The 1,055,649-nt window shown below is 45.2% G+C and overlaps 2 protein-coding genes, 3 long non-coding RNA genes and 1 pseudogene across 6 annotated transcripts; 3 read left to right on the top strand and 3 right to left on the bottom strand.

Moving 5' to 3' along the window:
• Nucleotides 1–32,367: 32,367 nt before the first annotated feature.
• LOC123610558 (Down syndrome cell adhesion molecule-like) lies at nucleotides 32,368–56,459 on the bottom strand. Its single transcript, XM_045501329.1, has 4 exons — nucleotides 56,115–56,459; nucleotides 49,713–49,910; nucleotides 48,082–48,384; nucleotides 32,368–35,490 (listed from the first exon to the last, which is right to left on the bottom strand). Exons 2-4 carry the CDS (start codon nucleotides 49,759–49,761, stop codon nucleotides 35,138–35,140), a joined length of 705 nt encoding a protein of 234 aa, XP_045357285.1. The 5' UTR covers nucleotides 49,762–49,910; nucleotides 56,115–56,459; the 3' UTR covers nucleotides 32,368–35,137.
• Nucleotides 56,460–90,507: 34,048 nt separating this feature from the next.
• DSCAM (DS cell adhesion molecule) lies at nucleotides 90,508–794,720 on the bottom strand. Of its 2 annotated transcripts, XM_045501327.1 has the most exons (23): nucleotides 794,577–794,720; nucleotides 664,021–664,338; nucleotides 646,793–646,939; nucleotides 346,455–346,601; nucleotides 336,757–337,035; nucleotides 333,052–333,327; nucleotides 324,471–324,767; nucleotides 323,363–323,638; nucleotides 298,274–298,552; nucleotides 283,641–283,760; nucleotides 265,172–265,345; nucleotides 172,138–172,334; nucleotides 171,006–171,102; nucleotides 169,516–169,644; nucleotides 160,258–160,425; nucleotides 149,001–149,071; nucleotides 131,360–131,600; nucleotides 129,694–129,840; nucleotides 123,630–123,785; nucleotides 112,925–113,058; nucleotides 96,826–96,979; nucleotides 92,218–92,335; nucleotides 90,508–90,604 (listed from the first exon to the last, which is right to left on the bottom strand). In XM_045501327.1, the coding sequence occupies exons 1-23, from the start codon at nucleotides 794,617–794,619 to the stop codon at nucleotides 90,598–90,600; spliced, it is 3,975 nt and encodes a 1,324-aa protein (XP_045357283.1). In that variant the 5' UTR covers nucleotides 794,620–794,720; the 3' UTR covers nucleotides 90,508–90,597. The 2 variants fall into 2 exon arrangements, with proteins under 2 accessions (XP_045357283.1, XP_045357284.1); XM_045501328.1 differs by lacking the exons at nucleotides 90,508–90,604; nucleotides 92,218–92,335; nucleotides 96,826–96,979; ... (1 more) ...; nucleotides 123,630–123,785; nucleotides 129,694–129,840 and having other exon boundaries at nucleotides 131,428–131,600; nucleotides 160,258–160,334.
• On the top strand, nucleotides 479,788–489,402 carry LOC123610560. Its single transcript, XR_006718198.1, has 4 exons — nucleotides 479,788–479,986; nucleotides 486,490–486,528; nucleotides 486,876–486,965; nucleotides 487,490–489,402. It is a non-coding gene; the product is annotated as an uncharacterized LOC123610560 (long non-coding RNA).
• Nucleotides 794,721–794,776: 56 nt separating the features above from the next.
• LOC123610559 lies at nucleotides 794,777–800,668 on the bottom strand. The gene is made up of 5 exons (XR_006718197.1): nucleotides 800,408–800,668; nucleotides 799,367–799,557; nucleotides 797,570–797,665; nucleotides 796,471–796,569; nucleotides 794,777–795,646 (listed from the first exon to the last, which is right to left on the bottom strand). It is a non-coding gene; the product is annotated as an uncharacterized LOC123610559 (long non-coding RNA).
• Nucleotides 800,669–868,436: 67,768 nt separating this feature from the next.
• Nucleotides 868,437–872,451, top strand: LOC123575996. The gene is made up of 2 exons (XR_006701125.1): nucleotides 868,437–868,952; nucleotides 872,081–872,451. It is a non-coding gene; the product is annotated as an uncharacterized LOC123575996 (long non-coding RNA).
• A 169,832-nt stretch (nucleotides 872,452–1,042,283) lies between these two features.
• Nucleotides 1,042,284–1,042,389, top strand: LOC123576288 (annotated as a pseudogene).
• Nucleotides 1,042,390–1,055,649: the final 13,260 nt, after the last annotated feature.

Below are 1,055,649 nucleotides of genomic sequence, written 5' to 3'. Positions count from 1 at the left end.
CACAGGCCACCCATGTGGAACATGGCGGCCCCATATTTCCTATCTCCAAGGTCAGGCAAGTGACTAGCTTTCCATTCCTTGAATGTCAGCCCAGGGAGCATGAGGTGGTGACTTGGCCACCTGTGTTGGCTCTCATCACACCTGAGATTCTCACAGACAAGCAGGACAACGTCACCTTGCACCACCTGGTCTTGCTTTTTGGTGACAGTGGGCAAGACTTTGCCTCTCTTGCTCCTGCACACCACCTGGCTGTTTCCCTTTGCTACTCCATGGCTCCTGCCATCTTGCACCCCACTTTATGTCAATTCCCTCTTCTGTTGCTTGCTCAATGCTGCTTTTCATTTCTGAGAGGTATTTCCCCTGGGTGGGCTCCAGGGAAAGAGAGGTATGGGGCAGAGGGAAGGGATGGACCTCTGTGGTCTTCAGGGAGCCTCAGGCCTGGGGTAGTACTTTAGTTGACCCCCTGAGGCAAGGGGCCCATGACTTCAAGACACCCTACACTGATCTATCATTGGGTGCGAACTGTCCCCGGGGAAGGACAGGACTTCCTGTGAGAGGGCACTCATCACATGGATGCTTCTGAGACCTTCAGCCACCAACAATCCCAGCAGCTGAGGAATGAATACCTCTGTCCTGATGGGGGTTCTGGGTGATCCATAAGTCATTCGCCACACCTTTATAATTAAGACCCTTTAAAACCCCCAATACAAGAATCTCGCAGAACCAGTAAGGAAAGGAGAGATTCTCTAGTCCAAACACTTCATGTTGTATGTCAGAAACAAGAAGTTCAAAGGCAAAACGTCTACCCAAGCCTGTTGGTGACATAGCTCCTCCGTGGCTGAGCTAAGACGAACCCACTGCATCCACTTGTGGGCTTGTGGGTCTGGCACCCTTTCTATGTGTAACAGTGAACATCCCACCCCCAGAATGGACACCTAAGTTGCTTCTGGTTGATGGGTGGCATGTTTGCATCGACCAACCATAAGCAGTAAACTTGCAAGTTCCTTGCTAAATCTCTGCACAGGGAGCTGCAGGAAAGACCACAGAGTGTCCCTTCATGAAGTGTCACCACGGGCCAGAAGTGTCTGCAGGATAAGCAAAAAAAGAACACACTAGGATTTTGGACTCCCCCACCCACCTTCTCTGACAGTGATGCCCAATGGTGTGTGAAGTCTTGGAGGACAAGATCCCATGGCCTCATCATGGGCACCCTGCACCCAGTACCCAGCACATAGCTGGCACATGACCGACTCTCTGAACCAATAAGCTACTTCACAATGGATAACTTGCTCATCCAAACGCTAACACAGGCTTTCCTTCTCTAAAATTCCCTAAGAAATTAGCATTATCCTCTCAATTCCTATCTATACCTAAACTTTTGAAAACACTCAGGCTCTCAAATGAATGTCAGGATCCCTTTCTACTCCAATTTGCCAATATGTTGTCCTCATGTTGGGGATATTATGATTTAGCAGCTGAGGAGTTCTGAGTTTAGCAGGTGGGTCTGAAGGAAAATTTTTGGGGGTGTGTTCTGGGGAGCAGCACCCGGAAGGGAGGAGGGAAGAAGACTTGGGCAGAGGGAGATGATGTAATTGCAAAAGACCCGGCCAGACTCACAAGGGACTCCAGAACTGGGCTCCATCAGAGTCCTCCCAAGTCAACACTAAGTCTGTACCCAGCACTGACCAGTCCTTGGAGGCTGGCTGATGAGGGTGGTGCCACGGACAGGACAGTTCCCTCCCCAACGAAGGCCAGTCTTGGAAAAGATCTCAGCTATGAGCTATGGCTCTGGTCCTCAAGGGAGAATGGGGGGCACACACAGTGTCATCTGCATTCTGTAGTTGGTAAATCTATCTAGATATGGCAGATAGACACAGCATGGTACCCACAGCCATCAGACAGAAGACTGATATTCCCAGCCCATGTCAAGAGTTGTGGGGCAGCCTGTTCTGTAGATGTCTGGGGCTGCCTCTGCTCTCAGCCCACCTTCAATCTTTCCCTCATTCACTTACATATTTTCTAAGGGTCCATGTGTAAGGTGAAGACTCCAGCACCTTTAAAAAATCCCTTCGTTGACATCCATCGCTCTGTAATTTCTATCCCTCCCATCACATCCAAACTTCCTGCAATAGTAACTTGTGTTTCTTGACTTCGCTTCAATATGGACTTTTTCCTCAACCACAGTAAGAGCCATAGGACAAAAAGAACAGGGGGGTGGGAAGTGTTTTTGCCCCAAACACAGAAGGTCACAGTAGAAACTTGGTGAAACCATAACAAGCTGTTCAAATAATCTATGGAGATTTTGAACCATTGATTAGGATCCAATTTCATGTTATCTTTCAAAAAAGGATACACTTTTCATTTAGATAGGGAGAGTGAGCCCAGCACAGCCCCAGGATTTGGGTCTCACAAATATTGTAGTCACACCATACCTGCATTTCAACTCACTGTCATCTGGCTTCTCAATTTCCACTGGACTGAAAGTCAAGTTCGCCGGTGGTGTGGGGGTTGCTGTCTCCAATGGATATTCCGTTTCCTCTCAGCTTATATACTGGTTTTCACTCTCTTCTTGCTCCTTCATTTGGAAGCTCTCCCTTGCCTATTGGAATAGGGCTCTGGTTCTCCTCATACTCCATTTACCATTCTCTCTTTCGCTCTCTGATCCTTCTTTTCCGGTCACCTACTAAGGCATTACCTCTTCCCTTATCACTTCATTTTCTTCTCCAGGAGGCTCCCGTCCACTCCTATGGCTTGCAATGTTGTCTCTACGGTGTAGAGTCTCAAACCCCCATCTCCAGCCTGGACTTCTTAGCTCCAAACCCTGTGGGACACCACTGCCTCCTGGATCTAGACGTATACGGGGCCTCCAATATGTCCAAATACAAACATTCCACTGCTAAAACTCCTTGCCATCCCTTTGCTCAGGGTTCTTACCTAAGGCATCGACTTGTGTTTGCTTGTGTATCCGGACAAGGACCAGGCCCACAGGGAGCTGTACAGACGCACATGAGGGAAGAGCAGAGCCCTTGTGTAGCTATGCCCAGGAATGGCTGAAGGACTGGCCTCACACTGTGACATTCACACACCCACACACGGACCCTCACCAGCTCATGCACTCTCTCATTTGCACTCAGTTCTGATGCTGCAGACGTTGAAGATCAGTGGTTTTGCTGAAGCTTCTTGGAGGGACAGGAAGGATGCACGTCGCATCATCCATCTCCTCCTCCTTTCAGACCTTTCTGTTGTATGTTTTCCATCTTTGCCAAGCAGAGACATCTGGTCTTTTCTTGTCTCCTGTGTTTCTCCTCTGCCTGTCACTTCCTTCAGTGACAGTATGAGCTGAGCAAAGCCAAGGGCTGCTCCTCTTGAGTAGATGCATCAGTTTTCAGGGGCGGCTGTAACAGAGGCTCACAGAAGTGCCATCTCTCAGTCCTGGAGGCTGAAGTCTGAAATCAGAGTGACTGCAAGGGTTGACTTCTGCTGAGGGCTATGGAGGGGCATCTTCTTCAAGCCTCTCCCTGAGCTTCTGGGGGGCTGCTGGCAGTCTTTGGCGTTCCTTGGCTTGTAGAAGCATCACCTGGACCTCTACCTTCATCTTCAAATGGCGTTCTGTCTGTGTACATACGTGTCTGTGTCCAGATATCCCGTCATATTGCACTGGGGCCATTCTACTCTGGTATGACATCATTTTAACTAATTATATCTGCAATGACCTTATTTCCAAATAAGGTCAGGTTGCAAGGTCCTGGGTGTTAGGACTTCAATATAGGAACACGATTCAACCCATAACAAGTATGGAGGGGAAAAATTGATGGCAGATATTGTCCCTACAATTTTATGTATTTTCTTTTAGCTCCTGTTCCAGTAAGTCTTAGACTCCCACCTGGCCCTTGATACAAGCAATGTCAGGAGGTTAGGATTTCTGGTGGTGGCCTAATGGTCCCTGGGCCAAAATGGGGTTTCCAGCTTCTATAATGAAGCGAGTCCTGAAAACCTTTTCAAAGGGCAGAGCTCTCTGAGGCAGACAGAGATTGGTCCCTTGGTCCCTTGAAGTATGTCTGCTTTTTTGATGGAGCATGTGAAGGGCACCTGTGGCTGCTGCAGCAGGTACATTTTGTCAATTCTTCATTAATAGTAATAAGAGATAGGAGTGCCTGGGGGGCTCAGTTAAGTGTCCGACTTCACCTCAGGTCATAATCTTACTGGTCAGAGTTCCAGCCCCAGGTCAGGCTCTGTGCTGAACTCAGAGCCTGGAGCCTGCTTCGGATTCTGTGCTTCTCTCTCTCTCTTGCTCTCTCTGCCCCTCCCCCCACTGGCATGCAAACTCTCTCTCAAAAATAAACATCAAAAAAATTTTTTAAATAGTAATAAGTGATATAATATTGATGCTAACATTTATTACAGTTCCCTATGTGCCAGGCTGAGTATTTTACATGTGTTTTTCATTTGTGTTAGATGAGGAAAGCAAGGCTCAGAGAGGTCAGGACGCGTGCCCGAGGTGCGCAGCTGGTAAATGCACTGGGCATCAGCTGAGCGGCACCAGGAGGCGGTTTATGGAAAGACCAGGCTCAGCATGTGTGGGGAGGGGCTGCTCACAGACAAGTGACAAATGGACTCTGCCTTCATGCCCCGCACGCTTGCACACCTGCCCTCAAGGGCCCTCTCAGGTGTCCTGGACCTGCTCCTGAGGTAACACTGTTCCCACTTCCTCTCTCTGCCTCTACTACCCAAAGCAGTGGTTCTCAAAGAGGGTTGGGCTGGCTCACAATGTCAGTATCACCCAGGCCCTTGTCAGCAATGCAGAGGCCCGGGCCCCGCCCCAGACATTCTGAAGCAGACGCTCTGGGCCGGAAACCTGTGTTTTTGTCCAAGCCTTTCAGGTGAAGTCTGAGAAGCACTGAACTAAACCACTAGGCTTACAAACCCTCTACTGAGTGTTGATTGAGAGGAATCAGGTCTTTGATTGGGACGGACTTCACCTTGAGGAGAGAGGGCATGTTCTGCCCAGCGGCCACAGACACTCCTGGGGAGGGGCAGCCCCGAGCTTCGGGCCCCACACCCCAGCCAACCTCTTTCTGCTCTGTTTCACTTCCCATGTAGCTCCTGCTTCCCTAGTCATTCTTACAGCCTGCCTATTCTACAAACATTTTCACTTTCCATCTGCAACCGCATTTTAATTTTAGCAGTGAAATTAATTTTAATGAATGGAAACCCCCGAACGCCTTGTTATATGTGCGTTCATGTTCCCAGAGGAGTGTCAGGTAGGAATGCTTATGGTGAGTTGGTTAACATTTTGCAGTTAATCCAGAAACCCCAGGTTCTAAACACCTGACTCCCATGGATGCTGAACACATCCCTTTCAGCAATTATCTGGAGGGAGGGGAAAACAACTTAGACATGCATATTCTGTTTTGTCACATGAGGAATAGCTTCTCCAGCCTGTGAGCTGCGTCACCAGCTACGGTCGAGTGGGCATCCCCAGATCACCTGACCAGGTGTGGGTTGGCGGGCAGGACAAGAGGGTTGAATGTGGGGTGGGGGCCATGGCTCTGTTCTACCTCCCAGCAGAAGCTTCTCCTACATCTTAGCCCACTCTGTAATTCACTGAGTGGGAAGGGAGCAGAGCTGGGGTCTCAGGCTGTGACGTTGCCTGTTCACTGCTGGGGAAGAGGGTCAAAGACCAGGCCTGCCCAACATTGGTGTTGACGGTGTTATTTTCAGTTTGAAACCCAGGTGCTGTCAACTTAATTGCACAATTTGATTGGATTACACGCTCTTCCCCTGGGGGGACTTTGGTTTGAGTGAGACAGGGTCTTATATCTCCCCAAACCCCCAAACTGAATGTTGGGATCTGTGTGGGGCAGGACTGGAGCTGCCAGACCATGGTGAACTGATAGGCCAGAAGTTGGAGGAGGGGGGGAGTAGTTTTAAGACAATCAGGGTCACCCAGTGGTCAAGGACATTGACACACTCCTTCCCCCCCTTGGCCTTGGTTTCCTCACCCACACACTACGGGTGTTGACAATAATCCTGCCTCAGAGAGGTATCCTGGGGAATGTATGGCTTCATTTTCATTGTTTAGAACAGTGCCTGGTAGAATAATCCCTATGGGTAAAAAGAAAAGAGTACATCAAGGATGCTGATGTGATTTCGTATACATTTTTACCCTAAAAACGTAGGACGGAAAACTCATTCTGATTAATGGAAATAATTGAGGAGGGCTTTGGAGATGACATTTGCATCAGTTTCCCGGGGCCACTGTGGCAAACACACTACAAGACTTTTCTGTCTCACAGTTCTGGAGGCCAGAAGGCTGAGAGGGGGGAATCTGCTCCCGGCGGCTGTCTTCGCCATGTTTTTCTTCACATCCTCTTTCCTCTGAGTCCCTGTGTTCATGTGTTCCCTCCTACAAGGACAAGGTCATGTTGGGTTAGGGTCACCTGATGGCCTCATTTACCTCAATTACCTCTGTAAAGACCCAATCTCCTAGTAAGGTTCATTCTGAGGTACTGGGGACTAGGACCCGTGCATGTCTCTGGGGGAGACTCCACAATTCAACCCATGACAACATGTAACCGTTATCCTGGCCTTCCTTTGACCAGTCTTCCTTCTCCAACATGGGCCATTTCCATCTGCGTCTGTGCTCTGACCCCCTTTGGCCCCCTGTCATTGGAATCCTGGATGCAATCAGCCGTTCCTCACTGGTTTTTACCAAAGCTGCACTTTCAGTTTGAGATCATCTCAGAGTGGTTTTGGCTTTCATTGTTTTAGGTTTTCTTGTCCGGCCGGATTGCTACAAGTGTTTGGCTTTCTGGATGAGGGGTTGGGCTGCTCAGATACACACGGGCCAGGATTTGGCCCTTGTGAAGGATGTTACTGGGTTGGAGATCAAACTTGACTAATAACAATTATCACAGGTGACTGATCAGAGTCAATGTCATCTCCAGAATCGTTACTCCTCAGCATCTGCTTGCTTGAAATACAGATGTGGGGCTTTTAAAGAACCAAATATTAAGAATGTGTCTCCCCCCCCGACTCCCTCCCCAGTTCTGAGGAACTCAAATCATTCTGTTGTTAGATCTAATGTGACTCCTTACTTTTCCTGCGATTTCTTGATAATGTGGTGATTCGAAGTACTGGGGAGTCAGGGGTAGTTATATTGGGGTTCCTGGGGTCCAGATAGGGTGGGGTGGTTCACGGATGGATGCTCTGTAGAGCAGCAAGGAGGCAGAAATGGGGATGCCAACATTTCTGACTCATGGCCCCATGTTTCAGCTTTTAACCATACCCTATCTAGGTTGACCAAATTTGGAGACACCTGTCACTGCAATTTCAGTGCGTGTGCTCTGATACAGGTCCTGTACCAGGGTTTCAAGGAATTTTACTTGATACGCTTTTTATTATCCATTCACCCACATGGGGTTTTCAAACCCTTGATATTTTGCCGTTGAAGGAGTAGATGCCAGGGATGCCCTGCAGCCAGGATCCAGATGTGCAGTGGGCAGGGTGGGTCCCTATGCCCTTTCTCTTTCCAGATGAGACTCACTGCAGCCTGAAGCTGAAGAAGACAAAATACGGGGCCACTGGGAAGGGTTCCTGGGATCATATTTTTCCTATTTATGAGCTGTTTTTTAAAAATTTTTTAAAGTTTATTTATTTATTTTGAGAGAGAGAGACAGGGAGAGAGTATAAGCAGGGGAGGAGTAGAGAGAGAGAAGAGAGAGAGAGAGAGAGAGAGAGAATCCCAAGCAGGCTCTGCACTGTCAGCACAGAGGCCGACACAGGGCTTGAATTCACAAACTGTGAGATCATGACCCGAGCTGAAACCAAGAATCAAATACTTAACCAACTGAGCCACCCAGACACCCTGCTACCTATGAGCTTCTGCAAGGGAGACATGGGTATGTCAGTGGGGTCTGCGGCCCTCTTAAATATATGCTTTTTAATGAGCAAAAAAAAATTTAAAAAATACCCTAGAATCTATGCAACCTTGTAATAGCTTCCTAGGGCTGCGGTCACAGAGCACCACAAGCTGGGTGGTTTAAACAACAGACCATGATCCTGCCACAGTTATGGAGCCTGAGATCAACATCCTGGGGGGCCTTCTCCCTCTGAGACTCGGGGGTGGGTAACTTCTTTGCGTCTTACCAGCTCCTGGTGGTGGTCGTGGCTCTTTGGCGTGGCTTGGTTTCTGGCCGTGTCACTCCAGTCTCTGCCTCTGTCATTACATGGAGTTCTCCCTGTGCCTCTGTGTCCAAATTTTGTTTTCTTTATAAGGACACCTGTCATTGGATTTAGGCCCCCACCCCCCTTAATTCAGTCTGACTTCATCTCACCTTGATGACATCTGCAGAGACCCTATTTCCAAATAAGGTCACATTCACAGTTATGGGGGGTTTTGTGACTTCAACATCTCTTTTTGGAAGTCACAATTCAAGCCAAGACACCCTCCATTATCCTCACACACACTCATCTGTCTGCTCAGCTTTCAGAAGCTTTTTCACAAGAATGTTAAGTTCTAGAATATACTGAAAATTATCTAACCTTGGGATTTTGAGGTAGGGTCTGCAGTGACCACATGTCTCTATTGATAAGGATAAGGAAATAAAATTTGCAAGCCTCAGTTTGTTCCCTGTATTTAAGAGTCTCTTATGGGGGGGATGGGTTAAATGGGTGATGGGCATTAAGGCGGGCACTTTTGGGGATGAGCATTTGGTGTCATATGTAAGACATGAAGCATTGGGTTCTACTTCTGAGCCAAAACTACACTGTATGTTAACTAACTTGAATTTAAATTAAAAAAATTTTTTTAAAAAGAAAAGAAAATTTGTAATAAAGTTTGGTTTTCAAGGATCAAGCTAGTCACCCAAAATACAGCTTCAAACTGATTTATCTTACTGTTGCCATCAGAAGTGGTAAACACCAACTTCCTCTGGTCCAGACCCACTCAGACCAATGGCCATGTTTCATAGCAGTGGTATGAAAGGGTTCCCCGTGCCTATGCGTGTGGTCAGGGAGGCTGGGCAGCACCAACACTGAAGTTCAACAGTCAAGCAAAAGGCACTGATATTTTGTTAAGGGCATTCTTCTTCTTTGGGAGTTGGGAAGTTTCATGCAGAAACAGAGGAATAACTTGGGTGGTGATTCACATCTACCACTTTTAGGAAACGACTGTTGTCCAGAGTCACAGCCAAAGGCTGTCTGCATATCTTCTCTATGGTCTTGACATGGGAGTAATGAGGGTGATGGCCCCTCATGGTCCTCGCCATGTTAAGAAGGCCTCGGTGTGGATGTTAGCTTGGTAAGACGGCCAAGAAAATGTCCATCTCATCTTTAGAAGCACTAGCTTTGTGACCTTGGGCAAAGCAAGTGGATCCCCTCCAATTTTCTTCTCTTGTTGTGAAGGGGGGCTCACACATGAGAAGGAAGCTCACATAAGAAAAGGCTCCCTTTTGCTGTATGCCAAAAATAAATAGCAGGACCCTTAGAGCAGGTTATTGGGGTCTAATGTGAATGACATTATAGGCCCTCCTCACAATGACCCTTTGAGCATACTCATTAATGTTTTCAGGATGCCAGAGCACTATGGAGTAAACTGAAACTTAGGCATAAAAAATAAACTACAACTGAAAAAATTATAGTCATCATAGCAATTCTATGTGCACTTTTCTATGCCTAATTGGGACTTTCTGAATACGTGGGCCATAATGATTCCCCCATCCAAGTAATTCTCCCACAAAGTGCCTAAAATGGTAAGTCCTGAAAACTGCTTTGTAGCCAGTGGTTAAGTTGAGAGGATGCCTATTTATATGAATATGGCTTTTCACACATATAGTTACTGTCTTTGTAAGATAAAAGTCGTGTTCACCAAAACAACCATTGTTTGAGAATTTTCTCTCAACTGAAATTGAGGTTGGTCTGAATGAGGGGAAATGGCCTTTTCTGGGTCACTTTAAAACTTCTTAGAGACACAGCAGGGGAAAAAGAAAATAGCGCCATGAATCATGTACCTTAGGATCCTATGATCAAGCTAGTCATTTGTTACTTATTTTTTCTTTTTTCCTTGACAAAAAGCACCTGTGATAGTATTGACTAAGCTTGAGCTATAGGTTTATGTACAAGTTCAAAGCTTAACCTTCGGAAATTTGAACATATTCATTGGCTCACATTTACCATGGAATTGGCCTCTTGTGAAGTGTCAGTGGGTTGGGATGATGGCCAGGAGCTGTGTAGTTTTCCTTTTGCAATATGCATGCTTCTGAACTGTCTCTGGGGTCCTCCAGGCAGCAGACTCCTGAATACAGCCTGCACTTCTCACTTCTGCATCACTCCCCTCCATTCTTAGAACAGTCTCACTCTGGTACTCAAGACTTGGGGCTGTTCTTCAGCCGACACCACTCTCCAGCTTCATTTATGTTTCTCTTCTCCTCCCCACAAAGCAGGGCACACCTCCTCCTCACCTTCCTCCTCCTCCCTCTTTCACTTCTGGGCACTGGATCCTCTGAGGATGGAGTGAGAAGGTTAACAGAAAAAGGCAAATGTTTCCTGGATTGACTGGGAAAAGCTGCAGTCCACTTTCGTGCTCTTCTTAAGCTGGGAATCCAAACGCTAGGGCCTTCATGGAGTGGGCATTCAGGTGGTTCTTTGGAGAACCTAAGGATATCTCTATCTCTTCAGCCCCTGCAAAGGAAGTCTCACCCTCAGACTCTCACTGCTCAAGTGAAAGACTCCTTTTGACTGGGTCTCCACAAGTCAGCAGAACGTCGAGCTAGTAACTCAACCTTCAAGGAACTCCTGGATTCTTGCAACATCAAATGACAGAGGTCCAGCCTGCTCCAGATGTCCATCTTGAGTAATCCTCCATGGTCGTCATGGAGGAAGGGTGCTGCCCTGCTTGGGTTGGGGAGAGGAAGGGGAGGTGACACAGTAGCTGTGTTCATGGAGGAGCCCATGGTCTCCTCTCCCCACCCTGAGGAAAGCCTGTGGGGGAGCAGTGGGTAGAGTGGGTATGTTGAAGTCAGTAAGCTCCTTAGGAAAGGGAGGGAAGCTTCCAGGTGAATCTCCTGACTGGTTGCAGAGGGTCGTCCTCAAGTGAACTACACGGTGTCTATGTCCATCGTCAGCCTTGAATGGAAACACACTATCTACTTAAATTGTCTTCTCACAGAAATCCCATAAGGCTATTAGGGCTGATGCCCTCAAGGTAAATATGAGGAAACATATCACACATTGTGCTTTCTTGTACACTCTCCATCTGTCCTCATACTGAGACAGAGATAACTGCCTCTTGATCAGGCTGGCCTTCGTGGTCTTTCCTCCTGGACACTTAATTCAGCACTAAGTTTAATCAGTTTTTATCCTCTTTTAGCTGTCAAGTGTATTTGTCTTGTTTCCTTCACAAGATGATGAAATATTGGAAGTTGAGGATCATATCTTCTAAGACTTATATTCTCCTTTTAATTGACTAGAAAATGCTGAAAATTTAGTGGGTACTATAAAAATATTTCTTAATTGACTGGAGAAAGCAGCCCATACTAGTTTTAGAAGCTTGGATTAATTAGGTAATTCCTTTAGCCCCTTTTTATCGGCAACTCTAAAGTGCTTGAAAAGATCTGGTTGATGGAACCCTCCAACTCCTTCATTTCATTCTATGGGCAAATGAATGACCTTTGGCCGGTCGAACCAAGGGCAGACCCCATTGGTAGGGGAGATTCTCACAGGGGAGATTCCCTGGCCCATATATTCTGAGATCCGGAACCTGCAAGTGGTAGCTGGGGTCTTTTGTTCTGCAACCCCCTTAATCTCTCTGGAAAAGGATCTCTCATCAGTGCCTTATAGAGATATCCAAGGGAATGGCTGAGAAGAACAAAACCATACTATGGAAAATGTATACGTAATTTAACAAGCAGGAAATGTAAGCTATGGCATGTGGATAAAACCCTATGCAGTCACAAGAACAGTTTGGTTCTGGTACTGAGCACAAACATGTTCTCCCCAAAGCACTAGCAGAACCTGAGTAACTCTGTCACTGCTCCCCTCTCCACTCATCTGGTTCTGTGGTGACCCACCCTGCTTCTCTTTCTGACCTTTCACTGAACTACATTGGATGAGTAGCTACTTGTGTTCTGGCTGATATAAAAATGGCAGCAAAGTCTTCATCTAGCTAAGAATTATGACTTAAGATATTAACTTAAAAATACAGAATTTTCATGAATTACACCCCCACCACCATTTGTGCTAAGGCAGAGGTGCCTTGAAGAAACTGGAAGAGGCACAATCCACCCCCCTCCCCTGCCCCGTGCAGGTTCCTTATAACTGGCTGCCGTTCTAGACAACTCCTTCCCAGGAATGGCTCTTGTTTTCTCCTCATCATTTCAGTGGCTGGGTTCTATAATCCACTCTGGTTTGGGGGCAGACAAAGGCGAAAGCTGGAATCAGCCAGACGTGGATTCCCATCTCTATGATTGCTTATTAGCAGTGTGTCAACTCATCTTTGGCCAACTCATCTGACCTCACAATGCTTTCTCATGATTTCTGCCACTGATCCTTTTGCATATGGGTTCTGAATTAGAGGGCATACGGGTCCTGAATTAGCAAATGTCTCAACCTGCACAGCCCAAGAGTAGGGGAGGGGACCAAGATCGCTCTTGTTTAAGTTTTGTGCCCTCTGATGGTGACTCACATTTGCACAACAAACCAAGAAGGTTGTGCTGCTCTATCTGATGCACACGTAAGGGTAATACTGATGCCCATGATAAGAAACCCTGACATTTGTACACCCAATATTTTCACATGTACCATTAATTGGATTCTTTTTTATTACTAATGAGTTTTTCTAATTGTATTTCATAACAATTCCACAAAAACATTCTTATGGACATTTATGAACTTATACTTACTCCTCACTAGAGTTTGAAGGAAGGGGGGATGAGGTATCCCAGTGACATCTCATCGTACTCACGATGCCACGAGCCCTGACTTTGTGGTGAGTCTGGTGTGAAGAATGACTGGGGCACCTTGAATGACAAGGGCAAAGAGTGCCGAGAAATTAGAAGGGGAAACTGAAGGCATGACAGCCTTTGGGAGAGCTTCATCCATCTAAGACCCAAAGTAAAAAGGGAAAAAGAAAGTAAGAACATTTAAAAACTCCTCATTAAACTGGAAGCATTTAAACAAAGCAAGTTTCAGTCTTTCACAAATTGCCCATTTGGGTCTCAACCTAAGACCATCCTTTGGAAATATCAACTTGAACAGTTACTTGAAAATCATGAAACATCAGCAGGGAAACTTTAATTAAAAATAGCTGTTGCTTACTACTCTGAGAGAATTTTCCTCTTATGGGACGGTCTTTAAACTGCTTACTGCATCAACTTTGCTTTCATTCTAACGATAAGACTTTAAAACCCCCAGAAAAACAATAGCAACGCGACAGTCTTGACTGATGTGGGGGGCTGTGTCTGTGAATAGTCTCTTCTGCAAAGGAGAGCTGGTCACCCCACGAGGCTGTGCATCTCTGCCAAGTGAGGGGTGGGTGGCATCTCCATAGTCCATCAGCCCTGATCTCCTGGAACCTTTGATCATACATTCCTCCCTCGATAAAATTGTTGTGAATATCTTTATCAGCCGTGGGCTTTTTGCTAAATAGGCACTGTTTTTCCTCGTTTTCCTCATTGATGAAGTTGTCAATTCTCTTCAAGTTTGAAGAGAACCCTATGAGTTCATAAATAGACCTAAGCTTAGTTGGCTCATTTCTATCATCCAAATCCTGAAAATGCTCCTTTAGCAAATAACACCCTACTGTCTTCAAAGAGCCTATAGGGCAGCTTGTTTTACTTGAGTTAACCCTTGCTTTGCCGTGGATCTTATTGCACAGCTCCCCTTCTGCGAAGGGTCCCGGCCGGCAGCTCCAATGCCATCCCTGCCCCTCAGCCCAGGCACCTGTGTGGTGGCCGGGAGGTGAGCTGTGGAGTCTCAACTCTTGGCTCTGCCACGGGTCAGCCGAAGTTGCTGCAGCTCTCCGTACCTGTGTCAGGTACGTACCTCCGTACCTCCACAAAATGAAGATTCCTGCCTCATAGGGTTACCAGGAGGATCACATGGAGTAACACCTAGGAGGCACTTTCTTGGTGCCCGGCACACGCAAAGGACTCAACCTGAAACAGCTGTTTTATGGTTATTTTTAGTCCACAAGCCTTTACTGAGACCCTACGATGCACCAGGCACTGGTCTAGACCTCTTGGGATGCCAAGAGAAAATGATGAGTCCCTTGATGTTAGAAGCATACAGTATGAAAGCAGCAAGACAAATACATTGACCATGAGAGTTTGGGGGTGATCCTGACTTCGATGGAGGTTCCCCAGGGTATTTGGAAGCATCTGCCTGGGTGTGGGCTCAGGGGGTGACACCTGCAGGGGATTCTGACGGCTGGGTCAGCGTTGGACATAGCAAAGCATTCCCATGGACAGGAGGAGCTTGAGCAAAGGCCCTGAGGCATGGAGAAGTCTGGAGTCACTGGCTCAGGGTGGGGAGTGGGCAGGTCAGATCAGAGGGACCTCAGGGAGCATGCCCAGGGGGCAATGAAAAGCCACCGAGAAGCTATTTGATGATATTTCTATCTCAGGATGATGGGTTTTCCAGGAATGTGGGGGAGGGACTGGATCCCAGTGGCTGGTTGGGAGCAACACCCCGCGGAGAGAATGAGCACCTCTTGGGTGTGTAGAGAAGGGGCTCCCACAGGGGCAGCTGGGCACACAGGAGGAGACACAGTGACAGCAGGTTGAGCCCGGAGGGGACAGCACTGGCAGCTACTGAAGGCGGGAGCCGAGGTGACTGGAGGAGAGAGGGGGAGCGCAGGGACACTGGGACTGGCAGCGGCACGGAGTGAGGGCCACTCCACCTGTGGTGGGGGCTGGGAGCAAGAACAACTCTGACGGGCATGAGGTGTGTGGCTGCCTGACATCCCACCTTCTGTTCTTTATGGTCTCTGGCCGTGGGCAAGCCACTGTTTGCAAGCCTCAGTTTTCTCACCCTGAAAATGGGGCTAGTAACACCTTCCTCTGGAGCCGTGTGCACATCAAACAAAGGGACAAGTGTGCCGAGCCGGGAGCCCGAGCCTTGGTCCGGAGGTCCAGACCGAACATATGGCAGGTGTCGTCAGAAGAGTCTGAGGCCACGCAAATAAGGAGGGGTCTGATTCGAAGTCTTACCAGGTGGAGTTCTGGTTCCTATGAAGATGGGTGCTGGGCCTCGCACCCAGGAAAAGGATTTGAATGGATCCCAAGGGCGTTCTTATCCTGTCCAAGTCTCAGAACCAGTTGCTATGAAAGTCACCCAGATAAAGCTCAGTGTCTGGGCTCAGGGAGCTGGGAGCCGGGAGCAGGGGGCGGAGCCCAGGGCGGGATCAGAGAAGTCTGGTGGTGACACTCAGCCTCACTGCAGCTTTCTTACTTCACCACCTCAGGCAGGTTTCTCACCTTCCCCCAGTCGTGTTTGCTCACCTGGAAAATGGGGATGATAACGCTTGCTTTGTGGGAGGATTAGGGGAGACATATGGCTAGAGATTGCAGGCAGGGGCTTATGATCATCAGGGGAAATGCAAGGTAACCACAAGTAGATCCGCAGCACAGAATCAGGAGCACTGTCGGGGAAGGATGAGGTGTTTTGGAGGTTTCCAGGAGAAGGGTCCCATTTTCAGTTGAGATAATCAGGGGAACCTTCTCCAGAGGAAGGATATGGCACTTCCTCCAGTCTTGGGGGGAAGGGCAGGGATTGTGTGGTGGCTTCACCACCTGGTCGTGACCAAGCGGCAACTACCTTTCCCAAGATCCAGCTCTGTGCATGGGGCAGAGTTAGGGTGGGCCACAGGGCCTTTGCACAGGTTTTGAAAGTGCAGGTAAAGCTGCAGCCATTATCCTTCAGCCCTTGGGAGGTCAGTGCACAGAGTTCAGGCACGATCATTGCTTGTACACATTGCCCTCATCTGCTGACTCAGCTGTGGTGGCTTCCATGGAACGGATGGGGGAGGGCGTGACTCCATGACCAAGAAGGCCAGCTTCCCCTGAAGGGCACCTTGCCACCTGCTCCTGAAGTTCAAGGTGTGGATTGGGACACGGCCTATGCTATGTGTGCCCTGCCACCTGGCAAAACACTGGCAGCAGGTTTCAGTTCTCTGCCAGCCCGCAGGATATTCAAACAAGCCAGCCACATCCTCCTGATCCTGCAAAGCCTGCTCCCACAGCCCTGGCTGTGCACCCTGAGTGTGGCCCTTGTGTGGCCCTGCACAGAGCGTGGTGTGAGGGTATGTGACCAGCAAGCTGCTGTGGGTCACACCTGTCCAGTGTCAGGTGCTGTGTGTCTGACCATCCCATAACCACATGGCCTTAGTCCCTCCCTCACCAGTGGGGCCATGCTCAAAACAGATCCACATGGGTGCCCGTCTGTGCTCATGGATTATGGTTCCCGCTTGTGGCTTCCCTTGCCCTTGTTGTCTCCCATCAGATACCCATCCTTCCTGCCTCCACTGCCTTCTTTGTGGACCTTAAGCACCAGCATCAGACACAAACCCCAGAGCTTTGCAGGGACCAGTTTCCAGAACCACACGAGTCAGTGCATGGGTCCTGTAACTGACTTTCTCCCTGGAGGCCCCTTTCTGCACGTAGCGGAAACAAAATCTCCCTAATTCACAGGAAATACAGTGAATGTTCAGGTTCCTCTCCTGCTCCGCTGCTTTTCCGGGGGTGGGGGAAGATTCATTCTAGGGACTAAGATGATGGCATCACTGGGCATCTGCAGACACTGGCCTCTGCAACATGTATGTTCCATGGGTGCTGCTTGGTTCTGGCCGCCCCCTGCCCCTCCCCTCAAGACTGTGACCCCTCCTCTGACACTGCCTGCTACTGAATTTGATTCTGCTCCAGTCTATCAGGGGTGGGCGCTCTGTGAGCCTACTTGTGCCCTTGGCCTCAGCTTTCCATGCAGATGTGCACAGGGGCCCCCACGTCTCCTCAACTCCCTGGTCCCCATCATATCAGAGGCTTCCTTGCCTCATCCCCTTGGGGCCAGTCCTGAGGTGGGTTCATGGCTCCTTCCCAGAGACCTTGTACGCATCTAATTATTTGCATTTCACTGGCTCTCTTCTTGTTTAAAGAGAGTGTTTTTCCCTCTTAGGAGAAGAAAGTATTTTTAAAATTGTTTCGTTTTTTTCCTTGGGCATAGCTTGGAAAAACCCTCAGATATTAAGAACTTGACATCTTTCTTTTTTCTTTCCAGCTGATCTGATGACTTTGCTTTGGAGCAATGGCAGCCTCTGGTCCCGACTGGAGAAGGCCATGGGGCCAGTGGGGGATGGGGGCCTGTGGGGGATGGGGCCAGTGGGAGATGGGGCACCCAGCCCTTCAAAATCCCAGATGGAGGACAAGAGAGGTCCAGAGCCTAAGTGTTCCCCCAAATTCATATGTTGATTCCTAACTCCCACCATAATGATATTTGGAGAGGGGGTTTTGGGAGGTAATTAGGTTTAGAGGAAGTCATGAATGTGGAGCTCCATGGTGGGATTAGCACCGTTATAAGAAGAGAAACCAGGGGCGCCTGGGTGGCGCAGTCGGTTGAGCGTCCGACTTCAGCCAGGTCACGATCTCACGGTCCGTGAGTTCGAGCCCCGCATCAGGCTCTGGGCTGATGGCTCAGAGCCTGGAGCCTGTTTCCGATTCTGTGTCTCCCTCTCTCTCTGCCCCTCCCCCGTTCATGCTCTGTCTCTCTCTGTCCCAAAAATAAACATTGGAAAAAAAAAAAAAAAGAAGAGAAACCAGAGGTCCCCTAGCCCCTTGCCCACGTGCACTCACTGAGGAAGGGCCATGCGAGGACACAGCCAGAAGGCAGCCAAACTCAAGCCAGGAAGAGAGGCCTCACCAGGAATCCAGTCTGTGGGCACCTTGGTCTGGGACTTCCAGCCTCCAGGACTGTGAGAAACAATGTCTAAGCTATCTGTGGCATTTTATGGCAACCCAAACAGACCAAGACACCGGTGGGGGCCGTGGGTGGGAGAGGATTTATAGCGAGAGTCCATGGACAGCTGCCCCTCTCCAGGAAGTCAAGAAGGCTGGCCCTTGGGAAGGCCATTGGATGCCATGCTCAAAGGCTATTTAGTGACCTTCATGAGAGCATGTTTGGGAGAATGCCAGAAAGAAAACAAGATTGTAAAGGGTAAGGAAGTGAGCAAGGATTGGGAATGTGGGAATGTTGAGTGTCAGCCACTTCTATGAGATCCTAGTAAATAAAAGTGGAGACAGATGACAGAAGCTTTAGGGCCTGCAGGGGACATTCAGGTCCCAGCAGGAGGACAGAAGCCTGTGTTTAGGACAAGGGACACTTGGGTATTTTGGTATACAGAGGAGAAAGAGACAAATAGAGGGAGAGATCTGTACATTTGGAAAGGAGAAAACTATTTTGGAATATTGGCTACAGTTTTTGCTAACTTGGTGAACTTGGACAAGATACTAAATATCTCTGAGCTTCACTTTCCTCATTGTGTAACTTCTAGGAATGGCAAGTTATGTCACAGGCTTGCTTTGAAAAGTTTTACCATTAGTTTAAAATGACTTTGCATAATACACAGGTACTTTTTATATGTAGGAATACATAAATGCTTACCGGTTGTCAGACCCTACTCTCCACATTTAATGTATACGAACTCACTGGGTTGTATGTACTAAATGTCTTTCAGCTTCATTGTCAAAGCAACACTGTGAAGCAATTACTTTTATTATCTCCATATGATGAATGAGGCACAGAGAGGTTAATGGCTCACCCAAGAACACAGAGCTAATGGTTGGCAGAGACACTGGCTCCCTAATCTTTGCTCCTAATCGTCATGCAACATTATCGCATGCCAAATGAGTTTTCTGGGTAAAAATTGATTCCATGGTTGATTGGTAGGCTGAACAGAGAAAGAGAAAGAATGATTACTGGAAAACAATAGCAAAGGAAGAACAAAAGGATGGGATCAATAGCTCAAGTGGAAAGGCTGACCTTTGAAGAATGAAGGGCAAGAAGAAAAAAAGACAAAGCTGCAAGGAGATAGTAACATTGTTTGAGCACCTGTATCCAGCCGCTCCTGAAGCTGGTCAGATCTATCTCCCAACAAAATCTTGTTCTTGCTTAAATCAGGATAGGTTGCATGTTCACTTATTTGCACCTGAGGGATGATAACGGATATGTTTGTGGAATTTGGAGTCTGGTGGTGGAGAAGAGAGGTGGGGTGGGCTGTCTTTGCATGGTAGCAACCCATCCCTATCTAGCTGTCTCCACTGGTCTCCTAGGCTGTCATAACAAGTTATGCCAACTGGGTGGCTTACATCAACAGACACTGATTCTCTCAAAGCTCTGGAGGCCAGAAGTCTGAAATCAAGGTGTTGGTAAGGCCATGTTCCCTGTGAAGGCTCTGGTGGAGAATCTACTGTTTGTTTTTGATGATGTTGGTGATATCTTTGGTGTTCTTTGGTTTATGGATGCATCATCCCAATCTCTGTCTCCAGCAACTCGTGGTTGTTTCCCTGTGTGACAATGTCTAAGAACACCAGTCACGTTGGAGTAGGGCCCATCCTAATGGATTATGACTTCTTAATTGGAGCCTATTTTGAAGTAAAGTCACATTTAGGTATCAGGGTTAGGACTTCAACATATTTTGGGGGAGGACATGCTCTGCCCACTCTCCCCTTACACATGGCCATGCATGGCATATGATTATCTTGATATTGTCTCCTCTTTTCCTTCTATCTTTCCACAAGCATTCAGGCAAACTCTGTCTCTCGGATCTCAAGGGAAAAGATGATAATGTCTAGAACAAAGGCCAAATTCTTGACTTGGAGTTCCAAAACTGGCTCTTGAAAGTCACTGTAAAAGATAACACTCTAAAAACCAAGGGATTTTTGATTTGTGAGAGCTGGGTTGTGTTGAAAGACAAAAGGATTTGTGAGTTTTGTTAAGGAAGCTTGGAGGGTGGACTACAGAGAGTATAAAATAAGCTGGATTTCTGGAGAAGACACAGAATACAATGCAAAGGCAGCTTTTCAACTACTTGCAAAGGGAAATAAGGATTGAACAAGCAAGGGGCTCAGGCGGCAATAAGGTTACAACAGATCTGTTCGTCGGTGTCTGAGAACATCTCTGTCCACATTCTGACTCTTCCCAGAGGCAATTTTAAATTCTAACGAGGCAAGAATTGTGCACACAGGTTTGAGGAGCCCAACAAGCATAGTCTGGAAACACTGCAAGCCTCCTAGGATGACCTAAGAAGACCCTTATGCACATGACCTAAGGTTGAGGGAGACATTTAACCAGACAGATCCCAAGGCAATCTCAAGGTCCCACACATTCCAGGGAGGAGCAGGCCCCCAGCTGGACCAGAGTGTCTGTTAAGTCAGAACAGGGCAAACACAGTGGCCGTGGCAGGGACCACGGGGCTCAGCACTGTCTGCATAGAATACTGAAGGCCATGAGTGGCAGCTTCACCGAGACTCAGGTTGCAGCAGAGCTGGAGGCCAACCCTCACCCCAGCCAGCCTGTCTTGAACTGGGTGTGTGTGTTCCTCAGGACACAACTGCTCCCAGAACTTAGGTCGCCATGAAGACTCAAAGAAGGGGCAGGAAGGAATCCTTCATTGGGATAAGTACTTACCCTCAACAGGCCGAGTCATAAATTGGAAGTGGTCAGTTTCCTTGGATTGAGTTTTAATTTTTAATCACCCATTCAAGTGGAGGCTTCATGCAGTTCTGGAGAATCAGGATGGTTACATCTGTACACGTCTGGCTTCTTAGTGTGTGTAAAGTTACTTATGCTGCGTAATTTAGTGGCTGAGGACGACGCACGGTCACGGCCTCACAGTTTCTTGAATGAGGCTTTGGGGCATGAAGTATCTAGGTCTTCTCCTTTGGGGTCTCACCAAGCTTCAGTGAAGGGGTTGAGAGGGCCACGGGGACTGAAGTCTCTTGAGAACGCTCTTCGGGAGAAGACAGTATCTCCAAGCTTGCTCGGGTTATTGGTGGAACACATTTCCTCGTAGGTGCAAGACTGAGGGCTGGCTGTTGGCCAGAGGCTGCCCCCCTTGGGGGGGGGGTCCCCACAGTCTCCTGCTATGCTATCTTGCCCAGGGACAGTTCACAGCATGACTCCTCTTGAAGGCCAGGAGGAATGTGAAAGCAAGGTGGCTAGCCAGGTGAAGTCTTATGTGATGTAGTCACAGGAGGGACAGTCACCTTTGCCACATTCTGTGGAAAGAGCGTCACAGGGGATGCCCACACTCAGAGGGAGGGGATTGCACAAAGGCATAAATATCAGAAGGCAGGGGTCATGGGGGATCACCTAAGGGTCTCTCTGCTATCGTATGTAAATCTTCCAACTTGCTGTATCCGCTTCGTTGGCTGCATATAGCTTTCATTCCAGCATATGAGTTCAATGGTTCTCAGTGAAGTCTTGCCAATTTCATGAAGTTCTATTCAACTTCATAACTTAAGGTTATAGTAGTTAGAGAACCTCTCTGTGGAGCTTTACATAGAAGCTGTGTAAATGCTGTCCCACTGTTGAAGGATGGGGAAACTCGGGTGAACAGGACCCTAGAGGCTGTGCAGGAAGGAACGGCTTCCAGGTGGGTGCGAGCTGTTGCCGTTTCAGACATCACCAGGGTCCAAATGGATGCTTTTCTGAGGTTATTCAAGTGTTACTCAATGTACTTCGGCTATTAAAAAAAGACAAAACATTTGAGAAACAAGAACTTGCTTTTATGACTTTTATTATGTCTAATAAATAAGAAATACATGAGAACATGTAGCCACATGACATTAATGACTATTTAAAAAATTTAAACATGCTTCTTGGAGAGTGATGGAACTTTCTTTTGAAGTTGAATCCATACATGCTGTCCTTTATAGATATTTGGTAGACACCCTTTAAGAAGTGGCTTTAATTAGCCCCTCTTTGTCTCCCTCCCCTCCCTTTTGGCAATCTCTCCTTTCTTCTTTAATATATGTTAATATAATAGCTTTACGAAACAAACTGGCTCAAACAACAGAAGACATGATATAAAATTGAAAAGTCACTGCATAATTAAACATGTAAACATGATTAGACACAATTACATGTGCGCTCTTGGGCTAGGAATTGATTTCAGCACCGTGGACATTCACCTAATCAAAAGCTCCTGGCAAAAGTGTTTGCCTTATGCTGATCTAAACAACTATAACAAAGTGACCCTTCTCAGCCTAAATGTTGAAACAGTGTTTGGAAGTGAGAGGGATGCTTGTTGGGACATTCTCCGTTGACAGGTATGACTCAGCACGCATGGTCTTAAATGGGTCAAAGGAATAGCTAACCACAATTGTTAACACTTATTAATAACTTATACAAAGCAGACACTGTTCCAAGCTTTTTAGATGCATGAACTTGTTTCAAACTCATAACATCCCTGAAAGAAGTTAGGGTTATTTCCCATGCTTTACATATAATGAAATTGAGACACGGAAAGTAACTGCCCAGAGATTACAAGCTTATCCATGGTAGAGCCCAGAATCGAATCCAGTAGTCTGACTATAGATCTTATATTCGATTTTTAAAATATAATTTATCGTCAAATTGTTTTCCATACAACACCCAGTGCTCATCCCAACAGGTGCCCTCCCCCTCAATGCCCATCACCCTCTTTCCCCTCTCCCCCGCCCCCCATCAACCCTCAGTTCTCAGTTTTTAAGAGTCTTTTATGGTTCGGCTCCCTCCCTGTCTAACCTTTTTTTTTCCTTCCCCTCCCCCATGGACTTCTGTTAAGTTTCTCAAGATCCACATAGGAGTGAAAACATATGGTATCTGTCTTTCTCTGTATGACTCATTTCACTTAGCATAACACTCTCCAGTTCCATCCACATTGCTACAAAAGGCCAGATTTCATTCTTTCTCATTGTCATGTAGTATTCCATTGTGTATATAAACTACAATTTCTTTATCCATTCATCAGTTGGTGGACATTTAGGCTCTTTCCATACTTTGGCTATTGTTGAGAGTGCTGCTATAAACACTGGGGTACAAGTGCCCCTATGCATCAGCACTCCTGTATCCCTTGGGTACATTCCTAGCAGTGCTATTGCTGGGTCATCGGGTAGATCTATTTTTAATTTTTTGAGGAACCTCCACGCTGTTTTCCAGAGCGGCTGCACCAGTTTACATTCCCACCAACAGTGCAAGAGGGTTCCCGTGTCTCCACATCCTCGCCAGCATCTATAGACTCCTGATTTGTTCATTTTGGCCACTCTGGCATGAGGTGGTATCTCAGTGTGGTTTTGATTTGTCTTAATCACTATGTTTTAACTTTCCAGCAGTGTTAGTGCATATACACAGGTCAGCGTAAAAGTCTTTGAAATGACCTAAAGAAAAGTAAGACCTCTTTGAGCTGTTTCATTAAGTCTCAATATTAATTTCTTGATGAAAAATCCTGGTGTGGTATGTGTTCAGGGTTCAGTGGTTTCCATCTGTATAATGGGGCAGGTTCTAATGAAGCCCGTTCTCCTGTATTTATTATTTTTGGTCCAAAGATTAGGTCATATTAACTTTGTGTGAAATGGTGGGTTTTTTTGGCCCTCTTTTAAAATATTGTGCTCAACTCAACAACCTCTTGCCCCATGTGTTAGCAACACTGGGTCCATCTTAGCAGGGAGGTGGGAGGATGCATCAGCCACAATGTGGGGCATCACAGAATAAGCCTTAAAAGAAAACCAGACTCAGATTTCTGGAAACAGTGTTAAAGGTTCCACATGTATTGCAAGACCTATAAATATCTCATCTTCTATCTTTGAAAACCTTTACTGCTAGTCCAAATGTTAATCCTCATTCGGTTATAAGCCTGGAAAGGATTTTGTCATCAAAGTTAAAAGATAAAAGTTAAAATTGGGTGCCTCCTAGCTGAGTCCAACCCTGCTGAAGAAACCAATGACTTCTCCTCCTTGACTTCAAAGCCCAACCGATTTACCTATTCCCCCAGCCTGTCAATACAGCTGAAAATATCCTTTGCAGAGTCCCTGCTTTAACAGCATCCTGCTAGTTGTTCATCTGTGAGAAGGCCTGGGTGGGAAAACTTTCTTTCTTTTTAAAAAATTTTATTTGTTGGGGGGCAAGGGCAGAGGGGAGAGAGAGAGAGGGGAAGGGAGAGAGAGAGGGAGAGGGAGAGGGAGGGAGAGAGAGAGAGAGAGAGAGAGAGAGAGAGAGAATCTTAAGTAGGCTCCACACTCAGCGTGGAGCCCAAGCCCATGACTGTGAGATCATGACCTGAGCTGAAGTTGGACACTTAACCTACTTGAGCCACCCAGCTGCCCCCAAGAGGTATTAACATTTGTAATGCTATCTATTCATTTATTCATTTATTGCTCAATATTTATTGAGCATGTATTATATACTAGACACTAGGACAGGTACAAGGGTAGGATGAAGTGGGACTTTACATTAGGTAAGCCTCCCTAGAAATAGAACTTGAGATGTGAGTTTATGTTCAAATGATCTGTTAAAATGCTACCAAAATAAAGCAGAAAAGGAGTGGGGAGGAAAGTTGGAAAAGAGAAGAAGCAAGGGTGTGATATTGGGCAAAGTCCCAGCTTTAGGTTGGTCTGCATGGAGTTCTGGAGGATGAATTGCAGTTTGGATTTTGCTTCATGTTGAGGCAAGGGAGCTGGGTTTCCTTATTCCTGTCTCGTCAGTTACTGGTTAAGCTCTCTCCAGGGATGTCAATTCCTAGACAAATTGGCTCTCTGTTCTTGTAGGAAAGACAACCCCAGGAGCTCAAGAGCTGTGCAATGAAGGAGGTGGTGCCTCTAGGAAAGAGGTCCACAGAAGCTGGAGCGTGGGCACCTAGAAAGATTAAGAAGATATTTGAGGGGTCTGGGTGGGGAACCAACAGGTCCGTTCAGTCCACCCCATGTTCTGCCTAGATCTACTTCTCATATTCCGTCCAACATGTCATGGCTACTTCCAGATTGTGGTTGGGTTCAATTTCTGTGGAAAACCCTACAACAGGAGAGTGAGTGGGACAAAATATAGCCACTGTTGCTGTACTTGGTCCCAAAGCAGAATCTGCTGTTCATTATCTCTTTCATCTGTCATCCATTCTAGATAAACTTCACCATCAGGGATCACTTCTACTGTCCCGGGTGGTTTGCTTAGAGAAGTTGCCAAGACCCTCATCCCAGAGAGGAAGGACCCCCTAGGTGGCTGTATCTATTTAAGACTATGGTTGCTGTAACTGCTCATGCACGGTTAAAAATGGGCGTGGGAGCACCAGGAGATACCCCAGTGAGTCAACTGCTTGGTGAACATTGGTGAGTGTCTGCACTCATGACATGGAAATCCTACTTCCTCATGATGATCCAGATCAAACCCTCCTTCCAGGATGGTAACACCTTTATTTGCCTGCTGATCTGCTGTTAAAGAGAACCCGAAATGAGTAGGCAGTAGCTGTAGCTTTAAGTTTAATGTGAGTTTTGCTGTGTCTTCTGCTGGAAACAGCTCTGCTCTGGTAAGTGGGCCCCTGCACCCATAGAACCTAAAGTTTTGGGGAGCAAGTCATACATTTCCTTGTGAGTTATTGAGAGTCATGATCAGTAAGGTCACTCCTGCTTCCCCACTTTGGTCTCTGGGTCCATGTATTGTACCACTGGGGACTTAGCACCATATGATGGATGTTGGTTTACGATATGTGCTGCGTCCCATACCATAGCACCCCAACCTCATGGAGCGTTGTGTCCATTGTAGCATCTTGGCTACATCTTCAAGATACTATTATCATACTCTATTGTTACTTATAGATATAGTAGGACAGTAGACCCATCATCATGTGCCCAATGTCACACTTTCTTTTCCATAAGTGGTCTCTTTGTTCCACACATTTTGTTATGCAGGACTCCATATTGGTCCATTTAACACCCCATGAGATCTCTGATGTTGCGTCCAACCTTGGCACTGGGGCAGGAAAGGAAAAATGATGTACGCGAATCTTGATCATGGCTGCTGCCCTTTGAAAACCAGAGAAGAGTAAGGAAGATGTGAAGTTGAGTATAACTTCAGGCAAAATCCTGGGCTCAGACTTGTGTCTCAGGAAGACTGAAGAATAAGGTACAGATCATCAGGTTGGTTTCCCTGCTCGTAAGCAAAGGAGCTTCGATTCCACACTCCTGTGCCAGTCATTGGATAAAGCCCTTCATCCAGGGAACATCTTAGGCACTTGTCACTCTCTTCACCTGTGTGTAAAATGACTCCAGCAGCCGAAGGGAGTTCTTCCCAAAAGAGTTACATGTATAGGCACTTGAAGCCAGAGGATTGGCACAGAGGATTTGGTAAAAGGGAAGTGAAGAGTTCTAGATGAAGTGAAGCTAGGGAGACAGACAAATCCTAAGCAAACCATTATAATTCAGAGTGGTAAGTGTCATAGCAGAGGCAAAGATAGGTGATTCCAGGGTCACTGAACCTAAGTTTTTTTCTTGAGTTTAACAGTGTGATGAGGGATAAAGGACAATTATGCCCCAGGAAGTGACCTCTAAGCTGAGCTCAGAAAGATGGGCAAAGATTATTCAGACAAGTAGGATAGGGGATACGACGTTCCAGATAGACAAATAGGCATGTGCAAAGTCACAGGGTGATAGAGTTAGTACAAGTGTTGAAAAAACACTGATAGAAACATTGAATGTGTGTAGATGGTGGTGGTGGGGGGGGGGACAAAGGGGTATTGATAGAGATGAATTAGTCTAGTCTAGAAAGACTAAACTTGACAAGAACCAGATCATGAATGACCTTATATGGTCTACTGAAGAGCTTAGGTATTTTACTTAAGGCAATGGAAAAATCATGGAAAAGTATTAAGCCATAAATTGCTCAATGAGAATTCATGTTAGGAAGACTAGTTTGGCACTGGTATAGAGAATGAGACTGGAAAGGGTATAATATTGGAGATACCAAGACCTATTCCAGGAAGTCATTTCTATAGTCTATGTGAAGAAAGACTTGAGCCAGAGCAGTTGTGGAGAGATTAAGAAGCACAGGGAAGAGTGTAAAAGAATAAGAGACACGATTAGTGACTGCAGAGGTGAAAAAGAGTCCTGGATGGGATGGTAAAGCCATCATTGGGGTGGGTACTCAGGAGGAGGGGAGCCAGGAGCAATGAGATAATATACAGTCATAAGTGTTAATGTAGGGTGAGGTTGAGCTTTGCATGGGACATCCAAGTGGAGGTGTCCAGGAGAGTGTTGGATGTGGATTGATAGCTTAGGGCAGAAGTTCAGGTTGGAGATATAAAGATTCACCAGAATGTCAGTAATAATTGAAGCTATCATTGCAGATGGGCTATACTAAAATTGTCCGGGGTGAGAAATAAATGTATAGGAGTGAGGGTGGACATCTGGGAAAATGCACATTTGAAAGGACTTATGGAGAATGAGAAGCTTATCAATGAAATTGAGAAGAATTATCCCAAAGAGTAGAAGAACCAGGAACCAGGAAGAAGACAATTTCTCCAGTGCTGCAGAAGAGGTTGACTGAAAGAAGGGTCATGGGATCAAGCCACAGGGAATTCTTATATGTCCTCAAGGAGGTCACCTTCAGGGGAGAGAGTAGATGGGAGGAAAACAGGTGGTATGGGCATGTGACCATGGTGTACAATTTTTCAAGATGCTTCATTGTGAAAGAGAGTGGGGACAGGACAGTGCCTGCAGTGGTTGGTGGGTGGAAGGAGAGATTTATTTTTTCTTGATGTGAAAGACTTGAATATCATACAAATGTGAGAGGAGACATGAGTGAGTGGGGGAGGGAGGTCTTGTAAAGGTGGGAGGGGTGGAGATCCAGCCTACAGATGGACAGATGAGATGTAGGTAGGAGGGGGACACTTTTACTACTGTCCTGGGAGGATAAGAGTAAGGAAGGGTGTAGGCTCTAAAAAGTTTGGGGGTGTGTGCAGAAAAAGGAAGACTTTTTCTTGGTTGTCTGTTTGCTGGGAGTGAGGGCAGGGGAGAGCATTGGGCTTTAGAGAGGGTCCTGAAGGGTTAGACCAACCCAGTGGACCTAGGATGGCATCAGAAGTGCTGGCTTCCCAGGAGCCTCAGCTACAGAAGGCTGGTTTACATTTCCAAGACTGAGAAGTGTGATATCTTGGCAAATGTGAGTCACTGGGGCTGCACCCACGAAGGACAGACACCAGCCTTGTTACCAACAGTGGCAACAACAATAAAAGTCAATTTTCTGCTGACTCTCACACATGGGTTATCAGCACAAACTTAGAAATCTGTTAAATATGATGTTAGGATACAGACTACCTAAAAAAAGTTTTTATTTTGAAGGACTTGGGAGAAGGTCAGTCTCTTCAACACCAGTATGTGAGATTTTATGCAACATGCAGAGAAATCTCTACTACATAAAACCTTTACAAGTGAAAGTTTCAGTGAAACAGGCATGTTCTCTTGACTCGTGGCCTAGCAGTCCAAATCACATTTCTTTATTTCCCCTTTCCCCCAGAATAAAGAATACACACACAGTAATTAGCTGAATTTAGGAGTTTATTAAAAAGGTTAAAATTCAGGAGTTTATTAAAAAGGGCCAATGTATATTTAGAGCATCCTTTCACATTCTACAAAACAGCTGCACACCTACTTCATAGGCATCATTTGAAAACATTTACCAGGTTTGGCTGATGCCTGAGCTGGATGTAGGAGTAAAAAAAAAAAAAAGAAAAAAGAAAAAACAATGCAATACAACTCTCACCTCTCACACACACTTCTAAGGAGCTCGGATATTTACCCAATGAGATTGACACCAAGGAGGATCATCCCCTTGTTGAACTGGAAGGGCCTTGAAGAGCTGATCCAATCAGGTCTGTTTGCAGATGTCCAAACCAGATGGCCAAATACGAGATCTCATGGTAAGTTCCTGGACTTGGTGCTAGAGCTGAGCCTCTCTGCACAGTGTTCTTGCTATTTATACCATGTGCCTTGTCAGCCCCAAACCCTCCTGTTACCCGACATCATTAAACACACAACATGTTTCATATTCGGCAGAATGGGCACATAGGGAGGCAAACAGACAAAGACATCTTGATAACAGTCTTTGACAAGAATGGACATTGGAGAGTTTCCAGTTAGCTCCCTAGCCATTAGAACGTCCCCTTGCTGCCTGCTCTGACAGCCTTTGTTGGATGTTTGGTTTGATACAAAAGACTCTTAATTTTTTTTTTTCAACGTTTATTTATTTTTGGGACAGAGAGAGACAGAGCATGAACGGGGGAGGGGCAGAGAGAGAGGGAGACACAGAATCGGAAACAGGCTCCAGGCTCTGAGCCATCAGCCCAGAGCCTGACGCGGGGCTCGAACTCACGGACCGCGAGATCGTGACCTGGCTGAAGTCGGACGCTTAACCGACTGCGCCACCCAGGCGCCCCTAGACTCTTAACTACTAATGAAAACATCAGCTCCTTGATGTTGAAGGTTAACTCTTGCCACATGATTGGGCTGTCTTCCACCAAGATCCACTAAGCTAAGGATAATGAAAGAGATGGCGGTTTCAATGGAACAGGGATGTTCTCTTGCCATGGGGCCAAGTGGTCAGAAAAACAGGTAGTGTTGGGCTAACAGTACATCTTTACCTGGCTGGTGCTTTGCTCTGCATGTGCAGAGTGCACGTCTTCGGACTGTCATCAGGTTCCCTTCCTGGTCAATGGCAGAGCAATCTCCTACCTTGGATGGGAAAATAGACATTGGAGGGTTGCTGATGTGGTGTCTAGGATGTGTCCTACTTGTGTGTCATTGAGTATGGGCACAGTGGTTGATGGAACATTGTGCTCTTACTCAGGTCAAGGTCTTTTTTTCACATTACCTGGGGTTGAGTGCTGGGTCAGCATGCTGGCACCATTACTACTCCATCTTAGAAGTTGAATCTTTGTAAGACACTTAACATTTTAGATCTAGAAACAGAAAGAATCTTTTTAATAGTTTGTTAAATGCTTTTCCATGCAGTGTCAAGAAGAGGTCCCCTCTCTTTTTTTGAGGCATTCAGCCCTTAGGGGAACCTCAGAGAATGAGAGACTGAAGCAAACGCGAATTAACTCTTTGCAAACAGAACTTTGTGCCCACACACAGCATTGTTGGAAATGGCTGCCCAGGTGGTCATGGTAATGCCCTTGGTGGTGGTTTGGACTTGGGCCCTGCTGTCTCAAGGACACTTCTGAGCACCTTCCCTTCAATACACATATGAATGTAAATCCCAGTTGTTTTTCTCTCCACGGAAGGGTTATTTCTTTGAGGCAGAACACAACCCTCTGTGGGGAGGCACGATGCCAGTGATAATAAACACTGCCTTTTCTTCTTACAGTTGGCTTGAAGTTTCTGGAACACAAAGAGCTTTCCAGCTTTGCCAAGCTTGTCTTGGGAGATGAAACAGGCACTCCTTGCCATGTGCTCAAAGTTACTTTTCCCCAGCCTTTTCCCTTTCCTTCTGAAGGTGAGAGATTGCGAAAAGCAAAACAATGATAACAACAACATTCTCATCAAATTGTAAAAAGTTTGTGAGTCAGTGGATCACACCCAGAAGCCTAACCTGCAAGGGTCCTGCTAGGGAGTTGAGGAGGGGGCTGGTGCTGCCCACATCTGGTTTGCTGTTATTGTCAGGACGTGTAGAGAGTCTCAGATTTGTATCACACTTAAAAGCTAATAGCTTGGTCTGCCACAGTTCCATGGCAGAGGACTCCAGTCTCCTAGGTCAGAGACTCAGTGTGGTACTACAGCACAGAGAAGGTCATGAGTGCCACGACCCCATCAGTTCTCTTGTGCCCTCAAGGCCCAAGGGGTGATACAGAGGAGCCAGGTAGACTGTGCACACAGTAGGTTTGGGTCACAGTCGAGGAACCATGAAGTTAAGAAGTACCAAACATTTCTTTTCCATTTCAACAAATAATCATAGGATGCCTACAATGGACCAGGTGCCGATCTAGGAATGAAGAACACACTGAGAAAACGGAGCTCTGTCCTTGTGCTGCCCACCTTGTAGGAATAGACAACCATCATAAATAACTAAATTATACGGTAAGTCAGATGAGAAGGGTATGAACCGAGAGCCATAGACAACGTGGCAGCAGGAATGTTGGGAGGGGGCTGAGACGATGAGAAATTGGGGTGAAGACAGTAGAACACCAGGGGACCTGCCTGAGGCCACGCAGACAGGCAGGGAAGCTTGAGGGTGTGAATGCCTGTGTCTAATGCCTAGGAAACTCCAAACTTAAAAAAAAAGGGTTGCTGGCAAGCCTGTTAAATTTTGCCTCAGAGAAAGACATTGTTTTTATTATCTTGGTCAGCAAACATAACTGCCTCTTGCCCAGAAGGGAGACATATCTCTATCTTCCAAAGCTATTTGTTATGCAGACATCCTTGAAAATATAGTACAGAACAGAATCCATTAATGTCTCCTCTCAGCAGATATGCACAAATGCAAGGGACTCATGGCGGATTGTCTCTCAACCGTTAATTCCCACTCTCATGCTTGCTGATACTTGAGTGGCCCAGCCAACACTGAGGTCCATCCCATCTTTGGTCCCAGCTTGTGGAGGGAAGAGGGGCTCAGCCAGGGTCCCATCCTTAGTTACCACCTAACTCTGTCCTAGCCGCGGCTCGGTAGGCTCAGAAATTCCTTAGGCTACTCAAGAGCTCTACCATCACGAATCTTCTCAAATAAACAACATACAAGAGCAAACAGACACAGTTCTACATAAGCCCGAAGACTCCTTGACTTATGCCCTTGTTAGGATTGCAACAGTTTGGTTTCTAAGAACTGAGGAAAACTTTTCTTTCGCTCCAGCTTTATTCCTCTGACTCTGTTGTTTGACAGGTCACTTTGAGCCAATGAGTGAAAAAGTAACATGGGGGTCAGGACCCTTGGATATTAAATTGTTGATACTTAATCTTCCCAAGTGATCTTCAGAGAGCTGATGATGCCCTCTGGGCCACATTCTTTAGGTAATAGAGGAACACTTTTGAACACGGACATACCATCAGCTCCCACTGAACCTTCAAGAGTAGGTGATTATAATCAACTAGTTCTTGGATTAGCAATCCTCGTCCACGGAGGCTGTCCACCTTTGCTAGAAATAGATTTACAGAGTTCACAGCTTTTCTGGAAGGCCTCAGTCATTTCCTTAAAAGTCACATGAAGCTTCTGGCCTATGGAGATCAAAGTCCCAGATCAGAAGGGCCTTAACTGAGTGTGATTTCCTGCTTATTTTATGAGCAATTTAAGCAACAGCGTGTTTTCGGTGTCTTAAAGTATCATCATGATTCTCTGTAGCATGGGCACAAACATGGTGGGATGGGAGCTTATCCATCCTGACCTATGATAAGCTTTGTATCATTTTACCCCTTCATCTTTCTTCACCTCCACTTCTACACCTTCTCCTCCTCGTGGAAGGTCATGGCAGATGTGGATGTAAGAAAGTGGGCAGGCAGACGTGCGAACCGAATGCAAACACTAGGGTTCGTGTAGATATATGTGTACTAATGCTGTGTGGTTTATTGGCTATGTATGAGGCAAAGGCCTTGTTCACTTTAGGAAGGTGGGCCTTTTTTAGACTGTCAGCTGAATGGATGCCTCAGAAGAAACCCAGCCCAGTGACCCTCTAGATATTGTCCAGTGACCCTCTAGATATTGGCAAAGGATAAAGAACTTACCTGCGTCCCATTGATCTAAGATAAAGCACTCTGGTTTCAGACTTAGCCTAACAAGATGACCTCTCAAAGACATTATAAATCAGGTTAGAGACAGGCAGAGGTCCAGAGGAAAATTAATTTATTGTCACTCTGGATAATGGCTGTTTTACTACACAGCGCCCCTTTTACATCTATGGATCTGGATCTCTTTGTGGCCATTAATTCCAGGCTCCTTCCTGAGAGAGAGAGAGAAGTGGACTTTTTGATACAATGCTTGTGTGTTGAATTCATTTTAACGAACATCGTCAAGGCAGGATTATGAAAGTAATCCATTAGAGAGGCAGTCATGATGCAGAATTTTTATTTTTGCACAGCTTGAGAGAAAATGAAAAAAATGGTAAACTTCTAAGTTTGGGGACTATAGAAGTTTTAAATTGATGAAAGATAGTTTTAATTTTTTCCCAGAAAGTAGCATTTAATTTCCTTTGCATACAAAAGCAGTCTGTGAGGGTCTATAAGGGTGCAGACAATAAACTGTCAACAGGGATCAAATTTTGAAACTGTGGCAAGAATAAAGAAAGCACACTTCACAAGCACGGAGTCATCTAATGTTTGCTCTGGCAGATGAGCTGTGGACCTGGTCTGCAGGCTAGGTAGGCCAACGTGCCTACCTGGAAAATAAATGGAAGGAAGCAGTGATGGAAAAGAGGGAGGAAAGGAAGGAAGGAGGAGGGGAGAACAGGAAAGACATTTCTAAACATGTCCTCAGATGGTAATAACTGGCACCAGTCTGTGCTGGTGGCTTAAATAGGAGCCTGTAGAGACTATTAAGAGAGAGAAAGGTACTTGTGTAGTGTGTTACCTGGGCAACTGAGCTGCCATGGACATTTGATCAAGTTTTCTGATCAATGCCAGACACCTGTTGTGAAGACCTAAGAGAGTCTGGGATGGGGTGTGGGTGTGGGTGCCGTGGGCGGATGATGTGCACTTTCTAAAGCACACCGTGTGTCATGGGATGAAGAATGAAGTTCAGACTACTTAAGAGTACGTTTTCTGGTAGGATGAGCCACGTGGTAAATAATTTAAACTTGGAGGAAAAAAAAATTAAAAGTTAAATTTCAGAGGAACTTCACTTACTATTGGCTGGTTTTCCTCCGGGTACAGAGGAGTGAATCAGAGGCAACATATTCTAAGATGGTCTATTGCAAATTTAGATACCAGTCATGGTGGTGACAGAACAGGTCCCGGAGGGCAGGGTGCATAGAATTCCCTGGTCCACTCTTCATTTCTCCAGCAAGCTGGTGCTAACTGTGGGACTCTAGAGGAGGAGTCTGCAAACGTTTCTGTACTGGGCCAGATGGTAATATTTTCCACCTTACAGACCATACCATCTCTGTTGTAACTACTCAACTCTGCCATCGTGGCACAAAACAGCCATAGACAAAATGGAAATGGTGTACATGGCGGTGTTCCAATTACATGTTATTTACAAAAGCAGCAGAGGGCTGGATTTGGCACGTGGACCATGGTTTGCTGACCCCTGGCGTAGCTAGAGGGAGAAGTGCTGTGGAAAGGCAAGGAAGGAATGGAACATCTGGGAAGCTTAGAACACCTGGCCAGCCCCCGGTTATGGTCAGGACCAGCTGTGTCTTCTGTGCTCTTCTCAGCCATTCCTGAGGAGCTTGGAGTGCTGTTATCTTCTCTGGTTTATTAAATTGGGCTCTGTCTGGGTCAGTCCTGGTGTTTGCAAACACGAGAGTCAAGAGGAAGGAGGACCCAGCGATCAGTAGGAGACAAGAGAGGTAGACACCGAAATAAAGGCAGACAACCTTTCCTTTTTTATTTCGCTTAGACAAAATGCAAAGAGTGTCTCATTAAATTAAAAAATAAACAAAAAGAAAAAAAGAAAATCAAATTGATTCCCCCCCAACCCCTTCACTGACGGCACTCATCCTAATTAACAACAGAAGGAGGTCAAATTGAGGACCCAGTTTCTAAAGGGAAAGAAAGGTGTGCAAACGTGACTGAAGTCTCCCCCCCTGCCCCCAAATCAAGGTTCCTTTTAAATTCACAAAGAGGGTAAATTTTTTTTCCCTGTTTTCGTTCTTAAATCTTGTGTGATAGAACTTCCAGTCAGAAGGTTTAATTAGTCCCCCATGCACTTTGTAGAAAATCAGTAAAAATGCAATAGCCTGTGAAGATCATAAAACTGGACTTCTTTCCCAAAAAATCAGATGCCCAGGCAGATGGAGCTCACACTCAGACAGAAAAAAAGCAGGAGAGTCTTTGCACTGTCTGTGGTTTCAGTATTTTCTCTTTTTTTTAATATATTTTGGCAATTTTCTTTAATTATAAATATTGGAATTCCGTAAAAAAAAGGTAGCTTTGATTGAATTTTTTAAATTGTATTTACAACTGCTGTCCAGTCATGCTATTTGTTATACCAGGGTGTAGGATTTTGCGTAGGGATTGTTTCCTTTCAAATGGCCCCGAGAGTCAAGCAGGGATTCTTGGGAGCTGCTCATCTTAGCTGCCTGTCCCAGCTCTGCTCCCTCTCGCTGAGGTAATGTGGCCACAGCCCCTTGTTGCCACTGCTGTCCCTCTCTCGTGGAGGACGTGGAGGAGGACGCCTCCATGGGGATCGGTTCAAGGACCGTGGGTCGCTTCAGGGTCCGACTTTTCTGAGGTTCCAAGCACGCTTGCCCTAAACTCAGGTCCCTGCTGGTGCTGGCACCGCTTCGGTTTAACAAAAAGTCCATTCTAAGGTATGGAGGCAAATGTATGAGGTCACCTGGAAGGAAACACAGAGTGGTTAGTTGGCTTCCTCATCTGCTAAGCAGGTGCCTAGTGTCGTTCAGCATTTAGAGCCGGAGATGTCACTGGACCTCGCCACTGCTTTGCAGGACCCCTTGTCAGAGCTCACTACAAAAGCAGGTGGAATTGTCCTGACACCCATCCCACCAGGCATCCCACTGGCTTTTCTAGGGCACCTTGGCTTAGGCTCTTAAGTGTCATGCTTCAGCAGGAGAAAGAGAGGTAACGAGATCCTTCAAAATCCCACCATGGAAAGAAAAACATACCTCAAAGGCGACAGTGCGCCCCAGGTACAAAGTGTGGTACACTGGACCCCGTGGGTGGTGACTGGAAGCATGGGGGGAGCACAGGGCTTGAGGAGGGAGGCAGCGATGCCAAGGAAAAGGTAATGCTCATCGGTTAGCCCAGGGCTTCGGGTCTTTCTTTCTCCAGGACGCACACAGACAAGAAGTGTTTGTGCAGCAACCAGCTGGGATGAATGCGGGGGGCTCTTCCTGGCCATCTGGGGGCCGAGGGGCTCACTGTTTTGGCTCACTTGTAACTTTTCCATGGCACACTGGGTGGGTGGGCAGTTCTGGTTAGAAAGTGGGCTGGGGTGCACTGTCCTCGAGCCAGGATGCCAGACGGGAGGATGTTCAGGTGCGGGAGGCATGGTGATGGTCTGAGCTCAGAGAATGTCCATGGAATGTAAGAGGGAATAGAACAGTGAGCTAGAAAAGGGCCCAAGGATCCTGGCTTCTGAATGGAGGGTGGCCTCATGGTGAAAGGGAAGGACGGTGGGGTGTTTACACATCCCATTTCCTAAAAGCAGTGACCCATCTTTATTCTTGAGAGTTGAATAAGCCCATTATATTCATTTGCTCATTTATTTATTTACATGACTATTATTCTTTTGTCATTTTGTTCTCAGACTTAAGAAAACGTGGCATTCCTTTACCCCCAGGGTGATTTGAAAATGTAGGTCAAGAATGCCTCGTGCTGTTTCTGAGATCCAGCTGAATCTTGAACCCGTGGCATATTTGCAAAGTGTTGCGACAGATTCGGGAATGGCTCTCTATCCCGCTAAGTCCCCACTGAATGAACAGGACTTATTAAGCCCCTTGCAAAGCAGTAGTTTCTTGGTCCCAGCTGGATTGCAGGGTGCTCAGGTCCTAGATGAGGTAGAACAAATGTGTTTGAAATCAAAAGACAAAGCCCATGATAGCTGCTCTCTGCCTGCAAGGGCTCTCACGTTCGATTTCGTGATCAGAGGGTTGGGGTAGCTGAGAAAGGTGGGGGAGAATTGCAAATCCTTAGTAACGGAAAGAGCCCAGCCCCCACATCTTTGTGTACGAAGGCTGCCCGCGCTCTCCTACTGAAGGTCTGACAACTCTCTGTGACTATCCAGTATCTCTGAGTGATCCACTTTTCAGGCAAAGCTTTATTAAGTTGTACGATGCTCTAATTAGCCCTTTTGACAGTGTGAATACTGCAAATGAGCTTTCTTAATAATTCATGCCCTTATGAGGAAGAAAGCACCCGAGTAATCGGTGGTGAGCTGTGTTTATTAAAGGCACTTTATGTCCATTAAAATCCCACCCCACGTGCCAATCCAAGTACCACTAGGGAGACTGAGTTCTCGCACCCTTCCGTCTTCTATGTTCTTCAGATGCCTGCAGATCCGAGAGAACTCATGCACTCATCACTCCAGCGAGAGACAAGGGGACTGGAAAACCTGAATATGGGCTGACGATGCTGACAATCTGGAGAGGGGCACACCCGCTTTTCTTAGCGTCCTGCCCTCCGCCTGCTCGTTTCCCTGAGCGATTTAGGAGCAGAGGTCTGGAAGACGTTGCCTGCATTTAATCTGGGCTCAGTCTCCTCACTCATAAAATGGGGGTACTCGCAGAATCCACCACACGGAGTTGTGGTGGGGATTTCATTAGATAATGCACGTGAAACGGCTTTACTGTCAGACATCTCCCTTCTCAGAAGGTCTGAAGTTAATGGCCTGGAGACCTGCCAGGGGAATGAGCTGGGAACTCTTCTTTCTACCTTGGCTTCTGTCTTCAGTGGGTTGGTTAGTGCCCACCCCCTCCTCCCCAAGATATGTCCATGTCCCAGCCCTCAGAATCTGTGAGCGTGACTTTGCTTGGAGAAAGTCTTCGTTTATGTAATTAAGTTAAGGATCTGGAGATGAAGTCATCAGGACTTGGGGTGGGTGCCAAGTTTGGGGACAGGTGTCCTTCTAGGGAAAGGCAGAGGGAGACTGGAGGCAAGAGAAGAGGGCGGAGCCATGTGAAGAGGGGAGGAGGGGTGGAGAGGTGCTGCCCCAAGCCAGGGAGCACCTGCAGCCACCAGCAGCTGGAGGCAGCAAGGAAGCGGTTCTCCCCCGGAGTTCCTGGAGGGAGCACATGTCTGTTGACACAGATTTTGGAATTCTGCCTTCCCAGAACTGTGACAGCATAAACCTGAGTTGTTCTGAGCCTCCCAGTCCGTGGTACTTTGCTATGGCGGCCGCAGGACACTCACACAGATGTCCTTAAATCTTGTCTGGGATGGGCTGGATCTCCTTCAGCAGGGAGCAGAGCCTCTTTGAAGGCATCTGTCTCCACAGCGAGCAGGTCTTTGAGCCCCTCACACTCCATCCTCCCCAGCTGACCCACCCCCAGCCGCTGAATCTTCTCTAATGTTCTGTGGAGCAATACGCCCTGACGAGAGCCCACCAGAACCCTCTGGAGTCGTCCCACACGTGTGAGAGGACCAGTGATCCCGGAGAAGCTCAAGTCTACAGTCACCTCCGTGAGGCACGCGTGGCCCTTGGCCATCCTTGTGCGTGTCAACCCACTGTGGCCACAAACGCGGGCGGAGCCGAAGCGTGGCTTTAGCACTGTTTCCAGTAAAACCAGTTTCAGTGGGGTTTGCCTCTATTTTCAGGAGGATTCAGTCATTTGTTACTTAAACTCCTCTTCTTTGCTTTACTCCGCCTTACCCCTCCTCTTTCCCTCTTTCTCCTTCTCGTTTTGTTTCCCTCATGTGGACCCTCTTCTCCAAGAAGTAAAGAGCAGAGGGAAGGGGTGAAATAGTGCGGGTAGGAGGGGGCAGGGGTGGCAGCGACACGCAGTGCAGTGACCGGCACACAGACGGCAAGGAAAGTGAGGTGCGTGCGCACGCGTGTGTGTTATATGTGTGGATGTGTGTGTGCTTGTAACTGTGTGTGCATGTTTGTGTGTATGCGTGTGTGCGCGTGTATCTACGTGGGTGCATGGGTCTGTGTGTGCGGGTGGGTGCGTATGTGTTTGTGTGTATATGTATGTGTGTAACTGTGTGTGCATGTTTGTGTGTGTGTGTGTGTGTGTGCGTGTGCGTGTGTCTATGTGGGTGCATGGGTCTGTGTGTGCGGGGGGGTACGTATGTGTTTGTGTATATATGTATGTGTGTATGTGTGTGCATGTGAGTGTAAGTGTGCATGTGTTTATGTGTATGTGCGTGCATGTGTGTGCATGTGTGTATGCATATGTTCATGTGATTATGTGTGTGTCTGTGCTCGTGTATGTCTGTATGCATGTGTGAGTGTATGTGCATGTGTGTGTGTGTGTGTGTGTGACACACAGAGGGGAGGAAGCCCTGGGGAGAAGCTGCCACCGAAGGGAAGTGGAAATGCACAGGAGAAGGGACAGGTAGAAGGACCCGGGCTCACATGCTGGTGGTTGGAAGGGAAAGGATATGGGGGCCCCAAAGCCGCCTTCCACGTCTTCCTTCTGCCCTACTTCCATAACGGCCTACACTTCTAGCACTTTCCTAATTAGCTAGATCCTGTTAGCTACTTTCCCAAACCCAGCATGAATGCAAACACGGTGACGGGGGAAGAGTCCCAAATGGAACTTTGGGGGGCACACTGCCCACTGATTTTTGTGGGTTTTAATTCATGCATTTGTGTGTTGTGATCAGTCTCCCCACTGTGCCCTGCTCCTCAGGCCCGGCCCTTGTGTCGGAGACGTGGGGTGAGGGTGGGGGTGGAGGGGTCCGGACATCTGGGAAAAGGTGCTCTGAGGGGCTGAGCTTAGGGGCTCAGGTGCCGGACCGGACCACAGTCAGAGGGGTTGACACGGGTGGTCAGGGTGGGGTGAGTGGGGGGAACGGGGCTGAGAGAGCGGAGAGAGAGAGATGGAGAGATCAGAGAGTGATCAGAGAGAGAGACAGAGATGGAGAGACAGAGGCGGAATGAGCGATGGAAACACACACACACACACACACACACACAGGGAAGAAGAGGGAAGAAACACGAGACAGAGAACTTGGGCAGGGGATGAAAATGGGAGACAAAGAGCCATAGCAGATGGGATGCAGCAGAGGAGTGGAGGAGGACATGGCCACATGGGCCCCCAGTGTGCAGATCACAGGTGAGGGTGTGGCCCTGTCCCCTCTCCTGGCCATATCCACCTACCTCGGGGCCTCTGCATACTTCCTCAGCCTGCAAACTCCAGATCACAGGCTGTCCCTCCTGTGCCCCTGAGACATCCACCTCCAGGGACTGGGGGGAGGGGGTGGCGCAGCCATTGTTCAATGTTATGCCTTATGGTTGACATAACGGTCCATTCCTCATTTTCCTGTCACTGCCCCTGGGACCTTCGGCGCCACTAGTCTCTCTGAAAGTTCACACCGAACGAGTGGCATTGATTTCTCCCGCTGTCCCTAACCACTTTGCTTACTGATGCCAGTCGTGAACCAGCACAGACCCTCTGACGGCCCCATACCCCCTAGCAGGTGCCTGGCATACTCAGAGCCTGCCATCACCCCCAAGGGGGCTTCCAGCCATGGTTGGCCCAGCCTTGCGAAAACGGCTCTAGTGAACCTGTGTCACTTATCTGAAGCCAGGAGACGCTCCCTCCTGTCGGGAAAGCAAAACTTCCCAAACTTTCTCAGGATACTCAGACGCACACACAGTTTGAATGCACTTCAGCTTTGGAAGAAGGATGGCAAAATCGATATGGAAAAAGAGCAAGAATGCATTGATTCAGAAAATCTATAATGATGTGCCTTCCATGAATCTATTCTCGGGCGATGCTTCCAGCCATTTGGCATACCCCACACTAGGGAAGGAAACGTCTAGAGTGTAGACCAGTGGTTCTCAGCAAAGAGTGATTCTACCCCTCAGGAAGCAGGAGGCCATGTCTGAAGACTATTTGGATGTCACAGCTGGGAGGTGGCTGCTACTGGCCTTTACTGCACACAGGCTCAGGATGCTGCTTAAAACCCTACAAAGCACAGGCAACCCCTCCCCTTCACCCCCCGCCAGAAAAAGTGACCCTGCTTCCAGTGCTCATTGTGTTGTTGAGAAACCATAGTTTAAAGGGGCCAAAGTTCACAATTCCAAGTGGACCCTCATTTTGCTTTAATCTTATCTGAAAACCATTTAACTCAATCAGAATAAGGGATTTCACTGCTCAGCTTCTACTGGTCCACAAGGAGTTATGGCCTCGGTTCTTGGGAGAGAGCGAGGGACGGTTCCCATGCAACAGTGGCCACGGGGTCTGCCTCTGACGTGGCCCGATGCAGTGGGAGATTAGGATGGGGTAAGAGCATGAGCTAGCAACTTCTGGGTTTCACGCAAAATTCTTGCCTTTGCCTCGAAACGGTGCTGTGACCCTTTGGTGTTTGCATCTTATCTGTAGTCAAGAGAAGGGGGCACGGTGAGTTCTAAGGGCATCTTTAAGCCTTCCTTATGCTCTTCACTATCTCACCTGTGGACACTAGGTAAGCACATCTGTATCAGGAATCCGGGGGTAAGTATGAAACAAACAAATGCATTTTGGGGAGGCTACGATTCCAATTCACACTGCAATAGCCCTCTTCCCCTTCCATGCACGGATGCTTTCACAACAAATTCTTTGGGAATGAAAGTGAACCAGAGTCCCGGGGGGCTTGGCTGTCCTCTGGGGCCAAATACAAAGGAACTTTCATCAATTTCTAACAAGGCTTCATCTCTATGCTTGGATGGGGCTGGGTATTGATGCAAAGGTAAGAAGCAAAGAATGCTTCCAGCACTTTCACTAAGAACCACACAGATCAGGCTTGTAATGATGCTACAACATCAAAGAGCTACTTACAAAGGGTGAGCTTGGAGTCTGCCCACTCCGGAGCCAAACAAGATCTAACACTTTTTGAGTTTAATATTAATGCTGAAGCAAGGTAATGAAAACTTGTAAATGAACCTCTCTTGGTAAATGAATCTTCGCTCCCAAAAGGCAAGCCGGAAAACCCCTAAATAAATAATGCGAGACCGATAGCGGAGGCCCATGTGTGCTGATTCTGTTACCATTCTTGGCTTGTACTTAGGAGGCTTCATGCATTTTTAAGAGCTCATCAATACTGCGATCTTCCTACTCACTGGTGAACTTTAAAAACTACACTGAGGTATGAAGCGGGGCTTTGAGTTTGTTGCTGCTTACGACTCCTCTGAAATCAAGTAGTTCTGAATAAAAAACAGGATCAGAAGACCTGCCCCAGCATTTGGGCAAGGTCAGGACCACTGAGCAGGGTGTTTGGAGCACCCGGTGAGGAGGGGGCCATGAGATTCAAGGAAGCTCCAGCTCCCACAAAAGATCCACAAGGACCCACACGCTGGGGACTACTGGGAGGGTGGCCCGGTTGGAGTCTTAGACCTGCTCCACCAGGGGGCTGGCAGACCTGTGTGCCCTGAATCATCCCACGGGAGGACTGAGTTAATCTGGACGTGAGAGGATTCTAGGCAGAGGAAATAGACATTTGTGGAGTTGAGGAGCCCAGAAAGCAGGGGTCTTGATGGGTGAGGAAGACGGGATTGGCTTCTCAAAGCCCCATGAGTCTTTATCCTGAGAGCAATGGGTAACCGCACAAGGGATTTCAACATGAGAGGACTGACTGTATCACTTGAATTCAAAGCTTGTTGCTTCCAAGTTTGGGATATAAGATACGTTAGAAGTTGGGGCCAGCTGTGTCCACAAAGGACTTTTCTGTCTTCTTACATTTTTGTGTATTCCCAGCACCTTTGAGTTGCTCCTGGCTAATCATGGCATCTCACTTGTGTGTGTGTGTGTGTGTGTGTGTGTATGTGTGTGTGTGTGGGGGGTGTCCCTGTCTTCCATAGGCTGGCTTTGGACCTTGTTTCTTAGATCTCCTCGTTTATCTGCCTTGTGTCTTCAGGTTTCTTTGTCTGCTGTTTATTATACTACATGCTATTCTGATAAAATAAGGAGACTGTGGGAAGTGTTGGTTTAATATGTTAACACTTTTATGTCTTAGGATAATACCCGGTGCGGTATCTTTTTATAGAGAAGATATCCAATAAATATGGGTTGCATAAATGAGTGTAAAACATTTGTGTCTTTCTGGAGATGCCAGACTTGCACTATGGCAAAACTTTTTGCCTGTCATCCATGGCACTGGAATCTAGAACCTTTGTTCTGGCCGCTCAGCAGGACACAGGTGGGCCTCCTGCCTCTCCCTCACACGTTGTCAGGCACCGGTCTCCTCCTTACCTTGCACTACCCGTGGGCTGGCTCCTAAGCAACCCAAGCTGAATCCCAATAAGCCAGCCAAGAAAAACTGAGCTAAAGGGCTCGGAGTCCGAGAACAGGCAGTCAGAACAAAACAACGCACACTTAGGAACTGGAGGACAGATACGACGGCAGCACCTACGATAAACACGCGAGAGCCCTCGGAAAGATGGGAAAGCCTGGGCACCTGGAACTAGTGAAAGGAAGGAGGCCGGTGCAAAAGGCGAGCCCCTCAGAACAAGTCCACCATCACTTCCTGTGTTCTGGAGACGTCACACTAAAATAACAAGTCAGTCCTTAAGAAGACAAAATCACAAATGCACATCAAAGACATCGGTTTCCCAGCAGGGAGCCAGGAAGAGCTCGTTGGAATATTTAGGTCTATCCAGGGCAAGGGCGTACAGCAATATTCAGAGGTGTTGCTAATGGCCCCAGGGTCCTTCTAACTATAAATACTATGGGAGCATTCGAGAGTTTGTCAGCTCAGAGCAAAGTCTTGTGCCACGAGGTGAATGTGAAGCTCATTCCAATCTCCTGCCTTTGCACTTCCCTCTGCCTGGACCACTGTCCCTTTATGGTGTCTGTCAGGCTTTCTTTGCCCCAGCCACCATTTAGATCTCAGCTCACGTCTCACTGCTCCCAGAAGCCTTCCTTGACCATTCTCCCCAACTCCTGACCCCTGCCAGGCTTTGTCCCTTTCCCCAGTTACTTCCCTTCCCAGAACTCCCCACCATCTGAAGCTGTATTATTTGCTTACTTGAACAGTGTCTGTCTCCACCTCCAGGAATGCAAGCTGCCTTAAGACGGGGTGTTTGTGGGTTTCGTCTATCATCGTATCTCCAGCTCTGGAAGTGGGGCCAGTTACTGAGTGAGCACTCAAAAAATACATGCTGACGGGAAAAAGGAGGCTGAGAGGCCGGGAGAGAAGGGTCAGGGACATCTCTAGAAGGATGGAGGCCAGAACCACGCACGTGTGCAGGGCGTGTGAGCGTGTGGGAATATCAGAGATACTTGCACTTGAAAGGAGACCCTTTCCATAGCTCTTAGAATAACACTCGTGATCGAAACTTGAAAATCTAATTTTAACGAGTGCAAAAAAGAGAACGATGCAAGTCTGAGGCACGGGGCCCCAGCCGCTCAACCCAGAGGGATTAGGGGAGGTGGGAGGCAGAACTGCTTGAGAGGAACTGTACGGCACCCTGGGTCAGGAGGAGGGAGTCTGCACCCAGGTGACCTTCCCCGAGCAGAGCCACATCCTCAGAGGGCGAGGGAGATGGAGGTAGAAAGAGGCTGAAGAGGGGGATTTGGGGCAGTGAAGCTCTCTCTGGAGTGTAATTCTGATTCAAGAGCCAGCACGAGAACCACATGGGCTTCGGAGGGGAGACAGCACGATCGCAGTAGCTGAGAGCAGGAAGAGACACCTTCTTTGGAGGTCGCCAAGGGAGCAGAGGATGGCTTGCCCTTCAGGTAAGCACCTCTCACCCATGCTCTTCTCTTTGGATAAATGCACACATCCAGGAGGGCATAGATGGATCCGAACACTGAAGCCCCCCAAACTGCTTCATGTAACTGGTTGTTCAGAGAACCAACAAGTCAACAGCAGGCAGTGGCCACTTCCGGCTGGAAAACCTCAAGTACATTCATCACGGGAGGGGCTGATGGGTATATATTTAAGGCTGGGGTCCTAGAGTGTGACAGCAGAGATCTAAGTGGACCAACCCTTCTCCAGATGCTCCCGAGGCCAGGATGCATTAGGTTGCCTATGCGAACCTTTAAATGGATTTTAGTAGCTTCGTGCAATGGCGTTTCTTGATGGCATGAGGATAAATCTCATGAATAAAGGAGGAGCAGTAATTCAAGAACATTAGAAACTGACTCAGGATGCTACCCGAACCCAAGAACAGCTACGGTAATCAAAGTATTGGAAGTTGCCTTGACCAAGAGGGAAAGAAACTGTTAAACTTTCCAGCTGTTTCTCAGAGGAAGATGGAGTTTGGCTTGTCTTTTGTTTTTAAAGATGGAAATAACCATCCCTTATTGCAGAAAATAAAACAATAGCACAACTGGCATTTTACATAAAATATAAACATCCTAAAAATTCAGTAAATGCAGAGTTCAAGTACTATTGAACATCGAAAGCTAGATTCTGATGTTTGCCAAGTGTGAGAGCCTTCACATTGCATGGGGGGCTCCCCTTCTGTGGAAGAGACTTCCTTTCCACTTGTCAAGAGCAAGAACAGAAAATAAGTCACTTTATTTAAAGTTAGGCTGGAAGAGGGGGTGGACTGAAATGTTCTTTTTACTAACAAGTTCTAGTAACTGTAATATCTTAGCCAATTGGTGAGTTTTGTCATCATAACAGCTATGTGATTATCACAGAGATCTGCATTCATTCCACATCTTTAAGCACCTACCATAGGTGTCACATACAGGGGTGGGAGCATATATTCAGTGCCATTAAGTCACTCAAGATATTTCTGACTATGAGGCCAGCTTATCTGCTACACACCGGGAGAGAAGTTTGGAGGCAATTAAGACACGTCTTCTGTCTTCCTGGAGCCAGGATCTGGCCAAGTTGATTTAACTTGACCCTGACTTGATTTGCATTTAAAAGCTTTGGGTCCCAAGAAGACGCGAAGGTGAGGGGAAAGATGGGCAGAGACTGGGGAGGCTTTGCTGACACTGACTGATACCACCTAGAACCACGGGAACACAGGTAGGAATGAGGTGTGAAAGCACTCAAGGAACTGATGATTTTGAGGCAGCCTCCAGTCAGCAGAGTGATAAATTGTAACCTTGGGGTTGGTGCCTGGTGTTGAATGTAGTCTCCTTATAAAGACACAACTGAAAGGCTTTCCTAAAAGCCTGAGAAATATTCAACAATAATAATACAGTCATCTAGGGTGGACAAAGCAAAGTTTGTGGACATGAGGACTTGTGCTGACTTGAAACATTACTCCTACCTAAAGTTATAAACTCATTTTAGTCTAAAGAGCATTTTAAGGCTCTACTACCTGACCTCATTGTGATCTTTCGATTGTTCTGATGGATCCAAGCAACGATGTCATAACAGAAGTGCAAACTTTTTTGAACTTCTGTTCAAACAAGACATCAAAAAGAAACCCAAGCCTTTAATTAATTCAAAGCTTGCACATATAGGAGCATCATGTCACCCAGGAGCTCTTGTACGCAAGGGAATATGGTTGCCGATGGAAGTGTCGCGTAGTAACTGGGTGATATGCAAATAAGGCGGATGCTTTTGAGGACCTCAGTGGCCACGGAAGGGAGACCAACAAGAGGGAGGGAGGGAGGAGAGGAGCCAGCCGCACATCTGGAGACCACACTGGAGTCACCACGAGAATCCCTCAACAAAGCAACAAGAGAAACAACTGCTAACTAACCACTTTACCCAAATAATGCCACACTCGTCTTACACAAACCCCATACGGTAGGCACCCACGTCAACGCCCATTTTATAGAGACAGCAACTGAAGGCTACCAAGGTTAAACATGTCCAGAGGCACATTTTCTCCTCTCCTATCTTCCTCACTCTCAGGCTTTACAGCCATAAAGAGCTTATGTTTTTATCGCATTTGCCTTGCAAATAAATGCCAACAACGAAAAATGCTGGAAATAAAAACACCCACAAATCACAGCTCATCTTCTCCCTGAGGAGGTAGACAGAATGAAAATAAATGAAGCCATCATTCTTTATTGTAAGCTGGCATGAATCTTGACTCAGTTTGGAAGATTAGTTGCTGGCTAGACAATTCTTATTTTTATATATTTTTATGCATTTATAAGGCTCATTTCAGCTGGGCTATATGCCATAAAACCCAAGGGAATTGCAGTAATTTAAAAGTGAAGATAAATTTTTTGAAATAGGACTAGTAGAGAGGTTCAGAAAATGGGAAAAGGAGAAATAAAACTGGATTCAACAAGAATGGAGAGGCCGTCCACAAAGGAAAGTCTACAGGCAGCTATTTCAAGGTGAAGAAGAAAAAGGGATTCTTCAGATGACGAGTACAACTGGCTGCCATGGCCGGATTCCATCTAAAGATGTGTCTTTTTGCCCCGTATAATGGTTTGTAAGAGTCTGGCCCAACACTTGAAAACTGTGGGTCTCCGTATAAAACCAAGCTTTCTGGCTTCTCTTGAGAAAGTGACTCATACTAACCCCCCATTTCCACTGGGGATTAGTTGGCGGCAACACGCTGGAGTCTCTTCCCTCTAGATAGCCTGTGAACTCTTAAATTTTCTGCCCGCACCATTCCCCTTTCCCCTTGCTCTTCATTCTCTTCACTTATGTACATGATCTGCCGGGCCCTGTAGGCCTTAGGGCTCAGAGCTGCCATCCACACACCCAGACCCCTCTCTTGTGCTCAAGACAAAGACTGAACCAGTGGCTGACCAAACCCTAGCCAGTTACTGTCACTCTGGGTAACTCAATGAAACCAAGGCCCAAGCACCGGCCCCCTGGTAAGACGTCTCTCCTTCTGAAAGCCTTAAGTACATCAGCTTTACAACACAAGCCCCCTGCGTTTGAGCCTCCTCTCCTCACATAGTGGGATCTCCTTCTCTCCCTTTGGGGCTCCTTGGGCTTTCTGACTGCTTGAACAACAGAACATGGTGGAAATGATGTGTCATTTTCCAGGCCCCGCCTTAAGAGACCAGCTACGTCCACTGTTTGCCTGTTGGGACACTTGCTTTAGAGCCGAGCTGCCATGATACGAAGAAGCCCAAGTCACCTGGTGGAGAATCCTACACATGGCCATTTGGGAAGGGCTCCTCCAGACCTAAGTGAGCCTACCCAGCTGACACCACTGGAACAGAGATGGGCTGCCCCACCAAGCCCTGACTACATTTCAGATTTGTACACAAAATGAGCGATGGTCGCTGTTGCAAACCAATAAGCTCTGGGGTGGTTCATTACACAGCAACCTACAAACGGGAGCATTGAGTCCAAACACCAGGATGGGCTTTCATAGCAGACGAGAGTGAATCAGGAAGACAAGTCTCCTAAACAGTGGTCCGTGCATTTCTTTTCTCACCTGGCCGATGTGCCTTTGGAACCGCCATGTTCATCACTCGACCTCCATCCTGAGGTTTGGGGGGGGATGCAGTGAACCTGCAGATCCCCGATTCTGAAGGGGTGCTGGAGGTCAGACTGTCCGTGTACTCGTTTGTCCCTGCCGTCAACTGTTCAGATGATGTGTCTGATATGAAGCACTCTGTGATGGTGAACTTGGCGTGCCTCAGTTGCTCTTCCATCTTGGCGTGCTCGTAGGCCCTGGCCAGTTCTTCATAAGTGGAGGAGGCACTTTCTGTGGAGACCATGCTGCTTCGCGCTCGATCTATATCATAAAAAGAGAGAACGAGACGGATAAATTATTGCTTTATGGTCGCACCAACTGGATGGCCTTCTCTGGCTTGTGGCTGTTTCTCCCAGATCATGGTACACGCCGGCAGGGTCCTGGGTCATTGACCGAGAACTGCCTCGGTCACTGTGGGGCCTGTGTTTTACATCTCAGTAAAGTGGGCTCAGGAAGCTTTGTTTCAGCTCAATCGCGTTAGTCAGATGCTCCCAGCCTGGGACACGCTCGTCAATCAGCAACGCTTAAAAAATTCTGCGTTTAGTTAGGATGATTGGGAGTGTCGTGTAAATGAATGGCCGTGTCCACCCCCTGCTCTGACTTGCGGATCACTCTGTTCCGCAGGGACTTTAATTGACACGAATGATCTGAGCTCTGCAGTTCAGCTTGCAAGGAAGACACGGCAGTGGTTAGAAATGAAGCCGTGATTCTGCACGAAACTGGCCAGTGGGAAGAATGGCCCCTGATCCCTTGGACTCATCCTTTGTGACTGCCACCCTTTTGTGGGGCTAGGGAAACCCCCAGGACAAAAGGAGGCGCATCTTGGCCAGAGGAATCTGTATTTTTCACAAAGAAAAAGTTTTGAATCACCTCTGTACAACTCTGAGACTCTTCTAAGAGAAATAACAGCCATAAAAATAAATGCACAGGGTAACACTCCACCTTTGGAACATTATTTTTGAAGTATATCAGCCAGAACAAAAGAAAATGAGTATTCAAATTTCCTACAGCTATTAGGTTTAGATATAATTTCTTTTCTAGAGTTAAGGTTGGGGGCTGGGGCAACCGAGCGCTATTCTTAGGTCCTGTCTTCTCTCAGAAGTGAAATCTTGGTGGTTGATGGCACAGACTGGATGACTTACCTTATAATCAACCCCTGTTGAATTGTCAAAAGGATCAGCCCATGTTCCCTATAGAGGGTGCCATGACCTTGCCATGACACCTCCGGTGCAACGTCTTAAACCGAGAGATGGTAGCAGGTCACGTGCCCTCAGAGTATATTCAGAAACTACTGCAACAGTTTGGGTGAGCATTTTAAAGTATCTGTGTTTCTCTCAGTGGGGTAGGAACTAAAAGGAGAGGACAGCATGAGTCTGAGATTCAGGACATCTGAGATGCCCGTTGGTTTTGCCCTGCAGAAATCACCAGGGCCTGGATATCATCAGTGCTGCATGGTTGTATTAATACTGGTTAAAAAACAGCCTAACAATTTGAAAGTGGCCTTGAAAGAGCATAAGGAGGAGCCTGTGAAGGCTATCTGAGGGCTGTGCCCATCCCCAGGGTTGAGGAGGAGGCGTGCAGACCCCTACCTGTGTCTTGTGAGGGGCTGACACTGTAACTGTCACTCTCCTTGTCCATTGATCCCGCAGCCCTGGGCGTCGGCAGCCTCCAGTCTGTGGTGAGGGTGTGTGCTGAAATGGTGGGGTGGGGTCTGTTGAGGGTCCACTGGCTGGCATACCGGTTTCTTGCTGTGGGTCCTGCCTTGGCATTCCTCCTGGTGGTAGGATCTGTGAAGAGGCCAAGAATAATGTATGTCTTAGTCTCTGGGAGTATGATCAGTTGTGATCAAAGTGTTGAGGGTGGTTCTTCCCCTGCCCCCCCCCCACCCCCCGCCAGCCTTAAGACGCCCCTGTAAGACTCATGCATCCTGGAAGCCTTTCCTTCTGTTTTTGTCTAGAGGATTCATTTCTTTTCTCTTGTGGTCTGAGACATTTATGTGATACTTAAGCACTCTAAAAAGTCCTGTGGGGTAAAGAATGTTAGATTTGGACTCAGGAATTATGGATTCAAACCTTTCTCTTGGCCCTTAATGTTTTCGTGGCTCGACGCACATCACTTAAACTTCCAGAGAATAGCCACCATCTTCCACGCGTGGCCAAATATGCTCTAACGTGGTCTGTTTTTTAATGGTTCTCCTACCTTAAGGTGTTGTTATGGGTTGACTCATGTCCCCTCAAAAGGTATGTCCGCATCCTAACCCCTAGTACCTCAGAATGTGACCTTACTTGGAACTAGGGTCACTGTAGATGTCATTAGTCAAGAGAAAGTCAGACTGTACCCGGGTAGTCCTTTAATCTAACAGGACTAGTGTCCTTATAAGAACAGGAGAGGAGAATGCCACGGAACAATGGAAGTAGAGATTGAGATGCTGGGGCTACAAGCCAAGGAATGCCAAAGACTGTCAGCAGCAACTACCAGAAACTAGGAAGAGGCAAGGAAGGATCTTTCTTGACAGGTTTCAGAAGGAGCATGTTGACATCTTGAATTTGGACTTCTGGCTCCCAGAAGACAATAGATTTCTGTTCTTTTAAGCCACCCAGTTTGTGGTATGTTGTTACAGCAGCTCCAGGCATCTCCTGTGTTACTGTGGTTTTCTATTTACTCATTGCCTTGATCAGGGCTGTTTTACTCATCAACTAAATTTCAAGTTCCTAGACCGAGATGGTGATACCCTCTTGTCCTAATACTCACTTAGTCTTTTGCATATGGTAACATATGTCTTCAATGGAATTGAACTTTGTCAAAGATGTGGGTCATTCAATGTGGAGAACACATGGTTAATGGGTATCTGGATTTCATATGTCTGCCTTCCTCAAAACCAGAGATTTACATATACAGAGGCTGGCACCAGATTGGTTTCATTTTCTCTAAATCTGGAACCAAAGACAGCAGGTCAATGAGTGGACAGAGTTCTTAGTTCAGCTCTTTGGTGGGACACTGGAGTGGACAAGCAACACTGTCTTTTCTAGAACCCTGTGGAATAGGGAAGAGAGAGGCTCAGTTACCTTTTCTTGGGCTCTGGCCTATAGGCAACATAAGGTCCTAGATGGGCCTTTTACACCACTGAATTCTCTGCTTCTAAAAAAGGAATCTTATGCAGTTATATTTCAAAATGTCCTGGAGACTTCTAAACACAACAGTCTATATTTACTGCTCAACCCTAATGAGGCAGTGTCAGAAGATCAACGCCGAGGGGGCCATTCCTTGGCACTGTTACAGTGACTTACTTATGTGTTTTCATGGGCCTGGAAGTTGCTCCAGGGTAGGGGTAAGGATGTTCATCCTTGGGTCCATTCACAGAGCCCATGATGATCTCCAGTACACATAGGCCCCTGGATGGATACACTCAGCCCAGGGTCACTTTATGGATGAGACAATGGAAGCTCAGAGAGGAAAAGTGACACAGCTATTAAGTGGTGAAAATGGAGCCCAAGACTCCATGTTTTGGTTCAGAGATTGCCCATCACTTGACCACACATGTCCTCATGCTGGACATCTAAGTGTCTAATACATGACACTGGCTTGTGTGTAATGCCATGTTGGATCATGGGAGGCAGACAATTGAATGCAGTGAAATGACTTTCTTTTTAAATGGAAGATTTTCTTCTTGTTGGAAAATTATAGTTATTGGGCTTTGAACCTAATCCATCATTCTACAATGCTGGAGAGAAGCATTAAGATGGCAGCCAAATCGATATATTTTAAGATTTCCTGGGTCATCAAAATGCTTCGTCTTGGTGCATATTCTTTGGGGCATTGATTTTAAGACACATTTCATCACTTACTTGCAAAATTCCACAGAAGACTTTATTGGAAGATATTTTTTTTTTGCCTTGATTAGAATGTAAATGTGTTATGCTCGAGCACTAAGCTCTCTGGACAGCAAGGTATGAATGATAATTGCATTTTCTCCACTGAAATGCTAGGAGAGAGGTCCTCAAAGAGACAGAAAAACATTCTCACGGGTAGGAGGCTAAATATCTTCCAGGTACTATGGACTTCATAAGTAGAGCTTCGATAAATGGGGCTTGTTATTTAAATGCTAATGAATCTTTTCCAGAAAATTACCCAGTCCCTTACATAAGATTTGAGGATTCACATTTTTATTCCTCTTTCAGTTTCTTGCAAAGACAGCCGTGGATCAGATTTACTCCTGGCATGGATGCTTGGGCGGGGGCGGGGATGTCAGTTTGATCTTCTCACTTCAAGGACGAAATCTCCTCACTCCCATCCCTCTCCCCCTGCCGTGTTTCCTCCCACCAAGCCTGCCCACCCATAGTGGGGCAGGACCTTACCCCTTTCTCACTGAGATCTCCCTATGTGGAAAATTCCATGGTCAAGTTATGCATGTCAGTCTCTATTCAAAGCTAGAACTCTTTTTAAGTTAATTTTGTTCATTATCCCTTTTTTTTTTTTTTCTTCTAGATGAGGACAGTTTTACCAACGGCCTGATAATGTTGGGAATATAGGTCATGGTATTACTTTCCTTGAACCACAGCTTGCAGTTCTGTCCTGCTCTAAGCAAGCCTCCTAGAGGCAAAATGATCTCAGTTCGTAGAATATTGAGGTAGTTGACACATTTTTTAAAAAATAATCAGGTTTTGGGAGCTGTTTTGTACCTCAATTGAACTCTTCTGTATGATAACTCCTATGATAGCAGCTAAAATAAAAATCTGACTTGGATTCCACTTGGTAACCTTCTTTGTAGGTCTTACCAGCTAAGCTACTAAGGAAATACACATTGAGATTTACTGTCCTTGCATGGAAAGCATTTTATTTGGCTCCCCAACATTCTAATATAAATAAAACTTAGTGATGAGCCATCATGCTTGCTAAACAGCTAACAAATTAGAAGGTAAGTGATACAAATAACTCTTGGCTTTTGAACACTGGGTCTAAACCTAAATTAAGCTTTTCTGCCCATTGAATCAAATTATTTTAATCATCCTGAATTCAGGATAAGAGAGGATTTGGGGGATAATAGGGTTATAAAACATGTCATGTGTACTGTGATCTAGGTATTAATCTGTTTTTATTCCCTGCTATTCCCAGTCCTATCTTGTAGGTGCTGTGGGCTCAGCTTCACATGGTGATGACGCTGTGGAGGCCTGAACATTCCCATTGTGTAACGGACAAGTATTTATCAAGGGCTCATTACACATGGCACACTCCTCACCCCATCAGGTATTTTCCTGCAGGACGATGTCTAGTACCATTCTGGGTGATGGCTGGAGTGTGCATGTGCTTTCAAAGTCTAAACAAAAAAAGATTCCATCCATGTTGTAAACTCTTCTTATGTAGATATGGAAGTCTACTCAGTCCGTGGATATCCCCTGGGAATCATGGTCTCCACTCAACAGCAACACGGAGCAGTTGAGGAGGAGCTTTGGAGTTAGGTTGTCTGCCTTTGACTCAGTTTTACTACTTGCCGGCTGTGAGCTCATCAGATGTGCCCACTTCCCTCATCTCTGAGAGTGGGGTTATCATCTCACCCACCCGCAGGGCTGTTGCGAGACATGGTGGTGATGGGGCCTTGTAGATCTTGGGGCCTGGCCCACGATTCCTGAGTGGCAAACACTTGGTAAGGATTGGAACACATTCTGTTTGTTGGGAAGAGGGTGGAGGGACATTTGGTAGGTTGATCAGGAAGGCTCAAAACTCAATTTAGAGAAGGTTTGGCAGAAAAAAAAAATACCCATTAAACATCATAAAGCCAGATGCTGGAGAGTTCCCCATGCTTCAGAAAAGAGCTGAAAAGTAGAGCTGATGAGGACAGGAGCTCCCACTCATTCCTGGTCTAGCCCTTTCACGCACCAAGGGCGGTTGTACATGCTCTCGGCCCAGATGGGTGGATGGTGAACCAAGGGATGACTTTCAGGTTAATATGACCCAAAAACCTGGACCAAGTCGAACACATATCATTTCACGTGTCTTTGTATCCTTGCACATCTTTTGAGTAAGAAAGTTAATTTAAGTTCTCCTGTGATGATCTCATTGGTAAGTCTCCACAAAGTGAGCTGGAGAGAGACTGTGTACATACTTACAAACATCTGATCATCTAGCAAACAGACACTTAGCCGGTTAGATGTCTCAGGACATCTTAGGAAATGGATCTCCTCAGGATCTCCAGGAAATGGAGAACAAAGAAAGGGGCCAAATGGACTTCCCGAGTCCTGTTTATTTAAAATGCTGAACATCCTTTCTTTTCCACCCCTTCTACTCGGATTTCAGAACTTGGCAGTTGGTTGATATTTAAATCTATTTATTGAGTGCCTACCATGTGTCAGACCCTGTGGCTGGAGTTGGGGGGGGGGTTGCGGACACAGACACGGACACCATCAGACCCCCACTTTCAAGTGTACCCTCATCCACAGGAGCGACAGGGAAGCGAACAGAGCTGCAGATACAGCCAGGGCATCTGTTTTCACCGGCTGGAGAGCTCAACAGTCAATTGTTGTGATTTCTCCTATCCTCATAATGAATCTTTGTTGCAACTCTGGAAAACTAAACAAAATGCCTAGAAACACAACTTCTATCATGCAGCCATTATAATGTGCAGACAACATATTGTAGATGCTCTACTTATAATTAAAGAATTCCCACAATGGTGACACAGTCCTAGTATAATTAGAACAGAGTAATAGTGTCTTTTGCAGTCGAGGAAATAGATCATAAATCGGCCTCTGCAAATGTGCCAAAATGCAGTGTGCAGAGACTGCCGCACGGGATCTGAGATGACACAGGTGAACCACCGGGCACAGGTGACAAGCTCTGGGGTGCAGGACACAAGCAGTAAACCGGGCTTCACAGAGCTCCCAGCTTCAGACTTCTGCTGGGGCTCATCTGCTGGGGGGCCAGTCACCCACTGTTTCCACTTCAAAATGGGAAATGGGAGGCTCTTAGGGCCTCGTAATGTGGTTCCAGAGGGAACATTTAATGAAAAAATGATCCCTAGTAGAGAATGTGGTGCAGATGCTAAATGAATAGTTCTGTGTTTTTCTTTTGAACTAGAGACTGATGCATGACGTTGAGTAGATTTGCTTAATGTTTGTAAACATTACTGGATGAAGCTCGTCACAAACGAAAGAAGCATCGTTCTGTAAGCTGTGGATGCTTCAGTGTGATGTGATCATCAGACTGAACTCTGCCAACTCATCCCAACACTCGCAGAGTGGAGTGCAAACTCATGAGGCTGGACCAGGAGGCCTGGCGACCAGGCTGGCTCTTTCCTCGGGCTCCTCCCCGTTGCCCATGGCATTCCAGTGATGCTGCTGCCCCAACATGCCTTAGGAGCCATTGCCTCTTGTTTCCCCTGCCTGGCAGGCCAGCTCCGGGCCGAGACTCAGATTTTCAACTCCATGACGGATCTTCCCAGAGTTGGATCTGAAGTAGCCCCTCCCATCATCCCCACACGCCCCACCCCCCCTCTCACCATCACGTCCTAGTCCTAGTCCTTATAGGTAAACGAAAAATGCTTGAGTTCCCTGGTTAATGTCCAATTTCTCTACTGAGATGAAATGAATGCCTTTTTGCCTCTTATGATGTACCCCCATCACTGGGCCATATGGAAAGTAAAACCTTAATAAATATTTTTGAGTCTGAATGCAGGAATCCTTAAAGTTCCCCAACTATGCTCACAGCATTATAGGTATGAGACACTCGGACACTCCCCTTCCATGTGCCTCTGGCCCTGCCACTTGCCTCTTGCTGGTTATCGCTTCTGCTTATGACCAACATTCACACCTCTGTTGATATGTTGAATGTCACTGAATCAATATTTCCATTAGTTGGGGAGGTGGTGGTGGTGATCATGCAGTTGGGATGTTCCCAGTGCTTTAGTGTGACTGTTTCCTTCCTATTATGACTGGCCTCTGTGCATTCCTCTGCTAGTTGAACATTGAAAGGAAGGTGGGGAAGCTCGCTCATTTTACCTGGCAGAAAGAAGTCACGGGCTATGAGAGTGGCAAGCTTGAGAGGTCCTGTCCCCCTGTGCTAGGTGGCAGGGACCCATGTCTAACACTTGGGGAAGTATTTTTCTGTGAGGGCTCCAGATAATCAGCGTCAGAATGACCCAGAATGTCTGTTACAATGCAGATTCCTGGGCCCCACCCTAGACCAAGTGGATCAGAATCTTTGGAGATGGAGTTCTGGAATGGGTATTTTGAACAGGCACCCTGGGTGATTCTGATGCACACGAAAGGTTGGGAACCACTATCTGGGCATCTGTCATGTTTTCTCTGCCTCTTGCCTATTTTCCTGCCAATGTCTCCATTAGCTTCCACGCTGACTGGGCTGAGGGAATTCTGAGGTCAAGGATCCTTCCATCTCAGTCCCCCTGGGTCTGTAATTCTTCCCTCACTGAAGAGCAATAAGTGTCTCAGAAATCCATCAGTGCCGTGTCCTGAAGCATCCAGAAGCTGGACCAGGCAGATCATGACGGGAAAGCCAATAGCCGGAGAGAGGGTCAAGGACTATGAAGCACTTTCTAAAGCCAAGCTCTCACTCACCCACCCCCAAGCAAAGTTAATTCCCACTCATGGCCCATTCATGTCTTCAGTGTGTGCTGATGTCATCAAGGAAGGAAGGGGTGAGGCTAGACGAAAGGGGGAAACAGAAGATTTCTTCAGCCTGTAGTTGAGGACAGTTTTTGAAATGAATTTCAGTAACAGCTGAAACTGTTTTCTTGCATATTACAAAGTTATTTAGGAATCACCTGGTTTGCTTCATGACATCGGTACATTTCACAAATGCTTTACAAGTCAGAATGTATGAATAACAGCTTTTAACATTATATTATTTATTTTCCTAATTATAACACTCCGAGAATGTAAATTTTTGCAGAGCGATTAGAGATTGAAAGTTAGACATCAAAGCTTCCGAAAGATAATAATCGGGACATCAATTTCTCAGTCTCTTAAAGAGATTTAGAAACAATTTCAATTATGAAGGAATAAGAATGTCTAATTAATAAGCTCTAGATACATATTAGGGTATTTAATTTCATTGCAGTAATTAATTCCTGTATATTATGAATGCAGATATTAATAACTAAGTCAAATATAATCCCCGGATTTGCCAGAACTACAGTTTTTCTCAAATAGTATGTTCAGGAGAAAACATAAACTCCAGGGATGGACGGATCCGCAGTGAAACCCTGGCTTCCCTACACATTGTGTGTACAATGTCAGGCTGTTTACCTAACTGCTCTGAGAGTCCATGTTCTTATCTGTAACATAGTGGCTATCGTATCTATTCATATCTGTTCTAAGTAGGCACCTTGCAGGGCTGCCTTACAGATAACACACTTGCCGTAACCTGCTTATCCTAATCCTGGCGCAGAGTGGATACTCACTGATGTTAATTACTTTTCCCCGTTCCCGCGTCGTCCAAATAAAAAAAAAAAATTACCTTGACCTGAAATTTCTGGCACTTTGATAGTGAATCGACACCAAGGGTTATTGGCCTCCAGTGTCATAGTTTGAATGCCAGCTTAGATCAAACAGTAAAAACTCCCACGTCCCAATTAGAGATATTATCGTACGTATTTGTTTCGTAGGCACAGGGCCAACGAGCCCTGCTTTCGTTGGACAGGGACAGAGCGTCAGCATCTTCTCAGCATCGGTACCACCCACACAGTTTGTATTGTCGGACCACTTACTCGTTCCCGGCCGCGCGTCCGACACATCCACGAGGGGCCCGGTGGCCTGCGACACTGACTGATAGTGCACTGTGTGTGTCACCGTCAGAGACTTCTGTTTGGCCGCCTCCCCAAAGTCAGCATCCGTTAACAGGACCGTGGAGCGATCGTCTGCAGATCAGCAGGAACACAGGAAACCAGACATGTTTACCCCTTTAAACGGCTCCCTTGTCTTCTCTCCCCTAGCTCCTTGTGTGATTGTTCATGGCAACAATTATCACCTCATCTAAAGGAGCAGAAACAACCCCCAAATTCAAGCACTGTATTGGAATCACTGTCGAATGCTAAATATAGATTATCTTTAGGAGCTGGCTTTCGAAGCGTGAATGAAAGGGGGTGACCACAGAGAAGGGTCTTCTTACCAAACAAAGACTCATTCGGGGAGGCTTGTCGGAGCCACCTGTTTGACAGAGTTTGGGATTTATGTGTTTGCCAGAAGCTCACCTGAGATGTCACCAGAGATGGTGGCACCACCAGTGATGAGGTTGCCATCAAAAACAAGCCCTGTTTTCAGTACTGGAAAAACACTGCTGAGGCTGTCTACACTCGGGTGGCTCTCACGCCGAACCTGGCCAATGTTTGGGGTTGGGGTGAGGGGAGGGGAAGACAAGGGCTGGTCTTCCGAGTTTATGGATTCCTCTGTTTTAAAGGTTCTGAGCTACGTTCCTTTTCTTCCCACCTCTTCTGAGCTTTAATTACCCTAGAATATCCTTTAATTGACTTTTCAGAATGACTCACTTGTCAGATTTCCAAGCCCAATTGGCATTTGAAGGTTAGACAAGGAGGAGCCCGGGTTCAGATGAGTCTGGAGCATTCTAGGGCTTGGAAAGGAAGCAGTTGGTTGAGCTGCGTGTCGTTATTCGGTTGCCTCAACATTTTTCATTACTTTGTTGTGATACTTTTCACGCTTTGTTAAGAGCTTTTTTACTCCAAGGGAAACTTCCCTTAGGATATATGGATATATTCATACATTTTCAAGCACCGCAGCCCGGGATGCTGTTCATATGAGTTTATCAGTCAGCTGGGACCACGCTAGAGCGTGCCTTGACACGGAGCAGTGACGTGGAAGTCATAAACAACACAGCTAGACTTCTGTGCCCAAAAAAGGCTCTGAACAGAATGAACCTTGCAAAATCCAATTACTCAGGCTCTGGCAGGAGAGGAAAGCCTCTTGAAGTTAGAATAAAATTTCTTGGCAGGGAAATAGAGGAAACCTTGCCAGGATGTCTGCTGGCATCACAGCGTGTGATACAGCATGGGTTGGTCCTGCGGCAGGAGCCTGGGCTCGGCGTGGGGGTCGTGCCACAGACTTCATCCGGCCCTCAACTGAGGTGGCCTTTCTACAGAAATAGGTTCCTACAATTGGACCCGGCATCAGAAGCCTGACAGCTACACTCATTGTTCATTAATAACACTGACATGTTATGGTCTCTAACATGGAGGCCTGCTAAGAGCCCTGCAGATTATCTGCGGGGATAAGTTACAAACTTCTAATGGGAAATTTCAGGTGCCTGTCAGTTTGTCAGGTTAACCATTCATTCTGGCTAGAAACTAATGGCACTTTTGTACTGGATGCTGGTAGTCAGACCCCGGCGTTTTAAAGCATCACATTTCTACTTCCCAATAATTAGCAAGTGCCATCCACCAACTGTCAGGCATCACCAGGAGATAAATGACTCTTGGTGATAGATGATCCCATGAAGACTATGACACATCGCTGGCTAAAGGTTGGTAGTACAGCTTTCCAGTAGCCATGGAAACAGACCCAGAGGCAGGCTGCCCAGTCTGCCCCTTTGCAAACTTTGCTCTGTTTGCAAATGGTGGGCAGACCCTTCTCTGGTGTTAGGTCAAGTAACGACTACCTATCTATTTTAACCACCATGGGTACAATGATTGACAAGTCTGATGAGGAACATTTACCAAATGTTGTAACTATATTATAAGGTCAAAGGAAGTACATTTTGGTTTTTGAACTCATGTTTCAAAGGAAATTTTGGTTTTAATGCCCAACCTATTGAGTTCAATAAAAGAGATTTCAGCTCTACTACTGAAAAGTAAAGATTATCAAAAACAAGGCAGGGTGCTTTGTCCTGATGTGAGCTAGCTAATAAAATCTCGGGTATTTTAGGATGAGTAGTGATTCCTCATACAACATGGGTGGTGTTTAACTGAATTTGGTTGATCGAGGGCCACACTGGACTTGACCAACCTTCCCCAAGTGCTATGATACCTGGACCAAACTTAAATCCAACAAGAGCATCCCAGGCCTTAGAATTTAGGAGCCTGTAAGTCTATTAGAACATAATCAAGCAAGGAGGGGGGTAAGGAATAGCATAGATGTGCTGCCCATCTGGCCATTTACCACTGTTTTTCTGGCAGGAGCTTCCTAGAATAGGTTCCAGGAGTTGGGTAGTCTTAGCCAAACCACAGGATAGAGTTGCCTGGGACCAAGTGCCAGTGAACACGGTCCAGAACAAACAGAGCGAAGTTTGCAAAGGGGCAGACTGGGTGACCTGCCTCTGGGTCTGTTTCCATGGCTACTGGAAAGCTGAGTGATACTTTAAAGGTGAGGGGTTCTGGGAAGTAGCCTGTTGATATGGAAGTAGGTGGTGACAGTTACAGGAGGCTAAGCTGGTGGCTGGGCGTGGGTTCTACTCCTGTCTATGTGACCTGGAAGCTATAGAAACTCTCGATGCCCCAGTTATAAAGGAGTGCCTTTCTCCTATGTTGATTGAGGGTTAAATGAGATTATATCCATAAAGTGCTTTCACAAGTATGTGACATTAGAGAGGCCTCAGTAGATGTTAGCTATTCTTCTGATCATCCTTGCAGTGGAAACACAAAGTCTCTGATTCTGGAGTAAATAGCACTGTGTTGGAAGGCAGTGTGGGATGGCAGACTTCGAATGGAAAGGGCTGGAAGAAGTCAAGACAGCAGGGTTCTGAGAAAACCAGCCACAAAACTCTCCAGGTGTCTGTTTTGTGATTGTGAAACGGGGACCTGGGAATTTCCCAAAGCACTGTGAAGGAACCCATTCCAGGGTGTCTACGGGGTGCTGAGGGATAGAGAAAAGACAGTCTGTACAAAGACCATTGTGTGTTAAGTGCTAAGTAGAGGTTGGACATTTTCTTTAATGGAGGCCTTATTGGAGCAGAAGGTGGCAGTGAGTGGATTTCCAAGATGGGGCTTTCGTGCATGGCCCTTCTAGGTTTATTTGTTTGCAGGTGTTTGTTCTTTGGAGAGGCACCAATAGTCTCCCCAAGAAAGATCCAACACGGATCAAAGTTGGGGAACTCCTGTTTTAGGTGACCTCTGAGGTATGTGTAAGTTCCTTTCTCCCAACCCCCATTTGCTGGTATTTATTACTCTCCTCAGTAACAATGAACTGTCTTCTAACTTTGCTCACGTGGCCCTCAAGACATTCCCGTAACTTACGGGATTTTGGCTGAGAGGGCGTGGCCATAGAAGCCACACTGTGTGAAACCACAGACAGGGCACCTTACCGATGGTCTCCATTGTGTCTCTCTCTTCGATCAAAAGCTGAGCCCTGGGTATGTCAATGTGCATCCTCAAGGTTTGTTGTTGCTTGCTCAAGGTATCCGAAGTCCGGGTATTCTTACTGGGAATACAAGACAGAGGGTGCCTTAACAAACAGAGTTACATGATGCCAACACGTGCTTGTACATCAACTGAAAAAAGCCAGGAAGGACAAGGGGAAAAGGAGAAGGAAAAAAAAAGTTTTCTTCCTTCATTCAAATAATATTTATTAAGTTTCAGCAATTGGTTGTGAGGTTCAGAAAGTGAAAATTGCCAATAGGCATTGGTTCCATATTGATGGAACCTTCAGAATTTCCCCTCTCGCGTGTAAAGCTAAGTAAAACAAAACAAAAAAAAATGATTTTTAAACCAGCAGCATTTTTATTTGTCACACATGAGATATTCCAGTGATGGCAACAGAGGAAGCATTTGTGCTCGCTGCTCATTGGGTAGGGGATCTACTAATGGATTTGTATTTATATATGGTGTCGCTTTATTTTTGTTCTAGTAACAAATCATAAACCTTGTTAGCTTCCCTGGCACTAGTTTATCCTAACTGATATCACGTTTTAAAATAAAAAAAAAAAAACCCAAACTACTGTAAGAATTTGTGTACCAGAAAATTACTCTTAGAGCGAGCTGTCTTCTAGAAGTAAATGTAAAAAGGTACTAAAATGGCATGGTATAATCAAATTCAGTTACAGCCTACAATAAAAAAACAAAAAACAAAAAACACCGCATGTTTCACCAAAACGCAAAAAAGTCAATAAAGGCTTTAATTAGAAATCTAGGGGCGCCTGGGTGGCTTAGTCGGTCGAGCATCTGACTTTGGCTCAGGTCATGATCTCATGATCCGTGAGTTCGAGCCCTGCGTTGGACTCTGTGCTGACAGCTCAGAGCCTGGAGTCGGCCTCGGATTCTGTGTCCCCCTCTCTCTCTGCCCCTTCCCTGCTCACGCTGTCTCTCTCTGTCTTTCAAAAATAAATAAACGTTAAAAAAAGGAGAAATCTACATGATAGGAGTGATTGTTCAGTTTCTACAGAATTGTAAGAATTGAGCAGATTTTAAAACAATGCACAGTTGACCCTTGAACATCATGGGTTTGAACTACATGAGTCCCCTTACGTGTGGATTTTTCTCAAGAAATACAGTCCAGGACTGTAATATTTTCTCTTCCTTTCTATTTTCTTAATAACATTTTCTTTTCTCTGGTTTACTTTATCATAAGAATGCAGTATATCATATGTATAACATACAAAATATGTGTTAATTGATTGTTTATGTTATCGCTCAGGCTTTTGGTCAACAGTAGGCTATTAGTACTTAAGTTTTGGGGAAATCAAAAGTTCTATGTGGATTTTTGACTGTGTGTAGGGGGGCCAGTGCCCTTAACCCCTGCATTGTCCAGGGTCAACTGCATATTAGAACACCCTCTAAGGAGCAGCAGTCACTCAGAATAATTCATCATGATAAATTACGGCATCCATAAATCTAGTTCAATAATTGCCAAAATCTACTTTGAGAGAGATTTCTGGAGCCTACTTCACTTAATGCTTTACTTTTGTGTTAGTTGCTTTTAGTAGATTATAATAAAGGGGGCATCCATACTACATCTTAAATGCTTTTCTTCCCAACTAAGCATTCACCAGGAACCCCAGATCCTTTTTTGTTGATGAGGACTCATCCACCCTTGAACCCTGTGGCTGAAGGAATATTAATACTCTGAAGGTCAAGTTCACCCAACACCCCCTGAAGACATCTGCATGTTGAAGTCTGTGTTAATATTCTGAATATTTTATAATGGCTCTTCCTTCATTTGAGTATAAACAAAACAACCTACAAAAACAACAGCTTCTGAAAGGTGCACCTTCCTTATTGAGGACTTGATCTTGAACCAGATTTCTTGCTCTGCAGATGAGTAAGTGGGTTATGTAGCTAGATCATGCTAATTACGCAGAGCCCAAATTCAAACGTGTGGCCTGAATTTTTCACATGGTCTATATACTTTTTAAAATTATTTACTTAACTACGTTTTCACTGTGTGTGTGTGTGTGTGTGCGCACGTGTGTGTGTGTTTTAAAGCAAAGATTCACATACTTAGTATAAGATGAAGAACATATTGGTGACTTGGGGGCTGTAGTTATGTCATGTTTAGACAAGCTCTATTTCCACAAAAACAGATGGGAAACTACTCCTCTGTGAGTATCCGGAAGGTCTGTTTAGAAACTCCACCAGGGACTTGAGCTTGTCCTTGCACCAGAAATAGAAACGTGAGCTAGTTCCTTCTGCTCATCATGAATAGTTATGAGGCAGCCAGCGGCTGTTCCATTAAACACTACGAACCGAAGCACAGACCCTACTTAACAATAAGGGGTCCACTGTCAGACTGTCACAGGAAGCTGGCTACGTGACTGCTGTGCACTACGGCAGTTGGCCCAAGGACTTAGAATATGGTTCAAATTTATGAGCAAAGAAGTCTAAGCTGGAGATAAACTTCCCCTCCGTCTTGAAGGAGCGCATGCTGTCAAGCCCTGCAGTGGGAAGGCAAGAGGATGGCCCAACAAGCCTTGAGATTCAGGAGCTAATTGTTCTTCTCTCCTTTTGCTGTTCCCTTCTCTTGGAGGAAACGTCCCCTACCCGGATCCCAATAGCCACGTGGCTGGCTCCCTCCCTTGCTTCAGGGCTTGATGATACAGGTGGCAGCCAGGTTTGCCCAGCTGTGGGCTCTGCTGACACTTTCCGCCTCCCCATCCTTCGTTTAATTTTGTTTCCTCAACACTTACTACTGTCGAGCATACATTTAATTGACTTATTTGTGATCTGTCTCTCCCACTGGAATATGAGCTCCACAAGGGATATTTCCTTCTATTCTGTACCCTTTTAATCCCTGGGATTTAGGGCAGTATGTGGCAGAAGGAGGTGCTCAATAAATATTTGTTGATGCTTGTTGAATAAACCAGGCTGTTTTGGGGGTACAGTGGGACCGGAGTGATATGTCTCAGAGGCAGTAATATTCTTCTCATTCTACAGGTTTATTAGGTCTCACCTTAATACAACTGCCATATTTTATAGTCTATTGCTATAGGAAAGCTGATTCTCCAAAATTACAATAATTGGTCATTAAAACAGCAACAAACTTTCAAAAGAAAAAAAAAAGGCTACTAGAAGAAACCTCCTTTGTGACCTAGAGAAAAGATTATGAATGTTTTCATTGCGGAAACAAAACTGCACATTTTGTATGATGTGGGGTCATGATAAATTTTTGTTAGTTATTATTGAAATATAATCTTCCACCATCCACTTGCTATCTAGTTGTCGGATTAAAATGACAGAGAGCTGACCCTGGTTCACAGAGGATGCTATTTCTGGCTTAGCCAATGAACTACTCATAGTTGTTACAACTCTTTAAAGTTAATATTTCCTTAAGATTTATGGGGAATAAAAAACAAATGAAGGAGGCTGCACATCACCCGCCTTCCCAAATATCATATGAAGCTTTCTTCAAGTTTAGAATAACTGTAGGGATCTCAGGGCCATACCTCATTATAATAGTTGAGTGGGTGATGATTGTTACTCTGTGCATAAAAATATGAACATTAAAAAAGCAACATTTATTTAAATTCTCACTTTGAACCTTTTTCCACCCTTTTCCACTTACAGCTAGCTCTTAAAAATACTGGTCTTTAGGGGTGCCTGGGTGGCTCAGTCGGTTAAGCGTCCGACTTCGGCTCAGGTCATGATCTCGTGGTACGTGAGTTTGAGCCCCGCGTCGGGCTCTGTGCTGACAGCTCAGAGCCTGGAGCCTGTTTCAGATTCTGTGTCTCCCTCTCTCTCTGACCCTCCCCCATTCATGGTCTTTGGATATTAGCCATGTATTTTGCTAATGCCTTAGACCGGGCTAGTCTTATCTCTTAGAAGTCTGGTATTTTTCTTTAATTTTTTTTTTTTTTTGCCTAATCACCAAAAAAAGGAAACTTCTTTCTATCTGGCCAGGGTAGGTGAAGTCTCTCTTCTCTCTCTCTCTGTGGGGCGATTTGCTTGGGTGAAATAGATGAGTGTCCAGAAGCACGAAGCCCAGTGATGGGAGAGGACACCCTGTGGGAGACACCCCAGCACCAGCTTATAGGTGTCTGTCCTACAGTCACATATGCCTTTCTGGCCCTAGGACAGCTAATCCCACTAAAGTACAGAGATACTTTTTTTGTGGAACATGGTCAGATAATACGTTACCTTCACAAGACCACATAATGATGGAGCTCGGAGCGATTTCAAATTGTTATTTCCAGATGAGGAGAGTAGGGTAGATAACTTGCCCAAGATCACAAACCAGCCGGTGGTAACACGGGGCTACAGCGTAGGCTTGTGGTTCGTGTTCTTCTGCACCAGCCTGCTCAGTCCTCAACTTCCCATGCAAGCAGCAGTGAAGATCCAAGACAGGACCTCGGTAGCTTCCTCTTGGCTAGGACTTGCCTGGATTTTCCAGACTACATTCTCAACATGGTTGGCCCTCAGATCTCCAGGTAGATGACAACACATTTGTTGCGTGGCCCCACTAACCTGCCAAACTCAGACTGAACTGATTAAAAGCGTTGCTTTTACTTCTCAATAAATCCCATAAAACCCTGCCTATTTGAGGAGCTTGGAAATTCTCTTCCTTTTCAATCACTCTACCCTTGTGAGGAAAACACCCTCAACTACCTTCAGTGGGAGTAACTGGGAGCTATGATGTTCCTAATTTCATGTTGGCAACTGTCAGCCTCAAATACCACTATTCATGCCTGCTTTCCTCAACAGGTGGTTTTTCAACCACCGTGATTGGCCTATGAATGAAGAAGATGCTTTTTGATGTCTTGCTTGGAGCTAATAAGAAGGGGGAAGGATGCATTCTAGGACCTCAGAAAAGCTGATACCATCTCATTCCAACCAAACAATTGTTGAGCATGTCAGAAATCACAGGTTCCAGTGTCATGGGATTCAGACAGAGGCATGATCTCCGGTTGGAGAGTGGCTGAAGGAAGTGGCCCAAAGCTCTCTGAGGGGGCTGTGGGACCCAGGCTGGGGTATAAACCAGTGAAGTAGACTGGGATGGGGAGGGGGATGGTGACCTGTTACACTGAGCAAAAGTCATGTCCAGTCTAAAGGGAGCACTTCATGTGGCTCCAGACAGCCATTGTCTCTGAGCTATACCCAGTACGGCCAGAGCATTTTCAAGAGAAGTCAGAAAGCTACAATTCCATATGAAAGCTTTTGATTTCCAAATGCCATCAATTAATCCATGTTTTTAAGTCTACATTGGAAAATTTACTTTATTTGGTGGATAAGTCATTATAAACCTTATGACTCTGTCTGGTTTTTTGTTTTCCAGATGTTTTGTCAGATTTGCTCTGCACAAGTGCATATGTGTCTGGATGCCTTCCATGTGACCACAAAAATGTCCCAGACTTGCTTAGCAAACAAGTACACACTTTCATTAGAGCATGAAATCATGGCATTTCATATAGGTTTGCATCACCTTTGTTGGCAAATGGCATCCATGTTTATTTACTTGCTCACACCAAATATTTCCGAGTAAGCCTGAGTCCTCCATATCTTTACCTACAATTCACATGGTTTTAAAACACAGTATGGACAGGGCGCCTGGGTGGCTCAGTCGGTTGAATGTCTGACTGTTGGTTTCAGCTCAGGTCATGATCCCAGGGTCGTGGGATCGAGCCCCGTGTCTGGCTCCTTGCTGAGGGGGAAGCCTGCTTGAGATTCTCTCTCTTTCCCTCCGCTCCTCTCCCCCATGCATGTGCTCTCTCTCTCTCTCTCTCTAAAATAAAAATTAAAAACCAAAACTAAAACACAGCATGGCCAAACAGACATATCTGTGGAACATGTAATCCATGGGCCAATGGTAGTCAATCTCTGTCTTAGGTCTTCAAAGATACTAGTGATATGGGCTATTGGTTCTTTGTGAATAACAAAAAAGTACCAATTTTATATGCAAAGATGGTGAAGGAAGTAAAATCCACCTATGGTGAGGTGGGGAGTAGGAGAGACCCCATATCCCATCCTGTTTTTCTCCTACAGTAAATATCCTAAAATGGCAACACCATTGGGATCCCTGACATTGTTATTATCTGATTTCCAGACTCTGGTCATCCTTTTTCACTTTTGGTTTAATCATTATAATATAAAAGCCTTAAATGCAAATACTGGGGTGTCTTCTACAGGGGTGAACATTCACTTACTCATTCAACTACCACTAGTCATTCATCAACTAGTCATTCATCGTACTTCTAATATGAGCTTGATATATGAGGCTATGACCTCGAGACCAGATGTTGACTAGATATTTGCAGAAGTTGGTGATTGGTGCTCTAGTGGAGTGGTGCTCAAGGAGTCATGGGAGCTGACGGCAAGAAGGATCTTTCTTGACCATCCCAATTCCTTGGAAGCACACATCACGTTTCCTTTTTCGGTTTTCTTTCCCCTTGGCTAACTCTGGTAGGAAGAAGCCTCAGCCTCAAAGGTGGTATATTTGGGTGAAAGCAAAACCAAAGCCATTTACTTCTAATGTGCCTTTTTATTCCCAGTATAACGGGAAACATTCCACTGGTTCAGTCTGGTCAACAGGAAAACTACCTATGCCGTGTATAAAAGTACTATCATATTTGATATCTACATGTCTCCTGTTAGGCATAACATGGATATTTTGGTACACAGAATGGACTTATATGTCACAAACAAAATGTGCCACCAATTTCAGACAGTTATTTTAAAAACCGTTAAAGCAACTTGGAAATTATTATTTTGAACTTGATATCTGAGAATGCTAGGTTTTGTTCTTACCTCATGAGCATTTCAGCCAAACTCTTTGCATCTGGGGAAAGAAAGTTAATATTAGTACATGACAAATAACTCATTGACATTCACTTAGGCATTTATGACAAATTTTCTACAGAATCAGATGACAATAGCCAGTTTAAAATGTAGTTGTATATATATCACTACTAATAACCAAAAGTTTAATGGCTTCCTTATTTCTTCTACATGACAGATTATATATATAGTATGTTATATATATAATATATATTACAAAAATATATATATTACAGAAAGTATAACACTCTGGGGCCATAAAAATTCTCAGACACCTGTTAAAGGTCTTCTTACAGTGAATTTATTTGCCACATTTTGAAAACCCAATTTTATTTTCAGTAGTCAGAAAACTAAGTTTGAAAATAATTTATGTAGCAAAAATTCTATTCTTTTTGTATCGAAATACCAAAATTTGAAAACTTAGGACACCATAGATCACTTTAAAGAGGCATTATTATAGAGCTGCGAGTCCCTTAGATTGATCACATAATTGTATAAATGGCATATCACTACATCTAGAAACTCAGATGTTTATTTCAAACTCCAAAGTAAAAATTTTCTTTATTTTTTTGTCTCTGAGGACATTGCTTGCCAAGATCTGGTTACCACTCCTGACAAAAGCAATTCTGCCTAAAAATGATGTAGAAAAAAATATTCTATATTTTTGGTGGCATTGCTTTGAAATTCTCATTTCTCTTAAAATATAATTTGTTTTTCTTTTTACACATTTTGTCCTGGCAAAAATGAGTGTTTCCCTTCTTAGAATACAAAAACCTTCTTCGTGCTTTATTATTTTTTTTTTCCTTGCCTTCTATAACGTCTTGATGTTAAATGTAGCGTTCAATGAACAGAACTTTCCGGAAATGGATGCAGCTATGTGACTGGCTGTATAGTGGAGAAAATACATATGTTGGAACACTTTTATCTCATCTTTTATCTTTTGGGGGCTGACATTTAAGTGCAATCACCGTCACGTTGGGAAGCAGCGTGGTATTACCAAGGGGCGTGGACAGTCACAGGGGTAACCACACGTGGGCTGGCACCCCCGGAAATCAAAGCTCAGTTCTTAAAGTCAGCTATGCCAGTTCCCACTGGAAACCTCACAAGGGGACCCTGGTTTTATGCACAGATGGGTTCATTCTGGAAAAGGAAGCAGCTCCAGCTCCCTTCTACTCTTGCCCATATGGTGAAGCCAAGAAAGCAAACCAGCATTTAACTTCCTAGTTCGTGTCTTTCTCTGCGGAGACCAAGCAAATATGAGTTTCTTCTCTTCCTGAATGACTTAACACTTGCAAAGTCAATATATATATAATGTCAGAAGTGTGGGATTAATGAGCTCTATGTAACAGCCAAGCAGTGGCTAGCTCAACAGTGTAAAAGAGAACGGGAAATTTCAAGGAGTATGCTTTGTACTTCGGCTCATGACTGGAAGGTAACTCAAGTCTCAAACGTCTTCGGACTGGACCGGGTGTCCTTGTTTTGCTCATCATCATCATTTTCTTTCTGTTCCTGAAGTCAGTGCAGTTTTCTGTCCCGTGACTTTTTCATACCCATGTGCAAGGAATTGCAGCATCCGGCCAAGTGGAAACAGAGCTCCCCTCAAATACCGGCAAGCTCTGACTGCAAGTTCCCCTCATCTAAAATTAGCAGGCATCTTCGCTGGGGTTCAGCTGGTCCACAGCTGCAGGTGCCGTGAGGCATTTTGGCCCATGCTTCCCTGTGCTTATCATCTTAGAGCAGATCCATTTCTCTTTCTGCCTAGCTGCTATGTCCTCCTCCTGATTTCATCTGAAATTGTGAGAAAAACGACATTAATTGAAATTCACTTCTTGTGTGAGTTCACCTTTGAGAACCGCTGGTGGAGTTTTATGCCCAGTGATGGGGTCTGGACAGCACAGGTGGCACCAGCGACTGTCCATGAATGTCTTCTGGGAGTGGGCATGGGGTGGGCTGCAGTCATAACGGAGCACTAGGCATCTGCATTGTGCCAGTCTTTGCCTGGGGACTATGATGCCCTCCTTCAGAAACCAGGAAACAGACCCAGAACATGTTCAGTAATTTGGAGCAGGAATCCATAACCAATGTCATAACCACACTTATTTTCCATCACTACCCTTCAGGTTCTTTATGCATAGAGCGGGATCTGTGTCATATCCTAAGGGACGCACAGAGGAAGAGACACCTAGTGTCAGCTGACTGAGGGGGATGGTAAGCTGGGGGACATGAGGTGAGGCCGTTCAAGGCAGATTTGGGATCAAGTTTGAGAGAGATGTCGGGGCTGAGTTGGGGTTCAGGGTCTTCTTCATGTAGGTGTAGGGACAGTGCAAAGAGATGACGAAACCTTTTGTTTAGTGGTGAGGAGAGAATCTGGGACAAATGAAGAACGTTTTTCAAATCATGAAATCATAGAATCTTAAGAGCATTAAAGACTCCCCAAGTCAGTCCCCCAGTAGATGTTTGCCTCCCTCCCACAGTATCTTGGGCAGATGTTAAAATGTGCCCGGCCACTGGGTGCTCCAGAGAGGGGGCGATGCTGTCACTGCTGGTACAGTGCCCTACCTCCTGCTCTCAGTTCTGACCCACTGTCTAGTTTGTTGATCTGTCACCCTCAACATGGCCCCAGGGGACCTTTATTTTTCCCTATCTTCTCAGTTCGAATCTCATTACTCATCTGCAGCCCAGTCCCTGGCCTTGCCACCTTCAGTGTCGCCGGTCTTCTAAGCGACATCCACCCAAAGGGTGATGGATTGGGAACACACCCCCTTACGGTGTCACACCTGTGCTTTGAAACTCTCCAAGGGACCTCCCTGCCAGGAGGACTCAGCGCAGAGCAAGAACCTTCGCATGCTGATGCTAAGCTGTTTGCCCTGCCCTGCTGCCCCTTGCATCTGGCCTCCGGCACTCTCTCTGAGGCTCTCCCTCTTGCATTCACCGTAGACGCCACGACTTGGTCTGCAGACCCCCTGACTTGGCTCCTGTAAGGCGTCCTCTGTCGTAGCACCACATGCAGATGTGACTGGCCCTGTGCACCCTCCCAAGCCCCCCAGGTGAAGTTGGTGCTTTGCTTTTCTGGACTTCACGCACCTCTGCACCACGGCCAATGCAGCCTTTGCCGCCTTCACACGGTGGCTTCCTGTTCTCCATGTGCTGGGTCATTTTCCTCTCCGGGCTCAGCCCACTCCCTGCTAGACGGTGCGTCCACACGAGCTTTCCCTGAGGATACGCTTCATTGTGGGAAACATCTTCCTGCTCTTGTGTTGAACCCCCTTGATGTAATTTCTGCCTGGATACAAGGACGACACCTGGGGCCATTCCATTCAAAAGCCATGTGAATATCTCCGTGCAGCTGCGTGCCATCTGTCTCTTTTCCAAGTTGAAGTTTCTCATTTCCTCAATCCCTCCTCAGATGGCATAATTTCTATGTAATCCTCTACCTGGGACTCTCCTCTGTGAAAGACCTGTGCTTTCTTATTGTCCTTTATTAAGTGAGGCAGAGCACAGAAACTGCTTATGTTCTGACCTTCTCTTTATCACACACCCGTGAGAACACAATGCTCATTATGTGTGTTGCAAGTGAATGTTTGCAACTTACAGAGAAGACTTTACAATTCTCCCCACTACATTTTATCTCTGGTTCCAGCCTTTCAAAATCTCTTAACATTTGGATTCTTCCCGTTAATACACTAGCTTTCTCTCTGGGAGGGTTGCCACATCAAAAATGGGCTCAGCCTGCCCTTATATCAGCCAGAGCCTGGTGCTCCCTTATGCCCTGTCCAAATGCAAATGGGGTTTGTCTGGGCCTCGGCTGATCCCCATAATTTCTGATTGCTCACACACCCTCCTTTCTACAACCTGCTTTATTTCAGTCTATAATTTCTAGAATTTGTTGTTTTTGCGAAGAGGTATGGAGTATGACTATTTTCCAACACCTCTAATTTCGATGGTTCAAAGATTATTCACAAAGATTTGGGGATTATGTCTGGAAATTTTTGTCCAGAACCCCAAGACATCATCCTTTGGGGTCTAAGGACCAGTGCCACGTGATACCTTTCCTAATATTTCCAGTGGGAAAAAAATCTTTCCTTTCAGTGTATTTTCATAGCATTTACTGGTGTCCACGGTATGTGGCTGATGATTCAGAATTTGTGTAATAGTTTGTTGTAAACATGGCTTCCTCCTTGTCAGCAAGAGATCAGAACTATTATTTTAGGCAGTAACCCCTCTTTTGCCCCCATAATACTAGAATATAGATTTTGAAAGAAAAAATCAATTTAAATAATCAGGGGCTCTAATTACTTTCTCAAGCACCTTCTATCCTCCCTTCCTCCCTTCCTTCCTTCCTTTCCTCCTTCCTTCCTTCCTTCCTTCCTTCCTTCCTTCCTTCCTTCCTTCCCTCCCCTTCCTTCCCTCCCCTTTTTTCTCTCTCCCAGTCTTTCTTTCCCTCCCTGCCTCTCCCCTCCTATCCCCTTTCCTGTTCCCTCTCCCTCTTTCCGTCCTTTCCTTCCTTTTTTATAATTCTTGTTCCACGTTTTATGGTTTGAATAGCACTCCTCCTGGTGCACATCAAAGCGAAGCAGACGCCGAGTCGTTCTTTCTACCTGCCATCTGTTAACATGAGAACATCATCTCAAGCCTTGTTCTCTTGCTCAACAGCCTCTTGTGTTGCCTGTCACATTTTTCCCCCCACAAATTTCAGCTCAATCTGAGATTTAGACTTTGTGACACCTTGCCTAAAGCCCTTTGCTACTCCTACATATCTATCCTTGGCTCTGTGTTTCCCTCTTACTCTTTTGGGTTGGGGCATGGAGAAATATGAAATATCATCAGGATGGTCTAATGATACTGAAACACAGAAGAAAGGGGCTCTAAAAAATAAGATTTGGTAACACTCTGAACGTGCAAAGAAGGCTAGCAAATGGTAGCTGGAAGGAGAATTTGGTGATCAGAAGGTAACTGGTCATCTGCCGTCAGGAGAGCATTTGGAAGGTGGGGGTGGAAGTGAGACCGTGAGGATTCAGGAGCTAGTGAGAGGTGATGCGTCTGAGTATGGAATCCCCTTTCAATAATCCAGTGAGGAAAAGCAGTAGAGAGAAGGGCATCAGGTAGAAGACGTGCAAACAAGAAAGAACATATATTTTTAAATATAGGGGAAGCCGGAAAGACAGTGAACACAGAGATAGAAAATGGATAAGTGAAATATTTTCAAGAGGAAAAAATAAAATTATACAGTAGCTGTTGATTCTGTGTTAATGTATCTTTCTGACTTCAGGCTTCACTGATAACTCTTTCAAAGCCAACAATATTGATGCCAAGAAATTTCATGGCAAGAGAGCCGGGGTTAAGCAGCGGTGATCTGGGCGCTCTCGCTAGCTCGGTCCTGATACGTGATTTTGGACAAGTTCCTTTGTCACGTCGGCAAAACAGGGCATAACAACGTCAAGCTTATACGTAAGCTGTTTGCACCGCTGTGGAGAGACTAATACAAGGCAGTTACAGAGGAGGAGGAAGGCAAAAAAGTGGAAAATATGAGTCCTCTGTTGATGCATGCACGATTCGGTTGGCTCTTGGGACGAAGCACCCCCACCAGGTTACAAATATCACGGTGTGGTCTCGCCCAGTTCCCCTGTTCTTTTTGCAGACCACCGTTCCCACCGTGGGTCTGTGTGCCGCACGGAGGTTCTCATCCACTGGACGACACCACGAACGGTGAGTCAGGAGGGTTCACGGCGAGCATCAAGTGTGGCAGCTGTGCCCAGGGAGGGTCTGAGTTGCCTCCTGGTTTGTGTGCCCAGATGTTTTCTTTTTTTTTTTTTTTCTTTTTTTAAAAAAAAATTTTTTTCGACATTTATTTATTTTTGGGACAGAGAGAGACAGAGCATGAACGGGGGAGGGGCAGAGAGAGAGGGAGACACAGAATCGGAAACAGGCTCCAGGCTCTGAGCCATCAGCCCAGAGCCCGACGCGGGGCTCGAACTCACGGACTGCGAGATCGTGACCTGGCTGAAGTCGGACGCTTAACCGACTGCGCCACCCAGGCACCCCCCCAGATGTTTTCTTATAGAGGAGAAATCCCACTCATAGCTACATGACCACACTTCTCATCTGTGAAGTTCTAGTTCGGCAAAATGGGACAAGCTCAGGTTCACGCTTCCGTGGGACAGTCCCTTGCACGCACCCACAAAAGCAAAAAACCAGCTTGGGAGCATCAGATTTTACCCAGCTTTACTATCTATCAAAAGTTCTTACTTGCAGACTCCCTCACAACAATCTCCGCCCTTCTGTGGCATTGAAATGGGTCTCATAAAGTAGCTATTTTTGTAAGGGCTATGAGCCTGCATTTATGTTTTTACCAGATGACGAACAGGACTTCCAACCCTTGGCATGCTATGAAAGCTGACACAAAAGTCATGGCTAACTAAATATCCAAAAAAACAAAGCCATATATACTTGCAATCTGAGAAAACTGTAAGTACAAACATGGGCCAAGTAGACCACCCAGGCGGGGCACAGCTCCAGGGCTGAGGCTACTGTCTCTCTCCTGCCTGCTCCCTCTCTGTCCCTCACTCCACGGGCTGCCCTTGGCTTGGCCCTGCCACCATCCCAACGTTCCTTTGCTCCCCACTCTCTGATACAGAGGCCTCTTTTTACTCAATTCTCCCGTGGCAAATTTGGTGTTTTGAAAGAATAGTGTTATTAAGAAATTAAGGTAAAAAATTGAAAAAAAAGAAAGGAAGGAAGGAAGCTAGGAAGGAAGGAAGGAAGGAAGGGGAGGGAGGGAGGAAGGAAGGAAAGAAGGAAGGAAGGAAGGAAGGAAGGAAGGAAGGAAGGAAGGGGAGGGAGGGAGGAAGGAAGGAAAGAAGGAAGAAAGGAAGGAAGGAAGGAAGGAAGGAAGGGGAGGGAGGGAGGGAGGAAGGAAGGAAGGAAGGAAAGTAGGTAGGAAGCAAGCAAAGCATAGGAATAAAGTTTCAGAGCACATGCTTCTGATCCCAAAAAAACTGCAATTTGGGCATTTATTACCTTGGTGATGACGTCTCTTTACTGCTCTTCCTTTAGATTATTAAAATTCAAGCTGACTTTTGTTCTTACAAAGGAGGAGAGTTCGAGCTCATTTGCAGAACAGAAGAATGGAATGTCAGACCTCAGAAAATGATGACAATTCCTCATGCCCACCCCACCCCCCACCTTAAACTGTGCCCGTGTAGAACCATGAGGCCAGATTCTCTCTGGGAATGGCCTTCTGGAACTGATCTGTTTTTATAATATTAACCCATTTTAAAGCATGCTTAAAATAACTATGCTTCTGTTCAAAGGAAGAAAGGCATTTTGCCACAGAAGCATGGTCAAATTTGATATCCACTGTTTTTTTTTTTTTTAATCTACAGCTTATTTGAAGTCCCGGAAGTAGCTCTTAGACTTGGCCTGTGAGTTGACCCGCACTGGCTGGTGTCAACATAACTTTGCACCTTTTTGGGTAGACTCACACTAAAGGAGGTTTTTAGTGATATGGAGTCGATTACTTGATGTGGGAATCGCATTTTTACAAGGTTAGGGCTTCTGGGATCATGGGCCCAGCCAGGAATTTGTTCTGTAATCTTGCACTTGGAAAGACTTAGAAGTGGAGAAAAAATTAGGGTATGATTACATGCAAAAATATGGCTTCTGGACTCCTGGATAAGGTTACAGGTTTTTAAAAAATGTAGCACTTGTAGACAATTTGGACTTAGGAGGTCGCTATGCTCTAAAATTGGGAAAGTTCTCAGGTAAGAAAAAATATAGGTTGGCTCAATTGCTTGTATCCCATCTCCCTCCTTCCCTTCCTTCTTTCCTCCCTCCCTCCCTCCCTTCCTTCCCTCCCTCCCTTCCTTCCCTTCCCTTCCCTTCCCTGCCCTTTCCTTTCCCTCCTTCACTTTTACATAAAGAACATTATGTTATATTCACCTAACTAGGTTGCTTGTCTACATGGTAAAGCATACTTTGCTTATAAACTTTTAGTAGTTTCTAAAAATCAAACAAGGCCAACAATATGGAGGTGACCCTAAATAGTAACCCCCTAGAGTGTTCATTAAATCACAATATTTTTCTGTAATCTAAATTTTATTTCCAGTTTTGATCTGGATTGGTGGTTGGTTGCTCAAGCAACATTGACATATTATTAGAAGTGCCCTTATTTGGGGGCAGTAAAAATATTTTATGAAGCAACTCTTCTGTTGAATCTGTGAATATATTTGAACTCACTCTAATCCAGGCACAGGACCTGTGCCTTATGTGGGTCAGGTTGTAAGTGGGTGATTCTACTAACGAGCTCTGTTTAATAGGTAGGCACCTACTACTTTAAGCTCTGGCTATAGTTTTCCTCTATGACTGAACTGGAAACATTTCACGTCATTAATTAACATTTCAGGAGCCCTGCCAGGCTGAAAGACAGATATTTTGGGGACAAGACCTGGCCTTTCACTCACAACTGCCCACCCCCTCCCCTATAACCCTTGACACTCTGCCCTTTTATGCTACACTTTTCACAGTTATAGGCAGATGTTTGTCTCTTGTAAGCCTTTACTCGCTGCCACTAGGGTGTCAGCTTCTACAGTTCTGGGATGGGGTTTTAGTCATCTTTTTTCCCTCTGGGACCTGGTCAAACCCTTGTGATCAAACGGAAGTAATTCAAAAGAACATTTTAGGTTGGTTTGAAAAGCAGTTACACCCAGCATGTGGTAGATAATGGTTCAAGAATGGTTTGTTGAATTCGATTTCCTTCTGTGCCTCCACATTAAAACTTGCCGTGACGGAGCAGGCAGAATTGGGTGCCCAAGCCCTCTGCGTTCTTGCTGCCCTCTTGTCTGACTCTGGATCAGGAAGGCTTTACGAAGCGTGTACAAAATGCAAGACTGCAGTGACTTTTGTATTACGGCAGACTACTTCTCTGAAACTCCTGTCTTCTCGGCATCTTGCATAAACACAGCCTCTTTGCCACGGCACTTATCTTCTTCCTGCTGAAACCTTTGTGTTGGCTCTGTTTTTTTTCTCAGGCATAAAGAAAACCAAACCGTTCCCGGGTAGTGAAAGGCTGTGCTCTCTCATGTGATGCATTGCTTTCTCTACCAAGATCTGCCACAAAATACTGGTGTGTAGAGGCAGAGATGCCAACAATAAAAATGCCAGTCCCTGGATATTTTCTGGCAGGAGCCCTTGCAAAGCAATTACTAAATTACAAGGCATTGTTAAGAAGGAAAATAAAGGAAGCATGGGCCTGCCATCAGTCCAGCCCCATGCTTTGGGAAGAGTCAGCAGCGTCCTTAGCATCTTTGGAGACTGGGGTGCTTAAATTACAAGCAGCATAGGGTAAACTGAACTGGGCAAGAAGGAGAACACAATGGGGCCGGGGGAGAGCGGAACGATAAATTTGGCGGAGGGTCGTAGAATGCTGGGAAGGAATGCCTTCACGTTTAATGCATTTGCTGCGGAACCCTCATGGTCAAATAGAAATGACTAATCCAAAAATTTTACTGTGGGTCTTATAAGATGTGCCATGAACAATTCATAGCCTTCGAAATGCAGCTAGTTGGATTTGGCTGTCGAAATGCGACAAGGACAGACCTTTGCCGGTCTGTCAGTTATTGACTCCTCGATAACATTGTCCCCAAAGTCCAGAATGTGGGATTCTGTTTTCTGTGACAGGGTTATAGAAACATCCTTTCGGGATCTTAGTGATGAGCACTTGTGAAAGGAATCCAACACAGCTCCCCTTATCCTGGATTTCTCCAAATGTTAAGCAATACGTTGCTCTTAGAGAGCTCTTAGATGGCCTCCTGGTCTCTCCCCAGTTGGGATTAATTGCTCCCTCTTTTGTGCTTACGTAGGATTTGTTTGAAGCCCGATTTTAGCATTCGTGACATTTTTGTTCTTTTCCTGGTAGATGCTCATATGTCTGCCTCCTACGCTAAACCCAAAGTTCAGAAGGCTCTTTCTCTTCATCTTGATACATCAAGGCATCAAGCACAGTGCTTGGGATGTGGGGTTTACTAAAGTAAGCCTGCAAAATTAAGTAGGTGGTTAACGCCATTTAGAAAAGATATTTCCATGAGATCGACGGTTCATCTGAATTATGGGGCTACAGGAGATTTAAGTGGAAGGGTTATTAACGTGTACACATGGAGTGCAACGTATTTCAGATATTTTAATTTGTCGGCAAGGTGGAAGCAACTTGAGGGGAAAATGTGTTAGGGTCACATAAAGAGGGATGCTTTGCATAAGCGCAGACTGGAGAAAATATTACCACATTCTGCTGCTCTAATTGGATCATGGTCAACTGGAGCGCTTACGGAAGAGGTCAACGTTTTCCGTGCGCATCAGCGCTGTCTGGGGACGTCACGGATACGTACTGGGGACGGTACTCCTTGTTCTGCAGACGTGTCTTTGAGGAGCATTCAGGAGGCTGCGTGACATCGCTCCACCCTGGACTGACATTAAAATGAGAACATCGTGTCCCCGCATTTTATATAAAAAAAAGTGGCCTGGTTACATACCCTGACAGGTGAAAAGCCAAGGACTCAGATGCTCTTCCTGTCGGGGGTTGCATGTTTGAAAGGGCTCGCTGTCCTCACACTGCAGGGCAAGGGCAAGGACGGGCCCTCGGCCAGAAGCTGGAAATAGCTTCATCACCAGGACCTCCCGGAGCGGGACAGAGTAATAATGGGACCAGCCTGCTAACAATGGCTCTCGTCTGGCCTAGGCTCTTGTTTGCCATGGCTTTTTTGTTTTGTTTTGTTTTGTTTTTTTGTTTTTTTAGTTAGAGTGAAACTCTTACACTGGGCTTCAGCTCAAATTTCTAATTTGGGAGTGTGTGTCTTCTGCCTCACAATGCTTTACCACAAGCCCTCAATTTCCGCTTCCCAGCAATAAAACAGTTCTCACTGCCACAGCACATGCGATAGGGCTTTTTGAAAAGGAAGCCATAATTGACGGCATCGTTGGAATGGGCTGAGAATGAAAGCACGCAGAGTTGCAAAACCATGAGAAAAAAAAAATATATATATTTTGGCCTCCTAATGTCTAGGATTTAGGAGACCGGGGTGTGGCTGACCCTTGCTCAGTTTCTGATCGTGCGAGTGGTGACACGTGTGCAGCTTTCCTCCAAGGCTCTGCGGTCCTGCTGAAGGCACGTCACAGAGTCAGGCAGCTGGGGGACCTTCGCCGGGTTGCTGCCAGGCTGGCTGTCCAGCGACGGTGCGTGCGGGTGACCGTGGGGCCTCCACTCACCTCTCAGCCTCTTCAGCCTCTGCTCCCGCCGCCTCCTCCGCACCACCAGCAGGAGCACAAACAGAAGCAAGATCCCCACCAGGATACAGGAGATGGTCACCAGCATCTTGAGCCCCTCATTGGTCGTCAGCCCTTCTTCGCTTTGGACAACCGACTTAGTGAGTGGAGGGATTGTACCTGAAAGCAGGGCCATGGTGTTAGATGGCTATTAATGAAGACAGCATGGAGGAGGTTTTAGGGATGACGGTTACAAGAGGCGCGCTGTGTGATCCAGGGGTGTCCAGGGTGATGAGAGATGAGAGGAACTCTTTATCTAGGTCCTTGCTGATTTGTTGACTTTCTCATGCCCCTCCTCTGCCCAACTTTCAACTTATGCGGCAGCACATCAACTCGGGATCTGCACAAAGGGTGAAGCGCGTTTCTTTGAAAGGGACTTCATTTTGCAACATACTGCTGGGCGCAGGCCCTTGAAGACCACACTGTCCAGGCGAGGGGCTTTAAAAAGCCACATGCATCTACCTGGAATTGTCACCCTCAGGGCAACTGACGGAGGCTGTTTGAAAAGCTGCACATCAAAGAAGGAACGATAGGTCTGGCAAGTGGACAGGAGTCTGAAGGGAGACTATACCAGCCACACTGGCTTAAAGAAGCTTAACATCCCTTTCTGTGGGGCTCTTCCCTTGCTTTTTATCACAGGCTTAAGACCAACTCTACTTTAGAAGCTCTCCTTTTAGGGTACAAGAGCTGTGGAAAAAGAGGAAGCATCCAGGTCCCCAAAGCAAGCTCCTTAATGATCAGGCATTATGATACAGTGTCATGAAATTTAAGTTACTTAGAATTATAAGGAAACGCCTAAGTAGACTGAACTCTGAGTCACTTCAAGCTGCTTTCTACGTAGAGCCTGAATACAATGGGTGCAGAGATTCAAGCATATATCCTCACTTCATGGGGCATGCATTCTGGCACCTTCCATCATGTAAGACTCTCCAGCCCACTGTATTTTCCAGGTAAACCAAGGGCCAGGAAGTCAGGGGCTTAGGAAAAAATAATGCCAAGATAATGCAATTCGTCCCTGCACACCAGTGGTCTTCAGCCTGCATTTCGTAAGTAGAGCAGGGATAACAGAATCCCAGTCCCCTATGCTATCTGCCGAGGCCAAGAAAAGGGTTCTTCCAACTGTGCAGTGTTTTTAGCTGGAATCCCGAGTCTGGGATGCTCAGAACCCATGTATCCAAGAGGATGCAGTGAAGATGGTCTGCAAAAGCAAAACGGCAGAAAGACACGTGCTACCGTTTGACTAAGGAAATGGCAGAAGAAAGAGTCAAAGAAAGAAAGGGAAGCATCTGAGGTCTGACTGGCACGGGTGTGAGGCTAATTGCCCCGTCCATTTCTCCAAAAATCAAAGGAAAACCTTCAGCCAGATATGACAAAAGAGATGTTGAAGCTATAGATCCATGGGGTCAGTTCAAAGAAATCCATAATCCCTTTCAAGGAAAATATAAGTATGTATTTTTGTTTCCTACTGCGATAAAATTATTTCAGATTTCAGAAAATCAAATGTAGCTCGCAGGACTTTTGCGTGATTGTAATCTAAGACCTTGGATAAAATGAGAGCATTGCTTTTTTAAAAATTTTTTTTAGAAGACAAGCATTTAAAATCTGCACATTGCTTTGTAAGTTTGAATCATAGTTTCCAATTCTGCGTGTGAGTGGTTTCTAATTCAAAGATTAGCGTGACCATATCGCCAATGTGCACGCCGAGGCCCAGTGCTCTGGCACGTCCACAGATTACAGAGAAGCGATGTGCCGGCATGTGATTATCTTAAGTCAATTACTGTAAGCCGATAATAAGAAGTACGCTTACTTAAGCATAAATACTTACATATTTTACTTACACGCTAAAATAAGAAGTACGCTTACCGCCCCAAAATGTACCTGCTAGCAGAGGGCTTTGGGGGAACTCTTAAATACAAAGCAAGGTGTTTGGTACGCAAAAGTCCTTTATTTTGTAAGATCAAAGACTTAAACCATGTTGGAAGAGAAAGCCGATAGGAAGGGCTGCTCTCTGCCTGCGGGTGATGCTTGGAGACGGGACACCCTTGAACGACATCCCTTGCCTATAACTGAGGGCCGGTGTAACCAATGTCAGGAAGGCTTCCACCACAGGGCCTTCTTACGTGCATGGTCTGGACTCTGGCTGAGGGGGACTTTGTGGAGAGACAGCCCCGGAAAGGAGACTTGGGGATAGGTTTACAGTGTTCCAGAGCAGAAAGAACTCGTTCTGGGCCATCTAGCACAGTCCACAGAAAATGGGCAAATGAGGATCCTAGCCCACGTCACCTTGTCGGCTTCCTTTGGTTGTTTCTGAGGGTCTGTGGGTTCACGGACACTCTGCTTAGGGCAGGATAGCCTCCACCCCAAAGAGGTTCTTGCTAGAGCTTTAATTAAGCAAGATCCCAAGTACACACGAGCAGAGGAGGGGACACCCTTTAGCCTGCTTAGTGATGAATAAAGCATTGGGGTATTTGCTCCAGTATAGACTTTCTGGGCTAAGCCATCCAGCTCTGCGGTCTGACCTAATCAGTGGTGTTGGCCAGAAGGCTCAGAGGGGCGAGGGGGATGCTAAGCCAGGAGCTCCAAGCATCCTGATGAACTGTGGTGGGTCTTGTGATTGAGCTCCTAACTTACTCACTGCTTTTCCCTGAGTGAAAGTCACCACGAAGCTGCAGAAATCAGCACCCATGTGCTGCTTTTTAAGACTTTCTAAAGTTCCCTAACCACAGAGCAATCAATGACACACTACCTTTCAGCTTCACGGGGCTGGGCATTTGTTCAGATATCAGTAAATGGCCTTTGATACTAGTTGTAGGAAAAAGAAAAGGATCAAAACTTGTATCAGTTATTTTTGATTGACTAAACATCACAAGACACCTCGCCTGGTTTTCAGAAAGGCCATGCGAATTGCATGTGTGTGTGTGTGCAGGGGGGCGGGACACACACTAATATCTTACGACACTATTCTATTTTCATCAGTGCCTCCATTTCCATTCAGGGCCTGACATAAGCTCCTTTACCATGAAAACTGTTTCTGCGCATGCAATTTAAGGGCTAAATGAGAGCAAAGACGAAGTTATGTGGGTTGGGATGGGGTGGGGGAGGGGTGAGGAGACAACAAAGGCAGCGTTAGCTCACGGTCATTGACAAAGGCAGAGAACCACGTGTTCGGCAAGTGAACGTTAAGAATCCTTCAGCCCGAAGACAAATCACTCCTGCACCAAGATGCCCTAAGGAGATTCCCGTTGGCCCTCAGCCCCTTGTTTCTGGAACAGAGCCATGGTCACGTCAGCGCAGTCAACTAGGGAGCCTCACAGGGAGCCAACGGAACGGCCCTGACGCCTAAAGGGTTCTGTGGGCGCTGGTCGCCCTGTGCCAAGGATGAATGCCGAATGGGAGAGGGACAGTAAGCACATGCACACGTCCTGCGGCACAAACAGGAGGGCCGTGAAGCCAGCCGGCTTACCGCCATCGTAGTTCAGCGTGGCGAAGTTGGCCTGCTTCTCCGCACAGCCGGCACTGTTGCAAACCCTCATCTGCAGCTCGTACCAGGTGGCTTCTTGAAGGTCGTACAAAATGTACGACTTGGAGAGAGAGGTCCGCTGAGCCGTGGTCCAGACCGTGGTCCCAAAGGGTCTGTACTCAAGTGTGAAGGAGGTGATGGGACAGCCGCCATCATTCCAGCCAATGAGGTTCAGCCTCACGCGTGTGGTGTTGATGCTGGCGAAGAGCTCTTGCTCCTTGGAGAACTGGGGCTCTGAGGGGGGAAGGCACAGTGGGGGGGGGGGTCAGCTCATGGGATACACCCATGAAGGCTGTCAGAGCAGTCACACAGCTTCTTTTGGTTGCCTTCCCCACCTGGGGGAGGAGTTGGGCCCAAGTCTGGATCATAGGCCACTTGCAATGTGTCCGCTATTTATAGGGACCTATGGACCAATGGGCAGTCTCCAACCATAATAACCTGGGTGTGAGAGGGAAAATTGGGTGGGTAGGGGTTATTTTTGTGTATCTTAGAGCTCTTGAAGAACAGTGCTGTTTTCATGAATGCATTTCCTTGAGTGGTTCTCTTTCTTTTCTTAATGTTTATTTACCTGAGAGAGACAGCGTGTGCAAGAGAGTGCAGGGGCGGGACAGAGAGAGAGAGAGAGAGAGAGAGGGAAAGAGAGAGAGTCCTAAGCAGGTTCCACACTCAGCACGGAGCCTGATGTGGGGCTCGATCTCACAACTGTGAGATCATGACCTGAGCCACAATCAAGAGTCAGGTGCTTAACCGACTGAGCCACCCAGGAGCCCCTGCTCGAGTGGTTCTGAAGGAAAGTGTTGTGTATCGAGCTGACCTGTTTCTACTCTCATGCGGACAGATCTGACTCAAGAGAAGTCTAGTTGAATTTGGGAAGTGCAAGCAGGTATCCCTTGCTATCCAAGCACTTCCTGCTGGAGCCCAGAGCCTAATGGATATATTTCTGCATAAATCAATACCTCACCCTTTGAACCCTGGCCGCATCTTATCCGCAACTCTGGTGCCAGATCCAAACAGCGCCTTTGTCTTCCCATCTCTAGCTCTTTTGCCATCCCGTGCACCAGATGGGAGTCAGATGTGAGGGGGAGCCACAAAGACTCTCTCTTCACTGCCTCACCTACATCCACGTGCCACTGTACCCCTCCTCTTCCTGGTGTCCCCAGATTGCAATTACACCACTGAGTGTCGTTTTCCTCTTGGGGTTCATCTCCTCCAACGTCCATGTTTCAGATTAAAAACCAATTCACATTAAAGGTCAACAGTCTATCCCACTCACTTCCCACCTGAAAAGGGGGAGGCCTCTGAGGCAATGTGAAAAGTTCTGGATACAGGGGTCATGGGTGACTGAGGAAGAAGATCACACCAGAAGAAGGTGACAGGGCAAATGTCTTATTTCATGGCCACCCAGCCGGGGCACTTTATGTTGGCACCAAAGCCCTTGATCTTCAACTGCTACTCCTTTTCTCCACTGCAAATGAGATAATGAAAAAAGAGAACCAGGATATTCTCTAAAGACTGGCCACCTCTCTCATTTCACTGTAACACTTCCAGACCCGTTTCGGGAACCACAAGGTTCAAACTCACAACCGAGCGTGCAAATATATGATGCATCTTTTGGGATTCCGATCCCTCATTCGATCTCAAAAACAGGAAATGTAGAAACCAGAAGGCATACGTACCTTTCCCCAGCGTTTTCGCTTCTATGATTTCACTTATGCGTCCTGGTCCCACTCCATTCTGCGCAGTAAGAGTGAACTTGTACCAAGTACCACACTTCAGGTTTTCCAGGCGGTAAGAGCGCTCACTTGGGCTGATTGGAAAACTTCCCCACTGCTCACTGTTGTCCTCAGAGTACTGCAATATGTATCCTACAGAAAGCACGAGATATTTAAAAGAGCATTATTTCCGTTCTCCTAGAAGCTGGTGGACGTTTGCATTTTGTATGGGGTGAAAGTTCTCAGAATTCACACATCTTTGGAAGAGAACATCTGAAGTCTCCCTGATGCAGGAAATTGAACCTAGGCTAGGAGGAGTGCCATGATGATGTTTTCATTAGTAGTTAGGCCATACCCGACATTACTATAGTGTATCGCTAAGTGGGATGGTGAAAATAAAACCACTTTCTCCCCATTTCCTTTTCAATGGTGTAGTGGGGGCTCCTGGGTGGCTCAGTCAGTTAAGCATCCAACTTCGGCTCAGGTCATGATCTTACAGTTCGTGGGTTTGAGCCCCAGCTTGGAGCCGGGAGCCTGCTTGGGATTCTGTGTCTCCCTCTCTCCGGCCCTTCCCCCCTTGCAATCTGTCTTTCTCTTTCTCTCTTTCTCAGAAATAAAATACATCATTAAAAAAAATTTAAGAAAAAAAAAGGTGGCGCGGGCAGCAGGGAGTAGGCACGAAATCTCTAGACATCTGGCTTCAGAGCACACGTGCCTGAATCCTGGGCTATCATCATGATCCGAAGCTGAATTATTTTCAAGAGAACCAAAGCTCTGGAAAAGCCGGACCGATGTGATCAAGGGGGTAGGAATCTCATCCATGAACCCCTACCCAGTCCACAACCACAAAGGGAACCAGCTTTAAATCCTGTAGCCATCCCAACACTTCAACGGCAACCTGCCTCTCCTTGTCTGAAAAATCCTTCCAACAGTTCATCTCCACACATGACCACTATTACCTGCACTCCTACTACCACGAACATCAACCGTCCATTTCTCGAGTGCTCACCACGTGCCATTCGTTGTCCTCACCCCGTTCCTTTCATTACCTCACCTGGACCTCTGAGACAGTGATTGTCTCCACAGTGAGATGAAGACCCTGAAGTCCAGAGAGGTTAGGGGACTATCCTAGAGCCCCATCAGTAAGACTCAAAACCCACCTCAGACTCCGAAGCCAGCACTCCTGGCCCTTGTGATCACTGAGGCATTCCTCCTTGGTATGGCCTTCACCCCTGTTGCCCCAGCCAATTCCTGGGATCAAACATGTCTGGTTTTCTCTGTCCCTGTCTCCTCCATGTTCATACCCCGACAACCCAGGTACCAGTCTGCCTGGTGCATGGTGCCTCCACACCAGTGGGCTTGTATCTTCCTCCAGCCCGTGGGGCTCCATTTTTAACACAGGCAAGACACTTCTCAGCTCCGCGCTACAGAGGTTCCTAACCCCACATTGGCAGCATTAACTGTTTTGCAGACCTCCCACATGGAGGTCCCCTGTCCTCGATTCTTCCTTCTGGGGTCAGGGTCTGCAACCTCCCTGTTCTTTGCTCCTTCCTTCCCCTCTGGTCCTCTGCATCCTTGGGGTCCCTCTTCCTTTCCCAGCCTTCTCTTCTCTTTGAGGGTTCCTACCTGCACCCTTCAAATCTCCTTCAGTACCTGACAGGTGGCTGAGGGTTTGTGTTCCCCATGCTCCCAACATCATTTCTTGGCTTCCCCTCCAGCCCTGCCCAAACCACCTCCTTGCTGCCCTGGACATAACCAGGAGTGTACTTTCCTTCTCATTTCCTCCATCCAAATCACATCTGGGAAGCTTTTATAACCCTTGGCAATGGGATCCCCCGTGCCAATGGCTTTGGCCACCACTGTGTTTCAGGGATCCCCATTTGTCTTTGTTTGGAAATTCTTCATTATGAAAATTGGCTTCATCTCCAAGACCTTCCACTCTGACACTTTCTGTACTACCCCTCCCCTGCTCTCACGCTTACAGAACCAAAACTTCATTTCATTTGGGATTGGGGTCCTAGAATCCCTTGAACTCTTACCTCAATGCCCCATTTTTTTCCCCCATAACAATGTTCTCTAACCAGCCTAGAATCTTCAGGAGGCCATTTTCACCAGGAACTTGGTTTCACTCACTCTTATGACTTCTGGCCACACTTACTGGGCCAGTCATCAGCTCTGGTAACCTGAGATCCACTTTTCCTCCCAGCTGTCCGGCACCACTTGAGGAAGTCATTAAACTGAAAATTGTGACCATCACAATTTGGGCTATTTATCTGCAGCTGGGGCCTCGTTCCCTCTTGGCAATGACTTTGTTGGTCTATTAATGACTCCCTGTGCATTTCACATGGCAGCTGTTACAAATCTTCCTCACTTCCCCACACTCCGTCAAAACCTCATCCTCACTACCCCCCCAAACACATCCTCACTACCCAATAAGCCAAGTGGTATTTTTTTTAAAGGGAAGATCCTCCCTTTCACTCAGTGGAGTGCTGATAAATGTTTAACAACTGGCTGTTCAAAAAGAAAGAAAGAAAGAGAGACAGAGAGAGAGAGAGAGAGAAATAAAGGAAGGAAGGAAGGAAGTGAAAGAAAGAAAGAAAGAAAGAAAGAAAGAGAAATGAAGGAAGAAAGGAAGGAAGGAAGAGAAAGAAAGAAAGGAAGAAAGAAAGAAAAAGAAATGAAGGAAGAAAGAAAGGAAGGAAGGAAGAAAGGAAGGAAGAAAGAGAAAGAAAGAAAGAAAAGAAGAAAGGAAGGAAGAGAAAGAAAAAGAGAAAGAAAAAGAATGGAAGGAAGGAAGGAAGGAAGGAAGAAAGGAAGGAAGAGAAAGAAAGAAAGAAAGAAAGAAATGAAAGAAGAAAGGAAGGAAGGAAGAGAAAGAAAGAAAAAGAGAAAGAAAAAGAATGGAAGGAAGGAAGGAAGAGAAAGAAAAAGAGAAAGAAAGAAAGAATGGAAGGAAAGAAGGAAGGAAGGAAGGAAGGAAGAAAGAGAAAGAAAGAAAGAAAGAAAGAAAGAAAGAAAGAAAGAAAGAAAGAAAGAAAGAAAGAAAGAAAGAAAGAAAGAAATGGAGCCCTGACCAGTAGCATTTCTGATTTCTGTGGTGTATAAAGATCCCCAGTCTGGGTATAGTCAGTAAGTGCAAGGTGGGGAAGAGATAAGACGGCTTGCTCTCGTGAGTTGGAAGGAGCTGACTCCAGCATCCCACTGGTTTTGCCCTGAAATGGCCCCTATTTCCAATTGTCTGCTCCTTACTCAGAAGAAGGGATGGTCTCTGCTTTTGGAAATCCAAGCCGGCTACCCCCTCCCATGTGCTCTAGGACTAGTCCCCCACCCCTGTGCATCTTCAGTCTGTTCCTCCGGATTCTCTTCCTTTCCTGGGGCCACAGCTTGCTTAGAGTGATGCTCTCCCAACTTCACGCCGGCTAGAAATATCACGCTACTTTCTTCCTCAGGACAAACATCCTTTACTCTTTTCTGCTATGGACTAATTGCAAAAGCTTTGTGCAAATAGATCATTTCCCATATAAATTCTAGGTTCTCCATCTTTCCGTGTTTTAGAAGTTAGAACAAAAACTGTGGTTATTTGAATGAATGATTGAGTACAAGAGTGAATGAATGACGGAGTGTTGACAACATGGGGAAGAAACAGTATGCAGAATCTTGGGGGAGAGATTACCAAATTCTTTCTCTCTCTTCTGCCTTTGTCAATCTTTCACTCAAATTGGATGCATAATGATAATTTTGTGAATGAGATGCCTTGGATGGATGATGAGTTTCAGTACATACCATAAAAATAGATGTGTGGCTTGCTGTTGAGGTAGTGGGAGAATTAATTATAACTAACACATAACAATTACTTGATGAAGATGTGTCACTTATTGGCCTGGGGATAATGACAATTAATGACTGTGGACAACCTACTGCTTATTACCTCTGATGGAACTGCCCCCATTGTCTCCAGGGAGCCACGAGAGGGTAATAGAAGAAGACGTTGTTTTGGACACTGTAAGCCGAGGCTGATCAGGTGGAACTAGACAGGGAACAGTTTTTAGGAGACAAGAATCAGTTTTTCACATCTTTCATCTGCTTTAACAGCCATTTACCAAATCATTTTTAACAACCATTTATTAAATAAGTGTTTTAGGGTGCCAAAATACGCAATTCACTTCCGTCAGAGTGTCTATTTAGTCGATGTCCTGGGTTAAAGAGATAGAGCAGACTGAATCTATTACTTAACGAAAAACCGCATTTCTACTTGGGTTTATATCTAACACATTTCCGCTCGGATTCCTTGAATTTCTGAGTTGTTCGTCGCTGATTGAAATCTTCTTTCAACTTACTAAGGATGCATGCATTACTCTGAATTTCAGCCATGATTCAAGTGAGAAAGATAAGTGGCACCCACTTAGCTGTTCTGTTCTCAGGGAGGGGGAGGGGGAGGCGAGAATGGCTAGTGAGAAAAAGAACTGCAAAAATTTCCACTTTTTAAGCTACTCTTCCAAGATGTCACACACACACACACACACACACACACACACACACACACACTCAACTCTGAAAATCAAAGGCGTGCCATTGAGTGGCTACACAAGAACTTGCATACTCATACAAGGTTTGAAGAATACATAACTTCCAACCAATGGACCTCAATATTCTTTTGGATCAGCACCGAAGACAGAACCATGGAAGAAATTCAGAATCATGTTATCCAAATGATATAGAAAGCTTCCCATAAAATGCCCATCTCTTTTCTTCTGAGAGAGGCCCATATATATTGAAGGTGGGGAAAACTGACCTCTTTAAGAGTCACAATATCACGTCAGTCTTCTAAAACACCATGGAATTCTCTTGGCTCCAATTTACTTGAAGCTGCAGATCGACTTTGCATCATTTTTTAAAAATGTACTTGCTCTCTTCCCCTCGTCTCTCACTGAGGACAATACTGATTTTATTGTTACCCGCTGTGATTTATTAATGTGACACCACTTAAATCCAAAGAAGCATACCCTTTGATTTTCCTACTGATAAAGTATCACTGAGCAACCAAACCTGAACCCAGACGGTGACCACTTGGGATTTTACACCTGGCTTTAATTTGACCATCTTGGATCTGTCATGTACTTTTGGTGTCTGGTATCAAGAAAAACCATATACGCTGTATTAAAAACCCCACTAAATATTATAGCAGTTTGCTTAGTTGGAGTCCTTTTAATGTACATTGCATAGAAAAGTTTAGCCAATTAGCAGATAAAAGACCTCAAGTTAGGCCTATCTTTTGTTTGTGTCTTCTGGGTTACACTTACACATATGTAAAGGAAGCCATGCAACTGGTGGGACATTATCAAGATGAACTTTCTCCGCGATGCAAAAATGTTAGTAAAAGATAATAACGATATATCTTTTATCCTTCTTATAGTGTTATCTTTGGGACGATGAACGTTTCTAGTTTCTTTGGCAGCATTCCATTTTCCAAAATGAGCATACACGTATCTATTTTGTACTAGAAAATAGCAATGAGCTCCTTAGGCTGATTTTTAGATCAGGTCGATGTGACTCTTCGCATATAGGCACGCATCTAAAGAAGCCATTAAAAAGAGTCCCCCGGTTTTGTACCTTGTACTTGTAAATTTAAAATAATCTCATCTGATCCCCAGTTGTTATTGGCGATGCAGCTGTAATAGCCGGAGTCCTCTGCCTTCACGGTTCGGATAACGAAGCTCCCGTTGCTGAAGACGCTTCTCCGCCCATCAACCGTTACCAGGCTGGGTGTCCCGTTACTGCCTCACAGGAAGAAAAGGGCACAGATTAAAGAAATTACAATCCAAATTAGCTGAGACTGGGGAAAAGCATAAAGAGTCTTTTCTGAAGTAGATAACACATTTGGAACTAAACTGTGACTCTATGACAAAAACAATCAAACGGCTGAATTTCATTCTTTGTAAAAAAAACAGGCTATGGTGGAAGCTAGCTCTGTGCTGGGGGCTTGGATTCTGGCTCTCACATCTGTCAGGGCCCATCACATCCCTAATGGGTGTCTCTCTCTCTCCTCCACCATGTACGCACGGCGACTTCCTCTTGTAAAAATTCCTTCTGGGACAGAAGTGCCATTTGGACCCAATCGCATAGGGACAACTAAATTTGAGGGTCTCTTGTAGATCTGCTTAAATTCACAGGTGTTGATGATTTTGACAAAGAAAGTGGACTGTGGTCTCTCAAGAGGGTGATGAGTTGGTCTCAGTGTAAAGGGAGCTCCCTGTGATCATAACCGTATCCATGGTGGCGGCTGCCCAGTCACCTAGGGTCATCCTCTCGTCAGGCAGAATGCCTCTTGACCCTTGGGAGCTTATTCATTTCCTTGGATTAAGTGATTTTATTTACTTATTTTTTTATTTACTTATTTTTATTTGGATTAACTGATTTTATTTTATTTTTTTTTTAAATTTTTTTTTTTCAACGTTTATTTATTTTTGGGACAGAGAGAGACAGAGCATGAACGGGGGAGGGGCAGAGAGAGAGGGAGACACAGAATCGGAAACAGGCTCCAGGCTCTGAGCCATCAGCCCAGAGCCCGACGCGGGGCTCGAACTCACGGACCGCGAGATCGTGACCTGGCTGAAGTCGGACGCTTAACCGACTGCGCCACCCAGGCGCCCCTGGATTAACTGATTTTAAAAGAGAGGAGAAAAGTGGTCCCTGGGCCAAGACCATTATTTCAATAGTTTATATCTTTTAAGTGCTTTTCTTTGAAAATCAGCACTCTTCTGAACCCATTTTATATCAAATCTCCATGCTCATTAGTGAAGTCTCAGCCCTTTATTTATATTCCAATTTCTTCTTCTGAACATAGAGAAAGCACTTAGAAAAGTTACAGGACAGAACACCTCTCACCCACTTTCCCCCTCCTATCTTGGCTGCTATTATTTTAATACTTACTATTAATGTGGAAAACCAGATTTTCTATTAGCGAAGTCCTAATGCATTCCATTTCTTGAAGTTATTTCTCAGAGCACTGGAGGTAGGGTTAGTTGGACCATTATCTCAGAAGGAGAAAAATGGCCACCCGGTCTCATATGAGGGTGGGAGTGTTCATCTTGGTTATAGAGGAAATTTACATGAAGTGCAGAGATCATTGGGTTGGTTAGACTATTTTCCTCTCAAGCATTCTCTTATGAATTGAAAGGCTCTGAATTTACAGAAGATTGATACAATACACCAGACCCTTTTGGTGCTGAAGCCGAGATTCTGCCCCCTACCCCAACTTCCTCTCCATCAGAAGACTTGATGTCTCCTGGAATTTTCCTGGAGAATTAGAATTAGACCACTAGCCCCATCCTGGTATGTCTGATGTACTGTCTTAGAGTTTCACTCAAGGCATACATTAGGTTACTGGTTACCTGTCTTTCATCCATTTTACTGCAGGAGAAGGGTCCCCAACAGCTTTACAAGGTAAGGCGATGTCTTTCATCCATGGGGTAGTCACTGTGCCACTGAAGGTCAGGATTCGTGCCGGAGCTGGAGCACCAAACACAGCAGAAGTCCAATTGCACCATGGCTTTAGTGACATAAAGGCCAAAATGACCTTTCCCAATATAGTAACACCCCCTACAAGGGTGAATGCAGCATAGCCAACTGATGTCACACCTGTCAACACTATTCCCTGGTATCAGGATGTGTATAAAGGATTGTCTTTGGAAGAACATACAAATACCTGAAAATCCCTACTGGAGCATTTTCCCCTCCTATTGACTAAATGTGAGGAGCTGAAATTAAATATTTGGGTCTTCATAAGCCCAGCAGCCCCAAGCTGTGTTTTCTATGAGCCCAATTATTTGTCAAGGCACATTATTAAGCAATTTATCTCAACACCAAAAATGCACATTCAATATACTTTTAATATCGGAGAGAATAGACAATACAGGGCATAAAGCCCCAAAAGATGGAGAGGTAAACCGGAACAACTTCTATTTATCAATTCTGTGGTACTTTCCTGGCTTTATTGTATCAGTTTGGTCTTCGGCACAAACGTTAAGGACAGCGAATGTTTTCAGAGTGGCTTCTCTCGAGGAACACTGTTTGATTGGGACAGTGTTTCAGATGCTCCAACAGAAGCATCTGCCAGAGGCATCTGGTATCGGCACGGTCCCAAAGCAGCAGGAGTAGACAGGAGAGAGCCCGGGTGCACCTGTGTTGGCAGGGGCCTCCGTGAAGACCGAGGAGCTGGCCCTGACAGGTTCCTAGCGCTATCTTCTTGAGTGAGACACGGAAGCTGACCCCAAGACATAAGTCTTCCAGAAGCGAAACAATGTGCCCCACCTTTGCCACACGTCGGGATGCTGCTTTCTGGGACACACCCTCTGGAAGCTCAGCCAGCCCAGACACATAGACACAGAGACCACATATGGAAGGTAGCCCCAGTCTGGTTCTAGACCCGTAAAGATTGGACCAGTGTTGGGACCCTGAATCATCTGAGACTTGAGGGTCTGGACTGGCCAATGGGCATGGGGAGCAGGCTCTCCAGGAAAGCCCTAGGATTTCAGGAAATATGGAGTCAAGTCATTACAGAGGCATCCCGGTCTAGAACACCAGCCTTGGTCATTAAGGTCTACCAAACAACTCTTATTTTCATTGTTTGGAGTGCTGGGGGCCAGAACTGAAACGGCATGCTGGTGGGTTCAGAAGCTGAGCCTGTTTTGTGCAGCAAATATTACAGCAAGGTCTTCCTCCTTAGAGCTGAGCCTTCAGAGACAGCTCATGGACGGCACACTTTCTCCATGGTATTCTAAGGTGGAGGCCACTTTTTCAGTCATTGACGTTTTTTAATTTTTTATCGTAACAAAAATATTTTGGTCAGGTCGCGTTGGACTTCTGGCATTGGTGGTATGGCGTGCTCCATTTCAAGCCCTTCAGACCATCCTTTTATAGGATGAGGATTATTTTTGCAGCAAAATTGGGATGATCAGGAAATCCAGCTAGAGGTAGGGACTTCCAAGCTTTTGAACATCCCCCTTCCTACTGTAAGGAACCAACCGCACGTTGAATCCAGAAAGTATACACGTATTGGGACGTGAGTGAAAACAAAATGCCCCAAATTAATACTTGCCACGTTTCATGCATTCCGATCTTTTGTACTTTTCTCCTTTCAAGTCAGTCTAGACTATCTGACTCTATTCCATTTTAGTGCTGTCATGTGTTAGCTATAACCCTTAAAATCAATTCCAGGCCTTATGAATAATTTCCCATCAGCATTTTGAGAAACAGAGGCCAGAACCACTTTGCCTTGAAGCCCGACACACCCAGTGTGTAGAGTTAATGCCCACTGGGGGCAGCTGGAAGGTCAAGGGTCCTCATCTGAAATTCCAAGACTAATAAGCTACAGAGCTCACCAGAACTGGTTTTCAAATGGGCACAGGCAAGAGAATCATCTAGAATCTCTGTTAGAAATGCAGATTCCTATGCTGACCTGTGACTCAATGGCTCTTGGATGGGTTTAAGGAGTCTTAACTTGCACCTCAGGTGATTCTGAGAATCAATCCACCTGCGCCTGGACGTCCTTCCTGGGTCCTGTACTGCTCGACCCTGGCCCTGGGCTCCTTCGGGATGGTGTTCCCCCGGGACTGGGTCCATGTCTCCGTTCTGCCACTTGATCTGCTAAACAGCAGTCCTCTCTGCGGGGACTCTGGAGTCCCGAACTCTAGAGTTTGGACTTTGCTTCCCACCGACAGATTTGCACTGATGCTGCCTGCATCCATCTCCCAGCAATGACAGGATAACCCGGACCAGTCTCCTTGGGCTGCCGGAAGCTTCATCTCTCCAGCTTGATCCTGTCAGCCTTTGTGGTTTGCCGGTGTCTGGGGCTTCTGGGTGGAGCTTTTTATCTAGAACATCTGCTCCGTGCCTGAGAGGTTCCTTAGCTCAGTCCCTTTTTGGAAAACCCATCTGGATCAAGCCTAACTCTGAGAGAACCCCACTTGAACATGAGAAGCTGAACACTTCTGGAGAAATCCATACAACAGAGAATTTAGGACCCACCAAACATTTACAATCCCCGACCTCGGCTGACCTGTCCGCTCTTCCTTCCAATCTTACTGTTTTGTTAGTAAGTTCCTTCCCGCTTCTCTGCAGTGATGATTTCCTATTGTCCTTCCTTTTCTCAAACTCCTTTCCCCACCACACCCCAAATTGCCTAACGCTTGGCAGAGGAAATAGAAAACCCAGGTTGGGAACTCTGCATTTCCTGTCACCAAACCTATAAGCCCCCTTGGCCTTCTTCCTCCAAACCTCAGCCCTGTGGCCGTGCTCTTCCTCCTGGATTATCACCTCCCCCTCTCCACTTGGGTTTTCCCATCACCATACAAACATATTCTGCTGGCTGACACATTAGCCCACAGTGAAACCAGAGCCTTTCCTTGGGTGAGACCCATCTTCACTCTGGCCTGTGGCTTCTTCCAGGTGGTGTGTGTTTTTGGAGAACTTTCTGCCAAGCAGACCTGTTTCCTCACCTCCCATCTACTCTGTCCCCTCAACCAGCTCCCATCCCCAGGAAACTGCTTTCAAGGTCAGCGAGGTTGTGTGGCCAACCCAAGGGCACTTCTAGTCTTGTTTGCCTTGACCTCCTAGCAGCTGCTGCCATGGCAGACCACTCCCTCCTTTCCGAAACATCTCTGTTATTTCTGGCCTTATGCTCCTGGTTCTTCTTGCTGTCTGCCCTCGCCCCTTCCTCTCTGGCATCCCCTGTGCCTCACCCTCCCCAGAGAAAGCTGGTGTTCTGCAGAGCTACTCCTGGACCTGACTCTGTCTCCCCGGTAGGCTCTTCCCATCCCAGGTATGGGGGTGTCTGAGTGCTGACCCCTCTCCATTTCTGCCTCCTGCCAGATGTCTCTTGAGAAAAAGGACTTTTCCAACCACCTGCCTGACACTGAACACACAGCAGGAGAGAAGACGTAAAGCTACTGCAGCATTTCATGGGCTGGTTTGCTTTGATCCCACGGTGCAGTCCTTACGTCCACTGATCATCACTGTTGCTAAGTGTGAGAGGGTACGTTAGGGGTGGCTGGATATCATAATCAAAGATTCTAATAGACAAAAAAATCCACGAATTTATTTTCTTCAGCAACAATATATTTACTCTCTAACTGTAATTGTGTTCAAAATGTGACAGTACTCTCCTTTTCCCTCGCTACTCTATTCTGCTTCTTTCTTAGTATCACACTAATAAGCACGTTATCATGAGCTCTGAGAGGTGAAATCGGAATCTTGGAGTGTTCTGTTCTCTTTTGGGCACCTAGCCGCCTTGTTAGTAAAACATTGCCAATGTGGTGCATTCCAAAATCAGGGGCCACCTCCTGCTGGCCCTGGAATTGTGATGTTAGTACATTTACTTGTGAAAAGTGCTAATATAGCGGTACCCTCAACACTGGGTGGGAGCAATTACCAGAAGCAGAGTAAGAATATTCTGTGCCTGTATGTGCTTTCTAAGGACCAGTATAACATCTCAGTGTGAAGATACCGTATTCATTTTAAGGAACCTTGTGTTCTTTGGGGACTCGGACTTCCCACTATTAATTAAGGTCTTGCTTATAGCAATTCTCTCAATACAAGAAGAACTGACGATTTTCTTATATTCTTAAGTTTCCAGAATAAAATAAACATTTCTCTTTAAGAAATACGATGCTTGATTTTGATGAAAGTAGAACTTCCTTGAGGAGTTACTATGGGGTGATTTTCACTTACCCCAAGGGGTGAGTGGGGGCTCTTTGTCTTTACTTTCCTTAAGGCACTTTGAGTTGTAAAGCCACTAACCCTCGGTGGAGTCTTTTCTGATTTGCACAAAAGCCCAGTGCCAGCTAGCAGCAACCTTATTTCTTACACTGAAATGTGGTAACACGCGATGTTCTGGTTTTCTGGGGATTTTTAGGGCACCGTAAGCTTTATTTCTGATAGAACAGGGATTTAGAAACAGTCCAATTACGATGGGAAATGAGGTCTTTTCTACAGTGGCACACCTTTAGCTAATGGCTCTACCGTGATGATTTCACTGCTGTTTCCTCTCCCAGCTGAAGTCACCGCGACCACCCAGACGCTGTACTGACGGTTCCGACTCAGGTTGGGAATTCTGTAGGAAAATGAGTCAGGAGAGGCTTCAAACTCGCTGATCACCTGTGGAAGGAGACATAAATGTTCCCACATTCAAGGAGGCAAATGGCACAAAGGGATTTCCTAAAGGTGTAGTTACCAACATATTATCTATCCTCAGAAACAAAAGTCACCACTAGTCCTTTTCTAAAAGGCTGGGATATATTGATATTGATACTGATATTGATATTGACATCTCACATATACACACAGAGAGTTTACATTTCTCTATGCAGCAGCTTTGGCAGCCACCAATGAGTAATTTAGCCATTTATATGATGGGTCATGGCCCGAATGTTTTTGGCTGAGATAGAGTAACAAAAACATATTTTCCCTCCGACCCCAAACAACCAGAGAACACACAGAGTATAACCGCAGTCTCAAAGGTATTGCCTAAGGTAATGAAGGACAGAACTCTCTGAGATGTGGAAAACAAACGAAGTAAGCCTATGATTGCAGAATTTTTACATTTTTGTGAGAGTCTCCAGGCTGTGGCACAGAGAAGGAGTCCAGGAGGAGCCCAGCAGCTTCCCTGAGTTAAGGATTCTCACCTGAGAGACTGAGAAGAGGCTGGTGTTCACAGGATAGAGCTATACAGAGAGAGCACTCTGGGACTCTGAAGACAGTCCCACCTGGGTATGCCGCCAAGCAGATCTGTGAAGGTATTTGAGTAAACTACCAGAAACTAGGGAGACAACTACCTGAATGGATTGGAGGTCACGGTGCCCAGCATTCACACAGGGTTGGGAATAGTGCCTGTTCGACCAGCCGGATTAGAAGCCCTCAAGATTCACAGGGCATTGGATGCAACGCATAAGGGTCTTACCTCGGTGGTGGGGAATAATTAGGTCTAGACTGAACACCACACTGGTACTGCCTAACAAATATTAAAAGCAAAATTCATATAGATGATATTGTCACTAACTAACCTAACTGCATCCCAGAACGAAAGTCAGAATATTTATAGCAGTGAAAATATCCAGTACAAGACAAGGTGAATTTTGTAATGTTTGACATCCCGTGAAATTTTTCCAGATATGAACAGCCCAAATATCCATCGACTGGTGAATGGACGCATAAACAAAATGTGTTGTATCCACACAACGAAGTATTATTCAACAATAGAAAGAAATGAAGTACGAATACGTGTTTAACTTGGATAAATCTTGAAAATACTATACTAAGTGAGAAAAGTCAACCACAAAAGATTACATACTTATGATTCCCTTTTTACAAAATTTCCAGAAGAGTCAAATCCAGAGAGACAGAAAGTACACTAGCAGCTGTCAGGGGCAAAGTAGAGTTGGGACAGAATGGGGAATGACTGCTGTAGGATATAGGGTTCCTTTCTGGGATGATGATAAATGTTCTAACATTAGATAATAGTCGGGGTTGTGTAACTCTGTGAATATGCAAAGAGCCACTGATTTGAACACTTTAAAAGCATGAATTTTTTTATATGTGACTTATATCTCAAAAAAGCTGTTAGAAAAAAAAATTCAGGAATGGAAAAAACCAGAGAAACATTTCTTTCGTAAAGAAAATGTAATTCAATCAATCCTAATTGACCCATAATTGACCTAGATATTAAATTTAGCAGAAATGGGCATTGTAACAGTTATAGTTGTGTTATGACCATAGATATTCAAGAATTTAAATAGATTCATGAATGATATAAAAAGACCCAAGTCAAAGCTTGAGATGCAATTACAATATGTGAAATGAAAAATACACTGGATTAGATTAATAGCAGATTAGATCTGCAGAGAGAAAAAAAAGGTCAATGAACATGAAGACATATTAATATATGAAACACGGAGAGAAAACAGAGTACAAAACTTAACAAAGCTTTAGTGGGCTATGGAACAGCATTTTTAAAGTACTAAAAGAAAAAAAGTCAACCTAGAACTCTATACTCAAAAAAACATATATTTCAAAACTAAAAAGAAATAAGGACTTTTCAAAATGTAAAAAGCTGAAAGAATTAACCATCGGCAGATCCACACTACAAGAAATGTTAAAGTCTTTCAGTCGGAAGGAAAATGATATCAGATAGAAATTAAATGTACACAAAGGAATGTAAAGTACCAGAAGCAGTAACTACAAAGGTAAATATATGATTTTTTCTTATTCTTTAAATCTCACTAAAAATAATTGATAACCAAAAGGTAATAATGACACAGTGTGGGGTTTATAACACATGTAAAAGTAAAATGTATGACAACAGTTGCACAAATATTAAGTAGGAAAAAGTGGAGGCATACTATTATAAGGTCCTTGTACTCTATGTGCAGTGTATAACATCAGTTGAAAGTATAAAGTGGTAAGTTAAATATATATGCTTTTAATCCTAAAAAATCACTGAAATTACAAAATAAATAGTAAAATAATGCTAATGAGCCAACCAAATAAATAAAATGAAGTGATAGAAAATACTCAGTTAATTAAAAAAAAAACCCAAAAAAGCAGAAAAGAAACAAATATGACAATAAAAAACCCAAGTAGTAAGATTATAGATTTAAATCTATATCAATAGATCAATAATCTATTAAGTATAAATGATCTAAAATCCTAATTAATGCAGAGATTGTAAGAACGGATATAAAAGCAATACACAACTCTATGCTGCCTACAATAAATCTTTTTCAAATATAAAAACACAAGTATGTTAGAAGTAAAAGGACAGAAAAACGATACTGTGCTAATACTAATCAAAAGGAAGCTCGAGTGGCTATATTCATATCAGACAAAATAGATTTATGAGTAAAGAATCTTACCAGTGATAAAGAAGGTAATGTCATAATAATAAAGGGATCAATTCATCAAGAGGACATAACAATCCTAAACATTTATGAGCTTAATGACAAAGCTTCAAAATACATGAAGCAAGAACCAGGGAATGTCAAGGAGGCATAGGCTCAGACAGGTCACACCTCTTCCTTAAAGAATCCATGTAAGACAGGTAGGCTGATATCAGATCCATTTTACAGATGAGGAGTGCTGTGGACTGAATGTGTGTGTTCCCTTACAATTCATATGTCGACATCCTAATCCCTAAAATAATGGGATTTGGAAGTGGGGCCTTTGGGGCTAATCAGCTTCAGATTAGGTCATGAGGGTGGGGCTCTCATTATATAATTAATACCCTTTCTTATACAAAAAAGGAAGAGACCCAAGAGCTTTCTCTCTCTACCATGTGAGGACACAGCAAGAAGGTAGCCATCTGTAAACCAGGAACACAACGGACGCTGTATCTACTGGACCTCGATCTCGGATCTTGGATGTGGAGGCTGGTCTCCAGAGCTCTGAGAAGTAAGTGTCTGTTGTTTAAACCAGCCAGCGTGGCATTTTGCTCCAGCAGCCCAAGCAGACAAATACAAAAATTAGTACTGAGAGGTAGGGTGTTGCTGTAGCAAGCACAGAAACACATGGACGTGGCTTTGAACTGGGCAGAGGTGGGAAAAGTCTTGAGGCTGATGCTAGAAAAAGCTAAGATCCTGTGAAGGGACTGTTAATGATGACACTGGTGAGAGCTCACAAAGAAGGGGAGAACTGGAGAGAGAGTCTGCCTCTTCTTAGAGAACACATAAATGATGGCACACAGGGTGTGGGTAGAAATGTGGGTGGTAAAAGCCATTTTAGTGAAGCCTCAGATGGAAATTGGGAAAGTGTTATTGGATAATGGGAAAAGATGGTCTGTGCTATACGGCGACAAAAAGTTTGCCTGAATTACGTTCATGTTCTCGTGTTTTTTGTAGAAGGTCAAACGTGCAAGCGATGATTTTGGACACTTAGCTGTTGTAAGTGTGGCTCCTCCTGACTGCTTATGGAAAAATGCAAAAAGAGAGAGATGAATTGAAGAAGGAATTGTTAAGCCAAGAAGAACCAGAGCTTAAAGATTTGGGAAATTCTCAGCCTATCCGTATGGCAAAAACAGGAGAAAGTGTGTTTGGATGAGAACAGTAAGGGTGTGGCCTAGCAGCCCTGTGGTGAGGAGATGGGTGTGGGTGAGAACTATGCACTGAAAACAGCCACACCAGCAGGAACACTGCCAGTTGAGCCTAAGGAGACTGAGATGGGGTAGAAGTAAAAAGAGCTGAGTTCTAGATTCTACAGGACAGGATGATAGAGCTACGTGGCCCTCAACTCGTGCTGTTCTTCAAGAAGAGGGAAGAATAGCTCTGAAGGATATTCAGAGATCATCAGGGTCACGGCCTTGGTTTCAACAGGCCAGACAGCCTCCACCTGAAGCCATGAGGACTGGACCTCCCAGAGCTGAGTGGGGGAGAGCCTTGCCTGGCAGAGCCTTGCAGAACTGCAACATGGACAGAGCCTCTGCACAGAGCCACAGCATGGGCAGAACCCTCCTGAGAAGTCGGGGAGAGATTGCAATCCCAGAGGTGTCACTGGTAGAGCATTGAACCAAAGAGGATTATTCTTGTTTCTGTATTCTGCAGCGGGATCTGCTAAGTTTTAGACTTACTTGGGGGCCATCAGTCCTTCCTTCTTTCCTATTTCTTTCTTTTGGAACAGAAATGTCTACCCAATGCATGTCCCATTGTATTTTAGAAGCACATAACTTGCCTGGTCTCACAGGTTCATAGCTGGAGTGGATTTTGTCTCCAGATGAATGTACCTGGAGTCTTACCCATACCTGATTCAGCCAGTATGTAGATGAGACTTTGGACTTTAGAGTAGATGATGCAATGAGTTAAGACTTGGGGAGCTACTGGGATGGAACGAATGTATTTTGCACTTGACATGGACACGGGCTTTTTGGGGCCAGGGGCAGAATTGACTGAATGTTTGTGCCCCCTCCAATGCATATGTTGAAATCCTAACCCCCCAATGTGATATTAGGAGGTGGGGCCATTGGTAGGTAATTAGGTCATGAGAGTGGAACCCTCATGGGCGGGATTTGTGCTCTTATAAGGGGATGAAAAAACAAGAGATCTCTTTCTTTATCTGTCTCTTTCGTGTGTGTGTGTGTGTGTGTGTGTGTGTGTGTGTGTGTGCCATGTGAGAATACAATGAAAACTCAGGAAAAAGTCCTGCACCAGACACTGAATCTGAGGGTGCCTCGATCTTGGGACTGCCCAGCCTCCTGAACTATGAGAAATAAAGATCTATTATTGAAGCCACCCAGTGTGGTATTTTGATATAAAAGTGAGACCTAGGCAAGGAAACTAAGGTACAGACAAAGTAAGTGCCTCACTAAGGTCAGAGTGGCAGAAAGGGTGGGCAGAGGTTCAAGCTCAGTGCCTCTGGCCCAAGTCCAGTACTGTTATTTACAAGCAACCAGACACGGGAAGGGCTTACTTTTATCCCTGTAAGCTGTAGGTCATTAGGCTGTGTGAACTGCAATCCCAGCTCTATAATTAACCAAGGGGTGCAAATGTTAACTATACCTGTTCATTGTCAGAGATCTCATGCTCACTCAATAAGAAATAAAGTCAGAGAATTTCCCATTGTCCAGTATTTGACTTCTGTATATACACAGTGTCAGATGATTAAAGGGAGACGATAGGGCTCTTGGAGAAGTTCTTCAGGTGTGCCCATACGTTCATGTGCATGCACTATCGTTACCCTACCTGCCCCCGTTGCCACCCCACCCCTCTCACACACACCAGTCCTGTCTTGTGTTCAGAAGATCACGGGGAAATCAAATCCTTCTAGAATTTCAGGGGGAATTTGGCTTGTTTCCTAGCAATTCGACGAGACAATCCTAAGACTGCGTGTATTTGTATTCTGTAATGTTCCAAGGCTATGTTGTTGCCAAATTAATTTTACAAAGCTTAATGATGTGCAAATTATAACAATCGCTCCTACTGAACATTAAGCATCAACAGAGCATTAAAATATATTTACAAAATAAGGGTTTTCTGTGAAGGGCGCATAGCTTTTAGTTAAAACTCAATACGCATCCTGTCTAGAAGGTACAATTTGCTCTTGACTACCTCCAAACTAGGCATTTTATTGAATTTTTATCTGCAACACAAGGCATGGATAAAATCAATGATAAAAATACAATTTCTTATGCAATAATATTTGTTTCACTATTTATATGATGGATCATCCAAAGCCAAAGTAAAAAGGTTTGTTTATAGAAAATTCTTCCCGCTGGAACGAAATTTCTCCATAGATGAGGGTGAGGAATAAGAGTCGGGCTGTTCAGGGGTTCCTATTGGTTACTCGGGAAATTTAGTTGCACTGGTGTGATCTCCCTCTGATACCAGCCTATCTCCCTATGGCTGCCATAATTAGGCACAATTTTTTTTTGTCTCTCAGAACAGAAGGTTGCCAAATGAGCAATTTAAACAATAGAAGGGTTGATTTGTTTTCTTCATAATATGTGTAACTGGATATTAAATGCGAATTTTCCTGTTGTCTTAAAGTTTTAGCAATGAGCTTCACAAGTGAGGATCGTCCCAAAGATGCTGGTACCTTCCTTCCTAACAAGAGACGTGAGATCAATCAGGCAGGGCTTTCTGATTCTGACGACCTGTCCATCATCCATCTCTGGGCCCCATGAGAGGCTAAGTCAAGAATAGGATATTCTTTTTTTTTAATATGAAATTTATTGCCAAATTGGTTTCCATACAACACCCGGTGCTCATCCCAACAGGTGCCCTTCTCATTGACAGAAGTCCGTGTCCATGCCCACCTAGCGGTGCCAGGAGGTTAGGAGCTCCAAGCAAACCACTCAGAGAGCTTGGAGTTTGGAAGAACACAGAGATAGGTGAATCACCAATCAGGCCAAAGGCTATGTAGGGTGGCAAAGGCTAGTCCTGCTCCCAGCAGGAGAGCAGGTTCCTGGGGCTGGCTGTCACTTCCATCATGGTGGGTTAGGGATGCTTCCATGTAGGCCCTTCAAGGAGACAGCAAGACTGGCTGCCTCCAGGAGTGTAAGATGCCTTCTACAGAGGGGTGTACTGCAAATTCCATAATCGTTTATCCGTAGATGGTGCGTAATTCAACCAACGTTAACAAGTCCAAGAGGTGGCAACAGGTAAGAGAAAAAGAGCCAACTGGGAAAAAAGATAATCAGATGTTCACTCAGGGTAGTGAAGCAAATCTGTTTGTTCAAAGCCTTCCCTTTGATACTCAGTTAAAAATACAGGTTCTGAGAAAGAGGGGGGATGAATATTGCTTCCTTATGAAACATTTTCCTCAATATTGTATATGAGATAAAGTAACTGATTATGTCTACCTTCCATCAACTGTCTTTTTATTGGACACTAGCTTTCTCAACACAACGATCTAACCATGTTTGAGCTGACTTGCTAATTTCCATGTGCATTCCATCATGTGTCACTCCCTCCCACTCTCTGGGAATGGTCAGTGAGAAGGGTTCCATTTTCTTTCCAGACTTCTCCTAACACTCCAGCTGCAATGATGCATCAGAGACTTTGACGCATTGAGAGTGTGGAGGGAATAGAAAGGCTTCTCTCTGAAGGGCAGTGAGACAGAAAAATTATAGTCAAGGAAAAGCACCCCCCAAATGTAGGTTCTTAGGATTAGTGAATCAAAAGTGGCAGAAGGAGAAACTGGTGGGGAGGAGGAAGAGAGACACTTTTCTCAGTATTTAAATATTTAAATCTCTAAATATTTAATTTCCTGCTGGCAGATCTATCACTCTGTCGTCTCATCTTCAAAGTTAAGACAGAGATATTAGCCACTCTAGAAGATTTGATTATGCCTACGATGCAAATTAATCTTGAATGGATCACTATAACTGGGCTGATAAGGGATGGCCAGAGGAATAGGACACCTGGGGACAGCCATATAAACTCACTGGACTACAGATCTCTCCTCTGGGTCTTGCAAAGAAAAGGTATGTAAGAGCTCTTAGCCCCATGCCTGTAATGGGGAAACCTCATAAATAGTTGCTGTGCTTGAATTCACAGGCGTTTACTGAGTTCAAGTCCAGTGTGTAGACTGTGAGGTAAGTTCCTGCCCCAAGGCAACAAGAGATGATCATGGCTTGGCAAACGGAAGATTAATTACATGAGGCATAGTAAAATTCTGGTAAGTTCTTGCTAAAATCTAGAAATAAAAATCATTTGAATTCCCTTGCCAAAACTACTCCAGTTGTAGCGAAGGACATGATTCATATTTGCAAAATACCTAGGAAAATAAATAAAAAACTGCATGTGTTTGATTTTAAAAAAATATTCATGGCAAAGTTTTTTTTTGTTTCTTTGTTTGTTTTTATAAAGCCTCAGACATGCTGGCTTCCCTAAAATTGTACCAAGAGTGGAAAACATAGCTCATGATATAAACGTTGCAATCCTCAAGCCAGGCAGCTCATGTTCATGTGTTCTTCCTTTCTTACTATTGCTTCGGGTCTGGTGGATGGAGTCGTAGATTTCTGAGGGACCCAACAGTATACTCCTCCAAAGAATGTAGAGGTTGCTGGAAGCTCGGTTTTCTCCCTGTGCTCCAGTGTCACCCGTGAAGAGCCTGCTACTTTCGCTACAGAATTCTTTTTGCCTTGTGGTTTTGGTGCAATAATTTCCCTCATATTTAAGACACTTTTTAACCAGTAAGTAAGATGAAATTAGCCACAATGAATTACTTCAAACGCTCCTTAGCAAATTCTATCAAACTGGATACTTAACCAATAATTGCTGGATTCATTTCCAAATCCCTCACACTATTTAGCTCGAGGGGTGGCTTGCAAAGTCTTGTGAGCCTTCTCACATCCCCTCAACAAGGCACATCTGCCCTTTGTTTATAGGTCATGCATGGTCCTTATCTTTATCCCACTTTGGATTGTGGTCTTGCACAGTCTTGGTGCAACCTTGTGGTCTTGGATGGAGTTCAGGTTCTTTGAGGGTGGCCCTGCAGTGGCCCTCCCTTTACGGATGCCCCGGACACCCTAGATCCCAGTGTTGCAAAATCAGGGCTCACAGACCACAAAGTGGAGTGGGCTGAGGAAATGCCTGTTGCATTAAGTTGACTAATGACCTAGAAATGATTTGAATGCAATCAAGAAAAACTGTGTAGAGAATGACTATGGATTCACAGGCCGCTCAGATCAAATTATTCAGCGTATCTCATGGATATAAAAAGAATTCCACTTAAAAAATTTCAATTAACTTTTTAATGAAAAACTAATTCTATCAAAGAAGTATGGTGCTTTAAAAAGCCCTAATATCTAACTATTAAAAAAAAAAAGACTCGAATGTTCTGATTTTGTAGATAGTATGTTCACAGCAGTGATTTAAAGAAACCTCTCCCAAAGCAAGATAAACAAAATAGGCAGCTCTTTGCATTATTGGACACTCCGAGGCCATATCAAATCTTTCTGTTTAGGGACGGAGAAAATGACCTGGATTATGTTCAGAATCAGTAGTTGGCTGGATCGACTTCAGGTTTGTCTTTGTTCTTATGTATAAGACATTTTGCCCTGATTTTCATTTTATTTCAGTATTTTCACCTCTCACAGAAGATAATGGATCAATGAAGCCCATCCTAAAGGGACAGACTGGGGTGGGGAGCCTGCATGGTGGGAACAGCATATTAATGCTACTTGCTTTATGCAAGTCAGTTCTGGTGGTTTCCTCTGCACTTGACTGAGATGCCTGTAACCACCATTATATCTTCCACTGTTGGCTACTTTTTAAAAAAGTCTTCCAAACAGAAGATATTTTACTTTTGGGCCTTTCAAATATAAAAATCATTATTTTGCCAGTGCATTAAAGTTGACACCCAGAAAATGCTTATAAGGAGCTGGTGTCTCCATGTTCCTATGTAGAATCGGGGCTTTGTCCGGTTAGCCAAACTGGCGTTACAGGGTCCTTATAGTTCCCAGGCTCTTTTGAACAAAGTCACCTCCACTCACTACAATTTTGCCTCATCTCTTCTCTGCTATCACCCCATCTGCTGTACCAATGATCTATCTGCAAAAGTGCTTTCTTAAGCTGACTTGATCACTATCACTTATTCGGTAATGAACAAGTAATTCATCGCACATGTGTAAATGGACGAAACCCATGCACTCTTAGTCAACTTTTGGCTGCTCCAAAATTTCTGGCTTTGCCATCACAGAAAAGAGATTCACCATCAGGTCTTTTAGACAGAACTATGGAAGGATGATCTCCATGTCAGTGATTTAAAAGCATGGGCACTGTATATAACTCCTGCCGAGACTGAAAAGCCTCCCCAAGCAGAGGATATGCTTTCCTGCGTTATGAACCAGAAACTTCATTATACAGTTTAACTTCTATTGCATGACTTACTGCCGGAATCCATACAATTTAATTCAACACAACATTTTATGAACATCCGCTATTTCAGCATAATACCAGGCTTTCTAAAGGAATAAGGGTGACTAACGGTGGGGTGTGCGCTTGAACTGGGGCCCAACGATGACCCCACCTAACGATAACACAAGGGATTGTGGTGGTTACACCAAAGTGAGGTTGGAAATCAATGCTGGGGACCTCCGAGGCGAGACGGAGCCCGCTTCCCAGGGAAGGCCGCAGGCTGTCACCGTGAAGGGCCTGGACTGTGAGCTCAGACACCTGTGGGTTGCAGACCCTGTCTTCACCTTGCTAACCGCATGGTCCTGGCAGACAGTACATTCTCCATTTCAGTACCATTACAACGAGGTAATCATAACCCACCTGCATATGATAACCATTGGAATTAACTGACGAAAACCAGGATTTTTTAAAGATGTGAGTCATAGAAGCAATTTTGTGAGTTATGACGATCATTTACAGAGCGAAACAGAAGAGAAAAAAAATCCAACGGTTTGGAAAATATCATAGCGCATCCTGTGTGGCAAGTGTAAGTTTTGTTTATGAAGCTTTTGTTGTGTGTGTACTGGGTTGTGATTATAAGATGCATTTCCTATTGTGAGTCATGAAAGAACGAGCTTGGAAACCATAGGCATAACGTGTTTAGCATACAGTGGCTAGAATATAGAAAATGCTCAAAAATGGTGGAATAAATAATAAAGCATTTAAGTTGAGCCTTAAGAATAAAGACTTTAAATGGGAGGAGGACACACACACACACACACACACACACACACACGATGGAATGGCTTAGGAATAGACGGATCGGTTAACGGAATAGGAGATAGGACACTGGACAGGAGTTAGAGCTGGATTATGGAAATCTGTTCAGGTCATCTTGAGGATTTTGAGTTTTGTTTTAGGTAAAAAGGGAGAAGTCATCCAAGAATTTGCCCAAGGGAGTGACACGGTCAGATACAGAATGGGAAAGAAAGATTATGGCAGCAATGTGGACAATGGATAGGCCCTTGAGCCTGGCAGTGGAAGGACTTCTGACCTGGTTTGTTTCCCCAAGTGGGCATGAAAAGAAGGGAGAAGATTAAAAGATACTGCAGGGAGAGACTTCTCATGACACAATGTCACCTCGCAGATGCTATTTCCTCTGGTCATAATACCTTTTCATAAGGTAGAGCTCTTCCCTGCCTACAAGCCAGGGCTACAGGTGCATCCCAAGAAGCTGTCTCTGACCCTACTGTTTGAGAAACACCCCCTTGCCTGTGGCTTCTGCCACAGTGTCCTGTGCTCTGCAGGTCACAGTCGTGTCCTTTGCCACATCACAAGGACAGTGACAATCCCTGGCATTTTCTGACTTCCCTAGAACCAGGAACTCCTCAAAGAAAGGCAGACACTATCCTTTATCACCGCGGTCCCACGGTCGCCATTGGAGCTGTTCTCCCAGCTGCCCTGGTTTTCCTGTCTTCTGGGTACTTGTTAGGATTGTGCTTCCTGGCCCCCTTGTGGTTGGGGGAGGCCACGTTATGCCTATGTCAGACCTTCCAGAGATGTATTCCCTCTGCCATAAAACCTGCATGGGTGCTTCCCAGAGTACGGATAATATGGACCAGAGCTACTACAACTCAGAACAGACGTGAATGTGGAAGAAAGATAAAACTGTTGGTGTAAATCCCTGAGGTTTTAGGCCTCTGGTCAGAGGACAAAGGGTACTGTTAGATCAGTGGCTCAGCTGGGAAACAGGAAGAGAAGGGGAACAAGAATGAATTTGATTCAGAACACGTTGGATGTGGTGGGGTCTCCGTGAAGACACGGATGGAAGGAATTTGGAAATATGGGGTTGCCTGGTCCTCTAAGCTGGTCAGCCGGGGTTGGAGAGAAACACTTTTGATCTCTGTAACTTCAGATGATAGTTAAATTATAAAAACAGATTCAAAGGCACCTGGGTGGATCAGTCGGTTAAGCATCCAACTCTTGATTTTGGCTCAGGTCATGATCTCACGGTTCATAGGTTTGAGCCCTACATCGTGCTCTGCACTGACAACCCAGAGCCTGCTTGGGATTCTCTCTCTCCCTCTCTCTCTGCCCCTTCCCGGTGCTCTCTCTCTTTCTCAAAATAAATAAATATACTTTAAGAAGTATATAAGATTCAGTGATTCATGGGGACAATAAAGAATAGGAAAAGAGGATAAAGGAAGAGTATTGAGAAATGCCTACATTGAAGGGTGGCTGTCAAGGGAGAGGGAGCCTAAGAGAAGAGAAAGTCTAAAAATAGAAGGGAAGTTAAGTCAGAATTTAAACACAGATAGCTGTATAATAATGGCATGCTACGTGGCAGCCTGAAATGGGAAGAGTGCCACCTCCCCAAAAGGGAATAGCCTTGTACCCCCCGGGGGGTGCACGGTGACTTCTGAGACAGGAGCAGTGGCCGGTGAGATGGACAGCATTATAATACAGATGGTCAAGCTGACCCCGCTTGACAATTCCATCACGGCACCGTGGTTTGACCTGAGATTCCTCAACAATTCTGGCTTCCTAAAGCCACTCTCTCTTGTCCTCAGCCCCATGATTTATTAAATGCAGTCCTGGGGGGCGGGTCCAAGGAAAACCCACACCTGCTGTTTTGGTTTGGAAGCTGCCCAGACCTGGCGAAGGTTACTTCCCTGGTGTCTCTGAAGACTTGCTTACTTCTAAGTCGTGGGCTACACTGTGGGGAGTTTTGTTGCTGAAAGCTGTCTTCTGGAGAAGAAGGGTACTGGAACATTCTCAGTTGCTCATTTATCGTCTGAAACTGGAATAATTGAGGTGAGTCACAGCTCACTGATATGATCGTTTCGAGCCTTCTGATTTTGTTCTTCATTGCTGAGAAGTTCATGCTGTCTGATTTCACGTTTCTAAGTCCCATCTCAATCGGCTTAGCGCTGTAGAAGAGACACTTTCTCTATTCTTGTCCTTGGTTAATCTAGGGCACTCCCCACAGGCTGCTTTCATGAGGGGAGGAGGGCTAGAGGGGAGATCCAGCCTCGCGACTCTCTCCCTGGGACCTTACAAGGTAGTGTGTGAATTGATCCTTCAAACTGTCATCTATGAAAATTCAGAGTCACGCCCCCCAAATTATATGCCTGAGTTCCTTGAAGCAAATGAACTTTGAGATTTTGCTGCTCGAATCTCTGCCTGGGGCGGTTAATGTCTCTGTGCATCTGCTGGTCCAGCACAGGGAGACTCTGTTTACCTAGCGCCACCAGACTTTAGATGCATTTACACTTTCTTATCTGGCCACACAAAGTTTCAAATCCCAACACCTTTTACTAGGCTAACCCAAGAGAACGCAGTGAAACCAGCGTCTATTCTTAGACAATGGGCTTTACCCATTAGAGAGAAGAGCGTGGGTCTTGTAACAAGGTCCGTTCACTGGGGGTCTTAAGAGGAAATTTACATCAGCGAGCAAGTCAGCCGAGGGACTCCTCTAAAGAAGATTAAATTACAGGCTGTGCTGTGTCCTCATTTATCCTGCCATGTTCTACATTCCACTGTGAAATCATTTCAAAGAAAAGAAATACTCAGCCCAGCAAGAATATCATATGCAGCTAGCACTGCCCTCTGGTGTTCATTCTGACACATGGGCGGAAATGTGAAAGCCTCACAAAACGTCATCCCATCCCTTCTTCTAACTTAGAGTCAAATTCCAGAAACCCAAGATGGAACAAATACCCTTCTTTCCAGCAATTTGTACTCTCTTTCTAATTCCATGTGAAAGAAAGCTCCACAAAGCAATGGGTGAGATTTTCCACTGTTTCCTTCCTAAGAGAAATGGATTAGTTCTCTCTGGTCTTCACTTATAATGGTATTATTTTATTTTAAAAATAGGTCTCCTAGGGGAAAATGTCTGTACCTCCCACTTGGTTTTTCTGTCACCCTAAAATAAAGTCTATTAAAGAAAAAACTAGGCCCTGGGGTCTTAAACGATGTTTGACGTGGATAAGCAGCCATGGACTCGGCCTGATTCTGGTTCCCTCCACTTTACTGCACACAGCCTGGGATTCTGGACCTTCTTTGCAAAACTTACATGACGCTACCCAGAAGACCACAGTGCGTTGTAACGATCATACTTCTAGATCTACAGTGCTTTATAATAGAGTCAAAGGCAGCACAGCGACACCCGGTGAATGGCAGTCAGACATGAAGTAGGTGAGAAATTTGGCTGTTAATTCCCATCTTTTCTGGTTAGTTTGATCTTATGATTGTTTTTGGAAGGGTCTTGTTGGGAAGGTACTGGGTGGTTGAATCCTATTGTGGCGTGCGTGGAGAGATGGTGGGAATCCTTGGGCAAATCTTTTCTACTCTATCTTATAGACAGTTGGCTCATGTTTTTAGGATTTGTAACTCTTCCTATTTTATTGTGTGAAATCCACAGGCTGGGGGACAAAGACTAACATGGCCCAAAGCGGCCACCTGTGGGGATATCTCATCCAAGCATTGGTCCATCAGGACTAATTTCAAGTAAGCCAGGCTGGGGTTTTAGTTTAGAGATAAAGAGCAGATTGAGGGTGTTCTGGGTACCCTGAACTCTTTTTTCCTAGCTTGGTGGAATCAGAACAGCAAATGTGAGTCCTACAGCAAACAGATGAAGGAGGTGACAGGGCTGGAAGGAGTTGGGAACGGGGATTCAGTGTTTCACAGGGACAGAGATTCAGTTTGGGGCGACAGAGACATTCTAGAGGTGGGTCATGGTTCACAACCATGTGAATATACCTAATGCCACTGACCTGGACACTTAGAAGTGATTCGGATGGCAAATTCTGCGTTACGGTATTTTATCACAATAAAAACCAAAGTTAATCTGTGTATTCACTCCACAAACACTGACTGACGATACAGGTCTCCTTCTATACCCCAGCCGGAGGACAGAAAGACAGGTCACGTGGTGCCAACCCCAGAAAATGCTGTAAATATTCCTGTGAAGACAGCATGAATTTTGTGGTCCTACTCTGGCTTTCTTTCCTCTAAAATTTCCCTTTTCGACATGCTTTTGTAGCTGGTCTAAGAAACAGTTTAGCTCTATAATTATGACTCGGTAGTAATAATATTAATGATAATAAATATAACACGCTGAAGTATTATTAATTACACTAACTCTTTTAACTCTGTCTCAGTGAATGAGGTGGGCTATGCGATCGTCGGGGTCACAGATCCCCAGCACGGGCCCTCATTTCTGGCCCGACAGTGGCTTGCCTGCTTCTCTTAGTGGGGGACGGGACCTGGCAGGAAGATGGGGCGGGAGGTGGGGGCACAGGAGGGAGGTCAGAGGGAAGGGGGGGAGGCAGGGAGGGCCTGGTGGGCACGGAATGACGCGTCCAACAGCAAAATCAATAAGCGCTGTCCACTGACTACCAATTAAGGCACAATTCAGACCTCTGGGTTTTGATTTTGAGAAGCCGGCTGGCGGTGCTGTGGGAAGTCACCAACTGAACAATACTTCTAGACGACTGTGTCCCTTATAATGATTCAGATGTGTATTTTCAAGTGAGGTGTAAATGAGGATGTTGCTTTGTGGTAGAGACAACGGCGGGAGGTGGGGGGGGGCGGGGAATAAAACCACTGGAAAGACCCAAGTAGGTGGGAAACAAAGGAATGAAGGTGTCCCAAAGGAGCACTCGCAGCTCGTTTTCTGGAAGGTGCTTGAAAGGCACTTGGTTATTTACCAACTTACTGTGGGATAGGGGTGGGAGCAGAATACAGTGTACTTTCGGATGATGCCGTTCAGCTTGAGAGGGGGAAGCCAGGACACAAAGACCATGGAGGCTGAGGCCGCCGCTGCCTTCACTCCCGCAGGAGGACCTGGAACTGGAAGAGCCGGGCATTTAGTCACAGCGATGGGGCTTCCGACCAGGCGCTCTGGCCCACGCTGCCCAACACAACCCCCGCTCCGGCTAGGCCTGGCCCCTCTCTCTGGCCAGCTCCTCAGGGGTCAGTGCTGTGGGCTCAACCGCGTCCCCTCGGAATCCACGTGGTGAAGGCCCAGCCCCCAGAAGCTCAGAATGTGACCTGACTTGGAGAAGGGGTCTCCACAGAGATGACCAAGTGAAACTGTGGTCACTAGGGTGGCGCTAATCTCATGGGACTGGCGTCCTTATGAAAAAAGGGAAATGTGGGCACAAAGACATATACAGAGAGAAGACCATGTGAGGACACAAGGGGCGAATGGCCCCCTAAAAGCCAAGGGCAGAAGCCTGGAACAGACTCTCCCTCACAGCCCTCAGAGGGAGCCCACCTGGCCCACACCTTGATTTTGGATTTCTTGGCCTCCAAAAATCATGGGACAACCCATTTCTGGTGTTGAAGGTCTCCCTCTGCAGGGCCCTACGCCAGCAGCCCTAGGAGCTGACAGAGCCTCTCTTTGACGAGTGACCCGTGCTCCACACGAACCCTGTCCAAGGGCATGTCCTCTAACGGCCTAATTTTAGCAAGAACGCTGCTCGGTCAGTTCAGCCAGAATCCCCTCAATATCGGGTCACTTGATACATGATCAAAGACTTCATTCTCTTCCACACCCAGGTACTATCTGATCATCCTTGCGTGCCTTCAACCAGAGTCCTGTTTGATCACTCTAGTCAGAATACCCTTACCCCCAAGGTCTCCTATCAGTAATTCTCCACCCACAGCCCCATCCTTCCCCTCCACTCCTTGGCTGTAAATTCCCACTTGTACGTGAAGTCGAGCCCGGCCTCTCTCCCCTGCCACAAACTCCCACCGAGGTCGACCCCACATATTCACGTCACAGCAGTCCCCCTGAGAAGTGTGCCTGCTGCTGCTCTTTAACAAGTGCCATGAGTAGCTGTTGCTTCAACAGAACTAATACATTCAGTTCAAGTCCCTGACTTCCTGGGAGCCTTCTTTACCCATTTCAGTCCCTTGTGAGTTCCTGCCTCTGAACAGCTGGAGAATTTAGTTTCTTGTGCTGCTATAGTGTTTGGCTTTGAACAGGCTGGGGACGTACATCTTGCCTCCTGAGTTAGAGACGAACGAGGGCAAAGTATCTTGGTCTTTAGGGACCACTCTTCCTTGCCCAAAACACTTTGTAATGACATCTCTTTTGGCTCAGGGGAGGTACAGAAACACTTTTTTTACGAGGATGGATTTTTGTGTCAAAGATTCACACTTGTATAGACAAGAAACACCCCTCTGTAAGCCATCTAAGAAAGAAGGAAATGGTGCTAACAATATTAAGCATAATTTGTCAATGAGATCAAATGCACGTATTCCTTCCCCCCATCTTTCTGTTTTCCAGGTAGAAGAGGGAGGATGGAGTGAGGTGGACAAGACATGGGGAGAAGAGAAAAGAGCATTAAAATTGCTATGGGATAAGCCTTAAGGATCTTGCTTTGTTCCTTGTTGGTCTAACTGTCCACCTGGAGGGTGGTTCCCACCTTGATGGAGGTCTTGAAATTCTAACCGATATACATCCCTTGTGAGCCCCTGGAGGAACCTTTGAGTCTCTTCCTGCTCCAGTAACAACATAACTGCTCACTAAATATTTGTGGAGTTGACTATGTGTCTCATGATTGTCATCTTGACTCTTCAAGGTCAAAAGAACAAAACCAGCAATCACCATGAGAGCTAATGTGGGTGTGACATCACCACCACTTGAAAATATAAAATCTTGGGATCAGGTTTTGACACATCCTGTTGGTGGCAGAAGGTCTAGAAAAGAGGACACAAGTAAGTGATGACACCAGGATTACTAAGTCTTTGGGAACAAGGCACTGTTGTGCTGAGTATGGAGGGCACTTGTGCTTAGGTTTCCTATTGGTGAGGGGCACAGCCAAGACACCCCCAAATCCACAACCTGGTTGAGACCCACAAGGGCTCCTCCTGAACACCAAGTGTAGAGTGGACATTTGTTTGACATTTTCATCCTAACAGATGCCCCAGATTCTCCAACACACTCCATTCCTTCTCTAAAGCAACCACCTGGCTGGCATTCACCATACCCAACATTCCCTCTGGCCAGCTTCTTTCTAGAAGCCCAAGGGCTTGGGCAACAACCACTTGAGTGGCTGCTCGACAGAAGTCAGTCATATTTGTTTCTACCTTGTTTGTGACAATTACACCTGTCGTGGTAATGTAATTTAATTCATTATCCAAACCAATGAAATAGGAGTGCCAAATAAAGCTGTTTCCATGACAATTAATGGGACTTCTTTGGAAAAGCTTTCTTAAAGGTAAGTTAAAAAAAGAAGGTTCGGCTAGGTTTGGGCCAAGACCCTTGAGAAAGATGACACACGTAGCAAATATCAAGACAAACAGATTTAAAAAAATCAAGCATAAGTTGTTGGCAAATGGCATCATGCCTTACTCTACTCTCAGAGAACTTAAACTGGAAATGGCAGATGATCCATGATGAAAACAGTTTATGGAAACAATGACATAGACTTCTAATCTCTTCATCCAAAACTTAATAGAAATTAGACCATATTATTTAATGAAAGAATGATTAGAGAATCAATCTGTATTGTCTGCTTTGAGTTAAAATAGAATGTTTAAGGTATGTCTGTTGGCCACTTTACACTCCTTCCTCTATTTGATTATTTCCATTGACTTGTCTTGATTATATCAAAGGGCATTTACCATGTAAATCCCTATCTGACTCCTCATACACTTGATGCATGATCTATCTCGTGCAATCTTTTTTTCTAGGGTTATTAGAATTTTATACCACAGAGGAATAGCTACATAGAAACTTTGAGGAACAAGACATTCTGGAAAAGTTTTCTGCATCGCTGAGCCACTATCTTAAGAGTTAGAATGTAAATTGTAGTTCTGGTTTGGATTATCCCACAATGGTTCAAGGTGTGAGCCCTGTAGCCCCACCGAGGGCTTTTGTTCAGCTCCAACACTTAGGTCCACGTCCTGGGCAAATTCATTAACTTCTCCAACAAGCCTTAGTCTCCTCCTCTATGAAGCTAGACCAATAATTGTACCTATTTACAGTTTTATTGCTAGGATTACAAAAGATAATTCATCTAAAGAATTTAGATGGAGTTTTGCATTCAGCAGGCACCAACTAAATTCTAGCTATCATTCGTAATGGCAATCATCATTTCCTTACGTTGTGCATCACTAAAGGATCCTGGGTTTTACTTTGTGACCCAGTGTTGAACTATAAACACCAGATGTTGAGAGTTGCAGAAAACGGAGATGGTGTAGGATGGTCTGTCTGGGACATATTTTCCTAAAACATTCTTAGTCATCAGAACACATTTTGGTAATCTGCTTTCTGTGTGTGTGTGTGTGTGTGTGTGTGTGTGTGTAATACAGGCAAGCTTAGGCAGTTTTCACGAATTCCTAGACACTGTTGAGTGAATTTCTGACTTCATATTTAATTGGTTGAAGTAAAGAACACAGGTCCGGAGAACCGTTTTTTCTATATTCTTCCAATCTGCCTACACCTCCTTTCTGTATTGCGGAAGCTCTTAGAGCTCACATACCCACTTGCCACTGACATCTCCAATCTGATTCATAGGTATCTTAGATACACCATGTCCCAAACCAGGATCACCATCTTCCCTTCCAAACCTCCCTTCCTCCTGTACCCCATTGCAAGAAATGGCACAGCTATCTTCTTGGTTGCAAAAGCCAGAACCTAGAATTCTCTCTTATCCCTCCCAGAGGATGTGTAAGGTTGGAGAGCTTCTTAGACCTCCATGTGGACGTGGTCAGTAGTTGAGCTGTCCCTATGGCTTAGTGTTGTTCTGCAACACTGGAAGTGGCATTCTTAGCCCATCCCAGGACGTTGGCACATGATGATCTAGGATCTTGGGTTCCTTCTGTCTGAAATCTTTTCCCACTCTCTCTTTTCTTTCTTTCTTTCTTTTTTTTTTTTTTTTTTTTTTTTTTTATCTTGGCAACTCTTACTCCTCTATCAGCTTCTACTAAACATTACTTCCTTGAGAAAACCTTTTCTGACCACCAGCCTAGATAAAGCCAGGGCTCTCATGTTTTCTCTTAAGACCCTTCTCCTTCATGGAACATGTCAGAATCCACTTAAGTCTCTTCCACCAGCCTGCAAGCCCTGCCACGCCCACCCTGTTCTCTGCTGTATCTCTAGTGCCTGGGCCAGTATCTGGAACATACTAATCCTCAATGCAGATATTCTAAGTGAATAGAAAAGTGATTCCACTAGCGATTGGGTGGTAGGAAGAATTCTAACATGGTGTCCAAGATTTTTATCCTTTGATATAAATATCTGTATAGTTTCTTTCCCTTGAATGTGGGTAGTACCTGTCACTACGATGGTTGGATTACTCTCATGACCAGGTTATGTCACGTAACAAAGGTGAAGGGATTTTGCATATATAATTAGTGTCCTAACCAGCTGACTTTAAGTTAACCAAGAGGAGAGCATTCTAGGTGGGCCTGACCTAATCAGAGAAGCCCCTTACAAGAGGGTCTAGATGTCAGAGATGGAAGAAGTCAGAGAGATTTAAAGCAGTAGAGATGCTCTCTCATTGGTCTTGAGGAAGCAAACTGTCTTGCTGTGGAGGGGCCATAAGACAGGGAACAGTAGGTAGCCTCTGGGAGCTGTGGAGATGGTCCCAGCCCCACGCCCACAAGGAACCAGACGCTGACAACAACCAGTGAGTTTGGGCAGGGGGGACCTGACCTCAGATGAGTTCACAGCCCCAGCCAACAGCTCGATTTCAGCCTATGAGGCCCTGAGCCAGGGACCCAGCTGACCGGGACCTGGACCCCTAACCCAAGGAAATGGTGAGACAACAAATTTGTGCCATTTTAAGTATTAGGTTTCAGGTGATGCATTATACACCACAGAAAATGAATCCACTCAGTTAGGGCCTTTTAATGATGTATCTTAATGTAAAGCCTCAAAGTCAGTGCTTTGAAAGATGATTGCCTTGGTTTGAAGTATAGGTACACACACAGATACTTCAGTTCACGTCACGATCACTTCTCTGGTTTTGCTGATCAGGTTTCGGCAGGTGTGTGTGTGTGTGTGTGTGTGTGTGTGTGAGAGATAGCCTGCTGCGTATGTGATCCACCATGGTAGCCAGACCCACCTGAGCCCAACACCCCACAGAGGCCCCCCTGAGCCATGTGCAGACGGCCTGGTGCTGGATGGAACCACCCACAACTGTGGCTGTCATCACGGGCGTGCGAGGCACACGTCGCTCTTCCATTCCCATTTCCACAAGACGCCAATATTTCTGGCCTTTGCTCCTACGAGAGCGATATTTCCTAAACATTCTTCAAAGTAGACAAAATCTTTTAACTACGGTGGCGTCGTGTGGGGGAACCAATACGCAGCACAGGAGTGGCTCTTCCTGAAGCAGAGCGTGCAGTGTGGAGCCCCCCACTGGGCACCTCAGGGGCCCACCCAGGAGCCCAGGGAGGTCACAGGAACCTGCATGAGAACCATGCCATTGGAGGGAGCTCTGACATCCTCACGGTGGGAGGCCTTCTGGGACGCCCTGGCCTGTTGTGCTGTTGCTGTCCCTGCTACTGCACAGAGCCCAGCACTGCCGTGCGCTCAATACCTGTCTACTGGGGCGCGGCGCCTCTGGTGCATCAGCAAACAGACCAGACACACGCCCTCAAAGTCCATCCCTTTTAAGATGCGCTGAGGGGTGGTCACATGATCACCTGAGCATGTATGATCTACGCCTCCAAGAGAACGTAGGGCTCAAGATGGGGGGGCCCTGAGGATTCAGAGATAGCCTGATGTCTGTTTATTCTTCACTCACTCTCGGCTCTGTTTTCAGATGGCCCCCCTCAAAGAGATTGCTAGTCAAGAGGCGGGAGAGCAAAGATCACATATTGCACCTCCCGCCAGCCTCCTTCGCATAGAAAATGATTTACAGAGTAATGTGCATTAGTAATGTACTCAGTAAATATTTGAACTTAAACACACACACAGTGTTTACTTTTGCAGAAAAGGATCAGGGTGGGAACTACCTGATGCCTGCAGAATAAAAATAACAATTGGAAAATTAATAGATTGTGTTTTGTTTGTGTTCTCTTTCCCCACGGCTTTGCTCAGATTATAGTCTCAGCAAATAAAATGGCATTAGGATTTCACAAACCCTTTAGAATTCAGAATTGGTTGTCCTGTGTTCAAAAACACAAAGCCAGATCAGCAAATCATCTTTTGTGTTCCTGCGGAATAACGAAGGTCCAAGTTCTGATCGATTGAGCAGTTCCGGAAAGAGAATCTGAAGCCTGAGCAATTTTCACGGACCCCGGGAGGTGGTGTCTGTGGGCCCAAGAATATGTTTGTGGACCCAAGAATATGTCCACAGATTTAAGAATATGTCTACTGGCCCAAGAGTCCTTATACAGGCCGAGCAACTACTGAAGAAACTGGAAACTTGTTCTCTGAGCAAACATTTCAATTGCAAATTATCCCTGGCAGCAGTAGACTTTTAAAAAATGTTCTAATTTTTTAGGGGCGCCTGGGTGGCTCAGTGGGTTAGGCGTCCAACTTCAGCTCAGGTCATGATCTCGCAGTTTGTGGGTTCGAGCCCCGTGTCGGGCTCTGTGCTAACAGCTCAGAGCCCGGAGCCTCTTTCGGATTCTGCGTCTCCTCCTCTCTCTGCCTGCACCCCCATCATGCTCATGCTCTGTCTCTCTCTGTCTCTCAATAATAAATACATGTTAAAAAAAATAAATAAAAAATGTTCTAATTTTTGATTCGATTTATTTATTTAATCTATTTTTAGTTATTATTTTATCCTATTTTTGAATGTTTTATTAGCAAGTGATACATTTTTCCTCCTTAAGATGATCAGTGACCAAGGGGCACCTGGGTGGCTTAGTCGGTTAGGCGTCCGACTTTAGCTCAGGTCATGATCTCGCAGTTCGTGAGTTCGAGCCCCACATCGGGCTCTATGCTGACAGCTCGGAGCCTGGAGTCTGCTTTGGATTCTGTGTCTCCCTCTCTCTCTGCTCTCCCCTGTTCACACTCAGTGTCTCTCTCTCTCTCAAAAATAAATAAACATTAAAAAAAAAAAAAAAGATGATCAGTGACCAAATGACACAACTTAAACTCTAGGCCTCCTGACACGGGGGGTTTAGGGACCTCATTTAAGAAATGTATGGGTGGGGGGTGCACCTGGGTGGCTCAGTCAGTTAAGCGTTTGGCTTTGGCCAGGTCATGGTCTCACGGTTTGTGAGTTCGAGCCCTGCATCGGGCTCTGCTATCAGCACAGAGCCCACTTCGGATCCTCTGTACCCCACCCCCCACCCCGCCCCTTCCCTGCTCACGTGCTTTCTCTCTCTCTCTCAAAAATAATAAATAAAAAAATTAAAAGAAAAAAAAAAGAAATGTATTGGGCCAGGGTGCCTGGGTAGCTCAGTTGGTTGAGTGTCTGACTCGACTTTGGTGCAGGTCATGCTCTTGTGGTCATGGGATTGAGCCCTGTGTAGGGCTCTGTGCTAAGCGTGGAATCTGCTTGGGATTCTCTCTCCTTCCTCCTCTGTCCCTCCTCTGCTTGTGCACACACACACACTCTCTCTCTCTCTCTCAAAAAATACTACAGCTCTTAAAAAAAAAAGAAATTGGGCAGAGAGAACCAAATTTAATGCTTGCTTTCAATGCATAAATATTTCTTTCCTTGTGAGACTATCAACAAACACTGAACCTTTACTCTGTGCCTAGATTAGTGCCTGAGGAAGAACTTGATGAATGTTGGCAATTATTATTTTACTGGAATCTTATCCACAATCTTACATAATTTAATTGAACCTGGCAGGTTAATCCAAACTTCAAAACTGTAAGATTTTGTAGCACAAGTTTAAACAGGTTGTGTATTCTCAATCTGATTAAGCAGTCCTTCTATGGTAATGAGCCTTGTTGCTTCTTTCAATTAGACACCAACTTGCATTCAGTTCTATCAATTGCTCGAGTGCCTATTTATGTTAGGTCTTGAGTTAACCGTGTGACTAGCTCAGTTCTTCACCATTTTAAATTAGTGAATGTTTCATGTGAATCCGGGAGAGAAGCTTATTATACCAGTTTTTCTCGATTTCTACCGAATCTCCGCTCGGCTTTGTTTGCAAAATGCTGGCGATTCATCCCGAGTAAATACTGACATTCGGGGCTTGCATCTCTGTCTGGAGGTACACCTGGACCAGTGGGTCCTTCACCTCCTTCCTGGGGGAGGGCAGGGCCCTCTACAATCAATGGCACCTCCATATACCATCAGCATCGGGTACAAAAGCACAGAATGGCTGAATGGCAAATTAGACCTCATGTGTCGGGGTCAAGTGTTGGAAGAGAACCTATGATTTCTAAAAGTGGAGAATTAATTACAAATTGATCCAAATTACCGGTCAAAAAGCTGTGGCGAGCCTTCCCTTCTTAACGGATTTCTGTACCTTCGTCTAAAAAATGCAGGTGTCAAAATTTGTGTTGCCGATCAATTTGCTCTTTAAATAATAATTCCAGTGACATTTGTGTTATTGCTTAGCAGGGCAAAAGAGTGTTCCGCCCCCACTCCGAAGGAGTGAAGATCAAATAATCAAACATCTAGTGTCAGAACCATCCCACTATGTGTCAGGCTGGGTGTTTGCAGACATCACTTGACTTTTTATATCTTAACTCTGTGCAGTCTGATTATGATGTCAATTTTGTACATCAGTTCAGAGAAGGTTAGGTAAGGTGCCCGAAGTCCCTTGGGCAGCAAGTGACACAGCCAGCTTCTAGACACAGCTCTTTGTCTACCGCATTTCTAAAAATTAAATTATGACCCCCTTCACTTAGGACATAGCTTTGTAGATCTCTCCATTAATGTGTGACTTTCTAATGGCATTTCATTCTGACCTCGGATTGCCCTAAATAATCCATTTCCTTGGGCAGAATTGGCTGACACCTGCACATTCCTGGAAAGAACTGCCTGTGTACTCTAGAAAAGCTACAGCTAATGAGGATGAATTTGTGTGTGCCCCCAATAAAGCAAGAAGGGCGACAGAGACAGTGAAAATAATGTGTGAGCATAGATGGATGGGACCAGTTGCGGGGAAGAAGGGCTGGGTTTGCGGAGGGGAGGGCAGAGAGTTAGGTGAGAGGTAGTATGCTGCAGGTGTCAGAGAAGCTTTGTTAGGGGACAGAAAAGGCTGAAGGAAGAGTCCATCCAGGCCTCTGAGCCTGGGGCTTCCACAGGACGGATGTGGATGGAACCGCAGTGTGTTTGATGTTGCAGGTTCTATGTGGGTAACACCTCCCCCCTGCACCCTGCCCGGCTTCCTGGGAGCAGAGTCCTGGCAAGAAGACAAAACAGTTCGGCGAGCCCAAACCTGCACGGAATGTAGGTGCACCGGTGCCTCATCCTGCCCCTACCTCTGGTACAATTCTGCGCTCTCATCTGGAGAGTCCCACATGGGTATCATTGGACATCCGTTTTGCTCTTTCCTTTCTCCAGGTGGAGACCTGCTTTTCTCACTGTTGCTGTAACATTTATCACAACTTCGGCTGTTCTTCAGACAGGCTCAGATATGGCCCCTCAGGTTTCCCTTAAAATAATACAAAGGGGCGCCTGGGTGGCTCAATCGGTTAAGCTTCTGGCTTTTTGATCTTGGCTCAGGTCATGATCTCATGGTTTGCCAAGTTCGAGCCCCTGCCTCGGGCTCTACGCTGGCAGTGCGGACCCCGCTTGGGATTCTCTCTCCCTCTCTCTCTGACCCTCCCACACGCGCGCTCTCTCTCTCAAAATAAATAAATAAGCTTTTAAAAAACTTAGGAAAAAAACCACTTGCCAGAGAGTTTTGGTAGGTTGGGGAAAGAGTCACACAACCAAGTCCAGATGGTGTGGAACAGCAAGAATTAATGGTCTGAACTGAAGTGAGCCATGATTTAAAATTTTACTAAATCATGATCAGCTCTTCTAAGAAGTCAAAGACGATTAATATGAAGATCTCAAATTAAGGATTTATTCTGAAGTGATTCTAAAGCTGGCACAGAATAATAGGACTTAGGCCATTACATAATTTTCAAGTGGAAGGATGGAAAGAATCAGAGCCTACACTCATAGCTGAAGCATCACTAAAATTATTCTGATGGGACACAAAACAGGTACGACCTGTTTTACAGCTCTGGGATAAAGGCATTTTTGTTTAAATAATACTTGGCCAAAAATTTTTAAAAAGAAGAAAAACTATAGGGGAGAGGAACAAAGGATACAACGAACAAAGGCGACACGGGGAGTCAATGGTCTGAATTGAGCTGGAATATTCTGGCAGGGCAGCAAAAGGTTTGTCCAGAGCAAAGTCAAGGCCAGGCCGATGGAGGAACACTGGTCTGCAGGACCCGGCCCTCCCAACACTGGCTTCTGCCCGGGATGCTGTCACTCTGTGGGGCCCTATGTGTCCCCTGGAGTCCCATCCACACCTGCCCCGTCTCTTACCATCCTCTTTGGTCCGAGTGAAGATCTGCTCACTTCTGACGCCGTCCCCCGCACGGGTGAAGGCCAGCACCTGAATGCTGTAGTTGGTATATTTCTCCAGCCCGTCCAGCTCTAGGGAAGGCTGCGTTGTGGTGACGTTTTTAATCTCGCCCAGCTCTGGAGGACAAGAGAACAGGATCCGGTGACTGGCTGTGGGCGTGCCGTGCTCCCTGGCCAGCCCTGGGGCTCGCCCTCTAGCTGCCACACCCTGAGATGGCTCAGAGGGACCGTGCACAGCCCGCACACGGCACCGACACTCATTCACGTGCAACTGCCACGGAACACGGCAGAACATCAGTCTGGAAAACAGAGCAGGTCCCTCCAAGTGTTACCACCCAACCCGACGGCCGGGGCCAGCAGCCAATCAAGCGTGCCCCCCACACTCAACCCGGGGAGCTTGGGGCTGTACAGGGCTCACTCTAAGTTTATTTACTCATTTTGAGAGAGACAGACACAGCACGAGTTGGGGAGGGGCAGAGAAAGAGGGACAGAGAGAGAGATTCCCAAGCAGGCTTTGTGCTGCCAGTGCAGACAGAGCCTGATGTGGGTCTCGAACCCATGAAACCGCAAGATCATGACCTGAGCCGAAACCAAGAGTTGGACGCTAAACGGACCCAGCCACCCAGGCGCCCCCTGCAGGTGCATTTCTAACTGCTCATCAAAAAACTTCTGCAAGTCAGGGGCGCCTGGGTGCTCAATCTGTGAAGCATCTGACTCTTGGTTTCGGCTCAGGTCCCGATCTCACGGTTTCTGAGGTCGAATCCCCACATCAGGCTCCGTGCTGACAGTGCAGGCCCTGCTTGAGAATTCTCTCTCTCCCTCTCTCTCTCAAAATAAATAAATAAAGTTTAAAAAATATATTAAAAAAAAACTTCTGCAAGTCGAGTTTTGTCTTTTGTTTAACAAACAAATTGTACTTTAATGTACATGTATTTTTAAGTACCTAACTTCTCAGGTGTCTGAGCTGAGACGAGGTGGCTCAGGAAACCGCTCCTCTTCCCTGGAGTGAACCCCCGCCGCTGCCCCCCACCCCCCGAGCTTCTTTGCCAAAGTGACACGCTGATGTGTCAGAAACTTGGCGCCAGCTAAAAATGCTTCATTTTCTGGAGTGGGATCAGCTAATAATACTCAGAGAGGGAACGCTTTGCTCTCCCTTCTCAGGCGTGTCAGACAGGGCAATTTGAGAAAACTTACAATGATGTGTTAAGTACCTCCACGGGTGTTCTAGGTTCTGAAAGGAACCACCTACGGAGCAGCTGGTGCAGGAGAGAGAGGCTTGAGGACCACTCACCCCCGGGCACAGCCAGCCGTGGAGGATGGGCACTGCCTGCGAGCCTGGGCCCCCCAGTTACTAAGAGGACTGGCGGAGCACAGGTCCGGGAGGCACTGTTCGTTGGGTGGCTGGCCGTAGCCAAGGCCACCTGTGCACCTGTGCTTACAGTCGACAAGCAGTAGGACCCACTTACGGGCCAGCGCTGTTCTGGCTTCAGATGCTAACTCATTTAGCCAGCACACCAATCCTGTTATTGGCCTGCATGTTACAGGCGAGGAAACCACAGCAGGGAGGTACCTTGCCTAAGGTCCCGGAGCCTAGCAGAGCGGCCGAGAGCATGGGCCGTGGAGCCACAGTGCACGGCCTCAGGTCCACAGACCACGGTCTCCGTGCTCTGCGGTGGTCACTCAGTGAAAAGCATCATGTCGGTCAGATTATTGAGCTCTCCACCAGCGTGGCTTTCTCTTCCTGCCCTCCTGTCCTTCTCACACGTTGCACAGAAGGCCACCTAGTAATTAACAGCCACGTATTCTGTGATTATGAAGACCACAGAGTGTCTTCTTGTCTCTTTGGTGTTTGTCACTCAAAGGATCAAGGTTGAGCTGGACATAGGAGAAAAGCTGAATCTAAAATAGTCATGGGGTGGCCAAGGCTTGTCACGCACGTGCTGGGGCCTTTGCATGGGGGGAGGGCTGTGGGGGATGTGAGGGATGTTGGGTCACAGACCCAGCTGCAGACCTGGACACGAGCCAGAGGCCCGTCACCGCCTTGAGCAGACTGTGGGCCAGCTCTCCGGCAGGACGCTTTCCTGGGGGAGAAAGTGGGCAAAGAGGGGGGTCCCCAGGAGGGGTCTTTGGCCGGGTGTCTTCTGGGGAGGTCAGCAGTGTATGCAGACTTCTTGGGGCCACGATTTGGAAGCCTCAAGAGATGGCTTACAAAGGTAAAAAGATACTTGCTCGTGCTTGGGGTCGCCGCACATTCAGAGAGTGGACAACTGTCAGGCCAGAAGGGTGAGGAAGTCTCCCCCCGAAGGAAGGTTCTGCCTGGCGACCACCATGGCTCTTCATACTGTCCTATGCACTTGCAACGTTCGTTTTCCTAAACATATCTAATAGGGGTCAGTAGGATGAGGGTAAACACTTCAATGCTAATGGGAAAAACATTAAGTATAGATGTCATCAAGATCTTTTCAGATTTAGGAATTTCTATGCTGTGCCAAAGATCACACACACACACACACACACACACACACACACACCAGGAAAATGGGGTTTCACAGGGCTGCGTGCCAGCAGCCAGTTATGAGACCTTGTCTAAATTATTTAACCTCTGGGGTCCCTGGGTTTTTGCTTCTGTTTTTTTGCAATTGTTATCTTTAAGAAGGACCCGGGAGTCTCTCCCTGGTGGAGAAAGCAGGCTGCAGTCATTTGCTGCGAGAGACAGAGGTGCTGATTCATCAGTGTGGCTCCTGGATGAGAGACAGTGATGGGGAAGAGGGCGGCTAAAAGGGACAAGGTGGAGGGGGTCGCCCCCATCTTTTTCAAGCAATAGTTAAAACAGAAGAATTCCATCTGCTCAAGAAGCATGAGACAAATCAGAATGAACACTTGGATGTTTACTCGTATTGGGGTTCATACTGCTTTGAGGAACTGATTTATTCATGAACCAGGAATGAGACTGCGGTCAGAACCCCAGTTCAAGATCACCCCCCAGACCTTCCTAATATGTGCCATACGTGCACCTCACTCTCGCTGCCCCAAGGGGAAGGGCATGGTCCTGCCTGGCAGACACTTGATCTTTAGTGGATCTGCAGAAACTAAAGAGGACAATTATGACAAAAAGCCCAATCAAAACGGCATGCTTCATTTGCCATTCTTTTGAGCCCTTGTACTTTTTTTTTTATGGCTTAAGGAGGATTTCTATCATCTACCTTTTACAGCCTCAGTAAGGTTATTAAAAAACAAACAGGAACTGAAGAATAACGCTCAGGTGAAATCATGACTAAAATAACATGAAATAAATACATGAAATGAATTTAGAGGTATCATTTCTACTCTCACATTTTTTTCACTTTCTGTTTGAAAACAAACTGTTTTATGTATCGATGCCCTCCCTCGTTCTCAAAGGGTTTTAAGACAAAAAACGGGGGTGGGAATAACGTTTCTGAAGTGCCGTGAACTGGCCCACCATCAACGCTAACAGCGGGATGGCACCTAAATGCCACCTTGCTTCAGAATCCACTGTGCTGTCTTGGGGAAAGACGGAAGAGACGACAAGCGGTTCGGATTCAGACGGAAACGGGACTTCGGCGTGCACAAGTTTTCTAGCAATCTCAGTGAACGGCTTTGCGAGGTCTTGCAAAGTACTGAGCTTTCAGATGATAAGACACTCGGAAATTTCACCAACGTGGTGCGTGGCTCGCCTGTCCTATCAGATATATTAACCAGCTTTATCTGATCACGTTAACAATAACAAATGCTTTTCTGATGTACATATTTGAAAGTATTCGGGGCAATTGCTAATCACAGCGGTAGTGACAACCTGGGTCTCCCAGTCTGCGAGTGTGTGTGCCTATGAGTGTGCAGATATATGTGTGAGGCTGCGTGTGAGTCTGTGTGCGTGAGTGTGTGGGGGTGCGTGCGAGTGTGGCTGTGGGGGTGTGGGTGAGTGGGTCCAGTCCTTTACATAGGCACGATGTCTCACGTCCGTGGGAGCCTCGGGCCGCAGCCTGAGAAGTTTTTGCAGAAGTATCAGTGATCCCGTGGAATCACCTGCTAATTCATAAATGTCACTTCTTATAAGCAGCAGGTAAGGAGTGAGTGTTCGTAGCAGGTTTATGTCTCTAAGGGTTTCTTTCTCATCTTTCGGAGATTAAGTGTAGAACTCCTACATTAGGCATTAAGCACATCGCTTTGATCTGAATACCGTGAGCCAACGTATCTTTAGGAACCGTATGCATTTCTAAGCAGTCTTTACTTAAAGCCTTTCATGTTTTTGCATATTCAAGTATTTAACGCTTAGAAGCGTCAAGTCAAAAGAACTGTCTTCATCACATTACCCTTCGTAGAGCTAAGGTGTTAATAGGCAATATTAGCGAATAGGAGCGATGTGTGAAAATACGGATGCGTCGTCACCACCGGGTTCTGGAAAACATTTCCAACAGGAAGAACAACAAAATCATTTCGGTGTCACGCTGCCTTTAGGGGAGTGCGCTCAGGGGTTCTAGCTTCACGTCGTTCAAGAGGAGGACGAGAAACCAGAACAAGAAGATACGATGATATAGTATGACACTGTCAACAAAATAGATGCTTTTTACAAATAGTTTTGCTCTACACTTTACCTCTATGGGATTTTAAAAGAGCTCTTTTGGGGGACAAGAGGGTGAAGTTGTCAAAGAATCATTTACGTAGTTCTGTCCCTCTGTGGAGGTTGGCTGTGCATTACCGGGCTTGTGGTTCTATGTTCACTAGATTCTTCTGGGCTCACTGGTCTAGCACGAGGCCAGCACAGAGTAGATACTCAGTGTGCCTGCCTCCGATGGAGCAAGCCTCACTGAGCCCTGAGAAGCAGGTCTGATGAAGACATAAATAACTAAGGCTCCCCAAACTGCTCTTTACTTAGCTTATTTATTAACGTGTCTTCCTTCCTGTACTGTGGCATCAATATTAGAGCCCCCTGCGGCCTCCGAGGCCCTGTGTGCTCTGTTTACCTGGGTGGGGACAGCCACCTGCTTGGCAGAGCAGACTCGAGATATATCTGGGGGCTCTGGCTGTGTTTGCCCAAACTCAGAGGCAAGCACGCACCAGGAGGCCACATGCAGTCAGAGGGGTTCAAAGAAGCCCCACACAAGGGGAGAGGCACCCCCCTGCCCTGGGACGGGAGGTGCAGGAGGGGGCTGGGACTGGACTGAAGGGGAGGATGGGAGCGTGGGCCACAGGGTCTTGGGATGCAGGCCTTAGTAGCTTCCCCGTGAGGGCTGTGGTACGGGTGTGTGTCTATCCCGCTCACGGAGAGGCGCTCAGTCTGGTTCAGCGACACCCACCCTCTGAAAGCAGGCACACTGGGAGGTACTCTCCCCAAGAAAGTTCTGGGCCCAACCTCGTCTCTATCTGAGCAGGCTCTCATTCAGAGTCTTGCCCAAACCAACAGAAGGATTTTGTCCTGTAACTTGGAAGAAAAATAAAAACAAACACAGAGAAACAAGAAGAACGACAGAAGAGAAACGGGAGGTGGGGAAGGGGAAGGGGAAAAAGACAGAAGGAGGTTTGGGATTAAATGGCTCCTCGTGAGGAATATTCCGGCATTCCTCCTGAGCCCTCTCCTGGGTCAGCTACAGGCACTTAAGAAGTTTCCCTGCTGAGCTCTATTGGGAATTTGGAAGAGGTCAGCCTTTTAGGATACACGCCACGTAGAACTTTCTAGATACAAATCAACATCTTGGTGCTGCATGTGGAGGCGGGGGCTTGGCATAGATACTCATCTAGGAAAATGCATCCGTGCCTAGAGTTCCCAAATGCCACCCACTCCGTTACCTCACATCACTTTTTGAGGATACATGATGTTTTAAACAGCTGTGCACCCCTGTGAGAGCATAAGAGGAGAGGCAAGAACAGGACGACAGGGGGAAAGCAGACTATGTCCACTGATAAAGATGTGCCCTCCGTAGCCTGTATCCCACATTAGGAGGAGGGCCTGCTAATCCCAGCACACATCCTTTGGGGGCAAACTCAACAGCTCTTTTAGCCCTCTTACCTCCGTCCATCAGGTTGGCCCAGTAAATGACTCTGAACCCCTGGAGAATTCCATTCAAGGCTTCCTTGGAAAGTGTGGACCAGGATATTGATATGCTTTCTGGTGATGTTGCTATGGCTTGGACATTTTCAGGGGGGTAACTGGGCACTGAAATTAAACAATTAGAATCTGTAACAACCGTGGGAGGTTTAACTGGCGAAGCAATACCGAATAAGCAACATTAGTTTAACACTGCAACGTGCAAGGAAAGAAAAAAATCGCACTCAATCCACAAAATTAAGGAAAAAAAAAAACCCCAAGTACCACTACCCTATGCAAATATTATAACTCCGTAAAATGTAAAATAATATGAGTTTATGTAAAATAATATGAGTCTATGTCCTAACATATTTCCATAGTCTCCCTTTCTGAGTTAATTGCGTCACTTTCAAGGAGGCTGGACTGGGACTGGGGAATGGGGAACGCTTCTGATATCACTGCATGAGTAAAACACCATAGCTTGTCCGATTTATTTCCCCATCACTCTTGTAAGTGACCCTCTGTATTTAGCTGCATCTGGCATGTAAATTGGAAGCCTAGCTATTGGAAAGTGCTACAGTGCAGACATGTAGTCATATAGCTTATTCACTGTCCCCCTCCTCCCAGGCCAGCCTCCCCTTTCAAAAGTATAATATTTTGTCAGAGGATAGAGGGAGAATGGATTAAGACAGAGGCTGGAAGGATGTCTGAGGTCTTGTTTTCTTCACATTGAGTTTATGCAAAGCTTAAATGGCCTGGCTGGGAGAAGGGACAAAGTATCAACAGAAACACACACATCGGTGCACCATGAGCATTGAAGTGAAAACCAAAAGGCATACGTAACCATGATTGCAAAAGACCATGGAGTCGGAAAGAAAAATCCCAGTTTTAGGGTTCCTGGTTTTGTAAGACTTCTCTCCCTGTAAAAATGGTCGGCAGTTATGGATGCAAGTCCCCAGCGTGCGAAGTTGCTGCCTTAAAAATCTACACATAGTGCGACAATGAACCCCATGCCTTATCTCTGCCCCTAACCTTGGGCCTCTGGACACCGTTCTCTATTGCTTTTCAAGCACGACTGGAAGGCATGGGAGAAGGGTGAAGTAACTCCTCATGGTCACTAGGGGGTGCTCGGTCACCGTGAGATTTGCTCCAGGACCCTGCTCATTCCTTTCTCTGGTGCAGAGTGGTTGAAAACAGAAAGAAATCCAAAATAATAATAATAATAATAATAATAAGAAGAAGAAGAAGAAGAAGAAGAAGAAGAAAAATAAGAAAAGAAAGAAATAAAGAAAAATCCCCTTTAACATTGACTTGGAAGAAATTCTTAGAAAATCAGATTTCTATATCCTAGTCGGTCCTAGGGAGAGCCTTGCATGCACTCGGGAAAAGCCCAATTCTCCTGCTTGGAATGATTGAGATGCTGGAGAGGAACAGATTTGGGCTCTGCAGTCAAGGGTGAGACCCAGTCCCTGCAGCCGGTGAGTGAATTAAGGCAAGTTTCCCTGGAACCCCCAGTCCCCGGCCCGGGCCTGGCACCTTTGTCACGGCAGAGCCAGCAGGAGCCAGGCTGTCGGGGGCCAGAGTGGCCACCAGACCAGAGCAGACACTTGAGGAAGGAAAGGCCCGAGCGGCCGCCTCCAGAACCTACCATCCTCGAGGGTGGTGGTGATGATTTCCTGAGAAGAAGGTCCCGTCCCGGCCCGGTTGCAGGCCTGCACTACCAGGCCGTACTGGGTGAACTTATTGAGGTTGTCCAGGGTGTAAATCTCACTGTCCCCAGTGGTGTCGATACTGATAATGTTGAATTGGAAGTTGCCCCCGGTGCTGTACTCGCGGTAACCTATCTGGTAGCCGCGGATAATCCCGTTTTGCAAATGTTTCTTGGGAGCCTGAAGAGGAGAAGAAAAGAACGCACTAAGGAAAACTTGAGAAGGGCAGGAGGGAAGCCCGCACCCACCCGCCTCTTGGGGAAGCGGAATACAGTCGGACGGCCGTGCTGATGAAGGTAGGAGGTGTCCTAACAGGAGTCGAGACAGGGATGTTGGCAGTGAGCTCATGCGCAGCCGCCCTTGGCCGCGTACTCCTCCTCGGGGGTCGGAAACACCACGTACGCATGTGGTGCCTCAGGTCCACCAGCCGTCACACGGGGACACCAATCTTCACACCTTCACCCAGCAAAATCTACTGAGTAAGAGCTGCTCTGACAGGGAGCAGATGATTTTTTGTTTTATTAAAAATTTTTTTAAATTTTTATCTATTTTTGAGAGAGAGAGAGAGAGACAGAGTGTGAGCAGGGGAAGGGCGGAGAGAGAGGGAGACACAGAATCCGAAGCAGGCTCCAGGCTCTGAGCTGTCATCACAGAGCCCGACGCGGGGCTCCAACTCACAAACCGTGAGATCGTGACCTGAGCCAGAGTCGAACCCCTAACCGACTGAGCCCCCTAGGTGCCCCCAGAAATGAGTTTTTAAAACAAGGTCCCTGCCCTCGTGGAGCTTCCACTTTAATGGAATGTTCCAGAATAAAGGTGTTTCCAATTGAGAGCTGCATGTGAAGGGGGTCCACCAATGACAAGAAGGCAGACTTCTTTCCTTAAGGCACAAATCGTTTTGGAATCATTTCACGGGGATGTAACCTGGGCAGGGGTGAGGCTATAGTTGGCTAGTCTCTGCTAATGACAGAGGGTCTGCTGAGTCGAAGACAGAACATGTTAGCCAACATCTTGGATTTTTAATAGAAGCCAAACTCTTTACAATTATAAGAGCAACACAACGGTGATTTTGCAGGGAGGTTTTGCAGACTTTCAGGCAGTCAAGAGATACTTACTTGTGTGCAAGTGTACATACATGAGTATTTGTATTATGTCTGCGTGTGCATTATGTGTGAGTACATGTGTGTATGTGAGTGTATGTGCAAGCGTGTATGTGTATTTGTGCTATGTCTGTGTGTGAGTACATGTGTGTTTGCATACGAGTGTGTGCAAGTGTGTATGTGTGCATATTTGTGTTTTGTCCGGTGTGCGTGTATCTGTGTGTCTGTATTTCACTACAAACCGTGGGCTTAGAGCCCTCAGGAGCATGAGGACTTTCTCTGTCCCCCAAGTGCTGACAATCCAATTGGAGAGAGGGAGTAAACACTTAGGAAACCAGAGAGACTCTCAAGTGTCGAGTGTCCGGCCCTGGATGCGAAGGCCAGCAGGCGTCCAGAAAGCGGCGAACTCGGAGCGGTTGGAAGGGGCCGTTCCCCGTGGACTTGGAAGGGTGGCCAGGGCTCGGGCCTGGGAGGTGAGGACATAGTGCGTGGTGCCTGCAGAAAGCGGCTGGGAGAGGCAGGGTGGCCGCACAGGGCAGCCAGGAATGGTGGCTAGGGAGCAGATGGGGCGGGGCTGGCTGGTGAGCTAGTCCTTCATCAAGGGCAAAGCGAGAGGCAGCGGCATCCACACAGGGAGAAGGCAGAAGGAGGTTCTGGGCAGCATTAATGAATTTCAGCAAATATTGATGAATTGCCTGATAGGCACCCTCCCAGTGGGATTAGATACCGCCGGTTACGTTGGAGTGTTAGTCTGAGCTATAGAGGAGCAGTAAAATCACATCTTTTAAAGCAAGTTTCCTCATATTTGGTTTTCTTGGATTGCAGCTGTCTTCCTCAACAAGCAGTCTGATTTCAGGCAAATATGTAGATCCGATAGAGATCGACGAAACAGGCATGTAAACCAGTGCGTTCATAGTCAAGTCGGCACCGTTGGATCCTGACGCGAGATCTTTTTTATAAGCACAGCTCTACGCAATCTTGTTTTTCCAGTGATGAGCTATGACTTTTCACTTTGTATGAAATCGGATCGAAAGATTTTAGATTTTGAGAATTTGATGACATGGAAATTGTTTTACCACAACCCCTGAGTGGCATTTATATCATTTAATTAATTAATGAAATTAATTTCCCTGCAAGAGTCATCTCTAAGTCAAATTTAAAACAGGTATTTCTTTTATTTCATGTAGTTTTTAAGTGTTAAATACAGCATGGGGCGTCTGGGTGGTTCAGTTGGTTACATGTCTGACTTCGGCTCAGGTCATGATCTCACAGCTCGTGAGTTAGAGCCCCGCGTTGGGCTCTGTGCAGACAGCTCGGACCCTGGAGCCTGCTTCTGGTTCTGTGTCTCCCTTTCTCTCTCTGCTCCTTCCCTGCTCATGCTCTGTCCCTCTCTCTCAAAAATAGATAAACATTAAAAAATGTTTAATGTTAAATACAGTGACCCAAATATAAATGATATATATTTTTTAAGATTAGGTTTAGACTCATTAAATATTCTAATTTTTCAAGTGACTCACTGTGTAGGTTTAAGACCCCCTCAGACACTAGGTCAGGACCTCAATACGGTGGTTACACATCGGATCAAGAAGCGAGAGAGGGAATAAAGGCAATTTCCAACAGAATACGTTTACATAGCGCGGCAACCAATTTAGCTAAACCTTCCAGAAGTAGAGGAACCTGCTTGCTGACTTTTAGCTCCTTGGGTTTGGGAGATTAATCATGCCTGTGATCTGGCTGCATGAGTAGGGTGGAGAAATCTTCCTTTTTTCCCTCCCATGGGTAAGAATACATTCTAACTAGCGTAATTATGCTAGACATTTTTAAATCAAAGAAACATTTAACAAATCACATGAAGAGAAAGCATTGCTTGCATGCGCAAAAACAAGACAAAATTCTAACTATCAGGCAGAGTTTATGTTTTATCATTATTTTGTATGCTGAGCAGTCAGATTTCAACTTAGGGATGTGTTTACATGAAAGAAATCCTTGGAAACACTGAAAAACTCTTACCTTTTTACAAATCCATAGAAACAGGATTTTTGTACATTCAGTATAGGAAATGTTAGGGACTGTGGTGCGCATTCCAAAGTGTTTTGAAAGTGACCCTGGAGATTCTCTCTGATTTGAATGGGCAACAGGCCAGTGGGGACAGGGGGTGTGGAACAGTGGTGGCCCCTGAATCCATTTGTCTGGCAATGAGCTTCACATCATCCCAAGGCAAGTTAGTACATAATACCCTTTACTTTCAAGTTTGTTTGCAATGATGCTTTAAACATCTGAGCCTTGGAGCATGTGTTGACCTGGGATAAAGGCAGATGTATGTAAAGAAGAAATCCTAATGTGGAAGATGGTTTCAGAACCATCAACCAATTTGATGTTAAATAGCATCAAATTGTGATAAAAAAAAAATGTTTTCATTTGTTTAATGAAACTGAATGGAGTTAATGGTGGAAGAAAGGAAAAAGAGGAAATCAGGTAGAGATCTTGAATCTGGGTTGCAGGTTACTGAAGAAGGCAAATTTCCTATGAAACCACTTCGATCATGCCCCTTCTCTCCAAATCTCAGCTGTACCTGTAGTTGAGATTTAACAAGGATGTTCCTGGACGTTCCCTGATGACCTAGGGTTCTCTCGGGCTGCTGAACAAGCACGGAAGTTCTAACTCTCTTGCATTTTCCCATCTCACGAGCCTCTCCCCGCTGCTCCCCCGCATCAGAGACTACTCCTCTCCCTTCTCTGTCAAAACCCAACTCATTCTCCACCGCCAGCTCATCGGTTTCCTTCGACTGCCTCCATCCACGTTCTCTCTCCTTCAGCCTCTGGTTCTCTCTCCTTCAGCCATCGGCTCAGCAAGAACTGATCACTTCCATCCCCTCCTGCGGCCACCGGTCTGTATCGAATGTTGGTTTCCAAGGACTTGAATGCAAGCTCCAAGCGCACAAGCATTCCCACAAGCATGCCTGAAATCTCACCCACTCACTCGTCTAAAACGGAACTTCAGCACGGGGGACATTCTCAGAAAATGTTACGGTAGCTGCAGAAGAGAAGGGTTTTGAGCACAGATGAGGCTCAACAAAAGTGACGGGTAGGAATGACCTCAGCTGCAGGTTTATAGTCTGACTGGGTCCAGGGCTAATAGGAAAGGCTTAAAGATGGACAAGATGCCCGGAATCAGGAATCACGATACAGGCCTGATCAGAGGCCTGGATGAGCCAGTACGGAAGGAGGTCTCAGGAGCACCGTGCAACTTAGATTCAAGCTGAGAGCTGGCTTTCACGTGGTCACTTAGTGTGGCAGCTCACGCATCAGGATGAGAGATCCAGGCAGGATTTGGAAGGGTCCGGCTTCATTTTCCAGGCCCCGTTAAAGCAGCAAATAGCATTCAAAGAACCAACTTATTTGGACAAAGTGATCTTTTTATCTTCCTTCTTAAAACAGGTATTCCAGAAAGTTTGCTCACTTCCTTAGCCAGCTGATGGGCTACATGTTTTCATAATAAGGATCACTTGAGGCGCTTGGGTGGCTCAGTTGGTTAAGCGGCTGATTTCAGCTCAGGTCATGATCTCACGGTCCATGGGTTTGAGCCCCGCGTTGGGCTCTCTGCACCCAGAGCCTGGAGCTCCCTTTGTCTCTCTGCTCTTCCCCCACTTGTGTTTTGTGTTTTTTTTCTCTTTCTCTTTCTCTCAAAAACAAACAAATAAATAAATAAGAACATTAAAAAATATACAATAAGGATCACTTAAGGCAGACCCACAGATTTAGAGCAAACCTCACCTGCCAACCAGTCCTCTTAATACATATTAAAGGAAGATTCTGGAGAGTAAGTGAGTGGAAAAATGAAGAAAAAAAGAACAAAGGAAGGAAGTCTAAAGTGGAGGAGGGCCCCCTTCACTCTATATTGTGGAATTCAACATTCTGAGTCCCTTTCCGCACTGGAAGATGTTGTTATTTACAGATGGCTCTGATTTACGGGGGGTTCTGTTCCTACCTTCTCTCAAACTCCTCAGAGTGTGCTACAGTTCCACGAGAAGCCCTTCTCTATTCACTATTGCGTTTCTCATGTAGGGGTTAATTATTTTTCCACGTTGAATACTACTCTTCCTTTCATTTGCCTTTGGATCCAGTAATGAGCCCGGTTTCTTTCCATGTGCCTCATTTATCTGCCATCTGGGGTACTCTGTCCCCTTTCTGGCCCTGGCATTTTCTTCCTCCTTTAGTCTCCCTAAACAGCCTTCTTTCATCCTTCTAGGCGCCCTTTCTCCAGCCTCCGATCCCCCTCTGCCAGCCCCCACTTCCTTTAAGAAACTGTCTCTTTTGATCTCCATGACAACAGTAGCACCTTGTCAATGGATCTGTGTGGTTTTGCAAGTGCCAGTATTTTATGCATTCATCCAAATCAGCCTGGGAGCCGCAGTGGCAGATGTAGAGGTCTTTAAAAAGTTGGTAAAAACAGGGATGTGCAAATGCTCACAGCACCATCAAGGACGTGAGTGATGAGAACAGGCATCTCTTCTTTAGAAAACCACTAGCCGGGGCCTGTTTCTGGCACGCTCCCCTCCCCCTTCCCACCACAGGTGAATGGACTCTGCTCACTGCCAGGATTCACCTGCCGGCCAACCATGAGAGCTAAAACCTCTACCGCAGACTTCTGCATTCCAGGAACACCACATTGCTCAGGCATGTTGAGTAACTCAGGTGAAAAACGAATCGCAAATTTTCCTTTTAGATTGCTCCAAATTCACTTAAAATGCAACCTGTCCTCATTTCCCTTTACTACAGGGGTGGCGGTCTGTCTTTTCTCATGTTCGTTCATGTTATCCCTCCAGCCCCCTTGCCTGCTCCCCACCATAAATAGCAGCTACTCGGTAAGCTTGCGCAGTGATCGGATGCATTAAATAGAGCAGGACGGGCTGGTGCCTCTCCCATACAAGTGGACACCTGCAAGTGAATCCGTGATTAAAGCAGAGCACTGTGCTTGTGGTGCCCAAGGTTGGCACTGGGTAGCATGGAAGGGAAAAGAGAGAGGTGCCTTTTCCCATTGTGGGCAAAAAGGTTCCCGAGAAGGAATACTTCACCTGAGCCTAGAGGAAGACCAGCCATTGCTGGAATGCAGTCGCCCTTCCCTGCTGCACCCAGGCGAGATCACAAGAGATGACCCTGGAAGGAATACCTCCGAGGGACCCTTCAGGAGGGATCTCTGATGACTGTGGGCGTGGGGATGTCTGGAGTGGGGAGAAAGCTAGGGAATCCCCTCTGAATCAGAAACCCACTGAGGGGTAGAGGTGGTGATCTGTGTTTTCACAAGCCCTTCAGGGCATCCTGATGTATGCTCGAGCCTGAGAACCACTGTTGTTGTCTTGGGGAGTCTTTACAGAGTTGAATATTGGCCTTGCTTGGGACGGACAATGTAGTTAAACAACCACTGATTCCTCAAATTTCAGGTCACTAATAACCCATTTTCCTGGTCTCTCTGTGGAACCGAAGGGAACACAAGCAAATAATGACTGTCACACCTTCACGGTCCCGTGAGTGGCACAGCGGGGAAAGAGTTCTGCTTCACATGCGGCCTCAGTTGGAGGGGGACCACGCCTTGCTGCACAGACCCCTGGCTGAGCAGCCGCTCTGAGTAAATGGACGGTGGGTTTTGAGGAAGCGATGTCCAAGAGAAGAGGTCTGCACCTTGTCTCTGTCTGCACAAAATACAGTGTCCACGCCGTGTGTCTCCTATGAGGGGTACACATGACCACGTGGCACCCTCCCCAAAAGTTACTGTCATCCAGTGGTCAGGACAGAATGAAGGGTCCCATGTTGTGAAATACAAAGTGGACATGTGATCCGCCCATGAGACGTGCTTTGGAACACAGAAGCTATTCAGTTCAGGGCTGAGAAATTGACGGCGAATGACAGAACTCTGAAATACACACAGTATTGAGAGGCCAGGAACTCTGACTTGTAGCTGGTAGTTACTATTCCCGTCAGATTTGGCAGCTGGGGAAGAGGCAGGGGCCAAGTGTATGAGCAGGCTTGGAAAACACATGTAGAATTTTCGAAACAGGCTCTTACAATTTTATGGGATCAAATTGAGGTTAACTATTGCATAACAGGACTTCATTTATTTACTTTCTAAAGTGTGGGGTGGCTCTCATTTCATTCATTCATTCACTCAGTCATTCATTCATCCAGCCAATAAACATTTGTTGAATCGCTCCTCTTGCTGGGTCCCCTCCCTTTTCGGAATGTCACTGTCCCTTCCATCCTACACTGTCTGATAACCACACACAGCATTTCTCACCAGCCAGAGAGGCTTATCCAGTGGTTTCTACCAACGACCTGACAAAGGAATTCACAGCACATACGCAGACCCTACTTGATTTTATATGTACTGGCTCTGAGAGCTGGTCTCCAGAATATCCCACATTTAATGTCAGGGCCTCTAGATGTCTAGATGTTTCTGAGAAACAGAGTTGGCCAGAGGGGTGATGACTCATAGTGTCCCAGAGTCTGCGAGTGGAGTCTGTTGGAGAGAAATGGCATGGAGAATGAAGGTGCCCAGGTTCATACGAGGGAAAGAGCAGGGATAGAGTGGGGAGGGGTGCAGGAGACATCTCCGTTGGCCAACAAGGGATGTAACCAGGGCCCAGCCAAGAAAGAATGAACCTGCAGACTGTGATGTTTGGGGAGACAGGTCCCACCTGAGTGTCTAGACATTGTGCAGGCAATGGGGATGTAGAGGGAAAGGAGTTTTGGTTAGGGTGTCGAAAGAGAGCGTGTACCAGTTTGTGAACATAGGGCTGGGACCCCAACTATTTAGCAACACCTGAGTCATCTCAAAGGGCTTGGCTCCTCCTATGCGGACTAGAGGGTGACAACCTGGGCTACCTCCCCTGGAGGTAATGGGAGCCCCTGGGGATGGTAGGGTGGCCAAGGAGATCTGGGGGCACAGTTGGTCCAGATCTGCTAAGCAAGTGCAAAAGGCAGTGTTTTCAAAGGTATTAGTGTCTTCGTAGAGAAATGGCCTGCCTCAACCATACAAAGAGTTGCTTCTGTCACAGTTTTTGTAACTTTTGCTATGTATTTTCTATCCAGAAGAACCAAAGAAGATCCAAACTTCAGAAGGAAGTCCTTCAGTGCTTTAAATCTTGGTTCAAAGAGCCAAGTGACAGGAAGCTTATTTGTGATGTGTTCCAATTGCATACGGCTGCTTCCCAGGCATTGCCTTCTTCAGTAAAGCACGGTTGACAAACTATGGTCCAGGGGCCAAGTCTCTTTGGGCATTTCTTCTATATGGCCCTTAGCTAAGAACGTATACACTTTTTACATTTTTACATGGCTGCAAAATTCAAAGGAGGGAGGATATTTTGTGGCATGTGAAAATTATGTGAGCTTCAAAGGTCAGTATGTCTAAGTAAAGTTTTACTGGAGCTTGGCTGCACTCATTTGGCTGTCTGCTTCCGCCCTCCAGTGGCAGAGCTGAATGGTTAAGACAGAGGCTACAGGACTCACAAGGCTGCAAGTATTTACTCTTTGGCCCTTGACAGAAGCGGCATACAGACCCCTGTGGGACACGATGTTGTGGACTGAATCAACGTGCAGGGTAGAATTCACGGGTTGCGCTGGGGTTGGAGGCGGGGCGGGGATGGGAGGTGAGCAATGGTGTGAGGAGACACACCTCTGTGACAGGAGGGTCTGAGAGGGGCCAGGGTTTGGGCTGAGTGTTTGATGGAGTCAGTCCTCCTTCTTGCGGGGATGGCAAAGTTCTAACTGGGGTCCCATGAGAAGAGCAGCAGTGCCTGCATCAACAGTGGACTTTCGATGATGGATTCAGTATCTACCATCTACTCTTTATGTCATGATTGAAGCATACGGCCCATTGCTTCCACAGAGCTATTAAACTTGGCTTCTTATTTGTGCTTTGGTAATGAGAGGCATTGGCCCCAACTGAAGGACCTATGGGCATGAACACTCACGAATGGGTAATGGAGGAGAAGTGTTGAGAGAGTGTTCAATAGGATAGTCTCCCCTGCCAGGAACATGCTATCCTGGACATGGGACCCCCAAGGGACCAGTCTGGTTCTCAGATGGGGGATGAGGCCGACACATGCCCAAATGCAAAGAGAGCCACAGGTCCTGTGTTGACCCTGGAGTGACCCTGCACATTCTATACCTCATACTTTCCTTCCTTGGGGATTCTGACTTCCAGAAGTCAATAATATGCCTCCTGAATTCTTCTGTTATGTATATAAAAACAGGGCTTATTTTCAACTTTAGATGGTTAACTTCCAGAAAAAACACAAAAAAATGATAATATATCTTTAAAAGGTAGAATTGTCTCATTGCCCATCTTTCTGTGATTACTCAAAGCACATAGCATTTTTTTTTTTAATTTTTTTTTCAACGTTTATTTATTTTTGGGACAGAGAGAGACAGAGCATGAACGGGGGAGGGGCAGAGAAAGAGGGAGACACAGAATCGGAAACAGGCTCCAGGCTCTGAGCCATCAGCCCAGAGCCCGACGCGGGGCTCGAACTCACGGACCGCGAGATCGTGACCTGGCTGAAGTCGGACGCCTAACCGACTGCGCCACCCAGGCGCCCCAAAGCACATAGCATTTTTATTTTACATCTCAACTTAAACTTTTCAAAAGCATGCGCTAACGGGAGGAATCCATCACAAGAATTGAAAGAACGTAAAACTAGTTTTCAAAGAGATTTCTACAAAGAGGAGCTGGCTTAAAAAAAAAAATTATATGAGATAGAGTTGATTGGTTACATCTTACTGCATTTAGTTAAATGCATTTGTAGTGGTGAAATGAATCTGAAAGCATACATTGTGTTTTTCTGTTTGCTTTCATGTTATCCTGAACATAGAATGTGGAAACTGGATACAGGACAGTCTCCTACAGCAATTAATTGGCTCATGCTGTCCTGGCCAGAGTTCTTCCTGAAACAGACCACAAAGAACTTGGTCCAGCCTGGTTTTAAATGATAAAAGCAGCATCATATTTCTTCCTTTGCCTTAAGAGACATGTCCAGGACATTACAGGTGTCGTCTGATGTCTGTGCAATTCTTGGTCGGACATGTGTTCCTTTATTTGTTTGATTTTTTCATTCTAACATAGGTGCCCCATTTATTAACTTAACTACCTTATTTGATTTCTCTGATAAGATGAGAAATGTCATCAGCAAGATGGCTTAATGACTGCTCTCTAGGAAAATCAGGCAAATAAAATGGTGTATCTTCATTCACTCACTTGATGGGTGCCAATTGGTTTTATGATGGTTAGAACCATACTCACTGCAGCTTGATCTGACTTGTTCCCTGTTAAAAGCAGAGTTAGTATTTTATGAGAATCAGTAAAACTAAATACGAGGCAATCTTATGAATATTTTTCTTAAAGTTACTACCTAGTCATTCATTATTAGACTATTTAAAATAAAATTTTTATTTATTTGTTGTTGCTGTTGTTTTTTGTTTTTTTTTTTTTGTTTTGGTTTTGCTTTTTGTTTTTTTGTGTTTTTGTTTGTTTTTTTTTTTTTTTTGGTAAGGCAAATTTCACAATATTTATATTTACTGGGATGTATTGTTAGCAGAATGGGCTGTGCTACCCAGAGCCACCTGGGGGCCAGCATCCTGCATAGGGATCAAAATTGAGGCTGTCATTCAAGGGTTCAACCTGCATATTCTAAAGTGTCATCATGTCTTTTATCCTCTCTGTTATCAAGTCAGTACTGATAGATGAGTAGGGAAGATAATATTCATAATCATGTCCGTTCGTTTACGATAAAATAAGCAAAACTCTCTGAACGGAACGAGTGTAAAGGGTTTGAGTTTCAGCAAAGACAAAGTAAGTTGCTTGAGGTCATTTTTATTAGGTGTGGTCATGGGAGTAATACGTGATTTTCCTGAAGTCTAATCTATTACTTTTTAAATGAGATCCAAGTATTCTTATTATATGCGATTTACTTGTAGAGACATTTAACTTATGTTAATCCTCCTTGATGCATGATGAAATGTCGTCAAGTGATATTTTTGCATATACTCTTAATTTTTCACTAGAAGTAGTATATATTCATACACATATGTCCCTGTAAAATTTCATAGCTAAAATTATGCATAGTGTACTTAATAGGCAATTAAGTAATTTTTAATACTATTCACTCATAAGCAATTTTTATCCTAATGTCCCATCTTAGTTATTTTACTTTATTTGTTTTTAGAGAGAGAAATAGAGAGCATGGGTGGGGGAGAGGGGCAGAGGGAGAGAGACGGAATCTTAAACAGGCCCCATGCTCAGCAAGGAGTCTGACACGAGGCTCGATCTCCTGACTCTGGGATCATGACCTAAGCCAAAATCAAGAGTCAGACGCTCAACCGACTGAGCCACCCAGGTGCGCCCCACCTTTTCTCCCCTAATGTCCCACCTTTACAACCTAATTCACTTGTAAAATATGATGTTGCTGTGTTAGACAAAGAAAGACCTGTAGCTGGTCATCAATACATGTCCAGAATGCTCTTTTAGCTCTAACTTTGTGATTGTCATCATTATTCTTATTTGCATTTTTGATAATGTTCTCTATGAAGCCAAAAATACCATCTTTGCCTCCTAACACTCTTCGCTAGCAGTTTATCACCTAACATCTTTGAAACAGAACAACGAAAGTGCCTCTGACGTCTTGTATTGTGTCATGTTCATCCAGCCTCAGTGTGAAACTTATAGAACAAGCCATCTGAAAGGATTGCCAGCTGGTGAATGGAGATGGCCTTGATCCTAGTCCTTAGTCCAAGCTCAATTTGTGTCCTGTCAGGGTCAATTAACTGGAGCCGTACAATGGGATGCCCCTCCTATGCTGAGTTCCAGCCAATCTCTCCAGCATGCCTAGTGTCAGACCTGGACCCACACTCCTGGCCACTAAGCAGCCTTTGGAAAGCTGGCCAGCATCTTTTTGCTGCACTTGGGGGCTGGGAACCAAGAGAATTGCCTGCTTAGGTTGGGAGGTCAGCCAGGACCCTTGGGCAGTCTGGATCAAGGCTCTCTCTGGGACAGAGAACTAGGGTCAGTGGTGAAGGCCAATCACACAGCTAAACCAGGGAGGCTAACCCAAGGGGTAGATGGAGAGAGATGCCAAATACATGCCAAATGAAGCAAATAAGCAATGGATGGGGTTGTTAAAGGGATTTGTGTACGTTATACATGTACAAAAAAGTAAGATGTGAACACAGTAAAAAAAAAAAAAAAAAAGGTTTCCAAAAACAAGGTACTTCCTCTTGATATGAATATTTTAACATGAATGCAAGCAATAGAAATTGTTCATGTGTTCATTTAACACATATTTAAATATAATTCTACGGGGGATACAGTGAACAAACAAAAACAAGACAAGATATGCCCTCTATCCTCCCAGAGCGACTCAACTGTAAGAAGCTGAGAGAGAATACTCCTAGGCTATGTGGATGCCCAAAAGGTTTTTAAATCAGCTTGGATTTTTCTTCTCTTACTATAGGGGAAAGAGTCTGGCTTGTTAATATGAGAAGGGCTGATAGTTACTTAAATATTTGTAACATGTTGGTCATCGGGATTTTTAATAAAGCTGCTGTAAATCCAACTCTAGAACAAATTGATTAAGAAATGTAAATTCTGTAATTTTTCATAGCCTGAGGATTAAAGTGAGAAGCAAGAAATGAAGTAAAGTTAATTTCAAGGCAACCCTTTTCAATTTCAACTGATGTTGGAAAAAGGGGTGTTGACTTACTGGTCCAGTTACGCTAAGGTTCAAGTTTACAGTTGGAAAGAAAGAGGGAGAAGGTAAAAGTTACATTTTTCTTCTCTCCTCTAACACTAACGTCGGGTAAAATTTATAACATGAGGTTGGAAGGAACAGGACAAGAAACTAATATTTGTTGAACTTCACTTGGGCCCAAGCTACAATCTTGGCATTTCAAGTACCTTAGCTTTTCGGTTGCTTAGAAACCAGTTGGAAAAGCTGCGTGAGGGTCCTCAAGCGGATAGTCCCCAGCCCTCAGATTTTGGGCAAATCCCTTTAACGTCAGGAGTCTGTACAAAACCTGATGTACTTGATACACAGATCTAATGGCATAATGTATGCAAAATTGAACACAATGCCTGGTAGAGAGCAAATGCTTCAGGGATCCCAGCCAGGGAATACTGTTCTAGAAGGCTGTCTTTTCCAACACAGCAAGCCATTTCCTGGGTAGGGGGATTTAGATGCAGGAGTCAAGGGGAACCTGCCATTTATTAAATCATTATGATGAAAGTCACTGGCAAGAAGGCAGTTCTGTTTTTAAATGACGAGCTAAGCCATTTTCTCATTGGAAGAGCTCATCTCAGAAACATACGATAGATAGATTGCAGTGGTGCTTCAATCAGTGGGAATTACTGGGGATTGTGGAGATGTGGTGTTTGGTTAAAAGCATTCTTCAGCTTACTGAAATTTAACCCCCTAAATACGCGATGTTCATATTTTATGGAAATCAGGTGTCTCTTTTCCAACACTGTTCATTCTAAATGAAATCCAGCCAGAGGGGTGGACACAGAAGGGGCAAGAAAAGTGGCAAAGTCATTCTCAGGGACCTCTCTGGAGTCATCAGTTTGACAGCTGTTTTTAGCACGGCAATATTGAAAGAGCTGAAAATTCCGTAGTTTTCGGATGGCCTGCGGCTCTAAACGGACTTCTCGTTTTAAACAAAAGGAAATATTTACGTCAATAGGAAAAACAAAAAAACAAAAAACCTCTGCCTTAAATTGCATCCTCTGGAGAAGTGTTTTAAAATACCTGTGATAGTTAAATATTCCAGATGCTTAAGGTTTTCTGTTACAAGCACATGCAAATAGCGGGCGATCAAACTGTCCTGCATTTGCAATAAAATGGAATCCGTGGATTCTGAGACTGGCCAGAAGAGAAGGTGATGGGCACTTTCAAAAGAGACTTGTTCCGTCAGTATTTTGACACTTAGGGACACAGACTGAAACCGCAGTTTTCTGACAAACCAAAGAATTCTCCTTTAAGTTTTATGATTTTGCAGGTACTTTATCAAATCTGTTATCAATAATTGGTAGCTTTACATATTTGTTCTGATTTTAAGGAACGCCAGCAAAAACATGCAGTAAGTTGTATTTGCTTCTGCAGACCCTTCTGTTCTTTAAAGGGTTGAGGGGGGAGCCAGAGCTAGAAAATGAACCTTTAGTATCATTTATTTTTATTTATTTAGAACCACTGACGTTACCTCTAGAGTTGCTGCCAAGGTGCTGCTCAGCATTTTTATTTAATTCCAAATACGTAAAAGTATTAAAAGCCCCATTTAATATGGCCCTGGTTCTCGGACATCTGCCTGAAGGCTGACATTTGATGTGACGTGCAAAGGGCCATTTCCTCTGACACCTATCACAAAATTTGTGAACCATTATGGCCACTCAGTTTTCAATAAATTACAGGAGAAGCCCATTGGCCGTCCGTCTGCCCCACAGAGCAGGGCTCACATCTTTGGGTGTCCACCCACGGTAGGCTCTGGAGAACCTCACTGTAGCATGGGTTAGACCCTCGTGATAGTACAGCCTGAGGCTCGGATTTCCTCATAGCTGGGGTGCCTTCTCCACGGCAGGTGCTGAACGATGGAAGGCTTCAGAGGCCATTGTGATATGGAACATCTATGCTATGGACCTCATCATTCTCAGCTCACAGATGTCCCTCCGCCAATCATTTGTTCACTCACTCATTCATGCATGCCAAGGTGCCAGTCACTGGGGACCGAAGATGGATGAGACACTCCCTGACCTTCAGGAGCTCACAGAACAACAGAACGTAGAACAGAACGTAGAACCCGTGTGATGGGGGTCTCACTGAGCTGTCACCAAGAGTGAGGGTGGCACAGACGCTCCGATAATTAATTCCACTTTTGGAGACGCACACATCTTCACAGAGAGTCGAGTCAGAGGGACCGGGCAGGCAGAAGGGGGAACGTTACAAACGGTGTTGGCCATGACCGGCAAGGAGGAGGCAGAGGCCAGCTGTGGGCACGTTAAGGGACCACTGTCACTGGAGGAAAGCAGGGCGACAGCCTGCAGCCAGTGCTGAGTGGCCTGGCGAGCCCTATGGGTAGACCATTCAGTCGGCCCTGGGGAAACTTCACCAGACTTGAAAATTTTAAAATTTGACTTTTCTTTGGTGAAAGACATGGCTAGATACAAAAGAAAGCCGTGTTGTTTATTTTGTTCAACAGAAGGGGCATGTCACAGAAGCACTGCTTACACAGTAATTAAATGAACTTAGTCTCCAGCTCCAGTGTTAAAGAAAGGCTGCCAAAGTGCCCCTGACCTTTAAGAGGTCGAGAGCCTAAAATGGCTGTTTTCCCACCAAAGCCCCAGGGCTATTCTTTCCTCTGTCTTCTCTCCACTGAGCTCACTTTCTACTCCCGTCAGCTGTCCTGTGACCCTGAATGAGTGTCCAGCCCAGTCCTCTCACAACTTGGGGGATTTCTATCCTGCTGAGTGGCGCGGGGCTCCCTCTCTGGGGAAATGTGATTTCTCTTTCTTTCTTTCCTTCCTTCCCTCTTCCCTTTTCTGATCAGTCTCCGTACACAAGATATAAATCTGGGTCTTTTACACCATAATAACATCAAGGCATATTTTCTCCAATGTATCATCCTTTACAAATACTTTGGGTTGAAGATAAAAGCACAATTTAGTTGAATCGGGGACGCACTTCCGTTACATAATCAGGCCAACAGGAAATGCCAAGCCAGCGAACGGTGGCCCTTACCTCGTTCGGTCTGTTAAGTCACCTGTGCACCTGTCCGCGTGCTGACAGGCCACACAACGTCGGCCCGCTGCTCCGAGGCAAAACACTGAACCATGCATTACGACTGGCTCATGACCTAACGGAAGCAAGGCTTTCTTCTAAGAGCCCACAACATGGTCATTCTTTTGACACTAAGAAGAAACGTAACTGCAATTTACCGACTTTGGCTTTTTTTTTCTTCCAGAGACAGAAAGGACGCAACGCCTCTTAAAGTCTCAAAAGTTTCCATTTTTCGGTGTAGGGGCTCTGTGGACAGACACCTTTCTCATGAGGGACCAGAACGCTTTAGGGACCACAGGAATAGCTGGTGTTTTCCGGTGGCAAAGTGTGAGATGCTGCAGGGCCAGTGGAGGAAGCCGCACAGAGCCTTTGAGCCCGAGTGAGTCAGCATTCCGTCTGCAGCGTGGCCGGGATGCGTACGGGGTTAAGGCTTGCTGAGTGCCTTTCATTACACAGTGTGTGATGCTCGCAGCTGGCGGACGTGCTCACAGAGACAAACACCACCCCCGTCCCACGCTGCTTGGCCTGCACTGTCCGTCCGGCTAAACGGTCCCGGCTTGCTGTCCCCCGGAGCCACAGCACTAGCTAGGGGATGTAAAAGCTCGCCGCAGGAGGGCTTGTGGCCTTAAAGTGCGTCAACACCACCATGACAACGAGGATCCTTTTGTGTTATGGACGCAGCTCACTTTTCTAAGGAGCTGGGACCGGAAGGAAAACATCAACAGCAGGTGTGATGAGTTAGGTCTTCCTGGGTTTCAGGGGCGAGCCCCTTAAGGACCCCGCCGTGGTTGTCGACTTCTCCTCTGAGATGGAACGCAGGGAGGGAAACCAGAGCCGGAAGAGCCAGTGCAACTTACACAAGTTTGGCTCCGGCAAGAATATTCTGGATAAAAGGGATTGGACCTACAGTCATCAATGGTAAGAGCACATCGAGGGATGACTAATCCCCTAGACAGTTTCCCCCACCACATTAGTGACGTCGGGCAGTGCACCCAATGGGCTGCTTGTGACCAGCTTGTTCCAGGACATTCACCAACTCTGCTTCCTCCGCCAACAGCTTTGCTAGGAAAAAACATGCCAGCCGGACGAAATTGTGCCGAGTGGGCAGCTGTTCAGTTTGTCGCTCAAGCTGTGTCTCCCCGCGACCGGCTGACCAGCGGCCGGTCCGCACCTGTGGCCACGTGCGGTCACTGCTGCCTAGGATGGCACCTTGCTCCCTGAGGGGACGTGACGGGCACTGTCCGGGACACCGCGAGCTGGTGGAACAGTGCCGGCAGGGGTCCATTCCACCAGCTCAGTGGGCTTTGTGCCATTCTCTGACGTGCCGCTGGGAGAAAAGCCACCAGAAAAAGCCCCCCGCCCCACCGGACAGAAATGAGACGCGCCAGCCACATCTGTTTCACTCTTTGTGTGGAGACCAGCTCTTAGGACTCCGTCAAATTCCACGCATGGAAACAAGGCAAAACGACCTCGCTCTTTGTGGGTACAGAAGCGGCCGCACGAGTGTTCAAAATGGGGATACGCATATTCGATTTCAAGAAAAGGGCTGTTAATCTCATTTCGCAAAACAAAAGTTGTACGAAATGTGAGTGCCTCAGCATCCTACCACTTAACACGAGTGAAGGACACACCCCGCGCAAAAAGCATCAGGAATGCAAGTGTTTTTACCTTCCAGGTGACTCTGATGCTCTGAGATGAGATGGGCTCCAAGTGGACTTCCTGAGGTGGGCCGTCAGGAGCTGTGAAGACCAAAGCCCACAGGCCCGTTAGAGCCGAGTTCCAGAGCCGACTGAAATCTACACAACATGCAGGCCCAGAAGACGCCCCCCCCCCGCCCCCCGCCACACCCCCCAGAAGCACAGAGAAACGTGTTTGAAGCTTCAGGGAGCAAATCAATTTGGCAGAGTCACTGGGTACTAAATTTACCCCGTGTTTACCCAGTCCCAGGAACAATGCACCTTGGGGAACCGTCCTTCCATCGCCTCCTCACCACGCCTTTGACGACGTGATTAATAAACCCTAAGTCTGAGCAAGTTCACAGGTAAAACAGGAAGTTGAAAAACAGTTTTTCTTTTATAAACCTCTGCGGTGGCTGTTGGAGCGCCCTCTCTTTCCCTTGGAAGCTCGTGTTTAGTGACATGGTATTGGGGCCACGCAGGTTGTTCAGAGCTATTGGGGCAAAACAAAAAAATCAGGATTCGTCTGCCTTTGAGTCTCTTAGACGACTTTCGTTTTTCGCACTCTCTGATTAAAAAACTCTCGTTACCCAAAGTCTGTCGCCTTGGAAGGCAGAAGAAGCAAAGTTGAAGAGTCAAAGCGTGCAAGTCGCATCACCTTATTTTCAACGGTTGTAGAGATTCCGATTACGTTCCAGTTCCAGTGGGTCACTAGCATGAGCGACGTGCCGGCACTAAGCACACAGCGTAGAACTCAGAGGCGGAAAATATTTTTGTCCGCCGAGAGTTCACGTGTTATCAGAATGGCGAATGCACGCTCTGGGAGAAACACCACCGTACGGCAGACCAGACACTCAAGTGTCTTCCGAGAAGCGGAAGCCACTGGTAACCCAGGACTCAGAGGAAGAGACCCCCCTCGGGTGCAAACGTGCTGTCAGAATGACAATTCTGTGATCCCTGCTGAGCCGCACGAGGGCCACATCTACGGACTTGGAGATGCCCCTTTGCGGCAGGGGAAGGAGTACGTGGCAGAGAAGAAAGCAGAAACAGTGAATGTGAACTCGTCTGAAGGGTTCACAAGTCAACGGCAGGGCTAAGATAAAGGTCACATTAGGGGAGAGGGGAGGTCAAGGGAAGCCTGTTTCCCTGATTCAGGAGAAGCGTGAGCCATACTCGGATGGAGTTGCCAAGCTGGTGGGTGTTTCGGTCTTTCTGCCTGAGTTCAAATTCTGGCTGTTATCACTTAGTAGCTGTGTGGTGCTTTGCAGGTGACTTAATTCTCTGTCTGTTTCCCTCGTTATTTAACAGGACAATAAAATGCATGTCCTAGGATTGCTATGAAAATCATGGACTCTGTAAATACAAGCAATAATAGTTATTACCATTGAGTGTTTTGCATAAGGGGAAGTAAAGGGGGAAATTCACACAATGAAAAGAAAAGCTACACTTGAAGGAACGACGTGTGAGCACAGACGCAAGGGCTCTATCAGGAGCAGAGGTGGTAGGGGTCCCAGGGGGCATCGGAGCAACCACCTCCGGGTGGGAGGAGGGAAGAAAGAATGGGGATGCTTTGGGGGACTTGCTGGGTGAGGGAAGCAGGCTCAAACCTGATTGCATTTTCCCAGCTAAATCATAAGAGGCAAGGTCAGGAAATCAGAATTGGAGCAGGAAGGAGGGCCGTGGGCTTTAGGAACACACAGGCTTGAGGAATGGCCTGCGGAAAAGCGTGCCCCATACAGCACAGAGGAGCAGGGACCCCCAGTTTGGCACATGAACATGACATGGGGAGAAGCTCACGTGTGGGCCTTCATGAGGCCACCGACAGGTGCAGACGGAGTGTGCAGGTGGGCTGGGGTGAGCAGTGCACTGGGCAGGAAGAAGCTGGCACCCAACTTCTACTGGAGGACGGACAACAGGACCCTATGACTCCATACAGGGGGGAGAAGCGGGGGTAGGGAGCTGACTCCAGAGGCCAGGGCTGGTGGGACCAGGAGAGAGTAAGAATGCCAAGAGGGGAAGACGATTTTCCAGAAAAAAATGGTTCATCGCGCTTTAGAAATATGAACCGGGAGGGAATTGGAGATACTGGGTGTGTCATGAGCAGCTGGAAATGTTTACAAGGGCCGGGAGAGAGAGAGAGTAGGAGTGGAGTCTGCACTTGGCTTCCTTCCCCCATGCCTCCTTCCGTCCTGCTCACGCCAGCCCTGAGATCTGCCCTGCGGGTCTCCTTTCTGTGCTTGGTGGGCCGCTGTCCCCACGGAGGCTCTCAGCCTCACCCGACAGCCTGCTCCAGCCCCTCATCTATGGCTGGTGCCAGTTTCAAAGGGGACATGGGCCGAGAGCGGCCTTCAAACCCCTCAGTCATCATACTGACCTCCCTGTGTTCTGTGTCCTGTGTCTTGCCTCCTTCTGCACGCTTCCGTTCTGCACCCCCATCCCCCACGCACCCTCATGTCTCAGCTGCCACCAACATCTCAGCGGAACCCAACCACATCTGCCCTAGGCAGATCTGACCTTCTCCCCCGGAGCTTTCTTTTCCCTCTGTCAGTGTTGCCTGCCTGCACCTGTGTGATGCCCACAGTGCACCCCATCTCAGCATCGGGACCGTCACAGTCACTGTGGTGCTGGGCACACACGTAGACTGTCTTCCCCTAGCAGACTCTAAGCCGAACAGCCTCCCGATCCGGGTCCAGAGCAACCCGCTTTGAAGGGGCAAGAAACGTGCAGACACTGAAACAAAGAGCACAGTTCTCTCTCCCCAGCAGGTCATGGGGACGGTTGGTTCGCCATGGGTGCTGTGGCCTCTTGGATCCATCGATGATCCTCCAATGAGAGGAATGTGCTAGCACTGAAGGGGACTCCAGAGCAGGGACCAAGGGAGGGACTGGCCTCCAGCCACCTGCCATAATGGTTGTCATAGCTCTGCACCTAGATTCTGCTCACAGGGTCAGGCCTTGAATGCAGGAGCCTTCGACAGCAGCTCCAATGAAAACCCGTGGGACAGGTTTCTCCCACATTGATGATTCTGTGGTCATCAGGAAGCACGGGGTTCGAGCCTAAAAATCCTTCTTGGAAAAATTACTTTGAGGTCTGACAGCTATATACTGGTGCTGAATGATTTTAATTTAATTGTGCTACATCGAATTTCATGAGGATCCCATTTGAGAGGCACAGGAGGCAGTGTGGGGATAGCCCCGCATTCTGCGTCCTCTGGGTGTGTCTGGGCCGTGGCCTGTGGTGTCGTGGTACACAGTCTCAGGCTTCACATCCTTGACGACATGTAGTCAGGCTTAAAAACAAAGATGTGAGGACAGTGTTTATAAAATGGCCTGGATTTTATCAGAAAACATGAAGTCAATGATGCAGTCATGAACTGGGGAGGATTTGTTTTTCCAGGCTGGTCCCTTAGTCTCTGAAGGCCCCCCCCCCCCCCCCAGCCCCAGTCCCTGTCTCTAGGACAGACCTGACCATGTTTAAAAACATGGCACCTTTTTATGGAGCCTAGTGGTTTGTTAGTAACTCATTTATTGGTTGGCCTATTCTCTGAAGGGAATGGTTTCTGACCCCTCTCTTAAAAATAAAGTGATAGAAGGGTGCCTGGGTGGCTCAGTCGGTTAAGCGTGTGACTCAGCTCAGGTCATGATCTCATGCTCCGTGAGTTCAAGCCCCACGTCTGGCTCTGTGCTGACAGCTCGGAGCCTGGAGCCTGTTTCGGATTCTGTGTCTCCCTCTCTCTCTGCCCCTCCCCCTGCTCATGCTCTCTCTCTCTCTCTCTCTCTCTCTCTCAAAAAATAAATAAACATTAAAAACAAACAAACAAACAAACAAACAAAGTAATAGAAAAAAAAAAAAAGACAAGGGAGGAAAGAACAACCTACACACACACACACATTAGCGCCATGCCCAATTAAACTAGGACGCATTTTTGGTTTTTTGAGCATTGAATTTTCCACTCTAAGTTTCTAAAGCATTATAGGAAAAACCTTTATTGGAAAATATTAGTCTGCTTTTGGAATTTGCATGCTTTCCTGAGCTGTAATTAGCCCCTGGGTCTTCATCTCATGGCAAACAGATGATTTCTGTAAAGTTATAATCCAAGGCAGATTGAAATCCCAAATGCTGAAAGTATTGAAGATCAACCATTAGGTCCTCATTTATTTAACTAACATCTGACATTTAAGAATTTATGTACATGCTCTTGAACTGAAGCTATCACTATATATAGAAAGCATACTTTCTTCTTTTTCTAGCTTTTTCTTGCAAGCTGGGAGGTAAGAATTAAGAATGAATGTGATTTTTCAAAACAGACACTCTTTGTATTTCTATAGAAGCCCACACTGTTCAATCTGCAAAACGATAGTAAGTGAAAATGATATTTCAGTTCCTCATGTTTTTCCTAGGCAAGGCAGCCTTTACTAATTCTGTCTGGCTCAAGACACAATGATGACGGACCCTTCCTAACTTCCAGACACGCAGACCTCTGCTCTTGATTTCCTCTTACGGGCACTAGGGCTGGCCTCTCATCCCTGCCTCCTGACGCAGCCCCTCTCCCTCATCCTGCTAACCTGACCCCTTGTGGCTCTCAATGGACAATCTCCACGGACAGTCCTCTCTCTCACTTCCCATCAGCAGATACCAAGACTCCAGCTGTGGCACACCCCTCTACCCTCGGAATATTCTCTCCTCCACAAAGCCATCTCCTGGCTTTATTCAGACTCTTGGAACCAAATCAATCATTTAACGTGGCTGAACCATCCCAGTGGGAATCTGTTCCAAGTTTCCACCTCTGGTTCCCTTATTGGGGAATTTACTGAGGGCTTACTCTGCACAGGTCCAAAAGTAGGCAAGGACTAGGTATAAAAATGGGTTTAAAAAATGTCCAAGTGGGGGGCATCTGGGTGGCTCAGTGTATTGAGTGTCTGATTCTTGATCTCAGCTTAGGTCATGATCTCAAGGGCCTGAGTTCAAGCCCTGCACTGGGCTCCATGCCGGGCATGGAACCTACTTAAGAAAAATAAAAAAATAAGGAAAAAAAAAATGTCCGAGGGGCAACTGCGCAATTCTACCACACATTCACTTCTGATGGAGGTATTGGGTATGAGAGCAATGTTCTTTGCTGGGAGAAGGAGACAAAGACAGTGTTTAATAAAAATCAAATTAAACAAAGAACAGTTGACCCCTATATGGGAAAAAAAGGAATTCGTTTAATAACTATTTATCAAGTGAATAGTTTATTAATTTAACTTTTTAATTTAAGACTCATTATGTGCCAAACAGTATTCTAGGTGGCTGGGATGCAGCAATGAACCAAACAGGCAACTATTCCTGACCTTGTGGGAGGGACTAAAAATAGCTCATAAACAAAATAAATTGGTAGATTATATGCTATGTGGATGGCGAGTGATGCTATTTTTTAAAAATGAGAATGTTGAGGGAGGGAGGGGACCTAGTATGCTTGAGCAGGCAGTTGGACCAAAACTGGACCAAACACCTGAGGAGGTGTGGGAGGAGGGGGAAGAACATTCCAAACCATTCTAGAACATTCTAGGTTAGCCAGTGACTATAGGGCATGGATGAGGGACAGCGAGGCAGCCAGTGATTTGTTTGGTTTAATTCTCAAAGTCTTTCAGTGGAAGCCGAAGAAAAACGACAGCCATGGGGGCAGATTGCTAAAGGCTCAGCGGCAGGGTGTGCCTGGTTCTTCCCTGTGGGCAGACGCTGTGCACTTGACCGTCTTCTGGAAGAACACGGTTGATGCCACACTGGGTCCTACTGTGCACTGACCTTCATGTATACCGTTACACGTGGATGCCTTTTATTCCTTAAGCCCTCATCATATCCTCTCCCTCTCAGCCCCCAGCTCAGCACAAAGAGGACACTCTTCCTCTGGATCACATCTTGCTTCTCTGGACTGTGATCGAGGCTGACGCCCAGGGCTGTTAACTTAGCACCAGATCCAATGGAAACCCAACGACTCCACGTGGTGACCCTTCCGTCATCCTGACCTTCTCTCCTCTGGTGCGTCTGGAAAAAAATTCAGTGGTTTCTCCGCGAGCTCCTGCATATCTGAACTTCTGCGTTCTATGGGCAGTTTCATAACAAAGACGGTGAAGGGATCAGCCACCCAACCTCGGGCACCGGCGCTGGTGACACATGGCGTTCGGAGCACAGCTGCTAACGGGGAAGCTGGTCTTGGGTGAGGGTCAGCTGTGGACGTGACGTGACGATCGGTGTTGAAGGAACTTGGGAAGACAGTGAGCCTCCGGTCCGTTAGGATCTAATCCCATTAACTCTTGCCTGTGTCCCTACTTCCTCTCTCTCCTTCTGCTCTCTGAGGGGCTAGAGGCTGCTGAGGGAAGTCAGGAAGACAGCTCTAGACAGTGAGACCCCTGATGCATGTCAAGCATATACCAGGGTGTCTGACAAACGCATCTGTGAGCCCTCACATGAAAACACACTTGGGATTGTGGCATTGGAACCGTGCTATTTTCTAATGTTGGGTAAGGACACCGTGTAGGTGGCAGTGACACCTTCTGCACTAAGCTTTGTGACGGAAGATACAGCAGGAGTCCAGAACCCACGTTCCCACCACGGCCTAAATTAGGGATCTGTAAACTTTTAAAACAATTTTATTTATTAATACTTTTGAGAGAGAGAGTGCACAAGTGGGGGAAGGACAGAGAGAGAGGGAGACACAGAATTGGAAGCAGACTCCAGGCTCCAAGATGTCACCACGGAGCCCGATGCAGAGCTTGAACTCACGAACCGTGAGATCATGACCTGAGCTGAAGTTAGGCACTTAGCCAACTGAGCCCCCAGGTGCCCCTGGGATCTCTAAACTTTTTACGTAAGGGGACAAGTAGTAAATATTTAGGCTTTGCAGGCCACAGGAGGTCTCTGTGACATATTCTTCTTTTTAAGATGAAAAACCTATTCTTAGCTTGAGGATTGTAAGTGGGATTTGGCTCATGGGCTGTAACTTGCTGAACCGTTACATGAAAGAAGGGTGGGGCGATGATGAACTCAGGGGAGTATATGGTCAGCCTCAAGGTAACCTCTGTACCCTTGGCCCCGGCTGATTCTTGACAAGCAGGCACTCAAGAGGAACTGTTACTAGATTTTGATCTGAGTTTTCCAGATTTTAAAAACGGACACCTAAATTGAAAGATTGGCACACTAATAGGCAGACCCAAGCCAAACACACACTCGGGCCTGCTGTGCTGTGGGTTGCAGTCTGTGACCGGGAACAAGGCCCAGCCCATCAGGACAGGGTCAGGAATCTCAGGCTGCTGGCTCTGGTGATTCCCGTGTCTTAGCTGGTGCTCGGACACGTGTGGCTTCCTCTTTCTCCACCTTCCACCCCTTCCCTTTTGCCTTTCCCTACTTTTCTTCTTTTATTTTTTTTAATCTTTACTTATTTTTGAGAGAGAGGGAGAGAGAGAGAGAGAGGAACAGAGACAGAAGCAGACATAGAATCTGAAGCAGGTTCCAGGCTCTGAGCGTCAGCACAGAGCCCGACGCGGGGCTCAAACTCACAAACCGTGAGATCATGACCTGAGTGAAGACGCTTGACCGACTGAGCCACCCAGGTGCCCCTCCCCTTTTCTCTCCTCATGAGGCCCTTCAAAGCTTCAGTGCAAATATATCCTCATCACACACACAGGGGTTCACCGTTATACCCACTCTACCACAATCCTGTGAGGCAACTTCATGAATGTTCCTCCCACATCAGAATTCCATGAAAGGTATGGAATTCCATGAAAGGCTGGCCTTGTGGCAGCCACACATGAAGAATGAGACCTGAGCAGCGTGCAGCCCCTGATGATGAGGGGGGGGGGTCACGGCATCATCCGGGACACTGAGCTCCATGGAGAAATGATGATATGCCTCAAAGGCAATTGCCAGAAGGATTCCTACTTGTGCTGGGGAGGAGCACTAATGTCATCCAGGGAGACGGGAACTTGGTTGCCCTTCCAGACAGAGGACTCAGCACACATGCAGAGGATGGCGGGTGGGGGGCAGGAAAGGGCCAGAGGAAGCCGAGTGTAGCTTCCAAGTACAGGGGGTGCGGGGAGACCCGGACCTAACTAACCACCTCCCGGACTCATGTCCCCACCCAGCTGGGTACTGACCGATGTCCCCCGGTACCTCAGACTTGGGCAATGCCTCACCATAAAAATGAGTGGGTCTACAGATTCCGGAAGTTTCCATCTGAGGATTCTTACTGCCTGAGAGGTGGCCTCTTTTTTTTTTGCAGGGAAAGTGGGCACTAAAGATGGTCATCTGGAGATGACAGTAACTCCTAGAAGATGAGCCTTTGGGTATCCCTGCTGGGAAGCGGCAGCAACCTGAGGCCACCGCAGGCAATTCTGACGAGGGCATCTTTGGTCAGGACGGTTGCCTTTCTTCCTACGTGAGTTCACGTGTGAGAAAACCCGCTTTGTTTCTTCCTTTATTTTTAAAATTTTTTAAAATCTATTTTTGAGAGAGAGAGCATGCAGACAGGGGTGGGGCAGAGAGAGAGGGGGACAGAGGATCTGAAGCAGCTCTGTGCGGACGGCAGCGAGCCCGATGTGGAGCTCCAGCTCCCGAACCGCGAGATCGCGACCTGAGCGGAAGTTGGACGCTCAACCGACGGAACCACCCAGGCCCCCTTGAGAAAATCTGCTTTTTAAAATTCCAGCCACAAAACCTATGCACCCAGACAAAGCCAAATTCTGTTTTGAAGCTTCCCTCTGTTCTACCTGCTCCTCTCCTTGCATCTTCCCTTCGCTCATCTGAACAGTAAATGAGCGAGGCTGGCGGGAAGGAGCAGCCGACAGCAGCCAGCGCGCAGGTAAAATCCAAGAGGCCGCCCTGGAAGCCAAGGAGGTGGCTTCTGCATCTGAGCGTCTGCAGAGATGCTGGGAATCTGTACTGCAGGCCGGTGACCGGAGCGGCTGTTCGCCTGACCGCCCAGCCCGGAGGGACGCGCTGCCATGGCAACGGCCAGCTGCAGCAGAGGCCACGCAGAGCCAGAGAAAAGCGGCAGGACTCATAACGGCGATCAGGAAGGCAGCCCCAAAATGCACCAGGGGAAAATACAGTTTTCTTGAGAAGGCTGTCAAGACGGGGCAGCGTTAGGAAGGAAGGAGAAGTTTGCACAGTGCGTCAAAGATTACATTTTGGGGACAGTGTGTCTTCCCTAAATATACAACGTGATGACATTCCAGGAAGTTAGTGGGTTGTTGAAATATTTAAATAAAATTCTATTTCTGCAGGAGCGTGTTGATGCGCATTTCTCACTTGTTTGAGACCTACAGAGTGCTTTCACGGCCTGCCTTTTTCCCCCCAGTGACCCGCATGGTTGGGGTCAGGAGGAGAAAGCCATCATTACATCTGTTTTGCAGATGAGCAATCACACCGAGTTTCTAAGTAATAGAAATGGCTCAGTCCCGGACACTCAAGCACAAAGCTATCCTATTGCCTGCCCTTAAAAACGGTTTTCAAGAACTGATGTGTTCCTGGGTTGAGAAAAAGTGCTCATCTCTAGTTCGGGAAGAGCTGTCCATTCCAACCCAGTATTGACAGAAGACGACATTGATGTAATCAGAAGAATACACGTTTGCATTTTTTTTTGATCCAGCAACCTTACTTCCTGGAATTTCACCTAAAAAAATAGCCTTAAATGTCAAAAGATATACCAGAAAGGATGTTCATCACAGTGGTGTTTGTAGTAGTAAGAAATGGAAAATTTCTTATTACTACTAATAATATCTATCTTATTATCTAATAAGATCTATACAAGATCTAATAAGATACGATTTGTTAAGTAGATGGTGGAAGGTATCATTAGGAATCGCAGACGAGTACTTACGGGTATACAAGAGTGATGTCCTTCCGGAAGGCCGCTAATGAGGGCCAAAGAGAAGTGCGTGGAAGGAAGAAAGTCAAGAACAGCCCTAATTTCCCCGGTGAAAGCTGAAACAGATCTCCTGTGGACTCTCACTCATCTGGGGATGATCCTCTTAGCCCTGGCGATGAAGAAGGGATCTGAGACTACGTTTCCAACTTTATGGCAGCGGTGGGTAGTAGCTGATTATCTCCGATTTCAGGCAGAGAAAGAAAAGCTAGGTTTGGGGCTGGACACTCTTCCTCCCAAGAGATGAGCCCGGCCTTGATTCCTTAGTTTTCCTTCCCCCTCTCCTGCCAGGAGGTGGGTTGACAGTCAGCTTTCTCAGTCCTCTACAAACTGGTTAAATCACCCCCTGGTAGCCATGCATGTGGGGGAGTGTGCACACGTGTGTGTGTGTGTGTGTGTGTGTGTGTGTGTGAGATGACTGATTTACGAGGCGGTATCGCCATGTTCACTGGTAGCTCTAGGTGGTGGGATTAGGGAAGCGTTTTACCTTCTACAAAATGCTGATCTCTAGCCTCTTAATTTTCTTTTTAAAAGTTTTTTTTTGACATTTATTTATTATTAAGAGACAGAGAGAGACAGAGCATGAGTATGGGAGGGGCAGAGAGAGGGGGAGACACAGAATCGGAGGCAGGCTCCAGGCTCTGAGCTGGCAGCACAGAGCCCGACGTGGGGCTCGAACCCGCGAATCTCGAGATGATGACCTGAGCCGAAGTCGGCCGCTTAACCGCCTGAGCCACCCAAGAGCCCCTAGCCTCTTAATTTTCAACACTGACTATGAAATTCTTTGTAATAGGAAAAAGAACAGTAAAGTGTGCTATAGAAATATTGACATTTCTAGCCAACAAAATAGCTCCTACCACCGTCCCCCCAACTCCTCACGCACAGAGTTTTCTTGCCATTTTCTACTGAAGCGATCGTCTCACACCTGGGCTGCGTAGGGCCTTGGGCAAGATGTACCCTCAAGGCTCTCCTGTCAGCCTGGACTCCATGCATCCAAACCAAGGAAGTGTAAAAATGGCAGCTTTTACAATTGTAAAAGTCAACTGTAAACTGTAAAAGGCAATCGTAAAAGTGGTCGTGCAGCTCTTTAAATATCACCAGATCGTTAGTCTTCTAGGTTTGCCTTTTAATTCTTGGATACGAGAACCCTGAACGAAGTCTTATTTGAAGAGCAGCGCCTTCAAAGCAGGAGGCAAGGTACTGTCCGCGTCTCTAACAGGGCCTGGCGCCATGGAGGGAACTCTTCAAAGGCCAGACACAGGCAAAGGCCTGATTCCTTGTTAGCTGCCTGAGCCCTGAGGGCCGGCTGGGGGGCTCTGGGGTGTGGGCCTCGCCCGGTCACACGCACCTGCCTCGTCCGCGGTGATGGAGAGCTCGTTGCTGGGCTCGCTCTTGCCAATCCGGTTCTTGGCATACATGCGGATGCTGTAGGTGGAGGAAGGGTGGATATCAATGATGGTGGCCGAGTTCAGCTGAGGGGAAACATCTTTGGTTCTCTGAGCAGAATCCCAGGAGTCTTTTGGGTTTTGTTTTCCAAAAAAGAAGAGATAGAGACGTGAGTTTTTTTTCTCTGCCTCTGACAGTCCACAAGTAGGAATTAAACACACACACACACACACACACAGAAAGGAAGGAGGAAGGGAAGAAAGAAAAGTTAACAACTCTAAGTGAATTCTCAAAGCAATGCTCCCAGTGTGTTCCAGCGGGCTGGCCACCAGAGGGGGACATCGTACTCTCGTTACCCACGCTGACGGGGACAAGGGCCGTGGGTGGCTGAGTCCGGGAGGACCTCTGAGGCAACCCCACCCGTGTACCGGTGGATATGAAGGGCAGTACACGCAGTAAAAGCACATGTCAGTGAGGCGGTAAACAGCCATCGCAAGGCACTCATTGTACAGAACAGCAAAGGGGATTACGGTTCAGGCACTGCCCCCCACCCCCCCCCCCCAAATCCCTGGTTCTAAAAGGCATCTGAAGAGCAGAAAGACCTCTAGCCATATCAGATCCTTCCTTCTCCAGAAGCAGAGGGGTGAAGGTGAAATACCTCCATAAACACGAATCTCCGTCTCCAGCGTCAACGTTTGCTTCCAAAGAATTTATTGTAGGGATTCTTTTTCGACCACAGTAATATTAATAAGAACCCATGCCCCATGTGAAGAGGGAGCATTGGAGAGGTGACAGTTTGTACCTGCTGATATTTAGGCTTCAACCAATAAGGAGCAAACAATTCTTATTTCAGAAAACATTTGGGCGGTTGTTAAGGGCGGGGGGTGAGGGATCGAGAGATGGCATCAGTTGTGGGAGAAAAAAGACAGAAGGTGGTAGACAGAGATGATGCTTATGTACTCCCACAGCCCCCGGGGTCCCCTAGGGTGACGTTCGCTCGCAGGAACCTCACTGAGATTCTGCATTCCCTGCTGGATTCTGAGCTCCATGACAGCAGAGACCATGCTCGCCGTGTTCAATGCCGTGTCCCCAGTGTTTGCACAGTGCCTGATGCACAGCAGACAAGCCACGATTAAATGCATATTTAGATAGATACATAAATGGCACACACACAGACCTCCGAGCCCTGGGTTCGTTTCCCCCTTCCACGTTAATGATGAGCATGGACGTTTAGAGGGCTGGTCTGCCTAAAGGTAGCCGTGAATGTTAAGAGGTCTTCTGGACCTTGTACCAACATAGGTTTCTTCAAGGTGGCCTTGGAATGCTGTATCTTATCAGAGAACACAGCACAATGAATATCCATTGCACCTAAAAGGAAAACTGTCACTTGAGTCAAGAAGACTGAAGATAGAAGAACTCGGACGTAGAAGAAGCTGGTGCAAAAATTCCAATGGTGGAAGGGAAGAGTGGGTTTCAACAGAGGAGCCGGAAGTGAGGGGATTAAGTGCCAGTGGCCTGACACGTAGACACGAGCCTCGTCCTGCAAGGAGAAAGCCAAGCCTTCTGGAGAAGACGTCTGGAACAAGAGAGGAACGCCCAGGCACTAGAAGGTGCAGAGAGTAGCTAACCAGCCCTGGGAGGAAGCAGATACTTGTGGTGGTTGATGGCTCTGCCCGGGGCCATGTGGAGGTTTCTGGAATTGCCAGGATGTGTCTGGGAGGTGGCCGAGAGCCCGAAGAGGCATAGTGACACCCACTGACCACCTCCTCCTCCTGCCAATCAATTCATGAGTAGTCCGTGGGGTCGTGGCCAAGGCCGGGGGTCATGGGCTGGAAGCAGAAGGTGTTTTTAGCTTCTTTCTTGCAGTTCTTACTTTTTCGCAGAAAAAAGGATGATGTCAACGATCATGATTATTAGAATAAGGCTCAAAACAACACAGGGTGGATTTTGAGCTGAAGGTCAAGAAGATGAGAAAGAATGTTTTATCCCGGAAGATTTGAAAGTAACCGAGTGGAGAAGGAGAAGAAAGTGTAGTTCAACCCGCCAGACACCCTCTGGCAAACGATACAGCATCAAAGGAGGAATAAAAACAAGGGGGTGACTACCCAGGAGGAAAGAGTCGGGACGGGGCTTGGAAATGCGGCTTCTGATCTCAGACGCCGACGTGCGGACAGGCAGGACGTGGATTATTAGCAGAGGGTGCTGGAGAATGTAACCCTGGGCGTTACAAACAACCACAGAGCGATCCTGGCACTTGGGAGGATGGAAACGCACACTGAAATGCAAATACAACTAGGAAGGGTGTACCACGGACAAAATACAGAAACTTAGGGGTACGTCACAAACAGAAATGCAGGCTGGGGAATCTGAGAGGCCTGGGATGCAGGCATGAATGGAGAGTACTGACTGGTTAAGGGCACGGACGGGAAGAGGCAAGGAATGAAATTGTCAGGGGAATTTATCACGGGTCTCCCTGCCCGGTGGAGGAAGGGGACGGTGCTGTCCGGATGCAGAGAACGAACGCAGTGTAAGGAGGGTTTATAAGTCACGCTGGAAGACCGTTCACGAGGGACCATTTACCAAGGTGTGGGCTGGGCTACAGGAGCTTGCAGAGGTTGCTCACACTCCCAGCATCTAGCAAGAGTGTGGAGCTGATCCCTCTGCGTCGGGAGGGCCAAGGGATGGGACAGCGTGGTCGGACTCCAGACAGGGCTGGAACCTCAGAAGAGGAGCCCAATAGAAGCTGCATACACAGAACGCAGCGGCTGCCAGGATCCTTGTCTGATCATTCTCTGTGCCTGGCACTGGGTGAAGCCAAGGGGAGGTCAGAGGGAAGAAAATCTGTGTTGTAGTCCTGGAGGTCAGCCTCCCTGAGAAGGGCAGACGATGGGTTTGTGCGGCGGGTCAAGGCGGCAGCCAGAGAACAACCAGTGGCACAGGGAACTCGCGTTTGTGGAGTAGGACCTGGTCACCCAGCACTGTGCGGGGCAATTTACAAATGTGACTCCTGTAGTCCCCGAATGTGTGGGCACAGTGGAAACACCCTGGATCAGAATCACCGGGTAATGGTGCCCAGGAACCTGTACTTTTAAAAAGCCTCTCTCTGGGGCGCCTGGGTGGTTAATTCCGTTAAGCATCCGACTCCCGCTCAGGTCACAATCTCGTGGACTGTGAGTTCGAGCCCCGCGTCGGGCTCTGTGCTGACAGCTCAGAGCCTGGAGCCTGCTTCGGATTCTGTGTCTCCTTCTCTCTCTGTCCCTCCCCTGCTTGCGCTCTGACCCTCTCTCTCTCTCAAAAATAAACATTAAGGGGCGCCTGGGTGGCGCAGTCGGTGAAGCGTCCGACTTCAGCCAGGTCACGATCTCGCGGTCCGGGAGTTCGAGCCCCGCGTCGGGCTCTGGGCTGATGGCTCAGAGCCTGGAGCCTGTTTCCGGTTCTGTGTCTCCCTCTCTCTCTGCCCCTCCCCCGTTCATGCTCTGTCTCTCTCTGTCCCAAAAATAAATAAATGTTGAAAAAAAAAAATAAACATTAAGAAAAATTAAAATAAATGAAAATAAAAAGCCTCTCTCTGGGTCATTCTGATGCATGGCTAGAGTCTGGAGTCATTTATTTGGCTGAATTGTTACAACATCCTGGTGAGGTAAGGATTTTTATTCTCATCGTGAAGGTCCAGAAACTCAGGCCATTGACACGGCCGCTCTGAGCTGGGGCTGGGCTTTGACCTCACCTGTGTTACCTTGAAGCTCCAGGTCATTTTCCTGTAGCATGTCACCTCCACATATTCTCTGCAGGACACCTAATGAGATTGGGTTTCAATTTTCCAGACACGTGCTGAACATCTCTTATGTTCGGATGCAGGCTTTCTGACAAGCGTGTGACTTGGCTGACTGACGAGGAGTTCGGCCAAGTGCAAGAGAGGGGACTCTGGCCAAGAATGAATGTAGTGCCTATGGACATGTAGAACAAGGGTCCGGAGGGCTGTGCACGACGGTTTAGACAGGGCATGTCAGAAGCGTTCTTGGAAACAGTGGGCAGGGTTCCCTGACCTGCCCCAGAGAGATGGAGAAGTTCACAGTCATATTCCTGCCACTGAAACTCCAAGCAATCCCTGTGGGAAAGGACTGAGGGAGCCCACAGGGACCAGGGTGCTTGTATGGGATTAGGGGTGCTCACTGGGGAGCCCCACTTGGGGGCCCAATACCCTAAGTCAGGGCTCAGCAGATCACCAAGGACAAACCTAAGAAGGGTGAACTTGATCTACAGAAGTGTTTGTTGTTAGAGGCCAAAGACCAGGAGGCATGACGGTGACCAGAAGGGCTTTCCCGCAGACAAAATGACACCAAATGCTTAAAAATTTAGAGGCAGCTCAGAGAAGGACCAGTTCCACTCCATGAGTTAATAGAAGGGAGACGTAGCCCATAGGGAAAGCCTCTTTTGCTCTGTCTGCTCCATGGAGGAGAATGTTCTTGGGGTGAGAGGGAGAAGCGAGGCTGGAGAAAGAAGAAAGTTCTGGAAGACGGCACCTACCTGCATAAGAGAGTTTGTGCTTCCTGGGGGCTGGGTGGTTACATTCTGGGACAAGAGAGCATGCCAAGGCACTGGGGCCCGCTGGGCAATCTGTGGGGCACGGTGGAGGAGGAGATGGGTGCCAGAAGAGGGGCTGTGGGCACGAGGCAGGCTACCTTCCAAAGAGGGGAAGGAAGTGAGCTGCTGAGCTGGTGGCACACACAGAGTGAGATGCTGGAGTTGTTTGGCGAAGGGGTTCTTTGTGTCCATCCGGAGGAGAAGCGACGGTCTTTAGGAACCAAGTAACGTGGAAGACAAAGCAGCCAGTGGAACTGGCTGAGCTACATGAAGAGAACTCGATGACACTGGCATGGCCAGACTGAGATGGTCGGGAGGGTGTCGCAGGAGATACCAGTAAGGGGACTTGGGATATTTTCTTTTTCCTGCTAAACAGAAAACCAAGAGAGTCATCTGCCTTCCAATCCTGGAAGGGAAAGCATTTGACCAAAGGTTTTAGGGGGTGGGAAGAGGGCCACCGGACTCAGGAAGGTCTGTGTTGGTGCAAGAAATGTAAGAATTCTGACAGTCGTGGCTGGGCCAAGGCAGAATGGTGCTTCCTTGGGGCTAGTGAGTTCCCACTGCTGGGACTGTCCAAGCACAGATGGAATGACGGCTTGCAGGGACCCGCTCTGTTAAGAACACAGAGTACAGCCATACGTAAATTAACAAAGAGTAGAGGAGAGTGCCTTTTGGGTGTGATTTCAGTGCTTAAAACAGAGAATGAGAATCAACACGCTAACAAATGTTTACTACAAGTCTCATGTGTATGATGCTCGCTGTGGGGGATGCAGGCTCGTAGCACAGGGCTGCAGGGGAATTGCAGGGGCCCCCCAGGGGGTCAAGAGAGCCCTCAGAGGGACAACTTCCCAGCAGGGGAGACGGATCTTAAATATCTTCCCAGTAGAGCATCCAGGTACTAAAGAAGCAGTCAGAAGCCGACCAAATGTTCCAAGGCGTTTAGGATGCTCTATGAGTAGACAAAGGAGCACACTATAAAATGGGTGGTCAGGAAAGGCTTCCTGGAGGAAGTGACATTTAAGCTGTGATTTGAAGGACCAGTTTTCTATGTACGCAGGCTTAAGTTAACTATCTTAAATTACGGTTGTCCCTTTCATACACCCAAAATCTAATGTGGAAGCAACAAATACGAGAAAAGCCCAGACCAACGTGCTTTTTTACAGCAGTGGATTCAGTTACTGCCAGCTGCCAACGCAGATCTTCTGTCCAGGCCTTTTGCCCTGAAAGAGGTGGACGGTCTGGAGGGCCCTCCTGGAAATCTGAGGTCATGGAGTCCGGGTTCCTCCCCAGTGACTCTCCTGGGACGCATTCTACCTCAAACTGGGTTCACCGCGCTCCAGGGCTGCGTGACCATCTCAGCCACCCACCAGGCTGGTCCTGTGTGTGGCTGAAAGAGAGTGTGACGGATGGATGGAAACTGACGGCAGCCACATCACAGAGAAGGAGCTCTCCTACCTGCGTGACGTAGAGCCCGATCAGTTTGTAATTTGGAAATGCCGTGGAGAGGATTCTTAGATTTGGGTCGCAGGTAAATTAAGTGCCACCAGTATTCACTGAGTGCTCCCAACATGACGGGCACCATGCTAGATGTTGGGACCTAGGGGCACACGACCCCAGAGTTCCTGCCTTCAGGGAATTTATGGGGAGCGCTGGGGGGCGCACTGAGGACTCTTAAATGGGGGACACCGACGGTTTTGGAGGCATTCGATTCATAAGCACCGGGTGCACGCTAGAGTAAGAGTGAAAGCTGCTATTTAATAGAGGTTTGCCATCTGCCAGACACAGGGGCAAGTGTTTTAAAGCAGCTCCCGTCTTTAAAGAGTATTCACCAACTACGCATTGGGTGCCCACAGCATGCTGGGTGCTGTGCTAGGTGTTGGGGAAACGGGTTGGGGGAAACTCAATCTGGTGGCACGGGGACCACCAGCCCAGTGTAGATGGCACACCCACCAGCAAGTCGCACTTGCAATGGCCCTCATCCCACGGAAGGTGGCATTTGTGGTAGTAAGGCTTAGAACTTCTCGGTGGGCAAAACGCAACCCACGACCGCGTCATAAAAGTGTCGGTCCTCACTAAGGTCATTAACAAATCTGATGCGATCCCAGCAGCAATGCCAAAAATATTTTTATGGAGCTAGACAGGTTGATGCGATGGCTCCGTGTGTAGAAAGCTAATAAGACACTGAAAGGAAAAGTCGTAAGGGTGAACCAGGGCCACCAGAAGTCGAACCACAAAGCCTGCGTGACTACCGCAGTCTAGTGCCGAGGCAGAGATGGACAAAACGGTGGCATTGACTAGAAAGTCCAGAAAGAGACACAGGTGCATGTGGAAAGCCAGGGGGCGATAAAAGTGACATCTGGAACCACTGGGGAAAGGTGGGCTTTTTAGTAAATCATGTTGGGGCAGGAGGATTCCCATCTGGGAAAAGGTCAAAGCAGAGCCAAATCTCCCAGCATACCCAGGAATCAACTCCAAATGGATTAGAGATCTCAATTTTAAAGAGCAAGAAAAAGAAACCATACACGTAGGAAGCAGGGGGGATCGTTTTATAGCCCGGCTGTAGAGAACGGCTTTTCTAACTTGACTTGACATCTAGATGCGATAAAAGGAAATGTTGATAAACGTGGGAACAGAAAACACAAACAAACTGCCCACCACAGCCCAGCCAGGAAAGAAAGGAGATGATGCTCTAGGAGCACGCGAGCGGGAGGCCAGAAACGCGTCCTTGCAGAGGTGACGTGAGGAGTGGGGTCTCAGGAGCAGGTGGGGGTAAGCATGGGAACCGTGTGGTCCAGGGAAGGGGGGGGGGGGCGGTTCTCCAGCCGGAGGACAGCCTGTGACCTTTGAAGGACTCGTCACAGGGAGAGATTGTGGAGTCCCATGTCACAGAGGGGAATGCTGAGGGCAGGGGACGAGTGCAGGCACACGGCCAGGTAGAGACAGGGCCAGCGGTGGAGCCAGGACAGGTTGTGCAACCACGGGACCATCACCGGCACCGAGGCACGGACCCTGCTGTCCTGGGAGCCCGCCTGGGGACCCACGCCAAGAGCACAGAAGCCCGGGGTCCCGCGGTCAGTGCTCGGCCAGAGGCTGGCGGGGCCATCCCTCCCCCGCCCAGGACTCTGGGGACTGTCCCCATGATGTGCGTGTGCGTTTCTCTGGAGAGCTCACTGTTACCATCAGTTTCGGGGCCACTCTCTGCTAGACACACGCTGGCTTCACTAAGGAGTGTTTCCTTTCCTTCAAGACGGGCATGGCGGACCTTGGGATCCCTGGGCTCCTTCCTGACCTAGGTCCTTAGAACAAAGGCAGGGCCTCCTTGCTTCCCTTTGGCCCTGGAAACCCGTTTCTCCCAGTTCCTGAAAGAGCCCTGTTTGGGCCAGCACCGTCTCCAGCCTGCTCGCCGTCACTGTGCCCCCGCCTCCAGCCTGCGCTGGCTGTCCTATCCGCTGGTGACAGTGCCCCAGGCAGCCATGGAGGGCCTCTCCCGAAGCCCCCCCCCGGGCCCCGTGCACACATGGCTCACTGCCAGGTCTCTGTGGGGACTCTGGGTCACAAGCTGCTCTATCGTGCTTCCCAACCCAGCTGCGCACTGCAAGTCTCAAGTGCTGTTTCTAAAATCCCCATTCTTGGGGGTTCTTAGCGTTCACGCATTGCTTCGGGGACACTCCACCCTCGGCCGTCCTTTCCAGCTCCTGCCACCCTCTCGTCCTGCCCCTTGCTCACTCGTCCTGAAGCATTCCTCACTCGCGACCTGCCTCCAGCTGCCCCGAGCTTTGGTTGTCACCAGGGTCTCAGCTCAAAAGATAGTGTGCAGGTCACGGACAGTGTCACCTAAAGTCTGGTGGCCGGAAAGGAAACAATAAGGCTATGCGTGGTCTGCGAGGAACTTGTTAACCCTACACACGCTGGCGAGGCTCTGATTCCTCTTATGAGAGGCAGGAAAAGTTCCCGCCAGAGGCCACAGTGAGGTAGGTGTTCTCCCCTCGGCCTGATGGATCGTAAAGTTCCAAGTGACCCTGGCATTCGTGATCCCTTTAAGGGGATAAACGGACACACCCGTCACGGTCCTGACATTGGGTCTGTTTTACTCCTGGTCCCTCTGCCGACCTGGCCGAACGCGGGCCTGTCCCTGCGGTCCTTCCAGGACGTCCCCTGCGGGGTCAGTGCCCGTCTCCGCCAGGAGCAGCTCTCCTGCCTCTGCACAGACTCGGCCCACGGACTCCAAGCACAGCTGGAGCCCAGGCTCTGGACGGAGTCCCCGTAGCGAGCAGCCACAGGGAAAATGGCACGTGAGGACAGCAAGGGGGGGCAGGAAACAGGACATCCGTGGCCAGTGGCCAGGTGCTGTCCGTAGCTGCCCCCTTGCCGGCAGGGTGGCGGGCAGGGAGCAAGCCCGGGGCCCGGAGAGAAAGGAGGGGGCCCTGAGGCAGAGATGGGCCGCTGCACACAGACCGCACCCCAGAAAGGAAATGTGGAGTCCTTTGTGCGAGAAGAGAGACAAACCGGTAAAAGGAGCCCCCTCGGAGTTTCCGTGGGGTCCAGGTTTATTCTTACAGGTGATCATGAATAACAAAGGAGAGCAGTAACAGGGCCTTTTGAAGTGAAGTAAAGCTGGAGGGAATAAAGAGCTTACCTGATTTATTTTTGCACTCAATATCGTAGCCCGTGATGGGGCTGTTGCCGTCAAACCCCATGGTCCACCTGAGGGTGATTGTGCGAGCTTTCACGTCTTTGATCTCAATTTCGGGAGGGTCTGGGGGCTCTGCGCAATCGACAGGAAAACCCGGGCTTAGTTCAAACATGGCTCAGACAGAGGACGCGGGTGGAAATGCTGAGTACGGCTCCCGAAAAGCCCTGTCAGCCTTTGACAGCAGCTGAAACTTTTACCTGGAAGCATTTTTTTTTTTTTTCCTATTCGCATAGCAGGGACGAGAAATTCCACTTTTCCCCAGACGCCAATGTTTACAGCAGGGCTCTGTAAGCAGGCTTTTATCTCGGGGCTGGGCCACCAAACGAGGATGTCACTCTTCTGGTTTGGAATCTCGAACTCAAAAGAATGTCTGGGCTTCAAATATTAAACTTCCCTTGTCATTTGCACCGTTTGGCGTAAGGATTCCTAAAGGTGGGCTAACCAGGTACACTGTTACACGTGGTGCACTCCGTGGGCCTGCAGGGTCACCTGACCCAATTCCTTTAAGGACTTTGCTCCCTGTGTTTTGGGGGCTGCACCTTGACCTCATCATGGGCACCGCAAGAAACTGTTTTAACACCAGCTGTGTGCGTGTTCAACATTTTCTGGGAATCAGGAGCTGTTACGTAGCAAGCTGAGCCCACACAGGGGTCTGAGCCTGGGCATACACTTAGGGATGGGGGGGGGGCATGGGACAAGCTGAGGGCAAAATACAGACTGGCACACCGCCCCCCGCCCCCAGTGGAATATGTGTGATATTCCTCGGACAGTCCTGGCGGCCCAAGAACAAAGGAAAGGGGTTGAAGTGCATGCCATGGTGATGTGGGGAAACTAAGGCAAATGAAAACTGAAGTTCCCTACTGCCTACAGCCCATTGACAAGTCCTTGAGACAGCAGAGTGCCTTCCCTCTAGGAGCTCAGCTGCCTCAAGGATGACACTTTGCTGGGGGCAAACGGGAATCTTGCCTTAACATTGTCCCAACCTCGAGGACCCTGTAAGTCTGCTTCCTTTATCGCAACTCCCCCAAGATATACGCTGGTGACCCTACTCCAAGCTTCTGGCCCCTGATATAGATCTGAAGGGGCTCGTGACTGAGGTTTTATTAAATGGTAATAAATGGTGTTCCCTTAGCAACAGCTAGCCCCTCAAGGTCCCGGAAACCTTGCTTCCAAAATACCTTAGAGACTTACTCTATCCTGGACCCCCTCCCAACCTGAGGGTAGAGAACGAGCTACCCCTCACGACCCCAGTGCAGCTCTTCCTGTCCGTGGGTTCTGTCCCTGTGCTTTAATAAAATCACCTTTTTGCACCAAAGACGCCTTCAAGGATTCTTTCTTGGCCGTCAGCTCCAGACCACCCCACCACCATCCCCAAACCTCCTCACTTACTGTCCTAAAAGCCGTGTTTTCCCCCAATTTGGTCTCCTTCCTACCTTGCACTGTGAGCTGAATGATTCCACGGTCCTCCCCATAAGAATTGATAGCATGACAGGAGAAGAAGCCAGAATCTTCTCTAACAGTTGGCAAAATCTATGTGTAAAGCAGAAAGAAATCCATCTTATCCAGTAGTATGGAGCAAGAACAACTAAAAGGACTTTTGATGATAAAAATCTCTCCATTCCTACCCTTCCGGTCCCCAGCACACCCGCACACGTGCACACACACCCCCGAGAGCAAATTATTTCAGTGCAATTGTAACGGTGTAGATGGATAGGTTTGACGTACGTTATCAGTGTCAGCTGGTGCTCGTTAAATTGGATGTGTAATTTATGTAGGATGCCATGGTCAGGTTGATGTATATTCCATATATATATATATATATTTTTTTTTTTTTTTTTCTCATGGTGTGCGCTTAGAGTATCCAGAGTGCCTAAAGAAGCAGATCTATAAATCCTGCAGTAAATGCTTGGTCCTACAGGACCCTCATTAGAGTTCTCTCTAGAAGGACTCCAGGATTGGACCTGTGAGTGAATCAATACCAGTGTTTCAAACACAGGGCTTTTTTTTTTTTCTCTGTGTGGGCTATAGCATCATTCACCCCACCCCCCGCCACTAAAAACACCACTCAGTTAACTACCACTAGTACTAAAAAAAATCTAAGAGACTACAATACTTTTTTTCTAGTTTTTGTGATCCTATGTGAAAGACAGAAGCTTTTCTGTTGGATTTGTCCAAGAAAAGCAAACCACTTTTCCTTAGAAAGCCCATCCAATTTGTTTCTTTTTACAGCATGTTAAAACATGTGCACAGCATAAGATGCCATTTTTCTGGGATTAATTATCATTAAGAGACTCGATTCCTACCTTTTTTTTTTTTTTTTTTTTTTGGTTTTTACTACCGTCGGGTTCCCTGCCATGCTCATTGTAATTTTATTCTTAATAACATTTAAAGTAAAGCACTGTTTTTGGGGGCTGCTCAGGAATCTTGCCGTAAGAAGTGGGGAAGAAATGGTATTCTGAAAGATTATCTGCTGTTCATCACCCGCATGCCCCCGCTTAGGTGAAAGGACAGGATTATTCTGCCGACAAAGTTAGATGCTGATCCGCTGTGTTTGACGCGTTTTACCTGCAGCGTTGAGATCACTTCCTCTCCCACCTCCTTGGTGGACACAAGGTAACGGGCCATCTCGGGGTTAATGATACGGTCCTCCTTCTCCCAGCGGACGATGATGGGCTTCTCGCCATGGGCTGCACAGCTCATTTCCTTCTTTTGACCCTGAGTGGCTAGGGTCGTATTTGGATAGGACGTTATCATCGCAGGAACTGAAAACCCAAGAAGGACACGACTTATTTGGCAAAGCAGGATTCTTGACTTCCCACCTCAACACTCAGCTAAATCTGGCTTCAAGGGGTGTTTCCTTGAGGGGCGTCTGGGGGGGCTCAGTCGGTTGAGTGTCCAACTCTCGGTTTTGGCTCAGCTCACGATCTCACGGTTTTGTCAGTTCAAGCCCTGCGTCAGGCTCTGCACTGACAGTGTGGAGCCTCCTCGGGATTTTCTCTCTCTCTCTCTCTCTCTCTGCCCCTCCCCACCCACATTGTGCTTTCTTTCTCTCAAAATAAATAAATAAACATTTTTAAATAAGAGGTATTTCTTTGAAATAAAATGTATTCAAGAAACCGCTGAGCACGAATCATGAACAGAAAAGGGGCAAGGTGGCAGAAAAGTGAAACCTGACGAAATGAGCCCTAAGCTCATTCATTCAGAAGTTGCCATGGGATTTCATATTCAGGGGGCGCTGCTCTCTTCCCGGCCCACCGAGGGCACACGTCGGTCACGGACTATAGCCTGTGTCCCCGAGGACACATAGGAAAACAACTTTACTTGCTGAATAGATGGGAGAGGGGGCTTCCAGTAGCAAATGGCAGTTTCTAACTCTGATTTTCAACTGTGGAACTCTGAAACCTTATCGAGCAACTTAGGCTGGGGCCCTGATCGCTGCTGACCCATCCTCGAAGTGACTTCTAGATATACCCACCGTTGTTACAAACTGTCACCGTCACCTGGAGACCCCAGCTCCACCCTTCTCCCGTAACATATGGCAGGCCATCTCATCCCCAGCGCACCAAGAAAACAGAAACCTCTCTTTGTGCAACTTCTCAAGTTCCCTGTCTCCCACCTCAAAATTCATCTAAAGACCTCCGTTCTTGGCCATGTGCTGGGTGACATAGGACTCTGCTCCCACTCCATACACCACTTAGAGATGCAGGGCGGCACAAAACAAGCATCCTTTTAAATGCGCACGCAGCTTCTAAGAAAGTGAGAGAAATCCCAGGAGCCTGAAGCAGAAGTGGCTGTTGAAAGGCCAGAGGTATTATGATGTTGGAGGCAGGGAGTTGAAAGTGGGACCTTCAAACCAGGCTGCTCAAAGGGCCCCACCTTCAGAGCGAGGAACTGCTACAAGGACAACCAGACCCACACGGGGGGAAGGGAAAAGCAAACAGCCTTGGCTTGTGTTATGGATGAAGAGAAAAAAGAAAAAGCCTCCCCTGAAAACCCACAGCTGGTCTGCCTCTATGTGGGTTTGGGGTTAAATTCATGCTAAAGGGGCAATACGCTGGTGTTCCTACTTGGGCCGTGGGCCAGAAGATCCTAGCGAAAGAAACACAAACACACCCCAGTGGGAGGCACACTCCATCCATGCCCATTGGATCTCTCCTGGCCCGTGCTGGGTCCCGTCTTCCCCACAGCGTACCAGAGTGGGTTGAGACATACCACAACGAGTAAGAAACCTACCGGCTCCGTAGCCTGGACGCCCACAGGAGAACCCACACTTTGAAGTTTCTCTACAGTCAGCAGGTGTGTGGCAGAGATTAGGAGGCGTGGAGTGGACAGACTAACTGAAGGGAAGAAACACCGTGGGCCCCGCATTTGTATCCTCGCTGGTGGTGAGACCCCCTTCCGGCACAACCGAGGGGAAGCCAGACTGGCGCATGGGCCCCAGCCTTCAGTCCCGATCACTCACTTCCTCTAGCCGCTTCAAGAAAAAAATTTAATCTTTACCAACAGCTTTTTTGAGGTCTTATTTACATGCCATAATATTTCCCTGTTTTAAGTGCACAGGGGAAAGGGTTTGTCCATTGTAGTAGTTTTCTAGGAGAGCTGAAACAAATCACCACGAGCTGGGTGGCTTCCAACAACAGAAATCTGTTCTCTCACAGTTCTGGAGGCCAGTCCAAAATCAAGGTGAAGGCAGGGCCATGCTCCCTCCGAACTTCTAGGGAAGAATCATTCCCTGCCTCTTCCAGCTTCCGCTGGCCCCCACGATCCTTGGCTTGTGGCCACAACTCTCCCATCTCTGCCCACACCCACATCATGTTCTTCCTTAAGGGTTTCCCTGGGTCTTCATGTGGATTTCTTATAAGGATACCAGTCATTGGATTTAGGACCCACCCTCACGCAGTATGACTTCACCTTAACTAATTATATCTGCAAAGACCTTATTTCCACACGAATTCACATTCTGAGGTTCATGTAGGCATGAGTTTTTTTGGGGGGGGGCTCATACACATATATTTGTATTATCCAACACACACACACACACACACACACACTATTACAACCCAACAGAAGTACAAACAGTTGTATAGTTACCACCACATCTAATTTGGTTTTATTTTTTTTAAAGGAAAAAACTTACTAAAATTAGTAAGTTTATTTTTGAGAGAGACAGGGAGAGAGAGAGAGAGAGCAGAGGATGGCAGAGAGAGAGGGAGAAGAGAATCCCAAGCTGACAGCACAGAGCCTGATGTGGGGCTCTATCTCATGAACTGCGAGATCGTGACCTGAGCCCAAATCAAGAGTCAGATGCTTAGCTGACTGAGCAACCCAGGCGCCCCAACCATATTAATTTTTAGAGCATTTACATTATCCCAAAAGGATTTCCCTGTCCATTTATAGTCCTTTCCTACTCCCCATCCCAGGCAAACAGTAATCAATATTCTGTCCTTCTAGATTTGCCTTTTCTGGACATTTCCTACAAATGGGATCCCATTTGTATTCTTTTGTGTCTAATTTTTGCCCTTTTCCCCCACTGAGAACGTTTTCCAGGTTAAGCCATAGTGTAGCATGTATCAGCATTTTCCCTTTTTTAAAAAAATTTTTTATACATTTTTTAAAAATACTTATTGATCTTTGAGAGAGAGACAGTGTGTGAGACAGGGAGGGGCAGAGAGAGAGGGAGACACAGAATCCAAAGCAAGCTCCAGGCTCTAAGCTATCAGCACAGAGCCTGATGTGGGGCTCGAACCCACGAACCGTGAGATTGTGACCTGAGTCGAAGTCGGACGCTTAACCAACTGAGTCACCCAGGCGCCCTTATCAGAGCTTCTTCTTTTTTGTTGCTGAATAATACTGCATTGCACGGGATTAACACATTTCGTTTATTCATTCACAGTTGACGCACATTGGAATTGTTTCCACTTTTGGGATATTATGAATAATGCTGCTACCAAGATTTGCATGAAGGTTCTCGCTTAGACCTATGGTTTCACTTTTCCCAGGTAGATCTCTACTAGAGAAACCGCTGTGTCACACGGAAATTCTACGTTTCACGTTCTGACAAACTGCCACGTTGTCATCCCAAGTGGCTTCACCATTTTTACAATCTCTGTGTCAGAAGACGGAGCACAGAAGAGGAAATGGGGGGAGTGTTTCCCTTGAACCATAAAAGCAGGGTAAAGCTATAGGTGAGCTCCAGATTGATGCTCACCGGCTGTAGAAAGCCCAGCGCCAACCCAGTGCTGCCACCGCAGAGGTGAGGGTGGTGAGGAAGGTCCCAGGAGAGGCTGACCCATGCCATCTGGGAGAATGAGGCAAACACAGGGGATGGAGCCCCTCCTTCTCTGAGATCAGGGCCTGTGAGCAGCAGGAGAAGGCTCCACTGAGCTGTGATCCTGGGACAACAGATGGGGACCTTCTCAACATATTCCAATTCCTCACCCCACTGAGGGGAAGGGACTAAAGCCCTGGGAGTTCACCAGCCCCATTCGCTGGTCCAGATGGTCACCAACTGAGGGGCCCTACCCAGACAGGGGGCTGAATGTGCATGCCATTTGGAGGGGCCAAAGGGAGACACGGTGTCCCTCTCCAAGGGCATCCTCCAAGGGGGAGGCTCTAGGGGGAGCAGGCAGAAGAGTGGACCACTCCCTCTTATTTGATACTCCTGCCTGCAACTTTGCACCATCCTTTGTCAAGGGTTTGAAGGCTACAGAAAACGTCTGCACAGGACAGGAGGCATGGAACTTGGACATCTGGTGTGTAGAAGGGCAGCTGAAAGGGAAAACTCCCACCCTGACCAAGGGGGAAGTGGACAGGTGCACTGAATATTTGCGCCTGGGGCAGTGCGGGGGACATCCGCTTTCTTGCATGGAGCCTTGTGTGTGATCCCACCCGGCCCAAATGCACTGTGATGCAAGCTCATTATGGTGCAGGGGACCACTTTCTGGAACACAGTTATGGGGAGAGGCCAGACCAGCCTGTGAGGCTCTTCCCATATGTCTCCTTATCACTTTCCCTTTAAGCACAGAGTGAGGATTTCGTTTAGAGTGGCACTGTTTCAGAAAACCCCAACCACAGGAAATATATTTATGGGGAAAAGGAAGCAATCATAAATTGTGTCTAAGAACGCCCAAATAGCCCTAAAATATCTACAAAATGCAAACATGTTAGCAGTAGGAGAAACTGGATGCTCTTTCCAAGTCTCTTCGTGTTCATGGGCAGAACAGATGAGTATAGTTCAATTACTTTCCTGCCTACAGCAGATTAACACCCTCCCCGGAGACAGCAGCTGGCTATTCCCCGGATAGAACCAGAAAGAAAAGCGGAACTGCCCAAGAGCTGACATGAGAGATGATGGCAGAATGACACAAATCCCAAGATCATGGTGACCAGGCCCACGTGGGCTCGCAAACACGATGTCTCTATGTCTCTCTTCCCTGCACCCTGTGCTCAACCTGCCCCCATACCAAGAAGACCATTATCCCATCATCATGGGTTTCCATATGATAACCCTCAACCATTGAGAAAATGTTCACTGGCCTGGTGTGGTTTGCTTAATAAGAGATAGGACTATTTTAAGTATTCGAGAAGATTCCTTTCCAAAATGGTTAAAAAAAACATTTTAAGTGTCCAAGAGGGCAGGAGAAATAAGTTATGTGGACATTTTATTCATGCAAAGGCGTGGGATGAACTCAACATCTCTCTATAATCATCCCTCGATGTCTTCCCTTGAAAATAGGCCAGGAAGGAAGGTGGTAGCAACCACTTTCCCCCAAGAGATTTGGAGAAAGAATCAGGGGCACCTGTTGAATACTGGAAGCGTCAGTAGAACGTCGACCCTTGGCAAATGTCCTCAGTGGTGGGGTGCTGGCTACGTAGGATGTATTCAGGCATGCTCATTAATGCATTAAGTCAGGGTCTTTGCCACTGTGAAAAATTCCTTTCTGCGATCATGGTAAACTCCGTATTTGTGTATGTTATCAAATTACTTAGACATGTGAAATGCAGTTGAGTTTTTAATTTAAAAAAATGTTCTAAGGAGCCAAATTATTTGAGAATCTCCCAAGAGGCTTTCTTTTGCTCCAACAACCACACGATCTTTTAAAGACAGGAATTGGCTGCCTATTGTAAGACTCACTGGATAAAACTGAGGGCAAAAAATGTGGATAGAAATAGGAAAAATGATTCAAATATCCGAGATCAAGACAGTCTCTGTTATGTCTAACCCATAATTGTCAACTTGTTGCTAAAAAAGACACCTAGATAACAACATATTTGCTCTCACTTGGATGTATGTTGATGTGTGGATTTATCTGGGGGTTAAAGCAAAGGGTCACTTGGTGGCTTTGCATCCACTAGGTCTGTGACAACCATCGTGGACCTCACTGTAACAGATGTTGAACAATGGGGGCGTCTGGGGTGAGGGAGTGAGCCAAGGTGTACTGGTGGGGACGTGTGTAATGTTGATTGGTGGCTTCTGCATTTTAAATCCAACGCCAGGTGGAGACCTCGGCAGCAATGCCCAGGGCTGCAGGGATTTGGGGCCCTGGATGGGCTTGTTTGACATCTCAAGCAGACACCAGTGGATTTGTATAGAACCACAGAGGGTGGGACTTAGGAGTTAATGAGTCAGTGCCTGTCCACTCTTATAGATGCTACACCATCAGGCTCGGTTTATTGTTTTGTGGATTGTCTGGATTTAAAAAAGGGATGGAGAAAAAGTTAATGGCAAAGATTAAATGTCTGAAGCTATTACATTTTACATAGTGCCAAGTATTGCGAAACCATCCTTCCAGGATGCAAGGTTCAGCAAAGAAGTCTGATGCATCTGATTCAGCAAACAGTTCCCTCGCACTATTGACAAATGAATGACATTCCCCAATACGTCTTCCTGTTTTACTTCCGTCTTCCTTGTTACTACAAATAAAAGCACCAAGAAACCTTTGCCTCGGAACAACACTGTTCAGTAGGAACAGCCATGTGGTAGCTACAGACACAAGAGTTCACAGAAAGGCAGCTAACGTATTTTATGAGAAGGAGTTGGCTCAATGGAATTGATGAGGCTGATATGGCCTATTTTATTATTATTTGTACATTTTTTTTTTGGAGATCTGGTGGTTACATGTTTCCTAGTGTACTGTTGGATGTATGCAGAAAAATTTGCAGACCAGAAAAAATAATACCAGCTGTCAAAATGGGCAGGTGGCTGTTGGGGGAAATTCTTCCGTGTCGGGGGGACCTTGTATGAAAGCAACACTTCTAACCCCTCCCCCGAATGGAGGGGCAATGACTAACCTGACTTGAGGGTTGGGGAGGAACTGACAAGTGTGACCCAGTTCCTTCCAGATATCTGTTGGCAGAGGGCACGTGTTCCGATCTACAAACTTCCTGTAGTGAAAGAAGATATGCCTGAGTGAGAGGTGTGTGCATCTCCAGCCTGGGCAGAGACTGGGGTAAGTCTCCCTAATTCTAGAATGTAGCATCTGCAAACACACATCTTCCAGAAAGCTAGTATCCAACCACTCTACTTCTGTGTCTATCTCTTGCTTGATTCTGAACTCAGGGGTAATATTTTGGGGGGCCCTCTTAAACTGTGACAGTAGGTATGGACTGTTCACCAAGCAGAAATTTCTAGTTACCTCTGGAAGCCCAGGTTCCTCTTTCCCCAATTTTTAGCAAGAGACATTATTAAAAATATACCCTAATAAAAGAATGTATTTCCAAGTTCTTCTTGTAGTTGGGTGTTGCCAGCTCAAGGCAATGATGCATTCAGGTGTCCTAGGAGTTGAGCTCCCTTTAGGCTTTCTCTGTTTCCTCCTGTGCCAGCCTGACATCAGGGTCTGATACCTGGAGTTCCAGCTCCCATCTTGGACCTTGAGATGACTCTGGAGATGGGAGCTTGGGTCCTTGCTGACACCATGAAGCTGTCATGCCCAAGCTGGCCCGCCTAACTCCAGAAAACATTTATATGAGAAAAAAGCAAACTATTATGTTTATTTATTATTATTTGGGGCTTTTCTATAATAGGAGATTAAGAATTGTTTTGAGCTGACCTTAATCATGGGTCTTGACTCTTTAGGATGATATGGCAGATGTTCTATACTGAAAAAAAAAAAACAATTTCTTTTTTAAAAATTTTTTAGAAAGAAAGAATGAACGAGTAGGGTAGAGGGGCGGGGGAGACAGAGAGAGAGAGAGAGTGAGAGAGAGAGAGAGAGAGAATCTTAAGAAGACTGCATGCTCAGCACAGGGCCTGATGCAGGGATCAATCCCACGCCCCTGGGATCAAGACTTGAACTGAAATCAAGAGTCTGTCAACCAAGAGATCTACCCAGGCGCCACCCAAAAAAACAATTTCTATTGGATGGCTTTGCAGAGAAAGATACAATGTGCAGCATGTATAGTTTCCAAAGTGATCCTCAGTTGCAAACTCATGGTTATAGGATGGGTTACCATCAGCCTATATAACACGGTCGTTGCCCAAGTGTGAATCCTAGGTGTGCCACTTGTTTCCTGAGTGGCCCCAGATAGTCACTTAACTACACTGTGCCTCACTCAGTTTTGTTCTTTGTCCCAGGGAGACAATGATCATTGAGAGGATTAAAGAGGCCAGCCCGCAGCAGGGTCAGTGCTAGATAAGCATATACTGATGGCATCCCCATGTGTCTGATGGCAGGGACTTGTGATGTCTTCAGATGAGGAATGGATGTGGACTTTTGTTTGGGGTCTGTGGTCTGCTCAGGACTTGGGGCACATCTTTTAGTAAAGACATTTTCAGTTTGGGCTCAAATCCATTAACCAAGATTTTTTTTCTCACAAGTGCCAAGTTCGAATTCATGGTAATTAAAGATTCCAGGGCCACAAAAGTGACCTTGAAAAAAAAAAAAAACTGTGAATAAATCTGCTGTAGGTCCAAGAAGAAGAATGTACTGACTTCTCCGTTTTCCTCTCCAAGGGGAGTATGAATCAGAAACTGAAACTCACATATAATTTAGCTTTGAGACATGACCCCCCGGTCCCTCCAGTCAGGAGCCTGATTCCTGCAGACCCTTGAGTGGAGCACAGGATGGAGAAATTTTGGTGGCAGAGCTGGGTTCTAGAAACGAGTCCATATTAGTGCCTCACAGTGTCAGGGGTGTGTAAAGGCTACAACGGAGAGGGCTCCCTGATGGGCAGGAAAAAAGTTTGTAAAATGCCAGACGAGGAAAACAGAGAGAGTTCCCATGGGGATATGGCATTTTATTCCCTGGATCGGGGCATTTTATCATTTCTCCTTCTCCTTCTTCTTTGGAGAGTGAACCAGTTCTGAAATAAGGGTTTCTGTCTTACCTCACGAGCTGCTATGCAGGGAAGCAAATGCTCGGTGAAGCTTGCCGTTCACCCAGAATGTAATTTCCTATTCCTTAAAAATAAAAACCCATGGAAGAACATGTTACTGCTCCCCATGAAAAACACAGCATCGCTTTGAGAAGTTGTTTTCTGTTCTTTCCTTTTCCTAATAAGGAGAGGTTTAATTGCATTCCACATGGGAGCGATGCCTTGACAAAACCACCCGCCTCTGGCTTGTTAATGGTTTGCCTGTCTTCCTCTGCCAAAGATGCTCTCTTTCTACTCACATTTGCCCTTTGGAAAACTGCCCCACCAAAATAGGTATTTAGCTCTGGTGAATAAACTCTGTATTGACTCACGAATGTTATGACCAGCTCATGTTTCCCTGGTTCACCCACATATTTTCAGCCTTTTAAAGAAATGGTCAAAAAGATTTTTTTTTTTTAAAAAAGGATCATTACCATGGCTCCTTGCAATGCTAATGTTTGAGGGATGACCTTTTCACCTGTCACAGTCATGGGTGCTGAGAGATGACAACATATCAGCGGAGCAGTGCTTTTTGCAAGGATTTCTGAAGCGTAACAAATGGATGGGGTAATTTAACAGGGATTGGTACCACGCAGAGGCTGTGGGCAAACCCTGCTAGCAAGGGCAAAGGAAAGCCAGACCAGGAAAGCTTTGTTCAGAGAGTGTGTGCTGTGCGCTTTTCCTTCCAAGTTACCCACTATGGAAGGTGCCATTTTTACATTGTGATATGTTGGCTTGTAGATTTCCATCATACACCACGATACCATCTAATAGCACCTCCCTGTTCAGGAAATCTGTGTTCTTATGGCACAAGGGGGCATCATCTGACCTACTTGCTTGCAGCATAAAGATGCAGGTGTCTGGCGGGGCCTCTGACACTGGCCGGGAAAAGTTGTGCGCACTGAAGCCCAACTCACACTCGTGGGACGTGAACTAAGTAGCCTGAAGTGTGAACAGTGGGAGAATTTACACCACAGGCATTGGCAAACCCTAGAAATCAGGACTCTCTTCCTTCCCTCCACCTACAACAGTTTTTCCTCTTTAATACGGACCACAAAACTGCACAGGGGAGTGTGTCACTATATTGATGACTTTAAGGAGTGTTCCCATAATACAGGGGGCACTGAGGAGGCGGTGAGTTCACCTGAGAACAGTAACTAATCTTATTCATAAGAGTAAACCCTACCGATGTGAACAGCTCATCACTGTGTGTTGACATGTAATTCAGCAAAGAGTCCACACACATGTTGCTTTTTCAAGTTAGGGATACAGAAGAGGGGACAGTTATATTAATAAGCTGCTGATATTCAAGACGAGTTCTAAACATTACTCTCCTTTTTTAACGGCACAAAACCAATTCTAATACATTTTTGTCTTTTTTCCTCCCTCCCCAGCTCTGCTGAAACTAGCACTGAAAAAGGAACAAAATGAAATACCGAGAAGCCTAGATAATCTCTAACTAGACAACCTGCCTGTCATGGTCGTCTGGTTCAATCCCTTCATTTTACAGAGAAGGAAAGATGAGCCCGGAATAGAGAAGTGGGGTGTCAAAGTTTCAGGAGAGGAGTCAACCAGGATCTGACTTAAACGAGGTCTACTCTAGCCCCATCATTACCATCGTCAATAATCACCCCAACATAGAAAGTGGCCGATCTTTCTGGGTGCCCAGGACTCCCTCTGTTGGAGCAGACAAGCCCTGTCTCCTGGGGGTCCCCCTCAGTGCCTCCATTCTGTCAGAACAGAGGTGGCAGAAGAGGGTGTGGTCCAAGGATGAAGCAACAAAGCCCAAACTGGAAAACAGAGTCAGGGACACAAGGGTTTATGCTTGGGAGGACCAGGGAGGCAGATGTTGTGAGACGCGAACACATATTTTAAACCTACTTCTTCAAGTACATTTTTTTTTAACATCCCCCACCTCCCCCTGCCCCCACCTCAACATTTGTCTGGGAAAAAAAATCAAACAGAAAGTTGAACAGCCATATACCCACTGCCTGGATTCCACAATGAATATTTCATGCGCAGACTTGAATCTAAATTTATTTCAGTGTTCTCTCATCAGCCAATCAAACTTTACTGAATACAGAATTTTCATTATTTTATTTTAAAATAGACCTGGCGAAAACATGACTCAGTGGGCATCTGGAAGATGGCGAAGGCACTGAGATGGCAGCCTTCTTCCTGGAATCTGCTGCCCTGGGGGGAGACGGACAGCACGCGCCTCCCTCTGGACTCTGCAGATGTGACTTGAGGTCTGGTGCCACTCTCACATGTGTCATATCGGAGGAAGAGGTGTGAAGGGGACTCGGAGCAAGGCGCCTGGGCTCCGGCCTCATACAGTCCAGGACGTGCTATGAATGGGCAAGACCACTGACTGTCCTGAGCCTCTTTTTTCTCGCGTGACTCCTAGGAGGGCTGCCTGGGACCAGATGCTGTCAACCTGGGCAGCACCTCAGAAGCTGGAATCAACCTGAGTAGTTTTTAAAATAGACTGGTGCCCAGGCCCTACCCCACGCCAACGGAGTCAGAGTCTCTGGGGGCAGGGCCCCGGGATTGGGTTTATTTGAAGCTCTCCAAGGGATTCTCACATACAGCCTGCGTTGCAACAACTCTACAGGGTGACCAGGGGTCTGTGACAGCCCTAATTCTCTTCCACTTTCCCTGTCCCTTTCCATTTTGTCCCCTTATCCCCCTCCCCTCCTTCCTTATTTTTCTACCCTTCTTCTCTTTCTCTCACAATTCCATCATCATCACCATCATCATTGCTAACTTGCATGAGTGCTGACTTACATCTGTGCTAGAACTTTTTCACATGCCCTGCATGTATTTAACCCATATAGCAACCGGACGGGATAGACATTCTGGTCATAGAAATGGCCCAAGACCTATTTATAAGTTCCACTGTAAGTAGATTCTAAATTATGCTATAAAGATGTGTGAGAGATGCAGAAATAACGTTTTTAGCACATTCATTGGATTTAAATTTATATTAACAGATGTCCATGCAGATGATCCAAGAGAACCAGACACCAAATACCTATTTTGAAGTGGGGAAAAATAAAGAATAGAGCCCAAGCGAATGCAAGGATTCATTTAATATCTGGCCTCTTCTCCCCTTTGCCTTTATTTATAAGCAAGGAAACAGAGAACAAGAAGATTTATGACTGGCTAAACTGGAACACGTTCCCTTTGTGCCTCTACTTACCCCTAATCCAAAGGTCTGCTTCATCTAGTAGTCATGTTAATCTCTAACATGAACAGTTTTCCCTCCCCTCCCTTCCCTGCTTTGTCTTTTCCCTCCTGGTTCCTCCTTTCTTCTTCCAGAGCCTGCAGAAGCTAAGCGGGTCTAAGCCAAGCCACATAAAATTCATAATTCATCCATGCCTCTCACTCTTTCAGTTGCGTGACCATTTTCACAAACATGATCTCACGGCAACACCCATGTTCTCAGTAGAGCAGAGAATTCTTAATTCCATTTACATGAACCAAAATAGGATCAGGGAAGGGACGTAATAAGCCTAGAGCCATGCAACTAGGAGGTAAGTAGAAAATCTAGAAGGAGACCCTAGATCTCCTGAATCCAAGTGCAAAGCCTCTTTGGGCCAGAGGCTGGCCCACCTCTGACTACAGGGCATGGGGTAGCCAGGGCATCCTTGGAAGCCCCTTGGCCCCGGGGCTGGGTCCACTCAGGGGAGACTCCCTATGACATCTTTGATAGCTCCAATTCCTCAGCTGCAAAATAACATGCCTTCTGTAAGCCCACTGCATATTTGAGACTGCTTGGTAGGACTGGCTATGTGATTTGTAGGACCCAGAGCAAAATGGAAATGTGGGGCCCTTGTTCAAAAAGCAGGAAAAAGCTGCCATTAAAGTTCCTTTTTGGGGGGGGTGTACCTCACTTCATTATTTTTTTAATATGAAATTTATTGTCAAATTGGTTTCCATACAACACCCAGGGCTCATCCCAACAAGTGCCCTCTCCTCAATACCCATCACTCCCTCTCCCCTCCCTCCCACCCCCATCAACCCTCAGATTGTTCTCAGTTTTTAAGAGTCTTTTATGGTTTGGGAGATTGTTCTCAGTTTTTAAGAGTCTTTTATGGTTTGGCTCCCTCCCTCTCTAACTTTTTTCCCCCTAAAATATAAGGCTTTTTCTTTATTCTGTGGTCTTTCTCTCTCTCTCTCATTCTCCCCCCCCCCTGCCCCCCACACACATACCATGAGGGTTTATATTTTCTGTTTAATGTTATGTTCCCCTGGACTTGGGGCTGGGAAAGTTCCAGCCCTCCCAGGCATGAGGACAAGGCCTTGGAGGTGGCCTGCATATGTGCACACCACACTGGCTGCCAGGGTCCCCTTTCCACCAGAATGACAGCCATACCCAGGTCTTGAGTGGGTGGCCCCAATAGCATTTTGAGTCATCTTCTGAAAGCTCCTGGTGTTGCCACTTATAGGCAGGGAAAGCAAGGAGATGCTGTGGGGAGCCTGACCTTTCTCTTCCAACACACACTAAGGTCCCCAGGTGGATAGGACCTCAGGGATTGCTGGGTAGAGAGCCTGGGGCCGGCTCAGGGAGACAGAGAAAGGAGAGACAGGTGGCCGTGGGAGGAGGATGACACCTGGGCTGAGGCTCAAGGGAACTGGGGAGTTCAAGCTCCACTCTTCCATCGGACTTTACTTACAAACACACATTTAAAGATAAAGTTATTAAGAACTTCAAGATGGCAGCTGAAGAACATGAAACCCCAAGCACAGGGCTCTTGAGAGCTCAGGGGTTCATGCCACTGCACTGGTCACCTGCCCGGGACGCTGGCCCTGGAAGCGGATAAATACTCAGCTTCCTAGGCAGCCACTCCTGTCACCTAGTCACCTGACGGGGGCAAAGAAGTTGGGAGGAGGTGGTCTCTTGGGCAAGACTCGGACATGACCAACCACAGTCTTGAAGAGGCAGCAGGGAGCCACCGACCTCCTCTTTCTCTGTTGCCATGTGTGCATACAGGGCAAGCCCTGAGTGGTTAGTCTCCTTTCTAATACAGTAAAACCTATCGACATTATATTTCACTGTAATTATGGTTCCTGTCGCAGCATCACCTGGGGCCTTCAATGAACCCACAGTCACATTTCCCAAGCACAGCAAACACATGTTCTCCCCAGCACACCGATCATCAAATTTACCATCTTAACCACTCTTAATTGTATAGGTCAGTGACGTTAGGCACACTCACACGGTCATACAACAATCCCCACCATCCATCTCCAGAACGTTTTCATCTTCCCAAACTGAAAGCGTGTCCCCAGTAAACACTAACTTCTATTCCCTGCCTCCAAGCCCCTGGCACCCATCATTCTACTCCCCATTTTTGTGGATTTGAACTCTTTAGGGGCCTCGTACAAGAGGAATCTTGCAGTATTTGTCCCTCTGTGACTGGCTAATCTGTTAGCATAATGTAATCATGGTTCATCCATGCTGTAGCGCATGTCAGAAAATCCTCCCTCTTATAGGCTGAGTAACATTCTATCGTGTCTATACGCCACATTTTGTCCATCCATCCGTCCATCCATCTATCCATCCATCCACCCATCCATGGATTCTTGTGTTACTTTCACCTTTCAGCCATTGTGAATAATGCTTCTATGATCATTGGTGTACAAAGTATTATTCTTGAAAATGTCTATAGCGTTTTGCTAGAGAAAATGGTTTGCGATCCTGTGTCTGCTTCATTCAAAGGCCGAGTGGCTTTTTCTCCATTTGGGGTCTCTGCCTCTTAGCTTCTTCTCCATTTCCTCATCTGTAAGAACAATGACACCTCCAGCCTCCTGAGGCTGTGATCAGGATTAATGAGATTATGTTAGTGGAACCCACTGAGTGTGTCGGCAGAAAGGCCCCGCAGAAGCACAAAGTGCCTATTATCACTGCTGCTGAATCAAAAATTCCTCCTGTCCAAATACTTATTGTTCATAAAAGTTTTAGCAAGTAAGGCTACCTACTGGGCAGCTCTAATCCCCATAAAGAAAATGATTTCTCCAGCCAGGAATTAATAAGTTCTTAGCACACACTAAAATATCTTCTTGGCTGGCTTATTATGCTTACATAATGAAGTTACTTTGATTATAACCATTAATCAAATCTGTGTTTCCAAGCTACAGTGGGCTTTATTTGATGTTAAACTTTAACAAGAATGGCAACATTTCCTCTTTCTGGAAGCTTTGCCAGGGTCTCCTAACGTGATTAAATGTGCCAGGGTAAAGACAGAAAACATTTAGGATTCATATTCTATTCACTCTGAACTTGTTTCAAGTGACATAGGAAGAAAGTTGATTTATTTTGCATGACAAGTGTGAATATTAACCAAAATTTATTAAAAACAGTATTTTCCTCCAATTCACATAGATACAGGCAGAAATTTCTTCCTTTTTTTTTTTTTATTCCTGTCTGGTCATGCACATAGATGTTATGTTTTACCTAACAAGACTTCCAGGTAATTAGAAGGAAAATGGTAAGTAAACTTTGATTTCCTGCCGACAGTGATAGTAAAAAATTAGTTTAAAAATTTAAGAAAATAGGCTATGTCGTCATGAAAAATTGGATGAGGTCTAGAATATTAATTAGAAAAAAAAAACCAGCGGTATTGACTGTCCCCCAAGGTGATTCCCAGTGGTCCTCGAATCCTGGTTTGCAAACCATTGTATAGCCTCTCCCACATTTTGCCAGACTCTTTGGTCTGCATGAACTATAGAATCTGGCAGAAGAGGTGGCAAATCACTCAGATTAGACTGCAGCTTTCATCTTGGGCACTGGAGCACCTGTGTGTGTGTGTGTGTGTGTGTGTGTGTGTGTGTGTGTGTGTGTCTGATCACTTGTTCCATGGAAGCCTGCCATCATGTCACCAGGACATGCAGGTGGCTGGAGAGGACCATGAGGAATGTCAGTTTCTGGCCAATAGCCTGTGAAGATCCCAGGCTGGCCAACAACCCATGTGGGATCTGGGAAATGGATGTCCCCCAGTCAAGCCCTCTTCCTCCTCACATATTCTGATATAGTTCTTGGAAGGCAAGAAGTTTCCATGGAAACAGAACCAGGAGCTCCCGTGGCTCGGGAATTGATACACAGAATAGTTGGGTCCAAAACCATGTTCTAACTTTTGAGCAAATGCTTTTCTGTCCAGCCAGTTTTCAAAAGAAGCTCCAAGAGAGAAGATAAGCCATTATCTCCACTACACTTGTGGTGGCGGCCTCAGCCACATTCTGCTATCAGCTGCAACAGCGGATTGCCTTGTGGCTCCCTGGAATTCAGGAAAGTGTCTCCTGGAAATGCCACCTCCCTCTGTAGAGCATCCTTGGGGCTTCTCCACTGGAAGACTCTTGTCCAAGATGGGTCAGTGCCCAGGACCCGGATCCTGCCCTGAACCCTGCAATCCCCACCCTGTTTTTAATTTCAGATGGTTCGCCTTTTCCTTGAAGCTATTTTGTCCACTTGATATTCATCCTGTTCAACATCCATTCTCACAGAGCCTTCTTTATTTGGCCTCTAATGTATGCTTCCACTTGCTTGTATAAATGCGTACGTGTTTTTGTTAATTTGGTTATCTGGATTTGGTTGTAAGATTTGGTTTCTGTCATTTGGCTTATCCATTTTTCCCTGCATGTCTTTTTCATTTGTTTATGCTAATATCAAGGACATAAAATGCCCTTTGAAAAACATCTCACGTAATAAAGATGATGGTAATTATAGCTAGCATGTATTAAGCCCTATGTTGAGAATGTTACCTGCTTTTCATTTTTACAGCAACCCTAGGAGGTAGGTGCTATTAATACCCTGATTTCAGGTGTGCAGAGCTGAGGCAAAGACAAACTGGGTGACTCATTCACAGTCACACAGGTAGTAAGCAGGGGAACCAGAATGATGATGCAGGCAGCCTCTACTTTTCCTACCTGGTTTTGCATCCATGAGCAACTGGGTTTAGTCTCGCCTGTTCTTGAGTTGTCTATACAGTAGAATCATACTGTCTGCACTGTTTTGTGTCTTCCTTCTTTTATTCTGTTAGTGTTAAAAAATTTATTTTTAAGTAACCTCTATGCCCAACAAGGGGCTCAAACTTACAACCCTGAGATCAAGAGTCACACGCTCCACCAACTAAACCAGCCAGGCACCCTTATTCTGTGTTTATATGACATCTACAACATATACGCATTGCCTGCAGGCGTTTTCACTGATGTATAATACTTCTTTGTATGAATATTCCGTGGCTTATTTATTTCAGAAGTTTCAGATTCCATACGACTATGACCCCTGGAAAAGTATGCACGAACTTGTTTAGGGAACGTAGAGAGGACTGAAATTTCCAGCTAAGGTACGTGTATTTCTCTAAATTTATGAGACAGCGCCAAGCAGCTCTCAAAAACAGTTGTACAGATTTACAGCCTCACCATCAATCTTTGTTATTCATTTGTCAACAACAGTGGTTCTTCAAGAGTCGCTCCCGGACCAGTAGCAGGAGCAGCACTTGGGAACTTTCTAGAAATGCAACCCTGGGGCTGGCAGCCTGAAGAACTCTCCATGAGATTCTGGTGCATGCCACACATGAGCACCATGGCTTTAGAGCTATTCCTGGCATCCCCCCTGCCCCCCGCCCCCAACTCAATCACTCCCAATCACTGGGAAAGTGTTCTGCAGAAATAGTGCAGGATTTGGAATCAGAAGAGCTGACTGAGCTCTGGTTCCACCGACTTGTGGACTATAAACTTCCGGGAGTGTTTATACTCTGAGCCCGAGCCCTCAGTGGGTGCCATGGTGATGCCGCCTCAGTACAGAGCAGCTGCAAAGATCAAATGCACAGGAAGTCCTTTGTAGACTCTAAGCGTTTACAACGTTAGTTATTTTTTCTCTAGCTAATATCTGCATCCATGACTTGTTTTCCCAATTAGATTTATATTCCACCAAGGCTGAAGGAGCTTTTCTATATATGTATATAGGCAAGGACCAGAAAGGGGGGGGGGTGGGAAACACAGCATTAGGGTGAAGGGATTGTAGAGATTTTAAAGATCTAACTATGCCATGTGGTTTGTATAACATTTGAGCGATAAATAAAGCATATTTAAAAGTAAATTTCCCTTTTGTAGGTTCTAAATGAAATATTAATGGATTTGGCAAATAATATAATGGCTGTATCCATCACATCACCTGGATAATTGACAGCACAGGTTAAAAAAAAAAGGAAAAAGAGAGTGTTTCCTAAGTGCTAAATTCTGGTCCCCTGATATGAAGAAAATGGGGTGATGGACTGCTTACTTTCCAAGAAGAAGGTTTTGAGTGCTATTTTCTTTCTTATATTGTTTATTTTTTGAGAGCAACAGAACATAAGTCAGGGAGGGGCAGAAAAAAGAGAGAGAGAGACACAGAATCGGAAGCAGCCTGCAGGCTCCGAGCTGTCAGCACAGAGCCTGATGCGGGGCTCTAACCCACAAACTGTGAGATCATAACCTGAGCTGGAGTTGGACACCTAACCGACTGAGCCACCCAGGCACCCCTTGAGAGTTGTTTTCAAAGGGATTATTGCCTTAGATCACCAGAAGAGTCTATATTTGTACAGGTGTGTGGGTGCATGTGTACTCAGGTGTGCCCGTGTGATTGTGTATATGTGCATGCATTCAACATGTGCACAGTGTGCATATGTGTATGTGCACATGTGCGATCACGTGTGTGTGTGTGTGTGTGTGTGTGTGTGTTGGAGGCATCTGGGGCAATTTCTAAGCCACTAGAGCATTTGATTATTTTAAGTTCTTTCTCCCAAATTTTGTATGAAAGCCAAATGACATGCATTTTTAATAATGTTTATTAGAAAATAAATACGCCATGATATATTTCCTTTTTAAGAGCTTTCTCCTTCAAGAAGCAAAAATAAAGTGCTCAGATGGTCTCTTGCCCTCTTTGATAGGTTTGCTAAGGCAACATCTGTTCGGAAAAGAGCCTATGGAGATACAAAACGCACTGACGACTCTGCAGACAGAAAAACACCTTTTCTGAAGGAGCCAGCGGCACCGCTAAACACAGCCTTGTGGGAGCCTGAACCAGCTGCCTTCCCTTTCTTAACTCAAGGCGAGGGAAATTCTCTTCACATACTGAATTGTAGGGTTAACGATACCGAAGGGTGGAGGTCACGTCCAAGCTCACACGTAAACGCCAGGATACGTGCACACCCGGGCACACACAACAGCTGAAATCTGTGCCTTTTCCTTGCTTTGTGCTGTGGACTTGTGAGTTTCAGATCCAGGCATAAAATCAGTGACCCCTCACATGGCATGCTTGGGGGACATTTTCAGCGTCAGCTGCTGGCAGGTGGCACCTCTTGGTGTCTTCTGTTTACGGCAGTCGATAAATCTTACGAAGGGAGAAACAGAAAGGAGCAGGGGATTTTTTGGCAAACGGCACCGTTAATCAGGAGATATTTTATGACTGAGCGGCTCTCAGGGGGTTTTTAGATTTCAGAGGCTTGGGAAGTGCAATGCGTAACCGTCCCTCCCGGGGCAGGCGAGCAGGCACTAATTGAGGTATTGACAGCTCTAAATGAAGCAGAAACCCGCTAGAAGACTCAGCTCGGGCGAAGTGAGTGCTGCCGGGACATTCGCGGTTTTCACTCACTGCTCGTTCATGCACGGACGTGTGCACTTGAGCACGGGGGTCAGGCTCCCGCAGCACACGGCCTGAGCTGCAAAGCCAAGAGAAATATTAACCAACGCATTAAAAACCTCTCCTTTAGGATGGCCCCAATTTGCTGTCTTTATAGGTGCATACTGATATTGTGCATTTCACCTTATCCATATACAAAACAGGCATAGGAAAAAAGGCGAGGGAAAAGAAAAATGGAGAAAAACAGGTATAGGGAATATTTAAGCCTGTCACGAGAGATTCAGGCACATTAAAGAACATTTAATAGCTTCCCACGAAGAAAAATGGTAGCGGTATTCTCTCCATCCCGTTTGAAGAATATTTATGAAACAGGCACCAGGCTTTGTTTTGTTTTGTTTCGTTTTTTACCTCATTTGACCTCTGATATTTAACATGAAAGCATCAAGTCTGTAGATGCATCCTGGCACTGGCCGCAGCACCTGTTTCCTTCTCAGAGAGTCTTGGGTGCACAAGGAGGAGGGATGGTGAGTTTTGGCTCAACATTCAACCTGTCCCGCAAGGGCGTCCCTCTTTCTGAAATCCACCTGGTTCTAAGAATAAGTAATGTCAATGCATGTATGTAATGAGGGCTTTAAAACACATGTGTGTTTGTGTGTGCAAATGAGCTGTGATGAAAACGCCCGCATCCGAGTGATGTGTCCCTAATGACAGGGACGGAATGTAAGGTGTAAACACCGCTAGAAGCTGCCTGGGGGAAAGGCACTTGAGGTCCCCGCAGGGAGGCGGCTGTCTGCACAGCCAGAGAAGGGGTGTTCAGACTTGAGCCTGCTTCCCAATCAATGGCGGGTGTGTCAAAGTACAGGTGACCTGGCCTCACTGAGTATCTGATCCTACAGGTCTAGGGAGGGACCACAGAGCCTGTATGCCCCACAAGTTCCTGGCCACCACATATTGAAACCCACTGGCCCAGAGGACCGGGTGACTCTAGCACCAAATACGTCCTACCCACTTTGACATGGCTAATTGGATGTGTTACACCAAAAAGTATAAACAGTGTTGTTGTTTTTTTTTTTTACAATTTTTTAAAATGTTTACTTTTTTTTAATAAAAATAAAAAATAATATTTTTTAATGTTTATGTATTTATTTTTGAGAGAGAGAGAGAGAGAGAAACAGAGACAGAGAGAGAGAGAGAGACAGAGAGAGGGATGGAAACAGAGAATCCCAAGCAGGCTCCCAGCTGTTAGTCCAGAGCCCCACATGGGGCTCGAACTCACAAACCTTGAGGTCATGACTGGAGGCAAAATCAAGAGTCGGACAGATGCTCACCTGACTGAGCCACCCAGGTGCCCCTGTTGTTTTTCATTTCAATAATGGTGTGCCAAACATCCTTAACCTTGGTTTTCCTTATGATATTCACTCGGAAGCAATTCAGGCGAATATTTTGAGAAGAAACAAAAATTATGTGCACGACATCCAAACCAGAAACTGTGCAATAATAGCTTCGTAGATCTGTCTACACAACAATTTAAGAAATCTTTCTACTGATAAATAAGCAAACCTCTAAGCAAAACGTGAAAAGAAAATGGCAAATGGGAAAAGACACTGTAACATATGCCAGAGAAAGGATTCTCACGTGATAAATATCAAGAGCAACAGACATACCGGGAAAATGAAAAAGGATGCAGAGAAATTATTTAAAAAGAAGAAACTAAAATTTCAGCAAACATCAAGATACTCAACCTTTTCTGTTAGGAAATTAAGTGATCATTTTTGCCCACGAATGTAAAGCATGTTAAAGACCGAAAGTGATTGGTTTTCTAGGAGGTGGGGATGCTGGTACTTAAATCCTGCAAATGGAAATGCCAGTTGGCACAGCTTTTTTTTTGGGGGGGGGGGAAGCCAGTTTAGTTTGGCCACATGTGACACAATTTTGCACAAACACATCTTTTTTTTTTTTTTTTAAAGTTTTTTTGTTTTTTTTTTTTTTTTATTTTTGGGACAGAGAGAGACACAGCATGAACGGGGGAGGGGCAGAGAGAGAGGGAGACACAGAATCGGAAACAGGCTCCAGGCTCTGAGCCATCCGCCCAGAGCCCGACGCGGGGCTCGAACTCACGGACCGCGAGATCGTGACCTGGCTGAAGTCGGACGCTCAACCGACTGCGCCACCCAGGCGCCCCAACAAACACATCTTTTGACCCTGCAATACAATTTCTCCTATTTCACCCTAAGAATGATTTGACGGACGTGTATGTATAAGGATGCTTGTTTCAACCTTGCTCGTCATAAAAACAAATGTTCATGATTGTTTAAATAAGTAACTACACAGCCATAGGATGGACTAGGAAATCAGCCATTAAAACACTAAATAAAAGATACCTGCACTGGTTTCGTTGGGCTGCCATAACAACACACCAAAGGCTTGGTGACTTAAATCACAGAACGAATTTTCTCACGGTTCTAGAGGCTGGAAGTCCAAGATCAAGGTGTCTGCAGATTTGGCCCCTCCTTGGCTTTGCCGATGGCCGCCTGTGTCTTCACCCGGCCTTTGCTCTGTGTGCCACATCCCTGGTGCCTTCCCCTCTTCTTACAACGACACGAGTCCTATTTCATTAGGGCCCCAGTCTTATGACGTCACTCAACCTAAATTACCTGTTAAAGGCCCTCTCCCAGGGGCACACGGGTGGCTCAGTCTGTTAAATGTCCAGCTCTTGATTTCAGCTCAGATCATGATCTCACGGTTCAGGGGATCAAGCCCTGTGTCTGGCTCCTTGCTGACAGAATGGAGCCTGCTTGGAATTCTCTCTCCCTCTCTCTGTGCCCTGCTCATTCTCTCTCTCTGTCTCAAAATAAATAAATAAAACATTTAAAAAAATAAAGGCCCTCACCCAAATACGGTCACGCTGAGGGGGGCTGGACTTCAACATATGAATTTTGGCAGGGGGCGGGGGACACAATTCAGTCCACAATACCAATAACATATTATCTGTTGGATAAAAAAGCCTATAAGGCATAGTCATTTTTTGTTCTTAAAAATGTATTTAAGAACCTCTCTTTCTCACTCTCTCCTCCCCTCTCTCTTTGAATACAGACAAATCTATATATCTCTATGTAGGAATAAAAATTTAAATGTCCTAAAAGATAGTCAATATGTTAACAGGAGGAATGATAGGTATATTCACTTCATTTATTTATTATTTCATTATTCATTTATTTCTTTGATTTTTCTGAATCTTTTACGATAAGCACATTTACTTTTATTTTATTTTATTTTATTTTTAAAATTTAAAAAAAAATTTTTTTTCAACGTTTATTTATTTTGGGACAGAGAGAGACAGAGCATGAACGGGGGAAGGGCAGAGAGAGAGGGAGACACAGCATCGGAGACAGGCTCCAGGCTCTGAGCCATCAGCCCAGAGCCCGACGCGGGGCTCGAACTCACGGACCGCGAGATCGTGACCTGGCTGAAGTCGGACGCCCAACCGACTGCGCCACCCAGGCGCCCCGCACATTTACTTTTATAAGCAGAAAACAGTTGTTTTGTTCTGTTTTTGTTTTTGACATGATATGAACTTATTGGCTTGAGTTTATGGTCCCAGTAAAACACCCCAGATTCAAGCGTGATCAGTACAGGGATCACCCGGAAGAAAAAGGTGCATCAACACGTCTTCAAGCCCTGGCTGAAGACTCTTCTGGAAGCCGCATCGCTGCGCTGAATCAGACCACAGTTCCACTGTCAAACAAATGATAGAAAAATCTCCAGAGGTCTCCGGCTGGACACACAGATCCTCCCATTGAGCTAGAACTTTGTGTCTTTTTTTTTTTTTTTTTTTTTTTTTTCCAAGGAGCTCAGATTGCTGCACGGTCAGGGAATTCCCATCCAGTTGGGAGAAGCGGCAACAGTCCCTTTCCATCTTACACGCGAAGGAACACTTCGGGCACGGAGAGAACATGAACAAAGTGATCCTTAGATAACCACTGTCTACAGGAAGGTCCGATTTAGCACCGAATGAAATCCTCGTGGGTCGCACAGCCCACACAGGGAGAGACAGCTGCAGCCGCCTGTTTGGACCCCCCCCCCCCCATCTGTCCTCCCTCCCTCTTCTCACCCTCTTATTAAAAACCCAACAGCAACATAAAACAGGGCGATCTGATCCTCTAGGGAGACGTAAGAAGCGTTTGCCGGCGATGGGAAGCAGCCCTCCCCCTCCAGCTAAGGAAAAAGCCCTCAAAACAAACAGCCCCGAAGATCAGGTCTGAGCTGTTGTGATTTCTTTCTGGAAGCTCTAAGTGCCAGGGAGCTGACAGCTAGATGAGGGGGCACCATTTCGAGAACTTGCAATCAGGGTTAATTGTGGAGTCAAGGTTCTGGGGGTTTAGACTGCCTGTAGCCACTTGGACAAAGAGCGGTGTTCCCCTCATCCCTGGAGCCGGGGACGCTCAGGGCTGGTTGCTATGGCTGACGACGTGCACCTGACAACAGCCTGTGCCAGGAGCTCGTTAAGGAGGCAGGGGGTTGAGGGAGCGCTCAGGCAGAGCAGGAAGCCAGGCCTGGTCCTGTCCAGGGGGATGCCAGGCAAAATGACAGAAGAAGGGTGGGGCGAGGAAGGGCGTCGTATTTTCTAGACCCTGTAGCGGGCACGCCTGCACGTGCAGAGGCTTCCACTCCTCCCTTCTGCATCGCCCCGTCCAGTCTCGCCCTTGCAGGTCTCATCCGCTTGGGCTGTGGCGGCGGGTTACTCCGGGACAGTGGCTCACCTGTCTTCAGCTGCTGTCTCACACCTCGGGAAGCGAGCCACAGACATCTGCAGACGGAGGGCACGCCACCTCCTCAACGTGGGCAAAGCACAACGTAGCGGCTTTCCCCCCAAATTCTCTCCTCCCTATTCCTGCATCCCGGCCAGGATCGACCCTGGACTCACTCCGGGTCCCCATGCTCATCAGGGACCTGGTGCTCTTGGGTGAATGTTCACAGCATCGTTCACGTCCTTGGCACACAACTGTCACTTCCATGCAAGCCTGTTCTGGGCTGTGACAATGGTGCTCGAACCCTTCATCTCGCCCCACTCCGATCCACTCCCCACCTCCGCCGGCTTCAGCCCCCCAAAATGCCACCCCCAGTATGACAGTCTCTCACTTGCAATTTACGGCGGCTCCTACTATCTGCTCTCTGTTCCCACAGCTTGAAGTCCAAGGTGTCTGCAATCTCCCTGCAGACTGCGTTTCCACTGACCAGGTAACTCCTCCTTCAACCAAAAATTCTGCTTTCGCACCCGAACTCACTTTGAGTGTTCCGCCACCTCCCCGATCCCGTATGGGAACATACTTTCCCTTTTCCAGCACAACTGGTTGGCATTGCTCTAGCTTTCCCCAAGTCACCCCCATTTCTCCAGTCCGCCTACCACCCAACCCTCCCGTGTAAACTCACGTTCCTCCCCGCCCCCCACCTCACCTCTCCAGGATGATGTCTTCTCTGAACTCTCCCAACACTGTCATGTCTACACCACAAATGTGCTACATATCCACCTGCTATTTTTTTTTTTTTTCTTTTGGCCTTATGTGTTTGGGGACATTACTTATTAAAAACGACTTATTTTGAGGGGCGCCTGGGTGGCTCAGTCGGTTGAGCGTCTGACTCTTGATTTCAGTTCAGGTCACGATCTCATGGTTTGTGGGATCGAGCCCCACGTGGGGCTCCACGCTGACAGCTTGGCGCCTGCTTGGGATTCTCTCTCTCCCACCCTCTCTGCCCCACCCCACCCCACCCCCACTCTCCCTCTCTCACTTAAAAAAATTTACTTTGAAATACAGACTCACAGAGATTGCAAAACTAGTGTTGAGTCCTGTGGAGCCTTCACCCAGCTTCTACCAATATTGAGATTTTACGTCACTGTGGCACAATGTGAAAACCAGGAAACTGGCCCTGGGACATTTCTATTAACTGAAATACATACCTTACTTGTGTTTCGCCACCGTTAAACCCACATTTGTGTGTGTGTGTGTGTGTGTGTGTGTGTGTTTTCGTGTGTGTAGTTCTATGTAACTTTATCTAATTATAAAGCTGGGCACCCACCGTCGGTTTTATCACCACAAAAGAAGTCCCTGTTGCTACCTTTTTGTATCTGCACCTGGCCCCACCCCAACCTCTCTCCTTGTCTCCTAGAAACCACTAAATTATTCTCTACTTGTGCAGTTTTGTCCTTTGCGAATGTTACAAAACAGAACCAACTTTTGAGACCAACTCTTTTCCCTAAGCTTACATACTACCCTTCAAGTCCATCCAGGTTGTTGCATTCACCCATAGTTTCTTCCTTGTTATCGCTGGGTGCTCTTCCATTGTATGGTTGGACCAGAGATTTTTTCAACCACTCTCCTATGAAAAGACATTCCCTCCCGCCCCCCGAATTTGGCTACTATTAATAAAGCTTCTACAAACATTCATGAGTGGAGACTTTTGTGAACATTTTGTGAACATTTTCATGTCTCTGGGGTAAACGCCCAAGTATGTGATTGCTGGATCGTGTGGTAAGTATACATGTGGTTTTATAAGAGATTGCCAAGCTATTTTCCAGAGTGGTTGCACCATTTTGCATGTCCACCAGTAGTGTACGAGAGATCCAATTTCTCCACATCTTTGCCAGCATGTGGTATTATAGCCTTTTTTTTTTTTTTTTTTTTTTTTTTGCTGTTCTTATACATGTTTGGTGAGGCATTACATTTTTTTAATGTTTATTTATTTTTGAGAGTGAGAGAGAGCGAGCGAGCTGGGGAGGGGCAGAGAAAGAGGGAGACACAGAATCTGAAACAGGCTGTAGGTTCTGAGCTGTCAGCACAGAGCCCGATGTGGGGCTCAAATTGAACTCAAGAACTGCGAGTAATGACCTGAGCTGAAGTCGGACCCTCAACCTACTGAGCCACCCAGGCTGCTGCCTCACTCCTTTCTTGCTACCTCTCCCCTCCAGACTATAAATTCCTTGAGGTCAAAGATTGTGTCTTAATTTTATATACTCCAGTGACTGGCACATGGTAGCTGCTATATGAATACAGACGTTTGTTGTATGAGAAGAAAATACTAGAACTTTTATCCAAAAGAAGGTGTTCAAGGCAGAGAGGGCAGGCATTCAAAGGCACAGACGTGTACTTGTGTGGCTCAGGTGAGCTGCTGAAGGGGTTTCCCTATAACCGACTGCAGAGTAAAACATCAAAAAGGGGTAAGACCATGAAGCACGCTCTGGGACAGGCCAGGGTATCTGGATTGAACATAAAGGAAGTGAAGATCTACTTTAGAATTTGAAGCGGGAGTCAAACAACCAAGTTTTCATGCATTGTAGTCAAAGAACATAGACTGTAGCATGCATTTTATTTGATTTTTTGGTTTGAAATGGGAGTTTCTCCTTTGCCTTTGATATTCTGTTATTAATTTACTTATTATATCATTATGTGAGCATTTATTTTTTTTAATTTATGTTGAGGTTTTTTTTTAAGAGCAAAGGTTCACAGCAGATCAGAGGGGAAAGCACAGGAACTCCCACATACGGCCTGACCTTTGTTAGGTTCCACTGGACTTTTGCTGGGAAGCATGTGCTGAAACCCTCAGCATTCTGATTCTGTCACTTCCTGCTATATTCGAGCTGGTTTTTCACACTTGGATACCACAATTAGTTTATAAAGTCTCCCTGCCTCACTCTGTGGGTTATCGTCCATCCATTTGCTCAACAAAGGACCATCTTATTTTTCTGGGTAAGTGCTTTCTTCCTGGGTTCTATTTTGCTGGAGACAAAGACTGCACGGTTTGCTTTTATGTGTGTGCATTTCCACGTGCTTTTGCCACGGTTTCTGAGAAGCTGTTCTCTCCCCTGAGAGGCTTTCTGCTTCTGACGCGGCAGATTCTCTGAGGTACAAAGAAAAGATGTCGTTCTTTGGGTTCTTCCAGGTACTGAAGTTCTTTGAGTCCTCCACCAAAGGGCAGAGACCACTGCCTCTCTGCACCGTGGCACTGAAGAATGGCCTTCCAACCTCAAATTTTAGAGATTTGATGATATAGCTCTTTCGTTTCATTTTTTTTTTCTTGTAGCACTTTTCCAACCTCCTGAAATTCTGATTCCAGTCCATCCGGTCAGCAGATACTGGACTCAGGTCCTTGTGGAGATGCCTCTGGCTTTATTCCCTCATCAAACTTACCTGCTTCTTTTCCCTTAGTCAGTCTGTGGTGCCAAAACACCTCCAGTGGACATGCTCCATCAGACCCTAGTGTCTCTGAATCCCAGAAGTTGACATAGCAGGTCAAAGTGACCTTCTGCTATTCCAGTTATCAGTGAAAGCAACCGAGTGCTTGGTATACCAGATGTCCGTCTGTAGGCCAGCAGCTTTCCTACAGAACAGGTATGGCTCCCTGGGAGTTATCCTGGTGGGTGATCACATTTTCCAGTGGCAGCATGAACCCATACCAATTTCATCATATTTTTATATTGAATGCTGTTATATGTACTCTTACAATCTATTAGGAAATATTTCATTCCTGTACAGCGAAATAGAGAATAACAAATGAACATCCATATGCCTTTATGGATAAACACTGCCATCATGTGGCCCCAGGTCACTGCTCACCTCTACTCTCCTGACCCTTAGTTTTTATCGGGACATCAGGGCCATTCGTTCTGGGGGCTACACAGTGAGAGGCAACCACAAAATATTTATTGTTGCAATATTCTCATGTGCTAAGTTTTTTTTTAAGAGATTTTTGTTTTTTTAGAGCAGTTTTAGGTTTACAATATAATTGAGATCAAGGTACAGAGATTTCCAATATACCTCCTGCCCCCACAGTTGCACAACCTCCCCATTATCAATATCACTCGCCAGAATCATACATTTTGTTCTTAACCAAGGATGAACCTACATTGACACATCATAATTACCCAAAGTCCACAGTTTACCCAAGGTTTACTCTTGGTGTTGTGCAGTCAATGAGTTTGGACGAATAAATGTATAATGACATCTGTCCATCGTTATAACATCATACAGACTATCTTCACTGCCCTAAAAATCTTCTGTGTTCTGCCTGTTCATCTCTCTCCCCACCCACTCCTGGCAGCCACTGATCTTCTTATTGTCTTCATAGTTTTTCCTTTTCAGGAATGTCATATAGTTGGAATCATATAGTACGTAGCCTTCTCATACTTGCTTCCTTCAGAAATAGGCATTTAAGGTTCTTCCATGACTATTGGCTTGACAGCTCATCTCTTTGTAGCATTGAATAACATTCCACTGTCCAGTTGTACCACTATTTGTTCATCCATTCACCTACTGAAAGACATCTTGGTTGCTTCCACGTTTTGGTAATTATGAAAAAAGCTGCTATACACATCTAAGTGCTTTGTGTGTGTGTGTGTGGACATAAATATTTAGCTCCTTTGGGAAAATACAAAGGAGAGATACTGCTGGGTGGTATGGCTAAGGTTATGTTTAGTTTTATATGGACAGCTCGTACAATGTATGAGAGTTCCTGTTGTCCCCCATTGTTGACAGAATTTGGTACTCTTGAGTGTTCTGGTTTTTTCCATTCTGACAGGTGTGTAATGATATCTCATTGATGTTTTCACCTGCATTTTCCTGATGACATAAGATGTAGAACATCTTTTCATAGGTTTGATTACCAACTGTGTATCTTCTTTGGTGAGGTACCTGTTAGGATCTCTGGTCACTCCTCATCAGGGGAATACAAATCAAAGCCACACTGAGATACCACCTCATGTCAGTCAGGGTGGCTAAAATGAACAAACAAGGAGACTACAGATGCTGGAGAGGACGCGGAGATGTGGAGGTTCCTCAAAAAATAGAAAACAGATCTACCCTATGACCCAGCAATAGCACCGCTAGGAATGTACCCAAGGGATACAGGAGGGCTGATGCATAGGGGCACTTGGACCCCAATGTTGATAGCAGCACTTTCAACAACAGCCAAATTATGGAAAGAGCCTGAATGTGCATCCACTGATGAATGGATAAAGAAACTGTGGTTTATATACACAATGGAATATTATGTGGCAATGAGAAAGAATGAAATATGGCCCTTTGTAGCAACATGGTTGGAACTGGAGAGTGTTATGCTAAGTGAAATAAGTCATAGAGAGAAAGACAGATACCATATGTTTTCACTCTTATGTAGATCCTGAGAAACTTACCAGAAGACCATGGGGGAGGGGAAGGAAAAAAAAAAAAAGAAAGGTTAGAGAGTGAGGGAGCCAAACCATAATAGACTCTTAAAAACTGAGAATAAACTGAGGGTTGATGGGGAGTGGGAGGGAGGGGTGGGTGGGTGATGGGCATTGAGGAGGGCAGCTGTTGGGATGAGCACTGGGTGTTGTACGGAAACCAATTTGACAATAAATTTCATATTAAAAAAAAGAAATAACAAAAAAAAAGATCTTCGGCCTATTTTTCAATTGGGTTGTTAGTTTTTTTATTGCTGGTTTTAAGAATTCTTTGTATATTTTGGATAACAGTTCTTTATCAGATGTGATTTCTGCAAATATTTTTTTTCCAGTCTGTGGCTTGTGTTCTAATTGTATTTCTACTGTTAATAGAAAATAAGAATTTTTTAACTTCAATGAAGCCCATCTTATCAATTAGTCACTTTCATGGATCATGCCTTTGGTATTATAGATAAAAAGTCATCACCATACCCAAGGTCATGTAGGTGTTCTCCTGTGTTATCTTGCAGGAGTTTTATAGTTTTGCATTTTACATTTAGTCCCACGACCCACTTAGAGTTAATCTTTCCGAAGGAGGTAAGGTTTGTGTCTAGATTAATTTTTTACGCATATAAACATCCAGTTATTCCAGCACCATTTGTCAAAGAGACTATGTTTGCTCCACAGCATTGCCTTGGCTCCTTTGTCAAAGATTAGTTGACAATATTAATGTGGGTCTATTTCTGGGCTCTCTATTTTGTTCCATTGATCTATTTGTCTGTTCTTCTGCCAACACCACACTGTCTTGATTAGTGTAGCTTTATAGTAAGTTTTGAAGCCGGGTTGCATTAGTCTTGCATCTTTGTTCTTCTCCTTCAATATTGTGTTGGCTACTCTGGGTCTTTTGCCTGTCCATATAAATTTTGGAATCAGTTTGTCAACATCCATAAAATAACTTCTTAACATATGTATTAGGATTGCACTGAATCTATAAATCCATTTGAGAAGAACTGACATTGGGTTTTCCTACCATGAGCATGAAATATCTCTCTATTTATTTAATTATTTGATTTTATCAGAGTTTGGAATTTTCCTCATATATACATTTTGCATATATTTTGTGAAACTTATACCTAGGTAATTCGGTTTTTGGATGCTAATATAAATGGCACTATATTTTTAAATTTTAAATTCTACCTGTTCATTGTTTGTATATAGGAAAGAAATGACTTATATATTGAACTGGTATTTTAAAACCCTGGTTTAAACTTTTATTAGTTTTGGGAGTCTTTTGTCCATTCTTTGAGATTTTCTACAGAGATGAACATGACATCTGCAAACAAAGACAACTTTATGTTTTCCTTCTCAATCTATATACCTTTTATTTCCTTTTCTTGCCTTATTGCATTATCAAGGACTTCTAGGACAGTGTTGAAAAAGAGTGGTGAGAAAGGGCATTTTGCCTTGTTCCTGATCTGGAAAGCTTCAAGTTTCTCACCATTAAGTATGATGTTCGCTGAAAGTTTGGTTTATAGATAATCTTTTATCAAGTTGAAAAAAAGTTCCTCTCTATTCCTACTCTACTGCTTTACAGAGAGTTTTATCACGATTGATGTTGGATTTTGTCAAATGCTCTTTTTATTTCCTCTACATCTGTTGATGATGTAGGGAAAATAAAATAATCACGTGATTTTTCTTTTTTGGAGTGTTGAAGTGATGCATTACATTTTTTAATTTTCAAATGTGGGCTACATCCCACTTGGTTATGGTATAGAATTATTTTCTTTTAAACTTGTTAAGATTCAGTTTGCTAACATTTTGTTAATGACTTTTGCATTTATTTCATAAGATATAATGGTCTTAGTTTTCTTTTCCTGGAATATCTTTGTCTGATTTTTGTATTAGGGTAATGCTGGTCTTACAGAATGCGTTAAGAAGTATTCTTTCTGCTGCTGCTTCTTTTTTAATGTTTATTATTATTATTACTATTATTATATTATTATTTTGAGAAAGAGAGACAGAGCATGAACGGGAGAGGGGCAGAGAGTGAGAGAGACACAGAATCATAATCAGAAGCGGGCTCTGATTTGTCAGCACACAGACCTTGAGCTCACGAGCCATGAGATCATGACCTGAGCTAAAGTTGGATGCTCAACTGACTAAGCCACTCCGCTGCTCCTATTATCTCTGCTTCTTTTTTTTTTTTTTTTCAATTTTTTAAATGTTTATTCATTTTTAAGAGAGACAGAGTGTGAGCTGGGGAGGGGCAGCAGGCTCCAGGCTCTGAGCTGTAAGCACAGGCCTGATGTGGGACCTGAACTCATGAACAACGAGACCATGATCTGAGCCGAAGTCTGTTGCCCAACCAACTAAGCCACCCAGGCACCCCTATTCTCTCTGCTTCTAGTCTTTCACAGAGATTGTAGAGAATTGGTATAATTTATTCTTTAAATGTTTGATATAATTCACCAGTGAATTCCTCTAGGCCTGGCACTTTCTGTTTTGGAAGGTTGTTATTGACTGATACAGACCTTTTCAAGTTGTCTATTTCTTGTTGAGTGAGTTTTGGCAGATTGTATCTTTCAAGGAATTAGTCCATTCCATCTGGCTTTCCCAGAGATAAACTGGGGGGGGGGGCAGGAACAGAGGGAACGAACCCTATCTATGGCATATACTCAAATCTCAGGACCAGCTGGCCATGGCCAGACATATGATGAACATGTATCACACACCGATGAGGAGTACAATGATAAAGTGTCCACATTTGTCCATCTAGAACCCTGTGGGAGGTGTTATTAACTCTCATGTTTCCAGAATGTTCTTTCCTAAAATTATACCTCAGCTCTTACTCTCTTCCTGAGAAAGAGTTGCAGCTTCCTTTCTTCTATCTCCCACACTCAAATGTAAACTGTGCACAAATAAATTTATTACATGTAATATATTTTATGTATCTAACAATCAAAAGGAAGCTACTATTTCTATTTCTTCAGCATTGTCTACTGGTAGAGGGAGTATATAGGGTCAAACACAAAGGGTTCCAAGAATCCAGGAGATACAGCACTTGTAAAGCTGCCTACGCCAGCATAGAGCAGAAATATTTACTTATCATAGGAATTCATGATAGGGCTCCGCAGGTCCTTAGGGGGTCACAAATAGAATTCCAACTTGTATGGATATAGTTGATTTTCTATGGCAAGAAGCCAGAGCTATCCTCCAATGTTTCAAAGAGTCCCTGGCCCCCAAATTTCCAGATTTTTGCTTTAAAGCCCCAGACTGTTCCAGAGCTGCAAGCTTTGGCTATGACCTAACTATAAACCTATACAGAAATCTAGAGAAAAAAGGTGTCGTTATGAAGGGAGTTGACAGCTATGCAAGCAAACAAGAAAGTGCACATGGAAGCAGGGTAGGAGCTGCCCATGTTCCTTCCAGAACAGAGATAATCTGGACCCCAAAATGTCAAGGATTAGGGTTGGACTGGCAAAGCTTCCACAGCAGAAGGCAATGCAGAGCGGTCCTGTTGGTCAGCACTGTTAAATTCTAGGTTTCTGTTTCTAGGGCCCTCTGTTGTGATTCTAGTCATCATGCCAAGCCCTCTCTGGCAGTCCTTTGTCTTCTCATGTGGCTCCATCTACTGAAAGGGGGAACAGCTATTCTTCTCATGAAGTAATTAGTCTCCTGTATTTGGGTGATCTGAGGAGAAACCCACTATCAATGCCCAAATGCAGTCCTGAGCTGAGAAGCGAGAGTCATGGCCGTCTCACCAGCATCGAACGACTCTCTGTAGGATTTCTCGGAAGGAGGTGCTATCAATAGTGCCTCGCATCGTTGTGGAGCCAGTGCCTTTTCTAGAAACTTCTGTGATGGACCAACACCGAGGGGTGCTATATCGTGATGGTAATCTATTGCTGTTCACAAACCTGACATTCACAGGGATTTTTTAATCCGTAACAATGGATTTCTGGAGATCAGAAACAGGGACGCCACTGTAAACGCACGGCAAGCCCTCTGTCACTCTCCCAACAGTATCCTCAAGGCACATCAATCCCGCTCATTTCCCCATGAACCTAATGAAGTTAAATTGCTCAGACAGTCATCATGGTGCCAGAATGGAGGAGACAGTGAACTAGGAAATAAGGCTTGAAAATGCCCTACTTGTCCTAGCATTTTGTGTTGAGTTCTCAGGACGCCATCCTTACTGGGAAATGCTTTTAAGACAGCTACCGTTGCTTTCCTTCGTGAGCTGTGAGAATGCCTATCACTCATGGCGACAGGATGACACATCCCTCTGCACATCCTAAGCTGCTTCTGACACAAGGGCACACATTCTCACACAAGGGCACACATCTGCTTTGTGAGGCCTCTCTCAGATGCCGTGATGCTGAGGCATTTACATCATTGGCAATAAAACTATTCTTTTTAAAAATTTTTTAATGTTTATTTATTGGGGGGGGGGGGCAGAGAGAGAGGGAGACACAGAATCTGAAGCAGGCTCCAGGCTCCGAGCTGTCAGCACAGAGCCTGACGCGGGGCTCGAATCCACGGACCGCGAGATCATGACCTGAGCTGAAGTTGGACGCTTAACCGACAGAGCCACCCAGGCACCCCGGCAATAAAACTGTCCTTTAGGAGGGTCGATATTTTCCATTTTAATTAATTAACGTATTTATTTTTGAGAGAGAGCATAAAACAGAGAGAGAAGGAGAGAGCATGAACATGAATGGGGGAGGGTATGAGGGCCAGAGAGAGCAATCTTAAGCGGGCTCCATGCCAATTACAGAGCCCAACAAGGGGCTTGATCTCACGACCGTGAGATCATGACCTGAGCTGAAATCAAGAGTCAGACGCTTAACGGACTGACCCCTGTTTTCCATTTTAATTTTCATCCCTGCCTTGGGTTGAATTGTGAGCTGCCAAATATACATCCACATCCTAAACCCTGGATCCCCAGAATGTGATCTTATTTGGAATAAGGGTCTTTGCAGATTAAATAAGGTAAGGCCCTCTAGATGAGATCATCCAGAATTAGGGTAGGTCCTAAATCTAATGCCGAGTGTCTTTGTAAGAGACAGAAGAGGACAAGGGCACAGAGATGCAGGAGAGAAAGTCACACGTGGTCAGGGACAGATCCTGGAGCGACACATCTAAAGCCAAGGAATACCAAGGGTTGCTGGAAGCCACCAGAAGCTAGGGGAGAGGTAAGAACGAATTCTCCTTCAGAAACTCCAGAAGAAGCTAACTCTGGTGACATCTTGATCTCAGACTTCCGGTCCCCCGAACTGTGAGAGGATACATTTCTTTTGTTTTAAGTCACCGATTTGTGGGAATTTGTTCCGGCAGCCCTAGAAGATGAAGGCAACGCCCCAAATAATTTAAATATCATTTCATGAAAACTTACTATTCCGTGTTTTTTACTTCCGATTATACGAATTGCTTTATTTTGTGTATCAGGGTTTCTGAGGTATTTTTGTTTCTAATCCTAGGAGCATGAACATAATAACCAGATGTGGTTAAAAAAGTGCACCCTGAGCCAGCAACCAAGTGAAGTGACCTACTGCTTCCTCATGGCCTCTGCCTCCCCGGGTACCTCAATGGTTTCCAATCAGGCTCTGGTGTTAGGTGTGTCAGGAAGGTGCATGAACAAGGCAGCTTTAGAAACAGCTTGTAAGCGGCCACCAAAATACACGTTAAGAAGTTGTTTCCGCCATATGTTACTTTCTTTCTTTCTTTTAATGTTTATTTATTTATTTTGAAAGGGGGGAGGGGGGAGGAGAGAGAGAGAGAGAGAATGAGAATCCCAAGCAGGCTCCACACTGTCAGTGCAGAGCCCAACACGGGGCCGGAACTCACGAACCATGAGATCATGACCTGAGCTGAAATGAATAGTTGGAAGCTTAACCAACTGAGCCCCCCCCCAGACGCCCCTCCACCGTACATTCCTACTCACTTACTTACATAGATGAAAGATAGATAGACAGAGATACATAGATATGGATACCAGTAGGTAGCATTGCCATGAGTAATATATGATAGTTGTAGAGAAGTCCCATTTAACTTACTGAGTTCTTACTTGGGTTCTATGTAGGAGGTGTCTTAGTGGCCACTACAGATTATTTCCAGAAGCTAAGAGACACTGCTGGGTTGCTGGTGTGGAGACGGAGGGGAGAAGAAGACTAGGATGGAACTGATTAGAGAAGACACAGAAGGATGGACTCCTTCTCTTAAAAATAAGCTGAGGCAAAGAAGGTTCCTGGAGGAGGGTGATAAGGAGGCCAGCTCCAGGAGTGCTATAGGGTTTCTCCCCTGAAGGGGTAACCCCTGGGTCTCTACCTTTCAGCTTCTGTCCTCTAGGGGCACCTCAGGGCCTTGGCCTGGTCATTGAGGGTCATTCCAACCTGCAGCTAAGGGACAGCCATGTTGGAAGGCAAAGTCTCTTTAGCAAGCTCTGATGCTGCAGGCACCTGGCCCCCTAGCTTTCAACAACATGGCACAATGCTCTTCCTTTTCCACTTTATTTCCAGAATCTTCCATCTAGGTAGAGGCAGGTGGTGGGGACAGAGGGAGCAGTTCATGCTTCTTCCGCTTCCACCCAATTAACCTCCAATCCTATCTTCCTGAAACTCACCACATGTGAGCTGGAAGGGTGTGGACACTGGGTTTGCTTCTGACTTTAGTCTGAGTTCATTGGCCCTAGAGCTGCTTTGTTCCATGGACTATGGTTCATGTAGGAGTCCCGATGCGAGACTCACCTTCCTCTCACTTTCCCCATGATTAGCCCTAATGTGCAGGGCAGTTGCTCAACAAACATCCCCTTCCCTTCTCTGCAGCTTTCTATGAGACTGAACTGTGGATATGCAGATGTCACATGAGCCAAAACCACACTCTCCTCTCAAACCACTATTGATTTTGGTTGTTTTTAATTGCTACCGAACCCGTGTCCTAATTTTTGTGCCACTACCTGTCTTCGTCTTGGTTTCACCCCATGTATCTAGGGTGGGAGCAGGGAAGTTTCTCCTCTGAAGACCTCACCCCTGCCTTTGGGGGTCCCATGCTTCCCTGCATGTGTCTTTCCTTTACAACATGTCAGAGCTCTGACCCTGCTCTGTCCCACTGCCCCTATAGACATTCCGGGTTTTTTTAAAATTTGCTTTGGGTTCAAACGCTCTTCTGGGCAGTAGCTTGGTCTCCGCCAGTAGGCATGTGCTGGTGTGTGAGGCCTCACTATGGGGCATGCACTCCCTCATTTAGCTAGTCAACTCAACCGCCTTGTTCCTCATCTACTCACTCAATCATTCCTTCAATTTTGCGAGTATTCATCAGGCGCCCACTGTGTCAGGCACTGCACCAGGTGCCGGCACCACGGCAGTGGTCAAGGTCTTCAGAGTCTCTATCCCTTTGCAGCTTCCCTTCCTAGACAGACGGCAAAACAACCCACACACATAGGGTGAGGTGTCGGGCAGTCAGTGATACCTGGGTTTGCAAAACAAAGCCTCCCTCCCTTTTTTTCCTGCTCATAATGTTTTTCCGGTAGTTTGCTGCCCAGTCCACTCTGGCTGGATAGGATCGCTGCCTTCTCCCCAGCCAGTCAGAACTGCCAACCAGCCTCGCCACCTGGAGCCATCCTCCTGCAGAGACTCCTAATTTACATATTGTTAGCACAGTCATTCACTATAGATTTTCAAATACACTAGACTCCACATTTCATATTTTATCTTATGTACATATCCACTCGTGAGTCTTGCCTACCTACTTCTGGACCAAGGGCATCCTCAGAACATAGGCTCCCTATCTCCAGGAGGACTTTCAAATTTTCTTTTTCTTACTGAGCCATCTTTCTTGAGTCCCAAAGTATCATTTCCAGAGTCTTTCTAGAGAAGGAACCAGACATTAAAATGCATTTTATTCCAATATTCCTTCTGTAGAACAGTGATAAGCATAAGTGCCTCAAGCTGCGCCATGATTTCTCTCGGACTCCTATCAGACCTATGATCCATTTTTTATGAAATTTATATGAAATCAGTTGCTTCCTGAAAAGCTCTTGGAAACATCTGGAGGCAAGGTCAGCTGGCTTTAGAATGTTTGAAATCACAGCGATTTCTATATGTGGATATCTATAATCAACACTTTCTGTTAATCTATAGTCCGTTATACTACCAGAGTGAGAGGGGAGGGGTAGAAAATGTCACTCCACTGTTGACAGCTAAGTCTGTACAGCCATGAGTGAACTCATTTGAATAGTTCATCAGAGGATCACAGAATTTTGCACCTGGAAGACAGGACTTGGCTTATTGAATAGCACGGGTGATGCCCAGCAGTGTGGCTGGGGACCACTTGTACAGATGACCAGGGCAGACTGGGGATGAGAAGGTGGTTGGATGCCTGGTCTCTTGCCTGGAGCCACTGTCCTGCTCCAGGGTGACAGTAGAGATGAGATGCCTCAGCAGGGCCTAACGACAAATGTCTCTTCCCGGCTGAGAGTTTAATGCCATTTGCCTTATTTTTCAAAGTCAGTTTCCATAAGTGGAAAACAAAGATCGCTGGATCTGAAAAAATTCAACGGAACTAATGATCGCCCCCCTTTGTGGGGAGAGAAACGTTCCGACTTTCTACAAGAGAACATTCCTTATCCCTTTTGCAAAAAATATTATGACAAAGATTTTTATTATTTCAAGATCATTTCATATCCAGTGACTCAGAGGACAGTGCGTAGTTCATAATATTTTATTACATTTCTTGATTAATTTTCCCTGATGGCAAACCGGAAGAGTGATTTCGAAAATTTGGAAAATGCATCAAAATATGGAGAAGCATGTCCTAGTTTGGGCTGCCATAAAAAATATACCTGAGATGGGGGGTTTTATTTATTTATTTATTAATGTTTATTTGTTTTTGACAGAGACAGAGCATGAGCAGGAGAAGGGCAGGGAGAGAGGGAGACACAGAATCAGAAGCAGGCTCCAGGCCCGATGCGGGGCTTGAACTCATGGACCGCAAGACCATGACCTGAGCCGAAGTTGGATGCTCAACTGACTGAGCCACCCAGGCACCCCATAGAGATGGGGTGTTTTAAATGGCAGAAATGTATGTCTCACAGCTCTGGAGGCTTTGAGTCTGAGATCAGGACTCCCTTCCTGATGTGCAGAGGGCCAACCCTCTTGCGGCCCGTCCCTGGCAGCCAGGGGCAGGTCTGGTCTCATCCTCATCTTATGGACACTAATTCCTTCGTGGGGGTCCTGCTTCCCTGACCTTCTCTAAACTGACTTCCCTTCCACAGGTCCCGCCTCCACACACCATCAGCCTGGGGGTCAGGGCTTCAACATACAGATTTGGGGTGGATTCATTCAGCTCAGTCCACAAGGAAGCACAAAAATACATCATCCGTAATCCTGATCCATAGAAGCTAATGTTTTTAACACTGACATTTCCTGCTCGTGTTTTCCACGCACTTTTCCTCACACTGTTAAGATTATTGTATCGTTTATGCCTTCCATGTCCTGCTTTTTAATAATTTAGCTGTACCATATGACTTTCCCCGACACTAAGGAAACTTTTGAAAAGCATCATTTAAAATTATCTGTTTAATTAGGTCGAGGCACCATAAAGTTCACATACGCATTCACTTAATTGGCTATGCAAAGAGACATTTTTTATTATTATAAAGGGCCATGTTGACTCTTCCTACATAAATCTTAGTCTACACACTTTATTTCTTTGGTATGGATAATTAAGGATGAAATTAGTGGATCACAAGAAATGAACATTTTTATGTCTTTTGATACATGTTGTCAAATTGCCTTAGAGAAAGTTTCCTGCTGAACGCCATATCCGAATGCGTACCTTTGTACATTCCTGCCGGCATTCCATTTTATCAATTTTTTTAAAGTTTCCCTATGTGTTTATTAGTCAAGCCAGTGCTCCGTAAGTTGTGGAATTAAGTATGATTCTTTTTAGATAGTACTCAACTTCATAAGCAATATATCTGTTGTTGTGAATTAATACGCGTTTCAATATATTGAGACTGGCCACATGTTTTATGTTGTTATATATACTGAATAATATTTTGGGGATAGGCTGGATGGAGACCAAACACAAATTTTCTTTCTCTCCATAAAAGATATTGAACAGTTTGGGGAAATTAGCTTTAAGCATGTGTTAATGCACTATGGTCTCAGTCATGCGTCACGATGAGACAGAGGAGACTGGAATCACTTGCATCTAAGGAGTTAATGTGCTTTTTCTAACATCTGTAGATGGTTGACAGTGTTTGGTGGGCTAAGTTCTATTCTATCTTCTTCTTTTTTTTTCTTTTTTTTCCTCTGACAGGAAAGACTGGGTGATATTAATTTGCCTTGCAGCCCTTGGGTGGCTCAGTTGGTTAAGCACCAACTTCGGCTCAGGTCATGATCTCACAGTTTGTGAGTTGAGGCCCCACGTCAGGCTCTGTGCTGGCAGCTTGGAGCCTGAAGCCTGCTTTGGATTCTGTGTCTCCCTCTCTCTCTGCCCCTCCCCTGCTCATGCTCTGTCTCTGTCTCTCTCTCTCTCTCTAAAAGTAAAATAGACATGAAAAAAATTAAAAACATATCCCTAATTTGCCTTGAAGCCTTGCCTCATTTCTTCCCTCCTGGGCACTGGACTCCTGGGGGCAGTTGCAGGATGATGTGGACACCATGGAAGGAAGATGTGGACGCTCAAGGAAGAGTGGACCAATGTCTGTGTGCAGCGAGCTATTTCTTTCTCCATAACTGACCTCAGGTGGCTACTCTCCAAACACAGCTAAGCCAAGAATCAGAAAAGTATAGAGTGAATATACATGTTGAATTTGATTTCTAATTACCTGAAGATGCCAAATTGAATACGCAATAAAATATTAACTGAATTTGCTATTTTCTCTTCTCTAAAAACACTGTGTACTAGTCCGTGTATCAGTCTCAGCCTGGGTTTTGAGGTTAAGGTATTTGGTATTCAAGAGGGAAATGAACTAATTCTACCTTTTACTTAAAAGTATTTATGGGGCGCCTGGGTGGCTCAGTCGGTTAAGCATCCAGCTTCGGCCCAGGTCATGATCTCACGGCTCGTGGGTTCGAGCCCCGCGTCAGGCTCTGTGCTGATGGCTCAGAGCCTGCTTTGGATTCTGTGTCTCCCTCTCTCTCTGCCCCTCCCTAGCTCACACTCACGCGCTCTCTCTCTCTCTCTCTCTCTCTGAGAGAGTTTAAATAAATAAAGTTTAAATAAAATAAAGTTTAAATAAACTTTTAAAAAAAGGTATTTTTCTCCATGATATGTATATCGAGTGTAAGGAACAGGATGTCTTGTATACTCTGCTGTGATAAAGTCTAATACTTCATAATCCTATTTATAAAAAGTCTCCATAATCTTGGTGCCATACAATGATGAGAAAATATGACACTCTCTCCATGCAAGGTCACTGTTCTGTCACCAAGGAAACAGGTGGGGGACCCAATTCTTCCCTCACACAATTCTTCCCTGGGTGTTTGTGCACAGACCCAAAGCTGGAGGCAATGGGAGAAGCCCTCACCCATTGGAGGCCTACCCCTCCACTCAGCCCGAGGGGGGCCATCCCGCCTGTGTTTCTTTCTGCGCTCAGAGGACCATGAGGCTGGAGGAGACTACTTTTATCTTGTGAAACCTCTCCATCAGAGGATTTTCCATCTCATTAATCTTCACGCAGTCCTAGGAGTTGGCTTTGCATTATCTCCACTTCACAGATGCAGAAACTGAGGCTCAGAGGCATTTGGACACATGCTACAAATCACCCAGCGGATGACAAGGAAAGTCAGGACGTCAGTGCATTTTTCTCTGATTCCAGTACCTCTGTTCATTATTATGCAAAAGGACGAAGCCTCATTAGTGTCACAAGAATAACAGAATGGTCCCGCTGGCATTATGCTACCTGCCCACCTAGGGCGTACCCCTACCCTACAGCCTTCAGAGAACCCTAAAATCCAACCTGGTTGGATTGCTCAGATTTGAGATTTGTATAACCTGAAAAATATTAACATAAATGGGTGATGGGCATTGAGGAGGGCACCTGTTGGGATGAGCACTGGGGGCTGTATGGAAATCAGTTTGTCAATAAATTCTCTAAAAAAATAAATAAAAAAAATAAATATGCATTTGTAGACACACATGCACATAAAACAATGGTAGGATTTTTCTCTATCAACTGTTCTCAGATGACCTTGGGTATGGTCAGCACATACCTGGTATTTCCAAGAATCTTTCAGGGGACCTGTGAGATTAAAAGGTGTTTTCAGAATAAGACGAAGAAATGGATCGTGGCCATGCCGCGGCGGTCATCAAGTGGTGACGTTATCCTGCCTTGGTGGCCCGTGTCCTCGCCAGCAAGAACACTCACAGCAAAAGCAAACACAGTGCTTACCACTTAAGCTCCACTTAAGTATGTCCTTGACAAGGCAGTAACAACCCTTTCGTTTCATTCCATTGTGACCCTCGAGGACACGTCCCTTTAATATTCCATGTGACAGAGTGGCAAGCACGCATGACGTGAGCGCGTGCGGGCGGTCAAGAGAAAGAGCTGCTGTGAGACACATTGGCTGCTTTCATCGTGCAACTGCGTTTTTATGGAAAGGAAGCTGAAAAACCATTTTTTGTTTGGGTATTTGACACACATGTTCTCGAAATGAATGAAGCGGGCTGTCACTTCAGGGAAAACCAGAGAATGTATTTGTTGCCACGGATAAAAAATCTGAGCTTTCAAGTCGAAATTCAGTTTTCAAAAACTTGCATTCTCCATTATGCACATAATATAATTTCCTAATATTTAAAGACTTTTGGATTTTAGTGATGATATTAAAAACTGCGCCTTTAAGAAATGTTGTCTAATGCAATATATCAACATTTGGAATACCCACACAAATTTTTCAAATCAATATTTCCCAAAAATCCAATGCTGGGTGCCACAAAACCATGCATGTGCAAAAGATCGATTCCAGGGGTGCCTGGGTGGCTCAGTCGGTTGAGCATCCCACTTCAGCTCAGGTCATGATCTCATGGTTCATGGGTTCAGGGCCCTGCATAGGGCTCTGTGCTGACAGCTTGAAGCCTGGAGCCTGCTTCGGATTCTGATTCTCCTTCTCTTTCTGCCCCTCCCCCACTCATGCTCTGTCTCTCTCTCTCTCAAAAATAAATAACATAAAAATTAAAAAAAAAGATCCTTGGGGCGCCTGGGTGGCTCAGTCGGTTAAGCGGCCGACTTTGGCTCAGGTCATGATCTCGCGGTCCGTGAGTTCGAGCCCCGCGTCGGGCTCTGTGCTGACGGCTCAGAGCCTGGAGCCTGTTTCAGATTCTGTGTCTCCCTCTCTCTGACCCTCCCCCGTTCATGCTCTGTCTCTCTCTGTCTCAAAAATAAATAACCGTTAAAAAAAAAAATTAAAAAAAAAAATAAAAAAAAGATCCATTCCAAGTGCAAAGTAAACCCATAGATTTTAATGTAATAGTGCAAATAAGGCTGTTGATATGGTTTCTGGTTATTTTTATTATTATTTTTAATGTTTATTCATTTTTGAGAGAGACGGGGAGAGAGAGAGAAACAGAGTGTGAGATGGGGAGAATCTGAAGCAGACTCCAGGCTCTAAGCTGTCAGCACAGAGCCTGATGTGGGGCCCAAACTCACGAACCAGGAGATCATGACCTGAGCTGAAGTCGGACACTCTACCGACTGAGCACCTCCTTAGGTTGCCCCTCGTTTCTGATTCTGTGTGGCAACTAACTTTTAAAGACTACCACCTGTCCAATTTTGGTGGCGTGTAAAGAGGAACGGCCACAATGATCTCACAAGGCTATTATTACACCTTCCTTTTACAGCTACATCTCGGCGTGTGGCTATATTCTCTTCACACACTCCAACCAAAATAACATGTCACAGGAGACTGAACGCAGAAGTTGCTATGCTGTCCAGCTGTAGCCAGACTCTCAGGATGTAAAAGTGATGTCTCTTTTGTCACTAAATTTTGTTTTTGACAATATAAATTTTTTTCAATACAAAGTGGTATCTATGGTAATAGGTCTGCTTATTACTGTCATTTAAATGTTTTTCTTTTAAATTCTCAGTTGGGTTTTTTGTTTTAAGTTTATTTTGAGAGAGACAGAGACAACATGAAAAGGGGAGGGGCAGAGAGACAGAGAGACAGAGAGAGAGAGAGAGAGAGAGAGAGAGAGAATCCCAAGCGGGCTCTACACTGTCAATGCAGAGCCCAACACAGGGCTCGAACTCATAAACTGTGAGATCATGACTTGAGCTGAAACTGAGAGTCAAGCTGCTTAACCTTAGACTGAGCCACCCAGGCGCCCCATCAGTTGGAGTTCTAATACAATAAATACTGATAGATATAACCTACATCAATAAAAGCATGTTGGGGTTCTCAATAATTTTTGATAGTATAAAGCTATCCTGAGACCAGCATGTTTGAGGAGTGCCCTTCTATGTAATCAGGAAGGCTTACAAACTCAAACTCTGTCTTGATGTGCTTCCAAGGCTTAGAGCCTCGTGGAAGTTCTTCCAATTAAACTTTAACGCCTGGGACTGTTCTTGGTTCTCTCCTGCCCTGGGCCCATCCCCCACAGCTTTGTAAGTCATGATGTTTGCCTTGCTGGGCATGTGGGCAGCAGGCTCTGCAGGAGGGCCTTCGAGTCTCCCCCTGAGCTCCCCCTCCCCCCGGAGCCCCTAACCCTGGGTAAGAGCTCAGAGAGGTACCTCCCACCTGTTCAGACAGGCTGGGAGTTTGTGAAGGATGGAAAGTTTCAAGATGCACACCCCCTGCCCCCCATGCTGGGGGTCCCTGTGCATTTCCTAAATTTCAGAAAGAAGAAACAACCACATGAGGAGGAAGCAAAATCCACAAGACCCTCACAACACCTGCACAAGGTAATTGAGAAAACATGTGCCTAAGTACAGATACGACGGGAATTTTTTTTAATTAAAAAGAAAACCTCTTTAAATATCCTACAACCCAATCTATTTTCCTTCCCAAGACATTGGGGCATATAATCTTTCATTAGCTAATCACTGGTGCGCTATTTAAAATTTTTTTTAACATTTATTTTTGAGAGACAAAGTGAGACAGAGCATAAGTGGGGGAGGGGCAGAGAGAGAGGGAGACACAGAATCTGAAACAGGCTCCAGGCTCTGAGCTGTCAGCACAGAGCCCGACGCGACATGGGGCTTGAACTCACAGACCGCGAGATCCTGACCTGAGCCGAAGTCCGATGCTTAGCCGACTGAGCCACCCAGGCACCCCCACTGATGTGCCATTTAGAACTAACATTGTTTCAAAGAGGATTTGGTTAAGTTACATGGGAGAATACATCTGGGGACACACAGATATACATTTAAGAGTTCTGGTAGTTTTGAACTTAGTCAACAGTTTAAATGACCGTTAAAAAGAAAGGAAAGAAATTGATTTGACTGCCTATGAAACCAATACTTCGAAATGGGTCTGTCTTTTACAACAACACTTCATGAGAAATGCTAGGTGTCAGGGCGGAGCCCAAGACACCTACAGAGAGACTCTTCTGACTGGGAAAGATGAGCCAGGGTACCCAGCTTTTCCCTGTGTGCACTAAGATTATCTGTAACATCAATGAATGCGAGTTTAATTCCATAAATAAATATTGATGCTTAAATGTGCAAAGTACAATACTGGTGGTAAAGAAATCCCTCGAATTCTTTTTTTTTTTTTTTTAATTTTTTTTTTCAACGTTTATTTATTTTTGGGACAGAGAGAGATAGAGCATGAACGGGGGAGGGGCAGAGAGAGAGAGGGAGACACAGAATCGGAAACAGGCTCCAGGCTCTGAGCCATCAGCCCAGAGCCCGACGCGGGGCTCGAACTCACGGACCGCGAGATCGTGACCTGGCTGAAGTTGGATGCTTAACCGACTGCGCCACCCAGGCGCCCCAAAATCCCTCGAATTCTTATTAGAAGTTTCGGTATAGTCACAAATCAAAAAGTTAAAAACTGACTTTCCTGTTTTCTAAAGTTGGTATCTGAGACTATATCACTTCAAGTGACATTAATTAGGACAACTGTCTGAAGGGCTACACACACACACACACACACACACACACACACACACACAAACACGCCAGAGAGTTTCCAAACTAAAAATGCCACCTACTTGAAAAAGATAAATAAGTAATGCTTCCTGTCTTAATTGAATTGTCAGTTGCTGAAATCGTTGATCTCTAGTGTGGTTGACCATGGGCTCTTGATAACATCAATTGGACTGAATTAAAGACTACCTTTTTACTATTTATTTACTTTAATGTTTATTTATTTTGAAGGAGAGAGACAGAGCGAGCAGGGGAGGGGCAGAGACAGAGGGAGACAGAGAATCTGAAGCAGGTTCCAGGCTCTGAGCTGTCAGCACAGAGCACAGAGCTCAACACGGGGCTCCAACTCAGGAGACGTGAGATCATGACCTGAGACGAAGTCGGACGCTTAACCGACTGAGCCACCCAGGCGCCCCAGAAAGACTACCCTTTAAAAGCAGTATGTTACATGCTATGATGTGCTGGTACACAGCATCCATGTATCATACATACATGACGTACTCAGGTTGCTTATTGGTAAATGACGAAAGCTGCCAGTTCAAGGGAGTCTGGCCAAGCCAAATGGGTAAAAAACCCCACCCGTTTTCAGACACAGACCTTCCCTCCCACAATGCCCATAGGAAATTAACATGCATACATGTACATATATGTTTTTCTCTCCTGTTTACTGTCTTTGTTCCTGTTTGCAAGACCTTCCCTGACTACCTGGACTTCACCAACACTCAGTGGCCTTCGAGGTCAAGCCCAAGAGACTCACCTGGTGTTGGGAAGCTCATCTCCAACTGAACCCCAACCCCCAGTTACCCCAGTCATGGACCCTCAACACCCCCAGCCACCCACACCACTGCTTCTCCAACACTCTACAGGTTCTCATGTTTCTACCTTCCATTTTCTTACCCTTATGCCCTTTCTTACCCTCCTTCTCACATCTTCAAAACGCCTAAGGTCGACCACATGCGAGAGAAACGGGGGCATCTTCTTTCCCATCCCTGTCTGTGTGAGCTCGACAGCCACCTCCCGGGTCCCTCAGGTAAGAGGCCACCCATAAGCCCTGCTAAAGTGCAAAGCTTGGGGGTAAGGTCTCTGCCACCCAGGAGGCAAGCTGCTGCTCCTTCCTTCTCAACCTCTACCCCTGTGGCTCCTGGGTCTACTGTATTTCACTGGGATGGTGGTGGGGGTGACAAATACTGGCCCCCTTCACTGACCTCCTTAAGCTCTACCTGGGCCAACACCTTCTTGGAATCAGACACCAGTATGTTGGTGCTGCTGCACCGGCCATGAAACCGCAGTCCCATCATCACTTTGACGTAGTCCAATTTTGAATGATGCTGATTCCAACACAGAAACACATCCATTCTTACATAGGTTTGCTAATAACCTCTCACATGTCAGTAGAACCTATCTACTGAGTGTGTGACATATACTTTCTCTTGTATATCCACACATCATTCCAATGAGGTGGGTTCTCATTATTCCTGTTGTAGAGGTGAGGACACTGAGGCACAGAAAGTTACTACACGACAGACCTGGGATACCAATCCAGACAGTTTGGTCCCTACAATCTGTGCCCTTGACCTTACCTCCGGATGATAAACTCTAATGATAATCTAATGATGATAATCTAATGAGTAGATAATCTGATGATCATCTAACGATAATCTCTAAATGACGGCTACCTATGAAATTAAGAATGCAGGTCAGACGCACAGGGAATTGGAGGACAAAATGCAGATGTAAACGCGGAATCCATCATTTCACTTACTATTTGGTAAGTAATTCTTTGTAACTCATGGGTTGCCGGCACTTTCTCGGGCTGAACCAGAAAAGTCCCCCATGAATACTGACTTTACAGTGGCTAGGTCCACTGTCTCGCATTTCTTTTGGAAGCCATATTTCACTGCTGAGAGAGATTATCAAGCTGCAGATAAAACGTGGTATTAAAATGATACTGATTATTCCACTTGGCTGCCAAATGCAAGGAAGACAGCTACATGCTGAGTGTAGGGAGCCTGCAGGCCACAAAATATTCCAACCCCGTGAAGCAGCCGTCCACAAAGACCTGACCAGCTGTGCCAAGTTGTAACACGGGAACCCAAATCATACTCAAATGTTCGGGAGCCTCTTTGAAGCGTAGCGATATATTTTAAAAGGTGCATTTGCTACTTTTGTTGGTCGCGATCATGCATGCTCTCTCAGGCATTTTGGAAGGGAAGAAACCACTTAAGGATCAAGGACCGATGCTCATATGAGCAGGGGGTGATGAGCCACGGCTCATGTAGAGGCTCCATCCCTGAAGAAGCAGCACTGGAATGTTCCAGGCTTTCAGAGAAGACTGACGGCCACAGTGTAACAGCACAGTCCCCAACTCCAGCTTCCTGAAGGTGGTGGAAGGCAGCTCAAAACATTTTAACCAAGTCTTTCAAAAAGGGCCATTTTTGTAGCCCTTCACAAAACTGAAGTTTATGGGAAGGGCTGCTACGCTAGACAGCATGTAGGGCAAACTGTTTCATAAATGCCCAGCATTTGTGCCCAGATCATTCTGTCAATTTTCTCAGAATCTGGAATGCCTCCACTCTATCCTGAGATCAGACCTGTTTGTGGAGACTGCAGCTAAAAGTCCTTGCACTCTCCCCACTCCCACCTAACTCATCCACCTAGGGGAGGATGCCTCTGCTTTGCTGTTATTTTTTGTTTGTTTGTTTTGTTTTAAATTTTTTTTTCAATGTTTATTTATTTTTTTTTGGGACAGAGAGAGACAGAGCATGAATGGGGGAGGGGCAGAAAAAGAGGGAGACACAGAATCGGAAACAGGCTCCAGGCTCTGAGCCATCAGCCCAGAGCCTGACGCGGGGCTCGAACTCACGGACCGCGAGATCGTGACCTGGCTGAAGTTGGACGCTTAACCAACTGCGCCACCCAGGCGCCCCTGTTTGTTTTGTTTTAAATGAACTTACCATTTTAGAGGTAATTAGATTTATAGGCAAGTTGGGATAATACAGAGAACTCATGTAAGTTACACCCAGCTTCTCCTGCTATGTATACATCTTACATTATACAATGATTAAATGACCATTTTCACATGATTAATTTCATAGTTTACTCAGATTTCCTTTGTTTTTTTTTTTTTTTTTTGCAAGGAAGCACTTTATTTATTTATTAGTTATTTATTTGAATTTATTTACTTAAACTCAAGTTAGCTAACATACAGTGTAGTCTTGGCTTCAGGAGTAGAACCCAGTGATTCATCATTTACGTGTAACACCCAGTGCTCATCCCAACAGATGCCCTCCTTAATGCCCTTCCCCCATCTAGCCCACCCCCCGCCCCCCACCACTCACCTCCCCTCCAGCAACCCCCAGTTGTTCTCTGTATTCAAGACTCTCTTATGGTTTGTCTCCCTCTCTGTTTTTATATTATTTTTCTTCCCCCTCCCATGTTCATCTGTTGGGCTTCTTAAATTCCACACATGAGTTAAATCATATGGTTTTTGTCTTTCTCTGCCTGACTTATTTTGCTTAGCATAATACACTCTAGTTCCATCCACGTTGTTGCAAATGACAAGATTTCATTCTTTTTGATTGTTGTGTAATATTCCATTATATATATATATATATATATATATATATATATATATATATATGTGTGTGTGTGTGTGTGTGTGTGTATTCTTATTTATTTATTCAATCATTTATTTATAGCACTGTGGACTCAAGGATATTTATTTTATTCTTTGGATTATAATCCAACACTATTTATTTTCTTTCTCAAATTATTCCAGATTTAGCCATTGAGTACTATTTTGGTTGACTCCAGTGTCCCTCTGACATACCACCACTATTTTCCCTTTTTTCTTTCTCTTTTCTTCCCTTCCTTCCTTCAACAGTGTACCATAACACATGTTTACAAAATGGAATTTCCTCCCTTTGTATCAGCAGAACTATACCCTGAACAGGAGTCTGACAAAGTCATGCATTATGCATTAAGATACTGAATTATAGGGGCGCCTGGGTGGCGTAGTCGGTTAAACATCCGACTTCAGCCAGGTCACGATCTCGCGGTCCGTGAGTTCGAGCCCCGCATCAGGCTCTGGGCTGATGGCTCAGAGCCTGGAGCCTGTTTCCGATTCCGTGTCTCCCTCTCTCTCTGCCCCTCCCCCGTTCATACTCTGTCTCTCTCTGTCCCAAAAAATAAATAAACGTTGAAAAAAAAATTAAAAAAAAAAAGATACTGAATTATATTTGTTGTTATGACCCTAAAGGCAGAGGGATGTGGAAAAATTCAAATATAATAGAGCCCAACATGGATTTGTTAAATCAAATCAAGTGGTTCAGCAGCATAAGAGTGGCAGACTTAGGGCACAGCCATGGAGTCAGGCAATGCGTAACGTGACTTTAGGGAGAATGGAGTATGACAAACCCCATTTGAGGAGCCTTAAGTCAGCAGCCATAGAATAGGGTGGGAGTGAGTTTCAAAATCAAAGAACCAGCCAGTGTATCTACAAGGGGGTTCCTTGATAAAGAAACTTCAGTCCACTGGGGCGCCTGAGTGGCTCAGTCAGTTAAGCATCTGACTCTTGATTTTGGCTCATGTCATGATCTCAGGGTTCATGAGTTCAAGCCCGCACTGGGTTCTGCCATGACAGTGTGGAGACTGCTTGGGATTCTCTCTCTCCTTCTCTCTCTGCCTCTCCCTCTCTCAAAATAAATAAAGAAAATAAAGAAAAAAAAAGAGAAGAAAAATAGAAACTTCAGTCCACCGAGAAAATGCCCCTGAAGATTCCGAGGAAGCTTCCCCCTAAATCGTTGACATGTCATGTTTCCTCAGCAAATAAATATCTCCACCACCAGAAAGAGCTAGAATACAGTACAGCAATGTTGTAGAGAAGAAAATTCACATATTATGTTTGTGAGAATAAGTACAGTTTCTATGTTTATGAGATGTATTAGTATTCCATATCAGACTTTTAATTCTAACTCCAATGTACAATGGAGTAATTGATTTAGATAGGCAAGAGTAGGTGGGACGCTTACCAAGGTTGGGTACAATCATATAACATTGAAGCAATTGCAAGAATAACTAAATTTACTTGTAAGTTTAATGTATTTGATTTACAAAAGTTATTTGGATGCCTGGAAATCTTTAGTTAGATCACTGGAGGACTTAAAAAGGAAATCAAGTACACTTAATTTATAACCATAGTTAAGTCCACAAAGATGAAAAACGAACTCGATTTATTAATGGAAGAAAACATTAATCAAAAGTCCCTTAAAAGTACTTGTTCAAATTGTATATATATGTTATATATATATATATATATATATATATATATAAACAATACATATATTATACATATATTATATACATATATATGTACATGTATATATATTATACACATATTATATGTATATAACATATATATGTAACATATATATACAGTAAGATTATTGAGTTGGACTAAAAGTTAAAGGAAGATAGAGGGTTTTTGCACTGATAACTTTAATAAATGGCCATATTAATTTTTAAGACCAAAGTAATAATTTAAACCATCTTTTTCTCCATTCAAAAGTAGCTGAAGGCTGCAAGAACCCTAACCACATACTTACACTTGAAGAAGAAAACGAAGATCATTTAAAACTAAGCCACCTCAATGAGAAAGAACGAAATATGGCCCTTTGTAGCAACGTGGATGGAACTGGAGAGTGTGATGCTAAGTGAAATAAGCCATACAGAGAAAGACAGATACCATATGTTTTCACTCTTATGTGGATCCTGAGAAACTTAACAGAAACCCATGGGGGAGGGGAAGGAAAAAAAAAAGAGGTTAGAGTGGGAGAGAGCCAAAGCATAAGAGACTCTTAAAAACTGAGAACAAACTGAGGGTTGATGGGGGGTGGGGGTGGGGGGGGGTGATGGGTATCGAGGAGGGCACCTTTTGGGATGAGCACTGGGTGTTGTATGGAAACCAACTTGACAATAAATTTCATATATTGAAAAAATAAATAAATAAAACTAAGCCACCTCAAAACAATTACCGCCCAAGTTCTGGGGACCATATTTTCACAGCCCTTTTTACGTATGCAGGTGCACACATGCGCACACACACGATTACGTAATTTTGGTTAAATGCAGATGCATCTTATGTCCTGTTTATCTAATGGCATACATTTCCTTTCTTCTCTTCCCTCCACAGGAACACACTCTCTCTCACCTCTGCCCTGAGAACACGCTGTTGTAACCGCCAGTAGGTCTTTCTAGATTATTCTCTGTATGCATACAGTCCCCCCAACACACGCACAGCACATATGTGCACAGTGCCGTGTTTTGGTCATAGTTCATTTGCCAGAAGGGTATCTTCTGCACATATTTCCCACACAGCTTTTCCCACACAGCTATAGCTCAGGGCAATTGCACGGACCCTGGTACAGCCCCGCTTCCCTTTCATTCATTGCTGCGCAATATTCCTTGCAGGTGAAGATGCTTCCAGACGTGCAGACACCTGACAGCCTCAGGGGCAGACTGCACACTCCTCTCTGCCTCACTCTGGCCGCTGTATGACGCCCTCGGCCCCGTCCACCTCTTCATGCCTCCTGTCTCAGCTCTCAGGCGAAACACGACCACAGCTGATACCCAGAGGCCCACGCTTACACACACACAGAAGCACAAAAAAGTCCTTGCACAAAGTCAGCCTGAGGAACCAGGGAGGCTTAAATGTGCCTGTGCTCTCATAACGTCATATTTGTCTTACAATATCTACTTGGCTTAATGTTTCCCCTTCAGGATAAAGTACTTTCTTTGGATGACTTAGTATTACGTGTCAAGGCAAATGAAGTTATCCTGCTGAGTTGGAATCCAGTCGAGTTAAGTTGTCCAGGTGAGTTGTCAAGAGGGTGGGCTTTGAACCCGTGCAGCCTCAACGTCAAATCCAGTCTGCGGCATGGAATCGCTCTGTGGCTTTGGGCAAGTTGCTCAACATTTCTGAGTCACAGTTCCTTCATCTGTAAAACGGAGGTCATGGCCACAACCACTTCAAGAGGCTGATGCATGGGTATGATAAGCAGACCACCTCCCACTGGGCCTGACCCTTAGTGGACAATTAGTAAATGAAGCTATTTATGTGCTTTTCCATTCTTGGTAATGTTGGCACAAGATGTGGTTGGTTTTCCAATTTTTATAAAATAAGGCAGGTGAAAAATTCTGTGACTATCTTGACTCCTGTCTGCAGTGACCTCATTGCTTCTGTTTCCTGCTTCCTCTCTCTGTTCCTTGCTACTCTGTGATGTTTTCCTTGATCCAGCTCACTGCCCCATCTTCTCTCAATTTTCTGTGATGTCCCAGTCCCTGTCATCCTTCCTGGAACATTTATTTTCTTTAAGTTTATTTATTGAGAGAGAGATTGAGAGAACAAGCAGGGAAGGGGCAGAGAGAGAGGGAAAGACAGAATCTCAAGGAGGCTCCATACCATCAGCATGGAGCCCGACGTGGGACTCGAACTCATGAACTGATCATGACCTGAGCTGAAACCAAGAGCCGAACGCTCAACCGACTGAGCCACCCAGGTGCTCCAGTTCCTGGAGCATTTCAAAGAATTCAACTGGCAATTCTTTGGGTGCACCCGTGTTTCTATTTTTACGTGGCTCTACCTCTCACATCCTGACCCGCCTCCATGAGTTGTTTTTCCTAACGTGCAATGGGAATATGACATACCCATATAAAGCCCAGGACTAGAGGCAGGTCATACATCCCCAGGGTGGGTCTTCTCCTCTTCTCTCCAACAAGAGGCTTCAATCAGCTCAACTTCTCAGTCCCTTTCCAGCTCCACACCTTTACATGCACACCAGAGATATCATGACTTCATTGGCCTGAGTCTATTAATAAGATCACTGTCACCTGTCCACACTCTGATGAAACTGGCCTTTTCAGAAATGTGACAGTGTTGGGGATAATTGACATGCCTTTGTGGCTGAAACCCTCCTATGGACTGCACACAGCAGACTGGACATTTTCATATTGTTCTGTGGGGGTGGGGACATATTACTGTGGAACTATTCACCTTTATCCCACTGAGACAACAGGACATATTTAGGGGCCAAGAGTGGCCACAGAACCAAGATATACGTGAAACCCAAAATAGTCAGCGGCTTTATGTTCCATGGTAATCATCTGTGAGTCCCACCATAGTGAAATACATTTTACTTACAAAGCAGGAAAACATGAGAGAAAAATGTCAGGTCAGCAAAAATATGATATACCTTCTGTCGTATTTCACGTGAAGAATGTTACAGAAATTCCAATAATTAAGACTAAAAGAGCTGCTATTTAAAACTATGTAAGGCTCTTTCTGACCCCTTAATTCACCTTGTCCCTCTTCAGCAAGAAAGCTCAGTCAATGAGATGGGAAACAGAATTCAGTCCATTTGGAGGGAAGACAATGGAACCACATCCATCAGGGTCAAATACTGCCTTCCATTCAAATCTCATCTTTTCTTCCCCTGCTTAGGGCTACCTCTTCTGTCACTTCTTCAAATGTGTTCATTTGCAAGCAAATTCAGTTTCACTCTGGATAACAATGCAACCAAAAAGTTAATGATAACGCATCAGGCTTGCGTTTCTTTTCAGGGAAAAAAAAATCAGATCTATTTACACCGTGCTAGAGGCCATCATCATTATATATAGAGCTCTGTCACGTTAGATATGATAAACATATGTTTGTACCATGGATGGAACTAAGAAAAGAAAGCTCACTATCACATGGGTAATTTTTCCATTACTCAAAAGGAAGGTTGTTGTGCTCAAATAAAAATTACCAAAGCCCCAGGTAATGAAGTACCCGTGGGGATCTATTACTAAGCATTATATTGGGGTTGGAAACAGCATAGTTCTTCTGTATGTCTGCTCTGATCTGTACACCGTAATAGGAAACAATTTGTTTCTTCCTACACAACTACGTATATTACAATGGAATTCTAAACCTTGAATTTGGCTGCCATGTTTCCTGCCCACATTCTAGAAATGGCTCCCCGTTCTGTATGGTATTCCAAGCACAGAGCCCAAGGGTTGGCACAAAGTGTAGACTCAACCAACATCGGATGAGCAGATAAGTCAAAATGCTCTCCCCAGAGTGCCCACTCTGAAGTGTGTCTGAGCTTCTGCCATCTTTTTATCACGTTACACGGTCACCTTCCCCAATGGCTTCCTGGCTCTTTTCTATTCCGATGATTGTCAGTTTGTCATTCCATAATTTTATGGAACTTTTGGTTCTGTAGGGTACTATTCCAGTGGGACAAACATATGCAGTAAGAATCTAGACCTCAGTCCCTGTGGCTGGAGGAAGGACGTCACCCAGGCCAGCAGGGATGTGGCAAGCCAGGTTTCAACTGAAGACCCCTGAGAACATGCTACTCAGACATGCATCCTGGCTTTGCCTCAATCAAGCCCAGTGGTCTTAAGTAAGTTCTATGAGTCTCAGTTTCATCAGTTTTTCTTCCTTCCTTCCTTCCTTCCTTCCTTCCTTCCTTCCTTCCTTCCTTCCCTCTTTCTTTCTTTCTTTCTTTCTTTCTTTCTTTCTTTCTTTCTTTCAAAATTTATTTTCAGAGACAGAGAGAGAGACAGACAGAGAGAGAGACAGAGAGAGAGAGAGAGAGACAGCATGAGTGGGGGAGGGTCAGAGAGAGAGGGGGAGAGAATCCCAAGTGGGCACCTCACTGTCAGAAGAAAGCCCTACATGGGGCTGGAACTCATGAACTGTGAGATCATGATCAGAACCAAAATCAAGAGTCAGACATCTAACTGACTGAGCCACCCAGGCGCCCCTAAAATGGGGCTAATAACTGTACCTACAACATCGTGATGGAATAATGATTCAACAAGTTAATATTGCTAAAGAGCTTGGGGGAATGACTGGTACACAGTCATTAAATAAGCATTAAATAAGTGTCCACTGGATTACTATCAGTGAGTCGCAGATGCTCTATTTTAGCAATGTCTGAGAGGAGGCCATGGCTGCCAATGTCACCGGGCTGGGCATCTGGGAGAACTGGATGGGAAGCACATGGGGCGGCTTTATTTGAGTGCTGCCATGAAACATCTCACAACAACTGGACACCTGTCCAACTCTCCTGTCAATGCCAGGAGCACCGGAGCCCCAGTGCCCATCCCTCACTCCCAGACTTTGCATGTTGTCTGTTGCATGAAGACTGTTCATCAAGCTTTGCCAGAAACAGTGCTGCAAAAATGCTAGGGGGTTATATTAATTTGTTAATGCTGCTGTGACAAGGTACTCCAAACTTAGTGACTTAACCCTAATGCATTCTCTTACACTTCTGGTGGGGTAGAAGTCTAAATTCAGGGTGCCAGCAGGGCTATCTATGTTCCTTCTGGAGGCTCTAATGGAAAGCATATGTCCTTGCTTCTTCCACATTCTAGAGGCACCTGCATTCCTCGGCTCTTGGCCCCTCCTCCATCTTCAACACCCCACCCTCGACTCCAACCTCTGCTTGCATTGTCACATCCTGTTCTTTGACTTTGATGCTTTTACCTCTCTCTTATAAAGACCCCTATGACTACACTGCCGCCCCCCCCCCCAATAATACAGGGATATCTTCATATCAAGACCCTTAAGTAAATCACAGCTGTAAAGTCACATTGCCACGCAAGGTGATGTATTGTCAGATTCCATGGGTGAGGCGTAGACATCTTTGGGAAGGTCATCACCCTGTCCACCAGAGTCCACCACAGAGGTTTTGAAAGTTTGAGAGAAAAATCAATTTGTGTGGGTCTCTGTGGGAGTAAACAATGGAAATATGGAGTTTTGAGGGCAAGAGTGATTCAGAGTTGAGTGTTCAAACAGAAAAAGGCCAATTATTGGTGCATCTGTGGATGAAGGTCAACGTGGGCGCACGAGTGCAGTTTCACCCAAAGCCAACATGACTGACAGCCAGGTCTAGGCTTCTTCTCTAGGAACAGAGGAGTTGAGAGATTGGAGATAATGAAGGAACTAGGGTCAAATGGGCAAAACAGTGACCTCAAGGGTCAGGTTCAATAGATAAACCAAATAATGAGAAGAGAGAGAAGGAACACTCAGGAGACCTTTATGACTGTTTGAGCAATGTATTTCTGGGCACCTTTAATTAATTTAATACACAATCTGGGTATGGTCAGCAGCCCCTTGAATATCTTTTATGGCATTAAATCATTTGGTGTCTTGAATGTATTTCATACGTTGTAAATGTGGGAGGCATACCCTATAAGGGAGGTCACAGCTCCCCACTGTGGCAAACATGGAGACTATGGGAAGGAACGGAAGTAGGAGCCTGACCAGTGCAGCATGTGGGTGAGGAGCCTGTATGTCAAACCACACTTTTGTTCAGGAATAATTAGTCAGAATTGGGGCAAGACCATGAAGGGACACTAGACTGACTCAAGTACAGAGCTTCTCCTTTAGGAACACGAGGACTTCGAACAGCTGATAGGACGGTCATCATGGAATCATCTTCAACAAACCCGGTCGGGAAATCTGACGTCACCTCTGGTGGGCTGAGTGACTGGGAAAATCACGTCACCACTCTGAGAGCTGGTTTCAGAGGGACTACGTACAAGATAAAGCTGATCATACATAATTCTTGGGGGTTATTGAAAACAAAGTATGAGGAGAAAATGCCATCAGTGTCTAAAGTCTTGTCTTAGAGAGCCCTTGGGCAGTGTCAGTCATTCCTTTCTTGTGTTTTGTGTTCATTTGGCCTGATGGACACATGACTCTTGGTGGTTTGGGACTGTGGGCCTCTTCCATGCCCGGGGTCTACAGCCTGACCCTCGTGAGATCCTCCTGCTTAAGTGGTAGTTCATAGCCCTTGCTTCTGGGGTTGGGAGAGCTGGATAGCTGTTGGGGACATTGGGTCTAATGGTGATGAGGGGAGAGGGAAGAGGTGTTTAACCCCCAAACTCTAGCTGGTGGCTTGAATAAACACGAAACATGCAGGGTCAGCCTGGTTGGCCTCTAGGAGGGAGAGGAATGAACAAGGTACTCTAAGTGGGTAAGCTTCTGTTGCCTCTCATCCACTCCATGGGATGCATTCATGGCAGCAGGAAGAAAGGAAAATTAATTTGTGTATTGTCTAAATAAACAATAACATCAGGCAGCACGCCCTTCCTTCTTGAGGCCTAAATCTAACCACTGGCTTTGCATGGGCCTAATGGGATGCTGGTGTTTTTTTTTTTTTTTTGTGACAGCCACCAGAGATGACAGTGCAGTGTCTGGGAAAAAAATAAAAGCCCTTCCATGATTTTCTAGAACCTTACCCTTCTTTTCTCTTCTTTTCTTTGAGTATAGTTGACACACAAGGTTACATTACTTTCAGGTGTAGGACAGAAAAAGGGGGACCCTCGCGCACGGTTAGTGGGAAAGCAAACTAGTGCAGCCGCTCTGGAAAACAGTATGGAGGTTCCTCAAAAAATTAAAAACAGAAATAACATATGATCCAGTAATTCAACTATGGGGTAATTACCCAAAGAAACAGAACCTTACCACTTCCAAGGGGGAGCATGGCTGCACCCTTCTTACCTGAGTCTCTGACAGGGATACAAGTCCCCACTAGAGGTGACTTTCCCATTTCCTGGGAATTGGGAGAAGCAGAAGTACCTTTCTGAAAATGAGCGAGTTTTAATATGTTCATCACGTGTACCATTCATTTTCTAATTTATAATCCTTTAAAGTTTCCCCATGAACGACCTCAGATACGGAGAACAGTTTATGTGTCCAGGGGGGAATCAAGCAATTATTATGGGTTTTCACGGATTTCCCCATCTCTAGAAGGTCTGCTTCAAAGGTCTTTTCTGCAGAGAAGAATAGGCAACATTTCAGGATGTCGAAATCCTAAATACTATTAAGATTGTTAAGATACTGAAAGATAATTTTGGCTCTAGTGAAGGAGAGAGAAATTAGTCTTTTACAAAGTGAGGACATATAACAACAGTAAGTACTAGAAACAGGATTTCTGACATCACAAGTCTCTCAGGAAGAGAAGGCAATAAGAAAGAAGACTCAAGGCTACAGCGACTTTGATTTAGATCACAGGACGAAGAAGGGGGCCCGTTTCAGAGACATCCTTTCTTAAATATGACTTAGTCGCTTTTTTGTGCAGGATGAAACCAGCAAAAAGCAATGCTGAACTAAGGGACACCTTCTAAGTTTTTAAAGGAAATAAACTATGGAGGAGAAGAAACAAAATGTAATGCCTTTTCCAGCCTCAGGTGGATTATATTGTTTAGATTAGGTAGCTGTCCTATGCTGGTAAGAAGTTACTTGACTGAGCATAACTGCCTAGATTCTTACAGGAAACTTCCAAAGGCACTTGACCTAGGATAGGCAAGATTCAATACGGCCGCTTGCCCTGGAAGTGGCATAGCCAATGGCAGTAGTTATATAATCCAGCTCTGAAAGGGTCCACAAAGCATCCAAAAGTGGGTCATTGCAAATGGAGAAGGACTTAGATATTGGAGATGTTTTTTTTTTTTGTTTGTTTTTTTTTTAATTTTTTTTTTCAATGTTTATTTATTTTTGGGACAGAGAGAGACAGAGCATGAATGGGGGAGGGGCAGAGAGAGAGGGAGACACAGAATCGGAAACAGGCTCCAGGCTCTGAGCCATCAGCCCAGAGCCCGACGCGGGGCTCGAACTCACGGACCGCGAGATCGTGACCTGGCTGAAGTCGGACGCCCAACCGACTGCGCCACCCAGGCGCCCCAGATATTGGAGATGTTTTAACAGTGACCTTGAGTGCTCTTATATTGGCCACTTTTTAATGTGTTCAGAACTTGCCTAATCTCTGTCAATTTCAGGGGTCTATCTGCAGGGTCCTGGTTGTGCTCTCCCCAGGGTGACTGTATCAGGGCTCTTGGAAGGTCAGGAAGGCTAAATGAAGTCATAAAGGTGGGGGTCTAAACTGGCAGCATGGTGGACTTATATGAAGAGGAAGAGATCTTTTTCTTTCTACACACACACACACACACACACACACACACACACACACACAAACCATGTTGAGGGCAAAGCAGGAAGATGGATATCTGAAAACAAGGAAGAAAACCCTCACCAGGAACTGAATTGGCCAGCACCTTGATCTTGGACTTCTAGTCTCCAGAACTAAGAGAAATAAATGTTTGTAGTTTAAGCCCCTGGTCTACTGTATTTTGTTCTGGCTTCCTCAGTACAGTAACACACCATAGCTTCTCAGACTTCAATGTGCAGACAAATTTCCCAGGGATCTTGACAGAGGACAGACTTCCTGGCCCCATTCCAAGAGAATTTACAGACACCAGTAATGGTGATGCTGATGCTCTGGGTCCCTAGACCCCACTTTGTATGATTATATGAGGGAACCATCATGATTAAGGCTCAACCTGAGGAGGTGAAAGTTTGCCACCTGCATGTGCCTCTGCCATGGGGACCTCCACCCCAGCAAGGTCTGTATCTCCATTGACACCCCTGACGTTCACCTCCTGTGATGGTTAGTCAACTTGGCCCATGTTAAACATCGCCCAGATTAGGGGCGCCTGGGTGGCGCAGTCGGTTAAGCGTCCGACTTCAGCCAGGTCACGATCTCGCGGTCCGTGAGTTCGAGCCCCGCGTCGGGCTCTGGGCTGATGGCTCAGAGCCTGGAGCCTGTTTCCGAATCTGTGTCTCCCTCTCTCTCTGCCCCTCCCCCGTTCATGCTCTGTCTCTCTCTGTCCCAAAAATAAAATAAAAAAAACGTTGAAAAAAAAAATAAATAAACATCGCCCAGATTAAACATTACTTATGAGTGTGCCAGTGAGGGTGTTTCCGAATGAGATTAGCATTTGAATCAGTGGAATCAGGAAACTAGATTGCCCTCCCCAATGTGTGTGGGGGAGCATCATCCAATCCCCTGAGGGTCTAAAGAGAGCAAAAAGTGGAGGAAGAAGGGATTTTCCCCTTTTGCCCCTCAGACTGGAATTGGTTTTCTTGGGTCTCTGGCTTGCAGATGTCAGATAGTGGAACTTCTCAACCTCCATTATGTGGGCCAACTTCTCATTGTCTGCCTGTCTGTCTGTCTGTCTGTCCATCTATCTATCTACCTACCTACCTACCTACCTATCCAGATATCCTATTAGATATAGATATCCTCGATATTTACATTTATGTCTACATATTCTCTTGGCTCAGTTTCTTGGGAACTCTGACTAACCATGCAGGTGATTACCCTTCCAATAACTGCCATGTCTTGAAACTTCCATGTTATCTGTAACTTCTCCCTTTTTGTAACAATGAAGAGGCCAGTGAGTGCTCAGAGTCTGGCCTGAGGCTGAACCTACAGTTGCCCTCCATGGATGCTACCTGCTCCCCTTCCTCCATTCTTGTCTGGTCACTGTCATTTTTATTGACCTCCCCTCCTGACAGCTCTTATTCTGTCCTGACCTTCCTATCACCTTACCTGTGGGGAGTAAACATTTATCACCTCATGTCTCGATTATTGCAACAGTCTCCTTACTAGCTTACTCCATTTTTATTCCACTCACTCCACGTATTCCCAACCATATTGCATATAGACAGATGTTAATGACTTTTGCATAAGAACTTCTCTGATGATGTCTTCTCTGCTCTCACAAGTATTCAGCATCTTCCACAGGTTGACAGTAGATCATGTTTGCTTTTTTTTCTATTTAAAATATCTTGTTTTCTACCTTCTAGGTTTTTGTTCAGGCTCTTCCCCATGTCAGAAAGGCCTTTCCCACCAACTTCCTTATCTTTCTGCTTATTGCAACTGCATACATTCTTAATATGCAGCTCCAACGCTACCTCCTCTATGAAGGCATCCACTGATGTGCCTATGAAAAAATGTTGGCTTTCCTTCTCTAAACTCCCATGGCAAACTGCCTGCATGGTATACATGACATTTGTGACACAAGGCTCCCTTCCTCACAAAGTATGCGCAGCTCCTCCAACAAACATAAACTCTTTAAATGCAGAGATCTTGATGACTCCATCAAGGTTTAGCATCACATCCTGCACACAAAAAAATGGCTATTTTTTAGATGGACTCCTGGAGCTATGGATGGAGAGATGGATGGATGGATGGATAGATGGATGGACAGACACATGGAGTGATGAATTGATGGATGGAGGGATGGATGGAGGGATGGAGTAATAGAGTGATGGAGTGGTGGGTGGGTGGGTGGATGGATGGATGGATGGATGGACGGACAGATGGAGTGATGGATTGATGGATGGATGGATGGATGGATGAACAGACACATGGAGTGATGGATTGATGGATGGATGGATGGAAGGATGGAGTAACAGATGGAGTGATGGAGAGGTGGGTGGGTAGATGGATGGATGGACAGATGGACAGATGGAGTGATGGATTGATGGATGGAGGGATGGATGGAGGGATGGAGTGATGGATGGAAGGATGGATGGACAGATGGAGTAATAGATGGAGTGATGGAGTGGTGGGTGGGTGGATGGATGGATGGATGGATGAGCGGATGGATGGAGTGATGGACTGATGGAGGGATGGATGGAGGGATGGATGGATGGACACATGGAGTGATGGATTGATGGATGGAAGGATGGATGGAGGGATGGATGGAGGGATGGAGTAATAGATGGAGTGATGGAGTGGTGGGTGGGTGGATGGATGGATGGACGGATGGAGAGATGGAGTGATGGATTGATGATGGAGGGATGGAGTGATGGATGGAAGGATGGATGGACAGGTGGAGTAATAGACGGAGTGATGGAGTGGTGGGTGGGTGGGTAGATAGATGGATGGATGGATGGTCAAAACAATCAAGTACAAACGTCATATTTTAGTCTTTGTAAGGGTCATTAATGCTGTTCACCATAGGCCTCAGGTCTTCTACCTTCTGAGTACCTGGGAGATTTGCTCTTCTGGGTCCCTTGTGGTTGGTGATGACAAGAGACAGTTGGTAGGTGACTAGCTATGGCCACTGAGTTGTGAGCAAAAGTGACATGGAGCTTCCAGGCTAGAATGTCTACTTACTAGGATGAAACCATTGAGAACACACTTGCTCACTGGCATGGTGACAGGAAACTTTGAGATGGTGCCCACTTTATCATCTGGGAGCCTGAGAGACTCCCACTACAAGGAGCAGGGTCCCACGTTCTCCCTATGGTGGGCATATCATGTGCATGACAAACCAAGAAAACTCTGTTTTAAGCTGCGGAGAGCTGGGGGTTACCTGTTACTGGGGCATAGCCTCTCTATCCTAACTTGTGCAAGCCCCTGGGGCTCTCTTCCTCTCTGCTCATTTCTACCTCCTGATGAACCCTTCCAACCATAACCGTGACCTTGGTGGTGACCCCTCATCACCATCGTAGTTTGGCAACCTGACAGCCCTTCCCTGTCTCTGAGTCTTGGTACCTTATTTTCTGTTTACAGCTAATGACCTCTGGGCCCAGCTCACAGCTGGGCCGTCTGTGTGCCCAAGCTCTGGGATCACCCCTAACATGAATGTGCTACATTCATATTAGCTATGGCTAATGTTCTTGAATGTTCATGCCAACTCTGGAACATTGAAGCTTGGGAAGAAGGGTCTTTCTGCAAGAGTCTTGTTACATTTCACAGTTTAGAATTAAAGCAAATGAACATATCATAAGTAAAGAGAAAAAAGAAAAGTAACAAAATGTTTTTTTTTTTCAGAGAGAAAAAGAAAGTCTTTGGGGGAGGAGATTTTCAGGGGTCATGGGCCCTGGATTTGTTGGCTTGTTTTACTCTGGTAAAGAGATCCAGAACTCCTTTTCCTTTTTCTTTCTTTTTTAAAAGTTTATCTACTGGGGTACATGGGTGGCTCAATGGGTTTAAGCGTCTGACTTCAGCTCAGGTCATGATCTTGTGGTCTGTGAGTTCGAGCCCGCATCGGGCTCTGGGCTGACAGCTCAGAGCCTGAAGCCTGCTTCAGATTCTGTGTCTCCCTCTCTCTCTCTGCCCTCCCCTGCTTGTGCTCTTTCTCTGTTCCTCAAAAATTAATAAACATTTAAAAAATTTTAAAAAATTATCTATTCATTTTGAGAGAGAGAAAGAGAGAGAGAGAGAGAGGGAGAGAGACAATTCCAAGCACTGTTAGTGCAGAGCCTGACTCAGGGCTCAAGCCCACAAACCATGAGATCATGACCTGAGCAGAAATCGAGAGTCGACACTTAACTGACTGAGCCACCCAAGAAATGAGTATTTTTTAAAAAGGCTAGTTTCATATTCTATTACCTATAAACGGGAGATACGAATTGCAGGGCTCAATGCAAAATGAAAATGTGAAGCCCCTTTTTTGAAAAATTCCTAAGAATTTCCAAACAGTGACAGCACAACTCTAACTCCAGCATGAGACCTTTCTGGGTGTTGGCACTTCCCCCGTGAAGCCAGCCCTGCCTGTAACACAGACGCCTTGCAAGACTCTAAGAAATGTCTTGCTCTCGTGTACTTTGTTCGTACACGGCAGTCCCTGGCCATGGCGAGTGTGGGGCTGTGACGGCTGAATGAGACCAGCATCTCTGGAGGGGAGAGGGATAACGCAAAGAAAATAAGGAACTCCCCCCACCCCCAATCCGGCAGCCAGTGTTACTTGTCATCCCATTCAATTCTCGCAATGTCACGGAGAAGGCCTGCGGTGACAAGGGATCCACACAGGGGTCCACCTTGCAGTTCCCATCCGCTGTGTGCGTTTCAGCCCTGTCAACCCCAGACCGCACAGCTAAAGGAGAGCAGAAAATAAATGCGCATCTGGGCCCGAATGGATTCTCCTTTTCACATTCAGACAACACGTGGGGGAGACCACTCCTCAGCTGGCGCGCTGCTGTATGGGAGGTGGCCGTTCTCTCCCAGTGGTATCACGCCCCACATCTTTTATCATCCGGGCTGTGGCCCCACAGCTCTTACAATTCACCACTGTGCTGCCATGGACTATTCTCTGCTTAATCACTTCCTTAAGACCTCGGGCCTGTTTTGTGTTTCATTTTTCACGATGCAGACCTAAGAGGTCTCAGATAAATTCCAGAGAAATGGGGGCCGAACGAAAGCTAGAGTGCGCTCTGTCAAAGCTCGACAAGCAGGAGGCTACCCAGGAGCATCACCTGGAGGTGGGAGCCTTGCTCAGAGGGGGGTGCGAGAGGAGAGAAAAGCCAGGCAGAAAAGCCACAGAAGTCACCAGACGTGCGGTTTGCCACAGGCCTGACTTTCTCCAGCAGCCAGCGGTGGGGTGGATGAAGGCAGGGTCTTCAAAAAAGCAAGAAAGCTCAGTGCCATCCCGATTCGCATGCAGAAGTGCTTGAAATTCTGTCCTGGCCGCTATTTAGCGAAACAGAGCTCATCTCTGCTCCTTGATGAGGAGCTCGACCTCGTGAGAGTCCAACCCACAGGAAGGAAATCAAGAGAAGGAGGGATGTTCCTGCTTTCACCAGCTACCTCGAACCTGTTCCCTTCGCCTCCGCTGCAGAAGGCACTGTGTCATCCCAACAATGTCCAAGCTGCCACGGAATCGCTCAGGGAAAATCAACTAAGGGTGTCTCCAGTGACTTTCAGCGCGATTTACTGGCACTTGTGTCTCCTCACTGCTGCCGCCTGTCGGGCTAATGACACATGATGGGTGATCGAAGGGCATGTCCTTAAATCGAAGCTGTGTCAATGGTCAGAAAAGGCAGCAGACAGCCCTCGGAGCCTGCTCACCCCTCTGAGTGGGGGCACCTCATTAGGACAAAAAGGGGACTGTTCTCCTGAACAGATCCTAACAGATCCTTCTGGGGCTTGCAGGATTCACCTGAGCCTCTCGCCAGTGCCCAAGAGAAGGGGAGGGCTGGGAGCAGGCCCAATCGGTCCCCGCTTGCTGGGCATCAGCATGGCTTTGCAGACCCCCACCTTCACCCCTCCTGCAGGGAGGCCCTGGGGGACAGGGGAGTTTCACCCGGTCTCTCTCTGCTGCCCTCCCTCTCAGGTTGGTGCTGGCAGAGAGGGTGGCTTGAGCAGGTGGAGCTCATAACCTCGTCTCCCCCTTCATCCCAGGGATCAATGAGTGAGGAAGTCATTTTCCACGGGCTTCTCTGAGCCGGGGAAAGTGTGCATCTGGAGTGCTGTGGCTCCGATGCTTTGCAGCGTCCTAAAGCTGGACAGACGACCGAGCCTTCCAGCGGTCACGCAGATGCAGCCAGGGGGAGGGATGGGGGCGTCAGGGGAAGAACAGGCTTCAAGCTCGGGGGAGACCCAGGTTCCTGCTCCTTCAAGTCTCATCAAGAAGCATGTCCAGGGGGCCTCTGTGAGCACGAGCAAGAGTGCTTGACCACTTCCCAAGTGCCCAGTGTTGTCCCCAAGGGCAGGAACTGCCAAAAGGGGAGGCCCCAGTGGAGCAGGGCTCTGCTGCGGGTGACGCATCCTACTCAGGACTGAGGGGCAGAGGGGGCCAACATGAGGGAAAAGCAGGAACAGGAAGACAGTAAAAAGCAGAATGAGAAAAGCAGGCAGACATTGATAGTGCTCAGCCTGGACGAGCAAAGGTTCACATGTCAGCTTCTTAACTTCCTCTTGAGTGAGGAATCCCCAAGATGCCGGAGTTTGAATCCCAGGCCAACAGGAATGGTTGATTACCCTATATGTGACCTTGAGTCCGTCTTTAACCTTGACGAACACTACTTTCATCATCTGAAACATGGCAAATGCAGGGACCCGGATTGTAGCGTTTTTGCGCATTAGCATATAAACGTATCAAACAACCCAGGGATTCGATAGTATAAAAATAGCAGTCATGATATTTCCATTAGAATAATATGTCTCCGAAAGTAGTGAGCTCTCTGTCAATGGACACGTTCAAGCCCACGCCAGATGACCCTTCCTGGGAGCGTTTGTCCCCGGCCGGCTGGGCTCCCATCAGCCTGCATTTGGGCAAGGCAGATGACCCCAGAGGAAGGCCTGCACATCCTCTGACACATGGGTTTCATTCTCCGATTTATCACTCGTGAAGACATTCCCGGGTTGATGAAGGGAGCTGAAGCCTCATGCAGGACCAGGGGACCGGGTGACGTCCCCTCCCACTGGAGAGCCCAGGACTTCCAGGCTGCAGTGCTGTGACCGAGGACATACATGAACATTCCAAAAGGTTCAAGGAGGTTGTCCATGAAGGCAGCTGTTGCGTGGACATGTGGGATGAGCCGAATTTCCAGGCACAGGGGTGAAATGGGAACCCTCTTTGCAGCCTGGATACGGAGATTTAAGTTTGGGGAGCCCCGACTTGAGGTGGTCATGACCTTGTGGGGAAACACAGTAGTTCTGTGACAGCAGCCAGTAAGTAAGAAGGAAGCCAGTAAGCCACCACGCTGCATGGTGGAGGGGGAAGTCATGGAGCTCCAGGAGAGGAAGGAGCCTTGAGGCGTATTGTCTGCTGTGGTGCGTGAGCCCAGAGATGGCTCTGGCTGGTGAGTGGGGGCTTCCAGCCCCTCTGGAGGCTGCATCAGGGGACTGTCCTCTGGCAGATGGGCCACGCTGGGCCAGGCCACTTGGGCAAGAGGCTCCTGTGCTGACCCGGGTCTCAGGCCTGGGTGGAATGGTTTTGAATCAATGCTCTGGCCTCCTTGTTGACTTCAAGCCTCAGCACACAGGCACCTTGTGCTGTTTTTGAAGAGGTCCTGCTCACAATGACCTTGACTTCATAACCTTTGAATTTCAATCCAAGAGCGCTCCTGTACTTGGCTGGGTCCTGCAATTCCAGGGTTGGGAAAGGCAGAACACCCTATAGAAGCTTGGGGATTCACCGACTGTGTAACAAGCTCAATCCATACGGATGCAGCATCTTGTAAGATCTATGGAATATTCCTACAAGGGCAAGGAGTCTGGCGTTTTAAGGAAAAGGTCAGAGGCATGGATCAGGAGTGTGGGGAATTGCATCAAAGGCTATCAAAGGGGAGGGACAGGCAAGACGGAACGAGAGTAGAGATTTGGTGCCGCATGGTGAGCTGGGAATGGAAATCTTAGGTTAGCCTGATGCATCATCTATAGTTTGTTTTAAAATCCCATGTCCACAGTGGACATACGTGATGGATGGCCTGCTAATGCAGTGCAAAATGCAGGCATTTTACAATTCCTCCAGAAGGATCAACCCAGAATTTCTGAATCCCCAGACAGCCTCGCCGTGGCCTCCTTTTATCTCTGCTGCTAATCAGTAAAAGGGCAGCACTCACATTAAGACTCCGCCAAAGTGCCAGTGCCGGCTTGGTGACGGCTGCTGTGTGGCACTGCGTGCGGCTGCCACTCCCAGCCTCACCGCTAATGAGAACATTTGAAAGATTACTGACATGTCGTGTCCACGGAGGCTGCCGGAAGTAATTAAGCACAGCTTCAGTGGAGGGCTACGTTGGCACATCCAAGACTTGAATGGTCAACGAGTGAGGGAGGGGCTGTGAGCGTGTGTTACCTGGCCCAGCGTCCCCAAGACCTCCTCCTTCCCAGCCCTGCCCTGTTCATCACACCAGTTCAGGGGCTGCTGAGGCCACTGAGATCCAGCTCGATCTCTGTCTTGCCACACCCTGAAAAACAGTGCAGGCTTTGTGGCATATTTCTGGGCTCCTGCATCCTGGTTCTGGAACACGGCGCCTATACTCTCTTTGTTAATCAGTGCAGTATATTCAGGATGCCATTTTGTTGATGCAGCTTGGAAATGATAAGGCATAACTGGCTGCCAAAGACAGGTCTGAACAGACTCAGGACTAGCATGTGATGGAGAGTGAAGGCCACTACAAAGCACATAGTAGAAGAATACTGAATGGCAGAAAAATATTGACAAGATGTAGGTAGAACTGGGCAGGTGTTCCAAGAGTAAGCTGTCCCAGGGGTGCCTGGGTGGCTCAGTCGGTTAAGCGGCCAACTTCGGCTCAGGTCATGATCTTGAGGTTCATGGGTTAGAGCCCCGGAGCCTGGAGTCTGCTTTGGATTCTCTCTCCCTCTCTCTCTGCCCCTCCCCTGCTTGCACTCTCTCTCTCTCTCTCTCTCTCTCTCTCAAAAATAAATAATAGGGGCGCCTGGGTGGCGCAGTCGGTTAAGCGTCCGACTTCAGCCAGGTCACGATCTCGCGGTCCGTGAGTTCGAGCCCCGCGTTGGGCTCTGGGCTGATGGCTCGGAGCCTGGAGCCTGTTTCCGATTCTGTGTCTCCCTCTCTCTCTGCACCTCCCCCATTCATGCTCTGTCTCTCTCTGTCCCAAAAATAAAAATAAAAAAAAATAATAAATAATAAAACATTTAAAAAAAAAGAGTAAGTTGTCCTGAGGTGTCTGGGTGGCTCAGTTGGTTAAGTGTCCAACTCTTGATCTCGGCTCAGGTTATGATCTCACGGTTCACAAGATCATTCTCTGCGTCGGGCTCTGTACTGACAGGGCAAAGCCTGCTTGGGATTCTCTCTGTCCCTCTCTCTCTGCTCTTCCCCAGCTTGTGCACACGCATGTGTGTTTTTTCTTTCCCTTTCTCTCAAAATAAATAAATAAACATGAAAAAAAAATTTTAAAAAGTAAGTTGTCCTCTTCTCTGCCTTTTCTTGGGAGCTGGCAGCCCTAAGAAACATGCACCTGTGGTGGGCAGATTCTCTGATGGCCCCCGGTGATTCTGGCCCTGGTACTCATGCCCCCATGGAAGCCCTCCATCTTGAGTGTGGGCAGTACCTGTGAGTGTAACCAACAGACGTGGCAAATTTCATGGGACGTTGCTCCTGTGCACAGGCCCCATGAGATTCTAACTTCCATCTTGTGACTGTCTATTGCCTCCTCACCTTGCGTGTTTTGGTAAAGCAATCAACCATGGTGGAGATATCCCCATTGCAAAGAATGTAGGGCAGCCTCTGACCAATAGCCACAAAGGAGGTAAGGTCTTCAGTCCAACAGCTTTGGAGGAATGAATCCTGACACCAACTACATGAACTTGGAAGCAAGGCCTTCCCTTGTTGAGCCTTCAGATGAGACCTCAGCTCACGCCTTGATTGCAGCCTTCAGAGACACTGAAGAAGGCTTAGGTAAGTGATGCCTGGCCTCCTGACCCATGGACATTGGGAGATGATAGATGTGTGCTGTTCCAAGACACTAAGTCTGGGATAATTGGTTACAAAGCAACAGAAACGAATGTCCACCTTTGGGCAGTGAGGCATGCATGACAGGTCCATGCCTTGGTAAGGCACAAAAGCTGTCAGGAGCCCAGTGATGCACAGGATTGCCTGGGTAAGTCTGTTGAATTCTCAGCTCAAGTTAGGAAGTTCTTTGCCCAGAGATATGAGCAAAACCCATATCTGTTTTGTCATCAGCAAATGAGATGCTATTGTTTGCCTCTTTTGCCTCTTTCATACTTTTCAGATATACTTTTCTTGGGCAGGAAAAAGAAAAATACTTCTATGAGGTCTCCTTTAAAACACCCCATGTGAATGTTGGGATCAGGGAAGATTTTTCTACCTTTTTACTTATTCCGTTTTTAAAAGATCTGGGAACAAGTGTACTGATTACAATCAGAAAAAAAGAAAGTTATTTTACTTAAAGGGACCAGCTAGAAGATATAAGTGGGTGCTAAGAAGGCATGTTGCTATGGCCTCAGATTTGGTTTCTATGACTCAAGGTTAAGAATCAAAGTGCCCTGTCCTTAAATTTCCTAAAGAATACCAGGACCAGATTTCCACTTAGGACTTACTAAGCCTTGCTACTTACAACCATGAATCCAGTACCCATTCTTTCCTAGTGCAGAAAACAAAATTGGGGGGCACAGAGATGGAAGAGGCAATTGTACCGAGACATGAGAGAGTGCTATGGCTTGAATCACTTGCCCCCCACCCAAATCCAAGCGAAGGAGGCTATAAGAGGAACCCATAGATGTTGGGAGTGCCAAAACAGTGGGAGAATGAAATTCAGACTCCCCAATTACTACTTTCTACCCCTTTCTGCCATACCTGAGTTTATGCTAATGAGGTGATCCATGGTGGGCTCTCAGGTAGCTTGGAGTAGGGGCTGGCCATGCCAGAAGGCCAAAGCATGTGATTAAAGGTTGGAAATCATAGTCTCACCCCTGACCTTGGTGGAAGGTAGGGAGCTAGAAATTGAGTCCCATCATGATGTAATCAATCATACCTCAGCAGTGAAACTTTTATAAAAACTCTGAATACTAAGATCTGGAGAACTTGCTGGTTTTGAACACATCAATGTACTGGGACGGCAACCTGCTTCAACTCTTCTAGAGACAGACACTCCTGCACCCAGGATGACTCCAGATCTCGCCTATGTACCCATTCACCTGGCTGTTCGTTCATATCCTTTTCAATAAAACAACAATTTTTAGGCATAGTGCTTTCACGAGTTCTTTGAGTCATTCCAGAAAACTCTTAAACTGATAGGGTCTTGGGAAACCCCTAATTTGTAGCTGGCCATACAGAAGTAGGTGGCCTGGAGACTCCACTTAATGTCAGAAGTTAGAACAGTTCTGAGGTACCGAGTCCTTTCATTTCTGGGATCAGACACTAACTGTAGGTAGTTAGCGACAGAATTGAATTGAATCGTAGGACATCCCGTTGGTGTCAGAGAATGGCGTTACAATGTAGGCTACAGGCTTTGACAGTCATCAAGTATTAGAGAAATATCCATAGCTAAGATAATGAGGGCTCCTTTGACTCTCACTATCTCCTCCTATAACCCCCAGAATAAAAGACCAGAACCTCTAGCCAGGGGGAGTGTGGGATGTCACAGCTTAAGTCTGACTCCTACTACATGAAGGAGTAACTAGAAAGCTCTGAGACGTGTCCAAGAAGTTGTTACAGTAGCTTCAACAGAACCCAGTTGAAGACCATCATGATGGGAGAAAATGAAAACTGACTCGTTTTACCTCTACATCCCCCCATCAAGACCAGACGTTCCAGCATGCTTGTGATTATAATATGTACAGCTGGCAGTATTAATTGTATTTGATTATTGCAATTGTGAGCTTTTCTAATCACTGAGGGCATATATCATATCTACCCCCAAGGAATCTGAGGCACACTGCAACTTAACACAAGGATTAAGGTAACTGGCATGAAACCCAGGCCTCCAGCCCCAGCTCTAGACAACTCTGGAGGACCAGCTCAGCTTCCGAGCCCTCTGTAGCATCAGCTGACGCCCTGCTTGCACCCACACCCCAGTATCTCCCTCTGCCCCTGCTACCTCCTGGACTCTCTCCTACGTGGGTGCTAATAGGTGCCGAACCCAAGCAGTCCCCAACCGGCTTCCTGCCCCTAACCCCCACCTTGGAGTCTGTCTCCTCTGGAAGGCAGCCTAGGACACACTGTCTCTGGTTTTTGGCTTTCCATTTAAAAACCAGCTTCCTTGGAGTCTCCTCGCGTATCTCGCGTGTGACATTTGCTAAGTGGTGCCAGAGCGTTTAGTGCATTTCTCTCACGCCACTAGCCTCGTGGTTAACTACCCACGTGTTCATCTGGTTTATTCACCATCATACCTGTAGGGCCCTACACAGAATGCAGCATGGAGTGCATTTTCAACGTAGAATTAAGGAATGGACACGTCAATAAAAGATGTTAAATCACCTTGAAGAGATAATTCCAATAGATTTAGCTTTCTGGGTCCATATTCCCTTCTATGCCTCCATTCATTCAACCACTGAGCACCTGCTGTCATGTGTTGCAGTGTGCTGGGTTTATGGGTCAGGTAGCAGTGAACTCAGACCGCTTTGCTCCATTACTGCTGTGCGATTTAGGTGCTACTCTGAGCCTCACCATTTTGGTCTAGTGTGGTGTGAGGACAGATCTGTCATTAGCATATGGCTCTTTTCTCCAATGCACTGGTCAGGGCTGTGAGGGCAGGGACATTCATTGCCCTAATTCACAGCAGGTACAATAGGCAGAATAATAGTGCCCCAGAAGGGTGTACACCCTAGTCTCTGGGGCATGAATATGTTACCTTTCAGGGAAAAAGTGACTTTGCAGGTGTAATTAAGATTGCTAATCAGATGATCTTAAAATAGGAAGAATTCTGAATTACGTGGGTGGTCCCAGCATAGTCACATAGGCCCTGGCCCTTAAAAGTGGAAGAGGATGGGCACCCGGGTGGCTTAACTGGTTGAGTGTCTGACTTCGGCTCAGGTCATGATCTCACGGTTCTTGAGTGCAAGCCCCACATCGGGCTCTCTGCTGTCTGGGCAGAGCTCCCTTTGGATCCTCTGTCCCCCCCCCTCTCTCTCCCTTTCCCGCTCGTGTGTGCTCCCTCTCTCCCTCTCTCTCCCCAAAATAAATAAACACTAAGAAAAAGCGGAAGAGGAAAGGATAAGCATCAGTTAATTAGATTCAGCTGTAGAAGAGGCAGGAGAAATGGGGCAGAAGGAGAGTCAGAGAGTTTTGAAGTATAAAAGCACTCAACCTGTACTTACTGGTTTTGAGATCAAGTGGTTATATGTAAGGAACAAAAAGAGGCTTCTAGGGGCTAAGGTTGACCCCAAGCGACAGCCAGCACAGAAACAAGGACCCCCTGGTCTACAGCCACTTGGAGGGGAAGTCTGCCAAGAGCCCAAATGAGTGGGGAGGCAGTTTCTGCCTTAGAGCCTCCAGAAAGCAATGCAGCCTCCACACCTTGACCTGGCTCTGTGAGAGACAAAGCAGAGAAGCCAGCCAAGCCCGCCAGATTTCTAAACCTGCAAACCCTGAGAGAATAAACGGGTATTGTTTTTTAAGTTGCTAAGTTTTTGGCAATTTGTCATGGCAGCGAGAGAGAACAAAGACAGTAGGTAACCACTGGATATTTCCAACTTGAGTTTTTTTTTTTTTTAATTTTTTTTTCAACGTTTATTTATTTTTGGGACAGAGAGAGACAGAGCATGAATGGGGGAGGGGCAGAGAGAGAGGGAGACACAGAATCAGAAACAGGCTCCAGGCTCTGAGCCATCAGCCCAGAGCCCGACGCGGGGCTCGAACTCACGGACCGCGAGATCGTGACCTGGCTGAAGTCGGACGCTTAACTGACTGCGCCACCCAGGCGTCCCTCCAACTTGAGTTTTTAAAACTGGGTATTCCCAAATTAAAAGGCAGAGGCAGACCCTGAGTATTTATAGAGAGAACATTCTCAGTTCCAACTCTTAGTAAACAAGGTGGAATCCCAATGGCACGTTAAAGCATACAGTTCTGTGGAGGGAGATGTTTATGTTGTGAGCACGGCAAGCCACGTGTGTGGAAATGCCATCCTTCCAGAGCAGCCAACCCTCCTGCTCCCAGGTCTGTGTCAGTCAGGGTCATGCAGAGAAACAACCGATGGGACGGATACATAGATAGACAGATTGATGTTAGGAGCAGGCTCACACAACAGTCCAGAATCTGCAGGGCAGGCTGGAGGCCCAGAGGACAGTTGATGTTGTAGCTCAAGTCTGAAGGTAGCCTGGAGGCAGAATCCCTTCTTCCTACAGGGAACTCCGTCTTTTTCCTCTAAAGGTTTTCAACTGATTGGGTGAGGCCCACCCCCATTATGGAGGGGAATCTGCTCTACTGAAAGACCACTGATTCAAGCGTCAGTCACGTCTACAAAATACCTTCACAGCCACATCTAGACTGGCATTTGACCACACATTGGGGCACCATGGCCCAGCCAAGTTGACATGTAACATTAATCTTCAAAGTCCACCGCTTGTCAATGGCAGCCACCCATATTTCCTTAAACCACACTTCACCTCTGAATAAAAGTGATAGTAAGGTCATATTTCCACCTAACATGACGCAACTATCTTGTGGAAGACCAAAAACACTAATCCCTCCCTGAAAAGAGGATGCAAAGTCCCTGGACGATGTTCATTCTTCTCTTTGCTGTCCTGTAAATGAAATACTATGATTTAAATTCAATACCTCTTATGTCCTATGATAAAGGCATAAGAGAGGGAAGAAAACAAAGATAATTGTTGTATGTGTGTATTTCTCCCCCCATATATATGTCACACACACACACACATATATGTATGTGTGTATATATATATATGTTATATGCACACACACACACACACACACACACACAAACACACACAAATGCCAAATTCAGTGCCTGGCCCCTGCCTGTCCTGAGGGGACAGAACTGCATGAACAGAAGGGGCTCACTTAGATAATACCAACACGGTAACACAACCTGTGGGGTAATTATTTTGCTCCCAGTTTTTACAGCTGCAGAAATGACTTCCCAGCGGCACATGACAAAGTGACGTTCACAGGAAGTGTCAGCAACTCATCCCGGAGACCACACAGGAAACAACAATTGTCTTAATGGTCACGCACATTCTCATGCCTTTCTCCTGCCTTCAGCACACGGCCAAGGTGACAGAGCTGGCAGTGCGGTGTGTGATAACAGTGACAACAAGCCGGGTGTTTTGTCCTTACTAACGCAACTTCAGGTCAGAGGAGGCCCCTTTCTCCTCATTCTCTTCACAGAGGGATGTGCCCTCCCCTTGGTGCCTATTGAAGGCTTTACGTAAAACTGCTTTTCTCTCCTCTCTCCCGTCCAGGACGAATGGCTGTGGACTCAGAATTGTGAGGCACTTCCTGCCTCGACTCTGTTTCTACTTGCCAGTAAGGGCCCATTCTGTATCAAATCTATAAACGAGCCACAGAAGGTGGGGCATTTGTGTTGCATCTCTGGGGAAAGATACCATTCTTTAGTAGTACTCAACAGTATACAAAATGTACAGAAGGAATGAAAACCCAAAAATATACAGTCTGAAACTCCCTCCTCAGGGTCTTTTACGATCTGGCCTCAGCTCTCCTCCTCCTTCCATCCTGCACACTTCCTGCTGCAAGCAGGGGTGAGAATCTATGACTTAAGGCTCAGAGTAGGTTATTCTCAAAGGAAATGAACCCATGAAGTTGTTTCCATGCTATATGCCCAGTAAGAAATGGGTTCCAAAGTGATGCCAAGGCACCTGGTGCCCCATGAGGTGCCATTGGAAGGAGGCTTTTAAGGACTGAGAACAAACTGAGGGTTGATGGGGGGTGGGGCAGAGGGGAAAGTGGGTGATGGGCATGGAGGAGGGCACTTGTTGGGATGAGCACTGGGTGTTGTATGGAAACCAGTTTGGCAATAAATTATATTTTTAAAAAAAAGGAAGGAATGAGCAGGAGGTATGTGTATTTACCCAGAGAGACAACTAGGCTATTCTATTAACTGAAAAAGGCAAATCAAACCAACAAACATTGTGTGCTTTCATTTTTCCTAAGTGCGTTTATTTATTTCAAGAGAAAGAGAGAGAAAGTGCATGCACATGCATGCACATGGGGGAGGGCGGGAAAGAGGGAGAGAGAGAATCCCAAGCAGACTCCATGCTGTCAGTGCAGAACCCAACGCGGGGCTTGATCTCAAGAACTGTAAGATAATGACCTGAGCTGAGATCAAGAGTCAGACACTTAATGGACTGAACCACCCAGGCGCCCCCATGCTTTCATTTTTTTAAAGGAGAAGATGACACATACAGATGTACCCACTAGGAGAAGAAACAAAAGAGGTTGTGCTGCTCACCCAGACTGCAACACCACCTCCCTGCTGCCCCGTAAAGACTTTGTCCCCTCTTCTTGAACTCTGTTCTTTCTTTCTTTCTTTTTTTTTAAATTATCCTTTTTAAAAAAATGTTTATTTATTTTATTATTCATTTTCCCAGAGAGAGACAGAAGGAGAACATGAGCAGGGGAGGGGCAGAGAGACAGGGAGAGAGAATCCTCAACAGGCTCTGTGCTGTCAGTGCAGAGCTGGATACAGGCTCAAACTTGTGAACTGTGAGATCATGACCCGCTCTGAAATCAAGAGTCAGATGCTTAACCCACTGAGCCACATAGATGCCCTGAATTCTGTTATTTCTACCAGCAGCACCACTGAGGGGACACATCAAGTTTTCTCCTGCCTCAGGGCATTTGCACTGGCTGTGCCTTCTTCCTGGAACTCACACAACTTCTTCCCTACTCAGTTAAGACTCCGCTCTGAACAAATACAGAAGCTAAGTAATGAGGCAGGGAACAAGATGAGTACTGAGTATGGACCAGATCCCACAGGACCTCCCAGCATTGAGAAACCGGTCACATCAGCAGGAAGTGGTGCCTCTGGGCCCCAAGTTATGGGTTCTCCCCATTTCCTTAGAGAGAAGACTAAAATCAGAATCAGATGAATACCATTCATCTTAAAGTTCTCTTTACAGAGAACAAGAGTATTGAGACAGCCATTCTCCACCAATGCTTCTCCCATGCTTATAAAATCATGTACAGTCCTTTGATGTATAATATAAAACACTGACCATTACAGTCACACTCTGGGGCCCAGAATGTGCTAAAACTCAAGTGACCTCTTCCAATGAAGAGGTTCTTTTCGGCCTATGTGTATATGGGCTGTACTCCTCCACGATGGGCCTTAAAGTCAACGGCTAAATGCACACATGTGGATTCCTAGCTTGAGGTGCTAGAATCAACTGGCTGAGGGCATGGGGATTTAAATGCATAGGTGGGGAAACAGTATATTCAAAGGCCCACTGTCAACTCGTCTCTGTTGCTGCTGCAGCCATAGCTGGAACTGCAAAAAGCAGATGCTAGTCACTGCCCTGGTGGCCATGGGCATCCTGCCATGACCTACCATTGCATTACGAATGTTCATCAGCAACTCCTCTCTGGGGATGTTGTCTTTGGATGTACCCTAACGTGAGTAGTTCAGATTGTCCCTGCAGAGGGTCAAACCTGGTATCCCCAAGAGAAAAGGGAGCATCCTCTACATACAATAAATTATCAGAGGGGAATCTCCAAGCCTCACCTTTCTGTAAGCTTATTTCCATGCACCTGTTCAAGAGGCCCATGGAAGACTGGATGACTCCTGAGCTTGTACAGCTGAGCTTGCAAAAAAGAAACTGGTCCGTGGCCCTTGAGGACATTTATCTGTAGCTGCTTTTCTTTAGTCGTGCCTAAACAAAACTGTCCATTGTCTTCTGCATCCTTTTCAAGATGAATTACATTAAAACCAATGAGGTGACAGCAGTGATTAAGAGAAAGGAGGAAGAGGAAAGTAGCCCCTGATGTCCAGGAGCTGGCTGGGAACTCCCAGGTGGGCCTTGGTGTTCTCTCCATGACAGTTTCACAAAATACCGACATCAGACCAGACCACTCTGGCTGAGATGGATCGAGACAAAACAAGCCCTCTCCATCATGTCTGAACACAGACAACAGCATGACTGTTGCCCAAACAAACCAATACATGGCTAAATATCCACCATCTTGACTAATGAGTGGCTGCCACACGTTTACTAAGCATTGGCCTAGCTTTGTCCTTCCTCCCTTAGGATTCATTAAGACACCGGATCATAGAATTGCCCCCACTCCCAATAGTATCCAATCTAGAGCCAAGCATTGCTTCCTTGACCCTTTGCCCAAATTACCTAACACAGGCCCAAGTATATAATACATCCTTTCCGACACCTTCTTATGGAGACAGCCTCCCACCAGCACCCCATGGTGTCCATTCTCCCTCGAGTCAACCATAAACCCAACACGTTACACTACCAGTGTGGCTGGTAGGCTCTGGCTGAAGGGCATTGGCAGAAAGGAGGCGGGAGTGCAGAAGTGTGGGAATCCAGCTCAGATGCTTGCCTGACACCCTGACACCCTGGCACGCAACTCAGCAAATGGTTGTTAAATTAATGAAAGACCTAAGCAATGGCTGTCAAAACTGATCTACGTGCACTCACCGTCTCACCCTGAAACTGTTAATGCTGCAGAAACATTCACACATGGAGTCCCATAATAATACAGAATTATTAGGAATGTGGGCTTTGTAAAAATAAAAGGGGAAGGCAAAATATGTATTTAAAATAGCATATGGACTTCAGATTTCTGTGGGAAAAAACAATGAAATATGTCTGCGTCTCAAATGGGAAAAAATGTGCATCTCTAGTGAGAGGCTTACAACTAACTGCAGAGCCTGGAAGGAAGTGTCATGTTTCTGCTTGTGAGGACTCCATACTGTAGAGTTGCGGGTTCTCCACCCCAATCTGTTCTATAAATTAAAGTTTAATCTCCACCCAACCCCAATAATTGCTTCTGGAAGAGACCAAAGTTTATTTGGAAGGATAAACACGAGAGCAGAACAAAGATAATTCCAAGTAACTGTGGAGGGAAGGGCTGGAAGTGGAGGGGTCGGAGAGAGGCCACACTTATGCCATCATACCTTTATCATATTACAAAGATTCGATTATTTAACCACACAATGTGGGTGTGGGCCTTAAAAGCTCCATGGATCCACGAGCATGTAGGCTATAAACTCAACAGCTTGCACTAATTAAGACGCTATCTCACACTTTTGTAGACACTCTACTGCCAGAATATTCTATCAGTTAATGCCCACAGCTCTAGGCAGTATACACAATTATCTCCATTATAGATAAGGAAGATGGGGCTTGGAAAGGTTGAGGAACTTGCCCAAGTCTACATAAGTAAGACGTAGTGGAACTAAAGGGCACTTGGGTGGCTCAGTGGGTTAAGCATCGGCTCTTGATTTTGGCTCAGGTCATGATCTCATAGTTCGTGAGTTTGATCCTGGTGTTGGGCTCTGCACTGACAGCGTGGAGTCTGCTTGGGATTCTCTCTCTCTCCCTCTCTCTGCACCCCCCACTCTTTCTCTTTCTCAAAATAAATAAATAAACTTAAACAAAAGTAGTAGAAATGCGATTTGAAACCAGATTGTCTGATTTCAAAACCCAGACTCTTAACAACTATTACACAGGCTCATTAGAAGTTGCTAGGTATTTTGGGATTTTTAAAAAACTGATACCTTGGGGCGCATGGGTGGCTTGGTCGGTTAAGCGTCCGACTTCGGCTCAGGTCATGATCTCACAGTCCGTGAGTTGGAGCCCCGCGTTGGGCTCTGTGCTGACAGCTCAGAGCCTGGAGCCTACTTCAGATTCTGTGTCTCCCTCTCTCTCTGACCCTCCCCCATTCATGCTCTGTCTCTCTCTGTCTCAAAAATAAATAAACATTAAAAAAATTTTTTTAATAAAAACTAAAAAATAAAAACTGATACCTTTATTGAGGTATAAATCACATACCATGAAGTTCACGTTTGTTTTAATGTTTATTTATTTCCGAACGAGAGAGAGAGACAGAGAGACAGAGAGAGTGAGCGAGCAGGGGAGGGGCAGAGAAAGAGGGAAAGACAAAATCCTAAGCAGGCTTCATGCTATCAGCTATCAGCACAGAGCCTGATGCGGAGCTTGATCTCAGAACTGTGAGATCATGATCTAAGCCAAAATAAAGAGTCAGTGCTTAACTGACTGAGCTACCCAGGTGCCCTGAAATTCATTTTTTAAAGTGTATAGTTTGTACAGTTCAGTGATTTTTAGTATATATACAGGGTTCTGCAAAATTCACCACTAATTCTAGAACATTTTTATCACCCCCAAAGGAAACCTTCTACCCATTTTCACTCCCTCACCTTTGCTCCACATTCCCAGCCCTCGGTCACCACTAATCTACTTTCTGTCTTTGTGGATTTGCCTGTTCTGGATATTTCATATAAAAGGGACCACATGATACACAGTAATTTATTTGTGTCTGGCTCCTTTAACTTAGCAGAATGTCTTCAAGGTACATCCATGTTGTAGAATGTATTCCTACTTCGTTTGTGTAGCTGAATGGTACTCTGTCAGGACATACTGCATTTGGAGTATCCATTTGCCAGTTGATGGACATTTGGATTGTTTCCACATTTTAGCTATCATGAATAGTTGCATTCATGTACAAGTTCATGTACATGTACATTCATGTATGTGTATACATATGTCTTCATTTATCTTGGGTATATGATTAGGAGCGGAATTACTGGGTCATATGTAACTCCATGTTTAAATTTTAGAGGAACTGCTAAACCTTTGTGCAAAGTGGCTGCATCATTTCACAGTCTCACCAACAATACATGATGTTTCAATTTCTCCATGTCCTTGATGATGGACTTTGCTTTTTTTTCTTTTAAGCCAACCTAATGGGTATGAAGTGATATGTGATTGGGGTTTTAATTTGCATTTCCCTAACTGAACTATGATATCGAACACCTTTTTATGTACTTATTGGCCACTTGTATACCGTCTTTAGATAAATGTCTTTTCAAATCCTTTATCTACTTTTTAATTGGTTTAGCTGTGTTTTTATTGTTGACTTTTAAGTGTTCTAGGCACAAGTACCCTATCAGATACAGGATTTACACATATTTCCCCCCATTCTTCAACTGTCTTTTCATTTTCTTGATGCATGCAATGTTTTAATTTCTGTGAAGTCCAAGTTATGCATTTTTCCTTATGTCATGTATGCTGTTGGCTGGAAAGTTTGACTTGAGACGCCATTTTCTTAAATATCTTTTCCTAAAATGAAATTTCTATTTCAAAAAGTAAGGACAGGACAAGATGTTCAGCAAATAACGTTAGGACAACTGACTAACCATTTGCAGAAAATATATTCACTCTTACAATCTACATCACAATGTCTTTCTTAAGTAGTACAAAGTTAATGGCAAGTATAGAAATCTGTATGTTTATAGAAATTAAAGAAATTTATATATTATATATTTAATATAGACTATTAATATCCCTTGGGTTGACAATAACTTTTTAATCAGGGTACAAAATGGGGGGGAAAACATTGGAAAGTTGTTATATTTAGCTACATAAAAAAAATTTTAACTATATATCAAAACACTATAAAATAAAATTAAATGTTTCAGACTTGCAGTACTGGCAGAGTTCGGATAGACTAACCTTTCCTCCTATAACTATAACATCTAGATTTTGTATTCTGTGTATGTATGTATATATGCATGTATTTGTATATATGTGTGTGTGTGTATAGACAGAGAGGGAGGGAGGCTAGGGAGGGAGACAGAGAGAGGTATTCAGGCACTGAAAGCAAGCAGAAACTGAATTAGCTGAGTTAAAATAGTATCTTCCCTTAAAGGATAAACCTCAGTGGGTGAGATCTGTGAATTTACTGAACACTTCTCTAGATTGGAGTATGAATTAGCTGTAGAGGCCAATTACTCCATCTATCAGAGGGCACACTTAAAGTCTGGAGAAGCAGTGAGAACATTAGGGGGACACCCTAGAGAGAAGGGAGTCACAGAGAGTGTAAGTTCCACCATTTTCACATGAGCCCAAATTGTGGATGACTACTGAAGAGTGCAGAAGCTCACAGTGGGCTCAGGGGAAAAGCATCAACTAGAGGCTGATCAAGGTTTCAGCTGCTGCCCACTGCAAGGGAGAGAGAGACCTTGGAGTTTAACTCCAGCTAGCTGAAAGCCAGCTAGGACAAAAGTCAGTCTTTGGAGGAACATAACAGAATCCAGAGTCTCTTCAATGTATCACTTATCAAGTACATGATTTTTAAAAACTTCCAGACATGTAAAATCACAGGTAAAATGTGTTCTCTATGAAACAGAAGCCATCAATAGAAACTGACCATAAAAGCACTCAGATGTTGCAAATAGCAAACAAGGATTGGAGCAGCTGTTGTAAATATGGCTGATGCTGTAACTTAATACATGTGCATAATGAGTAGACAGATTGGAAATTGAGCAGAAAAATAGAGAATATAAAAAAGGAACCAAACAAAATCCTTGAACTGAAGAGTACACTAACTAAAATGAAAACTTCAGTGCATGAGCTTAATGCACACTGGAGACAGCTGGAGAAAGTGTCAGTAATGATAAAAATAGATTTAAAAATAGGTAATTTGATGACAGAGGGAAAAGACTGAAGAAAAATGTGTCAGAAGTATCAGAAACCTTAGTCCTGGGGCCGTATCCAATGGACTAGCATATGTGTCCTAGAATGAGACCTAAGAGAGAATAAAATGACGACAACAAAATCATGTGAAGAACTAACGGTTGAAAACTTCTCAGGTTTAAAGATCCTACCAGCTCCTCCATCCAAACCAAGATAAGTACAAAGGAGATGACATATAGGTACATTACGGTCAAACTCTGAAATCCCAAGAGAAAGAAAATCTTAAAAGCAGCCAGAGAAAAATGACCCATCAGGTATGGGGGTGGTAACCCTGACCTGACTCTAATTCTTGGAGAACCAAAACACTACCCTGGTCCCCCAGTCAGGGGCTTCTATAGGTCAGGGGGCAATACATTCTGGCATAGGTCTGGTTTCCAGTGGACCCAATGAATCTTCAAACCCATCCTGTGGTTATTTCCCCCGTTCCAGAATGTGTCACTTGGTAACTGGCAGAATGCCCACATGGTTCTCAAACTGCTGAGTGAGGGCTATTATGATAGGAAAGGCCAAGTGGACGCCGGGAGAACTGCCTCTTCTTATCAGCATAGCAAACCAGAAATTAAAGCCCCATTGCTAGAAGGATTGCAGAGATTAGCGCACTAGGAAAATGGGTGGTGGTGGAGCTGAAGAAGCTGGCCACTGGGGACGGTCCCATCAAGGAGCTCTGGGCTCCACCAGCTCAGCATGGGGGCCGGAGGGATCTCTCTGGGTTTCTAAAAGGTGGCCTTTCTAACCACAGGCCATGGGAAGCAGAATCCCTGAGACCCAGAGACAGACGCAAACCCCCAGTCTCCTGGGACTGTCACAAGACTGCCACCTGCTCTTCTGGCTGGCTCTCCTGCCTCTCTGCGCTCCTCCCATAAGTCAGATGTAATATAGAATTTTGAGTGTGGGTGTCAGAATGAGAATATTATTGTCATGATACTTTTCCTCCGCTCAAAATCCTCCAATGGTGTCTCATCATCATTGAAATAAAGTTCAAAGTTTGACTGTGGAGCCAGCCCCTGCCCAGGTCTCTTGGCCCCGCCATGTACCTTGTACTCCAAGCACATGGTCTCCTTGCTGCTCTGCAAACATAACCAATTTCTACCTCGAGCCTTTGCACCTGCTACTCCATCATCTAGAATGTTCTCTCCAAGCACACACACAACCCATTTCCTTCATTCTGTTCTCTGCCAGGCTTTATGCTAAATACCGATGCACATGTCATTCTCTCCATGGAGATGTAAACTAGTTGTGTCTTGTTCATCCAATGTGCAGTGTCTAGAACAGTTCTGGAGGCTAGCAGGAGCCCAGTGAATACTGCCGACCAGACGAGTGGGCAGAAAGGACAAGGGGCAGCCAGAGGACCTAAGGGGGCAGCTAGGCAGCGACCCCATGGCCCAGGGCCAGATGGGAATAAAGGCATCTCAGTGGGTGCCGGTGTGGAGGGTGACAGCTAACTGAGGACTCAGAAGACTGATGCCAACACCCACAGAAGGCCGTGGGGGAAGAAGGATCTTAATCAACCAAGAAACCCCGAAAGAGCTGAGATTACCTCAAAGAGGCAACACATAACTTCTCAGCTGCTGGGTAGAAGGGAGCCTCTAAACAGAAGGAGGAGGAAGAGGAAGCAACTAAATAAAAGAGAAAAATACACTCGCCTCGCCTCGGAAGAGTACCATCCTGAGAAACATTTTTAAAAATCCTGTTTGTTTTTCTCAGTCTCCCTCCACCAGGCACTGGCCTCTCTGCTCTGGGGACACCAGATGTTCCCCAGACCTGCATGCTGTCCTTGACCCTCCAATGCCATTCTTCCCTCAGACCTGTTCTACCCCGACCCAAAGCATCAAGCTTTATGAGTCCCTATAATAGTTCCTCAACTCAAATAAAACTCCCCAGTCCCTCAGAGGTGTTTATTTCAGCCCGACTGCTGAGGAGGGCAGCATGGCTGAATCAAGTCCCAGGAATTTCTGAGGATGCTGTCTCCTTACCTATTGCACTGGGATGTCTCCAGTTGCAAACAAGAAGGCCTTGACCCACATTGGTTTAGACAGAAAGGCAACCAAGTAATTAGTCTTCTACAACTATGAGTTCAGAGGATTCAAGATGCAGTACAGTAGGGGTAAAACTCCACTTTTCTTAATGCTACCTTCTTCTAGGTATTGGTTGTATCCTGGGAACAATACCAAAATGGCTGCCACGGATCAAGGTGTCACCTCCAGGCGGGGCCAAGAATCAAAAGAGATGAGCATCTCTGGCACAGTTGCCTATTAAGAATAAGGAAATCTTTTCCAGAAGGTCTCTTCTTACATTTTGTTGGCCCAAACTGGGTCTCATGCCCATCTTTAAACCAATTATGTCCAAAGGGAATAGGCTGCTCGTGGTTTCTTCAGACTAGAGTTCATATCCATGGGTTTAGACAGATTAGGATTTACCTGCTGGAGCAGGTGATGTAGTTATAGTGCGCTTCTCTCAAACACAAGACTCTACAGAAGATCTCTGTTATCACTGTGTGCATTCGTGTTCCAGGCCTGCCACAACAAAGCACCACCAACTGGGTGGCCTACAACAACAGAAATGTATTCTATCACAGCTCGGGAGGCCCCAAGTCTGAAATCAAAGTGTTGGTAGGATTGTTCTCCCTCTGAAGACCCTAGGGGAATATCCTTCTTTTTCTCTTCCAGCTTCCCTTTGCTGGTGGCAGCATTATCCTGTCTCTGTGTCTGTCTTCACATGCCCCTGTGCCCTGATGACTCGTTCCAAAATTTCCCTTTTTATAAGGACATCAGTCATATTAGATTAAAGGCCACCTTACTCTAATAAAATCTCATTTTAACTAATTTCATCTGCAAGGACGCTATTTCCAAATAAGGTCACATTCTAAGATACTAGGGGTCAGGACTTCAATATATGAATTTTGGGAGCACACAATTCAACACTTAACACTGAGAGACAAGGCTGAAATTGGAGCTGGCAACAAATTACAGTGATTTAGTCTTCCCATTTTACAAATTCCTTATTAACCCTAAAGAATCTTCAGCTGGTAGAATTCCAGGCTCATTTAAGAAGTGAAATGCGAATGTTTATGTGGAGTACAAGACGCTCTCCCTGGAAGGAGCCGCCATCCACCATTGGCAATTACAGCCGTGGAGCGTCGTCTACTGGCTGACAAGTGGCCCCCCTTTTCCATTCTTACTTTCCCATGCCCCTTCCCATCCTCTGCTCCTGCACCCAGGCATTGCCATGAAAAGTGTAGATATTTTTGACAGCTGGACCAGAAAAGGGAAGGGTGAGGGATATGAGTGTGTGCATACATGTAGAATACATCGGAGTGGGGGCTGGCAGACTCTAAAGTCATGAAAATGTGTCACCTGGATGTTTTTGAGTCAGGGACACCTCATGCTCTATAACAGACACTAATGTGGCTTGTTTGGGGGGAGTCATAAGCTGTAATTCAGGAATGATGATGATAATTATAATAACAGCCCTAACATCAACCACAACAGTAGCCGCCATTGCTCTGCAACAACCATGTCAGGAATTTTTACTGAGTGCTTCAGTGATGGGTCATGTCAGCCTTATAGGGATCCCACGAGAGATGTATTTTCTGTGACTCTAATCTACGGAGGCTTGGAGAGAGGGAGCCCAGGCTGTGTGAGCCTCGAGCCTGACTGGCAACCACAGAGTTACATCGCTTTGATTCATTTACGTCACACGTGGCGTAAGGCCGCGGTAACAGTGTGGACATGAAGCAAAGGTAGTGAAATAGAAAATCCTAGTTTTCAACAGAACCCAGGCTGCTGCCTGACTCAGGGCTGCTTACTCCTCCTTAGCCCCTTCTAACCTCTCATTGTGTGCCTGGCTGCTTCTAGTCCAATGCTCCGAGAGACACTGCAAGGAAAATACACAAGGCCATCCAGGGTGTGATTTTTCCAGAACAGTGGTTCTTGATCTTCTTGCATCATGCATCCCTTTGAGGGAATCATGAAGGCCACAGTGTTTCCCCTCAGCAAAAAAACACACGTTTGCATCTGATATCAAGGGGTCCCAGAACCTCATGGGATCTGCCTACAGGGGCCCATGAGTCAAAGTGTGATTTAGAAGCTCCTGAATTAAGGGGCACCTGGGTGACTCAGTCGGTTGAGCATCTGACTTCAGCTCAGGTCATGATCTCGCAGTTTGTGAGTTCGAGCCCCACATCGGGCTCTGTGCTGACAAACAGCTCGGAGCCTGGAGCCTGCTTACGATTCTGTGTCTCACTCTCTCTCCCCCTCCCCTGCTCATGCTCTGCCTGTCTCTCAAAAGTGAATAAATGTTGAAAAAAAAAAATTAGAAGCTCCTGAATTAAAACATCAGGGAAAACAGCATTGGACCCACTCAGCTATCTTGGCAGGTTAGGAAACAAAAAAATTATAATTTAGTAATTCTATATATTCAAAACTGTCCTCTCTTGCTCTGTTAAGAACAAAGCAGCCTGAAAACAAACCTTATTTTGCTTTTAGAGGAAAGGGTGTCCTGTCAAAGTGACTGTGAGGGGCCTGGAAAACATTTTATAGGAATTATTAAGGCCATCACAGCCTCAAAGGGCCAGCTGGGGGCCCTGCTCCTTCTTTTTTTCTTTAATTTTTTTTTCAACGTTTATTTATTTTTGGGACAGAGAGAGACAGAGCATGAACGAGGGAGGGGCAGAGAGAGAGGGAGACACAGAATCGGAAACAGGCTCCAGGCTCTGAGCCATCAGCCCAGAGCCCGACGCGGGGCTCGAACTCACGGACCGCGAGATCGTGACCTGGCTGAAGTCGGACGCTTAACCGACTGCGCCACCCAGGCGCCCCCCCCCCCTGCTCCTTCTTTTAGGAGTCTCACAGAGCAATCGCAAAGACTAGAGGGGATTTTTATTTCGCTAACGAGGTGTAGGGTAAAGATGTGTGGGGACACAGTGTGAGGGTAGGAAGTCACAGAAGTTGAATGGACTACCCAGGGGTAGATACAGATTCTCAGAGATGGCGTTAGATTCTTGAACACCACCCCCAACACATCCTCCCCAGCAAAGGCAGGACTTGAGTGGCCTAGATCCTATCACATCACCAAGGTCTATCCAGAAATATCATGGCCAAGGTCCAGCAGACTGACCAAAGCTGACAGTGAGTGTCCATGAGCTGCAAGGCCTATGTGCCCGAATCCTGGAGGAAAAAGAGATGTGTGCATGATACCCAGGGACCTGCCTGGGCTGAGCCCAAGGGAGGCTTGGGGACCAAGGCCCCACCACATCCTGCGGGTTGGCTCTGAGAGGCAGTGCCATCACTGGATCCGGAGAGCAACCACCTCTCCGGGCAGCACCCTGCTCCTGTTTGGTAAGGGAGGTTCTTTCATCCTGCACGCAGTGACAGAAGAGAAGCTGTTTGTGCATCGGGACCTCAGATCCATACAGAGATCAGTTCCAGGGAGCATGCGGGCCCAGAGGCAGAAAGTGGGGAGGGGAGGATGTAATTCTGGCACCTGGGAGAAACATTCGGGACAACGACTCATCCCCTTGAGAGATCCAGCGGTCTGGGGCCGCTCTTTTCTTACTACAACCAACCAGATCTCCCAGCTCGCACAAGGTCTGGGGACGGAGCCGCTCTGCAGCGCCCCCGTGGGCCTGGGGCGAGGGTGCAGCGTTGTCACCAGAGGCCAAACAGAAAGTTTGGAAAGTAGAGTCTGATGGAAAGGACAGCCCGGTCCCTCTGTCTTTTCTGCCGAAGTCCTCAACAACATTTGATGTTTCGGGTCCCTATTCCGGGCACGCGTTTTGGTAAAAGCTAAGCTATGATTGCGATAATAATGAATAATGTTGTTCCAGAAACAGCAAGACCAACAAACCTGAAGGATGTGAAGGGTCATTTTTCTATCCCACTGGTCGCTGTCCCTGACGGTTCATCCAAGCTTGGTTGCCTCATCTCTGCCCACAGCCTCCGTGTGTCTGATGTCAAAAACACGTGTGTGTGTGTGTGTGTGTGTGTGTGTGTGTGTGGTGGGGTGGGGGTGGGAGTTCACCATCAAATTGCTCTGCTAGTGTAGTAGTGGTTTTTGAAAGCACCCGAGTGAAACAACTTCCCAGACAAGAGGCTCGCTCAGCCAGTGCACAGTTCTCGCGTCCCCAGTGAGCCCCTGGCAACCGGCGCTGTTGGGAGAGCTCAGGTCCTTAAAATGTGTATAAAACCAGCACCAGCCATCCTGGGAATCCAGACTATTGTCCAAGAAGCCGCCTTAATTTCCTGACATTGCTTGATCGGGCAGAAAGTTCTGTCCTATTACATTTAGCAATATTTGCAGCCCACTCTTCAAAAATATGAATTATAAAAATGAGAGAGTACGTAAAATTTTTATTTAAAGCCGTGAAATTTCCTTTCTACCCAAACAATTCTTTTTTTCAGTTTGAAATCCCCAAACATTTTATTGATGATTCATAAACAGCTGGAGTCAGGAATAAGAGTTTCCAAAGGCACCACCCCCATGGGTCAGCATCACAGGGACAGTGAAAGTACCCCCCGCCTGGATCTTGGAAGTCGTGTTTCCTCTTCCTCTTCCTACCCTACAACCTTTTAATTTTCCTGTTCAGAATGATTTTCTGGAAGTATTCCAGTGTGCAGCACCATCAGCATCTTGTTTCTCTCTACCCAGCAGGATCACCTGCTATGTGTTTGTGCTAGATCCGTGCATAGAGTGCTTTCTGATTTACGGTGTATCATCACATACATTATCCCATTTAATTTTCATACCCTCCCCCCTCCCCAGGAAAGGTGTGATTCTTCTTATTTTACGGGGTCAGAGAAGTAAAGCAATTTGAGATCACTAATGAGAAGTAGAGAACCAGAAGGACCAGATTGTTTGGGCTGCAACCTCGGGGGGGGGGGGGGGCTCTTCACCCTACCCTGGGCTCCCTGTTAATTACATGACACTTCAGCCCTCCATGTCCACGGCACACAGGCTTTGAGGACTTTCCTAATTTTGACCCAGAATGTAGGATTCCTTGTTTTTCCCCAAGACGGTCTTCATTTAGGGGACAGAACTGATTGAAGGTTGCCAAAATAGCGATTACTACCTCAAAGGAAACTTGTTACCACTTTTATGGAATCAATTCCAACAATACAGAGAAATTCTTTAGTGTGTGAAATATTGGAATCAACTGTTTGGGGGAGAGGGGGAGGACGCTTTGTTCCTTTTTTTTTTTTGGTGATACCATGCAATGGTTTTCCCAGGGATGGGCCACTAGTGTCCCTGTTATGCTCTCATTCCTCTCCTGGCTGCAGTTTGAACAGGTAGCTTTAGTTCATCTGGGATGATTTTTCTGTGTTTGTATGGAATGCAGTGTGTGTGTGTGTGTGTGTGTGTGTGTGTGTGTGTGTGTGTACATGGGTGTGGGTGCATGCCATTTTTAGGGCCATGTTAAGAGATTAAAATAAAAGAGAATGGGATGATGGTTCTTTCTCTTCTTGCCTCTACCTGGAAGGCATCTGGGTTTGCTGTGCACACACTGTAAGTGCACATGTGCATGTGGGTGTGTGTCTACAGCTCCCCTTCCGTCCTCTACAGAAGTAACAATAAAACATGTTACCATTCATAGGGGCATAAAGTCAGCCAGGGTGTGCTCTGTGCTCAAACTTCCTATTTTCTTTCCTTTTTTTAATGTTTATTTTTTTTATCTTTAAGAGAGAGAGAGAGCGAGCAGGGGAAGTGCAGAGAGAGGGGGGACAGAGGTTCCTAAGCGGGCTCTGTGCTGACAGCAGAGAGCCTGACGCGGGGCTCGAACTCACAAACCGTGACATCATGACCTGAGCCAAAGTCTGATGCTCAACTGACTGAGCCACCCAGGCGCCCCCTTCCTCCTTATTTTCATGGTAAAATAGGTAATACCAAGCAGCAGATTTGCATTGCTGTGTGCTGCCTCCACAAGTCCATTTTAATCCACTAAGTAGTCTGGTCACACAAATACACACAGAAAAAGCGAAGTTATCCCTGTTTGTTGTTACTGGTTTTTTTTTTTTTTTTTTAATGGTATCATTTGAGTAACACCTCTATTTGTTGTATATCTCCTGTCTTTGTGCTTCTATATCTTTCTTAAATTATTCTTTTTACTTTCCAGAATTCAAATAGTATGATTTTAAAGGGTTAAATATACCAGACACTTGAAACTGAACACATTTATAAACCCACCAAGGGCTAAAAACTGGTAGAATTAACCGTTACCTAAAAGCATCTCTCTGCTAATAGTTTGTATGGTTTGAGAGAATCTAAACTTGGCCACCTCTAAGAACCATTTCTGTTTGACATTTGCTCACTGTAAACGTTTCCCTGTCTAACCCCCTCCATGTACAGGGTACCACACGCGGACAGAGTTACCTCCTGCCTTGGGAGTTTTAATTTCTTCTCTCTGCTCTCTGTTCCCTCTTCCTCAAGCGCCCCTATCCACCCTCCAGGATTGTACCTGTTGATACCCACTGCATCGCCTAAGACTGAACTTAAATCTGTGTGTTGTCACGGCGCAGTCGCTGGTCCTACGCCCTCGTCTGCGCGCCTTTGTGTTTGGAACTCTTTTCCAGTGTATTCCACTGGATGGCAGTTGTATACACCCATTCCCCATCAACCCACAAGAAAGAAAGGTCGCTAAGGGCAGAAAGACATCTCCGTGGTCCTCTCCCATGCCCCGCACTAAGAGCATCAAAGGTGTGTAGAGAGGAAATCTGGGGAAAACCAGCTTTTGTATTTTTAAATTCCACCCACTTAAAAGACTTTTTCTCCATGAAACGCTCCTTAGTCCCCGCAAAATGAAAGTTATATCCTCCTCTGAAAGGTACAACTATGGCACATATTATATTACTCTCCATCTTGCATTAATATTAGTAAGCTCTATATACTTCCTTGTTGTCATCTCCTCTTCCGAAACATAAGTCCGTGGATGAAGTATTCACATCCTTCACAGGGCCCTGTATCTATTACAGCATAGATATAGACTTGCGGAATTTTTATAATTTTAAAATATTTCAAAGTGGCAAAATATAACCAAATTTAGAATCAAACATATTCTATTAAATATAATCAAATTAAAAAATATATTTCTCTTATTGGGGAAAGATGGATCAATATTGGCCAACATTGGTCTTCAGCTCTTGGGTTTCCTTCAAATATCATCAATTTATAATTTTTTAAGTTATCCTTTCAACTTTGGATTTATATGAAACGACAATTTGTCTTCAGATTGTTGCAAATCAGTTCCTCCAGAGTATAACATTTAGAATCAAATTTATGTATTGGATATCTACAAAACATATATATATTTTTTTTAAATTTTTTTTCAACGTTTATTTATTTTTGGGACAGAGAGAGACAGAGCATGAACGGGGGAGGGGCAGAGAGAGAGGGAGACACAGAATCGGAAACAGGCTCCAGGCTCCGAGCCATCAGCCCAGAGCCTGACGCGGGGCTCGAACTCACGGACCGCGAGATCGTGACCTGGCTGAAGTCGGATGCTTTAACCGACTGCGCCACCCAGGCACCCCTCTACAAAACATATTTTAAAGCAACCCTATTTCAAACTGTAATTTTTTCATGGTATAAAAGTGTAGCAAATAAATAGCTTGATATTTTCAGCGTTACATTGGAAATAACGGACTAGAATAAGTTCTGAGTGAAATAGGGCGGATACTAGTATTTGTGCAGTCAGCTTGAATATCTCTCTCTCACACACACATATACATAAGACCCACTGAGATTCACTTTTAAATTCAATCCCTCTAATGAGTGATACGGTAGAGGTCTTTTCCAGCCTACCGAGAACACAATTAAAATAAAAAAAAGAAAGGCCGATCAAAGCCTTATCTGGAAGAGATCACAATTTATCTAACAGAAAATTGCACAAATGTACAAAGACATAAGTAATTCGCTGTAAACTAGGCGCCCAACCATTTGCTAAAAAGCAGCAACATGACAAAAGTTGGCCTGTTTTACGTCCTTCCTTTGGTGGTTTATTTACCAAAGTAGAAAAATAATCTCATTATAAGTTGCCCTCTCCTATAAAACGGGTCAGCAACATGGACCCTAGGCAGGGTGTTACCTGTTCCTGTCTTGTGGTTGTGTGTCTTTGGTAATGAGGTTTCCGGCTGCTTGATTTCATAAGGATCTCTAAAAGGAAACCTAGGGACAAGCCAGCTTGCGAATCATAAAATGTGTGGAAACAGACGTCTGAAAAGAGCACACCACACACTAGGCTTTTCCGCAGTAAAATCAGCAGAATAAAAATGTGGGCACTAAAGGCAGAGGCCCACTCACCTGCTAGGCATGCATGGCCAAGGGAACCCAAGGCACACGAGCATGTGGCCCCAGACACCGGGCACACGGTCAGGCTAGGCTATTGCAACCGGCTGGATTTTTGCCCTCCTCTTCGGTTGTGTCCCAGGCGAGCAAAACCTCCAACCTCAGCTGTAGCCAACCAACATTTTGTTTTGTTTTGTTTTAAACAGATGTGTGCAGAGACAATGGCAAACTTAAGCACAAAAAGACCTATTTAGGTAAAACAAAGCGTTCTTCTTCCTTACTTTTCACCGTGAGGTACATGGACTTGCTGACGTCTGCACCCACATCGTTGCTGACCTTGCACAGGTAGTAGCCGCTGTCTTCCTCCACGACGTGCTTGATCAATAAGGACCCGTTGCTCAGAACCTGAATTCGGCCATTCAGGGCAATTGGTTGGAACTGGGGAACCCCAGCACCTGGAGTAGAACAAGAAGGAGGAAGAATGATGCCAACAGAAACACACAAGGGGAGACAGTGAGTTCAAGTTCACGCAACTTAGTACAGAGAAGTGAGGGGTATTTAACGTCTAGAGGGCAGTCGTGGGATACGCGGAGTTTTTTCCCCCCAACATGTAAATTCTTGTTTGGAGAGAAGCACATTTATTTAAAATGACACTGCTTCAGGGGCGCCTGGGTGGCGCAGTCGGTTAAGCGTCCGACTTCAGCTCAGGTCACGGTCTCGCGGTCCGTGAGTTCGAGCCCCGCGTCGGGCTCTGGGCTGACGGCTCAGAGCCTGGAGCCTGTTTCCGATTCTGTGTCTCCCTCTCTCTCTGCCCCTCCCCCGTTCATGCTCTGTCTCTCTCTGTCCCAAAAATAAATAAACGTTGAAAAAAAAAATTAAAAATAAAATAAAATAAAATAAAATGACACTGCTTCAGACTCCGAGATAGAGAGTAAGAGACTGTTACAGGTCGTTTCTACACAAAAAGCCAAATTTGGTGAGTGTTAAGTAGCTGATAAATTATTCAAAGACCTCACAGTGGAACAGCACAGGAGTAGACTTCTCTCCTGAGACTAAATAGAAGTCTTGTGTTCCCAGGGAATTACTATGAACGTAAACAAGGAATGTTCCAGGGACAGGGCATTTGAAGACTTTGCTTGCGGTGAGTGTACAAAGAGAATATAAGGATCGCAGGTTTCTCTTCTAAGCACAGTCACACTGCAGTCTACACACACGTGCATGTTAGTATCACTTAGTGTCATTTAAATAAATAAGTCAGATGGTGCCAGTAAGACCAGCACAGAATTAAAACACCTCTCTCCTCAGAGTATGGCGTTCAAGGAGAAAATGCCGCCGATGACATGTGCCGTGGACAGAGGTGTGATATGACTCATATGGAAGATCCTTACGAAACTGTTCTGAAAAGAAAATATCTTTTAGAAATAATAAAAAGCAGGACCAAGGGTGGTCTAGGGAGGTTTCCGGGAAGACGGCGGTTTGGATTAACCTGCTACGTTGCTTATCCCTGTGCAGGGGGCCCTGGGTGAGACTGGGAGAGTGTGATCTAAGCCTTGATAAGCTGGTCGAGCTTCCCTACTGTGTGACCTGAGTCTGAGGATTTGGGGAGAGGACCCAGCGGTGAGGACCGATTCCATCTTCCTGGAGAAAGCCCACAGCGTGAGCCCCATGCTGGTCTCCACGGCCCCAGATCCTTCGTGGGAGCTGAACGTGCACACTGTTGCACTGTCACCATACCCCACCTGCAGGGAACTTCAGGCTTTGCATCTGGGGACACGAGAAGGGAGACACTTTCTCATGCTATCTCCATGCCAAACTGATCACTTATCTATTGGTACTCCTTAGCTCACAGTGGCAGAGACCGTGGCTGTGCCCTCCCTTCCCTCATGTCTAGATCAGGTAACCCAGCCCCACCAAAGAGACCAGGGAAATTCATAATGTACCGAGGGGACATTTCGCACCGAACAAGAAGGACAAGCAGAATCCCCACAACAGGTGGCTGCTACCAACACAGAACTGCCACAGAGGACATATGAAGACTTCAATTAAAAGAACAGATTTCCACTTCTGCTGACGATGGAGAGAGACACGAAGGAATGTCGCTTCCATTCTAACAACAAAAAAGAGAGGCTGTTCATCTACAAAATCATACTGTTCTCTGAGTCGCTTAGAAAGCGAAGTCACAGACAACTAAGTGAAATTAGTTACAAAAAGTTAGAAGCCCCACGAGGAGATAAATAATCCCATCTCTGGCAGAGGATGGGGGGACCAGGACCTCGACATAAAAGCAGATAACAAGGACTGGAAGTAAGTATAACCTCCCGCAATCTCTACTTTTCTTTCCTTTTATGCACCAGGGCCATACTCAATAAAATATTACGAGACACACAAAAAAGCAAGAATAAAGGACCAGAAAAAAAAATATCGACATAACTATGGTAGGGGAGCTCTTCCACAGGGACTTTACAATAATTATGATTAATATCCATAAACGGGGGGGGTGGGTTCAGAAGCAATATTAAAACCATTAAACTATAAGAAAGACAAAATGATAAAAACAAATACCACAGTGTAAGAGATGAATAAATCTTTAAACAAGCTACTCAGCAGGTTAGACAGAGGAAAAAAATTAGTGAATTTAAACCTAGGTCAGTGGAAAACACCCAAAGTTAAAAAAAAAAAAGTGCAAAAGTGGAAAATATGAAATAGGTTATCCTGGAATTCTGAAATTACATCAAATATTCTAACACTGAAAATTATAGTCTCAAAAGGAAAAGAAAGGGGGGGCAGAGGAAATGAGATTTGAAATATGGAAGACTTTAATACCACTATTAATCAATTTGACTTAACTGACATTTACAGAACTCTGCACCCTAAATAGAAGAATACATATTGATTTTGAGGGCACATTTGACACTTAATAAAAGGGACAATATTGTTAGTCATAATACAAATTTCAGTAGATTTTATAAGATAAAAATAATACATGTTATGTTCTATTTCCACAGCAAAACGAAAACTGAAAACAATAACACAAATACATCTGGGAAAAAAACCCCAAATATTTGAAAATTAAATGATACATGTCTAAATAACTCATGAGTCAAAGAAGAAATCACCAGAGTAATAAGAATATATACATATGAATATAAAAACACCATATCATTATTTGTGAGATACAGATAAAAGCAAAACTTAGAAGTGTGTAGCATTAAATTACTGTATTAGAAAAGGAAGAAGGTCACCAATCAACTATCTAAGCACCCACCTTAAGAAGCTATTACAAGAAGGGCAAGAAAAACAAAGTGTGAAGAAGGAAGGAAATAATAAGGAGGAAAACTCAAATCAGTGAAATACAAAACAGAAAAACAACAGATAAAAAAAATCAGTAAAACCAAAAGCTAGCTCTTTGAAAAAAAAAAAAAACACAGTAGGTGAGCCTCTAGGACTGATGTAGAAGAGAGAAGACACAAGTTACAAATAACCATAAAAAGATAACCATCACTATAGCCTCTACTTTAATTAAAAGCATAATAGCAAAATATTAGGAATAACTTTGTGCCAATGAATTTGACAACTTAGATTAAATAGATACATTTCTTGAAAGACACAAACTATCAAGGATCCCTCAACAAAAAGGAGGTAGATCTAATAGTCATATTTATAAATAAATTTAATTTATAGTTAAAAACCTTCCACAAATAAAACCCAAAACCCAGGAGGCTTCACTAGTAAATATTACCTATAATTAAAGAAGAAATAAAACCAATTTTACACAGAATTATCCTGATACCAAAGTCAGACAAGAATCTTAAGAGAAAGGAGAACTAGAGACCAATATCCCTAATGGACACGGACATAAAAATCCTTAACCAAACATTACCAAATCAGGCATATCAACATACAAACAACAATGTATTATGACCAAGTGAGATTTACTCCAGGAATGCAAGGTTGGTTTAAATTCAGGAATTAGCCAATGAAACTCACTACTTCAACATACAAAAACAGAAATAGAGTGAGTAGATACAAAAAAAAAAATGTTTTTCACAGAATTCAACATCCTGATAAAATCTCATAGCAAACTAGGAAGACAATGAACTAACCTGATAAAGGTTTCTCCAAAAAAAAACTGTAAGTCATACTTAATAAAAAAGAACTTACAAAAAAGTTGCTAGAAACATAGTGAGTTTAGGGACATCATGGGATACATCGATGTACACAACTCAAAGTTAATTTTGTTTATAAATGTATTAGTAAAAAGCAATTGGAAATTGAAATTTAAAAAAATGATGCATTTGCATCAAAACATGAAATGCTAAGAAATTCATTAAATAAGATACGTGCAAGACTTGCTCACTGAAAACTATAAAAGTTCTTGCTAACAATTAATGAAGACTGAAAGAAATGTTCATGGATCAAAATTCTCAATTTTTTCAGACAATACTAGGAAATCATTTTCCAAAAGGGCCAAATAATAAATGTTGTAGGCTTTGCAGGCCACACTGTTATATAACTACATACTTCTGCCAACGAGGCACAAAAGTAGCCAGAGAAAATACCCAAACAAAGCAGCCTGTGTTCTAATAGTATCCAATGGAAAGACTGGGTGTGGGTAGGATCTGACTCATGTCCCATACGTGGCTGACATCGGGTTTGTAAGAAGCCCACATCTGTAAGATCACTACAAAGTTGGAAGGAGGAGCATATACAAATAATACACATTTGGGTTAGTATTTTATCACACATCTGATGCATGAAATATCATAATTTTAAGTAGAATTTTTAAAAAATATGTCTCATTCATAAAGCATTCAAAATCAAGGATGGAAAGTTTTAAAGATGTAAGTAACAGCACTTTTCTTTCATAATTGCAACATGTTGCTCTCTCCAGTATCAGCTTCTGAATACTTTCTAAAGTGAGACAAAATGAAGAAAAACATTCTGACCCCTAATCTGTTTGCTCTTGGGGAATAGAGAAATCATCAAAATGTAAAAAATGCAAACTTAGAAACATGTGTAATGTGGATCATTAGAAACCTAATTCACATGAAATTCACAGAGGATTTTTAACAAGTGTTTGATGAATTATGAACATGCCAGTAAATGAGTGATTGGTTTTGAAAAGTAATTAATGAAAGGTATCTGTTAGTTTACTTATTATAGTATAAAACATGAGAATCCCAGATTAGGGATCTGAGAATTTTGGGCCCCACATTCAAACAGTAAGTAAGTAAATGCCCTCTTTTTCTTCTCAAGACCCCAATCTCATAATTTTCCCTTCCTAATATTTTATAAGTGAATATAAAGATGTGCTCAATTTTTACATAAATGGGATTTATTGTTTGATTACTGAGCACCCACCGTGGGGCAGATACTGGGCATGTAGCTATGATCACAAAGGATTGTGGCTCTCTTTGTTCTTTTTTTTTTAACATTAAAAAATTTTTTTTAAGTTTATTTATTTTTGACACAGAGAGAGAGAATGCGAGTGTGAGCTAGGGAGGGGAAGAGAGAGAGGGACACACAGAATCCGAAGCAGGCTCCAGGCTCTGAGCTGTCAGCACAGAGCCTGACATGGGGCTTGAACTCACGAACCATGAGATCATGGCCTGTGCTGAAGTCGGATGCTTAACTGACTGAGCCACCCAGGTGCCCCAACAATTTTTTAAAAGTTTATTTATTTTGAGAGAGGGAGCACCAGCAGGAGAGGGACAGGGAGAGAAAGAGAGAGACACAGAGAATCCCAAGCAAGCTCTGAGCTGTCCGTGCAGAGCCTGAGGCGGGGCTTGATCCTACTAACTGTGAGATCATGACCTGAGCTGAAACCAAGAGTTGGGCACTTAACAGACTGAGCCACCCAGGTACCTCTCTTCTTTTTACATATACATATGTATATTTTTTCTTTCTTTCTTTCTTTTTTTTTTTTTTTTAGAGAGAGTGAGTGGGGAGGGGCACGGGGAGGGAGAGTATCTTAAGCAGGCTCTGTGCTTAGCATGGAGCCCAATGCGGGATTCGATCCCACGACCCTGGGATCATGACCTGAGCTGAAATCAAGAGTTGGCTGCTCAATGGACTGAGCCACCCAGGAGCCTCTGTGGTCTCTCTTTCAATCCCTCCCTCTCTGAGGCTAGTGGCCTCACTGTGGGGAATGTAGCTACCCTATGGAGAGGCTCCCTTGAGGGTGTTCTCCAACCAACAGTCTATGACTGAATCCTGCCACACAACACAGCAACCACACGAGTGGGCTTGGGGGACGAGACTCTTCCCAGGCTGAGCCTTGACATGACTGCATCACTGGCCAACACCTTAACTGCAGTGCTGGGAGAGACCTTGAACAGGAGGACTCAGCTAAGCCATACTCAGATTCCAGACCCCCAGACATAGGAGGTAATAAATGTGCATTATCTCATGCCACTAATTTTTGGGGATAATTTGTTGCAAGGCATCAGATCATCAGTAACACCGAATAACTAGGTAATGAGGTAATCTTTCAGTTCCTCAGTTTCTTCCACCTGTAAAAGTGGAGATAATATAGAATCTTCTTAATAAGGTGAGGTAGGCATTGAAATTCTTTAACTATGGTATGCCATAGAGCAAGCCCACAATACTCCTTCTTAAAAGATTTCTCCTTACGATGATTTTATGATTAGTTGACTTTCTGTCTTTCTTACTCCACAAGAAGAAGGACCATGTTGCAAGGAATCTCTCCACTTATCAGTCAGTCAATAGAGTGGTAGGCAACCTCTTGGATTAATGCTCGAAGGGGAATTCTGTGCATTTAGTGTTGAAATGTATGGCTAAGCTGCTTCCTAAGAAACACGTCGATTTCATTTCCATCGGTGTTGGCTGAGGGTTAATTTTTCCTCACACGTGTACATGACTGACCTTTTTGATTTTCATCATTATTTTAATTTGCATGCTTTGACAATTTTTTTTTGATATTTTTTGTTTGTTTTGCCTGTAGATAAGTTTGAGCATCTTTTCACATCATCATGTTTTGGCAATTTACACCTGTTTTCTTGGTGAACAGCCCATCTACATCCTTTGCCTATGTATCTGTTGGACTTCCTGTCTTTTCCTCCTTCATTTGCCAAAGCACTTGGGTCTTATAAAGCATTTCTATACTCCGGTTTTACACAAATTTATTTTTGCTTATTTATTTATTTATTTATTTTTATTTTAATTTATTTTATTATTTTTAAAAAATATAATTTATCATCAGTTTGGTTTCCATTGCAACACCCAATGCTCATCCCAACAACTGCCCTCCTCCATGTCCATCACCCACTTTCCCCCCACCCTCACCCCTCATTTAAAGTCAGGCCTGAATGTTGAATATTATCAACTGCCTTTCAATATTTATTGAAATGATCATATGTTTTTTTTCTCCTGTAAAAGTTGACGGTATGTTTTAAAAATTCAGTTTTTACCAATTATAAAATTCGTTTTTATGGATAACGTGTTCTTTTGGGCAAGGATAAAAGGATACTATTAGAACTTAATGAAAAAGCCTTTAATTTTTATTTGAGTGCTTAAATTTAGTCCATGTTTTGAAGCTGTCGAGGCTATTGATGCCTTTCCCAAAGTTTACTGCAGTAAGAGAGCCCGATGTAGTTTAATACACACAACCTAAAAATTCAGCCAAACGTAGGATTTTAAAAATACATCCATAAGGCAGAAAACCAGGAAATCTGAAAATGCAATGGGATTTATAAATTATGTAAAACGGGGTACAACACCCTAAAAAATCTAACAAAATGCTGATAGAATATGAGACAGTTAATAGGATCATTGACGTCAAAAACATGTACGCTTTCCTCTCCTTAAAGAATTTTCACCAGAAAAATACTTACAACATTTGACACATTTATACTAAAGCATTACAATATAAAATTTAACTAGTGTTAAGCTCAGCTGTCTCAGTTAAATCACTGAATAGGATTATCTATTAATTCCTGTATAGACTAAGAGAAGCCTCTTCATTATGAAAAGGTCTTAACAAAGACGGGAATAAAGTATATGCATTTGAAAAACATTAAATCTTTTTTTCATGAGGAAGTGAACCTAACTGGAAGAGTTACACAATTTATAAATCTGATCACGCTTGCTAAACAGAAGAGTGAACCAATTCATCTACCATAAGAACAACAGTCCCAAGGGTTACCCATTTGTTCAGCTGGAGGGAAGTAGACTTTGTCACAGCTTGATAAAATTATCGGCCATCCACTTTAGGTTGTTCATCATTATTATAAAGAGCAAAATATAACACGGTGCATACAATATTCAGAATTCTGTAATCTTGTTGGCATGAGGTGAGAGCTCTGGGAAATTAGCTAGAAGATACACTGTAGCAGCCAGAAGTCATTAATTAAAAAGCTGCCAATTTTCTGTGGATAGCTGGGGTCAAGTGGGGACAATTTTAATGCTCTATTACATGAAAAGAAAATGTTAAAGCATTATGTAAGGCACATACTGAATTACTGGGTGTGTTAATACCATGTGACCTTTCTTCTTTATGGAAAGATACACTTAGCAGTGTTCCCAAGGACTGGGGGAGTGGGCACGGTGGGGGGGGGGGTGGAAAGAATAGCTGAGTGTCACCAAGCACGCCCACTTGGAAGGCAGCAGCGAAGATGGTGATTGTTTCATCTTTTCTACCACTCTTGAGTCTTTGCTGGTCTGTAGCCAGAGCACTTGGCTAAGAGTCAGAAGCATTGGAAACTTACGAACTGTGCCCTTGAGCAAGTAGCTTATTCTCTCTGCATCCTTAATTTCACCGTATATGGAACAGGAAGAGTAATGCATTTCCATGCTCTACAGATTACTGTTCACCAAAGGAAGCAAGGCCGTGTGAATGTGCCCATAAATGCCCACATAAGAAATGAAGAAGTTGGTCAATGAGCACATTCAGAGGGTCTCCCTAGCGGGCTGAAATAACATTGATTTGAAGTCGAACAGCAGAACGGCAGAAAGGAGATCTGTCTATATTCCCTGGGCTGCACCCAATGGCAAAGCAGGAAGCGTGTCCCTTTGCCCACCAAGGAATTGAAAACACAATCCCGGGGCGCCTGGGTGGCGCAGTCGGTTAAGCGTCCGACTTCAGCCAGGTCACGATCTCGCGGTCCGGGAGTTCGAGCCCCGCGTCGGGCTCTGGGCTGATGGCTCAGAGCCTGGAGCCTGTTTCCGATTCTGTGTCTCCCTCTCTCTCTGCCCCTCCCTCATTCATGCTCTGTCTCTCTCTGTCCCAAAAATAAATAAACGTTGAAAAAAAAAATTAAAAAAAAAAAAAGAAAAAAAAAAAGAAAACACAATCCCTCTTGTCCTTCTGGAGAGGGTGGTGTTTCCCTGAAGAGTGAGTATGTTCTGCTTGCTCAGGGAGGTGGTCTTCCTTGTCTGGGAATAGTCGGTGGGTTGCAGGGAGTGAGGGGGCACAAAGATCGAAGCGGAGATGGGAAGGGGAGAGCAAGTACCAACATTAGGATGGCACCTGCTCCAAGGTGAGCAGCCGCCCATGGCACCGGTGCTCAGTGACTGAGTGCTAAGTTCTGGTGTCTCCTTCTGGAGAAGAACCCAGACGTGGACAGAGGTAGGGTCCTGAGGCACTGGTCCAGGTCCAGGCCGGAAAGCTATTCCCAAGCCCAAGCTATTCCCAAGAAAGAATCTTCCAGGCTGTACAGGATGTGCATGTGCCATTTTGTCCATATGCTTGCATCAGAGATGGTCTGTCTATCCTCAGCCTACTGGAACACTTCTGATCTCTTCCCTAAATTGCAGGGACTGGAAGCCTGAGAAAAACCATTTTCTGCTGAATTGTCACCAGGTTCTGGTTTGTATTTCACCAGCGAGAGGCATTTGGATACAGTTTGGAAGGTGCAGGGATGGAAAAGCCATCATTCTCCTTGAGAAGCAACAAGTCGGTGCACAGGCAGATGCCAAGGTGACTTCCAGGAGGACAAATCACTGCCCTGGTGCGGAGGCAGCTGCAACCACAGACGGAAGTGGCTTCTCGAGGTTGTCACATTTCTCAGGTTCCAGAAAGGAAGCTGAGTTTCTCCTACCCTTGCCAAAATTTTGCATGCCTCTATTTCCCGGTATTAAATCCTTTCTTTTTAAGAAATGTTTTTTTGTTTGTTCATTGAGAGAGACAGAGAGGGAGCATAAGTTGTTTCTTTACTTATTTTGAGAGAGAGAGAGGAGAAGAGAGAGAGAGAATCCCAAGCAGACTCCACACTCAGCACAGACCCTGACACGAACCATGAGATCATGACCTGAGCAGAAATCAAGATTGGACGCTCAACCGACTGAGCCACCCAGGCACCCCATAAATCCTTTCTTGATAAAACACCACACCCTAACTGGGTCAGCATCAAGGCCATCAATTATGCTCACTTGGAATTCAGTTTCCTTTCCTTAATTCCTTTATGTCTATAATGAAGGCCCATATCCAGAGAAAACCACCTCCCTTAGGTGGGCGAGCTCATGCCTGCCCCGGGGTGACTACAATTCGGGAGTTGACTAGCTCAGCATGCCAACTGCATGACTTTATCCCTAGCTGGCAAGGATTTTTTTTTTTTTTTTTAATCACAAAGACAGAACACTATGCCCTCGAGTCGCTTAGCAGAAGATGTAACCATGAACTGACCCAAGTCTGCATTTGCTGACAGGACACATGATCTCTCCTTCAGGGTGTTGAAATGGCTCGAGGTCGCCATCGCTGTGTGTTGGGATCATGCAGCTGTATCTGCTGTAAAAGGCCTTCAGCCACCTTTTCCCTGCAGCAAGAGACCCCTGCATATTTGCCCTGGGTGTGGCTGCCTCTATCTAGAAGAGCAGTGAGGAAGACAATGAGGAAGAGGGCAGATGGAGGGGTAGAGACAAAGAAAGAAATGAAGCACAAGAAGGGCCCGGGGCCTGTCGTCCTGGTGACTCTACCAAGGCTGGTCGGAATTTCAGCTTCCTTGGGAGGGGGAAGGACCTCGGAGGAGCTCCTAGGGCCACTATACTCCACCCATTTAGCAGAGGAAGGCAGATTTTAATCCACAGTGAGTTTTATTCTACCATCAAAGGAAGAAAATAAAACACTAAGTTGAGTATCCATCCTCTCTGTTCGGTTCACAGTCCTTCCCCAAGAACTCACTATGCTTAGTGTCCCCATGTGGGGACCACACAAGTGTCGTAAACGGGGAGCCACATTCAGCCTTGAAGTTGGGTTTGTGTTCACCACTCACATCACAGGGAGGCATTGTCTTCTCCTTTTTAGATTCTTTGAACCCTTTCCCTGCATTAACTCCAGATTCTCATCACCCATTTATGTGCTAGTGGGGACAAGGACATTGGATAACAACTGGGCCCCAATAGCTTGGATGAGCCTGATGCATGAGCTTGAAGCAGGTGTTGCTAGAAGGAGCTGGAAGGATCACTGCAGGTCCAGCAAACCAATGGCATGGAAGAGGGTGAACCCATGGGGTCAGAGGCTCAGGGCGCTCTGACCACACAGAGGGCAGGGAAGTGGTGAGCCCAGGAGAACTGGAGGGACTTGAGGCTTGCCCCATGCTGTGTGTTCTTCGTGTCATCCCTAGACACAGGCCCCGGGATGTCTACCTCGAACTTGGGAGAGAAGGGGTGAGCAGGATCAAGGTGAAGCACTCTACGGCCAGCCCCTGAAGTAGGAGGAGGCTCCAGAGGGGTCGCCTGAGCTGTTGGGCCAGGTACTGAGTGCAGCATTTGTTTCTTAATTTGGAATTGAACACAGTGCATGAAAACATCCAGAGAATGGCCCCTATATATGACGAGCGAGGAGGGTTTGGGCAGGGGGATAGACACCCAGAAGAAGAAGAAACTTCTGGGACCTTGGTGGTAAGGGACAGCTAGGCTCTCTGGTAGACTGCACCTGTGGGTACAGAAATGACAACGTGGAACAGCTTTCTGGGGACAGTGGGAGATACCAGAGCACGGGCGAAACTGCCATGCACCAAGTGGTGTGGATGCTCTGAGCATCCAAGGAAAACTGGGGCTAGAGAAGCTTTACTCCTGTGTGAACATGCCTTTCTGTGCTGAGGGAGGAAGGACACAGGCAAAGGCAGGGAGAAAGGCAATCTGAGAGAAGCGGGCAGGGCAAGGAAGCCCCATGCCAACTGCAGTCCTCTGTGTGCTCTGGAGAGTGGAAGAAAATAGGAACTCTGCCAAATTAAGGACAACTTCTCCCTTGCTGGGTGGCCCTGGAGAGCCAACAAACCCTGGCTATAGATGGGCCCTGTTTCCACCCAGAAAACCGAAGACAATCAAAGACACTTGCAGACAGAAGTTTACAAATACTCACTGCCAGAGGCACACAGAAAGAAAGCAACTGAATTATAAAGGACACACACACAAAATCTGAATAAATGCAGAGAATGTCCATGCCATTGGCTGGGAAGGCTCAATATTTTAATGAAGTCCCTGTTCTCCATATTAACCTTTAGATTTATTACAATCTTCCAAAGTTTTCAGAATATTTTTTTTTAGAACTTGACAAAATTATCCTAACATTCATCTAGAAGAAATAAGCAAACAAATATCCATGTGAGAAATACAGGACACTTTTGGAAAACAAATGGGGAGAGTATCGTACTAGGTATTAAAATGTGTCTGGAAGAGCTAAGCCTCTAACACACGTGGTCCTGATGCCAGAATGGACAGATCTGAGTAAAAGAGAGCATCGGACTTTGGTGGACACCTTTTTTTCTCGTAGACTATAAAGCAGTTCATGTCAGTGGGGGAAAGGTTGGGCTATCCAATAAATGGTTTTTGGACAACTGGCTTCCCATGTGAGCTGCTGCTGATGACAGCTAATGTTATTGACTAATTGTGATGTGCCAGGCACCAGAATGAATGCTTTCTATGAATCATCTTACTAAATCACCACGTTAATCCTCTTATCTTATCTCTTTCTCTCTCTCTCTCTCTCTCTCTCTCTCTCTCACACACACACACACGCGCGCGCGCGCGCAAGGAAACTGTGGTTCACACAGGTTAAGTAATTTTCCTGCGGTAACACAGCCAGTGTTGTGTCTTGGGTCCGAGCTCCGCCGACTCTCTTAACTGATGATTTCTTAACTCCTCCTCCTAGATTCCCACTTTACTTGTTTTCCTTACAGAAAGTCCAAATTTTATATAGCTTAGTATATAAACAAATAGGGTGTAAGATTTAAAGATGGCAGCATAAAACTAATATTTCTTCTTTTTTTGGAAACCACACAAGAACAATTAGGACACAGAGGGAAAGAAAATGTGAGCTACAAAGGAGGTACATGGACAAGCAAAAGTGTACACGAGCAGAGGTACATGCAGAAAGAAAAGGACAGACGACTGTAGCTGTGAATGTGGGCAAGCATCAGCAAAGGACGCGTTGTTAAGGTGGGGGCACAGCGAGGGGCAAAACCAGCACCAGCGTGCCCAGGCTGGGTCGGGCAGAGGCTTCCCTGCACCTGCTGTGGCTCTTAGAATCAGACAGCATTAAGTGCAGAACCAGATAGCTGCACACAGCGTTCTCTTTCTAGGGATCTGAATTTTCCTCAAATGGGAGTTCTCAAAAGGAAGCAAAGACACTGTAAGAACACTGGAAGACAGACACAGGAAAAGAAAGCGGGTCATGGGATCACACTAGAAGAATGCTGCCATGAGTTAGATGAACGCTGTGAACCAGTCACTTGCCTAGGAAGTGAGAGCCCCAGAAAGAGTGAAATATGAACTGGCAGAAGTGGCGAAAGAAGAAGAAAAAGTAAAATCACAAACGGGAAGGAAAAATTGAGACAGTGCAAAGAGGAACAAATTTGCTTGAGTAAAAGATGTAGAAAATATACATTAAAGTAAAAATTTGGAGACCCTGCAGAAGCAAATGGAAAAGGGAAGAGAACAAATATTTACAGATGTAATGTAAGAGATTTTTTTCTTAAATAAAAGATGCTAAGAATGTAAATATTAAATAGCACACCACATCTGTGGGAAAACTGACCCCAAATGAATGACATCAAGGCACAGACTGTACATTCGCCAGACGCCAAAGTCAGCTTTTCGGTACATGCAGGAAGATGATGAAGTCCCTTCTACCGGAGTGTCAGGCAGCCTCGGTTTCCTCCTGGACGACAATGTGAGCCACCCATCTCCTACAGGCCAAACTGGATGTATGTGTGAAAAGACACACACATATCATTTTGAGCAAAGCAGAGCTTGGAATACTGCTCGCTGGAAAAACTATGGCTAAGGATAGGGATAGCACAGGGCCCAGGTCACGGAATGGATGTAAATCTCAAGTTGGGTATATGGCGGCCAACAGGTGGAAGGTAAAAGCTATGACAGCAGAGAAAGCACTCATTTAAAAAAAAGTATACCTGGGAAATTCCTCATTGCTTATCTTGGGAATTGAGGAGTATGTCTACAGAGAGGCTCATACTCCCATACTGACCATGACCCAATCTGTCCCCCCCAGCATGGCTCCATCTATTCTCAGAGGCTTTGTCCCTTCACCCACACCCACACCAGCCCATCAGGCTGTAGATTTTGAACGGCTGATCCTCCTGCACTGTTGTCGTCACCCTGATCCAAGCCACGTCACAGCTCAGGCCTCCTAATGGGCTCCTACCGCGAGTCCTGCCTTCCCATGGTCTACGTTCAACACAGCAGGGCAGATGGGCAGACCCACCACCCCTCCTGGATTGCTCCAATAGCCTCCTAGTTCTGGGCTCAGCATGGCAGTGGAAGAAAAGGGACAGCGTCACTGTCACTACTATGACCCCCTACTCATCCCCACCATGGCACCATCACACCCTTGTAATGATTGATGAGAGATCTGACCTCCTGGGACCTCTGAGGTCTCCTTTCGCTCTGCCCCAGCTTCAGTGTCTTCCTTAGTGTTTCTGGAACATTCCAGGCACAAACAAACTTCTGCCCCTGGCTTTGATACTAGTTGGCACTAAGGCCTTCAGTGCTTCCCCTGCAGACACACACAAACCTCATCTCCCATTTCTTTAAGGCTTTACTCACGTTACCCTCTCCATGACAACCTTACTTGAATGCAAACTGCTCCCCACTCCCCTGTGCCCCCCTCCAGGCATGCTCTGACCCTTGCCCTTAAAATTTCCATGACCACGCTTCCCTGAGGGGTCAGAAGTGGCCCTGTCCATGGGCAGCCAGAGAGCAAAGGATACCCAGGCCGGCCACGGGCCAGTGCACTAGCTGTATCTTACCTTAGCAGCCCTTCTTTGGGCCTTAGTAGCTAACAAGGGAATGGTCCCTAGGACAGTGACTGAAACCCATTCCCTCCACTATAAATGACATACGTGTGCTTTGTTGTGGATTTCTGGGAACACAGGTGAGGCCCACTATGGTATTAAGCCCTGATTTAAAAAAAAAAAAAAATCTCTTTAGACCAGAGACCTCGTTTGTTCATGTAAAGGGAAGAAAAAAAAAAAAAAAAACAACAGGAGACAGAATTGAATGTTTTAGACTTCATGCATCTGGACCCAAGGTCAAGACTCTAATAACGTTATTTTCCCACAAAGATTGTTTCATTCCTGCAATCGTCGCCCTTAAGCCACTGCGATTTACGCTGGAATTCTGCAGCCTCAGGATTAGATTGTCGCAGCTCTCAGAGAAACAGCCCAAGTCTGTTGTGTCTACAACTTTTTTCCCCCCTTGGTCACACATAACGAAGGTGCCCTTAAGCTCTCAGTGAATATTTGATTACCAGAAACGCGTTCCATCAGCAAGGCTAAATTTTTCTTAAGAAACATCTGTGTCACTTGTATAATTAAAATAATATTACACAATCTCCCCCTATTCCATTGGAAGATATTTAAAAATAAGCGTTAACACACGATATTATTTTTGTTGCAGGAAACCAGGCAACATTGTAAACTGCGGAAGGATGTGCACATGAATAAAATTCTGGCGAGTGGACAAGGCATATTGAAAGCTATAGAAATCGCTTACTCTTTGAGCCAGTGACTCTACTTCCAGAAATTTACCCCTGGAAAAAAAATGAACACGTACAAATATCGATGAGACACAGTCACTGTGATGTTTTTGTAACAGTGAAAACCCAGGGAAAAGCAAACACTATCCAACAATTGTGTTGGACACACCTAGTTGCCAAGTCTCCATATTCCCTCTTAGTAAATAGCCCAAGCTGTGGGCATGGTGGCTGAGCGCGTAGCTACAATGCAGCTTACAGACCCCCTATAGCTGGGGTGACCTGGGTGGTGGGTTGTTAGCGGAATTGATTTAAGGACATTTCAGAGAGGTCCTTGGGGGGAGGCGACTCAGGTTGGGTGGCAGCTCTGCTCTTCCTCTTCTGGGGAAAGGGGAAGTGGCCACGGAGCTCAGTGGCGCTAACTGCTTGTTGAGAGGGGCAGATCAAAGGCGTAAGCAATTTGGGTCCCTGACGACCTAGAGGAAAAAACAAACTGGTCCTCAACTGTCTGTCTAGACTCCTCATACGAGAAAGAGTAAACCCTTGTGGCTTTAAGTCACTGAGCCCAATCCTAACAAAGGTAAGAGATAGTTAGATGGACTTATGGATGTATTAATATAAGCTCTACACAGATATTAAAAAGTCATAGTGAATACCCATGTTTATTCACAGGGAAAGACATTCACAGTATATTGGTAACTGAAGAAGGAAGATTATAAGTGAGGAAGAATCATATGATCAATTTAAAGAGCCCACAAAATTACAGGTATATCCACAGATATATGCATTTTCCAGGGGACAGGTCTGAAAGGCTAGCCAAAAACGTTCAGAGCACCGATCCTTGTTTATCTTTGAATGGTGTTATTTGAGGGGAATTTAAAACACACTTATAAAAATTTGTTTGTTGAAGTCTCTCATTGTTTCTTTGATGATTTCATATTGCACATAAAATTTTAAAATAAAAAAGGCTACTATAACTTCATTCACACATCAGTGATGGGAAGGAATAAAATGTCTACCAGATCCATGACAGACAAAGCATTATTTCATCTAAGAATAACACTCTTACAAATAAATAAGATTTGGAGGGAAGTGTGCAAGTAACATGAATAAGAAATTCCCCCAAAGGGAAGCAGTAAACATACGATAAACATGTTTAGCATCATTAGTAATCCAAATATACAAATTAAAACAGAAAGCCATTTCACCCATCGCATTGTAAAGATTAAGAATAAAAGATCCTTTCTATCTGGTGAGGACACAGGGATACACACAGCCTCACGTCGCTGGTGGGTGTGCAAATTGCCGCAATATTTTCCCAAGCACCCTGGGCCATACAGACCCAAAGCCTTAAATGCCACTTTACTTCTAAGGAAACAATCACACACATGTACACTGGATGGCATGCACATACAGGGATGTTCGTCTGCAGAGTGTATAGGAGAAACTGAAAACAATCTCAAGGAGAGACAGGGAGCCTTGCACAACGGCAAACATTAGAAATAATTTTGAAGAAGGTAAGTGTTGTGGAAAATGTTCATAATATCATATATGAACATGTATGCAAACTAAGTTAAATGCACGCTGTTTGTTTCCATATAATGCAACATGAGGCTTCAAATATGGCCTAAAATAAAAAGTCATGTGGGAAGTTACTCTGAACAACAGGCTTTGCTTTTTGAATAAAGTTCTTTGGCATGGGCAATGTATGCGGCAGGCTATAGGAGAGCAGGCTCGGGGAATTCTTAAAAATGTAATTGATTCCTTCCTGCAATGAAATGGTTTCTAGCATCCTCTTCCCTCCCTCTTCTCTTTCTCCCTGGAAGGAAATATACCAGGAAGGAGGTGGTAAGTGACCCGTTTTGTCTTTCTTCTATTGTTGTTATTTCCATAATAAGAAATACAGCATGTTATTTTAAAAAGCAGTATGTGGAATACAAACCATAATAAAGCAAACAAATAGGTAACAGACTCAGAACAATTAAACACATATAGTAGGTCTTAGACTGTTAGGAAAAGAGACCATGATTTATTTGTTTGTTTATCCCACCAGTGTGGATTTGGCCTTCAACTGCTTGACACGTTAATGAGTGAAGGTGAGTGAATGAAAAAAGAGAGAGAATTCCAATATGTTCATAAGCACAGTTAAGAACGCTTTCCCGGAGAAGACAATAAGATGGACACAAATGATCTTCGTGGTGTCTAGAATGTTCCCCATCAGTCTGCATGTTACAAGTTTCTGTTCCTGCAACATTGACAGTGTTACCTTAAAACTGGGGAGGCTGTTTTGCCTTTGCATGGAGAAAGCATGATTAGGAGTGAAAACAAAGAACACTGGATGCTGAAAATAGGGCATGGATGTGTTTTTATTTTTAACCTTCTAAAGTCACTTAACCACAAATGTATAAACAACAGGGAAATACTTTCCAAACAATGAGCAATACTGACAATTCATCTTTGTGTCTGCACATGTCGGGGTATGCAGTACTCTCCAAGTGCATTATGGTTATACAACTCCTGTAGGCAATGCAGAGCTATCTTTGGTGCTGAAATAGCTTCCATGGAATAATCTGCCCCATTCGTGATCCTTCCCAGGGAATGTTATGCAAGACCAGATACTTTCCTGGTCCAAATAAAAACATTTCAGTGGAGTAGGGTTTTTTGTGAGAGGAAAGACTTGGTGGAGGTGGGAACATATTTACTTGCCAGAAACACATCTGGAAGGACTTGAAATGCTCATCTAATTCTTTAGATTCTAACATATGTTCGGCAGGTAACAAGCAAATCAAGTAACTTCATACCTTTAGAGAATTTCCACACTATGGTGGGTACAGGATAGCCCTCAGCTGAGCAATTGAGGATGACAGCCTTGCCATAAATCCCGTCCTGGTCCCGTGGCTGAACCACAAATTTCGGAGGAACTGAAAAGAGAGAAATGTCACCCTTAATTTGGACAAGAACACAACTTTCAAAGCTATGATTTTAATAATGCCAATAATTTTAATGGACATTAAAATAAAAACAACAGGTTACCTATACGGAAGGCTGAAAAATAGTATATGTGATCTGGAATAAATCAGGAAAGTGACCTCAGTGTAGGAAAATTTTCTTATTTAGATCAGTGAGATTCTGCAGACTGAAGTTAATTTGCTCTGGGAAAAACTGGCCTTTTATGTGTGGCCTCTTATGTGTGGGAGTTGAATAAACCAAGGGAATAGGACATTGGTTTTTACTTGGGTTATGGAAGATCTTGAGCAATCCACTCCATGGCAAATAGAATCAGGACCACAATTTAAGGAACAAAGAACAATTACCAAGAGGAAGTATTCCTCTTGGGTGTGCACTGCTCAAAGCATTTGGTATCTATCTTATTCTAATAGGAGATGAAGGGAAAATTAATAGGCATCCCCTAAAGGCAATAAAGAACACAGCATGGTATTGAACTTTTCCCCAAAATCTGATGAAGACACACAGACCATTATTCCTGATGTCAGTAAGCACTCTTCTGGGCCAACAGAGGATGATGGAAGCTAAGTGAAGTGAGGTACCATGAAGACTTTATCGTGTACATATTAAAAAAGCATATTAAATAACTGCATATTTGGTGAGTTTTATGAAGTGCTGGAAAAAATGCATCCCTACCCAAATCATACACATGCACTCTGTCCTGAAACACACCTGCCAAGAGAAAGTAAATGCTTTGAATTAAGTTATTGTCATTGTAAGAGTATTTGAGTCTTCTCTTAAAGAGAAGATACATATACTCCTAGGAAAGGCAGCATCTGAAGTATTAGAATCTCAGAATCTTTTCCATCAAAATCAATGATTAATTATGGGATGAACTTTCAATGAGGCACTCCATTATATGAGAGGAGACAGACTGTGTCCACCACATGCCAGGGACTTAGCAAGTGTGAGTGTTCTTCATCTCCTTTCCTTAATTCCTGGTAAAGCTAGTCTTGTCTGCCTTGCAATTTCCAAAATTCTTATTTTGAGACAGAAATATGGGCCTATGTGCTACAGATCAATAGTAATTCCAGCCACAACATGAAATGGACTGGGAGAAAAATAAGAGTCCATGTTAGCTAGAAGCTTCAAAACACGTTGGAATGATAGGAATCACAGCGAAGATCATTTTGTCCATAAAACAGTCGAGGAGGAGGGAACGATATCAAGACACAAGAAGCAGCTGGAGATTGTAATCACTGCTGTGTTTCTGAAAGAGACAACAGTGATGTCTAGGAGTACAGGGCCAAGGACTAAATACCAGGGTTTGAGCTCCAACTTTGCTTCTTCCAGTTGGACGATTTGGTGCAAGTTATCAAATGTCTCTTGGCTTCAATTTCCTTATCTTTAAATTGGGTATAATTACAGTACTCATTTTATAGGATTGGTGTGGAGATCAAAGGAATTAAGATTACAAGTGTTCTCAGAACAGTGTCTGGAAGATATTAAGTGCTTTGGGAGTGCTTGTTAATTTAATAAATGCAGGTATGTCCAGCTTTAACATATCCTTAACAAATACAATTCCCAACTTGCAAATTAAATCATGTATGCAGCCAATGGGTCTCCTCAATATTGCCTAACTAGCAAGCAATTTTACTTCATTTAGATGGTATTCTGAGACAAATATATTCAATAAAATGTAAATATATTTAAAATAAGGTGATAAGGGATGGCTGTCTCAAGCTGAGAAAACTATTTCTAGGAAAAATGCTGGAGATTATATAGAGCAAAGTTTTCTAGTAAAAGTAATAAATCTTGAGGATAGATTATAAAGTTTAAGGCACAATGCCAAAATCACTCTGGCCAGGTGGAAAGTAAATATGCAGTCATCTATAGTCTATGCTCTATTTGGCTCAAATTCTGCTAAGAAAAGGAAACCTTTTGTCAAATGGACAGGATAACTACTCTCTTGCATTTTCTCTGGAAGCCTGTCTAATTATAATTGATCCATGACCCCTCCCCTCAATTTGGTTCTAATCCAAAGGGACACTACTTAAAAACTGATCAAAGAGGTTTACATGAGAAATAGCCATTGACATATTGTAAGTGTAAGGTAATTATAGATGGAAATGGCCTATAAAACTGAGAATTATCTTTTATAACTTCCTCTTTCATCTCCTTATATCTGGCACTGATGGTTCTTCCTCGAAAATGTATCACATATCCTCAAAATCTCTCCATATTTATTGCATATCCTAGTCACCATGGGTAAACAAGGTGTGTGGTAAATTGCCACATATCATATCCTCCATCCAACTGGTTTCAGCACACCAGGGGCTGGACAGTTCCATGCACTTGCCAAGGTACCACACCAAGAGCATGAGTCTCTGCTCTCCCAGGGCCTTCTCTGGTGTCACAAATGCTTACTCACTCTCCCTGATGCAACCCAGAAATGTGGGTGACAAACATATACCAGTGAGGGACAGGAGTTGGGGGAGGGAAATGCCTCTCCTCTCCATCCTCCAATCCCATGGGACGAGTCTGAGGCATGTTCTTTCTATGCCTGTGATCAAACATTATAGGGCATCAGAATCACCTGAAGAGCTGACTAAAACACAAGTTGCTGAGCCGTATCTTCCAAAGTTTTGACTTAGTAGATCTGAGGAGGGATCTAAGATACTGCCTTTCTAATAAGCTACCAGGGATGCTGAGTCTGCTGGTCCAGAGACAACACTTTAAGAACCACTGTTACCTGTGATTCCTCAGAGAATTCCCAGTATAAAGGATCCCCCACTGCCCAAAGTGGCAACAAGCTCATTGAAACAACCTTTATTGATTTTTTCCCTTTCTTTCTGATCTTACTCCGGCCATCCAGCCCTCACTCTGGAATCCAGGAATCACATATCATTAGAGACTTGCAGCCAATCACGTACCTCACACTCTGCTTTTGGAGGAACCTTTCCGGAGACAAAGGCCAATACTGGTTCTTATCTGGTTTTTGAAGTAGCCTCGTCACTGGGGTCTGTCTACCTGGCACCTACCGCCCCTCTTGAGTCTGTTCTCCACACAGTAGCTTGAAGAATCCAAGACACTAACTGGACGATGTGACTGCCTGCTTAAAATCGTCAGTGCATTCCAATTGTCCTTTGATATAATCCAGAATCATACAATATTGTGAAGGTTCTTTATGACTTGGGTCCCTGGTTTCCAGCTTCATCTCTTGACATTCCCCTCTTGCAGGCTTTTCTCCAGCTGTTCTAAAATTCTGTCTGTTCTCCAGTCCCCATGATTGTTCTTGCTGCTTGGACTTCACACATGCTTCTGCATTTCTTTGTTTAACAAACTCTCACTTATTATTTGCATCTCAGTTCAGAGCCCACTTAGTCTGAGACACCTTTTCTAGTGCTATGAATGAGATTAAATGCCCCCACAGAACTCTTTGTTGCCCTACCATAGCCTTTATCAAAATTGTTTGATGTTGCTGGTTTAATTGCCTGTCTCCCCCATCAGGCTCTTCACCATATAAGAATAAGAACCATTCCTTTTCCACTGACCATTGTATCCCCAGCACAGAGCAATGGAACATAGAAAGTACTCTGAAAATATCTGCTGAAAGGAAAAACAAATGGATATTACTCCAGCTTTACAGAACAGGGAAATAGGCTTTCTCCAAAGTATCATGGCTAAGATCATAACACAGATCACAGTGACCTGAACGCCCAAAGCCCTTGAGAGTAGGATGGACCTATTTTCTTCTGAGGGAAGACAGCAGAAAGCACTATAGGAGGATTTTGGCCAAGAAGAAACAGACTAGAGGTGGAACTGTTGCAGTCTGAGCTAAAACTTCCTATAGGACCCAAAGACTAAGTACTCTGTATTGTCTAGGTTTTAATTCCCAAAAGTTGCTGGTTTCCTTTCTTAAAATTGTATTTTGCTTTCCTTTAACTTGTGTAACACTTTATTTTGTATGTTGTAGTGAGCGTGTTTGCCAATATGGTTGGTTTTTCCAATAGAAGGATTTTCCAATGGGGAGGAGGGTGATTAAGGAAATGGAAGGGAAGGATTCAACCAAATAATTATGCCACACCCCCAAAAGGCAATGGTAGGTCATTTGTACCATACACCTGTCTGAATCATAACTACACAAACATTACATCTGTCCCTCCAGAAAGAGAAATTTGAGATACATATGTTCCAAAATACCCAAATTGTGTCACGGGACCCATGTAGTCTGATAACATCTGAAGTCTCCAAGGGATCCCTTCTTGTCACCTTGTCTAAAATGAGGGCTGTTTAAAATACAGTGTTCTTTGGCTTGGTCTGTTTGTTAAAGGAGGGGGGGTTATTTTTGCTGTTTTTAAGACAGGAATAGTAATATGTTTGTAATAGGACAGGTACTTTTCAATCTTAGGCGTGATTCAATGTTTTTTTATGTTTAAAATTCATGGCCTCCAAGAAGCTATATATTTCCAAAGAATGGATGTAAGCTGCCCTAAGCTGTCACCAGGAACAAGGATTCAGTTTTACTGAAAGCAAAACTAGGAGCTACTTGGTGGCGGTGGTGGGGAAGAGGGGATATGTACATAAATATTGCCACTCTCTACTGGATGGCATTTAGTCAAGATGGTAATTGGTCAAAGTCTAGGTAAGGTTTAATTTATGACACCAGACACTAAAATCCAATGGCTTCCTGTCACAACCAGAAAGATGGTCTGGCCCTCGCCCTCATTCCTTTGCCTCTTCCCTTATGTAACACTGAGCACATTGGTCTCTTGCAGCTCTTTGAACACACAAAGCTCACTCCTGACTTGGGGCCTTCATGCTTGGTCTCTTCCCCGGAGCTCACTTCCTGCAGAGAGCCCTGTGACTTGCTCCCTTACCTTAGTCAAGTCTGCTCAAAAATCTCTCAAGAAAGGATTTCCCTGTCCATCCTATCTGACATACGTTTCCTATCCCCATCACTCTCAATCCTCCTACTGAGTTTTAATTTCATGGTACATGCAGATACCTGACATTGTTTGTTTGTTTGCATGTTTGTTTGTTTGTTGTCTCTTTCTTCCACTGGAATGTGAGTCTTATGGGCCAGGAACTTGATATCTCTGTTTTGATCACCACTGCACTCCAGCACTCAGAATAGAGGCTTCAGAAATATTTGTTGGAAGAATCAATGGATGAAATAAAATTATAGTAGAAATATGGCACAAAAATTAGACCACTAAACATAGCAATAAGATAGTGGTCCTGTATAACTTTTATTTTCCTTGCCAAATAAAGGTTAACTAGAGGCCTTTTGAGTAGTGTTTGTTTTCTATGGGGCAGCTAATCATTAAAAGTCAGAAACAGCAGCTACATCATAGGACATAAAGAAATGTGAGAAAACTGACCTCCTATGGAGCCGCAGATAGAAAATCATCTCATCTGCAGCTTTCCTCTCAGTGATGCAGAGCCAATATTAGGAACCAAAGGGCAGGTGTGTTCAGTCATTAAGTCTAGTACTTTCCCTCCAAATGGCTTCTTTAGTGCCAAGGTCACCCCACTGAGCATGACATTAGGAAGATCATTGGTCCACAGACAGCGTAAGCCATGAGGCACACACATAAGAGCTAAGGGTTGTTTTGTTTTCTTTTTTCTTTTAACTTCTGTAGGAAAACAGCTAATTTATTTTAAATTAAGACTCTATAAATCTTCCCAATTACCTGACAAGTCAAAAACCGTGCTAAGTTCTATAATGATTCTAGGTCATAAGGTTGCGATAGAAGGAATAACTAGGAATTGGGCTTGCAAACTCCACTGCTGTCATACCCATTTATTCCACACCTCAGCTGAAATGTCTTAGATGTTACCTTCATTTCCCATGTGCAATTTGTCCCAGCTGCTGTGGTATCCCAAAACTATATTGTACTTTTACCTTTTTGGCCATATTCCCAAGGCCTTCATTCTAATTAATTGCCTAATGCTTGGATTGCCCCATGGCCCTTCTATGCAGTATACCCTCAGTCATGCTCCAAAATCATGTAGCAGGAAGGGGGGCATACAGAGGGACAAGGGTGGAAGAGTGTCATCACTCCCTGAGTGTTTATTATGTCCCAAGCACTATGATAAATACATTATTTTATTTAGCCCTTGGAAATCATTACTAGGTAGTATCCCATTTTATGAATAAAAAAATGGAGATAAAGAGATGTTAAGGAATTTACCCAAGGTCACAAAGCTAAGAGGTGTCCACATCATCACAGGGCTGAAAGGAAGAAAACAGAAAGAAGAGAAGCAGGGAAGAGGTCTGGGGAGGCAGGCTTGCAGGCCAGTGGGTTTTCCTTGGCTTTCGTGTCTGCAAAGCACAGCCCATCAACTGCTACCAGACGGTCTTCCTCCCTCAAGACAATCCATTCAAGGACATTTGTAGTTCCCCAGCCTTTCCTATGTCAAGTACACACTTGTTGAAAATAAGCAGACGGGCCAACTCTGGCTATGGCACAGCGTCTACGTCTTGGCTGGTGCTATCACTCTCCGACCTCAGAACATATGCCTGGAACATATACCTCTGTCCCACCCCCACCCCCGCCCCCCATTCATGGACAGTAATCAGAGTGCTCTGCTGTCAGCCAGGTGCAAAGGTCATACCAATTGTTACCTTGTCACCTAATTAAATTTTCTCAGCAGCTCCAAGAAGTAAGTCTCCCTGTTCCTATTTTATAGGTTAGTAAATTGAGGATCAGAGAGATTCACTCATGTTTTCAAAGTCACATAGAAAATGAAAAAGCAGAAAGGGGGACCTTGATTTTCTAACCGGGAGACAGAGTGTTGCATTTTTATTTTCTAAACCCTATGCACATCAGGGCTGATGGAGCTCACTCCTTCCATGAAGCCTCCCTTGAACGTATCACTGATCTCCCCCTTATTAGAGTTCATTTTGCTCTTGTAATTAATAGTCTGTCACTTGAAGTCCTCCAAACCACCCTCACTGTGACAAGGCAATTTCAAGGTCTCTAAACTCCTCATTCTATTTTTCCCAAACTACATCTCAGACCAAAAGCTTTAAAGCCTCCAAGAGAAAACCACTTAACTCCAGTTAAAGATTTAAATAAAGACCCACATCATCATTCTCTAATGCTGTTTGCTCTTTTCATGTTCGTTTTGCTTCCCCAACTATACCTTTGCATATTTTTTTCATGAACCAAATGACAAGCCGTGTTCCAAAGTTAACTGGTAAGTCCACGCTTTGCAATATGGAATGCTCCTCCCCTCTAGATGGCAATAATAAATAAGATTCCTCATCTTACTACAATGTCTATTTAGCTCATTCAGAATATGATCCAGCTGAAGTGACGACCAAATTCAACCACTTGACCCTTCAAATTAAAAGCTGCAATCTGAGCAGCTGCCTGATTTCTAGCAATCAAAAACAAGAGGCTGTCACTCACAGCAGGCATTAACCATCCACAGAGAAACCTCCCTGTCCCAACTATTATGTACTGAGGGCAGACGGGAAACGGAGGAGAACTCTGAGATATTATACGCCTTGAGCAGCTCCCCACTCCCAGCATGGTCCTTGGCCAGCTACGTTTGGGGAGAACGTCTGTCATCAAGGCTTCTCACATATTTTTCTCAAAGAGTAGACCATCAATTCCTGCAAACTGTCTCTGAATTAGCCCCACCTTTGCCATCACCACTACCACCACCTTGGCTCCAACCATCACCCCTTCTCACATAGTCCACAAAGGCCTCCCCTCCGGACTTCTGGGCTCATGGTCTCACTTTATTTCAGTGCAAGGAACGTCTGCCATAAACTGTGTGATTTTATTGCTTTAGATCCCCTCATCAATTCCCATGGCCTCTAGACCTTAGGGCACAGAATCTATAAACTGTGAGCCAAAGTTAGCTCTAGAGTCTCATCCTTCCTCATTTTGCTCCCCAGCCACACCATTCTACCACACCAGGGAAATAAATGCACCTGCTGTCTCAAGCCTTCCATGCCGCTGCAGGTGACAGACCTTCTTCCAGGAACACATTGCCTTCCTTTGTCTCTTTTTAACTCGATGCTGTATTTTCTAACCCATCAGGATCCCTCCCTCCCATTGGGTATCTGCCTCATGTGTCTCCTAACCTAAATAAGGTCACTTCCCTCTCTTCCTTCACAGTTTCCCTGTGGCCTGTCACACCACCATGTAAGGCTGTCACCTGTCTCCCACTAGATGGGAGCTCTCACTGGGAACAAATGAGCGTTCATCATCCCAGCGACTATTCCAGGGCCAGCAATTACAAGTATGTGCTAAAGACACCGCTGTTTAATGATGGAATAAGTGAAAGATGAAAGAGAGAAAAAATGCAGTCATTTGGGAATGGGTGCAAAAGAATGTACTTGTATCTACCCATTGATGGTTCAAAGAGGTGCAGCTCAGAATATTTATTTTCTTTTGCAAGCAACTGAAACAAGAAAATACTGAACTCACCAGACTGAAAAATTTTAAGAAAAAAAAACATAGTAAAGATGGCTACACAGAAGGACTTTAAAACAGAAAATGCTTTATAGGGCTAGTCAAATTTTCACTTTTATCTTGTACCCATTTTGATAATTTATGTCTTTGAAATCATTGGCCATTTGATCTAAATTGTCAAATAGACTGCCGTAAAATTGTCCAAAAGATTTCTTTACTACCCTTTTAATTAGTGTCTGTAGGAGCTATAGTGATATTTGCCTTTGCATTAGTTTTCTAGAGCTGGTGGAATAAATCACAACAAACTTAGTGGCTTTAAACAATAAAACTTACATTCTTATTCTTCAGGTGATCAGAATTCTAGAATGTGCATTATGAAGTTGTTGGCTATAATCTATAAATATCAATTAGGTTATATGGGCTGATAGGTAGTTTAAATCTTCTCCGTTCTTACTGATTCTTTTTTCTACTTGCTCTCTTAAGTATTAAGAAAGGAGTGCTGAAACTCCCAATTGTCATTAGTTGTTTGTCTGTTACTCCTTTCAGTTCTATTTCATAGTCATGTGCTTGGATTTCTGTTATTAGGTGCATCCAGATTTCAGTTGTATATGTCTTCTTGATGAATTAACCATTTTATTATTGTAACATATCCTTATTTGCTTATAGTAATATTTATTGTCCTGAGACTTATTTTATTTAATATTAATACATCCAATTAAGCTTTTCGTGATTGGTTTTATATCATTTTACTTTTAATTACTATGTCTTTTATATTTAAAATGTGGTAATATGTACTTGAATCTTGCTTTTTAATTAAGATTGGCAGTCTTTGCTTTTTAATTGGTATGTTTAGTCCATTTATACCTAATGAAAGTACTGATATAGTTGTCTTTGAGTTTTCCATCTACTTTCCATTTCTTCTTTGTATTATGTCTCTCTTTTCCTATCTTTTGTAACTAATCAAGTGTATTTTAATGCTCTTTTTTCTATTCTGTTGCATTCACATCTATACCTATTTGTTTCATTTTTTATAATTCCTCAAGAGGTTGCATTGTATGTATTTAACTAGCAACATCTATGTTCAAATAATTTCATGCCACTTCATGTATAACATAGGATAAATTTTACGAAGTAAAATTCCACTTTCCTTTTTCCTGTTTGTGAAATTATTGTTGTATATTTTACTTTTGCATGTTATAAATTATTGTTGTTTAAACATCTAAATGTTTTTAAAGAAATGAAAATGATAATATGGTATATTTTATCTTTAGCCATAAATTTATCTTATCAAGAGCTCTTCATTCCTCTTGAAGATCAGTTTCCATCTGGAATTGTTTTCTTTTAGCTTAAAGAACATTCCTTAACATTTACTGTAGTAAAATCTGGCTGGTAATTAATTCTCTCAACCTTTACTTGTCTAAAAATGCCTTTATTTGTCATCCGTTTTTTAAGAATATATTTTTCTAAAAAAAAAAAAGAATATATTTTTCTGGTTACAGAATCCTAGATTGATAAATGTTCTTCCTCCACACCTTTCTTTCAGAACTTTAAAGATGCTGTTCCATTCTCTTCTGGCTTGAATTGTTTATGATGAGTAGTCTAAAGTTTTCTTACTTGGTCCTCTTGAATGTAACAAGCTTAATTTCTCTGGTTACTTTTTTTTTTTTAATGGTTATTTATTTGTGACAGACAGAGGGAGCAAGAGTGCACATGACTGGGGGAGGGGCAGACAGAGGAGGGCAGAGGATCTGAAGTGGGCTCTGTGCTGACAGCAAAAACCCTGATGTGGGGCTCGAACTCACCAACCATGAGATCATGACCTGAGCCGAAGTTGGATGCTTCACTGACTGAGCCATCCAGGTAACTCTCTCTGGTTACTTTTAATATTTTATTATTGTTTTTTAACAATACAATTATAATGAGCCCTGATACGGTTTCTCTTTGTGCTTATTTTTTGAGGGTTTCATTGACCATTTTGATATGTATATTTACATTTTTCTTCGCATTTGGAAAATTTCCATTGTTATTCAAATATATATTTTTTCCCTGAACCTTTTTCTCTGACTCTAACTATGTATATGTTGGAAGGGCTGACATTTCCCGAAGCTCAGTGAGGCACTGTTTACTGTTCTCCAGCTTGTACCTCTCTGTGAAAATATCTGGTATTTTCTCTTGCCCTCTTTTCAAGTTCAGTAATCCTTTATTCTGCAGTATTTAATATCTTTTTTTTAATATGAAATTTATTGTCAAATTGGTGTCCTTACAACACCCAGTGCTCCTCCCAACAGGTGCCCTCCTCAATACCCATCCCCCACCCTTCCCTCCCTCCCACCCCCATCAACCCTCAGTTTGTTCTCAGGTTTTAAGAGTCTCTTATGTTTTGGCTCCCTCCCTCTCTAACCTTTTTTTTTTTTTTTTTCCCTTCCCCTCCCCTATGGTCTTCTGGTAAGTTTCTCAGGATCCACATAAGAGTGAAAACCTATGGTATCTGTCTTTCTCTGTATAACTTATTTCACTTAGCACAACACTTTCCAGTTCCATTCACGTTGCTACAAAAGGCAAGATTTCATTCTTTCTCATTGCCAAGTAGTATTCCATTGTATATATAAACCACAATTTCTTTATATCTTATTAAATAGATCTAGTGAATTTCTCGTTTCAGACATTATATCTTTCAGAGTTAGGATTTCTTTCTGGTTCTTGTTTTAAAAAAATATTTTACATTTCCCTTCTTGTGTTCCCTGTGCACTCATTTACTGCACGTATCTTTTCACTTGAACCCTTGAAAGAAGAGGGTAGCTAGCCACTTTAAACCCTTGCCTGCTAACTGGGACATCTGTGTGTCCATTAGTCCATTACTTTAATTGTTTTTCCTTTTGTTTATGGCTCACATTTTCCTCCTTCTTTACATATCTATTAAGTATGTGTAACACACTGTGGATATGCTATGCTATTGAGAGTATGGGTTTTGTTGACTTAAAGTGTTGAATGTTACTCTTGCACTTAATTCACTGGCGAAGTTTTATACAACCAAGGATCTTTTTAGGCTCTTTTAGGGTTTGTCTAGAATAGCCCCTATTCCAAGGATAGATTAGCTCTCCTCCTAGTGTCCCCTCTGAGATTTTACCTGAATTTCCATGTGTTCTCTATTCTGGCTGTTCAGAACTCCAATACATCCCAGCACTGTGTAGCCTCTGAATTCTGCATTCATCTCACATCTACCTGGTACTTGTTCTCTGAGAGATTTCGTGAAGTCTCGTCCTATGCATGTGAAGTGTAGTATTTAGCTAAAGACTCACAAGGAGATTTTTAGAGCTCTCTGAATAGCTCCCTATTCCCCAGCACCGCAAAATCTCACACTTCGATGGTTTCCAAATTTCTATCTGTTTTCTCCATCCAGCAAGAACACAGTTATCTACTTGGGCTCTGCATCCCTCTGTCATGGTTTGGAAAGTGCCTCCGAGAGCTGGGGTACATTTTGGAGCTCAACTCCTATATTTCCATTTTCTCCAGGATCACAACCCTCTGCTTCCTGCCTTCCACTGCCTGGAAATGGTTGTTTTATATATATATATATGTATATATATATATATATATGTATGTATATATATATATATATATACATATATACATATATATATATACATATATATATGTATATATGTATATATATATTTTTTTTTTTACCAGTTTTATAGTTTTTTTTTTAAATGATAGGTGGACAAATCCATTACCTGTTACTCTTCGATGGTCCCATTCATTAAATTTTTACATTTATTTTTCAAGTTACTTGAACCAAAATCCGCCTGCCTAAAATTTCTAACCATTTTGGTTGGTTCAATCTTCTAGAATACCCCACAATGGCTCTTTATATACTGTTTTTAACATACTCCATTGGTGCAAAAAATCCAATTCCAATTCACTAACTCAAGGACTTTGATCCTGTAATCATCTCCTCTTTATCTTTGCCACGTTTCTCTCCTCTCTACTGGCTCATTCCCATCAGCATGTAAGTTTCCCTTGTCCCATGTCCTCCAACTTCCCCACCAGTTTTCTGCCTCCCATCATAGCAATGTGTCTGAAAATATGAAAATAGTTGTCTTTTCTTGAATTCCCACACATTTATTCACTTCCCTGTCTGTTCCTTAGTCCTTCTAATTAGGCATTCACTGCAACCACACCACTCTTCATGGTCACAAACAATGTCCATCTCCCTAAACTCAATGACCGATTCTTGGATTGCCTTTTTCTATTTCCAGTGGGATTGTATATACTTTATTACCTGTGTTTCTTGATATATTTCCTAATTTGCTTCTATGACTTCATAGTCTGCTGGATTTCCTCTTACTTCACTGGCTTCTCCTTTTCCCTCTCTGTTTCCTTTGCTAATTCCTTCTCTTATTTTGGAACCTCAAATGTTGGAATGCCTTGGGTCTGGACCTTCTCGCTTCTCTCCCATGTCACACTGCTACTCCTTGCTTCTTCTTCACTTCTGGTAAAGATGCTTCTTTTTACTTTACTAAGCAAAAGGTGTGCTTCCTCTCATCTGCAACACTTACTTTCAGTATCTGACTGAAAATATATTGTCTTACTCAGGGAAAATATGTTTTACAAATACAAAGTTGGTTTCTTCATATAAATTCTAAGTATACTTCAGTTTCTTTTGTTGGCCATTACATAGAAAATGCACTACTTTTCAGCCAGAAAGGAAGGAAGGATGTCATGGGGACAAGATTCAAAGACTGAGGAAAGACACAGGCATCTGTTGATCAAGAAACAATCTGCTCAGATCTGCTCAGATGTTTGGAAGATAATGGAAATCAACCTCTCCCAACACTTACTCTGAGAGCCCAATATTTGGAGACTTTAAAATGCAAGTAATCAACATTAACACAAGTCTTTAAATTTCATACAGTTGCTTTTACAATGTGGGTGAAAACTGTGCTGGGAGATGAATGCATAGTGCTCTTGGAGAATCATAAAACCCCATGTCTGTGCCCAACACACATTAGAGAATACTAGCTGCTTATTTTGCACATGTGGACTGCAGCCTTCATGGGAATTTGGTGACTAGAAGAGAGATGTGAAGTAGACTGGTGCCTACATTTTAGATGCATCGAGTCCCCTGCCAATATTTTCTATAAGCTGGACTACCCTACTTTAATTTCTTAAAAAAATTTTTAATGTTTATTTATTTTTGAAAGAGACACAGAGCATGAACAGGGGAGGAGCAGAGAGAGAGGGAGACACAGAATCCGAAGCAGGCTCCAGGCTCTAAACTGTCAGCACAGAGCCTGACACAGGGCTCTAACCCATGAACTGCAAGATCATAACCTGAGCTGAAGTCGGACACTTAACCAACTGAGCTGCCCAGGCACCCCTGGACTATCCTATTTTAATTTCTAAGTAAATACCACCCACTTCGTTTAATTTGATGAATGTTATCATAGCTTTCTAAATTAATGAGAGGTCTGATGCTAAACAGAAGAGATGCTAAACATATTTCTAAACTGAAACTAATTTTGCATTTCTAGAACTAAACTAAAAAATACAGGAAGCTACTCTTTGCTATGTGTCAACTACCCTTCAGTAAAACAAATTATAAAAAATAACAAAAAAAGAAAAGTTACCCTTTTATGATTCTTTGGAAAAGGTGTGATTTGACACATGATATTCGACAAACATTATTTTTAAGGCCATCAATCTAAATAATACTCTTATAAAAAGTGCCATTTAGAGTGAATGCAATACGGCGGGAGCTTATGGACTTTGGGGGCTAATTCAGGGAAAGCCTCACTCATCAATTAAATGCCACTCTCACTTCTTCCTGCATGCATTTCTTAGCTGTTAATTATTTGGAGCTTCATATCTTAGGTAAATAAAGACTTGGTTGGTGTTAGCGGAGTTTGTAGTTGGCTTCTACAGTTGTGAGTTTTATTTGAATGGGACGAGAGCAGATTCTGCAAAGTCTAATATTTTCATGTTATTGCAAGTGAATGCACTCCGTGAGCATCATTGAATTTGACTGTGCTGATGCCACACATCCCACTTACCTCTCACGATCAGCTGGCTTTGGTGTTCCACAGCTGCTGCCTCATTCCGGGCTATGCAGGTATAGTTCCCGTTGTGCATGAGGGAGAGATTGGAAATCCGCAAGGAGCTCGTGAAGTCAATGTTGTCGATGGTCACCCCGAGGCTCGCTGGGATTGGCCGGCCGTCCTTCTGCCAAGTGATCGTGATGGGTAAGTCCCCTGAGACCACAACACATGGGATAAAGACCCGCTGTCCAATGGAGAATCTTGGAAACTCAAAAGGTTGGATGAAAGGTGGAACTGAAAGAAAAGAAAACGTAACAGAGGAAAGATGCTAATGAGTTGCGCGCATGCTCTACGTTCTCTTTTCCTTTGACCCTTTTGCACGACATTGAAAGAGTAACAGAGTCACTTCCATAACATGTAAATACATGCACTGGGGGAAGAGGTGAAGTTGTGCCATCCTGTTACTTGAATTTTCTCATTGTTTTAAATGAAAAGCATAGCTTGATTTGTACTTTAGCAAACAAGCTTAATTTCTTTCGACAAACTTTAAAAAATACCATAATCATTTTTGAATAAAAATATCTCAGACTCTGTACTAGTCATTGTGAAAGAGGCATTTGAGTCTGTGTTTTCCTTAGAAGCTTTTGAAAATGATGTGTACAAGAAAAGATTTCTCTCCTGTTTCACTAATACTACCACAACAATTACTGTTCCCTCTTTAATGCATCCCATGCCTTGCTAATGGGTATACTTTAAGCCTGTTCAAGAAGAGATTCCACTTTCATTGTTAAACATGCTTTTTTTTTTTTTAATTTTTTTTTTTCAACGTTTATTTATTTTTGGGACAGAGAGAGACAGAGCATGAACAGGGGAGGGGCAGAGAGAGAGGGAGACACAGAAACGGAAGCAGGCTCCAGGCTCTGAGCCATCAGCCCAGAGCCCGACGCGGGGCTCGAACCCACGGACCGCGAGATCATGACCTGGCTGAAGTCGGACGCTTAACCGACTGCGCCACCCAGGCGCCCCTAAACATGCTTTTTTAGGACTAATGCCCAACTAACAGCAAGTGTTAATGAAAAAGACTTACTTTATGTTAGGATAACCATGTCTTCATTCTATACCCTCAATTTTACACGTGCCATGTGCATGACTTTAAATTATGGACTGTCCAGGGGCGCCTGGGTGGCACAGTCGGTTAAGCGTCCGACTTCAGCCAGGTCACGATCTCGCGGTCCGTGGGTTCGAGCCCCGCGTCGGGCTCTGGGCTGATGGCTCAGAGCCTGGAGCCTGCTTCCAATTCTGTGTCTCCCTCTCTCTCTGCCCCTCCCCCGTTCATGCTCTGTCTCTCTCTGTCCCAAAAAAAAATAAATAAACGTTGAAAAAAAAAATTAAATTATGGACTGTCCCATGGCCAATGTCCTGAGTTGCTGAGATGTGTTGCTAATGAGGACAAGGTTATAGCCTTCAACCTGGCCAGCCATGGACACAGCCAAGCTCAGTCTGGAAAGCTCTTTCCTGATTTAATCTCCCTGATTAGCTTCTGTTTACCTTCTGGCCTCAGGACCACTCCTGGATGGTCTCACAGGGTGTCAAAGTCATAAAATGCTTAAAACTGAGCCAGAGAAGCCAACTTTGAATCCTACCATGGTTACTTCTTGGTTATGGGATCAAGGACAAGTTATCAATATGCTCTTCCCATCGGCCTTAGGGGGTTGTTATTCAGAGTCTCAAGTCGTCAAGAGGGAAATTTATTCAAAGATATTACTTTGCCCTTGGCCATAGGACTAGTTCACTAAGGAGTGAGGGCTCAGATTTTACCAATTTTATTTCAAAAGTTTGGAAATATACAAGGTTGTAAACTGAGATTACTATGCATGCAATAAATCAGTTATTATACCAGATGGTTTTATATGAAATTATTAAATAGTAGGATATCTACAGTTTGTTCACTAAATCAATTATAGATACATTTCCATGATCAGGCTTGGGGAGATATAAGAGATCAAGCTGAGAAACATCTGAATGGACACCATCCATCCATTCGTTCATTCACTCGTTCACACAAAAAGTGCCTACTGAGTTCCTGATATACGTGTGACAACACTGTGTGTGCTGGCCACACAGCAATGACCATAACACCTCAGCCTCTGTTCAGTTGAGCTTTCAAGCATAGTCATAGGCAGCAGATGTCAACAGAGCATAGCCGTGGCAATTCTGCTATTCCATATTATTATTACTCCTATACGCTTTCAAAAGCATTTGGGAGAGAGAACTCAGAACTGCAAATACAGCCAGAGTTAGACCGGTGAGTGAATAAATGGTTCCAGTTAGGTCTCACCAGAGAAACAAACAAACAAACAAACAAACAAACAAACAAAACTAGCTTAAGGTACCAGGCGCATTCAATGTCAAAACTGGTGACAGCTGACAGTTTGCTGATTCTCAAGGTAAAGTTACAGCTGTGAATCTGCAGCGAGTCAATCTGATACCAGGAGAAAAAGATCTCGGGATGCGGTTCCAGCTGGGGCTGGTAGAAACGATCAGGCTGGATTAGGCTGTGATTACTCACAGTTGACATTGGGTGGGGAAGTACCAACCTGTAGCAGACGTGCTCATGTTTCTCTAAATATTGACCCAAACGGCATAAATGTTTATTACACGTGTACTTATTATTGACACTTAATAAACTACCTTTTTTTTTTTAAATAAAAAAGCACTACATTTCCTCTTATTTAGTTCCTTACACATAGGAACCTGAGTGTCAGTCCACTGAGACAAACATAGGCACTCAGGAGCTTGGTGCTCATTATCTGAATTGTAGATCTTTTCTTTCTTTCTTTCTTTCTTTTTTTTTTTTTGAGATAAGAACTTCGAAGCCAGACTACCTGGGTTTAAGTCCAGCCATGCTACTAAATAAAGTTTCTAACCCCTTCTCTGTGCCTTCACTTCCTTTTTGTAGAAGGAGGGGGGTTGCCGTCAGGTGTGAATGAGTTAGCACGGAGTTTATGAACTTCCAATTTTAGTATACGTACTGCCGACGTGAGCACTGGGGTCTACAAACATCCGAGCACACCTGAATCTATTGCTTAGCATTGGTTCTATTTTGTAAGCCTTTCAGATGAGGAAACAGCAAAACAGTTAAGTTGAAAGGTCACTTGGCAAAGGAAAGGACTCCATTTCTACCAATTATAGTAGGGAGAAGAAAAATAGGACTGACTTTCTATTCTCCAGATCAAGAAAGGTTAGACAGCATATTTTTGATTTACCTAATAACAACACAATATGTAGGATGTAGACTGTCAGTGATTATTCATTATGAGGATTTCTACTTCTAATTTTTTTTAATGCTTATTTATTTTTGACAGAGAGACAGAGTATGAGTGGGGGAGGGGCAGAGAGAGAGGGAGACACAGAACCCGAAGCAGGTTCCAGGCTCTGAGCTGTCAGCACAGAGCCCAATGCAGGGCTAGAACTCACAAGCTGTGAGATCATGACCTGAGCCAAAGTCGGACGCTCAACTGACTGAGTCACCCAGGTGTCCCAAGGATGTCTACTTCTAAGAGCAAAAGAAAGTTCTAGAATAGAGACAGAGCAGGTACATGTTACTTTCAAGAACAGAGGCAAGAAGTAGCTACAGAGGAATCAGAATTTAGGAAGAATGCAAAAACAGATTCTATCATTTAAAAGTTTCTGGAATTCATTAGTTTATAGAACTCTAAGGGATGTAATTATAGTTCCGGGAGTAAATTTCAGAAACTTGAACCACAGAGAGACACTGCTGAAGACCTGTGCCTCCCATGCAGTGAAAGCAAGCTCCCGGAAGCCCACATGTTCACCCTCACCTGCAGTGCTCAAAGGATAATCTCTTGCTTTCAACACTGGTTTGTTTTTTTTTTTTTAATGTTTATTTATTTTTGAGAGAGAGTCACATGCAGAGTGCGAATGGGGGGAGGGGCAGAGAGAGAGGGAGACACAGAATCCGAAGCAGGCTCCAGGCTCTGAGCTGTCAGCACAGAGCCCGATGAGTGGCTCCATCCCACGAACCGTGAGATCACGACCTGAGCCAAAGCTGGACTCATGACCGACTGAGCCACCCCGGTGTCCCTCAACACTGCATTTTGAACTATCATAACACTCTTAGCAATCTCATTCTTAGCCCAAACCTGGTGCTGAGAATGCAGACACACTGATGCGGGCTCAGTGAGAAGGCAGAGTTGGCAAGCAAGGGGGTGAGGGACCAGGCATAAAATTTTATAAAACGTAGACACAAGAGCACAAGATGCACAGCAGCTGGGGGACATTTTGAGCTGGGACAAACTGTCCTTCATCACCAGCATGGTCGCAATGAACACACAATCATAGTACATACCTAAAGTTGCATACTCCGAATCATAAGTTATAGTTAATAGATTAACTATAGCCAGCCAAGAATGTTGCACCCAGCAAAACTGTTATCAAAAACTGAGGAGAGACAGACTTTCCCAGGTAGACAAAACAGAGGGAGGTCACCAGGGCTGTCCTGCAGGAGATCCTAAAGGAAATATCAACTTGAAATATCAAGTTGAAATAAAAGGACACCTGGGGCTCCTGGGTGGCTCAGTCAGCTAAGCGTCTGACTTCGGCTAACGATCTCAAGGTTTGTGGGTTCAAGCCCCGCGTCAGGTTCTGTGCTGACAGCTCGGAGCCTGGAGCCTGCTTCAGATTCTGTGTCTCCCTCTCTCTCTGCCCCTCCCCTGTGTGCACTGTCTCTCTCTGTCTCTCAAAAATAAATAAAAATGTTAAAAATAATTTTAAAAAGAGGACACTAGACTGCAACACATAGCCATATGGAAATATGCAGTTCTCTGGTAAAATTAAATCTATGGGCAAGTATAGAATGCTGTATTTTGCAATTTTGATGTGTAAGTCCACCTTTAATTCTTGTATAGAATTTATAACACAAAAGCATAAAATCTGTCCAACTCTGTTAATGGATATACAACATATGGAAACATAATTTAATATTAGTGACATAAAGTGTTGAGCAGTATATCTGTAAAGGAAAAAAATAATAAAATAAAATATTTTAAAATATATTTAGGAAAAACAAAACAACCCAAGAGAGCTAAAAATTTTCATGATAAAAAAGAGGATTTGGTTAGAGGGAAAAGTCATTTTCCCAGAATAACGTCAAAATCAGGTTTGTTATTTGTTTTACTTGCCACATCAGGATGTACTTTTTAAAATGCAGACTTGGGGCGCCTGGGTGGCGCAGTCGGTTAAGCGTCCGACTTCAGCCAGGTCACGATCTCACGGTCCGTGAGTTCGAGCCCCACGTCGGGCTCTGGGCTGATGGCTCAGAGCCTGGAGCCTGTTTCCGATTCTGTGTCTCCCTCTCTCTCTGCCCCTCCCCCATTCATGCTCTGTCTCTCTCTGTCCCAAAAATAAATAAACGTTGAAAAAAAAAATTTAAAAAAATAAAACGCAGACTAAACCATCAGACTGATTTGTGGATCATAACACTTTTCACCTCACTACATAGACTGCCTCTATTGCTTTAGCCATGAACACAAGTCTGCTGTATAAAATGCTTAAATTTTCTTAGAGGGCCCCAAATCTCTTGCTGTACATTTGTAAGTTATAAAATTAGAGGCAAAAAATAAACGAAGCGATTAAAAAGTGCTCGCAATGACTTTGGTGGAGCCAAAGCACCTGCTTGAGACACATCACTTGCTATATCTGGTCCATTAGATCACCTCTCAAGCTAAATTCTCTGAATCTTATTTGACAGTGAAAGGTGGTAATATCACGGGAACAGAAATGCGGAATGTGACCTACAACAGGTGTTGACCTAACCTGCCCTCGCAAAGCATATAAATATCTGCTAAATGTCACTAATTACCAGGTTTGTTGACTTCATTCTCTGTACTGGTGGGGCTCCTCTCTCCCAAGCAGTTAGGAACCATCAAGTGCAACCAAATGTTAATTTATAGACACTTACTCTTTCTAAAGTCAGGCTCATATATTTTTGTCTTGTCCCTCAAAAATTAGTTGTATATTCTTCTTTATGGGGAAAAAGATCTGTTATTTTCTTCCCAGAGAGAAGTATGACATGAAAGATACATGGGTTGGGTGTTGGCCAATCTTGGGTAATTTGCAGTGTTTTCCTCATCCACTTTCTTTAAGTCTGTGATTCAGTTTCTTCACGTGTAAGGTGATGGTAAAGAGTACAATTCATGAGCGTTGGTGAGGGCTTCATGGAACACACAGGCACAGAGCCCCAGGGGTGCACAGAAGCTGCTCAATGAGCAGGCATAACCCTTTCTTTCCTTTTCCTACCATTTTTTTTTGGCCCCAGGGCCCACAACTCACTGGGAAAAATCAACTATGTTACACGGATGTTGAGTCGCATGGGGGCTGAGTTTGCACCGCCATATATAATTTGATCAACTCCACATTTATCATCTCTTTTCTAGTTGTGCTGTAATGCCCCAGGCCTCCAGACAGTCTCAGGTTGACAGCTTCTGGTCTCGGCTGCTCCAAGAGCCTACCTCAAGCCAGTCTTCTTGGTTACGGCAATGAATGTTCTCATCTTCCCATGTCCTTTTCCCCGTTCTGTCCAACAAACTCTCTCTCCTTATCCTTCAAGAAGTTTTCTTGTTTTATATCTTGCCTGTTCCACAAAGTCTCCAAAAACCGCATCTGCGGATCCTGTCCATTATGGAAATGCAAAGCCCATGGCTGATCGCTGGGAGCTCAGTCCTGATTACACATGCACTTGAGGTGCCCACATGCCCACTGGAGATGCCCAGGACCAGCATAGGCTTACCGCCCCGTACCGTCTGCTGAAATACAAGCTGTGACTCTAAAACGATGAGGCTGAGGAGCATGTGTCATTGTGAGAGGAGCACGTCACCCAATTGTCTCTCCACTCCTAAGACTGATTATTTGTCCGCTTCTGCTACTTTACAACATGCTTTGGATTCCAAAACTGTAGATTCCTAGCCCCATGTGATGTAGTTCTCTGCTCTATTCGCACCACAAGATTAAACTCTTCCTCTACTCGCTCCACGAGCCTGCTGCTAAGATCCTATAGAGGAAAGGGTCACAGTATGGCGCATGAGCATAGCAGTCTTTGGACATGCCTCTTCCCTTCAGTAGAATGACCCAGGAGGCAGAAGCTGTATCACGTTCATCCCTACATCCCTACATCCCTACATCCCTACAAGATATTCGAAAAATATCTTTTCCAGGTGACAATGAACATGTATTTACACTCTGAATGTTAGACAAGCCGGGAGTTAGGGAGTAGAAAGGAAAATAGATCCAATATACAACAATAATGATGAGATGATAAGGACAAAAGTGAGGCTTTGTTTCACAGTCTGATTAGCGTAAGGGCCCAGGACTTCTAATTCGAGGTTATGCTGAGCCATCTCTACTCCTACTGGTAGGGTGAGTTGGGGAGATAAAGTCAAGATCTGGCCTCACTTATTCAGTTATGGCCATCTGGGCCAATGGAGCACTGCGATGTGAGCATGATCTCCTGAGCCAGAGCTGCTCTGGACTCACCATAAGTTAGGCTGTCAGTCCTGGGCCCATGCCTGCCAGAGAAGGACAGGCAGGAGGCCGAGATTCAGGAGGGCAGGATGTGTGAGTACGAAGGGCATTGTTGGGGCCAATAGATGCCAAAGAAACCAGAGGCTTCCAATTCACTGGAGACTGTGTGCCCCCTTCTGACCCTACACTGGTGGAAGCCTCATTCCTTGGCCGCCGGTCCTGGCCTTGCTTCCTTCCTGTTTCCCTGATGACCTCATCTGTCCCTCCACTCCAGATGTTAACTCCATGCTGCTGATTCCCCAATCTACATTTTCTTTTTCTCCCTAACTTTTCATTATATTTTATTTATTATTATTTATATTTTAGTTAGTTAACATACAGTACAATTTAGTTTCAGAAGTAGAATTCAGTGAGTCATCATTTACACACAACACCCAGTGCTCATCCCAACAAGTGTCTCCTTAATGGCCATCACCCATCTAGCCCATCTCCCCACCAACCTCCCTCCATGAACCCTCAGTTTGTTCTCTATCATTAAGAGTCTCCTGTGGTTTGTTTCCCTCTCTTCTCTTTTTCCCCTCCACCCATATGTTCATCTGTTTTGTTTCTTAAATTCCACATATGAGTGAAGTCATATGATACTTGTCTTTCTCCAGCTGACTTATTTCTACATTTTTCAACCAAAAACTCCTTCGCAAGCTTCATGCCTGCTTGTTTAGATGTCTGCTAATATTTTCATCTTGATGTCCCAGAAGCATGTCAAATCCAAAACCAAAGGTATCAGGTTTCCCTTAATCTAAGCTTCATGTTCAGTGTTTGTACCTGTTAGCGCTTACAAAACCTCCCACCTGCAAGAAGCTAGGATAATAAAAGCCTTCCTCGTTGCACATTTCTCTTTATCTCCAGCCACGATCAGTGAGCTGCGGTGTCTCTTCTGCTTCACTTCTCAGTATCTCTTGGTCTGGCTCCTTTTCTTCCAAACACACCACCATCATCTTTTATTAAAACCTTTTCCATTGTGCCCTAACAGGTCTCCCTAATTTTGTAATCTTTCTGCACTGCAACTGATCTTATAGACCTCCACCATATTAATGTCCTAAAACATCGTTGTGAGCCCGTCCCTCTGCCTTAATTCCTTCACTGCTTTTAGGATCAAGGAGAAGGTAACAAACACTGCAACTTGGTGCTTGTCTCTGTGCTGACTCACGCTGCTTGGGGATTCTTTGTTTCGGGCTGATTGACTCTGAGCATAGGGAACTATCCTCTGATCCCATTTCTGCCCCATGTCCCCCCAGGACCCCATTCCCATTCCTACCACCTTCTGCGGTGAACACTCAATTCCGTTGCTAGCTGCTTCGGAGACTTTTTCAGGCTCCAGATCCCCTTTGAGACTCAAGTCAGTTTCTCTTGGAGACTTCTTCTTGACCCCAGGCTTCCCATCCCACCTTAGCACCAGAACTGGTTAGATGTCCATCTTCTCTGTCCCTAAAAGACCTCCTGCATACACATTTCTTTGACAGTGTTGTCTTGAAATCAGTGTTTTCCTATTTGTCTATCCACTGCTCTCCCACGGCGAGCGGAAATATTTCTCATCCCGTGCTGCTCCCTTTTCAAGACATCTGGTACCTGCTGATGCGTAATGGTTATTTGTCTGCAGGTCCTTCCACTGACTGCGGCCCATTCACAGTAAATGCACAGATATTCCCTGAATAAAGTCAATAAGGCACAGGAATTGTGGTAGAGAGGGTCTCCTCTCTAAGGAAAGAAAAAAAAAAAACAAACCTCAAGGTAACCTGGCTATACGTGTACATGACAACATCCCTCACCACCATGTAACATGAGACCACTTAATCAGATCGCATGTTTATGTGTTACCATATATGGGAGACGAAAAGTAAAAAAAATGTATAAAAAACACGCCACATGGCATTCGGGTCTCAGTTCTTCGGGTAGGAACCCAACTGAGCCATGCCGGCACAAATGAAGTTGCTTCCTGGAAGAAAAAGTCCTCGGTGTCATGACTCTCTGTGTGAGAATCCTGCTACAGAATCAAAGAACTAAAGAGGTCCTCTGGCTTACAAATTATCTTGATGACAAAAGTCTAGTTCAATTATGCTATCATCATACACCGTGATCCTTTTCATTTCTTATTTGAAATATTGGACTAATGTCACTATAGAAAGTGGGAGCAATTTAAGGAAAAAACATTTTTAGGAAAAGCGTTTACGATGCACATCGATAGCTGTTTGGCATCTATTTAAGTGGTAGAAGTTGATGCACCCGGTGACACGTGGCCCAGATTCCTTTTCAAGAACGAATGTGTGCCCCGAGTGCTGGGAGTGATGTCAGGCAGCACCCTTCAGTTACCAGCCACTCTGAAGACTGTTCCGGCTGCAGAGATCCACCTCCCCAAGGACAGACAGACTCTTTCTGGGGTGGCCTACGTCCAACGACTGGCTGAAAAGGACAATTCTGCCCAACTCATGATGGCTCTGAAAGTCCTTTTTTCTCCAGAGCTCCCTGCAGGGATGGTAAGGCTGTCATCAGCCTGCACCACAGCTCCTCTCCTCCCTGTGCCCAGTCCTTCTTCCTCTCCCTCCTTCAATAGTGCTGGTCATTGGGACACACCTTGATAAACACCATACACACTAAAACCTCTCTCTCTCAGAGACTGCTTCCTGGAGAGCTGAACCTGCAACAGTCTCACTCACCTACAGTGAAAATTGATCTACTATTAATAACAAAACCAAATCTGTATGTAACATTGCCAGTATACACTCCATCCATCCATCCATCCATCCATCCATCCATCCACCCGTCCATCCATCCACCCGTCCATCCATCCATGTTTTTATTCATTTCAGATTGCGACCAGAAGACAATTATCATGTATGCTGGGTTCTCTTTTAATGAGACCACTCTGTATTTGACTGAAAGTATCTTCCTTTCAGAATAGAATAGAAACATTCTGTCATTGATAGAAGCACAAGAAAAAAAAATAGTTTAGAAGTGTAATTTTAAGATTGTTACTCATTACCTAAAACAATAGCCTGTGTTCCTTTGCTGGTTGGTTGGTTGGTATTCATTTCGGTATCCCAAGTTCAGCCGATGTTCAGAACTGAAATTTTGTCTATCCTAAGGGGTTATGGATATTCATAAGCTCACGAATATACGTAAAATAGAACTAAAATGAGTAAGAATTCAGTGCTAATACTGGAATCAGTACTCAAGAACTCGCAAAAGCCTCAACTCAGAAATACAAGAAAGCATGGCAAATGTAAATCAAAACACACATAGGTATGAGTGCTCAAGCATATCTACATACTACGTATATTAGGTAAAGTGTTCCTAGCAGATGAGGCCTAAAGCAAAAGGTTCCTAAGCTGAGTACCTGCCAACAGAGTAGCTCAGTTGACATAAAAATAGGGCAACTTTGGAATAGTGCAGACATAAGAGTAACTCTTCTACAATGATTTTTAAACAAGGTATTTTGGACTGCCAAATTGTGATAACCATAGAGCCATAAATGTGACAACGTAAGGAGATAGGTAAGAGAAGTAACTTTTTTTTTTCAAAAATTGCTTAAAATTACCAATTAAAGCCCATGAGAGTAAATATATTTAAAGCATTTCAGGAAGAAAAAACATCCTTAAGGCATAATGCGGAATCATAATGAAGAGAAACAGAAACTATTGTTCCCGTCAGCTAGGAAGATACAAATTAGACATAAAGGAAAGACAGACTGCTTGGAATTTGGGGATGTAAAAACACTACAACCAACTCTGAGAAGGATGGCAGCGTCTCCTTGAAAAGCACTTTTCAAGGGGCGCCTGGGTGGCGCAGTCGGTTAAGCGTCCGACTTCAGCCAGGTCACGATCTCACCGTCCGTGAGTTCGAGCCCCGCGTCGGGCTCTGGGCTGATGGCTCAGAGCCTGGAGCCTGTTTCCGATTCTGTGTCTCCCTCTCTCTCTGCCCCTCCCCCGTTCATGCTCTGTCTCTCTCTGTCCCAAAAATAAATAAACGTTGAAAAAAAAAAAAAAAAAAAAAGCACTTTTCAAGAAGAACGGGTCACCTATGCTATCATCAACCCGTGGCTGGAAGGAGCTGGGTGGTTTCCAGAGGAGATTCTAGATCCTAGTCGTGTGAGCTGTTTCTTCCTGGAAGGTGCTTCATAGCCATAACCATATCATGCTGAAATAAATAGTTCATTTAACATTTACAAATGATGAACAACTCGAGAATTCATGAGAATTTCTGTATTTTACAACTAGGAGTCACCTTGGACCGAGGAGGGTGTCAGGTTGCTTCTCCCCCAGTGAAGGGCAGCAACACATTTACACTTAGTAATAAAACTGAGTAGACTGCATCTCCAATATTTAAAGAAAAGCTATTTGAATCATCATGGCTTCAAGACAATGAAATCTAGGGGCACCTGCATGGTGCAGTTGGTTAAGCGTCTGGCTCTTGATCTTGGCTTAGGACACGATCCCACAGTTCATGAGTTCAAGCCCCACATCAGGCTTTGTCCTGATGGCGTGGGGCCTACTTCAGATTCTGTGTCTCCTCTCTGCCCCTCCCCCACGTGTGCATGTGCTCTCTCTCTCAAAAATAAAGAAACTTAAAAAAAAAAAAAGAAAGAAAATGAAATCTAGCTCAGGTTTTACTAATCCGGATGGAGAAAAACTCATCCAGGTGGATTGCAAGTACTTTGCTTTTGCTTATATAAATTATCCATGGAAGCAAAGCCATGTGGCTGTAACCAGAGGTGATGACAGTGAGGCTACATGACAAGAATTGGCAAGATTCAAAAGAGCACAGGCATTCATTTTAAAACTTAGCTCCTATTCCTTTTTTTCCAAGCAGCTGTTTTATAATGATTGTCAGTCATCTATTTACTTGAGGAGTATTTTCCATGACCCTGACTTAGAAAAGGTCACCCTTCTTCAGAAGCTTGGTTATTAATTATAACTGACTTCAAGTTGCTACATTTCTTGAGCAACAGGTCGAAATACGTCATGGTGAAACAAGGGTATAAAAAGGTAGTTACACCATTGCAATGAAGCTGTAAGTCAATTAAATTTCTCTGACAAATTTCAGGGCACTGAACTAGTGATATCATGAAGGAGCAACATGGTTAAATGCCTGAAAATAGACAAACAGCATATTTGTTTTGGTAGTCCGTCCACACAATATTCACATCATCGTAAATTTGCAGAACTGATTACACAGACAGTTCTCCATGTAGTCAGACCAGATGTGTGTCCATGCATCAGTCTCTGGAACTCTCTGTGTCAATTTCTTTATGGTGAGGATTCACACTAGATGGGTATCAGCAGTGACATGTTCTGCGTCTTTGAGTGAAAGGTAGAGTAAAACCCTCTGGGTTTTGTTATCACTCATAGACAACTTGAACAAGTCGGGTCTGCAGAACCAAGGTATGCTGTCCCCGCGCCTAGATTAATAAACAACACAAGCAACTGATTCTTTCTGGAATAAATTAACAAATTCTGTGACTGAAGTGAATAGCTAGGGCAAAGAACTTCATCTGTATGGAAATACGACTGTGGCATATTTATGACCATTTAGCCTAAACAGATCATATTATAAATCTAATTACCAGTACTGGAGTGAGTCTATCTAGTTCTAAGTAAAAGCGGAGAACAGGAAATAGAGATTAAATGGAAAATATGGGGCTAACAATGTAATTAAAATCTAAAATAACCTTTGATATCAGATTAATTAAAATAAACATACAGGTGTTAAACCTGTGTCAAAAGTCACACACGTACATGCACACACATAGATGATTAAAACTTAGATCCAGGGGCGCCCGAGTGGCTCAGCTAGTTAAGAGTCCAACTTCAGCTCAAGTCATGATCTCATGATCTGTGGGTTCAAGCCCCGTGTCGGGCTCTGTGCTGACAGCTCAGAGCCTGGAGCCTGCTTCAGATTCGGTGTCTCCCTATCTCTCTGCCCCTCTCCTGCTCATGCTCATGCTCTGTCTCTCTCTCAAAAACGAACAAAAATTAAAAAAAAATTCGATCCAAACATCATAAAACAAAAGGCTACAGAAAAACAGGAGTTAAAGATGAGAAAAGATCTCCTAGGAAAAATGTGAAACAAAGAAGGCAAGAAGAGGAACTTTTGAGTCATACAGTAGATAATTGAAGACAAAAAAACAAAAACAAAAACAAAACAAAACAAAAACAACCCAGAGATTATGACAGAAAATAGGTAAATCAACAATTATACTTAGTAATATTAACACCCAGTTTAATAACTGATCAATGAAGGGGATAAAAAAAAGCTAGAGATGACACATAACACAACTATTAAATGTAATTGAACACATATACACAGATTTACGCCCAACAAATGTAAGAAGAAACATTTTTTTTTAATGGATAAGAGATCCACAAAGAAAGCATTAGCACATGTCACAAAAGTAAGACTGTCTGTGATGACACCACCGTCGTATTTGGGTATATGGAGAAGAGTGGAAAGTATGGGTCATTTAGTTAATGCTATTGGGAAACCTGTCTCAATATATAAAGAAGAAACTGACACCCACTTCTATTGTATCTACAGCTCTCAACGTGGACTAAAGACCGAAATGTGCACAGTGGAAATATAAACATAGAGTGAACACAGAAAATAGTGTAGGAATACATCTTCCATGAGCTCAGGGACTTCTGAATCAAGACCCCATGGAAGACAACGGAGAGGCAGCCGTGAAAAAGGTGCTCACGACCATTTCTATGTAATAAGAGATTCAAATTTACATGGAAGAATTACAGCAAAGCAGGAAAAAATCGCAGGAAAAATGATGTCAGGGTGGGCCAAGGAAATTCGTAGATGGGATACCCAGATATCTAATAATGAAGAGTTTGATGCTCAACGTCAGTAGTAATGGAATAAAAGCAAATTAAAATAAAATCCACAGGCATTAGATCTGCAACACTTTGAGAGGCAGATAATATCAAGCACTGGCCCAGATATGGGGAAATGTGGGCTCTTGTGTGTGGCTGGTAGCAGCCTCAAGTGTATTTTGGAGGGCGCTCTGCAGTCATCAGTGATACCAAGTTAATAGCACACAGGGGCACATCTACTAGAATATTCATCATAGCACGAGGCACAGTGTCAAAGGGCTGGGGAACAACAGCAAAAAGGTTTACTTCGCATGCTTTAATATATATTTATATGCCTATCTTTTTTTTTAAGTTTTTATTTAAAACAAATTTTTTTTTTGTTTATTTATTTTTGAGAGAGAGAGCGTGAGCAGACGAGGGGCAGAGAGAGAGGGAGACACAGAATCGGAAGCAGGCTCCAGGCTCTGAGCGGTCAGCACAGAGCCCGACGCGGGGCTCGAACTCACAAACTGTGAGATCATGACCTGTGCTGAAGTCAGATGTTTAACCGACTGAGCCACCCAGGTGCCCCATTTATATGTCTATCTTAATAAGGGCATTAAAAAGTAGATTTAAAATAAGTATATTAAGTACCCACATAAATAAGTGCACACATAAATAAATACACACATAAATACTCAGTAGGCAGCTTCCGGGGAGGTGGGGGTCAGCTGTTCGGTGCCACCCTGGAGGGAATAATGGGGCCAGAGAAAAAGGGAACAGCTAGAGGAGGCAGATTCGTATCCAACAGGAGGAAGACCTACGGTGATCGTGGGCTGTGCAGAATCAGGACGGGCTCAGAGCTTAGGGTGGGGCACTGCACAAGTGTGTGCAGACAGAGTCGGGAAACATGCGGGTTCAGTCCAGGGCAAGGTGAGTATCACACGGTAGTCTCATCTAGGTGAACTCCACATTCATTAATATCCCTAAGGCTTTACCTTTGTATCATCTATTTATGCATATGCAGGCATCTCTTATATATACTCAAATATGTCTATCTATATATGAATATAGTGTGTGTATATATATATATATTTAATAATCTTAAACAATTTTAATTTTTAAATAACCTCCTTTCTGTGCTTCATGCCCAGCAGAGAGCCCAATTCAGGTCTTGAATTCATGACCCTGTGATCAAGACCTGACCTGAGTTGAAATGGAAGCTTAACTGACTAAGCCACCCAGGCACCCAGTGCATATAAACATACATATTTATACATGATTTTAACCCATGCATATATTTTATGTTTATATATAAGTATAAATAAAATATGCAAACATTATTTATGTTATATATCACATGTGCACAAAGTTATATAGTTACAATATGTACCAATCCACATGAAAGATCCCACTGCATGATTTTGAATAATTGAGAGGTGGGGTTTTTTTTCCTGACTTAAAATATTATCAGAAAAATATTACTTAAGCACGACCTGAGGGTCTTTTACTGTGTGCTGGATATAGGTACACGTACACTTGTGTATATTTGCAAAGAGACTGATTATGGGCTAGGCAGGGGAAGTGCAATAATTTTCTTGTCATCCTTTCTTTTTTTCTCATGCCTACGTAATTCTCTCCTTCTCCACGTTCCCATGTTTAACAAGCCCAAGTATTGCAAAATATTACTTCTTCCACAATCTTAGCTTTAACTGAGTAAAAGCCTGCATTCTTTGACTTTGTAACAAAGCCAATACATAATCTTTTTCCTTTTCCTCTACTGAGAGAAAAACAATTTGGGGTGTCATTTCTAAAAAAATCTAATGAAGAAAGGTACCAGCTTCATTTTCCAGAATCAAAGGGGGGATTACAAGGTCTTCCACCTCCAGGACAAACCTGTCTGAAGAAGACAGTCAAGCTGACTTCAGAGCTCAATTCTGACATCCTAACCAAAGGAGAGTCATTCTCTCCTGCGGGAGCTTGAGAGCATAAATCATCAGCCAGGGGAGTGAATGCAGACACTTGCACCCATTAAACTCCTCCTTGGTAGTTTATCAAGGGGAGGGGTGGTATGAGTCCCCCACCTCATCAGCCTTCTTCTGTCACACTGGGAGTCACCAAAAGAATGTAAATCTCCATTTGAAACCACAAAGTCCCACAAAAGAATGCACATTTACCACCTTACCCTACATTCCTCTACTAGGTCTATTTTCTCCCATATTATTCATAAGAGAAACGATACCTTCCCTAAGCAGTTGCTGAAAATCAGTGCAAAAATTTTGTGAATGACAACAGTCTAAGGCCATGTGAGACCCAGCAAATAGGACCCTACATTCAATGCCGCTCAACTTTAATGAGGCACCTGAAAGAGAAAACTAGTCTGGGAACGCCGCGTTCCCCCCCCCCCCAAACAATACTGACAATGACCCCAGCACCAGCAGCAAGCGGAGCTGATAAAGAGAGAAGAACGTCATCCCTGACAGAAGTGGGTCCCGAGCCTCGTTGGAACAGCAGAGGGGCAAATGTCCGGAGTGGATGGCCCTGCCCATGGTGCCACGCACAGAGCCGTGCCTCTCCCGGGGCCAAAAGGGCCAAACGGCATCAGCTGTCAGGAGCCCCCAAAGAATGATGTCATCGGCAGGCAGACTCCCGACTGCTCGCTCAGAGATGGGAGCCGAGCCCCATTTTTAATTCAGCCTCCACCTCCCCAGCTGCACCCACAGCAGCACTAGCCAGATCGCCGTAGCCACAGAGCAGGTGCAGGGGAGGACAAAGAGCTGTGCTGGGGGCAGAACGCGTCAACTGGTGCAGAGCCTTGTCCCTGTCAGGGGGCAGAATGCAAAAGGTCTCTACTGTCAGGCCGGAAACATTGCCAACGGCGCCTAATTCTTCCCTCAGTTTGAAGCAGGGCATGAGAAAGGCGTGTCTTCCATTAGGATGGGAAAGTGCCACCACGATCATGGTGAAATGAGCTAAGGGGGAGCTAATGTCCATGATCGCTCTTGTTGTGTTTCGAGCATCATCATCTCATCTCATTATTGGCCAACACTGATTTTTAAAAACTCATGAAAAAGCATCGTGAAAGCCTGATGCTCCTCAGTCACTCTTGACCTCTTATAGTGTTGACTGTTGCTCTCTACTCATTGGAGCCCTCCAAACCCATGTTTCAAAGTCCCTGTGGCCCGAATTCAGAATGGTGGTCCAGAGGCTGTCAACCAAACCTCACTCTCCAAAAGCCATTCCCAAGCCATGACTACCGTAGGCTCCCTGTCTCAGCCTCTCGGTCACCCAGGCGAGGACTTCTGGAGTCACCTCGGGTCCTTACCCACCCTCACTTTCCAAACCCATTCCTCCTTTTACTTCTCATCAATGTAACTAGTTTTCATTCTCTCTCTTAAATTAAGCCCTCAATAACCTCACGCCCTTCCTAATTGTTAAATAATTTTCTTTCTTAACTTTTCAAGGAGCTTTCTTCTTGGGTTCATTGCCTTGATTTCCTTCCCCTCCACCGTGGCCTCCCACTGCAATGCCGATTGCTTTTCTAAGGCCCACTACAGGGCTGCACTGGAATCCAAAGACGTGTATTTGAATCCCGAATACATTACTGGACAGCTTTGAGCAAGCCTCCCGCACGCTCTTAATTCCGCTTCTCTGCTCATGCTTTATGTACATTACAGAGTCACTGTGAGCATTAATTAAGGTTACACATATGAAAGTGTTTGTAAACTATAAAGTTTTATATAAATATAAATAGAAGGTGACATTTTTATGTAGCAGCCAATTAACTTTCCTGGCAGTGCTGGTCCCTAGCAATTAAAACACTCAATTAGGCACTGTTCAAGTTCAATGTGGCACCTAAAATGAGGAAGAAAAAGCTTTGAAATGTGTTAAATATAACCCTGCTTGTTAAATTGAAATGAAGTGAAGGGATTTTGACTTTCATTTCTCCCTACATGTTCGAAAGCAGCACAATGGTGCTTCTAGTTGGTTAATATAATTCAGAACTGCTTACGTGTTAGGCATTATCAATAGTTAACGTGGTGTTTAAATCGATCTTTGAAGTTTGTTTTCTTTTTTCAAAGTTGTAAGTCAATGCTACAAAATAAGCAAAGGGCCAAGACTATTTGCAAAAAGGACATGGCTGGAAAATAGTATTGCTTCCAATTGTTGTTGAAATAAATGCACACAGACGTGCACCCCCCCCCCCCCCACACACACAATGCTTTCAGTGTTTAAAAAAAAAAAGAACCTCCTGGAAACAAGACGGAAATGGTGTGGCCCCCCCAAGTTTGTGGCATTATTGACAGCAATGAGTGTGCCCACTTTCCAAGGAAGCCGACGTGTGAGGGATCACACTTGTTCTTCTGAAATTATCCGAATAAAATATTCACTGTGCAGTCTAACCAGAAAGGTAATCGAGCTGTTATTTATATAAATAAAATAAGAAAAGACTGTCTTTCAATCTTGATTCACAAAGCAAAAAAAAATCTGTCTTTTCCTATCATTCAGTTGATTTCTTATCTCTTCCCTTATCATAACCTTTATCTTAATTGAAATCAGTAAAGGTTATTAATTTTTTAAAAGCATTGATAGACCACAATCCCGGCCACTGGAGTGTGACTTAATTTACATATTTCATTTCAAAACAGTTTAAAATCCAAATGTAAATGTTCAGAAGTCAATTCGGTTACAACCTTTCTAATAACATCTGAGGAAAGGCTAAAATTGCTCACGGTGTATAATTACTACTATATATTGAAAGTTAGAAGTCATCTGAAGCAAGAAATGCAAGCAGGGTCTTAAACTGAATTACTCTAAATATTTTTGCTGCAGTGCAATGCAGGCAACTGTGACCAATGAATAAAAAAATGAAAGGGGATGTCAGGTGATACACAGAAACCCAGGATGCATTATTTTTCATCTGGGAAGTCCCACACAGACATACGCCGGCTTATCCTTGTACACCCAGCCTGCAATTTCCTCCTTTGGTGTCTACAGTTTGATCTGTCAACACAGAAGAGATGAAATTAAATAAAAGTAAAGGGGATGTGCTAGAGTACTGATAGCCGACAACTGTATTGAGTTCACAAGATGCTCCTTTTAAAACATGCTTTGAAGCAACGACTAACCAAAAGTCTATACTCTCTCCTCTGCCAAGACATCTGCGCGAAAGGCTATACACATCCAAAGAACACCAACTCAACACCTCTTGGAGCAAGTTCAGTAGTCCAGGCTTCTTGGCAAACCCACTGTTAAGGTTTTCCCATCAAATGTTTGTTAGTGTGTGATAGTCTCATATGGTGGGCTCCATGGAGGTGTAACCTGCCATCCAGAAGGCTACCATCAGAGACTGCCGGGGACGTCTCCTGCTTTGTCCATTTGTCTATTGTAGGTTTCATCAAGACCTGCTTGGTTTCAATGTCATCCCGCATCTAGAGGGTTTTCTGCTTTCTTCGTCCCCTTGTCCGTCTGACTTCCTGCGGCACCAGACGTCTTCCTTCCACCTGGTCCCTTCCCCCATGCTTTCTATCAATGGTATTTACTTGGCATTTGCTGCCTAACATTATTCTTCTGGCCCCTGGGGCTGGTTTCCTTTAGGGAGAATTCTTAGCTATTGGACAGAACTTATTTTCTGAGGTGTTGACCTGCTTGGGGGCCTTTGTTTACCGAGCACATTTTACTAAGTAAAGTGAATACACATTCAGAAGTCATGATCAGCTCCGTTCATGTTTTAATTCACTGTCTTGAGACAGCTTGCAATGTCTGTTGCTTTCATGTCCCTCTTTCTTTAGATAAGTGCAACCTTCTCCCTGGTGTGGAGGTATGGGGGTAAGTGGGCAGCCTGTCCAGGCACCCCATAGGTCTGCTCACAGTGACTGGTCCAGGAATGGGTGGTGGCTTATTCCCGGGAGGGAGCCAGAATCCCTCCCTACAAGTTTCCTATGTGGAACCACTGGGGAAAGGGCATGTGAGCCCAGGGACACTCAGGGCCAGTTATCTTGCCGAATGGAAGGGCTGCTCAGAGGGAATGAAGCCAATGTGTAGAGGGAAACACCAAAGAATCAGAAGCTTCAGATGGTAATTAAAGGTCTAGACCAGGCCTCCCCCAAGGCCTACGTTCTCTCTGACCCTCCCAAAGTTTAGTTCAATACAACCTTGACCTCCACCCCCACCTCCCCTATACACTGTAGTAGTTGCTATTAAACCAGTCTGATTTGAGCTCCTACGCTTTGCAATCGATAGGATCATGGTTGATACACTGATCTGTCCTCATTGAGGAAATTTAAAGATACAGACTTAAATTTCAAACAGTTCTTGTACGAATTTCCATCAGACTTTAGCTTCAGATATTTGGTGAACAGGTTTTACTGTGAGTCTAACTAAGGGATTGATAAATCTGTCTATATGAGTGAAAATCTGCAGTGAGGTACACAGTCTCCTGATGGTCACATGTAGGCCCGTGTCTTACGCATTATTTATTCACCGATGTCTCCAAATCTACTGCTTAAGATTCCACTGTCCTAAATTCCACTCTTATCTATCCAACTGTCTATTTAGTGGATCCACTTAATGTTTCAAGCTCAGTACATCCAAAAGTAGACTCCTGATTTCTTCCCTTAAATTGCTTCACCGCATCTTCTCTTGGCTCAACTGACAGAAGCACTAGTCTTTCCATTGCTCAGGCCCAGATTTTATCCTCTTACACCTACATCCGATCCATCAGGGAATCCCATGGAGGAGACCTTCAAAATATATCCAGAATCTGTCTTCTCCTCACCCCCTCTCTGTCCCTTCTGGGCTTCAGCCTTTTCTCAGCAAGAGAAGTCAGGCATACCCTTTTACAACCCAGGCCAGGTGACATCTCTGTTTAATCTGACATCTCTGATCACCCCTCCATCTCACTCAAAGGAAAAACTCAAACCCTCCGAGCCCAGCCCTGGCTCTACATGAGAGGACCCTGCTAATTCTGACCATACCTCTACCCTGTGTCCACTTTGTTCCTGCCATATTGCTTCTCTACTAGTTCTCTAGGTTGCCAGGCCCACCCCTGACTACTTGTGTTCCCTCTGCCTAGAATGCTCTTTGCCCCGGGTATATGTTTGGCTACCTTGCCCACCTCCGTGTCCTTGATCAGATGCCAGTTTCTCAGAGGAGCCTTCCCTAACCTCCCTGTAGCAGTGCAGATCCCAAATCCCTTCAACTTCCCCACCCACTGACAGCTATTTCTCACCAGGCAACTATAATGAAATATTGCACAAAATAATATGTTCCTTCTTTCATTTGACAATCCTTGCCAAGAACCTGAAAATGATTATTCTACATAATATATCCTTAGAAGAAAAGAAATTCTTGAAACCAAAACTATCTGATTTGTTTTCTAAAATGATCGATACTTTGGTTATTAAGAGCCAATAAATTCTCCTTTTGGGTATAAGCCAGTTTGAGTCAGTTTCTGTCACATAAAATTAAAAGGATAAAGATTAATACATTGATTTCTGCTGGTCGAGAACATTTTAAGAATATAAGTGAATAATTCAAATGGTCTTTGTTTGAATTTATGTCTCCTAAAAACCTGACATTAAAATATCTGTATCCATTTATCTAACGGTCACACTCCTGGCAATTTTTCCTGAAATAAATCATCTTACAAGTAGATAAAGGCCAATGCATAGAGAAGGGCATTTGACACATCATTCAAAATGGTTAAATATTAGAAATAAATGAAATATTTATTTAAGAGTCTCTTATGGTTTGCTTCCTTCCCTAGGTTCTCTATCTTATTTTTCCTTTCCTTCCTTCCCTATGATCATGTGTTGTGTTTCCTAAATTCCAAATATGAATGAAATAATATGATATTTGTCTTTTCCTGCCTGACCTATTTCCCTGGGCCTAATACACCCTAGTTCTATCCACATTGTTGCAAATAGCAAGATTTCATTCTTTTTGACTGCTGATGCACTGGGTGTTATGTGTAAATGATAAACACTGGGTACCACTCCTGAAACCAACATACACTGTATGTTAACTAACTTGAATTTAAATAAATAAATTAAAAAAGAAGCTTATATTCTGGTGGCAGCTAATTTAGAAAGAAAGAAAGAAAGAAAGAAAGAAAGAAAGAAAGAAAGATAGAAAGAAGAAAAGAAAGAAAGAAAAAAAGAAAGAAAAGAAAGAAAGAAATATTTAGCACCAAGATATTTTCCTAATGTAATCTGAAGACCTCTGGGGATCCCTGAGAACATTTTAGGGAGATGGCAAAACGATAATCATTTTCACTGTAACACTAAGGTATTATTCACCTTTCTCATTGGGGTGACATTTGCATAGATACACAAAAGTAACAGTGGGTAAGACTGCTGGGGCCTTCACACAAATCATGGCAGTGACACCAAAATGTACTAGCTGTCACTGTGTTGTTTACCACCACACAGTCCCAATTTTTGTCAAAAGCAGTTTCTAAGGACACTTTATGGAGCCATAAAAATAATAAGCCCATGACATTTCCAGAGTTCTATGCTCTGTGTAACAAAATGGGGAAAATGCACAAAGCACTTCATCTGTCTGCTGAGCAGGAAGGTTGTCTTGAAGCAAAGTACTTGTGCACTTGTCTGAGTTACAAGCTCAATTAGCCACTCTTTTCATGGAATTCCATTGTTTCCACAGAGAATGGCTGCCTAAAAGCTATAGCTATTCAGGCTTGGGTAACTAGCAGACATTTTCCTAGAAAAAAAAGAAATAAGCCTGTCACTCCTATGATCACAACTGACTGTATTTGCTGCAAACAATGAAATTGAAACATTCAAGCAAAAGAATAGACTTTTGTAAGACTTGTATCTGTCACTATGAACTCGACAGCTTCCCAATACTGAAATACTTTTCTGATGAAACCATGGTGATATTCTGACATTATTATAAATTGTGTCAATGTTTCAAAAATCTACCTAACTCAGCAAACCAATAATTTCCAAATGATCAACTTACTATGTTACAAAACAACGTGTGGGTAAGACATTCATTCAGATAGAAAATGAATTTTAAGACAGCAAAGCACCAAACATTCATTGATCTAGCTTCTAATTCTCCAATGCAGCTAATATTTAAGATACTGACATGTTTTAATTCTCTACATTGTATTATACTTTCTGGTTTATTTGCTTGTTTTGTTTGTTTACTGTTTGTCTCTCGTGATTGGAAGGAGAGTTCGACAGGGGAACAAACTTGTCTACCTTCTTCATCACTGTTTCCCTCAATGCCTGGAGTAGAGCCCAGCATCAAGCAGATGTTTCAGGAATGGCAGTTGAAGAAATAAATGCAACTACAAAATGAAGTTTTATGCAGCTATCACAGTCTGGTTTACCAAGAAATTCTAATGATCTGAGAAAAGTCTTAAGATATGTGGCTATTTTTAAAAGATTCAAAATTATTAATGTGAAATTATACCTAATATATGCTACATATTATATAACATATATGATATATTACACAGATTATATGTGTGCATGCACATCTGTGTGTGTGTGTGTGTGTGCATGCATGTGTGTGTGTGTGTGTATTTATAGGTGTCCTGGAAAGGTAAACTAACAAGGTTTAAAGGGGAAAAAGGTTGGGGAAGGCCATGGAAAACTTTGTTCATCCCCCAAAGTTCATCCTGGTGAACCGAGATGTAAAGAATCATTTAAAAATCAAGGAATTTTTCTGTGGAGCTCATTAATCATATAATTCCTATGTTGTTGTTTTGACCTGATCATCTATTCAACATGAGAAGTCTGTTTGAAGTCTTGATCTGTTACAGAAAACCTCTTCTGGTAGGATTCTGCAAGAACGTGCTTTCAGGATTTTTTAGGAAAACAAAGATTCAGATGGTTCTCAACTTAGGATGGTTCAACTTATGATTCTTCCACTTCATGATGGTGTAGAAGATGAGTGCATCCAGTAGAAACTGTACTTTGAATTTTGAACCTACTTCCCCCCACACCGCTGCCCAGAGCTGGTGCTATGCAGCAGATACCCTCACGTTGATGCTAGACGACTCCCAGTCAGCCAGCAGTCACAGGGGTAAACAACCCAAATGGACAACCATACTTCACCCACACAACCTTTCTGTTCTTCACTTTCTGTACCGTATTCAGTACATTACAGGATATAGACAACGTTTTATTATAAAGTCAGATTTGCATTGCATGATTTTTGCCCAACTGCAGACGAATGTTACTGTTCTGAGCATGTTTCAGGTAGGCTAGGCTAAGCTACGAGGTTTGGTAGTGAGATATATTGAATACATTTTTGGCTTACTACATTTTCAACTTGCAATGAGTTTATTGGGACGTAACCCCATCATAAGTGGAGGAAGATCTATATGTGTTTTAAAATGATCTGTCGGACAACTAGGTAACGAAGCCAATGATCTCTCTCTCTCTCTCTCTCTCTCTCTCTCTCTCTCTCTTCTTGTGGTAATACTGACAACACATGTCCTCTGGAAAACCAAACCAAAAATTCCACATGAAAAGAAAATCATATCAACCACAGCCCTTGATGCAGGAGTGGATGCATCGAGGAGTCAAGAGATCAGAACATGTGAGGTATTCTATCCTTCCTGTTTTTGGAACTGTCCTACTGTAAACAGGCAGCTTCTAAGATCCCCCCTGCTCTTCATCGTCCCTCTGGTGAAAGAGCTGAGTAAGGGCAAGACGTGTGGGGACAGGGAGAGCAGCCTTACCTTTGACCGTCACGTGGACACTCTGGCTGGTGGAGAGCTGCGGTTGAACCAGCACGTTGCACGTGTACTCTCCCTCATCCACTTCCTTTTGCACATCTGAGAGTTTTAGAGTGCCGTTGTTCTCAAATGCCACTTGGCGGTGGTTGAAAGGAAGCAGATTAGAGTTCTTGTACCATTTGATGGAGTAATACGGATAGCCAATCACACGGCAGTGGATGTACGTGTCCCGTCCTGCGATGGCTGTGATATTTTTCATTGGCCGAATGCTTGCAGGCCCTAGAGAGACACAAAGGAACTCTTGAAAATAATTTAAGGGTACATCTCATGTGTGGAAACGGGTACACTTTTCCTTGAGTAAAAGAAAAACAATGGAGATCATTTTCATGTGAAAAATATCTTTTTCAACTTCTCTATTACACGCTCTTCTCTGCATTTGGATTCTTCTACTGAGCAGTCCTTCTTTTTCCTTTTCGTTTCGTTACTTTCAAATGGATCGAAGGAGTGTTAAATACCCTAAGTATCAACTACTTCTATGAAAACGCCTTGAATTACAAGAGAAGAGGCAATTTCTTCAAGAAAAAGTAATTAGTCCGCCCTGAACAATCATGCCGTTTTTTGTGAAAACGCCGGGAGCAATTCAATTTTCAAACTCTATGACGTAGGTTTATCAAGATGGAGGTTATGCCATGGTGCACTATGAATGTAAGTTAAAATACCAGGTGCGTGGAGCTTTACCATGAATGTGGAAGAACAGAAGAGGAGGAGGAAGGAAAAGAGCGTGCCGAGCATAAACCGAGAAAGACAAGATCAAGTGGACAAATCGAAGAGTAACAAAGAGAACAAGCTGACTGAAAAGAACAAAATGCCACTTCCCACATGAACCCAATCTGGGCCATTCTGGCGCCGAAAGGAGAGGGTAGGAAATGGGAAGCAACGGTGAACCTGTTTTCCGCATTCCGAGACTCAGCTCAGGGCATGCAGAAACCTTCTTCTCCACTACAGTGAGTTAGATGTGTTTTTTGTTTTTGTTTATTTTTTGGGTGTTTTGTTGTTTTTTTTTGTTTGTTTTTTGTTTTTTGTTTTTTTGAGGAGCTGATTTGACAAGCACCTCTTACGTTTATTCGAGCCTGGTACAGGACGACTCCCGCCGAATTGTTGGCAGTGCAGCGGTAGACTCCCCCATCCCGGACCTGAGAGCTGGAGATGTTCAGGTAGCTGACCACGTTTCCCTCCGACGTGATCATCTGGCTGATGCGGTGACTGCCACCCTTGAGGATCGGGTCGTCGTCCAGGGTCCACGTGATGGTGGGCAACGGAGTTCCCTTGACGTTGCACATGAGGGAGACTGGTTCTGCTGGACTCACCACTTTTTCACTAAAGGCAGAAATAATTTTGGGAGTTCCGTCTGCAGGAAGACAAAGGATGGAAGGAAGTGGCACATACAAATAATTAAACGACCTCCAAGTACCTTTGTGTAATGGTTAGGAGATAGACATGCCGGTTATTGAACACTACAGGCAAGTCTGGTTTTATGGCTAGAGCTAAATTCCAAGCAGAGCAAGATTTCATTTTCAAAATAGGCAAACAGTGTTAGCAACCTTTAGTAAATTACTTCTATATATTTCCTGATTGTCCTAAGAACAATCATGCAACCCAGATGCTCAAGTTACACAACGTCAGCTCCCAAGAAGTCTACAATCTAGAACTGTTAGGTCCCTATTACATGTTATAAACACAGAGGAAACCCACCCCTCCAAATGGTCACTTTAGCCTTCCACTTCTGAGATAATTAGGGCTTATGCCCCAGGGACTTGTTCAGAGGAGTAAAGACTGACAGACGGATAGGTTCACCTTATTTATTTTCTGATAAAAAATCATCCTTTATAGTTTTAATGATAAGTGGAAAGTCCATGTAAATGTCATGGAAACTCTGAGAGTGGGATCAAAGCCAAATAAACTTTGAGTCTTCCAGTGTGTAATAAATATCTCTCTAAGTGTCTTAAGTTGGTGGCTGTACAAATTTATCACCCAACATGGGACAGTTTTGAGAACAAAACAGATACCAGAAGTAATTATGCCAGGGAGGCAGGCACAGCCTCAGACTGTCCCAGGCAAAGTAAGATCTAGGTCTTGGGGAGTTTTCCACAGGAATTTCCAATATTTTCAACAAAGACAAAATTTTCATACTCCATTGTCTTTCCATCATATATATGAACCATTTCCCTCATACTGTATGGTAGCAATCATAAATGCATGCATATATATGCACACATATTCACATATATGTATATATATATATTTACACACACACACACACACACACACACACACACACACACACACACACATATTCACCGCTGACAAACTGGAAAGCAAACAAATGGAGGAAACACACCTGAGGCTAGCTCACAATTCCATCACAGAAAGATAACTGTTAACACTTACAAGTACCCCTGAAGAGTTTCTCTTTCTGCCCTCCCCCCCTCCCCGCCCCACCCACTCCTCCTCTCTGGAAACCTGGAAACCTATTTCTGTGGCCAGAGGGACCAGCCGTGTAGGGTTCTCCTGATGGGGGTGCTTTGCTGAGCCCTCTACCATCTTTCCTCTTGCAAATTCCTGAATGTCAATTTCATTCCAACTCCTGGGTGACTGGAGAAGGCCCTTGAGTATGTTTTTTCCCCACATGCAACCACAGTGGAGTATTGCAGTGTTCTTGAATTGCAAGCATCTTGCTTTAGTATCAAAGATGAAAAAAAGGGCTTCATAATATTAAAGTAAAGAACCTGTGTTTTTACCCTTAGAACACCACACACTCTGCTTCAGCATGCTCTGCCTTTATTTACGGAGAAGTGAGACGTCACCATGATTGTTATTCTTTGTACATAATCGGCTGTCGATGCTGAGGAATGTTATTTTATTTGATCTTACAATTCGACTTTTTTTTTTGAATGTGCAGAGCTGTATATTTCTTTGCACTGATTTTTACACTATGCACTGAAAACGTGTCTTTTTTAAAAATCTGTTTTGTAACTGTTTTCTTCAGTTACACCTTTTTTTTGTAGGTACAGTTTACATACAGTGACACATACAGATCTTAAGTGTACAAGCAGAATGTTTTGTTAAATATGTACACTGTGTAACCACCCAAATGACTGCAACATAAAGCGTTTCAGGACCCCACAACTTGCCCAGGGTTCCTTTCAACCAGTCCCCTCTCACCAGAGGGAATCACTGTCCTGATTTCTTTCAATGTGACTTTGTTTGCCTCTTCTTGAACTTCAAATCCATATAATCCTAGAGTGTGGGTTCTCTATCCTGCAAACATTCTATTACCATAGGACAGGCAGCGAAATTAAGAAATGAAACTTTGGAAGTGTTCTATCACCTAACACGCAGTCCATATGGAAAGTCTGTCTGCCGACCAACAATGTCCCTCCCAGCTCTCTCTCCCAGCCCAACCAGTACCATACATCCCATTTATCTGTCATGCTTCCTTAGCATGCATCCTTCAATCTGGATCATTCTTTGGTCTCTTCTGTATTTTTTGGCTTTAACATTTTGAAGAATTACTCCATAGCCAGTTGTTCACACTGGGTTTTTTCTGTTTTGTCATGATTAGATGCAGGTTGTGCATTTTTGGCAAGGGTATCATGGAAATAATGTTGTCTTTATGTGCTTATTGGCCATTTGTGTATCTCCTTTTGTGAAATATCTACTCAAATCTTTTGTCCATGGTTATGTTAGACTATGTTTTATTGATTTGTAGGAGTTCTTTATGTATGTTGAAAACAAATATTTATCATGTATCTTATAATGGTCAAATATACTTGTCAGATATATTAGTTACATAAAATGTGTGCCAGATATTATATATACATACATATATATATATATATATATATATATATATATGTATGTATAGATGTGTGTTTTTGCATATGTAAAATGTTCTTTCAGTTTGTAGTTGCCTTTTATTTTCTTAATGGTGTATTTGACTTTTACTTCTTTCTTTATCCTAAGAAAGCTTTGCCTACCATTCAGATGATGAATAATTCTTCTATGTTTCCTTTTAGAGACTTCATAGTTTGGGATTTTATATCCCAGTCTATATTTTAGAGCAAATTAAATCTGTGTAAGGTATAAGGTGTGACATAGGGATTGATATTCATTTTTTGTTGTTGTTGTTGTTACATTCATTGTGTAGTACTGTTTGTCAAAAAGACTTTCCTTTACCTTTGGAATATTGTGGACTCTCTTGCAAATTAATTTATCATATATGTGTGTGGGCATATTCTAGACCATCCAGTATGTTCTATTGAGTTATGTATCTGTATTGTTTAATGTAGCTAGTATGAGTCCTCCAACTTTATTCTTTTTTAAAGATTGCACAATTCTCAGTCCTTTAACTTTCTCATGCAAGTCTTTTAAATCAACTTAGACTATAGGACTTCCATTTTTCTTTATTTTTTTAAATGCTTATTTATTTATTTTGAGAGAGGAAGAAAGCAAGAGATGGTGTGGGGGGGGGCAGACAGAGAGGGAGAGAGAGAATCCCAAGCAGGCTTCATGCTCAGTGCAGAGCTCAACATGGGGCTCGAGCTCACGACTGCAAGATCATGCCTTGAGCCGATATAAAGAGTTGTACACTTAACCAACTGAGCCACCTAGGTGTCCCCGGACTTTCACTTCTCTACGCTGTTGGGATTTTTATTAGGATTACATTGATTATCTTACAGAGGACTGCTACCTTAAAAATATTTAGCTTTTTAGTCCTTAAGTATGGTATACTTTCCAGTTTTTTAGGTCATCACAATTCTATATTAGCAATATATAGTTGTATAGTTTCACATGTTGAAATCTTTCACATCTGTTGTTAAATTTATTCCCAAGTATCTTTTGTGTTATCCTAATATAAATGGAAATTTTAAAATATTATTTTCCAATGGTTGGTTTCTACTATATAAACACACAAAAAATTGTGCTTTTGTATCTTGAGTTTCTAAACTTATCTGGGAATTATTTTACAGATTACTTGGAATTTTCTATGTAAACAACAAGGTCTGTGATTAAAGACAGTTGAGATTTTCCTTTCCAAATTTTATGCATTTTACTTATTATTCATGCCTACCTAGGACTTCTGGAACAGTGTTGAATAGAAGAGGTATTTGTGAGCATCCTCAGTCCCAATGTTAAAGGAAAGATATTTAGTCCTCAACCATTAAGTATGAATAAATAAATCATTTAAGTAAATAAATTCATAAATGCCATTAGGTCAAAGAAGTTCCTTACATTTCTAGTTTCCTGAGAATTTTTTATTCCGAATGGAGGTTGAATCCTGTCAAATGGTGTTTTCTGAATATACTGAAGTCATCAATTGGTTTTTCTCCTATATTCTATTAATATGATGCCTTATACATACATAAATTTTGATTTTATGTGTTGCCAATCGTACGTTTATGGGATAAATTCGAACTCAGTTTTATGTTGATATAGATACGGATATACATATTTGTGTGTATATACATGTATATACACACACACTACATATATATATATATATATATATATATACACACACATACATATTTAGGTAGAGATATATACACATAAATATTCATATGTCTAATATATGTGTGTGTGCATCTATATAATTTTGATTTCATGTACTAAAAGTGAAAATTATGTTACTTCATGTGAAATGTAAAAACCCTAGTAAAAATAATTTCATTTATATTCTGTGCTTTGTGTTATTACATCTATTTATACCTAAACTCTATAAAACAGTGTTATAATTTTATAATTTGTCAATTATTATTTAAAGACATTAAAAGAGAAAAAAAAATTCTGAATGCTTACTAACATATTTCCTGCCTTTTCTAATGGGCTTTATGCCTATAGATCTGAATTTCCATTTTAGGCCATTTCCTTTTTGCCTTCAGTGACTTCATGTGTCAAAACTTCTGCTATCACATTCTTCCAGCTTTGGTTTATTGAAAATATCTACTTTCCCTGTTTTTTAAAGATTATTCTTCACAGATATAGGAACCTAGGTCAACAGGGATTTTTTTTTTTTTTTAATCCTTGTCAACATTTCAAAGATGTTGTTCCACTGTCTTCTGGCCTACAAAATATCTGATGAGAAGTCATCCATCATTTGTACTGATATCTCCCTTTACTTAAGATTTCTCCTCTCTCAGGGCGCCTGGGTGGCTCAGCCAGTTGAGCGTCCGACTTCAGCTCAGGTCATGAACTCTCAGTCTGTGAGTTCAAGCCCCACGTCGGGTTCTGTTTCTGTGCAGACAGCTCAGAGACTGGAGCCTGCTTCAGATTCTGTGTCTCCCTCTCTCTCTCTCTGCCCCTCCCCTGTTCATGCTCTGTCTCTCTCACTCTCAAAAATGAATAAATGTTTAAAAAAATTAAAAACAGAAAAGAGTTCTCCTCTCTCAGATTTATAAGATTTTTTTATTTATCTTTGGTTTTCAGCAACAGGACTCTTTATAATGTGTCTGCATGTGATTATATTTATACTTGAGATTTACTGATTTTTGGCTCTGTAACTTTAATACCAAAATTGGGAAAACTGTCACCATTATTTCTTCAAATATTTTTTTCTTCCCCAGTCTCAATCTTCTGTTTTTCTGGACTTCTAATTATATGGAGATCAGACCATCTAATGAATGTCCCATGTCATTGAGATGCTGCTCACTTCCTTTGCAGATTTCTTTCTCTCTGTGCTTCAAACAGGATAATGTATTCTAATTTATCTTCAAATTCACTGATCCTTTCTTCCTTCTCCAATCTTCCATTAAAGCCAATACACTGAATTTTTATATTTCTACTGGTTCCTTTTTATAGTTTTCATTTTCTCGTCTGGTCTTTCCCAGATAATTATTCATTACGCCTGTATTTTCCTTATTGAACATATTTTATTTATTTGTTTGTTTATTTAAGATGTTTACTTATTTTGAGAGAGAGAGAGAGAGGAGACAGAATGAGTGGGGGAGTGGGGGAGAGGGGCAGAGGGAAAGACAGAATCCCAAGCAGGCTCCATGCTGTTAGCACAGAGCTGAACACGGGACTCAGTCCCAGGAACAGTGAGATCATGGCCTGAGCTGAAATCAAGAGTTGGACGCTTAACCGACTGAGCCACCCAGGTGATGCTAAGGTATTGGCCACATTTTAAATAGAAGTTTTTAAGTCTTTGTCTAACATTCATCTGGGTTCTCTCAAGGTCTATTTCTACTACCTACTTTCTCTTTTTTGTATGTCTAGTTATTTTCATTTTTAATTTTTACTGGGATTATCGTCCACATTTTCCAGTCTGGGTGTCAAGTAAGTTTTTCAGGGAAGTTTATCTTTAGATTTTTGGACTCCCCACTGTTCGGAATTTAAGGAATTCCCTCCTTACTGGAGTTTCAACTTATCTTCCTCAACTGCAGGTGATTTGACACTGCAGACTTTTGTCCTTCTGTATGTCAATCCCATAGAACTATAGCTTTCTGCTTTTCTTCTAGTATTCGAGGTTTCCCCTCCTACCTCACAAAGCCTGGGGACTGTCCTCAGGGGAAAAGTGGTATCAGTGCACACACCACCTAACCCTTTCCTCTTCTTTCATGGGTCAAACCCTTTCCACCCGCTCTTGCGTGTTTCTCCCGCATCCACATACAGTTTTGCTTTTCCCCAAGTTCATAATTTTTATCTACTTCCAGTTAATCTGATACATGCTATTCTATCGTTTTCTGAAGTAGGACCTGTTCTTATTCTTTTTTATTATTCCGTTCTCCAGTTACTCTGGTTTGATCTGGAATCTCTATCAGATTTCAGTTTCTTCAGACTTCCAGTTTCTTTTAAAACTCCCAGTTTCTTTGGCCTCCTAGAAAATACTCCCAGATTCTGCGTTTATATCAATGGTCATTCTCAGCTCACAGTATTGTGAGTTTTTATAATTTACATTAACCTAAAGCTACTTCAATGGGAATAATAGGAGGTTATAGCCAAGGATACTAGTTAGAGTCCATTTTAAGGCAGCTACTAGATATGTATTTATAACTACACTTCTGCTCTCTTTTGCTACATTCGTACTGTCATCTCTCAGAAGAGAAAAAATAAAGTGAAGCTTCTTGTCCTGAATGGAAACTGACACGCGACAAATAAATCCATGAGAATGCTCTCTATGCTCCTCTGCCCCGCCTTTTTTTTTTTTTTTTTTTTTAATTCAAGTGACAGGCTTTTTTGGAGATGAAAGCAGACATTATTTTCCCAGTGAGACCTGAGTGTCTTTGAAATCTTTCTTGCTGTCACTCTCTGATAACCTGAAATCTTTCGACATCATTATGGATTATCAATATGCTCTTTAGGTTTTCTTAGTCACACGAGATAGTTGCCAAGGTAACTAGGCCTAGACAGGTATTCTGTCCCTCTTCTACAAAGAATCTAAAAATAGTGGCTATGTAAGGACTATAGTGCATCAGCAGCACCAAACTGGCTCTGTACAAATTGATTACTTTCTGTACTTAATTATTACAGGGAACACGGTGTCAGGCATTTAATATGAGTCCCAAGCCTTCTGGTAATTTCGCCTCTGCTTAAAAAAAAAAAAAAAAAAAACGGTTTGCAAGAAAATGCCCGAATCAAAATAAGAATCTCATTGCTAAGCCCGCTTCTTCTTGAAAATAAGCTAAGGTTAAAAAAACAATAACAGAAATATCCCCTAAGAGCATCAAGGCATATTTTAAACTAATGTTCATATGTAAATATTTTTTCTCTTTAGACTATATGAAAGTCACGTCATTATTTTAATCAATTGACATCAAATGAATTTGAAATTATATGTAAAGACAGAATTTCCAATAAGACACACACATACACAGACAAAAGCTTGTTCAATTATCCGGTGACAAATGTATGTCTCACTTGAATGTTACCTTGACAGCTTTTTTTCCCTGGCTGATTGATAACCTTGAAGATGTAAGCAGGACGGTAAGAAACGAAAACAACACACCTGAAACCTACTATAATAACCCGAGGTCATTCCTCCCAAATTCTGTTCACCTAAATTGGTGAACATCTGGACCCGATCAGTGACAACTGTGCAAACCAGACGCGATTTTTTTTCTTTCCACCAAGTACTATACTGAAATTGTGCCCTACACTTTGCCCGTAAAATTGTATTTCTCCGCTGGGGGCTGTTATTTCCTTATCTCTCCCCACCCCCACCCCTGGGATATTTGGCAATGTCTGGAGGTATTTTCGGTTGTCACAACTTGGATGCTGCTAGCATCTAGCGGGCAGAGGCCAGAGATGCTGGTAACTCCCCTATAGCATCAAATGGCTCTTCCAACGAAGCATCATCGAGAAACTCCAGTCTGGGCTAACACACTGTCAACCAAACTATATGTTCCACGTTTCTGAGGTCTGTAACTTGACAAGTAACTAACACATGAGTGGGCGACATTTATGTTACTTAACTTTATGTGAAGTTACTTTTATGACTTCTACCATTTATAACTTTCACCGACACTTGGTCTCTTGTTAGCCCGGCGTATCCTGAGAAACCAGGGCCGAGTTATTAGCTAGCCAGACAGACAGAAATCCTAACACTGGGAGTTATCGGCACTGCTTCGTCATCCTTCTGAGTGCTCTGCGTTTGGGTTCTTTTGCAGCTGAACCCTATAACAAGGCCCACTGACCTTCAAGGACCACCTGCACATAGTCTTGAGCGGACAGCTTATCCTTGCGCACAAAGCACTGGTATGCGCCCCCGTCACTTTTGACCATGTGATCCATTATAAGGTTTTCGTGGTTGATCCCTGTGATCCTCACATTTTTTCCAGGGTTGAGGATTTCACCGTTTCGGTACCAGGAGAGTTCCTGGTCCTCACTGCCTGTCACGCTGCAGGACAAGGAAACCTGGCTACCCACGCTGCTTTTAACTTTCCTGGGGCTGATGGTAGCTTTCAGTGGCTCTGGAAATTTTGGTGAGAGAAAAAAAAAGAAGGTAAGAACATCACATACGTAGACATCATTTCAACAACATCCTGAGCTTCTGACAAGGCAAATGCATCATTGTAAGCAATGCTACACAGTTCTTATGTTCTGGATTATTCCATAGTGCGCCATTTTGTTCAGGAGCACCCTCTTTACTCTTTGTTTTTTTTTTTTTTTTTCTGGTCTTTTTTCTCTGTGTGGCAAACAGACCAACATTTGGTCAAACTGCTTTCTCACTGGGTAAGTGTGGGGATTCACCCACTGACAATAAGAAATGCCAAGTTCTGGCCACCAATAAGGACACAGGTATTGGAACATTGAAATCCTATTTGCCTTGTCCCACGGTAGCACTGACGGGTTTCTCTGGACCATTCTCACACAGTCATGACACCTGCTCATACCCCCTTTGTGGCTCAACCAGGGCCCATAACACACAGCTGTAAGAAAATAGGTTGATATTAGACTTTGTGACCAATGAAACAAAAACAAACCCAATCTTAAGTAGCAAGTTCATTTACTGAACATCTAATAGAAGCCAAAAGTAGGGCTAATGCTACAGATAAGACAGAGATGAATTATATTCATGGTGCACCTGGCAAGTGCCATAAAATTATTACACTTCTTTTGTACGTTAAGTCTTCCCACAGTCCTGCATGTTTTGCCTCATCATATCCATTTTACAGAAGAAGAAGTGGTTGTTCAGAGAGATTAATTAACTGAACCAAATCCACTCAAGCGGTAAATAGCTAAAACCATTTTTTACCCCAATTATTCCTGACATCTCCTGTCACCACACCACGAAGTCTCTGGTTCCAAGAAGTTCGGTCTTCTGGCAGATGAGACAAATACAAGAGTTAATATAGTAGCCAAGAAGTGATATAGGGTCCATCAGAGACATATACCATGTGGAAGGGGATTGGTAGAAAGATCAGGAAATTCCTTAGATATCAATGATGAATAGAGCTGAGGCCAGCTGGAAAGAAAGGGCATTCTGTGAATTAGGGCATGAAGCATAGCCGTTGTCACAAGGAGAGTGTTCCTGTTCACTTTGGACACGACACAGAATCTCTGTAGGAAAATTATGGGAGAAAAATTCCAAAGGCAATCTGGAACAAGATTTCAAAAGGCTTCACGATCTTGGAATTAAGTCAGAGGGGACTAAAGGAAGCATTCAAGAATTTTTTGCAAGTGAGTTTATAGTCAAACACATTTTTAGGAGAATTGATTGATCATACTGTATTGCACAAACTGGAGTGGGGAAATTGGTTCAGTAAGGGGGCACTGCAAATGTCTAGTTGAGGTGCAGTTAAGTCTCAATCTAGGACAGGAGGGGCGTGGGGAGGGTGGCTAAGAAGCACCATGAGCTACAATCTATAGGACTTGACAGGACTTGGACTCAGAAAGGAAAGGCTTAAGGAGGATCCAGGATTTAAAGCCTACATTTAGGGGGCTCGGGAGTGGGGAAGACATCTCAAATAAGAAGAGCCATTGACCAGGTAGAGATGGTGGAGAGTTTGTTTTGCGATGCTGCTGTGTTGAAATGCCAGTGGCACATCTGATCTAAAATTGGGAGACATGCTGTCTAACACTCAGGAAGGAAGCCAGGCTAAGGCTGCAGATCCAGGCTTGTTCTCAGAGGGGAGGAATCTAGAGCCCTATGAATAAAGAGAGCACCAGAGGAGAAGAGACGGGAGAAGAGAGGGTTTTGGATTTAGAACCCAAGAGAATGCTTTCTGTCTAGAGAAGAAAGACAGAAGTCATGACGTCAGAGGGAGTTGGGGAACATTTGAGGGGCACTTCAGGACTTGTCCAGATGTGGCAAAAGAGTACAAGGGTGTAAACAAAGTACAGTCAGAATTAACACTTTTCCGCAAATAACTTCTAAAGTGTAGATTTTGATGAGAAAGCAATAAATTTAACACTGAGAGCTCAGCCTGAGATGGTTGGGACAGGGGGTGTCATTGGGGAGGGCACTGCACTGGGGTTAGAAAGACAGAAAGTTTAGACCTTCAAGTATTTGAAAACCCTCTTCCATGTGGAGGGAGGAGTGTGACCTGTGGTCAGGATAGGGATGGCTTTATACATGGAATAGGAAGAATTTAAATGTAACAGGAGTTGGTCAGTTTTCTTTCAAGCAAAAGTATGGGCAATATCACCAGACGGGCTTACTTACAATGATTTTGATAATACCCTAAAATGTAAACTTATTCAGCAGGAAATGGGGAGCCATGAAAGGTGTTTTAACACAGAGGAGGTTTTGAACCTGTGGGGACACTTCTTCCTTTCCTTCCAGTACTGCATCATTGCATCTGGAAGTTTCTTCAGCTTCAGAAATAGAGCTGTGCGGAACTTATCTTCCATTTCTTCTGAAGCCCAGCCTAAACACGTTTTCATGATATTCTCAGGACTCACCCTGGGCAGCTGGTTCCAAGCAGTCACTGGGATATTTAACATATTCTGTTCTGGTGGTATTGTGCTAGAACAGTCCACGCCCAGAGTGACACTGGAACAGGCAGTTGCATTAATAGGCACGGGGTTGGAAAAATCTAGGTCAAGAGAATGCCTCCCCTTTCAATGCCAACTCTTATGACTTAGCTTGATCAGTCAGTTCATCAGATAAAAAAATATTTTATCGTGTGTAATATATAAAATCATACACTATGAAAAGAATGTTCTAGTGGCATCTCAGAGCCACTTGCTTTGACCAAAGCCCTGCCGCTCAATTGTGGTCACGTGACTCGCATTGACTCGGTTTCTGCGTGAGTAAAATGGAGGGTGTTTGACTAGAATAGAGTGCTCCTCACTGTGGTCACACCCCTCCCTCCTCTGGGGTCTGCCTTCAGCATCCTTCTCAAGACAGTCACTACAAACCAATTAGAGATGAAATACACCCACCATATTTGAATTAAATGATATGTAATAATGAGTCTAAGCCGAATATTTTGATAATTTAGAGCTCCATATTTCTGTGGATAATAGCCCCATTCAGGAACATAAAGTAGTATCTGAAAGCCAGCCAAGGACACCCACTGTGATCAGACTACCATCCCTTGCAGGGACATCACAAGCCCGCCCCTCTTCCTCTGTCAGTGTTCAGACAGGCTGGCCATTGTTAATCCAACAACTAGGTAATGGGATCTCAGATACATAGTCTGTGGCCTGATGGAAAGCTTGGAGGTTCAGATAAACCTGAATTCCAATCCTAAATCCAAACACCCCAGCTGTGTAATCTTGAGCAATCTGTCTGAGCATTCATTTCCTCATCTGCAAAATGGGGTAACATTGGTCTCAGCAGGACTGTTGTGAGGATTAATGGAAGGCTATAGCAAGAGCCTGGAAGTCGTCTTGTATGAAGAGCTCCATCAATGGCGGCCAACATCACTGTTCCAAGCTACCCTCCAACTTACGTTTCACGTACAGGCGGCCTATCACCTTAGCAGTTCCGTATCTGTTGGAAACTTCACACACATAGCTGCCTGAGTCTGAAGGACGAGTGTTCTCAATGAGCAGCCCTGTCACGGTTTTCTGAAACCTTCCAGAAAGTTCCAGGGGCATGTTGTCCTTCAGCCAGCGATAATCTGGCTCAGGATGCCCAAGCGCTTTGCAAGGCAACTCCACACGCTGCCCTGCCATGGCTTTGCGATGATCAAACCCATCCAGTATGGATGGGGCTGAGTTCGCTGGGTCTGAGGAAGAAAGAAAAACTCTTATTAGACACAGTGAATGAGTTGAAGTGGCCATTTAGAATCAGAGGACCTCATGTATAATCTAAATTCTATACGTCATACTAACTATTGACGACAGATCTTCAAGTTTCTATTAAAGAACAGAAAGAAAAGCCCTATTCATATATATTTCTTCTGCTCAAAATCTTCAGAAGGTGGCAGCAGAAAGGGTTCTACTTTTCATTTCCCACTAAATAATGAAGAACTTTAGAATCAGCAAGCTTCTACCGGAATTGTTGGCCCAGGCCAGAAATTGGATTGTTCTATAACCAGACGATGTCAGACTTCTCCTTTCCAAAGAACAACAGTAGCAGAAATAGTTGTTTGACATTATGACAGTGTCTAATTCACCCGTTCTCCCAAATGATGTTTAGCTGGTTTTATAAACTCTCGAGCCCAATGAGGAAAGGGACCAAATACTCTCAAGAAGTGGGTCAGTGGAAACCACCCAGCTCAATGTCTAAGCTTGCTTTGAGGAATTGATATTCTCAAGGAATATTATTAAGAATGTAAAAATAGAGATCCCCTTTTGGGTGCCCAAAATAAAAGTCTCCTTGCTCTTTTATTCTTCCTGTTCTGAACTTGCACTGGACCACACACATGGGTGGTCACGCTGGTCTCCGTAAGGATAAAGAACAGATATGGGCTCCTGGTTCCTGAAATCTTCTTATCTTCGCCTTAGTTAGAAAAGCACTGTGCCTATTTCAATGTACCACCTGCAGTAACCCCCAAAGCAAAGGGCTGGATACCCTCTATTGTATCCAAGAACCATGTGGAATGTCCTCTTGAAGGTGCTGTGATTCCATAGCCACCAGGGACGACCAATAGACCATGGGAAAATGGCAGACCCACTGAGCTGAAGCTGCTTCCCTTACAATCATCAGAGATGAAATCCATGACAAACCCGCTGCTCTTCTCACCTCCCTGGAGCTTTATAAGAACAACGTGAATGTTCTCATGGGATACAGTGAGGGAACCTAATGATCTCGTAAAGGATATGTGACCGACCGAGTTTCTAGGACTCTTCTGTGGTTCACCCACCGTAACTGAAAAATTCCATAGCCCATAATTACTTACACTCACATTTCCTACACTGTCTGGGTATGGGCTCCAGAGGGATTATAGACCTAAGAGGCCCACAACAGCAAGGAGCCCTTGCCAGCAGAGGCCTTATTGCTTCAATACCCTCCTGGTGGAAGTTACAGACAGATTTGGAAGAGTCTTGAAGAGCAAGTTACTTTCATATGGACTACAGAGTTATAAAATCTGTTGCTCTGTTTAGAGTGGGATGTAGGGTTGGTGCTGGAGAAGGTGACACAAAGAAGGTGTCACTCCTTTGGTCGGAGGGGTTAGAAGTTTTTCCGTAGGAGAAGCTCACAACCCAGGAAACAAGAGGTGTCACTTCTTGTCCTTTCTTTCTTTCCTTTTTATTTTCTTTTTTACATTTTTTAATGTTTATTTATTTTTGAGAGACAGAGTGTGAGTGGGGAAGGAGCAGAGAGAGAGAGAGGGAGACACAGAATCCGAAGCAGGCTCCAGGCTCTGAGCTGTCAGCACAGAGCCTCACGAGGGGCTTGAACTCACAAGCTGTGAGATCATGACCTGAGCCGAAGTTGGAGGCTAACCGACTGAGCCACCCAGGCGCCCCAAAAGCTGCCACTTCTAACACTAGTCACAAAAAAGCAATACCTAATTATTTCACTTAAATTTTATAATTCTGAAACTAATCATTGATAGAAATTTTAAGATAGCATTGTATAATTCTAATGACTTTTTAAAAAGAAGAGATGGGAAAATTGGATATCCATTTCAAAAAGAAGAATTTAGAAGTTTTACCCCACAACACCTACAAAAATTAACTCAAAGTGGGTGATAGATCTACACGTTTGAGCTAAAACAAATCTTCATGACCTTGGGTCTGGCAGAGTTCTTAGATACAACACCAAAAACACCAGGGGCAAAAAAAAAAAAAAATTAATATATTAAACATCATGAAAATTAAAATATTTTATATTTTCCAAGATACCATTAAGAAAACAATAAGGAGCAACCTATTAGAAGAACATATTTGCAAGTAGTATTTCTGATTAAGGACTTATCTCCAAAAAATATAAAGAACCCTGACATCTCTATGATAAGAAGAAACAACTCACTCAAAAAATGGGCAAAAGATTTGAATAGATAAATCACCAAAGGCGACACACAAATGACTAATCAGCACATGGAAAGATGCTCCGTAACATTAGCCACTGGGGTAATAATACACATTAGAATTATATTAAAAAAAAAAAAAACTACAGTGTTTATACTGCTTCATACCCACTACGATGGCTCTAAAAAAAAGCCACAAACAAGAACAAGGGCTCAAGTGGAAGTAGAGAAAAAACTAGAATCCTCAGGCAGGATTCATAATAGCCAATAAGTGGAAACAACCCAAATGGCCATCAGTGAAGGGATAAATGAGATGTGTATATACATACAATGGACTATTAGTTAGCCATAAAAAAGAGTGACCTACAGATACATCTTACAACACGGATGGACCTTAAAAGATCATGCTACGTGAATGAAGCCTGATATAAAGCCACAATTGTAAGATACAATTTATATGAAATATACACAGAACACAAATCTGTAGAGACAGGCAGTAGATTACTGGTTGCCCAGAGCTGGAGATGGGAATTAGAATTGACTTCAAATGGGCCCCAGGGATTTTTCTGGGTGGCGGAAATGTTCTAAAATTGGATGACATTCATGGTTGCACAGCTTTCTGTATTTACTAAAATCACTGAATTGTATAGTTGATGTGGGTGAAGTTTAGGGATGGTAAATTAAATCTCAATAAAACTACAAAAAAGGAGTGGGGCATTTCTTCTGTATTTTAAGTATACAATTTAAGCAACCCTTGTGACAGGCTCTTGGAGGGATATTTGCTCATGTATAAAATTAGTACAAACAGCATCGTATTTAATTTTCATCCCCTTGTCTTCAAACTGTATATCTACATTTTAAAAACCAGTTATCGCAAAAATTTGCAAACTCGCACAAAATTAGAAAAAAATAATATAACGCATCCAACATATTCATCACCCAGACACAAGAGGCAGCAAAAATTTTTTTTTATCATCTATCTGTTTACTTCTTTATAGTCTTTGCTTTTGGTGTTGACACACTGAGTCAAATCATAGAACGTCCGTCATCTTATCACTATATCGTTAGTATGCTTCTCTAATAAAAACACAAGTTTTCTCATAAAACCACAAGGTCGGTAACACACAATAGTAATAATAACCTCTTGGTACCATTTAGTATCTATTCCAAATTCATTTTTACCCAAGGGGCTAAAAACACACCATTATTAACTATTATTATTATTTACAATTGATCTGATTATGTCTCTTGATTCTCTTTTAATCCAAAGAAGGTCCTCCTTCTTTTCTCTCTCATGTCTTCAACTTACTGAAGAAGCCAGTGGGCTGTTTTGCAGCAAATCCCAAATTCTGAATTTTCAATGGGTTCCTCTGTGGCCATTTTCCTCATAAACTGGCATTTAGTTCTAATGATATGATTAGATCAGGTTCAGCCTCTTTATTTCTTTTGTTTTAAATTTATTTTGAGAGAGAGAGAGAGAGCGAGCAAACACATGAGAGGGAGAGAGAGAGAGAGACAGAGAATCCAAAGCAGTCTCTATGCTGTTGCACAGAGCCCGGTGTGAGTCTCGAACCCACAAACTGTGAGATCATGACTTGAGCCCAAGTGAAGAGCCAGATGCTTAACCGACTGAGCCACCCATGTGCCACCCAACCTCTCTCTCTTTGCACCCATATCACGTGTGGCTTTCTCATCTTCGGTCATGCTAAGTTCATCAGCAAGTTCAGGTAATAAAGTTTGTCTGGACTATTTCATTAAGGGTTTAAATGATTTTCTAATTGTCATATTTCCTTCAACTTCAGTAGATGTGATTATTCGGCAGATAAGAACTATCCTTCCTGAACTAGGATTCTTTGGTCATTTTGAAATACAGTAGTCATAGGTAAGACAGGAGAATTGTGATTCTCTTTAAACTACCACTTACCAAAACCAAGTGGTGATGCCCTAATTTCCTCTGTGTAGACCAATGAGATTCCTATTGCTGCTTTTGTTGTCATTAAATAGATATGGGTGCATGTATCCAAGTATATATATGAACTTAAGTATGCAAATACAGTAAAACCTTGGATTGTAACTTGTTCTGCAAATATTCTGCAAGATGAGCATATATTTCTAATAAACTTTAACTTGATAAATGAGCGATGTTTGTAATACGAGCAGTAGGTGATGCCGAATGTCACGTGATCACAACTGAGCCAATGGTTCTTCCCTTCTCCTCCTCCTCCTCCTCCTCCTCCTCCTTCTTCTTCTTCTTCTCTCTCTCTCTCTCTCTCTCTCTGCAGGATTGTGGGTGATCGTCTCCCATGCTCAGATGCTTGACTTTAGGCCGTGGTGCTTGGCAGAAATCAGTGATTTTTCAGAACGTTGGAAGGTGCCCACAACTGGCACTGGTGTATTTCTTATCACTTCAAAGCACCTATGGACAGCCCTTTGCTTTTCCGTACAAGAGTAAGCTAGGGATGCTTTGCTTCATTCTAGCTCAGGTTGCCTGCAGATATAGACCCTTTCCTCTGCTGCCTTATTGCCAGTTACATTAAATACAGCATATAACAAGTTTATTAATACTGTCCTGTAGCCAACATGTGTGTGAGCATATACAATGGCCCCCAAGCAGACAAAGGTCGAAAAGAAAAGGGGTAACAAGAAGGAGATGATTACGGTGGAAGTTAAGAAGGAAATGATCAAGAGGTATGAGTGAGGTATGTGAGTGGCCAAAATCGCAAGATTTTGTAAGAAATCTATGTCTGCATCTTGTCTGCAGAGGAGGAGAAAAAGGCAGAGGAATCCCCCAGTTCAGATGAGATCAGGGAGATGTGTAAAATGTGGGAAACAGTGCAAGGTTTTGTAGAAAAGCACCACCCCAGCAAGGCTGTAGCAGCGCAAGCAATGAATCTGTTTAACGACAAGGCAACGTCACATTTCTGCGCAATCCTCAAAAGGAAGCAAAAGCAAGTGTCATTGGATAGGTTCCTTGTTAAAGCTGCACAAAAAGAGAAAGATTCCATTGAGCTCATAGGCAGCCGTGATTCTGTTAGTGATAGTGAAAGTCGTCCTACACAATAAACTTCCTTTCTCTTGTCTCCCTCACACTAGCCATGAAGGTTTTCAAAGGTAAGTGTAGGTTAATTTGTTTATTTTTCTTTATATTTTGTATTTCCTTTTTTTAAAATATATTTTTAACGTTTATTTATTTATTTTTGAGAGAGAGAGAGCATGAGGGGGGAAGGGGCAGAGAGAGAAGGAGACAGAGAGTCCCAAGCAGACTCCACGCTACCTGCACGGAGCCCGATGAGGAGCTGGAACTCACAAACCACAAGATCATGACCTGACCTGAAATGAAGAGTCAAGACGCTTAACCGACTGAGCCACCTGGGCGCCCCGATTTTGTATTGTCTTTATTGTTTTGTATTCTAGTACAGCCCTGTCATCATTTTTATATGAATATTTTTGGGTTGTGGAATGAATCATCTGAGACTCCAGCACTTCTTATGGGGAAATTCGCTTTCAGATACAAGTGCTTTGGATTACAACCATGTTTCCAGAACAAATTATGCTTGCAAACCAAGGTTTTACTGCATATATATGTACGTGTGTGTATTCGTAACGAACTCAAAAGATTTAAAAAATTTTTTTTCAACGTTTATTTATTTTTTGGGGACAGAGAGAGACAGAGCATGAACGGGGGAGGGGCAGAGAGAGAGGGAGACACAGAATCGGAAACAGGCTCCAGGCTCTGAGCCATCAGCCCAGAGCCCGACGCGGGGCTCGAACTCACGGACCGCGAGATCGTGACCTGGCTGAAGTCGGACGCTTCACCGACTGCGCCACCCAGGCGCCCCTCAAAAGATTTTAAAATGTCTAATGGTCACCAATCACGTGCCATCGGTTATTTCTGAAATTCAACTCATCACACTTTGGGCCAACGAGAACGCCTTCAGAAGATGTCCCCTGTCTCGTTTTGACAATCTTAATGTTTCAGGTTCATCTTATCCATTTCCTGTCCCAGACACTGCAATCCACCATTCTTCTAAGGAGCCATGGTCCCCTATTTGGGGAGCTTTAAAGGACACTAGGGTCTAGAGAGTACCCCATTATAGTATTTTAGAGGATGGGCTTCCTCCACCAGGCCTTCCCCTGAGCCTTCTCTCTCTGTCACCTTTAGTAATGCTGAGTCACTCTGACTCCATTTTACTGCTAAACCCAGCAGTTTCCATCAGGGTGACTTCCTGTTCTTCTGAAAGGAGTATTTGCTGAATGAACACCTGTGAGGTCTTCAAGGAGCTGGGCTACCACTGAGTGATGCGATCGCCACAGACTACTCTCATGGTCCTTCCACACTCGTCTTCAACTCAAAACTCGGGTAGGTCTATCTGAGTGCCCTGAATACTCCTACACCCATTGCCCCAGGGGCCCACCCCAGGGCGGGCCCTCTGCTTTGGAGAGAAGTATTTGCTGACTATTTTGCTGATCGGCGACTGTGGAGTCCTCGCGGGTCTTCCCCACCTCGCCTCCCGCCACTTCTGTGACACTGCTTTGTTCCCGTGCCCCTGCTGCTGTCCGCACTCCATCCACACCCACTCATGTCCATGTTCCACTGGGTGCTGCCGAAGGTCTCGTCCACGTGTTTTTCCTCTGTCATCATAGTCCGTCCGTTTTAGTTTCAGGGTGAGTTTGAGATCATTAAAAACCTTCTACCCACATGACCCAAACCCCATGTGTGCATTTTTAAATGCACTTAAATCTAAAGTAAAATTGATTTTTCTTTTTCCTTCAGAGCTAATATTTCCTTTTTAAAGAAATGTTTATTTATTGGAGCCCCCTGGGTGGCTCAGGTGGTAAAGTGTCAGGCTCTCGGTTTTGGCTCAGAGCATGATCTCACGGTTTGTGGGTTTGAGTCCTGCCTTGGGCTCTGTGCTGACACTGCAGAATCTCCTTGGAAGTCTCTCTCTCTCCATTTCTCTCTGACCCTCTCCTGCTTACATTCTCTCTCTCCCCAGAATAAATACATAAACATCTCTTAAAAGTTTATTTTGGGGGGAGAGACAGAGAGAGACAGAGAGAGAGAGAGAGAGACAGAGAGAGAGAGACAGAGAGAGAGAGATAGAGAGAGAGAATATACCAAGCAGGCTCCATACGGTCAGTGCAGAGCCTGATGCAGGGCTCAATCCCACGACTGTGAGATTATAACCTGAGCTGAAACGGAGAGTTGGATGCTTAACCAACTGAGCCACCCAGGCTCCCCCAGGGCTTAGATTTCTAGAATAGTCATCCTCACTCAGCGTTCATGATCTCATTTTCTAGCATTAACAATTTCCCCCCTCAACTGTGTTATTAATGTTTCTGTGACAAAAGTCCTAACAGTTATGTTCCACACACAGTAGACTCTCTCAAGTGCCTTTCCATGACACTTGACTCAGTTGACCCCACAGCTACACCTCTAACCCCAAATGCTCAGTGTCTTAGTGTGGGACATTCCCCCACAGATTGTGCCCAGAAGCACCTCACTTCCCGTCACAAATGCTTGCTGGACAGCCTCATGGACCCCCTCACTTCCATGGTGACCAAATGCTCATGGGCCCTGCTGTCAACGTTTAAAGCATCAGCAGAATGTTCCATGAAATGAAACAAAACAACAACAATAACAAACTTGGGATTAAGAAAAGTAAATCTGCCTCCTGATCCCTGAGAGTCGAATTTGAAAATAAGTACTTAATAATTTAGAGTAAAGAGTTCCACCTTTCAGGATTCTCTCTCTCTCTCTCTCTCTCTCTCTCTCTCTCTCTCTCTTTCTTCCTTTTCCTGGTTTTCTCTTTTTTTCAGATTTTTTTTCAGTCTTCTCTTCCAAGAAAGATGGGCTCCCAGATTCTCATCACTTAATTCACTTTTTTTGGATGGAGAAATGTGTATTGCTTCTTTTGCTAAAACTCGATTTAATCTTGTACCCAGATCCACCCCTCCATCCTTCTCCTTTCTTGTCCCAATACCGTTACCATGTTCTCCTCACTGCACACAAGACCTTTCCTAGGATATTCTGAGCCAGTAGAACACTGCGCTGTCATTAAAGCCACCATGGACTACGATCACAGATGCCACTCGCTTTCTCATTCGCTTTTTTCCAGGTTTTCTTTCTTTTTAACGCAGTGTAATTTTAGTGTACCGATCGTCTTGCCCTTACAGAGACAAAAACACAGCACTATGAAACAAGGGATAAAATAAATCTCTTTTCCATGTCAACAGGTAAAGAAAAAATGTCTCCCTGTGCAGAGGGGAGATGGCTGAATTCTGACTTGTGTTTGCACAGCCCCTGAGAGCGCGCGTGGGCTCTGGCTATCGTAAGGATGTGAACGTGGAACAGGAACCAAGATAGAGAAGAAGCGTGGTAAGGGGGTGTTCGGGCAAGATGTTTTTCATTACCCCAACGGTCAACAGCTTTCCATCACTTCTCCCTCAAACAAGTATCACTACAAATAGGTTAAAGAGGGTCACTTCGGGGAACGGTTTTACCTTCTCAAGCCGCCAAGGGCAAATGTCATATACTCCACGCTACATTTCTAGGACCAAGAGGGACATCTCACATTCCAAACCGCTCCGTGAAGAGCTGGCATATCGCCGTGTGAGCGGATTGCTTACTTGTGGGACAGGTGGGCCAGCGACGAGCCAGTTGTGACGATGATGCAAACAGCTGATATTTTCTCCAAGTATAAATCCCATAAAGGAAGGCACAAAGCTGGCGTATTTACAAGAGTGGAATCAACTGCCCTCGGGTTTCCTCCGTTGGACAATAATCCTGGCAGGAGGTGGGAGGGAGCGTCTAGCCCTTTAACTTGAGATGTGGGCAGTTTCCCCAGTATTGTTAGACGGAATATGGGGAACAAGAGGTGTGTCCCTGGGTCCCCGCTCTTCTCCCTCGGAGCTCTGTGTCATAAGCAGCCTCAAGGTGCTGCTGGACGGAACACACACACCCAGGGCAACGAGGCGTTCCCTTCAAAACAGAAGCCATGTTGGCTCAAAGGAGTGTGGAATTTTGGAAAACTCGAGATGACTTCCCTCGGAATACCTATATTTGTAGCGTTCAGCATTGGCAAACCTTTGGTTGCTAAACTGTTTTGGAAGAAAAAACAAAAGAAGCCTTTGTTTGAGTCATGAGTCCTACAAGTTCAGTTGACTTAGCTCAGAGCACTAACGAAGGTGTAACGGAAACAGGAAACACAGGCTGGATGGGTGTTTACCTGATACAAACAGTCTAGCGCTGTTACTCTGCCTGGTCTCCCCGGTGTATCTATGCCGCGTGATACAGCGGTAGTTATACAACCCATCTTCATTCTGTACATCTTTAATATACAAGGCTCCCGTGGATGTGATGAGAAATCTAGATCCTGAAATAGAAGAGAATGATTACGCAATTAAAATAGAACAAAAGCAACCCAACCACATAAACAAAGACGTGGAATTTTTTCAAACCCCCCCCTCCCCCGCAACTGAAAGAACCTGAAACAAAGGCTAATGATAGGAGTGTGTCGGTTACCTTAAGGGTCCAAGCTATTTTAACTTTTCAATTACCCTAAATTAGGAGTTTTTAGTAAGTATGCTAAACGTTAAATATATGCTTAGAAAATCACATCTCGTGAATTAAGTTTTTAGGTCAAATGTTTATCTTTTTTTTTAAAGAATTTTTTAATGTGTATTTATTTTTGAGAGAGACAGACACAGAGTTCAAGTGGTGGGGGGGGGCAGCGGGGTGGGGAGCAGAGAGAGAGGGAGACACAGAATCCAAAGCGGGCTCCAGGCTCCAAGCTGTCAGGACAGAGCCTGATGTGGGGCTCAAATCCATAAGCCGTGAGATCATGGCCTGAGCTGAAGTCAGATGCTTAACCGACTGAGCCCCCCAGGCGTCCCACACATGTTTATATTTTGAGCAACAGACCCGGCATATAATTGCTGTGGGGCTAATTTAGCAGATTTTCCTTGCTGACCACGTTTCTCTTAGAATGTGACACATCAAAGGAGTATTAACTTTCTCTAGTAAATTTCTACCTCATATATGTATGAACTGTCCCTGGTTGAAGTGTTTCAATTAAACACACAAATGTTAGATTATATATCAATAAATATATAAATTATAAATGTTAGATTATAGGGGCGCCTGGGTGGCTCAGTCGGTTAAGAGTCTGACTCTTAGTTTCGGCTCAGGTCATGATCTCAGGGCGTGTGAGTTGCAGCCCCACATCGGGCTCCGTGCTGACAGTGCAGAGCCTGCTTGGGATTCTCTCTCTCTCTGTCTCTGTCTCTCTCTCTCTCTCTCTCTCCCTCTCTCTCTGCCCCTCCCCCACTCTCTCTCTGTCTCTCTCAAAAATAAATAAATAAAACTTAAAAAATAATAAATGTTAGATTATAAATCAATAATACATAAAATATAAAGTTTGTGGAAACTTCCCAGGAAGGACCGTCTTAACCTGCTCATAATAACAGCCAACACCTGATGCTTGATTCTAAGACTAAGATCAATTCCTCCTGTAATCAGTGTCTTGGAAAACTCTGGGGTTACTTAACTGCTACCCCAACAATGATCAATCCCTACGTTTCATTGGGGGGGGGGTGTACTCTCTACATCCCTAGACGTTTGTCTGTACAGCTCTATCTGTACCGAACCATCCACATTAAGAGATCAAGTGTCAGTGCTGCTTTAAGAAGGATAGAGATAATTTTCCCTTTGAAAATGTAAATACCTGGAGACAATTTTACTGTTCAATTATAATCTGATGATAAGCCAAATAAGGGCAAAGCAGTAAACCCCAGAGTGAGCTGTGGCACCCCCATGGGGAATGACTGAGGATACCACTCCCCTGCCACTGTTAGACCCTCCTATGGAATATTCCACCACTGGACGCAAGGCTACTTGGGGGATAATGTGATCTTGTCTCTTTGGGAAAAGACGAAAAATGCCAAAAAATCACCTTCTTTTATTGTTTGTTGTCCTATGTTCATTTGAAACTTCCTTTGGTTTACTTTAATCAGAATTGACCAGGAGTCTTGACTTCAACAATTTTAAGTCTCCAATATTTAAGTTCTGAACATAATGCCCACAACCCTTTAATTTCTTATAAGGACTACACTTTATCCATCGATCAGTTGTTCACATAAAATAAAAATGGTTTATGATTTCTTGCGCAAGAAAGAGCAATTCAAAAGGGTGTGGGTAAGAAAAAAAAATCATGAAAGAAATACCAATCTAGAATAAGCTTTTTACAAGGACACAAATTGGGGCCACCCGGGTGGCTCAGTCGGTTGGGCGTCCGACTTCGGCTCAGGTCCAGATCTCACAGCCCATGAGTTCGAGCCCCGTGTCAGGCTCTGTGCTGACAGCTCAGAGCCTGGAGCCTGTTTCAGATTCTGTGTCTCCCTCTCTCTCTGCCCCTCCCCCACTCACACTCTGCCTCTCTCTGTCTCTCAAAAAATAAACATTAAAAAAATAAAAGTAAATGAAAGGACACAAATTAACCGAAAAAACACTATAGAAATCTTTAAGTAAAAAATTCACTTTTTTAAACAATTTTATTTAGTTACATATTTTAAAATATACCACCAATACGCTACGTATTAGAATAGCTAGAAAATCAAATGCTCTGTATTCTAGATATTTTTGCCTTATCCTCCCCTCTCCCCAGGGAAAGCAGCTAAAAATACATTTTACCACTTTTCCTACGTCATCGCACACCAGCATTCCTTGCCAAGAGACACTGTGTACAGCCGAAACGTTTTTCTTGCAATAGCTTTTGCATACTTACATAATGTTTTAATATCGAGCCTCTTTTAAGTACTGAGCAGCGGACAGAAAAGAGGAACCAAAAGCTCATGTACATAATTCCCGTCGCCCTTCTGACACAGGGTATTTTCATTAGAATTGGCAGGCCATCAGCAGTGGTAAAACGTAAGTGGGAGCACTCTGGGTAGCACAGCTCAGGAGTGCTGGAAAGTGCGGAAGGGCCGCACAGCAGTGTGCATTCACTACTCTGCTGACTCCTGAGAGGGCTCCATTCTCCAGGCACATTTAATTTAATCACTTACTCGCTCCTGTAATATCTCACTTTTTTTTTTTACTCACTTAGCATGCTAAAGAAGACTGTTCAGACGTGCTGTTTCAGAAGAACTTGAACCTTGTTTGTTTTGAACCTTCCTGAGACGTTCGCAAGAAGAGGGAATTGACTTAATTACTGTACGTCATTTGAACCATCTCCGTCTCGCCCCTCATTTCTCATCGAAACCCATTTCAAAGGCCATCGACATTTTAAAACAAAATAAAGACAAAGAACAGGAGCCTTTGACTAAGAGAGAGGCCCTGAAGACCCAGGGTCCTGGGGAACAGTCAGAACTCCCAAGATGCATGGCATTTTCAGGGGCAGCACACAGAGTCTCTGGAGCCCCAGATGTCTTGTCTCCATGGTGATAAGAAATCGTAACTGCTCCCTAACTTGCCAAGGCACACCGCTTCCTGCCTTACGTCATCAGAGCCTTCTGGGTCATACAGAATAAATGGTTCATTCACATCCCTAAATGGGATTGAAGAATGTGCTTCTATTAAAATATTCCAACAGCAAGATATAAAATGCTGATGTCCATAAACTACACACACACACACACACACACACACACAAACTCTCTGTCTCTGTCTCATCCACACACACACACACACACACACACACCTTTACTACTCACATCTGTCCTATAGCATACAACTGTGCAAAGCCAAAATTTTGTAGGTAGTTTTCTCTCCCTTGGAAAGCTATTAGCGCTTTAGATTAAAACATTTCTAAAACATAGCGCATACTTTTTGTCACGTCAAACGCATCGCGAATCAGTCGGTCAACTGAACAATAGTGAATGAGTTTTGGATTCCAGATCGCCACTGTGGACATCAATTATGGAGGGGCGCTGCTGAGTTATTAGAGGGGGGTCTCAGTAGCTCTCTTGACTTCTCAACATGCACTAACCAGTTCCCAGATGTTTAAGCCCCTCGTTCTAACGGTTTATCTGCTCCTTCCTTTGCAACCGGGCAAACTGAGAATCATTACTTCTCTCTGCCGTCAATATCCTCGTCAATACATTCACAAAGTGATGCATTCGGTACGCTGAAAGGTAGAAACCAGACATAGCCCAGCTGTTAGAACTTGGCAGAAACTAAGAGTTAATGGGTCACGAGTGCTGGTGCGGTTCTGCAACGTTATTGACATGAGCTTGTACGTCAGCACCGTGAACATAAACCCACAGCTTCTTACCAGTTGCGCGAGCTCAGCACAGCACCTGGCAGGATATTTCTATCCAGAGACAAGACTAGCAAGGAAAATGGGATGTCTGCACAACTGGGAGTGTCGTAGGAACACTCAGGGTGTAAGTCCACGGCCACACTCCTCCCACTGCTGCTGTGCTGAACGGCGGAGTAGGCTCAGACAGCACCGGCTCCTGAGGTTCAGACACAATGCCTTCTTGAGCTTTCTATGTGAAAGCATCAGAGGCAGAAATTAAAACAGCAACAGTTCTAGAAACCCATTGGTCCAACTATGGGTAGCTGAAGATCTGAGCTGCAGAAAGCAGGCATACGTGACCTCTGGAAGAAAGCGTATACAAGCTGATTCTAGGAAGATCGTTCTTCGTGCCAGCACTCTCCTGGGCTCTGGGAGTCCCAAACGGCGGGGGACACGGCCCCTGTCTTCAGGCGCTTACGATCGAAAGAGATTTCAGTCTTAGGGTTGGACACATGGCAACAAGGTGAGAAAACAGGATGGGAGAGAGAAGTGTAATCGGGAAACCCGTCTCACCTTCATGAAGCTAACTACCAATAATTCCCAGGGAGGAAACGTGTATTATTACCAGACCTATGTATTGTTACATATCCTTGCGGATTACTTGGACATAAATAATTAACATTATATGTCCAAGCATCCTTTACCAACCTGCATGTTCAGTCTACTCAGCCATTTTTTTTTCTCATTCTTATAATCAAGTTAAAAGATCTTTTCCTTGGTACCAGGTAAAACAAGCCGACCCCCTGGAAAGACTTCTCATCGTGGAGAAAAAAAAAAAAAGCTGGAGTCCCGAATCCAGTGGATCTGAATTCCAGACCTGTCCAAGTCACTTTCCAGCTGTGTGACCTCAGACAAGACACTCAGCCTCTTTAAACTTTGTCTATTAAAGACAGATGGTGAATAGTATCCTCTCTGTTCCAGGGATGAAGTTTAGATTAACGCAAGGACGTCATCCAGCAGATAGCCATGCATTACGTAGGGAATCTATAAAAGCAAGCGTAATGTTTGCTATTCTGTTCTGATAGGTCAGTCGTCAGTCGACAAGATACACACATGGCTGCCCAGGGCCATCGGCGTGCCTGAGCCAGACAGGGAAGAGCCCACACGGGCGTGAACGTAATATTTAATTGTTCATTGATTTGCTAACTTATGTGAAGCAGCCTCATGTACCAGGAAAAACATCAAAGTGGAAGCAACATGGCTGAGTTTTATGTCACAGTTCTGCCACTTGGAGCTGTGTCGCCACAGGCAAAACATTTCCCAACCCCCTGTGAGACAGGTTGTATGTACCACAGGGTACGACCAAGGTGCAGAGAAACAGAACAAGGCTCTCAGAGTCGCTTCCTACGTCCCAGTGAGGGGCCGTAGGGAGAGGGAGGGCAAGGGAGTCACTGTGCTCAGAAATCCTTCTTGCAGTGGCCTGGGATGTTCATGGGAGCTTGAGGTCTTCCTCCATAATCATTAAAATGTAATTCGAATAGGAATATTTGCCGGTATATTTGTCAGTATCCGAACACAAGACGCATATTCTGAAGTTTTCCAAATTAGCCATTCCTCACCTCTCGTATCTCATCTAATACAAGCCCCTTCCATTCTGACTTCTAAAATAAATTCCAGAATGGTCCACTTCCCTGTCTCTGCTAAACAGCCCAGTCTGGGGCTCCCCACCTTCTCTGTTTCCATTCCTGCTCCTTTCAGCCTGCTCCCCACTCAGCATCCATGGTCATGCAGCGCAGTAGATTGGGTAGACGGTTTCGTGTTGACCAGGTCCCAGTAGACCGAATTGTTCATGGTGGCCTACAATGCTTCAGGCTTTGATCATATTTCCAAAAGCCATTCGCCCCCTCTCTCCCTCTGCCACCATGCACCAGCCACCCTGTTCTCTTAGTCGCTCCACCTGAAGGGCCCTGAGCCTGTATCTCTACCTGGCTGGCCCCTTCTTATCTTTCTGGCCTCAGTTTCTAAAGCAACTTTCCAACAATGCCAGCCCGCATTAACTTACCCCTCGTCACTCATGCTCATGGGACTTGATTTTATCACATCAATGTGAGGCTGCCTTCTGTGAATTTAAGGTTGGCTTAGCTTTTCTCTCCTCCAACCAGAGCAGCAGAAACTTGATTTGTCTTGCTCAATTTTTCATCTCCATTACACCAAGCTGCGCCTAGCTATGCTAGCTGAAAATATTTGTTCAAGAGATGGGTGATCAAACAGTCTATCACCACGTGTATACAGAATGTCTCTTCTTAAGCCTGGGCAACAAGAAAGCAAGCTGAAATACCTCCTTCTAGGTTTCAGTGTGAAACTTCCTCGTGTATAATACATAAAAACCAGTATTTCCCCCCTCTAGGAGAAACCATAATATATTCTTATATGAAAATGAGCATATTTTCGGATTTTGATGTTAATTCCTCCTGCATTATGCTTTCTGGCTTTTTCCTACGCAGTCAGGCCGTTAAATCTTCAGTAGGGATGACACTATTTTCAGGAAGATTTTTTAAAGCGTATCTCATTTTTCACTTGGTCAGAAATATATCTTAGGGTTTTTTTTCTCTTTTTTTCCTTTTGCTATTGCAATCTGAACTGAGTTAATAGTAATTAAAAGAACAGATGGTTCCTCTAATAAGATGCCAAGTGGCAGAGTAAAACACAATGAAACTTTTCTCAGCTGTGCCTGCCACCTCCAATTGACAGCCAACTGTGTAATGAAACAGCTTCGTCCTGAGCCGTTTTCCTAACCGCCTCCAAGAAATAAGCACAAGATTGAACTCTAAGTTCTAAGTATATGGCGCTAGAAACGAGATGAGCCTCTAAATGAGTATCTCACATCTTTTAGTTTGAAACTTGAATTAGCATTAACTAAAACAGAAGTGGAAGCAGAAAAAAAAAAAAAAAAATATATATATATATATATATATATATATATATATATATATATATATATATATATAAACTATGGTAACCTTCAAGTTATCACTTTCTCTTAATCCAGATGTAGACTGGAACAGAATCTAACTCTTCACCTGGGTCTCAGGTATGTCTGTTCTGTGACGTGATGGGTGGGGGCCAAGCTGTAATCAGAGGCAGGCGGGAAGGAGCAGCAGTTATTTCTTGAGCAGCTGGGTGGCCTGATAAAAAGGATTCTTCAAAGAAAACTACGTTGAAAGCCACATATAAGGGAAAGGAGGAGGCCCTTAAGGTAAGACTGCTACCCCGGTGTTATGGGTCGACGTGTGTCCCCTCCAGAATTCAGAACTTAAGTCCTAACCCCCAAGACCTCAGAATGTGACCTAATTTGGAAATAGGTTCGTTACGGGTGTAATTAGTTAAGATGAGGTCATACTGAGGGGCGCCTGGGTGGCTCAGTGGGTTAAGTGTCCGACTCTTGATTTCGGCTCCGGTCATGATCTCACGGTTCATAAGTCTGAGTCCCCTATCAGGCTCCATACTGACAGCACGGAGCCTGCTTGGGATTCTCTCTCTCCCTCACCTGGCCCCTCCCCTGCTCATGCACTCTCTCTGTCTCTCTGTCTCAAAATAAATAAATGAAACTTAAAAAATAATTTAAAAAAGATGAGGTCAGGCTGAAGTAGGGTGCACCCCTAATCCAATGTGACAGTTGTCATAAAAAAGTGGAAATTTAGACACAGAGACATCTGGGTATGCATACTAATCCTAATCAGAGCCAACAGCTATTACAAGCCTAGGAAGAACCACCATTGCTCTAAACATCCTGCATTTTGACCCACTTTGTTCTCCCAACGACCTCACGAGGCAGGTATTATTCCCACTTTGCAGATGAGAAAAGTGAGGAACAGAGATGAAGTGGCTTGCCTGTGTTCACACAACTTTTGACATCCCACCAGCGTGATGGCCCTGGTGTCCTGGCTGGGAGCTCACACGCTCAGGCGCCGTGCTCCCTGGCACTGGGTCACGGCCCCCGTGAGTCAGCAGGGCACAGCACCAGGGCCCATGGAACAGAAGTGACAAGCCCAGAATCATTTAAACTAAATAATCGACAGGCCCTGACTGGGGAGAAGAATGCTCCAAGCCCTCCATCTGTGGTCCCGATGGATGGGTGGGGGGTGGTGGCACCAGCAGGCAGAGAAGCTGGGCAGGGGTGTCTACTTTTAGGGAGGAGGTGCTGGGTCACTTTGCTTGTGTGATGCAAGTCAAGCTGGGGACAGAGCTGCGGGGATCAAGCCCAAAAAGAAGCCCTTTTTGGGAACTGGTGTCCAGGACCCCCTGTGTGGGAGCGAAGGAAAAGGGCCAGCGAGACACAGCCCAGAGAAGGAGGGACAGAGACCCGGGAGGGTGTGGGATTACGAAAACCACGGCGGGGAGGACTTTCACAAAGGACTTTCACGTCAGCTCTGAGTCTCTCTTCCAGCATAAACTAGAATACCCATGTCACGTAAAAGGGCCTCGGGGTCCTATTCTGTGAAACGGGGCAGTAATACCTTCTGGAGAATACTGGGATGTTAAACAAGAGCGTCCGCGTAGGTGCCTGCTAGCAAAAGGAATTCAGGAATAGCTGTAATCTGCAATAAAATATATTGATAACGTATCTCACCTGCTAGATCAATACACACACTAAATATCTAGCTACAAGCAGTGAGTAATATATATAGTACACTTTAAGAACACTAAACATCATTACCAAAGGGCATAACGGAATGGTACTTGGGGAAATAAAGAGCATATCAAAGTCCAGCATCAGACAGCTTGATACTGCAAAATATTCCATCTTCCACAAATGAAATTAACTGCATTAATTAATGAATGAAAATAATTGCATTAATTAATGAAATTAATTGCATTAATTAATTAACTAATGAAATCGATTGCGTTTTGATTTCTGAACTGAATTCATTTAGAACTGTACAAAATCAATGCAGATTAAAACACGATGTGATTTTTTTATGCAGGAAACTAGAAAAAAATTAAAATATTTGATAATATTGGTCTTCACCCGTATTCGCACGGGTGAACGCGTATCTACGAGGAGGAGGTGAACTGGTGAAGTCTTGGTTTTTGGTAGGCACTCTGGTGGCATATTTCAAATGTAAGAAATAACTGCATACTTGCTCTAGCAGCTGGACCCTTCAAGGAGTCTACCCCGTGGAAACACTCATACATGCACACACACCAAGGTACACGTAAGAAGTGCACGGAGGCCTTGTTTAAAAATGAAAAGCCATCGGGGCGCCTGGGTGGCGCAGTCACTTAAGCCGCTGATTCTTGATTTCGGCTCAGGTCACAAGCTCCCGGTTCGCGGAACCCAGCCCCGAGTCGGGCTCTGTGCTGACATCACAGAGCCTGCTTGGAATTCTCTCTCTCCCTCTCTCTCCACCTCTCCCTCTCTCTCTCAAAATCGATGAACCAACTTTAAAAATATTTTTAAAAAAATGAAAATGAGAAACCGTCAACAAACCTACATGCCAATCAGGGAGTGAGTCAAGTTAGGGTGTAGCCACACTATGTAGCCATTGAAAAGACAGTAAGGTAAACGTATGCGTAGTGCAGGCTGAGATCTGCAAGACGTCCGATAAAGTGAGTACAGAACAACACACGACGTTCTGTACAAAAGGCCAGGAATGTGTGCATGTGTGTATAAATCAGTGGGTGTAAACGGACAGAGAGGAAGGTGTCAGAAGCCATCCACCAAAACGTTAGCCATAGCTGCCTGTGAAGTCACCTGTGGACGAGGGGAAGGGAAGGGAGAGCGATAGGCTTTGCCCCACGGTCTCATGTACTTGAAAATGTCTAAAGAAGACTCTATTACTGCATTACTTGTGCGGCTGAAATTTATTTTGAAGAAGGTGTCAGTGGGTGGTGAGCATATGGACGCAGCAGGCGTAGACCAAACTCATTTGAGCGGCCCGGCGGAGGGGAAGGAGAGAAATCCAGGATAATATTGATGTTGGGAGTAAATGCGTCAGAGGATGGCCTTCTGTTTAGCATGGTTTTCGATCGGATCACATCTGCGCGTGCGGCACAGCAGAAGGGGGGCTCTCCATGTTTACCCTGGTCTTTGTAATCCTTCCCCTCTGCACCCAACCCCACATCTCAGCCAGGATGGAGCGGATCTCCTGATTCCGGCCCATTTGGTAACACGGAACTTCATACCTAAGGGCATTCAGTCTAGTCTTAGGTGGGTTGGCACTGCCTCCCCCAAGGACAGAAGCCTCTCTGGGGCAGGATAATCCCCACGTTTGCCTTTCTTCCCCTGGGGTGCCCCTTCACCTCGCACAGGGCTGGATTAAATACTTGTTTGGACACTGATGACACACTTATTTGGGATTTTCCCCCAAAACAGGCGCAGGACGTAGGGCATCATATTGTCAGGATCTGCGAGGCTTACAAAATCGTCACCAAGCTATTCAAGGGGTCGTGAGGCTCCAGCCTGGACCTTGGGCTGTCTGGAAGAAATCACTTGGCCAGCCAGGATGGCGTTGCTCCTGCACACAGGGCGAGAAGAATAAGCTAGCGACCCGGGGCTGGATTTGAGAGGGACAGGGTGATTGGGCATATATGTGTTTAAATTCTCCCAGAGCCATCTCACTAAGACATTTTTCTTATGTAAATAAAATCCTCTCAGTGAAATTCTCCTGCAGTTAAATGAGGCTCAATTATACACTACTAATTTCAGCCTGCACCCTGCATTCTGACTGTATACCTAATTACCCTATTTAGTCTCTTAATGATCACATCTTCGTTCTTGAGCAGATATTCCAGGATGCCATTAATCTTTCCTCTAGTTAGATTCCTGGTTATTTTAAAGGAATAAATCCTTACAAAGAATAGAATTTGATTTTTTTAAAGGAATTCTTTTAAGGGTTTTTATAAAGGGCCAACAAAGAAGCTTAGAAAACTTTAAACTGTATTTACTCATTTATATGCTGGACGAAACCGTTTTGGGCCATGACATCTAGGAGCAAAAATTTTGGTCGGGGAGAGAATCAAAACAAGTAAACAGACCAAGAAAATAATTACAAAAGGTGGTAAGTGCTCTTAAGAGGATTAAGGCATGGAAGTTGAATTCACATGAAGAAAACTGCTGTTTAGGCAGGGCAGGGGAGGGGAGGGTTTCAGAAGAGACACCACAGATGGGAGAGCAGGGCTGAGAACAAGGAAGACAGGAAAAACATGTGCAAAGGTCCTGAGGTAGGGAAATGATGGCATGTTCAGGGGACTGAAATAAGATACGTTTTGAAAATAGAACTGACCAGATGCAAACGTGGCCTGGATGCTGGGCTGAGGTCAAAGACGACTCCTAGGTTCTGGAGAGGGGCATGGGATGGCCACAGAGGAAAGCCTTTGCTGGGAAGAAGCAGCCTTGGGGCATGGCACTGGTTGTTCGTGGGTGACTTGTTTTGGATTTCTGGGCATGGAAAGTGGCCCCCTTATAGACTGTGGGGAAAGGGAAGAATAAGAATGCCATGGGGTCTAACTCATATTTGGAGAAGTGCACCAACCGTATTCCCTTTCCCACGAGATTTCTGACTCTGAGGCTGAAGGGAATGCATATTTCATGTTGATCATCCGCTGCAGTTGTGGCTATGCGATACAGTTCTCATTAAAAAGCAACATGTTCAGAAAGAAAAGAAAGAGCAGCAAGAACAAAGCATGGCACTTTGATCCGCGCTGATGGTGCGCACGCGGTCTAACCGTGCTATGGACCCAAGTGGAATTGGAGTCCCTGGGCTTACTGCTGAAAGGCCGTGAAAATTAATCATGGAGTTGGTCTGCCTCATGAATATGACATATGGCTACCAGAAAGAATTTAGAAAAATAGGAACCGTTAAAACTGAAAATAGACACAACGTCGTGGCCACTTAATATTACAGGGTAATGGTTCTTCCCATGGTGGGCAGTGACCTATTAATGGGCTGTGAAGTCAATTTCACGGACTGTAACTTTGTTTTTTAAAAATAAAATAGAGTAGACAGAACGAATTGGCATGCATCACAAACAGAAGGCGTAAGAACTTTATGAAAGCTTTGTTGGAGTTCACAGGCGCCCATATAAGATTGTGGATGTGTGTGTATACGTCTGTGTGTATGCATGTGTCTATGCGTGCTTATGTGCACACTGGGTTCCACTATAAAACGTATTTTTCACTGTGTACTTCTCACAGCGAGTCAAGAAAAAAAAAATGTTTGAAGAGCACCATGCAGCACCTGGAGATCTGGCTGTTCTTTTTTTCCCACTAGGTTTCCCGCCTCTGGGCAAGTCTAATAGACTTCATATATTCGGGATTCTCAACATCTTCCTTTCACATATGCAGACTGTCAAGTGTGTAGAGGCCACAAACGTGGCTGCATTTACAGCAACAGTGGCAGACGAGGCAGCTGATATCATTTCTAAGCTGTATCACTTGAAGGTCTTGGATTATGTCTATTTCTTGACAATGCACGAAGATGTCTACAGGAATTGCAAGGAGTGTACTGAGCTTTTGTGCAAATCTGTATGCAGGTAACATAGTTACAAAGCTCCCCCCTCCACACAATGGTAGAAATCGTGTCAGATACAGCGCCTAGTGTCACTCCCCCACCCCCAGACCCTCTTGGTTTTAAGTGGCCTGACCCATTGGGATTGGGTAGAAGCCAAAACACCAGTCTCCATGTCCCAGAGCCTTCCACTGTGAGGCTAACTCAGTTCCCCAACTGGCTTCTCAAGACCCAGCTGATCGTGAAACCCATTGCCTGGCAAGGTCTTTCCTAACAAAACATTACTGATACAGTCACATAGCAATTGCCCACGACGCGCAGAGCTACGAATGGGTTGAAGACAACCCCGTGACTAAAGGCTGTTGTTTGACTAAATTTCCATTGTTATAGGGAAAGAAAACCCACCACCATACAAAGCAGGGTGAAATAGTGCCAGCTGAATATACATACGTGTGGAGGTAAACGAAGACTGAAAAATAACGTATCTGTAATTAATCAGGGTGGGACAGGAACCACTGCTGGGAAAGCTACAAGGGAAAGCCTCTGGAAGGTTCCCCTGACCTGCCCACCAGCTCTGTGCACCCAGCTTTCCTCTGCCATGATTCTCGGGGTGTTTTGTGGGTATGAATGCTCTCTGCTCCTCCTGCAACAATTTCTGATCTCCTTTTTCTTTTTCTTTCTTTCTTTTTTTTTTTTTTTTAACATAGGAAAAGTAAGCCAGTGGCTAAGAGCCTCTGGAAGGCAATCGTGTCTGGCCAGATTTTAATAGCATTGTTTCGCTTTCACTGTATGTTTTTTTGTATTTTTTTAATCTGAGATTTTTTATTAAGTTTTTAAATTGTAACTCCAATATAGTTATTGTACAATGTTATATTGGTTTAGGGGGAGAATATAGTGATTCATCACTTCCATACAACACCCAGTGCTCATCACAAGTGCCCTCCTTGATCCCCATCACCTGTTTCCCCCATTCCCCTCCCCCACCTCCCCTCTGGTGACCATCAGATTGTTCTCTATAGTTAAGAGTCTGTTTCTTGGTTTGCCTCTCTCTCTCTCTCTCTCTCTCTTTTTCCTTTGCTCATTTGTTTTGTTTCTTACATTCCACATAGGAGTGAAATTTAGCTCTATATTTGTATGTGATACACAAAAACACACACGCAGCTAATAATACTACTTAAAGATGGCAACGCACATTTGCTTTATATTACATTGCCTTAAAAGAATATGAGTTACTTAGATAAATAATAGTGAAGATGACATTCAGTGACTGCAGAAATCATAAAGGTGGTTCATGACTGACCAGAATTTGAGATGAACTATGTATGCGTGATGCTTACAAGGAGGTGAGTTATATACATTGTTCCTTGGAGAAATGGATGGCCAGAGAAATCTGGACTCACAGAGGGCCAGGCGAGCAGCAAAATGGGTGACCTGGGGAAGCACAGGGCAGACCCTCGGTGGAGGAACTTTGTGGTCACACCAGTGAGGTCATGAAGATACAGTAGGGCTTCCAGACGGCCGGGGGGTTGGTTGACCCCCAGAACAGCGGTAGATGATTTTCAGATTATGGGGCAAGAGGTAAACCCAAGCGAGGCAGAGGTCAAATTGCGGGCTGACTACGGGATGCTGCGGGGAGCAGAGCTGGGAAGACGTAAACGATGTCGCCAAAGCCAGGCAGCAAGACGGACGGCTGCTGGGGAAGCTGGAGGGCAGCACGAGCCCAGGGCAGAGACGGGGCAGCAGGCTCAGCTTCACGACGAGGAGTCCCTGGTTTACAAGGGACCAAGTCCTTTAGAGGAAGTCCTGGCCTCACAACGATTTATTTTCTTCTGACTTGCCCCCCCCCCCCCCGCGTTGTGTTCTCAGTCCCTCATCCTCCTTCCGTCTTTTTGGGTAAATGAAGTATTTAAACGACCCACACAGACATAAAATGCTCCTCTATGGGCCCACTGCTCAGAACTGATCACTGTTAGCACTACTATTTGCTTTATTTATTTTCATGAAAGAAATGACACTTTACAGAAAAAAGATAAATTCTTCTCTTTGTTCCCTCCCCTGCCCTATCTTTTTCTCCCCCAAAGTCACTGTTATCAGGAATCTAGCGTATGTGCTCTGTTCACAGATTTTATTCCATTACACACACATACATGCATGAACCAGATACCTATTGTTCTGTATCTTCTTTCCTTTTTCAAATTTGCATCAACAGCCTACTGTTTATCATGGAAAAACTTGCTTTTTTCCACCCAACATTATGCTTCTCCAGCTTTCTCCAGGTTAACGCAGAGAAATCTAGTTCATTCTTTTTGAACGTAAGCATGACATCATATTGTATAAATATTAAGTCAGGCTAACCACTACAATTGAGCTCGGTGGAGACATGTATCTTTCCGTTTTATTTCCGTTTTATTTCCGTTTTTCATTGTTGTAGCCTCAGCGCCGGGAACAGCGCGAGACACACACACAGTAGTTGCTCATTAAATACACGTCCAGTGAATGAAGGGATCCATCCACCGCACTACTTAATGGCCTCGGTGATGTCAATAGTCCGCTCTTACAGAAAGTCTCCTCAGACAACATCTCACTAACTTGTCTTCCTACATATGTAATTACTGGGGAGAGAGGCTGTGTTTGCAATTTTCCTGGGTCCTCTGCAATGCCATGTGACTTTTGAAAGGCCTGACGAGCCGCACCGTGGGCCACCGTTCTGGTGGAGAGGACGGGTGTTCCCGAGCCCACGCAGGAGGACGGGGTCAGAGTTCACGCTGTTGGGTTTACGATGCATCTACTGCAGCCTTGGGTCAGGTTATGTCTTTCCTTCAAAAGTATAGTAGACATTTTTAAATGGATAAACTTTTACGAGGAAGGAGAGGTTGTGTTATTCCAAATCATGAAATAAGCCTGAATAGAAAGTAAGTGATTATCACGACTCACAGCCAGGAAGGGGGGGGGGGTCCTCTCTGGGCCGATGGGGTATTGTTGTCAATACCAGCCTGCTGCCTTAAAGTAGAGCTCCCTTCACCCAGGGCTCTCAGTGGTAACAAGGGGCTCAGGGTGGCTCCAGCCCTTACCGTCAGGCCAGGAGAGTACTGGATAAACGTTAATGCACATCACTGACTAAAAGCAATATCATGCCCCATTAATTACACCCGTGGCAATGTAGTCGCCTTCTAGATCCTAACAGGGAGCTTTTAGCTCGCCTTTCCTTAGGCCACCTCCCAGGCGAAGATAAATGAAATAAGGCCTTGGAAGAGGAATAAACCCTGGAATAGAACCTATTTATTTTTCATCGCAAAGCAACTCTTAATGGGTTTTGTAACCTCCTAGGAACAATTAAAAGGAAAATGGACCCAGGACCTAAAGTCTCTGCGAAGATTTCCAAATACTGAGCCTTCAGTTGAAGGCAACTGTAGAACACACGAGGCTCTTTCTGAGACGTGCTTTGAGCATGTGTAGGCGTCACTCCTTGCGGAGGCACTGGGGTAGCGAGGGGACTCCTTGCCCACGCCCTGCACTACCTGGAGAACACCTGGTACCCCTGCTGGCCTGTCTGAGCCCCAGAGGCCGGCCCCGGGGGACAGGACGGAACCCACACGAGCCCCAGAGGCCCGCCCCGGGGGACACGACGGAACCCACACGAGCCCCAGAGGCCCGCCCCGGGGGACAGGACGGAACCCGCACGAGCCCCAGAGGCCCGCCCCGGGGGACAGGACGGAACCCGCACGAGCCCCAGAGGCCCGCCCCGGGGGACAGGACGGAACCCGCACGAGCCCCAGAGGCCCGCCCCGGGGGACAGGACGGAACCCGCACGAGCCCCAGAGGCCCGCCCCGGGGGACAGGACGGAACCCGCACGAGCCCCAGAGGCCCGCCCCGGGGGACAGGACGGAACCCACACGAGCCCCAGAGGCCCGCCCCGGGGGACAGGACTGAACCCATATGTGTTGGGAAACACTGTGTGGGAAGCGCTCTCAGAAACAAAACAGTGAATGCCTGTGGGATTTCTGCTACCTTAATACTTCCTCATAATGACACGTGATTTCCACTTTATTATTCTCTAACCAATTCCCATTTACTCTTTCTTGGGCTCTGATAGAAACTAGTGATCAGCAGAATTCTATTTTTTGATGGGGCCCTACCAGATTACTTCTCAGTTTAAAGTCTAAGCAATCAGGATTCTCAATTCCACACATATTTCTTTATTATTATTATTATTATTATTATTATTGCTACTATTATTATTATTTTAGGCTAGTCTAGTGAAGCAGTGTGAGTGGAGAAGGAACAAAGAAATCCATAACTGCCTGTGATCAATTGTAAACACCACTGAACTCAGACCAGCCTTTTCATTATTATTTTTAATTGTTAAACAACCATCTAATGACCTTTCTTTTAAAATACTGAGGTAAAATCCCTCCTTGGGTTCATTTCAGTCATTTCTGCCATAAAAATGTGGCATGTTATTTACTTTTTTTAATACAATTTGTTATCAAATTGGTTTCCGTACAACACCCAGTGCTCATCCCAACAGGTGCCCTCCTCCCTGCCCATCCCCCACTATGGCATATCATTTAGAATCTTCTTTTCCTGTTTTTCTTTCAAATAGTTTAATACGGTCGACAAATCGGGGCGCCTGGGTGGCTCAGTCGGTTAAGCGTCCTACTTCGGCTCAGGTCATGATCTCATGGCTGGTGAGTTCGAGCCCCGCGTCGGGCTCTGTGCTGACGGCTCAGAGCCTGGAGCCTGTTTCAGATTCTGTGTCTCCCTCTCTCTCTCTGACCCTCCCCCGTTCATGCTCTGTCTCTCTCTGTCTCAAAAAGTAAATAAACGTTAAAAAAAATATATGGTCGACAAGTCAAATGTGAGTTGTAGCAGGACTCCTTTCTGATGATGTAAAATATTAATTATTTTGAAATGCTTGCAGGTATAAGGAACTACAGATGGTGGGTCAATATAATATATATACTATAACATGACATATATAATATATAGTATAATATACAATATAATATACATATATAACATGACATATGTATAACATATAGTATATGATTTATATTATATTATATTATATTATATTATATTATATTATATATTATAAACATCCATTTAAATGGGCAGCGGAGCTGTTAGATGAGGAAAATCCTTAGGGACCTATACATGAGGAGAGAACCAAAGACTCGAGAGCAAAGATCTTGTTGATGCTGTGGGTGTTATGGGACATCTGCTCTCTCAGGGGACAACGAGGAAAGGAGAAGGTTTTAGTGCCACACAAGGTGAGGAAGCCTCTGCAGAAACTTAACCACCACCCCCCACCCCCCCCACCAAAAGGGCAGACTAGAAGAGCACGATTCTTAGCAAATACCCTTGCTTATTCCTAGCTGGGCTTTGGGTAGGAAACACGTCTAACCGCAGCACGATGCTTGCTCAGGTTTGGGGTTTAGATTTACACTATCTGCAGGGTCTAAGAAACGTCATGACAAGAAATTAGCACAGAGTGACCCAGTTTCCAGAAGCAAAAGTCAATCTTCCCTGGAGAACTGAGCTACCAGGGATGTTGAAACCCACTCCTCCATTCCACTCCTGAGCTCCCAATCCAAAACCACAGAACACATTAAAGAACAATTTACTGTAAGAAGAGTCAGAAGAAACGACAGAGACCCCAGACAGTGGAATAACAGGGTACAGACTACTCATTAGGTGTTTCTGAAATGTCTGCAGAAATACAAAATTGAATCGAGAATAAGAAAAAGAGGTAAGACATCATCAGAAAAGAGAAATTAGATAAAGAAAATAGAATGTTTAGAAATAAAAAGTAATCCTTGATATAAATATTTAGATAAGACGCAGTTAGGATCAGTGTACTGTAAAATAAATCCAAAGAAACTACCCAAAATATTTCCTAAAGAGAAAAAGAAGCATTAATATGAATGAGAGGTATAAGAGGCTTGGAAGAGAGATGTTGGAGATCTACACGGCTATAGTCCAGAAAGAGGAAGCAGGACATCAATGGCAGACATCAATATTTGGAGAAAAAGACCTGACAACACCCCAGAATTGATCAGAACAGAGATAATTTGGCAATAATATTCACTCTCCTGGGACTCTGGGATGTGCTCCCAGGAAGGCCAGATACTCAAGGAAGGAAGGAGAGCCCAATGGAACGTTGAGCAAAGGGGCTGGTGTGCATGGGTAACTCTAAACAAATAATGCCTGTATGAAGTGAAAACACTGGGCAATAGCCTGTAAGATGGGAGGGATGTTACAGGAGTTAGGGTGTTCTCAAACCCTGTGTCATTCAGCACGAGGAAGGTCAGTAGCATTATATCTGCACCCAAAGGAAGGTAATCACTTTAGTCTGCTTATGATATGGATCCGCAAATGCCATCCCACCCGCGTCTTACCCTGGTAGGCATTGACTTACTATATGAGACACCAGAACAGGCTTAACAGTTTACAGAGAAGTTTTATGGCTGTTATTTCATTGAATCTTCGTTGCAAAACCACGGAAATAAATGCCATTTTAAGACACACACACACACACACACCCTCTCCCATTCTCTCCCATCGATTACTTAAGCTGTGTTCTTTCAAAATATTTGATACAATTCTAAGAAATGTCAACTTTACATTTTGAGAAGTGTGTCCAATCTTACCAAGGCCTATTAGGATGCATTCCAATGCAAATGAAGTACCGAGTACGGTTGCATGCATTCATTGCTCTAAGGTAAGCAAATCTTGCTTTTTTCTTAAATTCTCTACATTTTCTTCCCACATTTTCTCCCCTAGTCATTGTTTACAAATTCCATGTGGAACATGTTCATTTTATACTAGCTGATACAAGCGTTTCTCACAATAAATACAGTGTACAGTTAAACATCTTTTGCCATTCACAACATGGTAAATCTACCCTTTCCTTCAATCTAATTCAACATGCGCTTCATCAAAGTAGGGTAGTCCTTTAAAAAGGATGAATGGAAATTCCTTGCATTTTAAGATAATTTGCTCTCTTCTTGAGAGAGTACAAAAGGGCTTTCTCCAACATAGATTTTACTCATTTTGATATCTTCTGATAAATTATTCTCATGCCATGCTGTGAAAACTTCAACTTGCCGTTTGAGCAAGGATATAATAAAGTCGTTATAAATGTCTAGCATTGAAGCCATCTTTCTTTCATTTCTGGATATTAAACTTTAATTAGAGAATATCCTTTTAAGTAATTGATATTTTATAGAGAGAAATAGCATAAAATGAAGGCCATAAGGAAAAAGCTAATGTTACAAAAAAAGACATCTGACTGTTGGGTACTACTTTTTTCCTGGCTCAACCTAAGGATACCCACTGGATATAACAAATACCACAAAGGATTATACAAAAAGAGTGATGAGGTTCCATCACAGATATTTTAGCATTAATGCTTTCCAGGTATATTAAAACAATTCTTTGTTAAATTCCCGAAATCATTTTTAACCACATGAACCAAGTTGATGAGGGTCTTAGCACCAAAACCATAGCCCAAGTGTCACCTTGATGCAATGCTATTTTTGAATGAATAACATGAAAATGTTGACTTCACGCAAAAAACAAAACAAAAAAGCATAGCTGAAGTGCAACAGTGATCTGTATTCAACTAACTCAGATTAATGAAAGGAATGAGAAAAGCATACCCTTAACTCTTGTTCTAAAAAGAAAATATAATGAGGTATAATCCCTGGATGAACAAGCACTGCCAAAAGGTCTTCTCCATGTGCACTGGCCAACCTTTTTGCCTACACAGTTTGCCATTCAACTGGCCCCACACACCTTACCCCACACGATGTTCACGAACACGAACCAAGACCCCTCTCACTTCTCTGGCCCCATTTCCGATTCAGACCTTCTCGGGAGGCGTCTGAGGCTAATTTCAATATTCCATCCAAGCTCAAAGTTCGTTCATTTTTTTTCTCCACTGCATAGAAGTAAAGAATATGGAGTCTACCAGTCATCTGTGAGCAACCATTTTAGGAGGACCTGTAATAGCCAACCAAGAGAAGACCATCCTCGTTTTCAAACTAACAGGTGCAGAAAGGAGATTTGAATAATTCATGGCAGGAAGACAGAAGGCCTTTGATGAGTTGATTGCCAGTGCCCTTGTTTTGTGTTTTGCCGTTGGCTTCATCTTTCAATATGGCGTCTGTATTAGTATCTTAGGGCAGCCATAACAAAATACCAAAAACCGGGTGGTTTAAACCACACAGATTCCTTCTCTCCCATTTCTAGAGAACAAGAGTATGAAACCAAGTTGTCTGCAGGGCCATACTCCCTCCAAAGCTTCTAGACCGGGATCCTTCCTTACCTCTTCCAGCTCTGGTAGCCGTGTGCATTCCTTGGCTCGCTGCCATCTAACTCCAGCCTCTACCGCTGTCTTCCCATGACCCTGTTCCCTCTGCGTCTGTGTCCAGTTTTCCCTCTTCTCACAAGGACACCAGTCATGCTGGATCAAGGGCCACCCTATCCCAGTCTGATTTCTTCTTAACTAACTACATCTTTAACGATCCGGTTTCAAGCATGGTCACATTCTGGGTTGCTGGCAAGTAAGGGCTTCAACGTTTACTTTTAGAGGACACAGTTTAAGCTATAACAGCGTCATCTCAAAGCAAGCTCACCTCTGCCCATCTCATGTAGAACACAGTTAAAATAAGAGGGTACAAACTATACCCATAATTCTTTACAAGGGAGGGGAGATAGGGAGAGAGTTTCTCCTAAGACAATAGCTTTATCATGGAAAATGACTTCAAGATTTATAACAATTCCTATCAGATAGATCAAGTTGCATGAAATCACTGTAGTCTTGAACACACTCCACGGAGCCTGGGTCACATCAGCAGTCACTGCTGTATATAAGCAATGTGCATGCACATAGGCGCTCTTACCCTGGGTAGACCTTATAGCTTTTAGAACGAGCATCAGTGTTTATTTACCTGTTCAGATGAGCTTTAAATAACAAGCAAATGTTATGTTAAAAAGTCTATGGGTGTATAAACACGAAACACAGAAATCTCAAGGGATGCTGAATTTTAGACAATGCACCCACTTCCTCTTTGAGAAAAGAATGCCATCGTTCCTAATACAAATTATAGGCAAAAAAAAAAAAAAAAAAAAAGTACAGATAAGTGACAATATGAAAGAACCCCCTGCTCAGTTTAATCAAATGAAATAACATGCCTGTGAGTGATTTCAAAGTACCACTACAAAGTATTCTAATTTTCTTTCTTTTGGGAGAAACACTTAATTTTGTTAGCTCGTACTGAGATTTCTCTCTCTCTCTCTCTTTCTCTCTCTCTCTCTCTCTCTCCAGTGTTCATGCCTACTACGGAATTTTTCTCTAGGCAAGTGTGAGACTGACTACAATGTCAACGCAGGACATCCCCAGAACACATGCTTCTTACGAACTGGTGTCTGCTGATATCCCCCATAGTACCTCACAGAGCATGGAATGCGTTCATTCAGCAAATACTTGCTTATCGATAGCATTTAGAGAAGCATATCATTCTACCGTTCCGTTGCTTTTACTGCAAGTTCCTTGCTACAAAAAAATTGAAGAACTGCTAACTCTATCATGTCACTTGGGTAGAGTATTTGACTATAATGTGCATATCCTAAGAGTTGGAATGTGGCCTGGGTCATCTCAGAGAAAAGGAGCTGTGGGCAATCCCTTCCTCCCTCCCCTCTGAGGGGGCAGTGGATGTGCAGAGAAGGAAGTTTGGGCCGTGGGGACCAATACCTCCTGAACAACCACCAGAGGATGAGTCCCCACCTCTTCACCACTCCTTTCAAGAGTGCTCTCCAATTGCCCTCATCTCCATGATGACATGTCGCCATCAAACATTCCATACCTATCCAAACCTCATAGTTGAACAGTGAATAAACAAGACAAATCCCTGATAACTAGTACTCTGCTTCTCTAACATGTAATCCTGTTAATCCAATAATGAATGCTATTAATGCCATAAAAATGCCTGTAAGCAGGAAATAGTCATATATATGGCTCAAGACCCTAAAAATTATTTGTGTTCCTAGTGTGGATAAACACTACAGAGAAACAAGATTTGTAAGCATTTGGAAAGCACAAACACCCAGGAAACAGCCCCAAATGACAACATCGGACAGTCGTCTATAAGCCATACCCTTCCTAAGATGGAATACATTTAAAATAGTTACAGGATGAGAGGCGCCTGGGGGGCTCAGTCGGTTGAATGTCCGTCTTTGGATCAGGTCATGATCTCATGGTTCGTGAATTCAAGCCTGGTGTCGGGCTCTGTGCTGACAGCTCAGAGCCTGGAACCTGCTTCGGATTCTGTGTCTCCGTCTCTCTGCCCCTCCCCCGCTCATGCGCTCGCTCTCTCTCTCTCTAAAATAAATAAACGTTAAAAAAATTCAGAATAGTTACAGGATGAGTGTGGATTAGAAAACAATACTCCTGTATGGCATAAACTTGCAACTGTTTTTCTAAGAAACCACCCCAAGAAAACTTACAAGGGAATAATCACATGAATTTATTCTGAATATTCTTCTGAGTCGCAGAGAAGAACAGCACGCGAGTTCTTGTAATGCCCCCGGTTCCAGGATGGAGACTGTGTTATGCATCATGACTCGAGGGAAAGGAGCAGCCATGTGTGGGCGGGAGAAGCCTCTGGGTCTACTCCAGACCAGGAGCTCCTTCCCTTGGCTCCCCCCAAGCTCCATGAAATGCAACCGTAGAGATGCTTCCCAGAAAGGATCACACAGCAACCTCATCGTGAATATGACCTCAGAAACGATGGTCCTGACTCTGTGAGGCTCTTAAAAACGTGACACAGGTGAAAAACAAAGTAAATACACATACGATAAGCACTGCCAGAAGCTTTTGCTCCTGAGATAGTATCGATGTTACGTGAGCCACCAGGATAATTTTTAATAATGAAAAAATATTTTTAAAGTACAAACATTCAGGGCACCTGGGTGGCTCAGTTCGTTAAGCGACCAACTCCGAATTTCGGCTCAGGTTATGATCTTGTGGCAGTGAGATAGAGCCCTGCTCTGGGCTTGTGCTGGGCCTAAAATTGCTTGGGATTCTCTCTCTCCCTCTCTCTCTACCCCTCCCCCGTGTGCACATGCGCTCTCTCTCTCTCTCTCTCTCTCTCTCAAAACGAGTCTATAAGGGGCACCCAGGTGCCTCAGTTGGATGAACTGACTCTTGATTTCAGCTCAGGTCATGATCCCAGGGTCATGGGATTGAGCCCTGAATTGGGCTCCACACTGAGAGTAGAGCCTGCTGGGGATTCTCTCTCTCCCTCTGCGCCTCTCCCCTGCTCACAGTTTCACTTTCTCTCTAAAAAGTAAAAATAAAAACAAACAAATAAATAAAAACGTATATAAAAGTACAAACATTTAAAAGATAATAAAATCTACCAGCCCAAAACCCAGCATTAAAAAGAGCCCTGAGATGTTACATACGTACAGAACTGAACATTACTGCATTAGTTAGACATCACTCAAACTCTGCTTCCTGGACATCGAATGTAAGACCACATTTAAAGCACTCAATGTGTGGTTTTCTAATACCGACTTCAGATTATGACCATTAAAGTCTTCTTGGATGAAAGGTTTAGGATACCTTCAAATCAAGTTCACATCCAGATAAATAATAACGTAGTAAGTAAACTGACTTCTCAATCTCACCCACTTCTGAAAGCCACATCCAAAGAACCCCTCATGCCTGGGAGTCTCTCAGGACCCAAGCACACAGCATCTGGCAGAGGGGTAGTCCATAAATATTAGTTATAAGAGAAGTGAAAAATGAATGAATTTCCCCCAAGAAGTGAGCTGGAATCTAAATATAAAATGACACAGTCCCAAGGCTTGGGAGTTTATATTTTTCAGAGAAAACACAAAGAAAATTGCAGTCTGAGAAGAACTATTAAATGTATACCTTTATAGGTATATATTTAAAACTCAAGGTATACAGGTATCCATATTTTCATAGATTTTTAAATTACATTTTTTTCTGATTACAAATATAGGCACACTGTGAAAAATCTAAAAAATAAAGAAACGTTGAAGAATAAAACACAAATCCCTCATAATTCCATTACCAGTGGAATAGTTGGCTGCTACAGCTGACCATGATTAATATTTTTGCATAGCCCTTCTATTCTTTCTTCTACATATATTATGTACATTCAGATTATTAAGATTATATTGTTATTTAAATATCTTTCATGCAGTATATTTTACTCAATATTTTTGTCATGTGTATACACAATGGATATTGCATAAATATTACTAAATCATGACTTCCGATCACTAAAAGGTTTTCATACATCATTTTAATACTGTGTAATAATCCATTGGGTGGATATACAATAATTAACCTATCTACTCTTGGGGGCTTCTAATATTTCACCATTATAATTAACATAAAATAAAATAAAACGCTCCACATAGATCTTTATCTGTATTTCTAATTATTTCCTTAATTAGCTCCTCAAGGTAAAGTTTCTGGGCCCAAACCTATCCTCTTTTAAAGAAAGGCATTAAATTGATGGCGTTTTAGAACAGTTAACAAATAAATTCTACAATATAGTTGTTGAGTGGTTTAGCACAACAGCAACCTGTAAGGGTCTAAATACAGCAGTAAATCCGTACTCTACTTCACTCAGAATATTCTGTTTATCAACGTGAGGGAGACCAAGTGACCCTTATTGATTACTATCTTCCAGGCATTTTGCCTATTATCTCATTCAATCCCCACAACGCTCTTATGAGTTGAATGAGGAATCTCAGGTTCAGCAAGGTCATGTAACGTGAAGTCTGAGGTCACATAACCCAGGTTTGCCTGACTTTCAATGTCACATCCTTTCCACTACACCAGACCAGATGACTTTCATACAGTTAAGGTGAAAAATGATAGAACACAGACCTGTATCGGCCCCTATGCCTCTGACAGCATCCTGACCCCTCCCAGAGTCCTGGCTACAAAGGTATCTCAGAAGGTAGCTTTTTGCTTCCTTGAGTCTCAACCTCGCTGACAAACCATAAGGAGGTGGGAACACACACTGGGTAATCCAAGCCCTTGTTCAGACAGAAATATTTACAGAAGAGAGAGCACAGAGGATGGCAACACCATGTCTTTCCAAGAGGAGGACACATTGGGAGAGCCTCCATCTTGTGCTGAATTTTTAAAAAATGGAAGATTTTCATCCAAAGGACAGGGAGAGAAGGATTTTCAACACAGAACTACAGGACCAAAGGCACAAGTTGGGGAGCACATTTGGCCCCTCCAAACTTTGTTTCTTTGGCATATTGATTATTTCAAGCTGGTTGTTTTTAAGAAACTGAAGACAGAAGAGAAGCTCTGAAAACTGAGTAGACGTTACCCTTTGTAAGAGAGGTTTCCATGTAGAAGATAAATCTTCCCGTGTAAGGTATTCCCCCATGGTACCAGGAAGAGGGGGGAAGACTAAATCTCTAGAAATTGCTCACTGGAGCAGGCAGGGACTTAAATCTGCATAACAACCTGACTCCACTCACTGTGCTTTTCTTAATCACCTCCCATAACGGACTCCCCATCCCCCAAATCTTTTGGTTTTAGTTGAAGATGGAATTTAAGGTGATGGCTTCGTCTACTCCAGAGAGTTACTCAGTTTTCCTGGGTTTCTCCCATGTAACCAGGAGGAAGGCACGTTATTAAACTTGTTTGATTTTCTCCTGTTAGTCTGTCTCATGGCAGCTTGATTCTTAGACCAGCTAAAGAACCTTGAAGGGTAGAGGGCAATTTTCCTGCACCACCGCTCACAAGTTCACATTTGGGTTTTGTTTTGTTTTGTTTTTTAGTGTAATTGTGGAGCGGTAAGAGAGATTAGAATAGAGAGATAGGCGGTCTTAGATGGAAGAGTGGTTTAAACATCAGCGAACCCCAGAATCTTTAATATATGCTACTTACTTCCCAAGGAGACCCTAAGGCCGATTTCAAAGAAATGGAAGGTAGAATAACATGGATAAACTGGGGTCGGGAGATGGTCAAGAGTTACTTATTAACATAGGTGATACAACTACACGGAGTCAAGGTAGTTTAATTTGCCAAAAGAACTGCAAGATTTTCACGAAACCTAACTCCAAAAAGAAATGGTAAGACATTACATTTGAACTTCTTCCTCCCTCTCTTTTCTTGGCCGGTTCCAAAAATAAGTTGATGTGGCTCCATATTTTTAACTTGAGAAGAGATTATTCTGGGACATTATTTTTACTTTATGTTTATTTCTATTTTAATGAAAAAAAATGAAAGTCAGATTTGAAGGCAAGAAATTCCTCTCTTCAAAGGTCAGGTTTATTTTAACTTTCAATTTTTTTTTTTGATCAAAAATTCAGTATCTTTGGTATCCAGCTTTAAAATGAAGCAAGTTTTCTACCTGGAGTTGATAACATTTGCCTCTATTTTCGGTTGGAAGGGCTGAGAGCAATGTGTAAGTTCATATTTTAGGATCCCTGAAATTAGTGACAATTGATTTGATAATAGAATTTGAAGACTTCTGTGCAGATGCCATAGTGGTCTTTGCAAGGAATTACTGTGCTTTCTTTTTCCTAAGTCACAAAACTAAAAACAAACGAACAAAAACAAAATTTAGAAATATCGAGACCTTGCTATTAGTTTTTTTTTTTCTCTGTAAATTAATGAACTCAAAGAAACTGAATGATAAAGCAGTTCTAAGAAAGAATCCCACTCTCTGTGGACCAAATTCTGTTAAAGATCTTTTATGTTTGTGGTATTACTTTATTTTACTTATTTTATTTTATTTTATTTTATTTTACTTTATTTTATTGTTTGCTCAGGGGCCCTCTTGGGGAAGAATGGGGGTGGGGAATATGGGCTTTTGCCGTGTGATTGACTGTGCATCCTGATCATTTGCCAAGTTTTATTAAAAGTCCCTGAGATCACTCTGTACCTTGGCCCTTACACTCCATCAGCCATCAATTCAGAATGTCAAACCCGATTACCAAGACTCTCTCTGAAGCCCCTTCCAAGCCATTAGTGAGGGAAAGCTGTGGCTTGGTGTCTGCATGATGTAAATGCACCTCACCAAGCCTTCCAACTCCAGGGCAACTCGTTATGCTTCAGAATAGCATTGACGGTGTTAATTTCCTAAATAAAGACGACGTATGCAATTTTAAGTTTGAACTTACTGGAGAGATTTTGTTTATTTTTGTCTTCATCGCTACCACATCTTTTACCAAAAGGCAACTCTAATTCAAATCCTAAATTATATATTTAGTTCACAAAAACAGGTCAAAAGGATGTTTAGACGGCAAACAATAATGTAATGGAATTTCATTGAAAATCACGCATAACAGAGACTATGTAAAAGAGATTCTTCACAATTTTCCTACTTTCCAAAAAAATTCTTTTTTTTTTTAATTTTAATGTTTATTTATTTTTGAGAGAGAGAGAGAGAGAGAGAGAGAGCAAGTGGGAGAGGGGCAGAGAGAGAGGGAAACAGAAGTGGAAGCAGGCTCCAGGTTCTGAGCTGTCAGCACAGAGCCCGATGTAGGGTTTGAACCCACGAACTGTGAGATCATGACCTGAGCCGAAGTTGGACACCTAACCGACTAAGCCACCCAGGCGCATCATCCCCACCCCCCACCCCAAATTTCTAACCTTGGGAATTAGCTAAATTTAGTTAGATCAGATTTGGTGCTCATTTATCCACTATTATAATAAGGATGATTTCCAAATGCAAGGATGGGGTTGGTTGCTTTTGGCGGTTTCGGTTATGTGATGAGGGAGATTACAAGTGAAAATACACTGGCTAGGAGCAACTTACATCCGTGCCCATTGGAATGTTCCAGAACGGGCGCTACCATGAGTAAAATACCTAACTTGAAATGGCTGTAGCCCTTCACGTGAGGCAAACACGGTGAATGAAGGCCCCTAAATCCTGGTACTAGCCCTCGCAAGGCCTTTTAGCCCTCCTACTTCCCTAACACCAGTGGCAGCATTAGCAATGAAATATATCTTGATAACAAATTCAGTTTACATGGCGGTGTCACGAACCATACCTCACTGAGGACGTTTGTATTCGGCTGGCTGTTGGTGAAAACACCTACCTAAATTCCCTGGCACAGGGCCACAGACAGCCTACAGAGTCCCTGCCCTTTGGGCACTTGGATCCTCTTCGGCGACCTGCCACTTTCGTTCAGCTATTTTTTTTTTAATTTTTTAAAATTTTTTATTTATTTTTGAGACAGAGAGAGACAGAGCACGAGCAGGGGAGGGGCAGAGAGAGGGGGAGACACAGAATCGGAAGCAGGCTCCAGGCTCCGAGCTGTCAGCACAGAGCCCGACGCGGGGCTCGAACTCATAAACCGCGAGATCGTGACCTGAGCTGAAGTCAGACGCTTAACCGACCGAGCCACCCGGGCGCCCCTCATTCAGCTGTTTTAAGAAGTGACTCAATTATAATGGTCCCACAGTGCTTCTGAGCAAAGTGTGAATGGTTATCCTAAAGTTCAAGGTCACCTCAAACTCAACCTTATCCCAAATCCTAACCTTTTGCAGCCGACTCCAAATGGCTCTACAACACACCCCGCGTGTTTTTCCCCCTAGGCTAAAGCTTTCACTGTCGCTATTCATTTCCTTTCCCCCCACATTCAGAAGCCACCAATTCCCCATCTCATGTTAAAATGGTCAACAATTTGTTGATGGTGGCTCAGCTAAGAAATCCTTAGAGCTGGACGTAGGTAAGTGTCCAGGATTCGAGGGCTGCAACATCATGCTCTGCCTGCCATGTTCATTTTGGAATTGTGCATACACACCGAATTCTGCACAGTGAAGTCGGGAGTCAAGAAAAGGCGGTGTTTTGTTTTGTTTTGTTTTGCATCGCCCGTAAACACTCATTGCTTAAGGAGTGAAGGGGTCAGTCAAATGAGAAGCCAGAGATCTCCCAGCCACACACGGCTCTTAGGGGTGTGGGTGGAGAGCTCTGTATTGGAAGCTGAGTTACTTTTAGTTTCTAAACAGACTTAGGGCTCGTGGGAGGACCAGCCCGCTTAAATTGCACAGTCAAGGTCGCTAATTCCTTATGTGCTCAGTTCAATCCGCAGTTGATCAGTGTGGCCTTGTACGGCCGTTATATGTCACCGTGTGTACAGAGAACGGCCCTTGGAACGCAAACACCGAAAGGTGTCCTTCCTGAACCCGCCTGGTTTGGACAAGCTTCCTGAATCCCAGGGGTCAAGAGTCACATCAACCCGGTTACCTGCCTAGCAATGTGACCTGCAAATATGTCATCACTTGCTGATGTTAGAAATTTTTTATTCAGCAAATACTTATATGAACTTAGTAGTGATAGGTGTATTCTAAGTGCATTACCAACACTGACTCACATCAACTTCACACTGACCTTAAAAGGAATGTGACATAGGGGCGCCTGGGTGGCTCAGTCAGTTAAGCGTCCCACTTCAGCTCGGGTCATGATCTCATGGTTCGTGAGTTCGAGCCCCGGATCGGGCTCTGTGCTGACAGCTCAGAGCCTGGAGCCTGCTTCGGATTCTGTGTATACCACTCTCTCTGCCCCCGCCCTGCTGACACTCTGCCTCTCTCTCTCTCAAAAGTAAAAAAAAAAAAAAAAAAAAAAAAACAAAAAAACAAAAAAGGGGGGGAATGTGACATAATCATACCCATTTGTGTGTGTGTGTGTGTGACATGACAAGTGAAATTAAGTAAAGATTTTTTTTTTTGTCTCGGAATTTCTCTGCTCCAGAGGACACATTTCTAAATTTTACATAGGTATGTGATGGATTCTCCCAGTGGGATTTTCCATAGAATCCCAGGTGAAAAATAGTCCTAGTTAACCTACTGTGATTGAAGCAGGCATAGTGGGTCAGAGGTGCTCCCATCCCAGAGGCACAGTCCTCTGATACCTTATGCAGGAGGTCTAAAGCTGTGGCTCTCAGGACCCCATTTCAGAGCCCTACAAATTATTGAGTACCTCAAATAGACTTTGATTATGAGAATCGCTGATATTTAGAGTGGCAGAAAAATTTAAAGTTGTAAAATATTTATTTATTAATTCTCTAAGAAATGAAATAGTAACCCATCACACATTAACATAAACAAGCATTCTTTTAATGAAAATAACTATATTTTCTAAAACAAAAAAAAAATGGGGACCAGAGTGACGCCGTTCCATTTCTGTGAAGTCTTTGTAATGTCTGCTTTAATAGAAGACCGTGCAATTCTCATGCATTCAATCTCCTGCGGTGTGCCATTTTGGTGGAAGTCTATCAAGGTGAAGCAGCTTCACGTGTATGTCGCTGGCAAAGAACAAAGTGCTTGAATTGCTTTTGTGGATCACTGTGGCTAGTCTTTGCTAGTTTCTGAAAGGTTAGTCGCAATGGTGTTTTCATACTCTGTTAAAATTCATCGCCCAAAGTTCTGCCTCAAATCTGAGTGGATCTATTATTGACGCATGACTTTTGTATTGTCATGCTTAGTCATTTATAAGATATCTTTCGCTGAATTTTGCAGATCTTCTCAATGTTGACACGTTTCGAGATTCAATGTCAAAAAAATCGTTTTTGGGAATATCATCACCGATCTCACCAGAAAAGTCTTTCTGATATTGGAAGACTCTCAGGCACACAGTGGTGGATAAAACTTTCCCCAAATTTAAAATTTTTCCTTGAAAGGTCGAATTTTACCACTGGACCAAATTCTTTCAGTTATTTTCCTTCAAGTGACATGAGAAGTGAAGGGCTCACCTTGGTTCATTTTTAAGAAAAGAGTTGCTAAACATCTATAATCTGAATAACCATAGTTTTTCCATTCATTATTCTTTTCTGTTAAAAGTGGTATCCCATTAAAAAACAAAGCAAAACCAAAAACAAACAAAACAAAATAAAACCCAATAATTCAGCTTGCAACTCAAGTGCACAGTGCTCTCCCCTAATGTAGTCATTCTCCTTGTGTATATTCCCGAAGTATTTTATGTGAACTTCCATTTTTTCACATAGAGTATTAAGAAGTCATGTACTCAAGGGCTGAGATCTAACACAATTAATAGTTTGATGGCTGCACAAAGGGACATTCTTTTTAAAAATTTTTTTTTTTAATGTTTGTTCATTTTTGAGAGATAGAGCATGAGGTGGGGGAGGGCAGAGGGAGACACAGAACCCAAAATAGGCTCCAGGCTCTGAGCTGTCAGCACAGAGCCCGACGTGGGGCTCGAACTCACGGACCGTGAGATCATGACCTGAGCTGAAGTCAGACGCTTAACCGACTGAGCCACCCAGGCGCCCCATGAAGGGACATTCTTAAATAGTTTTTTCCTGTGAGTGTGTGGTAGTGAAGAATACAGTATAATTCCTGTACAACACAAGTGTGACTGGGTCCCCGGTCTTGATTTGTGCTAAGGCACTAGCAGTTTACCCATCGTTACAAACTGCAAAGTGGTGAAGCAGACCAAGAACATGTTAGTATTACTCTGAAAATGCTTTAGACACTGCAGATCCCTACAAGAGTGTGGGAGACCCTCAGGAGTCTAGGGCCACATATTGAGAATGGTTGTGATGGGATCACATCCTGTTTAGAAGACATGAGAAGGGAGTCAGGATGGTTCCATCGGGGTCACATGAAGGCCCAGCACTTCTAAAGCTCTGCCTCCCAGACCTGCCCCATCTGTGTCTCTGGTGACCTACCAAGGACCAGCCTTGCTAGCTCTCCTAGCTCTTTCTACAGAGGGCCATCCAGCTATGCTGGAGGCATTTTACACACAGAGAGTGGAACAGTGCTGGAAAATAATCAAATGGCTCACCTTTTTAAAACACCCAGTGTGGTTGACAGGGGACCGTTATAACATCTGGGTGGCTATGTGAGTTTTCTTCTTTCTAGAACACATGATATTTGGGTCCTAATAAGTAGATTGAGCTATCTCAGGTTATTATTAAAAGGTATCTGCTTTGAGAAAAAGAAAATTTCTGGAGAGCTTAAATACGAAATCATTTCTAAATGGAGAAAAGGCAATTTTTCCAAAGAGGGTAAAACACGTGTGTATTTTCAAAGGAATAGGAAGGTTAGGCAGACTATGGCTTCCTGCAGGCAAACAAGAGAAACGAGGGGCGCCTGGGTGGCTCAGTCGGTTAAGCGTCCGACTTAGGCTCAGGTCACGATCTCACAGTTCGTGGGTTCTAGCCCCGCATCGGGCTCTGTGCTGAGAGCTTGGAGCCTGGAGCCTGCTTCGGATTCTGTGTCTCCCTCTCTCTCTGCCTCTCCCCCGCCCATGCTCTGTCTCTCTCTCAAAAATAAATAAACTTTAAAAAATAATTAAGCCAGAGAAATGAGAAACAACTGAACTGCCTCAACATTAGCATTGTATCTCTCCATTTGTTTTTAGTAACTATTTCTTAAGGGGAAAGTCCTAAGTTCAATAGACTCGAACGTATGTATTTGAATTTGAATTTTAGGAAAATGGGTTCTTACGATATTAACCTTTCTTTTCACCTTTTGAAATACAAAAATGGAAGGCTTGATTTCAATGCTAAAACTCAGAGCAGTATAGCAGCAGGTAATAAATCATCTCTTCACATCACCTGAGAGCGATAAGTTGAGGAAAACATGAATTAAACAAATTTGAGAACATTTGGAGAATACATTATGCCTCTCACTCCCTGTCCGGTCCATTCTGATCACGGTCCATTTAATTAGGTGTCCCCCTCCCCCCCACCAGCTGCTGAAAAGAGGCACCTCCTATAACGTGCCCATCACTGTGTCATTTTCATCAAGCACCTACTTGACATACGGTGTGTGTAGGTGTATTCAACAAAGTGCTCAGTGATGCAGAATCATCAGAATGGACATAATTATATGTCTGTATATACCAAGTGGTACATGAAAATCACCATTATATATTACCAAGGATCCTTTAAAATACCGAAAGGGAAATGTACCAACAGAACAGCATACTCTAAGAGAGAATGCACGTTCAAATATTAACATCAAATGACAACAATTTTTAAAATACAAGTGGTTAGCAAACCTACTTTTCCAAAAGAACAAATTAAAGACAACGTTCGCTGGAATTTTCCCTGGAATTAGATATCTTAAAAGTCAGATCCGTAGTTTATCAAACTACGCCCTCCACAGCCCTATTCTTACATGGATGGCTTGCTTGTCTGATGTTAATACACTGGCAGCTGTAGGGAGGACAGGTTTGCCTACAAGACAACGGGGAGGCATTCCAGGTATGACCTGCCTTCCACAGTGACATCCACTTCACGCTGTGACACCGACATCATTCTCCTCATTAATGTGTATGCACACACGCACACACATACACAGCATACACACACACGTACACACGTACCTCTACCCCTATCAGGAGCCCAGATTTTGTCATGACAATGCCAATCACCAAGCAGGCAGAATCCACTAGAGCCTAAAATGTTTTCAGGGGACCTTAGATTTGAAAGCTGATAAGCACATTAGGCTCTTTATCAAAGCTTGAGAATTGGATGTTTTCTTGAACATTTTTTTAAGGGAATGGCAGTTATAATTTTAAATGCTCAGGAAATCTGACTAATAAAATATTTCAGAAAATAATGTGAAATTCGGGCATTTCTGTTTTATAATATTAACCAGCATCATCACCACCACCGTGGCCATCATGGCTACCATTTAGTGAACTACCCGATAAGCACTGTGCCAAATAATGGACATAGATGCTCGATTCTCCGAGGTCTCATCTATTCAGGCTGCTATAACAAAAATATCCTATACTGGGTGCTTTATAAACAGCATAAATTTTTTTTTTATCACAGTTCTGAAGGCTGGAAGTCCTAGACCAAGGCATCTTTAGGTTCAATGTCCCGTGAAGGCCTGCTTTCTGGTTCATAGATGGCTATTTCCTTGCTTCTCCTCTTGCAACAAAGGGGAAAGGGAGCTCACGGGGTTTCTTTTATAAGATCACTGATCCCATTCACGAGGGCTCCCCCTCATGACCCAATCATCTCCCAAAGGCCCCACCTCCAAAGGCTATCACACAGGGCGCTAGGTTTCAGCTTATGAATATGGGGGGCTAGAAACATTTGATAGACAATTCCTCACAAACCTAAGTGAAAAAGCTCCAAGATGGATTTTAGTTTCTCACATCGACTCCCTCTTATATCAAGACTCCTATCTTACACCTTTCTTGTCTTCTGTGAATACGACTTCCTAACACATCACTCGACAACTGTCTCACTGAGGGTTAATTTCAAAGGCATCCATCTGTGGCATAAACAAAATGCTGCAGCAAAACACTTTACATTTGCCAAGTGCCCTGGAAATTTACATGAATGGCAAAAGGGAAAGGATTTAGACACTAAACTCACCTTAATCTTTCAGATTCTCTGAACAAAGAAAAGGTTGCAGATCTGTTAAAGATTTTAGAGGAAGTCTGTGACACTGGGTAAAATTTTGCAAATAAGCCCCTCAGACCCAGTCTTTTGACTAGTTAGAGACTCTTATGTGCTCACATGGCCTCTCAGGACTGGAGACCAAAGGTTGAGCACACAGCTAAGAGCGTTTCCTTGGAAACAAGGTGCTTCTTCAATACAGCAGAGGCCCCTTTGGACATCACGTATTTTCCAAGCGCCTGCTGTGTGTCTAGAAATCTGCTCTATGAATTGTCCTTCATTGAAACAAATAAACATGGGGAAAAATTCAACTTTAAGGGTATCCTCTTCAGAAAGTGATAACATCACTAAAACCCTATGCAACAAATAGGGACCCTCATCCACCAGGCTCTATGCCAGCAGCTAGGAATAGGACGAGCAGACGAGGGTGTGGTCTCTTCTTGACTGGAGGTTATCATGTTGTAACTGTCTAGGAAAGGCTCTGCAGCTGGCACCCCTGACATCGTTTGCTTTGCATTCATTTCCATTTTGATTCAGTGAATGGTTTCCTAGAACGACTGATATTTATATGGTCTTCAGGCATACCCAACACATACAGTCATGCTTATTAAATGGCAGAATGAAATCATTGAATGAAATTCTATTTCAGCCCTGACTGTCACCTAGATCAAGAGGAGACTTGCAAGAACCTTCTGAGTCATAGGAGGAGACAGGCAGCCCGCTACGCGATATGGGGAAAACAGAACAAAATCTTAGCTGCATTTAAAAGACTATTTTTCATTCAACTATTAGATTACTAGACATAAGACATAGGATATGTGAAAAATAATCTAATGTGCAGACAGTAAGGATTTTAATTTAGCTCCATACAAAATATATATTATTTAAGTACAGGTATTTATTTTCATTGCATGAATAGATAGTTCCTACATAAAGGGTGTCATACCAACTTTGGGAGATTCAGAGGAGAATAGGACACAGCCCATGGCCCCCAGGAACTGAGTCTAGTGGCAGAGACAGTCAAGTAAGAAGGCAATTTTCCTACTGAGTGATACTGACATTCTAGGGGCACGGAGCACACGGGACTCCCAGAAAACATAACAGGGGCCATTTGCCCATCTAAGGGGGACCAGAGAAGCTATCTGATCATCTTATCCTTCTGAGACCACACGTGTATAACAGTCATGTTTAAATTTAGAAGTTGTGCTATTTATCGTGACCTAGAATTATAATTACTGGTGCAGTCTTGGGATAAGCCTTAGAGATACCTGTTCAAAATGGTCCCCAGTAAGTCAGGCTTCTGTGTCAACACTCCCTTTGTGATGTGACTTTGCCTCGAATCCCAGATTCAAAGGGGAAATCTATACTCCCCACCCCTTGAATCTCAGATGGTCTTATAACTTGCTTTGCCCAAAAGAGTGCCATGCAGGCGACATCATGGGAGTTTCAAGGCCATCCATTTAGAGGTCTTACAGCTTTCTCTCTGGTCCAGGTAGAATGCAGCAGCCGCATAAAGGGGTCTAAGCTACCCTGATGGAAAGAAACCACATGGGAGGGAGACCCTGAAGGACAAGTCGCTCCATATAAACAGAAAGGTCACATGAAAGGAAAGCAAGTGGGCTGGGTCATTTGAGCCATGGAAGCTAAGGCGTAGGCGGGGGGGGGGGTGGGGGGGGTGGGGGGGGGAAGGCTGCCTTTGACATCTCAGTCTGAATCCAGCAGACAGCACAAGGAGCCAAGACAAGCAAACCTCCCTGTGCTCTGCAGTTTCCTGCCCCAAAGAATCATGAGCCATAGAATAACGCTTCTCTTAGGAACTAAGCTGCAGAGTGAGTATTAAGCATCAATGAATAACTTGCGTGACCCCTCTGTATATGAACCGGATCCAAATGACCAACGTGGTGGTACAACACTACCTTTCAAGGATCCCATTAAAGGGACCCAGTTCTTTATAAGGCTCTTCGGCTACTTGGTGGGTTTATGCCCACTGAATTATTAACAACGACAAAAGATGCTGCACATCGTGCCTGGCGGTAGGCTTGCCCTGCCACTGAGGGACATGGAACAGCTTGAGCGCTGGGCCACTGACTGCCCAACATGAGAGTAAATGATAAAAAAAAAAAATAAGGAAATGTTAATAAAGAATATTTTAAATGAGAGAAATAATAAAGGACACTAAGCCTAGACTCCAGGCTAGCTAACATGGGCAAGTTTCATCAGTGGTATAGTTGGGTTCTCTCTTACTAGGCAGGTGGACAGCATATTGAAAGACAAGGTGGAATTGAAGGTCACTTAGCAAGCTGGATGGGAGGCAGAAGTAAAAGCAAGTAATACAATGGGAACTGCAAGGTTTCAGAGATGGAGAAGCATTTGCAAATAATATGAAGGGAAATGCTAGGTATGCAATAGTAACAGAAAAAGCTCTGGGGCTCAGAATGAAGGAGGACTGAAGGTCACTGCTGAGCATCATGTCCAGTTTTGAAGGCGCATTTAATGAGGGACACTGGCAATCTGAACACCGAATATTTTCTTTTTGAGGACACATTTAACGAGGGACACTGGCAATCTGAACACTGAATATTTTCTAGTTCTGACCTAAGAGCAGACGTTCAACAGTCTTAACCTGGTATTCGCTCATATCGGGGGTTTCTCTCACTCTAAGATTCAGCTAAACAATTTAGGGAAATGGGTATTTGGTAGGTTTCACTTCTGCCTGTCAGCTTGCTCTGCATTTTCCTTTCCTGAGTCTATTTACTGTTATGGACAGATTTGTACAGGATCCTGTCTACACCACACGCAGAGTGAGGGCTAAAAGATGTGCTCACTCGTGCGTCCAGCACGGTGTGCCAAATGCTCCGTGATGCAGCCATCCCTTTCAGTGACATAACTAGTGTTCTTAGGCTGCCATAGTTTTGATTAACGGGGCATTTGTCCTCTATCGGGTAGCAATTGCAAATAGTCCATTTTCTGTGATTTATGAATGGGATTTGAATATTACCTTCTGACCTGTCTAGATGTTTAGGTGATTTGTGGTTAATTTGTTCACTGAGCAATCACTTAATATTTCCTTGAATAACAGTGTTATGGCCCAATATTAATTCACTGATGGAGTGAAACAAAAACATGGCAACCATAAAGGGAATTTAAATACTTTAGATGGACTTTTTTTTTAATTTTAGTTAATTAATGTATAGTGCAGTATTGGCTTCAGGAGTAGAGCTCAGTGATTCATCACTTATATACAACGCCCAGTGCTCATCCCAAGTGCTCTCCTTAATACCTATCACCCATACTTTTAGATGTTCATTCTTAAAAGTTTGCGAGTAAATACTAGCAATAACTGCGGTTCTTGGATATCGAGAAGTTCAGAATTAAAAAGTTTCATTAGAAAAAAAATAAAATAAAAAAAAAAATAAAAAGTTTCATTAGAAAGTTATTGGGGCTTTTTAAGTGTTAAAATATGTAATAATCCCTTCCACATTCAGCCATAATAGAGTAACAAGATCCATATTTACCCTCTCATCTTAAGCCACCCGGAAAATGGGCAAGATCTATGAAATAATGGCTTGTAGGATTGAAAAGCAGGCAGCATGGAGCAGCGGGACCTGAGAGAAAGAAATCCAGTGGGGTGGCCTCTATGACTGCCCTAGCTTCCTGCCTGGAGACAGGTCCGCAGCCACAATGCACGACCTGATGGGCTCTCCCAGTGAGTTGCAAGCACACAGTTCGCAGTTGGAACACATGACAGGGAAAATGTTAGTTGAAGATACAGAGTGATGTGTTCCACAGGTATATTTAAATCATTGAGAAAACACTACAAATAAACAAAATAATGAAAACAAATAGCACAAACAAAAACAAAACACAATAAGCTAAGAGTAAAGATAAAATTTTATGAATATGATCAATATACACCTAATCCAAAGTATTGCAATAAAAGAGGAAAGAACAAAGAGTAAATCGAACAAACAGAAAACAAATAGCAAGGTGACAGATTCAAACCCAACCTTGTCAATAGTCACATTAAATATAGACAGTCCACATATTTCGATTAAAAGGCAGATATTGTGAGACTGCATAAGAAAACAAGATATAGACTGTATATACAACTAAACACTGTGTAAAAGAAATGCACTTTAATTCTTAAGTCACAGAAAGATCGAAAGCAAAGAGATAGTTTAAAAATAAACATGTCAATATTACTCATCAGAAAGCTAGCCCAGCCCAGACCATTGATATACCATTATATCAAATAAAATCAATAAACTTACAGCAAGACTGACAATGTGATTAAGACAGGAGACACAAATTACCAATATTAGTAATATCAGTCAGACCTCCTAGATATTAAAAGGATAGGAAAGGAATAATATGGACATCGTCACGCACATAAATTCAACAACTTCAATGAAATCAGTTTCTCGAAAAGCTACAAACTACCAATATTTGCCTGATATGAAATCGATTACTTTAAGAATCCTGTAACTATCAAAGTACTTGAATTTACAGTTAAAAACCTTCCCCCAAAATGCTTAGGCAAAGATGGTTTAATTAGTGAAGCCTACCAAGCCTTTAAGAAAGAAATAACACAATACTATACCATGTCTTTCAGAAAATAGGAGAGGAGGAAATAGCTCTGAACTCATTTATGAGTCCAATATTAACTTTATTCCAGAACCAAAGGCATTATAGGAAAAAAAATCCTCAAAATATTTGCAAGTTGAATCCAATGATATATATAATCTAGATATCTAAATATACAGATATAAGAATAAGATACCATAGCCAATGAGATTTATCTTGCTAAGGGAAAACTGGTTTAAGACGTGAAAATCAACCGGTGTAATTTGCTAGATTTGCAGAGTCGGCCGGCACTCACACTGAGGTGTGCCAGTCAATTCCTCTTCAAGAGAATCTGCCCTGGGTGATGCAGTTCACCAAATGCCACCACCTGAACTGACCTCAGATCTACTACAGCATTAATGCTGCAGCCACACTATACTCAGGATGCTCCTAGCAAAGAATTGGGGTGGGGGTGGGGGAAGTACATGGGCCATTTCTGCCAGATGTAGGACACGTCTGACGAGCAGTGCTTGTTCTGGGGTTCCTCACTGGCCTGGTTGAGAATTTCTCAGCCATGCACAGCCATCTGAGGCTCTTTCTCCTCTCTCCATCCTTTCACAGATATTGGACTTGCACTGTGGTCTGAAAGCCTCTCCACCCACTCCTGCTCCTGATGCCCTATTTATTTAACAAGCGTTTCCCCTAAAACAGGTTTTGCAACTCGCTTCCGTTTTGGCAGCTTCTTAGAAGACCCCAGAGGACACACAGTCTGCAGAAGGAAAACCATATGATCATCTGAACACATGCAAAATAAGAAGGGCTGAATGCCCTTCCCCTGAGATCAGGAGCAACAAGGATGTCCGCTGTCAGCACTTCCATTCAGTGTTGCAATAGAGGTCCTCGCCAGTGCAATAAGACAAAACAAAGAAATACAATGCATGCAGATTGGCAAGCAAGAAGTAAAACTATATTCACAGGTGACATGATAGTCTACATGAAAAACAAACAACGACAACAACAAAACCCTTAAGTAATTTACTAGGGGAGACACCAGAACCACAAAGTGAGTCTAACAAGTTTACAGAATCAATCTACCAAATCAATATATCAATATACCAGTCAATATACCAATATACCGGGGCGCCTGGGTGGCTCAGTCTGTTAAGCATCTGACTTTGGCTCAGGTCGTGATCTCACAGTTTGTGAGTTCGAGCCCCGTGTCGGGCTCTGTGCTGACACCTTGGAGCCTGGAGCCTGCTTCCGATTCTGTGTCTCCTTCTATCTCTGCCCCTCCCCCACTCATGCTCTGTCTCCCTCTGTCTCAAAAATAAACATTAAAAAATTTTAAATATATATATATATATATATATATATATATATATATATATATACACGCGCACACACACACACACACACACACACACCCCAATATACCATATTGATGAGAGAAATGAAAACAGCCTTAAATAAATAGAGGGTTAAATCACAATCATGGGTAAGAAGACTCAATATTATTAAAGTGTCAATTCTTCCTAAATTTATCCTTGGATTCAACACAATCCCAATCATAAACCTGGGAGAAAAGTGAATTCTAAAATTCATAAAGACATTTAAAAACTACAGAACAGCTAAAACAACTTTTGGTAAGAACACAGTTGAAGGACTCAGGCTGTCTGGTTGCAGAGTATTTACAGAGTTGTGCAATCAAGACAGTATATTATTGCCATAAAAATAAACATGTAGGTCAATGGAACTGAAGAGAAGCCAGGACCTCTGACATACATGATGGGTCGATTTTTGACTGATATACTTAGGTAATTCAACGGGGAAAGAAAAGATGTTTTCAGAAAACAGTGCTAAAAGATCTTGCTATTGGGGCGCCTGGGTGGCGCAGTCGGTTAAGCGTCCGACTTCAGCCAGGTCACGATCTCGCGGTCCGGGAGTTCGAGCCCCGCGTCGGGCTCTGGGCTGATGGCTCAGAGCCTGGAGCCTGTTTCCGATTCTGTGTCTCCCTCTCTCTCTGCCCCTCCCCCGTTCATGCTCTGTCTCTCTCTGTCCCCAAAATAAATAAACGTTGAAAAAATAAATAAATAAATAAATAAATAAATAAATAAATAAAAGATCTTGCTATCGATATGCAAAATAAGTAAGCTATCCATATGCCAAACGTGGGCCTCAATTATTACTTCAAAATATACATAGAATTAACTTGAAGTGGATCACAGGCCTAAACGTAACAGCTGAAACTGTATCACTTCCGGAAGACACTGAAGACAACTGAAGCGACCCATCAAGGACACAAAATCACAAAAGAACAAATACCAATGAAACAAATTTCATCACGATTTCCAAATTTACTCTTCCAAAGTCACTATTTAAAAAAATGAAAAGTCCAATTGAGAATAAGAGAAAATACTTACAAGGCAAATCTCTGATAAAGGACTTGTATCTACAATAATAAAGAATTCTTAGAGTGCAACGGTAAGAAGGCAAACATCTCAATTAAACCTACAGTGTGAGAAACACAGATCCAGTTAGCAATAGAGGCACGTGTTGAAAATCACAGATTATTATAATCACAGCGCAGGGAAGATCCTCAACCAGTGACTCGCCTGCCAACACAGACCTGCCTGAGGCTACCCAGTGTTCAGATAAGGCACCAGGTACATGGCAAGGCCTCAAAGCTAAAGGGATTTATCAAGGCATAGGAGGAAGGAAGGAAGAAATATTCAATAGTTACAGCTTTACACAGCATATAACTATTCTTGAGTAATTGAGAGAAAATTTTCTCACCCTCCACAAAAGTATATCCACAGTGACATATGGCAGGATTTGTGATATACACCTGAAACTTCTCCAGGATCGAGTCTACAGACACGAGGTGCGATTTGTGGAAGCCAAGGACGAAATTACTCAGGAGAAAGAGAAAACACCTAGAATGTGATTTGGACATTTCTGTCCATGTTAGGCACTCAATAAACTTTATTAATGTTAATACTAAAGATTATTATGTAAAAAAAGAGATGGATTTTTTTTCAACCGAAGGCTTTTTATAATTGTAATTAAATGAGAGTCATGAGTTTATGACAGTTATTATAAGAAAAGACAGAACTTAACTCACATTCTAGTACAAAGTAACAGTGTAAATGGCTCAATTCAAAGGCTATTGTTGTCAATGGTCCCCTCAGTAGAGCTCTCCAAGAGGTGGGAGCCCCACTGTTAGGCAGTTCATACTGTAGATGGAGTTCTGTACTGACTTCTAGACCTATCTGAAGAGGGAGCAAAGAAACAGTGGAGAAACCAAAGAATTTCCCGGGGCCGGATGACTCCTCGCAAGATGCCAGAGACAGACCAGATGTTTGCAAGGAGCACAGTGTGTTGGGGATGCCAAATGAGTAGGAGACTGTGAGGAATGCCACAACAGAGGTGTGGAGTCCTGGGGGCACAAGGGAATTGACCCATGCCTGGACAAGGAAGTTGTCCAGGGCCCAGAGAGAGAAATAAGCTCCGATCTGCACAACAGCCCACATCCCGGTAAGGACTAAGAGGCACCTTTCACAGAAGCTCCCTAGGGGGCATCTGAGACCCACCCTGGAGGCCTTCTCCTGCTCCTTAGGCCACTTCCTCTCTATCTTCTCCCCACCCCCACTATCATTCCTACCCCAGCCCTTGGAGGGCACAACCTTGTCATGTATCCCTGTTAAACTATCCACATCCCCTTCCCCAGTTTTATTGAGGTACAACTGAGAAATAAAAATTATATATATATTTAAATTATACAGTACCATCCAGTGTTATTAATAATGTGTGTCTGTCATACTGTGGATTTTTTTTTTTTAGATGAAAAGGTTACGACCTTGTGGCACAATGGATTGTATTTAAACTCCTAAAACTGGCATGAGAGGCCATTCACAATCCAGACCCCATCAGTCTGGGCATGCAAACATTTCCTTTTAACAACATGACCTGCACACTCTACTCCACTCATAACCTGAAAAGTCCTGCCCCGCGTGGACATTAGGATCATTCTTTTTTCCGTATTGAGCATCTTTGACTTAATTTTTTCTATTCCAAACTGTTGTTCTAGACTCGGTTCCCTCCCACTTCTCTATTTCTTCTGGGGTGTCTTCCTGACTTCCCCACTCAGCGCTGCCTTCTTCCCCATCCCCAATCTCTGGTCACCCTCTTCTGTGCCAATCTCTTGACCTGACGTGCTCTGCCCAAGGTCATGTCTTCATTTGTCTGCACGGACTTTATTAAGTTAAGGGGAAGCCTTGCAATTGTTTGTAGACACACATACTAAGCAGTGCCCTGGGCTTGGTAGGTTCTTGGTGTTTAATGGATGCTTGTTGAATTTACATCTTGTAAGCAAAGCTGACGTTCCTCTGATCATTTCTTGCATAAATGTTTTTCCAAAATGATCTGGCGATTAGTATGGAGGCAGGACAGAAACATATGCTTTCTATTTCAGGACAAAGTAAGATCAAAATTGAAAAATAATAATTTGACCAACTCAGGACTTTGGGGGGGAGGGATCATATTCAGCTATTTGCAAAGAAAATTATGGGGACTGATATTCAGGTCAATTGAATTGCTCGAATTAGTAAAATAAAACAATGAAGATACTATATTGAAAAATTACAATAATATTTCACGACTGATGGTGTCTAGGTGTTACAGTACTCTCTAGTGGTTGGATTTAAAGCAAGATACTTGCAGAATAAACGTAGAATTTTTTAGGAAGGCAGAGAGGGCAATATATGTAACACTCAAAATATCATTATTTAATGAACATTTCGTGAAAAAACAACTGTATAATTTTAAAATTCAAGAACGTTTCATGTAACTACTACTGTATGGACAAATCAAAGGACTCTGAAATGCTTCATGCCCCTTCAGGACTTGACCCAATATTCTGTCATCTGAAAAGGTGACATTGGTCCGATGCGGTTGAGGTATCTGCTTATATATATATAATGCTGGTGTTCATATTTTCATTTCCTATACAACCAACCATTCTTAAATGAGTAGACAATTTCCAGAACTACTCTTTTAATAGCATTATAGAGTCATAAGAATTGAGTTGATATCTATATTCTTGCTTTTATTTTTACTGACAACCTAAAATATTTCACAAAGATTTTCTTCCTTTTGCTTAAAAGCCATTTTTGAAGACAAAAGACAGAGGGAATAAGTGATTTTTAAACAACCATAAAGATTTTGCAAAGAAATAGTGAATTTCTGAGTACCGCAAAAAACACATTAGAATTCATTTCAGAAACACGACCACAAGTCTAAGCAAATATTGAATTTGATATTTGATAAAGACAAGAAAAACAAAGAGCATATATAGAACCACATAGTATGTCCATATCAGAGAGTAAATAACTCAGATTTTATCTTACAGTAGTAGAGTGACATTTAGCTACAATCGCCACCCAGATTTTTTGGGTATGACTCTAGTTAAACTTCATTCAGTTTAACTCAGTAAATAATAATCACTGTGCTTGATAAATGTTAGTCACAAGATTTTTGAAGCAGCATCCCTGTCAGACAGTAAGTCACCCTAAGTCAAGGATCTGGATGATCATTGTGATGAAAGATAAGAGATGTTGTCATATATATTATGTCATTTATTCTTAAGAAAAATGTCTGCTCTCCACTATGATCCCCATACACGAATGAGGAAAATGAGGTCCCAAATGAGAAAATCTCTTGCCTAGAATCACTCGGTGTATCCATGACTCATGCACACTGAAACACAGATGTTTTGCTTGACTGTATATGACTCTTTCTTCCACATGAAGGTTTCTCAATAAAAGATGAGAGAACTCCTTTGGGAATAGCCCCTGATGTAATAACACAGGGGTCCAGAAGGGAGTAAAGAAACGCCATGAACATGAAGAGGTCAAATGACACCAGAGAATCAAGTGTGTTGAGAAGATTTTACATTATCTACTTCACATCCTGGCAAATTGTGCAGCTGGAAAGATAGGAAAGTCAGGTTGGCCATGAAATTAAGCTTTCGCAGGCTACCTCAGCAAAACGCCCCGCATAAACGAGTTCATGTTTAAGCCACCAGTCAGTTTTGATGGAAGCTCAGATTAAATATGAAGATGCCCAAGTAAACTACAGTATCTGTGAATCCAAATCTTACAGTTCCATACCCGGGCATAGGAGAATTTTACACCATTCCAGGGAAGGTAGAGGGGGACTGTGGCAACAAGAACATGGGATTTATTTTCAGTGAAGGAAAGGTCTGTTTTGCTAAGGACTGGAAGGACTGGAGGGCAAAGCATGAATATTTTAGCAGAAAGTACATACAGTACATGGCTTTAGGAAATGTCTTATTAATCCCAATATAAATGAAAAAGACATTGCATATACAAAACTAGAACTGCTGAAATAAAGAGACAAACTAGCATAAAGACAAATTGATTTGGTGGGGATTAAAAAATATGTTTCCTGAATTAAACATTGTAAATAGAAAATGAAATATTGCATGAAATTGAATTGGTGGGATAAAAGAAAAAATTAAATTGCACTGACAGTAAAGAGTGAAAAATTAAAACACTGATGCAATTTAAAACACTACGAAAAATGGTTTAAAAGTCTATTCAGGAGCCCACAAAGTCCTGTGCTTTCAGATAGAAAGAGCTCATGAAGTATCAGGCAACTGTATTGAAAACAGAAGAATTATTTTTTAAAATTTTTTAACTCTCTTAGAGATACAGAGCGTGAAAGTGGGGGAGAGGGGCAGAGAATCTTAAAGCCGACTCCACGCTCAGCACAGAGCTCCAAGTGAGGCTCCATCCCACAACCCTGGAATCATGAGTGGAGCTGAAATCAAGAGTCGGATGCTCAACCTTCTGAGCCACCCAGGCGCCCAAGAAAATAGAAAAATTCTTAAACATACATTGAAGACATTTAAAAAATAAGGAAAAAGAAAGTCTTCTAACTAGATAAAACACATCATCTTTAAATGAAGCAAAATGTACAGCTTTGTGAGTAAATTTCTATACCTAGCCATATTGTCTTCCATTGCCTGCATTCAGGATTGCATTTTAGATACACCACCCACATAGCCCTTCTGGAAAAACTATTATATCCCAGACTATCAAAAGATAAAATAAAGAACTCAATGACATATGGCATGACTTTCAATGAACTCAGTTAAATATAAACTAGGTCCAAATATGTGTTATTGATATTCTTGTGAGACAAAACGGTGAAAGCAATTCTGTTGCCACCACCATCATGATGGAAAGTCCCAGACTGTTGCTATCAAAATAAGGCTCTGTCAGGAGAATAACAAATTTAAAAGCATACCAAATTACTCATCTTATACCCGAGAAACATACAGATACCTTTTAATTTTTTTGGCATTTATGACTAGGAAAATGTGTTTGTATGCTTCTATATAAATTTGGGAGTAATCATCAGCAGAGTAAGTGCTGAACACACGCCTTTCAAATTTCTAGAGAAAAGGTGGTTATGAAAACAAGTCATATATAAAAAAAGTTAAGAGAAAAAGGATACAGGAAGGGAATGAAAATAAAATGTAACAAAAACCTTCAGCAGAACTTGCAGAAACCACACTTTTCGTGTTTTCCAAACGAGGCAGCTACAAAACCCAAAAATCATTGCTGCAGGTTTTTCCAAGAGTTAGAGGTGTTGCAGAAAAAGCAAACTTCCCAATATGCCATCAACATAATATGTAATAAACCTCAATAAAATGTGCATCTATGGACATAGACTACTGTTGTCTAATAAGGTCTTTGACTAAGTAATTATAATGACACAATTTTATCAGTAAAGGTTAAGTATCTTTATCTGAGCAGAATCCGATGAAATTAGTCCTGATGTAATAAGTACCATTTGTCACTATTAGAGCAAGAGCTGTTGACAGGACTTGGGTGTCTCCGTGGCAACCCCAGCGTTCCATTTCTTTTTTCTGTAACCTTAGACACTAACAAGGCATACAAGTCCAGAGGGCATAGAAGGTATTGCCTGGATAATTTATTTACCCTTTTCTGACTTTGCCAGGCAGTGGCATATGTGAGAATCTCGAGGCGTTTTACATCAAATGGGCTTCTGCTCTCAATGCTGACTCCGCTCATGAACATTTTGAACAGAAATACTGTGTACAGGTTTTCATTAACAAGAAAAACCGCTAATTGTGAATTGATGCACCATCCATAAGGCATAAAAGAGAGTAAAAGATACAAAGAGAAAAAGAAAACATATATGTAAACAGAATATAGATTTCTCCATTTCAGAAATTTACATGAATGAATATCCCTAAACAATGCTACATGTTCCACTAAAATTAAGCAATTTTAATGGAGTGCTACCTACAGCCCATGTCTCAAATAACACATTTTTGGAGTACAGCATCCCAAGGGGGAATATTTACAGCTATGCTTGAAATGGAAGGAATTTGCTACAAACCCAGAGCACGTACAAAGGCATCAGGGCTCCTACATTAGAGAAGACCCCCACCCCCACCCCCTTCAGCTTCAGAATCAACTCTAGCTCAGTTTCCGGTCAGAATCATACCTGAAAACATGTACACACAATTTGACAGCCTCTATTTGGGCCATACTCAGTAGTAAAAATAAAGTTAATAATGGCACTTTATAACTTCCTGTTCTTAATCTCGTAGGGCAAAAATCTAAGAGGGGAAGGTTGTGGGGCGGATAGAGGTGGGATGTTGTGATAAGAATTTAGACAAATATTGTACAGCGAACAAACTGAGGGTTGCTGGAGGGGAGTAGGTGGGGGATGGGTTAAATGGGTGACGGGCATGAAGGAGGGCACTCTTTGGGATGAGCACTGGGTGTCCTATGTAAGAGATGCATCACTGAGTTCGACTCCTGAACCAATATTACGCTGTATGTTAACGAACTTGAATTAAATTTTTTTAAAAAGAGAGAAAAAAAATCGAGAAATCTTGTAAACGAAATTTCATATTTCATTTCTTTTCCATCGTCCTTTATCTTTTTAGAAATAGCAAATGCCAGTTTTTCCACTTTAATAAATAAACTAATATAAAAAATAAGAATTTATTTCAAAAAATATGAAGTTAAAAATGTAATTAATCTATTTTTTTTTTTAATTTGTAGACATAGATAACCAGACTTGGAACCTTGTTCATGGGCAGATACCTTAGCAACATATCTTTTAAAATATATTTATTTTATATTTCCATTTAGAATTTTGTTATAGGTTGAACTGTGTTCCTTTCCCCACCCCCAAAAATATGTTGAAGCACTAACTCCAGAACCTCAGAATGTGACCTTACTGGGAGACAAGACTCTTTATTGACGTGACCAAGTTGAGGTCACTGAGGTGGCTCTAATCCCACAGGACTGATGTTTTTATAAAAAAGGGGCAATTTGGACCCAGAGACAGACACGCAGAGGGAAAGGATGTGATGACACAGGGAGAAGAAGGCTGCCACATGACTGGAGGGTCCAGTCTACAGGTCAAGGATTGCTTGCCAAGAACCCGCTGGCCACACCAGGTGCTGGAAGAGGCAGGAAGGGCCCTCCTCGAGAGCCATGAGGGGTGTGGCCCTGCAGACACCCGGATTTCAGACTTCTGGACTCCAGGCTGTGACAAAATAAATTTCTGCTGTTTTAAACCATGCAGTTTTTGGTAACTTGCTTTGGCAGCCACAGGAAACTAATACACTTTACCGTGGATTAAAGATAAAATACCTATTTCCAGAATATAATGCCAGTTCAGGCTTCAACAATGATGCCACCTACCATGTAGTAAGTGACAGTGGGTCACTTACATGAAGATTAGGGTCAAAAAGTTAATGACATAGCTGAGATTAAAATTTTCTTTCCCAAGTTTCTTGTTCAACCATAAAATTAGGGCCCAGCATCTTTTTTACTAAATTCTAAAGTATATATTTTCCTAACCAACCTTATTTTTATACATATACACACACTCCACAAACACACATAAATGGATACATGTATATACGTAAGTATACACAAACATGCATTCATATATGTACATGAACAATATATGTCTATACAGTACATTTATAGGTTACAGGTATATATGTTAAGCATATATATATTATATACACATATGTGTATCAGCTATATTATGTATGTATGCATGTGTATATATATGTACGCACATATAATACACACACACACACACACACACACACAGAGTTTTCAGAAAAGGAAAGGATCAAGACTCTAAATTTTTCAAATAACTTAAGGTCTTTAGAACGATCACTTTGCCTGCTGGACAAAAATAGCTTCTCTGAACCTTATCGTCAATTTATATATTTGTGGGCAATTGTGGGCTTGGGTGTGGGAATGGAGGAAAGCCAGTTTTACACGCTGGCAGCACTGGAATGAAAGGGCAGCCCAAGAGCACGTCTAGCAAAACCAGTGCAGAGATCGGGGCTCACGTCTGGTCCCCAAGAGCCAGGGTGCAGTCATGGTTTCTGTAAGTAACACAGACATGTTTGCCTATGACAATCACATAGGTTCCCACCTCACAAGACTGGTGGGCAGTTTTCTAGGAAACCTCTGACCCCTTCCTCGTCTCTATTCACCCTTGCATTGGACATTCAGTATGTGGCGAGGTGGTTCCCGTGTGGATGTATCTGGATGGAAACTGCATACGGTAAAAACAGATGAAGAGTATCTATATCCCTGTTACTACCTGCCAAAATATTTAGGGACTTGGCATCTTCCAATATACTGCAAACATTTAAATAATAATAATGTAAATAGCCACATTAACATTATCAAGGGTCATGCTTCACGATTTAGTTTTTAAACATGAATACCATTGAAGATAATTGTTCTAGAGAGTACAATGACACGAGAGATGAAGTGAAGAACCAGAGATACTCCCAGAGGCATGCACTTGAAGAGATTTCCTCATTGCTTCCTGGAAACACCAGCTCATCACCACAGTCAACCTGACAACCAAAATGGCACCCATACAGGAGCCTGAAGCAGCATAAATGGGATAATGTCCACAGTCGTTCCCTCTGTCAAACCCTAACTGCCTTCTTAGCTCATGTTTGGTCTTTCTTCATCAGTGCTTGGCTAACCCTTTGAAAGAAATGCAATGTGCAAGTTCACTACCCTCCATTGTTGGGATGTTTATTACAGTTCCATCTGGTGGAAGAATGCCCACCATTGCTAGGTGCCTAGGAGCCTGGTGTCATCAGCCATTTGAAAGAACAAGCTGCCCTCACCTTGGGATTCCAGGCTGGCTGAGAAGTTGTGGCCAAGCAGATTCTGTGCCATGAGCCTCCCTCAAGAGCAGGAGTGGGCTTCCCGGTCCCAGCTGACTGCCAGCCTTGGATCCAGCCGTTTATATGCTGGCATGCTGGACGACTCAGAGCTCCTGTCAGCTTTGTTAACGTGAGGCAGAATTCCCACATCCCTTCAGACCTGGGGCAGTATCAGGATGGCTTCCCTGATCCTCAAAGGGGAAGGTCAAGGCAAGAGAGATTTACTAAACACATTGGCCCCTTGCACTGAGTGAGTGCCAGGATCCCTCCTCCCCACAGCCCTCCCAGAGGACTAAGACCTCTGCCCCTATACTGCTGCCTCTCTTGTAGCGTTCTCTTCCAAATCTCAACCGTGCAGGAGACACAGGCGAAGAAGTGGGGGCATGATCGACCACCCCATACCTGCCCCATCTCTGGAAGAATGTCACAGATTCGTATCCCGATGCATCAGACTAAATAAAACAAAGGCCAGGGAGGCTATCCTCGATTTTTGTCTGCTATATGCTGCCCTGAGTGCTATTACTTTTCTGTAAGACTTGACTGGTGAGGTGATCAAGTCAACCAAGCTATCGTGTTCCAGGTTGAGTATTGGCACTCTAGACAGGAAGACCCATTCTTCCAAGGGAATTCTCCAAATAATATCAATGAGTCTGCTCAGTTTTGATTGCAAATGTTTCTAGCCTTCTACCGATTACATCTCAAACCACACTGCCTCATCCATCCAGAGGGAAACACCTCCCACATGCTACTTTTTTGTCCTCATAGTTCTGGTTCCGTCTGATCCATGATGAAGGCAAATTTCCCTCCTAAACTCCTGAAATGCCACTTGAATTTCACTCTCTAGAGGAGGGCTTGGTGCGCTCATCCTGTCTTGCCCCACATACCTATCTGACCACAGATTTACTTACGCTCCGTTCTCTCTACAAAGGCACCCACCCTCAGGTTGGCCAACAATGAGTGCAAATACTACCTTTTGATCAATTATTAGAGTGTGGGTGGGTCTTTATATAGAATCTAAGGTAACTCAGGACTGTATATGACAAAGCCATCTCCCAACGTGAAAGGTAAACATAAATTCCCTCTAGAGCAAACACTCTATTTTAGTATTGGGAATACCATGACACTCCCCTTTTCATACAAGGGCCCGATACATACACACACACACACACACACACACACACACACACACACACACACACAAAACCCCCTTTCACACACACACACAGGCATGCACACAGAGACACAACCTGTATCACATGAGTCCTTTCGTTGAGAAAAATAAAATATAAACCAGAAATCATCTCAATGTTTTAGAAGCCTTACTCTTATGCACTTTCACAAGTATCACTGGAACCCCTTGAGATATGATGATTTTTACAGTCAACCCACATTTATTGAGCATACACTATATATGGGGTTCTAGGCTTATGAGATAAACTAGCTCACAAGACAAAAATCTTCATTCTCATGGAGCTTACAGTCACCCAAATTTTAGGTGCTATGATATGGTATCAGAAGAAAATGATTTATTTCAGTGCAAACAAAACCGCAGCTTTGCAAATTTTTGCAACGTATCACATACGGTGTTACATTTTCAGACTCTAGAAAGGCGGTATTGCAACCGCTTTAAAAGTGCCAACTGTAGGGGTGCCTGGGTGGCGCAGTCGGGTAAGCGTCCGACTTCAGCCAGGTCACGATCTCGCGGTCCGGGAGTTCGAGCCCCGCGTCGGGCTCTGGGCTGATGGCTCAGAGCCTGGAGCCTGTTTCCGATTCTGTGTCTCCCTCTCTCTCTGCCCCTCCCCCGTTCATGCTCTGTCTCTCTCTGTCCCAAAAATAAATAAACGTTGAAAAAAAAAATTAAAAAAAAAAAAAAGTGCCAACTGTGGATGCAAGCAGCCTGGGCTTGCGTCTCACAGCTCCCACAGCAATTTGGAGAGTTACCAACCCCCACGTACCTGGACTCTCATAATGGTGATGGGAGGATCCGTGAGTTAATACAAGAACCACACCTGGTTTCCCGGCTGGCACACAGTGAAGTGCTCAGGTAATGCTGGCTGCCATTAAATACCACAAGGTATGCTACCTATTTTAGTTATTTGATAAACACTTTCTGGGCCTTGCCATGCTGGGCACTGATCTAGATGCTGAGAGACAGATGACAATGAGGCATGACTGCTGCCCTTAATGGAATTTCACCCTGTAAGAATTAAATGCACTAACACCTAGCTAAGAACAGAGCAACTCGAACCAAAGTCATTAAGTACACGCGCAAAATACAAATAAACAAAAATCAATGTTTCTGTCATGCCAAGCGTTTAAAGAATGTCTTCCCACACTTGGAGGGGGTGGCCACTGCACCCCCACCTGTTACCAAAATCAGCACCAACATAATTAAACAACTCCACGCACACGTACTTGATGGGGAATTAACCACATCTACACTCACAGCCTAGCTCAGAACTCTTAGGGACGGTTCCAGCCAGCCAGCACTGTTGGGAAGTTGATGTCAAGAGGCAGCCTAGAACATCTTCCAGAGCTTGGGCTCATTTTCATCCCTGGTGGAATTAGTGCCCACTTGGCCTCTCTGGACCTCAGTTTCAGGATCTATACATCGGGTCAGCACAGCTCCCACCTTGACAAGTTGCTGCAGAGTTAAAAGAGAGAAAGCTCGTGATGCACTTAGGCTGAGCTCATGGCAGGTACAAGTTCCCTGTGACTACTACTTTATTATCTAATTGTACAACCACTGGCGATGATAAGGGTGGGGCCGTGGTAAGTAGAAGCAGATCCTGAGATGACTGGAGAAGAACTACAACAGGAAAACCTTCCAAGGCAGAACTAGTAGCTTAAAACACAAAACAACCTGAGCATCATTATATCAGACAGAATGTGTATGGAGGGAAACAGGCAGAACATAAGTAGCTACTCTGTCACGCCTTCATCATTTCTTTTAAAGGCTGATATTAGGGTGCCTGCCTGAGTGGCTCAGTGGGTTCAACGGCTGACTGCGCCTCAGGTGATGACCTCACGGTTCATGAGTTTGAGCCCCGCGTCAAGCTCTCTGCCATCAGCACAGAGCCAGCTTTGGATCCACTGTCCTCCTATCCCTCTGCCTCTGCCCCACTTGTTCTCTGTCTCTCTCTCTCTCTCTCAAAAATAAACATAAAAAAAACAAAAATAAAAGGTTGATATTATGCAATAACTCTCAGAAAAACTCCATCTATACAAGTTGAAATCTGATGTAATAGGATGTACTAGCTTGCTCTGGCTGCTATAACAAATTACCACAGAGTGGCTTAAAACAATGCAAATTCATGCTCTCTCAGTTCTGAAAAACAGAAGTCTAAGTCAAGATGTCACCAGGGCTGGTTCCTCCTGGAGGCTCCAAGGGAGGACCTGCTCCTTGCCTCGTCCACCTTTGGAAGCTACAGCTTTCCTTGGCTCCTTGGCCATCATCCATCTCTGATCCCATCCTCACACCACTTTTTCTCTCACTGATTCTCTTGCACCCCATAATCCAGGATAATCTCCTCACATCTCAAGATTCTTCACTTAATCATGTCTGCAATGTCCCCTTGGCTATGCAAGGTAACATCCACAGGTTTCTGGAAGTTAGGATGTGGACATACTCAGGGGGCCATCACTCAGCCTACCAGGTAGGAGAAAGCTGATTATCTTGGCCTAAAGCAGAAAGCCCTTTTTCATCATGAAGCCACAAAATGAGCCCTGAATAGGTGCAGTAAAAAATAAAATAATAAAAACAGCAAATAACTTTCATTTGTCACACATCACCTTATTGAACCTCAAGGCAAACCTGTGGTCTAGGTGTGGTCATCTCTGTTATTCAGATGAAGAAACCAAGGCCCAGATGATTCAGTCATTTGCCCAGGGCTGCTGGGCTGGGGTTTGCACTCAGGCCATGTGAGTGCCAAGCCTGTTCTCATAACCAGGACCACACACTGCCCCTCCGGTTTATTCTTTGTTCCTGGCTGTGAAAAGCATGATTTCTTCTGTGACTGCTAGACATTTTCTATTTGTCTCAAGTCACCAGCACCCTGCAGGCACAACAAAATTCCCATTTCTCCTCTATGAATGCATCCATCAAAAACAAAGTAAGTGCCAGTACCAAACAGGACATTGGCTGTTCAAGGTGCTATGTGGTAATGACAGAGAAAGCCTGGCACCTGCTGGTTTACATGTTGCCCTTTGCTTGGACTGCCCATAGCTCAGATCCCTGCACACAATTTTAGTTTTCTTGGAAAGTGTTTTCCCAAAGTCTAATTATCAATGAAAACAAATAAAATCTGGGAGCAGGTTGGGTTTGTTCGTGCCGCTGGCTGGTAGGTTGATCTTCCTTACCTTTCCCCAGGTCGAGGCAAATAGTAAAGACTGGAAAGTAACACCCCAGTCAAAGGCACAAGGTTCCTCTTGGGAGGAGCTGGTAACCATCAGGGTGTCTCTAGACTATCTTTCTACTTCCTAAATGGGCCATTCATTCTAGCCTTCCCTTGGGTTCTTGTCCTAACCTACTATGTTACTCAGCCCACAGAACCACAAACTTCCTTCTGAACCACTTCACTATTTTCCTTCTTAAGAGGGTTTATGCACACATAATTTAGTGGCAGGTCACACGGATTGCCAAACATTAATGCCACACAAAGTCCACCAGGAGATAATATATTTACAATCACACTGACGGACATGTGCGGAAGAAATCTCCACCTCTCCAGCTAGTGCAGACGGAGCATGTGTGAACAAACAACTTGAAGGCAGGAAGAGAACGGCATTGTCTAACACTGGGATGCAAAGACAGTACAACATCAGCACATGCAAAGCAGTGGATCGATTTCCCAATGTCTTGGAGTTGACCAAAATACCTATCTTGAAAGACAGATTGTTTGAGCTCAGAATCTTGAAATCAAGTGGCTGAACTCAAACATCCTTCTGGATGCCTGCAAGGCCACCCTCGCTTTGGGATGGTTGCTTAGCTGGGGTCTGGGACACAGACTCTTCAGTAATTGTTCCTCATCATGGTGCATTATGCAAGGGAAACAGTGTAAGCAATTTTGCTAATCAGGCCATCAAGTGGAAATCATTAAACGAACTAACACGGCAGCACCTCAATTATGATTCCAAAAAGCAATTCCGATATGCACTGTGTATGGAGAAGTGAAGGGAGTTTTGGATTTGTGTAATTATTTATCATTCTCAGCAAACTTAATCATCAGCGATACACCAGGTATCACAAGAAACATCTGATTAGATGCCATATCAAAATCTTCTGGGGAGCAGAACCATTTACTAAACCTGTCTGCAAAACCTATTTTGGCTATCAGTCACTAGGTTTTTTTCTCATAATGCTGAATAGAAGCCACAAGTATGGTCATTTGTAGATAGGGCCTAATAGGAGATAAAGGAAAAGTCTGACCCTAGGACTACTGTCTATAAAGACCCACATCCCCCCCCCCCCCACCATAATGCTCTAGAAAGCTTTCCAATAATGGGATGTATCAGCAATAACAGAATGTCAAGGGCACAGACAAGAGCCTTCCATTAGGCAGGAGACAGGGTGAGACTACTCCAGGATCCGTATTTCCCAGCTCTTTGACTTAGTGGCTGAGGAACAAGGTGACATGGCCTATTGGTGGCCTTGCTTTACAGCTGCTGAGCTGAAACCTCAGTTGAAAGAAGGCCTCGTCAGCCAACAGTTCCTTGTTCGTAATGGCTGGGGTCAGAGTACAAGGTAGTTGCTAGATAATTTGCAAAGTCCTCCCAGGCTTTCGATTTCTATACTTTTTGTTTGATTTAGTTGGAAATATGCATTTACACTTTATATTTCAGCCTGTGACCCATTTTGAGTTTATTTTTGTATAAGATAGAAGGCTTAGGTCAAGGTCTATTTTTTTTTTTTCCCTACGGATGTCTAATTGCTCTGGGAACATTTGTTGAAAAAAAAAGACAATCTTTCCTCCACGGAACTGCTCTACACCTTTGTCAGAAATTGGCTGGGCACATGTGTGTGGGTCTGTTTCCAGGTTCTGTTCCACTGATCTGTGTGTTCATCCCTCCACCAACTTGTAGAAATTTTAAACTCCCCTCTATGCTATTTCTTTTTAAAAAAAAATTTTTTTTTCAACCTTTATTTATTTTTGGGACAGAGAGAGACAGAGCATGAACGGGGGAGGGGCAGAGAGAGAGGGAGACACAGAATTGGAAACAGGCTCCAGGCTCTGAGCCATCAGCCCAGAGCCTGACGCGGGGCTCAAACTCACGGACCGCGAGATCGTGACCTGGCTGAAGTCGGACGCTTAACCGACTGCGCCACCCAGGCGCCCCTACCTCTGTACTATTTCAAAAGTGCTTCTGTTATCAGTTATAGGCCATATATTTTTCTTTTTATTTTTTTTAATGTTTATTTATTTTTGAGAGAGAGACACAGACAGCGTGAGCAGGGGAGGAGCAGAGAGAGAGGGACACAGAATCCAAAGCAGGATCCAGGCTCTGAGCTGTCAGCACAGAGCCTAACATAGGGTTTGAACTCACAGACTGTGAGATCATGACCTGAGCTGAAGTCAGATGATTAACTGAGCCACCCAGGCGCCCTAGTCTGTGGACTCTCTTAACAAAAGTGCACTGACAAGGCAGAGGGCTTTGTTTCCAGAAAGTAGCTAAAAATGATTATTTGTATTGTAGGTTCAGATTTTTTTTTTCAACGTTTATTTATTTTTTTTTGGGACAGAGAGAGACAGAGCATGAACAGGGGAGGGGCAGAGAGAGAGGGAGACACAGAATCGGAAACAGGCTCCAGGCTCTGAGCCATCAGCCCAGAGCCCGACGCGGGGCTCGAACTCACGGACCGCGAGATCGTGACCTGGCTGAAGTCGGACGCTTAACCGACTGCGCCACCCAGGCGCCCCAGGTTCAGATTTTAAAAGGAGACTCAAAGGTTCTGAAGACTACGTCAGGATTTTGTTTTGTGTTATTTTTTTAATGTTTATTTATTTTTGAGAGAGAGAGAAAGAAGGAGGGAGGCGGAGGGCCAGAGAGAGAGGAGACAAAGAATCCGAAGCAGGCTCCAGGCTCCGAGCTGTCAGCACAGAGCCCAACGCAGGGCTCGAACCCATGAACTTTGAGAACCTGAACCGAAGTCGGCCCTCAACTGAATGAGCCACCCAGGCACCCCAGTCATGTATTTCTTCACCTACAAATAGTCTTATAACTCAGCAATTATATAAAGATGAATTTGGGGAACAACTCCCTTGAGATGCTTAGCTTATACAGATTATACTTAAACATGTACTTCTGGTTTAAGTGACCAGTTCTGGTCCTCTGGGGAAGAACTTAGAATTCTGGTTATCAAAACAAGGGTAAGCTAAATTCTACTCAGCCTGGCATTCAGTACCCTGGCTGGTATATGCTGTTAGTGACTGGTGTGTGCATGTATGTTTGAGATCTGGAAATCTGGTGCATATTTTTAAGAATCAAGGTAGAGTCCTGACTCTTCATTGAGTTTGTCTCATTGACCCAGACGACAGGAAACAGTGCACACCTGGGGACCAGACAGAGGCAGTGCCCTAGACAGATGCAGGCACTGGGGGGGTCTCACCAGAGACTGTGTGACAGAATGCCAGCTCTTTGGGATATGAATGGGGGTGTTTAGAATTGCTACATGACTTACAAGACTTGTAAGATTCAGTGGAAAATAAAAATGCACATCTGCTTGTTTAAAAATGACTAAGGATTTCAAGATGACAACAACACAGCATTAAGCCAAGCCCTGCCAGGTCTTTCTAGGCACATGGTCCGTGCGACTGCACAGGTCACACACCCAGTGAAGCTGGCCCTGAGGTATTCCTTGCTCAAGTAAGTTCTAGAATTCAGCTCTTGTAACCTCAGTACTTTCCAGAGTTTTTAACAAGCTATTGTAAATTTTGAGTTTCCAGAAAGGGACTGTAGTATTTTTCAGATGAATTTGGGTGTGTGTGACTGCGTGTGTGTGTGTGTGTTGGGACTGTATTTTGTGAAAGACTGCATCACAATTGTTACAGAAATTCTCTGTATACCTGTAATGAGATATAGTACTTAGAGACACAGGAAATGGATTACATTTGACCAAAAATGTAGGAATTTATTTTCAGAATTCCTGAAAATGGTCAAAACCATTCAATTATTTAATGAATGTTCTATAGATGGCTTTCTTTGGAAGGGATAGAGACAGGCTCTGTGACATGGTCACCAGTCAGTTCATGTTCAGGATGGTTTTCAAACAAGGAGGAGTCTACAGAGGAAACCTTCTGCTCTGAGAATCCCAAGAAGGGAGAACTCAAGCTCTAGCCCACACGAGGGTGTTCACACCGTCACGGGGAATAAAACAACAACAACAACAACAACAGCCAAGCTTCACCAAGTGCTGACTATGGGACAGGCTTAAGTCATCCCAGAAACCATCTCATAATCTTGGTGTGAATCTTATGAGGCAAGCTCTATAATTATCCCTACTTTACAAGGGAGGAACTGAGGCACAGAGAGATTAAATAACCTTCTCAAGTTTCACACCTAGAAAGAAAAGCTCAGGGAGTCTAGTCCCCGAATCCAGGACCTGATTAAAGTTAAATCTTTGACAGTAGTAACAGGCCCAAGACTAGGAGCCTGAGGACAGAGCATAATCTGGGTTCTGACATGGACTGACTCCATGATCCTAGGGAAGCCACTCTATCACTGAGCTTCAAATGAGGAGGATAAAATAATATTGTAGGTCCTTTTCAACTCTAAAATGATCAAACACAGGGGTGCCTGGGTGGCTCAGTCAGTTGAGTGTCCAACTTCGGCTCAGGTCATGATCTCGTGGTCTGTGGGCTCGAGCCCCACATCGGGCTCTGTGCTGACAGCTCAGAGCCTAGAGCCTGTTTCATGTTCTGTCTCCCTCTCTCTCTGCCCCTCCCCCACTGATTCTCTGTCTCTCTCTCTCTCTCTCTCTCTCTGTTAAAAATAAACATTAAAAAAATTTTTAAATGATCAAACACAATGAGACATAGCTTTTTGTTTTGTCCAAGGTGAAACTAGTCTAGAAGATAAATTTCTTGAGGGCAAAGGTCATGTCTTCTATTTGGTGTCTTGATAGTTTAGAACAGTGCCTGACACACAGCAGGCTCTCAAATACATATTGAGTTGAATGAATGAATGAATGAATGAATGAATAAGTAAATGAATGAATAGTGAGTAAATGAGAGAGTTCAGTAACCCAACACAGAGCAAAGGAACACCACGTATTTTTAGAAGCCTCACGAATCATGACAACAAACAGAATACTGCAATTTTATTTGGTCTTGGTCAACTTCAATGTCAGAAGTCCTACCAGCCTATAGTTACCCGACATATTGCTGGTAACGGGAACTCACAAGCAGGATCCACACAGGGTCTCTGAGGTGAAAGCTTTCATGTCAGCCTCAGGGAGAGCTGCACTTGGCCTTCATTTGGTGTCAACAACATAAGAAGTGGGGACTGAGCGAGATGACATATTTTCGCTCTCGATAAGCAGTGTGTCTTCCAGGGCTTTTTGATAATGAGCAGACCTTTACCCTCTCATGAGGCGCATAATATAGGCGCAAAGTGCAGGGCTGGAGTTGAGCTCCCTAACTCCAACCCCTGCACACTGGATATTGACCTCCTAATTCATAGCTTTTTAGGACCTTTTTTCTGGAAGATGGCCATAGTGTGGCCGATTCCAAAAATCTGTATATTCTGACACTTCTTCAACAGATGAAAGGAAGATGTCCTGAAGCAGAAATACCATCGCACATGTGGGTCCCCCCTGACTGAGTTACCCTTGAGTTTCCTGGCCACCTGTCTGGAGCTTCTGTTCACCACCCACCCCACCTTCACACGTTCTCTCTTGTTGTGCTCTTGTTACGTTACTGTCATCACATTACAACTTGTAATTATGCACTCATCTGTTTGCTCATCAACAACTGTCTTCTCCTCTGAACTGCAGGCCCAGAAGATGGGGGTTATAAACACAATGAACATAACTGAGTAATCTCACCTCCCACAGGGAGGGCATGTTGGAAGGGACCAAAAAATATCTGCAGAAAGAGCAAACTGATAAATACATTTGTTGATAGAGACAAGTGGTTCAAAATACACTGTTGAGTAAAAAAGTACATTAGAAAAGTGCATTAGATACTGTGTGATCTCTTTTAAGAGATATGTATGAAATACCCATGTGTAGAACTTTTACAGGAAGTTATATACATACATGAAAAAAAAAAAAACAAAAGTCTAGACGTAGACACCAAGATGCTCACATTATCCACCTTAGTTTGCTGGCATAGAACGATTTTATTTTATTTTATTTTATTTTATTTTATTTTATTTTATTTTTTTAATTTACTAATCTGTACCTCTTCATTTCTCAGTAATGGATGTGTACCATTTACGTATTAAACATCTTTTAAAGAAAAAAATGCAGATTTTAAATTGCTATTCAATTATTGACGAATGTCTAGACTCCCCAGATGGAATACGTCCTTTTTTGCAAGAAACAATACATGATACATCTATGAACCCCTTCTTTTCCCCCAGTATGTGTGTGTATAAGCATGAAACGAGAGCTCATAAAACAGCAGGGAGAGAGCCTAAGTCCTATTCTTGTAAACCAGGGATGGAAAAATGCCGAGCCACATAAATCAGCACCATAGACTCCTTGTTTTCCTTCTTTGTGTCTGCTCACACATGTCTAGGTCTAGCAGTGCTGCTGAAGGCAGGAATCTGTACGAGTGGCAGAAAGGCTGTGCAGATCTTCTGAGTATTGGCTAATTTATGTACTTTATTTAATCAACTTCTTATGTCGCTGTAAAATGCTAACTCGTTCCAAAATAAAAATTTTAAACAAGGTTTTAATTCACACTTGTATTGCTATGGGCATAAATCCACACGATGCTCCTTTCTTGGTCAATGGATTTATACTGGAATGGAGGATCAGTAAAGCTGTTGAAAATCCTTTCTCTATTTTGGCAATGTTTTGTATCTGGCCATACTGTAACATCTTCTTATTTTTTTTATTAATGTTTATCTATTTATTTTGAGAGGGAGGGAGAGAGCGTGAGTGAGCGAGCATGTGAGTGGGGAGGTGCAGAGAGAGAGAGAGAGAGAGAGAGAGAGAGAGAGAGAGAGAATCCCAAGCAGGCGCCACGCTGTCAGCTCAGAGCCTGACGTGGGGCTTGAATGCACCAACCACGAGATCGTGACCTGAGCTGATATCAAGAGTCAGATGTCTAACTGACTGAGCCACCCAGGTGTCCCTATAACATCTTCTAATTAACAAGAATGTTCATACGGCCTTAAGGTAAATTAGAGGGTTGAAGCCACAGGTGGATTACAGGATTCCACTCAAGGGGTCTGTGTTTGCATCTGTTTCCCTGCTGGGGAAGCCAGCTCCCCATGGTTCCACTCCCCATCATGAGGCTATTTCATTATCACAATAAAATCTAGCTTTACATCTTTATGTGCATGTCCAAATGGAGTTGAACATTATCTCGAAAAAGTAAAATCACATTGGCAATCTATGACATTTCATTTGGGTCAACGTAATTCCACTGGAAACGTCGAGAACAAAGAAAGGCAAGATCTTCATCACAAATTCTAGCAGAGGAAGGGTGGGTACTGTTTTCTCTGGCTTTCCATCCATCCTAATGTTGTAGCCATTACAGGTGACAACAGCATGAAACATTTCAACGTTTTAATAATTCTGCCTGATTTACGGTGGTTCCCACATCATGCTTATATTCCTATTCACTTTACAAAGTTGACAAACAGGCATTTATGTCAAGTTCTGCAGCTATTACCCTAATATTTTCATTGAGAATTTAGAAGCGTGTGAAGGAGAAACACTTACATACCTTGACTTTGTATAGATTGAAGATTTCCTGAGACAAGAGATCACATACAGTACTGGAGAAAAGTGGCTTTTCCTTTCCTTTTTCCCCTCTTGCCTTTGTAATATCAACAGAAGCTACTCTTTCTTTCTCAGCTTTAAAATATGCCAAAACATGCTCACGGGAGGATCAATAACCGAACTGCAAGCCTCGGGATACTAGATTGCAGTTGATCCTTTATTGTTCCCTTCCATTGCCAGCCTCACGTGGAGGGAAGCATGCATTTCTTAATGGCTCTAAAGTTAGGCTTGGACACGTGACTTATAGCCAAGATCATGCCAGCCAAGTGTCTGGAACAGAGGCTCTCAGTGTGCGTGCTTCGTTTTCCATGCTTCTGATGCTGCTGCCCTCTGCCCTGAGCAAAGCAAACCCCACACCCCTGTTGGTCCCGAGAGGAACAGAATCAAGTGGAGCCTACCTGGCCCCATCTGGTACCTGGAGACAAGCCCGGCCCAGCCTAACCTAGCTGAGGCCAGTCAATATCCAGCCAACTAGGAACTCAAGGGAAAGAGAGAGAAATGGTTTTTGATCCAGGGGACTATTTGTTATACTGCATTATTGAAGAAGTAGCTGACTAATACACAATCTGCTAAAAACGAAAAGCACAATATGTCCAAAGACTAAACGGGAACTGAAGGGATCATGGACCTGCTCCTCTCTTTTGGTAGACGATGACACTGAGGCTCAAAACTTGTAACTTGCTCCAAAGTAGAGACGAGAGTAGGATCCAGGTCTCCTGATAGCCGTGCCTTTCCTGACTGAGTAATGGCAGATTCCAGAGTGGCATGGAATTTTCTTATGAGCTCTAGAGTATACTGCCCACTTTGCTGCCCCACATGCACCTCACTCTGTCCCACTCTCCTCCCTCCTTCCCATCCCTGTGCTTCCCCATCATAGATCTATACTTGTCCTCAGCGGTTGCTATGATTTCCACCTGGTAACCTCAGAAGTCTTTGTCGTGCTGGCCTCTGGGCTGTGAGGTGACTCAGCTCACTCTGGGATAACATGAATATGGGTCTGTGAACAGTGTCTTTCCATAAGTTCTATTTGTTTGTGGTTATCCTAAGTAACCTTCCAAATCTCAAATTTAATTTTTAGAGTCACGGAATCTCATAGTTGCATGGAGTCTTGAGGGTGTCTCATCCCACACCTTCCCCATTATTTTAGGAGCAAGAGAGAGAGGGAGAGAGAGGGGGAGTTCTTAACATATCTGAGGCCTGAGTCAAAATGTCTGGAAGTTCGTAAAAATCCAACACAAATAGATTTTTCCTTTGTAAGTATAGCAGTAGTGATACTATTCACACCAGAACCACTTCTCTCGCCATTGCTTTGATAGCTCAGCGCATTGAACATTTTTCTATCCCTGTACAGCTTCTCTTTGATCACCTCATTACTCTCTCTAGGGCTGAAGCTTATAGTTCAAGACCTTCAAGAATCTCCACAGTGGGCTCCCCCAAATAAGTAATACTTCTCTTTAAAAATGTACTCAGTGCAGCCAAAGTTTTACTCTGCACGTGGTGCCCCTGCTCATAAAATGCCTTATGAAATGTCCTCTGACCTGTGCACGAACAAAGCCACATAGTTCATTGCATCTCTCAGACCAGCTCACGTCCCTTGAGTCGACCTACCAGGTGTGCTGACCCCCAACAGATTCACCCAGTGATCTCATTAGTTAAGGATTCCATACTCCTCTCTAACCCGTGTCTCCAACTTTGTCCTGTGCATGAATCCTCTCCCTTTCTTGGTTTAATGAGTGTCAAAAACCCCACTCTCAACTTGAAGCAGTCCCCAAGCAAAAGAGAAACAATAGCATACACTGCCTCCCTTCCTACCTAATCACTTGTTTTGGCAGGTTTATGTTTTCATCAGCCACCTGCACATTTACCACGCTACGGGTTCCCAAATGTGAGAAGCAGCCAGATGGAGGAGGCAGAAAGTCTAGATCTGATTCTCTCCTGTAACACCAATACGATCTTGAGAAATTTATTTAACATGAGTTTCCTCCCAATAACTGGGCACACACGTCTCATAGTATTCCTGGAAAATTGTCAGAGGTAGGAGAACGCACAAGACAGCCCCTGAGTGGTGCTATATTTGTGATAGTGATTATGATGTCAAACTACTCACGTTTGTTCAGAATAAAGATCTTTCTTGCACAGTCTCCCCACCTGTCTATGTTGGAGCTGTCTTAAAAAGCATCCAGACCAGGCAGCCACTAGGGGGCACCTTTCCCCACCGGAAGCTGGCAGTCAGAACCTCATGCGCCATACTGGAACAGTCAGTGCCAGCTTTCTTCCTTATGTCCCCAGCACCCAGGTTTGCCAAGGGCCATGGCGTACTCCATTCTGGCTCACTTCTCTGAAATACCGTAAGGTTAAAGGGTTTTGCCTAATTTCTCATCTTCGCCTTTCTAAATGCAAATTTCCTTTCATCTTTCAGAAGTCCTTCTCCAAGTTATTGGATTTGCCACTCGCCTCCCGCATTATTTAAAAGGCAAAATGGAACACTTTTTTTGATAAGTAATTAACGGTACCGGAAGTCTTTGTTAAACCCTTTGGGGTGTGTTAGCTAGGAAGCCTGTAACCAGTCATGTGTACTGCATTACTAGACAGTCGATTTCATATTTGGGTAGAATCTACAGTTCAGTATAAAAGTCCTTTCTCACGGATGATTCCCCTCTCCCTCAACTCATTTCCTATAGGTAAGAGAGAACATAGCTCAGCTATGTGTATCTGGAACATGAGATCATATATAAAAATCTGCTGCCCCCAAGGCCCTCCAAGTTTCCTCCAGAAATCCAGTTAGGATTTAACATGAGGTGCTTTCCGGACATCAGTTAACCCTTACTTTGAAGAATCTCCATCTCCTTCAGGTAACCGTCATCACGCAATAACTGTGATACTTTGCAACTAAGAATATATAAAACTTGCTTGATTTTCTTGGAAAGAAAAGTATATTCTTATTTTCGCTAATGATTCAGATTGTACAGTTTATGTTGAACAAAGATCATGAGACTCTATCACTTCCTTTTTTTTTTTTTCTAATCCAGGTGTAGCTAATATACAGGGTTATGTTAGTTTCAGATGTACAACATAATGATTCAACAATTCTATATGTTACCCGGTGACCACCACAGTAAGCGCAGTGACCCTCTATCCCCAGACAACATTATTACCATCTCACTGAATATATTACCTATGCTGAACTTTTCATCTTTGTGACTTACTTATTTTGTAACTACAATGTGCTATCACCTTACACCTGTCAGAGTGGGTAGAATCAAAAAGACAAAAAATGACAAATGTTGGCGAGGATGTAGGGAAAAAAGACCCCCATATGCTTTTGGTAGGACTGTAAACTGAAACATCCACTGTGGAAAACAGTATGGAGGTTCTTTTAAAAACAGAATTACCATATGATTCAGTAATCGCACTACTGAGTATTTACCCAAAGAAAGCAAAAACACTAACTGGAAAAGATACATGCACCCCTATGTTTATTGCAGCATTATTTATAATAGCCAAGATCTGGAAGCATCCCAAGTGTCCGTCAATAGATGAGTGGATAAGGAAAATGTGGTGTGTGTGTATCTATATATATAATCTCAGTCACAATAAAAAAATGAGATCTTGCCAGACTCTTATGCTTTCAATGCAAAGATGTCCAAATAGTCTAAGAAATTCATTTCTGTATTAGAGAAAAATATAAAAAATATATATTAAAGATGTATAATGTAGTAAGATATACGTGTATCTGTTGACAGGAACACATTACTTAATGAAGAATCAACTTGCCTGTATATTAATGTCTTAGCAAAATTCCTTTTGCCCTGGAAACAAAGGTTAAACAGAATAGTTAGCTTTGTAGTCCTGCCTGGGATCTCACTGTCCTACAGAGAAGTGGCCTCTAAGCTGCATAGGCCAGGAATGCCTCTAAGCTGAATACAGCTTGTTGCAGTGCTCCTGAAAGATTATTCAATGATTCAAATAACGGATACTGACATTCAAAAATAAAGAGAGCTTATCAAGGTCATCAGCATCATCTATGTGAATATTTTGAGGTTCAGCCTTTTAGATTTCTTAAGTTACATTACTATGACAATCTTTTTAACGGGATTTTAAAGGGTTTTTAAAAATTTTTTTTAATGTTTATTTTATTTTTGAGAGAGACAGAGTGTGAGCGGTGGAGCAGAGAGAGAGGGAGACACAGAATCCGAAGCAGGCTCCAGACTCTGAGCTGTCAGCACAGAGCCCGACGTGGGGCTCAAAGTCACCAACGGTGAGATCATGACCTGAGCCGAAGTCAGACGCTCAACCGACTGAGCCACCCAGGCGCCCCCTTTTTTAACTAGATTTTAAAAATCTTCATGTCTTCATGTCTTTACTTTATGTGGTCTTTTCTCAAGAAAATCTATAGTGTCCTACTCCTTTGTGGGTAGGACACAACTAAGACATCCCGATCTTACTTAAGGACTCCTGGGGCGGCAGGGGGGACGTGGCCAAGGAGCCAAGGCTGAAAGCTCCAGCGGAAGTGGATGGTTCAGACACGACAACTTCAGGCACCTCTGTGAGGGCTCACTGCCAAGGAGGCCCGAGTGCCTGTTTATTTTATTTTTTTTTTATTATTTAAAAAAAAATTTTTTTTTAATGTTTACTTATTTTTGAGAGAGAGAGAGAGAGAGCACGAGTGGGAGAGGAGCAGAGAGAGAGGGAGACACAGAATCCGAAGCAGGCTCCAGGCTCCGAGCTGTCAGCACTGAGCCTGACGCGGGGCTCGAACCCACGAACCGTGAGATCATGACCTGAGCCAAAGTCGGACGCCCAACCGACTGAGCCACCCAGGCGCCCTGGATGTGCGTTTCTTTTTTCCGAGTGCCTGTTTAGAGCTGATTTCACTCCAGATCTTACAAGCGCCCTGGCAAATAACAGCAAGAATTTGTGTCTTCAATTGTGCACCTATCCGTCTGACTTTCTGCTAGCACTGGCCTTTTATCTCTAGAGAAACCCAGTGTACTACGTGTTGTTACCAGCACATAACCATCAGAAGAAAGCAAAATGTCATGGCTCAGGCAGAGGAGCTGAGAAGGCTGGTGCCTGAAGGGGCAGTCTTGTGTCTCCCCGAGCAGACTCCAGGTCTCAGGGGCAGGGACTGGCTGAGGTGGGCACAAGAGTGGGCACGCTGCTGAGGTGGGCACAGGAAAGCGCTCAGCTGGATGAGTAACTGCTGGATAGCTGGGTGATGGATGCATGTCACATGTCCCGGTGCTGCTGGGCCATTATGAGGACCTGTCCTCCCGCTCAGTTTCCGTCACCTTTCTCTGTCTCCCCAAAGAAGGAAACATGCATTATGGTGGGGGTGTGGTAACTTCAGGGGATGGCCTGCAGACTGATGTATCTGGACGCAGAAGGCAGATGTGGGAGATGTGGGACAGGTCAGTGATAACTGTCCAGAGTGCCATAGGACAGTGATACTGTCCAGATGCAAGGAAAAAGTGAAAAAGGTGAATGGAGTGGCCGGGGAGGGGAGGGCAGAGTAGGGGATAGAGTCGTGGGGGAAGGGAAGGACAGGGTGATGGGGGAGGGGAGGGCAGATTGGTGGGGGAAGGAGAGGGCACGGTGGTGGGGGAGGGGAGGGCAGGATGGTAGGGACGGGGTGGACAATGTGAGCACAGTGGAGGCGATCCCCCCCACTTCTCTGTTTGCCTAAAGAAGGTGGCTAGACTAAGTGAAATTTGCCATGCATCCTCAGTCTAAACATATACACTTCTAGACTCTAGAAAATGCTTATTTCTGATGAGTCACCAGAAGCTTACTTTGGCTAAGAGCTCATCTTAGCACGCCCTCGTCTGTGTATGTTTGGAGCTCCTGGGTCAGGCAGGTAGGTGAGTCCAGAGTTGGGTCAGCCAAGCCTGGCTGGCTGGAAATGGCACTGAAGGGCACTACTGGAGGCCAGAGGGGGAGACCAGGCACTGAGTAGGGTCCCTGGCAGATAAGGTTGGCATAGCCATCAGGTACATGCTGGGCTCTTCCCCATAAGGGGGATGGATGTGGATCTGCCTTCATGGAGCACAGCATCTAACGGGAAAATCAGAATGTAAACATTTGCTCCTGTAAATTACTCCATAATTAAAGGTCACAATACTGGCAAGGGGAAAATGATGGACTTGAACAATCAGGGAGGGCCTTTCTCTTTGAGACCTCCAGGCTGAGTGGAGGAGTTGGTTAGACGAGAGGGGCTTGGAAGGGAGAAGTAGGGGCCACATTTGTGAAGACCAAGTCAAAGAAGAGGTTGGTGATCTGGGGACCTGAGAACAGCTGGGGCCAGATCAGGGGACTGATGGATTCAGTTAGGAATCCTGGTTTATCCTTCAACAGAGGAGGTGCCCATACCATCTGCTCTTGGTCAAGGAGAAATGAAGAAGAAGAAGAAACTGAGTGACCCACGCAACATACCAAGAAGTTGGATCAAATGGAGAGAATGGAATACCAACAACTGCTAGAACCTCCCTCTGTCCAGACCACTGGTCCCACTCACTCCTGGAGCACCTGTTCTTTCAAAGACCTTGTTGAAGACCATCCCTCCCTGGTCTCCCTTGTCAGCAGGCCATCTAGAAATGGCAACAAAAGATGCTGGGACTTCTGTGCATTGTGTGATCCACTTAGTCATAGAAAGGGTGGTCAAAGTCACTGGTTTATACAAATTAAGAAACTCAAGTCTACTTTAGAGAGTCATGCTGAATTGACAGTCAGCTCACACTGGATTGACATGCCCACCTTTCTGTTCTACTTTCATCAGTCAGGGCCACAGTGGACTCTACTAAGGCCATGTCATGGGATCCATCAAATGGGAGGGCTCAGTTCTAAGGGCACTGGCCAAGAAATGTTGGCTGGTCTCAGATGTCATCAGTGGAAATCTTTCCCATGCACAGTGCTTCACTGGTTCTCATACACAAGCCAACATCCTCCCAGTCACCCTCCACCAAGCACCCTGGGACCCTATGCCATGTAGCACATGCTCAACTGCATTAAGAAGGAGCAGTTCAGCAAGTGGTGCTGGGAAAACTGGACAGCGACATGCAGAAGAATGAACCTGGACCACTTTCTTACACCAGACACAAAAATTAACTCAAAATGGATGAAAGACCTCAATGTAAGACAGGAAGCCATCAAAATCCTCGAGGAGAAAGTAGGCAAAAACCTCTTTGATCTTGGCTGCAGCAACTCCTTACTCAACACGTCTCCAGAGGCAAGGGAAGCAAAAGCAAAAATGAACTACTGGGACCTCATCAAAATAAAAAGCTTCTGCACAGCGAAGGGAACAACCAGCAAAACTAAAAGGCAACCGACAGAATAGGAGAAGATATGTGCAAACGACATATCAGATAAAGGGTTAGTATCCAAAATCTATAAAGAACTTATCAAACTCAACATCCCAAAAACAAATAATCCAGTGAAAAATGGGCAAAAGACATGAATAGACACCTCCAAAGAAGACATCCAGATGGCCAACCGACACATGAAAAAATGCTCAACATCACTCATCATCAGGGAAATACAAATCAAAACCACAATGAGATACCACCTCACACCTGTCAGAATGGCTGACATGAACAACTCAGGCAACAAGACATGTTGGCGAGGATGCAGAGAAAGTGGATCTCTTTTGCATTGTTGGTGGGAATGCAAGCTGGTAAAGCCACTCTGGAAAACAGTGTGGAGGTTCCTCAAAAAACTAAAAAGAGAACTACCCTATGACCCAGCAATTACACTACTAGGTATTTATCCAAGGGATACGGGTGTGCTGTTCGAAGGGACACATGCACCCCCATGTTTATAGCAGTGCTATCAACAATAGCCAAAGTATAGAAGGAGCCCAAATGTCCATCAATGGATAAATGGATAAAGAAGATGTGGTATATATACACAATGGAGTATTACTCGGCAGTCAAAAAGAAGGAAATCTTGCCATTTGCGACTACGTGGATGGAACTGGAGGGTATTATGCTAAGTGAAATTAGTCAGAAAAAGACAAATATCATAGGACTTCACTCATATGAGGACTTTAAGAGACAAAACAGATGAACATAAGGGAAGGGAAACAAAAATAATACAAAAACAGGGAGGGGGACAAAACAGAAGAGACTCATAAATATGGAGAACAAACAGAGGGTTACTGGAGGGGGTACAGGAGGGGGGATGGTCTAAATGGGCAAGGGGCACTCAGGTATCTACTCCTGAAATCATTATTGCACTATATGCTAACTGATTTGGATGTAAATTTAAAAAAATAAAATTAAAAAAATAATAAACCCAAATTAAAAAAAAAAAAAAGAAAAAAGAAGGAATGATTCCCAGTCACCGTTGCTGTTAAGAAACAATAAAATTAGCAAACAAAGCAAGTGCACTCAGTGCGTAGTTTGCAATGGCCAGCACGGACTCTGACCAAGTCGCAAAGTGAATCTCATTAAAGAATCACTCCCAGCAACTCATGGATGTGGCTTTTCCCCAAGTAATTAATTCTACTGACGACCCCAAAATGAACAACATTCATTCCAACCAATGAGGTACAGCAGCTGTATGTTACCAAAGACACCTGGAAGTCTTATATTGGTAAATCCTCATGGCTTTGAAAATGCTGCTGGAAAATTCCAGCGTCCGGACTGGCTCTCAGTGCAGCAGAGACCGTGTGGCACATCAGCTCACAGGTAAGGACTGAGCGGTACCGAAGACCTGGGGTCTCCTCCTCTACTGACGGGGGGGCCTGCCCATCAGGAGGGCCCTCCTTTTATAGCACCTCCCTGTGCCCCATGTTCTGCTGACCCCTTCGTGCTCTGGCAGGGCTGGCACACAATGTTGATGGCATGTCTTTCCAGGCAGCCTTAGCAGTCGCTGTGAGGAACCCCTTATGTCAACTCTTCCTCGGAATGGAGGACTACTCATCGGGTTAAGGTTGGATGTGTGAGTGAATACAGTCCAGCCCGTTCAATGACCAGGGCTCTCCCACCCAAGTGGGGGCTGCCTGGTGGAAGGCACGGAAGGCCTTTGTATTACCAACTCAAAACCTAAGACCCACGATTTCCTTCTAAAAACCCTAATTCCCATTTTGGTTCTAAAGTGTCTAGGGCAAATAAAGAACAACTGAAATTATACAGCATTTTCTCCAGACCAGTGAAAGACTTGTTCTTTCCTTACTGGGGACCATGTATGTACTTTATGGTTTAAAAATTATTTAAAAATTCCGTGTAGAACGAAGAGAGTAAGAAGTCACGCATGATAAGGAAAAACCCTGCTCACATTGGGGAAAAACATTTGAGACGTTCCAGAACTTCTGAGACCTACACAGGCAAATGCCATGGCCAACTGTCCCTCTCTTTGCTTTCCACTTAAGGCCATGCTTGTCACACAACACATCACTGTGCTTGCGGTATGCCCTGAATGAGATATATTTGTACTTCGGCGGCAATAACTGCCCTTGAAAGAATAACCACATTTCTTTTAATTTTTTTTAATGTTTTATTTATTTTTGACAGACAGAGAGAGACAGAGCATGAGCGGGGGGGGGGGGGGGGCAGAGAGAGAGGGAGACACAGAATCCGAAGCAGGCTCCAGGCTCTGAGCTGTCCGCACAGAGCCCGACGCGGGGCTCGAACTCACAGACCGAGAGATCATGACCTGAGCCGAAGTCGGATGCTCAACCGACTGAGCCACCCAGGCGCCCCGAACAACCACATTTCTGTTGGTGTTAGCCAACAGTTTTTTTTCTCCTACATTAAACAACTTATTTGTGAAAAAGTCTTTTCTCACATATGATATTCCACAAAGTATAGCTGCTTAACGAGCAGGGGTGTGATATGTACATCAACCAACCTCAACCTACCTGAAATTTTTAAGGGGGGAAAAAAGTCAACACTGATTTTTTATGTGATTGCTCTACTCTTAAAAACCCATTTGCTTTAGCAGAGCAAATTCTTGATCGCATACATTTTCATCCCCATGGCTGTTGGAATATTGGCCTAATAAAATTAAATGTTTCTTGTGTCTTTTGAACAACAGACAATAGGAAGGCTGAGCTCCTTGATTCTATCAACTGTGCTATAGTTATAGTCTATTTACTGTGCAAACATAAAACCTGTTTCTCTTGTTCTGAGGGGCTATATTCCCCACCCCACCCTCATAACAACTTTAAGTATAGTTCTTAGCACTTTCTCTCAGTGTGGAGGGAGAAAATGCTAAATCTTATTCATATCTGTACAGACTTCCTGTCGCTGCTGCAACCCATTACCACACACTTAGTGGCTTAAAACAGCACAAGTTCGTTATCTTATACTTCTGGAAGTTAGAAGTTGGACATAAGTCTCGCTGGGTTAAAACCAAGGTGGGTGGGGCTGGGTTCATTCTGGGGGCTCTGAAGGGAGGCTATCGTTTTTGCCTTTTCCAGCTTCTAGGGGCCACTTGAATTTCCTGGCAGTGGCCTCCTCCCTCATCTCCAAATTCAGCAACCCCCTGCCTCTCTCCAACCCTTCTGTGGTTACATCTCCTTCTGGTCACGCCTGGGAGAGGCCTTCTGCTTGTAAGGGCTTTGTGTGATTAGATTGGTCCTTCTGGGTAATCTAGGATAATCTCTCCATCTCAAGGTCACTTACTTTCACCTGTAACCCCAATTCCCTCATGCCATGTAATGTTCCATAGTCACTGGTTTAGGGGATTAGGATGTAGGCCCCTCTGGAAAGCCATTTTTTCTGCCTACCACAACATCATTATATATATAATTATGTTTTCAAAATAATGTCCGACCTATAAAAATTGTGTACCCCACAATGCCAAGTATAAGCTCATTATACCAATCTGTATTCTCATAGTCTCAGAAGTGAAAGATGGGAAAGAAAACATCAAGTCTTCACAATCACTATTTAGGAATCAAAGTAAAGCTTCACCTGCCACAGATTTTCATGTGTGACCAAGATAACTGATTTCGTAAGTTATCGTTGATATATTCTTTAACGTTATATTCTAAACAGTAATTGAACAGATTTTTTTAAAAGGCATTTTTTTACCTGAGAAGATATTTGCAAATGACATATCTGGCAAAGGGTTAATTGGTATTCAAAATAGATAAAGAATTTATAAAACTCAATACCCCAAAAATGAATAATCCGATTAAGAAAATGGGCAGAAGACACGAAGAGACATATCTCCAAAAAAGACATCCAAATGACCAAGAGACTCGAAAAGCTACTCAACATCACTCATCGTGAGGGAGGTACGAATATGAGATATCGCCTCACACCTGTCAGAATGGCTAAAGTCAACAACACAAGAATCAACAGGCATCGGTGTATATGTGGAGAAAGGAGAAGTCTTGTGCACTGTTGGTGGGAATGTAAACTGGCGCAGCCACTCTGGAAAACTGTATGGAGGTTCCTCAAAGAGTTAAAAATAGAACTACCTTATGATCAAGCAATGGTGCTACTGGATATTTACCCAAAGAGTACAAAAGTACTAATTCCAAAAGATATATGCACCCCTATGTTTCCTGCAGCATCATCTACAATAGCCAAACTATGGAAAGTTGGGAAAGTTTCGATAGATGTGTCCATCGAAAGATGAATGGATAAAGAAGACATGTGTGGCATATATACACAATGGAATATTACTCAGCCATAAAAAGGAACGAAATCTTGCCATTTGCAGCAACACGAATGGAGCTAGAGAATAATGCTAAGTGAAGTCAGTCCGAGAAAGACAAATACCGTATAATTTCATTCATATGTGGAATCTAAGAAACAAACGAGCAAAGGAGAAGAAAAAGAGAGAGGCAAAGCAAGAAACAGACTCTTAACTATGAGAACAAACTGATGATACCAGAGGGGAGACGGAGGGGGAGATGGGTGAAATAGGTGATGGGGATTAAGGAGGGCACTTGTGATGAGCACCGGAGAATGTATGGAAGTGTTGAATCACTATATCATACACCTGAAACTAATATAACACTCACTGTATGTTAATGAACTGGAATTGAAATAAAACCTTCAACACAAATAAATAAAAGAGACAGTTAAGGAAAAAAGGCATTTTTACTGACTCACATAAGCTTATGTCCATATCCTTCTTTTGGTATTTTTCGTTGGAGGCACAAAGACATGAAAGACTAAAATAATTAGTGTTTCTAAAATCTGCTGTCTTCTTTCCTGCCCAACTCTGACTGAAGTTCCTTAATAAATGAACCTGTTTTCAATTTCTTTTTTAAAAAAATTTTGTTTACATTTATTTATTTTTGAGAGACAGAGCACAAATTGGGGGAGGAGCAGAGAGAGAAGGAGACACAGAATCCAAAGCAGGCTCCAGGCTCTGAGCCATCAGCACAGAGCCCGATGTGGGGCTCAAACTCACCAACGTGAGATCAGGACCTGAGCTGCAGTCGGACGCTTAACTGGCTGAGCCACCCAGGCGCCCCTTAGATTTCTTAATAAAGGTTAGGCTTCCCTTTCCTAGTGACACTTCTCACCATAACATATTTGATATAAGCCTGTTTTTATTAATGCTGTAAATCACCGCCAGCAATTAGAACCATTCCACAAGGTGAAAACAAAATTAAAAATATAAAGCGTGACTTTTTTTGTTTCTTTTAAGCAAGTTCTGATTGGGATATACAGAATTAGAAGTCAATGAAATGGTTAATGACATTTCTACATGTACAGCAACATAGATGTTAATTAGCATTGAAATGTTCTAGAATGCTATACAGGCGTTAGTTAACAAGTTATTCTGACATTCTTTTTTGAATTTTTTTTCCTGGTATACACAGGACTCAGCAGCTTTATATATTATATCAAACCAAACCACATAACCTAACATAATATGTGTGAGGATTTCTCCTTGCCTTGAATGCTGGGAAAACCAGCAGAACAAACCAGATTTGTTTTGCTAAGGACTGTGTGGAGTCTGAATCTTTCGAATGTCCTGAACCCAGACTAGCGCTTGAAAATGGACCCCACATGTCTTTGATACACCACTGTCTGCTTCAAATTCTAGCCAGAATCTTATTTATTCATTCACAGCTACAGGATGATACTCAGTACCTTGCTTTTGGTAACCCAATAAATGTTATTTACCAATAAAGGCAATCTTGATGACCTTGAAGAAGAGTATTTCCCAGGATACAGCTCTGGGTTGAAGATTCCTTGGGGTTTTCAGGGACAATGACTTCCAAATATTCGATTAATTGCCCACGTCTTTACCCAGGTTTTAATTCAGGAGTGAAGTTTATTTGTAAATTTTTGAGGCTTTATCTTTCATACCTATTAAGTTTATAAAAGCTATCAGGGCTATGCATGGTTTTCATGAAGCATATTGACACTCTACTGAAGGAATGTTTTATAGTTGCTGCTCTTTAATTGTGCACATTACTGCAGCTCTGAAATAAAGTATTTAGGAGGCTGCTTAATTCATATACAATTCATATGGAAATTTCTGGCAACAGCTGGACTACAGCTATATTTCCATACCTATCTTTTTTTTTTCTTTTGCATCTTAGGATCTCAACTGTATTTTGTAAATCAGTGAATCTCTTGTGGTTTACCTGCCTGCTGCTCATGTTTCTTTCCTGCTGGTGGGTGTTCTGGCCAGTTGGCTGAGTTGGGCCATTCCAGGATACATGAAAGTCTGTATGTCTTGTTCTTTCAAGGCCTGGTCTATAAATAATCCTTCATTTATCACACAGCACACTGGAGTGGGAGGGGAAGGCAGGAAAGTAGAAGGTTTCTGCGATGTTTAGCAAGCCATCTCTGGGCATTCAGCCTCGTGGAAAGACTGCCCAATTGGAATCTGGGTCTCCCACTGAATAGCTGAGGTTGAACTGTTCAGACTCCAAAGGGCCAGATGAAAGAGAAGGAGAGGCTCCACTGTTTATAAAAGAAAGCAGGTATTATTTTAACGAATGGAGAGTATTACAGTCCAGGTCCCCATAACCGTTTCTACCAGCTTTGACACCCCTTCTCATTGAAAGAGACCTAAATCTTCATAACAGATTAGTAGGGTTCCCTTAGTGGTGTATCAAAGGTAACATACTTGGGGTAGCAAAGGAATTTCCACACCAAATGCGTGAGATGCTGAGTGTTTCCTGGTCCCCATCCATGTGGTATATTCGTAAGAATCATGCGTGAGTATGCATGCGTGCCTTGAATCATATTAAGTCTGTACCAGGTATATATAGGTGTCAGAATAAACTAAATTAAAATTGCCTTCTCAACTACATCAAACATCAGTGTGGTAAAGCACAGTAATGATAGCAATTTGGCCACAAGTGTTTCCAGCAGACTATGTGCTGCACTTTATTCAAGTGTACAAATAAATCAAATCACTGCGGTTACAGTTTTGGGATAGCTGTAATACGTATGCATACCAGAAATTATTTCAGAGGTTAACACAAATGTGATATCTAACAAGGAATTACTACTTCACTGTGAATAGTGGTTATGACAGCAAGGTCCCTTAATAGTTAGTGTTGCTGCTGAAAGATACCAATCATATTACCTCCCAAGACGCTGAAGTACCGAGAGGCCACTCAACTAGGTGAACTTCAAAAATAAAATCCAGGGGCACCTGAGTGGGTCAGTTGGTTAAGCGTCCGAATTTGGCTTGGGTCACGATCTCTCGGTTCATGAGTTTGAGCCCTGGGTCGGGCTCTGTGCTGACAGCTCAGAACCTGGAGCCTGCTTCAGATTCTGTGTCTCCCTCTCTCTGCCCCTCCCCTGCTTGCTCTCTCTCTCTCTCTCTCTCTCTCTCTCTCAAAAGATAAACATTAAGAAAAATTTTTAAATAAAATCTATTCATGTTTTCTTCCCTTTTTATTTAACTGGATTATTTGTTTTGGGGGTGTTGAGTTGTATCATTTTTTTATGTATGTTGTTTTTTTTTATTTTAGAGAGAGAGACAGAGAGTATGAGTAAGGGGGAGGAGGTAGAGAGAGAGAGAGAGAGGGAGAGAGAATCCCAGGCAGGCCCCACACTCAGGGCTTAGTGTGGAGCCTGACATGGGGCTGGATCCCATGACCTCGTGATCATGACCTAAGCTGAAATTAAGAGTCAGATGCTCAACTGACTGAACTACCCAGGATCCCTGTTTAAAAAAAAAAAGAGGTTAGAGAGGGAAGGAGCCAAAGCATAAGAGACTCTTAAAAACTGAGAACAAACTGAGGGTTGATGGGGGTGGGAGGGAGGGGAGGGAGGGTGATGGGTACGGAGGAGGGCACCTTTTGGGATGAGCACTGGGTGTTGTATGGAAACCAATTTGACAATAAATTTCGTATTTAAAAAAAATATTTTGCATACTAGCTCTAGCCCTTTATCAGATATGTCATTTACAAATATCTTCTACTATTCAGTAGGATGGCTTTTAGTTTTGTGGATTAGTTCCTTCTCTGTGCAGAAGCTTTTTATTTTGATGTAGTCCCAAGAGTTTATTCTTGCTTTTGTTTCCCTTGCCAAACAAGACATATCTAGAAAAATGTTGCCACGGCCAGTGTCAGAATAATCACTGCCTGTACCCTCTTTTATGACTTTTATGGTTTCTGGTCTCATATTTAGATCCTTAATCCATTTTGAGTTTATTTTTGTGTATGGTTTAAGAAAGTGGTCCAGTTTCATTCTTTTGCACGTAGCTGTCCAGTTTTCCCAGCATCATTTGTTGAAGAAAGTCTTTTTCTCATTATATATCTTCCCTCCTTTGTTGAAGATTAATTGACCATATAATTGTGGGTTTATTCTGGATATTCTATTATGTTCCTTTGATTCTGTGTCTATTTTTGTGACAGTACCATATTGTTTTACTACAGCTTTGTAATATCATTTGAAGTTTGGAATTGTAATACCTCCAGTTTTGTTTTTATTTTTCAAGATTGCTTTGGCTATTTGGGGTCTTTTGTGGTTCCATACAAGTTTTAGAATTGTTTGTTCAAGACATAAGATGGCATGGTCAACAGACACATGAGAAGATGTTCAACATTACTCATCACCAAGGAAATGCAAACCAAAACCACAATGTGGTATCACCTCACACCTGTCAGAATGGCTAAAATCAAAAACACAAGAAACCACAAGGGTTGATGAGGATGCAGAGAAAGGGGAACCCCTGTGCGCTGTTGGGGGGAATGCAAACTGATGCAGCCACTGTGGAAGGCAGTATGGAAGCTCCTCAAAAAGTTAAAAATAGAACTACTCTATGATCCAGTGGTCACACTGCTGGCTATTTACCCCCCAAAAATACAAAGACACTAAATCAAAGGGATACACGCACCCCTATGTTTACAGCAGCATCATTTACAATAGCGAAATTATGGAAGCAACCCAAGTGTCCACTGACAGACAAATGGATAAAGATGTGATACACACACACACACACACACACACACACACACACACAAATTCAATTGAAATTGAGTATTACTCAACCATAAAAAGGAATGAAATCTTGCCATTTGCAACAACATGGACGGAGCTAGAGCATGCAATGCTAAGTGAAATAGAGAAAGACAAATACCATTTGATTGTGTTCACATATGGAATTTAAGAAACAAAGGAGCAAAGGAAAAATATCTAAAGAAAGTGACAAACCAAGGAACAAACTCTTAACTATGGAGAACACACTGATGGTTGCCAGAGGGGAGGTGGATGGGGCGGGGGTGAAATAGGTGATGGGGATTAAATAGCACACATATCACGATGAGAACCGAGTAATGTACAGAATTATCGAATTACCATACTGGACACCAGAAACTAATATAACACTGTATGTTAATGATGGTGGAATTAACATAAACTTAATAAAAGAAAAAAAATAAATGAACACAATTTATTTTACTGACATAAAATCAAGATGATTGAAATATGGAGCAAAGTGCGTGAGAGAGGTAGATACAGAGCCCTCAATAAATATTCGAAGAAAAACAGCCATCCTGGAAAATACCAGTAAATGCAGAAATCTGACTTGTCAAGTGACTTCAGTATTCAAAGTGGCTTTGAGAACACTTATCATCTTATACAAGCTGGTTTCAGAGATGTGTGCACACAGACATGCATCCATTTAAGGCACTTTAGGGGTGCCTGGGTGGCACAGTCGGTTAAGCGTCCGACTTCAGCCAGGTCACGATCTCGCGGTCCGTGAGTTCGAGCCCCGCGTTGGGCTCTGGGCTGATGGCTCGGAGCCTGGAGCCTGTTTCCGATTCTGTGTCTCCCTCTCTCTCTGCCCCTCCCCCATTCATGCTCTGTTTCTCTCTGTCCCAAAAATAAATAAACGTTGAAAAAAAAAAACATTAAGGCACTTCAGTGACATTAAAATATGAAATGAAGGAAATTAAATAAGACGGTGTCTCTTGTAGTTCTTGTTGTACTGTGTGAACAACTTTTTATATGACAAAGTGACTACGATACAGAGTAGGAAATATGTTACCTGCCTCCTGGTCAGAGTGAGTCTTCACATTCTGTTTATACAAAGCACACAAGATGGCGTCCACGCTCAGGTAACCAGTGGGACCTACCAGGTTATGCGGTATCACGGAGTGTGAGAGCTCTCTCCCAGCAGAAGAGAAGAAACCCGATGTGGCAGGATTTCTTTTTTCCTGAGGCACGATGCAAACAATTCTCTATCAAGGCTAACAGTTATGCAGCTGCATAGAAGGTCTGAGCTAGGATTTGTGCCAAATGACATATTCTACACAGGAAAATGGGACAAATCTGCAAAATTCTGGCTGGGGCTGCAATTAGTGATGTAGGTCTCTGTTGTTCAATTAGATTTAATTTGATAATTCCTATTACATTCAAAATGCCATTTAAGATGAATTCTGATCTTTCTCATCTTTCCTTTTCTACTCGGAGGCAGAAGGATGGCTGGGTCTGTTTCTGAACTTGATGGGCTGTGTGTGTGAGCACGTGAATGTGTGTGTACATGTGATGTCCACACACACACACAAGGACAATCAAACACACATGCAGATAATGGCATAAAATGGAGCTTAATTAATGTGTAAACTCTCCACCTGTTTTCTGAGCTCATGAGCTTGATGTGTGGTAAGTATGTGCCTTTTTCTCTTTCGGAACGTATTCTTTCTTGAGAGGATAAGGAGGAGGGGTAAAGTTACTGAGGAAGTAATGCACAGTTTTCTGTCATATTGTCTTTGGGTAACATAAAACTCCACGGCATGTGATCCTAGAAAAGGTCACGATGACAGGCTGGTAGCTGCGATTCTGGAGGAATCCTTAGTATGACTGGCGGGTGAGTTTATGTTCTCACTGCACAAAGTGCTCACGGCAACAAAATGTATGTTTCCCTTCGTGTTTTCACGAACGGGCCAGAAAGCTTCATTTGCCCCCAGCCTTCTTCCAGCCATTCTTGGGGACCATTGCCCATCTCCTGATCCAGGGGAAATTTACCATCCATCTGAGTACTGGTTGGTACAACGTCAACAAAGATGTATTCTTGAGAGTGATGCAAGATAAATAAAAGGAGACCATCAAAAGTGCTACAACTCTTTCCTTAAGAACAGGTAACAGTCAATTAAAGAAACATTTATACGGCAGTGAAAACGCTTGAAGCACTGAGGTGTATGAAGAGCAAACAGACTTGGCCCTCCTATAAAATTATCTTAATTGAAAAGATCAGGGGAACAACCGGTCGCTCACTAATAAGACTGAGAAGGAAGTAAAAGCCTTGGTCCCTGGATTAGCAAAGGCACAAATCATGTCCAAGTGTAGAAACGGGGAGTCCTTGGCTGAGACATTTCGTATCACATGAAAGCCATTCCACTCTCCACCAGGGCCCCGGTGGTGGGAACACGGGCCATAAGTGCCCTCGGATCCCTGCCCAGCAGGGATGAAGAGAATTGCATACTAATGAGCGGAATCATATACTGAAATGGAAAGATATATATGAGCCAATTAGACAGTCTGTCACCATGGCAAAGCCTGCTCATGATAAATAAGGGCAATTTTCTATTTTCTCTAATCTATTTCAAATGTCAAAGCTCTCACCGAGTTCTGAGGGCTGTTTCTTTCCTTGTGTTTGCTCTCCATCCCCAGCTAGGAGGGCTGGTGCGCTGAAGTGAACAGGGGTGTCAGGAACTCAGTCTGCTGTGTATTCACTGGGTGACATTGGCCAAGGCAGGTGTTCTACCAGAGCTGCTTCTGTTCACGTACGGAATGAGGGTAACTGTGCCTGCTTTGAAGGATTGTCGAAAAGATGAAATTAAACTATACAGGTGGAAGTTTTCTGTCAGGACCACTTTGAAGGAAACACCCACTTTTCAATTATCCAAATTTCCTGCCTTTAAAAATGCAGGAATATGGGGCGCCTGGGTGGCTCAGTCAGTTAAGCGCCCGACTTCAGCTCGGGTCATGATCTCGTGGTTCGTGGGTTTGAGCCCCGCGTCGGGCTCTGTGCGGACAGCTCAGAGCCCGGAGCCTGCTTCGGATTCTGTGTCTCCCTCTCTTTCTTCTCTCTCCCCATTCATGCTCTGTTTCTCTCTCTCTCAAAAATAAATAAACATAAATTAATTTTTTTTTGCTTTCAACAATAGCCAAATTATGGAAAGAGCCTAAATGTCCATCAACTGATGAACGGATAAAATTGTTTCAAATGTAGCAATAAAATAGAAAAAAGCAGTACCACAACTTTAAAGATACTACATAGAACAAAGGAGCTCTACCATAAAGAAGAGGCAGGATGGACAGGGAGAAGAGTTTCTAAATAGAAGAAATTCACCAAAAGGCTCTTTACATATATTATCTGTCTTCAAAAAAACAAACAAAACAAAACAAGTAAAAACAAAGAAAGAGATTTCCATGAACTCAAATGTCCTTGCAAAAGCAGGGAGAATGAGATTAAAAAGGTGGCAAGTGACCATAAAAAGTTATCTGTAGCGACCCAGGCAGAGCCAACCAAGCATCCTTGTCAGAGTGTGGGAATTCTACTGCAGGAATAATTAATGGCTTCATTAATCACTAACTGGGGTAATACGATGGTGGGTTGGTAGTCGGGTCTTCTCCAGAGCTTGTCTGGCACGGTGATACAGCAAGAGAGGTAGGACTGGGTAATTTCTACCCCCATCTCTAAAGGATTAGAAGCGGCCCAGGACCTGCTGACTTCTGTAGCTTGGGGAGAAGTAAAGGCAAAAGAGCTCACACATGAATATAAGCCAATGTCAGAAGATGCTTCATTATAAAGTGGGAATGATTCTTGCGAACCTGGTTATGGTTTCACTCCTGAATATACCTTTTACAGGTACCTAATTTAGGAAGGCCTTCCATTAAAAGGTACGAAATAAATCAAAAAGTTCCCAGCATGGAACTGTCTCTATAAATATAACGTAAGATGAGGTTAGGAAAAACACTGGAAAAACAAATGAAACATCAACACTTCACCAGAAAAGGTAGTTACTGAGCCAATGAATCATTTAAACAAAATATAAAACAATGGGTGAAAATAACATACGGAAACACTAAGATAGCTTCAAGCAGAGGTAAAAGGCTCAGTGTAGACAAGGAGATGGAATATAAGCTATTCAAAAGCAAAGGAAAGTAAAGGAAGGGATTTTTTTTTTTAAATCACAAACTGACTGTCATGTTGTGATCAGCACAAGGAAAGTAGACCTTGTCCATAACTTGTAGGTTTAGATTAGGAAAATAGCCTAAGTAAATAAGTAGATAGATGGATAGATGCATAGATAGATAGATGGCTAGATGGCTAGATGAATGGATGGATGGATGGATGGATGGATGGATGGATGGATGGATAGACAGACAGATACATAGATGATTAAAAATGAATTGAGACAGGGAAGAAGAGAAGATCCAAAATCCACATGGCTGGTAAGAGAAGCATATAAATGAACTAAGAAGTACTAAAAATGTTATTTAGGGGGGCACCTGGGTAGCTCAGTTGGTTAAGCATCCAACTTCTGCTCAGGTCATGATCTCATGGTCCCTGGATTCGAGCCCCGTGTTGGGCTCTATGCTGACAGCTCAGAGCCTAAGCCTGCTTTGAATTCTGTGTCTCCCTCTCTTTCTGTCCCTCCCCTGCTCATGCTCTGTCTCTCTCTCTCCCTCTCAAAAATAAATAAACATTAAAAAAATGTTAAATGCTATTTCGGAAGCAATACAGAAATATCAGAAGAAGATCTGAATATATGGACTGAACTGGTCATAATGTCCTAAGAATATCTGATATAGAAAAGCCAACAAGAACCTTATCTCTATTAAGATTTATGTCACAGGACTTTTGAAGATAGACATTTTTTTTTTCTTTTGCAGTTGGGTGAAAAAAAAAAGAAAAACAGAAAGTCACTTAAGAAAGTAAATCATAATTACTCATCTCTTTCACAATGACATCCCACGTTTGAAGTTAGTGGGATAATGTAAAATATTCATGGGAATAAAATGTTATACCAAAGCAAAAGTAGCATTCAATTATAAAGACTTCAGAACACATTTCCAAATGGAAACAGAGTCAGAAATTACAGTTGCTGTGAAATCATTCTGACAATTAGAAAAAAAACAGCTAATGGAAAAACCGAATGAAGACTATTACTATTGAACTCTGCTTAATGATGTGTTGGCTGAACTGTTCAAGAGTCTACTGATACCTGTGAATTATTCTGAAATGCATCAAGAAATAAGATGGGTGAATCTAAACAGATAGGTAATAGAACATACATAGCAAATATCAATTGTAGACTCTAGATAAGAGTTAATAAGTGTTCACTATACAATTATTTTAATTTTTCTACATGTTTAAAATGCTCATAATAAAGTGATGGAAAAATAAATCAAGAAATCATATGAAAAGCATTGACTCTGCATTCGTTCATTTAACCATAGGATTAGGAATATAAACTGGGAATTATAGAACAGAAACCCCTGTTTTACATCATGGCAATTTAAAATTATTATAACACAAATTCACAGGAGAGAGGAGATAGGTGGTGGAGGAATGTTTACAATCAGGGATCAAATACAGATGCTTTCATGCGGATAAATCAATTAGTCCAGATACAAATGTAAACGCTAGAAGAACCAATATAAATGTAATCAAATAAAATTGGGGACTGGAATTGTTAGGAAATATTTCATAATTTCTTCACAAGTCATTACGGAGGGCTGATGCTGTCTTTAGCAAAAGAAGATCAAGTGTATCACATAAATTTGTATTTATAGAGTTAGCCTTTGAAGAACTAAAAACAGTCCATCAAAGTGCCATAACGACAGAGAGAGAGATGGAGGGAGCGAGAGAGGTAAGCCAGAAAACGGACTCTTAACAATAAAGAACAAACCGAGAGTTGCTACAGCGGAGGTGGGTGGGAGACGGGCTAAATGGGTGATGGGGATTAAGGAGGGCACTTGCTGGGATGAGCACTGGCTGTTGTATGTAAGTGATGAATCACTAAATTCCACACCTGAAACTAAAAAATAAATAACAAACAAATAAAACTAAACACACACACACACACACACACACACACACACACACACACACACAGAAACAAAGACGAGAAAACAAAAGAAATCATATGGAATAAAAACATAACATGAAATATGATACAGAACAATGTAAATTTGCTAATTTTACTCCCATTTTGCATCACAAATTTAATTACATACCATTTTGGTGAATTTTAAAGTGATTGAAAGTATTAAATATCAAAAACGTGGAAAGGCATATCAGGCAAGTACAAACAAAGTGAAAACACTGGTCATGTGACAGAGAAAATTAGGATAGAGACCATTAGTGTGACAAAGAATGGCCCTTTATTAAATCTGCAACAAACATATAAGAAGAATGGATATCAGGGGCGCCTGGGTGGCTCAGTCGGTTAAGCGTCCGACTTTGGCTCAGGTCATGATCTCGCGGTCCGTGAGTTCGAGCCCCGCGTCGGGCTCTGTGCTAACAGCTCAGAGCCTGGAGACTGTTTCGGATTCTGTGTCTCCCTCTCTCTCTGACCCTCCCCCGTTCATGCTCTCTGTCTCTCTCTATCTCAAAAATAAATAAACGTTAAAAAAAATTAAAAAAAAAGAAGAATGGAGATCAATATATAATACAAATATCACATCAAAATTCATAAGGCAAAACCTACAAGAAAAAGAAAACATAGGCAGAAATATTCTAAGTAGCAGATTTTAATTTACCTCTCTCAGCGCATGACTGACCGAATACACATAAATGGATAATAAAGATGTATACAACACAGTTAATAAGTTAGATCTATAAGTAATTTACGTAATTCCACAATCTGAAGACAGATAATCCGTCCTCCTTTCCACCATCCATGGAAAACCATCGCCAATCTTAAAGACACGTTAGATCACAGAGAAGTTCATTATATTTCTGCAAGTAGAAATGGTGTGGAGCAGAGCAGTCTCTAAACTCCACACAAAACTACAACTAAACAGGATTTCCCACATGGAATTTGCTCCTAAGTCACCACAGAAACCAAAACAGAGATTGGAGAACATCTTAAAAATAATGGTAATGAGTACATTTCATATCAGAACCTATGTAACATAGCAAAAGCAAGACTTGGAAGAAATTTTAAAGCCTTGCATGCTTATATAACAGGATATATAACAGGAAAGAATGAAAATAAAGGAATTAAGCATCCAATTTAAAAAAAAATTAGAAAAAGGATGAATAAAATATATACAAGTAAAGCAAAAAAGAGGAAATTAACTGAAAATAAATGCAAGAATCAACGTATTGGAAGCAGACTGATGTTAGAAGTATTAAATAGATCTAAAGTTTTAAGATAACAAAACAGAAAAATGGTTCAGCTAATAGGGAGAGGAAGAACAAAACACACAAAATTGACAATGGCAATGGGGAATGAGGCACAGATAGTGATGAGATTAAATGTGCACAATGTGATGGGGAAAGGAGATTAGGACAAAGTCTCCTAAGACAGAGAAGGGGCTTAGCGTTACTCGCACACGATATAATTGCGCAACTGAAAAATCGATGAGGATCAATTGAAAAACCATTACAAATGGTAAAGATAACTCTGTGAGATGACGGAGTAAAAAAATGTGACACCAGACTGCCTAAGTACATGCAAACAACCCCTCCTCTGAAGCCAGGATCCTACTCACAACAGGAACAGGAAGTAAAGAGGTAACGAATGTGTACAGACCCACAGACAACATGCTGAATTGCTTCTCAGATACTCAAAAGGACATTTGGGCAAGTGTAATGTCAGACCCTACTTAAGATGAGAACACAATATCCCAAGGAGGGCAGTTCTTGAATTCATCTACGCATTTCAGACCACACATAGGAAACACCAAACACATTTTTTTCCAGATAGATAGATAATCTAATTTCAAAGCAATCATGCAAAAACAGCCAGAAAAAAACCTTCAAAAAATGAGTCAATAAAGCAGAAGTAGATCTACCAGATATCTAAATGTATTTCAAGGTTATAGCAGGGCGCATGAATAGACAGAAGCATGGAACAAAAAGGAAAGACTAGACCAAAAAAACACAAAACATACATATATGTATACAAATCTTTCAGTATGTGATAAAAATGGTATTGGGTATCAGTAGAAAGAAAATCAATCATTCAACAAATGGTGTTTTTTTTTTTTCTGGAAAAAAATTGAAAACATATCCCTACCTTAATTCATTGAATCAAAACAAGCTTCGGAATTTAAACAACACAAAATAATGTCATTATTAGAAGAAAAATAGGAAATTTTTGTCCTCTATAACCAAAGATAGGAAACATTTTTCTAAGTATGGTACAAAACTGTCATGCTATAAACAATATATAAATTCAACCACATAAAAATCAAGTATTTGTCTAAGGCCAAATGAAAAGCAAACAAAGTGAGAAAAATTTTTGTTAATTCATATCATAGAAAAGAGACAGTTCCTAAACTGTGATGAAATCCTGTCAATTAATCATTAAGGAAAACTGCAACACTCCAGAGACATATCAATGAGGGACGTAAATTGAATGTTAATCGAAAAAAAATATGATCACAAAGGAATATATGAAAAGATGCTTGATTCACTCACAGTGAGAGATGCTAATCTAATGCATACTGCTCTTTTCACCTGTCACAGTGGTGGAAATAAAATTCCTTCGTGACATGAACCAGCCAAGAAAGCGTGGACACACACACTATGCTGATGGGCATGAAAATGGATAAGAGATTGCGAAAGCCACGTTTGGCAATATAGATCAAATGTTTAAATGCACATTATTATCTTTGATTCAGAAGGTTCACTTCTGGGAATTTATATAAAGATAATTAGACCACGTGCAAGATGATTAATTTATATGAATATTAGTTAGAGCCATGGTCGTAGTTGCAAAGAACTAAACAATATTCCATGTTCACCGATAAAATAATAATAATAATAAATGAATGTTCCTCCACAAAGGACTGGCTAAATAAATTGATGTACATTCGGGGGGTGATGTTAAATTATTATTCAGAAAAGTGTGTTGGCGTCTACCACTCGCGCACATCAATTATGTATTTGCACGTGTTTGTAAATGCCTAGAACATCTTTGAAAGGAAATCCCAAGAATGGGTACAAGTATTTGCCTCCAAAGTGGAGAACTGGGGAACTGTAGAAAGGTGAACAACTCTTAATAAAAATGATAATTTTTTTAATCAAAACAAAAAAAACAAAAGAACAAAACAAAAAAGAATAGCTAAGGTCTTCTAACATCCCTTTGCCAACATCCAGCGTATCTATTTCTATCTGCTATCTATCTAATTAAATATTCACATATTTAATACTGTCTTAATATTGTGAGGTAAACACTTCAATTCTTTGCCTTCCAGATATTTAGAGACGTTCAATATCCTGCCCCCGCTCAGCCCGGTTTTAATGCCATGAAGCCAGTTTCACAATAAAGCCTCTGTCTCTGGAGTCGGGCATCCAGAAGGCAGGTGTGAGAGAGGAATTACAGCCCCAGAAGGTGCCACACCCCAATCTCCAGAAGCTGTGAATAAATTAGCTGATCTTAAAGTAGGAAGATTATTCTGAACGATTCAGGCTGACCCAACGTAATAACAAGGGCTTCAAAAGTGGAAGTGAGAGCAACGATGTCAGAATGACGTGATGTTAGAAAGACTGGACCAGCATTTCTGGCTCTGAGGACAGAAGGGGGCCGTGTGACAAGCAGTGCGGGTAGTCTTGCAGAGAAGCTGCAAAGGCAAGGAATTCCGTTCTACTCTGGTGCCTCCAGAAGGAAACACAGCCCCGTCAACTCCTTGATTTTGGCCCGTGGAGGCTCATGTAGCCCTCATCCGCAACTGTAAGATAATCACTCTGTGTTGTCGTAAGCTACCTCAATTTATACTAATTCGTTAAGGCAATAGGAAATTAATACGGTGGGTAAGAACAGAATTGGCTTAAGGTAGCTGTTGGTTTAGGCTGAGCACTGGCTCCCAAACTTTACAGGACATTGGAATCACTTCGGGCTTTTGAAAAATTCTGAGTGTCCTGGTTGTACCTGAGACCAATGGAGTTAGAATGATTCGGTGTGGAAGGTCGGTTGCACAATAAGTTGTTCAAATTGATATAGATTAACATCAGAAACTGTGTCCTATTAAAAATAATGAGTTGGTGGGGTCCTTCCGTGGTTCAGTCGGTTAAGCGTCAATTTCAGCGCAGGTCATGATCTCACCGTTCCTGAGTCTGGGCCCCCGCGTCGGGCTCTGTGCTGACAGCTGAGAGCCTAGAGCTCGCTTCAGATTCTGTGTCTCCCTCTCTCTCTCTCTGGCCCTCCTCTGTTCGCACTCTGTCTTTCTCTCTCGAAAAATAAATAAACATTAGAAAATTAAAAAAAAAATAACGAGTTCACGCATTCCCCTTCTGGAGAATAAAACTATGTTCTCTCTTCAAAGGGCATACAGCTAACTCCCAGCTAACTCTTGAGCTAGTCGAGGAAGGAACAATGACCCCCTGCTGTAACAACTTGTTGGATTATAAACACATTTGGTGGAAAATATTTTCTGCAAGCCTGTCAAGTTCTAAGGTCTGTTTGTTTTGGAAAGCATAAAAAAAAAAAGAGGAGCACATCCTCGCTGTTTTGGGTGACGGAACCATGCCTACGAGAATCTCAAAAAGACTGTGAAGTATGCAGAGATGTGGTCACAAGGAGCACAGTATAAATGGAACTGTTGCTCAGGAAGAAACGCCAGCATCCCACAGACATATGCACAACCCCATCTGTGATTCTAAATTCGTGGCTCCTGAACAGCTAGAGAGTTCCCAGAGATCAGGAGTGATCTGTGCTGCTATCCTTTCAGAAAGAAGGCAACACATAGCCTGGATACATCTACCCTCCTGGACCTGGAAACAAATGACATTTATCCCTGCCGAGACCCACCTCATGTGCCGATACTGCCTTCCATTCCTGAAACTCTGATTTAAACAGAAAGCCGTCAGTGTCTTCAGTGGCTCCCATATGACGGTTGATGATTAACCCACGTAGTCCCAAGTTGGAGGGTCAGAAGGGATCGTGGCGTCCAGGACAACCCCTGAAAGGCTGAATCCCCTCATGGCAATTATGACAAGCAGGTCTCTATCCTCTGCTTGATGACACAGTGGTGGGGAACTCACTACTTCCTAAGGCAGCCCATTCTATTTTTCTGATATTGCTTTTGCTACTAGGTTCTTCCTTTATTTTATTTTATTTTTTTTAATTTTTTTTTTCAACGTTTATTTTTGGGACAGAGAGAGACAGAGCATGAACGGGGGAGGGGTGGAGAGAGAGGGAGACACAGAATCGGAAACAGGCTCCAGGCTCTGAGCCATCAGCCCAGAGCCTGACGCGGGGCTCGAACTCACGGACCGCAAGATCGTGACCTGGCTGAAGTCAGACGCTTAACCGACTGCGCCACCCAGGCGCCCCAACTACTAGGTTCTTCCTTACATGGACCCGAAACTGCCTTCCCCCACCTCACTTCTATTTCTGCCTTCCCTGGCCAGGTGAGGGGTGAAATCAGCGTGACAAATATGTCCCTTCTGACCCTAGAAGATAACTAATGCAACTCTTCTTTACTCTAGTTTACATACCCTCTCTTCCTTCAAGGCGAAGTGGTAGTAATTTCTTCGGGGCCATCCCAAAGGCCTTTGAATTGCTGAGAAAGGACAGCAGGGCCCCAAGAATATCGGGGCTCCTCTGTGATTTCCGTTGGCTTCCAGGAACACTCGTAAGAACCTGGGAGAACTTAGTCGATAATCCCCTTTCAAAATCATGTTTTTTTTCCTAATGCAGTTATATTTAAATGTTTTAAAACTTTTAGCGGGCTTTGTTCATCTATGTATTTAAAGGTTTCCTACATTTTCAGAAACTTTAAAATAACTAGAACTAGAATTTAAGCCTGAGGATAAACACATTAGTCTGTATCTAAAGCTATTTTCACTACCAACCACCACCAGAGGGCTCCCATATTTTGGTCATTAGTATTTCACCTATGTTTAAAGAATTAAGAAAATAAAGGTGATTTGAGGAAATCATAATCAAATTTAAACATAATCAGCTATTGACACAAAGATGCATCAAAAAAGTTTTAAATTATTTGTCTTCGTTTCTTAGCCTCAACACGCTGTATCCTTTCTTACAGATATATGTACACACACAGATTTAATCCTTAAAGGAACTGAACAGTTAGTTGGTCTTTATAACTTTATTTATTGATTTTTTTTTTACTTAAAAAAAAAAACGTTTATTTATTTTTGAGAGAGAGGGAGGGAGCACAAGCGGAGAGGTGCCGAGAGAGAGGGAGACAGAGAATCCCAGGCAGGCTCCATGCTGTCAACGCAGAGCCTGATGTGGGGTTTAAACTCATGAACCATGAGATCATGACCTGAGCTAAAATCAAGAGTCGGATGGTTAACTGACTGGGCCACCCAGGCGCCCCTTATCCATAACTTTATTTAAGATGATACGATACGCTGTCTATATCTGTAGAAACTGCCACGTGACAATTTTCCGTGAAAGAGTGAATGCTCTATTTTAGGAAATACGTACCTATCTGGAGGCACAGGCAGAAGTGTGAGCGATTGAGCGATGACAATTTGATGAAATTAATTTACTGATCACATGGAAGATGACAAAAGGCGAGCTCATACTCTTCCTTCCTTCCTTCCTTCCGGGAAGAAAGGAGCAGAGTGAAAGCTCTTGTACATACTTGTTATAAGTGAAATTCCTATAAGAAAGTAGCTGTAGAAAACACAGATCCTTGGGGGAGGGGGGTGTGGGGAGCAGGGGGGAGGGAGGAAGAAAGAGCAACAGGGGGACGACGAGATGCTCATGAAGGAAGGGTGATAAGAAAACCACCCACTGCAGAGACGCTCAGTGCTCCAAGGCCACCGTGATGTGTCCACACACACAAGCGCCACTCTCTGAGGCCAGACGTAGATGGAAGGGCAGTGGGCTGTACATGGAAGGACGGGGGAGGAAGGCGAGCTGAAGAGACTTTGTCCATCCACACACACACACACACACACACACACACACACACACACACACCCCTCAGGAATTGGAGGCTCCAGATCCTTCTGAGGTTTGGAGGAGGAGACACTGCCTGAAAATCCCCTGATCCTGCATCCTGGGACCAACCTTCTCCTGCCAACTCAGGAGCCTGAAGTTTCATTCTCTGGCTACTAAACGGAAACAGAATGTGGGGGTATTTATAAAGCGAAGTGGAGAATTCCTTGTTAGGGGAATAGACAAGAAGAAAACGTTGAGGAAATTTGTGGACTGTCAGACAACAATGACAATAACATCTGGACAACAAAAGAATAAAGGCTTAAAACACTAATATCTCCATCCTGAAGGTCTAACATCTGAACAACAGGAGTCCCAGCAGGACAGAAGGAGGGAAAGAGCGAGGAGGGAACTGTCCAAAAAGCAGTGGGAGGCAGCGGCCCCACCGTGACGGACAGGGCTGTGCACCCTCGGCAGCCAGCACCACGAATGGAAGCGGGGCCAGACACATCCTCATAATGTTATGGGATGTCAGGGATTACGAGGAGGGCCTAGACGTTTCTAAAGAGGAAAAAAAAAAGAAAATGAATTTATACACGAAGATCAAAAATCCGAATGCTAACTATCCTGGAAGCTTAAAGGCAATGGAGAAACGATTTCATATAAAATCATTTTAAATTTCCGAGAGAAAAAAAAAAAAAAAAACCAGTACTCTCAAACTGAAATTCTTTTTGCAAATGGAAGTTCTTCAAAATGCACTTCTCATGCACCCTTTTTGGGAAACTGCTATCCCAAGAGGATCCAAGAGGATGCGCCCTCTCGCAGGGAGAGAGAAAGAGAATTCGGGCAGAGATGCGGGACTTAGGAAATAGGGGGGCAAGTTCCGGAGAGGAGATAAGAACACAGGCAGATGCGGGGCCGGGGCTGCCCAGGGGGAGCAGCTCAGAATGGAAGCCAGTGGGGGTGCCAGGCGACCCCTGTGCTGGCGAGACAAGCTGGGACCGAAGACTTACCTGCCAGACCTGACCAGGTGCACAACGGTGCTGCACCCTGGAGGGTGTGAGTCCTTGCCCCTCAACACATGGTCCACTGCCTGCCTCAATAGTTGACGGCATTTCCATGGTTACAATGGATGGACTGAAACCGTAAAAATTCTAGGAGCATTGGGATACGGGGTAAGTGACTAAACTCTGCATCTCTCATAACATGAAGTCAGTAGATACCTCAACAGGATTTAGAAAAATCAAAGCAAATACCAAAGGACTAGTAAAACAACGGTGATAGTCATTGCCTCTATGGACAAAAATGGGGGGGGGCGTGTGCCATATATGAGTTCTTTTTAAAAAGTTTTTTAATGTTTATTTATTTTTGAGAGAGAGAGCAGGAAAGGGGCAGAGAGAGAGGGAGACACAGAATCCGAAGCAGGCTCCAGGCTCCGAGCTGTCAGCACAGAGCCCGATGTGGGGCTCGAACTCACAGACCATGAGATCATGACCTGAGCCAAAGTCGGACGCTTAACCGATGGAGCCACCCAGCTGCCCCTGAGCTCTTTATATTCATATGACATTGGAACTATTCATATGTGGTGTCTGATTGAGAAAATACCAGTGAGGCGCATGTACTCTATGGAAAAGCATGTTAATAGCTTCCGTAGGAATCTATAATAAGATAACGTCACATATTATCACAGGAAGAAACCTGAATAAGTCTACCCCAACAAGTTTGAAAATGTTCAGGATAATAGGGGCCTCTCACTTTTTGATAATTAGTCCTATTTCTAGATATTTTATAGCGTATCTAGCTTTTGTTTTTGTTTTTGTATTTTTTAACCTAAAAGTGATATAATTAATATAAATGTCATAATCAGTAAAAATAACGTAACCAATATGTTTTATTTATTTCAAATTTGGCCGCAAAAGGAAAAGAGGTTTGTACCTTGACACAGCACAGAGAGTTTTCCAAGCAATGAGAGATTAGTACATATGATGAAAATCAAGGGTCCTATTAGGCCATGAATTTCACGTTTCAGGCCTATAAGAAAAACACACAGACCCAGAATATGCGAGAGCCTTGAATTCTATAATTCATGCCAGTGGTAGGCTTACAATAATGTCCCACCAAAGCCACCTACACTGTTCCGTGTTCCCCTCACCCAGACGAGGTGTGCCTGCTGAAGGTGGTTCACAGACTTCAAGAGCTTTCTACTGCCTGGTCTCCAGTGGGGTCAAGTGCAAAACGACACCGCAGGTCAGTTTCCCATTAGCCCTTCTTCGGCGTCCTGCATTTTGAGCCCAGCACTATGATTACTCCAAGTCGTGAAGCCTGAAGAGTTTGGGTTTTCTTTTAATTCGTATGATTAATTCAATATTAACAAAGAGCCCAGGATCTTAAACCACCACCATCACAATGCTACGTATGTAAGAAAAATTATTATGAATTATTTTGGTTTTGTTTAGAGACTTTACTTTCATCATGGACATTTCACGGTTTTCCTTCCCTAGACCTCGGCTGTCATATTCAATTTTATCTCGTCATTTCATTTCTGGTATTTTTCTCCCTTGGATGCATCTGAGAGAGGTAAAACGTAATTGGTAAAGATCCATAAGTGGCAACTTTCTTTTCAGAGGTTAGGCTGAATCAACATGAACTCTGACCAATTAGTGGCAAATTATCCCGGCAATTTAATAAGCTCCTTGCTGAAGCTCTGACCTCGGATGCACAGAAGGTGGTTTGTTCATGTCCCAGAGAACCAAGCGCGTGTCAATGCTGAGAAACCACTTCATACTACAGGCAGGGACCAGTTGACTTAATGGGGTCAAGGCCATCGGCCACTCCCTGTGACACAACTGAGGAAAATCTACACTCTTGCCACCAGCTAGTTAGTGGCAGATCTCAGCTACCATGATTTTTAACCCAGTGCTTGTCAACTGACTGTGTATGGAGGGGCACTGGGTCCCACTCCTGATCTCGGTGCTCTGCGGGGATTAAATAATTTAATCTTACACAGCAAACTGATGAGCTGGGTACTATTTTTTTTTTTTTCTTGCTTTTCTGATGGAGAAACTGGAATGTGCCAACCACGTGCCCAAGGACACGCGGCTTCACCTCCAGGCAACCCGGCTCCACAGCCCAAGAAGCCACCATCATCACATCCCTCCCGGGCTTGGAGGGAGAAGCGACCTGTGCCACAATTTCACCAACGGGGAAAGCCGAGAGGAGCAGAGACTGTCCAAGTACCCCGGCACCTGTCGTCCAGGGATAAAGCTGGACTCAACTCGCTTTTCTGACCCTTCCTCTCCGTGGCAGCTTTTAGACCTGGGATGTCACTTACTCGTGTCAAGGAAACGAGCGTGTCTGCATAAAAACAGGGAATGTGGACGCTTCGCTCTTCGATTCTTCGATTCAGAACACAAGATTACACCGCATTTCAAAACATATGTTTCTGAGAAGGGTGTGAACGTTTTTTCACATCGAATCATAGTTTACCTTCACCAAAGGCTATTTAAAGTAAGCCTGAAGTAAATCTTTTTTTTTTTTTTTTTTTTTAAACTAAAGAAAACGTTTTGGAAGTAATCCTCTTTTAAGCTATGGGTGTGTCATTTCTAACTTGCATAAGCGTGTTTTAGTTCACTGACGATACACATGCATCTTGCTGCGCTGGACATAATTGTTTCCTAAATGGAAAAAAAAAAAATAATGGTAAGACTTCATTTGGAAGTAATTTTGTCTTGGAATTTTTAAATACCAGGTTTGTGGGAATTTGAAACTAGTTCCAAATCAAACACAAGAAGAGCTGATTAGGTTTGACTTGTTGGTCCGTTTGTTTGGGAAGGGGTGGGTTATTTGGGGGGTGGTTAATTTTTGTGTGTTAAAGTGGTTTTGAATTAAAAAAAAAAAAGCCAGTAGGACTCATTTCTCAAAACAATTAGATGCCGTGCCTCCTACCCAGTCCTTCTAGAACACTAACACTTCCCAGATGCACGCGCAATGAGGAAACTGGGTACAGGCTAACGTATGCCACCGGGAAGGGAGAAATGAGAAGGGAGAACGCACAGCTTCTCAATGCTTATTAGCACAAACACAGCAGTGCACTTGACATTTTTGCTGCAAAGGTCACTGCGGTCAGCCCTCACAGTGGGCTATGAACCTATTTCCCAGCAAACAAGACAGTCCATATGGGGCACTAATTTCTTTGAGAAGTATCAATGTCATTCTGGGGGAACGAAGGGGGAAGTTCAGCAAACTCGCAGAGACCTTGCTAAAAAGCAGGCACCATCCCTCAGTTTACCTGCCAGCAAGAACCCCCAGCCAATCTCAGTTCATAGTTAGGAACTTGTCAGCCAGACGGATACAGAAAACACAGAATGGCCTGCATTCGTGGCAGAGAGGTGTTATAGGACCTACAGGTGATTAAAGTTCCATCCAGTATGTAATTTGAATATAATGAGACAAATATTGGGATTTGCTGAGAAGCTTTATTCAGGACCTCCCACGGAAATACACAGTAACTAAATAAAGGGGAGAATGAGCAAAAAATCCTCTGACAACAAAGCAGGTCCCCTAAGGCAGCCTGGCTTTCTGATATGCTGGAGGTAAATCACGACCCAAGCGAGAGCTCTGAAATGGGGCAGGGGTCACCGCTGTGCAGATCACACACGCTCTCTGTGATCACAATACCCACGGACAACTTTTTAGACAATGGGCCGAATGGTATCCACCCCCCCCCCCAAATCATACGTTGAAGTCCTAACTCCCAAGCACCTCAGAATGTGACTGTATTTGGAGATGGCGCCTTTAAAGAGATAATTAGGGGTGCCTGGGTGGCTCAGTTGGTTAAGCATCCAACTTCAGCTCAGGTCATGATCTCACGGTTCATGGATTCTAGCCCCGAGTCAGGCTCTGTCTGTGCTGACAGCCTAGATCCTGCATCTATGTCGTCCTCTCTCTCTGCCCCTCTCCCGCTCATGCTTTCTCTCTCTCTGTCTCTCAAAAATAAATAAACATTAATAAGAAAGAGATAATTAAAACAAGGTCTCTGGTGTGGGCCCTAATCCAATGACTAGTGTCCTTATAAGAAAAGTACATTAGGACACAGACACAAGAGGGATGGCCACGTGAGGACACAGGGAGAAAATGGCGTCCACAAGCCAAGGAGAGAGGTCTCGGGAGAAGCCAGCCCTGCAGACACCTTGATGATGGCCTTCTGGACTCCAAAACCATGAGAAAACACATTCGTGTCGTTTAAGCCCCTAGCCTGTGGTGCTTTGTTACGGCGACCTGAGCAAACAAGTACCGATGATCATCAAAACAGACACACATACACACAAAGGTCTAGAAGATTCTAGAGAACATCCCAAGAACTCCCTTGGTACGTTTCTCTGCCCACATGTAATATTCCACCCTATTGTTTTCTAACATTTTTTTTTTTGTAGACAGCACTTACTTTTCTTCATCCAAAATATTAACGAACAGCTATACACAAATAAACACAGAAAATTGCTCAAAATGCAGCAGCAGCCACGGGGCTGCCCCCCTCCCCGTCCACCATGAGCCAGCGCAGCCCCTGGGGCTCCAGCAGAGCGGGGTTTGAAAAATGCCGCTTCCATTCTGGTGCCTCACAGAGATCTAATATGTCAGCAAATTACCTCAGGTTTGCACATTATCATTAATCACAGTTGTCACGGGGGATGGGAGCATTCCCTCAGACATAATAAATAATGATGACCTTAAGGCTTGTGCAGCCAGAGCGTGTGTGTGTGTGTGTGTGTGTGTGTGTGTGTGTGCGTGCGTGAGCTTACATACACGCCTATGAAGCGGAGTCCGAGGCCATAGAGACAGAGGGAAAAGTTGCTCTTGACATGTCCTCTGAGGGTCCTCTGAGACCCTCCCCAGGACGCCTGACCCCGCATACACCCAGAGCCGGTAGACCAACACTCCCTGGCCCTACAACCTTCACCTTCGCTCTGCAGGCTCTCAAGGGCGTCTGAAGATGTGCCATCACCACAGAGACAAAAACCCCCAGCATCCCGGCAATGACAAGGCTGGAGGTTGCCTCACCTCCCCTGGATTCTGAAGAACACCTGCAACTTGGAGAAGCTTCTCCAGCGGTCAGGCACTGTGCATTACTCTTCTAGCCAGCCATGCACAATTAATGACATGCTTCCATTTCTTAGGGCATTAGCTCTTCAGTCAGTTCTTCTGGGACGCTCTGGAGTTTATTTTCTGCATTTAAACCTTCCAACTAGGCTTTGACTTAGGTCTTCACATTCAGACCAGTGTCCTTCAGAAGGACACGTGCGTGGTGCCTCGCATCTTTGAGGGCTAACTGACCCGACAAGATTCCTTCTCTTGTAAAACTCTTAATTAGACGGCGCAGGGATGCTCCTCTTAGAACGGGACTGGGGCCATTCTTGTGATTGCAGGTTAGAGTCAGGGGCTCCTTCTGTTGCCTTCTTTTGAGTCCTGTTGTTATGTGGATCAGGTCACCCTCGGTTGCATTATCGATGTGTTCATTAACGAATGTGCTTCCTTTTACATACAAAATGGCCTGCCCGTTCCATTTGGGTAGTTTCTGGCTTTCTTGGTCTTTTACTTCATCCTTGATTTTGTAGTGTTGTCACATTGTTGTTTATTAATTATCCAATACTGTAGGCTGCTTTATCCCACATCATGTTTTTTTTATTTTTTTTAATTTTATGTATTCTTGAGGCAGAGAGACAGAGAGAGAGACAGAGAGAGAGAGAGAGAGAGAGAGAGAGAGACAGTCAGTTTGAGTGGGGGAGGGAGAGAGAGAGGGAGACACAGGCTCCAGGCTCCGAGCTGTCAGCACAGGGGTTCGAACTCACGGACCATGAGATCATGACCTGAGCTGAAGTCGGACACTCAACTGACTGAGCCACCCAGGAGCCCCATGCCACATCATGTTTTATCTTGCTATAGATGCTCCTTCACGTCACAGCTGGACTAGGAACCTTACGGGAGAAGGAACTATACCTGAGATTTCATTCTGTTTCTATTGAAGTGGCCCCATTAGAAAGCACTTAGTCAAGGTACACTGATACATTTCTGAAAAGCAATACAGTATGGGGAAAGCAGAATCAACTCTGAGTCTCAATATCTGTTCAACTATTTGTTACTGATGTGAAGTTAAACCATTTCTTTTTTTTTTTTTTTTTAGTTTATTTTAAGAGTGGGGGAGGGAAGGAGCAGAGAGAGAGAGGAAGAGAGAGAATCCCAAGGAGGCTCCGTGCTGTAGGCCTAGAGCCCCGTGCGTGGCTTGAACTTACAAACCAGGAGATCATGACCTGAGCAGAAATCAAGAGTTGGATGCTTAACCACCTGAGCCACTCAGAAACCCCAGAACCATTTCTCAATTTTAAGTTCCTTGAGACTCCGTTTCTTCCTCTGTTAGGTGGGGCTAATATCATCCACTGGGTTGTTATAATGTTTAAATATTCAGATAACACATGTAAAATGCACAGCCAAGTGCCTGGCACGTGGTAATCAGTTTATAATGATCACATTGATGAGACAGAAATGATGATGACTGGGGAGCCTGGGTGGCTCAGTCGGTTAAGCGTCTGACTTCAGCTCAGGTCATGATCTCGCAGTCTGTGAGTTCGGGCCCCGCGTCGGGCTCTGTGCTGACAGCTCAGAGCCTGGAGCCTGCTTCGGATTCTGTGTCTCTCTCTCTGGCCCTCCCCTACTCATGCTCTCTCTCTCTCTCTCTCTCTCAAAAATAAATAAACATTAAAAAAAATTAAAAAAAAAAAGAAATGATGATGATTGCAAATATTTAGTAAACTGGGTGTTTAAACAGAGTTCACTCACAACTTTGTCAGCGAAAGCATTTGTGGCCCAACCAACCAAAGAGCTTCTCAGTGTTTATGGGGGTCAAACCAGAATGTCAACGCATGACCATGAACTAGGAAGCAAATTTGATGGGAAGTTCAGAGGGCGGCAACGAGAAAGTTCATTCCCTCACCTTCATCCAGTGACCTCAGTTTTGATGCGCCTAGACCTCATGAACACCAGCTATTTATTTCTGAATTTACCTATCTTTAAGTTCAAATTGAAGAACAATGTATTTTCATCGCATAAAACTGAGGTATGTGGAAAAGGCCAAAGAATAAAACAAAAGTTCTAGAGCTTCTTAATAAGTTTTGTGTGTGTGAATTTCTTTTAATTTTTTTATGAGTATATTTGTTTAAAAAAATTTTTTTTCAACGTTTATTTATTTTGGGGACAGAGAGAGACAGAGCATGAACGGGGGAGGGGCAGAGAGAGAGGGAGACACAGAATCGGAAACAGGCTCCAGGCTCTGAGCCATCAGCCCAGAGCCCGACGCGGGGCTCGAACTCACGGACCGCGAGATCGTGACCTGGCTGAAGTCGGACGCTTAACCGACTGCGCCACCCAGGCGCCCCTTTATGAGTATATTTGGCACATAATGTTCCACTAGTTTCAGGCGTACAACCTAGTGATTTGACAAAGTATACGTTACACTATGCTCTCCACGAGTGAGTTAAAAAGTATCTTAGTGAGGACTGAAGCCTGTCTACATGCATTTAGGGCCTCAATGTAGAAAAATACGAGGGGTGCCTGGGCAGCTCAGTCGGTTAAGTGTCCGACTTCAGCTCAGGTCATGATCTCACACGTTAGGCTCTGTGCTGACAGCTCAGAACCTGGAGCCTGCTTCAGATTTTGTGTCTCCCTCTCTCTCTGCCCCTTCCCTGCTTGCTCTCTGTCTCAAAAATAAAATAAACGTTAAAAAAATTAAAAAAAAAAGAAAAATATGAAATGCATTTTAATTCATAAGTATATTTTCAAAGTACATCTGTTCAAATCTCATTGAGACATACTTACAAGTTAAAAGGAATATAAAAATTAATCCCTTTTTGCCTAACAGTCTAGAAAAATAAAAATGGCTCTCTATGTGCCATGGAAAATTCCAACCTGACCTAATGAAATATAAGAACCAAAAAAAAGGAATGGGGAGAAAAGAGATTCTAGACAAGAAGAAAAAGGGGGAGGAGGGGAGGGGGGAGGAGGAGAAGGGGAGGGCAGGAGGAGGGAAGGGGAGAAGGAGGAGGAGGAGGAAAGGGGGGAGGAGGGATGGGAGGAGGAATGGGAGGAGGAGGAGAAAGGGGAAGGGAAGGACAAGGACAAGAACAAAGGACAAGGAGAAAGAGAGAAGAGGAAGAAGGAGGAGAAGGTGAAGAAAGTGAAAAAACAAAATCAGAACCTGATAATGGCTAAAGAGCATTAATCCACTAGTGTTCTCTGCAGTCTTAGAGCTGGCTGCTTCTCTGATGTTCGCCACTGGAGTTCCAAAGGAACGTTTAATTTCCGCTGATGCTTACGAATCTCCCACAATTATTTCCACTGTATGTACTCACATCCCCTCCGACAAACCTACCCATTACCATTAGCAGGAGCATTCCAAACCTCCTGTTTCACTTTTTCTGTTTCGGATGGAAGTGATAACCCACCCTACACGGTGTGCTCAGTTAGGTAAAATGTCTATCAAAACTGAGAGGTATGCTTTTAATGTGAGCACAGATTTGAAACTATTTTCGAATTTTATCAAAATTACATAATTAATTTAAAACCCAAGCATACATTTCCATTTAAATTGTTAAAACTGTATTCAGGATTTTAAAAGATACAAATGATACATTTTCTGTATTGACATTTTTTTCTTTTTTTTTTCTGAGAAAAGGAGAGAGTGCCAGTGAGTGAGGGGCAGAGACAGAAAGAGACAGAGAGAAGCAGGGCTCATGTCCACCCAAAACGGGGCTCGAGCTCACGCGAAGTGGGGCTCTATTTACCCGATGCACGAATGGAACTCAAGAACGTGAGATCATGACCTGAGCCAAAGTCAGAGGCTCAACCAACTGAGCTACCCAGGCGCCCCTCTGCACCATTATTTAAAAAAAAAAACAAACTTGCTAGTAAAGTGTAATATACTTTAAAGAGAGTATATTTATTTTTATTTTAAAAGTGAACAGTTCGACTGAATGTTCACCAACCGACCCCACCCACGTAAGAAATGCTTAGGTCAAGACACAACAAATGAGCAGCACCCCTGAGGGGTCCCCCCCACCACAAAACCGTACGCCTTTGGGCTGATCACCGTCCAAGGTCACCCATCCCCTGAATTCTAACAACACAGGTTAGTTTTGCCTGTTTTTGAACTGTATATAAATAGGACCACACAGTACATATCCCTTTGTGTCTAACTTCCTTCCCTCAACATTGCCTTTGTGAGACTGGTCCATGCTGCGTATAGCTGGTGTCCCTTCATCCTTATTTCTTTGTGGTGTCACATATTGTGGGAACATGCCTTCATTCTTCTCCACTCAGCTCTTTGGGGAATTCAGGTGGCTTCTTGTTCGGGGCTCTTAAGGCAGAATGCCACTAAGAATACTCTAGTTCTTGTGTATTGTGAACAAAGGTGTTTGTGTTGGGGACACACTTGGGTGCGGAATGGCTTTGTCATAGGGCAGCATGTAACCAGCTTTATAAGGTACTGACCATCTTCCATAGTGGTTGTACTCGCTTTATTTGTTATCTGCCAACTAAATGAGTAAGGTATAAAAAAAGATTATGTCACCCTAAAATGGTGGCCATTTCTCTGTTACGTATAATCTTCGACATACAGAGAATAGCCTAAAAAATCACTTCTTGGCAACAAGAAAGATTTGTCATTTCAGGTGGTACGCTGAGATTTGGAACAAAAACTTATACATCTAGCGATGTCACGATTTTACCACAACTTCCCACAAGTACAACTGATTACAGTGCCCACAGCAATAGAAATAGTAACTGAAACTCTTCTAGGTACCGACGTCACTGTGCTAGGAGCTTTACTGCAATAATGTATTGATCCTCTTGGTAAGCATGTGGCTTCTCCCATTGTCCCCAGCTATCCATGATGGAACCAGACACACAGCAGGAGTAACTTGACCGGGATCGAGACGCTTCCCACGCAGGTCTGCTGGGCTCCAAACCCGGCTCCTACTGGCCTCTGAAGCCAAGACTCCTGTGGCAGCTCTGGGAAGCACACCGGTTGTGATCATCACCCAGAGGGAGGCAAGGGTGATGTACCGCTCTTCTGGATCTCCTCACGTGGTTATTTCGTTGGTCTTTCTAGAAATATCTCCTTTGGGATCCTCTGCACGGGCTGCCAAGAATCATTTTCTTTTTTAACTGGAAAACTTTGAATTCCAGCAGTGAAGAGAAATGGGTTGCAAATATTTTTAGATTGTATTTACACACACGCCCACGCACACACACACACACACACACACCCCTAATGGTCTTTTGCATTAGGTAAATGATAGCAATACGTGTGAGCTGTAGCGAAAATAAAGAAAGTCAGGCTTCCTTTACCATGCTGTTTATTTCACTTAGCAAAACTGAGTGCTGTGCAATGGAATTCCCCCTCTCAGCTTGGTGAGCTCGGACAGAAACTGCCTGCGTACAATATGAAGAAGGAGGAAGGCAGGACGTGGGGTCAAATGGAAACTCAGGAGCCATTTTTTTTAAGAGTCTGTGTTTAGACGCTGCTCCAGCCTCAGAGCCTCCACACAAATTCTTGTGCCTAGGCCTGGGCTCCTGTTTAGAAAAGGGATGGTTTCGGGGCGCCTGGGTGGCTCAGTCGGTTAAGCGGCCGACTTCGGCTCAGGTCACGATCTCGCGGTCCGTGAGTTCGAGCCCCGCGTCAGGCTCTGTGCTGACAGTTCAGAGCCTGGAGCCTGTTTCAGATTCTGTGTCTCCCTCTCTCTGGTCCTCCCCCATTCATGCTCTGTCTCTCTCTGTCTCAAAAATAAATAAACGTTAAAAAAAAATTAAAAAAAAAAAAAAGAAAAGGGATAGTTTCTTGGGGCAGCTGGGTGGCTCAGTCAGTTAAGCATTTGACTTCAGCTCAGGTCATGATCTCCTGGTTTGTGAGTTCAAGCCCCGCGTCAGGGTCTGTGCTGACAGGTCAGAGCCTAGAGCCTGGACCCTGCTTTGGATTCTGTGTCTCCCTCTCTCTCTGTCCCTCCCCTGCTCACACTCTGTCTCTCTCTGTCTCTCTTTCTCTCCCTCCCTCAAAAATAAACAATCTTTAAAAAAAGGGAGGTCTCTTTATGGAGATGTGGCATCATTCATAAAAGTCAAGGAATTATTAAAGCATGAGACAAAGCATTTCACAAGTCCTTTTGGGCTTATAGATCTCCTTGCTCCCTGTGTCAAGGACTGATACAGTTTGTTCGTAGGCTCATGTACATTAAGTCAAGTTCCATGTATAAAAAAGTGGGGCCATTTGTAGAAATATCATAGATTTTGTTTTCTACATACCTGGGATATGGTCGGGGTGAATTTTAGGACCATGCAAGTCAAAACCACAATGAGGTACGACCTCATGCCTGTCAGAATGCCTAGTATCAAAAAGATAAGGATGTCTCCGTCCTTGTCCATTGCTGGTGGAAATACAAGATGGTGGAACCACTGTGGAAAACAGTATGGAGGTTTCTCAAAAAAGTAAAAACATAACTCCACTACTGGGTATTTATCCAAAGAAAACAAAAACATTGATTTGAAAAGACATGCAGGCACCCCTATGTTTATTATGGCATTATTTAAATTATCTAAGATATGGAAGCAACCTAATAAATACGCTTGATAGATCAATGGATAAGGAAGATGTGATACACACACACACACACACACACACACACACACGAATATTTCTCAAGTCATAAAAAAGCAGATCTTGCCCTTTATGATAACATGGAGGGGGGGACCCAGAGGGCATTATGCTAATAAGTCAGACAGAGAAAGACAAATAGTACATGATTTCACCTATATGTGGAATGTACAAAACAAATAAACAAAAAACTGAGACAGACTAATAAATACAGACAACAAACTGGTGGTTGCCAGAGGTGTGGGGTAAAACAGGTGAAGGGAAATTAAGAGGTGCAAACTTCCAGGTATAAATAAGTCATAGGGATGAAAAATACTGCATCGGTAATATAGTCCATAATATTGTAAAAATTTTGGTGACAGATGTTTTCTACACTCATCGTGTTGAGTGTAGTGAAATGTATATAATGTTGTGAAATGTTTATTTATTTTTGAGAGAGAGATACAGAATGAACAGGGGAGGGGCTGAGACAGAGGGAGACAGAATCCCAAGCAGGTTCCATGCTGCCAGAGTAAAGCCCGACAAGGAGCTCGAACGCACAAACTGGGAGATCATGGCCTGAGCCGAAGCCAAGAGTCAGGCACTTAACCAACCGAGCCACCCAGGCACCCCATTCAGTTCACTTTATGGAAGCCTTGCTCAGTAATACTGAAATATACTAAAATATCCAACATGAATATTTGATTAATACTGAAATACACTCAAATATCCAACATTCGGTATCGGTGGAAATGAACAAAATAATTCAACAAAACTACGAAGAGGATGATTTTCTTCTTTTTTAAAAAATGTGCACTAAAACCAGAACCACCTTCAATAGTGCAAAGAGTAAATTATGACAGTAAGAAGCACCATCCTAACTTGGGGGCAATGCCCAGTCATTTCATCAGCATTTGGGCTTAGGGCCACCCACCGTAACTAACTACCCTGAGGGGCGGACAGGATGGTCATCGGGCAGCAGAGCGAGGGCCAGAGCGATGTCCTGCAGCCACAAGCCAATGAATGACAAAGCAAGAATGGGGAGCCACTGCACCTGCTACTGATACAAGGCTGTTCTGTCACCCCCGTGGGTCCATTCCTGGTCCCCTGTTGAGCAGGAAACAAGAAGCCTCAGAAGTTGCTAAGTCCCTCTAATTACTATGAGAGCAACTCCCACGGGAAGAACGAGAGCGCCCTCTCTCCTGGCTGAGACTGCCACTCATTTGTTCATACATGGAAACGCTCACCACCAGCCTGCTGTGGCCACGCTGGCACAGAGGTGATCATTCCTGGCCTCTTCATTCACATAAGTGGATTTCCTCCCATTATTTCTTAATTTTTTTTTAATATGGCCATTCTAACTAGTATTCTAAGCATAGCTACTGCATACAGATCTACCCTATGAGTACCTTTTCTAGTCGATATTTAATTTACACACCTACAGGGCGCCTGGGTGGCTAAGTCGGTTCAGCACCCGATTTCAGCTCAGGTCACGATCTCACTGCTCATGAGTTCGAGCCCTGCATTGAGCTCTGTGCTGCCAGCTCGGAGCCTGGAGCCTGCTTCGGATTCTTTGTCCAACTCTTTGCCCCTCCCCTGTTCACGTTCTCTCTCTCTCTCTCTCTCTCTCTCTCAAATATAAAATGAAACATAAAGAAATTGAATTTTATGCACTTACAGTTATAGAAGAGCACACTTAAGTAGGGCATGTTTTCTTTGAACACATTTAAAACACATTTGCTTAACCCCCAAATTATAAAACTCATAATTGCTTTGGTTACATGTAAAATATTCTACACAGGCCTTCCCTCCCTGTCTTCTCCAGGCTCAACTTTTTCTCTGTTTTCTTTCTTTTTTTAAGTAGAAAACTACTCAAAAATTTTTTCTTACTACGACTCAAGCATCGTGTGAAACAATTTCATGTTTTTGAAACTGGACAAAAGGAAAACGTTATTGGTTTTGAGAATCAAGACCAGAGAAATCACAGCATTTTCCCATTCTCTGGAACCATTTCACAAAGAATTAGAGCAAAAGGTATCCGATGGTCCCAGAGGTTGGGCCTGACGGGAGGGCAATAAATGCTCTGATTCTAGAATGTTTGATTCCCTTTGTTTATATCCTGTGTGAGGCCCCTGTGTTGTTCCCAAAGCATTTCAGCAAGATCGTTTATAAGTCTCGGCACCTTCCATAGGTGTGAAACAGAGAAGAATGGCGGGTGCAGAGTGGCCTGCCTCTAACAGACTTGAGCTTGAAAATGAGGTGATATGCATGGGATGCTATCAAGGAGACTAATGACACACAGCCTGCCTAATTGTGAAAATGTAATTAAGGCAGAGCTGCTGTCCTGTGGATGGAATTATTTTCAACGAGATATCCGACTTGCTGGCGATATACTGATGGACTCTGTCAGTGAAAGACATCTCCTGAAATCTGACAATAAATTAGTTGTGACTAATTAAAAAAAAAAAACACACATGACTCTTCTTTGTTTCTAGATAAGAAACATAATGAAAGGTAGTTTTGTGAAAAAGCAAACGTGTGCATACACAGGGATGGACGAATTCTAAAAGATTCTGCATGACGTGGAAAACAGCAATGATCTGTTTAAAAATTTCCAGAAGTGTTTCACTGCCCTGAGATTTTATTTTAATTCAATTTTGATTCTGCGTGCAAAGTAAGGAGGGAAGCGGAAACATTTACTGGAAACCTGTTATGGAGAAGCGTGGTTTTAGTCATTTAAAGTATTATTACAGTTTTTAAAAGAGAAAATCCAGCTACATGGACAGCATCGATTTAAGAGTTACATTGTTTTGGTTGTAAGGTCACTGACCTAAACACTCTGGAGAGAAGTTACAACGGGAATTATATCTTTATTAGCCATTTTTCATTAAAAATGTATTATGTAGATTGACAAACCATGATGTTTTTACTCAGTTAAATGACTATGAAAAATTTCTCCTTAATAACATCTGTTAATTTCCTACCTGATAGAGACATACTATAATTAAACATATACAATAAAACTGCTTATGCTGTTTAGCAGAAACATTTCTATATAACTCGTTTAGCAACTATGAACATCCATGAATAAATGTAGATTACTGTTTCTCCACGGAGAGTCTCATCTCTGGGTTGGGTAGGAAAACATAGCTGATTTCCTTATCATTTTAATACCAGAGCTCAATTGAAACATGTCTTGGTCGCCCTGGTGGAGACATCTCAAGAACTGGTAATTTATCCGTGAAAGGAGTTCCATGACTGTAGCTCTTTTAAAAGTCAAATGGAGGGGCGCCTGGGTGGCGCAGTCGGTTAAGCGCCGACTTCAGCCAGGTCACGATCTCGCGGTCCGTGAGTTCGAGCCCCGCGTCAGGCTCTGGGCTGATGGCTCAGAGCCTGGAGCCTGTTTCCGATTCTGTGTCTCCCTCTCTCTCTGCCCCTCCCCCGTTCATGCTCTGTCTCTCTCTGTCCCAAAAATAAATAAATGTTGAAAAAAAAAAATTTAAAAAAAAAAAAATAAAAGTCAAATGGAAGGGGTGCCTGAGCTTCTGACTGTTGACTTCGGCTCAAGTCATGATTCCAGCGTCCTGGGATCAAGCCCCACGTTGGGCTCTGTGCTGAGCGTGGAGCCTGCTTGAGATTCCCCGTCTCTCTCTCTCTCTCTCTCTCTCTCTCTCTTTCTCTGCCCCTCTGCCCTCTTCCCCTGCTCACACACGCTCGCTCTCTCTTTGTAAAAAAAAAAAAAAACTGTAATACTAAAATAAAAAAAATAAAATTCAAATGGGAAGTTTAAATATTAGGTATTTAAGCATGCATTCCTTTCCCCATCAAGGCACCAAGCAAGCACTTTTTATTTTTCCAAGAAGCAGGCTATTTTAATCTCAATATTTGCGCAATTGCCCAACATGTATGGATTAGTAATTCTAGGGAGTAGAGGCATCCTAGTGGATGGAGGACTGGGCATGCATGGTTCTTGCTTTCCAGAATATCTTGTGACCTTCAGCAGGCAGCCTACCTGGAGACAGACCAAATCTAAGGACTGCGAGTGGTCAAGTCCAATATTTCTCCATTTCAAGTAGGTTGTCAGGAAAAATTGTGAAGGACTCAAACGGGCAAAAAATGATTAAATGGGCTCTGGGTGTCTTACCAAGTTCACCCATCCCGGCCGTCCATACCTTTGCTCACCTGTGACTAACCTTTTACAACCTAGGAAGACGTTACTAGAAGACTGATAGCAATACAAACATTTTCTGTCTGTTCATGGCAGTGTGGGAGAGTCTGTCCTAGAGATAATACAAGTCCCATGAGCCAAATCCTCAACGGAACCAGGTAACGCCTTGCCAGTTCCCTCATTAGTAAATACATTAAATAAAATCCCTGACTCGTGTTCATGTTTGCATGAGTCATGATTTTACTTCCTTTCAAAAAATCCTTTAGTAGCGTTTGTGAGTAGCTTTCTGCCCTGGTTTCCTGCTGGCTATCTCACCTCTGTAGCTGCTGACCTTTGTCCATCTGGCATGACACCAAGCATGACACACAAATTTCCCAAAACACTATGACATAAGGCCACTGTGATTACCTGGCTTTATTTTGGGGTCTGGGGTCAGAGTGTAAAAAGAGGCCCACAACCGTGCAAGGTAGTATTTTAAAGTTTATGTTTTAACCTCGAAATGCACACAGATCTTGTGCTCTCGCCCACAGCAGAGAAGTGCTTTGGCATTAAAATGAAGGCTTGAGTTTCCATGGAGTAAACGGGTAACCAGGAGGCCACGCAATGCTTCCTTTCACCTTCTAATATCCCCTGAGCGGCACAAGCCTTCAGCCCGTGCACTCAACAGCATAGTCCTCAAACAGTGCTTGAAGTTAGCCCACATCAGGGCGGACATTCGAGAAGCAGCTGCACCCCTGAGGGGCTCCTCTGAGCTCCTGCTTTGCTCCTCACTGGGTCTTCTCTCCTTCTGAACACGTGCTCCCTTGCCTTGGTGGCATCGGTGTTTGGCTTTAGCAACCAGGCTTGTCCTCGTTTTCTGTTCCTGGCAGGCAGACAGTACGAGGTGAGCAAGGAGGGATACTACATGCAAGAGGCCAGATGCAAGAGGCCAGACACTGCTTGAATTTGCTTGTAGGAAGCATCCAGTACAGGTAAGCCCATGAAGACAGAACGCAGACCGATGGTCTGCCAGGACCGCGGGGTGGGGAGAGATGGCGGCCCCACATGGTGGACGAACCAAATGCCGTCGCACTGTTCATTTTAAAATGGTTAACTTTCAGGGGCACCTGGGTGGCTCAGTCAGTTAAGTGTCTGACTTTGGCTCAGATCATGACCTCACAGTTCATGGGTTCGAGTCCCGTGTTGGGCTCTGTGCTGACAGCTTGGAGCCTGAAGCCTGCTTCAGATTCTGTGTCTTCCTCTCTCTCTGCCCCTCCCCTGCTTGCTCTCTGTCTCTGTCTCTGTCTCTCTCTCAAATATAAATATTAAAAATTTTTAAAAAAAAGAAAAGAAAAGAAGAGGAGAAATCCATCCACCCAAAGAAGGCAGGAAAGGAAAATGGTCCTACATGACACCATTCTGATGAGAGTTCCCTTCGAGGTTGCTGCTGGGAAACCTCTAACCTGGGAGGGAGGGAGAATTATCCTGACTATAGCTTCCACAGTGAAAAAGAACACCTTAATTTTATTATTCTCTGCTTCAACTCCCACGCACACCCAAAGATTAATAAAATGGCTTGTTTTCCCTTGGTTCCATTTCCAGAATCAGCCTCAGCAAACACAATTTAAATTCTAGATATCTCCCCAGCAAAAGGCAACAAAGACGTGTTCAGGATAGTTCCCGGAGATCTGAAAGAAAATTCACAGAGATTCGCCAGCTATGTGCAAAGAATACTGTATGAGATTCTACCACAATGCTATACTCATATGTAATTGGATAGTCAAAAACCACGGGACACTCTTCTCTAGATCTACACTTTAAAAAAAATCATGCCATAAAATATGCAAAAGAACCCAAACTTCCATTTCATAAATTTTGGAAATATAAACAAAGATGAAAGATGAATTGTTTCAACCAGGATACAATGTAAGACTTTGTAGGTCTGTCTGATTTGCTAAGAACAGTGTTGTGCATGATAAATGTGGCTCATTTTAAAAAAATCGAGGGGAACCTTTAGGGCTTGGTTGGTTAGGCGTCCGACTCTTGATTTCAGCTCAGGTCACGATCTCATGGTTCATGGGATTGAGCCCCACGTCGGGCTCTGCGCTCACAGCGTAGAACCTGTTTGGAATTCTCTCTCACTCCCTCTCTCTGCCCCTCCCCCACTCATGTGCACTCTCTCCCTGTCTCTCTCTCTCAAAATAAACAAACTTTAGAAAAAAATCTAGATCTATAATTGGAGTCTAGACATTTTTATTTTTTATTTAACCAAACTTGCATAGGATGGTTCCATTACATGGATCTTAACACCATGACTTTGCCACTTTGAGGCCAATGGTGGACCATCCAACTCCTGGTCAGGAGGTACAAGGGACAGTGAGTAAAGAGGAAGGAGGGAAGGGCAGGGGTGTCCTTGGGGGCCCCTCCTCCCTCTGCCCTACCCTCACTTTACTGCCAGGTCATTGCTGAGAAAATATCTGAGCTCTGCCTGGAATTCTTTGGATTCCAACTGGAGGAACGTACCCCAGCTGGATGGCCCAGAGGAAATGGACACGTAAGCGAGTGTAGGCGAAGCTCCTGGCACAGAGCAGGACTTGGCTTAGCCATTAATCTTTCTTTGCTTTCCTTCTGGCCCCATATTCTTTGCCCCCGCCCTGGGGTTATGCACATTTCAAATGTAATTCTCTTTACAAGAATAAAGATTTCCCAGGAAAAAAAAAAATCTATTTTCCCACTTGACAGTAAATGATCGAAAGCATCAGGAGTTATTGTTAATTGAGCTCTTTTTCTCACACCTCATACCCAGGTCATCAGTAAACCCCATTCAATCAAATTGTGCCGGGAATGTGAACCCTTCTGCCCACCTCGATGCCGTGACCACCATCCTATCCTTTACTAGGGCTCCTGCTCACGGTCCCCCATCTCTAGTCTCAGCCATGCCCGTGCCCACCACTGTCTCTTCTCCACTCAGTAGCCACTGTATTTTCTAAAACAGAGTCAATCCCCTGCTCAAATTCCCGCAGTGGCTCCCCACGCCACAAAGACTTTACAGAGTCGCAATGCCCTATGAGGCCTGGCCCTCCACTTCCTCTCTGAGCTACCTGTAACCCTACCGCCCCGCTCCATTCATTCAACCCAGCCCCCTGCCAGCCTCTGTGTCATTTCTGAAACATGCCAGTCACATCCTGGCTCTAAGGCCTGCCTCGATTTGCTCCTTGCCCTCAAATACATTTCCTCTACCTCTCCTTTTTGCATTTCCTCAAACACCACTTTCTCAATGAGGCCCATCTTGGCTGCCTGCCCCTCTTTAGTACAGCGACCCTGCCACTGTCATTCACAACTCTTCTCTTCAGCCCTGTGCATTTCATTCCCCCACGATGCTCACCCCCCAACAGATAGCATCATCTGTATATTGATTGTGCTTAATGGAGGTACGCTTTTCCCCAGCAGAAGTCACAGGAGGGAAGATTTTTGTCTGGTTTTTTACTAAAGTATCCCAGACACCTAGAACAGTGACTGGTGCTTAATATGCACTCAATAAATGTCGTCTGAATAAATCAAATTTTTTCATTGTTTTAAGAAAAAAAATGTTATTCCAGAGCTCCAGTGTCGTTGGTAAATTCTACTTTATAATGCATAAATTATTAGGTATGTATTACACATAATGGGGATCAGTTCCATTTAAATTAAAAACTTGGTTTGCTTTGTATTTGTACGCCTTGAACAGTAATGCAGGTCAGTGAAGACCAAGTATATAAAAATAAGAAAAGGGAAATAATTGAGCATAAGGCTCACTTCCCACCCCCAGAACAGATGGTTCCCACCTGTTCTGATCCCTTACCCTTGCTTGTGTGTCTTTTAGTGGCAGGATGTATCTTTCCTTCAAGCCCTGCCGTGGGACACCAGTGAGAGGCCCCCGTGCCGCTTCCATAGGGTAGAGAAGCCGAAAAAGGCGGAGTACAGGGTTCCCAAGTCAGCTGGTTTCAGATCTAAACCGTGGGGCATCCAGTGTCCAGAAGATAACAATGAATGTTTTAATTAGAAGGCAATCATTCCCTTTTCATGGGAGCATACCAGAAATCATTTGAATGGTACACTTCCAACTGGCCTTCCTCCAGCAAGCATTTAACTCATTTATTCTCCATGACTGAATGCACATCAACAATGCAAACCATGCTTTCAAAATCTGCTACAGTTAGCACTTATCATATATGTCACTGTTCTCTCAACAAAACTTCAACATTGCGCACCTGTGCTCCAAGGAACTCAGATCTAAAGATAATCAGGATATTCGCTTCCCATGAAAATCAGGTATATACATTTGCCTTTGCACAGCTCTGTGTCACCAAACAGAAGCTTAATATTTCTACCATATTTCCAGCTAATATTGGGAAATGCCACCATGCTCTGTTGAAATGCCATGAAATTTTAAACTACTATAATTATGAAATATGAATAATTAGATTTTCAAGGAGATAATCCTTGGGGTGTCATCCAAGATACTCATAAAAGTTGAGCACAGAGTATGACACAGGATGTAGGGGAAGAACGTGTGTGGGATTGGTGTTGAGCCTGGGTTTGATCCAATGGGACTCAACCTTGCTTAGCCTCGGCTTCCTCATTTGGAAAATGGAATTAATAACATTTGGTTATTGTTGGGTTTCCTAAATGCTTATCACAGAGCCTGGGTCACAGTGGGAATCTAGGAAATGTTAGCTATTGCCATCATAAGGATTGCTATGACCGCTTTTAGGTGATATTCTGATCCCACCATTACTGACTCAGTGACCTTGGAAGGCTTATCCTACCTATTTCAGTGAGCCTCAGTTTCCTCATAAAAAAAATAATGATAACACCATCTGCTCTGCAAGACCCCTGTGGAGACTAAGCAAAGTAATGCATATAAAGAACTGAACGTAGTGAATGACCCATGGTAGAGGTTTCAAAGGTAGAGGGTCTTGACTTCCCTTCCCTTTACACAAGGGTATTTTGGACACACAATTTCTGTAAGACCAGAAGAAAACTGGGAGAAATTGGTGGAGATGATCAAGAAACAGCTGAACAGTTGTTCAGAATTTATAGGCAGATCTAAAAGAAATAGTTTAAGGTTATATATGCCTACATTATAATATAAAAGATTGTACGTAGTATCCATCACCAGTATTGAGAAAAGGTAGAAAATATTAAAAGGAGAATAAACACTCTAGTAATTCTCAAATAGAATTTTAGAACCCAAAGAATGCCAAAAAGCCAGTCTTAAGAGGGAAGATTGATTAGAACACAAGAGAGTTTCTCAGTATAACAATGTGAAACACAGCCCATCCGGTACCAAGTAAGAGAGCTGGAGCTTTACATTGTACATAATTGGGATGGGTAATAATTCCTGGAAAAATTAGCTGGGAATAAAACAGATCAATTCGGTACAAAATGAAATCAGTTAAATTTACTAAGCTAGAAAACAGACTACAATGAAATACACTTACAGATACTTGCAAACTATAAAAGATTAAGAAGAAACTATTCTATCTGTTTATGTAATCAGATGGCAGGAGAGAGTAAAACACAATATGGCAGATATGGAGAAATCTGCTAAGGAATCTTCACTCAACAGTACAAAGAAATTCTAGCCCTCAAATTTATCAGGGCTGAAGAATTCTGACAAGAACAGTCAATCTCTTCACTGATTGCTCTCCTGCCCTTCAACAACCTTGCCTGGATACTCAAAGTAAAACCAAACAAAACCAAAGAACTCCTGAAACCCTCCGACATCTATGATGATAGTAGCTAGGATCTTCTGATTTGGGCCAGCCTCTAAATAAAAGATCCCCGATCTTAATTAAGAATCCACCCACTGGCCTGGTGTGTGTCTTCTCTACTGTGTGGGATCAGCCATGCTTCAATAGGCTGGCTAATTCTCTGCGGAAGTTTAGAGAAATAATTATTAGGGGATTTAGCTATTTCTCTTTTGCTTGTCTCCCAACTGCATCTAAGACAATTGGGTCAAAGGAGCAGAAATGCAATTAAATTTAGCAAATATTTCTCGAAAACCTACTAGTTGCATTGAAAGGACTCATCCAAGTTCTGAGCCAGAGGTGAAGTGCTGAGCACCATTTTAGGGAAGAGAACTCAGTAACACAGTGAGGGACAAGCAGGAAGGAGGGGTTGCAGGAAAGAATGGCATAAGACAAGATGTGAATGGTCGATTTTTTCTTTTCACCTACTAAATTTCTAGATTCTCTGAAAAAAGCCTCTTAAAAACCCATGTTCTATAAATATAGGATTTACGGTCTTATTCTATGGGGACGTGGGCATTCTAGTGATAAATTGCTTTTTTCCACAGAGCTCATTTTTTATTTTTATTTTTATTTTTGTAGCTGGTTAAGATTTCTATTTCTATTCATTTTTTCCAGGAACTTTTCAGGAGCAGATATCCATTTTATAAAGGAGATTAAGTGCCCACCAGGACCTCACCATCTGAATGGCACAGCCAGAATGCCAACTCTGCCGTTTTCTTTCCAATTCTTTATTATTTTTTTACTTTCTAATTCACGCTTTCATGCTCACAGATCATACACGTGACCTTGGATATCTACTGCATATCCTTTCCTGGATTATGTTTTCAGCAGGAAAGAGACAACACCCTAGGCTCAGAAATTTGAGGAGAATCTAAAAAGGGACAATTTACAAAGTACTGCCCTCGGGGCTAACAGCAGCTCAAACCTGTTACCTGTTCTAGGACCAAAGAGTGAATGAGACCCCAAAAGGAGCCACAACAACATGGCAGGGAAGGAACTGGTGAAAAAAAGTAAATACCCTGACAGCACTCTTTCCCTGCCTTCCTGTCTCCTACTGGTGTTTCCCATTAGCTGAGCCCAATGGGAACAAGATGACCAGGGAGCCCATTGAGGCAACTAGCCACCAGGTGCCCAAAGCAGGGTGGAGACAGGTGACAGAGGGGACCTGGAGAGGCATATGGAAGGAGTGCAGCCAAGGCTGCTCTTCCTAAGCAGAGCAAGGTCAAAGACAATGGTGGATACAGAAGACTCAACGTAACCTCTTGCTGCTACTTCAGCAATTACTCTTCGTAGTCTAGAGACCATGAGTCAATTGCCTCTTCTTTGTAGGACTGCCAGATTTAGCTAACAAAAACGCAGGACACCAGTTAAATCTGAATTTCGGATGATGTGCAATTTTGAGTGTAAGCACTTGGGATATGCTTGTACTGACATTATTTACTATTTGTCAGAAATTCACATTTAACAGAGCATCCCGCATTTAATCCGGCAGCCCTCTGTCTTTGTATAAAGTTATGACTTCTGTCCCAGAGGACGAGGGCAAATGATGAGTTTCCATCAAGTATGTTATATTTAGTATTAATCTCGTGAGTTTCATAGTTTTGCTTCCCTTTCCAGTTTAATTCTTGGGTTCTCCTTTTAAAAAATTATGCTCTCTATTTTTATTCATTGTGATATATAAAGACTGTCTCCATTGAGAATGTGCCGATTTTATTCTCATTGAGGTCATCCGTGAATTGCTTCTTTTCTCATGAGAATACATTTTTTAAAAAGGCATTAAACTTAGTGTTCTGTGGCACGGTAGCGAAGCTTTGTTACATGTCTTCTGTGTGCAAGTGCGAAATACGGGTTTTAAAAGCAGGCCCTCATTTGGGGATCTTCAGTAGGTTTCCAAAGATAAGAAACACATGAATCTATAGGAACTAACACAAGAGCAAGCAAGACGGCGGTTCCGCAGCTCCAAAGGCTTCTAGGGGGTCAGTGAAAGAAAGGTCATCTTTAGGATGGATTACAGCATGAACATTCTCAGAACTCTACTTTCACGGGACCGTCACTGTTCCTCACTTGTCCAGGGTGGGAGACACCAAGGGAGAAGAGGACGCCCCATGGCCACGGCTGGGTGAAGAGGGAGACGCTGGTACTGTGGAAGGGCACAGAGATGGTGTCTTGCTTCTCCTCCCCATCTTCCTCTCAATGGCTCCCCAGGTGAAATCCATCCCACTCAGAGTGTTGCCTCAAGTCCTACGGGACTTGTCATGACCTGGTCCTGTCACACTCAGATCTCAACTCTTCTGTCTTCATTTTCTTACTTGCTCTCCTTCAGCCTCACTGACCTCCTTGGGGGTCCTGGCTTTTCTAGGACCATGACCGGGCTCCTGACCTGCTATTTTTGCTCCCTACAAACCTGTTCCTCCATTTCCCAAGGCCCCTTTCCTTGCTCCCTCATTTTTTATGGCCTTCCCTGACCAGCCTCTTTAAAATGGTACCACTCCACCATTCCTCAGCCTTTTACCTGTTTTATCTTTCTTCCGGGCATATATCATCACCTCACTATTAGGTGATCATTTGTCTACATTTCTGTATATAACATATATAAGTTTCGTGAGACGATGTATTTCTCTCTCTTATTTTTTTCGCTAACGGTATATAGCTAGTATCTATAGTACGGTCCCTCACACATGGAGACCCCAACAAATTGCTGTAAGGTCCCCATCCCGTGTGATATCACACTACACATTTATTCGAAAGACACATATGTTGTGTTCATCTGCTGACTCTGTAAGTGTCCAATACTTGAAGAGTTCACCTCCACATAATCAAAAGAACTAGACCTGTCTGTCCGTCCATCCTTCTTTCCTTCTTCCCTCCCTCCTTTCCTTCCTTCTTCTTTTTTTTTTTTTTTAATTTTTTTTTAACGTTTATTTATTTTGGGACAGAGAGAGACAGAGCATGAACGGGGGAAGGGCAGAGAGAGAGGGAGACACAGAATCGGAAACAGGCTCCAGGCTCTGAGCCATCAGCCCAGAGCCTGATGCGGGGCTCGAACTCACGGACCGCAAGATCGTGACCTGGCTGAAGTCGGACGCTTAACCGACTGCGCCACCCAGGCGCCCCTTCCTTCTTTTTTTTAATAATCACTAAAATCAAATTGAGTTGGAGTTGGATGCTACCATCATCAAAGTCTTGGTACCTGTAGACAAGTAACCAGTCCACCCAATTTTTCTGTTCATTCGATTTCACCTTTAATACACTGCATTATCCCTTTTGAGTTTGCTGGTACTTCAACAATACAAATTCACTGTCTTCCTCAGAAGATGATTGGTCACACTGTCCTATATTGAAAAGTGTATTTGACACCTATTCACCCCTTTCCCGACAGGTGTCTACACTGCTTTAGTCTTAGCATGGAGTCACCGCTATTTCCCCCAAAAATGTTTACATTAATTGAAGCCTGAGACTCCTGTTCTTGGTATCTCATCCTTCTTGGTTAAGTTCATTACAGACTAAAGGGCCCTGAGCACAAGGCATGTCAGCCCCACTGGCAATCCCATCAATGTCTTTTGGGTCTATTTAGAAATGCACAAAAAGGGGCACCTGAGTGACTCAGCTGGTTAAACATCTGACTCTTGATCCCAGCTCAGGCCTACATCTCAGGGTTATGAGTTCAAGCCCTGTGCTGGGTATGAATCTTACTTTAAAAAAGGAAGGAAGGAAGGAAGGAAGGAAGGAAGGAAGGAAGGAAGGAAGGAAGGGTGACAAAATAGTAATTTTGATAGCTATCTGGTCCTTTCAAGTTTATAAAAGAAATTTGATCTGCATGATTGTATTTAGCCTTCACAGCAGACCCAAGATGAATTGTTTCCCCAATTTCACAGAGGAGGAAACTTGCCAAGTTGAGAGGGGTTTGAGCAGAGCTAAAGGCAATGCCCAGTTCCTGGGGCGGCTCCTCCCTCACTGTGGCTGTGAGGCTGTGTGTGATGTCTCTGTCAGTAAGTGATTCGGTCACAAACGACTTCAGTGGCAAAAGCAGTGGCAGATGATTACAGAATCTAATTTGAGGCATCTTCCCCCACTATCCTAATTTTCTATACACAAAATGAACAGATCCCTTCAGCAATTTGCCCTAATCAAAGTGCCTTAGGGGGAAGCCACCCAGCAGACACCTGTTTTTCATACAAGCCAGTGAAATCATTTCAATGAGTGGTACTTTAATTTTATATTAACTCATTCTGGAAGTGTGCATTTGGCATCCACAAAGACAAAGGGGGACTCATCTGGGGGTCTCACACACAGAGACACAATCTGGTCTTTAATGATGTAAGCCATGTATGAACAGTCCCAGGAGTCCAGGGTTTTAGGGCTGGAAGGGACCACAGATAGTGCAGCCCTACTGTTCTCCAATAGAGGTGCCAGGAACTGGGACGTGTGATAATGTGTAGAGGAATATGGGTCTAGGGTATAAGTACAGATCATAACATTAGTGCTTCAACGTTAGGTGATGATAAGCAATTGCAAATATTATTTAATACGAAAGCAAACACATATCATGTGGAAAAGAATTAGATCCACACGAGTCTTCAAGACTTAATACAGGGTTTCACAGATCACTTAAGCTGGGAGTGGGCTGCTTTGGGCAAATCCCAACTCTCTGGGGTTTTATGTTATATTGCCCTCGGGGGTAGGCAAATGGAAAGATTTCAGAAAAACTAAGCCTCCTCAATTAGCAGATGAATAAAACTCAAGCCCCAGACAAGCGAAATGATTAATAAAGATGTAAGAACTAGCTATTTCACAAGATGTCACGCCTTTCCTGTTTTTTATGGGATAATGTGCCTAAGTGTCTGAGCTGCTTGAGCACCTGTGGGTTGAATTTGATGGGCGTGTGCTGCTGGGGTGACAATGGCTTTCTAGGAATGCCATGACTAAGTACTGTAAATACAGTAGCTTACCCACAGTTCTGCAGGCTAGAAGTCAGAGATCAAGGAGTCAGCAGGGCTATGCTCCCCCTGAAGTTCTCTCGGAAAGGATCTGTTCCAGGCTCCTCTGCTAAGTCGTGGTACTTCTTTGGCTTATGGCGGCGTAACTCATCTTGACGTGACTTCCCCGCCCCGTCTTTCTGAGTGTGTGTGTGCATGTGTCCAGATTTCTCCTTTTATAAGGACATGAGTCATTTTATTGATTTTTTTAATGAAAAAATACTGTTAATGTTTTTATTTCTGAGAGAGAAAGAGAGAGAGCATGGGCATGGGGGCGGGGTGGTTGGAGGGGCAGAGAGAGAGAGGGAGACACAGAATCCGAAGCAGGCTCCACACTCTAGGCTGTTCGCGCAGAGCCCAACACGGTCCCAGCCTCAGGAACCGCGAGATCATGACCCGAGGAGAAATCGGATGCTTCACTGACTGAGCCACCCAGGCACCCCAAGAACATGAGTCATTTTAGATTAGGGGCCCATCCTACCCAAACATGGCCTCATTTTAATTTAACTAATTACTTCTACAATGACCCTATTTCCAAATAAGGTCCCATTCTGAGGTCCTGGGGGTTAGGACTTCAATACCCAAATCAGGTGTGGGGATAGGATTTAACCCCATAACACAGATCAAGTCCATCATGGCCAGACTTACTGAACCAGGTGATTCTGAGACATGGTAGCCAAACTCAAAGACCAAGATGAGACTTTCTAGTGCCTATGACTTAGGCTTTCTTAAGTTCAAAATTTAAAAAAATTATCTTCATCGCCAGAATTCACTACAACCACAAAGTCTGAGATGTTCAACTTGGTATCTTATGTGTGCAGTGCTAAAGGGTCTATAATCGCTAAACACCGCTGGTCTTACGTCAAGATCTACAGGAAGGAAAGCGATGGACGTTTGGGCCTTGGAGAGGGCAGAAATCCACTTGCTGGCATGGCTTTATCAAAGAAGACCTCTTTGGTATTTGGGGAAACATTCATCAGGTGATAAGAAAAAGATGGAAAAATCTGTCACTTCTGAGCTAATTCATCTTTCGCTTTAGTCGTCTAGATTTAGATTTATTGCCCTGTCTGTGTATTTCCACATTCTTGTTGATGGGTCAGGTAATTCACCGTAATTGAACACTCAAGCTCTGGTCTGAGGGAAGCAGTAAGCCCTGTGCTCTGTGTTCTGGCTTCAGTGGTATTTCAGCTTCTGTTCATCTTCACGTGGGAAACGACACTTGGTTACTACCCTCCGTGGCCCACCTTAACCATCTTCCAGCCCTGAGGCAACGAGGGTCATCTAACAATGATCACTTGTGATTCTTGCATGAAACTGTTCTTTTCGTGGAAGGACAGCTGATTGGCAACATTAATTCCACCCGCAACCTTCATCCCCACCCCACCCCCCGCTTGTCATGGAACCCAACATATTCACAGGTCCTGGGGAGGACACGGGCGTCTTTGGGATAGAAATCTCCTACCTCCCAGCAACCTTCCACAATAAGAGGCTTTAGTAGGTGTTTTTCTAGAAAATGAAACTAGGGTGGCAGAGAGAGATTTGCTCCTGGCCACACCGCTAATGAGTTGCAGCACTGAATTCAAAGCCATCCACTTAACAGAAGACCATGGGGAAGGGAAGGGGGAAAAACAGTTTCAGAGAGTGGCAAACCCATAAGAGACTCTTAAATACAGAGAACAAACTGAGGGTGGATGGGGCGGTAGGGAAGAGGGGAAAATGGGTGACGGGCATTGAAGAGGGCGCTTGTTGGGATGAGCGCTGGGTGTCGTGTGTAAGCGATGAGCCACAGGAATCTACCCCCAAAACATACACTTTACACACTGTATGTTAGCCCATTTTTCCATAAATCATATTTTTAAAAGAAGCTATCCACTAAGCTGAGGATTCCCCTGCAAGTCTTTTTACATCACAGTGGATTCATTTACCAACTAAGAAAAAGTGAGTGTTAATATCAGCATATAGTGTTTTTCCATCTCTTAACTAATTTATCTGACCAGAGGTGGGAACAATTCTTGAAAATCGAATTGCAGTCACCTCTGTTGCTAGCTTTCTCGCATTATCCAAGAAGACTGTATTAACATGCATTCATGACAAGACAGCGCATTTCCCTAGCTGACTGCTATAGCCAGATGAGCCAGGGAACAGATGCTAATGCTCTCCAGGGGCTGCCCCACGCTGACCACGCCATCCACGGCCACTGCTGTGGCCACCTATTATCCCCCTCAGGTGGCTTTAAGAACTCACCGACAAAAATACCCTGAAATCTTGAATCCAAATCTTTGTCACCGATGGTTGGTCTTTTTTTAAAAACTTTTAAATGTTTATTCATTTTTCAGAGAGAGGGAGAGGAAGACACAGAATCCGACGCAGGCTCCAGGCTCCGAGGTGTCAGCACAGAGCCCGATGCGGGGCTCGAACTCACAGACCGCGAGATCATGACCTGAGCCGAAGTGGGACGCTCAACTGACGGAGTCACCCAGGCGCTCCCCCTTTTTTCTAATGTTTATTCATTTTTGAGAGAGAGAGAGAGAGAGAGGGAGAGAGACAGTAGAGACAGAGTGCTCTCTTTCATTGAAGTATTTAATCAGGATTCCATTTCCCCTGGACTGTTCAAGTCACAGAGATAAGATCTGGCTCTGTTGTTGCTGTCGCTTTACAGCCAGATAGCATCTTTACCATGTGACTTCGAATCTGGTGGACTCACTGAGGTTCGGCTCTGAGTTCAACATTTATTTATCGTCATCGTGGACCGATTAGCATTGGTTACCACTAGAGTTTATCATCACCACTAGGCCACTGACTGGCGGAACTTCTCTTCCCGGCTGTTAAAGGAAGACTGTTCTTGGATATTTCAAAACAGCTCAAGTTTCCCATTAGAAGCTCTGAAGAGTGTTGGAAGAACCAGCCCCGGGACAGTGACATCTCACGCTCACGCTCGCTGTCCCCTCTGGCCAGTTCTGGAAGCTCACACGCCCCAGGCCTGGAACAGGGAGGAAAAAAAAAAGACGGAAGAGAGAACAGAAAGGAAGGGGGAGAGGGGAGGGAGAAGGAGAGGGATTTCTTTGCAGTTCTTAAATGATGCAAGGGAGACACGTAGTATTTTGTTATCAGATGAAAATTATTTGAATTATTTTTTAGAAAGACAAAGAGAAAATAAAAAGATCCTATTACTGAAAAAAAGAAAAAAAAAAAGAGGTAATGAAACACATGACCCCACGCCAGCTCTCGTGTTCTCCTCTGCAAGACACGGGGTGAGGCCCCGTGCGTGATTTAGTTTTGTGGCTGCGACGGCACCCCACGACCGGCTTCCCATTTCACAGGGGGTGGATATGCTGGGAAGGCTTTGAGACACCCAGAAAAGAGAGAGGTTGAGGATCAGTGGAAAAGGATTGAGCCCATCCCACGTGAAGTATGGCGAGACCCCGACCGTATGTGCGGCTAAAGCCAGAACCTGTCACAAGTTCAGCCCTGGTATAAACCTGCAGCCTTGTGCCATTGTGCCTCGTAAAGGTGGACAAAGGGGACAGAGTAGGCAAGTATCCTCACATGCTAAAACCTCTGTCCGGTTATTTTTAACTGGTTTATTTGCCCTTTGCTTAGAATAGGGAAGGGTAGAGACGCCTGCAATATTCACTCCTACCACTCGGAGAACAAACCTGCTGGTGTCTAAAGAGAATTCTATTGTTTCAGACCTTTCTCAGTCGGTTTACAATCACCGGTTGCCGTTCAACTCTGCCTTCTGGATTTCAGGGAACACGTTAAGTGGCAAATGCTATCGTGAGTTCCCTCCACTTGGTGAATGCTTGGGGTCCCTCAATTTCTCCACCTGTTTACAGGAACGCTTGTGCTCCAGAGAGACGAGGCTGTTGCTAAGGTAGGAGGCGGCCGTCAGAAACTTCCAGCTTGAGCTACGCTGATTCAATTGCTCTTTGGGGATCTCCACTCATCACACAAGGTCACACAGGGGGTCGCTTGATGACTGCGATACGCAGCACTCCTCACGTGAAATCCCACCCCGCTTCACGGAGCCAGTCCCCGTGCGCATGGTGGTAACAGCATCCTTGACTTTTAGCACCTCGCCAATAACACTATTAATCAAAGTGCGGATCTATGAAATGAGCCAAGTAGCTATATTTGGCTCTTTTTCATTCAGGAAGATGCTAAAAACAATGCAGAGAACCATTAAAAAAAATGAGAGAGACCAAATTATCCACCGTAGAGTAAAAAATCAAATGTAATACTCTTGAATCAGCCTGTGTTTCTTCCGGGGCTCTTCAAGGCTCACTACGGAAGCTTTGCTGTGGATGTACTGCATTTCAAAAACGTGCAACCAATCCTATAAGCCGCTCTGTGGCTCATCTCAAAGTCAAACGGGCATGGTCAAGGCTTCCTCACCACTCGTCTCAACCGCCAAGCTCGTGTGCACGGGGGCAGCGACAGCACCTATGGCATCTGGTTTTCAGATAAGCAATAAAGAATGGGTATCCCAGCAAATAAGATCCTCCCTTTGAAGGTTTCACACCATCTCCTGGAACCTATGACTGCCCGTGGATTCCCTGATAAAGACAGAAAACGCCAATGGGGGCTGCTGACCCACTGCCCTCGTAGAGCAAAGAGGAAGCACGAAACCGTATTTGAGGATCAATTATTGGCTGAAAGCAGCAACTCTGGAAGAGTTAGTAGCCCTTTCTACACTTCTAACACCTTCTAACACCATGTCCGCTCACCAAAATCTGTCCACATATACGGCCAAAGGAAAGGGTGGTTTTCTAGGAGGAAAAACATATTTTGACCTCACTGTATTAGCAAAACATTAACCCCAAGTATAATGTAGAAGATATTGATTTGGTAGCAGTCAAAGGAGGAAAACAATGCATTTTTGCCCCACTGTTACTCAAACATTATCCACAAATATGAAGCATATCATTAGAGAAGCTATACTTGGATTTGAAAATAGACTTTCCTTGTTAAAATGGCATCAATCATTAGTAAATACCAGGGTCTGATTTCAGACAATAGTCTTATCATTAAGACAGGCAGCTCTTCTATTTGACTTCGAGATGACAGACACCACATTCAGATATTTACATACACCCTGCTGTTTTCATGTAGTAAACTCATGCATTTCGAATGTGTGCTTCTCATTGTTTAAAATAATTTTCATTTATAGGAGATGGTCAGATGTGCCCTTTAGACAGTCTGTTCCATGCCTCCTTACTGAACTGCTCTACCAAAGCACCAAACCCTGGAACTTCATGGCCAGAAACCCACAGGTTATGTGCTAAATGTAGTTGGGGAAAAAATGAGTGGAGACGAATGTGTCACCCATTTTTTTTCCCTAAAGTGGAACAATCCTAAATCGGGCTATCGTATTTAATCTTGGCGTAGGGAAACATGCGTAGGGATCACACTAACAGGAATGGAAGGAGACTCTTTGGGCATTCACCAGTTGGAACTGTTTGACTTGGGAACGTAAATGGGCATTTGTTTTTGTAACTTTCGGAAAATAAATAAATGAATAATGAAGTTGATGAAACGGAATATGTTGAGATTCACGCTTTATCCACACCTTAAATGGGAACTACTATGCTATTCCTAACCCAACGGGACAAAGTAGAAGATCCAAAGAGCCTGTTTTTGCTTATTAGAATAACTTATTTATAATTGTTAAATGCAAACTAGTAATGGTACCAAGATCCCAAGGATAGATTACTTTAATCAAATTTAAAATATGCTGACTAAATAGTCTGGCATTGAAACGCGCAGAAAAACAAGAGTTCAATAGAAGGAATAAGGGCAGAATGATGCATTTCTGAGTAAAGGTTTGGTTACTAAGTAGTAAGGATTTGGTAAAAATGGAACCAGGGCCTGAGCAAGTTAAGCTGCTAATGTCTGAGACACAGAGTTGTCATGGCTTCCTCTTCGAATTGCAACTCGTTCTCATGAGAAATTGTCATTCCCTGCTCTCTTGAATTCTACCTATTTTGGAAGATGAAGTTTTTCAATGAGACTCACGTGTTACACGAGAAACAGAAAGGCTTTTGTTCGACCCTGTTTCCAACAGCACAGTCATCTATAGCCATAAAGCCAAGAAAACAAAGCACCAAGCAGAATTTAAAAGGAGTACGGACAGTAAGCCCAGACACCCAAGATGATGTCACACCTGGCGCCTGGGTGGCTGAGTTGGTTAAGCATCTGACTCTTGACTTTGGCTCACGTCATGATCTCACAGTGCATGAGCTATTAGCACAGAGCCTGCTTGGGATTCTCTCTCTCCCTCTCTCTCTGTCTCTCTCAAAATAAACAAACAAACATTTCAAAATAAAACAAAGCCTTGCTACCATTCCCCAGCAACCTACTGCTTAGCCAAAGGTCTTTCTCCAAGACTGCTTCTCTTTTACCCATAAGGCTGGAGAAAGAGCGGGTAGACATCTGCCCACTTTCAGTGGCCTCAGGAGATTTGATTTTCCGTTCTTCACCGGGAGGGCGTTGAAGGAGGAATGACATCTCCTCTTTGTGCACTTCACTCAGAGCCAGGGGCCTGTCCCTGATTTCCCTTGCTCACCCCAAGGGCAAATGTCAACACGCAGTGGGTGCAGATTGACAAGAAAGACCAGACACGGACACGGACGCAGACCCGCTCGATACGCAGCGCCTCACATACAGCGGCCAGCCAGTGCAAACTGTTAGATGATCAAAGAGGATCACATTAAAAACCAGGAACAAAGGCTCAAGCACGATGACTTCATAAGCTGTGAAGTTATAAAAACGGCATGTGCACATTTCGAAGCAAAACAAACCCAGACCGGAAAGCAAATTTGTAAGAAATGCTTGGAATTTTTTTTTTTTTTCTGAAGGACTCTAAAACTAACCCCTGAACATTAAAAACAACAACAAAAAACAATCGCTACAACATCGCTAATGGACAGAGCTAAACCTAATATAGTAATGAAGTATGAGCCATACTTCAATCAAAGGCAATCAAATTTAGGGGGAAATTTATTAGTTTCGGTGGGGCTAGTACTTGTATCACTAATATTCTAGCTATGTAGTCGGACATGTCTAGATATTGCCTTCTAATTAATCTTTTTTTTATTTTATTTTTATTTTTTTAAGTTTTTATTATTTTTTATTTTTGAGAGGGTGAGGAGGGGTAGAGAGAGAGGGAAAGCAGGAGAGAGTCTCAAGCAGGCTCTGCACTGTCAGCATGGAGCTCGATGCAGGGCTCAGACTCACAAATTGTGAGATCATGACCGGAGCCGTAATCAAGAGTCGGACGCTTAACCAACTGAGCCACCCAAGCACCCCTAATCTTTCTTTTCGGAATCAAAATAGAGCTGAAGTTTTAAATAGTAAGTTGTTCAAGAACTAGTATCGTGCTTATTTACCTATTAAAATAAAAGTCAGAAATTTTGGTTTCAGAAAAATCACATCATGTTTGTTCTACAGTCCAAACACTCCATAAAATCCGCATTTTTATTTATTTTTTAAGTTTACTTATTTATTTTGAGGAAGAGAGAGAGAGAGAGAGAGAGTGCGAGCAGGGGAGGGGCAGAGAGAGAGGGAGACAGAGAATCCCAAACAGACTCCACACTGTCAGCACAGAGCCCAACGTGGGGCTCAAATCCATGAACTGTGACATCGCGACCTGAACGGAAATCAAGAGTCAGATGCTCAACCAACTGAGCCACTCATGCGCCCCAAAATTCCAATTTAAAAAAATTTATCAGAAACATTTTGTATTGTGCATACATGTATTAATAATAAAGATCAGGTTTATTTGTATAGATAACAAAATTCTATGAATTTATGTAATTCTGTATGTGGTATATTACTTTACAGTTTATAAAATGTTTTCACAGGTCCTCAGCTACACCCGAGAAAGGAGAATGGAAAAGAGCAAATATTTCGGTGTCCATTTTACAGATAAAGAAATATAGTAGAAATTTTCTGACAGCCCCAAGGAAACACAGCTGTTAAGGACTGATGTTAAAAATACATTTCCACATAAATACAATTAAAACTTCAAAGAATTAAGCTTAAGGCAAGTTATTACATGAATTTCTTTATCAGAGTAACACGTGAGAGTTCCCTTTGAAAAAGAAATACTCTAAATGCCATGCATGTTACCTAACACAAATAAGCAAAATAAACACGATCTGGGTTGAGCAACTTTACCACTTCCTCAAGGAAAAGCTTTCATCAACTACAAAAAAATGGAAAGGATTGAACCAAAATCAGATCACTAATGTCCCTTTCAGCTCAAACACCCCACAAGTTTATGAATTTATAATTCTCATCGAATAAAGTTAGGGTCTTTTACTTCCGCCAAAACTAGCCCCTTGCCCCTCTGACTACATATCAACTGCCACTTTGCCACCTAGCAGGTATCAGATTGAGGTATTGTTTTTATCAACAAAGGGCTTGCACACAGAAAGAAGTCCTCTAGAATGAGAACAGAGAGGGAGACAGGCTGCACGGTTTTGCAATAGGACGGCGAATATGTTTGAATCAATCACACAAAGATCTCCTTCCAACCGAACTCCATTCAGTGATTGCAAAGGAGAAGAAAGGCATTTTGTCCACCCTACCCTAACTGAGCCCTGTTCTTTGTCACTCACAAAAATGATTGAGTCGATTTTCTTTCTCATCTATTCGTTCACAAGTGTTAATTTAACACCTACTCAGTGTAGTCCCTCTGCTGTTCGTTGGGGATACAATGGCAAGTAGACAGGCATCCTCACTGTCCTTCCCAATCTTACATCTATTACTTAGAGCTGTTGGAAATGTGGGCATCTCGTGATGTTCTGGAGTCTAAATGGGCAGAGAGAGCAAAATTCAATAGTCGTCAAAGCTTGAAAAAGAAAGGGAAGAGGAGAGCGTGCCAGGCTTTCTTCACACCGCATTATTCCATGTCACTGATCACCAGGAGAAATGTTACAGATCTGTCCTCTAACTGGACAGCGTTTGGGAAGCATCAGCTTCTGACTACTTGGTTATTTTAACGGAAAGACTCATCAGTTTGTAGTTTTAAATAATCTTTAAATATTACTGCACATTTTACCTTTTTGTAGTGAATTTATATCATTTTCTAGTTATAAGCTTTGGGAGTAGTAGTCTTTAGCCTTTCTGGGTCACGCCTGGACAGCGCCTGTGCATTAGCACGATGAACTGCGTCCCTGGTGGCCGCTCTCAGAACTTCAGGGAGGGGACAGCAGATCTGTCCAGTGTTGACTATTTCCTCCAAAATTTCTCTCTGACAACAAGGCCCGATGGGGCATCAATGGGGCTCTCATGTTCCCCTCCTCTACCTGTTTCTTACTATGCCTTTCTTTTTTTCTCTCACTAGCGTTTGTCTGTCTTCTGGCATGCTTCTGTCTTCTATTGCATACTCTAATTCACTCAACGTACCTTCTCTTCCTGTCTTTTCTTCTTTGCCATGAATACCACTAAATCTCATGCTGTGTAGAGAGGTAATTCTTAACCACAGAGAACACAGATCATAGTGGTAGATGGTGAGGTCACACAGTGTCTCTAAAGAGATGTCATTTGTAGGGCACCTGGGCGGCTCAGTCAGTTAAGTGTCTGACTTCGGCTCAGGTCATGATCTCACGGTTCATGAGTTTGAGCCCCATGTTGAACTCTGTGCTGACAACTTGGAGCCTGGAGCCTACTTTGGTTTCTGGGTCTCCCTCTCTCTCTCTGCCCTTCCCCTATTTGTGCTCTCTCTCTCTCCCCCCTGTCTCTCAAAAATAAATAAACATCTAAAATGGTAAAAAATAAAGAGATGTAACTCGCCCCTGGACAGAAAGAGGTGGGTGCTTCAGGGCATCTTGCCAAGACAGGATGGAAATTACCACCTCCAAACATATGTGCACACTATTTACATCCCAGCGCAGGAACCACAATGGTTAAGAGAATAAACTCCATCTTGGGAACAAACAAAAACCTAAGAGCAAAAACACGCATATGGGTGTTGAATACATGGAGAGAATACAAGAAAAATAACATATTTAGAAGGAGAACTTAAAAACTGGAAAATGTATGCAACAATGAAGAAAACATAAGGGCAGTTGAAAATAAACTATTTTCCAGAAACCAAACTCTACACCGGAAGAGGTAACAGAAAAGCACTTCATAAACTTTCAACACTCTGGTCTCAGAACTGCTCGCTAAACAACGCAGTGATAGACGGTATACAGAATCCACACGGAAGAGCCGAGGCCATTTGTGCAAGCGGAGGCAGGCATCGGCTGGGTGTGAACTAGGAGGCACACAATGCTCTTCAAAAATTTGCCTTTCAAAACATGAAAGCATCCTTCTGAAATAATTTAAGAGAAACGGGGCAAGTACGAAGAAAATCCAACAACCATCCTCCTTGTTCCCAAAGAATTAGGATAAAGCTGCTGCCTCAGTCCCTTGTACTCTGTTTACAATTCCTGAATCACCTGTTCTCTCACCGTATGTTGTCACTGAGCCAGGGAGCCATGCGATGCGTCATCAGCCCGGGGAACATGAACGAGGTTCTCCTATTAATTTTCGTGATACGTACTCATTCCTCTTAAGACGTGGCTCATGGTTAAAGCTCTGGATTATTAAGAAAATGCCCCAGGCTCTAACTCAACACATCAGAATATAAGAGATTATCGTCTCCTTACTCAAAGTAAACCACGGAACTTCTGGATCTCTGTTTTCTCCTCTAGATGTTACATAAAACCAATTGGAATTTTCAACAAACAACAGTCAGACAATGTAGGCTGCACCAATGTAGGCTGCACCAGTACGTATATACGTATATGTGTGTGTGTGTGTGTGTGTGTGTGTGTGTGTGTGTGTATTCTCATGCTCTATGACAATATCCAGTGATAAGATAAAAAATGCCAAAATGGATTGAAATATTAAAGTTCTTTTTTCTTTATGGAGCACGGTAATAGCATGTACAAACAGACCCTGCAGAAGAATTTACTTTTATTCCTTGTTTTCTCTCTCGTACTAGTAAAGATAACATAAATACGTAATGTGTGTTAAATAATGGTGGTTATTAGACCATTCTTAACACAGAGCTTCTGAAACCCCAGATACATAACAGAGCTTATGAAATCCCAGACATTCTTCTCCAAAGGACCTTCTGAAGGGAACAATCCATCTTAGATATGAAAACGCTGAGTATGACACCTGATCATTTAATCCTGAAACAGTGGCAAGGGTACAGTCTGGGAAGAGACGGTGAAATACTGTTTCCAACAAGAGGCAGTGTGCAGAAGTTATTTCTATTTTTGCTTAAAGAGTGAGTTCCCAGCCTTTAGAAAAAGCTAGACCTTCAGTCCTTACAAGTTCATCCCTTCTATGGCTTTCGTCACACAGCAGAAACCTCTCTACTGTTACTGTGAAATAGGAAAGAGCTTTTTCTGAACGCATCCCTTTTCTGAAGTGGAAATCATTTCCAAAGCAATGGTTTCTTACCTTTGTTTCTGAAAATCTGAAAATGGTCACTTCATCAAAAGCTATGTACTCCCACTACTCTTTAACTTACAATTTTGAAAACATACAAAGTAAGGGACGGTTACGAAAATAGCAGGGTGATCCGCAGTATACCTTTCACTTAGCCTGGCCACTCGCTGACAAAGTGCCACCTGCATCACCACTGTCACTTCCTCCAAGAGTGACACAGCCATTGCTGCTGCCGAACAATTTAAAAAGTATGTTGCGCACCTGATGCCCGTTTTACCTCAAATCATTCAACGTTATCTCCTAAGAGTAAGGACAGGCTTTGATAGAACCACGGAAAGATGAACAACTTCAGAAAACTGAGATTTTATTAGGAGTGTCTTTGGTTTTAAGAGGTGGTGTCATTAAATTCCAACCTAAGGTCGAAATGTTTTTCCTTCATATAAACCAGTCTTTTCTGACTCCCCATGCCAAGGAACCACACAGGGTAAAAGCTTCTGAGGGCAAGGATGTGTCTTCTGTATTCTCCCCCAGAGCCCCAGGACAGCCTTATACCTAGAACATGCACAGACAGTATTTGCTGACTGCGGGAGTTACTCTTCGACCCATGCTAATGCCTGCCGAGCATCTTGTGTGTCCAGAACAAATATAGGAAGCAATTCTCCACTGTGTTTATTATCAGTAACGTTGACATAACCCATCTCTTTGGGAGATGATGTATTTTTTTTAAAGGATAATACTAAGCATTTTTCCCCCCACAGGTAACCCTCAAACATTACCTTAGCTCTTGAGTTATTTTTAAACTTGCTGGGCATTTGTGCCACTGGTTTGGGTTTTTAGTATCTATCCACTATCCCTGGAGAGTTAGTTACCCATGGGTAACACCCAATGATAAGGGCAGTTATTATTCTAGGTTGGTTATGGGACTATTGAATCATGTTATCCTTTTCCCTCCCTTCGCTATCATAAACCAATCAATCAATCAATCAGTCAATCAATCAATCCTCTTTCAAAAGACAAGCAACACTCTCCAAACTGATTTCTATTAAAATTAATTTTTTAATAACTGCTCGGTTTTATCACGACTTCCCCAAATGCTAATTAATTCTAACTCTAAGCTATGTAATTATAATACTTGTGCTGAAATACAAATTATCTGGCGCCCCTGGGGTGAACAAGTTAGAATGTATTTCATGTTCCATTCAGCTATTTCTGAGCCCGTGGAAACAATGGAGCAGCCCCTGGCTGGCACCCCTCCCCCAAGCACTGGCAAGGCCTGCTCCTTCCTCTTTAGCGGGGAGACAGGAGCGGAGCTGACAGCTGGCATCCCGTCAGTTAATGCCCATCTCCGTGGGGCTGGGAGGAACGGTGGCCTGCCAAGTTATTTTTGGCCAGAACCTTCAGGAGCCTTCATTTAGTCCGTGGCCTAAGTGGCCGCGATATACCTGCAGAATGTGAATTGACGTTGCCATGGAAATAGAACAACTCTTCCTGATTCTGTCAAAATCCATCTCTCTCTGTGACCAGGCAGGGGTCAGAAAGGAAAGAAACGCCAGCCCAGGGAGGAAGCAGGAGGAGGGGAGGGTCTCTGCAGCGCCCTATGGTGTTGGAGAAATCCAAATGGCTCTTTCTGCTAAGATACACACACGTTACTGCCTTTAGGGTCCAAATCTCTCTCTCTCTCTCTCCCTCTTTCATCCCATTTCTCTCTCTCTCTCTCTCTCTCTCTCCTTTTCTCTCCTCTCTCCTGTCTCTCTTACTCTCTGGCGCTCTTTCTCCCCCCTCCGTCTCTCTCTCCCTCTCTCTTTTCTGTTAGCGCTTTTTTCCCCCTAGAACCTAAGACCAACCTTTGCTGGCCTGCCCCATAACATCAACCCAGGTGATAACTAAACCATCCAATTTGAGCATTTCCACGATGCTTTTTAATGTTCTGTTTTCAGTCATTTTTTTTTTTTTTTTTGAGAGAGAGAGAGAGAGAGAAGGAGGGTAGACAGAGGCAGAGAGGCAGAGAGGCAGAGAGAGAGAGAGAGAGAGAGAGAGAGAGAAAGAGAGAATCTTAAGCAGGCTCAATGCCCAGTGCAGAGCCCCGACTTGGGGCTCGATCCCACAACCATGAGATCATGACCTGAGCCAAAATCAAGAACTGGACCCTCAAACAACTAAGCTACCCAGGCGTCCCTTTGTCTTCAGTGTGGATAGGCATTAGCCCCTTCTGTCTGGACCTAAACATAAATGTCGTGACTTAAGCAGCTGAAAGTAAGGCCATGGATATAAGAACAGCAAATAAATACAAGGTAACTCCCCCCTGCCCTCCTCCTGCCTTCGGGTTTACAAAACCTGTCGTTTTGTGGTGGTTCGGGGACCTGCAGCCCTGTGCTGGCCTGAGCCTTAGCTCTTGAGACACAGGAGGGACGCTGGACACGTGCTGCCTGTGCAATCGGGCTCTCCATTCCCTTGCCACTGGGTACCTGTAGCAGCAGCCGGCTCTTGCTTTCCTGAATCCAGCCCCTTGGTCTCACCTTGAAGCACCTGTTTGGCCCTGCAGGTGGCCCTGAGCCTCAGCTATAGTCCCAGCCTCTGGGTTGATAAAGTCTGGTTCACAGAGATACTGGCATTTAATGCAGAGGGAGGGTATGCCCAGAATTTGGCGGGGCAGGTATGTGTACACACACAAACACACACACACACACACACACACACACACACCCTATTGGTTCTATTTTTCTGGAGAACCCTAATATGATACTTGTTTGCTTGAACAACAAACCTAAGCAACAATAACAAACAGGCACCTTTGAAACTTCCATCACCTGGGTAATTTAGATCACAAAGCATGTGCCTTACCCTTCTTGCGTTCTCTGGATCCCAACATTTATAGCTCCTGACTCCTAATACCCGTGAATACGTATATTATTTCAGACCTCTCATCTATTTCAAGACATATAACTACTCTGAGCCAATACATTGCCCGAATGACATTAGCCTTGGCCCTACATTATGCATGCAGTAGATTAGTTCTTCTCAACGCAGGGATAAATTTCCACCAGAAGAAATTCTGTGAGCCATGGACCTATAAACTTCAAGTTAAATTTCAGGGGTGACCTGAAATGCCCACACATCGATACGTGTGTCAGGCTTGCGTGTCGGTAGCTCTGCCTTACTGTAAATATCCTCCTCCTTCTAGAGAAAGTGATGCTCTATAATCATAGCAAGTCAAATGGAGGGTGAGGTTAAACGCAATGCTACTATATTCCAGCAAATACTTTTCCCCTGAATGTGTGTCAAAATCAAAGATTGCCATCAACAATTTAAATGTCCTAAATGTATTTACGGTTTTCTAAGTTCTTGAGGGGGCAAAACACACGAACAAAAACACCAACAAACTGAGACTGGATGAAGATGACGTGTATGTAAATCATCACCAATGATTACGTTTCAATTAGCGCACGATAACTGAGCTGAAATGGCCCTTGTTTGCTTAGCTTCTAGCAGAGTCTAACAAAATAAGACCACAAGAGGCTCTAGAAACACCCTCTCTCTCTGTGGTCTTACAATACTCTTACAACCCTTACTGTACCTAGAATACGGGTTCTCAATGGGGGGCAATTTTGTACTCCAGACGACATTGGGTTAATATATTTGGAGACATTTTTGGTCACAAGTGGGAGTGGGAGAACGGGTGATACTGACATCTAGTGGGTAGAAGCCAGGGATGCTGCTAAGTATCTTGTAAAATGCACAGGACAGCCCCCCTGGCCCGTTAGCAAAGAATTATCTGGCCCCAAATGTCAACAGTGCTCGGGTTGACAAGCATTCTAGAACAAAACCAGGCACAAAATATGTGCTTTCCATGGGTATGTGTTATAATTAAACTGAAGAGGGAGACAGAACTCTGGATTAAATCGAGGTCGGGATTAGGCAGTTAGCAGATAGAAAACTGGTATAAATTCAAAGTGCAAAATGCATGCAGGTCTCCTTAGAAGAGCTAAGCAAACAAAGCCCATGTCAGTTCAGTTATCATGTGCTAGCTCAAATCAACAAGAAGGGATAATAGCAATGCAATTTGTTCCACTTGATTATCGTTCATTTTGCTCAACAGGGAAGTCAGATTTGATGTTCACGATCATCAACCACAAATCCTACAAAATGTATTTAATAAGACTGCAATGTAGTTTTCAATGCCTTCATTAATTTAATTTTTCCCCTTTGAAACAATAAACACTGATAACTAAATCTAAGTCACTTTACCTCTTTGGGCTTCAACTCCCCAGTTTTCAAACTGGAGAGTTGTACTTGGTGAGTCTTTTCAAACTGGAGTTCACAGCCCCTTGCTGGTGCATGACAAATATTTTCCCTTGGAAAGGAAACAAAATTGATCAACTGATGTCTACAGTTGGTCGAGGGCAAAACAACTTTCATTTCACCTCTACATCTTCAGGGGGGCTGTGTATTAGTTTGAAAAGATATGTGCACCCCTATGTTTATTACAGCTTGGTTTACAGTAGCCCAGATATGGAAGCAACCCAAATGCCCATCTGTAGGTGAACAGATAGAGAAGATGTGGGATACACATGTGCAACAGAATATCCTCAGCTATAAAAAAGAATGAAATCTTGCCATTTATGACAACATGGACGGACCTAAAGGGTACTATAAAATAAAGATAAATACCATATCATTTCACTTATATGCAGACCCTAAAAAACAAAGCAAGCAACCAACAAACGAAAGACAGAAACAGATTCATAAGTACAGAGAACAAATGTGGCTGCCAAAGGGTAGGGGTATGGGAAGATGGGCAAATTAGGTGGCGGAGATTAAGAGGCACAAACTTCCAGTTTTAAAATAAGTCATGAAAATAAAAAGCAGAGCACAGGGAACAGAGTCAGTAACGCAGAGAGTGTCTCAAGAATTTGAATAAATGTGAGAGCTTAATCTGATGAAGAGAATTTGGTTTATAACAAAACATGTCACATCTACCTTAAAAAAATTACTAGCGGCAGTTTGGGTCCTTAAGAAAACTGATCATGAACAACTTAAAAGTTAGAATTTTCATGAACAAATTCTCCCAAAGTAAACTTTTTAAAAATTTGGTATTTTTCAACACAAGTAATAAAAAAAAAAAAAAATCTAAAATCGGGAAAAGCAACAAAGAGATACTAAAAAACTTTTATTGTTAGTGTGGTTATGGGAGAACACCACACATGAGAATTCTTTCTTCCTTTTCTATGTCTTTATTTCTGAACTTCTCCACAATATTACTAGCGCAAAAATACTAATGCAAAGAAGTAACACAATGAGTATTTGTAGAGTGAAGTCTTCCCCCTGCTTTTCTGCTGTGATTGGTTAAGGAATTTACAATGTTAGATTTTGTTAAAGTTTAGATAATTGTAATAACTGTACTGCGTATGTATCATATATACATATAAATCTTAACTTCTCTTAATATATAAAATCTTAACTCTATGTTAAGATACACATAAATATAAACAATAAAATATAAGCATTTTATAGAGTTAAGCTTTTCTAGCATTTTGCGGGGGGTGGTGTTGCCATTTATTAATAACCAGTGCAATCTCTTGGTATACAATATGTCAGCTAAACACAGAATTTGGGCCAGCAAACTTACTCATTGATTTTTTATTCAGTTTTTCTGGTCAAAGGTGACTTATTTGGCTCAGGGAAAAAAAAAAAAAAAAACTTCATAGATACCTATGGAATTTAAGCACATTATGTTAATCCACATGACGTTGATACAAGTAATAATGCTCCCGAGATCCCAGAAAAGTTCATGAAAACTTCACAAATAAGAATGTGCACTTCACCACTTGTGTTGGCAGATGGTGTTCCCAAAGTGGATCTTTATTCACGGTGTATTTATTTTATGCAAATATACGCATATAATAGGGCATCCAATAAATATACCTGGGAACGTAAAACTAAAGAGCGACGCCATGCCCCCAGGGTTTGAAAGAGTCGGTCTCCCTGTTTTCTGTCTAGCAGACGGCAGGGGTGCATTTAGAACAGATCAGGATAGATCATTACAGAATGTGGGGCTTTGTGTCACAGGACCCAGACTGCCATGAAACAAACACTATTTGGGTAAGAAGAACATTTATACATTGCTGATAAACTCTTCCGTGAATGTATCAGTGGTTTGCTAAGATATTCAAACAGTCAGTTTTTGGTGGCCTTTGATTTTTATCACCCAGCCTTCTGCACACCCAACAACATCTTGGATCCCAGCAACTACTGGTGTGATCATCATTTCTTCTTCTCTCCTGTTCTTTCCTGTTTTGCTTACTTGCTCTCCATTTCCACAATGTCCATCCATCCTCTGGGCCCTCAGCCCTGCCGAGCTCACTGCATCTTTCCCCAGCACACTTTGTTCCTCTGGCCTATCCTCTCCCTTTGGGGGCAATGTATTCCGTGGTTGGGATGGCGCCTCGTCCAGCCAAAAAGAGCACGGACTTTAGAGTCAGATTTAGTTCCTGGCTGTGTGGCCTCACAAAGTTCACTTCATGCTGTGAGGCACCTGTGTTCCAGTTCTGGCCAAGAGGGGTCCTACTGCAAACAGCTGCACCCCTGTACCTGAGAGCCTTCTCTCGCCAGCAGTCAGGACAGCGAGCGTTGGGGGGTCAAAGTCCCCAGGAGCAGCTCTCAGCCACAGATACGGCAGGTTCCTTGTCAGGTATGATCATTCCTTAAGGGTAATCCACCAGGACTCTCGGGGTTCCCCAGGTGGGACTGAGCCCCCGTTACGAATGGCAGTAACTCATTGCACAACACTCACGTCGTTGCCTTCTTTCCTTTCCTGTCTCCCTTCCCTAATTCCTTAGGATATTTTCTGGGACTGCCTCTGACATGAACTGCTTGCACTCAATTTCTTATCTTGGGGTCTCAGGGAAGCCCCATCAGCTGCTCAAATGGGACTGGTCCTAGATGCAGAGCTGTGATGTCCCTACGGCTGATCACTCGGCAGGGACCGTGTGTTTTCAGGAGAGACCTGAATGTGGAGGAGAGGGCAGGATATTGTTCATGCTGCATGTGACTTAGCACAAGGCCAAGCCTTCCAGGGAAGCTCTACTGCCCCAAATGACCTCCACCCCTTTTCCTGGCTTCTTCAGGCCAGGGATGTGAGGGCTACTCATGGGGTCCTGGCCTTATGGACCCTGGTCCTGTGATCAGAATATTAAACAGAATTGTTCCATTGCTCTCCCCTTTCTAGCTATGTAGAGACAAGGCCATCTTCCAGGAGAGGGTTGGGGTGAGGGTTGGCATGGCAGGTGGATGGGATCTGGAGTCCTGGAGATAACGAAAGTAGTCTGAGAACCAGCTAGAAAGCCAGGAGCTATGCTGACTGAGACACTCTGGAGAGAACCACAGGCAGGGGCTTTGTGTCTCACGATGACCTATATGATGAGGAAGAAGCCAGCCCCCAACCGGGACTTTCAGAGACCTTAAACACCTTCTCTCTCCCTGAACCTTGCTGAGATGCCCCACGGACGAGCCCGGGCTCGGCTGCTGATGACAAGAAGCGAATGGAGCAGTTCCTTCCATCACACCAAAACACAGCTTGGCCATCCCCCAAAGCAGAGCCACCTTGCTGACAAGCGGCTGGACCCAGACTCAGGCATGCCCCAGCCCGGGTGAGCCCAGCCCAAACTGCCAACCTGCAAAGGCACCAGCCGAACAAAGAGCCCTTGTTTTAAGCCACTGACTTTTGAGGTGGTTTCTTCCACAGCCGTGGGTAACTGAAACGCCCTGGCACAAATCCAGTGTTTTCAGCCAGCAGTGCCGGTTCTGGCTGCCATAGCTACTGGTTCAAAGGAAGCCTGAAGCCACTCTTGCCTCCCAGGGAGGAATCCTGTGTGAAAGCCTGAGACAGGACCCCCGTGTGGGGCCCTCCTTTCTCTCTGAAGAATGCGCTACTCGGAGCTATGAGAACGTGAGAGCAAGCCTCTCGTCCAGACATCCCCGAGATTTCCACAGTGTCTAGTGACACAGGTTTGCGGCCATGCTCCCTCTTTGTGTCCCAAAATATCATGGCCCCATTTTAAAACTCCAAGCCCACAAGTGATCCTTCAGCACTGGGCTGCTTCAGGGCCAGAGACGACAATAGTCCTCAAAGTCCTCAGGACGATTTGGTAAGTTACCATCGATTTTCGTTCACAAAGCTCTCCATGATGCACGCGTGGCCAAAGCCACGACTCCTGGGCCACGGTGAACGGTGAATGCTAGAATGCCATTCCACGTGGAATTCTCTTCTTTCTTGCATGTGGCTCAAATAAGATACAAGAGACACAAGGCAAGACTCACCACATGAAGCTAAAGACTAAAGCAGTACATCTAAGAACATCATGGGATCACTTTGTTATATTAATTCCCGGCCTCTGATATATTGTTACACGTATTTAGAAAATGTAAAATATAAGCATTTTTTTTTTTTACAAATAGAATATGCATAAACATTTGCTCTGGATTTTCTAGGACAGCCCTGGCTTAAAATATCCCTTCCCAGTATTTACCGGATGGTGTTATTCCTTGACCTAAAAGAAAGACGGCTTAGCTACGATCTTCATGTTTAGATACTGTGGGCACCATTGCCCTACGTTACTGATAAATTGTGAGTGTTCGTGCCTCATATTTCTAGTTCCAGGCTCGGTTCCTTAGAGCCAGAGGCTTGAGAAATGCCCTTACGTCTCTCCTCCCTTGCTGCGGGACAGTTATTGTGTCCTTTGCTTTTGCTGAGTTAGTCTCGAGAAATCACCTTGTAAAGCAATGTCTCTGGTTTCAGAATCCAGGAAGACAGCTGGTGTAGCAACAATCAGTCGGGGTGAGTAGCCAGAGAATCCTCATAGGTATGCTTCGAGACATAGTTTACCCTTAGCAATGGCAAGGCTTTCCATTTTGGGCCCCTCTTTTTCAAAGCATGCTATGACACTCAACTTTGGGAAGGTTCCTGAGTGAGTCACCAGAAAGCTTTTACCACACCTTCCAGGGCTAAAAGGCACTGACAAACATCCATCACGAGTTTTGTGCGTTTCTATTACAGAACGTGGTGGGGTTCCTTGGTGGCTGCTAAAATAGTTTGGTTTTGTTTTTTTTTTTTTTTCCTCTTGAATAGGAATTATGTTTGCAGAGATTTTACTCCAAGCTCTAATGTTTGCTTGTGTTGATTAGGAGCAACCTTATCTTAAAAGTCCTGGATCCTTTCAAAGCCTTCCAAAGCCACATGGATCTCCTTAATACTAAGAATTCAGCCGATCAAAGGTTTGTATCCGGACCCTCAGAGACTGGTGGTCATTTCTGTCTGTCAGTGGATATGTTACAATCATCTCTCTCACATCAGCTCCTACCCAACCCTAATCTTACTGGATGAGAAAGATTCGAGGTAAATTTCTAAGCTCCTTAGCCATTTAGGTATAAAAGGGCTTTAAGAATGTTGCCTGCATGTCTGAGTTTGGAAGAAATGTTCATAACCACCTTAAAAACCTACCTTGCTTCTTCGAGGGAATATTTTTTTTTTTCACTATAAAATATCAGAGGATTAGGATAACCCTTGGCCATCTCTCCCTCTGGTACCTGTCTTTCTTCTCTTTCATGCAGGAAAAACAAAACAAAACTAAACTAAGAACCTTTATCTACCTAGAAAGCATAGTTACAGGATTCAATAAAGTTTATGGAAACAGGATTGCCATTTTTTATTTGATACTGCCCCCAGCAATACTTTGAAGAGACAGTTTCTACATTGGAGATATACTGTCTTAACTCTGAGGGTGCTGTTTATTTTCAAGGGATGCCTCACCAACAGGATGAAATAACACACACCAAACTGTTGACAATTGCCCCAGCTCCATATATAATCGGACCTCGAGAGGGGCTGGATCAAGCAAAAGACACCAACCAGCACCTGGAAACTGTGAAATACAAATTCAGTTCGAAGAAAGAAAACACCATCAGTTCTCCCAATATTGTTTATTTTTTTAGAATAGCCGTCCTTATTCTGGACTTGATCGTCCTCTTCTCTTTAGAATCACACACAGACTTGACCAAGGGTCTCCATCTGACCCTTGTTGGTAAATAAGAGTGTGGTAGAAAACCCTTTCTTGTGTTCGAGAAAGGATTCCCACCCTTTTAGGTGACCAGTTGTCTATGATTTATCCATTGGGAAACTCTGATTTCAGGTGATCCCTCTAACTGCTTTTGCACTGAAAGTAAAACCCTTTGACCCATTTTACGCCATGTTAGGAAAATTCTGAACTCTCCCACATTCACCCTATAAAAGGACTCAACTGCCCGATTTACAATAGCAAATAACCTATTTTCCTAGAGAAAATGTGTTGTCTCACATACAAAGACAGTCTCCCCTCCACCAAGAAATCCTGGAGATACTTCAAAATCAACCCCTCCAACACCACACTCCTCCTCCTCCACCTGAAACCCACACTTCGCCTGGTTCCCTCCATGGGGGTTCCCACCCAGTTCCCAGTAAAGAAGTCACCTCGCCCTCCCTCTTTTTCCTTCTCCCTCTCCGTCAGCATCCGTGGTGCCACCAAGTCCGTTCCACTCTCTGCCACGTCATCTCTCAGCTCTGCCAGAGTCCTGTCCTCTGTCCTCTGGGTCAGGCTCCCCACAGCTCTCACCTGCATTATGACTCAAGCATCACCCCACTTCGGGAGCTGGCCAGCCCCTTGCTCCCAACCACTTGCTACACCGCAGGCAGAGTGGAAGTTTATATTGCAAACGTGATTGTGTCTCCCCAGCAGTGACGTGTCTGTGTCTCCTTAACGCAAACAGGACCATTACTGTGGCCCCCGGGACGCTGCAGGGTAAGTGTCTGCTGGCATCCACAGCCTCCCTCTCTGAACCTGATCTGTCCCCTCCCCCACACCCTTCCCCACCTCAAGCACACCACACTCTCTTTCTCCTTCAGGTCCCCTCTGCCTGACACCCTGACCATGTCCCCATATCTGTCTCACTCCACATCTCCCCCTGTACGTGAGTGTGCCTGCCTTTTCCTACAGGGGACATGCCCACGGTCCTGACCATTTCTTCTCCTGGCATCAGCACACCTCGTTGTCTCACTGGAGCCTTGCAGGTGTCACCGCCCGCCCTGCAGACAAGGCCTATGTCAGTGTCTCCCACTCTTGGGCTCTATGCCTGGAAGCTTCTGGCTCACGGAGGGGGCTGCTCAGGAAGCGTGGGGCAAATGGAGGACAATGTGGATTCCACCAGAGAATTCCACCAGAATTCCACCAGAACTCCAGGGAGCGCAAGGAAGCAGGCAGAGGTGTCCACCCTGATCCCCGAGCCTTCTCCACCAGAGGGGGCCCCACGCGTGGGAGGAAGCAGGGCTCTGGCCATTAGAACCCGAGCCACGTGGTGGGCAGTGCTGGTCCTGCCCCCTCCCTGCCTTCCTTCCAGACAGAAATTCAATGAAACTGATGAACCAACAACAAGGAAGTACAATTCAGCACCCCACTCAGTCCTCTGCCCCAGTGACTGACATGGGTGCCACTTGCAGATGGGCACTGGGCTGAGGGAGGGCAAACGTGGAGTCAAGGACATTGGGCCACCAGGCGGCAGAGCTGGGGTCCAACCACCCAGACTCCAAAACCCGGCAACTGAAATAGCTACAGTCTCTTCAAGATGAGAGGCGCCTGTGTGGCTCAGTCGGTCGGGCATCCGACTCTTGATTTTGGCTCAGGTCATGATCTCAAGGTTCATGGGTTTGAGCCCATATCGGGCTCTGAGCTGACAGTGCAGAGCCTGCTTGGGATTCATTCTCTCTTCCTCTCCCTCTCTCTCTTTCTCTCCCCTTCCTCCCCCCACCCAATAAATAAATAAGCATTAAAAAAAAAAAAAAAAAAACGATCGGTTCAAGGTGAACATCTTCAAATACTGGAGAGTTTTTACATTATGTTTTAGTTAACTTTTTTATCCTTTCATTGCTGCTTAAGAAAAAAGGTCATGTAAATTGAGTGGCTCCAAATAAATGTTGTTTTATATAAAAGAGGTGTTGTAGACACTTTATATAAAGAAATTCCTTCGGTTCACAACGGTGGGCAACAAGGAGAATGAACAATGAGGCTAAAATACTAACAAATTTCAGATAAGGCAGCTATGGTTTCCAGTAAAACCAATGGTTAATCCTATCTGCCTGCCCCCCGCCACACACACCTAAATTCTCTCCACTGTTTTGCAGCAGATCCCTCTGGATCTATTCTAGGCACTAGGGATATGTCACCGAAGGATCAGGAGACACCCCCCCCCCCCCCCCGGATAAGAGGGACACGGACGCCAAACAAGATAAAGGAGTGTGTGAGGCGGCATGGATGCTACAGAGAAAGAGAAAGGGAAGTGAGAAGTGATGTCCCATAAGGCCATGATTTTAAATACAGTGGTCAGCTAGGTCACATGGAGGGGGCCAAGGAGGCTCCTGACCAAAAAAGAATGGGGGAAAGGAGATCAAGGGTGACAGGTGTGTTGTGAAATGAGATGGTCAGGGCCATCCTGATAAAGTGACCCAGGAGCACAGACCCAAAGGGGAGAGACGGGGAGAGACAGTGGTCACCTGGGGAGAAAGCATCCTGAGCAGAGACACCTACAAATGGAATGACCCTGAGGCAGAAGTGTGTGGGGAGTGTTTGGAAACATCCAGAAGACTTTGTGGAGTAAGTCAAAGAGACAGGGATAGAAGGGAAAGTCCAAGGGCAAGGGGACATCTCACAGTGCCCTAGGGACCACCAAGAGAGCCTCAGTTAATGGTGTTATATAGTCAGACCTCAGCCTGGATCTGTGTATGTGTTAAGAGAATTTCATTCGATTTGACTGACTTTACCAGTAGGATAAAACAAAATCTCACTTGTAGCTGGTCAGCAAAGGCAGGGAAGTGGAATAAAAAATGATTTTAAAGATCCATAGGTTGCTTCCAGATAGTGTAAAGACAATGGTATTTCATTATCAAAGCTTACAGATGATCAAAACTACTCTCATCCTCTTCATTGTATCCACACATGTACAAATGCATGTGAAAACCATTTCTTTATATTGTGTTATAAACATACAGACGTGATATTGTAAGTATCCCAAGCCTGTTTAAAAGTTGTTCTCTCTCTCCAGTATCCCAACTTAAGATCACAAGCACAACATTTAACCAATGTATCAGCATTGTTCAAAGAAATGAGTCCACTATCTATTCATTTCCCCATCCATCCATTTCCCCATCCATCCATTCACCCACCCATGCACCCATCCAACCATCCATCCATCCACCCATCTAGCTACTCACCCACACATGACTGAAAGCATTGAGTCAGTATTTTAAAATTTACTTGAGTGACTCTTCTTTTACTTTATTCCTACAGAAGATCAGAAATTTATAAAGTAGATGATAAACCCTTAATACCAATGCTCTATATTAAAGTAAAACTGTAAACAGGCAACGATATGCTTTTTTTATCCATTGAAATTAAGACATTCCCAAGGTATGGTATACGAAAATTTTTTTTATGAAAATTGACTTTTGTAACAAGAATAGAAAACTTCACCCCAGGTGGCAAAATCAATTCAGATTCTTTTTGACATTTTCTAACCTTCGAATTTCTCTAGGAGCAAAGTAGTTGTATAAAGACTATATTCTTGGATATTAATTATTTTGAGCAGTTTCCACAGGGAAAAAAGTAAATGTCATTTGTGACAGTTCAGAAGAAAGTCAAGGTTGTACTTTCTCTCGTCTATAAGAAAAGGAAAAAGAAGAAGATCGACGAGGAAACACATGCATCTCAAGTGTAGCTGGAGGGGCCTCTGACATCTGACAGCATTCACGGGAATCAAGGTGCACAGACCCGGCTCCGAGATACTTAGCCTGAACCCCACAGGCAGGGATCAGCTTTCCCCTTTTACTCACAGGCCAATGACATTCATCACCAAGAGCTCATTTTCACGAACATATTTCTTGACCATTATTTTCACTTGAAGAGTACTTTAAAAATAATATTATCCAGGATAATTATTTAAGAGTGGAATATATATAGATTTTTTTTAATTTATTCATCATTTTATGCAATACTTTTCTGCAGGGTAATTAGCCCATAGTATTCTTGTATCTATTTTTTTTTCTTATTCTCTGATTTGGAAATAATGTATAGAATGGCATCGAATAATGGGTGGCCATAATGATCTCTGCCAGCATTACCTCTAAAGTTGTCATAGCTTTATGATGTAGTCTCTGAATTTCTGTGAGGTCAGCTAATATAGGACAAGAAAAATAGAAAGTTCTAGTTTTGGGGAAAAGGATGGACTTGTGCTTTAGACTATGCCTGGGATAGACCTGGTTCCCCAAGAGGGGGTCAGGGTTAAGAGTATGACCTTTTATACCAAGAAGTTGGGTTTTGATCATGGTCCACCATTTATTCTAGTCTAATCTGCATCTTTACTTAATCCTCTGTGCCTAGTTATTTGTAACGTGAATACAACAATCCTTCCTATCCTAAGGGTTTAGGGGAGAATCGAGTGATATAATACACATTAGAAGATTTACAAGAGCGGTGCACGCAGGGTAAGCACTAAAAAGAAATCTTTGCTCTGCTTATTATAATACATAGGAACTTGGGCAAATAAGTCCTCTAGACTCGTGTCCTCATCCATTGGCAAAAACAGGAACAGAGTTAGGGCAAGGATCAGCTGTGGCAGCACGTGATTCGTCCTCAGCAAACGCCAGCTGATGCTCATTCCGTCTTGGTGTGCACTAACTTCCTTATAACCTTTGTCTTCATTTGCTAATTAGGACATAAGATTTATGACGTTTTATAGGGTCAAAAAATAAACTACTGTCACCATAAATACTGTGGAAATTCAGTTTAGATGTGATAATATATTTTTCAAAGCTGTATTCAACTCAATTCTTAACACACATGAACTGAACATCTACTATGTACCAGGAGCTGGATATGGGGATATATAAGAGGCAGTTTCTGTTCTTCAGAAGCTCAGAGTCTAGTGGGAATGACCAGCAGACAAATATAGAACACACTCTGGGCCGGTGGGTGGGAGACAGACAAGTTGGCAGATCACACAGGTGTTGGACAGGACACCTGAATTAGAGCAGAGCACGAATTCTCGACCTGTCCCACATATGCCTGGCAGGTTGTCTGGAACAGAATCCCACTTTGGCAGGCCTGGACATGGCTGGTTTGTTTGTTGTCAGGATGGAAAGACAATTAAGATTGGATTTTTTGAGCATTTGACTGAAATTGTATTTGTTTGTTTGTTTTTAATGTTTATTTTTGAGAGAGAGAGAGACAGAGTGTGAGTTGGGGAGGAGCAGAGAGAGAAGGAGACACAGAATCCGAAGCAAGCTCCAGGCTCTGAGCCGTCAGCACAGAGCCTGACATGGGGCTTGAACTCGCAAACCATGAGATCATGACCCGAGCTGAAGTTGGACGCTTAACAGACTTAAGCCACCCAGGCGCCCCTAACTGAAATGTTAGTGGACCTTACGCTCACTCCTAAAACTCTTCCTCGTGTCAAAGCTCAGAAAGGCCATTGGATTTTATAAAAGAGAGCAAAGTTGTCTCCTAAACATCCTACCTCCCTCATATTATTCTATCTTGGGAGATCCTTTTATTGGTTTTGTTTGGTTTTAATTACTTGGACATGGTTTTAAAAAGATTTATTATCAGGAGGAATTGTGGCCAGAAAGGAGGCAGCTTCGAGCAAAAGGACAATGACTGAAGCTGTATCAGCTGGTATTTATTTCTGCCACCTTCCACGGATATGATTTGAGGCAAAAATCTCAGCATCAGATCCCATGTTACTAAAGAAAATGGTTTAATTTCCCTACAGGATTGTTTTGAGAATCAAAAGGATAATATATGCTTTTTAAAATCTTACACATTGGAAAATATGATAAGAGGGGCCACTGTGCACAGACAGAGCGATCTACTTTGGTGAGGCACATTGTTATTTCCGGTAGAGGGGAGCTATAGCAGATTTGGGAGTCCTGACCTGCCCACCAAGTCCTCTGGTGCAAACCTGAGCCCAGAACAAAGCTCTCAGGCACTAACGTTTAAACCAGACATATGTGAGCATTGTATTCCCTCTGTTTTCTTTTAAAGGCGGCTTTTTAAAATTCTGATCATAAAGGCAATTCATGTTCATGATAGAAAACTTCAAAAAAAAAAAAAACAACCCCGGAAAAGGAATAAAGATGTTGAAATGTACTAAGTTGACTGTTTCTACCTAACATAAGCACTTAGAACTTCACGATATTAGCTACTGAACCCTCTCAGTTACCCAAGAGACTGGTACAATTACTGTCCCCATTGTCCAGGTGAAGAAACTAAAGCCCAGAGAAATCAGCATGCCCATCGTGCTGGCGAGAAGTGCGCTCTACAAATCCGAATAACTTACGTAACATCCTTTCTGTGCAACCCGCCTCCCCGCAGTGGCTGTCACAGACCGTGTGTTGCTGATCTGTGTCCCTTCAGTCTCTAAGTCCTTGGTCCACTCACTGACACAGCAGCCACTCTGAGAGAGCACTCACTCCGTGCAGGAGCTGCCCCACACGCTGGGGACAGAACAGCCAAGCAATCAGTGGACAGAATGGCGCCCCCCTTCCAGACGGCGTGCGAGAAAGAAACTGAGGAAGAGGCGTGCTGTGTCAAATGGTGTTAAGGTTACGGGAAATCAGAGCACGGGGGAGGAAGAACTTTGTAGAACTTTGGCTTCTCCTAGCACGAAAGGGAAAGCCACCAGAGGATGTGAGCAGAGAGTATGAGCTGCCTTACATTTTTACAGAATCACTCCATCCGTCCATCAGTTCCACTGTAGTGCCCAGGGAAGGAGGAATTATTCTCAACGTGTGGACTTGGGGGCCACAATTCAGTCTTTCTCAGATAGCATGCTCTTCCCTTAATTAATCCCGTCTTATGACACTAGAGCGGCCACAAGGGAAAGAACAATTTTAGCTTTCTCACAGTTATTTGAAAGCACTGCCCATTTCCGGAAACATCTGCAAGGACAGAAGTCAATAATCACCCATTTGTAAGTCAGTCTCCCTCTCCCCTCACTCCTCCCTTTCTCCCCAACCACCTCCTTTTTTAACACGTATTGACCAAGTCAATGTTGAGCAAATACGATATGTTTAATCCCCAGTACATCAGACCCTTATTTGGAAACAGGATTCCCGAAGAGGTAATCGGAGATGAGGTCATCTGGAGTAGGAGGGGCTCAGCTCCCTGTGAGGATGCAGGCAGACATGGGGTGACGTGTCTACAAGCCAAGGACCGCCAAAGATGCTGGGGAGCACCAGAAGCCAGGGGAGAGGATGGGCAGATTCTCCCTCCCCGCCCTCGGGAGGAACCAGCCCTGCCCACACCTTGACCTTGGACTTCAGGCCTCCTGGACCAGGACACAAGAGACTTCTGTTGCGTAAGCCATCAGTCTGTGGGACTTTATCACAGCTGCCCTAGCAAACTGAAACACGTCCCAAGCACTTCTGCATAATGTAAAGTACCCCCATTTCTTCCATATGGCTTTACAGCTCCTTGGGGTGGGGCCCAGCGGTATTCATGTTGGGGCCTCAGAGAAAGTGTTCCGTCTACGCTAATTAGGTGAGTGAGTGAGCTGGTGGGCTAAGGACCAGCAGAAGGGGCAAACGCAGGGCTCAGCTCACGCTGGGGCAGAGCAGAGGCTCCCCCACGGTTTTGATAGGGAGCCTAGCTCAGAGATGTAAGGGGATCCTCACTGAGCCCAAAGCAAATCACCAGGAATATGGAAGAGAGGGGCCTGAACCCAGCAGGACCCACTGCATCCAACCGGCACCGTCCTCCAGGAATGGGATCTGGTGGCTACACCATAATATGCGGCTTCCTCAAACTTATTCCTTATTGTAACAGCTCCAAACCGTAAAGCGCCCCAGTTTTAAAGTGTTCTTGGAAAAAAATTCCACCTTAATAAACGATCCCGATGTCTCCATCGTGGGATCATGGAGAATTTGGCCCAAACATAAAAGGGAACAATCCCTAAGCATGAAATGAAAATTCGCTTTGACACGGTGCTTACTCTATTTGCCATCCTCGGATTCCTACAGCAATGCTCTTACTTTATTTTTGTTTTGTTTTCTTTTCTCCTGGTGTAGTCTGTGGACCGCCTGCTATTAAAATCATCAGGGATGTTGTTTTCAAATCAGATCCATGGCCTCTCAGACGGACTTGCTCAGTAAGACTGGGAAGCAGGGCATACACAGCGAGAAACAGGACAGCGCCCTGAATTTCAATGAACTGTTCAAGTGTTTCGTACACAATAAAGGTTGAGATCTATTTCTCTGGGCTGCATCTTTCTTACACAGGCAAAGGGGTAGAGAATAAAGACGCCATTAAGGTAAATTAACTCCTACACTGGAGAGAAGACTTGCCCTTTATAGGATGAAAAGGAATCCAGACAAAGATTGATTACAGATCAGGATTTGGGGCCAGGGAGGAACCTCATGATCACAGTCCAGTGGTTGTCTGGGGAGCTCCACACCCCGGAGTCCCCAGGGATCCCCAGGGGAGGAGCAGGTGGGGGAGGGTAAGGTGTGGGGGTCGGGGACAGCGTTGGGGGCAGGCGCTGAGCAGGCTGGACTCTGGGTCTCCAGACGTTCACACGGGCTCAACCAGAGATTATATGTTAGAAATACTGAGATTGCAAATGAGATTTTATTTAAGAAAAGGATTTCACCGCTTAATAACAAGTTTGCAATCCTGTGACCATTTGCAAATGTAATGAACAGAATCACAGCAAGATGGAATACAGCTAAAGTCACCTATAATTAGTGGCCAAGCTGCGGCAAGGCCATGCTTTCCTTCCTGTGCATATGCTTTTCCCAGGATGAGAAAGGATGGATGGTGTCATCGGTAAATTTACAAAAATCAATTTGTAGGCTTTTTGCAAAAGGGAAATATGGCATAGCTGTCTACATTCAGATTAAGGTGTATTCCCTGTATGCGGACATAATCCAGGGCATTCCTGGTGGCTCTCTCTTTACGTAATGGCTGTATTAATATTTTTTTTTTTTTTAGTGCTATGGGAAAAACACAATAAAGAAGACACTGCCTTTAGGCTCAGAGCACCTATAATTTCAGTATGGATAACTTTTTGCAAATGGTGTTATACAGAGTTGCATTATTCATTTAGGGATGCTTTTCTTTCATGTATGATCCAGCCTCAATATCCTTATTAGAATTCATGAATTCTTAACAAATATTGACTAATTATCAGCTGTCGGGCTTGTGGGCTGTCCCTTCTACATCAGCAGCCTGCTCGCCCCCCCTTCACATGCACAACCAAAACACAGAAAAACAAAACACTCTCTATTCATTAATTCATTCACTAAACATTAATTAAGGCACGTTTAGATGCTCGAGAAGGTAGAGTAGAGATCAAACAGCAATTCCTCTAAGAAGCCTCCATCGATTTTCCAGATAGAACCAATCTCTCTCTCCCTGCTCCTCGGGGACTCGGAGATTCCACTTTAACACAGGCACGATCTGCTTCCTGTCGATCTTAATTACCAAGTCTATCCCTTCCATCACCCCCACACGGGACTGGGTTTCTGGAGCACCAGGACCATGGTTTGTTTTCTTTGTGTGTTCTTCTCTCATTAGATATGGGCTTCATCCCTTCAAACCATATGAAGCTTGGTAAAAGAGCCAACAGGTACAATTTTCTAGGATACAAAAGCTGGAAGACGTTAATCAGAAAAAGACGGATAATACACAAGTATTCACAAAAAGAAACGGCCTTCCCTTTGATATATGCTCTCCCCCGCACTGTATCTCTTTCTCTTTAGGCCAAAATGTCTGAAAAGGGTCCCCCGCCTTTCTCGCACTCCGGTCTGGTTTTAGCCACATGAACTCCACCCACAAATACTGAGCGAACCACCAAAGCACTGACAACATATTTTATCAAAAGAAATCATTAATGTATGTTAACAATGAAGCAAGGAGTGTTCTGGAAGAAAATACAGCTGCACATCACATCAATATCACGTTGCCACAGGAGAGGCCTTTCTACACATCAAAATAATGACGAACGTCACAATTTTTACAGGCCACCATTATTTTTTATTTCCGTTTATCTGTGTCTTCTACGCATTACAAAAAGACGTACAAACTTTCAATAAGAGAAAAGTAATTCACATTACTACACTCTAACTAACCCAGAAGTGTCTGAAGAGGGGTCCACGGCAGTATTCGCTGCATGCTTTGAACATGTCAGGTGGAGGGTGAATTTACAAACAGAATAAGGCACATAACATAAGCATCAGATAAAAAATGTTCTGAATCCGCAAGAATAAACTGCAAAGCTTAAGTGCCAGTATTTTAAGAGAGGAATCTTAACAACCTCGTCCCAAACGGTTCTTTGTACTGTGCTTTCAATCTACTCTATTCAGAAATTAAGAGTTGTTTTCTTGCTAATTAAATGAATAGAGGTCTTTTCCAGAGCTGAACTTTTAAACACACTCACTAAAACACTTTGAAATATGTGCTTATCATTATTAGGCAGCGGGTTTCTATAATTGACAGGAAAGGATTTTTCTTTCCGGTAGGGTCTTAAGTCTGAGGCACTCTGCATATATGAATTTTGAAAAGTATTGAGAGAAGAATACAGGGAGGCCAGAAATAATGAAGGAAATCAAGACACAGTTAAGGAGAAAGATACTTTGTACTAACACCTGCAGTCCTGTGGATTTTCAGAGAAAGATATGCGTGCATATATGTATGCACAGAAATATATGCATTAGAAGACCTAAGGCCAGCTTTCTGAACATGGTGGCCTTATGACTAAATCTATCAAACACACGTTAACAAGTAAAACAATAAGACTTAGTGAATCATTAAGGAAGAATCATCTGTTCTGTGTATTAATGTCCAGAAAGACTTTGAAGAAATGCATCCAAATTCAGGTACATACACCGCCCTGAAGTCAGTAGAATATAGAATACGGGGCCGCCTGGGTGGCTCAGTGGGTTAGCCTCCGACTTCGGCTCAGGTCATGATCTCGCAGTTCGTGAGTTCAAGCCCTGCATCAGACTCTGTGCTGACAGCTCGGAGCCTGGAGCCTGCTTCGGATTCTGTGTCTCCCTCTCTCTCTGGCCCTCCCTCGCTCGTGCTCTGTCTCTCTCTGTCCCTCAATAATAAATAAATGTTTAAAAAAAATTTTTTTTAGGGGCTCCTGGGTGGCTCAGTCGGTTAGGCGTCCGACTTCGGCTCAGGTCATGATCTCGCAGTTCGTGAGTTCAAGCCCTGCATCAGACTCTGTGCTGACAGCTCGGAGCCTGGAGCCTGCTTCAGATTCTGTGTCTCCCTCTCTCTCTGCGCCCCTCCCCCACTCATGCTCTGTCTCTGTCTCTCAATAATAAATAAATGTTAAAAAAAATTTTTTTTTTAGGGGCTCCTGGGTGGCTCAGTTGGTTGGGTGTCCGACTTCGGCTCAGGTCATGATCTCACGGTCCATGAGTTCAAGCCCCACATCAGGGTCTGTGCTGACAGCTCAGAGCCTGGAATCTGCTTCGGATTCTGTGTCTCCCTCTCTCTCTCTGCCCCTCCCCCGCTCATGCTCGCTCTCGCTCTCTCTCTCTCTCTCTCTCTCAAAAATAAACGTTAAAATTTTTTTTAAATATATAGAATAGGTATTTGGGGTAAATTTCAAGTTATATTTGCTTTAGACCTGGTAGGTGCCACAATGAGAACAACTGTGTTTGACTGTGGTTTTTAAGCACGCCTCTTAAGAGACGTTAGTTTGGAATAAGATTGTATCTCTGTGCTCACAAGGAATGCCACCTGCATCCATCAGTAGCCAGAAACAAAGAGCAGAGCAAAGCCCACAAAGGAAGGTGGAGGAAGAGGCACAGTGGCTCAGAGACTTAACAAGACAAACCAGTTTTCTACACACACATGGCATTTTTGCTTCCTCTCCTTCTCATTGCGACCACCTGTCCAGCGTTCTCGGCTAGACTAATTGATTTTAGAAAAGGGGCTTGGTTTTTCGACCTCTCTGGAACTGTTCAAAAATAAACACTGAATCTCGAAAGAAGATAAAAGTGAAAATGATTATTTGCAGACATGGGTAGAAATGCCCTATTCACTGTGAATTTGAAGCTGTGATGAGAGAAAATGTTTAGGGTTAAAGATGCCACGAGGAACACATCTGCTGGCCCGGTGCCTTCGCTCCCACAAAACAGAAGCGGTATTGATGGCTTTCAAGGTGCATTCCCAGGAGTCTCGGGGAAATGAGGAGGGTCTCTGGACACGGGGACTGTGGCAGGGAACATTCACTGTCATTCAGCCCGAGCAGCCCTCTTGACTGTTTTACATTACTTGGTGTGCACTGAAGATGGGCAGAAAGCCTCGAATAGCTTTTGGTTTGTAGGTTTTTATTCCTTTGGCGGAGGCTGCTCATTTTCCTTTAAAGTGGTTAACCTAACAACGGTCTTTATACGAAGAAGAGACACACAGAGACACAGAGAAGAGGGCCACGCGATGACAGAACAGAGATGAAGCAAACCAACGAATGACAATGATCCTGGAGGCACCAGACCCTGGACGGGGCAGCAAGGATCCTCCCCTCAAGCTTTTAGAGGGAGCCCAGCCCTGCCGGTGCCTTGACTTTGGATTTCTAGTCTTTACAACCGTGAGAGCACATTCCTGTTGTTCTAAATCGCCCGGTTCATGCTAATGCGTCAAGGCAGCCGTGGGAAACTCACACGGTCGCCATTTTATTGTTGTTGTTGTTGTTGTTGTTGCTCTTGACTGACAGGTTACACCTTTCCAAATGGAAACTCTCAGTTTGCATTTGACAGCCACATTGAACGCGGGAGGCAGGCGTCCTTCTTCTTCCAAATAAGGAAAGCGAGACACGCGGTCACTATCATTTAATTAAAAGCATGCAAAACACGGCAGACTGGGGGGCCAGCATTCAAAAGTGAAGAGCCTACCAGTGATCTTCACGGATCGGGGAAAACACCCCTGGCCTGAGATCCTCCGCCGGAGCTACCAGGCCCCCGTGACTTCCGGAACTTTCCTCTTGCAAATCAAAAGGCCTCACTTGCAAGTCCCACCAATTCTGCCAAGTCTTCAACAGTTTATAGAAGACAGAAAACAGCATGAGAACCAGAAAGGCTGCAGAGCGGGGGCCAGCGCACGGTCTGTGCACCTGCCACGACTCCAGGGAGACTCGGTCTCCTCAGCCGCAAGGGCCGTTCTGGGGGGTGTGACCACCGTGCCATACAACGCAGGTAGGGCTGTAGGAGAAACCCCCCCAAATGACGCTAGAAGCAATTCGGGGGCAGGATGTGTGTCTCCAGCCATCCGTGGCATTTCTGAACGTCTGTCCCCATTTGTCCACTGCAGTGGTCTCAGATCCCAAGACCTCATGTGGCTGGGTGAGCCTGTTGTGGAGGAAAGCAATGGCCAAGGGCTTTAGGGGCAGAGTCGGGCCCAATCTGGGCCTCCCTTGCAGGCTTGTGACCTTGGAAGCTTTCCTAGCCTTGCTAAGCCTTCCCCACCCTGACCCCCATCTGCTGGGGATGATAATCCCCAGTGAAAAGGTCTTGGAACCCAAATGATGGGATGTAGTGCCTGGGGGCTGCGACAGAACACGTGCTCGTTTCCATCCCCCTTCCAACACTCCCTGCACAGAACTCAGACTGGACATTCTCTCCCTTCTAGGACACAGGCATTTTAAGAGAGCCAGTGTGGGGGAAGAGTCCATGGCCCAGGGAAAATAAATTTCAGGTGTTTGTGGAGGAGAGCTTTGGGGTCAGGAACCATGGAGGGGAGCAGGGAGTGGCTTCCAGGAGGCTGCATTTCACTGGGTCAAGGCCCCTGCCACGTCGGCAATGTCCCCACCAGCACCCCGGGCAAGCTCTGGCCAGAAGCGAAATGGAAAGTGGTCAAAAGACTATAGGCTTGGGTGGGACAGACCTGGATTTGAATGACAGTCACCTCCCAGCCCCTGGACCTTCTCAGGGCCTTGGTTTGCACATGCAGATAACGCAATGAGAACACCTACTCCACAGGGCCTGGTCCCCATGAACACAGCCCCTGGCATAGGGAGGAGAGTAAATAAATGGGCTTCCCCTTTCCCAGGCCACGCACAGGCCTCAAATGGCCTTTGCTTTGTGCGTCAGTTTTATTCCTTTGAAATGCAGCCTATTCACTTAAAAAGGAAGTTGAATTTTTAAAAACTCTATAGATGACATTTGGATGTTGGAGTTGTGACTCATGTAATATTTATTGGGATCAAGTCACTGCCACCCCCATCCCACAACCCACCTAGAAAACAGAGACGTGTGGGTCCTCCTAAGGAAGGTCACATCCTGTCCTTCCCGGAAGTACCTTTTCCGGACAGCACTAGTGAGCCGGTGGTGGCTTTGTTCTGGTGGCTGGGGTGGGGTCTGGATACTTTAAGAAGGCTGACACCTAGTTATGGGGGAGAAGGGTGGCTGGAGAACATTTTTTCTCAAGGCCTGAGTCAGTGCCTTCCACATTCCCCCAAAAGACCACGCAGAACAACCAAAATGGCGCCCAAGAGCACCACTGGTCAGGGAGGGATCTCACCATCTCTCATTCCCCGACCCCACCCATCCCAGGAGGATACAACCTCATCGTCCCTGGGGTGACGGTCCAGCTGGGCGGGAAGGAAGCTCCTTCCTTGTGTACGCCTTGGTGTGGCGCAAGCCCTCCCTAAAACTCCCTCTCCCTTCTCCAGCACCTGCTGTTAGAAAGGTCTTGATCCCAGCGACAGAGGGAAACCCGCAAAGGCAGCTCGAAATCAGATCAGCCCAGAAGCCACCCCGCACCCAAACCCGTCACCTGGAGGGACCTGGAAGGGGACTCCTCAAAAGCCAAATGGAGGCATCTCCTTTTTCAAAGCCCTGGGATGCAGCTGTCAGGCCGCATAAAAGCCATTCGCCTCAAGATTAAAATTTTAATGCGCTGTTTACACGTTGAGGCAAAAGAGGTTTGCATAATTCATAAAGCACAGAAAACTGAGAGCCGGAGCACAAAACGTGTTTTAAAGAGAAACAGTCCACGAAGGGGAGAGGATGGCCTCCTGACCCATCCTGCTCGGCTCCCAGGAGACCAGCGGAATCAGAAGCAGGTGCTTCTTGCCGGGGACCCCATTCCCAACGCCGCCACCCCTAGTGGCACACGGAGGAGATGCCCAGGGCGCCTGGCAGGGCTCCGGAGCAACGCTTCCCCGTCCTTCGAACGTGCGTCCAATCAGCGAGGCGAACCCACAAGGTCTCTGCCACGTGCCCCGGAACAATGGGCCGTCCCCGGGAAAGGCAGGACGCACACACGCACGTCCTCTGCAGACTGCGCCCGGGCTCCCGCGGCACCCGGAGCCGGGCAGGAATTCCTCGGCGTGTCGTCAGAAGGGGCGCCCGGCAGAGGCAGCCTGGCATATGGGGCCTCCAATTTTTTAGTGACAAGCGGCGTGTCAGCAGCGCCGTGGAGGAGCAGGCAGAGAGCCGGTTGGCTAATCACTCCCCGTCGCCTGCACCCTCAGGCAGAATCATATTGCTTTATGCAGATGAGCTCATAACAGTTTCTTCAATTTAGCTTTTATATAAAAAAGTGCCAGCTCCTCACACTGTGTCAACAGCCACCCGAGGGCCTACCACTTTACAACGCAAGCGTATTACTATTTAAAGACAAGCTTTTAGCTGAACATCAGTGCTGCCTTCAGAGTTTAATTACCGCCCTCCCCATGGGGCCCAATGAGCCAGCCACTCTTCCCAAGGGGTTTCTGCTTGGTGATGATCTTTAACTAAGTAAGTAAATGCCAAACCGGCTCGGCTTAAAGCGCCTGCGTCTGATTTCCCGCTCGGCGGCAAGATTGTAGGTGACTGGTAATGAGCCATGAGCAATTTAGAATCCTGGGGTAATTAATTTCCAGTTGAAAAAAAAAAAAAAAACCCAGTAGAATGTGTACGTATATATATGTGTGTGTGTACATATATATATATGTACACATATAAATATAAAATAAACTAGAGTCTGTTATGTAAAAAATATATATTATTTATCATATATATTAAAATCCACATTAAATTTTTATTTCCTCATCTGAATTACCAGGGAAAGAGCTCAACAGCAGAAGCTAGCTCCCGAAATCACTTCCGATTTTATTAGAGTAGTTATTTAATTCTGACACCAAAAAGAGGTCCCTCTCCTCTTGAAATTCGTTCTCAATTTACTGACTTGAAAGAAGAAGGTTTGCAAGGCGAAGGTCAGGGTTCCTTCACTCGCTATACAGTGATCATTAAATTAGTCCTTTCTTCCAAAGTACCACGAAATAGTACCATGAATATCACAACTTCGGGATATATACTCGTCTTTTAAAAGATACATTAACATGTCAAGATTAGGACGCATTGAAATTGTATCTGAAAGTGGTCCAGAGAGTTAAAAATCAAATGCGTTTTCCAAAAGCCATCGAAGAGTTGAAATAAGGCACAACGGAAGGAATGACTTTTATCTTCTCGTTTTGAGAAAACGCACACACCAAAAAATTAAAGATGAATCAAGGCATAAACTCAATTGTTAAGTCAACCAAGCTTGGCAGAACATTCCTAAGGGACTGACTGAGCTCCAAACAGGTCAAGGTATTAAGTTTTCATTCCAGAAAATTTCAGCAGGTTCTTTGGTCCCCTACATGGAGGTTAAAAAATGCGCCCAAGGTTGTGAAGCCGTGCACACAAACTGAGCAGCTGAGAAGGGTAAGGGTGGTCCTTATGGGACCGTCTCTCTAGATAAATTAAAGCTCTCTGAAAGGTTTATTCGTGCTGTCCAGTCAGATAAGTTATGAATTTACTTTGATAGGATGGAAGCAGCAAGGCACAGGGAGAGGGGTCACCCTGGGACAAGAAGACGCAGGTCCCGGCCCCGCCCCTTCCATATAGAAGACGTGAGATCTGGGGATAAGTCACCTGCACATCCCTCCTTATTTAACAAAGAGACCACGTCTGCCATGCTGAGGTTCCATACCCCCAGCCACACCAATGGAGGCAAGGGTGGGGTGAAGAGGGGGACAGGAGACAAAGCCGCCGGAGGTGTGCCACGCAAGATGCCGCTGGCAGGAACTGACCTACAGGCTGACAAAGGTACCCGCTAAATCCGGCCTCACCCAAACCTGCCACGCTCTGACAAGCGCACAAGTTACTGAACAAAATGTTGGCATGAATGACGTGCCAAGATGCTAAGTGAAGAGCCCGGTTTTATGGGACGTCTACCAAGTATCAGGCACCGTACTTGGTCCTTTGTCCTTCATCTCCTTTACTTGCGAACAGAACCCCATCAGAGTGCCGGTCCCGATTACAGGAAATGTCCACTACTGACCAGCTGGCTGGGAGGCATTTGGATCCCCGCTCCGGACCAACATGCAGACGCCAGCTTGAGACTCAACTTGACTCCATACCCTTTCTCTGAGCTGCTCTGCCTGTGACTTCCACCTCCCATACACTGGCTTAAAAATATTTTGCTGAGGTTGTGCCTGGGTGGCTCAGCCAGTTAAGCGTCCGACTCTTGATTTCAGCTCAGGTCATGATCTCGCAGCTCCGAGATGGAGCCCCACATCAGTTTCCACGCTGACGGAGCGCAGTGAGGAGCGTCCTTGGGATTCTCGTCTCCCTCTCTGTCTTCCCCTTCCCCACTTGCTATAAATAAATAAATACGTACACACATAGTTTAAAATTTTACTGAAAGTTTAGTAAAAATTTCGCACAGCCTTTGTACATCCCTTTGCATGCAAAAATTGCTTTTTCATCAAAATCCCTGCCAAGTAAGACTGGACCCTTTCTACTCCCCGTTAGGATGCCCCCTTCTTGCCACTGGAGGAGACACTCCCAACACACCACTCTCTTCAAGGGAGCACTTTTGTAGAGAACCAGCTGCCAGAATGTGTGGCCACGGCAGCCACAGGCCTCAAAGACGTGCCGGGATGGTCTTTCTAGGCCAGAAGGTCAGGGACCTGAGGTTCACAAGAAGGGGCCATGGAAGATGGCTGAGGGTGGACAGACTGTGGCAGGTGCACAGGGCTACCCTGCACCCTGAGGCTCCACCAGCCCCACCATCATCCAGACCCCAGAATTCTCACTTGGGGACTCACAGATGAGGGGGAAAGTGCCGATGTCCCTACATCAGGACTAACGCTCAGTGCTCATCAGAGTCTACACTTCCCAAAGAGAGGGTGTTTCCAAAGATATTCATCCTTCAACGGGAGGGCCAGCAACTTGAGGGGAAGTGGAAGTCGGTGGAGGCTCCGTGCCTCCGGTTCCTGGCCACCCCACATAAGACTCAATGAGATGAAAAGTGTATCAAGTCAGGGTCAAGTCAGGACATCAAAAGATCTTCTGTGATCTTAACAAGAAGAATTTAACACAGTGAATTACTAACCAGGTACTGGAGAAAAGAAAGGCAAAAGGAGGCCCTGCCTCCTTTCGGAGGGTTGGTAACTTCAGGGCTGAGAGAACAGAAAAGAGGAGGTAGAGTTACTAGAACCTGGAGGCTTGGGGAAAGGACCCACCGAGCCAGACTCCAGCCTCCAAGGGACCTACGAGGGGCCATCTTGGTGACCGGCAGATGCTCGAACCTCAGGAGCTCAGAAGAGGGACCTTGTAGGGGCGCCTCGGTGGCTCAGTTGGTTGGGCAGCCAACTCTTGATTCTCGGCTCAGGTCACGTTCTTACGCTTCGCGGGATCAAGCCCTGAGTCCGGCTCTGCTTGAGCAGCGAGGAGCCTCCGCCCCACCCCACTCTGTGCATGCGTGCACTCTCTCTCTTAAAAATAATTAAACTTTAGGGGCGCCTGGGTGGCGCAGTCGGTTAAGCGTCCGACTTCAGCCAGGTCACGATCTCCCGGTCCGGGAGTTCGAGCCCCGCGTCAGGCTCTGGGCTGATGGCTCAGAGCCTGGAGCCTGTTTCCGATTCTGTGTCTCCCTCTCTCTCTGCCCCTCCCCCGTTCATGCTCTGTCTCTCTCTGTCCCAAAAATAAATAAACATTGAAAAAAAAATAATAATTAAACTTTAAAAAAAAAAAAAAAAGAAGGACCTTGTAAATTCAGACCTGTAAGTAGAGGATGCTATTGGGTGGCATTTGCATCTCAGAGGGGGTACAATAAGGCTGATTTTGCAGGTGCAGGAATGATAACCTTGCACACTGAAACTGAATGTGACTTCAGGAGCCCACTGCCAGCTGGGTCAAGTTTAGATGCTACTGAGACAACCAGGAATCGATAGCTGGGAACTCGTCCTGCCCTCTCTGCCAGCCTCCAGACACCCAGGGGCCCTGATGGCAGAGCCCGGATGCACAGCTGGTGAAGGAGAGGTGGAATTGCAGGGTCCCAGCATTGGCATCAGCACAGAGTAGAGAGGGTGGGTCAGAGCCGAAATCAAATCCTTAATCAAAGAAATGAAATGGTCCAATTGACTACAGTTGTGCCTACGTATTAGCTTTCTATCATGGCAGACAGACGCCCTTGCACTCAGCAGCTGGAAATCATGCGCGTTATGAGTTCACACTTCTGTGCATGAGACGCTCACCGGGGCATGGCTGGCTTGTCTGCCCAAGATGTCACGAGCCTGAAATCAAGGTGTCAGCCAGGTTGGGTTCTCATCAGGAGGCTCTGGGGGAAAATCTACTCCCAAAGCACCTTCTTGTTTTCAGAATTCAGTCCCTTGGGGTTTGGGGACAGAGACCCCTATTTTCTTGCTGGCTGCCAGATGGAGGCTGTTCTCAGCACCCGGTGGCCCACACCTGTCCTCCCCGCCCCAATCTCTTCTCATGCTCTGACCTCCGACTCAGATTTAAAGGGATCATGCGTTCAGGTCAGGCCCATCCTGATAATCTCCCTACCTTCAGGTCAGCTTATTTGAGACCTTAATCACATCCACAAAACCCCTTTCGCCATAGAATACAACATAATCACTGGCAGGTTTCTCAACTCTCAATGGGAGGAAATTAGACAAGACCAAGGGTGTCTGGAGGTCAGCAAGGCTTCTGCCTCACCGCAACCAGCGTTGTAGGAAACCCCTTCTCTTCTTTTAAAGAATTTCAAGCATTCCCAGGGAATTTTATTGGGCATGCAAGGTGGGCCCAAGCTAAGTTCCAATAAAAGTTAAAGCCAAATTCTTAGAAGAAAGGCACTCAGATCAAAGCTTCAACTTCTTGGAATAGTGTGAGTACAAGATTACACGGTGGGGGCAGGGAGGCTCCACTGCCCTCTCTCATGGCCCCCGATGATCCCACCAGGGTCCATGGTGCACAAGCACGATCTGAGTGTCCCAGAGCCAAGCAGGCCACATCCGTTTCCCCTCCTCACGTGAAAATCGCACTACGCGAGCCGATCTTAGGGCAGCTTGTAAAGGATGATTCTTCTTCTTTAGCCATTTTACAGGACTGAGGGGCAAAGCTGAACTGATGAGGACCAGCGGACACAGCTCCAGGAGCAAGCCGTCACCACCCTGTCCTTGGAGATGCACCAGGGCTCCAGAAGTGGAAAGACAAACAGCCAAAAGGGACAGCGGAAGTTCCAAAATGAGAAAGCCAGAAAAACCACAGAGCCCATCCCCACCTCCCCAGACCCATCCTCAGATCTGTGATCAGAATTGGGTCGGGCAGCCTTCCGTGCGCGCACCGCGTTTCTCAGCTCTGATTCGGCCAGAAACTCACATCTCTGTGAGGCGACAGTTCACCGAGGAACCTACACGTGTCTCCCGATTGCTCCCGGTGCAGGCGACACTAAGAGCCTGCCACCTTGTCCTGCCCTCCTCTGTGGTAGAAATGTTCCCCTCGTCTTCCAGGACCTGACGGTCCACCTCAGCAGTCCCCCCTGCACACTGCTGACAAGGGTCAAGTGCTCCGTCAACGTTCCATCCGAACCGGATCTCAAACCAATTTCAATCTATTATGACTGGCCACTCTTTTTTCTAGAGGAGTTGGCCCTTGCACAACCTGTAGGCATTTCCACATTTTTACCTACTTCTGTGAACTAATTTTCTTCGCCCAACGTAACCATGGGCATTATTTGCCATGCTTATAAGGGCTTCTGAAGCGAATGTTGTAAAAGAACATTACAGGTCATCTGGAAACAGTTTTCTAATTTTTTTTTTAGTCCCGGATTAGGATGCAAATCCAACCCGGAAATTGAACCATCCCTAAATTGCATCGCTGTTTATCTGATTACTGCTGGAAACCATCTGCACTTAATTGTAAGACAACAAATCATGTATCAGCCAGGATTAAAGGGCAAACCCTCTTAGAAACAGTCTCTTGGAGGAATTTAAAAACTAAAGCATAGGGGTTCCTGGGTGGCTCAGTCGGTTAAGCATCTGACTCTTGGTTTCGGCTCAGCTCATGATCTCACAGTTCTTGGGATCGAGTCCCACATCAGGCTCCACACTCACTGACAGCAAGGAGGCTGCTTGGGATTCTCTCTCTCTCTCTCTCTCTCCCTCCCTCCCTCAAAATAAATTTAAAAACTTTAAAATGAGTAAATAAAATTAAAATGAAAGGAGAAAGAGCACATATCCCAACATTTCTTTCCCAATTTTAAAACTCCATCAAGAGTGTTGCTATATTGGAGAGGCGTGTTTACGAAAAGTACTGAAAGGCTTATCTTTTACATCTCAGAAGGGACATATGCACTGTCTTCGATCAACTCCTCCCTTCTGAGAATTTCCACTGAATTCCAGGGACCCACATAATCACAGCACCTCTTGTGAATCAGCATTTGCTGTGGCAGGGGCCGGTGGCGATTAGCCAGTCCACCGGCGCTCCTGAGAGATCATTCTGTGTGACAGCGCCTCTCGGTGTGGAATGAGCAGGGAGCCCCTGTTTTGTAACATGTAACCGAGGGAAATGCAGGTATTTCTCTTCTTAACTTTTTGCAAACAAATAAGGTATATTTTTGACGTTATTAAACCAAACCCACGTTCTCTGACCAGTCCTCTCTCAACCAAGAATTGTGGTAACCGTGGAAACCCTGCTCACCGTTCATTCTCAGCACAGCACATCAAGCGTGCACCCAAAAGACTTAGAAACGGTAGCTTCCTGCGAAATGACAGTTCAATTTCCTCCCTTAACATAGGACACATCCGAGTCTCAAGGGGTCCCCTGACTTGTCTGGGCCACAGCAAGTGGCAGAGCCACGCTGAGAGGAAACCAAAAAATCCCAAAACGAAAACAGGGTGCTTATATCTTCATATTTGTAGAATGTGATTTGTGGCTGTGTTCTTAGTCTGCGGCTGTGTTTCTTCATTTGATGGCTGGCATGGCTTTTTATGACACTTCAAACGGTTCTATTGAACTAACTTAAGAAGTTCTAGAACATAACTGCAAGCTGAACAAAACTGGACCATTTTCTGGCGAAGTCTTATTTAGGTGGAAGAGACTCAGGTTATCTATGAGCGAAAACTCAGGCTTGATGCGCCTTAGAAGTGCCTGTCGCCAGCTGCAGGCATTTTCTGCTTCTGGTGAGTTCCCTAGAGGGTGTTGCTGTGTGGTCCCAGCCACTCAGGGCCCCTCGAGTATCTCGCCACGTGGGCAACTCTGGGGAAATCGGTCCAATGTTGACGGTCAGTTGACCAGCGTTGTGTGCTGAATATGGTATTGAGTTAATAATGTGAACGGCAATCCTCATTCAGAAAATCATACAGAGATAGTTCCGCTCACATACAGAGATGCATACTCTCCTCAGGGCTGTATTGCACTGAATCACGTTTGCAAAAATTACGCAAGTGATTCCTATTTTTAGGTGTTCTTGAAAGATGGCAGACCCAACGAGATGTGAGGTGTGGAATTCATTTTAGGGTGAACTTCTGTAGGATACCAAGCATGACTTCCCTACTGTCATGGTATGTCATGACTTTTCTGTAACCATGGACACACTGTGTTGGAATTTGTCACTCAACACATTGTGTTAGAATTAGGTATTTACTTTTCAGTTTCCCCCATTACACTCAAAGCTCTCTACAGACAGTATCTTATTTGTTTGTTAGTACTTAAGAAGCAAGCCCAGATCCTAGCACACATAAGGCATTCAATAAATGGTTGACATGTGAATGAATCAATGAATCCATTAATGAATCCATTAATGAGGGAATGAAATGATAAATACCTTATATTCTAAAACACCATAAATTATTGACATGAATATTTTAAAATTATTTAAAATTGACATGAATATTTTACAACTCTTGACATGAATATTTTAAAATCAAATACTCAGGCCTTACTGCCTCCTCTTTTCAGACAGGTGAAAGCTAGAATCTAGGTAACACTCCATCCGCTCAGGGAAACCCACAAAGATAAAAGTACACATGATCTTGAGTGCTTAAAACACTTTACACAGGCAGATATATATAAAATTGTTTTTTTTTTATTTTTTAATGTTTATTTCTGAGAGAGAGAGAGAGAGAGAGAGAGAGAGAGAGAGAGACCGAGCATGAGCGGGGGAGGAGCAGAGAGAAAGGGAGGCACAGAATCCGAAGCAGGCTCGAGGCTCTGAGCTGTCAGCACAGAGCCCAATGCAGGGCTCGAACCCACCAACCGTGAGATCGTGACCTGAGCGGAAGTCGGACGCTTGACCAACTGAGCCACCCAGGTGCCCCGTATATAAAATTGTTTTAATGGTAAAACCCAAATAGCAAAAGTAACCCTTTTTCACTACCAGAGACCCATCACACATCACCTCTATAGACAGAACTGAGTTATTGAAGGCAGAATTTAATTGGCTTCTGAAATCTGCTTAAAATCAAGACTCAGTTGCACTAACACTTTTACTGATAATAAAATAAGCAGAATGAAAATTTGATCATTAGCCCCCAAAACATTTTACTGACTTACAGAAGATGAAATATAGTTTAATTTTCTTATATAAAATTATTATTCTAAGTGTAAATGCAGGACACTTCAACCAATTTTAAACTAACTTTTGTTCTGATAGCAGAAAATTTATTAGTTGAGTAAAAGGGGTACGAGTTGGATAATACTGTTAGATATGAAGAAAACACATCTGTCGATAAGAAAAATAACAGAATGTCTAGAACAAAAAGTGATATATAATATTTGCTTTGAATTGCTCTAAATGTTTTTCTACCTCCAAATCAAGATATAGAACCACCTTTAAGGAAAGAGGTATGTTTGACGTTAATGATGACGTAACCTTCAGGACATGTGATCATGTATACGTGAACATGTCATGGGAACATGTCAGAAAGATCCACCATGAATCAAGATGCTTTGACTGTAAGTATTAGGAATACCTACTTCATGATCCAGTAATATTTTGATTTATAGCTGCATTGAACAGAAGTGTTTTGGGGCATATATCCAAGGACACCATTTTTTTAAAAAAAAATCCTGTGTCTTTGTATAGATGACACAAGTCAACCTAAATGACTAGTATCCAAGGATTATTAGACTAATGAACGTCCATTCCTTTCTTCGGTCTCCAAACCTTTCCATCCAACATTTATATCAAAGAAGAAGCGATGTCATCACTCGATTGTAGCTGTATCAGTTGTCACGAAAGTGATCTAAGTTAATTACATTAATAAAGTCCAGACTGCTATCCAGTAGGGTGACGCGTAGCGTGAGATGGTGACTGTGTGTGCGATCACAGAGCAGCCAGACCTCAAGCTGACAACCAAGTTATGATGTCCCACCAGACATATCTCATTTGTAGCAGGACGGAAACAATGATGGTTCTCTTTGTAACTTAATCTAGATAAAAACAAATATTAGAGCATTTCGTCTCTACATTTTAAAAGAGATGGGCCTTCTCACTGTATATTGTGAGATATGTCATGCTATTTTTATCAAATTTCCATCCCTTTCATAAACCACCCTGGTTATTTTATCACCTTTGAAAATGATTTTAAACCTTGATTGTTCTTAGCAGCACATGGAGAAATGTCCTTCACTAGGGACGCCAGGAGAAAGTGAATTTATGAGCCCATACATCGATCTGATAAGCGGGCAGAAATCATTTTTATTATGTACATAAAACAGTGCCCGATTAAAGGACAGTCACATCGTCCCCTGACAATCTGTCCTATGTCACTCCAGAAAATAGGCTTTCTTTTTTAAGGTAACCTTATAAGCAACTTAAAGTTTAAAATGGAAATCCTTAAAGCATAAAGAGATGCGATTAAGCAAAGCCACAAACATACCAGGGGAAAATATCTGGAGAATAAAGCCGCCTAGTTAAGGACAGCAAAGTAGAGACTAATGATTATAAGCAGAATAAGAAACTGAGAGAAACACCCTCTCATATTTTGAGTGTCTCACGGGGTCTACAATCTTGTCAATTTGTAAGAGTGAATCCATACTTTCCCAAGTTACACAGAACCTCAGTAGATCTGGAGTCAAAGTCATGTTTAGAATCTGAGGCTTATCATAAAATCCCCAAGTGAGTAAGACCGTTCTGTCCAGTAAGACTACTGGAGACGGCCAGGGTGAGTGTCTCTCCCAGTACTGTCTCTTGCGGGAGAAAAAAAAAGAAAGAGAGAGACAACACATGTTACATCATGTTTTATTTCTTTTAGAAATTAAAAAATCTAGTAACAGAAAAATCTGGTCTAAAACCAGCAATTAACAAGAAAAGAAAAAAATACAGTGAAGGACTAGAGGCACAAGAGAGTAAGTGAGAAGAAACGATTTACTCCTACGGTAATGGTAACCACATGAGCAAACGCACTGCACGTATTTTTGGTAACATTTTTAAAAAGCAGGTACAACCATCTCACAACCTGCATGCCCCCCAATTCCCAAGTGTGCATCTTTTAAAAGGATATATACGCGAATGTATAAATGTGCACAGACATGTGTTTATTTTTTAAACGGTCAATGAGATGACATCATGTCTGAAATAAAGAAAGCAAGTCCTAATCAGCAGAAAGGATCAAGGGCAGAGCCCGGAAGTTTCAGTGGGAAGCCCGAATCCATATTCCTAGTCCTTTTCCAAGGCTAATTCTGCATGCCTGCGCATGCACGTGTGTGTGCGGTATGCGTGTGTGTGTTCGTGTGTGTGCACACGTGCGTGAGGGGGGGTGGGGTTGTGTGGTGGGAGAGCAGGCCTAGGCATTTCTAGGGTTCTCTAGGTCATTGCTGTGCACTTTGAAAAATAAGCATTTCAAAGATGGCCAAAGTTCAGCCTGAACTTTGCCAAGACCCACGCACCTGGCAGCTTTTCACTTGAGAAGCACCCAGTTCCGCACCCCAGGCAGGTGAAGGTCACCTCAAGGTGAAGGAAGCTCTACTCCAGACAACCTTCCACCTGCTCCTTCTTTCCAGTGAGAATAATACACTATCTAACCGTGAATTCCTGGCAACGTAATTCCTGCAAGTGATGTTGGGAAGGGCTGCCCACATTAAGACGTGAATGTGGGCTGTCTTCTGAGCAGACGTGAACCTGGGGATTTCAGCTATGGACACCTCAGCACTGAGTGCAGCCTCCCAATCTCCTCCTCGGCTCTTCTGAGGCACTGGATATAAAAAGGAACCAGTTTCTGACTTCTCCACCAGCCATCTTTGAGGATTCCCAGTGTGACCCTTTCTCTATGGGTTTTTTTCCCCCACAGTGGGATTAAAAACCTAGTGTTACAGGGAAACTCCCTCTGTGTTTCTCTTTCTGCCAATCAATTAAGCCAAATCAAATACTAGAACTAGCCTCATGTTTTTTGATATCAGCTTAATAAAGGGAACAATAGGCAATTTGTTACCTTTCTTGTCTCTTGGATATCAGCCTATGGTCAAGAGGAGAAAATTATGTATCATATACCTTACACGGCCAAAACAAATTGGAATTGCATGAACCACCAGCTTGGGGAAATTATACTACACCATAGCTTTTAGTTATTATTTTCTTCTTTATTTCTCCTGTGGCACATGCTAACACAGTGAGTATATGTGTGTATGTATATTTATATTTATACTTACATAAAATAATTCACCACTGAAATTGTCTTGTTTTTTCCATTTTGCTATAAGTGTAGGTGGCATTGTAAGTTGATAGCTTTTGTCTTTGTGGCCATCAGTAGGAAGTATAGAAGGAAATGATGAAAATTTCCCCCTTGTGTGCAGAAACAGAACTCATTAGAAGTTCATTAGAAGCTCATGTTGTAGATCTGGGGCCTGATGGCCTCATTTACATAACACACAAAAATCTGCAGCCTTAAAATATGATTCGGGACATGTAAGTCACATGAAAGTCATCTTATTACAATACCTATCAAAATGGGGCAACACAATGATACTGAAGTATTTTGTTGACACCTTATTAGGGCTATCTTCTGTACTTGCAAGATTTTCAGTGTTTTCAACTCAATAATTGTCATCCACCACTGTTCTTAGAGCAGTTAGATAAAAAGATGTCAAAGTCAAGTGGCAGAATTACAGAGTCCTCCCATGTGGCCTCAATACAAGGAGGGACCTTCTGTTGCTCCATGGAATGAGTTCCGTGTGAAGTGAGATCTGCCTAGAAAATCTCAGAGATGGCTAGAAGACAAGCAGTCAGGTAGGCAAATGGCTCCTGGGGGGCCTCCTGCATTGGGTGGGGATTTGGGAGATGCGATCTGGAAATTCCTGGCCAGCTCCAGATTCTGTGGCCCCACGTTCCCGTGAACATCCACGAGCACCTTACACTGGCGTCTACCGCGCATTGAACCAAGTGAGCACACGGGTGTTTTCAGGCAATCCACTGTTAATATCATATTCAGTCCTCTTTGTCTATGGGAATGGGAATGAGTTAACAGACATGAAAGCCTTTGGACTATGAGGAGCTGGGCCAGAGTCTTGGCGTGTGACCTCCATTTCCACACCTGTCCACCGACCTGGGCTGCTGGCCTTGATGGGAGTCTACAATGGAAACCCAGTCACCCAGACTAACCGTGCACGCACGCACGCAGTGCCCCCTGGTGGCCACATATCCCACACACAACAGATCTCTTGGGAAGAACGTAAATCTTGGGAAAGTATAAACAACAAAAATGTGTCCAGCTGTGTATTCTGAATACACGTTGTTCTAGCATTTTCTCACATGCGGAGTGTCTCCGGAAGAACATAAACTGCCTCGTTTTCATTTAAGTCTGTTTCTGCTAACTCTGTTTCCACAGTGACAGATCCCTGCTTTCTGGGCTGCCATTTGAGACCATTTATATGGTCACCTTTCAGCGTTTGTTTGGCCGAATGACACCTCATTCCCTCTATTTTCCTTTGGCTTTTCTTCAAGTGGTTTACATCTTACTAAAATGCGAGGTTTGTGAAGATTTGTCACAGTGAGACGGTTTTCTTTTCTCTCTCTCTCTCATTTGTTTGTTCTTTGGTTTCAATATTAGTTCATATCCTAGGTCCCCCGACAATGATGATATTCTTTCATGAAATGTAATAATGACAAAAGCAAGTGGACCAAGTAGTTGCTTCCGTGTTTGGAGATGGGAAGGCATGTACAGGGAGTTACTGATATTGCTTAGGGGAGAACAGACCCACTGGCAAAAGCATGAAGGGAGCCTGGATTTGGAGGCCCTTTGCGTGCATTTCAATGATAACATCCAGGCACATCTCACTTTTAATATCACATATTTTGTCATTATTTTAAATTAACTTCAATCATAACTGCCAAAACTTGGAAGCAATCAAGATGTCCTTTGGGGGTGAATGGACAGATAAACAGCACACCCAGACAATGGGATAGTATTCAGCGCTAAAAAGAAATAAACACCCGAGTGGCTCAGTTGGTTAAGCGTCTCACTCTTGGTTTCAACTCAGGTCATGATCTCGTGGTTTGTGGGTTCGAGCCCCACATCAGGCTCGGCGCTGACGGCGTGGAGCCTGCTTGGGATTCTCTCTCTCTACTTCCCTCCCTCTCTCTCTCTCTCTCTCTGCCTCTCCCCTGCTCACTCGCTTGCTCTCTCAAAATAAACACTTTTTAAAAAAAGAAATAAACAATCAAATTGGGAAGAGACATAGGGAAGCTTACATATTCATTACTAAACAAAACAAGCCAATCAGAGAGGTCTCCACGCTGTATGAGTCCAACTACGTGACATTCTAGAAAAGGCAATGCTACAGAGACTGTAGGAAGATCAGTGGTTGCCAGCACTCGGGGTGGGTACAGAGGGATGAAAAGACAGAGCACAGAGGACTTTTAACGCAGCGAAGCTACTCATGGTGGCCATCTGCCATGACCCATTTATCCACACCCGTAGCAAGCACATCACCAAGAGTGAACCTGATGTTAACTATGGCCTCTCGGTGATGATGATGTACCAGCACAGATTCATCACTGGTAACAAATGCACCTTCTGGTGTAGGATGTTGATAGTGGGGGAAGTTCTGTATGGGTGGGAGCAGGGGAATAAAGAAATCTCTGTACCTTTCCCTTATTTTTGGTGTGAAACTAAAACTGCTCTTAAGAACTAAAGTCTTGGGGCGCTTGGGTGGCTCAGTAGGTTAAGCTTCTGACTTTGGCTCAGGTCATGATCTCAGGGTTTGTGAGTTCAAGCCCCACATCAGGCCCTCTACTGTCAGTGAAGAACCTGCTATGGATCCCCTGTCCCCCTCTCTCACTTCCCTCCCCCCTCCTCAAAAATAAATAAAGATTTAAAAAACTAAAGTCTTGAACAATGACTTTGCTGACTTCTTCAAAGACTGAACAAACCTGGCCACCTGTGCATTTTGCCAACTCTCCCCACGTATTAGCCTCTCTTTCTAAGGGATGCCCAGCTCCCATGACATAATCTTGTGTTGTTCGATGTCCTCCAGCATTGCGTAGCACGCCCCTCCCCAGAGAGCCCTTGCTCAGGGAACGTAGGCCTGGTCCCCCTTCCCTGTCACTTACTTTGTGTCGTCCTCTCTTCCTGAACTGATTTTTCTCCTACCTCTGAAAATAACAGCTCATTAGAAAGCGATCAGAGATTGAGCGAGCAATTGAATGCAATTACACAAAATTATACGGAGCTTAAACTAGGTGCTCGACTCTGTGTCTGAACCTGGGAAACCGAAGCCCTGAATTCTCCTACCCTGAGCTGCTGGAGGTCACCTTGATGGCCTTCAAAGGGAAAAGGGGAAATGATCTCTCGCTGCAATTCACACAGAATGTCATCTTTTACCACACACCGCCCTAGAAAAGGGACCATTGGAGGTCTCAGCGGTGGGACTTCCGCAGCCCACGTGCTGCTGAAAATCAACAGTCCACAGGAGAGAGATGCTAAAATAAAGCATGTCACGAATCTCGCATACGAAGGCAGTGGCCGGCGGGTGTTGGGCAGGCTGACTGCTCCCCAAGAAGAGTTTACACAGAAGTGGAAGAGAATCTGTCGTCCGAGATGGGGTGGGGGGAGGAACACAACATATTAAAATGACAGAGCTGTCAAGGTTCTCTTGCCAACTAAAACCATCTCCAGGGTGACCGACTGTCCAGGTTTGCCCAGAACTGTCCAGGTTTTTGCACTGAGAGTCACACATCCTGGTTCCCTCCTTTGTCCCTGGTTAACCAGGATGGTCGGTCCTCCTGTTTAAAGTCACCTGAGACCATGAGACCTAATAACATGCTAGGAAAGCAATGGAAGACCCTTCCAGGAGTTGGCAAACTCTACAAGATCAATGATATTACCTGAATTCAAAGGAAAAAAAAAAATATATATATATATATAACGTAGATGTATTATACCATTTCCTAGTGGATAAATACCTCTAGCTGATGTGCCTCTTGAGAAAGCACATCCCAAAGGAGAAGCCAGGAGTTGGAATGAGAAGCTGAAGCTATGATCTCAAGGCCCAGACACTACACAAGACAACGGCTAGAGCTCTCCGGCTATCATCTAACAACGTGAGGCCTACACTGTGCCCTGCTATTGGGTTTCAAATATCAAGCATTTAGGGGCCCCTGGGGGGCTCAGTAGGTTAAGCGTCTGACTCTCGATTTCGGCTCGGGTCATGCTCTCACGGTTCGTAAGTTCAAGCCCCGCATCAGGCTCTGCGCTGACTGTGGAGAGCCTACTTGGGATTCTGTTTCCCCCTCTCCCTCTCTCTGTCCCCCTTCTCCTCTTGCTCTCTCTCTCAAAATAAATAAAAATAAACTTTAAAAATCATAAATAAATAAATATAAATAAATATCAAGCCTTTAACGATGACCACAGCAAGTGTATTTGGTTAGGCTTCCCTAATACGGAAAAAGAAACCACCCTAAAACATCTCTGACAGGTCTTCCCCTTCGAAGCCCTGTGTTAGAGCGAAGTACACAGTCATACCAGAAAGAGGGTGCTTTAGGGTATACTCCTTAACAGACCATCTGCAGGAGAAAAAAAAAACAGAAGATTATAAGGCATGCATTTCCCTGTGAGGAACAGAAATGAAAACTACAGTAAGTCTGCCTCCTCAAAGTTCTTCTCCGAAGGTGAATGAGTAACCTTGGGGAAACAGAGCCAACTTTGCCCACAGATGTGCCAGCGAGAAGGAGGCAGGGTTACCTCCTCATTCAGCATGCCTCCCACCACCCTCTTGCTCTTGTGCCCTGCCATCGCCATTTCTGCTCGCCCTTGTCCTGTGGTGGACACCCGCTGGGACACAAGGTGGTGCCGGGTACTTCAAGGGGGCTCCTCTGGGCCACTTTGCTCCTCTGAGACTGCCCTAGTCCATGGGATTTCTGTCACGACTAAATGGAAGGAGCTCGTGAAACACGAGCAGGATGGTTGGCACATGACGAACGGTCAAGAACTGTCTGCTCTTGTGGATTCTATCGGCGCAATCTCGATGGGTTGGTACCATCCTGGGGGGCATTTTGGAAATCTATAGGGACTCTGTGTTTGCATTATGACTGGGGCCCTGGCATGGCTGCCAATGCAAGGGAGAAGCAAGGATTCTCGACGTCCTAACCGCGCAGGCCAACCCACCTGGCAAATAATGGCGCCCAGTTTCACAAGTGTTTCCACGTTCTGTGGCATGTTTCTCTAGATGAGAGATCTGCTGATCATCACCGGAGCCAGACTCTAAATCTATCTGGCTTACAAACGTGAATATTTTGCACCCAGTTCTAATTTGTAGTGAATGTTTCAAGAACATGATTGCCATGTATGTCTTCCAATCACCACACACATCTTTGCACGTCTTAAGACGCGCATGCTTCCTAAAGCATGCAACTCTCTCCTGGTTTTCTTGTTGGACAAAGACATTTGGCTCTCAGGCTTATTCAAGGGTAAGTTTCCCAGTCTATGTTGGCAGCGGAAAGTGGGGATGATGACAAAAATGACACAGAACAGGAGAGAAACAGCCCCTGGGAGTGCAAATTGGGGAGTTAAGTGGAATCCAAAGTCACGGTGGTCAGACTATGTGGTGGGACCTGTAGCTCCCCAGCCCCATCCACGAAACTCAGAAAAGCTCCCAGATCTCCCCAGCCCCCAGCATTTCCTTTGGAGGGTCAGGCCTTGCACCATGGGTCTCACCTCCTTTGCCACACCTGTTTGGACCTGATCCCAGCCCGTGGGGAGAGGTGTGCCCTGTGTGGCACATTGAATATCAGACCCTCTGTCTGGGGAGGCTGAACAGGTGAGCTACAGAGCCTAGAAGCACACGTGGATGGGGCAGAAGCTGAAAGGCAGCTAGGTGGATGTGTGAGGTAATAGATGACCTGACAGGGGAGAAGAAAAGAGAGTGGGCTTTGGCAGGAAGGGGAAAGGGAGTCACAAGGAGGCCGAAGAATCGAGATGCGCTCATGCAGCTCTGAGACAGGGATGGGAATGGCCAAAGACCACCTCGAGTGTTCTGTCATAGCTACCATGTTTCTGGAAGTTCTGCGTCATGGCTTAAAAACACATGAGACCACATTTGACGCATAATGTACGTAAGCTTACTCTAACACAGAATTAGGGTGAGAAATTACTTGGCATTAAGGAAAATTGGTGTGCCTGTAAGATGCACCATATTGATTCAGGTGGTTCCCACGCCTCCAAGGTGGGTACCTGGAAGCTGGAGGTGAGTGAAGCAGGGGTGGGGCAGGCAGGGGCAGAGTATAAGGAGAATGCTTCTCCCCTAAAGCACATTACACCAACGTGGCACCTTTTCATTAAGATTTAAGGTTGTTAAGACCATGAAGTGAGGACACAAGACAAGAGCCAAGGAATATAGCCTTTGTATATGTGTTCTCTTCTGCCAGCCACGGGCAGGACACCTGTTCTCGTGTCCCTGAGCTGCTAGGCATCTATGGCTGTATGACCAATGCACCCAATGAAGTTCATATCACCTGACGGTTTAGCAGCCATCTGAGGCAATTAGATGAGAAGGCACTGTAACTTGGAGAAAAGAACAAAGGACAGGTTCTACTCTCACAGAAAGGAGAAGAAGCCCTTCATTGCTACATAAGAAACTCTCCGTGTTCTGGGGGGGTGATCGTGGGTCTTCAAACTGACCTTATATCATCCAGGATATCGGTCATCTATTTGGCTGATGTCAATTCCCACAAAAGAACGCTATGATGCGAGTATGTTCATGGAGAAGCCTTGTGACACTTGTCATAGAAATAAATCCCACATAAGGAACATTCTGGGATGAGTAACATACCCGATTTAAATTGGAATTTATTTCTCTGAAACTCAATTTCTGTCCCCACCATGTAAATAGCTTCTGAATTATCATCACCAGCCATATGTTTGCAATCAGTGCCTTGGGGTCTCCAAGATGTACAAAAACACCAGCCAGATTTCCTTATCTGTGGAAGGGCTCATGGTTCCTTCACATTGTTATTTGACATTATACAAAAAGGCAAAATGTAACTTTAAGAAAGGGAAAGAAAATACATCCTAACGAATCACTGTCATCCACATTTAGGGAACCATAAAGTTCTTGCTCCCAAATTTCAGGCTCCGAGCTGACTTTGGAACTTGGACCCTTATAACTCCTGCCAACTCCACACCTGGGTGTCCCCACTCCCAGTGCACACACCTACAACATGTGTCCTTTTAGATAAACATTACACACCAGCTAATAGAAGCTTCCTGAGGGGAAAAAAAGGGGGGGAGTACATAAATAAAGCTAAAATTCGAGTTCTCAAACCAAAATGGTAGACATCAAAGTCCAGATTGAAAACCAGTATTTTCATTTCCCCTGCTCAACGGGTCCTTCTGCTTTCATCCTGTCCCCACACTCACATGTCACTGTTGTCCTGAATTTCATGGGTGGATGTTTTCCAATTAGCCAGCCATAAGCATGTGTTTCAGGAGATAGCGCAGATGTGTGAGGCACTATTGGGGCTGGAAGAGTTATTCTGTCCAGGAGGACCTTCTCAGATGGCGGCCGGATGCCACAGCCCAACACACAGACACGGGGGACGATGCAAAGTAATACAATGACATCTTAGTAACAAAACCAAGAGAATTCCATGTAAACTTCTCTACATTAAAAGGCAGAAATGGCTGAACCCCCGACCCTCAATAGTTGCTAAATAGCTTAAGACTCTCTAGGCACACCGACTGTCAAGGCTTGGGTACATCGCGATTTGGCCTCGTACACAGATGCCCACTATCCATTCTTCACTGCTCAAAAGCAATCAGGATTTATCATGGACTGGATTTAGTGAATTTATTTTGAACTGAGTTCCAAATTATTTCTAATTCTCCCTCCGGTTCAAGGCAGTACGCATTATGTGGCACAGAATGATTTTAAAACAAATCCATTGTCCGAAACATTCAGCGAGCGGATGCCACATTTTTCTGGGAAGAAAAGTCAGTGAGGGAAAAAGAGAAATCACATCACCACCGCCACCAACCCTGGCATGGCAGGGCTCATTCTCTCACGCATTCGTGCATTAATTCATTTACCTATTTATTCACTCACTTATCTATTTACGCATTCATTGTTCATTCGGGCATTCACTCATTCATTCATTCACTCTTTCACTTATTCAATCGAGCATTCATTTGTCATTTATTCACTCAAGACTTCATCGATTCAAGAATGCACTCATTCGTTCCCTGAAGCATCCATTCACTCACCTGTTCATTCACTCATTTGACACATAAGCATCACATGACTACCTCGTGCTGGGAACTGTGCAAAATGACATTCTTGGCTCCTCTGTAGACATCCCTTTATGGCACACAAGGAGGGGGGACACACTGGGCTCCTCAGGGTGAAGGAGAAATGCCAAACAATATTAGAACAGAAGGGAGTATTGGTCATAGGACCATGAAAGACATCGGGCTGGGGGCAGGGCCACATTAGGACATCCTTGGGTCCTTTCTCCATAAAGAAATTGTTAAAGAATTATATTTTACGGCCGCATCAGTATAAAAACAAATACAATCTTGGGGGCATTATGTTCATTTTTTCTTTCTGGTTTTTAAAGAAATTAAAACATTTTCATGGACTCTTAAAATCATCATGGCCCGTGGACACTGTGCCTACAGTGCTCGCGAATATGTCGGTCCCAGCTTTGGGGTCACTCACACCGGCACCCCAGTCTTCCAACACCCTTAACAGCAATGCCCTTGCCCCTGGTAGCTCACTCCTTTGTGCCCCTGTCTCCCCTGCTAAGACGGGACATGGAAATGAAACCATGTGGCTTACTGTCTGGGACACAGCTAGGACTCTGTGCCTGCTTCTCCTTCTCTTGCCAGTAACGACAATAATAACAACTCCCCCGGGAAGTCACTGAATGCTAAGAGAGGCGGGGATCACAGATGTCTTCCCTTTGGGGCTCGGGAAACATAAGAGCATCCAGACCAAAAAAGCCCCATTGGAGTGGGACTTGTTTCTCATCAGTTACCTGCTGTTGAGTGCGCTAAACCATACAGGACCCACTTCAAGGAACAGAGACGTAGGGTCTTTATTTCACCCCTGGAAAGAATTCTCATTGGACACCAAACTCTGCACCCCCCCCCCAGCTTTTATCTCCTTTCCTTATTTCTTTAAAAAAATACTTTATAACCGAGTTGTTTATTCCGTCCGTCATTTGTCTCTCCTCACTGGTGCCTTAGCCCTGGAAGGGCAACAGTTGGTAGGTTTTGTTTACTGCTGTGTTATTATTTCTGACACTTAGACTGGTGTCAGTCACAACAGAAGCACTCAGCGAATATGACTCGTTAAACTGAATTGATGTGAAAATCATCGGGAACGCTAGTTTGAAAAACATTAAAATTCACCCTTTAGAATATTTTTGTCACTTTCTACGAGAACTTCTTTTCTGCAAACTACAACTCTTGATCAAGTATTCCCAATAGCGTAGAATAATAATTTTTTCTGTCTATTCCTCTTCCATTTCTCAAACATAAACTATTTTTGACTGAAATGTTCAGCAGTGCATATGTGCTACCTCCTTTCTCCCCTGCCAAGTTCTTCTTTCCGTGCCAGAAATGCTTATCTAAACTTTACACCAATTTGACAGTTTCTGATAAAGCAAGAAGAACAAAGAGATCACTAAAAAGTTACGGGGCTTGCTTTATCAAAGCACAAGGTATTTGAGAATATGGCTCAACTTAAAAACTGAGAACAAACTGAGGGTTGATGGGGGGTGGGAGGGAGGGGAGGGTGGGTGATGGGTATTGAGGAGGGCACCTGTTGGGATGAGCACTGGGTGTTGTATGGAAACCAATCTGACAATAAACTTCATATATTGAAAAAAAAAGAGAGAATATGGCTCAAATATATATATATTTTTCTCAAAGAATGGCTTCTCTACCTGAAAAACAAAACAAAAGACAGGGCGCCTGGGTGGCTCAGTCGGTTAAGCATCCGACTTCAGCTCAGGTCATGATCTCATGGTTCATGGGTTCGAGTGCCACGTCGGGCTCTGGGCTGACAGCTCGGAGCCTGGAGCCTGCTTCGGATTCTGTGTCTTCCTCTCTCTCTGCCCTCCCCCACTCACGCTCTGTCTCCCTCTCTCTCTCAAAAATAAATAAACATTTAAAAAAATGTTTTAAGGAAAAAAAAGGCAATGACTTGGATTAATTATTTCTAATATCCTGAGCATAGAAGCTGCCCAATTTCCACAAAGAGGGGCTCTCTCACGTACTAGGACATCCTTTGTCATCCCCATGAACCACTGCGACCACAAGGCACCGTACGTTCAAGGAGATGCTTATGGTAATTATAGGTGGAGACTTCTGGAAAAAAGCAAACTATTAAGAATCCTATTTTCCTCCTCACAGAACATAAACTCATCTCCTGGTTTATCGAAAATGTTAATAGCTGTATTGGCTGAATTACAACATTGAAATACTCACTGTAAAAACTGTATTAAATATGGAACGGTGGGAAAAAAATGACCCATTATCGCATAATTACATCTTGCAAAAACAAAATGCCTTCTGTTAACATGCTGATGTATACCCTACGGACTGCTTGAGTGCAATGAGCAGAATGATCGGAGGTGGCCCTGGGAGTTCACTCACAGTAGCCTGGATGATAAGCCAACTGGAAGCAGGAACCCCCTTCCTGCTGGCATGAGAGGTCGCATCTGAGCGGGACTTCTTTTCCCCTGACAAGAGGGACAGCTCCTTCCCACGGGCCTCAGAGTCTCTAGGTGCCAGACATCTGGCTCCTCCAGGCGACTCCAGTAGCAGCTGATGCCTAAACCCAGATGGAACGCTTGTCTCCCCGTTTACTAGGATTTCTCTTGGGTTCATAACAAAGGCCAATCAGGGAGTGTAGAGGGGCCCCTCAACTGGACACAGACCCTCCCCACTGTTCAGGATACCTAGCCCCAGCATGCCTCCCATGAGAGCATGAATTAATGAGGAACTCTTTCCTTCTCTTGCTTACAGTTACTTTCTTCCTTAAAGATTATTCCTTAGAGCACGCCGTACCATATTGTGCAATATGCCCTTTCCCGCTGTGACAGTCAATTTGATGCATCAACTTATAAGTAGGCGGCAGCACTAAGTTTTGCAGTCAAACGCTAGTCAAGACATTGCCGTGAAGGTATTTTGCACATATGGTCAACATCAGCAATCAAAGGCCTTAAGAGGTTTTCCTGCCCAAGAGCAAATTCAGCACGTGGATCACCACATTAGCTCTTACCCCAGAGTTTCCAGCCTGCCTTTGGCCTACCCGATAGATTTCAGACTTGTCTAGCCCAATCAACTCCAATATTTTTGTGTGAGCCAATATCTTGAAATCCATCCATCTATCTATCCATCTATGTATCTATCATCTATGTATGTATGTATGTATGTGCCTATCTGTCTATCCCTCTATGTATCTAGCTCTCTATCCATCTATCTGTACAACCTACTGGTTCTATTTCTCCTGCAGACCTTGACTGGTACACTCACCTTGCATCAAAGCTGTATAATATTTTTCATAAGCTTAAGCTCTGTACAAATGAAAAATGACCTCTTTAGATAAACGTTATGAAACTTTTCTCCCACCCACCCACCACACACTTAATTTGCTTTTTTGTTTTTTATGTCCCCTTTCCAGTCTGGATTTAAGAGATCAACATAGCAAGGATTTAAGATATCAACATAGCAAATGTTAAATTTATTAACATAAATTTTAAATATGGGGGTAGCCGCCTAGGTGGCTCAGTCAGATGAGCATCTGACTTTGGCTCAGGTTGTGATCTCATGGTTTGAGAGTTTGAGCCCCATGTCGGGCTTTGTGCTGACAGTGCAGAGCCTGCTTCAGACTCTCTGCCTCCTTCTCTCTCTGTCTGTCTCTCTCTCTCTCTCTCTCTCTCTCTCTCTCTCTCTCTCACACACACACACACACACACAAATAAACATTAAAAAATTTTTAATGGAAAAAAATAAATTTTAAATATAAAAATAACACAGAATATTTATTACCAAATAATTATCAAATATCAAAAGGGAGGTTATAGTAGGAAAACAAGGAGACAAGAATCTATTTAGCCAACAAAATCAATGCCAAAAGCCGGGAGAAAGTCAGGGGAATTGAGACAAACCCTACAAAGATCCCCGGACACTCATCCAGGACACTGTGATGGCTCTGCAAAGGCTGAAGGCAGTGCTCTAAGGCAAAAAGAAAGGGCCCCCGTGTGCAGAAAGCTAGAAACAGATCTAGAGACCAAAGAGAAGCTTCCAGAAACTCAAAAGGCTGGCAGGCAGGCTAGAGGGCAGAAAGAGAATTCCCATAGTTTAGAAAGCTGGTGGCCGGCCCTGCCAAGTGTGACGAGATCCAAAGAGTCTGGCTGGTGCTCAGATCCCAGGCCCTTCTGAAGGCAAAGTTTCATACCCACCTTCACAACAGGTGAACTGAATCCCCTAAAGACACAGACTCTGCAGCAGAGTCCAGGACCAGCTCAGCTATTGTTGCAGTGGCTCAGCCTCACACCGTCAGCCCGACAGAGTGGCATGGCATTCTCAGCAGGTGAATATCCCTTACCCAAAACAATGTTTAACATAAAATAAAAATCACAAGATACACAAAGACGAAACCGTCCCTAGTAGCAAATGTGGAAATGGCCCAGGTGTTTGGATAGTCACTCCGGGATTTTGAAAGCCATTATAAGGAAGGATCTAGAGAAAAATGTTGACAAGTGTGAACAGATGAGGAATTCCAGCGGAGAAAGGGAACTAGCAAAGACAAAAATCAAATGGAACTAGGCGAATGAAATTATATAATCCCAGAGAGGAAGAATTCAGTTGATGTGTTTACTAGCAGACTGGGAACAACAGAGGAAAAACATCAGTGAAATCAAAGGTAGGCCAACAGACACCATCCAGACTGAACAAGGAGAATAACAAGTGAAAAAATAGAATAAAACAAAGCATCCAATACCTGTAATATACTACCAAGCAATATAAATAACTGGAGTCCCAGAAGGAGAGGAGAGAGGTGCAGAAGAGAAGGTACTTTCAGAGACAATTGTCAATAATTTTTTAAATTGATGAAATACATCAGCATACATATCCAAAAAGCTCAGCCAACCATGAAAACCATGTTTAAGAAATAACTTGCAAATTACACCTAGTACATCAGAGGCAAACTGGAAAATGGAAAGAAATTCTTAAAAGTAGCCCCCAAAACAACCCATGTCATATGCAAGGGAAGCATGAAAAGAACGAGGGTTGAATTTCTCACCATGGAATGGAATTTACAAAGTGCCAAGAGAAAAGAAAAGCTGCCAGTATAGAATTGTATATATAGCCAAAGGATGCATCAAACATGAGAGCTAAGTAAAGACACTTTTGGCCGTAGAAAAACTCGAGATTTTTGCAGCTAGAAAACCTGTGCTACAAAAAATTGCTAAAAGAATTTATTCAGAGGGATGAGATGTGATACCAGAGAGAACCTCCAGTCTGCAGGAAAGAATTAAAACACAGGCAGTGCGATATATGGGTAAAAAGAAAGGACCCGTTCATTATCTTTAATACGTGTGTGTATGTATACAGATTCTAATATATGGGCTATATATACGGATTCAGGCCCCAATTGTTCGAAACAAAAATAGTAACAACACGTTGTAGAGTTTATAGAACACAGAGGGAAAAAAGAACACGGGTAAGGGGAGGAATGGAATTATACAACCATGAGGTTCTTACTTTTTAAAAAGAATTTAATGGGGCATCTGGGTGGCTCAGTCTGTTACACATCTGACTCTTGGTTTCAGCTCAGGTCATGCATGATCCCCCAGGGTCGTGGGACTGAGCCCCACGTTGGACTCCACACTGAGCATAAAGCCTGCTTAAGAGTCTCTCTCTCTCTTGGGGAGCCTGGGTGGCTCAGTCAGTTAAGCATCTCAGGTCATGATCTCGTAGTTCGTGAGTTTGAGCCCTGCATCGGGCTCTGTGCTGACGGCTCGGAGCCTGGAGCCTGCTTCGGATTCTGTGTCTCCCTCTTGCTCTGTCCCTCCCCCGCTCATGCTCTGTTTCTCTCTCTCTGTCTCTCAAAAAATAAACATTAAAAAAAGTTAAAAAAAAAAATTCTCTCTCTCTCCACCACCCAGCCACTCCCCCATTCATGCATGCTCTCGCTCTCGCTCGCTCGCTCTCTCTCAAAGAAAAAAAGAGTTTAATGTAATTGGAAATTAGATGATGCTAAGTTATATGTGTTTAAATTTCCAGCAACTTCTAAAAAATAACACAACAATGAACATCTAAAAATATACAGATTTTTTGCTGATCTGACACAAAATAATGGTATCTACAGACATTACAGAAAACGCATGTCACTACAACAGGACATTGGTGAAAAACTGGGTACGGAGTATCTAAAATTAGTTGCTGCACAAGAAAATCTTAAAATGTCCTGAAATGTGATGTCTCATTTATGAAAAAACTTGATAGAAGTTGTGTCAGATTTGATCAACAACCTAACCATTTACTTGAAATTACATTAATTGTGAAACTGAAACTTTGTCAGATACATTCAATAGGAAAAAATGGTTTGATCAACCATTCTAAAACAACAACAACCCAAAAAAGTTAACAGAGTTAAATAATTACTTAGTCATTCAACATAAGGCAGAAAATAAGATTAAGAGAAACATAGAAAAAGGTGAAAGACTTAAACGACTGAATTGATACTTACATTAAATAAAAACGGACTTAATACAACTTAAAGGTTAGATAAAAAAGCGAAACCCAAATATATGCCTCTTACAAGAAACACACTTAGAACACACATAAACACACACACACAGATGGTTAAAAATAAAATGTTGAAAAACAACCTACCATCAATCGCTGTGCTCAGAAATCTACATGGCTATGCTTATATCCAACATAATACAATTCAAGAAAATAGTAACACCAGGGGCACCTGGGTGGCTCAGTCGGTTGAGTGTCTGGCTCCTGATTTCAGCTCAGGTCATGATCTCACAGCTCATGAGTTTGAGCCCCGCACTGGGCTCTGTGCTGGCAGCACGAGGCCGGCTTGGGATTCTCTGTCTCCCTCTGCCTCTGCCCCTTCCCTGCTCTTTCTCTCTCTCAAAAATAAATATTTTTAAAAAGAAAAGTAAATAGTAACAGCAGAGATTTAAAATATATAATTTTCTAATGTTAAGAGTTACACTGTCAAGAATAACGACCTTGAATTTGTATGCACCTAATGAAAGAGCTACAAAACACATGATACAGTAATTGACAGAACTAAGAGTTGCTAAAATTAAGCTCACATTAATAATGGGAAAAATTAACATGCCTCTCCTTGTGGACTGATGACACAAGTAGACCGAAAATTCAAAAATATAGAAGACTTGAGTAATACTTTCAACCAATTTAACATAATTAACATTCCATTTAACAACTGTATGATACAGATTCTTGCAAAGGGCACATGAAACATTCACTAAGATAAATCACATTCTTGGACATTTTATTTAAAAAACCTCAAAATATATTAATTCATACAAAGTGTGTTCTCTGACAACAAAACATTAAAATTAAAATCAATAATAATAATATAACTTTGGAAATACTCAAATATTTGGGGGCACGTGGTTGGCTTATTTGGTGAAGTGTCTGGCTCTTAATTTCAGCTCAGGTCACGATCGCACAGTTTGTGGGTTCAAGCCCCACATTGGGCTCTGTGCTGACAGCACGGAGCCTGCTTGTGATTCTCTCTCTCTCTCTCTCTCTCTCTCTCTCTCTCTCCCTCTCCCTGTCTCTTTCAAAATAAATACATAAATTTTTAAGAAATTTAAAAAAATAAAAGAGGTCAAATATTTGGAAGCTAAACGACATATTTCTAAACAGGTGTTGACGTACAGAAAAAACACAGGGAAAAATAGAAAACATTTAAATCGAATGACAGTGGACACAACATATCAAAACATATGGAATGCAATGAAAGCAGTGCTCAGAGGGAGATTTCTAGCTGTAATCACCTGTTCAAATAGGGCGAAAATGTTATAAAATAAAAAGTCTAGGCTTCTAGATTAACAAGTGGCAAAAAAGTAAACAAAAAAAAATCTAAGCTAAAGCAGAGGTAACAGGATAAATAAAAAACAGGGCAGAAATTAATAAAATAAAAACAGATGAAAGCTATAGCAAATCAATAATATGGAAAGGTGATTTGCTAAAAAGATTAATAAAATTGCTATGACTCCAGCAAAACTGTCCAAGAAAAAAAGATAGAAAATGCAAATTACCCATATTAGGAATAAAAGAGATTAACATACTTCCAGTTCCTACAAGTATTTAAAAGCTAATAAAAAGATACTATAAACAATGGACAAGTGCCTTGAGAAACATCACAACTGATACAAGAAGAAAAAATATCTAAGTAGTTCAATACCTGCTAAAGGAATGGAATTTGCAACCAGAAGTCTTCCCATAAAAACAAAACACAAAAGAAAACAATCTTCAGGTTATATATCAATATTTAAGGAAGACGTGATACTAATCCTTCACAGATTTCTTTTAGACAACAGAGGAAGAAGGAACATTTCCCAAATAATTTTCTGAGGCTGCATAATCCTGGCATTAGAACCTAACGAAGACAGTACAAGATAAAAAATAATAAGCAATATCCACCATAAACATTTATACAAAAAAATCATTAAAATATTAGCAATTGAGGGGCGCCTGGGTGGCTCAGTTGGTTAAGCATCCGACTTCGGTTCAGGTCATGATCTCATAGCTTTGTGAGTTCAAGCCCCATGTCAGGCTCTGTGCTGACAGCTCAGAACCTGGAGCCTACTTCGGATTTTGTCTGTCTGTCTGTCTGTCTGTCTCTCTCTGCCCCTCCCCCACTCTCTCTCTCTCTCTCTCTCTCTCAAAAATGAATAAACATTTAAAAAATTAAAATAAATAAACAAATAAATAAAATATTAGCAATTACATACTATAAACATAAAAAGTATAACATATCATGGCCAAGTAGAGTTTATCCTAGAAATACAAAATTGATTTAAGATTCAAAAACCAATAAAAAATAATTCATAAAGAAAAATTTCATATAATTATCTCAGTATATACAGAAAAATCACTGGACAAAATCTAACTGCATTTATGAAAAAAAACATCATAAAACCAGGAAGAGAAACAAACTTCCACAATCTGATAAAGGGCATCTACGAAAAATACATAAATAACATTATATCTAATGTGGAAATAATACTGAATATTTTCAACCCTTAGGATTGGAAACAATGCAAAGCTATCCATCCTTATTACATTTATTCACTTCTTTTTTTTTTAATTTTTTTTTTAAACGTTTATTTATTTTTGAGACAGAGAGAGACAGAGCATGAATGGGGGAGGGGCAGAGAGAGAGGGAGACACAGAATCGGAAACAGGCTCCAGGCTCCGAGCCATCAGCCCAGTGCCTGACGCGGGGCTCAAACTCACGGACCGCGAGATCGTGACCTGAGCTGAAGTCGGACGCTTAACCGACGGAGCCACCCAGGCGCCCCTACATTTATTCACTTCTAATCAACACTTAACATTGTACTACAAGTCCTAGATAGTGCAATACAGCAAGAAAATAAAATGTAACAAGCCAAAACAATCTCAAAAGAAATCACTCATAGTACCTGATTTTTAAGATTATAATGAAGCTTTAGTAATCAAGACAACATAGGCAAAACCACCTCCACAAAATTACAGGATTTGATTTTTAGACTAACTGTCTATAATTAAAATAGTGTAGCATTGACATGCATATAAGCAAAGAGATCAGGGGAACAGAATTAAGATCCACACGTGTATGATTGATGAATTTTTTAAACCAAGGTGAAAAGTCAATTAAATGGGTGTTGGGGGTGGAAAGAAAGTCTTTTTCACAAGTATTGTCGTAAGAAGAAGATAAATAGACAGAAGAAAATGAACCTGGAGACCTACCTCATTCTTTACGTAACAATTAATAGAAGATGAATCATAAGATTTAAAAGGAAAGGCTGGAACCATACATGTATAAAAGAAAGCTGCAGAGAATATCTTTACAGCCTTGGAATAAGCAAAAAAAAAAAAAAAAATAGGTACTAACCATAAAAAGTTACAAATTAGATTTTATCAATGCTTTCTTCATTTGCAAACTGAGAAGCACCAATGACAACACACATATACTACAACTAAGAAACAAAATATCCCATCACACAAACAATTCACATCCAAAATCTATGAAGAACCCTTACAATTCAGTTATAACAATACAAACAACCCAATTAAAATTAAGCAAAACATTGGAACAGCCACTTCACAAAGGAAGATATACTGTGGCAAATGAGCACATGAAAAAGTATCATTAAATGATCAGGTAAATGCAAACTGGAACCTTAATAAAATACTATTTTATACGCATCAAAATGATTCAATTATAAACATTGTTATACTAAAAGTCAGGGAAAACACAAAGCAGTGAGAACCATCATACATTTCTGGCAGGAGTTTAAATGGCACCTTTTTGGAGTTTCTTATAAAGTTAAAAACATGAAATCCCGCTCTTACTACTTACCCCATAAAAGGACACATATGTCCACAAAAACACTTCTACAAAAATATTTAACCAGTCTTTCTCATATTAGTCAAATACTGGAAATAGCTCAAAAGTCTAGCAACAGGAGAATGAAAAAAAAATTATTAAAGGAACAAACTTCTGAAACTGGCAACAACATGTGTGAATTTCCTAATTATTATACTGAGAAAAAGAAGCCTGATATAAAAGAATGCAAAGCTTCATTCTATTTATATAAAGTCCAAGAATAGGTAAAACTACTCTGTTGATAGAAATCAGAAAGGGATTGCGTTTGGGGACATGACTGGTAATAGGAACAAGCAAATTTTCCATGATAGTACTTAACTGAAATGTTCTAGATCTTGATTCAGATGGCGTTAATATAAGTATATTCAAATGACAAAACACATTAAGCCGAAAATTTTTCATGAGTGCATTTGACTACACATAGATTACAACTCAAAAAATGCACTAAGAAAACGTATGGGTTTCTATTTAATGCAGGTGACCATGGACAAAGTCAAAACAGTGACAGAATGGAAGAAGATATTTTCAATGTCTAAAGTCAACGAAACCTAGTATTAGAATATATATAGGACTCTTGAAAATCAAAAAGAAAAAGACAGAAATATCACTGGTAACATAGCAAAGGATATGAGTGGGCAGTTTTCAAACAGAAAACCATAAGGCTCAAATGAACACAAAAAAATCCTAAAATTAATTACCAATCAGAAAAAAATAAGAATTAAAACAATGAGATGTTATTTTACAGCTTTTTCATCTATCGAAAATTAGAAAACCAAATATATCCAAGAGTTGGCAAGGATACAGGAATATGGAAATCCTCATGCCTTGCCAAAAAAAAAAAAAAAAAAAAAAAAGTATAGACTAATAATGCAGCCACGGTACAAAGTAATCTGGTGATAGTCAGTCAAGTAATTCTGTATCTGTGCCCCCAAAGAACTCTGGAACAGGTCCAGAAAGGGAGGAATACAAGGATATGCACTGTAGTAATATTTGTGGTGGTGAGGCTTGAAGATTATCTGGGTGTCTATCTCTGGGGAAGTATATAAAGAAAATGTGGTGGTTACCAAACCACTGAGTGCAATACAGCTATAAGATATAAGAAACTCAATTTATATATAGCAACATGAATGAATCCCAAACATAGCATTGATTGAAATTAAAAGATATATTACACCTTTTGATTATATGAACTAAAACCAACATGTGCACACAATAACATTGCACCGTGTACACAAATACATATCAAAAGATGCACATTAAACATATTGGGACCTTTGAAATGACGGGGACAAGCCTAGGAGGAAGTGGGTGACAGGAATAAAAGAAAATGAACAACAGAAGACTGGGCCTCTCACTAAGACCAATGACCACAGTGTGCCACAAAATGACATCAGAGTAGCTGAGTCCTCTGAAACCAAACCAAAAAGATAAAACTAAACAAAGATTCACAAAAACAGAGAAGAGGGAATAATACAGAAAAAAGTTGGGATGATGAAATCACCCAACATACAGCAGAGAGGTAAAGAGTTGAACATTGTGAAAAAGAAGTTAGAGAAAAGAGTAACACATTCTAAATCATTTTTAATAGGAATCTTAGAAGAAGACAACAGGAAAGACAATATTCCTAAAGGAAATTCCCGAATTATGAATCACATGAATCTTCAGATTCCAGAAATATTACAAGTAAAGCAGAACAATTATTTTTTTAAATACATGTCTTAACTATATTAAACTATACAGCATCACAGAGCCAGAGAAAAATATTAGATCCTATTGGAGAGAAAAATATTACTAGCAAAGTAAGGTCTGACACATTGACAACAGACTGCTTGCCAGCAATAAAATATGTAGGAAAATCATGAGAAGGTACCACAGAACTTCTAAAGGAAATAAATGTTAATACAGAATTCTATACCCAGCTATATTATCAGCCCCAACTGAAGCAAAACAAAAATCTTTTGAGATAAAAAAAGAATATGAGAACGTCCTATTCCCGGATTGTCACTGAAGAAAGTATTGAAGATTATACCTCAGCAAGAAGGAAATGAGTCCTGCCGTAACAGGCGGGTCTTCTGCTGCTAGACACAGCCTGCTAGGCCCACTCTGCCTGATCAGGCCTCTGTTCCAACTGGCTAGACAACATGCCATACCAGATCTTAACTATTCAGACCGTCCCACCACAAGCAATGATGAATAAAGAATTCCATGAATACACTGGTAAATTTAAATAAGCATTCATTTTTCTTAAGTTTATTTATTCATTTTTATAGAGAGAGCAACAGCGGGGGAGGGGGGGACAGAGAGAGAGAGAGAGAGAGAGAGAGAGGGAGGGAGAGAAAGAGAGAGAATCCCAAGCAGGCTCTGTGTTGTAGCATGGAGCCCGACTTGGGGCTTGATCTCATGAACTGTGAGATCATGACCTGAGCCTAAATCAAGTGTAGAACACTTAACCAACTGAGCCACCCAGGCACCCCTAACCATTCACTTTTAAAAAAAACAAATGAGCATGTTAAGAAGGCAGAATTAAAATTTGAGACAAAACAATGTGGAAAGTAGGAGAAAGAGATCAGAATGACAAAGTCAGGTTCAGGAGAATGATAGACATAATCACCAACCACAACCTCTGTAATAAGCTAAAGATGTCAAGGTCACTAGGTTACCCAGAAATACCAGACATGGATTTGCAACTTTCACACCAGTAGAAGAAATGGGGAGAATGCTAACAACTTAACAGACGGCAGGGAAGTTCCGTAGGGTAGGAAAATGAATGACAAAGTGTGATAAATGGAAAATACCAAATGTACCAGAAATTCAAGGAAATATAAGCAGGCTTAAGTGGCCTATTAAAAACATATATAAATATATACGTATATTAATCTTGGGGAGTGTAGCTACAGTGTTCATTGGAAAAATCTATAGCTTTCAATGTATTTCTTTTTAAAACAGAGAAAGACTGAAAACAGGTCAACTAAATATCCAATTCTACAAGCTAGAAAAATAAAGGAAACTCAAAGACATTAGAAGGAAGATGGACAAATACAAAACAGTAAATTGAATAAATAAAATACAAAACAATAAATTAAACTGAAAGAAAAGTTATGTGTTTAAAGAGACTAATAGAGAAAAATATTTCAACAAGGCACAAATACTAAACAGGGATGAAGAAGGAGACACAACTATGGGTCAACCAGGTCCATTTCAATCATAAGCAAATACTTCAAAGGAGACGATGACACTTTGGTGTCACGCAGTGTCCTGCAGTGGCAGGAAATCCAGCTTCCTTCTTTACATTTTTGTTAAATGTAAAGAGTGGGAGCTGGGGAGGAGGAAAAAGAGAGGGAGACACAGAATCCGAAGCAGGCTCCAGGCTCTGAGCCATCAGCACAGAGCCTGACGTGGGGCTCGAACTCACGAACCATGAGATCTGAGCTGAAGTCGGACGCTCAACCGACTGAGCCACCCAGGCGCCCCCCATTTCCTTCTTAATGCACGGGGGCCACCTTCCGCCAGTCACAGCCAGTGCTACTGCTTGAACGCTGCCCTAGCTATGGGGCTCTGTGTTAAGTGCTAAGCCAGAAGTGTCCACTTATCACCTTTTTCAATCTTTAGCAGCTGTGAGGTAAGCACTGTCACCCCTGTTTTACAGGTGAGGACACACGGGCCTGAAGACATCAGATAACCCACCCTGTTCACTCGGCTGGTTGGTGAAGACGCCAGGGTCCAAGCTCAGCTTTGTCTCCTTCCAAAACTCATAATCCTAAAACTGCATCACCTTTTACGTTTCTCTCAGGGGTGAGGGTAGGGGAGCTGGGATGGGGAGGGAAACGAGGAGGAAATGTAAGGTCAGGATTTCAGTTTTCCTTCACTCTTGACAAAATGTGACCTTCCGGTTCTGTCACTTGGGTCATGGCAACACTGACATTTTCTGTCAGGTGGGGCCACTTGCACCCACGCCTTCCAGAGAACACTAGAATCTGAAAACACTGGCCTCACCTGGAAACAGGCGAAGAGGCGTTAAAGCTGGTAATTTATAGCTACTATGAATTCCATGTTTCTCTCATTTAAAGCTTAACAATGACACCTTCATATTCCTAGAATTCATTTAATTCTTCAAAAAACAAATAAACAAGTAACTCAGTAAAATACACGTTACTTCTAGAGTCTCACACTATTCTCTAAGGCAACTGTAAAACGTAATTTATTTGATCCACATCTTACTTTTAATTCCCCGATCCCATATGCTGGTGAGAGGAGCAAATCATAGTGAACTGTGGGTGAGTCACAGGTAATCACTTTAGATAAATGCCATCCTGTGGTTTAGGATTCTGGCCATAAGTCCAGTTTTTAATGGTACCCAATTAAGACCTCGTTGGATTGGCCATACAGTCCTGGGGAATGTATGTAACAAAATCCTATGAAGTGACTCATTCATAAGTCAGTTCTGATGCATCTATCACAAGGGATGATTTCACATCTAAATCCAAATCTTTACATCAGAAAGCAGCAAGAAGAGAAGAACCAGCAGGCACAATTGTGTTTAAATAATGAGAATGTGGGGCAACCAGGTGGCTCAGTCAGTTAAGCATGTGACTCTTGATTTCGGCTCAGATCATGATCCCAGGGTTGGGGGATCAAGCCCCACATTGGGTTCCACGCGGAGCATAGAACCTGCTTAAGATTCTCTTTCCTCCTTTCTCTCTCTCTCTCTCCTCTCTCTCTATCTCTCTCAAAAATAAAAAATAAATTAAAAATTAAATAATGAGAATGCATACCCGAAAGGCCCATTGTCAATATGCACCTGTATCAAATGTTGTCACTTTGATTTTGTTTGTAGGTATTTAATTTTCTTTTAGCACCAAAATGGGACAAAGCACACAAAGAAACACATAATCTCATACACACACGGTCCAGATTCAGAAAGCAAGATAACATCCCCAACAAGAAGGAGCAGAAACAAAATACTGTCGGGTTATATGTCATAAACATATGTGTGGTCAACATACAGACTTGGCAACAGTTCTCAGAGAGTGTTTCGAAAATGTGCCAGTAAGCAGAGGAAGAGAGACAGTAATTGAAGAAATAGATATGGACACACAGAATAAATATTGCAGGGATTTCCAGCCACTGGGACTCTGCACCTAGCCCATGCACATGAAGATAAGTTCCGGAGAAAATGAACTCTGGTTAGATCACACAGGGTCGCACTCATAAATACTTACTAGAAGTTGAAATGGTGTCCTTAACATTGCCTAACTAGAAATAAAATGCCAGCATTTAGAACAAAGTACTCTAGATTCAGAAGAAAGCATAGGTGAGCAGGACCCACACCCTGGCCCAGATGGCACAACAGGTTTAGTGGAGAGAGAGACCGTCCCTAAGTTAGCAAAGATATTATCTTCAAACAGACTGCACACTGGTATTGAAGCAACTGAAAAGCAATGCAATATTTGGAACAGACTATTAAGGTCATGACTAGATGAGGGAATTCAATTAAATTTACCGCAAAATTTTAGAAAGCAATTAAAAAAAAAAAGACAAGGACAACGTACTATGAAGTATTGAGAGAAGACCCACTTAGGAACTCCGAAAAGTACAAGATGGAATCACAAAAGGATGTTTACAAAACCAGTCCTGTATTTTTCAAGAGACCCATTTTATAAATGGAAAGCAATGGTATATAGTGGGCACAGCCAGCCATGCAAAAGGCTATTTGGGTACCAGCATGCATTCGTGGTACCATCCAAAGGAGTCGCTGGTTTCTCGGTTGAAGACAGATTATATTAACAACTCCAGACTGGGTTTGATTTCCACTGATTTAATGTTTAGTCACACAACTCTCAGAGAATCACATTTGTGGCATATCAGCTTTCAGAAATAAAGACTACAAATGAACCCACAGAAACAAATATGCTTCTGGGTGGGAATGTGAAGGGAATGTGAGCTCCCCCTCTGCCCTCCTTTCTTCCCACACCCCCCTACATCTGCCTCAACTGTCCCCAGTGCTTTCTGCCAAAGTTTACCCCAACTCTGAGGGCCCTCAAACCAACCAGAGAAATGGGCAGGAGAAAACAGAAAAGAGCAAAGAGCAAAAGAATATCCAAATTTCCTTCTGGCTGGCTAACTGGCTCTAAAGGAAATCCTAGAGTCTTTCCAGAACTTTCAAAGAAACCAATATAATAACAGATAGCCTCCGAAGTATATCGAAGAACCGTGCTCACATGCATGCAGAATGAGCTCTCCTGTAGAGCCTGGAAGGCACAATATAGAACATTCTGGTTGTATCTGTCACCTTGTGTTATAGATGATGGAGTTAAATCCCAGAAATGTTGGCTGACTCAGTCTTTATGTTCTTACTTAGTGTGCTGCTGTGTAGCCCATTAATATGGTCAGTGATGAAGAAAAAGCCTTCTTTTACATGGAAGAAAATCATCCCCTTTGTGAAGGAAAATCACCAACTTAAAAAACAATCCCCGGGGCAGCTGGCTGGTTTGGTGGGTGGTTAAGCATCCAACTCTTGATGTCAGCTCAGGTCATGATCTCATGGTTCATGGGATCAAGCCCTGTGTTGGGCTCTGTGCTGACAGTGTAGAGCTTGCTTGGGATTCTCTCTCTCTCTCTCTCTCTCTCTCTCTCTCTCTCTCTGCCCCTCCCCCACTCACATGCACGTGTACACTTTCTCAAAATAAATAAAAAACACTAAAGAAAATCCCAATGTTCTCATCACTGCATGGCCCCACCTCTGTTACGCTCTTAAAGATGTCTAGAGCCCCAAGTGACCTGGAAAAGACCCACTCTCTGTAGTGAGGCAATGTTTGGGGCTCATATCAGCTAGGTCAGGTCACTGAGTTTGTGGATTCATGTTCAAAGTGAATGAATGTTCAAAGTTCCAAGCATCTCAGAGTTTGACCATCGGGCATCACTCTGAGCTTGGTTAAAAATAAAAAAGACAGTTGAGGATCAAAAGGAGTAAAATTCAGTGATGAAAGCGTTCTTCTGTGTTTTGAAAAGCATGATTACTATGCACTAAGGAATGAGCAAAGCTGCTTGTGTGGATGGAATTATGCCTCAAGAAAATGGAAAGGAAAAATAATTCTACATCAGTCAGAAGAAGACTGCAGCTTGGTCTCCACTGCCCATGGGTGTCCCAGAGAAGTCTGTAAGAAAGGGAGCACAGGAAATGTGATATTCCTCCTGTAAGCCTCCCGCTGACTCCTTTCCTTGATGCTATGGGGGGATTGGGCACGGTTCAACTAACACACCAATGGCTCTAACTTCAAAGCCTTGGATGTGAGTTACCTGGTGGTGGAGAGCACTGGGTCGGGGCTGGGGAATAAATTAATTACATATATTTTGCAAATTCATCTGCAGGAAGATGGAAGGCAATTTGGAATGAGCTTGCGGCACGAAGCTCGAGTGTTATAATGACGAGGACTGAAGTCAGCTATCTCACAAGTGTCAGTGGTGGGGCAGGGAGCTGCTCGGAAGAGCAGGGGCCTGGGGACTCAGCAAGGGGTGCAGGATGGAAGGAGAAAGCAAAGGATGCCCGTGGAGATGGGAGGCAGCGTGGGCAGTCTGTGAAGTGCCCCACAGTCATCCCTGGAACTGGCCCTCATGCCACACTCACCACTCAGAGAAGAAACAGGGGCTCTGTAACATCAGGTCAATAGGCTCCAGACAGGACAGACCACCAGAAACTCCTCTACCCAGAAGCTCATCACAAATACCAGCGCCTGGGGCTCTGTGGTCCAAAGGAAGCTCTCGGGGTGGGAAAATTTGGAAAGATGACGGATACTTGGAGATCAAAGAACATCCTACTGAAGAGTGAACGGGTTAACCAGAAAATTAAAGAAGAAACTAAACAGTGCATGGAAGCCAATGAAAATGGTGACATGACAGCCCCAAACCTCTGGGACACAGCAAAGGTGGTCATAAGAGGGAAGTATCTAGCCATCCAGGCCTTCCTAAAGAAGGTGGAAAGGTCTCAGATACACAACCTAACCTTACACCTTAAAGAGCTGGAAAAAGAACAGCAAATAAAGCCCCAAACCAGCAGAAAATGGGAAAGAATGAAGATTAGAGCAGAAATCGATATTGAAATAAAAAAACAAAACAAAACAAAACCAAAAAACAGAACAGGTCAATGAAACCAGGAGCTGGTTCTTTGAAAGAATTAACAAAATTGATAAACCTCTAGCCAGTTTGATCAAAAAGAAAAAGGAAAGGACCTAAATAAATAAAATCAAACCTGAAAGAGGAAAGATCACAACCAACACAACAGAAATACAAACAGTAATAAGAGAATATTATGAGCAATTATATGCCAATAAAATGGGCAATCTGGAAGAAATGGACAAATTCCTAGAAACATATACACTACCAAAACTGAAACAGGGAGAAATAGAAAATTTGAGCAGACCCATAACCAGTAAAGAAATCGAATTAGCAATCAAAAATCTCCCAAAAAAACAAGTGTCCAGGACTGAATGGCTTTCCAGGGGAATTCTACCAAACATTTAAAGAAGAGTTAATGCCTATTATTTTGAACCTTTTCCAAAAAACAGAAACAGAAGGAAACCTTCCAAACTCATTCTACAAGGCCAGCATTACCTGGATTCCAAAACCAGACAGAGACCCCACTAAAAAGGAGAACTACAGACCAATTTCCCTGATGAACATGGATACAAAAATTCTCAATAAGATACGAGTCAACCTGATCTAACAATACATTAAAAGAATTATTCACCACAATCAAGTGGGATTTATAGCTGGGATGCAGGACTGGTTCAATATCTGCAAAACAATCAATGTGATACATCACATTAATAAATGAAAGAATAAGAACCACATGATCCTCTTAATAGATGCAGAGAGAGCATTTGACAACATATAGCATCCTTTCTTGATAAAAACCCTCAAGAAAGTAGGGATAAAAGGATCATACCTCAAGATCGCAAAAGCCACATATGAACAACCCAATGCTAAGATCATCCTCAATGGGGAAAAACTGAGAGCTTTCCCCTCAAGGTCAGGAACACGACAAGGATGTCCACTCTCACCACTGTTAGTCAACATAGTGTTGGAAGTCCTAGCCTCAGCAATCGGACAACACAAAGAAATAAAAGGCATCCAAATCGGCAAGGAGGAAGTCAAACTTTCACTCCTTGCAGACAACATGATACTCTATGTGGAAAACCCAAAAGAATTCGGTCAAAAAACTGCTAGAACTGATCCAGGAATTCAGCAAAATCTCAGGATATAAAATCAATGCACAGAAATTGGCTGCATTCCTATACACCAATAATGAAAAAGCAGAAGGAGAAATCAAGGAATCGATCCCATTTACAACTGCACCCAAAACCATAAAATACCTAGGAATAAACCTAACCAAAGAGGTGAAAAATCTATATACACGGAAAACGATAGAAAGCTTATGAAGGAAGTTGAATAATGCACAAAAAATGGAAAAATATCCTATGCCCATGGATGAGAAGGACAAATATCATTAAAATGTCGATACTACCCAAAGCAATCCACATAGGCAATGCAATCCCTATCAAAATAACACCAGCATTCTTCACAGAGCTAGAACAAACAATCCTAAAATTTGTATGGAACCAGAAAAGACCCTGAATATCCAAAGCAATACTGAAAAAGAAAATCAAAGCTGGATTACAATCTCAGACTTTGAGATGTATTACAAAGCTGTCATCATCAAGACAGTATGGTACTGGCACGAAAACAGACACTCAGATCAATGGAACAGAATAGAGAACGCAGAAATGGACCCCTAAACGTATGGCCAGCTAATCTTTGACAAAGCAGGAAAGAATATCCAATGGAATAAAGACAGTCTTTTCAGCAAATGGTGCTGGGAAAACTGGACAGCGACATGCAGAACAATGAACCTGGATCACTCTCTTACAACATACACAAAAATAAACTCAAAATGGATGAAAGACCTCAATGTAAGACAGGAAGCTATCAAAATCCTCAAGGAGAAAGCAGGCAAAAACCTCTTTGATCTTGGCCACAGCAACTTCTTACTTGACACGTCTCCAGAGGCAAGGAAAACAAAAGCAAAAATGAACTATTGGGACCTCAACAAAATAAAAAGCCTCTGCACAGCAAAGGAAACAATCAGCAAAACTGAAAGGCAACCGACAGAATGGGAGAAGATATGTGCAAATGACATATCAGATAAAGGGTTAGTATCCAAAATCTATAAAGAACTTATCAAACTTGGAGCATCTGGGTGGCTCAGTTGGTTGAGCCGCCAACTTTGGCTCAGGCCAAGACCTCACAGTTCATGGGTTCGAGACCCGCCTTGGGCTCTGTGCTGGCAGCTCAGAGCCTGGAGCCTGCTTCAGATTCTGTCTCCCTCTCTCTCTGCCCCTCCCCTGCTCATGCTCTGTGTCTCTCAAAAATGAATAAATGTTAAAAAAAATTTTAAAAAGGAGGGGGACAAAACATAAGAGACTCTTAAATACAGGGAACAAACTGAGGGTTGCTGGAGGGGTTTTGGGTTGGGGGGATGGGCTAAACTGGGCAAGGGGAATTAAGGAGGACACTTGTTGGGATGAGCACTGGGTGTTTTACATTGGGGATGCATCACTGGAATCTACTCCTGAAACCATTATTTTTCACTACATGCTAATTAACTTGGATGTAAATTTTTATAAATGAATGAATGAATGAATGAATGAATTGCTGTAAGTTTATGATGAAAACCCAACACCTACCTCCCGCTCTCTGCAAAATCTCTTGTTAAATGTACAATGCGAGTAGATTGAGGGTGGGGAGCAAATGTGAAATGGGCTGAGTTCTACAGCGAGTCTGACAAGGGAGATACAGCGTCAAACAGCAAAGCACTTATAAAATAAAGTTTTTAAAAGCAAAAGGAGGAGAAGGAGGAGGAGGAGGAGGAGGAGGAGGAGGAGGAGGAGGAGGAGGAGGAGAAGAAATTCTATTAAATGCCTTTAAAAATGTTTTAAACTGACCTATATCAAAAGACCTATATTTAAGAAAGACCTAAGAATTAGTAGGTCTACAGGGTTGTTTTTCGTTTCTCAGTGTATCGATGCAACAGCAAAACGCATGGATGATCTGGGAGAGGGTTTATTTTCCCCTGTTCAGAACTAAAGGCAAAAGAACCCCATGCAGCTCTCACCAATGTTGACTCATAAAATGAGAGGGCCATGTTTGATTACTCCATGCCTCTGAGACTGTTTAAGGAGAACAGAAAACTGCCTGGTAGGCCGGAGCATGCGGAAATGCTTGGCCCAAGGTTGACTCAAAGGACAAGGTCATTTTAGCGCCATGCTTCTCAAACTCCAACGTGTGTGAGAATCGCCTGAGGGTTTGACAGCATGCACATGGTGACTCGGGAGCTCTGGGGCAGGGTCTGAGACTCTGCACTTCTGACCAGCTTCCAGGGGATGCCAACAACCACAGACACCCTTTCAGGGGGCAGTAAATATCGGCCAGGAGGGTAGGAAGTATGTGGACAAGACTTACAGGCACAATTCCGTTAACCGCTGCAGAAAGGATCACTGTCTCCTCAATGTCTGTGCAATCCTCAATTTCTTGCCAAAGCAAATTCTTGTGCCTCCTAACCCCATGTTCCAATCATGAGATCGTAAAATTTAACCACAAAGGAAGGCTGGGTCCTAAGTGACAGCAGAGATGACATCTTGCACGGCAGCCATATGACACGGCGTCCAGGATAACGAGCAAGACACTAATTCCTCCACACAAAAATTACAAAGAGCGGGTAGGTGATTCAAAGGGTCCACAGAGGATACGATATGTCCAAAAATTTCTTTAAAAATCTAATCAATCAATTTACCTAGAAAGTACACTACATACTAAGAACACACACACAAAGGAGAACGAGAGCTTTGCGAGGAAATTAGTAAGAGTAATTAGTAATACGACAACCTTGTCCACTGGAGGAGAAATGGGAAAGATCACAGCCTGCAGACTTCTAACTATGAATTACCTTGAAATCACCTAATGTTTGATTACCCTTTTTTTTTTTTTCTGACCAGAAAACTAGGACCACGGCCAGGCCTAAAGTTCATGATTTTTATGACAAAACCTGGGCTACACCTCACATAACTACATATATTTACCAGTATAAATGCTAGCCCACACGCTTATGTTTTTTAAATGAGGCACTCACAATTATAGGTTCATTACAACACATATTCATGTTGGAAAATGTTTTGTATGTTATTAAGTTTTATGTAATATTCATTAGCATCAGTTAATCAAAGAAAAAAGATGATGTGTAGTCCATAACTGGCTGTGTTACCCAAAGAATGAGGGTACATGGTCTTTATCACAAAAGGCTAAATCTGCCATTTGGTAAGGTCTTCCTTTCCAAATTGTATTAAGCCAGAAAGAACATCGTGTCTACTTTATAGATATCTATCATTGAAGTTGTATTAAAAGACCCATCACCCATATAATAACTAAAAAAAAAAATTTAAGGATGCCACAATTCCAGTTTTAATTTGTTCAAGTTGGAATATGCTGTAAAAATCAACATTTTCTCATTTACAAACCAGGGTTTTCTTTTCATGCGCTTGCAACGCCTTTGGGCAAGAGGTTGAGTTGAAAGTTAAACATCTATTTGCATTGGGTTTAGGAAATCCTTGTCACTTTCCCATGAATTTTCAGCTGTCTCAGTGGATTTGGCAGAGATCAAAGCCCCGCGCTCGGAAAGCCTCGGTTTTAATCCTTGCCAACAGTCAATCATTTGATTCTCGAGTACAAAGAGCCACTCCTGGCACAGCGCTGCCCACACGGTTACGACTTCATACGGCCTTGTTTCCACCTGCCTGGGACGCACAGGTTCCAGGTATCACAGAGATTTTGCAAAATTGATACAAGGAGAATCTAAAATGCAGGCTAGTGCTCCGAATTCAGTGACAGAAAAACACTGATGAAAGCCTTCCCCTCTCTTCCTGCCTGGTGAGTGAGTGACATTTGTGGAGCATGGGCTCACATCATTGCTGAGCCACAGTCCTCGGGTTCCTACCTCGGGACCCTGGGGGGCCCCTTGGCCCCTCCAGGAAGAGAAGGTGTCCATCTGACCTCAGAGCCCACTTTCTTTTAACCGCACTACATAACCTCATGATCTTATATATGCTTAGGAAAAATTACCTTGTGAGTATCACTTGGTTAATATCAACAGTGGTCAGGTCATGTTTAAGTAGGAGGATATGCTTGTAACAGTCTCAAACAGGGACCAGGGTGGTAAAAGGTTTTGTAAGCTAGTCGTGATGGGGAAAAACTGTAGAGAAACTGTCATTTTTAGAGCAACAGACTCTCCTTGCTGAAATCCTGGAGATTGAAACTTTATTCTTGTCTTACGACAAGTTCATTTTAAAAAATGATGGATAAAAATGATTGATTCGCAAAAATAATAAATAATAATAATTTAATATATACAATTATCCTATCAAATACTCACAAATATTCTAGTCTTTCATTCTCCCAGGACTTAGACAAAAGAAAAAATAAGGATGTTCTTTTTCTGGGCGTACTATTCAGTTGGTGCCACTCCACATGTGGAAAAATGTTTCACAAGAAAAATAACTGAATAAGAACAAAGGAAATTATTTTGCCTGAGGAAGAAGAAAACCTTATTCTCGTGGAAAAGAAAGCGAAGCCATTTATGTGAAGAAAAAGAAACTGCAATCAATTATCATTATTCCGTAGTAGTATCTTCACAAGCCGAATTTTTCATCTTCCTAATTAGGAACTCAAGACTGCTTTTGTATGGAAAGATGGAGATCTGGGCAAGTAACCCGAGGTGACATGTCACAACACTGCTAGTGTGGCCCCCTCTCCCCCTCTGCATTTTTCCTCAAAGACCATGAAAGGAACTGTTACTCACAACAGAACTGCAATCTATCAACAAGTCACTTTTTCCAGAGAAATAATCAATGAAGGGGGAGTCTGGGTGGTTCAGCTGGTTGAGGGTCCAACTTCGGCTCAGGTCATGATCTCACCGTTCCTGAGTTCTAGCCCCTCTGCTGTCAGTGCAGAGCCCATGTCCAATCCTCTCTCTCCCTCTCTCTCTGCCTCTCTGCCTCTCTCTCTCTCAAAAATAAATAAACACACAAAAAAGAAAGAAGCCATGAAGAAATAGCAACGCAGCCTGCAGTCCTTGCCTCTAAAATACAATTTATAAACTTCAGATTAATGTTTTATTCACACTTTCTGGCCAAACAGAATAAACAGAAGTGAACTGCCTCCTTTCAAGACAGAAGGCATTACACAGAAGTTTAAAAAGAAAAAAAAGGGGTTGTGATTTTTGAAATCATCCACAGCAACAAGTAGGACATCAAATGCATACAAATGGTGAAGTACAGAGCTTACAGAATAGCAACTACACGCCCCACAAAACTATTCTCGTTACTAAATTTCTGAATACAAACTAGTTAAAACATAATGGATACACTGTATTCTTTCATCACCTGGTGGCTTATGTCTGGATAGCTTTTTTAAATTAATTAGTTGATTTTTATTTATTTTGAAAGAGAGCTAGAGAGCAAGCAGGGGAGGGGCACAGAGAGAGAGAGAGAGAGACAGAGAGAGAGAGAGAGAGAGAGAGAGAGAGAGAGAATCTTAAACAGGCTCCACGCTGACAGTCTGATGCGGGGCTCAAACTCACAGAACATGAGACCGTGACTTGAGCTGAAGTCAAGAGTCGGAAACTTAACCAACTGAGCCACCCAGGTGCCCCTGGATGGCTTTTTTTTTTAATCCACCATTATAAATTAACCCCTTTCCCTCCACCGACCAGTTTTTTTTTTTTTAAGGATGCAAAAAATAAATCTAAACATAGAACTCTTCTTCCCCAGAACAGAATTAAATAGAGGCTGGCAGGTGGTTTCCACCAACTCAGAAGGGAGCCCACATCCCTGAACTGAAGCTCCAGTGTTCCTATGAAATAAACCCAAAACGAAACAGCATTCATACCCGAAGCTTGCAGTCAAAAAAGCCTGCATTCATATATTGAGTCTGCAGATTACTCAGAAGTATGTAAATAAAGAACATTAACATAATGTGGAAAGCCACAGTTTAAAAATGTGAGTTTCTAATACCCCCTATTTGGTGCTCTACCATTACGTTCACTCTTTTCAGCCAGGCATGGGCATGTCAACCACCCACGGGGTCTCCATGGGTCTCCCACTCAACGCACGGAGACCTGGGATCAAATCCCAGCCCTTCCACTTTGCAAACTGTGCAAACAGCAAGGAGTTAACTAAACTCTCAGACTTCAGATGTCTCATCGATACGAGACGGGAAAACAGCCCTGGCTTCAAGGGTCACACGGAAGAGTAAATGATGTAATATACCGAAAAGGCTCAGCACTGGACTGAGGTAATAGCCCTCAGCAGGTGGTATTGTTAGTAATGGCAATAAGATATTGCAATAAGATGTAAGTGATAATTTAGTATTACCTTGAAAATAGGTCTCAAAGTCAAAAACCTGAAAAACTAACGAGAAACTAGACTTGGCGTCTTCTTTTTTGTTTTCAATTTTTTTTTTAACGTTTATTTTTGAGACAGAGAGAGACAGAGCATGAGCAGGGGAGGGGCAGAGAGAGAAGGAGACACAGAATCGGAAACAGGCTCCCGGCTCCGAGCTGTCAGCACAGAGCCCGACGTGGGGCTCGAACGCACGAACCGAAAGATCATGACCGGGGCTGAAGTCGGATGCTTAACCGGCTGAGCCACCCAGGCACACCCTGCGTCTTCCTTTTTAAATATAAGCCTTTGGCCGTGAGCGCCTGGGTGGCGCAGTCGGTTAAGCATCCAACCCTTGATTTCAGCTCAGGCCATGATCTCACAGTTTGTGAGTTCGAGCCCTGCCTCATGCTCTGGGCTGACAGCATGGAGCCCGCTCGGGATCGTCTCTCTCCCAATCTCTCTCTCTCTCAAACTAAGCAAACTTGAAAAATTAAATAAATAAAGTCTTTGGATGTTTTCTCACAAGCAAAAGTCCTGTGCAATATCGTCAGCCTCACTTCTCAGACCAGAAATCACCTTAGAATGTTCGCGCCTCATCCAGAGGTGGGGAAGGGGGGTGTAGCAGGGGCAAGGTCTTTCCCTTTCCTCACCTTGAACTCTGAGCAAGGTATTCACAACATCCTTCCACAAACAGGCAGCGATGAAGCAAACCCCTCACCCGGCTGCCGTGCATCCGACATAAACGAGCACTAGCAAGCCACTCTTCTGGGTGCTGGGGACACCGCGGTGGCCTAAGCACAGCAGATCCACACCCTCGGGGGACTTCCCTTCTAGAGAGGATAAATAAACACACACAGAGCCGTGGCCGTGTTGAGGGGCAGGATGAAGAGCGGAGGGGTGCTGGCAGCCAGGGCAGGGAGTGGGGGCTTCCGGGAAGAGACAACGAATGACGCAGTGACGCGGGAAGGACGCAGTGGCTTTGCACGGTGCAAGAGAAAAGTCTGGGGGAACCTTCCGGGGTTTTCTTCTTTCTTCAATCTCCCCTTTTATGTCATTTTCTAACTTCGCCAGTTCTTAAACACCATCCTCAACGTGGGAAGGGGGATGTGAAGGAACAGAATCCCAGATACACTATGGTATCTTGGGGGCAGGGTGGGCGGGGGAAGCATGGCCATCTTCCAGCCCGGTGGCTCTCTTGTTTCAGGTGACTGCACACCTAGAGGAGGAAAGCCACTGCACGTCTGCCGGGGCTGGACACATCTGGCCCGGGATGTGGGAGCCAGAACTCAAGTCCCCGGGTTTCCCATTCACGTCTGGTTCATTGTCCGCCTGCCCCACAGAGGAAAAGGCTTTCTCACTGGCTGAAATGTCACCTAGGTAAGAAAGGAGAGTATCTGTGAAACGTGGATGCCTCCCACCCCAGGAGGGAACCAGGCTGAAAGCCTAATTTCCACAAACGATTTCCACAGGAAAAGAAAACACAACTACAGAAGATTACAGAAGACAGACGCTAACGGAGGATTTTAGCTGACTGGATTCATGTGCAGAGAACCCTGTGGAGGGGAACATCGTTACCAACTTTCATCATTTGAAGCTTTCCCTCGGGTGGACCTGAGAAAGGGGGACAGAAAAGACATCACAGATCCTCCGTAGTAAAAAGGGGTTTCTCTGGTGCCATTGAGTAGGCAGTAAGTCATGACTACCATTGTCCACGAAGAACAGAACAGTCATGTGCCATCCAGACGCAACACTATTTTTACATCATATCATGTGTTAAAAGCCCCCTTATTGTCTGGGCCCATACGTTCAACGTGATCGGAGTTGGGAAATACTTCACTTCTATACCGTGACAGTACTATAAACATATGAGAGGGGTAGGGGGCCGTACTGGGAGCGCCCCCTCCAGGGGAAGGGTCCTGGAGGAATTCTCTTCCAGATGAGTTCTGAAAGAACCAGGTCAGCTGACAGAGTGTGGACACAGCTTAACTCCGGAGTTATTCCCCAGAGGCACTCACAGCTACAGTAGGGCCATATTGAACTCTAATTTAATAGTTTCCATCTCAATCCCTTAATCATATGCCATGTATGTGTTGAGGATATGAATGGTCCAGGATATTTGGAGAAGATGCCTTGGATTTTTACATCCGTTAACAGCTTACCGTTCGTTTCCCTATGCACCAGACCGCGCTAAATCCATGAAGCAGACATTGGCCCCTCAGTACCAAGCAAGGAATCCCATACGAGAGAAATGACACGATTTGGCCAAGAAAACCACAACGATGAAGCGGCAGGACTTCCTCCCACCTCGCTCAGGACTCTCCATCACAGCCCAGCTGCTCCGTGGCATTCAGAATCGCTACAAACGACACATTCAAGGAGATCTACGCCATCCAGGAAGGAGATGACAGATACACTACTACAGTTTTAGCACTAAATGTAATTGTTTAAAAAATCTATTACATACATTAACATTATGTTTTTCAGGCAAGGAATTACCCTTAAAATATGATTGTTCCCCAGGGAATTCTGATGTGTTTTTCTTTTTTCCTAAGTCAAGGTACTGATAAGGACATTTCAACATTTGTTTATTTTTGAGAGACAGGGAGCGACAGACAGAGCACGAGCAGGGGAGGAGCAGAGAGAGGGAGACACAGAATCCAAAGCAGGCTCCAGGCTCTGAGCTGTCAGCAGAGAGCCCAACGCGGGGCTGGAACTTATGAACTGTGAGATCAGGACCTGAGCCGAAGTCGGACGCTTAACCGACTGAACCGCCCAGGCGCCCCCTGAGAAGGATATTTTAACAGTCTAGAATCCACCATCTACATAGGCAGACAAAGAAACTCCGTTAGCTGAATGTCTATCAAATATCACAGGGTTGCAGGATCTGGTGTATCTCAGAATTTTTAATAAGCTGAACAAGACTCCAGTTGTCAACAAACAAAAGGGCAATGGCTTCCTATCACGATTACAATAAAATGTAAATGCCCCCCTTCACCTACAAGGCTCAGCTTGATTCCCTGAAGTCCTTCCCACGTCACCTTAAACCATCCTCCTCCTCAGCTGGTCTTTCTGAAACAAACATTCTCTCTGTCCTCCAGGACACCTAGCCCCTTCCTGCCTCTGTGCGTTTGCTGATGCTGTTCCCTCTGCCGGGCTGGAAAGGAAGATCCTTTCCACTCAAGTCCTGATGAAACCCTTAAAGACCTCTCGTTGATAGCCCCTTCCATCAGCCCACCCCAGGTCCTCTCTAGCCCCACACCCTGGGTCATCTTTCAGCGCAACGTGGGCATCCCCTCTGGTTGCATATGAACGCCTTTCTCACAGAATAGAAGCCCCATGAGGCCACACACATCATTCTAACCCATTGCTGTCCCCAGCCCTTAAGAGAGTTCATAGGAACTCATCACAGGTACTCAATATTTGCTGAGTCATTGAGCTGCAGATCATTTGTCAGCGGTCAAACTGAAAGAAGGTAAGAAAACGTGCAAAACAAAATACACTCGACGATTTTAAATAGTTGAAGAACCAGGTGTCGAATTGTTCCAAAGCAGGACAAAAACAAAAATATTTTCTGCCCCCAGCTGAAGTTTAGAACTGCCTTAGATATCTTTCAGCTAATTTAAACCACACTACTTATGAGTTGAAGCAGATGTTTTCTAGATTAGAACTTCATTAAAGAGCTACAGGTTGTTTTAAGTCTTATTAATAGCAATTAGTAATTAGAAATTAGAAATCACTAACCCATGGAATAAAGTCTAAACTCCTGGACTTGAGTCACGGCCTGGCCATGTCACCTGTCAGCCCTCCAATCTTCACCTTCGCGTGAGATGCTTCAACATTACAAAACTGTACAAAATGATCTGAACACGTCATTCAGTGCTAAGCCTCCGGGAGAGCCCCAGCTGATCAACGTGGAGGACTGTGCTTGGATCAAGATCCCCAAGTAGTGGCAGGTGGAGACAGGCATAGACCCCTGGTCTGTCCGGGCTGACCGCACAAAGCAGGGATTTCCCCTCTCCGGGGCTGCACAGGACTGTCATGCAACACCAGGGAACAAACCCATAACCGGGAAGGGAGGAGTCATAGACACTCCAAAATTGAAAATGACGGTCCAGAGTCACGGTCAGCTCGAAGCACGGCCAGGGAAAATGTGGGGAAACTGAGGGAGGGAACAGCAAAGGTGTTAGAGTTGCAAGTTGTTAACGTGTTTAACGTGAATGGAGAGGAAGGGGTGCAGACCAGGCACGCGGCTGCCGGGCTGTCCCCCGTGCCCTGTGAACTTCTAACGGGTGAACTTGGTTGGCGTGGCTCAAGACGGCACGTGTCCCGAGGTGGAGAGATCTGAGCAAGCTGAGCACCTCTGAGCGTCTGGCGGGCAGGCTGAATTTCCGAGTGACCCATTTCCGACGGTCAAGAGTGAAGAAGCTAGACTAGGTCTTAGGTGGCCGCTAACATTCAGTAGCTAAGCTGCAAGTGTCTTCCACTGAATCTGACGTTCCAAAATGGAATCCTAAACCTGTGTAAACACAGGTTAAACCGGATGGTATCATTTCTTGTTTTGTTTTCAGGAAGATGCCCCTGCCCCCCCTCGGCACCAAATTACCGGAACAAGGTCAGGAAGGGGTTACGTGCTAAAAGGTAAACGAGGGTAACAGGACCCAATATGAGATTGGGCCAATATGCACTAGGCAATGGGTTTGGGGAATGTGTTGTTGACAGAGAGTCTGCAGAGCCACGAGTCACTGGAAGGTGACCAGGACACGTGCATGCTGCACAGGGGGGCAGAGGCCGGTAGCCACTGTAGTAGGTGGGAGCCCGGGATTGGACTCAACTCACACAGGCGGGCAGAGTATGCCCTGGGCAAGACACTTACGTCTTTGGAACTCACTTTTTTTTTAATGCTTATTTATTTTTGAGAGAGAGAGAGAGAGAGAGAGACAAAGCACACTACTGGGAGAACAGCAGAGAAAGAGGGAGACTCAGAATCCAAAGCAGGCTCCAGGCTCTACGCTGGAAGCCCAGAACCCGACGTGGGGCTTGAACTCACGAACCACGAGATTATGACCTGAGCCAAAGCCGGACACTTCACTGACCGAGCCACCCGGGCTCCCCTGAAACTCCCTTTTAACCGTCTGAAAAATAAAAACGCTACTGATGGTCTCATAAGATCGTTAGGACTATGAACGGAAATGGCATTTGTGAGGCTGTCACACTGTATTTGGCATCGGGTGGGGGATGAATAAACGATGGCTTCTCTGCCAGTCCCGGAGACGATGATGTCAAGGGGACGGCAGAGCACAGAGTCACGACCACAGGAATGATGCTCATTCCAACATACCCGGGCCATCTGCAGTACCGAGATGGGAGGTCTCAACGGGGTACAGCAATGGAAGCCACGGAGGAGGAACAAATTACCGTGACAGTGGTGTTGTTCAGAGGCTGACGCCAACAAGGCAACTGCAATCCGGAGGCCACTACATATGCTCACGGTACCACCGGAGAACGTTTCAGCCCCTGGTGCCACTTCTGTGCGCTGTCTGATGACACTGGGTTTGGCGAGGGAGCCCGCGTTCGCTAGCATCTTCTAATGCTAGCTCATTAGAGTGCCCCCGGTCCCAGGGAGCACCGGTCACGCCTTGTCTGGTGCCACGATGTGTCTCTGTGCTCACCAGTGACTTCACCAACCCCCCCATCATCTCTCCCATCCACTCATCCACCTTGTAGGTACCAGAAGTCGCCTCTTTTTGAAATTTCATCTGAAACAACACGAGGTCCGTGGTAGGTATGCCACAACGGATGAACGGATGAATGGATAATCATGTTTACCTTCTCTGCATCAGGGACTTTCCAGGGAAGGGAACATACTGAGGTTTTAAGGAGCCATCTCCACTCAAAGGCACGTTGCAAGCTCATACTGCTAGAAGCACACCCAAGCTCCACCAGGCAGCTCACGGCCAGTGGCTTCTGCTGGGCTATGGAATACGAACGCACCCTTCCTACCCAGAAGTCAGTAACTTCTTCAGAAACTCCCCCACATAGTTTCCTCTTCCTCGTAATAGATTTTTTACCATAAACCATCAGAGCTATTCTTTTTATCCCTCTGAATCTGGGATGAACGTTCTTTTGGGGGGTAGCCCAAATACGTCGATGCACATACATGAAATTGCTGTTAAAGACCCCCGACTTCAACTGAATGTGATTGTGAAATGACGGCACCGTGGTACTTGGATGCATTGGGAACAAGATTATTCAAAACAGACTGAGTTGCTGAAAAGATCAACACTACACAAATAACACACGCCTATGTGTGCATGGATTTGTTTACGTTGGAACAGCTGCACACACTTGCCGGAACACCTTTGTGCCCCAGAAAAGAGTAACATTTGACTTGTTCACTTCTGTTCAATCCATACAGACTGTGAATTTTACAGGTACTTCTTAAGTGAAATGCCTCCTTTCTTTGAGGGGAAAGCTTTCAATAGTTTGCTTATCAGATCAGCTAATGTTTAATTCATCGCTTCTGCCAACTCGATTTACAGAAGGAATGCTTATCAACAGGAAAGAAAAGGCAAAAGGCAACCACATTATGGTCCCAGTTTGTAAGAATTTGGACCAGATCCAAATTCTGTTTAATGTTATACTGAAAGGAATGTCTGACAATGCAACATTTTTAAAAAGAGGGAAGAGAGGGAGGGAGGAAGAAGGGAGGGAGGGAGGGAGGGAGGAAGGAAGGAAAGGAGGGAGGGAAGGAGGGAGGAGGAAGGAAGGGAGGGAGGAAGGGAGGGAGGGAGGGAGGGAGGGAGGGAGGAAGGAAGGGAAGGAGGGAGGGAGAGGGGAAGGAGGGAGGGAGAGAGGCAGGGAGGGAGGGAGGAAGGAGATCCACATCTATAATGGTCCAAGGACACAAACATTGCTAATGATAAATTCTTCCAGCAAAGTAAAATTTATGAGACCAGGTGTCCTAGCATCTAATGTCCCCCCCCCCATTGCTAATGGGATATAGGCTGCAGCAAACTGTGGCCTCTTTGTTCTGAGTGTGTGTGCATCTGGCCTTATTCTTAGGTCCCAGCTGGCCTCCGGTTTTACTTTCGACAAAGACTAACAAGGCAGGGCACTCTGCGAAACCCATTTTTTCTGCATTGGTTTGCTGAGCTCAAGCACTAGCACAAGCCTTAAAACAGCACAGGAGAGAGCAAGACACCCCCTACCATTGCCATAGGACTACAGCTGGCTCACTTGTTCTATGAGAATGCATAGCTACTGGGATGCCTGGGTGGCTCAGTCCGTCAAGCTGTTCGACTTCGGCTCAGGTCATGAGTACCGTTCCTGAGCTCGAGCCCCACGTCGGGCTCGGTGCTGACAGCTCGGAGCCTGGAGCCTGCTTTGGATTCTGTGTCTCCCTCTCTCTCTGCCCCTCCCTGCTTGTGCTCTCTCTATAAAATGAATAAACATTTTAAAAAAAGAATGCATAACTACTACTTATAAAAATGGGTGTTTTAGAAAAGTCACCAAAATAACTTTATATCCACAGGATTAGTTGCAATATCGAACTGTCGGATACTTTCAAATACAAAATTGTTCCCCGAATGATAACCTTTTAAGGAACTACTGTTTTCAAAGCATAGTAGAGTCAATATTCTGATATTCCCTGAAGGGTAGGAGCTGGTGAATCAGAAGCTCTCAATGCCCATTCCTTGTCCAACACCTGACTCCGTTTTCCATTATCAATTTGTTAAAAACAAGAAACCTCTTTGCTCTTCAAAGTTCTACAATACAAGGAAACCAAGAGTCTTTACTGGAGAGGTGGGAAGAACAAACATGCTGTATGCTTGACAGGTAGCTATCTTAGGGGAAAAAAACAACAACAAAAGAAAACAGAATACATTATTGTGGTAATTCCTTGAAGCAAGAAAATATTCTTTTTTTAAGTTTATTTATCTATATTGGGAGAGGCAGAGATATGAGCAGGGGAGGGGCAGAAAGAAAGAGAGAAGGAGAGAGAGAGAGAGAGAGAGAGAATCCCAAGCAGCCTCCATGCTGTCAGCACAGAGCCCGACGTGGGGCTTGAGCTCACGAAACTGTGAGATCATGACCTGAGCCGAAACCAAGAGTCGGATGCTTAATGGACTGAGCCACCCACTTGCCTCTCAGCAAGAAAATATTCTTAAACATCACCCCTCCGAAACAATCTGGGTTATACTAAATGTGCACATTAAGTGGCTGAACTCTATTCACGCTATCTTTAAGGGAAATATAATGCTTTCTTCTGTGATTTAAGGCTTGGCTCACATGACAGTTTCACAGCTGAAAATCACTCTGGAGGAAAAATGAAATAGCTCATAGGTGCCTCGTTTCTTGAATATATCAAATGAATATAAATATGTGAAACTATACACGTACATGTATATAAATATAAATATATACATGTGTTCATTTTGCTCCATGTTCTAGAATCTATCACAAGATAACAGGTGAGTCAATGTGAGGCTATATTAAAAACAAAATAAATAGCATTGCCTTTTGCATTTTCCGCCACACTTAAAACACCTGATAGTTTTCTTTGTAATTAAGGTTCTGTGGGAGTGTGTGGTTTTTTTTTTTTCATATTTTTGCCAGTTTTTTTTTTACCAATTTCAATATTTTAACATATTTTAAGAATCCACAATCACATAACTCAAATAACACAGTGCTCCTTTAATACACTGTAAGCACTCATAACATACAGAATGTATTTATAGTCTCCCGTCTAAGCTAATTTGGCTGTTGCTGGCTTAAATGAGCTTCTGCCTGATAAGACATCACCATTATGTCTCAAGTGTAAACAGCATATAGGGCAAATCAAAATAACCTACTTTCCCAATGTAAGATGACCTTGCATATTTTACACTGAAGGTTGATTTCTTGGAAAAATGTCCTCTTCAAACAAATGAAAGATCTCCTCTGTTGGAGTGATTACAGAAATGGGATACCATGCATCCCACAGAGTTTTTGGACAGAAAGGTTCATGGCTCCAGATCAAGAATGGCCATCTTTTTTTTTTTTTTTCACTTTTCTTTTGAAAATTAGTAGACCGCATTTTTTTAGAACAGTCGTAAATGTATAGAAAAACCTGAGCAGATAGTACAGAGTTTCCATATACCTCTCTCTCCACCCCAACCCCCTAGTTTCCCCTCTTGTGAAAATCTTGTATCAGTGTGTTTGATTCAACTGAAGAAGCTCTATTGATTTTTATTAACTAAAACCATAGTTTATATTAAGCAACGCTTTGTCTTATACATTCGATGGGTTTTTACAAATGCATAACGTCACATATTCACCATTACGGTATCATACAGAATAGTTTCGCCATCCTAAAAATCCTCCGTATTTCACCTACTTTTCTTTCTCTTGCCCGTAACCCCAAACCCTTGCTCCTTTTACTGTCTCTACAGTTTTGACTTTTCTAGAATGTCACATCATTGGAATCATACAGTATGTAACTTTTTCAGACTGGCTGTCTTCCTTTAACAGTATACATCTAAGGTTTGACCATGTCTTTTCATACTTTGATAGCTCATTTCTCTTCATCACTATATAATATTCCACTGTCCAGATGCCCCACAGTATGCTTATTCATTCAATTTTGAAGGACATTTTGGTGGCTTCCAGTTTGAGGCAATTATGAAGTTTCTATAAACATTTTTTTGCAGGCTTTTGTTTGGACTTAAGTTTTCAACCCATTGAGTAAATACCTAAGAACGTGATTAGTGGATTGTATGGCAACACTTGATGCAGTTTGAAAGAAACGGAGAGCCTGTCTTTGAATGTAGCTCTATCATTTTGTAGTCCTACCAGTATTTTCTGTTTCTCCATCTCCTCGTCAGTATTTGGTATTGTCAGGTTTTTGGATTCTAGCCATTTTAATAGATACGTACTAGTATCTTACTGTTGTTTTAATTTGCAATTCCCCAGTGATGTATGATGATGAGTATCTTTTCACATGCTTATTTACTATCTATGTATATTTCCTTTGGTGAAGTGTCTGCTCATAACACTTTTGTCCTTTTTAAAAGTGGATTGTTTTTCTTATTGCTGATTTTTTTTAAATTTTTTTTAACGTTTATTTATTTTTGAGACAGGGAGAGACACAGAGCATGAACAGGGGAGGGTCAGAGAGAGGGAGACACAGAATCCAAAACAGGCTCCAGGCTCTGAGCTGTCAGCACAGAGCCCGATGCGGGGCTCGAACTCACGGGCCGCGAGATCATGACCCGAGCCGAAGTCAGCCGCTTAACCGACTGAGCCACCCAGGTGCCCCTCTTATTGCTGATTTTTAAAGGTTCTTTGTATATTTTAGACACAAGTCTTTTTCAAACATATGTTTTGCAAAGATTTTCCCCCAGTCTGTGGCTTATCATTTGATGCTCTTAACAGCGTCTTTCACAGAGTAGGATTTTTTTTAATGTTTATTTTTGAGAGAGAGAGAGAGAGAGAGAGAGAGTTGTGCAAGTGGGGGAGGGGCAGAGAGAGAGGGAGACACAGAATCTGAAGCAGGCTCCAGGCTCTCAGCTATCAGCACAGAGCCTGACATGGGGCCCGAACTCAGGAACCACGAGATCATGACCTGGGAAGTCAGATGCTTAACCAACTGAGCCACCCAGGTGCCCCCAGAGTAGGATTTTTTTTAATTTTAATAAAATCTTACATCATTTTTTTCTCACGGATTGTGCTTCTGTGCTTACACAGAAGCTAAAAAGTCATAACCAAATTCAAGGGTCCCTTAGATTTTCTTCTGTGTTCTAAGGACTGCACAGTTTTGCATTTTATATTACAAATCTACAATCCACTTTGAGTTAATTTTCGTGAAAGTAAATTCTGTACTCTTATTGTTAAAGTTTGTGTCTAGTTTTTCAGGGGGTTTTTGGTTTTGTTTTTTGTTTGTTTATTCATTTTGCATATGAATATCCAATTGTGTTCAGCACTATTTGTTGAAAAGACTATCTTCTTCCCATTGAATTACCTTTGCTCATTTGTCAACACTGACTTGAATATATTTGTGTGGATCTACTTCTCGGCTCACTCTGTTCCATTAATGTATTTGACATTCCTTTGTCAAAATCACACCGTCATAATCATTGGAAGTCTTAAAGTCAAGTAGTGGTGGTACTCTTTGTTCTTCTGCACTATTGTATTGACTCTTCTGAGTCTTTTGACTTTCCAAATAAGCTTTAGAATCAATTAGCTGATAAGCAAAAATTGACTTTCTGAGATTTTTACTGGGATTCCATGGAATCTATAGACCCAAGTTGGGGGAAAAAAATGACATCTTTGCAATATTGAATCTTCCCATTCATGAACATGGGGTATCTTTCCATTTATGTAGATCTTGTAGTTCTTTCATTAGAGTTTTATAGTTTTCTTTTTTTTTTTTTAATTTTTTTTCAACATTTATTTTTTTGGGGACAGAGAGAGACAGAGCATGAACAGGGGAGGGGCAGAGAGAGAGGGAGACACAGAATCGGAAACAGGCTCCAGGCTCTGAGCCATCAGCCCAGAGCCTGACGCGGGGCTCGAACTCACGGACCGCGAGATCGTGACCTGGCTGAAGTCGGACGCTTAACCGACTGCGCCACCCAGGCGCCCCATCTTTATATAGATCCTGTATACATCCTGTTAGATTAATACCTAAGTTTTTTTTAATTTTTTTTGTTTGTTCAGGCTAACATAAATGATACTGTGTTTTTATTTTCAATTGCCTATTGCTGGTATACAGGAAGGTAAATGACTTTGTATATTAATCTTGTATCCTGAAATCTTGCCATAACTGCTCATTACTTTCAGGAGTTTTATTGTTGATTTTTTTTTTTGAATTTTCTAAATAGACAATCATGTCATCTGTGAACAGTGTTATTTCTTCCCTCCTAATTTATATACCTTTTTTCTCCTTTTCTTGCCTTACTGAATTAGCCAGGATTTCCAGTATGATAGTGAATAGGATCAGTGAGAGGGGACATCCTTGTCTTGTTCCCAGTCTGAGAGGGAAAGTACTTTCTCACCATTAAGTATAATGTTTGTTGTATATTTTTTGTGGCTATGAAAAAAGGATGAGAAAGTCCCACTGTATTCCTAATTTGCTGAAAGTTTTCAATCATAGATAAATGTTGGTTTTATCAAATGGTTTTTTTTCTGCATCTATTATGATCAGTTATGATCAGTTGACTTCTTTCTTTAGATTATTAATCATCATGGATTATATTAATTGATTTTCAAATGTGGAACCAGCCTTCCATACCTAGAATGAGTCAGCTTGGTTGTGGACTATAATCCTTTTTATACATGGTTGGATTGGATCTGCTAATACTTCATTGAAGACTTTTGTATCTATGTTCATGGGAGACGCTTGTCTGCAGCTTTCTTGTGACGTTTTAATTTGGTTTTGGTATTAGAGTAATATTGGTCTCCTAGAAGGAATTATGAAATATTTCCTCTGCTTTTAGTCTTAGGAAGAGGTTGTAGAGAATTTATGTAATTTCTTCCTTAACTGGTTGGTAGAATGCACCTGTGAAACCATTTTGGCCTGCTGTTGCCTTTTTTGGAAGGTTACTAACTCCAACTCAATTTTTAAAAATATATATAGCCTCATTAAGATGATCTATTTCTCCTTGCATGAATTTTCATAGTTTGTGTCCTCCAGGAAATTAGTTTTTTTCATTTATCAAATTTGTGGGCATAGGGTCTTTTATAATACTCTTTTATTATCATTTTAACGGTCATGGAATCATTAGCGATAACCCCTCTTTCATTTCTGATATTAGTTGTTTACGTCTTCTCACTTTTTTTTCTTGGTAACCTAGCTGGAGGTTTACCAATTTTATTGATATTTCAAAGATTTTACTTTTGTTTCTTTTTCCTATTGGCTTCCCATTTTCAATTAATTGATTTCTGCTCTGATTCTTATGATTTCTTTTCTTCTGCTTGTGTTAGGCTTATATTTTACTTCCTTCTCTAGTTTCCAAAGTTGGAAGCTTATATGATGGATTTCAGACAGTCCTCTTTTTCTGACATACACATTAAATACTGTAAGTTTCTGTTGAGGTAATACTCTCTCATTGTATTCTACACATTTTTATAAGTTGTGTTTTCATTTAGTTCAAAACATTTTTAAATTTCCCTTGAGACTTTCTTCGATTCATGTGTTATTTAGAAGTGTGTTTTTATTCTCCAAATATTTAGAGACTTTCTAACTATCTTTAACTGAATCAAATTTAATTCCACTGTGGTTTAATTCTGTTGTGGTGTGAGACCATGTTCTGTGTGGTTTCTATGATTTTAATTTTGGTGGAGTGTGTTTTATGGCCCAGAATGTGATCTGGGTGAACATTCCATTTGAAAAGAATGTGTATTCTGCTGTGAATGAAGTATTTTATAAATGTCAATTAGATTTGCTTGTTTGATGGCGATGTTCAGGTCATCTAGATCCTTACTCATTTTCTGCCTGCTGTCAATTCCTGACAGAGAGGTATTACAGTCTCTATAATAGTGGATTTGTCTGTTTTGCCTTCCAAATGTTATTTTTCTATCATTTATTCCTTCTACGATATGCCTTCTTTCTGTACGCAGGTCTGGTTTCTGACTTTATGTTATTTTCCTTCTCTCTGTAGAACAACTTTTAACATGTCTTACAAGGCAAGTCACTGTTGACAAATTTCTCCAGTTTTTACATGTCTAAGAAAATACTTCTCCTTGGGGCGCCTGGGGTGGCTCAGTCGGTTAAGCGGCTGACTTTGGCTCAGGTCACGATCTCGCGGTCCGTGAGTTCGAGCCTCACGTCTGGCTCTGTGCTGACAGCTCAGAGCCTGGAGCCTGTTTCGGATTCTGTGTCTCCCTCTCTCTGACCCTCCCCTGTTCATGCTCTATCTCTCCCTGTCTCAAAAATAAATAAAATGTTAAAAAAAAAAAAAAAAAGACTTCTCCTTCACTCTTGAAGAATAATTATGTGGGATATAGAATTGTGTGTCCATAGCTTTTGTTTTTCTTTCAATACATTACATATTTCACTCCACTCTCTTGCTTACATTGTTTGTGGCAAAAAGTCCAATATAATTATTATCGCAGTTCCTTTACAGGTAAGGTCCCCCGCCGCCAACTTCTTTTACTATTTTCTCTTTTTCTTTGGTTTTCTGCTGTTTGGATATAAAATGCTTGGGTGTCAAATTTGGGGATGATTATCCTGTTTGGTATTCTCTGAGCCTCTTGGATCTGTGATTTGGTGTCCATCAATTTCGGGTAATTCCCAGTTATCATTTCTTGAAATATTCCTTCTGTACCTTTTTCTTTTTTCTCCTCTAGCTTTCACATTTTGCATATGTTATCTTTTGTAGTTTTCCCACAATTCTTGAATATTCCGCTTTTTCATTTTTTTCCTCTTTACATTTCAGTTTCATGTCTCTATTGACATATCTTCAGGCTCATTGTTCACTCTTGCTTGTGCCTATTCTGGTAATGAGCCTATCAAAGGCATTCTTCATTGTGGTTGCATTGTTTTCTATTGTAGCATTTCTTTTACCTCTTTCTTAAAGTTTTCTTAATTTTTTTAACATCTGTTTATTATTGAGAGACAGAGAGAGACAGAGCATGAGTGGAGGAGGGGCCAAAAGACGGGGAGACACAGAATCCACAGCAGGCTCCAGGCTCCGAGCTGTCAGCACAGAGCCCGACGTGGGGCTCGAACTCACGAACTGTGAGATCATGACCTGAGCCGAAGTCGCCGCTTAACCGAAGGAGCCCCCCAGGCGCCCCTAGAGTTTTCAACTCTGTGTGTATCACCCATATGCTCTTGCATTTACCTACTTTTTCCATTAGATCCCTTAGCATATTAACCAAAGTTATTTTAAATTCCAAGTCTGATAAATCTAACATTTGTGTCATACCTGAGTCTGGTCCTAAGTCTTGCTTTGTCCCTTCACGTGTGTCTTTACTTGTACCACATTCCTCACAAATTTTTCTTAACCGATAGACATGGTATATTGAGTAATAGGAACTGTGATAATTAGGCTTTTAGTGTGATATTTTATGTCAAGTCTGAGAAGCAGCTTGCCTATACTTAATACTGTTGTGGCTATAGGGGCCAGAGACTTCAGCTTGCTCTGGGTTTCTATTTTATTTTATTTTATTTTATTTTATTTTATTTTATTTTATTTTATTTTTATTGTATTTTATTTCTCTTCTGTTTTCTGTGTTTCTGTAGAACTCCTTGGAGTTTGTGTCTTGTAGCTTTTTCGGTGGTAATACACTGCTTTTACTTTGGAGCCCTGTTGATGTGATGGGAAGGGGCTGAGAAGGGGGAGCTTTCTATCTTACAACTGAATCTCAGTTTTCAGTATCCCTGAGTCCTCGGGTTGTAACTTTCAAATGTTGTTTTCGTTGTTGTTGTTTGTTTGTTGAATCTCTTTTTTCTCCCTTTCTCGGCAAGACCAGAAGGAACCTAGAGGGGTCCGCTGTTGGCTAAGTGGTCTTTCCCAGGTTAGATGAGGCTCTGGCAAAGTAACTTCCCTGGGAAGACAAGGCTTTGTTTTGGAGAAGGCACTAGGCCTGTTTCAAATGATGCTTTTCCACTCCCTGTGCACAAAACACAAAGGGGATTTTCTCTGATCTCCAGGTGAGAACTTAATGAGGCTCCTGGACGTAAAACTGAAGAAAGTATATGGGAGCGTCCAGAAAATGTTACTTCTTTAACCATCCATGCTTAACCCCCTGCAATTTGTCAAACTTACCATGGAAATGTTCTGACCCATTCTTCTCCCAGTAAACTGCCCTTAGCCGTCATTCTGTGTTTCAACCTATCGCTTCAATATTTCAGAGTGGCACTTGGCCCCATGACTTTAATTCTCTGATGGATCTAAGAAAAGCCATCGGTCTTTGGTTGTTGAGTTGTTTTTTTTTTTTTTTTTATCATTTCTGCTCTTCTTACTTTGTAATAACAAGATGCGAGTATGATTTTTATTTCTTTTACACACATTCTCTCTCTCTTTTTTTTTCTTGTTATAAGAAGTTGAATGACTTCCAGGTTCTATATATGTCAGAGCTGAAGTTTCAAAAAAAAAAAAGTCATCAAGCTTTTTGTATAAACGGTCAAATAATAAATGTTTTTGGCTTTGTCAAATATATAGTCTTTATTGCGGCGACTCAAGTCTGCAGCTGGAATGGGAATGCAATCACAGACAGCATGCAAATGAATAGGTATGTCACGTCCCGATAAAACTTTGTTTCCAAAAAAGATAGGCAGATGTGTTTAGCAGCCCCAAACCAGGTCACGAACTGAAATGCTACAAAGGACAAGATGGTAGCCAACATGAGCAAAGTTGGATGCGTGTCAATAAAAGATAAAATGCACTTGGCTTTTATATTAAATACACACTGTTTACTAATACAAAGAAACAGGGCATATCTCATTTTTCTTGAGAAAATATTTTACTTTGGATAGAAATGTGGGTCCCACCGATCATTCAGTAATTCTAAATTACTATAAGCAAACAGCACACATGGCGAATATGATTGGTGACTGGTGGTTTGCCTCAATGCCAGGGACACTGGGGTTGGTGGGGACAGTGATGAACTGGAAAGCAGAGTAGCCAGCTGCAACCCCATGGGAGTACGAGTCTCCAACGCCAGAATTACAGTTTTTCAAGCGGAGCCAGAAATCTAGATTTCATAGCACACCTTTACCATGTTCAATGTTGCCAATTACTCAAAATAAACATTCAATATCATACAGGCCAACAGTGTATTAGACCAAATGCAAATATTAAAGCTGGCTGAACTTGGCCCTTGGCTGAATTTGTCCTCCAGTCTAGGACAACCCCAAGTTTTCTCGACGCGGAGCCTAGGAGCTAAGAACTTTCCCAAGGTCACACAGCCTGGAGATGGCCAGGTGGGATATGTGCTGTAGCTGCCAAGTAACCACTTCTGGGTCTGTTCATATCCCCCATCAAATGTACCTTTAGCCTCCACAGGATCAGCGTCCCCTGCTCTGTATTTGGTCTGGCCGTGGTGTCACTTCCTTCTCACAATATCAATAATCTCCATGCTTACAAACCCAGGTAGCTTTTTAAATTAACCAACTTCGTCGTTTTTTTTTTAAATTTTTTTCAAAGAGGACAATTATGTTTCACTTAAATCAGCAAAGAACAACAACCACAATTATGTTGGTGCTGTGAAATCACAGCAGGATAAATGATCCCAATCAGTTACAGGAAGTCTGCAAAGAACATCTTATTCAAAAAAATGTGCTTCGAGTTATTCATATCCTACTTTCCTGGGTAACACAGTCCTGCTTAATTCTGAGCTGCTCAAAAGCATTCATCTTTCTAGGGACTTCAGGGGCGAAATGAGAGCAAGAGAATGGTTAGTATGTTCCCACCCACTATCCCAGATGGAGCAGGAAGTTGGCACAAAGGGGTAGGACCAAGGGGACTCCATGGAGGCTGACGGCGGAGGACGGAGGGACAGGGAGGAGAGCAAAGCTTTCAATGGGGGACTTACAGAGAGGCCAGCCTCCAGTTTCTTGTTACCTTCTATCTAGAGCTCTTGACTGGGAGTTTTTCAAAAGAGTATCGACTCTGAAAGGCGCTACGACTGGTAGAGATGGATTATCAAATATACACAATCATAATGAACTCACTGGAAAGATTTTCATGTCAACAGCAGAAAAAAAGAATTATCCTAAAAACCCGCTGACATCACATTATATTTCATTGCTATAATCTTGGACTGCCACTGAAGTATTTTTTTAATGGATTCAGGTATTAGGACTGGATGTTTCAAAAATATATTTTAAGCTGGAAAGAACAATAAAATGTTGTGATCCAATGTGTTCAATAAAACTGGGGACAGAGGGCTGGGTCTACTGGGCAGAGCAACGTAAAAGAAACCAGCCCATCACACACACACACACCCCCATCGCTGTATATTTCAACATTTCCTAAATTGGTATTCTAAAGAAAAATAAGAGAGGTGGCTCAAAATAAATTGTTTTGTGGCCCAACAGGTTGTGGAAATGCAGGTTAAATAAATTTAAACAGGTATTTTTACTATAAAATCTCTCAGCCTTTTTACTATGCTTCATACGCTGCACCCTCAATAACATCTCTCTGCTGTGAAAGTATTTGTCAAATTTGCTGGCCATCAAAGCCTGTAGGCAAATGAACAAATTATAAACTCTCCCCCAAAGAAGCGTTTAAGGGAGCATAATTTGGGAAAGACTGGTCTATTTTAACTGTTGGCAAGCTTAAATAACAACTACATATATAAAGAATTTAAATTTGAAATTTTCTTAAAGGATGCCACAATTTTGGTTATAAGGGTACCAGGCCACCATTTCTTCCCTCCTTCCTTAAATCAAGGTTATGGTTCCATTCCCAGTGCAATTCTCATGTCCTTTCTGTGTCAAATATCTTGAATATACTGAATTGCTTCGGATTTCCAAATCAGTGCTTTCTTTCCAGCTGGGTCTAGAAAGAGTTAAAGTATGCACATCATATGGAATTTTCAACGCCAGAAGAAGTAATTATACAATATTGTTGTCATAAAATTTATACTGAAGCGAGATAGAGCACCTGGTTAGTTATCAATTAATACCTTTTTATTATGTTCTGCCTGGCTTTCTTCCTTCTTGTGTGGGATGATACTTGGGCTAGGGTTATTTATGATTTAGAGCAAGGATAGCAATTAAGATTTATGCTTATAGGAAATGCTTTGCCGCTCTGCTCTGTGTAGAATAACACAGTGCAATGTTCCTTCTAATCACACAGTGGGGAGGGGAGCCAAATCTCCATGAGAAAGAGAAAAATGTTGGGGATCCGGATGAAAATAGCATTGGAGATGCTGATTGAGGAGGAGAGCTCTAAACTGGAAACACTTCATTGGAATTAGGTGGCAATGAGAGCCCAGTATTGGCTCTGACAAAGGGCAGGCTGGCCTTCCTGGGAAAGGCTAGTGCCAGGATGAGAGCAAGGTGGTAAGCCTGTCAAGACCTTGTCAAGCTCTGGTTAGAGCTCTTAGTACTTGTTACATCTGTGCTCCAGTAACAGTCCATCAAAGAGCGTCCCAGTCCTCTGGAGATTAATTCGTAAGATGCCATAGTTCTTCCTTACGGGGAGAAGGATGATTTCCCAGTTTCAGAGAGCTGCAGAACACAATTTCGCGAGGACTAAACCCCTTTAAAACAGAAACGAGGCCTGCGGCAGAGTCCAAGAGGCAATCTGGAGGATTCCGTGTTGATACATGGCACATTTCCATCTCTCGTCTCTCCCCTCAAGACCAAAATGTGGAATGGCCAGGGAGGAAAACATTCATCGGTGACGGTGGCAAGAATAAAACGCCCACATTTCTGGCAGCCAGTTCAAGGCAACCGCAGGACGATACGGCACTGTGAGTGTGACACGTTTACTCCCCCTATGCCCCGTCCCTTGGGCACGCCTCCGCACACACACTGTATCTGGCCAAGTTGTACACCACACCTCTGGTTCACCTCTTGAGCAAACTAAAACAAACTAGTTGAATAAGGCAAATCCAAAAACAGCCCAGACCTCTGTGAAGATCCCAGAGCGGGCTGTTCCTACCTCCGGGGCTGGGGAGGCTCTGTCTACCTGAATGGACATGACTTCCACCGCCCAGGGGGACACGCAGGTTTTACGAGGTGTTCTGCAATTCTGGCAGGGTCCCTAAATCTGGCTTTCTCTTCAATGTCTCCCACTCCACTTCCTACCAACAACGAAAGCCGTGTAGGTGATTCAAGATTTTAAGAAAGTCACACTCCATGACTTCAGGATCAGGCATTCTGGGGACAGGTACCTAGCTATGTTTCCCTAAGGGTGCTTCATGGAAAATGAATGCCTAGGGTGCTAAAATAGATCCCATGCGTGGTCAAATCACTTCCAAAAGCACTGGCTTAAAGGAAACAGGTGTGCCATTGCAAGACTTCTCGGCACCTTTGGTGCATTCATTCTAAATCTTCTAAACGGGGAGAATTTGGTGGCATTTCTCCCAGCAGATTTCACCATCGAGCCCTCTGTCTAGGGCAGCATTGTTCGATAGAAGCACAACACGATCCCCAAATGAAAGCCATGTATGTGATTCAAGATCTTAAGATTAAGTCACACTAAAAATATAAAAAGAAGCAGGTGAAATTAATTTTACTAATACACTTCATTAGCACGGTAGAGCAAAACTATTATCATTTCAACAGATAATCTGCATAAAATATTATGAATGAGGACATTTACATTCTTTTTTGTCGCACTACATCTTTGGAATGCGGTACGTAGGTCACTCTTGGAGCACTCTCAGTTCAGACCAGCCACATGTCCAGGGTTCGGTGTGGCGTCACATGTGGCCGTGGCTGCCCTACTGGATGGTGCAGATCCACAAGTATCTTGGGAGACCACTGTTTCACAGACTTGGTAGGATTTGAGATGTACAGGTAAGCACTACTTCTGGATTTAGGCCAATAGGATATTAACTCATTTAATATTTGTTAGATGCCTACTGTATACTAGGTACTGGGCTAGGTGCTATACAAACGGTACTGGACAGTATTTTTTTTTACAAAACCCTACCTTAATGAGACTTTCATTCCAGTGAGGTATGCAAAGCATTGGATTACATAACTAACATTTAACACTGAGTGCTAAGAAAGGACACCTGACTGCATCCAGAGGTAAATAAAGGCTTCCCCAACAAGTGACATTTAAATGGATACTGGAAGATACTTTGGCTTTAGCCAGGCAACATACAGATGATGTATAAAGAGAAGAACATGAGGTGGGGACCACCACTGTGGTGGTTGGTTCAAGAAAGGGGAGGAAAGTTGGGATATTAAAATACAGACCACAGACCCTGGGAGAGCCATGTTAGATGAGCCTGGTTGACAGAAACACGTAGGGGGCTCTGAATCAGTATTGGATTTTATCTTAAAAGCACTGGGAAGCCTTGGAGGGTTTTAAGCTAGAGAGTGAAAATATCAAAGGGGCTGGAAGGTGGGGGAGGGGGTGGTCAACCTGTCTAATCCTATCTGGTTTCCTGGTAATAGGAGGGTGGTGAAAACTACAAATACTGTAATCTAATAAAAATGTATTTTAAGCCCCCCCAAAGAAAATATCCACTGTGTTTTTATGAGGAATTAGAGAGATAGATGGAGATTCTTGGCTACACTTCTCATTGAAGAGTGGGAGTCTAATTCCTCTCTTTGAATCCAAGTTGACCTTAACGATCTAAGAGAATTTGGTGGATGTCAAGTTCTGGGATTTGTAAGGCCAGGTCATAAAAAGCCTTGTAGCTCTGCCCTAATCACTGGACACATTCTCTCTGGGAGCCCTGAACCACCGTGTAAGAAGTCTAGCTGCTGCAAGAGAGCCAAATCAAGAGCGATACCAACCAAGGGGAGAGGGCCCAAGGTGATGAGCTAAAGAGAAAGGTCATCCTGTGAATGAGAACAGTCTCCACTAGTCTCCAAATCAGCCTTTCCCCAAAGAGAGAGCAGATTTCTATCCTGCTGGTTATTCATGCCATCATAGCTGAGGTCCACGCATCTCAGAGGACAGGTGAGCTTCTCTGCTGAGCTCTGCCCAAATCTCCTGCCCACGAGCCAAGGAAAGGGTAGTTCTTTTAAGCCACCAAGTTTGGAAATGTTTGTTTCACAGCCATGGATAACTTGGATGGTTTCTGATAATCCCTTTGGCTGTGGTGCAGAGGTGGCCGACAAGGGAACAAGGGCATGTAGAAAATAGCGCGTGAGCCAGAAATCTGCAGGAGGTAAGGAGGGAAGGGGTCAGCAACCTATGTTACTCTTTTCATTTTAGCTTTCGCATCCGTAATCGTACTTACGGCATCGGAGAACTAAGGTAAGGATCTTTAGTCCTTTCTCCTTTGCTACCTTTCCCCTATGTTTTGGGGGGAGGATGGGTCTCAAGAGTGTCTGTAGCCACCTGGCCATGAAAATAACATCCATATTGCCAAGAGAAAATGCCGGTCAACCTATCCTCGGAAAGAGGATGCTTGGATTTGCCGGAAACCGTACCTCTTTGAGTCAGGCGGCGTAAGAAATAATGAAGTTAATTGGAAAAAAATTACAACCATCTACCTTCACCCCATTGTAGCTAATTAAAACCCATGACAGTGTCCCTAAGTCGGAACAAGTATTACCAGTGGTCAAGTGACAAGAGGAAAGAGTCCCCGGCAACTGGACAGATCTGCCTGGGGTCGTCGCACGAATCCAACCCCACCTCCTAGCACCGTTCTGGGAAATAAATGGGGTGAAATTTTGTTGAAGTGGGTCATTTAACGGGGATCTTTTCATTTGTATTTATCTCGAGTAGTTTTATATTCTCGAGTCTTAAAGAAGCTTTTTTTTACTGTGAAATCTAAGGCCACCTACTGTAAACAAGAGATTTCTCGGACGTCTCTAAGAAAGCCATCTGCGCCTCACGGAAGGCCACGTTGTTAGAATAGAGATCGGGAGGTAAAATTTGCCCCAGCAAGCATACTGCTGAGAAGCGATATTAAGGCCCACTTTTCCACTTCACATTTGGGGGATCCGTAGCTATTATTTCTTATTTAGGAAGTAAAATTGGCTGCACCTGGGCATATTATTAGCTGTTCACCACAGGGAACCTCATGCTGATGGGCTATAATTTAGCAGAGAAGGAAAAAAAAAAAAAAGCAAGCCAATTAAAATGAAGCACATCGCTTGGTACCCATTCGCTGATTGTTTGTCAGAATTTATTATCTTATATTGAACAAATAAGGGATAATTAGAAAAGGAATAAGTGTGACATAATCAAAATCTGGGAGACAAATTACTTCTCCTGCACATGAAGAAAAAGTCTCTGTGGGTCCCGAAAACCAGTCCTGCCCAGGGAGAAAAGCAAACTGACAGAGACTGCCCCCCCTGAGATTCGGAGAGCACTTGAGAGGCACCCCGTCAACCAGAACCCAGTCCCGGCCCCAAGAGCCAGGCCGTGTGGACATGGCCCCCTCAGCACCCACGGGCCCCAGGCTTCCTGCAGAAGTAACCGACCCAAGGTCACAAAAGTGCGGGGGGTCAGGCGATCATCCACACCAACAGCTTCTTTAGGGTCAAGAAACCACTTTGCTTTGTTTGCTACTTCGTGTTATTTGGTACATTTGAACAGGCTGACATTCTGATTAAAAGAGAAGCCAACAGAGTTTATTTCAAGGTTTTCTGGCTAATCCTTACTAGCGAAAATTATTTTACATTTTAATTATGATGAAAAGCCATTTCTGTACACCAAGTGTTCAGATTTTACACACACACACACACACACACACACACAAATCGTTAAGATGGGTAAATCTGTGAGCAAGTAGGCTCTCTGTGAAATTTGGAACAACTTCTAGGGAGGACTCTGGCCATAAATTTCTCTCTCTTTTTTTTAAGTCTATTTATTTTGAGGGAAGGCGAGGGAGACTGTGAGTGGGGGAGGGTCAGAGAGAGAGAGAGAATCCCAACCCAACGTGGGGCTCGAACCCACGAAATGTGAGACCATGATGTGAGCTGAAATCAAGAGTTGGATGCTCAACCCACTGAGCCACCAAAACCACAAGTTAAAATTGGAAAAACGTGCCTGTCCTTCCATTCAGAAATGCCATCCATAAGAACATATTCTTGAGGGAAAATCCTATGTGTACCAAGATTTGATGGAAAATTCTCATCACAGCATGACGTGTGATATAAAACATGGACGCAGCCGTATGTCGATGCCAGCACTTCTAACTATGGCACAGCCATGGGATGGAGACTCACGAGGCCACGTAACGTCCTTCAAAAGTGTGGATGAATATGTAATGTTGACGTAGTGTCAATAAAACAAGTGAAAAGCATGTCACAGAAGGACATCGATAGGATCTAAAGGATATCACTTACATATACGTTACAACTATGCGGATGCATATTCATAGGCATGTGTATGTATATCCACACGAACACACACATTACAGTCCCCATCTAGATGCCTTCAAAATAGGTGGGGATATTATGCACCAAAATGGCAACAATTTTCTAAATAACAGAATTATGAATTATTTTCATGACCAACTTCACACCTTCCTGTGTTTTTAGGTTTTAAATAATAACTCTGAACTACTTTTACAATCTGAAAGAAAGGGGAAAAAGTATCTTAAGAGCAGTCTCATCGTCATCCTCGATGAATCCGCAAGAGAGAGAGGAGCCTGGTGCGGGAGAAAATCAGGCCGATGTGCCCCAGCCATGGCCAAACGTTTCCCACCGAACTCTTTCGTTATTGCGGGTGGTAACATTGCTTTCCTTGGAGGTTGTCATCTGCGCTACATACGTGAGTTACATTTAGTACGCACATAAGAAAACCAGGATGCCTCAGACAACGCAACGGCAGACCCCTGAGGTGGCCTGGGACCTGTACCAACACCCAGACACCAGAGCTAAAGGCACCCCGAGGCACAGAGCTACACATTGACAAAGGTCTAAATGTGATGTAGGCAACACCTCTGCAAGGCTGCTGACTCTAGTCTATTTTTAAAAAGACAGAGGGGCGCCTGGGTGGCTCTCACTCGGTTAAGCGTCAGACTTCGGCTCAGGTCATGATCTCACGGTTCGCGGGTTCGAGTCCCGCATCCAGCTCTGTGTTGACAGCTCAGAGCCTGGATGGAGCCTGCTTTGGATTCTGTGTCTCCCCCTCTCTCGGTCCCTCCCTTGCACGCGCTGTCTCTGTCTCTCAAAAATAAATAAACATTAAACAAACGTTTTAATAAAATAAAAAAATAAAAAAGAGAAAATATTTTAAATATAAAATTTTTAAAGCCATAGGGAGGTAAATGGCATTCCCTATTATACCCTCCCCCTGACTCAGGTACGGTCTCCAGTGGAGCCTTCAAAGAGCTCACTTTTAACAAATTTTTTTAACGTTTATTTTATTTTATTTATTTTGAGAGAGAGACAAAGCATGAGCAGGGCGGGGGCAGAGAGAGAGAGAGAGAGAGAGAGAAAGAGAGAGAGAGAGAGACACAGAATCTGAAGCAGGCTGCAGGCTCTGAGCTGTCGGCACAGAGCCAGACGCGGGGCTCGAACCCACGAACCGCGAGGACATAACCTGAGCTGAAGTCGGACGCTCAACTGACTGAGCCACCCAGGCGCCCCCAAAGAGCTCACTTTTGATGTAAATGATGAAGATAACAGTTTGAAATCGCACGCACACACACACGCGCGCGCGCGAGCGCGCAATCAATCAATGCAAAGCACAGAAGTGGCCTTGGTTGTCATTTTGTGAATGACGTCATGCACAAGCCAGCTCCCGCTTGTGGGCTGCAAGCACCAGTAACCAACCCTGTCTGACCGAAACAGAAGGACTTGGCTAGAAGGGTACTGATGACTGCAGCATGTGAGAAACGCAGGATGATGCCGCTCACCTCCCACATCTTCGGGGGGCCTGCTTACACAACTGACCTTGGCCTGAACCCTTGAAATCTTCCCTGTGCTACACGTGAATAAGGCCATTTGATACACCGGGGGCCTGCAAACATGGCGCACGAGCTTACCTGGCTTATTTGTGCCATCGGTGTGATGGGTGGCGGTCGTCAGCATTCCTTCCGGTCGTGCGTGTGCCTATGTGACCACACCCCCCCAGGAGCCACGGACTCTGAGAGCCCAGTGGCTTCCCTGGCCTGGGACCCTGGGCATCCGTCACTGAGATCAGTCGGTCAAGCGTCCAACTTCAGCTCAGGTCATGATCTCATGGTCCAGGAGTTTGAGACCCCCCCTGGGCTGACAGCTCAAAGCCTGGAGCCTGCTTCAGATTCTGCTTCCCTCTCTCTCTGCCCCTCCCCTACTTTCTAGCGCGCGCTCTCTCTCTCAAAAATAAATAAACATTAAAAAAAAAACAAGCCCAACAGAAGTCAAGACACAGATTCCATCACTGCTCCGGACACCCAATGACCCGCAGTCAGAATGGACCTGAGATCCCTACATCGTGACATCGCTGGCCCCCGGGGACTGCAGGGTTTATCATCCTCAGCACCATAGACATTTGGGGCCACATAATTCTTGGTTGTGGGGACGTTCCGGGCAACGTAGGATGTTAGCAGTGCCCGGACTTCTACACACTAGATGCCAGTAACTCCCTCTGGATTGGGACCATCAAGCGTCTACAGACACTGCCTCGGGACTCCTGGGGGGAAACGGCCCTCGGTCGGGAACCGCTGACTTGGAAGCAGCTGGGTCAGGGGTCTGGTGGTAGCTCCAAGCACAGCCAGAGACTGAGACTCTCCTGACAGCTCCCACCAGTTCCTCCCTCTGCCAAAACGATGCCAGAGAAACCCCCAGACGGAGGAGGGACGTTCCAATGGGAGGCGTCCGTCCACTTGGAAACAACCTGGGATCTTTGTCACAGTAAAGAGTGGAAAGCAACAGAAATGGCATGTCTGCTTTCCAAAGAACATTTTCCTTCCTCACTTTCTGGCTCCTGAATGAAGAGCTGCGTGGGACTGATTAAAATATGGCATTGCTTTAAGAAATTAAAGCATCGCGTTTCAATAAACATCTCTGATAAGAAGAAAATTGCTAGTTGGCACACCAAAAATCAATGGGCTTCTCCATGCCTCTCAAAACGTGTGCTCCTTTTTCGTAAAATCTAAATGAAGAATGAATAAATGCATTTGCAAACACCACCTCATGAAATCCACAGATAAACTCTCTATGGTCTCGGCCCTTAAAAAGACGTCCACTAGACGTGGTCTAAAGAAAGAGGGGAGGAGAGCGGCAGGTCGACAGCCACCCCTGCATCTGCAGGCTGAACTTGGGGGTGGCACCTCAAAGCTCTCCTCCTAGCAGGCACCACCCCTACCTTCCCGTTGATGGCCCGGGGAGGGGCAGTGGCGGGGGGAGGGCAGGGAGGACCACAGATCCACATTCTGGACATCTGGGTCCATTCTGCCTAAGGCTTTGCGGCACATTTATGCCCTGTCAGATAGAATCTACAGAACACTTAATTCTGGATGACTTAATTTGAATATTACAGATGAGTAAGTGATGTTGGGCCAGGAACATCCCTCCAGGTTGGCAGACTCAAAAAAAAAAAAAAAAAAAAAGAAAAAGAAAAGAAAAGAAAAATCAATATCTTAGGGTAATATTATTTCAACAAAATATAATTCACTCTAATCTTATTGTCATGCAGTCCACATCTCTCCATTTTGTTCACAAGCCTGAAACACAATATTGTATCTATGAAATTATTTTAATATACAATTTAATTAACTCATCAGAAAGGAAGGAAATCAGGTCCCTTCGGCATAACTTATTTTTAGTGAAGGCTTCTGTTGATTACGACTTTATTTAATATCTGCTCCTCAAGGATCCACAAAATAATCTGTCCTCCCAGTTTGTTTTCCCACCACATCCAGAGGCATTGTGGACGTGCCAATCTGTAGTTGTTCCGAGACCCAAAACTGCATTCTTGTTTTATGAAAGATAAAATGGGAATGGGAGAGCTATTTTTAAAAAAGCCCAGTCAGAGGATTTGAATAGGTACTTCAATAAAGAAAATATACAAATAGTAAATAAGCAAATGGGGGGGAAAGCTCCAATATATTAGTTACCAAGGAAATGCAATTTAAATCATGTGAGACAACACTATATGCCTATCAGAATGGCAAAGAAAGAGAGGGAGGGAGGGAAGGAAGGAGGGAAGAAGGGAAGGGAAGGGAAGGGAAGGGAAGGGAAGGGGGAAGAAAGGAAGGAAGGAAGGAAGGAAGGAAGGAAGGAAGGAAGGAAGGAAGGCAGGCAAGCCAGAGGAAGGGAAGGGAAGGGAAGGAGGAAGAAAGGAAGGAAGGAAGGAAAGGGAAGGGAAGGGAAGGGAAGGGAAGGGAAGGGAAGGGAAGGGAAGGGGGAAGAAAGGAAGGAAGGAAGGAAGGAAGGAAGGAAGGAAGGAAGGAAGGAAGGGGAGGGGAGGGGAGGGGAGGGGAGGGAAGGGAAGGGAAGGGAAGGGAAGGGAAGGGAAGGAAAGGAAAAAAGGAAGCAGGCAGGCCAGAGGAAGGGAAGGAGGGATGGAGGGAAGGAGGGAAGGAAAGAAGGAAGGATGGAGGGACGGAGAGCCAGAGGGACAGAGGGAGGGAAGAAAGGTGGGAAGTAGGGAAGGGAGGGAGGAAGGGAGGGAAGAAGGGAGGGAGGAAGAGAGGGAGGGAGGAAGGGAGGGAGGAAGGGAAGGACATCTAATAGTGTCCAGTACCAGTTAGGGGTTAGGACCTGAGGACAGGTAGCATGTGGGATTCTCATATGTTGCTGGTGGGAACTCAAAATGAATTAGCCATTCTGAAAAACTGTTTGTTCTTTACCAAGCTAAACATTCACTTACCCTGCAACTCAGAAATGCTACTGCTAGGTATTTACCCCAGTGAAATAAAAACTCACGTTCATATAAAACCTGTAAATGAATGTTTATAATGGCTGTATTCATAATCTCCCGTAAGTAAACACAACACAACAAAACGACGTCTCTCTACAAGTGTGACAATAAAAAAGCTGTACGTCCCTACAATGGAACACCTGTCAGCCACCATGTTCCACTGCAGTCAGCAGGGTGTCACTACCCAGCACGCACGATATATGTAATCACAGGGGCAGATCTAAAGTGAAAAAAGCCACACTCAGAGGCAAGGTGGCACCAGCAGGGGACAGGTGGGGGAACGGAGATGAGAGGTGAGGTAACTGACTAACCCCCATGGTATTTGGGGGGGTTCAGTGCCAATGTTTCCTCTCTGATTGTGGCAGCAGTCTTTCGACTCCAGGCATTTGTCAAAACTTGCAGAATTGTACATTAAAAAGTAATTTTGTTATATATATGTGTATATATATATATATATATATATATATATATATATATATATAATTATCGCATTATAAAAAGAAAAAAAAACAGCCAGCCCGTATGCAGTAACAAAGCCAGCAATTTTGAGGCGAGGTGAGCTTACAGAGAGTGACATGGGGTGCCCTCCTCATACCAGACACTCTTCTGGACCCTCTCGCCCACATTTTAGCCTTCGGGGTTCACGACCGGACTCCCAAGGAGCCTTTCGTGAGACCTGTTGTGGACGTCGTTTCAATGTTCCAGCACTTGGGGTAAGATTTCATTGGGGCCAGGAAGAAAACAACAAGAAAGCGGATGTTTCCGGATGTGGATCGCCCCCAAGAGGCAGCTGGAAGAGGCCTGAGGATCCAGTAGTCAGAAGCTCTAATTTACAGAACAATGCCCGAGCAGCAGGCAGCAGGCCTGGGCTGCTGGGCGCCCCCCTCTGTGTTCTTTAAGCGGCTGGGAGGGACTGAGATTCTGCATCAAGGGCATTGGGTCACTCTATTTGCAGGCTCTGCACAGAGAGGGCCCCACATGCCCGTCCTGGGGCGCAATTATGGATGGCTTTTACGGAGAGTGGAGAGTCTGGGGCACAGAGAGACATCAGAGTGGAAGTAAGGGCGGGGACGGAGCCAAGTCATGGATTGGCCGCAAGAACAGTCCAAGAGACAGGAGTCAGAAATAAGGAAAGCCACCTTTTACCTCAATTCCCAGCACAATAAAAAAAAAAATCTTCTAAGAGACAGGGGCACCCGGAAGCCTCCAACTTCAGCTCAGGTCATGATCTTACGGTTCATGAGTTCGAGCCCCGTGTCGGGCTCTGCGCTGACAGCTCAGAGCCTAGAGCCTGCTTAGGATTCTGTGTCTCCCTCTCTCTCTGCCCCTCCCCCGCTCACGCTCCGTCTCTGGCTTCTTCAAAAATAAATGAACATGAAATAAAAATAAATCTCTAAGAGACAAAAGGTGTTTAAATACTAAGTTGACGGGTTGCTTGTTTTAGGCTGAATTTCTTTTGCTCCGTATACCTATTCTGCTCTTTTCTTACTCCTTGACCTTCAGCTAGTCCCCCCAAGTCAGGTGCTTGTCTAGTATTAAAGCCAAATAAAGGATTTGAGGATCAGCCACTCTGTCGGAGGTGCAGAGAAAAAAAAAAACCAATGTGTGCTTCACTGAAAAACCTGCAAAACGTGCAGAGATTATTCTGGGCTTTCATCACTTTGGAGCTACTTTTGAATCGTATAGTTTGTCGGGAACTGATAGGCACAAATTCTGCCTTAGCTGGTAGGGGTCTAATTGACTTCCCTCCCCAGCCCTCCCCCCTCCTCCCCATGGAAAAGGCGGTTTTGACGGCACTGGCGCATTTATTTCAATATTCCTGATGAATACCGGCACTGGTTATAACATCTTCTCTGCTCCCTCATTAAAGAAGTTACATCTTTAACACGCGTTCACCTGTATACCTGCATGAGGTGTCTTTAACAGCCTCCTCTGCGAGAGCCGCCCCGCCCTCCTTATTTTGAATTAAAAGCACTCTACACTGCTTTGTAGTACCCCATACAAAAAATAAATAAATAAAAATAAGGGTCCTCCCGTGCTCATGCCTAATAATATAATTGGACCTAATACAGAAACATCACCTTAGTCACCTAAATAAATTTCAACTTATTACTAAATGAAGGACGAGCCTCATATACATCAAACACTGTCAACACTTCCCTGGAAGTCAGCGACACCCACAAATGTGAGCAATTAAATAATTAATTGAAGTGAAATCACTCTTGTCCAACAGAAGGCCATCAGATGCATCCCTGGCTCTATGAAACTCCCCCTTTTCAACACTGCACCTTTTTCCAAGAAGCAGGGTGGAGTCAGGCTGCCTCTTCCAACCGAAGACCGCATAACCTACTCTAAAGCTATTCAGAAGGACCGCATTAAAAACAACTTTCATACCGGAGGTTAAGTGGCAGAAATCTTCCTGGAGAAAAGTCGCTCTGTTTTGCATGCTGTTTCCTGAGTGCAGTGAACTTATTAAGCACTTTGATGTAGCAAAAATTGTGATGTGCATATGTACAAATGCTCCAAACACAGCAAAAAGCAGCTAAAAAAAAAAAAAATCAATAAAGCGGCTTTTTAACAAATGCATTCCAAACTGGATCAAAGGGATAGCCTCGCAGCGACATGCTACTGATCTAACACTCTTTACATGTTCATTTCAAGGAAACATCTTTGGCAACAGAAAGGTGAAGTCTATCTGTAATGAGCTTCTTCTAAGGCAAGAGGGAAGCGTCTTTTCAAATAAGAGACTAAATAAATACAGGACCAATTGAGGCTCTGCAAACACAAAGGTGTGGAGGGCTCACCCTTGACACACAGGCCTCTTAAAAGCAACTAGAGGTTCCAAAGGCGACTCTGCCATCATTTTCTGTCCTGTTCCTCCCCCAGAATAGACTTGTATATGTGAATACAGGGTCAGGAGAAAACACTGGGCCCGGGCATGGCGGGTGTTTTTGTCTTGCTTAGTTGTTTAAGGTATGGCCAAGTACTGCAACTTTGCGCTCCAAAAAGCTTACCTCTAACTGGCCTGATCATGACCTTGATCACCCGTCATCCTACAGCCTAAGGGGTGGTCTCCTCTCGGAATGTTTTAAGGCACACGGTTTTTCCAATGAGTTCACTCTCAGAGGGTTTTTTTGTTTTGTTTTGTTTTCCAGTATTCCTGTGGGGCTAGGCCCTGACGCTGATTTGGGGCCATGTTCTGAACACACATTTCCCCCCCATTCCAAGTTATGTCATGCGGGGGGGGGAGGGGTGCCCGCCTACCCCGATGGCACAGCATCCCAACAGAACGCTGGACTCACCAGCTCGCTATCCAGACCCTGCTTCACCCCTCAGCCTCCCTCCTCATCATCCATCACCAACATGGAAACATGTCCTTTCCTCTACCACTGCCCTCACATGGAAGGAAACAGAACTGGCTCTCAGTTAGCTTCTGGTAATACAAGTTAGAAACAGGTGAATAAGGCACAGAGATAGCAAACCTTTTTTTCAGACCTGTCTCATCTGAACATCTATCTAGAAGAATATATCCCCAGCATTGTCGGAAAACAACCAGATTAAAAAAAAAAAAAAAACCAACTCCCAAGATTGTTTATTTTTTTCCCCAGACCCTTAGAATTGAGGCAGAAGATTACAGAAGGTAGGGAAAAAAAGCAGCCTCGTCTCCAGATGGGGTGTTGGGCACCTGAACTGCATGGCCATACTACAGACGCGCGGAGTAGGGTCTGCAGAAGAAACTTCCAGACAAAGGACAGAAGCATGGAGGAAGATGGAACGTCAATACTGGCGCCTTCTGTGTTCCTAAACATTGGCTTTTAGTGACCTTGACCGTTATATATTCCAAGGAAATGTCAGAAGACATCTTTGTGCACGCACACACATACACACTCATACAAGTCAATTTTACAGGCAAATCTAAATTATAACATGTTTCAAATATATTTTGAAAAGCTGAGACAGTATAATTAATGGAATAATCTTCCAAAGAGCTTATTCATACCAATCATTTCTCAAGCAACATACAGAAAAATAATCTTTGTTTATATAAATTAAAATGAGTTTTTGTAATCTAAGAATACGTTTATTACGTTGGTTGTTACTGTTTTGATTATGTATTATACAAATATATTATAAAAGATGCAAATAATATCTACATCTTGAAGTTTAAGCAAATTTTCATTTTAAGTCTTTATTTTTTAGGTCTCCCAAATGGACAAAACGAACACTGACACAATTTCTGAAGGAGATATGGGTGACGTGGAAAAATGAGAGATGTTTATGAAATTCAATAGATACCAAACCTCAAGTAAAATTTACCCAGGAGTGGAAACACTACAGAGATAAACATGGAGACCAATTTGTCCAGGTTCTCCAAAGGAAAATAAAAAACCGTGGGGATCAAGAGAAAAATATTACATCAAGAGGCACTACCATGTCCTGTACAGTCACATTTAAATTCTCCAGAACCCAGCTCTCCCACAGTCTTCCTCACCTGAAGAAGTTGCTCAAGGGTCCACAACCCTGTGTCTAACGAGCTTCTTCCCATCTCCCTGAGACAGAACCTTAAGTTTCTCATCTCCGCCTTCTCTCCTAAAAGCTCTCCCAAGGCCTTCCCCACCCTTTCTCTGAACAGAAAGCTCACCTTAAACTTTCTCAGTTAGAATCTAACCTCAACTCTGCAACAATCTCCAGTTTCCTTCTCAAGACAAACTCCCCGGCCGGAGCTCTGGAAGCCCCCACCTGGTGGGCTTCTTGAGGACCTCGGTCCTTCTGCTTTCTTCTTTCTTTGTAACTGCTTCTCAGTATCTTATTCTCTGTTGGATCACTGTGACCATCACGCAACTATGCTTGCTATTTGTTCTACGACAAACACATAAACAAATAACAACAATAAAACCAAATTCCCTTTACTAGATTTTCTCTTTTACTACTATCCCATTTTTTTTTTCTTTTTTTTTTTTTTTTTTTTGCTTCTCATGCACAACCATGTTTTTCAAAGGAGTAGGTCCAATATTCATCTTCACGTGTTCACCAGCCATTTGCCTTCAACCTCTTCAATATAACTTATGTCCCTCAAGACACTGGCCTTGTCCAGGTGACGATCTCATGGATCTCATCTTAACCTCTCAGCAGCATCGGATACAGCTAAAGCCTCCTTCTACCATTATTGTCATGACATCCATGACACCCCACATTCTTACATTTCCTCCCAATCCACTGGATGCTGCACTGACGTCTCCTCCCCCTTTGTCTCATCTCTAAATGTTAGCGTTCTTCACGAATTTGTCCTGGGCTCTCTTTCCTTCCCTTCATAGAGTATCACATTCGTCCAATCACTTTAGATACAATTATGTAGCTGATAACTCACAGATTTATGTGGCCACATAAAATCCACATATTTAACTGCCAACCTGGCCCTTCCACATGAGTGTCTATTGTATTTAAAACCTAATCTGTTTTAAAGCATTCTTAACTCCCCCCACACAACCTCTTACACATTTCTTCTTCTCAGGAAATGGACCGCCATTAACCCGATCCCTCAAACCAGGAATCACTCTTGATTTCGCCGTCCTTCTGGCCTACGTGCCTTCCTTCCTCTCATTCTACCTCAGCACATCTTTCAACAGACCCTATTCTATTTCCAAAACATATCTCGCATGTCAGTCCATGTGTCTCTACTTCAGTTGAGTTCACCATCATCTCTTAGGTAGACATTTGAAATAGCTCCCTACCTAGTCTCTCTGCATTCACACGTTCTCTTGTACAATTTATTCCTTCTGATCTTCATTAGTGAGAGTGACCTCTTTAACCCAACATCAAATCAGGTCATGTTCCTGGTCAAAGTCCTTCACTTGACTTCCCATTGAAGTTGAAATAAAATCAAAACTTTTCCCATTGCCTCCCAGCCTCAGGATAGCAACAGGAAGTCTAAATCGCCTCTCTCTGTGACCTTGTCTCCTTTTAGTCTCACTCAGTTCCAGCCACACTGTCTCCTTTCATCCTTCATTGATGTCACCCTCTGCTCTTCAAGTGGTTGGTCCTTTCTCATTCCTCAGGACATGGAGGGACCTTCCTGCTTCCCTAACTCAAAATAGATGCTCTCCCACCCTGTACCACCACTCTACCTCTCTCCCCTGTTTGTTTCCTTTGGAACATTTACAACAAACCTTAATTATTTCAATTTATTCTACTCAAATAGTTCTTGCGGTGAAGTCATACCTTTTACTTTTGTATTTGGAAAATTGGATAATTTCTATTTATTCCGCCTTGTCTACAATAACCCTCTGAATAATCCCCTTGCCTGCCTTGTCTCTCTCGCCTCCAACTCATCCTTCGCATTGATGGCATTATTTTCATTCATTACGTTTAAGTTGTTGAGGTCTTTTCCTGCCTATCTTTGTTGCTAGACTGTAAGCTCCTTGAAGGCAGGAGTCCATCACTAGAATTTGCCAATGTTTTCCCAGAGTGATCATCACATAGCAGATGCTAAGTAAGTATTTGTTGCTAGAATGATAAGGAATTAGGATGCTAACAGAAATAAAACTTCTCAGCAAGGTCAGAACAGGTAGTACAAAGCCAATGCGATCAAACTTAAAAACTTTATTCATAAAAAGTACCTTGAGTTCTTGGATTCGCTCTTTATATACCAGCGACATAATAACTAAAATAAATTGGACATCCAGTTTTCAGATCCTCAGCAAAGTAGGAAAGCACTTGTTGTGCCAAGTCATTCCAATGCTGGGAAGAGAGAGATGTACTGAGGATGGGAGTCATGTCTATTTCATGCCTTTGTTTCCCCAGAAGCTAGCACGTTGCCTGACCCATAGCAGACAGCTTCCTATGTGTTGAATCAATGAACGAACAAATGTAACCTCTGGTAGACAGAGGTAACCTAGTGACCTCTTGTAAATAGAGGGAAGGACAAAGGACCAGGTAAGGACAGAAGAATCAGTGATACATGTACTTGGAGATCATAACAACAACTGGGAGGGCCAAGTCTTGAATGTTATGTGGCACTAGCAGAAAAAGTAAAGAAAGCTGACCACATGGCTTGTACCATCACTTACAAGAAAATGCTCCAGAGATCCTGAACATTCTGGCTTTTCTAGAAAATCACTTGAAATTTAAAGAGCTAGTCATTTTCCTTAAACAGGTATGAGCAACTTGGAATTGAATGACTCTCATTTGCAGTTAACACATGGTCAGAGCCTTCTCTAAACACAATCAACTGAGAAATACAACAAAAGCAAAACCCTACCCTGAAGGCGACAAAGACAGAGGATTCCTTACGTGTCTGTGAGGTGTTATGTTACATTTACTTCAACTCCTCAATTACTCCTAGATATCTTTACCTCCATTCTTCCTAAGAGAAAACTCAGATTTAGAGGAGCACAGTGATTGGCGCATGGTCCCTCAGCGGAAATGGCTGACGGCCGCACACATTCAGCCCTTCTACCCTTACTTGTTTCCCACACACCACAATGGCTTTTCCTTGCTCCTGGGTGGAGCGCCTCTGCGGTGACCTTGCCTTTCATTCCCCCCTTGTGGAGAGGCACCAGAAAGAGACCTGAAGGTCCCCTAAGTTGTAAGTGAACGGTGAAAAACATTCAGATGGTACGTTGTTACCACTCTGTATATTTTCCAGTTTGGGGTCTCATGCGCTTATATTAACCCGGGCACACAACCCCAGCATGAGGGGAGCTTGAATAATTTGTGTCTTTGTTTACATAGCAAAAGGACCAAGCTATTAAATACCTGGAAAGCCGATCCCTCTTTATCTGATCTACACTTCAACAGCCTATCTGAACCCACCAGAGCCGTGTCACAGAGAAGCAGTTCATTCCAGCGGTTAGAAACATGGGCCCTGGGGCCAGGCTGCCTCATCAAAACTTGGCTTCCCCACTTACCAGCTGGGTGACCTCTAATAAGTTACTGTACCTCTATGAGCCTCAGTCTCCTTACCTATAAAATAAGAATAACTGTAAGGTTGTCGTAAGGAAAAAATTAGCAAATATATGACAAACGATAGCCCAGGGGTCAAGCCAGTTCACTTCCTGCTTTTGTAAGCTGATCTGTATTGGAACAAAGCCATGCTCAACTGTTTACAGGGTGTTTGCAATCACTTTTGCTCTACATAATGGCACAGTTACGTAGTGAAAACATAGAACTCATGGTCCCCAAAGACTAAAAGATTTAGCATATTTCCCTTCCCTGAAAAAGTTTATTAACTCTTGAGTTAATATATGTAAAGCCCTTAGAACAGTCACTGGCATTGCTTCTCAGCCTTCCAGCTAAGATCAGGTGTAGAACAGTCAGTGGCGTCTCATAAGTACTCTATCTACCTACCTATCTATCTATCTATCTATCTATCTATCTATCCTATCCATCCATCCATCTATCCATCCATCCTTCCATCTATCTATCTCTATAATCTCTCCATCAATCCATCCATTCATCCATCTATCCATCCATCCATCCATCCATCTCTATCATCTCTTCATCAATCCATCAATCCATCTATCCATTCATCTATCCATCCATCTATCTCTATATCTCTTCATCAAACTATCCAACCATCCATCCATTTATCTATCTATCCATCCATCCATCCATCCATTCATCCATCCATCCATCCATCCATCCATCCATCCATTCATCTATCCATCCATCCATCCATCCATCCATCCATCCATCCATCCATTCATCTATCTATCATGATTATCTGTCTATTATCTATCTGCCTGCCTGTCTAGCTTCATGTGTGTGTGTGTCATACATATTAGTTGGCAGGAAGTACTAGGATATATGCTGTAGTGCTAGCTCTCCAAGGTCATTCATTCCCTATCCCCACACAGAGGCCCAGAGGTTGGGAACCATGGGTGAAAAAGTCCTGGAATTGGATGTGATTATCCTTATAAAATTCCTTGAGCCCTTTAATTTCAGGGAAATCAAAATTAAATTGAAAGAAAATTAACAGAAAGGACTTCTTCAGAAGGAGTGAGTCTCATGGAAACATGTAACTGTGTATCTTTTGTGTGCAGACTGTACATGCAGCTAAATGACAACAAGTCAAACTCCTCTGGGGAAAAATCACATGCTCATAGTCTACTGACATCAGGACTGGCCATGTGACTTAGTCTGGCCAATGATGAGTAATCCCTAAATAGACAAAGAATTACAGCATAATTTGATGTTTAACTGGGACTCTTGAGGACATTCAGTTGAGAAATGTGGAGGATGCAATCCTTTGTCTCTGGCCATCTGGAGGAGGAGGAGTCAGGGCTAATGGGCCCTGGGGAGGCAGGATGCCTGGGAAGTCAGACAAAAAGAATGGGCTTTTGAGGCTGGCCAGCGAGAGGAGCCCCTGCAGAGAACCCAGGTCAAGCAGCTGACAAAGGAAAGACCCTGGAAGTTGGAACATCTTTGTAGTAAATCTGGAGAGTGAAAATACTATGATTTTCCAAAATTAGATAACAAAACTTTTTCCCATGCTTTTGAGCAGTTATAACCATTAAATACGCCATGTTATTATTATTATTATTTTTATTTTAGAGAGAGCATGAGTGGGGGAGAGGGCCAGAGGGAGAGAAAGACAGAATCTTTAAGCAGGCTCCAGGCTCAGCACAGACTCCAACACAGAGCTCCCTCCCACAACCCTGGGATCATGACCTGAGTCAAAATCAAGAGTCCAGCTCTCAACTGAGCCACCCAGGCACCCCCTAAATACACCACATTACTAAGTAGAAAGTTTGTATGCCAGTGTTGAATTGACCCTTTGCTCTTACACATTTATTCCAAGTCACCTGGAATTACTTCATAGGTGCTCCTTTGTAGGGGCACCCCATACCCTCTCCATATGGCTCAGAAGGCTCTCACCCCCATCTCCATGGGCCTGCAGGTCAGCTCAGCCAGGCCACGCTTCCTGCAACCCCTCATTTGTCTTCTTGGTTCCTAAGCGACTCTTCTTTGAAACTACTCCACCTGATACTTAAACCAGTTGCTTACCCGCTCTATTGGCACATATCTCCTTTCCCGCCTTTCAGATCAGTTCTAGTAAACTGTTCCCACATCTTCCTCATTGACCACTTTTGTTGTTTCTTCTAAATGAAACTTGTTGGCTTTCCTGGCCATGGCTTTTGGGTGGGACTCTGGGCCCATGTGCTAGTCGGGTTGCTCATACAGGTGAACGCACAGTTTTCCTCCAATGGACCCTGCACCTTTGTGACCTCCAAATTACTTCCCCGTATCATTTCTTTCTTCGCCCTCTCTCTCATGTGCCCTAATGTTGGGAATGATGAGAAGGAGCTAAGACACTGGAATCTGCCATCTAAAGAGATCATTTCTGCTCACTTGGAAACAATACAGATGGTTTTCCATATTTACCCAAGTGAAACTGGATGATAGAATCTCAGAGCTGGGAGAGCCGGGGATGTCTCCATGATTATCTCTGTGCTAAACTAGGCGTTTATGACAACATGTAGTCATTCACAGCCTCTGTCGACCGCATGTCCACGAAGCCTCCCAGTCTAACATGAGACACGAGCTTCTAGTGCAGACAAAGGACCAATGGTGACAGAAATTCCCAGGGATGGAAACCAGGCTGTGACACTGTCCCTGCCACTGTGAACAGGTTCCTCAAACTCTGCTTGTCAAACAGGGACAGCAGCAATGCCTGCCTCCCTGCACCCTGAAGGTTCTAGAAGAGTGGGCCTTTGGAAGCACGTGTTCACGCAGCGGAAGTGGGCGCCCCTTTACAGGTCTGAGTTTGCAAGGGTAGCTCTGGCTGTGCGTGAGGCCTCCGAGGAGCTGTGCCAGCTTCCAGAACTGCTGACACCAATGCTGATGGATGTGCTCCTGGGCGAGGCCGGGTGACTGCAATAACCAGGCTTCAAAGGCCTTTTGGACACAGGAGGGCAGAAGTAATAACTGAAATCGCCCCCAAACGAGTCCAGGACTATAGCCCACTGTAGAATCTGCCTATGCCTGGTTGTATTAATATGTATCATTCTCTACACGAATGGAGATGTAGAGAAAGCAGCTCACAAGATTAAAAGGAAGTTGAGCAAGGAGTGGGGGGATAGAGAGGAAGGGAGGCAGGAGAGAGTGAGAGGGAGAGAGGGATGAAAAGAGAGAGGCTACCAAGGAGAGTGGGGCCCTAGATGCCGGGACTCCCTCTAGGAGGCTAAACACAAAGGGGAGGAAAGCCAGGAACAGCTGAGTAGGCAGACTTAAGCAAGGACCCCTAAAAGGGCATGGTCCAAATGTCTGGGAACAGTGTACCTTTTCATACTTGGAAATGTGGGCTGCTCCTGCCCAAAGCCCACCCAGGAACCAGCTGTAGCTCCCAGCACTCAACAAGACCTTCGTTTGTCAGCATCCGCCACAGCAGCCATCCGCTGGCCCAGAAGAAAGGTATTCGGTGCCACCCAACTGAGTCAGGCCCATCTGGGTGTCCCCTATGGGCATCTCCTCACCTCGCGGTTGGTGCTTCCCCCACCAAGGCCACCCTGTCCACTCATGGCCCTTCTGGGCCACCTGAGAGCATGGATGGCCCTGGACACCCCAGCGGCACGTTGGTGAACCGGGTTCTTCTTGACTTGACCCTGGCTTTGGAACTTGGCTGCTTTGGCTCAAAGCTGGAAGCTTGTTCGTGGCCTTTGTTTTCCTTTTAGTAATGCCTCTTAGGCAGTCGATTCACCACATAGCCTTTATCAACCTCGGTGCACCCCATCAACAGGCATGGCAGGAAAGAGGGGTCCAGCCTGACTTTCTACACGTGCCTATGTAGCAAGGTCTCTGCTAAGCGTCCCCTCGTTCTCTGCGGCACTGCTAACCTTGTGACAAAGAAAGGAAAAGAAAAAAGGTCTGCAACAGTGCTGCCGCCGGTCTGAATAAAAAAAAACCAAACTCGATGTTCTTTGCCAAAAGAGCACACTTTGATACACTTCAGAGATTTCAAAATTCCCCAGCCCTAACTCATATATGTTTTAAACCAACACATTTAATTAAATTAGCAGTTTATATAAAAACCTTAAAGGTAGGGGCGCCTGGGTGGCGCAGTCGGTTAAGCGTCCGACTTCAGCCAGGTCACGATCTCGCGGTCCGTGAGTTCGAGCCCCGCGTCAGGCTCTGGGCTGATGGCTCAGAGCCTGGAGCCTGTTTCCGATTCTGTGTCTCCCTCTCTCTCTGCCCCTCCCCTGTTCATGCTCTGTCTCTCTCTGTCCCAAAAATAAATAAACATTGAAAAAAAAAAAAAAAAAACCTTAAAGGTAAATGGCTCCTCCAAAGTCTGAGGTTTGATACTGAGTCAAAATTCTTTTTAGAAACACATTGGTTAAAGCAAATTCTGATGTGACCTGTGAAAATTAATAAAGGGAAACCTCACTAAAATGGAGTTAGAAGGCCAGAAGGGGAGGCTAGAGGGGAAGTTGTACCAATCCACATCAATTACAGGAAGAGCTGTCAATTACAGACTCAACAGAAGAATCCTCAACAGTAAAGAATCATCTGTTACCGGTCCCAGTAGGGAAAGATGTGCTCTGCATCTCCTACAAGCAGTCAGCCACCCCTGCAAATCAGCCAGTGAGAAGCCATCATCACCTTGAACACTTGCTTTTCTCCAAACGAGTTTTACTCAAAGCAACCTCCACCTTCTTCTCCATAAGACACCATCCCTTCTCCTTAGTTTGTTGGACTTGTTTATGGTTTTGCCATAGTTTGAAAATTACAATTCCCTGCTATTCCAGAATAAATGCATTTTGGTGGTATGATAACTGCCTGTTTTATTTTTTAAGGTTAACAGACCCAATACTTTATTCAACAGACAAACAATGTCAGGGTGTGGAGGTGAGTGAATAAGGCAAAGTTCCAATGGAATTAGTTTGTACTAAAAATTTCAAGTGATGATGAGAATGGAACCCAGAAAGTGAGAGAGTGCAAGACTGTTACAAAGTTGTGGCAAAAAAACAGAGATGTCAGAATCTAGGAGCAGAGATAAAAGCCCCAGAGAAATACAGCATTTTCTGATACCTTCCCTGCTATCCCATGGGGGTAGGCATGTAGCATTGAGCTCCCCTGGTTGTTTACTCCCCTCTCCTCCCATACAAGTGCCTTAGTACTTTATTTTATAGTTAGTGAGTGCCTCTGATTTTCTACCCACCTAATTCTGATCTCCTTGAAGACAGAGACTAAGTTGTATCCGACTCTGTCACCCAACTAAGTTTAACACAAGGCCTTACTATACAAAGTTAGTGCTCAAAACTTAGCTTTGAAACAAAGAACGAATAAATATGTTACTGTGGATACATTTCACACACATGATTCCATGAATCTGCAGATAGCAGTGCTCTGACATTCCCAATGTCCTTTCCTCTCTGGCATTCCTGATTAGCACCTATTTATCAGTGACTGCTGGTCTCAGCAGTCACCAATAGCCATGTTCACAGACCCAAGACATCCATCGGTGTATGGCTGGTAGCAATTTATTTATCTCCTGGACCATAAGAACCATGTGGACACCATCTCTGGACCCTGGAACAGACTGTCTCATAGCAGGCATTCAATAAATGTTTACCATACTTCTAAGCATTGATTAGACAGACATTTTTTTAATTTTTTTTATGTTTATTTACTTTTGAGAGAGACAGTGTAAGCAGGGGAGGGGCAGAGAGAGGGAGACACAGAATCCGAAGCAGGGTCCCAGCTCTGAGCTGTCAGCACAGAGCTGGATGCGGGGCTCGAACTCACAAACCATGAGATCATAATCTGAGTTGAAGTCGGACATTTAACCAACCTAGCCGCTCAGACGCCCTGATAGACATGTTTTTCAACGGCCAAATTTGAAAGCATAACTGAAGAGAAAATCTACTCACTTACATAGTGGACCATCAGAGTTATCCATATAGAGGGAAAAAGTACAGTCCCTACAGGCTAGGGGTCCCTGGTGCTCCCACAGGTCCTCATCTGGTAGACATGGGCGCCCCAGCAAGTGGAGTCCCCATCCATAAAATGAGAAGAATAACAGTGGCGATTCAGCAGGATCACTTTACACACACACACACACACACACACACACACACACACACGCACATACTCCCTTACATATGTGCACACATATATACATGCATACGTGCAAATATAATCACACATGCATGTGCATATATATATATAACAATGGACTGTGTTATATACATGAATATAACACGTGCATTATAGATGATATAGATAGATATAGACACAGATATATACATACATATACACATAGAATTGTCTTGTATACATACATATATCCAAGGGTTGTTTCACACACACACTAAAGAGGTAAGATATATAAGATGCCTAAGGGTCCCTGTGAGTGTGCCACAAACACGGGATATTATAACCACCCTTAGTGTATCAAATACTAAGTCCAACATGAAATCGTGCGCTGTGCCTACTGGGAGGACACGGCTGATCATATTATAGAACTAAAACTGCTCACTTGGAATTCACAAGGGCTCTCATTCACTCTTTATTTCTAAGCCTATAGTTTTTATTCAGTCTTGACTTTGTGTAGTCATTTTGGAAAGAGGGAGCCACACAATCAGACTGACATGAAGCCCAGCAGCTCTGGAACCAAGATTGAGAATAGCGATCAAGGGTGAGACCCCTTCAAGGGGGCGTGAATTCCACTCTCACACCCTGATCCACAAGTACCTGAATCATGTTCGGTACCAACGCTCAGATCATGTGCTGAAGGCATTCACCTGCACCACCTTGCCCTTTTATTTCTCCTCAGAGAATTTATTCCCAGAGATCCTGCAAAAGAGCTAGTGGGGGAGTTAATTACCCATTTCATCGTGTTGCCTACATTCATTGTTCCATATCGATTTGTTCTCCAAAACAGCCTTTAAATTGTATATTGATATCTTCCCAGTCTGTGCTTCTCTCTTATTTAATATATCACCACCAGAGAATTTTGTTTTTAACTGCTGAATGACAATTACTTTAATAGATCGCACCTCTGGATGTGGTTCTTGGTTTGGAAGGAAAGAACGACAGCCTGAAATGATTTCTTCTATAGCATCCATCACGCGGCCATGGAGGAACACACAGTCCTCACAACCAAATGGCGGTGGCCCTGGGAGGCAGGCAATGACCCCGCAAGATAAGAAGGCAACCTGCCTTCACGTCACTTCTGGGAACACAAAGAGCCACAGCTCGGATGCAACAGGATAGCCGTCATTTCAAACCTGTCACCCACTACTCGCTATCAATAGGTCCTGGAAATAAAACAGCACCTAAATAAATGACATAAGCAATGAATAAAATAAAATATGCATAAACCAGATAAATAAATCTAAAACAATTCTTTCCAAAAATCCCAGCGTCAAGAATGGGTTCATCTCAATATATTCATTGGAAGCCTTTATAACGGTCTTTATGTCCTTAGAAAGTACACATACTGATTTTTCCATTTGGACAGTTAAGTGAGTGGGAAGGAAGGAGGGAACCAGCTAGAAATTGGGGATAAGAGGATTACTCATAAAGAGCAACAGTTAGGACTGCAGGGGAAAGACAATTTGATGGGGACAAATAGAGCAAATCCACGACAGATGAGTGAGTTGTGGGAGGGAATGTCCAACAGAAGATCTTTGAGCGTGTACCTTGGAGAGAACCATATATGGAAAACACAAGCTTCTTTCCTCCAAAGGAAGGACGCGATGGATTTGCCATCTTTTTCTTGACCCAGGAATATGGACTAATTAAACAAACAAACAAAAAACAGCAGTTATTTCTTCTCTGGGGTACATTCCTTAAAAAAAAAAAGTCTCAAAGGGGCGCCTGGTTGGCTCAGTTGGTTAAGCGTCCGACTTCGGCTCAAGTCCTGATCTCGTGGTTTGTGAGTTTGAGCCCCGCATCGGGCTCTGTGCTGATGGCTCAGAGCCTGGAGCCTGCTTCCGATTCTGTGTCTCCCTCTCTCTATGTCCCTCCCCCACTCATCATCTGTCTGTCTGTCTGTCTGTCTCTCTCTCTCTCTCTCTCTCAAAAATAAACATTAAAAAATTTTTTAATAAAAAATAAATAAAAAATTTTAAAAAGTCTCAAAGATACAAAATGTAAGCTTCTCTATTTAAATCGACTGAGAAATGGCCGTTCCTCTTGGCGTGCACACCACCTGCAATGACAGCTCTCTGCACCCGCCCACAGAGCTGTGCCCACTATCTGTGCCCACACAGTGGGACCTTGTGACTGCAGCGTGACGCTCTCATGGTCTCAGCCACAGGGCCTTCTGTGGCTTCTGCTATCGAAACATAATAGCACTAATTTTCCACTTCCCGCCTGCCCGGAGGGCTCTTCCTCCACATATACTCCCATCTTTTCCCTTCACGTCTGTCTAGACGTCTGCATCTCCAAGAGGCCTTCACCCACCATCCTACTGCAAGTGTTAAATAGTCTAAAACCTCTGATCACACTGCGTTTGCTTCTCTCTGCAGCACTTATCAGCAATGACACCACAGTGTACATGATCTCTGTAATACTAGTTGGTCTTCTTCCCCCACTGGAAGGCAGGCGCCCTGAGGGCAGGTGCTTCATCCTGGTTGTTCTCTGTTGTATCCGCAGCCCCTGGCATATACAAGGGACTTAGTACATACTTGGGGAACAAAGCGATGAATGCACTGGGGACCTTCTACGGAGGTCGGAGTTTAAGGAGGACAGGACGCAGACAAGGGGCAGCCAGGGCAGGAGAATGGAGAGAGAGCCCATCAGGAGCAGTGGGACAGAAACGAGCAAGGGCAGGAGGGGTCTCAGAAGGAGAGGGGCAGGACAGCAGATGAGGCCAACCGCTCGACTGAGGTCCAACAGGGCGGCCACCACCGGATTTCACAATTAAACCATCATCAGTGACTGTCAAGAGAGCACTTTCAGCACGATGGTCCAGACTGCCGATTGCTAAGAAGTTAAAGGGAAGATTTAGAAAACAGAGTTGATGAAAATAATCTAACCGAGAAAGAGGGAATGAGGGAGGCAGGCTGGTCAGCGTTCTTAGCAGCCCAGAATCTAGAAAGAAGGCTTACTGCCTTCAGAGTTGTGTGTGTGTGTGTGTGTGTGTGTGTGTGTGTGTGTGTGTGTCTGTATGTATGTATGTATGTATGCATGTGTATGTCACCAATGTGTGTCTGTATGTCTTGAGTAAATACGTGTGAGTGCGTGTCAGCGTTCACGGACGAGTGTGCATCTCTGAGTGCGGGGGTGGGGGGTGCCTGTGTGTCTGAATGTGTGGCTGACTGACGGGGTGGTGGACAACCCGGGAGGAGTCCCTTCAATGCCTCAAGGACTGACCTCACCACATTTTCTTTTAAGGAGGCAGGAGAAATTAACATGGAATTAAAATGCCATTGACACAGTGAATTTTGGTTTCTCTATTTCAATTCCAGGAGATAAGATATCACCACGTCCACACTTGCATTTATTTAGGACCTTTTCTGATAATAATTTTAAGACAGCTCAGAACTAAGTCTTCAGGTCAAAAGAATCGACCTAAACGTGCTGTTGACTCAAACAGAGAATAGTTGGAACAAAGCAAAAAAAAAAAAAAAAAGCCTGCGTAAAAAATTAAAACAAATGAAAAGCCCTATAGGTCCAAAGACAGAGGCAAAATGAATTCTCTGAAGAGGAAAATACATTTTGTTCTAATATTCTCTTAATAGATTTTTTTAAACATGATAAGAAGGTGGAAAGAAAGCTGGGAAACTCTGATAGATTATGCAAATACTCATTTCACTTCTCTGCTTTTGGGTGACGTATCGGCACCATTTTAAAGCTGTAAGCCCCCAACATTCCCTATCTCTGCTCCCCAGCTGGCGAGCACAACCAAAGGATTATGCGTAATGCACTCCCTATCCGGCAGCAAAGACATTTATGCGGAGCTCAGAAGGATCTGGGATACTGCAGGTCTCGGGGGCTTAGAAGGAAGATTGTTAAAATACAGTTCCATGATTTTCACCAGCTTATCTCAACCAAGAGGTTAAATATTCTCTCTCTTCTGCAGAGAGAGGTGGGGGCGGGGGGGTGGGGGGTGGGGGTGGGATTTGCTGCTCCTGCAGCCAGGAATGAAAATGACTTTGATTCTTTGATTTTAGGTTTTCTAATAACCACTAAGGCCTTTGCTCATCTCCCCTCTTTCTCCAAGTGTGAGGTTTACGCCAGGGAATACGCCATACCAAATTTCACCAGAGTGATTCTTTTTTTTCAGAGTCGTATCTCCAGCATAGAAAAATATGCCTTGCTATCGCTTAGGCTAAGGGGAATGAAATGAACATAATGTGCTATATTTCCATTGTCTCCTCCTCTGTAACTCAAATGGCCTGCTAAGAAAAGAAATGCCACGCCAGTCTGAGGATTGTGGTCTAGGAAGCTCATGGCTTCCACACGCAGCATCTCGTTCAACAAATACTCCATGGCTTGAGAATACGCCCCTCAAATAAATGTTCCTGTCATCCCTGTCCTCAGCAGCACGCCGCAAAGTCAGGGTTCATTAAGTACGCCCCAAGACCCCAGTGATCAATACAGATCAAGCCTACCTCCGTCACTCAAACGCTGTCTTTGTCCAAAGGCAGTAATGGTGACGTTTAGACAGAAAGAGGGATCCAGATAGAATTAACCCAGAAAAATCCACTCTTGCTATAACAGTCATAGGCAGAAGTATCTACAGACTTCCTTTTTCTGATGAGACTATAACTGAGGTTAGTGTTTCTCACATGAGCCTCAGAGATAAGACAACGTGTTAGAAGAATAAACAAATCACAGCTCTATTTGCCTTCAGGGCTCCAATGCATATTAAACAGAAATGAGGAAGGAAGTCTTCTTTTCTATATGTGCCCCGCTATGCAATCTGTGCCGTCAGATATCTCCACCCACGGGTAATCCTGAACTTTCCAATGGAATTTCCTCGACGACAAGGCGCGACTATAACCCTGCACATAAAGAAACCGTGGATGGCCAGGACATGTGCGAGGTGAAGGCGGAAGTCGGCGTGGATCATTTCTAGCAACAATAACCTCGTGAGTTTGTCACTGGAAAGGGATTCAAGATTATTGGCCAAAAGTAAATTGCAATTGGAAACAGAATGACAAGCACTGTGGTTTGGTATTTGGGTGGCGCGGGAACCCAGAGTTTATCAAATTCAAATTAAGCAGGCAGTCGCAACGCTAGGCAAGCACTCAGGGTTAATTCAGGTCGTCCTCTCAGCTCTTGTGTTCCCTGATTCCAAGCTCGGCAAGGCTGGGGTGTAATTAGGGAATGGGTACCATTCACTGCACACCAGTTGGGTGTAAGCTTTAAACTAATAACTCAGCAATTACGAGAAAAATGAGCAGTAATTACACCCATTTCACTCGCGGCTAGACAGATGGAGCGTTTTCTCCTCGTTATTGGCAAACTGTCTCCACATTTATTTCATTTTTACTGCTTACTATTTGTTGTACTTTGATTAAGAGTAATTACAGGCTAGAAAAATATGAAAAATAGGAATGTTGGGTATTTTTTTAAAAATAGAAGGAGGCCCTTCTTCCTGATCTATACTGACAGAATGCTCATTTTAGATCCTATTGAGATGATGGAAGTATTCTTAAAATACTCGGAGGCAGCCTTCCTTTCTGTGGTGGCTTTCCAGAAGGGGACTTCCATGTGTGCTAATTATTCGGGCCGTCACAGGCACCTGAAATACCCGGCAGCCGTTTTCCCCCAGCAGCCGCCATCTCCCTCACGCTCATTCCTTTTGTGTCCAGTGACCAAGTAAAGCAGAAGTTCACCTGTGTCTGGAGGAAGCCAGGACCGCGAAGACACATCGCGGCTATTGTCTTCGTGGGTTTTAGGACTAGAAGTCCATTTCCCTCCCACCACTGTTAAATGATACACATCGTCCAGTAAGCAGGAATACTGAGCTCCTCACTCAAGTTCTCCTCGGAAGCCCTTCAGTCTAAGTGACATCACTTTTCAGATCCCATGATATTTACATGTTAGCTCCCGACAAGGCGTAAGCAGGATTTCACCAGTGGGGAAATACACCTGAATTCGTGTTCAGCAACCATGCTTCCAGCCAGTATTATTAATTTTTAATTTAGGTGGGCTAGAAAATTATACTATTTGGATAGAACTATTAATGACAGAGGAGCCCATATTGAATGACCATTCCTTGAGCATAGATTTTAGCTAATATTAAAAATGATACCTATTTTAGAGTAAGTCCCCGTGTGTAAAATAATGGGCTCTCCATTTGCACAGGGTTTTTTTTTTTGTTGTCGCTGTGACGCTTTACCAAGCATTTTGTGAATCATGATGGCTGAGGGTATGACTCCAAATCCTCAGCCCTGGATGACACAGTCCCAGGAGAAATAAAAGCCATCACGGTCCACAACGGGCCCCCGCAAAAGCATGATTTTGCAAGAAAAACAAAAAATATTTTCCCCTTCCAAGAAGGCATACTTGAAAACATCTGAACAGTTGTTTCTGGCATCAGTTTTCCTTAATGGGAGAAAAGGCACACACATGCTTGTGTTACATGGGCTCCATATTGATTCACGGACATGCCATGTGTTAATGCACCGACTTGCTAATGGCTCTGCCCGTGTGGCGATCTGCTGTGCTGGTGCGGCGCGTGGAATTGATTAGTTCCCTTAATGAGCCTCCGATCGTGCTGTTACCACTATGCAGCATGCAAAGCAGGGGCAAGCGTGCGACTGGAGAAAACCTGTCTCGGAGCAGCCATCAAGAGGGGAGCCGAGGAGAGCAAGTGGCAGAAAAATGTGGGAGGGGTGGAACCTGCGAGCAGAGCTGGAGGCAAAGACACCTCCTCTCTTGTAGGAGACGCTGCAGCCTGCTGCTCCCCAGGGTTCCCCTCTGACAATGGGGCAACGGGGCGGGGGTGGGGGGGGATGCGCAGACCCCACTCCACGGCAGTGACTGTGAGCAGTTCCACAATCGGCTGACATCAGACGGATCCGGAGTCGACTCTGGTCCGTGCCCCTTACATCTGTGTAACCCTAATCAGCCCCTGATCCACAGCTTCCCGCAAACGAGGGGAAGAGGGGAAGGTGAGGCATCCCTGCCTTCATCGGTGTGCAAACTTGCGTCATACAATTTGAGCGAGAGATGTGGTACAGGAAGTAAATAACATAAAGCCAGTTGGGTTCATGGCTAGCCAATGATTGATGGATGCGAATGTGAGAGGGGTGGGGGCTGGGTCTTCTAGGAAGCCAGCTGCTGAGGCAAAGGGAGCAGGGGAAAGAAGGAAAAGAAGGTGTGGGTGGGAGACACTGCTTAAGACACTTGTTGTGTGTGCAAAGACCCAGTCTGCCATAATTATCCAAAATGGTGTACAGAGAAAGGAAGAAGGCAGAAACAGAACAGATCAAATAGCCCCCCCTTCTTCTCTGTCCTGCTTGCCCTGCCTTTCCCACCACCAAACACACACACACACACACACACACACACACACACACACACACACACACACAAACATGCACACTCCAGAGGGAGAGATGTTGGATAAGCTGCTAAAAAAATTCTACAGTGCTTTCAAACAGTATGTGAAAGCAGTTTAGGAAAACATTTCTACTTTCTGCAAGAAATACAGACAGTCCCTGCTACCCACTCCATTGTGCTCATGTGGGAAGAGTACGAGCGCAGGAAACCCTACGGCTTAGGGAGGAGGGAGACCCCATCCTCAAGTGAAATCCTTGCCCCCGTTAATATGTAAGGAACCTATGGCATGAAGTTTCGTATGTGTAACTCAGTGTCTGTGCTTCCTCCTGGTTCTTCTACAGAGGTGGACAGTGTGTGGCCATGTGGAGAAGAGGCATCTGGCAAGCCACATTACGGTCTTGGTGGCCACGTCAGTGCGGTCCGTGTGCTGGACATTTAAGCTCATGTCACCGCAATGTCACAGGTGCTGGACACAGGAAAGAGGAGAGGGGCAAGACACTGGGCTACTTGTAGGAAAAGGTATCTTGACTAAGCATTCAAGGATGCTTCCTCTTTCTCTAAATGCTCCAAAAGGGTTCGCGTGTCATGTGCTAATACCCACTAGACAGGTCCTATCTAAGTCAGGCAGACAGACATTCAATGGAAACAAACCAGATGCTTTCCTCGGTGGTCCATTTTGGTCATCGGAGGCCACTGGCTTTCAAAAGAAGCGTTCTCCTTCCCTTCTTTTAAGTATGTATCACGAGGGGCGCCTGGGTGGCACAGTCGGTTGAGCGTCCGACTTCAGCCAGGTCACGATCTCGCGGTCCGTGAGTTCGAGCCCCGCGTCGGGCTCTGGGCTGATGGCTCAGAGCCTGGAGCCTGTTTCCGATTCTGTGTCTCCCTCTCTCTCTGCCCCTCCCCCGTTCATGCTCTGTCTCTCCCTGTCCCAAAAATAAATAAACATTGAAAAACAAATTTTAAAAAAAAAAGTATGTATCACGAAAGACTTACTACGATTGAAAATATCTAGAAGGCAAGTTCTAGAATACCTTGATCTTAAGACATCAGAGAAGAATTGATTTGATTCCCAATTCAGCGGACTTTTCTGCTCCCAAATGGAGATACCTACCGACTGGCAGAAGCCAAGTGAGCATGTATTTCAAAGATGTGCAGTAGCAAAAAATAATAATAGTTGAATCACGACTAAGACACTTGAAAATTATACGTTAATAGTATCAGTTTTCAAGAAATATCCATATATGACATGCCATCAACTGGCAAAGGACGTCGTACAAAGCTAAACTGGAGAGGGGAGCATAACTTCAGGAAAACGCGTTCCCCGTGTTAGTGCTGCACTCTGAGGCTCGTTACTGGATGCTTTCAGGGCAAGACCCTCTAATAACGGACATTAAACATCTACTATGTGAAGAATGCTCTCTTTGCCAGACACCGTGAGACCAAAACCAAGTGCAAAAGTTGCTCCTTTGAATAAATCTATACTGCACTTCGAGGGGGGAGAAAAAAAAAGAGACCAACGTTTCACACTGTTATTTTTTAACGTTTCACCTCCTTTCTTTTTCTTTTTTTGTTCATCTTTGTGGTTGCTGCTCTACCTCTTTTGACCTAGAGAATCAAAGAAGGTCGCAAAATTCAGTGCTGGCACAAACCACGGGAGGAGGTACCATTTCCTAGTGGGCCCGCTAGGTGTTAATATCGCCAGGATGATTTAGAGACGTTCTCTCATTTATCCTTATGGTGTCATTACAATATAATGGTTATTATTCACGCTTAGGCTCTTGGATGGGAAAATGGAGGCTCAGAGAGGTGAAGTAATTTGTCCGGGGTCACATATCTTGTTACACAGCACTCCATAACCCAGAAGGAACTCTGGGTTCCTTCTGAAAATCTCTACATTGGCTCTAGCCACTAAGCGGGCTTCATGGTGCGGGAGGGGCGGCTGCTGGGCTATGGGATGAAGAGACGCCCAGGGGAAGAACACTGCAGTGGAGGCAAATGGCAGGGAAGGACTGCCCTGGGTCACGGTCAAAAGCTCCCCTTAGAAGCCATGAGAGATGAAATTGTAGAGACTCACAGTCTAGAACCCCAGTCTCCACCCCCACTCACAGAAGATGTTGGTTCCGGAGATGAGTGTTGAGTCTACGAGGAAGCCTTTTTACAAGCTCTCCTGTGACCTTGACACACCTGCCATGATCCTGGGGGCCAGCCCAGGGGGTCGTATTTGCTCTGATAAGAGCCTAGAGCCTGGATTCTGTGCTCTGTGACTGCACAGAGTAGGGCTGTCTTGTGGCATGCCTTTCTGGCATGCGGCTCAGCATCTGGAATAGAATAAAATGTTTTCCAGTAGATGGTGATTGATGGGTGGGTAGACGGAGAAAGTGTAGGGAGGAATATAATAAAATTATTCTTAAACGCAGCTCATATCTGCATGAGGTGGATGTGCGTGATGGCTACTATGTGTAAACAGACACTTCGTATTTATCAAAATCTTGAATTAAGTAAAACAACTTCTCAACTCTAACTCACACTTGGGTGGCTTTCAGTCAAGGGCCTGACTTCTTGTTTTATTGTCTCTAACTCGGACGGACAAAATATTTTATGAGTGAGCAACGTGTTATCAATAGGAAGCTTGCAAACATTGGAGCATCACGATCCAATAGCCTGAGATACTTTGGGTTCGATTCAGTTTACACAAGCCTCCCTGGGAGGAATCCCGAGGGCCGTAACAGAAGCGCGAGGCTCTCGAGAGGGGGAACCACATCCACACAGAGCATTCCACAGAGCGGACCAGAACACCAGCTAAGAGTGCAGCCGATTCAGCCTGTCATGGGCCGAACGGTGCCCACGATCCGCCATTCGTACGTTGAAGTCGTGACCCCAACAGAATGTGACAGAAGGTGACAGTCAGGATGTGACCGTCTGTGGAGACAGGCTCTTTACAGAGTTTAAGTTAACAGGAGGCACTGGAGTTGGTCCGAATACAATCTGACTGTGTCCTTGTAAGAAGAGGTCATTTAAGCACATGAAGGGACACCAGGAAGGTGGCCGTCTATGAGCCAAGGAGATAGCCCTCGGGAAGAATCATCCCGGCCGACAGTTTGATCTTGGACATCCAGCCTCAATTCTGAGACAATGCACTTGGGTTGATTAAGCCACCAAGTCTGTGCTTTTTGTCCCAACTTCCCAAGCAAACTAATACACACTCCCTTTGGTCCACACGCGCTCTGCTGAGGCCATCAGGCTCACTGTGCACAAGTCGTTGTGGAAGCAACAGAAGGGGGACCTGGGGGGAGGTGGTGCAAAGATGCGAACTTCCAGTGAAGAAATAAATACGTGAGGGGATACGACGCACAACGTGATACGGCTACCACTGCTGTGTGACACACGACAAAGCTGAGAGATCCTAAGAATTCCCAGCGCAAGGAGACTTTTTTTCTCTATTTCTTTTCATTGTATCCGTAAGAGGTGACAGCTGTTAACTAAACCTATTGTAGTGACCGTTTCACAACAGATGTAATCAAACCAACACGCTGTGCACCTTAAATCAATACAGTGATGGATGGCAATGATTTCTTAATCAAACCGGAAAAAAAATAAAGTAAAAAAAAAAAATAGTCATTTGGGTATTAAACACCCAACTTCTCAAGGCCCAGCCCGGCGGTTCTGATTCAACTGGTCCAAGACGAAGACTCAAAATGTGTGTGGTTTCAGAGCTCTGCTTAGATTTGATAGCCTGACAGAGCAAGAAAAGCCATCACATAGTACATGCTCAATAAACACTTTCTGGAGGGATGAATGAACTAACTCTTTCTAATAAGAGTATAAAGCTGAACTCAGATTTTATGACGTTTCTCGCCGTGGCAAGTAGTGTTTGGGGAAGGACCAAGGTTATCTGTCTGTAGTCAACACTCACGAGCACATGTACAAACATGAAAATCCTGGAATATGAAACAATAGGATACACAACTTCCAACCTGAGGGGATCTATGATATTTTTTCATTTGAAAATAGATTTAAGGGGCACCTGGGGGGCTCAGTAGGTCGAGCTCCCAACTCTTGATCCCAGCTCAGGTCGCAATCTCACGGGTCATGAGATCAAGCCCCAGGTCAGGCTCTGTGCTGACAGCAGGGAGCCTGCTTGGGATTCCGTCTCTCTTCCTCTCCCTTTGCCCCTCCCCCACTTTGCTGTCTCAAAACAACAGATTTAAAAAAAAAATTCAAGATTTATAAAATTTTTTTTGAAGTAACTAAAAGCCACACAACTCACAGTCTCTTACCACGTTTTACAACTAAGGAGACTTGGCGGGGGGCGTTTCGTTTTCTTCCAGATTTGGCCACAGAAACACACAGTGGGAGCTGTCAAAGCGATGACATTTTCCTAGTATAACAGTATAATGGAGTCTTTCATGAAGATTTTATGCACTCTTTCCCTACAACTTTTCTCCCTAACATCTCCCCCTTTCTTCCTTCTCTGGTGATTGTTTGATGCCCTGGAAGCTACAGCAATTAAGGAAACTGTCAAGCTCAGGAATAACAATCCACAGAGTTTCTCGTGGTTTTGGTTTAATACGCTACAGAGGCATTTGGAGCCACGAAGACGTAGTAACTGAATATGAAGTCCCTATAAACAGCCTCGCAAGTCATGTGCCAAGAGCAAAAGGTTTTATTAGAGATGATGAGGCACAAAGATGAAAGCTGGACAGTGTAGAAGCCCGTTAGCTGAATTACGGGAGAGGAGTGAAAATGGAAACCCATGCATATACATAGCGCTGTGAGGGTTCAATGCCACCCTATTCAAGGCATGCACTAGTTAGTTTATACCCACAGTAAAACGAGAACAAGTAGGGAACAGGGGCACCCAAACCTCACAGCCATTTGGCAAGACCGCAAGGCCCCCCCACTCCTCTTTCGTGTAATAAACATGCATCCTTTTCTCTGTCTGAGCAAAACATAGTCCTTATTTGGTGGTACTGGGCCAAGGGTCTAAACACGGTGTAGTTATTATACAGGTAACTTATCCCATTCACTTTAACATCCAACTCAATTTGGCTTAAAACAAAAAAAAGGAATCTTTTAACACGAAAGTGTAGGGGCGCCTGGGTGGCGCGGTCGGTTGAGCGTCCGACTTCAGCCAGGTCACGATCTCGCGGTCCGTGAGTTCGAGCCCCGCGTCAGGCTCTGGACTGATGGCTCGGAGCCTGGAGCCTGTTTCCGATTCTGTGTCTCCCTCTCTCTCTGCACCTCCCCCGTTCATGCTCTGTCTCTCTCTGTCCCAAAAATAAATAAACGTTGAAAAAAAAAAAAAAAAGAAAGTGTATTTACCATGGTTTCTTGGCAAACTAAAGGTAATTCGTGGGCAAGGAGGAGGGGTGGAAGCAACAAGGAAAGAAAATGCTCCTTAACCTAAAAAACATGTTGTTCTACACACGGAATATTCCAAAGCAACGGGTTATGTAAATGGTCTCGTGGGGCGCCTGGATGGCTCAGGCGGTTAAGCATCCGACTTCGGCTCGGGTCACGATCTCGCGGTTCGTAAGTTCGAGCCCTGCATTGGGCTCCATGCTGACCGCTCAGAGCCTGGAACCTGCTTCGGATTCTGCGTCTCCCTCTTCTCTCTGCCCCTCCCCCACTCGTTCTCTATCCCCCTCTCTCTCTCCCTCAAAAATAAAAATAAACATTAAAAAAAAAGTCTTGTGACATTAAAGACATACTGTCTGTGGACTACAAGGGACACAGAGCAGATAGTGCGTAATGAAAAGTACACATCGGGCCATGATGCTCTGGGCCACGAAATAACTGTGTTAACCACAGAGAGACCCTTGTCAGGGAGGAGGCTGGGGATAAATTGCTACCGTGCTGTTCCAGTCAAGGAAGGCACTCGGCTGGGGAAAGCACCACGACTGAAGAGAGAGGCATGGCTGGAGCCTAAGGCCCAGGACGTAACTACCCTGCAACTCACCAAAAGAAGCAGGTGTTCGCCTGAAACCCTGACTTCTGATTTCATGTTCCCAAAGAGAAATAATGAGTCACTGCCTCGGTCTAGAGTCCATTCCATGCCCACTGAACTTCTTCCCAACTTCACTTCTTTTCTCTGAGTTCATCTTAGTTTTTCTTCCTTGGATGAAATATTTAGAGAGGACAGGAAGAGTGACCTCAAACATAAAATATAGAAAGGATTACAGGGAAAACAGAACACGAAATCAACAGTACAGGGAGACCTGGCACGTGCTTGAATTTCAGGGGGGCTGACCTGCCCACTCCAAAGACAAGGGAGCACAAAACCTTGATTCTTCTTTCCAGTCCCTTCTAGACTCTCCAGGTAGAGCTGGACTGCCCCCCACCAAGGCCTCACCAGAGCTTCTGAGCAGCTCAGTGTCTGCCCCCCAACGTGCAGGTGCACACGTATGATGGGAAGCCGCAAGCCCGCCCAGCCCCCGGGTCGTCTTCCAAAGCTTCTCTTTGCTCTTAGCTATGGCCCTGTGCGTTCTCGCTGGGAATCCATAACCCTTTAAAGACACAAAGTTGTTTTAAATTGTGCTCTGGCTTTTTAAAGGAGGAAAAGTTCAAGCCATGAATAGTCACAGGGCCAACCTGATCTACCATTGTGAAGGTAAGTTTTCCAACCCTATAATTATCACTTTATTGGCTTCTGCATTATAGGAGTTGTTAAAATTCACAAGACTGGCATCAGCCAAATGTTACTGCAAAGATGTATGCACTATCATTAGAGCTTAGAAAGGCCAATCGGTTTGCTCCTGAATTACAAATGCAACAATCTTTGCCTTAGTCCCTACGTGTATAAGTACCATTTCTCTGATAATTATACCCTTCTTTCTGCAAAGTGATTTCGAATTTTTGTTTCTCCATCAGACATATTTGAGAAAATAGCCATAAGTAGCCCATTAAATGTTTCGAATCTGACATTTCAAATAAAAATCTGATCAAACATCAGTTTTCAATTAATAATACAGAGTAACATCTGAAGTGCTATGGCAAATTTTATGTGAGTTTTTATTATTACTAAATAAATTTGACTGACCTCCAAGAAATCCCATTACATAAACCATTGCCCAAGGTCTGTTCTCCTTACCTAAAATGGTAAAATTGCTCGGGCCAGGACAAGGATCTAACAGTACCAGCCTAGTTATAAGACAGAACCTCTGGGATAGCTGGAATGTAAACTGTATGTCACCTAACAAATCACGTCCATTGCAAATATTCCCGCTGCAACTTTCTACCTTCCAAACTCCTCAGGTTAGAGTTAACCGTTACCTAGAGAGGTACGATGAGTTAAGGGGGTACGTGGAAGAGAAGACGCACAGACTGAGGAAACAGTACACGGAAAAACAAAACTGGCAAAAGCGTATTTTGCGTGCTTGCCACAACCAAAAAACAATAGGGTTGTGGAAAAGTAGAATCAAGTAAAAGACTTAGGAGCTACTGCATGGCACATATTCCCCTGGGTGATATTAAAATACTCAACAACCCGTACAATTACACAAGTCATTAATTACGTGAAATAAGTGAACACCTCCCCCCACCCTTTTTCCTGAGCCCGTACGTCTGCACACACAGGCACACACACGGCGACCACTCGGCAGGTCCCCGAAGCCGGAGCACCAACTGTTCACCGAATAACTCCTACACTTCTGACTTTTAGAAACTGCTGGTGTGACGGTTCGTTGGCTACTCGTGTCCCGGCTGAATCATGAGCCATGATGTGGCATCACTTTCACGACCTTCCCACTACGCAGATTGTCTTCGGGCCCCTGTACCTGGTTGCGGAGGAGGCATCTGGGCTGGGTGTGCCCGGGGCGCCAGGAGTTGCCGCATGGCCCGGACTTAACGGACCGTTATCTTGACCCCAATCCCAGCTCCCTTCCACCGCCTTTGGCCCGTCAGCCATTCACGTCTCCTCCACTCTGGACCACACCCAAGCAACAGGGGCATCACACATATCCCCGCCTCTAACCCCCATCCCTGTCCACATCTACGACATCCCCACTCTCACGTGGCTCACCACCTCCATGGCCTCCACGGGGCAATGCCATTACATCCTCTGTAGTCTCAAGAAGTAGACGATTTCTGTTTCCCAAACGGTATAGAAGATTTTTCTAAAACATATTTAGCAACAGGAGAACCGTCAGCCTCCAACTCCTGATTTTGGCTCAGGTCATGATCTCTCGGTTCGTGGGATGGAGTCCCACGTCAGGCTCTGTGCTGACAGTTCGGAGCCTGGAACCTGCTTCTGATTCTGTGTCTCCCTCTCTCTCTGCCCTTTCCCCTGCTCACGCTCTCTCTCTCTCTCTCAAAATAATAAACATTTAAAATATACGTATTTAACAACAGATAATGTCACATGGTTGTCTCTCAGCTGAACGTCCACTCTGAAATAAGGTCCCTTGTGCCCTGGCGATGAAACCCCGGTAGAACCAGCTGGAAATGAGAACAGTGGCGTGCAGACAGTAACAAGCAGTGGTGGAAAAACACAGGGCCTGGAAGCTCCAGGCGAGAGGGAGTCTAGGAAGGAGCTTGAGAGGTGGCCACCGCCGTGACGTCACCGAAGGGAGAGACTGTTGCGCGTAGGGCCCCGCAGGCCAGGCTGGGTCCTCTCTGGATCAGCTGGCACCGGGTCGCTTTGCCTCACCTGCTCTACCTGTTAGCCCTGCCTTCTGGAGAGAGACCTGGAGGAGCGTTCGGTCCAGGTGCACCCCTAGAGACTGCAGGGGGGTGGGGGGCCACTTCAGCGTGTCCCATGCTGCAACAGCAGTGGTGACGAGCCCGCGGGACAAAGAACACCACTTTCTGGGGGCTTGGAGAAGGGGAGGGGTGAGGAAGCGTTTTATGTGGTGCCGCAAAATCGTGGCTGGGGACTTCTTCTTTTGACTGGAACTGCTTCCAGAGCCCAAAGACGAAAACAAAAACCTCTCATTGGGGGAAGGGCCTCCTTTCCATCCAAGCATCTGTGAGCACTTACCACCCACCTATCACCTTGTGCATTATTCTAGAGGCAACAACCCCACTCATCATTATCTAAGTGTTTCACCTCAACGGGGTAGAGGTACTTAGGCAACGTTTACCTACATCGTCATGCCCGGCCCCCAAGGAGGAAGCCCGGAATATGCCACATAGACTCGTTACCCACGTAAAAAGATGTTCCTTTTTTTGATGTTTATTTATTTTTGACGGAGGGTGGGGGGGAGAGCACGAGCAGGGGAGGGGCCGAGAGAGAGGGAGAGAGAGGATCCGAATAGGGCTCCACACCGATATCAGCGAGCCCGACGTGGGGCGCAAACCCACGAACTGTGAGATCATGACCCAAGCCGAAGTCCGATGTTCAACTGATTGAGCCACCCAGGTGCCCTATAAGATGTTCCTTTTTGGGGCGCCTGGGTGGCGCAGTCGGTTAAGCGTCCGACTTCAGCCAGGTCACGATCTCGCGCTCCGTGAGTTCGAGCCCCGTGTCGGGCTCTGGGCTGATGGCTCAGAGCCTGGAGCCTGTTTCCGATTCTGTGTCTCCCTCTCTCTCTGCCCCTCCCCTGTTCATGCTCTGTCTCTCTCTGTCCCAAAAAAATAAATAAAAAACGTTGAAAAAAAAAAAAAAGATGTTCCTTTTTGACCCAATCACCTACACATAGTCTTAAGGCCGGTAAACCTCTTGTTTTTCCATACAAATCACACAGGCCATCAGGAGAATGAGCACAAACACAATACACGCAAGACGAAGCCCCATGTAACTGCTCCGATAGAAACGGCTTTCTAGGTCGAATTTTTGCCTTTCCGGTGTTGGTACGGAACCAAGAGCAGTGGTTCCTGGCAGTGCTTTGGTCCCAGCACGCGTCACAGGTCACGTGCAGCAAGGGACCTCTTCCACCTTGACTGCTTACTGTATTAGTTCTCTGCGGCTGCTGCAACAAATTACCACAAACTTGGTGGCTTAAAACCACCCAAATTTAGAGGTGTCCAGATGCCTCAGATGGCTACGCGTCCGACTTCAGCCCAGGTCACGATCTCACCATTCCTGGGTGCAAGCCCCGCATCAGACTCTGTGCTGACAGCTCAGACCCGGAGCCTGCTTCTGATTCTGTGTCTCCATCTCTCCGCCCCTCCCCTGCCCCTGCTCTCTCTCTCTCTCTCTCCAAAATAAACAATAAAAATTTATTTAATTATATACAAAAAACAACAACACAAACTTATTGTCTTACAGAATGAGAGATCAGAATCATAAATGGATCTCGCTGACTGTTGGCAGGGCTGTTCCTTCTGGAGCCTCCGGGGGAGGTCTGTTCCTTGCCTTTTCCAGCCTCAAGCGGCTCCCACATTCCCTGGCTCGTGGCCCCTTCTTCAGAGCCAGCAATGGGGAATAGAGTCTTTCTCACCTGGGATCCCTCTGCATCTGACCCTGCCCCCGCCCTCCTTTTCTTGACAAGGACCCTTGTGATTACCTGGGACCCACGGAGATAATCCAGGACATGCTTCCCCATCTCGAGCCTCAATCACATCGGCCAAGTCCTTTTCACCGTGTAAGCTAACATTGTCACGGGTCCTGGAAGTGAGGACGTGGGGATCCTTAGGACCAATCACTCTGCTGTCCGCATTTAGTAAGTACCAGACTCTAGCCCAGGGGTTAAGCTGCAACCTGGTGAATGAAATTACCATCTCTGCCGTCAAGGGGCTCGGTCCCACCGGGGAGATGACCACGGGAACCCAAACCCATGCCGTGTGACCACTGGTTTAAGCAGCCTCTGAAGCAGCCAGAGGAAGGCAGAGAGTCTGGCTCCTGCCTTTTTGCTGCACACGGTCCCAGACATGCCACACACGTGTCGAGGTCCTGCCAGAAGCTGGGCGTTCGAGGATTATGCCTGTGGCTTGTTCCCTTTGTCAGGAGCCCAGAACATTACTCTCGTTTCATTTTGTCCTTTTCACCCCTTTTTAAGGTCACCTTCTATCCTTTATTAGCGTTTCTATTTTATTTCCGCACACCCATGCTGATGACTTCCAGGTTCCTCGCAAGCACCGTCCAGATCCTAACGTGAACGGTTTTCACCTGTTTTTGCAGAGCCCGTCGCCAAGCCCTGTCGTGCCTGAGCGAAAGCTATTGTCCCTTGCTCCATTAGCAGCCGCACTGTCAAAAGGGCTCTGTGTTGTTTCTTGGCTCCAGCCTCGAGTTGACAGGGAGAGCCGAGACGCACTGCTAGACGCTTCCGTAAAAAGCGTGTTCGCCGGCACAAGCCTGCAATGGAACAAGGGAGATCATCCCGCGCACTCTCGCTGCCACATTTCTGGGCCACTTCTGTCGTGGCTTCTACCCCGAGACAACGGACTGCAACAATGTGAGTTTTCGTCCGAGCTGCCTTTGATGGTGGCCATTTAAAGCCTCGAGTTTAATTGCATGTGACGCGGTTGGGACAAAACGGCCAAGCCCGGTCATTCCACACCCACAGCGAATGAAAGCAAGAACACAGGAACCCACGGAACCCTAAGTAAGGGTGTGATGGTAGGATGCCCCTCATTTCATAGTAACGAATGCAGACCAGAGGTGAAAATACTAAGTCCCGGCTGCAGAGGAAGCACTCCTTCACCTAACCCCCTAATACAAGTAGGGTACCCCCCAAATTTTATGTCTATCCAAAAAAAATAGAAGCAACTGTTTTAAAAATTAAATAGATTTTTAAGATAAAACTTGTTATTGCTTACTAAAACGTTTTAAGGTTTTCTGGCTGAGCCTATAGCCTGAGAAGGTTTTGCGCAGGAGTGGGTTGATTTCATGGTATCCACAAGCTCCACGTGGGTGGCCATCTTCCCAAACCACAGCAGAGGGCATAAACCACGTCAGCGTGATCTTCGATGGATTGAAGCTTTCGGAGTCATGAGACACTGCTGTTCACAGGCAAGGAGGTTCCATCCGATCATTCACCCCCAGAGGTTACTTTCAGGCTGACATGAGGAATACATCAATAATTATCCCTTAAGATGCAATTCTCTGTTGGCCTAATTATTCGGGCCATTTTCACCGAGGATAAAAGCAAACAGACCAGAGTACAACTCTTTTTAAAATGTAAAAGATGTTAAAAGCAACATCAGGGGGCTGGTTCAAGTGCCTTTCAAACTGCAAGGAAAAAAAAAAAATGAAATGGACGAAGTCCAAGGTTTTACTTTCGGCTGAGAACAGGAGAGCCGGACAGCTGCAAAGCAGCAGAGGATTTATCCTGAAACAACGTGGCCACAATTTCCTGGAGATCCGAGCGACAGACAGAATGTGGCAGTTAGATTAGGGAGTGCTCAGTCAGAGAGCCAACGCCGTGCTGATGGGTGAGTACTAGGGGTACAAAGCAGCACACGTTTATCTGTGCATGCATCTATGCACAGAGAATTTCCAGAAGGACAGAACACAAAGGAACGAGAATGACAGTAGGCACCTACTTGAGGGTGGGGTATGCCTACGGGGGAATTAGGGTGAGGGTCTGTGGTGAGACTAGAATTTCCTGTACGTACTTTTTAAAAATACTTTTGGGGGCGCCTGGGTGGCTCCGTCGGTTAAGCATCTGGCTTCGGCTCGGGTCATGATCTCGCGGTTTATGGGTTCAAGCCCCACGTCACATCTCTGCCCCTCCCCTGCTTGTGTACGTGTGCTCTCTCTCTCTCTCAAAAAATAAAAAATAAAATAAAACAAAATAAAATAAAACGCTTTTCGAGTTCTGGATTACAAATGCATCACCTGTTTACAAAAGTAAATAAACGAACAAGAACAAACCAACAGTGATCTCCAATTCACGGGGCCGTCACAAAAGAGCCACCCAGGAGGAGGAAGCCCGTTTCAGTTACAGAGAGGTTGGCTCATTCCTAGATTTTGCAGGGACGAAGCCAATCAGAAGAAAACCCAACAGGCCATTCCACAAATGGCGCCTCCTCCCAGGTCCTTAACTTTAGCCTTTAACTTCTGAACATCCCTGGATCTGTGAAATACTGACCTTCTCGGTGGCGGGGGTGGGGGGGGGGTGTTGTTGTTGTTGTTGTTGTTGTTGTTTTGGGGTTTTTGTTTGGTTTGGTTTTGTTTGTTTGTTTGTCAAGCCCTCTGAACAAATGCGCCTCTCAGACCGTTTCCGCCAAGGTTTAAAAACGATCTAATACGTGGTATGCCTTCCTGGGAGTAAACATCATGCTGTAATTGAGCCAGACTGACACTCCAATGGGGCACAGTGAGCTGAGAAGGAATTTTATTGCAAACCCTCACCATGGGGCATCGGGGGAATTCTACAAGAATCTTCATATTCATGAAGCTTAATTATAGCAAAATTGCCAATCTGTAAAATACGGCTGCATTTGAATACTACTTTCAAGTATGAAACACGAACAAGGAGACGACGGTCCTCCTGAGACACCCCGGCCGTGTGTGCAGAGAGGGCACACGTGAGAGGGAATTCGGGGGGGAACGGAGGACAAATAAAAACACATCGAGAGGCACTCCACTTACCCAGAGAAATGAAAAGGCCAATCACAGAACGGGTCTTATTATGCACTCGTCATCAACCATAACATTCAAATGGGCGAAGAAAGAACTAAATAAAATGACAAGTTTAAGACATTAGTCCTACGGATAATACACGTTTTCGTTACAGGGATGAGTACAAAGTGGCAGAGGGCCGCACATGCGTCATCTGTTCGCTAATGGTCCCAATGAGGCTCCGTCTTGAAGCCCCTGCATTAACCAACTTGAAATCCTAAGTGTTCCTCTGGGGAGGACAGGAAGAAGCATCTTGAAATAACCGAGGCTGAGGGGCTTCGGCAACAGAGGGACAGAACCCCCATAGCAGCGCTGTGCCTACACGGACCTGCCAGCGTGGCTTGCGGGACCACAGCTACCTCCGCGTGTCTGACTCTCTGATGAAAACGGAGGCAGTTAACTGCGGCAGGGCTACGAATGCCAAGCAAAGAAATGACCTCTGCCTGTGTGAATCCTTCTTTTTCCCCTTTTGGAAAGATTCTCTGGTGTGCTTTGGCTCATAGTAAACATAGAATCCCAGGGTATTTCATGGCATTTCCTGTTCACAACCTCTCAGGGTTCAGATGAATACCTATCTATTCATTTATCCATCTATCACCTATGTATCATCCCTATCTATCTATCAACCTATCTATCATCATCCATCATCCATCTATCATCCATGCATCAATCCATTCATCGTCTATCTACCCATCCATCCATCCATCATCCATCTATCCAACCATCCATCATCCACCCATCCATCCATCATCTATCTATCTATCTATCTATCTATCATCAATCCATAATCTATTTATTATCCATCCATCCATCATCTATCATACATCCATATATCCATCCTCCATCATCCATCATCTATTTATTATCCATCCATCCACCCATCCATCCATCATCTATCATCCATCATCTATCTATCTATCTATCTATCTATCTATCATCCATCCATCCATCATCTATCTATCATCCATCTGTCCATCCATCATCTATCTACCATCCATCCATCATCTATCTATCTATCTATCTATCTATCTATCTATCATCCATCCATCATCTATTTATTATCCATCCATCCATCTATCCATCCATCATCTATCATCCATCTGTCCGTCCATCATCTATCATCCATCATCTATCTATCTATCTATCTATCTATCTATCATCCATCCATCCATCATCTATCTATCATCCATCTGTCCATCCATCATCTATCTACCATCCATCCATCATCTATCTATCTATCTATCTATCTATCTATCTATCTATCTATCATCCATCTATAACTCACAGGATGCAGCAGCTGTGCACCCTTACGTGGTCAAGCATATGGCTATTTACGACAAACTCTCACATAACATTTGAAGCTAAGGCTGATGGAGATAACGATTATGGAGAACAGTTTCAGACAGTTATTGCCAAATAACTTACATGTGCATGAAGACCAAATTCACTTCCCAGTTAAAAACAATTAAATATGAGTAAATTCATTGCTCAAAAGAGAATAGCAAATGTGGTGGGATATTGTACACCATGCCAACAGCAGCCACGATGGCCGTTGCAATCCACCGAGCACTAGTTATGTGCTGGGAACCATTTTAAGTGTTTTCACACCCATCCCCTTGTTGTGTCTGCACAATATCCCTGACGAGGCAGATGTGATGATTATCTCAGGAATCAAGTCCCAGGAGTTACACGGAACAATGATCACACAGAGAATGAGCGGCAGAAACAGGATGGGGCCATGGATCTGTTTGACTTGAAAACCTGAGTCTTGAAAGACCATACACACTGCTGTGTTTCTCCCAATCTTACTGAAATAATGAGAGGAAGAGGAAGAGGAAGAGGAAGGGAAGGGAGGAAGGGAGGAAGGAAGAAAGGAAGGAAGGAAGGAAGGAAGGAAGGAAGGAAAGGAGGAGAAGAAAGGAGGAAGGGAGGAAGGAAAGAGGGAAGGAGAAGGGAAGGAGGGAGAGAGGGAAAGAGAGGAAGGAAGGGTGGAAGAAAGAAAGAAAGGGGGAAGGAAGGAAGGAAGGAAGGAAGGAAGGAAGGAAGGAAGAAAGGAATCTGAGTCAGTGCTAATAAACAGAGGACGATGCCATCAACTGGCCAGAAAGTATGTGAACTTAGAATGGAATCATCATCATAATCATAATAACAAACATCTACAATCTCTTATCTGCAGTTCCTTGATCGAAAACTGTCTGAAAACCAAAAAAGAATTTTCCTGATTCACCTGCCAGGAAAACCTGAACGGACAGGAGACTCCATTCGGTCCTTGTGTATCCCACTCAGAGTGAAAAGTCCAACATTCTGCTGCAGAGAACTGTCAGAGCAATAGTGCCCCATGCTCCACAGTGGGGCAGGAGGGAGCAGATGGGGGGCGGTGCAGAAAACATCCAGGGTGTACACACCATCACCTGTGTGAAATCCAAGGGTTCCAAAACACACTCAGCCCCCAAGGTTTGGACAAGGGCTGAAAGCACGTAGTGTCCACTGACCCAGAGAATCCCCCCCGCCCCCGCACCATGAGATGTCCTTCGCAATCAGAGGGACCAGGAAACGACTTGAGGCCAAAGTCAAACCAGCGATGACATAAACTTAATGACAAAAGGAACATACATCTCAATAACTGATGGGGGAAAAAAAAAGAACGAGCAGCCTGCTCGGTTGCCAGGAGAGCCCATGGCAATGTTATCACATTAGGATCTGACATCATCCTCTCTCCCCTCCAGGCTAATTTCATAACCCAGTTTGGTTTGAGCCCAAGGACAGCCACTTCTGGACCCTGATTACGTTTGTGCCCCCAACCCCCACCCCCAGGCTCACCAACCCTCGACTGGGAAGTGCAATATTTTGGTGCAATGGTTTCTGTAGGAAAACAGACAAGGGTCTAGAGAAATGATTTATAAGAAGGGCAGATTTAACGTGTATGATAGCATGTTTACACATTTCTAAACCCAACAAGTCGTAGCTTCTGTGATTTATGGACTTATATACATATTCTAAAGTATGAACATGCCCATGAAAACATCAGTGGGACCCCAGTTCTAATAGTATTATTTATGAAAAGAACGGATAAAACGTGGCAAAGTACAAACGTCCATCTCTGCGCTGGACTGAAGCGTCTGTTTCGTTATTCTCTGTCTTTTTCTGTCTGGTTGGAGTGCCTTTATTCATTCAACATTTGTCTCAACAAAAACAATCCTCAGTGAATGCCAACCCTGTACCAGGCATCGAGCAGATGAGGGAGAAAACAGACAAAAATCCCTATTTGAAAGGCTTTGTTAATAGAAAAAACTTGTGTGAATTTACTGTGTCTTCTTAGGTCTAGAAAACACGCTTTTCTCAGCATGGATGAGAACAGTGCTTGGCTTGCTGATTTGCAAATGACAGTAGGTTTCCCTAACAAAATGGACATATTCTCAAACTGTACAGAAACGTCAGGTATTACCAGGGAGCGAGGGAAGGACAGAGGGACAGGAGACCGTGAGGGCCTCTGCGGTAAGCCGTACCTCTGCTCTACAGGTCCCCAAAGGGACAGAAGGTAACAGGAAAACAGACAGGTGTTGAGCCCCATTTTCCACAAGTGGGCCAATTCTTTGAGCAAAAGTTCTTTGCCTGGTAAATAAATGTAAATGACATAGCAAATAAATATTTGAAGAAATAAGATCATCATATTGAGATATTTATTACTCAGACTATTCCTATGAAGATATTATTTTTTTTCAATGTGATTATGCACGCAGGAGTGGAGCATAAAATCACGTAATCGCTCTCTTGGGAGCCCCTGGGAATTAGCACTTGGTTAGTGTTACAGAGAGATCCTAAAAATGTAAACCTCATGGCATTAAGTTGTAAAAAAAAATCCGCGAGGAGACAAAAGCATTCGAATTTATGAGCACCTACAATTATGTAAGAAACAAATGTCAAAAGGAAGTTCACTGCTGATATTTCTTTCTTGAAAGGTCCAATCCCAGCTATCTCTTATTCTTCAGGTCTACAGACGTTTCCCTTTTATCTGCCATCTCTCAAAATTTATTTCCTGCGAGAGCTGTCAATCTAAGTTTGTGTTGTTTTTAACACAATGAGTCCCATGCTTTCCCTGGGCAGTGGTGCCTTTGAACTTGAGAGCAGAGGGGAGTGTCGCGCCTTGGCCCACAGGGAACACGAGATCCAAATCTTCCCTCCACGTGCACAGGTGGAGAACAGGTGTCAGGGATGGTCCTCCCCAAGTTTTCCTTTACCCCAAAATGGAACACTGGGATTGGCCTAGCTCCCTTCCGAGGCACTGAATGAAAATAGAAGTAAATAGAAAAAACAAAACAAAACAAAACAGAAGCAGAAGAGTGTTCATCAGAAGCCCAGTTTTAGGGGGTTTCGGAATACACAAGGGCTTACTGTGGTCGTCAGTGATGTGTGTGTGTGGCCTGCCAGCGCGAGGGCCCAGGGCCACCCAGCCATTCACGGGCCATCCCACACATCACGGCATCATCCACGTCGCCAACACTCTCTTCCTGCCCCTTCAACACCGTCTGTGCACATCTGTCACTTTTGTCTCTAGGCATCCGCCTCCCCCTCTCAAGGCAAGAGCACCTGGGCTTTCCTGTGAGGAGCCCTCCATCACTGACGTGGGGCCAAGGTCACCACCATCATATCTCTATACATAGCGAGTAGTTCATAGACGTGCATGTGACATGAGCCCATCTCAGGGACAGGCGAAAGACAACTCTTCCTCTCGGCTGCCAAGCTGCTCTCCTGGTAATAAGATGTGTGCTGCACCTGCGTGCTGAGGGGCCAGTCTAACCCAGAGGAAATCCCACTGTAGTGAGCCTGACAGCAAGAGTGAGATGTGCTCCCACTGGAGTTGCTTGAACACCTTGATCTAGCTGGACCTGAAGGTGGTTACTGCTGGACTTTTTGGTTATGTGAACCAATAACATCCTCTTGGGTTCTTTGTCATTTGCCATCAAAATAGTCCTGGCTAATACAAAGAATTGCCGAACTCCTGAACTCAGTTTGTTGCTGTTAAGTATAATACTTTCAAATGAGAAGCTTATACTATGTTGTAACTATGTATCCAGATGTCACTCTGCCCAAGTATTGTCAGACTACAACATACACACAAATTATGTTCAGATTTACAAAGCCAGTGTTCCTCCTCTTCAGAATTCTATCTCCATCTGCAAATGACCCCTCGTCCACAGCCTGAGATAAGAGAAGTGGGTTCTTCCAACAGGCAGAGGAGCGTCCCAATGCCATCTGGTGTCCATAGAACCAGCTGTGAAGTCTGAAGGAAAACCTGTACTTTCATGGAAGGAGAGAGAGGGGTCCTTCCACCAGGGACTCACGGGTTTTCTCATCATATTTGTAAAGATCTGGTCACCCTCCTCATCAAGCCTCAAGCTTGCTTCTGTGCATCGTCAGTCACTGGAGAAGAAGGTTGTTGGGTGTCCCTACGGATGAAGGTGTGGGAACTTCCCCTTCCCCTTCCCCTTTATGGGGACGACAAAGCTGCCTCCGAAAAAATGACAAAAACCATGAGTGTGGGCCTTGAGGGACCAGCGCAGTGGCCACCTTAAGACTGGGGTCCCTTTTCCTGACAAGAGCACCCTCTGGAGGGACCCTCCTCTCATCAGGGTAAGGGCCCCCCCATGCAGGGAGGAAGGCGCACCTGGGAGCCATCCGAGGGTTACTAACGCTAAGAAAAATACCAGACTGCAAGTGGGCTGAGGGAGCAAGCCCACCCCCCCCTTCCCGCTTGGCAGGCTCAAGGTCCCCAAATCGGTGACTTGGACCAGCCCAGCAGCTGCCGCAAGCCAGCCATGCCCAGAACTGCCCTGCAAACTGGCGCCTAGGAGAGCAGGCGTTTTTCACATTGGTATATTTCCAGAACTTCGGCCAGACTGGAAACCCTCGTCCGTGGCTGCGTAAACAGAGAGGGCTTAGTGCATGCCACACGGTGTTCTCAACACCGGGAAGGGCACTGGACACAACAAAGGACCTACTTCCAGGAACTTTCTCTTTTTTAAGTTTATTTATTTGTTTTTTTGGGGGGGAGGGGCAGACAGAGAGGGAGAGAGAGAGCATCCCAGGCAGGCTCCACACCCAGTGCAGGGCCCGACGTGGGGCTCGGGCTCACGAACCGTGAGATCACGACCTGAGCCAAAACCCAGAGTCGGACGCTTAACTCACTAGGCCCCCCAGGCGCCCCCAGGGCCTTTCACTCAGATGAGGGATGACAGGTGGGGAACAAGCAAAGGAACGAGGGAACAACAGAACTTCCGACGGTGGTAACCACCATGAAGCAGCGAGTACAGAAGAAAGGTGTGCCCCCAACCATGACTTGAGTGGCCAGGAGGGATCAAACAGGCCCCGTGAATAGCTGGGGACAGAATATTCTGGCGGGAGACACATGGGAAAAAATCCCCAAAGCAGGAACGAGGGGACAAGACCGGACTCAGTGACCAGGGAAGGGCCGTTCTGTCCTCCCTCAAGCTCCTCCTGACTGCTGTCTGTTCCTGCTTTCTGCTTCATCACCTCTGCCCTCACCTCCTGCCTCAGGGGCCCCACACATGCTGTTCCCTGACTGAATGCTCCTTTCCCACCTCGTCTCTCACCCGTTTAAAGGACTCCTTGCCACTTTCTAGGGGACACATCCCGCAATGTCCCCTTGGAGTGGTGAAGCCACCAGCACTCATGGCCGGGCCCTGCTCTGTCCCTCGGGTCCGCTCCAGGGAGCCAGCTGTTGCCAGGACCACTGAGAGATACAAAGCCAACCCGGTGCTCCAGGGGCCCGGAGCAAGGAGTCCACAGACTGGTTCAAAGCGGTGTGTGGGGCAGAGCCCAAGAGATGCCAAAAGCCACCGTGGCCGGTTAATTCTCTTCTCAAGTTCATGTCTCCCAGCTAGCTGGCTTCCTCGGCCGGCCCTGCGACTTTATCCCGAGCGTGAACAAAGAACGGGCGTGAACGAGCGTGAACAAAGGCAGGCATTTTGCGAGAGGGACACTGCAGAGCTCCCGTGGGGCCCTCCTGTCTGCAGGGGCCACCTCATGCGGTCACCCTCGGAGCCACATTGGCAGTACATGATCTTGCTGAGCTGCGTCTCCCGTCGGGGAAAACGTTTCCCGACATGGACGTCAGGAACACAATCAGGACGACAAAACCCCATGAAAGCCACTTCCTGCCTGGATCTGACAATGCAGTGAAAACAAGATCTCGGGACAGAGCCAGAAAGCGCTTTCTGCTCAGAGGGAACAATGCGTGTCCCCACCCCCCAACCCGCACAGCAAGGTCACGCCTCTTGGAGACACTGTCATGGGCTGGGAAGCAAATGAACAGTACCTGAGAAGCACTCCTTAGCAAGAGAAATGGACTTTTATCCAGAAGCAACCTCTTAAGGCTCGGTTTCTATTTTCATTGAGACCTAGTACCGAAAAATAAATGCTTGCTTACATTGCTTAATATGCTGAGCATATTGAAATGACGTGTGCACGGGGCGCCTGGGTGGCGCAGTCGGTTAAGCGTCCGACTTCAGCCAGGTCACGATCTCGCGGTCCGTGAGTTCGAGCCCCGCATCAGGCTCTGGGCTGATGGCTCAGAGCCTGGAGCCTGTTTCGGATTCTGTGTCTCCCTCTCTCTCTGCCCCTCCCCCGTTCATGCTCTGTCTCTCTCTGTCCCAAAAATAAAATAAACGTTGAAATGACGTGCGCATTGTGTCTCCCTGTTCTTCTGACTTTAGTGCCTGGCAAGTTACCATGGATTTATGGTCCCCATTCTTCATTTCATTCGTTCCTTATTTTATCCATAATCCATAATCCATCCATCCATCCCTCCCTCCATCAACTACCCATCCATCTATCATCCATCACCCACCTATCTATCGCAGATATAAAGTTATCTTTCTGCCACTTTCTTTCCGGTACTTGTCCCAACTTCCATCTCAGAGGGCAAGGCCCCTTCCTGCCTCCATGAAGTCAGGGCCTGGAGCACCAGAGCCACAGCCGTGGGATCAAGTTGCTCACCGTAATCTACAATGTCTGAAAAGGACCACTCATTTGCCCAGCATACGTATTTCTGCACACTAGTCCCCGTGCTGGGCGCTGTCTTATGATAACTTCCCCGCCTTCCTTAGACCCCAAGCGACACTGGTCTGCACAGATCACATCGGTGGACCCAGTTACACGGGGTGACAGACAAGTCCAGGGCACTGGCCTTCAGTGCTGGCCGCTCATTTAGTCACTTGGAGGGCTTTTAAAATACAGATGTGAGGGCCCTGCCCTGACCACTTAGAGGGAACCTCTAAGAACAGAGCACCAGTATTTAAAAAAATCCCCCCAGATGGTTCTAACATACAGGTAGGGCTGAGAACTTACAGTCTTGCCACTCACAGTGTGACTCCTGGACCAAAAAATTCAGCAACACTTGAGGGCTCATTAGAATTCAGAGTCTAGGGACGCCTGAGTGGCTCAGTCAGTTAAGCGTCCGACTCTTGGTTTCAGCTCAGGTCATGATCTCACACTCCGTGAGTTCGAGCCCCGCATCGGGCTCTATGCTCACAGCGTAAAGCCTGCTTGGGATCCTCTCTCTCCCTCTCTCTCTGCCCCTCCCCTGCTCACACCCTGTCTCTCTCTCTCAAAACAAATAAAGGTGAAAAAAAAAAAAATTCAGAGTCTCAGCCTCCTTCCTGAACAACCGAATGAGAATCAGTTTTAACAGGATTTCCCGGTGACTGGTGTGCACGCAGCAGTTTAAGACACGCTGTTCGGGGATATTACTTTAGATGAAACTTTACTGGATTAACAGATTGCCCTACAGCAGGCTGCCTGTCATGTCGTTTTCACCCAGACCACCCAGAGGTGACAAAGGGGCCTACTCTCTCTCTCTAAGATAATCCCACCAAACAACTACAATTAGGAAAAAAAAAAAATAAGTACAAATGTTGGGGCTAAGACAAGGCAATATGGAAGAGGGTAGACAGTATGAACCTCAGAACGTGGTTCTATCCCCCTCTGCACACACGTCAGAGTATACCTTCCCTGAGTGTATCTCTCTTGATCACAGTGACGTTCACAAAGCCAGGCACAGGGCCGGCACATAGTAGGTGCTCACTAAACGTGCGGCGGCTCATCTAGTGTCCTAAACAGAGGGCGGCCCTGTTACTTACCTAATTTGAGGCAATGGACGCATCTCTCCGCCCCGCTGCTTTTCAGTGTTCTCATCTGCAGCGTCTGCTTAAATTATTTACTCTGAGATACAACATACTTAGCAACTGAAAGCTCACCGGTAACAATTATGTGCTGGACACAGGGAAGGCTCCTGATCGCCATCACCACCGCATCCACCTCCAGGACTTTTTCATCTTGCAAAACTGACGCTGTGCCCCCCATAACCAACAGCTCCCCATCTCCCCTCTCAGAAGTTCCGTATGATTGCGCGAGGAACGTACTGGTTTACACGGCACACACTGGAGTGCCGACTAGCACAGATCCCCCAAATGCACTCATCAAACAAATATTCACTGAGCTGACACTTGGGGCCACCTACTAGTCTAGACGTTAACAACACAGATCAAAACCCCTGCCTTCTTGTAGCCTGTACCCCAGTTATATGCCATTTGGGCAACCACAGTGATAAAGAAAATAAACACTAGTAAAATACTCTATTTTTTAGATTATTACATTCTTTTTTAAAAAAAGGTATTTTTTTAATTTTATTTTTTATTTTTTAAAATTTGCAACCAAATTTAGTTAGCATCTAGTGCAGCAATGATTTCAGGAGGAGATTCCTTAGTGCCCCTCCCCCATTTAGCCCATCTCCCCTCCCACAACCCCTCCAGTACCCTCAATTTGTTCTCCATATTTAGGAGTCTCTTCTGTTTTGTCCCCCTCCCTGTTTTTGTATTATTTTTGTTTCCCTTCCCTTATGTTCATCTGTTTTGTCTCTTAAAGTCCTCATATGACTGAAGTCTTATGGTTTTTGTCTTTCTCTAATTTCACTTGGCATAATCCCCCCCAGTTCCATCCACGTAGTCGCAAATGGCAAGATTTCGTCCTTTTTGATTGCCGAGTAATACTCCATTGTATCTATATACCACATCTTCTTTATCCATTCCTCCATCGATGGACATTTGGGCTCTCTCCATCCTTTGGCTATTGTTGATGGTGCCGCTATAAACATGGGGGGTGCATGTGTCCCTTCAAAACAGCACACCTGTATCGCTTCGATAAATGCCTAGTAGAGCAATTGCTGGGTCATAGGGGAGTTCTATTTTTAGTTTTTTGAGGAACCTCCATACTATTAAGTCTACCGTTTACTTGTATGTTGTTTTCTAAGGGCTTTTTCCAACATATGGCTATCATTTTAAAAATCCAAATTCAATGTCATCAACCACATTCTTTTAAAAAAATACTAGGACAGGAGTACCTGGGAAGCTCAGTTGGTTAAGCGTCTGACTTCTGATTTCAGCTCAGGTCATAATCTCACGGTTCATGGGATCAAACCCCACGTCAGGCTCACTCGGACAGTAGAGTCTGCTTGGGATTCTCTCTCTCCCTCTCCCTTTGCCCCTCCCCCTTTCTCAAAGTAAAGAAAATAATAGGCAAAAGGCATCAACAGACAATTTTCCAAAGAAGACATACAGATGGGTATCAGACGCATGAAAAGATGCTAAATATCAGGGAAATACAAATCACAAGGAGACACCACCTCATGCCTGTCAGAGTGGCTAACATTGACAACTCAAGAAACAACAGATGCTGATGAGGATGTGGAGAAATGGGAACCCTCCTGCACTGCTGGTGGGAATGCAAACTGGTGCAGCCACTCTGGAAAACAGTATGGAGGTTCCTCAAAAAAATTAAAAATAGAACTACCCTATAACCCAGTAATTGCACTACTAGGAAGGTATCCAAAGGATACAAAAATGCTGATTTGAAGGGACACGTGCACCCCAATGTTTATAGCAGCGTTATCAATAATACCAAATTATGGAAACTGCCCAAATGTCCATTGACTGATGAACGGATAAAGAAGATGTGGTATGTATACACAATGGAGTATTTCTTGGCAATCAAAAAGAATGAAATCTTGCCATTTGCAACAACGTGGATGGAACTGGAGTGTGTAACGCTAAGCGAAATGAGTCAGAGAAAGACAAATACCGTTATGATTTCACTCGTATGTGGAATGTAAGAAACAAACCAGATGAACATAGGGGAAGAGAAGGAAAAATAAGATGAAAACAGAGAGGGAGGCAAACCATAAGAGACTCTTCAATACAGAGAACAACCTGAGGGCTGCTGGAGGGGGGGATGGGCTAAATGGTGACGGGCATTAAGGAGGGCACCTGTTGGGAGGAGCACCGGGTGTCCTATGTAAGTGACAAATCACTAAATTCTACTCCAAAAACCATGTTTACACTAGTTAACTAGCTTGGACTTGAATAAAATTAAAAAATAATAATAACTTAAAAAATTAAAAATACTAGGACAAAACAACTCTTATGATTTCTAACGTTGTTTGTAAAATAGTGTTACACATGATACTGTTAACTCACCTAGGTCTTTTCTATGAACAAAATCAGTTTTCCCATTTCCCCATGTAATTATTTAAAGGGACAGGGGCGCCTGGGTGGCTCAGTCAGTTAAGCGGCCGACTTCGGCTCAGGTCATGATCTCACGTTACGTGAGTTCGAGCCCCGCGTCGGGCTCTGTGCTGACAGCTCAGAGCCTGGAGCCTGTTTCAGATTCTGTGTCTCCCTCTCTCTGACCCTCCCCCGTTCATGCTCTGTCTCTCTCTGCCTCAAAAATAAATAAACGTTTAAAAAAATTAAAAAAAAAATAAAATAAAAAATAAAGTTATTAAAAAAAATAAATAAAAAAAAATAAAGGGAGAAGATGAAATCATCTACTTTAAAACGAGTCTTAAATTGTGGTTACGTATGTATAATATGAAATTTATTTCTTAACCATTTTTTTTAATATGTATTTATTTGGGGGGAGACCACACGTGGGGGAGGGGCAGAGGGAGAGACAGACAGAATCCCAAGGGGGCTCCCTGCTCAGCGCAGAGCCCGACCCCACGACCCTGGGCTCACGGCCTGAGCCGAAACAACGCTCCGCCGGCTGAACCACCCAGGCGCCCCTCTACCACAGTTTATTTTTAAAAATCAGCCTCCGACTGCTTTCGCACAGGTGACAGCATTTCTCCTGAAAACACCATCAGTTAGAACGAACAGAAGACAAGTCCAATGGGTGTTTTTCATGTAACTCGTGCCAGAGACAATGCTTGGTGTTCATCAAGCAATACGGCTCTTCCCTTAGGAGAGAGCGCATCCCTCAATTTAAAGCAGAAGCGAGGCAGGCCTCCTGCGGGACACGGCATGAGACAAGTGAACGGAGGACAAGATTTACATCCGTGTTCTAATTAGAAACATGACCACATAAAGTTTCTGCGAAGAAACTCCAGCACGGTCTTTCACTGCATTTACTTTCTTGCAGAGACATAAAATTTTATTCTCCCCCACCCCCCCCCCCCGCATGAGTTTAGAAGAAAATTTACGTGCTGTCCTTAACGAAGGAATATTTGGAGAGAGATCAAAGGCAGCGAAGAAAATGACCCGAAGGTTAGAAATTGGAAAACTCAGAAGAGGTGGAAAGAAGGTCTCCTGAAGACGAGACAACTAATGGAGCAGACTGGAAAAGAAAAAGTCTGCGCTCATGAAACAAAAGCAGAGAAGACGACGACCGTGGGCAAAGCAGGAGAGTTCAAGGTCGTGAAGACGAACCAAAGCCAGCCGACCGCGGAGGCCCCGCGCGTGGTAGCTGGTCCCCAGTGGGCGAGGGGACGCGAGACAGCACTTCTCTGAGATACCCCGTCCACACAGAAGAGTGGGAAGGTGCCATGGGGTTTTGACTTCGGGCTCAAATCAATTAAGTGAAATTGAACGGTCGCTGACCACTGCTGTGCGCGGTCGGCTGTTGTACGGGGTCCAGAGCAGGGCAGCCTTCTTGTCTCAGATGCCTCCACCGTTCACTCGCCTTGATGTGGACCCTCCTGAATGAGCCCCGGGGAACAGGGTGAGGTCAGGGGGTGAGGCAGGAGCGTGGTAAGCCACGTAAAGCCCACGGCGACACAGAATAACACTGTAATCGAAACCAAGAGGCAGGAGAAGCGGGTCTTGAGCCAGCTTCCTGAAGACGTTTCTGGTGAGCATAAGGGGCTAACAGGCCTCCTCTCCCACCCGCCCTCAAGAAGAGAATTCCTGAGGGGTTTTCCCTATTATTCAAGCTGATCAATTTCTGGTTGATGAAATTGAACAATACGGTTTCTCCACCTGTTCATGGTAGTGCCATCCGGTAAATTCCCTATGCCAACAACTTTCTTTCATCTGTCTCCCGTTGCACCTAGCCAACATACCAAATCTTCCCCAAACACTTCCCAGATCTGTCCTCTTCTCTCTGTCACCATGTCTACCGACCCGACCCAGTCTCCAACGGGTCTCGTGCTCACCCATCCAACCATCCACTTGTTCCCTACCCTCCCGCTATTGTCCATACAGCAGCCACAGTCACATCAGCCCCGTGCCCAGATTTCAACAGTTTTCCATCATTCCTACAAAAAATCTGAACGCCTTGACTGAGCTGAGAAGGTTCTTGATGCACTAGCCTTGCCCACCTCCCATGCTTGTCCCCCTTAGGTGTCCCTGACTCACTTGAGGACCCCAAGGGGCTGGCCCCCTCTTGTTGTTCCAACTCAGCATAAGCACACGCCCTTTCCTTCCCACTCTCTACCGGGCTGTTCTGGAGCTGGGCACGATGGTGCCTCGCCTTACAGTCCAAAGGATACAAATGATGCCTAGAGGTACAAAATAGAATCAGACTCCAACAAAATCAGAGACACCTACACCCTAGATACTAGAAAAACAGAATTTTCAGATTTATTCTACCCCTGGGTGGCATTTGATCCTATGACAATATCCAGTCTATATTTAACCCTTAATCACTGAACCTAAGGTTTAAAGGAACGCTTTTTTGGGGCGCCTGGGAGGCTCAGTGGGTTAAGCGTCTGACTTTGGCTCAGGTCATGATCTCGCGGTTCGTGGGTTCGAGCCCCGCGTCGGGCTTTGTACTGACAGCTCGGAGCTGGGAGCCTGCTTCCGATTCTGTGTCTCCTTCTCTCTCTGCCCCTCCTCCACTTGTGCTCTGTCTCTCTCTCTCTGTCTCTCTCTCTCTCTCTGTTTGTCAAAAATAAATAAATATAAAACAATTTTTTTAAAGGAACACTTTTTTTTAAATGTTTATTTTTGAGAGAGAGAGATTGAGAGGCAGAGCATGAACAGGGGAGGGGCAGAGAAAGAGGGAGACACTGAATCTGAAGGAGGCTCCAGGCTCTGAGCTGTCAGCACAGAGCCCGACGCAGGGCTTGAAGCCATGAACCGCGAGATCATGACCTGAGCAGAAGTCGGATGCTTAGCCCACTGAGCCACCCAGGCATCCCTAAAGGAACACTTTTATACATATCAGCTTTAGTGGCCTTAAATTCCAACATACTGTTTCCCAAACTGCATTCTAAGGAATATCATAGATGGTCTTAGAAGATAAAAGTAAATAAAAATAAAAATTGCCATGATCACTTAGGATTCACAGTGCATGGTCCTATCATAAAGAGCCACGGTCCTATTGTTTAATACATTCTTCCCGAATTTTTTTTAAGCCCAGAGTCCATGAACGTTTTCTGTGCTCTCAACCTCTCCATGGACACAGCTTAGGAGATGCTGGTCGAAAATATCCCATCTCATTAACTGAGAAGGAACACTCTCAACTTGGAGAAGCATCACTAATTTTAAAGGACATTCTTTTTATGGTTCTAGTGGTGTCCCAGAATTTCAGAGCTCATAACCAGCAGGAATACAACACTGCACTTAATGTATCATTAATTTTTAAAATATGACATTCATAATCTGCCGACTTCTGGCTTGATGATGTGCCAATAGTTCATGTGTAACCGTGTACTCAGAAGGTTCAAATAAAAAGTCTTAGGGTTGTCACCCAAGTGTTTTTCCCTCAGCTTCTCTTTAGAGTGTATTTTAAACATACACAAAAGATAAATATGACCATAAGGAACGTCCATATATCTGTCACCCATTTCAGCAATGATCCCCTCCTGCCGCATCCAGCCCCCGTCTCCCACACACACTGGGTTAATTTGAAGCCAATCCCACGTATCGAAAAGGTTTCTTTTTTTAATGCTTATTTATTTTTGATAGAGAGACAGAGCATGAGTGGGGGAGGAGGAGCAGAGAGAGAGGGAGACGCAGAATCCGAAGCAGGCTCCAGGCTCGGAGCTGTCGGCACAGAGCCCGACGCGGGGCTCGAACTCACAGACTGTGAGATCACGACCTGAGCCGCAGTCGGGTGCTTTACTAACTGAGCCACCCAGGCTCCCCAAAAAGGTATTTTTAAAGAACGAAATATTGGCTAAGGTTTGTTGCTAAGAGTGAGAAAGCCACAGCTCTCAAACCATCCTGTGGTCGTACATAAACACACACGTACACACTCACACTCACACACACACACACACTCATCTACACCTTGCACATTCACTCTAACAAGCAATTCTAGCTGCTTCCGGTTTCAGGCTGCCATCTCTGAACTCACGACATGAATTCATAGGAAGAAGGTGTGTTAATGGAGCTCTCTTACTGTGGATGAGGACTACTAGGTATAAAATATTTCTCCCAGACCACAGGGACTAATGGGGTAGCACACTTCTGGCCTGTCAAATCGCTGTGATCCACACACACCTGTCAACAAAGCAGGTCAGCAGAAAAGAAAAAAAAAATCAATAAACCTTTGAATGAATCATGCGGCTGTCAGGGAGAATGTGGGCGAGCAGGACGAAGCATATACGTATGGTTAACTTCTTGTGTTTTTCTCTCATTTCCACCTGGCGTGCATGCCCTGGTCCAGGACACCCACTCCACTACCTAAGCGCAAGTGACTGCCCGTAATTTATAGTTTCTGTGCCCCCTAACTCTTTTAGAAAAGGATTTGAGACGGGAGATAAACGAGCCAAATCTACATTAAAGGAAAAAGTACATCCTAACTCGCTTTGAATTCTGGTTGCGTATGATGGTTATTAACAAACAAATACACTTCTCTGCAAAATTGGATTTTACATCTCACCTAATAACCTTATGTACACACAGAATTTGCTGAGCCTTTACGTGGGTGCAGAATCCCACCACCTTGGATATCCTGCTGGTAAACATGGCGTTTAAGAACATCGACACTCATGCCGTCACCATTTAATGACCCTCCAAAACAGAAATCCCCTAAATCGCACATCCACAGGCCTTCCAATTCTACTTCTGAGTAACTAGCTCACAAGGGTACATATAAAACATCTATAAATCAACAGCCACCATTACGAAGAAGTAACCCAATCTTGGATTCTAAACCAAGGCAACTACGGATGTATATTTTTCCCGTGTACAGCAAACAGGTATAAAATTTGAGATCATCAGTGATGAATGTATACTCCATGTACGTGTTAAGTACAGAAAATGGGTTGTCCGGATTCATCACTTTTCCTTGAAAGACGGTAATTATGCATGCCCTCACCATCTACAAAGGATTTCTTTTTAAAAATCTCAACATAAAATTAAAGACATTTAAAACAAAGACTTTGGGGGGTGCCTGGGGGGCTCAGTTGGTTAAGTGTCCGACTTTGGCTTGGGTCATGATTGCACGGTTCACAAATTTGAGCCCCGCGTCGTCGGGTTCTGTGCTGACAGCTCGGAGCCCGGAGACTGCTTGGGATTCTGCGTCTCCCTCTCTCTCTGCCCCTTCCCCACTCATGGTCGGTCGGTCTCTCTCTCTCTCTCTCTCTCTCTCTCTCTCTCTCAAAAATAAACATTTTAAAAATTTAAAAATAAATAAAATAAAGACTTTGGTAGTTTTGATAAGGAAGAGAGGAACATATATGAATTCACCTTTTGTAGCAATGAATCAAATCCAGTAAACAAAGAGCAAGGGATTCGGGAAAATAAACCCGGGTTCACGTGTTCAGGACCATAAATAAATTACACAAGGAGACCAATGAAAATCACTCATCAGGCCCCAAGGAAATCAGAGGTCCTGAGCATCTCGCACATAAAATTGGCTTCAGAGTTCCGTAGAAACATTTTGCTGGAGAGTCACTGAAGGCACAGCCAGCAAGCAGGTGCTCAGGCTTCCTTCCCTTGCTGATGGATGGGACGGCACAGAATTCAGCAGAAGAGGAAAGAGCCGAAACATGTATTGGTATATTTTCTCCCCACTTAGTGGCAGGAGACGGAGGAAAATTCAGCAAGAGAGGGACATGACTGGGACACAGATTGGGACATAGAGTGACAGAAAATAAAGGCGATGCAAAGTTTGGAGGACCTGGATAACGTGTGTGGGTCATTTAAAGAATATTGACAGGGGCGCCTGGGTGGCTCAGTCGGTTGAGCGGCCGACTTCGGCTCAGGTCATGATCTCGCGGTCCGTGAGCTCGAGCCCCGCGTCAGGCTCTGTGCTGACAGCTCAGAGCCTGGAACCTGTTTCAGATTCTGCATCTCCCTCTCTCTGACCCTCCCCCGTTCATGCTCTGTCTCTCTCTGTCTCAAAAATAAATAAACGTTAAAAAAATTTTTTTAAATAAAAAAAAGAATATCTACAAAGCTGAGACACACTTCTCTTCCACATTTGATTATTCATGGTGGGTATTTGCAATATAGACAATTTCTTTTTAACTCCTGAAATCTAGAATAATTTTTTTAAAGAACCAATTACTTGAAACTCGGAAACCGGAGCCGTAGACACGTGTCACATGCGTCCAGATGGCGTGTGCTTTGGCTTTCCACGGAGGGTTCAAGTCTGGCTGCATTCCCTTTTGGGAAATGGCCCTCCTCGGTTTCGAGTTCATTTTGGCTTTCTCAATGATAGGGTTTCGATTCAAACAGATAACGATGCCAAGAACTAAAAATTTCACCATCTAATTAGGGAGGGGGAGACTCAGTATGGCCTTTCTTTCCTAATCATCTGTAGTTTGAAAATGACTTGATGAAGCCTTTTTATAAAAGCCTCTCACTTTTCCCGGTACATGAACTATTGTATTGAAAACCACTGGTACAAGGCGATGGGCACAGAAGCAGAGGAAATGTACGCCTAACCGAGGGAGCTGAAGGAACGGGGGCAAATAAGAGAGCAGAAAAAGGATGAGGCTTAAGATTTCAAGGTCAAACGTCGCTAAAAAAAGAAAAAAAAAGCACTCCTCAACATACCTATCGGGAGGCGTCACCTGGATGAACACCCAGTTAGTCTGGGTGAGGGTAGCTGAGGGTGTACATGAGTTGCAAGGTCGAATGAAGCAAAGGAGAAAAGGCCTAGAATTCGTGTGGGTTTGGGTGCGTATGTGTTTCCTGGGGATCCACTGTTCTATAGTTCGCATTACTTCCTCAGCTGGTCCTGATCCAAAAAAGTCTAGAAACGTTGAGCTAAGAACATTTCTACCTCTAAAGGAATATATTTAGAGTTTAGAAACTACCCACATCCCCAGATATATAACATCTTGTTTGCATCAAAATGCGTTTTAAATATTGCATATTGAAATAAAACTCAGAAACTCAGAACTTAAGTTTTTTTTATTTTTTTTAATCTTTATTTATTTTTGAGAGAGAGAGAGAGAGAGAGAGAGAGCGTGAGCAGGGGAGGAACAGAGAGAGGAGACACAGAATCCGAAGCAGGCTCCAGGCTCTGAGCTGCCAGCACAGAGCCCGACACAGGGCCCGAACCCACGAACTGCGAGATCATGACCTGAGCTGAAGTTGGACACCCAACCAACCACCCATTAATTGAGAGACAGAAGATGTGAGCAGGGGAGAGGAGCAGAGGAGGGGGGGGGGGGTAAGGGAGTGGGAGTGGGAGAGAGAGAGAGAGAGAGAGAGAGAGAGAGAGAATGAGAATCTCAGGCTCCACACTCAGCACAGAGCCTGATGCGGGGCTGGATCCCAGGACCCTGGGACCATGACCTCAGCCACAATCAAGAGCTAGATGCTCAACCGGCTGAGAGCCACCCAAGCACCCCTCAGAAATGTAAAATTCACAGTTTTCCATGAACTGTTTTTCAATCAACAGTTCCAAAGACGTGCTAGCGGGGCCAACGCCTTTACTACAGTAAACACATTGACTTGAAATAAATCCTGAGCAGGTACCTCCTTCTTGCCTGTGTGCCTCTTACGCAGGTCACATCATTCCAAACGGCAACTTTAAAAACAATGCCTTACGTACAGTAAGTACTTAAATGAAATTAACAAAAGATCTTTAAGTTACTAGTGTAAAACAACCACACCAAAAAAAATAAATAAATCCCAGGTTTGAGCCCCGACTTTGCCATCCAGAGCCCAGGTGACTCCTCCTTCCCCCATGAAGTAATTTTCCAACACGACATCTGATCCTGTGACAGAGAGGACTGATGCTCTAGGCAATATCCCCACCCTCACCGCGACGCACACGGGGGAGCCCGCCAGTGAGGCAGCCGCCATTCCCTGCCAGGGGACCCTTCCTGGGCTCCACCGTCTACACCAGGAAGATACTCTGACCGTCCGCTGCACAGAAATCTATCGTTCTCAGGGGCGCCTGGGTGGCGCAGTCGGTGAAGCGTCCGACTTCAGCCAGGTCACGATCTCGCGGTCCGGGAGTCCGAGCCCCGCGTTGGGCTCTGGGCTGATGGCTCAGAGCCTGGAGCCTGTTTCCGATTCTGTGTCTCCCTCTCTCTCTCTGCCCCTCCCCCGTTCATGCTCTGTCTCTCTCTGTCCCAAAAATAAATAAACGTTGGAAAAAAAAAGAAATCTATCGTTCTCAGACACGGCGTCATAAATTGGTGAAGCACGCCGATCCATGTTTGAAACAAGCATCCCCACATGCAAAAGCCATACAGAAGAGTTGGCTGTGTTTACTGAAGGTGTCTGTGTGTGTGTCTGTGTGTGTGTGTGTGTGTGTGTGTGTGTGTGTGTGCATGTGCGTGCCTCCCTTTAGAGAAATGAGTAAGGATGTGAGGAAGAATGGCTTGACTGTGGGCCTGGTACCTTCACAAATGTTCTAAAATGCCTCTAGAGGTCTTGGCGTGTAAGGGTCTCCATTGTCCATTACTCAGTGCCGTACTTTAACAAACGTCACAGCATAAAACTGGGGGGGGGTTATAAAGATAAAATCATTTCGTGAAAATAACGGGAGATCGCTTTTGCTTTGAGACTAACAAATACTGAGGATTCTGGACTATCTGTTTCCCTTGCAACAGCATCATTTGGTGAAAAGTCGGCTGTGAGAGCGCATGTTGCCTGGGATTTGGCCGGCCCAGACACTTTGCACGGGAGGACAAGTTGATGTGAAACTGTGCCTCAGAGTAGCAGGAAAAATATACAGGAAAGTAAAACACTTCTTAAAGCATTACGACTAATTTGAAAGAAAATACCACAATTTCGATGGAACATTTGCTCGTTCAACATTCGTTCAATAAATATCTATCAAGCTACTATGGTCTGCCAGGCATCCTAATGTTATACTGGGGGCCGGTGGGAAGGGATGATTTTAAATAAAATTGAAATTAAGAAAATTATTTTTATCCTAGGCAATTTCATCTATTTCGATTTTTTTTTTTTTTTTAGTTGCAGGATACTGTTTCAAAAAACATTAAGCATATTGTCCCCAAACCACATGAAATGTCCTAGATGTGTCAACTATCCAGAATCATACCATATTTGAAAATGTTTTTCTTATTTAAGGAAGTCCCTACGCTCAAGTTACAGCTGTTACAAGTTGTTTGTCATTCAAGTGACAATTTTTGTCGACGCTTACACACTTGGGTGCTGTAAAAAAAACGGAAGACTTCTCAGAAGGCAGAATCTCTACTTTCTAGAAAGGAAAAATTGCAAGGGGAGACCCTGGGTGAGAGCATCAAGGGCTGTGTGCCTCAGTGTTCTTACCTGGGAAGGGGGGGCTGCTGACACCACCTACGGGGACAGTTGGAGCTGTTCTATAGAACCTAACATACATTGTCAGTTATTTACTGACCCAAAAGTGTTGCAAGTGCTTCGATGTAAGTTCAAACTTCTCCTCAAACATGTCTTCTTTTTATCTTAAAAAATTTTTTTAACGTTTGTTTATTTTTTGAGAGAGACAGAGACAGAATGCGAGTGGGTTAGGGGCAGAGAGAGAGGGAGACACAGAAGCAGAAGCAGGCTCCAGGCTCTGAGCTGTGAGCACAGAGCCCGACGCGGGGCTCGAACTCACGAACCGTGAGATGGTGACCTGAGCCGAAGTCGGACGCTCAACCGACTAAGCCACCCAGGCGCCCCTTCAAACATGTCTTCTGATTTACTTCCAGGGTAAGGCAACAAGTAAGAGCCTTTTTTCTAATGTATTGCTCATTTTACATCATCTGATCTCTGTTTAAGAAAAGTTTGGGGTGCCTGGGTGGCTCAGTGATTGAGTGTCCGACTCTTGATTTTGGCTCAGATCATGATCCCAGTGTCGTGGGACTGAGCCCACATCAGGCTCCACACGGAGCCTGGAGTCTGCTTAAGATTCTTGCTCTCGCCCCCTGCCCCTCCCCCCAACTGCTCGCACTTTCTGTCTCTCTCTAAAAGAAAAAAAATAGTAAACATTTAATAAAGGAAGTGTGTTTACTTTGATAAAATACAACAGATTAGTTCAGTAGCATTCTAGCACCTGTATGTTGACATTCTAGCACCTTAATGTTGACATTTCATCATTCAGCATACCTGGCATTTTAGTAACTCTTCTTAAATAGAATTATTTCTATTTCTGTAATTTTTACTTTATGCATATTCACTCATTTAATCATTACAACAATCTTCTGATGTAGTTATTATTGTTGCTGTCATTTTGCAATCGAGGAAACTGAGGCACAGGAAAGTTATATGATTAGCCCAAGGTCACAGTGTGGTCTATGATAGGTTGGGAACATGGACCTAGACATCAGCTTCAGGGTCAACCCTCTTGCCTTTACACTAAAAAGACAAATGCACAGCTAGAGACCAATAATCGGTCAGGTATCTATAACTCATGGAGCACATCCCCTGGCATCTCTAATCTTTATAAAAACACTGAGTCCAATTCCACAGAGAAGTAATTAACTGTTAAGTCCCTCACAGCTATGAAGTTAGGACCCAAGGCCAGATCTCTCTAAGTTCAAATCCAAGACCTCACGCAGACTGTTGGCAAAGCGAAAGGTGAACAGTAGCCTGAAACCTTTCCTGGAAGAGCATGTGACCCAACCAGAGATTTTAAAAACAGTCTATATCTGCTTATTTACTGTACTTGCTTATTAGCTTCTCTACAGAGAACATTTTGACTATGCTCACGCAGAGCAACATGCACTGGAGATCTTCAGTTCTTTGAAAAGCCCAATTCTGGACACTCAATAGCGTGCATCATCACTCTATTTCCAGAAACTAAACAGACTAAAACATTCTGTAAATATTCTCATCAGTTCCCCACACATAGACACAGCACAGTCAATGCAAACCAGGCTTAGTTGTAGATGTTTCAATCCTAAATGATTGCTTATCCAACAAGAATACAGTTACTTGGGGACGGACTTTTGAATCTGGGGTTCTTTGGGGGGAAATTTTTTTTTCAATTTTTTTATTTTAGTTGACACACAATGTTATGCTGGTTTCAGGCATAGAACAAATACCATATGATTTCACTCTCTTGGGACATTTTATATTGCGTATAAGTTTTCAGATGACTAGTCACTTGGGAAATTTATCATTCATTTTTCCAGTCATAAATGCCCCCCTTTCCCCTTAGAGGAGGGAAGCCTGGACTTTAAATTTCTCCCACCCCACCCCCCAAAAAAAACACCGCACCTGAAAACAGAATCATTCATCAAAAGGGTGAGAGCTCATTTTATCATCAGACTGCTTCATATACGTTATTTACTCATGTGTCTGTACAACAAAGAAAGCTGGGTAGGGAGCAAGGTGACACGTGACATTCAGAAGTTGCAGAATTAGACTGAGAAAGTGAGTTGATATGTGTATTATCTGTATTAGCTCAGGCTGCCGTAACGAAATCCCATAGACTGAGGGGCTTACACAACAGGAATGTACTTCTCACAGTTCTGGAGCCTGGAAGCCAGAGATTGGGGTGCCAGCATGATCAGTGTCTGGTGAGAGCTCTCTTTGCTTCTCACTATGTGGTCACACGTCTTTCTCCCTCTTTTCATAAGGCCACAGTCCTGCTGAATGAGAGCCCAACCTTTAGGACCTCATTTAACCTTATTTGGTAACTAGAAACCCTATAAGGGGTTAGGGCTGCTGAGCATGGGGGCACCTTTCAGTCCACAGCATGATCTGAAAATACAAATCAAACAGTTTGCCTACAGTCCCTGGTGTCTTGGCTCTGGAACATCTTGATTCTGTCCCCATCCTGGCCCCCGGCCCAGTCTGACACCAGGGCGGGCCACATACAGTTGATGGTGTGGCTACCAGCTGGCATTCGAGCACGGCTGGGCAGGGCAAAGAGGCCAGCACAGGAACACTCACTCAGGTGTGGGTACTCGTCCCTGAAACTCTCTGCTTGTGGTTTCCTTCCTTTCCAAGTTATTTTCATTTAAGGATCTTATTTAATGTACACCCGTCAGTTGTCAAGCAGGAGATAACAAGATGGAAAATAGGCGTGAGAGAGGGTCAAAAGGAATCAGAAGGATTTGTTCGTGTACTGGGTGGGCTGAAGAGCCTCCTCCCAAAAGTCATGTCCTTCCTGGAACCTCGAAATACGACCTTATTTGGAAATCGGGTCATCGTAAATGTAATTAGTTAAGATGAGATCATCCTGGAAGAGGGTGGGCCCTTAATTCAATCTGACTGGTGTCCTTATAAGAAGAGAAGAGACACAGAGGCACACGCACAGGACAGAGGCCCTCAGACAAGAAAGGCAGAGATTGTAGTGATGCATCTATAAGGTGAGGAACCCAAAGGACCACCTCGGCTACCAGAAGCTGGGAGAAATGCGCAGAATGGATTGTTCCCCAGAGCCTTCAGAGAGAGCATAGCCCTGCTGACATTTTGACCCTGTATTTCCGGTCTCTAGAGTTGTGATAGAACACATTTCTGTTATTTTAATGTGTGTTATTTATCACCTAGTTTGTGATACTCTGGAGCCTAATAGGTACAATCTGAAAAGAAAAGAAAAAAAAGAAAAGAAAAGAAAAGAAAAGAAAAGAAAAGAAAAGAAAAGAAAAGAAAAGAAAAGAAATTCAAAGGCAAAATGAATTACTGGTTGGAAGAAATACTCAATTCTGCTTTAGTTACACTCTGTTAGAGGTGGCAGGAGGGGAGCAGACAGTGGGGAATAAGCAAGCCCAGGAGAGAAGACAGTTCCAAGGTTAGCGTCATCTACACAGACATGGTGGATGAAGCCCTGGGAAAGAAATGAAATGACCAGTAAAGAAAGTAGAGATTGAAAGGAGAGGGCGTGAAGACTGATTTCGGGGGTCTATTTACACTTCTGAGCAAGGAAGAAAAGATAAGGAAAGAGATAATGTAGAAATATGGACACAGTCAATCAGGACAGGGTACGGTAGCTCACCAACCAAAGGAGGACAACCAATGGAGGAAGAAGTTCAAGGGCACAGATTCTTCAAGGAAGTCAGAACTTGCCCTTGGCACATGATACTAGAAGTCGTGGGTGACCTTGAAAATGTTAAGTTTCAGCACCATGCAAGTGATAGAGCCCAGACCACACGAGATTAGGAAGAGTAGGGGGTTCAGACTCCCCTTTCAATAAGCTTTCCAAGAGGGGAAAAAAAGTATGAATGGAAACAGTTACATGAAAGTTGCGATAACCACTGAGCATCGGTGTCATAAGAAATATGATAATCAGGGGAGCCTGGGTGGCTCAGTCGGTTGAGCATCCGACTTCGGCTTGGGTCATGATCTCACAGTTTGTGAGTTCGAGCCCCGCGTCGGGCTCTGTGCTGACAGCTTGGGGTCTGGAGCCTGCTTCAGATTCTGTGTCTCCCTCTCTCTCTGCTCCTCCCCTGCTCACACTCTGTCTCTGTCTCAAAAATAAATAAAGATTAAAAAAATTTTTAATAAAAAAATTTAAAAAGAAATATGATAATCACCAAAGAGGTGATGGCAGAGGTCCCAGAGGAGAAGGTCCGAGACAAGCAAGAGGCGTCCTGACAGCAGCACACGTGGGGGATCAGAGTGGACAGGAGAGTCTGTGTCTGTCTGTGTCTTCCTGTGACAGGAAGCACGAAGACAACGTTTGAGGTAGGAGGAGCCGGGCTCAGGCTCCAGAAGTAGAAAGTGACTACCTCTTGAGGACTGGAGAACAGATCTGTGAGGGGCTAGGAGTGGAAATTTTCAGACTCCCGAGGAGAAGCTTGGGAAACCCACTGTCCGTAACGTATAAGCAATCAACAGAAATACCCCCAAATCTTGGGACACGACGAAGGGCCAGTGAAAATTGACTGGCGCAAATGGTCAGGGTACCTGGCCTCTGGCTTCTCCCAAGGCTGGAGAAGAGAAAATAAAATGGTGGCAACCATCTTGACTGGGGATTCTACTGGTCATGGGGTTACTGAGGAGAGAGGGAGTCTAGGCTGCTGGGAGATGTGCTGTCCTGTCTCATCTGCCCAGAAGCGAAGTCACAAAGGGCTGACAGGCCTTGTGACTCTGCCCGGTGGCTTTCTGGAGTTCCCGCCACCAAACCACCTAGGGAGGGACTTTCCTGCGCTTGGGTTAACCTAGCACACAGGAAGAAGCACCAAGAGCCCCATATAATATAATCTACACTTAACTCAGGTCCTGACCTTGAATTCACCCTGATCTCTTATTCTGAGTCAGAAATTACATCTATAAATTGCAAATCCTGTTTTCCTACAGAATGGCGCACTGCCTCAACATATCTCGATTCATGACATCTGATTTTAGCTTGATGATAACGACGACCGTATTATTGCCACCACTGCCTGATATTTTGCAAATGGTCCTGTTGTTCTCTTCAGTGTTCCTGAAATAAAATCTCACAGATGAACAAAAGACCAGAAGAAAATGCACTTGGGTCCAAATTAGAACTGACTGACTTGGCTGACCATCTGTTTCTCCTATCTAGAAAGAACCCAACATCATAGAGAGAGCAGGCAGAAGGCCCCTGTTAGCAGAAGACAAAATGAAACTATGTTTACATTTAGGTGGAGGCAAGGGGAAAATCTGGGTCAATGTGTTTGGGGATATTTAAAAAACTGGGGTGACATCTGCCTAAAGATGGCGGCGATATGGATATGAGGTGATAAAACCTTTAAACTATAGTCTGAGCAGGGGCGCCTGGATGGCTCAGGCCATGATCTTGTGGTTCATGAGTTTTAAGTCCCGCGTGGGGCTCTGTGCTGACAGCTCAGAGCCTGGAACCTACTTTTGGAACCTGCCCATTTGATGCTGGGCACATTCAGAACGTGATTGAGTGGACTGACTGAGCCGCCATCTCTGAGAAAACAGCCCTGTACAGAAAGGAGTCAACGCGGAACGTCTAGAGCTGGTTTCATTAGACAAGGCTGCTTGTGAGGCTGCCTCTTGGCCGATGTCTAGGAACTGGAATTTCAGGAGAGTCCCCACCACCTTCCTGTGCCTAAACTATACAAACAATATGGTTTACTGAACACCAGAACACCTGCTCTCCTTCCGGGAGTCTGGAATTTTGGGACATGCCAGTCAGAGGGTGCCCACGTGACCAGCCTCCAGGAAAATCCTTGCACACTGAACCTCTAATGCATCTCTAAAATGCTCGGAAGACAGTATTTTACATTTGCCGTCATTAGTCCCTGCATGCGGGGATTAAGTGTGTCCTATGCGACTCCACGGGGAGAAAAGTCCTGGAAGCTTCTGCCTGGTTTCCTCCAGACCTGTCCCCACGCACTTTTCCCTTTGCTGGTCTCACTCTGCACCCTCTCGTTGTAATACATCACAGTGGTGAGGCCATAGTCCTCTGGTGATCCTTGGTAGGAAACCAAGAGGCATGTTAGGCTGACCCAATACCTTCATGGCAGAAGGTGTGTTTTATACACACACACACACACACACACACACACACACACACTGAGATGCTCCAGTATAAATTTGCTACCATACTTACCTTGTCATGTTTTCATTCTTTTCTTTCTCCCTTTCTCTCTTTTTTAAATATTATGTTAACAAATCTTTAGCCATGTGTCTACTTGTCTCAGAAGTTCAAAAGTCAAAAACATATTTTTTTTGTTTGCTTCAAGCTATAATCTCCAATACAATTTCTAATTTTGAGAATGAGGAATGTGTCTTCTCTCTGAAGGCTCACACTTAGTAGACCTTCTGTTTACTCTGGCTCTTTCAGGATCCCACTGGTGGGTTCTTTCTGGAATGGCAGACTCGAGCAGCTCATCTAACTTACCTGTCATTCCCAGCGTCAGGTGGAGTTTGCTCTGCGTTGTAAACAGCCCTGTTGTGAATCACTTTCAGGTGGCGGTGGAATAACAGGCAAAAACTTACTTCGTGAGAATAGACTTACATGGCAGAAGTGTAGCCAATTAATGGCTTTAAAAAGGAATGAGACCAGGTCCCTCCCCGCTTCCTGTGCACCTGCCCAGTTCTTAGTTGTCATACTCTCCCAAAACATGGCGCAGTGAATATACATGTCTCCACCTTTCCAACTCTAGTCTGCTGAATCCTTCCTGTGCTAAGAATCATTTCCAGTGTTTTTAATGAGGCTCTGACTTGCCAGAAATCTAGAATCTAGATAGATTAGATAGATAGATAGATAAATGACAGACAGATGGACAGATGAATAGATGGATGGATGAATACACAGACAGAAGGATGGATGGATGGATGGATGCATGGATAGATGGATAGATAGACAGATAGACAGAAGGATGGACAGACAGAGGGATGGGTGGAAGTAAAGAAGAAAGAAAGGAAAATGTCCCTTTAACAGCTTCCATTTGGTCCTAAAAATGTCTTTTTCAGTGAATGTTAAATTAATGCTTCTTTTTGTTCCTGCAACATCTTAGTACTTTTAGAATCAAAGACGGGCTTTCAGGTGACGATGGGTGATTTAGGTCCCTGAAATCATTTTGATGTTGATCTCATTCCCTTTACTCATAAGCACCTTGAGGGCAGAACTGGGTCTTATCACCATGGCAACCTGAGCAGCTTTGCAGAGATTGCCTTGAAAATGCCCAGCGACCAGGAGTAAAATTAAACTATAAGTGCCTTCGAAGGCGGGAACATGGAGTCTCTTATAGCCACGGGGGGAGGGGGGGGCACAAATACAGAGACAGCCACATCGCAGCCCTCCCTGCCCCCAGCAGCTATGCCCCCAACTCCAAAAGGGAACAGGGCACCTCAAATCTTCTCTTAGTTTAAGTTTGTTGAAACTTGAAAAACCCAGCCTAACTGGGCTGACTCTACCTATGATGCAACTGCCTTCCTCACCCTAAGCTGCAAACCACCATTTTCTCAGATGGCCACGTCTTTGGTGAAACCTTCCACACCTCCCCAGGCAGAAACGCCGAAGGTACGCGTTCCTGTGGTGTCTACCTCCTTGCCTGTCACCAAGCTCACCCCACACCCAGCACTGTCACCTCTACCCACAGCTCCCTGGGAGCAGAAGTCATCTCCATGGAGCGGGGGGGGGGGGGGGGGGTCTTCAAGCCCAGATCCTGCCTTATCTACGGCAACCAGACCCAAACACAGCATTCGTAAACTACAGTGAGTTCATGTCAAGTGCTGGGGCTTTGATATTTAATGTGGGCAGAAAATTGTTCACTTTTACCCAAAATATAGGAAAAAGATAATCACCCGTGGACTTGAACTCATTGATCCTCGGAGATAAAACTCTCCTTGAGTCATCAGTAATAGAGGTGTTCAGATGGGAAATATCCTAACGGAAAATTGGGCCAGTGCTAAAGAGGGAGGCAGATCTCTGGGAATAGTAAAATGTTCACTTTTTCCATTTTCCAAATCCGGTTACCCTTGGGCTGTGTCTTTGATGTTAATGTAGCTAAACCCCCAGTGAGACTCTCAGAATTTTATCAGAGGAAACAGACACAGAATACTGGGCTCGCTCGTCGCCAGCCTCCCTAATCGGGAAGAAACTCACGACGGGCCACTGAGTGAAACCCAAATATAAAATCGCCGATATTGTTCTTTGCCGGGACGGTGTCTTCCCTATCTCCACATCAGCCGTACCTCCCCAGGCACACTGCCATCCACCCTACTATGTTTTCATTGGGCCGTATTAATATTCTGATATTTAAAAGGCTCTCGTCTGCACTCAGAGGAGGTGATAAGGATGTTCGAAAATGAGTATGGACATCATCACTCTTGTTCTTCCGGGCTCATTTTCGTTAGGTAAGAAGGCGCCCCATCGGGATCCACGGGGTTAACGGAGGACACTAGATGCACAGGGTGTGCCTGTCCCTGAGATGCCCTCCCACCACACGTTCCCCAGTTCCTATCATCCATCTGCCAGAGTACGAGAGTGAAGGTCAACCAAGTGCTATCCTGTGGCCGGGTGACAGCCCAGGGAGACAGCAAAGCAGAGAGCACAGCAACATCAGATATTATGTGCCCCTCCTTCCCCGGGGGGAGTTTTGGGGCTCTTACTTCTCAGCCTGTCTTTTCAGCTTCGGCTGCTATTAAAAAAATACCACGGGGCACCTGGGTGGGTCAACCAGTTAAGCGTCCAGCTCTTGGGTTTCAGCTCAGGTCATGATCTCAAAGCTTGTGAGTTCAAATCCTGCATCGGGCTCTACACTGCCAGCTCAGAGCCTGCTTGGGATTCCCTCTCTCTCTCTCTCTCTCTCTCTCTCTCTCTCTGCCCTTCCTCCATTTGCACATGTATGCACTCACTCTCTCTCTCAAAATAAATAAACAAGCAAAAAAAAAAAAAAACAAATTAAAAAATAAAGGCCAGAGAGTGGGGGGCTTAAACACCAGTCTTTTATGTCTCACAGTTTGGGAGGCTGGAAGTCCAAGTTCAGGCTGCCTGAACAGTCAAGTTCTGTTAAGAGCCCTCCTCTGGGATACAGAGGGCCACTGCTCACTGCCCTCCTCTGGTGGAGAGGGAGGGCTCTGGTGTCTCTTCTTTAAGGGACACAAATCCCATCAGGGGGGCCCCACTCCCACGACCCCCTCTAACTCTAATTTTCTCCAAAGGCTCCGCCTCCAAATACCATCACACTGGAGGCTGGGACCTCAACTCATGAACTTTAAGGGGACATGAACATGTAGTCCATAACAAGACCACTGGACGATTCTTTCCAAAGATCATTTAGAATAAATGCACTCATTTATGCTCGTACTAGGGGTGATCTAATGACCTCATCTGCCAGAGAGGCACTGCTTGATGCCCGAGTCTAGAGTCAGGCCAACTGAAACCTCCCCCGGAAAAAATCAATGATGACTTTATGTGCAGTAAGCTAATGAGACCATGCAGCTCACGCCGAAACCCAGACAGACATGACCGGTGCCTCTCACCCCTGGAAGAACATAGCCCAGTCACCGATCTGCTCAACCAAACTAAACAGCAAAACTAGGAAGACGTGCCCTTTCTTTTTATAGGAACACACGAATATTTAAATGTGTTTTTCACTGGAAGGATTTCCTAGGCGACAGACACCCACTTACCTCAGCCTGGATTTCCAAACACCCCTGGCCTAGAACGCGTGCATAAGCCTGACACTCACGGACCAGGAGCAGGCCTGGCGCTCTGGCCTCTCCCCGGGGTGCTCTGGACTCAAGAGGCTGAGTGGTGGCACCCACAGAGCGGTGGGAGGACAGCAGGGACCCAGAGAACAGGCAGCTTCCTTTCACTAGCACCATGTGCACACATGGGGACAGCAGCCAGGCCCTCGGTGACCCGCGGGAGCTCTGGCTTTCTGGGATCAGCCCACAGCCGGTCTTCTCTTCCCACTCAACCCGCTGAGGCAGACATGCACACAGGCTCCTTTTCACGGCGGATTTGGCTCAGTGTCTTCTTCCACCAAAGGAAGCGACGTGTACGGAGGAGGCATGTCCCCTGGGACAAATTTCCCAGCCAGGCTCACCGTAGGCTGGGCTGTCTCGGAATCCCGGGAAGACTGAGGCGGGTGACCGCCCCTGCCAGCCACCAAACCTAAACCAGATCAGCAAGGGACCACCGGGGTTATCGGTTTATTTACAAATCACAGACAAATTAACATTTTGCGGACCATCTACCGTGCACACGATCTGGGATGCCTTTGCTGGAGCTGAGAGTTCACTCAGAAAAGCCCCTGGGTCCCTGGGACCTCGGTGCTGTGTGAGGCTGCCCCCACTGCTGCCCGGAGGAGGGAGGCCCCAGGCTCAGCCTCTGAGCCTCCCTGCCTCCTACGTGTGGTTACCTGTGCCCTGCCTCACGCGGGGACCTGGCCACCAGCAAGAAATGTAATCCTTCTCCACCAAAATCACCCAAAACCCGTTTATCGATTAAGATCCCCAATGCTTTTAACCATTTCGTCATCTCCAGTGGCTTCTTGACTTCCTTCCCTGGGCATTTTTGACAGCCTCACTGGGTGGGGGCCAGGCGCTGGGAGCAGGTGCACCAGTTACATTATAAGGTTAACTTCCGGAGTTCTATTTACAGGTCATAACGCTGCATCGGGGCCCTGTTCTCAGGTTAAACTCCTTGAGAATGAAAACAGCTCTAACTCACTCTCTTTCTGTGTGTGTCTCAGTCTCTCTGTTTCTGTGTCTTTGTCTCCCCATCTCTTTCTCTGTATACAAACGTACACACACACACACACACACACACACACACACACACACACGCCATGGGAACCACACTGAGTATCTTGGGAATACCTCGTGTTTGATGAAATGGCTGGCTTATAAACCAACAAAAACTTGCTACTGAAGTATTCCTTGATGAGATAAAAGCCTATACTATGTTGGTTTTTGTGGATACTTTTGTGGGGAAAAAAAAAAGGCCAAGTGCTTATCCATGGTACACATTGTTTTCAAAATTTTGCCAAAGGATAAAGCTCTAAGGCGTGACTGAGGAGACAAGAGTGTCATCAGTTCCTGTTAGGAAGACACCAGCTTTGGGTTTGCATATCAGCACCCTCTCCCGCTCGCCAGATATAAAATTCCTTTAATTTAATTAGGTTCATGTTTGAAGAAAACAAGTCTATTCACATAGATTGCAAAAAGATGAAATCTGCATGGGTAAACCGCTAATTAAAGATGCCGAGGGGGGGTGCCCGGGTGGCTCAGTCGGTTGAGCGCCCGACTTCAGCTCAGGTCATGATCTCGCGGTCCGTGAGTTCGAGCCCCGCGTCGGGCTCTGTGCTGACAGCTCGGAGCCTGGAGCCTGCTTCCGATTCTGCGTCTCCCTTTCTTTCCGCCCCTCCCCTGCTCATGCTCTGTCTCTCTCTGTCTCTCAAAAATGAATCAACGTTAAAAAAAAAAAAAAGATGCCTAGGAAACATAAGAATGCACACATTACATTTTTAATGTATAACCTGTATTATTAATATTTATTAATGTTATGTATGTAATAAATTAATAAATATTAATATATTTTAAATATATTTCATTTCACATATAATTATTTATATATGGTATATAATTTATATATAACATAATTAATATACAATATTAATATATTTAATAATAAATTGATAAATATTAATATATAACCTGTATTACAAACATATAAAACATACCTATTGATATAGATGTCTATATCAACAGGTATATAAAACCTTGGTAGATATTTCTATCTCCCACTCAGATCTCCAGTCGTTCTCTCCTGGGCACGTCTCACTCAAGTCAGACAGGTCATGTGACTGGCTTTGGCCAATCAAGTATTCACAGAAATGACATATGTCTCCTCAAGTAAAAATCCATTTGTAATCCTCCCCTGTTCCCTCCCCCTCCACGGCAAACCCCAGAAGTTGTCCCATGGCTGTTCTATGACGGTCGCACCTCCCTCAGCCCAGGCCCCTGAGTGTGAGAGACCGCAATACCGTCCTGCATTGTCCCCCTCAGTGAGCCCACCCGCCCTCAACATGTGCACGTGAATGCCCTTCCACTCTGGCCTTGGGCTCAGCCAGATGGACTTGTCATCAAATCTCTCCATCTGCCATTCAGAAACTAAAATGACCTCTAAACAGAAGCCAGTAAGACCCTTCACCAAAAACAACAAATAGGGGGCGCCTGTCTGGCTCCAGCCGGAGCACATGTGACCCTTCATCTTGGGGCCCTGAGCTGGAGCTCCACGTTGGGTGTAGGGATTGCTTAACACAAATAAATAATTTTTTTTAAAAAACACCACAACAAATAAAAGTGCACAGGTGAGTCCATTCTGACTACGTGTAATCATATTTCAGTCATTAAGCTTACTATGTTTTCAATACTTTAAGTTAAATCGTGGTGGTTTAGACATTTAATGTTCACTGAAGTTAGAGGGAGTCTGAGCTGAACGTGTTAAGAAAACCTGAAAACATCAATTACGTGATAGTTTACTGGACGTAAAGACCAAAGATTTAATTTTTGGTTTGGACTTTCTAATGGTTTTGTGGTTTGTCTGGTTTTTTTTTTAATGGTCCCTGAATAGTAACCTATACTGTCTAGAAAAACCAAAAAGCTGAGAAGCATAAATGCTAGGTCACCATGAGAACTGAGTTCTAATTTCCTATCTCTGTAAACGGGCAAAATTTTGACGGTATTCAAGAGTTGCATAAGACGTGTGTGTGCACATGTGGACACGCATCCACACAGACATACAGAGGAAAGCAAGCATTTATAATCAGCTTTAGCTGACTTGGTACTCATCATCGCTCTTCTCCAAGACCAGCCCACAGTCACTTACTCTCCAAAGACGAGCAAAACAGGAAACGTGGGTACCGCCCATAGGGCCTTTCCAGCTAAGCAGCAAGGGGGCAAGAAATCTACTTAAAAACCATGAGAAAAGAACTAGCAACTCTTAGAAGCTAAAATTTCAGTCGTGTCACTTCCAGGTTCCGGAAAAAAACCAATAAATTATGTATTTGATATATATATGTATGTATGTATATATAATTTTTAAATAATAAATTAAAATAATTAAATAATTAATTAAAATAATTAATTAAATAATAAATTAAAATTTAAATAATAAATATTTAATATAATAAATTATACATATATATAATACTATGTTATATATTTCATATATATACATATATATATATATATATATATATATATATATATATCTCAGTGCTGAATATATATTCTGAGTTGAATCTTCAACAAAGAGATCAGAGACATCACATAGCTCTCAAGGCATTTGAAAGGGTCACAACATTCGAAACCAGAGCTTCTGTTTTCCAGATTATCGTTGGAGGCTATCAGTCCTAAGCATATTACTGATGACTCTCCCAGACGCGATAACCATACTGCCCTATTTTCAGCAGCAGATTTAAGCCAAAATTGCCTCAGAGAATAACATGACGGTGGTACGCACAGTAACTCACTTCGACCCATCCATCAGTCAATTCACTGAGGAATGTCTGCATCGAGTCGGGAAACCGATATAAAGCACTGATGTCACACAATCATCAAACAGCATCAACCAGATGTAGGCCAATTCTTAGCTATGATGGACACATAGCCAGAGACCCAATTCAATACCTGAAACGAGCACTGAGAAGGTGAGCCCGGCGCCCTGCGCCCCGGACACGCCCAGCCTACCTGAGATGAGTACCACGGTGTCTTTCTCCCATGAGACCACGGTGACGTACGCCTCCACCGAGGAGGGGATAATGCACTTGAAGACCGCAACATTGCCTCTCATGGTTTTCTGGTCCTCCACACGGACTGTATAGGGCTCCCGTAAAACTGGAAGGCAAGGAGAGGACCGTTGGTAAGACCTTGGCAGGGGCTCATTCTGGGACAACCTCATTCGAATATACACATGGTTGCTTACATACAGTGATTGCATCGACTACAGCTATTGCAAAATAAATTAGAGAAACCTGCAGTTCGTGTCTTGAAAACTTTCATTCCCTGGACAAATGTATTTTCCAAAGGGCAAGAGCATATCTAGAAACAGCTCATCTGCCCCCTTACATACAGCTGGAAGGGAGAAGTAGCTTCTTCAAGGAGCCACGATCATAAGACACTGTTCTCCGTGTCCTTTGAGGACGAGGGAAGAATTTTCTGACTATAAAGAAGAAGGGGTTAAAAAAATCAAGAAAGGCAACCTCTCCTGAGAATTCTTAAAGACTATCTGACGATTAAAATAACTCCGCATAAGTAATCTTTTGTGCCAGCTGCAAAGCAGTTTGGGACACAATTATTCCACTTCCCGTGGCTTAGGGAAGGGCTGATGAGGAAGCCTCTGCCCAAGCACCTTAGGAGCACCCGGAAAACCTTCAGAGGAGACATCCATGAGCCAGATGTCTGGGTTAGAGGTGGGGTGGCAGTGGGACTCTTTGCCCGCCCTTCGAGTCCACCTGACTGGGTTCACACCCAAGCCCAGCCACCTGGACAGTGCGTGAGTGCCCTAACCATCCACATAATGGGGATTTTGATGATAGACATCTACCACGAGGGCAATCATAATGACTCAGTCCGTTAACGTGGATACCGCACTCAGAACGGCACCTGCCACGAGCAGGTTGGGTGAGGCTACGTGGACCAACAGCCAGAGCTGGATTCACGCCATCGCCGGATGTGGGGGGAGGCCTCTGCCTCCCGGACAAGGAGAAATCAGTGCTCTGATCCCAGCTGTGCCTCACCCCAGCTTGATAAATACGGAAGCAAGCCTCACTTCTGCAGACCTTTATTTTCCTCAGACTTAAAATGAGGGGGTTGGGACAGGAAGATTCTCAAAGTCTGAATTTCAGAAGTCTCTGGTTTTCTCCAACAGCCCCAGAGACAGCTTACTATCTCATCATCTAACCGGCTCTCTTGATGTTTTTAGTCATCTACTGGCCAAATGTGTGCCAAGAAAACCGGCCATGAAATTAACTTTTAAAGAAATTGGCATACCGACAAAAATAGGAATGAGCTTCTAAAGGGGAATCTCTGAATAGGCATAGGTGAATGCTCAAGGAGAATGATCTTTAAGACTGGCACTGGTTCTGTGATATGCATTTTAGTATTAGAGTATGCCACTACTCAGAGTATTGCTCCCCAAACCCCACCGGTAATACCAGTATTTATTATTTTCCCGACCTGGAGAATTTGTTCATTCCTGTCTCAAACCAGAGAGATTTTCAGAGGTTTGGGACTTTTCTGAGACCCCCATCCCTGCACTCCATCGCGGTCCCGTGCGATGTGCCAGGGGGCAATTCGACACCTCTTGCAAAAAAGTCCACTGGGCACCAGCTCAGGGTGACCAAGGGCCTGGCCTCAGAAACATCATCATCACACACACACAGGGGCAGGAGCTCGCTTTGTACCGGAAAATACCTCGATAAATGAAACTCTGGGGAGAGTGGAGGTCTACAGTCATAGGACGGAAAGAGGCGACAAAGAGGCAAAGTAACCAAAGTCATCAATGAACGAGAATTTGGGAGTGGTGGAGAGAAGAAGACAGAAGAGAGAAAGGGGTTGGGAAGAGAAGAGGGAGGGACCGGACAACACGGCCAAGAGCCGCAGAGTCCCTCGGCACAGGGACAAGGCCACCTGAGCGAAGTGTAGGAGTCCAACGTAAGTCTGTGTGTTTGTAGGATGCTTGCTACAAGCCATAAAATCACTTCGGCTCCCCACACTTCCTGTGAACCCCACTTCGCGCACATAAATGGCTCAGGTGGAGGAATCTGTAACGCAAATCAAAAACAGGGCCCCTCTCTCTCTGTCCCAGCCAGGAAGAACAGGGACAAGGGAAGGTGCCCTTAGGGAAACAGAAATGCCTTCCTAAAAGGCCTGCGGCCACGCACCAGGCCTGGTCACTGGAGCCACAAACATACAGTGACCAACTAACGACTTGCCCTGTTTGTACCCGAAGTCCTGCAGCCTCGGAACCCCTCAGTCCGGGCCTTACACACAGCTTCCCGCCGGCCTCCCGTGAGCCAGGGTCAAGTGTCTGGGACTTTTGTTCCTTCCATCCCCCAAGCCAGCCCCAAAGAGCCCAGATCTCCTTGAATCAGGGCTACAAACTGGGTGCACCGCACCCCACCCAGCTCAGAGAGAACAGACGTCAAAGGAAACGCTCCATTCCCTCACTAGATTCTTCCTTCTGCAAAGCCAGACCACGCCTGGGCCCTTCCAAAAAATTACTGCAGAACTTTTAACAATGTTTGGCATACAGTCGGTACTCAATAAATGCTTGGAGAATGAATACGTAGACGTAACAGGGCTTCCCTTTTACATGTACTTCTTTTTTTAATGATGCAATTTCTTTCTTTCTTTTTTAACATAAATTATGGTCCAATTGGCTAACATATAGTGTGCACAGTGCGCTCTTGGTTTTGGGGGGTAGATTCTCGTGGTTCGTCGCTTCTGCACAACACCCAGTGCTCATCCCGACAAGTGCCCTCCTCAATGCCCACCACCCACACTTCTAACCCCATTGTAGAATATACACATTTTCTACATTTGATTCTGTAGGCATGACCTATTATTTTTAAAAAGCGACCCGGGTTTTCACGATAGATCTCCCCCTTGTGAGTAAAAATGTTTACTCCTGAGGCCCCCACAGCTTAAGAGGCCAACACTAGGGGCGCCTGGGTGGCGCAGTCGGTTAAGCGTCCGACTTCAGCCAGGTCACGATCTCGCGCTCCGTGAGTTCGAGCCCCGCGTCGGGCTCTGGGCTGATGGCTCAGAGCCTGGAGCCTGTTTCCGATTCTGTGTCTCCCTCTCTCTCTGCCCCTCCCCCGTTCATGCTCTGTCTCTCTCTGTCCCAAAAATAAATAAAAACGTTGGAAAAAAAAAAATTAAAAAAAAAAAAAGAGGCCAACACTACTATCGATCAGGATATACGTCTCATATTACAATTCAAGTCTCCCAAGGTCACAGAGAGCCTCCCAGGATACTTGGGTAAATCTAGGCCTCACTGCAACTAATTATGGGAACAGAGACCAGGCTACAAGAGTAAGGTCCAGGCAAACGCTAAGTGTTATTTTAAACAGGCTGACATTTGCATCACAAAATAGTGTGACCTAGGTCTCGCACCCTGGGTCCTAAGCTGGGCTCTCCCCAGAGCAGACAGGAGCTGGGTGAAAGCGGCTGATTGTAGACAGGATCCCCGGAGAGCCAGGGAGAGGCTGGGGAAGGAGCGCAGGGCAGGGCGGGCAGCTAAGCCAGAGTGTGATTTCAGGGCAGTCCCAGCCTCCACCTGATCCGAGACGAGCTGTGAACGTACGTGAGTCCCGCCTCAGAGCTCCATCATCCCGTGCCAGGAGCTGGGACTTTATCCTTAGAGCAGTCTGTCCCTGGCTTGGGACTGGTCCCAGGGCAAGGCATTCCCAGGCACTTCCCACTCTGTTTGTGTGCGAAGCGGGTCCGGGGCACGAACAATCTTCTGAAGCCTGTCTGTGTGGGTTCTCAGCAACCAGCACGCAGAGCCAGGGGATGTGACTCCAGGGCTACCGACGGGAGTCTGCCTTAGTCAAACTTACCAGCTCTGAAATCTTGCCATTGAGATCTAACGCGGTAAAAGGGATCGAAGAGACAATCTGCAGTGACGTGGCTTTGGGGGAAAATCAGGCGTATATAGTGAGCACAGATCACACAGCTGGTGTGCCTTTGTAGGACCCGCCCCTCCCTGTTAGACGTCATCCTTCCAAATGGAAAGACCCTTTCAAACCTAAGTATTAGTAAACAAGGAACAGTCTCATTTCACAGTCTACCATGAAACTAAATTTAAGCAAGTCAGGCCAAGCACCTAATTTGTGGGGCCCAGGGCAAATTGAAAATCCAGGACCTCTTATTTACCAAGGAGGGGAAAAGTGCCATAAGGATCCTAAAACTAGAAAACTTGCGTTTTTCCTGTGGTCTTTCTCTCACCCTGCCATGGTGTTTTTCATTCGCTGCTCCATGACGCACTGCCTGGGGCACAGAACAACCACTGAGGCACTAAGCAGGTGCAGGCCTCCACGGGTGATCTGGGCCACACTTCGCCGGGCACACACAGCCCACCAGCTGCAGGGCTCCCTTCTGCCAGCGTCTGGGCAGAAGTGCGAAGCCCCAGCCGGGGATGGGAAAGACAATCTCCCGTCTCCATTGCCTCAACCCACAGCGATCAGGCGACCTCTAAGAGATTGCAGCCTCCATGCTGGCTGGGGGAAGGGTGGCTTCTGCCATACCCCACTTGGGAGTGTCTGCACCCACTCCTACCCACACCCCACCCGGGCCCCGGCCAGGGGGAAGGGGGCAGTGGCTGCTGGACAGGGACAGGGAGCAGAGGCCAGGCAGGGCCAGGGCACCAGAGATCCGAGGGACAGCAGTGGACACAGTGGGGTTAGGGAGATGGAGGCTAAGTGGGGGGGTCTGGGCACCCAGAAACTGGGAAGTGGACTGTTGAGACCCCTTCTGGGGGAGGCGACATAAGGCAGGACCGTGTAAGAGCCGAGACCCCAAGCTCCCAGAGCACATTCCAGTGCCCTATCACACTTCACTTACTAAACACAGAAAGATAAAAGCATTAAATGTTTCATGATGGCAATGGGCGAAGTTTAACCCTAAGCTCTGGGACCTTCTCAGCACTGGGTCCTATGTGACTGAACTGCTCCCATCCCATGAGGTTGGTCCTGATCCAGACTCTATCCATGGAGCAATGGGGCGATGGCATGCATTTGTAGGACCCACCTACAATGGGGGACGATGGGGTGGAGGTGAGTGAGGGGAAAGTGAAGAATTGGGCACTGCGGGGGGGGGGGGGGGGGAAGGTAGGTCCGGGTGGCCTTCCTCCCCCGATGGGTTGGATTCAGACTGTTTCTACCCCTTTGATTTCTCCGTCCAAAGTGATAAACCACTAACAAATGCCCATGTGGGTTTCTCGGGAACACCAGAAGACTTAGGGCCAGGAGGAGGCTTGATGTCCGTCTTTCCTGTTTGGGAAATGGTAATCTGAGGCACAACATGACCTCAAGCCACACTAGTTGTATAGAAATTGGTTTTTGTTCTATTGTATTTTGTAGCTGGTTACTTAATAAATTAACAGATCTGCCTCAAACAATTACATCTTGAACACACCCTCATGTCAAGCATGGTCTCAGGGACTACAGAGATCCTAACATCTATGGAACAATGAGCTGAAGAAGGCAAGTTCAGGTGGCAGAACTAGAGGAAAACTGAGACGAGGGCACAGGTGAGAGTCACAACAGGGAATAACAATCTAGGGAAGGACGGAACCATGGAGCCTGTGAGTAGCTGGTGGGGAAGGAGGCACTTGAGCTGGCCCCGAAGGACAGGAAGATGCAGAGGTGGAGAGGAAAGAGAGAGGACTGAAGGTGATATGAGCAGGGAACATTCCAGAAACTGTGAGGACTGGCCCCGTACCTCTTAGCTAAACTGACTTCCCAACCGCAATTCCTATGAACAACCAACAACAAGCCCACAGAGACCTCCTTCCCTTCACCTGAAAATGGAAATACTATCTTCCTTGCCTGGTCGTGCAGATTAAAATAGAGAATGGCCGGGCACATGGGTGGCTCAGTCGGTTAAGCGTCCAGCATCGGCTCAGGTCATGATCTCACAGTTTGTGAGTTTGAGCCCCTCCCTGGGCTCGCTGCAGTCAGTGCAGAGCCTGCTTTCGATCTTCTGTCCCCCCCCCATCCCTCCCCCGCTCCTGCTCGTGCTCTCTCTCTCAAAAATAAATAAAACATTTTTTAAAAATTTAAAAACAAAATGAAAGAGAATGTCTTCAAGTGCTTGGCACAATGTCTAGCACACAACCGTTTTATTCACTGATCTCTCTGATCGCTGGCAAGGGGAGCTGATCTGAACTACCTTAGGCTCAAAGAGAAGACACCTTTGAAGACACGACTGCTTTGGAACCTGCAAGTGAGCTCTGGGAAGGCCACCTCAACCTCTTCCTCTTTGATTCTGGCTTCACCCTTCTCCTCTTCCACAGACAGGCTTCCTCTGGCTTTCTGGTTCCCATGGAGGATGGAAGGTGCCCCACCCACCTGAAGGTCCCCAAGCGTCCTGAGGATAGATGGACACTCTCTCAGGACTTCAACTTCAAAATCAGAAAGCAGAGAAACCAACGAACCAGACTGGTTGGCTGCTCTCCCTCAGGACAATCACCTGTCACCAGAGGCTCAAGACTTTTTTGAGTGACGTGGATGCCAAGAGATACTTAAGAGGCTTCCTGTGGGCTGGGCAGAGAAGCACGGAGGGAGGTGCCCACCGAACGTGCAGTCCCTATCAGCTACTGTTTTTCTATTAACATCAAGGCAACTCTCTCAGGTGAGTAGGTCAGCCAGATATTAGTACTTGCTTTGTCTTAAAACAACCTGATCAACATAAAATTGGGATACGATAAAACAGCATGTTTACTGACAAGTTTTGATGTATGTATACACCTATGAGGTCACAACCAAGATAAGGAACAGACCCATCACCCGAAAAGTTCGCTTGTTCTCTTTTGCAAACCCTCCCTCCCCACCCCCCCCCTTTCATAGGCTACCACTGGTGTGCTTTCCATAATTACAGACTAGGTGACACATTTTAGAGTTTTATATAAATGGAGTCATACAGTGCATACATTTTTATCTGGCTTCTTTCACTCAGTATAGATATTTTGAGATTCCTCCCCTGTTGCTGTGTTTACCAACACAGCACTCCGCCCCTCATCTGTGGTTTTCCTTTTCTTCATGGCTTCAGTTACCCCCGGTCAACCGAGGTCTGGAAGCACATGATCCCCCTTCTGACGTGTCATCAGAAGGTCAACGGTAAGCCGAAGGCTACATCACGATGCGTACTTCACTCACCCCATTTCATGTCACCTCAGAGGCACTTTATCATCTCACGTCACAGGAAGGGGGAGGACACTATAATAAGACATTTTGAGGGAGAGACCATATTCACATAGCTTTTATCACGGCACATTGTTTTAGTCATTCCATTTTATCACTTTTGTTGTTCATCTCGGACTGGGCATCATTTATAAATTAAACTTTATCACAGAAATGTACGTATAGGAAAACACACAGTATACGTAGACTTTGTTACTATCCGTGGTTTCAGGCATCCACTGGGCGTCTTGGAACACATCCCCCGTATATAAGGTGGGGGGAGCTCTGTAATACATTCCTTTTCACCCCATTTTATGGTTGAAACACAATTTGTTTACTCAGTCATCTGTTGATGGGCTTTGACCCATTTTGGGCTATTACAAATAAAGCTCCTATGAATATCCATGTAAAAGTTTTGGCTTCTTGGATTTGCTATGTTTTATAATTTATTGATTTGGACTCTGACTTATATTACTTCCTTTCTGCTTATATTAGTTTTAATTTGCTCTCCTTTTCTTGTTTTAGGATAGAAGCCAAGATCAGTTTTTGAGACAATCTTTAATTTCTAATTGGGGTTTTTAAAACAATAAATGCCCCCCCCAAGCACTGTTTTAGTGGTGTCCCCAAAATTCTTTCTTAGATATTGTGCTTCCATTTTCACTCCATTCAAAACACCTTCTGGGGCACCTGGGTGGCTCAGTCCGTTAGGTACTCTTGGCTTCAGCTCAGGTCATGATCTCATGGTTTCGTGACTTCGAGCCCCTCATCGGGCTCTGTGACACAGAGCTTGCTTGGGATTCTCTCTCAAGAAATCTAGGGAAGAATCTAGGGATTCTCTCTCAAGAGTCTCTCTGCCGCTCCCCCACTCATGCTGTCTCTGTCTCTCTCAAAAATAAACTTAAATAAAAATACCTTCTAGTTTTCCTTCTGCTTTTTCTTTCACACCAACCATTTAGAAGTGTGTTATTTAGGGGCGCCTGGGTGGCGCAGTCGGTTAAGCGCCGACTTCAGCCAGGTCACAATCTCGCGGTCCGTGAGTTCGAGCCCCGCGTCGGGCTCTGGGCTGATGACTCAGAGCCTGGAGCCTGTTTCTGATTCTGTCTCCCTCTCTCTCTGCCCCTCCCCCATTCATGCTCTGTCTCTCTCTGTCCCAAAAATAAATATAAATGTTGAAAAAAAAAAAAAAAAAAGAAGTGTGTTATTTAGTATCCCAGTATCGGGGGATTTCCTGGAGTTAGCGACTGCTAACTTAATTCCACTGCAGTCAAAGAACATATTTTCTATAATTTTCTTTTTAAAAAAATTCATCTGAGGGGGGCCTGGGTGGCTCAGTCGGTCAAGCGTCTGACTTCAGCTCCGGTTGTGATCCTGTGGTTCACGGGTTCATGGGTTCCACATCAAGCTGTCTGCTGCAAAAGCTCGCTTTGGATCCTCTGTCCCCCTTGTTCTCTGCCCCTCCCCCACTCGTGCACGTGCTGTATGTCTCTCAAAAATAAATAAACGTTAAAAAAAATAAAAAATCCACCTCGGACTTGCTTCATTTCCCATAATATGGTTTGGTAAATTTCCGTGTGACCTTAAAAAGTGTATGTATTGTGCCACTGTTGGATTCAATGTTCTCTATTTAAACGTCAATGTGGTCGAATATCTAACACTGCCCTTCAAGTATTCTCTATTCTTGCTGATTCTGTCTACTGCTCCTTAATAAAAAAGGGATATTGAAATCTCCAATGATAAAGTTTGACTTGTCTGTTTCTCCTAGAAATTTTACTCTTGTTTTTTTTTGTTATTTAAATGCAAATTAGTTAACATACCACGTAGTCTTGGCTTCAGGGGGAGAACCCAGTGATTCATCTCTTACATAGGACATCCAGTGTTCATCTCAACAAGTGCCCTCCTCAATACCCATCAGCCATTTAGCCCATCCCCTCACCCACCTCCCCTCCGGCAATCCTGTTTGTGCTCTGTATTTAAGAGTTTCTTACGATTTGCCTTCCTCTCTGTTTTTATCTTATTTTTCCTTCCCTTCCCCAATGTTATCTGTTGTGTTTCTCAAATTCCACATGAATGCAATTATATGGTATCTTTCTTTCTCTGACTTATTTCACTTAGCATACTACCCTCTAGTTCCATCCACATTGTTTCAAATGGCAAGATTTCATTCTTTTTCATTGTTGATTAGTTTTCCATTGCATATGTGTGTGTGTGTATGTGTGTGTATGTGTGTATGTATGTGTGTGTGTATGTATATATATGTATATATATATGTGTATATATATGTATATATATATGTGTATGTATATATATGTGTGGTATATATATATATACCACCACATCTCCTTTATGCATTCATCAGTTGATGGACATTTGGGCTCTTTCCATAATTTGGCCATGACCGGTTTTTACTTCATGTATTTTGAACTGCTGACATAAGGGGCATAAACATTTAGAATGGTCAATATCTTCTGAATTAAATGACTCTTTTATATTATGAAATGACCTTTAGCCCTGGTAATATTCTTTGCTATGAAATACACTTTGATATTAATGTACTTAATCTAGATTTCTTCTGATATTTTTGATTAAATGTATTTGACTTGATGAGCATAATACATATTTTCCCATCCTGTTACCTTTAACATATCTGCATCTTTATATTTAAAGTACATTTCAGGGTGTCTGGGTGGCTCATTCAGTTAAGCATCTGACTGTTGATTTCAGCGCAGGTCATAATCTCACAGTTCATGGGATTGAATCCCATGCTAACAGCACACAGTCTGCTTGGGATTCTCTCTTTCCCTCACTCTCTGCCCCTCCCCCACTCACATGCACTCTCCCTTTCACTGTCTCTCTACCAAAGTAAATAAATATTTTAAACATTTTTTTAAAAATAAAGGATACTTCTTTTAAACAGTATTTGAATCTAATCTAGCAATTGCTGCCTTTTAATTCGGATAATTATAACATTCATATTTAATGTGAATATTGGTATGGTTAGGTTTAAATTCATCATCTTGTTATTTTATTTCTATTTTCACCATCTATTGTTTCCTTTTTCCTATTTTTTAATTATATGTTTAGCACTGAAATTTTTTTGAGTCATTCCATTTTTTTCCTCCTTGATTAGCTTATTAGTCATAATTCTCTGTTTTGCTATTTTAGCGGTTGCTGTACATCTTAGACTATACATCTGTAACTTATCACAATCTATAGTCAGGTGATATTATACAACTTCACATATAAAAAAATAACCTTACAATATTATACTGCCACATCTCTACTCCAGGCCTTAATGCTATTAATTATCATCCATTTTATTTAGACATATGTTACAAACTCCACAAGTCATTATTATTATTTTTGTTTAAATAGTCATATGGTCTTTTAAAAGATTATAAATCTTTTATAATCTATTATAAATACCAAAAAATTATTTAAAGCCATCTACAGATTTCCAATGGCATTTTTCACAGAATCCTAAAATTTTTATGAACCATAGGAGCCCATGAATGTCCAAAACAATCTTGAGAAAGAACAAAGCCAGAGGTATCATGCTCCCTGATTTCAAACTATACTACAATGCTATAGTAATCCAGAAAGTATAGTACTCACACAAAAACAGACACATATATCAATGGAATAGGACAGAGAGCCCAGAAATAAACATATGCATTTGTGGTCAATTAATCTATGACAAAGGAGGCAAAAATATACAAGGGGGGAAAGACAATCTCTTTAATAAATGGTGCTGGGAAAACTGGACAGCCACATGCAAAAGAATGAAACTGGACCACTTTCTTGCACCATATCGACACACTAAAATCAACTCAAAATGGATTAAAAACTTGAATGTAAGACCTAGAAACTCCTAGAAGAAACTTCTAGAAGAAAACATAGACAACACTCCTAGAAAAGGGGGAAAAAAACACAGACAGTAAGCTCTTTGACATTTGTCTTAGCAATATTTTTTTGGACCGGTCTCTTCATACAAGGATAAGTAAAGCTAAAATAAACAAGTGGGACCACATTGAACTAAAAAGCTTCTGCAAAGTGAAAGAAACCATATCAAAAATGAAAAGGCAACCCACAGACTGGGAAAAGATATTTGCAAATCAAACATCTGACAAGGGTTAATACCCAAAATATATAAAGAACTCATAGCACTTAATATCAAACAACAACAAACACAAAAAAACAATGTGATTAAAGATTGGGAAGACATTTCAAAGACATGGAGATGACCAACAGGCATATGAAAAGATCCTCAATATCATTAATCATCAAGGAAATGAGGTATCACCTCACACTGTCAGATTTTATTATCAAAAAGACAAGAAATAGTGTTGGTGAGGACATAGAGAAAAGGGGACCCTCATGTACTGTTGGTGGGGATGTAAAATGGCACAGCCACCAGGGAAAACCGTACGAAGGTTCCTCAAAGAGTTTAACGCAGAAAAACCATACAGTCCCACACTTCTACTTCTGGATGTTTCTCTGAAACAAAAACAAAACACCAGTTCAAAGAGATATATGCACCCCTATGTTCCCTGCAGTGCTATTTACAATAGCCAAGATATGAAAGCAACCTAAGTGCCCACAGATAGGAAGATAAGGAATATAGGGGGAGGGGGGTGAGTGTGTGTGTATGAAACAGAATATTACTCAGACATAAGAAAAATGAAATCGTGCCATTTGCGACAACATGGACAGATCTAGAGGGTATTGTGCTGAATGAGATAAGTCAGAGAGAGACAGATAGCACATCAGTTTACTTATACGTGGAATCTAAAAAAAAACAAAAAACATAGAACAAATGAACAAACAAAACAAAACAGAAATAGACTTATGGACACAGAAAACAAACTGCTGGTTACCAGAGCAGGGAGGTGAACTAGGTAAAGGGGATTAGGAGGTACAAACCTCCAGTTACAAAATAAATAAGTCATGGGAATATAATGTAAAGCACAGGGAACAGACTCAATAATATTGTAATAACGTTTTGTGGTGATGGGTGGTAACTAGACTTACCAGGAAGATCATCTTTTAATGTGTAAAAATACCAAATCACCATGATGTACATCTGAAACTAATAGGATATTGTATGTCGGTTATACTTTAATTCTAGAAAAACGTAATTTCTTTACCCACATAGCTACCATTGTCATTCTTCTTCCCTTCCAGTAGATCCAAGAACCCATCAGGAGCCATTTATCTTATGATTGTAGAACTTCCTTTAAGATTTCTACAAGCGCAGGTCAGCTGCTGATAAATTCTTTCAGCTTTCGTGTGTCCAAAAAAAAAAAAAAAAAGCCTTTATTTCACCTTTATTTTTGAAAAATACTTCTACTGGGCATAGATTTCTAGATTTACAAATTACACTTCCTTTCAGTACTTTAAAGGTGTTGCTTCTCTGTCTTCTCACATTGATTCTGAAGGGAAATCTGCTGCTGTTCTCGTTTTTATTCTTCCCTGTGTAACGTGTCTTTTTCCTCTGGCCGTTTCTAACATTTTGTCTTTAGACTGGTCCTGAGAAATTGGATTCTGACGGGCCTCGGTGGAATTTTCTTCGTGTACCTTGTGCTTGGGGTTTGTTGAGCTCCTTGGATCTTCAAGTTTATGGTTTTTATCAAATTTGAAAAATTTTAGCCAGTATTTCCACTCTTCATTTATTTTGTTTGTTTGTTTTCCCATCCATTCCTTTGGGGACTCTGTTTGTATACCAAGCTACCCAAAATATGTTTTCACTTCTTTTGGAATAGATTTTATTTTTTAGAGCCATTTGTAGGTTTACAGAAAACTTACACTGGAAGTACAGAGTGTTCCCATACACTCTCTTCACCCCACCCCTGCAGTCTCTCTCATGGTTAGCAAGTTGCATTAGTGCATCAGTGTTATACGTTTGTTACAACTCATGAGTAGTATTTATACATTGTTATTAACCAAAGCTCATAGTTTACATGAAGGTTCTTTCTATGCTGTGCAGTTCCATGAAGAATGTCGTGTAGGGGCGCTTAGGGCACTTAGTCGGTTAAGTGTCTGACTCTTGATTTTGGTTCAGGTCATGACCTCACGGCTCTCGGGAGTTTGAGCCCCACATTGGGCTCTGTGCTGACAGTAGGCAGCCTGCCTGGGATGTTCTCTCCCTTTCTCTCTCTGCCCCTCCCCCACTCACACTTGCACACTCTCTCTCTCTTCTCTCTCTCAAAATAAATAAATACTTAAAAAAAAAAAAAAAGAATGCCATGTATCCACCATTAAGGTATCGTCCAGAATGGAGGCATCACTGCCTTAAAAATGTCCTGTTATCCACTTATCCATCCCTCCTTTCCTCCCCTGGAAGCCACTGATCTTTTTATCGTCTCTACACTCTCACCCTTTCCAGAATGTGTATGAGTGGGAATCACACAGTTTATAACCTTTTCAGATTGGCTTCTTTCACTTAGTGAGATGCATTTAAGGTTCTTCCCTGTCTTTTCAAAACTTGGTAGCGTGTTTCTTTACATTGCTTAATAGTATTCCATTGTATAGATTCACCATAGTTTGTTTATTGTTAAAGAAAAAAATTGTAATTATTCTGATGCTTGTTAACATGTAAAGGAAGACTTTATTCAAGACTGTTGTAATAGGACCCATCACTATTCCAGCAGGCTCGGAGAGAAATTTTTCTCAACTCCAAATAGAGCGAGGAGAAGTGGGGTTTTCTAGCCAAAGGGCAGAGTGCGGGTCTCAGTAGGAGGAAGCTTTACCAAGAGGATACATCAAGGCCAAAGGTAGGACAGACTCACACATCAAAGTAAGAATGAGGAACTTGATCAGAACTACGAGTGGCCAGATGTCAGAGGGAGGGGAGGACTAATAGGAGTTTTACTAACACTGGGCTGGGGGAGGGGCGCCTGGGGGGCTCAGTGGGTTGGGCTTCCAACTTCCACTCAGGTCATGATCTCACAGTTTTGGGTTCGAGCCCCAGCCACAGTCAATGAAGGAGGAAACCACCACTAGAATTTCTTTGTACTTGCCCAAGGTCGTACTGCTAGGGGCAGTATGGGCCCCTATTTGCTAGGGGCCAGGGGCGGGCCAGGGGAAGTACTGCTACATTCTGCATCCTGCCCTTGGAACAGAAAGGGGAAGAAGGTCTTTGATGTGCAAGGTGACCAGCTTTGCAGATTCAGGTGACATTATGATAGGAAAAGGTAGGATAAAACAGGCCCAGAGGGGAGGATTAGGACCTGAGGTCCCGGGGTGGGGGGAGTCCTATTTTGAAACAATGCTGGGAGTATCTGACCACAGAAACCCCCCTCCCCCACCCAGGCGTAAGGTTCCTCTTACGAATGTAACAGACCCACCTACTCCCCCCTCAGGTTTCCCTCAGGAATGTGACGAAAGACCTAACTATGGTTACAGGCCACCCCTCACACAATGGAAATGAGCCAATCAGGAATGGACCACCCAGCACCTAGAGCCATGAGGCCCATAAGGGTGGGACCTGAGAGGGAACGAGGGGAAAGGGAGGGGGGAGGGCTGACCGGAACCTTCTACGACAAGGATCCTTGCCTGTGGTCCTGGGGCATTCACTTTCAAAGGGCCCCTCTCTGTAAAGAGAGCTTTCCTATTATCCTTACTTTTTAATCTTACAGTCTAATAAACTTCTGCCTGGAGCTCATTTTGTCTCCACTTCATTCTTCTAAGCAGCGAGACTGTGAATCCTGGGTACTGACGTAAAAACTCCTGCAACATGACAGAGGAACCATCCCGCTTTGGTGACACCAACACCTAAGTCAAAGTCACCGAAAAATGTGAAGAATGAGAATTCCCTGAACCACCAAAGGAGGGATTAGGAGGCCATTTTACCTAAAGGATTACTCCACGAAAATCCCAGCCCCAATCCAGAGGGACACTGAGGCACGCAGACCTGAGATGGGGCACCACCCGGGGGGCCAGCCCCCATTCTGCTCAACTCTACCCTACACCTGTCACTGGGTAGTGTCACCAGTCACCCACCACCTGCTCTTGCAAACGGCCATCCGGTTCCACACGAGCATCTACATAAAAATGGGGAAACCAGATTTTCAAGCATCCAATAAAAAAAGCTAAAAGACCATTACAGTCATAATGTCTTCACAACAAGAAGGAAAGTCAAATGGGAAAATAAATTGCATTTGGGCAGCGTGCCTGTCCGTCTCGTGAGTCCACACTGAGGCAGCAAACACACGTCTGTCTGCTGCACGTGTACTCAGTACGATTCGATGTCGGGAATACGCGCACGTGAACAGCAAGAACACACTTCTGCAGAAGTGGGAGGAACAGCCACCAGACAAGGCGATGCGATTTCCACCCCCTGACACATCCGGTGGCACGCAAAAGCAATCGATTCCATGACAAATTTCAAAAATGGCAGTTATACAGGAGTAAGCACTTAATTCCTTATCTGACAAGAAACCCAAGGCAGAAACAGCGGATTAACACACACACACACACAAGCATAGCTGTTTGAAGTCCCAGGTTCTTGTGTAAGTGGCGCTTTGTAGGCTCTAAATATGTTTCTGTAACACATCACGAACATTGTCAGCCTGTCAAGTAAAAGGCACTCCCTATGTCCTCCTGACTGTCAGCTTTAGAGGTCTCCCTACAAATTGCATTTGCTTTATTTTAATTATTCGGGGTATCAGCTTTTCATGTCTGCTGATTAAAGCCCATCTTTTTCTTCCTTTCTCGAGCACGTTCTTGCTCAGGTGCTGGGATTCGTGAGCGTGTCACAGAGATCAAAACAGAGTTGGGAAAATGAGTCACTAGCAGAATGAACTGTAGTCTAACGTTTGATTGCTTACATCAAAGAGATCATATGCAGGAATCCAGAAACATCTCATAATTTGCTCATGTTGCAAAGCCTTCAAGAAGCATCTCCTTACTTGCCACAGAAATTATAACCAGGCTCCCCCAGCTACCTGGGGCCTAAGATAACAATCAGAGCCACCTTCTCTTTGCCCTGACATTGTACTGTGTCAGTATCCTGTATATTTGTAGGGTGAAGCTTAAAAAAACCTAAAATGTTGTTTGCTAACTAGACTCTAGCTGTGAGTTAGTTTTTCGGGGCTTTGTTCAGTCTGTAATGACACAATATGTCCTGTATGTGTAACTTTTTTTTATGTCTGTGGATCTCAGACTGTATTCCTGGGCTGACCTATAGAAATGTAATTGGGGCATCTGGGTGGCTCAGTGGGTTAAGCATCTGAGTTCGGCTCAGATTGTGATCTCACGGCTCGTGAGTTCAAGCCCCACCTCGGGTTCTCTGCTGGAGACCACTTTGGATCCTCTGTCCCCTTCTCCCTCTCTCTGCCCCTCCCCTCCCTTGAAAATAAAATAACATTTATGTGTGTATATATATATGTGTGTGTGTGTGTGTGTGTGTGTATATATATATATGGTACTAAAAAGAATACAACCAATTCGGGATTTATTCATTGACAATATTCCAGCAACCTGTGACACAGCGAAAACAGTTTAAAATGCTCCTTTTTTAATTTCACGAATACAAGAATATTAGACCTACTGTGTGTTTCATTTCCCGTTACATCACACCTTGAGGCCAAAGTGCTGTTCCACTTCAGCTCTGTGTCCCTCCTCTCTCCCCTTTTCCTCCCCGCCCCCACACTGCCTGCCTCTAGGGGAGGAAAGAGCAGAGACAGGGCAGGAAGGAAACACGGTAGACTGGAGACACTGAAAGTCCGAGTCAGAGAATCAATCAGTCAAAACACAACACGTCTGCAGCTTGAACTTCGCCCACTTGCTATCGCTAATTCCACGTCTTAGCTCCAGCGACACAAGGCATTTTGAAAGCCCGTCAAGGGATGCTCTGACGTCTCAAAGACGCTGTCGGGAGTGCCGGAATGATCCGACCACAGGGTTTTCACTGGTCCTCAGCTGATGATGGTTTCCTATTTGTCAACACCCACCTCCCCCAACCCCCCCCCCAAAGCAGGCACAGAAGGAACAAAGCAGAGGAAACGTACTCACCAGCCTTGATGTGGACATCCTGACTTCTAATTTTCCCTGAAGGATTTTCAGCTGTGCAATAGTAAGTATTATCATGGATTAAGGTACTAAAGCTTGAAGGAGGGAAGGGGAAAATTTGGAGAGTGCCGTTGGGGTGGACGTGGCGGATCCCGGGGACATCGTAGATCTCCTCGCCCGTTGCCAGGTACCATCTGAGAGACACAGGAGGGACGCCTGCAGCGGGGCAGGGCACCAGGGTCCCCGTGGTGCTCGCAAACACTACCTCTTGCAGAGATGCATTGACAAAGTAGAGGCTGGAGTGAAGGTCCTCACCGAAAACTACAAGAAGACAACACAAGAATTGGTCAGGGAGGCGCACGCTCTGAACTTGGCCTTCGATCAGCCTGGCCTCAGAAGGTCGTTCCGATAAACAATCGCCAGGTTTGACTACAACGAAACCGTTCAAAATTGCTCAACTACGGACACAGAGGCCGGTACGAACACATAAGGCGTCAACGTCATTTCACACACTCTGTACACAGACTGCGAAGTTACCCTGGACCTTCACTTGTGACAGGTTACTTACCAGCCCATTCCCCACACCCTGCTCTGTCTCCACAGGAGTGACCGCTACTGGGAATCATGCTCTGTGTTTCGTATTCCTCTATTGTTTGTCTCCCCCTCTAGAACGTAAGACCCCTGAGAAAAGTGTCACGATTCGCTCACACTGTCACCTAGAGTGCAGAGCCTGGCAGCCAGCGGGCACTCGATAAGCACGAGCTAAAAGGATGAAGGACTGGATCCAGCTGCTAGGACTAAATTGCTCTGGGTGGGAGGCACACGGAGACATATTCTCGAACGAAATTAGTCACAATTTTTACCAATGAAAATCTACGCTTGCATGTAAAACGTTTTTTGAAAAGCACAACTGATTTTCTACAAATAGCACCAAAGCAATGGTGCATTTGTTTGTTTGTTTTTTTAATGTTTATTTATTTTTGACAGGGAGACAGCGACAGAGCATGAGCGGGGGAGGGGGAGAGAGAGACACACACACAGAATCCGAAGGAGGCTCCAGGCTCCGAGCGGTCAGCACAGAGCCCGACGCGGGGCTCGAACCCACAAGTCTGCGAGATTGTGACCCGAGCCGAAGTCGGACGTTTAACCAACGGAGCCACCCAGGCGCCCCTCGACAGGGCATTTTTTACTCAAAAATGGGCAGCGGTGATAATGAGAACTTTGAGAGATGTATCATTCGATCCCACTGGCCCGTGGCAGCTTCCTCTTGTGGTCCATCTGCCCACGTGCCACATGCACCTCTATGATAATTCTATGTAATAATGCGAATCCGTAAACCATGCAATTGTTATAGGCTATGCTTCATTCTCTCAACACCGTTTCATAGACAAGATTCCATATTTCTATACAGACCTTCCAAGTAAATAGTGGACGCACATTTTATACAATATGATTCTCTGAACTGCTTTCCTGATCTTCGTTATTTAAACTGTTTTCATTGCTACGAGTAAGACATCTGCAAACCTCTTCACACATAGTTGGCTTTTTAATTCATTTACTGAGTGCCTATGTTGCACTCGGTAACCAGTAGTCACAGAGTGTCACTTCCATGAACAAAGGGAACAACTTCTAGAATCCAAAAATTAACGAAAGGTTTTTGTTTTTTTTTTTTTTTTTTTCAACGTTTATTTATTTTTGGGACAGAGAGAGACAGAGCATGAACGGGGGAGGGGCAGAGAGAGAGGGAGACACAGAATCGGAAACAGGCTCCAGGCTCTGAGCCATCAGCCCAGAGCCCGACGCAGGGCTCGAACTCACGGACCGCGAGATCGTGACCTGGCTGAAGTCGGACGCTTAACCGACTGCGCCACCCAGGCGCCCCTAACGAAAGGTTTTAAAACGCTGTGAAGACCTACCTCGCAGACATTTGTGCTTCTATGCGACTTTCTAAAGACAAACTCACTCTTAGTCACATATTCACGCGAGAAAAGACGCCCTCGACGCCTGGAATTAATCTCACTGGGCAGAGATGAGAGTGTCATTTACTGAGCGCCTACACCATCCCAGGCAATGCTGTGATCCTCAAGGTGTTCTTTCAGTCTTGTGAACAGGAGCTCTGCCAGGCGAGTACAGGCTCCACTTTACGGAAGAAGAGGTGGGGATTTTGTCACTTGACCGTGGATTCAGGGCTAGGAGCTCACAGAGGCCAGATTCGGCCTTTCTGATGAAGATTTACTTTCAGCATATGGCTGCCTTTCCTCTATAAAGCCAAATCCCGGAGAAGCTGTGTTTAGGACATTCGGCACCCCCCAGGTAGCTCATCTGAACATCCACCCGCTTCCTGCTGTTCTGTCTCAGCGGAAGTGTCCGCCAGCTTGCCCACTGGAACCAGGGCTGACTACTTCTGAGCTGAGAAAAGAGGGGGCACCGTGGAGGAAACACCACCATGCCAGAAGATGGTGGAGAAAAAGCCACTTTGTAAAAGTGACAGACTCACTCAAAGAGAAGACAGGCAGGGGGGGGGGGGGTGTTCATCAAGTAGTAACTTTGATGGCTTCCTCTCCCAACCATAACTAAAATCTTTAGCAATGCTCCATAAATCAGAATATGAAAATTATTGCTAACTAAGAAATTGGCTCAGATCGGAAGCACAGTTAATAGTTAAACATTACAGCCTTCAACTCAAATAAAAATGCTGAGAGTAGCACGGTGATTTTACATTTGAGCTTTCTAGGAAACTGACATCACCCCAAACACGTTGTTAGGAGGGAGGAAACTGTCACTCTCTGAGGCTAATTAATTCCACCAGATTCTTTTTTGTTCCCACCCCACATTACTCTTCTGTCAACTGGATTTAGGTAATTTGAACCAAATAAAATTTAGTCATATCTGAATTCATTCTCTTGTCTCACAAAAGTTAGCCTTGTTAGGAATAGTCTTTGAACACATGAATGTATGTGAGAAATATTTCATATATAAATGTGAAATTATTCAAATGCCTGCAAGAAAAAATGCAAAATAAATGTTTAATCCTAGTATAGTTAAGGAGATAAGTGACCCACGGGGGATCACTGTCACTTCTCCTTGCATTTTTAAGGTATTTCACTTTCGTCTTTGTATTTCACACCACTGGGTTTAATAACGTAACATAAACGCATTCTCTAAGATACACATCATATGGCCACAGGCAAAAGAAAACCCAAACTACATTCCAGCAGCTTCTGTTTCTTCCATCTAAGGGACCATCCATCTGCTTAAATAATAGTACTTCATTTTATAGCATGCTGCACGCACTTTAAATACAGCAACATTTGCTCCCTCCAGTAAGGGCACAGGCGATCTCGCTGTGAATTACGTGCGTGTGAAACTTCCCAGAAACCAACTGCAGTTTAATAACAGAAAGCTAAACAAAACATTTGGCATAATCTCGCTCCAACATTCAGCGTATAAAATCCCGGGGTACGGACACCAAGGATGCCGAAGGAAGGGGCTTTGGAGGATTGTTCTTTCATGTACAGATTTCTCCACGTTTTATCACGTTATAACAGATGGCATAAGCAGGGCTCCAGTGACAACAGGAAGAAGAATGTTACACTAAAAAGAAAAAAATAAGTCTACGTTGCTTTCTTGAAAATTCAGATCTGGCGAGGTGAAGAGACATGAAAGAAAACAATCGCTCATTCGTCCAGGGGGTATACCCTGGTCAGTAAAGAGACGGACGAAAATTCTTTGCTGAGCGCTGTGGCAGAGCTACTCACGAAATGCTATGGATGCATCGATGAGAGAGACTACCCCGACCTGGGGAAGATGAGGCCAACTCTCAAGAAGAGAAGCGGAAGGGAGATTCTAGGCAGGGGGCATAAACAAGTTAGGACACGGAGTCAATCACAGGCAGGAGAGAAGCGAGAAGATCCCGGATAATCGGAACTTCAGGACAGAAATAAGAGGGATGCACAAGGTGAGCGAGGGAACTTGAGAGTCTTCAGACTCACTCACTCTGAACACACTCACCCGTCACCTACTACTGGCCTAGCACTGTGCGAAGGCCCGGGGACACTGCAACCAAGGCTTGGAGGGTGATCTCAGGAAGCTTCCATTTCAGATACTTGTTATAAAGTCCAGACCCTAAGTGATATCAGATCTCATGCTAAAAAGCATACGCTTAATTCTGCAGGCCACAGGAAGTCCCATCCATAGGTATATACCCAAGAGAAATGGATACACGTGTCCCTGCAAAAACTTGTGCACAGGTGTTTAGAGCAGCATTATTTATAATAGCCAGGTGTGGGAACAACCAGCGCGTCCATCAACCGAAGAACAGATAAGCAAAATCTGGTACGTCCATTCAGTGGAAGTTTCTCCAGTAATGGCAAGAAATGAAATACTGACACCTGATACAGACATGGATGAGCCTTGGCGACATTATGCTAAGTGAAAAAAGCCAATCACAAAGGGCCGCGTACTCTGTAATTACAGCACATGACTTCTCCGGAAGAGAGAACTCTACAAGGACAGAAAGAAGGGAGTGGTTTCCTTAGAGCTAGCGGTGAGGGTGTGGGGTAATAGGGTGGTAACCTCGGGATGCAGGGGCTCTTTGTGAGGTCATTCAAAAGGTTTAAACTCGACTTTGATGAAGGTTGTACATATCTGCAAACTGACTAAAAACCACTGAATTATACAAATGGGTAAATTTTATTGCATGTGAATTACATCTCAAGAAAGCTGTTTAAAAAAAAAAATAGAGAAACAGTGAACGTTTTGACGCAGGGCAAGCCGTTTTCCAAATTGTCGTCTTAGAAAGTTAACACTGGGCTTATGAGGAGCGGAGGCTGGAAGTCCAACTAGGCTGCTGCGGGGGTGGCCTAGACCTGCGTGGTCATGGGTGGGGTGAAGGGAGGAGAAAGCCTATATGAATGTGTCTTGATGTGACCCCGCCAGAATTTGTGGGCAGGGCCATGAAAGGAATGTGAAAGAGGAAGAGGAAAAAGTCATTATGGTCAGAATTCAACGGCTCATATGCCTGGTCGTGTGGTACACCATGAACAAAAATAGAGAACATGCAAGGCAGAACGGAGGTGGGCAGAGAAAACAACAATGTCAGTTTTACTAAGGTCAAGGGGGCACTGCCTTTGGGCCACTCAGTAGTGAGGTGGGAATAGGGCTCTAAGTCCCCGGCGAGAGAAGCCATAGTCCAGGAAACTGAAGCTCACCACTGGCTGAGACATACCAAGGAGAGTGGAATGAACAAGGAGATACAAAAACCAGAGATGGGGTGGTGCGGGGGGGGGGGCTAAAATAGGCAAGGGGGACTAAAAAGTACGCTTATCTTGATGAGCACTGAGTAATTCGTACAAGGAAGTGTCGAATCACTGTATTGTACGCCTGAAACTGAGAGAACACCATACGTCAATTACACTGGAATGAAAATTTTCAAAAGAAAATAAAATAAAAGTTAAAAAAAACCAACAAAGAGATGGATCCTCAGGGACAGTTAATATACAAAAGGTGAGTTGCGCAAAAGATATCTGGCCAAAGACTGGTGTGCAAAATACATAACGAACTCCTACAAACCAGTAAGAGAAAGAGAATCCAATTACAAAGTAGAAGGCTTGGAGAGTCACTTCACAGAAGCCATTATATAAATAGCCGATATGCACATGAGAAAATGCTGAATGTAACTAGTCAACAAACAAATGAAATTAAAAGCATAAGGACTTAGCACTAAACAGCCTTCTGAATGATTAAAGTGGGAACGACAGACTATATACATTGAGGGGCTCAAGAACATACAGCAATAGGAACTTCCTACGGTGCAGATGGGGGTGGAATCTGATAAAATCAGACTTTGTGGAAAACCGTTCACCGATATCTCCCGAAGCGGAACATATGCATATCCTATGACTCAACAATTCACCTGCGAGGTGTTTATCCAACAGAAATGTATGCACACCCTCACCAAAAGAGCACACCCTGGAATGTCCCCAGCGGCGCCATTTGTAAGAGTCCCAAGCTGGAAACCACTCAAATATCCACCAACAGAAAAACGGGCAACTAGAGTAGGATGTATTCGTACACTGAATCACTACATAACCGTGAGAATGAACAATCTATAGTTACAAAACATATATAAATCTCACAACCATAAGGCTGAAGCAAAGCAAATAGACACGATAAGAGTACACGCTGTATCGTTCCATTTATATCAAGCATAAAAATAGGAAACACTAATCCAGAATGTTAAGAATCACAGGTCAGCTGGGGCTCCCGGGGGGCTCGGTCGGTTGAGCACCCGACTTCGGCTCAGATCATGATCTCGTGGTTCGGGAGTTCAAGCCCCCTATCGGGCTCTGTGCTGCCAGCCCAGAGCCTGGAGCCTGCTTCAGAGTCTGTCTCCCTCTCTCTCTGCCCCTCCCCCACTCACTCTCTGTCTCTCTTTCTCTCTCTCTCAAAAATAAATAAACATTAAAAAATTAAAAAGAAAAAAAGAAATCACAGGTCAGGGTGGGTCTAGAGAATGAAAGGACAGGGTGGCATCCAGCTGCCAGCTGCATACACGTTCTTGATCTGGGTTCTGGGTACACTGATGCGCTAAGCTAATGAAAACTTCCCTGAGCTATACGCTGTGATAGGTACACTTGTATGTATATATTCCATACTTCATTAAGAAGTTAAATACTTTGGGGGCGCCTGGGCGGCTCAGTCAGTTAAGTGTCTGACTTCGGCTCAGGTCATGATCTTGCAGTTTGTGAGTTCGAGCCCCGCGTCAGGCTCTGTGCCGACAGCTCGGAGCCTGGCGCCTGCTTCGGGTTCTGTGTCTCCCTATTCCTCCCGGCTCGCTCGCTCGCTCGCTCTCTCTCTCTCTCTCTCTCTCAAAAGTAAATAAAGATTAAAAAAAATTTTTAATAAAAAAAAGAAGCTAAATGTTTTTAAAGTAATGAAAAAAGAAAAAGCCATCATGAAGATAAAGAGGAAATTATGAAATCAGGAGGCCAAATCAGAGAGAGAATTATGCCTTAGAAAGAAAAAGACAGTATTTTAGGAAGTCAACCAGTTGTTTTCAACAGCGGCAATTGCTACAGAGAGATCAGAAAACATGAGAACCAAAACAGACCATTAGATGTGCAAATTGGATATATTCATTTTGAATGGAAATGCCATTTCGGACTGAAATACGTTTACTGATTCTACAGGAATATGCCAATGAATGTGCTTATTAGTAAAATGAACTGCTTCTGTAAAGGTCTCCCAAAATGAAAAGGGATATAACTTAGTCTTAGGTAAATATTATCTAGAAAGCAGAACTCTTCACTGATTCAGAGACTACAAAATGTTTTCATGCTTGAATAAATGTTTTGAAATTTAGTGTCGTCTTTATCAGATGATCTGAAAGCAGATAAATGAATGGTCTCATAATGACTTGAAAAGCATTCCAAACTTCCATAAACTAATTCCAAGTCAGGTTCTAAAAATGTGCTCAGATGGTATACGCATTTAACGCTAATGTATTTCAATTATTCTATCTATTCCCCAGCATTGAAGCAATGGTGAAATTGTTCTCATGAGTAAGAGTTGGATAAAACTTCACAGTGGCATAAAACTTTTAAATACAAAATTCTGTTTCTATCCATGATAAAACAAAACAAACGAACCAAAAGGCCAGGAACCAGATTTGCCCTCTCACAAGTAGACATTCAGGTGATACAGAATAGTAACGCACAAAAGAAGGGAATAAACAAACAAGGTGGGCCCCAAGTGCCCAGCTTACTGCCTGGAGAGAGGTCCCAGATCCTCCCAAAAGGAGAAAACCCAAGTAGAACTTGGTGGAACTTTGGAGCCGAGAAGCACAAATGTGAGGTGTGGGGAGGCCAAGGCTGCCAGACTTACAAAGCAGAGAGAAGGAAGTTGCACAGATGGGGAGATCAAGAGACCCAAAGAAGTTTTCCTTGGATGAGTCTTCACACACAGCCTTGGATGTGTAGGCACGTTTGCATGTATGTGAGGAAACGGCCAGTGCTGGATAAGAGACACCAGAGAGGAACAGGTGGAAAGGCTCTGAAATTCACATGGAGGAAGGACCAATTCATATTCTTGCCAGCCAGGGTGGAAAGAACTGACATATGGGATATCAGATATCAGATAAAATACTTAGAAGTGTTATCAGCATAACAGTGGGGGCCAAATTAATCATAACAGAGCCTAAAAGGGATCCCAGAATGGATCTCAGAAGGAATAAAATTGATTCCAAGGAGCTTAACTGCCCAAAAAACACATTTCAATACTAGTTAATGGAAAAGAACAAAATCTAATAATCGATAATGTAAGATTTTCAATGTCTGGTATTCAGTCAAAAATTGGACACAAGCAGGAAAAGATGATCTATTATCAGGAATAAATTGATTCAATAGAAATAGACACAGAAATGACAGATGACAGAATTAGTAGTAGGCCTAAACATTCAATAGCTATTATAAACAATCTCCCAACACTTTCAAGACAGCAGAGAAAAGCAAGGGCATATTGATGAAAAGAAATGGAGGCTATACAAATAGCCGAGATGAAACTTTTGGAGATTGAAAATATGATACATGAAATGAAAAACATGCAAATGGAACGAATAACAGAGTAGGCCTTGCAGAGGAAACTATCAGTGAACCAAAATTGGAGCAGTAGAAACTAAATAAATTAAAAAGCAAAGGAAAATAGGCTTAAAGAGCATGAACAACAAATCGGTGAGATGTAGGGGCCATATCACATGACCTAATATATGTATAATTGGAGTTCCAGAAGGAGAAAGTGAGACAGAACATTTTTTGAAAAATTACCATCCAAATTTTTCAACATTTAATGAATCCTAGAACTCCAAATATCCCATAAATTCAATGAACCCCAAACAGAAGAAACATGAAAAAAAATCACACCATGACACATCATAAATTTCTGAAGGCTGATGATAAAGAGAAAAATCTTAAAAGCAGCCAGATTTCTAAGTAAAATACACACTACATACAGAGTAAAGACAAGCACGATGGCTGACTTCTCAGAAACAGTGCAAACCAGAAGACAGTGAAGCAAAAAATTAAAACATTATTTAAAGAGAATAAAGAAAAAAAACCCTGCCATATAAAATTCTATACACAGCCCAACAAAAAAACCCTTTCACAAATGAAGGCAAAATAATAATGATTTTTTCACATATCCATAAGCTAAGAGAACTCAATGACAATAGATCAGCAATTGTAAGAAATGTTAAAGGAAGTCTTTTGGGAAAAGGAAAATGCCAGATAGACATTTATGACTTCCCAAAAGAAATGAAGAGAGCCAAAAGATAGTAAGTATGTAAGTAAAAATTTTAAAAAACATATGTATTTACTCATTTATAAAAAAAAATCAAAAGACAATTTACTGTTTACAGCAAAAATGATACTAATGTATCGTGGGGTTTGTAACATACATAGGGATAAAATGAGTGACGATAAGAGCACAAAGGCAGGTGAGAAGAGGGAAATGACAATCTACCGCTATAATTTCTTCTGCCACATATGAAGCACTAGAATAGCATTGGAAACTAGGCCATGTTAGTTTCAATATGATAAACCCTAAAGCAACCACTTAAAAAAAAACAAAAGGTAAAGCAAAACAAAACTTAGGTATTAACCCATTAGAGATAAAAAATTTGATCATTAAAAAAATACTCCACTAATCCAAAAGTAGACAAGAAAAAGAACAGAAAATAGATGGAATAAATAGGAAGCAGGTAACACGACGGTAGATTTAAATCTTAACGACTGACGTTCACATCACATATAAATGGCTAAACGGGGGCACCCGGGTGGCTCAGTTGGTTGAGTGTCCGACTCTTGATTTGGGCTCAGGTCATGATCCCAGGGTCATGGGATCAAGCCCTGCATTGGGCTCTGTGTCGAGCGTGGAGCCTGCTTGGGATCCATTCTCTCTCTCTCTCTCTCTCTCTCTCTCTCTCTCTCTCTCTCTCCCCCTCTCCCTGTCCCCTCTCCCCCTCACCCCTGCTCATGTCTCTCTCTGTGAAATTAATTAATTAATTAATTAATAGCTAAGCACTCCAAGTAAAAGGCAGAAATTGTCAGACTGGATGAAAAATCAAGACCTAAGTATACATTATCCAGGAGAAATTCCTTTTAAGGTATGACAAAACAGGTAGATTAAAAGGGTAAATGAAAATCCCATGTTAACACCATGGGATTAGCGAAAGCTGGAAGAACCGGAATTGGAGAGGAGGTGGAGAAAGGGGAACCCTCGTGCACCGCCTGCAGGAACGCAAGCTGGTACAGCCACCGTGGAAAAGAGTACAGAGGCTCCTCAACAGAATGACCCTACAATCCAGCAACTGCACTACGAGGTATTTACCCAAAGAATACAGAAATACCAATCCAAAGGGATACACGCACCCTGACGTTTACTGCTGCATTATTTATAATAATCAAGATACTGAAGCAGCTCAAGCTTCCATAGATTTAGGAATGGATAAAGCAGATGTGATACATACACACACACACACACACACACACACACACACAAATCACACAACAGAATATTACTCAGCCATCAAAAAGAATGAAATCTTGCCACTTGCAATGACATAAACGGAGGTAGAGAGTATTATACTAAGTGAAATAAGCCAGTCAGAGAAAGACAAACATCATATGATTTCACTCATATATGGAATTTAAGAAACAAGGTAAATGAGCAAAGGGGAGAGAAAGAGAAAGAGAGAGGGGCAAACCAAGAAACAGACTCTTAACTACAGAGAACACACTGATGGTTACCAGAGGGGACGTGGGTTGTGGGGGGTGGGGGGTGAAATAGGTGATGGAGATTAAGGGTTACACTCACCGTGATGAGCACGGGTGTTGTATAGAAGTGTTGAATCACTATATTGTACACCTGAAACGACTATCACATTGTATGTTAACTAACTAGAATTTCAATAAAAAATTTGAAAAGAATACAAAATTTTCGTAGGATTTGGAGCAACTGAAACTCTCATATATGATGGTGGAGATGTAAAATTATACAATGACTTTGGAAAACAGTTCAGCAACTCCTAATAAATTTGCACACAACAACATTTCTTTCTTGTGCAGCGCTAACCTCCAGCGGGGTGGCCTATCAGTGCTTTTTGTTGAGATTGGATCCGCCTTCTTTTATTTTGATGGTAATACATTATGCATAGAAAAAACTCAATCTTACCTCACGCTGATGGTTCCCTAGAGTCCAGCCACGCTGGACTTCCCACTGCCTTGGGTCCCCAAGCGTCTTCCCTTGTAAGGGACAGCACAGATCCGGGGCCCTTTGCTGGGATACTTTTGTTCATACTTTGAATACGATTCATTCTTTGAATCTCAGCTTATACATCAAGTCCTCAGAAACGTGTTCCTGGTCTTCCACCTCTCAGAGTAGACCCAAGGTCCTACCTTTTCTTTCTGCCTGATTCGCTGATAATTCTTTTCTTCGTTGTTTGGTGTGTACCCCACACCGAATTATAATCCACAAGAGGGGCACTGCATACACGCGACACAACTTATTCCCGTTCCCTGGTGTACTGACTAGTATATAATAGAGGCTCTCCAATTGTTACGGAATGAATAAATAAATGTTCACAGAGAAAAATATTATGACTTTCATACTGTATGAGGCCCCCAAAAATCTTTTTAAGGAACAATATTTAATCTGTATGTCATACGCATCATCTATTATGATCAAAATTCCATTATATAGATGTCAAGGGACAATAAGAATGAGGAGCTGAGAGAAAGAACTTCTCAGATATTATAAGAAGAACACGTTTATGAGATTTAGCTACCATGTGTAAAAGGGTTCTTTTTATCCAATATTTGTACCGATTTTTCAAAAGGAAAAAAAAGTTCAATTTTGCTATGTATTTTACAAATCTCTGGAGGAAAAAAATAAGAAAAATGTTAACGTTTTTGCTCAGAAAATGTCTCGGTGTTGTTCGCAATATCCTTCTAGAGAAGTATTTCCATATGTGTAGAGGGAATTCATTTAGAGATAAAGTCTCTCCATCCCTTTGGATGGATGACTGTCACTCTCAGTAACACTGCTGGCAGTTAAGTGTACATTTTTAGAGAAGAGCACAGACACTGTAATGAATTGTATATATGTAGTTTGCTATGTGCCAGCATTTACACTTAAAGCTCCAAGTTCTCCCACAGGCATGAAAGCGGCCAGTGATTGGGAAGGAGCAGAAGACGCTCCGGGAATTACGATCACAGCAATACAGCACGTGCATCATCCAAAACGATGTAAAGGACTCCTCGGCATTTGGCGACACGTGGGAACAAAGGCGGGAACAAGAATAGCACAAATTAATTTAAAAAGTATGGCTGCAGACTCATACGAGGAACTGGAAATTAAGAAAATCCTCGGGAAAAAAAGAGTGGGAAATAATGATGCCTCATAACGATGCTGACAGCACTGTTTCCTGAACATTGAAAGACTTGGAGGGAGAGAGAGAGAAAATACTACAAAAATGAGCGGCGTGTCCAAAAGCACAGCGATGTGAACCAGAAACAAACAGAACAGCAAAGCAATAACATAACACCATCAAAGGGAGGGGTGAAATGAAATTAACTGAAGCCAACTGAATTACCTGTCGTGTGATTAAAGAACAAAATAAATTAAAGCCAGAGATTGCAAGGGGACCCCAACAGAAAACTGTAAAATCTAATTCCAGACATGAAACCTTAAGCTCCAGTATTAAGTGAAAGCATTGAAGGGTAATGACCAAAAAAAAAAAATTCTTCTTAGTTAATTTCATCGTTCAGCATCATTTTCTTTAGCATCACTTTCCGTCGTTCAGCATCACTTTACCAAGCTCAGCGCCGCTCAATTTTCCATTCTGCTCTGGCCTAAGGACTTCCATAAGCCTACTTCTTAAAGTGCTGTATTCTTCCAGGTAATTCACAGATTTCCTTCGTGTTCCGGTAATCAAATGAATGACCATTCCAAATACTGAAAATGTAGCCTAAGTGGCAAGTGACAACAAGATTTTTCAATTAGAAGGATTCTCAGAGGATTGGCTCTAGTCTAATCTGCCCAGTTCAGCAGCCTGCTCACTGGCTTCCTCTCATGTGACTTTCTTCAGCTTTCTCCAATATGTACAAATGTCTTTCCTACCATTTGAGTAGAGTTTCAGGAGCAGGATGCATGAACAGTGACGGAGTATAGATGTTCAGTTGCCCTGTCTTATCAGCAATACCTACTATCTCCAAAGCAGTGATGGGAGGAACCAGGGTCTGGATTCCAGGTATGATACACCCCTCTCTCTTCCCACGTGACACTGGGGAATATTGCACGGAACTCACCTGCCTCCATCATCATCTGAACCTTCATACCAGCTGATGTCACTTTTCTCACTTTTTTTGCCCTTGCTTCACCAAGATATGGCTCGTTTATGTGACTTTCTTCGTTGCTGAAACATTTATACCACGTATGCAACAAAGGGGATGTTATCATCTTTGTTTTTTTTTTTTTTTTTTTTTTCAACGTTTATTTATTTTTGGGACAGAGTGAGACAGAGCATGAACGGGGGAGGGGCAGAGAGAGAGGGAGACACAGAATCGGAAACAGGCTCCAGGCTCTGAGCCATGAGCCCAGAGCCGGACGCGGGGCTCGAACTCACGGACCGCGAGATCGTGACCTGGCTGAAGTCGGACGCTTAACCGACTGCGCCACCCAGGCGCCCCAAGGGGATGTTATCATCTTTGTACACCATCTGCTTACACAGCACTGAGTACAAAGATAATGCAGCGGACACTTAAATATGACTCAGATCAGGGCTCCGTTGATGGAGAAAGGCATTTCTTTGGACCAAAGGTGCCATCGTCCTTGGGGTTCTCCATCATTGAAACCTGCTGTCTGATGTGGAACAGTATGAAGGTGGTATCTTTCACCTCTGAACCCTGGTGTGCCCATTTATAGAAAAAGTCACGGAGTGGACCTAGAAATCTACACCCAGGGTATTTGAGCAAATAAACAAAGACATTTTTAGATAACGCAAACTCAAAAAATTTTACCTCTCATGCACCCTATTCAGAAAGCTACTAGAATGAATAAAGCAGCAAATCAAGGGAGAGGAATATATGACGTACAGAGGAAACAGAGACTAAAATGCAGGTGAGGAATTCCAGAAAAGCAGTTTCCAGAGTGACACTCAATGATCCCAAGAGAAGGGGCGCAAGGGTGGCTGAGTCGGTTAAGAGGCCGACTTCGGTTCAGGTCATGATCTCAAGTTCATGGGTTCAGGCTCTGCGCTGACAGCTCAGAGCCTGGAACCTGCTTCGGATTCTGCATCTCCCTCTGTCTCTGCCCCTCCCCTGCTCGCTCTCGCTCTCTCTCTCTCTCTCTCTCTCCCAAAAATAAATAAACATTAAAAAAAAACTGTAAGATTCCCAGTTAACAGTGGTAGAGTGGAAACTAGCCCAGACTCCTGCAGGAAAAAGGCTCCCAGACATGTTTCAAAAAAAATAATAAATAAACATTCAAAGACCCTGATGTATGGGAATGTATTAAAAGGAGTACTTAGTCCTGTTGGAGAATTTGGGGGATGATTTAGTTACACATGCCGTGAAGACTAAGTAAACAAAAAAGTCAGTGATTATTAATCCCAGGGAAAACACAAAGCTATAGCAGAAAGGAAAAGCGTTCATAAGGTGCTATGTGGCTCAGCTGTAGCTAATATTTACATGGTTATAATAATGTAAACCCTAAATATTGATTTAACCCAAAATGGTAATATCATTATACGAGAAAAGTAGGAGATGAAGAGGGCAGCCATTCATAGTCCATAAAATTAAGTTAAATAGATATCTAGCCCTCAAAAATTAAGTATTTCAGTGTAAACAGAGCATGTGCAAATACAGATCCGAATACTAGGAGAAAAAAAGCTTAAACAGGAAAAAAAAATACAGAAAGCAAAGTCAGTAGGTGACTGTGCTTCTAGAGAGTGTGTTTCATTCCATCCCATGAAGCAGCAGCCCTAACCGACCCTTACGTGTGTCCTCTCGTGTACAAACTGATTCTCACCCCGTATCGGCCAGCATGGAACCTAACAGCCCCCCACGGGCTCTGAATGACAGAACGCAGGATACAGGAATCCCACTACCTACACAGCTTTATTTGGGAGGCTCAAACACTTAAGACTTTAGGGGGTGGAAATCTGTTGACTGGAACTCTGGTAAATTGTTGCTCTAATTTCCTGGTTCCTTCCATCATACCCCTATTCTGGGATCCAGCATTCGGAACGTATCACATTCATTAAGCTCTCTGGCCATCCTCCTCTTCCCACGTGATTCTTTTTCACATTTGTTAATATTTCAGAAAGAGACAAATTAAAACCGCAAAGGATACGTACAAAAAAAAAAAAAAAACAGAGCTGTAAAATACCTGCTTTTGAATAAGAGACCTAAGGTCCATCCATTCTTAGAGGTGCCAGGTCCAAACCTTTCAATGTCCCTCTTTTTCTGAGTCCTTACATTCGCTGCATCAGGAGGTCCGTCAGTTGCACCTCCAAAATGTGCTCACCTCGCCATCTCTCCTGGCCATCTCTCCTGCCACCTCCCTGGTCCAAACCACCACCTCTCATCCTTGTCCCAAAGATGCCCCGTGGCTCTCTCGGCATCCACTTCTGCCCCCTACAGACTCACTAACCCATCAGCCACAGGGATCCAGGCAAGCCCATCAGGTCATCTCTCTCCTCTGCTCAGAACCCTGCAGGGCCTTCATTCTCTGGCACAAAAGCTTCTATTTCCCTATGATCCATCCTCACTGTTCCTTCTCTGCTGTCACCTCCTACTCCTCCCCCTTGCTCCTTCCACTCCCGCCTCTAGTCCCTACAGCGTCCCCGCAGACTCCTCCCTCTGCCTGGGATGCTCCTCCCGCAGACAGCACAGGGCTGGTTCCCCCCACCTTCTCCAGTGTTTGCGGAGCCCCTCCTCATCGAGGCTTGCTCTCACCCCGCACTCCGCCACGGTGAATACTCCCAATTGCCCTCATCTGCAGTCTCTCTCCACAATGTTGATCACTTTGTAGCACGCTGCCTAACGTACTTATTCGTTATAGTTTTTTATTATCTGTCTCTCCCCTTCCTTAAAGTTTGAGTTTCTAGGGGCGCCTGGGTGGCACAGTCGGTTAAGCGTCCGACTTCAGCCAGGTCACAATCTCGCGGTCCAGGAGTTCGAGCCCCGCGTCGGGCTCTGGGCTGATGGCTCAGAGCCTGGAGCCTGTTTCCGATTCTGTGTGTCCCTCTCTCTCTGCCCCTCCCCCGTTCATGCTCTGTCTCTCTCTGTCCCAAAAATAAATTAAAAAAAAGTTGAAAAAAAAATTTTTTTAAAGTTTGAGTTTCTAAACGGTCAACATTTGGTTGGTCGAATTCCCTGATAGAGCTGTGACCCCTCCAACAATTTCGAGCAGGGAGTCGAATCCCGGGAAGTGCTTCTTGAATACATGGCTGCTTGATTAAGTTCAACCAACTATAAATAAATAAATCTCAGTGAAATATAACATTCTAAAGTTAGGCTTTCGTGATACATGATTACTAATTCCACCTGTACTTTTATAGACCATGGTACCCATACCAGTGCATCCCCCCCCCAACACCTCCCCCCCATCTCCTTAATCCCTGGGAGGGTGTGCTGGTCCACACTGCATGAGGTCAGAGAACAAAGGCCAAAAAGAAGGAAGGGGGTGAGTTATCCAAGATCTCACGTTCGTGCTCTGGGCAGTACGAAGATGAGAGCGTGTCCCCTTTACTTAGTGGCTGCACCCACACACAACATTCTTGTCATCTCAACTCGCTAGCCTCACATCTGCCAAGACGGTGGCACCAAGTGCGTTACCCAACTTTCAATTTTGTTAACTCGACTAACACTGCTTTTGTTTTGGGTGTAGCTGAATGACTGATATTTATGGAACACGAATTATGTGAAGTATTTTAATAGAAACCAAATTCTCAAAGCCCATCTTGCAGCCACTACTGCTGTTTTCACATTAGAGATGAGAACGCGTACGACGTTTGAACTCTACAGGGAGACACAGACCTGGGGTTCGCTCTACAGGAGTCATTTCAGCAGGGACTGTGTTTGGACCCAGACTCCCCCACAAATGAGGGGCACGGGCTGGGTGCTCTTTCTCAGAAGGGAGGCAAGGCACCTGCCTTTCTGCGTTCAGCCCCTTAAAGGCCAAAATCCCCAAGTTATACACCTTTCATCGAAACACCACTGCAGAGTAACGACGTACAATTCTCATAATCAGATGCGTTTGTCTTGGTGCACTGTATTTCCAGGGGCTCACTCCAAAGCCTTCGAAATCACCTGCCCTCGCGTCGCCTCTTACCCTAGACAGAGTAAGGCTCAGCCATGACAGCCTCAACCTGAAGCCACACGAGAACCAAAACAAACAAGTCTCTACCATCGAAATGTCTTTGATTACAGTTCTTCTTTCTTTTCTTTTTTTTTCCTTTGGTGCTACAAAAATCCAAATTATCTACCTTGGTGTACTGCTTCTCCAAAATTAAAACTGTGGTTTCCTCCAAAGACATCCCCTAGGCCTGAATCCGTGGTGAAAATGTAGCATGTTCGAGATGCATGGGGGCGTTAATGCTAATTCACAACCGCGCCGGGTTTCTCCCTGTAGGGACCACATCTCAGTTGGCATTCATTAATTTTGACAGTTTGCCTATCACACTAGAATGGATTCGCTGAGTCACAGAAACTTCCCTAAAAAGAGAAGAATCACATTCTCCTTGCTATTAAGTATTCGTAACAGAATGGAGTTTGAGCATTCTTGGGGAAACCTGGCACACTGTTAATAACCCCAGAACCTATGAATTGTGGCTTGGGCTTCACCAAGCAAAGAGCCCACAGCCACTCAAAGTCCCTCTGCTAATATACCTAATATACACCAACCAGCTGTGTAATGGGCCCAAGCACCCCCTGGGGCACAGAAGAAAGTCATAAAATAGAGCCCATTATCCCACACTGGAAATTTGACTTGATTTGGATTTGACACTTCATTTGGAGAAATGTCCTGGAGGCATATCTTTTCTAGAAGGTTGGGGTTGGACGGGGTGGCTGGCTATTGCCACATTAATTCTGCAGAGCATTTTTAAACTTAAAGGTGTAAGACTTTTAAAATATTCCCTCCATGATGACTTCAGAAAATCAAATTGAGTTGTAACATCTGAAAGTTATTACTGGAACGTTTTACATTAAACCAACCCCGCCTCACTCATTTCCAAGAGGGAGCGTGAGGACACTGCCAGCCACAGCACTTCCCAGTGGTGGATAAAAATCAAATCTTATGTGTAAAGACCAAAGAGTTCTGACCTCAGATGGTGTGATAAGGAGGAAATGAGATCCGCACAGCCTATCAAAGGACCACAAGCCTGGTGTGCCCTTGGTCCTGTCATGTCTGTCTCCACATGAGAATAACCTGGTGTGAGATCCAAGAAGGTTTCCAGAGCAATGCAAAGTGCAGGACAGAAGGAGAGAGGAGTCTAGAACCCAGACTCAAGCTTCCAGGTCAGTAGCGTCTTCATTTACATATTTGGGGGGTCTGCGGTATATTAATGATATAGTGTATGTAATTCACTCATGATCCCTAAAGCCCAACATGGGTGCCATTACAAAATACGACAAAGCAAGTCTATTACTGTTAGAAAAATTTTAGCCAATAGAAAGTACACTCATGATTCTAAGTAACCATCCCACAAGAACGGTTTTCCCATTTGCGTATTTTGACCGGCATTACACACTTAAAAACAAAATAATTTAAATATTTTTAATCATTTCTTTAAAACGTAAAAGGCCAGTAACCTAGGAAAACGTCAGAGGCAGCAAATCTAAATTTCAACCAGGCAGGGGCGCCTGGGTGGCGCCGTCGGTTAAGCGTCTGACTTCAGCCAGGTCACGATCTCGCGGTCCGTGAGTTGGAGCCCCGCGTCGGGCTCTGGGCTGATGGCTCAGAGCCTGGAGCCTGTTTCCGATTCTGTGTCTCCCTCTCTCTCTGCCCCTCCCCCGTTCATGCTCTGTCTCTCTCTGTCCCAAAAATAAATAAACGTTCAAAAAAAAAATTTTTTAATTTCAACCAGGAAGGTGTGGGCACAAGGATGTGAGCCGTAAGTACAAATGTCTGAATGTATTTAGGAATGGATCGAAGTCAACCTTACAGAAATTCTGAAGTATCGTGCTATTAGATTTGTCCTGACCTTGTCGCGTTTAATATTTTTATTAAAGATAACGTAAGGATAGGCACGTTCACAAGAAGTAACGTTCATCAAAGCGTGCCAGGCACCGTTCATTATCTCCGGTAACCCCTCGCCAGCCCCCCGGGGCAGGTGCTATTGTTATCTTGATTACACAGCGGGAAGTTGAGACAGGACACTAACGTGTCACACTCATAGTGGGGTCAGGGGTAGAGGATGTATAAGTCAGCTCCAGCGGCCGTAACAAAACCCAGACTCGGTGGCTTAAATAACAGACATCTATTCTCTCAGGGTCAGGAGGCTGAAAGTCCAAGATCAACGTGCCAGCAGGCTTATGCTCTCCTAGGCCTCTGTCCATGGCTTGCAGGTGGCCAGATTCTTGCTGCGCCCTCACACGGCCCTTCCTCTATGTGCGTGCATCCCCACCATCTCTCCGTGGATCCACATTTCCTCCTCTTACAAGGACACCAGTCAGATTAGGTTGAGGCCTCTTGTTAAGTTAATCACCCCTCTGAAGGCTGTATGTCCACTATAGCCACACCCTGAGACGTCAGAGGCGATGGCTTCAGCAGACGAATTTGTTGGGGGAGGGGCACAATCCATCCCATGCCAGGGAGAGGTATGAAGAGAGGCAACTCCGGACAATGTGACAGAAGAATCTTGGAGCTCCTGCAACCATTGCTATGAACAAGAGGATGGGGTGTTCTCCGTGGCCCCAGGACCCTCCGGAAGGAAGTTCAAGGCAGGCAGATTTTGCCTCCACGTAAGGCAGAATGTTCTGACACTTAGAACTGCCCGTGACTGAGGCTAGCGTTGCAATTTTTCAACGGGGAGGATGTATTGGTGCGGCCGAGGGCGCCGAAGGTTGATTAGACGAGGTCTAGGTTCTTACGCCTTTCTATTAAGAAGCACGATATAACTGAAGAGATGCCTATTTCTGTGCCTTGGAAAAGAGCTATGGGTTCCATAACTTGATCCCTGTCACAAAGAAAACCACAGCCCCCGAGTGGTGTCACTTTGGCCGGGTGACTTTACGCCTGACCTGACTGTGGGTCGAGCCTCCCGCAGAAATGTAGTCTCAGCCTGGGAGTCAGGAATTCTCCGGTGGGCCCAGATGGGGTGACCGGTCTCCTGGACCTTCTCCACTGCCCCCGCCCCAGGAAGAGGAGGGGATCTGCGGGATCAACCCCCACCCACCCAGGGAAGGCGACCCGGCCTGAAACAACCCTTCCTTTCTCTTGCTAGCAACTTCCTTGTCCCACCCTCCTTCCTACAAAAACCTTCCATCTTGTTGGGAATCGAGCCCCCCTGTACTCGCTGGATGGGGCGCTGCCCCATTCGTGAGTGGCTCAATAAAGCCCGTCAGATCTTCAAATTACTCGCTTGCATTTTTGTTATTTCACATCTCCTTGGAAGCTGCTTTTCTGAGTGATGTGACCAAGGGTCCTGTAATTAATGACATATGAGCCCTAATTCCTAAAATAGTTTATAGAATTATTGAGATCATTCCAAGTGAACATGCTTTGCAAAATAAGTTGCTTTCGACCCCCCAACTAGTGCTAATTAGCTACATGTATCACATAGCTGGAAAACTGTAGTTTGGATCCAAGATAACAGCTTAAGAATGATGAATAAAACACACTTTTTCAGAGGAATCACATGTGAAGAAGGTAATCTATGCGACTATTATCACTTTTTAATGGCACTTTGTGCTAGCTCAGACTGGGCTTACAGCCAGCAGCACAGACATGACTTACTACTCTCTCCACTGTTTTAAGAGTCTCTGCTTTCTGTGCTAGGTAAGATCCATGCGTCTGGTGGGTCAGATGAATGCACAAAATGCTCTGAGGGAATCACACTGGCAGCTAAATATTTATGGGAAAATGTTCACACCCGTTTTCCTTCCAATATCTGAACAACATTCTCTGAAGTCATTACCACCATGCGCATGAGGCCGCGCCGTGCCGAGGGCAGTGCGGGGGCCCTGGGAGGGGTACAGAGGTGCAGGTAGGCCCTTGAGGGCCACAAAGCCAGGGAGCTGCTGCCCCTGCAACAGTCGGCCGGTGGCAGTCATTACGAGAGGGGAGGATGGAGAAAATGGGAGGGAGGAGGCACACGCAGGGAGCTGGGACGAGCAGAGAAGGCCGTAGACCCCATGTGCCGGGATTAGGAAGCGCGCTGGGAAGGATCCTCTGCCTCTTCTTCCAGGAGGATCCCTGTCCTGGAGAATCGCTTCTCCACTGAGGGCTATTTTGCGCCCAGGGAACAGCGGCCAACGCCTGGAGACAGCACGAATTGTCACAGCAGAGTTGCACGGTGCCATGGCATCTAGTGAGCAGAGGCCACGGTGCTGCTAAATGTCTACAAGACACAGGACAGGCCCCCGCGACGGTGATCCAGCCCCAAACGTCAGCGGTCCACAGATGACAAAGCCCGCGCTGGAGTGTAACACCCATGAGCCTCGGGACCCTCCCTCCCTCAGGCGAGAGGGGAGTTGGGAGAAGCATGGCACATCCCCTTCTCTTCCCCTCACCTGCTGGCACCTGTCACCTGCCAGCCCCTGTCTGCCCGCGAGGGAGCGCCTCCTCTGCTCTGCTCTCCACCCCCATGGTAAACTGAGCGGGGTCCAGCTCGGCACGGTTCTGGGGTTCAAACTGAAAACTGTCATAGAATTCTAGATGCTATTTTGAGTTACATCTGACTCCTCTGTCTCTCTCTCTCTCTCTCTCTCTCCCATGTCTCTCTCTTCATCAGTTCTGGATGTAGAAGCAGAACTAGAATGTCTCATTGGCTTCCTTAAAATAAAATCCCAACATCAGTGAGTGACCCCCAAATCTGAAATGTATGGCAGGCCTGAACTAAATTCTGCAAACATCAGCGCTTAATAAATTACGAGTTGATGGGGTGCCTGGGTGGCTCAGTCGGTTGAGCGTCCGACTTCGGCTCAGGTCATGATCTCGCGGTCCGTGAGCTCGAGCCCCACGTCGGGCTCTGGGCTGATGGCTCAGAGCCTGGAGCCTGCTTCTGATTCTGTGTCTCCCTCTCTCTCTGCCCCTCCCCCGTTCATGCTCTGTCTCTGTCTCAAAAATAAATAAACGTTAAAAAAATTTTTTAAAAATAAATTACGAGTTGATGGAGCTCGGCGAGTATTGAATTAGAGGTGCACTGACTTGGGGTCCTCAGGAGATCCACGGGAGCCTAAGGAATTCGGAAGGAGGCCTGAGAGTGAAATCAAGGACCTCAAATCCGAGGAAACCTTAAGGAGAGAGTCTTGGCTTTAACAGCCACCAAAGAGAGAGGGCTGTAATACTACTCTAGAAACACCTTTAAAATATTTTTTAAATTAAAAAAAAAAATGTCACTATGCATGGGGACAATGTCAACTAGACATACCGTGGCGGTCGTTTCACAACAGATACAAATATCAAATCACGGCGTTGCACATCTGACGCTAACACAATGTCGCATGTCAGTTGCATCTCAGTGAAAAACCAATTTAAATAAAACTTTTAAAACTCTATTTTTAAATGATCCACCGCGTCGGAAAAGGCCACTGTAGGAGACAATGGCCAGAGCCTGGAGTCAAGCCAGGAGTACGAGGGAGTCCCTTCTCGTATGTAAACCACTGCACTTTCTTTTTGCCCACAGCAGTGGGAGCCTGACGTGCTCTCTGAAGGTAAATGGAATTGCTTGCAAAATATGAGGATATTATACGGCAGTCTTGGCTCTAAAAACTCAATTAAGCCCGCCGTTACACTTGCCGTCAGAGTTTCAATACGGGTGGTTCACCCTTGATTTTCCAGAACACTCTCCGCAGTTAATATCTTATTTCCTCAAGAACGCCCAAATGCAGACTATGGAGCTGGCTTCTCGGCTAACAGAAGCCATCTGTACCCCTCTCTCCCCTCCCCAGCTCTACGGTCCAGGCCTCCAGAGGGCGAGGTGTGGCCTCACTTATTCAGGAGGAAGAAAAACGAAACGTGCTTTTGCAAGAGCCGCGAGGAGACAAAGTAAGAGAATCCAGAGTACTGACTTGCCACCTTTGTCTCCATCCATGACACAAAACAGAAATGCTCATTGGCTTGAAGTGTAAGCGGGTCAACTACTCACAAATCAATCTGAAAAAGCACTAAGGCATCCAGAGATAAGTCGGCAAAGGAATTAAGCACTCTCGCCACTTCCTTCGGCCACATGCCTGTCACTGTGTGTAGGGCAGTGCAAACACGCACCCCCACTAGACTCACCGACCATTCCAGAGGGGCAAGGATCGTATCCCATTCGCCCCTGCACGGCTACCATCTAAAGGAGTGCTGACACACGGGAGCTACTCTAGTGTTGTTTACTGAATTTAATTCAGTTCAAGGGATACGGGAACAGACAAGTCACAGAGGAGGAAATGCAACTAGTTAAGGGGCATATAGAATTTCTAGCAATTAAAGAAATGCCACACGTGGCCGACGGGTTTCAAACGCACCTGCCTTCATTTGAAATGAAAGCGGACGCATGTGATCAAGACCCGGAAAAACGCTGTAATCTTTCACCCAATATTTCTGCTTTCAGAAACCATTTTATTTTTATTTTTTAAAATAAATGGTTTGAGAGAAAGCGCGCGCACGCGCACACACACACACACACACACACACACACGTGGGGAGGGGCAGAGGGAGAGAGGGAATCCCGAGCAGGCTCCATGGTGTCAGCACAAAGCCCGATGCTAATAGTCACCGCTGATGAATTTCCTCACTGCAATTGTGATGAGACTCTTTAAATGTATCCTTTGAGCTTCAAGAGACAATGACCACGACAACCTCATGTGCAGGTAGTACCCCCGTTTTTGGAATGAGAAGCAGAGGTTCCACAGACGTTAGCTAAGGTAGGGCAGGCCATGACAGCCACGTGGCTGGGGAGACACAGTCACGACTCAAACCAGATCTGTGGGCATCTTCTTCTCTATTGCATTTCCAAGGTTATAATCTTAAACAGCACACATGTTTTCTGCACCAGCTTGTTCGTTTCAATCTTATTTATTGAAAATCTACAAAGCTGGGCGGCACCCGGGTACCTCAGTTGGTTAAGCGTCTGTCTGACCCTTGATTCTGGCTCAGGTCATGATCTTGAGGTTCATGCACTCAAGCCCACGTCGGGCTCCGTGTTGATGGCATGGAGCCTTCTTGGGATTCTCTCTCTGCCCCTCCCCTGCTTGCATGTACTCTCTCTGCCTCTCTCTCTCTCTCTCCCCCCCCCTCTCTCTCTCAAAATAAATAAATAAACATTAAAAAAATCTAGGGGCACCTGGGTGGCTCAGTCGGTTAAGCATCCGACTTCCACTTGGGTCATGATCTCACGGCTCATGAGTTCAGGCCCCATGTCTGGCTGTGTGCTGACAGCTCAGAGCCTGGAGTCTGTTTCAGATTCTGTCTCTATCTCTGTCTCTCTCTGTCCCTCCCCAACTCATGCTCTGTCTGTCTCTCTCTCTCTCTCTCTGTCTCAAATATAAATAAACATTTAAAAAAATCCACAAAGTTGGAAATGATCTAAATAAACCACAGAAGAAAACAATTAACTATGAGACATTAATGGAATATTATGGGCCAAAAATTGTATTTAAAAAGATCATGACATACGATAGGAAATATTTAAGATACAATGTTAGACACAAAGCAAAATTGTGATTGCAATGTGATTTCAATTAGAAAACAAGTTTATATATAGAAAAAAATGGTAAGGGATATTCTAGAATTATGGCAATTAAGACTATAAAAGATATTTTCCCTTATTCCAGTTTCTTGTTTTCACTATTGTAGTTCTTGAATTTTGACTGTTAGTTATAAAGGCAGGTTTTGATTTCACCGAAAGGCACAAATGATGCATATTATAGGATTATGTGATGCTTGTTAAAAGGACACAGAGCTTTATAAGGAAATACCACTTTATCCTGTTACCAGAGATGTTTGCACTTAAAAGCTCAGCAGTTTGAGTGGCAGGTGATTCATATGTCACGGATCAACACCTAATTATAGGGCGACAGCACTAAGCTGCAAGGTGGCAAGAATGATCCTGGCTCAGCATCATTTCTGTCTCCCCTTCTGATGAACCAAACAGCCAGAACTTCCCCGGAGGAGAGAGCCTGGGGCTCCCTCTTCCCCATCGTATGTTTGCCTCAACTGACATCTATGGTCCTTTACCAGCTTCTTGTTGAAGTTTTCTGGGACCATTCTATTTTCTGGGCAGCTCTGTTTGATCTCTATCTAGCTTATCAGCCATGGAATTTAGGGAGAATTAACTTACCCAAGCCTCAAAGAATTTATCATGAAAATGGGACTGATCGTAACTGGCTTATATTTAGATGAGGCACTCAAAGAGTTATTTCTGGCCAATAAATGTTTAATGAGGGGTCGTTACTATTTTTAGCATTAACATAGTGGCAATAATAAAGAAAACACTGCTGCTGATAATATAGCCACCTGATTAAAAATTAGCACATTTCAGGGGGCCCAGTGCTATTATTGATGGATGTTGTTTACGCAGCAAGAATCTGTTTCCAGATCTGTTCTCCCTCCCTCCCTTCATTTGAAGAGCAGGGGACCTTTTAACACACCTGTTTCTATCTTTGGCCACCCAAACACACACACACACACACACACACACACACACACACACACACACCTGATTCCTCCTACAAGACCTCAGACTGTGGTTAGGAACATTCCAGAACTAAACTCCTCAGCATCTTAGCTCTACTACGTTCCGAACACATGACTTCAGGCAGCTTATTGACCTTTTAGGCGCCTCTCTTTCCATGTCTTTAAGATTGAGATAACAGGGGCTCCCAGATGGCCTGGTTGGTGAAGCGTCCAACTTTTTGTTTTGGCTCCAGTCATGGTCTCATGGTTCATGAGTTTGAGCCCCACGTCACACTGTCAGTGGGGAACCTGCTTGGGATTCTCTCTCTCCCTCCCTCTCTCCCTCTGTGCTCTCACTCTCTCAAAATAAATAAATATACTTAAAAAAAAAAAAGATTGAGATAACAGGAGAGTTGACTTCACCAGCACGGGGGAGCACTCAGCACAGCATGGTCACTCGGTGCTGTCCTTTGTCTTTGTCAAGATGCTGTTTGCTTATAACAGGGAGACAGGCTGCAGCTATTAAAAAGGTTTCACTTACGTCGACAACAAAAAGGGGACAGAAATAAAAAGAATACAAGAAGCTTGTGATGACTAATTTTAAGCATCAAGTTGCAGGGCCACAGTGCCCAGACATTTGGTTAAACAGTATTCTAGATGTTTCTATTAAGGTGTTTGTTGTTTTGTTTTGTTTTTGATGAGGTTAACATTTAAATCAGCGGGCTCTGAATCAGGCAGACCACTTCCCCAATGGGAGTGGGCCTCATCCAAGCAGTTGAAGGATTTAATCAACCAGAGAGGACCTGCCCTGAGAGGAAATTCTGTCAGCAGACGATCATTGCATTTGAACTGCAACTCTGCCCTGGCCCTGGCCCCCAGCCTGCCAGCCTACCCTGTGGATGTACTCAGCAAGCCTCCACAATCACACAAACCAATTCCTTAAAACAAATGCCTATCTATACACACACAAACACACACACACACACACAAATATGCACATCACACATTGTTGGTTCTGTTTCTCCGCATACACCTGACTAATACGAACTCAAAACCAGCTTGGCTTACAAAGGACGGAGGGGGGCAGGGTGGTTCTCGTCTGATCCTGGCATCCTTCCTCTGGGCTCACAGACTCGCCCTTCTACACCTTCTCCCAGGAGAACACTCCTCAAGGATTAGCACCTTGAAGGCAGCAACAGCGTCTCTCTCTTCAGGCTCTCCAGAATTTTCTAGTGGCCCCTCATTCCTTAACCCAGTGGCTCTCAAACTGGAGGATGATTGGAATCCCCTGGAGGGCTCGGTAAGAGATTGCTGAACCCCACCCCAAAGTGTCTGATTCAGTGCGTCAGAAGCGGGCACTGAGCGCCCAAGTGACGCCGATGTACCTGGTCGGGGCGCCACACTTTGAGAACCAGTGCCCCAAATCCAGCCAACGGAGAGGCAACAGAGCACAGAGACACGCATCTCCTGCTTAACTGAGGGCCAGGAGTGGTATCAGTTCAATTCAAATCAATTCTGCAGGGGCTGGTCAAGGGGACCCTCCGGCGCCCGCCCCGAGGGGCAGGACCAGCTCCACCAGCATCCAGCCGTTCTCTTACAGAACCAGTGTCCTGGCCATGAATCCTCCTGGAAGCCTGCGTTCCCGTTCTCCAGATCTTAGGTAAATGGTGTTTGCTGTGCCTACTTAGGCTGAGGATTACGTTCCCTCTTGTCACCTTCCTTTATCTGAGCCTCTGACACCGGGAAAGGAGGGATGCACAAATGTAGGCAGGCAGAAACAGGACAAAGGGAGGAGCCTGCTCTGCTGCAGCACCGGGGAGCGAAGGCTCGGGGTCAGCCGCTGAGGACCCCGACAGAGAAACTCCACCTGCGTGGGGCCGGGGTGGTGACTGGGGGAAGCCTGTAAGGGAAGGGGTGCGTTCACTGGCCACTTCTCCCTTCCTTTCATTCATTAAATCTGGGTGCATCGGTTTGCTGGGTGCCATAACAAAGCACCGCACCCCGGGGGCTTCCGCAACAGAGATCTGTTTTCTCCGTCCTGGAGGCCAGCCGTCTGACATTAAAGTGACATCAAGGTGTTGGCAGGCTGGGTAGCTCCTGAGGCCTCTCTCCCTGGTACACGTGTGGGTGACACCTTCTCCCTGTGTCCTCGCACGGCCATCCCTCTGCATGTGTCCGTGTCCTACTTCCCGTGACTTGTAAGTACGCCGATCACACTGGGTTAGGGCCCAGCCTATGACATCAGTTTAACTTAAGGCCCTCTTTAAAGGCCCCGTCTCCAAACCCAGTGACAGGCTGACGTGCTGGGGATCAGGATTTCCACGTAAGCATTGGGGCGGGGAACACAACTCAGCCCGTAACGCCGCGGATAAAATACAGCTTTTATGTCCCACGGTTGCTGTGTCACTTACAGCATGTAGGTGAAAGTTTTCTTCCAGCAAAGAAGATCTAAATCTGGCGTGGAGTTTGATCTCCGCTGCTTCCTTTACCTTAGCCTGTAATTCTCGAACCTGATTTCCAACAGCCAGCCCACTGTCCCCGGGCGGAAACTTTCATCAGGCAGACCGTCTCTGGGAGATGTGCGTGAGGCGCTTCCTCGCCATCATCGACAGCAAACCGTTACAAGCAAACGCACACCAGTCTCTAACTACAGAACAGCAGGAACACCTATATGTGAGCGGAGGCAACCCCACAGCCAGCAACCCTGGAAAGCCCCTGCCTGAACCACCTAAAACAGTGCGCCGTAAATGTTGCCATAAATGAAACTTACACCTCGTAGGGAGGAGCAAACGAATACAGGAGGCCTCCTTCCAGATCTGAGACGTGAAGTTTCAAATGTTCACAGTCAGCTTTCAGCCACGCCCGCCCCTTGCTAAAGGGAGCTGAGGGGATGGTCTGGTCAGAATCCTAAAGCTGTGGGTTTCTTCCCTGCCCGAGTGAAGGGCAGCCCAGGGAAGAAGGTCGGGAAATTGCCCGTGGCGTTTTCTGTCCACAGATGTCTCCCTTGCCAGTATTTTCTCATATTTGAAAGTCATGACAAGTTCCTCTTTAAAATTCAAGACGTCCATCAAGCCTTGCTTACATCGGAGTGCAAACTACTTTAATCATATAATGATTTTGCGTTAGTTGAGTGTTGCTGTGTGTTTCAAAAAACAGACAGTATCAGTTTGGATAAAGCGAATGGAAGGAAGTCTTGGGTCCCTCTGGATGACGATGACATCAAGGTCTTTGACCCAAGCAAGGCGGGCTGGGGACCACAGACTTGGGTGGTAGGGACACTGGGGTCAGAGGAGGACTCAGAAAGATAGGGAGGACAGCCAGCAAGGAGGCTTCGGGAAAAGTGGCTCAGCTCTGAAAATGTCTCCTGGGATGTACAAGGTCCTGGTCCAAATATCAGAAGTTGAGAATGACATGAAGGTCAGCAAATCTCAGGCTGGTGTCACTTTCCAAGCGTGTATTGGTCGGTGTGGAGACTTTTGGTTCAAGCTAATCAAAGATGTCCTAGCTGGATAGGCATTGCTACCATACAGGGAGGACCAAGGATGTTCCCCTTACACAGAAGTTAGTGAGAAAATCTGGTTAGAGCTCCATGGGCCCCATCACACAGTCCCCTGAGGTCAGAGCAGGGACAGTGATCAGAAGGGGAGAAAGGTGAACACAAGATAGGGCAAGTGGCCTCTGGCCTCCCACAGGGTGTGACTTTGGGACACACGGAAAGGTCACGCGTAGCTTGAGCAAAATTAGTCATCTCCTTCTCTTTCTAGTTTGTTGGCTAAAAACAAAAACAGAAACAAAACGAAAAACAAATTTTAAAAACCCTAAAAAAATCAAAAATTTAAAATGCCTACTTTGGGGGCGCCTGGGTGGCGCAGTCGGTTGAGCGTCCGACTTCAGCCAGGTCACGATCTCGCGGTCCGTGAGTTCGAGCCCCGCGTCGGGCTCTGGGCGGATGGCTCAGAGCCTGGAGCCTGTTTCCGATTCTGTGTCTCCCTCTCTCTCTGCCCCTCCCCCGTTCATGCTCTGTCTCTCTCTGTCCCAAAAATAAATAAACGTTGAGAAAAAAAAAATTAAAAAAAAATAAAATGCCCACTTTGAAAGGCTGTTGGATGAAAGGAACAGTATCATTTATTGTAAATTCACGGCGTAGGTTCTTACCATGTGTCTTACTTCCGCATTAAACATGCACACACACTTCCAAAACGGCATCCCCAACTATTTTTCTCCTGTGCATACTGGAGGGATTTACCTTCTCTATTACCTTCCAGAGCACTGAGTGTCAGTAGTTCCCCAGACCAACCACGTCAGCCTTACCTGGGGGCCTGTTAGAAATGCACAGCTCAGCCCCCAGCTCCAGACCCTGCATTCCAACAAGCTCTCCAGGCGGTTCTAATGCACACTGAAATCCGAGAATCACGATATCGGAACAATGGTTAGCTACTGGGCTGCACAGTGGAGGCACCCAGGATCTTTCTAAAGTGTAGTAATACCATGGCCCCACCCAGACCAAATAAATCAGAATCTCTGTGAACAGGATCCAGCACAAGAACTTTCTTTTTTAAGATCTCCCTCAGGTCAGTCTAATGTGCAGCCGATGTTGAGAACCCATTGCTCTGGGAACCACAGACGAGGAGCTACTTGGTGGCTCTCACACCGAATACGCATCTGTTCATTGCTTTGCTTCCCTAAATATGAATGCCTACTCTATGCCTGGCACTACAGTAAGTAGTGGGGATACAAGACAGACGTGGACCTCACATTTCTGGAGATTAGCATCTGGTGGGCATCACAAAAAGCCCACCATTTACAGCCACACATGTTGTGCACTGCACAACTCTAGTGGGTGCCCTGCATATCTTTATATCTAACCTGTAAAGCCACACACAGCATCCACGGTCAAAACCCAAGGTAATTTTGGCACCATAAGACGTAGAATACATAACTTCCAAGCAGCTTTAGCCTCAACTCTTGGCTATGCCAACCGAAATCTTCACAGGGAGTCCAAGGCCAGTGAATTGATTTCTATCACTCTATGTATGACTCCTACATTTATTAATGAATGAGGGACACTGTGTGAAATATGACTTTGCTGAGCATGATAGGTTTATTTTGTAATAAACTGGCACCAATATGAAGGGTTTTCATTTTGAATTTATTTTATTCTTATTGTGGTAAACTGAACAATGGCCCCCAAAGGTATCCAGGCCTATGAACACTTTCTTATCTGCCAACAAGGCTTCATAGATGTGATTAAGTTAAAGGCTGAGATGGGGAGATTATTGGGTAGGCCATAAATGCAATCACAAGTGTCCTTGTCAGAGAGAGACAGAGGTATATTTGATATAGAATAAAACAATGTGACCGCTAAAACAAGATGCTACACTGCTCACTTTATATATGGACAAAGGAGCTCTAAAGAAAGTAAAGACAAGGCAATTGATTCTCTCCCCACAGCCTCAGGAGGGAGCACAGTGCCCTGACACACTGATTTTGGCCCGTGAGATCTGATTTCAGACCTCTGACCTCCCAACTGTAAAAGAACAAATGTATGTTGTTTTAAGTCATCAAATTGATAATTATTTGATAGAGCAACAATGTAAAACTGATATATTTAACCCAATAAAGAAAATCCAGACAACATAGAAGATATAGAATAGAAGGTTTGGGAGAGAAGTTCAGGGCAGCTGAGATTTAATGTATCCCCTTTAGTGGGCCAGGCTCTGTGCTGGTTATTTTACATGGATTAGGTCCCAACCTCACAAAACCACATGAGAAAGGTGATATCATCACCGTTATCATCACCACCACCATCATCATGACTACCACCATCACCACCACCATCACCACTATCACCACCTTCACTATCACCATCACCATCATCATCATCATCACCATCACCATAACCATCATAACATCATCACCATCATCACCACCTTCACTATCATCACCATCATCACCATCACCATAACCATTATCATCATATCCTCATCACCATCATCACCACCATCACCATCATCATCATAACCATCTTCACCTTTATCACCATCATCATCATCACCATCACCATCATCATCACCTTCACTATCACCATCACCATCATCATCATCATAACATCATCACCATCATCACCATCTTCACCATCATCATCATATCATCACCATCATCACCACCATCACCATCTTCACCTTCATCACCATCATCATCACCCCCTTCACTATCACCATCACCATCATCACCATCATCATCACCATAACATCATCACCATCATCACCATCTTCACTATCATCATCACCATCATCATCACCAACACCATCATCCTCACCATAACCATTATCATCATCATAACATCATCACCATCATCATCACCACCATCATCACCACCATCGTCACCATCACCATCATCCTGACCATAACCATTATCATCATCATAACATCATCACGATCATCACCATCTTCACCATCATCATCACCATTATCATCATCACCATCTTCAGTACCATCATCACCACCACCATCGTCATCACCACCATCACCACCACCATCATCACCATCACCGCCATCATCACCACCATCACCATCATCATCACCATCATCACCACCATCATCACCTCATCATCACCATTATCATCATAACATCATCACCATCATCATTACCACCATCCTCACCATCACCATCTTCACCATCACCATCACATAACCATTATCATCATCATAACATCACCATCATCATCACCACCACCATCATCATCACCATTATCATCATCACCATCTTTGTACCATCATCACCACCACCATCATCATGATTACCATCATCACAACTATCATCACCACCTCCATCTTCATCACCATCATCATTTTTTTTTTCAGCGTTTATTTATTTTTGGGACAGAGAGAGACAGAGCATGAACGGGGGAGGGGCAGAGAGAGAGGGAGACACAGAATCAGAAACAGGCTCCAGGCTCTGAGCCATCCGCCCAGAGCCCGACGCGGGGCTCGAACTCACGGACCGCGAGATCGTGACCTGGCTGAAGTCGGACGCTTAACCGACTGCGCCACCCAGGCGCCCCACCATCATCATTTTTATCAGTAATATTTTTCTTTTATATTTTTGCATTGAGTTATAAAATCCTACTCCACTTGGAGCAGATCAGGATCTCCATTAATGGTCCTTAGGGCCTGAAAGCAAAGTGGTGAAGCACTCACTTTTGAAAAGCAACAGGGCAGGACTGTTGGTAGCAACCTGCAAAGAGCAATCAATCCCACGAATGAACATAACGGGTGGTCCCACAGACGCTATTCACACAGAAATTAATATGGCAAAGTGCTATTACTAACCCCCCATTCAGCACCATCTGACCCAAAATGAATTGTTTCTGCATCATCAACTCCTGGCAGCAACTCTGCTACATCACAGTTGCCATTTCTGACAATAATGTCCTTTGATTGCACTTGGGGCCTGTCACCTGAAACAAATAAGGTCTTTACGAGTCCCAGAAAATGAGAGACTTTTCTCCACAAGCTATATTTTTCTGTACTTGTTTCCCTACCCTGATATAATAAAAGAGGTTAACCTACCAGAAAGGTTGAATTTCACACCCCCCCCCAAAAAAGCAAAGAGGATTTGCTCGTATCAGAAGGGGAAAATCCGGGGCGCCTGGGTGGCTCAGTCGGTTAAGCGTCTGACTTCAGCTCAGGTCACGATCTCATGGACCGTGAGTTCGAGCCCCGCGTCGGGCTCTGGGCTGACGGCTCAGAGCCTGGAGCCTGCTTCCGGTTCTGTGTCTCCCTCTCTCTCTCTCTCTGCCCCTCCCCCGTTCATGCTCTCTGTCTCAAAAATAAACGTTAAAAAATTTAAAAAAAAAAAAAGGGGAAAATCCAATTTTTACAAAAAGGTAAAATGTCTAAGATAAAGAAAAATTACTTTTAAAAATTAATACGTAAGTTTTTACGAATTTTAATTCATAATTTATACTTTCATAAATAAGAGCTCTTCCCGACACAGAGAGTGACTCAGATACGATGTTCCCGTCTGGTCAAAAGTTGTCAATATTTCTCACGAGTCCTGGGTCTAGGGAACTCTCCCTATCATCCCTCAAAATTGATCTTTGTCCTTGTGATATAAAGAGGTCAAAGTTCCTTAAACTGATCAACAGATCAAAAGTAAGCCCAATAAAAAATCACAATAATTAGGATACCTTACACTTACTTAGCACTTCCTGAATACCAGGCAACTCTCCAGGGCTTCGTGGACAGCAACTCTTTACTCTTCCCACGGTGAGAAAACCCTTCTACCATCTCTGTTTTGCTGGTGAAGGAAGTGACGCACACAGTTAGTAAGAAGCAGAATTCTACGCTAAGGATATGGGCTCCAGGGTCTTCTTTTTTTTTTTTTTTTAATTTTTTTTTTTCAACGTTTATTTATTTTTGGGACAGAGAGAGACAGAGCATGAGCGGGGGAGGGGCAGAGAGAGAGGGAGACACAGAATCGGAAACAGGCTCCAGGCTCTGAGCCATCAGCCCAGAGCCCGACGCGGGGCTCGAACTCACGGACCGCGAGATCGCGACCTGGCTGAAGTCGGACGCTTAACCGACTGCGCCACCCAGGCGCCCCTCCAGGGTCTTCTTAAACACAATGTTTTGCTGTTCCAACAAAGTCCTAAAAGGACGTTCAGAGAAATTTGGATATTTTGCTTCACAATTTACACAAAAGCCTAATGAGCCAAGAGGAGCACGGACTCGCCCTTCCAGAAAAGCAGACCACTTATGAAGCCATGGTTGAGGAGCCAGTGTGGTGTTGATGCCGGGCCACACGGGTGGGTTCTGGAACAGACAACAGAGGCCAGAAGAGACCTTGCACACGTGTGGAAGCCCACCTGCGTGAGGGAAGCTGTGGACAATGAGAGGAGGAAATACCGACTGAATGAGGCTGGGACTATTCGTGATCTTGATGGAGGCCAATGAAATCGAATCTCTGTCTCTCACCAGACAAAAGTCCACCCCAGATGAATCAAGGGCTTCAGGAGAGAAAACCCAATACCAACTATTCTAGAAAACAAGGTAGGAAAGCTTATGGTAGGAAGCCATTTTTTAAGGCACAAAACACTAATCAAAAATGGTGATGTGGACAAATGCGATGAAAACAGGGAGGCGAACCACAGACTCTTAAACACAGAGAACAAACTGAGGGTTTTTGGAAAGGAGGTGGGTGGGGGAGGGGTTAAATGGGCATTAAGGAAGGCACTTGTCGGGATGAGCACTGGGTGTCATATGTAAGAGATGATTCATTGGGTTCTACTCCTGAAACCAAGACTGCGGGGTATGTTAACTAACTTGAATTTAAATAAATAAATTTTAAAAAATTAAATTAAATTTTAAAAAATAGTGAAATGAATCTAAGATCACCTATTCATCAAGAAGAGAACCAAAAAGGTAAAATATAAGCAACAAATGGGAAAACATTTAAAATATTTATAGCCATACAACTAACACGGGATCAGCATAAACAATGTATAATTAACATTTAAAAACAAAGAGGAAGTAAACAAATACGATGACAACAGTCAGCGCGCTGGACATAGGCAGGCACCTCACACGACTGGCAACACGCACGTGGAAAGACGCTCAGCCTCTGGGGCACCTGGGCGGCTCTGTCGGTTGAGCATCTGACTCTTGATTTCGGCTCAGGTCGCGAGCCCGGGATCGTGGGATCGAGCCCCGTGTCAAGCCTTGTGCTGAACACAGAACCTGCTTAAGAGTCTCACTCTCCCCCCGCTAGCACTCTCTCTAAAAAAGACTTTTTTTTAATTTTTTTAAAAAGATGATCAGCCTCATTAAAAAGGAAATGTAGGGGCGCCTGGGTGGCTCAGTCAGTTAAGCGTCCTACTTCGGCTCAGGTCATGATCTCACGGTCCGTGAGTTCGAGCCCCGCTCGGGCTCTGTGCTGACAGCTCGGAGCCTGGAGCCTGCTTCGGATTCTGTGTCTCCCTCTCTCTCTGGCCCTCCCCCGCTCAAGCTCTGTCTCTGTCTCTCTCAAAAATAAATAAACATTAAAAAAAAAGGGGGGGGGGGGGGAACGTAGATTTCACATGAAATTAGTAAAAATTAGGAAGTTTAACAATACCAAGTGCTGACCAGGATCTGAAACAATGGAAATGAAAACATGCTTCTGTTGCTGGTATATTATTTGTACAAAAACCCCAAATCGGTGAACTAACCAAAAGCCTGTCAACAACAGAATATATTCTTTACCAATTACCCACTCATGTCAATCTATGTATCTACCTATCTTTCTATCGAACTAGAGAGACTGTAGAACCACTTATTTCCTCTTATTTTTTAAATCACCACATCTCCCTTCTCTACTAGATCATTCCTAGGTGCATACACACACCCGAAGTGTTGTTATTCCTCCCCTCAAGTCCTCCCTTGGCTTCACCTTTCCCTCCGGCCTCCTCTTCTCACATTCTTGGCAGACTTTTGTCCCCATCGCTCCACCAAAACTGCCGTCACAAAAGTCACCAGTGACCACACGCGTCACCCTAGGCGGGACAGTAGACACGACTGATGATGCCTGGTTCCCACTCATTTCCTGACTCTGAACTTGAGCGTCCCAGCACTCAGCCCTCGGACCTTTCTCTCCCCTCCGCACACCTGCTCCCTGCGCTCACTCACACCCTGAGGGTCTCAGCGGTGTCACTAGATTGGCGTCTCCTACTTCTCCAGTCCCAGCCCAGACCTCCCCTGTGAAGCCCCCTCCAGGCTCACCAGGACAGGATGTGGCTTCGCATCACAAACTGAGCGGGCTCCCAGCTGAGCCCAGGTCTCTCCCTCCTCCCTCCGCTGGCTCTTCTCTCCCTGCCCACCCCCCATCCCGCCCCTCCGCCATCGTATTGCTCATCACACAGCCATCAGAAGTAGATGAGAATTAAAAAGCAATTGTCACTTTCTCTGCCAGCCTCAATGCAAGCATCGGGACATCCCAACACGCAGCCTTCATATGTCTACGCCGACAAGGTGACCCCCTTCACGGGTGGTGCCATCTCTCAAAGTGCTAAGGGACTCCTCCCTGGGGGCTGCTTCCATGTCCTCCCGTGTCCTCTCAACACAGCAGCCACATACACGATGTCAAAACGCCAATGCGCAATGTCACCCCATGTCACCGCTCACACCCTTCCGGTGGCGTCCATCTCCCCCCCTCCTCTCTGTCCTCACCTCCTCCCCCCACACCCCTGCCGCCACTTACCCTGCCCCCCCCCCAAGTACTTGAAACGCCAGACACAAGGCTGCTGCAGGGCTTTGGCGCTTCCTGTTTGCCCCGCCTGGAGTGCTCCCCCCAGCGTCTCCAAGCCTCTCTCCCTCGCCCCCTCCAAGTTTTCACTCAGAAGCCCCCCTCTTAGCCTCCCCACCTGAGACTCCACACCTCCCCACAATGTCTCTCCTTCACTGCCTCGGGTTTCTCCTCACACCAGTTACGTGCTACACATTCTGTTCCTCTTGTGTGCTGCCCCCCTGTCCCTTTGAACGAAGCTACGTGAGGGCATGGGGTTTGCCTGTTTCATTCGCTCTGTTTCCCCAGCACCCAGCATCAACATGTGGCACACGTTCGTTGCCCAGAAAACTTTTTGTTTTTTATGATGGACAAATGACACGGGTTGTCATGGAAAAATCTCAAAGCAATGGTGTCGAGGACACCTCCTCTGTGACCGTAATGGCCTCAAGTTCAAGACCATGCACATCACAGCAAGGTACAACTCGGGGCTGTACGCACATGAGGTACAACGAGACAGAGAGAGGCAGGGGTTAACTAACACAGAACTCAGGAGGGGCTCCCTCCTTGGGGAGGGGAGTCATGGGAGAGGAGCACACGGGCTTTTCAAGGACACTCATGTTTCTTTACATAGGCAGGTTCTACGCATGCTTGTGTTCTGTCGATGTAACATTTTTTTCCAAGTTGATTTACTTATTTTGAGAGAGAGGGAGAGGGGCAGAGGAAGAGAATCCCAAGCGGGCTCCACACTGCCAGCACATAGCCCGACACGGAGGCCTGAACTCACAAACCATGAGATCATGACCCAAGGTGAAATCAAGAGTCAGACACTGAACCGACTGAGCCACCCAGGCGCCCTGGCGCAACAAATTTTTAAACTGCATTTTAAAAAGGCAAGAAAAATCATGTAGAGCACACCCAACCACATCACTTCTTTGGAATCCGATATTCATATATAAATGGCCCCGTCACTGATGTGATGCCCTGCTCTGTTTCTGTGGCTGTACTACAAACTCACCGTGCAGCAAAACCAGGTTACCCGTTCTTAGGTCCACAGCCCAAGTGGATGGCGAAACTCCCCCCCGCCCCAGATGACTGACCTCCAAGAACAGTCAAGGTAAGAAAGCGAAGGCTATCTGTCCTTTTGAACCCCGACAACGCTTTGCACAAGGGAATGATGAAAAAATACCTAATGATGAATTACACAAGCCACAGGTTTAACTTAGTACCGTGAGGGTTTGTTTCCAGAAAGGAGGAGGAGTTCCCAGAGACTGTGTCAAAGTGGGTGCTTTCTTTTTTGCCACACCCCCCATCCTTTCTCAAAAGCTGAGCCCCTCTCCCACACAGGGGCTTTCTGCTGAAAGCAGCTGAAAACTGCTTCATGAGGCAGAGACTCCCCTACCGTTCTTCCTTAGGAAAATCAGTAGAACCTGTGGCTCCACTGATAGCTGACCATTCGGCATGAAGACCAAGAACATTAGAGGCGATACGTGAGAAAACAGGCCCTGATTTTTAAAATATTGTTGTAAGACTGGATCAGAACTCAAACTGTCAAATAAAGCCCTGTGAAAAAAGCTCAAGGAAATAAACAAACGATAGATAGATAACTGATTGATAAATAACAGATAGCTAAATGATAAGACAGATCAATAGATAGATAATGGATAGAAGATAGATAGATAGATCGACAGATAGATAAATAGATGTGAGACAGACAGACAGGAAGGGAGTCTGCTTTGATCACTAGTATATCCCCCAGCAATTATTAAATAGTAGACAATAAATACCTGTCGAATGAATGAATGCAGTGACGGATGTCAAACAACAGGATAAAATACGGTCCCAAATCTCTAACACTTATCATCCTACATCTGAATCCACACCGGCCCTTCAGTCTCCGCTATGTGGCAAAGCTCACGTAAACGCACACTTTGCCTCTGTCTCCTGGATCCCGGGCCCTTCTCTTTTGGAAGCCAGCCTGTCTGTGCTCCTGCCCCATGGCAGGTGCTTGATGAACAAAAAACACATATTAATCAATTTATGTTTTAGGAGAGTATCTACAAGCATCCATCCAATGTAGCCTATCAGGAAGTCTTCTTTGGTCTGTTAGGTTCCAGGAAACGACTTTGCTCCGTGGAAAATCTAGCTGTACCTGGCAAGTCCAACGTGGCGATGCGAAGACTGGTATCTCTGAACTACGAAGACTGTGAGTTGGTCAAAACCTTCTGTGGGTTAGGGTTAGGGTTAGGGTTAGGTTAGGGTTCTCTGTCCTCCAGAACTACGCTCTCCAATATGGCAGCCACCAGCCACTTGACTATTAAATTCAAATTCACCAAGACTAAACAAAACTACTAATTCCACCCCTCATTCTATCCACTCATTCTATCCCCATTTCAAGGGCTCAGTAGTCAAATCTTCCGAGTGGCTACCAGCCACTAAACGGCTTCATGTTCTAGACTACTTCTAATCATCACAGAAAGTTGGACCAGAGAGTACCAAGCTAGCATGTGATTTGATGTTACAGCATCACCTTCGCCTGGGATCTCTGCGGATAAGCCCGCTAGCACACCTTAAAACAACAGAAGGGGCTGAAATGATTTAATAAGGATTATGGAATCAAGACGTGAATTACAGTTGAGGAAGCAAAAATATAAATGAAGTAACATTCAAAATGGGAAAGGGGATGAGTAAATCCTCTACTTAAAAAGGAAACACACCTTTAAACAAAGGTTAAACAGATAAAACTGACACTCCTTAGACCTAAATTGTGCTGAATTTGAAGCAAATGCATCGGTCAACATATAGATTAATCCATTTACAAGCTAATTGGATTCTTAGGTGCACATTACTATCAGTGGAGCCCGAGGTAGCACTTCCAACTGGTGGTAGTAATTGCTTTTAAATAACCTTAAGATGAGGACAGTCATCTCAAATGTCCCATTTAACTCCCTTTTCTATTGTAGAAATTATGCCACAGATCAACCTAATCGGGGACACACACCTCATATGCATACAAAGGACAACTGACAGAATCAAGAAGTGAAGAGTAAAAAAAAATAAGATAAAATGAAGCTTTGTAGAATGAATGAAGACAGACAAACATCTGCAGCGCCCTTGGAGCACAGCTGGCCCTAGCCTTCATGTACTGGTTCATGGTTCCGCAGCTTGCTAGCTTTATGACCTTGGGCTTGCAACTCCCGTCTCTCCACACTTCAAATATCCGACTGCAACTCGAAGGGAATTGTGTGTTTGACATTTCTTTCCGTTGCTCTGGGCAGTGAATCTATGAATGTGGCAGAAACGAAAGGGAAAGAAACAGTGGCCAAGACTGTCTTGCCATCAGGCCAGCTCCACCCTGCCGTGCTCAGCTCCACCGGAGGGACCGACACCCTCTCAGTCACCTCACCAGACACCGTGGACCCGAGCCCATCCTCCTGCTGCCCCGCCACTGCCCTGTCCTCTTGGTGCGGGGGGCGGGGGGGAGCCTCCTGGTGATGTTATCACCACACTGTGCCATGAGCAGGACCCTCCTCCAGGACCACCGTGACAGCCTCCTCTTAACTTCCTCGCTTCTCCAATCCATTCTCCACGGTGCCAACAGGTGAAATTGTAACAGGAATAATACACATGACACATTAAATTGCTTCACCTCTGGATCCCCTCAGAAGACAGGGAGCCTGAGACAGGGACCCAAGTGACAGGGACCCTGAGACAGGGACCCAAGTGAAAGTAGTCTATTGGGAGGCGTTTGCAGGAAACAGAGGCACTGAAGGGGGCAAGTGAGTCAAGGGTGAGTTTTCAGGCAACTCACCACTAGGAGCAATGGTCACTTACGCTTTGGGACACGTTGAGACCCAGTGTAGAACCACACCGCAGTCAGCCTGCCCGAGAGGCTCAGGTATGTGTTATTAACTCCTACCGACATCGGTTCAAGGCTACTCCTGGGAGTCAATTCCCAAGTGCTCCGGGCTGAGCCCTTAGGCAGAGCGTGGCTCCTGCCAGCAGCCAGAAGTCTGACTACTTGCCCGGAAATGCTAAAGACTGGGCGGGCCTGGGCGGGCACCAAGAGCTTACGCTACAAAACCGCACGTTTTCACTTACTAATTGACCCACGGCTCCTTCAACCACCAAGAACATGATAGCTACTGGGTCAGAGAGGACAGATACGCATAGATTCAGCCCTGAGCTCCCGATTTTGTTTCTTAAGTCTGAGATAAGGGTCTTAAGGGGCAACGGAGAGAAAAAAACCATTTTCTAAATCCCCAAATCCATCCGAGCAAGCAAGGCCAAGTGGCCTGGTGGTGGAGTCCAGCTATAAGACACGGCACGGAAAAGACCAAAGATATGACCTCAGGACGGAGATCCTGCATCCTGAAGAGAGGTGAGGGTGGCAGCATGCAGGACACGGACAGACGTGAGGGGATAAGACTGAAGTGAAGACGTCATGTCGGCTCTTGAGAGGTGGCTTAGCCCCGTGGGAAGGGGTAGTTTGAGACGACAGACACCCTGTGTAGGCTGAGGGTGACCCAAAGAGGAGAGGGAGGCCCAGCTCCCCTGAGAAGCACAGCAGCGTGGACACGGTGAATGGAAGGACACACAAGAGCAGGCTCGAGGTAACACCATGGTATGCCATGGCTAGTTGTGGTGTCTATAGCATTCCCCAACACATGCACGCACGCACCATAATACATTAGCGGACATGCGAGTTCAAGAGCAAAATGAAATCGTAACTACAACAAAGAGCATCTACTTAGCAGCTGCAGTATGCCAGGTACTGTGATAAGCACTTTCCAGATTTTAACTCATTGGGTCCTTAGCACCCACATCCCTAGGAGGGAGGTATTATCATTCCCGTTTTGCAGATGAGGAAACAGAGCCACAGAAAAGCTGGTCAGAGGTGATGCAGTTTGTACATCCTGGAGCCAGAACTGTGCGCCCAGTGATGTAACTCACAAGCCTGTGCAATTAATTTCTAGAACATTCTACAGCTCTGTAAGACAAGGGCCGATATATGCATCATGTTTACTACACTACAAATACCCGAGATCATGTCACTCAACTTCTGTAGTAGATTATTTGTGAGAGATGGCCTAGAAAGTTCTGTTCCTGGGTGCACGTCGTCCTATGTGATGTGACTTTGCTGCTCCATTCCTTCAATCTGGGCTTGGCCACGTGACTTGCTTTAACCAACAGGACGCTGACAAGCGTAACACAAGCAGAGGCCTGAAAATGCCTGGAGATGTGGGACAGCCACCATGTGTACAAGCTGGGCCAGACCATGGCGGGAGGGGCCGGGGGGGGGGGGGGATGAGAAACACACGGAGGGGCCCTGGCTCTCCCAGCCGTCCAAACTGATGTCCGGACAAGTAACGAATGCAACTTCCCAGCAGAGCCTGCTCTTACTGGAACAACCGCTTGGCCAACCCACAGAGTCATGAAATCATCATGGTGGCCGCCTTAAGCCACTAAGTCCAGGCATGGTTTGTTCACAACAATAAATATCTGATACACCTCTTTGCAGCTTTGCGGTGACCCCCGTCTCTGGCCTTAGCCTGGCATTCAAGACCCTCCATGGATCAGCCCTACTTTCCAGCTCTGTCTCCCTGTCCTTCCCTCCTGATGCTCTGCCCACCGGACACAGCTTCATCCCCGCTTCCCAAATGTACCTTGTGCCTCCTGCCTTGTCTCCTGCCTCAGGCTCATCTCCAAGCCTAGAAATCTCCTTTGGCTAAACAACCTTACCATCTGTGCGTGGCAGAATAATGGCCCCTCCAAAGATGTCCACACTTGAATGCCTGGAACTTGGGAACGTGTGACCCGATGCGGCAAAAGGGACCTCGCAGGTGCGATTCAGTTTTGAGACAGAAGGCATCCTGGAGGGTGCAGGTGGGTTCACTGTAGTTACACGGGTCCTTTTAAGAGGGAAGCAGGAAGGTCCATCCCAGAGGGAGTGCAGAGACAGTGGAAGCAGAGGTCAGACTGATGCCGTCACCAGAAGGAGGCCATGAGCCAAGGGCTGCAGGCGGCCTGCAGGGGCTGGAGAAGGTGAGGAACGCATTCTCCCAGAGCGCTTCTGGAGAGGAGCACCGCCTTGCTGGAACCCTAGGTCTGACCCAATAAAACCTATTTCCAGATGCCTGACCTCCAGAATGGGAAGATGGCAAATTTGTGTTGCTTCCAGCTACAAACCTGTGTTTGTTAGAGCAGTCGCAGGAAACAGATGCGCCACCTGTCGTATGAAGCCCCCTCGGGTCCTGGGAATTGGGAGCCACGGCTCCTTCTTTGCTCCCCGGCCCCCCTACCCCTCACTCTCCTTCCACGTCAGCCTGACCACCTGATGCAGGTGAGGAATATTCTTGTTGCTTCTTTCTACCCGGTATCTCCTTGGCAAGGTCTTACTCGTGTCTGGGTCAGCCCACCCCACCCCACTACAAAACTACCCCAGATTCTGTGTCTCCCTCTCTCTCTGCCCCTCCCCTGTTCATGCTCTGTCTCTCTCTGTCTCAAAAATAAACATTAAAAAAAATTAAAAAAAAAAAAACTACCCCAAATGCGCGCTCACACACGAATCCGAGCCCACTCTGCTGGCCCACAGCCCTGAGTTCTGGCTTCTCCCACTGTTCCTGCCCCAGCCCTGCCTCCAGTGCTGAGGACCAGGCTTCCCTAAACCTCAGTTTCTTCATCTGTAAAATGAGCTCATGGTAACAGTGGAATAACAGTGGAATAATCAAAAATTACCAAAATTTAACTTAAAGAGTCATTATAAATGAACCAAATTTTTTCTTTCTTTTTTTTTTTTTTAAGTTAAAGCAGGGGGCGCCTGGGTGGCTCAGTCGGTTAAGGGTCTCAACTCTTGACTTTGTCTCAGGTCACGATCTCCCAGTTGGTGGGCTCCCCACTCTCACAGCATGGAACCTGCTTGGGATTCTCTCTCTCCCTCTCTCTGCCCATCCCCTGCGCTCACTCTCTCTCTCCCTCAAAAATAAACATTTTTTAAAAAATACATAAATACAAAAAATTAAAGCAAACAAATACCATGGCCTTGACTGACAACAGTCTGAAGGCAAACACCTCACTGATGCATGCCCTGAGCAAATCGCTGGTGTCTAAAGGGAGAGTTAAATGCTCGGGGCCAAGCCAGCATAGCTCAAAGGAAAAAACTAAACCTAGAAAGCTTTCAAACTGCCACCTCCTCCAGGTCTAAGTCAAAAGGCTAATTTATGAACGGCCGCACTGGGTGTTGTATGGAAATCAATTTGTCAATAAATTATATTAAAAAAAAAACCTGGAGGAAAAGAAAGAAAGAAAGAAAGAAAGAGAGAGAGAGAGAGAGAGAGAGAGAGAGAGAGAGAAAGGAAGGAAGGAAGGAAGGAAGGAAGGAAGGAAGGAAGGAAGGAAGGAAGGAGAGAAGAGAAGAGAAGAGAAGAGAAGAGAAGAGAAGAGAAGAGAAGAGAAGAGAAGAGAAGAGAAGAAGAGAAGAGAAGAGAAGAGAAGAGAAGAAACGAAACAGCCAGGAAGCATTCCCAAACCCTCAGGGAAATATTTAACATTGCCATACTTTTCAACCTAGCTACGATGAAGCAGTAATCCCCCCATCAAGGAGAAAGCCAACATTTTCATCAGAGGCGTGAAAAGCTCGCACAGCAAAACCACAGAGGAGCTGTGTCCTTCCAGAGGAGTGGCCGGGAAAGCACCCAGCTGGTGCTGGGCTGGATGGGCAGCTAGGGCACCCAGGGGGCACTTTCCAAATGTGACACTTCTATCCGCGCCTTGGTGACAGAATATTCCCAATCCCTTTATTTAAACCAAGTGGAGACAGAATGGACTGCAGGATTTTCTTCCCATTGCTTTCTAATTCCTGGTCTTGGGATTCATCTGGTCCTTCCCGTGTACCTGCTACTGGTTTGCGTGAAGGACCCAGTATACACAGCACTGTGGGCAGAACTGTGTCCCCCAAGAAGGGCTGTTCAAGTCCCTGTTCACAGTCCCTGTGAATGTGTCCTTGCACAGAAATAGGGTCTTTGTGGATGTAATCAAAGACCCAGGGATGCGGGGACAGAGACAACGGGAGGATGCCATGTGATGACAGAGGCACAGACTGGAGTCAGGTGGCCACAAACCATGGGCTGCCGTCAACCTCAAGAGCTGGGACGCATGGAACAGATCCTCCCTTGGATTCTCCAGAAGGACCCAACCTTCCCAACACCTCAACTTCCGACTTCAGACAGCAGAACTGTGAGATCACGGATTTCTTTTGTTTAAAGCCGCTCTGTGGCACTCTGTCACAGTCCCGGGAGACTGACACATACGTGTTCTGGGCATGAAAGAAGGAAAACACAAAGTGAGGAACCAAAACTGAGACGCAGAAAGTAGGAGGCGCAGTAGCTTCTGGAATCAAATGGATGAACCATTTTGGTCATACCCGTTCTTCTCTGGGGCCACCTCTGGTTTCGCGTCAGCTGTTGCTCGGGTGAGGGCCAGGAGGGTCAGCTCTATGACCTTGGGAGACCAAGAAGCTAATCCGGCTCCTCAAAGAGCCTTTACCCCAAAATAGTACATCCCAAGTCGTCTTTCCTGCCAGCGAAAACACATCTGGCAGAAATTCAGGAGAAATGGGTTTCTTCGCAAGGCCTGATTGGGACATTCTCCCATCCCAGCAGGTGATGACGGGAAGGAACACTTCTGATCTGCAGCCCTTCATCTGGCTTTGCATCCCAACACTTATCCCAGTGAGTGAACTACCCCAAACAAAGAGCCGGGATGTGCACTTGGGACATTTCTCAGAGGAGAGGAGTCTAGGCTGCACGGGGCTGCCAGAAAGCAGGGATGGCTATGGGTGAGGGGTGGAGCCATGTAGGAGAGAGAAGGGGGGCAGAGAGAGGGCCAGGGGGAGGAGGGATGGACAGGGGAAAGCAGGGCTCCTCCCTAGCAGGGCGTTAGCCTGTCCCACTCCATCCGTGTCGGGTCTTCCTGCAAGGGAACGACAACCAATAGCCCAGGTGGACCCCAGGCTCTCAAACTCTCCCACACCCTCACCCCATCCTGTCCGTCCCATCTCACCCCCACCGTTGCCTAAAACCCCATCCGTCGGGTATCCCCAACTGCCCCCGCTTCTTCCAACATCAGGGCGGCCTGACAGCCAACTTCTCTCTGGCTTCCTCTCCGCCCTTTGGAGTCTCTGTGGGTTGGATTACAGGTGTGCTGTTTTGGAAATCTGAATAAAATAACTCGTCGAACCACCTTCAGAGCCATGTGTCTCCTCTCTGCCCTGCCAGTCGCTGGCAAATGCCCATATTCTTGAGGGCAGCCCACTGGCTCACTTATCTCCTCCCCTTCCTCTTCTAGATCCAAGACACCAGGGGACACACCCTTCTATGCCGCCTTCGGCACAGACCCAGTGCTGTTCTCAGATTGCTGGGGGGGGTGCTGGTGGGGCGCCCAGACCACTCGCGAAATGGGCACGAGAACCAGCTACCCCTGGCTCTAATACTAGCCCAGTTCCTCCAACCGCAGGATCTCTTGTTGAGTGTGCTCCCTGGAGGAGGTCAGTGTGCAGACCAGGGGGGTGCCCCTGCCCGCAGCACTGCCCTCCCCCCTCCCATCGCTATCCCAGCCACTGCCGTCCACACCCCACAGGCACCCGCCTTTCAGAACCCCACAGAAAACCCGGCGCTGCCTTTGGAAATTTCACATCCCTCCGTTCCCTTGGTCCTGCTCCAAACATGATAGGATCGTTCCCATTTCTCGGATGGGAATACTGAGGCTGAGAGGGGTGCTGATCTTGCACAAAAATCCTCCCTTCGAGCAGAATTTGGATTTGCTTGCCGCCAGCCTTACCCCAAAGACGCGGCTCTTTTCACCAGAGGCCCCAGCCGCAGACCTTTCAAGAAGCAGGAGAGGGCCGCCTGCAGATGCTCTGTGTCCACAGCAGGGACAGGCAACCGCCAGGGAAGTCCCCGCAGCGGTGGCATTTCCCACAGAGGCGGAGGAAGCCGGCTTTTCCGGGAGTCCACTCACCGAGGCCTCGCCTGGCCGTCCCCTGTCCCTGGGAAGCCGGGTGTGACTCTCCCGGGGCCTCTGGGAACAGCGCGCCCTGCTTGCCTGACCCCAGACTGCCCTCCATCTATCCCGTCCTCCTCTCAGCTGGAGCTCCAGCATAATCAGAACAGGGTGCCCCAAGTCAACCCACGCACACCCCCACGGTGTGTGTGGGGGGAGGGATACCTGGGCTGTGCTCCAAAAGGGAAGTCAGGGCTTAGAGTCCCCAGATCACCACTCCGTGTGCACCCCCTTTCTCCTCATTCGACGCAGGAATCAGTGCTGAGCATCCCCCTCCCACCGCGGAGCTTCCATCCGGTCTGCAACCAGCTAACTCCCCAGGGGACGAGCTGGTCCGGTATCTGAACTGAATGCAACCTGGGCAGGGGCCTGAATGTTGCCAGGGAGTGCCGCTAAGTCGAGCAGCAGGAGTCATCCACCCTCTTCCTGAGCAGTGGACTTTACCACCTTTTTGTTAAATTTTTTAATGTTTATTTTTGAGAGAGAGAAAGAAAGAGAGAATGGGGGAGGGGGGCGGGGCAGAGAGAGAGGGAGACACAGAATCCGAAGCAGGCTCCAGGCTCTGAGCTGTCAGCACAGCCCGTGAGGCTTGAACCCACAAACTGCGAGATCATGACCTGAGCCGAAGTCGGATGCTTAACTGACTGAGCCACCCAGGCGCCCCTGGACTTTATCACCTTTACTCCGTGCAGTTCTGTAAGCCCAGGTACAGCTCCAGGCTGCTCCGAGCCCACCAGCTTGGGACCTGTATTAGCTTCCCATTGCTGTTATAACCATAAACTTAGTGGCTTCACGTAACGCAAATTTATCATCTTATGGTTCCAGAGGTCAGAAACGAAACGGGTCGGTGGGGCTACGTTCCTTCCAAAGGCTACAAGAGAAGAAGATGTTTTCCTGTCCTGGCTTCCAAAGCTTACATGCAGTCCTTGGCTGCAGCCCCTTCCTTCCTTCTCTCTCTCTCTCTCTCTCTCTCTCTCCCCCCCCCCCCCCTCCATCCCACTCTCCCTTCTGCTTTCCCCTTTTAAGGACCCAGGTCATCTTTCCATCTCAAGATCCTTAACTTAATAACTTAATTGCATCTGCAAAGTCCTCATTGTCATGCAAGGTGGCATACAGGCAGGTTCCAGGTAGTTATCACTCAGCCTGTAAGTCTCCACCTGGGTCATAATCCATGCCCCATCCGGGTCTGCTGTGCGGACTCACAAGGTAGAAGCTGTCTCTTCTGAAGTTTTAGATCTTGAAGGGCCTTGTCCCGGATGGCCACCTGACATGCAGTTCTTGGATAAATGAATGGACGGTGTAGTTTCCCTTCAAAACTCATATATTGAAACCCTAACCCCCATTAACTCAGAACATGACCTTATTCGGAGACAGGATCTTTACAAAAGCAATGACGGTAAAACGAGGTCACTGGGGTATGCCGGCATCCAAAATGACTGGTCTCCTCATAAAAAGGGGGACATCTGGACCCAGACACGCACACAGGGAGAAGGCCATGTGAAGATGGTGATGTCCACTGACCGGTCAAGGGGACAGGCCTGAACCATATTCTTGCCTCCCGGGCCAGAGAGCACCGACACCTTGACCGTCTATTGTTTACAGTGCCCAGCTCGTGGTGCTTTGTCTCAAGGGTCCCAGCAAACGAACACAGAGAGTAAACCTAATCAGAGTGTCTTGCTACACCCCAGGTAAGATCTTTTCAAAAATTAACTTGTCAGAAAGTTCTGTGCCACCAAAAACATTTCACTCTTTGGAGAGGCAGGGGAGGTGGCTGGGCGAGGGGCGACTTAGGGCATCATTTCCTGACCCACGTCTTTGCCAGCTCTCAGTGCTGGGACACTGAAACAAAGGTCTAAGCCTCCCGCAGCCCAGGACGCCGTCCCCGGGACCATCAGCTCCTCCCTGCACAGAGCACGGCTAGGTGGCAAACTTTGAGGGGGCAGCCAGGCCCCCTTCTCGTCCCCGGTCAGCCCTTTGGCTCCCCCCGCTGCCTCTGCGGGATCCCCAGTCTCCATCACGTCCCACACGGCACCTTGATTATGAGTTGCTTATTCTCCAGGGTGTCTGTGGTCACAAGTGATATCTCCAACTAAGAACACTACAAAATGTCCCCTGAGGAAGAAATCTGGGGCCCTGGAGAGACGGTGGGGGAAGGACTTGGCGGGTGTTAAGACACTGCAGGTAAGATACAGCCCCTTTACAAGACCATCCGGAACACTTTGTGAGGTTTGCAAGAAGGCGTTTTCTCCAGAGCAAAAAAAAATGAATTCAGGGCCATTTTGCCAGAAACAGGCTCAGTATCTGCTGGAAGCCACCGACAAGCCAGGCGTTTCTTTGTTTTGATGTCCACACTCAAAGCCGACCCCTCTCACTGCCCTGCCAACGCATTTTACTAAAGGCAGCCCAGGGTCTTAAGCTCAGGCTCTGCCTTTTCTTCTCCAGATGCCCCCTCATTTCTCATCTTACACACCACTGGTCAATTTCAGGGGAAATAATTAGCTTCCCTCCACCCTGTGCCAATTACGGAAGGCATCATTTACCCAGCCCCGTGCCCGCTCTCAGGGCAGACTACCTCCACCCTGCTTCCCCGACCCGCGGAGGGGGGGCAGCCAGCGAGCACGTTCCGGTGACAGCTGGCAAGCCACCCTCTGGGAATAAAACATTTTAGCACTTCATAAATTTCTAACAAGGTTTCAAATTGCCGCCGTTTCCCTCCTCTCAGCTCTGTCAACTAGGAAAAGGGGAGGGGGGGAGACTAATTAAATCTACGATGGGAAAGTGCTATGGGTAAGATCGCTACTTATTAAAAATAATGAACTGGTAGGGCCAAATTGCAAAGTCAGGTGAAATTCTCCCCATTTCCCCCATGTATCCAAACTCAACGTACACCCTTCCCACTTTATATGTGTTTTGGTATTTATGGATGTGTATGAAAGAACTCAGTATGTATCAGAACAGAGTATCTGCCATACGCCATTCTTATACTTGATGGAAGGCGGGATACTACGTAGAAACTGACTATGAGCATTAAGGCTCGATCTCAATGATAAAGTAGGTCATTTAGAATTCTTTTCCCTTATGATTTTTACTGCAAGAAAATGACTGCTGGTAAGGCACCAAACGGAGAGAAACATAACCTTGAAAGCCTCACGGAAGTGACAATTTCCAAGTTTTAACCATCGCTAATATGTATGTGTGTGTGTATAGATATATATAGAAACATATATATATATATATGTATATGTATATATATATACAACAATAAAAGCCTCTTAATCATTTTGCACTCTGTTTTGAAAGCAAAGATACTCAGCTAAGAATATGAAGACTCACTGTCGGGGGATGCCGGAGAGGGGAGAGAAAGGAAAGGAATTCACAGATGGGTTTCACTGTCAGCTCAAACACGCTAGCAGCCCGGTGGGAGGGGCGCGTTCAGGCAAAACTAGGGTGCTGACAGCCCTTGCCAGTAACTCGGGGTCCAAATCCCTTGGAGCAAGAACACAGCCAAGCGCAAAGCGGGTGCCGGATGATCGGTGGGTGCCGGACGGAGGGTGACTGGGGCTCCCGTCACCCACCAAGTCAGGCCAGACACTCCCTACACACAGCAGCCCTCGGCTTCGCCCGACGCCTGTTTTCTCTCTCAGCCTGAGAAGGCTGACCTTTAGGCTGACACGTCTGCGTAAGCTTCCGCAGCTAGGAAAATGCACAGAACACGCGCCCCGTCTACGTTTGGGAACGCAAACCCTCGTCCAAGTGTCAGCCTGGCCAATGTTCAGAACAGCGACACCTCGGGATTGGGTATCTCACGGTGGCTCCCCGCTGCATTTCAAATGCAAATGATCACTTGGTATTATTAATTCCAGCCATGCTAATATTTGGTTCTGGACATCACGGGTAACTGACGGGATAAACTACCAGTTCTGCTGATGGCGGCCCCGTGTGACATTTGGGATCTTGTGAGCAACACAGGGACTTCACATCACCAGTCTGCCAATTACGGTCCTGGTACATCACTCACCGTTGTCTCCCTCCCTCTCCGTCTCCCCACCTCCTTCCTTCTCTCTCTCTCTCTCTCTCTCTCTCTCATTCTCTCCCTCCCTCTGTGGTTTTACCAAGAGATGTATCAAGTTTTATTTTTCCTACATATGTAAAGGCTTGGTGACAGGGACAAAAAAAAAAATAAAATAACAAAGAATGTGACCGAGTGGGAAACTACTTATAAAATATTTTGGTGATGGGGCGCCTGGGTCGGGAGTTCGAGCCCCACATGGGGCTCTGGGCTGACAGCACAGATCCTGCTTCAGAACCTCTGTTCCCCCATCCTCTCAGCGCCCCTCCCCTACTCATGCGCTCAAGCACTCTCTCTCCCAAAATAAACATTTAGGGGCACTCGGGTGGCTCAGTCAGTTACGCGTCTGCCTTCGGCTCAGGTCATGATCTCACAGGTTTGTGAGTTCAAGCCCCACATGGGGCTCTCTGCTGTCTGCTGTCCATGCAGAACCGGCTTCAGATCCTCTCTCTCTGCCCCTCCCCCACTTAAGCTCGCTCTCTCTCTCAAAACTAAATAAAAATAAACATTAAAAAAACCACTTTGGTGCTGATTAATGGCAGACAACACAGGGGTGGGTTTTAGAAATTTATCTGGGCTTGTAGCACAGAGGCTGTGGCTCCACTAAAGGAAATGAGGTCACCCCGGGTCTACTCTGACCCCAGACTTAAGCTCTGGGCCACTAGAGGGGACCTGCCCACCTGCCCCACCAGTTTACGGTGACATTCCCTCTGGGGCTGCAGGGTGATCAACCCGAGAACAGCGTCATAATATACATTTGTCCTGCGTTTTTTTCGCAAGTTTCCCCATGACTTTATGGGTCTGATCTGACGCTGACCACCATTACGTCCTGTCTTCCACCAATGGAAACGACTGTTCGCCATCCCTCCCAGCAAGTCCTGGTGAGGACAAGACCAGCGGCCAACCAATATCTCGGGCTTCGTAAATCCACCCGATTTGAGTTCATTCTCCTCACACACAATTTCCATTTTCGGTGTTTGCCAGCTTCAGGGAACATCACGGGACGGTCTTTCCCTGGCAAACTTAGGAATCCATCTGCTGTTAGAGGCTCCCATGCACTTTGCCCCGTCTGGAAGTGCTTGCAGGTAAAAGCAGGCTTCCCGAGGAAGGAGGAATCACGGTAATTGTGATCAGAGTGAAGCCAGAAGCTACCAGGAGTGAGGAACAGAGGCGCGGCCCGAGGGAGGGAGGGCTTATGGCAAATGAGACAAAAAACTGCTCTCCTTTGGAAAGGGAGGCACAGAGCTGCGTGGGGTATGGCTGAAGTTGCTCCAAAAGGGGAGGTCATAGGAGGATTGATATAAAATGTGGCAATTAAAGGCCTCCTTCAATGTCAAAGTGAAGTCATTTCGCAGCTAAAAAATTAGACCTGTCTTGGGGCACTTGGGTGGCTCAGTCTATTAAGCATCTGACTCTTGATTTCAGCTCAGGTCACGATCTCATGGTTTGTGAGATTGAGCCCCATGTTGGGCTTTGCGCTGAGAGCATGGAGACTGCTTGGGATTTGCTCCCTGCCCCCCCCCCTCTTTCTCTCTCTCTCTACCTCCCCAGTTCGCACTCTTTCTCTCTCTCAAAAATAAACACACTTAAAAAAATTGGACCCCTCTCTAGAGGGCAGCTGGGGGATGTTGGCTCATATTGACTCACTGGAGTAGATGCCTTAGCATCTCAGGTGTCCTGCCCCCACCCTCTGCAATTTCCCCCGAGGCTCTGAGTGGCCGTGATCAGTGCCAGATCCCTCCCCTCCCCAGGACCATTCCAGAACCAGAGTGACATTTACACCTGTGATAAACCACGTGTTGCCCCATAAATATTCTTCATAGTTTGAATTTTCTGAACAGGCTTCTAGAAAGGATACTGCAGCACCTTACATGCTCAGAGACCATTTTCCTCTTGGGGAACGTGGGGGGTCCTCACCAGAGACCCACAGATGACCTCCGGCACTGAGGCGGGCCTGTGGTGTTGCATCCGCGGGGCAAAGGAGGTGAGTCCCCCCACCACCCACCCCAGCACAGGAGGAGCACCACCAGCATCGACATCATCAGAGCGAGAGCCCTGCAGAGGGCCCCGAATCCTAGGCCAGTCCCCCTTCAACCACACCTGGGAAGCTTGTGTGCAGGCTCGGAGAACCCTGAGCTCTTCCCCAAGTCAAACCAGGGAACATCCTCTAAGTTACGTCTTCCTAAAAATCAAAAGGAAGTGTTACATAACTGGTCTTCATTATCCCCGGGATACAAGAGGAGGTCGCCTTTCACACGGTTTTATTTTGTTTTTATTTATTTTCTTAGGGAGAGGGAGAGAGTGAGAGCACAGGGGAGGGGCAGAGGGAGATGGGGAGGTGGTGGTGGGGGAGACAGAGAGAATCCCAAGCAGACTCCACACTTAGCACAGAGCCCAGGGTCCTGGGATCAAGACCTGAGCCCAAATCAAGAGGCAGATGCTCAACCGACTGAGCCATCCAGGAGCCCCTCACATTTTTTTAAAGAGCCTTTTCTCTCAATGTTTTCAGTTTGTCCTCACATTTATTGACATATGGAAACCAAATTTGGAATCAGCTCCCAACACTTTTCAACATTTTTTTCTCTATTGGCACGTGAAGGTCACAGTGTCAGGGTAGCATGCTGGGGCTTACAACTCAGTGCCCAGGAGTATGGTGAACTCATGTGCAAGCATCCCACCAGAGTCCGGGGCTCAGAAATACGGGGGTGGCTGTGCACCAACATAGAGACTCACCCCTGAGTAGCCCTTATTTGACTTTCTCCATGAAATCAGAGTATAATATTGCCCAAGTCACTGGTGTGGCCAATTCAGGTAACACAGCCCTTTGTATTGTCTCAGAGGAGGAAGAAAACCAGCAGTGACCAGCTGCCTGTGGCCAGACACGACTCTAAACCTCTTTAGAGTGCACAAATTCACAGCGACCCCATGGGAGGCACACATTATTACCATCCCCACTTTCCAGATGAGAAAACAGAGGCACAAAACCATTAGGCAAGCTGCCAGAACCATACAGAACCAAGGGGAACAGAGCTCCTGACCCTGAGATATTTATAGCCTAAGGAAGAAACCTTCTCACAGTTACTCAGCAAAAGCAAAACCACGTTGAGGGCATAAGCGTAAAAAAAACGAGGTCAAAAGTTGCCATGTTGAGGGGCACGTGAGGACCTAGGGAGCCTTTTCTGGAAACTCGCAGAAAGATTTAGAATGTCTAGAAAGAGAAGCAGCAGCCATGGAAGGCGAGTGGATGGGATGAACATAAGGCAGCTTCCGGGAGGGTAGGGCGTGAACATGACACGCGCTCCCAGGCCGGCCGACCTCCGAGGCACCTGCTAGGGGCTGCTGAGCATCAGTGGTGAGTGGGGCTGGGCAGACATAGAGGCTTGGGCTCCAAGCGGTAGGAAAGGGGTTGGCTGGGTGGGTTGAGTGCCGGCGGGACAAACGGGCTGCGTAAGGAAATAAGCCTTCAGGACAAAACCCACAGAGCTCATTTAGCCAGTGGCCTCTTTGAGCGGGCACTGGGCTGGGTGTCCTCCAACGGCTTCGGTCATGGGCAGGCTGCTGAGATGGAGGGAACAGGATGCTGGCGGTAGTATTGGGAATGGAAAAGCCTGAAGGTCACCGCAAAGAACACTGTGCCTTTTGAAGCTTTTTTAAATTTGTTAACTGTTTACTTATTTTTGAGAGAGACAGAGCACGAGAGGGGCAGGCTCCGGGCTCCGAGCTGTCTGCACAGAGCCCGACGCGGGGCTCGAACTCACGAACCGTGAGATCATGACCTGAGCCGAAGTCAGACGCTTAACTGAGACACCCAGGTGCCCGTGAAGCTTTTTCTAAATGTGGAGTTTTGAAAGCAGAACTCCTTGACAATTGGAACCGTGCATTCCACTGCCGAGGACCGTGACCAAGTTATGTCTTGGCACCTCCACTGGGTGAGACAAGGCAAATCTTTGACCCCGTTTCTGCGCGGTGCACGTCCAAGGCCAAGGGAAGCGAATGCCAGAACCTGCTCAGTCCACCTCCTCTGTCCCTCAGTGCGGGGTTCGTTGCCACCTAGACTGTGCCTCTAAGCAGATCAAGCACAGGCTAAAGGAAATAGGAAGATACAATGGGGAGCCCCGGACAATACATTTTTTATTCTCAATTACTGTAGGTAAAACTCTGAAACCGATCTGCTTGACTTGTGATGCTACTGTTACTGCCTCAAAACCTTGCTTTTGATTTGGAAAGGCATTCCAAGTGGGTACGCCGGGAACGCAAGCTAACACAGCCGGCTAATTTGATTTCACATGCATGTTTTATGTCCGGGGAAAATGCGTACGTTGCACACAGTGGAGGGAAAATAAAAACGGAGACTGGAGCTTATGTTGTCATCTTTGTGGGAATGTTCTTTACTATTTTGTAAGACGTGACCCCGTTAATGGGAAAGAGGCCATGAAAAATAGTCATTTGTGTTCCCTGTGCCGATAACGGGCAACATAAGATGGACAGGAATTGATACAGAATTTTCAGAACATGGATTGAGACAACGTCCTGCTGTGTCAAGGCAAATTCGATTCCTAGGTTTGGTTATTAAACGTTTTGTGAGTAACAGGTGAAAAAGCAATTTGGTGATCATAGCCTCTCTCGCTCCTTCAGAGCCGGGACCTACGCTTTCTGCTACTCACGGCTCCACGGGGAGCTCAAGGCAGGTTCAGGAGGTGCCCGTCCTCCCCCAGCAGGAGCCCCAACCTTCCCAGCTGTCCCTGTCAGCTCGGGAGCCCAGCCACATTCCCAGTACCTGCTACCTGTCTGTCCCTGACACCTGTCTGTAGCCAATGACTTCCCCTCCCGACTGCAGACAGCTGGAAGAACAGTGTCCTTGGTGGGTATCCTCTGTGGGTGTCCCCAGTCAGGCAAAGCGTTTGCCACTTGTCACACATCAGGATGTGGATACAGAAATAATGACCAGCACGGTCGGAGCAGTGGGACCCAGGCACAAGCCAGTGCGCCCATCTTCCTGCTGAGAGTTAGCAGCTAACAGCTCCTTAGCTTTGCCCAGATGTCTCGTCGCCCCCAGAGAACTGTCTACACCAAATGGGAACCAGATCACCCTGGAGGATGCCTCCCCGTCCTCCCTGGCAGCCCACAGCCCATCTCTGGCTGACTGAGGGTTCAAGAGGTCGGCCCCACAGGCAGAGCAATCCTGTGGATGCTCTGTGCTCCAGGGCTCCGCTGGGGGGTCAGGTTGGACCACTCACAGCCTGGACTAACCTCCAGCCATCAGCAGGAACCACATCCCTGATACACCTGCTCCTTGGGCTGCCTCTCCTCAACGGACCCTTCGGGAACCTGCCCAAGAAACCCGTCCTCGCTTTCCGCTTCTTGGAAACCAACAGCACGGGGTCCCCGGGGTGGCCGTGACAAATCACCACAAATGGAGTGGCTTAAAACATCCGGAATTTATTCGCTCACAGTTCTGGAGGCCAGAGATCTGAGACTGAGGTGGAATCCGAGTTGGGTTTCTGGAGACTGAGGAAGGAACCAGCTTCTGGTTCGGTCAGCAATCATTGGTGTACCCGGGCTTGTGGACACGTCATTCCAATATCTGCCACCCCCCCCCCACCCTCACACAGCCTTCTCCCTGTGCCTCTGTCTTAATCCCCCTCTACCTTCTCTTATAAGGACATTGGTTATCGAATTCAGAGGCCACCCTTGATCCAAGACGATTTCCTCTCTAAATCATTACTTGAACTGGAGACCTTATTTTCAAGGTCACATCCTGAGGTTCCAGGTGAATGTGGATTTGGCGGGGGGGATACTTTTCAGCCCATTCTACCAAACTAAGACAACTCAGCAAGTATACAAACCACAGTCCGCAACAGAAGGCAGCAGTCGCCCGATCTTTGCTCTGACCCCACGGCAAGGTATGTGGGGCCAGAACCCTGACGGACATGCAGCGTGGCTATGACCTTCCAGGGCATTCCCCTTCACTATGCCGCTGTCCCTTACAAGGCAAGTGTGACAGCAATCTTGTCAGCAGGGGAAAAGCCAGGCTACCGGGGCACAGGGAGCGTGGGTTTCCATGCCAGTGGTTTGGGAAGGCTGGATATCCAGCACGTAGGAGACTTGGGGAGCCCCTGGAAGCTGGGCTCAGGTGCACCCCCAATAAGGAGGAAGCCATTGGTCCCACGGGAAGCTGAAATTGGTTTGAGCCCCCAGCACCAGCAGAGACACTGTCCAGCACACAGGAGAGACGTCCCCGAGCGCCTCAGACACCCGTGCCCTTCACACCACGTGCTACGAGGACAGTCACCCAGGACTTGTTTCTGAGAGCTCTGCCCTAAGACCCATATTTTCTTCCTCTCTGAGAGTCTAATATAAAACACTGAGTCAAAGAGCACCAAAGCAATAAAAAGAAAGGACAAGCATGCTGGTAGCATAGTGGGCAGTGAAACGAGAGAGACACAGGTAAGAGCAGCTATGCCCAGAACCTAACAGAAGTGCATGGTGGGAACCAGAGTGAAGATCCCTGAGTTGCACCCAGACGACCAAGGAAACAACATGGTCTCCACAGCTGTCTGGGGGCCTCCGCTGCCTTGCAGCTCTGGAAGGTCCGCCTGGGCAACCACTCCTTGGCCGGGCAGCTGAGGATCCCAGCATCCTCACACCCAAACACATCCTTTACCACCAACATGAGTCAGTCTTAATGGCAGCGCGTTATAATGAACCAAGGGAGTATCGCGTGAAGTCAAGAGGACACTACGTTGACAGCCTGAGACATAAATAAAGCGTCTTTACACTGGAAGCCACGCGGATCATTCCTTAGTCTTGCTTGTTTCTCAGACACATCAAAGAGTCAGTTTGGTTAAACATCTTGCCGCGATCACTCAACGGGCTCAACTCCGATCTCCTCAATAGCCTCAAAAAACAGGCCGAGATGGACCATCCAAGATTTCTTATCGCTGTTACTCAGCTCTCGTTCCTTCATGCGTTTGTTCACTCAACAGAGACTGGGGAAGAGCTGGGAAGCGAAGTCAGATGTAATTACTATCTTTACGGTGCTCCCGTGGGAGAGACAGATTTGATCAAATGATCATTGAAACGGAAGTAAAATGACCTTTCTGATAAGTGCTACAAAGGATCCATGATGTTATGAGGCTACGTGCGAGGGTAATTTTATCTATTTGGGAGTTGGAGGAGAGGGTCAGAGGCTGAGAGGGCCCGAGGGAGAAGGCCCTTCGCACAGAAAGAATGGGATGTGTGCAAATCCCTGAGACGCCATCGGAAACAAGAAGAGTGCTGAAAGCAAGCCAGACCATGATTTAAGATGAGGCTGAAATCCCATGTGGGGAGAAAGCGATTTAGCACCTTGGAGACCTGGGGCGCCTGGGTGGCTCAGTCGGTTGAGGGTCCGACTACAGCTCAGGTCATGATCTCACGGTCTGTGGGTTCGGGCCCTGTGTTGGGCTCTGTGCTGACAGCTCAGAGCCTGCAGCCTGCTTCTGTGTCTTCCTCTCTCTCTGCCCCTCCCCTGCTCACACTCTGTCAATCTCTCACTCAAAAAATAAATAAACATTAACAAAAATTTAAAAAAAGAACCTTGGAGACCAACTCAAGGATCCTGGTCTTTGTTCTACAGGCAACTAGCATGCTGTCAGCAAGAGGTTAATAATGATGAGAATGGTCTTTAAAAAAACAAGCAGACTGGGGCGCCCGGGTAGCTCAGTCGGGTAAGCGTCCGACTTCGGCTCAGGTCATGATCTCACAGTCCATGAGTTTGAGCCCCGCATCAGGCTCTGTGCTGACAGCTGGGAACCTGCAGCCTGCTTTGGATTCTGTGTCTCCCTCTCTCTCTGCCCCTCCTCTGCTCATGCTCTGTCTCTCTCTGCCTCAAAAATAAATAAAAACATTAAAAAAAACCAAGCAGACTGGGCTGTGTCTCATAGAGAATAGCTAGGCTATTCTTTAACTGTAGACATTGCTAGTTTAGATACACATAGTAGAATTCCAAGGCGACATCTACACTTTGAAGAAATAGAAAACATAAATCCTAAACAAGCAGAGAAAAAAAGAAAAACGCATCACACAAAGAAAGATAAGAGAGAGTATAAATATAATCAAGTTGGGAAAAAAGTAAGGTAGGAAAAAGAAGTTCAACTCACCAGTTGTGACAACGAACACACACAGACAAAGCTAGAGTTTGCACAACTGTCTCAAGAAGGGCCCAGGAGAGATGGGACAGCAAACCAATGGTTCCCAGTATACCAGACTTTAACTTTTTAACCAGGATCATTTTGATAAGAATATTGACTAAAGGGGAAGAAAACATTCTTGGGTTGAGTATGAAAAAAAGAGAATGGAGAGATGCAAGGCTGGCCATCAGGAGGTCATGAGGGCAACCCTACGTGAGTGACGACAAACACCCTTCCAGCCAACTTTTCAAGGACATGCTCAACTGTGTCCACAGACTAAATTCTGGGCAAGAGAAATTGTGCGGTCAAAGAGATGTGAATGTTTATAATTTCTAATAGGCACTGCTCAAGTTTCTCTCCAGGAAGTCTGCCCCCTTCGATGCTACCACGTTATGTATAAATAGTCTTGCTAAATTCTTGTTGCATATGAACCAAGGGCAGGCACTGTTCTAGATCCTAGGAGGGATTGACTCAGACAAAATCCACATCTTCGTGGACCTATCATTCCATGCAGGCAGGAAGGCAACTCACACAAAAATTAACTCAAGAAATAATCATTTCAGGGGCACCTGGGGGGCTCGGTCAGTTGAGCGTCCGACTTCAGCTCAGGTCATGATCTCATGAACTTGTGAGTTCGAGCCCTGCCTGGGGCTCTGTGCTCAGACCTGGAGGCTGCTTCAGATGGCGTGTCTCCCTCTCTCTCTCTCTCTCTTCCTCTGCCTCTCAAAAATAAATAAATCGTGGGGCGCCTGGGTGGCGCAGTCGGTGAAGCGTCTGACTTCAGCCAGGTCACGATCTCGCGGTCCGTGAGTTCAAGCCCCGCGTCAGGCTCTGGGCTGATGGCTCAGAGCCTGGAGCCTGTTTCCGATTCTGTGTCTCCCTCTCTCTCTGCCCCTCCCCCGTTCATGCTCTGTCTCTCTCTGTCCCAAAAATAAATAAACGTTGAAAAAAAAATAAAATAAAAAATAAATAAATAAATAAATCGTTACAAAAAAATTAAAAAAAGAAGTAATCATTTCAGATGATAAAATGTTAGGAGGAAAATAAAACTGGTGAGGTGACGGGTCTGAGTCAGTGAAGGTCTCCTGAGCCAGGTCTCGAGTGACCCAGAGAAGAGCATCTCTGGCAGAGGGACAGCAGGGGGTAATCTGCGAAGCAGAACTCCCAGGGCAGAGCCCAGGGACAGAAAAATGCCCACGTGGCCCATGTATGATGGGTGAGGAGCTGACTGGGCTCTTTTCAAAGAGATCGCTAAGATTTATATACACACCCATGTCTGTGAGGAAGGGAGCAGTGACAAAGACACTGTTGAGTATGTCACACCCGTAAGCGTGTCTTCCTTCACACAAGGCAGGGATCGCGCCATTAGTGGGCATTATTACGTGCTCTAGACTTCATACACACCATCTCTCCAATTACGACGACAAATGGCACATGTAGACAATATCACCTCCACCGTCATGTTGAGGAAGCAGAGTCAGAGCAAGACAAGTCACACGGCTTCCAAGAAGCACAGTCTTGAAACCCACATTGGGCTGACTTCCAAAGTTCATGTTATTCCCACCATGAGCCAAGAGACATCGTCTTGTGGTGACACTGGGATGAGGCTTGGGACCCTGACATACAACCACTCGAGCATGTAAAACTTGTAAAGGGGAAATGGTTTTTACAACTTTATTGACCACTTGTGATTTTATGAGCCACCTACATGCAAATTATGTGTACACTATTTATTATACATCTTGCATATAAGCTGAAAGTAATTATTACGAGAAACTATAGAGAGCAGAGGAAATTAAGTATGGCAGCATCCTATGATGAAGTAGCCATCACAAGTAAGAATTAAATTTAGTTCCTAGTAATCACTGCTACATCTACACTCAAACTAGAAATTGTTGTCTGATAGTCTTGTTACTCCCTGCGATAATAAACTCCGCTTATGATTGCCAACTGATCTTTAAATTCAGAATGGTAATACTGAAAGCGACGATCTCATGGTAAGTTTTAAAAGACAAAACGGCGCGGGGTTCCTGGGTGGCTCCGTCAGCTGAATATCTGACTTGATTTCAGCTCAGGTCATGATCCCAGGGTCATGAGATCGAGCCCCGCATCATGCTCTGCACTGAGCGTGGACCTTGCTTAAGATTCTCTCTCTCTTCCTCTCTGTCCCCCTCTTGTGCTCTCTCTCCTTGAAATAAAATAATAATAATAAATTTAAAAAATAAAGAGAAAATGGTGCTTACAGAAGCACTGTCGGGTCTGGGATACATAAGCCAGAAGTGGGTGATTGCCAATGGCTTGCAAACATTTTCAAATGAGCAGGAAGAGGGGCCCTAGGTGGCTCAGTTGGTTGGGCGTCTGACTTCAGCTCAGGTCATGATCTCATGGTTCATGGGTTTGAGCCCCACATCAGGCTCTGTGCTGACAGCTCGGAGCCTGAAACCTGCTTCAGATTCTGTGTCTCCCTTTCTCTCTGCCCCTCCCCCGCTTGTGCATGCTCCCTCGCGCTCGCTCGCTCTCTCTCTCTCTCTCTCTCAAAAATGAATAAACATTAAAAAAAATTTTTTAATGAGTAGGAAGAGGAACGCTAGCCATGCCCACAGGTGCAGAGGAGTCTGAAGGATCCTCACCCGACACAGGAGCCATAATTAGTTGAAAAGAAAATTTGAGAAAACATTTTGAAGGAAACTCCAACAAAGTAGGAGTACGTGATATCAGGTAGTGCAAGGGTTTCGATTTTGAACACAGGGTTGACTACATTGGGAGATCATTTTAAAGGAATAATGTTTGCATAATTAAACAGGGGGAAGAGTTCAACAAAGATTTGGGCCCATCATTCAACAAAAGAATTAGCAAATCCTAGTGAAAAAAAATCTCCCAAGCCATGGTCTTTGGCTATAGGAGATGGATTTGAACTCTAGATTCTGCAGGATCACAGAAGAACAGCTGGAAAGAATTCTGGAGAAACTGAGAAGAGGCAGAGCCTTGATGGGACACTACTACCTTTCTGAACCATTATTGGGGTGTACTCCCCAGAAGCTGGGGCAGGACTGCCCTCAACACACATGGGTGAACCCCAAACCTCTTAGTAGTGGCCATTAAATTGATTCATTCAATTCTTTGAAACTGATGATTTACTCTTTTCTTTTTAGAGAGAGACAATGAGAGAGAGGAGCAAAGAGAGAAAGAGAGAGAATGCCAAGCAGGCTCCACACTCAGCACAGAGCCCAAGGTAGGGCTCAATCCCACGGCCCTGGGATCATGACCTGAGGCAAAATTAAGAGTCAGACACTCAAACCAACTGAGCCACCCAAGTGCCCCAAAACTGGTGACTTATACTTTTATGATGCTTACAGTAAAACATTTTTTAAAGTATGGGAAAGTTGTAAATTAAGAGCAAAAATTTGCCTTTACAACTCCCAAACTTAGGTACAAAAGGAAAAAGCCACTGGGTAATATTTTCCTATGAATTCTTCCAGATCAGAAGTATAATATATATGTAAAAGTACATAATATGTACTTTTGAAATGCATAAATAAGATTAAAATGTGTATGCTATTATAACAGCACCTCATTTTGGTCATTTGATAACTTCTTGTTTTACGTCAATGCACATAGATCTCCCTCATTCCATTAATTTAAACACTTTTTTAATGTTTATTTTTGAGAGAGAAAGACAGAGAAGAGAGAAAGAGAGAGGGGGAAGGAGCAGAAAGAGAGGTGGGGGGGGAGACACGGAATCTTAAACAAGCTCCAAGGTCCGTGCTGTCAGCACAGAGCCTGACACGGGGCTCAAACCCACAAACTGCAAGGTCATGACCTAAGATGAAGTTGGATGCTTAACCAACTGAGCTATCCAGGCACACCCTCACTCCATTAATTTAAATGGCAGTATATTTTGAGGTGCCTGGGTGGCCCAGTTAGTTAAGCATCCAATTCTTGATTTCGGCTCAGGTCATGCTCTTACTAAAGTCGTGGGATCCAGCCCCATGTTGGGCTCTGTGCGGATAGTGTGGAACCTGCCTGGGATTCTCGGTCTCCTTCTCTCTCTCACCCTCCCCCACTCATCATGCTCTCTCGCTCTCTCTTGCTCGCTCTCTCAAAAACAGACATTTAAAAATATAAATGGCCATGTATTTTATCATAGCGTTGCTTCCTGTTTTCATCATTACCAATAGTGCTGCATGAATATCGTTGCACATGTCTCTTGTGTGAGAATATCACAGAGTATTCCAAGCAGAGGGCATGCTGGGTGTTTCCATTTCCCACTGCCTCCTGCTCCAATCCACACTCCCACCGGAAGTGGGAAGTGAGGGGGCCTGTCCCCATATCCATGCTAGTGCAGCATCAGATTTCCATTTTTATCCATCTGCTAAATAAAAGACGGCATGGTGTCGATTTGATTTGCACTTCGTCAGTCATGAGAGTTCGTGGTTTTCATGTCTTTACTGGACACTCAGATTTCATTTGATGCATCTGCCTGTCCATATGCTTTGCTCATTTTTCTATTGAGTGACTCATTGTTCTTTCTTTTTAAGCATTTCTTGTAAGAGAAGAAAGTTCTTTGTTATATCTCTTTCTTATTACTATTACAAATATTTTCCCAGGATTATTCGAACATCGATTTTTCTAGCACTTTTTTGGTTCACATTTAGATATAAATATTTATTTCATTTATCACTGATTTTGGTGGAAGAATTAAGGGGCACATTCAGATTTATTTTTTTTCCTAAATAATAACCAGAGGCTCCAGTTTCATTCACTGAAGATTCATCTTTCCCTTCCTGATTTTAGCCACCTTTGTTGTATAATAAATCCCCACATGTAATTGAACCTATTTCCAGACTTGTTTCCATTCTAATCAACTGCCTCTGCATCCAAGACAAGCTGCATAAACAGGGTACAAGTCATGTAACACCCACCTAATTCTTTTACAAAATTCTCTCGCCTTCTCCCCAAAGGACTGGACTCTGGTTCAAATCCCAGCTCTTGTACTTACGGGCCATAAGGAACCACAAGTTGCTCTCTTTCCCCTACTGTTCTCACGTATACAGTATTAACCTACACAGAACCTGTCACATAGGATTCTTTTGAGGAGTGACTGATGGAAAGCAGTTCACACATAGCAGGTACAAGTAAGCACTCAATCCCTATGACTGTCATCATTGCCATTCATCTTTGTCCCTCTGGATGGATGTTACTCTGTTGTGTGCATTTCCCCTTCGGTAATCTTGAAGTTTTATATGTAGTGTTAGTCCTTCTGGAGGTTATAATTTTAAGTGCTCATTACTTTGTTCAGTGGCTTCAAGCAGTGTCCCATCAGCTCTGCTACCTGCCCTTCCTTATTCCTCCTCATCCCCAGTTGAATATAGATTATTCCACATTTTCATGTTTAATGACATTTAAATCCTGTAACTACAACTCTAAAGTTAGGTAGCCTTAAAAGCTCTCCAGCACTTCTCCGGCCCCTGTTCCTCCATTCCTGAGTTCTTTTGGATTCCAGCTTGGTTGACTGGATTTTACCACCAGTCTGCTTCTCTCCAAATTTGGTGGAGATGTGTACGCTCTTGAGGTTTTTCAGAACCTTGTCTATTCTCCTTCCCTGGTGCTACTGCCCAGGGATGTAGTATTTCCTGAGATTTTTCCTGCCTCTCCTTACCCAGAAAGGACCCACTGCTTGAAGGTCAGACCGTCGCCTTTTGTTAGTTTCTGCCCACGTACACTCTGCTGTGCTTTACCTAGTACATTCAGGTTTAGGGGCAGAAAGCTCTGTGACCTGATCTCATCTCCAATTTAACTGCTCTGAATGGTAGCTAAATTTAATAAGCATTATGTGTGCACACAAAGAGTTGGAACCGAGCTCTGGCTGCATTCCTGTAATGTGTTTCTGAAGTCTTCCTAGCCTGAATGAACACGCAATAAACATGCCAGTCCCGTGACTGCACAGACTCAGTAGAGTAGCCTAGCAACAAAGACTCATTAGCTGTAGGATATAAAATCCCCAAAGGTCTATGGGAACCAATTTGACCATAAATTTCATATAAAAAAAATAAAAATAAAATCCCGAAAGGTGATCCTCACAAGTCAAGACACGTTGATAGGAATCATCCTTTCTTGGAGGTCTTGTCACATACGATCTATATGAGTGCTAGAATATTCTGGCAAGTCTGAAGCATCAAGGTGAGGCATTATGCCAACAGGCAACTGTAACAGTGGCCAGTATTTGTGTTATTTCTTACCACGTGCCAGGTACTGTTCTAAGTGTTTTATATATTCTCTCACTCAACAAGCACAGCAGCCTTACAAGGGAGTATTATTATTATTAATAACCTGCTTTTATGGACAGAGTCCTGAGGCACAGAGAGACTCAGTAACCTTCCCAAAGCCATCTAGCTCCTCGGTGATAAGGCCAGGATTTGAAGCCAGGGACCCTGCTCATTAACCCCACGCTGCGACGCCTCCTGAGTAAAACGGGATGGGGGCAGGGGGACGTTACTGGCAGTAACTCTTCTATTTGTACAAGAATGACCTCAGCACGTGCTGACTACAGCCGCCACTTGTCATCCACCTCAAGGCGGACATGGACCCATCCGTTCAATGATTATGGAATACCGTCTCATTTGCCACGGAATCAGACTGGGAAGACTTCCAAGTGTCTCGTCATCCATCCGCATTTACGTAAAACGTCAGAGGCCTCGCTTTAAATTTGTGTCATGCATTATTTACACCAAACGTCCACCTTAACCCAACAGAGTTGCAGAAAGCAAAGTGGGAGGAGATCAAATTACCAAATTCGCTGCCGACTCCCTGTGCACGGGCAAGTGATTTATCTTCCCTCTGCCATGTGCAGGCACCAAAGAGCAGAGTATTCTGTTTTATAATCTTTTGGATAGATGGCTTCCCTCCCTGAGAACGACTGAGCTCAGAAAATGTTCTTTAGCCTTGCAAAAAACTAAAACGCTGGTTTCTACCTTCCAACGTTAATGTTGCAGGCTGCAACAAAGGACGCGTGGTAGATGTTTTTCCCTCTCTTTAAAGGGAGCTTAAGGAGCGGAACACAGTGGGGAAAGGAGGAAAAGGAGGGAAAATCTAAATGCATGACTTGAGTTTACAACAATCTGATTTTCCTTTGTATCTGCTCTTTGCTGTGGAACCAGCTTCCCAGGGGTAACGATAAGGAGAGAGTCGGCGGTAATCAATCACTGCCGAACGGCTACGTCCGAAGCAGCCCGGAGATGGACGAGCAGGGCTGGGAGCTCTGACTGGAACAGCAAGCTGGGTAACCTGTTTCTAGCACCGGGTGGCCCTTTCAGAGTCCCATCAGAGGAGGAGACAACAATCAAAAACTAAAGGGATTATTTCCGTGATCCCGAAGAAGGTGCGACCAGGTCACCTTAAAGTAGAGAATGAATTCCAGATGCCCATCTTTAGTCTATGACCTTCACCGAGAAGACCCTTCCCCAGGATAACTGCTGTGAATCCAGCGGTCATAGTCCCAGCCAACAAGACCCAAGGTAGGTCCACCACTCTAACCGCTCCTCCATAGCAACAGTCCCTCCTTCTGTCGTAACACTTCAGACAATCAGTGTCACGGACTGATTCGTGTCCTCCCCAAATGTATATGTTGAAGTCCTGACCCTCAGGACCTTAGGCTATAAGTGTATTTGTAGGTATAGCCTTGAAAGAGGTAATTGAGGTAAAATGACCTAACTAGACACCTTGACCTCAGACTTTCAGCCTCAAGGACGGTGAGAAAATAAATGTCTGCTGACAAAGCCCCCACCACCCCCATCTGGGGCACTCCGTCATGGCAGCCCAAGCAAACTCATACATGGAGTGCGTGTGTGTGTGTGTGTGTGTGTGTGTGTGTGTGTGTGTGTATACATATATATATTCATATAATCATTTCTGAAGCCACTGAAGGTGATTTATTAAGTTCCATGAAACCAAAATAGATGTTTAAACATTCATCTCTTCAATTATCATCAGTGTTTTAAAAATAACTCAATAGGAATACTTTCCACTTATTTTTGTATGATACGCTTTAGTTGAGGCTGACCACAGCAGCCATTCAGTCACCCGCCTTCATGACACACGTGTGACAGGCTAAGACCATGGTGCTCATGCCCTGAACCTGCCAGGGAGGCATCTGGTGGTTTTACTGGTATTGTTCTTCATCCTCCAGACAAACCAAATTACTGTAAGAAGAGAGAGAGGAGACAGGATAAAAAATGGGAGCCGGAGAAAGCCCGATCAAAGGATGATGTTCTTGCGAAGGAGGCAGAACTTGCTGACGCCGTGACACCCAGTTCTCACGCCAGGATGCAATTCCTCCCAAGCCCGGGGGGTTGATTCACAGCAGAAGAGGAGTGGCCGCCAGCTCTCGCACCATTGACCAGCGGCAACACGTGTCACTGCCAGGAATGACCTACGGTAACACATCTATCGGTCATCACCAAGCTGCACCCAGCATTTGCAAAGCAGCAGGTAGGGTGAGACTGGATATTGTACATGTAGCTTGAAACCTCCCACCGTGTGTGTGTGTGTGTGTGTGTGTGTGTGTGTGTGTGTGTGTGTGTGTAAAATAGCAAGCCATGGAAAGTTCGGCTCTTGGAGAATGGGTCTTCTTCAAGACGACTTTAAATGGAAAGGCCATTTCCACAAAGGAAAGGCACCCAGGGAGTCACATGGGACAGAGAGTAAATTGCCAAAACGTCTGCAGTTGCTGCACCGCGAGCCGGGGCAACGGACGGCACGCACGTGGCCAGGATGACGCACTCCCGGATGGTATTTTTAACTCACCTCACCACACACACAATTGCCTAAAAAACGTCCCTCTTATGTGCATGAGCACGAAACCGTTGAGAGCAAACGGTTGTGACGCTTTGACAATCCCACTTGGAAGAATCTATTGCTTTCCACAGACATCTGTTTGGGGTCACATCCCAAAGCCGCTGCCAAAATTGCTTTCCCTCTCTCTTCTTATACACGCCTTTAAAATACTGAAAAGGTCAAATTTGATTCTGTATATCATCTAATGAACATGCAGTGTTTGGGGAGGTTAGAAAAAATTTTGTCTTAAGGCAAGTGTTGGTTTTTATACATATACATATACATATATATGTATATGTATAGCTCATGTGCTGTATTTTATTGGCAAATATATAAAACATCTTCAGATTAATTTCTAGAAATAAGTCAACATTCATCAGAATCACCTCTGCATAAACACATTCATTCTAGACGAGGCCAGCCCATGGCACATCTTATTAACTCCATGCTTTTGGTTACCCACTTAAAATACATCGGCCAGTATTCTAGCTCATAAAGTCTCAAAACTTGGACAGGCAGTTTCCACATCAACTGAATGATTCCGCACTGAAAATATTTTTAGAAGTAGAGACCAGTACAATTCAGGTGGAGATGAATTCACATCAGGGCAAAGCAATTTGTCTTGAACTACAAACATCAACTATTTCTGGTGACGTTCAACGCTGCACACAGGACCCTGCACATACAAACAGGCACGTATGTAGGAAATCTGGATTCCATGACCTTCCCAGTTGGTTGGTTGCTCCTCCAGGAGTTGTGATAACACATTAATAAGAAAGCACTCTTGTGCAGAGGGTTTGAGGGGCTGTAAACGAAGAAACAACCAGAGGTATTCGTGCACCTCTGGTGGCCTCACCGCAGAACTACCCTCATGGAAAACTGCCTTCATGGTCCTACCTGCTCCGGAAGTTTCTAAAATAAGGGGCAGGAATGGTTTTCACTGACTGGCCATTCTTATCAGAAAAATATTAGTAAATACCTTTATTTTTTTTTTAATTTTTTAATGTCTATTTATTTTTGAGAGAGAGAGAGAGATACAGAGTGTGAGCAGGGGAGGGGCAGAGAGAGGGAGACACAGAATCGGAAGCAGGCTCCAGGCTCTGAGCTGTCAGCACAGAGCCTGACGCGGGGCTCGAACTCCCAGACCGCGAGATCATGACCTGAGCCAAAGTCGGCCCCTTAACCAACTGAGCCACCCAGGCACCCCAAAGTCAATTTTAAATGTAAGGCTTACATTCCGGCCATTTAGTGGGTCACAAAACAACTTAAGGATTACCTCTAGACCCAGCACGTTGGCTACATCCTGTTCCATTCTGTCTTTATTGGCATGCCACTACCATATAGGACATAAAAATCCTATGAGACACACAGCAGACTTCTGTAAATCTCCTCCCATTGTCCCTAAATAGCTGTTACAAATGGACCCACCATGTGTTCCTAGCATGCTTGGGACTTACACCCCACACCGTTTCTCAAGATCCACCTTCCTTGTAATGTCAGCACTCGTGGATTATCTCATATTCCTTAAACTTGAATTGTGGTTCATCTTAGAATCCGCTCAGTCCTGATATTTCCATACACCGTCACGGTTATTCACCCGCTCTGGATCTATATATTGAGTCCCTGCTACACACAAAGAAGCAGTTCAATATCGCAGGAAGCTCTTCGCATTCACAATTACGAACTGCTCAAACCAAAATTAACGGAACTCAGCAACGGCAGGCCAATCACGCCGAGGGGAGTAGAAGGATCAGAATTAGGTCAGATCCCGAAGATTATGGAGGGGGATGGGAACAGGCCGCGACATTCACCTTCTCCACTGCATCCCCAATTTCATGCTGAGGATATTGGTATTAAATGGTCATTAACAGCAAACGTGAAGTAGGAAAAGAAGCCACCGAAAAATGGACACTGCTGACCCAGAGTGAAAGACTCGGTTTGCTCCACGGAAAGCTGACCGTCCATCTGCGTGGGTCACCAAGAAAACTGACCCCAGAATCAAAAACACCTACTCCTTCCCTCACCTCTCTTCCAAGAATTCCTGAACCACTCACAACAAACCAAAGTGCTTAGTTCTGACACGAACACATGCCATTTAACTAAGAAAATGCCATTACATAATTTGATTTTTGGTTTGTACATCTGTATTCCTGCGTTCTGAATAAAAATAAGTGTTGAACCAGCACACGTTTTTTTAAAGTCTATTTTAAAAAATAGGGGCGAGGGGAAGAGAGAGAGGGAGAGAGAGAGAGAGAGAGAATCCCAAGCAGGCTCCGCACTGTCAGGTACAGAGCCTGATGCGGGGCTCAAACTCACAAACTGTGGGATCGTGACCTGAGCCGAAATCCAGAGTCAGACGCTCAACTGACCAAGCCACCCAGGCACCCCCAGGACACATTTCTTTTCAACCTAAAAGAACGTTATGGAATTCAGGCAATAGGGATATGACACTACCTATCCTACGTGTTCGTAAATAAATCTGGCTCCCCTTTGGGGGAAAGGGTAATTTTGGAGTGGAGGACAAAGAACTTTTCATTTTATGGCTTCGCTGGGGGAAATGCCGTATGTTGCCATTTCCAGACAGAACAGGAGCATAAGCCTGGCCTCGTAAGCCTGCACATGTCTTACCCGCGTCAGTCCATTTCTTCTGGTTCATTTTGAATTGGGATCACTGGTTCTGGTCTCCAACTTCCCTGCCCTGGGGCTCTTCACATTAAGTGATTTCTGGCCATAGCTATTTTTGGCCACGTTCTCCAAACTCCAGCGTCCTATTAATACAGCGATTTGGACACACAATACGTCTAACTTCCTAAAGATCACATGTGGATTTTGTTTCAATACGAGAATCCACTTACTGTAAAAACATATGGAGGGGAACCCATGATGATTCAAGTCTAAAGCCATAATCCAACTTTTATTTTAAACCAGATTATTTAGGAAGGCATGAAGAGTCAAGCAAAAGGATTAATTCAGCAAAGTGTCTTTTTTACCCTATTTTATGGTGCAATGGAACAACACAATAATCCTATAGTTTTAGATTTGACCATTAAAAGAATTGTTTTCTCTTCAGCAATCAGAATGTAGGCCTAGAATGTCTACTAGAAAAATATTAATATTTTTCGGTCACTGCTTGGCACTCATTAAAGCTGAAACAGCCACATACTGCCAAGAACCTACAAAAAGTATTTTCCTGGATGCTTCACCCTACCTTTTGGGATCCCTAGAGAATACCGTGCACCCCTCTGCTCTAAGTATACTTCCAGAGCATCTGACTTGGAAGATCCTTCCAGAAGACAGAATGAAACCAGAGAAGCCCTGAGACGATCCAGAACATGAGGGAAGATCACGGAGAGCAGAAGAAGACAACTGAGATAAAAAATCAATCCCATTTTTAGAGAATAACTCAAATCTTAATCCTTTGGCTCAAAAACAAAAAAAGTGACAGCAACAGAATAATTATCTGAGTCGGACAATAAATCAGGCCTAACACCTACTCGAGAATCTAACTTGCTAGACGTGACAACAACGGTGTTTAAGTGGCTGTGTGGCTTTGTAAATAATTGGGACAAAATGCCATAATCATACCAGCTGCTTCATTATGTCCTGATAAGCTGCCTAGGGAATTAAAATGTCACACATGATGCAGGAGAGTCGATGGATTCTTTCTGTTCTACTTCTTAAAGTCAGACGTTCCTTCCCAGCCTCAGCGCCGGGAGCCTGGGCCATCTGCGTGTCGTCCGCGTGGCTGTGATGGGCTCCCCAGCCGATCTAGCTCCCTCCCCACTATAGCCAAGCCATTACTTTTAAGACTTGATCCCGGGATGCAGGATTCCTGTTTTTTCCCAGTATCAGAGGTCCACAAGCCACTATCCAGAACTCACAGGAAAACTTCAAACCTTCTAGTTAAAAAGCACCCCCAGGATATGAATGCTTGCCTTGATGGAGTGCTATAGGTGGCCTTTCCCACAGGCCCTGATTCAAGTCCAATGTATCCCAGACATAACAAAACCCATACTGGTGTGGACAACGGGTTTTGTTTGCCTTCTTTCACAATTCCTCACCCTTCCAAGTGCTGGAAATTTAAAGAATGCTATATGGTGTGGTGCCAGTCAGTTAAGCTTCTGACTCTTGGTTTCTGCTCAGGTCATGATCTCATTGTTCGTGGGTTCAAGTCCTGGGTTGGACCCTGTGCTGACAGTGCAGAGCCTGCTTGGGATTCTCGCTCTCCCCCTCTCTCCCTGGTCCTCATCTCTCTCTCTCTCTCTCTCAAAATAAATAAATAAAATTCAATAAAAAATAAAAAATAAGGGTGCCTGGGTGGCTCAGTTGGTTAAGCATCTGACTCTTGATCTCAGCTCAGGTCATGATCTCATAGGAGTTCGAGCCTCACATGGGATTCTGTCTCTCTTTCTCTCTCTGCCCCTCCCCTGCCATGAGCTTTCTCTCTCTCTCTCTCTCTCTCTCAAAAATAAATAAACTTAAAAAATATTTTTTCATAAAAAATAAAGAATGCTATATGGGATAAATTCATGTAAATGATTTCTATCATGGCCTTCTGAGATTCATATTCCCATCCTGTTACATGAAATCAGTTGCACAGGCTATTGAGGTTGGCTTACTCTCGAAGAAAATAAGGGCGTGAATGCGTGTGTGCGTGTGTACACGCACGTGTGTACATGTGCACGTATACATGGGAGTATGTTGATTCTAGCGCAATAAAGCATTGAAGATGTTTGGGATACTATAAAATAGAGTGCAATAAATAAGTTGAATGAGAATTTGTAAAATTTCCAAGGGAATCACATAACAAGTAAACAGTAAATATTCCACTCATATTTGTTATTAGCCAAAAGGACACACTTGATGCTTCATGTAATGGGAAAACATCCTTAAGGAGGTATGTTTAGCACTGACTGCCTGCCTTTACGAGCACTCATGTAGATGGATGGAGGGTGGGACGGGTTTGTGCCTATCTTCTAAGAAGCCCTAATAAATCAAGGAGGGAAATAGCAGGCGGTACTGTGACAATATCCTCTTAAGCGGTCACGTGTTGCTACTTATTTGTATAATAAATGGAACAATAAAATATCCACATACGCCATTTTCATTCTTGAAGTCCAGACAGAGTGAAATCGTTTGTTGTCCTATTCCTAAGGGGCTACATCGTTGTTTGAACTATAAATAAGTGTGCTTCTCTGTACATGGTCTTAAACCCAGGCTCAGAAACCTGAGCCATGAAGCACACACTGCAGGCATGTCCTCAAGCTCCCGGACTAACTGAGGCATGCTTCCCAAGTGTCCTGTCCCATCACGCCTCATACTGCTCAGTTAAGGAAGCCGAATAAGGCATCCTTCAAGAGCACAAACTGGAAAGGGAAAAGAAATCCTCATTTTTCTGGAGGTGCGTTTGATTTTCCTTAGATGGACAGAAAATCCTTACGTGATAGTTGTTAGGTAAATAAATTAGCTTGCATCGTGGGTTGAATTATGTCCCCTTAAAAGTTTATGTTGAGGTCCTAACCCCAATTCCCTCAGAATAGGACCCTGTTTGGAAATAGAACCATTGCAAATATAATTAGTCTGGAGAAGGGTGGGACCCTAACCCAGTATGATTGGTGTCCTTACAAAAAAAAAAAAAAAGTGGAAATTTGAACACACGGAGACATGCAAACAGGGAGAAAGACGTGCAAAGATGAAAGCGGAGATAGATAAGCCAAGGATCACCGAAATTCCCAGCAAGCCACCAGAAGCGGGGAGAGAAGCTTGAAACAAATCGTCCCTCATGGCCTCAGGAAGAACCAACCATGCTGGCCCCTTGCTCCCAGACTTGCAGCCTCTAGAACCGGGAGGCAGCAAGTGTCTGTGGGGCTGTGCTGGGACAGTCCTGGCAAACGTCCACTGCATGTACGCTCTTGGTTGATTTCGTTATAATATAATAACCATCTTCAAGCAGCTGACCCCTTGTAGCTCTGGCCTCTCATTCCGTACAAGTTTAAGAGCGACATTATCACTGTTGACAAAAACAGGTCCCTCACATCCCATGAGATCGCTGTCACACAATGATGCTGCAAAGGAAAGTATTTCCTCCCGAAAAGTGAACACGACCCGTGAACAAAGGACCAAAGACCAGTTTGCATTGACTCAAAATTATATGAAGAGGAAAACCATGATTAAAATAAGAACGTGTCTAACATTATAAACTGGGAAGCCATTGCTTTGGTTTGTGCTTCATATAATACGGGTCAAATCCTGTTTATTATTAAGACCACTATAAGCCAAAACCATTTTAACCCGCTATATAGATGCATACGCACATATATGTGTGTATATGTTTATATGTACATGTATGTGCTATAATACATATATATGCATACCTGCGTATATGCTGCTAGGATGCGGTCACTCATGATATTAGTTAGAGCACAGAAATACCAAAAAACATTTTAGGCTGACTTAACTATGTGGCATATTGAGTATCCACTGAAATTGTTCATCCATTTACATGAATGAGCATTTTAAACCCAACAGATAACAACCTTAGGTGACGTAACCTGAATGGATAAAAGTCAGTGCTACTGGGAAAAATGAATCAAAGCAACACCAGGCTGACAGGCAAAGACAATCTGAGTAAGATTAAAGCTTTAAGAAATCTCTAGCAGCGTGGCAGGGGCGCCTGGGTGGCTCAGTCGGTCGAGCGTCCGACTCCGGCTCAGGTCTGGATCTCACAGCTTGTGAGTTCGAGCCCCGCGTTGGGCTCTGTGCTGACAGCTTGGAGCCTGGAGCCTCCTTCGGATTCTGTGTCTCCATCTCTCTCTGCCCCTAACCCACTTGCATTCTGTCTCCATCTCTCTCAAAAATAAACAAACATTAAAAAAAAAATCTCTAGCAGCGTGGCAAAGAGCAACTGCACTCATCATGCCAAGTCACAAAGACAGAGTCCTCATTCTCCATCACACGGTCCCCAACACACACACACGCACGCACATGCACACGGGCACACACACATACATGTGCATGCATGTGTGCAAAGGCACATGTGCACACACATACACACACACACACACATGCAGAGGCTGATCTGCCAGATTGCTCTCCCATCACCCTCCAAGTTCTCCAAACACGTGGTCTCTGGGCCACACAACCCCCCTCCACATCTCTCCCCCTTTACAACAGGGATTCTCCTCCACCAACAGCTCTCTGCCCTTCCCAATATGAAACACCTCGTTTTCTGGGTTCTCGAACTTTTGTTTCCCTTGCCCACGCCTTCCAGATTGTCACTATCTTCCTGTCCAACACAGGTGTCTCCTTAGCAGGTGGAGGGTGGAGGAGAGGCAAGGCATGGGGAGAAAATGAAATTAATTTTAACGCTGTCTTTTCCTTTTACCTGGCCAAAGATTCAAAGTAAAAAAGAATATTACCCCTTCAAAAAAAAAAAATCTGGTTTCTTGCAAGAAGCCCTGAGGTCTTTTGGACTCGCGGGTGAGTCCCTTCTGGCTCAGGGATCAAGGTGGTTCTTTAGACCCTCAGAAAAAGAGAAAACCAGGAAGAATTCTGAGGGGACCCTTGGGGGCGGAGCACCCTGATTTGGGTCCCCTCTCAGCGCCGGGCAGAGATTACCACAGTCCCACCCGTGGTTTCGGGAGGAAGGGAGGTGTCTGAGTCCACTCCGACGAACACAGTGTGTGGCTTAAACAGTTCCACAGACTGGACGCCCAAGATGAAGGTCCCCTGAGGCCTCTCCCCTTGCCTTGTGGGTGGCCCGCCTCACACTGTGTCCTCAGGTGGCCTCTTCTCTGTTCACATGCATCCCGGGGTCTCCCCCTCTTCTAAGGACACCAGTTCCACTGGATTAGCAGCCCACCCTGTGACCTCATTAGACTTTCATTACCTCTTGTTTTAAGGCTCCATCCCAAATCTGGTCATGTTGCAGGGTTAGGGCTTCAACTCATGGATTTGGGGAGGACACATTTCTAATCCATGACAGGAAGGAGGAGCGACTGAGATAAAGGAAGGACAGAGTCTGCTGCTAGGAGTCACAACATCAGCTGTCCTCAGGCATCATCAGGATCAAGCCACAGGCACGGGAGGAGCCTGTGATGCCTGCGGAGTGGGGACCCCCACACGCAAATTAAAGAAATAAGCAGCCCACGGGCCAGACAAAACACATCTGGGGGCTGAGCACTAACAGTCTGCAACCCCTGTTGTACACTTTCTGGCAACTTCCTTTTTTCTAGTTGAAGAAGAACTGACATACAAATAATCGCATTAGCTTCAGGTGTGCAACATAGTGATTTGGTATTTACGTACATTACACAGTGCTCATCATAAGTATAATTACCATCCATCACCTTATGAAGTTATTGCAATATTGTTAATTATATTCCCTTTGCTGTACATTACATCCCTGTGTCTGGAAGATTGTACCTCTCAACCCCCTTCATCTATTTTGCTCACCTCCCCCACCTGCCTGCTCTCTGGCAACCACCTGTTTGTTCTATCTGGGAGTCTCCGTTTTGTTTGTTTTGTGTGGGGTTTTTTAGATTCCACATATAAGTGAAATCATACGATGTTTGTCTTTCTCTGTCTTAGTTCACTTAGCATAATACTCTCTAGGTCCATCCATGTCATCACAAGTGGCAAGATTTCACTCTTTTTATGGCTAAATAATATTCCGCTGTGTGTATGTACATATATATGTACATATCTCCATGTACATATATGTATAGGTACACATATACATGTGTTATATATATACACACATCATATATACATATACATATATAGTTTGCACATCTTTATATACATACACATATCATATATACATACATATATGTGTGTGTGTGTCTATACACACACATATGTATATAGTTTGCATATCTTGACTATTTAAATAATGCTACAATCTTTTCAAATCAGTGTTTTCATTTTCTTCGGATAAATATATACAGAAGCAGGATTGCTGGATTGTATAATGTTTCTATTTTTAGTTTTTCGGGAACCTCCATACTGTCTTCCGTGGCTGCACCAAGGTACATTCCCACCAACCGTGCACGACGGTTCCCTTTTCTCTACATCTTCGCTAATAATCGCTATTTCTTGCCTTTTTGATTCTAGCCTTTCTGATTGGTGTGCAGTAATGGCTCATTGTGGTTTCGATTTGCATTTCCCTGATGATGAGTGATGTTGACGATCTTTTCAAGTGCCTGTTGACCATCTTTGTGTTTTCTTTGTAAAAATGTCTGTTTTGGATCCACTGCCCACTTTTCAATCAGACTGGTTTTGGATACCAAGTTTTGTGAGTTCTTTATATATTTTGGATGTTAACCTCTTATTTGTACACTTATATAGAAATATATCATTTGTGAATACACCTCTTCTCATTCATTGGTTTGCCTTTTGGTTGATGGGTTCCTTCACTATGCAAAAGCTTTTTAGTTTGAGGTAGTCTTATTTATTTTCCCTCTTGTTGCCCTTGCCTGAGGAGACAGATGTGAAAAAATTCAGTATGAATAACATCAACTCGTTTACTGCCTACAGTTTTCTTCTGGAAGCTTTACTGTTTCACATCGTACATTCAAGTCTTCAATCCATTTTGAGTTTATTCTTATGTACAGTGTAATAAAGTGGTCCAGTCTCATTCTTTTGCGTGTAGCTATCCAGTTTTCCCCAGCACCATTTATTGAACAGACTGTCTTTCCCCGTTGTATATTCTTGCCTCCTTTGTCATAGATTAAATGACCACATTAAGTGTGGGTTTATTTCTGGGATCTCTATTCTGTCCCATAGATCCATGTGTCTGTTTTTGTGCCAGTAACCACACTATTTGGATTACTACAGATTTGTAGTATAGTGTAAAATCTGTGTGTCTGGTAACTCCAGCTTTGTTCTTTCTCAAGATCGCTTTGGTTTTTCTGGGGTCTGTGTGGTTCCACAAAAATTTTGGAATGATTTCTTCTAGTTCTATGAAAACTGCCATCGATGTTTGGACAGGGATTGCATTGAACCTGTAAGATTTCTTTGCGTGGTACCAATATTTCAACAAAATTAATTCTTCCAATCCATGAGCAAAGTACATCTTTACACTTTATTCTTGCTGTCTTCAACTTCTTTGACCAATGTCTTATCATTTCCAGAGTACAATTCTTTCATCTCGTTGATTAGTTCATTCCTAGGTATTTTATTCTTTCTGAGGCAATTGCTAATGGGTTTTCTTAATTTCTCTCTGATATTTCATGACTAGTGTATAGAAAGGCACCAAGCTTTCCGTGTTCATTTTTCATCTTGTGACTTTCTGAATTCATTTATCAGTTCTAATAGTCTTTTAGTGGAGGCTTTAGGGTTTTCAATATACAAAAAGTGACAGTTTTACTTCTTTCTTTCCAATTTGGACACATTTTATTTCTTTTTCTTGCCTAATTACTGTGGCTAGTACTTCTAATACTATGTTGAATAAAAATGGCAACAGTGCACAATATCCTTGTCATATTCCTTATCTTAGAAAAAAGGTTTTCAGCTTTTCACCATTAAGTACAATGTTAGCTGTGGGCTTGTCATAAATGGCCTTTATTATGTTGAGGTATGTTCCCGCTATGTCCACTTTGTTGATAGTTTTTATTATAAATAAATGTTGAATTTTGTCAAATGATTTTTCTGCATCTTTTGAGATGATAGTATGATTTTATCCTGTGTTTTATTAACATGGTACAGCATGTTGATTGATTTGTGGACACTGAACAATCCTTGCATCCCTGGAATAAATCCCACTTAATCATGGTGTATAATCCTTTTAACGTATTGTTGAATGCATTGTTGAATATTAGCAAAATATTTGCTAATAATTTGTTGAGGATCTTTGCATTGCTGTTCATCAGGTATATTAGCCTGTAATTTTTTGGGGGGCGGGAGTGTCTTTGGTTCAGGTATCAGGGTAATTCTTGGTGTCATAAAATTACCTTGGAAGCATTCCTTCCTCTTCAAATCTTTTGAATAGTTTAAGGACAATAGGCATTAACTCTTCTTTAAATTTTTGATAGAATTCACCTGCAAAACTGTCTGATGCTGGGCTTTTGTTGGTAATTTTTTTTTATTGCTGATTCAACTTCATTACTAGCAACTGGTCTGTTCAGATTTTCCATTTATTCCTGATTCCCTTTGGGAAGATTGTATGAATCTTGGAATTTATCCATTTCTTTCTAGATTGTCCAGTTTGTTGGCATACAATTATTTGTAGTAGTCTTGTATGATCCTTTACATTGCTGGGTGTTAATTGTAACTTATCCTCTTTGATTTCTTATTTTATTTGAGTCTTTTCTCTTTTCCTTGATGAGTCTTGATAATGGTTCATCGACTTTGTTTGTCTTTTCAAAGAACCAGTCCTTGGTTTCATTGATCTTTTCTAATTTTTTTTTAGTTTCTATTTATTCCATTCTCATCTTCATTATTTTCTTCCTCCTACTAACTTGGGGTTTTGTATGTTCTTTTTCTATTTCCTTCAGGTGTAAGGTTAGACAGAGATTTTTCTTCTTTCTTGAGGTGAGTCTGTATCTTTATGAACTTCCCCCTTAGAACCTCTTCCGCTGTGTCCCAAAAATGTTGGGACATTTGTTTTTTTCATTTTCATTTGTCTCCATGTATTTTTTTCTTTCCTCTTTGAATTCTTTGTTGACCCATTGCTTATTTAATAGCATGTTGTTTAGTCTCCATGTGTTCATGGGTTAGTTGGGTTTTTTTTTTCCAGTTTTCTTCCTATAATGGATTTCTACTTTCATACCATTGTGGTTGGAAAAGATGTTTGATCTGATTTCAATCTTCTTAAATTTATCAAGACTTGTTTTGTGGGCCAACATGTGATCCATCCTGGAGAATGTGCCTCATATTCTTGAGAAGAATGTGTATTCCATTGTTTTTGGACGGAATGTTCCATATATATCTGTTAAGTCATTTGGTCTGATGTGTCATTTAAGGCCAATGTTACCTTTTTTGCATTAATAACTCTTTATTAAGAATTCCAATTCTAAACAGTAGAAAGTGTCATTAAAAAAAGTTCTCAATTGGATGTAAGGCTTATGTGCCTGGGTAGGCACAAGTTTTGCCACAACTAGAAGGGATCTGGAAATGAACTGTGGATTGGGAAGTCGGTAGACGGAGTATCATATAAATGGGATCTCAACATCCTCACCACTCTCATCATTGCAGCAGAGCTCAAGCACTAATATAAGGCCAATGTTTCCTTACTGACTTCATGTCTTGGTGGCCCATCCATTGATGTACTTGGGTGTTAATGTATCCTACTATTATTGTATTACTTTAAATTTATTCCCCTATGTCTGTTAATATATGCTTTATATATTTAGGTTCTCATATGTTGAGTGCCTAATATTTACAAGTGTTATATCTTTTTGTTGAATTGATCTCTTTATCATTACGTAAGTCCCTTCTTTTTCTCTTGTCACATCCTGTTCTAAACTTTGCCTAACGTAAGTAGTGCTGCCCCAGCCTTCTTTACATTTTAATTGTCATGGTATATGTTTTCCCATCCCTTCACTATCAGTATGTGTGTGTCTTTATATCTGAAGTGAGTCTCTTGTAGGCAATATATAGATGGATCTACCTCTTTTGACTTAACATTCAGTCTATTTACATTTAAAGTAATTATTGAGATTTACTTATTGCCATCTTGCTAACTGCTTTCTGGTGGTTTTTGTATTTCTTCTCTGTTCTTTCTTCTCTTGCTCTCTTCCCTTGTGATTTGATGACCTTCGTAGTGTTACGTTTTGTTTGTGTTCTACTTTCGCCACCCCACGTTCTATGTTTCTGACATCGTATTTGACATACTTTTACTTTGTGTACTCCCTTACTTATTGTAGATACAGTTGATTTTACCATTTTTGTTTTTTAACCTTCATACTATCTTTGTAAGTGGTTGATCCACTCCATTTCCTATACATCTGCCTTTCCCAATGAGATTTTTCCTGCATGTATTTTCTCATTTGTAGTTATAGCCTTATCTTTTCCACTTATAGAAGTCCCTTTAATATTTCTTGTAAAGCTGGTTTAGAGGTGATGAACTCCTTTTGCTTTTGTTCGCCTGGTGACTTTTTGCCTCCCCTTCAATTCTGAATGATAACTTTTCTGGGTAAGAGTATTCTTGGTGGTTAAGTTTTTCCTTTCAGCACTTTGAATACATCATGCCATGTCCTTCTGCCCTGCAAAGTTTCTGCTGAAAAATCCACTCACAGACTTACACAGCTTCCCTTTTATGTAATTAATTTCTTTTCTCTTGCTACTTTTAAGATTCTTTGTTTTTAATTCTTGGCATTTCTACTTGTTTCTTGCTGTGGATTTCTTTGGGTTCACCTTGTTTGGGATTCTCTGTTCTTCCTGGACCTGGAAAAAAAGCCCTGCTGCCTTCCTCAGGTTTGGGAAGTTTTCAACTATTATTTCCTCAAGTAAGTTTTCTGCCTTTTCTCTCTCCCTTCTCCTTTGGGGATCCCTATAAGGCAAATGTTAGTAGCTTGATTTTGTCACGAGGTGACTTACACTATCTTCATTTCTTACAATTCTTTTTTCTTTTTTGTTGTTCAGTATGAACCCAATCGAACCCAGCGAATCTTCCAGTTTGCTGATCTATTCTTCTGTGTCGCCTAATCTGTTTATTCCCTCTAGTGTATTTTTCATTTGTTCTTATATTCTTCAGCTCCAGCTGGTACTTTCTTATATTTTGTCTTTGTTGCAGCTCTCACTGTGTTCATCCAGACTTCACGCAATTTCAGTATGCTGAAATTTCCTTATCACCGTCACTTGGAACTCTTTATCATGTAGGTTGCCTATCTCCATTTCACTTCGTTCTCTGAGATTTTGCCTTGTTCTGTCATTTGGAACCTATTCCTCTTTCTCTTCATTTTGTTTAATTCTGTCTGTTTCTGTGTGTTAGGTAGTTGAGCTATGTCTCCCAGTATTGAAGGAGTGGCCTTATGCAGATGTTCTGTGGGACCCAGAAGCACAATTTCCCTTGACCACCATGGCCAGATGCTTTAGAGGAGTCCCCTGTATGGACTGCACACACCTCTTGTTGTGGCAGGTATGAGTGCTGTGTGCTGGAGGGTGCGGTTACTGTCCTATCTGCTGTGAGGCCCGGCAGAGGTGCAGGGTTGCACCCGGCTCTCAGTGAGACATGCCCCCTGGTGTGAAAAGTCTAGAGTGAGAATTCCAAAATGGTGTCCACCAGCCTTGGGATCAGCTGGTAGAAAGAAGGAGTAAAAATGGTTACCACCGGTGTCTTCGTCCCCAGGCAGAGGCCCAGCTTCCTCCTGCTTCTCTGGCAGTAGCTCTAAGACTATTACATAGGTCTCCTTAACCTGTGGCCTATGCAATTTTCAATCTGGTGTTTTTGTGCTGGTTCCTAGTGCTGAGTCTGCACTGAGCCCTCTAAGAATGGGTTTCCCTTCCCTGGAGTTCTATACTTCTCCTGGACATAGCGCCTGTTGGCTTGCAAACCCAGGTGTCTTGGGGGCTCATCTCTCCATCACAGGATCTATGGATTGGGGTGTCTGATGTACAGGTCAAATTTCTTGGTGCACAGTGAAAGGTTCCACACCTTTGAGATCGCTCCAAACAATAGAATTCCACGTCTGGAGTGTAGTTTTCTCCTTAATGTGACTGTATCTCTGACTCCCTTACCTGTTTCAGCACTGCCCCTTGTCATAGAGGCTCTGTTCTTCCAGTTTCTACATCCCCTTGAGAGAGAATTATTCCAAAGGTAGTTGTAGATTTGTTGTGCCCACGGAAGAAGGTGAGCTCAGGATCTCCGACACTGCCACCTTGAATGCTCTGGCAACTTTCCAAATCAGTTGAAAACTGCCTGGACCAGCACTGGTGACCCAGCAGTTGTTTGCATGTTTTGTGTTTACTCTTTGTTGGGTAATGAGTATTTCATTTCTTATGGGATGAGAAGCAGAAGGGAAGCTGATGATCAGTACATATTAAGACTGTCTATATAGAGGACAGAAAGAACTCATTTCTACAGCCTGAACTAAAGCATAAGGTGAAAGATGTTTGCATGTCATTAACGAATGAGGCAAACGGTTACCAAGCCAGATAAATATTACCAAATTCTTAGATCCTCAGAGAGATGGCAGGTAGGTTTCGTGCCTATTCTGATCAACTTTCAGAAGTAACTGCCTTGAGTCTGTGATGAGAAGGAATGAGGTTTAGACTGAACGTACAAAAGACAGTGCTCTTATCAATTAGCCATACCCATCAGGGATGGCAGAAGGAGAGCTTTGCAGCACCAGAACACGGAAGCACAGGGATCAAACCAACTTACTAGGACATTCTTGCCTTGAAAAGGATCCAGTATGGCTCCAGCCAGACAAATCCCTCGCTTTGCGGGTGCCACAAATGAACAGTGCTCTACTGTGCTTCACAAAGCCGACAAACACAGAGAAAATGAATTGCTTCCTTGAGCACAGAAAATTGAGATCACGTGTAATATAAGTAGCACATCCCCTCTATGATGTTAATATGAAACCCAGGGAAACAAATACTTATTAGTTTTGTTGTTTGGAAGGCTGGTGCTTAGGATGTTGTCGTTTTGATTTTTTTTTTAATTATCTCTATAATAAGCTTATTGATTTTTTTTCTCTTAAAATCACCAATATTCAGTGGGAAAAAGCCAACCTTTCTTGTCACTACCTCTTTTTTCTGGAGATTATTAATTTCATTTTAATAGACCTCATACTGAAAATCAAATTTTTATATCACAAAAGGATTTACATTTATCTTCAGCTGCACACTCTTCGTCGTCTATCAAACTGAGTTTAAGTTTCTAATTGAAATCATTTTTCAAGGGTTGAGCAATAAAGAGGCAATAAGTGATATATTTGAATTATTTATTCATCTTATTTATAATTAATTCGGTTTTGTTCCTTGCTGCACAGTGAGGCGAAACCAATGCCTTTGATTTTCAAATCTTCTCTATCATTAGGCAACAACAGAAGTGGCTGCTTTTCCCACCCTACTTGGGTTTCATTGGTCTCTGGGGACTCGGGCAACATCGATTGAAATCACAGTTAAATTTAACGCATTAACTTTGTTTTGCAACATACCGCTCCAAATACAGACAGTCGTGAATACTCTGTGCCTATTATTCTTAGTCAAACTGGACAAGAAGATTACCCACCTGGTAAGATAAGCCACTGCATTAAAAAAGATCTTCTTCTTCACCGCTCAAGCACCGCATGTGCCTTGGTCTACACTCTCCCTTCTATACATGGAGACGGATACACCTTTAGAATGTATTAGTTAATGGATCGTCAATTGGTGAATCTGGTTAGCTGGTTCGTAGGTTGTCTGAAACCCTTCTTCCAACTTCATTGTCAGGTTCTCCCTTTGGCAACATAAATTTATGCTCCATATCGAACTCATAATTTCCTCCTCACCTAAGCCATTTTCGTAATCATAATTCCTCTTTCTGTTTATGGTTTTCATGACCCAAAACTCAGCAATGGCAGAGCCAGGATTCACATCCAGAGTCTGTTAATGCTGGATTACACCGGATAACACTGTTATCCAGTATATTCCACTGCCCCTTAAGCACTGAATCTACCTGGGTTGGGCTCTGTACCCTCTGTCCTGCAGACCAGAATGAGCACACAACTCACTATGATCTGGGGACCTGCAACAGTATGAGCATCACCTGGGAGTTGGGTAAAATCTAGAATCTCAGCCTCTCACTCCAGAGTCTGAATTTTAACAAAATCTTCAGACGATATATGTTTACACTAAAGTAGAAGTTCTGGTTTAACACACCTGCATGATGTCATGCTTCATGAAAGGGCAAGATCAACAGGCCATGAATTACAAATGGAAAGGCAGAGAGGCACCTGGGTGGCTCAGTGGGTTGAGCATCCAACCCTTGATTTCAGCTCAGGTTATGATCCCACGGTCATGGGATTGAGCCCCACATTAGGCTCTGTGCTGAGTGTGGAGCCTGCTTAAGATGCTCTCTCTCTCTCTCTCTCTCTCTCCCTCTGTGCCCCCCCCCCCACTAAAAAGAAAGGAAGGAAGGAAGCAGCAGGGGAGGGAAGGAAAGGAAGGAGGGAAGGGGAGAGACGGGGGGGGGGAGAGGGAGAGAGGGAGAGAGAGAGAGAGAGAGAGAGAGAGAGAGAGAGAGAGAGAGAAGCAGAAGCATCACCTTATTTCCCTCCCCAATTAGAGGGGGAGTGATCTGTGCGGTAACTACCATGACAGCATTCTAATATATTCCAGTACTTGCTCTAGCCACCATATAATGCTCTTTGATAAAGCAGCTCACACCTTATGACTGGCTATGCTGACCTCGTATTCACAACCCAATGGCTTGTTTATTGAACAAATAAACGTGAGTGCCTATTAGTCCTCATTAGGGACTGTGAACATGTGAAAAAATGACACATTGTGCTGTACTCTCCTGTTCCGAGGCCCCATTATTGGTTTATCACCCTTTTGTTGAGTGACATTGACCACTAAACATAACAGTACACACCACAGCTTCCCAAGTACAAGTTACTGTAATAATCAGAAGAGGTATATAGTCCTTACCAGATGGTACATAACTGAAAACTCAGCCATGATCTCCTCCACACGTCCTAAAACCCAGTGGCAGTGAGCCAGAACATCCAAGTGGTAACAGAAATGAGTAATGATCTTTCAAGATGGCGGATGACAGAGGCAGAGCAAGTACCCATGCATCTGAGACACGTTTGTTCTCCCCGGTGAAAGCGAAGGGTTTTGACAGGCTGGTTTATGAATAAATTCATGACATGAGACGTTTCCAAAATGTCTGTTAAGAACCGTTTCAAAATGAAGTCATCAAAATTACTGCAAAATGTATACTTTAAATTCAAACAGCCGGGGGAAAGAGTGTGCTTGTTATGTAGAATTCATTATCAGTATTTCAGAGTGCAGCCTCTATAAACATTTGTTTAGGATTGCTTTTATGCAATTGTTTGGAACACAAGCAGAGAAAGAGCTGAATGTGAAATTCCAGAAGCCCAGAGCTTATTCAGCTTGGGTTTTTTTTCCTGCCTTGTTAGAAAGAAATCATTTCTTTTTCTTCAAATTGTAATGCAACTGGAAGGATCTGATTTTTTTTTTCTAATTTATCAGTTTATGTTGTTAAGAGTAGGGACATCACTTTAATGTGTAAAATGGAAGCCATATACTAGGTATTTTCTCTTTCATTATCATCGGGGGGAAAAGCAGCTCTTCATTAGATGCAAATTACTTTTCATAGGTATTTAACTCACAATATAAATATGTGCACATTCACAGACTCACATAATACTGATCCCTAGGTATTCTGAATTCGGCCTGGAGCTGCTAAAAGATGAGATTACACGGCCAAACAATCAAATTATCCAATAGAGGAGATTAGGGGTCAAAATATGCTAAAGGGAAAAAAAAAACCATTCTTAACCTAAAATGAACTAAGTGATTGGTTAAGGATTAGAAATACCACTGCTCCCCCATGAAGAAGGAAAGTTGCCTTTGATCTAAAAGGAAAAGCTGGCTAAGATCTGGCATGCCATCAGAACTGAAGAAAATCAATCTGTAAATTATAGAGAACAGAAATCGCCAGAGACATGCCAAGAAATGAAAAGCTAAATAGTTTAGAGTACATAAAATTTAATAACACATATATGTCCAAAAAAGCTGACCATCAACAAAATTAAAATGCAAACAACGGCCTTCAAAATTGTACATATCTGTTTAAAAATTAATAACCCTAACACACAACAACAAAAAGTTTGCAAACCTATTTTTCAAATAACACACCAAAAAAGAAATGGGCAATGCACATGAACAGGCAACAATAAAAATTCAGGGACAACCTAAGTGCACATTAGGGAGATTGGCTAAGTAAATTGTGGAAGATACATATAATAAAATAGAATGTTGCTATTATAAAACCACGTTGCAGAAGAATATATCCTGACGTGTGGAAATGCTCAGGAAGCAATAAAACAATCGGGCAAGCACCTGATTATTAATATCTGACAAAAATATCCAGAATGCTAACAGTATCTATCTCCACACTGTAGAACTACAAATGTTTTCCTGCCTTTTCGGCTTGTGTTCAAGTGTATTACAAATTTTACACATTCAGTATATATTGTTTTCAATTAGAAAAAAATGATAAACATTAAAAAAATACAATAATTTCAAACTGAAGCAGTTTAGATAAAACATTTCAGCATAAATGAGGGGGAACATTCTTTCCAATCCCATCAAATTATACCCTAAACCACTGATATTTCTTACTTCCAAGAGTAAACTGGCATATTTTCGAAAAATGCCATTCATCCACACAGACATTTCTAGATACCAATATTGAGCCACACACGTAAGGAGATGGTTTGGACCCAAAGTAAAATTCCACTTCCTAAATTCAGAGTCCGGTTTTGTAAGGTGACTCTCCTTCCAGAACACCTGCTATATTCTGGGGCAAGCTGGGTTGACAGGATCAGGCTGCTGGTGTTTTACATTGGAAAATCCTCCTCACTAACTCTGATCTATAGGCCTCCGAAAGGTTAAGATGGGAGCTAGCATATTAACTCAAGTTCACTGCTTGCATCACCTCCTCTGATCTAGGGAAACCAAACATGTAAATTCATCAGGGCAACTGATCAGTGCAATAAAAGTGGGGGGGGGGACTTCCAAATAAATTATTATACAATACTAATATCTCGTTGTCAATCTGACAAACTAACGCAAAGCTGGTGGCTTAAAACAACACAAATGTATTCTCGTATAGTTCTGGAGGCCAGAAATCCAAGATCAGTTTCACACAGCTAAGGTGAAAGTGTCAGCAGACCTCCCTCTGGAGGCTCTCAGGGAGAATCTGTCCCCTTGACTTCTCCAGTGTCCTGAGGCCACCTGCACCATCTTGGCTCACGGCCCCTCCTCCCATCCTTCCCCTTTCTTGCTCCACATCATATCTCCTGTCCTTCTGACCACCTGCCTCCCTCCTAGAAGGAACCCTGTGAATGTATCAAGGCTTCTAGATAATCCAGCATAATCTCCCCATGTCCAGAGCCTTAACTGAAATACCCCTGCAAAGTCTCCTTGGCCATGCAATAGGTCGTGCACAGGTTCTAGGGGTTAGCACGTGTCCATCCTGCTGGGTGTGGCCACATAATTCAGGTTACCATACATGCCAGTCAGCTAGGCAAGGCCCAACCTACAGAATCCCGCCTCTCAGAGGAGCAACTTGGTAGGTCTTTGTTGACATATTAGAATTCCGATAAGCCAGGATTCTCTTCAGAAGCACTAAGTTAGAGGTAAGTCACACGCGTGGGTTTCTGAGGGAAAGCAATATTCATTCTTAAATTCCTTGCTCTTTCCCCAAGTCTCTGCTGAGTGCTGCACAGCTGAAAACTCACGTTCTAGAAACAATTATGGCACGTGTGCCATATGGCAGATACAGATGTGAGCAGCGGCTTTTGCTTCACAAATGCAAATGATGCCTTTGACTTTCCCATGGTCCCTCTGCCCCGTGAGCGCGCATGCGCCACCCCGGTCACCCTCCCCAGCCCGAGGAAACAAGGACAATCGAAGCGAACCACAGACGTGTCTGAAACCCCACGAAAGAAAACCGTAAAACCTTTAGGCTTTACTGTGGCCTAAAAGAGCCGGGATGCAGAGACGTCCCCTCACCAGACACCTCTGCCATCGTGGACCTCGCCCATGACCAACCCCGGGCCTCCACCTTTCCCTTCTGCTTCTCCTCGTAAGCTCATCACCTGTAAAAGGAACATTCTGTGTTTCTGTGATCGCCAAGCCTCTGCGCTGTCCGGGAAGTTGGTAATTCCTAGAATACAGAGACCCTTACACTTCGAACTCCAGTTTTGACTGCACAGGAAGGAAGGAAGGGAGAATGGGGAAACGCCACCTTCATGCCTGTATCAGACCCTCAAATGTGGCTGTTGAAAATCCCACAAGTGGGGCGCCTGGGTGGCGCAGTCGGTTAAGCGTCCGACTTCAGCCAGGTCACGATCTCGCGGTCCGTGAGTTCGAGCCCCGCGTCAGGCTCTGGGCTGATGGCTCAGAGCCTGGAGCCTGCTTCCGATTCTGTGTCTCCCTCTCTCTCTGCCCCTCCCCCGTTCATGCTCTGTCTCTCTCTGTCCCAAAAATAAATAAACGTTGAAAAAAAAAAAAAAAAAAAAAAGAAAATCCCACAAGTGGGCAAACCAGCGCCGTCACCAATGCGTGGTCACTAACCTCTACCGGCCCCCACGGTTCTGAGAGCGGGCGTGGCCTTGCCAGTGCTGAGTCTGGTTTGGAATCAGGAGAGCCCAAAGTCTGCACACCTTCCTTCCTATGGAAGCGCGGCGGCTATGCTTCCAGAAGGTGATGAAGCCTGGGGACGGATATTCTGTGGGCGGCAAGGCTTGGCTTCTCCTTCCTTTCCACCCTGTTCTCGACTGTTGGGGTCCTCCTGGCTCCTTGCCTCTCTGCCGACTCCGGACACCATCTAGGATGCTCCAGTCCTCTCGCGGAGTACAGTGCTCCCCCTGTCCCCACCTCCCTCCACTACTGGCTGATTTCGCGCCTCCCCGTTCCCAGCAGACATCCCCTGGGGAGACGCAAACACCCCAGGCTCCGTGTCCTCGTTTCTCAGATGCGCCACAACCCCGTGTGCCCCCTCCCCTGCCCTGGTCTACCATCCACAGACAGCGCTTCTCAGCCCTCTTTACTGGGTCATCGCTCTTTGCCGAATCCCCCAACCCTGGTGCTTTTAGGGATTCTAACCTGGGCCCTCTTCTTGGTTCACCCTACGCATACTTGCTCTTTAGAGACCTCGCGCACAGCCCGCGCCTGAACGACCATCGACAAGCCACCTGTCCACTCCGCCCACGCCCACCTCCCAAGTTCCAGATCTGCAAACCCAGCTGCTACTACAAACCGGTCTGACTCCAATGTTCCCGGCATCAGTGACAGGAACATGCACCCAGCTGCCCAAACGAGACACCTCGAATTGGCTCACTTCTCCCCAGACACATGGCTCAGCTGGTCCAAGCCCCCACTCTGTCTCCTAGTGAGCTGTCACCACCTCCTAAACAGCCTTCCAAAATCCCTTCTTCCTCCTCCAAAGTCTATCCTCTACTCTGCTACGATGTTATGTTTCTACGATCACACGCTCACGTTACTTCCTTGCTTAAATGCATAAAACACTGCCTGGTAGCCTTTGGATGAAAGGGAATCCTGGATGTGAGCCAACCATCTCTTTTTAATCTGGCCACTGCCCACACCCCCATTCCTATCTGCATCCCTCTCCTTCTCGGAAGACTCCTCCCGTTTGCTCGTCCACGTCGCATCCCTACCTGGTTTTCTGACGAGTACTGACTACATCAGCAGCTGCCCGTGCCCTCTGACTCCTGGCGAGCTCAGATCATAGCAGGTCAGAGGCAGGCAGGAGAGCAGGGTCACGTATTAACCTCCTGGCTCACTCCCAGACGGGTCTCCTTGGCTTGTGCCTCTGTCAACTAACAGTCACCCACCCTGTCAAGGTGGCCGTCTCCTTCCAGGTCCCGGGAACCAGCCCCTCACACCCTGACCCGACCGGGCCTATGCACGGGGACGTGTCAGCCATCTCGGGACCCAGGGCACCGCACGGTCCTTCGTGCCCGCCTGATACGCAGCCCACACTTTCATAAGCGGTCTCTTCATTAAACATTCCTGGTGCTTTCTAACTGTCGAGTGCCATCACCTTCCTGCTGGGACCCTGCCTGTTATACCCTCATCCTCTGCTCTCCAGCCCGGCTGACCTTTTCTCAGATCCTTCAGCAGGCCCCGTTTTGTATCCCCAGAGGCCAGGCCACAACCAAGGCTGGTCTTTCTGCCCTCCCTGACCCACAGGCTAGATGAAGCCCGCTACTACACACCCCCAGTGTGGGGTCTACTTTGGTGCTGATGCCCTTCGAGATGCTCCCATTCCTGAGTAACTTTCGAACGTCATCCCCACAAGGGCAGGGACCGTGAGGGTGACACCCAATTCCCTGAGTGCCTGACGCCCTGTAGGAGCTCAGTAGACAGTGCTGACCAACTAACTCGTCTCTCCAAGTTTACCTGGTGCATGTCTGATATTTAAAGTAAATCTAGGGGCGCCTGGGTGGCTCAGTTGGTTGAGCATCCAACTTCGGCTGGGGTCATGATCTCGTGGTGAGTTCAAGCCCCACGTCAGGCTCTGGGCTGACAGCTCGGAGCCTGCTTCGGATTCTGTGTCTCCCTCTCTCTCTGCCCCTCCCCTGCTCATGCTCTGTCTCTCTCTGTCAAAAAATATATACACATTAAAAAAAAAATTTTTTTAAATACAGTAAATCTAGCTCTCGTATAATAGATATAGCATTGCTACATAAATACCTTTGGATAGTCTGAGGTAAAAAGTGACATCATTTACTTTTAAACCCTAGAGGTATTCAAAACTCATCCCTCATTTTGGACCTCAGTATGAACATATTTAAGGGCTGGCTCCCATTCATTTTATCAACCTAAGAAATTAGTGTTGCAGAGGCAGATGTGAGGCGATATACAATGAAAAGCATTAAAAATATGTGATCAGTGGTTGATTATTATTGAACTCTATGGCGGCTGACCACCTGACGCTATTGCGTCCCAATCTCTTCACTATAAGGAAACCTCTGTCTCCTATGAACCTGGAGGCTAAATATGGGTTCTCATGCCTCCAGGTCAGCCTCCTGAGCCTTGGGATGCCACTCAGGAACCCCTTCTTGTCACTGGTCTTTTGAGTGCCTGGCCCGGCTCTCCGCCAAATTACAGCCTCTTGGTCCTCCCACCCTGACCCCTCCGGGGGACAATCCTCCCGGCCACCTCTCTTGAAAAGCTTCAGCCCACAGGCCGGGGAAGGAGGAGAAGCGAGAAGCGGGTGCTGAGGTGGGGGATGAAAGCCTGGATTCCATCCAGCTTCCTCCAGCATCCGCCACGGGGGCACCGGTCCATTGAGTAGGATCGTGGGGGCTGTTGTGTCTCAGGGGGGCTTCGTTTGGTCTGTTGTCTGTGGCGGACCCTGTAACCTGCTTCAGGACTCGGGTACTCGGACCCTACTTCCCAGGCACGCTACCTGCTGAGAGCTCAGAGCAGACCCCCTGCAGGGAGAACTGCCCTCAACCAAAAGAAACCTTGTCTCCGCAGACGTCACTTATCCAAAGACTGGTCAGAGGCGGTGTGGGAGCCCAGCCCAACCGGGAAAACTCCGAGGGACACCTGGGTTGTAGGGTTTCTCCCGGGATCCGCTGCACGTCTCTTCTGCCCAGCCCTCCTGGCTTGATTTGCTCACAGGTGTGGCTCCTGAGAACATCTCCCCCAAATCGCCTGCACGCACATCTTCCCGGGATCTGTCTCCCTGGACGTGACCTAGGACGTAAACCCTCCCTGCTCCGATACTGGGGCAATGGAGGCCCCGTCCTCACTGTCCTTCTATCAGTCAGCATCCCTGCTTACCAGGCCCCAGGGAGACCAGCAGGCCCAAAGACGCCCATTAAACATGACCTTTGACCTTGAGCTCCTAAGCAGTCTTGGCCTTTTGACAAGAGCTGTTATAATATTAAAGTTGAAAGAGACTTTTGGGGTCACACACTCACCTGCTGCCTGGCGTGGGTCGGAATTGTGCCCAGAGCACATGCGGTCCACAGGCCGCCGGCCCTCTGCCTTGCATCGTGGTGTTACCCCTCCAGATCATCAAGCCCAGCCTCCTCAACCTGTGTGTAGCCTCTAACTTTCATCCCAGAGACCGCCCTACACCCTCTCGGCTGACCGTTCCCAGTGCCACCTGGCCTTTCCTGAACAATCTCCGATGTTCCTTTGCCCACTGGGTGAGAGCCTTGCCCCCACCCTAACAGTCCTTTTGCATCCAACCAGCTCTGGTTTGTTGGCATACGTATGGAAACACTCGGGGCGCCCCAGGCCAGCACAATCACTGCCACAGCAGGGGCCTCTATGTCCCAGGCAGGACCAGCGGCTCATGAGACTAGACCACAGGCAACGTGGGTGTGGGTTCTCTTGAGGCAGATCCTAACCCAAGAGTTCAAGTGTATGACATCTACTGCCCCTGCCCCCCAGGGGGCATACACTGTCAACTCTGTCAGAGTGCTCCTGAGGCTTCATTCTGCAGAGAAACTCTGGGACATAGTTCAAAACACATACCCCAGAATTCGTACTTGTGGTTCAAGGGAGTCAGGTTATTTATATACCCACTGGCGTGGACTGGGTATCTGTGGGCCGCCCCCCCACCTCAATTCACATATTGAAATCCAAACCCCCAACGCAATGGCATTTTGAGGTGGGACCTTTGGGAGGTAATAAGAACCCTCACGAATGGGATGAGTGCCCTTACGCAAAAGACCCCAGAGAGCTCTCGCTCCTTCTTTTTCTGCCATATGAGAGCCCTCACCAGGGCCTGACCATGCTGGCCTCCTGATCTCGGACTTCCAGCCTCCAGAACTAGGGAGAAAAAAATTCCTGCTGCTGCTAAGCCCTGTAAGATCTCAGTAAACAGTGGTGACCAACAAACTCATCTCTCCAAGTTTAGCTGGTGAACATCTAATGATATTTAAGCCTTTGAAAAGATATCATGCCTATAGTGCTCTGTTATAAAAACCTATACTGGTAAGACCCACCCCCAATCATCAGCTGTTGCTTGAGGGCTGCTATGGGGATGTGAATCCTCTGAAGCTTCCAGCCTGCCCTATATGGGCGGACCAAGCTTGTGGGCAAAGCCCACGGGCAGGAGGAGGCAGATGCTGGCAGTTGGGAATCTCTAGAGTGTTCTGACACAGAAAGATCTGGACACCTGGGTGGGCATCAGTCCAGCATCTGCTAGGGCCAGGTGGCATGTCACATGGCCAACACAGCCTGCATCCTGTCCACTGCATCCCCTCTCCTGCCATGGTGTAGACTGATTAAGTCTGACACCCTACCGTGGCCGTTGAAATACGTAGGTGCCATGATAGACGTCAACAACCAGACAGGATAAGCCAGAATGTAGGGAACGTTGTATTGGTGCTAATTTCTAAAATGGACCACCCACCCCTGGAGACTTTTGTGTCACTCATCTTTCTCCATACTTTCCTTAAAAAGCAACAGGAAAAAAAAAAAAAAGCAAACAGTTTGAGTGAATATTTCACCGAAAATGTATATACGCATAGCTTGGAAGCATACAAAAATATGCTTCATGTTATGTCTGCAGGGAAATGCAAATTAAAACCACCATGAGATACCAATTCACCCCCAGTAGAATGGTATCATACAAAAGAGAAACGATACCAGTGTTGGCAAAGCAGTGGGGAAGCTGGAACCCTCGAACATTACTGGTGGGAAGGCAGAGTAGGGCAAGCCCCTTAGGAAAACAGCTTGGGAGCTGCTTTAAAAGTTCAACATAAGTTTACTGCGTGACCCAGAGAGTCTATCACCAGTCTAGACCCAAGAGAAATGAAAACATACGTCCATATAAAAGCTGGAGCATGAATTTTCATAGCACCACATTCTTCACGATAGCCAAAAAGCATAAACAACCCAAACGTCCATCAACTGGAGAATGGATAAACAAAATGTGGTCCGTCTATATGACAGAGTATTATTTGGCAATAAAAATGGAATGAAGGGCCGATAGGTGGGTGAACCTCAAAAACATAATGGTAAGTGAAAGAGGCCAGGCAGCAGACCATATATTACACGATTCCATTTATATGAAATATACAGAAAAGGCCAATCTCTAAACAAGGTAGAGCACAGGCGGCTGCCCAAGGCTGGGACTAGGGGGAAAGGGTGGAATGGCGAATGCCTGCCAAATAGACACGAAGACTATTTTTGGATGGTGCAGGAGTATTTTGGGGATGATTCTAGGATTAGATGGTGGAAATATCTGCACAACCCTGTAAACTTCCTAAAAATCAATGACTTAGATACTAGAAGCAAGTGAATCAGATGGCATGTAAATTATACCCCCGTAAAGATGCTAAAAATATAAAAAATAAAATTAGAAAGTAGGTAGGTAGTTAATAGACGGAGCCTGTGATCGCCCAGCACAGACCCCGCCCACCTCAGACTAGAGTTATTGGTATGTGTCTGTGTCCCCGAGGAGCTTCAAGGCCACTTGTCAAACGGCATTTTCATCTTTGTTATATTCAGAGCTCTTTGCCTATAGCAACCATTCAACAATTATTTGTTGAGTTGAATTCTAGCGGAGGTGGGGGGCAGCGTGGGGGGGGGCATTTTGGTGGACATCAGTTACAATGCTTTAAAAAAAGGTTTTACAAAATCCTTTCCCCAAATGGCCCCTTGTAAGTGACTCACCGCGTCTAGGAAAAGTGCAACGATGTGGGTGTGAGAAGCAGACATGACATTTAGCTAAAGACCCAGCAAATCAGTCTTCGGGGAGAAGAAAAAAACAAAAAAAAACAACCATCCGCAGCGAATGTGGTGTGGCCTCTTGATTTCGGACCAGATGACAGTGGCACTCCAGAAGGGGCAGCCGTCCATCCACTGCTGCACAGAAGCCAGAGGCTGCTTGGCTCTTCCACCAAAACCGTCAGATCACGGCCCACATGGCTGAACTCGGGGCCTAGGGAAGACAGCTGAAGCGGTTCTGCATTTTCGTCCAGAGGCTGCTGTGCACACATGTCCTTGCGGACCAGCAGGGATGCACACAGGAGGGACAGCACAGGCATATTCTGGGGAGGGGAGTTCTCTTAGAGGAACCCAGGTTGGTTTTTCCTGCAAAGGGACTTAGAGCAAAAGAGGACTCATGTGGGAGCTCTCCCAGGCCCAGGAGGCCCAGCCTACTCTTGCTGGGGAGTTTCTGAACCAGGAATGTAGGCAGGTGAGCAGAGTGTCCAGACTGTGAGGTCTGACATCTGGGCTTGGGTCCCGGCCCCATCCTTTACCAGCTGCCCATCTGTAACCTCTATGGGCCTCAGTTTCCCCACTTGTGCACAAGTCCGTTGCAGGTTTGAAAGGAGATGTGCCATGACTGATGGCATTGTGCGGGGAAACACTCAGCTAGGTGCTGTGAGCCCCCCAGGGACGGCATGTCATTAAGCTAAATGAACAGAGGCCCTGGCACAGCCTGTCATCAAGTAAGACCGGAAGGCTTGGTGTGCCCTTGACCGGGGTCTCCAAAGTCCTTTCCAGTGGGTGTCTGTCGGAGACGGGAGAGTCTGATTCATCACTGTATGTTTGAACACACAGACTCAGAAAGGAAGGAAAAGAGCCCTGTATGATATATGAAACTCAGACTGACTTTTTGAGGGATTTCTCTATTAGTCAGAACCCCGAAATTAGCATCTGCGGCTCTGTATTTTAGAGAGCCATCATTTCAAGTGCGCATTTCCCTTTCAAACCTTGACCCTTCAAGAATAAATCCTGACTTCACTCGGCCAAGTATCTGATACCGACCAAATGCCCGAAACTGTTCCTTGAACTTTCATTGACTTAAATATTCCCCCCAGTTCGCCAACATGAATCATGAACAGAACATATATTATAAAGAGGCTTAAATTTCACCCAAAGATAGGCCTAACCGAGGACAGTTTCTTTCCTCCAGAGATTGGAAAGAAAGTCCCAGAACTGCAGAACTGGGCGCCCGGGCTAGAGAACAGATAGAGGAAATCTACAGACAGGGGATTGATCCAACACTCAGAGAGAAACAGGTAAGACACTGTGAGTCTGGAGACCGAGACAGATGGCCAGTCAGCTCTGGGTCACTTCTCAGGTCTGGCCTTACTTTCTCGTCTTGAGAAATCTGTATCTCCCACTTACCCTCTCTTTGGGCTGAACCAAGCAGAGCAGATTTCTCGAAGACACGTATGGCATCTCCTATAGGACAGGCATGTGGCCTATCACAAGTCCAACTTTCTGGCTGGTTCTGGCTTCCTCCCTTCTCACTCCCTTTGGCTTCTGATTCACAATTACTATGTTCTCCATCTGCAGGGCTGGTGCTCCAGTGAAAATAGAACATTCCTTCTCCATCCTCCAATCTCCTGGTATTGGGCAGGAGAAGGAATGTCTTACAAGGAGACAGAAATTTAGATGAGGAAAATTAACCGAGGAGGGACAGAAAGCAGTACCAAGTAATATAACAAATATAACAAAAACATCCAGAAATCCCCAGCTCTTGACCTCACCAAGCTCCTCACCCTGAACAGCCACTCTTAACAAGAAACGAACCTTTTCACTTTCACCGTGGGCTCTCAGGGCAGACACCATCCTACTGGAGCATGTGAGAGAAGGGGACGAGCACCCCAGGCTTCCCAGGTAAGGAAGCCTCACGTCCTGAGTTCAGGAGCCCACAAGCTACACCCTGAACTGTCCCTCAACACCCAGACAACCCTGCCACCATGCCTCTCAAAGTCAATCACTCCCAGGGCTCCCAAGACACCCGAATTCACTCCCACCTCCTGCACTCTCTTTGCAGATGCGTCTGAACTATCTTTGCCCGCACCTTATGGCATGCCTATTTGTGGGGGACAGAGGGAGAAGACGGCCTTTGGTTGGTCCTACTCACTTTAGAAGTGACTCTGAGCTCTAAGTGGATGAGCCTCAACAACTGAGCAGACAGGTATGAGACTCAGAGGAGAGCAGGAAACCATCAGTCCGTCCTGGGCACGCATTGTATGGGCCGGGACAAGAGTGGGGGATAAAGACAGAGGGGTAAAGTGCTAGGGGAGCCTAATGCTGAAAGGCCAGGCATGAGCTGGCCAAGAAGACTGGGGAGGCAGGAGAAAGGAGAGTGTGGGAAGCTGGGAGCCAAGGAAGAGGTTGTCCCAGCGAGGACAGAGGCCTCCCCGGTACTGAGAAGGGTTGTGAGGACCGCATGCAAGCTGGCCACTGGATCTGGCGTTATGGAAGTCCCCGGTGGCCTGGGAGTGGTCCGTTCCAGTGAAGGGACAGGGCAGAAAGGGCCGCACGGAACTGACAGATGAGGTGTTGAGTGAGTCCAAGGTGAGGACGTGGGAGCAGTGAACGTAGACTTGCGGAGGGAAATTCTGCCTCAAGTATAAAGGGAGGTAAGAGGGGAGTAGCAAGTGGGGTAAATGACAAACAGCAAATTTGCATGAAAATGCAGCCAAATCGAGTATATTCTAAAGAACGTAATGGAGTTGTGATTTTCATTCTACAAAAAGGCTGAGGGATTTTGAGTGAACGTGAAGTCACACGAAAGGGCGCCTGGGGGGCTCGGTCCTTTGGGCTTCCGACTTCGGCTCAGGTCATGATCTCACTGGTCGTAGGTTCGAGCCCCGCGTCGGGCTCTGTGCTGACAGCTCGGAGCCTGGAGCCTGCTTTGGATTCCGTGTCTCCCTCTCTCTCTGCCCGTCCCCTGCTCATGTTCTCTCTCTCTCTCAAAACTAAATAAACATTTTTTAAATTTTTAAAAATAAAAAGGAAGTTGAAGCCACACTGTTTGACCTGAAGGCCATGGTGGGGTAAAAGAACAGAGGGTGGGGCGCCTGGGTGGCGCAGTCGGTTAGGCGTCCGACTTCAGCCAGGTCTCGATCTCGCGGTCCGTGAGTTCGAGCCCCGCGTCGGGCTCTGGGCTGATGGCTCAGAGCCTGGAGCCTGTTTCCGATTCTGTGTCTCCCTCTCTCTCTGCCCCTCCCCCGTTCATGCTCTGTCTCTCTCTGTCCCAAAAATAAATAAACGTTGAAAAAAAAAAAATTTAAAAAAAAAAAAAGAACAGAGGGTGATGAGACCATGCAAGCGCTTATTAGTCTAAAACACCGTGAAGCATGCAAACAGGGGTGTGAAGCAGGCCTGATGCATGGATCTTTTGGTCACTGGCGATTTGCCAGCGGTCACATGGACACAGCTGAAATTCACTGCCACTTGCCAAGCGACCACATGATACCCCAGAGGAAGCAGGAAGCAAAGGCACGAATAAATAAGCAGCTGTGACCAGAATGCAACTAGAACGTTCTGAAAAACCGCTTTTCTCGTGCCCCCAAACAAGGGGCTGGGTGTGCCAGCTGCACAATTTTCCTGCACGGGGACAGCCGGCCACAGAACCATGCCGCCTCTCCGGCTGTGTCCACGACCAGGTGCACCTTCCAGACCCTTCTAGAAAACGCGTCCGATGTTTGACCTGAAGCTACCACACTTATAGCTTTACCAGCGCTGTCACTGAAATCTTAAGAATGATCAGCGTGGGAGCCCCGCCTCCTGGCATAGTAGAGGAAGGATCAAAGTTAGAGATGCTGGAACTTCTTGTGCAAAGACAGGCCATGAAAAGAAACACTGCTTTGGCTCAGTTACATCTAAGAGCTATTTTCAAAGCTCACACAAAGATATGCACTGATGAGGAAGGAGACTGTTCATCTCTACCACGTTAGCACCAAAGGCTTAGCAGCAACACGGACAAATAGTTCACGGACGTCGAGAGATTTTAGCTCGTCTTGGGGCAAAGAGAGAAAAGGAAAGAACGGAAGAACACGATGAAATGCTGACCCAGAGACCGACGCGGAGTCTCAGTCCTTCAGGTGAATGGATAGAAATAAAAATACTAGGACCATCCACGAGAAGCAACGAGGCCATCCGGGTAACGAGAGGTAGACCAGATAACTGAGCCACCTAGGAGCTTCATGCACTGACCTTTGGTTATGGGATGGCGAACAAAGGCCTATTTATCCCATATTCTTCTCAGTAAGAACCAGCAATCGCCACGTTTACAAACCTGATGGCAACGTACGAGCTTAAAATAAGCACAAATTGAAAACGGGCTCCTGAGAAGAGCCACGTGTCAAACCCTCGAAACGTGAACTGATCTGCTTCTGCAGACCACGCTCAAATGCTACAGCACCACGATGGGGCCGAAAGTTCGAGCCGACCGTTTAGGGGCTGAACGGAGGAAAGAGACCAGCTGTCACCAGCCTCAACCTTCACGCTGTTGCCATTTTGTTTCTTTCCGCGTTGGCACACGGTGAGGGGCCCATCAGTTGGTGCTGGGTAATGTCCTCAGGACACATAGGGATGGACAGAGTTCCACCAGATAAGGCCCTTTTCTCCCCCAAACAAAGCTCTCCTCCTGGAGCCCACAACCTGGGCTGGCACAGATAATGCGTCAAAGGCGGGCTGCTGCCCCCCGGAGACCCAAGAAACCTATTCAGTGACTATGAGCAAATGTAGGTCCCTTTATCTCCCAGGGTAAAGCTGGCACCAACATCTGCTGGAAGAAGTCAAAGACAGAATTTTCCAACGTTAATCAATTCCCTTCCACTTAAATGAGCACCAACGTCTTCGAGGGCAGCTGCGATTGTGTCTGCTTCCCAGATGAGAAAGTGGTCAGAACGGCAGCGCAACAGACGCCAGGGTAATGTCCTCTTTTCGAGGTGCTCCCACAGGCATTACAACCATTTGGTTCGATGTTTACAATGACTTCATGAGGTACGTGTGAAAGGTGGCATGAGGGGCGCCTGGGTGGCTCGGTCGGTTAAGCGTATTTTTCTGATACCCGAACAACACCGCGGACGGTTCGAATGCACTAAAATTCTCCCAGGACACAACCAGAAAGCTTCCAGGAGAAGAAAATTCAAAACGAAACTCTACACACACTTTCCAGCTTGTCAATGTATCCATGACATCGGACGCAGAGCCTCGGACGCGGATTTCACAGCCTTTGAAGCCATTACCTTCACCTACACGACAGGTGAGGCCAACACCTCGCACAGCCAAATAGCGGGCTACCCTTATCTAAAGGTATGTGGTAAATTAGACCTTTTTTTTTCCCTGGTGCCAATGATCGGGAATACATACTTCCCGTTTCTAAGCAATTTGAGGTTTAATTAGGATTCTCGAAGCCCCATTTGTCTTAACAATTTGACAGCTCCCCTTCCCTTCCACACCCACACCCTTCCTTCTTTTATATTCCTTCGAGGTAGCTTATTCCCTATAAATGCCAGGAGGGAAAGGGGAGCCAAAGTAAGTGCAAATGAGATCGCTGGTTTCTTCTCTGAACAGGCCACCTCCAAGGCACCTTTGATAAAAGGTTATTTTCCCTTGACTGACAATTATCTCCGAGCCAATTATTAAAGTGTCTTATTAACATGTGCATGTGTGAGGGGCTCCCGTGGGAGGCGGCGCTGAAGCCCCCTGGAAGACGACTATGACATCACAGGAACGACGTGCGGGAGAGCGTCCCGTTTGTCCATTTGAATTAGTTTCATCATCCATAACAAGTGTTTAAGAAGCAGAAAAGCAAGGGTGATGCATAATGCATTGTGTCATGATGCATAATAATTAGGCCTGCTCCCAGCCACCCCGGCTCCCAATACTTAAAAATCTCTCTGAGTAAGCATTTTGTTCTAAAGGCTTTGACAAAAACGCCATTTAGGGACTTTCAAATTTACAGCGAGGCAATTTGTCATCATTTATAGGAGAGGGAAGAAGGTAAGAATATGATGCCGCACAGTTCATCACTTCGCAGGCCTCCTGGTGACGAAAGCTGTCCCCAGGCCGCGGATGGGAAAAGACGCAGCGGCCTGTCCCTGTGGGCCCCGCAGGCACGCAGCCCCTCCCCGGGCGACACAAGGCTTCTCCGTGAACAAAACGACAGAACCACGGCAGATGGGAGTGTGCTCTGTGCTCACAGGCGAGCAGGATGGTTTGCTCTTAGAACGGCCCAAGTTGACTCCAAGTTTGGAGATTCCCAACTTCCTATTTGCTTTTCCAATTCCCCACCAAGATGGCTGAGGATGGAACGGCACTGAAAACATTCTTGTTTCTAAAAGTTCGTTTCTAGGGGCGCCTGGGGGGGCTCAGTCGGTTGAGTGTCTGACTTCGGCTCAGGTCACGATCTCACGGTTCGTGGGTTCGAGCCCCGCGTCGGGCTCTGTGCTGACAGCTCGGAGCCTGGAGCCTGCTTCTGATTCTGTGTCTCCCTCTCTCTCTGCTCCTCCCCTGCCTGTGCTCTGCCTCTCTCTGTCCCTCAAAAATGAATAAACATTAAAAAAATTTTCTTTTAATAAAAAAAAATGAAAGTTCATTTCTAGAAGATATGGTAATCCCTAAGAGAAACACCAAATTCATGTAACAACTAAAACGCCTTGGAAACAAGAAATGAATGCACAAAAAAGAAAACAGATGTAGGGTTGGAGGTTTGTTTTGTTTTTGTTTTGAATCAGACACCATGACTTTAAAATGACCAATTACGAGGGCGCCTGGGTGGCTCAGTTGGTTGAGCATCTAACTCTATTTCGGCGCAGGTCATGATCCCAGGGTCGTGGGATCGAGCCCCACATCAGGCTCCTTATTGAGCCCAGAGCTTGCCTAAGATTCTCCCTTTCTCTCCCTCTGCCCCTCTGCCTCTTCCCCCCGCACTCACTCTCTCTAAAATAAACTTTTAAAAATAAAATAAAGTAAATAAAATGACCACTGTAGAAGAGTTTCTGCTAGATTTAAAATAAAAATTAGATTTGAAACGCACCTGGGGTATTCCTCACTAAAGCAGGAAAAGAAGTCAGAACATGTGATCTAATGGATCTGCTTCCATTCAGTCGACCCTGCGCACCTTAATTTGTGTTGGATTCTTTTCCATGGCCCAGGGCTACTTGTCCACAAAAGCTCCGGTGAGGAATAACAAACAGTAAGCCGCCTAAAGGCTGATTATTTTTCAGACTAAGAAAGAGTTCATGTAAATGATTTAATGACTGAATAATTAATGGAGTCCAACAGGCAAACTCAAGTAACCAGAAAAATTCTCTTTCAGCTAATTTAACGTTTTACCGTAACTGAACACAGATCGCCTGCAGCCAGAGTCTTGTGCTGGGCTGCACCCAGGGATGGGCACCTTCTGTCCCCATGTTCATCCCTCCCAGGAACAGGGTGGGTGTCCCTGTCAGTAGAACATCTTTCCGGACTTTCACAAAAGACACTTAGTCCCGGGAGAAAAATGCAAGGAGTAAGCACACACCAGCGGTGGACATGTTTCCAATTGCAGCCATATTTACCGTCCACGAAGCCACAAATTTAAGGATATAGAGCTAATGCCACATAATTGCTAATCCTCATGAACTCCTGGTATAAGGAACCCATCACAGTGGAGCATGAGCCAAGCTGTGAGATCACGCAAGAGAGTACGCACATCTTGATCTGCTTTGACCTATATGTGACTTTCCAGTCTTTTCTGGTGTCCTTCCCCTTCACGTATTCAGCATGATGGAAATTATCTGTACCTGGGAGGCAGGTCAGCTGGATGAATGTTAGCTCTGTCCAAATCATAATGTGTCTTAGGAAAGAAGTCTGCTCTATCTTTGGTCCCCTTCCCTCGGGCCTCTCAAAGGTGGCTGCCAGGGTCCCTTCCTTCTCTCCTTGTCCATGGCTCCAAGGACGCCGAGGCCTTTAGCATCAAAATCAGGGTGTCACTATCAGGAACGTGATGAGGTGGGAAGGTGAAAATTTGTGGAGGATAATGTGCGTGGGGACATACAAATAAATGAAGGCTTTCTGCAGGTGGCCAACAAAGTAAAAAATAAATAAATACCGGAGTTAAAGATTATAGTCACAAGTATATACTGAGGGAAAGAAAATTATCTTAAAGCTGAACTCCATAGACATAAGAAAAGATAAAGAAAAGAAAAACAAGCACTGTCTTCAGATGGGAAGCCCAGCTCTGTCTAGGCTCTAAGCCACCCTAAACATCGGGGCCTCACACGTTCCGTGTGCGAATTAACATCCGTTCCCTCATTAAGCAATAACTTCCTTAAAGCATAATAACAGATTGTATTCTATATGCCTTTAACTATCAATATCAATAATCACTCCACTATCAATAATCGGGGCAGCATCTTCACTCCGACGTGGCAAACACATTTATTCCAATTTCCCAAAACATCTCTGCGTTTTGATTTTATCACGCTGTCATTTTTTTTTTTTTTTTTTATTCTTCCCATCCGAGAAGTCAGGGCATTTTCAATCTCCTCCTTGCCCCTCCCGGCAGGGCTCACCCCTCACTCTGGGCTTCCCCTTCTGGTGCCCAGCTCGCTGTCCCCTCTCAAGTCCCCCCAGGGTCCATCATTCCTGTGTGCCACTTGCAGAATGTTCTTCCAAAACCACCATTCAATGAGTCACCACAGTAGAATTTTAAAAAACAGAATCACTCTCTTTAAGGAGGGAAGATACGGAAAAGCGTAAGCTTCTCTTCAGGAAGGACGTCTAACTAAAGGAAACATACAGCAAATCACAAAAGCTAAGAGACATCACGAACTCAAATAGAGTCCGAGAACTAAAATATAAACCCAGTCTGCGTCCTAAAAGGTTGAGGTGAAAGTCTCAAATAAGACTAAATTTGACTAGGTTATAACTTTGATGAATAATTAAAGATCTTTTTTTTTTTTTTTTTGCCCTGAGACTCCTGCTGGGTGATAAAGACCCTCTTCTGGGCAAATAATCTTAGCACAGACTTTGCCTTTCCTCATTTTATCTACAGTGTAAACCCCTCTGTGTGTGTATAGACATCACAAGATATTTGAGATAATTATAGGATCATAAAACATGGCTGCTGTTAGCATACGGAGAGGTCATAAATTTTACCTTTTGTAAAGCTCTTCCTTTGTAACTGATGGGGAATTCACTGGGGTTTTTTTTTCTTATTTTATTTCTTCCATTTATCTCGCCCTGCTTTAAACGAGAACCCTTTACTTTCCCCGCTGTAAAAACCCAGGGCCAATCCTGGGGTTTGAAATAGCTGCGGTCGTTGCTGCCTCTACACCACAGCCGTTCGCCATGGGTCCGAGTCCCCCAGAGGTACTTCTGACCATTTCTTTTTTTTTTTTTTTATGTTTATTTATTTTTGAGAGCGAGACAGACCGATCATGAGTGGGGGAGGGGCGGATAGCAAGGGAGACACAGAATCCAAAGCAGGTTCCAGGCTCCGAGCCATCCGCACAGAGCCCGATGTGGGGCTCGAACTCACGGTCCGCCAGATCATGACCTGAGCAGAAGTCACATGTTTAACCAACTGAGCCATCCAGGTGCCTGGGTGCTTCTGACCATTTCTAAATGCCTCGCTCTTGTGGGAAACTTAACTTTTTGAGAGTCTTTCACAACTTCTTGTTGTAGCCTGAATTTTACTTTTCAGCCTCTTAACAGAACCATGGGTCAGTCTCCAAATTTATAACACTCACCCCTACTTCCAAGCCTGCAAGCTTCATGCATACCTGCGCGTGCACGCACGCCCATGCATACACACGGGCACATGCACACACGCGCGCACACACACACACACACACACACACACACACACACACCACTGCTGCCAAAGCCAAGCCCACTCTCAAACTGCTGCCCAGCACTGATCACACCTCATCGGATTCTGTTGAAGTCACTCTTCCATAAAGCCCTCCCTGATTTCACCTCACAAAGCTTACTCTCTTCTCTTTTTCTTAAATGCAATGCCTTTTCTGAACCATCAGCAGCTCATTTTTTAATCTAAATTAGATTACCCAGTTTATCTTCTCTCGGTTTTAGAAAGATCTTATTTCCTTATATATGTCACGATTTCCCAATGAAAGGGTCAATTCTTCAAGGGCAGAAATCTTCTTTACACTTTTCTTCTCTTATTCCATATTCCCAATGGACATAAAATATGCACAGTAAATATTTTCTGGTTAATTAAGAAATCCTCCCCAAAGAAAACCCGTTGGGTGAGTTTTGAGTTCATGTTGCTTTCATGATCGGTCATTAGTAACGTGCTAGCAATGATCAACCACATAAGATGATCACAGTTCATCACAATCATATATATGTATGATTTCCAGGCCTGAAAACTGAATTTTTCAATTTTCATTTCTGAAACCGCAACTCTTTACCAGCAAATTCAAAAGCAAAAAAATTTTTAATAATTATAAAAATAATTCTTAAAATAAGGACACATATAGTGTGTGTGTGTGTGTGTGTGTGAACAAGTATAGAAGATGAGGAAAGAAAGGAAGAGAGGAAAGGAGTTGGCAAAAGAGATAAATCATAAAAGACACCCTGTAAGTCGCACAACGAGAAACGAGACCATGAATGTGGATTATGAACTGGACTGTAAATCATTTTGAGGCTGAAGTTAATACTAAGCTGAATTTTGCTGAATCTAAATTTGACTTAAGAATGGAGAAAATTGGGGCGCCTGGGTGGCGCAGTCGGTTAGGCGTCCGACTTCAGCCAGGTCACGATCTCGCGGTCCGTGAGTTCGAGCCCCGCATCAGGCTCTGGGCTGATGGCTCAGAGCCTGGAGCCTGTTTCCGATTCTGTGTCTCCCTCTCTCTCTGCCCCTCCCCCGTTCATGCTCTGTCTCTCTCTGTCCCCCAAAAAAAATGAATAAACGTTGAAAAAAAAAATTAAAAAAAAAAAAAGAATGGAGAAAACTGACAACTCAGGAAACAACATGTTGGTGAGGATGTGGAGAAAGGGGAACCCTTTTATACTACTGGTAGGAATGCAAACTGGTGTAGCTGCTCTGGAAAACAGTGTGGAGTTTCCTCAAAGAATTAAAAATAGAACTACCCTACAATCCAGCAATAGCACTACTAGGAATTTATCCAAAGGATACTGGAGTGCTGATTCATAGGGGCACATGTACCCCAATGTTTACAGCAGCACTTTCAACAATAGCCAAATTATGGAAAGAGCCCAAATGTCCATCAACTGATGAATGGATAAAGATGTGGTATGTATATACGTGTGTGTGTGTATACGTATACATACATATATACATACGTATACACACACACACACACACACACACACACACACACACACACACACACAATGGAATACTACTAGGCAATGAAAAAGAATGAAATCTTGCCATTTGTGACAACATGGATGGAACTGGAGGGTATTATGCTAAGTGAAAAAAGTCAGAGAAAGACACATACCATACGATTTCACTCATAGGTGGAATTTGAGAAACCTAATAGGAGAACATAGGGGAAGGGAAGGAAAAATAAGATACAAAGAGGGAGGCAAACCGTAAGAGACTCTTCAACACAGAGAACAAACTGATGGTTGATGGGGGGGTGGGGGTTAGGCGGATGGGGAAAATGGGTGATGGGCACTGAGGTCACTTGTTGGGATGAGCACTGGGTGTTGTACGTAAGTGATGAATCATGGGAATCTACTCCTGAAGCCAAGACTACACTGTATGTTAGCTAACTTGACGATAAATAAATTTTTAAAAAATGGAGAAACTTCAGGAAACTCACAGCACAGAAGAAAATTTTTCACTTATAATTTTTTTTAAGTTTACTTATTTATTTTGAGAGAGAAGGAGTATGGGCGTGTGCAGGCTCCACACTGTCAGCACAGAGCTGGACGTGGGGCTCGAACCCGTGAACCGTGAGATCATGCCAAAATCAAGACACGGAAGCTTAACCGACCGAGCCACCCAGCCATCACACTTACAATTTCTTAACCATACCAAGGATTTCTGTGGAGCACAGTACGTAAGCAAAAGAAAATGGATTTCTGGGTGACGACCTTCCAAACTGGAGCCTCTTAAGTTTAATTTAGTTAGATTACATGACAGAAAGTATACATCTTCCTACTTCTGCTTGACCCTTCCTTTTCTGGTGACTCTAGAACCCGAACAGGTTCACCCGAAACGGATCCAAAATGTAGCTCAATCATCCACAAAATAATAGACAGCGGTCGCTCCAGTGGAACTAGAATTCAAACCCATGGTCGATATTAAATTTTTATAGGATCTACTTTTGAGAGAAATATGAAAACTGAAAGAAATGAAGATTGTTGGTTTTCCGCTGGTTTAACTTCACTGATTCACGTCTCGGGACGTGGCCCTGATCTGTACAGACCGCCGTCCAGTTTCCAGCCTCTCTCGGGTTACGCTGTGATAACTACAGGACACAGTGGCACTCATCGGGTGCTACAAGACCCTGCCAATGGCACACAGCCCTCCAGCAGGCAAACTCCAGAGAGTCTCAAAAATACGTATACTCAAGTGGAGTAGTCTGAGCATAATTATTATACAAAAGCTACAAACCTATTCACGCCCTTTGCTTCCTGGCGACTCCACATAGCAAGATGGCCCGTGGGGTAATCTAGACCCCACCTTGCTAGTAGTCTAGCTTAGGTTATCCCCGCTGATTTCCTTCTTCACCCCTCCTGCCCCTCTGTCAGCACCCAGACATCCACTGCCATCCCAGCAGCCAACTGGCCCCTTCCTGCACCACAGACGTAGCTCTGCCTGGCCACCCTCCCACCGATGTTCTCTCCTTTCCCGCGCACCACAGGCAAAATGCAGCACTGATCACTCACAGGACTTAGATTATGATTTTAACACAAAGATCTTGAACAGAACTATAAACTGGGCCTCTGGATTCTGCTCCCTGCCCCATTTTTAGATGTACCTTCCACTCTGATGTCACACAGAAGCTGAATGGACCCACTGCTTTTCCCCGTAACTCCTGACATTTTTTTGCGGTCCACCTTGCCCAGTGAAAATATACACATCCCAGGGGCACTGGGGTGGTTCAGTCGGTTAAGCCTCTGACTCTTGACTTCGGCTCAGGTCACGACCTCACAATTCATGAGTCTGACCCCCACGTTGGGCTCTATACTGACAGCGCAGAGCCTGCTTGAGATTCTCTCAATCTCTCTCTCTCTCAAAAGTAAATAAACACTTAAAAAAAGAAAATATACACATCCTTAAGAGCCAAGTCTTGAAATCTCCCTCTCCTTAAAGCACTTCTTAAATAGTCTAATGGGAAGTGGTTTCTGCCTCCATAAACACTGCAGAACCTTCTCTGCGTGTCCAGTGTGGTGATCATTGCCAGGTCCTTCTGCACTCGTGAGCTGGTCCTCTCTTCCCTGGGACTTTGCCGTGACCGACAGAAGACCTAAAAAACGGTCTCCTGTCTGCACAATCCTCAGTATAGTGACAAAGGTTTTTGTTTTGTTTTTTCTAATTAAGGCATCTTTTATTGTTAAGCCTCTAAGAGCAGGTCAGAGTTGAAAATTGTAGGGCATGAGGCTTGCTGATCTTTCTATCAATATGCACGTCCAAATCTTCCCCCAGAAACTCCTTGTGTGCGGAGAGATACTGTAATTGCGCTGGGGAAAAACAGAACAGAGTCCAATTTAAAAAAGCAATGTCCTCAAGGCTCTCAGGGTTAGATCACTGTACAACAGCAGTCCTTGACTTAATCGCTCAATCACCAATTACTTTCTGGATACCTGAGGTGTTCAGGGACTCTCCTGGGGCCCAAGACTCAGAGGTGAGCACCGGAGACAAGGTCCCTGCTTCCCCGGTTGGAGGAGACAGATAACAGACACACAGCTCCGTTATTCCAGGCACCCATAGCGACTCTGAGGAAACCCGGAGTGTGGTGAGGAGGAACGGAGTTATCGAGAAGGCCACTTCGCCTTAGCTCGTGTGATCGTGGGGGGCCTCTCCCAGGAGATGGTGTCTGGGCAGAGAACTGAATGACGTGAAAAAGCAGACGATGGAAGGTCCAGAGGAGAGCATCCCAGGAAGGCAAAGCAGCGAGTGTTGCTGGGCACGTACAGTTCAGCACTCCCAGAAGGCTGGGGTGGCTTGAGAGGAGGCGGCCCGTGTGGTCAGCCTGAGCCACATCCTAGAGGGGCCTCCGGTCGCAGTAAGGAGTGTTGGACTTATTTTAGCGGTGATGGGAGACGTCCCTACGCGCTCTGAGCAGAGGGGTGACGTGGTCTGATTTATTTTCAGCAGGCCCCTGGGGCTACTAAATCCAACTGTGGGGTGGGAGCGGGTGCAGAGAGAACCCGGCAAGAGAGGACAGTGGCGTGAATTGAGGTAGAAGCAGAAGAAAAGGCCATGTTCTCTTTTTTTATTGATTAATTTATTTATCTTTAGAGAGAGCACGAGCAAGCAGGGGAGGGGCAGAGAGAGAGGGAGAGAGAACCCAACCAGGCTCCGTGCTCCGCACAGAGCCCAGCATGGGGCTCAAACTCACGACCCTGAGATCGTGACTCGAGCTGAAATCAAGAGTTGGATGCTCACCTGACTGAGCCCCTCAGGTGCCCCGGAAATGGTCATATTCTGAAGGTAGCGTCACTGGCACCTGCTAGTGGTTTGCACAGGAGTCAGGGAGGAAAGACGGCAGTCAAGGGTGACTCCATCCGGAGCCAGTCTCGCTCCTGAGCAGTGGATGAACAGCAGTGCTCAGTGGGGATGACCACGACCTGGGACAGGAGCCGACGCGGGGAGAAAAATCTAGCAGCTCCGTGTTAGGTCAAAGCTGGAGACGCCTACGGGATCTCCAGGGGGAGATGGTGGGTAGGCGACTGGATCTGAGGGTCTGGATGGGAGCTCAGAGGGGAAGCCACGGACAGAGAGACGAATGAGGACGTCATCAGCATGCAGGTGGTATTTTGTGCCTCCGCCTAAATTAAACCACAGAAAGAGTAAGCATAGATGGGGAGGGGAGGCTGCGAACGGAGCCCTGGGCTATCCCAGCCCTTGGCGTTGATTGGAGAGGAGACTTAGCAAAGACAACACGAAGGAGAACCCAGAGACGCAAAGACAAACCCAAAGACTAGGGCACCCAGGATCCCAGGGAAGGTGCCTCGAGAAGGAGGGGCGCCTCCTCTGTCAAAGGCTGCAGAGGGTCTCACGAGGCGAGACCAGACACACGGGGGTCAGCGGTGACCCCCGCAAAGCAGCTTCCGTGGAGCTCGGGAGACGACACGGATGGGATCGTGTTTGAGAGACTGAGCGACGGAGGCACTGGGGGGTTCAGATGGCCCTCCGCAGACCTGCAAGCTCTCGCCCCTCGTGTGACCCCGAGATGCCACACGGTCCCAGAGCATGTGGCCCGCCTCTGATCCCGGCCAGAGGGGTACACGCAGCTCCAAGCGCCGTGGAAACCGCGCACCGAGTCGCGTGTGTGCTAGCCAGGTCCCGCGGGACATCACATCGCTCTGCGGTGGCTGGACACTGAAACAAATCCCCGCCCCAGTCGTGGGACAAGTACTGGCAATCGCAACTCTTCTGGGTAGTTTTTCAATCAACAGTGTCCGAGAAAGGAGGTAGGTGAGGGGAGCGGCGGGGCGGGGGGGGGGGGGGGGAGGAACAGGTGTATCAGTTGGCGTATTCCCCGTGCTGGCGTGTTTATGGGAGAGAGAATGTCGTGTGGCACACAACCCAGAAGACAGGGAAATCGGGAGGTGCCGGAGAGTGAGATCACGGATGTGAAGCCAAGGTTCTTGAGTGCACGGGAGACGCTGCGACTCTGGATTCGGACGGAGGCCTCAGCCCTTGGGGGGATCGAGGCAGGTGCTTCCGCCATCAGGGGCGGAAGGCAGTGTACGTGGGTATCGGGGCGCAAGACCTGAAATTAATGTTCCCACCTGGGAAAATCAGAAGGGCTACAAACGGCCGGGCCAGTAGTTCTTCTGTCTCCTTCTGCTCCCACAGGCCAAGTTCCCCCAGCCACCGACCCCCCACCACCAAATAAGCCTCCTTATCGAGGGACCGGGCACAGTTCCTGCCCATCCTTGAGCAGCAAGGTTTGATTCCCTGCCAGCCTGTGGACCTGCGGAGTCGTTCAACGAGCCAACTGTGTCCTCCGTGTGAACCAGGGGGCACTCACGCTCTTGACGTGACATGGCCTGCTCCGCCCTCCGTCTGTTCCCGAGCGTGGCCTGGCCCCATGTGGCTGTCTTCAGCCCTTGGGCCGTGGACGTACACGACCAGAGACTGGCTGTCGACCTCACCTGTTACCGCGTCCAGTGTCGGGTGTCCAGACGTCCCCGTACCTGAACCCTTCCCTCACTAACCAGGAAGGGAAACTCGAAGCAGAATGATCAACTGGGTGTGGGAGGAGGGGATATTCCAAGCGGCTCCCTCAATTCTTCTAGGTTCTTGGTAAAGGAATCAAGGTCATCGACTGGAAGTGGGGAAGGAAGGGGAGTCTGAGGTTCGCGGAGGAGGGAGAAGGTGTAAGATAGTTTTCCCACGGAAGCCGGAGGCAATGGGGCAGTCAGGCGGGACCGAGGACAGATCCGAGGGCTCAGCTGAGGAGTGTGGTCACAACATAAGACAAGACCAACGAGAACAGCAGTGTGTGTGTTCCTCTGGCCAAGCCCAGCTGCCCCGGCGTGGCGGCGTAGAGGCTGGGTTGGGTTTATCAGGGGTACCCTAAAGTCTAACGTCTCTGAGGCAAGGAGAAGTCAAGGAAGGCCTGAGCACCTGGGTGAAAGGGACGAGAGGGAAAGCGTGCTGGAGAGAAAACAGCAATGCCAGCGATCAGGTGCTGTACCAGACAAGGCTTTGGGCATCGTCTACTGAAATCTGGAGGGTTTAATTTTCTTTTTTTAATACGTTTTAATGTTTATTTATTTTTGAGACAGAGAGGGACAGAGCATGAACAGGGGAGGGGCAGAGAGAGAGGGAGACACAGAATCGGAAGCAGGCTCCAGGCTCTGAGCTGTCAGCACAGAGCCCGACGCGGGGCTCGAACTCACGGACCGTGAGATCGTGACCTGAGCCAAAGTCGGACGCTTAACCCACCAAGCCACCCAGACGCCCCAATACGTTTTAATGTTCATGTATTTATTTTGAGGCGGGGGAGAGAGAGAGAGGGATTGGGAGCTTGGGGCGAGAGAGAATCCCAAACAGGCTCCCCACGGTGAGCGCAGAGCCCAACGCAGAGCTCGAACTCATGAAACCGTGAGATCGTGACCCGAGCTGAAACCACGAGCCGGGCACTCAACCCACTAAGCCAGTCAGGTGCCCTCGGAGAGTTTAATTTTCAATCCGAACGCCATCGCGATAGATGTGAAGAGACACAGGTCACGTGCTCCAGGCTGGGAGATGGTGCTGACTGGTGCTTGGTGGCATGAAATAGGCAGCGTGTGCGTGGTGACACTTTGGCAACTGAGCACCCGAACTCGGGAATGAGCGGAGATTCTAGAAATGGGAGTAAAACAACCAACCCTGAAAGTCCCACATTGCCGCGTTTTTCCAGCATCTTCCTCCAAGAAAACTTAAACCGGCCCGTCGCAACTCTCCAGGGATACACCCCACATTTCCAGATCTCCAGACGAGTACTGCCGCTTACACTAGCGTGGGCACTCAGGAACCAGCCCAAATATCAGGAGCTCCCTAAAGGGTGAGAACAGGCAGGTGGTCGATGTACGCGTTCTGGAAGCAGACTGCGCAGGTTCAAATCTTGCCTCCCCCACTCGCCGGATACAGGACTTTGGAAAGTCTCTTCACCTTCACAAGACTCACCTTTACAAGGTGACTCCCCTTGATTCCTCCCAAAGATAAAACGAGGGATAATAGGAGTAAGTATCTCAAAGATATCACTCGCGATTAAAGGAGAGGATACAATCCAGCACTTATTAGCACAGCGCCTGGTGCCGTAGTCGGCGTTCCGTAAGTATCAGCAATTATTATGCACAGGCTCGGTCCGCATGCCACACGAAAGGGACTGTAGAGGGATACTTGGCCACAAACGCCAGGCTGCCTGGCCAGTAGAGAGGACGCCCGATATCTTCTCGTCTCTCTGTGGTCGCGTCTTCTGGGGGACCAGTACCCAAGGTCTGCGAGGTGGCTACCGTGTACACACACAGGTGTTATTCTCAGCTACCGTCAGTGTGAACGCCTCGACTCCAGATATACGTTGGACGAGCCAGGAAAATAATCCAGCTGCACCGAGAAGGCGCAGACTTGCGTGCACAAAACTAATTTGTGTCTTTTTCCCTGACAGTCCGGCGGATACTAAACTCACACCCTGTTCCAGTCTTCAATTCCCAACTTCGAAAACTAGTTTTACTCTAACACTTTGACCTTGACCTGTTCGGGACAAATGAAATGTAATGTACTTAAAAACAGATACGCAATCTAAATTTGGGGGCTGGGGAAGGTCCCAGCACGTAACGTAATGTAACACGAAGGGAAAAAAATGTCCCTCTTAAGCACACCAACAACAGAACACGATACCGCGAAAGAGCTCTACCTTTGAAGGCGACAGAAGTTAATTAACCTGTCCCATGCTTGCCTAACTTAGCACATACGTAAATGGAGGCTGACGAGGGAAAGTACATGTACACACCCATGTACACACCCATTCTTCAAAGCTGATGTTTCACTCTCTCAAGACAACTTTTTACTGCTCAACTTCCAAAGGAAACTTCACATCATCATTTCTGAAGTTCAAAAAAAGTCAGAGGAGGAAGTGTGGCTTCGTTGGGAGAATCTGAAAATGCTCCCAACGCAGAGATAACCGGGACCTGGAATCAAGAGGCCCCCACCTGACCAGGGTCCACATCCAGCATCTGCAAATCCCGCATCTTATTCTGCAAAACTTGCACTGAAGTACCTCCTCATTCAACCGTGTAAGGATGGATGGAGGCCTGACAGCCGTGTGGGTTTGTACACAACCTGGGCTCAGGCCCTGTCCTGCCATTTAGTAGCTATGGAAACTCGTAGCAAACCATCTAACCCCACCTTCTGGAGATGATGCTGGTAATAATGCCTACCTCCCAGCTCCGGGCATTACAGGAAATGCCATGAACTCTTAAAGGAGGACCTGCCTCTTAGCAATAAGTAATGCCAGTGATTACCACCGACATTATCCTCACTATTGTTACTAAGAAACACAGCAAGTGCACCCAAGATAGTAAGCCAAGTGCCTGCACACTTCAGATGCTCAGTGAGTTTCCTCTTACTTTCATTTTTTTATTGGGAAGAATTACAAGCCAAATTTCACTCAATCAAGAGGCTGTAATCTCTCACAAATGATAGTGCAAGATTTTCAGAGTAGGGGAGATGTGAAAACCTAAGCAGGTATTTAGTCCCTATATTGTCATAAATTCTGTGGTCCCAAGTAGTTCTCAGGATGAGGTATGAGGGGCCGGTGATATACGTATCACCTTCTGGCCTGTTCCTAAATGCAAATGCTGTAAGTTCCAGACAGATCCAAACACATACACATTTTGATAGAAAAAAAAAAAAAAAAAATCCAGGGGCACCTCGGAGGCTCAGTCGACTAAGTTTCTGATTCTTGATTTCGGCTCAGGTCATGATCTCACAGTTTGTGGGATCGAGTGCCACATCGGGCTCTGCGCTAACAGCAAGGGGTCCGCTTGGGATTCTCTCTCTCTCTCCACTCCTCCCCCCTTCACATGCACATGTGCCCAGTCTCTCTCTCTCTCTCTCTCTCTCTCTCTCAAAATAAATAAAATAAAAAGAAAACATTTTTGGGGCGCCTGGGTGGCGCAGTCAGTTAAGCGTCCGACTTCAGCCAGGTCAGGATCTCGCGGTCCGTGAGTTCGAGCCCCGCGTCGGGCTCTGGGCTGATGGCTCAGAGCCTGGAGCCTGTTTCCGATTCTGTGTCTCCCTCTCTCTCTGCCCCTCCCCCGTTCATGCTCTGTCTCTCTCTGTCCCAAAAATAAATAAACGTTGAAAAAAAAAATTTAAAAAAAAAAAAAAAAAAAAGAAAACATTTTTAAGGTTCCGGTAACCAGACGACCCCCATTACAAGAACATAATGGGAGAAAAAAGTGACAGGGTATAAAGTCAAATCCAACCACTGCTAAATCTCCTGGAACCACAAAATGAGCCATGGCAACCTCGCGTCCTGGAGGCGAAATCCATTCACAGCAGCTTGGCCTTCAGGAGCTCCCCCTCACGTTCTTCCCAATTCACCTCAAGTGCCTCCTGTCAGAGGGCATTTTATAAGCATCTACCTGGACAAACCTCAATGTCACCTAGACCGAAGTGCCCGGCGGGGAAAAGCAGTCACTAAACAACACTGACACCTCAAGCCGCGGGTTAAAAGCTGAAACACACAGAAACAAAATGGTGGAACCCTCCTTTAAGGAAATACACACTTGAAATAAACACAGAAAACGGGGGCCACCACCAGCTTGCACACAGGCAGCTCACAGCTGCAGGGTGGGGGAGGGAGGCGGCAGGGAAGGTGCCCTCCCCCCTTCCAGGAGCAAGAGGCCTGGCTGGCAGCCTTGGGGGCCACACGGCCTTCCCCTGGGGCAGGCGCGCTCCCTGCCCTTCCGGATCCTCTGCATCCAACGTCTTCCAATAATTGGTGCTTTCTAATCAGGGTTTCCGCGTTTCCCACTTTTCCCAGAGGCCTCTTCCCCGGGCGAGCAGGTGACAGAAATATCCCCTCTCCCTCTGACCAGGCAACAAAGGATCCGCAGTGTGTTTGAAAACAGAAATCCACGTCTTCAGGAAAAGCGGGCCTACGGAGGGCGCTTCGGGCGCAAGGTAACCCGGCGAGAGACGCGCATCCCAAGAGCACGCCGCACGGATTAATCGAATTATAATTTAATCATCTGATCAAACACTAATTAGCATAACCACTTGAGGGGAGAAATGGCCGCAGGAACACCTCGGTGCTCCTGCTCTTAGAGACTTGGCCTAAAAGGGGATCCAGATTTGGTTTTCTTCTTGTTATTCGTGGGGAAAAAAAAAAAAAAAAGAAAGAAAAAGCAAATCGTAAAGAAAGCTTCATCAATGACGAGTATCACCAGCTCTGAGTTTTGTAGCCAAGGAATTATAACCGAGATTGAGAACATCCCCCTTCTGGCTTTCTCTCTCCAGGGCCACACCAGCATCCACAGAAAAGCAAAAAACTGATATTCTATGGTAGTATCTCGGCTCTATGCTGTTTAACCTGGGGTTTTCTCAACCTCTGCACTATTGACATTTTGGACCAGATAATTCTTTGTCATGGCAGGCGGGGGTGTCTGTCCTGCACATTCCAGGATGTTGAGCGACACCCCGGGCCTCCACCCACTAGACGCCAGTGGCCTCTCCTCCCCTACAAGCATTGCGACACCTGCAGATGTTTCCAGATACTGCCCAGCGTCACCTGGGAGGTGAAATCGCCCCTAGTTAGAACTACTGATCTAACTGAAGAACACATTTGTCAAGACCATACCCCTTTTTAAAATGATCACATCATAAAAGCGGGAGGGGTGGGGGGGGTGGTATTTCCATCTGCCAAAAATAATGAGCCTAAAATAACAGCGCCATGGAGTTTAATTGTACCTCATGGCTCCGTTTAGAGCTCTACAACAACCCATAATGCCGAGGCCTGTACACGTTAGAAGAACATTTAAATACCAGCCTGCCCCCACTCAACCATCTCTAGACTTCCATGGGGTCCCCTGAGTGGGTCACCCACAGGCTGAAAGGACACTGTCCCTTGCTTCCAGACTTCCAGCTTCAGACTTCAGCTGAGGGGCCAGCAAAGGCCTCAGACCCCGGGGAAATACGGCTCTCTTCCCACACTCCGGTTGTGTGCACGTTAAGTTCTGATGTTTGCTCCAGTTTCCAAGGAGGGAGAGAGGAAGGTGAAAATAATGACAAGAGACTAAATGCAGAAAGCTCCTCCGTTCCCTGCGAACCTGTCTCCACTACGGGAGGCTCACTGCACTGCCCAAAGCGGCTGGGCCACTAGACAGACCAGCCCTAATGATGCTTGTGCTTATGGACAGACACAGATGCTGGGAACCTAGGGGAAAAAAACACTCAACACGTACTACAGGGTGTAATAAATAGTTTCATGAGTTAAGGTGATTTATTCTAATAATAAATCTGAGTCACACGACCTCTCGTTCGTATTTTTTCTAAGGAAAGTGTTTAACCATTTGCAATGACTCGTGAGTCTCCCACAGGTCATTAAATTTGATGATGGAAATATTTATGCCCTTTCCGGGGGGTGGGGGGGAGGAGAGATCAAGAAAGAGTGACCTAGGCCAACTACAAAATTTTAAAGAGAACAGTCCATACAAACCGTGCAGGTTGTGAAATCTCCAGATCAGAGAGGGACGAGGAGCTATTTTAGACTGATTCCTTCTTCCAGAAATCCCCGGGGCAGAGCCTGTGACTTCCTAACACAATGCCCCCCTTTTGAAGGAATGGAGAAGTAGGAACCTATTGTTGTAGAGAGACAGGGTCTCCCCTAATTCGTGTAGTTCTGAGTAAGCAGAAATCCCATTTCTTCGGCCTGCTATGTCTTTCATACCGTTTTCTTCTAAAGCAAAGTATCAAAACAGCCGCTCTGAAAGATCATCTCTGTGGTGAATCACAATAAAATCGCCAGAGCATTATAACATCAAACTTGTTTAAGATGCCTAGGAGGGAAAGTTATTTTTAATATTATCTAAAATAAGATCTCAGGACACAAAAGGGTATTTTTTAAGGCTCTGAATTTAGGCCTCTCCCCGGCACACATTCAAGTCTATTTTAGTGCAAAAATCAAGGACACGGTGTTTTGAAAGGATTATCCTGCCGCCAGTAATTGTCCTCGATTTTATCATGCATGTGACAAGGTCTAAAAATGCATATATGTCCCTATACGCCATTTTTCCTTTTTATGACAACTTAGCATGACAGCACATGCTTCATGTCATAAATACGGTCAATCTGGGGTCATTTGCCTAAACGGAGGAAGCGGAGACCAAGAGAACCCAAAGAGCAGACGATCCCCAAGTCGTTCACATGTGGCTTTGGAAGGAGCTTGGGCACTGACATTTGAATGAAGGCGCATGTAATGTTCCCAGTTTGGCACCGAAGTAAAACCTCATGCTGCAAACAGATCCATTCTCCTGTCCGGTCTCAATCCACTCTCGCTCATGTCTCAAGACTGCTCAACACAGGGACCCAAACGGTTGCACACTATTGGCCTCTTGCTTGGAGCTGTGGCGCTACATTCAGGTTCCAAAAGGCTTCCCTGCTAGGACCCCAGCTGCAACGAGGGGGTCAGTGTGAGAAAACACAACGGAACCAAGTCCATAAGCAAAGCGCATACCTAGCAACGAACCTGAACAGCCAACGAACTCAAACAATCCGAAAAAATGGCACACATATATAGGCACACATATCCACACTTAGATGCTAACAGAGATTCGATATAGCCATAAATGATTCTCCAGCGACTAGAATGCAAATCAGAAGTGTCCCTGGTGGGATCACACCTCCCCGCATGCAGGTGCTACCCTGTCACCAGGTTTTACTGCAACTCTCCCTAAACCTGCCCAAATCCCTGTTACCATATGTAGTCAGTGACTACGTAACCCCACACATCCCACCCCCCAAGGAATCACGACTCAATACAGAGTTCCCCAAGAATTGAGGTCCTCTTGGAATTTCATTGGGTTGGCTTTCTAGCTCGTGTCTGGCCCTCTGTCAAACAGGGGCCGGGAAGCCCCTTGCCCAGTAGGTGTTTTCCAGAGGTGGATTATGGGCCACCTAGAAAAACAATGCAGTTTCCCAAACCATACATTCCCCAGGGCTGCAGAACCAGACTCCCTGGTGGTCAGAGCTGGGAGACCGTATCAACTATTATCTGAGGCTTCTGCACAAAGTTGGGGGCCTATAGGGGTGGAGGAGAGATGGCAAAGGTACCCATTGGGAGGAGACCTGAGGAACTTTTCCAATTATGACCCATTCCCAAAATGGTGCTGGCATTAGAATCTCCAGTACGAGACTCGTGAGGGGAAAAACCCTCCAGGAAATTTCTGTAACTTCTTCCTCCCTGACCCAGCCCACATGGGCACTGAGAACCAACGGCCTTGATCCTTAGCTGAGAAGATCCAGAAGGAGACACGTCAACTAGAACAAGACCCAAGATGTCAACAGACTGCGGCCTGGAGGCAGCCTGTATCCTCCTTCCTCCCCGTCTATTCCTGTTATCTTGACACGGGGGCTGGTGCAGCCCCTTCCTCCATATTCGTGGTCTTCCCATAACCTTTCCTCCCATTGCCTTTAAGCACGTGATGCCACAGAAGCCTAAAGAAGATCCTCCCACTCCCCTCATCAGCGACAGGGCAAGGGGGAGAAAGAGGGGTCTCTTGTGACCATTAATAACAAGGTGGGTGGCTGTAGCTGGTCATGTGAGATGCCACAAGACACAGAGGAACCACGGATCAAAGTAAGTAGCCACGACAAATACCAACATCACGTGCAGGTCAAAATTTTTCTTCCCGGTTTTCTACGTAAATATCCATCAAGTCTGTTGTAGAACAGTAGCCACCAAAGGCTTAATAGGCATTGATTCTGGTGGATCATAAGACGCACGCACACATCCGGAAATTATTCCCTCTTGCTTTCTGCTCTCATGTCAAGGTACCAGACAGAGTCTGCTAACTTGGGTTCTACCGACCTGAATAACTTAGGAAAGAATGATTCTTTTTCTTAGAATGATTTTTTATGCATTTCTTGTTCACTGGCCACCAGATGAGCAAATGACCGCCCTTTGCAGGCACAGCAATGGCAAGGTCCAAGGTGGATGACAGAATAACCCCGGTGCCCACTCTCGGTCAAGTTGCCCAGTCGTCTGCAAGAGCCAATTGCCACTGTGGTTGGGGGTCTTCAGCTCACCCCTAAGTCTCACACGTAATATTACCAAGCATTGTTATTTCTACCCTGGCAGCTACAAATCAAGTTATTAAAAATGCTCTATAGCCAATACTGAGAAACGAACACTGTAGTGAAACAGGCTGGGATCTGGGGGTTTTGGGGTCCCATGGGAACCCAAGATCAAATCAGGCCACCACGGAGAGAAGAAATGAATCCCGGGTTTCTCAACTGAGAAAAATATGTTTACTCAGAAGTTTCCACGCTATAACTCAGGTCCTTTATGTAGGAAAAAAAAAAAAAAGGAATACAATTTAAAAACACATAGGAATGCGGTGGTTCTCATTATCCTCGGGCTTTGCTTTTGTCCTCGGACATAATCACAGAAATGTTCCCATCACCCTGAAGTTCGTGCAGTGAATGGGGATTTCACAAGGTACATCAGTGCTTCGTTCAAGGTCAGGAAGAGGCATGAACGGTGAGGGTCTCCCACCGCCATCGGCCATTTCACACGGCCTGGTCCCTCCATAAGCATCCTGCCTCTGGGAGGCCCTAGTCTCAGTTTAACGTGATCCTCATGGAGGTCCCATGAGGATGCAGAGGGCACTCGGGGACCCCGAGGTCATCAGGATCTTCACTGGGAGCGTTATCGCCACTGTAGTTTTGCAGAAGTAGCCAATAATTGGAGAATTTGCATAATATAGAAAAACACTGTAAGCTTTCGCTGCATTTGGGCACAGCGGGCACCAACAAGAATCGCTTAAATTCTGTGTAAAATAAAGCTTAAAGCCATTTCCTGGTTCCTCATCCCAATAATAAAAGAGACAAGGCTCACATCAATCAAAATTGGTAATCAAAGGCTTCGAATCTCTTTCTATCACCTCAGCAAACGTGCCCATTATGCAGTCTGGAGACGCTGGCTACAAAATGACCCATTTTACAGAGACTTCTTCACAAGATGAAAGGCAAATGCTTTTCACAGCATCTGGCTCAACGGTAGGTTTGTTCAGATTTACATCCTGTAAACCAGCAGCATTTCCATGCAAATTTAAGAGTTCTCCTCTGTTGGGGCGCCTGGGTGGCGCAGTCGGTTAAGCGTCCGACTTCAGCTCAGGTCACGATCTCGCGGTCCGTGAGTGCAAGCCCCGGGTCGGGCTCTGGGCTGATGGCTCAGAGCCTGGAGCCTGCTTCCGATTCTGTGTCTCCCTCTCTCTCTCTGACCCTCCCCCGTTCATGCTCTGTCTCTCTCTGTCTCAAAAATAAGTAAACGTTAAAAAAAATTAAAAAAAAAAAAAAAAAAAAAACAGAGTTCTCCCAAGGAGGGTACTTGTTGGGATGAGTACTGGGTGTTGCATAGAAGTCATGGATCGCTGCGTTGACTCCTGAAGCCAATACTACACTGTATATTAACTAACTTGAACTTAAATAAGTTTTTTAAAAAGTAAAATAAAGACTTTTTATTTAAAAAAAAATAAAGTGTTCTACTCCTAATAGAAAGGACAACCCACTTGGGACTAGAAAAACCAAAATGTTACAAGAAACAGATGCAGTCCTAGGAAGAAAGACTATTTCATTTTTTTTAATTTTTTTTTTTGATTTTTTTAATATTTAGAGAGAGAGATGGGGCGCCTGGGTGGCGCAGTCGGTTAAGCGTCCGACTTCAGCCAGGTCAGGATCTCGCGGTCCGTGAGTTCGAGCCCCGCGTCGGGCTCTGGGCTGATGGCTCAGAGCCTGGAGCCTGTTTCCGATTCTGTGTCTCCCTCTCTCTCTGCCCCTCCCCCGTTCATGCTCTGTCTCACTCTGTCCCAAAAATAAATAAACGTTGAAAAAAAAAATTTTTTTTTAAAAAAATATTTAGAGAGAGAGAGAGCACACAAGCAGGGAGGGGCAGAGAGAGACGGAGAGACAGAATCCAAAGCAGGCGCCAGGCTATGAGTGGTCAGCAAAGAGCCTGACACGGGGCTCGAACCCATGAACCATGAGATATGACCTGAGCTGAAGTCAGACGCTTAACCGACTGAGCCGCCCAGAGCCCCTTTAACTATTTTTTTAATGTTTATTTACTTTTGAGATGGGGGGGGCAGAGAGAGAGAGAGAGGGAGACACAGAATCTGAAGCAAGATCCGGGCTCCGAGCTGTCAGCACAGAGCCCAACGCAGGGCTCGAACTCACAGACTGTGAGATCATGACCTGAGCCGAAGTCGGATGCTTAACCGACTGAGCCACCCTGGCACCCCCAGGAATTCTTAACAGGAAACTTATACTTACGTCATAATTGCTTATTGTTTTATTAAATTTTTTAAATGTTCATTTATTTTTAAGAGAGACAGAGAGACAGAGCGTGAGCAGGGGAGCAGGGGGCAGAGAGAGGGGGAGACACAGAATCCAAAGCAGGCCCCAGGCTCTGAGCTGTCAGCACAGAGCCCGACACGGGGCTTGAACCCACGAACCGGGAGATCATGACCTGGGCCGAAGTCACATGCTTCACCAACTGAGCCACCCAGGCACCCCAAGACTACATCATTTTTAAGAGCAGGTGTGTTCTTTCTTTGTCCGGTGACATTTACGTCAGTCAATCAGCTGGTGGTGACTTGGCCTGCCCATCTGAACTGACGATTTAGAGGAGTGCACAGCACAATTTAAATCTCCAGAACTTAGGTAACATGGACGAACCTGTGATAATCACAAGACCCTACATCCAAACCTTTCTCTCACTAACTGCTCTGCCACAAACACGCACGCAGACCCAACCCTCTCCCTTTCTGCAGCTGACCATCTGCGAGAGAGGCGACGCACGCCGCCCAATGAGTATCTGTGGCCATGCAGCCTGCTCCACATCGTCCCCTTACCCACCCCCCAGACCTACCCAAGCCCAGTTTCCAAGCAGTATATACACTGGCTCCCGCCCCGCCCCCCGAATCAGACACGGTCTTAAACCCGCAGAGCATTTCTAGAACATTCTGCAGCATCCGAAGCGGTTTCCCAGTACTTCAGCAAGGGCTGGGATGCCTTTTTTGGTCTCCTCCAAAAATTCTGCACCCTGCTGGGAAGTTAGAGGAAGCTGGCATTCGGTATGGAGGTGATCTCTCACGTTTTCAGCGCTTTCTTTCACTGTCTCAACCACTGCCTTTAAAAACGGCTTTCTATAAATAGGACTGCTGGCTCACTCTTAAATCTTACTCACTGTTGTCTGCGTAAAAATAACTTAAATAGGGATGCGAGCAAGATTTATTAATCTCTGTCATTCTGCGGCGCGGGAGACCCTTCCTTCCTCTTACCTCAACAAATATCTTGTCAACCCCCGTTCTCTCCCCTCTGCTGACCTAGGATATACATTTACATAATCCAGGGGGGCTTCAAGACCAAAAATTCGTCCACCTGAATGACTTTTTTTTTAAATACTGTAATTACTGATCAACACAGAATACAGATCTCCCGATATCAAAAGATAATAAATATTGTACACCGTGACACCCAACGTGATTCTTTCGTTTAAACAGAAGTTGAAATTTCAATAATGAATAAAACGTATTCCTTTCGTGCTACTTTGAGGAAGCAACCAACTGCTGCAAAATGAGAAAGGAAAAAAAGAGAGATAATGCTGAGAAACTCCAAAATCAGTGGGACACTTAAGAAAATAATAATGTGACTTTTTTAAGTCAGTTAAGGCCTAAGACACTGAGCTTTGTTTTGATGTTCTGGGTGGCCCTTTGATGAAGAAATGAATTCCCAAGAATCCCGAGGGAAAGTTCTGTGTGGATCTGACGCTTCTGACGGGCTTTCAGAACGCAACAGGGCAGTAAACATCGTATAGGGTTTCTGAATCGTGCACTTAGCAGCATTCGCTTGAGAACAAGGGGGGCCGGTGTGTTTGTAACCTTACTTTCTGTGACACTTGACCCAATCCACACCAGGAAGAGCCCCTCAAACAGCTGCATCACCATAGTGACCCCGTGATGGAGTCCCACCGTGTACTCCAGATGTGAATCCATTTCAGTAAAGAGCAGAAAATGCCCGAGACGCATTTCTAGCAAATAAACCCTACTTCAGCCAGCAGGTCTGTGTGTCAGAAGGAGATGGCAGGAGCCAAGGAATCCTCACGGTGGCTCAGGTACCTTTCTCACAATGGTTTAGAGACAGGGGCCCAGAAGGAGCAAAGGAAGGGTGAGGTGGGGACAGGAGAGAAGGGTGCAGACAGGAAGGGAGGAGGGAAGGGGAGGAAGGGAGGAGGGAAGGGGGGAAGGGGAGGAGGGAAGGGGGGAAGGGGGGAAGGAGGGAAGGGAAGGGGAGGAGGGCAGGAGGGAAAGGGAGGAGGGGAGGAGGGAAAGGGAGGAGGGGAGGAGGGAAGGGGGAGGGGAGGAGGGGAGGGGGGAGGGGAGGAGGGGAGGAGGGGAGGGGAGGAGGGCTCTGCCCATCATCTGGGCCTCCTTCCAGTCAGCCAACATCTATTTCCACCCATTCTGTGCATACGCTCAGCACAGGGTGTCTAAGGGCACACTCCAGCACTGCGTGAGTCTCACCTTCTAGAGAGGACACAGTCACTAGCCACATAAGCAGCAAAGGAATAAAGTTATCTGCTGCCCTAGACACCGTGGAGGGAACGTCCAAGGTTCTATGTTAAATGTAAGGACCTAATCTGGGGGAGGTCTCTGCATCCAGCCCTGCCCAACATCCTGGCCAGAAGCTGTCTGACTTCTGAACCGGAAACCAGTAATCTACCCGCTCCGTGGCACTTCCCTCCTGCCACCTCCGTGGATGGTGTCACCTGCAGAAGGCACCCTGTGGGCTGCACCCACAAACTGAGCACATGTGGGGTTGCTGGAATCTTCCATGCCCACTGTCTTATCTTAACCCATAAACTCAGGGAGGGAAACACAACTCTGAATTTTCTATTTTCAAAACATTAAAGGAAAGAACACAAATCGGGGGGGCGGGGGCGACCTGGCTCTCGGGGAGGTGAAGAGTTAATCCTGGTCCAGGTGAACAGGTGCTGCCCAATTTGCCCGCGGAGTGGGGGTGGGGGAGCCGGGGGGGGGGGGGGCGGGGGAGGGGGTTCCTGGCCGCAGAGTCCCGCAGGCAGGGCAGTGAGACAGCCGGACTGCAGAGGAGCGGCAGCATCACCCCTGTCGCCAGCAGCGGGAGGAGAAGCGAGCAGGGCCTCCTGGAATGACATTGGAAGGTCAGCCAATCAGGCGCGGGGCTGCTCCCGGAGCCGCCACCTCCAGGAGGAGACGCACACACGCCTGGGCCGGGCTCCCCCGCCAATTTGGAAGGGGCTATGCAAATGCACCTTCCTCGCCGTGCACCTTCTAGGTTTCAGGAGAGCGCTGCGAACGAACGAACGCGGTCTTCCTTTGTAAAAATCGGCAACAAACGCGGCCGGACACCGCCTCCCCGCCACGGCCTGCGCACTGCCCCCGGGAAAATGCACCGTGCCACGGGGGTCTGGGCACTGGAACCGGAGAAACCGCGGGGTGGAGGGCCTCCGATCGCCACGCACACACGGCAGAGCTTCCCCGGAGGCGGCCGTTTTGCCTGCTCTGCCGAGGAAGGCTGGCTGCAGCAGTCTTGCGAGGTCTGCCGCCCACTAGTGTCCTATGGCGGGGACACAATTGACATGCAGGTACCAGCACCTCTCTCCCTCCCGGGCCTGCCGAGGGAGCCGGTCACCAGGAGCCAGCGTGCACTTCCGCGCGCAGCAGCCGAGAAAATGCCCAGACGCGGCGGGTCTGCACGAGAAACGCCCCAGGGCCCTGCGCGCTCTGCCCGCTGCGCCCCGCACACACGCACACCACGCAAACGCTGCCGCTGCCCTGCCTAACCTGACGCTAAATGTATCATTTTCACTGCCTATTCATTATTGATGAGGTACATTCATGATCTCACCCCGAGAATTCAGCTAATTTTGTGAAATTCGGATGCCATCGATTCTGTAAATGCATCCACTGAGAAATCCATTCTTTAATTTGTCAAACAGAAATTTCTAGTCTCCTGCTGTGTTCATAGGTCTCTCCTTATAAAATGACCTTCCCCATCTCTCTCTCTCTCTCTCTCTCTCTCTGCCCTCTTACATCGAGTTTCAACGCACATTGCATGGAGTCTCTTCAGGAAAGCCTCACTGCATCCCATCTCAGACATATCAGTGATAGAACACTTTGATAGCTACGTGGAGGTCCAGGAATTAGGGATTTTTTTTTTTTTTTTTTTTTTTTTTTGCTCAACATTATTTCCCCTACCAGCACCTCTGTATATGGAACCCTTTCCTGCCCGGTGGGCCCCTGATTCCCCCGGGGGCAGCAATGAACTGCCGTCACACCAAAGGGGCATCCAGGAGAGAGTCGAGAAGGATGGGCTGGCATTTATTAAAGGTCTGCATGGCATTTTGTTTTCCTACAGAGGGCATCTGGCAGGGGCACACAGCTTAAGAGACCTAGAAATTTTAGATGAGCTCTGAAATTCTGAGATAGAATTTGAACCTGCTTAATAAAAACAGGGGAAGGAGAGGAGGGCAGGAGGCCCTGAAATTATTCACCTGGCGACACTGTTTACTTACGTCTATTTACCCGAATTAAATAAAAGTCATTTTAAAAAGTCTCAAGGTGCATTTGTACTCACAAAGGCCTGCTCCTACATTTAAATAAAATGCCCAGTTTGCAGCATGCAATATCCTGTTGAGACGAGCCCGTGATGCCGGGAAGCGGCTGACACCCTACTTTTGTTCTGATGAGCACCTGTCTCTCTCCCAGCACCCACCTCCTGTAATCTCCACGAGCTCTGTGAAAACAGCAAAGCCACAAAGGTCAAGATTCCACGGCTCAGGAAAAGATGTCAGGGACACGTGTGTACATAAAGAGACGCAAAGATACTAGCAAAAATGTATTCTATGCAATAAATATGCTCACTGTTCCTTATTCAGCTTATCCAGAGGCCTGCTCCTGCTTTTAACAGGAATCTTAAACTACAATGTGCTCTGGGGGGTTAAAACCAAGAGACATTGTGGCCAAGCACAATGCAGTGTGATCCCGTCCTGAAGAGACATCCAGGGACGTGTGTCTGCACAGATATGGACCCCGTTTCCTCACACTGTAACAGAAGGTCTCCAGAACGTTGCAGAGCAAGTTGACTGCTTTAAACATGATGACAGCACCTGATCAGGTGAGGTAATTCATTCAAGCGTTTAACCCATGAAGGGACTGCTCGCTCACTTTTATTTTTCACCCAAAATCCCGTCTGCAGCCTCTCCAGCAATCGTGCTTTCACTAAGAAATACATGTGCACCGCATTACATCAGCGGGAAAAACGCTATTGTCTACTGGTAAAATGCACTGTGGGGTTCTTATGTTGTTAGCACCCCAGACTATCAAACTGCATAATCCTTTACAAATATATTTGTGTAAATCCTGTCAGACATTTTGCTATTTGAGGCCTAGTGGTAATCAGCTTAGGTATTAAAATTCACAGATCTTTTATCACACACATTCAGGAATTTTTCGAAATTAAGGTAGACCAAACTATGATAGTTGTTAAAAAAAAATCCTTTTTTTTTTTTTTTAAAGTCTCATTCAGATAGATGGGTAGGAACCATTTAATTTCACATTTTTGAAATGTGGTCCTATGAACAGATAGCATTCCAATTTGGACTCTTACTCTATTTTCACATGACTATGTATTTTATGATCCTTTTTGCACAGTATCCATTGAACATCATTCATCGAGAAACTCTTTAAAGCTAATTCCTCCCCCCCGCCGCCGAATAAAAGAGCCCAAAGCTCTACAGTCAGGCCTTTTTTTTTTTTTTTTTTTTTTTTTTTGAATGCTTGGTCATAAAAAGAGAGGGCCATTTTTATATAAGAGTTCCACAGCCTTCTGATAGATAACGTCAGACCACGTAATACAGCCACATCCAATATTCATTTGCATATGCATCCTTATATTGTGAAATCTACCTGCATTCATTACAGAGCCAATAAGGTGGTTATCAATCAACCCTAAAGGTCTTGAAAAAGGTGTAAGAGGATAATGCTCAAAATGTGCATGCATTTCTTTGCATAGATTTTCCTTGTAGAATATTTGAGGTTTTCCACAATTGTCTCACTATGATTTTCTTATCATTTCAGTATGGAGATCGATTTTTTTAAAAGTCATACGCATGTATAGCATCCCTGCCTCAGAGACTGTTCCAGAAATTCTTCCACACTATTTCTGTCACCTCTAACAGTAAAACCATAAAATAGGTACAGACTGACACTCAGAAGCACAAAGTCGTCTGTCATCCTGAAACACATATTTCCCCACAGGATGGAAACCTTATTTCATCCTATGATCCCGGCCTTTTCCAGGAGTCCGGAGAGGTACACCCTGACAGGTGAGACAGGCCGTCAAGGCTCTGAGGCACAGGGACATGTATGTGAGCATTTTTACGTCTTCTCCTGGTTCACATTAGCAGAGCAGCATAAAGGGCCGACTTTCCTGATGCATCAGCACACATTAGCTACAGCAGATCTCTCCCCCAAGGTAAATTCCCAGGAGGCTGCAGGAGAGGGAGAGTGCCCTCTGGGAAAGATGGGGTCATGTCAGAACTTGTTGCAATCCTCTCCTGCTGGGAAACCTCCAAATGAAAGTTGTGCACACTTTGCTGTAGGTTATATTAGAGAGCAAAGCATCATTTCCCTGTTAATTTCAGGAGTGCCTTCTTCTCTACCTGTTCTCAGTCGCCTTTTTTTTTATTATTATTAATTTTACAAAGTTTCTTGTGTTTCCTCTGGCCTGTCAGTGGGATGATTTAGACACTATCTAGACAGCACAGAAAATGCACCCGTGTGAATCTTTCAAGAAAATCTGAGAGCCTCCCCTTGGCTTCTGGTATTTTCTCACAAGGGTGAGATTTCTTTCTTCCTTCCGACCCCCTCACCCCCACCCTCTGTCTCTCCTGGGCAGGGGATTCTGCTTAATGGTTTAATTTTCACTGTCAGCAAGTCATACATTTGATGCAGCTTTGTGTTCCAAAATTTGGAACGGGAATTGAAGCTGTAACTACTCCCGGGCAATACCAAATGAGGACAGTTTCCCTTAGTTCCCAAGTGAGAGGAAGCCATTCATACATGTAAGTTCATATTTACACAGCGACAGGCAAACGAAGGTGCAGGCACACTTACTAACTGGGTCTGACTCAGGCAAGAGCAATAGCTTTTCGAATCCCCAGGAAGAAAGCATCTCAAAATGTGACACTGATGGGCGCGAGGAAAGGAACCTCTTTACAATATTCGCTGATGTCATTTGTGCAACTATACAGGTGTTTTTAAAAATTTGTCAACAGCTCAGATGATGTAATGCTTAGGAGTGCATAATTTTACATAAATGACTGTGAGGGATATGTACTACCGAGGGGGGAGGGGGGAGGAAGGACAGAGCTTTCTTAAAGGCTTCAGTGCTGCCGGAGACGAATTGTAGCAGATTTAAAGCACATGTTTTAAAAGCTCAAAAAGCTCTGAATGCGAAGCCAGCCGCTCTTAATTGACCCCCCACCTGCCCACACTTGGAATGTCATGTCCCTTTGAGGTTGTAATGTGTCAAAGTGGCGATCTCCCCTCTCTCCTCCTCTCGCCAAACCTGGTTTATTCTGAATGAGGTAGCTATCGAGCCCTGGAGTTAGCTCGCAGCTGTCACTTTGCTAGGTAAGCTCCTTTAAATGATTACAGAGCAATCCCCCCCCCCCACCCCCCGGCCTCTCTACATTGCCTCCTCTCCTCCCAAAAGAAATAAAAATAATATTTAAAAAAAGAAAGAAAGAAAGAAACGCATGACAGTTTAAGCACAGACAGGGGGAAGGAGAAGGGAAAGACTTCCCCCATGCATCCGATGCCCCCCACACTCCGGTCAATACAAGCAAGGAAATTGACCACAAACCGAAAGGCTCACCATTCGCGAAGCTCTGGAACAAGGAGAGAGCCAGTATCCACATGCCCCTGCTGCTCCCCGGCCTCCCGCGAGCGACGCGCCGGCCTCGCCCCCCGCGCTCCGCCCGGCTCCGCTCGCTCGCCACCTGCCCGGGGGCCGCCGCCCGCCCGCCGCCGCCGCCGCCGCCGCTGCTGCCGAGCCGCCCGGGCACGCGGCGCGGCCGGGCTCCGGGGCGAGGGCTGCGCTCGCCGCGCGCTGCGCTCCTGCACACCTGCTCCCGGGCGCCGCGCCCAACGCTGCGGCCAGAGCGGGCCGGCGGGGCTGCAGCCCAGGTGCGCCGTCAGCTCAGGGGGCCGCCGGCAGGTCGGCAGGTGGACGGAGCCGCAGACGCGGGCGTGAGCTCATCCCGGGCACCCGGCGCCCCGACTGCGCAGCAAGCGGCCTCCCGTGCGCCGGCCCTCAGCCTCCACATCCAGGCAGCAGGCGGGCGGGCAGGCTCATCTTTCCTCTCCCGCGGCCCGAATCGCAGTGAGCCCTCGCTAACCTTCCCTGCCTGGGAGGCGGGCGGGCGGGCGCGGAGCGAGCGAGCGAGCGAGCGAGCGAGCGGCGCGGAGGCGAGCGGGGACCCCCCTCCCCTGCCTCTGGCCGCTGGGGCGCTCTGCAGTCTTAAAGCAGCAGCGGAGAAGTGGAGCCGGACTGGAGAGGCAGGAGCGACGAGAGCGCAGCCACCACACAGTCACGCACAGTCATCAGGATGCGTTTCTTAGAGGCTTAAATAATCATTTCAACGGCCGATTATGTTTAGTTATCTTCTTGCAGGTTGCTAATAAGACACGGCCGGGGGTGGCTATTCCGGAGGCCTGCCAGCTAGGCAGAGGTGACCATGAGATGTTAGCAGTTTTAGTAAAATGTGCAGCCGGATTCAGATTTCGTATTTACTCTCATAAAAGTCCAGTGCATTTGCCCGGAGGGAAAAGGCCGCCTCCAAATCCTTCCTGCTCCTATAATGATCTCGATGGTTTCACGGGCTAATTTTTAATTATCTCAAATACATTGTAGAACACAAACACGGGCAATTCTAATTTTGCTCTCTGGATGGTGCAAAAAAAAAAAAAAAAGCCTGATTAAAATTGGTGGTAATTTGAGTAATTCCAAACCTACAACCCCTTCCACGTTACTGTGAAACGCCAGTATGATTATATTTCCTGAGTGTTCTGTATGGTTCTTGAAGTCACAATATTAAAATAAAAGCCTTAAAAGGGACATGCACCCATGTTTCATCACTTTGCAAAAAACAAACAAAACAAGCTGGAATGCACCCCAATTTCGGATCCAAGGTAGAATGCTCAGGGGCAGGGCAATCAGGCCTGAGGAGGAGAAGCGGCCCGGGGTGGAGGAGGGTGGGCTCATGGGAAACGAGTGGGCCCCATGGTTCCCTCCATATGCAAAAGGAGGGATAAGCACACCTACGACGCTCGCAAAATAACAGGAAAAGCAAATGGTGAGGCAGAAACAAAATGGTGCTTTACCAGAGTTGGGCACAAGATGGCCAGGCCCTGTGTGGGAGGAAGGGCCAGCTGAGCCAGTGATGCTGCGCGCTCGCCATTGCTCTGCAGCTGCAGGTGGTCACGTGCTGCCGCCCACTCAGGACCGCAGGCCCAGCCCTGCCCTACCCGGCCCCCGGGTGTCCTCCGGCTTTGCACCCGTGGGGTGCTCGCTCACCGGGCTCTCCTAAATGCAGTCCGGGAGGGCAGGGGAGGGCGTGATTTCTGTTCCCACGTCCAGCTCCTCGACCCATTCATTCAGTGCACAGAATGCTAACTGCACAGCGGCCATGTGTGAGGCTCCTCTCCGCCTTCACAGTCAGGCGCTCAGGCACCGGGATCAGACATCAGAGCACCATTTGGCCACTTACCTGAGGTGCGGCTTGTGCCTGGTTATTGTCACGTGCAGAACGAACATTCCCAAGGTTCCTAACTCGTGTGGTTGTGCGTCTCCTTAGCCTGTGTGGTCCCTGTAATAAATCATGGCACGGCTATGGCTGGGGCTGGGATCCCGTGCAAAATGAAAACGGGGAGTGCCTTTTTCAAAAGGGAAAGAATCGCTATTAGAGACTAAAATATGAAACTTTTCCCTTTGTTTCTCAGTCTCTCTTAACCGACCGTGGTGGTTTTTATTTCCTATTTAATGCCTTGCTCCCTCGGGCCTGGGAATGGTCCCCCGGCAAGGGCGTGTGACTCAGCACAGCCCCAGGAGCTCCCATCTACCGCCCTCCACTGGGCCAATGCACTGTGCCCCCAGCAGGGTCCTGCCTTTCCCACAGGCCACTGCCCCGGTGCACAGTAGATAGAAGATTCTCAAGGGGCTTCCGTCTGCAAGCCGGGAAGCACTTGTAGCCGGATCAAGGGCGGTGAGAGTCTGGCCCCGGTCAGGTCACCTGTGGAATGTAACCCGGCAAGGGCAGCCTGGGGCAGGGGCAGTCCCCGCTAGGCCCTCCCCTCAAATACCACGCAATGTGCATGCACAGCCTCAACACTCCCTGCGTGCCCACCCAAGGCCCCTACCAGGCGCACTGAGGGTGACAGCATCCAGACCTCCTCTTCTCACATTACCCAGATGGCACTGGCTGCAGGATGGGGTGGGGAGGAGCCTGGTCAAGACCCAGGGCACCACGGGAGTGAGGGAGTGGGTAGGCAAGAACCCCTCCTGCGAAGGTGGCAGGATAGCACAGGAGGCATAAATGCCAAATCAACATACTTGTTCAAAGCAATGAACATTTCAAGATGGCAACTGCAGAGCATTTAACCCCAAGTGCATGTCCTTCTGGGAGGCAGGACCCCAGGGCAAATGCCTGGGATTTGACCCCCAGGAGGCCAATGAAGGGTCTGTGGCGGTCTATCTAACACACCTGCCCCAGATTGACTAGGTTAGCAGTGATCTAGAATAGGCTTAACAGAGCAGCTCTTCCCACAAAGACTTCTAGAACATATTTCAATATAAAAACACACATATACCACAAAACTGTGAGCTCCGTGAATGGAGGCGCCGTTATCTCTCCTGCTTAGGAAGCTGTCCCCGAGGCCTGGCACATGTACACACCCAGGAAACAGCTGTGAAGCGGGATGCAGATCTGTAATGCAGGGAGCAAGCGAAGCCTGCTCCAAGATATGTACACGCTTCTATGTGGAAATTCAGAAGAGAAAGAGAATACTCACCCTCACGCTTGGAGAAGTCTTTTGGAGGGAAATGAGCCTTCCGGTTCCATTAAGATGTCAAGACGCAAAACTGAATCGCGGGAAGGGGGTGCGCTACCCTGATCAAGCAGACACCAGGAACTTGACCAAATACACTTAGGTTTTAACTTGTGTTATTTCAAAACCCCCTCAGGAGTTCTGCCAGTTCTAAAGGGTGAAACTTGAAAGTGACACCCTGCACGTGGCCTGACAAGGGGAGGCGGAGGAAACTGACCAGCTGCTTCAGGGGGTCTGCCCCAGGTGCAATAAACAAGGCCACTTACATGGGAGGCTTGCTCTCCCCTGCATAGAACCGCATCCCCCCCTGCCTTCCAGAATCCTAAAAGTTTATAGAGAGTACCCTCCAGATGGTCTCAGTTGCACCTTACTCTCTCCAGGTTGTATCTTTGAAGGTGCTTGGGGGGGGCAGGGCAGGTGGAGGGGAAAAGAGCCTGGGGCCAGCCCTCAGTCTACCAGAGGTCGTGTCCTCTCCATAACCTCTCCCAACAATGGAATTCTTTTTTTGTATTCCAACTTAATGTTAACACCTGGCCTCCTGAAAATCAACCTCTGACCTGAAATAAAAGCATTCTGTAAGTTATTGTCTTCCCGTCCCCACCCCCCCCCAAAAGACAGATAAAAGTGTCCGAGGCTACTTTTCGCCCTCTTGACTTATGCTAAATAGGAAACAAGGGCGGTGGTGGTGGGGGGCGGCGGCAGCATCTGATTTCACGGCTGTTTCTCCTCCATGTTCTCCTGCAGGATTGAGAAGAGCATCTCTCTCTATGGTGGCATTCGAGCCGCGTTCTAAAGGAGGGGCTGGGGTGACACATAGATGGGATGGGTGAGGAGGCACTTGGGGTTACAAACGTCAGCCGTGGCCGCAATGGGAGGGCTCGCTCCTTTCTGACCAAGGGGGCAAGTAGTTGCCCAAAGTGAGCCTGCAGCAGCGTCCTCTGGATGCCCAAACCGGATGACTGAAAGCCACAGAAATGTCTGGTCTCACAGTCCTGGAGGATGGAAGTCCAAAATTAAGGTGTGGGCACAGCTCTACTTGGACGCCTGTAGGGGAATCCTTTCTGCCTCCCCCAGCTTCTGGTGGCCGGCAGGCAGCCCTCCCCGTCGTCTGGCTTGTAGGTGCCTCGCGCCAGCCCATAGCTTCACGTGGCCTCGTCCCACTGCGTGACCGTGTCTCTTCTGCTCTGTGTACAAGGATGGCAGTCATACTCATTGAGGGACTCCTCCTAATCCAGTATGGGCCCATCTTACTTACATCTGCAACTTGTAACGACCCTGCTTCTAAATACGGTTGCATTCTGAGATACCGGGGGTTAGGGTTTCAGTATATGGTTTGGAGGAGACACAGCTGACCCCGTAACAGGACCCAAGAAGCCTGAAATCAAAAAGCAAAAGGCATGGGAAGGGCGTCCCGACAGAAATGGCCATGGACCCCACACCCCTTGCTCGTGCTGTGTGTACCAGAGACCCCCGCGTGGTGCGCCGAGAAGGACTTCAGGCTCTCTGGAGCCTCGACTTCTTCCCTTGGAAAATGAAAATAAGCATATATGTTCTTCTTACCTTACGGATTGTCCAGCTGACAAAATGAGGTATGGGAGCTGGTTTGGTAGGGGTTACACCGAGCACCGCCACCTACGGTCATTACTGTCTGAGGCCGGACCTGTAGAAACATGCTGAGTAAATTGAGGATCCTGGAGGCTGGTACTTCGGTTGAATTGGAATCAGGCACTATTATACTTCCGGTCTGAGAACTGCAAAGGGTAGAGAGGGCCAAGAGTGTCCGGGGGCCGTCCCTTTTTTCCTCCACTGAGCTCATGGACACCTTCCGCAAATACTCAGAGGATGCCTGCTACTTACAGCAGCTAGAATGGTCCCCGGGAGCTCAGAGAGGAGTCAGTATGGAGCAGGGAGGTAGGGGGCACTAGGCAGCCTCTGGGTTGCTTGAAATGTTCTCTGTGTCTGAGTGGAAGTCACAAGGATACGTACACACATAAAAATTCATTAAGCTGTACACCTAAGATTAGTGTGCTTACACACTTGACTGTACATTTAAAAAAAATCGTGGCTAAGACACTGTCCCTACTAACCTCACAATTCAATGGGGGGTTCGGATAATAGTTACGATAATTTGATGAAATGAACTCTGTAATTGGGGGGTGGCACATTAATTCAGTTAGTCGGTGTGTGTTGGGAACAGTGTGCAGGAAATGAGACAGGAACAGAGGAACTGGTGCGAGAAGGGTTTGGACTTCATCGTGAAGGTGAGCGGGAGCCACTGACATATGGGAAGCAGGAAGTGCTATGATCAGATTTATGCTTCGGAAGCATTCCCTGCCAGGGACGCGGCGGAGAATGGCCAGGGGACTTGAGAAGGTCACAGGATGACAGTCAGAAAGTTAGCCTGAGTCCAGATGGAGAACAACTGAGACCCCATGAGAGCCACGGTACTGGGACGAAGACATTTGCATCCTGTAATATTGGGACACAGTAGGAAGGTGAGACCGTCGAACTCGGAAACACCAGTGATGGCGACGACAGCTGCCGTCACCATCATCGTGGTGGTTATTCAGTGCTGGCGTGTCCGGTGCTGTGGATGCTTACCAAATTCAATTCTGCTCTGTGACATAAGTGCCGTGACTGTCATTCCCATTCTTCAGCTGGGGGAGCCTCAGCTCAGAAGGGTCCAGAAACATCCAGGTAGGGGTGGAGCTTGAATCCAAGGACAGCCCTCTACGTCTGGTAAGAATCAGTGTCTTCAGAACAGGGAAGAGAGGGCAGGAAGTGGGGACAGAGAGGGGAGAAAGTGGTGAGGGACAGGGAGGAAGTGGTGAGAGGGAGAGAAGGAGGAAGTGGTGATGGAGAGAGAGGAAGTGGTGAGAGGGAGGGGGAAGCAGGGAAAGAGAGGGAGGAAGTGCTGAGGAGAGGGAAGAAGTGGTGAGGGAGGAGGAAGGGTGAGGGAGAGAGGGAGGAAGTGGTCAGAGAAAGGGAGGAAGTAGTGAGAGGGAGGGGGGAGTGGTGAGAGAGGGAGGAAGTGGAGACGGAGAGGCAGGAAGTACTGAGGGGGAGGGAGGAAGTGGTGAGGGACAGGGAGGAAGTGGTGACAGAGAAGCAGGAAGTGGTGAGGGACAGGGAGGAAAGGTGAGGGAGAGGGAGGAAGTGGAGACGGAGAGGCAGGAAGTACTGAGGGGGAGGGAGGAAGTGGTGAGGGACAGGGAGGAAGTGGTGACAGAGAAGCAGGAAGTGATGTGAGGGAGAAGGAGGAATTGGTGAGGAAGAGTGGGGGGAAGTGGTAAGAGAGAGAGAGGAAGTGGTGAGGGAAAAGCAGGAAGTGATAAGAAGGATAGGGAGGAAGAGGTGCGGGAGAGGGAGGACACTAAGCTGACTCCCGGGATCCATCTGGGTGCCTGTGTGGACAGAGGAGCCGCTGACCAAAAACAGGGACCCCACCATCTCTCAGAGGCTTTTCATGTTCCTGTTCTCTTCTACCATCACACCCACCGCTGTAAAGCAGCCAACGTGATCTTTTACACACACACACACACACACACACACACACACACACATACACACCAGATCACGGGAAGCTCCGTTCACATCTCTCCATTGCCTTCTGATCTTTCGCTCAGTCTGCACCATGGCTGCAGGCCCTGTGCCCCTCCACTACCACCAACTCCGCCACCTCCACCCTGCTCTGTGCGGTAGGTCTCCTGCTGCCTCCCCACTCCCACCCTGGACGTTGGCTCCTGGCCTCTCCTCGAATACAACCAACACGCCCCCACCCTCTCCATAAACACCGTTCCCTCGGCTGCCCACAGAGAGCCTTCCTGACAAGCCCCCAAACCGCAGCATATTCTGCCCTGCAGTATTTAGCCTCCATATTTAATTACACACATAGGTATTTATTCCTAGGTACATCCACCTCTGTGATGGCCGGGGCCTGGTCTTTCTCTTCCCTGTCGCAGTCAGCACCCCTACCACAGTGCCCAGCATGTAGTAAGTGCTCAGTGGACATCTGCTGAGTGACGACAAAGAAAAGCGGGGTTTCAAGAGAAACCGCACAAGAGGCAAGACTCCCCCGCAAGGCCTTCGCTACATTTCATCCACCTGCTGGGAGGCAGAGCGGATTAGAAGAATGGGAAGGGACCCCAGATGGAAGGGGGAGGAAGCCTTCTTACACGTCAACTCATGTCAATCTGCGTAAACATTTCATCAAAATAAATCCTTCTTTACTCCCAACCAGGCAGGTGCCTTGCTGAGAGCCACTCTAACAAGTTAATTTTCAAATGAAAAGTTCCCAAATCTAGAGATTTGAATTATAAGAAAAGGTCAAAACAGGTTGGTATCATCAGAGGCGTCTCAGAAGCAAAGAACGCTTCACAGGGAAGCATGGGCCCGTGGGAGCGGGTGCATCATGCAGCCCCGGACTCAGTGCAGGAGGGCGGCCTGGCCGGGAGGAGGGCGGCCTGGCCGGGAGGAGGGGAGATGGCAGAGCATGACGGAGTCCACCGGCAGGAGCCCAAGAGCCCTTGCGGCTGAGCCCGCGCAAGTCGGCCTGAGTCCGAAACCAGGGGTTACAGACCACCCCCTGGTGAGACTTAAGAAGTTCAACGCTGCTGGCTTTGGGCCTCCCGTCAGGTGGTGCCCCGGCTCTGGACGTGGAGAAGGAATCACACGCGGGGTTAGCCTGTGACTTTGGCATTGTCTGACAGCGACCCAGTGCGGCCCTGAGGGCAGCGGTCGGGGAGGCAGTCCGGAGCCATCGGGTGATCCCCGTGTCCCCAGCCACAGCTCAGCACACCAGACGGCACTAGACAAGCAAAGGTCTCCTCTCGATTTACAGGAACCAAAACTGGACATCTTTAGAGGAGTCAAACGGGATACGATAAAATTGGACCCTTCCCTCATTTCAGACATATTTAAACGCTTCATGTGAAAAAACTAACCAAAAAATCCCCACGTTGGAAAGATGAAAAAGAAATGTTTTTGAACCAAGCAATTCAGATAGTAGAATATCCTGGAAAACGTATTTGTGACCGAGGGGCCAGGGATATACCTGTAAACACGACGGAAAGTCCAGAGGCTATAAAATAAAAGACAGTCGACTGCGAGCATTCATTAAACAGCAAAATATAGCAAAACAACATAGAAGGCAAAGGTGGAGTGAGTTGGGGGCCCTGTCACCACACACAGGACAGCTAATGTCCCAACAGCAACAGAAGACTGAACACTCACCAGTCGATAACAAAAAGACGATCGAGCCAATAGAAAAACGCGTACAGGATTTGAACACAACCATTCACAGAAGACAACACCAGCCAGCGGACCTGAGGGGACGCTCAATCGCGTAAATAGGCAACAAAATGGAAATTTAAATAACAATCACACATTGCCTCTCACCGCAAAACCCAAAAGTAAGCAGGTGGAATCCTAATGTTGGCGGGGTGCAGGGAGAAAAGGCACTTTCAGATACTGCTGGTGGCGATGCAATGTGTTTGTAGCTTTCTTTATTGTTAACAGATTCTGGCAATATGTATTTAAAAAAAAACAAAACAAAACAAAAATACACTTACCTTCAACTTAGCAATCCTACTCTTGGGAATCTCTCCCATTGAGGTAAAAAATAACCAGTACTTAAAGCTATTTGCACAATGCTATCCACTGAGCATTGTTTGCTGAGACAATAGACAGAAAAAGAAAGAATGAACAAGAGAAAAATCATCTGAGCGCCCATCAGTGAGGGATGCTGAATGAATTTTAGAACATGCAAACATTTGGAACATCACAGTCACAAAAAAAAAAAAAAAAATCAGTGATGTGAGGACACTTCCATCACATTTAATTGAGAAAATAAAGATGCAGAGGAATATATAAAATATCTAATTTCATAAATCAAACAATAACAGAAAGCCTATATGTGTGTTTGTGCGCGTGTAAGTGCATATGTGTGTGCAGGCAACTTCGTAAAGGTGGGAAAATGTTGCACACCAGATAGAAACATCTCTTCCCTGACTGGGCTGAGGATGGGAAATGGGGAGAAAGAAGCAAGAAAATCATTGAAAGAAAAAAAGGAAGAGGTTGATTTAGAAAAACCCAGTACAACAACGTATAACATGAGCTCTTTGTGTGAAATCGGTTGCAATGAACGTAACGGTAGTTCTCTGCGTAACAGCAGATCCATATTTTACTTGTTTATTACCTTTTCTGGGTTGTTCGATCCTTTTTATTTTCTTGATAAGAAGATCTAAAATTACGGGCACCTGGGTGGCTCAGTCGGTTGGGCGTCCGACTTCATCTCAGGTCACGATCTCACATCGTGAGTTCGAGCCCCGTGTCGGGCTCTGTGCTGACAGCTCAGAGCCCGGACCCGGCTTCGGATTCTGTGTCTCCCTCTCTCTCTCTGCCCTTCCCCACTCACGCTTTGTCACTGTCTCTCGAAAATGAATAAACATTAAAAAAATTTTTTAATAAAAATAAAAATATTAAATTAAAAGGCAACAATGAAATAAAATAAAGTCAACCGGGAAGGCTGACGCAGTCTGTGGGCGCCGTAATGCAAAGGGCACATGCGGAGTAGGAGTGCTGACCCTAAAGGTCCACATTCGCTGGTCTCCTTCCCTCCTGACCTTTCTGGTCCTGCTTTGTTACACTGAAAATGTGTTGGGTGAGAGCTCATTCTGACTGTCTCTTACAAAAACCCCTAGGGAAGGTTCACTTCCCGACTGCCCCACAGACGCTGAGCCATCGGGTAGGGGAGGAGTCAGAAGCCAACACCCAGAGGAGGTGACAGAAGAAAAGGAGGCCGGTCTCCAGGGCTCACCTGGTTCAAGCACCTGCACAGGTGAGCGCTCAGGGGAAAGGAAGGGAGATGGGGTGGTTATGGAAGAAAGGGCAGGGTGTTCGTGGAGCTCTGTGGTGGGCAGAGCTGGAAAGGAGAGACCTTCCACTCGGAAACTGTGCCCAAGTTCGGCCGTGCAAACTCGGCTTCTCCTTCTGTGCCACGGCTCCCGTCCACTGCCTTGCAGAAATGTGACATTGTGCACTGGCCGGGGACGGAATCCTTTCAGTTTAGGGAGGCCCACGGGAGCAGCTAAGCAGAACTCACGGTGCACAAAATGGGCAATGACATCTTTCTTCATACCAGTTTCCATGGATTTTACCAAATTTTAGGCAAACTTTTAAAGAGCAACTGGCAGTATTTTAGCTTCTTTATTACTATTTCTCTAGGAACAGTAGTGGATATTATTCCAGGAATGGGTATGAGGCAATTAAAAAGTAAATAATATTGGGAGTGCCCGGATGGCTCGGTTGGTTGAGCATCGGGCTCTTGATTTTGGCTCAGGTCATGATCCCAGGGTCATGGGATGGAACCCCACACGGGATGCTCAGCATGGAGCCTGCTTGAGATTCTCTGTCTCTGTCTCTGTCTCTCTCTCTCCCCTTCTGCCCCTTCTCCCAATTCTCTCTCTCTAAAAGTAATTAATTAATTAATACTTGATTACCAGAGCTAGTGATAGCTTTTGCTCTCCATGACAAGGGGCACCCATTCAATCCTCAGCTGATGCTTTCCAAAGTAGGCAAAAGACCTCAGGGTACGACTCACAACTGGAACATCTCCTTGTTCATGCAACAAACTTTGTTGAGCTCCTGTTACGGACTGGGATGGTGGGCACAAGTGGGCGGCAACCACTTCTCTCGCGGTGCTTCCAATCGGCGTCACACCCACCACGTGGAAACTCTGCTCACTCTGGTTCGTTCCAGAGAACAACGCAAGGAGGGTCACTTATTAAATCCTAACTGATCTGTATCCCGGGGTTGTCTTAGAGACTTTTCTTCTCGTGCCGTTTGCTGTCACAGAAAAGACCGGCCCCGCACACGTGCAAAGAGGTAAGTGGATGGAAAGTCATTGAACTGCAAGTGAAAACAATATATATCCACTACTGGCCCCAGTTAGATACGGTACAGCTAGCCAATGGAATACTACGCCGCCATTAAAAAGATGAGGCAACCTCATAGCCCGTATACCGCCGTCAGGATGTTTTGAAGCGGAAGAAGTCGGGTGGGGTAATTTCACGAAATAGTCTTCTCTTACCAAACAGATGTTTTCTGATTACTTTTATTTCACTTTACATGCATATTTGTACTTTTTCAATTAAAAGTCACTAGCATAAAAAGACACCAGTGAGCTATAGGAAGATATTGTCCATAACTCTGTCCGATAGGTCAGAACCAATATCTTAGCTCTTAGCCCCATGTGGCTATTTATGTGTTAAGGTGCATTAATGAAAATCGAATGAAAATTTAGTTTCTCAGTTACACTACCCACGTTTCAAAGCGTCCAGCGGTCATGCGTGGCTAGTGGCTAACACATTGACAGTGAACACAGAGAACATTTCCATTATTGTGGACAGTTACATCAGACAGTGCTAGACCCAGAGCCAGACAATTTTTCTTGAAATATCTCAGCCTTTGGTGTTCCTCATAGAATTGATGCAAAAGAGAAATAGGGAACAGATTTTGCATTACAGAACAAGGCAGGCATTAATGTGCATCTCTCCCTCTCTCTCTCCTTGTTAACCAGCAGGAACGTGAGAAACTCATCCCTACAACTTTTTACAGTGTCATGACTTACAGCTCTAAAATATTTCGTATATATTTTAAGTATTACCATGTCTGGGGACTTTTGCCACCTGGCAACCTAAATTGATCAATAGTTATGGACGCTGGTTGCAAGAATAAAGTACAAAAATAAGCGACAGCCCCAAATCATCCTATTTTTTTTTTCATTACTGTATAAATTCTGGAACCTTCTCCCTTTTTTGGATCCCTCATTCTCTAACCCGTTTAGGCTTCTGAGGATCCTCTCGACTCTGAGAAGCCACAAGTATAATCCCAGCTAAGAGTGAAGCTCGCGGAACCATGGAGCCCTAAGGGTTGCTATCAGTATATCTGATTCAATAAACACAGAGAACCAACAAATCAGTTAGGGATCACCCACCCACGTCTACTCCGAAAATTACATCCGTGCTTCTTAATCAATCCGGTGGGAACTTACGTATTTTCTAGCCATTCAAACCAATAAGCCATTCAGTTCTTATCCTTGCCCTTCAGAGAGAACACAGCTTATTCTCTCCTCTGTGCATGGAGCCGCCTTAGTCCCAGACAATAACATATCAGAGCATCGGCTGGCTGGAGAGCTGGCCTCCTGGAACTCTCTGTGGAGGACACGTGCATGTCATTTGTTAATAATAGTATCTTCAACACAGAGCCCCACACCCAACCATCTGTTAGGTTGGGGGTTTCCATAATCAACCACTAGAGGAAAGAGTGGGGATGAATACAAAACGCTCTCTCACTCCATGTCCGTTTCCTGTCTTTGGACTTCCTAGAAGAAAATGCGATGACCTGTCTTAGAGGACAGAACTTCCAAGCTGCAGAGAAAACGCAAAGCTGCGGTCGTACCTGCAAGCAGAGATCCAGAGGGAGCTTCCTGCTACCATGAGAAGAAAGTAAATCTCACACCGCTGCAAGCTCCCCTCTCTCTTATTCCCACACTTCCGTGTGAGCGTCGGCTTATCATCACAACCTGATCTGAACTCACCACGCGGGGAAGTGAGGCCAAAGTGAGGGGCGCCCCGCTGACCAGGAGCGTACTATGCCGGGCCAGCCCCTTCCCCGGGTAGCCTCGGACAGGCCAGCAGGGGGAAGGTGTGGGAAAATAGCAGTCTTCTGCCGGTCGGTGCTACGCAGACTGTGGAAACCCAGCACATATATCCCTCGTATGGATCTGCCAGAGTTCGGAAGATGCAAAGGAATGAAACACGATAGTTCTGTTTTTCTCTTTATCCACCAAAGTGCTCTGATTATAAATTAAATAAGTACTGAAAAGTTCACATTTGTCAACCATTATCCAATCCATTCCTATGGATAATTTTGTGAACTATTTTTTAATATTTATTCTTTTGAGAGAGAGAGACAGAGAGAGAGAGAGAGAGAGAGAGAGAGAGAGAGAGAGAGAGAATGAGTGGGGGAGACAGCAGGACAACGGATCCGAAGCAGGCTCTGTGCTGACAGCACAGAGCCCAATGCGGGGCTCAAACTCACGAACCACAAGATCATGACCTGAGCCAAAGCGGATGCTCAACCAACTGAGTCACCCAGGCGCCCCTTTTCCTGTGGGTAATTTTTAAGTAAATGTAACAGTGGTTCATTAATACCGTGCTGATAAATGATGACATGTTCTTCATAAATTACCTTTCTTAACAAAATTTGTCTTTTAGGTGAACAAAAGGAATTTCTTCAAATAAAGATTAATATCACCAACTTCAGACTCAGACAAATGAGGGCTACGGTTTGTCCTTCCAATTACTTGTAAAGAGACCTCAAGCAGCTCCCTCCATCTCTCAGGGCCTCAGTTTCCTCATCTGCAAAATGCACACATCAACAGAACATGACCCGGAAGGCTCTTGTAAGGTTTAAACAAAGCATCCTCCCTGCTCAGGGCTGTGCCCGAAACATCAGAAATGCTTGATTTGGCAATACTTTTGACAGTGATTTGTTGCATCCTGACTTCTTACGGGATGCATGTGGAGCTCTAAAATTTTTGCTGATAACTTAACCTCATCATTATGAGCCTCACAATGTAGGTCAGAGGTCTATTTGTCCCTATACTTAGTGGCCCTGTTGCATCTGGGGAACTCTATTGTTTGGCATATGGGAGCAGTTTCTGGTAAATCTCCCCTTCCATATTCATATATTTCAATCTGCTATGAGCTCGGAATCCAGGTGACCAAGTAAGTTCCTATTCCACTTAAGACAGATGCAAACGGGCTTAGGGGCAGTGATTCTCATGTTAGCATCACCCAGGGAGGTTGGTCGGGAGTGGGATCAAGGCTCCGGCAACTCTGACATAAGTTGCCCAATGAGTTCAGTGGGCCACCCACTTTGTCAGTAAAGGTCAGTTCCCTCATTCTCCGCTGGCATCCCAGGAGGTGCAGTAGGAGACCCACCCGCAGTAAGTGTGGCTGGAGGGCTGGCTCAGGACGTCCCATCCAATAGATGGGCCAAGGTCAAAGACTGCTTTATAAATCCAAAGCTGACCTAGCTTCCCCAGGGAGGTAGAAAGATGGAACAAAAGCAAATTCAGTCCTTCATCCAGCGCTGAGGTTACCATGTACTGGCAGACACTTTGCAATGCGGGAGTGAACAAAATAGACATGGCCCCAATTCCCTGCATGCAGGAGACCCATGTGGAGCAAATAAAACCAATAACTGCACAAGAAATTGAGTACATATTCACTTACTTAATAAATAAATCCAATACAACCGATAACTGCACAAGAAATTAAGTAAGTATTCACTTAATAAATAAATCCATTACAATTAAATAATTGCACTGATGAAAATACTTTGGTGGAAAAGTACAAGTTAGAGATATACCAAAGGAGTCCTTAACCGAGGGTGGGAGATCAGACAAGGCATCACAGAGGAGGAACAGAGGGTAGGGTACTGGTCGGCTAGGGCTACTGTAAGAAAGCACCACATACCGGGCCACTTACACAACAGAAATGTATTTTCTCACAGTTCTGAAGACCAGAAGTCTGAACCAGAAGTTCTGAAGATCAAGATGTCTGCAGGGCTGGTTCCCTCTGAGGGCCATGACAGAGACTCTGCTCCAGGCCTCTGTCCCAGCTTCTGGTGGCTTCCTGGCCATCCTCAGTGTTCCTTGGTTTGTCGAAGCATCACCCAAATTTCTGCCTTCATGTTTGCATAGTGCTCTCACTCTCTGTGCAGTCCTGTCTCTGTCCAAATTTCCCCCATTTTATTGGATTACTGGCTTCGGGCCACCTTAATGATCTCATCTTAACTTGACCATCTGCAAAGACCTTATTTCCAGTTAAGTCACATTCACAGATGCTGTGGGTTAGGACTTCAATAGCTTTGGGGGAGGGTGGACCCATCTCAACCCATTACATGTGGCAAGGAATTGGGCTAGGTGAAGGAGGAGGAAGAAAGCATCACTAGAGAAGAAGCTTGTGCCAAGGCTCCAGGCCAGGAGGGCTGCTACACTCACAGAACAGCTGGGAGTCCTTGAAGCAGGAATTTGGTAACCAAGGGAAAGAGGTGTGGTGGTGCAGGCAGCCGCCCAATCCTGCAAGGCTCTGGCAGACTGTACTTGGAATGGGGGAGCCAAATGGGGAGGTGGAAACCAGAGGTGTGGAGGGTGAGGTGTAGCAGAACCAGCAAGATGGACAAAGGGAAGAGCCCCTCTGCCACACAGCTGACGACTGAAGGTTTAATTCTAGAGAAGGAGAGAATCTCTAGGCTGGGTGGAAGCAGACACAGTTGAGAACTAAATACAAATTGGAAACAGGGCATTAAAGAAACGTTTACGCCCTGATTTGGGACTTCCCAAGCTTCTTCCCTACTCAGGCTCTCTGCAGTTTGGCAGCCAGAGATCACCCTGGGATTCCTGGTCAGTCCAAGAAAAGGGCATAAAGACACTGACATGCAGAGTTCCCCCAATGAAACCGTCCAGGCAGAATACGCTATACTTTTCAGTGCTTCTCAAACTTCAGCACGAATAAAAATTATGGGGAGAGGGGCATTAAAATACAGATTCCTGGGTGCAACCACCAGAAATTCATATTCAGAAGGTCCAGGAGGGTCTCCAGAACATCCATACCTAATTAGCACCTGGGAATGCTGACACAGCTGGTCCTCACGGACCATACTTTGAGAACCATGACTCTCAATGAGAGTTGATGAGCTGCCAAACAACACTTTATAATTCTTCTCTTAAATACAGAGGGGCGCCTGGGTGGCTCAGTTGCATGTCCAACTTCAGCTCGGGTCATGATCTCACAGTTTGTGAATTCAAGTCCCACATCAGTCTCACTGCTGTCAGTGTAGAGCCGGCTTCAGATCCTGCATCCACCCCCCTCTCTGCCTCTCTCTCTCTCTCTCACGCTCTCTCAAAATAAATAAACAAAACTTTAAAAAAACATTTAAAAATACAGAGATTAAATATTCAAACGTGCAAAGACACGTGAAGAGAGCATTACTTATGAAAGTGAGTGATCAAAACAAATAGGAAAAAAATAGTGACTTAGAGGAAAGAGACTCTTCAGCAAGAAAACTTCATTAGATCAACCAATAGTCTCGGGGAGAAAAGATAAAAGATACGATATCCATAAAAATAAGAACAAATGCTATTTTTTAAAGGAAAAGTCAAAAATCAAAATCAAAGTTCTCAGAAACTGAAAATATGATAGCAACATTGATAAATCCAATAGAGGGGCTGGAAAGAATGATCTAGAAAGCAAAACAAAAATTTAGAGAAAAGTTTTTTTTTTTTTTTTTAATTAGAGGACCAGTCCATGGAGGCTGACATCTAAATTAAAGGAGATAAAGGAGGAAAGATCACATGGAAAGAAGAAAGTCATCAATGAAATAATTCAAGAAACTTTGTTAGATCCAAAGGACATGATTTTCTGGACTGAAGAGGACCATCAAATATCCAGCACAAAAGATGAAAACAGACCTATACCTAAGCACACTATAAAATTTTAGAGCACAGCACTAAAGATACTATAAACTCCTAGTAAAAAAAAAAATCAGGTTTAATACACAGGGTTAAGAATCAGCATGACATTGCATTTCTCAAAAATGGTGTTAGAAGTTAGAAAGCAGAAGAACATGTCATACAAAATCATAGGTAAAATTATTTCCAACCTAAAATCCTGTGCCCAGGTAAGCCAACTATTAATAACTGGCATCAATACATTTTCATAATACAACGTTTCAAAAAATATACCTCCCCTCCACCCTTCATCAAGGTCATACTGAAGGATGAGCTTCACGACAATGAAACTGAAACCAAGAAAGAAGATGTGACATACAGGATATAAGAGGTCTAAAACAAGTCACAGATTCAGACAGTCTCCAGGATCGATCATGGTGAGGACCCCAGAGAGCAGCTGGACCACAAGCCTGGAGAGCAGTGAGTCCAGACAGTATCTGCTCAGAAGCTCCTGGAGAGATGTCTTCAGAGAGGTAAAACTGGTAAGACATCTGGGTGTTTGAACACATTGTGGGGAGAATTACACAAATGGAAGAGGGTGTGGAATTAGTAGTAAGCACATAGGAAACCAAGCAAACAAAAGACCCAAATGGATGTTAATTCTTGGGAAAACAAATGTTTAAAAATGTGAAGGAAAACAAAAGGAGTATACTGTGTAGCTCAGCTGTGAAAATTGATGGTACTCAAGACACTGGATATTGAAAATATAAACATGGGATGTCGGTATAATCAACATTACAACTATCTTGAAAGATGCATGATGGAAGCACATGTGCACAGGGCAAAGTCAGAGTGAACTAAAGCTCAATCCTCATCCGTCATGGGAAGTTAATAGTACCTAAAACTGGAATATTTTTTTAGGTTGTTATTTACTTATTTTGAGAGAGAGGTAGGGGGGAAGGGGCAGAGGGAGAGGGAGTGAGAGAATCCCAAGCAGGCTCCACACTGTTGGCACAGAGCCCAACATGGGGCTCAATCCCACAAACCTTGAGATCATGACCTGAGCCAAAATCAAGAGTGGGACACTCAACTGACAGAGCCACACAGGTACCACTGGAATATTTTTTAAAGATGCTAGATAAGCACAATCCCTATCAAAATAACACCAGCATTCTTCACAGAGCTAGACCAAACAATCCTAAAATTTGTATGGAACCAGAGAAGACCCCAAATAGCCACAGAAATCCTGAAAAAGAAAACCAAAGCAGGAGGCATCACAATTCCGGACTTTAAGCTGGATTACAAAGCTGTTATCATCAAGATAGTATGGTACTTGGCACAAAAACAGACACATAGATCAATGGAATAGAGAATAGAGAACCCAGAATGGACCCACAAATGTATGGCCAACAAATTTTTGACAAAGCAGGAAAGAATATCCAATGGAAAAAAGAGAGTCTCTTCAGCAAATGATGTTGGGAAAACTGGACACGACATGCAGAATGAACCTGGACCACTTTCTTACACTATACACAAAAATAAACTCAAAATGGATGAAGGACCTAAATGTAAGACAGGAAACCATCAAACTCCTAGAGGAGAAAACAGCAACAACCTCTTTACCTAGGCCGCAACAACTTCTTACTTGACATGTCTCTGGAGACAAGGGAAACAAAAAGAAAAATGATCTACTGGGACCTCATCAGAACAAAAAGCTTCTGCACAGCAAAAGAAACAATCAGCAAAACTAAAAAGCAACCAACGGAATGGGAGAAGATGTTTGCAAATGACATATCAGATAAATGGTTAGTATCCAAAATCTATAAAGAACTTAACAAACTCAACATCCAAAAAACAAATTATCCAATGAAGAAATGGGGAAAAGACATGAATAGACACTTTTCCAGAGAAGACATCCAGATGGCTAACAGACATGGAAAAATGCTCAACATCACTCATCGTCAAGGAAATACAAATCAAAACCACAATAAGATACCACCTCACACCTGTCAGAATGGCTAACATTAACAACTCAGGCAACAACAGATGTTGGCAAGGATGCGGAGAAAGAGGATCTCTTTTGCACTGCTGGTGGGAATGCAAGCTGGGGCAGCCACTCTAAAAAACAGTATGGAGGTTTCTCAAAAAATTAAAAATAGAACTACCCTAAAACCCAGCAATTACAGTGGTAGGTATTTATCCAAAGATACAGGAGTGTTCTTTTGAAGGGGCACACGGACCCCAAGGTTTATAGAAGCACTATCGACAATAGCCAAAGTAGGGAAAGAGTCCAAATGCCCATCGACTGATGAATGGATACAGGATGGATACAGGAGATGTGATATATATATATATATACGAATATTTCTTGACAATCAAAAAGAATGAAATCCTGCCATTTGCAACAATGTGGATGGAACTAGAGTGTATTATTCTAAGCATAATAAGTCAGTTAGAAAAGACAACTATCATGATTTCACTCATATGTGGAATTTAAGATACAAAACGGATAAACATAAGGGAAGGGAAGCAAAAATAATATAAAAACAGAGAGGAAGACAAACCATAAGAGACTCTTAAATACAGAGAATGAACTGAGGGTTGCTGGAGGGGCGTTGGGTGGTAGGATGTGAAAATGGGTGGTGGGCATTAAGGACAGCACTTGTTGGGATGAGCACTGGGTGTTATATGTAAGTGATGAATCACTAAATTCTATTCCTGAAATCATTAATACACTGTATGTTAACTAACTTGGATTTAAATTTTTAAAAAATAAGAAGAAAAAGATGCTATATAAGCATGTTACTTCTAAACAAGGAGATAACTTTTTAAGTGAATTAAAAGAATTGAGTGATTTTTCTCTGTGGAGGAGAAAAGAAAAAGGGTGGGAATAGTGTTACTGCAGCAAACCCTGTAAACTATATGACTCCAAATGTAGTACATGTGTAAGTCTGAGAAAAAGTTTAAATAACTAAAATTGTAAACAAAAATAGACAACATAAAAAGGAACACTTCTGGAATGGTGACATGAGAAGCTACATATACTCTCTCCCGAGTGAAATAACCATAATTGGAAAAAATTATTAAAAAAATATTAAGTCTTTGGAAATTGTCCTAAAGGACTACAGCAGACATATGTTAGATGGAGAAACATTTATTTAAGAAAGTCTACTATATCTTGGTAAAAACAGTGAGTGTCTGTAGCATCTGAGCCATTATTTGCTCACTCCCCACCCCACTCCAACCTCAGTGTGATAGAAGCTCTACTGAAGGGACGCCTGGTTGCCTCAGTCGGTTGAGCATCCGACTTCGGTTCAGGTCATGATCTCAATGGTTCGTGAGTTCGAGCCCCACATCGGGCTCTGCGCTGACAGCTCGGAGCCTGGAGCTTGCTTCAGATTCTGTGTCTCCCTCTCTCTCTGCCACCACCACCCCCCCCCCACCTGTACTCTGTCTCTCTCTCTCAAAAATAAATAAACATTAAAGAACTTTTAATAAAAAATAAAAAAATAAAAATAAATACATAAACAAATAAACAAACAAACAAACTTAAACAAAAAAGAGGAAGAACAAGAAGCAGCAGCAGCAGCTCTACCTCAGGCAGATAGAGCCAAGAACATGAGGTTCCCACTTCCCACTCAGATTTTGTTTTAAGTAAATAACAACTTCGAAGCATATCTTGTAAATATGTTCAAAGAGCTAAAGGATGCCATGCTTCAAGGATTAAGAGATGGTATGATAACAATGTCTTATCAAATTGAGAATATTAACAAAGAGATAGGAATCATAAAAACAAGGCAACTAGAGATAGGAATCATAAAAACAAGGCAACTGAGAATTCTGGAGTTGAAAGCCTAATAATCAAAATAAAAAAACTCACTAGATGGGCTCAGTAGTAGCTATGAGTTGGCAGAAGAAGGTGTCAATGAACTTAAATATGGGCCAATAGAGATCATGCAGTCTGAAGAACAGAGAAAAAACGATGAGACTACACTGTCTACACTGTATGTTAGTTAACTTGACAATAAGTTGTTAAGAAATGATAAAAAGTTTTTAAAAAAGAATGAGAAGAGTAAACACAGTCTCAGTAAATGTGGGAAATTATTAGGCATGCCAACATAAGGGTAATGAGTGCATCAGAAGAGAAAGGAACACAAAAGATATTCAAAAACAATGGCTAAAAACAGCCCACATTTGATGAAAATCTTTAATCCATGTATTTCAGAAGTTCAATGAACTCCAAGTCACATAAATGCAAGAGATCTAAACCCATATCTGTTATGGAGAAGATTTTGAGTGCCAAAGACAAAGAGGAATCTTGAAAGCAGCAAGAGAAAAACAATTTATCACATACAAAGGAACCCCACCAATATTAACAGCTGACTGTCAACAACAATGGAGGCCAAAGCAGTGGGGTGACATATTCAAATTGCTAACTGGAAAAAAAAATACTGTCAACCAAGGATCTTATATCCCACAAGCCTATCTTTCCAAAGTGAAAGTGCTATAATGACATTACTAGAAAGAAAGAAAAGAAAAACAAACAGAAAATTCATTGCTAGCAGACTTGACTTACAAGAAATACTAAAGGATGTACTTCAGACTGAATGAAATTGACATCAGACAGTAATCCAAATTCATACAAAGAAACAAGGAGTATCAATAAAGGTAATCACATAGTTAATTGTTATTGTAGTTACATATATATGTAGTTAATTCCAAATATCTTCTCCTTTCTCTCCTGTTTTAAAAATCAATTGCATAAAGGGCACCTGGGTGGCTCAGTCGGTTGAGCGTCCGACTTCAGCTCAGGTCACGATCTCACAGCTCATGAGTTCAAGCTCCGTGTCGGGCTCTGTGCTGACGGCTCAGAGCCTGGAGCCTGCTTTGGATTCTGTATCTCCCTCTCTCTGCTTCTCCCCTGCTCACATGCTGTCTTTCTCTCTCTCAAAAATAAAATAAAAGATTTTAAAAAATCAATTGCATAAAAAATGCATGTAATTGCAATATTGGTCTTTTATCATACAAAATTATAACATATTTGGCAATAACAATACAAAAGAGGCCAATGGAAACAAAATTATATTGGAGGAAGAAAATGACACAAGAAGATAATTCAAATCTACAGAAATAAATGAAGAAAATCAGAAATGGTGAATAAGGTTAATATAACAAATTTCTAATTACATGAGAAAGTGGAGGAAGAAGTGGAGGTAAATAGGATTGCCATTTCTATAATCTCACTTGAATTGAGTTAGTCTAAACCTAAAATACATTTTTTAAGTTTATATATTTATTTTAAGAGGGAGAGAGAGCCAGGTAAGGGCAGAGAGAGAGAGGGCGAAAGAATCTCAAGCAGGCCCCATTCTGTCAGCACAGAGCCCAATGGGGAGCTCCAACTCACAAACCATGAGATCATGACCTGAGCCAAAACCAAGAGTTGGACACTCAACCGACTGAGCCACCCAGGGACCCCTAAAATACATTCTGATATGAAGATATATATTGTAAATCTAGAGCAATCACTAAGAAAAAAAATCCTAGATAATACATAGTGAAAACCATTAAAGAAATTAACATTAGAAAATGTTCACTTAATGCAAAAGAAATCTGTAAATGAGACAAAGAAACAAAAAAAAGACATAAGAAACAAAGTAAAAGGGTACATAAATTCAACCATATCAATAATAACACTAAATGTGAATACGTTAAATAATCTAACCAAAGGCAGAGATTGTCAGACTGGACAAAACAAAAACAAGACCTAACTACATGGTATCTAGAGAACACATTTTAAATGCAAAGATTAAAAAAATTTTTTTGAAAGTAAGAGGGTAGAAAAGATATACAACAACCATAAAAGAACTGGAGTAGCTATATAAATATTATACAAATTAGACTTTACAACCAAAACAACAAAAAAAGTGTTTCTAGAGATAAAGGAGGAAATTTTATAATGATAAAACGTCAATTCTTCAACAAGATATAACAGTTATAAACACATATGTCCTAATGACAGAGTCCCAAAATGAGTGAAGCAAAACTGACGGAACTAAAGAAAGGATTAAATAATACAAAAATTAATTATTGAATACTTCACTTCAATAATGGATGCAACAACGAAGCAGAAATCAACTAGACCTAACAGACATCTCTAAAGCACCCAACATGAGTAGATTACACATTCTTCTCAGGTGTACATGGAACATTCTCCACGTAGACCATATACAGAGCCATCAAACGAGACTGAACAAAGAGTACTGAAATCATACAAAGTATGTTCTCTAACCACAAATGAAATAGATGAGTAATTAATAACAAAGGGAAGTTTTGGAACTTCATAAATATTCAGAAATGACACTACATGCTCCTAAATTACCAATGGGTTGGAGAAGAAATCTAAAAAGATATTGGAAAATATTTTGAGATGGAATGAAAATGAAAGACTCAACATATGCAAAGTTGTGGAATGCAGATGAAGTGGTGTTTTAGAGGGAAATTCATAGCTGAGGATGCCTATATTAAAAAATAAGAAAGATCTCAAGTCAGTCACCTACATTTCTACGCTAAGACACAGGGGAAGAAAAAAAGTTAAGTAAACCTAAAGCAAGCAAATGGAAGGAAGTAATAAAGATCAGACAGAAAGGAATGAAATTAGAAAATAGAAAAAACAATAGAGAAAAGCAATAAAATGAAAAGTTTCCTGAAAGATCAACAAAATTGGGGGTGCCTGGGTGGCTCAGTTAGTTAAGTGGCTGACTTCAGCCTGGGTCATGACCTCACAGTTCGTGAGTTTGAGCCCTGCATCGGGCTCTGTGCTGACGGCTCAGAGCCTGGAGCCTGCTTCTGTGTCTCCCTCTCTCTCTGCCCCTCCCCTGCTCACACTCTGTCTCTCTATCTCTCAAAAATAAATAAACACTTAAAAAATCAACAAAATTGGTATGCCTTTTGTAGATTGACTAAGAAAAAGAAAAGATTCAAATTACTAAAATTAGGAAATAAACGGGAAATTGTGGATCTACTAAAAAATATTGAGGGAATATAATGAACAAATACATATGAGTAAATTATATAATTTATACAAAATGGGCAAATTCCTAGAAAAACACAAATTCCTGACACTACTCAAAAAGAAATAGAAGGGGAGTCTGGGTGGCTCAGTTGTTTAAGCATCTGACTCTTGATTTGAGCTCAGGTCATGATCTCAAGATTCGTGGGATTGAGCCCCATGTTAAGGCTCTGCACTGATGGTGTGCAGCCTGCTTGAGATTCTCTCTCCCCCCCCCCACTCCATTCTCTCTCTCTCTCTCTCTCTCTCTCTCAAAATAAACATTAAAAAAAAGAAATAGAAAATCTAAACAGACCTACAACAAGTAAAGAGATTGAATTAGTAACCAAAAACGCACAATGCTCAGACTCAGATGGCTTCACTGGTTAATTCTACCAAACATTTAAAGAGTAAATAATACTAACTCTTCATAAACTCCTCCAAAAATTAGGGAGAAATTTGCCAATTCACACTAGGCCAATATTAAACTGAGGCTAACACCAGCCAAAAATGTCACAAGAAAACTACAGAACAATGTCACTTATGAATATAGATGTAAAAAGTTGTATCCAAATGCTAGACACTGAATCCAGCCATATGTGGTCTTTGTTGCATTTGGTCTTTTTTGTTTAGTTTTGTCTTTTCTCCACTTGAAGAGTCCTCCTTAAAATTTCTTGCAGGGTTGGTTGAGTGGTCACGAATTCCTTTAATTTTTGTTTGTCTGGGAAGCTCTTTATCTCTCCTATTTTGAATGACAGCCTTGCTGGATAAAGAATTATTGGCTGCATATTTTTCTGATTCAGCACATCGAATATATCCTGCCACTCCTTTCTGGCCTGCCAAGTTCCTGCGGAATGGTCTGCTGCAAACCTGATCTATATTCCCTTATAGGTTAAGGACTTTTTTCCCCTTGCTTTCATTATTCTTTCCTTGTCTATGTATTTCTTGAATTTGACTGATATACCTTGGTGATGGTCGGTTTTTGGGGAATCTAATGGGAGTTCTCTGTGCGTCTTGGATTTTGATGTCTGCATCCTTCCCCAGATTAGGAAAGTTTTCTGCTATAATTTGCTCACATAAACCTCTGCCCCTTTTCCTCTCTCTTCATCTTCTGGGACAACTATGATCCGGATGTTATTCCTTTTTAATAAGTCACTTTAAGTGACCTTAAGACACTTTGAGTTCTTTAAGTCTTGTATCATAATCTTTTGCCTTTGTTCCCCTCTTATTTTCTCCTTCATTATTCTCCATAATTTTATCCTCTAGATCACTGATTTGCTGCTTTACTTCATCCATCCTTGCCATCATGGCATCCCTCAAGATTGCATCTCAGTTATAGCATTTTTAATTTCATCCTGACTAGATTTGATTTCTTTTATCTCTGCAGAAGGGCATTCTATGCTTTTTTCAACCCCAATTAGTATTCTTTTAATTGTGGCTCTAAAGTCTAGTTCAGACATTTTTGCTTCTATCTGTGTTGATTAACCCCTGGCTGTCATTCCTTCCTGTTCTTTCTTTTGGGGTGAATTCCTTCATTTTGTCATTTTGGAGGATGAAAAAAATTAATAAAATAAAAAAATTATAATTAAAAAATTAAAAACAAAATAAAAATGTGGGAGCCTGGGTGGCTCAGTTGGTTAAGGATCTGACTTTGGCTCAAGTCATGATCTCACAGTTCATGGGTTTGAGCCCCATGTCAAGCTCTGTGCTAGCAGCTCAGACCCTGGAGCCTGCTTCAGATTCTGTGTCTCCTTCTCTCTTTGCCCCTCCCCTACTTGCACTCTCTTTCAAAAATAAATAAATATTTAAAAATTTGAAAACAGAACAAAAAATGAAATAAGGCAAGCTAGATCCTAGGTGTGTTTTGGTCTTCTTGTTGAAAGAATATTAATAGAATAGGGAAAAAAGGGAAAGAAAATGGAAAAAAAAAGGTAAGAAAAATTTTAAAAATTAAAAAAATTATAGAATAAAATAGAATAAAATGAAATAAAGAAAATGAAATGGAATAATTTTTTAATAAAAATAAAGTGAAAAATAAAAATAAAAATAAAATGTTCACTTTCTGTGAAAGAGGAAGAGGAAGAAAAGAAATAAGAAGAAAAGAAAAAAAGAAACAATTTAAGCAAAAACAAAAGCAAAGACAATGAACAAAGAGCTGAACCAAAAATAGAATGAAACCTGAATGAAGTTACATCCAGTTTCCCCTACAACTGAAACTATGAAGCACTCTATAGTCCATACACTAAGCAGGCGGAGGGATTTGTACTGGTCTTCTAGGGGATGTGCTTGGAGGGCACAGTTGGGGAGGGCTGGGTGTAACAATTCCGTTCTCCACTAGGTGGCGCTGCTTAGCTTACTGGGGTGGATCAGTGTGGCACGCCTATCCACCTGCATGCGAGAGGTGGAAATAGCTTCACCCAGCTTCCCTAGCTTCTGACACAGGAATTTCGCATTTTCACCAACCTGTGATCAAGCACCCCTTCTTTGTCTCAGGCCTCCCTCCTCTCCCTGCCTCCACCCTGTCCATGTCCAAGCTGTCTGCCCACCAAGTGGCACCTCCCTCACAAATACTACCTCAGAAAGGGTTGTATTTCAAAACCCCCACACTTCAGAGATCCCTGGGGCTTTGACCCACACTGACTCTCTGGAGGAGGGTCTTGCTGAGCAATGGCCAGGTCCCGGCTTGCCCCAGAAGATGTTTGTGCGAATGCGCTGCAACAGAGGTTCAGAGATTATGGCAAATCACAACACACAGCTGATGCCAGGCTTCACCACACCCTGGCGTCTTTATCCCAATACTAGCAAACGTGGCTGCTCTCTGGGATGAGCTGGGACCTGTACCTGTGGGGAGGCAGTATCGCTTCTACCAAATGCTCCCCAAACAGGGGAACTGCTTCTCCCCGTGTGGTACACAGACCCCTCAGACCCTTCTGTCTGTTCCTGGAGATTTGCCCCTCTTCTTCACCAGAGCACCACCAGGCACTGAGCTCCAAAACGTCAGACTCTGCACTCCACTGTTTATAGAATCCTGGTGGCATTGAAACCCTCTCCTTTCCTCCCATCAAAGGTTTTGGAGAACAGATTTCTTGTTCAGTCCCCTGCGAGCGTTTTCACTATTTCTCTCTCTTTCTCTCCAGCTACTTTCAGGGGAGTGCTTTTCTTGCACAATCCCAATGTGCCACACTCTCCCCCTTTCTCTTCCTCTGTCCTTTCTCTGCAAAAACAGCTCCCTACCCTCCACCGCTTTTCTCCCCCCCAGTTCACCTCTCCAACCGCACACCTGCTGGGTTCTGTGGCTCAAGTTACACAGATTGCTGTGTTAATACTCAGATCAATTTCCTAGGTGTTCAAAATGGTTTGGTGCTGATCTAGCTGCATTTCAGGGACAAGACAAGCCCAGGGTCCCCATACTCCTCTGCGATCTTAACTCTCCCTCCCCCCTGAATCCAGCAACATATAAAAAGAACTGTACACCGTAACCAAATAGCATTTAGCCCAAGAATGCAAGATCGGTTTAACATCTGAAAATCAACTAACATAATACATACATGTCCATAGAACAAATGACAAAAACACAGGATCACCTCAATAGGTGCAGAGAAAGCATTTGGCAAAATTCAAAACACTTCCATGATGAAAGCACTCAGCAAACTAGCAAAAAAAGTCAACCTTTTAGTCTGACAAAGGGCATCTACAAAAACCACAGCTTAATAGTATAATTAATGGTGAAATATTGAATACTTCTCCCACAGGATCAACAACATGGCAAGGATATATACTCTCACCACTTCTGGTCAATGTGGTATTGGAAATTTTACCCAAGAAAATGGGCAAGAAAAGAATTAAAAGGCATCAAGACTATAAAGGAAAAATAAAACTGTTTCTATTTGTAAATTACATAATCTTGTATATAGAAAATCCTGAAGAATCCACCAAAAAAAAAAGCTATTAGAACAAGTAAACAATTTAAGCAAGTTTGGAAGCTATGAGGTCAACATACAAAAATCAATCTTGTTCTATATGGTTTCAATAGACAACCTGACCATGAAATAAAGAAAACAATTTCATTTACAATAGCATAAAAAAGAATAGAATGCTTGCTAATATATTTAAAAGAAATACAGAGGTGCCTGGCTGGCTCAGTCAATAGAGCATGTGACTCTTGATTTCAGGGTCTTGAGTTCAAGCCTCATGTTGGGCATAGAGCTTACTTTAAAAAAAATTTTTTTAAATGTTATTTAAAAAAAGAAATGCAAAACATGCATTCCAAAAACTATAAAACATTATTGAAAAAAGTAAAGAAGAAAAATATCTCATGTTCATAAATCAGAAGACAATATCATTAAGAGGCGTCTGGGTGGCTCAGTCAGTTAAGTGTCTGACTTTGGCTCAGGTCATGATCTCACAGTTTGTGGGTTCGAACCTCGCATTGGGCTCTGTTCTGACAGCTTGGAGCCTGGAGCCTGTTTTGGATTCTATTTCTCCCTCTCTCCCTGCCCCTCCCCTGCTTATGCTCTGTTTATCTCTCTCTTGAAAATAAATAAACACTAAAAAAAAAATTCTTAATTTAAAAAAGAAGACAATATCATTAAGATGACAATACTCCCCAAATTGATCTACAGATTCAATGCAATCCCTCAAAATATACCAGCTGGCTTTCTTGCAGAAAATAACAAACTAACCCTAAAATTCAAATATAAAAGGATAGTGAAAACAATCTTAAAAGGAAGAATAAAGTTGGAGGACTCACACTCCCAATTCAAAAACTTACTACAAAGGGAGTAAATCTTAAAAGTTCTCGTCACAAGGGAAAATATTGTAATTATGTAAAGTGACAGAGGTTAACTAAACTTACTGGGGTAATCATTTTATAATATATACATATGGCAAATAATTATGCTGTACACCTTAACTTATACATGTTATACATCAATTATATCTCAATAAAACTGAGAGGAGGAACTTAGAACAAAGCTTCAGTTATGAAGACAGTGTGGTCTGGAAGTCAATGGAACAGAACTGAGAGTCCAGAAATAAGCCCTTACATTTGCAACAAAAATGTTAAGACAATTCAAGGGGGAAAGAATAATCTTTTCAACAAATAGTGTGAGACAACTGGATGTCACAATGCAAATGGATGAAATTGGACCCGGACTTCACACCACGCACAAAAATTAGCTCAAAATGATCACAGACCGAAATAAATGTAAGAGCCACAACTAGAAAACTCTCAGAAGAAAACAGAGGAATAACACTTTGTGACCTTGCATGAGGCAAAGCCTTATTAGATACACCATCAAAAGCACAAAGGACAGAAGAAAAATGCATCGATCAGACTAAATCAAAAATAAAAGTTTTCGTGCTGCAAGTGACACTATCGAAAAGTGAATATACAGCCATGGAATGAGAGAATATTTCCAAATCATATGTCTGACATAGCCAGGATGAAGAACTCTTAGAGCACGATGATTTAAGAATAAATAACCCAGTTAAGTTAACGAGATCTCGATTTGACATTCTACCAAAGAAGATACGCGGGTGGACAATAACAGGTGAAAACACACTCAGCATCACTAGTCATCAGGAAAATACAAATCAAAACCTCCATGAGAAACCACTTCACTAAGTATCAGAAAGAGATGATACAAATGTTTGCAAACTTGAAGAAACTGAAACCCTCATTCACTGTCACTAGAAATGTAAAATGATTCAGCCTCTTTGGAAACAGAAATGAAAACTTAAGTCCCACAAAAACTTGTACATAAAGATTTTAGAGATGTTATTCATAATAATTCGTAACTATCATGATGAATAGATCAATAAAATATGGCATATACATTTGATGAAATATTCAAAAATAAAAAGGCATAGGGGTGCCTGGGTGGCTCAGTCAGTTAGGTATCTGACTTCGGCTCAGGTCATGATCTAGCAATTTGTGAATTGGAGCCCTGCATCGGGCTCTGTGCTGACAGCTCGGAGCCTGGAGCCTGCTTTGGATTTTGTGTCTCCCTCTCTCTCCGCCCCTCTCCTGCTCGTGCTCTGTCTCTCAAAAATAAATAAATGTTAAAAAAAATAAAAATAAATAAAAAGGCATAAAGGACTGATACATGCTACAACAAGGATGAAAATATGCCATGCTAAGTGAGAGAAGCCAGTCACTAAGGGCCATGTCCTCTACGATTCCATTAAAATTTTTTTGAACGTTTATTTATTTTTGAGACAGAAAGAGACAGAGCATGAATGGGGCAGGGTCAGAGAGAGAGGGAGACACAGAATCTGAAACAGGCTCCAGGCTCTGAGCGGTCAGCACAGAGCCCGACATGGGGCTTGGACTCAAAAACCGCGAGATCATGACCTGAGCCGAAGTCGGACCCTTAACCGACTGAGCCACCCAGGCGCCCCTGATTCCATTTATATGAAATGTCCAGATGAGGCAAATCATAGAGATAATAGACGAATGGTTCCTGAGGGCTGGGGAAGTACTATAAGGAAAGGGGAATTGACTTCTAAGGGGTAAGTGGTTTCTTTTCGGGGTGACAAAAATGTCCTGAAGTTAGATTTGATGATGGGTGTACATTTGTGAATATCCTAAGAGCCCTTGATTGAAATGTACACCTTAAATGAGTAAATTGCACGGTACATGATTTCTATCTCATTACCGCTATTTAAAAAATACTTAAGCAAGAGGCAGATAGAATGTTGCAGACTATATTTACCAAAATTTCTCAGTGAGCATAGATACTCTTTGCTGATAACATTTTTTTCACCCTGAAGCCATGATATTCTTCATGTAAGATCAAATGTTTCATAGCAATGGCCCATCATCTCTTAAAAATACAAGGTTAACAGGGGTGCCTGTCTGGCTCAGTTGGAAGAACAGGTGACTCTTGATCTTGGGGCCATGAGTTCAAGCCCCACATTGGGTGTAGAGATTACTAAAAAAAAGCATAAACTTTAAAAAATAATGGGGTGCTTGGCTGACTCAGTTGGTAGAGCATGTGACCCTTAACCTCGGGGCTGTTGGTTCAAGCCCCAGTTGGGTGCAGAGATAACTTTAAAAAAATAAAATCTTAGGGGCCACCTGGGTGGCTCAGTCAGTTAAGCATCCGACTTCAGCTCAGGTCATGATCGCAGTTTGTGGGTTCGAGCCCCGCGTCGGGCTCTGTGCTGACAGCTCAGAGCCTGGAGCCTGCTTCGGATTCTGGGTCTCCCTCTCTCTCTGCCCCTCCCCTGCTCACACTCTCTCTCTCTCGCGCTCAAAAATAAACTAACATTAAAAAAATATATAAAAAATATAAAATCTTAGAAAAATACAGGTTTAGAAACATAATAATTCAAATATACGTTCAACTCATTTTTATTTATAACATTAAAAGTGTAACGGAGGCAGATTTGATGCCTATGCCCCAGGTGTAGCGTTACTGGATGGTCTCCACCTGCCCCTCCACCCCTCCCTGCACCTGTGCCTCAAGCAGCTGACTTCCGTGGACTGCACCATCCAGGCTCCTTGGTATCCGGGCTTCCCCAGGTTCAGCCAAAAGAGAAGGGCAGGAGACCACAGGGCCGGAAGGGAGAGGTCTGATCCTGTAACTCGCCTCCTCCCAGCCACACCATGGTTTGGCAATAACCAATTTGGTCATAACTACAACTTCTGTTCCCTACCATACTGTCCTCCACAACTTCTAACCGTCTCAGCGTCCTATAACACCCCCCGCCCCCCGCCCCCTAGCCTCTTCGTTCTTAGAAATGCAAAAGCTTTCCCCTGGGACCATGCCTTGGTTACCTCCTCATCTCTCATTGGTGCCCTTGCCTCAGTACCCAGTCCGCTGGGCCTGCCATCTATTTTCTGCTGGGGGGCCTCAGTGGAGACAGGGCATTTCACATCAGTTTCCTCCTCAACACAAACCCTCTAGGGTCAAAGGAGGCATTAGTTCCACCCTTCAGACTCATCACATCACATCTGGCCTTCGGCGTTTGTGTGTCCACAAACACCAAGTAGCCCTTGGCCGCGCAGATTCGAGTTGGCAGGCCAGGATGGGTTGTCAGGCGGTTCCACCTGGTGGCCTGGTCTCTTGTCTGTTTGCCAGCAGACAAGAGATGCCCTTGCAAGTAACAGAGTTGGACTTTAAAAGTCCAGTTTTTCCTCCCAAGCGAATCGACTGTGAGTATGGTCTGGGTGCCTCTCCTCCTTCAGGTTGTGTAATAGCAGATCTCCTCGTGCTAGCTGAAGGTGTATTTAGAAGCTTTTTCGCTACAGCAAGCAAAAGGCCCAGTATGAGAACGATTTACGGCATTTCGTTTATCATGAGCCTATCTCTTCGTGACCTCCACAAAGGCCGACTTTAAGAGAAGTCAGTCATGGGGATCGTATGGTTGAGGGACCTCCAGGCAGAGCTTTGTCAGACAGTACCAACCCCTCCACTGGTCCCTGTGCGGTGACAGGGTCATCCCTTCAAGCAGGGGCTTGTCTAAGGGTGTGTCTACACATGTGTGTGGAGAAAGATACCGCCGGCTGACCATGCTTGTTACCTTGGGGGGTGGAGCCGGAGGGGATCTGGCAGGAGAGAGATTGTTGACATTTATTACATGGCATCATTTTTCTTGTAACAAGAAGTACTACTTAAGTACTTCGTCTTGAGAAATTTAAGGGGCTCCTGGGTGGCTCCGTCGGTTGAGCGTCCGACTTCGGCTCGGGTCATGATCTCACGGTCCGCGAGTTCGAGCCCCGCGTCAGGCTCTGTGCTGACAGCTCGGAGCCCGGAGCCCGGAGCCTGCTTCGGATTCTGTGTCTCCCTCTCTCTCTGCCCCTCCCTTGCTCACATTCTGTCTCCCTCTCTCTCTGTCTCTCAAAAAAAAAAAAAAAAAGAAACATTAAAAAAAATTAGAAAAAGAAATTTAATATCAAGCATGTACAAGGTAAAAAGCAGCCCTAAAGAATTACTGTTCTAGGAACACATTTTGGGAGCTCTGTTTAAAACCGTTTCCCACTGATAAAATCCAGACTCCTTCCCATGGCATGGAAGGCCCTTGGACACTCATCCCAACCCGGACTCTCATCTTCCCCAGGTCACTCAGGTGCCGGCATCACCCCAAACACACCAAAGGCATCATGCCGGTCTCTGCCAGAGATTCCCTTCGTCCCTCTGTCTGAGGCGAGCCCGCCCCTAGCCCTTCTGGACCCAGTTCAAATGTCACCTCTCGTCACCCAGACTGGGCTACCGCACCCTCTCTGGTTCCCCAGACTTTCCACGCAGCTGGCTGTCGACCCACGGCACGTCGGGCGGCCACCGAGTGCCCCCATGCTTGGATCGTGCTCAACAACTCAGCTCTTGACGGGGCACTCCTTGCTCCTCCCTTGTGGAGGGGCTTTTCACACGAGTCCTCATACTCTAGGAGGTAGAGGCAACTCCTTCCCCGTTTTACTGACCAGGAACCCCAAATGCAGAAAAGCTGCAGCATTTGCCCAAAGTTACATGGCTAGTGGCCACTGGAGCCCAGATGCTGATCCCGCCGGGCCAGCTCCGGGCGCCCACACTCTACCTGGGAGCCAGACGTCAAATCACGCACTCCTCACCGGGCTGGCAGCGTGAGCGTCTTATCTGTGCAACCCCCGGGACCTGCCAGGACTGCCAGTTGGTTTCGTAAAGCTTAATCCTCCGCCAGGTTACCTGAGATAGCCTCTGTTATCAACCCCATAGCCGGGTGACCAGATGTCAACTTCCTAACAGAGTGCCAGAAACTCCATAGATTCGGCGAATGCCTTCCTTGCTCCCAAAGCCGGAAGGGTGGAGATCGGGTGCGTGAGTGTCGGGTGGGGTCCTGTGTTGCCCAGAGGACACTGATGCAGGGACATCAAGGATAAGCCTCACCCCTCCACCACATCGGTTAGCACCGGGCTGCGTACCCTGTTCAAATCACAGAAAATGCCGAGTCCCGCTTCGTTGCTAGAGTGTCCACTGGGCACAATCACATTTGGCTTTAGAGTTAAAAAAAAAAACTGCCTTCCCACGCACTGCCTCTGGTAAGATCCTCAGCAATAGGTACAGATAATCAGAACCAAGGAGGGTTCCCTCAAGATGACAGCCAGGCAGTGATGGGGCTGAGATCAACGCCAGCCGTCTTGACCCCAGTGCACACGCCCAGCTTCCCACACAGCACCTCCTCTCTCGGTGTGGGGCCCACGGCTGGCCACGGGTCATGAACAGAGACATGGTATGACTCTGCTCGTCTCCTTTTTTTATAGCTCCAGCCCTCGGTCTGCTATAAACAGGGAAAGAATTAAAACAGCCCATAAGGTGGGTCTCCAAGAGAAGAGTCATTCCAGACCCTTGGTCTCCTGCAGGGAGCAGCCTATTCTCCAGGCGTGGAAAGGGGGCAGGGCCAGGGGGTTCCACGGGGAGATAAGTTATCTAGGAGCACGTGTCTGTGTTTGCCCCCCAGTGTTGCACTTGATTTTTAAGAGCCTGAACACACATATAATTTGAGGATTAGGATTAGAGAAGGGATTTGAAATGTAAAACAATCTCCATGTGTGTCTCAGTGTCCATAAGGATGGGGAAACAAAGTCACCTCTTTGCGTTAAAATGAAGCAGCCCAGTATGGTAAAGCAGGGGTGCGGTGCCCGGATTTTAGGCTCACCCACCTCAGCAAATTCTTTGGTTTGGCATAAATCGCTTGACATCTCTAACCCTTGATATTAAGCACCTGTCGAATGAGAATCGCTTGTGCTATTTTTCTCATATTTTTAAAACAAAAAATAGAATATTTAAAAATTATTGGGGCGCCTGGGTGGCTCAGTCGGTTGAGCATCCAACTTCAGCTCAGGTCATGATCTCATGCCTCATGAGTTCAAGCCCCACGTCGGGCTCTGTGCTGACAGTTCGGAGCTTGGAGTCTGCTTTGGATTCTGCGTCCCTCTCTTGCTCTGCCCTTCCCTCACTCATGTTCTGTTTTTCTCTCTCAAGAATAAATAAAACATTAAAAAATTATTAAGAAGCTATGAAAGCTTATAGGAATGTCCGATTATTGTTACTATTTCTCTATTTTTATTCCTATGAATTAAGAAATAGAAAGCAGAAAATACGCTTTGCATATTAGTATTTAAATTCTGAGGGTTACAGTTTTTTTTCAAATACTAAAGCAATTTTTTTATTCCATGGCGATCCAGAAGTAGTTGTTTATTCGCTTCCTCATTGAACCAAATTAAGGAACAAATAGTGTGGATTGATTATTGCCCATTTGTTCATGCAAATACAGATGAATATTTTACTCAGGAAAGAATGGCTACAATTTTTCAAACCCTTATTCCTATGTGTCAATAAATCCACAAAAACAATAATACCTCCGAGATTTCAAAAGGGCAAGTATTTTCTGTTCCTCCCTTTTAAGGACAAGTATTTTATTCCCAAGCCCTAAGTGACTTATAGCAGTTTCCCCTCCCTTGTGCCCCCCTTTCTCAGGAATGTGCATATAGGAAAAAACATAATATACATAGGGAACAGTACTATCCACAGTTTCAGGCATCCACTGGGGGTTTTGAAACAGATCCCCCACAGATAAGGGGGGACAACTGGTATACATTCAGTATGTCCAAGCGATCATGACTCAGAGAGCTGATATTGTATATAATGGCATTATTGACAGGTAATTCACATCTTACACTTCACCCATTTAAACTATACAATCCAATAATTTTGTATGTATACAGAGGTGTGCAACTATCATCAAATCTAATTTTAGAAGACTTTCATCACCCCACAAAGAAACTTTGCACCCTTTAGCTATCTGTCCCCATTTCCCTCCACCCCCCCATCGATAGACAAGCTCCTTTCTACTTGCTTCTCTGTGGGTTTGCCTATTCTGGGCATTTCATATGAATGGAGCTGTACTGTATGTCCCCTTTTGTGACCGGCTTCCTCCATGTAGTAGTTTGTGCTAGGACTTCATTCCTTTTAATGGCTGGATAATATTCCACTGTATTGATATTCCACGTTCGCTTTCTCTATTCATCAGCTTACAGACATTGGAGTTGTTTCCACTTTGAGCTGTTAGAAATAACGCTGGTCTGAATATTCATGCACACGTTTCTGTGCGGAGACTCCTTATCCTTTCTCTTGGGTGGAAACTTAGGAATGGAACTGCTTGCTGGGTCATATGGTAATGCTATTTTTAACTTTTTGAGGAACTCAAAGACTGTTTTCCAAGGTGGCTACACCACTGTACATTTCCACCAGCAACGTATGAGGGTCAGGGCTGATTTCTGCAGATCAATCTATAAGCCACTCTCTTAGATTATGTACGTTCATAATGTACTGCTGTGTGACCCGCATGTTACCTACCAACAGCAGTGCTGGACCTGTACCTTGGGGAGGTTAATGTTCACCTATTAAGGTCCATGTGTGGATCAGTGGAGCTGATACCTACAGGGTACCAGCCCAGGATTCAGAGTACACAGCAGACGCTCAGGCAATGTTGCAGAACTGCGATGGCTGGTTATTGGTAGGAAGACAACATATGTGACCAACACATATGAATTACAAATCACTGATCATGCCCCAAAGAAGGCAGCTCCACTGGAGGTGTATCGGTCAGTTAGGGCAGACATGGGGCAGTTAGACAGGAACCAGTTTTTGGATGAGGATAAAAAGTTGCCTCTCTTCTCTGTCCTGGGCACATGCAGGGAACAGCATGAGTCAGCCAGGAATGGCAAGTTTGTTCACAGATAGTAGTGAGAGAAAGCATTGAGAAGAGTGTCCCCAGAGGATACCTACACCAGCCGGGGGCACCAAAGAGGGAATACTCTGCCAGACCTTGAAACACCTGGTTCATCAGGATGCCTTTCTCAGACAGCACTTTAAGACAGCAAAGAGCCCAACAAACCTGTGGCATCCTGTGTTCCACAGAAGACCAACCTTAGTGGAGTATGACCAGAAACAGCTCATTTCACTTCCTGTTCTGTCCAGGAAAGACGCATTGCTGATGCTCTCGGCCAACTGCAAAAGCAAAACCAAGAAGTGGGTTAAATCAGGGATGGGTGGGTGTCAGCACTAATGTAAGCCCAATGTGGAAGCGGAGTGAAGACATCGCCATAGGCCCCCTCAGCAGGCTCTACCCCGTGAGTTTTCAACAACATACAACTGAGTGCCTCTATTGTGCACAACCCCAGGCTCTGTCCCTGTCCAACCACCTCGAGAAGGAACCTGGTAAGAAATAGAGACTCTTCCGAAATGTTAGGGGAGAGAGGGGCAAGTGCGCTGGGAGGCCGAAGGGCAGGAGTGGTGAGAAAATCAAAGGGTCATTCGCTACAAGTTAGTTTAGCCTTGGCTTTGCTAGCGAATCCAGCTTGCAGGGGAACACGGTTGTTGGCAGCTTCTCAGCTGTAACACAAACGAGGGAAAAATCAGTGGAAAGCTGTTTAGAAGGTCAGTGTCCTTTTAGGACGCGCGTGAATTCGCGGAAACTGAAGCCGCCGAGCAACCTTCGCCAGCGGCGCGGTCGCCGCACCCTCCGACGAAGAGCCCGCGTACCCACGGGCCACCCGCCTCGCCCCCCGCGCTCCGCCCGGCTCCGCTCGCTCGCCACCTGCCCGGGGGCCGCCGCCCGCCCGCCGCCGCCGCCGCCGCCGCTGCTGCCGAGCCGCCCGGGCACGCGGCGCGGCCGGGCTCCGGGGCGAGGGCTGCGCTCGCCGCGCGCTGCGCTCCTGCACACCTGCTCCCGGGCGCCGCGCCCAACGCTGCGGCCAGAGCGGGCCGGCGGGGCTGCAGCCCAGGTGCGCCGTCAGCTCAGGGGGCCGCCGGCAGGTCGGCAGGTGGACGGAGCCGCAGACGCGGGCGTGAGCTCATCCCGGGCACCCGGCGCCCCGACTGCGCAGCAAGCGGCCTCCCGTGCGCCGGCCCTCAGCCTCCACATCCAGGCAGCAGGCGGGCGGGCAGGCTCATCTTTCCTCTCCCGCGGCCCGAATCGCAGTGAGCCCTCGCTAACCTTCCCTGCCTGGGAGGCGGGCGGGCGGGCGCGGAGCGAGCGAGCGAGCGAGCGAGCGGCGCGGAGGCGAGCGGGGACCCCCCTCCCCTGCCTCTGGCCGCTGGGGCGCTCTGCAGTCTTAAAGCAGCCGCGGAGAGCCCAGGGTGCCATGGAGTCTGGAACAGCAGAGAGGGAGTAGGCTCAATCCGGAAAAAATTTATAAATTCATTTAATTTGTTTTAATGTTTACTTATTTTTGAGAAAGAGAGAGAGGGAGACACAGAATCTGAAGCAGGCTCCAGGCTCTGAGCCATCAGCACAGAGCCCCATGCAGGCTCACTCACCTGGAAATCATGACCTGAGCCAAGCCTTAATCGACTGAGCCACCCAGGTGCCCCATAAATTTTTTTAAAATGTTTGTTTGTTTGTTTGTTTGTTTGAGAGAGAGAGAGAGTGTGTGTGTGAGCTGGGAGGGGCAGAGAGAGAGAGAGGAGGACAGAGGATCAGAAGCCGGCTCTGCTCTGACAGCAGTGAGCCCAATGCAGTGCAGGGCTGACACTCACAAACCAGGAGGAGCTCACGGCCCCAGCTGAAACCAGTTCCCCAACTGACTGAGCCACCCAGGCATGCCAATCCGGAAAAAATTTAAAGGGCACTGGTCTGCTTCTATGCATATAGTCCAGGTCCTTTATCAAAAGCTAGCCTTACATCATTGTTTCTAGCATGTTTTTCAAAAGGCTAAACAAATACTATATTGCACTCATAAACATGCCATCTTCAAGATAGGTGATCCAAACAGGCTGCTTACGGCAAAACACTTCCGACTTTTCAGAGGACATTTACATTCCTGGTTGCTCCTCATCTTCAGAGTAACTGTATCATGCAGCTATTAGTAGATTAGGCTCATTTTCCAGAGGATAAAATAGATTTGGAGAAATGTGACCTGTCCACAAATAAGCAAATGGTTGACAAGCAAAGTTCAGTCTTTCCAACTGCCGGCCAGTGTTCCCGGGCCCTGTTCCATTCTGTGGCTTGCTCACATTGTCTTCACAGTCCCTAACTTGTTTTCTTTTTAGCAAACATTTCCTAAATTATTTGTGGCTCATTCTCTAAAGGCCTAAAAATATGCAAGATATGGTAGAAGCTAAGGGATATCCAGTAACCATGGAGAGCTGGACACAAGTGCCTTTCATGCACCCCACTCAAGAATCCAAAAGGACAAAGAGAATGGAAGGGGACATCCACGGGCAAAAAGTACCAATACAGTTTGAACAGGCTGGAAAGGGAGGTTGTGTGCTCACTGGCATGGCTCACAAGGGGGAGAAGCTGCGTCCTTTGCCTATGGTGGGGGGGCGGTCAACAAGGGGCAAGACGGTTTTACTCTAGGACACTGGGATGACTGAGAGCCCTGGGGGCACAGGTACTCTGAAGGTAGAGTCTTCAAAGGGCAGGTGATATCCCAGATACCCCCTTCCCCAGGCAGCCTGATGCAGGTGTCTCCTAGATCCTGGCAGGAGACTTAGGCAAACCTCCAGGGAGCAACTGGACCCAGTCATCAGTCACCAGGATCCTTGTGGACAAGCGTGGTTCATCCCTCTAGAAAGAAGTAATTCAGTTGAAATCCACATCCCTGCACTGGTAGCCTCCCTTCTGCTTGCTCTGGCTCCAGAACACAGGCAGCAAAACTTACTTTATCCCTGCCTGAACCCTCTGCTCCCTCCGTGAGACTCAGACTGCTCCTGGGGGAAGTGATCTTTTCAGGTGAAAAGACTCACAGATACTGGCATTGCAACTCCCCAGTGGTAAAAGCCAACTAATGCCACTAGAGAGAAGGCTTCTAATTGACAGGGTCCTCCGTCCCACCACACACACACACATGGTGTGTAGTTTCCTGTGAACACGTTGATTCTCTTTCTGAAATATAAGTGTACGTCCAAGGATTAACAGACATTTGTAGGCAAGTTCCAACATGAAAGACAAGAGACAAGTGGAAAGAAACAGAAACAAAACACAGGGCAGAAGGGAACGTAAAAGAAAAAAAAGAATTCTACAATTGATGACCCCAGAGAAATAACCAAAACCTTGTCAACTGTGAAACAAGAATAACACGTTGTGAGAGTATCACTTATAAAGTAGGAATGAGCTCTTGAGCACTGAAATACGATAGCAGCAACGTTTTCACAAAGTCAGTAGGATGATCGGAAGGTAAAAGTTGTGAGGAAATTTCCCAGAGAGGAGAACAAAAAGGAAAGGGATGGAAAACGGGAAGGAAAAAAAAAAAGATAATTAGAAAATGAATCAAGGAGATACAATATCTGAATTATAGGAATTTCCAAAAAAAAAAAAAAAAAAGAAAGAAAGAAAGAAAGAAAGAAAGAAAAAGACAAGAAAAGAAAGAATTTAGAGGTAAAAATATCATCAAGGAAATCATCCAAGAAAGTTTCCCAGGACCGAAGCACGTGAGCTTCTGGCATAAAATAAAAGGCATACTGAGTACCCTGAATATAAATAAATAAAAATGTAAAATTGATTAATTAATTCCAAAGCACTCATTAGAAAATGTCTGACTGCCAGGGATAAGGGCAATATACTAACGTTTCCTACAATTGTCCACATTAAAGGACAGTAGTTCAGAAGAGCATCGTGTTTCTCCATACCAATCCCAAATGTTAGGACACAGGAGCAATGTCTAGAAATCTGAGCAGAAAGAATCCGTAGCCTAACCCAATCTCACCGTGTAAGGGTAGAATAAAAATAAACCAGATCTCTGAGGTGTTACCCCCACCCCCCCCACACACACCCATGAATCCTTTCTCCCAAAGCTCTCGGAAGTCTTCCTTCACCAAAACGAGGGAGTGAAGCATGGGAGATAGAGACATCCTCTGTGCCTGCAGGAAGACAGGAACCCCACAAGAGAAAGGCAAGGAATCCCGCAGAAGGACTGATAAGGGAGGTCCTGGGACAAGAGTGCCACCCGTGGCGAGGGCAGCCAGTCCACACTGGAGCAGGGGCACAGAGAGCTGCAAGAGAGAGCTTCCGGGGAGAAAGAGTTACTAGCAGATTGCCTGATGTTTCTGAGTGGATGGAGGGGATAGTTCTGTTTGAAGGTCTGGAACTGGTCAATGAGGGAGAGAGAAAACAAAGCAAACGGAGGAAACGGAGCACCTGTTACCTCCAGGCATAACAAAACTGATACAAGAAAGGACACGTAATTGTAGGACTGGGATGGCTCAACCATGACCGGTGTTTACACAGTGAGTATGTGAACTCTGGGACTGAGTTAGCCATAGTCAGTACACAAGTATATCGGGAGCGAGGAGGGAAGGGCCGTGCCCTCTTCTGGGGCAGAAAGAGGTATTAGAGAACCAAGACCCCATTAGCCACAGGAAGGAAGTCAACAGACAATGTCTTCACCTGAACAAAATGGAGAAATCACAAGGTAAGCAGGTTATTGAGAAATGTGGAGATAAATACGAAGATGGGGAAGAGGCTTAAAAAATTAAAAGGAGCTTCTGAGGAATGCAGGCTGGGGGTGGGGAGGGTGGAGTAATGTACCCTTTTTTTTTTCAATAATCCAGGAATGCCAGAGTAAAATGCCATTGAAAAAAATAAACACACACACACACACACACACACACAAACAGTGTTTAAAATAAATCAGTGAGGGGCGCCTGGGTGGCTCAGTTGGTTGAGTGTCCAACTTTGGCTCAAGTCATGATCTCACGGTTGGTGAGTTCGAGCCCCGCGTTGGGCTCTGTGCTGACAGCTCAGAGCCTGGAGCCCGCTTCGGATTCTGTGTCTCCCTCTCTCTGCCCCTCTCCTGCTTGTGCTCTGTCTTTCTCTGTCTCTCAAAAATAAATAAGTGTAAAAATAAATAAATAAAATAAAATAAAATAAAATAAAATAAAATAAAATAAAATAAAATAATAAAATAAATGATGTCAATGCAGGGAGGCATTCTTTCAAGGCTAATGAATATCCAGGGTGAGCTTGCCTGCCCAGGGGTTCCGGGCACATGGCCAAATCTGGGCTGGTCCTTTGTGCAGTTGGGCCCCACCTGGTGGCTGAAGCCTACACAGGATTACCTACTAACGGGACAGTTGGGGTTTGTAGGGTTCTCCAGGGCTCCCGGGAAAGTAGCGGCGATTCCTGGATTCTCCGGGTGACCCGGCACCTGGCACCTGTTTGGTGGGGTTTGATCCAAGCAAGGTGAACTGGAGAAATACTGGGAACAAAGAACCTGTCCTTTATCTCACTACTTTTTTGAATTGGGGTCTCCTGCCATTTCCCTTCTGGTCTCAACGTTCTCCCCAGGTCCTTCCTCTGCTGGACAGAGAATCAAAACTGCCTACCACCGAGGTTATACCTGCACTTTCTAAAGCCACTTTTCAATACTGAATCACAACAGTTCCTGGTTCAACTTTATTCTCAGTAACCGTATTACTTCTTAAAATCATAAAAATAGTAAAACATTTAAGGGACAAAAGTGTCATAAGCCAAGACTAAATATCTGAGGAAAAAGAACCACCACCCCAGCCCAGCCTAGCCAGCAACATCATGGTGCATAGTAGAACAAACGTTAGACCCTCCAAGGGTTACCTTCCAGGAATCTTTTCCTGGTTCCCCTTCCTACTTTCTAGCACATAGTGAAGCCACATTTTGTCAGTTAAAAAAAAAAATAAAGGAAAGAAAATAAAAAGTTGACAATATATTTCTTTAGCCGCCCAGGGCACATTGCATGATATTTTTTAACCAGGTCCATGTTTAACAAATCTTTTCTTTCAGGAAAAAAAAAAAACGTTTGTCTTATGTCTTTCCCTAACTCATTGTTGTTATGATTTGCATTCATTTATTCAGCGAAATTCTAGAGCAGGCATCATTGTCCATAAAGTGCCCTTGATGACCTTGGGGACAGTTTTAAAGTCACATCTTGGTCTTCTCCTCCGTGTCACATTCCATGTACCTTTTCTTCTTGGACCCTCTTGTCTCGGATTTTAGGCACTTTGGTCAATTCCTCTGGCCAGACTCCATGCCCCCCTTGCCCTTTGGGGCTGCAAATGCCAGAAGCCCGAGAAATGTTTGCCCACTGTTGGGAAAGATGGCAATGACCCCCACCCGCTGAGGCACCATTGCAGCGTGGGATGGAGACAGGGGTCCAGTGCCCTCCTGGACCCCTTTCGGTGAGGCTAGACCTTTTCTCATGTTGCATCTACGATACCAATACCGTCAACGGGCAGAATAAACAATTTAACCAGACCACGTGTCTGACTACGTTACTGAATTGAACTTTCTCTTCCTAGACCTGTCAAGCCGCCGTGTACAGGTGGGCACACTCACGGTATAGTTTTTGGAATCAGTATTTGGAACGCAGGTCTTTCAAATAGATCTGTATCGTTCCCTCTATTCGCTTAAGGTCTTAGTTCTATCGCGGGTTTAAACTGCTATATATAGCAGTTCCTTGAAAGTCGTACAATCCGGTATAATTTTCTGCCCATGCCTCCCTGGGGCCCAACCCTCTCGTTACCGACTGCTCAGGGGCAGGGCCCTGCCAGGAGAGTGGGCTGGATTCCACTTCCACCGCTCCCTAGCGGTGGCCACACAGCTTCTCAGCACCTCAGTTCCCTCATCTGCAGAATGATGGTGGTAATAGAACCTACCTCACAGAGGTGCTTTTAGTGATAAGTGAAATACAGACATGGGGCGCCTCGCCTGGGTGGCTCATTCGGTTAAGCGTCCGACACTTGGTTTTGGCTCAGGGTCATGATCTCACAGTTCATGAGTTCGAGCCCCTCGTCGGGCTCTGTGCTGACAGTGCAGAGCCTACTTGGGATTCTCTCTCTTTCCCTCTCTCTCTCAAAATAAATCAATAAATAAACTTTAAGAAAAAGAGAGCTACAGGGGCACCTGGGTGGCTCAGTCAGTTGAGCGTCCCACTTCAGCTCAGGTCATGATCTCGCGGTCCGTGGGTTCGAGCCCCGCGTCGGGCTCCGTGCTGATGGCTCAGAGCCTGGAGCCTGCTTCGGATTCTGTGTCTCCCTCTCTCTCTGCCCCTCCCCAGCTTGCTCATGCTCTCTCTGTCTCTCTGAAAAACAAATAAACATTTAAAAAAAGAGAGATACAGACAAAGCACAGTGAACAGTGTTTGGCTCAGTACACATCAGATATTATCATTATTATTATTATCATTATCATTATTTACTCATGCTCCAGAAAACTGTTTTGAGTACAACTAACGAAAGGTCCACATACTTTTATCTACTGCTGTCTGCATCCTGATAAATCCGCAGCATCATACGTCAGGAACTGTGAAGGAAGAGACCCTCGACCCCACTCACATGCCGACACGTTAGCCTGTTATGTTTTGTGGGTTCTGGCACAAGACACCAGACTCGGGGCCTTGGTGTCTGTGGCAGGTGCCTATCCCAACGGCGTGGATCAACATCAAAGCCACATCACTTTTAAAATCTTGAAATAAGTAAAATACTGTGATTAATGGAAACAGTTCACTTAAAATCAAGAATAAATGTTGCCGGGCATTAGAATATTTTATAAAGCCCATAGCTCATTGGCATCGACCGCCATGTTTTTTTTATTTTTTTTTATTTAAAAAAAAAAATTTTTTTTTTCAATGTTTATTTATTTTTGGGACAGAGAGAGACAGAGCATGAACGGGGGAGGGGCAGAGAGAGAGGGAGACACAGAATCGGAAACAGGCTCCAGGCCCTGAGCCATCAGCCCAGAGCCCGACGCGGGGCTCGAACTCACGGACCGCGAGATCGTGACCTGGCTGAAGTCGGACGCTTAACCGACTGCGCCACCCAGGCGCCCCTCGACCGCCATGTTTTATATGAGGTGCACCAGCCACGTCCTCAGACACCACCTCTTTTAGCCTCACTGCAAGCCTGTGTGGAAACTCTTTCCGTGCTCCCAGAGAGGTCAAGGACTTGCCCAAGATCCCATGGCTAATTACTGGGGGAGCCAGGATTTGAACTCGGTTTTTGACTTTCCACCAAAGGTTTGACCCAGCAGGGTAAAGTGGCTAGGACGGCAGTCTTCAGAGCCAGGTTGATTTGGCTTCAAAGCCGACCTCCACATCGGACTAGCTGAGCTTTGGAAATCCCCTAACCAGTCTCTGCCTGAGTTTTCTCATCTGTAAAATGGGTGCAAAATAATACTTTACATGCAGGACCAAAGTGACAATTAAATGAGATAGCGGCAAAGAGTGTAGATCATAGGTAGCACTAAGTAAATGCAGCCAGCCTTATGCACTGCTTTGACTACATTTTCCTGTATTGAGTCAGATCCTGATTACCCGCTCTGAATTATCCATTTCTTTTGGGAATCACTTCGTAAGCCTCACGCTCAGACCAAAGCACACGCTCCCTTTGTGCTCTCAGTATGTGAGAAGGTCAGTAAACATTCAAGCGTGAACTGAAAGGTTAAAGACCTGGAGTGTGAAGGCCTGTGCAGGGGTCCGCAAACTCCTTCTGGAAGGATCAGATAGGAAATATTTCAGATTTTGTGGGCCATGCCTCAGTCTCAACTGCTCAACTAGGCCTTAGTAGCACAAAAGCAGACACGGACAACGCGGAAATGAATGCGTGTGACGCAACTCCGACAACACTTTACTCATGGACCCCAATCTAAACTTCACATGATTTTCGCGTGTCACAAATACGCCTCTTTTGATTTTCTGACCATGTGAAAATGTTAAAGCCATTGTGGCTGGCTGGATTTGGTCTGTGGGCTGCGGTTTCCTAAGCCCTGGACTAACATATTAACCACGAATGTAATGCTCTCAATGGGACTGAGCATCACTGGGGCAGGAGAGGTCAGAAGACGGTTTCTGAAGGTCAAGGACTTGCATGGGTCCAGAGAGAGTTGGGGGAGGGGCGCGGTGATATCTGGGCACGTATAAAAGGTGGCTTACACGAGACAACAAACGGGCAAAGACTTAACACGAAGGCTGGCACTCCGTTGAGGCACTCTTTAAAAAAACCATCATCCTATGTAAGCTGATTGCTATTTTTTGAATGCAGAAGACTGCACTAAAGTACTTTGCATCCCAACCATTGGACTACAGTTCCGTCTTTATGAGTCCAAGGGCATTTTCAGAATGGGACAGCAGTGTCTGTAAGACGGCTTCAGGGATATAAGATTGTATTACTGTGTCTCCCTCCCAAATACCTTTCCAACTCTTCAGTGGCTAGAATTTCTTAGTATTCCATGTCTGTGACGTGAGCTCCTGCTTGTACGACAGATCTCAGTTACACCTGGAGGCATACAGGCACCTCCTTAAGCACATACACTTACTGATGTAAAAGCAGAACTTTACTGGGAAATAAAAGGGTCTTAAGTTCTGAGGGAAGGGAAAAAAAAAATGGAAACACCATTCTGGAGAAGAATCCAGAACGTCTGGCCAGGGCCTTCAAAGTGAAACTCAACCAACTTCACCTGTTCCCCTCCACAGCCATTATTCTGAACATCGATTTTCACAGGAGAGATTTTTTTTTAAAGCTGACAGAGAATTCTAGTTAAAAGGCTGTCGGACAGTAAGCTTGTTATGTTTAAAACCCCAGGGCTTGGGGCGCCTGGGTGGCTCAGTCGGTTAAGCGTCCGACTCTTGGTTTCAGGTCAGGTCATGATCTCAAGGTTTGCGTGTTTGAGCCCCATTTAGGGCTCTGTGCTGACAGTGCAGAGCCTGCTTGGGGTTCCCTCTCTTCCTCCCTCTGCCCCTCCCCGGCTCGTACCCACGCACGCACGCACATTCTCCATCTCAAAAATAAATAAATAAGCTTTAAAACATTACTTGATTTTATTTTAGGTGATTTAATAAGATATTTGAGGCCTGGGGCGCCTGGGTGGCTCAGTCAGTTAAGTGTCTGACTCTCGGTTTTGGCTCAGCACATGATCTCACAGCATGGGTTTGACCCCCACCAGAGCCTGCTTGGGATTTTCTCTCCCTCTCTCTCTGCCCCTCCCCTACTCACGCTGTCTGTCTCTCTCAAAATAAATAAATAAACTTGAAAAAATTAAAACCCCCCAAAAGATATTTTAGACTCCTGAGCGATATAATAAGAACAGCAAAGAGTTTTGCCCTGTTCCTACCGAAGCTGATGATGAAAATCGTCTTAAACTCATCCACTGCTGAGGGCTTGCAGTCTTAACTGTATCCTGCAAAGCGCGGGCTTCGCGTGTTGGCTCAGCTGTGACCCCAGAATCGCCACGGTGCGCCTTCCGCACGATCCCACCCATCTCGGGTCACTGATCGCCTGGCCTTGACGACGTCTGTCTCCGTAAAGGAGAAGGGGTGGCTCCAAGGGCCGGAAACAGCTCCTGTCTGATCCGGAAGCAAAGGGCACTACGACCCACACGCCACCAAATAACTGTTCTATCAAACAGGAAATGCTGAGTGTGGCGTTCACACAGGGCTACTCCCCTTTGGTCCGCACTTCTAACAGCACCGGGGGGCGCAAACACGGCACGGGCGCGCGGAGTTTCTAACAAACCTTTACGGGGTACCCTTGCAAGTGACTTCTAAGTTGTCATTCCTTCGTGGCACTTCATGCCCGAGGGTAACAGAAGTCGAGTCCGGCCGTCATCCGTGGGTTCCCTCCCACACTGGCGGAGACCCCCAGAGCCGTTGGGGCGTGAGACCAGACAGCACGCGCCTCCCTGGCTGTGTCGTATGACCACGTCCCGACGCTGCAGGTTGGAGGCACGGAAGACACCGTTTTCACGTCGCCTTGAAACTTCCTTAATGGCCTGGGGCGCGGAATTATGAATCATTGATGCTTTTATTTGACTTAATATATTTTGCTCCATTTGGGGACGCCTGGGTGGCTCAGTGGGTTAAGCGTCCGACTTCAGCTCAGGTCAAGACCTCATGGTCTAGGAGTTCGAGCCCCGTGTCCGGCTCTGTGCTGACAGCTCAGAGCCTGGATTTTGCTTTGGATTCTGTATCCCCCTCTGTCTCCACCCCCTCCCCTGCCCGCACTCTCTCTCTCCCTCTCTCTCAAACATAAAGATTTGGAAAAAAAATTTCATTTGTTCAGTTTTCCTCTAAGTTAGGAAGTTTTGCCCCAAGATAGGAGCCTTTTCTTTTATGTTTTTGGCAGGCATGTGGATTCAAATACACACGGCTGAATGAAAAAGCAGGACAATAACATATCTTGAAGCTAAGATTCTGTCTTCCGCCCGGCCCTTCCGGACCATCTTCCCCAGCACGTGCTACTTTATATTACGCCATACTGTGTTTTCTTATACATTTACGGGGTAGACTTTTTGGACCTTCTGCGTGGCTGCTGTGCTTAGAGGTTGTAAGAGCGTTCCACGGGACAAAATCATGTGATTTCACGCATGACTTTAATAGGACTGTGACCGAAGTGCACACATTCTGGGGGCAGGGGCACGAACGACATAGTGATTAGTGATGGTGATGCTGGGGATAGCGGTAACAGGGGCAGCGTGGCAATAATAATCCGGGGAGCGACTATTTGGGATGAATAGATATGCAGATAAGTGGAATCCTGAAGACAGGGAAGAGGAACTAACACATGCAGGCAGCAGGGAGCGAGGGGCAGACCCACCTGGATCAGAACCGCCCCAGCTGGCATCACGGTCACCTGGAGACGCTAGAAAGCCAAGGCCACCCGTGGCCCTTCGTGGTTGCAAGGACTTTACTTACCACAATTTCCTCTCGGACTCCAGGCATCAGGTGTACCCCCAAGTGCAGCGCGTTCCGACCTGGGCATCACCCTGCATGGAACTGAGTCTGCAATATTATATCCCGGTTCCCGCAATAGCCTCTTTTCCCCCAGCTGATCACCGATCCCTACGGCATTACTGGCCTCCCAGATCTGTCACATCGGCCAGGTCTCTCTCATGCCCAGTAATGAAATCCCACTCTAGTGCCCTTCTGAATAAATCTATGTCAGGTTCCAGCATTAATAGCTCCGCAGACGTGGATTCTTTACCAAATATCACGATTAGTGGCTGCTTCGCTGGAATATTAAGGATTCATTAACTACACACCAGTTTCCCATTAAGCGCTGATATAACGGCTTCCACGAGGTTTTATGACAATGCCGTCACCAAGTGTCCAACATCTAGCCGGGAACGGACTCTCTCAGGAGGACTCAATCAGCACATCCGACCTCAGGCAGGTCCTCACCTGACTTACCTGCACTAACCCGTTGACCCACGGGAACACCTGTCTGTCCGGCTCGGTCTTCCAGCCTGTGACCTTACAGCAGGTGACTCAGTTCACGCTGAAAACTCAGCTTTCTTGTCTGTGAAATGGGGGTAATGATGTCACCTCTGAGTGTTTTGAGAGGATCAAGGTGATGATGTGCAGGCAACCAGTTTACCAAAGGAGCCAAATGGGGGTGGGGGGTGGGGTAGTTCAGGAAATCGTCCTGCTGCGTTCACCGCATCGTCATCTTCCAAACTGCTTTCAGATCCCCGTTCCTTGGAGCTGGATGATGTCTCTGGGACACCGCTTCTCCGTCCCCTTCAGGTATTTGCAAGGTTCCGTTTCCAAATATTACAAAGTCGGCCTCGCCTAATTCCTAAATCTCCTTCCCTCAGGGCCGCTTTCATGGGTTTTTCTTTCTTTTTTTTTTTAATTTTTTTAACGTTTATGCATTTTTGAGAGAGAGAGAGAGAGAGAGAGAGGGAGCGGGAGAGGGGTAGAGAGGGAGGGAGACCCAGAATCCGAAGCAGGCTCCAGGCTCCAAGCCGTCAGCGCAGAGCCCGACGCGGGGCTCGAACCCACGAACCATGAGATCATGACCTGAGCCGAGAAGTCCAACGCCTGAACCAACTGAGCCGCCCAGGTGCCCCATCTCATGGGTTTTTCAAGAGCATACCTCACACCCTCCGCCACCCCCCACCCCGGGCAAGAAACCTCTGTGATGGGGGCACCCGGGCAGCTCAGTAGGTTAAGCGTCCGACTTCGGCTCAGGTCACGAGCTCACGGTTCATGGGCTCGAGCCCCGTGTCGGCCTCTGTGCTGACAGCTCAGAGCCTGGAGCCTGCTTCGGATTCCGTGTCTCCCTCTCTCACCCCCCCTCCCTCCCTCCGTCTGTCTCTCTGTCTCTCTCTCAGGAATAAATACACATTAAAAAAATTTGAAAAAAAAAAAGAAAGAAACCTCTGTGATCCCCAGCCACTGTGGAAGCCACAGCAGACATCTCTGGGAGGGCAAAGTCCTTTCTTGGGGAGCTCGGCCCAGCCTCCTTCTGTAGCATCAGCCCAGAGGGATGGGGGACATGGTTCAGCTCCTTGTCTGCTGTCTGGCAGCTGCCAGCACGCCCGGGGGAGACACAACTCCTGGCGTGTCTCCTGACCTCTTCGACGGGGACAGTCCCAGGGTCCCTTTTCTGCCGCTGTCCCCCTCCTCCGCCGCCCAGAGGAAGGAACGGAGTGGCCCCCTGAAGCCCTCTGGCCGCAGCGGCTGGCTCTCGCGGTTTCTAGAAGAAAGATCACACGGTCCAGGTGGCTGGAGTGCGGCCCGCAAAGCTGGGTTCCTGGGTTTGGAGCCCACTTCCGAGCTGCACACCTCGGGCAAGTCACACGTGAGTTGCGTTCTCCGTGCCTCAGTTTCCCGTCTGTGCAGCAGACGCGAGAGCAGCATCACCTAGTCCTGGATGTTGACGCGTTGGCCTCCAGCACCTGGCTGCCCTCAGAAACCCTCCTCCCCACCCAGCTCCCAGGAGGGCTCCCAGGAGCAAAGCCCGGAGCCTCCGTCTCCCCTCCCGGTGCCGGTGGGTTCCCGTTAGATTCTGCCCGGGAGAGGCTGGCACAGACGCGGCAGAGCCGGGCCGGGGCTGTGCAGGCATCCGGTGCGGAGGTCTGCCAGGGCTTCCGGGGCGTCCTCCTGAGACTCGGGCTCGTCATCGCCCCACGGTCCCGGCCGAGCCCTAGCTGATGCCTGGCCTCCCGGGGCCGCGGAGAAGATGGAGCGAATCTGCACCGGGAAAGAGCTCGAACAGCTGTGGACGCGGTCCCGGCATGGACCGCGTCAGCTGCTAGGATACATTCGTTGTGATTCTCAGCCTGCCGGCCCGCCCGGGCGGGACCTTCAACCCGGGCTTGGCACTCACCGTGGGAGGGAAATGGCAGGACAGCTCAGCCTCCCCCAGCGGCCTGGACAGAGGCTGCCGGGCTCGCTCGGCCGCTAGGGGACACAGAAAACCCTGCGAGAGTTTACAACTAAGGCAGGGGGGCGCCTGGGTGGCTCAGTCGGTTGGGCATCCGACTTCGGCTCAGGTCACGATCTCATGGTTTGTGAGTTCGAGCCCTGCATAGGGCTCTGTGCTGACAGCTCAGAGCCTGGAGCCTGCTTCTAATTCTGTGTCTCCCTCGCTCTCTGCCCCTCCCCTGTTCATGCTCTGTCTCTCTCTGTCTCAAAAATAGATAAAGGTTAAAAAAACAAAACAAAACTATGGCAGGAATACGTAGGCTCTTAACAGATGACATCCTCGGAACATTCCACGGAGGTTCCACTTGCTCACCCAGAGGGTAGGCCAGCTAGCAAAGGCAGGGGGCCGTTTCCAAGGACCCCTCACTATTGGGTACCCAAATGGGGCACGTGCGGGGAGGGCAGGCATAGGAAATGACAGTGCTGTTGGAACGCTTTTGGGATTTAATTTGAAGTCACCTTCTATTGGCCAAAGGGGCACTCCACCGAGGTCAGGCAACCCGGGCCAACGCAGAACCAAGCCCCGGGAGCTGCTGTGATTTCCACCTCCGGGCTCAATGGTCCAGCTGCACCCAGCTCCGTAGCCAGGACCCAGGTCCGGGCTGGTGGAGGGGGGGCGGGGGGCCTACCAGCCTCGTGGCTTGCAGAACGCCAAACCAGCGACATTTATTTCTGCTCTGCGGGGAGTTTTCAAAGGGTGCCTACTCGAGTATTGTGATTGCATATTTGCTTGAACCTTGAAGAGGACAGACCCACATAAAGGCCAGACGATAAGGAAGAACAAACGATACAACACAAAGCCCTTGGTACCACTCGGGTTTTTTTTTTTTTTTTTTGCTGGCAGGGAGAGAAACCTCTCTTTTCAGTGAAGCTCCTATAGTGTGTGCCCTCCAAACTCTGTCCCGGTGACCTGCCACAGCTTTATCTGGGGGCCCTAAAGCGTGTGAGTGTCGCGTCCAGCCTCCCTAATGACTCCTGTACGTGGTTATGGCAGCCTCCCTCCCGCTCTCCGAGACCAGAATCAAAATAACCCTTCTTATCTTTGTGCAACCTTATTATCCCCCCAGTGACCTCTCTGTGCTTAAAATGGTCCGGGGTCTTCCCCGCTTCAACCCGAAGAATGACAAGGGCTCACGTCCACAGAGGCTGTTCCTTTTCCAGAATTATCATCTCCGGTAAACAGATGCTTCGCTAGTCATCAAGCAGAGGCACGCACAGCGTGTCGTGTTTGTCCCACAGGAGGGACTCAGGTAAACGGTCATATCAGATTTGAAAGCAGCTGCCCTGCATCCCTCCTTCATGTCTCCAGATTTTTAGGGCATGAAGACAAGGGTATGGATTCACTATTCGGGACCCTCTCTGGGTGCTTAACAGAAACAGGCAAAGTTTTTCAAGGGGAAAAATGGAATACTTCCATATATATACGGCAGAAAGAGTGATTTCCTTTCAAGGGACCTAGCTTGGTTCAGGGAGTTCCATTCCACTGTGTCATCAAACTGCATTCAAAATGCAGAAGGTCAGAAAGAAGAAAAGGTACGTCGTGTTCTGGGAGGGAAGGCCAAGCCCGGAGGAGAGACAAAAGATCCACATGCCAGACTTTCAAATCCGAGAGCTGAACCAAAGACAGGCCACACACACCAGAATGGTTTGTCCGCTAATTTCTGTGTCATTAGTGGTGGGGTGACAGCCTGTCCTGCATTCTCTCAGGGACATTGGAGTGCCCGCCAGTAATGACATCATTCTTTCAACCTGTGGTCGCAGAGCCCCTACTGGGTCCCGGACAGGACATGGTAAACCGGGGAGAGAGGTTTCTGCCTTTATGGCTATCGTTTGCTAGCGGAAAAGACACGAGGCTACAGATAGACAAAAATGATTTCGGGTAACTTTGTAGTAGGGTCCCCAAGGAGGACTCCAGGCTGCTGTCACGGGGGGGGGGGGGGGAGGGGGGCTGGCCAGTTCAGACCAGGTGGGAAGCATAAAGTTTGGAAGACAGAACAGAATGGTGGGGCTACAGGCAAACCACAGAAGCCATCGTCTGTCAAAAAGCACAAAAAAAAGTTGACACGGGGTTGGCCCCAAACGCCGAGCCTGCCAAACACTGCCCGCCCCATGCTGGCCTCAGTGGTAGATTCCCGCAGCATTTGGGGAATCGTCGTGATTCCCGTGGTTGTCCCACCGAATCTGGCTTATCACGGCAGATCGCCCGAGCCGTAGTTTCCTCATGAATGACGATTGTGAAGCTTTGGGTTTTACACAAATACGTGTTTTTCCACAGCGCGTTCACCACTGGGACTGGACACGGTGTTTCCAGGGAGTGCGTCCGAAGACAGCGAAGGAAAGAAGCCGGATGGGGGTCTGCCCCGTGCGCTGGCCCCCGGGGACACGGCCCATCTCCTGCTGCCGCTGGGGTGAGGATTGGACCTTGCCAAGGCACACGGGCTTTGCCAAGCTTAGCAGTAATAGACCATTCACTATTGACTGCATCCAAGAAAGAGGCAGAAGGCAAGACAACCCACGTCCTACATCAAGTTCTGCGGCTTCTGCGTGGCCACAGGAAATGTCGAAGATGACTTTTCGAAACGTGTTCGTTGTACCAGGGCCATACAGGACTGTGTCTTAGCATTTTGATGGGTACTTCTGGACAAGAGAGAAAACGCTCTCTGTGACAAAGAGACAATGTGGCGGGTGAGAAAGGAAACTATGACCGCCCAGTCAGGCTGAATGCCATTGCCAAGACCCTGACGCCCATCAGCAGCCCAGTGACGAAGGCGACATCCAGAGGGTGACTCTGGGAGGGAAGCAGACACCTTGGGAGGGCAGGGCGGATGTCTTCAACCTTTCTGCCCCCGGTTGCCTTTAAAAATCCTCCCCATGACGGGGGCACCTGGGTGGCTCCGTCGGTTGAGCATCCGACTTCGGCTCGGGTCATGATCTCGTGGTCCGTGAGCTTGAGCCCTGCATCGGGCTCTGTGCTGACCGCTCAGAGCCTGGAGCCTGTTTCAGATTCTGTGTCTCCCTCTCTCTGGCCCTCCCCCATTCATGCTCTGTCTCGCTCTGTCTCTCAAAAATAAATAAATGTTAAAAAAATGTAAACGTCCTCCCCACAAAGGACCCTGCAGGTTGTGCCCAGCACACAGCGTGCCTCATCCTCCAGGGCACAGGTGCCTGCCATCAACTCCCAGAGCCTTTCCGGCTCGCTGCAGCCCAGACCATTGCACCCTACCAATCCGAGCCATCCTGGCTAACCACTCTCGGTGTCACTCGTGTACCCTAGGGAGCCCCCGTCTTGTTTCCTAGTCCAAACTTTGAGGTCCTTAGGTGCCATCTCCACATGGGACAACTTTTGTCTCTCCCACAGCATCAAACAGCGCAGTTCACATGGTAGGGGCTCATTTTGTAGTCCCCACCACGTGACAGGACCCAGGGGGTCAGGGAAGGATGCTGACAAGCCCTTACTTCTCAAGGAACTCTGCCCAGTGCAGAGCCAGACATTTGTCACTGGGCATTTAAAAACCACATCCTTGATATTTACCCAAAGGAGCTAAAAACTTATGTCCACGCAAAAACTTGTGGACAGTGTCTACAGGAGTTTATTTATAACCGTCAACCTTGGAAGCAACCAGTGTCCTTCAGTAGGTGGAGCGATAAATAAACCGATCAATCCAGACAATGGAAAATTATTTGGTGCTAGACACAAATGAGCTATCGTGCCATGAAAAGACACGGAGGAACCTGACCCACGTCACTCAGTGAACGAAGCCAGTCTGAAAAGGCCACATACTGTATGACTCCAACTATATGACATTCTAGAAAAGGAGAACTAGAGAGACAGTGAAAAGATCGGTAGTCGCGGGGGTTGGAGAAGGAAGGACGATAGACAGAGCATCACAGAGGATTTTGGGGACAGTGAAACTACTCTGTATGTTGTTGTAATGGTGGATATGTATCATTACGCATTTGCCAAGACCAGAAGAATGGGCAACACCAAGAGGGAACCCCACTACAAGTAACAATGAACTTTGGATGATAATGACAAGTGGATTCATCAGCTGTGACAAAGGCACCCCACAGTGGGAGAGACTGCACCTGTGTGGGGGCAGGGGAACTATGGGAACTTTCTGAACTTTCCACTCAATTTTTTTGTGAACTGAAAACTGCTCTTAAAAATAGTTTATTAAGGGGTGGGGGGGACCCACATTGTTTAAGAGAGCTGGGATGGGGGCAGGGGAGACCCCAACCCCCTCCGAATCAAACCACAAAAGAATTGGCAGAACTTGCTTTTGAAAAGCCTGAGGCCTGACTTTTTAGGGACAAACATAATTGAACACAAAAACCCAGAAAGGCAAAGAGGCCAATCCATGTGGTATACGTGGAGGTTTTCATTCTGGCAATTTAGATTTGTAGACTACTGGGGCGCCTGGGTGGCTCAGTCAGTTAAGCTCAGGTCATGATCTCACAGTTCGTGGGTTCAAGCACCAAGTCGGGCTCTGAGCTGACCGCTCAGAGTCTGGTGCCTGCTTTGGATTCTGTGTCTCCCTCTCTCTCTGTCCCGCCCCCCTGCTTACACAAACTCATTCTCTCTCTCTCTCTCTCAAAAATAAATATTTTAAAAATTACAAAAAATCATACACTATTGATCCAAGAAGTGAACTTACAGATCATTGATTGAAAGAGAAGGTGTTGGGCGTCTTTTCATGTGCCTGTTGGCCATCCGGATATCTTCTTTAGAGAAGTGTCTATTCATGTCTTCTGCCCATTTCTTCACTGGATTATCTGTTTTTTGGGGTATGGAGTTTGGTGAGTTCTTTATAGATTTTGGATACTAGCCCTTTATCCAATATGTCACTTGCAAATATCTTTTCCCATTCCGTCGGTTGCCTTTCAGTTGTGTTGATTGTTTCCTTTGCAGCGATGTGGATGGAACTGGAGGGTATGATGCTAAGTGAAATAAGTCAGGCAGAGAAAGACAGATACCATATGTTTTCACTCCTATGTGGATCCTGAGAAACTTAACAGAAGACCGTGGGGGAGGGGAAGGGGAAAAAAAAGTTACAGAGAAGGAGAGAGGCAAACCATAAGAGACTCTTAAATACTGAGAACAAACTGAGGGTTGATGGCGGTGGGGGGAGGGGAAAGTGGGTGATGGAACATTGAGGAGGGCATCTGTTGGGACGAGCACTGGGTGTTGCATGGAAACCAATTTGACAGTAAATTATATTTTATATCTTTTTTTTTTCAACGTTTATTTATTTTTGGGACAGAGAGAGACAGAGCATGAACGGGGGAGGGGCAGAGAGAGAGGGAGACACAGAATCGGAAACAGGCTCCAGGCTCCGAGCCATCAGCCCAGAGCCCGACGCGGGGCTCGAACTCACGGACCGCGAGATCGTGACCTGGCTGAAGTCGGACGCTTAACCGACTGCGCCACCCAGGCGCCCCAGTAAATTATATTTAAAAAAAAAAAGGAAGAAGAAAGAAATAGCAGGCAGCATGAAAGAAGAGACCGTGTCCGATGGAGACACATGATTTATCCAAAATGTAACCAGAGCCATGCAGTGCTCATCAACCCTCTGAGGCCCAGGTGGACTAAAAACTCAATTTTGGGGGGTGCCTGCGTGGCTCAGTCAGTTAAGTGTCTGACTCTCGATTTCCGCTCAGGTCACGATCTCACGATCATGGGATTGAGCCCCACGATGGGCTCTGCACTGGCTATGGAGCCTGTCTGGGATTCTCTCTTTTCTCTCTCTCTGCCCCTCCCCTGCTCACGGTCTCTCACCAAAAAACAAACAAACAAACAAAAAATGTGTCTGGTTACCTGAAGCTTTGGGTTTCAGCCCATGCTTTTTCAGAGCCAAGACGGTAAGACTTAAGAGGTTTTTAAAACTCCAGCAATTTCTTTGAACTTACTAAAAATCTCCGAGAACTGTTGTGTTTATACAATACGTGCTGATGTCAATCTTCTTTTTACTGGGATCGAGTCCTAAAGGGAGACTGGATTTCAGTGCCTTTTGACATAAGCAGCTACTTAAACCGATTTGAAGGAAAAATAAATTTGTGAGAAAATACACCTGATGCACTTAGGTTAAAATTGTTTGGGGAGGGGCGCCTGGGTGGCGCAGTCGGTTAGGCGTCCGACTTCAGCCAGGTCACGATCTCGCGGTCCGTGAGTTCGAGCCCCGCGTCAGGCTCTGGGCTGATGGCTCAGAGCCTGGAGCCTGTTTCCGATTCTGTGTCTCCCTCTCTTTCTGCCCCTCCCCCATTCATGCTCTGTTTCTCTCTGTCCCAAAAATAAATAAACGTTGAAAAAAAAAAAAATTAAAAAAAAAAAAATTGTTTGGGGAATAATCGCTGGGGAAAAAATTTCAGCGAGAAGCAGAAGGAGCAATAATGATGCCCCAGCTGCTGTTACAGCTTTGGAAATTATTGATCGTCACTGGTTACTTCCACAGAGATCCTAGGAAGCAGCGGCCTTACTCCCTGCCTGCGTCCACGGTGAGACCTGAGATGGTGTGGGCGTTGGGTCCGGAGTACTTAGAATTTTAGATCAAAGATACGAATACTTGTCCTTTGGGTCTTATGACACGTACTGTTGCCTTCTTCCATTCCAAATTCAATATTTAGTCGAGAAGATGAAGTTGTGGCGCTCTGTGCCCAGAGGACATGTGACTCTCCGAACGCCCACAAAACCATGAAGAGCATGTCGGGAGGGGAGCAAAGAGGGGCTCTCCTGTACCCGGTCAGAGGAGAGCACTGGCTGTATTATTTGTAACCACAGCACGGGGGGTTTCCATCGTGTGAGCATCCGAAGGAAGTCTCATCATTTAAACTTTTTGTAACGTTTATTTATTTTTGAGAGCTAGAGACCGAGTATGAGTCGGGGAGGGGCAGAGAGAGAGGGAGACACAGAATCTGAAGCAGGCTCCAGGCTCTGAGCTGTCAGCACAGACCCGGACTCGGGGCTTGAACCCACGAGCCGTGAGATCATGACCTGGGCCGAAGTCGGAGGCTTAACCGACTGAGCCACCCAGGCGCCCAGGAAATCTCATTCTTTTAAGTGACAACATCTAATAAATCATTGCCTTGCCAGCAAGGCTGAAAATTGGATCTCAGGAGACTTAAGAAGAGACAAGAAGACATCTAATACAAATGCTAACACACAACCGGTCTGATCGGGGGTCCCGGCAGAGCGCAAGGCTGAAGGGGGGACACTGTGAGCTTCACGTGATCCCCGTTCTTGGGCAGTGACTCAGCCTTTCCACGACCAACTCCTCGCCCAAAGAAGAAGGTTGGAAATGCTACTTAGCCCAAAAGATTGTTCCGAGGTTGGAAGTTTACAACAATACCTGGCAAGTGGTAGGTTCTATGAGAATAAGTCAGACATACAAAGCTGCCCGTTTCGGTGAATCTGAGCTACCCGAAGGGACACCGTCACAGGACACTTGCAGGGGATGGTGGCAGCTGGGAGGGTGCGGAGATGCCTAACGGTGTGGCAGGCAGCGATGAGACCACGAGACCCTACCTGGCACTTTACAGCACAGACAAGTGGGCCCTCCAAATTCCCCGGGGAAGACAACGGAACACACTGGACATGCAGCCCCTGCAGATGTGTTTCTGAGTATTTGAAGAACCAGCACGGGCTCATGAAGAGGAAGCATTTTAAAAAAGGGGGAGCCTGGGTGACTCAGTCAGTTAAGCATCTGACCCTTGGTTTTGGCTCAGGTCATGATCTCACAGTCTTTGGTTGGAGCCCCACGGCAAGCTTCGTGTTAACGGTGTGGAGCCTGCTTAGAATTCTCTCTCTCCCCCCATCGCTCTCTGCCCCTCCCCAACTCACGCTCCGTCTCTCTCAAAAGAAACTTTTTTTAAAAAGGCATCTTTAAAAAAAAAAAAGGCAAGATTACTGATCTGTTAGATCAGGAGAATCTGCCAAATCTCAGGGATCGAGATCACAGGGGGATGTTAGCTTGATTTCAGCAAGTCCTTTGACCAAGAGTTGACATTCTTGTGACACAGTGGACGTCATAAGCGGGAGACTCCTTGAACAGTTCGATGGTAGCCAGTTGTGTACTGTCTCCAGAGGGCGGGGTTACAGGTTGTCACAGGGACAGGCGGATTCTCTACAGGCATACTAAAGGGCCGTGATCTTGACTTTCCGCGTTCGTATTTCCTCAACAAGTCAGACAAGGACAGGGTGCTCATTGACTGTCCGTGCCACACCTGCTGTCACAGGTGACCCTACATCAATGCAGAATTGAGCTTTAAAACCACTGCGGCTGGGGCAGGGGGTGCGAAGGGGTTCAGTCGGTTGAGCATCCAACTTCGGCTTAGGTCATGATGTCATGGTTTGTGAGTTCAAGCCCCACATGGAGCTCTCTGCGGTCAGCACAGAGCCCACTTCAGATCCTCTGTCTCCCTCTCTTTCTGCCCCTCCCCTGGCCACTCTCGTTCTTACTCTCTCTCTCTCAAAAATAAATACTTTTAAAAAGAAAAAGAGGGCCACCTGGGTGCTTCAGTCGGTTAGGCGGCCGGCTTCGGCTCAGGTCAAGATCTCACAGCTTGTGAGTTCAAGCCCCGCGTCGGGCTCCGTGCCCCGACAGCTCGGAGCCTGGAGCCGGCTTCGGGTTCTGGGTCTCCCTCTCTCCGTGCCCCTCCCCCACTCGTGCTCTGCCTCTCTCCCTCTCTCTCTCGAAAATGAACATTTAAAAAAAAAAAGAAAAAGAGAAAAAAAACCACTCCACTGCTCCCATGGGGGCGGAGCTCCGGCGGGGGAAGAGGGAAGGTCTGCTGAGGGATGGTGCTGACAGTCACACTGCAGTGTGCACCCACCTGATGCCGCTGACCTGCTCACCCAAAGTGGCTAAAAGGCATATTTTTTATTATGTGTATTTTGCCACAATAAATAATGCATGATGAAAACAAAAAAGGTTGTCCCAGTGAAACGAAATAGGCTTATCGTATGTAAAATCTTCTTGGTGGCAGAGCTAAAAGCCAAGGCACAGTGTGTCACCTCTTGCCATGTTGTGACAAATTTGGGTGTTAAGGGTCCTGTCACTCATGATGGGTTTGAAGACAAGAACATGTTTAGAGAAGGTGTCAGGGAGCTTTCTTTTCCTGTTTATGTTGGTTTCAAGTCCAAGTTCAGGGACGGCAACTTGTGCAAAGGGAAGGGTAAGCCATGACTTCGATATAAATAACACATTCAAATAAGAACCCAATAGTACCAAAAATAAAAAAAAGTATTATCTTTCAATACAAAAGAATATAAATGCCTATTGTTTAAATCAAAAAAAGAACCCAGTATTTAAAACATTTATGATTAGGGGCGCCTGGGTGGCTTGGCGGGTTAAGCGGTTAAGCGTCTGACTTCGGCTCAGGTCATGATCTCACTTCCGTGAGTTCAAGCCCCACATCAGGCTCTGTGCTGACAGCTCGGAGCCTGGAGCCTGCTTCTGATTCTGTCTCCCTCTCTCTCTGCGCCTCCCCCGATCATGCTCTGCCTCTCTCTCTAAAGTTAAAGAAACATTAAAAATAAAAATAATTAAAAAATAAACATTTACGATTGACCAATTTATAAAAATAATTTTCACAAACACATTATACTAAGAAAGAAGCACATGAATCAAGTCTGCTTGTAAGTTTGACCAGAGGTATGGCATATTAGGCACGTATTTCATTTTATATTATTTTTTTAAAGTTTATTTTTATTTTGAGAGAGACAGTGAGCGTGAGCAGGGGAGGGGCAGAGAAAGAGAGGGAGAGAGAGAGAATCCCAAGCAGCCTCCCCACTGTCAGCACAGAAACAGGGGCAGGGCTGGACTCCACCAACTGTGATGAGATCATGACCTGAGCCAAAACCAAGAGTAGGACACTTGACCGACTGAGCCAGCCAGGTCACCCAGTAGATTACATTTTGAATCTGTTTCGTTAACCTCATAAAACAACTTCTCTCCAAATGCTTCCATGAGATTCGGAAATGCTACTTGTTATCTGCTTACAACATCGGAGAGCAAAGTCCAGGGTGTACCAGGTCTGCTCCTGTGAAAAACGAAGCCGGGTCATTTGAGCAGTTGAACACAAACGTTAATAGACTTGAGAAACTCATGAAATAAATGACCAAAAATGATATTTTTTCCCCCGCGTATCTGAACTGGAAAAATCCTTCCTCAGACTTCAATATTTCAAAATGATGTCCACTTGGCTATTAATGGATGTGACGAAAATGGGGAATCTCATTGAGAAAATCAAATAAAACTCGGGACGTGGAAGAATCGCAGAGGGCAAGCACAAATACAGGTGAATGTGGTCTACAGGGTCAGAGACCCGGGTTTCGGCTTTCCCTGCCTCCTCTGCCAAATGGCCTCGAAACCCAAGGGGTTGCTGTGAAAAGGAAGGAAGGCGATGTGTGTAACACCGAGGTGCCTGCTGCTTAGTACTGATCCGTGGCACGTGGAAAGGATTGGCTCTTTTCATTGGAAGTCCCTCCCCCTCAAGAGGAGGGGGAAATGCCTTCACCTTCTCATCGGTCTCTTGGAAGAGAGTTAAATTAAAGAACCATCTTCTGAGATGTGGGCAGACAAGGAAGCTGCCGAGTACCTGGGGACTACCACCGGAAGCCACTTCTAAACTTTTCTCCCCTTCTACCCTCAAGTCTTTTGCCCTACTTTCTACTGGTGACCCCATCAGAAGCCAGTGGGCAAGGGCACTGGGAAGACAGACACGGAGGTCAGCCTGCAAGCAGAGCAGAGCAGAGAACACCCAGGACGGGCCAATCGCCAGTCACCAGCTCAGCGGGCATGTGGGCTCACTCATTGTCCCCAACGGGACCTGACCGGAGGAGCAAGTCCCAAACCTGAGCGTCTAACATCGTTACATCAACTTCCTCATTGAATTGTCATGAAGCAAGATATTGTAGGAAACGAAACTGATTTGCCAAACAAAATGGCTTTTGCCGCCATCAGCTTTAACTCTGATACGGCCAAAGATGAAAGTAAGAACAAGCAGAAGGTTAAGAAAAGGGCATAGTTTTAATATTTGGTAGGAAAAGAACAACACCTTTGGCAATAACAGTAAACTCAGACTGCTATGGTCTGGACTACTGTGTCTCAACAAAAATTCACATGCTGACGTCCTAACACTCCGGGTGGTGGTTTTAGGGGGTGCCTCTGACAGGGGATCAGGTCACGAGGGTGGCACCCCCATGAGTGGGATTCATGCTGTTACAAATCCCACAGATTTCCCTACCTCTCTCCTCTGTGAGGACACACGAGAGGTCGGCCACCTGAAGATCAACCTCATCCAACCACACAGGGGCCCCCAATCTCAGACTTCCCCCGCCTCCAGCCCTGGGAGTGACAAACTTCTGTTGTCTTAAGCCACGCTGTCTATGCTACTCTGTTATCACAGCCTGAGTGGACAAAGGCTCAGCCTTTAGAAGATCCTTATGAAATAGAAGTCCTGAGTGTCCCCGGCTCATCCTGGATATGCCTCTAGGACATGCATCTTTTCCCATCAGGCACCACCCCTTCCTTTTTGGCTGAAACCTTGGGGCATTGTAACTCCAAATCAAAGGCTCCATGGGGCACATCGGATTACTTTTTACATAAAATTATGGCAGAGGCACTGATGAGTCACAGGCGACGGGTAGGCTGGCCATCTTTGCCGAAAGCACAGCACTTGAGAATTAGTGCGTCCTAGAACTATCAGCCCTGAGGTGTCTGTCCTAATTTCTAGACTCATTTCTCACCACCCCACTTTAACGAACCTTTTGCTTTAACCGAGCAGGTCAGAGCCCCAGCCTCAGTCACCCAGCACCTTTCTATGTGGTTCCCTGCCCAGAGCACCACGTGCCTCCCTGTCACACTTTCTCATATCCTTGCCATCTGGGGAGCCCCACCCCGCAATACTCCGCTCAGACACTATCACGGTAATTAAATATTATTAGTGCAATTTCTTCTATGCAGGGACAGCCACAAGCCAAATGTGGCATTGTTACTGACTCCTCCCGCATGGAATTTAACGTCACTGCCTCGCATTGGGTACCCAGTCAGCGTCTATCCTTAGAAAGAACTCCTTGTGTCTCCTCTCTGACCAGGCTGCCAGCATCTGGAGGATGAAAATCTTCCTGAAACATTTCCAGGTCTCATTTGTTGCTGGTTACAGAGCCTCGGTGGAGAGGTGTTTAACTGGCCACCCCCCACCACTGTGATTACACTGGGGGAGCGGGAGCATGGGAAATGTGGACATCAACAGCCTCACCTCTACCAGCAAAAATAGATGCCATCGTTAGGTAATTAAGCTTCACTTTTCACGTGTCAATTACAGACCCGTTCCAGACCCAAACCACCGCAGACAGCGCTCAGTAGCACATCAGGAAAACTTGTGTGTTCCAGGCGCCTGGGGGCTCAGTCAGCTAAGCACCCGACTCTTGATTTGGGCTCAGGTCAGGGAGGAGCCAAGATGGCGGAACAGCATGGAAGGTTTTTTGTGTGTGTCTCACATCCATGAAATACAGCCAGATCAACACTAAACCGTCCTGCACACCCAGAAATCTGATTTGAGGATTAACACAACAATCTGCACAACCTGAACCACAGAACTCAGCAGGTACATGGCATGGAGAGGCGAACTGGGGGAGAGAGAAGCTGTGGAAGGAAGAGAGAGGATGGGGGGGGGGATACAGGAAAAGCACCCCCCCCCCAAAAGCAGCTGGAGAGACAGTGGAAAAGTGGAAAAAGCCACAGGGACTGAACTAAAAAGGGAGAAAGGAGAAAGGAGAGGGTTTAAATTCCACGAAGACTCTATAAACAGGGGGAGCACAGCGTCTGCAACTCCACAGCTTGATACCTGGAGGTGCGCTGGTAGGAAGGGCGAATCCCCGGGAGCAGAGTGGGGTTTGGGTGTCTTTGGGCCACATGCAGAGGCGGTTCCATTGCTGGGAGGACATCTGGTAGAGGCGGTGTGGCGCCCCCCACCCCCAACAGGCAAAGGTGCCAGCAGACCCCGGAGAACAACCACATCTGCTGGTACTAGAACAAGGTCGTTGGAGGTGTAGCCTGGCGCCGGATGCATGCTGTGATTTTCCATAATCCCTGAAATGCTGCTGCTACACGATCGCGTGAACTTTCTCTCGGGCAGGCTGGCGCCTAGCCGCAGTCTCTGGGCATCGGCAGCAGCACGGTCCCACGAACTTTCCTGGGTGTGGCCGGCACTGGCCATTGCTCCGTGAGACCCTCCGCAGAGGGGCAGAACGGGTCAAAGCCGCAGTCCCTCAGAAGCAAGGGGTCGGCAGACACAGCCGCAGTTGAGATAAAACTCAGGTGAGAGGTGCTGCCTGGGGCTTGGTCACAGACAGTGTAAAAGCGGGGAGCAGATGGAAGCCAAAGACAAAGGACGGGTGCGCGATTGCTGATGGAGGGGAACAGGTTTCCGATACTCGAGACTGGGGAGCTGGGTGACCCCATTTTCACCACTCCCGCGCATGCTCCTACGCACCTGCAAGCGCCACAATAATCCACCCCAGTGAGCTGAGCAGCACCATCTAGTGGAGAAGGGAGCCGTTACACTGAGTCCCGCCCAACTGGACCAACCACGCTCTTGAAGAACACAAGTCTCTTCGCCTGCTTAGTTTATGGACTATAAAGCGCTTCATAGTTTGACTTCTAGGGGAAAACAAGGTAATTTCAATCATATTTCAGTCTGTTTGCTGGTCCATCTATTCAATATTCTTTTTTGCCCCTCTTTTTCGTTTCTTTTTCTTGAACACAGAAAGAGAAAAAATTTTTATTTTCAATTTTTATTAAAAACATTTCTGTAATTTTCTTTTCTACTATACTTTTTACTTTTGTGTACATTTTTTCAAATTCTATTTTACTTCCATCATTTCATTTTATTCCATTTTGGTGTATTCATTTTTTCAAATTTTCAAAAAATTTCTTTTTTTTTCCCTTTCTCCTTTTTTCTCTAATCTATCAAGCACCTTTCAACACCCAGACCAAACCACACCTAGGATCTAGCATCATTTATTTGATTTTGTGTGTGTGTTGTTTTTAATTTTTTAATTTAAATTCTTTTTTAATTTGAATTGTTTTTAGCCTCATTAATTCCTTTTCTCCCTTCAAAATGACAAAACAAAGGAATTTACCCAAAAGAAAGAGCAGGACGAAACGACAGCCAGGGACGTAACCAACACAAGCAAGATGTCTGAACCAAAATTTAGAATCACGATAATAAGAATACTAGCTGGAGTCAAAAATAGATTAGAATCCCTTTCCATGGAGATAAAAGAAGTAAAAGCTAGTCAGGATGAAATAAAAAATGTTACAACTGCGCTGCAATCTTGAATGGTGCCATGGTGGCAAGGATGGATGAGGCAGAGCAAAGAATCAGCAATACAGAGGACAAACTTATGGAGAATAATGAAGCAGAAAAAAAGAGGGAGATTAAGGCAAAAGAGCACGATTTAAAAATTAGAGAAATCAGTGACTGATTAAAAAGGGACAACATCAGAATCATAGGGGTCCCAGAAGAGGAAGAGAGAGAAATAGGGGTAGAAGGGTTATCTGAGCAAATCATAGTGGAAAACTTTCCTAACCTGGGGAAAGACACAGACATCAAAATCCAGGAAGCACAGAGGACCCCCATTAGATTCAACAAAAACCGACAATCAACAAGGCATATCAGAGTCAAATTCACAAAATACTCAGGCAAGGAGAGAATCATGAAAGCAGCAAGGGAAAAGAAGTCCCTAACCTACAAGGGAAGACAGATCAGGTTTACAACAGACCTATCTACCAAAACTTGGCAGGCCAGAAAGGAGTGGTGGGATATATTCAATGTGCTGAGTCAGAAAAATATGCAGCCAAGAAATCTTCATCCAGCAAGGCTGGATTCATTCAAACTAGAAGGAGATATTAAAACCAACAAAGACTAGAGAGGACCAGAGAACACCACCAGAAACTCCAACTCCACAAGCATCATAATGGCAATAAATTCATATCTTTCAGTACTCACTCTAAACATCAATGGACTCAATGCTCCAATCAAAAGACACAGGGTAACAGAGTGGATAAGAAAACAAGATCCATCTATATGCTGTTTACAAGACACCCACTGTAGACCTAAAGACCCTTCGGATTGAAAGTAAGGGGATGGAGAACCATCTATCATGCTAATGGTCAACAAAAGAAAGCCGGAGAAGCCATACTTATATCAGACAATCTGGACTTTAAAATAAAGACCGTAACAAGAGATGAAGAAGGGCATTATATCATAATCAAGGGGTCTATCCACCAAGAAGACCTAACAATTGTAAACATTTATGTGCCAAACTTGAAAGTGCCCAAATATATAAATCAATTAATCACAACATAAAAAAACTCATTGATAATAATGCCATAATAGTAGGGGACTTCAACAGCCCACTTACAACAATGGACAGATCATCTAATCAGAAAATCAGCAAGGAAACAAAGGCTTTGAATGACACACTGGACCAGATGGACTTAACAGATACATTCAGAGCATTTCGTCCTAAAGCAGCAGAATATACATTCTTCTCCAGCGCACATGGAACATTCTCCAGAATAGACCACATACTGGGACACAAATCAGCCCTCAGCAAGTACAAAAAGATTGAGATCATACTGAGCTCAGGTCATGATTTCACAGTTCCTGAGTTCCAGCCCAACATGTTCAGCATGGAGCCTACTTGGGATTATCTCTCTCTCTCTCCCTCTCTCTCCCTCTGACCCTTCCTTACTCTTGTGCGCTTTCTCTCTCTCTAAATAAATAAATAAATAAACTTTAAAAAATGGAACACTGGTGTTCTCAAAACGTTCCTAGAAAACATCAAATGTGCATTAAGGTGAAATTATGTTACACATGAAAAAGAAGATAACATTTGAGCCTAAATACATTTAAATAAATAAATTTACACTGAACAAATACACATCTTTAGGTAAATAATGAATATAAATGAATATATATTGCATACATATTGCATACATATATATATTGTATACATAATATATACATACATATACATACACACATATATACATACATATATGCATACATGCATATATAATATATATTATATTATATATATGCAATATATATGTATGCATATATATTATGGTATGTATGGTGTGTATATATATATATGCAATATATATGTATGCATACATATACATTTATATATTTATGCAGGTAAATTATATATTATATATATAAAATATGTTATATATTATATATATTTTATATATTCTATATTATATATATTTATGTTATATATTATATATATTTATTTATATATTATATATACATATTATATATATATAAAATATATAATATGCATATATATGCATTTATATATGAATATACATGCAATTATATATGCATATTATATATGCAATTATATATATTATATTATATATATAATATATTATATATGTATATATATAATATATTATATATTATATTATATATATTATATATATGTATGCATATATATTATGGTATGTATGGTATATATATGTATGCATATGTATGCAATATATGCATACATACATACACATACATATACATACATACATACATACATACATATATACATATATACATGCACACACACACATACATACATACATATACATGGGCCACAGCTGTGACCGCTAATCTCAGCTCAGGCCCCAGCTGCCCACAGGGCACGGTAGCAGGGGCACAGTGCTCCAGGTTGCACACTGCATAACTGCAGGAGGAACCATAGTATAAAGTCGTGGCAGCCCCTCACAGCTCAGCCGACATTGAAAAACTCCCTTTCTATGCAAGGTAGCCTAAATTTGCCCAATGCCCTTGAAAGAGAAAAGAAAACCAACAAAAGCTATTAGCCATGGGTAACGATTCACCCGGCAGTGGCTTTTCAATCATGCCAGTTGTACCCACTGGGGGCTTTGTCCCCTCCCCCGTGTGTTTCTTTTGCCAACCCCGCTGTGGCTTCCCTCAAAGGACTCACTCTCCCTCAGTCATTGGTGTTTCGGTTATGGCCTGGGGTCCCTTCCCAGGAACTGAGCGTTTGAAAATACCGTCACCAGAATATATTGCCTTCCCTGACACCTTCCTGATGACACTGCTTCCCCCTTAGCCGCGTCTTCTTTCTCCCCACGGCCCCCTCTCTAATGGGGTCCAGAACACTCCTGGGAGAGGCTGGACAGCTTGGCACACAACCAGGACCAGGCATATGAGGGCAGCTCAGGAGGAGCCAGAGGGAGGAAGAGAGGGCCGCCTCTGAGCTGCCACCTTCCAGGGGCCCCTCTGCCTGTGAGCGGTCATGGGGCCCCGGAGGCAGCCACCGGCATGCCCCACTCAGCTCGCCCTTGGAGAGAAACCAGCTGCAGGGTACCTAACTGGGTGGCCGTGCCCAGCCGCAGGCTTCACGCTCCCGGGGCCACCCCCGTTGAATGCAAGAGGCAGGCCATTTCTGCCCGACACGCGGCTGCTCTAAAGCCATCTCTGCACCAGGGCTCCCTGGCCAAGCATCTCGGTGCCAGGCCCCTTCCTACACAGCCCTCCCTCCTCCCGCTCTGCATGCATGGGAGCCCCGCTTCTGGGAGCCCCTCCCTGGCTGCTTGTGCTCTCTCTCTCGTTCATCCGCGCAGACACCCCCTCTCCTCCCCCGCACCCACCCCCCGTAAGCCTCTTGCCTGTCTAATTGCTCAGGGCACAGCTTCCTGAGGACCCAGAACCGCCCAAGGACCAAGGACGACTGGAAGCTCTGAGGCATCAGCCGGGCCCAGCGGCCAGCAGGTGGGAGCCCCACCCCGCCTGTAACAGAGAGGCCCCTCTTCCTCTGTGTACGCATGAGGCTTCCAGAAGCCGTCCCCTCCCCCAGGCAGTGTTTGAGACCGTCTTCCTTTCTGGCTGCCGTCCCTCTCCTGCTCCCATTCTCATAAATGCGCTCTTTGTTTAGAAGCACGAACACCACCATTCAAGTTCCCGTCCGAATTGCGGCGAATGTCCACGCGCAGCTGAAAACCAACACGACGATGGAGTCAGCTGCGCCGTCCTCAGCCAGTGCTCAGTGCACCTGCAGCTCGGCCGGCCCCTCCGGACCCCTCTGCAGGCCCCAGGCTTGTCCTCAGTGGGCCGAGGGGCTCCTCAGACATCACAGGAAATGCCCTTAAACCACTAATAAGCTCCTTCGTCGGTCTCTTACACCGTCTAGGCGAGAAGCACTTGCCATCTGCGCTATGTGCGAACACTCGCTGGCGACGACTGTCCCACATCAGATGAGAAGCCGCACCGCTGCCAAGACACGGCCATGGTGAGAAGGTGGGCAAGGGCAGCGGGGGAGGAGGGGAAGGCAGAAATCGCTGGAGCAAACTGAGGAAGCCCAGCCGAGGCTGCCCGGCCACAGGAGCAGACGCTGGGCACGCGGCGGCCACCCGCACGGGCAGGGTGGCTGCGCGCAGAGAAGCATCATCCTCAGTCGTGCAAAACGCTTAAGGCAGCTTCACCTTGCAGGAGCCCGAAGCAACCTGAACCCTTTTCATGTATTTGTTGCATTAACAAGTGGGAATCCAGCACCTGATCACAGGCCGTGCGCTCTTCTAGACCGTGGGGACAGCGTGACCACAAAATCCCCGCCCTGCGGAAGCTGAATTTGGGCAATATGCCCATCAACAGTGGCCACAGCAGGGCTCTCGGCGACGACAGCAAAAGGGTGCGTTTCCGTTACAGCAGCGGGCGCGCACGCGGCGCACGTCCTTCCTGTTCCTAGAAGTTCCACGAGCGCAGTAACGCTGCGCATGCGCGGATGGCGCGTTGGGGGGATGGGCGGCCTATCGGGCCCCTTGGGGGGCAGCACACGACGATTGCTCCCTGGAGGGCAAGTCAACGAGTTTGGTTTCGCCGTCCTTGCACTGGTGGGAGGTGGTGCTCAGACCCAGACGTAAGAGCGCCACGGAAACAGCGAGCACCTGATGACGGTCCCCATGGAAGTAGGGCAGCAGAGGTCAAAGCTGCTGTGGAGGCTAAAGGAGCTGGGCTCGCACCGCGAGGTTTCACAGGGAGGGCCCGGGATGCAGGGGATTCCTGGGGACCTCGTCTGCTTCAGCAGGTGGGTTTCAGACTCTGAATTTGTCCACCACTGGTTTTGAGGGCCAAGCCCCCGGGCCCTGCTGGTCCAGGAGGAGAGACAGCTGCCTGTGAGCATCCTGGTAGGTCGGGCCTTGGCTGCATCGTAGGTCTTGAAGGCCAGGAGGCAGGACTTCCCGAGAGCTCTGGCAGCCTGGCGGAAGAACCCGGAGAAAGGCTGCCCTGCAGAGGCGGGAGGGAGGCCCGAGGGAGGCCTCAGCCTTCACGAGCCCGGTGCCCACATCCACAACCTCGACATCAGTGTCCCCCCGCCAGGCTCCAGTTGAGGCTCGGGCAATGGCAGGCGTTGGGGGTAGGATCCAAGGGGGCCGGAAGGGGCCCTACAAACAGGTGCAGCGTGGTACGGGCATAGGGAGGAGGCAGGCACGGCCCCAAGACCCGGTCTAGGCTGGGCCAGGTGTGGATGGCCCTGCTCAGAGTTGGGGTGGGAGTGGGGGGGGGGGGTGGTTCGTGGCAGGGGTCGGCCAGCACAAGGCTGGTGGCGTAGAGGGGAGGCAGGAATTGGCGAGCAGGGCGCCACCCAGCCCCAGCACGACCCGGCGTGCCAGCTTATCGCTGGCGGAGAGGCAGCCCGTGTGGGTGTCGCGCAGTGCGGGCGCTACTTAGCACGTGGGCCTCAGCTCTCCACGGATGTGGGCCTGCAGGCGGGAGGGTGGGCAGTGCGGGAGGCTGCCCTCTGCCGACGGTGGGCGGTAGATGTCATGAGCAGTCTCTTGGGGGTGTTTAGTGAAATTGATTCTTTCCTGCATTTCATCAAAGATATTCTTAGGTGAAACTGGCTTTCTTTTTTTCTTCCTTTCCTTCCTTCCTTCCTTTCCTCCTTTCTTCTTTTCTTTTCTTTTTTCTTTTCTTTTCTTTTCTTTCCTCCCTTCCTTCTTTCTTTCTCTCTCTCTCTCTCTCTCTCTCTCTCTCTCTCTCTCTTTCCTCTGAGTACACAGTAGTGAAGAAGCCAATGACTACTGTCCAGTTTAACACCATGGCCTTCATTTATGCTAAGGCACGAGCAGTTTTACCTGCTGTGATGGTTAATTTTATGCGTCAACTTGGCTAAGCTATGTTTCCCCATTGCCTCATCAAACACCAGTCTAGAGATTATTTACATGAGATTAACATTAAATCGGTGAACATGAAGTAAAGCCCATGACTCTCTATGATGTGGGTGGGCCTCATCCAATCAGTTGAAGGCTTACAAGAAGAGACCGAGGTCCCCTGGGGAAGAGGGAATTCTTCCTCCAGGCTGCCTTCAGACTCAAGCTACAGCATTCACTCCTCCCTGGGTCTCCAGCCTGCTGACCTGCCCTACAGATTTTGAACATGTTAGTTCCCACAATCATGTGAGCCAATTCCTTAAAATCTCTCTCTTGTGTGTGTGTATGTGTTATCTGTATGTATCCATCTAATATACATTACATATGTTCGTATTATCCCGCCAAAGAGCATTGTTTCTCTCTCTCTCACTCACTCTCTCTCTCTCTCTCTCCACACACACACACACCCTATTCTGTTTCTCTGGAGACTAATATACCTATTAATATTAATGCTTCTGCATCATCAATGCAAAGGTCAACTCAGTGAAAAAGGCAAAGAAAAAGGCATTAAGAAAATTGTTTTTGGGCGCCTGGGTGGCTCAGTGGGTTAAGCGTCCGTGGTCTGTGAGTTCGAGCCCCGCGTCGGGCTCTGTGCTGACAGCTCGGAGCCTGGAGCCTGCTTCGGATTCTGTGTCTCCTTCTCTCTCTGCCCCTCCCCGCTTGCACTGTCTCTTTCTGTCTCTCAAAAATAAATAAAACATTAAAAAATAAAGATAATAAAAGAAGAAAATTGTTTCGATGACGTGATCCTGGACTGTGAAAGCACTTGGGGTTCCCAGCGGTCCATGGCCCACACCTGGAAAACTGCTGTCCTCGCTTTGCGTCCTGACACCTCTACAATGTCAAATCTTCACCACGAGGCAAATAAACGGACTCGCTATCAAACCTGACCAGCAGGAAGAGCTCAGGGTCTGGGGGAAGAAGACAGGAGGGCCATCCTGGTGCGGCCCCCGAGTGCCTGGATTCTTAGGAGAAGCAGTTCCCAGAGCCTGGAGCTGCTCAACCACGGCCGTCTTCTGACACCATTTCCCCCGGGGGGCCCTTGGTTCAGGCACTTTCTCTGATGGTTCTATTTGTGGACAGATTGCTAACGATTCCTGTTCCTTCTTTTCAGGTGTAACAGCCATGCATATTTGATTCCCATAAATTACGAGAATTGAGCCATCAGCGCATGGGAACAAAACAGGACGTGTTCTTTACCCCCTTTTTGTCTCCTCGAGACTCAGCAGGTGTGGGATAAAGCATGTGCCGTGCTGGGAGCAGACTGAGCAGGTACCTGCTCCCGCTGGCTGAGATCTCAGGAGAGCCTGGACCACAGCCAGGCCACCTCAGGACAAAGGAGAAAGTGGGGAAATGCCACAGTTGGTGGCAAAACCGTCTCCTCCCCCGAGGGAACTTGAGCATTCGAGTCATTAAATAAAGCAGCCCGTCTGGCAGTTGGCTTTGAGAAGCAATTCACACCACTGTAAATGGATTAGCGCAACGTAAGGCCTTCCACATTTCGATTTCAATTATTCCGCGTGGATTTTTCACGTCCAGGAATTGTTTTGAATGTCTCTAGAAACGCAGAAAGGAAATAACGTTTCTTGATTTGGGGCTCTGAAGAATGTTTCCCATTCTCGTTATTTTCCGTCTTTGCCTTCACCTCCCTTTACGCCAGCTTGACCAGCTGCCCGGCTTTGGTGTGAGGAAGGAACACGAGTGTATGTTCATAGGCATGTGAGGATGGAAATGCCGGGAGGACCCACGGAGGAGGGTCGGTGGCTGTCCTTGCCTGACACTCCCAGCTGGTGAATTCTGAAAAAAAAAGCCTGGTGTGAGTCGAGTGGAAGCCCCTGCCCCTGGACCCGCACCGCAGGTCAACGTGCACAGTGAGGGATAGTGTTGGGGCATGCTTGCACCCAACGTGATTCTTTGTGCAATTAAGTGGCCCAACGTGACATAGAATCTGCAGGGTAATTCTAGGGGTGATAATGGACTCTAGGTGCAACACCACTGGGGTGCCATCGTTTTCTCTGTACGTGGTGCCTTGGTACAATTTTGTGCACACGCCATCCTTTAGCTCAGTGTCCAGGTGACCACCGTTTGCTGCCTTTTCACACCAAGAGGCTTCGAAAGGCGGCAGAGAGATCAGCCAGAAAAGTCAAGTCCATCCCATGAATCGGAACGGGAGGGGGGAGAAAGTCTCTCCCTCTAATGTGGGGTTGGGGAGTGGGAGGCGACGTTCTACTTGCCCCTGGGGAAATCATGACCTCACAAACTTCATTTGTCCGAAGTGTTAGGAGGCGACAAGAGTTGGGCCATGGAGAGGAAAAGGAAGCCAACAAGGAAAAGAGCCCCGTTCAACCACAAGGGCTGGAAGGAGGCGCAGAAGACACTGGCGAAGCTCATCCCCGCGTCAGGCCAGGGAACGCCCTCGGGATCTTACCGAGAGAGGCACGGCAGGGCTGGGGAGGGAGCGGCAGAGGAGGGGCCCGGCCAGAAAGATGCTGGAGCTGGATGCTCGACCTGCCTGCCCGCTAGTTGGTTGTTTCCATCGCTGCAAGAAACATGGTCCTTGCATGGGAGGGGTGGGGGAGAACTGCTGATCTCTCTTCACTCACGCCTTTATTTATTCCCCTTGCATTCGCCACGCCAGTGCTCACCCCCAAATCTAAAACGCCCAGATTTAAGCCAAGGTATTGGAAATGTTACTGAATGCCAGGGGTTACACAGAACCTGCAGCCTAAGTCTCGTTGGGCTCCCCAAGGAAGCGCCTGGCTCTGAGCTTCCTTTTAATAATTGAAAATCCCAGATGCTCCCTGTGGAAAGAGATTCATATATGCTGTGTGTCTGGGGGGGGGGGGCGGCGGGGAGAGGTAAGGCTCGTGAAAAAGCAATCTCTCTCCAATTCAAAGTCTGAGTTCTTGATTTAAACAGAATTTGTTTTTCTAACCAGTTGGGAAGCGTCTCTCCAAGTTGGAAGCAGAAACTAGGATGTTTGCCCCACTCCCCACTTGAGCTCTGCCCTCTGAATAAAAAAAGTCACTCTTACTCATTTTCTAGCTTCAGACCAAAGGACAAGACGGAAAGAGCCCTCCGAGATGATATTTTCACATTTTTAAAATTCTTTCTCCTTCTTGAATGGACGCCATACTGGACAGCAAGGAGGTGCCCACACTCACCTGTGTGGACAGGTAAGGGAGCCCTCTCTCTTTCCTGCATGTGAGACCCTGAGGAAGCATCTCCGAGATAGGGGGTGGCTCTCATTTGTGGTTCAGGGTCAGACAATGGCTTATATTTAGGCAGAATGGTGAGAGGTGCCTGATTGATTTTGTTGTATATCACAGGGCCCACCAGCCTTCTAAGAAGAAAACAGGTGCCGGAAAGAAAGAAGCTGAACATTTGAGGGCCAACATGATAGTCCTGAGTGGGATTGTAATTCCCTGTGACTTTATAGCGGGTGTGAGGGAAGAGACAATGAGTGATATTCAGAGACAGAGTAACTCATTTAAAGTCAGAGCAAAGACCCGTAAGATTTTATGATATCTTATCAACATTATAATAGGATGATGATAAAATAATATAATGCAAATACTGATAATAATACGGTATGTACTTGATAAAATATTTTATTTTTGTACACCAATCACAACTGTTAGCAGGATTCATTTTAAGTGTGTACTTAACCACTAACGGAGTTGGACTTGCCATAATCATTCCCATAAACACATAATGATAAATTACCTGTTCAGGAATAAAAATGTTGCAGTTTAAGGATGCATCTTTGCCATGGAAACTGCCCAAAGTCACTTTCGTTCCCTCTTTGGTATACTGACTCTGTGTATGTATGTGTGTTTTCTGTGTGTGTGTGCGTGTGTGTGTGTATTTCTCTAAACAGCAATTCTGTCCCAGGAGCATACCCATACTAAAATCTTTGAGTACTTTAAAAAAAAAAAAAAGGTGATTCGGGTGCTCCAGAGATATTTTAAATTTTTTGTGTTATTAAGAAGTGCAAATATTCCTGAAAACTGAAAAGAATCTGCAACAAATCTGATGGGGCAGAAGAAGGAATTCATCTAATCAACTATTGTGGTTAAGGCTAAGTTATCAGATTTACACCCTATAAAGATGATCAACTTCTAGAAAATGCATATAATTTTCCAATAATGCAAGCACATTAACATTCAGCTGAAACTCCATGAAATCTAAATTTTCCATAGTTTTATTTGCTTTTTTTTAAATGTTTTATTTATTTTTGAGAGAGAGGGAGAGAGAGACAGAGCATGAGTGGGGGAAGGGCAGAGAGAGAGGGAGACACAGAATCTGAAACAGGCTCCAGGCTCTGCGCTGTCAGCACAGAGCCCGACGTGGGGCTTGAACTCGTGAACTGAGAGATCATGACCTGACCCGAGGTCGGATGCTTAACTGACTGAGCCACCCACGTGTCCCTAAATTTTCCATAATGTTTTAAAAGACAAACTCCTCTTTGTCTCTTCCTGGCATCACTAAACTCATAGTTCTCTACCTTGCTTGGATCTGGGGCTCATTTGAGCCTCTGATAAAATCTATGGGCCTTCTCCCCCCAGAAACCCAATTTAGACACAAATTTGGCGAGTTTGTAAACCCCCTGAAGCAGACCCATGGATAATTTAGAGAGTTAAGAACCCTAGACACATTCTTTGAACAAATATTTATCAAACACCTACTAGGTCCCAGCACATTTCCAGGTGCCAAGTAGTCCAAAGTCTGGGATAAAATGGTCCCTGCCTTCAGGGAGAACAAAGACAGTATGTGGATAAGCAAATAAGACACAAGATCGTTTCTGACCATGCGGACCATGCTGACTTTCTGACCATTACAAAAGTCACCCAGCCCAAGGTGACTCATGTCCCAGGAGCATGTTATGATATTATAATTTTCTAACTTTTATAATTAACAGAGTTTTGGTGGAAGAAAGCAGCAGCATTTAAATACCAGGGTTTTCTCCATGCCAGCAGACTATTATTATTCTGGATTAATAGACTTTTTGAACTGAGCAGGACCCCCCCCCCATCACCTCTGCTCCTCCCTGGTACTCGCAGGGAACCCAGCCCCGTAGACTCCTGCAGAATGGAACCAAGAGAAGCAGCTCTACATGGCCACCAACACCTAGTTGTTAGATGAGTGTCTTTACTTACGACAACCTGACATTTGACTTTTTATAATCCCAAACGGATTATTCCTAAATTCCTGGACAAGTTGAGTCTAATCCATCCTCCTACAGATTCTCCCATAGATCTTTTATCCAGGTGAAACACTCACAGTTTCTATAGTAATTTCTGAACAAGTCAGTGTTCCTTGCGTACTGGTCTGCTAACTTAAAGCCCAGGAGAAGAACTTTGCAATAAGGAACATTCTGTGACAATCACCACCACTGGCACGTGGCATTTTATTTATATTAAGCCTCACATTGCGTTTGGTTAATTCAGCACCCACTGGGGCCAGGGAGCTCTTCATTAACTGAAACCACCTAGGCTTTCCTATTAATCAAAGTCTTCTCTATTTTATGTCTTTATTTTTCTCTGTTTTTCTTTATCTAGCTTCTTTAACTGAATGCTTAATTCATGCTTGTTAGTCTTATTTTCAATAATAGCATTTAGGGCTATGAATGTATACCCAAGTACGGCGTTAGCTGCATCTCATAAGACCCATGAAGCAGAGTTCCATTGTTGTCCCAACTAGTTCATAATTTCCACTGAGATTTTTCCATTAATGAAAAACTTTTTTAAGAAAAGTGTGTGTTGTTATCTGAAAATACTCAATTGTTTCATAAGGAAAACTATCTGAATGTGCATGCGCGTGTGCGCGCGCGCGCGCGCGTGTGTGTGTGTGTGTGTGTATTTCTGTGAGCAGTGGTGCAGTCCTTTGAGGATATACCCATACTAAAGCCTTTGAGTGCTTTGAAGAAAGAGATAATTCAGGTAGTCCAGAGATCATGTGGCTTTTCTTAGGACATTCACAAAAGAGTTAAACATAGATCTTAAGTAAGCTTTTAGTTTATGAGATTGAGTAAAATCATATGGCAGGTTAAATATAGGTCATGAATATTCAAGTATATTGAAGTAGCTTGTGAAATACAGTAAAATCAATAGGTGTGTTACATATAGAAAGGAAGGTTAGTAACCTGTAAGATATATCAAGGTTAGATAGAATAAATCCTTAAAATATGACATAATAAAGTAGATGCTTTATTAGGTCATGATCAGGCCACCTCTGGGCAGGTAACTGTGTTGCCCCCAGATTTGGCCAGCCATCAGTGACACCCATGGTGATCTCTCCGCAGCCCCGATGTTCTGCCTGAGGAGCACAGATGAAAACCACAACTTCTTGACAGCCTGCCTAGTGAGCTGCGGCCAAGTCAAGCCTCCTTGCCCCTGTGTCTCTCCAAGGAAGAGATATCAGGTGCCAGTGACCCAGGGAAGCTTCCATTTGTGGAGCCCCTTATTCAAAACTCGGCCCCAGTCCTCATAACAGCACCCTTGGGGGGAAGGTTGATGCAGCAGGGAGAGAAACAGGACCCATGAGCACCGTGTACCTAGGATTCAGGAACTTCACCTGCTCTGAAGTGTGTTAACTTACCTTTCCTCTCTCCCCTCACTTCCCTCCGTGTGACTTAGGTTGAGTTTAATAAACTGTGTCATTCAAGCATCTGAATACGGCCCGTGTTCCTTTCTGTTGCATCATCCCTGGGAGGGCCCCCCTAACAGTGTACTTAGGATCAATGGTTGCATCAGGGCAATTTTCTACAAAGTAAGGTTTTGGGGGGGTTTTAATTTCCACTTTGATTTCATCCCATTGCCATCTGAATAGTATTCGTTATTTTGTATTTGTTGAAGACTTTTCTCGGTGATTTCATGCAGGACCATTGTAAATTGTTCTACATGAACTTAAAAAGAATGTACAGCCTCCATTTTTTCAGTGCAAGGATATATATTTTTTCCAATCCACTGTGTAAAATGGTATTTTTCATACCGTTTATAACATTACAACCTTTTATTCTGTTCTATCAGTTTCTGAGAGAGTTATCTTAAATTTTCCCATTAAGATTATGCACAGGTCTGCTTCCTCTTACAGTTTCCTGGGCTAGAGACATAGATGAGTGAGTGTACTAGTCTGACAGTTTGCCTTTTTCATGTATCTTAAGCCACACATTTTTCAGACATGCACAGGCTTGTGGCTGCTGCGTGTTCTCAGGAAAATGTTGGTTTTATCCTTACCACATAATTCTTCATCTCTAATGACACTTTTTAAAATTCCATTTATTATTGATTGATGGATTGGTTTTTATTAAAAAAAAATTTAAATCCAAGTTGGGTTTCATAGCGTAATAGTGATTTTGAGAATAGAATTTAGTGATTCATCACTTACATGGGACACCCAGTGCTCATCCCAACAGGCGCCCTCCTTAATGCCCATCCCCCATCTAGCCCCTCCCCCACCCACCCCCCCCTCCAGCAGCCCTTAGTTTGTTCTCTGCATCCAAGAGTCTCTTATGGTTTGTCTCCCTCTCTTTTTATCTTATTTTTCCTTCCCTTCCCCCTATCTAAGGACACTTTTTGCCTTAAAGTGTATTTTGGTGAAATGACAGCAGCTGCATTGGTTTCCTTTCGGTTAGTACTGACTGCACATCTTTTACTGCTCTGCGCGTTTAGTCTTTCTCCCGCATTCTATTTAGGTACGCCTTTTTCAACGTCATCAACTTGAATTTTAAAAAATCCATTCCCTTATTTGTCATCTTTTAGTGAGGACATGTAATCGTGCTTTGTAATAAGGTAAGCCATATGCAGTTACTAATATTTAGATATTCTTACTTAAAATAGGGCCATCTTGCGGGGCACTTGGGTGGCTGAGTCAGTTAAGCATTAGAGTCTTGATTTTGACTCTTGATTTCGACTCTTGATTTCAGCTCAGGTCATGATCTCGCAGTTTGTAGGTTCAAGCCCCATGTCCGGCTCTGTGTTGACAGTGTGGAGCCTGCTTGGGATTCTCTCTCTCCCTCTCTCTCTCTCTCTCTGTGCCTCCCCCACTCACATTCTCTCTCTCTTTCTTTCTTTCAAAATAAATAAACTTAAACAAAATGGTGATCTCATAACATTCAACCTAATATTTATTGTGATCTCTTTCTGCCATCCTATGCTCTGTTTATCCTGCTTTTTTTCTTTGATTATTTTTTTCCCTTTCTTGCCTTTTGTTGCATTGATTTCTTTAAGTTTTCCTCACCAGCACTTTAAAAAATTTTTTTTCAATGTTTATTTATTTTTGAGAGAGAGAGAGAGAGAGAGAGAGAGAGACAGAGCATGAGTGGGGGAAGGGCAGAGAGAGAGGGAGACACAGAATCCAAAGCAGGCTCCAGGCTCCGAGCTGTCAGCACAGAGTCCAACGCGGGGCTCGAACTCACGGACCATGAGATCATGTCCTGAGCCAAAGTCGGAGGCTCAACCGACTGAGCCACCCAGGCGCCCCTTGTTTTCCTCACCAGCACTTAATCCCCATCTGTTAGGAAGTCAGAAATTGCTTTCTGTTTTGTGGTGGTTGTTCTAAAATTGGCAACACCTTAGCTTTCCTGTAATTCTAACAAAGTATAGAATTTCAGTCTCTCCCACTTCAGCAGCTCTATCCCACCCCTTCTTGCAAAGGTTGTTTTCTCTTACTATTATTGCCTAGCTTGAAATCCACATCGATCAACATTAAAAATTGGTGGGCGCACCTGGGTGGCTTAGTCAATTAAGTGTCCAACTTTTGGTTTCACATCATGTCATGATTTCACAGTTTGTAAGTTGGAGCCCTGCATCGGGCTCTGTGCTGAGAGTGTGGAGCCTGCTGGGGATTCTCTCTCCCTCTCTCTCTGCCTCTCCCCCACCCAAAATAAACAAATAAACTAAAAACATGGCTGTTTTCACAGCTCAGCGTGAATCCATTGTAGGCATGCCTTCTCGCACCTTCTGTGCACACTTGTAGCCCAGGCTCTCCCCATTCACTTTTGTTTTGCCAAACGTATTTTGTCGTTGCCCCTTCAGCCAGGATCCGCACGAGGGGCAACACCTTCACTCTGGAAGGGAGGCTGAGGAATGCAGTCTTTGTTCAGGACACGCTGGGCCCACCTGATACCTGCGGAAGAGGAGGAGGAGCCTGGGAGGTGGCTGACAAAGTTGTCACGGCCCTGCTGTGTCGATTCAGTGAATGGAAGGATAATAATCTTCATTCCGGAGAGAGAAACCAACACCTTGAAGATTGCTTCCCTGTTCATCTGAACGAGTAAAGAATAAAGCCTACAAGAGCCGTGCGTTTCCCTGGGAACCCCAAAGATGCAGGAATGTGCATCACGGAATAAGCTGTTTGGGCAGCAGAGGAACATCACGGCATCGAGCCTAGTGGTTGCTCCGGCCCTTGAATTATGGGATCACCCTCCCCCCCCAAAGTTGTATGCTGAAACTCCAATCCCCAGAACGACTGCACTTGGAGATGGGGCCACAAAGGAAGTAATTGAGGTTAAAGGAGGTCAGGAGGATGACCCCTGATTCCACAGGATGAGTGTCCTTAGGAGACATCAGGGAGCTTGCTGGTTCCCTCTGTGTGTGACACATGTGGAGAAAAGGCCACATGGGGACGGAGTAAGAAGGTACCACCTGAAAGGTTCCATACTTTCCTCCAGAAAGAGAGGCCTCACCAGAAAGCTAATCATCCAGCACCTTGATCTTGAACTTCCATCCTCCAGCACTCAGACAGAATCCATGTCTGTTGTTGAAGACCCCAGGTCACGGTACTTCGTTATGGCAGCTGGAGCAGACCGACACCTGAGGTCACAGCAGTCTTGTCTAGAAGCCCCTGGAGAGCACTGGGACCCAGGCCTGATGTCAGAGGCACAGCCCAGCTTCTCCCTGCCGAGAGCATCTTTGAAAGCAGGCCTTAGCCACGGTGCTTCCAGTGTGTGTCAGGAGAAACGTGGGGTTCCACATGCTGGGGAGATAGCTCTGGAGGCTCCTGTTGGGACCACATGTTATTTGTCTGGACTACACCACACAGCACGGCACCCAATGCCCAGCAAGAGAAGGAGTATATGTTGGGATAGACGAATAATGGCAGACGGAACAGGTCCCTGAGGTTGGCAGGAAAGAGATCTCTATCCCCTGGGGATAGATGGGGTACTGTGCTGCCACAGATAGCTCCCCCAGGATCATGGAGCTGGCCAGCCGCTCTTTGGGATTAGATTCTAAATCCCGGTTGACTTTTCATCTCTACGCTGTGATGGGGGTGAGGACTGCCCGCAGAAAGAACAGGTGCTGGGCAAGTGACATCCAGCCCCTGTGTCCGCTGGTCCCATGATGAGCTGAGTCACCTTGGAGGGAGTCAGCCGCCTCTGCACCCATCTGCTCTGGCCTGTAGAGAGCAAAGTGGTTGCACAGGTGACGGCCAGGGCCATTTTCAGCCTGGATATTATTGGTCTGTCCCGAAATAGAAATTGGCGAATTTCCCTTGGATGTGCTTTCTAAAGTGGATTCTGTTAGCCAAACCCTTCACAGATGGTCAGGTCCACGCGGAACCGCACAGGGCTTTGATGTAAAGGAGCATGCATTTTTTGTCACTTATGTAAATTAGATCATCTTGGCTTGGACATCAGAGAGTCATTTGAACTGCCAGCTCTACCCTCTCCATTAGAGATCCGACGAGTATCTGAAATGCTCCCATCATTTAAGAGACTGGACGTGCGATGGAGGCGGGCCCAGGGCTGGGCCTGCATTTGCGTCAGGCTCGGTCCTGTGATGTGGGCAGAGCAGTTGCCTGGGTTTTGTCCTAAGTGGAGAGGATTGGAGGGAGTAGGTAGTCACAGAAGGAAAATTGCAATCCTCTGTTTCTCACTCGTCTCTCTGCTCACTGCTTCATTAAAAAGAAATGAGGGGCACCTGGGTGGCTCAGTCGGTTAAGCGGCCGACTTCGGCTCAGGTCATGATCTTGCGGTCCGTGAGTTTGAGCCCCGCGTCGGGCTCTGTGCTGACAGCTCAGAGCCTGGAGCCTGTTTCAGATTCTGTGTCTCCCTCTCTCTGACCCTCCCCCGTTCATGCTCTGTCTCTCTCTGTCTCAAAAATAAATAAACGTTAAAAAAAAAAAAATAAAATAAAATAAAAAGAAATGAGTAGGCATTGGCTGGGTGAAAAGGAAGGAAGAGAGTTCTTCCGTTGGACAGAGGCCTTGAGGTAAAAGGCGAGCAGCAGCATATTTCGGGGATGGAAATGTGAGCAGCGTCGTACCTGAGTGGGTGCATGCAGGCAACACACCCCTGCACGGTGAGAAGCGGAAGTCGGCCGGGCTCAGCCTGCCAGCCTGCCAGCAGTCCGTCTGTGCCTTACAGGTAGTCCGAGGCACACGGCCAGCTCACGGTCAAGAAAAGTCCCCGTGGCTGCTCTGAGGATTTCAGGGCTGCCAGACTGAGGGGCGGGAATCATTTAGGAGATGGCCGAGCAATCCCCATGAGAGATGGTGAGTTTCCAGGACAAGGGGACACAGCATGAGTGAAAGGAAGGCACTGGGGGTGACTCTGGAGCTGGTTGGAGAGCTGGCGGGTTAGCAGGGTCATTCACTGGCAATGGGGGACTCAAGGACGGGGAGGTAGGCGGTTCCGTTTTGGAGAAGTTGAGTTGCAGGCAAGGGCCAGAACAGGTAAGTGCCGCTATTTAGCAGGGTGGGGTACCATCAGCAAGCAGATGGAGGGGTGGAGGGTGATGACGCGGAGAGCACAAGAAAGTAATGGGAGTCAGAGCCAGCGGGTAGAGGAGCAGATGGGATGTGAATGGTGGGGGGACAGCAAGTGTGGACAAGCTGTCTTCTAGGAGGGAGAGACACATGTGAACACGTGGTGCTGGGGAAGGTCGCTGTCTTGTTTTGTTTTTGCTGATAAAAGACTGGGTTGGTTTCTTTTTTTATTTTTTAAAATTTTATTTAAATCCAAGTTAGTTAACATACAGTGTAGTCCTGGTTTCAGGAGTAGAACTCAGTGATTCATCCCTTACATAGGACACCCAGTGCTCATCCCGACAAGTACCCTCCTTAATGCCCCTCCCTCATCTAGCCCATCCCCCACCCACCTCCCCTCCAGCAGCCCTCAGTTTGTTCTCTGCATCCAAGAGTCTCTTATGGTTTGTCTCCCTCTCTTTTTATCTTATTTTTCCTTCCCTTCCCCTCTGTTCATCTGTTTTATTTCTTAAATCCCACCCATGAGTGAAATCATATGATATTTATCTTTCTCTGATTGACTTATTTCACTTAGCATAATGCACTCTAGTTCCATGCATGTTGTTACAAATGGCAAGATTTCATTCTTTTTGATCACTGCATAGTACTCCATTGTATGTATACACCACATCTTTAGTCACTCATCAGTCAATGGACATTTGGGCTCTTTTTATACTTTGGCTATTGTCGATAGCACTGCTATAAATATTAGGGTGCATGTGCCCCTTTGAATCAGCACTCCTGTATCCTTTGGATAAATCCTAGTGGTGTAATTGCTGGGTCATCAGGTAGCTCTATTTTGGTTGATTTAAATGCTCATGAAAACGTAGCAGCAGACAAGAGTTCCCTTGTGGTCCTGACCCAATAAACCATAACCCGTCAACAAATATACAGGCCTCAGCAAGGCCCTGGGGGCTCTCCATCACCTGCCTTTGTGTCCCCCAAAAAGATATGTTGAAACCCTAACCCTCAGTACTGGTGAGTGTGATATTATTTAGAAATACAGTTGACCCTTGAATAACCCCTGACCCCTTGCACAGCCGAAAATCCAGTCATAGCTTTTGACTCGCCCAAAACTTCTCTACTGAGCCTACTGTTGACCTTACAGATAACCTCAAAAGTCACTTATCACATATTTTGTTTTGTTATATGTATTAAATACTATATTCTTAAAGTAAGCTAGAGAAAAGAAAATCATAAGGAAGAGGAAATATCTTTAGACTGCTGTACCGTATCTATACCGCCCCCCAAATTCTGCGTCTAAGTGGACCCATGAATTTTATTTTATTTTTTAAGTTTATTTTTTGAGAGAAGAGAGTGCACATGGGGGAGGGGCAAAGAGAGAGAAAGAGAGTCCCACACAGGCTCAGCATCGTTGGCACAGAGCCTGACTCGGGGCTCGAACCCACGAACCGTGAGATCATGACCTCAGCCGAAATCACAAGTCAAACGCTTAACTGACTGAGCTACCCAGGAGCCCCAACCCATGAATTTTAAACGTGTGTTGCTCAAAGGTCAGCCTTCCGGATGTGATGAAGTTACAAGCAGGTCAGACTGGAGCAGGGTGACCCTGACTCCAGTGGCCGGTGTCCTTGCGAGAAGAGGGGTATTTGGGCAAGAGCGCAGAGATACATACAGGGGTGCCATGTGACAGCCCGGGCAGAGACAGGAGAGAGGCAGCCACCAGCAATTGGAAAAGGTCTGAGACAGCCCAGCCTGCCACGCCTTCATATGGGACCGCTGGCTTTCAGAAATGCGAGACAACAGATTTCCATTGCTTAAAGCCACAGGGTTTGTGGGAACTCATTGCAGTAGCCCCAGGACACGCATGGACAGCCCTGCCACCTTTCACCATCCTTCCTTTCCCCTCCCCCACTAAGGATGTGTGTGGTCTGCAGTCACGCGGGCCTACTGTCCCCTCCTCAGTGCCCCTGCCCGGTCCCACCTCTGTGTTCCTGCTGATTTCCTCTCTCCTCCTGAAATGTCCTCCCTGCCCATTGTCTTGAAATTCTCCCCATCCTTCAAAACCAAAGGTGTCTTAAGCTTCAAGTCTCCAGAAGGGTCCCATCTCTACACCCTACGGTGCCTTGTTGGTGCAGGACTGTGGCCTCGCCCCACCCGTACTGCATGACACCAGTTGATCCAATGTGTCCTCGGCCACGCCGTCAACTTCTGAGAGCAAGAGTCAAGCCACTTTCTATGTCCACCTCCCTGACACTGTTGAAATAGTGCGTCCATCGGGGTCTAGCCAGGAAAACAAAATCCTACCAGATAAATGAAATCGAAGGAATATAACTGGGAGAATTGAATACAAAGGTGCTGAGAAGAATTGGAAAAGGACACAAGGGGACGTGAGACAACCCAGAGAGGAGCAGCACGACAGAGCCACAGCCACACCTGGGGCTGGAGATGCTAGGGCAGGGGACAAAAGCCAGAGTGGGGCCACCAGCAGGAGGGAAACCATGGAGGCCATGTACTGATCCCAGGAGCCTCACCCACCCAGAGATGGATGTGAAATGCCCTGGATCCTCCCTGCCTCCCCCTGCAGGAACCCAGCCTGACACCAGCAGAAGGCCTGAGGGCCTGGTTACTGGACCAGACCTGCCCCATTAAGGATCAGAGCTGAATGGCCAGCACACATCGCAAGGAGGGGTTGGAAACTTCTCAGGCAGGCTGGTAGATGCCAGCTGCTGGAGGAGACAGGACACATTTTGTAGGGGACAATTTAGTCAGCCCTGTGGTGGGCAGCACAATGGCCCCTGAAGGTGTCCGCATCCTAATCCCCGGAGCCAGTGAATATGTTACCTTCCCTGGTGAAGGAACCTGCAAATGTGGTTAAATGAAGGGTTTTGTGATGGGGAGGTTATCTTGGATTATGTGGGTGGGTCCAGGGTAAGCTCAAATTTCTTTATAAAAAGAAGGCAGGACAGAAGGGAGACAGTCAGGGATGTGATGACATAAGCAGAGGTCAGGGTGAGGTGAGAAAGGGGGCCCAAGCCAAAGAACGAGGGCAGCTTACAGAAGCTGAGAAAGGCGGGTGCCTTAGTTGGCTAGGGCTGCTGTGCCAGAGCACCACAGACCGAGAATCCGGACCACAGACATTCACTCCTCACGTTTCTAGAGGCTGCCAGTCTGTGACCAGTTGCCTGCATGGTCGGGGTCTGGGCAGAGCCCTCTTGTGGGTTGCAAATGGCAGATGTCTTCCTGTGTCCACCCCACCCCCACCATGGAAGAGAAAGTGTAAGAGCTGGGGGGTGGCTCCCTTTCATAAGGGCACCGATCCCATCATGAGACCCCACCACCATGATGATTCACCTCCCAAAGGCCCCACCTCCTAATACCACCACATTGGGGGTTAGGATTTCAGCATATGAATTTGGGGCAAGGGACACAAACATTCAGACCACAAGAGCAGCAAAGGAAAAGATTCTCCCCTGGAGTCCCCAGGAGCAACCAGGACAGGTGACACCTTGATTTTTGTCCTGGGTGACCCCTGGTGGACTTCTGACTTCTGGCACTGTACGAGAGCAAACTCTTGCTGTTTGGAGCTACAGAGTCTGTGGTCATTTCTTACAGCAGCCTCTAGAAACTAGTGGACTCAGTTCAAGGGGGTCAGACTCATAAAGACAGGAGAGAAGCTTTCAGATTTCCTATGAGCCAAGGACTCCTGGTCTTAATGAATGTGCTGGGCGCTGGAGGGGAGTGAAAAGACAGAAGGACAGAAAGAAAAGCAAAGGGGTAAGAGGGAGCCTCGCCGTCAGCGATCCACAGGCTGGAAGAAACAACCAGTAACAAGAGTCCAGGTTTGGACACCTGGTAAAGAGCACGGGTTTTCTCTGGCTGTTAGGAGACCAGCAAACCCTTGGACTGAACTTGCTGTGGTGATCCGGCCTCGCGGTAAAGACCTTCCAAGTGCTGCCTGGGATGAGGTGACACACGGGGATGCTGGTACCTGTCGTTAATCTCCACACGCTGGGCAATACGGTCCCCTTTTTGCTTCGATATCAGCTAGTTTGTTTTTGGTTTGACTTCAGAGAGGTGGTCCTTTTGAGCTGTGTATGATAAAGTTGCTTTGCCCTTCCACTGGTGGACCTTGTGCAAATTCATCTTTGTCTACCGATGATTTTAGTCAAAATCATTAAACTCCTTTTTCCCCCCTTTTTACAGTTTATTTATTTTGAGTGAGTGAGAGAGAGAGAGAGAGAGAGAGAGAGAATCCCAAGCAGGCTCTGAGCTGTCAGTGAAGAGCCCCACGTGGGGCTTGAACCCACAAACAGTGAGATCATGACCTGAACCAACACCAAGAGTCGACGCTTAACCAACCAAGCCACCCAGGTGTCCCCAAATCATTAAACTCCTTTAAAACCTCTAGGCATACTCTATACCTGTTGATTTCCCTTGGTCTTAATAAGTCATCGTTATAGTTCTGAGGTGGTCCTGCTTGAGGCCATGACTTCATCCCACCCCCAGGCAGTCAGTGTGGACCGCCAACATATTGGCAGGTTTTAACTTTTTAAAACTACTGTTGGTGACTTTCCTGAAGCTAACCTTGTTTCGTCTGAAATTACAGCAAAATCCCCCTAATCCACATGGTTCTGGTAAAGCCATTGTCTCTAACTTATTTTAATGTTTTTAAAGTACATTTGCTTTATTTTGAAAAGCACAGGCCTAACCAAATATTTCTCCAGGGGTTCAATTTGGAACCAGGGTTGAAGGAGCCGACAGAAGGATAATTTTCGCATCACAACCTTCTGCATCCCGCGAGCACACAATGTCACCATTGTTAACACTGACTGATGCGTGGCTGATGGACGTCGGGTTGGTTCATTACCGCAAACAGGCCCCCACTGTTATAACTGCGTATGATTTTTTTAAATGTCTCTCTCCAACCATTTATTTTACCCTTTCAAAATTTAAGAGACTTTATAACAGGCTCCCAAGGTCATTGACGGGCACAATGTACCTGAGTTTTCTATTTTTCTTGTCACGTTTAACCCTTTTCATATTAGCGGTTTTAAATGTTGGCCTTGAAATTGGCTAGCAAGTTAATATTTTAATATATTAAATCAGCTTGACCTCTTCTGACTGTAATCATTATTACTATTGCTTTAGAAAAGTGGGAGAAGGGAATTCAGATTTTAACAATGTACTTCTTGAGAAATAGGGAACTACATGTGGCCATGCATGGAAACAGGAAAAGAGAACCGGTAAAAACACCGAAATACAGAGTCAGCTGTATTCAATCAACCAGTTCAGACAACCTTGGCACATAGTAGGAGTTCAAGAAATATGTGCTGGGCGAACGCATGAAAATCAACTAAAATTGGGAACTATAAGGAATGATTTATCCATGGGATACATTTCTAATTACTATTCTTCCATGCAATATTTGCTTTTATGGAGAAAAATAAACTGAAGTAAGGACTCCTCAAGAAATTGTGATAGCGTCCCAGTTCCATACAGCACGTGATGTCATTCCCGCTGCCTCTAACTTGAGTGAATTATTTGTAAAGTGGCTGAAACTGAGATGTGGCTCTCCTCTCTGCCAATGTCAAGTCATGGCTCTTCAGGAAGACACATGCCCTGTGCTCAGGTGTGCATCCGGTTACTGCAGGGAGTTTCCAGAAGAGAAGCGGAGACTGCCAAACATGGGGGCTTGTCAGAGGAAAGTAGGGGACGGAAGCTTGACTCTTCCAGGAAACGTGTTTCTCCATATGAAGAGACACTAACAGGTGTAGTGTGGTGTCCCGGAGATAAAGGAGGCAGGGACAGAATCTTCCTCACTCAGTATTTATGATTCAAACCCTTCAGGTGATTAGGCAATACCTTTTGACTCCTTGGAATTAACTCTTTCTGGCCTGTAGGAAAAATACAGTTATATCAATATGGCTTGGCAGGGGAGTGGGGGGCACCTGGGTGGCTCAGTTGGTTAACTATCTGACTCTTGCTTTCGACTTAGGTCATGATCTCAGGGTTTGTGGGATCGAGCCCCATGTCGGGCTCTGTGCTGACAGCGTGGAGCCTGCTTGGGATTCTCTCTCTCTCTCTCTCTCTCTCTCTCTCTCTCTCTCTCAAAATCAATAAATAAACATTTTTTAAAAACACGGGTTTTTGGAATACTACCCTGTGGGAGAACAGTCGTTTCAGGTCTGCTCCAAAAGTATAAAACTGGACCCTCTGGCTCTTGCCGGGAAGACCATCTCTCGCTACGTGGCAACAATGTCACAAAGAATCCCCAGTCTGGCTACCAGATGATTATGTAAATGCAGTTTAAATCTGTAAGGAAGTTTCAAACTTGGCAAAGGGAGATTCCACTCATGATGTGCAGAGCACAGGGTTGCTACTTTAAAATCCCCCCTTCCCGAGGCACTTTCTATATTTCTCGTCCCAGATCTCTCACTGTCCTCTCCCCTGTCCCCTCCAAGCTCTCTCAAGCCTGGCACAGCTGGACCTTTCCTACTCCCCCTCCAGCCCCACCGCCCCAACAACCCAGTTTCGCCCCTGTGGAGAAGGCAGACAAGAGTGGCAATCAGGACAAGGTATGAGGTTCCATTGCTACCCCAACAGACATTCGCTAACGCCCGTTCCTGTGAAGGTAAACTTTTTTAGAAATTGGTCTTTGCAGATGTGATGGAGTTAAGGATCTTGAGGTGAGGCCGTCCCAGATTAGGGAGGGCCCTAAATCCAATGACTGGCATCCTCATAAGGGAAGAGATGAACATAGTCACACTAGAAGGACACCATGAGGAGACAAAGCAGACGCTGGAAGGGGGTGTCTACAGGATTGCCTGGAGCCAGAAGCTGGGAGAGAAGCCGGGACGATTCTCCCTCAGAATCCCCAAGAAGGAGCCCATTCTGCCAACTAGGGGATTTCCAACTAGGGGTCACCTGAAGCGAGAGAGAAACTTCTGTTGTTCCAAACCACCCAGTTTGTGGCGATTTCTTTTATCAGTTCAAGGAGACAAACCCCTTTCAGATTTGAGGTGAGGTCTCGAGGGGTTTGGAAATTTGGGGCTGGGATCTTCCTGGTCTCACCTGATCCAACTTTCCTTGTGATCCTGGGTCAGTCCGGTGCCTCCCCTACCCAAACATTCTCAGTCTGATGGTGTCTTCCTGGTAATTACAGATTCTCCCCTCCTGTGCCTCTTCCCTGGCAGGGGCGCCATCTGCTATGACCACAGAGGTTCTGTGGCTTCGAGTCCGTGCATAACCCCTCCTGCAGACCCGTGCCCTCTAATTCAGTCCTCGCCACCAGCCACCTCTGCTTCTATGCTGGTCACTGGCATCTGCCCCCTGTGGATTTCCTGCTGGTAAGTATGTCTGTCAGTGATTCCAAAGGAGGGAACCAAGCCTTGGTCCCTGCAAGGCTCCTCTCTCTGTCCAGAAAAGACTCTAATTCCTCAAGAAATTGGCTGTCCATGGAAACTAGGTTAACTACCAGGTTAACGAGGCTAACTCCTAATTCCAGCTCGCCATTTCACAAGGAAGTGTCTCAGCCCCTCTCAGCTCAGGGAACTCATGCAACACAGTGAAGTTTTGGTTCTCTCTCAGATGCATCCTGTGTGTCCTCGGAAGCATTGCCAGAACTATCTCAATCCCTGTCGTGATTCTCCGCTAGTCTGCTCATGACTCACAAGCCTCCGCCACCCACCCATGTCAGCCTGTGCCTCGCTTGCTCGTCAGCCCATTGCACGCGGTGTGGCTGGCTCTGGGCTGATGATAGCCCAGGGCTGGAGTGTGCCTCCAGTCAGATCGCTGGTGGACCCCCAGAATGTAACTCACAGGAAGCTGCATATGTCGGTCCTTACCCTAAGACGGTGCGACATTCGACACTGAAAATAAGTTCCATGAGAGCAAAGAGTCTTTGTACCTGTCCCATTGGCTACTGATTCCCAAGTGCCTAGAACAACCCCAGGCATGAAGTAGGGACTTCAGAAATGTGTATTAAATGAATGTGGTATTTTAGCATTTATCTCCAACCAGGGGTTCTCAAAGTGCAATTTCGAGTGATATTTTGTAACGTTCCCTTTCTTTAATATTTTATTTTTATTTTGGGGCCAGTGCAAGTAGGGGAGGGGCCGAGAGAAGGGGACACGGGATCCGATGGGGGCTCTGCACTGACAGACTGACAGACGGAGCTCGATGTGGCCCTTGAACTCATGAACCGTGAGATCATGACCTGAGCCGAAGCCGGACGCTCAACCGACCGAGCCACCCAGGCTCTCCTATATTTTGTAATATTCTTATTCATGATATGAGATGATCCACAGGTGCGAAAAACAAAGAGCAAATCAGCCACAGGGGCTCAAGGCTGCAACAGTGTTAAGTTCTGTAACCACAAGACTAAAAGAGAGTCAGGTTGCTTCCTCGATTGTTATTTTCCTGAAATCAGATTTCCAGAAATCAAGTTCACCTCAAACAAATGAACATCTGTGCTCTCATGTCACTCCTTGATTAATTTGCCAAGATTGGGGGAGAGAAACAAAGACATTCTAAACGGGCAGTTCCATGATAATGATTTTACGACGACACTGGCATTTTAGGATGAGGGACCCACGAAGCAGACTTTCATCCAATGGCGTGAACTCTGCGGTATTCCCAGCGGGCCCACACGGTCCTTGAGAATTTCAGATGAGCTGAGGTGCGGCTAGTTGGGACCAGAAGGGACAGCAAGAGGATGAAATGAAAGGCTTTGGACCCTCCCCACAGACTCTATTCCTTCCTGGCAGGCTGATCAAACTGTTGAGCTAAGAGCAAGCTGCCCTTGCATGAAAAAGGAAAGGTGACCCCGGGCGGGAGGAAGAGCCCAGATGCAGAGCTGGGAGCCCCAGAAGATTAGCCCCAGGCCTGGAAATTCAGAAAATTCACCTGGCTGGGACTGGGGGTTTCACCCGACCTTCCATTTTCCAGATTTTGAAGGGGAATATTTGCCGCTTAGCCTACGCCTGTCCCACTGCTCTGTGTGGGGGGCAGGTGACTTGTGTCTTTTAGCCACCGGCCTGTAGATGGGGAAGGATGTGCCAGGAGCTGCACCCGATTCAGATGATGAGTGCTGGTCTCCAGAACGGATGAAATTTACATGGGATTTTGGACTCCAGGTTGATGCTGTGATGAGACAGGACCTTTGAGGACATTAGGCAGCGAGAGGGATGGGTATGAAACAGACAGACTGGGAGGGGCTGATTTTGGTCATCGTGACTTTAAGCCCTGGTGCTATGCCTGTGAATGCTTTATGTACCTTGGCAAAAGGGACTTTTCAGATGTAACTAAGGCTACTAACGTAAAGACATTGGGGCACCTGGGTGGCTCAGCCAGTTGAGTGTCTGACTCTTGATTTTGGCTCAGGTCATGATCCCAGGGTCGTGGGATCAAGCCCCGCGTTTGGCTCCATGCTGAGTGTGGAGCCTGCTTGAGATTCTCTCTCTCTCTCTCTCTCTCTCTCTCTCCCTTCCTCTCTTCTGCTTTCTCTCTCTCTCTCAATCAATCAATCAATCAATCAATAAAATTTTAAGGTGGACTAATTATGCTACATTATCATGGTGGACCCAATATCATCACATGAGCCCTTAAAAGAGGCAGAAAGATTTGAATCAGGAGAAGTGTTTGATAGGCCGTTGCTGGCTTTGGAGATGAAGGGGCTGTGAGCCAAAGAAAGTGGAGGCCTCTAGAAACTGTGAATGACCTGTGGCTGCCAGGAACAGGGACTTCTGTCTTGCAAATGCATGGAAATGAATCTTCCAACTCCCGAGCAAGCCCGAAAGAGGGCTCTGCCACAGAGCCTCTAGATGAAAACCCAGCCTGGCCAACCTCGATTCCGTCCTTGTGAGGCCCCAGGGAGAGAAACCAGCCACACGGTGCTGGGCCTCTGATCTACAGAACTGTGACACAATAGATTTGTGTCGTAAGCCACGGAGGTAGTGGTGATTTGTTACAGTAGCAACAGAAACTAATGCACCTGCTCCACCACTGTGAAGGAGAAGGCCCTCCTCCCGCTGGCCAGACCACAGCAGATTCACTGGCCACCGTTTGCCCACTGACAGCAGGTGGAACCATGGAAAGAAAGGCTCCTTTGCGTAGGGCACAGCTCCTGTGACACAGTCACTGTGCGGCACAATCCAAGTCTACCTCGTCATTTAAAATATGCGCACGTCCGATGACATTTTCGTTCACCCTAGACATTTCCCCTCCAGCAATCATGTTGGGTAACAAATTGTGCTTGAAATAAGGATAAGGCTCCAGATTTTATTCAAATTCTTTTCTCAAGCAAACTCTGAGCCTGAGGCTTTCACCAGGCTGGTTTCTCATTGGCTCAGTGGGAAGGGGGATGAGGCAAAGATGCACAGGGTGGGGCTGGGGGAGAGCGGCTCCAAGGCCAAGCAGGAGTGGCTCCAAAGAGGCCTTAGGGTCCAGCACGATAATTCATTTGGGAGGAGGCAGTGACTGGACTAAGATAGGGAATTTTACTGTCACAGGAAACTGCAGCCCACAATTCGCAAATAATAGCAATGTACAGAATACTCTTTCTTTATTGTCAATTCCACACAGCAAATGGATTCTCACAATATGTCTTATTTATTTTTGCAGAACCCTTAAATCTCTAGAGAACCTGTGTTCCAACTGATAAAGTTTCCCACACAAATACTGGTTGCTATTTTCGTTTACAAGAAACACAAAGTGGAATAATGACGGTGTAGGTCAGGACTTCAATCATTGGTCAACGACCTGACCTATTTCTTTCCTGAATAGGCCAGGAATTTTCGAATCCTGGAAGCTGCTTTCCTCAAACGCTTGAGTTATTCTCATCATAACGGTTAAAGGCATGATGCCCTCTAACACACAATCCACATTACTGACATTTCCTCCAACACTTTAAGTCCAACAACCTAACAAAGCAATACATCCAGCTCTGGTTGGTAACGTTTGCCAATTTCCATGGCGAAAATATTCCTGCCATGGCACAGTTCAGGCGGCCAACGTGACGTCACTGAAGGCAGGGCTGGGAAGATGTGCAGGAGGCATAGGATTACCACCAGGCAGATACTTCAGAGCAAAATAATCTCAAGAGCATAGATAGTAGCAACTGATGGTTTCAAATATTTATCACCTTTGTTTTAGTATAACTTTCTTACTTGGAAGTTAATAACATTGATTTTTAATAATCACATTTTTATAATTTGGCATTTAACAACCAGCTCACACAATTCTGGAAAATGTAACAATCAGCCGTGATGAATCAGACACAAGCCAACTCGGCACACAACTGGGGTGCCTGGGTGGCTCAGTCGGTCAAGTGGCCGACTTCGGCTCAGGTCATGATCTCACAGTTTCGTGGGTTCAAGCCCCGAGTTGGGCTCTGTGCTCACAGCTTGGAGCCTGGAGCCCGCTTCGGATTTTGTGTCTCCCTCTCTCTCTGCCCCGCCCCCACTCGAGCTCTGTCTCTCTCTCTCTCTCTCTCTCTCTAAGATAAACATTAAAAAATAAATAAAAAATTTAAAAAAGAACGATTTTAAGGCAGCATTGAGTAGAATCCAGATCATGAAGAACACGGAGAAATAGAGACAGAAAATATGAAATTGTTTTCTTTCTAGAAGCTTGGCTATAAAAAAAAAAGGTGAAAAGGCATAGACTCAGATGTTGGGTCATGTAGTGTTGAGAGAGAGTATTATTTTGTGGTAAATAAAAAATCTTGTCTAAGCCCAAAGGCCAAAGGATAAGATCCAGTAGAAAGATACAAGATTCAAGAAAGATCGGAAATAGGTGATAATATCATAAGACCTTGGGAGGATTCCAGAAATAGATCCAAATGCAAGTGGGATTTTATTATCTACTTAGGGTGATGCTTCATGTCACTGGGACAACTTGATAGCCATTCAGAAAATATACATATTATGAATTTATACTTCAAACCATAAATCTGGCCCCTGGGTGGCTCAGTCGGTTGAGCATCCGACTTCAGCTCAGGTCATGATCTCACGGTCTGTGGGTCTGAGCCCTGCGTCGGGCTCTGTGCTGATGGCTCAGAGCCTGGAGCTGCTTCGTATTCTGTGTCTCCCTCTCTCTCTGCCCCTCCTCCATTCACACTCTGTCTCTCTGTCTCTCAAAAATAAACAAATGTGAACCAAAAAAATCTGCAACGCAAAACACCACAGTCAAAGTAAAAGGCAAATTGAAAACTCTGGGGAAAAATGTGCAACTCATATCACAATTGGCTGACTTTCTGAAAACAGAAAAAGCACCTAGAAAGTCATATAAAATGCAGCAAGTCAATAGGAAAATGCACGAAGAATTTAACAGTTCTCGGGAACGAAAACTCAAATGGCTGTTAAGTCAAGCTCAGCATCATTTCTAAGGGAAAAAAAAGCAAAACAAAACTATGCCATTTTCTAATTTATTATATTGAAAAAAAAAAGTAGAAGTCTGTTTAGACACTGAATTTGAGACGAAGTGGGGAATCGGGCATTTTCATGCGTTCAAGTGTAAGTTAGCAGATCCTCAGTGAGCACAATTAGATATTTAAAAACTAGAAATAAACTTGTATTTTGAACGTGCCGTCCCACCCCTGGAAGTTTATCCTAGGGCGTTGAGTGACAGTGTGCTATATTTTATCAGTTTTTAAGATGCATTTTGGAAATTGGCCGAGTTTGACAATCAACACTGTGGCATGTTTTAATTAGCGGCATTTTTTCCCCTTGTTCGTGGCACATAAAATAATAGGATGTCTTATTATCAAGGCATCTTAGATTAGCTGATGTCGCTTTGTAGAAGATGGTTCATTAAGGCAGGATTTGGGAGAAACAATGAGAGGAAAGCATGAAACAAAGCTATAATCCACGTAAAAATACATAATCTCTATCTGTAATGTATATTACATCTGTGTTATGGGTGCATGCGTTATGCACATAAATGCACGTCCGCATGTCTGTGTCTCTGTACCCACTCACGCCTAACCATGAGCTGGTGTATGTGTGTAAGAGCTCTGGCAGGATTCTGGAACCTGTGTGTCCTCTCGGGAAGAAAATTTGGTGGCTGGAGGACAGAACTGCAGGGAAACTTCGCCTCTTTTGTATTCGATAAACATTTTGCAAGTAAACATATCATCCAAAAGTGGTAAAACTGTTCATCTGAAAAAACTAGTATTAAAAAAACCCACCCAGTTATCCACGCTGCTGAACCTGTTCTGCTCACAATACCCTTTCCTCCTGACTGACCACACCTCCTTTGGCCACTGGGCTGGCGAGTGAGAAGGAAAGGAAATCAGTGCCACAAAATCATTCTTTATTCTGAGTCTAGCAATAGTAGGAAATCCTCGGTTCAAAAACTGAATGTCCTTTCTACACTCTCTGTGATAGATTTAATATCATAAAACCCCCTTAACAACGTGTGATTTGGGGCAACTAGGCTTAGAAGAGAGTCTAGTTCTAATCAACTTTGAAAAAAAACCTTTACTACTTTTCTGATCATAAGAGCAATACCTTGCCACGGAAAAAGGGAGAGAAAGAGAGAGAGGGACTCTCTAGAACTTGCTACTATAGATTATGGAAATAACTTTCGGCAAGGGTGGGAGTTAGGGATGTAGTCAGACCCAAGAATGCCTGTTGCAAGCAGTTTTCTGGGTTTTTTACATTTTTTTAATGTTTATTTGTTTTTTTGAGAGAGAGAGAGAAAGAGCATGAGCAGGGGAGGGGCAGAGAGAGACAGAGACACAGAATCCAAAGTAGGTTCTAGGCTCTGCACTGACAACCTGACAGAGCCTGACGTGAGGCTCGAACCCACAGACCGTAAGATCATGACCTGAGCCAAAGTCGGATGCTTAACTGATTGAGCCACCCAGGCACCCAGTTTTTTGGTATTTTTTAAAGAACAGCGATTTTTACATGTTGACAAAGTCATCAGGACCCAGGTAACGTCAACCAGGGATGTCAAAATGTCCTACAAGTCTAACAGCTGCATGAAAGTTCTGGTTCCTAAGCACTGGGGGTGCTGCGAGGGGTACCACGCGGGAGAGTGGGGTCTCCCCAGCTGGTCTGCAGGTTCCTGGAGGCCATCTCTATGTTCTTATCGTCAAGCTGGGTGCCCAGTGTGCGGGGCGGGGGGCGCAATAAATACTTAGGAAATGAATGAAGAGGTGGCCTAGGATCGTGGCCATCCTACCGACCTGGACGCCAGACCCACTTCAGACTCCAAACTCAAAGCCTGCAAGTTGAGGGGCCTGAGTAGGTTGCCCACCACCTCTGAGTCCCGGCCACGATCTGTACTGTGGCCTCGATAACACTTCTGGCTGTGGACATCAAAAACCATCTATGCAAAGGAGCTTGCACAGCCTCGGTGGGGGGAAAAAAAAGCCAGGGCACAGTGTATGTGTCTCCAGTGTGGTGGTTACTGCCGGGATGGAATCTGGGCTGATGGGCAGGGTGGGGGTGCACCGGCCCCCTGGAACGGTGGGCGTGGCAATGCCTGTGTCATCAGGGCACGATGCTCTCAGGCGCGGCTCCAGCCAGCGTCCCTGCGAACGAGCCACCCACCGCGGGGGACACACCGTGCTCAGCAAGCAAAGTCAAGTCCTGTGTTCTTGGAGCTTCTGTTTAAGACCAGGGTGGGGGGGGGGGGGGGATCCTACCATATGTGGCCTTTGTGACTGGCTTTTTTTTTTCACACGGCAGAATGTTTCAAGGTGGTTTTCAATCCATATTGTACTTGGTTCTTGACTACTCCGTCACGTAGATGTACCACACTTGATCCATTCTCGGGGGAGGGACATTTGGGTTGTTTGACTCTTTGGCTATTACTGGGGGTGGGGGGTGGGGGTGGAGAAGCCACTGTGAACATTCTTGTACAGATATTTGTGTGGACACGTGTTTTCATTTGTCTTATGTATACACATCTAGGAGAGGGATTGTTGGGTCATAGGGTAACGGTGTGTTTGGCCATTTGAGAAACTACCAGACTGTTTTCCAAAGTGGCTGAGCCATTGTACATTCCCACCTGCCGTGTGCGAGGTTTCCAGTTCTTCCATATCCCGACCCACCCCCCGTATTAATCTTGTGGATTCTAGCCCTCCGGGCTGGGGTGAATCTTCATGTCAACACGGCTCTAATTTGCATGGCGGGTCTTCAGGTTCTTGAACGTCCTTACCTCACTATTATAGTAAGTATAATACGATTATATTACATAGAACATAAATTGAAATATAATAGAAATATATAACATATAAACTATAATAAAACTGTAATAGAAAATTAGTTTTAAAAAAACAAACGAGGGCGCCTGGGTGTCTCAATCAGTTAAGCACCCGACTTGGGCTCAAGTCATGATCTCACGGTTTGTGAGTTCAAACCCCACATCAGGTAAGCTCGAGCCCTGCATCGGATGAGCCCCACTTCTCTCTCTCTCTCTCTCTCTCTCCGCCGTTTGCTCACTTTCACTTGCTCTCTCTCCAGCAGAAAAAAATAACGAACCCTAAATACCTATAAGAAGAGACACGTAATCCATCATGATGCATTTATTTGGAAGCAGCTGTTACAAAGGATGAGGTAGGACTTTGGTGCTGACCTTGAAGCATCTGATCACCAGCCATGCAAATCACGTGCCGACGGCATCGGTCCTTCCCACATCCTTCTCTTCTGAGACGAGCAAGAAACTTCTGTCTGAACCAGCTCCAACCCAGCCTGGAGTCTGGACCCCATCCACTCACACTTCTGGAAAAAGGCTTCCTCTCCATCCTCTGTAGCCCCGTTCTTAACCAGTGTCATCAGCCACAGAGAACTCCCCTTTCTACTGGGATTTCCTCCACAAGCACCTGATGCAGCAGAGACGCCAAGGCAGATGGCCGAAGATTCCCCATCTTTTGTTCCACTCTGTGCCTCGCACTCCGTTCGCTGTCTGTAATGACAGCACCTGCCTCCGGAGGCCAGGAGGACAGTGTGGCCCGAGATGTGTACAGCCCTGGGAGCGGCACCTGGCATATGGTGAATGTGCTGTTTGCCCCTGTGGTCGTTGTCTTCAAAACTGTAGTCATGATTTGGAAAACAAATAGTGCAGGTGACGCAAAAGGTCAGGTAGAAGTGTTGTACGGCAGGATGTAAGCTCCTCCCCAACCCCCTCTCCACTGCCTGCCCCCCAAGGCGAGCACGGCTACCAGCTGCTTGTGGATCCTCACGGAAATGGGTATCTGGACTTGGGCAAGACAATCGTGTGAGGAAAAAGTATCCACCTCATAGTGTGCTGGGCACAATATTGTTGCGTTTGCTGGTTTTCACTTCATATTCACTTTGGAGGTGTTTCAATGTCAGCACCAAACACTTACCTTATCCTTTGTAATGGCGGCCACTAAATGAATGTGTCATGATGGACTTAACAGTCTCCCTAATAAAGACCTTCTATATTATTAGTAAATAATACTACTGACATATCCTCAAATATCATAAATATATAAGGAAATATGATTAATTAAGCATAATTAGAATTCATAATAAAAATGGCCAAATTTACCTTCAAAAGATCTATCAAAGGACAATTTCCAGCCCCAAACAAGAGCTTGTCTCTCTCCCCCTAACTTCCCCAAATGCTGTTGTCTTTGATCCACATCAACCTGATGGGTGAACCACAGTCAGGATATCATTTGAATCTGCGTGAATCCTGACTTGAGTGAGGCAGAACACATATCCAAGTGTCTAGAAGCTTCTTGTATTTGTATTTGGTGGAATGGTGGAAACTATCTGTATTATGGCCTACTCAATTTCTATTTTATTTCAAATATTTTCTTCTTGATTTGCTAGAAAAATTAACCCTTTGTGATAAAAACTGCAATTTTTTTTGCAAGACTGTCATTTTTGTTTTGAATTTGTTTGTGATTCAGGGCTCTATGCAGTGAAATTTATCAGCCCAGGTCTAGTGTAACAGCCAAAGAGAAATTCATTCTCGTGCTTTCTTTCAGTGCTTTTACTGTTTATATATATACAAATATATATTATTCATATATACAAATATATATTCTTTATATTATGTATGTCTTTACATATTATTATATAAAGAATATATATTCTTTATATCATATATATTATTATATTTATATGTATCATAATATAAAGAATATGTATTCTTTATATTATATTATATATTCTTATGTAAAGAATATATATTTTTTATGTTATATATATTCTTTTTTTTTTTTATTTTTTTTTTTAATTTTTTTTTTCAACATTTATTTATTTTTGGGACAGAGAGAGACAGAGCATGAACGGGGGAGGGTCAGAGAGAGAGGGAGACACAGAATCGGAAACCGGCTCCAGGCCCTGAGCCATCAGCCCAGAGCCTGACGCGGGGCTCGAACTCACGGACCGCGAGATCGTGACCTGGCTGAAGTCGGACGCTTAACCGACTGCGCCACCCAGGCGCCCCATGTTATATATATTCTTTATATATAAAGGATATATATTTTTATGTTATATATGTTCTTTATATATAAAGAATATATACTCTATATTATATATATCCTTTATATATTCTTATATAAACAAATGTATATTCTTTATATATACAAATACATATTCTATATAAACAAATATATATTCTTTATATTATATATTCTTTATATATTATTGTATATTATTATATAAAGAATATATATTCTTTATATTACATATATTCTTTACATATTCTTTAAAACAATTTTTTTTAACGTTTATTTATTTTTGAGATAGAGAGAGACAGAGCATGAATGGGGGAGGGTCAGAGAAAGAGGGAGACACAGAGTCTGAAACAGGCTCCAGGCTCTGAGCCGTCAGCACAGAGCCTGACGCGGGGCTTGAACTCACGGACCGTGAGATCATGACCTGAGCCGAAGTCGGACGCTTAACCGACTGAGCCACCCAGGCACCCCTACATATTCTTATATAAACATATATTCTTTATATATACAAATACATATTCTTATATATACAAATATATACTCTTTATATATACAAATACATATTATTTATACACAAATATATTCTTTATATTGTATATATTATTTATATATTCTTATATATTTTTATATATCCAAATATATATTATGTATATATGCAAATACATATTCTGTATATAAATATATATTATTTGTATATAAATATATCCTTTATATATTTATATATATATTTATAGTTTGAACTATTGAAAATTTGTTTTCCACAATTTATTTTTTCCAAATACTATCTTGTTACCTATACAATCCTTATTTAATAATGAAAATTTTCCTCTCTAATTTAAAATAAAGTTTTGAAATTCTTTACCTAATGGGATCTGTATTATATGTGTCTTTTTTCCATTTGTCTGTCTTTTCTAATGCCAGCAGCACCTTGATTTAATTCTTGCAATTTTATTTCAAAATTCATTTTCAGAATGCTTGTTTATTCCTCTTGCAAAAAATGCCATTAGGCTATTGTAATTACACGAAATGTATGGATTCACCAAGGGAGAGTTGGTAATTCCATAAAGCTGAGTGCTGTCCAAGCAGGGTATGCCTTCCCATTTATCAAGTCTGTCATATCCTTTTACAGGCTTGACCGTTTTCTTCATGGTCTTCACCCTTGCTTGGTAAGCTCGTCCCCAGTTACATCATGGTTTTCGGAGATGTTGTAAGTGGCTTTTCTCTTCCATCATAACCTCCTTCCGCTGGGGTATGATAGCAATTAATACCTGTATATTAATTGTTCTGTTCTGACCCTTTCTGGATTCTCTCATGTGTAATTGCTTTCCAACTGTTTCCTCTTGGTTTCTCCACTTTTTTACAAGATGAAAATGTTACTTCCTCCATGTTTAATTTCCTTGTCCTTTCTAGTTGCATTGACTGTCCAGTTAAAATCAATAAGAGTAGTAACGCTTCGTGTCCTTCGGTCTTACCCCTGACTTTATGGGGATGTTTTCAGTGTTTCCCTACGAAGCATGAAAGTGCCTTTTGGATTGGGGTGTCTATTTAAAAATATTTTATCATAAATATTTAAAACATGAATAAAATTAGAAAGTATATATGTTTATTATAAGAAAATAAACATCATAAACCCAATAACCTAGATTCAGCAATTGCTAACATCCTGTCTTATTTGTTTTACACACACACACACACACACACACACACACGCACACCATATCTGTATATACACACATTGCTGACTGATTTCCAGCAAATAACAGAAATCATGGATCTCTAAAGAAGTATGCTGTTTGTCTACATGGACACAAATCATTATTAAATGAAACAAAATTAATAATTATTATTATACCCAGCTTTATTATAATAATACCCACATTTTCAAAGGTGCCCAGATGACCCCAAAATGGATTACATGGCAGGAAATAATCATAAATCACAAGTTTCATTTGGTTTGCTATATCTTGCGTTGGTTCTTTTCTCTTCTCTTCTTTTCTTTTCTTTTTTTTTCTTTTCTTTTTTGAGAGAGAGAGAGAGAGTGAGTAGGGGAGGGGCAGAGAGAAAGGAGAGAGAGAATCCCAAACAGCCTCCATGCTGGGCATGGAGCCCCAATGTGGGGCTCGAACCCCCGAACAATGAGATCATGACTTGAACAGAAAGCAAGAGTCAGATGCTTAACTGACTGAGTCACCCAGGCGCCCCTAAAACCTTTCCTAATAGTGAAGGACATTTGTATTCTGGGAACAAAATTCTCTCGACATTATTTTTTCCCAGTGTGTTGCTGGATGCTGTTATTAGGTGAGATTTGCCTGTGGTTTTTGTTTTTATACTGTTTTTTTTTTTTTATCCTTTGATAACAAAGCTGTGTTTGCTTCCATTTTTTTTTTTTTTAAAGTAAGATGTTCTTTTTTTTCTATACCCTGAGCCAGTTTAAAGAGTATTGGAGGTAGCTGTGCTAGCGGTGGGGTGACGTGCTATCCCCCCAGACCGGCTCTCCCATTGTCTCTATTACTCGCTCTTTTCTGAGCTCTTGAATGTCTGGGCGCCGTGAGATCCATCCAGTGATAGCTTCCAGCCGGGGAGGGTTTACTCGCTCCTCAGGACAGAGGAGCAGCCGGGAGGGTGGTTTCTGCAGGCAGAGCACCTAGGCTGAATCTCACCAGCACCTCGTTCTACCTATGTGAGCCTCAGTCTCCCCAGCTGTAAAGTTTGAATTGGTCTATAGACTGGAGACAAGCATGAAGAGAGGAGACCCCATGAGACTCATCATAACGCTGCTCAGTGAATATAAACCATTTTTGTTATTATGTTTAGCTGAAATGAGTCCATTAATAGAACTAGAAGGAAAGCCCGAGAAGAGTGGCGCATAGACCCCCTCTCTCCACCGTCAGGTGAGGTCTCCAACCATGCAGGTCTAGAATGTTAACCTTAATGGACTCATGTTCACTAATTGAACAGGCAGGCGATCAGTTCCAAACCAAGATGTGAAATTCTTCATCAGCCGTGGAGACTAACGCTGATTAACATATGGCAACACTTAGTAACGCTGTGTGGAGGGTGCTTGGAGCACACAGGCTATTCGGTCGGCAGGGAGAGTGAGCAAAAGGCTGGTGGAACACTGAAGGCTGGGAAGAGAGGAAAGGAAAATGACTTTTGTTCCTCCCTTTTGCCTCCCCAGGTGCGCAAATGCTCAGAGCACTGAGTTCCCAAAACGCACGTCCTCGGCTGACCCCCAGGAGACACAGACCAACCTTCATGCAGCACCCTTAGCCACCAGCCCTCGCCTCCATCCAGCACTGGCTTCCAATTTCACACCCAGGTTTTGATCATGTCATTCCCGTTGGTGGTCATTCACAGTTGTTTTGGAACCATTTTGCAGAAGCCTCCAAGAACAGTACAATTTCCAGTTGTCTTGACGTTTAACTGCCCTGCAGTTCCCTTAGATCCACGTCGGTTAGACCAAGAGAAAGACACCCCTTGTTTTTTGACACTCCTTTGTTCTTTCTCTGATTCTTGCACACATCAGTAATTTACTCCCATTTTTTATCTTAAGAACATTCCACAGTATAAATTGTGGCCTGGAAAATGGTGTGTTTCCTCTGCTTCCAGACAAGGAAAGCTGTAAATAATTTAAATTTCCTGCTGTGCAAAATTGCCCAAACAGAAAGTGCATTTTTTAGGCTTGGCACGGAGGATGGTAAAATAAGAAATCGCGCCAATTTTCTTACAGGTGAAATTTTAGCTTGTTTATAACATAAGCACTTTGACTCTGAAATAAGGAATATAATGAGACTCCTGGCAAGGCATGCCAACATTAATGTGGGGCCATAAGAATAATGGCCCACATTTACCTTTCTCACAAAAAAAAAAAAGACTCACAAAATTACTGATTGTAAGTCTGAGCCTGGGACCATTAAGTCACACCCCAGGGCTCAAAGGTTGTGCTCACTAAAAGTATTTATGTCACCACAACTGTCCGGGTCAGCACACCCAACTTACATGACAAGATCATTTTGTAGCACAAAATTCTGATTTGTGTGCTATTTGAATTTCTGTAAGCCACCGTATTTTGGAAGATCGGTGTGACCTATTTTTCACCCCCTAATTAATGAGGTCATTTCACCTGATCTTCCTACATTTGAGCATCTCCAGAGATGTCCCGTTGTGCCTACGAGGACCGTAGGGTTTTCTCCTTCATGTCCGGGTAAACCCCGAGACTGGCGAAGTCCCGTTCCACAAACCCGAAGGTCTCAGAGCAAGAAGAGAAGAGAAATCATCTTGCCCGATCTTTTCTCCCTGGAAACCCATGCCGGGAGGACATAATGGAAAGAGGAAGAGTCTCCTGGTCTCCTGTGCAGATGCCATTTTGTAACAAGGGCTGTTTCACTGGACACCAGACCAGTGGCCCTCACACCAGCTAAGAAGTTGTTAGTTTGCATTCTGCATGAACCAGGAATGGGGTCGGGTCGTCAGGTTTCATCAAGACAAAGCACAAGCACTAACAGACAAAAGCCAGGCAAGCAACGAAGATCATAATAAAAATTGTTTGCCAACAGCTGCTAAGTACTATCAAATACACGCACAACCAGAGTTCGCTTCTGGCGGTCGCTATACATCCCTCTCACCTAGCGCTGGCTTCACCCTTCAGTGCCAAACCTTCAGTCTCTGTGCCTCCCTATGTCATGTCTCTTGCTGAGCAGTTCTGAGCAGATATTGAAACGTGAGCCCTCACAGGTATGAATGAGGTTGGCTTATATTTTCTACAAAAGAGACAGGAAAGGAAGAAAAGAGAAGGGAAAGAGGGAGGAAGAGAGAAATTATAAAAAGCAAACAAACAAAAAACACTGCGTCTTGTAAAATGGTGTCCCTGGTTGCAGTAGGAGGGGGTGTCGTGGGTTTCTCTATAGAGACCGAAGAATAAATCCCCAGCTATTTTACCAGAGGAGCCCCCGGTGCTCAGGACCCTGCACTCTGCTGGGCACATCCCAGGGCAGCAGCCAACATCGCAGGCCACACACCTGGTGGGCTTGCCCCAGCCTCACATTGCGTTCTGACAGAGCCTCTTCAGGGACACCTCCCACGACCTCGGAAACAGGCTGGGTCTTTCCCTCAGGTGCTCGTCACATGTGGCCACCACCTTCTTGCAATTTCTTTTCTTCTCTGTTAAATTGTAAAACCCTGTGAGGAAAAGGATGGTATCTGTCACGTTCCTGATCTCGTTCCCTGAGCCATCTGGTCGACCCTCAACAGTCGTTGTATCAGTGAGCTCAGAGTGCCCCATTAAACACATTCATGCTCACGCCCTACAGGTTCTATGTTCTCCGGAGACCAAAGGACATTGTGTCCTTTCTTATAGTCTTCCTGGGTTGACCATGTACTGAGCTCTTGCAAACATGGCTTGGTTGGACCCTGGGGATCTTGAGGAAAGAACAGTGACCAACCTGTCCATGGGCAGCTTCCTTGGCTCCCCTGCCTCGACAGTCTTCTGAACCTTGGGCTCCAAGTGCCATACATTTAACTCAGGTGAAATGGAAGAGTCTTGAAACCATCTAATCTAACAGTGACTTCACGCAGGGCCATGTCCACACTGCTCTTGGAGAAGTGGAACCATTAGTCTGTTAAACTATTCCAGAGAATACACCTCACCTTCCCGCCTAAAACAGGGGAAGCTCTCTAGTTGACAATGAACCCAGAGGCAGATGCCTAATTTCCCTTTCAATAGTTCTGGTGCCCATTATGGATAGGAAGTTTCTGGGAGGCAGGACTTGGGCTGTCTTAACGTGTGTCATCTTAGGACAATTACAAGCTCAATAGACACCTTTGGATGGCAACTGGTACATGTCCCCCCTGAGCTTCAGTGCAAACGGCACCCTCTTTGAAAATATCTCCTTATTACTTAAAAACAAAAAAACAACAACAAAAAAACCCAAAACAGAATGAGTTTCATGTCACATGATGGAATCACGGAATACAGTGCCCAATAGCTAATCTTTACAACTCACCGCCATTGTCTGTGTTGCTCTCTGGATAAAGGAGGCTTGGAGCACCACTGGAATCTGACAGGCTGCATTGCCACTGACCTTCTAGAACATGGACTTGGGCCAAACGGCCCCTCACCTCTGGGATGTTCAGCATGGATGACAGGATCCAAGCTCAGCTTCTGGTTTCTCCCCAATTTCTCCCCAGTGAATACTTAAACCTCCACAACGAAGTGTAAGTAATATATTTAATGTTTCACCTTAGAGCTTTATTTCATAAACTACAAACACCTGCTTCCTAATATGTGCTATTCGGTCTCTTATATTCTAGATATGCAGTAGCGACTTGATGGCTTTATTTTTTTTCCCTTTGGAAATAATTTAGAGCACATTTACCCCCAGATAGTGCAATTTGAAGGAATCTTAAAATGACTTTCCCTTCATTTTTAGCACTGTTTCTAATAATCCCCAAAGGCCAGGAGTGTGTTACGACTGCCGAACAGGGCCGCCGACTGTGTGAGCCGTGCGCATGACAGGGGAGAAAAGAATCCAGAAAAGGCAGATGTCCTTCCTAGCCAGGGCTGCCATGGTGGGGCCACAGAGCTGCCGGTCACTTGGGTGCAAATGACAACTCCCTTAGGCTGATTTCAGGGAAACTTAGAAGTATTCCCACCCCAGTTGGCCCCAGGGCCAAATTCCCACCCTGACATAATGGAGGCTCCTTCTTGACTGTAAACCCTCCATCTGCAAAATGGCGGGCGCTCTACTCACTCAGCAGAATTCTCTGATGAGATGTGTGGGAAGAACCTCAACGTGATTCTCAGGAAGGCTCTGCTCACGTGCGTCCTGCTCTTCTTCTCTGTGACAGGAGAACATACCGGGACAGGGAGTCACAAAAGGTCCTTAAACCATCCCCAAGTCCCCAAAGGACCTGGAAATGGCTGGGTGGGAAGAAACCATGTGTGTGTTCTGGCAGTGTTGGGGCTTTCTGAACACCGTTGTCTGCAAAAGGGGGGAGCCCGAGCTCAGAGAGAGCCCCGGGAAGTTAAAGTACAACTGTGGCGAGGGTGAGAACCCAAGAGGGATGCACCAGCTCTGGCTGGATGTCCACACTTCAAGCCCAGAGACTTGGAAACACCGCTAAGCCATGAAAACTGACGCCAGGGCTCACCTGGCCTTTGAAGGGATGAATTCACACTCCAAACAGAACAGAGAACCCTGGATCCTTTCTATTCCTCCTCTAGGGAGCACCTCCTTTGGGGAGGGGACAGGAGGGCAGCTACCTCTCCCCTCCCTCTGCCCCCCTGCATCAGGAGAGAATTCATTCTTCACTCAGATGCAGACTCTGTGTACATGCACGTGTGCGGCCTTGGCCTACTTCCCCACGTCACCCCAGGGGTGAGAATCAAAACACGGGAGCCTGCAGACATTATTTGCTTTCTAAATGAATAATGATCATCTGTCTCTAATCCAGAACACCTCAGGTACACATTCAGGATAAAGTTAATAAAGATGAATATTAAATCCTAACAGCAATTCAAAGGGAAAAAACCCTTCTTCATTTCTCTTTGAGCTTCACTTTCGGTGAGTCCAGGGGAGGGAAGGATTGTTCTGAAGGGGAAAAAATGGGGTATGTGGAGAGAATTCTCACGTTATCTATCTTTGTTGCCATTGCTATTTTCTTTGCCAAATATAGGGAGTTGAGTTTGAGTCTATTAAATCAGGGGTTCCCGATCTCAACCCTGCTAACACTTTGGGCTAGATAATTCTTTATTGTGAGGACTGTCCTGTGCACTGGGGGAGATTCAGCAGTAGTCCTGGCCTCTGAAAGCCAGATGCCAATAGAAACACCCCTACCCCTGAGTTGTGACAACCAAAAATGTCCCCAGACATCGCCAAATGTCCAGTAGGGGGCAAAATCGCTCCGGTTGAGAACCACTATGGTAAACGCACATGTGATATCGTAGTCCGTGCATTTCACGTGGTCCCAGTCACAGATGAGATCGGAAAAACTGGTTTTACACCCAACCCAATCAGATCGTTTCCTCCTTGTCCGAAGAGGTTTTCCTAGACACCCCCATGATTAACCCATTTAAATGGTAACCAAACCTTTTCATCCACGGTGATTAAGCTGAATCTGCAAATACCCCCACGAAAGGTGCCACCACCGTATAGCACCACTTGGGAAAGACCGTCAGAGTGGATGACTAACCCAGCAGATGCATGGTCGTTTTGAGATCGGCACTTGATAGAGGGGAAGGATGGGAGTCCTGAAGGGGAGAGAGACTGATGAAATAGGGGAAGATGTGGCAACCAAAGAGCAGTGGTGCTAAAGACCAGATTCACCCTATACAAAATTTTGCAGAGAATGAGCACCACTGTATACCTAATCGTTTAGAAAACAAAATGCACATTTGAGAACGTCATAAAAATCAGCCGGCTCTGACATGGGAGGTGAGGTTCATTTGTGCCCCTGTGAAGAGAAGGGAATAGGCAGCAAAGTCAGCTCAGATGAGCACATTTGAATGTGGAGGTCCAGGCAGCCCAGCAAGTGGGGCCAAAATGGGGAAGAAGACGTTCAGAGAGGAATGGTCCACATCTTCCTTATTGCCTCACTGCCTGGACAACAGATGTGCCTTTAATTGAGGCTACTTATCTAAATATTCCTCTCCTCCACTGGGTTCTAGATTTTTGTAGGCAGTTCTTATCTTCCCCATTAATATTTCTGCTGAGGTGTTAGCCCAGGATCTGACACATCGGGAGAATCATGAAGTAGGTGAATCCATGCCAAAGAGAAGCCCTGCATTTATTGAACCACTATCGCTGGCTGTGCCTCAAGATTAAAGACGTGCTTCAGAAGGTCGTCCAATCATGGGTAGATGCTCATAGCTGCTGCTGTAGATAGCCCACAGAAGGAAGGGCTGGGCGCCATCACCCAAGGCCTCAAGGACTCTCAATATGAAGGTCAAAATCCCCATGTTGAATATAGTCTGCGGAGGTGTGTTAATTTTTTCTATGCTGCCTGACAGATTACCACAACCTTAGTGGCTTCAAACAACACTTATTTATTATCTCAGTTTCTGTGGTTCAGGACTTCCAAGCACAGCCTACCTGGTCTACTGCTCAGGGTCTCACAGGGCTGCAACTAAGGTGTCCCGCTGGGCTGCGTTCTCATCCGGAAGCTGGGTTGAGGAGGAATTCACTTCCAAGCGCGCACAGGAGGTGGGCAGAATCCCCTGATGGCTGTTGGCCGGAGACTGTCCACAGCTCCTAAAGGTGCCCACAGTGCCCTGTCCCATGGGTCTCCCCACAGACAGTCTACAGCATGGCATATTGCTTCTTCAAGGCCCACAGGAGAGCAAGAGCGAGTCTGCTAATGCCACAGAGTCTTACACAACACAGTGCAATCACAGAACACACATCTTACCACCTTTGCCATCATCTATTGACCAGAAGTAAGCTGTGGATCCCACCTATGCTCACAAAGGCACGAACACCAGGAGGCAGGGATCACTGGGGATCACCTTAGGATCTGCTCACCACAGGAGGGAATAAAATAAAAAAGAGTTATAGCAACTCTCCCCCAGCACAGCTTCCCAGCAGCTGTTTACCGGGACATGGTTACCATCAATTTGCCACAGTTCTGTCATTACCCACTGGTGGGAAAGTTAAAGGAAAAACAGAACTCTGCAGGATGGTTTCCTTTCCCATGCAGTGGCTCTCACTGTGATAGGTCTCTGGTCCCAACCCATTCATGACTGTGACCTGTTGCCTAAACAAAGTGGGGCTGAGGGAAGGGGAGGAAAGACCATCCTTTCAGAAACCTTGGGATGAAATACTGAGGTGTTAATTTGTAAACTTTCGGGGCACTGTTCCCTGGCAGGAAAACTGAGATAGCACTGACCCCCCTCTTTCCGAAGGGCAGGACCAGAAGCCCTTCACTTGAAGCTTGATCATAGCTAACATCTTTTTTAATGAGGGGTCACATATACAAGCTTTTGCTCCCGGAAATCTGACTGGTCCTTCCCTCATCCACTGTGGCCAATTTCTCTTAAATGTTCCTTATTCTTTTCTGACCTCATTAGAAGTAGGTTTGTTCCAACCTGATGGTATGTTTCCAGACCCTGTCCTTATTCACTGTTTGACCAAGCACAAAATGTCTCCTTCATCAGGTAAATTTAATTAAGAGGCCAGTCACTCAGCGAGTCCAAGCATGCCTGGGCTAAAGGCTAAACATAGGAGAGAAAGCACTTCCAGCCATGGAAGCAAAAATGAATCCCATTCTAAACCTCTCTATGGATGGCTCCTTGTTGAGAGGAAGGTAGCCACCATTTCTCAACCTGGAAGCACTGGCTTCAGAGAAGGGTGATTTGACCTGATTGCACAAGTTGAAATTGCTCCTTCTGCCTATCCTGCCCCCAGTCAACCTCTGTTCTTCAGCAGGGCCACAAACAAGGATGTGTGTCTGGCTTGTAGCCCACTATGACCCTCTGCATCATTTTCCTCTTATTCTTACAATTGGTAATTTGCTTTACCTCTTCTTGCAGATTACACTTGTACATTTCTTTTCTTATTTTGACCTTTTTAAAAACATTACAAGGCATTTATTCAACTTATATATTATGGATTTTTTTTTAGCTTTTGTAAGAAACTTCAAAGATATCAACCCCTCCTCTCGCAGATGAGGCTAGTGGGAACGATGCAGTCACATGGCCTGCCAAAGCCCATATGGTGGCTTTCCTGAGAGCAGGATTAGATCACACATGAATCCGGAAATTATCAGACACTGTACTAGCTTTGTGGGAGGGCAACCATGGAGACGTGGCCACAGTGTAGGACCCCTGGATTACCAGTTGTTGTGACCTCATTATGACAGGCTCACAACTAAACCACAGCTTAGAAGAATCTAGAAGAGGCCACACTCAGGGAATTGCCTCTGAGGGGTTCCCACCTGTGTCCTGCATTTTTCATCATTTTTTTTCTTGCTTTCCTAGAACCCATGTTCTCTAGAAATACTGGCACCAGAATCCTTCACCCTCTACCTCTTCTCCCCCACCTCTGATCTCCTAGTGACTTCATTTAGTGCACAGCCACCACTGCCCCTCCCTCTCAACCTGAGGTGTCCCTCCTAGTCGTGCCTCTGCCACAACAACCCGATCTTTCTTCTTCCGTGCGCACTGCGCAGTCATGAGTGTTATCATTTCTGGTACACCAGTCCCACAATACACTAGTATTGTGCCTGGTGTTCACCATGTATCACTTAGTTTCATCACCACAAAAACTCCAGGAAGTGGACATTATCTCTACTCCACACTCGAGGAGACTGAAGCTCAGAAAGGTTAATGACCTTCTCATGCTCGTTTATTAGTTAAGTGCGGTGCCAGGATTTGCACCCAAGTTCGACCACAGAATCCACACTCTCTCTACCGCTCCAGCATGGCATCCCAATGTGCCTTGAATTTTACAGAACATCATTGGTTTTAGACACTGTGTCCCTCGGGAGCCCTTAGTACACATGCACATATGTCAGATGGTTGATCTTCGTTTGTTTTGGGAAGGAGAGTTCTCATATTTATGGATGAACCTAGCGACACACAATTCTTCAGGTTTTGTACACATGCATGCACCACACACACACGCACGCCACAAATACATGTGTATAATACACTCTACATTGTGAATAGGCAGGCGTTTTGATGCTAAGGAACATCAAAGGTGAACAAAGATCTCTTTATAGTCGGAAACTTACAACCTTACTAACGTCCACCATCTATCCTGCACTCCAACCAAGTTGAAGTCAATACGGACTATTTGTTTCACATTTTCCCCCAAGGGCTTGACAATTCACATCCTTTCCAGGGACATAGAGACATTAATGTGGGGGTTTTCTGGCTTTTCTGGCTTTTCTGCAGCACCCTGACCCCACTGGCATTATACGATGTTGAAACATTTTGAGATTTTTTTTTGAAGCTCATGTCTTTTTTTTTCTTTTGTTTCTAAGAAACTATATATATATATATATATATATATATATATATATATATATATATATATTTCCTCCCCTGTTCGTCATTTCCAGTATAATTTTTTTGGTATACCTCTAAGTAGCCCTTTGTGAATCTATACAGGATGTTTCCTGTTTTCTGTGTTGATTCTAAGAAATTGCAATTTTCTGGGCTTTAATTAAAGTGTCCCACAGGATATCCCCGTTTTCTTCTGCTTCATGTACTATTGTGCAATTTTGTCTATTACGTTTTCTGCTCCTTTTTACAGATGCAGGATTCTCCTCCACTGTGCTGCCTTAAATTCCCATAAGAACCATAGGTGTATATTTATTATAGTTTTCAAAGTTGGAAACACCGATATTGGATGCCCACTCTTGTTGACAGCTCAACAATGAGCATGTGGAGATGACTGCAGATATCTAGCTACTTTGTGAGTCAACAGATAGAATTAGGTAGATTTACCAATCCCCGCTGGTAGCATGGTACATACAGAAAATTGCCAAATAAAAGAATTCTAATTTTTCCTATGAAAAAATAATGATCTATATCTTCTGATTCCAGGTAGACCTATACATGCAGACCTCTACTACCATGGCAATTTTTTTAAGTTTCTTTCTTTCTTTTTTTTTTTTCTTCAGAAAGACAGAGAAAGCGTGGGCAGGGGAGAGGCAAAGAGAGAAGGAGAACCTCAAGCAGGCTCTGCGCCATCAGGACAGAGGCCAATGCGGGGCTTGAACTCGCAAAACCATGAAATCATGACCTAAGCCAAAACCAAGAGCCAGATGCTCAACCGACTGAGCCCCCAAGTGCCCCCACTACGGCCAGTTTTTTAAAAAACACTGGACAAATTACACAACTCATATTTTTGACAGAAAATTGGATTGAAGAGGCATAGAATTTGTGGAGACCAGGAGAACTCAAGCCAGAGAGATACAACAGCTTCTCCTAGATAAGATGCTGATCGCGGACTGTGTTATTCTTCTGGTGTGGTTGCCAATTCTGAACATTAGTTGGAGACTAAGCTTGCCCAAACTGAGGAACGCTGCCAGAAGACTTTGGGCCATCCCTTGTGGATGGAGTGATGGATTGAAAGAGTAACCCCCAAACAAGCATGTCTCCCCTTGAGACATTTGCTAAGCTCTGCTGCAGTGCTGGAAACTGGGGACCGTAGACACTGACACAGACGGAAATTTCGTACAGTGCTTAAGAAACTAAGTCCCATTAGGGAGAGAAGCTCTGCAGAAAACACAGAACCAGTCTCCCTTTCAGGTTATTGGCCATAGTCCCATTTGTGTGAGGCAACAGCTAAGCTCAAAAAACTTGGAAGGGGAGAACATTCTGGTGGGGGTGAGGAGGTAAGCAAAAGCTGAGGAACACTGTAGCCAAGAAACAAGGATTTACCACATAGGAACAAATCTGGCCAAGATTACAATCCAGCCCCAACCCAAGGTATTCGTAATTGCATTGGAGTGATCAGATCCTCTCTCTACGTGCCCACTAGAGGAAAAGGGAACCCACACTGACTGAAGGTATTATCTAGAGCACACATGATCTATTTATATGCAACGTCTGGGATATGATAAAATATATATATATATATATATATATATATATATATATATATATATATATCACTTGACAAACAATTGGACCAACAACCAAGAAAATGTGTGTGTGTTTTTTAATTAGCAGTATATGATTTCAGTTCTGGTATGTAAAGAACTTGGAATTCATCATTCTATACTTACCAACAACAATAAAAGTCTGGACACACTGAAAATCAATGACTTTCCTTGAACTGATCCTTGAATTGAGGTCATAGGTTAAACCACTACCTCAGACTCTAGAGAATCCCAGCTGAAATCTGCTTATCTGGAGTGGAAGCCACTGCAATTGCAGACTGGTAGGAATGTTTAAACAGCAATTTTGATTAATTGCTAGACTAAGAAGTTCCTGGGGGCATAGTTTTAGCGTGTGTGTATTGGGATTGTGACCTTTACTCTCAGGAACTACACCAGGTTCCCCTGGTAAAGATCTGAGAAAGATGTCCTTCTGACTCTGGTAGGGAAAAGCAATCCTTGTGAAATGAAAGAATCTTCACAACACAGGACTAGTGTTCAGTAGAAAAAAAAAGGTGTCAGAACCTTAGCTCAGCTGGGAGAAGGGCATCCCTCCCAGTCAAGCCCTATGCGTCCTTCCTGCCTCACGTAAGGGGGAAAAAACATAGTCATCAAGGGTCAAGGCTTCAAGGAAGCAGATTGGGAATGCTGCAGAGTAGGAGGCAAGGGCAAAAAGGAAAAGCTGGGCTGCTAGAGAGACACTTGTGAAGGTCACAGTCCCACTAACCAGTGAGATTTAATCATAAGTTTATAAAAGCTTCCCCTCCCCTGCACCTTACCACCACACCAGCCCTGCTGAAAGAGCTGCAGAATGCAGACTTTATATAGGGAAGCCCGAAGTCAGCAGGGGAGGAAAAAACAGCGACACTGAAGAAATAGGAAGTTGCTGGAACCTACAGCAACCAGCATTGAGTGCAGACTAACTCTTGGCCAGATTATTAGAACACCTAGCACCGTAGCCCTATTTACTTTAGTTCCTGTTCCCGCCGGCTGAAATGCCACAGCCAGCTCTCAACAAAAAAATTACAAGCCATACAAAAAAGCAAGAAGAAGCAAGACCTGACAAGATGGATATTTTAAAAAACTATGATTACTTTGCTGATGTATATAAGAGAAAATGCAGACAACATGTGAAAACAGATGAGTAATGTAAGCAGAGAGTTGGAAACTCTAAGAATAAAAAAAAAATGTTAAGAATAATACTGTAAGAGACACTAAGGCTATTTGGATGGGCTCATCTGTCGATGCAACAGAGCCAAGGCATTAGCGAACTTGAAGACAGATCAAGGAAAACTTCCCAAACTGAAAGTCAAAGAGAAAAAAGAATGGGGAAAAAAGCAATCCCGATATAGAATATCCAAAAATGGTGGAATAATTTCAAAGTTGTACCATATGTGCAATTGGTACAGGAGAGGAAATAGAGTGCAGTGCAGAAGAAACATTTGAAATAATAATGGCCAAGAATTCTCCAAAATGAAAAGCAGACACTAAACCACAGATCCAGGATGGTCAGAGAACACCAAATGACATAAATACCAACCCTCTCCCCAAAATACCAAGGCACACCAAATTCAAACTACAGAAAACCAAAGGCAAAGAAAAGATCTTGGGGGGAAAAAAACCAGAGGGGAAAACAATAACCTAACCTATAGAGGAACAAGGATCAGAATTACAGCAGGTGTCTCATCAGAAACAATGTAAGTAAGAAGAATGTGAAGTGAAACATTAAATTTGAAAAATAAAGAGAATCAACTTATAATTATATACAAGCAAGCTATCCTCCAAAAGTGAAAGATGGGATAGGATAGGGTATTTTGTATGCTTCAAAAGAGACACACACACAAAAATACACACTTAGATGATGTCATGTCTAGAAGCGGCACTCAGGGATGTTATACCATGTTGTATACTCCAGGTAGAACCGGCCTTGATGAAATCCAACATGCAGTATACTATAGACGGAATAGCCCTATTCTTGGACTTGGTGAAACTATCTGAAACTGTCTGATACTGTATTGTTGGAGATATGGCACTATGCCTTTACCAAAACCCACTGAATTTTCTAGCACAAAGAGCAAATGATAACGTATACAAATTTTAAATCACTTCAGAGTTCAGTGATCCCAGCCTGGAATGTAGAATATAACAAAAGGATCAAAGCATATTCAACCCTATTAAACAACCCCAGTGAGGAAAGGAGTGAAAAATATACTGACCTAGGGAGCTTTGGAAAGGAGTGAAGCCTGTAAGTCTAAAAGTAAAAGAAACAGCACATAGGCAGAGGGCTCTCGTTGGTAATGGTTCCCACGGGATTATGGATTAATTCTGGAACTAATCCAGGTGTGTACTAGACTTAACACAGCAAGTGTGGCAGGGGTGGAAAGTAGGTGTCTCACTGTTGTAGTGGGAGTTTACACATTAGCAGAGGGAGGAGGCTAGAATGATCTGGGTGGTAATGGATTGGAGTCAGAGCCATCAATGCAAACTCACAGTTCACGGAATATAGTCCAGATGGTTACATATGGAAATGTTTGTCGATGTGTTATCAAGCAGCACATCTGGCCCCAAAACTTGGTTTCTAATACTACTTTCTCATCAAAGGAACCAGGGCTCCTTGGAGAAATGTCTGATTCTAGGACCAGAGCAGAAAATACACAAGACGAACCCGCATGTTACCAGAATGTAAAGAAATGCTCAAAAGCAAAACAAATGATAGTTTATGTCAAAGGAACACGAGAGTCAACTGGAAGATTTCCTAAGGGTGAAAACTAGGTTAATTGGGGCAAAAAATAAAGTAATATTGGATTATTACCTAAAATGTAACATATATATCCATCTGTCCATACCGATATTAATAAATGATTGAATAAGTAACTACGTGGAGAAGAGACAGTCTTCCTATTTGGAAGAATCCCAAATAATTTATGTGGATACTTCATCTTCAAGGAAGTGGAACGTAACTCCCCGCTTGAGTGTGGACTGTGCTTAGGGAGTTCCTTCCAAAGCGTGCAATATAGGGGAACTTGTGGAACACCACTGCGGGATTGAGGTTAACATCATTCGTGGTAAGTCATGTTGATAATGTGTATCCTAGATACGTGCATGAGAATGGCACATTATATCTGTTCTTCCCTCACGCTTGTAAGTCTGCTCTAATCGTGAGAAAAACATCAAGCAAATCAGCAATGACTGGGGACTTTCTACAAACTACCTGACCAGAGCTTCTCAAAACTGTCATCAAACACAAGGGAAGGCTAAGAAATGGCCACAGCCAGGAAGATCCTAAGGAGACGTGACAAGTAATATAATGCAGAATCCTAGAACAGAAAAAGGACGTTAGGTAAAAACAAAAGGAATCTGAATAAAGTATGGACTTTAGTTAATCACGTATCCATATGGGTTCATTAATTATGAAAAATATACTGCACTGATATATTAATAATAAGGGAAACTGGGTTCAGAGGACATAAAACTCTCTGCATTCTTCTCAAACCCCCCTTTTTTGTAAATATAGAACCATTCTAGAGTAAAAAGTTTATTTTAAAAAAGGCCCTAAATGTTCAAAAACTAGGGGTACACTCACAGAAGATCCAGGTATTGTAGAATGTTGACAAGGACTTTAAAACAACTATAATTAGTATGTAAAATAATAGAAAAACGAAAGTAATGAAAGGGTAGCAAATATTGCTATAAGGTAGAAGTAGAAAACATAAGCAAATGGACATTCTGGAATTTTTTAAATATCTGAAGTTAAGAAGATGTTGTATAGATTTCACAGAAGAGCTGGCAAAGCAGAAAATGGCAGTGATGCGCTCAGAGACAGTGCATGGAAAATATCCAGGCTGAAACACATTAAAAATAAAAGAATGGAAAACCAATTCAAAGCATAAAGACAAGTCAGGACATAGTCCACAGCTCTAATACATGTGTGATTGAAGTTCCAGAAAGGAAGGAGGAGAGAGGGTGGACAGAAAAATATTTGAAGGAATAACGGCTAAGAATTTCTCAAAACCGATAAAAGATCTCAACCCATATATTGTAGTAACTCAGCACGACATAAGCAGGGTGGTTACTCCCTTCCAAAAAAAAAAAAAAAAAAAAAAATCGTACCAAAGCAGGTTTATTTAAAATGTTGAAAACAAGATACAGGAGGGAAATCTTTCCAACAAGGAAAGACACATAACCTTCCAAGAGCTACAATATATAGAAGCCAGAAACAACGGGTGATGTCTTCAAATCTCTGAGAGAAAGAAAAAAACCTTCCAACCCAGCATTTTATTCCATCATAGATTCATAAATGTCCTTCAAAAATGCACGAAATAAAGATACGTTTAGGAGAGTAAATGCTGAATGAATTCGCTTCCAGACACTGAAGTTCTAAAGGAGTTAAGAGTCCTGGGAGGAGTCAATACAGGGGTGAAAACCATTAACTGTTTAATAGCAATAACTGAATCTTAATAATGAATTAATCCAAAAAGTGATGATAGCGTCTCATGTGGTTAACCACATAAGCAGAAGTACAAATGTATGACTCTGCTCACGCAGGTGCTGAGCACAAATGGGGTCACACTGGGGTAAGAGTCTCCCATTCTCCCAGACGTGGGAATTTTTGAAAAAATACACCTAATCCAAAGGGAGTCAGGAAACGACAAATAAAAGAATCAAAAACAGATGAGACAGATAGAAAACAATGAAAAGATGACAAAATTAAAGTCAGCTACACTCTTTAATTTTTTTTAATGTTTTAATTTATTTTTTGAAGGAGAGAGAGAGAGACAGAGCACGAGCAGGGGAGGAGCAGAGAGAGAGACACACACACAGAACTGAAGCAGGCTCCAGGCTCCAAGCTGTCAGCACAGAGCCCGATGTGGAGCTTGAACTCACGAACCGCAAGATCATGACCTGAGCCGAAGTCAGACACTCAACCGACTGAGCCACCCAGGCGCTCCAAAGTCAGCTATATTCTTAATTACATTCCTGATGACTGGAACAAACAGTCGAATTAAAAGACAAATAATTTATTAAAAACAAGCTCCAATAATTTAATTTAATTTAATATTAAATTGCACGTCCCTACCAGGTAACTAAAATAGTCTCAGGTACTTGAAAATTAAGCAATGCGTGTCTAAAGAACACTGAGTTAAATAAGGAATCACAATGGAAATTATAGAATATTTTCAACTAAATAATAATGATGATTTAACATTTCCAATCTTGTAGAAAGAAGCCGAAGAAGCAGGAGAACATTTATGGCTTTAATAAATGTGTTTAAAAATAAGGTTAATTAATTATCTAAAATTGCATCTGAATAAGCTAGAAAAAAGAAAAGCAAATTCAACCCGACAGAAGAGATGGAAATAGTAAAATTAAGAACAGAAATCAATTTAATAGAAAGAAAACAGTTAATACAGAAAATCAATAAAGCCAAAAACAGATATTTTGGAAAGACTAATGGTGTCATTACGCCCTCTATAAGACCACCCAAGAGAAATGAAAAATGACAAAAATTACCAATTTTTGGTATCAATATTTAAAAAAGAACATAACCATAAATCCTACTGGCATTAAAAAATAATGTTATTATGCTAACTAATTTGGATGTAAATTAAAAAAATTAAAAATAAAATAAAAAATAATAATGTTATTAATGATTTTATGCCAATTTTTTGAAAAATTAAGTGGACAAGATACTAAAAGCACACACTAGTAACACTGTCAAAAGAATTGAAAACCCTGAAGAATTGGGTATGTTCTAAAGAGTTGATCCCATTAAAATTTTTCCCACCAAAAATTCTAGATTAAGAAGACCTCCCTGGTGAACTTGTTCAAAATATTTAAGGAGGGGAGCCTGGGTGGCTGTCAGTTAAATGTCCAGCTTCGGCCCAGGTCATGATCTTGGGGTTCATGGGCTCAAGTGCCTCATCAGGGTCTGCACTGAGAGCACAGAGCCTGCTTGGGATTCTCTGTCAACCTCTCTCTCTGCCCCTGCCCCTGCCCACACAGGTGCACACATGCTCGCTCGCTCTTTCTTCTTTCTTCCTTCCTTCCTCCCTCCCTCCCTCCTTTCTTTCCTTCCTTCCTTCCTTCCTTCCTTCCTTCCTTCCTTCCTTCCTTCCTCCCCTCTCTCTCTCTAATGGGTAAACCTAAAAAATATATATATTAAGGAGGGGGGCGCCTGGGTGGCTCAGTTAAGCGTCCGACTTCAGCTCAGGTCATGACCTCACAGTCTGTGAGTTTGAGCCCCACATCGGGGTCTGTGCTGACAGCTCAGAGCCTGGAGCCTGCTTCGGATTCTGTGTCTCCCTCTCTCTGTCCCTCCCCTGCTCATGCTCTGTCTCTCTCTCTCTCACACACACACAAAAATAAACACTTAAAAAAAATTAAGGAATATATAATAGCAATTTTTACGAACAGTTTCAGAAAATAGAGAATCAGGGAAATCTTCTCAAATAATTTTATAATCTCGATTGACATGGTCATTTCAAGAAAGGATAATTATGGGCCAATCTCTTTTATGTCTATAGGTGCAAAAGTCTTTTTTAAAATTACCAAATTGAATCCAGCCCTAAATATAAAGGACAAAATATCGTGGTCATAGGAAGCTCATTATGGGAATGAAAAGATGGCTTAACATTGAAAACTGATCAATTAAATGCACCACATTAACAAGATAAAGACGACAAATAATATGTTCATCTCTGTAGGTGCAGAAAAAGCAGTGATAAAATCTGACACCTTTCATAATATTAAAAAAAAAAACCTTTCTGCAAACTAGAAAGGGAAGGAATCTTTAGTCTGTTGAAAATGTTTGCCAACAGCTAATATGATACTTAATGATGAAATATTAAAATCTTTCTCTAAAATTTAGAAAAAAATACAAAGATTCCACTATCATCCGTCCCATCCAATGTTGTGCTAGGGGTCCTGGACAGTGCAAAGGGCAAGAAAAGGAATAACAAAATTTTACGTGTTAGAAAGAACCAAATAAAACTGTCATTATTCACAGATGACATGATTGTACATTAAGAAGATAGAGTGGATCTACAAAGAGAATAATGGCATTAGAAGTTGAATTTGCCAAGTTTGCTGGACAAACAGTAAATATATAAGTATCAAAATGTTTGCCTACATACTATCAACAAAGACTATGACATGAAACATTTAAATATCATTGCAAATCCTGTTAGAAAACATCAATGCTTGAGAATAAATGTAACAAAAGATATGCATGAAATCTACACTGCAAACCAAATACTGGAAAAGATTTAATGAAATATATAACTCAGTTATATGATAAAGCTACAGTAATTAGGACAATGGAATACGACCTCAAGGATAGACCAGTTGAGTGCCACCCAGCAGAAAGGAATACATTTGTAGAATTTTTAAATGAGAATTCGAGGGTGGGATCCCGGAGCCCAGGCACACTTCAGACTTGACTAGCTTCCTTCCCTCTTTCTTCAGGATTCCATTTCAGAATCTCCTACCCTTCTTCTAAGCATGGACGTTCAGAAATTGACTTCTTCAATTTGTTGCTTTATTAAGTAGAGTTTACATATTCTATTCGAAATTTTTACGGTGCAACATCAAACACATTTCTCCAATAAAAGGAGTCGAATGTGCTTTTTCTTTGGCGTGATACTTGATCGAATTCGTGTGCTACTTGGCAGAAAAACGTTCGCTTCTGTGATGATAAGACCATCTGAGCTCTCAGCCTTAGTCCTGGAGCAGGAAGCGGACCGTGCACATTGCCGGATTGGGGAAGGGAACACCAAATGGGCTCTCCCAGGGCTCTGTCACGACCTCCTCCCAGTTCCCCAGGGCATGAGACTTAGTCTCTGCGAGTCTCTTACCCTCACCTGGGGAGGGCGAAGCTGCTAACACACCCCCGCAGAAACGCGCCCCACACGCTTCACACGTGCCCACACATACCACACGTGCCCACACAGCACATATTAATACCAAACATGCACACGATAGGCACACCACACACACACACTCACCCATCAGAATGGAAAGAAAGTTATGCCACTGGCTTGACAGTTGCCCCGAAGGGTCTGGATTCTCCCCCTTCCCTCCGGACGCTGCCGGGATGACACCGAGGCCGGGAAGGGTGGTGGGGAGGCCCAGCTGCTCCGGGAACGCTCATGGCCAGCAGCCGTTCGAGAACGCCGGACGGGGTCTGCCTCGCTGGGGCGGCCAGGGTGGAGGACAGGGCAACGTCTCTGCTGCCCTGAAGAGCGGCCGCGGGGGCCTCCCAGGCTCTGGAATTGCAGCAGGTGCCTGGGACCCTCGGCCCACCACTTCCAGACAACAGAACCTCTCCACGCCCCCATCGCCCCACTTGTAAGATGACATCGCGAGGACTAGATGAGACAGAGCGGGACAGCGGGCCGTGAAATACAGATCTGCCTGAAGCGTGCCCACCAACTTTTCTCAGCGAAAACTCCGATCAGGAGAGGTCATGGGAAGGGCTTCCTACCTAAAGATAGAGAGCAAGCCCACCGAGTTGACCCGTGAGCCACCTCAGGGGGGACCGAGATGCACCGTGACCACCTTCTCGTAAGTTTAACCAAGGAGTAATCTGAACACCTAGCACGGCTTTCAACCTCGCCTGGCCCCTTGGATGCCAGAATATTCTGACAACAAAGCCCATCATAGGTCGATGCCAAGGAAGGCAGCCTTCTCCTTCTGGCCCGGAGCACACGCCGACGTCTGGCCAGCTGGAGGGGGCTGGACACGAAGACAGACAGGACCTCTGCAGTGGTGACCATACCGATGCATGGCGAGAGGCCAAGAAGTGATCTCTCTTAGGCCTTCGTTGCTTTTCTTGGAAAGAACGTCACTGGGGGTGCCTGGGTGGCTCAGTCGGTTGAGCGTCCGACTTCAGCTCAGGTCATGATCTCACGGTTTGTGGGTTCAAGCCCTGCATCAGGCTCTCTGCTGTCAGTGTGGAGCCTGCTTTGGATCCTCTGTGCCCCTCTCCTTCTGCCCCTCCTCCCCGATCTCTCTCTCTTTCAAAAATAGATAAAAAATTTTTTAAAAAAGAAAGAACGTCACTATTCCAGCCCAGCTCTGTCGGGGTGCGAAGGGTCCCCTTATCCAGGAAAAGCATCTCTCCCGACTTGTCATAGACCACACATACAGGCAACTTTTCCTAAATATTCATGTAGCATACTCCCTAAGGCTTTTGTGGGGAAAAGCATGTGTTTGCAAAAGAATTGTTCCAAACAGTGGGACATATTACAAGCTGCACGTGCATATCACGGAGATTCAGCTTTTCCAGATCTCCCTGGAAGAACTAACGTTCCTCTGAAAAGGGCCACACCGGGAAAAGTCCTGTCATCCCTGCGTTCCTTGAGGAAACCATCAGAGGGGTGCTGATGTTTGTCTTCTATGCCCTCAGATCTTCATCAGCGTAAAGGAAATAGAGGCTGCTTGTAGGAACGCATGAGTTAAATCAAAACATTTCCTTTCTATTTCAGGTCGGTGATATTTTACATAGATGCACCACGGCGTGGATTGGAATGAAGAAGGAAAAGACCAAAAGCAGTTTTGTTCATGTAGGAGAAAAGCGGATATTTTAAATTTTTTTTTCAACTTTTATTTATTTTGGGGACAGAGAGAGACAGAGCATGAACGGGGGAGGGGCAGAGAGAGAGGGAGACACAGAATCGGAAACAGGCTCCAGGCTCTGAGCCATCAGCCCAGAGCCCGACGCGGGGCTCGAACTCACGGACGGCGAGATCGTGACCTGGCTGAAGTCGGACGCTTAACCGACTGCGCCACCCAGGCGCCCCTGAAAAGCGGATATTTTAATCTACTTTTGCAGACTCTGTAACACGTTGTCTTCACTGTTAAAAGCAACACCGTGACGACAGCTGTTTAATATGAAGGGTACGGACTCACAGTGCGTCTGGCTCAGAGTCCCGGTGTTTCCTACCATACTTTCTCCGTATTATCTTGTCAACTGCAGCCCTGGTGGCCTCACCCAGCGGTGATGTCACCTCTAGAGAAGGAGAAAGATATCTTCACAGAGAAGAAAACACGGGCCTCCTGCTGGAGGAGGAACCGTCCTTGTGGAGTGGGAAGTAACACAAGGTGAAATTCGTCAGGATAGTGATGTCAAGACCCAAGCGTAGAGCCGAACAGCCAAAGACAGCACTTTTGATGGTAGAAACTAAAATGGACTGATGATCTACTCTTTGTATTTAGTACATATATGTACTTAGGAGGCAATATTACATTGTCTTACATGGTAATACTCTTACATTGTCTTACAATATTACATTGTCTTACAATACTACATTGTCTTACTAAATATTCACAACCATCCTAGGACCATCCCCCTCATATTATTTACAAGGTTCAAAACAGGGAAATAACAGACCAGTGGGAGGGACGGATCCAAATGTGGATGGGCTGCCCTGCGAGTGAACGAGGGCTGAGAAATGATGTCCACAGCTCTCTCTGTGCGAGGTAGGGAGGTTGTATATGACATGGGAATTGTCATATAGGAGAGCAGAGAAGACAGATTTTGCACACACACACACACACACACACACACACACACACACACACACACAGCAGGTACTTGCAGAATGATCCCCAATTAAGATTTTCCCGAAAAAAAAAAAAAAAAACAAGCAGGTGCCTGGGTGGCTCAGTCAGTTGAGCATCCAACTTCGGCTCAGGTCGGTCATGATCTCACAGTTCATGGGTTCGAGCCCCGCATCCGACTCTGTGCTCACAGCTTGGAGCCTGGAGCCTGCTTCGGATTCTGTGTCTCCCTCTCTGCCCCTCTCCCACTCACACTCTGTCTCTCTCCCTCTCTCTCTTTCAAAAAGAAATAAACATTAAAAATTAAAAAAAAAGATTTGCCCAATGTCCTTCTCACAGTTGGACTAGGTTGTGGGTTTGAGGCAGATCACAGAGGTAAAGTACCATTTGCTTCATATCAAGGACACATAACATTAACGTGAAGTGTCCACTGTTGATGTTGACCTTGGTCACCTGATTGAGGTCATGTTTCTCAGCTGCCTTCATGGTAAAAATATCTCTTCCTTCCCCTTCCATTACTGTCCTCTCTGAAAGGAAGTCACCATGTATAGTCCACACCTAAGGTGGGAGTAATTATGTTCCATCTCCTTGAGGATGTGGTATCCACATAGATGTATGCTTCTTTCCATAGGAGATTTTTCCTTATTGTTTTATTTATTTGTTTGTTTATATTCATTCTATCTCACATTTCTATCAGTATGGACTCATGGATATTTATTTTATACTCTGAGTTATAATCTGATGTGTTAGTGTTCACTAGGGTCCAGCTCTGATCCCTGGGAGTTCTTTCAATTGGTGCTTGTGTTCCTTTGATAAATTCGCATCAGTGTGTGTGTACGTATGTGTGTATGTTCCTCACTTTTTGGCACTTCAAGATGCTCTGGGCTCATCTGGTATATTTCCCGTACTTGTCAAAGGATTACTCATTTCTCCGAGGAGTGCTGGTTCCTCTTCCTGGAGAACGGCACTAGAACGTGAGATCTGAGCACGAGCTGTGCTCCTCGCTACAGGGATTTCATTGCTTCTCAGCCCAGTCAGTAGACAGAACAAGGAAATATACGTGTGCATGCTAATCCTGTATAAACACATATTCCTAAATACTCCTATATGTCACCATCTATATCTATATATTAAGCTAAACATGAGTGTATGCTGATGTCTCAAACTCTCATCCATCGCCACGCGGATCATTCTAGCCTCCTCCCCTTGCTTATCTAGAAACTTACCACTTCAATAGTGACAAACCTGCCCCCAGCACCCCCACTTTGTTAGATTTACATCACAGTATTTCTGTCTTCTTTCTCCTCACCCTCCTTCTTTGGTGTTATTGTGTGTTAGTGACTTCATCTTCCTCCGGTGCCCTTATTTTGGTCCTTCCCTGTTGTCCTTATGCTTCTCTAAGAACTTTTCCTTAAGTGGAGTATGTGTCTGGTGGTTCTTTCCGCTCTAAACCACTGTCACTACACTGCAGCCTGGCGATGTGATGCTCAGATGTGGGGGAGGACGCATTCCAATACCTGCGCTTACATCGTAGTATTTTCAGTGGGTCTCTGATCTTCACAACTGTTTCCTAGCTGTTGTCCTCCCTCCCGGAAGACAAGAAGGCTAAAGGGGGTGAGCTGGGATGTTGGAATGAGGTTCTGGTTAAATCTTTTCCGGTGCCTTTGTCATGGGGGATGCCCCAGGCACATTTCAAAGCTGTTACTTGGCCCCTCCCCTCGCCAGAGACACAAGAACATCTTCCTTCGCTCTTCTACGTGAGAACAAGGTGGCGAGTCAGAAGCAGGGGCCCCGAAGTCTGATACTCCCAGGACTTTCTTTCCCTAATACTATGCACACTCAGACTCCAGCAATTCATCAAAATTACCATTCAAGTGTTCGTGCCCGTGGATGGCCACAGCGGTTCTGCTTCTGGGGAGCAGACCTCCGTGGCTGTATCTCTCCCCAAATGCATCCACCCCTCCAGACTCTGTATTGCCCATTTTCCCTTCAATGTTAGTTCTCCAATGGGGTCAGAGAAACGTGTTGGTTCTCAGCTATTTCTCTTGTTGTAAGGCCGGGAGTAATGACTTTCAAACTCCTCTATGTTGAAGGCAAAAAAACACCCAAGCTTCCTGTCAGGTTGGATATGGAGGTGAGGAAAAAATAACACTGATTGGGGATTGTTTAGCGGATGATGACCAAAAGTCGTGTTCACTGTATACAGTATTCGTGGGCTGTAAGCATTACCTAGTGTGAGAAAAACAGTCTATTACACATACCCCCTTAGCTTGATTTTGAAGTCAGCGGCCCCAAACAGTCAATTATTCCCATTACAAGGTGGAACAGTCAACACCGTGAGCTTCTGGTCTCAAAATGACTTTGCCCTTCAGAATTACCCAAGGGAAATCTTGAGACAGATACCTTCGAAATGGATCATTTTTACGGTGTTGTGTCATAAACATATCATCAGCTTCAGGTAAGGTGCCCCGCAGCCATCAGCAGCAACTGGGTCTGGAACATTTTCTCAGCCGCTCCTTGGAGCCCATTTTCCACACGTCTGACAGCCCCTTCTGGCCCTGAGGGATGCCAAAGCATCGGCAAGCTTTTAGACTTAACATTTAGTGAAGGACCCTTATACTCAACCCTGTCCCACTCACGGGACAATGGGATAAGTGGATATAGTTTTTAATCCAGACTCTGAACAACGATATGACTCCTCTGCCTGTGTTTTGCATATGTAAGATGGGCATAGGGGTACTTCCTCATGATGCCTGTAGAACTTAGCCCTGATGTGTGTATCGTAAAAGTCCATTAAAGTCAGCCCACCATCTAGATCGCTCGGTACTTCCTGTTCCATCATTTGGTAAAATTTATGCCAAGAAGGGGAGCCTGGGTAGCTCAGTTGGTTAAGCCTCCAGCTCAAGTCATGATCTCACAGTGCGTGGGTTTGAGCCCCATGTCAGGCTCTGTGTTGACAGCTCAGAGCCTGGAGCCTGCTTCGGATTCTGTGTCTTTCTCTCTCTGCCCCTCCCCTGCTTGTGCTCTCTCTCTTTCCCAAAAATAAATAAATACACCTAAAACACAAATTTCTGCCAAGAAGTGTAAACATTGGTTATTCTGCTTCTGATTCACGATCTCTGTGAGGTTTCCTGAGTTAAAGTAGGAGGTTTTCACCCTTGGATCTGATTAGCCGTGTCTCGTGGCTCAGGATCAGGAGGAGTTGCCCGTATGAAGAATAGACTCTGATGGTCTGAGTTCCTGGAGGCTCCTTCTCTTGTATATGAGGTTGTTCTGGGTATGCGATGGGCATTCAAAACCTCGGTCATGTACTCTAGCAATATCTCCCTGCTGTTGAGTACTGAGGATACAATGTTGGGCCAAACAGACATGGTCTTCTCACAAAGCTGAGTCTGTGGAGCAGCACGGATGTGAACCCCCTAACCCCACCAGTATCAATGGTAGCGAGTGTTAGGACAAAGACACAGTGTGGGTGGGGGAGGGGAGGGGAATCACAAGAGACTAGGGACTGGGGACCTACAGCAAGCAGGGGTCAGAGGGCCTCCGGGAAGCAAGGACAGTGACTCTGAGAGGCTGAAGGATGGGACAGAAGCTCAGTGGACAGGCAGGCAAGGCAATAACCTCGGAACGTACCCCACAGAAGCAAGGTGTTGGCAAACTTCCCCCATGAAGCATTACCTAGAAAATAATGTCAGCTTTGCAGACCACATCTGTCCCAACTACTCAACTCTGCCATTATAGCACAAGCCACAGACAGTAAATAAACAAGAGAGGATGTGCTCCCATAAAAATGTATTTATGGACACTGAAATCTGAATTTCATGGCATTTTCGTATGTCACGAATTATTCTTCCTTCGATATTTTTTCCCAACCAATTGAAAATGTAAAACCCATTCTTAGCTCACAGGTGACACAGACAGACGGCAGACCTAATCTGGCCCATGGCCTGGAGTTTACGGACCCTGGAGGTGAGCCGAGAAGGAGGTCGTGGGCAGCGGGGCTGAAAGACCCCCAAGGATGAGGCCTGGATATGGTGAGGTTTGCACGGCAAGGCTTTCTCCCTGTGAGTCCCAGCTGCAAGGCAAAACTGCCCTTTTGTACATGCTGAAATGCGACACAATCAAAGGCATTCGAGTACTGCTGTTTGTGATCTCATCACATGTTAAGGCTGGAGCCCTGGAAAAGGGGATTGACGTGACCTCATTTGCATGTGACGTAATTCACAATTGCCCAAGGTCAAGGGAGCTGTCTAAGACCAATCGTTCTTGGGAGACCTCATTCAAGACTAGGGAGGAGTAATCTCCTCCCATCTGGTGACGAATACGTCCTCCAGTTCAAACTGCTTGAAAATTCATTCCCAGCTGCTCATGACTATCGGTTAGCAAAATACGGAGTATCCCAAGATAGCATTCTTTTCCTAAAGAAGCGAGGCTCAGGAAGTCTGTACACACTTTCATTAAAACAACAGTCAGGTGCCAGGTAATAGTCCTGTGCCTTCATTAATTCCTATATTCAACAAGTACGTAGCGAGACAGCAAGGGTGCATGTAAGCTCAGAAGGAAACCGGACAGAACAGTTGGGGCCCCTCCTCCATGATACTTACAGCTTAGGGGAGATAGATATTCCACGATCACACAAAATTATGTATTTTCATAACCAAGCCAGGTGACATAAAGGAAAAGCATAGGAAACCGTGAGGCAGTTGAACAGGGCTCATGGTTCAGGTTGGAAGGTGAGAGTGACCTCTCTCTGTTCTCTCTGATGACAGAACAACTCTGAACCTGGAAAGGGCTTAGGATATTCGAAAAGCTCAACAATGGTCTTCAGACCAATACATTAAAGACAAATAATCTAAGTCAAGGCTAAGACACCATCAAGGGTGGCCCTGGTGAGGAGTCTGGATCTTATTCTGTGTGCAGAAGAGAGTCTCCAAGGGGTGTAAAGCAGGGCAGCATTGCTCTATGATTAGATGTTCATGGGAAGATACGTGGAGGGCAGGTATCAGTAATGAACTTGGGTTTCTAAGGGCAACAAGACTCGATGGCATTTCAACACCTGCACAGCAAGATTTAAACCACTGGATTCTTGTGATGTGGTTTCTCTTCTTAGCATATTCAGGGCGGTAAGAAAATGAAAGCCAAAGTACCGTGGTTCGCGCACCACCCAGCAATGAGGACGCATGTGCTGAGGACAGGTGCAAGAGATAGGTGCATGTCATCTGCTTGCTCATCCTTGTCCAAAGCCATAGAATATTCAGGAGGCAGCTCGTGTTTGGAGGCTTGAACATATCTATGCACCCTGGAAATACATGTCATGTTTCAGGAGGACCTGGTGAGCTATTTTACAGAAAGGTATTTTCCTTCTTGGATAAAATGAATTAACATAGTGCCACATGGTTCTTTTAAAAAAAAATCTGTGAATGTTGGGGCTCCTGGGTGGCTCCAATGGTTGAGTGTCCGACATGAGCTCAGGTCATGATCTCACGGTTCGAGGGTCCGAGCCCTACATCAGGCTCTGGGCTGACCCTGCTTTAGATTTTCTGTCTCCCTCTCTCTGCTCCTTCTCTGCTCATGTTCTGTCTCTCAAAAACAAAAATAAAATAAACATTAAAAATTTATAATTAAAAAGATAAAAATAAAAAATTCTGTGAACGTTAAAATAAACTTTCCTTCTTGCCTCAGTTGTCTTCTGTTTATATCTTTCCTCTGGTTAATTCGTTCTCAAAAAACAGGACGAAAGGCCATCAACTGATGAATAGATAAAGAAATTGTGGCTCATATACACAATGGAATACTACTTAGCAATGAGATAGAATGAAATATGGCCTTTTGTAGCAACATGGATGGAACTGGAGAGTGTTATGCTAAGTGAAATAAGCCATACAGAGAAAGACAGATACCATAGGTTTTCACTCTTATGTGGATCCTGAGAAACTTAACAGAAACCCATGGGGGAGGGGAAGGAAAAAAAAAAAAAGGAGGTTAGAGTGGGAGAGAGCCAAAGCATAAGAGACTCTTAAAAACTGAGAACAAACTGAGGGTTCAGGGGGGGTGGGAGAGAGGAGAGGGTGGGGGATGGGTATTGAGGAGGGCACCTGTTGGGATGAGCACTGGGTGTTGTATGGAAACCAATCTGACAATAAATTTCATAATAAAAAAAAAAGGACGAAAGGCAAAAAGGTGCCAGCTGAAGAGCTATTCTCTTTGAATTCAATGGGGATTCTTATAATTTACCGCCAGTATTCTAAATATCACTCTTCCTTTGTTCGGAAAAAAAAAAAAAAAAAAAAAACAAGAGTAAGAATGCCTAATTAGGAGAAAGAGAAGTACTATTTTTCTTGCTAAAACCTGCGTATCATCTATTTTAATGTAATTTGGAGGGTGGGGAGGGGATCAGTCAGTGTAAAAATATTCTGAGTCAACATGCGGTCGCCTTCGTCCCTCCCACGCTCCCCCTGAAAGTACAGTGCCCGACACCATCCGGGAGCAGACAAGGCACTGGCTGGCCGCTCTGTGTGCATCACTCCGCTTACTCAGAGTGACAGAGTCGCAGCTGACTTTTGGTATCTGGCACCGAATGCCCAGATTAGTCAGGCGGCCACAACAAAAGTCCCCACACTGGGTGCCTCAAACTACAGAAAGGTATCATTTCTCGGTCCTGGAGGCTGGATGGCATGGGCAGGGTTCGTTTCTCCTGAGGTCTCTGTCCCAGGCTTCTAGGAGACCATCTTCTCCCTGTATTTTGGTGATCGTCCCTGTGTGTATCTGTGTCTTCATCTGCCCTCCTTCTAAGGACACCTTGAGTTAGGGTCCACCCTAGTGGTCTTGTTTGACCTCAGTTGCCTCTGTAAAAACCCCCGTCTCCAAATACAATCACTTAAGGATTAGGGCTTCAGCCTATGCATTGTGGGGGTGGCCGCTGCGGTCCCCTCCCCCAGAGCAGCAGGGACAAGCAGGGCAGGGCCCACACTGCACACGGAGCCTAAGAACCACTCAGCCACAGAGAGCTGGCCTCCCTGGGGCCGGGACGGCTCCCGGATGTCCCTGAGCCACAGGCCCCTGCTGCCCGCCTCTCCTGGGCAGAGATGAGCAGAGGTGCCAGCTGAATGGTGGTTTCAGGTGATTAAAACCACATCTCCCTGGGACACAGTCAGTTAAGCTCAGTCGGTTAAGCACCTGACTTTGGCTCAGGTCACGATCTCGTGGTTGATGAGTTCGAGCCCTGCATGGAAGTTCTCTACTGTCAGCACAGAGGCTGCTTCAGATCCTCTGTCTCCCTCTCTCTGCCCCTCCCCTGCTTGTTCCCTCTCTCTCTGTCTCAAAAATAAATAAATAAACAGCTCAAAAAACCTGCATCTCCCTTAGTGATTCCAAAAGAGCAAAGTGGAGGAAAACACTGCCTTCCGGAGATCTGTGAAGAGCTGAGGGCTCCAACCACCCAAAAGGACACAAGTGGGGAGATGAGCCCCACCGAGCTTTCTCTTGAGCATGAGTACGAATGAACAAGTCAGCCAAGGGGGTCTTGCAGCTGAGGCCGAAGCTCAGGCCAGAAGCAAGAGACGGGCGGCCGGAACCCAGGTGACACTCTCCAGACGCATCCGGGAAGCCCGGCGTCACCAGCTTGTTCCTGCTGAACCTGAAGCCCGGCATCGTGGGTCAGGTGTGTCTCCACCAGAGACCGGCAGCTTTCTGAAACAATTTACACTGGAAAATAAACGTATCTGTACGTTTCAAGGGGTTTATCTCATAATTTTCCTTTTTAACTTTTCTGTAAACGAGGGATAAGAAAATGCAGCTTGGGAGGGTGGTTTATCACAAGGAGAAACAAGCCTTTGCTTTTGTTTTTGTTTTTGTTTTTGTTTTTTAATTGAGAGAGATAGAGCACAGGCAGGGAAGGGGGAGAGAGAGGGGGAGACCCAGAATCCGAAGCAGGCTCCAGGCTCCGAGCTGTCAGCACAGAGCCCGACGCGGGGCTCGAACCCACAAACCGGGAGACCATTACCTGAGCTGAAGTCAGTCGCTTAACCAACTCAGCCACCCAGGCGCCCCTGTTTTTTTTTTTTAACATAAGCCTAAGTTTTTCATATGAGTTTCAAAGTTCGGTTCTGCTTTTGTTTTCTGCAAGAGCTTGGACGAACAGAGCCCCTTCCCAGAGCTCAGGCCCGGGGCTCTCCTGAGGCCTTGCTCCCACAAGGGTCTGCTGTGCTGCTCATGATAACAGACTTCAAATAGAGGGGCATGTTGAGGAGGGCATGACTGATCCCCAAACGAGCAGCAGGGAGGTCTCCATATATGTTTCCTGCAGCGGGAAACTGAGTCCTAATCCCTGGGACAGAAATAGCCTAAAAGCTATTGTATAGACACAGATATAAGTATAGATCTAGAGTACAGATATTTGGGTACAGATTGGGATGCCTGGGTGGCTCAGTCGGTTGGGCATCCGACTTTGGCTCAGGTCATGATCTCACGGTTCGCGGTTTCGAGCCCCGTATAGGGCTCTGTGCTGATAGCTCAGAGCCCCAAGCCTGCTTCGGATGCCGTGTCTCCCTCTTTCTATCCCTCCCCTGCTTGCACTGTCTCTGTCTCTCAAAAAATGAATAAATGTTAAAAAAAAAAAAAGGTTTAGATACATGGGTACAGTAAGTATGTGAGTGCATGTACATATGCATATAAATGTTGAGATACATGTGTGCCTACATACATGTATATGCGCACACACGTACATCTATTTGTATGCAGCTGTGTGTGGGTGTGTATGGATAAGTGGATAGAGGACTGATAATAGACGGCAAGTAGGTAGATAAAGGGATGGGTGAGCGATAGAGAAACACGTAGGCAGGTAGGTAGAAAGACAGACATACACAAACCATGAAACTTGCCATTTTCAGAAGCTGGGAAAACAGGAGCCAGGTCTACTGAGCCTAAAGGCAGAAGCCACCAGAGCAAACTCCGGTTTGAGCGAAATCAAAGTTCCCGGTATGGTTACGTAGACTGCTTCCAGAACCCTCCAGGGTGCCCGAGGGCAGCAGGCTAAAACCAAGGGTATATGGGGAGGGGGAGGGGTGGGAGGACTGCAAGCTTCCCAGCTCGAGTGCCCACAGGCCAGGGGGGTGTTTGAACGGGGGGGGGGGGGGGGGGAGGGACCCAGCATCTCCAGCACTGCCACTGCAGACATTTGGGGGTGCAGGCACACGCTGCCGGATTTTCCCCTTTTTAAGTGGCTTTTCCAGCTACGAGTTTTCAACGTTGGCTCAATTTATTTAAAAGGGGGCAAACGACAGTCTTACATGGCAACATACACCCCCCACGGGACAGCGAGGTGGATTGGGCTCCCTGTGGCATCTAGGCACGAGATGCTGAAAAGGACAGTCATGGTCTCTGTTCCCATGGGGTTTCTAGAAGCTTCTGGGGCTTCCAGTCTATTGGGGAGAGAGAAACTTGTCACTGCAGGAAAATGTCAGAGCTAAGACACCTGGCAGGGCTGTAGGACCCCTCCCTGAGGAAAGGCGGGAGCCACGAGTCAGGGGTGACGCGGCGGGAGCCCGACGCCTGTGGCGGGAGGAGTGACGGGACGTGGAAAGCGGTAAGGAGTGCCCGAGGCGCGTGGTGACTCTCTCTCCACCACGCGGGCCCTGGTCCCAGCCTCCTCTGGCCTGGTCCCGCTCCAGGAGAGTCCCATCTTCCTGTTCTATCCCAGCCCGTTGTCCTCTTGAACTGGTGCTCTTTTCTTTTCATTTTTATAAAACATCAGAGCTCTGCTGGGCACCTCCATTGCAAACACACTGCCAGATGATTCGTTTTTTATTTTGTTCATGGCATCTTCCTGCCATAGGAGCGTTGAGAGAGAAAAATAGGGGTTTCTTTACTTCGTAGCTTTTCTGTTTTCTTTGTGAACAATGTCTCTCTACCCTTAGAGTTCCTTTTACAACCTTTGTTGGGTTTTTAAAAACCATAGTTCCTTAATCAGCCTCCAATTTCTTCTGGGGCATAATCTGACTTAAGGTCTAATGTTGTTTTTTTCCAGATGGACAGTCAATAAGTTGTGCCAGAATCCTTTTTTTTTTTTTTAATAAGCCAACTTTTCCAAATAAATGTCAATTCTATCTTTATCATAAATTAAATTTTCCTGCATACTGGAATTGACTTCGAGATCCTCTGTTCTATTACATTAATTCATCTGTTTTATGCTAAAACAATATTGATTTGATTACATTAAATAAATGTAGTATAAATTTCTCCCATTACTGTTCTAATTATTTCCCAGGTAATTTTCAGGCTTTTTCTCCCCTATGTACTCATTTAATTTTGCCACACGATCGCCCACACGTGCATGTGCATACGTGCAAACATGTACACACACACACACACACACACACGCATGCACACACACACATACACACACACTGACAGGCTGAATCCTGGGGTTAAAAAATTGGGCACCTGCTCTTTTGTCTTAAAGCTATTATCCCCTTTTATAAAGATGAAAATTCTCTGAATGGGCAATATTTCCCAGCAGGTTTTTACACCTGAATGAGAATGAAATCTCAAGTCCCCACTGTGAGAGGAGCTTTCTAGAGACACAGAGAGAGAGGAAGGGAGGAGGGGTTCGGTGTCGCTGCAGAATGTCTAAGGCAGAAGCTAGGAGACCAAAGCCTGCAGTGTCTGGGACAAATACACTTCATCTCCTGGTCTGAGCAGCCCCTTCCTATTCCCTGGATACTTTCCCCCTGTTTATTGCAATAATTCTTATAGAACAGGGGTCAACATACTTTTTTTTTAAAGGCCAGATAGTAAATATTTTAGGCTTTGAGGTCCAAAAGGCAACATGGAAGATATTACGTAGGAACTTATGTTACCATTTCAAATTTAACTATTTAAAAATGTAAAAACCATTCTTAGCTTGTGGGCCCCAGGGAACCAGGTGGCCAGCGGATATGGCCTACAGGCTGTGTTTCAATGAGCTTTGCCCCAGAACCTTCCCCAAACCTTGTTCACGAAATTCCGGAATCTAATGCTACTGTCCCACTAAAATGTTGATAGGAAATTATACACAGAAAAGCATTGTTTCCATAAACAAACTTGACAATATTGTGTATCTGACGATATAACCCAGAACGACCCAGACATAACCTATCCTCCCAATACATACCAAGATTACCTAATTTGATAATTTTTTAAGTTTAGTTATTTATTTTGAGAGAGAGGGAGGAGGGGCAGAGAGCGAGAGAGAGAGAATCCCCAGCAGGCTCCACGCTGTCAGCACAGAGCCCAACACAGGGCTTGAACTCATGAACCGTGAGATCATGACCTGAGCCGAAATCGAGTCAGACGCTTAACCGACTGAGCCACCCAAGTGCCCCCCCTCCCCAAAATGACTGAACTTTAAAAATGTATTTGGAAAAATTAACAATATTAAATAAATACATAATGAAAAGTTACCTGGGCATCTAGGAGAAAAGAATGAGTGCTTTGCGGGGCGCCTGGGTGGCTCAGTCGGTTGGGCATCCGACTTCGGCTCGGGTCCTGATCTCACAATCCATGAGTTCGAGCCCTGCATCAGGCTCTGTGCTGACAGCTCGGAGCCTGGAGCCTGCTTTGGATTCTGTGTCTCCCCCTCTCTCTGCCCCTCCCCTGCTCACTCTCTGTCTCTCAAAAATGAATAAACGTTAAAAAAATTTTTTTTTAAAAGAATGAGTGCTTTGTAAGAAGGGGAAAGAAGATCATTCACACGTTTTTCCAGAGCAATGGTTTAGGCCATAAGAAAATGGAGTCACGTTTACGACTATGAGAAAAAAATGTGAGTCCAAGGTTTACCATCCACAAGCTGACTTCCGTGTATGAAAGGCACAGGAGCACTGTTTTCAGCATGTGTGAGCTCTTCCTGGGGAACCTGCTAAGGAAACAGCTTCAGAAAACCAGAGGACTCGTAGACGCGACTATTATTGCCAAGCATCTATTGTAGCATTCCTTCTAGAGGGAAGTCTTCATGGGGGATAAAAAAGAAAGAGTGTGGTGCGAACTGGCTGTGCATTCCGACAACATAGATCTGGTATCAAAGCAAATAGGGAGAACACATGCAAACAAGAAGTTTGATGCTTCCAGCAAAAATCCTGTGATGGTATGAGCATCGGTATTATGAGATTTGCGTGTGCAAAGGGGGAGAAACACACAATTCTGGGTATTCTATCATCCCCTTGTCATTGAGAACGAGTATTCTTAGTTTGGGAGAAGGGAGATAGGTTGTCTCCTTTTCCTTTATTTATTTGTTTATACTCTTCTATTAAGACTATTTTTTGGAGCAGTTTTAGGATCACAGCAAAATTGAGGGGACCGCACAGAGAGAGCACCGACCCCACATACACACAGCCCCCCTGCAACATTCTCCACCAAAATGTGCAACTGTCACAAATAATGAACCAAACAGAAGTCCACAGTTTACGTTTACATCACTCTCGATGTTTGTATAAATGCCCTAAAAATCCTCTGTAGTCCGTCTGTTTATCCCTCCCCTCCCCAACTCCTGGCAAACCACTCATCTTTTTTACTGTCTCCATAGTTCTTTTTTTCCAGAAGGTCGCAGAGTTGGAGTCATACATACAGTATGTAGCCTTTTCACATTGGCTTCTCTCCCTTAGTGATATGCACTTAAGATTCCTCTGTATCTTCTCATGGCTCATTTATTTCTATCACTAAAGACTATTCCATTGTCTGGATGGACTACAGTTTATTTAACCGTTCACCCACTGAAGGACATTTTAGTTTCTTCCAAGTTTTGATGATTACGAATAAAGCTGCTGTAAGCATCCATGTGCAAGTTTTTGTGTGGGCATAAGTTTTCAACCCCTTTGGGTAAAGGCCAAGGAGTATGATTGCTGGATTGTAAGAGTATGTTGTTGTTTTATTTTGAATCAAAGTGTCAAAATGTATTCATAAGATAATGTGTGTGTGTGTGTGTGTCCTATACATTTCCACTAAAATGGCTTACAGGCTTAAAACAATCCCATCCCTCAAACCTGATTGTTGTATCGTGACCAGAAATTACATTCTCCATTAAAAGAAAGATACAAGGACTTTCTTTTAAGTTTATTTATTTATTTTGAGAGAGAGAGAGAGAGTGGAGAGGGACAGGGAAAGGAGAGAGAATCTGAGGCAGGCTCCACACTGTCAGTGCAGAGCCCAACGTGGGGCTTGATTAAGCCCATGAACCATGAGATCATGACCTGAGCTGAAGTCAGACACTTAGCCAACTGAGCCACCCAGGTGCCTCCAAGATACAAGGACTTCTTAAAGAAATGGCTAATGTAGGTTTGGCACAGGAAATACACAAGAGGAGCCTAAAAGATATTTTCACATCATAAAATAATGGATCATGTCAAACAAAGAGCAACTTGAAAAAGTTCCCACTAGCCAAAGATGGAATAATTCCAACTTTAATTTTTAAAAAATTACCATGCAGGGCACCTGGGTGGCTCAGTGGGTTAAGCGTCCAACTTCGGCTCAGGTCATGATCTCACAGTTCATGAGTTCGAGCCCTGCGTCAGGCTCTGTGCTGACAGCTCAGAGCCTGGAGCCTGCTTCCGATTCTGTGTCTCCCTCTCTCTCTGCCCCTTCCCTGATCATACTCTGTCTCTCTCTGTCTCAAAAATAAATAAACATTAAAAAAAAATTACCATGCGTTGAAACCTAGTAAATATACTAAGATCGGTTCTTTCCTAATGACGTTTTTTTATAAAGCTACTTGGTCGCCTTTGAACAATGATAGGGAACCAATTAATTGTTTTTATAACTGGTAAAGAAAGAAGAATATAGCATTTACCTTGAAAACTGGCAAATAAAAGAAACAATAGAGTATTAATTGCCTTTTATATATCAACTAAACTATTGGGTAACCAAATAGTACAGTAAGGAAGTATCTCTTTATAAAAGTATCTCAGGGGGGCCTGGGAGGCTCAGTCAGTTGAGTGTCTGACTCTTGATTTCAGCTCGGGTCATGATCCCAGGGTTGTGGGATCAAGCCCCTCATCTGGGCTCTGTGCTGAGTGTGGAGCCTGCTTGGGATTCTCTCTCTCTCTCTCTCTCTCTCTCTCTTTCCCTCTACCCCTCTCTTGTGCTCTCTCTCTCTCAAATAAAAAAAAATTCTTTTTAAGTATCCCAGCTAACAAATGAAAAAGAAATCAACAAATTGCAAGCTCTCCTACCATAAAACAAAATAAAACAAACCAAAAAACCCACATGAATGAACAGATTGAGCCAATGAGCTCCAGTGACTACAGACATTTATAAAAAAGGAAAAGGTAGTCAGACACCTTGTGCCTCCTGATGAATGAACACTCCACCATTTCTCCAAGTCTTGTCAAAGGGACCAAATCTGAAAATCTGTGTCTGATCAAACCTCAGGTTCCAGCTCACAATGTGCAAGGAATATGAGAGAAGTACATGATCCTGGACTGTACCAGGCATGTATGTCCAGCAAAATCAAGACTAGGAAACACCATAGTTCGAACAACTCAGGTGCCTCTACAGGTAAATTGTAAGGATAAGAAAGGAGATACACGGGATGGAGGAGAAACCTGTACATTACAAGAGACTTGAGAAACAGTCAAGCTAGGGAAAAAACGGGTGAAACAAAATTATACTGTCTGGGGCTTTACAAATTAGAAAGAAATGCAAGAGAGTTATCACTACAGAAGTCGGGATACTGGTTACTTTGGGGGGATTTGGTGTGATGAGAGGAAGCGCATGGAGAAACTTCTGGGTGGGTAGAGAAGTGCTCTTTTTATAGTTAACTCTTATTTTTTTTAAATATTTATTTATTTTTGAGAGAGAAACAGAACATGAGCAGGGGAGGAGCAGAGAGAGGGAGACACAGAATCTGAAGCAGGCTCTAGGCTCTGAGCTGTTCGCACAGAGCCCGACGCGGGGCTCGAACTGGTCAATCGCAAAATCGTGACCTAAGCCAAAGTCGGACGCTCAACCAACTGAGCCACCCAGGTGCCCTGAGAAGCGCTCTTTTTGATGTGGGTACTGGTTACAACTTTGTCACATTACAGTCATGAATTAGCTTTGCATGGGTTTTACGTGGCTCTCTGGATCTCCCATGTTGTAGAACACGGGGTTTTAAAAAGCAAATCTCAATGAATAGGGTGATCTTCAGTTATCTTCCCCCTCAAAAAAGTAAATTTGTTTTCACGTCCAGGGTTGAGTCTTTAGGGGGAAAAAAAAAAGATAAAAAGTCAGGATGTGGCTTAGCAGGGGGGATATAAACAGCAAAAATAATTGGCAGTGTTCATGCAAGGCCGTGTCAGAACTTCTGACAAAATCAGTTTCTTGATATGGAGGGTTAAGATGTATGTTTGGGGGGCGCCTGGGTGGCGCAGTCGGTTAAGTGTCTGACTTCAGCCAGGTCACGATCTCGCGGTCCGTGAGTTCGAGCCCCGCGTCAGGCTCTGGGCTGATGGCTCAGAGCCTGGAGCCTGTTTCCGATTCTGTGTCTCCCTCTCTCTCTGCCCCTCCCCCGTTCATGCTCTGTCTCGCTCTGTCCCAAAAATAAATAAACGTTGAAAAGAAAAAATTAAAAAAAAAAAAAAAAAAAAAGATGTATGTTTGGTTAATGACAGGTGCGGGCAACCAAAGTAGTGAAATTAAGCAGAAAGAATAGTACTGGGGAAACTTTGTGTGTTTTCTAACCAAACAGAGGTCACGCATTTCTTTTTTTTTTTTTTTTTAATTTTTTTTAATGTTTATTTATTTTTGAGACCGAGAGAGACAGAGCATGAACGGGGGAGGGACAGAGGGAGAGGGAGACCCAGAATCGGAAGCAGGCTCCAGGCTCTGAGCCATCAGCCCAGAGCCCGACGCGGGGCTCGAACTCACCGACCGTGAGATCATGACCTGAGCTGAAGTCGGACGCTTAACCGACTGAGCCACCCAGGCGCCCCAGGTCACGTATTTCAATAACATTTTTGAAAGTCAGACTCTACATCCCAGAAATTGGGACTTTTGACCAGAATTGCTGATAGACTTGCAAATCCTTAGCCAAACACTTGTAAACTCATAGAGATTAGTCCGGCCAGATGATTGAATTAGGCTTGTCTGTTAGGCGTGGCAAAGGCTCATTTGATGTTCAATACTATCAGTCTTGCCAATCAATATTTTTGTCACGTACGTTGCATTTGAAATATTTATATGAGAAGTAATTTATAATGGTATTTTATTCTAAATGTCCGTACCAACAGTTAAATATATTTTTCTGTTAGTTGAGCAGGTGGTGTATTCGTGGCTAAAGCTGAGAGCTTTGCATCATCTGTTGTCCTTTGAGAGAAGCAGGCCAGCAGGACAGGAAGTGTCTTCTGCTATCCAATTTACTCCATTGTCTCCTTGGATTAAGCGTCAGCACAGCTAGCCCAGGCACACAGTTGAATTGAATTAACAAGGTTATTCAAAGCCAGAAATCACTATGATCGAGGAATGCCAGGCATGGGGTCATCTCATTCTTTATCCTCAATTAGATTTTTTTTTTGTTTTCTTCAAAGGAAATTAAAATGCTCTATTAAAATAAACAAAACTTTCTCAGTTTACAAATACATACTTAGCAGATCTGACTTTCCAGCTGTCTGTCCAAGGCCCAAGCGGAGACGTCGGGACGTGGATTTCTAGAGCCCTTGCTACTGAGAACAGTCTTGTTGCCGCTGAGATTCCAGACCAGCTGCACACAATAAAATTTAGGGATGGAAGCAAGGACTCAGAAATATGGGAGGAAGATGTGGACACCGGCCCGATGAAATTAGATCATACAGTGCAGAGGACAATAGTGGAGACGCTTTAAATAAACCTTTCGTATGTTGTAGCCAAAAGATGTGCAGGAAGACATAATCACAGGGATTAGCTTTTTCGACTTTGTAGGCCTGGCTGTAAATAACCCTTCTGAAGAAAAGCAGGGAAAGGAAGCTTGAGTCGAAGGCTCTGAGAAGTCAGGAGACTCTGGGAGGTCACCCAGTGCAGCCCAGCCCCAGCTCACCACTCACGCAGCATACATAAATTCCTGACACAGCATCTTGGATGAGCTGTCACCTGGCTGCGTAAGGGCACGAGGCAGGGACTCAGGAGGCTCGAAGATAAACAACCCCTGAGCTAACGCTGGGAAGAATGATCAAGGAAGTCTACCTTCATGCTCCCAAGTTCCCGGCTTTACGCCTTTTCTCCTTTGCCGAAAATCTTGGTAAGCTTTCATCTGCCTAGTATCCACTTGTGTCCTGGCTGGGGAACTTGGCATTAATTAGGATCCCAAAATGGGGTGTGCTGCCTTGTGTGATAATAAGCTCCCTGTTATGGGAAGCAACCAAGCCATAGCTACATGACCACGAGCCAGGAAACCGTAAGGTGCACTGAGAGGGGAGGCAGGGCTGGGACCCTCCACCCACACATAAGCTGACGCCCTTACGACAGCAACTGTATATACTGATACTAGCTCAACAAATCTTTGCTTACCTTTTAGGCCAAGGGCTACGTTGTGCATGACCAAGAAATCACAAGCTCACTGAGAGAAAGAGAGAGAGAGAGAGGGAGAATTAAGAAATAAACCCACGAATAGATGGTCAATTGACTTTCCAACGGGCATCAAGACAATTCACTGAGAAAAAGAAGAGTGTTGCAACATTTGGCACTGGGACATCTGGGTATCCTCGATGGTGGGCCAGGGGAGCCCCCCCCCTTACCTAAAGCGTACCAGGGATGAGTTTGAAACAGAGTATAGACCTCCACCTGAAAACTACAATTTTCAATCCTGTAGAAGAATGTATGGGAGACGAGTTTCGTGTTCTTGCAGTGTTTTTTTTTTTTTTTTTTTTTTTTTTTAGCCAAGCAGAAAGAGCAAGGACAGAAGACAAAATTATAAGTTGGACTTAATCAAATTTTAAAACTTCTGTTCTTCTTCAGAAAATGAAAAGATAAACCGTTGTTTTAAGTACTGATAACATATAGATGGGATGAAGAATTCATATCCAGAATGTATAAAGAATGTGCACGAATTGACAAGGCAAAAACCCCAACTAAAACACGAGCAGAGGATTTGAACAGCTATAGTACAAAAGCAAATACAGGAATGGCCGATAAACACGTTAAACATATGGAAAGATGTTCAAGATCATTAGCTGTTAGGAAAATGCGAATTAAAGCCACAATGAGATACCATTACAGGTCCAGTGATGTCCAAAATTAAGAAGCCAGACTGCCAAATTGGCAAGGATGGAAAGCGTTTGGAACTCTCATCCGTTGCTGAGGGTAACGTCAAATAGTTCCACCGCTTTTGAAAGCAGTGTCGCTATTTTGGACAAAGTGAATCATATATTTAGCATACAACCCAGAATTCCGACCCTAACTATTTATCCAGATAAAAATGTGTATCCACACAAAATCCTGTACGTGGACGTTTGCGGCCACTTTATTCATAGTAGCTCAAAACTGGAAACAACCCAAATGTCTGAAATAAGTGAGTAGATAAACCAGCTACAGTATATTTACACAGTGGATAGGACTCAGGAAAAAGAAAGGGAGGGAGGGAGGGAGGGAGGGGAAAGGAAAGGAAGGAATGGATTACTGGTACATTCAGCAGCTCGGATGAATGTCACAGGTGTGCTAAACAAAAGAAGTTAAGACCCAAAAGAGAACATACTGATAAAGCCGCGCCTCTGAGTTTCTGGAAAAGCAAACCTAACTTACAGTGACAGAAAGCAGGTCATTGCCTACCTAGACTGCAACAGGCAAAGAGAAATTTCAGGAGTGATGAGGACATCCTACATCAAGATTGTGGTGGCAGTGACACAACCTATAGACTTGTCAAGTCTCTTGAACTCTACGCTTCAAAGAGTGCATTTTATTGGATATAAATTATACTGCAATAAGCTTGATTTTAAAAATGCATGCAGGGGCACCTGGGTGGCTCGGTCGGTTAAGCATCTGACTCTAGATTTTGGCTGAGGTCATGATCTTGTGGTTCATGAGTCCGAGCCCCACATCAGGCTCCACACTGACCATGTGGAATCTGCTTGGGATTCTCTCCCCGCCCCCACCACCCAAAGTAAATAAATAAACTAAAAATATACATGTAAAGCTCTCAACCTTGCATTTGCCACATGGCAAATGCTCAATGAATAAGGAGGAAGGAAACAAGAGGAAGAGAAAAGGAGGAGGAAGAGGAAATTATTGTTGTTGAATTTATTTCACAAAAACTTTTATTCAGCAAAAACACTTATTTACTAACAACTTAATGACATAAGAACATCACAGTTGCCACTGTTGACATCATCATGACATCGGTTTGCTCCCGATGCGTTCATGAACTGAGGGAAAGGGACATACAATCCACACACAGGTACACGGCGACTCTTCTGTGCTAACTGGACAATGCTGTGCTAACACACATACACCTGACAAGCTCTTCCGAGCAGGGATTCCTTCCTAAGGAATTTGTTTTTCCAGAACCCCAAGTTTAGGAAAAACTGGTCAAGACATAGGAAAACAGAAAGAAGTATCAAAATTCTTCTGAGACAATAAGCTGTACGACCAACATAAAGATGTGACTGTTTGGAAGGCATCTACTGACATCCCACTGAAGGTGGGAGCAGAAAGCCCTGACACCGGAGTCAACAGCCAAGATACACACTTCCGGTGACTTGGGGCCAGAGTAGGCGGAGATAAACGGTCATGTGATCCGTAGTTCCTCATGTCTGCACCTGCCGTATTTAACAGTGTGTGCTCCCGGATGGGCATAGTGAGGCGCTCTTGGAAATTGCTTCATCACATACTTACTTTCCACAGATCTTATAAGAGGTGTGTTGAGGAACGATAAATGTTGAAAGCAAAATAAGTCCTTAAACTGTCAATTTTGCAAAGTTCTATGGACCTGGATAGGAGATCCAAATTTTCCATGAAGTCTTACTAATCTTCACCAGCATTTCCTGGTGTTTGAATATTTGCTCTTGAATGTTTGTTTGGATATTTGTTTGAATCTTTGCTGCAGTAATTTGAAAATAATGCTGAACTTGATATTTCTTACTTATGAAATTTTCTAGGTTTTGTTAACAGTAAACAAAGGGTATGAAGAACATTGGAAGAGTTTTAAGACTAACTTAGGATCGTGGCACTCCTAAGAATCCCCCAAATTGAGATTTCTCAATCTCAAATCCCGAAGATTCATCATCTATTAGGAATTTGGAAACAACTACAAGTAACAGCTATGGAAAGAACTAGGAGATGATTGGGCTGCCTGGGCTTCATATGTTGAGTGGCATTCGAGCAAAGTATTGAGGGACGAGTCTTGGATATAGCAAGGCATGGCTGTTTACATCACGAACCAGGCACGCAGAAAGGGGATGGACCCAGGTGAAGTGTTCACCACCTCGGCACATGGGGGAGGGTGCCGAGGGATGCTAATTCAGCAGTCAGGGTGGTCCAATCTACCACACAGGCCAACTCACAGTCCAAGCAGTGTGACACCATTCAGCAGCCACTCAAGCAAGCTGTTGCCCATGACGAGTGGAGAGGAACATGGATAGGACACGGCAATGGGGAAACCCTCTCCCTGGCTCTGGAACCATGCCGCTTCTCATCAAGGATTTCAGGAACTCATAGATGGAAGCCTAGCATCGTTGGCCTTGCCACTGTTCTGTTTGGAACCTGTACCTCCATTTAACTGGCTCGATCTTCTGACCACGTCCCCATCAGATGCCCCAGGTTCAGGGTCTGGATCTCAGTGAGCCCAGTTCCTGTTGGGTCCCACTTACAGGTGCCCGAGTCCAGCCTTCTTCCAACCAACCCTCTCAGGAACACAAGTCCTGGACACATGGCTGCCAAGTGCCTGGCCCTGGTGGCTGGCCCTGTCCCACTCACTCTCCTCACCCCACCCCACCCCATCCTCCCACCCATTGGGGCTGAAACTGCCCACCTGGAATTCTACACATCACAGGGGCCCTCTGACATACAGTTCGCCATGTCTATCTGTAGCAGAATCACTTGCAGTGTAAACACTCGATTCTTTTCCCCCTTTCCTCCTCCTCTATTGAAGGAAGGTGACCGGTTTCATTATTTCTTTGTCTCGACCAGAAGACAGAAGCTACTGAAAGTCACAACTTGCTCTGTCTTTGATGAGAACCTAAGTTCATGCAGGGCAAGCAGGACAGAGTGGGAACGTCGTCTGTGCTGGAGGCTGTGGCTTGGGGCTGATGTAGGAAGAATGGGGACCGTCATAAAAGTGACAGCAGAAGCCAGAAGAGGAAATGCCAGAGGGGACAGCTGGTGGACCCCTCGCAAGGCTGCACTGGGGACACCAGGTGGAGATTCCCATGCCCCCCCCCAATCTAGGCAAAAAGAGCAGAGACCAGACCTGAAGAATCACATCACAGAGAAGGAAAAAAAAAAAAAAAAAAAGGCCCCTCTACAGAAACTGGAGAGGATCCCCAAGCCCTCCCCCAGCCCTGGAGGCCCCCAAACCCCGAGTCTCGCTCTTGGATATCTGTTTGTGGAATATGATTCGCGGCTGGGTCTACGCCTGCAGGAGTCATTCAATCTCCAGCTCATATTTGCCCCGCTGAGCCCCGGTGCTGACAGCTCTGGGGAGGATATTCAAAATAAATCTCTTTTCTCCCACTCGGTGTCTTTTAAAGAGGATTAATTGAGTTTACTGAGTTGGTTGAAATTGTTTTATGCAGCGGAAAACAGCTGCGTTGATTGCCTAGATGGGCCCATTCAGGGAGCCTTCCGCTTCTATTATTAAGCGCAGAGGGGCTTCGAGAGGCCCCGCGAAGAGGTCCACACTCATCCTTTCCCCGGGAGGGAATCTGCTCATCTTCCAGCCAGACTCGGCACTCAGCACTTCCAATTAAGGCCTGATTACATACCTGAGCCCGTGACTTCCGAAGGCAATCAAACCTCTCTTACTGTTTTGTTGAAAAGTGATTCCAGCTAGGGGAAAGGCAACGGCAGACGAGAGCATAATATCCATGGGTGTGCCCTCAGCTGTGACCAACGCCCTGAACCTCCACATCAGACCTCTTGATATCAGAGGAGGAATTCGGCAAAGAAAAAGTCGCAACAAAACAAAATAGAAGCACCACTTGGCTCGTGCCAAGGCAAACACATTTCCCTCTGAAGCCGGAAAGCTCGTGCAAATGTCACCGTGGACTGTGTTTTGGAGGAACTCGTCCGTGTCAACAGGCTGTCTTGAAAGGGTTGCTTTTGTTTCTAAAGATCTAGTTGTTGTAATTTATACAGAGCCACAGCTGGTATTTAGGATAGAAATTATTTACTTCTTAATTGCAGAATTGATGCTCCTTGTTCTTTAAAATACGGAAAGGTCAGGGGCGCCAGAGGCACCTGGGTGGTTCAGTCGGTTAAGTGTCTGACTTCAACTCAGGTCATGATCTCACCATGGGTGGGTTCGAGCCCCGTGTAGGGCTCTGTATTGACAGCTCAGAGCCTGGAGCCTGCTTCAGATTGTGTCTCCCTCTCTCTCTGCCCCTCCCCTGCTCATGCTCTCTCTCTCTCTCTCTCTCTCTCTCTCTCTGTGTCCCTCCAAATGAATAAATGTTAAAAAAAAAATTAAAATATCAAAAGGTCTGGCTGTTGCTGTCTTCAAGGTGAAAGTAGCAGCTCAGACTCTAACAACACAGAACAGGCAGCACCTCGACCAGCTTGCTCAACCCCGCTGGGATCAGGCCACAGGGGACACTCCCTGACCCTTAGTGTGGTGGCAAAATGATGGCCCCCTAAACATGCTCACATTCTAATCTCAGGGACCTGTGAATTTGCTGCCTTTCATGGCAAAAGGGAATTTGCAGATGTGATGAAGGGTCTTGAGATGGAGAAAGAAGGGGGCAGGAGGGTCAGGGACACAGACAGATGGGACCACAGCAGAGAGGGGGGGACACCCTGGAAGAGGCTACAGGTGGGCTTCAAAGGTGGAGGAAAAAGCTATGAGGCATAAATGCAGACGACTCCTAGAAGCTGGGAAAAGTGAGGAAACAGATCCCCCTCCCCGAGACTTGAGAAGGAACCAGCCAGGCTGACAGCTTGATTTCAGGACTTGTGGCCTCCAAAACTATAAGACGGGACATGCGTGTTGTTTGAAGCCACTGGTTTGGTGCTGGATTGTTACAGCAGCTGTAGGGAGGCAGCACACTGGAGGACCCGAGAGAGTACGAAGGCCCCTTCCACACTCGCTGCCGTCAGCTGCCCCCTTCACGTGGGCTCGCTGTCCCTGCCATTTAGATGCAGGAGAAACACCCTTTCTCCCACGCACCATCTTCCCAGACTTTTCAGTTTCTCATCCCAAACAGTGCATTCTTGAAATATGATTGGTATTCGTGAGGCCCGTGCTCCATTGTTGGTATAGCAGCATAACTAGAGAGAAACTAAATTTGAGGATAATTTTAAGCTTCTAACAGACCATATTCTAGACATCACATGCATGTCTGATTGGGGGAGGTACTTGGCCCTAACGTCCAAGTGTCTGTGCACATGACAAGCACACTTTGCGGAGTATATAAACCATTTCCGTGAGACCAAAGCAAGAGGAGACTTCTTCTTTCCAAGGACTCAAGTTCTAGAACATACTTTCTTAAGACTCGAGAAGATAATCCAGATGACCAGAAAAAGCAAAATCCATCTTTTCAGACCCAGTTTTCCACGTAGATGTGAGCAGTGGAGACAACTAGCGTGTTCCTTTTCCTTCATCATCTGGTTTGTCAACGTGTATCACGAGCTGATCACAATGTCCTTCCTTCCCATCCTGTGCGCAGGCTCGTCGTTCTCAACACCGAAGCTAGCAATCAAGGCTGGATCTCAACTCCCAGGGAAACCTATTTGCCAGTCCTGGGGTGATGTCGAACACTGTCCAGGATATCTCCTCCACAGACACTCGCCCTCCACAGCCGTCAACGTGACAGTGCCTCCAGGTGACCACCACCAGCCCTTAAAGAGGTGGCTGAGAAACAGCCTGTGACAGGCATAACACGGAAGGAGGGACAAACAGGCTGCTCGATGGCATGCTTCCCGGCTCCGGGGCCAGGTGGAGATTCCGAGATGCTCCAATAGGGTGGGGCTGAGAGAGGACAGGAGAGGGGAGGGAGGAGATGAGGAAGGTACTGAAATTTCCTACTTTGACCGCGTGGCCCAGCACCAGCTCCCCTCTGATGCGGCGAAGGTGGGATCTCCTGTGTTCACACCACATCAACCCTCCTCTCTGGTTCTCGGGCCTGTGGGACACCCTGTTCTAAGGGCTCGTGTAGCAGTTCAGTTGCCATGGAAACCTTTGGCCTCATCCAGCCGTGTCATTAGGGTTTTATTGAGCTAAACCTTACAACTGTGTACCTACGTCGGTTGCAAAGGTTAGGGTACCCCAGGGCTCAGAGTGTCCACTGAAGTCATGATTTTTCATGAACATGTTTGCTCTGCTGCTCTGGAGAAGGTGGTGCTTGGATTCTGGCTGAGGGGTCGCATTAACTTAACAGCATCTCATGTACAGAAAACCTGATTGTAGGTTTCTAGAATGTCAACCTCGAAATAACAGCGTGATGGGCACTTCCCTGTGGCGCCCCCTGCGGGCCAGGCAGAACAGAAGGAGGCCAGGCACCTGGCAGTTAGACCTGGTGATGCAAGAAAGGGAACCTACATGATTTTACCAGAAAAGAGACTGTGCCCCCTCACGCACACGAGCCACACTATAGCACCTTCTTTCTCCTTCCTTCGTTATTTGCATCATTAAAGTCAAAGCAGAATTTGGACCGGATCATTCATAAAACGGTAATAATGCTGATCTAATTCATTTCTCACATTAAGAAAGACCCTAAATATCAGACTAGGGGAACTCATTCAAGTATGGAGTATTCCTACGGTGAATGCAGATCTCGCCACTGTTGTAGAACAACACCCAGGGACACCATCATGCCGGTTTGTGGTGACAAAGTGGTCTACAAAAGTATACTGTAGGATGCAATTTTTCCTGACTTGTAAGTATGTACGAAAGTTGAGAATTATATAAATGAGAGTGCCCAAAGCTGGGGGAGGTGATGAACGTTGTTATGTTACCTCGTCTTTATGTTCTGATTGTTTTCCTGTTTTAAAAAAATGCATTATTTTTGGAAAAGGGAAAACATTAAGTCTTTGATGTTGAAAAAATTGAGCATATCTAATAAGCCTGTTTACAATAACAAGCCTGGTAAACTACAATCGTAGTCAGGGGGAATGTGACTGAACCAGTTCTTGGCTTTGTTCTATTACCCTGACACTCACGGCCAGAAATAAGAGGAAAACGAGCTCCTTGCAGGCTCAGACGTGTGTCAGATGGTGGGGTCACCGCCGTCATCATGGACATCACAGGCGTCACCCCTGCGCCCTCCCGGCTCACCACGACTAACTGCCTTCACAATGGCACTCACTCATCTCTGCCGAGGGCTCCTTCCTCCAGAACAGCTCACACCCCACGTGTTCAATCCAGTCTGCTGGAGAAAACAGGCTTTTCCCAGAAAGTAGTAGGGATTGTGCAGTTTTGCCCAAATCTGCCCTACCCCCAAGTAGACGAGAGGCAGTTATATTTTTTCGCTGCGCCTCCCAGCATTTATCACTCATACACAGGGGAGGAGAGAGAAAAGTAGGAACTGTGCTCCACGTAAATCATTATGCTCTGAAAGGGAGGCACAGACAGACATCCCCAGTCCAGTGACTAGAGACCGGGACGGGCAGGCTGGGGACTGGGGATAAAATGTGGGACACTCTAGGAAGGGTAAGAATATTCTGGAAACAAGTGAGCATTTGGCTTGAGCATATGTACAATATTTGCACCCCCAAAAGCCTGCGTGAGATCTCAGGATTTAGGGAGCTGAAGCCTTTTCTCAGAAGTGTCTGTGTGTGTATGTAAGTAAAATCCTATTTTAAATGTTTCCAAACTCATCATATAAACACACACACACACACACACACACACACACACACACACACGCATGCACGCACCCCGCGGCCTACTTCCTTTAAGAAAGTTGATGCAAGGAAATTATTCAGTGTGGTTTGAATACCGGGCAGCAGGACAATGAGCCGCCCACAGCAAGGCAACCAGATGTCCCCTTTGGGCACAGCCCTGCACACTGCTGATGGTGGCGTTTTGTCAGGATGCCAGCCGGAGCTCAGGAGCAAGGGAACACAGCACTGAAGAGCCATGCGGGTTGCTGGCAGAGGTAGCTAAATGGAGAGGCAGTTTTCAGCACGCATGGTGAGGACGTTGGGGACCAGCCACTTTCAGATTTAGACGTGTTTTTCAATGGCAGGAATGCTACAGGACCAAAAAAGGAAGTTTCGGAACAAGAAGAGGAAACCATCCAGGGGAGATACACTGATCTTCTGAGCATGGCATTCAAGGGCACCTCTGAAGGGTTTGTACTTTTTTACAATGAACATGCATATTTTGAAAATTTAGATAGACAGATAGATAGACAATAGAGAGATGATAGATGGATAGATAGACAGACAATAGATAGATGATAGACAGATGATAGATAGATAGATAGATAGATAGATAGATAGATAGATAGACAGACAATAGATAGATGATAGACAGATGATAGATAGATAGATAGATAGATAGATAGATAGATAGATAATGGATGATAGATGATAGATAGATAGACAGATAGATAGATAGACAATAGATAGACAGATGATAGATAGATAGATAGACAGATAGATAGATAGATAGACAATAGATGATAGATGATAGATAGATAGATAGATAGATAGATAGATAGATAGACAGACAATAGATAGATGATAGACAGATGATAGATAGATAGATAGATAGATAGATAGATAGATAGACAGATAATGGATGATAGATGATAGATAGATAGACAGATAGATAGATAGATAGACAATAGATAGACAGATGATAGATAGATAGATAGATAGATAGACAGACAGATAGATAGATAGACAATAGATGATAGATGATAGATAGATAGATAGATAGATAGATAGATAGATAGATAGACAGACAATAGATAGATGATAGACAGATGATAGATAGATAGATAGATAGATAGATTGATAGATAGATAGATAGATAGACAGACAATAGATAGATGATAGACAGATGATAGATAGATAGAGAGATAGATAGACAGATAATGGATGATAGATGATAGATAGACAGATAGATAGATAGACAATAGATAGACAGATGATAGATAGATAGATAGACAGATAGATAGATAGACAATAGATGATAGATGATAGATAGATAGATAGATAGATAGATAGATAGATAGATAGATAGACAGACAGACAATAGATAGATGATAGACAGATGATAGATAGATAGATAGATAGATAGATAGATAGATAGATAGACAATAGATAGACAGATGATAGATAGATAGACAGATAGATAGATAGACAATAGATGATAGATGATAGATAGATAGATAGATAGATAGATAGATAGATAGATAGACAGACAATAGATAGATGATAGATAGATGATAGACAGATAGATAGATAGACAATAGATGATAGATGATAGATAGATAGATAGATAGATAGATAGATAGATAGACAGACAATAGATAGACAATAGACAGATGATAGATAGATAGTTAGATAGATAGATAGACAGACAATAGATAGATGATAGATAGATGATAGATAGATAGATAGATAGATAGATAGATAGATAGATAGACAGACAATAGATAGATGATAGATAGATGATAGATAGATAGATAGATAGATAGATAGATAGATAGACAATAGACAGATGATAGATAGATGATAGATAGACAATAGACAGATGATAGATAGATAGTTAGATAGATAGACAGACAGATAGATAGATGCATATAATGTGGTACAGGCCACACTCTGCCTCCAGTTCGTTGACCTATCTTCCACATGCCTTGCACACCTGCACACTGGTGCATGTGCCCAGACATCAGGAAGAGAAAGGGAGGAGTAGGCACTGCTCCAGGTTCTGAGGTCCCTGGGGCTGTTTGTGAAACACTAACCAGACTGGTCCCGTCCCGCCTTCCCATCAGAGGAAGGGGCCCTGCCCGCATCAGAGCCGTGGAGACTGCCCCTCCTCCTGAGGGTCAAGACCAAGTGACGCGTAACTGACACCAGGTCTTTGGTCCCTCCTCCTCTCCCACGCGCTTACTGTAGTCCTGTGCTCTGCTGGGAGGCTGAGCAGCTCAGACAGTTCCCCACGACAGTGTCTGGTTGGATAAGTGTAGAGGTGCCTGGTTTTACCACTTGTAGAAAACAGAAGTATGCCCACGATGCCTTATGTTAGAGGCACACACGTTTGTTTAGCCTAGCCAAAACCAGTTTCAAATACCAAGGAAAAAACTTTCAATTTTGCGGGTAAATAAAATATGGCAGCAGTAAAACCCAGTAATGTGCACCCAGCCCCGTTACCACTGCACGAAAACAACCGCCTGCATCTGTCAATACACCCGGATAATTGCCTCTTTTGTTTTTCACTTTGAATGTGCTGTCTCCCAGAGAAAGGCAGTGACAGCGCACGTGTGTATTACCCTCATCGTGTAGCATTCATTGGTACCCATTTGGACATTTCCAAGAAAGCACGGTGGTCAGAACACCTCATCTCCTTACTCTGGAATAGGAGTAAGGGGGCGGGGGGGAGACTAAAAAATAAAGATTGATCTTAAATCCAGGTTTAAACCCTTCCAGATGGTTAGACTGTTGCTTTTTCATGGCCAAGGTTAACAATATATACACTTTGTTTTGTAACCATTATTGTGATTGGCCTCTGGTTTGGCAACTGGTCTTCTGAAAGGTAACAATCGGTAACATTATAAGTAATTTCTTATTACTTATGAAATAAGTATACATAACATTATAAGTAATTTCCCCTTCTCTATGGATTTTATTTTTCCTGAGGTACTTAAAAATCTGTCTATCTATCTATCATCACATCCCTTACCATTATCTGTTGCAAGGACATTTTCAAATATACAGAACATTCTTTCTTCCTTTATCTTTCTTGAGCCCTTTGGCACTAGACTAATCTCTCTCCAGTTCCGTTGTAGAGCCATCATCCTGTATAAAATCTATTCTTGGATCTTAAGCCTTCCTTTTTTGGTTCACCCCTTTGTTTGGCTGGAGTACATCCTTGAATGCCTTTGTCACAATGGTTGTCCTAAGGGAAAAAAAAAGTCTGGGTTCTTGAACAATCTGTCCTCACACCGGGTTGATAATTTTGTTGCATATGTGATTGGAGGCTGTAAATCACTCACCTCAGAACTGAGAAGACATTCCTCCTTGTTCTGTGACATGGGGCTTGTAGGAATTCCAAGGGCAGTCTGACTCTGAGCCTAGGTGAAAAACAATGGTGTCATACTCTCTGGAGGCTTTCAGAACCTTCCACTGATTGGTGTACTTTGACCCACAGTAACAATGTGCCTTGATGTCAACTTCCTTGTGAGTTATGCTGGGATCAGAGGATGATTTCCATCCAGGGCCATATGCTTTCTTCTTATCTCTGAAATCATCTTGTGCTATTCCTTCTAAAACTGTGTTTTCTTTGTCCTGTCTTTCTGGACATTCTGATCGTCTGTTGGCCTTTTAAACTGATAGGCATCATCTCGGGCGCTCGTGCATATTTCTATCCCTTTGTTTTGTTGTGGTTTTGTCTTACATTATGGGAGGCTTCCTGGCTTTCGTTGTTGAAAGCTTCTGTCGGGTTTTGTAGTTTGAAAATCGTGTTTGGCTTTCCAAGAGATCATTCTTGTTTTCTAAGAGTCTTTCTAGGCTAAATCCTGTTGATGGAGTGTAGATTTTATACCTTCTCAAATCGCACTCTCTGAGGACACCAATTGGGATTTTTTTTAAGTGTTCTTTTATCCCTTGAATTATTTGTTTCCTCCTGGGTCATTTTCCTTGCTTATTTATCTTTGCCTTTTTCCTTTGCATTCCAGACTCTCTCCATATGCCCATGACATCCTGTTGTCCATTCATGGTTTAAATACTGCAGCAGCCGAGGGCTCCTGGGTGGCTCAGTCGGTTAAGCATCTGACTTGGGCTCAGGTCACGATCTCAGGGTTCATGGGTTCAAGCCCCGCGTCCGGCTCTGTGCTGACAGCTCAGAACCCAGAGCCTGCTTCGGATTCTGTGTCTCCTCTCTCTGCCCCTCCCCTGCTCACGCTCTGTCTCTCTCTGCCTCTCAAAAATAAATAAATGTAAAAAAAAATTTTTTTTTAAATACCGCAGCAGCCAGGAGCTGCTGTCTGCAAACAACGACCCTCATGGAAAGTTTCGCTGCTGCCCGAGCAGGATGGGAACAGCCCTCCCGTCCAGGCCCCGGCAAACAAGGCTCTTGGTGCCAGACCTTGCTAGCTGTTTCTTTAGCGAAGAATCTTTTGCTTTTTTTTTTTTTTTTTTTTTTTTTTTTTTTTTTTTTTTTTTTTTTTGCCTGGAGAGTAAACATCTGCCTGGTGGCTGTTCTGTGCCCGAAGGTTAGGAAGGGGCTTGTCAGGGCTCAGGTTTTGGTGCGTCCCCCAACATCTCACTCGCACCCTCCAAAGCGTGTCTCGGTTGCAAGCCTCCGTGGGGTCCCGCGGGGCGGCGGGCAGGTGTGCAGTGTGGGGTCTCTCCAGTCACATTCCCCTCTGGACTCTCCGCCCCTGATTTATTATTAGGCATCAAGACTCCACCTGCTCTCACCTTCAGGAAATGCAAAGCAAGCTGTCATTCAACAATGGCTCCCTTCCAAATCTCTTTATGGTCGTAAGCTAATTCATTTTTCATTCCCTAACTCTCTTTTCAATAGGGTTTTGAGAGAAAGAAAAAAGAAACATATGTGGATTGCCAGAAAAAAAAAAAAAAACAACAAAAACCAGAATGGCCAAAGGGCAGAGAGGGGAGAGAAGTGGCATTCCAGGGGCGGAGACCTTGAACTCTGAGTAAACAAAGGGAATGCGTGGCTTTTAAAAGAGTCGAGGGAAAAAATGTGATGCAGGTAGTGTGTCGACCTTTAGTTGTGATTTTGCAGCCAAATTAGACGGTTGCGTTAACACCCTTTCCTGGATGCATTCAGATTTTTGTGGCCATTCTTAAAATCAGTGCACAGTCAAATGTGCATTGCAATCCTCTTTTGCGGAAAGTATGCTTCTATTGGTCAAGGTCAAAATCCAAGTAAAATAGTCTAGAGTATTTCTAAGGGGAAGTAATGGCTGATGGGGGCACAAATCAAGGCTTTAGGTGCAAAGCGTTCTAGGTCTTGATCTGGGTGCTATTTACAGGCGTGTGTTTACTTTAGGAAATTTCCTCCTGCTGTATTCACGGGGTTCTCAGTACATATCGTTCAACACATATCTATTTTATAAATATGAAGAAATAAAAAGAAAAAGAACAAAATACTTCAAGACCCTTCTTTTTAAAGACATGTCTCATACTAGAGCACAGATATCCATCAATAGCCCACACCCCTCCTTCCACCGTAGCATGAACCCCTGGATGGTGGGGATGTTTCCTCAATCCTTAAATGGTTCTTAAACAGGTAAGTCAGGGCATGAAGAGTACAGCCGGGGGAATAGAGCCAATACGTGATGACAGATTGTGTCTGCACTTACGTGGCCAGCATCATGTGATGTATACGATTGTTGACTCACGATGTCATCCACCTGAAGCTAATGTAACATTGTGTGTCAATTATACTTCAATTAGTAAAATGAAGACAAGAATAATTCTCGCCTCATAACAAGTGCTCATTAAATGTATGTTGAGTGACATCACTTCTCGCCCTCCTGTGCCAAACAGCGGCTGGTATACGGCAGGCCCTGAACCTAACAGCGTAACGGTCGGTTGATTGCTGCAGAAAGTGATTGCCAAGAGAGTACAAGCAGGACAGAGAAATATGAGGGCATTTTCTTACACTTTCGCTGAAAACCCATGAACAACGTCAGCGAAACTGCTGTGCCTTCCGTAGGCACGTGGGTGAAGCCTCCTCCCCGCGTTTTGTCTCCCTTTCTCTCCTCGCAGTGCACCCTTGGAGCAAATGCTACCTTGCAAAAATGCAGCCTCGGAGGCCTGGACGGGTAAGACTCCATCAGTTCACTCCGAGGAGCTTCCCTTACGCCTCCCGAAAGGAATATGAATTGCACTCCCCCTGGGCTTGCTAAGCCATAGCAACCTCTCGGCTGCCTCCTGCTCTGCTCCGCTCGGGAGCTAGCTGCCTTCCTGCCTGTTCACAGGGAAACAGAGAAGGCTACTCAGAGAACAAGCAGCTGTAATGGTTTCCCCGAGGAGGTAGCATCCTTGGGCCTGCGGAGAATTTTGCAGCTTTTCCTTATGCATTTTTAATCAATTCTAAGCTACTTACAAATATGTGCAATTACTTTCTGCACTTCGCTTTGTAATAAGATTTAATGACTCTGCTACAATCCTCTGGGTGAACATTGATAATCTGACTCTATGATTTAAAATTTAGCTTTAGCAGAAAAAAGGAGAGTGGAAACGGAGATGAAGGTTTTTAAAGTTTGGGTTGGTTGTTTTTTTGTTTTGTTTTGTTTTGTTTTGTTTTTTTAAGGAAATCAGAACTTGGAATTATTTTAGCTTTCAAAATATCCCCAACACGAGAGAACAGAACGTCTCCAGTATTTGCCACGTGGGTCTGATTAAAATACACACATGTTTAAAATCTCTGACAACACAAGCTAGCGCTCTCGAAGACATTTTACAGATTATCTTAAACGGGGAGACCCAGAGTCACCCAGAGAGGTCGTGCTGTTCATTTGCAAGCATTAGATATGCTGTCTTCCAAGCGCCCTTGACAAAGAGAATGTCTCCTGACTCTCCAGTCGTGTGGCGGACCCCCTGTTTCCACCGCCCTGCCGTGCGCTGACCAGGTCGCTCTACAACCAAGAATAATGAACACGGCTAAGATGCACCAAGTGTGTGCTCTGTAGCAGCCACTGATGAAAGTGCCACACACCCTTACCAATGCCAACAAGCAAGTACTCTTGTCACACCCACTGCAGATAAATCTTCATCTTGGATGCGCACGTCTGTTCTCCGTGAGGGCGCCGGGGAGCTACAACACCCCTACTTATGGAAGAGGGGCCTGTGGACGCACATGGTCCTGTGAATGTCGCCACAAACCCTTCAGCCTAACTTCCCGCAGACAGCTTGCCCCCCCCCCCCCACAGCTGCCCCCGTGCCCAGGCTAGCGGGGCCCTCTTACCGCTTTTCCATGCAAAGCAAGCGAGCCCAAAAGGCATCCAGGGGATTTGGCTCACCTTGATCCAGGCCCCTGTGACTTCCTTCTGGCTGAGACGCTAAGAGGCTACGCGGTCTGGCTGGGCAAGGGGGGGACATGGGCAGCAGACCCGGAGCCCAGATGTCATTCTCAAGCTGCTCAGCAACCAGGTAGCCGATCAGGGGCTCATGGTTTTTATCCAGAAACTGGGGGTGGGGGGTGGGGGTGGGGATAGATGGTCTCAAAGATCCCCTTTTAGATCCAGCACACATGATTTTATTTAACAGCCTTTTACTGAGCGTCAACTGTGTGCTAGGGATTGTAGACAATCAAGTATTCTTCTGCTCACGAAGAAGTCAAAAGGTTTCTCAGGGCACCCTGGTGTCGCCGACACAAAAGATTCAGGCTCAGAGCTCCTTCTCAGGGGAGCCCTGAAATCAGGCAGGTGTCTTGCTTCCTGTGACACAATAGAACGAACATCCTACTCCCCAGAGGCTCTTTCTCCTCACCAAGTATTCCTACTCTGGAGGGAAAATTTGGACATCCCCACGGTCCCGATTAACCATGGGATCCAAAGTAAGTGGAACCGGTAAAATTATGAGCCGTTGGGACACACAGGTCTGTGGCACGGGGCGTTGCTGAGCCATCGTCTCAGGACTGTCACTCTCGCCATCACCTATCATTAACTGCGGACTCAAAACATTGTGAAAACTGCATCTGGTTTCTGAAATGGAGTGCCAGGGCAAGCCCCCTTGCCCCCAGCATCACCAGGCATCCTGTGCCAAGAGCAGCCCCTGGGTCTTCGGCAACTCAAGGCTTTACAGATAAGAAGGAGCATCTTCTAAATTTTTTTCTAGAAATGAGGTGCAATTTAATGTGATTGACCATCAACCATGTTCTGAGTTGCTGAACTTCAAATTTGAATAATTTTCCTCTTCTCTATTTAGACATGGGACGCTGGTATTTCCATCAACGATGGTCATAAAAGGAGCCTGTGTGGGCGAAGGGAATATAGCAAGATTCTGACTCTTCATTTAGTAGCTGGAGAGGCAGTGAGCAGCATCGAGAGTGCATATGGCCAAGGGGAGAGAGGGGAATGTGAGATCTGGAATGCACCATCCAGCCGCATGCAGAGGGCCCACTGGCAGTGCTCAGCTGCCTTCCCTGGGGCGGGCCGTGGGGACAGGAGCTTCTGTGGCAGAGAGGATCTCCCAGTGGCAAGGCAGGTCTGAGTGTGGGAAAGAATACTTCTGAAAGGAGGAAAAGGTAGGTCTTCGTATGTCATCCCCTCACGGGGCTGTGCATGGTACACAGAGAAGTTGAAGCCCAACATGGCAGAGAAGGCAATAGAGGGGAGTAGTGAGGGCCCCGTCAGACCTGGACAAAAATACAGGGAGTGGGGATCAAAGAGGCAACTGAGGGGAAGAACCTATTTGCAGGAAGCTTATTTTCCATAATCAACCATCCACCCGGAAGCACAGCCTCTCAGATAATTTCCCCCTGCTCTGTGAGCAGTTGTCCACCAGACGCACACTTTCCAGAAACCCCTCAAGGGGTTGAACTTTCAATTACTATGATCAAAAGGAAACCATCTACTTAGAGAGAGAACTCATGCAGAACATTCGCCCGGTACATTTGGGCGGTAAGTACGTTCTAAATGGTGGTCATGAGGCAAAGCGGTCGGCAGAAAACCACAAGTGGGCTCTTAAAATGGCACCCTTGCAAGGAATTGCAAAAATGATAAATCAAGAAAACTACTCTCCTCTTCCAAAAATGGGGACACTTGGACCAAGAGCATAGACCCATTCAGGCAGCATGCAGGACCTCTCCCACTTTAAAGATCTGACAATTGGATTCTCTCACAGAAAGAGAATCTCTCACTTTCCAAGGGGATGTGTGGAAAGGAGCTAATAATTCTTGAGTCTTCCTAGAGCTTGGACCTCAAAAAAGGCCCACAACCAACTTGCCCAAAAGAATGTCCAAGCAGAGCAGGGTTTGAATATCTGTTGGTCTGGCACTGACATCTTAGTGGAGCCTCTTGATGATACACTGATGGAGGAACTGTTGTAGCTCCATTTATAAGTGGGGAAACTGAGACAGATAGAGGAAAGTGTCCAAAGACACAAAGCTAGTAAATGAGAGAATCTGAACTCAAGCCTAGGCTTCTAAAACAATAATTTTAAAATAAATTTTACAAAAATACTATTTACAATAGCATTCAAAAGAACAATCAAATGCTTAGGAATAAATCTAGCAAAAGCTAGGCCAAATCATTGACGTGAAAGCGAAAATACATTACTAAGAAATTAATGGAGACCTTAAAAAATGGAGAAATGCACCTTGGTCACAAACAGGAAAGCTTGATATTGTTAAGATGTCCTTCTCCCCAAACTGATCTACAGATTCAACACAATACCAAGTAAAATCCCCAGTAGGGGTGTGTGTGTGTGTGTGTGTGTGTGTGTGTGTGTGTGTAAGTTGACAAAGTGCTTCTACAAAGTATGTGGTAAAGCAAAGGACCTAGAATGGTCCACACAATCTGGAAGAAGAATAAAATCAGAGGACTTCTATTACCAGATTTCAAGGCGTAATACAAAAACTCACTAATCGGGGCAGTTTGGTATTGGCCCAAAGACAGAGAAATAGACCAATGGATCAGAATAGAGCGTCTGGAAACTGACCCCCACATGCAATTTCCTGGTTTGTAACACAGGCACCAATGCAATTCAGGGAAGAAATGATGATCTTTTTAATAAATGGTAGTGGAGTAATAGAATATCAACATGGGGGAAAATGAGCCTGGACTTCCTACCTCATATTATCCATACACTTTAATCCGAGATGGAAAATTATGAAAGCAAAACCACTAAGGTTTCTAGAAGAAAATGTATGAGATCTTTATGACTTTGGCAAAAATTCCTTAAATTGGACCCAATTGGCACAAACAAAAAAATAAGCCATTGACTTCAATGAAATCAAGAATTTCTGTTCATCAAATGACTTCATTTAAAGAGTAAAGAACAAGGGATACCTGGGTGGCTCAGTCAGTTAAGTGTTTACTCTTGATTTCGGCTCAGGGCATGAGGTTGGTGAGTTCAAGCCCCCCATCGGGCTCTGCACTGACAGCGCGGAGCCTGCTTGACATTCTCTCTCTCTCCCTCTCTCTCTGCCCCTCCCCTGCTCGTGCTCTCTCTCTCTGTCTCAAAATAAATAAATAAACTTAAAAAAAATTTTTTTAAGAAAAAAGGAGTAAAAAACAAACCACGGAGTAGGAGGCAATGTTCACGAGGCACATGCCTGACAAAGGACCCATGTCAAGAATATTTAAGGAACACCTACAAGTCCATTTTAAAAAGACAAACGATCAGATTTTAAAAAGTGGGGAAATGCCTTTAACAGACCCTTCCCCAAAGAGGATGCCAAACTGGCCAACAGGCACGCGACAGCGTGTTGAATGAAATTACTTCCCAAGAATACAAAACTTCAGATACCACGACACATCCGCTAGAAAGCTGAAGATGAACAAGAGTGAAGCTGTCAAGGAAATGTTGGCAAGGACAGGATACAACAGGAACTCTCATACTTTGCTGATGAGGGTGCAAATGTACAATCGGTGTAGAAAATGGTGTGGCGTTTTCTGCTGTAGGTAAACGCGTACCTACTCTTTGACCACATAGTCATCCCATTCCTCGGTTTATCCCAAGAGAAATGAGTGCTTATTCCACACAAATGCAAAGGCGTGCACAAATATTCATAGCAACTTTACTTAGACCCAAACTGGAAACATCCCAAATGGATGGATAAAATAAATTGTGGTCCATGGGGGGTGGGGGAGGGGGCAAATGGGGGATGGGCATGGAGGAGGGCACCTGTTGGGAGGAGCACTGGGAGTTGTATGGATGCCAGTTTGACAATAAATTATATTTAATATAAAAAATAAAAAAAAAATAAGCCGCGGCCCATGCATGCACTGGAATACCATTCCATAAGTAAGAGCCAATTTACTGATAGACAAAACAGCCTGGATAAATCTCACAGACATTACACCGAGTGGAAAAAAGTCATAATCAAAAGAGTGGTCACCTCATGATTCCAGTTAATTTGACATTCACAGACGGACCACACTAATCAATGGTGTTTGAATGCACAGTGGCGCTTATCTCCTGGGAGAGTATTGCCTGGGAAGATCATTCCGGAGCCTTCTGGGATGATGAGCATATTCTATACCTCACCCTCGGTAGTTTTGCATAGTTTACAGGTGTGTAAAATTTCATCCAGTCATTTACATAATATTTGTGTATTTTACAGGTCTCACTGTTTCTATGTTTCATCTCAGGCATGAAAACCTGTGGCTTCCAGGCGCGGGGTGGAGTGGAGAGGTATCATTTAGTTGCTACAGAGTTTTTTGTTTTGCAAGATGACAAAGGTTCGGGAGATGGATGGCCGGGATGGTCGCACGGCCGCGTGAACGGACTTAAAGCCGCCAACCTATATGGTTAAAAGGGTAAAATTTTGTATGTATATTTTATTTACCACAATGTAAAAATAATGATTATATAAAAGCAAAGGACTGTCAGATGAGAGGTTGGATGGTGTATGAAGAGGGGGAGAGTTCAGATGGGGCGTGAAATGAGACACCCCACCCCATGCCAACCCTGGAAAAGGATTAGCACCTGCCTTCTTTCAAGTCGCCGATGTGTTCTCCCAGACCTGCCTACACGGTTCTTTTTCACGTATCCCTACCACGCGCCCCGACATCAGAGTCAAAAAGGGACAGCTAACGGGGCTTCTGTAGTCCTGAAACATGCACGGTTGTGCTGGCCACAGACACGCACACAAGTACATATGGCACGAGATAAATATTAGACACTGGGTGCTAAGCAATTAGGGGAGCAGTTATGGATGGAACAATTTTAATACTCAGAGATGCGTTTTGCAGCCTGAGTGCGATTCACGTCGATTTTACTGAGGAAATTCAGCATGACCAGTGTGTGGCAGGCGGGCTCACTTGCCCGGCAACCCCCCTGCCTTGAGTCATATATTTTTGTGACTCGTGCTATTTTCATCTTTGGCAGATGTGACGGGGGAGTGCCTGACTCAGAGGCAGTTATCTTGCCCTACGAAACTCACCTCTCTCCCAACACACCTCGCACAGGGCCCTGAACATAGTAGGCGCCTTATCAACGCCTGCCAAATTACATTACTCTGGTTTTCTTCCTGCTGCAGCAGCAAACGCTGAGCCCAGAAATACTTGGCCTCACATCCGATCTCCGTGCTGCAAAGCAGAACGCGTCCCTGGCTTCCAATCCTGCCTCATTCCGTTTTTGTTTTTTTTAATAAGTTTCTTTTTTTTTTTTTTCAGAGAGAGGGTGCAAGTGAGTGAGGGGCAGAGAGAGAGAGAGAGAGAGAGAGAGAGAGAGAGAGGAATCCCAGGAAGGGCAGAGAGGGAGAGAGAGAGAGAGAATCAGGACTCACCCAAAGTGGGGGCTCGTGCTAACCCAACATGAGATTCGAACTCACCAACTGCGAGATCATGACCTGAGCCAAAGTCAGATGTTTAACGACTGAGCCCCCCAGGCATCCCCACTCCGACCAAACGTTCTTACATTTAGCTGTCTGTGAATTAATCCTGTGTCTCTTATTAAGCACTCACTGCATATCAGGAACTTGGCTAGACACGCAGGATTGCAACTCCTCACGGATTTATCCTTACCACCCTTGATTTGATCCATGTGGATTTGACTCTCTTGGGTGGACGTCGTTCTCCTACTGGTTTTGCAGATAAGGGAGGCAGGTCTCAAGAGATTAGGGCTGGCTCACCGTCACAGGCTGCCATGTCTCAGAGCCAGAGTGAGCACCACTGAGCGTCCGTTACCCCGAGACCCTGAGGCTCCACAGGGCATCGAAGGGGGCAGCCGCTTTCCAGTTCTTCCCCCCCACCCAGCGGCAAAAAGCCTGGGACTCCTGTGGCCGCCCCCCAGCATGCGATTACATTGCTCTCACTTATGCTTCTGACTGGTCATTACTGATTTTTATGCCTCGGGATAAACCTGGGGAGAAAAACAAAACAGCAAGGAAAAGCTCCATGCTGCAGCAAAGTTATGTGACCCACGGTCAGCCCAGAAACTGAAACGTTCAAGCAGATGTGGGTCCGTGTGAGTGCGTTGAACCCGATTTACAAAAGTCTCGGGACTGGAGCTGAAGTGAAGAGCCACGACTAGTGTTTCTGTCTCCAAATTGCCTCCACCACACGCAGGTCAAGGTGGGAATGAACCTTCCAGGCATAGAGCACCATGGCTCCCAAGGTGATCCTTTCAAATGCGAACAAGAATCTGTCGCCAGATAGATGGCCTCATTCTGTTCCCAGAGGTACTAGCCACCAACCCAAGATCCCATCCCAACACAGGTTGAGAGTCCATAACCGTGTAGCAAAGAATAGTTCTAAACGTCTGATGACTAACTAGTAAAGTTCTGATGACTAGTAAAGTATGTTAAAGATTTCGAAGTGACATGAGCTGGGTTTGCATGTTAAATACTGGGTCTAAGTTGTGAAGCAGAAAATATCCTTTGTGATGCCATGGATACGCACTTAATAAAAGACAGCAGGTTTCCCATCTCGGTAAGAGGAAGAAAAGCAAGGTGTGCTTGGGTAGCTCCGTCCGTTAAGCTTCCGACTCTTGATTTTGCCTCAGGTCATATCTCTCAGTTTGTGAGATCAAGCCCCGCATCGGGCTCTGTACTGACAGCTCAGAGCCTGCTTTGGATTTTCTGTCTCCCCCTCTCTCTGCCTCTATTTCTCTCTCTCTTTCTCAAAAATGAATAAATCAGGGTGCCTGGGTGGCTCAGTCAGTCGAGTGTCCGACTTCAGCTCAGGTCGTGATCTCACGGTCCGTGAGTTCGAGCCCCACATCAGGCTCTGTGCTGACAGCTCGGAGCCTGGAGCCTGCTTCGGATTCTGGGTCTCCCTCTCTCTCTGCCCCTCCCCCGCTCTTGCTCTGTCTCTCTCTCTTTCAAAAATAAATAAACATTAAAAAATAAATAAATAAATAGCTGAGCAATCAAGAAGAATGAAATCTTGCCATTTGCAACTACGTGGATGGAACTGGAGGGTATTATGCTGAGCGAAATTAGTCAGAGAAAGACAAATATCATAGGACTTCACTCATATGAGGACTTCAAGAGACAAAACAGATGAACATGAGGGAAGGGAAGCAAAAATAATGTAAAAACATGGAGGGGAACAAAACATAAGAGACTCTTAAACATGGAGAACAAACTGAGGGTTGCTGGAGGGGTTGTGGGAGGGGGGATGGGCCAAATGGGGGAGGGGCATTGAGGAGGACACTTGTTGGGATGAGCGCTGGGTGTTATACGTAGGGGATGAGTCACTGGAATCTACTCCTGAAACGATTGTTGCACTATATGCTAACTAACTTGGATGTAAATCAAAAAATAAATTAATTGATCTGAAAAAGAAATAAACAAACATTTTCTTAAAAGAGGAAGAAAAGCAAAATCCTATCCATAGGAAGAATCTTTTTGTCACAAAGCTCTTACCTTAAAGGTCATCCTCCTTTCAAACCCCCTAGGAGGTGTCACAGATGAACCACCCCGCACTGGGTGTCCCAGCGAGGGACATCCAGTTTATCCCCAGCACCTGTGATCAGCAAGGCAGACACTGCCAAACGGGGCTCGTGGAGTTTCCCGCCCTGATTCCACCAGAAGCCCATATTTTGAATTATTGAAAACCTTCCAGCACGTTTACCTTTAGACAATAAATTTTTTAAATCTGGTACTTATCCTAAAGGGAATGTTTCCCAAGTGAATTCAGGTAAGAAGGAACTTGAGGAAGGCAATCCAACCAAGTCTCCCTCCTTCCTGAGTCACCCACGACCACGGATACCTCTGAGGATGTTTGCACCGCAGAGGCGACCTTTGTATTCATTGCTCATGGTGCTTCATCATTTTCCAGAATATGCTTCACTACAGCTATTAAGGGATAGGAAAAGTCATGAGCCCAGGGATCAGGGTCTCCGGGACACATCACATCTCCGCAAGATGGGTTCGCCCGAAAGGATGGAGTCCGCGTAGACACAGCGCTAATCAATTACAAACTGCACGCAAACTCTGTTCCTTAGTGCACAGACTATTCAGAAAACCACTACGTGCTCTTTTGGAGAACTCTTATCAACTCACTAAATTTTTCCCTTTGAACAGCTCCAGATCTGACGGTGAAACAGTTTTAGATCGGCCAGTGTGCAGGCGAGAATAGCGAGCTCACATGCGGGGAGCTATTCCGTTCAGGGCTGCACCTGGGGAAGGCTGTGACACAGACAGAGATAAAAGTGATAGGCGAGATCCCGCCAGGACATCGCTTACCCACATTCACGTGGGCTGTCACAGCAGCAGGGCTCAGGAGCGAGAAGGCCCAGAGCTCCAAGTAATCTGGCTTGGTGACCCCAGCCCTGTGGCTTCAAACCACACGGCCACCCACACCTCCCCTGGCTGCCTGCCTCTTCTGCCTCCTCCAACAGCAGATCCTAGTCTCGGGGAGAAAATGCCTGACGACACACACAGTGGGTAGGACTGATGTCCCCAGAAGTAGATAGGGGACTGATGTCCCCAGAAGAGTTGAACTCCTAACCCCCTGGTTCCTGCGAACCTGCCCTAACTTGGAAATAGGGTTTTTGCAGATGCGATCAAGTCAGGATGAGGTCACCCTGGGTTAAGGTGAGCCCTAAATCCATGACTTGTGTCCTTGTAAGAAAAAGCAAATTTGGAATCAGACACAGAGAGACCATCTTGTGATTGAAGTGACGTGCCTATAAGCCAAGGAACACGGAGACTGCCACCACCCATGAGCTAGAAAAGGGCAAGGAAGGACCCTACCCTGGAGCCTTCAGAGGGAACATAGCCTGGCCAACACTTTGATTTTGGACTTCTGGCCTGAACAGCAAGGAAATAAATATCTATTTTTTTTATTTTATTAAGTGTTTATTTATTTATTTTGAGAAAGAGATAGAGAGCCAGCAGGGGAGAGGCAGAGAGAGAGGGAGACAGAATCCCAAGCAGGCTCTGTGCTGTCAGCATAGAGTCTGATGTAGGGCTTGAACCCATGAACCATGAGATCATGACCTGAGCTGAAATCAAGAGTTGGAAGCTGAACCAACTGAGCCACCCGGGTGCCCAGTAAATGCCTGTTACTATAAGGCATCCAGTTTGTGGGAATCCATGATGGCCATGCTAGGAAACCAAGCCCACATATAATCAAAGTATGGCTGCACGTGGCACTCGCTCTGAAAAGTGCCAAAGCCCCATTCCAAAATCTCTGCCTGGTCCTATCCCCCTCCCACATCACTGTCACGTGCACTTGGGCAAGTCCTTCCACCTCTCTGAGCCTTGGTTTCCTCCCCCTGAAGTTGGAAACGATAATCCTCACCCCCAGGTCCTCACGCCCCCCCACCCCCAGGTATTCGATGAGAAGTTATAAGAAAATGCTAAGACATAGTAGAAGGTCCCTCCTCCTTGTCATCAGAATCCTTCAGAAAAGTTTGGATTTTAAACATCTCCAATGATCCTAGAAGTTGCCGGGGTTTTAAACATTTGGTAGTTGTGAGGGTTAATTTTATGTGTCAGCTTGATAGGGCCACAGGACGCCCAGATATTTGGACACGCGTTCTGGGCATGTCTGTGAGGGTGTTTCAGGAGGAGGCCAACATTAGAGGCAGTGGCCGAGTAAAGCAGATTGCCCTCCCTGGTGTGGATGGGCCACGTCCAGGGGAAGCAAAACCCAGACAGAAGGAAGGTTGACTTCCCCTGAGTAAGAGGGAAGTCCCCTGCCTGACCGCCTGACCGCTCTTGATTGGAAACACCCGCTCTTCTGGTTCTACAGCGGCTTCCAGCCTTCAGACTCTACCCAGGACACCAGCTCCGCAGATTTGGGACTTGGCAGCCTCCATAATCATAGATCCAATTCCTTAGAATCTCTCTTTCTCTCCCTCCTTCAGTCCCTCCCTCCCTCCCTCCCTCCCTCTGTTTCATGGACAGATGATTGCACGTTTAACACAAAAGTCCCTTCCAAAGAACTTTGGGGTGGGGAGTTTGCAACACAGTGGTATTTTCCCTATCCCACACCCCATGAGGAAAGGATGGCAGACTGTGCTGTCCTATAGCTTAGAGTCTAAAGGAGAGCCCCAAGGGGACCTCTCGGAGATCTTATCACACATCCCTTGACCCAAGGAGCCCGGTGTCTGGGTGCTGGGAGGTGTGTGGGTGGGAGGCTACAGCTAGACTCTGGCAGCTGAACAAGCAGGGGGGCCACTGTGGGAGCCAGTCATGTCTCCACCAAAGAGGGGTATGGATGTGTCTCCTCTTAGGTTAAGTGTCCCCCAGAGTGGACCTAGAGACACGGATGTGAGGGCAACGGTTTACACGAGGGGCGATCACAGGGAGTGTGTGCAGGAAGGGGACGAAGGCCGCCAGTAAAAGGGCAGGGACGGGGGTCTGACTCACTCTGTCAGTGCCTGCTGGGGATCCACAAAGAGATGTGAGGAACTCACTTCAACTGCCCACCTGAGGAATGAGAAAACAGAGGCATTTGTCATCTGGCCGCCACGAGACAGAGTCACAGGCATTACTAAGATGATGAGGACCCAAGAGACAGAATTGGGGTGCCACACGTTAGCTGCAGCACCTTTTCAAATGATCCACCCACCCCAGAGGGCCCCCAGCCAGGGGAGAAACGAGGTCAGCAGAGGGGGTGGAGGGAGGTTCATGAGCAAGCCCGCATCCCAGGACCAGCCCGTGGGTGTTCCCAGTGGGAAGTCTGAGGAACCCCACAAGGGCAAGGGTCAATGATGGCCACAGACAAAGCCCAGGGAGCACTAAGTCCCTATCTCAGCCCTGCCAGTCGGTCACCTTCCTGCCCCTCCCCTCCTCCCACCAGACTCAGCTCTGACTCTGGAGCGCCGTGAGGTGGGGTGGAGAAGCCGAGAAAAGAACAACAAAGGAAATAGGAAAGGTCGGCTAAACCTCACCACCACTGCCCCCCACCCCCGTCCCAGGGGTGGGAAGAACCTCCAATTCTGAATACAGTTTGGGTTTGGGGCTGCCAAATTAGATTGGACATTTTACTTATTTTTAGGTTTATTTACTTTTGAGAGAGAGAGAGGGCAAGTGGGGGAGGGACAGAGAGAGGGAGGGACAGAGAGAGAATCCCACGCAGGCTCCCCACCATGAGTGCAGAGCCTGACATGGGGCTGGAGCTCACCAACCCTGAGATCATGACTTGAGTCAAAATCATGAGTCAGACACTTAATAGACTGAGCCACCCAGCCTCCAGATTGGACATTTTATTTATTTTTAATTTTCTTTTAATTTTTTAAATGTTTTTATTTATTTTTGAGACAGAGACAGAGCATGAGCAGGGGAGGGGCAGAGAGAGAGGGAGACCCAGAATCCGAAGCAGGCTCCAGGCTCTGAGCTGTCAGTACAGAGCCCGACGCGGGGCTCGAACTCACAGATGGCGAGATCATAACCTGAGCCGAAGTCAGACACTCAACCGACTGAGCCACCCAGGCGCCCCTATTTTTAATTTTTTAATGTTTATTTTTGAGAGGGGGGAGGGGCGGGGGGGGGGGGAGGGAGATAGAGAATCCAAAGCAGGCTCCAGGCTCTGAGCTGTCAGCACCGAGACCGACGAAGGGCTCTAACTCACAAACTGTGAGATCGTGACCTGAGCCGAAGTCAGATACTTAACGGACTGAGCCACCCAGGTGTCCCATAGTTTGGACATTTTAAATACTGAGTCAAGACCGCTTGGGGATCTAAAATTGCATAGAACACCTTTTCCTTGTGTGTCAAAGATTCAAGGAGTTATTGGCTTGCTCAAGATTTCATCCAAGAGCAAGGCTGGAGGGAACGAGGCCACGTCGAACAGTGACGGAAACGATAAAGTCTATTGTGGAGTTTGCCTGTTCAAAGTAACAGTTACGCATCTTGGCAGCAGAGGGGGGTGGGGGATAGAAACATCTGACTTCCCAAACCCAAGCAGGTACAGAACAAAAGCCAAGCGGTCACAATTCTACGAAAACAACGACTAAAAGAATGGCAGCAATAAAGAAATCTGGTCTCCCGAGCAACCGTCCAGTCTCAGAAATCATGGTCACTTCCAGGCTTCTATCTAACTAGAAATGGCCTTCCTCTGATAAACATTGTGCCTGTCACACTCCTTCCTTCAGTACGTTGCCCCGAAATTAAATATTCCGTTTTGCACTTCATTGGGTGTTCTTCCCTTGAGTTTTTATCAAAGGAAGTCCACCCTTCGGCAGGCGGTCCTTTAGATCATTAGCGGCACAAGGTCAATAGTAGAGCCACCATCCCACGCGTGTGACAGGAGTGCATTTCTCACTTGCACTGGGACAGCAGCGTCACATGGAGGAAAGCTTGGTGTGTCGACCTGGGTGGGCAGCCAACCATGCTCCCGTTAGGGCTCTGTCACACGCCCTGGCTCAGGACGCCACCACCCCCTCCCCCCTCTTCCTCTCTGGAGGTTTGACCCTCCTGCTGTTCCCAAGACTGGCCCCTCTTCCTCTTCCTGCCCCTAAGGGTTGGCTTCTCTGAGTCATTTCTCAGCCGGTGCTCCTTTCCTCCCTCTGCCTGCTCTCACTGGGTTGGAACCAAATCTTTACTACCAGACTTGACGTCTTTCCTGAGCTTCAGATCCACCCATGTATCTAATCCAATGGCTTTCAACCAGTTCAACCAGGACTGCACAGGAGAACACCCAAGCTGCCCCCCAAAAGTACCAATGCCTTGGTCTCATGCCCGTCCACCTGGATCAAGAGTGTCTGGGATGGGCCCTGGAGATTGACACTTTTTGATGGGTCTCCCAGATGTTGGAATGTGTACCCAGGAGTTAGATCCTGGGTGCAGGAGCAGACCTAATGGCTACTGACACGCGATGCTTCACCTTTCTGCCACGTTACCTTTCCTGAGCACCTGAGTCTCTCACAAGTCCTCATTTTGTGTTTCTGGGGGTCCATCCAGGCTTACATCTCCCCAGTCCAATTCCCATGAACCATGGGGTGATTCCTGCATACAGATTTGGAACACCTGTCCCACCTACCAAAGACATCCTGCTTCTCATCACTTGCCCAAGAAGTCCAATGTCCTTAGTGGGGCATCAGAGGCTCCCTTCGCTTCTTCAGTTTTGTCTCCTGTCACATCCTGTTTCAACTGATGTTCCAGGCACATGCATTTCTGTGGAATGCTGAAGTCCTAACATACTGAAGTCCCAGAACTTCAAATTCCCATCATCTCAAAATCCCAGAACTCTGGACTTGGCTTTTGGCAAATCCAATGTGACTGAAAATCCCAATGGTCCAACCTGGTATCACTGACCGATGGCGGCTTAACAAACCATCCCCAAACCCGGTGGTTTGAAACAACAACCATTTTCTTTGCTCTCAATTCCCTGGGCCAGCAGTGTGGACTGGGATCTTCTGGGCAGTTCTTCTGCTGGTCTGTTATGAAGTCATCTGACAGTTCAACTGGGGTGACGGTATGTGGTGATGTCACCCACGTGCTCAGTAGTGGAGCTCTCCAGTCGGCTAGCCTAGGCTTCTGCATATGGCGGCCGCCTTCCACAGCAGTGAGAGCAGAAACTGCAAAGCCCCCGAGGCCCAGACGCAGAACTCCTATAGCATCACTTCTGCTGTGTTCCACTGGTGAAAGCAAGTGACGGGGCCATCCCAGACTCAGGGGGTGGGGGGAACTGCAAAGAATTAGTGCATGTTATTTACCTGCACCCACAATTCATTGCAAGACATAGAGCAGATTCAAGTGAGGGCCGGGCAAAGGGCTGGCAGAGTCAGTGCATCAGGGCTATGCGATTTCTGTCTTGTGTCCCTTTAGCGATTTCCTGGACAGAGTCCGTACTCCTAGTCACCATGGTAGTGGGGCAGTAGGTAAGTCAAATGCTGTCTATTTGGGATTATCTAAAAATATTTCTACCGTAATTATTCATTCTGTAGTACAAGCTTTTCCAAAGGAAAGACAATAATGATAAATTTCTTTTAACAAGCACATAACGTTGAACATAGCCCCCAAATAAGTCCAATATTGTATTACCTGTGATATGCAGTGACGCTGCGTATGTATGTAAAGTTTTATTTTAATGTTTTTATTTATTTTTGAGAGAGAGAGAGAGAGAGACAGAGTGTGAGTGGGGGAGGGGCAGAGAGAGAGGGAGACACGGAATCCAAAACAGGCTCCAGGCTCTGAGCTGTCAGCAAAGAGCCTGACACAGGACTTGAACCCATGAACCGCGAGATCATGACCTGAGCTGAAGTCGGACGCTCAATCGACTGAGCCACCCAGACAACCCTGTATGTAAAGTTTTGATAAGAAAATGAAATTGAAGGTGATTCTATGTTTGTATGTGTGTGTAAATATATGTATGTATACACACACATATGCACATGTGTGTTTGTTTAAGTATATGTAGTTGTTACCAGCCTGTGCTTTTGTGTCTCTCCCCCACCGCTATTTCTTCCTCCATTTTTTCCTCGTCTTCTTCTTCACCATCATCGTCACTATCACCACCATCCGCATAACCAACACAAAATGAGCATCTATTATGTGCCAGGCACTGAGCTATAAAAGCTTTACTCCTATGAATTCATTTAATCTTCCCAAGCCCCATTTAATACGTGGCAAGACTGAGGCACATGACAGACTTCTCTTCCTGCAAACTAGCTGTCATTGCATTGTGTTTATGTGCTTATTGATTGGTTATTAAGGTTACGTCAGTAGTTATATCAATGTCAAAGGAGGGGGGATTATAACTGGGCAAAAATATGCAGAGAGTCTCCTCCCAGGGGATTAAAATGGACAGGCCCCTCAAACAGGCCACATCCCTGCACACATCAACAGGAGGTACAGTGTGCGCTTTGGGCCTAAAAAGGAAAGTCATGTACTCCGTTCAACAATTTAGGGTAATATGTTCCTGAAGCCTGGCCCTTACTAGACCCGGTGTGCCCATCGTGATGTTGAGTAACACGTAAATAATGCACAAAGCAGCGATTCATGTGAATCATGGCCAGAACAAGGACTCTATCCTTTGCCTCCTCCAGGGAGCACACCATGATCAGGCCTCCCTTCCTCTTGCGTTAGCATATTCCCCCATGGATGCCAGTTTTGCTGCCACAGTAAGGGGGGAACATCCCTGAGGATATAGATCATCTTACCCCACGTCCCCTGAGCTGACTGTGTTCACCCCAAAGGGACTCACCGGAAAAAGAAATAGCCAGGGTCTAGATGCAGAGGAAATGCACAGCAACGAGCGTGTTGCCCTCGGGAGGCTCCACTGACCGCAGCCCCTGTGAAAGAGAACTCAGGCCCTCACGGCACCGTTTCTAAGGCACTCTCCTGCTCCATGAACCTAGGTCCTTGTTAATTTTCTGTAACTACCCACGTCTGTTTTCTCTGGGGCCACTCTCTTCTCTCTCGTGTAGCCGTGAATCTCCCTTCTCTTTCTCTTTCCTTTAATTTTTTTTTTTTAATTTTAAGTAGACTCCGTGCCCAACGCGAGGGTCTAACTCGACCCTGAGATTAAGAGTCACGTGCTCTACTGACTGAGCTAGCCAGCCACCACTATTTTTATTTATTTTTTTAGGTTTATTTATTTATTTTGAGAGAGAGAGAAAAGGTGGGGAAGGGGCAGAGAGAGAGAGAGAGAGAGAGAGAGAGAGAATCCCAAGTAGGCTCCACGATGTCAATGCAGAGCCCAACATGGGGCTCGGACCCAGGAACCACGAGATCATGACCTGAGCCAAAATCACGACTTGGACACTCAACCGACTGAGCCACCCAGGCACCCTCTAGTTTTACTTTTAAATAAAATCATTCAGCCTGTGCTCTGTGGAACTTTCCTAAGGCAAACAACTTTTTGACCCAAAGAGCTACAATTTCTCAAGAAAGAAAGAGATGACTAGTTATAATAGGTAAATACTATTTACCTAGTAGGTAAATAGTATTTAATGAATAGTCTGAGCACGGAACCTGTTTGGGAGTCTCTCTCTGTCTCTCTCTCTCTCTCTCTCCCCCTCCCCCTCTGCCCCTCCTCCACTCTCTCTCTAAAAAAAATCACACGTTTCTAAAAGACAAATACCAGCATTTACAAAATTAAAGAAAGTCCAAGAATGCAAAACAGTGGCCAATTATGCCACAGCCCCGAGTGGGTGACGATGACCAGCTGGCAGGGTCAGCCCCTTGTAAAAGGGCCATCGGAATGGAGCCACTGACAGACCCTAACTAGGGCAGCACCACGGGGTACAACAGGGCACACGCTGACTGCTCGGGCTGGCGTTCATTTGGTGTCGCTGGTCTGGCCCGGCGTCCTAACAACCCCATGACCACGAGTCAGCTACCAGTGAAAACTCAGCCACAGCATCCTCCCTCCTAAAGGCAGTTGTATTATTTTATGGATATTGGATAACTTAAATTTTAATGAAGGTAGGATTAGGAGGGAACATGGAGATAGTGAGAGGGCGAGATACACCTACAGGTGGATGAATGGACTGTGCCTGGCGCGCCAGAGGCCGGGGGCCGGCAGTCAGCTCTGGGAACACAACAGGGGGGGCGTGAGCCTCACCTGAAGTCACCACGCTGCACCTGCCCTACAATATTCTCTGCATCCCCAAGCAGCTTGCTCTCCGGCGGAGGCAGCCCAATGCTCTCTCTGCTCTCTGCCTCCTGCTCTCTGCCTCCAGGAGGGAGCCACACTCCCGTCCCACCTGCTGGCAATTTCCCGAAATTCAGGGCGCACCTGGCCATCAGCAGGGCGCTAATGCCCACACTCCACTTTACTTCCTCTCATTTGGAAACCAAAATGTGGCACAGAAGTGACTCCAAGTCAGGCTAACCGTTTCATAGCACACACTTCTCTCTTTAAACTATCTGCGTCTCCACGGGTTGCTTTGGGTTGTATACAAGAACAGAAGATTATGGAAAGGATGGTAAATATTTCATGATGTCAATGCCGCAGCGCTTTTGAATGAGATCTCCCATCAGATGCCAGAAATAACCTCACTTTCTAGAGAGTGCTTCTGTTGTCTGGGTCGGGGAATGTTTTGATGTCCAAGAAGCTCACTGTTCCGGTCACTCCTGGGATACTCTTACAACTGGAGGGATGTTTGCCAAAGAATAGCCCTCTGGCCACAACACTGACCCTTCAGGTTAGTAGCTGTATATTCTAGAAACAGGCAGCAAGACTGGGAGGCGAGAATGTCTCCTGTACCTTCCCAGACGCACCAGTGGGTTCCCAGACCGGACACATTAGACTTCGAGTCTTATCTGACCAAACAACTAACCTGATGGGGCGCCTGGGTGGCTCAGTCGGTTGAGCGTCCGACTTCAGCTCAGGTCACGATCTCGCGGTCTGTGCGTTCGAGCCCCGCGTCGGGCTCTGGGCTGATGGCTCAGAGCCTGGAGCCTGCTTCCAATTCTGTGTCTCCCTCTCGCTCTGTCCTTCCCCCATTCATGCTCTGTCTCTCTCTGTCTCAAAAATAAATAAACGTTCAAAAAAAAATTAAAAAAAAAAAAAAAACAACTAACCTGACCAATCTTGTTTACTATGTCTTGACCAGCAAGCAGTGGAATTAGCTATTTCGAGAAGGACGGGTTCAACTGAGGTTGGCTGGGGGCGGGGGGGGGGGGGGGACTGGGAGGGATTGATTGGTTTGAATCTATTGGTTCTATTACCTTGAATCTGGACCTAAAATCGGACAAAGTCAGAAATCAAAAGACAATAAACAACCTTCACTGTTGTGTTCTAATGGAAGAGGGAAATTAAACCGTCTACATAGACCCAGGAAAGGGATAACTGGGTAAGAAAGGAACACCTTCAAGAAATAGCTGAAGGGGCTCTCTATAAATCAGTAACGATGAGCCTCGTCAAAGAGGCAGTAACATCTTGGTGTCATCAGGGAAGCAGTAGGCTCAGAGAGTCAGGATATGGAAAGACCCAAATCCACACGATGGCTGGGGTGTGGAGGACGCGGCAGTCCTCCAAGTGTGGTCCCCGGACGAGCAGCATCGGCCTTACCCGGGAACTTGCTAAGAAAGCGGGCTCTTGAACCCCACCCCAGACCCACGGAATGAGAAACTCTGGATGGGACCCGGCCACCTGGGTCTTAACAAGCCCCCCAGGTGGCTTGCCGGGACCTCAAGTCCAAGGACCTCTGTACACCTACGTTCCTAGCAAGGGCTCCTGTGGGGGAAAAACAGCTCCTGGGTTTTAATGCCTGTTCCCACGGGGCGACAATGACACCTGCCCACACAGAAAACAGAAAAGGTGCTGCAAGCAAAAACTGTTTTTTTTTGTTCTTTGAGTTGCAAGCCTTTGTCCAGGAGAAATCTCAAACTAGCTGCCTCGTCCCCGCTGCAGAAATGCCTCACTTGTTCCCTGGAAACAGAGGCTAGGATGGCCACGTGCTTGACAAAGGGAGAGGTGAAGGGGCAAGTAGTTCTGTTCCTTGGCCCCGCAGGCCCTCTCTGCCAGTGCACCTTCCCCCACTATCTGCCGTCCATCCTTCAGGAAGGGGCTCCCTCTGCGGGGAAGCCTTTCCTGGGAGCCCTGCGCCCACCAAGGTGGCTGCCCGAGGGCTGGAAGCCCACGCACAGTAGCCAGAGTTGGCGTGCACGGGACAGACTGGGTGGGAAAGGGGAGCGGCTGGGGCTGCTCGCTCACTGCAGACAGAGGTGCCTGGGAACGGAAGGAGAGCTAGAGACGGTACAAGCCAAGGATGGGCTGGTTCCTGCCCTGAGCAGGGGGGCTGGATGGGGAGCCGAAGGCTGTGCCTACCGGGGACTCATCTGGAGAGACTTGGGGCAGAAGAGGCCACCCTTGAGGACCAAAGCAAGTGTCCATGCAGCTGAGAGAGGGAAGTCTAGGGGACTCAGGAAAGGCAGCCCTCCTGTCTTCAGAGCCAGTGGGCAGCCAAGCCCGGAGGGGCTGGGACAGCAGCGCTGGGCTGACATTCCCTCCCTGACACACACCCAGGGGTTCGAGGGAAGGTGAAGGGCTCCGGAGGCTGTGATGCAGGTGCATGTGGCTCAGACCTCCCTCCAGGGACAATCTGCCCCGGAGGAGCTCGTGAGCGGCCAGCCTCTGGCTGCTGCACCGTTGGGACACACGGCAAGTGTCACCCGAGGCCAGCTCTCCCCGGGCTGCCCCAACAACACTGAGCTTTGTGGGAGCGACAGACCTGGCCCTCCTGCCCAACACAGGCCCCCTCTGCAAGCAATCTCTGCTCTGGAGCTCGCTGTCACCTGGCCACCGAGGCTGCCTCGTGGGGGTGGCCGTCTGAGGCTCCCCTGGGCCCAATCCTCCTGGCACCTCCATCCCTTTGTGGGTCTGGGGCACTCCCCGCCACCACTCTGCGCCTCGCCCTGACTTCCCAGTAAACCTCTTGCGTTTCCTATGCCATCTTGGTGGCCACTTCCCGGAAGACTGAAGGGGCGTCCCTGCTAAGGAGAAGGGACCGAGAGCCATCACACATCCAACAGTGAGGTCCTCATAGACATGCAGGCCAGTGGGGCCGGGACCCAGGGCCACCCCCCAGGGCCACCCCCTCCCACTGGGAACCATTAATGACGGCCACATGCAGTACTTAGGCGACAGCCACTCCAAATACTTTATGTGCCCGTCACTCCCTTAATTCGCTGGGCACGACCGGGTGAAGGAAGAATGTTACCTCCATTTTATGGGTGAGAACACTGGCATACGAAGAGAGGAACCAGCCTGCCCAGGGTCAGGCAGCTACCAAGCTCCAGCCGGGCCCCGCCTCTCACTCGCTCACACTGTGTCCACCCGCAGACAAGGATCATCTCTCGTCCATCTACTTACCGGCAGTGCCCAGACATCCCTGGGAGCCAGTAAGCAGCGAATAAATAAACGAAAACTTAGGTATAGTAAGTGCACTGGTTCCCAACCCATCGGTAGCCGTAGCTGTGTTGTGAGATGTCCTGGGGTCCATATTGTCCCACAAATTGAAAAAAAAAATTTCATATGTGTACATGTAACATTTTTTAAAATGTATATTAGGGGCGCCTGGGTGGCTCAATCGGTTAAGCATCCGACTTTGGCTCAGGTTATGATCTCACGGTTCGTGAGTTCAAGCCCCACATGGGGTGAGCACGAGCCCCACTTCTCTCTCTCTCTCTCTCTCTCTGCCCCTCACTCACTTGTGTCCTCTCTCTCACACACAAATAAAATGAAATAATAAAATAAAATAAAATAAAATTAAATTAAAATGTACACAGAGGGGGGCCTGGGTGGCTCAGTCCGGTTAAGCATCCGACTCGATTTCGGCTCAGGTCCTGATCTCATGGTTAGTGAATTCCGAGACCCTGCATTGGATTCTGCACTGACAGTGTGGATCCTGCTTGGGATCCCCTCCCCCTTCCTGTCTCTCAAAATAAATAAATAAAACTTAAATAAAAATAAAAATAAGGAAGGATATAGAAACTATTGTGGGGGCTCCTGGGTGGCTCAGTCGGTTGAGTGTCCCACTTCGGCTCAGGTCATGATCTCTCGGTTCATGAGTTCGAGCCCCGCATTGGGCTCTGTGCTGACAGCTGGGAGCCTGGAGCCTGCTTCGGATTCTGTGTCTCCCTCTGTCTCTCTGCCCCTCCTCTGCTCACATTCGGTCTCTCTCACGTGCGCACAAAAATTAAATAAACATTCAAAAAGAAAGAAACCATTGTGATGAATTAAATAAAGTTAATTGTAAGAGGTTGTTGAGTGCACTGTTATTTGCTGCGTGCTCTTCCTGTTTCTACCACATTAGATATAAGGAGCCATCAGTGAGATTCTGTGACATTTTGTCACATTAAAAGAGAGTTGTAATTTTGGAACATGAGTCAGAAGGAGGAGAAGGAGAGAAGAAACACTGCAGAGAAAGAAGGGTTTTGGAGGAGAAGGAGAAGGAGAGAAGGTACAGAGAACCAGTGTTTGGGGCAAACACCATCATGAGGATTTGTCCCCCCCACCCCTTTACATGATATCCCACTTCCTATGTTTTTATCCCAACAGGGTTCCCAGAAGAAAATTTTAATTTGATTCATCTAAGAATCGCCGTCTGGAATGGCCAAAGCAGAATCTGAACTTGAACTGTACCAGAAAATGTTCGAGAACCACATTCCGCGTGAAAAACGATAAGATTTTACTCAAGTCATTTGGGGACATAACGAATGAATCAGCAAGAATGGAGGCTCACGCAAATCCCACCACGGAAAACCCAGGCAGAAGCTGAAATGCAATTTGCTTCCTGCATTACCAGCAATAAACAATCTTTTATATCATAATGTAAGATCTAAAAATAGTTCACTTTAAATTTTGAGCCCTTGTACATAATGAAAGGAGTCTGTGCATAAAAGCTGGTTATTCATTTATTCTCTACATTAAAGGCTTCAACAGTAAGAGCCCAATTAACAAAAAAGACCAGTGGGAAATTATACACAATACTTTTTGTTTATTACAGAGAGATTTTCATTCATATCTTACTGAAAGGAAATTTTGTACTGACTTAACATAACTCATCCGTGACATTATTCCCTTTGAATATAGGGTTGTCACAAATGACCATGCAGACAAATGACACGGAAAAATAGTGATTTTTAAAAGATTTTTTAAATGTTTATTTATTTTTGAGAGAGAGAGAGAGAGTGTGTGTGAGCAGGGGAGAGGCAGAGAGAGAGAGAGGGAGACACAGAATCTGAAGCAGGCTCCAGGCTCTAGCTGTTAGCACAGAGCCCGACATGGGGCACGAACCCACAGACCCTGAGGTCGTGACCTGAGCCAAAGTCTGGTGCTTAACCGACTGAGCCACCCAGGTGCCCCAAATTAATGCTTTTTTTTTTAGAAAGATTGTGCCCCTGTATCATTAAGAGTTGTAGACAGCATTTCAATGGCCATGGGTCAAGCTTTGGCCAGATGGCCATAGCTGTGGCTTGGAAGAAATATCAAGATCATGACTTAGGAATTCTGGATTTTAATCCCAGTTTAGGAAGGACTGTTTCCATAGACTGTCTTATTAATTCTGGGCATGTGCACATTACCTCTAACCCCCTCCCCACCACACCCCTGTACAGGTGAGGGAATGGAGGTTAGGGTTATTTTACCAATTCACTATGACAGCCTCCAGCCCAGAATTCCTTTTCTGCCAAACAAGATGGCTAATAAGATCATTTTTAAGAGACCCTAAGCCTCTTCTACCATGTGACTACTTCTCAAGAAGGCTGAGGACATTCCCAGGATGCCTCAGTAACCAAGGAGAAACAGCAGGCATCACACTGTCCTTCAACATTCAAAAATGGAGCTCACTGTTCTTTCTGATCTCCAGTGTCCATGACAGATGATAATCTGTGACTTTGCTAAGGCCCATGTTTGGATGCCAGTTAGGAAGCTGGCATGTTGGAGCAAATCATTTGGCTGGGGAATGAGCCTGCTGACCACCCAGCATCCCCATTTGCAAAAACCCAGGTGGTTCTCTGCTTCCTGTCACAGCCAGTAGCTCTTATGAATTGATTGAACCCTTCCTCTTCCTAGAGGAATAAATGACCACAAAGGCCAGCCACTGGCGAGTACTGGTGATCGAACTGAAGAGGAAGAAAGGTAGCCTAGGAGAGCAATCGTTCTTTCTCAGGGTATGGACAGAGCACATACTGAGGAGTGAGGTGACAATTCAGCAGGGCTTGGTCTCTGGCAAGCCCACCATATGCTTTTCCATGGGCAAAACTAAGTGTTGTCATTGCATCTGAGAACTGGAGTATGTATTCAGATCTCAAGACATATCTTTTAAGAATATCAAAGGTCTTGGGGCGCCTCGGTGGCTCAGTCGGTTGAGTGTCCAACTTTGGCTCAGGTCATGATCTTGCAGTTTGTGCGTTCAAGCCCCACATCGGGCTCTGTGCTGACAGCTCAGAGACTGGAGCCTGCTTCGGATTCTGTGTCTCCTCTCTCTGCCCCTCGCATGCTCATGCTTTGTCTCTCTCTGTCTCTCAATAATAAATAAACGTTAAGAAAAAAAAATTTTTAAAGAATATGAAAGGTCTTTCATATCAATTCCCCTATCCTTATTATGCCTACTATTGCCAGAAATGAGAATGTGATTTCTTTAAGTTTATTTATTTTAAGAGATAGAGAAAGAGAGAGAGAGCACAAACAGGGGAAGAGCAGAGAATGAAAGAGGAAGAGGGAGAGAGAGGGAATCCCAAGCAGGCTCCATACTGTCAACGCAGAGCCCAACGCGGGGCTCGAGCTCATGAACCATGATGAGATCATGAACCTGAACCAAAATCACAGGGCTCGAGCTCCTGAACCATGAGATTATGACCTGAGCCGAAATCAAGAGTCAGACACTTAACCAACTGAGCCACCCAGGTGCTCTGAGAATGTGATTTTTTTGAAATAAGTGTCTTGATCAGGGGGATGGGACATGATTGGAGTTCTACCATGAATGATTGGCTAACTGGGGCCACCTTTACACCTATGTAGTTTGCAGTTGGTCTTTTTAATATCAAGAATGATTAACCAGGTCCCCTCCTCCTGTTCTGGCAAGGCCTGGATACAATGTAAATTTCACATGGCACACACATGGAATGGTGACAGAAGAGATAAAAAGGTACAGAGAGGGACAAAACCGACACGTTCCTTGGTACCAGAACACAGGGCTTTTCGGTGACCCGTGGTCTCGAGTCTCTGACAGAGCTGCTAAGCAGACCCCCGCTGTCCCAGATAATGGTCTACAGTGAGAGTTACATACTGGGATGCCCAGAGCAGACCACACTATTTTAGATGTCTGATTTCCAACATAAACATATATTATTATATGTTAGTAAACATTAATACATTGCTATATTATAATACTAACATATACCATATTACTAGAGTTACATGCATGTAATTAGATTGTATATGTGTGCATATATGTATGTGTAATGGGTAAAGATGATCATGCATAAAGGTAAGATATATTACTGGAGTTGCATGTGTATAATTAATAAATAAATATACACATAAATATATGCGTATTAAAGCACACGCTCAAAGTTACTTCCAAACAGTAGTATACGATCAAAAACGCCCTAGATGATCTCCCTTGAGCTGGACACTGTACTTTCTTCAATTAATGTTAAGATTCTGCTGGCAATATTTCCCCATATCCAGCAATCAACTACAAACACAAGATTCCACACTCCAACTCACGCGCAGCCAGGCCTCCCTAAACCTGTATCTGTAATGATGCTTGCTGAACACAATATCAGAATTTCCATTCATCCGTCTTTGAATGGATGGTTTCTGCCAACCATTTTCACTTGTGAGGATTAATACCTACATTTTTTTTCAACTTTGCTAAAAAAAAAAAAAAAAAAAAAAGGGAAAAAACCTGGGGCACCTGGGTGGCTCAGTCAGTTAAGTATTTGACGTCGGCTCAGATCATGATCTCATGGTTTGTGGGTTCAAGCCCCACATCAGGCTCTGTGCTGACAGCTCAGATTCTGTGTCTCCCTCTCTCTCTGCCCCTCCCCATCTCACGCTCTCTCGCAAAAATAAATAAACGTTAAAAAAATTAAAAAGGAAAATAAAAAAATAAGAATAAAGGAAAAAAGCCTGTAAAAAACTGCTAGAAGGAAATGGACAAAATGTCAACAAAGGTTGTTCTAAGGTGGTGGGTTTTTGGTGGCTCTGTACTCTTTCGAATATTCTGCAATGGCCATGTATTTCCATCGTGATAAAAAAAATAAACATTTGTAAAGCAAATGTTTCAATTTCCATTCTCTTCACTGTCCCTCCAGACCCAATGGCAATGGTAAATGCTCTGAGTTCATGTTTGTTTGTTTTTTTTTTAAATATAATTTATTGTCAAATTGGCTAACATACAGTGTGTAAAGTGTGCTCTTGGTTTTGAGGGTAAATTCCCATGGTTCATCGCTTACATACAACACCCAGTGCTCATCCCAACAAGCGCCCTCCTCAATGCCCATCACCCATTTTCCTGTCTCCCCCACCCCATCAACCCTCAGTTTGTTCTCTGTATTTAAGAGTCTCTTGCACTGTTGGTGGAAATGCAAACTGGTACAGCCTCTCTGGAAAACAGCGTGGAGGTTCCTCAAAAAATTAAAAATAGATCTACCCTACAACCCAGCAATAGCACTGCTGAGAATTTATCCAAAGAATACAGGGGTGCTGATTCTGAGTTCATGTTTTAAGGCACAACACAGGATTTTATTTATAACTTTGACTTGGTTTTAATTATTTATTTCCATCAAAATTTCACAACTTCAAATAACAATAACACATAACTATGTGCAATGACATTTAACCAAAGTGGACATGGGTTGAGAGGAAGGCAGGACATGGGACGTCCTTTGCGTGTCCTGTGCTGCACCTGCCTAACCTCACGGGGGAGGAAGCCAGTCTCCTTCCCTGGTTTGTATGAAGCAAATCCATTTAGCTCCTGGGGACGGACCCTCCTTTTTCAATGTATTTGCAAACCAGCTGCTAGCCAACTCTTATATGAGTTCTTGGCTCTCTGATTAATGGCTAATTAGCTTCACAAAGAATGGTTAGCTACACCCAGATTTTTTTTTTTTTTTTTTTACCTATTATCGGCTCACAGCAGCCTGATCCAAGCTGCCGTGCTTTTTTTTTTCCTCCAAGACAACAAAATGTTATCTTTGTAATCATTTTACGCCAGCTCTGAGTAGAACAAAATAGTAACCACGATTACAATTTTTTTAAATAAATGATTCAAGGTGTGACTGATGAGATCAGCCAGTGCACAGGGGACAAATGTCAGCCGTCCCCCCCACCACCCAAGAGCCAGCCAGCCAGCCATGCTCGTCATTACTCTCCTGGGTGGAGCCAGGAAAAAGCCGAATGCGGCTACTCAGCCCAGGTCAGCAGGATGACCTGGGCGCCCTCCCCGTCAGCAGCTAGGACACCTCCCCTTTCAAGGGAGAGCACAAGGCATCCTATTAAAACAAAACAAAAAACAAAAAACAAAACAAAAACAAAAAAATTTGAGCGCACTAATAAGCAGAAAGTGGGCTGTGAATTTTTCGATTCCAAGAATTAGAATGTGCAAGATAAAACCGGAGGCATTGGGGTGTTTCCCAAATGCAGCGAGTGTTGAACCGGGGAATGAGCGTCCGTGACATTGGAAAAGATGAAGGCAAAGCGTGCGGGTGAGAAACCTGGGTGGGGGGGGTGTCCCCGGCAGCGCTGGGACAGATGACAACAGCAACAGTAGCAGGACAAAATCAGTAGTTGAGAAGAAAATAAGATCATGTGGGGATTCAAAATTGGTATGAGAAATATGCTATCGTGTTTCAAAAGACGAAAGCATTCACAGCATGGATTATAAATGCACAGCTATTATCAATGATTCTGCACAAAGTGTGTTATTATCTAGATTATTAAACTAGCAGCTTCGATGCAACCATTATGAAATGATTGTACAGAAGGGATATTGCAGGATTGGAGCCTAATTAGACAGGGTACGGGAAGCCTGATGGGCATCCGGAGCTAGTGAATGGATCTAGGGAAGGGGTTTGGATTCAGAGTGAAGCCTCGTGTGCAGTCCTGTGCTTGACCGTAAAAGGCCACATTTTCGGGCTCGCACACGACGCCCACTTCCCACTTTGTGCAATCATAGTAGGTATGTTGTGGACACTTCTAAAAATTGTGTGCAAGTTAATTCTTGGGAAATCAAATTATGCTTTAAATGTACCAGGGGAGCTAATGCACATATGAATGTTTTGGAAAAAAATGGTAAAGTACAAAAATAGCGGTGATAACAAGGTCTGCATAGCTCGTCTGTGGCCATAGCTCTGCTCTGATTTTTTGTAAACTTAACATGTAAAATGACAACGATAGTAAAATAAATAATGACTATCCCTTTTGTAAATGAAGAATCCTCATGCGCAATGATGCTTTCCCTCGTGTTTCCTGATTTGTGCGTCTGGGCCGTAGGAGATGAACCGGCTGCTAGCCCGGGATGTGCTGGCCTGAACACACGTTTACTGCAGAAGCCCCAGCCTGAGCCAGGTGATGAGGCTGTGGTGGCTGAGAGGAAACACAGAGATGCGGGGACACCAGGAAGGAACAGGGAGCACATCACACGGTTGGGTGGCTGAGTGTATACGGGAGAAAGAGACTCCTGGCATCAGAAACCAACCAAAGTGAGCCCAGATGACTAAAAGACACTGCTGTCCTTGCCAAAAAAAAAAGGGGGGGGGGGTAGTTAGGAAGGGAGTCCTGGTTAGGGTATCCAGACAGTGGGACAGGGGACCATAACCAATTCTGTCTCCTTGGAAGAGCTGAAGTGTTGGAATCATTGAAATCAGCATCTTGACCCAAGGGTTTACACATCCACCCTGTGTGGGTTAGCACATGTGAGGAAGGTTTTTCCAAGGGCCTGAGGCTTGCCAAAGACTCTAATGAAACTCAGTTTCTAGATCCAGAAGTATGAGCAGCGGGGCCAGGATGGCCCCACCAGCCTGACTCTCAGCTCCGTGCGAGAGGAGAGAACCAGGTTTGGCATAAGCCAGGGCCTCCTCCGTGATGCCCAGCAGCTGCGCACCAGGAGCTGGGCACACACACCAAGCCGGGAAACCCCACTCAGACTGAGCAGCAAGCCAGAGTCTGGCCAAAGTGCCACTCAACACCCAAACACACTCTATAACTTCCCTATTTTGCTGCTAGAAATGAGCGTAGAGGAGACAAGAAATCCAGTTCAAAATAAAACACTTTCAGAAAACCTACTCATTAAAAAAAAGAATTGAAAACTCTGAGTAAAGGTTATTTTGGTAGATACTCAAATGCACACAATGATGGGAAGTACATCAAAGCTAAGCATTAGAGAATAATGTACAGCCAAGAATTCTAATGGACAAACGAGCCCTACATGGGGTGGGGGGTGTGGGTGTCGTTAATCTACAAAAGAACCTTTATAGATAGGGGAAGAGAAATTCTATTCTGTTGTTACAAGAGAGAAAATATTCCTTGCTATCAAGAATGTGCTGGCCTCTCAGGGCACCTGGGTGGCTCAGTCAGTTAAGCATCTGACTTCGGCTCAGGTCATGATCTCACGGTTGCTGAGTTCGAGCCCCAACCCTCCCCAGTCAGGCTCTGTGCTGACGGCTCAGAGCCTGGAACCTGCTTCGGGGTCTGCGTCTCCCTCTCTTTCTGCCCCTCCCTGCTCACCCTCTGTCTGTCTCTCAAAAATAAATAAACACTAAAAAAAATATTTTTTTTCGTCAAGAACGTGCTGGCCTTGCAACAAACAAACGAGCAAAGTGTTGAACCTGAAAGTGTTTCTCAGAGACAGAAAAATCGCATAACCGCTGTCGATATGGATAATTTGCCACTGCTTTTCAAGCGCCTGCTGTACATTCTTACCCAAAATTCATCTAAAAACATGGCCGCATGAGTGCTGGGGGGCTGGGTAAGAAGGCAGCAATGTGCCTGATTCCTACGCCACCCCTTCTTTACACATATGTCACCCATGTGTGGCTGTCACCGTGGCATTCGTCATGTATTTTCCAGAGGAGGGGGCGACACACTACCAGAATCGCTAGATCACTTACATGTTAATTGCAATTACACAGCAAAGCATAATGTGCAATTACACAGCAAAGCCAAAATATTCACAGGATAATTGCCCTGTGATGACAAGATAATTCTTCCTATTCTCCCAAAACAGAATGTAGATGCCCCACCTAATTACTTTGCAATCTTCTAGGCAAAAGATTTCACTAGGCCCCAGCCAAGCAGGTACCTTTCCACGCGCAACCCCGCTCCAAATGTCTTTCATCACGTCAGAGGAAGTGCGCGAGCTCGCCAAGGATTTGATCGGGGTTCTCAACCTCAGCACCACCGACATATGGAGCCAGGAGAATTTTTGCTGTGTATGTGTGGGGGGAGGGGCGGTGGGGAGGGACTTCCTGTGCACTGTGGAATGCTTAACGGCGTCCCTGGTTTCTGCTCATAGATGACAACAGCACCCAGCCACCCATCGTTTGGACAACCAGAACATTTCCAGATGTTGCCAAATGTGCAAAATCGCCCACCCCCATTGGGAGCCACTGGATTAAATGCATTTGCCCAGCTGGTAGGAAGGCCCTTTTCACAGCCACTGACAAAGGACACACATGGGAGGTGGAGAGATGTGTCTTGGGACACCCCCCACCCCATCTCCATGGTCCCCCTCCACATGCCTCCTCCTCCTCCCTCTCCAGGCCCCCAGCACCTGCCGTGCTCACCTCGCTCCAAGTCCCAGCTCCAAGGGACCACTCAGGCCTTTCTCCCTCCAGAGGTCCCAGCTCGAAGGAACACTGCGGCCTCTTTGTCTTCCTCCCCTCCACCCACCACCGGGACCACACATACACCTGTCAGAGCATCTTTTTCGCCCCCGTCACTGACCTCAGACCAGAGTGAAAAGGAAAGCACTTTGACTGAAAACTGAAACACAAAGCAATAATATCCTCAATTCTCACAGGGGTGCTTGAAGAAGTTTTAGGCGGTGGGCTCAAGTGAACGAGGAAATAATTTAAGGTCAGAAAGCTGCTTTCAGTATTTTCTGTGTGAGACTAGCCTTGCTGAGCCCTTCCAAAACACTGGGGAGGTGGGGGGGGAGGGGCAGGAAATCCTTCAGATTCTAAGGACAGTCCATCCCTGAATAAAGGGAAGGGTTTGTGGTCATTCTCAACCCTGCATGTATTGGGCTTAGGCGGTCTCTGATTCGTTTGAGGGATAAATTAGGAAAGTTCCAAAAGGTTCTCAGTATAACATTGTAAATTGCCTTAAGATAGAACCTCCAAGGGAAGGTGCACTCGTCCCGGAGCAAACAATTCATGTAAAGGGCCAGAGAGCAAATATTTCAGGCATCGTGGGTGGTAGAGTAGCACCTACTCAACTCCGCCTTTGTAGGGCGCCATAGACAAAACGTACAATTGTGTTCCAACAAAACTTTACAAAATCGGGCTAGAGGCCCGCTTTGGTCCAAGGCCCATAGGATGCAACCCCTGACTGAGAGGATCTCCCTTCTTCATGCAAACAATATTTACCGAGAGTCAACAGTGAGCCAGACATCGGGTGGCACACTGGGGATGTGGGATAAGTAACACTGTGACCCAGCTCTTGAGATGCCTGTCTTTTAATGAGGACAGTGACATTCAAATAACAGAACCAGGAAAGTGTGAGAGTGGTACCACAGAAATCCAGAACCTCAGTTTCTCCCCTGGGGGTGGGAGTGGAGGGTGTGCAAAACAAAAAAAGCCTTCACTGGGGGCGCCTGGGTGGCTCAGTCTGTGAAGCGTCCAGCTTCAGCTCAGGTCATGATCTCACGGTTTGTGAGTTCGAGCCCCGCATAGGGCTCTATGTTGACAGCTCAGAGCCTGAAGCCTGCTTTGGATCTGTCTCCCTCTCTCTCTGCCCCTCCTCCGCACGTGCTCTGTCTCTGTCTCTGTCTCTCTCTCAAATAAACAAAAAAAAAAAACAAAAACCCTTCACTGAAAGGGGTGCCCAAAGAGCTGATCCACTGGAAAATATGTTGTTCTGGGCAGAGGCTACCTCTATCCCCTGTCGACAGGCCTAGGGTAGCCCATCCTGTCTCCCACCGGGGGGGGGGGGGGGGGGGGGGGCTTCGCACAACAGTCGTGTCCTTCTTCTGGAGATCCTGTGTTCATAGACAGAGGAGTCTTCAGTTCTGAAACGCCTCATCCTTAATGACTTTGACCCCTTCCCCAGTCGCAGCGCACCAAAGCAAAGGATATGGACTTAGCTGACCAGTGTCCTTTCCTCTTCCTTTGTCTCCACACACCTGACCTGTAAGTTACCCAGAAGCATCTTCAGGTTCTCTCATATGACACGCACGCCGTTTGTTTTCATTTATGGACTCGTTCGGAGCACTCCAGAGTTGTAATCCAGATCGCAAATGTGTCTCATTTCATAAGATTTAGCAAGGTCTCGTGACTGGCTGGGCTTCTGACTGCAGAGCTATGATAGGACAATATTTTAGTTCTAGGATTTACTCTAGGACCATAGCTTCCTGTCCAACTTGTGAGGGAGAGAACGTGGAATGCTATTGTCTTCCTGTTTCTAACCTTCCGTAGTAGCACTGGAAGTAGAAAGTTCAGAGGAAGAATGAAGACACCCATTCCTGGAGAACTACGGGAAACCGCAATGGCTCCACAGCCAGATAGTTCACGCCCCCTTTGATGATCACAATACATGTGAATCTCTGCTTTCTAAAATTCCACCCAAGACAAAATCATCCAAGGGTGCACGTGAAGAAGATCTGCACATTAATTTTAGTAACGAAAACATTAGGGAAGGATGGCAACTAACAGCTTAAAATAGTTTAAGAACAGCAGGGGTGACCTATAGCCACCCAATGGCAGCCTTCTTGGGATTGCCTTGGAGAAGTCCCAACTTTACAAAGAGGAAAATGCTGTAAATCCCCAATGAGATGGAATGGAGGGACTTTCTTCTGTCACCCTGAAGCCTGACTCAGCCCCGCAGACCCCCATAGACCTTCTGTTTGTGAAAGGGGCTAAAAGATGGGGTCAGAGCTTTGGTCTCTGGGGCACAGGGCAGAGTGCAGAGCTGCGACCGTTCCCCGTTTTCCTGGCCACCATGCTGCTGAAATGCCTCCCTTTACCATGAGCATTTTCAAAGCGGAGGTCACAGTTGGGGCCAGCGTAGCTGTGCTTCTAGCCTGACTGGCCTCTGATATGATGGATGTCGGAAGCTATTCCCTCACCACTGCTCTCTGACCAGCCTGTCCTCATCTCCCAAAGAGGAGCCCCCTAAATGTCTTCACAAAGGTTAGTACACCACATGTGTGGGAACAGGGCTCCGAAAGCACGGATCTCAGACCTCGTAAATTCTCATAAAATACGTACTAGTTTCCTGTTGCTGCTGTGACAAATGACCATAGACCTCGTAGCTTTTAAAACAACACAGATTAATTGTCTGTCTGTTCTAGAGGTCAGAAGTCTGAAATGAGTCTTACGAGACTAAAATCGAGGTTTCTGCAGGGCTGTGTTCCTTCTGGACTCTCCAGAGGAGAATTCATTCCCTTGTCTTGTCCGAGTTTCTAGAATTGGCCCACGTTCCTCGGTTTGCAGCCCCGTCCTCTGACTCCAATCTCTGTTTCAGCTGTCAAGTCTTCTTTTCTGACTCTGACCCTCCTGCTTAGCTCCTAAAAAGACCCTGTGTCTGCCCACCCGGACAATCCAGGGTACTCTCTCCATCTCAAAATCCTTAATCACATCTGCCAAGTGCCTTTTGTCACTTAAATGAACAATCACAGGTTTTGGGGATTAGGACGCAGACATTTTGGAGAGGCCATCGATCTGCCTACCACACACACAAGACAAGGGCAGATCTAGAATGAAAATTGTCTATCAAAGACAGGAGTATGAGGCACTTGGAAGTGGAGGCTGACTGCACGTCCTACTGGCCTGGAGAAGGAGGAGGTCGAGGCTGCCGACCGTGGTGGTAGAGAACACTTGAAAGAGGAGGAACAAGCCTGGAGCCCAGAGAGGCGGCTTGCAGGATGGCTCAGTTGCCACCTTCCTCTGTGGCTCTGGCTGAGTGGGTCTCGGGTCACCTGCCTTGCTGAGCTTGCTTCTGTTCTCTTCTCCAGCCCCAGCCCCCTCTATGCCTCTGTACCCACATACTCTGCCTCCCCTACCCTGAGACCCGTTTCTGTTCACAGCTCCTCTGGGACTCATTTTTCCTTCTGAGCTTGCCTCTCACTAGCACACTGTCAAGTCCTTCCTTCTCTGTGGAACAACTTCCTTAACCCACAGATGTGTTGTAATACCCTCCCTGTTAAAAGATTTCCCTTGGCCCCATGCTCACCTCCATCCACCACCTCCATCTTTCCCCTTCTTCACGGCAAACTTCCCCCCAAGGGGGTGGGTGCTGGCTATCTCCACCACCTAGCCTCCCATTCCTTGTACCTACTCTACTTAGGTTTTTGTTCCCAAATGTGTCCCTGGATCCCCGTTGTCAACTGGAATGACAGTGACCTCCATCTTCCCAAGCCTAGTGGGCAGTTCACTCATCCTCCTTGACCTCCCAGTGTGTTGGACATAGGTGATCATCCCTTTCCTTTTGAATATTTCCTTCCCTTGCCTCCCTTGACTTCAAGCCCTGCTAGTTTCCTTCCCACCCCCCTGCCAGCCTCTCCTCAGCCTCATTTGCTGATACGTGCTCTTCCTCCTCTTGCCAGTGTGTCAACATTGCGGGCTCCAGGTTCAACCCTCACCCCTTGTCTTCCTACACCTACTCTCTTGCTGAGCTTATCCAGTCTTGCTGCTCTAAACACCCCTTGCAAGCTGATAATTCCCTGATTTATATTCCTGGCTCATATTCCCTCCCCAACTCCAGACTCGTGTGTCCAGATGCCTATTCAATATCTCCACCTGGATGTCAAGCAGACATGACAAACACAGCATGCCCAGGAATGAACCCTGGTTCATCAGCTCCAATGTTGCCACACCCAAAGCCTTCCCCACTTCAGCAAATCCATTCTTCTGGTGGCTCAAGCCCAAATCCCAGCTGCCATCTTTGCCTGCTTCATTCTCTGCCCCCTCCCACCCAACTCAGCATTGAGTGTATATTCAAAACATATCCAGGAGACTCTTTGTACTTTGTACAGCCCCTCTATGCACACTCCAACCTACACTGCCATCATCCTTCCCACAGAATGCTCTACAGACTGGCCCTGCTGTCCTTACTTCATCTTCCTTTGGTCTGGTTTTAACATGGGAGCCAAAGAGTGGAACTTTGCTTTAAAAAAAAAAAATCAGATCTTGCCTGACCATTGCACAAAATCTTCTCACGACTCCCTATCCCACGCAAAAACAAAGAAACAAAACACAACAAATAAAAACTCCAGCTCCCTGCAGTGCTGACACTCAGCGTCTCTCTGGCCTCATTTCCAGTGGCATGCGTCCTGGCTCATTCCTCTCCGGCCTCCACACTCCTGTGCTTTGACACTTTCGGATCCCACCTCGGAGACTGGCTCCTTCAGACCTCCACGAGGTTCGTGCTTTGACTTCAAATGTCACTTTCTTAGAGAAACCTTCCCATGACCACCGTGCCCAGCACAACCTTCTTTTCTCCATCGCTTCCCCCGCTCCCTTGCAGAACACGGTACTGCCGGCAATTGGTGCCATCTTTACTGGTTGACCTGCTTATTTTCTGTCTTCCTACTACAATGGAACCACCATTAGGACCGGGATCTTATGAGGCTCATTCTTTGTTACAGCTCCATGACTGAAGGTCACGTAGAAGGTACTTAGCACATTCGTAGAACATCTGCAGAATGGCCAAGCATGGTATAAAACATCTGCTTTTGCCATCACAGTGCTCTCTTGTCTTATTCTAATCATTGTTGTCCCACTGCCTCCCGAAAAGGGTGTGCAGTCCTCAAGGGCAGAGACACGTCCCCTTTACCCCCAGCACCTAGGCAGTCCTTCTCTACTGCATGTCTGGACAGCTGGATGGACAGATGGATTTATTAGATTAGGGGAATACGAATTATGCCCATGGCTGGCCCTGGGGCCCATGCTGTGACAGGTAAAAGGATTTGCTTTTGGAGATGAATTTATCGGCGGCCTCGATAAGCCATACAAATGCCATCCAAGCTGGTCGTACAGACAGGAACGAGCACAGTGACTTTTGAAAAACTCTGTGGGCCGGTGTTTCCCATCTTCCTCTAGGTTGTAATTAGCACTGGGGTTAGTTTTACTTTGCAAAGCTTCATATGGGTGCCCTGGCCCATCCCTCCCACTTGTGCCTTAGACGAGAAGAGTGAACGTTCCCTAGGGCACTCTCCAAACGCCACCCTCACCTTCACAGCAGAAAATACAAAAGGGCCCAAAATGCAGCCAATTTCCTCCCAAAGCTAATGAGAAGCAGAGACAAACGTAGCCGTTTTCTTCGGGCTCACGACCCGATTTCCATCACACCTCAACAGACTCATCAAAGACCCCGACTCGGCATTCCTTCGTATGGATAATTTCACTCTGGCTATTTTTTTTTTTTTTTTTTAACGTCTCAAAAGATTTCTTGAAAATTCAGGGCTGCCTCACAAAATTTTGGCAATCTTACCTTGTTATTTTTTTTTTTTTTTGGTCTAAAAAAGAAAAAAATAATTAATTAAACCAGATAGGTTATTTGAAGGAGGGGAAGGGACATTATGAAGAAAGCACTTAAAAATATAGATATTTTTAAAGTACGGTTGAGAAAATGAGCATCCAAACCATTCTTATCAGAATTATAGTATTTTCCATTTAGAGAAGAGGGACAAGTTAATTGCATAGTTACCACGAAATAAACTGCGTGCTAATTACACAGAAACGCCTTTAGAAGCCGTAGTAATTACACTGAACTAAAGCGTTCTAAAATAGACCAAGAGTTACCAAGTTCACATACAATGAAAAGATGTTTAACCTGTACTCCAGCTACTTGACGTGAATACAGCACCGTCAGTGACTTCTGATGCCAATTTTTGAAGATAATGATTTTTAAATGTAGACGTATTTCTAGAAATGGTCCCTGGCATAATATTTCCTTTCAAAAAAAAATGGGAGAAAATGCTCAGTTAACTACTTGTCAGGCAGCAAGAAGGTTGACAGTAATTTCCTGCCCAAAAGAGGTGACGATCTTCAAAGAAAAATATTAAGAGTTTCAATTTTAGAAAGGAGATTTTGGTCGTTGGCTCACATTTACATATGGTATGTCGAATTTGAAAGGAGGCTGTGTCAGAATAGAAATGGCTATGTGGAGAAGTGAATGGTACAATGTATTTTGCAGAGAACAAGCAATTTTCTTGGGGATTGAAAGGTCCCTTCTGTAGCCCCGTTCCCTAAAAGGCTCGAAACAATCACCTTTTGTACCTCTGTTTTGCACAGCCCGAATTATTGAGCTGGAAAAAGGTAGCAGGGACAGTATATGGGTGGTGGGGATTGTCAGGGCCTAAGTAACTTGGTAGAGTGAGAAGATCATGGAAATAGCTCCTGGGGTCCTGGGTTCTGAGCACTGTGTGCCTTGAAGCAACTTACTAACCCCTGGGCCTGACTTGATGAAAAGTGTCTCTCAGGACTTCCCTACTGAAGACTAGGGAATTAAGGGTTCCAGAAGAAGGAGACTGAGGGTTTCCAAGGACACTCAGTTTCCCTGCACATCACCTAGCCTCCTGCCCCCCCCCTCCCCTGCCCCAGCCACACAGGGTTCACATGAGGGTCTACAGATGGCTGCTGGCTGCCTGCCCTGTCCCCATCACCAGGGCCACCATCGAGTGGCAGCCCCAGGCAGGGACTATGTCAGGGCTGGGTTCCGAATTAGCTGCCAAGGCCTTTGTGAATTTAATTTCATGGACATTGTTCTGCTAAGGGGATGCCAGGCCAGATGATGGCCACAAGAGCAAGAAACAGGGCTGGATGAGGACAAAGCCAGATGAAGGGGAGGGAAGTTTCTAACTGCACGTAATTCAGACCTTGTTTGCACTCAGCTCTGGCTCAGCCAGGCCAGCCCCAAAAGCATGGCAAAATGCATTTAGTCCAAAACTGATTCTGTTAAACCCTGACCCGAGCTGCCTCTTAGCCACACACACACACACACACACACACACACACACACAAACACACACGTGTGCACCCACAGTAATTGTTCCAAGGCTGTGGGTGTCTCCACTGGGTTGTGAGATTCTCCAGGGCAGAGAAGTATCTTCTGCCCCCTCTTTGCATTTCAATCAATGTTTGTCAACTGAGTAAATGAGAGCTCAGTTCCCAGCAGAGACGGACCACGGAGCACCCCAGAATGTTGTCTCCTTTGGCCAAAAAGACTTGGCATGATCTGTAAAAGGAAAAACAGCTACAAAGTGTTTGGTTTTTTTTTAACACACGATGATCAAAAGACAACAGAGGTGTTAGGATTAGTTTGATTTAAAACTAAGAAACATTTTCGAGTTGGGATCACTGAGAGCCACGCTGTGACCAGCAGTAACTAGAACTCAGGATTCCAGGGGCCTCTCTCAAAACTGCGTGACCACGTGGCTTAGGACTTGATTGGGATTGAGATCACACGGCTGTTTCAAATGCGAGGGACGTGTCTGAAGTCGACTGAGCCGGAATCTTTGAAGAACCTGTATTTTTAGAGGGACAGATGGTTCCGTGTCTACGACAGACAAAAACGAGCTTGACTTCCCTATTCCTGTTCTAGAGTGGTTGCTAATTAAAATTATTAATAGGAAGCTTCTTCAAACCTACTGTCAGGGAAATTTTTCATAGCCGCCACTGCTATGGACTGAATCTTGTGTTTCCCCCCACACTCATTTGTTGAACCCCGAATTCCGATGTAAGGGTATTCGCAGGCGGGCCTCTGGGAGGTAACGGGGCCAGGAGGGTGGAGTTCTCACGAATGACAAGCATGCCCGTGTCAGAAGAGGCCAGAGAGCTGGCCACTCCCCTTCTGCCATGTGAAGACACAGGAGAAAGCTGGCCATCTGTAAACCAGGAGGAGGCCCCCACCAAGATCCCAGAACTATGAGATAAATTTGTGTTGTTTACAGGCTAACCGGCTTATGGTCTTTCGTTAGAACAACCCAAGCCAACTGAGACATCATGCTCTTGAATACGGACGTAAGTCAGTCAACACGTCACCTACTCCGGAGACGTATGTGCTAAACCTTAGCGTGAACACAGCGTCGAGGCTCTGCCACCTGGGAAATCACCTTGGAGTCCTTCCCAGAAGCACCCCCCGCCTTTGCCAGGGCTGAGCCCCTCGGCCTTTGGGAAGGCCCTGGTCACTCACGCCCACCGAGGCCAGATGGGCGCCGGAACAGCAGGCAGCCACAGTTGAAAGACACCTGGACAGCTAGTGACTGTGTCCAAGCAGATCCCACAAGAAGGCGGCTTCCCATCCCAGGCCTAGAAAGCCCCACGTACAGGGACTGTACTGCAAGAATCAAAATTTTAGATGAATCGTAAATAACTCATCCTGAAATGCCATTTAGTTCCCAAGGGCGTCTCCAGTGCCACTGACTTTGTAAGCCCCACACGTCCCCTCGGTCATCCTATCGTCCGTCACCCCCATCTGGAAGGGGCGGCACAGCACCGTGGCGGAGGCGTGGGTTCCGAAGGCCGCTTCCTGGGCTCCGCTCCCCGCCGGGCATCTTCGCCAGATCACCTGATCACTCTGTGCTTCTGTTTTCCCGTCTGCCACATGGGGATGACAGTGGAGCCTCCTTCTCAGGCTTGGCACGGGATTAACAGGAAAACCGGTTAGCAGGCCTGGAACGTGGGGAGTACTCAGTGGACCTTGGCTCTCAGGTATACGAATTAAGACCAGAGAGTCTGTCTCAGGAAGGTGGCTGAAATGCACAGGCAGAGAACCACAGGGTCTCCTGTCTTCTGAGTCTGAGTCCTGTGGATAATCCCCCCTCTGTTTTCTAGGCAATTCACGTCGCTGCTCAAGAGATCTTTTTATGTCTCCCCTCGAATAAGTAGGTTTATGTGGTAATAACCCATTTTTACAAAGAGAATCACCCTTTCAACAGCAAACCACTGGGCATTATACACACATACAACATAATGCCCATGGATGCACACTTATTATCCATATGCTTGCTTGTCTACATGTGCTGATATAAAAGTAATATCAATTATAGAACGCTTAAAATACATAGAAAAGTATAAAATAGGGGCACCTGGGTGGCTCAGTCGGTTAAGCATCCGACTCTTGGTTTCAGCTCAGGTCATGATCTCATGGTCTTGAGACCAAGCCCTGAGTCAGGGTCTGTGCTGACAGCACGGAGCCTGTTTGGGATTCTCTCTCCCTCTCTCTCTGCCCCTCCCCCTTTGTGCTCACTCTTTGTCGCGCGCGCTCTCTCTCAAAATAAATAAACGTTTACAAAAAAAATAAAGGTTTGAAAATGCTTAAGAGTTACTCAGAATCCCGTAATCTCGACACCAGGCATAGTCACCCCTGATATTGGGGACACAGCTTTCACAGTCTGGGAGTGTCCTTCCTAAGCGCACATATATTTGCAGACCTGTGTACTCCGTGTATATGACTTGGCACGATGCTCTTTTCAGCGCTGGTCTGCTCCTGACGCCACATGAAGGAGCTATTGGGTTTGCAGGACAACATCTCCTGGTGCTGCGGTTTTCGTCTTCGGGGTTTTGTGGTCTGAATCACAAAACCCGTCCATCAGAAATACCACCGCCACTTGTCAGCGCATGGGGTGGGTCTCGATGAACAGTCCCTCCCGGGACCGAGCTCCCTGAGCAGCCCTGATGCTGAGTGAAATAAGCCAGTCGCAGAAGGACAAATACAGCATGGTTGCCCCTGTGCATGCTACCCGAGGTGGTCCAACTCATAGAAGCAGAGGGTAGACAGTGGTTGCCAGGAGCTGGGGGAGGGGCAATGAGGAACCGCTGCTGAACGAGCAGTTTCAGTCGTGCAAGAAAACGTTCCAGAGATGTGCCACATGACACTGTCCTTCCAGGAACGATCCCGCACCTGACACCCAAATGTTCGTTCAGAGGGCAGACCTCATGGTATATGTATGTGCATTTATCATCATAAAATAAGTAAATCAATAGACAAAAATGCAAAAGCTTTCCCTGAACTCTGCACAGAGGCTGCTGTGTGACGAGCATGAGCTCAGGGACCCGTGATGGGCAGGCTGGCGTCCTGTCGGCCCCATGCCTGGGGACAGCGGAGGCCAGCTGGCCACCTGAGAGTGTCAGCCACCGTGGTAGGAAGATCGCCACCCCCACGTCTGGTGGACGCTCTTCCAGAAACAGACTCCACCTCTGAGTCTGCCCAGGACTCTCTGCTCCTGGGTCATCCGACTTTCTGTTGCTTGGTAACCAGAGCACCTAATTATTCCACTAGGAGGTCAGAGAAATGTTAGCAACCCCATTACACGGACCCAAGACGGTCAGACATAAGGCAATAATTTGCAGAGAGAACTTCATCTTCCAGGGAGGGATGAGAAAGGAAGAGAATTCCAAAGTTCAGTGAATATTTGCCAATATCAAAACAAGATGGTCTGGAAAATAAAGTGCAATTCAAAACAGGATGATAAAAAGCAGCTCATCGTAGGTTTTTCAGGCTTGCTGCTTTCTGTTTTGTTTTGTTTTGTTGTCTTTAACCCTGAAAGTGTCCACAGAAAAGGAGTAGAGAATGGTCCAGGAGAAAAAGCACTGCTTCATCTGTAAGATAACAAGTTTTTTCTAGTAAAGGTTTATTAAGGATTATGGCTTTTGGGAGGGGGGATGCTTGGATCTTTTGTAGCTTTGTGTTGAGTTTTCTTCTCAACTAATTCTAGGTGATCAGGCTTGAAAATAATTGAGCTGTCTTTTTAACTTCCTTTGTTGAGAACACCCATCTATCTGTATCTATCTGTGGCTATAATTGCCAGGGTTCTATTTTCTAAAGAATTCTTCCACATACCTTGGGTGATTTGCTAAAAACGTTCTAGCTGCCTGTGGGTGGTGGAACATGGCTGGCTCATATAGACCCTCCGTGCAGGTGACTGGCCTTCGGTTACTCACAGCTGAGTTCACTCTAGGAAGGAAGACGCTGGGAGTCCCGATTTCTTTGTCTTCTCTAAGTAACGTAGTGAGTGGCTGCGGGTTCCATGGAGAGACATTTAGCCCTGGCAACCCCCAGCATTCCTAGGCGTGCTCCACACCATTCCAGATACAAGAGACGTCCACTCCATTTCTTCATTTTTCTCTAACCCACATTAAATTTCACGCCCAGGTTGGCAACAGAGCCTGGGTCTTTCTCCCTGACTTGGACCTCAGGAGACACCCAAGGGCTGTCCATCCAGTTTAAAATACCCGTGGAATGCTGCTAACTGCCCGCCCCCCTCCCCGGGGGCAGAAAGGCCTGGAATCAAAGAAAGATGTCCACCCCCTCCCCGGAAGAAAGGGGAGAATTGTTCCTCCTTGCTGATTTCCCTCACCAGTGAAATTGGCAGAAAAAGTTAACTTTGAACAACTGAAACATTGCTTGGCTCAGTGTTCCTTATATAGTGTGGTGCTTCTGCTGGGTAAATGCTGGCTTGCTTCAGGCACCTGCCAGGCGGTCTTCCTCCTCGCGTTCGGTGCGGGGATGTGCAGGGAAACCGGTTCCACGAGGCTTGGCCCACTGGCCCCCTCTGCTGGCCCTGAGGGGTAAGTGACCCGGTGGAGCCAGCCACAGAGAAGCTGGCTGAAGTTGTGCGTTTCCCACAAAGCCATCCAGTTAAGCCTCTGGTTTAGTCTGCACACCCATCACTGCCCCGAGCTATTCCCAATGACCGACAGAGAGCGGGAAACAATGTCTTGGGGCCCATATGTGGAAAATGACACTCACAGCATAGTGTGATGGTTGCACAACCTGAACGTACCCTGGGCCACTGAACTGTACATTTAAAAATGGTTAAAATGGTACATTTCATGTTATGTGTATTTCATCACAATAAAAAGGTGACAGACACAAAGGGAAAATGGCACCAGTGAGAACAAGTGAAATGAAAAGCACATTAAGAGCCTCCAAGTCTAGTGCAGCCCTGATCTACTGGAACATTCCTACGGCTCTGTCAGCCGGGTCATGCACTCACCACACAGGGGTCACGGCTGTCACCCAGGTCCCTGGCTGGGCAGGAGACGAGGCAGAGGAAAGGAGGCCAGGCCTCAGAGGGGCTGGGGCAGACATGGGTGGTCATGGTCCCCTCCGCCCCTCAGTCTGCCCCTTCACCCCCTCCAGAGTATAAGAGAGACTCCTGGCATCCCCAAGAATGAAGCTGTAAAGGCCTTTGAGGAACCCTCCATACCCAACCCCATTATCTTCACAGTTCTCAGGGTGGAAGGGAGATTTGGAGAAAGGGCCAAGGTGCTGTGAACAGGGAGAGAAAGAAGCCACCGAAGGCACAGGTGACCCCACCCGGAGAGTCCCCTCGAGAAGTTTCCTCCATGAACATTTCAAACCAGGAGGCCAAGCCCAAACAGGAAAAAAAAAAAATGGGCCTGGGGTATATCCAGGGAAAAGACCAGCCTCTCCTTCCATCTGTCTGGAGGGACAGGAAGCTAGAGGAGAGGAGAGGAGTGGAGTGGAGAGGAGGAGAGGGGAGGGGAGGGGAGGGGAGAGGAGGAGAGGGGAGGGGGGGGAGGGGAGAGGAGAGGAGAGGAGAGGAGAGGAGGGGAGGGGAGAGGAGGAGAGGAGAGGGGAGGGGAGGGGAGGGGAGAGGAGGGGAGGAGAGGGGAGGGGAGGGGAGGGGAGAGGAGGGGAGGAGAGGGGAGGAGAGGGGAGGGGAGGGGAGGGGAGAGGAGAGAAGGAGAGGGGAGGGGGGGAGGGGGGAGGGGAGGGGAGAGGAGAGGAGAGGAGAGGAGAGGAGGGGAGGGGAGAGGAGGAGAGGGGAGGGGAGGGGAGGGGAGAGGAGAGGAGGAGAGGGGAGGGGGGGAGGGGGGGAGGGGAGGTGAGGGGAGAGGAGAGGAGGGGAGAGGAGGAGAGGGGAGGGGAGGGGAGGGGAGAGGAGAGGAGGAGAGGGGAGGGGGGGAAGGGGGGGAGGGGAGGGGAGGGGAGAGGAGAGGAGAGGAGAGGAGAGGAGGGGAGGGGAGAGGAGGAGAGGGGAGGGGAGGGGAGGGGAGGGGAGAGGAGGGGAGGAGAGGGGAGGGGAGGGGAGGGGAGAGGAGGGGAGGAGAGGGGAGGGGAGGGGAGGGGAGGGGAGGGGAGAGGAGAGAAGGAGAGGGGAGGGGGGGGAGGGGGGAGGGGAGGGGAGAGGAGAGGAGAGGAGAGGAGAGGAGAGGAGGGGAGGGGAGAGGAGGAGAGGGGAGGGGAGGGGAGGGGAGAGGAGAGGAGGAGAGGGGAGGGGGGAGGGGGGAGGGGAGGGGAGGGGAGAGGAGAGGAGAGGAGAGGAGAGGAGGGGAGGGGAGAGGAGGAGAGGGGAGGGGAGGGGAGGGGAGAGGAGAGGAGAGGAGAGGAGAGGAGGGGAGGGGAGAGGAGGAGAGGGGAGGGGAGGGGAGGGGAGAGGAGAGGAGGAGAGGGGAGGGGGGGAAGGGGGGGAGGGGAGGGGAGGGGAGGGGAAAGGAGAGGAGAGGAGAGGAGAGGAGAGGAGAGGAGGGGAGGGGAGAGGAGGAGAGGGGAGGGGAGGGGAGGGGAGGGGAGAGGAGGGGAGGAGAGGGGAGGGGAGGGGAGGGGAGAGGAGGGGAGGAGAGGGGAGGGGAGGGGAGGGGAGGGGAGGGGAGAGGAGAGGAGAGGAGAGGAGAGGAGAGGAGGGGAGGGGAGAGGAGGAGAGGGGAGGGGAGGGGAGGGGAGAGGAGAGGAGGAGAGGGGAGGGGGGAGGGGGGGAGGGGAGGGGAGGGGAGAGGAGAGGAGAGGCAGTGGTGGGAAGGACAGAAGGAGAGTGAAGAGACACGAAGCACCAAAGGGACCAATAACAGCGAGAGAGGCCTGCTTCTCCTCCCAGAAGCCCACGCTCCGCGGTCAGCCAGGCTGCTGTGTGCGCACACCTCACCTCACCTCACCTCACGGTGAGGTCCAGGCCAGGAGCCCGTGCTTGGCTCTGTGTAAGCAGAAGGTGTGCCTCTGGGTTACGGATTCAGCAGGGAGGGTGGTCTCAGAGTGTGGAAAGGGCATTGCATGCGTGAGCATGTGTAGGGATGTGTGTGCACCTGTGTGTGCACATTTGCATGTGTGTGCGCGCCTGTGTGTGTGAATGTGCATGCAATGAGCAAGCCATTGGGGTTTTTAGCTGTTATCACATATCAAAGAAAATAAATCACCAAACCATCTCTCAGTTTATTTTTTCACTGCAATCCCTTGTTTTAAACTCTAAATATAACATGTAGCCCGAAATACGGTATCATTTATTTTTTTAAGAGGTGTCATTTTTTTTTTTTTAATCCGGAATACAGGGGATCGTGAGAAATTTGGCAACATCCTGGTAAATTCCCATCTTCCACGGAAATTCGTATTTGTTGTCTGCTAAGGGCACAGCCTGCCCGCCATAAAAATTAGGCTGAAGACACGTGTTGAGCACAAGCTGTGGGTCATGCGGGACGTCAGCGCCAAGCACCCATTCAGAAAGTGCCCTGTGCTCCAGGCTCACCCGCGAATGGGCTGCCCGGAAAGTGGATTTCTAGTGCCTGTGGAGACGGAGGACGTCCCCAGGTTCCCACGTGTGGACACCCGCAGACCTGCCCCGCCCTAATTCCTGTCGCAGACGCCACCTCGCGCACGTGCGGGCTGCCCCACCTCGCGCGTCCCCTCCCGCAGGCCGCAGACCCTTCGCAAACTTTACTTTCGCAATCATGTTTTCTGCATTTAATTTAGAAGAACTTACATAACATAAATAAGCCTCAAATTTAATTTATGAAGCTTATGTTTCTGGAGAGCATTGGAGAACTATTCTTATCAATATTCTCTCCTTCGCGAAACATCTACTGAGGGTGCGCCAAGCCCAGGCACCCACTCTGCCACCTGTTCGAGGCTGCTGGAACTATTATTGCCAATCGGTCCTGGGAAAGAAAGAGCTGCCATGGTGACCCACCTCCTGTCAGCCCTTGTTCCAGACTGTCCTGGGGGTGGGGGTGACCAGTGTCAGCTGCCCCATCCAGGTAACAGGAAGGCCCCCTCCAGCGACCCTCACAGAGCATATGGAATTTCACCAGCTAACTGCTCCCTGTAGAGAGGTACATATATAGCATCGATGTAAAGCTATTATTACACTTTCATTTTTCAAGTTTTTAAAATGTATTTTATGTATTTTATATATAAATTTATTTTATAGTATTTAATATATCTTTGTAAATATATAATTTATTTTTTAATTTTTAATGTTTATTTTTGAGAGAGAGAGAGAAAGAGCGTGAGTCGGGGAGGCGCAGAGAGAGGGGGAGACACAGAATCGGAAGCAGGCTCCAGGCTCTGAGCTGTCGCACAGAGCCCGATGCAGGGCTTGAACTCATGGACTGCAAGATCGTGACCTATGCCAAAGTCGGACGCTTAACCAACTGAGCCACCCAGGTGCCCCTTATTTATATATTTTAAATGTTTATTTTAGAAATCATAAAAAGTTTTGGGGCACCTGGGTGGCTCAGACACTTTAAGCGTCTGACTTTGGTTCAGGTCATGACCTCACGGTTCATGAGTTTGAGCCCCGCATTGGGCTTTCTGCTGTCAGCGTTGAGCCTGCCTGGCATCCTGTCTCTCTCTCTCTCTCTTCCGCTCCACCCACCCCCCAAGAATAAATAAACAGTTTAAAAAATCAAGTCATACAGAGAAAGACAGATACCATATGTTTTCACTCTTATGTGGATCCTGAGAAACTTAACAGAAGACCATGGGGGACGGGAAGGAAAAAAAAAAAAAAAAGGTTAGAGTGGGAGAGAGCCAAAGCATAAGAGACTGTTAAAAACTGAGAACAAACTGAGGGTTGATGGGGGGTGGGAGGGAGAGGTGGGTGGGGGATGGGTACTGAGGAGGGCACCTTTTGGGATGAGCACTGGGTGATGTATGGAAACCAATTTGACCATAAATTTCATATTTAAAAAAAAAAAAAGTAAAAAGTCACAAGTTTTTAATGATTCTTCAGATATATTTTGATAACATACTTCAGCCTTCCATTTCTGCAACAAACACTTTGAGCACCTGCTCTCTGTGCAAGGAGAGAAGACAAAGTCCCCGACCTCACGGAGACAGCAAGAAAGAAAGTTGTAAGCATATGGTGCGGTCATAAGTATTTTGGGGGGAAATAAAGGGGAAAATGCAGTGCTGGGTGGGGGAGCAGACTGGATTTACTCACAGAGCAGCACGCCCAGGGAGACCTCACTTCTAAAGTGACATCTGTGTAAAGACACAAAGGAATGAATAACTGAGCCGTGACATTTTCGTCCGATCCTCCTTTTCATACAACTTTCAGCTCCTGGGGACACGCCATATACATCTAGGTCTCGTGTGTTTGTAATTGCCGATCACGTATTGAAAGAGCCGGAGACACGACAATAAATGATGCACAGGCCTGCCCTCAGAAGCACGGGATGCAGCACAGGGAGGAGGACGGCGAACAGGCGATTGCATCCCCATGTGAGTGCACACCACGCCAGGGAGCGCTCCAGGTGTGCTGTGGACACACAGGTGGGCGTTTAACCCAGACAGGTGTGTTCCAGATGCTGGGAATGCTGCCGCGATCACAGCGGACAAAAGCCCCTGTCCTCACGGGGCACACATTCCACTGAATAAGGAATATCTGTACCTATTCCTGGAGTTATGCCTACTTCTGTATCTTCTCCTATATTGGTGCCCCTGTTCGTCTATCCACCTGTCTATCTATCTTTAACAGCCATATTATATTATTATAATTTATCAAGAGGAATATAACTTATCAAGTATTATACTATATTTTATTCAAACATTATAATTAATCAAGAGGAATGGGAACATATCTGTAGAGGAACATATTTATAATTCAAAATAGAAATACAGTCGCTCAAAAGAAAATTAAAAATGAAATGAGAGGGGGTGCCTCGGTGGCTCAGTTGTTAAGCGTCTGACTTTGGCTCGGGTTATGATCTCACAGTTCTTGAGTTTGAGTCCCACTTTGGGTGAGCCCCACTTTTCTCCCTCCCTCTCTCTCTCTCTCTCTCTCTCTCTCTGCCCCTGGCTCATGTGCACTCTCTCTCGCTCTCACTCTCTCTCAAAAAAAAAAAAAAAAAAAAAAAAATGCAATGTGTACACAAAGGGAGAAAAACATACTCAGGACCCTCAGGAAAGATGTACAAACAGGGTGAGGAAGGCTGAGAAGGTGGGTTGGGGCTACAGCCCTGGAGCCCTTCTGTCCCTCAGTGGCCCCGAAACACAATGTCAATGACAACTTTTTTTTCATTTATTTATTTTGAGAGAAGGAGAGAAAGAGAGGGAGAGAGAGAGGGGGAAAGAGAGAATCCCAAGCAGGCTCCACACTATCAGCACAGAGTCCGACACGGGGCTGGAACCCATGAACCATGAGATCGTGACCTGAGCCGAAATCAAGAGTTGGGTGCTTAACTAATGGAGCTACCCAGGAGCCCCAATGACAAATATTTTAACAGTGTCAGGACTGGGGTGACCACTCCAAGAACTTGAGATAGATTTGCTTAATTTTCCTAATGAAAAATCAGAAACTTGAGGATCCTCAAAAAGACTGACTTTTTCTGCAAAAGAATAGAAAAATCCAGCCTACTTACATAGAATCAGAAAACACAAGTTAGGGGCACCTGGGTGGCTCAGTCAGTTAAGTGTCTGACTTCGGCTCAGGTCATGATCTAATGGTCTGTGGGCACGAGTTTCACATCGGGCTCTGTGCTGACAGCTCAGAGCCTAGAACCTGCTACGGATTCTGTGTCTCCCTCTCTCTCTGCCTCTCCCCTGCTCGTGCTCGCTCTCTCTCTCTCTCTCAAAAACAAATAAACATTTAAAAATTTTTAAAAAAGAAAGCACAAGTTGTTACTAAACTGTGTTTTAAAGTCAACTTAAAATACCAGTTTTACGGAAAACGTATGAAATGTTCTCTTTTGTCCAGAATTAGATAATTTATCAAATCAGCATTTGATTTGTCAATATTGATTTAACAGTGACCATAATGGAAAAAAAAAAAAGACTTCCTAAGAACACCAAATCATACAGGCACCGTCTCTTCTTAAAATAGCCCTGGAATATTATGCGTCTCACTCAGCAGCGTTAGGCAGAGTGGGCCTTCCAGAAATGTTTGTTGTAAATGCAGTCATCCAATTAGAAATGTTATAGCAATCTTTGAGACAAGTGTAAAAAGACTGAGAAATTTTGAAGAAAGCAGGAAATTTTAGAAACCATCTGGAAATCTTAAATAGACGACAGTAATTATTCAGCTGTTTAGAAACAAGCCCTTAACAAGAAAACTTGAAGCTGATCTCTCATTTTCTGCTAAAATAATTGTTTGTTTTCAAATCTTGCAGCTTGGGGTTTTGTAATGTCACTGACAGCCTCCTGTCTCGCTGTGGACAGATTCCGCACATCCAGGCACGGGGCCGCCCTGGGACAGCTCCTTCGGGTCGCTAGTCCCCCCTGCAAATCACCCCACAAACTGCTGCTAAGTCCCTCCTTGCGTGACCTCCTCCTGGGACCTCCTGCTTCTCCTTCTGGAAGCAGATGGTGCTTCCACGCCCGGAGGCCAGGCCCCACCGCGGGCACCCACAGCAGCTCTGTGTCCAGGAGAGTGAAGACGTCCCAGCTCAGTAGCTGATGTGACTGGACCATGGTCCATTTCCCTTCTGGCACCTTAGCCGGAGCCTGAGTCAGGAGGAAGCCCTCCCAAAGGCTGTTGAACAAGCACAAGCAGGCGAGCAAATGTCCCGCTTGGCTTGCGTGCGTTCCCAGGCTCCTGTGAGCAGCTTGGCTCTCCTGTCCCCAGACCCCAGGCCCCATGCCGGGCAGGCTCCCGGCAGCCCGCACCCGGCCTCTTCCCTGGTCCATGTTTTCTTCAGGCGGGAAATCCACTTTTTACTGACCTTCTCTGAGCTGTTACCCGTGGATCGCCAGCGGCTCCCAGATCGGACTTCATCTAAGGCCTGAGCTGAGTTGTACCCCAGGCCCCTTCCCTGGGAGCTGTGCTGCCCCCTCCCAAGCCCTTTCCACCACCCAGGCCCTGGCGCCACCTGAACGACCCTTGACCCTTCTTTTACTATGCTAATCCTCCAATTACGGTCATGGTGGGAGCAGTGCACTATCTTTCCTCGGATTCCTCTAGAAAGTCACCACTTCACCTCTAGGTCGAGTTCCTGGCTCCCCGTTATCAAGTACCTGGTACCATCCGCTAATCCTGCTGGGCCCTCTTCCTTCCTCCAGCCCATGCTAATCTCTGTGCTGTCTTGGTTGATACCCACAGCCCCGTAGTTTGTAGAAGGACCAAACCAGGATAGAGAGGCACCAGGTTGCACGCATAGCTCTAAAAAATCTAAATCAACCCCGGGGCACCTGGGTGGCTCAGTCGGTTAAGCATCCGACTCTTGATTTTGGCTCAGGTCATGATCTCACAGTTCGTGGGATTGAGCCCCGCGTTGGGCTCAGTGCAGAGCCTGCTTGGGATTCTCTATCTCTCTCTCTGCCCCTCCCCGTTCTCACGTGCACTCTCTCTAAATAAATAAATAAATAAATAAATAAATAAACTTTTAAAAAACAGAAGAAAAACTAACCCATATTCCTGCAATTTTGCCCCCTATCCTGATACGGATGCTCAGGTGGCCTGGGCAGTTATAGCAAATACCACGGACTGGGGCTGTGTTTCTTCACAGTGCTGGAGGTTGGACGTCCAAGGTCAAGGCGTGGGCAGGGCTGGTTCCTCCTGAGGCCTCTCTCCTGGGCATGTAGAAGCCATCCTCCCCCTGTGTCCTCACCTGGTCATCCTGTGTGCTTCTGTGTCCTTCTCCTCTCATAAGGACCCAGTCAGGTAGGATTAGGGTCCATTTTAATGACCTCATTTTAACCGATCCTTAAAGGTCTTAGCTCCAAATACAGTCACGTCCTGAGGCACCAGGGATCAGAGCTTCAAATATGAATTTGGGGGGGACACACTCCAGCCAATGACAACCCCTTAGCACATTATAATAAAAAAAAAAAATTAGGTTGGGGGATGGGCTAAATGGGTGATGGCTATTAAGGAGGGCACTTGTTGGGATGAGCCCTGGGTGTTCTGTGTAAGTGATGAATCACCAAATTCTACTCCTGAAACTGTTATTACACTCTATGTTAACTAACTTGAATTTAAATAAAATTTTTAGGGGCGCCTGGGTGGCGCAGTCGGTTAAGCGACCGACTTCAGCCAGGTCACGATCTCGCGGTCTGTGAGTTCGAGCCCCGCGTCAGGCTCTGGGCTGATGGCTCAGAGCCTGGAGCCTGTTTCCGATTCTGTGTCTCCCTCTCTCTCTGCCCCTCCCTCGTTCATGCTCTGTCTCTCTCTGTCCCAAAAATAAATAAATGTTGAAAAAAAAAAATAAAAATAAATAAATAAATAAATAAAAATTTTAAAATAAATAAATAGATAAAAACCTCTGTCCCCCACAAAAATAAATAAATAAAAATAAACTCTATCCCAGAGTAACTAAATAGTTGATGAACAGAAATTAGTCTTTTTAAAAGTAGTGGGGTTGGGCGGGTGCCTGGGTGGCTCAGTCAGTTAAGCGTCTGACTCCTGATTTCGGCTCAGGTTGCGATCTCACCGTTCCTGAGTTCCGGCCCCATGTCAAGCCTCTGTGCTGACAGGCTCTGTGCCTGCTTGGGATTCTCTCTCTCCCTCTCTCTCTGCCCCTCTTCTGCTCATACTCTCTCTCTCAAAAACAAATAAACTTTTTTTTTTTAATTTTTTTTTTCAACGTTTATTTATTTTTTTGGGGACAGAGAGAGAGACAGAGCATGAACGGGGGAGGGGCAGAGAGAGAGGGAGACACAGAATCGGAAACAGGCTCCAGGCTCTGAGCCATCAGCCCAGAGCCTGACGCGGGGCTCGAACTCACAGACGGCGAGATCGTGACCTGGCTGAAGTCGGACGCTTAACCGACTGCGCCACCCAGGCGCCCCACAAATAAACTTTTAAAAGCAGTGTGGCAATTAAATGAAAAAAGAATGATGAAAATCACCATTTCAAATGAATAATGATTTGGCAATGGTCCTCAGCTACTATTAACATCGCAGAGAGATGACTTAAGTGTATGTATCGATGCAAATGTACACTACTTATGTCTTCTTAAAAAAAAATCAAACCCAAATTTGTTTCATCTGAACCTGTGAGTCTAACTGACAACTTGTAGGAAATAAAGGGAACACTTAGATATTGATTCAAGGAAACTATAAAACAAATGTATGATGAAACAAAGGAATACTGATTGGATATTTGAAAATATTTTGGAAGGTTCATGCATTTTAGATAGTGTGATTATACTATTATACTATATATATGTATATATGTATATGATATGTATATTATACTATATATATGTGTATGTATATGTATATACTATACATTATAGTATTATGATTATATCAAAAGTAATCCCTCTATTTTGAATATACACACTGGAATATTTATTTACAAAATGATCAAATACCTGGGATTTTTTTTTAATCTGGGAGAGGAGAGAGTCACTAAAGTTAGATACAAACACATTGGCATTGGTTGATAATTGTTGAAGTTGGCTTATATGTACAAGGAATGCATTGAAATTTTATCAAATTAAAAAATATATATATGTGTGTGTGTGTGTGTGTGTGTGTGTGTGTGTGTGTGTGTATAGCACCGTTCCCTTCAAATTGGGCCCCTGGACAGCGGGATTGGAAGTACCCAAAGCCCAAAGACACAGGTTAAGTGTGGCCCAAACTTCCAGACTCCATTTGACTTCAGACTGTGTTGTGCCTAGAAAAAAGTTGTAATCAACACATTTTGGAGAAGGATCCAAATTTTCAAAAAAGTTTTTCTCACTAAACACAGGCCTTCAAGACAAAATCTGCACTGGCCTCACACCATCCTCGGCTGGGCCCTGGACCCACCGATGGTAGACGTTCTCCTTTCTCTGTTGCCAAATTACGCTGCTGGAGAAGCCTGAAGAGTCCCGGGTCTGTCTCCAAAAGAGCACTCATTACAGCTTTCTCGTTTCTTAGTGCATGTTACTCCAATAAGGAAAATAAAGGTTTCCGAGCTCCCTGGAGCGTTAATGCTATCGAAGCCTTGTTGGGCGGCAAACATACTGAATTTTTTCTACTTGGGCAGAGTTCGTGTCTTAAATCTTATCCCCAGGGTGCAGTTCGTTTATTTGAATTGATTGGCGCTTTTAAATTTTCTGAAGAGCTGCCCCTAAGAGGGAGGATGGAAGTGAGGCATGCCAACTCTAGCTGGGAGGGACGCACTTCTACAGACATTTGTGATGGAATGGGACAAGAGTTTCTCACACGGATGCGTCCCCAATTAAGTTCTGTTAAAGTTGTACCCGTGCTTTAAAAAGTTAGCTTGACACCTTGATGAAAATTTTTCAATTTAATCATCTGAATACATGCAATGCCACGTTCCTGGTATAAATTAGCACAATGCGGTTTACCAAATATAGTAAATATAGCAATTAACCAATTCGATATAGTAGCTACACCAATTATTCCTAAATTAATACGTGCATTCAGTGCAGTCCTCATTAGCATTCCAGCTGGATTTTTTTTTTATGATTTCAATACAAGAACTCTAACATTTATATGAAGGCATAAAGATTCCATGAATTGCTAAAATGCTTCTTGAAAATGGACAACAAGTAAGGATCAGGACAGACTTGACTTGAGAAAAACCAGTGTAATGAAAGTAAGATGGTTCTGGCACAGATTTGGACAAATAGGCCAATGGGACACCCGAAGAAGCTCAGAGACAGTCCCACACCAGCTTTACGTACAATAAAGGCACCAGCACAAAGCAATGGGGGAGAAGGAATTCTTTAGCAGGTAACTTGCAAGGAACTGAAGAAAATAAAGCTGTATTCCTAGATGATCCCATATAAAGATGTCACCTCCAGACAGTTTAAAACCCTAAAAGTTAAAGATAATTGCAAAAATGCAAGAATATATCTTCATGCCTCAAAATTAGCACAAGACTTTTTATTTTATTATTATTATTTTTAATGTTTATTTATTTTTGAGACAGAGAGAGACAGAGCATGAACGGGGGAGGGTCAGAGAAAGAGGGAGACACAGAATCTGAAACAGGCTCCAGGCTCTGAGCTGTCAGCCCAGAGCCCGACACGGGGCTCAAACTCACGGACCTGGAGATCATGACCTAAGCCGAAGTCAAACGCTTAACCAACTGAGCCACCCAGGCGCCCCAGCACAAGACTTTTTAGACAGGAACCAAAAAAGAATAAACCATGAGATAATGCGTTAATGGGTCAAACTGACGACATCAAAATTAAAGCTTCTTTTTTTTGTTTTTAGTTTTTATTTATTTATTTATTTTGAGAGATGGAGAGGGGAGGAGCAAAGAGAGAGGAAGAAAGAGAATCCCAAGCAGGCTCCACACTATCAGTGCAGAGCCTGATGCAGGGCTCAAACCCACAGACTGTGAGATCATGACCTGAGCTGAAATCAAGAGCTGAACGCTTAATGGACTGAGCCATCCAGACGCACCATAAAGCTTCCTGTTTAGGGATGAACACCACAAAGTTCCCAGGCAGAAGACAAGCTAAGAGGAGACGCTTGTTACATCAAAAATCAATAATGCATCCATGTCTAGAATACATAAGGGCTCTTATAAATCAATTTAAAAAAACCCCATAGGAAAGTGAAACACTATTGAAAAAAATGAATAAGCAATTATAGAGCAATTATCGATGGATATACAAAAATGGATATCAAAATCACCAGCAACCAAAATAGCACAACTGCAATGCGAGACCACAGTACAAGCGTAGATCGAATACAAATGCCAAGAATTGGAAAAGATGTGGGGGGAGGGGAACCCCCATCCCCCACTGCTTGTTCCACAGAATACATGAGAATCCAAGAACATAGTAGACACATTAGATTGCACAGTTATCAGAGAGAGAGGGAGAAGGGGAGCTGGGATAAGGAGGGAGGAGGTAAATACAGAGGAGCCCCCCACGCAGCAATGAGAGCGTGCCACGATCTTCTGTATCGTGGCCCCAACTCTGCCTTAGAGGAACAGAACAACACGCGTGCTACCCTGTGGGAATTACACACGGGACTGATAATCATCAATGACACAAAAGCTTCCTTGATTATGAATGTCAGAAATAGCTAACTACACACCAAATCTCCGTCTGCCTTCCCGGGCACATGGAAGTCTCCATTTTCCAACCTGTTTTGCTGTTTGGTTGGGACCATCTGACTCTGACCAGTTAATCAGGCTCTGGTCAGTTAATGAAGGTGCAATGCCATTTCCACCCGGCCCCTGGAGCATCCCCTATAATCGTCCACACTCCATCTCTCCCAGCCATGACATCAAATGTGATGAGCCACCGGATGGTAGAAACCTGTATTCTTTAATTAGCCTTTGGAGGAAAGCCACCCAGGAAAGCCATGGGACCCCATCAGATGCATAGGTGTTAAGTCACAGGGATGTGGGAGTTATTTGTTTTAACAATAATTTGCTTATCCAGAATAGAATAGTATTCTATCAAGCCCACATTCCCCCTCTCTGTTGAAAATAAATGACAAAGTCATGCATGCTTACCTGGTAGCAGGTAAGTTTGAAATCACAAGACTCAGATTTAGCAGTGATGAAATTGAGGCAAAACGGGAATAATGGTGGTTCAGTTCTTAGGAAGCAACTTAGAAATGTTCCTTTCTCTGCTCCACAGCAACATGCCAGCACACCAGACATCCTCGGGGACAGACGGACCCCACGCCTCGGAGTCTGAACCTGACACAGAAGCATTCGTAAACCAGGCTTCCTCCATAATTCCTCTCACTCCCTCCAGAGAAGGAGAATTCCCAAAGAAACATCAGAAGCAGAAGATCCTTGAAATTTACTTTTTCGTGCCAAAAACATGTTTCCCTTAACAGAACAGGCATTCATTTCCAAAATGAAATGCACTGAGAAGTGACCATGGGACTACTTCTTAATACTTGAGAGTAATCGGAGGTTGAGCCTTGGGAGCGGTGCTATTAATCCCACCCCTCCTCTTCAAATTCCCACAAATAAAGGAGCCTCCCTTGAACTTTAAAGGGCAATGTGGAATTTCCATCGCAAGACGGGCTGGGAAAACTTTTATGTTACAAGCCTATGGGGCACTCTTCGACAATCCATACCTTTCTCCTTCTCATCTCACCAACCAAGGGTCCCCTTTCCCGTCATTCCCACAGCCAACCAGTGCCCAGTCCCAGCTGGCATCTCCACCTGCCTCCTGAGGCACAGCAACTCTGCCCCCTCCCCTCAATCCTAGACTACAGGGGAGTCCAGGAACTGGAGGCTCCATTTCCAACCTGAGGCACGCATCCAAACTTCCACCAACATGCACGTGTCTCCCTAGAGAGAGACTCCTTTACTCCCCCTAAAGCAACTAATTGATCTTCCTGTTATTGTGCATGCATCTTAAAATGTTGATCATCTACCAAATCCTCTTTGGGAGCTGTATTCTGTACGAAAACTTCTCTCCTACGCTGTGTAGCTTCAGGAGTTTTCTTTCCCTTGTTTACTAGTATGCAAGTCCCGTAGGTAATGAACATATATGTATTTGTTCCCCCATTCTGATTGTGGCTTTCTCTTTTGGCACCATAGGTGGCTTCTCTGGAAAGAATGATGAAGGTCTAAAGTCAGATTCTGGAATTGGGGAAGACATCAGAGCTGGTGAGTCACTGTGGCACTGTAATTCTTTAGCACTTGAGGACCTCAGAAGGGCTACATGACAATAGCACCTTTGCCTCTTGGGGATCATTTTGAGGGCAACGTCAAACGAGCTGAGTCTCAAAGGATCACGAACCAGGGAGGGTCAGCCTTTTGGTGATGGGTCGGTTGCTTAAAAACCACTATGATGTGGGCGCCTGGGTGCCTCAGTCGGTTGAGCATCCGACTTCGGCTGAGGTCATGATCTCACAGTTCATGGGTTTGAGGCCCACATCGGGCTCTGCACTGACAGCTACAGAGCCTGCTTGGGATTCTCAGTGTCTCTCTCTCTCTCAAAAACAAATAGACATTTAAAACTAATAATAATAAAAGAAAGCCTAACCCGAAATTTCAAGCCCAAACTAGCGACAATTCCTGTCCTCTTACAGTGCTTTTCATTTTAATTACAGACCTTCGGCATTTTTTTCTGTGTCAAAAATTGCATCTTGCCCGCCGAAATTCATTCTCTCCTTTTGTCCATAGAAGTAGAGTGACAGGGAGCAATGGAGGCCAACCTGCAAAGCTATGCATGCCTAATTTCCTTTGCAGCTAGGTGTGGCTATGGGCATCCACGTGCAGAACTAGTATGTGGTTTTTGCATCATTTAGTTTAAAGGAATCGGTTACCCTCTTTCTCTCTCTCTCCCTGCCCCCCCCCCCGCCCCGCCTCTCCTTGAGCTGCAACATCATCAGCTTGCAGATGAGCACAAGGTCCTTGGGAATGGTGGAACACAAAGATGAAAGAAACGTCTCCCTTCCATAAAAGATCATGTAGAGAAAAGCTACTCTCTGCCTTACACCATTACATGAGAGAGAAGTCAACTTCTATCCTTTTTAAGCCACTGTATTGGGGGAATTCTTTGTTACAGATGCTTAGACTTCTCATTACTTACTACTGCCTCTCATTTGTGACATCTGTTTCATTCCTTAGATCATCAGATCTTTGATGCCAAAGAAAGGAGAACCACTATGGTGTGAGTCATTGTTCCATAGCAGTATACGGAACCATTTTCTCCTCTCTTATTCAACATAAAAGAGCGATGTAGACATGCTTCCTTTTTTCAGATGAAAAAAAAAAGCTGTTTGATTACATGTTGCTGTGTAACAAATTATGCCCATACCCTGCAGCTTAAAGAAATCATTTTATTATGCTCACATGTTCTTGGGTCAGGAAGTAGTAAGGGATAGAGCATGGGTAGAAGGTCTATGCTACAGAATGTCTCATCTGGGCATCTGGATGATCAGGTGTGGTTCAATATCTGGTGGCTGGATTCTTCTGAGGCATCTTCATTCATGTGTCTGTGGGTTGATGATCACTGTCACCTAGGAGATGTTGACCAGAATACCTACCTATGGCTTCTCCATTGGGCTTGGGCTTCCCCATAGCATGGCAGCCTCAGACCTCGTATCTGTTGGCTCAGGTCTACAAAGTAAATGTCTAAGAGAACAGCTTCATTGCCTCTGACAACTTAGTTTTAAAAGGCGCGCAGTGTGGGTGCCTGGGTGGCTCTGTCAGTTAAGCGTCTGATTCTTGATCTCAGCTCAAGGCATGATCTCATGGTTCATGGGTTCGAGCCCCACATCAGGCTCTGTGCTGACAGCATAGAGCCTGCTTGGGATTCTCTCTCTCTCTCTCTCTCTCTCTCTCTCTCTCTCTGGCCCTCCCCTGCTTGCTCACATGCTTTCTCTCTCTCAAAATAAATAAATAAACTTCAAAAAATGTTTAAAAGGCATGTGGTGTCATTCTGCATTGTCACACAAATACCTACATTCAAGGGAGAATATACAGACCCTCCAACTCTTGATAAGAAGAGTGTCAAAGGCACATTAAAGGAGAGCCTACAGGGGCACCTGGGTGGCTCAGTTGGTTGAGTGTCCAACTCTTGATTTCCGCTCATGTCATGATCCCAGAATTGTGGGTTCAAGCCTCATATTGGGCTCCATGATGAGTGTGGACCCTGCTTTAGATTCTCTCTCTCTCCCTCTGCCCCTCTCCCCAACTCATGCTCTCTCTCTCTCTGTAAAAAATAATATAAAAAATTTAAAAAGAAAATCCTACAGAATAAGAGATTTTTTGTGGCCATTTTTTTAAAAAATATAATTTATCAAACAAGCTCACTGAGGAAGTATAACATTGAGCCTCACAAAAGTACCACTTTGTAGGTTAAAATGGTCAAATATTAACAATTTAATATGATTCAATACATTATTTGTTTTATGTCATTTTTATGCCTTGCCACCTCCTGGCATCTAGCCCATCCTCTGTATATGGTAGACTCTCAATTTATGTTTTATAGAAAAACGAAATGGCCAAATATGTGGTATAAAAAAAAGAAAAAAATACTGCCCGAGTCCCTTAACCTCCTATTGGAGTATTCGTTTTCTGTGGCTGTTGTAACAAATTACTAAAACCTTGGTGGCTTTAAACAGTAGAAATTTATTTTCTCACAGTTCTATTTCTCTTTATTTTTTTAATGTTTATTTATTTTTGAGAGAGAGAAAGAGAGAGAGGAGAGAGAGAGAGCGAGAGCAAGCATGAATGGGGGAGGGGAAGAGAGAGAGGGAGACACAGAATCCAAAACAGGCTCCAAGACTCTGAGTGGTCAGCACAGAGTCTGATGCGGGGCTGGAACTCAGGAACCATGAGATCATGACCTGAGCTGAAGCTGGACACTTAACCAACTTAGCCACCCAGGTGCCCCTATTTTCTCACAGTTCTAGAGGCCAGAAGTCTGGACTCAACACCACTGGGCTGAAACCAGGGTGTGGCTAGGGCTGCACGTCCTCTGGAATATCTAGAGTAGAATCTATTTCTTGCCTCTTCCAGCTTCTGGTGGCCACGAGCATTCCTTGGCTGATGGCCACATCACTCTTATTTCTGCCTCTGTGGTCGCATGGGCCTTTCCTCTTCCTTCTGTGTCAAATACCCCTCTGCCTCTTTCTTACAAGGACACTTGTTATTGCCCTGAAGGCCCACCCAAGTAGTCCAGGGCAACCTCAAAATCCTTTATTAAATCACATATGCAAAATCTACCATCTAAGGTAACAGTCACAGTCTCCAGAAATTAGGAGGTGGAAATCTTGAGGGACCACTGTGTAGCCCACAGGAATCAGAATGGAAGTTTCCAAGGGTACAGGTGGGACCATTTTTGGTAGCAGTAGGCAGAGTCCAACAGTCTGGAATAGAAAGCCTGTAGGGCAAGAGACTGCAGGACAAGCTCGGAGATAGGGTTCTGGAGAGCTCTGGGGACTCCTGCTCATCCCGTGACACCAAGTGCCCTGGCTCATGTCTCCAGTGCTCACACCATGAGCCCAGGAAGCCCAAAGAGAACCAAGCGATGGTCTGGTTTTCTTGATGGCTCTGTGGACTCTTATTACTCAATTTTCCCAGCACTTTGTTCTGTATAAAGCCCAAGAATGTAAGTGGAAAACAAGAATTATCATTAATTTTTATTACTTGAGGAACAACGTGTCGAGCTTTTGGTTACCGGACCACCCAACGCCAAGGACATGTGGTGGAATGGGAAAGCGTCCGAAGACGTGGGTGTGAGTCTAGGCTTTGCTGACTGACATTCTGTAGCTACCTTTATTTCCCGAAGCAACTGTACGCCCTTCAGGCCTCTCATGCTCCCTCGCACCTATAATAGCCACCGTTCGCACGCTCCACCATGTGCCAAGAACAGCTACACGAAGACGACGCGGAGGTTCTTATGAAGTCTGGACACCTAACAGTGCGTCTTGGGCCTGAAGGCTTGGGTCCGCCCCCTGGCTTTCATCCTGGGAGAAACGTCACATCTCCAATCAGGTAGCTCCAACATCCTCAGCCCAGAAACATAGGACTCATGTCTAGCTCTGAAAAACTCCTAGCACCCATCCACCCACTCAGTGTCCATGAAGACATACAAAGGATGTGAACAAGGTCCGGCTGCATATGAGGTAGCAGTTGCTGTAATAAAGCACAGGTACTTTTTTCCCAGGGAGGCAATAAATTGTAAGACTTTTTGCTTTCTGGGTCGCGATCATACTGATTAGATTAACAAACTTATGACTAGGGCATGGAAATACAAGGGATGGTGAAATCAGAACCACTTGAGTGCTGGAAGGCCAGAGATGGTCCGTCTTTAAACTGTAAACTCCAAGGGGCAGACTTCAGGGGCAGCCATGAGATTCTTCCCGCGCACCCGGGTGCAGAGGAGAGGGAGGTGGGGTTAAATGGGAGCATATGGTGGAAGATTAAACAACATCCCTTTAATCCCCAGCTGTCCGGCTGCCCCTGCTGTAATTACATGCCATCAGATTCAAAGGCCACCAGATGTTCAAGGCCTAAACCGGGAATTACCCACTTGGCCACTATCTTAGGGAATGAATGCTCTGACTGGAAGGGCAGAGCTGCATTTAAATTAAACAAGATGGAAGCATTTTCACAAAGAGTGGGGGAATAGAGGTAAACCAAAACATTAACCATTTTATTCCCAGCAGAGGACCCCAACATCTAGGCTGCTGAGCACAAATTAAGTTCTAGGAAAGGCACCTGTTAGAACCTACCCAACAAAACTCTCACTGCTCTTTTGAGCTCAGAGGATGTCCACTCTGTCCATTATCTTGGGGGACAAAATCTTTCTCTCATGGGTTATTTTTCCCTTCATGGTCCAATGAATAAGTCATTTCTTCCATTGAGGTAAAAAAACGAAGCCAAATTTCTTCTCTCTTTCCTTTAAAGAGAAGAATAGTATAAGATATAGACAATAAAAAGAGACTTTCTTACTTGTGCTTCATTGATGTTCATGACTACGTCCAAGAGATGACTGATTCTAGATTGTGAGGAGAAGAGATATCTCCTCAAAACCAAGAGTGATTAACTGAGTTAGATCTTTCTGTGTTCCTCTTGATCTCAAAGTTTCATGGAATCATGAATCTGCTTGAAGTTATATCTATATAGTCGAAGGTCTAATTCTGATTAATTTGGTGTGGAATTCTATTAACCAAATGGTCTTCCCAGTAGATACAGCCTAGATCCTCAACATTGCCTCCTCCTGACAAAGGCTCTTCTCATGTTTCCTTCTAGAGTACCAGGGACCTGGCATAAAACAATGACACCTGTCAATGTGAGGCTAGAGCCTGTCTTTTACTGACAATGTGTTATTAAAAATATTTCCTGTATACCTATTAGAACAAGCTACAAAATCATGAGACTCGAAATTGTTTGAGGGTACCACCCTGGCCTGTGATCCTAAAGTATGGCCAGGCTTAAGAACCAATGATATAATTTAATGTTACTTAAAAAAAAAGTATTATGGCTCTTGATTTCCAATCTGAATGACCCCAGTTGACTCAACTTACGTCTGCGGGATAGCCCATTGGTTATGAATGAGCCCAGCTCAGGGGCACCTTGGTGGCTAGTCAATTAAGCATCTGACTCTTGGTTTTGGCTCAGGTCATGATCTCACGGTTCGTTGGTTCAAGCCCCATGTCCACCATCAGTGCGGAGCCTTCTTGGGATTCTCTCTCTCCCTCTCTCTCCCTCTCTCTCTCTCAAAAAAAAAAAAAAAAAAAAAAAAAAAAGAGCCCAGCTCAGAAGTCAAAGAACTGGACTTGAATCTGACTACTACTTGCCAGCTCATTACCATAACCTAGTTATTTAACTTTCTTCTCTGTGCAGGAACTTCTTGGATTACTAAATGGGTAAGGATTGTGAAACACTTCCTGCTATACAGTAAGAGTTCAATAATTGGTAGCTGTTATCATTCTTAGTTTTAAAATAATAATTACCTGATCCTAATTTCAGTGCCTACATTGGCTATTCAGGGTTTTGTTCCTGCCACAGAGACAATGTATAAAATTTGGGGGAGAAGTAGTGGTTTGGGTCTCGCCTGGGGTTGATGTCTCCACATGTTACCTAATTGGCTTTGTTAATACTCCCAATCCTCCTGGACTTCAGATAGGACCATCCTTGCCTCCTATCCATCATGTCCTAGTTTTAACTTATCTACGTGCTTTTAACCCACAACCTCCCCCTAGCTTTCACTATAAGGGCAGGACCCCACTTAAGCTCCAACCTCAGGTGCCACTACAATCTCCAATTTGTAAAACGGCCCCTGAATCTGATCCACACCCACCAAGTCTCAATTCAGTCCACACAGCCCTGGTTCCTCTCCCCGATCATATATATCTCAAAATAAAAGGTCCGGGAACCTTTGTACCCTCACGTTCATAGCAGCATTATTCACAGCAGCTAAAGGCAAGCATCCATTGAGGAGGAATGGACAAATAAAAGGTGATAGACTCCATACAGTGGAATATTATTCAGTCTTAAAAAGGAGGGGAATTCTGACAGATGCTACGACATGGACTAATTTTGAAGACGTTATGCTAAGTAGATTAAGCCATTCACAAAAAGACAAATACTGTATGATTCCACTTACACGAGGAATCTAGCATAGTCAAATTCATGGAGGCAGAAACCACAACGGTAGTTTCCAGTTGCTGGGGAAGGCGAGAAGGGGCAGTTAGTATTGAAAGGGGACAGAGTTTCAGTTTCAAAGGATGAAGGGACCTGGAGTCGGATGGTGGCGAAGGTTGCACAACAGTGTTAATATACTTAAAGCCACTGAAGTGTACACTTAAAAATGGTTAAGATGCCAATTTTGTGTTGTGATATTTTACAATTATATATATATATACATACGGACATATGTATATATATATGGATTTTTTTAATCTGGGGAACCATTGGAAGTACTCCCTTTAAAGTTAGGGATGTGGTAGGGGCACCTAGGTGGCTCCTCAGTCAGTTAAGTGTCCAACTCTTGGTTTCAGCTCAGGTCATGATCTCATGGTTTCGTGAGTTCAAGCCCCGCTTCAGGCTCCATGCTGATGGTGTGGATCCTGCTTGGGATTCTCTGTCTCCCTCTCTCTCTGCCCCTCCCCAACTTGGGCTGTCTCTATCTCTCTCAAAATAAATAAATAAGCTTAAAAAAATAGGGATGTGACAGTGATTCCCAAAATAACCACTATTATTTAGTTTTGACCTAGGAATATTGATCAATGCAAGAAATAAAAAGATCAATATGGGGGCGCCTGGGTGGCACAGTCGGTTAAGCGTCCGACTTCAGCCAGGTCACGATCTCGCAGTCCGTGAGTTCGAGCCCCGCGTCGGGCTCTGGGCTGATGGCTCAGAGCCTGGAGCCTGTTTCCGATTCTGTGTCTCCCTCTCTCTCTGCCCCTCCCCCGTTCATGCTCTGTCTCTCTCTGTCCCAAAAATAAATAAACGTTGAAAAAAAAATTTTTTAAAAAAAGATCAATATGGCAAGTGAGGAGGCATAATTACGATTACTGTTGAATTTTATTTTGCATCTAGAAAAAAAAAACAAAAGAATAAACTAAAGAAAAATAAAAGTATTAAAGAGAAGTTGATAAAAGTCCACAAAGTTGACATGCAAAATTAATAGCTTTCCTGTACATGTAGTCTATATATTACTAGCAAGTATCAAAAGAAGAAAAGTTCTATTTATAATTGTCACCTAAAAAGATGACACACCTAGACATAAACATTATAAGTAACATGCTGAACCAACATGAAAAATTTTGTATTCAAAAGATCATAAAAATTATTTCAGGGACTTGAAAAAAAAAACATACTTCAGATAAAATGATTGATGCTAAAAAGATGTCAGTCTCACTAAATTAATCTGTAAATTTGATGCAGTGTCAATTAAAATGCTAAAATATTTTTTTAACTTGATAATGTCTCAAGTTCATCCGGAAAAATAAATAGGCAAGAAGAGATGAAAAGTTTGCAATAAAAGGGCAATGGTGGCCCCACGGTATTTTGGAGACACGTCACTCTCCTGGTGTCACAGCCAAAGGAGAATTTGTATCACGGTGATTTGTACCTTAGTCTCACCTGCGTCTGACTTAGATGATGTTTAGGTGAGACTCTGGACTTTTGAGTTGATGATGTCATAAATTGAGACTTTTGGGGGCCGTTGGAAGGGATGAATGTGTTCTGCATATGAGAAAGACATGAATTTGGGGGATCACAAGTGGAATGCTATGAACTGAATTGTGTCTCCCCCAACAAGTTCATATATTGAAGCCCTAACCCCGAACGTGACTGTATTTGGAGAAAGAGCCTGTCAAGAGGTGATAAAGGTTAAATGAGATCATAGTGGTGGTGCCATAATCTGGTAGGGCTGGTGCCCTTACACGAAGAGGAAGAAACCCCCAAGTGCTTCCTCTCTCAGCCATGTGAGGACACAGTAGGAAGACAGTCCTCTGCAAGCCAGGAGGACATCTCTCATGAGGAAATGAAACCAGTCAACACCTTGAATTTGGACTTCTCAGGTGCAGAATTGCTAGAAAATGGATTTTTGTTGTTTAAATTACCCAGTCTATGGTATTTTGTTGTGACGGCCTGAGCTGAGTAGTACAGTTACTTTGTCCAAGAGCCACGGGATGAGAGTGGGGTGCATGGCGAATGAGGCTGACTGGTAGTCACCAAATGGGTCATCCTATCCACTTGATCATTAACATCCTCTTCTGCGGAGCTCACCATTTTGTAATCATTCACATGGGACACTAATATTCTCACAGTTCTTACCCATCCAGGGAGGTCTATCCAGACATCGCTTCCCCAAATTTCCTTGTCACCAATTTTCCAATCGTATTCCCTCCAAGTCCCTGACCACCCAGCCAAACCATTGGCCACAGCCAGTGAATAAGTATATTCCTTCTTCCAAGCCAAGTGAACGAGCCAATAGATTGCTCTAAGCTCCGCCCATTGGGAGGATTTCTCTTCATCACTATCCTGCAGGGATGTCCCATAGAGGGGCTACAGCGCTGGAGCTTTCCACCTTCAGATGGTGCCTGCATTTTGCGCAGAACAATCTGACAACCAGGCCCAAGTTTTCTCTTCCTCTGTCAACTAATTGCAGAAAACTCCCCACAAGGCCATAAATGAGGACTGGGAGAGAGAAAGCAGTGTAGTAGGGTTGGGGACCACGGACACTTGGACCACTTTGGCCACTTCTTCACGTAGCTTACTGTGCTCTTCAGGGCCTGCCCGGCCCGACGCACACATACACCACTTTCATTTGCTGATGGCGTGCTGTGTTTGCCCCAGCTCTATGACTTGGCGGGGGTGGTGGTCATGTTGCATGGTAAGCTGCTGGCCCACCATTAGCCATTCAGTCTCCACTAAGGCCTGGCAGCAGGCCAGGAGCGTTTCTCAAAGGGAGAGTAGTTATTCACAGGGGATGGCAGGACTTTGCTCCAAAATCCTAAGATTCTGCACTGAGTCACACACAGGGGCCTGACAAAGTCTACAAACAGCATCTCGACCTGCCATTGACAATTCAAGCAACACTTCATTTGCTGGATCACAGGGTCCAAGTGGCAGAAGCTGCCTGCACAGCAGCCTGGACCTGTTGCAGAACGTTCTCTTGTTCTGGACCCCACTCAAAACCAGCAGCACTTTGGGGCACTTGGCAAATGGGCCAGAGTAGCGCCCCCAAACGAGGAAGAATGTTGCCTCCAGAATCCAAAGAGGCCCCCTAGGAATTGTGCCTCTTTTTTGGTTGTAAGAGAGGCCAGATGCAACAAGGTATACTTCACCTAGAAGGAATATCCTGGCATGCCCTACGCCCCTGGGCCCCTAGAAATTTTACTGAGGTACAGGGTCCATGAATTTTTATCAGATTTATTTCCCGCCCTCAAACACACAGATGTCTACCAATAAGTCTAGAGTAGTTGCTCCTTTTTGCTCACTAGATCCAGTCAACGCAACGTCATCAATGAAATAGACCAATGTGATACCTTGTGGAAGGGAAGGTGCCAAAATCCTCGAGAACTAAATCTTGACAACAGCATGAAAGTTTTTTGTGTGTCTCGTGTCCATGAAATACAGCCAGACCAACACTAAACCATCCTACACACCTAGAAAACTGATTGGAGGATTCACACAACAATCTGCACAAACTGAACCACAGAATTCAGCAGGTACTCGGCGCGGAGAGGTGACCTTGGGGAGCAAGAAGGCACAGGAAGGGAGGTGCTTTTGTGAGCGGAGAGAGGACGGAGGCTGGGGAGGGAGGAGAATATGGGAAAAGCACCCCTCCCCAAAAGCAGCTGGAGAGAAAGTGGAAAATTGGAAACAGCCGCAGGGACTAAAGTAAAAAGGGAGAAAGGAGAAGGGAGAGGGTTTAAATTCCATTAAGACTGTAAACAAGGGGAGCGCAAAGGCTGCAACCCCGCAGCTCCCTACCTGGCGGTGCTCGGGTGGGAAGGGCGAATCCCCAGGAGCAGAGTGGAGTCCGGGAGGTTCTCGGGCCACACGGGGAAAAGTGGTTCCACTGCTGGAGGGACATTTGGTGGAGACCGTTGAAGCCACCTGGTCCCAGCAGACCCCGGAAGGCGGCCACATTCGCTGGTGCCCGAACAAGGTCGTTAAGGGTAAAGCCTGGTGCCAGATGCATGTTGTGATTTTCCACAATCCCTCAAATGTTGCTGCTACACTGTCTCGCGAACGTTTTCTGGGACGGGCTGGCACCTGGCCACAGTCTCGGGGCACCGGCAACAACAGGGTCCAGCGGGCGTTCCTGGCTGCAGCCGACATTCGGCCGTTGCTCGCTTGGCCATGGCTCGGTGAGACCCTCCCGCAGACGGGCGGAGCGGGTCAAAGCCGGGGTCCTTCGGAAGTAAGGGGCCGGGGAAAACAGCCGCATCTGGGACAGAACTCAGGAGAGAGTTGCTGCCTGGAGCCTGGTCACGGAGAGTGAAAAAGCGGGGAGTGGACGAGAGCTGAAGCCAGAGGACGGGTGCGCGATTGCTGATGAGGAGAACAGACCGGGTAGTTGGCTGGCGCCATTTTTACCACTGCCGCGCAGGCGCATACGCACCTACCAGCCCCGCAACACTCCACCCCAGTGAGCTGAGCAGCGCCATCTAGTGGAGAGCGGAGCTGTTGCACGGAGCCCCGCCCAACTGGGCCAACCTCGCTCTTCAGGAAGACAAGTCTCAACGCCTACTTAGTTTATGGGCTATAAAGAGATACATGGACTGACCTCTAGGGGAAAACGAAGCAATTTCAGTCCTACTTCAATCTGTTAGCAGGTTCATCTATTCAATTTTCTTTCTTTTCCCCCCCCCCTTTTTCCTTTTTCTCTTTTACAATTCTTTTCTTTTTCCTGAATACAGAAAGAGGAAAAAATTCATTTTTATTTTCATTTTATTAAAAATATCTTTCTTTAATTTTTATTACTATATTTTTTTACTTTTGTGTAAATTTTTTCAAATTCTACTTTACTTCCATCATTTTATTTTAGTCTACTTCACTGTACTCACCTTTTCAAATTTTCAAACAATTTCCTTTTCTTTTCTTTCTTTTTCTTTTTTCTTTTTCATTTCTTTCCTTTTTCTTGAATGCAGAAAGAGAAAAAACTTCATTTTTACTTTAAATTTCTTTTTTAAATATTTTAATTTAATTTTTATTACGATTTTTTTTGCTTTTATGTAAATTTTTTCAAATTCTATCTTACTTCCATCATTTTATTTTAGTCTACTACAGTGTATTCACTTTTTCAAATTTTCAAACGATTTCTTTTTTCTTTTTTTATTTTCTTTATCTTTTTTCTTTTTCATTTCTTTTCTTTTTTCTTAAATACAAAAAACGCAAAACTTTGTATTTATTTTTAACTTTTATTAAAAATATTTTTCTTTAATTTTTTCTACTATATTCTTTACTTTTGTGAATATTTTTTCAAATTCTATTTTACCCCCATCATCTCATTTTAGTCTACTTCAGTGTATTCATTATTTCAAATTCTCAAACAATTTCCTTCCCCCTCCTTTTTTTCTCTCATCTGTCAAACCACTTTCAACACCGACACCAAAACACACCTAGAATCTAGCATCATTTGTTAGATTTTGTGTGTGTGTATTTAATTTTTTAATTTTAACTTTTTAATTTTTCTACCTCATTGATTCCTTTTCTCCCTTCAAAATGACAAAACGAAGGAATTCACCCCAAAAGAAAGAGCACAAAGAAACGACAGCCAGCGATTTAACCAACACAGATACAAGCAAGATTTCTGAAGCAGAATTTAGAATCACGACAATAATAATACTAGCTGGAGTCGAAAATAGATTAGAATCCCTTTCTGTGGAGATAAAGGAAGTAAAAAAATAGCCAAAATGAAATAAAAAATGTTGTAACTGAGCTGCAATCACGGATGAATGCAGCAGCAGAAAGGATGGACAAGGCAGAACAGAGAATCAGCGACATAGAGGACAAACTTATAGAGAATAACGAAGTAGAAAAAAAGAGGGAGATTAAGGCAAAAGAGCACGATTTAAGAATTAGAGAAATCAGTGACTTGTTAAAAAAGAACAACATCAGAATCATAGGGGCCCCAGAAGAGGAAGAGAGAGAAATAGGAGTAGAAGGGTTATGTGAGCAAATCATAGCAGGAAACTTTCCTAACCTGTGGAAAGACACAGACATCAAATCCAGGAAGCACAGAGGACCCCCATTAGATTCAACAAAAACTGACCATCAACAAGGTATATCAGAGTCAAATTCACAAAATACTCAGGCAAGGAAAGAATCATGAAAGCAGCAAGGGAAAAGAAGTCCCTAACCTACAAGGGAAGACAGATCAGGTTTGCAGCAAACCTATCCACAGAAACTTGGCAGGCCAGAAAGGAGTGGTGGGATATATTCAGTGTGCTGAATCAGAAAAATATGCAGCCAAGAATTCTTTATCCAGCAAGGCTGTCATTCAAAATAGAAGGAGAGATGAAATGTTTCCCAGACAAACAAAAATTAAAAGATTTTGTGACCACTAAGCCAGCCCTGCAAGAAATTTTAAGGGGGACTCTTTGAGGGGAGAAAAGATGAAAAAAAAAAAAATATATATATATATATATATATATATATATGTATGTATGTATACATATATAGAAATAAATAAATACCAAAAGCAACAAAGATTAGAAAGAACCAGAGAACACCACCAGAAACTCCAACTGTACAAACATCATAATGGCAATAAATTCATATCTTTCAGTACTCACTCTAACCATCAATGGACTCAATGCTCCAATCAAAAGACTCAGGGTAACAGAATGGATAAGAAAACAAGATCCATCTATATGCTGTTTACAAGAGACCCACTATAGACCTAAAGACACCTTCAGATTGAAAGTAAGGGGATGGAGAACCATCTATCATGCTAATGGTCAACAAAAGAAAGCCAGACTAGCCATACATATAGCAGACAATCTAGACTTTAAAATAAAGACCGTAGGGGCACCTGGGTGGCTCAGTCGGTTGAGCGTCCGACTTCAGCTCAGGTCATGATCTCGCGGTCCAAGAGTTCGAGCCCCGCGTCAGGCTCTGTGCTGACAGCTCAGAGCCTGGAGTCTGTTTCAGATTCTGTGTCTCCCTCTCTCTCTGACCCTTCCCCGTTCATGCTCTGTCTCTCCCTGTCTCAAAAATAAATAAGCGTTAAAAAAAATAAAATAACTAAAATAAAATACAATAAAGACTGTATCAAGAGATGCAGAAGGGCATTATATCATAATCAAGCAGTCTGTCCACCAAGAAGACCTAACAATTGTAAACATTTATGCGCCAAATGTGACAGCACCCAAATATATAAATCAATTCATCACAAACATAAAGAAACTCATCGATAGTAATACCATAATAGTAGGAGACTCCAACACCGCACTCACAACAATGGACAGATCATCTCATCAAAAAATCAACAAGGAAGCAATGGCTTTGAAGGACACACTGGACCAGATGGATTTAACAGATATATTCAGAACATTTCATCCTAAAGCAACAGAGTATACATTCTTCTCCAGTGCACATGGAACGTTCTCCAGAATAGACCATATACTGGGATACAAATCAGCCCTAAGTAAGTACAAAAAGATCGAGATCATACCATGCATATTTTCAGACCACAACACTATGAAACTTGAAATCAACCACAAGAAAAAAATTTGGAAAAGTAACAAATAGTTGGAGACTGAAAAACATCCTACTAAAGAATGAATGAGCTAACCAAGCAGTTAAAGAGGAAATTAAAAAGTATATGAAAGTCAATGAAAATGATAACACTACAACCCAAAACCTCTGGGATGCAGCAAAGGCAGTCATAAGAGGAAAGTATATAGCAATCCAGGCCTTCCTAAAGAAGGAAAAAAGATCTCAGATACACAACCTAACCTTATGCCTTAAGGAGCTGGAAAAAGAAGAGCAAATAAAATCCAAAACCAGCAGGAAACAGGAAATAATAAAGATTAGAGCAGAAATTAATGCTATCGAAACCAAAAAAGCAGCAAAACAGATTAATGAAACCAGAAGCTGGTTCTTTGAAAGAATTAACAAAATTGATAAACCACTAGCCAGTTTGATCAAAAAGAAAAAGGAAAAGACCCAAATAAATAAAATCAAGAATGAAAGAGGAGAGATCACAACCAACACAGCAGAAATAAAAACAATAAGAAGAAGAATATGATGAGCAATTATATGCCAATAAAATGGGCAATCTGGAAGAAATGTATAAATTCCTAGAAACATATACACTACCAAAACTGAAACAGGAAGAAATAGAAAATTTGAACAGACCCATAACCAATAAGGAGATCAAATTAGTAATCAAAAATCTGCCAAAAAACAGGAGTCCAGGTGGCTTTCCAGGGAAATTCTACCAAACATTTAAGGAAGAGGTCACACCTATTCGCTTGAAGCTGTTCCAAAAAATAGAAATGGAAGGAAAACTTCCAAACTCTTTCTATGAAGCCAGCATTACCTTGATTCCAAAACCAGACATAGACTCCACTAAAAAGGAGAACTATAGACCAATTTCCCTGATGAACGTGGAGGCAAAAATCCTTAACAAGATATTAGCCAACCGGATCCAATGTACATTAAAAAAATTATTCACCACGACCAAGTGGGATTTATACCTGGGATGCAGGGTTGGTTCAATATTCGCAAAACAATTAACGTGATTCATCACATCAATAAAAGAAAGGATGAGAACCATATGATCCTCTCAATAGATGCAGAGAAAGCATTTGACAAAATACAGCATCCTTTCTTGATAAAAACCCTCAAGAAAGTAGGGATAGAAGGAGCATACCTCGAGATCATAAAAGCCATATGTGAACTACCCAACACAAATATCATCCTCAATGGGGAAAAACTGAGAGCTTTCCCCCTAAGGTCAGGAACAAGACAGGGATGTCCACTCTCACCACTGTTATTCAACATAGTATTGGAAGTCTTAGCCTCTGCAATCAGACAACAGAAAGAAATAAAAGGCATCCAAATCAGCCTGGAGGAGAGCAAATTTGCAGATGACATGATACTCTATATGGGAAACCCTAGATTCCACCAAAAAACTTCTAGAATTGATTCACGAATTCAGCAAAGTTGCAGAATATAAAATCAATACACAGAAATCGGTTGCATTCCTATACACCCACAATGAAGTGACAGAAAAAGAAATCAAGGAATCGATCCCATTCACAGTTGCACAAAAAAACATAAAATACCTAGGAATAAATTGAACCAAAGAGGTGAAAAGTCTATACACTGAAAACAATAGAAAGCTTATGAAAGAAATTGAAGAAGACACACACAAAAAATGGAAAAATATTCCATGCTCCTGGATAGGAAGGACAAACATTGTTAAAATGTCGATACTACCCAAAGCAATCTATATATTCAATGCAATCCCTATCAAAATAACACCAGCATTCTTCACAGAACCATAAAAGTGATCTTGAAAAAGAAAACCAAAGCAGGAGGCATCACAATCCCAGACTTCAAGCTACACTACAAAGCTGTAATCATCAACATAGTATGGTACTGGCACAAGAACAGACACTCAGATCAATGGAACTGAATAGCGAACCCAGAAATGGACCTACAAGTGTATGGCCAACTAATCTTTGACAAAGCAGGAAAGAATATCCAATGGAATAAAGACAGTCTCTTCAGCAAGTGGTGCTGGGAAAACTGGACAGCGACATGCAGAAGAATGAACCTGGACCGCTTTCTTACACCAGACACAAAAATAAACTCAAAATAGATGAAAGACCTCAATGTAAGACAAGAAGCCATCAAAATCCTCGAGGAGAAAGCAGGCAAAAACCTCTTTGATCTTGGCCGCAGCAACTTCTTACTCAACACGTCTCCGGAGGCAAGGGAAACAAAAGCAAAAGTGAACTACTGGGACCTCATCAAGATAAAAACTCCTGCACGGCAAAGGAAACAATCAGCAAAACTAAAAGGCAACCGACAGAATGGGAGAAGATATGTGCAAATGACATATCAGATAAAGGGTTAGTATCCAAAATCTATAAAAAACATATCAAACTCAACACCCAAAAAACAAGTAATCCAGTGAAGAAATGGGCAAAAGACATGAATAGACACTTCTCCAAAGAAGACATCCAGATGGCCAACCGACACATGAAAAAATGCTCAACATCACTCATCATCAGGGAAATACAAATCAAAACCACAGTGAGATACCACCTTACACCTGTCAGAATGGCTAACATTGACAACTCAGGCAACAACAGATGTTGGCAAGGATGCGGAGAAAGAGGATCTCTTTTGCACTGCTGGTGGGAATGCAAGCTGGTGCAGCCACTCTGGAAAACAGTATGGAGGTTTCTCAAAAAACTAAAAATAGAACTACCCTACGACCCAGCAATCGCACTACTAGGCATTTATCCACGGGATACAGGTGTGCTGTTTTGAAGGGACACATGCACCCCTATGTTTATAGTAACTCTATCAACAATAGCCAAAGTATGGAAAGAGCCCAAATGTCCCTCGATGGATGAATGGACAAAGAAAATGTGGTATATATATATATATATATATATATATATATATATATACACACACACACACAGTGGAGTCAAAAAGAAGGAAATCTTGCCATTTACAACTACATGGATGGAACTGGAGGGTATTACGCTAAGTGAAATTAGTCAGTCAGAGAAAGACAAAAATCATATGACTTCACTCATATGAGGACTTTAAGAGACAAAACAGATGAACATAAGGCAAGGGAAACAAAAATAATATAAAAACAGGGAGGGGGACAAAACAGAAGAGACTCATAAACATGGAGAACAAACTGAGGGTTACTGGAGGGGTGGTGAGAGGGGGGATGGGCTAAATGGGGAAGGGGCACTAAGGATCTACTCCTGAAATCATTATTGCACTATATGCTAACTAATTTGGATGTAAATTTAAAAAAACAAAAATAAAACAAGTTACAAAAAAAGAACTAAATCTTGGCATAGTGCTGGAGAGCTGATAGACCCCTGAAATGGATCAGCGAAGGTGTATTGCTGGCCTCATTAGTTTGTGGTGGGTCTTCTCAATAGGTATGAAGAAAAAGCATTTTCCAGATCAATAGCTGTATACCCAATACCAGGGGATGTGTTCATTTGTCATGCAACGACACCACATCTGGTACAGCACCTGCAATTGGAGTCTCCACTTGGTTGAGTTTATGGTCCACTGCCATTTCCAGGACCTACCTGTCTTCTGCTCGGACCACATAGGCCAGCTGAATGGGGATGTCATGGGAATCATCACCCCTGTATACTCCATGTCCTTAGTGTTTGCACTAACCTCCCTTCCTCCCCAGGTCAGGGAGCCAGTATGGGGATCCTGCCAGCTGCTGAACATATCTGTTCCAATTATGCATTCCAGAACTGGAAGGAAAACAACAACAACACAGGATGTGTTCAGGCACCCACTGAACCCACTGTGAGATGAATCCATGCTGAAACTCCACTGATGGCCTGACCTCCACGAGCCCCTACTCTAGCGGACCACAGTGACGTTTTGGGTCTCCTGGAATCAGTGTCAGTTCAGAGCTGGTGTCCAGTAGTCCCTGAAGTATCTGATTATTTCCTCTTCACTGATGCACAGTTACCAAGGTTAATGGCTATAGATCTCTTTGGGGAAGACGAGAAGAAAGATGAATGATACACATTTTCAGATCTGCCAATTGCTTAAGTTTGGGAATTGATTGAGGGGCTGTCTCTGGTTTTATGATTCAGGTTAGGCTTTTCTTCACTTAACCTAGAACTTTTCTGCTAATGTAGATGAAGTAAGATTGAGTAGGTTTTGTATTTCAGTTTTGAAAGCCCCACGATCAATGGCACAGGCCCGTGAGAGTGAAGCTATTCTGATTGCTACGTTAACCCTGCTGTCCTCTATGGTCTACGCCCACCTTGCCTTTGGCAGCCGAGAGCCACCTCTTGGCCCCTGCCACTCTGGGACCCAATTACTCCCACTGCATTTAGGTTCCCCAGACCTGTGACTGCGATTCTCACTGTGAGGTCTGGGCTGCCCAGAAGAGCAATCACGGAGATCTTCAAGGTTGCTTGGCCCCCTTCATGAATTTACTTCTCACAGTTGTGACAAAAAGCGTGTCCCCCAGGGTGGGCGAGTAGGTCTTAAGTGACAAATCCACCCCCAACACTCCAATCTCCCTAAGCCTTTAGATCCCTTCCTCTACATCAAACCAAGGTAGGTCAAGCATTTCTGACTTGCTCACTGTGAGCCCCTGTTTGGTCCAGGTTTCAGCCAACCAACCAAAGAAACGGTTCAGTTTGAATGGCAGAGTCCATTGTAACTCCGTAAGCTGCAACATTAAATGCAGCATCTCCAGCACCTGGGTGGCTCAAATGGAGAAACATCCAACTCTTGATCTTGGCTCAGGTCGTGATCTCACGGTTCATGGGATTGAGCCTTGTGTCAGGCTCGGTGCTGACGGCTCAGAGCCTGGAGCCTGCTTCGGATTCTGTGTCTCCCTCTCTGTCTCAGCCCCTCCCCCACTCATGACTCTCTCTCTCTCTCTCTCTCTCTCTCTCTCTCTCTCTCAGTCTATGTCTCTCAAAATAAATAAATAAACTTTTTTTTTTCAACGTTTATTTATTTTTGGGACAGAGAGAGACAGAGCATGAACGGGGGAGGGGCAGAGAGAGAGGGAGACACAGAATCGGAAACAGGCTCCAGGCTCTGAGCCATCAGCCCAGAGCCTGACGCGGGGCTCGAACTCACAGACCGCGAGATCGTGACCTGGCTGAAGTCGGACACTTAACCGACTGCGCCACCCAGGCGCCCCTAAACTTTTTTTTTTTAAGTTCACATGGGGTGGACTTTTGATGATTAATCTTATGGGTCAACTTGACTGGACCACGGGGTACCTAGATATTTCCTCAGACGCTATTCTGGGTGCAGGAGGGTGTTTCCAGATGAGACTTGCATTTCACTTGGTGGACTGAGTAGAGCCAAGAGCCCTCCCCAGTGTGCATGGGCCTCGTCCAGTCAGCTGAAGGCCTAAATCGAAGGAGAGGCTGAGAAAGAAGGTACTACTTCCGTTGGACTACCTTAGAGCTGGGACATCGGGGGTTTTCCTGACTTCAGTCTCAGACTACAACACTGGCTCTTCCTGGGTCTCCAGCCTTCCTGCTTTTGGACTGGAACCACACCATGGCCCTCCCGGGTCATTAGCTTACCACCTGCAGATCTCGGGACCTTTCAGTCTCTATAATCACGTGAGCCAATTCAAATAATTGATTTTTTTTTTTTTTATAATCCTATTGGTTCTAGTTCTCTGGAGAATCCTGACTAATGCGGGTACCTTTGAGAAGTGAAGAGTAAGGGAGAGAGTCTTGTTATTCAGTTTGTATACCTGGGAGCTAGACTCAGGGCTCAGTACTGCCAGAATGCTCCATCCCTGTGCTGGTTTTCCATATCTGTTGGTCTCCCCTGGGCTCCGTCTGCAATGTCTCTCCCTATGGCAGAGAGTTGTTGCCACAATCCCAAAACAACATTCTTCTAGCCCATGAACCAAAAGGAAGAGAAAGCTATTCAACCTTAGTCTGCCCTCTACCTTTGGTCTAGAAAATTACCAGGACTCTAATTGCATCAGGCTCAGTGAAGAGCTCACCCCCTTGCGATAATCCATGCATCCAGGAAATGGCAGTGGGTGACCCACTCTGCTTGGTCAATGTGGCCACCCTGCCTAACAGCCCAGCAGGTACCTGTAATATGATACAATAATTCGATTAATCATAAGGGAGCATGTTTCAGGGGCACCTGGGTGGCTCAGTCGGTTGGGCGTCCGACTTCAGCTCAGGTCATGGTCTCACAGTTCGTGGGTTCGAGCCCCACATCGGGCTCTGTGCTGACAGCCCAGAGCTTGGAGCCTGCTTTGGATTCTGTGTCTCCCTCTCTCTCTGCCCCTCCCCCGCTCATGCTCTGTCTCTCTCTCTCTCTCTCTCCCCTTCAAAAATAAAAACATTTTTAAAAAATTAAAAAAGAAATAAAGGAGCATGTTTCTCTCAAAGCAGGAATGCTGGACAGACATTAATCACACACATGGTTGGATTTAGCCTCCTCACTGAACTCCCACCTCTCTGCCCACCTCACCCAGCTCTGCACATCTGCAGCATCACATAGGAAATCCAATTCTTGTTTCAAATGCCAGTCCAGTGCCCCAACCCAGTAAGCTATGAGTCCCCAGTGCTCCCAGGAAAGAGGGTAAAAATTCCAACAAGAATAACAGAATTCAAGCAGTCCACTTGGGTGCTTCCAACCAAGGGAAGAAAGACCCTTGAATTACCCCCAAATCCAAAGATGAGTAAAGCTCCGACCCTGAGAAGTAGAGTTGTATATTCTCTTTTACCAGAAGAACAGCACCATCATCTCTGGCCTGACGGTTCCTTAATGCTTTGGGCACAGTTTTCTCCTATGATTAGAAATCTTCCTGTTCTTTTCCGTGGGAGTCATTTCCACGACATGACTCATCACAAGTAACCCCAGTTGTGTGTCTACACCATGTTTTTCTTTCCTTTTTTTTTTTTAAGTTTATTTATTTTTGAGAGAGAGAGAGAGAGAGAGAGAGAGAGAGAGAGAGGCAGAGTATGAATAGGGGAGGGTCAGAGAGGGAGGGAGACACAGAATCCGAAGCAGGCTCCAGGCTCTGAGCTGTCAGCACAGAGCCCGACATGGGGCTCGAACTCACAAACGGTGAGATCAGACCTGAGCCAAAGTCAGACACCTAACCGACTGAGCCACCCAGGCGCCCCTACACCATGTTTTTCTATCTGCAGGTCTGTGCTGAGTTCCTACAACATCTCTCTACAGAACTTCTTTCCTTGAATGGGCACAGTGGAGGCCACTCCAAAACAACTTTCTGTGAGATGCCCTGTCCTTTGTCCACTCCTACACCCCAATGTCAGGACAAACAGATAAGAAAACATATTTAATGAATGCCGCTTCTCAGGCATGGGAGAGAGAAAGATGCTCCATATTGCGGAAGTCAAGATGTCACATAATATGTATGCACGTGCCAGAACGTACCCTGCTGGAGGCTGCACCCCACCCTCCAGCTTCCACCAGCATGCAGAGCTCTGCTGGAGAAATGCCTACAAAGCCTCCATCCTGGGGTAGAGACACTCAAGCAGCAGAAGGCTTGAGAAGAGCCACAATGGAGAAAGCACAGGGTGCCCTGGGGGCCCGTATGAGGGTGGCCCAGCTCACATGAGGCTGGTGGGAAGGGCACGGGTGACCAAGAAAGACACCTTCCGGAGCTGGCAGACCCCTGAGATGGGTCGGCTAAGGCATATTGCTGGCCTTGCTAGTCTCTCCCACAACATCTACGTCAGCTGAATTCTAGATCTGATCAAATGTCCAAGGTAGGAAAGGTGTTCCTAGGAGACAGCCAGTACGATCTGTGGGAAGCAGGCAGAAATGAGGGTGCAGGCAGACCAGGGAGGCTGGAGCTCAGAGCATGGCCCCACTTTCCTTGGGAGCCACCAGTTGGACTTAGCCAGGGCTTCCATGAGTTGCCGGTGAGCCCCTGGCAATTTCAGAGAGAAGTCTGGTTTCGTAGGTGCTCCTACTCATCACCCGGGCTGTGGCCTCTGCTGCCAATCTCAGCCCTCCTGAGGGAGGCTCCTGCACCCAGCTCTGCAACTGGAACCCAGCTTCGGAGCCCTTCCACTGGCCCCCCTGGAACAGATGAGGACCGTGCGTGACTCTCTGGGGACCCACGTGTAGCATCTGTGGACATGCCCACTTCCAGACACCGTGTGTGATAGGGAAAGGTGCTGAAACTCCTCTTTGAATTGATCAAGAGTGCCTGATGGGTGCCCTGTCTTTCTCTTCTTCTGTTGATGTTCAATTGTTTTTGCTTCCACGTATAACTTCCAGACGTTCAGTATGACCAAAAAAACCCCAAAAGACAAAACCTCACGTGTCTGCCTTTTTATGTAGTGATTCTCTTGTCACCAGCTAGACCAGTCACTCCTTATTTTTACTTCTTTGGGATGCTGAGTCCCTTATGATCAGAGCCAGTGGGTGCTATCAACCAGCCAACACTTCGCTGCAGATATGGAACATACGTCCAGCATAAGCTCTCTGGAACAATCATAAACTCTGATCTTCCCGCTCTTTGAAAACCAGCCAGGTAAATGTACAGGTGATAATTGACATGTGGGCCTATCTGAAGCCGGAAAACCAAAGACAAGGAAAGCCCCTTCGTGTCTGGCTTTGCTGCTGCAAACCGGGTGAGGGCGGAAACCAGCCTTGCTTTGTTTTTACCCAGGAATGCAAGGGGCCATTGCAACTCCCCACTGTCTCTCCATGTCTTTCTGCCGAGGAGCTGAGGAGCTGGGTTGCTTCCGGCACAGAAGGAGGGGACACTTGAGAGCCACTGTGATACGAGCTGGAAGGGGATCTGGCTCAGGGATGCAAGCCAGCCCCTCCCCACAGGGCTGGGAGCACCGCCAGCATCAAATTCCACAGTCTTGCCAACCTTGAGAGTAGAAACTGGGGCCATGGAGCAAGCCTGGCCCGCTGCAAGAGAAGAGGGGGATCCTTATCAGGGCGCGACACGGCCAAGAGAAAACAGTGCTGCTTCAAGTACTCATTATGGCTACTACCCCACTGCTGCAAACCCACCTCATTTTATAAGATTAGGTCTCACTCTCTTATGCAAGAGCACTGTTTTTTATAGTAAGTGTCTTCAAATGCTACTTAAAAAGCATCAGGAATGCATTAGCACTCTATATATGGATCCAATAAATGTGATGTGTAATAGATCATCTACGTCACACAATGAATATCGCACACAGTCACCAAGTTTAACCAACCTCCAGATCACGTGGTGATATGATCACACTACTGGTCCTAACAGGTCTGCAGGTATAGAAAAAACGCACTAATTCGCAGATTCATAGACTCCCTAAGAGCAGAAATCATGGAGCCAAATTTGTCATTCAAAGGTCAACATAAAAGATGATACTTTTTAGGAAATAAGTAGAAATGGGGTTATAGGGCATCTCTCTCTTGTTTTCCCAGAAGAAAGGATTTTTTAAATAAAATATTTTTCCAGAAGCATCGACGTAGCTTTTGGCTATCAAACCAGGCTTCTTGGTGGGACTGATGAATACATAGTTACTGAAATCCTCTGTGTATGATCAGTCCAGGTGACTTCAGTGACACATCAATCAAAAGTTAGCTGATAATGGAAGCACCCTGGCCAGCAGAGACTTGCAACACAATTTGTAAAGTTCTCTTTCTTCCCCTGTGTACACACATCCTCTCTTTCTCTCCTTGTGCACGCTGTAATTATAAATGTGACAGTCTGGGCAGAGAGTAACTTCGATGAAATAAAATGGAATAGTGTATTACTGGACTTAGGAATACTTCTTTAAAAAAGCAAACTAAGAGGTACAGAAGGGCATAAACATAAAGGAGACGGTGCAGAGGGAGCGGAGGCACCCCACCCTCCCTGTAGATGCTTCCCTGTCAACAGCTAACGTGGCCCAGGTACCAACTCCCTCTGTTTGACCACATCATCCTTCATATCCATCAGTCTCCTGGAATCGTATTCAGTCCCAGCTCACTAAAAAAGGTAGGGTTTGGGTATAGGCTTTGGGTCAGATCGTGAAGACACATCTGAAATATTTTGTGGCTAAGTGAGTGAATGTGAGGTGTGGACACACACGCCCCTGGCTGCAGACAAGAAGGTTACCATGTTGAGAGAACCTGTAGAAAGAGCATTCACATTTGCCCCATTGTTCTCAAATAGTAGACTCATGTCATGGACATAAACACCTTTAGTTGAAGGTTGAAAGTAACAATTTTTAGAACACGATGGCTGAAAAAACTTTATCTGGGAATTGAAGAAGGGAGAGAGGACATCCAGTTTGGGGCAGTGATTCTCAATTGTGAGGAGAAACCCTACCATGAAGGCACGCCAGAATCATCCGGAAACAACCAGATAGCTGGCTAAACTATTCAGCAAAGCCGTGTCTCTCTCCTTCTAAACACAGAGGAGGGCTGTGTTTCCCAGGTTCTGCTTTCAATGGTGCTGTGCCACATAGCTCAGGTGCATTAGAGGTAAAATATATCAGACCCCTCAAATGGAGCATCAAGGAAGACATCATGGCGGAGAAAGGGAGCATTTGGGCTGAATCCTGAAAGATGGGTAGAATTTGGTAGGGGAAACAGGAATCATGAAAACTCTTGGCAGAAGGAACAGTGTGGATAGAATCATGAAAATGAAGGGGTTGGGGGAAAAGTAAACAATGCAGCTTTTTTGGAGTAGTGGTTCTCAAACTCTGCTCCTGTGGAACACTGCAGACCTTTGAGCTGGACTGAATGGAATGCGTTAAGTTCAAATATGATAGCGTTTCTTATAATCTAAAGAAAAAAAAACTGAACTAGTAAATATTTTTTCAAGACTTTACTCCCATTTATTTTCCTTCCTTTGCTTCCTTCACATTAATGGACAATACTGAGCAGACACTCTGCCTCGTGCTGGATTCTATGAATACTTGGTGGCATACAGATTTCATCTTTGCCTTTATGCTGGTTAGAATCTAATGGGAAGCACAGACATTGAATAAATGCTTCTAATCACGGTCACACTCAAGCAGGAGAAGAGTAGTTTGACAGAGAGACCTATAAACGGTGTATCACTTCCCCGGGGTTCTGTAACCATACAGCAAACTGTCTCTCAGCTCTGGATGCTGGAAGTCAAGGTGTGGGCAGGGCTGGCTCCTTCCGAGGCTGTGAGGGAGAATCTGCTCCATGCTCTTGTCCAGCTTCTGGTATTTTCTGGCGTCTTTGGTGTCCCCTGGCTTATAGAACCATCACCCCAATTTCTGCCTGCATTTCATGTGGCAGTCTCTCCTATGTGTGCATCTGTGTCCACACGTCCCCTTTCTATAAGGATCCTGGTCTTTAAAAAAAAAAACTCTCACAGTAGTCTGTGAGGTTCTTTTTTTAATGTTTATTTTTGAGAGACAGAGGTTATGCAGGGGGAGGGCAGAGAGAGAGAGAGGGACAGAGGATCCCAAGCGGGCTCTGTGCTGACAGCAGCGAGGCTGACTGAGGCTCGACCTCACGAACTGGGAGATCATGAGCTGAGCTGAAGTTGGACGCTCAATTAACTGAGCTACCCAGGTGCCCCAAAGATCCCAGTCTTATTGGTGGAGTAAGGACTCCTCCTACTCCAACATGAGCTCATCTTAACTAATTCAATGACCCTCTTTCTAAATAATGGCACCTACTGAGGTAGAGGGGTGACAACTTCAATATGTGACTTCTGAGGGGGACATAATTGAACTTATGACATGTGGGGAACCCATAGTCTGAGGGTGTTTGGGAAGACAGTTCTCAGGAAATGAGGTAAGAGAGAGGAGGCAAAAGCATTCTAAGCAGAGAAAATGGCACACGCAAGGGTCCTGGAGCAGTGTGTCAAACATGAGTGTGGTTCAACTGAAGAGGCCACACTGAGAGGGAAAGCAATTGTTACAGAAGAAATTGTGAATCATCCTGGCAAGAGTTTTCCAGAGCCAGAATAAGGGAAGGTGTCACGGCCATCGGACAGACAGACACGTTAGGCCTTGGCAATTTCTTCCTGGACACAGGAGAGACACAGAGTCATCAGTGAGGTCACAAGAGAATGGAACAGCAGAGGTGCCGCGAAAACTCACGGAGAAGATGTGCATGCACCTGCCGCCGGAGATGCTGGAAGAAAAGAGACTACTGTCCGACAGCTTCTCAGATAAACAGACTGTAAAAACTGCATCTGAAAGATGAAGGGGACATCCCAAGCCAGACCAGTACTCCAGGAACGTTCCCAAACTGTGACACGTTGAGGCAAAACTGATGTCCCAAGGACAAAAGTGCAGTGTGAGCATTTGTGAAAACTCCGATTGGTTCTCATATGGCCGTGGTGGTCAAGAAGAAAATCCAGGAAGGATAGGCTGGTGCTGACATATAGAGAGCACGCACTGAATGTCCGGGGAGCAGAGGGAACAGATGTGTGCTGCATGAGTAAGATGACAGAGCAAAAAATACAATTAATCAATACCAGCTTTCCCGCTGGGTTGAGCTCCAAGGAGAATCCATATTGCAACGGATAAGGACACAAGTGGACACACCTGGTTTGGAGCTCGATTCTGCTACTTTCTCTGACCTAAGGCAAGCCATTTTCTCATCTCTATGCCCCGGGAAATTAATGGAATCCATGCTGTAGAATTTGTGGGGAGGATTTCATGAGATCATGTGCTTTGGCAGAAACTGTACACGAGAGGAACCCACTAAAGTTGGTTGTGGCTGTGGCCAAACCGAAATGGCGAATAAACATGCCCAGGGAGAGAAAGCCCAGAGTAGGTTAGGGTTCAGTAAGAGAATTTGAACTCCTGAAACGGGCTACCTCGCCAAGCTGATTGAGTGTCCACCAGGGATCCTGAAATTGGGGTGAAGTCACAGAGCATCTGTATCAGTCAGCTTCAGTGTCCGTAACAAGTACCACAGACCTGAGAGCTGAACCAACAGACATTGTTCTCTTACAGTCGGGAGGCTGGACGTCCAAGGTCAGGGTGTGGGCAGGACTTGTTCCTCCTGACACCTCTCTCCTGGGTGTGGAGACACCATCCTCTCCCCGTGTCCTTACCGGGTCGTCTCTCTGTGTGTGTCTGTGTGCCGAACTCCTCTTCTTATAAGGACACCCGTCACATTGGGGTAGGGCCACCCTACTGACCCCTTTTACCTCTCTAAAGACCTCATCTCCAAATACAGTCACATTCTGAGGTGCTGGGAGTCAGAACTCCAACATATGAATTTGGGGGACACAATTCAGCCCATAAAGACCAGGGGCTACTTAAGTGATCCCAGTGAGTCCCATGATGTCAGGAGACCGACCATGGCCGATGGAAGCTACGGACCAGTGCGGTTAGCTCCGATTGCCATGCCAGTTATGGGAGGACGGTCACACTGGCTTTGAGAGAACTTAGGAAAGAGCCTCGATCCCCTGGAGTCAACATGAGTTCACAGGAACCACGCCAAAGCTGTTTTGTTACCATCTTTTTCACTTAAATCCTCAAGTGAGTAATTGTTTGTTGACCTCCCACCATGTGCCAAGCCTTGTGTTCTAGCACAGCCCCTGCTTCAAGGAGCTCCCATTACATTCCCAGCAGGGAACCAGGCAGCTAAGCCAATAAGGTAATTTACAAAGTGAGCCGTCCAGCAAAAGAAGGAAATGCACCTCACAGAGAAGAAGTAATTTGAGCTGAGGGACTGGGAGGGGGTGGCTGGTCAAAGGAAGTCCGGATTTGAACAGAGAACTATTTCCCAGCAGAAGAGAGAGCCCGGAGCTCCCCAGGCAGAGGTGGGGGGTAGGCTTCAGGAAAGGGCCCCTCAAGCGGGGAGACAGCTCAGATGGGGGATGACACAGGTTCAGAAAACCATAACCTGCTTGCTTTTCTCCCTCAGATGTAAAGTAAAAGTGGGCGACGTGGAAGAACAGCAGGGCAAAGAGGAAGCCCGAGGTCATATAAAAAGGACCTTGGCTGCACTGACGAGCTGGAACCTTCTCTACTAGTAAGGGGAAATGAAGGAGCTGTCTAGAAATGGAGAGACAGGGGCGCCCAGGTGGCTCAGTCGGTTGAGCATCGGACTTCGGCTCAGGTCATAATCTCACAGTTCATGAGTTCCAGTCCCTCGTCGGGCTCTGTGCTGACAGCTCAGAGCCTGGAGTCTGTTTCAAATTCTGTGTGTGTGTCTCTCTCTGCCCCTCCCTTGTTCATGCTCTGTCTCTCTCTGTCTCAAAAATAAATAAATGTTAAAAAAAATAAAAAAAAATTATCAACCCAATGTTTATAGCAGCACAATCAACAATAGCCATAGTATGGAAAGAGCTCAAATGTCCTTCGATGGATGAATGGATAAAGAAGATGTGGTATATAGATACAGTGGAGTATTACTCGGCAATCAAAAAGAAGGAAATCTTGCCATTTGTGACTACGTGGATGGAACTAGAGGGTATTAGGCTAAGCGAAATTAGTCAGTCAGAGAACGACAAGTATCCTATGACTTCACTCATATGAGGACTTCAAGATACAAAACAGATGAACATAAGGGAAGGGATACAAAAATAATATCAAAACAGGGAAGGGGACAACACATAAGAAACTCTTAGATATGGAGAACAAACAGAGGGTTACTGGAAGGGTTGTGGGAGGGGGAGTGGGGTAAATGGGGAAGGGGCATTAAGGAAGCTACTCCTGAAATCATTGTTGCACTATATGATACCTTGGATATAAATTAACAGAAATAATAATTATCAAAATCACACTATCGTCCTTTCTCGAAAGCCATGATTAAAGCATTCTTGCTTATATTCTGGGAGGCCTTCAGTTCTTTGACCAGAGCATCTATTCTAGACAGAGGGAAAGCCTAGAGAAGTCAAATATTCCAGGAGCTTGAGATAACACTCCAGCCACTTCCTTTTGAATGATTGTTGCTTCCTGAGGTTGAAACTGAAGGCTGGATACAGAGGGTTGTTTACTCCAAAACTCCATTGGCTTGGCTATATCCCATTCATTTGTATCATCGCACACTACGGAGACTTCTCGCTTTACACGGAATGAAATCTGGAGTCTTTCACCTGGCATCTGCCATGCTCCACAATCCTGCACCACACAGCTGAGTTTTTTACCTTGCCTGTCCTATCACAGCCTGGCCTGTTTGTAGATAACAGTGAAAAGTACATTCTCCCCATCCCCATGCCCCTATAAGTCTCAACCCATTACAGAATCAGCTCCAAGTCTAAAACCTCATCTAACTCTTGTCAAATGGAAAGTCCCAAATTTCATCATCTAAGTCCAGTAGGGGTGACGCTCCAGGTGCAATTCATCCTGGGGAAGAATGCTCCTCTATCTGTAGATCTATGAAAGTAGAAAACAAGTTATCTTAGATAGATGTCTATCTCCCATAGACAACAATGGGACAAGCAAGGAGAGCAGCCATAGACATTCAGTTCAAAGGGGAGGAAATGGAGAGAACAGAAACCGTCACGGGTCCCAGTCAGCTTTGCAATCCACTCAGTCAAGTCCCATCGTGTACAAAGCCTTAAGCCTTCGTGAGTCCACCCACCGAGACATCCTTCCTTTTTCATGAAAAGTAGCATGAGTAGTCTTAGCAGGCTGTCTTAGGCTTTTGCAGAACCAGCGACCTCTACTTTCAGACTGTCTCTCCTTTTTAGTCCAAACTGGCCGGGTTTTTACTCCTATAAAGTTCTCAAGAACTACGTGGGTCTCCCATTTATGTGATGGGGATTTATCCCATTAAACAAAAGGCTCATCCACGGGTCTTTCCTGAATAATCCCACCTCCAGTTCCGCGTCTATTGAGATGGCTGGGAGGCAATACTCTGAAGCCTTCTAGACGTCCTCTGGTTTACCTAAAGAGTCTAGGAGTCACAGTCTTAATCTCTTCTAGGAAACGTTCATACGACTGAGAACTCGGATTTTTTTTATTTTTGAAGACATTAGGAAAAGATTGTGCAGCCATGCGCTCAGCATTTTCTCAAGAGCTTGTTTTCCTGACAGTAAATCCCTTACGCTTAGCATCTTTTGCATCGTGGGTGGGATGAGAATCTTCAAAACCACTGAGGCCTGGTTCCTTTTTAGACATTTCTTCTCTCAGGTTGTCTCGTTCGTCTTGAATTTTGCGATACGCGACAGGAAGAAGTCAGGCTGCACCTTCAACACCTTGCTTGTCGATCTCCCCAGCTAAATCTGCAAGTTCGTTCTTTACAAGTTCTTTTTTTTTTTATGTTTATTTATTTGTTTGAGAGAGAGAGAGGCGGCGGGGGGGGGGGGACAGGGAAGGGGCAGAGAGAGAGGGACGCGGGACTCAAACTCGTGAAACCGTGAGATCATGACCTGAGCCGAAATCAAGAATCAGACGCTTAACCAACCGAACCACCTGGGCGCCCCATTCTGTACAAGTTCTGCTTCTCACCCAACTGTGGGACACGACTCTACCAAGCTTTCTGCTACTATGCGGCCAGGTTCTCCTCCCATCCAGCTTCCAGCAACGGGCTTCTCTTTTCTTTCTGAGTCCTCGCGAGTAGCATCTCTAGCATCCATATTTCTTTTTTTTTTTTTTTTAATTTTTTTTTCAACATTTATTTATTTTTTGGGACAGAGAGAGACAGAGCATGAACAGGGGAGGGGCAGAGAGAGAGGGAGACACAGAATCAGAAACAGGCTCCAGGCTCTGAGCCATCAGCCCAGAGCCCGACGTGGGGCTCGAACTCACGGACCGCGAGATCGTGACCTGGCTGAAGTCGGACGCCCAACCGACTGCGCCACCCAGGCGCCCCTAGCATCCATATTTCTAACAACAGTCTGTTCGTGGCAATTTACATTTCTTCTGTCCCACGTGTCTCACCCCCTTGTGGGCCCTCACTGGCACTCTTAAACATACGTGTCATACTCCCCCAAATTCTTCAAGCCTCTGCCCACTGCCCATTCCAAAGCCATTTACAGTTCTAAAAAATTGTAATAATAATACAAGTCTGTATGGGTTTCCTATCAGTGCTATAACCCATTAATTCAAATGGAGGGACTTAAAACAACACAAGTATTTAGTTTACAGTTCTGGAGGCCAGAAGTCCAAAATGGGTCCACTGAACTAAAATCAAGGTGTCTGCAGAGCTGAATTCCTTCTGGAAGCTCTGAGGAAGAATCTGCTTTGTTGTCTCTTCCAGCTTGTAGAGGACCTCGACATTGCTTGGTTCGTGACCCGGTTCCTTCACCTTCAAAGACAGGGAGCACACGACTCTGGTCTTGAAAATCGTTACCACATCTCCGACTCCAACTCCAACTCCCTCTTCTGGTTTTAAATATTCTTGTGATTACATTGGGCCCACTTCAGTAATCCAGGATTTTTTTTTATTAAAAAAAATTTTTTTAGCGTTTATTTATTTTTGAGAGAGAGAGAGAGAGAGAGAGACAGTGCGAGCAGGGGAGGAGTGGAGAGAGGGGGAGACACAGAATCTGAAGCAGGCTCCAGGCTCCGAGCTGTCAGCACAGAGCCCGATGTGGGGCTCGAAGTCACAAACCGTGAGATCATGACCTGAGCGGAAGTCGGATGCTGAACCAACTGAGCCACCCAGGCACCCCATCAACCCCAAAGGTTTTAAAGGAAAATAAATTGCAAGTGATTCAGCAGAGTTAACATTAGCAAGTCAAAAACTAATACTCAACTTTGAAAACACTGATAGATTCATAACCATTACCAAAGTTTTACATTTGTCAAGTAAGCTCTAATCTTTCTCTTATTTATCCCCAGGAAATAAAGCACAACCTTCACAAGTAACAAGATCCACACCAGAACAACTTGTGGAGCATATGGCAGGCTTTGGGCTAAGCTCTTTGCATACATAGTCCAGTTAGAGAAGGCCCAGATGTCTCTGAATGATGATATCAGGCACAAAACAAGAGATTCCCTAAGGGAAAGAAACTGATGCTCTGGGTGCCCCGTGTCTTAGATGTTATCTTATTTACTCCTCTGCACAGCACTGTGAAATAACACCCTGTTGGGAGTGAATATATAGATCTGGTGGAGGAAAGCGACTTCAAGTTCCCACAGCCCGACGGGGACAAAGGTGGGTTACACACTTGAATACCGCGGACTTCCCAGGGCACTGACGGTGCCCTACAGCCTGATGTTTTCTGAGAAGTGTGCGAGATGGAGTTCGGGGCAGGGCCCCGGGGAGGGAGCTGTCACTGCGTGGGGTACCTGGAGACAGATTCTCAGGAGGAGGGAAGAGAATCTGGAAAGTGCGGAGTGAAGGAAGGACGCTCGTGATGAACAATGACACAGAGGGGGAGACCTTGAGGAGTGTCCGGGGGAACAGGGAGGGGCCTGTCTGGCCGGACCACAGACCCGGGGAGAAAGTAATGGAGGAACTCAACGATGGCTTCCAATCCCGAAGACCCGAATGGAAGGCCACGTCCAGTCGGCCAGGAAAACCCACTACAGATACCTGAGCAGGGCGCAGATCTAACCAGAGCCGGACTTCATAAAGATTCGTGTGAGCAGGGGTGCAGGGTGCGGGAGAGGAAGAAACGGGGGCCCACGAGCAGGCGGCTGCCCCAGTCCACGTGCGGGGTAATGAGGGTCTGAGGTCCAAGGACGGGAATGGGAACGGAAACCAGAGGCCAGATGCCACAGCTGACGTGAGAGGCCGCAGAATCAGGCTTGACAGGATGCGACAGCTGAGGGAACGTGGAAACTGTGAAGAGGGAGAAGTTAAGTGTGTCTGACTCCGGGGTTTCCAGGCCGGGAAAGCACGGGGCAGCTCGGTCTCAGGCTGCAGGAATGGAGGTACCAGGCAGGAAAGTGGAAATGAGGCGCAGGACCCGGGGGAAAGGCAGAACCACGGACACCCATTAAGTGTCCTCCAATGGCAAGCGCAGGTTCAAAGAGCGGACAGGAGACCCTGGCAAGGGAAAGGAGGGGGACCCGGGCTGATCTTCATAGAGGCTGCCTTTGGAGGACGGGAGAGCCAGCGGAGCCAGGGAAGGACACAGGAGAGAGAGCCGCGGGGGCAGGAGAGGGTAGGAAAGCGGGATCCTGGATGCAGGAGACCTTCCCGGGGATGCAGCTGTCAGAAGTGCTCAGCGCTGCGGGGAGGTCGAGGAAGACGCATGTGGTCAAGGGATGCGTGTCAGTCACATGCTGAGTCCTGAGCAGGGTGCAAACCACGCTCCTGCTTCAGGCCAAGGACTCTTTGCATTGACCCCATGATGTGCAGATCCTTCCAGGTGGGAAAACCCAGGCTCAGGACCCTCAGCCGCTCCCACGGCAGGTGCACAGTGGACAGGTACGTGGGCCCGGGCTGGTCCGACCATGCCATGCTGCTTCTCTCAGTCCTTGCTTGACTTGTCCTTGCCTTTCTCAGCCCCGCAGAGCCCTGTCGTCCTGAAGAAGACGATCGCTCGCCACGGTACTACAGGTGTGGCACACGGCAGCTGACAGAGGTGTCCTTCCCGTCCAGCACACGGTGCCTGGAACATGTGTGTGTGTTGAATGCATGTTTAGTTCTCCCCTTTAGCCTTCCGGCTATAACAAGGCAGGGAACACACGGGGAAGAGTGGCCTATTCCCAGTGCCCCATGCAGAGGAAAAGCAGGTGCCGCCCCCACGACCACCAAGGCTGCAGTCTGTGCCCTCCTACAGCATCCGGCACCAGGAACGCTGAGATGGGCGGACAGTTTACAAGGAAGGGAAGGAGAAGAAAGAGCTGAGCCCGTGGCTGTCCCTAACTTCCACAGTGACCCTGACGTCTGAGCCCGTGGGATCAATCTCCCTGCGGATGTTCTCTGTCTCCACACCTGCCAAATCCCAACACAAGAGGAAGCTTAGATCTACTCGTCTCCCCCAGATCTCCTGCTCCTCCTTCCTTTTCCAAGTTCACCCTTCCTTCATTCCCCATCCTTTTCCCTCCTGTCAAAAAAAAAAAAAAAAAAAAAAAAAAAGCTGTCCACAAAGGAAAGCTCACGGTTTTCCAAGTAGCAGAAATCTTACAAGAGCAGGATTTCTGATCTCAATGTCACAATATTCTAAATTAAGACTCCCCCCAAAGTCTAGTCATTGGAAATCTTAAAGGCGGTTTGCTAAAGAGCTCCTGCATTAAAGGAGACATTGTCATGCCAACGCCAGCTATGAACACCTATAGGATACCACAAATTAGTAATTCAAGGAACAATTACGCTTCATTGGAAAACAATAGAGATTAAAAATAAATGAGCTAAGCATTTAACACAAGAAGTCAAAACAACCAAACGTTAGGAAGCCTAAAGGAAAGGATTAATGAAGATAAGAGGAAAAAATAAATAGAAGCCCCCCCCCCCAAAAGTTAGCAGGTTAATAAATAAAATCAAGAGGTAATTCCCTGCAAAGACCAGCCAAATAGACTCTGGCAAGTCTGATTTACACACATAACATTCCAGATGATAAAGGAGGCACAGTCTCTGGCAGGATGGATGACTGTGGTATCGTCGCCCGCACCCTGTACAAAAACCCAGAGAAACGCTGGACTGATTGTATCCAAAAGCTGAGTGTGCAGTGGCTGGGAACAGCAGCCTCCTCGGTAGTGTATGCAGCCTGTTGATTGTCTGGGTGGCCCTCAGGGACCTTGGAGACAGCCCTCTCCGGTGGACACTGAGGTTTGGCCTCATGCTATCTCCCATCTGGGCTCCAGACAGGCATGCGGGGTGCTGTTAGAAAGCCCCAGGGCACAGTGGGCAGGGTCCACCTTGGCCAAGTCATCACGTCCACCGTACCAAGCTGCAGACACATAATAACTCATGCTTGGGCTTCATATAGCTGTGGGACCCAAGTTTATGCCACCTTCGCAGTATGGAAACACACAGGGCAGGCATGGTGGGGCCACGAGGAGGGAGAGTCGGCTACATAAATGTTAACTTTAATTATTTAAAATTAAATATAAAATTAAAAAACCCGCTTCACCAGTAGCCGCCATCGCGTGGCAAGTGCTCAGGAGGCACAGGTAGCTGACGACTTACCTATCAAACAGTGTAGCTATGATGAGGAAAAGGCAGGCTGACACCACCCCCCCACCCCCCCACCCCCCTCACCCCCCCACCCCTCCCCCGTGGGACATGTGTGTGACATTCCTCAGGCACTCCCAGCTGCCCAAGAACAAAGGAAAGGGAAAAACTAAGGGTCACTGATAGAGATTACAGTCTCCATCAGTTTACAAGGAAAAAAAAAAGTCAGTCTCCAGAAACCTACAGACTCCGTTTCCTGGAGCCCTAACATCACCCTCCCCTCCATGGTGATGTGGGGAACCAAGGCAAGAAGGAAATGTAAATAAAATTAAATTTCTTTAGAACCTGAAGCCCACTGACAAATAGTTGAGGCCAAGGGAGTATTACATTTCTCCAGGAACTGCCCGCTGTCTTAATGTTAATGCTTTCCGAGAGGGAAAAATAACTTTAGCTCCACAATAGCTAGGCCTCCAGTATCTGCCGAGCCCTCTTTAGCATATAAAGGTCCTTTTGGGAACTTCCCCTTACCAGGGCCTCCCACCCCGCCCCCAACTCCATAGCTATCACCAGTCATTCCTCACAACCCCGGTGCGGCTCTTTCTGCCCACGAGTCCTGTCCCCGAGCTTTAATAAATTCACCTTTTGCACCAAAGACGTCTTCAAAAATTCTTTCTTCGCCGTCAACTCTGGACCCCCACCATTATTCAAAAACTGCATCAGCTAGAGAACATTTCTAGGGCTGCGGAAATTTTTGTCAGACAGCTGTGGTCTGGAGGTCTTAATCAATGCCATAAGAAAGGGTGGGAGTAGAGAAGAAAACATATAAATATAAAATAAAAGAAAGGATAGTTGTTCCCATATAATATCTGCCTAGGAAATCTAAATAAGTCAGTTTTAAAACCAAGAGGAACCAATAGCAAGGTTCAGTAAGGGGGCAGGACCCCAAGTAAATATACAAAAATAAGTATATCTGGGAATGAAACTGGTGCAGCCACCCTGGAAAACAGTGTGGAGGTTCCTCAAAAAGTTAAAAATAGAACTACCCTACCACCCAGCAATTGCATTACTAGGCATTTATCCACAGGATACAGGGGTGCTGTTTCGAAGGGGCACATGCACCCCCATGTTTATAGCAGCACCATCAACAATAGCCAAAGTATGGAAAGAGCCCAAATATCCATCGATGGATGAATGGATAAAGAAGATGTGGTATGGGGCGCCTGGGTGGCGCAGCCGGTTAAGCGTCCGACTTCAGCCAGGTCACGATCTCGCGGTCCGTGAGTTCGAGCCCCGCGTCGGGCTCTGGGCTGATGGCTCAGAGCCTGGAGCCTGTTTCCGATTCTCTGTCTCCCTCTCTCTCTGCCCCTCCCCCGTTCATGCTCTGTCTCTCTCTGTCCCAAAAATAAATAAACATTGAAAAAAAAATTAAAAAAAAAAAAAAAAAGATGTGGTATATGTATACAATGGAGTATTACTCGGCAATCAAAAAGAATGAAACCTTGCCATTTGCAACTATGTTGATGAACAGGAGGGTATTATGCTAAGTGAAATTAGTCAGAGAAAGACAAAAATCATATGACTTCACTCATACGAAGTGGAACAGATGAACATAAGGGAAGGGAAGCAAAAATAATATAAAAACAGGGAGGGTGACAAAACAGAAGAGACTCTTAAATATGGAGAACAAACAGGGTTGCTGGAGGGGTTGTGGGAGGGGGGCATGAGCCAAAGGGGTAAGGGACACTAAGGAATCTACTCCTGAAATCATTGTTGCACCACATGCTAACTAACTTGGATGTAAATTAAACAATAAATAAGTTTTTAAAACATATAACTAGGGGCACCTGGGTGGCTCAGTCAGTTGAGTGTCCGACTTTGGCTCAGGTCATGGTCTCACGGTTCATGGGGTAGAGTTCCGCATCAGTCTCACTGCGGTCAGCTCGGGGGCTGCTTTGGATCATCTGTCCCTTTCTCTCTCTGCCCCTCCCCCACTCACTTGCACACGCGTGCTCTCTCTCTCTCTCTCAAAAATAAATAAGCATTAAAATAAAAATAATGTCTATACAATGAATCACTGAGTGCAAGATATGACAAAATGAAGAGACCACACACAACAGCAACCAAACGAATAAAAAAAAAACCCGAGAATAAACTGAATGACAGTACACAAGACATAGGAAGAAACTACAAATCTCTCCTGAGGGGCATAAAGGAAGTTGGGAATAATTAGTGAGATGTATATTCCTCAACGAGAAGACTTTGTGACCACAGAACTAAGACGAGTTGTCCTTCAGTGAGAAGTTGGCGTCTACTCGTGGCACTTTCTATGAACGAGCCCGTTCAGAATAGCCCCGCTATCCTACGAGCTAAGTCCGGGAACAGCCCCCAACCTACGAATGAGAAAGTCACGGCAGGCAGAGGCAGGGAGATTTGAGGGTCGCATGGTAAGTGACAAAGCAGGGCTTTCAATTGAGGTTTGCAACTCACATCGGTAGCGTGGCAAAGAACGGATGATGCGCTCAATGTGGGACTCATTGGCTAATCATGTAGGTAAAATGAATTAAATCTCTACCTCATCTCATAGGCGGATGCTGTACATGGACCGAAGAGCTACGTATTTTCACGAATCACGAATGCACTGGAAGAAATATGAAAATACTTTTTTTTTCTACAGACTTAGAGCGTAGGGGATCTTTGGCAGCCAGGCACAAGCCAGAAGTCCTAAAGGAGGGTGACAACGGTGAGTATTTAAAAAGGCAAAACCCCCCAAAATCAATAAATAAATGAAATAAAAAGGCAAAATCCTACCCGGCAAAGGACCCATGACCAAAGTGAAAAGGACAGTGCAGGCACGGCAGGCGGGTCACCCATGTGCGTTTGGGGGTCGAGGGTTTGCGGTGGGATGCAGACGGCGCGGTCGGGGAGAAGCTGGAGGAGTAGAGGTGTCAGCCACCAGCCACTCTGAGCACGTCCAGCTCCCCAGTCGGGCTGGGAAGGGCGGCTCGTGCCAGGCTGTGCCGTCCCCCAGTCGGTGGGGACGAGCCGAACCAGGAGCAGAGGAGAGCAAAGAGCGCTTGGGGCCTGCGACCATCACCGCTTCTGTGCGCCTCTTGCCTACAGAAACAGCCCCGAAAGAGAGCAAGACTGGGGCTGCCCTTCTTCTCCCACGTCTCATGTAAACTCCTTTAGTGAATTCTACCCGGTGTCCTGCAAGGATAGAATCGGAGATACAGACTTCCAACTTAACCGAGGTGACAAATGGCGGGCTGGAAAAAAAAAAAAAATGGTTTGCACATCACAGCCTTTTTGCCAAAAAGCAAACCAACGCGTGATGAAAGCAATCCTGGAGATGAATTTTTTTTTTTTTTTTTGCCCATGAGATTGACATAAAATTTAAAGATTGAAAACTACTGCTGTTTGCGACGCTCTAAGGAAATTATCTTTCTCACGTATTACTCGTGAAAGTATAAACAGATGCAAACATTATAGAGGGGAAAAAATGCGTCAGTTCCAAAATTTTAAACACGTACACGTTCTGCCGGAGCAACGCCGTTTGTATCCTAAGGAAGTAGCAGCCCAAGGGAGCCCAGATAAGGTGCAAAGGTCACTCGTGGCAGCTTTGATTGAGGCAGTGAATACGAGTACTGATGATGGGAATAATCTGCGTTTGTACCAGGAACAGAAATACAATTATTTTCAAAATGATGTGCATGCGGTAATGTTGGAAGAATACAATATCTTACTGATGAACGAAAATTGTCACGACGGATGAGTGAGTGCGTAGGTAAGTGGTGAGGAGGAGGATGAGTGAGGGAGAGAGAAGGAGGTGTAAAAGTTCATGGCCGTGGGGAATGAAGGCCCATGAGGGAGTTGAGAAATCAGAGACTAAATGGAAGTGGTTTAGGATGTGGTGGAAAACTCACATTTTACTTAAATGTGAATTAGTTGGTTTTTTTTTTTTTTCTTAACGTTTATTTACTTTTGAGACAGAGAGAGACAGAGCATGAACGGGGGAGGGGCAGAGAGAGAGGGAGACACAGAATCCGAAACAGGCTCCAGGCTCTGAGCCGTCAGCCCAGAGCCCGACGCGGGGCTCGAACTCACAGACCGCGAGATCATGACCTGAGCCGAAGTCAGACGCTCAACCGACTGAGCCACCCAGGCGCCCCAAATGTGAATTAGTTTGAATTCATTAGAACAGCTGTTTGGGTTTGTTAGAACAGTCATGTATTGAATTTATATATCTACATTTTTGTTATGTATCTAACTTAAAAAGTAATTAATTTTTTGTTCCGTCAGAGTAAAGGAATAAAGGAAAATAAAAGCAAAGAGGTGGGGGAGAGGGGAGAAGCTGTCTCTAAAGCTCTGATACAAATGGGTGGCTTTCACGTAATGACCTACCTCCAAGGCAAATTTTTTGCAACATACTTTGGCCGTAAAAAACACGACGCCACATTTATGTGCGTAAAACAACTACCACTTTGAGTACGAAAAACAACCACCGGGGGCGCCTGGGTGGCTCAATCGGTTGAGCGTCCGACTTCGGCTCAGGTCACGGTCTGGCGGTGCGTGGGCTCGAACCCCGCGTCGGGCTCTGTGCTGACAGCTCGGAGCCTGGAGCCCGCTTCGGATTCTGTGTCTCCATCTCTCTCTCCCCCTCCCGCACTCACGCTCTGTCTCTCTCTATCTCAAAAATAAACATTAAAAAAAAAAAAAAGAAAAGGAAAAACAACTACAGGGACGTAGAATTTCAGCATCCAGGTGAACACCTGTTACCAAAAGTGTGTCGGCTTCTTCCAGGGTATAGCGTTGCTTTCCCAGAGTTACGAGAGCTGAGTGTTCCCAAACGCAACAGAGGCCACAAGTCCAAATCCTGACGCTTGGGTTTTGTGGACAAGATGTGCCCACGTGTCTCCTGCTGTTTCACTGCTGGACTTGGAGGCGTGGTGCCTCCTCCCACTCAACATTTCAGTCGGTACTTCTCTCTTGCGACTGATCACAGAGACCTTTAAATCGTCACTCTGCTCTTCCGTGGTTTATTAGCCTCACTCTGACTCCCGAGGAAAGAGTCACAACGTAGACGGTTCCGTCGTTGTAGGAAAATAACAGTTGCGCCGAAGCTGGATTTTCTCGCTCTTTCGATGATGACGGTGGTGATGAGGAGGATGGTAATGATGAGGAAGGTCGTCGTGGTGACGGTGAGGATGGAGATGACCCTGATGATGGCGAGGCGGCTGATGATGATAGCGAGCATCTGCCATGTGCTAATCCTCAGCCAGTCGGTGCTCCAAGAGCCCTACGTATATGAGTTCGTTAAGCCTCACAGCTGCCCCGTGGGGTCAAAATTATTACCTTCCCAGTTTGCAGATAAAGAAGCCGCTGCCCACTGCTTGACCACAGTGGGAAGGGGCCGAGGGTCTCAGAGCCTCCGCAGCCTGATTCCGGGGTCTGCCACCTGCCTCCTTACTCGTGGGAAAATCTATCTGCTTATGGCCAATTAACTCAACAGCCTGGGTACAAGCTGGGCTTCATCCCGTCTCACGCTTCCTTTTGTTACCCTAACCACAAGCTAAGATACCCTGCATATCAAAGAGGCGTGTGGCCCAGTGCCCCACACGATCAAGTACCGGTCCTAGGCACCGCCTGGGATTCCATGCACCCGTGGACTCTATCCCCAATGCTGAGCTGGTCTGCAGTTCCTAGGAGAGAACTAAGCACCCAACACAAGTCAGCACGGGGCACGATGTGTCCTTCCATGCCCTGTACTCTAGACAGCGCCCTTCTGAGATGAATAAGAATTGTCCCACCTGAGAGATGAGGAAACTGAGCATGACACAACGTAAGAAATCCGTCCAAGATCAGAGAACCAAACAGCAAGGTGGGGCACTGTTAAACAATGACCTAAAAACGCTTACCCGCGTCCTTAAATTCCCTAAAAGTGATCCTGAGTAGCTCCCGCGGGCCACAGCACCATCTGAAGGTGACAAGGTCAGCCCTTCCCTGGGGCCATGACCATGTCTTCTCTGATGACCCAGCCCCTTCCCAGCACTCATGCTGCAGGGCCCCAAGCCTGTGCGATGGCTGGCACGTGCGCTGAGGTGAGGCAAGGTGACGTTTCCCAGGAGGGACAGGAAACCGCATCCAGCTATGACGTGAACCGTTTCTTCAGGCGACTGAACCACTGCAGGCGCTCACCCTGACCCTGGAACGGCGGCCCCCGGGCAGAGTCCTGACGCGACCTTCACGTGCCCGCTGAGTGCTGTCGCGCGGGTGCACGGACCTCTGTGGGTGCAGGCTCAGCATCATCACTCAGTAACAACACCATCCATCTGGGTTTTTATTTCTTTTTTTTTTTTTTTTAATTTTTTTTTTCAACATTTATTTATTTTTGGGACAGAGAGAGACAGAGCATGAACGGGGGAGGGGCAGAGAGAGAGGGAGACACAGAATCGGAAGCAGGCTCCAGGCTCTGAGCCATCAGCCCAGAGCCCGACGCGGGGCTCGAACTCACGGACCGCGAGATCGTGACCCGGCTGAAGTCGGACGCTTAACCGACTGCGCCACCCAGGCGCCCCTGGGTTTTTATTTCTTAAAAACCCTTGATTGAGTTATGACCGACTTACAAATGCCTGTATGTATTTGTTACATACCTCAATGTTTGGAGATTCGCATATACCCACAAACCCGTCACCAGAATCGATGCCATGAACCTATGCATCACTTCCAAAAGTTTCCTCCTGCCCTCTTCCTTTTTGCGTGTAAGAACACTTAACCTAAGACCTGGCCCCTTACCAAATTTGTATACTGTAGTACGAGGTACGAAAACACTCACTGTAGGCACTATGCGTTGTAGACTTGTAGAACTAAAACCTTGTACCTTTAACTAAACAGACCCTGGCCCCCCAGACCCTGTAACCTCCCCCTCGACTTTCAGCTTTAAGAAAGAAGGAAATAAATCCTGCCGTATGTGACAAGATGGGTGAGCCTGGAGGCTGTTTATGGTGAGCAAAAGAAGCCAGACACAGAAGGACAAATATTACATGATCCCACTTATACGACGACGAATCCAAAATGGTCTATCTATCTGTCTTGAGTTTTTTTAATGTTTATTTTTGAGAGAAAGAGAGAGACAGAGAGCCAGCAGGGGAGAAGCAGAAAGAGAGGGAGACACAGAATCCGAAGCAGACGCCAGGCTCTGAGCCGTCAGCACAGAGCCCGACGCAGGGCTTGAACTCAGGAAACATGAGATCATGACCTGAGCCAAAGTCAGATGCTTAACCAACTGAGCCGCCCAGGTGCCCCTCTCGCTGTCTTTGGATGAGCTAGATGTGAGCTCCACACAGTATCTAACCGATTCAACTTACACTTATTCATCCATTGAACAGATACTCACTAAACACCAGTGACATCCTGATCACCAAGGACAGAACAGTGGACAAAGCAGGGGTGCAGATTAGCACGTACAGATTGGAGGGGAGCACAACAGGTGAGGAGGCATCATAAAGTACATGCAAGGGTTACAACGAGCTAAGTGGGATCACGTCACCTGAGGAATTGGGAATCGTTCCAGAGACAGTGTGAAGTCAGTCCGGAGGGGTGGATGATAAGAGTTGGCTTGGTCAACAAGGAATGGAGGCAGAGGGAGAGCCAGATTGCCCAGCAGGGGGGGAAACTAAGGACTTAGCTTAGCAGTTTGAGAGACAAGGAGAGGAAGAGAACACAAATGGCTACCATATCCATGCACCGTGAGCAGTACGCCATGAGAGGGCTCAGGGTTCTAGACCCAAGAGGGGGCATTGGAGAGGAAGGCACCCTTCGGCATGAACGAGTACATGGGGAGCCTGTGAAGGGTTTAAGCAAACTGAGACATGGTCATATGTGCATTATCGATAGATCATTCTGGATGCAGTTTGGAGTGCATGGGGGAGGCTCACGTCTGGAAGCACCGTGAGGAGCCGTCGCATCATCCAGATCCAAGATGGCGGAAGAGGGTAGTTGCTGAGGACACGAAGAGAACTGGATGCTTCTAGAGATTCTTCTAGAAACAATATGAGGTGAAGGATTGGATGTGGGAGGTGAGGGAGAGAGAGAACAGTCAAGGAAAACGCCCGGGCTTCTGGCTTGGGCAACTTGATAGAGGATGTTACTGTATTCCCAGAGACAGAAATTCTGGAAGGTAAGATAGCGTTAGATAACAGGGAGTCCATTTTCACTTGGAACACGTTTGAGTCGGAGAAACTGAGGAGCAACCACGTGGGGTCGCCCCGTGGGTGAAGGTGGCTCACCGGGGCAGGAGCTCAGGAGAGGTCTGAGACGTTGATGCCGTTTGGGGTGTTATCAGGATGGGTTGTTATGTTACAGACATGACAGGTGGCTCGGGAGTTTGTGCGAATGGCACAGAGGTCCTTGGACCGGCCTCAACATCCCAGGCAGGAGGATGAAGTCACAAGCACGTGGAAGGGCAGCGGGGGAGAGGGAGACAGAGAGCAAGCAGGCGTGCAAGTGCCAGAGACCTGGGACGAGCATCTTCTGAGCAGAGTGAGGTCCACAGCGGCCCAGGCCGCAGGGCAGGGAGCTGAGACAAGGACGGGCCCGGATTCACCGGAGTTAGCAGCCGCTACAGGGCAGAGGCCCGGTGACAGAGGGCTGGGGACGGATGGAAACCATGGGCGTAGGTGACTTTTCCCCAAGTTTCGCTGTGAAGAACAGGGGAGGGTTCTGGGAATGACAACCTCTGAGAAGGAAGGCTGGTGTGGGGTGAGAGGGAGACCACCAAGGGGGGAGGGTAGGAAGCCGGGACGTGAGTGAGGACGGCAGGCGTCAGAGTGGGAGGAGAGCAGGGGACGGCTGGAGAAGCGACGAAGGATGGCCATCCGGGGAGGCCCGCACCCTCAGCACTGGGGCAAGCGGCTGGGACCGGCGTGGACCGTGTGACCCACTCCCCTGCCCTGTGATCGGGGGGACACTTGTGGGACACTTGGCCTCAGCCAGAAGCAGGTCCCGGCAGGGCCGAGAGGGGCAAGACTCCTGGCAGGGGGAGAGTGGACGCGGAGTACCGGGTACACGGAGTGAACGCGGACCGGATCCCGAGGGCCGGACGGACAGGTCGGTGAGGGAGGAGGGCACCGACGGCGACCCGCACGAGCCCAGAGCAGTGGACTCCCGGGAGCCTTTGAATCTCCTCCGCCGAGGGCACCAGATGGGATCAGGAAGGGCTTCCACATTTCCACGGAGGAATCTCCACGGCCGGAGAATGAAAGTTGCTCCCAACCGTCCACGCAAGCACCACAGCCCACGTTTTCTCGGAGGACTTTGGTTTTATCATAAAATCACACGAGACTCGCGTCTCACTCGGGTCAGCTTCCCACGGCTGCCACCAAAGAGTTTCCACCATCCGGGGGCTGAAGGCCACGGGACGTTGCTCCGTCACAGCTCTGGAGGACACACGTCCAAGGGCAAGGTGTTGGTTCCTGCGGGTGGCCGGAGCGGGGAATCCGTGCCCTGCCTCCGTCCCGGCCTCTGGGGCTGGGCAATCCCGGGAGTTAGTGACATCACGTGACATCTAAGTCACCGCCGGGGACAGCAATCTCACACTTCGGTGCGGGTTTCGTTGCTGCTTCACCGTGAGTCCTGGCCGGAGCCGTTGTCCTTCTGGATTCAATCTCCTCACCAGTGAAATGGGAAAGCACCATCCCACCAACCTCGCTCCTCGCTGCCCAGGGGGTTCGTGCCTTCGGAGCTGAGATGTGAGTCAGCGGGAGGAGCCTCCGGAGGGCACCCGGGGGGCTCGGGAGGTTGAGCGTCCGGCTCTTGCTTTGGGCTCAGGGCGTGATCTCGCGGTTTGTGGGATCGAGCCCTACGTCAGGCTCTACACTGATATCATGGAGCCTGCTTGGGATTCTCTCTCTCTCTTCCCTCTCCTTCTGTCCCTCTCTCGTGCTCACGCATTCTCTCTCTCTCTCTCTCTCTCTCAAAATAGATAAACTTAAAAAGAAGGAGCCTTTGGAACAAAAGCTTTGTGTCGGGCCTTGTCTGAGACACGGCAGAGGAACTAGCATTTAGGAAAGAGCCTGACGTGCAAGGCTCAGAGCAGACATTCACTGGGTGTGTGATGTTCCAGAAGCAGCTACCAGGTCTGTGAGTGTGGGTCTCTCAGAGAGAGAGCAGGACAGGGGCCACTGGCCGGGGACACGCTTTCTGGTTTGACGATCACCGACACTCAAACCTGAGCCTCTGATTCCTAACTGGGGTAATGTGGCTTTCCAGGCCCCGCCACCAGTCAATGTGACATCTAACTGGTGTCCCAGCTCCTATTCCCTGCCCACAATTGTCCAGTTGGCAGATGCTGACTCATTCTCCAAACATCTACTTTTTAGATGGAGTCATTCCCTCCCCTAGAAAATCTCCAGCATCTTGACGTGGTACTCACAGCTCCACAACCCAATGGCGGTCTGACGTTTCAACATTATCTCCCACAACCTGTGCACAAGGATCCTTTCCTGTAGCCAACTGGCTAACCCAGAGCTGCCAAATGCAGTTGTGCAGGTTTCGCACTGCACATCTAGGGCACACGCGTGGTAGCCTGCACAAGGCATGCGCTGATACCTGTTCACTATTGCCTCCCCTCCCATCACCACCCATCACCACCCACAGCCACCAACGATGTTTTGTGCCTCTCTTGTTCCAGGGTGTTGTTGAGTTTTTTGTGTTGTGGTTCCATGGATATTTTTAAATTTACATTAAAAATTATATAACAAATCCTTCCATAGTCTCTTGCCAAGATTTAAATAATATTTATCATATTTGTTTTAAGTTTTTGTAATTTTTTTAATGTTTATTTATTTTGGAGAGAGAAAGAGAGAGACAGAGCACGAGCATGGGAGGGGCACAGAGAGAGAAGGAGACATAAAATCCGAAGCAGGCTGCAGGCTCCGGGCTGTCAGCACAGAGCCCGACGCGGGGCTCGAACTCACCAAACGCACGAAGTGCGAGATCATGACCTGAGCTGAAGTCGGACGCTTAACTGACTGAGCCGCCCAGGCGCCCCTTGTACTTGCTTTGATGTTTAGTAAGAAGAACAAAAGAGCCAAATGGAACTGAAGTCTGCTTCTTACCAACCCTGACTCCATTATTTTCCCTCCCTCCCTCCCTCCCTCCCCAGAAGCAAGCACCGTTGTGAATTGGATGTGCGTTTTTCCAACGGGTCTTTTAATGTTTCCTGATCACGTGCGTGCGGCCACGATATTGGATCAGTCAGGGGTCGGCTGCACACAGCGCATCGCCCTCTGACTGGGGGAAGCAAGAAATAAATGTATGAGCGTATCCGGCTGCTCTCACCAGATTCAGGACGCAAGCTTGGGAGAACAAATCGCATCCTGAGCCGCCCTGCGGGGGGGGGGGGGGGGGGGGGGGGGAGCACGACTCCGCTGCAAGGAACAAATCCTAGCTCAGGACCTGCCCCCCCACTAGACCCTCCGAAAACGCTGTCCCAGAGCCTAGAGCCATGTGTCAACACCCCGCCAACGAGAGGGGTGATGCAGGCGGGTTCTGACGCGGCCTCTTCGGCAGGGGACATCCAAATCCAAGGGCTGACTCCAAGCCCGACAGGCTGCGCCGCCTCGGAAGGACGAGCCATGCTTTCGGGGGGGTTTGTTCTGTAAACCTTCTTAAAAGTAAAGAACAGGTCAGAAGAAAGCGTGCGACCCACGCCCTGCAAACGACAGTAACCCAGCTGCTTGTTTACAGCGCGAACCGACGCTCTCTAACCGGACCGAGCTGGAACTAATGAAACGCACCGGCTGTGCACCTGATTTTCTAGGGCACGTCCACACTGGCGCTGGGGATGCTGTGCGACCGGAGGCACTGACGCGTTTCAGGTTCGCTGCGCTCCTTCAGGTGCCACAGCAATGTTCCAGCATCAGAGCCTTGCGACTTGGGGCCGTGTCTTTCTCCAGAGGTGCCAGGATTCCAAATCCTAGCTATTTTTCCTCCTTCTGTGCGTCTCCACGGAACAAATATGAAATAACCTACCGGTATCAGAGGGAACGGTAATCCATGGCCTGGTGAAACCTGATCTTTGGAATGGTTTCAGTCGATCAGACACTCAAGATTTGGCCACCCATCTGTGGCTCGCTAATTGGAAGGCGTGCGTTCCTTCCTTCGGAGCGGGATGTCATTATAGGGAATAGTCATCTCGTTATACCCGTTCTGGGAAGTGGCAGAAGCCCAGGAAAAGTCTGCTGGGGGGAAGGCATATTGTAACATTCTGGGGACTCGGCCAAATCACAGCCCCGAGACGCATTCGATAAGAGGTACAATCTGTCAAAAACCTTCACTTACGTTGGCAAAACGTTCTCCAGAAGCGCGAGTAACGAAGGCAGTGCCCCCGCGTGCTCTGCTCGTCGGGGTGGGGCTCGCCTTCCCCAACGACAGTAACCGTCCAAGAGGCAAGGCTCTCCCCGCCAAGGGTCCGGCTCCCCCGCTCTGCCAGAATCCGGGCTGGGATTGAAGGCCACCCCTCTTCCCAGCAGAAGAGGTGCTCGGAGGGCATTAGGATGTGAGGGAAGCTCTTTGCAAAAATAACGCTGGCCAGAGCGGACGAGAGAGGAACGGTGCTTCCTCCGCGGATGACCAGCTGCCCCAGAGAGCCCCAGGTTGTCCCCGCCGGCTGTCGGGAATAAATACATGCCATTCTTGCCCTCTTCCTCTCCCTGAAATTAGCAGAGCCCTGCAGCCTCAGGACACGTGCCCTTCCCGCTTTATTCTGACTGCGATCAAATATGCATAACATAAAATTTACCCGTAGCCTTAAGTAATTCACACTGTTGTGAACTGTCCCTGGGACTAAGTAACACATTAAAGTATCTGGTCATCTAAATGGCGGCACAGAGAGCGCA

The sequence above is a fragment of the Leopardus geoffroyi genome, chromosome C2 (assembly GCF_018350155.1).
Source record: "Leopardus geoffroyi isolate Oge1 chromosome C2, O.geoffroyi_Oge1_pat1.0, whole genome shotgun sequence".
NCBI classification, from domain to species: domain Eukaryota; kingdom Metazoa; phylum Chordata; class Mammalia; order Carnivora; family Felidae; genus Leopardus; species Leopardus geoffroyi.
The sequence above is the reverse complement of the archived record's forward strand: the minus strand, read 5'-3'. Positions and strand labels throughout refer to the sequence as shown.

Coding starts and splice junctions, on each gene's coding strand:
- LOC123610558 (XM_045501329.1), bottom strand. CDS start 49,761: ATGGACAAGGAGAGTGACAGTTACAGTGTCAGCCCCTCACAAGACACA. Junction 48,385..49,712: donor CAGCCCCTCACAAGACACAG/GTAGGGGTCTGC, acceptor TTTATGATATAG/ATCGAGCGCGAAGCAGCATG. Junction 35,491..48,081: donor TCCAAAGGCACATCGGCCAG/GTGAGAAAAGAA, acceptor GTTTCCTTCCAG/GTGACCTCATACATTTGCCT.
- DSCAM (XM_045501327.1), bottom strand. CDS start 794,619: ATGTGGATACTGGCTCTCTCCTTGTTCCAGAGCTTCGCGAATG. Junction 172,335..265,171: donor CATGTACCTCACGGTGAAAA/GTAAGGAAGAAG, acceptor TTGGGTTTTCAG/TTCCTGCGATGATAACGTCC. Junction 123,786..129,693: donor GGCCAACCTGATGGACGGAG/GTAAGAGGGCTA, acceptor CTTGTCCTCCAG/AGCTGGGCGAGATTAAAAAC.